The sequence below is a fragment of the Rhinoderma darwinii genome, chromosome 1, assembly GCF_050947455.1.
Source record: "Rhinoderma darwinii isolate aRhiDar2 chromosome 1, aRhiDar2.hap1, whole genome shotgun sequence".
Classification (NCBI taxonomy): domain Eukaryota; kingdom Metazoa; phylum Chordata; class Amphibia; order Anura; family Rhinodermatidae; genus Rhinoderma; species Rhinoderma darwinii.
In genome coordinates this window covers 341,241,786-342,246,513 of record NC_134687.1, presented here as the reverse complement: position 1 = coordinate 342,246,513, position 1,004,728 = coordinate 341,241,786, and the positions used below count along the sequence as shown (strand labels likewise).

General features: G+C 42.5%; 4 protein-coding genes and 1 long non-coding RNA gene across 13 annotated transcripts; 2 read left to right on the top strand and 3 right to left on the bottom strand.

Annotated features, from left to right (window-relative positions):
• Positions 1-53,444: 53,444 nt before the first annotated feature.
• Positions 53,445-95,953, bottom strand: LOC142751166 (E3 ubiquitin-protein ligase TRIM32-like). Its single transcript, XM_075860123.1, has 5 exons — positions 95,651-95,953; positions 94,388-94,519; positions 85,954-85,971; positions 85,188-85,727; positions 53,445-53,825 (listed from the first exon to the last, which is right to left on the bottom strand). Exons 1-5 carry the CDS (start codon positions 95,951-95,953, stop codon positions 53,463-53,465), a joined length of 1,356 nt encoding a protein of 451 aa, XP_075716238.1. The 3' UTR covers positions 53,445-53,462.
• A 135,166-nt stretch (positions 95,954-231,119) lies between these two features.
• On the bottom strand, positions 231,120-239,462 carry LOC142742238 (uncharacterized). Its single transcript, XR_012881332.1, has 3 exons — positions 239,124-239,462; positions 233,029-233,063; positions 231,120-231,637 (listed from the first exon to the last, which is right to left on the bottom strand). It is a non-coding gene; the product is annotated as an uncharacterized LOC142742238 (long non-coding RNA).
• Positions 239,463-264,348: 24,886 nt separating this feature from the next.
• On the top strand, positions 264,349-308,366 carry HACD4 (3-hydroxyacyl-CoA dehydratase 4). 2 transcript variants are annotated; one of them, XM_075851776.1, is made up of 8 exons: positions 264,349-264,554; positions 265,188-265,285; positions 268,261-268,388; positions 279,557-279,669; positions 285,618-285,724; positions 290,504-290,635; positions 290,716-290,808; positions 308,161-308,366. In XM_075851776.1, the coding sequence occupies exons 2-7, from the start codon at positions 265,189-265,191 to the stop codon at positions 290,796-290,798; spliced, it is 660 nt and encodes a 219-aa protein (XP_075707891.1). In that variant the 5' UTR covers positions 264,349-264,554; position 265,188; the 3' UTR covers positions 290,799-290,808; positions 308,161-308,366. The 2 variants fall into 2 exon arrangements, with proteins under 2 accessions (XP_075707891.1, XP_075707882.1); XM_075851767.1 differs by lacking the exon at positions 308,161-308,366 and adding an exon at positions 291,321-291,473.
• A 1,331-nt stretch (positions 308,367-309,697) lies between these two features.
• FOCAD (focadhesin) lies at positions 309,698-717,528 on the bottom strand. 4 transcript variants are annotated; one of them, XM_075825910.1, is made up of 46 exons: positions 717,431-717,528; positions 713,624-713,797; positions 707,775-707,853; positions 642,323-642,391; positions 613,646-613,720; positions 573,844-573,998; positions 573,004-573,108; positions 557,393-557,494; positions 528,784-528,991; positions 512,389-512,595; positions 512,125-512,212; positions 493,123-493,313; positions 486,214-486,474; positions 462,482-462,586; positions 462,272-462,373; positions 459,286-459,416; positions 457,242-457,368; positions 455,654-455,788; positions 455,428-455,478; positions 453,328-453,411; positions 418,259-418,388; positions 414,269-414,457; positions 411,193-411,314; positions 407,816-407,908; positions 407,044-407,132; positions 401,980-402,021; positions 389,909-390,017; positions 389,577-389,693; positions 371,868-372,103; positions 369,807-369,896; positions 365,511-365,658; positions 363,996-364,115; positions 360,747-360,869; positions 360,595-360,672; positions 360,316-360,387; positions 359,982-360,084; positions 348,182-348,262; positions 334,466-334,594; positions 332,965-333,080; positions 317,685-317,945; positions 317,119-317,208; positions 316,685-316,862; positions 314,323-314,420; positions 313,899-314,141; positions 310,938-311,013; positions 309,698-310,310 (listed from the first exon to the last, which is right to left on the bottom strand). In XM_075825910.1, exons 4-46 carry the CDS (start codon positions 642,377-642,379, stop codon positions 310,237-310,239), a joined length of 5,391 nt encoding a protein of 1,796 aa, XP_075682025.1. In that variant the 5' UTR covers positions 642,380-642,391; positions 707,775-707,853; positions 713,624-713,797; positions 717,431-717,528; the 3' UTR covers positions 309,698-310,236. The 4 variants fall into 4 exon arrangements, with proteins under 4 accessions (XP_075682025.1, XP_075682034.1, XP_075682016.1 ...); XM_075825919.1 differs by lacking the exon at positions 707,775-707,853; XM_075825901.1 differs by lacking the exons at positions 707,775-707,853; positions 713,624-713,797; positions 717,431-717,528 and adding an exon at positions 650,865-650,920.
• Positions 716,254-987,079, top strand: MLLT3 (MLLT3 super elongation complex subunit). 5 transcript variants are annotated; one of them, XM_075825946.1, is made up of 13 exons: positions 716,254-717,287; positions 721,760-721,940; positions 821,616-821,698; positions 834,963-835,025; positions 869,558-869,701; positions 900,091-900,210; positions 905,626-906,225; positions 940,667-940,742; positions 955,490-955,616; positions 956,619-956,715; positions 964,098-964,169; positions 965,895-965,966; positions 985,781-987,079. In XM_075825946.1, exons 1-13 carry the CDS (start codon positions 717,285-717,287, stop codon positions 985,910-985,912), a joined length of 1,770 nt encoding a protein of 589 aa, XP_075682061.1. In that variant the 5' UTR covers positions 716,254-717,284; the 3' UTR covers positions 985,913-987,079. The 5 variants fall into 5 exon arrangements, with proteins under 5 accessions (XP_075682061.1, XP_075682053.1, XP_075682078.1 ...); XM_075825938.1 differs by having other exon boundaries at positions 716,255-717,287; positions 955,469-955,616; XM_075825973.1 differs by lacking the exon at positions 716,254-717,287 and adding an exon at positions 717,826-717,942 and having other exon boundaries at positions 955,469-955,616.
• Positions 987,080-1,004,728: the final 17,649 nt, after the last annotated feature.

Sequence of the window (1,004,728 nt, the reverse complement as noted above, 5' to 3'; positions counted from 1 at the left end):
CAGCCAGAATAAGTTCATTAAATCTTGGACAACCCCTTTAACCCTCTTAACGAACAGGCCTATTTTGGCCTTAATGACCAAGCACTTTTTTTTGTTTTTTCCTCCCCGTGTTCCTAGAGTCATAACTATTTTTAAGTCGACATATGAGGGCTTGTTTTTTGTGGGACGAGTTGTATTTTTCAATTGCACTATTTTGGGTGAATATATTATTTTTTTTCTCTTTATCAAAGATTTTTATTTTGAAAATATAACAATACATAAACATTTCACGTTTTTTGCAAAAAATAGAAATTTGCAACAGTGCAATAGTCACTGGTTTCGACCGCCCCCCCCCCCCCCCCAGTAAAGTGAGAAGTGACACTTATAAGAGCACTTTTGAATATATGGACACACAACACATAACACCAGACAACAAAGGGGAAACACATACAGACCAAGCGCCTCAGTTAGGCAATATAATTCGTTCAGAACATTCCATCTAGCCAGAGAGGTAGATCAGCACCACCCCGGAATCCAGACCACACCATCCAAGTTTGGACGAAGAGCACTGATTTGCCCCTATCAGCGGACAGCAACTCCTCCATCCTCATAATCCCGTTCACCTCCGTCACCCATTCCGTCAGGGACGGTACAGTATGCGACTTCCAGTGACGAGGTATCACCGTTCTCGCTGCGGTCAAGAAATGTCGAAAGAACCCCTTTTTGAGGTGTGGGAGTGATCCAGGAACCATAGAAAGCAAGCCTATGGAACCTCAGTATGGAAAAGCTTGTTGCCTAGATCAAAAATCTTTCCCCAAAAGGGACGTAGCATGGGAAAGTCCCACCAAATATGCAACATAGTTCCAGGAGCCCCCCCACACCTCCAACAATCAGCAGACACATCAGGATATATCCTATGTAACAAGGTCGGACAACAGTACCACCTGGTAAGTATTTTGTAGTTCTTTTCCTGGGCAAAACAAGACATCGGTAACTTATGGGCTAAAAAGAAAGCGGTACCCCACTCCTCTTCAGAGTGTCTAACCCCCATTTCCTCGTCCCATGCAGCAGTGAAGGACAATTGAGAAAAATAAAATTTTGGCAGAAGGATCCCATGTAAGTGGGACAACACATGAGAAGGGGCTGTGGGCAAGGACAAGTAGAGTTCCAGAGGAGTCTTATCCTGTAGTAATACCAGGCAGTCACCCATGGAAGAGAGATAGGACCGCAACTGCAAATAGGACCACCACATTGACCACCTCCCCGGGCAGGCAGCAGATACAGCAGTCATTGGCAAAACGGCACCGTCCGGAGTAAGAGTCTCAGACAAACATCCACCATTCCGTCTCTCCCAACAGAGGAATGTATCAACACCCTCCGCCGGAGGGAAGGAAGGGTTATCGAATAGAGGAATCAAGGGACCCGGGCGATGAACAAGTCCCGTAGTACCGAGGATCCGTTCCCATACCATGAGAAACTGACGTGTGAGGAAAGGTAGAGAAAGAGTTTGTCTCTGAAGGACTGACAGCCACGGCAGAGAGGATAATGCAAGAGGAGACATAGCCTTTTCAATGCGCACCCATTGCTTACCTGTTTCCGAACGGAACCAATCCACTACTCTCATAATCATCGCAGCTTGATGGCATCGTTTAAAGTCTGGGAGACCCGCGCCCCCGTCTACTTTTGGCCGGCTAAGGACAGCAAACCGTATACGAGGCTTAGAGGAGCCCCACACAAACTTGGTTATGGCCCTATGTAACACCTGGAAAAAACTGGATGGTACGGCAATAGGGACGTCTGGAAAATATATAGAAATTTGGGCAAGATATCCATTTTAACCGCATTGATACGCCCAAACCACGACATGCGGTTCCCGCCGTATTCCGCCAATTCCTTCAGGGTACGCTGTAGAATGGGCGTATAATTCAAACCATACAAATCTGACTGTTGCGTGGGGACATGTACCCCTAGGTATTTTAAGGACGTAGATTGCCACTTGAACGGAAAAACCTGAGCGAGATGGGCAGCCAGAGGGGGATCCAAAGAGATATTCAAGGCCTCCGATTTAGAGTAATTGACTTTAAAATTACTTAAATGACCAAAGCACTCAAACTCCTCCGTCAAAGATGGCAAAGAAATCATGGGAGTTGTGATGTATACCAGGAGGTCATCCGCGTATAACGCCAATTTATGATGCTGTGAGCCAACGCGTATACCATTAATATCAGGGTTGTTCCGCAGTGCCACGGCCAGGTGTTCCATGACCAGAACATACAAAAGAGGCGAAAGTGGGCACCCCTGTCTCGTGCCATTAGCAATAGACAGAGGATCAGATAATAGTCCGTTGACACGAACTCGAGCAGTAGGCCTATGGTACAAGGCCATTATCCTATCCACCGTAGTGGTGCCAAGGCCAACCTGCATCAGGACACTGCGGAGGAACACCCAGTGCACTCTGTCAAAAGCCTTTTCGGCATCTATCGAGAGTAAGCACATCGGTATCTTACGGGTTTGGCAGTATGACGTCAAAAGGAGGGTTTTGTTAGTGTTATCCCGCGCTTCCCGACCATATACAAACCCCACCTGATCATCCACGATCAAGCCAGGCAGTACCGGGGATAAACGAGAGGCAAGCAACTTTGCGAAAAGCTTCACATCTACATTGATTAGCGATATGGGCCTGAAATTTGCGCACAACGTTGGATCCTTGCCTGGTTTTGGTAGGAGAGTTATATGAGCCTCGAGGGATTGAGGCGCAAAGGGACACAAGGAGGACACCGAGTTAAAAACTTTAGTCAGAAAGGGAGCCAATTGATCTTTAAATGCCTTATTAAATTTGTTATTAAACCCATCGGGCCCCGGGCTCTTGCCCAAGGGTGACTCTCCAATATCACGCTCAACTTCGGATTCCAAAAAATCCTCCTCAAGCTCCAAAGCCACCCCCTCCTCCAAGGTCGGCAACGCAGTATCATGAACATCACGGTCGATTTTATCACGTAACGCCTCTGCCTGCATATCATGAAATTGACCTTTAATATTGTATAGCGCCGAGTAATAGTGTTTAAAGCAGTCAGTAATACCAACCGGGTCATGAACCTCACCGCCCAAGGGAGATGAAACTTTAGGGATATATGACGCTTGTGTACGGGGATGCAGCATCCGTGCCAGAGACCTACCGCATTTATCCGCATATTCGTAGGAGTGCTTGCGCATCCGATCCCTGAACCGAGCGTGTGACTGATCTATCAAAGAACGTAAGGATTCTCTCGCTGTAGTGAGCTCTGCAAAAATCTGTGAGGATGGAATCTGTTTATGACAGGATTCCAGATCCCATATCTGAATCAAGAGACGTGCAATAGCAAACCCCTTTTCGCGCTTCAATCGTGCCCCATTTTGTATCAGTACCCCTCGAATGACACACTTCAGTGCCTCCCACTGGAGTGGCAAGGGAGTAGCTTCATGTTCATGAACCTCAAAGAAACCGGTAAGTGAATCTTTAATGGCCGCCACGCATACTGCATCCAGTAGCAAATTGTCATTAAGTTTCCAGGATTGGAAATTAGGCAACGAGTTAGGAAATGTAAGGGTCAGAAACACAGGGGCATGATCCGACCAAACCATAGGGCCCACTTCAGAGGTAGGATGCCAGGTAAGCAAGTGGTGGCTAACCAAAAAAGCGTCTATCCTACTGTACATGTTATGCAGTGGGGAGAAATAAGTGTATTCTCTTACCTGAGGGTGTAGAATCCTCCACACGTCAATCAACTGCATGGAATGCATCACAGTTTTCAGTGCCCCCAAATGTGACTTAGGGACAGCAGATCTGCCCGAGGAGGTGTCAAGTCTGGAATCGAAAGTCAAATTAAAGTCACCTCCAACAATTAAAACGCCCTCAGTGAACTCCTCCAGGTTCCTTAAATACAATCGGCCCACTCGTGCCTGGTCCTTATTGGGGAGGTACAAATTAGCCAGAGTAAAGATCTTATTACGTATAGATAGCTTGAGAAAAACATATCGACCATCCGGGTCAACCAGAACATCAAGAATTTTATGAGAGAGTGACTTATGAATACATATACTGGCACCCTTGGACTTGGATTCCGGGTTGGTACTGTGGAACCAGGCCGGAAAATATCGATCCGTGAACTGTGGCGTATGGCCCACCTGAAAGTGGGTCTCTTGTAGGAACAAAATATGTACCCGCTCTTTATGCATGTTATATAAAATTTGTGAGTGTTTTTCTGGGACATTAAGCCCCCTAGCATTAAGGGTACAAGCCTTCAATTGTGCCATCGCCACCTCCCACTGAAGTAACTCGTAGAGCAATGCACTAAGCAGAGGCGAGACGAACAAAAACAGGACAAACAAGGAAGGGAGACACGACCACAAAGACAAACAGACAGGTGAAATAGTCACCCACTCCTTGAGCTACTCAAGGGGAAACAATCCAATATACACCGGATATAACCAGTGATTCCCTAAGAGGAGAAGTGTCAGGACAAGGTCTAGCCAGCGCCACGCACCCCCCAACCCAGTACAAATATCACACATCTAAGAACCAAAACATGAATGGAAAGAAAATCAAGGCAATTAGCTCAATATCACAAGAAAATGAAGTAATGGCCGACATTTGGTCAGGATCAAACAGAGATGCCAGCATAACAAAACATTCCCGGAGATGTACACATTTACCGCATGGATGTACAGGCATGTAATTAGTAAAAACGTAGATAATCACATAACATATATAGTGCAGTATTACTGGCAGCTGAGGAACATTAATTAATCACGGGCAAATGGCCTATCTGATCACCTGCAGCCCCCACCTAGAGCGGAAGAACAGACATAACGGGGTGTTACATGAAACACATCAGACCATCGCCTCCCAAGATATAAGCAGTAACAATTGAACTTAACAGGCCTAGTCCGACTGCTGGCCGGCAAAGAAACATCCAGACAAAATCACAGCGGATCAGCACGTCGCCCACCAGGACGACCCATAGGAGAAGCGGGAGAACGACCAAGCCTGCGTGGCCTTGGACGCTGCGGTGGTAGGGGGACATAAGGCAAATCAGGCAGGGAAACTCCCGGCACCCGGACGGCAGCACAGAAGTCCGGAACATCTCCTGGGTCTCGAACACTCAGCAATGTCCCGTCCCTGCGAACCTGCAGCTGGAAGGGGTTACCCCAGGAATAGGAGATCTCATGCTCTCTCAGCACATCCAGTAAAGGACGAAGCACTCAGCGTTTGTCCAGGGTCATCTTGGACAAATCGGATAACAACTGGATCTTGACTCCTTGTAATAAGACTTCTCCTTTATCTCGGGCCTTCCTCATGATCTGCTCCTTCAGAGAGAAAAAAATGGACACGGCATAGCACATCTCTAGGCCTATCAGGATCCGGGTTACGAGGGCCAAGAGTCCTGTGAGCCCTATCCAGCTCCAATGGATCATCAGCAGGACGCTCCAGCAGGGAGTTAAACAAGGACTGTAAGACAGGTATGAGTTGCCCCGGAGAGATATCCTCAGGAATGCCCCGGAGCCAAATATTGTTACGGCGATTCCGATTCTCATGATCTTCAGCCAGGTTAAAGAGCGCATAAATCTGCTAGGAGTGATGATCCAGCCGTTCTGTATGAGAGACTTGCTGCTGTGTAACAGTGGAAACGTCGCCTTCTATGCGCTGAACTTGATCGGACAATTGAGAGACATTATTCGTAAGAGCCTGTATCTCAGATTTGTAAGTCATCTCAAGACGATTCACATAACGCTCCATGTCCTGTTTAGTGGATAATGTGGCGAGCTGTTGTCTCAGGCCCTGTAAATCATCTCCCATGCTAGCAGAGCCAACAATGTGGGGAGAGGAATGTAGATCCAGATCCCGAGGAGAAGCAGGCATCGATGCAGACCCCAGCATGCCAGAGGATGAGGAAGGAGAGACCCGGGCGCCATGACTAACACCACGTGGCGAGAAGGAAGGAGCGGGAAGCGCCATGACAGTCCCAGAAGGACCCATCTCCACCCCCGCCAGCAGGGAAGGAAACGGACCCAGGGAGCCAGAGACCGAAGAGGGGGTACTCTCGGTACCTGATGCTGCAGCGGCAACCCCCGAAGAAGACTCCTCTGCAAGCGGGAACCCTGTTCCAGTTCGTCTCCCCTCCAGCGGCGCCATCTTGGGAGACGGCCCGGCAGCAGCGTCGGTGAGGAATCTTTGAATGGAGCCGGCTGAAGACATCTGCCTCGTACAGTATGGAGTCCCCGTGGTTGCCTTAGATTTCCTGACCATTAGGTAGGTCCAAGTGTGCCTTTTAGTATGCTTATGAGCAGGTTAGGGAAGTGCAGGAACGGAGCTCTCAAGCAGCACTTCTGGTCAGCGCCATGTCCAAGCCACGCCCCGTCGGGTGAATATATTATATTGATTAACTGTTATACGTTTTTTTTTTGTTGGGGAAGGAATTTAAAAAAACAAAACAGATATTCCAGCATTGATTTTAGCGTTACAAATTGACGCCATCCACTATGCGGTGTAAATAACATGTTACCTTTATTCTATGGGTCAGAACGATTATGGCGATTTGTATAGTTTTTTTTAATGTTTTTCTACTATTGCACAATTAAAACACTTAAATAATACAACCTAGCTTCGGCCTTAACCCCTTCCCGACATTTGCCGTAAGTATACGTCATGGAAAGCCTGTGCTTCCCGCAAAATGTCGTATACTTACGCCAAATGTTTGGCACCGGCTCAGAAGCTGAGTCGGTGCCATCATCGCCGGATCTCAGCTGTATCTGACAGCTGACATCCGGCTGTAATGGCGGTGTTAGGGATCTGCCAGGTACTACGTCTAGGTATACTCCTGGGATTAATCAATCCACACCTGAGGCCAGACCTGTTCGACTGACACCATCTCCCACCAACCAGGGTGGCAGGCTCAGGAGTGGGAGAGCCTATCGCGGCCTGGTCAGTCAGAGTTAGCTCCGCCCCCTGTCCTTTATTACCTGCTGTGTTCTCCTCCTCAGTGCTTGTAATTCTTTTGGATTCCTGGCTCCACTGCTGCTTGCTCCAGCCTGCTTCTGCCGTGCTTCTGCCTTGCTGCTGTTCTGCTTAACCCGCTTTGCTTTGCCTCCGGCTTGCTTCCTCCTCCGTGCTCACTTGGGTATACTCCACTTCATCCTGGTCCTGACAACTCATTCACCGCTCATTTCCTCGCGGCGTTCCGTGGGCTACTGCCCCTTCCCTTGCGTGTTCCCTGTTTGTCTCCCGTGCACTTAGACAGCGTAGGGACCGCCGCCCAGTTGTACCCCGTCGCCTAGGGCGGGTCGTTGCAAGTAGGCAGGGACAGGGCGGTGGGTAGATTAGGGCTCACTTTCCCTTCACCTACTTCCTGCCATTACATAATTACAAGCCACTTACCTAGTCTACCATTTCCCCTACACTGACGCTATCATGGACCCCCTTGAGACCCTGACCCAGCAGATGCAGGGCCTCTCCCTACAGGTCCAGGCCCTGGCCCAGAGGGTCAACCAGGGTGACGCTGCCGTAGTAGTTCCCCTCACCTCACCTCTAGAACCCGACCTCAAGTTACCTGACCGGTTCTCAGGGGACCGTAAGATGTTTCTCTCCTTCCGGGAGAGTTGCAGACTGTATTTCCGCCTTAAACCCCACTCCTCAGGTTCCGAGAACCAGCGGGTGGGTATCATCATATCCCGACTCCAGGAAGGGCCCCAAGAGTGGGCCTTCTCCTTGGCTCCTGACGCCCCTAAACTTTCCTCTGTTGATCGCTTTTTCTCTGCCCTCGGACTCATTTACGAAGAGACTGACAGGACTGCTTTAGCCGAGAGTCAGCTGGTGACCTTACGTCAGGGTAGGAGACCGGTTGAGGAGTACTGTTCTGATTTTAGAAAGTGGTGCGTAGCTTCTCGGTGGAACGATCCGGCCCTAAGGTGCCAGTTTAGGTTAGGATTATCTGACGCCCTGAAGGATCTGCTGGTTAGTTACCCCTCTTCTGACTCCCTTGACCAGGTTATGGCCCTAGCAGTACGACTTGACCGACGTCTCAGGGAACGTCAGCTTGAACGCTTCAATGTGCTCCCCTCTGACTTTTCTGCGATTCCCCCCGAGGTCCCGTCTCCTCGCCCCTCCACGGAGGACTCTGAGGTACCTATGCAACTCGGGGCCTCCATGTCCCCTCGACAACGTAGGGAGTTTCGCAGAATGAATGGTCTCTGCTTCTACTGTGGGGACGACAAGCAACTTCTGAACACCTGTCCCAGGCGCAAGAATAAAAAGCCAGAAAACTTCCGCGCCTAAGTGATCATCGGGGAGGTCACTTGGGCGCACAGGTATTTCCCGTTAATGTGAAACGCAATAAAATTTTGCTTCCCTTTCAGGTCTCGTTTGCTGGCCGGTCTGCCACTGGCAGTGCCTTCGTGGATTCTGGCTCATCTGCTAATATCATGTCTGTGGAATTTGCTATGTCTCTAAAAATGCCTTTTATTGATTTACCTTATCCTATCCCTGTAGTAGGTATCGACTCAACTCCCCTTGCTAATGGTTATTTTACTCAGCATACTCCTGTTTTTGAACTCCTGGTTGGCTCCATGCATTTGGAGCAGTGCTCTGTACTGGTGATGCAGGGATTATCGTCTGATCTGGTATTAGGTCTTCCCTGGTTGCAGTTGCATAATCCCACGTTTGATTGGAATACTGGGGATCTCACCAAATGGGGTAGTGAATGTCTTATGTCATGTCTTTCTGTTAACTCTATTTCTCCCCGGGAGGAGGTAAACACGCTTCCTGAGTTTGTTCAGGACTTCGCCGATGTATTTTCTAAGGAGGCCTCCGAGGTGTTGCCCCCCCATAGAGATTACGATTGCGCCACGATTTGGTGCCTGGTGCCAAGCTTCCTAAGGGTAGGATATTTAATCTTTCATGTCCTGAACGTGAAGCTATGAGGGTGTATATCCAAGAATGCCTGGCCAAGGGTTTCATTCGCCCCTCGACTTCTCCTGTAGGTGCTAGCTTCTTCTTTGTGGGGAAGAAGGATGGTGGTCTTAGGCCGTGCATTGATTATCGTAACCTGAATAAGGTCACCGTAAGGAACCAGTACCCACTTCCTTTGATTCCGGATCTTTTTAATCAGGTTCAGGGAGCCCAATGGTTTTCTAAGTTCGATCTACGGGGGGCATATAACCTTATCCGCATCAAAGAGGGGGATGAGTGGAAAACTGCGTTCAACACACCCGAGGGTCATTTCGAATACCTGGTCATGCCCTTTGGGTTGTGTAATGCCCCTGCTGTCTTCCAGAATTTTATTAATGAAATCCTGAGAGATTACCTGGGTAATTTTCTTGTTGTGTACCTTGATGACATACTGGTGTTTTCCAAGGACTGGTCCTCCCACGTGGAGCATGTCAGGAAGGTGCTCCAGGTCCTTCGGGAGAATAATCTGTTTGCTAAGACTGAAAAATGTGTCTTTGGGGTACAGGAGATACCATTTTTAGGGCAAATCCTCACTCCTCATGAATTCCGCATGGACCCTGCCAAGGTTCAGGCTGTGGCGGAATGGGTCCAACCTGCCTCCCTTAACAGGTTCCCGACCGCTGGCCGTAAATATACGGCCAGCGGTCAGGGTCTCTAAAGTCCGGCGTATAGTATATATACGGCCGCACTTCAGAGACTGTGCACGCGCGATCGCGTGCACACAGCTCTATGCCCTGGCTGTTGCTAACAGCCATGGGCACTGGGCAGAATGTCAGGGGTCAATCTTTTGGCCCCTGAACATGTGATCGCTGTGACAACCAATCACAGCGATCACATGCATTTCTGCATAGAAAACAGTGTGCACGCGATCGCGTGCACACAGCCCTGTGCCCTCGCTGTTACCAACAGCTCTGGGCACTGGGCAGAGTATCAGGGACCAATCTGATGGTCCCTGATCATGTGGTCGCTGTGAAAACCTATCACAGCAACCACATTTGTTTTATTTTGACTTTTCTGGCAGTAAATCTCCTGCCTCTTTTCTTCTCCTCAAACATTGTTTCAGTTTGAGGAGAAGAAGAGACTCGGGAGAATTGCTGCCAGAAGATTACAGTGAAAAAAAATACAGTTACACTAAAACATTCTCTGTATAGATAGATTTCTATCTATCTATACAATCTATCTATCCATCTATCTTTTTTTCTTTCTATCTATCTACCTTTCTTTCTTTTATTCTATTAGAATAGGCAGGTAGGGAGTATATAATTATATATATATCCACATATATATAATATATATAGCAATAGCGGTTTATTTTTTTGTTAGCGGTAGTGTAGATATATATAGCAGTTAGTTTGTGTGTTTTATAAAAAAAAAAAAAAAAAAAAAAATTTGTTTAGTTAGTGTTAGTGTTAGTTACGTTATGGCGAGGAAGTTGTTTAGCGCCGAGGAGGCATACGCCATGCTGTGGTCTGAGTCGGAGACCGCATCAGAGATGGCGTCCGAGATGGAACCTGTTTTGGGCAGTGACGATGACAGCGTCACTTCAGGTTCATCTTCAGGGGACGTTGTCCCTGATGCAGTTGAAACTGCAGAACTTGAAAGCGCAGGGCCAAGTAGCGCTGTAGCACGGGACAGCCTGGTCCCTCCAGTCCAGGCTCTTGTATGGGCACCTGCCCCATCTTTTGGGCCTAGAATCCACGGATTTACGGCCACTCCTGGCATAACCGTGGACAATACAAATTTTGTCCAAATGGATTACTTCCATTTATTTATAACGGACGACATCCTAAATCAGATTGTCCACGAAACAAATTTATATGCCACGCAATATATAAGGCAGAAACCTTCATCCACCCATGCCAGAGATTGGACGCCCACCAATTTGCAGGAATTAAAATTTTTTTTGGGGCTCACCCTAAATATGGGTATTGTCAAAAAGCCCTCCATTAGGTCTTACTGGTCAACAAGACCCGCCCAAGCCACCCCAGTATATTCTGCAGTAATGCCCAGGTCTCGTTATGAGACAATAATGAGGTTCCTCCACTTCAATGACAACGCACAGGCCCCCCCAAGTACCGATGCAAACCGGGATCGGTTGTTCAAAATAAGACCGCTAATAAATTCCCTGAATAATTTATTTCTGCAACTCTACACCCCTGAGCAGAATGTAAGTGTGGACGAATCCCTCCTCAACTTCCATGGCAGACTTAGCTTTCGCCAATATCTACCTTCCAAAAGGGCAAGATATGGCGTTAAGCTCTACAAATTGTGTGAAAGCGGGTCAGGATATACCACCGCCTTCAGGATTTATGAAGGGCGGGACCGCACAATAAATGTTCCTGGATGCCCCCCTGATCTTTCCACCAGCAGTAAGATCGTGTGGGAGATAATGCAGCCTCTACTTCACAAGGGGTACCATCTGTACTGTGATAATTTTTATTCGAGTGTGCCCCTGTTTAGGCATTTGCATGCTGCAAGGACTGGGGCATGTGGTACCATGCGCAAAAACAGAATTGGTTTTCCACAGCAATTAGTGGGGAAGCGCATGGTAAAGGGGGACTCCTGTGCTTATGCATCTGAAGAATTGCTGGCGGTCAAGTTCAGGGATCGCAAAGATGTGTATGTGCTAAGCACGATTCATACCGCAGGAACAGTGGCAGTGAGGGAAAGAGGGGCAACATCGGACAAGCACAAACCAGTGAGCGTGTCCGAATATAACAAGTACATGGGGGGGGGTGGATTTAAGCGACCAGGTTTTACAGCCCTATTTAGTAAAACGCAAAACTAAAACCTGGTACAAAAAAGTGGCCATTTATCTGTTACAGGTGGCAATCCACAACTCATTTGTGCTCTATAAAAAAAACAGAGGCAGAGACACATACCTGGATTTCCAGGAGAAAATTATTGAAGGCCTCATTTTTGATGTTCAGGACACCCGAGAATGCCCCCAGTCTGAGGATGTCACGCGACTGACTGAAAGACACTTCATCAGTCGGATTCCCCCAACAGCAACCAGAAGCAACTCCCAGAAAAAGTGCCGCGTCTGCAGAAAAGACGGGCACCGCAAAGATTCCCGATATTTCTGTCCCTCATGTCCCTCGCAACCAGGCCTGTGCATTGAGCCATGTTTTAAAAAATACCACACTGTTCTGAATTATTAGATTTTAGTTAATTTGTTGAAAATATATTTGCCCTACATTACGTTTTTATTTTTCCCCTGATTTTACTCCAAGGGTGAGGGAGGGAATGGGTGGGGGGGGTGGATGTCATGTTTGATGTTTTCTAAAGTTCATCTGCTGGAGAGCTCCATTTGCATTAACCTGAAATTTCTTATTTTAGAAAACCCCAAAAAATAAATTCCCATTATACCCCTAGATGAATATTTTGGGATTTCTGCTTCAAGAGCAGATATTTTGGAAGTGTTATAGAAACTCTGTTGAGTTTTGTAAAACCAGCTTTGAAAAAAAGCGATTTGTGAAATAATCTTCTTCTATCCTCCGCCCTCCTACATCTCTATGTGATAAATAAGGCCACATATTTGGTATCCCCATGCACGGGAGAAGTGGCAGAATGTGAACGGAGATTAATTTTGACCGTGGTCTAAGCCGTGTGTGAAAAATGCTGGTATAAACTGACGCATTTGCTAAAAAATTGCTAATTTTATTTTGATCCATCTTATTCAAGAAACTTTCAGAAGAAAACTGGACTGTCTAAAAATATGATAAACCCCTTGAAGGAAACCTTGTGGGGTCTACTTGTGTGAATGAAGTCGTTTATGGGGTGTTTCTAATGTTTCAGCAGCATTACGCCCCCCAGAAAACAGTATGCGGCTATAAAATCAAGTGCAGAATTCCTGGACCGAAAAGGCCAAAAAGCCTCCTTTTATGCCAAGCCCTGGCACATGCCCGTGAATAAAGCACACATATTTGGTATCCCCATGCACGGGAGAAGTGGAAGAATGTGAAATGCGATGAATTTTGTCCGTGGTCCATTTTGTGTGTGAAAAAGCTAGCATAAACTGGCGCAATTGTTAAAAAAAAAAGGTAATTTTATTTTGTTCCATCTTATTCAAGAAACTTTCAGAAGAAAACTGGACTGTCTAAAAATATGATAAACCCCTTGAAGGAAACCTTGTGGGGTCTACTTGTGTGAATGAAGTCATTTATGGGGTGTTTCTAATGTTTCAGCAGCATTAGGCCCCCCAGAAAACAGTATGCGGCTCTAAAATCAAATGCAAAATTCCTGGACCGAAAATGCCAAAAAGCCTCCTTTTATGCCAAGCCCTGGCACATGCCCGCACAGTGAATAAGGCACACATATTTGGTATCCCCATGCACGGGAGAAGTGGAAGAACGTGAAAGGAGATGAATTTTGTCCGTGGTCTATACCGTGTGTGAAAAATACTAGCCTAAACTGACGCATTTGCTAAAAAAGTGCTGATTTTATTTTGTTCCATCTTATTCAAGAAACTTTCAGAAGAAAACTGGACTTGCTAAAAATATGATAAACCCCTTGAAGAAAACCTTGTGGGGTCTACTTGTGTGAATTAAGTCATTTATGGGGTGTTTCTAATGTTTCAGCAGCATTAGGCCCCCCAGAAAACAGTATGCGGCTCTAAAATCAAATGCAAAATTCCTGGACCGAAAAGGCCAAAAAGCCTCCTTTTATGCCAAGCCCTGGCACATGCCCGCACAGTGAATAAGGCACACATATTTGGTATCCCCATGCACGGGAGAAGTGGAAGAACGTGAAAGGAGATGAATTTTGTCCGTGGTCTATACCGTGTGTGAAAAATACTAGCCTAAACTGACGCATTTGCTAAAAAAGTGCTGATTTTATTTTGTTCCATCTTATTCAAGAAACTTTCAGAAGAAAACTGGACTTGCTAAAAATATGATAAACCCCTTGAAGGAAACCTTGTGGGGTCTACTTGTGTGAATGAAGTCATTTATGGGGTGTTTCTAATGTTTCAGCAGCATTAGGCCCCCCAGAAAACAGTATACGGCTCTAAAATCAAATGCAAAATTCCTGGACCGAAAACGCCAAAAAGCCTCCTTTTATGCCAAGCCCTGGCACATGCCCGCACAGTGAATAAGGCTCACATATTTGGTATCCCCATGCACGGGAGAAGTGGAAGAATGTGAAAGGAGATTAATTTTGGCCGTGGTTCACACCGTGTGTGAAAAATGCTAGCATAAACCGACGCAATTGTTAAATTCTTGCATTTTTTTCCAATTTTGCCCACTTTAGTGAAAAAAAAAAAAATGATATATACTGACAAATGCCACTAAAACAAAGCCCTATCTGTCCTTTAAAAAGAGTGTAAAATTCAAAGATGAACTTTATTCACCTGCTGAGTTATAGTCATCTAAAGAAGCGCATAGCAAAATTGTGAAATTTGCTCTGGTCATTTAGCTGTAAAACAGCCTAGTCCTTAACCGGTTAAGGCGTTACAGTGTTTTTTAGGGTTCGCCAACTATTACAGGAGATTTATTGCCAACTTCTCGGTCGTCGCTAAGCCTCTTACGGACCTTACTTGCAAGGGTGCTGATGTCCTCCATTGGCCCCCTGCGGCCGTCCAGGCCTTTGAGACCCTCAAGAAGTGCTTTATCTCGGCCCCCGTGCTGATTCAGCCCAACCAAGAGGAGCCATTTATTGTGGAGGTTGACGCATCCGAGGTGGGAGTGGGGGCCGTCTTGTCCCAGGGTACCAGCTCCCTCACCCATCTCCGCCCCTGTGCTTACTTCTCTAGGAAGTTTTCGCCCACGGAGAGTAACTATGATATTGGCAACCGCGAACTTCTAGCCATTAAATGGGCTTTTGAAGAGTGGCGGCACTTCCTGGAGGGGGCCAGACACCAGGTAACGGTCCTTACTGATCACAAGAATCTGGTTTTCCTAGAATCGGCCCGGAGCCTTAATCCTAGACAAGCTCGGTGGGCACTATTCTTTACCAGATTTAATTTCTTGGTTACCTATAGGGCTGGGTCCAAGAATATTAAGGCTGATGCCCTGTCACGTAGTTTCATGGCCAATCCTCCTTCCGAGAAGGATCCTGCTTGTATTTTACCCCCTGGTATAATCGTTTCTGCCACGGATTCTGATTTAGCTTCTGATATCGTGGCTGATCAGGGTGCAGCTCCCGGGAACGTCCCTGGGGACAAACTGTTTGTTCCCCTGCAATACCGGCTAAGGGTACTCAGGGAAAACCATGACTCCGCTCTATCTGGTCATCCTGGCATCTTGGGCACCAAACACCTCATTACCAGAAACTATTGGTGGCCTGGGTTGCCTAAAGACGTTAGGGCTTACGTCGCCGCTTGTGAGGTTTGCGCTAGGTCCAAAACCCCTAGGTCCCGACCTGCGGGCCTACTACGTTCCTTGCCCATTCCCCAGAGACCTTGGACCCATATCTCCATGGATTTTATCACCGATTTGCCTCCATCTCAGGACAAGTCGGTGGTGTGGGTGGTAGTAGACCGCTTCAGCAAGATGTGCCACTTTGTGCCCCTTAAGAAGCTACCTAATGCCAAGACGTTAGCTTCTTTGTTTGTGAAACACATCCTGCGTCTCCATGGGGCCCCAGTCAATATCGTTTCTGACAGAGGGGTACAATTTGTTTTATTATTTTGGAGAGCCTTTTGTAAAAAGTTGGAGATTGAACTGTCCTTCTCCTCCGCCTTCCATCCCGAAACTAATGGCCAAACGGAGAGGACTAACCAGTCCCTGGAACAATATTTAAGGTGTTTCATCTCTGACTGTCAATTCGATTGGGTCTCATTCCTGAATTTTCCCTGAATAACCGGGTCAGTAACTCGTCAGGGGTCTCCCCGTTTTTCTGTAATTTCGGGTTTAACCCAAGGTTCTCCTCCGTTTCCCCTGGTTGTTCCAATAATCCTGAGGTAGAGGATGTTCATCGGGAACTGTGCACTGTCTGGGCCCAGGTTCAGAAGAACCTAGAGGCGTCCCAGAGCGCACAAAAGATTCAGGCGGATAGTAGACGTTCTGCTAACCCCCGGTTTGTCGTCGGGGATTTGGTCTGGTTGTCGTCCAGGAACTTGCGCCTTAAGGTCCCGTCCAGGAAGTTTGCTCCCCGATTTATTGGGCCTTATAAGATCATTGAAGTCCTCAACCCTGTATCCTTCCGTCTGGAGCTGCCCCCATCCTTTCGCATACATGACGTCTTCCATGCCTCCCTCCTTAAACGCTGCTCCCCGTCCTGGTCCCCCTCGAGGAAACCTCCTGTTCCCGTTCTCACCCCTGAGGGGGTGGAATTCGAGGTGGCCAAGATTATGGACAGTAGGATGGTCCAGGGCTCCCTCCAGTACCTGGTCCATTGGAGAGGGTATGGGCCGGAGGAGAGGACTTGGGTACCTTCCCGTGATGTTCACGCTGGGGTATTGATCAGGAGGTTCCACCTTCTCTCCCCTACTAAACCGGGTCCTCTTAGTAAGGGTCCGGTGGCCCCTCATAAAAGGGGGAGTACTGTTAGGGATCTGCCAGGTACTACGTCTAAGTATACTCTTGGGATTAATCAATCCACACCTGAGGCCAGACCTGTTCGACTGACACCATCTCCCACCAACCAGGGTGGCAGGCTCAGGAGTGGGAGAGCCTATCGCGGCCTGGTCAGTCGGAGTTAGCTCCGCCCCCTGTCCTTTATTACCTGCTGTGTTCTCCTCCTCAGTGCTTGTAATTCTTTTGGATTCCTGGCCCCACTGCTGCTTGCTCCAGCCTGCTCCTGCCGTGCTTCTGCCTTGCTGCTGTTCTGCTTAACCCGCTTTGCTTTGCCTCCGGCTTGCTTCCTCCTCCGTGCTCACTTCGGTATACTCCACTTCATCCTGGTCCTGACAACTCATTCACCGCTCGTTTCCTCGCGGTGTTCCATGGGCTACTGCCCCTTCCCTTGCGTGTTCCCTGTTTGTCTCCCGTGCACTTAGACAGCGTAGGGACCGCCGCCCAGTTATACCCCGTCGCCTAGGGCGGGTCGTTGCAAGTAGGCAGGGACAGGGCGGTGGGTAGATTAGGGCTCACTTTCCCTTCACCTCCTTCCTGCCATTACAGGCAGGGACCGAAATTAGCTTCGATCCCCGCCATTAACCCCTTAAGTGCAGCGCTCAAACGCGATCGCTGCACTTAAGGTGTTTGCAGCTCATCGGAACCCCAGCAATGAAATTGCCGGGGTTCCGGTGGCTGCAATGGCTACCGGAGGCCTAATACTGGCCTCCCGGTCTGCCTAGCACCGAAGCCGGTCAAGATCCGCCCGGCGGCGGAGCCTGATCGGCTTCCGTAGCCGCCGGCAAGATGGTGCCGGGTCAGGAGCTGATCCGGCGTCATCAGCGGTGGAAGTCAGCTGTATGTTACAGCTGACATCCACCTGTAACGGCAGGAACCGGAGCTAGCTCCGATCCCTGCCATTAACCCCTTCAATGCAGCAATCGAAAGCGATTGCTGCATCGTAGCGGTTACTAGCAGATCACCAGCCCTGATAGGCAATTAGGACTGGCAACTGCTGCTATGGCAACAGGAGACACAATGGTCTCCTGCTCTGCCATTACGGAAGCCGATTTAGGCCCCGCCGGGAGGCGAAGCCTAATCGGCTTGCTGTCAGTGAATGACTGACAGATCTAATACATTGCACTACGTAGGTAGTGCAATGCATTAGAAAAAAATAATCTGACCGTTGGACCTTCAAGTCCCCTAGTGGGACTTGAGAAAAAGTGTAAAAAAAGTATAAAAAAGTGTAAAAATAAGTTCAAAAAATAAAAGTTTGAAAACTATAAAAGTTTCAAGTAATAAAATAAAACACAATCCCCTTTTACTCTCAGCAAGTCCTTTATTATTGAAAAATAATAGTAAACCATACGTATTTGGTATCGCCGCGACCGTAACGACCTGAGGTATCAAAATATTATATTATTTATTGTACGCGGTGAACAGCGTAAAAAAAAACTTAAAAAACTTTACCAGGGTTTCTGTTTTTTGGTCACTTTGCCCTACAAACATTAGAATAAAAAGTGATCAAAAAGTCGCACGTATCCAAAAACGGTACCTATAAAAACTATAGCTCGTCTCGCAAAAAACAAGCCCTCATACAGCTCCGTCGACAAAAAAATTAAAAAGTTATGGTTCTCACAACATGGCGACAGAAAAAATACATTCTTTTTACAAAAGTAATTTTATTGTGCAAAAAGTTGTAAATCATAAAAAAGTGCTATAAATGAGGTATCGCCGGAATCGTACTGACCCACAGAATAAAGTTAACGTAATTTATAACGCATGGTGAACGCTGTATAAAAAAAAACTAAAAAAGCTGTGCCAAAATTGCGGTTTTATGTTTACCTGGCCTCCCAAAAAATAGGATAAAAGGTGATCATACAGTCGTATGTACCCCAAAATGGTACCAATAATAACTACAGCTCGTCCCACAACAAACCAGCCCTCATACCACTACGTCTATGAAAAATAAAATTAGTTATGGCTTCAATAAGTCAGGAAATAAACAATATGCAGTTGTGCCGACCCGAGGGGAACATTTCTTCTGTTTCATGAGGCGATTTATCAAGGACCTAAAATTAGGGAACCAGGAAGGGGAGGGCCCAAACATATCCGCTGGAAGCGACGGTGCCCGTATTATACCAGGACAACACTTCACAGCAAAATTCCCCAAACTGCAAAGTTGCGGAGTGTGGACCAAAAGGGGGATAAGAAAGGACGCCATTTATCAGTGCGACACCGGCCTGTGCAGAAAGGATTGCTTCACAGCGTAACACACATCTATGGATCAATTTATTGTTTTTTTACCCCATTATTATACCCCCTGACTATGCCCCTGATATACTCCGCCTGGCTTACATGTACCCCCACATTATAAATGGAAACATCAGCAATACTCAAACAAAACTACTACCAAGCAAAATCCGCTCTCCAAAAGGCAAATGGTACTCCCTCCGCTATGAACCCTACAGCGTGCCCAAACAGCAGTTTACTTCCACATATATGGCATCGTCATACCCGGGAGAACCCTTTTAACAATTTTTGGGGTGTGTGTCTCCAGTGGCATAAGCTGGGCACGACATATTTGCCACTGAATGGCATATCTAGGGAAAAATATACATTTTTAATTTGCACTATCCACAGTGCAATCATTTATGGAAAAGACCTGTGGGGTGAAAATGCTCACTACACCCCTTAATAAATGCCTTGAGGGGTGTAGTTTCCAAATAGGGTCACTTCTCAGGGGTTTCTTTTTATTATTTAACATCTGAGCCTCTGCAATTGTGAACCAATACTTTGTAAATTGCCAAATTAGGCCTCAATTTTACATGGTACTCTTTCACTCCTGAGCCTGGTCGAATGTCCAGGCAAAAGATTAGTGCCCCATGTAGGGTATTTCTAAAACCGGGAAACCCAGCATAATAATTAGAGAGCTGTCTTGTTATGGTGGCACAAGCTGGGCACCACATATTGGCATATCTATGGAAAAAAATCCCATTTTCACTCTGCAACATCGAGTGCACACCAATTTCTGCCAATCACCTGCAGGGTTAAAATGCTTACTACACCCCTAGGTAAATGCATTGAGGGGTGTAGTTTTCAAAATTGGGTCACTTCTGGGGGGTTTCCACTGTTTTGGGCCCAGAGGCGCCCAGAAACCAATCCAGCAACATCTGCACTCCAAATGGCGGTCCTTCCCTTCTGAGCCCTGCCATTTGCCCAGACAGCAGTTTATGACCACATATGGGGTATTGCCGTACTCTGGAGAAATTGCTTTACAAATGTTGGGTTATTTTTTTCCTTTATTTATTGATAAAATAAAAAAAAATTGCGCTGAAGCTACGTCTTATTGAAGAAAAAGGATTGTTTTTATTTTCACTGCCCAATTCTAATAAATTCTATGAAACATCTGTGGGGTCAAAACGCTGACTACACCCCCAGATGAATTCCTCAAGAGGTGTAGTTTCCTAAATGGAGTCACTTTTTGGGCGTTTTCATTGTTTTGTTCCCTCAGGGGCTTTGCAAATGTGACATGGCCTCCGCAAGCCATTCCTGCTAAATGTGATCTACAAAAGCCAACAAAAGCTCTTTCCCTTGTAAGCCCTGCCGTGTCTCCAAACAGCCGGTTATTACCACATGTGGGGTATTGTTTTACTCGGGAGAAATTGCTTTGCAAATTCTATGGTGTTTTTTCTCCTTCAGTCCTTGTGGAAATGAGAAAAAAATTAGCTAAACCTTAATTTTCTTTGAAAAAATTTAGATTGTCATTTTCAGGGCCTACTTCCAATAATTTATGCAAAAAACCTGTGGGGTCAAAACGCTCACTATACCCCTAGATAATTTCCTCAATGGGTGTAGTTTCCAAAATGGGGTCACTTGTGGGGGGTTTCCACTGTGTTGTCCCCTCAGGGGCTTTGTAAATGTGACATGGCCTCCGCAAACCATTCCTGCTAAATTTGAGCTCCAAAAGCCAAATAGCGCTCTTTCCCTTCTCAGCCCTGCCGTGTCTCCAAACAGCCGTTTATTACCACATGTGGGGTATTGTTTTACTCGGGAGAAATTATTTTACAAATTTTGTGGTGCTTTTTCTCCTTCAGTCGTTGTGGAAATGAGAAAAAAATTAGCTAAACCTTAATTTTCTTTGAAAAAATTTAGATTGTCATTTTCAGGGCCTACTTCCAATAATTTATGCAAAAAACCTGTGGGGTCAAAACGCTCACTATACCCCTAGATAATTTCCTCAATGGGTGTAGTTTCCAAAATGGGGTCACTTGTGGGTTGTTTCCACTGTGTTGTCCCCTCAGGGGCTTTGTAAATGTGACATGGCCTCCGCAAACCATTCCTGCTAAATTTGAGCTCCAAAAGCCAAATAGCGCTTTTTCCCTTCTCAGCCCTGCCGTGTCTCCAAACAGCCGTTTATTACCACATGTGGGGTATTGTTTTACTCGGGAGAAATTGTTTTACAAATTTTGTGGTGCTTTTTCCCCTTCAGTCCTTGTGGAAATGAGAAAAAATTAGCTAAACCTACATTTTCTTTGAAAAAATTTAGATTGTCATTTTCAGGGCCTACTTTCAATAATTTATGCAGAAAACCTGTGGGGTCAAAACACTCACTATACCCCTAGATAATTTCCTCAATGGGTGTAGTCTCCAAAATGGGGTCTCTTGTGGGGAGTTTCCACTGTTTTGTCCCGTCAGGGGCTTTGTAAATGTGACATGGCCTCCGAAAACCATTCCTGCTAGATTTGAGCTCCAAAAGCCAAATAGCGCTCTTTCCCTTCTAAGCCCTGCCGTGTGTCCAAACAGTCGGTTACCACATGTGGGGTATTGTTGTACTCGGGAGAAATTGCTGTACAAATTTAGTGGTGCTTTTTCTCCTTTAGTCCTTGTAGAAATGAGAAAAAAAATCGCTAATCCTACATTTTTTTTGAAAAAATGTATATATTAATTTTCACGGCCTAGTTCCAATAATTTCTGTAAAAAATCTGTGCGGTCAAAATGCTCACTATACCCCTAGATAATTTCCTCAATGGGTGTAGTCTCCAAAATGGGGTCTCTTGTGGGGAGTTTCCACTGTTTTGTCCCGTCAGGGGCTTTGTAAATGTGACATGGCCTCCGAAAACCATTCCTGCTAGATTTGAGCTCCAAAAGCCAAATAGCGCTCTTTCCCTTCTAAGCCCTGCCGTGTGTCCAAACAGTCGGTTACCACATGTGGGGTATTGTTGTACTCGGGAGAAATTGCTGTACAAATTTAGTGGTGCTTTTTCTCCTTTAGTCCTTGTAGAAATGAGAAAAAAAATCGCTAATCCTACATTTTTTTTGAAAAAATGTATATATTAATTTTCACGGCCTAGTTCCAATAATTTCTGTAAAAAATCTGTGCGGTCAAAATGCTCACTATACCCCTAGATAATTTCCTTGAGGTGTGTAGTTTCCCAGATGGAGTCACTTTTGGGGGATTTTCACTGTTTTGGCACCGCAAGAGCCCTTCAAACCTGACATGGTGCCTAAAATATATTCTAACAAAAATAAGGCCCCAAAATCCACTAGGTACTCCTTTGCTTCTGAGGCCGGTGCTTCAGTCCAGCAGCACGCTAGGGCCACATGTGGGATATTTCCTAAAACTGCAGAAACTGGGCAACAAATATTGGGTTGCGTTTCTCTGGTAAAACCTTCTGTGTTATAAAAAAAATTGTATTAAAAATGTATTTCTGCAAAAAAATATGAGATTCGTAAATTTCACCTCTACTTTGCATTAATTCCTGTGAAATGTGTAAAGGGTTAAGACCTTTTCTAAATGCTGTTTTGAATACTTTGAGGGGTGAAGTTTTTAAAATGGGGTGACTTTTTGGGGGTTTCTAATATATAAGGCCCTCAAAGCCACTTCACAACTGAACTGGCCCCTGTAAAAATAGCCTTTTGAAATTTTCTTGAAAATGTGAGAAATTGGCGCTAAAGTTCTAAGCCTTGTGATGTCATAGAAAAATAAAAGGATGTTCAAAAAACGATGCCAATCTAATGTAGACATATGGGGGATGTTAATTAGCAACAATTTTGTGTGTTATAACTGCCTGTCTTTCAAGCAGATACATTTAAATTGAGAAAAATGCAAATTTTTGTTTTTTTTCTCTAAATTTTGGTGTTTTTCACAATTAAATACTGAACATATTGAGCAAATTTTGCCAGTAACTTAAAGTGCAATGTGTCACGAGAAAACAGTCTCAGAATCGCTTGGATAGGTGAAAGCATTCCGGAGTTATTACCACATAAAGTGAAACATGTCAGATTTGAAAAATGAGCCTCTGTCAGGAAGGTCAAAAGTGGCTAAAGAGGGAAGGGGTTAAAGAGGATCTGTCACCAGTTTATTAATTCTGTAATCTCCTAACTAATTTAATAGGTGCTTTGCTGCTGATAACTACAGTGTAAAATATTAGAATCTCCTCTTTCATAACCGCTGTTCTAGGTGGTCCACAGCACGAGATATGGCTGTTTAAAGTGATCCCCCTTCCCTCTAGAATGTGTCTCATACTGTGTGTGAAGCAGCTTCATGCTCATTGGACAGCATCAGAGGCTATGACGTAGCTCCACTTCAGGAGAATCACTGCTGTTACCTCCCACTTGTCTAATAAAGGCTCCTTTACATATTTAGAAACACAATGACACAATTTTCACTAGCATTATCAGTATTAGATTAGCTAGGAGATTGGGCATTACTAAACTAGTGACAGAGCCTCTTTAAAGGGGTTTTCCTATCCACCGGATAGGTCATCAGTACATGATCGGTGTGTGTCCGACACCCAAATCCCGCACCGATCCGCCACTCCTGCTGCCTCCGGGCATCGGACGATATTGCCGGAAGCAGATGGTTCCGGTTGAAGAATAGTGGCCGAGCTGCAGTACTGCTTCCGTCTCCAACCATCTGCTTCCGTTTCCAACTACTGCATACCGTTCCAAACATCCGGTGCACGGAGGCAGCCGGAGTGGCGGATCGGTGCGCGGTCTGGGTGTCTGACACGCAGTGATCGTATACTGATAACCTATCTGGTGGATAGGTCATCAGTTGCCAGTGGAAAACCCCTTTAAGGCTCAGAACCCATTTTTAAAATCTGACATGTGTCACTTTATGTGATGATAACTTTGGAATGCTTTTTATTCTTTTATTTTTTACGGCATTCACCGTTCCCCTATATATGACATATTTACTTTATTCTGCGTGTCCATATGCCAAATGCATATAGTTTTTTCATGTTTTATGGTGTTTGCAAAATAAATTCACTTTTTAAAAAAAAATCATTATGTTTTTGTGTTGCCATATTTTAAGAACCATCATTTTTTCATCAAGAAAGCTGTGTGAGGGCTTGTTTTTTGCTGAATTAAAGAGACTCTGTCACCACATTATAAGTGCCCTATCTCCTACATAAGGAGATGGGCGCTGTAATGTAGGTGACAGTAATGCTTTTTTAAAAAAAAAACAATCTTTTTTCACAAAGTTAGGAGCGATTTAAGTTTATGCTAATGAGCTTTCTGTACTCAGAATCCTGACACTTCTGACTCTTTTTTTTGTGAGATTCCGGCAAGTGAAACCAAGTCTCGTTTAGCTCCGAGATCTCGCGAGATTTCGTATCCGTTGCTGGAATCTCACAAAAAAGAGTCAGAAGTGTCAGGATTCTGAGTACACATGACGTCCAGGCTGGATTTCATGTGTATTCATTATCAGGACACTGTAGTAATGTTAAGGTTTGTGTATGAGGCTGCACATAGCGATATATCTATATCGCTAGTGCAGTGTAAATGAATGGAGAGGAGTGCATGATGCCGATTGGTCAGCGTCATGCACTCCTCTGTACAACGCCCACTTGGTCGAAAGTAAAAGTACGCCCACTTGGGCATTAAGAAAGCTCATTAGCATAAACTTAAATCGCTCCTAACTTTGTGAAAAAAGATTGTTTTTTTTAAAAAAAAGCATTACTGTCACCTACATTACAGCGCCCATCTCCTTATGTAGGAGATAGGGCACTTATAATGTGGTGACAGAGCCTCTTTAACTTTAGTTTCTATTGGTATCATTTCTGGGTACTTGCGACTTTTTGATCACTTTTCATTCCATTTTTTCGTAGGTGAAGAGACCAAAAAATAGCATTTCTGGTATTGTTTTTTATAATTGTTTTTCTACGGCGTTCACTGCATGGAATAAATAACATATGTTTAAAGTTCAGGCTGTTATGGATGCGACTATACCAGTTATGTATAGTTTACTTCTTTTTTTCATATAAAGGACTTGATAAGGGAAAAGGGGTGATTTTTTATTTTACTACTTGAAACTTTTTTATTTTTGTACAACATTTTTTTTAACTTTTTTTTTTAGTCCCACTAGGAACTTGAATATCCAACTGTCCGATCGTTGGTATAATACATTACAATACTTATGTATTGCAGTGTATTATACCTGTCAGTTTCACTCTGACAGGGAGCATATTAGATCCTGGCAGGGCCTAATCGCCTTCCGCAGATGGCAGACACGGAGGCCATTTTTAGGCCTCTGATCACTATAGCAGCCATCGGCACCCAGCGATCGAGTCATGGGGGCGCGGATGGTGTTGTAACCCCTTAGATCAGGTGGTCGCTATTGACCACCACATTTAAGGGGTTAATTGTGGGGGCCACCGTGATGGATCCCCTGTGGAATGAGCTGTGATAACTGCTGTATGAGACAGCAGTTATCACAGCTCTTAAATGTGTTGGGGAGAATGGCGCTTTGTTACAGCGTCAACCTACTATTACTGAGCTAAGCGCGAATGTTGCGCTCAGCTCGATGTAATAGGACTGAGCAGAGCGGAAAGGGGTTAAACAAAAATTATTTGTTTTTGCATTGCCGTTTTCCATAAAGTTTTATTTACATTTTTACTGTAATCTTTTATTTTTTTTTAACTAAAATGTATTCATTTTTTTTTGTCTCACTAAAGGACTAAACAATGCGATCTGATCACAGATATAATGCTTTGGTATACTTAGTATACCAAAGCATTATTTCCTGTCAGTGTAAAACTGACAGGCAATCTATTGGGCTGTGCCTCTGGCCTAATAGGCACATAGGCAGGACTTCGTTAGACCCCCCCAGCTGCCATGGCAACCAGTCGGCAATCACGTTCGCAGGCCGCCGATCGGTGATAGAGGGAGCTGCCGTATGTGTGTGTGTGTGTGTGTATGTATATATATATATATATATATATTTATATATATATGCATGTGGCTGTGTCTGCATGTGGTTAATTTTTGGTTTGTGGAGGGCAGCAATAGAGAGCCTTGCACAGGGCACCATCCAACCTAAAGCCGGCCCCGTTGCCATTCACTCCTCCTGGAGAAAAATCCCTGGCCAAAGTGTCACTGACGTCACTGCCCTTATATGGACGGTGAAGGCAGGGCTCTCTCTGAGTGGAATTCCCCGCCAGGGTGTCAGCAAACGCTATGGCTGGGGATTCCGGCGCTCCAGGAGTGGCCCATGACTTCACTGTCCATATAAGGGCAGTGACATCAGGGGCACCTCCTGCAGCGGAATCACCAGCCAGAGCATTGCCGATGCCTGGCCGGGGATTCCGCTCATAGAGGGAGCCACTGACGACGTCACTGTCCATATATTGACAATGAAGTCAGGGGCTCCTCCTGGCGAGCCAGAAATCCCCGGCCAAAGCGTTGTTGCCTGGCTGGGGATTCCTCTCATAGAATGAGCCCATGACTTCAATGTCCTTATAAGGGCAGTGACGTCAGGGGCACCTCCTGCAGTGGAATCCCTGGCCAGAGCATTGTCGACGCCTAGCTGGGGATTCCGCTTATAGAGGAAGCCACAAGGATGGGTGGGGGCTATCTACATCGGTAGTATGTGGCACTATCTACATGGATAGTATGTGGCACTATCTACAGGGGTACTATGTGGTACTATCTACAGGGGGAGTATGTGGCATTATCTACAGGGGGAGTATGTGGCACTATATACAGGGGGACTATGTGGCACCATCTACAGGTGGCGTATGTGGCAGTATCTACAGGGGAGGTATGTGGCACTATCTACAGGTTGTGTATGTGGCACTATAAACAGGGGGAGTATGTGGCACTTTATACAGGGGGAGTATATGGCACTATCTACAGGGGAGTATGTGGCACTATATACAGGGGGCTATGTGTGGCACTATTTACAGGGGAGTATGTGGCACTATCTACAGGGGGGCTGTGTGTGGCACTATATACAGGGGGGCTGTGTGTGGCACTATCTACAGGGGGGCTGTGAGTGGCACTATCTACAGGGGGGCTGTGTGTGGCACTATCTACAGAGGGGCTGTGTGACATCATCTATAGGGGGTCTGTGTGGCATCATCTACAGGGGGTCTGTGTGGCATCGTCTTCAGGGGGTCTGTGTGGCATCATCTACAGGGCCGGCTCCAAGTTTATGTGGACCCTTGGGCGACACAGACAGTAGGCCCCTTTGCGGGGGAACTCCAGGTGGCAGGAAAATGGCAGAAAACGTCACTTTGTGCCCCCATGTAGACATTAGGCCCTGTTTATGCCCTATATAGAAGTTAGGCCCCCAGTTTGTACCCCCATAAATTCGGTGCCCTCTGTAGATAGTGCCACGCAGCCCCTCTCCCAGGTAGTGCCACACAGCCCACTCCTCATAGGTAGTGTCACACAGCCCCCTCCCTGGTAGTGCCCCACAGCCCCCCAGGTAGTGCCACACAGGCCCCACCTCCCAGGTGGTTCCACACAGCCCCCACCTCCCAGGTAGTGCCAAACAGCCCTCCTCGCAGGTGGTGGCACACAGCCCCCCTCCCAGGTAGTGCCACACAGCCCCCTCCTCCCAGGTAGTGCCACACAGCTCCCTCCTCCCATATAGTGCTAGACAACCCCCTCCTCCCAGGTAGTGCCACACAGCCCTCCTCCCTGGTAGTACCACACAACCCCCCTCCCTAGTAGTAACACACAGCCACCCTTCCTGGTAGTTCCAAACAGCCTCCCTCCCTGTAGGTAGCACCTTTGGGGTTTTCTCTAGGAGTGGAATCCCCAGCCAGAGCATTGCCGATGCTCTGGCTGGGGATTTTGCTTCAGGAGAAACCCCTGACTTCACTATCCATATATGGACAGTGTTGTTAGGGGCAACCCCAGAGCCATAGTCGCTGCGCAGGGCACTACTAGCACTCTGCCTGGGACTTCTGCTCTGCTCCTGACATCCCTGTCCATATATGGATAGTGATGTCCGGAGCAGAGCTGAAGTCCTGGGCAGAGCATTACTAAAGGCTCTGCTCTGGTACTCCAGCTCTGGGGAAGCCCCTGACATCACTGTCTATATATACGGCTAGTGATGTCAGGGGTAACCCCAGGGCCAAAGTCCCGGGCAGAGCGCTACTAGCACTCTGCCTGGGACTCCTTCTCTCCTCCTGACATCACTGTCCATATATGGACAGTGATGTAAGGGGCTTCCCCAGAGACGGAGTCCCGGAGCAGAGCCGCTTGTAGTGCTCTGCCTGGGACTCATTCTCTACTCCTGACATCACTGTCCATATATGGACCCCCCAAGGGTAGTGGGCCCCGTCACTTGCCCGGGTTCGCCAGGTTCTGATGCCGGCCCTGGCTGTGTGGCATTATCTAGAGGGGGCTGTGTGGCATCATCTACAGGGTGGGGGTGTGGCACTATCTACAGAGGGCATTGTGGTATTATCTACAGAGGGCACTGTGGCACTATCTACAGGGAAAGGTGTGTGGCAATATCTACAGGGAGCAGTGTGTGGCAATATCTACAGGGAGCAGTGTGTGGCAATATCTACAGGGAGCAGTGTGGTATCATCTACAGGAAGCAGTGTGTGGTAATATCAACAGGGAGCAGTGTGTGGTAATATCTACAGGGAGCAGTGTGTGGCAATATCTACAGGGAGCAGTGTGTGGCAATATCTACAGGGAGCAGTGTGGCATCATCTACAGGAAGCAGTGTGTGGTAATATCAACAGGGAGCAGTGTGTGGTAATATCTACAGGGAGCTGTGTGTGACATTATCTGCAGAGGGTGTGTGGTAATGTCTACAGGGAGCAGTGTGTGGTAATATCTACAGGGAGCAGTGTGTGGTAATATCTACAGGGAGCAGTGTGTGGTAATATCTACAGGGAGCAGTGTGTGGTAATATCTACAGGGAGCAGTGTGTGGTAATATCTACAGGGAGCAGTGTGTGGTAATATCTACAGGGAGAAGTGTGTGGTAATATCTACAGGGAGCAGTGTGTGGTAATATCTACAGGTGGCAGTGTGGTAATATCTACAGGGAGCAGTGTGTGGTGATATCTACAGGGAGAAGTGTGTGGTGATATCTACAGGGAGCAGTGTGTAAGGAGCCCCACACACGAGCGTGTTCAGTACGTGATATGCGGTCTGTATGTCGGCCGCATTTCCCGGACCGATCACACTGCAGGGAGCCGGACTCCTAGCATCATAGTTATGTATAATGCTAGGTGTCACTGCCTCGCTGCGGGATAATTGTCCCGCACTGAAAACATGATTACAATACAGGACAGTAGTTCTGCAGAGAGGCAGTGACACCTAGCGTCATAGATAACTATGATGCTAGGAGCCCGGCTCCCTGCAATGTGTTTGGTCCGGGAAAAGCAGCCGACTTACGAACAGTATATCACGGAGCAAACACACTCGTGTGTGGGGCTCCTTAAGGTAATCAAGCAAGAAAAAAATAATAAGCAATGAACCTAATTAATTAAAGACAAGACGGAGAATTCCTTAAGTCCCCGGGAAATTTGGGTGGTTTAGGAACGCTGGTCCTCGAAGGCAGGAAGGGTCTGCGTGCATGCACTAGTTGATGGCAGAGGAGTAGAGCACTCACCTTGTCTTTTCCACCAAAGCACTCACCTCGTCTTTCCACTAAAACGATGGGGATTAGTATATGAGTTTCCCACATCTTTTTTTTTAAAAAAAGGTTTTATTTATTAATTTTCCCAGTACAATAGTACAAGCAAATACAAATACAACATAATTACCAACCCGAAAACTAGTTGGCAACAACACTTTGCTGTTAATCAGGATCAGAATAAGTGACCACAGTAAATGCCTAAGAACAACTAAAAGAACACACATGCACACACCATTCAACCAAGCGCTCCAGTCATCCCGCATTGCTCCCATTCCAGCCAGAAGGGCAAACAAATATTAGATGGCAGTGTCCGAGGCCTCCAACCATATAGACCAGATCTTCCCAAATTTGTCAGGGCATCTCCTGTTGAGGTACAGTTTTTGATACATAGGTACATATTTATTAACTAATTAGATCCAATGCTCCAGACACGGGCACGTCGTGGCCTTCCGCGCCATAATCAGAACCTTCCTAGCACAAAACAAAACGGAAAAATATTTTATCATAATAGCCTTGTACAATCTCATTCATAATGCCCAAAAGGCACACTCTAGGGGCGAGGAGCCGAGGAAATTCTAATTTATCATGAAGGAACTCCACTACCTCAGACCAAAATGGTGAAACCTTAGGGCATAACCATATACAATGAAGGTATGTGCCATCAGCAGATTGACACCTAAAAATCTATGTCAATCCACCACTGTGCCAGCACCAACTGCGAAGCCAAGTAGTATAAATAAAGGTTGGGCGCTGCCATCCCCCCATTCTTTGAGGGGCCTGCAGGAGACTAAGACTAAACCTAGGGGTGCCCCCCTGCCAGTATAACGAGCGTAAGATACCATCAAGGTGTCCAAAAAGTTGTTTGGATAATACAATTGGACAAATATTGAGTAGATACAAAAATTTAGGAAGATATATCATTTTAAAAAGATTTATCCTGCCGTATATAGAGAGGGGAAGATTCTTCCAGGCATTTAACTGTTTTTCCGTAGAGACTACTAACGGACATAGGTTACGTTCATGAAAGCGTAATAAATTAAGGGAAACCCGCACCCCAAGATAGCTAAATTGAGATACTATTTGTAATGGGACAGGGAGGGCCTGCCGGGAAAAATATCCAGCAGAGAGAGGAAACATAATTGATTTGGACCAATTAACCGATAATCCCGAGAAGGCCCCAAATGTGTTAATTAGTTGTAGGAAGGAAGCCAGTGAAGGACCATAATCTGCCACGTACACTAATGTATCATCTGCATACAGGCATATTTTCTCAATTATAGGACATCGAGGGATACCTTTTATGGGAATGGAATGCCGTACGGCCAAAGCCAGGGGCTCAATTGCAAGGGCAAACAGTAGAGGGGAAAGGGGACATCCCTGACGAGTACCACGTTCCAAAGGGAAGGATTTCGATACATCCATATTTGTTCTCTCTCTAGCGATAGTCTTTCATACAAAAGCAATCTCGGTCCAAAATTTAAATGGGAGAGGAGTATCCAAAGATAACGCCGCTCAACCGAGTCAAAGGCTCTATACGTATCCAGAGAGAGAAGAAAACCAGGGGTAGCATATTGTGCAGCATCAATATTGAGAAACAACCTGTGAATGTTGATGTCCGTACCCTTCCCAGGCATAAAGCCAGTTTGGTCAGGATGAACCAGGGACGATATAACCATGTTTAATCTAGTGGCTAATACTTTGGCTAGTATTTTAACATCTGAGTTAATAAGCGAGATAGGACGATAGGAGTCTGGAAAAGTGGGATCCTTCCCTGGCTTCAACAACACCACAACAAGAGCCTCTCTCATGAAGCAGGCAGGACTCCCACCTCCAAGACATTAGAATATGCATCCCGAAGTCTAGACACCAAAACCTCCGCACTATCCTTATACCAATCAGCCCCCAAGCCATCAAGTCCAGGAGTTTTACCAGAAGGCAGCATGTGAATAGCATTTGCTATATCGTCGTCAGTAATTGGGCTGTCTAGCTCCTTCGCCTTTGCATCAGATAAGCGCCACAAGGGAAGTGAATGCAAGAATTGCTCTATTTCTTCCGGGGTCCCGCTACATCTGGAACTATACAATGCAGCATACAATCACTAAACACTATGTTTAAATCCTTTGGGGCAGTAAATAGTATTCCGGCAGAGAGAATAGACGGAATAGAGGAACATGGGCGCTCCGACCTTGCCAAGTATGCCAGTATTTGCCGTTCTTATCCCCAAATTCAAACACTGATGCCTCAGTAGACAGCACACACTTTTTCGTTTGTTCATTATGCAAAGTGTTTAGGTCCCCCTGGGTCCTTGCCCATTGACTTCTTGTAGCTGTACGGGGATCTAGAATATATTCAATCTCACCCACCAGGAACCTGTCATTCTCCCGGGACACCGCCCTGCACTTCGCTACCCCTGCCGAAAAGGCACCTCTAACCGTGGCTTTATAGGCGTCCCATGCTACCAAGGGGTCCGGGTATGAAGAATTATGTTCCCAATATAAATTGTGAGAGGACAACACCCCAGATCTGACATCAGGAGAGGACAACCATGCTGGATGGAGTCTCCAAATTTTGGAGGACCAGCTGAGAACGTCACTATGGCAAAGGGCTGAATGATCTGAGATACCCCTAGGAGTGATATCTATAGAAGTGACTGCAGGTAAAATATCCTGGGACGCCATGGCAAGATCAATTCTAGAGAACGTGTTATGGGCAGAAGAGTAATAAGAGTACCTTTTTTCAGATAACTATTTCCAGCGCCATACATCTGTCAGATGAAGCATTGAGGACCAACAATTAAGGTGAATAAAAGATTTGTCCGATCCTCCCGTACGATCCATTGAGATTTCAGGGACCGTGTTGAAATCCTCGACCTTCCCACATCTTCATTGGAGTCAACTGCTATTTCATCTTCTACTTATCATCCAATCTCTACTTTTTAATCCTTCGAGCTGCTTCTCTAGGTGTAATTACACTGTTGCTCAGTCAGTAGAAAGAAGCACAGTAATGTAAACCTTCTATTAGTGCCTATTTGAGGAATAAGTCCATTTGACACAAACATGTACACATACACCAGAGCCAATTCTATAGTTATACCCATGATTGGGATTACATAACATGTTAACATTAACATGTTCTCTGTTTTGCCAACAAAGACATATACGTGCACGAGGGGGGGAGGAGGTGTATCGTGCCATGGAAAATTATTCTAAAAATCATATAAGACAATTACAATATTCCAAATAGACCCTATATTAAAGTGTACTCTAAACAAAGAAACCCCCTGTCCAGAATGCTTAAATGGGTTGACACACCCACACATTATATTAAACTCGCCCATTACGTATAGGCCTATATGTGCACATTTAATATCCGAAGCATCAGGGGCGTAGCTAGGCCGCATAGCAAACTTTTGACTGGGCTCTCCCCTTCTCCAGGTGCCACACACAGCCCCCTCTTATAGATAGCGCCCCGCTGTAGGTTCTGCCACACAGTGCCCCCTTGTAGATAGTGCCCCCTGTAGATAGCACCACTCACAATGCCCGCTGTACATAGTGCCCCTCAAAGAGCCCCCTGTAGATAGTGCCCCTCATAGAGCCTCCTGTAGATTGTGTCCCTCATAGAGTCCCCTGTAGATATTCCTACCAGAGAGTCCCATGTAGATAGTAATGCCCCCCCAGAGAGTCCCCTGTGGATAGTGCCCCCAGAGTCCCCTGTAGATAGTGCTCCCCAGAGAGTGTCCCCGTAGATAGTTCTCTCTCTAGTTAATGCCCGCCTGACAGCGTTACAATCTGCTGCCATCCTGCTGTCTTCCCGATAGCTGTTTTACAGTGGCTTGCCTTCACTGCTCTTGCCTGTGCCCTGTGGTCTGTGGCCTGCAGCCGTATCTGCTAACCTGCCGCCTGCCGCCTACTGTTGCCCCTTGGTATATAAGCCATTTTCTCACTGCTCCTGCCTGTGACCTGTGGCCCCTGCCTGTGTCACTGCCCCTGCCTGTGTCCTGTGGCTCCTGCCTGTGGCCGTGTCTGTCATCTGCCACCTGATGCCTACAAAGTTTGCTGCTGCACATGGTGATCTCGCTGTAAATCAAATCATTGCTGTCATGAAGTCCCACATAAACGTTACCGAAGTGTCGGGATTGTGAATAGACATCGCGTCCTGGCTGGAAGCGATATCTATTAACTCTCAAGACACTTCAGTAACGTTAATGTTTGAGTATGTGACAGCACATAGTGAACAACGCAGGATCACTATGTGCTGAGTAAATGAATGGAGAGAAGTGTATGACGCTGATTGGTCAGCGTCATAAACTTCTCTCCACAACGCCCACTTGGACAAAAAGAAAAAACATGCCCAGTTGTCTATTAAGAAAGTCATTAGCATAAATCTAAAATAGGTCATAACTCCGTCAAAATTGATCGTTTTTCTAAATAAAAAACACTGCTGTAATCTAGATTACAGCGCTGATCACATTATGTAGAAGATAGGCCACTTGTAATGTGGTGACAGAGCCTCTTTAACCCCTTAACGCTCAGTGACGTACCATTCCGTCATGGAAACCATCCCGTTCGCGCTCCATGACGGATGTCTTCCCGACACATACAGGTTGTGCAACGGTTGCAGCAGCTCCTATAGCGGGGACCGATCGCTGTGTCCCTGCTGATTAACCCCTTAAAAGTCGCGTTCAATAGCGATCGCGGCTTCTAAGGGGTTAAACCACGATCGACTGCCCGCTACATGATAGCGGGTGGCGATGGTGTCTATGGCAACCGGACGCCTAAAAATGGCATCTGGCTATGCCATCTATGGAAGCCTAGTGGGTCCTGACAAAGTCAGAGGGGGATAAGGAAGGACACAATATATTAATTGTGACACGTGTCCCGAAAAACCAGGGCTTTGCATGAAAGAGTGTTTTAAAATGTATCATACATCCCTTGACTTTTAATCTACCCCAGTTTTACTTACCCTGATGCACTCCGCACAGCTTATCCCCCCTCGTCTTTCCCTTCTGAGCCCTGCTGCATGCCCAGGCAGCTGTTAACAGCCACATTGAGGGTATTGCCATACCCGGGAGAACCCACATTACAGTTTATGGGGTGTATGTCTCCAGTCAAAATGCTCACGACACCCCTAGATGAATGCCTCAAGGGGTGTCGTTTTTAAAACAGGGTCACTTCTCAGGGGTTTCAACTGTACTGGTACCTCAGGGGCTTCTGCATACATGACTTCGCACCAGAAAATACCCAGTAGGTCAAATTAATTTTTTTTAAATTCACAGCCCAATTCAAATAAGTTCTGTGAAAAACTATGGGGTCTAAATGGTCACAACACCCATAAATGCATTTCTTGAGGGGTGTAGTTTCCAAAATGGGGTCACTTCTGGTGGGTTTCCATTGCTTTGATACCTCTGGGCTCTGCAAATGCAACATGGCACCCGAAAACCAATCCTGCAAAATCTGCACTCCAAAGAACACACAGCGCTCCTTCCCTTCTGAGGCCTCCCATGGGCCCAAAGAGAAGTTTATCGCCACAAATGGGGTATTGCTGCACTCAGGAGAAATTGGGCAACAAAATGGGGTATTTTGTTCCCTGTGAAAATAAGAAATTTGGATGAAAAATGACAACTTATTGGAAAAAATTTCATTTTTTAAATTTCACAGCCCAATTCAAATACGTGCTGTGTAAAAACTGTGCGGTCAAAATGGTAATAACAACCATAAATGAATTCCTTGAGGGGTGTAGTTTCCAAAAATACCTACTGTTTTGGCACCTCAACACCTCTTCAAACCTGGCATGCTGCCTAAAATATAGTCTCATAAAAAAGAGGCCTCAAAATGCACTAGGTGCTTCTTTGCTTCTGGGACTTGTGTTGTCGTGCACGAGCACACTAGAGCCACATGTGGGACATTTCTAAAAACTGCAGAATCTGGACAATACATATTTAATAGTGTTTCTCTGGTAAAACCTTCTGTGTTACAGATTTTTTTTTAAATAAAATTGAAATTCAGCAAGAAAAATGAAATTTTTAAGCATTCCGAAATTATTACCACATAAACTGAAATATGTCAGATTTCAAAAATGGGCTCTGAGCCTTAAGGCCCTGCTTGTAAGGCAGAAGGTTATGCCACACAAAATAGTTACCAATTAACATTTCCCATATGTCTACTTTAGATTGGCATCATTTTTAAACATTATTTTACTTTTCTAGGACGTTACAAGGCTTAGAACATAAACAGTAATTTCTCATATTTTCAAGAAAATTTCAGAAGCCTTTTCTTTTAGCTACCAGTTCAGTTCTGAAGTGGCTTTGAGAGGCCTATGTGTTATAAACTACCATAAAACACCCCATTTTAAAAACTAGACCCCTCAAAGTATTCAAAACAGCATTTTGAAAGTTTCTTAACCCCTTAGGCATTTCACAGGAATTAAAGTAAAGTGGAGGTGAAATTTGAAAATGTTATTTTTCTTGCAGGAATTAAATTTGAATCAATATTTTCTGCAACACAGAAGGTTTTTACCAGAGAAATAGCACTAAATATGTATTGGCCAGATTCTGCAGTTTTTAGAAATGTCCCATATGTGGCTATAGTGTACTAGTGGACTAAAACACATGCCCCAGAAGCAAAGAAGCACCTAGTGTATTTTGGGGCCTGTTTTTTTATTAGAATATATTTTAGGCACCATGCTAGGATTGAACAGGTCTTGTGGTGCCAAAATAGTACAAATCCCCCAAAACTGACCCTGTTTTGGAAACTACACTCCTCAAGGAATTCATGTATGGGTGATTTGACCATTTTGACCCCACAGTTTTTTCACAGAACTTATTTGAATTGGGCTGTGAATTTAAAAAAATTTAACTTTTCCCAATAATATGTAGTTTTGGCTCAACATTTCTTATCTTCACAAGGAATAAAATATCCCATTTTTTTGCCAAATTTGTCCTGAGTGCGGCAATACCCCATTTGAGGTAATAAACTGCTGTTTGGGTCCATGGGAGGGCTCAGAATTAAAGGAGCGCTATGTGTTCTTTGGAGTCCAGATTTTGCTGGATTGGTTTTCGGGTGCCATGTTGCATTTGCAGAGCCCCAGAGGTGAGGTATCAAAGCAATGGAAACCCACCAGAACCGACCCCATTTTGGAAACTACACCCCTTATAGCACTCACCTAGAGGTGTAGTGAGCATTTTGACCCCACAGGTATTGTGTAAAAAATAATGCGCAGCAGATGGTGTAGAGTGAGATTTGCAATTTTCTATACATATATGCCATTTCAGTGTCCGATATTTTGTGCCCAGCATGTGCCACCGGAGACACACACCCCATAAACTGTAATGTCGGTTCTCCCGAGTATGGCAATACCCTACATGTGGCTATTAACAGCTGCCTGGGCACACGGCAGGGCTTAGAAGGGAAGGACCACCATTTGGCCTACTGGAGCTTTTCTGGTGCTAAGTCATGTATGCATAAGCCCCTGAGGTACCAGTACAGTTGAAACAGCCGAGAAGTGACCCCGTTTTAAAAACTACACCCCTTAAGGCATTCATCTAGGAGGTGTAGTGAGCATTTTGACCCCACAGGTATTGTGTAGAAGATAATGCACAGCAGATAGTGCACAGTGAGATTTGCAATGTTTTATACATATATGCCATTTCAGTATCCGACTTATTGTGCCTGGAGACATACACCGCATAAACTGTAATGTGGATTCTCCCGGGTACGGCAATACCCTACATGTGGCTGTTATCAGCTGCCTGGGCACACAGCAGGGAACAGAAGCGAAAGATGAGGGGGATAAGCTGTGCTGAGTGCATCAGGGTAAGTAAAGCTGGGGTAGATTAAAAATCAAGGCATGTATGATAAATTTTAAAACACTCTTTCATACAGAGCCCTGGTTTTTCGGGACACGTGTCACAGTGATATATTGTGTATTCCTTATCCTCCTCTTATAGCAGACTTTGCACCTCTTTTGACTTTTTCCCTTTGTCACAAGGGTCTGTGGACCCACTGGGCCGTACCGCCTTAGTGGTAAGGCAGCTGGTCAACAGGGTGCAGGACAATGTCTATAGTTCGTATAGGGTACCTGTGGCAGCTCGGACAGTAGCAAGGCAGGCTCGGCTTGGACTAGGCAGCAGGTAGACATCAGGCGAGTTGAAGCAGGTCAGACGTGGAACAGCACGACACGACTTTGGCACAACACAGTGCTAGACCAGGGTGGTATGGAAATGCAAGGAACTGGAACTGGAACTGGAACAGGTACAGGAACAGGAACAGGAACTGGAACACATTAGGAGGCCATCACATAGACAAACTATAGGGAACAACAACAACGCTCAGGCATAAAAGCAGGGGGCTGGATCCCTCTTATAGTCCAGGGTACTCACGGGTCAAGGGTCATCAGAATGTCCGGTGCGCGCTGCCCCTTTATGAGCGGGCACGAGCGTGCGCGCACACCCTACGATACCCGGCTGAGGTGAGTGGATGCGAGCGCTGGCGTCCCCTGAGGAGGAGGTTGGGGTCAGCGCCTGCTGACTCGTGGCTGCGGCTGTCAGGGGGAGGTTGGAGCTGACGGCCCGCACCCACGGACATTACACCCTTCTTGCCAGTTTGGGGAACTTCTCCTGGAAAGTGTTGCCCTGGTACGATGCGTGTGGCCTCGCTTCCAGAAGTACTGGGTTCCCCACCTTCCTGGTCCCTAAAGATTACGTTTTTGATAACCACCTCTTGAAATTCCAGGAAAGTTCCCCTCTGGCCTGCACATCGACGTAGCACGTACGCATTGTACAATGCAATCTGTATGATGTGCACGGCCAACTTCTTATATCACACTCCCAATTTCCGCATGGCACTGTAGGGCTTCAGGACTTGATCAGACATGTCCACTCCTCCCATAGACCTATTGTAGGCCAGGATGCAGTCTGGTTTGGGGGTCTCTGTACTGGTACCTCGTACATGTATTGTTGTCAATACAAGAACATCTCTCTTGTCCTTGTACTTGACACACAATATTTTGCTACTAGAATGTGCCCTGCTCTCACCCCTTCTTGTTTGCCCAAGCATAGTCTTAGGGAGGCCTCTCAGATTTCTTCTAGCAGTGCCGCATGCTGCAGTACTTCTGGAAGCGAGGCACATGAAGAGTGGGACGCTGGTATAAAAATTATCCAGGTAGAGGTGGTAACCCTGGTCCAGCAGTGGGTGCACCAAATCCCACACAATTTTTGCATTAACTCTCAGTAAAGGGGGCATTCTGGGGGCTGAATACTGGTGTCCTTCCCTTCATATATCCTAAATTTGTAAGTATACCCTGATGCTCTCTCACACAGCTTATACATCTTCAGGCCATACCTTGCCCTCTTACTCGGCAGGTACTGGCGGAATTGAAGCCTCCCTTTAAAATGTACCAGGGACTCATCAATAGAAACACACTTCTCGGGGGTGTATGCTTGGGCAAACCGGGCACTGAAATGGTCTAATAGGGATCTCAGTTTATACAAACGGTCAAAACGGGGGTCATCTCGGGTTGGGCATTGCTCATTATCAGCATAATGTAAGAAGCTAAGTATTGCCTCATAACGCATCCTGCACATGGCAATGCGGTACATCGGGGTGTGGTATAACATGTCTGTACTCCAGTAGGTCCTAATGGATGGCTTTTTCAGAAGCCCCATGTTCCGGAGCAGTCCCCAGAACTTGCCCAACTCTGCTAGGTATACAGGGGTCCACCTGTGGGATTGGGTATACAATGATGTGGGATTCTTGGTCATATACTGTTGGGCATATAAATTTGTCTGGGACACCATAAGCTCTATAAATTCATCAAAAATAACTTCAAATAAATTCTTCAAAAATAACTTGAAAAAGTCCATCTCACTGAGCCCTGCCATATTACATTTTACCCCTGGGCTGCCCGTGTACTCAGGGATTAGGGGCTCGTAATTGTCTGGTGTTGGGGTCCAAATGGGGTCACTAGGCATAGGGGTTTAAAATGTTGTGGTGTCACTTCTCTCAGGGGTTTCAACTGTGGTGGTGGTCCTGGGGCGTCTCCTAGGGGGTCCCTCCTCTTCATCACTGGATGAGGAGGTTGACAAATAAAAGAGAGTCTCGCCATCTGACGAGTCTGTGTCAGAGGCAAGAAACGCATAGACCTCTTCGGCAGAAAATGACCTTTGGGACAGCTTTATTATTTATGTGCTTAGACACGTGTATTGTGTATTGAGTATACAACAAAAAAACTTTAGAACACTTGAAAAGAGCAAAATAAAAATATACTTCGCTAACTAGAAGTAATAGACTGCTACCTAAAACTTTTTTTTTTGTTTTTAATAGAACAAGTGGACTTCCCTGACACTAAACCTAACTAGGGCGAGGCTACTGAACACTAAACCTAACTAGATTTTATGTGAACTTCCCTGACACTAAACCTAACTGTAATGTCCATGGTCGCTAACCACAAACTCCTTCCATCCAGTCGACGCCCTTCTCTCCAGAGATGCCTCCCCATGCGGCCGTCCTGTTCCGCAGTGACCACCAGGATGCGCTCTAGACTTAAGGAGCCAAAGGGCACGCAGGTGGGAGATTGAGCTGATTGCTCCCAGAGCACCCTGGGCTATAAGAAGGGTTGTGCCCCTCCCTGCAATGCGTTGTTGTCGTTATTCTAGTATGTCTATGCAAATGGTTTCCTAGTGTTTCCCAGTTCCCAGTGTTTCCCGTTCCTGCTACCTGTAACCTGTATCCCGTTCTATCCTGGTCAAGTACCGTGTTTAGCTCAAGTTGTGCTGTGCTGTATACCACGCCTGTTTTGCTCCACCATGCCTGGAGCCTGCCTGCTGCTTAGTCACAGCCGAGCCTGTCTTGCTATTGTCTGAGCTACCACAGGTACACTATACGAACTATAGACTGTGACCTGTGTCCTGTTGACCAGCTGCCATACCGTCAATGCGGTACGGTACAGTGGGTCCACGTACCCAACGTGACACTAACTAGGGTGAGGTTTCCTAACACTAAATCTAACTCGATTTTATGTGAATTTCCCTGGCACTAAACCTAACTACGGCGACGATTCCCTGACACTAAACCTAACTAGATTAATCTGAGCTTTCCTGACGCTAAACCTAACTACGGTGATGCGTGCCTGATGCTAAACCTAACTAGATTATTCCGAGCTTTCCTGATGCTAAATCTAACTAGGGTGATGGATCCCTAACACTAAACCTAACTACGGTGACGGATTCCTGACACTAAATTCCCTGACGCTATACCTAACAATTCCCTGACACTAACAAACCCCAATACTAGCTGAGATGCTGCAGATAACAAAGTATCTAAACTTTTTTTTATATATATATATTTTTTTATTTTTTTATTTTTATTTTATAGAACGAGTGGACTTCCCTGACACTAAAGCTAACTAGGGCGAGGGTTCCTAACACTAAACCTAACTAGATTTTATGTGAACTTCCCTGACACTAAACCAAACTACGGCGACGATTCCCTGACACTAAACCTAACTAGATTATTTCAAGCTTTCTTGACGCTAAACTTAACTACGGTGACACTAACAACTGATTTTATGTAAACTTCCCTGATGCTGAACCTAACTACAATGATGGATCCCTAACACTAAACCTAACTATTGTGACTTATTCCTGACGCTAAATTCCCTGACGCTATACCTAACTACGCTTTTTGACGGTTCCCTGACACTAACTAACCCTAATACTAAACTAACTAGCTGCTAACTTTCTAAACTAACTTTTTTTTTTTTTAAATAGTTTTAATTATATTTTATAAAGAAAATAATAATAAAAAATAATCCCCAGGGACCAACAAATGTGGCCCTGAAGACTCAAAAGTGGTCAGTGATAGAGATCACTGACCAAAAACATGGATGACAAGGGTAACACAAGGGGAACACAAGGACAGGAGTGGGAAGTGGATACAAGTTGGTAAAAGCAAAAAAAAAAATGATATATTGTTATTTTTTCAAATCTGCTCTGACTGACTCTCTCCACAACCGCTCTCTACGACTAACTCCAACAGAGAGCGGGTGCGGCACGATCTGAGGTCAGAGCAGGAAATTATGAATGTGATCACTGCTATTGCTCGGTCGTCACTGACTAAACAATAGCAGCGATCGCGGAGGCGGGACCGCTAAAATTGGTCCCGGCACACTGAGCTGTGATAGCCTGCTGTTGGAAACAGTAGGCATCACAGCTCGATGAAACGCGGGGGATAATGGCGATGCATTTTCCCCATGACGTACTATTCTGTCACTGAGCGCGAACGATGCGGTCAACATGACGGAATAGTACGTCACTGAGCGTGAAGGGGTTAAAGGTAAACTGGGGAAAATCTGTTTTACTTCCTATTGACCTGAGCCTAAGATTGGATGCAGAAGTGCAAAAGGTAACACCAGAGGCTCTTGTAGACATCTTGGGGTGAATCGGTCTGCTGACCTCGGGTTGTACACGGATTTGAACATCATCCCTCTGCTGGAAAAATCAAAAGTAAATTTGGTACATGAAACAGACTTCCACTTTCAAAGGCAGCTAGAATTGAACTAACAAAGATGGTATTGCTCCCACAAATTATGTATGTTCTCAGCAATTCCCCAGTGTGAATAGGGGATAAAATATTTTAACAAATGGATAGATTACTCACTGAGTTGATATGGAACAGGAAGAGGGTTCGTATAAAGTTGAAAAACATGACACTCCCAGAAGAAAAGGCGGATTGGATATACCATATTTTTTTCATTAATTTTGGCTGCACATATGTCTTCCCTAATAAAAGGACAAAATATAGATTTTTTTGAATTCACAAGTTAAAGCACAGGATGGAGTGGCACAAAGTATCTTTGATGTTTTATAATTTAAATCAAATAAAATGGCTCCTAAAAATTCACTGATGGGATTATTGGGGAGGGTTTGGAATCATACTAAAAATATAGTCGGGTGGAAAGACCCATAGATATCACTCCGATATTTTTTATTGATTCTCTTACAGAGGTGGTAAAAGTGCCGTCCCCAGCTTACTGGGTTGCTAAGGGTTTAACAAAAATAGCACAATTTTTTGAGGGACGTGTATTTAAGAGGTATGAGGTCTTAAAAAAAGAAAATAATACAGATATATGTATTTTGAGGTATTTACACTTAATTTGCTCAGAGCTAATCATTGTTTGTATTATTAAGCACGGTTGTTATATAGGATTGGCTGTAGGGAAACCACAGCCTGTAATAGATGTTTAAGTGATGAGGGTGAATTGGAACACTAATAGTGGGAATGTGACCCAGTCAGGAGATATTGGGATAAGGTTTTGGAGATAATTCAAAAAGTGTATGATGTAGATATAGTAGACAGATACGAATTCGCAATTTTGGGTGATATGATAAATATAACAATGAGTAACACGAAAAAAGGAGCGGTATATAAATTGGATTTGCTGCCCGACTAATCATAGCAAGGGGTTGGTTAACAAAAAAAGAACCTTAGATAAAGGAATGGTGTGAAGTGATTAGTAATTTCTTAAGATATGAGAAATGGATTAATAAGAACAGGAAACAAGATCCAAAACTGAGTGAATACATAGGGGAGTGGTTCAAATACTGGGGTACCAGCTCATCCGTAAATATGCTGACTGCACATATTTTTGGGAAATTTGGGAGGGGGTGGGTTGGGGGAGAGTATTAATGAATTATGTTTTTGTTTGCTATTTTGTACAATTTATGTGATATTTTTTAAATAAAAAATTATATAAAAAAAAAAAAGTATGGTGGACACTAAAAAACAGTACATTTTCTGAGTCCTAAGTGGGGATGGGACCAATTCCTTGTTTTTCTTTGAGGCACTATGATTTATTTTTATGTTTCTGCTCTGATGGTGCTGTTAGGGGGCATTCTGGCAGTCGTTATGTGAGCCTGTTATTTGTTTACTGCATAGGGGCATTATGTATTTAAACAATATGGCAGCATTAACTGCCCCCAATCAAGAACAGAATATTGTCCCCTTTCTCATTAATAGCTCATGATAGAACATTCCCCTTATATCCAACAGTAATTGCTAAAAAATGAATTAGTTTAGTCCCTTACATGCAATCTAACAGACAGTAGCAGTAGCTGCTTTAAAGGAAGGAGTGAGCCCCCCGTATCTACTGGGCTCCTGTGCTGCTGCACAGGTCGCACATATTGTTTGTCCGCACGTGCCTTGTACCACAAAGGACCACCTATCTTGTCTAGGAGAAAAACCTACCTAGTTTTACCGAGATCTACCACATTGATTTCCTAATGAATTGTCAGCTTGTCATTACCTACCCGCCCTGTCATATTCAGAGCCTTTTTAACTTCTTAGTGGAGACCAATAATTTTAAGACTACCCACCTTATATTTTAAACCATTGAGACTATCCACCTTAGCTTCAAGGTGAGACATGTTACCCACCTCTTATCTTTTCCCCTACGAACTTATTCATTGGAGCACTCACCTTGTCTTCCTACCAAAGTAGACCATGGTGACTAGTATATGACCTTTCTATACCTTTATTGAAGCTAACTGATACACTAATCATCTGTTTATCTTCCAATCTCTTATTTTACTAAGGGTATGTTCACATGTAGTTTTTTTCAGGCGCATTTCTGAGCGTAAATGCCCTGAAATACGCCTGAAAAACACTAGCCAAACGCCTACAAACAGCTTCCCGTTGAATTCAATAGGAAATACACTGTTATGTTCACATGAGGTCTATTTTTACACTGCCGAATTTAAAAAAATGTCTCGTAAAAAGAAACCTCGTAAAAAAAAGTAGCATGTCACTTCAAAAAACACCTAAAAAAAACCTTAAAATGAAGCTTCATTTTCAGCTTCAAAACATGCATTGAAATCAGGGGCTGTTTTCCCTTGAAAACAGCTCCATAATTTTCAGCCACTTCTTTTTGAACCCTCAGGCTGCAATCACATGCACCATATTTTGCTGTAGAAATATCTGCGAACGAAAATCAGTTCCATTTTATGTAAATGGAACGTGCAGAAATCTATACACGTGCTACAGAAACAATCCCATTCAGATGAACAGAACAGATTTTCAGTCACACAAATGTCTACAACAAAATCTCCCTCGTGTGAATCCACCCTTAGGGTATGTCCACACAAATCCGCAGCGTAATATGGTAGCAGCAGAGTGGATGAGGTTTGAAAAATCTTATCCACACGCTGCGTAAAAAGTCAGACATAAACCGTTTATAAATTGACCTGTTGTGCAGTTTTTTTTTGATCCGCAGCATGTCAACTTATGCTTTGGAGTCGCTGCTTTTTTGTTCCGGGTTTTCCTCATTTAAATCAATGGGGAGGGAAAACCAGCAACAAATAGCAAATGTTGCAATTTTTGCGGCTGAAAAGCTGTGATTCCACAGCAAAAAAAAAACGTTATAAAAAAAAGCTTATACTTACCCAGGTCTCCATAACAACGCAGTCCTCTGTTCTCTATCTAGGCTAGCCTCCTGGGATGACTTTTCATCAGAGGTTGCAGTGGTCACATGGGATGATTGAATGTCATCCCAGGAGGCCAGGCTGTACGAACAATAGAGGGATATGTCGCCATAACTACAGAGATAAGTATAAGGTTTTGGGTGTTTTTAACCGCTGTTTTCAGCAGCGGACAAAAACTAGGCCACAATTTAATTCCCTGCGGGTTCCAGGGCGGATACGCTGTGTACTTTTACACAGCCTATTTGCCTTGTGTGAACATGGCCTTATACTGAAAGCTTATTTTTTTTTAGGTGTAATTACACTGTTGTTCAGTAGATGGCAGCACATTAATGTACAACTTCTTTTAGTTCCTATCTGTGGAATAAGTCCATTTGACACACCAGAGCCAATTCTATAGTTATGCCTCATTCAAACTACAAGGATCCTGAATATGGTGCTAATGTATTTCAATGGAGCCATGTAAACTTCCATATAAAAATAAGGCAGTATATAATATATAAAATCTGCATTAAAAAAAAAAATCCCATCGTACTCCAACAGATGCCATGTATAAGACCCATTTTTTCTCTTGAAGCAAGGTTTCAGGGCTTCTAGGGAACAATTTGGTCTGTGATACTGCACCCTACATGGGACTATGCAGACCACAATGTGGTCTGCAATGCAGTTTGCTCAAACTCGTCTAAATAAGACTTAAAGGCAGGGGCGTAACTAGGAAAGACTGGGCCCCAAAGCAAACTTTTGACTGGGGCCCCCCCTCCCCTGGGTGTCACACCCCCCCCCCTTGTAGATAGTGCCATTTTTACAGCCACCCCTGTAGATAATGCCATACAGCCCCCCCTCTGTAGATAGCGCCATACAGCCCCCCCTGTAGAGTACGCCATACAGCCCCCTGTAGATAACGCCATACAGCCCCCCTGTAGATAACGCGATACAGCCCCCCTGCAGAGAACGCCACACAGCCCCCCCTGTAGAGAACGCCATACAGCCCCCCCTGTAGGGAACGCCATACAGCCCCCCCCTGTAGAGAACGCCATACAGCTCCCCCGCCTGTAGGGAACGCCATACAGCGTCCCCCCTCCCAAAAAAATGCGACCTACAGTGTGTCCTACAAAATACATGTATCCCCTCTCCACAGGATCTCCACAGGATAGGGGATACATGTGTGATCGCTGGCAGCGATAGGGAGAACGGGGGACTGAAAGTCCCCTGAACTTCTCCATGACAAACCTCTGACTTCCGGCGTCTGCGCAGCTCAATAAAAATGAAAGGAGCGCTGGTCACGCATGCGCACAAGCACGACCGGCGCTCCATTCATTTCTACGGAGCTGCCGACACAGACCCCGGAAGTCCGAGGTTTGTGATGGAGAACTTCAGGGGACTTTCAGTCCTCCGTTCTCCCTATCAATGCCAGCGATCACACATGTATCCCCTGTCCTGTGGAGATCCTGTGGAGAGGGGATACATGTCCTGTGGAGAGGGGATACATGTCCTGTGGAGAGGGGATAGATGTCCTGTGGAGAGGGGGATACATGTCCTGTGGAGAGGGGATACATGTCCTGTGGAGAGGAGGGGGGGGGGGGATACATGTCTTTTGCTCTATTTTGCGCCTTCAGGACCAGACACCGTTTAGCCATTTTTAGCACGTGTTAGTTAAATGGTTATAACTTTTTTATTTGTTGGGCTAACAACGTGATTTTTGCGACGTTTTTTCCGTAGACAATGCAGGTTTCATTTTTTATCGTTTTTATACACACCTTTTTTGCTATTTTAGAATTTTTATTCATAAAGTTTGAAAATAATAGTAAAAAAATAAGCTTTTTTACATTTCAGCTATTTTTTTTTTGGTAATAACATAGTTTTACCCTAAAATAGACCTTTTATTTGTGATCGTCATTGTCTACCGTAAATTTTTATATATTACATGTCTATATTAGGGTAATTGGGTCAGCGCTAGCGTTACGTCAATGATTGGTGGGGGGGGATGTTTTTTTTTGGGGGTGGGTATTTTCTGTGTATTTATTATAAAAAAAATTTTTGCACTTTACTTTATTCTTTTTTTATTACTATGGTCTGTCCCCCAAAGGTCAAAAAAGACCTTAGGGGAACTTTATATATATTTTTTTCTTTCTTTTACACCATCTTTTCCACTGTAACTGGAGCTGCACGGCAGCTCTAGTTACAGGGGAAATCAGCCCTCTCATAGTGACGATTGTCAGTAATAGGGCTGTGCTGGGTCTAGTAAGACCCAGCAGCAGTCTGCCACTAACGGCACCCGGCGATCATGTGACCAGTCACATGGTCACCGGGAGGAATAGAGACAGCGCCGCTGCTGCTGTCTCTATTCCTGTACACAGCGCGCATTGAGCGCTGTGTACAAGTGATCGGAGAAGACAGAAGCAGCTAAAGCTGCTTCTATCCTCTCCTCAGGGTCCCCGGCAGTCACTGACAGCCGGAGACCCGACATTCAGCTGCCCGATCGCGCGGGCAGCAAGTTAAAACCCGAGCCGTAGAAAGTCTATGGCTCGGGTTTTAAGGACCCTGACCGCTGGCCGTAAAAATACAGCCAGCGGTCGGGAACCAGTTAATGGCAGAGCGGGGAGATACCTCCCTGCTCTGCCGTAGTGTTCAGTGGCGTCCCGCTGTAGCAGCCATAGCGGCTGCTAGCGGAGCCTCCGGCCATGGTGGGGGCCCGTGCCGGCGGGCGACACGGGCTCCCTCATGCCGCGGGCCCCGTAGCAGCCGCTACTGCTGCTACGGCGATAGTTATGCCACTGCTTAAAGGGTAACTAAACTTTAAAAAAAACTTTTGTCGTGTCATAGTGACATGTTAGAATTTTTGATCGGTGGGGATCCAAACACTGAGACCGCTACGGATCACTAAAACGAAGTGGCAGAATCGCTCTGGTGGTGCTGTGCGCTTCATTTCTGATCGGCTTTCCTCAGAAAGCCGAGTGAGCAGTGTACAAACTCATAGATTTTGTATTAAGACCACTCCAAAGAAAGCCAACCAGAAACAAAATGGCCCAGCGCTCACACGATTGCTTCTGCCCCTTCGTTTTAGCGATCGGTGGGGATCTCAGTGCTCGGACCCCGACTGATAAAAACTTGTGACATGTCATAGGGTTTTTAAAAGTTTAGTTATGCTTTAAGAGTTGGGCTGCTATTTTCCCTAATAAGTTATATATAAGAGAAAGATTACAACTTGTCTAGAATGTACACCAGGCAATCGAATAGCAGAGAAATATTCTAGATGTATTGTTATTCACAATACAGCCTCACAATAGAATAACAGAAGCTGAAGCTCCGTGTAATAAGGATATTTACAATATAATACAAATATATTATCTGGCAACCGCATATATAGGAACGTACCTCTTTCTACTCCAATAATTGGTTTGAGCAGATTCTGCCCTCATTTTTTATGAAATGTAATTGTTACAGAAATAACACTAACAATTAATACATCACTACAGCTAATTATATTGTTATTCTGCATTTTTATTTGTTGTATCCTGTTAGTGGCACCAAATATATGGCTATTATGCATAGCTCTAATGCAGAGCCCTGTGCACAGAGCCTATATGACAGTACAAATAAGCTGTATGGCTCCGAAGTACGGAACAGCTCAGGTTTTATGTGCTGCCGTAAGGGCTCCATCAGACTCTTTATGTACTGCATGCCTCTTAGGCCCCATGCACACGTGCTTGTAATCGCGGCACACTATTGATGGCACGGCCGTCTACTTGCGGGCCGTGCTCCCATACAAACTATGAGAGCACAGCCCGTAAAACACGAAAAAACGGACATGCTCCATAATTCCCGGCACGGTTCTACGGCACGGACACCCATCTGTAGCGAGATGGAAAGGTGTCCGCGGCCAATAGAACCGAATGGGTCCGTAAAACCGTGGACCGTGTGCATAGGGCCTAAGTGAATAGATTTATTCATTGAGAATCTCATGGAGAATGCCACAATGTTTTTTTCTGTTCGATTTATACAGAATGCAAGAGAAAAAAATCAGCTGCATGCCTCTTTATAAAATCGCTATCTGTGGCAGCCTATAACAACTCCATACAAAACAGAGAAGTAATATAAAAGTGCATATGAGCCTTAAAGTATTATTCCCATATCCTGATCCTCAGAAAAATGGGCTACTGCGCTGTATTAGTGCTGGGTCCTCTTCAAAGTATTCCCTGCACAGCGGCACTCCCAGCCATTAACTGTACAATAAGGGCACGGCCAGACGTGGCGGAATTGCTGTGGAATTCCGCAGCGGACAGTCCACAGTGGAATTCTCCTGCGTCCGGTTTTTACATTTGTTTCAATACATTTTTAGGCAAGTTAGTTAAGACGTTGCGGAAAACTCCGCTGCGGACCATAGGCTGCAGTGCGTAATTTTCCCTCCGCAGCATGCACTGACTGTTGCGGAGAAGAAGCAGAATTTCACTGCGGATTTCAGCCTTTGCAATGCAAAAACTGAAATCTGTGGCAAGTCCGCTGTCTTTTCGGCAACGTCTGAATTACCTGTCAAGTATGCAAATGTTGGTGCAGATTCATTGCGTAATTGCCCAAAATCTGCAACAACATTTGCAGCGGAAAAATGGCGCCACGTCTGGCCGTGCCCTAAACGACAGCACAGCTTCATTCACTCCATTGCACATCGGGAGGCCGGGAGCGCTGATGTGCAGAGAAAAACAGTACTATAGCTGCAGAACCAAACTAGCACTGTGGCCCCTTCTTTCTGAGGATCGGTCAGGGTCCTAGAGGTCAGACCATTAATAATTAGAAAGTGATGGTGTAATGTCCGTGGCTGCGTGCTGTCAGCTCCAGCCTCCCGCTGACAGCCGCAGCCACTAGTCGGCAAGCGCTGGCCCCAGCCTCCTCCTCAGGAGACGCCAGCGCTTGCATCCATTCACCTTCGCCGGAGCCCGCAGGGTGCGCGCGCACGCTCGTCCCCGCTCTTAAAGGGGCAGCGCGCGCACCGGACATCTTGAACGACCTTTGACCCGTGAGTACCCTGGGCTATAAGAGGGGTCCAGCCCCCTAGTTCGATGCCTGAGCGTTGTTAGTTTTCCCAGTCTGTCTTGCAAATGGTCCCTTAGTGTTTCCCGTTCCTGTTGTTACCCGTACCTTGTTAGCGTTCCTGTTTCCCGTGCTTTGCCCTAGTATCAAGTCGTGCCACGTCTTGTGTCTTCTGCCACGTCTTGAGGAATCCGCCACGTCCTGTGTCATCTGCCACGTCCGGAGGAATCCGCCACGTCCTGTGTCATCTGCCACGTCCAGAGGAATCTGCCACGTCCTGTGTCTTCTGCCACGTCTTGAGAATCCGCCACGTCCTGTGTCATCTGCCATGTCCGGAGGAATCCGCCATGTCCTGTGTCATCTGCCACGTCCAGAGGAATCTGCCACGTCCGGAGGAATCCGCCACGTCCTGTGTTATCTCCCACGTCCGGAGGAATCCGCCACGTCTGGCGCTACTTGCGGCTCCTGTGTCATCTGCCACGTTTGGCGCCATCTGCTGCACCCATCTCATCTGTGCCAGAGCTGCGGCCACCATCTGGACTATTCAGGTACCCTTGTGCGGGACATTGTATTTCTGGGGTGTCCTGTTGTTTGGCTAGCTGCCTCCCCGCTGCGGCGGTACGGCCTAGTGGGTCCACTAACCCGCCCCGTGACAGATGGAATATCCTAGCAATATGCCAGTAATTTATGATATGTATGCCAGGATCACACACACACAGTTTTGATGCCGTTTGTGGCTTAGTTTTTTTCAGCCAAAGCCAGAAGTGGATTTAAAAGAAAGGAAATATATATACTGTATATACAGACGATCCACATTATTCTGACCACCAGCTAACATTCAGAGTAACCGCCATGTGCAGCACGGACAGCAACTAGACGGGCTGGGAGTGACTCAACAAGGTGCTGGTAGGATGTCTCAGGTATCTGGAGCCATGCTGACTGCAGTGCATCCCACATTTTCTGGAGGGTGCGTGGAGGAGGATCCATAGGGCAAACAAGACGATCAAAGTGGTCCCACAGATGCTCAATTGGGTTCAAGTCTAGCTAATTAGGGGGCCAGGAAAGTACATTGAAGTATTGATCGTGCTCTTCCAACCACTGTCGGACATTTCTAGCCGTGTAACATATCGCATTATCTTACTGGAAGATTCCATCTGCCCCAGTGAAGACAAACAGCATATATTGGTAGACGTGATCTGCAACTATGGATTCATACCTAAATCGGTTCAGAGTGCCTTCCACATGAATGAGTGGGCCCAGAGAATGCCATGAAAAACTTCCCCAGACCATAACGCTGCCGCCACCAGCTTGTGTTCTTCCAGCAATGGTTGCAGGGTGTTTTTTCTCTGATATTTGTCATCTGACACGCTAACATCCATCCATTCGATGAAGCAGAAAAAGTGACTCATCAGGGAAGGCAACCCTTTGCCAATCATCGGTGGTCCAATTCCAATACTGCTGTTCATATTGAAGCCTTTTTTTCCGATGCACCTTTGTTAGCATAGGAGCAGTGACCGTCGGTGTAGAATTTGCTAAATTGTTGCTTTAGACACACCTCTGGTAGCCCCCTGGTTGATTTTCACAGTGAGCTGCTCCACTGTAGCGTGTTGTTCGGCCCTCGTGCACCTTCGTAGCAGATGTTCACCTCTCACATCAATGGCACATGGTGCTCCTCAGTTTTCACGTTGGTTATTCCTAATGGTGCCATTTGTCCACTCACAATACACTTTCACCACAGCAGAACGCGAACAGTTCATAAACTGCAATGTTTGAGAAATACTGCCACCCTTGGCCCGAAAGCCAATAATCACCTTTTTTTGCAACTCTGATAAATCGCCCCTTTTACCCATGGGAACAACGAGTGATATGTGTTCAGACAGCCTATCGCACACCTTATATACCTACCATTCCAGCCCACAAAACATCACTTGCTTCATGGGCTGCACGCTACCGACGTCGAAAGTAGGAGGTGGTCCTAATAATGTGAGTCGACTGTGTATATATACATACACAGAAGTATACTTTACTTGAATAGAGATCTTCCTATCTCTGCTCTCACCACTTGGTGAATATTCTCAGTTCTGGGCAACCCCTACTTTGCAGCTCTCTGTAGCAGCTGCCTCTCTAGGTAGTGGCACTCCTGCCCTAAATTTTTTCCTCCTAGGAAGAGCCTCATGTTTACATATTTATTTGTTGTGTGTGTTTATATATATATATGTACACACATATATTCCTCTATTATGCCTCTTTTACATGGCAGTATTTAGTCGGCATGTTTCATCAGTATTTGGAGGCCAAAACCAGGAATGGAACATAAGCAGCAAAAAATTATAATGTAAATATTTGAACCTTTTCCATGTTTTGTACTCACTCCTGGTTTTGGCTTCCAAATACTGATGCTAAATAGTGTCCAAAATACTGCCGTGTAAAAGTGGTCTTAGGGCATGCCCACACGTGGCGGATTTCCTCCGCAACTGTCCGCATCAATGCCGCACAGAATCTGCGTTGCAGATTCTGCGGCGGATCTGCCCAAAATGTGCAGTAAATTGATGCGGACTAGCTGCTGCGGACTGCGGTAAAAGTGCTTCCCTTCTCTCTATCAGTGCAGGATAGAGAGAAGGGCCAGCACTTTCCCTAGTGAAAGTAAACGTATTTCATACTTACCGGCCGTTGTCTTGGTGACGCGTCCCTCTTTCGGCATCCAGCCCGACCTCCCTGGATGATGCGGCAGTCCATGTGACCGCTGCAGCCTGTGATTGGCTGCAGCCGTCACTTAGACTGAAACGTCATCCTGGGAAGCCGGACTGGAGACAGAAGCAGGGAGTTCTCGGTAAGTATGAACTTCTATTTTTTTGACAGGTTGCTGTATATTGGGATCGGTAGTCACTGTCCAGGGTGCAGAAACAGTTACTGCCGATCGCTTAACTCTTTCAGCACCCTGGACAGTGACTATTTACTGACGTCTCCTAGCAACGCTCCCGTAATTACGGGAGCCCCATTGACTTCCTCAGTCTGGCTGTAGACCTAGAAATACATAGGTCCAGCCAGAATGAAGAAATGTCATGTCAAAAAAGCAAGACGCATCCGCAGCACACATAACATGTGCATGACAGCTGCGGACTTCATTGCGGAACTTAGAATCTCCATTGAAGTCAATGGAGAAATTCCGCCATGAGTCCGCAACCAGTCCGCCACAACTCCGCAACAGCCAGTGCATGCTGCGCACACCAAATTCCGCTCCGCAGCCTATGCTCCGCAGCGGAATTTTCCGCTTCGTCTAAACGAACCCTACTAAATACAAGTGGAAGTCAATGGAGAGTGTCCGCAGCGGAATTCAAGAGCAATTCCGCCACGTGTGGCTTTGCCCTTAGCAGGAGTAGAGAGCTGCTTACAATGAGGGGCTCTCCCGCTAGCTGACTCGGTTCAGCCACCTATTACATAGTCAGCCATTCATTTGCATTAGTCAATGGTATCTGTCAGGATATTTAGCATGTCATCTTGTGCAGCAGATGTGATTTTTCTTCATTTTTTCTAGGAATTCCATTTTTATGGTTTATTTCTCACTCATTTATTGTTTAAGTGTTAGATTCTCTGCAGCACAAATATGGTAAGTTTATAAAGCTATCCCCTGTTTATATTTGTACATTTTCACACTGTGATGGTAACAATCAGTAACAACTAGAAGACCGTTCTTTGTTACTGTGATCCCACAGGGACCCTCCAGCTCATGTGTCACAACTAGAGCAACCAATGATGAGTCCGGATTAAACATAGTGACATTGTTCTTGCCTTTATCTGCTACCAGAAAATTACCATTTCCATCCACACAAACTCCAGATGGGTTTATAAAATTGAAGTGCCTGCCAAACGTAGGTCCTATTGTTTTTTTAATTGTACGTTCATTGTCTATAATCTTGAGACAACAACCTGTGTGTTGTCCAAACAACTGTCCTTCTGTCACCAGCAAATCTTCATCCTACAAGAAAAGCAAGTTTAAAATATTATATTATAATATACAAATAGCTGAAGTATTACAGTTTTTTAATGATTCTATTCAGCTGTTTTTATCACCGATAGTTATTGGCCACCATTACTGACGGACCTATATTTATTATTGATTCATATAATACTATTTGATATAAAGCTCTGCTACAATGGCATCGCAAATTCCATGTTCAACCCCTTAACCCCTTCAGGACCCGGCCTGTTTTGGCCTTCAGGACACAGCCGATTTTTTCAAATCTGACATGTGTTACTTTATGTGGTAATAACGTTGGAATGCTTTTACCTATCCAAGTGATTCTGAGATTGTTTTCTCGTGACACATTGTACTTTATGTTAGTGGAAAAATTTGGTCAATAATTTTGGTATTTATTTCTGAAAAATACCAAAATTTAGAAAAAATTGGCAATAATTTGCATTTTTCTAAATTTAAACGTATCTGCTTGTAAAACAGATAGTAATACCACACAAAATAGTTACTACTTAACATTTCCCATATGTCTACTTTATGTTTGCATTGTTTTTTGAACGTCCTTTTATTTTCCTAGGACATTACAAGGCTTAGAACTTTAGCAGCAATTTCTCACATTTTAAAGAAAATTTCAAAAGGCCATTTTTTCAGGGACCAGTTCAGTTCTGAAGTGGCTTTGAGGGCCTTATATATTAGAAAATCCCCAGAAGTCACCCCATTTTGAAAACTGCACCACTCAAAGTATTCGAATCAGCATATACAAAGTGTTTTAACCCTTTACGTGTTTCACAGGAATTAAAGCAAAGTAGAGGTGAAATGTACAAATTTTATTTTTTTTGCCGAAATTCTTTTCTAATACATTTTTTTTTGTAACACAGAAGATTTTACCAGAGAAATGCCACTCAATATTGATTGCCCAGATTCTGCAGTGTTTAGAAATATCCCACATGTGGCCCAAGCTGGTAATGGACTGAAACACAGGCCTCAGAAGCAAAGGAGCACCTAGTGGATTTTGGGCCTCCTTTTTTTTTAGAATATATTTTAGGCACCTTGTCAGGTTTGAAGAGGTCTTGTGGTGTCAAAACAGTGGAAACACCCCATTTTGAAAACTACACCCCTCAAGGAATTTATCTAGGGGTATAGTTAGCATTTTGACCACACAGGTTTTTCGCTAAATTTATTAGAATTAGTCTGTAAAAATGAAAATCTACTTTTTTTCTGAAAAAACATAGACATTTTTTATATTTACAAGGAATAATAAAGAAAATGCACCCCAACATTTGTAAAGCAATGTCTCCCGATTACGGCAATATCCCATATGTGGTAATAAACTGCTGATTAGACCCACAGCAGGGCTCAGAAGGGAAGGAGCGCCATTTGGATTTTGGAGCACAGATTTTGCTGGATTGGTTTTCGGAGCCATGTCGTGTTTGCAACACCCTGGAGGCAGCGCCGCACCTGCCATGAGGTGAAGTGAGCCGACAGCCTCAGGCGGCACCACCTACCAGAAAACAGGGGGCGGCATTTTCAGCGACGGACTGGACCGGGGGGAGGGGCCATGCAGACACACATAGCAGACGTGCCGCATGATGGACACGTCTGTAACACTCCTCCTCTCTGACGCTGTACGCAGTACATGCCGCCAGAGAGGAGCAGGTCTGCAGGAGAAGCGGTCGAGCGATGAGACGCACGAGGTATGTTCCTGCCTTGCTGGGACCGGGACCCGTGAGTATACTGCAAGGGGGGGGGGGTCTGGGCATTTTACCCACAGCAAAGGGCTCTATGGGGCTGGAATAATCCACCCCATAGAGCCCTCACATCACTATAATGGAAGGATTAGTGTGGGGGGGTGTCTGGTCTGAGCATCTGACTTACTGCAGAGGGCTCAATAGGGGGGGTTCTGCCCCCTCTTTAGAGAAGTCAGTCAGATGCTCAGACCCACCTAACCTTGCTGTATAGTAACTAGTCATGGCTCTATGGGGGGAATAATTCACCCTATAGAGCTCTCTATGTTGTCAGTAAAACGCCCAGACCCCCCCTTGAAGTATACTCCCGGCCCCCCAGCGTTGGCCAACCCCTTTTAAATTAGTAGGGGCAGGAAGCTGAGCGCAGTAGAAGAGCCTGTTCACATCAGCGTTGGCTTCCCATTCCGGGGTTCCGTCGGAGGTAACCTCGCAAAGGAAAGTCAAACTGAAACCACAGCTTCCGTTTACGTCACCATTAGCGCAGTCGACTGCGCTATTGATTCCGTCAGAAAAATGGAATTGTGACGAACGGAAACCATTAGCAATGTTTCCGTCACCATTGATATCAATGGTGACTGAAATGGAAGCTGTGGTTTCTGTTTGACTTTCCGTTGCGGTGTTCACCCGATGGAAACCTCAGATGGAACCCCGGAACGGAAAGCCAACGCTGATGTGAACAGGCCCTAAGCCTTCCCCATAAACCTGCCCTTGCTAATTCAAATATATATATATATGTATACAGTATATATATATATATAATGTATATAGCGCTGAATCCTGTATCCGTCAGGTCAGCGGGACTGACTGATTTAGTGTCAGCGGGTCCTGCAGGATCGAGCTGTTACCGATCACATCTAAGTTCATAACTTAGATGTGATCGATAATAGGCGACCTAATGGATTCAGGTCTCAGCGCTATATACAGCTGCTCTGTATACAAGATACAAAGCAGCTGTATCTCAAAAAGTAACAATCACTTTCAATAAAAAGTAATTAAAACTTGCACCAATCGCATTGATAGATATCTTTATATATATATATATATATATATATATATATATATAAATAAATACAAACACACACTACTGTTCAAAAGTTTAGAGTCACTTAGAAATTTCCTAATTTTTGAAAGAAAAGCACAGTTTTTTTCAATGAAGATAACATTAAATTAATCAGAAATACACTCTATACATTGTTAATGTGCTAAATGACTATTCTAGCTGCAAATGTCTGGTTTTTAATGCAATATCTACATAGGTGTATAGAGGCCCATTTCCAGCAACCATCACTCCAGTGTTCTAATGGTACATTGTGTTTGCTAACTGTCTTAGAAGGCTAATGGATGATTAGAAAACCCTTGTGCAATTATGTTAGCACCGCTGTAAACAGTTTTGCTGTTTAGAGGAGCTATAAAACTGACCTTCCTTTGAGCTTGTAAAGGATCTGCCAGGCACAGCTTCTGTGTCAACGCCCATAGGTAATCAGTCTGCACCTGCTTCTATGTCTGTGAGACTGACTCCATATTCCACCACTCAGGATGGCAGGCTTAGGAGTGGGAGAGCCTATCACAGCCTGGCCAGACGGAGCTAGCTCCCGCCCTCTGTCTATTTATACCTACCTTTCCTGTTCCTCCTTGCTTGTGATTCTTGTTTGGTTTCCTGGCCCTGCTGCAGCTTCTTGACCTATTTGACCCTGCTTCCTATTGACCCTGGCTTACTGACTACTTTCCTGCTCTGCGTTAGGTACCTCGTACACTCCTGGTTTTACTCAGCTTGTTCACTACTTTCCTGCTCTGCGTTTGGTACCTCGTACACTCCTAGTTTGACTCGGCTCGTTCACCACTCTTGTTGCTCACGGTGTTGCCGTGGGCAACTGCCCCATCTCCCTTAGCTTCTTTGTACCCTTGTCTGTTTGTCTGTCGTGCACTTATTGGGCGTAGGGACCGTCGCCCAGTTGTACCCCGTCGCCTAGGGCGGGTCGTTGCAAGTAGGACTGAGTGGCGGGTAGAGTAGGGCTCACTTGTCTGTTTCCCTACCCCCATCATTACAGAGCTAGTTGAGAATCTGGAGCATTACATTTGTGGGTTCGATTAAACTCTAAAAATGGCTAGAAAAAGAGAGCTTTCATGTGAAACTCGACAGTCTATTCTTGTTCTTAGAAATGAAGGCTATTCCATGCGAGAAATTGCCAAGAAAATGAAGATTTCCTACAACGGTGTGTTCTACTCCCTTCAGAGGACAGCACACACAGGCTCTAACCAGAGTAGAAAGAGAAATGGGAGGCCCCGCTGCACAACTGAGCAACAAGACAAGTACATTAGAGTCTCTAGTTTGAGAAATAGACGCCTCACAGGTCTTCAACTGGCAGCTTCATGAAATAGTACCCGCAAAACGCCAGTGTCAACGTCTACAGTGAAGAGGCGACTCCGGGATGCTGGCCTTCAGGGCAGAATGGCAAAGAAAAAGCCATATCTGAGACCGGCTAATAAAAGGAAAAGATAAATATGGGCAAAAGCACACAGACATTGGACAGAGGAAGATTGGAAAAAAGTGTTATGGACAGATGAATCGCAGTTTGAGGTGTTTGGATCACACAGAAGAACATTTGTAAGATGCAGAACAACTGAAAAGATGCTGGAAGAGTGCCTGACGCTATCTGTCAAGCATGGTGGAGGTAATGTGATGGTCTGGGGTTGCTTTTGTGCTGGTAAAGTGGGAGATTTGTACAAGGTAAAAGGGATTTTGAATAAGGAAGGCTATCACTCCATTTTGCAACGTCATGCCATACCCTGTGGACAGCGCTTGATTGGAGCCAATTTCATCCTACAACAGGACAATGACCCAAAGCACACCTCCAAATTATGCAAGAACTATTTAGGGAAGAAGCAGGCAGCTGGTATTCTATCTGTAATGGAGTGGCCAGCGCAGTCACCAGATCTCAACCCCATAGAGCTGTTGTGGGAGCAGCTTGACCGTATGGTACGCAAGAAGTGCCCATCAAGCCAATCCAACTTGTGGGAGGGCCTTCTGGAAGCATGGGGTGAAATTTCTCCCGATTACCTCAGCAAATTAACAGCTAGAATGGCAAAGGTCTGCAATGCTGTAATTGCTGCAAATGGAGCATTCTTTGACAAAAGCAAAGTTTGAAGGAGAAAATTATTATTTCAAATAAAAATCATTATTTCTAACCTTGTCAATGTCTTGACTATATTTTCTAGTCATTTTGCAACTCATTTGATAAATATAAGTGTGAGTTTTCATGGAAAACACAAAATTGTCTGGGTGACCCCAAACTTTTGAACGGTAGTGTATATATATATAATACGTTTTTAAAGGTTTACATAGCCTTTAAACTGTAACTAAACTTTTATCATGTCATAGTGATGGACCGAGCACTGAGTCCCGCACCGATCGCTAAAACGAAGCAGCAGAAGTGCTCGGGTGAGCGCTGTGCCGCTTCATTTATGATTGACTTCCAGCCGAGTTAGCGGTGTATGGACTCTTAGACTTTCTATTGAGCCCGTACTGCTCCAAAGAAAGGCAAACAGAATTGAAGCGGCACACCGCTCACCCGAGCGCTTCTGCTGCTTCGTTTTAGCGACTAGTGGGGGGTCTCAGTGTTCGGACCCCACTGATCAAAACTTCTGATATGTCAAAAGTTTTTTAAAAAGTTGTTACACTTTAAAGAGAACCTTTCACCTGCCCATAGATGTGCATTTGAGTGCAGCATGTAATGGTCAGGGCTGCACAAACTCGGGGGCACTTTAAAAAAAAAATTCCTACCCTCTTTCCTTACTTAGATATTGGTGCCGTTATATTTGGCACCTGATATTTAAATAACCCCATGAACTGCCAATGGGACGGTAATTGGCAAGGGGACGTGTAACATTGCTGTGACACTGTCCAATCCGCTATGGACAATGTCAACAGCAAGAGCTGGAGACAGGAGAGCATGTGCGCGCGCTCGCTCTCACTCTTCAGCTTTCGGCAGGCAAGTATAAGACTGTGATCTCTCGCGAGAGATCAGTCTTGTCGTCCATGTCTGCCGAGAGTTAAAGAGTGAGAGCGTGCGTGCACGCACAGCTCCGATGCCATGAAACAGAAGAAGAAGAATTCACACTCTTCTTCTCCTCGTCTGTTCCTTAGTGGTGGCGGAACTGCGCGCACGCGCTTTCTCTCCAGCTCTTGCTGTAACGCTGTCCGTAGCTGATTGGACAGTGTCACAGCGATGTTACAAGCCCCCTAGCCAATTACCTCCCAATTGACAGTTCATGGGGTTATTTAAATATCAGGCGCCAAATATTACAGCACCGATATCTAAATAACGATGGAGGCTAGAAAAAAAATGTAAAGTGCCCCAGAGTTTGTGCAGCCCTCCCCATTACATGCTGCACTCAGCTGCACATGTATGGGGAGGTGAAAGGTTCTCTTTAAAAGAAAGTTGTTATAATTATTATTTTTTTATTTGATATGTTTTATTTTATGGTCCTAATTTTTCTAATTATTTTAATATGTTCCCTAAGGTAACATATGTTTGTACTTTTGTGGGGGGCAGCCATCTTTATTTTTATTTTTCATGCTGCTCATTTTTGTTTTGTAGGTTCCGCTGGACCATTTGGACTACGTCGTAGATTCGTTGGACTACTTCGCTGATTTGAGATTTTTTTCTTTTTTTTTTAATAAAATGGTTAAAGTGGATTGTGTGGAAGAGTTGTAATTTCAATAAAATAAATTTCTTTATGTCTCTGTTTTTTAATACTTCATTACCGCCTTAGTAATGGCAGCTGTCTGATTGAGAGCGTCCATTACTAAGAAAGGGCTTAGTGTTAGCCAGTAATAAGGCTATCACTAACCCCTATTATTACCCCTGTACTCACCGCCACCAGGAGTATCGGGAAGAGCTGGGTACGATCCAGCACTCGACCGTCTGAATCGAAGGGCGGGTACTGGTGTGGCTGCAGGCCGGTACTATCAGGCTCGGAATGGCCAAAAACCATGGCCCTTCCCACCCTGGTAATGCTAGGCTGATGCTGCTTTATTGTATCTGGCTGGTTATGAAAAATGGAGGGGATCTGTAATGACAGGGATAGGGAAACAGACAAGTGAACCCTAATCTACCCGCCACTCAGTCCCTGCCTACTTGCAACGACCCGCCCTAAGCGACGGGGTACAACTGGGCGACGGTCCCTACACTGAGTAAGTGCACGACAGACAACAGATAAGGAAACACAGAACAAAGGGAAACGGGGCAGTTGCCCACGGCAACACCGTGAGCAACAAGAGTAGTAAACGAGCCGAGTCAAACCAGGAGAGTACGAGGTGCCAAACGCAGAGCAGGAGAGTAGTGAACGAGCCGAGTCAAACCAGGAGTGTACGAGGTACCAAACGCAGAGCAGAAGAGTAGTCAGTAAGCCAGGGTCAATACGAAGCAGGGACAAGTAGTTCAAGAAGCTGCAGCAGGGCCAGGAAACCAACAGAGAAGAATCACAAGCAAGGAGGAACAGGAAAGGCAGGTATAAATAGATGGAGGGCAGGAGCTAGCTCCGTCTGGCCAGGCTGTGATAGGCTCTCCCACTCCTAAGCCTGCCATCCTGAGTGGTGGAAGATGGAGTCAGTCTCACAGACATAGAAGCAGGTGCAGACTGATTACCTATGGGCATGGATACAGAAGCTGTGCCTGGCAGATCCTTAACAGGATCTCACGTAATTTTTTTTCGATTATTTTTTTTTTTTTTATGACGTGGGGTTCCCGCTATTTTTCATAACCAGCCAGATACAATAAAGCAGCTGCAGCCTAGCATTACCAGGGTGGGAAGGGCCACGGTTTTTATCCCTTCCCAGCCTGGTAAAACCAGCCTGTGGCCGCCCTGCTGCCTTACCATCGCTTCAGATCCATCGCTGGATAGTACTCCCCGGGGTAATAATAGGAGTTAGTGATAGCCTTTTTACTGGCTAACACTAAGCCCCTTCTTAGTAATGGACGCTCTCAATCAGACAGCAGCCATTACTAAGGCCATAATAAAGTATTAAAAAAAACAGACATAAGAAAAACATTTTTTTATTGAAATCTAAACTCCCCCATGCAACCCTCTTTCAACATTTTAATTTTTTTTTAAAAACTAGATCATCGAAGTAATCCATTGATTCTACGACGTAGTTCAAACGCTCCAGCAGAACCTACCAAAAAAAAGCAGTATAAAAATTTAAAAAACTTAAATTTGCCACAATAGAAACTAGAGATCAAGGAAAAATAATTCCCCTTCATGTAACTCTGCTTCCTGTCAACTGAAAAGTCACCTGCCAGAGGGAAAATTGTTTCCCCATGGCGGAGTACAAAAAATTCTAATTCCCAGGTCATCTATAGACAAGGAGAGAAAAAAAAACAAAAAACACCCGGCGCACATCGTGCATCATCTCTTGTTTAAAGTGACAAAGGGTCGGGGGTAAGCGGTTGTGCTTACCTTGTGGTGTTGTGCTAGGAGCACAACACCCAGAAGTGTGTGTATGGTCTCAAAGGACTGCAGCTGGTAAATCCGTGCAGGGGCTGTCAGGGCTCCCTCAGTAGATTGAGATAAATGGAGAAAAAAAGGAGGATAAAATTCTCCAGCGCTATCCAAATGTTGTGGAATTGAAGGATTCAATCCAAGGCAAGAAGTTTAAGGGAGATATATGTTTAATGGATAAGAATGCTACGCGTTACGAGATCGGACCGATCTCTTCATCAGGCACAGAAACATACATATGACGGTGTGAAAATGACCTCTGCAAAGTACGTAGAGTTTATGATTGACCACTTTCTTCCGTGGTACAAAAAGAAGAACCGTGCCTTCCGTAGCAAAATTATCTTCATGCATGACAATGCACCATCTCATGCTGCAAAGAATACCTCTGTGTCATTGGCTGCTATAGGCATAAAAGTAGAGAAACTCAGGGTGTGGCCCCCATGTTCCCCTGACCTCAACCCTATTGAGAACCTTTGGAGCATCCTCAAGCACAATATCTATGAGGGTGTGAGGCAGTTCACATCAAAACAGAAACTCTGGGAGGCTATTCTGACATCCTGCAAAGAGATTCAAGCAGAAACTGTCCAAATACTCACAAATTCAATGGATGCAAGAATTGTGAAGGTGATATCAAAGAAGGGGTCCTATGTTAACATGTAACTTGGCCTGTTAAGTTTTTTTTGATTGAAAGAGCTTTTGATTTCTGTAAATATGACCTCCTGATGCTGCAAATTTAACAAATTACCATTTTAGTTCTCTTTACAACCTTTAAAATGTTTTGATCTCTGTTGTGCATAATAATTTGAAACAGCGCATTTTGAGTTTTTTACTTCTAAAAAAAATCTGTTATCATTAGGAGATTTGTTCTTGCATTTTACTCCAACGGTTGATGGCTTGAAGATTATACTGACTGTCATTTGCATCGACTATTTAGGAAAATCAGCGAAAAATAACATTTGCATAATAATTTGGAATGCGGTGTAGTAGTATGTATAGGGAGTTTGCGTAGAGTTAGGGAATAGTTAGGGAGTTCGCTAGAAAAGCAAGGAGTCAAAGATATCTGTGTCATATTCTGCAGGGCTTAGGAAATCGTGTCCGGGAGAAGTTGTCATTGCGGTCTTGGCTGGATGAAGAAGAAAAGGTGAAGGTGAGCGACTTCAATCTGAGAAGACGTCACCTGTGAGTCTCTCAATATAACTATACTGCAATCACTTTTATGGTCTGCGGATTTACTGTGTATAACTGGCATCTACCTCTATATGGTCACTGTATGGTGGTAATCAGGGGCGGACATACCATTGGTGCAGCCTGTGCAGCTGCACAGGGGCCCAGAAGGTAAGGGGCCCACTGTCACGTTATAGTAACCTTATTTTGCTCTTAGTTTGCCCTGTAAATGCCTGAGATGATGAATTTTATCGCTAACAAGTACTGATGGATTGTTAGAGAGACATAAGGGGACGATCTGTGATGAGATATTGGAGAGCAAGGGGCCCATATACTGATCTTGCACAGGGGCCCTCAGCTGTCTGTGTCTGCCACTGGTGGTAATATTGGTCTATATATAGTGTGTTTTATTCACTAACATTATTGTGGTTTTTTTCTGACACTGTGTTGTAGTAATATGTGATCTTGTTTTTTTTCAGTATCAATATGGGGGAATTATTCAGTCACTATATGGTAATGGTGTGGCGGCATTATTCAGTAACAGTATGGGGGTATTATTCAGTCACTATGTGGCTATGGTGTGGTGGTATTAATCAGTAACAGTATGGGGGTATTATTCAGTCACTATGTGGTTATGGAGTGGCGGTATTATTCAGTAACAGTATGCTGGTATTATTCAGTCACTATGTGGTAGTAATATGTTCTCATGGAGTGGAGGTATTATTCATTAACACTATGGTGGTATTATTCAGAAACTATGAGGTTATGGTGTGGTGGTAATATGCAGTCATGATCTGGAAGTATTATTAAGCCACTATGTGGTTATGGTGTGGCGGTATTATTCAGTAACAGTATGGGGGGTATTATTCAGTCACTATGTGGTTATGATGTGGTAGTAATATGCAGTCATGGTGTGGAAGTATTATTAAGCCACTATGTGGTTATGGGGTGGTGGTATTATTCAGTAACAGTATGGTGGTATTATTCTGTCACTGTTTTTATGGTATGGCGGTATTAATTCAGTAACAGTATGGTGGTATTATTCAGTCACTGTGGTTATGGTATGGCGGTATTATTCAGTAACAGTATGGCGTATTATTGGTAATGTTGGTCTTACAATCTATGTAAATTACTGTGGTGTGGGCTGTGGGGAAGTGTGAGTGTGGCAGCAGATGATCAGGCTAAGAGACAGTCTGCAGAGTGGCATGTGATTTACTTTGACATGCAGGTGATACTTACGTGTAGGCTGTGGGCCCAGGGCCTAATATCATATTAATCCACCACTGGCATCAAGTCAGCACAAGCAGACCACAACAATACAGAAGGTAGAGCAAAGAAACCATCCCAGGACATGCCGCTTCAAAACAGCGCTAAGCGCGATCCGTCCTGGACTGGCTTGAATGTAATTGCAGAGAGTGACTCCGCAAATGAGACTGGCTGACGAAGAAAGATATGGGGCTGTGCATTGTAGACTGTACTATTTGCACTGCACTGATTGGTAGTAAGAAGAATTTTTTAAATCTTTTCTATACTTCAAGCTTCACTTTAACCAATAAACATCAAATGTTTTCCTATTTTAAAAATTTATATATTGCGTGTTTGATGTGTAATGCTAGTAATGAGAAAACTCTGATAGCTTTGGGGGTGGCGCCTTTTTATAGTTCGCCTCAGGCAGCCGAGGGTTCTAGGTTCACCCCTGCCTGGAGGGACCAAAACAGGGGAAACCCCCAAAAGTAGACCCCATTTTGGAAACTACACCCCTCAAGGAATTTATCTAGGGGTATAGTGAGCATTTTGACCACACAGGTTGGAATTAGTCTGTAAAAATGAAAATCTACTTTTTTTTCTGAGAAAACATAGAAATTTGTAATATTTACAAGGAATAATGAAGAAAATGTACCACAACATTTGTAAAGCAATGTCTCCCGATTACGGCAATATCCCATATGTGGTAATAAACTGCTGATTGGACCCACAGCAGGGCTCAGAAGGGAAGGAGTGCCATTTGGATTTTGGAGCACGTATTTTGCTGGATTGGTTTTCGGTGCCATGTCGCGTTTGCAACGCCCTGGAGGGATCAAAACAGGGGAAACCCCCAAAAGTGACCTCATTTTAGAAATTACACCTCTCAAGGAATTTATCTAGGGTATAGTTAGCATTTTGACCACAGAGGTTTTTTTGCAGAATTTAGTGGAATTAGGCAGTGAAAATGAAAATCGACTTTTTTTCTGAAAAAGCATAGAAATTGTATATTTTTACAAGGAATAAAGGAAAAAAAAGAACAACAACATTTGTAAAGCATTTTCTCCTGATTACAGCAATACTCCATATGTCGTAATAAACTGCTTATTGAACCCATGGCAGCGCTCAGAAGGGAAGGAGCGCCATTTGGATTTTGGAGCATGGATTTTGCTGGATTGTTTTTCGGTGGCATGCCGTGTTTGCAACACCCTGGAGGGACCAAAACAGTGGAAACCCCCAAGTTACCCCATTTTGGAAACACCCCTCAAGGAATTTTTCTAGGGGTATAGTGAGCATTTAGACCCCAGGGGTCTTTTGCAGAATTTATTAGAATTAGGCCGTGAAAATGAATATCACAATTTTTTTTCCACTAAAATGTTGAATTTTCTCATTTTCACAAGGGATGAAGGAGAAAAAAACAACCAATTTTTGTAAAGCAATTTCTCTCGAGTACGGAAATACCCCACATGTGGTCAAAAGTTTTTTTTCATTAGAAATGAATTAACCCTTTCAGGACTGATCCATTTTTTGCTTTCTTATTTTCGTTTTTCACTCCCCGCCTTCCAAGAGCCATAACTTTTTTTTTTTCCGTCAGTAGAGTGATGTGAGGGCTTATTTCTTGCGGGAGGAATTGTAGTTTCTATTGACACTATTTTGGCAAAAATGCAGAACAAAAGCAGTTCCGCTGCAGTTTTATTATTATTTTTTTTACACCCTACACCGATTGTCACGGACACAGGGTATGTGGACCCACTAGGCCGCTCTGCCGTAGCGGGGAGGCAGCTGACCAGGTCACAGTCTATGCGAAAGTCAATGGCAGACAGCAATGCTTGGGTACCTGAAATAGTCCGGACGGTGGCTGTGGCTACAGCACAGATGGAGGCTGGTGCGGCAGGTGGCGCCAAAGGTGGCAGGCAGTATGTGATGAAGCAGAAGACACTGGACGTGGCAGAAGACACTGGATGTGGCAGAAGACACTGGATGTGGCAAACGACACTGGACGTGGCAGAAGACACTGGACGTGGCAGAAGACACTGGACGTGGCAGAAGACACGACTCCAACGCTGGTAGGCACAGGAACTGGAACAATGGAGCGGGTAACAGGGCACGGGTAACACCTGGAACGGGGAAACACTAAGGGACCATTTGCGAGGCAGACTGGGATAGACTAACAGCGCTCAGGCAAGGATTAGAAGGCCTGGGGCCTTCTTATAGACCAGGAAATTGTGGCAGTTGATGATGATGATGACTTCCTATTTACGCACCCTACGGGACACAGCCGAACGGAGTGGAAGTGAGCGCTGGCGTATCCTAGGAGGGAGACGGGGACCAGCGCTCACTGATCCATGGCTGCGGGCGTCGGGAGGTGAGTAAGCCCGACGGCCTGCAGCCATGGACGCTACAGTATCCCCCCTCTTACGCCCCCTCTTCTTGGGGCCAGAGCGAGAGAGGAATTTTTTAATGAGAGCAGGAGCGCTGAGGTTCTCTTCTGGCTCCCAGGACCTCTCTTCAGGACCAAACCCTCTCCAGTCCACCAAATAGAAAGTCCTTCCTCCTACCCTTTTGCAGTCCAGGATCTCTTTTACCTCAAATACATAAGAAGGACCGCTGGGGGCAACTGTGGAACTAGAAGTCTTGCTGTAGCAGTTCAGGACCACTGGTTTCAGGAGGGACACATGGAAGGAGTTAGGGATTCTGAGGGTAGGAGGCAGCCGCAGTTTATAGGAGACAGGGTTGATCTTTTGCAGAATCTCAAAAGGACCAAGGAACCTGGGAGCGAACTTGTATGAGGGTACCTTCAAGCGAATGTTCCGAGAGGACAGCCAGTCTTTAGTCCCCGGAAGATACTGAGGCGGCTCTCGTCTCTTAGTATCTGCCTTTCGCTTCATGCGATCTACTGCCAGCAAAATAGAGGACCGGGTCTGTTGCCAGATTTGCAGGAAGTCCCCATATGCAGAGTCAGCAGCGGGTACCTGAGATGAAGTCGACACAGGAAGAGGGACTCTGGGATGTTGACTGTACACGAAACGGAGTGGAAGTGGTGGACTCACTTGTGTGGTTGTTGTATGAAAACTCGGCCCATGGAAGAAGCTGTACCCAGTTATCGTGCTGTGAAGAGATGAAGTGGCGGAGATCATTTTCCATGATCTGGTTGATCCTCTCAACTTGCCCATTGGATTGGGGGTGATAGGCAGAGGAAAAGTCCAAACTCACATCCAGGAGTTTACAGAGGGCTCTCCAGAACTTAGAGGTAAACTGAACCCCCCGGTCGGACAAAATGTGAAGAGGCAAGCCATGCAAGCGAAAGATGTGCTGAATGAAGAGACTCGCCAGTTGGGGAGCAGAAGGTAGGCCGGTGAGCGGGATAAAATGTGCCATCTTAGAGAACCGGTCCACCACCACCCAGATGGTGTTGCATCCTGCTGAGGGAGGAAGGTCTGTGACGAAGTCCATTGCGATGTGCTGCCAGGGGGCACTGGGTACAGGCCGAGGTTGAAGCAGGCCGGCAGGCTTGGAGTGAGTCACTTTGTTAGAGGCACACAACGAGCAAGCAGAGACAAAGTCCAGAACATCTTTATGTAGCGTGGGCCACTAGAAGTGACGGGCAATCAGGTCTTGGGTTTTATGGACACCAGCGTGCCCAGCTAGTTTAGAACTGTGTCCCCAGCGGAGAATTCTTTTTCTGTCTGCCAACCGAACAAAAGTCCTCCCTGGAGGGATATTTCTAAGCTGCAGAGGATTAGCGGTGACAACGCAGGATGGGTCTATGATTGTCTGAAGGGACTCCACCATGTCCTCCATCTCAAATGATCTGGACAGGGCATCGGCCCTCACATTCTTGTCAGCGGAAACGGTAGTGGAGCAGAGATTGGAAACGGGTGAAGAACAGCGACCACCTGGCTTGACGGGGATTTAGTCTTTGAGCGGACTGAAGGTAGGTAAGGTTCTTGTGGTTGGTGAAGATCAGGATGGGGTGAGCTGCGCCTTCTAGAAGATGTCTCCACTCCTCCAGGGCCAATTTGATAGCCAGTAGCTCCCGATCTCCAATGGAGTAATTGCGCTCAGCAGAAGAAAACAGTCTTGAGTAGTAGCCACATACCACTGCCTTTCCTTTGGAGCTCCTCTGGAACAGAAGTGCACCTGCACCAACAGAGGAGGCGTCCACTTCTAGTGAGAATTGCCGAGACACGTCAGGGTGATTGAAGGGAGGATTGAAGCCGAAGTGAAGGCTTTCTTGAGGCTAATGAATGCGGACTCTGCCTCTGGAGTCCACACCTTGGCGTTCACACCCTTCTTGATAAGGGTAGAGATGGGAGCCGTCAGAGAAGAAAAGTTCGGAATAAACTGCCAGTAGAAATTGGCGAATCCCAGGAACCGTTGTATGGCCCTTAGGCCTTGAGGACGTGGCCATTCCAGGACAGATTTTAGTTTCCCAGGGACCATCTTAAGGCCTTGATCCGAGATGATGTAGCCCAGGAAGGGCAAAGACCTCTTTTCAAAGGTGCACTTTTCCAACTTGGCATACAAGCGATTCACTCTTAGTCGCAGAAGAACTTGACGAACATGCCTCCGATGGGTCATCAGATCTGGGGAGAAAATTAAAATATCATCGAGATAAACTACAACACACATATAGAGGAGATCTCGGAATATATCATTAACGAACTCCTGAAATACTGCGGGAGCGTTACACAGTCCGAAGGGCATCACTAGGTATTCGTAGTGCCCATCGCGGGTGTTAAATGCCGTCTTCCATTCGTCATCCCGGCGAATCCGGATTAGATTATAAGCCCCCCGCAGATCTAGCTTAGAAAATTTTTTGGCTCCTCGTATGCGATCGAAGAGCTCGAAAATAAATGGCAACGGGTATTTGTTCTTGACCATGATCTGATTGAGACCACGGTAGTCAATGCAGGGGCGAAGAGATCCATATCTCTTTTTTAACGAAGAAGAAGCCTGCCCCGGCCGGGGAGGAAGATTTTCGACTAAAACCCCTCTCCAAGTTCTCCTTGATATAGGCTGACATCGATAAAGTCTCTGGCAAGGAGAGAGGATATACTCGTCCACGGGGAAGAGAAGCCTTGGGAACCAATTCAATGGGACAGTCATAATTCTGATGTGGAGGCAACGTCTCAGCCTCTCGTTTGCAAAAGACATCCGCAAAACTGGCATACTGAGATGGTAGACCGGAAAGTGACTGAGGCAGAGGGGGCACAACTGGACGGACTTGTGACAGGCAATGGCTATGGCATCTGGAACCCCATTGAAGAACCTCTCCAGAATTCCAGTCAAGTGTCGGGGCGTGTAGACGGAGCCATGGCAGACCCAGCAGGATAGGATTGATAGCCTTGGGTAGTACCAGGAAGGTGATCTGTTCTGAGTGAAGAGCTCCGATCTGTAGTGTCAACGGCTCTGTGATGAGCATGATCGGATCAGGCAATGGTAGACCATTCACGGAGGCAACAGTCAGGGGTCTCTCCAGACGGACTGTGGATAGACTAAAACGATCCACTAGATTCTGCTGGATGAAATTAGCAGCCGCTCCAAAGTCAAGATAGGCGGAGGAAGGATGTGATGTCTCTCCGGTGACGATGGCCACAGGAATCGATAATCTGGAAGAGGTTTTACCGTTTGGAGACGTTCCACCTAGAGTTGCCTCTCCAATCAACCATGGGTACTGGAGTTTCTCGGTTTCTGTGGGCATTGGCGCACAAAATGACCCTTGAGGCCACAATACATACATAGTCCAGAGGAGCGTCTGCGCTGCTTCTCCTGTTCAGATAACCGGACTCTGTCTACCTGCATGGGTTCTTCAGGCAGCGCACTAGGAGAGGACAATAGTGGTCTCTGGACTGATGATGCTGGTCTGTGGACCCGGCTCTCCTGTCGAACCTCTTGAGTGCGCTCCCGGATTCTCATGTCAACCCAAGAGGCTAACAGGATGAGGGCATCCAAGGTAGAAGGAACGTCGCGGGCCACCAGTTCGTCCTTGATGTGAGAGGACAGTCCCTGCCAGAAGGTCGCCACCAGTGCCTCATTGTTTCATGCCAGCTCTGCTGCCAGGGTACAGAAGGAGATAGCATACTCCCCTAATGTGGAACATTCTGGCTTGAGGGTCAACAGAGTGGCAGTGGCAGTGAACGAACACGGCACGAAAGGACTGCAGGAACAAGGCTAGGTCGGCGGATACAGGTCCTTGTTGCTCCAAGATTGGATTCGCCCATGCGAGGGCCTTGCCAGCGAGGAGGGAGATAATAAACGCCACTTTGGCCTCCTCGGAGGGGAAGAGATAAGGCCGTAGCCTAAAATGCACCGTGCATTGATTTAGAAATCCTCTACATGCTCTGGGGTCACCGTCGTAGCGAGGAGGAAGAGGCAGAGGAACTGTGGATCCGGGACAAACAGGAGGAGCAACGGGCAGTGGCACAGCAACAGCTTCAGGAGGAAGAACCGGAGGTGGAAAAGCGAGTCGATTCAGGCGGACCATGATAGAATTCACCGCCTCAAGGAGTTGATCCTGACGTGTGCGTAGGTCATGCATCTCTGTCTCAATCTTCTGGACTGCGGTCTTGGGCTGGCCAGCGGGTTCCATGGCCTGAGCGTACTGTCACGGACACAGGGTATGTGGACCCACTAGGCCGCTCCGCCGTAGCGGGGAGGCAGCTGACCAGGTCACAGTCTATGCGAAAGTCAATGGCAGACAGTAATGCTTGGGTACCTGAAATAGTCCGGACGGTGGCTGTGGCTACAGCACGGATGGAGGCTGGTGCGGCAGGTGGCGCCAGATGTGGCGGGCAGTATGCGATGAAGCAGAAGACACTGGACGTGGCAGAAGACACTGGACGTGGCAGAAGACACTGGACGTGGCAAACGACACTGGACGTGGCAGAAGACACTGGACGTGGCAGAAGACACTGGAAGACACTGGACGTGGCAGAAGACACGACTCCAACGCTGGTAGGTACAGGAACTGCAACAATGGAACGGGTAACAGGGCACGAGTAACAGCTGGAACGGGGAAACACTAAGGGACCATTTGCGAGACAGACTGGGATAGACTAACAATGCTCAGGCAAGGATTAGAAGGCCTGGGGCCTTCTTATAGACCAGGAAATCGTGGCAGTTGATGATGATGACGACTTCCTATTTGCGCACGCTGGCCCTTTAAGGCCGGGCGCGAGCGGGCGCGCGCACCCTACGGGACACAGCCGAACGGAGCGGAAGTGAGCGCTGGCGTCTCCTAGGAGGGAGAAGGGGACCAGCGCTCACGGATCCATGGCTGCGGGCGTCGGGAGGTGAGTAAGTCCGACTGCCCGCGGCCATGGACGCTACACCGATCATCATAAATAATCTTATACATTTGTTGTACAGGTTGTTACGGTCATGGCGATTCCAAATAGGTCTATATTATTTCATGTTTTGGAACTTATATTTTTAAAAGTTTATTTATTTTAAAAAAAGTGTGTTTCTGTGTATTGTTTTTACTTTTTATTTATTTATTTATCTCTATTTTTTTAAATTCATGTAACTTTTTTTTAATCCCATAAAGGGATTTTTCATTTTGATTTTGATTTTTTAACTGTTATGTACTGGCATAGATCTATATGTCAGTACATTAGCCTGTGTACTGATTGTAAACAGGCAGTTGTTAGGGCATACCTAAGTATGCCCTAACAACAGAAAATATGTTCAGATAGCCCTGGGGTCCTTCAATGGACCCGGGGCTGCCTGGCCATACAAGTTATGGGCTTTGATCGCATCACAGTTATTTTCTGTGACGCGATCAAAGTGCAGTCCCCCCTCCTTGAACGCCGCAAATAGCTTTTATCATGGCATTCAAGGGGTTAACGCCGGAGAGAAGATGTTTCTCTTCTCTCCGCTGTTAGAGCGTGGCCATGGCTGTGTATTACAGCCGTTGCCCCGCTCTCGATCGTGCGCAGAGACGGCTGTCACACAGGACGAGAATGCTCGTCCTAATGTACTAAGTACCCGCCGCTCAGGACGAGCATTCTTGTCCTGTGTCGGCAACCAGTTAAAGGACATATCTTTTTTTTGTAAGGGATCCTGACGGATACCATTGACTTATATTGCCAGTGTGAACGGAGCCTAAATGAATAATAAAACAAGTATGTGATCTAATTTTTGCTGTTTATTAAGTAGGCAAGTGGTCTCCATCCTTTCACAGAAGCTTGGTACATGATTTTAAAGAGGTAAAGGAAGAACCAAAAAAATGAGCTTATAAAAGGGTGCTTCCGCAAAAGAGGACTTGAGCATGGACAAGCACCCCTTACACAATAGTGCCTTTTAGAGTTATTTTGATATTTACTCTGTGTGTGGCACAGTGGGTTGGCAAGGTCTCGGGTCATGTGGAGATAGACTATATATGAGTTATTTTGGCACGCCTCATTATCAAAGTGTTGAGTCTGTATTGGAGTATGTACAGAGAGAGAGCGCCTGTGAGATGTGAGAGAAGTAGCGCACGGGACTGACAGTGTGGCATAGAACCGGAGGAGGTCTATTTATGGGGATTGGGCCCTGCCAGCATTCGTTGCTGAAAAAGGCAGTGACTCTGCATATCCTGTTGAGCAGTTTCAGAGTGCTTCCAGCGTCTTGACCAGGGGTGTAACTAGGAAAGACTGGGCCCCATAGCAAACTCTTGACTGGGCACCGCCAAGGTGCCACACGCAGCCCCCCTTATAGATAGTGCCCCCTGTAGATTGTGCTATACAGCCCCGCCTGTAGACAGTGTCACACCCCACTTGTACATAGCGCCCCCACCTCCCCCTTGTAGATAGTGCAATACAGCCCCCCCTGTAGATATCGCAATAAAGCCCCCCCCTGTATACATGGCGGGCCTTAGATACGTTTGAGAAAGTGCGGTCGCACAGGGCGCCAGCCGCCACACTGCAAGAGGGGCGCCAGCGGGTGTGTGTATCCCCGCGCCATTGCAACTACCAGCGGGTCAGGTGCCACTCGCTAACTGCACCCAGGGCCGGCCTTAGGCAGTCGTCTTTCCACCCGGGCGCTTCTTCACTTAGTCGCCGTCGCTACCGCTGTAGCAGCCATAGCAGCTGCTAGCGGCAACACCGGGCAAGAGGGCGGTCTCCCTGCTCTGCTATCTACTAGCGCCACTGTAGCTCCCTGAAGGAGTGAAATCCACATGTGGCCGGGGATTCCGCTCCTGGAGTGCTCCTTAATGTCTCTGTCCATATATGTCTGTCTGTGCTTGTTCTTAGATGTTATGGGGCATTTTTTTTGAATGATGGGATGGGGCGCTGCCAAAAGATCATTTCGCGCCATCTATCCTAGGGCCGGCCCTGCCTATATATAGCACCATACAGCTCCCCCTGTATATAGTGCCACACAGTCCCCCCTTAGTAGATAGTGCCACACACAGACCCCTGTAGATTGTGCCACACACAGCCCCCTGTAGATAGCACCATACAGCTCCTCCTTGTAAATAGTGCCACATAGCTCTCCCTTGTGTATAGTGCCACAAAGCCCCCCAAGTAGTACAAGGCAATGGCGCATCCGAGAAAGTTGTATCAGCCAGGGGGATGTCAATCAAACATGGAAAGGTGGGTTTGGAGGCAGGACTGTGTGACTCCTCAGGATAGCTGCACCGCCCCATGACCCTTTAATGAGTAATTAGCATATAGTGTGCGCTGTTTTAAAAGTTGATATTATAGATTTGGCTGCATCTGAAAAAAACATACATTTGGAAATATTGTCAGGTCATGTATTACTGCACGGTGGCAGTTCAAGGGGTTAAAACTACCAGACAGGTTCCCATTACATATACAATGAATTGAAAACAATTCCATCTGCCCTGCAATTTTGTTATTATAAATATATCTTATATAATTACAGCTCCGGACCCAAGCTCATACATATATACAGTACCACAACCAAGCTCTGACATATATACAGTACCAGAACCAAGCTCAGTACATAAATACAGCACTAGAACAAAGCTCATACATATATAAGGCACGAGAGCCAAGCTCAACACAAGGGCGAACCCAATCTTGAAACAACAAGGACCTGTATTCTCGGACCTAGCATTGTTCCTGCAGTCTTTTCGTGCCGTGTTCGAGGAGCCGGGCCGAACATCCTCTGCCACTGCCACTCTGTTGACCCTCAAGCCAGAAGGTTCCACATTAGGGGAGTATGCTATCTCCTTCTGTACCCTGGCAGCAGAGCTGGCATGAAACAATGAGGCACTGGTGGCGACCTTCTGGCAGGGACTGTCCTCTCACATCAAGGACGAACTGGTGGCCCGCGACGTTCCTTCTACCTTGGATGCCCTCATCCTGTTAGCCTCTCGGGTTGACATGAGAATCCGGGAGTGCACTCAAGAGGTTCGACAGGAGAGCCGGGGGCACAGACCAGCACCCTCGGTCCAGAGACCACTATTGCCTTCCCCTAGTGCGCTACCTGAAGAACCCATGCAGGTAGACAGAGTCCGGTTGTCCGAACAAGAGAAGCAGCAAAGACGCTCCTCTGGACTATGTATGTGTTGTGGCCTTAAGGGTAATTTTGTGCGCCAATGCCCACAGAAACCGGGAAACGCCTGCACCTAGGGTTGGTTGAAGAGGCAACTATAGGTGGGACATCTCCAAACGTTAAAACCTTCCAAATTATCGATTCCTGTGGCCATCATCTCCGGAGAGACGTCACATCCCACGTCTGCCTATCTTTACGGACGTGGCAGGTGATGTGGCTGCCTATCTCCGGAGCAACTGCTAATTTCATCCAGCAGGATCTAGTGGATCGTTTACATCAACCCACAGTTCTTCTGGAGAGACCCCTGGCTATTGCCTCTGTGAATGGTCTACCATTGCCCGCTCCGATTATGTTCATCACGGAGCCGTTTGCACTTCGGGTCGGAGCTCTTCACTCGGAACAGATCGCCTTCCTTGTACTACCTAAGACGATCAATTCTATCCTGCTGGGTCTGCCATGGCTTCGCCTACACTTCCTGGTTCTTGACTGGAGTTCCGGAGAGATTCTTCAATTGGGTCCCAGACGCCATAGCCATTGCCTGTCACAAGTTCGTGCTGTTATGCCCCCTCTGCCTCAGTCACTCTCCTATCTACCATCTCAGTATGCCAGTTTTGCGGATGTCTTCAGCAAGCGAGAGGCTGAGACGTTGCCTCCACATCGGAATTATGACTGTCCCATTGAACTGGTTCCAAATGCCTCTCTTCCCCGTGGACGGGTATATCCAGTCTCCTTGCCAGAGACTTTATCCATGTCAAACTATATCAAGAAGAATTTGGAAAGGGGTTTTATACGAAGATCTTCCTCCCTGGCCGGGGCTGGGTTCTACTTCGTTATGAAGGGAGACGGAACTCTTCGACCCTGCATTGACTACCGTGGTCTCAACCAGATCACGGTCAAGAACAAATACCCGTTGCCACTTATATCCGAGCTGTTTGACCGTATACGAGGAGCCAGAATTTTTTCAAAGTTAGACTTGCGTGGGGCCTATAATTTGATTCAAATCCGTCAAGGGGACAAGTGGAAGACGGCGTTCAATACCCGAGATGGGCACTACGAATACCTGGTGATGCCCTTCGGACTGTGTAACGCTCCCGCAGTCTTTTAGGAATTCGTCAATGATATCTTCCGAGATCTCCTCTATATCTGTGTTGTAGTCTATCTCAATATAATATTTTGATTTTCTCCCCAGATCTGATGACCCATCGGAAGCATGTCTGTCAGGTTCTACTGCGACTAAGGGAGAATAGCTTATGTGCCAAGTTGGAGAAGTGCGTCTTTGAAAAAAAATCTTTGCCCTTCCTGGGCTACATCATCTCGGTTCAAGGTCTCAAGATGGATCCTGAGAAACTAAAGTCTGTCCTGGAATGGCCACGTCCTCAAGGCATGAGGGCCATACAGCGTTTCCTGGGATTCGCCAATTTCTACCGGCAGTTTATTCCAAACTTCTCATCTCTGACGGCTCCCATCTCTACCCTTACCAAGAAGGGTGTGAACGCCAAGGTGTTGACTCCAGAGGTAGAGTCCACATTTATTAGCCTCAAGCCTTCACCTCAGCCTCGATCCTCCATCATCCAGACGTATCTCCGGGGATGACTATTGTTTGGTTGGCAGACAGGAGAAGACATAGCTGGGGACATAGCTCTAAACTGGCTGGGCACGCTGGTGTTCGTAAGACCCGGGACCTGATTGCTCATCTCATCTGGTGGCCCACGCTACCCAAAGATGCTGTGGACTTTGTCTCTTCCTACACGCTGTGTGCTTCTAACAAGGTTACTCATCCAGGCCTGCCGGCCTGCTCCTACCTCTGCCTGTGCACAATGCCCCCTGGCAGCACATTGCGATGGACTTTGTTACAGACCTTCTCCCCTCAGCAGGATGCAACACTGTCTGGATGGTGGTGGACCGGTTCTTGAAGGTGGCACATTTTATCCCACTGACCGGCCTACCTTCTGCTACCCGAGTCTCTTCATTCAGCACATCTTCCGCTTGCATAGCTTGCCCCTTCACATTGTGTCCGATCGGGGGTTTAATTTACCTCAAAGTTCTGGAGAACCCTCTGTAAACTCCTGGATGTGCGATTGAACTTTTCCTCGGCCTATCACCCCCAGTCCAATGGGCAAGTCAAGAGGATCAACCAGATCATGGAGAATTATCTCTGCCACTTTATTTCCTTGCAGCGTGACAACTGGGTACAGCTTCTTCTATGGGCCGAGTTCACGTATAACAACCACACAAGCGAGTCCACCACGTCCACTCCGTTTTACATTGTGTTCAGTCAACATCCAAAAGTACCACACTGTGACTGCACTGTAGTCTGTTCTTACTGTGCCAAAAGTGCCTGTCTACTCAGGAGACAGTGATCTGGTGGGCTGCCCCCTTACAGGTGTAAAACTACAGCTCCCAAAATAGCCCGAACAATGGTAAGGATATGCTGGGAGATACAAAAAATGAATACCAACCATCATCTCGCTGCAGATCATACAGTGACTACAGAACTGACTAGAGGCAGAATGAACATTTACATTAAGTGACTCACCGGTGACGTCTCCGATTCTAGATCTTTTTCTCTGTGTCGACTACATCTCAAGTACCCGCTTCTGACTCTGCATTTGGGGACTTATCAGGCAACAGCCCGGTCCTCTATTTTGCTGGCAGTCGATCGCATGAACCGAAAAGCAGACACAAAAAGAAGAGAGCCGTCTCAGTATCTTCCAGGTACCAAAGTCTGGCTGTCCACACGGAACATCCGTTTGAAGGTGTCTTCATACAAGTTTGCTCCCAGGTTCCTCGGTCCTTTTGAGATTCTGCAACAGATAAACCCGGTCTCCTATAAGCTGCGGTTGCCTCCTACCCTCAGAATCCCCAACTCCTTTCATGTGTCCCTCCTGAAACCAGTGGTCCTGAACCGCTACAGTAAGACTTCCAGTTCCGCAGTTGCTCCCAGCTGTTCTTCTGATGTGTTTGAGGTGAGGGAGATCCTGGACTGCAAAAGGGTAGGAGGAAGGACTTTCTATTTGGTGGACTGGAGAGGGTTTGGTCCTGAGGAGAGGTCCTGGGAGTTGGACGAGAACCTGAGTGCCCCTGCTCTCATTAAGAAATTTCTCTCTTGCTCTAGTCCCAAGAAGAAGCATAAGAGGGGGAATACTGTAGCGTCCATGGCCGCGGGCCGTTGGGTTTACTCACCTCCTGACGCCCGCAGCCATGGATCAGTGAGCGCTGGCTCGCATCTGGTTCCTAGGAGATGCCCACTTCCGCTCCGGTTCGCTGTGTCCCGTAGGGTGCGCACGCACGCTCGTGCCCGGTCTTAAAGGGCCAGCGTGCGCACCATCAATTACACATGATTCCTGGACTATAAGAGGGGCCCTGCCCTTCTGATCCTTGCCTGAGCTTTGTTAGTGTATCCCAAGTCTGTCTTGCAAATGGTCCCTTAGTGTTTTCCCGTTCCAGTTGTTACCCGTGCCCTGTTACCCGTATCCTGTATCCCGTGCTATGTTCTCGTTTATGAGCCTCTTAGTGTTGGAGTCGTGTCCTTTTGCACCTGCTGTCACCTGCCACTTCCAGTTCTTCTGCCATGTCCAGTGTCTTCTGCCACGTCCAGTGTCTTCTGCCACGTCCAGTGTCTTGCCACGTCCAGTGTCTTGCCCTGTCAAGTACTCTCCACCCCATCTGGCGCAACCTGCTGCACCTACCTCCATCCGTGCTGCCACTGTCTGGACTAGTTCAGGTACCCTTGTGTTTTACGAACTGCTATAGACTTTTTGTATAGACTGCGACTAGGCCAGCTGCCTCTCCGCTACGGTGGAGCGGCCTAGTGGGTCCACAGACCCTGTGATAGTGACAAGAACCATGCTCAGTGCATATATACATCCCCAGAACCAAGCTCAGTACATATATACAGCACCAGAACAAAGCTCAGTACATAAATACAGCACCAGAACAGAGCTCAATACATAAATACAGCATCAGAACCAAGCTCAGTACATATATACAACACCAGAACGAATACAGCTCAATTTAGTGCAACCCCTGTCGTATAGGCTTGTACGGTGTGTGAAAGGACCGGGGGAAAAGTAGTGGACGGAGTATACATCTCACCCAGGTTCCTGTCCTATACATTATAAAATAGCCAGGGAATTGAGCAAGAAGGAAAATGTGTTTTCCTTGCTCAAGGGTTTTCTGGAAAACCTGTGTATAAGGGCCTGCCTGGTTGTTGAAATAGGGAGAGTTGGGAGGGTTCCTATTCTACTAGCCTTCAGGTATTGCATTGTGGCTAATTACCTGCACAGCTGAGGTGTGCTTTAAACAGAGGCAGAGTTCACAGTCTCTCTCTCTGCTCCTGGGAAAGCTGGATGTGAGTAAAGCAACTGTGGTGTTGTGTTTGGGAGTTGGAGCTCTAGGCTCAGCACTTTGTAGTTAGGAACTGCATGTTAGTTAGTGGCCAGACGGCTTAGGATTTACTTTATGTATTTATTTGTTTTCTGCTACGGCTTTTCTACCTAATAAAACTGGCTGAGGCCAGTAGTACCACACTGTGACTGCACTGTAGTCTGTTCTTACTGTGCCAAAAGTGCCTGTCTACTCAGGAGACACTGATCTGGTGGGCTGCCCCCTTACAGGTGTAAAACTACAGCTCCCAAAATAGCCCGAACAATGGTAAGGATATGCTGGGAGATACAAAAAATGAATACCAACCATCATCTCGCTGCAGATCATACAGTGACTACAGAACTGACTAGAGGCTGAATGAACATTTACATTAAGTGACTCACCGGTGACGTCTCCGATTCTAGATCTTTTTCTCTTTTCTACTCCCTCCGGTCCAGACCTCTATGATGGATTTCTCCCAGCCAGGACCCATTTCTGCAGTTTTCCGCTCAGATGTCTTCAGCTTCTCACTTTTAAAACATTTCTGCACCTATAAACGAAGATAAAATTCTCAACACCTCTAAATATAATAGCGCCATACACTACACCTTTAACTATAATAGCGCCATACACTGTGTCCCTGATTATAATATTACCATACACTGTCCCACACACACACCGTGCCCCCTGTAGATAGTGCCCCCATAGCCCCTGTAGATAGTGACCCCCATAGAGCCTCTGTAGATAGTGCCCTACATAGAAGCCCCTGTAGATAGCACCCCACATACAGCCCTATATAGATAGTGCCCAGAGGTAACAAGGAGGTGCCGACACGAAAAAGATCCAGGCGCTGACAGCGACACCCAATTTTTGTGTCAGGTGAGCTGGAGGATTCCTCCCCTTGTTTTCCACTAGATAGTGCCCACATATGGTCTCCAGAGCTGCAAGGTAACCACTGAGCCACGGTGCTGCCCTACATATAGCTTCCGCTATAGATAGTGCTCCACATATAGCCCCCTGTAGATAGTGCCCCACAGGTAACCCACCCCTGTATATAATGTCCCACATATATCCCACCCCTGTAGACAGTGCCCTACATATAACCCCCCTGTAGATAGTGCCCCACAGGTAACATTAAAGGCTCAGCAGCGCAGGCCCCGTAGTAGGGTCGCTAACGCTGTAGCAGCTATAAAGGCTACTAACGGCGCCACCGGGCATATGGGGGGGGGTGTCGGCGGGTGGCATGGGCCCCCTCATGCCGTGGGCCCCGAAGCAGCCGCTACGGCTGCTACAGCGGTACTTATGCCACTGGTCTTGACCCTAACCGGGCTGCTGTATGACTTTGGTCTGCCAGGGAGAGTGTTCCGTGACCAGAGGAGGCAGTGTGTATCCTGCAAGTGGTTTCAGACTACTTACAGTGAGTATCCTGTACCAAGGGCAGGTGAGAGTGTAGTCTCCCCTGCCTGCAAGTGTGAACACAGATAAGGGACCAAGTTAAGTGCACACCAGAGACTGACTGCCAAGCTAAATGCTCTTAAAAGACGTTACCGCCAAGCTGTGTGCCATGATTTGTAGCCGCCCAGCTGTATACCCACTAGAGACTATATTCGCTATACTTTGTATTACTATTTGTAAAGCCCTACGCATTGTGCCAGAATAAAGTCCTGTTGCATTGAACTGAATTGTATTCGCTTCCAGTACTGCGTCATCCTCAGACAGGGTCCCTTGTCAGGGTCAAGGGCCGCACACACTAAAAACTGACGTTCTTACAAGCGCTCAGTAAACAGGTGTTGTCACCTATGCCAACCCTCTCATTGGCTGCTATGTTGTGTAGTAGGGACAACAGTATGTCTATCCTATAGATTTTCTGCTTGCGTTTTAATGATGTTATTTCCAATTTAAGAACATTTTAACTAGCATATGTAATGTATTTATTCATCATTAGGGAAACATGTCACATCACACACAATACCACAGGATTTTTGATGCCCATCCCAAGTATGATCTATGCCTTATAAGCAAGTTTTTTTGCCAAGTTTGAAATGCTGCACATAGCAGATAGTACATAAACATGTCGTAACGAGTCTTCCCTCTTTCAAGTAGGAGCCGGTAAAAACAACAGAAATATCACTTCGACAACGCCCTAGGCAGATCATGCAGGAGATATGCTGGGCATACATAGATAGGTCTAGTGGTTCAGCCTACATGACTAGAACATTTGGCACTTCCCATCAAAAAGCACCAAATATTGTGTAACAAAGCAATACACAATACATGTTTTGTTCAGTTTAATTAAAGGGAGTGTACATGGGGCAGCGATCTTGCTTGAGTTGTGAACGGCAGTTGCAAAGCTTTGCTTTACAGCAGGCATCTGGGCAAAATGTTTTTTGACTGATATAGCAGTGTATTGAGCATAAACTGTTACATGTGCAAGTGTCAGGGTTCAGGGAGGGGGAGGAGGAGTTGAGTTGTCTCCATAAGCTATTGTCAATGGTTACACTGGCCAATTAGGCTCGTTCCCGATAATTGACCTGTGTAAACAGGGCGATGATCAGCTGATGAACGAGCAAACGCTCGTTCAACAGCTGATCGTATAATTTTAAATGCAGAAAATATTATCGTTGTTGGCAGAACATCTCCCTGTGTAAACGGGGAGAGGTGCTGCCGACCTAATATAGATGTATAGGGACAAGCGATCATAGTAATGAGTGCTCCTCCTCATAGTAGCTCCTTGTAAAAGGAGCAAACGTGAGCTGATCAACGCGCTGTCTCGTTGATCGGCGCCCTCGTTTACATGGCCCAGCTCGGGCCGTAAAAAGTACCTTCACTTTTCATTGTAATCCTGCCCTTTGATAATAAGCATATTATAAATGCTCAGTGGCCAATGTGAAAACTGCAATATTTCAGGATTACTTCTTTTAATGCAGATAGTGATATAGAAAATAAAAAAATACTATCATCTTTTGTTTCAAAAATGTGTAAAAGGCGTACAAATTTGTTATTCTGTAACCACTTGCAGACACAGGCATTTTTCATTTTTACATTGCCGTATACGGGTTTGTTTTTTGCGGGGCGGGGGGGGGGGGGGCTTGTGGTTTTTAATGGTGCCATCTAATTTACGATATAGTGTATTGAGAAACAGCTTAAAAATTATTTTGTGGGTGGAATTGAAAAAATCGTTTTTGGGGTTTTGTTTTCACAGTGTTTACTGTGCAGTAAAAATGACATGTCAACTTTATTCTGCAGGCCAATACAAGTACGATGATTCCAAATCTATATTGTTTTTTTATACGTTTTATTACTTTTACAAAGTAAAGAATTTTTTGTTGCCATACTTTTTTATTTTTCTGTCGATAAGAGTGGTGTGAGAGCTTATTTTTTTGCAGGGTGAACTGCAGATTTTATTAGTACTACTGTTAGGAAATGTACGTCACATTTAGGTTGTCATGACTACTAGCCAAGCTTCTGGGTGGCCCTGGTTTGAGATGCAGAGCCAATCTTATTTCTCTGTCTGCAACCTATCAGGGCCAAGGGTGGAGTATTTGAGTCTGTTCAGTTTTTTCATTGTTGCTTGTGATTTTCTTGTGAATGCATGTGTTTGAGCAAACTCCTGGTTACACCCTGAATCACCTTTACTACTTGGACTCTTTGAACTGGACTTCGGCTTTGTCTTTGGATTTACCCTCTGCTCACTGATTTGGATATTCCGCTCACAGCTGGTTTCAACCTCTGCTACTCCTGGTATTTTTATGTTTTGCGATTTGGACTTTTAGTCTCTCCTGGTTGTGAACTTCTGGTGTTGCATGCAATTGCACCTCCTGTCCAACACCGTTTTCTGTAAAAAAAACCTGGGTTCTATGCGGCCAAATCCAACCTGACTTGCAGTGGGCTCTGGTGAAGAGCATAGAGTAAGCTTAGACTCTGCTAACCAAAGTAGTGACGGACTTAAGGTAGATGATTTACTTGTACGCTTGATCCAGACAGTCTCTAGCTTTCACTCTGGGGAATTGCTCCAGTAGTGATTCCTTGACAACTACTTTGTTGTACAAGCGACTTTTTATTCAAGTTTTTGGGGGAAGTGAGGTGACCAAAAAAAGAGCAATACTTGCATAGTGAATTTTTTTCCCTATGGGGGTTACCCGGTAGTTAAAAAACATGATATTTTTATATTTTCGTATACCAGAGCATTATTGCCTGTCAGTGTAAATCTGACAGGCAATCTGTTAGGACGTGCCTCTGGCGCGTCCTAACAGGAATATGTCCAGGGCAGACCTGGGGGCTTTTATCAGTCCCCCGGCTGCCATGACACCCCATCGGAGACCCGCGATTGCATTCGCGGGCCGCCGATGGGTGACAGAGGGAGCGCACTCCCTCTGTAAACAAAGTTAAATGCCGCGGTTGCTATTGACGGCGGCATTTAACAGGTTAAACGGCCGCGATCGAAGTAAACTTCGATCGCGGGCGTTGGAGCAGGAGCTCAGCTGTCATCAGACAGCAGAGCCCCGGCTCCTGCCTGCACGGGAGACCCGTGCAGGACTTAGACTAGGCTGACGTTAAAAGGCGTCAGCCTAGCCTAAAGCCCATTAGTGAATCACGTAAAAAGGTGTATTAGTGGTCACTAAGGGGTTAAAAAAGGTTTATGTTTTTTTTTAATCCTTATACGGAACTTTACGATCGTTGGATCACTCATGCCATACACTACACTACTTATGTATTGCCTTTATCTTTGCTCTACATTAAAAGGGCATTGATTGCCGTCCGGAAGGCCTTCAATAGGTATTCAGCTGCCATGGTAATCAATCAGCACCCACAGGATTTCGTAGCTGGTTGGGGCGATCGTAGGATAGAGGGAGCCCACTCCCTCTGTCTAACCGCTCAGATGCCGCGGTCACTGTTGCAGATGGATGAAATATCTTGGGGGTAGTGCACATCTGACGTTCCTTTTTATGAAATAAATTTATTTATTGATTAAAAATAACTTATGTAGCATCATTTTATTCTTTAAAAATTCACTATTTTACTTCTGTAACTTCTATGTATCGCAGTACATAGAAGCTGCAGAAAGACATTCTGAGCTGAATCCGTCAGTGAGCTGCACTGAAGGCTCAGTCTGCAGCGACTTCTGTGTGCTACTGAGCGATCTTATGATGAAGTCAAAGTGGATCTATATATAGATTTTTCTTACAAAAATTAGTAGAAGCCCACAAAGGTCCTTAAAAATGCTGGTTAGACAATGGATTTTCTCATTTAGTGGCAGGTGGGCAGAGGGAGCCCGCAGCTCATGAATATGTTGAAATCCAAGATCACAGTGCTCACTGGACAAACTACAGAATATTTTCACATACTGTACATGACAAACGGCTAAAAGCAGTGTGTCTGTCACTACTGTATGCTGCCCTTTAGAGAGGGCAGCCTGAAGTAGGTGACAGATTCTCTTTAAAGGGTTTTTTCCGGGGACCAAAAATTGCATTGCATTAATATTTTTATGTAAAAAGAAGTCACTTACTAATATACTTTCATTTAAAATTCGGTACTAAATGGTGCCGTTTAAAGTGCTTTAGTAAGTGACTTCTTTTACATAAAAATATTAATGCAATACAATTTTTTACATTTTTGGTCCCTAGATAACCCCTTTAAGGTAAATGTCCTAGTATTTATAAAGCTACAAAAGAGGCAAGCATTATATCTTTTGTGATATTATGATATATAAACATTTCTTTAATCTGTCTTTCTGATTTTTTTTATTTGTAACTTTGACTTGATTATGTCCATTTAGACTATTATCTATTTCTAAAATATCAATTTAAAACCGAAGTTTAAAGCACCAATAAGAAGGCCTTACCTTTGTAACTGCAATATGCTCTGGTCTTAAAAGACCATCCACAACATTAGTCTTCACAACAGTATTCATTCTCCAATCCACTCCAACAATGTGTACTTTACCCCCATCAGTCCAATCTGTCACCGCGATACTATTGGATTTTAGCACAGCCAGCCCATAGGAATGTTTCCAATCTGCTTTAGAGGACTTCAAAAGATGAATCATTTCTCCTTCCTTAGAAAAAACTTTAATACCTTTATATCCATTGGACACCAGAAGAAGACCTTCTTCTGTACAAACCACATCTCCGAGGCAGTTGCTATTTTCAGAACCATACGTAAATGTCTGTTTGTGTTGACCTTCAGGAGAAAAGATCTGAATTTTCTGATTGCCGCTGTCTTTTATGGCAAGATCACCATCTAAAGTAATTGTCACACTGGTTGGCCAAATAAATTTTCCTTCCTCAGAGCCATAACCTCCCAACTTTTCAACAAGACTATTGTAGAAAATTCTTTGTACACCCGAAAGCTTCCAATCCTTATTAAATTCATGCATTGCTTTCTAGAATAAAAATAAATGTGATTGAAAGAAATCTACAAATGCACAAACTATCATTTGGATTCCTCTCTATTTCATGTTTTATAATGAGGGTTGTATCATTTAAAGTGCAATGCAATGTATTAAATCATTGTAAACTACTTTGTTGTACAAGCGACTTTTGCTAGACCATTGCTAGAAAGGATACAAAAATGGAATACGCATGCAGGAGAAACAGTACATTCAATACCTCTTCCTCATCCAGCTCCTGCAAATAGTAAGAGTCTAACATGGTTTAAGCTCAAGTTCCTTATGGAGAGCATGAAGAAACACAAGAGAATGCAAAAATTAATACAGCAAATACACATGTAGAAAACAGGTACAACTATTCAGAAAAAAAATCATATGAAATGAAGAATTTATATTTATCTACACCATTTATATTTATCTACACCTCCCAGGATGCATAAGTATGGTTTAATTAATTTAGAAGAATATGTACTTTAATATTGTGATATATCTATTGATGAAGTTAAGGTCTCACACACGCACACACACACACACACACACACACACACACACACACATGCAGCAATGCTGTGTGCACAACATTGTACGGTAGCACATGGAATGCCTATAGTTCCATATTTTGGGCCCAATAGGTGTGGCATCATACGGTGCCTCTGAGAGACATCATTTTCTCCCCTAGAAGTAATGCTCTTAGAGTAGAATACCTGCAAAATACGACATGTGATGGAAAGTCTCAGAGAATAGATTTTAGGGATCAGGTAGAAAACGTTAAAAGTGTAGCTAAATGTTCGACAAACTTCTGACATGTCATAGTGACATGTCAGAAGTTTGGATTGGTGGGAGTCCGAGCACGGAGACCCCCACCAATTGCTAGAATAAAGCAGCTGAAGCGTTCGTGTGAGTGCTCAGCTGCTTCGTGTCTCTTCAGCTTTTTCCGGAAATAAATGTATCGGTGTACGGACTCAATAGAAAGTCTATGAGCCCGTACTCCGATACATTGGCTTTCCGGAAAAAGCTGAACAGAAACGAAGCAGCTGAGCGCTCACACGAATGCTTCAGATGCTTCGTTCTAGCAATTGGTGGGGGTCTCTGTGCTCGGACCCCCACCAATACAAACTTCTGACAAGTCACTATGACATGTCAGAAGTTTGTCAAATGTTTAGCTACACTTTAAATATATACGCTTTTAATTAGACAGATGGTGAATAAAAAACATGGATGAATGTGTGTGTGTGTGTGTGTATATATATATATATATATATATATATATATGCTACACACACAGTCGAGTCACATTATTATGACCACCTCCTACTTTCGACGTCGGCAGTGCGTAGCCCATGAAGGAAGTGATGTGTCGTGGGCTGGCTTGGTGGGTCTATAAGGTGTGCGATAGGCTGTCTGAACACATATTACTCATTGTTGCCATGGGTAAAATGGGCGATTTATCAGAGTAGCAAAAAGGGATGATTATTGGCTTTTGGGACAAGGTTGGCAGGATTTCTCAAACAGCGCAGTTTGTGAACTATTCACGTACTGCTGTGTATTATGAGGGGACAAATGGCACCATTGGGAATAACCGACATGGAAACTGTGGAGCACCACATGCAATTGATTTGAGAGGTGAACGTCGGCTACGAAGGTGCGCGAGGGCCGAACAACACGCTACCGTGGAGCAGCTTACTGTGAAAACCAGGGAGCTACAAGACGTGTGTCTAAAACAACAGTTCAGCGAACCCTACTGCGTATGGGGCTCCAAAGCAGGCGGATGGTGACTGCTCCTATGCTAACAAGGATGCATGGGAAAAAAAGGCTTCAATTTGCACAGGAGTATCGGAATTGGACCACTGATGATTGGCAAAGGGTCGCCTTCTCCGATGAGTCACGTTTTCTGCTTCGTCGAACGGATGGACATTGGCGTGTCAGGTGAGAACCATCAGAGAACAAACACCCTACAACCATTGCTGGAAGAACACAAGCTGGTGGCGGCAGCGTTATGGTCTGGGGAATTTTTTCATGGCATTCTCTGGGCCCACATATCCATGTGGAAGGCACTCTGAACTGATTTGGGTATGAATCCATCATTGCAGATCACGTCCAGCTGTTTGTCTTCCCTGGGACAGATGGAGTCTTCCAGCAAGACAATGCGACGTGTCACATGGCTAGAAATGTCCGACAGTGGTTGGAAGAGCACGACCGAGACTTTTAACTACTTTCCTGGTCTCTAATTCGCCAGACTTGAACCCAATGGAGACTCTGTGGGACCACCTCAATCGTCTTGTTCGTTCTATGGATCCTCCCGACGCACCCTCCAGCGAATGTGGGATGCACTGCAGTCAGCATGGCTCCAGATATCGGAGACAACCTACCAGCACCTTATTGAGTCACTCCCAGCTCGTCTTGCTGCTGTCCGTGCTGCACTCGGCAGTTCCTCTGGATATTAGCTGGTGGTCATAATTCTGTGACTCGACTGTGTGTGTGTATATATATATATATATATATATATATATATATATATATATATGCTACATTAATAGATGCAAATATTTTATGAAGCATTTTTCATAATGCATGCCTTCAATAAACCACCCGGCCCCCAAACACTTATTCCATTAGATTTGTAACATTAGTTACTAGTATTGGTTAAAGGGGGTCATAGCATCAAGCACCACTTTTCTGCTCAGATACGAATAGAATATAAAAAGATTAGGCAAATACCAGGACAAATTTATCTAATGCACGCAGACATTTGCTACTGGTGCCTAACTTTTTGGATTATTTTCTATTGATGTCAAAGTTAATCTTGCTCCTGTAATTGTCTAATAGGCTCCTAAAGTCTACAGTTAATCTCTGATCTAGAGACACAAAATGTTTATTAGGGTTTTTACATATATTATACACATGAAGGGAAATTGGGAAGATACTAGAAACCGGTAGAATTAGATCCAGTTAGGGAAATGACCCTGTTGTAATGAATACAAATAAAACATTCTCTAACAAGTTGTATAAAAAAAATTAAAGACAAGAGACAAAACCACACAGAACTAAATTGTGTCTCCGGTATTATTACACTTCTGACATCATAGAGCATGCCCAAAAATTTCATTTGTGGGTGACCTCTTCACATCCCTGAAGATCTCCAAGCTAAATTTTAACAGTTCCCCATAGATTTGAATGCACACTTAGAACACACATGCAGTTTTTTAAGTAACTTTTAACAACCATTTATAGTCGTGTTCTACTTAAAATATAAGGTTTCAAAATAAACGCTGATTCATTACATGATAATCCACAGATTATATGCAATTAAGTAATACATACAATTTATAGTTTAGTCATTTATTAGCATCACTAGTCTATTATAATGTTATAATCATTGTCAGATGACGCTAAGCAAACCCACAATAATTATAAACCTAAAATCTGCGATTCCCCAAACCTTTGCAGCTATGTCACTTCAAACAAATGTTACAAGTTTACAAATGTACATTGTGCATGCTTCTACATAATAAACATGATAATATTATATTTTTATGTATAAATAAAATGCTACACACAATAACTTGCCTTCCTATTCTGCTGCTAATATCCCAATAGAACTGAGACAGAGGCCAGTAAAACAGTTGTGAATGAGCCAGCTCTCGCAGTATCTGTTTTATCCCAATGCAGTTACCATGGAGCAATACCTTAGAGAATGACCCTGCTCAGTGCTGATACACATCAGAATATCCAATTTGTTCAGCTCAGATATATTTCACACTCCCCACTGACAGAGTAACAACTTGTTTGTGTTATGTATAGGTCATGGTTCCCTGGAAACTCACAATGTTGTATTCACTGACAGTAAGGTCAATATGAAATTATTTGCACAATACGCCACTTATTCTGGGTGAAGTTTTCGATAAACAATAATAAACCACAGACACCTGGGATGTTGGCTTGTTACCATTTGTCATAAATCCTGAAAAAATACACCATATTGTAGGTACAGTGTGTATTTGTTAATGCTTGTTTATTTCCCCCAGTAAAGGATATTACTGTCAGCGCGATTGGAGTTGCTGGCAGACTAAGGCCTCATTTACTTAAGGATTTTTTTATGCATTTTGTAAAATATTTTTTTATTAAATTTGTATAGGAATATACCATTGATCTCTGCAGGTTTTTTATGACTGAGAAAATGCTAATTTTGTCATCAGTTTGCCTCTGTTGAGTCAGATATATATATACGCCATTGAGCCAAAAATAAAACCGCTGACAGGTGAAGTGTATAACATTGATTATCTCGCTACAATGGCACCTATCAAGGGGTGGGATATATTAGGCAGCAAGTGAACAGTCAGTTCTTGAAATTGATGGAGGCAGGAAAAATGGACAAGTGTAAGTATCTGAGCGACTTTGATAAGGAGCAAATTGTGATGGCTAGATGTCTGGGTCAGAGCATCTCCAAAACATCAGGTCTTGTGGGGTGTTCACCTTACTCAGTGTGTAGTACCTACCAAAAGTGGTCCAAGGAAAGACAACCAGTGACCTGTCAACAGCGTCATGGGCGCCCAAGGCGCATGGAGTGCGATGTCTAGACCATCTGGTTCAATCCCACAGAAGAGCTACTGTAGAACAAATTGCTGAATAATTAATGCTTGCTATGATAGAAAGGTGTCCAAGCACACAGTGCGTCATAGCTTGCTGCATTTGGGACTGTGTAGCTGCAGACTACATTGGGCACGAGAGCATCGGAATTTGGACCATGGAGCAATGGAAGAAGGTAGCCTGGTCTGATGAAACATGTCTCCTTTTACATCATGTGGATGGCTGGGTGCGTGCGTTGCTTTCCTAGGGAACATATAGCACCAGGATGCACTTTGGGAAGAAGGCAAGCTGGTGGAGGCAGTGTGATTCTTTGGGCAATGTACTGCTGGGTAGCCTTGGCTCCTGGCATTCATGTGGATGTCATTTTAACACATACCATCTACCTAAACATTGTTGGAGGCCAAGTACACCCTTTATGGCAACAGTATTCCCTAATGGCAGTGGCCTCTTTCAGCAGGATAATGCGTCCTGCCACACTGCAAAAACTGTTCAGAAATGGTTTGAAGTACATAACAAAGACTTCAAGGTGCTGACGTAGCCTCTAAATTCCCCTGATGTTAATCATAACAGCCATCTGTGGGATGTGCTAGAAAAACAAGTCCGATCCATGTAGGACCCACCTCCCAACTTACAGGACTTAAAGGACCTGCTGCTAACATCTCGGTGCCAGATACCACAGGACATCTTCAGCGGTCTTCTGATATCCATGCCTCGATGGGTCAGAGCTGTTTTGCATGAGGCGGTCCTACACAATATTTGGCAGGTGATTTTAATGTTATGGCTGATCTGTGTGTGTGTGTGTGTGTGTGTGTGTGTGTGTGTGTGTGTGTGTGTGTGTGTGTGTGAATATATATAGGTATATCTAGGTACTTTAAGCCTATTATGCCATATGTACATCATAGAGGGGCATCATAGAGAGGGTCCCTCATTCAGTGCTGCTTTGGCGAACCCGGTCCACCTATTCATTGCATGGTCTGCCATTCTTTTGAGTCAGGAGCCACTGGCACAGATTTTGTCATATTTTACAGAAAGAATACCGCAGCATGCAGTGCTATTTTTCCCGTAAAAATGCCAAACACCAGAACTGAACCTGATGGACCCCTATAAGTAAATATTGTCTGTCGGGCATCGCTGGTGTCTTTCGTGTGATGGATCTGACAATGCATCGTGTTTTCTGTTCATAATGAAAACAATGATATAGATGTGAATAGTTTGAGTTATTGGGATTCCTTGTTTGACCTCTTCCCGACATCCGCCGTATATATACGGCGCTGTTGGGAAGGGGTTCCCGCAAACCGCAGTACAGTTACGTCGTGGTGATAGTGTGGGCTCAGGAGCTGAGCCCACAACATCACTGCCGGGTGTCAGCTGTATGTTGCAGCTGACACCCTGTTGCAATGGCCAGGACTGGCGCTAGTCTCCAATCCGGCCAATTAACCCCTCAGATGCAGCGCTCAATAGAGATCTGAGGTTTTTAGCCACGGCATCTCAACCTAATCGGCTTGCTGACAGTGAACGACTGACAATTCTAATACATTGCACTACATAGGTAGTGCAATGTAATAGAACAGCAATCAAACAGTTGGACTTAAAGTCCCCTAGTGGGAATAAAAAAAAGTGTAAAAAAAGTGAAAAAATAAATTGGAAAAATAAAACAAACGTTTCAAGTAATAAAATAAAACACAATCACCCTTTTTCCCTTATCAAGGCCTTTATTATTGAAAAAATAAAATAAACCATACATACACTACCGTTCAAAAGTTTGGGGTCACCCAGACAATTTTGTGTTTTCCATGAAAACTCACACTTATATTTATCAAATGAGTTGCAAAATGACTAGAAAATATAGTCAAGACATTGACAAGGTTAGAAATAATGATTTTTATTTGAAATAATAATTTTCTCCTTCAAACTTTGCTTTCGTCAAAGAATGCTCCATTTGCAGCAATTACAGCATTGCAGACCTTTGGCATTCTAGCTGTTAATTTGCTGAGGTAATCGGGAGAAATTTCACCCCATGCTTCCAGAAGCCCCTCCCACAAGTTGGATTGGCTTGATGGGCACTTCTTGCGTACCATACGGTCAAGCTGCTCCCACAACAGCTCTATGGGGTTGAGATCTGGTGACTGCGCTGGCCACTCCATTACAGATAGAATACCAGCTGCCTGCTTCTTCCCTAAATAGTTCTTGCATAACTTGGAGGTGTGCTTTGGGTCATTGTCCTGTTGTAGGATGAAATTGGCTCCAATCAAGTGCTGTCCACAGGGTATGGCATGGCGTTGCAAAATGGAGTGATAGCCTTCCTTATTCAAAATCCCTTTTACCTTGTACAAATCTCCCACTTTACCAGCACCAAAGCAACCCCAGACCATCACATTACATCCACCATGCTTGACAGATGGCGTCAGGCACTATTCCAGCATCTTTTCAGTTGTTCTGCGTCTCACAACTGTTCTTCTGTGTGATCCAAAAACACCTCAAACTTCGATTCGTCTGTCCATAACGCTTTTTTCTAATCTTCCTCTGTCCAATGTCTGTGTGCTTTTGCCCATATTAATCTTTTCCTCCAGATTCTCAACTAGCTCAAAGGAAGGTCAGTTTTATAGCTCCTCTAAACAGCAAAACTGTTTACAGCAGTATTAACATAATTGCACAAGGGTTTTCAAGTGTTTTCTAATCATCCATTAGCCTTCTAATACAGGGACCCTGTTCAAAGCCCGGCGGGAATGAGGGGTTGTCTATCATGGGATAGAGAGGTGATGGGTTAGAAGAAATAAGGCAGTGTTTGAATTTGAGCAACGCAACACGCAGTGTGGGTCCAATTAGAGGATGGGATCTCATTTGTGTTGTAAGGTGTTCTAGAATCCAAGGGGCAGCATACAGGGGAATGGGCGAAAAGGATTGTTCTAATTGTACCCATGTTTTGAGAGCGCCATGCGTACACCAGTTTACATTGCGAACCAGATGTGCTGCCTGATAGTAGATTTGGATATCAGGCAGCCCCAGGCCTCAGTCAAATTTTGGGCGGCTGAGAATCGTGCATGCAATACACGACGGTTTGTGGGCCCAAATAAACTTGTTACTGAGCCTATGGTCGGTGGGTAGAACGCTAGGTTGTACAATTCCATATAGTAAGAGGGAAAAGTGTCTGCTATTGTTTCAGCTGTATGCACCCGTGTGCCATTAGGAGTATTAATGAATGGGACATATGTGCGAGTTCTCTGTATGCATAAGACCTTCGCCAGCATCCGTCCGGTTTATTGCGAAATTCAAAATAGTGTAGACAGCACTTAGCTAGTGTGGCTTTAGCCATGGAGAGTGTCAGAGTGTGCAGTTTGTCCCGTAAACAAATTAATTCAGCACCCGTCCCTGGATCCAGGGATCGTTTATGTGACTGTTCCATGGTATGGATGTGTTAGACTAGTTCAGAGAGGGTGGCAGAATGTTCCTTTTTAAGTCGGGAACAAATACGTATTAGGGAGCCCCTGGTGATGCATTTATGTGATTCCCACACTGAGAAGGGGATAGAGTCGTCTGTAGTGTCAAAGAAGAAGAGTAGGTCAGTAGCCAGTTCTTCCAATATCAAGGGGTCTTGTAGCAGGAATACATTTAGACGCCATTGCCAGGGTGTGGGATGAAGGGAAGGCAGGGACAGTGATAGGAGTATCATGGCATGGTCGGAGAACGATATGCAGTCTATTGTGGCAGATCAGAGGAGTGATAATTGTGAATGACAGAGGTGGAAGTAGTCAATACGGGAGTACATGTCATGTGGATGAGAGAAGAACGTGTAGTCCCTGTCTTTGGGATGGAGTATACGCCAAGGGTCAGTTAGCTGATGTGTATGAAGAAGGCATCTCAGGCGACGATTTAGTGGTCTAGAGGGGTTGAGGTGAGGCGATGTCGTGTCTAAGGAATGGTCTAATGGGAGATTAAAATCAACCCCAGAACCATAGTCCCCTCTGAATACTCCTCCAGTGTAGTGAGAGCCTCCTCCAGGAGTGACAGCTGTCCCGAATTGGAAAGGTATAGGTTAGCAAACATCAAAGTTGAGTTCGCAATCTTACCTTTAACGAAGAGGTATCTGCCCAAATCATCTGCGCGTTATCCCAGAAGTTCCCAAGGTAAGGAACTGTAAATAAGAATGGATACGCCCTTGGTTTTAGAGTCGGAGGAGGTGCTGTGATAGAATCTAGAATCTAGAGTTCCACAGAGACGGGAGTTGGTTTGTGCGGAAATGAGTTTACTGAAGGAAGGCTACATGAGCCCTTTTCTTCCATATGAGTAAGTAGGATATTTTTTCCAGAACATTCAGACCCTGTATATTTAATGATACAATAGTGAGATTAGCCATGGTGGAACAGTGAGTATGGTGTCAAGGAGCAGCGACAGAGGATGTGGAGAAGGGGGGGGGGGGAGTATGGGAACGTAGAAAAGAGAGGGTAAGGCAGAGAGGTGAAGAAAGAGAAAAAAAAGAAAAGCCCAAAAGCTCCATGTGACAACTGTGTGTTGCGAAGCCCTGGAGGTGGGGAGCGCAAGAGCACAGGTCTGTAAGTGGGGTTGTAGAAAAGCACAGTAGCAGAAAATGAGCCCGGATACTCCGGACTGTGAAATACAAGTAATATAGTAAACAACATCCTTTCCGAGAACAAATAATAGTTTCCGTGGCTACCACCCAGGGGGCTAAGCAATAGTTCAGATAACAGCAGGAACACAGACAACTAAATAAATAAATCAATCTTGTGGACAGTGTAGAGACAGGAGATTCCTAAAAGTGCTCCGTTCCTATGCCAAGTCAATGTGACTTGCCAGCTCGGCATTAGAACCAGACGAGAGCAATGTGGCAGTCCTTGGGTCAAGACTGGTCTCAGGACAGTCAAACGGTCAACTGACCCAGTGTCCGGGGTAGGCAACGTCTAAGGACAGGGACGGGGGGAATGGATCAGGGTAGCAAGCCATGGCATTACAGTACATTCCAATCTGGGAATAAAGTCACGGCATGTTGGGAGTGATAGGAGTTAATTCTCCCCCCTGTCCATAAGGTCAGAGTGGGGGGGAGGTTATCCAGAAGTGATAATGAGAGGGTGTCCCATGAGAGCGTCCTCTATTAGGTCAGCGCGTCAGCATCTAGGGCACCATCCAAGCAGGAGTGTAAATCCAGGTAGGTCAAAGTGTGAGTAGGAGTTGTAGGTCCTGCCTTACAACTACTGATCTTCAGCATGCAATCCGGGGATATGGGGCACGAGGTCCACGTGTCTATACATAGATCTCAGTGTCCCAGCTTCTCTCCTAGATGGCATTGGAGGAGGAGGTATGGTCCAGTCCGGTACCTGAACCACATCTGTACCCAGGAAAAGGAAGGCTTCAACCAGGTCTGCTGTTGTTTTGACGGCAAAATTATTTTCAGCTTTCCGCAGCAGGATATGAAAGGGGTGACCCCAGCGGTATGTCGCTCCCAACCATCTAGCCGCCTCCAAGAGAGGCTTAACTACACGTCTCATATACAACGTCAGTCGAGACATATCAGGCAATATCAGAATACTGGCGCCAATATAAGGTATGGAACCCTGTTCCCAAGCATCGGCGTAGAATGTCCTCCTTTTGCTTATAGAAATGGACTCTGCAGAGCACATCCCTGGGGCGGTTTGGATCTCTGGTTCTGGGACCAGCAGAGCGGTGGACCCTATCCAGTTCAAGGGGAGCCTCTATCGGGCAGTCCATCAGTTTATTGAAGATGGAAGTCACCATGTCGTGTAGGTCTTCCGGTGCTACGGATTCGGGAATACCGCGCAGCTTGAGATTATTACGCCACCCTCGGTTCTCAACATCGTCAAAATGGAGGGCAAAGTCCTTCATACGCCCTGTTTGTGTACTCACAGTTGCAGCTAGTGATGCGAGATCCGAGACAAGAGACATATTGTGGTTCTCCAGTTGAGTAACCCGGTCATCCAAAGAGCGAACAGTCAGTTAGACTTCCTGCAGCACCCTGGCCTGCTTCTCTTCCAAACGTGCAATGTGCGTGTCCATATCCACCCGAGTAGGGAGAGCTCTCACCATCTCCCATAACTCCGTAAGAGTGCGATCCACCTGGGTATATGTAGTTGGCACCGTTGGGGTACTCGGTGGTGTCGGGCGGAATAGTGCCGGCGTGTCTTGAGAGAGTTCATTTGGCACGCTTTCGTCCAGAGCAGAGGCTGTCGCCAAGATGGCTTGAGACGGGCAGTTATCTTTCACGAGCTGCTGAGATGTTGTCGGCTGTAAAAAGCGGGACAGGTAGGTATTCCGCGAGGCAACAGGCGTTCCGGTTTTGGCTTTCCCCCTTGGCATTTCTCACGGGGCAGGTGAGGATAAGTTATGGATTAAGTTTAGCTGGAGGTGTCCGAAGCTCCAAAAAATTGCTGCCTCACGCCGCCATGCCTAAGCCACGCCCCCAGGGAGAACCCTTTTTAACAATTTTTCGGGTGTGTGTCTCCAGTGCACAAGCTGGGCCCGACATATTTGCCACTGAAATGGCATATCTAGGGAAAAATTGTAATTTGTACTTTGCACCATCTGCAGTGCAATCATTTACGGAAAAGACCTGTGGGCTGAAAATACTCACTATACCCCTTAATAAATGCTTGGAATGGTGTCGTTTCCAAAATGGGGTCACATCTCAGGGGTTTATTTTATTATTTCACATCAGAGTTCCTGCAATTGTGAACCAATACTTTGTAAATCGCCAAATAAGGCCTCAATTTCGCATGGCACTCTTTCATTCCTGAGCCATGTCGAATGTCCAGGCAAAAGATTAGGGTTAGCCTCTGCACCGGCTAGCGCTAAGCCCGCCGTAGCAATGGACACTGTCCATCAGCCAGAGGCCATTACTAAGGCAGTAGTAATAAAGTTTAAAAAATAAAAGGACATGAAATAAATATTTTATTGAAATAAAAACCCCCACACAACCCTCGTTAACCATTTTATTAAGAATGAAAAAAACGCCGTCATCGAAGTAGTCCTCGAATCCCAAGTAGTCCAACATCTGAACCTGTAAAAAAACACAAACACAAAAAAATTAGTAACGCATAAAAAAAGCTAAATAATTCTTATACTTACCTTTCCTGGGTCTAGCGAAGGAGCCGCAATGTCAGCGAGCTGAGCCCTATATCTAAGCCTATCATGTGTGATACTGTCTGCTGAGCCACTGTATCTAATCCTATCCATAGCTATAGGGTCAGTGTGCTACAAGTATGCTGTCTCATTATATATATATATATATATATATATATATACACACACACACATATACATACACACACACACACGCACACACACACACATGTATGATACTGTATGCTGAGACAGCTATAGGAGCCTTAGTCTTATAGATATGCTATCTCCGATATGTATGTAAAAGTTTATTTATTTTTTTGGGGGGGTAAATATATGTCTCTGGGCTTGTTCCCCTGATCTTTTAAGACCCTAGCAGCGCCCCTGGGCCTAACTAATATATGGGGGGTCAAAGGACACCTAAAATATATATAGAGACACAAAGGGCGCCTTACTAATATATAGGGACACAACTAATATTTTGGGGCGCGAAAGAGAACTACTATTCTTTAGGGGCAAAAATGGAACATTACTACTGTGTGGGAGCACATAGGAAGCAGAAAGGTGGCACTAAAACTGAACCATAACTATTTTCTTAAAGGTCACCTTTTTTGGGGGGGTTGGTGCCCTGGAAGGGACAGTATAGGTGGTATTGATAGAGGCAGTTTATCAACATCACGTTTATCTCTAATTCCTCCAGGTACTGAAATAATCAAGCCTACAGATACCAGGTCTTCTGGAAATCACAACCTCCATGTAACAGGTACATAAAGATTCACACATCGCAGAATCTGGATTCATTGGCCCATGACTTACATGTGAATGGTAAATGATCCATGGTTACATCCTTCTGGCAATATGTTTCCACCTTTATACTGCCGCCACTCGTGTTGCGCCGCAAAGGGGCCCACTAAGTTTCTGTTGCCCAAGGGCCCACATAAACCGGCCCTGACTGTGGTGATATAAAGGAGAAAGCAGCCATAGGCTTTAAAACATTCTTGCTTGATAATGAGTGACATATGGACAGTGCTATACCAGTTTGATTTGGTCCATTAACCAATGTAAGGGAGAAGGTTATACATGGCTGAATAGATAAGAGGTAGATAAGTAGACACTACTTAGATGGATCCTATTTGAAAAGTTACTCTAGGTATCTGGTGGCACTTCCCTCCAGTAATTAGGTTTCTTCTGATGAGATCATCTGACATTACATACTTGCATAAATAATGACAGGTGATAGTTTCTAGAAACCATAAAGTTTTAATGCATGACTCTTCAAGTATCGAGTCCTTATTAGCTCAAAAACATTCAAATTAAATGTTTTTTCATCTTCTTATAATCTGTCATTTATATAGAGCTAACATATTCTGCCACCATGTTCTAGGCAAACTGTCAGTTATAGGGGGTGTCTCATGAGGGCAACCCCTTTTCAGCTGTAAGCTGCGGCAGCAATCTGTCAATCGCCAGGGCTCCTGCTTCTCACACTTCAGACAAACAGCTGATGTACGTCAGCAATACATTTCCCCTGCAGTTGGAAATGTAGTATTTACAGAGCTCTCTGCTGTGGGTTATAGAAGTGGGCTCCGAGTGGGAACCCCCTTTTATGACAAGTACACATATGCTAATAGGGCACATGCAAGGGGGTTATCTTTGTGAGACAATTCCTTTAAACAAGAGGTGTCCAACCATTTTGTATCTCTGGGCCACATTGGAAGAAGAAGATTTGTCTCGGGCCTCACTGAGCTACGCTGTTTCCGTAACTCTCTTAGTAGTGAACGGCAGTTACAGAAGCAACGTAGCATGCGAGCTATGCTGTTTCTGAAACTACCATTCAGTTCTATGGGACTTACGGAAACAGCGTAGTCCAGCGAGCTATGCTGTTTTCGTAACTCCTGAACCATGAAGTCAGGAAGTGGCCGGGAGGCAGCGAGAGCAGAGAGAGGTAGGACAGGGTTTAGGGGCCCCATTCTAGAGATAGGTGGGACCCGCATCTATCTGACATTTATGACATACATCTTGTGGATATGTCATAAATGTCCCTCGTGGGGAAACCCCTTTAAGTAGTCAGACACCCCTCCCCTTGTAGTAATATAACTACTCAGGGCTGTATGGGGGGATTATATTGCAAGGGGAAGTCAGATTGTCTGACTGACTGCTGGGGGCTCTATAGGGGGTCTGAGTGTCTGACTCTGACGTCTCTGTGGGGGGGGGGGGTATCCCTCCTATAGAGACTTCAGCAGTTAGTCGCTCAGAGCCCCCTATGGAGCCCTAAGCAGTGAGTCAGATAATCTGACCTCCACTTGCAATATATTAGTAACTACTGAGGGCTCCATGGGAAGGGGGGGATTATAGTGAAAGGGAGGTCTAAACATATAAATGACTGCAGAGCACTCTATGAAGGGGGGCATAATCTCCCCCATCCCCATAGAGCCCTCAGTATTTATTATACAACAGGGGGGGGGGTTGAGCATCTGACTGCTGAGTGCTCTATGGGGGGAAATTATTGTCCATCCATAGAGCCCTCTGCAGTGAATTAGATGGATCTCCCCTTGCTGTATATTTAATCCCCCCCCCCCTATCGTGGGCCGTTCAGTTTAAAGTTGGCTGGGGCAGGAGGCGAATACCACACTAACCTCAACGCATGACCACCGCCCTGCTTTCCTGTTCCTCTCTGGCGGTGCGTGCATCATCAGAGAGGCGTGTTCTAACTTCTACCACTAGCATACGTGCCTATCATGATACACGTCTGCTAGCCCTATCCCACCCCTGCAATTGCTTTCCCTCCCCCTCCTCCCCTTCAGCTGCGGCCCTATTTCATCCCAGCCTGCCCCTGCTATTGCTCTCCATGATAGAACTGAGAGAACTATGCAGCGCGCTAGTGCCGCTAATGACCGCAGCGACCTGCAGCCATTAGCGGCGCTAGCGCGCTGCATTGTTCTCTCAGTGATTTTTACAATTATGTGCGGTTGATGATCCGCCACTGGTTGGGCCACATGCGTCCCGTGGCTGTGCTCTGCTGTGGCCGTCAGTGCCATAGACTTTGAATAGGATGGCAGGGCACATGCTTGACCATTCCTCCATTCATTCTCATTCTGGCGATCGGTGGGGTCCCAGCCCAGTCAAGCAGCTATCACCTATCTAGTGGATAGGTGATGATTTGTTATTACCGGAACACTGATACTGGTTTTTGGTCTCTGCACAACACATTACTTATATAACATGCATGCTGTCAGTACAATTTCACACAGTGCAGCTTTTGATGCCTTGTTTTTAGCCTATAGTGCTTTTCCGAGATTGGACTTCTGACTTGAAATATTGTTCTGCTGAACTGATCTGGATCATAGTAATTGGGGGTAAAAGCTGTTCAGTTTTAGATGTCATTGGAAATTCAAGATTTTTATACTATTAGGAACATGACAGATGAACTTCATTGATTACAAGAGTATGGACACCACAAATTGGTGGCAATGAACAGTACAATACACTTGGATGGGCTTTTTAGCATGCTCATTCTTGTGCGAAAATCTTATAACCCATTTTTGTCTGAACATACCCTAATACGTAATAAAATAGAAACCTGACATTCCATTATTTTTTTACCATTGAAGTCAAGGTAGAAGCAGATAAAAATGGAAAGTATCCCTTATTATTGATTATGCAATTTCGATCTGTGAAAAAGGTATTTCAGAGTTCCTCAGACAGGGAGTCACTAAACTGCAGTCAAAGATCACAGCTTTGTCCTAGTGCATGTGTGGCAACCCATGGCATACAAAGCAGAAGTGGCACACAGGAGTTCTGCCGCATTATCGGGTGGCCCGGACATCAGAAGGGTTGTGCAGTGTTTGCACTACTGCATGACATCCAGAGCACAACTGTGCTGAGAGGTCCAGCTTCTGTCCACCAGATCACAGTCACAGTGGTTATATTCTTTTACCCAGGGACAGCACACCTCAAGATTTTTTTTATTATGATCGTTATGGACGATACTGTGGCTGTCACGTTATTGCAAATTTGGACACAATCTGACGAGAAAAGGTTCTTCACCAACACTGAAGTAAATAAATAATAGAAAATCATTCTACAAAGGTAGTGATTTGCATATATTTAAGACCACAGCTAGATCACAGGTCAGATGACACCATACATTAGTGGCATATAACCATCACTAGAAAAAACTGGTAGCGGATCTAGGAAAATGCAGTGCCACTTCGTCTGCTGTCGACTCCTCACAGCTTTTTCCATGTGGCCGTAAGGATTGCCATTATAGTCCTGGGGCCTAACTAAGGGAGTCCCCCACCTTCTGAGGACCAGATCCCCGACCCCGCTGGCTCCAGCCGGGAGACGGGATTCCTGCCAGCCCGGGGCCTACGCCCAGGATGAGAGGGCAGAAGGACCCGGCCTCCAGGGTCCCTGGTTGGGCTCCCAACCCTGCGCCAGGCCCTGGGAGTTCCATCTGGGCTCACCCTCGCTGGCGGCCTTGCCCTCCTGGACCGGCGTGGATGTCCCTTCTATGGGATTGTGGTCCTGCGATCCCCCAGCCGCCTCCGCCTCTCCTAGCGGCACAGTTCCGTCCGTTATGGGCGCAGCTGCCCCGTTCACCGGCAGGTTTTCCCGCCTGGCCGGCCAGCAGGGACCTCAGCCAGTCCGTGCCCCGCTCGGCCGCCATTCTCCCTAGCTGCTCCAGCAGATTGCGTGCGTCCGTCATTGCTGGTAGTGTGAGGGTGTACGTTCGTTTTGTTGGCAGAGCTGAGGGACACAACCTACTCGTGGTTACTTCCAGGTTAGACTGGTGCTCAGTACGGAACGCCGTCTAACCCACCCTCGAGTCCCTTGGCTCCTCCCCTTCCTCTTCCCCTCGTCATGGAGCCTCCCCATAGCCTGAGGCTTGGAACAGCCGTTCTTTATAGTAAACTATAGAAAAAAAGAGTATTTCCGGTGATTGGATTTAATAGTAACATTTCCTTCTTAGGGTAGGTTCACATGTGGCAGATTAGTTGCAGAATATTCTGCATTGAATCTGCCGCATATATATATATATATATATATACATACACTACCGTTCAAAAGTTTAGGGTCACTTAGAAATTTCCTTATTTTTGAAAGAAAAGCACAGGTTTTTTTCAATGAAGATAACATTAAATCAATCAGAAATACACTCTATACATTGTTAATGTGCTAAATGACTATTCTAGCTGCAAACGTCTGGTTTTAATTCAATATCTACATAGGTGTATAGAGGCCCATTTCCAGCAACCATCACTCCAGTGTTCTAATGGTACATTGTGTTTGCTAACTGTGTTAGAAGGCTAATGGATGATTAGAAAACACTTGAAACCCCTTGTGCAATTATGTTAGCACCGCTGTAAACAGTTTTGCTGTTTAGAGGAGCTAGAAAACTGACCTTCCTTTGAGCTAGTTGAGAATCTGGAGCATTACATTTGTGGGTTCGATTAAACTCTCAAAATGGCTAGAAAAAGAGAGCTTTCATGTGAAACTCGACAGTCTATTCTTGTTCTTAGAAATGAAGGCTATTCCATGCGAGAAATTTCCAAGAAACTGAAGATTTCCTACAACGGTGTGTACTACTCCCTTCAGAGAACAGCACAAACAGGCTCTAACCAGAGTAGAAAGAGAAGTGGGAGGCCCCGCTGCACAACTGAGCAACAAGACAAGTACATTAGAGTCTCTAGTTTGAGAAATAGACGCCTCACAGGTCCTCAATTGGCAGCTTCATTAAATAGTACCCGCAAAACGCCAGTGTCAACGTCTACAGTGAAGAGGCGACTCCGGGATGCTGGCCTTCAGGGCAGAGTGGCAAAGAAAAAGCCATATCTGAGACTGGCTAATAAAAGGAAAAGATTAATATGGGCAAAAGCACACAGACATTGGATAGAGGAAGATTGGAAAAAAGTGTTATGGACAGACGAATCGAAGTTTGTGGTGTTTGGATCACACAGAAGAACAGTTGTGAGACGCAGAACAACTGAAAAGATGCTGGAAGAGTGCCTGACGTCATCTGTCAAGCATGGTGGAGGTAATGTGATGGTCTGGGGTTGCTTTGGTGCTGGTAAAGTGGGAGATTTGTACAAGGTAAAAGGGATTTTGAATAAGGAAGGCTATCACTCCATTTTGCAACGCCATGCCATACCCTGTGGACAGCGCTTGATTGGAGCCAATTTCATCCTACAACAGGACAATGACCCAAAACCCACCCCCAAATTATGCAAGAACTATTTAGGGAAGAAGCAGGCAGCTGGTATTCTATCTGTAATGGAGTGGCCAGCGCAGTCACCAGATCTCAACCCCATAGAGCTGTTGTGGGAGCAGCTTGACCGTATGGTACGCAAGAAGTGCCCATCAAGCCAATCCAACTTGTGGGAGGGGCTTCTGGAAGCATGGGGTGAAATTTCTCCCGATTACCTCAGCAAATTAACAGCTAGAATGCCAAAGGTCTGCAATGCTGTAATTGCTGCAAATGGAGCATTCTTTGACGAAAGCAAAGTTTGAAGGAGAAAATTATTATTTCAAATAAAAATCATTATTTCTAACCTTGTCAATGTCTTGACTATATTTTCTAGTCATTTTGCAACTCATTTGATAAATATAAGTGTGAGTTTTCATGGAAAACACAAAATTTTCTGGGTGGCCCCAAACTTTTGAACAGTATATATATATACACTACTGAAGTCAATGGGTGCGTGAAAATCACGCGCACCACACGGAAGCACTTCCGTGGGACGCGCGTGATTCGCGCAACAGCAGTCAAAAGTATGTTTGCAAACAGAAAAGCACCACGTGCTTTTCTGTTTACAAACATCCAAACGGAGTGTCACAATGATGGCGCACATCCTATGTGATGACACACGGAGCTGTTAAGTGCCTTTTGCGTGCGCAAAACGCCGCGTTTTTTGCGTGCGCGAAACGCACACGCTCGTGTAAATCTGCCCTCAGTGAGAGCTTTTTCAAGCAATACAAAAGCAGTGTTCACGGGGTGTATATAAGGAGCCGAAGCTCATTAAACATCATATGTGATTAGTTATACATATATAAATCAAACAATACAATATTGATGTGTAATGTATCATAGAAATACATAATAAAGAAAGTGATAACGTGCACAGTGCCATATACAAAGATATTATGCCCAAAATTCATAAGACATGTTTAAAAAATACTAAACATGTTAAATACATAATTAAGAACTCACGTGTTATTACCATATCCCAATTAAAAACAAATTAGCACTCACCATTACATATGACAATATATATCCTCAAGGTTATGGAGTGCCCGCACAGTATATCTGAATGGGCATAATTCCCTGAACCAATATGGTGCTATGGTGATTCCTATATTTAGATGTCATGCGCCAACTCTGCTGATTGTGTGGTAATGTTTAATAAACTCTGCGCATGCGCGAGACCTATTGAGTTATGTTCAGTCCAGATGACTTTAATCATATGTCTTGTTTGATCCAATGAACATTATGTGCATTGGACATACACAGTACAGCAGAGTGGACATACGCAGTACAGCAGAGTGGACACTGCAGTTTACTGCATTTACTCCATGTGATATCTGACTCTTGTCATACGTTTGACTAAAAATACTGAGCAATAAATTGCCACAAAAACCGCAGCAAAACTGTGTGTGTGATCCTGATTTAAAGGGCTCGTCCAGACGCTGCGGAATTTACGCATTTTTTCCGGACGGAATTTCGGACGGAAAAAACGCTGCAGAATACAGTAGCAGCATAGTGGATGAGATTTAACAAATCTCATCCACATGCTGCGTAAAATTTCAGAGCCGAAATTGACCTGTGGTGCGTATTTTTCTGACCGCAGCCTGTCAATTCCTGCAATGGAAAGTGTGTAGAATTGCTGCATTTTTCAGAGGAGATGCCTCCATCTCCTAACATTGGGAAAAACGCAGCAATTTACACACCTTTTTCTGCCGTAAAAAACGCAAGAAATGGTGCATTTTTGCCACAGCGGAAAAGCCTTTGACTTTCAACGGAATTTCTGCAGAACTTTTCTGCAACAATTCCGTTGTGTGTGGACAAGCCCTAAGACTCCATTCAGATGTTGCGGTTGAGGTGCAGTTGAAAATGCATTGAAAAACCACATGGCGTTTTTTTCTATGCGGTTCTGAGAATGTGTGAGTGGACCCTAAGGCCAGGTTCAGACACACAGTTTTATTGCAGTTTTTGGCTTCATTTTTTTTTTAGCTAAATTTAGAAGTGGACACAAAGGAAAGGAGATGTATCAGTCTTTTCTTTTTATCTCTGCTTCATTTTGGATCCACTTCTGGCTTTGGCTCAAAAATCTGATGTACACAGTGCCCCCACCTCCCCCTTGTAGACAGTGTCATACAGTCCTCGCATCCCCCTTGTAGACTGTGCCATACAGCCCCCCACCATCCCCTTGTAGAGAGTGCCACACAGCCCCCCACCTCCCCCTTGTAGACAGTGCCATACAGCCCCCGCATCCCCCTTGTAGACAGTGCCATACAGCCCCCACCTCCCCCTTTTAGACAGTGCCATACAGCCCCCACGTCCCCCTTGTAGACAGTGCCAAACAGCCCCCCACCTCCTCCTTGTAGACAGTGCCATAATCCCCCACCTCCCCTTGTAGATATTGCCATACACACCCCCACCTACCCCTTGTAGACAGTGCCATACAGCCCCCCACCTCCCCATTGTAGATGGTGCCATTCAGCCCCCACCTCCCCTTGTAGACAATGCCCCCAATCAAAAAAATTGTATACTCCTAGGCCCTGTTCTCACGACGAATGGAGCTGTTCCACAATGCCGACAACGGTATCCTTGCGTAAGCCGGCGTGATCCAGTGTCATATAGCCTAGCAGTAGATACAAGAGCAGGGAGATGTCTCCCTGCTCTGCTAAAGTGTTCAATAGTATCTGCGTCCTAAGGACGCAGATACTATTGATTGTGGTGTCCTCACGCCCTCATGCCTGGTGTCGCCGCTATGGCTGCTACAGCGGTAGCAAAACCACTGAGAGAAGAAGCGCACGGGCAGAAAGGCAGCTGCTGAGGCCCGGGTTCTTCTGAAGCACAAACAGGGGAAGGGTGCCAGCGCAGCGCACTCTTCCACCTGCTGGAGTGATGCGCCCTGTGCAATGGCACAGGTCGCACACCCCTAAGGCCAACCCTGGTCATAGGTTTGCAATGTATCTATGTAGTTGTGATAGGCAGGTCGTTACCAATTGACTTGTTTGTTATTAAAACAATACAATTGATCTGAACAAATAGAGGAGACCAAAACCCTTAACAAAGTGTCCAGTATATTTCCTATGTGATAAATCATGTTGAGCAGATACTACTAGGCAGATTAGAAACATGTTTGGAATTCAGCTAGATGTTTCTCTTGTTGAATATTCTGAGATTACATTTAATCTGTGTGATTCATCACAAGTAGGTCAAGTTCTGTATTCCTGCAAACTTTTCCTTGTAAAAAAAATCTGCACGTGTAGGAAGTTGACACTCATCCCAATGACACTACGCCCTATGCATTGAAATAGTTTACATAGCTGCGACTGATGATGTATGGTGTGCTTAAAGTATAGGCTTATCTGTAGTAAACCTATATGAACCTTCATGAATTGAGGCAGGATCGTTCCAGGGCAGACTGGGAATTTTACATTTTCAGATGTCACCACTATAGCTATGTGTATGTTATGTTTTTTGCTTTTTTTTTTTTTTTTTAACCATCGCATTCACTTTGCATTGAGTTGTTTCCCTTAACTCTTTTAATTGTTTCCCTCTATTGACATAAATGAGTAAATCCATAGCATACGAAACCAACATTAAAATACTACAGTCATGGTTTTAAATGTAGTTCCATAATGTGGTTCTACATAAACGTGCATAGATTTGCTTCTAGCACTGCTAGTTTAAAGTGTACGTATATTTTCCACTGTGCCCTTTTACTCTCCCACTCCTTGATCCTCAGTGATCACTAAAGGTACTTTTACACACACCGGCACATTTTGGCCGGTTCAACGAGCGCCGATCAACGAGACAGCTCAGTATGCTAGTTGGGGATGAGTGCTCGTTACTCCGATCGCACGTCCCCATACATTTGTATCATGTTGGCAGCGCGTCTCCCTGTTCCAGGGTGATGGGTGATGTGTTGCCGACAACGATAATAGTTTGCACTTTTAAAACTATACGATCAGCTGATGAACGAGCGTTGGTCCTGTTATCGTTTGCCCCATAATTGGCCAGTGTAGAAGGGCCTTAACAGTACGTCACCTCTCAGTAGAGGAGGGCCAACTTAAGCTGGATTCACATGTGGCCTCAGCAAATGAACCAAAAAATCCACAGCAGACTTGTTGGCGATTTCACACATCGCAGTCAAAATGCCTTTTTTCCCTTAGGCCTAATTGAAACGAACGATGCGCACCTCGGCTGTGAAAAACTACAGTTTTTCACGGCCGAGGTGCATCTGTGCTCGGCGCTGCGGGACACGATGTCTCGCATCCCCCAAAGTTGAGAGTCTATGGAGGGATGCGTGAAAAGATAGGACATGTCCTATTTTCGCACTGACCCTTCACACGGTCCGTTGAAACAACGGCTGTGTGAATGGCCACATTGAATTACATAGGTCCGCTGTTTCAACGGCCGTCACACGGACGTTTAACACGTTCGTGTGAATTAGGCCTTACCGTGGCAAAACAATAAAAAATTCTGCCCATAGTCATGTGATGGTCACAGGTGCACGGCTCGTTATTGTTAGGCTGGATTCACACGAGCACATTACGTCCGTAATGGACGGAACGTATTTCGGCCGCAAGTCCCAGACTGAACACAGTGCAGGGAGCCGGGCTCCTAGCATCATAGTTATGTACGATGCTAGGAGTCCCTGCCTCACTGCAGGACAACTGTCCCGTACTGAAAACATGATTACAGTACGGGACAGTTGTCCTGCAGTGAGGCAGGGACTCCTAGCGTCGTACATAACTATGATGCTAGTAGCCCGGCTCCTTGCACTGTGTTCGGTCCGGGACTTCCGGCCGAAATACGTTCCGTCCATTACTGACGTAACATGGTCGTGTGAACCCAGCCTTACAGTATGTGTGTAATGTCGGGGTAGGGAGACAGACAGGTGAGCCCTAATCTACCCACCACTCAGTCCCTGCCTACTTGCAACGACCCGCCCTAGGCGACGGGGTACAACTGGGCGACGGTCCCTACACTCAATAGGTGCACGACAGACAAACAGACAAGGGTACAAAGAAGCCAGGGAAATGGGGAAGTTGCCCACGGGAACACCGTGAGCAACAAGCGAGGTGAACGAGCCAAACCAGGAGATGAGCGAGGTACAAAAACGCAGAGCAGAAGAGTGGTAGTAAAGCCAAGATAAATAACCAGCAGAGAAGAATCACAAGCAAAGGAGGAACAGGAAAGGCAGGTATAAATAGACAGAGGGCGGGAGCTAGCTCCGTCTGGCCAGGCTGTGATAGGCTCTCCCACTCCTAAGCCTGCCATCCTGAGTGGTGGAAGATGGAGTCAGTCTCACAGACATAGAAGCAGGTGCAGACTGATTACCTATGGGCGTTGACACAGAAGCTGTGTCTGGCAGATCCTTTACAGTACCCCCCCTTTTATGAGGGGCCACCGGACCCTTTCTAGGTGGACCTGGTTTATTGGGGAAACGAAGGTGGAACCTCCTGACCAATACCCCAGCGTGAACATCCCGGGCGGGTACCCAAGTCCTCTCCTCAGGCCCGTATCCTCTCCAATGGACCAGGTACTGGAGGGAGCCTTGGACCATCCTGCTGTCCACAATCTTGGCCACCTCGAATTCTACCCCCTCAGGGGTGAGAACAGGGACTGGAGGTTTCCTCGAGGGAGCCAAGGACGGGGAGCAGCATTTAAGGAGGGAGGCATGAAACACGTCGTGTACTCGAAAAGACGGGGCCAACTCCAGTCGGAAGGAGACAGGGCTGAGGACTTCAATGACCTTGTACGGCCCTATAAACCGGGGAGCAAACTTCTTGGACGGGACTTTAAGGCGCACATTTTTTGGCGATAGCCACACCAAATCCCCGACCATAAACAGAGGAGGAGAACTGTGGATTAAACCCAAAATTACAGTAAAAGGGGGAGACCCTGACGAGTTACTGACCCGGTTATTAAGGGAAAATTCGGCGAGGGGAATGAATGAGACCCAATCATATTGACAGTCAGAGATAAAACACATTAAATATTGTTCTAGAGAATGATTAGTCCTCTCAGTTTGGCCATTAGTTTCAGGATGGAAGGCAGAGGAGAAGGACAGATCAATCTCCAAATTTTTAACAGAAGGCTCTCCAAAACAATGAAACAAATTGTACCCCTCTGTCAGAAACAATATTGACAGGGACCCCATGGAGACGCAGGATGTGTTTGACAAACAAGGTAGCTAACGTCTTAGCATTGGGTAGTTTCTTGAGGGGCACAAAGTGGCACATCTTACTGAAGCGGTCTACTACAACCCACACCACCGACTTGCCTTGAGATGGAGGCAAATCGGTGATAAAATCCATGGAGATATGGGTCCAAGGTCTCTGGGGAATGGGCAAAGAACATAGTAAGCCCGCTGGTCGGGACCTTGTAGTCTTGGACCTAGCACAAACTTCACAAGCGGCGACGTAAGCCTTAACGTATTTAGGAAACCCAATCCACCAATAGTTTCTGGCAATGAGGTGTTTGGTACCCAGGATGCCTGGATGACCAGATAGTGCGGAGTCATGATTTTCCCTAAGTACCCTTAGCCGGAATTGCAGGGGAACAAACAGCTTGTTCTCAGGAAGGTTCCCGGGAGCTGAACCTTGATCAGCCGCAATTTCAGAGACTAAATCAGAATCAATAGAGGAAATGATTATACCTGGAGGCAAAACACAAGCAGGATCTTCCTCCGAAGGAGTGCTGGCCATGAAGCTATGCGACAGTGCATCAGCCTTAATATTTTTAGACCCAGCCCTATAGGTGACCAAAAAGTTGAATCTGGTAAAAAATAACGCCCATCGAGCTTGTCTCGGGTTTAGCCTCCGGGCAGATTCTAGGAAAACCAGATTCTTGTGGTCGGTAAGGACCATTACCTGGTGCCTAGCCCCCTCCAGGAAGTGGCGCCACTCTTCAAATGCCCATTTAATGGCTAAGAGTTCGCGGTTGCCAATATCATAGTTACTCTCAGTGGGTGAAAACTTCCTGGAGAAGTAGGCACAGGGACGGAGATGGGTGAGGGACCTGGTACCCTGGGACAAGACAGCCCCCACTCCCACCTCGGACGCATCAACCTCCACGATAAATGGCTCCATTTGGTTGGGCTGAACCAGCACTGGGGCCGAGATAAAGCACTTCTTAAGGACCTCAAAAGCCTGGACAGCCTCAGGAGGTCAGTGGAGGAGATCAGCACCTTTGTGAGTGAGATCCGTAAGAGGCTTAGCGATGACCGAGAAGTTAGCAATAAATCTCCTGTAATAATTAGCGAACCCCAGGAAGCACTGTAACGCCTTCAGGGAGGCATCATGGGGGAGTCAGAGGAGAAAACACAAAAACGTTCAAGTCGTCGTTCCCTGAGACGTCGGTCAAGTCGTACCGCTAAAGCCATAGCCTGATCTAGGGAGTCAGAAGAGGGATAGCTAACTAGCAGGTCTTTCAGGGCATTCGACAGACCCAATCTAAACTGGCACTTTAAGGCAGGGTCATTCCACCGAGAAGCTACACACCACTTCCTAAAGTCAGAACAATACTCCTCAACAGGTCTCTCACCCTGACGTAACGTCACCAGCTGACTCTCGGCAAAGGCAGTCTTGTCAGTCTCGTCATAAATTAGCCCAAGAGCAGAAAAGAAAAGATCAACGAAGGAAAGTTCAGGGGCGTCAGGAGCCAAGGAGAAGGCCCATTCTTGGGGCCCGTCCTGGAGCCGGGACATAATTATACCCACCCGCTGGCTCTTAGAACCAGAGGAGTGGGGCTTTAAGCAAAAATAGAGCCTACAACTCTCCCGAAAGGAGAAAAAAGTCTTCCGGTCCCCTGAGAACCGGTCAGGCAACTTGAGGTGGGGTTCAAGAGGTGAGGTGAGGGGCACTACCAGGGTAGCATCAGGCTGGTTGTCCCTCTGAGCCAGGACCTGCACCTGTAGGGAGAGGCCCTGCATTTGCTGAGCCAGGGTCTCAAGGGGGTCCATAATAGTGTCAGGGACCAGGGTAGACTAGGTATATGGGCTTGTGATTATGTAATGTCGGGGTAGGGAGACAGACAGGTGAGCCATAATCTACCCGCCACTCAGTCCATGCCTACTTGCAACGACCCGCCCTAGGCGACGGGGTACAACTGGGCGACGGTCCCTACACTCAATAGGTGCACGACAGACAAACAGACAAGGGTACAAAGAAGCTGGGGAAATGGGGAAGTTGCCCACGGGAACACCGTGAGCAACAAGCGAGGTGAACGAGCCGAGTCAAACCAGTAGATGAGCAAGGTACAAAAACGCAGAGCAGAAGAGTGGTAGTAAAGCCAAGGTAAATAACAAGCAGAGGGTCAGTAGTTCAAGAAGCTGCAGCAGGGCAAGGAAGCCAGCAGAGAAGAATCACAAGCAAAGGAGGAACAGGAAAGGCAGGTATAAATAGACAGAGGGCGGGAGCTAGCTCCGTCTGGCCAGGCTGTGATAGGCTCTCCCACTCCTAAGCCTGCCATCCTGAGTGGTGGAAGATGGAGTCAGTCTCACAGACATAGAAGCAGGTGCAGACTGATTACCTATGGGCGTTGACACAGAAGCTGTGTCTGGCAGATCCTTTACAATGTGTATCAGAGCGGTGTCTTGTAACGATCCGTGCACCTGTGTGTCCATCACATGACCATGGACAGAAGTTTATCCACTAGAAGTAAATAATGAATAATCCTACTGAATAACAACAAGCAGAGTTCTTGAAAACAGTGAGGAATTAATACAGAAAGTGTATTGGGAATTTTATAACTTTAAATTGCAGAGAAAATAACATTAAATTGTTGAAACTGGACAACACTCTATTTTATTTTAATTTTACTATTAAATGCACAGGTTAGGCTTTGTTCACATCTGCGTCGGGGCTCCGTTCATGGGTTCCGTCGGAGCTTTCCATCAGGGGAACCCATGAACGGAACCCTGACTGAAACAAATGGTGACAAACGGAAACCATTTGCATCGGAACCATCACCAATGAAATCAACCTATGGTTTCCGTTTCTTTCAGTCAAGGTTCTGTTCATGGGCTCCCCTAACGGAAAGTCCTGACGGAACCCACGAACGGAGTCCTAATGCAGATGTGAACGAAGCTTTAGAAGGGAACCCATTATCTATCCACTGTCCCCTAATAGAGAACACTGATAAGAGTGATCTAATTGTAACAGCCCATTAGATCAGTTTTATCAGTGATCTGTATATGACGACATACAGAAAAGAAGCAGATTGTGTCTACCCTGCATGCTTCCAAGCTCTCTACTCAGGGAATTCTGGTGATATATTTACTGATTTCAAGATGATCCCTAGCAACAGTTTGAATGCTTAAGTATCGCATTCAGGAACACAATGCTCAATATGCAGTGCCATCAAACACAGCACGTAAATAAACCCATTCCTGGCGCAGCTATTTCTCGGATTTTCACTTTAGTTTTTTCCTCCCCACCTTCCAAAAGCCATAACTTTTTTATTTTTCCATCAATATAGCCGGATGAGGGCTTGTTTTATGCGGGACGAGTTGTAGATTTTCCCGGCACCATTTATTGTACCATATAATCTAGTCGGAAAATGGAAAAAATTATTTGTGAGGTGGAATAGGAAAAAAAACAGCGATTCCTCAATCTTTTGGGGGGTTTTGTTTTTACGGCGTTTACCTTGTGGTTAAAATGGCATGTTAACTTTATTCCATGGGTCAATATGATTACAGCGCTACCAAATTGATAGTTTTTTTTATGTTTTACTACTTTTACAAGCAAAAACCGATTGTTAAAAATAAAATTTGTATTGTGTCGGCATTTTCTGAAACCCGTTATTTTTCTGTTGATTGAGCGGTATGAGAGCTTTTTTTTTGCGGGGCGAGCTGTAGTTTTTATTAGTACTATCTTAGCGTACATGAGACTTTTTGATAATTTTTTATTACATTTTTTGTGGAAGATGAAGTGACAACAGCAATTCTTGCGTTTTCATTTTTTATTTTTTTGCGGCATTCACTATGCAGGAAAAATAATGATATCTTTTAATAGCTCAGACTTTTACGGATGCGTCAATTCCAGTTCTATAAATTTTTTATTACTTTTTACAGCTTGGGGGAAAATGGGAAAAGTTTTTTTTTTTTTAACATTTTGGGGACGAGGGACGACTAGGCCCGAGGAAGCATAAGGGGAGCCAGGGTGTCCCTAATAATGGTGGTTAGGTGAAGCAGGGGTTATAAAATGAAGCTGGCCGCATGACCAACGGCACCAGCATGTCTGGGGAGGAGGGTGAACTCTTTGTTCACTGTGAGATAAGTGGAAGCAAGGGGAGTGATAGTGGGAAGAGCTAGGTGAGCGCATAAGTAATGAGCGATAGGGGAGGGGGAGTAGTGTAAGGGTTTATAAGAGCAGAAGCAGAGGGAGGTAAGGCATTACCAGGAGAAGGAAAGAATATGTATAACGAAAGGAACCGTAATCGGGGGTTTGCATGTAGATTTAGACAAGCGTGCTCCAAGTGTGGGGCAGGGCACCCCCAGGTGGAGTGCGGGGGAAAAATTTTTGAAGGTAAGCTCAGTCATTTCTTTCGTGGGTTTGCAAATGGCGCAGTCACCAGTGAGCATAAACAGGCTAAGTGGCTAAGGCATTATCCCGATAGGGAAAAAGCTGTATTTTTGGAGGAGTGGTTTAAGATTGGTATTAAATTACCTGTTGAGGGGGAGGTGCAAGGTTCCAAAAAATTGAGAAACTTGAAATCGGCTAATATATTATCGGGAGTGTTGGAGGAGAAGTTGTGGATGGAGGTGGGGTTAGGGAGAATAGAGGGGGCTTTTGATGCTCCACCAGTTGAAGGCATGGTGGTATCACCGTAATTTCGGACGTAATTCTGGAGTTAAAACGCCCGAATTATGTCCGTAAATAGGCCGTGTGAACATACCCTTACCATTGCATCCGGAGAGTTTTAAATACACAGGGTGTTGTTTCAAGGGAAAGTTTATTGTAGATAAATGTTTACCCATGGGTTGCGCCATTTCATGCGCGTATTTTGAAGCATTCAGTTCATTTTTGCATTTTTGTTTGCAGAGGGTGTGCGGGAGGGAGACAATTGCCCACTACCTGGATGATTTTTTTGTTAGTAGGGCCAGCAGGTTCAGAAATTTGCCAGTTAATGTTGTAAAAGTTTATAGCGCTACTTCAAGATTTGGGGGTACCCATAGCACAAGAAAAGACAGTGGAGCCAGTAACAAAGTTGTCATATCTAGGCATCGAAATAGACTCATTAGAAGGCCAATGTAGGTTACATGTCGAGAAGGTGAAGGCATTGTTGGAGGAGGGAAGGGAGAAGAAAGCCAGCGGGAAGGTGACATTAAAAAAGATGCAGTCGCTATTGGGTTCCCTTAATTTTGCATGTAGGTTGATTCCAATGGGCAAAGTATTTTCCAGGCATTTACAGTTGAGTACGGCAGGAGTGAAGGCAGGACAACATAAAATTAGAATAACGAGGGCATTAAAAGAGGATCTGCAGGTTTGGGAGAGTTTCCTGTTGAACTTTAATGGAGTGCGGGTTTGGCTACGGGAGCCATGCTCCAATCAGAAGTTGAGATTGTTCTCAGACGCTTCAGGGTCAGTTGGCTTCGTATCCTTTTTTGACGTAAAGTGGTGTGCAGGGGTATGGCCAGACAGTTGGGCAGAAAAGGGGTGGTTGAGGAACATGACATTGCTTGAACTATTCCCAATAGTGGTAGCAGTGGAATTATGGAAAAAACTGTTGAGGAACAGGTGGGTAATTTTTTGGACAGACAATATGAGTTTGGTGTCGGCTGTGAACAATCTATCCAGTAGCTCCCACCCTGTGTTGGCGCATGCCACAATTTATTTGCCAATTTAAGGCTGATGTGTTTTTAATGTTTAAAGTATGTTACTAAGGGTTTAGCACGTGCACACCTTATTAAATAAAACAACTTTATTTTACTGTATGTAACTTTATTTACTTGTCCTCCTAGAGGACTTGAACCAGCGATTGTTGGATCGCTTGCATAATATACTGCAATTCTAATGTATTGCAGTATATCGTGATACTGACACTCTTCTTGCTTCATAGGAGTAGAAAGATGGCAGACCTAGGGGCCTTCATCAGGCCCCCTGGCTGCCATAGCAACCAACAGCTACCCAAGATTGTGTCGCGGGAGGGGCCGTTGCAACGTTACAGGGGGCCGACCCCTGTTTCTTGCCATTTAAATGCCGCAGTCGCTAGTGACAGCGGCATTTAACCCGTTAAACTAGGGGGATCGTGTCCGAGCAGGATCCCGCTCGTTACACTGAAGTTACACTTTCTATGGACCGGGATAAGCCCGTGAGCCCACTCCATACTCCCCCACCCGACATGTGCCGTATATATACGGCGGATGTCGGGAAGGGGTTAGTTGGCTTCAAGCACAGTGACCATGCCATTATCCCGGTAAATTACGTGGCACGGGAGGCAAGGAGTTAATTAGCTGTTATTTGGTTGAGGGGGACCACAAGGCCGCATTTACGGCACCTTAGAAACGTAAGTTACCCTAAGTTAAAAGGCTCAGTCCTGGTCTCTGCTGTGTTAACCTACTATAGTTCTAATGTGTACAAGGCATTAAAGGAAAACGTACTTGCTGAAAATAATAATTTCTCTGTTTATGAGCCCAGTAGCCATGTGTTTTTTTTTCTATGGAACTTCTCTAACAGGAACTTTCTGCTTTCATTGTTTAGCATGGGGTGCAAACAAATGAGACAGTCTGCAGCATGACTCACCACCAAGGGCCCATTTCCATTGAGAGGTGAGGTCCAGTGGAAAGGTGATAAATGCTTGTGGCTGGAATACCCCTTTAATATACAGTGTCTGAGACTTGTTGGGTGCACATTGACACAAAACTTGGTAATTAATGGCAGCAATTGCTTGATCTGGGACTGGGTTGTGGTGTGATTCTTCCCTGCGAGGAAGGTGAGGACAAGATTGCTATCGGCGTCTTTGGTGATGTGTATCTACAGAGTACTTCGAGGAGATTGCAAGTCTATCATATAAGTATGGGCACAGACACAAAGACATGAACCTATTACATTTGTCAGCAAATAAAAGGACAAATAAAAAATGACATATTATTTATAATAGCTTAATTTTTATAGCTAAATAAATACCAGCAGGTTCTTAATGATGTTTATACTGCAGTGAATAATTACAAATATTCTATTGTGTAAAGAAGTACAGGTGCGATAAGGTGACCAAGTTACATAGGCTCGTGTATAGACATGTTTGTGTTATTCATCACCTTTACTTTCGCAATGTATTGTGGGAAATCAGAAACAAATTCAGGCTGATAAGGGTAAGGCTTGTATTTAGTCATCGGTCCTGACACATTAATACAATCAGGATGTTTTCTTCAGTATATATTGCCTTTTGACATAGAGGAACTGTATAATCACACCTACTACTGTGTGCATGACAATGAATCATTAGTATCAGACAATCATATTGATTTATGTTTCAATAACCCACATGATTTTACAGCAACGTTACAAAATGATCATGCTTTTTCACAATATTTATGCGAGAACATGAGCGTAACTAGAATTATTAGAGCCCTATGACATAATGAGATGGGCCCCCACCACCTTGTGACAGGAAAATGAAACAGCAGCATGGAGAACAGCATCATATATCAGAGAACCCACATAGTAGTGCTAGATAGCAGAAAGACACCAACTTGTTATTCCGCATGAAAAGGGACAATGTTCTTGCACCTAAGGGAGCGCCTCAACATCTGGGCTCAATAGCATCTGCTATAGTTGCAACGGCTATAGTTACGCTCATGTACAAGAACACTATGCTATGTTCAAAGTGATATTGCAAGCTGTAAGTTCAAAAAAATACCACACGTCTACATTCACCCTTGCATGTGTTTAAAAAAAAATTCAGATGATTGGCGGGGATCCTGGGGGTTGGAGTTTCACCAATGAAGCATTAATTAGCATCAATGTCTCACTTCTAGAAAACCTTTTTAAATGAAAGAAGAGATTATACATGTATATTATTTCCCATAAGAAATCTAAACCTAATCTATAATTGCCAATTCCCTAACCTAATCCATAACCACTAATACGATGCATTAAGCTTCACAGATTTATTTTGTGGCATGCTCCAATGCACAATGTATTATGAAATATTTCTACTAGAAGAGAATGTGGTTCCCATTTGTCACGGCCGTGGTCGCGGACCGCTGCCGTTCCTAACCTTGAGACGGCCGCGACCACAGGCCGTTGGAATCCCGCCAGCATCTCCTTTCTAGGAGACGGCAGCACTTGCGGCTGTCCGGCCCTGCTTTGTCTGTTAAGGTGCGTGCGCGCGCTCGGCCCCGGCCTCAAAGTGCCAGCGCGCGCACATGTTAAAGTTCCCTAATTAACCCCTGTTCACCCTGGACGATAAGAAGGGCTCCGCCCTTCCACTCCCTGTCTGAGCGTTGTTGTAGTTTTCCCAAGGTTGTATTTCAAATGGTCCCTTAGTGTTTTCCTGCTCCCAGTGTTCCCGTGCGGTGTCTTGTTCCCGAGCCTGTTTAGTATCTGAGCCGTGCCTTGCCTCTTCTGCTGGAATACACCACATCTGGTGTCATCTGCCATCCCGGATACCATCTGTCACTTCTCGCGCAACCCGCCACATCTAGCCCCATCTGTGCCAGAGCTCTTGCCGCTGTCTGGACTATCCAAGGTACCCTTGTGCTACACTCCTTCCATAGAGTCTTTGCATAGACTGAGTTGGTCAGCTGCCTCTCCGCTACGGTGGTGCGGCCTAGTGGGTCCACATACCCCTAGATCAGGGGTCTCAAATTCGGCCAGGTAAGTGGGCCACATATAGAAAAAATGTGAAATTGACGGGCCGCATTACTTTCAAACTTGATACATTACAAAATTATTGTTAATTAATTAGTTATTTGAATTACTATAACAATACTACATTACTATAATACTACATTACTATCATAATGCTGCTAGGTTTAAACTTACCGGAAATTTGTGAGATTTCTCCACGTGCTTATTTCAACAATCCAGTTTTCCAGTTTAAGTGTCGCTAAATGCAGTCCGTTAGCTCAGTTGGCAGCTTTTGGCAGACACAAATGTCAAAATTAGGCAGCCCCTTTTTAGATCGTGCCACAGAGCCCTCTATAGATACTGCCACAGTGCCCTCTGTAGGTACTGCCACAGTGCCCTCTGTAAGTACTGCCACAGTGCTCTCTGTAGGTACTGCCACAGTGCCCTCTGTAGGTACTGCCACAGTGCTCTCTGTAGGTACTGCCACAGTGCCCTCTGTAGATAATGCCACAGTGCCCTCTGTAGATACTGCCATAGTGCCCTCTGTAGATACTGCCACAGTGCCCTTTGTAGATAATGCCACAGTGCACTCTGTAGATGCTGAGCATTGCCGACGCTTTGGCCAGGGATTCCTCTGCTGGAGGAGGCCCTAATGTCACTGTTCACACACAGTGACGTCAGGGGATCCTCCTGGACCGGAATGTGATGTCAGACGCAACCCCAGAGCCGGTGTCCCAGAGCAGAGCACTAATATAGGCTCTGCTCTGGAACTCTGGAGAAGCAACTGATATTAGTGTTCATATATGGACAGTGATGTCAGGGGCTTGCCCAGAGCTGGAGTCCCGGAGCAGAGCCGCTTTTAGCACCCTGCCTGGGATTCCAGCCCTGCTCCTGACATCACTGTTCATATATGGACAGAGATGTCAGGGGCAACCCCAGAGCTGGAGTCCCGGGCAGAGCACTACTAGCGCTCCTACTGGGACACCAGCTGTGCATGAGGCCTTTTGACAGATTGCCAATGTCATCAATCAGTGTGTGGAAATTTTATTTCTGACTGGCAGAATTTGTTCATTTTACATTTTTCCCTAGTGATAATTGTAAGCGTTATGACTGTAGCGTGTAACTTGTATTGTTGGAGAAGCAATTATAGGGGTTTATATTTAGGATGGAGTGTAGACTGGAACAAGCTAAGTGTAGAATGCATAAACTTTAATACAATTTCTGTGTTTGGTGAAAGTGCTTGGTGTTGCTTACTTGACTCTGCGATCTGAAGTCAATGAGTGGCTTGATTATGTGCAAGGAGGGTGAATCTGTCCCTGCCCTATAAAAGATCATCCTCTGATGCGCCCACCTCACCCATTGCAGCTGAACATTGAAACAGGAAGCTGCCGTTCCATTATATTAGCGTCTGTAGCCAGGACACTTTTTTTCCCTGCACAGCGAAGCTCTTGGCCATCAGCTGTGCAGGGAACTGCAGCAAGGCCCCATTCATTTGGCTGGGAGCAACGCTGTGCATGGAAAAACTAAGAAGGGGACACAGCGCTATAGCAGCAATGCGGCCCCTTCATTCTCCGGATCAATAGGGGTTCTCGACACTGTCGGACCCCACAGATCACAAAGCGATGGCATATCCTAGCATTATACCATCCCTTTGTGTGATGGGAATAACCCTTTAATTTGATATAAAATAAAAAATATTGTAATAATCGGAAACTACTCAATGTGACAATATGCAATAGCAAGCAAAGTGGTAAGGACAGTCATGTACTAAATCTGTGCTGCGGGAAGAATCTGTATAGTAAATTTCTAAGAATTGTTTCCACACCTTACAGTAAACCAAGAACATGACCAGGAAATCTCACTGCAGAAAGTTAGCACATACCATATGCATACACAGGGAAGTCCTGTTCCCCTTCAATAGAGAAATGCAAATTGTTTAAGTAGTGTTTCCCTTTAGAATCAAAGATAATCACCATACTTGCCAACTGTCCTGAATTTTCCAGGACTGTCCAGAATATTCAGAGACAAGACCGGCAAATTTTTATTACATGTCCTGGTAATTCCGCCCCGTGACGTAAAACTCCGCTCCTAGGGCGGAAAACTCTGCCCCATAACGTCCCGGGCCCCGCACTTGCCGCTGCTGCCCGCGGGAATAACATCTCCATATACTTACACTCACCGCGCCTAAGTCAGCATTATTTACCTCCAGGCGCAGCTCTAGTTACTGACGCCCAGTGGCGTAACTACCGCTGTAGCAGCCATAGCGGCTGCTACGGGGCCCGCGGAATGAGGGGGCCCGTATCGCCCACCGGCACGGGCCCCCACCATGCCTGGCGGCTCCGCTAGCAGCCGCTATGGCTGCTACAGCGCGACGCCACTGAACACTACGGCAGAGCAGGGAGGTATCTCCCCGCTCTGCCATTAAACAAAAGACATGTATCCCCTATCCACAGGATAGGGGATACATGTGTGATCTCTGGCATTGATAGGGAGAACCGAAGTCCCCTGAAGTTCTCCATCACAAACCTCGGACTTCCGGGGTCTGTGTCGGCAGCTCCGTAGAAACGAATGGAGCGCCGGTCACGCTTGTGCGCATGCGTGACCAGCGCTCCTTTCATTTTTATTGAGTTGCGCAGACGCTGAAAGTCAGAGGTTAGTCATGGAGAACTTCGGGGGACTTTCAGTCCCCTGTTCTCCCTATCGCTGCCAGCGATCACACATGTATCCCCTATCCCCTATTTTTTCGGGGGTTGGGGCTGCATGGCGTTACCTACAGGGGGGGATGTATATCGTTACCTACAGGGGGAGGCTGTATATCGTTGCCTACAGAGGGGGCTATATAGCGTTACCTACAGGGGGGCTGTATGGTGTTAACTACCTGGGGGCTGTATAGCGTTACCTACAGGGGGGCTGTATAGCGTTACCTACAGGGGGGCTTTATAGCGTTACCTACAGGGAGGGCTGTATAGCGTTACCTACAGGGGGCTGTATGGCATTACCTACAGGGGGGGCTGTATAGCGTTACCTACAGGGGGGGCTGTATAGTGTTACCTACAGGGGGCTGTATGGCGTTACCTACAGGGGGGGCTGTATAGCGTTACCTACAGGGGGGCTGTACAGTGTTACCTACAGGGGGGCTGTATAGCGTTACCTACAGGGGGCTGTATAGCATTACCTACAGGGGGGCTGTATGGCGTTACCTACAGGGGGGGCTGTATGGCGTTACCTACAGGTGGCTGTATGGCGTTACCTACGGAGGGGGCTGTATGGCGTTATCTACAGGGGGGACTCTGTATGGCGTTATCTACAGGGGGGACTCTGTATGGCGTTATCTACAGGGAGGACTGTATGGCGTTATCTACAGGGGGGCTGTATGGCGTTCTCTACAGGGGGGGCTGTAAAAAAGGCACTATCTACAAGGGGGGGTTGTGTGACACCCAGGGGAGGGGGGGCCCCAGTCAAAAGTTTGCTATGGGGCCCAGTCTTTCCTAGTTACGCCCCTGTTCAGTGTCAAGATGTTTAATGTGCAGTGCAGATAACCTCCCGACGCTGAGTGGCTTCATGAGTGCTGTGCTGTTACCAGAAGTGAAGAGGATCCAACTCAGAAACAGGGAGGGTAAGTTTATTGAATTTATATTGTCTGCTGGAGCCCTGTATCTAAGCCTATCATGTGTGATACTGTCTGCTGAGCTGCTGTATGTAAGCCTATCATGTGTGCTACTGTCTGCTGAGCTGCTGTATCTACTTCTATGGTATGTGATACTGTCTGATATTCACTCTCAGGTTTGCCGGGTTGTGGGACCCTTTATTTAACTCTACCTGTTATTTTATACGAATCACTTAGATCTAACATGCTAATCAATGACTTTTAGATATTTCCAACATTGTTTACTTGTATGCAAAAATTCAGGAGTGAAAGCCACGCCCCTTGGTAGGACCCACCCCTGCAGTAGGTCACACCTTAATTTCTCTGAATAATCAAGGTGTCCCTGGAAAGCATTTTCAAATGTTGGCATATCTTTATCACCTATCCACAGGATAGGTGATAATTTTCTGATCACTGGGGCCCCACAGCTGGGACCCCTAACAATCATTAGAACAAGGTTACCGAAGTAAGGGCTTATTCAGATGAACGGGATATACGTCCGTGCAATGCGCGTGACCTATATTAGTCTATGGGGCCGTGCAGACAGTTGTGCGTATTTCGTGCATCACGCACCCATTGAAGTCAATGGGTGAGTGAAAATCACGCGCACCACACGGAAGCACTTCCGTGGGATGCACGTGATTCGCGCAACAGCAGTAAAAAGGATGAATGAAAACAGAAAAGCACCACGTGCTTTTCTGTTTACAAACATCCAAACGGAGTGTCATAATGATGGCGGCTGCGCGAAAATCACGCAGCCGCGCATCATACGGGGCTGACACACGGAGCTGTTAAGTGCCTTTTGCGCATGCAAAACGCAGTGTTTTTTGCGTGCGCAAAACGCACACGCTCGTGTGAATCCGGCCTATGGGTGTGGCACAGGCCCCTTTAAATTCCAACTTTCATACCTTGTTATGTCTCACCTTGTGTGTAGTGAGAGTTAGCGTCTTCTGTTGTCCCCATTTCCCCTTTGTCCTGATGTGGCTCTGTCTGCATCTGTAAGCAGGAGCGTAGCTATGGGGGGCAGGCGGTGCATGTGCCCTGGGCGCAACTAAGAGGGAAGGTGGGGGGTTGCCATGGCCTCACCGTCCATGATGGCGGCCTGCTGCCTCTCTGAGGGGGCGGCGGCGCCACTGAAACCAGCCGCCGCCACCCCCTCCTGCACTTTAATTGTACCTGTGTCTTTCAACGACTCAAGCGGCGCGATTACCTCTTTGCACCACTTGCGTCTATGAAAGGCGCTGATTGGCAGGGCAGAATGACTTGCCCAGTCAATCAGCACCTTTCAATGACCCAATATGTACAGTATATAAGCTCAGGACGAGCTTGGTTCTGGTACTATATGTGTGTATGTGTATATGTGTGTATGTGTGTATATATATATATATATATATATAAATTACACCTCATTGATTTGGTAGAGAAAACAAACATGGCAAGGGGGAAGGAGATGTCGAGAAAGCGGTTGGGAGGGCGCCAAACTGAATCTTTGCCCTGGTTTCTGAAGAACCTAGCTACGCCTCTGCTGTAAATTGTAGGAAGGGGAAACTGAAGGGGAGGACAGAGACAGCTGAGAGTTGGTGCAGCACCATTACAGAAGAGAAGAGTAGTAGAGACGGTATACCCAGAAACTAAGGCTGGAAATGACTGTGCCCAGAGCCATTTTTAACGAAGTGAGCGAGACAGGCTGACTTGAGGCCTGCTGAGGGTCCTAATTCTCCAGATGTAAAGAGTGAGTGGACATAAAGTGAACCTTGGATATATAATTTTGACTTGATTTCCGCTCATGGGGTTTAATTTGTCCCAAACTGTGGAACTAAGAAAAATACATACAATGTACATTTATAAACATTTATAAACATGTTAGGTAAAAAAGCTTTTGAAGTTTAGATCTAACCCCTAATCACTGCCCCTATGGTTTTTCACAGTGGTCTGTTAGCATGAAACACCTGGCTTCTGCTCTAATGGCCAGGATCGGAGTGTGAGTAAATGAATGGAGAGAAGTGTATGATGCTGATTGGTCAGCGTCATACACTTCTCTTTACAACGCCCACTTGGTCAAAAGCTAAAAAACGCCCAGTTGGGCATTAAGAAAGTCTTTAGCATAAATCTAAAATAGGTCACAACTCCGTCAAAATTGATCGTTTTTCTAAATAAAAAAACACTGCTGTAATCTACATTACAGCGCCGATCACATTATGTAGAAGATAGGCCACTTATAATGTGGTGACAGAGCCTCTTTAAGCCCCATAGTGGGACTAAAAAAAAGTAAAAAATAGTTTCATAAAGTGATTGATAAATAAATAAAAAATCCCAAGTAGAAATAATGAAAAGCCCTCATACAGCTAAGTTGGTGGGAATTTTTTTTTTTATGACTCTTCGAATATGGCGGGAAAAAAACAAAAAACAAATAAGCTAAGCAGCAGCACTCAATGTCAGTCAGCAGCTGCAAAAGCAAATAGGATTTTAGGGTGTATAAAAAGAGAGATAAAAACTCGGAATTCAAATGTAATACTACCACTCTATAAATCCCTTGTAAGGCCACATCTAGAATATGGAATTCAGTTTTGGGCTCTACATTGTAAAAAGGACATAGGAGAACTGGAGAGGGTTCAAAGACGGGAAACTAGATTATTAAATGGGATGGGAGTTGTCGCTTACAATGAAAGGCTAGAAAAATTGGGCTTGTTCAGCTTGGAAAAAAGACAACTTAGAGGGCATCTTATTAATATGTATAAGTATATGTGTGGTCAATACAGAGAACTAGCACATGATCTGTTCCTTCCAAGGTCTCTACAAAGGACCAGGGACATCCATTGCGTTAGGAAGAAAGACGTATCAGACATCAATATAGAAAAGGGTTCTTTACAGTTAGAGTGGTCAAGCTATGGAATGCCCTCCTCCAAGAGGTAGTGATGGCAGATACTATGTCAGCAATTAAAAAAAGGCTAGATAATTATTTATTTACGAATGGCATTGAGCGTTATAGTAAATCAAGCAAAGAATGATGGGTAATTTATTTAGAAAGGTTGAACCTGATGGACGTATGTCTTTTTTCAACCTATGTAACTATGTAACTTGAAAAAAAAGTATAAATTTGGTATCACCGTAATTGTAACAACCCGCAGACTAAAGTTATTTTAAGAGGACATAACTTCAGATGCAAAACAGAATGGCGGGATTTTAGTTTTTTCTCAATCAACCCTCAAAAAAAGAGTTAATAAAAGTTAATAAATTATATGTATTTTTTTTAAAAAATGGTGCCAATAAAAAATATAACTTGTCACGCAAAAAGCAAGCTATGTCTACGGAAAAAATAAAAAATCCATGACTTTTGAAATGTGACGATCAAAACACTGAAAAAGTCGCTCTGTTATTAGGTCTGAAATAGGCTGGTCAGTAAAGGCCCACTCATGTCCCTCAACGACATTTTCTGTTTAACAATAATCACATCTGCAACTGAAACCACATTTTTGTACCACTTATTGTCTTCATTATTCTTTTGAAGGACTGGAGATATAAGCTACATGACATTTTTTTTTGACAATTGTGAAAAGAATAATTTTCATACTACTTTCTTTACTGAGATTTTGTGGCTGGATAAACATTTCTCATGACAACAGGTGTCGTACTTTGAGAGTCAGTCTTTTAAGATCTAATGTGTGTCCTTTAATCTAGAATCATAATTGTGGTGGATTATTGTGACAGGATTTAAAAGGGATCAATGAGATAGTTGCAGTCCATAACACTATAATGTGTGAGCAACTTTCATTACATTTTTATGTGACTTTCTGAAGACAAAATATGAAGGAATTGCTGGAGATGCAGGAAAGTTTAATGACATTACCTCACACATACAGCAAGTCGTGGTGATTTCCAACAAATTCTATGGCAAAATATCATTTTTCTTCTTTCTGAGGCAACATTCCCTTCAGTGCAAAAAGTTGCCCTGCTGGTTCTCATAGTCATCCCTAGATCCATAACTCCACTTCTGGCTAAAAATTCAGATGATGAAAAATGTGGTATCCTTCTGAGATCTAAACATTTGATGCTATGCAGAATGGCTTGTATCTTTTCATGGAGTCAAAAGATTAGAATAGGGAAATTATTGATTTTTTTTCGTACATGGTGTGAACGTATTAATCATTCATAGGTCTACATACCATACTATAATATAGTAGAACCAGAAGCCTGTTTTATAAGGTTGCCAATTATGTCTTCAGATATTTTATACCTATAAAAGAATACTCTTCTTATGTCCCCATTGTTCACATTCAAATTGATTTCCATTCCCCAGTCTTCTCAATGTTTCAACTTCTCTGTTCATATTGTTTTGTCTTCCCTTTGATCAAATTGATGCCAATTTATAAAATCTGTAACGTTAGTAGAATTAGACAATTCATTTTTGGTTAATTTCTGGTTAGATTCATTTTTGGTTAGAATTTAATCATAAAAAGGAATCAAGTATCAGGATTTTTTTTAAAAGATTTAGGATCCACTCCTGGCTTTGGCTAAGAAAAATAATACAAAAATGCATTGAAAAAAAAAGTGTGCTGTGTGAACCTGGTCTGTTGGGAAAAAAAACTACCTTTTTATGAGAAAATTTACGGTACAGAAGAAATAAAAAATATGTGTTAGTTTATTCAACGTATAGAGAAACTTTGAAATTTGCACAAATAAAAAAAAAAAACTCACATTATTCTTTTTTTCATACATTTTTTACCGTTTTTTCGACAATATAAACAAAATACAAATTTATAAATCATTTGAAATGTCAAAAGAAACCCAATAATGTTACTCAAACAAGACGTGGCATCATAAAGCTACATAGATGAAAAAAAAAATAATTAATGAGTGCTGAAATGATGAGTGGTTAAAACTAAAAAAAAATCAATCAGGTCCTTATGTCCAAAATTGGCCTTTCTATGGTGGTCTTGCATGGATAAATATATTTCTGCAAACCATTATTTTAGTATTAATATAACTTTTTGCTGTATATTTTATTCATCTGCCATTGTGTACAGAACACCGTATACTAAGAGTAGAGGACACTTTAACCCTAACAACTAAGAGTTTATGTTAGCATGAAAGCAGTACAGTAATTCCAAAGCAATTGGCAAGCCTGGTTTAGGAGCCAGTTTTTCCTGTTTGTGTCATATGAAGTATTTCAAGCTGGGAAGGGCAAAATTCTGCCTTTATTGTGGGTGATTAGACAATACATGAAATCAGTATGTAGACATAGTGCGGCGAGAGCTGTTGGAGAAGAACCACTGATCATGCGAGGTCAGCCTGGACCCTACTTGGCCCCTGGAAATTATCCGGCAGCAAGAAGATATGTCAGAGGCAGAAAGCCGCCACCTATCCTTCTGTGGACTATTGGCATTGTTACCTGTTTACTTTTCATTGGGGCTGCAGCCATGCTTACGGTAGGATACTTAAATCCTTTTGGGACAGTTGGTCTTGCTATATTAGGAGTTGGAGCAGTTGTTTACTTTGGAGCGATACTTTTTTTAGTGCTGTCATGTTTATGGGTGGAAAGGAAATACCCTGGGATGCAGCCTCTGTCCTTCAAAATATATTCCAGAAAGCCAAACAGAATGCCTCCCACAACATTAACTAATCCTAATATCAGTGGGCAAATACCAGTCGACACCACACCAAGTTATAGAATACATAATGAATTACCTATTCAAATACCAGGATTCAGTGATGTAGGGGGAAAGACAGACAAGATTCCTTCCACACCAAAGGATAACTCAAAGGAGAGAATAGAGAATAACCCTGCAAGCCATGGATCCTCACCAGACCATGTCAAGAATCCTAAAGGACAATCTACCGCTTTGGATATTTTACAAGAAGAAGACCCTAATGGTGGCATTAGTCAAGATGACAGCCCTGACATTAGACTTCAGGAACAGACAAATAATGAAAATGTAAACCTGAATGAGGACACAAGAGCAAATGAAATCACTGCTGCTGGAATTGAGGACAAATCACACTCTCAGCCAGAACAACTCAAGACTAAACATGGTGAGGGTGCTATGGAGACACAAGATACGGACAAGAATAAAACTGGTCATCAATATAATCAGAATGAAAATTATAATGATGTATCTGCCAGTCAAAAAATTAAAAGAAAAGTGAAATTTGTAACACATCACATAGAGGTTCCATTTGAAGACTACCCTTCCTCTGACAGCTCTACTTCTCCTTTAAATAAAAAAGACAAATCTCTTGACATTCAGGAATCTTTCCCTAAAGATAACATCAAGCACATCAGCAACACTACCGAAAACGATAATTTTCTTACTACAGGTGCAAATAAATCTGTCTCTCCAGCAAAAACTTCTGATATGGATAGGCAGAAAGAGGCATCTAGCACTGTGAATAATCATCCCCATCAAAGAACAAAAACGTCAGCAGCACATTCAACTGTTAAAGTTGAAGAAATTACAAAGGAGTACTTAAAACCCTCTAGTACACATAAAAGGAGATCTGTTGAAAAAGATGGAAAACGTCAGGATAATCCCCAGCCACCATCGTCTTCTCAACCTGCAGGGTCTCCAGCACAAGCAAGAAAACAAATTCCTGTTAAACATCAAAATAACCAGGAAAGTTCGCATAGGGCGAAAGATTTAACACCTACAAACTCTGCATCACCTCCTGCTGATAGAAAAGCTACAGAACGTGAAAGACATGCATCCAGACCTACAAATTCAGCACAGAAGAACTCTGAACTTACACCAAAATCATCTCCTTTAAGGGCCAGGAAACTGTTGGATGTTCATAAAAATAATGGCACAAACCCTCATCATGCTCAGGAATCTGTAAAAGAAAATTCTCAAACATCTTCTCTTTTGGACATTGGGGGAAATATGTTACCACACAAGAACAACCAAAGAAATGATCAGCCTAAAATGACATCACCCAAACATCCCACACGAAATCCAGATTCTCTAGGTGGCTCACCAACTCATACCCATAAGATGCAATCACCAGAAAGGGCACGAAAACTTAAAAGGGACAATGCAGTTCCAAGTTCTCCACCGATAAGTAGGAAAGCTGATGGTTCATTTCCCCCCTCAAGGCATCGTGAAAAAAGACCTGATCATATCTCCAAAGTTCAAAGGACTGAGGAACAATCTATAACAATACAAAACTTTTCATCTAGTGGAAGGATAGAAGAAATACAGAAGAAACATATCCTTCACTCTTCATCATCAAGTGATTTTCCATCTTCCTCATCACCTCCAAGGCAACGTCAAAGAAGTCCAAATATATCTCCCAGATTACCAAGGAATAGTGATCACACTACATCAAAAACAGCAGCCTTTCATTCCAGCACCAGGAATGAGGAATTTTCTCACCGAAAAATCCGCCACTCTTCACCATCTTCACAATCAAGTAATGTCCCATCTTCCCCATCGTCATCACCACAAAGGACTCGCCGAAAAAGTCCTGAAATGTCCACTAAAATGCAAAGACACAAAGACATATCTGCAACAAGTACAGCATCATCACCTAATAATAAGAAAGAAGAACTACATAAAAGGCACAGTCAACCATCTTCCCAATCCAGCGATGTCTCATCTTCACTTACCTCCTCTTCAATTACTGCAAAAAAATTGCTACAGTATAAGAAAGAGCAAGATGGTCAAAATGATGAGAATAAATCTGTTCCTCAACAAAGAACAAACAATTAATCAATTGGATGTAAGAGTCCATATGAGAGCCATCTCCACATTCCCAAGGAATTAACCCACTGCTGTCTGAGCTTATTCTGCCAGGTATAAAAAAACAAAAAACATTCTTATACGTCTTATAGAGCAGTATAGTCCTTTATAAAATGCCTTATAGAAGCTGGCCTTGAAAGGGATCAGCTATTGAATGTACCAGCAATAACTCATCTCAGTAAGGAGACTAATGTTTGTGGATTGTAAGAACATGTATGTGCATATTTCATGCTATCACAGATAAGCCTGATATGATTTTTTTGTTTTAATATTGTACATATGACCGCTGGACTGGCTAGTCTGTAAGGTATGAAAATCTTACTTCATATTTTGGAATACATGGCCAGAGTCTGCACATCCTGCTCCTCAGATCAAAGTTCACTAATGTAGAATAATTTAAGAATGTATATGTAATTTCATCTAATCGGAAATTAAAGAAATTAGAAGAAATTAACTTTTTTTTTAATCTATGGATATATCCTTTTTTTCCCCATTTTAGTGTTTATAGTTTATATAAAACCTGACAGTATTATAACTGGTGTTTTATTTATATACCATGCAATATTGCATAATAATGATAAATACAGTAATGACTTGTCGCCTTGCAAATTTATATGATCACGAAATGTTTACTGACTTCTATTAACTTTCTTTACATAAGCATATATACGCTTATAAAGCTCTTTGTTTCACACAATGCACTTTTAGTTACAATTATTACATTCTTTACCTTTTTGTTACTGCATCAAATATGAATTCTATCTATCTATCTATCTATCTATCTATCTATCTATCTATCTATCTATCTATCTATCTATCTATCTATCTATCTATCTATCTATCTATCTATCTCATATCTATCTATCTATCTATCTATCTCATATCTATCTATCTATCTATCTCATATCTATCTATCTATCTATCTATCTATCTATCTATCTATCTATCTCATCTATCTATCTATCTATCTATCTATCTATCTATCTATCTATCTATCTATCTATCTATCTATCTATCTATCTATCTATCTATCTATCTATCTATCTATCCACAGTTAGCAAAGTCCACTGTTTTCCCCCTCCTACTTTCTATGCTATAGACTGGGCTGAATTGTCAAAGGACTACAAAAGAGTAAGGCCTCATGCACATGACCGTAGCCATGTATACGGCCGTGATTTTCGGGTCGGCCGGGGGCAGAGTGTCACCCGCAAGCCGCCCGCAAATTGTGGGCCGTGCACATGGCCGCGGCCATTATTTTCTATGAGCCTGGACTGCAGAACACGGCCATAATAAGACTTGCCCATTCTTTCTGCGGTCCGGGCTCCTGGGCCATGCACGGACCGTGGAAACCACAGTCGTGTGCATGGCCCCATAGGAATGAATGGGGCCGCAATTTTCCCGTTCATTTTTCGGGGGAATTACGGCCGCAAAAGCACGTTCATGTGCATGGGGCCTAAAAAAAGACAGATACATTTGTTTATTGTTTTATAAACTATGAAGCATAGGAATATAAAATATGTATAGTGCCCCCCAAACAAATAAAAAAAACTTGTACTCACCTAGCCCTGTTCCGCAATGAAGGGAGCTGCACAACAGGGATCCTGTCCCAGCATCTTATAGGCTGCAGCCCTAACATCACCTGAAGCCTGGTATATGGTGGAGCAGGGAAATTATAGCTCTCTGCTCCACCATAGTATTCAATTGTATCTGTGTCTTGAGAACGCAGATACAAATGAATGTGGCAGTCGTCTGGGGATCCGCCCGGTGACGCCACTGGCCCGGACAACTGGCATCCGCAGCCTGCCAGTTATGGACCCCTGAAGTAGAGACTGGTGGCTGGTGGGAAGCAATGTTGACATATCATACGTCACCAAAACTAGTATTGCTTGTTCAGATGAGCTCAAGAAAATCTGCAAGCAAAATGACTGTAATTTTATTTTCTGTTTAGATTCTAACATGTTTGGTATCAATATTTTAGCAAAAGTTTGGAATTTAGTCCAGTAGTTGTGATTTACTGTGTGTTAAAATTTGCTGTGTGTTACATTTTTGCTTCTGCTAGTGGCAGTGAGAAACTGAGAGAGATTGGGTAGGATGCCAAGAGAGGACATTGGTTATGGACCTGGATACATGTGTGCTTGCAGCTCTGAAGGGCAGAACAGCTTAAATACATTTCTATGGAAGCAGCTCTATCCTTGGATCTCCAAGCATAGGAATAATGGAGCATCCTCCAAAGGCATACATATAAGAGATGGGGCTCCACATCAACGATTAACATGCCCCCCCCCCCATTATTTTGCTGGGTTCTTTTCCATGATCCTTGGTCCAATTTCCCACGCCCTTGTATGCTAACAATGCAGTGAATTTGGAGAGAGTACGTGGTTCTACTCCGGTTTTCTCAACCGAGTAGCAAAGAGAATGGGACCAACAAGGGTTGGGCCCCCCTCTCTCCAAGGGCCCCATAGCAGCCACACTGTCTGGCTCTATGGTATGTACACCCTTCATTTCATCTCCCTCTCTGATTCCTTCTAGTAACTCATAGACCCTATAAGGGGCAAAAACATAACATGCAGTAGTTTACAACTTGCACTATTGAAAAATTAAGATCAGTTTAAAACCCATTTAATGTCCCAACATACATCACTATAATCTGTTAGAAATCTATTGCTTTGCAGTGTTGTGTCACATTCAAACCTCTTCTATGTGGAGGAAGGGAGCGAATGTTTTATGCTGATCGGTTCTTTACAACCCCTTGCCCTCCATCAGTTTATTAACTATACTGCAGTGTCAATCATAAATCACATCTGAATCATCTCATGAATTTCATATCAGTGTGAAGGAGCACTTTAAATTCATAGCTTGGCATTTTGTGGAACGTTTTTAACTTCACTTGATCACTTTTACCGTATTAATATTTTTACTGAAAAAATGATTAATACCACATTAGGGAACGCCAGGAAATAATGTGACTGTATAGTATGACTACTGCCAAGGTGCTGCCCCCTTCTCCGCTCTCAGCATAGTGCCAATCTACCTTTGCACTGAACAGCTAAGTCATTGGAGAATGGTTTGTAGGGACAAACTGCCTAAAAGCTAGAGATTTTTATGGGGTCCTAGGTCTTTCCTGTTTTATGTTAGATTACTGAGAACTTTATCTTAAGCCCAAAGTAGCACTATGTTGAGGATACAGAGGCAACACTTGTCAGTCCTCATAGAATGCTTTTCTCTATCTCATATTAACATTTTTAATCTGATGTTTGCAAAATAATCATAGGTTTATTATCATTCAAGATGACTGCAAATCTAAACAGATCAAGCTTATAAATGTGTCTTTAAAAGGTTTTTCCATCTTTGGGAGGTTTCTAAAAAAAAGTGTCCACAGGCCTTATTGATGTTATGCCCCTAGTGAGTCCGAGTAGCCATGTTGTCCAGTGGCTGATGGCTTCTGTCATGTTTTATCCATATTGATATCACATCCCACAGCAGTTGTTCAGGGATCATTTTTGCAGTAATAATTTAAAAATTGTGTTTATTGTTAATTTTGCCGTATAAATTGGCTGAACTGGATGGACCTTTGTCTTTTTTCAGCCTTACAAACGATGTTACTAAGTATTATATTTATCCCTTGTAAATCATGTACCTGTTTATTACATTTTCTTTTGAACCTGCACTGAATTTATTGTATTATAAAGTATATTACAGTATATTAATACAAATGTATATTGTATAATTTTGTACAGTTTGTATATGATTCCTAATATTTGTTTTTTTAATATAAGTGCAATAATAAAATAAAAACACTTTGGATGATTCCATTTCACTACAACAGTTTATGTATTATTCTATATGAAATGAAATATGGGTAGAGTTTGTTCCAGGTACAGTCATAGGTTATATTTGTGTCAAGTCTGTTGACCCCCAATTTAAAGCATAGACCCTTTATGAGTGGCAGTAATTTGATTATGGACCAGGGCAGAAAGAATTAAAATCAATGCCACTGCCCTAAAAAACAGGCTGAATACAGGCGGACCATGTCACGTATATTCTGTCACTGGTACTGCTGACAGAGGCTGTGATGAGAAATTGCCTCTATCTAAGAACCTGTTGAAGAGAAGCCACAGACATATGACTTCCCTGCAGCTTTTCTGATAAATATTCACATCTTATAAAGGGAGCAATTCTAAAAACAATATATCCACAAAATAAACCCAACAAACCAAAACTGTTAGGGCTTGTCCACACACAACGGAATTGTTGCAGCGATTCCGTTGAAAGTCATAGACTTTCCGCTGCCGCAAAAACGCACCATTTCCTGTGGTTTTTACAGCAGAAAATGGTGCATATTTTGCTTTGTTTTCACAATGTTAGGAGATGGTGACATCCCTTCTGAAAAACGCAGTAATTCTGGACACTTTCCGCAGCAGGAATTTACATGCTGCAGTCCGAAAAATACGCACTGCAGGTCCATTTCTGCTCGGAATTCTTACGCAGCGTGTGGATGAGATTTGTTAAATCTCATCCACTATACTGCTACTGTATTCTGCTGCATTTTTTCCATCCGAAATTCCGGATGGAAAAAATGTGGCAATTCCGCAGCATGTGGGCGAGCCGTTATATGTAAACTATGTGTTATCTAATGGGCATAGTGTTTGTATGATCATAATAAGGCTGCGCTCACATCTGTGTCAGGGCTCCGTTCGACGTTCCGTCAAAATTTTCCATTGGAACGGATCCCTGACTGACACAAACTGAAACCATCACCATTGCTTTCAATGGTGACGGATCCGGTGCCAATGGTTTCCATTTGTCTCCATTGGGCAGGGGTTCCGTCGTTTTGACGGAATCATTCCATTTGTCTCTGTTGTGCAGGGGTTCCGTAGTTTTGACGGAATCAATAGCGTAGTCGACTACGCTATTGATTCCGTCAAAACGACGGAGCCCCAGCACAACGGAGACTAACCGACAAATGGAGATTGGCACCGGATACGTCACCATTGAAAAACGGCCGTGTGAACATACCCTGAGAGGAAGCTGAAAGGTAAAAACATAATTTTATGTGTCAATAGCAGGCGCAATAATATAACAGGTCTGTTTCACAGAATCATATCTTTCATCATTTCCGGAGTTTACTGTTAATGTTTCACCTACTTTAGTTGGGTGCATATAAGGGAAAGTTCAGGCAAATGTTTCACGTGTCATCCATTACTCCTACTGATAGATGAATATAAGGATTAGGGAAGCTCATCGTAATTTTTTGCAATCAAAGATATTCTAACAGGGGTACATGATAACAGGGTGCACATCGCCGCCCATATATCTTCTTAGGCTTCTTAGCAGTGATCAGGAAATGCAACTTTACCCTGACAACTCTTGCCCCACCCTTGTCATGATCTGGTTAGTACCGTACGGCCAGGTTCCTATAGGTCAGATACACTGCATAAAACTATGCAGTGTATCCGACCTAGAACAAACAGCACAGTCTGCCTGAAAAACTGCACCACATTGTAGTGCAGTTTTTCAGACAAAAGCAGCGCTAGAAAAAAAAAGTTCATACTTACCCCGGGCCGTAGTCATGGCGACACGTCCCTCCGTTTTCGTGCAGTCCGGCCTCCTCGGATGACGCTGCAGCCCATGTGACCTGTGCAGCCTGTGATTGGCTGCAACAGTCACTTCGGATGAAACGTCATCTCGGGAGGAAAGAAGAAGAACAGAAGAAAGCATCGCTATGACAATGCCCGGCTAGTTGCGATTTTTGCGGTGACGTTTCTGCTGCAAAAGTTGCAAGATTGTCTGCATAAAACAACTAACATATAAACCATAACCTGCGCTAGGATGCATATATCTTAAAATTAACTTAACATGGGACACATGGCTTTTTCTTTTAAACGTGGTTTGACTCGGGGTCGGCCACAGCTTTATTTATTATTTAAATATTAAATATAATAACAAATATAACAACTTAGTTAAAACCCGTATTCCGGCCAACTAAATAAGTGGGCATGTAGGTAAATAGAAAAAACGCTGTGACAGTAAATGTTACATAAAATTCTGCCTTTTTTTTTTCTTTTTTTTTACCATTCTTTATGTAATTTTTTTCTCTTTTTTTCTTTCTCTCTTTCACATTTTTGTTTTTATTATTATTATTTTTGTTTATTTTTTTAAGCAACAAATACACACATTACAATAAAAACCACAGTTAGGGGTGGGAGGGCGGGACGAGTTGTGGCCGCAAAAGAAGCCAGAGAGCGGGAGCTCCGGGGTTTTGTTTAGTGGAGGGGTGGGGACGAGCATAGACCACCCCTCCCTACGCTAGTGCACCAATTGCAGCACAGCCAATGCAACCATGCCATTGGCTGTATCCAGAGCTGCATACCTTATATTCCTAGCCCTCTCTCTCAACTATTTTAACCCCTGCCTAACGCTACAGTCTCAGGCCCGTCGGTTATACACCTGCGGGCCTATAACAATTGGCTATTTGTTTCAGGTTTTACATTCTCATAGAATTCAATGGGGAAAACCTGCAACAGGAAAGCAACGAAAATGCAGCATAAATTGACATGATGTAAATTCAAATTCCACACCGCAGGTCAATTTGTGAGTGTTTTAGCTGCGTTTTTTTTATATGGATGCATCTCTATCCTTGGATCTGCAAGCATAGGCAGGGGCGTAGCTAGGGGGGCAGGCAGGGCATGTTCCCCGGGCGCAAGGGAAGGGGGGGGGGCGCCGAAGAGCAGCTGATCGCTGCTGACAGGCGCCCCGTATGTCGGACACCTGCAGCAGCTTAGGAAGAGCCAGGAAATTAGGGCGTTCTGACTGGGGTCTGTGACGGCCAGGGAGTGGACCAGTCCAGTCACCTGACTTGTCACCTGACCTCACATCAGTGACATGAGATCAGATGACTCAGGTCAGGGGACAGGTCCACTCCCGTGCTGCAGCCTCCCTGCATCTGAAGTTACACATGCCGAGAAGCAGAGAGGAAGCTCCGCCCACAGCCCGTTCTGACCTGTCAGCAAGGAGACATGGTGAGTGTCTGTGTGTGTGTGTGTGTGTGTGTGTGTGTGTGTGGTGTGAATACAGTGTGTGTCTCTGTGTTTGTATGTGTATATGTTACAGTGTGTGTGTGTGTGTGTGTGTGTGTGTGTGTGTGTGTGTGTCTCTCTGTCTGTCTGTGTCTCTGCATGTGTTTGTCTCTTATATCTACTACATTATCTGTACTCAGAGAGTTATCAGTGTGCTATCTGTAGTGTTACATAGGACCGCAGGTAACATCTGCTACATTATCTGTACTGTGTAGCAGTGCTGAGATTGTAATTTAGCACAATGTGTTATCTGTGGTGTTACATAGGACTGCAGGGGACACAACTACATTATCAGTACTCAGAGAGTTATCACTGTGCTATCTGTGGTGTTACATAGGACCGCAGGTAACATCTACTACATTATCTGTACTGTATAGCAGGGCTGAGATTGTAATTTAGCACAATGTGTTATCTGTGGTGTTACATAGGACTGCAGGGGACACAACTACATTATCTGTACTCAGAGAGTTATCACTGTGTTAACTGTGGTGTTACATAGGACTGCAGGTAACATCTACTACATCATCTGTACTCAGAGAGTTATCACTGCGTTATCTGTGGTGTTACATAGGACTGCAGGGGACACAACTACATTATCAGTACTTAGAGAGTTATCACTATGTGTTATCTGTGGTGTTACATAGGACTGCAGGCAACAGCTACTACATTATCTGTAATTAGAGAGTTATCACTATGTGTTATCTGTGGTGTTACATAGGACTGCAGGCAACAGCTACTACATTATCTGTACTCAGAGAGTTATCACTGTTATCTGTGGTGTTACATAGGACTGCAGATAACACTACTACATTATCTGTACTTAGTTATCACTGTGTTATCTGTGGTGTTACATAGGACTGCAGGTAACACTACTACACTATCTGTGCTGTGTACATATGTGCCTGTGTGGGTATATATGGGTCTGTTTGTGAATGTGCTTGTATATTTGTGCCTTTTATGTATTTGTATATGCTCCTGTCTGTGTATTTATCTGCCGGTGTGTGTGTGTGTGTATATATGTGTCTGTACGTTTATATATTTACCTGTATGTATGTATTCCAGAATGTGTGTATGTATATTTGCCTGTATGTCTAAATATCTGTCTTTATGTATGTACAGTATATATGTTCTAGTGTGTTCATATATGTGGTTACGTTTTGGTTTGTGTAGGGGGCGGCAATAGAGAGTCCCGCACAGGGCGCCATCCAAGCTAAGGCCGGCCCTGGCTGTCACCAACCCTAGTCAGAAGGAACTCCGCCGCTGCCTGCGCCGCATGACCTCCTCGGCTTCTCCGGTAAGTCACACCAGGCAGAGCGGAGAGTGGTAGGCTACCGCTCACCGGTCTGTTCACAGTGTGGCGCTAAGTACAAGGGGTGGGAGTGTGGCGCTATTTAAAACGGGGGAATGTGGCGCTATTTACAAGGGGGGAGCAGTGTGGCGCTATTTACAAAGGGGCAGCGGGCTGTATGTGGCACTATCTACAAGGGGGGGGAATGTGCCGCTATCTACTAGGGGGGAAGCAGTCTGTGTGTGGCACTATCTACAGGGGGCTGTGTGTGGCCTCTTTCATTTATTTTCTGTTAATTTATTTTTATGTTAATTACATTATAGAACTATATCGCTTGTAAAATGTGGAAATGCTTTTATACATTTTACATTAAAAAAATTGTGAAAAAAAATTACACCTCATTGATTGGTAGGGAAAGAAAACATGGCGAGGGGGAAGGAGATGTCGGGAAATAAGTTGGGGGGGGGGGCGCCAATCTGAATCTTTGCCCCGGGTGCAGGAGAACCTAGCTACGCATCTGGCATAGGAATAATGGAACATTCCTCAAAGGCATACATATAAGAGATGAGGCTCCACAGCAAAGATTAAAATGCCCCCCCCCCCCATTATTTTGCTGTTTTTTTTTCCATGACTCTTGGTCCAATTTCCCACCCCCTTGTGTGCTAACAATGCAGTGGATTTGGAGATACTACATAGCTCTACTCCAGTGTTCTTAAACGAGTAGCAAATAGAATGGGACCAACAAGGGTTGGGCCCCCACCCTCCAAGGGCCCCATAGCAGCCACGCTGTCTGGCTCTATGACATGTACACCCTTAATTTCATCTTCTTCTCTGATTCCTTCTAGTAATTCATAGACCCTATAAGGGGCAAAAACATAACATTCAGTAGATTAATACCAGGTTATATAATTTAAAATCAGTTTATATAGTCTACTGCGCTATTGATTCCATCATAAAAACGGAAACCTTACACAACAATGACAGACGTAAACCATAAGCAACGGAAGCATTACCATTGAAATCAATAGTAATGCAAATGGAACCTATGGTTTTCGTTTGTTCTTCCGTTGAGGGATACCCCCGACGGAAAGGTCCGACGGAACCCCTTAATGGAAACCAACGCTGATGTGAACACAGCCTTAGGGCTTATTCAGACGAACGTGATATACGTCCGTGCAACGCGCGTGATTTTCACGCGCCTCTCTCGGACCTATATTAGTCTATGGGGCAGTGCAGACTGTCAGTGATTTTGCGAAGTGTGAGTCCGCTGCGTAAAACTCACGACATGTCCGTTCTTTGTGTGTATTTCGTGCATCAGCACCCATTGAAGTCAAGTACTTCCGTGGGCACGCGTGATTCGTGCAACAGCAGTAAAACTATGAATGTAAACAGAAAAGCACCACAAACATCCAAACGGAGTCTCATAATGATCATAAATCACGCAGCCGCGCATCATACGGGGCTGACACACAGAGCTGTTAAGTGCCTTTTGCGCACGCAAAACGCCGCGTTTTTTGCGTGTGCAAAACACACACGCTCGTGTGAATCCGGCCTTAATATATTTGATTTGATATTATAAACTGCAGCTTATATATACAAAGTATGAGTTTAATGCTATTATTATTATTAGGTCTAGCCTATAAATGAAGGTCAATTAACACTTAGATTAATAGAGATATGAAAAAACTTTATTCGACATACATATACATAGAATAGTAAAAATAGAACCATGCAATGCAAACAAGTGTCCTGCAGGCAGAAGCAACATGGGGAGACAGGATATCATATGGTATAGAGACCAAGGCAGTGTAGTAAATAAATATATTCATATAACATATCGTAATGCTATTGCTATGTTACTGCCTAGAGTCAAATGTAGGTTAACATAATAAGGGTATGTTCACACGCTAGCTGTCATTTACGGCTGAAATGACAGCCTGTTTTCAGAAGAAAACAGCTGCGTCGTTTCAACCGTAAATGCTCCTCCTCGTAATATACGAGGCGTCTGTGACGCTCGTATATCTTGAGCTGCTCTTCATTGAGTTCAATGAAGAACAGCTCAAATTACGTGGCAAAGACGTGCCCAGCACTTCTTTGTCGATGCAGTCAATTTACGCGTCGTCGTTTGACAGCTGTCAAACGACGACGCGTAAATTACAGGTCGTCTGCACAATACGTCGGCAAACCCATTCAAATGAATGGGCAGATGTTTGCCGACGTATTGTAGCTCTATTTTCAGGCGTAAAACGAGGCATAATACGCCTCGTTTACGTCTGAAAATAGGTCGTGTGAACCCAGCCTAACAATGAAAAATAGGCCATATATCAGGAACAGATCCGCTTACCCATGTGTGTATGCTCCTACAACTGCAGAGACACCAAACCCGAAGCGCGTTTCGGCAGGAATGCCTTCGTCCGGGGGTGGCGTCTCTCCAGCGGAACAAAGTATTTAAGGGACCGCGATCCAATGGGAAACATAGGGCGCATGTGGTAGGATAATTGGTAAGATCAGCCACTATAGAGCGACATACGTGAGGTACGGAGCAGACCCGTGACGCACTTCCGGCGCCGCGTCATCAAGGAGGTCGGAGCAGGAGCGCACGTGGCACCCATGCTCCGCCCCTCCAGATGAAGACACGGAGACGAAAAACGCCCGAGACACTCCCCCCGAAAGTTTTGAATATCCAAGTAATTCTGACATTGTTTTTTCGTGACATGTTGTACTTTATTTTAGTGGTAAAAGTAGACTGATACGATTTGCGGAAATTAATGAAAAAATAGAAAAATTTAAGAAATTTTGTAAAAATTATCATTTTTCCCTAATTTTAACTGCAATATGTCACATATGTACACACATACTGTACAATTTTTTTTATTAAATATATATTTCCATCGCTTTACTCTATTTTGGCAGCACTTTTGAAAAATTTTTTTATTTTTTTTAGCAATTTAGAAGACTTACAAGTTTAGTAATGATTTTATAAATTTTGAAGTACATTTTGTTTTCCTGCACCAAGCCAGGTTTTCAGAGGCTCATAGGTGTCAGAATGGTGGAAACCCCCACAAGTGACACCATTTTGAAAACTACACCCCTTAAGGTATTTATTAAGGGGTGTTGTAAGTATTTTGACCCCACAGTTTTTTTGTAAGAATTCATGCAAAGCAGGCGTAAAAACATATAATTTCACTTTTTTCATAAAATTATCACTTTGAAGACCGATTTCTTTGTAAAGCGACCATGAGAATGAAGAAATTCACCCCAAAATCTATCACCCTGTTTCTCCTGTTTTCAAAAATGCCCACATTGTGACCCTAATGCGTTGCCTAGACACACGGCAGGGCCCGAAAGGAAGGGAGCAACCGGAGGCATTCAGGTCTCATTTTTGCTTGAAAATGTTTTAGGCCCCACTGTACATTTGGAGAGGTTTTGAACTACCAGAACGATAGAAACTCCCCATAAACGACCCCATTTAGAAAACTAGACCCCTTAAGGTATTTATCTAGGGCTGTAGTGAGTATTTTGACCCCACAGTTTTTTGCTAAATTGAATGCATAGCAGGTGAAATAAAAAATAAAAAACTTTTTATATAAAAGTATCACTTTGAAGACCGATTTCTTTGTAAAGCAACCATGAGAATGAAGAAACACCCCCCAAAATCTATCACCCTGTTTCTCCCGTTTTCAAAAATGCCCCCATTGTGACCCTAATGCGTTGCCTGGACACACGGCAGGGCCCGAAAGGGAGGTAGGGCCCGAAGACTTTCAGGACACACATTTTGCTTGAAAATGTTTCAGGTCCCATTACACATTTATAGAGGCACTGAGCTGCCAAAAAGATAGAAACTCCCCATAAATGACCCCATTTTGAAAACTAGACCGCTTAAGGTATTCATCTAGGTGTGTACTAAGTATTTTGACCCCACAGTTTTCGCAGGAATTAATGCAAAGCAGGTGGAAAGAAAATGTTATTTCACTTTTTTTCTCAAATGTGTCATTTTAAGGTCAGATTTCTTGTACAGAGGACATGAGAATAAGGAAATGCACCAGAAAATTTATCACCCTGTTTCTCCTGTGTTCAAAAATATCCCCATTGTGGCCCTAATGTGTTTCCTGGACACACGGCAGGACCCAAAAGGAAGGGAGCACCCGGAGGCTTTCAGGACACACATTTTGCTTTGAAAATGGGAGGATTCTACTTTTCTAGATTGAGAAATAGATGTCCCTAACAGTTTCTACACCCTATGACTATGTCGTGCTAAGAAAGCAGCTGTCCTGAAATCATGTCAGTCCATAGACATTATGTATATCAACCCGCTCTGATATATAGTAAGTTAGAGTGGGAAAATGTATTAAACTGTTGGCGGAAAAAGGCAATATATCCAAAAAAAAGGAGGAAGAATGTATCCAGCTATGTGGAAAACTAGAGCATGTTCACAGGATGAAAGAAAATTTGTAGGGCTGTAATGACTTTATTATTCAAAGTGACTGGTCATACAACGTCTCTTTAGCTCCATCAATCCCTATATAAGGGACGAATGTGCCAAGTGACGCGGTACACCATAACAAGCCCCTGCCCGGCAAGGTAGGAACCGCCATGTGCACAAAACAACCAATCACCTGTAGAATATAGAAAGGGACAGTGTCCCACACCGTATGTATAGATACAGTAAAGGACGACTACTCCCCAAATTAATGTCGCTATTTCTAGAAGTATTGTCGGGTGTAAGAGGTCCACCAAAAACCCGAACAAAACTGTAATAAAGCCCATAGTGTATTGATAAGGACAAAACAGGGACTTATGCATAGACCAGGGTTGGAAGGACAAGCGGAACAATAATATCGTGACTCACTTCGCTGTCCTCGTTTGCTGCAGACCCGACACCATTTTTTGGGGTATTTTTGGTTAGATGTTGAAGGGATGGGGTGTAAAAAATGTTTTTCAACAAGTCGGTGTACATCCTCTGACTCATGGACTACTCTCTGGTCTGCAGATTGAAATAGGAGATCTTCAATCACTTTCTCCTGAAATTCAAAGAATGTCGCCCTGCCCGCTGATTTTTTTGTACAGGACAAATGCGTTCTGCATCGCAACTTGAATCCCTTGAAGCGACACTTTCGCTGTTGCTTTCAAGTAAGGCTGGGTTCACACGACCTATTTTCAGACGTAAACGAGGCGTATTATGACTCGTTTTACGTCTGAAAATAAGGCTACAATACGTCGGCAAACATCTGCCCATTCATTTGAATGGGTTTGCTGACGTACTGTGCAGACAACCTGTCATTTACGCGTCGTCGTTTGACAGCTGTCAAACGACGACGCGTAAAAATACAGCCTCGTCAAAAGAAGTGCAGGACACTTCTTTGGACGTTTTTGGAGCCGTTTTCTCATAGACTCCAATGAAAACAGCTCCAAAAACGGACGTAAAAAACGCAGCGAAAACGCAGCGAAAACCGTGAGTTGCTCAAAAAATGTCTGAAAATCAGGGTCTGTTTTCCCTTGAAAACAGCTCCGTATTTTCAGACGTTTTTGGTCACTACGTGTGCACATACCCTAAAAGCTCAACTTCAGATGCAGAATCCGTATCTGAGCATAGCATCTGATAGGCTTCCTCAACGCTGTATCTTCTGGCAGCCATAATGATAATACAGTCTAAACCGCAAATAATAAATGGAACTAGCGGTTTAAATTATTTTTTTTATCAACTAAGGCCTCATGCACACGACCGTAAAAACACCCGTTATTGCGGGTCGTAATTACGACCTGCAATAACGGGCTCATAGACTTCTGTTACCCACGAGTACCTTCCCGTTTTCTCACGGGAAGGTGCCCGTGTCGTTAAAAAAAATAGAACATGTTCTATTTTTCTATTTTACGGGCTGTGCTGTTATACTTTATAATGACAGCACGGCTCGCAAAAGCGGCCGGCTGCCCGCGGCCGGCCGTGCCCGGTCGTGCTCGTAATTACGAGTCGTAATTACGAGCACGGTCGTGTGCATGAAGCCTAATCAACTAAGAACACTAAAAGAATTAAACTTTTTTTTATTTTTTTTTATTGTTTTCTTTAGTTTTAGGGGGGTGGGACTGTAAGCTGTCTTCTCAGCTACAGCAAGGACCAGAAGCAAGGGATGTAAACAAACAAAGAGCGGCAGTGACTATTGAGATCAAACAGAAACTGGTTAGAAAGTATGTAGGGGGTTTTAGGGAAGGCAAACCAAGACTAGAAAATATTTTTTTTCCTGGCCAACCCCTTTAACTGAATGATTGTCATTCCAACAATTATCATGCTGAACTTCAGGGACCAAGGTATGGGGGCACCTTCTGAAAGCACTGCCTTGGGCACCAACAAGCTTTGTACCGCCCATGCTTTAGAGCAGTGATCTCCAACTTGTTACTGTTGCTGGGGTTGTAGTTTTGCAACAGCTGGAGTAGCACAAGTTGGAGATCACTGCTTTAGAAAATTGTTTTCAACAACATAGCACATAATACACTTTTCAAAATGTAAATAAAAGATAAGGACTTACTGGCAATATGGAATTGAAAGTTTAAGCATCGCATTTACAAGATACTATTAACTAGTTTAGATTATAAATTCTAAAAATAAGCCATTACATTATCACACCATTGGAGGCTGGTTCTCTTCTTTCTTTTTCCCTAGTATAGTGATGTAGGAAGCTGCGGTCTGGTGACGGGAATGGATTTTAACGAATAACGGAGACTATGCAAATGCAATATGTTTTTAAACTACCGGCAAACAAGCACCTCCATTTGGCTTCTGAAAAAAACTCTATGGACAATCTAGTGACTTCACATTAAATTGTAAACTATGTAAACATTTATTCTTATTGTGTTTGGTTTAACCTGTGGTATTGCAATGCTCTGGTTACCTGTGCAATTTTTTTATCTTACATTTCTTTATTGTTTTTAAAGATCATAAACTATAATTCATGTGTCAGCAGAGTTCCATACCTCAATAAAAGACTTTGAAATTAAGATTAAAAGGTGTTCAAGAGATCACATTCAAACATATGTTCAAAGTATAGTTTTTGATAAAAGTTTCTGCTTGAAATTAAACGCCGCTTTGTATTTTTGTTTGATCTTCTGCTATGTTAAGTATCATCTACATAAGGAAACACCACATAATCTCACAATCTAAAAGAAATGGCTTCTAAAAAAATATTACGGCTACCAAACATAAAACTGCACTCCAGGCCTTTCTGTTTACTCCAAGTAAATTCAGTATAAACTACCGAGTGTGTGTGTGTGTGTGTGTGTGTGTGTGTGTGTGTGTATATGTATATATATATATATATATATATATATATATATATATATATATATATATATATATATATAAAAATATCTATATTTATTTATATATATATATATATATATATATATATATATATATACACTACCGTTCAAAAGTTTAGTGTCACTTAGAAATTTCCTTATTTTTTAAAGAAAAGCACAGTTTTTTTCAATGAAGATAACATTAAATCAATCAGAAATACACTCTATACATTGTTAATGTGCTAAATGACTATTCTAGCTGCAAACGTCTGGTTTTAATTCAATATCTAAATAGGTGTATAGAGGCCCATTTCCAGCAACCATCACTCCAGTGTTCTAATGGTACATTGTGTTTGCTAACTGTGTTAGAAGGCTAATGGATGATTAGAAAACACTTGAAAACCCTTGTGCAATTATGTTAGCACCGCTGTAAACAGTTTTGCTGTTTAGAGGAGCTATAAAACTGACCTTCCTTTGAGCTAGTTGAGTATCTGGAGCATTACATTTGTGGGTTCGATTAAACTCTCAAAATGGCTAGAAAAAGAGAGCTTTCATGTGAAACTCGACAGTCTATTCTTGTTCTTAGAAATTAAGGCTATTCCATGCGAGAAATTGCCAAGAAACTGAAGATTTCCTACAACGGTGTGTACTACTCCCTTCAGAGAACAGCACAAACAGGCTCTAACCAGAGTAGAAAGAGAAGTGGGAGGCCCCACTGCACAACTGTGCAACAAGACAAGTACATTAGAGTCTCTAGTTTGAGAAATAGACGCCTCACAGGTCTTCAACTGGCAGCTTCATTAAATAGTACCCGCAAAACGCCAGTGTCAACACCTACAGTGAGGAGGTGACTCCGGGATGCTGGCCTTCGGGGCAGAGTGGCAAAGAAAAAGCCATATCTGAGACTGGCTAATAAAAGGAAAAGATTAATATGGGCAAAAGCACACAGACATTGAACAGAGGAAGATTGTAAAAAAGTGTAAAACCCCCTCAAAAAACAAGGGGGCACTCCCTCCGTCTGGAAAAAGAAAGGTTCAACCTGCAGAGGCGACAAGCCTTCTTTACTGTGAGAACGGTGAATTTATGGAATAGCCTAGCGCAGGAGCTGGTCACAGCAGGGACAGTAGATGGCTTCAAAAAAGGCTTAGATAATTTCCTAGAACAAAAAAATATGAGCTCCTATGTGTAGAAATTGTTTACTTCCCCTTTCCCATCCCTTGGTTGAACTTGATGGACATGTGTCTTTTTTCAACCGTACAAACTATGTAACTATGGAACTATGTAACAGACGAATCAAAGTTTGAGGTATTTGGATCACACAGAAGAACATTTGTGAGACGCAGAACAACTGAAAAGATGCTGGAAGAGTGCCTGACGCCATCTGTCAAGCATGGTGGAGGTAATGTGATGGTCTGGGGTTGCTTTGGTGCTGGTTAAGTGGGAGATTTGAACAAGGTAAAAGGGATTTTGAATAAGGAAGGCTATCACTCCATTTTTCAACGCCATGCCATACCCTGTGGACAGCGCTTGATTGGAGACAATTTCATCCTACAACAGGACAATGACCCAAAGCACACCTCCAAATTATGCAAGAACTATTTAGGGAAGAAGCAGGCAGCTGGTATTCTATCTGTAATGGAGTGGCCAGCGCAGTCACCAGATCTCAACCCCATAGAGCTGTTGTGGGAGCAGCTTGACCGTATGGTACGCAAGAAGTGCCCATCAAGCCAATCCAACTTGTGAGAGGGCCTTCTGGAAGCATGGGGTGAAATTTCTCCCGATTACCGCAGCAAATTAACAGCTAGAATGCCAAAGGTCTGCAATGCTTTAATTGTTGCAAATGGGCAATTCTTTGACGAAAGCAAAGTTTGAAGGAGAAAATTATTATTTCAAATAAAAATCATTATTTCTAACCTTGTCAATGTCTTGACTATATTTTCTAGTCATTTTACAACTCATTTGATAAATATAAGTGTGAGTTTTCATGGAAAACCCAAAATTGTCTGGGTGACCCCAAACTTTTGAACGGTAGTATATATATATATATATATATATATATATATATATATATATATATATATATATATATATAGTATGCCTGACCTAAGAAAGTTAGCATTATCACTAAAATTATAGGGAAACTCGCTTTATAAATAAAAAAGACTTCCCCCATAATTTATGCATTGTTTTATGCATAATAATTGCTAGTCAGCCCCCAAATAAGTTTGGCTGTTGCCTAGCAATATGCGCTGCAGTAATGTGGGTTATCCAGACTAGATCTCCAACGTCAAGGATAGTTTATAATGTCCTTAAAAGCCACCTTTACATTGGGCATTTATAGTTTCTCTATATTCTGCACTCACGTTTCACATGTTTATTCTCTCCTCAAATGTTTGAAATGAATATGCCTCTTCGGCACTAAATGTCCGTTGGGACATGATTGTTTGCTTCCCTAACTAGGAGCGATAGGCTGCTACCTAAACCAGCCCAAAAAATTGGTGTTTTTATAGAACGAGTGGGCTTCCCAGAGACTAAACATAACTAGGGCGAGGGTTCCTAACACTAAACCTAACTAGATTTTATTTGAACTTCCCTGAGACTAAATCTAACTACGGCGACTTTTCCCTGACAGTAAACCTAACTAGATTATTCCGAGCTTCCCTAACACTAAACCTAACTATGGTGACTGGTGCCTGACACTAAACCTAACTAGAATATTCCGAGCTTCCCTGACGCTAAACCTAACTACGGTGATGGATTCCTGACGCTAAATTCCCTGACGCTATACCTAACTATGCTTTTTGACGGTTCCCTGACACTAACTAACCCTAATACTAAACTAACCAGTTCAATTGTCTAAATGAACTGGTTTTTTTTGTTTTATGTTATTTTTTTGTTTTATATATTTTATAAGAAAAATAACAAAAAAATAATCCCCAGGGAACAAGAAATTGGTCCTGAAGACTAAGAAGTGGTCAGTGATAGGAGATCACTGACCAAAAATGTGGGGGGAACACAAAGAGGAAGAGTACAGGAGTGGGTAGTGGATGGGAGAGGTGTGATACAGGAAAAAACTTGTTTTTTGAGTCTTTTTTGACTTTTTATGACTTTTTGTAGGTCTTCTCTCTCTCTTTCTTCTTCACACAACCGCTCTGAATGCCTCGCTATCTCCAACAGAGGCGTTCAGGGCGGATGCTGAAGGAAGTGAAGTCAGGGAGAGAAGGTTTATACATCGATCGACGCTATTGGACAGTTACTCACTGACTGTCCAATAGCAGCGATCGTGGAGGCGGGACCATCGCGGCAGGTCCCCGACGTATTGAGCTGTGATAGCCTGCTGTCCGAAACAGCAGCTGTCGCAGCTCGTGCACGCGCCGGCGGAAAATGGCGCTGCATTTTCCCTGTGACGTACTATTCCGTCACTGAGCGTGAACGGGGCGGTCAGCATGACGGAATAGTACATCACTGAGCGTTAAGGGGTTAAAAAACATGTATACTGGAGGTATATAAAACTCAGTGGTGTGCTGAGCATTATCTGTTAAAAAAAAAAAAGATGGTATAGTGAGATTATTCTCACAATATAGAAACAAGGGTTAAGCTGCAATTCGTACCTATTTAGTTCTGGCAGTGGAAAAATACTCAAATACTCAATGAACAAAATTCTTACGTCCAAAAAAGCAAAGGACTAAAGATATATGTGAACAAACAAAATTTTGCATGAACTTCAATCATCTCTTGTAAATTTGAGCCCACTTCTTCCCAAAGCTGTTTAGTTCATGAGAGGCTTTAAACGGCAAGCTCCTATTATTATTTCAATGTAATACACAAGAAACAAAGGAGTCATACACTATGTAGAAAAATTAAAATTTTATTAAATAACAACACATATAAAATAGAGAGTTCGAATTGGATAACTGTATATGGGCTATATACAGAACAGTGAGACACATAAGTAGCAACAAAGAACTCATGTACAGAGGGCTAGCAAGCCATATCTGGAGTAGCTACAATAGTGGAATATTGCATTAACAATAGGGTATACAGAAGCAATATATATAGCAATGTGATTTCCAAGACAATATGCATGCAAAAGTGAGTCTATGGAGGTGAAAGCAGTTGTATAGATGCTATATATAGCTCAGAGGGTCACATCCTCTAGCAATGATAAACATGCTAACGCTTCAACAGTGAAGAAATAATTTCCCCATAAGATAAAAGTGGTATAAATAAAAGGAAGTGGCATGACTAACCCATATTATTCAGATATCCTGTAAGCCCAGAAGATGAACCCCGACGTGCGTTTCGCGTGGATGACTTTGTTATTGGCTTTCTATTATTTCAATGTAAATGAAGATATACAGTACATTTAGAGGATATTCTGAGCATTTTAATAATGACATTTATATTGTTGACTAATGACTGGACATAAACTACTGGGGTAGAAAACATAGTACTTGCAAAGGGCCTAGCTGCTGATCTTGTCACAAAATCCTTCCGCCTCCGCACTACCACCACTAGCATTTTTATATGATTTGACCTAACTCTTTTACACTTAGATACTATATCAAAATATTAGGATACCAAGTGACTTTGTGGTAGTTTATGTGTCATGAAAAGCAAAGTAATGCCAGTTATCCAAGGCAAGACCCCAAACGAAGACTCTGGTGCGGGGTTGAAACTTGTTACATAGTCTAATAAAAATCCAGTGATGCCTCCATGTCGTTGTCTAAGTTCATCTATACTTATGTACCTAATTTAGCACCTCCATACAGTCTTTTTCTTCCTTCATGTACATCCTAGGCAAAAAGACAGGGACCTATTGTATAAACAGTGACATCATGGGTTTTCCTGAGCCATTAAAGGAACAGTGTCACCCCAAAAAATTTTTTATATCAGTTTGATGTTAGTGTTTTATTAAAAACGTTTATATTTATTTGTGTGTTACTTTTTTTTATTTTTTTACTTTTTCTTCCCTATGGGGGCTGCCATTTTTTTTTCCATTTCTGTATGTGTCGATTAACGACACATACAGACATAGAATACGGCAGCTACAGTCCCATAGTGAATGCGAACGGGGCCCGTTCCATCCACTATGGTGTACGCCGTCTGTGTGGGAACGGCGCATGCGCCGCTCCCACACAGTCCAAGTTGAACTGAGCGCCGTCCGGCGCCATTTTCCTGTAGACCGGAAGTCGCGGCCGGACAGTAAGATTACTACTTCCGGTCGCGGCTTCCGGACTTGTGCACTTGGAGCAGCGGCAGCAGACGGACCGGACGGACCGGAGGGAGCGGCGGTGGCAGGAGCAGGTAAGTGATTTCTATGTATGTTCGTGTTTTACTGTGTGTTTACTAGTGTATGTAAACCTACTACACTGTGTGTTAGCTCAAAAAATGGCAACACACAGTGTAGGAGGTTTGACCGTTCAATCCCCTCGTTTCTCCCGGCACTAGCCAGGATAAAGGTGGGGGGGATTCTGAGAGCTCACTAGAGCGAGGGATTTTTTTCCAATTTTGCAGCATAAAGCAATGTGGTTGCTTTACCACATGCAATGCTGCAATTTTGGGAATTGCTCCATCTAGTGACCAGTGCTCGGAAATATTATAAATTAGAATCTAATTTATAATATTTCCTGACTCGTGAAAAAAATAAAAAAAATTAGAACAATGTTTAATCACCTACACACTAATTGTTTAACTAAAAAACACATTCCCTTTAACTGATAGCCAAGGTTAACTAGTAGAACATGTAGATTCAGGAGGTTTGTCGAACAGGTAAACAAGTTAGGGGCCAGAAGCCCCTACATACCAGATACACAAATAACTAAACAACCTATCGAATTTCAGATTGATACTCTTCAACTCCAGGGCCAGATTAAGGGTGTCCATGATAATGATACGGAGCAATACAGAGCAATTTTTGGGGCCACCAAAGGACCCAACACGGATGGGTGTAAATTTCCAATGTAGGGCTTGTCATGTCATACTCTTCTGAATTGAATTTAACTTTATTAGAGACACTTGCCCTTTCACGATTAGAGCTTCTCTGTATGGAAATTAGGCACGTGACCCCAGAGTGCAAAAGAACATAAAGTGAGCAAGTTTTTTGTGAATCAGTTTCAGATTAAATCCACATTAGAATGGGAAAATCAAGCGATCTCAGCGACTTCAAACAAGGCGTGATCATCGGTGCTAAAATTGCCGGGGCCAGTATTTCAAAAACTGCCCACCTTGTGGGGTTTTCTTGTGCAATGTTGTCGAGAATATACAGAGAATGGTGTGATCAAAGATAAAAACTTCCAGAGAAAGGGGATCCTGTGAATGTCAACAGTTCATCGACAAAGGGGTCAGAGGAGTAGAAATCAAACAAATTTCAGCTGTATACAACACTGTTCCTCTAACTAACGTGTCTGAACGTACAACTCATCATTCCTTAGCATGGATAGGCTATAACCGCAAACGATCAGTTCGAGTGCCTTTGAAGTCTAAGGGAAACCGAAAGCCAAGTGAGCAAAAGAGGGCAAATATTGGATCACTGAGTAGTGGGAAAACATCGCCTGGTCAGATGAATCCAGATTTCTATGGAACCATGCAGATGGAAGTGTCAGAATTTAGTGCAAGCAGCATAAGTTAATGAATACTTTATGTCCAGTATCAACAGTTCAGACTGGTAGAGTTGGAGTAATGGTATGGGGAATGTTTTCTTGGCACACCCTGGTTCCTCTGATACCTGTGGATGGACATTTGAACAGTACGGCTTACCTAAGCATTGTGGCCGTCCAAGTTCATCCCTTCATGGCAGCTGTTTAACGTATGGCAGCAGAACACTTTAGCGGCAACTGCGAGAAGGTATGCTGTCCACATGTGCCAATATTCCTGCAGAACAAATTCAACATTAGAGATATGTCCTAACAACTGCCTGTGTACAATCAGTACACAGGCTAATGTACTGGCATATAGATCTATGCCAGTACATTACAGTTAGAAAATAAAAATGATAAATCCCTTTACGGGATTAAAAAAAAAAGTTTAATGAATGTAAAAAAAAAATTATGATAAATAAATAAATAAAAAGTAAAAAAAAAATACACAGAAACACACATATTTTTTATAATAAATAAACTTTTTAAAATATAAGTCCCAAAACATGAAATAATATAGACATATTTGGTATCGCCACGACCGTAACAACCTGTACAACAAATGTATAACATTATTTATGATGATTGGTGTATGGTGTAAAAAACTAACATTAAAACTGCTGCGAAACTGCTTTTTTTTCTGCATTTTCGCCAAAATAAAAATGTATAGAAATTAAACGATAATGTATTTGTACCTACATAAAGTACAACTCGTCCCGCAAAAAACAAAGTCTCATACAACTATGTCGTACAAAAAATAAAAGAGTTATGAGCATCGGAATACAAAGAGGGAAATCTAAAAAAATTGCTATGTCCTCAAGGCCAAAATTGGCAGTGTCCTTAAGGGGTTAAAGCCATCTATTGTAGCTACTGTGACTAGCTCCTGCAGTAGACTATTCCATAGATTCACAGTTCTCATAGTAAATAAGGCTTGTAACCTCTGCAGGTTGAACCTTTTTTTCTCCAGACGGAGGGAGTGCCCCTTGTTTTTTGAGGTGGTTTAACATGGAACAGAATTTCACCATATTTTTTTGTATGTGCCATTAATATATTTATATAAATTAATCATGTCCCCCCTTAGTCATCTTTTTTTCAAGGCTAAATAGGTTTAATTCTTTTAATCTTTCCTCATAACTTAGATTCTCCATGCCCCTTATTAGCTTCGTTGCTCTTCTTGTATTTTTTCCAACTCCAGAACATCCTTTCTATGAACTGGAGCCCAAAACTGAAATGCATATTCTAGATGAGGCCTCACTAATGCTTTGTAAAGTGGTAATATTACATCCCTGTCCCGCGAGTCCATGCCTATTTTAATACACGACAATATCTTGCTAGCCTTTGAAGCAGCTGATTGACATTGCATGCTGTTATTTAGTTTATGATTTACAAGTACACCCAGATCCTTCTCAACAAGTGAATCCCCCAGTGTAGCTCCCCCTAGGACATATGATGCATGCAGGTTGTTGGTACCGAGATGCATAACTTTACGTTTATCTACATTAAACTTCATTTGCCAACTGGATGCCCAAACACTTAGTTTGTTTAAATCCGCTTGCGATTCATGAACGTCTTCCATAGACTGAACTATACTACATAGCTTGGTGTCATCTGCAAAAATAGAAATAGTGCTATTAATCCCATCCTCTATATCATTAATAAATAAGTTGAATAATAGTGGTCCCAGCACGGAACCCTGGGGTACACCACTTATAACTGGGGACCATTCAGAGTAGGAATCATTGACCACAACTCTCTGGATACGGTCCTTGAGCCAATTCTCAATCCAATTACAAACTATACTATCTAAACCTATAGTCCTTAATTTACCGATTAGACATCTATGAGGGACAGTGTCAAATGCCTTTGCAAAGTCCAAAAACACTATATCCACAGCGGCCGCTCTGTCTAGACTTCTGCTCACCTCTTTATAAAAACAGATCAGGTTCGTTTGACAACTTCTGTCCTTAGTAAAACCGTGCTGGCTGTCACTTATAATACTATTTTATTGTCACATAATCCTGTATATAGTCCCTCAATAGCCCCTCAAACATTTTCCCCACGATGGATGTTAAGCTTACTGGTCTATAATTACCCAGGGAAGACCTAGAGCCCGTTTTGAAAATAGGCACCACATTTGCCCTTTGCCAGTCCCTTGGCACTATACCAGTGACAAGTGAATCTCTGAATATTATGACGAGGGGGACTCTAAAATAACTGAACTAAGCTCTTTAAGAACTCTAGGGTGTAACCCATCTGGTCCCAGGGCCTTGTGCACATTTATTTTATTTTATTTAGCTTGGACCATATCTACATTCATTCACTTCAGTATATCAACTGATATATTAACAGCACTGGCACCGGCTATATCAGCTGCTCTTTCTTCTGTTGTATATACAGAGCTAAAGAACCCATTTAGTAACTCTGCCTTCTCTTGTTTCCCTGTGACCAACTCCCCATTACCACTATCTAAGGGTCCTACATGTTCAGACCTTGGCTTTTTTGCATTTATATACTTGAAGAATTTTTGGGGATTTGTTTTACTATCCTTGGCCACCTGCCTTTCATTTTGTATTTTTGCTAATTTTATTACCTTTTTACACGTTTTATTACGCTCTTTATAATTTAAAAAGGCTACAGATGTACCCTCAGATTTGTATTTTTCAAATGCCCTTTTTTTGTCATGTATTGCCCTTTTTACAGAAGGTGTAAGCCATGTTGGGTTTCATTTTAGTCGTTTATACTTGTTATCTATAGGAATAAATTTTGCACTATTACCCAAAGTGGATTTGAAAATCTCCCATTTATCATTTGTACCATTATTTGACATTAGTTCTTCCCAGTCTATATCCTGAATTGCAGCCCTCATCCTGGGGAAATTGGCCTTCTTAAAATTAAGTGTTTTTTCCCTCCCAGCCTGTGTTTGTTTTTTTACAGTATAGGTAAAATGTAACTATATTGTGATCACTGTTACCAAGGTTTTCACGAACATTGACATTCCCAACAAGCTCTGCATTATTAGAAATGACCAGATCCAACAGAGCATCACCTCTAGTCGGGTCTTCCACAAACTGGCCCATAAAATTTTCCTGCGACACTTTGAGGAAATGTCTCCCCTTTGCAGTTGAAGCCGAACCATGACACCAATTAATATCCCGATAATTAAAATCTCCCATTATCACTACAGTACCCCCCTGTGCTGACTACGCACCTGCTCTGCATTTGGTACCTCGTACACTCCTGGTTTGACTCGGCTCGTTCACTACTCTTGTTGCTCACGGTGTTGCCGTGGGCAACTGCCCCATTTCCCTTAGCTTCTGTGTACCCTTGTCTGTTTGTCTGTCGTTCACATATTGAGCGTAGGGACCGTCGCTGTAATGGCAGTAGAGTACCCCTTGAAAAAGCTACCGCGAAACGTGCGTCGAGGCTCTTGCTGTGGAGCTCATTTTTGGCTTGATATGCAATACACGGGTTGGTATGGCTTCTGGGACCTACTCTGATTTTTGGTGATACCCTGGTCTCTATACCACTTTATTTACACTGAGATTTCAGTGTTAGCTACAAGTCTCTCGTGTATACTATTTTTTACAGGGTCTGTATTACATTGTTCTGTTTCAGCATGCTTTTTGGAGACACATTTTGTGGTGTCGGTTATCCTTGTACTGTACATTTATAGCATGACTGTCATAGTGACCCTGTCCGGTATTATTGAATGTTGAATATAGGCCATTCTGAGTAGCCTCATGTTCTCCACATTGTATATTTTAATTGTCTGTGGTTTTTAGGTCCTGATGGCCAACATGTTCTTATGTATATTGTAATAAAGAATTTATATTTTTTGCAAGTTACTTACTGTACTTGGTGTCATTATTTTTCCCTTTTGGGAGATTTGATTTGTCTTCACATACAGTTATAGGTATTTATTGTCTGTTTTTCCTTGATATGTGTGGACGTTTACTATAACGTTTATCGTTAGGTCTGGTTCTATATAGGTATTCATGACTACGCACCTGCTCTGCATTTGGTACCTCGTACACTCCTGGTTTGACTCGGCTCGTTCACTACTCTTGTTGCTCACGGTGTTGCCGTGGGCAACTGCCCCATTTCCCTTAGCTTCTGTGTACCCTTGTCTGTTTGTCTGTCGTTCACATATTGAGCGTAGGGACCGTCGCTGTAATGGCAGGAAGGGGGTGAAGGGAAAGTGAGCCCTAATCTACCCACCGCCCTGTCCCTGCCTACTTGCAACGACCCGCCCTAGGCGACGGGGTACAACTGGGCGGCGGTCCCTACGCTGTCTAAGTGCACGGGAGAACAAACAGGGAACACGCAAGGGAAGGGGCAGTAGCCCACGGAACGCCGCGAGGAAACGGAGCGGTGAACGAATAGTCAGGACCAGGATGAAGTGGAGTATACCAACGTGAGCACGGAGAAGGAAGCAAGCCAGGGGCAAAGCGAAGCAGGTAAAGCGGAACTGCAGCAGGGCAGAAGCACGGCAGAAGCAGGCTGGAGCAAGCAGCAGTGGGGCCAGGAATCCAGAAGAATTACAAGCACTGAGGAAGAGAACACGGCAGGTAATAAAGGACAGGGGGCGGAGCTAACTCCGACTGACCAGGCCGCGATAGGCTCTCCCACTCCTGAGCCTGCCACCCTGGTTGGTGGGAGACGGTGTCAGTCTAACAGGTCTGGCCTCAGGTGTGGATTGATTAATCCCAGGAGTATACCTAGACGTAGTACCTGGCAGATCCCTAACAGTACTCCCCCTTTTATGAGGGGCCACCGGACCCTTACTAAGAGGACCCGGTTTAGTAGGGAAAAGAAGGTGGAACCTCCTGATCAATACCCCAGCGTGAACATCACGGGCAGGTACCCAAGTCCTCTCCTCCGGCCCGTATCCTCTCCAATGGACCAGGTACTGGAGGGAGCCCTGGACCATCCTACTGTCCATAATCTTGGCCACCTCGAATTCCACCCCCTCAGGGGTGAGAACGGGAACAGGAGGTATCCTCGAGGGGGACCAGGACGGGGAGCAGCGTTTAAGGAGGGAGGCATGGAAGACGTCATGTATGCGAAAGGATGGGGGGAGCTCCAGACGGAAGGATACAGGGTTAAGGACTTCAATGATCTTATAAGGTCCAATAAATCGGGGAGCAAACTTCCTGGACGGGACCTTAAGGCGCAAGTTCCTGGACGACAACCAGACCAAATCCCCGACGACAAACCGGGGGTTAGCAGAACGTCTACTATCAGCCTGAATCTTTTGTGCGCTCTGGGACGCCTCTAGGTTCTTCTGAACCTGGGCCCAGACTGTGCACAGTTCCCAATGAACATCCTCTACCTCAGGATTATTGGAACAACCAGGGGAAACGGAGGAGAACCTTGGGTTAAACCCGAAATTACAGAAAAACGGGGAGACCCCTGACGAGTTACTGACCCGGTTATTCAGGGAAAATTCAGCAAGGGGAAGGAATGAGACCCAATCGAATTGACAGTCAGAGATGAAACACCTTAAATATTGTTCCAGGGATTGGTTAGTCCTTTCCGTTTGGCCATTAGTTTCGGGATGGAAGGCGGAGGAGAAGGACAGATCAATCTCCAACTTTTTACAAAAAGCTCTCCAAAATAAGGAAACAAATTGTACCCCTCTGTCAGAAACGATATTGACTGGGGCCCCATGGAGACGCAGGATGTGTTTCACAAACAAAGAAGCTAATGTCTTGGCGTTAGGTAGCTTCTTAAGGAGCACAAAGTGGCACATCTTGCTGAAGCGGTCTACTACCACCCACACCACCGACTTGCCCTGAGATGGGGGCAAATCGGTGATAAAATCCATGGAGATATGGGTCCAAGGTCTCTGGGGAATGGGCAAGGAACGTAGTAGGCCCGCAGGTCGGGACCTAGGGGTTTTGGACCTAGCGCAAACCTCACAAGCGGCGACGCAAGCCCTAACGTCTTTAGGCAACCCAGGCCACCAATAGTTTCTGGTAATGAGGTGTTTGGTGCCCAAGATGCCAGGATGACCAGATAGAGCGGAGTCATGGTTTTCCCTGAGTACCCTTAGCCGGTATTGCAGGGGAACAAACAGTTTGTCCCCAGGGACGTTCCCGGGAGCTGAACCCTGATCAGCCGCAATATCAGAAGCTAAGTCAGAATCCGTGGCAGAAACGATTATACCAGGGGGTAAAATACAAGCAGGATCCTTCTCGGAAGGAGGATTGGCCATGAAACTACGTGACAGAGCATCAGCCTTAATATTCTTGGACCCAGCCCTATAGGTAACCAAGAAATTAAATCTGGTAAAGAATAGTGCCCACCGAGCTTGTCTAGGATTAAGCCTCCGGGCCGATTCTAGGAAAACCAGATTCTTGTGATCCGTAAGGACCGTTACCTGGTGTCTGGCCCCCTCCAGGAAGTGCCGCCACTCTTCAAAAGCCCATTTAATGGCTAGAAGTTCGCGGTTGCCAATATCATAGTGTTGTGGATAATTCAAAGTCAAACAGTTGCTCCAGATTCATTCATATTTATTTCCTCATGAGAAGGTTTCACAGCAGTGTCATAATGATGTCACTCAGCAAGTGATGGCAGACGGCATTTTACATACATTATGAGTGGGCTTATATACAGTTTTTTAGACTGAACTTTTACTACATCAGCTGTAATATATTCTCTTGAGTTTGCACAAAACAAATTACATTCACAATATTTTCTTAGCATTGCAATATTTTCCTATCAAGTCAGAAAATGGTAAGTCCTTATCGTCTTCTGTATTCTGTAAGGAGGGCGTAGAGGGTGGGGTCTTGAGTCATCAGTTTTCCCTCAGCCTTTATTCTTGCTGATTCAATTCCTTAACACAGCAAAAACAGAAATGCATTCTCTCAAAATATCACTCTTATATTGAAGTTAAAATGGAAATATAGAATAGAAGACAAAATGGTGGAATTAAATAATTTCTTTCACAATAGTTACTCTCCGTGGGCGAAAACTTCCTAGAGAAGTAAGCACAGGGGCGGAGATGGGTGAGGGAGCTGGTACCCTGGGACAAGACGGCCCCCACTCCCACCTCGGATGCGTCAACCTCCACAATAAATGGCTCCTCTTGGTTGGGCTGAATCAGCACGGGGGCCGAGATAAAGCACTTCTTGAGGGTCTCAAAGGCCTGGACGGCCTCAGGGGGCCAATGGAGGACATCAGCACCCTTGCGAGTAAGGTCCGTACGAGGCTTAGCGACGACCGAGAAGTTGGCAATAAATCTCCTGTAATAGTTGGCGAACCCTAAAAAACACTGTAACGCCTTAAGGGAGGCAGGTTGGACCCATTCCGCCACAGCCTGAACCTTGGCAGGGTCCATGCGGAATTCATGAGGAGTGAGGATTTGCCCTAAAAATGGTATCTCCTGTACCCCAAAGACACATTTTTCAGTCTTAGCAAACAGATTATTCTCCCGAAGGACCTGGAGCACCTTCCTGACATGCTCCACGTGGGAGGACCAGTCCTTGGAAAACACCAGTATGTCATCAAGGTACACAACAAGAAAATTACCCAGGTAATCTCTCAGGATTTCATTAATAAAATTCTGGAAGACAGCAGGGGCATTACACAACCCAAAGGGCATGACCAGGTATTCGAAATGACCCTCGGGTGTGTTGAACGCCGTTTTCCACTCATCCCCCTCTTTGATGCGGATAAGGTTATATGCCCCCCGTAGATCGAACTTAGAAAACCATTGGGCTCCCTGAACCTGATTAAAAAGATCAGGAATCAAAGGAAGTGGGTACTGGTTCCTTACGGTGACCTTATTCAGGTTACGATAATCAATGCACGGCCTAAGACCACCATCCTTCTTCCCCACGAAGAAGAAGCCAGCACCTACAGGAGAAGTCGAGGGGCGAATGAAACCCTTGGCCAGGCATTCTTGGATATACACCCTCATAGCTTCACGTTCAGGACATGAAAGGTTAAATATCCTACCCTTAGGAAGCTTGGCACCAGGCACCAAATCGATGGCGCAATCGTAATCTCTATGGGGGGGCAACACCTCGGAGGCCTCCTTAGAAAACACATCGGCGAAGTCCTGAACAAACTCAGGAAGCGTGTTTACCTCCTCCCGGGGAGAAATAGAGTTAACAGAAAGACATGACATACGACATTCATTACCCCATTTGGTAAGCTCCCCAGTATTCCAATCAAACGTGGGATTATGCAACTGCAACCAGGGAAGACCTAATACCAGATCAGACGATAATCCCTGCATCACCAGTACAGAGCACTGCTCCAAATGCATGGAGCCAACCATGAGTTCAAAAACAGGAGTATGCTGAGTAAAATAACCATTAGCAAGGGGAGTTGAGTCGATACCTACTACAGGGATAGGATAAGGTAAATCAATAAAAGGCATCTTTAGAGACATAGCAAATTCCACAGACATGATATTAGCAGACGAGCCAGAATCCACGAAAGCACTGCCCGTGGCAGACCGGCCAGCAAACGAGACCTGAAAGGGAAGCAAAATTTTATTGCGTTTCACATTAACGGGAAATACCTGTGCGCCCAAGTGACCTCCCCGATGATCACTTAGGCGCGGAAGTTTTCCGGCTTTTTATTCTTGCGCCTGGGACAGGTGTTCAGTAGATGCTTGTCGTCCCCACAGTAGAAGCAGAGACCATTCATTCTGCGAAACTCCCTACGTTGTCGAGGGGACATGGAGGCCCCGAGTTGCATAGGTACCTCTGCGTCCTCCGTGGAGGGGCGAGGGGACGGGACCTCGGGGGGGATCGCAGAAAAGTCAGAGGGGAGCACATTGAAACGTTCAAGCTGACGTTCCCTGAGACGTCGGTCAAGTCGTACTGCTAGGGCCATAACCTGGTCAAGGGAGTGAGAAGAGGGGTAGCTAACCAGCAGATCCTTCAGGGCGTCAGATAATCCTAACCTAAACTGGCACCTTAGGGCCGGATCGTTCCACCGAGAAGCTACGCACCACTTTCTAAAATCAGAACAGTATTCCTCAACCGGTCTCCTACCCTGACGTAAGGTCACCAGCTGACTCTCGGCTAAAGCAGTCCTGTCAGTCTCGTCGTAAATGAGTCCGAGGGCAGAGAAAAAACGATCAACAGAGGAAAGTTCAGGGGCGTCAGGAGCCAAGGAGAAGGCCCACTCTTGGGGCCCTTCCTGGAGTCGGGATATGATGATACCCACCCGCTGGTTCTCGGAACCTGAGGAGTGGGGTTTTAGGCGGAATTACAGTCTGCAACTCTCCCGGAAGGAGAGAAACGTCTTACGGTCCCCTGAGAACCGGTCAGGTAACTTGAGGTCGGGTTCTAGAGGTGAGGTGAGGGGTACTACTAAGGCAGCGTCACCCTGGTTGACCCTCTGGGCCAGGGCCTGGACCTGTAGGGAGAGGCCCTGCATCTGCTGGGTCAGGGTCTCAAGGGGGTCCATGATAGCGTCAGCGTAGGAGAATGGTAGACTAGGTATGGGCTTGTAATTATGTAATGGCAGGAAGGGGGTGAAGGGAAAGTGAGCCCTAATCTACCCACCGCCCTGTCCCTGCCTACTTGCAACGACCCGCCCTAGGCGACGGGGTACAACTGGGCGGCGGTCCCTACGCTGTCTAAGTGCACGGGAGAACAAACAGGGAACACGCAAGGGAAGGGGCAGTAGCCCACGGAACGCCGCGAGGAAACGGAGCGGTGAACGAATAGTCAGGACCAGGATGAAGTGGAGTATACCAACGTGAGCACGGAGAAGGAAGCAAGCCAGGGGCAAAGCGAAGCAGGTAAAGCGGAACTGCAGCAGGGCAGAAGCACGGCAGAAGCAGGCTGGAGCAAGCAGCAGTGGGGCCAGGAATCCAGAAGAATTACAAGCACTGAGGAAGAGAACACGGCAGGTAATAAAGGACAGGGGGCGGAGCTAACTCCGACTGACCAGGCCGCGATAGGCTCTCCCACTCCTGAGCCTGCCACCCTGGTTGGTGGGAGACGGTGTCAGTCTAACAGGTCTGGCCTCAGGTGTGGATTGATTAATCCCAGGAGTATACCTAGACGTAGTACCTGGCAGATCCCTAACAGTCGCCCAGTTGTACGCCGTTGCCTAGGACGGGCCGTGCAAGTAGGCAGGGATTGAGTGGCGGGTAGATTAGGGCTCACCTGTCTGTCTCCCCACCCCGACATTACACGCTGTGTGTAATATATCTATATAATATAGGAGTTTCACTTTTTGGATTGAATTACTGAAATAAATTTAACTTTTGATGATATTCTAATTCATTGAGAAGGACTAGTATGTTTTTTTTGTTTCTTCTCTTTTCTCTTTCTTTTTAACCCCTTCAGGACTGAGCCTGTTTTGGCCTTCAGGACGAAGCCGATTTTTCAAATCTGACATGTGTCACTTTATGTGGTAATAACTCCTGGAATGCTTTTACCTATCCAAGTGATTCTGAGACTGTTTTCTCGTGACATATTGTACTTTATGTTAGGGAAAAAATTTGGTCGATAAATTCAATATTTATTTGTAAAAAACACCAAGATTTAGAGAGAGTTAGCAAAAATTTGCATTTTTCTAAATTTAAATGTATCTACTTGTAAAACAGATAGTAATAACACACAAAATACTTACTAGTTAACATTTCCCATATGTCTACTTAGTTTGGCATCGTTTTTTGAACATTCTTTTATTTTTCTAGGACGTTACAAGACTTAGAACTTTAGCAGCAATTTCTCATATTTTCAAGAAAATTTCAAAAGGCGATTTTTACAAGGACCAGTTCAGTTCTGAAGTGGCTTTGAGGGCCTTATATATTAGAAAGTCCCCAGAAATCACCCCATTTTGAAAACTGCACCCCTCAAAGTATTCAAAATAGCATTCAGAAAGTGTTTTAACCCTTTAGGCGTTTCACAGGAATTAAAGCAAAGTAGAGGTGAAATTTACAAATTTCATTTTTATTTTTTTCGAAAATTCATTTGTAATACATTTTTTCTGTACCACAGAAGGTTTTACCCAAGAAATGCAACTCAATATTTATTATAAATATCCCACATGTGGTCCTAGTGCGGTAATGAACTGAAACACCGGCCTCCGAAGCAAAGGAGCACCTAGTGGATTTTGGGGCCTCCTTTTTTTAGAATATATTTTAGGCACCATGTCAGGTTTGAATAGGTCTTGTGGTACCAAAACAGTAAAGACCCCCCAAAAGTGACCCCATTTTGGAAACTATACCCCTCAAGGAATTTATCTATGGGTATAGTTAGCATTTTGAACCCACAGTTTTTTTGCTAAATTAATTTGAATTAGTATGTGAAAAACTTAGAAATTTTACATTTTTACAAGGAATAAAGTAGAAAAAACACCCCAACATATGTAAAGCTATTTTTTCCGATTATAGCAATACCCCATATGTGGTAATAAACTGCTGTTTGGACCCACAGCAGGCCTCAGAAGAGAAGGAGCACCATTTGGATTTTGGATTTCTGATTTTGCTGGAATAGTTTTCAGTGCCGTGTCACGTTTGCAATGCACTGGAGGGATGAAAACCGTGGAAACCCCCCAATAGTGACCCCATTTTGGAAACTACACCCCTCAAGGAATTTTTCTAGGGGTAAAGTTAGAATTTTGACCCCACAGTTGTTTTGCTGAATTCATTGGAATCAGTCTGTAAAGGTAAAAATCGACTTTTTTTCTGTAAGAACTTAGAAATTTTTAATTTTTACAAGGAATAATGGAGAAAAAGCACCCCAACATTTGTAAAACAATTTCTTCTGATTACGTAAATACCCCATATGTGGTAATAAACTGCTGTTTGGACCCACACCGGGGCTTAGAAGGGAAGGAGTGCTATTTGGCTTTTGGAGCTCAAATTTAGCTGGAATAGTTTTTGGGTGTCATGTCGAATTTGCAAAGACACTGAGAGACCGAAACAGTGGAAGCCCCCCAAAAGTAACCCCATTTGGGAAACTACACCACTTAAGGAATCTATCTAGGGGTATAGTGAGCATTTAGGCACACGACTTTTGCAGAATTTATTAGAATTAGGCCGTGAAAATTAATATCAACATTATTTCCACTAAAATGTTGAATTTTTTCAATTTCACAAAGGATAAAGGGGGAAAATGCACCCCAACATTTGTAAAGCAATTTCTCCCGAGTACGGCTATACCCCACATGAGGTCATAAATGTTTTTTCATTAGAAAGTAATTAACCCTTTCGGAACTGATCCATGTTTGGCTTTTTCTTTTTTGTTTTTCCTCCCGGCTTTCCGAGAGCCACAACTTTTTAATTTTTCCGTGAATAGAATAGGGCTTATTTTTTGTGGGACGAGCTGTACTTTTAATTGGTAGCATTTTTTGGTACATAAGACTTTTTGAGCACTTTTTATTACATTTTTTGGTAGAGCCAAGGTGATTTTAGTGTTTTATTAAAAACTTTTATATTTATTTGTGTGCTTGTGTTTTACTTTTTTTTATTTTTTCACTTTTTCTTCCCTATGGGGGCTGCCATTTTTTTTTCCATTTCTGTATGTGTCGATTAACGACACATACAGACATGGAATACGGCAGCTACAGTCCCATAGTGAATGCGAACGGGGCCCGTTCCATCCACTATGCTGTACGCCGTCTGTGTGGGAACGGCGCATGCGCCGCTCCCACACAGTCCAAGTTGAACTGTGCGCCGTCCGGCGCCATTTTCCTGTAGACCGGAAGTCGTGGCCGGACAGTAAGATTACTACTTCCGGTCGCGGCTTCCGGACTTGTGCACTTGGAGCGGCGGTAGCATACAGAGCGGACGGACCGGAGGGAGCGGCGGCGACTGGAGCAGGTAAGTTATTTCTGTGTATGTAAGTGTTTTACTGTGTGTTTACTAGTGTATGTAAACCTACTACACTGTGTGTTAGCTCAAAAAATGGCGACACACAGTGTAGGAGGTTTAAACGTTCAATTCCCTCGTTTCTCCCGGCACTAGCCAGGATAAAGGAGGGGGGGGGGTTCTGAGAGCTCACTAGAGCGAGTGAGTTTTCTCAAATTTTGCAGCATAAAGCAATGTGGTTGCTTTACCACATGCAATGCTGCAATTTTGTGAATAGCTCCATCTAGTGACCAGCACTGGGAAATATTATAAATTAGAATCTAATTTATAATATTTCCTGACTCGTGAAAAAAATTAAAAAAATTAGAACAATGTTTAATCACCTATACACTAATTGTTTAACTAAAAAAAAAATTATATTTTTTTCTAGCGTCACATTCCCTTTAAACTGCATAAACCATGCAGAACAGAATAGGAAGATACAGCTACATTGGTATCTGACTCTTGCAAGATTATCTTGTATGTTCTCCAATTATCAGACCTTTTTTTGGAGAGGATGTGGACAAACAGGCACGTCACTACATGTGTGGTAGTCCTGTCAATATGTTGTTCCACTATGGATTCAAGTATTCCATCTAATCTTACAAATCACAGGTATTAAATTTCATTTCAGAGCTGCTTTGGCGGTACTTTGTTTGGGCTTAGGTAATATCTCCTATAAAGAGAGGTGGATCTGTGCACATATTTTGACAGCATCTCATAAGGTGATTGCCCGCAACTGGAAGCTACCTATCAGTTCCCAAATTTCAGAAGTAATAGCACTAGTAATGTAGTAGTAAGAGGAGAAAGGGGGCTGGCACTGCTCCAATGCAGGGAAAGACACAATCTCTACGTATAAACGCTGTGTGGCTCAGAACACATGCGAATACAGCTGTGAAAATGTTGCCGGCGGGGTGCTCATCGGTGGAAAACAGCACGTCATTTCCTCATTGCTCCTTTTATAACACGCTCCATAAGAGCTTACATAATACATTAACAAAAGAAAATGAAGGAAAAAAACATAAAAGGAGCAAAAGGATACACAAAAGTAGATAGCAAGATACTAAAATATAGCAGTGTACAATCAGTACAATATTTATTCCAAAAATTGAAACAACGTTTACATTAAAAAGGAACTGAGATTGTTGCGGTCATTAAGACCCAACGGTCCCAGTGCCTCCGTTTTTAAAGGTAATTATAGATGCGGTCAATGTAGATTTTGTAGTCTTCTTCTACGCACAAGGTACCTTAAAATACGGGGCTGTACGTTCTATGTGGATGACATGATCACTTGCAAATCGCAATTCGTTGTCTATGTAATTTTCTGCCCTGGTCAGAAATTATACATAGGCAAAACAATTCGCCAGATGCAAAAGTGCTTTGGCGAATATGTCCGATCTTTAGACACAGGGAAGGGCTGGCCGAGATTTATGCAGCATATGAACGAGTGCCATGGTAATAATTACCAGGTACTGCATTTTGCAGGATTAACTCAAATTAAATCGGCCCTATCGGGGGGAGACAGGCACGGCATCCCTATTAAGAAAGGAGGCTGAAATTATTTAAAAAACGGAGGCACTGGGACCGTTGGGTCTTAATGACCGCAACAATCTCAGTTCCTTTTTAATGTAAACGTTGTTTCAATTTTTTGAATAAATATTGTACTGATTGTACACTGTTATATTTTAGTATCTTGCTATCTACTTTTGTGTATCCTTTGGCTCCTTATGTTTTTTCCTTCATTTTCTTTTGTTAATGTATTATGTAAGCTCTTATGGAGCGTGTTATAAAAGGAGCAATGAGGAAATGACGTATGAGCCTTGACAAAGCACTTGTAGGGTGAAACTGTCCTTGGCATCCTCCACATCATTACTGACCGAGATCAACCTCAATAAATCTTTTTTATTGCCACTGCGGTGAGTGCCTCGTATTTCCTATCTGTCTTCTATCAAATAGCACTAGTAAATCAACATATGCAACATGAGATTATATATGCATGTAACTTGCAATCTAGAACTAAGTTGTATAAACAATGGAGACCATGGCTTGAAAGCTCATGTGTGGTAAACTTACACTCATATGTGGTATAGGAAGATATGTTTCTATGTAAAAGTGCTTGAATTTTTGAAATGTTTGTAAGGCTGCTATTCCATCTCTTCCCCTCCCCCCTTTGTGTATGTTTTAAATTGTTATGTTTTATGTTTTCAAAATAAAAATAGTAAAAAATTGTGTAGTACCGTGTTAGCCAGAGACAATATGAAATGTTAAATACTTTTGTGTCAAAAAAGACAAAAGTATAATAGGTATGATACCTTTATTGGCTAACCATAAAAGTTCTATATGCTCTGTGCTCTGAAAGCTTGCATATAGAACTTTTATGGTTAGCCAATAAAGGTATCATACCTATTATACTTTTGTCTTTTTTGACACAAAAGTATTTAACATTTCACAAAATAAAAATAAAAATTATTTGAAAGTAAAAATAATGCTTTTTTTGCAGAGTAGTGGCTTCTATGCTGCCTTTCTTGACAATACGCCAGGTTTCAAAAGCCTTCGCCTCACTGTGCGTGAAGAGGCACTGACACCTGCCTACTGCCATTCCTGAGCAAGCTCTGTTCTGGTGTTAAACCGATCCCATAGCTGATCCGCTTTAGGAGACTGTCACGGCACTTGCTGGACTTTCTTGGGTGCCCTGAAGCCTTCTTCACAGCAATTGAACCGCTCTCCTTGAAGTTCTTGATGATCCGTAGATGTAGGGACAATCTTACAAGCAGCAATGTCCTTGCCTGTAAAGCCCTTTTGATGCAAAGCAATGATGACTGCACGTGTTTGTTGGAGGTAACCATGGTTACCAGAGGAAGACAATGATTTCAAGCACCATACCCCTTTTCAAAGCAACCAGTCTGCTCTTATAATTCTATCAGCATGACAGAGTGATATAAGCTACCTTGTCCTCATTAACACTTTCTCCTGAGCTAACGAGAAGATCACTGAAATTATGTTAGAAGGTCATTTTGTGGCAGGGCTGAAATGCAGTGGAAATGAGGTTTTTATGATTAAGTTAATTTTCATGGCAAGGAATGACTAAAATTAATTGCAATTCTTCTGATCACTCTTCATAGCAATCTAGAGTTAATGCAAATTGCCTCTATAAAAACTGAAGCAGCAAACTTAGTGAAAACCAAAATTTGTGTCAGTCTCAAAACTTTTGGCCTGGACTGTATACGTTAAATGTAGGCTGTGACAGATGTCCAACAATAGCATACATCACCCATAGGTTCCCGTGTTAAAAAGGTTTATACGGGGGGGGGGGGGTGGAGCTACCGCGTATCGTGTTGGACGCTTAACTTGGGAGCTCCTCACTTCACTTCCAAAGATAAGTACAAGGATTCTCCTGGTCCTGCAAAGCAGGGGAGAAATCAGCCCGAAATGGACAAATTTGTTAGGAAAAAGCTTTCATCTCCTTCCAAAATGGTGCTGGAGCGCCAAACAAACGATGCCAGAGAAGAAGATTCTGATGGAGACAGCTCCACTGCTTATTCGGAAACGACAAGGAGCAGAGACACGCTGTCTCGTGCATTTTTTAAGAAGGTCCTGACACAAGCGGTCTCACCGATAATGCAGGAGCTGGCAGATATCAAAGGAGATATCAGACAGATTGGATACAGAGTGGACTCGCTGGAGGAAACACAGTCCTCCATTTTGAGGCACAGTGACGCAGTTAATACCACACTTGCTGCACATCAGAACCACATTAATAATACTCACCTGATGATAGAAGACCAGGAGAACTGCAGTCGTGGACGGAACATCAGAATTAGAGGTCTTTCTGAACTGACCACAGGAGACACTTTACAGCAGGTGAATATTCAAGTTTTTGCTGATCTGGTGGGCCAAGAGAGAGCTGACAAACTGGTGCTATAGAGAGTGCACAGGGCACTTAGACTGAAGCCTGCTTTGCATGAGCCTCCGAGGGATGTCATTTGTGGATTATTGAGTTTCGTGGACACTTCATGCTTATTGAAAGCGGCAAGAGAACAAGTGGACTTTCAATATGAAGGTTCAAAATTATTATTTTTTCAGAACTTAGCTCCTAGTACCGTCGCAAAACGGAGAATTTTGAAGCCCATAACGGATACCCTGAGGGGTAAGAAGCTGCCGGTGAGATGTTTGGTTTGGCGACTGTAAAAGATGGACGTCAAATCACCATCCGCTCTCCAGATGACCTCCCGAAATTTTGGGAAAAGACGGGCATAACAGAGTGGCGGATGGCTCCTAGATTGAAGTCTCCGAGAAACAAGAATTACCAAGCGACCAACTTGGGTGCTTTAGGGGCCTGCCCTGGATGATAAGACTTTTTCTTATTTTCCTATATTCTGCAGCTTGATGTTGGTTTGGAGGAATGCGTAAGTGATGATGTATGGAGACTTCATCACCCGTCCATGAAGGATTATTCCTTCTATTCAAATCCACATGATTCATATCAACGCTTAGATTACTTATTTATGTCTGAGAAGTACCTGCCCCAGGTTTGTTCCTCTTTAATAGGGAACATTACCATTTCGGCCACGCTCCGCTCTCTGTTAAGTTCATCTTAAAAGGATTGACTGTTAGAGGTTGGAACTGGAGACTTAATGATACTCTACTCAAATTCTATAGATGTACACACGCTAGAGGGTAAATTGAAGGAGTTTTTTACATTTAATGACGACCCTCTTATTTCGCAACCTATCCTTTGTGAGGGGGGAACTTAATGCCTTGGGGTCACGAGTAAAGAAAAAGAGGTCACAACTTATAAATGCTGTGTTAGGCCAAATATCTTCCCTAGAAAATGTGCATAAAAGATCGCAGTTGGACTCCGTTCAGATAGAACTCCAAAATCTCAGACAGAAACTTAAAAACATCCTGAATGTATGCTCTGCTAAATCCCTTCAATTACTTAAATATAAAACATATGCTCACGGGGATAAAGGGAATAAGATGATGTTGAATCTTATTAAACAACAAAGAGGGAAAATATTTATTTCCTCTATAAAAGGCAAATTGGATAGGAAACTTACTCAGACTGATCAAATAGCTCAAGAATTCCGGACATACTATTCAGAGTTGTACAACCTTAAAAAAGAGCCTGCTCAGTCTACTCAGGTTTCGCATGTTGAAGCCGTACGTAAATATTTAAACTCCATTGATGCTCCTTCCTTGACAGAAGAGGAGCAATCGTTAGAGGAACTGGAAAAAATTTTGATGTCCATACCGAATGGGAAAAGCCCGGGTCCTGACGGGCTCCCTATTATTTATTATAAAAAAATTAAACAAACCTTGTTACCACACTTTCTTTCCGTCTGCAATGACATTTTGATGGGTTCACTTTTCCCTGCCCAGACACTGGCAGCCAACATTACAATAATTCCTAAGGAGGGGAAGGATCTGGAAAAGTGTAGCAGTTACAGGCCTATTTCCCTATTAAATTCAGATTTAAAATGGTGGGCAAAAATTTTATCAGCACAAATTAATTATTTTCTCTCCAAACTGGTAGGAGTAGAGCAGGTGGGATTTGTCCCAGGGAGGGAGGGAAAGTTTAATGCTACAAGAATCATTCATGCTATATTTTTTGCAAAACAACATAAGCTACTTCTGATGCTACTTGGTACAGATGCAGAAAAAGCCTTTGATCGCATTGATTGGACATTCTTAAAAGCTGCTCTCAATAAATTTGGTTTCCCACAACAATTCATAGATGCAATTTTTTCACTATACACGATTCCCACAGCAAGAGTTCAAGTGAATGGCACCTTTTCAGATTCCTTCCCTATCCGGAATGGAACACGTCAGGGATGCCCTTTATCTCCCACTTTATTTATACTCGCAATGGAAACATTGCTATTAAAGATACGACAAACCCCCACCATTAACCCCTTAATGACCGGGCCTGTTTGGACCTTAATGACCAAGCCAGATTTGTTAAATGTGGTATGTCTGACTTTATCAGAGAATAACTCAGCGAAAGTTTTGAATATCCAAGTAATTCTGACCTTGTTTTTTCGTCACATGTTGTACTTTATTTTAGTGGTAAAAGTAGACTGATACGATTTGCGGAAATTAACAAAAAAAATAGAAGAAATTTTGTAAAAATTATTTTAATTATAATTTTTCCCTATTTTTAACTGCAATATGTCACATATGTACTTACATACTGTACAATTTTTTTTATTAAGTATATATTTCCATCTTTTTACTCTATTTTGGCAGCACTTTTGAAAAAAAAAATTTTGTTTGAGCAATTTAGACTTACATTTACTTAATTTAGTAATAATTTTATACATTTTGAAGTACATTTGGTTTTCCTGCACCAAGCCAGGTTTTCAGAGGCTCATAGGTGTCAGAATGGTGGAAACCCCCACAAGTTACCCCATTTTGCAAATTACACCCCTTAAGGTATTTATTAAGGGTTGTTGTAAGTATTTTGACTGCACAGTTTTTTTGTAAGAATTCATGCAAAGCAGGCGTAAAAAAATATCTCACATTTTTCATAAAAGCATCACTTTGAAGACCGATTTCTTTGTAAAGCGACCATGAGAATGAAGAAACACACCCCAAAATCTATCACCCTGTTTCTCCTGTTTTCAAAAATGCCCACATTGTGACCCTAATGCGTTGTCTGGACACACGGCAGGGCCCGAAAGGAAGGGAGCAACCAGAGGCATTCAGGTCACATATTTTGCTTGAAAATGTTTTAGGCCCCACTGTATATTTGGAGAGGTTTTGAACTACCGGAATGATAGAAACTCCCCATAAACGACCCCATTTAGAAAACTAGACCCCTTAAGGTATTTATTAAGGGGTGTTGTAAGTGTTTTGACACCACAGTTTTTTGCTAAATTGAATGCATAGCAGGTGAAATAAAATTAAAAAAAACACTTTTTATATAAAAGTGTCACTTTGAAGACCGATTTCTGTGTAAAGCGACCATAAGAATGAAGAAACACACCCCAAAATCTATCACCCTGTTTCTCCTGTTTTCAAAAATACCCCCATTGTAACCCTAATGCGTTGCCTGGACACACAGCAGGGCCCGAAAGGAAGGGACCACCCGGAGGCTTTCAGGACTCATATTTTGCTTGAAAATGTTTTAGGCCCAACTGTACATTTGGAGAGGTTTTGAACTACCAGAATGATAGAAACTCCCCATAAACGACCCCATTTAGAAAACTAGACCCCTTAAGGTATTTATTAAGGGGTGTTGTAAGTATTTTGACCCCATAGTTTGATAAATGTAATACATAGCAGGTGAAAAAAAAAAATTCACTTTTTTCATAAAAGTGTCAGTTTGAAGACCGATTTCTTTGTAAAGCGAACATGAAAATGAAGAAACACACCCCAAAATCTATCACCCGGTTTCTCCTGTTTTCAAAAATACTCCCATTGTTGCCGCAATCTGCTTATTAGACGTGTGGCTGGGCCAAAAAGAAAGGGAGCACCCTTTGGCTTTCAGGGCACAATTGAATAAATTCTAGGCCCCATATCATGCATTTAGAGGTATTCATCTAGTGGTGTAGTGGGCATGCGGACCAAAAAATTTTTAAAGGAGGAAATAATGTGTATTATTTCAGACACTATGGGTATATAATGTTTTCTTCAAACTCTTATTACGTTTCCACATGAAATAGAGGAGACGTGGTAGAAGGTTATTTTGTTAGAAATATGCCACATTAATAAATTTGTGCGACATACAAAAGAGAAGTGAAGTCGTGTATTCATAACGGATGCATGTTGCTATAGACGTATTTGCCTGTACTTATGACTATGCCTTGCTGAAGAAGCAGTTGTCTCGCATCTGTGCCATTATGATGTCATTGTGGACAGAATTCTGTCCTAATATAAAATCAGTCAAAGAGGAAAAAATAAACAGTACTGGAGTGACGGGCAATATCTTCAAACAAGTGGAGGAAAATGTATCCAACTATGTTGCAAACTCGAGTCTGTTCACTAGATAGAAGAACACCTGCAGGGCTGCCATGACAAGGTTTTAGTTTTTTTCAGTGACTGGTTGTACAACGTCTCTTTAGCTCCATCAATCCTTATGAGGGACGAATGTGCCAAGTGACGCGGTACACCATAACAGGCCCCTGCCCGGCAAGGTAGGAACCGCTATGTCCACAAAACAACCAATCACCTACAGAATATATAAAGGGGCAGTGTCCAAAACCATCTATAGGAACAGTAAAGCATCACAAATCCCCAAAATGATGTCAGTATTTCCAGAAGAACTGTAACAAAGCCCATGGTGTATTGATAAGGAACAGCTCGATTATTAGAGATCCTCCAAAAAAAAATATCATGCCCATATCATGGTACAGAATTAGGAATGTAACAGCTGTATGTGGCAGGACATAGTCATAAGAAAAAGGAAATACATCCCCAATTTATTCTTGTAGCCATTGCTAAAATGCACGACTTCCACTAATTCAGGGGCGGCACGGGCCACAGGTGTTGGATTTATCTACTAATAAATGCAATGCCCACATTTATTTTTTATTTCAAGATCACTTGTGGGGTCCATGTTCTGAATAGACAGATGTGGGCTCCTGCACAATAAACTGTATTTATTTGTGAATGATCATGTCCAGGATTTAATTGTCCAAGAAATGTATAAAAAAAATCAAAAAGGGGAAAAGTAGTTTTACAGTCTGAAATAAATAATTTACTACCTCCCCATGAAAATCCCTCCCTCCCTTGGAAAGCCCAAAAACTAAACAAAAAATATGAATAAATGAAATTGACTCCCTAAAATGAATCCCCCACCCCACCCTTTTTGGTGTTCCCTAAATTATATATAAAATCAATAATTAGAAACGGTGTGATAGGTCTCAAAACAGGGGAAGTTGCAAAGGCCTGGATTTGAAGGGCACATGGGGCAGTAAAACCGGGTATCCCTCCTCCTTCCATGTTTACTGCACACCCGGCATCTCCTTTGGGGGTATTCCTTATTCTCAGTGGCAGGGACGGGGTGAAGGAAGTGGCGCTCAGTGAGCCTTTTGACTTCCTCTGACTCAAAGGATTCTCCAGGTGCGGGGGAGTCAAACAGGAGGTGCTCTATAATTTTCTCCTGATATTGGAGGAAAGTAAGCGTTCCCTGGGTCTTGTAGAGCACATAGCTGTTGTAAGTGGCCATTTGGATGAGGTAGATCGCTACCTTTTTATACCAGGCCCTAGTTTTGCTCTTGACCAGGTACGGTTGTAGGACCTGGTCAGATAGATCGACTCCCCCCATGAACTTATTGTAGTCCACCACGCAGACCGGTTTCCACTTATCAGAGGTAGCGCCCCTCTCTCTCACTGCCACTGTGGTGTCTCCATGCACGGTGGTCAGCATGTCCACGTCCTTTTTGTCACTCCATTTGACAGCGAGCAACTGGTTGCAACTGGTTGCTTGCCAAGGAGAGTGTCGCACCCCTTTCTATTCTCCTGGACACCAGTTGTTGAGGGAAGCCGACTCTATTTTTGCGCACCGTCCCACAGGCCCCTGTATTAGCAGCATGGAGGGACTTATACAGGGGGACACTGGTGTAATAGTTGTCGGTGTACACATGGTACCCTTTCTGTACGAATGGCACCATGAGTTCCCAGACAATTTTCCCACTAATGCCAATCCTCTGGGCATCCTGGGGGATTAAGGTGGCGGTCCCTGCCCTCATATATAAAAAAGGCACAGGTGTAGCACATTGTGCTCTCGCACACCTTATAGAGTTTCACTCCGTATCGGGCTCTTTTGGAGGGGATGTATTGGCAAAACGATAGACGGCCCTTGAAGGACATAAGGGACTCGTCTACCGCTATTTTTTGTCCTGGGGTGTACAAATTTAGAAATGACACAGATAGGAGGGAGATGAGGGGTCTTAACTTGTTGAGGCGATCATGGCCTGGGTCACTTCTTGGGGGGATTTGGGAGTTGTCCGAGAAGTGCATGAAGCGCATTAGAGTCTCATAGCGTGTTCGGGTCATGACAGCAGCAAATACAGGGGTGCTATGGATAGCGCTGGTAGCCTAGTAGGAGCGGATAGAAGGTTTTTTTTACTATCCCCATATTTAGTGTAATTCCCAAAAATGTTTTAATTTCACAGACGGTTGTGGGGATCCATCCTCTGGCATAGTAAAACCTGGGATTTTGGGTAACAAATTGCCTTGCGTATAAATTAGTCTGCTGGACAATTAGTTCCAGGACCTAGCGAATGGTGAAGATCACCTATCTCACTGGAGAAAAATAGGTCAGGGGGACCACATTGGTGTGCACCACCGTATAGAGCTAAGTTTAGTCAGGAATGGGGGAAAGAAAGAAGATGTGGTCTGGAATTAAATGAATAAATAACTTTTATTGATCTGCATTAAAATTGTGAATGTTAAAAGTCCATTGGTGCAAAATGGTATGTGTGAGTGACCCCCAAACTCACATACCCTTGCCCTGAAATAATATAGTTAGTAATGTGTTGAGTATTTACACTGTCACAATTGCTTAATTGCAGTCCACAAATCACTGAGCTATAGATATGGAATGAATCTCCAGAGGAATGGAGTGGAGTCAAAATGTTAAATTATAGCAATAGGTTAGTTGGGAAAACTAGGTTATACTAGAAATTGAGCTAATAATGTGTATGATGGACTGTTGTGACCAGGCAACAAAGTGGATTTCAAAATGGCCCTGACAGCAATGATTTATTGGTAACTAGTATTATATATTGTGAAGTACTACTACCAGACCTACTATGCTGACTGAACTACCGGGCAACGCGATTAGATTGTGCATGAGTTGTCATGTAGATAGAGATCGCTGCATAAATTGATACCATCTGGTTCAACAACCGTTCGTGATAGTAGTCTCAGCAGGGCTATGAGAAGTCCCCCAAGAGGATCTAGGAGCAGTCAGACATGATATCAAAATGTAGCTATGCTGTAAGTCAGGGCAAATGTTGCCAATAGTGTAACCTTGCGGTTTTACTGCACCACGTTATGAATGTGCACTTATAATCTACACTCTCACGCCGGTGTATCCCCGTAGATCGGAGCAGCAGCGTGGGGAGCAGCTGAACTTATGACAGCACTCAGCTATCAGCCAGGAGGGCAAATATTGCCGATTGCATAGCTATGCAGTTTAATTGTGAGATGTGACTATACAATTGCTAGCTGCACCCTCACGCCGGTGTCCCCGTGTAACCGAGCAGCAGCGTGGGGAGCAACTGTAGCTGAATTTGTGACAGCACTCAGCTGTCAGCCAAGAGAATTGTCAGAACTCAAAGTCCGACTCTGCTATTAGCAGACCCAGAATGTGTGCTTTAATTTAGGCAGAGCGATAGAGACCCCCGCACTGTAAGGCTGACGTATTGCCAAGCGGTTGTGTTACCGCACAGTGTGAGTATGCAACATGCACTGAACATCGGCGTAGATAGCAGCCGTAGCCGTACTTATCGCAACGCTCAGCAAGCAGCTGAGGCAGTATCAAAGGGCCAACCCGAAGTCTGACCCCGCTGTCAGCAGACTCAGGCAAAGCCTGAGCGCTGTATAGTGAGGCAGGTCGACCAGTCACTCCGGCAATGTATCGCCAAGAGAATCCTGCAGGACAGTCGGTCCTGCAAGAGAAGCCCCCGCTTCACTGCCGTATTGAGCAGGGTGGCAGCTGTCAAATGACCGTGTGTGGAGTTCACTCACGGTCAGATTGGATTGTGGCCGCCAGTTAGAGCAGCGTACCCAGCTGCTGTGTGGAACACAGCGGGGCGTGTTGCTATCAGAGCCACTCTGCTAGCTAAAGGACTGACAGTTGTCAACAGTATGGTGAGAACGTGTGAAATTATTGAACAGTTAGTCTGCAACTTGGGCACATGTTGCACCATGGACATTTAAAAAGTGCTAAGCACCCGACGCGCGTTTCGCCAGCATTCTGGCTTCTTCCAGGGGTGGGAGGCCGCCATTATCATGCCCTATAAATAGGGTCCTCATTGATTGACAGCCTAAAGAGCCAATCCGAGACCTAGGTCTCGGCTGGTGTAATGTTAGTGGAGTTCTCAATAGAATTTTTGTGAGAACATGCAATAATTGTTAATAGAACACCATACAACTATCAAAATGCAAAGTCAAATGAAGTTAACTAAATTAAACGACATATAGATCCTGTAGTTGTAAAGATGATAATAATCGGACGGCAGGAAGGTTTGGAATAATAATAATAAATTAAAAAATATGTGAAAAAATATATATATTTTAGAAAAATATATATATGAAATGGAAGACTGTAATGGAAAAATTATATATATATATATATAATAATGTAAACCACTGTCCATTGTGTCAAAGGAAGCAACCAAAGCCGAAGTTTTCATTAAGCCCAAATGGACTCACCGTTTTCATATTAAAGATCCATTCACTTTCCTTTTTCAGAAGTGCCTGATCTAAGTTGCCCCTTCTGATGCCTAGATGTATTTGACACAGAGCCCAGCCTTTCAGGGCTGTCCAATTAGAATTGTGGACGTTCCCAAAGTGTCTGGCTATTGGAGTTGGATTAAATGGTTTATTCTTGATCCTGCACTCATTCTCATTTTTTTCGAAGTTAATTATAGAGTTAATGTGCTCACGTATCCGTATGCGCAATTCTCTCTTGGTTTTCCCAATATATTTGAGACCGCATGGGCATTCAAGGCAATAGATCACACCAGAGGTGGAGCATCTTATATGATCTGAGATCCGATGGAGGATACCAAAGGCATCCACAAACTCTCTCTTGTCCACTAATACCCGACAGGCTTTACACATTCTGCACGGATAGAAACCAGGGTTAAGTACTGAATTGTTCTTGTTTTTTCTCGAAAAGTGGCTCTGTACCAAAACATTTGAGATGGTTTTACATTTCCTGTATCCCAGAGAGACTTTGCTGGTAAGAAGATTTTTGAGTACTGGGTCACTAAGTAAAATGTTCCAATGGCGGTTCAGAATGTGTGTCATTTCATCCCAACTTTCATTGAAGTCAGTGACAAATCGTGGTTGGAATTGTTCTGTGTTAACCCTTATTTTTGGGGTTAACAGAGTTTCACGATCAGTCCTCAGTGCCCAGTTCTAGGCTTTCTTGATGTTCCTTTTACTGTAGTTCCTACCTGACAGCCTGTTCTTCAATTCTGTTGCCCGGGTCTTAAATAGCTGGAAGGTGGAACAATTTCGTCTGAGCCGCAGGAATTCTCCCTTTGGAATGCCTCTAATGGTGTTAACAGAGTGAGCACTTGTTGCATCCAAAAGGCTATTAGTGGCTGTTTTCTTCCGGTAAAGGTCTGTCTCAATTATGCCACGCTCGTTGGTAAATAGCCTCACATCCAGGAAAGGGATTGACTGATGGTCATATGTGAGAGTCAATTTGAGGTTAAAGTTGTTGGTATTCAGGACCTCAATGAACTCTTCAAGTTCCCTAGATGAACCATTCCAGATGAGCAATATGTCGTCTAAAAATCTGCGCCAGATATTGATCCTGGAGGTGAATCTGTCCATTTCGGGACAAAAAACATGACATTCTTCCCACCAGCCCAGATTTAAAGAGGCTCTGTCACCAGATTTTGCAACCCCTATCTGCTATTGCAGCAGATAGGCGCTGCAATGTAGATTACAGTAACGTTTTTATTTTAAAAAAACGAGCATTTTTGGCCAAGTTATGACCATTTTTGTAGTTATGCAAATGAGGCTTGCAAAAGTCCAAGTGGGTGTGTTTAAAAGTACAAGTCCAAGTGGGTGTGTATTAGGTGCGTACATCGGGGCGTTTTTAATACTTTTACTAGCTGGGCGCTCTGATGAGAAGTAACATCCTCTTCTCTTCAGAACGCCCAGCTTGTGACAGTGCAGATCTGTGACGTCACTCACAGGTCCTGCATCGTGACGGCCACATCGGCACCAGAGGCTACAGCTGATTCTGCAGCAGCATCAGCGTTTGCAGGTAAGTCGATCTTACCTGCAAACGCTGATGCTGCTGCAGAATCAACTGTAGCCTCTGCTGCCGATGTGGCCGTCACGATGCAGGACCTGTGAGTGACGTCACAGATCTGCACTGTCACAAGCTGGGCGTTCTGAAGAGAAGAGGATGTTACTTCTCTTCACAGCGCCCAGCTAGTAAAAGTATTAAAAACGCCCCGATGTACGCACCTAATACACGCCCACTTGGACTTGGACTTTTAAACACACCCACTTGGACTTTTGCAAGCCTCATTTGCATAATTACAAAAATGGTCATAACTTGGCCAAAAATGCTCGTTTTTTAAAAATAAAAACGTTACTGTAATCTACATTGCAGCGCCTATCTGCTGCAATAGCAGATAGGGGTTGCAAAATCTGGTGACAGAGCCTCTATAAGTTGGCTGAATGGTAGTTCCCTGGAGGAGGACGAATGGCTCACTACTTGCGATGTGGAGTCCCTTTATACTAGTATAGACCACAAGGTAGGCTGCACAGCGGTGGAATTCTTTTTGCAGAGAAAGGAGGGCTACAATCCATCTCGGAAAAACTTTGTCCTACGTGCACTCACATTCATTTTGAAGCACAACTATTTCCTCTTCGATGGCAGGTTTTACCTGCAGCTACGAGGAACGGCAATGGGAGCAGCGGTGGCACCCACCTTTGCCAACTTATATCTGGGCTGGTGGGAAGAATGTCATGTTGTTTTTTGTCCCGAAATGGACAGATTCACCTCCAGGATCAATATCTGGCGCAGATTTTTAGACGACATATTGCTCATCTGGAATGGTTCATCTAGGGAACTTGAAGAGTTCATTGAGGTCCTGAATACAAACAACTTTAACCTCAAATTGACTCTCACATATGACCATCAGTCAATCCCTTTCCTGGATGTGAGGCTATTTACCAACGAGCGTGGCATAATTGAGACAGACCTTTACCGGAAGAAAACAGCCACTAATAGCCTTTTGGATGCAACAAGTGCTCACTCTGTTAACACCATTAGAGGCATTCCAAAGGGAGAATTCCTGCGGCTCAGACGAAATTGTTCCACCTTCCAGCTATTTAAGACCCGGGCAACAGAATTGAAGAACAGGCTGTCAGGTAGGAAATACAGTAAAAGGAACATCAAGAAAGCCTATAACTGGGCACTGAGGACTGATCGTGAAACTCTGTTAACCCCAAAAATAAGGGTTAACACAGAACAATTCCAACCACGATTTGTCACTGACTTCAATGAAAGTTGGGATGAAATGACACACATTCTGAACCGCCATTGGAACATTTTACTTAGTGACCCAGTACTCAAAAATCTTCTTACCAGCAAAGTCTCTCTGGGATACAGGAAATGTAAAACCATCTCAAATGTTTTGGTACAGAGCCACTTTTCGAGAAAAAACAAGAACAATTCAGTACTTAACCCTGGTTTCTATCCGTGCAGAATGTGTAAAGCCTGTCGGGTATTAGTGGACAAGAGAGAGTTTGTGGATGCCTTTGGTATCCTCCATCGGATCTCAGATCATATAAGATGCTCCACCTCTGGTGTGATCTATTGCCTTGAATGCCCATGCGGTCTCAAATATATTGGGAAAACCAAGAGAGAATTGCGCATACGGATACGTGAGCACATTAACTCTATAATTAACTTCGAAAAAAATGAGAATGAGTGCAGGATCAAGAATAAACCATTTAATCCAACTCCAATAGCCAGACACTTTGGGAACGTCCACAATTCTAATTGGACAGCCCTGAAAGGCTGGGCTCTGTGTCAAATACATCTAGGCATCAGAAGGGGCAACTTAGATCAGGCACTTCTGAAAAAGGAAAGTGAATGGATCTTTAATATGAAAACGGTGAGTCCATTTGGGCTTAATGAAAACTTCGGCTTTGGTTGCTTCCTTTGACACAATGGACAGTGGTTTACATTATTATATATATATATATAATTTTTCCATTACAATCTTCCATTTCATATATATATTTTTCTAAAATATATATATTTTTTCACATATTTTTTAATTTATTATTATTTTTCCAAACCTTCCTGCCGTCCGATTATTATCATCTTTACAACTACAGGATCTATATGTCGTTTAATTTAGTTAACTTCGTTTGAGTTTGCATTTTGATAGTTGTATGGTGTTCTATTAACAATTATTGCATGTTCTCACAAAAATTCTATTGAGAACTCCACTAACATTACACCAGCCGAGACCTAGGTCTCGGATTGGCTCTTTAGGCTGTCAATCAATGAGGACCCTATTTATAGGGCATGATAATGGCGGCCTCCCACCCCTGGAAGAAGCCAGAATGCTGGCGAAACGCGCGTCGGGTGCTTAGCACTTTTTAAATGTCCATGGTGCAACATGTGCCCAAGTTGCAGACTAACTGTTCAATAATTTCACACGTTCTCACCATACTGTTGACAACTGTCAGTCCTTTAGCTAGCAGAGTGGCTCTGATAGCAACACGCCCCGCTGTGTTCCACACAGCAGCTGGGTACGCTGCTCTAACTGGCGGCCACAATCCAATCTGACCGTGAGTGAACTCCACACGCGGTCATTTGACTGCTGCCACCCTGCTCAATACGGCAGTGAAGCGGGGGCTTCTCTTGCAGGACCGACTGTCCTGCAGGATTCTCTTGGCGATACATTGCCGGAGTGACTGGCCGACCTGCCTCACTATACAGCGCTCAGGCTTTGCCTGAGTCTGCTGACAGCGGGGTCAGACTTCGGGTCGGCCCTTTGATACTGCCTCAGCTGCTTGCTGAGCGTTGCGATAAGTACGGCTACGGCTGCTATCTACGCCGATGTTCAGTGCATGTTTCATACTCACACTGTGCGGTAACACAACCGCTTGGCAATACGTCAGCCTTACAGTGCGGGGGTCTCTATCGCTCTGCCTAAATTAAAGCACACATTCTGGGTCTGCTAATAGCAGAGTCGGACTTTGAGTTCTGACAATTCTCTTGGCTGACAGCTGAGTGCTGTCACAAATTCAGCTACAGTTGCTCCCCACGCTGCTGCTCGGTTACACGGGGACACCGGCGTGAGGGTGCAGCTAGCAATTGTATAGTCACATCTCACAATTAAACTGCATAGCTATGCAATCGGCAATATTTGCCCTCCTGGCTGATAGCTGAGTGCTGTCATAAGTTCAGCTGCTCCCCACGCTGCTGCTCCGATCTACGGGGATACACCGGCGTGAGAGTGTAGATTATAAGTGCACATTCATAACGTGGTGCAGTAAAACCGCAAGGTTACACTATTGGCAACATTTGCCCTGACTTACAGCATAGCTACATTTTGATATCATGTCTGACTGCTCCTAGATCCTCTTGGGGGACTTCTCATAGCCCTGCTGAGACTACTATCACGAACGGTTGTTGAACCAGATGGTATCAATTTATGCAGCGATCTCTATCTACATGACAACTCATGCACAATCTAATCGCGTTGCCCGGTAGTTCAGTCAGCATAGTAGGTCTGGTAGTAGTACTTCACAATATATAATACTAGTTACCAATAAATCATTGCTGTCAGGGCCATTTTGAAATCCACTTTGTTGCCTGGTCACAACAGTCCATCATACACATTATTAGCTCAATTTCTAGTATAACCTAGTTTTCCCAACTAACCTATTGCTATAATTTAACATTTTGACTCCACTCCATTCCTCTGGAGATTCATTCCATATCTATAGCTCAGTGATTTGTGGACTGCAATTAAGCAATAGTGACAGTGTAAATACTCAACACATTACTAACTATATTATTTCAGGCCAAGGGTATGTGAGTTTGGGGGTCACTCACACATACCATTTTGCACCAATGGACTTTTAACATTCACAATTTTAATGCAGATCAATAAAAGTTATTTATTAATTTAATTCCAGACCACATCTTCTTTCTTTCCCCCATTCCTGACTAAACTTAGTTCCAGGACCTGATCGCCTATAAACAAATTAAAAAAATTATAGGGGGTAAAATTTGCGACATCAGAGTTGATGCCTGGAGTCGCTGTAAATGGCGGAATTTGGGGGGAGAAAGAAACTGCAGGATCCCACATTGCGGGAGGGACTGCAGTACCAGACCCTGCTCCTGACGCTTCACCGGTGACAGCTGCGTCCACCACCATAGGGCTGGGGGGTCCAGTGGCAGAAGCAGAACTTGTGTCGCTTTCTGAGCCAAGTTCTGCTTCTGACGCAGTGTCCGTATCGCTGCTGGAACCGCTAGAGCACAGCATAGCGTATGCCTGCTCTGCAGAGAACATTCTGCGGTTCATTATTTTGTAACACTAAACTAACAAGTATTTTTTTTTTTTTTGTATTTTAAATTTTTTTTGTATTTTTTTTATATATATATAATATAGACACAACACTAACAGAAAAAAAAAAGAAAAATACGGTAAGCCGCAGTTAACAGCAACTAAAACTAATTCAGCAGGAAAAAAAACAATTACGGAGATAACAAGTAATTACGGGTAATCTGGGGTGATTACGGGTAATCTGGGGTGATAACGGATAATATAGGAACACTGGCAAATATGTGGTGTATTTCACAGTATAATACAGCACAAGATTTGTATAGTATTTCTCTCTCTCCTCTCACAGATCAACTACAATGAGAGGAGGGAGGGAAAGAGCACAAATACTGTGCTGTATTATGTAAATATGGGACTATGGTCACTGATAGGTATATTACAGTGACCATCTGATCAGGGACCAATTATCAGGGTCCCTGATCAGTTTCTATGCACAGGCAGAATAGCTGCCTTATACTGACAGTGCATGCGTGCGCCATTTTTCTTTTTTTCTCGGCAGTTAGGGGTGGGGGGGACGGGGGACACGATCGGTGGCAGCAGGTGGCCTAACAAGTAGTTTTCATGTATGTTTGGTGAGAGGAGATAAAACCTCATTTACATCGGCACATTCATTGTAACGGCGGTCGCCGGTATTCGTTGAATACCGGCGATCGCCGGTATGGGGACCGCAAACAGCGGTCCCCAGTCACTGCTCCAAGCCCTCAGCTACCTCTGGCAGCTGAGAGCAGGGAGCTAAACCTCCCCCCGGCGGCGCTACTTTATTCCGATTCCGCGACGTAGAAAGTCAATGGCATCGGAATAAAGCCCGTTACTGACCGACGTAAAAAGACTATGGGCCGGTCACTAACGGGTTAAAGGCCTTAGAATGGGAGATTTTGAGCATAAAACTGCAGATTATGCAGATGATGTGTTGGTATATATAACTAACCCCTTGGATGATCTCCCACGACTTCTACAGATTTTTTAGGAATTTGGGTGGGTCTCTAATTTCAAGATCAATTATGACAAGTCGGAGGCGCTTAATATAACCCTACTTCAAAGCACGTTTCTGACCGTTAGTTCTCATTCTCCTTTTAAATGGCCGAAGTCTGAATTTAAATATTTGGGTTTAAAAATTACAGCAGAACCAAAGATGCTCTTTTATAGAAACTATAGCCCATTATACTATAAAATAAAAGATTTCTTATTAAAACTTAAGGTCCCGTATATGTCGTGGTTCGGCCGAAAGAACCTTCTTACCACATTTGTTCTCCCTCAGGTTCTATATATATTACAGTCCTTGCCCATTGATATACCCACATATTATTTTTCTCGGTTTCGACGCTTGCTAATGGAGTTTTTGTGGAATAAAAAATGTCCTAGAATCGCATATGCGCAACTCATACGGAGAAGGGGTACAGGAGGGTTGTCATTGCCTGATCTTCCAACTTATTATAAGGTCATACAATTGGGGAGGTGGACACAATTAGTTAATAGCAATGTCTCTCTTCCACATGTGGATATAGAATGGTATTTTCTGGGTAATGAGCTGGCTTCGTATCTTTTGAGTGGGGACAAAAACACCTACTAGATCATTGGTGCAGAGTGATATGACTAGAGGATTGATCAGGGTTTGTCAGGCCTCATCGGCATTGCACCTACATGATAATGCGTTTTCTGTGCGGATGCCTCTTTCAATTTTACCTTGTCTTGTCAATAAGAAATGCACTCAAGTACCGGAGACTTGGTCTCACCTCCATTCACTAAGGATAGCTAGACTTTATGACTCAGTAGAGTTGCCTTCATTGTAGATATTGCATAGAGAAATGAATATTCCACAGCCTAAGGCCTCATGCACACGACCGTAAAAACTCCCGTTATTACGGGTCGTAATCACGACCCGTAATAACGGGCTCATAGACTTCTATTGGCGACGGGTGCCTTCCCGTTTTCTCACGGGAAGGTGCCCGTGCCGTTGAAAAAGATAGAACATGTCCTATTTCAGGCCGTAATAACGGCACGGACAGTCCATAGAAGTCTATGGAGCTCTCGTAATAACGGGTGGCTACATGTGTGCACCCGTCATTACGGCAGCGTTGCTAAGCGACGTCAGTAAATAGTCACTGTCCAGGGAGCTGAAAGAGTTAACTGATCGGCAGTAACTCTTTCAGCACCCTGGACAGTGACTACCGATCAGTATAAACCTGTAAAAAATAAAAATAAAAGACGTTCATACTTACCGACAACTTCCTGCTTCCTCCAGTCCGGTCTCCCGCCCGTTGCCTTGGTGACGCGTCCCTCTCGACATCCGGCCCGACGTCCTGGATGACGTTTCAGGCCATGTGACCGCTGCAGCCTATCACAGGTCAATCACAGGCTGCAGCGGTCACATGGACTGCCGCGTCATCCAGGGATGTCGGGCTGGATGTGAAGAGAGGGACGCGTCACCAAGACAACGGCCGGGTAAGTATGAATTTCTTTAACTTTTATTACAGAAAAGGCTGTCCCTTCTCTCTATCCTGCACTGATAGAGAGAAGGGGCTGCCGATTAGTGCAGTGCTATTTTGCCGCCAAAAACGTGCTCGTAAATACGGGTGGAATACGTGTGACACCGGACCCATATTTACGGGCACGGGTTCGTAAATACTGGTGCAAAACGGGTGGAATACGTGTGACACCGGACCCGTATTTACGCCAGTATTTACGGGTGGGAAAAAATACGGTCGTGTGCATGAGGCCTAATAGCCTGCAAATATTGGACTTTTCTTCTACATGTCAGAAGTTGATGACGTCCTCGGATGTACGTAAATCAGACCCAACTTGGTTAGAGAATTATACTTTGTTACCCTCACTCCCTAAAAAATCTCTTTCTAGGATATATAAAGAGCTGGTTACTTCCATGTCAGTATCTCCCCCAGGTTTTATTTTCGTTTGGGAGAAGGAATTGGGTTGTGTCTTTTCTGAAAGGGAGAGATCTAGCATTCTGCGACACTCGCATGGATTTTCCAGGTGAGTCAGGATGCAGGAAAATTCATATAAAACACTCACAAGGTGGTACAGAACACCTGAATATTTACATAAGATTCTAGTTTCTCCAGTGAATACTTGTTGGAGGTGTGAGAAGGCGGTAGGAAGCATTTCTCATATATGGTGGTCCTGTATGAAGGTACAGTGTTTTTGGAGGGAGGTTGAAGCTTTGATTTTAGAAGTGTGTTCTATTTCAATATCCCTCACGAGCGAACGTGTCTTACTCTGGTTGCCTCTTCGTGATTTCTCTCCTTCATCTAGGAACCTCCCTACTTTTATCATTTCTGCAGCTAAATTACTGATTCCTACTAAGTGGAAGGAGACTTCTCCACCTCCACGCGCTCACCTTGTGTCCAAATTAGACCAGATATGTAGGCTGGAGGAAGTGGCGGGTTGTAAAAAATAAAAATAGAAGTTCTTTCCTGAAAGTTTGGCAGCCATGGTTAGACTATAGGGATAATGTTTAGAAGTATGGGATGATATTTGAAGCCTGCATAGATTAATCCCTAGATTGTGGGAGTAAGTGGGATTTATTGTTACGCTGTAATTTTGTTACTTGTGATATGAGAATATGCCTGAGCTGTGATCACAGTGGTTTGTTTATTTTTTCAAATGTATGTTCTGGAAATAAGTAGTCATGCATATTGGAAATATTGCTGCTATACATTAATAATGATGTCATGGTATGTGATATTTCATGTTATAATAAGATGTGAGTGTTCACTGGCAAACAGTGCTAATGTACTATACATAATTGATGTCTCTTTCTTATGTATGTAAATGTTTAATACTGCCTTTTTGCCTACTTTAATTTAAAAAAAAATTACAAAAAAAAAAACAAGGTTTATACTGCCATATGCCAGCCCGATGGGGACCAGATGGACAATCTATTAGCTTTTAAGTTGGGAGCTTTCCTGGTGTCAAGTTAAATGTAGGGCATAAACGTAATGTGAAAGGGACCATTTACCATACCGTATAATAGTGCCATACAATGTCATATATTCCTATTGGTAACTAAAGCCCCGCCCTCCCCCACATTATATATATTGTCTTCTGCCTCCCTGGCGAAATGTACACCTCATGAATTATCTTTTGTACAACCAGAGGTACTCCCCCTCTGCAGTGCAGTAACTATTTTTTCTCCCAGCAGCACTGACTCCCCCCACCACAGCCTACCATTTTAATTTATAGGGACAGCAACCAAGGTGATGAACTGCCCACCACACCCCCCACTTGTGACATCATTACCTGTGACATCACCATCATACCCTGCAGGGGACCCACCAGTCCAGATTCCTGTCAATCTCCCTAATGATGTCATCACTGCGACGCCACAAAGTCAGTGGCATTGGCCCTTGTGATTTCACGCCCACCAATCACCAGCTATTGAATCTTAAAGGGCACACCATGCCTGTAACATGGGCCCCCACCTCAGCTGTCTAACTGAATTTATAAGGCCGGCATAGGGAGTTTGTGACATTACCTCCTGTCACTTCTCCACATACATATGGCATCACACCATGTTCTAAAGTCTTAAAAGAGCACATGTCGAGTAATGTCTTTGACCGTGCCCATCACCAAACCTGTGACATCACCATCACTGTTCTCTCTAAGTGTTGCACTCTGAAATTAAACATTTCACACCGTACAGACAGATAGAGCTAATATTGGACATGTCGACCTCATTAGAATGTTGTTGTAACTTTTGTCTTTCCCAAGCACACACGTTATAAGGAACACTGGTCACCACCCCACATGCACTAGTGACCTACAGGGGGCCCACAGCCCATGCCCCCAACAATCCTTCAATAGAATTATCATCAGTGGTAATGTCACCAAGACAGTGATAATGTGGCCCCTAATGTCACAATGCTGTGGAATCACCTGCTATGGAACCTGAAAGGGAATGCACTATGTATCTGTCATTGGCTAACCGTAAGGCTGGGTTCACACGACCTATTTTCAGGCGTAAACGAGGCGTATTATGCCTCGATTTACGCCTGAAAATATGGCTACAATACGTTGGCAAACATCTGCCCATTCATTTGAATGGGTTTGCCGACGTACTGTGCCGCCGACCTGTAATTTACGCGTCGTCGTTTGACAGCTGTCAAACGACGACGCGTAAAATTACTGCCTCGTCAAAGAAGTGCAGGACACTTCTTTGGACGTAATTTGAGCCGTTTTTCATTGAATTCAATGAAGAACAGCTCAAATTTACGGCCGTCAAAGACGCCTCGCATAATGCGAGGAGGAGCAATTACGTCTGAAATGACGGAGCTGTTTTCTCCTGAAAACAGTCTGTAATTTCAGACGTAAAAGGCAGCTATCGTGTGCATATACCCTAACCCTGCTCCTAGGTGCAACTAAACTGCTGCCTCCCAGCACTTAGTCAGTCTATAGGGTTGCCAAACTTTTTGATGTCATAGCCCACTAAGTCCCCTTCTGGGATATTATCACGTGACAAAAAACAATAGACCCACATCCTTATTCATATTAACCCCTTCCCGCACCTTGGCGTAAATGCACGTCCAGGTGAGCAGTAACTTTGCGCACAAGGGCGTGCAGTTACGTCCACGCTTTAACAGTTAACCGCCGTGCGGCGCTACACCGCAGCGGCGGTAATCTGTGCAAGGCATCTGCCCTGCTCTCCCCGACGCCGGTCAGCGGCCTATCGCCACTGAAATCGTCAATTAACCCCTTCGATGCGGTGGTCGATTCCGATCACCACATTGAAAAGGTTTACAGCGGATCGGCAGCCCCCCACATACATTTGCCGATCCTCCGATGCTTCCTGTCAGTGTGACAGTTACGTCACAATGACAGTTAGAACACATTACACTACGTGTGCAGTGTAATGTGTTCTAGCAGCGATCAGAGCTGCAAGTCTAAGTGTCTCCTAGTGGGACAAGTAAAAAAAGAAAAAAAAAATGTTTTTAAAAAGTGTAAAAATAAAAGTTAGAAGTGACATAAACAAAGAATGCTTTTTTTCCTATAATAAGTCTTTTATTATAGGAAAAAAATTTAACACGTTAAAAAAAGTACACATATTTGGTATCACCGCGTTTGTAACGACCCCATCTATAAAACTGTAGTATTATTTTTCCCGCACGGTGAACACAGCGAAAAAAATAAACGAAAAACTGTGCCCGAATCACAATTTTTTGGTTACCAACCCTCCCAAGATATACAATAAAAAGTGATCAAAAAGTCGCATGTACGCCAAAATGGTACCAATACAAACTACAACCTGTCCCGCAAAAAACAAACCCTTACACCGCTTTTTTGACTGAAAAATAAAAAAGTTACAGCTCTCAGAACATGGTGACACAAAAAATAATTTATTTTATAAATAAGTTATTTTATTGCACAAACGCTGCAAAACATAAAAAAATTATATACATCTGGTATCGCCATAATCGTATCGACCCGCAGAATAAAGTAAAATGGTCATTTATAGCCAAGGGTGAAGGCCATAAAAAAAAGAATAAAAAACATTGTCAGAATTGATGGTTTTTGGTCACCTTGCTTGCCAAAAAATTGAATAAAACGTGATCAAAAAAACTTTCTGGTACCCCAAAATGGTACCAATGAAAACTACAGATTGTCCCGCAACGAATAAACCCTCACACAGCTCCGGTGGAGAAAAAATAAAAAAAGTTCTGGCTCCATTTATCAGTGCGACAACGGCCACACATCTGCAGATTATTATTTATTTACTGCATTATTATACCCTTATTATACCCTGATGTACCCCACACAGATAACCTATGCCCCCCCCACATTATAAACTGAAACACCATTAAAACCCCAAACAGAACAACTACCAAGCTACATCTGCGCCCCAAAAGCCAAATGGCGCTCCCTCCCTTCTGAGCCCTGCAGCGTGCCTAAACACCAATTTACGTCCACAGATATGGCATCGCCATACCCGGGAGAACCCGGTTAATATTTTATGAGGTATTTGTCTTCAGTGGCACAAACTGGGCATAACATAAAGTGCACTAAAATGGCATATGAGTGGAAAATGTTAATTTTTACTCTGCACCATCCGCTGCACATTAACCCCTTCGCGCACCACGACATAGCATGTCTTAGTGTGGGGGGTGATGTATGGAGCGTCTCACGTGAAAAAGAAAGAATTTAAAACTGCAAAATCGCTGTTTTTTCGTCACCTTCGCTCTACCTAAAATTGTAATAAAAGGTGCTCAAAAAGTTGTATGTACCAAAAAATGGTACCACTAAAAACGACCGCTCGTCCCTCAATAAATAAGCCCTCATACCGCTCTATTGACTGAAAAATAAAAAAGTTATGGCTCTTGGAACGCGGGGAGAAAAAAACGAAAAAGGAAAAGAAAAAAATGGATCAGTCCAGAAAGGGTTAATTACTTTCTAATGAAAAACCATTTATGACCACACGTGGGGTATTGCCGTACTCGGGTGAAATTGCTTTACAAATGTTGGGCAGCTTTTTCCCCCTTTATCCTTTGTGAAATTGCAAAAATTCAACATTTTAGTGGAAGAAATGTTGATATTCATTTTCACGGCCTAATTCTAATAAATCCTGCAAAAGACTTGTGGGGTCTAAATGCCCACTATATCCCTAGATAGATTCTTTAAGTGGTGTAATTTTCACTTTTGGGGGGTTTCCACTGTTTTGGCCTCTCAGGGGCTTTGCAAATGCGACATGGCACCCAAAAACCATTTCAGCTAAATTTGAGCTCCAAAAGCCAAATAGCGCTCCTTCCCTTCTAAGCCCCGCTGTGGGTCCAAACAGCAATTTATTACCACATATGGCATATTTCCGTAATCGGGAGAAATTGTTTTACAAATGTTGGGGTGCTTTTTCTCCTTTATTCTGTAATGATGGGGGTAGGGAAACAGACAAGTGAGCCCTAATCTACCCACCACTCAGTCCCTGCCTACTTGCAACGACCCGCCCTAGGCGACGGGGTACAACTGGGCGACGGTCCCTACGCTCAATAAGTGCACGACAGACAAACAGACAAGGGTACACAGGAGCTAAGGGAAATGGGGCAGTTGCCCACGGCAACACCGTGAGCAACAAGAGTGGTGAACGAGCCGAGTCAAACCAGGAGTGTACGAGGTACCAAACGCAGAGCAGGAGAGTAGTCAGTAAGCCAGGGTCAATATGAAGCAGGGTCAAATGGTTCAGAAGCTGCAGCCTGGCCAGGAAACCAAACGAGAAGAATCACAAGCAAGGAGGAACAGGAAAGGCAGGTATAAATAGACAGAGGGCGGGAGCTAGCTCCGTCTGGCCAGGCTGTGATAGGCTCTCCCACTCCTAAGCCTGCCATCCTGAGTGGTGGAAGATGGAGTCAGTCTCACAGACATAGAAGCAGGTGCAGTCTGATTACCTATGGGCGTAGACACAGAAGCTGTGCCTGGCAGATCCTTTACATATTCCTTGTAAAAATAAAAAATGGCTACCTTTTTAAGAAAAAAAGTAGATTTTTACCTTTACAGAATAATTCCAATGAATTCAGCAAAACAACTGTGGGGTCAAAATGCTAACTTTACCCCTAGAAAAATTCCTTGATGAGTGTAGTTTCCAAAATGGGGTCACTTTCCGGGGGTTTCCACTATTTTGTTCCCTCCAGTGCATTTCAAACGCGACACGGCACTGAAAACTATTCCAGCAAAATCAAAATTTCAAAGTCCAAATGGTGCTCCTTCCCTTCTGAGCCCTGCTGTGGGTCCAAACAGCAGTTTATTACCACATATGGGGTATTGCTATAACCGGGAGAAATTGATTTACATATGTTGGGGTGTTTTTTCTCTTTTATTCCTTGAAAAAATTACAAATTTCTACGTTTTTTCAGAAAAAAAGTAGATTTTCATCTTCACATACTAATTCAAATAAATTTAGCAAAACAACTGTGGTTTCAAAATGCTAACTATACCCCTAGATAAATTCCCTGAGGGGTGTAGTTTCCAAAATAAGGTCACTTTTGGGGGTCTTTATTGTTTTGGCCCCACATGACCTCTTCAAACCTGACATGGTACCTAAAATATATGCTAAAAAAAAGGAGGCCCCAAAATCCACTAGGTGCTCCTTTGCTTCTGAGGCCGGTGTTTCAGTAAATTAGCGCACTAGGGCCACATGTGGGATATTTCTAAAAACTGCAGAATCTGGGCAATAAATAATAAGTTAAAACCTTCTGTGGTATAGAATTTTTTTTATTACAAATGAATTTTGTAAAAAAAAAAATGAAATTTGTAACTTTCACCTCTACTTTGATTTAATTCCTGTGAAACGCTTAAAGGGTTAAAACACTTTCTAAATGCTGTTTTGAATACTTTGAGGGGTGCAGTTTTCAAAATGGGGTGATTTATGGGGACTTTCTAATATATAAGGCCCTCAAAGCCACTTCAGAACTGAACTGGTCCTTGTAAAAATCGCCTTTTGAGATTTTCTTGAAAATATGAGAAATTGCTGCTAAAGTTCTAAGTCTTGTAACGTCCTAGAAAATAAAAGAATGTTCAAAAAACGATGCCAAACTAAAGTAGACATATGGGAAATGTTAACTAGTAACTATTTTGTGTGGTATTAATATCTGTTTTACAGGCAGATACATTTAAATTTAGAAAAATGCTAATTTTTGCAAATGTTCTCCAAATCTTGGTGTTTTTTACAAATAAATATTGAATTTATCAACCAAATTTTTTCACTAACATAAAGTACAATATGTCACGAGAAAACAATCTCAGAATCACTTGGATAGGTAAAAGCATTCCGGAGTTATTACCCCATAAAGTGACACCTGAAGGCCAAAACAGGCTCAGTCCTGAAGGGGTTAAAGTTATATCAAATCATCACCTGTGACGTCACCACCGATTCTCTAATTTATTTTAAATGTGTGTTCATCTACTTACAGGGACTTACTAATCTTTGTGTTTGCATTGTTGAACCTTATTTCAATAAGAAATTCTGACTGCATCCTAGATAAATACTGTACTTAGATTATTTTTGTATGAAATGCTTTGAAATAAAATGTTTTCAAAGTTTGAGTGATGTTTAGGGAATGGCTGTTTTTAATCACAATTCTTATTTACACCCCCGCAACGGTTGTACTTGTTGTATTACTGCTCCATCTAGTGGATTGTAGCTAATTATTACACAAACAGTAAAGCTACATTCACACTACATTGAAAAAAAAATGGCCATTAAAAACTCATCAACGGTCTGTTTTTCATGGCTATTTTGCATCAATGTGACCCCAGATATTTATCAATTTCCAGTCCTTCTGTCTGTTTTTAATGGCCGTTTGTCATCCGTTTGCTATCATTTTTTCGTGGCCAATAAAACATTGATGGATTTCATTTGTCAGGTTTTTTTTGTCCAAACCCCCTGAAAACAGCACAGTGCCCATGCAGATAGTGCCCCTATAGATAGTGTCACAGTGCCAATTGTAGATAGTGCCCACTTAGTACCAGTGCCCACATAGATAGTGCCATTGTCCACATAGTGCCACAGTCAATGTTTCCTCTAAGTCTTGGCAGCTCCTGAGCGGGGCAGTTAGGGAGCAGGGCAAGTCTCCATCAATGGTGGGCGATCTGATGACCAAAAGTAATACCCCCAGTAAACGCTAAGGGTATGTTCACACACACTATTTACGGACGTAATTCGGGCATTTTACGCCTCGAATTATGTCCGAAAATGCGCCTCAATAGCGTTGGCAAACATCTGCCCATTGAAAGCAATGGGCTGACGTTTGTCTGTTCACACGAGGCGTATATTTAAGCGCCGCTGTCAAAAGACGGCGCGTAAATAGACGCCCGCGTCAAAGAAGTGACCTGTCACTTCTTAGGGCGTAATTGGAGCCGTTATTCATTGACTCCAATGAAAAGCAGCGCCAATTACGTCCGTAATGGACGCGGCGTTCAAGCGCCTGCACATGCCGTTACGGCTGAAATTACGGGGATGTTTTCTCCTGAAAACATCCCCGTAATTTCAGCCGTTACGGACGCTGCCGTGTGAACATACCCTAATACTGTAGTGTGTGCAGCAGAGCTGTGTGTGTGTGTGGTTGCGTGCGCAACAGAGCTGTGTGTGTATTGTGTATGTGTGTTTGTAGTGTGCGCATCAGAGCTGTGTGTGTGTAGTGTGCAGAGCTGTGTGTGTGTGTGCCGCAGAGTTTGTGTGTGTGTGTGTGTGTGTGTAGTTTGAAAAGGCAGACTGTGTCTGTGTGTGTGTGTGTAGTGTGCGCAGCAAAGCTGTGTCTGTGGTAGCATGCGCAGCAGAGCTGTGTGTGTAGTGTGCGCATCAGAGCTGTGCGTGTGTGGTGTGCGCATCAGAGCTGTGTGTGTAGTAGTGTGCGCATCAGAGCTGTGTAGTGTGCGCAGCAGAGCTGTGTGTAGTATGCACAGCAGAGCTGTGTGTGTGTAGTAGTGTGCGCAGCAGAGCTGTGTGTGTGTATGTGTGAAGTGTGCAGCAGAGCTGTGTGTGTGTTGTGTGCGCAGCAGTGCTGTGTGTGTGTGTAGTGTGCGCAGCAGAGCTGTCTGTGCGTAGTTTGCGCAGCAGAGCTGTGTGTGGTAGCGTGCGCAGCAGAGCCGTGTGTGTGTAGTGTGCGCAGCAGGTCTGTGTAGTGTGTGCAGCAGAGCTTTGTCCTATTTTTGTGCAGCTGAGTATGCACGGGCACCACTGATCTTTCATAGTCACTTAGTGTGCGCAGCAGAGCTGTGTGTGTGTGTGTGTGTGTGTGTGTGTGTGTGTGTGTGTAGTATGCGCAGCATAGCTGTGTGTGTGTGTGTGTGTGTGTGTGTGTGTGTGCGTGTGTGTGTGTAGTGTGAGCAGCGGAGCTGTGAGTATGTGTGTGTGTATGTGAAGTGTTCGCAGCGGAGCTGTGTGTGTGTTGTGTGCGCAGCAGTGCTGTGTGTGTGTAGTGTGCGCAGCAGAGCTGTCTGTGTGTCGTTTGCGCAGCAGAGCTGTGTGTGTGGTAGCATGTGCAGCAGAGCCGTGTGTGTGTAGTGTGCGCAGCAGGTCTGTGTAGTGTGTGCAGAGCTTTGTCCTATTTTGTGCAGCTGAGTATGCACGGGCACCACTGATCTTTCATAGTCACTTATAAGCTGTTTTGACGAATCAGCGGTGAGCACCCCCCCACACACACACAAATCCCCCCCAAACATGCAACTGTGTCACACACAACCCCCCGGCCCGACTGTGGGGGGGGGGTTGTGTGCATGGTGCTTGTGGGGGGTTGTGTGATGGGGGCAGGGGTACATGAAGGGTGCTGTTGGGGGGGTTGTGTGCAGGGTGCTTGTGGTGGGTTGTGTGATGGTTTGTGTGGGTGTGGGTGCGTGCAGGGTGCGTGCAGAGTGCGTGCAGGGTGCTTGTGGGGGGGTTGTGTGATGGTTTGCGTGGGCATGTGTGTGTGGGGGGGTGAATGCAGGGTGCTTGTGGGGACCTCTAGTATTTTATGTCGCAGGGAAGAAGTCAGAGGTCGCTGTAGGTGAGTATAAGTATTTATGTTTTCATATTGCTAACTTAATTTTTTTTCGTTTTGCAGGTTCTGCTGCACCTATTGGACTACGTCGTAGATTCGTTGGACTACTGCGATGATCTACGTTTTGTTTTTTTTCAATAAAAACATTTTCTTATGTCTCTGTGCCATCACAACAGATGGTCGGGTACTGTATCATACCCGGCTCTTCCTCATAACCCTGGTGGCGGATGGTACCGGGGTAATAATCGGGGGTTAGTTGCAGTCTTTTTACTGGCTAACATTAAGCCCCACCTTAGTAATGGAAATCGTCAAACAGACAACTGCCATTATTCAGGCGCTAATAAAGTATTAAAAAAACAGTGGAGTTCTGGATTCGCCGGTCTAAAACGGATCAGTCAGGAAGAGGAAAGCGGGTGGTGTTGGATACAGTGTCAGGGACAATCATGTGTCCGGTGCGTACTTTAGTGTCTTATTTGGGGACTAACGAGTTGGTGGCGGGTCCATTGCTGTGTCATGCGGATGGTGGGTTTGTCTCGTTTCCAGTTTCCAGCTGTTTTTCGAAGGTGTATGAGGTTCATGGGCCTAGAGGATAGATTTTACGCACCACATTCATTTCGGATTGGGGCAGCCACTGAGGCGGCCACCTGGGGGTTGGCACCGGAAGTGGTGCGTCGAATAGGGAGGTGGGAATCTCGTCATTATAAAACGTATGTGCGTCCGCACTTGCTTGCATAAGGGCAGGGGAAGGTGGGGGAGCGGTTTCCAGGTTGGTATAGATCTTTGGGCACTCGTATGTCCATTGAGGGGCGGTTCGGGCGGACGTTCGGCCGGATGGGCGCCAGCTAGTATTCGGCAGATCGGTAGACTCGTTGTGGTGGCTCGGATTCCGTGGCATGTCGTGGGCAAGGGTTCAATCGCTCGGCAGTGCTGGACAGGGCACCGGATGTCTTGATGTTGCATGTTGGTGGAAATGACCTGGGCATCCGTCCTTTTAGGGAGCTGATTCGGGACATCCGATTCGATCTACTGCGACTATGGGCCGTTTTTCCCAGGGTGGTGGGGTTTGGTCGGAAATCGTACTGCGAAAATCATGGAGGGACGTCAGGTCCGTGTCGGCAATAAATAGGGCACGGGTGAAGGTGAATCGGGCGGTGTCTGCATTTGTGGCAAGGAATGGCGGAGTGTTTGTGCGTCATGTTGATTTTGAGGATGGTGTGGGTACGTTTTGGTTGGCGGATGGTGTGCATTTGAATGCAGTGGGTGTGAATCTGTGGGCATTGAGGATTCAGGAAGGATTCGAGCGGGCCTTGATGTTGTGGGGGAACTCGCATACTTGAGGGGATCAAGATATGCTCTCTGTGGCAGGGTTGGGGGTCCTTGGAGTTGGTCAAATTTGGTGGGGGAGGTACTAATAGTAGGGATGGTCCATCCCCAAATTATGTTCTGAGGGATCTGGTGGATTTAAGCTCCTGCTGGGTGGTGTCCCGAGAAGTAGGTACATGTGACGTTTTAGTCATCTGCGGTTGGTCATGGTGCCCCTGAGCCTGTGTTTTGGACGGCTGGGGGTAAAATTACAGTGTATGGGCAGATTGGCGCCAGATCCTCCTTCCTGAGCTTCAAGGACCTCCCTCCCCAATGTTATGTAAATTGTGGTTTCCTGTGTATTGATGTGTGGAATTGTTTTGTTAATAAAATGGCTGCTGTGGCCAAATTCATTCCAAGCCAAAGTCTCTGTGTCTTATTGGGCTAGTTAGCAGTATGGTAAGTGGGGGACGCAGCGGGTGAATTGGTACAGTAGCGGGAGGTAAGTTAAGACAAGACTGGACTCTATTATCCCTCGTCAAGAACGGCCGTACCAAGCCGCAGGCTAGGGGGAGGCCCCATGACGAGGGGAAGAGGAAAGGGAGGAGCCGAGGGACACGAGGGTGGGTTAGACAGTGCTCCGTACTGAGCGCCAGTCTAAACCGGAAGTAACCATGAGCAGGTTGTCCCGCCCGCCCTTTCATTTTGTCTCTTCAGGGTTGTTTTCCATTAATTTAGGGGAGGGTTTATTGTTACATTCTTTGCTGTTCATTATACAGTACTATGGGTACGGCAGCGTGGCGGGGTTGGGGGTCCTTGGAGTTGGTCAAATTTGGTGGGAGAGGGACTAATAGTAGGGATGGTCCCTCCCCAAATTATGTTCTGGGGGATCTGGTGGATTTGGGCTCCTGCTGGGTTGTGTCCCGAGGAGTAGGTACATGTGACGTTTTAGCCATCTGCGGTTGGTCACGGTGCCCCTGAGCCTGTGTTTTGGACGGCTGGGGGTAAAATTACCTTGTATGGGCAGATTGGCACCAGATCCTCCTTCCTGAGCTTCAAGGACCTCCCTCCCCAATGTTATGTAAATTGTGGTTATTTATTTCCTGTGTATTGATGTGTGGAATTGTTTTGTTTTGTTTTGTTTTGTTAATAAAATGGCTGCTGTGGCCAAATTCATTCCAAGCCAAAGTCTCTGTGTCTTATTGGGCTAGTTAGCAGTATGGTAAGTGGGGGACACAGCGGGTAAACTGGTACAGTAGCAGGAGGTAAGGTAAGACCAGACCGCACCCTATTATCCCTCGTCATGGTTTCTTGTTGTTCCTGGCGTTCCTCTACACTCATAGTTGCTCTTCTTATTCTCTGAGCCAAATTTATATATGATGATTATCAGCATTGTTCCGCTAAGAGACAATACTGATAATCAATATATATTATTGGATAACTATGCCTGCAATTCTCTTATGTAAAAGAATTGCGCCTTTGTATTTTTTTGAGATAAGGGAATTGCATGCACAGTAATTCCTTAATTACTCCAAAAGATAAGAAAATGGTGAATCAAATCAAAAATCATCCATAGGGTCGAGAAAAATCTAGATTTTATTTTTTTGCAAAATCGCCCATCCTTACACACAATGATAACTCTGAGTACAGATAATGTAGTAGATGTCACCTGCAGTCCCATGTAACACCGCACATAACACAGTGATAACTCTCTGAATACAGATAGTGTAGTAGTGTTACCTGCAGTCCTATGTAACACCACAGATAACACACAGTGATAACTCTGAGTACAGATAATGTAGAAGATGCACACACAAATATATACACATACAGATACAGGGGCATAGCTAAAGGCTCATGGGCCCTGGTGCAAGAATTCAGCTTGGGGCCCCCCTACCCCTTCCCAACAGCACCAGACCCCTATGCACGCCTATGCCCAGCTGCCTTGCCTGACAGACCCCATGAATGCCTCCACAGTATAATGCTCCCCATAGCTGACCCCACAGTATAATGCCCCATAGCTGCCCACACACAGTATAATGCCCCCATAGCTGCCCACACAGTATAATGCCCCCACACAGTATAATCCCCCCCTATAGCTAATGCCCCTCATTGCTGCCCCCACAGTATATTGCCACCCATAGCTGCCCCATACAGTATAATGCCCCGATACAGTATAATGCACTCCATACAATATAATGCCCCCATACAGTATAATGCCCCCATACCTGCCACATACAGTATTATGCCCCCCATAGCTGCACCATACACTATAATGTCTCATACAGTATAATGCTCCATAGCTTCCCCATACAGTATAATGCACCCATACAGTATAATGCCCCCCATAGCTGTCCCATACACTATAATTCCCCATACAGTATAATGCCCCCCATAGCTGCCACATACAGTATAACACCCCCCCATACAGTATAATGCCCCCATAGCTGTCCCATACAGTATAATGCCCCACACAGTATAATGCCCCCCATAGCTGTCCCATGCAGTACAATGCCCCACACGGTATAATGCCCCCACATAGCTGTCCCATACAGTATAATGCCCCACACAGTATAAAGCCCCCATAGCTGTCCCATACAGAATAATGCCCCCCATACAGTATAGTGCCCCCATAGCTGTCCCATACAGTATATAATGCCCTCCATAGCTGCCACATACAGTATAATACCCCATACAGTATAATGCCCCCTATAGCTGCCCCATACAGTATAATGCCCCCATAGCTGCCACATACAGTATAACACCCCCATACAGTAGAATGCCCCCATAGCTGTCCCATACTGTATAATACCCCACACAGTATAATGCCCACCATAGCTGTCCCATACAGTATAATGCCCCACACAGTATAATGCCCATCATAGCAGTCCCATACAGTTTAATGCCCCACACAGTATAATGCCCCCAATAGCTGACACCTACAGTATAATACCCCCATACAGTATAAAGCACCTCAAAGCAGTCCCATGCAGTATAATGCCCCCATACAGTATAATGCCCCATAGCTGTCCCATACAGTATAATGCCCCCATACAGTATAATACCCCCCTCAGCTGTCCTATACAGTATAAAGCCCCGCATATAGTATAGTGCCCCCTCAGCAGCTACCATATGACCCCCCCCCCCCATTCCTAGTATAATGCCCACATATGTTCGTACGTAATAGAAAAATAATAACATAATTACTTACCTATCCCCGTTCCCACGATGGGTGGAGAATCCTTCTCCTCCGGTCTGTGCTGTGAGGGATTCTACGCAGACAGGCGCGATGATGTCACTATATCGCGCCTGCCTGCGCCGAGCCGCTCGCGGCACAGTGAATGCTGGAGTAAGGCCCCAGCATTGTACTGAACTGTATTTGCATCCTGAGGACGCAAATACAGTTGGAAGCGCGTTCAGCGCTGTGTGCAACATGGGCCCTGTGGGCCCCCCAGGCTTGGGGGCCCGGTCACAACTGCAACCGTTGCGACCCCTATAGCTACGCCACTGTACATATAGAAGCACTTGGACACACAAATACACACACACACACACACACACACACACACACACACACACATACTGGAACTTATACACACACAAACACAGAGACACACACAGACAAATAGAGGGAAAAACAACAGGCAGACTGAGCACTCACATCTCCTTCCTCACAGACTTCTTGCAGGTCTGGCTGTGGGCAGAGCTAACTGTGCCTCGGACACCACATCCTTACCAAATATATATATGATAAATATGTAAATTATGATATATATGTCAATTATGCTGGCCTGATGGTGTTGTGCTAGGAGCACAACATCAAAATCAGTGGTGATCCGGTGGGCCCAATGGAAAGACAGAAGGAGAATATAACAGCACTGGAGACCCAAAGCAATATGCAATATAGTGAGTGCAAGCCTCAAAGGGACCTGATCCAGAGTCCCACAAATGGAATCCAAGAAAAAAGTAGCGAGGCAGCACATCAAAGAAAAGTGGCATTTTATTCACCCACAGGTGCGACGTTTCAGTCCAACAGGACCTTTCTCAAGCATTGGGGTAGGGGGGCCCAAGCTGAATTCTTGCACGGTGGGCCAAATGGGCTGTAAGTATATATGGGTTACAGCCTGGATGCCTGGATGTATCAGGAGTTGGCCAGAAATAGCATGGAGAAGGCAAGGAGAAAGAATCCGGATATACACCCTGGCGCAGCCAAATAGAGGAAATTCCTATCTCTGTTCACAACAGACGGGCAGACTTCAAGTTGTAGCAGAAGAACTATTTGTTATTTTCTTGCACACAGATACAACGCGTTTCGAGGCTGGACCGGCCCCTTCATCAGGTAAGGTACAAGTCATCACCTAATAACACAATTTTCATAATTTAGCCTCTGTACACCCCCACAATGCATTTGAAACAAAGCAATGAAGATGTGATTGACAAAAATATATTGTTATAATCGTTTAGGCATTACAGTCATTTTTTACATTGTCCTCCATTTTTTACGGGCCCAAAAGTAATTGGACAAACTAACATAATTATAAATGTAAGGATTGTTTTTAATATTTGGATAGAAATCCTTGGCAGTCTATGACTACCTGAACCCTAAAAACCAAAGGACATCACAAAATGCTGAGTTTCCTCCCTTGAGATGCTTTGCAAGGCCTTTACTGCAGCTACCTTCAGTTGCTGTTTGAGTCTATGGGTGACGGATGGCCGACTGATGGTATCTGTCAGAATCATCCGTCACAGCCATATAGTAAAAAAAATTATACGTTACGCTGGGTTCACACCTGCTTTGGGGTTTCCATTGTTCTACTTCGTCATCGGACACCTTGAAACCTCTTTAGATCATTACCATTGGACAATTACCCCCCTTCCAATAGCGGAATAGTGGAGAGGCGCCATAACGTTTAGTAAAAGGAAAGCTAAAAGGGAGGGTCATCTGAAGGCAATTGTCTATGCTGTGAAGATACGAGATGTGCAGCAACTGAAACTACGGATACTGGAAGCCTGTGCTAGCATTTCTTCTGCGGTGTTGCTATCAGTGTGTGAAGAGTGGGAGAAGAGGGTTGCATTGACAATCCAACACAATGGGCAGCACTTTGAACACATTTTATAAGTGGTCAGAAACTTGTAAATAACTCATGAAAGAATAAAGTAACGTTAAAACCAAGCACACCATTGTTTTTCTTGTGAAATTCTCGATAAGTTTGATGTGTCACATGACCCTCTTCTCATTGAAAAAACTAAAGTTGGATACAAAATGGCCGACTTCAAAATGGCCGCCATGGTCAACACCCAGCTTGAAAAGTTTCCCCCCTCCCACATACTAATGTGCCACAAACAGGAAGTTAATATCACCAACCATTCCCATTTTATTTAGGTGTATCCATATAAATGGCCCACCCTGTAGTTTAATTTTGACATTACATTGTGTGTTTGTCAAACTACACTGAAGCTCTTCACATATGTTTGTCTGTCTGTACAGTATCCACGTATTGTGTAATCTGCACTCGATATACATGTGAACGTGTTCATATAATCGTAATATTCCTGATGTTATTAGTTGGGGCAGGACTGTTGTTTTTGTTTTCTATGTTGTCATCTTTTTTAAAACGAAGGCTCTATTGACATTGGCGTTTGTTTGCTTTCCGTCCAGTGTTCCCATTATTTTTTAACAGCAAAATAGCGGCATTCTTGCCATCAAAAATACAGAAAACCCGACGGGCCCAAGTTGTGTAAGCAGATGCACGGGTACACAAAAACATTGGCAGGAAAGCAATGGTTAGAAATTGTGGGTTTATTTTGAAGTTTATTATTTTGCCATTTTCGGCATAATGAAATGTTTTTGTTTCGTGGGGGGGGGGGGGCTTATGATCTTATTGCAAGATTTATAAATACTAGTCCTTCTCAATGAATTAGAATATCATCAAAAAGTTAATTTATTTCAGTAATTCAATTCAAAAAGTGTCTCTTATATTATGTAGATTCATTACACACTGATCTATTACCAGCATTATTTTTTTTTAATGTTGAGGATTATGGTAACAGTTAATGGAAACCCCAAATTTAGTCTCTCAGAAAATTATAATATTATATATGACCAAAATGATTTTTACTACTGAAATAGTACATGCCTCAATACTTGGTCGGGGCTCCTTTTGCATGAATTACTGCATCAATTCGGCGTGGCATGGAGGCGATCAGCCTGTGGCACTGCTGGGGTGTAAATGGGGTTTTACACAGGACGATTATCGGGCATATGAGCCTTCATATAAAGCTCGTTGCCGATAACTGCCTTGTGTAAAAACGGCAGCGATCAGCAGATGAACGAGCAAACGCTCAATCATCTGCTTTGTCGTATCGTTTTAAAAAAAGTAAAAGATTATTGTTGTCGGCAGCAGGGAGTGTAAACAGGGAGACGTGCTGCCGACATGATGATAATGTATGGGGACGAGCGATAAGAGTAACGAGCACTTGTCCCCATACATAGCTCCGTGGGAAAGGGCCTTTATGGAAGCCCAGGTTGCTTTGATAGCGGCCTTCAGCTCGTCTGCATTGTTGGATCTGGTGTCTCTCATCTTCCTCTTGACAATACCCCATAGATTCTCTATGGGGTTTAGGTCAGGCGAGTTTGCTGGCCAATCAAGCGCAGTGATACTGTGGTTATTAAACCAGGTATTGGTACCTTTGGCAGTGTGGGCAGGTGCCAAGTCCTGCTGGAAAATTAAATCGGCATCTCCATAAAGCTTGTCAGCAGTGAAGTTTCCACAGTCAGTGATGGTTTGGGGAGCCATGTCATCTGCTGGTGTTGGTCCACTGTGTTATATCAAGTCCAGAGTCAGCGCAGCGGCTACCAGGAAATTTTAGAGCACTTCATGCTTCCCTCTGCTGACAAGCTTTATGGAGATGCGGATTTCATTTTCCAGCAGGACTTGGCACCTGCCCACACTGCCAAAAGTACCTGGGCTTCCATAACACCTCAGCAGTGCCACAGGCTGATCGCCTCCATGCCGCGCCGCATTGATGCAGTAATTCATGCAAAAGGAGCCCCGACCAAGTATTGAGGGCATATACTGGACATACTTTTCAGTAGGCCAACATTTTGGTATTAAAATCATTTTTTAATTTGGGCTTGTATAATCTAGTTTTATGAGACCCTAAATTTTGGGTTTTCATAAAAAAAAATGCTGGAAATAGATCACTCTGTGTGTAATGAATCTATATAATATATGAGTTTCACTTTTTGAATTGAATTACTGAAATAAATTAGCCTTTTGATGATATTCTAATTCATTGAGAAGGACTAGTACAGCTCCTAAGCTCTTTCCAGTGGTGTTTGCAGGTAGCAAGAATTGTATGTTTCTGCAGGGGATTTGGAGCTCTGTATCAGAAAACAGAGCTCCGACTGCTATAGATATATATTAAGACATCAATCACCCCAGTAGAGGTCGTAATAAATATTGACGCATTTAAAGGTTTCTGAACGTCTTGAAATCCGTCTCATGCGTATTGTTATGCATAAGACTGAGTTTACGTTGAGAGTGCGGCACAATATGACAGGTAATAGAAGTACATAAGAGTTTCTCAGAACCTCTCTTCATATACTTCTTTGAACAACCGTACTGTGCCGCCAGCATAGCGCTGCCAGGCGACTGCTAATGACTTCAGTCAGGCGCCGGCACATTGAACCAATTGATCCTGTGTTCGTAATTTAAATTGTCACAAATTACATACTCCCTCTTGGCTAAAAATGCTAAGAGGAGTATTTTTACTATGCTGGAAAATATGTAGTGCGACAACTGCACCACAGATCGATGGAGCTTAAAATAAAAAGGGGAGATTCCCTTTAACATTGCCTCCATCTATAATCTAGGTCACTATAACATTTGAATTCTTATCCTTTTACTTTTGCTTCATTTTTGCAGCTTCTTTCTTTGGTGAAAGTTATGTGGAACTGAAAAAGCTAGAGTTGTTCTCCAAGTCATCACTTCAGTTACGTTTCCGAACCAGCAAATCAAATGGACTTCTCTTTCTGGCAGCTGGGAATTATGATTATTGCTCGGTGGAGCTGCTCTCTGGACATGTACAGGTGAGGGATGTGCAGTGAACTAAGCAGCGTAGTGATTCCATCTCCTTGTTCTTGTAGATACTGATAGTTTATTGAGACTTTTGTGTTTTTTGATTTTCTCTCTCCTTGTTTGAGCAGCAGTCTCCCTGGGTCTCGTAAAAACTGTTAAACATCCAAATAAAAAATTGTGGCAAACGCTCATGATAATGTAAATCCAATAGTGCCCCTCTCACCCAACTGATGATTGTCATTGAGGTAGATGCACTCTCAAAGCAAGTGTCACAGTAAAGATTATGTTTTGTGTCCCTGAAGTGATACCTTAGTAGTATTTGTTGGTAAACACTGATATCCGATTACCCATATGATATCCAGTTCCTTGGTACTATTCTGATCCAAATTTCAGTGCAAATGTTATTAAAATAAGAAAAAATTGTCTATTTTTCCTGAAGAAATGCATTTCAGTTCCCCCACCTTCCCCTTTTGCTAAGATTAGACTACACCAGTACTCTTCAGTTGTCGGTGACACATGGGTGGGGAGGTTGGATGTTTAACATAGGCTTTCATGTGCACAGGCCTACGTACAGGCCTTTTTTTTTTGTCTGTAACAGTTTCTGATTTCGTTTTGTCATAGACTTCGACCATTGGTGATCCCTCAGTATAGAAAGATTTAAGAAGCACTCCAGCAATTATTATTATTTTTTGCATATATAATGCTCTCACCAGCAATATCATTTGTTTCTTCCCAGCTCCGTTGCATCCATGTATTTTGAACCCTTTCATTGTGGACAGCTGTGTCATGCGATTTCAATCTGACCACCAGAATAGATCATGCCCTCATGTGTAGACAGGTAGTCACACTTACCTGTGTGTCAGACTTCCTTAGAACCTTGAGGCCCCTCCCCTTTACACCCTGCCCCTCCCTCCTTGTTTTTTTGTATGCCCCCCCATGCATATAGTGCTGATGACGAGATCATGTATTTCCTTTCTAAGGGAGCAGGAGTGCAGTGATGTAATAGGTGAGTCCATACAATGTTTAGCTGCAAAGTTATAGACCTTCCCTGACTCACACTGACTGTCTATACTATGTATGTGCAGAGAGCCCTCTGGATTTCTATGAGATACTGCTCCTCACTGTCTCCTGTGTAAAAACTGACATGGAGAAACCTATCAATAGCTAAATGCAAAGGAGAGTCTGCAGTGTGAGTACAGAAGTTCTGTATCACTGATCTATTATTTGCTGCACTTAGATAGGACTCAAAGCAGAGCAAGTGCAGTGCTCTGCCCCCTCTGCAAAGCTAGAAGCATGATGGGAAATGTAGTCCGCATTAGGGGAACCATATCAGACGGGAAGAAGGAACCAAGATGGCAGACAACCCATAAATGGCACATCAACTAGAACAGGTATACACAAGAGCTTCTACATTATTCTTTATTGCCTATGCTTCACTAAATAGGAAAAAAAAAATTGCTGGAGTGCTTCTTTAAGGAGATCTAGAATAAACTATATGAAAATATTAAGTCAACTACACCCAGCTTTCTCCAACTGCAATTATTACTAAAATTAATAAATAAATAATTGATCGGCACAGTCTGGGTCTTGGCTTAGGATTCCCAGTTACTCAACCAGGGAAATTTTAAAGATCTGCCAATACTTTGCCACTTCACTTGTGGCTTAAATGTGTAGGTTGCATTTCATAATCGCAGGTTGCTAACAAACGCCACCAAAATACCATCTTTATCTCCAAAGTTCCTATAAAAATTATAGACACAATGGACACTTATGGTGAAATACTACGATGATTCATCTCCTTTAAAGAGCAAACAGTTATTGTCTTCACGAAATGTCCAACATGTAAAAGCCTATAAGCCAGCACAGCAGGACAGCTTAAAGACATAGGACAGACTGGTTCTGTTAGGGATCTGCCAGGTACTTCATCTAGCTACACTCCTGGGATTAATCAATCCACACCTGAGGCCAGACCTGTTCGACTGACACCTTCTCCCACCAACCAGGGTGGCAGGCTCAGGAGTGGGAGAGCCTATCGCGGCCTGGTCTCTCGGAGTTAGCTCCGCCCCCTGCCCTTTATTACCTGCCCTGTGCTCTCCCTCAGTGCTTGTAATTCTTTTGGATTCCTGGCCCCACTGCTGCTTGCTCCAGCCTGCTTCTGCCGTGCTTCTGCCTTGCTGCAGTTCTGCTTGACCTGCTTTGCTTGCCCTGGCTTGCTTCTGTCTCCGTGCCCGCTCGGGTGTACTCACTTCGTCCTGGTCCTGACTGTTCGTTCGCCGCCCCGTTTCCTCGTGGCGTTCCGTGGCTACTGCCCCTTCCCTTGCGTGTTCCCTGTTTGTCTTCCTGTGCACTTAGCCAGCGTAGGGACCGCCGCCCAGTTGTACCTCGTCGCCTAGGGCGGGTCGTTGCAAGTAGGCAGGGACAGGGCGGTGGGTAGATTAGGGCTCACTTTCCCTTCACCTCCTTCCTGCCGCTACATAATTACAAGCCCTTACCTAGTCTACCATTTCTCCTACGCTGACGCTATCATGGACCCCCTTGAGACCCTGACCCAGCAGATGCAGGGCCTCTCCCTACAGGTCCAGGCCCTGGCCCAAAGGGTCAATCAGGGTGACGCTGCTTTAGTAGTACCCCTCACCTCACCTCTAGAACCCGACCTCAAGCTACCTGACCGGTTTTCAGGGGACCGTAAGACGTTTCTCTCCTTCCGGGAGAGTTGCAGACTGTATTTCCGCCTAAAGCCCCACTCCTCAGGTTCCGAGAACCAGCGGGTGGGTATCATCATATCCCGACTCCAGGAAGGGCCCCAAGAGTGGGCCTTCTCCTTGGCTCCTGACGCCCCTGAACTTTCCTCTGTTGATCGTTTTTTCTCTGCCCTCGGACTCATTTACGACGAGACTGACAGGACTGCTTTAGCCGAGAGTCAGCTGGTGACCTTACGTCAGGGTAGAAGACCGGTTGAGGAATACTGTTCTGATTTTAGGAAGTGGTGCGTAGCTTCTCAGTGGAACGATCCGGCCCTAAGGTGCCAGTTTAGGTTAGGATTATCTGACGCCCTGAAGGATCTGCTGGTTAGCTACCCCTCGCCTGACTCCCTTGACCAGGTTATGGCCCTAGCAGTACGACTTGACCGACGTCTCAGGGAACGTCAGCTAGAACGCTTCAGTGTGCTCCCCTCTGACTTTTCTGCGATTCCCCCCGAGGTCCCGTCTCCTCGCCCCTCCACGGAGGACTCGGAGGTACCTATGCAACTCGGGGCCTCCATGTCCCCTCGACAACGTAGGGAGTTTCGCAGAATGAATGGTCTCTGCTTCTACTGTGGGGACGACAAGCATCTACTGAACACCTGTCCCAGGCGCAAGAATAAGAAGCCGGAAAACTTCCGCGCCTAAGTGATCATCGGGGAGGTCACTTGGGCGCACAGGTATTTCCCGTTAATGTGAAACGCAATAAAATTTTGCTTCCCTTTCAGGTCTCGTTTGCTGGCCGGTCTGCCACGGGCAGTGCTTTCGTGGATTCTGGCTCATCTGCTAATATCATGTCTGTGGAATTTGCTATGTCTCTAAAGATGCCTTTTATTGATTTACCTTATCCTATCCCTGTAGTAGGAATCGACTCAACACCCCTTGCTAATGGTTATTTTACTCAGCATACTCCTGTTTTTGAACTCCTGGTTGGCTCCATGCATTTGGAGCAGTGCTCTGTACTGGTGATGCAGGGATTATCGTCTGATCTGGTTTTAGGCCTTCCCTGGTTGCAGTTGCATAATCCCACATTTGATTGGAATACTGGGGATCTCACCAAATGGGGTAATGAATGTCTTATGTCATGTCTTTCTGTTAACTCTATTTCTCCCCGGGAGGAGGTAAACACACTTCCTGAGTTTGTTCAGGACTTCGCCGATGTGTTTTCTAAGGAGGCCTCCGAGGTGTTGCCCCCCCATAGAGATTACGATTGCGCTATCGATTTGGTGCCTGGTGCCAAGCTTCCTAAGGGTAGGATATTTAATCTTTCATGTCCTGAACGTGAAGCGATGAGGGTGTATATCCAAGAATGCCTGGCCAAGGGTTTCATTCGCCCCTCGACTTCTCCTGTAGGTGCTGGCTTCTTCTTCGTGGGGAAGAAGGATGGTGGTCTTAGGCCGTGCATTGATTATCGTAACCTGAATAAGGTCACCGTAAGGAACCAGTACCCACTTCCTTTGATTCCGGATCTTTTTAATCAGGTTCAGGGAGCCCAATGGTTTTCTAAGTTCGATCTACGGGGGGCATATAACCTTATCCGCATCAAAGAGGGGGATGAGTGGAAAACTGCGTTCAACACACCCGAGGGTCATTTCGAATACCTGGTCATGCCCTTTGGGTTGTGTAATGCCCCTGCTGTCTTCCAGAATTTTATTAATGAAATCCTGAGAGAGTACCTGGGTAATTTTCTTGTTGTGTACCTTGATGACATACTGGTGTTTTCCAAGGACTGGTCCTCCCACGTGGAGCATGTCAGGAAGGTGCTCCAGGTCCTTCGGGAGAATAATCTGTTTGCTAAGACTGAAAAATGTGTCTTTGGGGTACAGGAGATACCATTTTTAGGGCAAATCCTCACTCCTCATGAATTCCGCATGGACCCTGCCAAGGTTCAAGCTGTGGCGGAATGGGTCCAACCTGCCTCCCTTAAGGCGTTACAGTGTTTTTTAGGGTTCGCCAACTATTACAGGAGATTTATTGCCAACTTCTCGGTCGTCGCTAAGCCTCTTACGGACCTTACCCGCAAGGGTGCCGATGTCCTCCATTGGCCCCCTGAGGCCGTCCAGGCCTTTGAGACTCTCAAGAAGTGCTTTATCTCGGCCCCCGTGCTGATTCAGCCCAACCAAGAGGAGCCATTTATTGTGGAGGTTGACGCTTCCGAGGTGGGAGTGGGGGCCGTCCTGTCCCAGGGTACCAGCTCCCTCACCCATCTCCGCCCCTGTGCTTACTTCTCTAGGAAGTTTTCGCCCACGGAGAGTAACTATGATATTGGCAACCGCGAACTTCTAGCCATTAAATGGGCTTTTGAGGAGTGGCGGCACTTCCTGGAGGGGGCCAGACACCAGGTAACGGTCCTTACTGATCACAAGAATCTGGTTTTCCTAGAATCGGCCCGGAGGCTTAATCCTAGACAAGCTCGGTGGGCACTGTTCTTTACCAGATTTAATTTCTTGGTTACCTATAGGGCTGGGTCCAAGAATATTAAGGCTGACGCTCTGTCACGTAGTTTCATGGCCAATCCTCCTTCCGAGAAGGATCCCGCTTGTATTTTACCCCCTGGTATAATCGTCTCTGCCACGGATTCTGATTTAGCTTCTGATATCGCGGCTGATCAGGGTGCAGCTCCCGGGAACGTCCCTGGGGACAAACTGTTTGTTCCCCTGCAATACCGGCTGAGGGTACTCAGGGAAAACCATGACTCCGCTCTATCCGGTCATCCTGGCATCTTGGGCACGAAACACCTCATTACCAGAAACTATTGGTGGCCTGGGTTGCCTAAAGATGTTAGGGCTTACGTCGCCGCTTGTGAGGTTTGCGCTAGGTCCAAAACCCCTAGGTCCCGACCTGCGGGCCTACTACATTCCTTGCCCATTCCCCAGAGACCTTGGACCCATATCTCCATGGATTTTATCACCGATTTGCCTCCATCTCAGGGCAAGTCGGTGGTGTGGGTGGTAGTCGACCGCTTCAGCAAGATGTGCCACTTTGTGCCCCTTAAGAAGCTACCTAACGCCAAGACGTTAGCTTCTTTGTTTGTGAAACACATCCTGCGTCTCCATGGGGCCCCAGTCAATATCGTTTCTGACAGAGGGGTACAATTTGTTTCCTTATTTTGGAGAGCTTTTTGTAAAAAGTTGGAGATTGATCTGTCCTTCTCCTCCGCCTTCCATCCCGAAACCAATGGCCAAACGGAAAGGACCAACCAATCCCTGGAACAATATTTAAGGTGTTTCATCTCTGACTGTCAATTCGATTGGGTCTCATTCCTTCCCCTTGCTGAATTTTCCCTGAATAACCGGGTCAGTAACTCGTCAGGGGTCTCCCCGTTTTTCTGTAATTTCGGGTTTAACCCTAGGTTCTCCTCCGTCTCCCCTGGTTGTTCCAATAATCCTGAGGTAGAGGAGGTTCATCGGGAACTGTGCACTGTCTGGGCCCAGGTTCAGAAGAACCTAGAGGCGTCCCAGAGCGCACAAAAGATTCAGGCGGATAGTAGACGTTCTGCTAACCCCCGGTTTGTCGTCGGGGATTTGGTCTGGTTGTCGTCCAGGAACTTGCGCCTTAAGGTCCCGTCCAGGAAGTTTGCTCCCCGATTTATTGGACCTTATAAGATCATTGAAGTCCTCAACCCTGTATCCTTCCGTCTGGAGCTCCCCCCATCCTTTCGCATACATGACGTCTTCCATGCCTCCCTCCTTAAACGCTGCTCCCCGTCCTGGTCCCCCTCGAGGATACCTCCTGTTCCCGTTCTCACCCCTGAGGGGGTGGAATTCGAGGTGGCCAAGATTATGGACAGTAGGATGGTCCAGGGCTCCCTCCAGTACCTGGTCCATTGGAGAGGATACGGGCCGGAGGAGAGGACTTGGGTACCTGCCCGTGATGTTCACGCTGGGGTATTGATCAGGAGGTTCCACCTCCTCTTCCCCACTAAACCGGGTCCCCTTAGTAAGGGTCCGGTGGCCCCTCATAAAAGGGGGAGTACTGTTAGGGATCTGCCAGGTACTTCATCTAGCTACACTCCTGGGATTAATCAATCCACACCTGAGGCCAGACCTGTTCGACTGACACCTTCTCCCACCAACCAGGGTGGCAGGCTCAGGAGTGGGAGAGCCTATCGCGGCCTGGTCTCTCGGAGTTAGCTCCGCCCCCTGCCCTTTATTACCTGCCCTGTGCTCTCCCTCAGTGCTTGTAATTCTTTTGGATTCCTGGCCCCACTGCTGCTTGCTCCAGCCTGCTTCTGCCGTGCTTCTGCCTTGCTGCAGTTCTGCTTGACCTGCTTTGCTTGCCCTGGCTTGCTTCTGTCTCCGTGCCCGCTCGGGTGTACTCACTTCGTCCTGGTCCTGACTGTTCGTTCGCCGCCCCGTTTCCTCGTGGCGTTCCGTGGCTACTGCCCCTTCCCTTGCGTGTTCCCTGTTTGTCTTCCTGTGCACTTAGCCAGCGTAGGGACCGCCGCCCAGTTGTACCTCGTCGCCTAGGGCGGGTCGTTGCAAGTAGGCAGGGACAGGGCGGTGGGTAGATTAGGGCTCACTTTCCCTTCACCTCCTTCCTGCCGCTACAGGTTCAGTGTGAGCGGATCCTGCATTTCTCTGACAAGTAGGATCGAGCTGATCTTGATCACATCTGTCACTGAACCAGTCAGTCCCGCGGACCTGACAGATTCAGGGCTTGGCACACGATATAGCTGCTCTGTATACAGAATACAGGGCAGCTGTATCTCAAAAAGTAAAAATATTTTTTTTAATAAAAATGAATTCTAAAGTTGCACAAAGCACACTGATTGACCTTTTTATAAAAAAAACTTAAAACAAAAAAAGCCTTTCGGAGGTGTACATAGACTTTAAGTCCAAAGGCACATAGCCCGATAAGAGTTTTGCTTCTTCTGGGGCAGTTAATTATACTTATACAGAAGATTAACACAGTAGAATACTCTATATGTTGACTAAAATTAATCTCTGCTTCCTTTGTTTAACTCCACACTTTTTTAACATCAGCTGAAATATGGAGATTTTCAAGGTTCGAAATATCCCTGCTTTAGTGTTTTTTATTTTTTCTCATTCATATTTTTGGAGTTCTGCTAGTCATTTATTAACATTAGAAATCTAAAAAATGCAGCGGAATATTGAGCTTTTAGTTTTTCAAAGTGAATTATTGAAGCTATACTTGCCTAAGCCTGAATTAGTAGTCCATAAGCTTGCCAACTAAACGGTTTCCTACCTTGATGTTCAGTACAGCATATTTTATGTGGATATGTGGTCAAGCTACAATTCTTGCCCACCTCTTTGGAGGGTAAGTAATATTGGGAGGTAGAGCAGTATATTGTTAGCGGCATCCTATCAAATTGACCAGAGTTTGAGGCTTACCACCCTCTATCCTGTGTTTGATTAGTACATAGCGCTATATCACGTCCTGAATCCTATCTGTCTTGTATTTTGTATTATTATATTAACTGCATTTTCAATTTGTTATCCTATAAAAATTCATTGTTTTTTTTTGCTTTTATACTCTCAGGCAAAAATGAGACTTGGAAATGGTGAGCAAGTACTTTTCCTCGACCAAGGACTTCGTTTAGATGACATGGAATGGCACTTGGTTAAATTAGACCATCAAAACACTGAAGTGACACTAATGGTCGATACAAATATTAAATCTAGTGTTCTAAATCCTGGTGGGGCAAATGAACTTCAAATTGATCATGGCCTCTATGTTGGTGGACTTGGAAACCTAAAAGTTGCATATCGAAAAGACATACATGAATATTTTAGAGGTTGTCTGGATGATGTTGTGTTCAATGAGTATGAGTTGCTTACTTCCCTAAGACCATATCCTGGCCAGAAAAGTGTTCATGAGGTTTCCCTAGGATGCAGTGATGAGTTCTTCATAAGTGAAGACGACCCCATCAGTTTGTTCAGTTCTAAGTCCTTCTTGGCTTTTCCTCGTTGGAACATTGTGGAAGAAGCTGTCTGGGAGTGTTTGGAACAAGCAACAGTTGGAGGAGGCTTATTGCTATATCACTCAGGAAAAACTGATGATTTTATTTCCCTAAAAATCGTAGATTGGGTGTTGAGAGCCAGTATTGGGAAAGGCAAAAATGTAGTGCATTTGGATTCCTCAAGTGCTCTAGGTGAAAATAAATGGCATTACATTAAACTTACAATAACCTCAAGGCATCTTTATCTTACTTTAAATGAAAAAACTGAGAAAGCGTTGCTCACCTTCCATATTAAAACACATGGTTCTTTGTATGTAGGTGGCGTTGATGATGCTTCTCGAGACCATGTAAGGAGGTTAGGTTTATCAACGCTTTCTGGAAAGCATACAATACGAGGATCATTTAAAGGGTGCATTAAAAACATTAAAGTGAACTCTGTTAAGTTTGGATTAAAGAATGCCTTGGCTACGAAAGATGTGTCGCTTGGTTGTAAAACTGAGGTTGTGTCAAGCACTGTTCCAACATTACAAGCTAGAACTTCAGAAATAACCTCGCTGGCACCTACAGCTTTAATGGTTACTACCATAATACCCAAGAGAGATCAAAAAGATAACTTTCTCGTTCTTAATACTTTAGCGGTAGCAGAAGGAAGCAAAGCCACCTTACTATCTAAACACATCAAATTGAATTTGGATTATAAACAACTGGGACTTCGTCAGTCGCAAGTTTTATTTAAGGTTGTTGAGTATCCTTCACGTGGGCAATTGAAAATAGATGTTTCTTCACAACAAGACAAGGGAACTTTTACTTTGCTTGACCTGTGGCATGGACGAATTAGTTACAATCATGATGGTTCTGAGGGAACAAGTGATCATTTCAGTTTTTCTGTTGATACAAATAGCAAGAATGAGTTGCCCTTATATCTGCGAGGAGAAGGGCTTCACATGTTTAACCCCTTCCCCCTGCATGCATTCTCGGCCTTAATGACCAAAGCAAAATTAGCAGTTTCACTAGGTCTTTATTTAATTGGTTATAACGTTGTAGGAATCAAATGTATCCCTACAAATTTGGTATGGTTTTTTTCAGCAGAAACAGGGCTTTCTTTTGGTGGTTTATACTATAGGTTTTCTTCTTTGTTTGTTTTTTTTAAAATTTTACAAAAATGCAAATAACCAAATAAATAATGTTTTTACTTTTGCATGCCTCTAGATTTATTTCTGAGTTTGTTCTGATTGCTTGGATACCAAATATGTTGGTGTTTGTTATCTCACGGGCACTTGGCAAGGCCTCAAACTAAAGGTGTCCAATTTGGCCTAAGGATGACTGTTTCCAAAGCTGATTTTTAGGCACCAGAGAGTCTTTGCAGAGGCCCTGTGGTGTCGGATCATAAAAATACACTTAAAAATTACCCAATCTGGGAAAGAAGACCCCACAGATATAAAGACCCCCCTCACCCAGAATTATCATTGACAGGTTCACTTTCGCATAAGGAATCCCTCCCTATTTTGGCTTTTGCTAATTCAGTAATTTGCTACTGTATGGTAGGTCTCAAAGCATGGGTAATTACACAGTCCTGGTTTTGAAGGCCAAAAGGGGCAATAAAAACGTGAATCGCTTCTTCGGCCATGTTTTCGGCAAACTCTGCATCTCTTCTGCCGATACTTTTGCGTCTCAGTGGCAGGGACAGGATGTAAAAAGTGACGCTCCGTGAGTCTCTTGACATCTTCTGATTCATGGTGTCCTACTTCCCCTCCTTCAAATAAGAGATGTTCAATAATTTTTTCTTGGAATTCCAGATAGGTCATGGTTCCCTGGGCCTTTTTGAATATTATATAGGAATTGAAAGTAGAAACCTGCATCAGATAAATTGCCACTTTCTTGTACCAGGCTCTAGTTTTCCTTTTGATGAAATAAGGTTGGAGAACCTGGTCTGAAAGGTCGACGCCACCCATGTACTTGTTGTACTCTGTAATACAGAGCGGTTTCTGTCTGTTCGCAGTAGCGCCTCTCTCTCTGACAGTGACCTTGGTGTCAGTGTGTATAGTGCTCAGCATAAAAACCTCTCTCCGATCATTGCACTTAAGTGCAAGAAGTTCATCACTTGCGAAAGCAATGGATTCCCCCTTTGAAAGGCGCATTGAGAGAAGTTGTGGTGGCAATCCTTTGCGGTTTCTGCGAACCGTCCCACAGGCCCCTGTTTTGTCAACGTGAAGACTTTTGAAAAGTGGCACGCTAGAATAAAAATTGTCAGTGTATACTCTGTAGCCTTTTTGAAGGAACGGCTGCATAAGGTCATAGACGATTTTTCCACTGACACCAAGGTTTTGTGGGCATCCTGGGGGATTTATTTCACGGTCTCTGCCCTCATATATATTGAAGCCGCATGTGTAACCGGTCTTACTCTCACATATTTTATATAGCTTTACGCCATATCTCGCTCTCTTTGATGGTATGTATTGCCTGAAACACAATCTCCCCTTAAAATTTACAAGGGATTCATCCACACTCAAGTTCTTGTCAGGAGTGTAGGATTTTAGAAATGACTCTTTTAGCGCAGTAATAAAGGGCCTCAGCTTGTGAAGGCGATCGTGCCCGGGATCACTTCTTGGGAGGCTTTCTAAATTGTTACTAAAATGCAGGAAACGCATTAATACCTCATACCTGCTCCGGGACATTATTGATGAAAAAACTGGGGTTACATGAATAGGACTTGCTGCCCAGTAAGAACGGGTGGACGTTTTTTTTACAATGCCCATATTCAGAATGAGCCCTAAATTTTTTTTTATCTCGTGGACATTGGTAGGAACCCAGACCCTTGCATAACCACATGCAGGCTTTTCCGTCAAAAACTGCCTCGCAAAAAGGTTCGTCTGGTCCACAATTAATTGTAACAGCTCATCCGTAAAAAAAATATGAAAAAAATTGTGTGGGGCAAAATTCGTGGTGTCAAGGTTTATGCCCGGAGTTGACATAAATTGGGGCACCTGAGGGATAAAGTTTTCTGCAGGATCCCAAAAAATTTGCGGTACTATGGGATTACTAGTTCCCGCAGTTGCGCCTGTGGATTCGGCAACAGCGGCATCTTCCATAGGGGGAGTTGTTGCGGAAGCTTCCGAAGCAGTACTTGTAGTTTCATCATAGCATATTTCTGCTTCTGATGCGGTTCCTGTGTCACTGCCTGAATCAGGGCACAAAATAGTATAAGCTTGCTCTGCGCTATAAAGTTTGTGCGCCATTCTAATAGGTTTCCTCTCCTAGTAACAGTTTTTTTGTAACTAAATATATATATTTTTTTTATAATTATATATATATTTTTTTTTGCTTTTTATGAGATTTACTATAAAAATTTAAATAAAAACACTAACTAAAAAAACGGGGGGGGGGGGAGTTGTTACAATATAATGTAATGTTTCTTCACTGTAACGATTTGTTTCTTTCTATTTCACAGGTCTCTGTCTCTCCTCTCACAAAACCACAACTGAGAGGAGAGACGGAGAGCAGAGGAGAGAGCCCGCTGTTTACACTCAGCGGGTGGTGATCGCTGTGATAGGCTGTTCACAGCGATCACCTCCTCCTATCAGAGGGTCCCCTGACGTTGTCTCCAAGCCTCAGCTGTCACCTAACAGCTGAGGCTTTGAGATATCCGCGCTGCTTGCAGCGCGATCTCATTCTAAAGCGCCACAGTAGAATGGCGGCGCTCTAGAATAAAGCCCACTAATGACCGCCGTGAAAAGGCTTATCGGCGGTCATTAAGGGGTTAACATCACAGTGACACCATCTAATGATGCGCCAGAACTATCTCTACCAGAGGGAAATTTATTCACATTACTTGAAAATTCTAGGAAACGCCTTACTGATAATCTGATAAAAATTTCAGATGTGGACACCGAATCACAAAATCTAAATCTGGTAGTTCTTGGCAACCTCAATGTAGATGCAGGATATTTAGAAAACATGAAAGATCCAGAAAAAGCTCTTGCCACCTTTTCTTATTCTGAACTACTTGTAGGAAATATTTTTTATGTTCATCATGGGGTGAAGAATACAAGGCTTGTGCTGAGGGTTAATGATGGTGATAAAGTGAGTAACACTTGTGTTGAGAATTTTGGCTGTTCCTTTAGAATATAAAATTGTGAATAACACCGGAATTGAAGTAATACAAGGATCAAGTGCATTCCTTAAGACCAGAAACTTAGCAGTTGAAACAAATGCAGTGAATCAGGACATGGAAATAAGGTATGACATTACGGAGATGCCAAAGTACGGCCATATCCAGAGGAAAAGTTCTGGAAATGAATGGAAGCCAATGGCCTCATTTACTCAACGATCTCTTGAGCGAGACCGGATCCGATATCTTAATACCTTTAAGGAAATTCAAGAAAATAATGTAATGGACAGCTTCAAATTTAAAGTTACCATAGCAAACCGTTCCAGTGAAGAACTGCTCTTTGCAATTAGAGTCCAATGGCTCAAATATATAATGATGAAACATTTTCCTTTAACCATTGAAAATGGCAAAAAGGCTACATTTGGTTATGATAACCTACAAGCTGCGGTAGAGGGAGTGAATATAAAGGACACAATAATTTATTATAAGATGCAGTCTTTGCCCAACAGAGGAACGATTTTTAATAAAAACAACATTCTGACATGTTCAGCCAGACAGATATAAATGATGGAAACATTGAGTATGTATTAAGAAAACAACCACATGAAGATTCACAGGATTCTTTTGAGTTCACATTGTTCACAAAATATGCGCAATCCAAACCGTTTCCTTTTACCCTTAATATTAAAGCAGACCTGAACAGTATTATTTTGACTAACAAAGGCTTGTCATTAGCCGAGGGTGAAACAAGGCTCATAACAAAAGACGAACTCTTTGTACAAACCTTAAAGGGAATGTGTTGCCAGAAAAACATGTTTTTTTTTTAAAAATTAAACATTTAGTGTGTGGGTGATTAAACACTGTTCAAATTTTTTTTATTTTTTTGCACGAGTCCAGGTAATATTATAAATTATTTCTAATTTATGATACTACCCTTTTTTGGTCACTAGATGGAGCTGTTCCCAAAATTGCAGCATTGCAACATTGGGTTAAAAGCCCTCGCTCTAGTGAGCTCTCAGCATCCCCCCTCCTTTATCCTGGCTAGTGCCGGGATAAACGAGGGGTTTGAACGATGTAACCTCCTACACTGTGTGTCGCCATTTTTTGAGCTAACCCACAGTGTAGTAGGTTTACATACAGTAGTAAACACACACAAACACGAACATACATTGAAATCTCTTACCTGCTCCTGCCGCCGCGGCTCCCTCCGGCCCGTCCGCTCCGTTTGCTGCCGCTGGTGCAAGTGCACAAATCCGGAAGCCGCGACCGGAAGTAGTAATATTACTGTCCGGCCGCGACTTCCGGTCCACAGGAAAATGGCGCCGGACGGCGCCAATTTCGAATAGGACTGTGTGGGAGCGGCGCATGCGCAGTTCCCACACAGACGCCGTACACTGCAGTCAATGGGACGGGAGCCGTTCGCAGTCCCTATGGGACTGTGGCTGCCGTATTCCATGTCTGTATGTGTCGTTAATCGACACACACAGAAATGGAACAAAAAATGGCAGCCCCCATAGGGAAGAAAAAGTGTAAAAATAAGAAAAAGTAAAACACAAACACACAAATGAATATAAACGTTTTTAATAAAGCACTAACATCTTTAACATATAAAAAAATAATTTGTGATGACACTGTTCCTTTAAGTAATAAAACTTTTTCCTTCAGAGTCTTGAAAAGTCCTCTCCATGGAAAGATAAAGCTCATTAATTTCTCAGATTCTCTTGTAAACTATGAAAATATAACCACATTCTCTAGCCAAGATATTTTGGGTGAACGTCTTCTGTATGTTCATGATAATTCCGAGACTGTTTCTGATTACTTTGTCATTCTTGCATCCTCTGTACCTCTGGAGCCCAAAAATGTTGCTTTGGATACAACGCCCATGGAGACAGAAATTTATTTTAATTTATCCATAGAGCTGAGGAATGATGAGAAGCCCGTCCGTGTAGTTGACAAGCTGTTTCACGTGGTTAGGAATGGTAAGAAGTTAGTAACTTTGGAGGACTTGTGCTAATTTTTTTTGCTGAAATTCATTTGTAATAAAAAAAATTCTGTAAAACAGAAGGTTTTACCCGAGAAATGCAACTCAATATTTATTGCCCAGATTCTGCCGTTTTTAGAAATATCCCACATGTGGCCCTAGTGCGCTAATTTACTGAAACACCGGCCTCAGAAGCAAAGGAGCACCTAGTGGATTTTGGGGCCTCCTTTTTTTAGAATATATTTTAGGCACCATGTCGGGTTTGAAGAGGTCTTGTGGTGCCAAAACAGTGGAAATCCCACAAAAGTGAAACGGTTTTGGAAACTACACACCTCAAGGAATTTATCTAGGGGTATAGTGAGCATCTTGACCCCACAGGTCTTTTGCTATATTTATTGGAGTATGTCTGTGAAAGTGAAAATCTACTTTTTTTCTGAAAAAATATAAAAAAAATAATATTTGCAAGGAATAAAGATTAAAAAGCACCCCAAAACTTGTAAAGCTACTTCTCCCGATTATGCCAATACCCCATATGTGGTACTAAACTGCTGTTTGAACCCACGGCAGAGCTCAGAAGGGAAGGAGCGCCATTTGGATTTTGAAGCAGAGATTTTGCTGGATTGTTTTTCTGTGCCATGTCGCGTTTGCAACGCCCTGGAGGGAGCAAAACAGTGGAATCCCCCAAAACTGACCCCATTTTGAAGACTACACCCCTCAAGGAATTTTTCTAGGGGTATAGTTAGCATTTTGACCCCACAGTTTTTTTGCTGAATTTAGTGGAATTAGGCCGTGAAAATGAAAATCTACTTTTTTCTGAAAAAACATAGAAATGTTTAATTTTTACAATGAATAAAGTAGAAAAATCACCCCAAAATTTGTAAAGCAATTTGTCCTGATTTCAGCAATACACCATATGTGGTAATAAATTGCTGTTTGGACACACGGCAGGATTCAGAAGGGAAGGAACAATATTTGGCTTTTGGAGCTCAAATTTAGCTGGAATGGTTTTTGGGTGTCATGTCGCATATGCAAAGCCCCTGAGGTACCAAAACAGTGGAAACCTCCCAAAAGTCCCTTTAGGGGACTGGAACGAGCGATCATTAGGTCGCTGGTACAATACACTGCAATACTAATGTATTGCAGTATAATGTAATTTTACAGGCTCCTGTAACAGCGCGATCGCTGTTCCTGTCCGTTAGTCCCGGGTGTCAGCTGTAATACACAGCTGACACCTGCAGAATATGGAGTGGGCGCAGCGCGTGAGCCTGCTCCATATATAACCCCTTGCACCACGACATGCTATTAAGTCGTGGTGCGCGAAGGCGTTAATGCGCAGCGGATGGTGCAAATTGAAAATTAAAATTTTCCACTGATATGCCATTTTAATGCACAATACGTTGTGCCCAGTTTGTGCCACTGAAGACAAATACCTCATACAATGTTGAGCGGATTCTACCGGATATAAAATTTGTGGACGTAAGCTGGTGCTTGGGCACGCTGTGGGGCTCAGAAGGGAGGGAACGCCATTTGGCTTTTGGAGCACAGATTTTGCTCGGTAACTGTTCTGTTTGGGGTTTTGCTGGTATTTCAATTTATAATGTGTGGGGATATGTAACCTGTGCGGAGAACATCAGGACATAATAAGAGGGTATAATAATGGGGTACATAAATAATAATCCGCAGATATGTGGCCGGTGTCGCACTGATAAATGGTCGCCCGATCTCATCTGCTTTTGGAACACTCTGCACATTTTGCATCGCCATATTCTGAGAGCCAGAACTTTTTTATTTTTTCTTCACCGGAGCCGTGCGAGGACTTATTTGTTGCGGGACAATCTGTACTTTTCATTGGTACCATTTTAGGGTACAAGTGATTTTTTTTATCACTTTTTATTAGATTTTTTTGGCACGGAAAGTGACAAAGAAACATAAATTCTGACAATGTTTTTTGTATTTTTTTTTTACAATGTTTACCGTGCGGTATAAATGACATTTTATTTTATTCTGCGGGTCGGTACGATTACGGCGATACCATATGTATATAGGTTTTTTATGTTTTGTGGCGATTGCGCAATAAAATCACTTTTCTATAAAATTATTTATTTTTTGTGTCACCATATTCTGAGAGCCATAATTTTTTATTTTTCCGTCAAAAAAGTGGTGTAAGGGCTTGTTTTTTGTGGGACGGGTTGCAGTTTTTATTGGTATTATTTTGGGGTACATGCGACTTTTTGATCACTTTTTATTCTATATTTTGGGAGGGTTGATGACCAAAAAATAGTGATTCTGACATTGTTTTTTAATTATTTTGCGGGAAAAATAATATGATAGTTTTATAGTTTGGGTCGTTATGAACGCGGTGATACCAAATATGTGTACTTTTTTTTAACATTCTCATTTTTTTCCTATAATAAAAGACTTATTATAGGAAAAAAAGCATTTTTTGTTTTTGTAACTTTTATAACTTGTTTTTACACTTTTCTAAAACATTTTTATTACTTTATTTTTTACTTGAAGACTGGCAGCTCTGATCGCTGCTATAATACATTACACTGCCTAGGTAGTGTAACGTATTATAAACTGTCAGTGTGACGCTGCGAGTCACACTGACAGGAAGCTTATGAGGACCTGCCTCCGGCTGGTTCTCATAGGCTGCCTTGCATGGCAGACCCGGGGGCCGTTGTATGGCCCCCGGTTCTGCCTTATAACCGACTGCAGCACCTGCAATCGGTCCCCGGGAAAGTTTGTTGTAGCAACAAACTTTCCAGTTTGTTATAGCAACAAACTTTCCAGTTCGTTGCTACAACACACTTTCCCTGCGATCACATGACCGGGACCTGAACTAATCAGGTCCCGATCATATCTCCGGGACCAGAGGCAGGTGATAACAGCGCGATCCGGGTGTCAGCGCTACTCTGAGACACCCGGATCGTGCTTTTAACACCCACCGTGAATTCACGTCGGCGCTGCACAGAGCCCAGCAAATGCCGACGTGAATATACAGTGGGCGGTCGGGAAGCGGTTAATAGACAACTGGGCATTGTGAAGAGAAGTGCATGACGCTGACCAATCAGCGTCGTACACTTCTCATTGTTCCAGCCCAGCTTCTTTCACTGCACAATCACACTGTAACAATGGACTAGAACAATGAGAAGTGTATGATGCGGATTTGTCAGCGTCATACACTTCTCTTTACAACACCCAGTTGGTAAAAAGTAAAAACACGCCCAGTTGTCTATTAAGAAACTAATTAGCATAAATCTAAAATTGTTTATAACTTGGTCAAAAATAATCGTCTTTCAAAATAAAAACCACTGTTGTTATCTACATTACAGTGCCGATCACATTATGTAGGAGATGGGGCACTTATAATCTGGTGACAGAGCCTCTTTAACCTATGCCTTACAACTATAGCAGAACGTCACATCCGATGGACGCAATACCGATTTTTTGCCCAAAGTGACAAACCCGGCACCCTCTTAGCTAGGAAACTTGCTCCATTGTCTCGTAATTTTATGGTCCCTAAACTAAGGTTGGCGAATGGTAATATCACGCAGCACCCTAAAGAAGTTCCCAATAGTTTATTTTCATTCTTTTCCTCCCTGCATAAATCCCCTCCCCAGCTAGATGAAGTGAAGGCTGATACATTATAAAGGATATCTCCTTGCCTGTATTATCAGACCCCCAAAGAGATACTATGGAGGCCCCTATTTTAACGCAGAAAGTTCTGGCTGCGATTAAATCCCTCAAACCAGCTAAATCCCGAGGACCAGATGGGTTCTCTAATCTCTATTTTAAAAAAAATTCAGATGTTTTGGCCCCTCACCTGGTCCTCCTTTTTAACACTTTAAGGGATGGTAATCCTCCTGGACCTGAAGCTCTCAGGGCATACATTTCCATGATCCCGAAGCCAGGTAAAGACCCCTCTTCTTGTCAAAACTATAGGCCAATATCACTAATTAATGTTGACATGAAGATCCTCACTAAAATCTTGGCCACGAGACTTAATTCCTTTCTAGAACAATATATTCACCCTGATCAGGTGGGTTTCATTCCAAACAGACAAGCGGCTGATCAGACTAGAAGGATCATTGATCTTACATGCCTTGTCCGTTCACACTGGGGTGGAACACGGAAGATGGGAGCACTATACCCGTCACTGGATTTGCATAAGGCTTTCAATTCTCTGACCTGGGACTACTTATTTTTTGTCCTGAAGCATTGGGGGTTTGGAGAAACATTTCTTACCCTTTTGAGAAGTCTATATTCAGCTCCATCCGCCCAGGTAATGATCAAGGGATTCTTCTCAGAAAGTATAACTATAGGCTGGGGAACAAGACAGGGGTACCCTCTATCATCTATTCTTTTTGTCTTGGCAATTGAGCCCCTGGTCCATCTTATCAGGATAAATAACAATATAAAAGGGGTTGAGGTTAGGGGTCAGACACATAAGTGTGCACTTTATGCGGACGCCATCTTACTGGTTTTGTCGTGTCCCACCCCCCCCCCTCCCCCCTCCCGAACCTCTATCACGTCTTAGACCAATTTTCCCAAATCTCGGGATTAAAAGTCAACCATGATTAGTCTGAGGTTTTGAACAGCAGAATTCCACATTCCATGGCCAAGTTGATACAATTGAGCTTTGAGCTGAGAGGGAAGACAAAATCTCCTATCTGGGGGTTCACCTTACTCCTTGCTATTCCACCCTTTTTCGCACAAATTTCCTCCCTCCTAAACAAAAATTGAAAAAAGACCTGCTTCTATTCCTCTTTCCTGGTTCGGTAGGATAGCAGCTGTTAAAATAACGGTTCTTCCCGGAATCTTATACTTCTTCCGCACTTTTCCAGTAGATGTTCCTGCCCCCTATTTAAAAGACCTTCAAAGGCTTATATTGTCCTTCGTTTGGGGTCCTAAACGATGTAGAGTCCCACAAAATACTCTATATTCTCCTAAAGTATCCGGGGGTTTAGGTTTACCGAACCTCACCAAATACTATTATGCTGCCCGTTTGACACCTTTAGTCTCACTCCACAGTATAAGGGTATGTTCACACGCAGTGACCAAAAACGTCTGAAAATACGGAGCTGTTTCAGGCAAAAACAGCTCCTGATTTTCAGACGTTTTTGTAGCAATTTACGTTTTTCTCTGCGTATTTTACGGCCGTTATTTGAGCTCTTTTTCAATGGAGTCAATGAATAACGGCTACAAAAACGTCCCAAGAAGTGACATGCACTTCTTTTTCGCGGGTTTTTTTTTACGCACCATATTTTGACAGCGACGTGTAAAATTACACCTCGTGGGAACAGAACACCGTAAATACCATTGCAAGCAATGGGCAGATGTTTGTAGGCGTAATGGAGACATTTTTTCAGGCGTAATTCAAGGCGTAAAACGCCAGAATTACATCTGAAAACACTGCGTGTGAACATACCCTAAATAACCAAACACGTTGGATTTCTATTGAACAGGCAGATACTCCTGATGTTCCTGTAGACCAGTTGTTATGGCTGAAGCCCAAGCACAGACCACCTGTGTTGTGTCCACTCCTCTCTTCTTCCTTGGCGCCGTGGGATAAGTTGGGTCATAGGTTCCGACTCTGTTCCGTGCACACACCTGCAGCCAGATTATTTGCTAATCCTATTTTTGCTCTTGGAATGCAGCTGTCAGCGTTTCAACGGTGGCTGGATAAACATTTATACCGAATTGGACAATTTTGTGATAGATTAGGCGTAAACCCTGTCATTTTTACAAGTCCATCCACCACAGGCCGAAATCTGAGATTTTTCGCTTTCACCAGATTCACCATTTTATGTCCTCATTTAAACCTACTTCGGTTCTGCAGAATACTTCAGTATTTGAGAATTTATGTTTGAATAATTCTAGTTGTCATCATATATTGTCTAGTATTTACTCATTTTTGGTTTCTCCGTCGGACAAGCTGTCATATATACGCGCACTCCGCGTCTTCTAGACGCCTGGATGGAGGGGTCGGGCGGCAGTGTCCGCCATTCACGGATCGCAACTCAGGTGTGTATAGTTAACACCTGTTATGTCTTGACTTTAATGCCTATAGATTTTGGGCATCAGGCTGTCATTGGACCTTTCAAACAATCTCCTCCCATTATTTTATGCATTTATTACGTCAGCCACCTTATCAGTCATTACCCCTTGAAAAAGCAGATGGCGAAAAGCGCATAGGGGCCTTTAGTGTGGAGATTGTTTGTTTAGGCTCACCATGCAACAAATGGGTCGGTATAGGTTCTGGGGCTTTTATGTCTGGTGATTCCCTGGTGCTTATGTAACTGCAATTACACTTGTGCTTCTTTGACCAATTTTTGTATATACAACTAGTCTCCACTTGAACGGCATTATGCCTTACGGTACACTTGTGTTCCTTAAATTGATCCATGTATATACAGCGTGTCCTTTTGAGTAGTTCACTTGAACGGCATCACGTCCTATGGTGTCTATATGACAATTGCATGTTACTTGTGTAGTCCTCATTTATCTCCACACTATTGTATTTTAATTGTTTGTCTATTTTTAGGTCTTGATGGCCAATATGTTCTTATGACCATTGTGATAAAGTATTTATATTTTTGCATGGTACATACATTGTACTTTGTGTTATTTCTTCCTTTTGGATATTTGGTATGTCCCCACGTATAGTTATAGGTATTGAGAAGCTGTCATATATGTCTATATGGGAGAGGGACTTACACACATCCTTTACTGTTAGGGAATGGCAAGATATGGCAGAACGTACTGTGGGAAATTTCTATTAACGCCAATTATAAAGTATTCTTACGATGGTATTTAGTTCCCTCTAGACTGGCTGAGATGTTCCCTTCTACCTTGTCTTCTTGCTTCCGACACTGTGGATGTGTGGGAGACCCTCTGCATATATGGTGGGGTTGCCCGAAGGTACACCGGTTTTGGCGATGAATCTTTAATATGTTGTATTCTATGACTCAGATTAACTTGACATTGTTCATCTAGTTAAGACTAAAGCGAATTGGATTATGGTCAATGACGGTTTACACTGTATGGTCTCAGATAGGGAAGAGCTCTTCCTTAAAGTTTGGCAGCCATGGCTCAGATACCTTGGGACGATCTCTTAGGTTCATTTTGCTTGGAAGATAATTGACCCTCATTTTCCTGTTCCCCCCCCCCCTCTTTCCCTACCTCCCTTTTATTCCTTCCTTAATTTTATCTTTCCTTCTTCGATATATGGCAATATTTGGAAAATATTTGTCTGTTATGATTTGATTTAAGGGGAATGCCCCCGACTGTTGTTTGCACTGTTTGATGTACAGTTTGTCTTTTCTTGAAAACCTTCAATACAAATTATTGAAACACACTAAACTGTCCCTTTAAGCCAAATAATTACATACTCATGAAAAAGTACAAATGCGTCTTATCTTGGTTTGTACATATTCTAAATTCTTATCAGACGCTGTACATTCCTTCCTGATAGATGAAAACTGCAAAGTCTTGCTTAGTCATCCGTATAAATAGAAAATATTTAATAAGTTAGTTTCCAGTGTTACTGTGGCAAAAAAAAAATAATCCTTTTAACCAACTAACAAAATAATTAATTATAAAACTGCTCTGCTCCTAATCATTTATCTTCTTACTTGGACCACTTCTTTCCTTCAAAATCCTTCAGCTACTAGTAAAGGTATCTGTCTGTTTTATTTACGAACAGACCGGATCTGCACAATTCCACATATTACTAAATGGTTTAAATGCTACATACTCTATAGCAGAATGGCCCCGAGAATACTGTATCTCAGTTAAAATAGAATTTTATTTTAAATTGCTATATAGATGGTATTACACCCTATATTGTTTGTCTGAAATGTGCCCCACCGGGTGCAGAGCTTGACCGCGCACTGTGAAGGTGGCTTGAACCAGAGCTCCTCACGCGATCTGTCTAAACCCAAGGAAACAGCGGGATGTAGCACTCCAGAATGGTGAGAACTGCAAAGGAAAGAGGCAAGGAACGTGCTGGTACCACGAAACCTGGAAAAAAAAACAGGCAGATCTGGATACATTTTTGATGAAGAACTTGGATTCCTCCCCAGCTCGCACTTCCAAGATCGAGCTGGTGCCGGACCCGGCAGAAAACCACGATACAGAGGATAACTCTGATGCTGGTAGCACAGGAGACCGCACTCATGCAGGGGGTGAATCGGCTTGCGCCCCTCTTTCTAGGGGTTTTATAAAGAGAGTCCTGTTCAAAGCTCTAGGCCCTATCGCCAAAGACTTGGCAGACATAAAATCTGACGTACGCTATATTGGGGGCAGGGTTGAGGCGCTAGAGTCTGCACAATCAGCAGTTGCTCATTTTGGAGCAGTGGTTAGTGAGGCCCTTCAAGTTCAGCATGACCATATTAATATGGCCTTATTGCAAGCAGAGGATAAGGCCTGATGCACACGACCGTGTTCGGTCCGTGATATACGGTCCGCATGTCGGCCGCTTGTCCCGGACCGTACAAAGTACAGGGAGCCGGGCTCCTAGCATCATACTTATCTATGACGCTAGGTGTCACTGCCTATCCACGTAACTACTGTCACACACTAAAACATGATTACAGTACGGGACAGTAGTTCCGCGGACAGGCAGTGACCCCTATCGTCATAGATAAGTGTGATGCTAGGAGCCCGACTCCCTGCACTGTGTTCGGTCCGGGACATGCAGCCGACATGCGGACCGTATATCACGGACCGAACACGGTCGTGTGCATCAGGCCTAAGGGGAATAGAAGCCGCCACAAAAATATCAGGATCCGGGGGCCTATTTGAATCTACAGCGCATGAAGCCCTGCCTAAAGTAGCACAGGAGATTTTTACTTCTCTTTGGGTGCAGACAGAGCCTCGCTAATCCGGGTTGAAAGAATACATCGGGCCCTTTGGGATAAACCACACTCCAATGATCCCCAAGTGCTTCCGTGTGCCGTGCGCGATTTGCACGCACTCATTGACTTCAATGGGTGCGTGCTGCGTGAAACACGGGCAAGTATAGGACATGTCGTGACTTTCACGCAGCGCACATACGCTGCGTGACAATCACTGACAGTCTGAACAGCCCCATTCATTAACATAGGTCCGTGCGTATCATGGAACGTATAACACATTCGTGTGAATAAGGCCTTACTAGATATTTTTGTAATGTATTTTTCGTTTAAAAAAAAAATAATTTGTTCCTGGTAGTTGGATAGGAACGAAGTATGATGCAAAGAGGGTTATGGATTGCTTGTTTTTTTTATAAATGAATAGTGATCAGAACAAATGCCGGTTTTCGACAGTGTCCTATTTTACCAGATTTTTTTGTGTGTATAATGTATTTTTCGTTTAAAAAAACACATAATTCGTTCATGAATAGAGGGTTATGTATTATTATGTATAGAGGGTTAATAATACATAACCCTCTATTCATCATATTTCGTTCCAATCCAACTACCAGGAACGAATTATGTGTGTTTTTTTAAATGAAAAATCTAGTCAAATAGGACACTGCAGGGGCGTAACTAGGAAAGACTGAGCCCCATAGCAAACTTTTGACTGGGGCCCCCCTCCCCTGGGTATCACACAACCCCCCCCTTGTAGATAGTGCCTCCCTATAGATTCCGCCACACAGCGCCCCCTATAGATAGCACCATACAGCCCCCTTGTAGATAACGCCATACAGCCCCCCTGTATATAACACCATACAGCCCTCCCCTGTAGATAATGCCATACAGCCCTCCCCCTGTATATAACTCCATACAGCCCTCCCCTGTAGATAATGCCATACAGCCCTCCCCCTGTATATAACGCCATACAGCCCCCCCCCCCTGTAGATAACGCCACACAGCCCTAAACCCCCCTTTAGGTAATGCCATGCAGTCCCCAACCCCGCCCCCCAAAAAACGGCCTATAGTTTGTCCTACAAAAAACATGCATCCCCTATCCACAGGATAGGGGATACATGTGTGATCGCTGGCAGCGATAAGGAAACCGGGGGACCGAAAGTCCCCCGAAGTTCTTCCATGACAAACCTCGGACTTTCGGGGTCTGCGCAGTTCAATAAAAATAAAAGCTCTTTTGCATGCATGCATGCGCACAAGCGTGACCGGTGCACAAGTCATTTCTATGGAGCTGCAGACAGCCCCCGGAAGTCCGAGGTCTGTCATGGAGAACTTCAAGGGACTTTCGGTCCCCCGTTCTCCTTATCGCTGGACGTCCCAGAGATCCCACATGTATCCCCTATCCTGTGGATAGGGGATGCATGTCTTTTGTAGGAACAAGTATTAATTGTGGAAGGAGAAAGAAGGGAAAGACTTGTGGTTCAATTGAACAATTAAAAAAAACAAAACTTTATTTATAAACAATTATTATGAATATTTAAAATTATCCAACGCAGGTCCAATTGTATTGTAGTGCAGATGACCCCCAATCCTACATTATTAAAGGACACAATTTGCCTCATAAATTGTATGTTATTCAATGTTGCTATCTGGCAGTGAATTAGTGTAAAACAACCAACCAATAAATATTTCTGCCAAGATTATCAGTGCAGGTTGCAAGGGAAGATAGTGTCCATGTCTGAATGTCTCCCTTTTATATTAGTTGAAACATACTTAGACCCTTATTTGTGTCTATGTTATTATAGACACAAAGTGACATTGAGTTATAGAGTTTTAGGTCATGTCAGCCGGCTCCCTTGTATAGTAGCTGTAGCAGCTGTGAGCACGAAAAACGCACTGACTTAGTTATCAGCGCCGTCGCCGTGCTGGAGCCACTGAGTCAAATGTCAAATCCTCCACACTGCCGAGGACGGGAGGAGCGACAGGCAGCAGGAGAATGAAGTTCCCGGGCTGTGTGAGTGATATGAACCGCTGACGTAATCCTGAGCCTCTCGTAGTGTGAGAGGTTCTCAGCTGTCAGTGATGCACGATCACCTGACAGTTTCTCTAGTTGCCCTTCAGTGGCGTCGCGCTGTAGCAGCCATAGCGGCTCGTGCCGGCGGGTGGCACGGGCCCCCTCAGGCTGCGGGCCCCGTAGCAGCCGCTACGGCTGCTACAGTGGTAGTTACGCCACTGAGTATGAGAAAAGAAAATAAGACAAATATTATTGAATGGACATTTAGACAAGAGTTGCAGATTTATGTATTCCAAAGTGCAATCAGATAGAAAACAGCCATCCCCTTCAAAGGCCTAAAGAGACTTGGCCATGTGAATGTGCGCCACCCACCAGCACCCCCTACCCACTCCCAATCACGGCATGTGTCAATTAATCGGTTAAACCTTGAACCGTACAGTGAGTGAGATTCGATGAGCACCCAACCACCCCATATCAAGTTCAATTTAGCCGGGCGACCACGATGTTTATATACAACTTTTTCAAATGGAAGAACATTATTAATCAGTTTATGCCATTGCGCCACCGTCGGCTTCCTATCCCAAAAGCTGAGAATCCACCTACAGCCCCACATTAAATGTATAAAATCAGCTCTATCCTCCCCACATCTATGACATTGCGAGGATGTCATCCGTCCCATATGCTGTAGTCGTATTGGCGTTAAGTAACATTGATGTATGATATATAATTGCACCAGTTTATTATTAGCAGCAGGAGAAACCAACAGATGGGATCTCTGTGCCTCCTTCCAATCCTCGACACTCACAGAGGTACGCAAAAGATCCAGATGCAAACAAATTTAAGTTTTATTGCAACAAAAGATGGTAAAGTTGAGGTGGAAAGCGACTTGGTAAAGACGTTTCGGCCGAACCTCGGCCTTTGTCACGGTCGCTAAAATGATAAAGAATAAAATGCTTTTACAAAGTTGGCAATAAAATTTACAAAAATACAGTATGAACAAATGAAAATAATAATATGAAAATAACATATATAGATGAGTTATCTCTGTTTACATGAAATTATATAGCGCTGTCACCTCAGATATACACAGAGAACAATTATTATACATTATAAGGAAAAATAAAAATATTTTAATACTGAACTGTATAAAGAAAATTGCGTGATCAATTAGTGGAACACGTAACACAAGAATTAAGGAAATCATAATCATCTATGAAAGAATAAGTCATAATGATCTATAAAAACAAGACTAGGGGCTGAATAGTCAGAACAAAATTAAGTTAAATATGCTCAAGGAGGATCTAGCAGTATATAGCTGTATGTGGCATAAACAATCTGGAAACCTCTGATGGTGATGCAATACCTAGGTTACATATATTGATTTAGTTTTGTTATTGTGGTGGGGAGAGGAAAGAGTCCTCACTGTAGACCATACCATAAAGTACCGGTAGAAAATAAAGGATAGTGTGGAAAGAAGCAAACACTAGAGGATAAACTAAAGGGAGAAAGTAAGAGGAAAGACATGTGCTGCTGTACCTGTAAGACGATATCACTGGTATGGGTTGTCCGCGGGATATTCCCTGTGTGTCTGTGCTATGTGAGTTGCGTCTGTGTTTATACCAGACCAACCGGAACTGATGTCAGTGGTACAGCCAGAGCCGTCTAACAGCTGATATGTGAGTGCAGTGAATATTCATGAGGTAATTATAGCAAGGGACCGTGAAAAAGAAACCTTCTGGGAGTATTGACAGAGCCATCTAGCTGCTGATATGTGAGTGCAGTGAATATTCATGAGGTAATTATAGTAAGGGACCGTGGAGAAAGAGAGCAAAGGGACCTAGCAGCTGATGTGAGTGCAATGAATATTCCTGAGGTTATTATAGTAAGAATGTGTGTTAGTGTGCGTATATATATATATATATATATATATATATATATATATATATATATATATATATATATATATATATATATATATGTGAGTGGCATGTAATGAAGGAATGCAACTATATAGAGAAGTATGTTGACAGAAACTGATTGGACGCTATCTAGTTGCCATGACAACGAACCAGAGAAGGAAAGGGACCGTATGTCTGAAGGTATAGATGATCTCAGCCTATGTGTATGGGATGTCAATGTAAGGATAGATGTAGGAACGGTATAGAAGGTGATAGTAGTCATGGCAACATGGAGAGAAGGGAAAATTAGAAAAATTAGAAAAAATTTTGAAAAAATAAAAAATAAAAATCAGAAAAAATATATATGTATAAAAATGAAGGAATAAAGATGAGATTTGACAGCCGGTTTTATGGTACTTTTACCTGGTCCATGTGGATGTGTTTTTTCTCTAGCGTGTCTAGAAACAGAAAAGACAACAAGTTAGAATATGCAAGTCAAACAAGATATAGGAACTGGCATTAAAGGGGTTGTCCGAGATATATTTTTATTTAAAAGTTAAACACACAATACACACATTAACTATTCCCTAATATACTTACCTGTGCAATCTTGCTTCTGTTCTCCGTTCTGGCAGCTCTTTTCTGCCGATCACATGTCTTCTGACGTCACGTTTTCTTCCTCCTCCACTGTCGTGTCGTGTCCCGATCACATGGTCTCGCCCCAGCGAGACCTCGGATGGGACACGACACGTCACTGGAGATGTGTCGTTTCTGCGGGTGCCCGCCCAGCCTATGCAGCTTTTTTTCACTGTGAGCGCGCCTATGCGTGTTCACAGTGAAAAAAGTGAAGAGGGACGGCACCCGCGGACTAGAGAGGTACAGTGACCTCTGTACTTTTAGTTCTTCCCCTATCAAAGCCTACACATAGTAGGCTTTGATAGGGGATCAGACAACTCGATGCAGTACACGGGTCGCATGCAGCCCTTGAGGCTGTTATCTGCGGCCCGCGGGACACCGTTGCGCCGTAGCACCGAGCAGGCCCAAGGAGGAGCCGCACTACGCTATTATAGGCTCTGCTACGATGTCAGGAGTCCCGGAGCAGAGCGTATAATATTAAACTGTAAAAGATCTTCTGGGGTCCTGTATCTAAGCCTACATTGTTAGGCTTAGATACAGTGGCTAAAAAAAATTGTCACACATGGAGCCTGTATCTAAGCCTAACACAATGTATGCTTAGATACAGGACCCCAGATGACATTCTTTTTATTCCTGTATAAGATTTGTGTTTTGGGGCCCTGTATCTAAGCCTAACATGTATTCTTAGATACATGGCCCATGTGTGACACTGTCTGCTTGGGTAATGTATCTAAGGCTACCTTGTGGTAGGCTTAGATACATGGTCAAACAGACAGTATCACACATGAGCAGTGTATCTAAGCATCACTTTTTTTTTCTTAGTTATGTGTTTTTTACAGTTCAAGGACTACTTCAATGACACCCTTTTTTATTTTTAATAAAATCGTTAACCAGTGTTGTGTGTGTTATTTCATTACAATATTTTTTCTATGTCCTCATTTATTTTAAAATGTATTACTAGTTCATTACTGTCTAACAGCGTCCATTAGTAAGGCTTCATGCACACGAGCGTGTGTATTTTACACGCGTGAAAAACTTGCGTCAATCATGTCTGTGTGTGTGCGTTACGGCGGATTTACACGAACGTGCTATACGTCCGTGCAACCCGCGTGGTTTTCACGCGGGTCGCACGGACCTATGCAAGTCTATGGGGGCATGCAGACTGTCCGTGAGTTTTGCCCAGCGTAAGTACGCTACGTAAAACTCGCGACATGTTCTATATTTCTGCGTTTTTCGAGCATCACGCACCCATTGAAGTCAATGGGTGCGTAAAAATCACGCGCACCACACAGAAGCACTTCCGTGGGACACGCGTGATTCACGCAACAGCAGTAAAAAGTATGAATGTAAACAGGAAAGCACCACATGCTTTTCTGTTTACAAACATCCAAACGTAGTGTCATAATGATGGTGGCTGCGCGAAAAGCACGCAGCTGCGCACCATATGAACATGACACGGAGCTGTCAAGTGCATTTTGTGCACGCAAAACGCCACTGTATTTGCGTGCGCAAAACGCACACGCTCGTGTAAATCCGCCCTTATGCATCAGTGTGCTTTTCGATTGTCATGTGTTATTCACGCACTCACAAAGCCAGCACATTTTTTTCATCTAACAAATTGTGTAAATCACGCACCAAACACGTGTGTGCGGTGCGTGGTTTTCACGCATGCATTGACTTCAATGTGAGTGTAGGTGCAGGATAACGCACCAATAGAGGACATGCAGTATGTTTCACGCAGCGGACTCTCGCTGCGTGAAAAGTCACGCATGTGTCAACGGCCCCATTGAAATAAATGGGTCGCGTGTGTTGTGCGTTTTTTCAAAGCACAGCACACGGACGTGATTCACGCTTGTGTAAATCGTGCCTAAGGCCCCATTCTCAACAGGGTGAATCTCGCCCGTGTGCTGATTGTGAAAACCACGCACAGCACACGCGACCCATTATTTTAAATTGGCCTGTTTTCATATGCGTTTCTCACGGGCGTCAATCTTACACGCAAGTGTGCATGAGGCATAAGACGGGGCTGGACGAACGCAAAAAAAGCCGCAAACAACGCCGCAAAAAACAATAAAAAAACAACGCCAAAAAGGCTACGATAAACGCGGGGAAAAACATTAAAAAAAAAACGTGAAAAAAACAGCAAACAAAGAGGCAAAGAACGCCACGAAAAACGACAGGGAAAACGCCACGAAAGACGCAACGAAAAACGCAGAAATAAAAAACCCCCCAAAAATACGCGAAAAGCGTAGAAAAAAAGGCTATGATAAACGACACGCAAAACGACGAAAAAAATATAGTGGAAAATGACGCGAAAAAAGCCGCAAACAAAGAGGCAAAGAAGGCTGCGAAAAAAAACGGGGAAAACCACACGAAAGACGCAACGAAAAACGCATAAAAAATTTCCGACAACAACGACGCAAAAAAAGAAACGATAAACGACGCGAAAAAAAGGATACGATAAACGAAACGGAAAACACATTCAAAAACATCGCAAAAAAAGACGCAAACAAACAAGCAAAAAACGCCAAGATAAAGTAAGCGAACAACGCCCCGAAAAAAATCGGCAAAGAAAAACGCAAACAGCGCACAAAAAACGCCGGGAAAAACGACGCAAAAAACAGCGTGCAGGGAGAGGTAAATCTGCCGCAATCTTCAAGACGGAATTTTGAGGCAGATATTGTTCCTGCCAAAAAACTCTGTGTGAACATAGCCTTAGTGGAGAGAGACATGAGATAGAGGAGGGCGGACAAGGGTTAGGGTATGTTCACACGAGGGCGTCCGTAACGGCTGAAATTACGGGGATGTTTCAGCCTGAAAACATCACCGTAATTTCAGCCATAACGGCATGTGCAGGCGCTTGAACGCCGCGTCCATTAGGGGCGTAATTGGCGCTGCTATTCATTGGAGTCAATGAGTAATGGCTCCAATTATGCCCAAAGAAGTGACAGGTCACTTCTTTGACGCGGGCGTCTATTTACGCGCCGTCATTTGACAGCGGCGCATAAATATACGCCTCGTGTGAACAGACAAACGTCTGCCCATTGCTTTCAATGGGCAGATGTTTGTCAACGCTATTGAGGCGCTATTTTCGGACGTAATTCGGGGCAAAAACGCCCGAATTATGTCCGTAATTAGTGCGTGTGAACATACCCTTAGGGTAGACACGAAGAGGTGAAAAGAGAAATAAAACATAAATGTGAAAAACATAATGGGGGGGAGAACATTTGCTCATCATCCTTCAAGAATGTCATCAAGAAGACAAGTGCAGTGAAGGAGGTCAGCGGGAGGAGCAAGGACAGCTCACATGAACTCTTGGAAGGTACGTGCACGCTCATTGCAGCCTGCAATGAGCGTGCACGTGAAAAAAGTTTCATCACAAGGAAAGATCAACAAACCAGAGCTGAACTGCATGTAAACAAACTGTGCTGAATTCAAAGAAGAAATGTGTTAAGTAGAATTTTTTTAAAAAATAATGCTTTATTTAGGTTGTCTGTATAAGGGGTAATGTATGACAGAGTTTTTGAAAAAATGTTGGGATCTCGGACAACCCCTTTAATACATGAACTGCACAGAAGATAATAGGGTTTCGTATCAATTCATTAGGTCAAATTCCCTATTGAGACCCCTGGGACTTAAGGTTTGTAATGTATGTATCCAGTAGGATTCCCGTTCCTTAAGTAAATGTATGTGGTTGCCACCTCTACGTGGTTCAGGAACGTGTTCAATTATCTGGAACTGAAATTGGGAAAGTTGATGATTAGCCTTACTGAAGTGGTCTGGTAATGGTAACCAGTTTTTGTTACAGCGGATAGTAGATTTGTGGCTTGTTATGCGATCCCTAATGTGTTGTGTGGTTTCGCCCACATATATTAGCCCACACGGGCACTTTACCAGGTATACCACAAAATTGGTATCACATGTATAGAAGCCTTTTATGGGAAAAGATTTATTAGTGTGGGGATGCTGGAACCGATCACCCTTGATAACGTTGGAGCAGCATGAGCAATGGAGGCATGGGAAAGTTCCATTATGTCTGGGTCGTAAGAAAGTTTGTCTGGGCAATTTAGTGTTGCTGCCAATGTCTGCTCTAACCAATCTATCCCTGAAATTGGGTGGGCGTTTGAGGCACATCATCGCAGGCGACTTAAATTCTTGAATGGTCGGGTAGGCTGTACTGAGGTGGTGCCAATGTTTTCTAATAATTTGTTGGAATTTTGGAACCAAAGGGTGATATGTATGTACAAACGGAATTCTATTTAGTTTAGTGTCGTTGCGGGTGGTACAAGGTGTGTGATCTTCTTGAATCGTATTATGCAGTTCTTGTTGAAGTATCCGTGAAGGATAACCTCTGTCTTTGAATTTGTCAGTCATTTCTTGTAATCTAGTGTGTCGTGTTGTCTCATCTGTTACAATCCTAGAGATGCGTTTATATTGAGATTTAGGAAGTGAGGTTTTCGTTTTATACGGATGGTTACTCTGGAAATGGAGCAGGCCATTTCTGTCTGTGGGTTTGGTATATAGATCGACAACTAGATGGCCAGTGTTATTTTTCTTAACCAACGTGTCCAGGAAGCTTATCTCCTGTGAACTCAGATTTAATGTAAATTGTAGACCCTCACGTATGGTGTTAATTTCCTGGACAAAATCTATGGCAGATTGTTCAGTACCTTTCCATATGCAAAATATGTCATCTATATATCGATGCCAGCAGATTGCATTATCCCTGAATCTAGGATTGGTGTAAATGTGGGTAGATTCGAATTCTGCCATGTAGGCATTGGCATATGGAGGAGCCATGTTAGAACCCATAGCAGTGCCATTGATCTGTTTATAAAAGTTGTCCCCAAATAAGAAATAATTCTCATTCAGAATTAATTCGAGTAGTTCTAAACATAATGATTTGGAATTCATGGACATATCGGTAGTGTCCAGGAGGCTACTTGTGGCTGCTAGGCCATCTTGATGTGTGATGGATGTGTATAAGCTATTGACATCCAATGTAATTAGGAGGCTAGTAGGCTCAATCTGATGTAGACTTTTAATAATCTGTAAAAAATGGCTGGTGTCCAGGAGAAATGATTTGGTTTTTTTAATGAGGGGAGTCAATATTTTTTCTAAAAAGATGGCTAATGGGGATGAAATAGAGTCGGTGGAGGCAACTATTGGTCGACCAGGGGGATTGATTAAAGACTTGTGAATTTTTGGTAGGACATAAAATACGGGAGTTATTGGAAACGGATTCTGTAAAAATTTGTGTGTTTTGTGATCAATTGTATTAATATCAAGGTGATGATCAATGATGGAGTTGATTTTATGGCGTATATCGGAAATAGGGTCTCTTGGTATTTTGAGGTAGGTGTTACTATCAGTAAGTTGGCGATTGATTTCAGAGACATAATTATTATAATCAAGTATTACAATGGCCCCTCCCTTATCGGCTGGTTTAATTATGATTTCCCGGTTATGTTGTAAATCCCTTAAGGATGTCCTTTCTTCAGTGGACAAATTTTTTTGATGGGGATAGTAGCCCAAATTGTAATCGTGCAAGACGACATCAATGTCTCTTTGTACAAGTTCAATCACCGATTCTGTAGCGTGGTAGATTTTGGGGGGAGCAAAATTGCTTTTGCTACGGAGGCCCAAATTAGAAATAGAAATTTCTGAGCACACGTCTCTAGGCTGTTGGGAAGTGGATAGATCAGTAAGTCCAAAGTGTGTCTTGAGTCGTAATGATCTGTAAAAGTAGTTCAATTCCTGCTGGAGAATGAACGTATTACAGGGGGCGGTGGGGCAGAAGGACAAGCCTTTCTGTAAGACTGACAGTTCTGTTGGCGTAAGGGAATGAGAGGAGAGATTGACGACCAGGTGGTTCTTCCTACCTGGGACCTCGTCTGTATGTTGGTGTCTCGACCTCGTCCATCTCCTCCCCGCCCGCCTGGTGGTCCGTTTCGGCCTCTCCGATTGCCTAAAAAACGTGGAGGACGTCGACCAATAGAGGAGTCGCTGCCAGAACTGGAGAAATTTTCTGTTTGTTGTCGTGGTTGGCGCCATGAATTTGCGTAAGTTGACGACTCGTTCCATCGGTAAACCCTGTTGTTATCGTAATCCGTTGCGTCCCTCTGGAATTTATCGCGTTTTCTTAGTTGTATGGTCTTAGAAAAGTCGTTGATGGCAATGTCGGTACGTGTTTTCAGATTCTCCCATTCACTGGGGCTTAGAGTTGCTGATAGTTATAAATCTCAATATAAACGCATCTCTAGGATTGTAACAGATGAGACAACACGACACACTAGATTACAAGAAATGACTGACAAATTCAAAGACAGAGGTTATCCTTCACGGATACTTCAACAAGAACTGCATAATACGATTCAAGAAGATCACACACCTTGTACCACCCGCAACGACACTAAACTAAATAGAATTCCGTTTGTACATACATATCACCCTTTGGTTCCAAAATTCCAACAAATTATTAGAAAACATTGGCACCACCTCAGTACAGCCTACCCGACCATTCAAGAATTTAAGTCGCCTGCGATGATGTGCCTCAAACGCCCACCCAATTTCAGGGATAGATTGGTTAGAGCAGACATTGGCAGCAACACTAAATTGCCCAGACAAACTTTCTTACGACCCAGACATAATGGAACTTTCCCATGCCTCCATTGCTCATGCTGCTCCAACGTTATCAAGGGTGATCGGTTCCAGCATCCCCACACTAATAAATCTTTTCCCATAAAAGGCTTCTATACATGTGATACCAATTTTGTGGTATACCTGGTAAAGTGCCCGTGTGGGCTAATATATGTGGGCGAAACCACACAACACATTAGGGATCGCATAACAAGCCACAAATCTACTATCCGCTGTAACAAAAACTGGTTACCATTACCAGACCACTTCAGTAAGGCTAATCATCAACTTTCCCAATTTCAGTTCCAGATAATTGAACACGTTCCTCAACCACGTAGAGGTGGCAACCACATACATTTACTTAAGGAACGGGAATCCTACTGGATACATACATTACAAACCTTAAGTCCCAGGGGTCTCAATAGGGAATTTGACCTAATGAATTGATACGAAACCCTATTATCTTCTGTGCAGTTCATGTATTAATGCCAGTTCCTATATCTTGTTTGACTTGCATATTCTAACTTGTTGTCTTTTCTGTTTCTAGACACGCTAGAGAAAAAACACATCCACATGGACCAGGTAAAAGTACCATAAAACCGGCTGTCAAATCTCATCTTTATTCCTTCATTTTTATACATATATATTTTTTCTGATTTTTATTTTTTATTTTTTCAAAATTTTTTCTAATTTTTCTAATTTTCCCTTCTCTCCATGTAGCCATGACTACTATCACCTTCTATACCGTTCCTACATCTATCCTTACATTGACATCCCATACACATAGGCTGAGATCATCTATACCTTCAGACATACGGTCCCTTTCCTTCTCTGGTTCGTTGTCATGGCAACTAGATAGCGTCCAATCAGTTTCTGCCAACATACTTCTCTATATAGTTGCATTCCTTCATTACATGCCACTCACATATATATATATATATATATATATATATATATATATATATTATATATATATATATATATATATATACACACTAACACACATTCTTACTATAATAACCTCAGGAATATTCACTGCACTCACATCAGCTGCTAGGTCCCTTTGCTCTCTTTCTCCACGGTCCCTTACTATAATTACCTCATGAATATTCACTGCACTCACATATCAGCAGCTAGATGGCTCTGTCAATACTCCCAGAAGGTTTCTTTTTCACGGTCCCTTGCTATAATTACCTCATGAATATTCACTGCACTCACATATCAGCTGTTAGACGGCTCTGGCTGTACCACTGACGTCAGTTCCGGTTGGTCTGGTATAAACACAGACGCAACTCACATAGCACAGACACACAGGGAATATCCGGCGGACAACCCATACCAGTGATATCGTCTTACAGGTACAGCAGCACATGTCTTTCCTCTTACTTTCTCCCTTTAGTTTATCCTCTAGTGTTTGCTTCTTTCCACACTATCCTTTATTTTCTACCGGTACTTTATGGTATGGTCTACAGTGAGGACTCTTTCCTCTCCCCACCACAATAACAAAACTAAATCAATATATGTAACCTAGGTATTGCATCACCATCAGAGGTTTCCAGATTGTTTATGCCACATACAGCTATATACTGCTAGATCCTCCTTGAGCATATTTAACTTAATTTTGTTCTGACTATTCAGCCCCTAGTCTTGTTTTTATAGATCATTATGACTTATTCTTTCATAGATGATTATGATTTCCTTAATTCTTGTGTTACGTGTTCCACTAATTGATCACGCAATTTTCTTTATACAGTTCAGTATTAAAATATTTTTATTTTTCCTTATAATGTATAATAATTGTTCTCTGTGTATATCTGAGGTGACAGCGCTATATAATTTCATGTAAACAGAGATAACTCATCTATATATGTTATTTTCATATTATTATTTTCATTTGTTCATACTGTATTTTTGTAAATTTTATTGCCAACTTTGTAAAAGCATTTTATTCTTTATCATTTTAGCGACCGTGACAAAGGCCGAGGTTCGGCCGAAACGTCTTTACCAAGTCGCTTTCCACCTCAACTTTACCATCTTTTGTTGCAATAAAACTTAAATTTGTTTGCATCTGGATCTTTTGCGTACCTCTGTGAGTGCTGGGGTTGTATATTTTCAATATTGTGGGATTCTCGTCCCTACCTTACTAGCACCACGCCAATTGATTGAGGAGTGCATCCCAATATCTATTTTTGTTTCCTTCCAATCCTCATCAGACAACTGTGGAATTAGTTCCCGCCATCTATCCCCAACCGCTAGGGGTTCAAGTCGCAATTTAGCATCCAATAAATATGAGTAGATCTGAGAAACATAATCCCCTCTTTGGTTGGGTACCCAAAAGTGTCACCAGGTCATAACTAGAGAATATGGTGGAATTCAGTGGAAATTGAGTGACCAAAGCATGGTGAAATTGTATACAGTATAACGCATCCCCAGGAGGTATAGTGACCAGCCCATTTTAGGCCTTAATGACCAAGCTATTTTATTCGTTTTTCTATAGTCGCATTCAAAGAGCTATAACGTTCTTATTTTTTCGTCTACATAGCTGTATGAGGACTTGTTTTTTGCGGGATTAGTTGTGCTTTTTAATAGCACCATTTTTGGGTACATATAATTTTTATATTAACTTTTATTAACCTTTTTGGGGGGGATTATAAAAAAAACCTGAAATTCTGCCATTGTTCTATGCGTTTTTAAATTGACGCCGTTCACTGTGCGACGTAATTAACATGTTACCTTTATTCTATGGGTCGGTACGATTACGGCGATACCACATATGTAGAGGTTTTTTTTATGTTTTACGACTTTTGCACAATAAAAACACTTTTGAACTAAAATTATTTGCTTTTGCCTCGTCGCTTTCCAAGAGCCGTAATTTTTTTTATTTTTCCATCAATGTAGGGATTTTTTGGGCTTGTTTTCTGCGGGACAAGACGTAGTTTTGATTGGTACTGTTTTGGGGTACATGGGACTTATTGATTCATTTTTATTATGACTTTTTTGGGGGGCAATGGAAAAAAATTGCAATTTCGCCATGGTTTTTTGCGTTTTTTTTTTTTACGGTGTTCACTTTGCGGTTTAAATTACATATTAACTTTATTAATGGAGTCATTACGGTCGCGGCGATACCACATATGTGTACTTTTTTTTTTTTTTACACTTTTACTAAATAAAACCACTTTATATGGAAAAAATGGTTTTATTTATTTTTTTACTGTACTTTTTATTAATAATCTTTATTTCACTTTGATGACTGATTTTATTAGTCCCACTAGGGGACTTTACTGTGCGATATTCCGATCGCTGCTATAATGCTTTGGTATACTTCGTATACCAGAGCATTCTTGCCTGTCAGTGTAAATCTGACAGGCAATCTGTTAGGACGTGCCTCCTGCGCGTCCTAACAGGAATATGTCCAGGGCAGACCTGGGGGCTTTTATCAGGCCCCCAGCTGCCATGACACCCCATCGGAGACCCGCGATTTCATTCGCGGGCCGCCGATGGGTGACAGAGGGAGCGCACTCCCTCTGTAAACAAAGTTAAATGCCGTGGCCGCTATTGACGGCGGCATTTAACGGGTTAAACGGCCGCGATCGAAGTAAACTTCGATCGTGGGCGTTGGAGCAGGAGCTCAGCTGTCATCAGACAGCAGAGCCCCGGCTCCTGCCTGTACGGGAGACCCGTGCAGGACTTAGACTAGGCTGACGTGAAAAGGCGTAAGCCTAGCCTAAAGCCCATTAGTGACTCACGTGAAAAGGCGTATTAGTGGTCACTAAGGGGTTAAAAGCCACCCGAATCTCACTCACTGACATGACAGATCTAGCTGCTGTAAGCATTTGTAACAGGGTATGTACACCTCTAGAAATCCAATAGTTCTTGCCCAAAAATCCAAAAAGATGGGAGAAACTCGGATTATTCCATAGTGGGGTTTCCGCTACAACTCCCCAAGTCCCATTAGGCATGTAGCTTGTTGCCAAACGCGTCTGGCTAAGCTATGCAAGGGTAACAAAGAACGGTGTCTAAAGTCATGTCGCTACAGCACCGGCCATAAGGTTTTCAATCCCAGGACACGAGCCAAATGACACTCAGCATTAGTTGCCAGGGGGGGGGGGACCCAAGATACCAGGTATCGAAGCTGGCCCGCCAAATAATACAAAAATACATCCGGTAACGCAGCCCCAGCTTCATCCTTAGGTCTCTGAAGAGTAGAAAGTTTAAGTTTAGACCCCCCCCCCCATCCAAACGTCGCAAACAGTGAGTTCACTATTTTGAAAAAGCGTTTAGGCACAATCACATCTGTGTGTTCCAGAACATACAGGAACTTGGGCAAAACAATCATCTTCAGTATATTAATGCGGCCTGTCATCAACAGAGGCAGGAGTTTCCACACCTTTAATTTATCCCTAAGATAAGTCGACAACCGGCATTTTCATCACATTAATGTGCTGACATTGGCAAAATATGGGATATAGCCTATATATTACCACTCAAACACATACTGAGTGTTGATTCCCCACTATACACAATATATACACGAACTATCTCCGTCCAATGTACTTAAATGGGCATGCTATGACTCATCTATTTATACGTTTTGTTCCTAAATCACAAGGCAGTAATTAGCAATTTTATATATATATATATATATATATATATATTGTTTTAAAAAAGAAGAGTAACCATTAAACATGACATAAAAAATATTTAACCATTAGAACATAAGATGCCTTTTATGTGAAAATCGGCAAACAATCAATTGCATATATATATATATATATATGTATGTATGTATCATTAACCCGGTATTAAGCACATAATTGTCTAAATACTTGTTTCTGTAAACTGCAAGTATTTACTAAATGTTAAACAGATGTGGAACCAAGCTTTCCCGGTCTTTTTCGATTATATGACCTGGCACTATACACGTGCAAACATGTATTACAGACCTGATGAAGGGACTAGTACGGTCCAGAAACGCGTCGTCCATTGAATAAAGAAAATAAGCCTTTTAAAGATCATACCATCTGTCCTCATCATCGTTTCCTTCTCTGCCTGGCGCCGATACAGTAAAAACTGAATTTTTCACCTTTACCCTTCGTATTTGCCACTAAGCACTGGGGGTGCAGTGCCTAGGGCGTCCAGCAGGGGGGGGGGGGTTGTTGCAGAAACGTTGTTTTTTTGTTTTTGTTTTTGTTTTATTAGGGTTGAACTTGTGACCTGACCGACCAGTTGTCAAGTCACTCACAGGGCAGGGGGTGCACTTCTCCAGCACTCCTCAGACTGTAAGAAACGCTCTCTGTTATTGCACAAAGTGCATGTGAGGAGATTTTTTGCAACCCCTTTGCAGATAGCACCTCCCCCTCCCTGTATATAGCACCTCCCCTTCCTGTACATAGTGCCACTGCAGTGCCCTGAAGGAGCGGAATCCCCCTGTGGCCGGGGATTCCGCTCCTGGTCATAGTGCTTGATGTCTCTGTCCATATATGGACAGTGACATCAGGGGCAACACCTGGAGCGGAATCCCCATCCACAGCATTGCCAGCGCGGTGGCCGGGGATTCGGCTCCAGGAGAAGCCCCTGGCGTCACTGTTCATAAATGGACCGAGATGCTAGGGGCTTCTCCTGGAGTGGAATTCCCGGTAACAGCGTTGTCAACGCTGTGGACGGGGATTCCGTTTCAGGAGTTGCCCCTGATGTCACTGACAGAGACATCAAGCGCTACAACCAGAAGCGTAATCCCTGGCAACAAGGGGATTCCGCTCCTTCAAGGCGCTACAGTGGCACTATGTACAGGAAAGAAGGGTGCTATCTACAAGCGGGTGTGTGGCACTACCTACAAGGGGGCTGTGTGGCACTACCTACAAGGGGGCTGAGCGGCACTACCTACAAGGGGGCTGTGTGGCACTACCTACAGAGGGCATCTGTGAGTGGCGGGCTAATGGTCATTTTACTGTGAGTGGGGGGCTGATGGTTATTTTACTGTGAGTGGGGGGCAGATGGTCTTCAAGTAGTTTCCACCTCTGACCTCCAATTGAAATTAATAGGAGGCAGAAAATACCTGTGGCGCTCATTTGGAGTACTTTTTTGCCTGAGTCTCTATGATTAGCTTCAACGGCTTAAAAAAACGAAGGCAAAAAAAAATGTCTCACGCTGTCAATTCAAAATCTGCCTCAAAATTCCTGAAATCCATAGGAGGCGGAGGATTTTTTGCCCCGCCAGTGGAAAAAACGCTAGCGGGAAAAAGAAGCGTCATGCCCTTTCTTCAGGCGTTTCCGTCCCTGACCACTTTTGGCAGAGAAAGTGGTTTTCGCTGCGTTTTTTGCCCTCAATGGCTGCAGCCGAAAAAAAAACGTATAAAAGCCTGCATAAAACTCCTTGTGAACATACCCTTATAATGGTTGTGCTTTTTTAGTTATTAGTGTTACTAATTACTTTTTTTGTGTCTTTTTTTACAGGTTCGGTCATTGGACTATGTCGGATTCGAGGACTACTTCAATGACATTGAGTGGGGGGTTTGTGTGGGTTTTTTTTTCTTCAATAAAATATTTTTTCTGTGTGTCTGTTTTTTTTTAACTTCATTACTACTGCCTTAGTAATGGCGTCTATTACTAAGCCGGGGCTTGATGTTAGCCGTGAAGAGGCTAACACTAACCTCCTCATTATTACCCAGATACCCACCGCCAATAGGGGTGCCGGGAATAGCCGGGTACTATCCAGTACCCAACCTTCTGAAGTGAGGACCGGGCACTGGGGCAGCCGCAGGCTGGTATTATTAGACATGGAATGCCCTAAAACAATGGGCCTTCCCACCCTGGTAATGCTAGGCTGCGTATGCTTTAGTCTATCTGGCTGGTTATGAAAAGTGGGGGGGACCCTACGTCGTCTTTTTAGAAAAAAAAAAATTAAAAAGAACAACATGGGGTTGCCCCATTTTTCATAACTAGCTAGATACAATAAATGTAGACGCTGCAGCGATCTTGTAAAGCAGCCAGGGAATCGGACAGAGTTAAACATGAGGATATCTCTGTTCTTTTATTCCAAGATCTAGCATCATCAACCCTAGCTAAAAGACGTGTTCTCAATGCATTAAGAGCTAACAACATTCCTTTTCGGTGGCTGTATCCAGGGCCGGATTATCAATGGTGCTCTTGGAGCCCCAGCCCCCAGCGACTTCCATATTCAATTGTACCTGCATACTCAGGATGCAGGTACAAATAGTGGCGTAACTATAGGGGTCGCAATTGCGACCGGGCGCAGAAGCCAGGGGGGCCCGCGGCCCCCCGCACCACATCAATGAAAAGTTACTGTTAAGGATCTGCCAGGCACAGCTTCTGTGTATACGCCCATAGGTAATCAGTCTGCACCTGCTTCTATGTCTGTGAGACTGACTCCATCTTCCACCACTCAGGATGGCAGGCTTAGGAGTGGGAGAGCCTATCACAGCCTGGCCAGACGGAGCTAGCTCCCGCCCTCTGTCTATTTATACCTGCCTTTCCTGTTCCTCCTTGCTTGTGATTCTTCTGTTTGGTTTCCTAGCCCTGCTGCAGCTTCTGCACTATTTGACCCTGCTTCATATGACCCTGGCTTACTGACTACTCTCCTGCTCAGCATTTGGTACCTCGTACACTCCTGGTTTGACTCGACTCGTTCACCACTCTTGTTGTTCACGGTGTTGCTGTGGGCAACTGCCCCATTTCCCTTTGCTTCTGTGTACCCTTGTCTGTTGTGCACTTATTGAGCGTAGGGACCGTCGCCCAGTTGTACCCCGTCGCCTAGGGCGGGTCGTTGCAAGTAGGCAGGGACTGAGTGGCGGGTAGATTAGGGCTCACTTGTCTGTTTCCCTAACTCCATCATTACAGTTACTATAGTAACTGGGGTCTATGTAATAAACTGTTACTATAGTAACTGACAGTACTTACCCCTCCTCTTCCTGGAGTGCATCAGAGGGTCTGACGTCACATCGCTGTGTGCAGCGCATAACGTCACGACACTATGCGCTGTGCACAGCATCCCGACACTTGATGGAGTGAGGACCTGCGGCCGAAGAGGAGGTAAGTTTAATTTTAGTGTCTTGCTGATGGTTTGGGGTCCTACACCCGGGACCCCCGCCGTTTAGCTGTTTTGAAGGGGTTGAGGGAAATGAAGGGGAAGCAGCGCTCGTACGAGCGGCTGCAACCCCTTCAAAACAGCTGATTGGTTGGAGTCTGACCCCGACCCATCAACTATTGATGGCCTACACTGAGGATAGGCCATCAATGTTTAGGGACTGGATAAGCTTTAAAGCCTACCGTGTGTTAGGCTTAGATACAGGGCCCCAGCTCACACTGCAAAAGAATACTGTCTGCTGGACCCTGTAACTAAGCCTACATTAGGCTTAGATACAGGGTCCAACAAACAGTATCACACATGCACATGGGCCCTGTTCACATCACCGCTGCCCTTCTGTTGAGGGGTTCCATCCGGTTATCCCCTCAACGGAAAGGCAAACGTTTGTCACCGTTATGAACAGGTTCCCCTTGTTTTGGCGGAATCAATAGCACAGTCGACAATGCAAAACAACGGAACCCTGCCACAACGGTGACAAACGGAAATCTTTAGCAACGTTTCCGTCACCATTGAGATCAATGGTGAGGGAAACAGAAGCGGAGGTTTTAGTTTGCCTTTCTGTTGAGGGGTTAACCCGACGGAATCCATCAACGGAAGGGCAGCGGTGATGTGAACAGGCCCTTACTAATGTTTTTTTGTGTTTTTTTACAGGTTCGGTTGTTGGACTACTTCGATGACGGCTTTTTTATTCTCAATAAAATGGTTAATGAGGGTTGTGTGAAGGTGTTTTATTTCAATAAATCAATTTTTTCTATGTCTTTGTATTTTTTTTTAAACTTTATTGCTACCAACTTACTAATGGCCGCTGACAGATTGACAGCGCCCATTACTAAGGCGGGGCTTAGTGTTAGCCGGTGAAAAGGCTATCACTAACCCCCATTATTACCCCGGTAACCACCGCCACCAGGGGTGACAAGAAGAGCCGGGTACGATCCAGTACCCGACCATCTGTAGTGATGGTCGGGCACTGGGGCGACCGCAGGCTGGTAATATTAGGCTGGGAAAGGCCAAAACCAGTAGCCCTTCGCACCCTGGTAATGCTAGCCTGCTGCTGCTGTGTTGTATCTGGCTGGTTATGAAAAATGGGGGGGGACCCGTCATTTTTTTAAAATAAATAATTGAATAGCACGATGTGGGGTTCCCCCATTTTTATAACCAGCCAGATGCAACATAGCAGCAGCCTAGCATTAGCAGGGTGGGAAGGGTCACAGTTTTTGGCCTTTCACAGCCTAATAATACCAGACTGCGGCCGCCCCAGTGCCCCTCTGTCGCTACAGATGGTCGGGTACTAGATCGTACCTGGCTCTTCCTGGTGGCGCTGGGTAACAGGGTAATAATGTGGATTAGTGTTAACCTCTTTATGTCTAACATTAAGTCCCCACCTTAGTAATGGGCGTTGTGAATCAGCCAGCGACAATTACTAGGGCGGTAGTTATAAAGTTGAAACAATTACCTTTCCTGGGTCCAGCGCTGGAGCTGCAATGTCAGCGAGCTGGGCCCTATATCTAATCCTATAATGTGTGATACTGTTTGTTGAGCCACTGTATCTAATCCTATAATGTGTGCTACGGTCTGCTAAGCCGCTGTATCTAATCTTATCCATAGCTTTAGGGTCGTAGTGCTATAGATATGCTGTCTCATATATATATATATATGCACATATTCATACACGCACACATTTTTTTTTGGGGGGGGGGGCACATATGTATTGGGGCTATTCCCCCTGATGTTTTAAGTCCTTAGTGACACCCCTGTCTGCTATTGCTGCATTGTTGGATCACTTAGGAGACCCAGCGATGCCGGTGAAAGCTGCGGGCCATCGGCCCTGAGAAGTTTGGGGGGGGCCCAAGAAGAACCTTTGCATCGGGGCGCATGAGCCTTTAGCTACGCCCCTGGGAACAAATGAATACAATGACGGAGCTGCAGGGAATAGCGAACTTGTTCGCTATTCCCTGCAACCTATAGAACACAGTATCCCAATTAGAAACCTAATAAGATCTTTCTTTCCTTTTCAGGTCTCTTTTGAGGGTAGGTCTGCCACCGGCAGTGCCTTCGTGTATTCATGGCGGCCCTTTAAGAGCGTCACGTCTATGTGTCCCACCACTTCAGGCATGTACTGAGGTGGTGGCGATACATAGATGATGTGTTTGTTATTTGGACCGGCACTGGTCTATTGATGAGGACATTAAATTCACAATGGAGTTCTCTACCACACATTTGAATTTTTTGGATACTATGGTATATAGGGTTGATGATAAACTAGTCACTGATCTATATCATAAAACCACAGATCGCAACAGTTTGTTGCGATTTGATAGTCAGCATCCCCGACGGATGATAGAATCTTTACCTTTCAGTCAGATGTTGAGGGTCAAACGTATTGTGACAGAACCCCAACATCTTACATCACGTTTGGATGACATGGGTGAGAAATTCGGCCAACGTAAATATCCCCGAACACTCCTACGCAAACAGAGAGATAGGGTTGAATCTGTCGCTAGGGATCAGTTATTGACATCACAAAGTAAAAATACACCAAACAGAGTAGCATTTGTCTCAACTTTTTGTGACATTAGCTATAGGATCTCTAATATTATACGTAAGGAATGGCATATCCTCGGTAATTTATCGGGTGAGGTTCCCGAATTTAGCAATCCCCCTATGATGGCTTTTAGGCATCAAAAAAATCTTAGGGATCAACTTGTACACGCGGATGTGGGGTCTTCGCAATTGAGTCGCCAATTAACTTTGGCCCCTAAAAAATTGGGATGCTTCCCATGTTTGAATTGCGTGAATTGCAACATCATGGTGAAGGGCAATATATTTAGACACCCGACGAATGGGAAAACATTCCATATTAAACAATTTCTAACTTGTGCATCAACATTTGTTGTATATGTACTACAGTGTCCATGTAAGTTGCTATACGTGGGTGAAACCACACAGGAATGTCGCATACGTATTAATAAGCATAGATCCACTATTAAAACCAACAAACTGGATCTTCCAGTCCCAGCACACTTTTCTTCAGCGGGACACAGGGTCAGCGATCTGAGATTTTGGATCGTTGACCATGTGCCCCTACATAGGAGGGGCGGCGATAGAATTGCCAAATTAAAACGTAAAGAACTGGAGTGGATTCATAGATTAGATTCTTTACATCCAAGGGGGTTGAATGTTGATTTTAAAGTTGGGGTGGTTCTCAACTAAATGGGTACAGTGATTGTGTTTTCTCTCTGTTGTGCCATGCATGGTCTTTCACTGTCGTCTACTACTATATATGTATCTGTGAACACATTCAATATGACGACATTGTCATTGCAATATAAAATAATACATTTTGTTTTTATTAATATACCCATACATTTTCTAAATTTTTGTCATTTTTTCAGATTCCGACATTGGGCTGGATTCTTTCCTCTGGGTTCCGTTTTTTTGTTTCAACAAAGGGGGCAGTATAATATGACATTTTTTGACATCCTTCTAGGGATAGCTACTACGGTAGTGGGCTTATAGTATATTTAGGGGAGTATCTACATGTGTACACACATTGTGACATTATTACATTGTTTATTTCATATTTTGAGGCGTTATGCCTCTAATACTTATACATTTAGATGGATACATATTTATTGCATATATATAATAACATTATACAGTATAAGCACTTATTTTATACAATGTGTGTTGCTGCTGATTAACTCCCCTATTCTAACATTTTCGGACTATTTATCCGGATGCATACCTACTAAATATATACAGCTAACAATATATGGCCATATTATTAATCCCATACTAAATGTTTATTGCTGATAAAATCCTCTGTTTGAAACATTCTGACCTGTTGTTCCATTCTAGTTACGTTCCTGGACGTGATATGTTCTTCCAGGTTGTAAAATGGCCGCCGCGTACTGGAATTCATACTGCGCATGCGCGAAATTAAGATAGCAAATTCTGGCCAAGATGGCCGACGTGCTATCGAATGCGCATGCGCGGGAATAGCCACCCGCGATCCCGCGGGATTTCGCTATGCATTGCAAATAGTAATGATAGTCTCATTACACAGGTGTGCAATACATTTGTACACATACTGGACAGCTGAGACCTAGAGGAACGAGCCCTTGTTTCGGTTTTCTGCTATTGACAACTTTGAATGTTCTTATTATATACATTTGGGTGAGTCATTATGTCATTAACACTTTAATTTACCTAGGACTGTCTTTTTTCTGTACTAGTCCCTTATTTATCACTTTGTATATTCACATGTACACTGGCATTCATATTTATCTTTAATACTGTATTTTGTTTTTGTATCATCAATTTTATATTGGATTTTGTCTTAATCACTGTTTCATTTCAATTGGGCTTTGTAAGCCTTTATATACTTATGACTTGATGTGTGTTTTTATGCTTGAAAAAAGTCCAGTTGGACTGAAACGTCGCATGGGTGAATAAATAGCTCTTGCTCTTTTTGGAAGTGCTGCCTCTATCCATTCTTTGTCTGCTTGATATCCAGGACCGCGGACCAGGTCTTATTGAGGCGTGCACCCACTTGCAGTCCAGTGCTGTGGAATCTTTTCGTTTTGTGGAATTTGCTATGTCTCTAGCTATGCCATTGATTGATTTGCCTAAACCTGTCCTGGTAGTGGGTATCGATTCCACTCCACGTGCTAATGGTTATTTTATGCAGCATACCCCTGTTTTTGAACTCATTGTTGGCTCCATTCATTTGGAGCAGTGTTCTGTACTGGTGATGCAGGGATTATCGTTCAATTTGGTTTTTGGCCTTCCCTGGTTGCAGATGCATAATCCCACGTTTAACTGGAGTACTGGGGATCTTACTGAATGGGGTAATGAATGCATGACCTTCAATCAGGTTCAGTGGGCCCAATGGTTCTCTAAGTTTTAATCTTCGGGGGGCTTATAACCTTATCCGAGTCAGAGAAGGGGATGAGTGGAAGACTGCGTTTAACACGCCCGAAGGTCATTTCGAATACCTTATCATGCCCTTTGGGTTGGGTAATGCTCCCGCGGTCTTCCAGAATTTCATAAATGAGATTTTAAGAGACTACCTGGGGGTATTTCTTGTAGTGTACCTTGATGACATACTTGTGTTTTCCAAGGACTGGTCCTCCCACATTGAGCATGTCAGGAAGGTACTCCAGGCCCTTCAGGAAAACTAACTCTTTGCTAAATCCGAAAAATGTGTGTTTGGGGTGCAGGAGATACCATTTTTGGGTCAAATCCTCACTCCTAATGAATTCCGCATGGACCCTGCCAAGGTTCAGGCTGTGGCTGAATGGGTCCAACCTGCCTCCCTGAAGGCGTTAGTGCTTCCTGGGGTTTGCTAATTATTGCCCCAGTGCTGATTCAGCCTAACCAAATGGAGCCATTCATCGTGGAGGTTGACGCTTCTGAGGTGGGAGTGGGTGCTGTCTTGTCCCAGGGTACCAGGTCCCTCACCCATCTCCGTCCCTGTGCCTACTTCTCCAGGAGGTTCTCGCCCACTGAGTGTAACTATGACGTGGGCAACCGCGAACTCTTAGCCATTAAATGGGCATTTGAAAAGTGGCGCCACTTCTTGGAGGGGGCTAGGCACCAGGTAACGGTCCTTACCGACCACAAGAATCTGGTCTTCCTAGAATCTGCCCGGAGGCTAAACCCGAGACAAGCTCGATGGGCGTTGTTTTTTACTAGATTCAACTTCTAAAAATATTAAGGCTGATGCACTGTCGCGTAGCTTCATGGCCAGCCCTCCTTCGGAGGAAGATCCTGCTTGTATTTTGCCTCCAGGTATAATCATTTCCTCTATTGATTCTGATTTAGTCTCTGAAATTGCAGCTGATCCAGGTTCAGCTCCCGGGAACTTTCCTGAGAACAAGCTGTTTGTTCCCCTGCAATTCCGGCTAAGGGTACTCAGGGAAAATCATGACTCTGCACTATCTGGCCATCCTGGCATAATGGGTACCAAGCACCTCATTGCTAGTAACTATTGGTGGCCTGGGTTGCCTAAAGACGTTAAGGCCTACGTCGCCGCTTGTGAAGTTTGTGCTAGGTCCAAGACTCCCAGGTCCCGACCAGCGGGCTTACTATGTTCTTTGCCCATTCCCCAGAGACCTTGGACCCATATCTCCATGGATTTCATCACCGATCTGCCTCCATCTCAAGGCAAGTGGTGTGGGTTGTAGTAGACCGCTTTAGTAAGATGTGCCACTTTGTGCCCCTCAAGAAACTACCCAATGCCAAGACGTTACCTACCTTGTTTGTCCAACACATCCTGCATCTCCATGGAGTTCCTGTCAATATTGTTTCTGACAGAGGGGTACAATTTGTTTCATTGTTTTGGAGAGCTTTCTGTAAAAAGTTGGAGATTGATCTGTCCTTCTCCTCGGCGTTCCATCCTGAAACTAATGGCCAAACTGAGAGGACTAATCAGTCTCTAGAACAATATTTGAGGTGTTTTATCTCTGACTGTCAATATGATTGGGTCTCCTTCATTCCCCTCGCCGAATTTTCCCTTAATAACCGGGTCAGTAACTCGTCAGGGGTCTTCCCCTTTTTCTGTAATTTTGGGTTTAATCCACGGTTCTCCTCCGTTTCACCTGGTGGTTCCAACAATCCCGAGGTAGATGTCGTTCAGCGGGAACTGTGCACAGTCTGGTCCCAGGTTCAAAAGAACCTAGAGGCGTCCCAGAGCATACAAAAGACTCAGGCAGATAGAAGACATTCTGCTAACCCCTTGTTTGTGGTCGGGGATCTGGTGTGGCTGTCTTCAAAAAATTTGCGCCTTAAGGTTCCGTCCCAAAAAATTTGCTCCCCAGTTTATAGGGCCATACAAGGTCATTGAGGTCCTTAACCCTGTCTCCTTCCGGCTGGAGTTACCCCCGTCTTTTCAAATACACAACGTGTTTCCTGCCTCCCTCCTGAAACGCTGCTCCCCGTCCTTGGTTACCTCGAGGAAACCTCCGGTCCCTGTTCTCACCCCTGAAGGGGTAGAATTCGAGGTGGCCAAGATTGTGGACAGCAGGATGGTCCAAGGTTCCCTCCAGAACCTGGTCCATTGGAGAGGATACGCCCCTGAGGAGAGGACTTGAGTACCTGCCCGGGATGTTCACGCTGGGGTATTGCTCAGGAGGTTCCATCTTCGGTTCCCCAATAAGCCAGGTCCACCTAGGAAGGTTCCAGAGGCCCATCATAAAAGGGGGGTACTGTAAAGGATCTGCCAGACACAGCTTCTGTGTCGACACCCGTGGTTAATCAGTCTGCATCTGCTCCTAGGTCTGTTAGAGTGACTCGATCTGCTACCACTCAGGCTGATAGGCTGAGGAGTGGGAGAACCTATCACAGCCTGGCCAGACGGTTCTAGCTCCCGCCCTCGGTCTATGTATACCTTCATTTGCTTCTTGTCTTTGCCTGTGATTCTCTCTTGTTTCCTGGCTCTGCTGTTAAAGCTATTACTATTGACCTCAGCTTCATTTTGACCCTGGCTTTACTGACTACGCTCCTGCTCTGCGTTTGGTACCTCGTACACTCCTGGTTTGACTCGGCTCGTTCACTACTCTTGTTGCTCATGGTGTTGCCGTGGGCAACTACCCCATTTCCCTTAGCTTCTGTGTACCCTTGTCTGTTTGTCTCTTGTGCACGTATTGAGCGTATATACCGTATTCAGTTGTATATGCCGTTGCCTAGGACGGGTCGTGCAATTAGGCAGGGACTGAGTGGCGGGTAGATTAAGGCTCACCTGTCTGTCTCCTTACCCCGTCATTACACAATGAGTGTAATGTTATCTGCATTTCTTTTTATCACTTAGCAAAGACGAACCTACACTCACTACATGCCACCCACCATCTATGTGTAGAGAGCGTAGAATGATGGGTATCAAATGTAAGTCACTGCTTTTAATGTTTAACTTAGTGGACTTTTAATATCTCAAGCACTCTGACTTCTATTTTGTGGGGCACAGTTTATAATAGGTTGTACTAAGCTTCATATGCCTAGAAGCATTGCCGTGGAGAACCATGTGTTAGTTGGGTTGGGGGCCCCATCATCAATAACTGCTCCATACTGCTGGCAGCCTTAATCTGGCCCTAGCTGTATCCTTTTGACCTGGCGATTTTTAAAAATGACAAACAAATTGTCATCAGGAAACCAGAAGATCTTCATGCCGCTTGGGTTCTCCTTGGATTACAACCTATGGATATTCCTTTCTGGCTCCCTTTGGCTCATGCACCAGTGATTCCTGTCTTGCATGACTTGGAACCCTGGATTACGGTCTCCAGACATAGATCCACGAAAGGGAAGAAACATTCCCTTAGGAGCCTAGAAACTGATCTGACATGAAGATATCGAACTCCGACACGGTTGCATTTTATGTGACATTACAGATTTACTATGATCTCCTTTTGCTTGAATTAATGTATATGCTTTACGATTCCATAGTCTAACTTGATATAGGAAACATGGTCATACTTAACAGCTGTTATAGACATAATTGTTCATTTGTTAGTTCTCACTTACACTTTCACATTTTCTTGTGCCTGTGTCACGGCTACGTCCTGTTTGTTATATTGCAATGGTGTATGTAGCTATACGGGTTGGGATCTAGGTTGTCACATCCCTTGGTCAACCTCATTTGTTTCCTCGAAACCCCCGCCCCTGCTCATGTTACAGAAGATATGCTTACGTTTTATAGATTCACGATTGCACCTTTTCCTGCTCTTTGTGCTGCGTTCTCTCAAACAATATGGTTTGCTGCACTTATACTTGCTGTTTTGTTGTTCCTCCATCCTGTCTTGTGGTATATACTGAAGTGGCTTAAGATATACACAGAAGCTCTAATGTGGTATTGTCTCGCCGACAATTTTTATAATGGCTGATCTTAAAATATTGTCATTTAATGTCAGGGGTCTAAATGTGCCACAAAAGCACTGTCAAATTATTAGATTATTAAAGAAACAGTCTGCAAGCATTGCTCTTCTCCAGGAGAGGAATTTTAATCAAGACAAAATCCCACTACTGCCCACCAGGGATTTTGCATTATGGTTCCATTGTCCACACCAATCTGCTGCTAGAGGTGTTAGCATCGCCATTAGCAAACATACCCCATTTACGTTACTGCCGGAACTGAGAGATCCAGAGGGTAGACATTTGTTTATAAAAAGAAAAATGGGCAAAGAAATTTACACCATAGCTAATCTTTACTCACCTAATGTTGATCAGACTTCTTCGTGGCTCATTCAGACCTTAACCCCTTCCCGCTTCTGGACGTACTATTAGGTCATGGTAACTGTATCGTTCGCGCTCCATGACCTAATAGTACGTCACGGGAGTAACGGCCATTTCGGCCGTCTTCCCGACACATACAAGAGCTGTGACAGCTGCTGTCTCGTACAGCAGTTGCCACAGCTCCTACAGCGGGGACCGATTGCGGTGTCCCCGCTGATTAACCTTTTAGAAGCCGCGTTCAATAGCGATCGCGGCTTCTTAGGGGTTAAACTACGATCGTCGGCCCGCTACTCGATAGTGGTCGGCGATGGTGGCTATGGCAACCGGACGCCTAATAATGGCGTCCGGCTATGCCATCGACGGAAGCATAGAGCCATCGACGGAAGCCTAATGGCGTCCGGCTATGGCATCGACTGAAGCCTACTACGCATATAGTGCAGTGTATTAGAATTGCGATCAGGGCCTCCTGCCCTCAAGTCACCTAGTGGGACAAAGTAATAAAGTAAAAAAAAAAGTAAAAAAAAAGTTGTGTAAAAATAAAAAAATAAAAGTTTGAAAAGTAATAAAAGTAAAAATTCTTTTTTCCCTTATCAGTCCTATATTATTAATGAAAATAAATAAACAAATAAACTATACATAATTGGTATCCCCGCGTCCGATACGGCCTGACCTACAAAATTATTTTGTAATTTATCCCGCGCGGTGAACGCGATAAAAGAAAATAACAATAAACCATACCAGAACCACAATTGTTTGGTCACTTCACCTCCCAAAAAATGGAATAAAAAGAAATCAAAAACTCGCATGTACCTAAAAATGGTGCTGATCAAAACTACAGTTCCTTACGCAAAAAACAAGTCCTTGCACGGCTTTCTTGATGGAAAAAAAAAGGTATGGCTCTTAGAATATGGCAACACAAAAAGAAAATGATTTTTTACAAAACATATTTTATTGTGCAAACGCCATAAGACATAAAAAAAAAAAATAAACAACTGGTATCGCCGTAATCGCATCGCCCCGCAGAATAAAGTGATTATGTCATTTATAGCGCACGGTGAATGCTGTAAAAAAAATAGAATAAAAATGCCACGCCACTTAAAAATAGAATAAAAACTGATCAAAAAGCCTCATGCACCCCATGAAAACTGCAATGAATTCCTCAAGGGGTCTAGTTTCCAAAATAGGGTCACTTTTGGGGGGTTTCCACTGTTTTGGCACCATAAGACCTCTTCAAACCGGACATGGTACCTAATAAAAAGGAGGCCTCAAAATCCACTAGGTGCTCCTTTCCTTCTGAGGTCGGTGCTTCAGTCCATTACCGCACTAGGGCCACATGTGGGATATTTCTCAAAACTGAAGAACCTGGGCAATAAGTATTGAGTTGCGTTTCTCTGGTAAAACCTTATGTTTTACAGAAAAAAATGGAATAAAAAGTATTTCCTGACAAAAAAATAAAATAAATATGTAAATTTCATCTCTACTTTGCTCTAAATGTTTGGGTGTTTGATAGAGCAGTGCCCACCCAGAGATGACCCCAGTTTTGACCGTTTGTATAAACAGAGACCCCTATTAGCCCATTTCAGTGCCCGGTTTTCCCAAGCATACACCCCCGAGAAGTGTATTTCTATTGATTAGTCCTTGGTACATTTTAAAGGGAGGCTTCAATTCCGCCAGTACATGCCGAGTAAGAGGGCAAGGTATGGCGTGAAGATGTATAAGCTGTGCGAGAGTGCATCAGGGTATACGTACAAATTTAGGATATATGAAGGGAAGGACACCAGTATTCAGCCCCCAGAATGCCCCCCTTACTGGGAGGTAATGCAAAAATTGTGTGGGATTTGGTGCACCCACTGCTGGACCAGAGTTACCACCTCTACCTGGATCATTTTTATACCAGCGTCCCACTCTTCAAGTGCCTCGCTTCCAGAAGTACTGCGGCATGCGGCACTGCTAGAAGAAATCTGAGAGGCCTCCCTAAGACACTGCTTGGGTAAATACTCAGAAGGGGTGAGAGCAGGGCACATTCTAGCAGCAACATATTGTGTGTCAGGTACAAGGACAAGAGAGATGTCCTTGTATTGACAACAATATATGGCCACACCAGTACCCATGTACCTGTACGAGGTACCAGTACAGAGACCCCAAACCAGACTGCATCCTGGACTACAATAGGTACATGTGAGGGGTGGCCTTGTCAGATCAAGTCCTGAAGACCTACAGCGCCATGCGGTGCAGTATAAGAAGCTGGCCGTGCACATCATACAGATGGCATTGAACAATGAGTATGTTCTACGTCGATGTGCAGGCCAGACGGGAACTTTCCTGGAATTTCAAGAGGTGGTTATCAAGAACCTAATCTTTAGGGACTAGGCTGCGTCCTTAAGGGGTTAATAGCACTATTTCTATTTTTGCAGATGACACCAAGCTATGTAATATAGTTCAGTCTATGGAAGATGTTCGTGAATTGCAAGCGGATTTAAACAAACAAAGTGTTTGGACGTCCAGTTGGCAAATGAAGTTTAATGTAGATAAATGTAACGATATGCATCTGGGTACCAAGAACCTGCATGCATCATATGTCCTAGGGGGAGCTACACTGGGGGATTCACTTGTTCAGAAGGTTCTGGGTATACTTGTAAATCATAAACTAAATAACAGCATGCAGTGTCAATCAGCTGCTTCAAAGGCCAGCAGGATATTGTCATTTATTAAAAAAGGCATGGACTCGCGGGACAGGGATGTAATATTACCACTTTACAAAGCATTAGTGAGGCCTCATCTAGAATATGCAGTTCAGTTCTGGGCTCCAGTTCATAGAAAGGATGCCCTGGAGTTGGAAAAAATACAAAGAAGAGCAACGAAGCTAATAAGGAGCATGGAGAATCTAAGTTATGTGGAAAGATTAAAAGAATTAAACCTATTTAGCCTTGAAAAAAGATGACTAAGGGGGGACATGATTAACTTATATAAATATATTAATGGCACATACAAAAAATATGGTGAAATCCTGTTCCATGTAAAACCCCCTCAAAAAAAAAAAAGTGGGACTCCCTCCGTCTGGAGAAAAAAAGGTTAAATCTGCAGAGACTTCTTTACTGTGAATCTATGGAATAGCCTACCGCAGGAGCTTTTCACAGCAGGGACAGTAGATGGCTTTAAAAAAGGCTTAGATAATTTCCTAGAACAAAAAAGTATTAGCTCCAATGTGTAGAAGTTTTTACTTTCCCTTTTCCCATCCCTTGGTAGAACTTAATGGACATGTGTCTTTTTTCAACTGTACGAACTATGTAACCCTTTCCGGACTGATCCATTTTTGCGTTTTCTGTTTCGCTTCTCCCTCCCCGCTCTCCAAGAGTCACAACTTTTTTATTTTTCCGTCAATAGAGTGGTGTGAGGGCTTATTTTTTTTGTGGAACGAGCTGTAGATTTTATTGGTACTATTTTTTGGTACATACAACTTTTTGAGCACTTTTTATAAAAATTTTTGGTAGAGCCAAGGTGACTAAAAAAGAGCGATTTTGCCGGTTTAAATTCTTTATTTTTCACGGTGTTCATAGTGCGAGTTAAATAATGGTATATTGTAATAGTTTGGACTCTAACAGACACAGTGATACCAATTTTGTGTCTTTTTTTACATTACTTTAGAGAAAAAAATGTGAAAAGGATTTTTTTGGGGACTTTAAATATTTCATTCTTTTTTTTCACTAATAATAATTAACTTTTGTTTTCAAACATTTTATTAGTCCCCCCTAGGGGACTTGAACCAGCAATCAGTAGATAGCTGGTACAATATACTGCAATACTAATGTATATTGTCATTTTTACAGGCTCCTGTAATACACAGCTGACACCTGCAGTGTATGGCGCGGGCTCAGCGAGTGAGCTCGCTCCATACATCACCCCCAACACCACGACATGCTATTAAGTCGTGGTGCACAAAGGGGTTAATGTGCAGCGGATGGTGCAGAGTGTAAATTGCAATTTTCCACTGATATGCCATTTTAGTGCACCATATGTTATGCCCAGTTTGTACCACTGAAGACAATTACCTCATAAAATATTAACCGGGTTCTCCCAAGTATGACGATGCCATATCTGTGGCCGTAAACTGCTGTTTGTGCCCACTGTAGGGCTCAGAAGAAAGGGCTTCTTGGAATTGGCTTTTGGAGTGCAGATTTTGCATGGTAATAGTTCTGTTTGGCATTTTATTGGTATTTCGGTTTATAACGTGGGGGCATATGTAATCTGTGTGGAGAACATCAGGGCATAATAAGAGGGTATAATAATGGGGTAAATAAATAATAATCCGCAGATATGTGGCCAGTGTCGCACTGATAAATGGTACCCAACCTTATCCGATTTTGGAACACTCTGCATATTTTGCATCGCCATATTCTGAGAGCCAGAACTTCTTTATTTCTCTTCCCCGGAGATGTGTGAGGGCTTATTTGTTGCGGGACAATCTGTAGTTTTCATTGGTACCATTTTGGGGTACATGCGATTTTTGTGGTCACTTTTTATTCCATTTTTTGGCAAGCAAGGTGACCATAAACCATAAATTCTGACAAAGTTTTTTCTTCATTTTTTTTACGCTGTTCACCCTGGGCTATAAATGACCATTTTACTTTATTCTGCGGGTCGATAGGACTAGGTGCGATACCGTATGTATATCGTTTTTTTTGCCGCGTTTGCGCAATAAAATCACTTATTTATAAAATTATTTATTTTTTGTGTCGCTATATTCTGAGAGCAATAACTTTTTTATTTTTCAGTCAAAAAAGCTGTGTAAGGGCTTGTTTTTTGCGGGACGGGTTGTAGTTTTGATTGGTACTATTTTGGCGTACATGCGACTTTTTATCACTTTTTATTGTATATTTTGAGAGGGGTGGTGACCAAAAAATAGTGATTCTAGCATTGATTTCTTACTTTTTTTTTTGCGGTGTTCATCGTGCGGAAAAATTAATATTATAGTTTTATAGTTGGGGTCGTTACGTACGCAGTGAAACCAAATATGGGTGCTTTTTTTAACGTGTTCATTTTTTTCCTAGAATAAAAGACTTATTATAGGAAAAAATGCATTTTTTGTTTATATAACTTATAACTTTTATTTTTACACTTTTTTAAAACATTTTTATTATCTTTTTTTACTTGTCCCACTAGGGGACATTTAGACTTGCAGCTCTGATCGCTGCTAGAACACATTACATCACACTACCTACGTAGTGTAATGTGTTCTGTCATTGTGACGTGACAGTCAGTCACACCATCTTGATTATCAGATACGGGGGGCGGATGGGGGGGTTATCGGGGGTCTAGTAGAGGGTGCTGGCCCTTATTTTGAACATTTCTCTCTTCTCTCACAGAATATATTCTGTGAGAGAAGAGAGAGAACTAACTGCCGCTGTTTTTACAGCGATCGTCGTTATTCGGTGAATAACGGCGATCACGAGACCGGGGACCGGACAAAACGGTCCTTGGTCTGTGCTGCAAGGTCTCAGCTACCTCCATAGCTGAGTACACAGAGTTAAAGCGCCTCCCGGGGGCGCTATCTTATGCCAAAGCGCCGCCATGAAAAGGCGGTGCTCTGGCATAAGTACCCTTAATGGCCGCCGTGAAAACACGTATAGGCGGTCATTAAGAGGTTAAAGAGTAACTGTACTTTCAGAAAACTTTGTTATGTCATAAAGACATGTCAAAAGTTTTGATTGGTGGAGGACTAGGTACTGAGAGCCCCACCGATCACTTAAACGATGGGGCAGAATCACTCAGCCCCGAAGGAGTAACTTGAAGCTCCTGTGCCCTACTGCAAAATCTATAACCGGGCCCCCATCTACGATGTGACATTTATAATACTTATGTGGCAGATGGGACTTTGGGCCCCCACAGGCACCAGGTCGCTGGTGCAACAGCTACCTCTGCACCTTCTATAGCTACGCCGGTCATACATTTTGCCTTTAGAAAATATACTTGGATTGTTTATCAAAGCTGTATAAGCAGTAAACTCTTTCTATTATATTTGTCATAAGGTAAACTGGACAGTGCCTTTATTTTACCTGCTCCAGCTTTGAACAAGAGTTTGTATGATTTGCAGCACAAGTTCAGGTCGCTACAACTTCCTCCCAAAACTGAACATGGTTTGGTGGGCTCACCGCCGTTATATGCCTAGAGCAGGAGTCTGCAACCTGTGGCACCGGTGCCACAGCTGGCACGTGAGGCATGGTTTGCTGGCACACTTCCCTCTTCAGGTGTCCAGTACCATTGTGTGCTTGGCATCGCCGATCACCAGGAGAGAGAGCAGTGCTTAATTGTGTTTGTCGCTACTGAACACATGCCAAGCACACAATGCAGCACTGCTCTCTCTCTCTCCTGGTGTACAGCTTCGCCAAGTGCATAATAAAGCGCTGCGCTCTCCTGGTGATCAGCGCCGCAAGGACGGTGTTTAGTAAATGCTCTGTAAAAGAAAACGTTTGCAAAAGTTGGCAGCTCTCTCTCCTTTGTGCACCCACCCCAAGCTGGTATTCAATAGCCGTGGTTTCTCCTCTTGGCACCCCCAAAGTTGTTGTTCAGTAGCCACAGCCTCCCTTATGTGCACCCCCCAAATCTGGTGTTCGGTGGTCTCTCCTATGATGAAACCCTTGCAAAACGGAGATAAACGGAAACCATTGGCACCGGATCCGTCACCATTGAAATCAATGATGATGGAAATGGAAACCTATGGTTTCCGTTTGTGTCTGTCAGGGCTCCGTTCCGACAAAAAGCTCAGACGGAACGTCGGAATGGAGCCCTAGCGCAGATGTGAACAAAGCCTTAGATGTCCATGTGTCTGGAATAGAACTACTGTATTTATCTGAGACAATAGAGATAGCTATTTATACATTTAATTTATTCAGTATTAGTCTACGGGAAGATATGAATCTGTTGTTAGTTTGCATCTAACCACCAAAAGCAACTGTGCTTGTATTGGTAACGCTACAAAACTTCCTGCTCACTCTGTAGTTTTTGTTTTTTTAAGAAGAGACATGCACAGTAAACTGAATTACATCTGAACACTAGTACAAAAAGAGGGAAAGAAAAGTAGGAGGGAAGTAGTGGGACTCAACATACTTGATGGGCGTCTCTTCCTCCACCCAGTCACTAGCAGTACTTTGTAGGTTTGCAGAGCTATGCGTGGCTTTATACTTTCTACTTTCTGCTTTGACATTCCAAAACAATGAAGGTAGTAACGTCTACTCCTGTGATGTGAAGCACAAGCACATCAAGAAGTCACATCTGCACTTTGGTTAACCTGGAAGTGTGATCTCTGAGAACAAGAAAATAGCAAGAAAAGATTGGCATCCTTTTAATAGGTACTGTATAAGTCGGTGAAACTTTCTCTTTGTTGTTGTAGCTAGAAAGCTGTGAATGCTGATTGGAAATTACTTCGTTTTTAATTTAGAAACGTGATCCAAAAAGTGGAAGGCTTTTAACCAATGTGGCCTAGATCAACGGATCTAAAAAACAAGAAATAACTGCTACTTCAGTTATTACTGACAGGCACTATGCCAAGATAGTCTGGAGAGCAATCACTTCCTAGAAGAGGAACTCTATAGAAATGTAACCTGTAACAATGAATTTACAATACATGCTGCTTTTTTATACATTATAGAATATTGTATGTCTTTAATCATTTTAAAACCAAATGTTTTCATCTTTGCAACCTATGCATAAAAACCTATTAACATTAATATGTAGTGCAATAATTCCCTAAGTTTTTACCACATAGAAACCCCTGACAAAAAAGCTTAGTACGTGTTATGATCTGAAATGTTACTTTTTACTTTTGCAAGAAGTATTTCTTATTTGTTGGCACCATATGAATAAATGATAATAGAATTAATGCGGCAAATAGATAAAAATCTACAATGAGAACATTGGTTTAGCCATTGACACCCAGTATAGCCAAACCGTAACGGATACGTTTTCTGTCTTTACAAGTCCAGAATGAAGACTTATCTTTCTGTCTATTACCTCATACAATTCTGTGGCCATTCATGGATTTTCACTAATATGACAGCCAGGCTGCTTTTCTTTGGAAAAGGTATGTAATAAAAGTGTTTATTCACACAGTACGGTTAAAGAGGCTGTGTCACCAGATTCTCTAACCCCTATCTCCTATTGCATGTGATCGGCGCTGCAATGTAGATAACAGTAACGTTTTTTTTTTTAAACGTTCATTTTTGGCCAAGTTATGACCTATTTTATATATATGCAAATGAGCTTTGAAATGGACAACTGGGCGTTTTTATTTCGTTATGTCCAACTGGGCGTGTATTGTGTTTTTAACTGGGCGTGTTTACGTGTATGACGCTGACCAATCAGTGACCAGTCAGCATCATACACTCATCTCCATTCATTTACAAGCAGCACAGCGTTCTTACTAGAATGATGTGCAGCCAGATACACAAGTGTCCTGATAATAAATACACGACATCCAGCCTGGACGTCATGTGTATTCAGAATCCTGACACTTCTGAATCTTTTCTGTGAGATTCCAGCAAGAGAAACGAAATCTTGCGAGATTACGGAGCTAAACGAGATTTTGTTTCTCTTGCGAGTCAGAAGTGTCAGGATTCTGAATACACATGACGTCCAGGCTGGATGGACATGTGTATTCATTATCAGGACACTAGATTAACGTTAATCAAGTGTCCTGATAATGAATACACATGACCCTCCAGCCTGGACGTCATGTGTATTGAGAATCCTGACACTTTTGAATCTTTTCTCTGAGATTTCCAGCAAGAGATTACGAGTGGCTTGCTGTAAATCTCACAGAAAAGATTCAGAAGTGTCAGGATTCTGAGTACACATGACGTCCAGGCTGGAGCTCATGTGTATTCATTATCAGGACACTTGTGTATCTGGCTGCACATCGTTCTAGTAAGAACTCTGTGCTGCTTGTAAATGAATGGAGAGGAGTGTATGATGCTGACTGGTCACGGATTGGTCAGCGTCATACACATAAACACGCCCAGTTAAAAACACAATACACGCCCAGTTGGACATAACTAAATAAAAACGCCCAGTTGTCCATTTCAAAGCTCATTTGCATATATATAAAATAGCTCATAACTTGGCCAAAAATGAACGTTTTTAAAAAAACAAAACGTTACTGTTATCTACATTGCAGCGCCGATCACATGCAATAGGAGATAGGGATTTCAGAATCTGGTGACAGAGCCTCTTTAAATTGTGTTTTTAGCACGTTTTCATAAAAACCTGCAACATGTGAATATACCCTCATGTTATGACTCATTGATTCAGGGAAATGTATATTGCACTGTACACTTTCATATCCTCCAATTGTAAATAATGTAAATGACTACATACTGGTCATATTAGACTGGATATAATTTTTTAATAAACATCATTATTGTAAAATATTATAAAGCACAAGACTCAGAGATTTTCTGTACAATACGACACATTGGTTAGAATGTCTGTTTACATACAATACAACCATAGATGAGAATTACCTTAATAGGGGTCTATGTACATATTCCTCGTTCACCAATGCATTTAAAGCTTTAATCGAAACAGACAATACATTATAACGTTTTTCGGGGTTCTTTATTGTTATAACACTGGATCTCTTAGGTCTATGTTCCCATATCTGAAAGCAGCATAAGATAGAGTGGGGAACACTGACTTTTTCTGATTCCTGCTTCCACACACCCACACACAGAGTAATCGACTGATATCCCTGTATATACACATACACTCAATACAGTAAAAGTTATCAATCACTTTGTGTGGGCAGGGAAAGCAGGATCCGAAGACTTTCTCGGAGTCCTAGCAGCATGTAAGCTTAGCTGCATTCCACAAGGTTACAGTCAAGTTATGCACAAAAACCTTAACCTGAACGTAAATTTAGAAGTTATAGTGAATTTTGTTCAAAGAAAACAAAAATAATATACTAGTATATCAAAAAGACAAAAAATGAAATACATGGTAACATGTTTTTTGCGTTAAAAAAAAAAAGGTCAACATTAGGAGAACTGCCAAATACAGTGCTATGAAATATGGTAGTGAGTGCTGCAACACATAATTACATACATGCCATGTAGTTCAGGACGATTTTATTCTGATATAATGTAGCTCCTATATGTTTTAACTTCACAAAAACAGCATGAGATATACATTTAATGCCAAGAACGGGATCAGATCCTCTCCTGTTAGATCAAGAAAGGCTTTTCTGATACCATAGGATGGGATCGGATCCTGTTCCTGGCACTTAATATATAAGAAGCTCCTGTACTGAGCTGTAATACTACCATGTGCATGGAGCCTTATAGTTAATCGGGGGGAAGGGTAGATCTTCAGCCTTACCTGAAAAGTGGCCTCCGGTGACAGCATCATTCTAAAAGTCTTATGTAGACAATCTAATTGTAAAGAATTGCTTGTAGGGGAGAATACCTCCATACACAGAGTCCGATGGAGCAAGTATAGCAGTGCATGAAACGTCTCATACCATACAGGCTGCATTGACTGCCGTACAGATTACTTGCCAGTGTGCATGAACCATAGCTTAAATGGTGGAAACCCACTACACTACAATTACATGCAATGCAGGTTTTATGTAAAGTAACTGAATACCTTGATACTTAAGAAATCCCCTGTTTGCACAAACAATGAGCCAGAGCCAGGGCTTCCAGCTACCGTCAATAATAACAACGCAAAAACACGTGAATAAATCTAATTTTGGTTACAAGCAATGGTATTTAATAATTATGCCTCTATTTATATCAATGAATTAATTAAATCCAATCAGGGTTGTCTTCTAGCTATTTTTGGAGAAAACTGCCAGACGTATGGTTAAATGCAACTTTGGTAATTTTTACAGTTACTTCTACTTTAGGTAATTTAATTATTTAATGCAACATAATGGTTTTCCATGAAAGTCCTTCAGCTGTGATGCTAAATGTGTGATGTTTGTCGTCCTGTAGCTGAAACCTTATTCATCATACCAGCCTACTTCTGCTCGGCATGAAATCTAAAATCTATTGTGTACAGATTCTTTTGCAGATACATTCTATGCAATTGGACTAGTTATGCAAGCCTGCCAGTTACTCTCTGTCCTGGAGCTACTACATATTCTAATGGGTGTAGAACAACAAGCATTTCTGCCAAAATTTTCCCAGGTATTTTTTCTAACTGTATCATACTTTTGTGTTTGCTGTTATGCCATGTAATTCTGCAGTACATTCTAAACTATTAGGCTTCATGCCCATGGCCGTATTATGGCTCCATACAACATCCAAATTGTACATAATAGGACACCCATAGACTTCTATGGGTCAAAACGGAGGCAACCCTTTTTTTCTGTCTCATTAGATGCTGTATTACCGAGGTATTCTTCCCTAGAAGTATTGCTTTTATGGGAGAATACATCCTACATGATGCTGATGGAGCACTGAATGGTGACTAACAGAGTTCATGTGTCGCTGTTCAACTTTCTGCACATTTTTTTTTTATATACTCCAGTTGGTAAGTTCACTATAAAGATAGGAAAACTTTTTGTTACCCTTTCAATCTTATGCTTATTGTTTATCGTATGAAACTGAATCTTTTGCTTGTAAAAACCAGCTGGCTATGTACACTAAAGTGTCTCCCTTCCTGCAATCTGCTGTCCATCCCCTGTTATCAAGCAAAGTCTGTCTATAGTTACAGAGCAGAAGAGACAGACTGCACAAAGTGGGGGGGGTGTCTCTTTACGGCCTGCCTATAGAAGTCTATGGAGAGGGGAGGGTGGAGCAGGAGGAGGGAGCAGAGTGAGACACAGGTACACTGCCAATAGAATCCTTTGGAGAAGGGCGGGAAGAAGAGGGAGCAGAGTGAGAGAGAATCACAGATGCTGCCCATAGAAGTCTATGGAGTGGTATGGGGAGCAGGAGGAGGGAGTATAGAGGAGATACAGATGCTGTCCATAGAAGTCTATTGAGAGGGGAGGGAGAGCAGGAGGGAGCAGAGTGTGAGAGACACAGAAACGCTGCCAAAAGAAGTTTATGTAGATGGAAGGGTGAGCAGGAGGGGGAGCAGGAGGAGGGAGTAGGAGCAGAGGGACGAGACACATGCTGCTGCCCATAGAAGTCTATGGAGAAGGGAGGAGGGATCAGGTGCAAAGTGAGAAAGAGGTACACAGAGACATGCTACAGCTTCTGGTATGAGTTATATGTCACCCCAAGTGCTGGATTCTAAGTTATACTGCCCATTACTATTATATAGTATTTTCCATGTTGCTGCTGCTGCTTACATACATACATATATATATATATATATATATATATATATATATATATATATACACAAAAATTTGAACAGCACATTCCAACTAAATGATATAAAATGTGTATGCAGATGTACAGCAGAAAAAGAATGGCGACAGCACACTGCGACACTAATGCCACTAAATATAAATAAATATGCACTAGAGCTAAATCTACTTATAATAGGGAGGTTCTTAGTGCACATTTTGATCAAAAAGTGTTTGCCCACCTGCCACGACAAGGCGACCTCTGTAAGGTGGGAACCTACGCTGCACATACACCCAGAACTGGGACTAAGCCTACATATATACCTGGGGATGGTAGGATCCAGTATTGAACTAATTAAAATCACCCAGGGCAGAATGGGAGGAGTGCAAGAACAAAAATGGAGGCAGTCACTAACCCCACATATATGGATCACATAAACAACAAAAATTTGAACAGCACATTCCAACTAAATGATATAAAATGTGTATGCAGGTGCAGGACACCTGTGACTGCAAATATACAGCAGAAAAAGAATGGCGACAGCACACTGCGACACTAATGCCACCTAAAGCACTAAATATAAATAAATATGCACTAAAGCTAAATCTACTTATAATAGGGAGGTTCTTAGTGCACATTTTGATCAAAAAGTGTTTGCCCACCTGCCACGAGGTGATCAAAGGTCGCCTTGTCGTGGCAGGTGGGCAAACACTTTTTGATCAAATTATAAGTAGATTTAGCTTTAGTGCATATTTATTTATATTTAGTGGTTTAGGTGGCATTAGTGTCGCAGTGTGCTGTCGCCATTCTTTTTCTGCTATATATATATATATATATATATATATATATATATATATATATGTAATAGAGGAAGAGAATCCTGCTCCCCTATCTCTATCTATGTGTGCTGTGGATAGAGGACATGATAGCCATTAGGTTCCGCCATGGTTTATAATACTGTGTCTGCTTATGTGGCCTGAGTGCACCTGCTACCTCTGCATCACTTATAGCTATGCTACTGGCCTCAAGTGTTGTGCCACATGTTTTGTAGAAATGACAGTAAAATAATATATTTCGCATTGTTGGATACGACTTATAGATACTATATGACCTATTCCTTATCATCTTCGACAGCACAACATATGGGGTATAGTTTAGCCCCCCTGCCTACTAGAACAGAAGAACACATGAGTGGTTGATCGCAATCAATTAAACTTTAAACAATGAGGAGACACTCCAGCACATATACACTCCTGACACAGGAAACCACTTGTGTTTTTTCTTCTGTCTTCGTCTTCTAGGACAAACACTGAGACAGATTCATCTTGCTTGTCCTTCCCCCTCTCTCCAGCATGTGCTTTGTGGATGGAGTGTGCTGGAACAGGACTTTTTGATTCCTTGTTACTTCGAGAGAGGAGTTTTCCAATCTCCTTTGTTTGGGCTTTATCCTGGTCCTTCCCCTCTTCCCTGAAGTGATGCCGGTAAAAAATATTTATGATAGGGGGTGTTGCACTTGGCGTTCTAGATATTTTGGGGCTTGGGTAATCCCTACACCACTGCAATTGCTACAGGCAGTGGTGTAACGTCAGCTGTAGCAACCATAGTGGCTGCTACGGGGCCCGCAGCATGAGGGGGCCCGTGCCGGCCGCCGTCACGCCCCTCCCATTCCCGGTGGCGCTGCTATGGCTGTGATTGCTGGGGGGTCTGACCGCTGGGACCCCCAACGATGAGAACGGGGAACTGAAAGTCCCCGAAGTTCTCCATGAGAAGCATGGTACTTCGGGGGTCTGTGTCTGGCTTGTGTGTCCGGCAGCTCCGTAGAAATCAATGGAGCGCAAGTTGCGCATATGTGATCAGTGCAGTTAATCTCTATGGAGCTTCCGGACACAAAAGCCGGACACAGACCCTGGAAATCCCATCCTTTTCATGGAGCATTTTGGGAGACTTTTGGTTCCCCGTTCTCCTTATCTCTGGGGGTCCTAGCGGTCTGACCCCCATCGATCACACATGTATCCCTTATCCTGTGGATAGGGCATACATGTGTTTTGTTTGACAACTCCCTTAACTAGGCTACTGGCCGGTGGTTTTTTTTTGTTTTTTTTAGGGGGTTTGCGCTATCTACAGGGAGGGGGCTGTATGGCACTATCTATAGGTGGGTGGGCTGAATGGTGCTATCTGTAGGAGGGGGGTGTATTGCTCCATCCACAGGAGGGGGCTGTATGGCGCTATTTACAAGGGGGGGGGTGGGAGGTGCTATCTACAGGTGGGTGTGACTATCTACAGGGGGGCTGTATAGCACAATCTACAGGGGGGCCATATAGCACTATCTACAGGGGGCACTATCTACAAGGGGGCACTGTGTGGCAGAATCTACAGGGGGCACTACCTACAAGGGGGGCTGTTTGTGGCACCCAGGGGAGGGTGTGCCCAGTCAAAAGTTTGCAATGGGGCCCAATCTTTCCTAGTTACACCCCTGGGTGCAGGGGGTCATGTGAGGAGGTGTGCATGGTGCATCATGATTTGTCTAGAGCTCTGACACTCATTGGATGCCAGTGATGACAGTTTGGTCACACCCAAGCATTTTAAAATTCCTGCTCATTGTGGTTCCGGGAGCCTTAATGTCCAGATACCCTGTGCAGCATTAAAGTGGGCTGCTGCTCCGCAGGTCCAGCTTGTGCTGGTTTAGCTTTAGGCGTCTAAAGCATTGTTATTATCTTGCAGATGTTCAGCAATTAATCCCATTGGAAAAGGAAGCGCAAGAGACTCTGCTCCAGCTGTCAACAGCCTATTCCTGATCATGTGGTTGCTGACATTTGCCCATCATGTTCTTAACCAGAAGAGTCTAATACCACCATTGACGCTAACGAGTTCTTCGCATGGTTCAGGCAGGTTACGGCTGAACACATGAAGGACTCCTATCAAGTCCCTTCTGCAGCTGCTCAAGGAGCAGTCCGTGATTGTTCGAAGGGGAGATACTTTACTATGACTTGGACAGTAGTACCGGTGATCTCAGAGAAGACAGGCCCAAAAGAGAGTGTATCTACTATTTTCCTATAAAGAAAGGGCGTCTCTTTCCTGACCATGCAGTTCTGGGTCAGCTGCTTAAATCTGACTGGAAGATGCCAGACAGGAAGCCTGATCCTTGGGCGAGGTTCATGGCAGTCTATCTACTAGATTCCGCTTCTTGTGAAGAATGGCAGGATCCTCCCAAAGTGGATTTGGCAGTTGCCAGACTTTCCAACAAATCTTTGTTTCCATATGTAACCTACAAGAAAATTGATGCTACAAAAGAGAATATAGAAAATAGAAAAAAATCTTTATTGAAATATCCATAAAACGCTACATGACAATACAATTAAAAAGAGTCCACAGACCAACTAGAGAAAAGGACAACTCACTGTGTGACTCACAAGAAAAGTGACAATTAAGTCAGACCCCATAACTGCACAGACCCACATAGTATAAATAATATAGAAGTTTAAATCTGTGTTTCCAGCTGACCAGTCTACCTTAATGAAAGATCAAATGGATAGAAAGACAGACTGCTATTTGAAGAAAGCCTAGACCACCGCATATTCTGTTTCCAAAGCTTCCCTAGCTACTGTTCCTGTAGCAAGAACCCTCAGAGTGCTTATCAGCCAACTTACAAGAGATCTTCAGGAATGTGTTCCCAGGGACGAAATCCTAGAGTCGATTCCTGATCTGAAATTGGCCTCAGACTTTCTCTCTGACTTTCTGTTGGATATTCTCAAACTATCCTCCGGGAACATGGTCACAATCAACTCTGCAAGAAAATCTCTATGGCTTAAGCAGTGGACGGTGACATGCCATCAAAAAATTACTTTTGTTCTCTGCCCTTCTGCCCTCTCCCTTGTTTGGGCCTCAGCTCCCACCTATTCTCGAGGGTCCTACAGATAACAAGGGCGTATCTTTTCCTCAAGCTAAAAGGCCAAAGCAGCGGAATTTTCGTAGTTTCAGGCAGACCACTCCTAAACTCAGACGAAATTTCAGAAATTCTGACAGACATAGAAGGTTCAATCCCAGACCAGACAATAGAGATTCTTCCTACAAAAAGAAGAATAATGACCCCTCCAAAGGTCAATTATGATGCCAGGTCTGCCTCCCCAATGGAAGAAAGACTCCTTAACTTCTCCAGCATCTGGGCATCTACAACATCAGACTCCTGGGTCCACTCTAGCATTCCAAGGGGTACGCCCTACAATTTATCACCTCTCCACCAAATAGGCTTCTCCTGAACTCCCCAAAGAACCCAGCTCTTCTACATTTCCTGGACATGTTTATCGTAAAGTGGGCGTTGAAGTAAGTCCCTCTTCAGGAAACAACTGACGACTGGTTCCCACGTGCTCCGCCTGCAGCTCTTCTGTCATTTCTATCACTATTCAGGTTCTTGAACAACACGGGTTCTTAGTCAACCACAGAAAGTCTCATATTCAGCCAGTACTTGGGATTCATCTTAGACACCCAAGATTTTTCAGTCTCTTTGTCCAAAGAGAGGAATATCAGCTTCAGGTGGGGAGTCAAATTCCCGATTCATCGGCAGAAGATATCTGTGAGAGTAACCATGAGAGTCGTGGGCCGCTTGACGTCCTCCATAGAGGCAGTTCCATGGGCCAGGTTCCATTTCAGGTCTCTACAGTTCAATATCCTTGCCCAGTGGAACAGACATCTCTCAGCACTAGATGCTCCTATAAAGATCTGGCAACAGACCAAGAAAGACTTGATGTGGTGACTCAAGGGCCGGTCTCTACACACCCTACCCCAGTCGATAGTAACTACAGATGCCTCCCGGAATCTGTTTACAGGGATCCTCCCATCGTGACATAAAATTATCATCCACATTGAAAGAAGGGAATGCCTTGATGCGTAGCCCCCTTGGTATCAATCCATGTTGTAAATATTTTTCTAAAAACTCTTTATTCCACCATGTTCTAGTGCATCTGTGGAATAAAGATTTTAATTTATTTTTAAAAGAAGCAATGTTTCCTCGGGTGTCAAGGTCTCCCCCTGTGGGTTCATCTCTGAAGACCACGTCGAGTTTGGTCAACCAGGCTCTCTCCCTGGTCTTAAAGTCCATGTTGGTAGACCTTCCGGAATCTGCGTTTTTGGCAGACGCAGAGTCAACCATGGGGTCATGTGACCACTATATGGTTGTTCTCCCTGCTGCAGAGACTATCACAATTGCTTTGTGTATGTTTTTCTAGGAGGTCGGGTTGACGCATGCATACACGCCGGCTACCGGCCTCCATTGTCACGGATACATCTGACACATGACGCTTTGCGTCGTGGCGTCTAACGTCATCGGTGTCGGCCGGATGTCGTACCTCTGGGCCTGGCGGGGATGACCTGCATCTCATACCGGCTATCTGGTCACTATACTCTCCACCTGTTACTCGGTAAGCTAACCACTCTTGATTGGTCTACGGACCTTTAAATAGTTTCTGGTGACTCTCTGGCACCACCCCCAGACGAAGGCCTGGAGCTGAAATGCGCATCAGGGTGTGACGCCAGGTAGCCATCACTATTCTTATGGGTAAGTTACTATTATGTAACTATACATGCCATCTATATACTATTATAGTTTATTAAAATGCTATTTAAATTACATCCAAGCCTCACCTAACAATTACAAGTTAGATGTATGAGTGGGCATGGAGATCGAGACAACATTATCTCTACCCTTGCCTTTGCACATCTTTAATTCTTCTTTTTTACCCATGTTGTGACATATTCAGGTTTTGTACCTTTGTGCATTAATGATTGTTGCTATTTGGTGTCCACTACCTCACTGTGGTTAGTCATCTCTGAATTTTATACTGAGATATATGTGTTTTTATATTTTTGGATTTAATAAAGATTTATACTTTTATAATTATTTGTGTGTCATAGACTCGTTATAAGTTATTATAGATGCCTCCGCCTCAGGTTGGGGGGCTCATCTTGACTCACATTGGACCCAGGGAAGGTGGCCACAGTTAAACAGCATAGCCCCTTCAAACCTCAGAGAGATTAAAGCTGTCAGACTCTCCCTTCAACATTTTCAAGATCTGCTGAGGAACAAAGCAGTGCTCATTCAGTCCGACAATTCCCCATCCGTCTTTTACTTGAACAAGCAGGAGGAAACTAGAAGCCCTCGCCTCATACAGCAGTGCAGGAAGATCTTTTTGTGGGCTGAGAAGCACCTTTTGTTCCTGTCTGCAGTACACGTAAAGAGTGCTCTCAATAATAGAGCAGACTGGCTGAGCAGAAACCAACTCGGGAGGAGAATATTGGAAGTTCCCGTTTCAACACGATCTGTTGTCACAAGGCGAGTTTCTCCATTCAGACCCAGGGTTTCTAGAACTTTCGGCCTGGAGGCTGAAAGGCGACTATTGACGGGCAAGGGTCTGTCAGAAGGGGTCATCCAGACACTTCTTTCATCCAAAAGACCGGAAACGCTAAAGGCATATGGTAGAACTTGGAAGAAGTACGTCTCTTGGTGTTCTGAAAGTTCTCAAGTTCACCTACATCTTTTCCCAACGTGCTTCAATTCCTCCAGCAGAGGTTCGACAAAGGGTTCAAATTAAATACGCTCAAAATTCATTTCTCTGCCATTAATCCCTTTTCAGAGGGTCTCTCCTTCAACCAACCTCTGGTCCAAAGATTCTTTAGAGCTGTCGGGAACTTGAGACTTCCAGTTAGTCAACCATTCCCTTCTTGAAACCTGTCCTTAGTCCTTGGCCGTTTATAAAGAACTCCCTTTGAGCCTCCACAGTTCCTCTAAAGTATCTTTCTGGAAAGACTCTCGTTCTGGTGGCCGTAGAATCCGCCAAGTGGCTGAGCTTCAAGCATTGTCCTGCAAGGAGCCATATCTAAAGTTCTTCCCTCATGCCCTCGTATTAAGAGCTTCCATTGGAGATATGTATCTAATTTGTTATTTTTTATTCACACCCGGGGCTGAGGACTGGAAGCTGGAATAAATTTGCCTTCCTTTCTTGGTATGGTATAAGCCGTTATAAAACACAGCCTATTTACCTAGTCTGCATCCCTGTGTGCTGCCTCCTGTTTGTGGATGTCTTCTGCGGCTGGGTCGAGCTGCCTGGTTGTCTGGCAACTCTTCCCTTCTTGGTGGAGGGAGAGTGATTCTCAGTGTGGGCTGGACAGTGTCTGGGATGCATCTCAGGCACTTCCGGTGGTGTCTGACGTCACTTCCGGTGGTGGGCTGGTCACTTCCGGTGGCGCTAACGTAACGCCCGCTGGCATTCAACGTCACTACCGGGCGCCAGACATGCTGGTAACAGGTGGGAGGAATCACAGCACTGCTGGGCGCTATATAAAAAGACAGCTCCTGCAGATCTTCTGCAAAACTAGGTTTTGCAGAGACATCAAAGTGGTAAATCACCATGTCTGATACAGGTGATGTCCCTCCAAGAAGCGCTGACCTATCAGAAGCCCCCAGGCCTTCGAGTCCGGTATTGGTCCTGTGGGATGATGGGATCCACTGAACATTTGGTAAGATGCATTTTCCATTATCTTAATGTTTTTTTCTATGCTTTATGTTTTTATAGACTGCTAAAGTGGTTTAGAAGTCCAGCTCCAGCTCTAATAAAGCCAGGACTTGTGGAATCTGTAAAAATACCTTATCATCCTCTTATGCTAAACCCCTTTGTAAGATTTGCCTGGATGGTTTCCTGGCTGAGCAGGTGCCTTCTTTCACAGACAGTATCAAACAAATTGTGAAGGATGAAGTGGCTTCCTCATTAGAAGCTTTTAAGAGAAGAGTTCTCAGGCTAGTGCCTCCGATGCACCCTCTGCTCCCTTTAGTGCTGATGACTCCATCTCTACTTCAGATGAGGGTGAAGTAGCCTCTGGATCAGACTCATCTAATGAAGAACAATCTGGTAATACCTCCTTCCAGGAAAAAGATACTGAACAATTGTTAAAAGCAGTCCTGGTGGCAATGGGGTTAGAGGATGTCAGGGAATCTAGATCCGTGTCAGATTTAATGTTTGAAGGATTAGTTCCTAAATGGAATAGGGTATTTCCGGTACATCTGAATGTGAAAGCCCACATTGACAGAGAATGCAAAAATCCAGACAGAAAATTCTTCATTCCTTCTTCCGTAAAAAGGAAATACCCCTTTGGTGAAAAGGACTCCGGTGCTTGGGATAAGGCTCCTAATGTGGACGTCCCAGTAGCTAAAGTGTTGAGAAAAGGGGTACTCCCCTTTGAAGATTTGGGGTATTTAAGGGATAGCCTGGAAAGAAAAGCATATACATACCTTAGGAGATCCTGGGTCTCTGCAGCAGGTAGCCTTAGACATAGCATTGCTGCTACTTGTGTGGCTAGATCTATGAAGGTCTGATTGGGGCAATTAGAGGCACACCTAAAGAATAAGACCCCAAGAGAAAAAATTATTGCCTCTCTCCCTCGCTTTGCAAAGGCTGCAGACTTTTTAGCAGGTGAATCGGTTGATGCAGTAAAATTATCAACTAACTCTGCAGGGCTCTGTGGGTTAAAACATGGAAGAGGGGAGATCAGGGATCAAATAATAGGCTGTGTGGGATTCCGTGTGAGGGAGATCTATTATTTGTCTCCTGTTTGGATGATATCTTAGATAAGGCATCCGATAGAAAGAAGGAATTCCCTGTCCCTCAGGTCCCTCACCCCCGTGTTCTGTTAAAACAGATCCAGATTCTCAGGGGGAAGGAAGGTTATCTTTAACAAAAAGTTTGGAACACCTTTACTAAGTTTGTAGGTTTAGAACAAGATCCTCTAACAGATCATAACATACCAGTCATTCTAGATTTCCTACAGGCAGGTATAGACAAACGACTTGGACCCAGTACTCTGAAGGCCCAGATCATGCCATTGAGTGATGTTCATCACATCCGAATCCCACTCTTAGTTCCGTAGTACAACCTTGGGATCTAAATACTGTCATTTCGGTTCTTTCTCAAAGCCCCTTGAGCCTATTGAAAATATTTCAGACTACTAACCATAAAATGTACTTTCCTTATGGCCATTACATCTGCCAGGAGGATTTCTGAGATTTTGTATGATAGAGTAATTGTTAAACCTCTCCCCTCCTTCCTTCCAAAAGTAGTGTCAACCCGGTCAGTGGCCAGTTCCTGGGCTGAGAAAGCAGGAGCCTCTCTTTCTCAAATTTGTAAGGCAGCTATGTGGAGTTCTCCATATACCTTTTTTTTTTAGACATTATCGTCTGCAGGTTCTTTTTGGAGCGAATGCTTCCTTTGGTAGCAAGGTCCTGCAGGCTGTTGTCCCTCCCTGATGACTACTAGTCTAGTCTGGCTGGCATGGGTGCTGTCATGGGCGATGATAAAACAATAATTACTTAGCTGAATTTGTTTTTCTGGAGCCCATGACAGCACCCTATATATTCCCTCCCTTATAAGAATTTATTTGGCACTGTCAGTTAACTCTCTATCCATTCCTCCGTGTGGAGGTCTATAAGTCAGGGTCTGGCCTAGGGAGAATAGGGATGGAATTTACAAGATTTGGGTCTATTTAATCTCTGCCTCTTGTTTTGTTATCTTTCAAGACACCATTTTTCTTTTTTTTTGTTTCACTCCTCCGGGTACTTCCTTTCTTGCAAATTACTGATTTGTGGAGGGAGTGTGAACCTTTTTATCTCCTCAGGTTTCCTGTCCTGGGAAGGGCAGTCTCCTCGCATGGGTGCTGTCACGGGCTCTAGGAAAACCATTACCGGTAAGTAATTATTGTTTTTTGCTTCATAAGACACGAGTGGTTTCCTGTGTCAGGAGTGTATATGTGCTTGAGTGTCTCCTCATTGGTTAAAGTTAAATTGATTGCTATTAACCACTCATGTGTTCTTCTGTCATAGTAGGCGGGGGGGGGGGCTAAACTATACCCCATATGTTGTGCTGCCTTCGGATTCAAGGAAAATAACATTATCGGTAAGACAATTTCATCTTTTTCCTCCTGAAAATCCTGTAGTCAGGCATATTACTAGATCTATGGATGCTAGACTAATGGAATTTCCACTGTGCATATATCACACTACTCTTGCTTTGCAGGTAACAGAAAGACTAGTCATCCTGTTTATGGTGATCACCAGCCAAGAAGAAGTACAGAGTAAATGTGTAGTGTGTGTTCTCTTCTTCCTCTGGAATCTGTGGGATGTTATCAGGTAATAAGGTTTATCTCCTAAGGACAGAGGCTTAAAGGGAAGGTGTCATGAATTTTTTATTTTCTTTTATCATATTGCTTTTAATATAATATTTTACATTTTTTTTATTTAATTGTGTTCTCATGTTTTACTTTTTTTCTGACTTTTACCTCTCCATGGGGGCTGCCAATTTTTTTTTCATTTCTGTATGTGTCGATTAACGGCACATACAGAGATGGAATACAGCACATACAACCCCATAGAGAATGTGAACGGGAGCCGTTCCATTCTTAGTTGCGTGCGCCGTCTGTGTGGGAACGGCGCATGCGCCGCTCCCACACAGACCAAAACGAAGCTCGTTTGTAGAACAAAATCCGGCGCCATTTTCATGTGGGCCGCTGCCGGACAGTAAGATGACGACTTCCGGCCGCGACTTCCGGCCACATGTTAAACGAAGCGAAGGCGCAAGGAAGAGGAGCGTAGACCAGCGGAGGCGGCCGCAGGAGCAGGTAATTTATGTTCCTGTTTATTATGTTCGTGTGATACCGTCTGCTGAGCCCTGTATCTAATCCTCCTAGCACTGTGCAGTCGATCAGAAAATGGCGGCACACAGTGTAGGAGGTTTGAAGACATTCAAACCCTTCATTCTCCTGGCACTAGCCAGAAGAAGGGAGGGGGGATTGTGTGAGGACACTAGAGGAGAGTGTGTCCACCCCAAATTTGAAGCATACATCAATGAGGTTGCTTTACCACAGTGACCATGCTGCAATTTTGGGAACTGCTCCCTCTAGTGGCCAGCACATGGAAATGTTATAAATTAGAATCTAATTTATAATATTTCCTGAAAAAATTAAAACAATGTGTAATCACTTAAATACTAATTGTTTAACGGAAAAAAAAAAAATTCTATCGACACATTCCCTTTAACATTTTATGCTTCTAAAACTGCACTTGAAGAAGTATTTTTGCACTGCAAGATTTTCTGTTCACAAGAGGTCTCCTAGGTGTCCTAGATTTAGAGAGTTCCTGATTGCTGGTTCTGCCATGGCCATAAGTGATCTGCAGTCTTCTTAAGTAGACTAAGGATATGTTCACAAGCTGCAGAAAAAAATCCACTAAGAAAACGTTCATACATTAACCTGCAGTGCGATTTTTTTTTTTTAATCCGTAGCATGTCAATTTATGCTGCGGAATTGCTGCACTTTTGCTGCAGGTTTTCCCCATTGAATTCAATACGGAGGTAAAACCCGCAACAAATGTTGCGATTTTATAGGTGGAAAATCTGCGATTCTAAAGCATAAATTGCAAATCAGAAAAAAAAACACAACTTTTTTTGTTTAAATTTAATTAAAAGTCAACACAAACTCTGGGCGTTGCTATTGCGAAGCATCCCTCTGTTCTCCGTGCAGCCCGACCTCCTTGGATGACATTTAATTCCATGTAACTGCTGCAGCCAATCACAGGCTGCAGTGATCATATTGGCTGCAGAATCATCACAGGAGGCCAGGCTGCACAGAGGGACGCGTCGCTATGGCAGTGCCCGGGGGTAAGTATTGGCTCCCCCCCTCCCCCAACTCTGTTTTCCACAGCGGAGGTTCTGTCTGAAAATTTGCACCACAATTTGATGCGGTTTTTCTGACAAAATTCCCAGCGGGTTCTAGGACGAATATGCTGCATACTTTTATGCAGAGTATCTGTATGCACATACTCTAAAAGACGTTCCACGTGAGCGGATGCTGAATAAATGCTCATATAGAACTTCGCACTGTTGTAAGTATAGGACAAGGAGGAGTTGTTCCTCTGTTTCTATTAGGCCAGGGCTACACCTAGACTTTATGTAGTACTACTGACTGATTTTAACTCTTGATGGTCACCTGCAGTCCATACAATCGCCTACAAATCAATGTATTTATTTGGACTGAAACTGTAGCTCAATAGCTAAAATCAATCAGTAGCACTAGAGCTGTTATGGAGTAACTTTGGCTGGCTTTGTTGGGGGGGGGGGGGGGGACGGACGGACTGCAGCTGACACGGTTACAGCAGCACTGTGACATCTGAATAATATGTTAAAGTTGCAACTGTATATCCTTCCCACCGAAATTAAACTATTACTGACAATATAACTTTTTCTATGATTTAGTTTCAGTACTATAGTTAGGTAAATTATAATTGCAACCAACATTTTGATTTTCTGTCTCATAAGATTACTTCCAGCCAAACAATATACAACATTTTTATTCCGAGTTCTAACACTTAAGGAAATAAAAAATGGGTGTACATTTAGAGTTAGAATGCAACAAGTACGCAAATATACATCCTCTACTTTAATGGCACAGTGCGCTGTATATTGTGTTCCGCACTACAAAATATGGTATATTTAGTACAGTATAGTATAGTGTTTCTACTGAAGTGGAAGGAAGGTGCAATGAACAGTTTATTGTCACAAAGAGCATTTCAGCCAGAAAGTAGGAAGAAAATTTCAGCCTGTTATCATGAACAGTTTGTATGCCACATGGGGCAGGCAGTAAAAAAAACTCTACCTGCAACTCACCCATACTGCCAGGACCATACTTCATGGCTTGTGTGTCATGTCATGGGCGACATAGGCGGTCGAGCAATCAAAGTCTATGGGACTGAGACAGCCGAGTTCAGCGCTCAACTGTTTCCTCCGCTCCATATACATTGAATGGAATGGCAGGGCACATGCTCGTCTGCTGCTCCACTCAAATTTTTCCTCACTGCGGTCGGGAGGTGAGGAGAGATGGGGGTTTAGGACCCCCATTCTGGTAATCGGTGGTGGATTCCAGCAGTGGGGATTCCGCTAATGGAGAAGCCCGTGGTGTCACTATCCATATATGGACAGTGACGTCAGGGGCTACTCCTGGAGCGGAATCCCCACTCTGGCAGGGGATTCCGCTTTTAGAGTTAACCCCTGACGTCACTGTCCATATATGGACAGAGACATCAGGGGCTCCCTGTAGTAGCGGAATCCCCGGCAAGAGAGTCTCCGCTCCCACAGTGATGCTATTTACAGGAACGGGTGGCGCTATCTGCAGGGGGGATGTTGCTAAATACAGAGGGGATGTTGCTATCTACAGGGGGGGGGGCGGTGGCGCTATGTAGAGAGGGTGGCGCTATTTGCAGGGGGTGGCACTATGGAGGGGGTGTGGTGCTATGTACATGGGGTACTATATACAGGGGGTGTGGCACTATCTACATGGGCACTGGGGCATTATATTGACACTACCTACAGGGGACACTATGGCGCTATCTACATGGGCAGTGTGTGTGGCTCTAAGTGGGCACTATCTACAGGGAGAACTGTGGAACTATTTACAGTGGGCACTATCTATGTGGGCAATGTGGCACTATGTGGGCAATGTGGCACTATCTACAGTGGTATTGCGCCACTATCTACATGGGCACTGTGGTGTTTCAGGGGGTTGGGTCAAAAAAACCCTAACGATTAAAATTCATTCATTTCTTTAACGTCCATGAAAAACTGATGGAAAACGGCGGGGTTAAACGTGGTCAGACGGCGGGAAATGGATTCCAATTTTTAGACGCATTGATGCAAAACAGCCATGAAAACTGACAGTTGATCCGTTGTTGACTGCCATTTTTTTCCACTGTCGTGTGTATATAGCCCTCTTCACTCTCCCCTCACAGCGATCCAGAGAGAAGACTAATTTGACAGAGCTCTATATATATTGCAATATTATCGTTTAAAGAAGTGCATATCAGAAATGGAAAATTTAACCTGGACACAGGGACATCAATGACACATGGTCATGAAAGGGTTAACCCGTTAGTGACCGCCAATACGCCTTTTCACGGCAGCCACTAACAGGCTTTATTCTGATGCATATGCCTTTTTACGGCACTGCATCAGGATAAAGTAAACAGAGCAGGGAGACGTCAAATCTCCCTGCTCTCAGCTGCCAGACGTAGCTGAAGGCTGGGGGCGTCTCTGCTCTGCTGGGTGAGATCGATATAAGTATCGATCTCACCCGTTTAACCCCTCCGATGCCGTGCACAATAGCGTGCACCGCATCTGAGTGGTTTTGGAGAGAGGGACGGAGCTCCCTCTCTCTCCCACCGATACGATTGCCGAGTGTCTGTGTCTCAAATGGCAGCCGGGGGCCTAATAAAGGCCACCAGGTCTGCCTGGAGCGAATGCCTGCTAGATCATGCCGGAGGCATGACTTAGCAAATGCATGTCTGTTTTAAACGGACAGGCAGTAATACACTGCAATACAAAAGTATTGCAGTGTATTATAATAGCGATCGGAGAATCGCATATTAAAGTCCCCTAGTGGGACTAGTAAAAAAGTAAAAAAAAAGTTTAATAAAGTTAATTTTAAAAAAAATGTGAAAAAAAAAAAAAATGAAAAACCCACCTTTTCCCCTTACAAAATGCTTTACTATTAAAGAACCAAAATAAAGTAAAAAAGTTACAAATATTTGGTATCGCCGCGTCCGTAACGACCCCGACTATAAATCTATTACATTATTTAACCCGCACAGTGAACGCCGTAAAAAATGTAATAAAAAACTATGGAAAAATTGCTGTTTTCTGTGACTTAAAATTTTTTTTATAAAAAGTGATCAAAAAGTCGCACCTACTCCAAAATGGTGCCTATAAAAACTACAAGTCTTCCCGCAAAAAAAAAGCCCTCATACAACCGCATCGGCGAAAAAATAAAAACGTTACGGCTCTTCAAATATGGAGACACAAAAACAAATAATTTTTAAAAAAAAGTGTTTTTACTGTGTAAAAGTAGTAAAACATATAAAAAGTATACAAATTTGGTATCGTTGCAATCGTAACAACCCGCTGAATAAAGTTATTGTGTTATTTATATCACATGGTAAACGGCGTAGATTTAAGATGCGAAAAAGTGTGGCGAAATGTCAGATTTTTTTCTATTCCCCCCCAAAAAAGTTAATAAAAGTTAATCAATAAATAATATGTACCTCAAAATGGTGCTATTAAAAAATACAACTTGTCCTGCAAAAAACAAGACCTTATACAGCTATGTCGACGCAAAAATAAAAACGTTATAGCTCTTGGAATGCGACGATGGAAAAACGTAAAAAATGGCTTGGTCATTAAGGTTTAAAATAGGATGGTCATTAAGGGGTTAAAGGACTTGTTCTAGATAAATATTTTTGTTGTGACTGCTGTTAGCTCCATAGAGACTTCACTTTTGTAATGTACTCACAGTTTCCAAAGTGCCCGTTTCATAATGCTGCCGCGGGACACATGGCTGCTGATGTCACAGTCTGAGCTTGCTCTGCTGACGCACCATATACCTATCACGTGTTCAAAATGTATAATGTCTCTCCACAGTATACGGCACGTCAGCGGTGATGTGCCATTGATGGGCAGCTCTGTAGGACATTGTGGACTGCGCAGTTGCGGTTTCCATTGTTCTCTCCTTTTTCATGCAAGTGCCATTTCATCTATTGCCCCTGCACTGCTTTCTATGACAGACAGCACAGCTTGCTAGTAGGCAGAGGAGGACACAGGCAGTGTGAGGACTTAGGGAGTTTGCCACCAGGCAGTGGGTCACAATGTCTTTGTATGCTTGTAGAGCTTGGCACCAGACTCAATGTTTGTGGGTGGGAAGTTGCAGCGTAGAAGGCAGCGGGAGGAGCTACACCACCGTTTTACAGTTTGCACAAATTTATAGGAAATGTAGTTCGAGAATGCTTTAAAATGAACCACAATAGCAGCCTGTGCATGTAAACAAACGGCGCGCTAGTGGGTAACTGAAATCGCTTATTTTTAATTAAATGGTCACATCTTGTTTGTTGCAATATGGAAATCACTTCTGCAGTCTTTTTGTTTTTCATATTTTGAAAAACCCCTAAAACAGATTATTACCAAATGCATCAATTTATAGGTAATCATTGAATAGACTTGATTCTATTGTACATGACTGATGGCTTTTTCCTTGTTTTAGATACCCATATCTTTTGTTATCTGCAGTAGGAATAGACTACCCAGCTCTAACATGGCTCTACCATTCAGTATGGATTCCAGTCCACCCTTTGTCACTGCTGGCTGAAGGTACCTACTAAGTGATCTTACAGATTATAGTTGCATTTACAGTTATGCAGAGATGTAACTGCAGAAAACACCACGACAGGTGTGATAAACTAAGTCCTGGGTTTCTCATCACACCTTGTTCAGATGAGGGTGGTCAGCAGATCATGGGATAAATGAAACAGTTGCAGAGTCTCAACGTAGCTACAAATTATTTAGTAGCCTATAATAAGCCAGTGAAAATAATAAGGCCCTGTTCACACTGAGTTTTTTTGCAGGCAGAAAATTCTGCCTGGAAAAATCAGCTCCGGTTTTTTTAAGTGGTTTTGTACCACATGTGCTTTTTGCCGCGATTTTTGCCGCGGTTATTTGAGGCGTGTTTTTTCCCCCTATTTCTTCCACAGATAGAGGGAATAACCGAGAGCATTTTTAGCCAAAAACCGCGCCAAAAACGCATAAAACAATAGTTGAAAACACGTTTATTTAGGTCTCCCCTTGATTTCAATGGGGTTTAGAGGCGGAAAATGCCTCAAGATAGGGTATGTTTCTTCTTTTTCCCGCAAGTGTTTTTTTTTGCTTGCGGGAAAAAAACGCCTCCACCTCCTATTGAAATCAATAGGAGGCAATTTCGGGCGTTTCTTGCCGCAGTTTCCATGTAAGAATCTCAGTGTGAACAGGGCCTTAGAGATGTGAAAAAAAGAGCTCAACGTTTCACAATGACTTATTGCTTTGCCACTTTGAAACATTGAGTACGTTTTTAAACCCTTGAGAATCTGAAACGGTTTGATTCATCCCGTGATCTGCTAATCACCCTCATCTGTAGTGACGTCAGTGTATTTTTGTCTGTGAAAAAAAAAAATTAAGAAAAAATAATAACATTTGTCTGCGTGTGTGTGTCTGGTTACAGTCTTTGTTGTACGTGTGTGTGTGTAATTACAATGGCCCATAGAAGGTTCACGGTGGAAGAGGCATACGCCATGTTAATTTCTGACTCTGATGAAAGCGATACTGAAAGCGATACAGAAACCGCGTCCGAGGTCGAAATTTTGTCTACCAATGATAGCGACGACAGTGATACGCTTTCTGCAATTCAAGTGTCGCTGCAGAGTCCACAAGCACAGGGCATGTCGCAGAAGTACCACAAAACACGGGCCCACTCTATTCCCCCAGAATATATTGAGTGGGTACCCACAGAGTCATTTTCCCCTAATATCCCAGAATTTATTGCCACACCAGGGATAAATATTAATGTGGAAAATTTTACAGCCCTCAATTTTTTTTAAATATTCATTACAGATGAACTATTGGAGCTGGTTGTTAACCAAACCAATCTGTATGCTCGCCAATTCTTTGCTGAAAAGCCAACGTCCTCCTATGCAAAGCAATGGCACCCCACAAATACTGGCGAACTTAAAAAAAAATTGGGGCTCATCCTCAACATGGGGTTAGTGAAAAAGCCCTCAATCCGGTCATATTGGGCAACAAGCCCTACACATGCCACACCTGTTTTTCCAGCCGTTATAACCAGAAGCAGATATGAGGTGCTAATGCGCTTCCTTCATTTTAACGACAATCACCAGTCCCCGTCCCATCCCCCCCGTAGTGATCCAGGCCGTGACCGCCTGTATAAAATAAGGCCCCTGATAGAAATTTTGGAGGAGTCATTTATGCCGGTGTACAACCCTGGATAAATCGCTGATGAGTTACAAAGGCAGGCTCTAATTCCACCAGTACATCCCCTCAAAGAGCAAAATATGGGGTTAAAATCGACGAGCTCATTTACTTTCACACTGTTTTTGTAGGGAGAACCAAAAGGAAGGGTTGCTTATTGGAGAATGTTTCACTGTAAAAATGCAGCAATACTGTATTTTCTGGAAAAACCTATTTTTTATTTCTTTCCACCTATTAAAAATACTCACTATACCCCTAGATGAATATTAGCAGGACATTTATACTTGTCAAAATGACCTGCAGTACCACGGCAAATATAGCGTGGTTCCCTAAAATCAGTTCTGGCGTAAGAAGGCCTCCAAAAGCCAAAATGGCCTCCTTCTATGTTATGCCCTATAACGGGCCCATATAATAGATTAGACACACATATTTGGTATCGCCGTACACGGGAGAAATAGCAAAATGTGGAAAGGTGTCACTTTTAGGCCTGATTTACACGAGCGTGTGCATTTTGCGCGCACAAAAGGCACTTGACAGCTCCGTGTGTAATCCGTGTATGATGCGCGGCTGCGTGATTTTCGCGCAGCCGCCATCATAGAGATGAGGCCGGTCGACGTCCGTCACTGTCCAGGGTGCTGAAAGAGCTAACTGATCGGCAGTAACTCTTTCAGCACCCTCGACAGTGAATTCCGATCAAAATATACACCAATCTGTGAATAAAAAAAAGACGTTCATACTTACCATGAACTTCCTGCTTCCTCCAGTCCGGTCTCCCGGCCGTTGTCTTGGTGACGCGTCCCTCTCTTGTCATCCGGCCCCACCTCCCAGGATGACGCGGCAGTCCAAGTGACCGCTGCAGCCTGTGCTTGGCCTGTGATTGGCTGCAGCTGTCACTTGGACTGAATTGTCATCCCGGGAGGTCAGACTGGAGGAAGAACCCGGGAGTTATCGGTAAGTCAGAACTTCTGTTTTTTTTTACACGTACATGTATATTGTGATCGGAAGTCACTGTCCATGGTGCTGAACCAGTTTAACTCTTTCAGCACCGTGGACAGTGACTGTCTCCCGACGTCGCGTACCGGAAATTTTTTTGCCGGGTTCGGTCAAAACGAGTTCGGCCGAACCCGGTGAAGTTCGGTGCGCTCATCTCTAATTTGACACTACGTTTGGATGTTTGTAAACAGAAAAGCACGTGGTGCTTTTCTGTTTAGATTCATCCTTTTGACAGCTCTTGCGCGAATCACGCAGTTCGCACGGAAGTGCTTCCGTGCGGCATGCGTGGTTTTCACGCACCCATTGACTTCAATGGGTGCGTGATGCGCGAAAAACGCACGATTATAGAACATGTCGTGAGTTTTACGCAACGCACTCGCACTGCGCAAAATTCACGCATCGTCTGCACTGCCCCATAGAGTAATATAGGTGTAAAAAGTGTGAAGGGTTAAAACAGAAATTGAACCGCTAGAAATAGACTTTAGAGTGTCTAGTTTGTAGAAAACAATGTTTTTTTACCATTATTTATTGGACTTCAAGTCCATTACCCATACATTACTACCATGGTGTAAAAAACCAAATTAAGACATTTTAGTGCACAATTGAAAAAAGGGACACTTGCGTTTTATGCTATATTTCTGGTCAAAAAACAAACGACACCTCCAAGTCAGGTGTCCTTATGATCAGGATAAATGAAAAAATATATTTCAATACATTTGTATGATACAATTACTTTTATTTTGAAACGGTTAAATTTTATATGATGAAAAAAATCTACATTTTTCTTTTTTTTCTGTCTTTCCACGGCTATAAAAAAAAGTAACAAAAATGTTACCTATACATATATACCACAAAAAGGAAGCACTACATGTCCCAAGAAAACAGTGCAAAATTCACATCGATTCATAAAACACATAGTTATACTGCGTTACATCTGTGAATAGCAAAACTGTGAAAATTGCTCTGGTCACTAAGGTTTAAAACACCTTCGGTATTAAGGGGTTAAAAACATCCACATAAACATCAGTACCCAAGGTTTCCCAGCAGAACTTTGCCCAGAATATTTGTGGGATCGTACCAGACTGGCTAGCCTTCACTCTCCAAGCACATCAATGAGCCTTGGGCGCCCATGACCCTATCACCGGTTGTCCTTCCTTGGACCACTTGTGGTAGGTACTAACCACTGCATACTGGGAACACCCCAAAAGACCTTCCGTTTTGGAGATGCTGTGACCCAGTCGTCTAGCTATCACAATTTGGTCCTTGTCAAAGTCGCTCCTGTATATCCTGTATACATAGAAGCTGTATCTTGCCTTCAAAGTCTATTCCGCCACGTCAGCTGGACTGGTAGCTCGGCTGACAGCTGGTCCTGAGCATCACTGATCTGCAGGATCCAACTAATAACCATCAAACCTCAGTTATTGCAAAGTTGTTTAACCCCTTCCCAACGTATATATACTTACGTCACAGCCAGGTATGGGAAGTATGTGTCAGCTGTATGTTACAACCAACACTTCACTGTAATGAGCGGGATCGTGTTTGAACGCGATCCCGCTCATTTAACCCATTAAATGTAGAGGTCAAAAGCAACCACGACATTTAAATAGTTAGAAATAGGGGGGCAACCCCCTCTAACAGCCTATCCGCACCCCTGTAAGGCCTGTTAGAAACACTATATACTGCAATACATTATACATTAGCATTGCAGTATATAGTGCAAGCAATCCAACGATCGCTGGTTCAAGTCCCCTAGGGGGACTAATATATTCTACTGCTCTGTGTTCCCATTGAAGCGTGTGATTTCCAACCATGTTAGATTAAATCAGTGTAGATCGCTGAGCTACGCTGCTTCCGTAAGTCCCATAGTAGTGAATGGCAATTATGGAAACCGCGTAGCATGCGAGTTTTCTTTTAAAAAAAAATAATTTAGCTTAAAAGGTGTTCGTAGCCTTTAATTATATACATAAACTATAACATGGTGATCAAATGTGAACATGGAGTGGTAACTTTTTATCTGCTATAGTAATACTTAATCCAGATTTAAGAAGTATGTATTGCAATGCATTTTTTTTTATCTTCATAATCTTTCCTTAGAGTTCACTACGATAGAAAAAACGAACTCTTTTTTTCTATTTGCAGTGTACACGGTCTATGAATCACTTCCTTTTTTTGAAGTCCTTGGCACATTTTGCTACAAAATGTCTCTGCCATTCGCAGTTTCCATCCACTTCCCTTACATTTTGAAAGTCTATCTGGCTCTTCTACCTGCAGGTAAGGTGCTCTAGGTAAAGATATAAACTGTGGTACATTCTGTATCACTACTTGGCTGACATGGACATGTTGTTATTTAGGTGTATTGTACACATGCAGCCATTTCTACTCTGAAAGAAAACTGTATCTGAAGCAACAAGAGTTAAAGCTAAAAGTCAAGTGACAGGCCTAAGGTAAGCAACAAACATGAACAATGTATAGTAACATTTCCTTTTTATTTGTGTTACCTGTATTTTACTGATATAATGGAGACAGAATCTGCAATCTCATAAAATGATTAAGAAATAGAGAAGCGTAAAAGTAACATAATTCTTCATATTTAACTATTCAGGACCCAGCCTGTTTTGGCCTTCAGGACACAGCCGATTTTTTCAAATCTGACATGTGTCACTTTATGTGGTAAAAACTTCAGAATGCTTTTACCTATCCAAGTGATTCTGAGACTCTTTTCTCGTGACATATTGTACTTTATGTTAGTGAAAAAATGTAGTCGATAAATTCAGTATTTATTTCTGAAAAACACCAAAATTTAGAGAAAATTTGCTTAAAATAGCATTTTTCTAAATCTGAACATATCTGCTTGTAAAATAGATAGTAATACCACGCAAAATAGTTACTAGTTAACATTTCCCATATGTCTACTTTATGTTTGCATCCTTTTTTGAAAGTCCTTTTATTTTTCTAGGACGTTACAAGGCTTACAACTTTTGCAGCAATTTCTCATATTTTAACCCCTTAAGGACACAGCCTAGTTTTGGCCTTAAAGGAACAGTGTCATGGCAAATAATTTTTTTATATGTTAAAGATGTTAGTGCTTTAATAAAAACGTTTATTTTCATTTGTGTGTTTGTGTTTTACTGTTTCTTATTTTTACACTTTTTCTTCCCTATGGGGGCTGCCATTTTTTGTTCCATTTCTGTGTGTGTCGATTAACGACACACACAGACATGGAGTACGGCAGCCACAGTCCCATAGGGACTGCGAACGGCTCCCGTCCCATTGACTGCCGTGTACGGCGTCTGTGTGGGAACTGCGCATGCGCCGCTCCCACACAGTCCTATTCGAAATTGGCGCCGTCCGGCGCCATTTTCCTGTGGACCGGAAGTCGCGGCCGGACAGTAATATTACTACTTCCGGTCGCGGCTTCCGGACTTGTGCACATGGAACAGCGGCAGCAAAGGGAGCGGACGGGCCGGAGGGAGCCGCGGCGGCAGGAGCAGGTAAGAGATTTCAATGTATGTTAGTGTTTGTGTGTGTTTACTACTGTATGTAAACCTACTACACTGTGGGTTACCTCAAAAAATGGCGACACACAGTGTAGGAGGTTAAACCTTTCAAACCCCTCGTTTATCCCGGCACTAGCCAGGATAAAGGAGGGGGGGATGCTGAGAGCTCACTAGAGCGAGGGCTTTTAACCCAATGTTGCAATGCTGCAATTTTGGGAACTAGCTCCATCTAGTGACCAAAAATGGGTAGTATTATAAATTAGAATTAATTTATAATATTTCCTGACTATTTCCTGACTCGTGAAAAAAATAAAAAAAATTTGAACCATGTTTAATCACCCACACACTAAATGTTTAATTTTTAAAAAAAAACCATGTTTTTCTGGCAACACATTCCCTTTAAGGCTCAGAGCCTATTTTGAAACATGACATATTTCACTTTATGTGGTAATAATGTCGGAATGCTTAAACCTATCCAAGCGATTCTGAGATTGTTTTCTCGTGAGACATTGGGCTTTATGTTAGTGGTAAAATTTGGTCGATATATTCAGTGTTTACTTGTGAAAAATTGCAAAATTTAGAGACAATTTAGAAAAAATAGCATTTTTCTTAATTTAAATGCATCTGCTTGTAAGACAGATGGTTATACCACCCAAAATAGTTACTCGTTCACATTTCCCATAAGTCTACTTTAGATTGGCATTGTTTTTTGAACATTCTTTTATTTTTCTTGGACGTTACAAGGCTTAGAACATAAACAGCAATTTCTCATATTTTTAAGAAAATTTCAAAAGCCTTGTTTTTAAGGTACCTGTTCAGTTCTGAAGTGGCTTTGAGGGGCCTATGTATTAGAAACCCCCATAAAACACCCCATTTTAAAAACGAGACCCCTCAAAGTATTCAAAACAGCATTTAGAATGTTTTTTTTCACCCTTTAGGTATTTCACAGGAATTAAACAAAGTGGAGGTGAAATTGCAAATTTAATTTTTCTTGCTGAATTTCAATTTTATTCAATTTTTTTTCTGTAACACAGAAGGTTTTAACAGAGAAATACTACTAAATATGTATTGTCCAGATTTTGCAGTTTTTAGAAATGTCCCACATGTGGCTGTAGTGTGCTCGTGGACTAAAACACAAGCCCCAGAAGCAAAGAAGCACCTAGTGCATTGTGGGGCCTCTTTTTTATTAGAATATATTTTAGACAGCATGCCACGTTTGAAGGTGTTGAGGTGCCAAAAAAGTAGGAATCCCCCAAAAGTGACCCCATTTTGGGAACTGCACCGCTCAAGGAATTCATTTATGGTTACTGTTACCATTTTGACCCCACAGTTTTTTCACAGCGCGTATTTGAATTGGGCAGTGAAATTTTGAAAATGAAATTTTTTCCAATAAGATGTAGTTTTGGGTCAAAATTTCTTATTTTCACAAGGAATAAAATGCCCCATTTTGTTGCCTAATTTGTCCTGAGTGCGGCAATACCCCATTTGTGGTGATAAACTGCCGTTTGGGCCCATGGGAGGGATCAGAAGGGAAAGGAGCGCTATGTGTTCTTTGGAGTCCAGATTTTGGTGGATTGGTTTTCGGGTGCCATGTCGTATTTGCAGAGCCCCAGAGGTATCAAAGCAATGGAAACCCACCAGAAGTGACCCCATTTTGGAGACTACACCCCTCAAGGAATTCATTTATGGGTGTAGTGACCATTTAGACACAGTTTTTTCACAGAATTTATTTGAATTGGGCTGTGAATTAAAGAAAATTGTATTTTTTCCAGCAAAGATGTAGTTTTGGCTCAAAATGTCTTATTTTCACAAGGAATAAAATACTCCATTTTGTTGCCCAATTTGTCCTGAGTGCGGCAATACCCCATCTGTGGTGATAAACTGCTGTTTGGGCCCATGGGAGGGATCAGAAGGAAAGGACCACCATTTGACCTACTGGGGATTTTCTGGTGCTTAGTCATGTATGCAGAAGCCCCTCTGGTACCAGTACAGTTGAAACCCCCAAGAAGTGACCCCGTTTTAAAAACTACAACCCTTAAGGCATTAATCTAGAGATGTAGTGAGCATTTTGACCCCACAGGTATTGTGTAAAAGATAATGCGCAGCAGATGGTGCAGAGGGAGATTTGCAATTTTCTATAAATATATGCCATTTCAGTGTCCGATATAGTGTGCCCAGCATGCGCCACCGGAGACATACATCCCATAAACTGTAATGTGGGTTCTCCCGGGTACGGCAATACCTACATGTGGCTGTTAACAGCTGCCATGCACATAGCAGGGCCCAGAGAGGAAAGATGAGGGGGGATAAGCTGTGCGGAGTGCATCAGGGTAAGTAAAACAGGGGTAGATTGAAAATCAAGGGATGTATGATAAATTTTAAAGCGCTTTTATACAGAGCCCTGGTTTTTCGTGACACGTGTCACATTGACATATTGTATCTTACCTTATCCCCCTCTAATAGCAGACTTTGCACCTCTTTTGACTTTTTCCCTTCTTGCCAGTTTGGGGAACTTCTCCTGAAAAATGTTGCGCTGGTACGATGCGTGTGGCCTCGCTTCCAGAAGTACTGGGTGCCCCACCCTTCCTGGTCCCTAAAGATTAGGTTCCTGATAACCACCTCTTGAATTCCAGGAAAGTTCCCGTCTGGCCTGTACATTGATGTAGCACTTATGCATTGTGCAATGCTATCTGTATGATGTGCACGGCCAGCTTCTTATACCACACCGCATGGCGCTGTAGGGCTTCAGGACTTGATCTGACAAGTCCACTCCTCCCATGTACCTATTGTAGTCCAAGATGCAGTCTGGTTTGGGGGTCTCTGTACTGGTACCTCATTCTGGTACATTGGTACTGGTGTGGCCATGTATTGTTGTCAATACAAGGACATCTCTCTTGTCCTTGTACTTGACACACAATATGTTGCTGCTAGAATGTGCCCTGCTCTCACCACTTCGTTTTCCCAAGCAGAGTCTTAGGGAGGCCTCTCAGATTTCTTCTGTGTATAGGTTCAGACAGCATCAGTGGAAGGGTGAGGTTTTGCACGGATAGGGGCCCAACCCAAACAAATATAAAAGAGTATCCGGCACACCAATTTTGAAATAAAGGTATTTTTTATTTTGTTTTTAATGCCAGTGGCAGAGTGCAACGTTTCGGTCTAAGTGACCTTCATCAGGCACTGAGCCGTGCTGGGAACCTGAATAGACGAGCCCTAGTGGTCCCGATAGCGGCTGGCCGCTGTATCATGGCGCTTGTGCGATCCAGCGCCGTGATACAGCGGCCAGCCGCTATCAGCACCACAGAGCGCTCGTCTATTCAGTTTCCCAGCACGGCTCAGTGCCTGATGGTCACTTAGACCGAAACGTCGCACTCTGCCACTGGCATTAAAAACAAAATAAAAAATACCTTTATTTCAAAACTGGCGTGCCGGATACTCTTTCAGATTTCTTATACCAGTGCCGCATGCCGCAGTACTTCTGGAAGCGAGGCACTTGAAGAGTGGGACGCTGGTATAAAAATTATCCAAGTAGAGGTGGTAACCCTGGTCCAGCAGTGGGTGCACCAAATCCCACACAATTTTTTCGTTAATTACCAGTAAAAGGGGGGGGGGGCATTCTGGGGGCTGAATACTGGTGTGCTTCCCTTCATGTATCCTAAATTTGTAAGTATACCCTGATGCACTCTCGCACAGCTTATACATCTTCACGCCATACCTTGCCCTCTGACTCGGCAGGTACTGGCGGAATTGAAGCCTCTCTTTAAAATGTACAAAGGACTCATCAATAGAATTATACTTCTCAGGGGTGTATGCTTGGGAAAACCGGGCACTGAAATGGTCTAATAGGGGTCTCTGTTTATACAAACGGTCAAAACTGGGGTCATCTCGGGGTGGACACTGCTAATTATCAATATAATGTAAGAAGCTAAGTATTGCCTCATAACGCATCCTGGACAAGGCCATGCAGTACATCGGGGTGTGGTATAAGAAAAAGCCTTTTTTTTATTTTTTATGTTCCAGTTCAGTTCTGAAGTGGCTTTGAGGGGCCTATATATTAGAAACCCCCTATCAAACACCCCATTTTAGAAACTAGGCCCCTCAAAGTATTCAAAACAGCATTTAGAAAGTTTATTAACCCTTTAGGTGTTTCACAGGAATTTAAAGCAAAGTAGAGGTGAAATTTACATATTTCATTTTTTCTGTAAAACAGAAGGTTTTACCCGAGAAACGCAACTCAATACTTATTGCCCACATTCTCCAGTTTTGAGAAATATCCCACATATGGCCCTAGTGTGGTGATGGACTGAAGCACCGGCCTCCGAAGCAAAGGACCACCTAGAGGATTATGAGGCCTCCTTTTTTTTACGCACCATGTCCGGTTTGAAGAGGTCTTGTGGTGCCAAAACAGTGGAAACCCCCCAAAAGTGACCCTATTTTGGAAACTAGACCCCTTGAGGAATTCATTGTAGTTTTCATGGGGTGCAGGCGACTTTCTGATCAGTTTTTGTTCTATTTTTAAGAGGCGTGGTGACTAAAAAACAGCAATTCTACTATTGTTTTTTACAGCGTTCACCGTGCGCTATAAATGACATATTCACTTTATTCTGCGGGGTGATATGATTACGGCGATACCATATGTTTATAGTTTTTTTATGTCTTATGGCGTTTGCGCAATAAAATATTTTTCATTCAAAATCATTTACTTTTTGTGTTGCCATATTCTATCAGCCATAAAGTTTTTGTTTTTTTCCCATCAAGAAAGCCGTGTGAGGACTTGTTTTTTTGCGTAATGAACTGCAGTTTCGATCAGTACCATTTTTAGGTACATGCGACTTTTTGATCTCTCTATTCCATTTTTTGGGAAGTGAAGTGACCAAAAAATTGTGATTCTGGTATGGTTTATTATTATTTTCTTTTACGGCGTTCACTGCGTGGGATAAATAACGAAATACTTTGGTAGTCCAGGCCGTTACGGACGCAGCGATACCAATTATGTATAGTTTGTTTATTTTTATTAATAATAAGGGACTGATCAGGGAAAAAGGGGGATTTTTACTTTTAAAAATTGTATTTTCTTATTTTTACACAACTTTTTTTTAACTTTATTACTTTGTCCCACTATGTACTTGAGGGCAGGAGGCCCTGATCGCTATTCTAATACACTGCACTACATGCGTAGTGCAGTGTATTAGAGCTGTCAGCTACTCACTGACCGCAAGCATAGTGGGTCCTGACTTAGTCCGACGGCCGACACTCGGACCCGGTCGTGTAAATAAGGCCTTAAGGGGTTAATTGCCGAAATCAGCTAAATCAGCTGACCTCCTGGTTCCCGGACACTGTCCGTTAGTACAGTGTGCGCCGTGAACCGGTCCGCAACTGTACGTCCTGGTGAGGTAAGCAACCCCTCTCCAGGACGTAGTTGCGGCGTAGCACGGGAAGAGGTTAAAGAGCATTTCCACCCAAAATGTGTCATACATAAGTAAATCAGAAGTTAGAGCAGCAGCTAAAGTTTGGTAATTATGTTTTTTTTTTACTTCTAGAGATATTGGTATTTCTATTTAGTTGCAGCCATTATTTTTGCAAATAGAACACAGGAAGTGCAGCCATACTGGTTGCCACCTTCGAAGTCACTCCCTTCTGGAAAAGAGCTACTTTTCCAGGAAGAATTACTCTTAGGCTGGGTACATGCAGTTTTGCGGCTTTTTTTTTTTTTTGTTGCGTTCTTAACAGCTTTTTTTTTTTTTTTTTTAAACACTGCAGCCACATGTTACTTTGGGCTGCAGAGGGAGGTCAGTGTAGAGGACGGGGGTCAATGTAGAAAATAAAGGGGTAGTTAGGTTAGAGAGGGGTCATACTATATTGGTGGGGGGAGAAAGAGACTGTGGGGAGAGGACTAGACAACAGGATAAAGAGATCCTTTTGTTACAAAACAGCAACGAAAATAAAAATGCCCAAATAATCACATTTCTGATACCAAACGTGGCAATATGAAATGTAAGTTAAAGTGTATGTTCACAAATGCCATAAGTCTAGCAAGCAAAATGGGAGAGCTGGAGGCCTTGGTACTGGAAGAAAATATAGATATAGTTGGTGTTGCTGAAACATGGCTAGACTCTTCACATGACTGGGCTATAAATATACAGGGTTTTACACTTTTTCGGAAAGACAGGACAAATAGGAAAGGCGGTGGTGTATGTCTGTATGGGAGAAGTGATATGAAGGCGAGTGTGAATGAGACAATAGTGGGTGAAGATTGTGAGGAGGTTGAAACCTTGTGGGTGGAATGACAAGGGGTGGTAAACACTGAAAAAATTACTTTTGGTGTAATCTTTAGACCCCCCAATATAACTGAGGAGATGGAAGGTCAGCTATATAAACAGATGGAGCGGGCTGCACAGGCGGGTACTGTAGTCATAATGGGAGATTTTAATTACCGGGATATTAATTGGTGTCATGGTTCGGCTTCGACTGCAAAGGGGAGAAATTTCCTCAACCTGTTGCAGGAAAATTTTATGGGCCAGTTTGTGGAAGACCCGACTAGAGGTCAAGCTCTGTTGGATCTGGTCATTTCTAATAATGCAGAGCTTGTTGGGAATGTCAATGTTCGTGAAAACCTCGGTAACAGCGATCACAATATAGTTACATTTTACCTTTACTGTAAAAAACAAACAGGGAGGGCAAAAACACTTAATTTTAAGAAGGCCAATTTCCACAGGATGAGGGCTGCAATTTAGGACATAGACTGGGAAGAATTAATGTCAAATAATGGTACAAATGATAAATGGGAGATTTTAAAATCTACTTTGTATAATTATAGTGCAAGATTTATTCCTATAGGTAACAAGTATAAACGACTAAAATTAAACCCCACATGGCTTACACCTTCTGTAAAAAGGGCAAAACATGACAAAAAAAAAGGGCATTTGAAAAATACAAATCTGAGGGAATAGCTGTAGCCTTTGTAAATTATAAAGAGCTTAATAAAATCTGTAAAAAAGTAATAAAATCAGCAAAAATAAAAAATGAAAGGCAAGTGGCCAAGGATAGTAAAACAAATCCCCAAAATTTCTTCAAGTATGTAAATTCGAAAAAGCCAAGGTTTGAACATGCAGGACCCCTAAATAGTGGTAATGGGGAGTTGGTCACAGGGGATCAAGAGAAGGCAGAGTTACTAAATGGGTTCTTTAGCTCTGTATATACAACAGAAGAAACTGATGTAGCCGCTGCCAGTACTGTTACTATATCAGTTGATATACTGAATTAGCTGAATGTAAATATGGTCCAAGCTAAGTTAACCCCTTAATGACCAGCCTATTTTAAACCTTAATGACCAAGCCATTTTTTACGTTTTTCCATCGTCGCATTCCAAGAGCTATAACATTTTTATTTTTGCATCGACATAGCTGTATAAGGTCTTGTTTTTTGCGCTACAAGTTGTATTTTTTAATAGCACCATTTTGAGGTACATATTTATTATTGATTAACTTTTATGAACTTTTTTTTGGGGGGGGGGGGGGGAATAGAAAAAAAACCTGAAATTCCACCACACTTTTTCGCGTCCTAAATCTACGCCGTTTACCGTGTGGTATAAATAACACAATAACTTTATTCAGCGGGTTATTACGATTGCAACGATACCAAATTTGTATCGTTTTGGTATGTTTTACTACTTTACACAGTAAAAACGCTTTTTTTTCAAAATGATTTGTTTTTGTGTCTCTATATCTGAAGAGCCATAACTTTTTTATTGTGCCGCCGATGCAGTTGTATGAGGGCTTTTTTTTTTGCGGGAAGACTTGTAGTTTTTATTGGTACCATTTTGGAGTAGATGCGACTTTTTGATCACTTTTTATCACATTTTTTTTAAGTCAGGATTCACAGAAAACAGCAATTTTTCCATAGTTTTTTAATTTCATTTTTTATGGCGTTCACCGTGCGGGTTAAATAATGTAATAGATTTATAGTCAGGGTCGGTCCGGATGCGGCGATACCAAATATGCGCAACTTTTTTTTACTAGTAAAGCATTTTATAAGGGGAAAAAGTGGGGGGGGTTTTTTCACATTTTTTTTAATTAACTTTATTAACCTTTTTTTTTACTTTTTTACTAGTCCCCCTAGGGGACTTTAATATGCGATTCTCCGATCGCTATTACAATACACTGCAATACGTTTGTATTGCAGTGTGTTACTGCCTGTCTGTTTAAAACGGACAGGCATCTGCTAGGTCATGCCGGAGGCATGACCTAGCAGGCATTCGCTACAGGCAGACCTGGCGGCCTTTATTAGGCCCCCCGGCTGCCATCGTAAATAGACACTCGGCGATCCCATCGCCGGGTGTCAGTGGGATGAGAGGGAGCTCCCTCCCTCTCTCCAAAACCACTAAGATGCGGTGCACGCTATTGAGCACCGCATCTGAAGGGTTAGACGGGTGAGATCGATACTTATATCGATCTCACACGTTCGAGCAGGGAAGCCCCCAGCTGCCTCTGGCAGCTGAGAGCAGGGAGATTTGACAGCTCCCTGCTCTGTTTATTTATCCCGATGCAGTGCCGTAAAAAGGCTTATGCATCAGAATAAAGCCCGTTAGTGACTGACGTGAAAAGGCGTATTAGCGGTCACTAACGGATTAAATAAAATAAATGTACACACGGCCCCGGGACCAAATTGGTTACAGCCTAGAGTTCTTAAAGAGATTAGTTCAGTTATTTCTGTCCCATAATATTTAGAGATTCTGTAAAGGATCTGCCAGGCACAGCTTCGGGGTTAACTCCCTTAATTAATCAGTCAGCACCTGAATCTACATCCCTGAGACTGACTCCAGCTTCCACCACTCAGGCTGGCAGGCTTAGGAGTGGGAGAGCCTATCGCAGCCTGGCCAGACTCAGCTAGCTCCCGCCCTCTGTCTATTTATACCTGCATTTCCTGTTCCTCGTTGCTCGTTATTCTTTTTCGTGTGGTTTCCTGGCCCAGCTACAGCTCCTTCTATTTTGTTCCTGCTCCATACAGACCCTGGCTTACTGACTACTCTTCTGCTCTTCGTTTGGTACCTCGCACACTCCTGGCCTGACTCGGCTCGTTCACCACTCTGGTTGCTCACGGTGTTGCCGTGGGCAACTGCCCCTTTCCCTTGCTTGTATTCCCTTGTATGTTTGTCGTGTTTGTCGTGCACTTACTGAGTGCAGGGACCGCCGCCCAGTTGTACCCCGTCGCCTAGGGCGGGTCGTTGCAAGTAGGCAGGGACAGAGTGGCGGGTAGATTAGGGCTCACTTGTCCGTTTCCCTACCCCCCGGTCATTACATAATAACAAGCCCATACCTAGTCTACCCTGGTCCCTGACACCACTATGGACCCCCGTGAGACCCTGGCTCAGCAAATGCAGGGTCTCTCCCTACAGGTCCAGGCCCTGGCTCAGAGGGTCAACCAGCCTGATGCTACCTTGGTAGTTCCCCTCACCGCACCTCTTGAACCCCACCTCAAGTTGCCCCGACCGGTTCTCAGGGGACCGGAGGGCTTTTCTCTCCTTTCGGGAGAGTTGTAGGCTTTACTTTCGTTTAAAGCCTCATTCCTCAGGTTCTGAGAGCCAGCGGGTGGGTATAATTATGTCCCGGCTCCAGGAAGGGCCCCAAGAGTGGGCCTTCTCCTTGGCTCCTGACGCCCCTGAACTTTCCTCCGTTGTTTCTTTTCTGCTCTCGGACTTATTTATGACGAGACTGACAGGACTGCCTTTGCCGAGAGTCAGCTGGTGACCTTACGTCAGGGTAAGAGACCTGTTGAGGAGTATTGCTCTGACTTTAGGAAGTGGTGCGTAGCTTCTCGGTGGAATGACCCTGCCTTAAGGTGCCAGTTTAGGTTGGGTCTGTCGAATGCCCTGAAAGACCTGCTAGTTAGCTATCCCTCTTCTGACTCCCTAGACCAGGCTATGGCTTTAGCGGTACGACTTGACCGACGTCTCAGGGAACGACAACATGAACGTTTATGTGTTTTCTCCTCCGACTCCCCCATGATGCCTCCCGAAGTTCCGTTGCTTCGTTCCTCCAGGAAAGACTCAGAGATACCTATGCAACTCGGGGCCTCCATGTCCCCCCAACAACGTAGAGAATTCCGCAGGAAGAATGGTCTCTGCTTCTACTGTGGGGATGACAAGCATCAAGTGAACAACTGTCCTAAGCGTAAGAATGCAGCCAGAGAACTTCCGCGTCTAAGTGATCATCGGGGAGGTCACTTGGGCGCACAGGTATTTCCAGGTCTCTTTTGGTGGTAGGTCTGCTACCGGCAGTGCCTTCGTGGATTCAGGGTCCTCTACTAATATTATGTCTGTGGAATTTGCTATGTCTCTTGCTATGCCTCTGATTGATTTGCCTAAACTTGTCCCGGTAGTGGGTATCGACTCCACTCCTCTTGCTAATGGTTATTTTACACAGCATACCCCTGTTTTTGAACTCCTTGTTGGCTCCATGCATTTGGAGCAATGCTCTGTACTGTTGATGCAGGGATTATCGTACGATTTGGTTCTAGGCCTTCCCTGGTTGCAGTTGCATAATCCCACGTTTGACTGGAATACTGGGGAGCTAACCAAATGGGGTAATGAATGTTGTACGTCATGTTTTTCTGTTAATTCTATTTCTCCCCCTGAGGAGGCGAATACGCTACCCGAGTTTGTTCAGGACTTCGCTGATGTTTTCTCTAGGGAGGCCTCCGAAGTGTTACCTCCTCATAGAGAATACGATTGCGCTATTGAATTGGTACCAGGAGCTAAGCTTCCTAAGGGTAGGATATTTAATCTTTCTTGTCCCGAACGTGAAGCCATGAGAGAGTATATCCAGGAATCCCTGGCCAAGGGTTACATTCGTCCCTCTTCTTCTCCGGTAGGTGCTGGCTTCTTCTTCGTGGGGAAGAAGGATGGTGGTCTTAGGCCATGCATTGACTACCGTAGCCTGAATAAGGTCACGGTAAGGAACCAGTATCCCCTTCCTTTGATTCCTGATCTCTTTAATCAGGTTCAGGGGGCCCAATGGTTCTCTAAATTGGATCTACGGGGGGCGTATAACCTTATTCGCATCAAAGAGGGGGATGAGTGGAAGACTGCGTTTAACACGCCCGAAGGCCATTTCGAATACCTCGTCATGCCCTTTGGGTTGTGTAATGCCCCTGCGGTCTTCCAGAATTTCATAAATGAGATTTTGAGAAATTACCTGGGGATATTTCTTGTAGTGTACCTTGATGACATACTGTTGTTTTCCAAGGACTGGTCCTCCCACATTGAGCATGTCAGGAAGGTGCTCCAGGTGCTTCGGGAAAACAAACTGTTTGCCAAAACCGAAAAATGTGTGTTTGGGGTACAGGAGATACCGTTTTTGGGTCAAATCCTCACTCCTCATGAATTCCGCATGGACCCCGCCAAGGTTCAGGCTGTGGCGGAATGGGTCCAACCTGCCTCCCTGAAGGCGTTACAGTGTTTTTTGGGGTTCGCTAATTATTACAGGAGATTTATTGCTAACTTCTCGGTCATCGCTAAGCCTCTTACGGACCTCACTCGCAAAGGTGCTGATCTCCTCCACTGGCCTCCTGAGGCTGTCCAGGCTTTTGAGGTCCTTAAGAAGTGCTTTATCTCGGCCCCGGTGCTTGTTCAGCCCAACCAAATGGAGCCATTTATCGTGGAAGTTGACGCATCTGAGGTGGGAGTGGGGGCTGTCTTGTCCCAGGGTACCAGGTCCCTCACCCATCTCCGCCCCTGTGCCTACTTCTCCAGGAAGTTTTCGCCAACTGAGAGTAACTATGATATTGGCAACCGCGAACTCTTAGCCATTAAATGGGCATTTGAAGAGTGTCGCCACTTCCTGGAGGGGGCTAGACACCAGGTAACGGTCCTTACCGACCACAAGAATCTGGTTTTCCTAGAATCTGCCCAGAGGCTAAACCCGAGACAAGCTCGATGGGCGTTATTTTTTACCAGATTCAATTTTTTGGTTACCTATAGGGCTGGGTCTAAAAATATTAAGGCTGATGCACTGTCGCGTAGCTTCATGGCCAGCCCTCCTTCGGAGGAATATCCTGCTTGTATTTTGCCTCCAGGTATAATCATTTCCTCGATCGATTCTGATTTAGTCTCTGAAATTGCTGCTGATCAAGGTTTAGCTCCCGGGAACCTTCCTGAGAACAAACTGTTTGTTCCCCTGCAATTCCGGCTAAGGGTACTTAGGGAAAATCATGACTCCGCACTATCTGGTCATCCAGGCATCCTGGGTACCAAACACCTCATTACCAGAAATTATTGGTGGCCTGGGTTGCCTAAAGACGTTAAGGCCTACGTCGCCGCTTGTGAGGTTTGTGCTAGGTCCAAGACTCCCAGGTCCCGACCAGCGGGCTTACTGCGTTCGTTGCCCATTCCCCAGAGACCTTGGACACATCTCCATGGATTTTATCACCGATTTGCCTCCATCCCAAGGCAAGTCGGTGGTGTGGGTGGTGGTAGACCGCTTCAGTAAGATGTGCCACTTTGTGCCCCTCAAGAAACTACCCAACGCCAAGACGTTGGCTACCTTGTTTGTCAAACACAACCTGCGTCTCCATGGGGTCCCTGTCAATATTGTTTCGGACAGAGGGGTACAATTTGTTTCATTGTTTTGGAGAGCCTTCTGTATGAAGTTGGGGATTGATCTGTCCTTCTCCTCTGCCTTCCATCCTGAAACCAATGGTCAAACGGAGAGGACTAATCAATCTCTAGAACAATACTTAAGGTGTTTTGTCTCTGACTGTCAATATGATTGGGTCTCATTCATTCCCCTCGCCGAATTTTCCCTTAATAACCGGGTCAGTAACTCGTCAGGGGTCTCTCCCTTTTTCTGTAATTTTGGGTTTAATCCACGGTTCTCCTCCGTTTCACCTGGTAGTTCCAACAATCCCGAGGTAGAGGTCGTTCATCGGGAACTGTGCACAGTCTGGGCCCAGGTTCAGAAGAACCTAGTGGCGTCCCAGAGCGTACAAAAAACTCAGGCTGATAGAAAACGTTCTGCTAACCCCGTTTATGGTCGGGGATCTGGTGTGGTTGTCGTCTAGGAACTTGCGTCTCAAGGTTCCGTCCAAGAAGTTTGCTCCCCGGTTTATTGGGCCGTATAAGGTCATTGAGGTCCTCAATCCTGTCTCCTTCCGGCTGGAGTTACCCCCGTCTTTTCGTATACACGACGTGTTTCATGCCTCCCTCCATAAACGCTGCTCCCCGTCCTTGGCTCCCTCGAGGAGACCTCCTGTTCCCGTCCTCACCCCTGAGGGGGTGGAATTCGAGGTGGCCAGGATTGTGGACAGCAAGATGGTCCAAGGCTCCCTCCAGTACCTGGTCCATTGGAGAGGTTACGGGCCCGAGGAGAGGACTTGGGTACCCGCCCGGGATGTTCACGCTGGGGTATTGGTCAGGAGGTTCCACCTGCGTTTCCCCAGTAAGCCAGGTCCACTTAGAAAGGGTCCGGTGGCCCCTCATAAAAGGGGGGGGTACTGTAAAGGATCTGCCAGGCACAGCTTCGGGGTTAACTCCCTTAATTAATCAGTCAGCACCTGAATCTACATCCCTGAGACTGACTCCAGCTTCCACCACTCAGGCTGGCAGGCTTAGGAGTGTGAGAGCCTATCGCAGCCTGGCCAGACTCAGCTAGCTCCCGCCCTCTGTCTATTTATACCTGCATTTCCTGTTCCTCCTTGCTTGTTGTTCTTTTTCGTGTGGTTTCCTGGCCCAGCTACAGCTCCTTCTATTTTGTTCCTGCTCCATACAGACCCTGGCTTACTGACTACTCTTCTGCTCTTCGTTTGGTACCTCGCACACTCCTGGCTTGACTCGGCTCGTTCACCACTCTGGTTGCTCACGGTGTTGCCGTGGGCAACTGCCCCTTTCCCTTGCTTGTATTCCCTTGTATGTTTGTCGTGCACTTACTGAGTGCAGGGACCGCCGCCCAGTTGTACCCCGTCGCCTAGGGCGGGTCGTTGCAAGTAGGCAGGGACAGAGTGGCGGGTAGATTAGGGCTCACTTGTCCGTTTCCCTACCCCCCGGTCATTACAGATTCTCTAGTGACTGTTATAGTGCCAAGGGACTGGCGCAGGGCAAATGTGGTGCCTATTTTCAAAAAGGGCTCTAGGTCTTCCCCTGGTAATTATAGACCAGTTAGCTTAACATCAATCATGGGAAAAATGTTTGAGGGGCTACTGAGGGACCATATACAGGAGTATGTGACAAAAAATAGTATTACAAGTGACAGCCAGCACGGTTTTACGAAGGACAGAAGTTGTCAAACCAACCTGATTTGTTTTTATGAAGAGTTGAGCAGAAGCCTAGACAGAGGGGCCGCTGTGGCTATAGTGTTTTTGGACTTTGCAAAGGCATTTGACACTGTCCCTCATAGACGTCTAATGGGTAAATTAAGGTCTATAGGTTTAGAAAGTATAGTTTGTAATTGGATTGAGAATTGGTTCAAGAACCGTATCCAGAGAGTTAGGCTGGATTCACACGAGCTCATTACGTCCGTAATGGACGGAACGTATTTCGGCCGCTAATCCCGGACGAACACACGGCAGGCAGCTGGGCTCCTAGCATCATAGTTATGTACGATGCTAGGAGTCCCTGCCTCGCTGCAGGACAACTGTCCCGTACTGTAAGCATGTTTTCAGTACGGGACAGTTGTCCTGCAGCGAGGCAGGAACGCCTAGCATCGTACATAACTATGATGCTAGGAGCCCGGCTCCCTGCTGTGTGTTCGGTCCGGGATTAGCGGCCGAAATACGGTCCGTCCATTACGGACGTTATGAGCTCGTGTGAATCCAGCCTTATGGTCAATGATTCCTACTCTGAATGGTCCACGGTTATAAGTGGTGTACCCCAGGGTTCCGTGCTGGGACCACTATTATTCAATTTATTTATTAATGATATAGAAGATGGGATTAACAGCACTATTTCTATTTTTGCAGATTACACCAAACTATGTAGTAATGTTCAGTCTATAGAAGATGTTAGTAAATTGCAAGCGGATTTGGACACGCTACGGGTTTTGGCATCCACTTGGCAAATGAGGTTTAATGTAGATAAATGTAAAGTTATGCATCTGGGTACCAACAATCTGCATGCATCATATGTCCTAGGGGGAGCTACACTGGGAGAGTAAATTGTTGAGAAGGATCTGGGTGTACTTGTAGATCATAAACTAAATAACGGCATGCAATGTCAATCAGCTGCTTCAAAGGCCAGCAAGATATTGTCGTGTTTTAAAAGAGGCATGGACTCGCGGGACTGGGACATATTACCACTTTACAAAGCATTAGTGCGGCCTCATCTACAATATGCAGGTCAGTTCTGGGCTCCAGTTGAAAGAAAGGATGCCCTGCAGTTAGAAAAAAAATACAAAGACGAGCAACGAAACTAATAAAGGGGCATGGAGAAAGATTAAAATAATTCTACTTATTGAGACTTCAAAAGAGACGACTAAGATGGGACATGATTAAGGAGCTGCTCACATCAGCGTTGGGCTTCAGTTCATCGGTTCCATTCGACCTTTACTTCGGACAAACCGATGAATGGAAAGCCAAACGGAAACCATAGCTTCCGTTTGCATTACCATTGATATCAATTGTAATGCTTCCGTTGCAGTTGGTTTCTGTTCTGTAAAGTTTCAATTTTTTTCACGAAAACAATAGCGTAGTTGACTACTTTTTTTCTTAACCTTGCTGTTGATCAGTAGGGGTAAAACAAAGTTCTATGATTTCTCTTAACCCCGTCTCTTTCTACCATCCCTTGGTTGAACTTGATGGACATATGTCTTTTTTCAACTGTACTAATTATGTAACTGTATTCTGCACAAACACAATTGTGATTGCCAAATAGAGTATTTGTATTTTCCTAAAAAAATTATTGTATTTAGGCAAATTTGGTAACATGATAGTTACGAAGATTGTAGGCGATAGGGCTACAAACAGTCTGACAGCTTCCACAGTGGAACTACATTTAGCTTAAGCATAATCTAGTTGAAAAAGGCTGGATTCACACCAGTATTTGGCGTTCCGTTGTTCTGCTCCGTCAGAGGAGCAGAACATCGGAAATACTGGAAGCACTGGTGGGATGTCCATGGTTGTACCAGACTGACTGTGGGATGTCCATGGTTTTACCAGAAACAGCGCAGCATGCTGCACTATTGTTTCCAGTATTTTTGGCTGGATCTGACAGAGCCTCCAATGTAGATGTGAACGAGGCCTTAGTATGAAGTTAATGTACAGAAATATGTACGGTTTTTAAAATAAGTCCTCTACAGTCTGATATTTATTTTGCAGGAAAGGATTTGGACCATAAGTGCTTATTTGCGGTTATCCCTACTCAGAATATCTGTTATAAAGCGGACAAGAGCTTATGTTCCTGATGTTTACAAAATTCGCAGAGAAACTGGTATTTGTTCACGTTTAACATAACAGTTTGATCAAACGGAAGGTCAAATTGAATGGATTGAGTATAATTCTAACATCAATTCTATTCATTGCAAAGCTGTTATTATATATATATATATATATATATACATACGTTGTGTAAAGAATATGTATATACTCAATACTACAATATAATTGCATGCTGTATAAAAATAAAACTTTGCCTTTAAATACACAATAGGATTTTTATGTCCAATATATTATTGCACGTCTACCCTTGTGACGAACTGCAGTTGTACAGGGTAAATTGCATTGAAGGTATGGAAAACTGAAGAGATGTGGCAGGTGAAACAGAGTCTTTTAACAGGTTGGATATTTGACCCTTTCCCAACAAAGCGAACCACTTGGCACCACATGAACAACTAACAAACTGGATCTTGGAAAAACAATCTATATGGCTTACTCCAAGTCAGTATCCAGCAATCTCATTCATCCCGTTTCTCACCAAATTGTGGGTGTCAAATAGCGAATTTAGGATGAGCCACATTCTTAGGCTGCACATACACTTCAGATAGCTGTCGGCCGACAGCTATTCCTAACGACTTCCCCATTCGCATGCTCGCTCGGCTGAGCGTGCATGTGTTTTCAACAGGGAGAAGGGACAGAGCCACTGCCAGACTCTTCTGACAGCGCCTTCTCTCCTTACGAACAAAAGGATCGAGCATGTTGAAATTCAGCAGCCCAATCCTTCTCACCCCCGGCATCTGCCACCGGGGAAGAGTTGGGACTCCACCATACACATTAGAAGATCGGCCAGTCCCAACAAAATCGGCCAACAGACATCTAACATGTATGAACACCTTTATTCACAGCAATTGAATGTGCAGTGAAAGTATGCTTGCACAATAGCAATTCAATGGCCTTACTAAACTTGGATTTACATGTTAAAAAACAGTTAGTCTGTGCAGACCAATATAATTAGTATACCAAAGTATTATTTACTGTCAGTTACTAAAGACCTGGGGGCCTTTGTTAGGCCCCTGGCTGCCATGGAAACCCATCAGCGCCCTCCCTCTATCAAACACCTTAGATGCCGCTTCCGCTATTGACCGTCGCATCTAAGGGGTTAAACTGCCACAATCGGAGTACTCTGGAGTACTCTCCAATTCCAGCAGTTGCGGCAGAAGCCAGGCTATGTATAAAAGTTGTGCTCCTGCTGCTGATCTCGTGGGTACAATGGCAGTACCCACGAGATACGAGCGACGGATATATCCATCACAATGCGGGAACTAGCACCTTTTTGTGACAGATATATCAGTCGCTAGTCGATAAGGGGTTAAGGTAATCTCATTTGCAGCATATCATACATATCATAAGAAAGACATCTCATACAGAAATTTTGGAGAAAACTGTACAAATACAGTAATTTAAATAAAAAACAGTCATATTGGCTTGAATGGTATATCTTTATTTCAGGTAGTGGTACATGCATTGTAAAAATAAATACATAACATTATCTTGCTGACCATTAAATACTCCTGGATGTAATTTTAGATGTAAAAAAACATTTATTTTTGCCCAAAAGCAGTTTGACGGTGTAGGCTGGGTTCACACCTGTGTTGGTGTGTTCCGTTGCTCTGCACCGTCAGAGGAGCAGAACAAGGGAATGACGGAACAAACCGTTCCTTTGCACAAAGGATACCGCCTGTTGCCGACGGAACACATTGATTTCAATGGGTTCTGTCGGCTTTCCGTCAGGGTGTCTGTAATTTATTGTCGCCGGTAAACTCCGGCAAAAGCTGCCGGATCTGCGACGGAGGCCTCTAACGGAGCCTCCGACGCAGATGTGAACATAGCCTTACTTTCACATTTTCAAAACAAAATGTTACAGTATGTACCATATGGCTTGATTCGATAGCCACACTTGTATATAAATGACATTTCTGAGACATATGCTGGCCAGAAGATATATAAAACAGGAGAGCATTACCAGCCATAAGCTCTGGTCCACACTGCTTTTCTCTTAAACTCTGAAAGACCTCTCAAGTTGAAAAGTGAAGCTGGAAGAAAAAATAAAAAAAAGTAATTTATCTCAGTCATAACCAAAAAGCATTACAGATCTAGAAAACCATACCCACGGCTCAACAGTCGGTTTTAGGCTGTGTTCACATCACCATCGCTTTCCGCTGAGGGGTTCCGTTGGGTTAACCCCTCAGCCGAAAGGCAAACGGAAACCTCAGCTTCCGTTTCCCTCACCATTGAACTCAATGGTGATGGAAACCTAGCTAATAGTTTCCGTCCATCACCATTGTGACAGGGTTCCGTCGTTTTGACGGAATCAATAGCGCAGTCGACTGCGCTATTGGTCCCGTCAAGAACAACGGAACCTTGTCACAATGGTGACAGACGGGAACCATTAGCTAGGTTTCTGTCACCATTGATATCAATGGTGAGGGAAACTGAACTTTAGGTCTCCGTTTGCCTTTCCGTTGAGGGGTTAACCCGACGGAACCCCTCAGCAGAAGTGCAACGGTGATGTGAACAGGCCCTTAAATGTATAACTTAGCATGGGCTTCCTCTGTCATGTATCTAGAATGGTTTCACAGTCAGTTCACAAGACGACGTGATTTTGCCACAAATTTGACATGTTCCACGTCAGTCAGTCAAAGAATCCAGTGTAGCCATACCTTTCACAACTGTTTTTGATTCCTCTGATAAGGCTCCTTCTGGACTTTCAAGAAGATTCATCATCCAATCAATAAACTATTGAATATTAAAAGAAAAGGTTAATAGTTAGGCCTTAAAATGGGAGTCATTGACTTAAATTGGTTGCATATTGTTAATTGAACCAAATGTTGTATTGGTGTACTTTTCTAAGTAGCCAAGAAATTAACCAGTAACTTGCAGGCCTGCCATCGGTATCTGCCTATTAGTCCCAGATATTATTACTTAGTAGGAAATGGAGAAATGCTTAACTTAAAAGATAAATGGAAGCTTTTATTGTGAGGATATTGTAATCAATAGGAGCTTTGCAGCAAAGACTTACTGCAGGCTACGGATGGCTAGGAGACAGAAATCCGGGCTCTGTCTGCTGCTGGTGCTTTTCAACCAGTTACACGGATGTGCAGCATGGATGTTTATGTTGCTGTAGCTAAATAAAGAGGAATTTGCTAATCCAGTACATCGCAAATTGAAAGCTTATAGTAAGTACTACACCATGTGTTTTCCATTTATAACTAGAAGTACACTGTAAATGACTGTATTTGAGGTCCATATTTCCTTCCATTTCTTTATGCAAACAGGAATGGATCCCAAAGTAGGGAAGAAGAAAGTCTCTCTCATACTCATAAAAGAGGATTTCCTCCTCCCCTTTGTCTAGCTCCATCATTGTTGTGGGCAACAAAGATTTGGAAGGAAACATGAAGCTAAAATAAGGCTGTTTAACCGCCCAATGACCCATGACCAAATTGTACATCACGGACAGCTGTCTGTTCTTGCACCATTACATGACATGCATCTAAGGTATTAAAGGGATGGGGCTCCCCAGGTCTTCCCATTGATCCCTGATGACGTATGTTTGACATGCTGCTACTGATTTTATTTGTATCACTAATGCTTTTATTCTTCTATTTTCTGTAAGTATGGAATAAATCTTGCGTATTGCAAAAAAAAAAATAGAGGGTGTTGCACTATTTCTCCCCTTTTCTATTGGAGTCATAGGATTTATCCTGCCTGGAGCTTGAACATTGGGATACAGAGCTCCGTGGTACTACAAGGACCAGAACAACTGCACATACCTTCTCTGGATTGTAGATGGTCTATTGCTTGTGGACTGAGCAGAAACGTCTATAAGACTACAGGTTGGGATTTGTTTCTCGGTGCTGTTCGAGAGGTCAAAAACTTTATATACTTTTGTTTTATTTCAAGGTGTTTGGATTTCACCTGATTTTTATCTGCTCCGGCCTGAAAAATATTCATTGTGGTCATTAGAGCCAGGATTTACCCATTTAGTGATCACAGTGCGCCAGTGAGACAATGGAGGTTGGGGGCCGAAGGCCCATAGACCTGCCATGGGTATCTGCCTATTAGGCCATGGCTCTATCAGTGTAACACTGAAAGGCATTGATGATTTGCAAAACACTGTATTCCAAAGTATTATGTAAGCGATCAAACGATCACTGCTTCAAGTCCCCTAGCAAGACAAATAAGAAATTTTGAAGCATACCTAACCTTTCTGGTGACATTTCAAAATAAGCTGTCATATGTGTGTACATGAGGAATAACACTATATCTGGCCATTATAGGACTTGTATATGGTATTTTTATTAGCAGTTTTTCCCTCTGCAGGCACTAATTCTCAGTTTTCTCTGAGCTAGTGGGTGGTACTTAACTGCCATCATGTATGCCAAACAATGCACACATATGCAGGGGTGAGATCCGGCTAGCTCTCACCGATTCTCCTAAATTGGTTGTTGAAAAAGCAGCGGACTACGCGGAACCAGGGAGAGGCAGGACCTGGTCCCCCTGAGGACGCAGATACAATTGAGAAATCTAACTAGCGCTGGCTAGGCAAGGTAACTATCAATTTCACTATACCTGTGATGCAGGTGGCTTGATGACGCCATCGCGCCACCTGCTTCGTTTCACTGGAGCGGGACTGGTCAGAAATGACTAGGCCCACATGGCTGGAGGACAACATCAGAACGCGGACAGGTGAGTATGTTATATTTATTGTTTTTAGTGGGCACAGTGTCACTCTATACATCGGGCACTATGAGCCACTATCTACAGGGGGCACTGTGTGTGGAATTGCTATTTTTTCCATTTTCCCCCCGGAAAATATAATAAAAAAAAGTTAATCAAGATGTCCCATGTACCCAAAAATGGTACGAATGAACACTACATCTCGTCCCACAAAAACACAAGCCCGCATATGGCTACATCGACGGAAAAATACAAAAGTTAAGGCTCTTGGAAAGTGACGATGCAAAAACAAACAATTTTAGTTTGAATGTGGTTTTAATGTGCAAAACTAGTAAAGCATAAAAAACCTTTACAGATTTGGCATCACTGTAAACGTACAGACCCATAGAATTAAGGTAACATGTTATTTACGCCGCACGGTGAATGGAGTAAATTTAAAACGCATAGAGCCATGGTGGAATTACAATTTTTATTTCTATTTCTCCCTATTGACTTAAAAAAAAGTTAATCAAAAAATGATATGTACCCCAAAATGGTGACTTTAAAAAAATACAACTCATCCCAAAAAAAGTCTACGTACAGCTATGTCAACGAATAAATAAAAAAGTTATAGCTCTTTGAATGCGACGATGAAAAAACGGAAAAAAAAAATAATTGCTCAGTCATTACGGAATAAAATAAGCTGGTCACTAAGGGGTGGAGAGAGAACACATCTACATCCCGTTCATGCATTGTTGTCCATGAAACGGAAACTACCTATAAGGAGTAAGGCAATCTGGTGTTGTAATCCACTTTGTGCTCTGCCTAATACTATTCACTAGGACGTCTAAAGAGCTCCATAATGAATACAAACAGGCTGAAAACATGCAATGTGTACAGGTTGAAATATATGTGGGACGTACTAGAAGACTATTATAAAAATAGTATTATTAAAAATAAAATACCTTTTGAGTATGTTCCTTCCAAGGCTCTTTGGCCAATAGTGACTGTAGGCTTGTAGGCAATGCAGTAAAGCATTCATTTACGGTCATCATGTCCAGAGAATGCTTGCCCAAAGAACCAGGGGTAAATGGTGATTCATGATTCCATGACAACCAGCTACCATGGATCCCAAGGAGTAAAGGTGTAGAATGATCACCCCAGGCCACTATGGAAGCAGCAAAAACATGTAGCAGGAAGTCTACTCCCTAAACATGGAGACAAACTAATGAGACAGCTTCTCCAAGACTACCAACATAAAAACTAGCAGTGGAAAGAAATCATAAAAAAACTCTACATCAGCTTGCTGTTAAATTTAAATCATACAATGCAGTAGGGAGCAGTTCTCATAAAGTCATGATCATTTTCAAAGACAAAAATGTGCTCTACCTTACTTAGAAGAACATTATGCAAAGGGGTAGACTTATAAGCTACGTTTCGTATGTAACTGATCAAATCCAGCAGCCAGTCCAATCTTTTTAAAATGCCTAAAAGAATCAAGAAATGAAACACAATAGAATGTGTCAAATATTATAAAAATCACATAGCTTGTTACAGTTGTAGAAAGAAATGGGAAATGTACAATACAAACACATGCGGTTAAAACCGGTTTTAAAATATAGCCCATGTATACCAACCTAAAGAGGAATGTAACACAAGGGCACGAAGTGCTATTAAAGTTAAAAAACAAGAAAAATGGATAAGAAAAAAAAAAAGTGACTAGCAAAAATATCAGCAACTCCCCAAAAAAAAAAAAGAGCAAAACTATCCAAGCAATTCTTACTTTAAAGAGGTTATCTGACTTGTGAACATTTTTTGAAAACACCTGCAAATGTAATAAAACTAAATGAAAATCAGTACTGACCTCTTTCCACTGTCAATCTAGCATGGACGGTCCTCCCAGTATTTGTTTGCAAGTGGTCAAAATGTGACCACTGCAGCCAATCAGAGGGCTGCGCGGTGCCTCCAGGAGTAGGACACGTGACCTCTAAGCCCTCTGTTTGCAAAGAGGTCAAAATGTGACCACTGCAGCCAATCAAATATAGGGAGGAATGCCAAAAGCGCCAGTGCTGGATAGCTGGGGGAAAATAGAGGTGAGTACCGATTCTTTTTTGTTTTATTACATTTTTCAGGTGTTTTTTAAAAAAATGTTCACAAATCGGATAACCCCTTCAATCACCTTTTTTTTTTTACCCTATTTTATCTCATATTGCAATCAAAATTGACAAATCTATAAAGAAATCTTCTACGTGTCCAAGAAGATCAGTAATTTGAGCCTCATCCTCACAATCCGGTGTCTCGCTGTAAGGGTATGTTCACACGAGGGCGTCCGTTACGGCTGAAATTACGGGGATGTTTCAGCCTGAAAACATCCCCGTAATTTCAGCCGTAACGGCATGTGCAGGCGCTTGAACGCCGCGTCAATTACGGGCGTAATTGGCGCTGCTATTCATTGGAGTCAATGAATAACGGCTCCAATTACGGCCAAAGAAGTGACAGGTCACTTCTTTGACGCGGGCGTCTATTTACGCGCCGTCATTTGACAGCGGCGCGTAAATTACGCCTCGTGTGAACAGACAAACGTCTGCCCATTGCTTTCAATGGGCAGATGTTTGTCAGCGCTATTGAGGCGCTATTTTCGGACGTAATTCGGGGCAAAAACGCCCGAATTACGTCCGTAAATAGGCCGTGTGAACATACCCTAAGACAACTGGCTGCAGCAGGAGTCTCCCCCCTTTGAAGTAGGACACACACAGATCATGAAGCCCTGCCCCCTTGGATAAGCCCAGTTTCCTCAGCCGTTTACCAGCTGAAAATGGAAGACTTCAGCAGGAAGTTAATTTCCGTGTTCTCTGCAGGATTTCTTCAAGACTGTTTGTTTCAGGAAACATGCAGAAGATACTGCAGACTAAGGCCTCATGCACACGACCGTAGTGTTTTTCTGGTCCGCAAATTCCAGGACCGTGTTCCGTGAAATGTCATCCGCAGTTCATCCGTATGTAATCCGCAGTTCATCCGTATGTAATCCGCAAAATGCGGATGAAAAAAAAAAAGCCTAGGTAAAAAAGGATGACGACAGAACTCATTCCCGGTCGTCGCCTAGCAACACTTCCGCAAATCCGCAAAACTGCGGATGACACACGGAGGTGTATCCGCAATTTCCACGGGCCCATTGACTTCTATTGGCATGTCCGCACCGCATTTGCGGCCCATAATAAGACATGTCCGGAGTTTCTGCGGCACGGATGTGCGGACATGCGGAGAGCCGTGAAAACACGGATAGTGGGTATGGCCACATAGAAATGAATGGGTCCGCAATTAACCCGTGGATTTGCGGTTGAATTGCGGACGCAAAAACACGGTCGTGTGCATGAGGCCTAACAAATCGTGTGAGCAAGTTTATTTCTAGTTAATTTTTAGCATTCATTTATAGGTTTAATGTTCCTTTAAGACAATTGCTTAGGTAATACAATAATAAAAGATTTGGGATGCTTTCTTTCTAGTTGGAAAGCAGTAGAAACCTCTAATGTTCTGACTGCAGGTAACACTAAGCCTCACCCCTTTGCAACACACCAGTGGAAACACGAAGAAAACTGAGGTGTGGAAGACTCCTGTTATTCTGCTTGATTTCTACAAAACGGATTGTCTCCAGAATATGTAGAAGTCAAAGAAGACTGAAAGGTAGGCTGAAAGTGTTTGCTTCTTATTGATTTCTATGCTTCGTGTACCTTTAATTCTAGTACTATAGTACCTGTATTCTGGTGGCTTATGACTCTTGCTTGATAGAAACACTGTAATAACATCCAGATAATGGTCTGATTATACTTGTACTCCGCAGCTGCTTCTATCACTTCTCTCAAGTATGACAGTGGTAGACGTCCTTGAGAGATGAGATACACTCGAACAAAAGTTGATTTTAGGATGTTGCCCTTTAGTTGAGGCATGAGATTAAAACAAAAGAGGAAAAAAAACAATGTATGGCATAGTTAGCAAATCTTAATGGCCAATTAAAGAAAAATGAAAAAAATTATATGCACACACACACACACACACACACACACACACACACACACACGCTCTCACGCATGCGCTCTCGCGCACACGCTCACGTTCTGCTTACAATTAACATCAACTTCAAATAGATAACTAGGCAGCTACCTTAGTATTTTGTGAAACTTAATTTACCTTGGAAATACAGCAAATTCTTTGAACTTCACTATCTGTCAATTCTGAGATGCATTTTGTGACTTCAATGTACATCTCCATGTTTGTCTTCTGCATCACGTGCATATATGTAAAAACAGAAGAATAAAAGTGTTGTTCTTATACTGGATAAAAAGGGTGGCTTTTAATGTCATTGGTACTAAAGTCAGAATAAGGCCTCATGCACACGAACGTGCTTTTGCGGCCGCAATTCCCCCGAAAATCCACGGGAGAATTGCGGCCCCATTCATTTCTATGGGGCCATGCACATGACCGTAGTTTTAACATTGAAAATAATGGCCGCGGCCACGTGCATGGTCCGCGATTTGCGGGCGGCTCGCGGCTGACAGTCCGCTGCCGGCCGACCCGAAAATCACGGCCGTGCACATGGCTACAGTCGTGTGCATGAGGCCTTAGGCTTCTGTGTACTCAACAAGATCCATAGAACCCAACCCTCTCCCAAGCAGGCAGATTGGTCCTGACCTATAATGTAGGGCAACCCTTGTATAAGAGTGTGTACAGTTTAGCTTTGTACCATGTAGGTTTACCTGAATATCATCCGGTAATAGCTGGTATAGCCTTTCTATGGTTTTACACAGGAAACTCCAGCAATGTTGTGGAGGATTGGAAAGCTTCATAGCCTGGTTTAGACCCAGCAGAATACTGTTTAACAATTTCACATCCAATGTCTTACTTTGGGCCTCAAACTGTGAAATCATAAACGTATCCGCAAAAGTCTGCAGCTTATCCTCAGAGACATGCTTCATCCAGTGTGACAGAGAAGTAACCAGGTATGAGCGGGTTGTGAACTGCAATACAAACAAAAACTGCTTAACCCCTTAATGACCGGGCATGTTTGTACCTTAATGACCAAGCCAGATTTGTCAAATCTGGTATGTCTGACTTTATCAGAGAATAACTCTGTGAAAGTTTTGAATATCCAAGTAATTCTGACATTGTTTTTTCGTCACATGTTGTACTTTATTTTAGTGGTAAAAGTAGACTGATACGATTTGCGGAAATTAATAAAAAAATAGAAAAATGGAAGAAATTTTGTAAAAATTACCATTTTCCCCTATTTTTAACTGTTATATGTCACATATGTACACACATACTGTACAATTTTTTTAATTAAATATATATTTCTATCTCTTTACTCTATTTTGGCAGCACTTTTGAAAAAATAAAATAAATTTTCAGCAATTTAGAGGACTTACAAATTGAATAATAATTTTATACATTTTGAAGTACATTTTGTTTTCCTGCACCAAGCCAGGTTTTCAGAGGCTCATAGGTCTCAGAGTGATGGAAACCCCCACAAATGACCCCATTTAGAAAACTAGACCCCTTAAGGTATTTACCTAGGGGTATAGTAAGTATTTTGACCCCACAGTTTTTTGCTAAATTTAATACATAGCAGGTGAAAAAAAAAATAATTTCACTTTTTTTCATAAAAGTATCAGTTTGAAGACCAATTTCTTTGTAAAGCGACCATGAGAATGAAGAAACACACCACAAAATCTATCACCCTGTTTCTCCTGTTTTCAAAAATACCAACATTGTGGCCCTAATGCGCTGCCTGGACACACGGCAGGACCCAAAAGGAAGGGAGCACCCGGAGGCTTTCAGGACTCATATTTTGCTTGAAAATGTTTTAGGCCCCACTGTACATTTGGAGAGGCTTTGAGCTGCCAGAACGATAGAAACTCCCCATAAACGACCCCATTTCGAAAACTAGACCCCTTAAGGTATTTATCTAGGGGTATAGTTAGCATTTTGACCACACAGGTTTTTCGCTAAATATATTGGAATTAGTCTGTAAAAATTAAAATGTACTTTTTTTCTGAAACATAGAAATTTTTATTATTTACAAGGAATAACGAAGAAAATGCACCCCAACATTTGTAAAGCAATGTCTCCCGATTACGACAATACCCCATATGTGGTAATAAACTGCTGATTGGACCCACAGCAAGGCTCAGAAGGGAAGGAGCGCCATTTGGATTTATGATTTTGCTGGAATGGTTTTCGGTGCCATGTCGCATTTGCAATGCACTGGAGGGACCAAAACAGTGGAAACCCACCAAAAGTGACCCCATTTTGGAAAAACCTTCAAGGAATTTTTCTAGGGGTATAGTGAGCATTTACACCCCACGGGTCTTTTGCAGAGTTTATTGGAATTAGGGCGCGAAAATTAATATCAACATTTTTTCCACTAAAATGTTGCATTTTCTCATTTTCACGAGGGATAAAGGAGGAAAAAAACAACTATTTTTTATAAAGCAATTTCTTCCGAGTACGGAAATACCCCACATGTGGTCAAAAGTTTTTTCATTAGAAATGAATTAACCCTTTCAGGACTGATCCATTTTTTGCTTTCATATTTTAGATTTTCACTCCCCGCCTTCCAAGAGCCATAACTTTTTTATTTTTCCATCAATAGAGTGGTGTGAGGGCTTATTTCTTGCGGGAGGAGCTGCAGTTTTTATTGGTGCCATTTTTTGGTACATAAAAAGTGATTCAAAAGTTGTATTACATTTTTTTTTTAGAGCGAAGGTGACAAAAAAAAAAAAATGGCGGTTTCAATTATTACATTTTTTTAAGGTGTTCACTGTGCAAATTAAATATTGGTATATTGTAATAGTTCGGACTTTTACGGACGTAGCGATACCAATTTTGTTCATTTTTTTTACATTACTTTAGAAGAAAAATGCGAAAAGGTGTTTTGTTTTTTTAACTTTAAAAAAATAAATTCTCACTACTAATAACTATAATTCTGCTACACATTTTATTAATCAACCCCCTTAGGGGACCTGATCCAGCGATCATTGGATCACTGGTACAATATACTGCAATACTAATGTATTGCAGTATATTGTTATTCTTACAGGCTTCTGTAACAGAGCGATCGCTGTACCTGTCCGTTAGTACCGAGGGGACCTGCTGTAATACACAGCCGACACCCGCAGCGTATGGAGCGGGCTCAGCACGTGAGCCCGCTCCATACATCAACCGCCGCACCATGACCGGCATTTAAGTCATAGTGCGCAAAGGGGTTAATGCACAGCGGATGGTTCTAAGTGAAAATTGCAATTTTCCACTGATACGCCATTTTAGTGCATAATATGTTGTGCCCAGTTTGTGCCACAGAAGACAAATACCTCATAAAACGTTAAGCGGGTTCTCTCAGGTATGGCGACGCCATATGTGTGGGCGCAAACTGCTGCTTGAGCACGCTGCAGGGCTCAGAAGGGAGGGAGCGCCATTTTGCTTGGTAGTAGTTTTGTTTGGGGTTTTGCTGGTATTTCAGTTTATAATGTCGGGGGTATGTGTAATCTGTGCGGAGTACATCAGGGTATATGTAATCTGTGCGGGGTACATCAGGGTATAATAAGAGGGTATAATAATGGGGTAAATAAATAATAATTCATAGATATGTGGCCGGTGTCACACTGACAAATGGCGCCCGATCTTATCCGCTTTTGGAGCTCTGCACATTTTGCATCGCCATATTCTGAAAGCCAGAACTTCTTTATTTTTTCACCACCGGAGCTGTGTGAGGGCTTATTTGTTGCGGGACAATCTGTAGTTTTCATTGGTACCATTTTGGGGTACATGAGATTTTTTTTTTGATCACTTTTTATTAAATTTTTTTTCAATCCTGAGCAAAAAACAGGAATTCTGACACCGTTTTTTAGGTTTTCTTTTTGCGGCGCTCACCGTACGCTATAAATGACATTTTTACTTTATTCTGCGGGTTGGTACGGTTACGGCGATACCAGATGTATATAGGTTTGGTCCTTTTTTTTAGCGTTTGCACAATAAAATGACTTATTTAAAAAAAAAAAAAAATCTGTGTCACCATATTCTGAGAGCCGTAATTTTTTAGTCAAAAAAGCTGTGTAAGGGCTTGTTTTTTGCGGGACGGATAGAAGTTTTTATTGGTACTATTCTCGGGTACATGCGACTTTTTGATCACTTTTTATTCTTTATTTAGGGAGCGGTGGTGACCAAAAAAATTGCAATTCTGTCGTACTTTTTTATTGATTTTTTTTGGGGTGTTCATTGTGCGGGAAAAATAACTATAGTTTTAATAATTATAGTTTTATAGTTGGGGTCGTTACGAACACGGTGATACCACATATGTGTACTTTTTTAACGTGTTCATTTTTTTTCTATAATAAAAGTCTTATAGGGAAAAAAGCATTTTGTGTTTATAGAACTTATAACTTTTATTTTTTAAGACTTTTTTGAAAACATTTTTATTACTTTTTTTTACTTTTTTAACTTGTCCCACTAGGTGACATTTAGACTTGCAGCTTTGATCGCTGCTAGAGTACATTACACTACACACGTAGTGTAATGTACTCTAACTGTCATTGTGACGTGACTGTCACACTGACAGGAAGCAGAGGAGGAACGGCCGGAGGCTGTTCCTCCGAGGCTTCCGTACATGGCAACCCGGAGGTAATTATCTGACCTCCGATTGCCGTGACAAGCATCGGTAACCCCCACGATCACTTCGTGGGGGCTGCTGATGTGCTTCAAACCACTTAAATGCGGCGACGGCAATCCGTCGCCGCACTTAAGGGGTTAACTGCCGAAAGCAGCGGCGATGGTCCGCTGTCCGGCGAGACTGATGTCTCAGCTGTCTAGGACAGCTGTCAGCGCGCGTCTGTCACTCTGTGTTTACACAGAGTGACAGTTTGAAATGCGGACGAAAATGAACGTCATGGTGCGGGAACTAGCAGCCGACCATGACGTTCATTTTCGTCCTTGGTCGTTAAGGGGTTAAAGTGCTGGAATTATGAAATGAGGGGGGGGCAGTAAAACATATTCTAATCAATACTTAAGAAAAAAAATGCATATTTAATATCAGGCTAGACTCTAAATGTTCTGCCAAAGCCCAATGGAAATACAAAGTGCTAATACATACAAGTACCATCAGTTAATAGATCATAAAAGTTTATTGTGGAAGATAATGCGAACGTTGCACAGACTCACATATAAAATGATTTTTAATATGAATAAAGCCAAATAGAAATCCTTGTTACCAGCACATAATGACATGAATATATCCCAGCACAACAAGCTCCACTCCATCATCCTCGACTGCAAGTAACCTCAATATCTCCCCTCCATGTCACACTGTCAAGGGGCTAGGAAGAGGAGACATGGTGGGTTGCTGTAAAATTACCAATGATTTGGAGATATATACTGGACACCACGGTGTTACTTCAAAATGACAGTGTTCGGAACCCACCCAATATATCCCTTGTGAGTGTGATAGAGGGACAATGGAGGTACAGTGACTTGCGAAAGTATTCACACCTCTTGTTTTTCCTGTTTTGTTGCCGTACAACCTTGAATTAAAATTGATTTTTGGGGGGTTGTACACAACATGCCGACCACTTTGAAAGGTGCAAAATATTTTTTACTGTAACACAAACAACAACTAAAACAAAAAATCGGAGAACTTTAACCTCTTGCTGCCGCAACTATTTCTGTGCATTTTATCTTCATTTTTTCCTCTCCGCATTCCAAAAGCCATAATTTTTTTATTTTTCTGTCGATTTAGCCGTGTGAGAGATTGTTTTTTGTGGGATGAGCTGTAGATTTTATTAAATTTTTTTGTTGGAGGCGAGGTGACCAAAAAACAGGAAAACCTTTTTACAGTGTTCACCCTGCAGGCTAAATGTTATATTGTAGTAGTTTAGACTTTTCCAGACACAGCGATACCAGTTATGTTTATTTTATTCTTTTATATTACTTTAGGGTGAAAAAGGGAACTTTTCATTTTTTATTATATAATACTTTGAGGATCCACCTTTTGCTGCAATTACAGATGCAAGTCTCTTGCGGTATGTCTCTATTAGCTTAGCACATCTAGACACTGGGATTTTTGTCCATTTCTTCTGCTCCAAATCCTTCAGGTTAGATGGGTTGCGTTGGTGCCCAGCAGTCTGCAAGTCATGTCACAGATTCCCAATTGGATTGAGGTCTGGGCTCTGACTAGGCTATTCCAAGACTTTTATATGTTTCCTCTTAAACTATTTCAGTGTATCTTTAGCCGTATGTTTAGGGTCATTGTCCTGCTGGAAGATCAACCTCCGTCCCAGACTTAAATCCCTGGCAGATTGAAACAGGTTTTCCTCAAGAATTGCCCTGTATTTGCTGCCATCCATCTTTCCTTCCATCCTGATAAGTTCTCCAGTCTCTGCCGATGAAAAGAATCCCCACAACATGATGCTGCCACCAACGTACCTAACTGTGGGAATGGTGTTCTTGGGGTGATGGGAAATTTTTGGTTTGTGCCACACATCGCGTTTCTGATGATGGCCAAAAAGAAGAGAACCTTCTTTCTTGTGTTTGGGGAGTCTGCCACATGCTGTTCGAATAACTCAAAATGTGTTTTCTTGTTTTTTTCTTTAACCCTTTTCCATCTCAGCCATTTTTGGGATTTTCATTTTTAATTTTTCCTACCCACATTCCAAAAGCCATAACGTTTTTATTTTTCCATCGATAAAGCCATATGAGGGCTTGTTTTTTGCGGGACGAGTTGTATTTTTTCACGGCACCATTTATTGTACCATATAATGTTTTGGAAAACTGAAAAAAAAAATCTTTGTGGGGTGGAATAGGAAAAAAGACCGATTACTCAATATTTTGAGGGGTTTAGTTGTTACGGCTTTCAACATACGGTAAAAATGGCATTTTAACTTTATTCTGCCGGTCAATACGATTATGGTGATACCACATTTATATTGTTTTTTTTTTATGTTTTACAATGTCTACAAGGAAGAAACTAATTGTTAAAAATAAAAATTTGTTTTGTCGCCACATTCTGAGAGCAATAACTTTTTTATTTTTCCGTTGATTTAGCGGTGTGAGGGCTTATTTTTTGTGGTAGACTCTGGACTTGATATAACACAGTGGACCAACACCAGCAGCTGACATGGCTCCCCAAACCATCACTGACTGTGGGAACTTCACACTGGACCGCAAGACACTTGAATTGATGCCTCTCCACTCTTCCTCCAGACTCTGGGACCGAGATTTACTTTCATCTGAAAACAGGACTTTGGACACTGAGCAACAGTGTTGGTCCACTGTGTTATATCAAGTCCAGAGTCAGCGCAGCGTCTACCGGGAAATTTTCGAGCACTTTATGCTTCCCTCTGCTGACAAGCTTTATGGAGATGCTGATTTCATTTTCCAGCAGGACTTGGCACCTGCCCACACTACCAAAAGTGCCAATACCTGGTTTAATAACCACAGTATCACTGCGCTTGATTGGCCAGTAAACTCGCCTGACCTAAACCCCATAGAGAATCTATGGGGTATTGCCAAGAGGAAGATGAGACACCAGACCCAACAATGCAGACGAGCTGAAGGCCGCTATCAAAGCAACCTCATAACACCTCAGCAGTGCCACAGGCTGATCACCCCCATGCCACGCCGCATTGATGCAGTAATTCATGCAAAAGGAGCCCCGACCAAGTATTGAGTGCATATACTGTACATACTTTTCAGTAGGCCAACATTTCAGTATTAAAAATCATTTTTGAAATTGGGCTTATATAATCTGATTTTCTGAGAGACTACATTTTGGGTTTTCATTAACTGTTAGCCATAATCTTCAACATTAAAAGAAAAAAATGCTGGAAATAGATCACTCGGTGTGTAATGAATCTATATAATATATGAGTTTCACTTTTTGAATTGAATTACTGAAATAAATTAACTTTTTGATGATATTCTATTTAATTGAGAAGGACTAGTGTATATATGTATATATACAGAAAAAAGCAGAGGATTGGAGCAGCACTGTGAACAAATGCCTGACTAGGCTGGTGCAAAGCTTCAAAAATAAAGGAGTGACCTCTCCTTATGTGTTAGATATCCAAAAAAGAGAACGTGAAGCAGCACTCAAATAAAGTGAATTTATTCATCCAACATGGAACCACAACGTTTCACCTCCTCTATGAAGGCATTTTCAAGTACTTGAAAATGCCTTCATAGAGGAGGTGAAACGTTGTGGTTCCATGTTGGATGAATAAATTCACTTTATTTGAGTGCTGCTTCACGTTCTCTCTTTTGGATATATATATATATATATATATATATATATATATATATATATATATATATTTATTTACACTACTAAAAACGTTATTAAACTTTTTTTACACATTTGATTAGTCCCCCTATGGGGTACAGTATATTGTAATGTTTACAGCCTCCTATTAAGTCCTGCCAGGGCTTAACAGGAGATGAGGAAAGGCAGTCCTGGGGGGCCTTCAATAGGCCGTGGGGGCCGATGAGCTGTCAGAGGGGGGTGTCCCCCTCTTTTTAATGTCTTAGATGCTACGATCGTGATTGATTGCAGCACCTCAGGGGTTGATCGGCCAGGAACAGACAGCGCAATCGCTGTTCCTGGCTGTTTGTTCCGGGTGTCAGCTGTAATACACAGCCGACACCCGCTCCAAACATCACCCCCCCCCGGCACAACGATGTGCTATTACATCTTGGTGCTGGTAGGGATTAGGCAATGGCTTTTTCCTGGCCATTCTACTATATTGCCCCATTGGCTTATAGTGGTCCTATGTGCAGATACTTCCTTCTCCGCTGTGGATCTTTGGAGCTCCTTTAGTGTTATGGTTGGCATCTTTGCTGAATTTCTGATTAATTACATCCTGGCCCGTTGAGTTTTAGTGGGCGACCTTCTCTTTTCAGGTTAGCAGTTTTTTTCCATACTCTTCCCTTTTTGTTATAGTGGAATTGATGGTGCTCCATGGGATGTTCAAAGTTCTGCATAGTTTTTGTTTTTTTGTTTATAACCCAACCCTGACCTATTCTTCTCCACAACTTTGTCTCTGACCAGTTTGGAGAGCTTCCTCGTCTTCGTGTTGTTTGCTTAGTGGGTTTGCAGACTTCGGGACCTTTCAGAACAGGTGTATTTATGCTGACATCATGTGACAGATCATGTGACATTTTGATTGCACACAGGAGGATCTTATTCAAATAATTACATGCCTTCTGAAAATAATTGGCTTGACCAGACCTTATTTAGGGGTTTCATAGCAAAGGGGATAAAATACATATTAACTATATTTTGCATTTTTCAGTCCAGTGTAACAATATGGCCTATTTTGTCAGTTCCATTACATAAAATCAAATTTTAAATCCATTTTACTTCCAGGTTGTAATGCAACAAAACAGGAAAAACACCAAGGGATACTTTAACAAGGCACTGTAACTGCAGTCATATCTGATTCGTCAGGTTTTGAGAGACGTTAGAGTGAATGAGTTACCTCAGGAGTTATATATCCTCCACCCCTTTCATACTCAATATATCCCACAAAAGACAAAAGTTCATACAGGAAAGAAACACCAGTATAGGTTATCTATTAAAGGCAACCTTAACCCCTTCAGGACACAGCCTGTTTTGGCCTTGTGGACGCAGGCGATTTTTTCAAATCTGACATGTGTCACTTTATGTGGTAATAGCTTGGGAATGCTTTTACCTATCCAAGCGATTCTGAGATTGTTTTCTCGTGGCATATTGTACTTTACGTCTGTGAAAAAATTTGGTCGATAAATTCAGTATTTATTTATAAAAAACACCAAAATTTTGAGAAAATGTGCAAAAAATTGCATTTTTCTAAATTTGAATGTATCTGCTTGTAAAACAGATATTAATACCACACACATTAGTTACTAGTTAACATTCCCCATATGTCTACTTTATGTTTGCATCGTTTTATGAACCACCTTTTATTTTTCTAGGACGTTACAAGGCTTAGAACTTTAGCAGCAATTTCTCACATTTTCAAGAAATTTCCAAAACCTATTTTTTCATGGACCAGTTCAGTTCTGAAGTGGCTTTGAGGGCCTTATATATTAGAAACTCCCCATAAATCACCCCATTTTAAAAACTTCACCCCTCAAAGTATTCAAAATAGCATTCAGAAAGTTTCTTAACCCTTTAGGCATTTCACAGGAATTAAAGCAATGTAGAGGTGTGATTTACAAATGTAATTTTTTTTGCAGAAATTCATTTGTAATAGAAAAATTTCTGTAACACAGAAGGTTTTACCAGAGAAACGCAACTCAATACTTATTGCCCAGATTCTGCAGTTTTTATAAATATCCCACATGTGGCTCTAGTGTGATAATAGACTGAAACACCGGCCTCAGAAACAAAGGAGCACCTAGAGGATTTTGAAGCCTCCTTTTTACTACAATATATTTTAAGCTCTAAGTCTGGTTTGAAGAGGTCTTGTGGTACCTAAACAGTGGAAACCCCCAAAAAGTGACCCCATTTTGGAAACTACACCCCTCAAGGAATTTATCTAGTTGTATAGTGAGCATTTTAACCCCACAGGTTTTTTGCTGAATTTATTGGCGTTAGTCTGTGAAAATGAAAATCTACATTTCTTCTGAAGAAACATAGACATTTTTAATTTTTGCAAGGAATAAAGGAGAAAAAGCACCCCAACATTTGTAAAGAAATTTATCATGATTACGGCAATACCCCATATGTGGTCATAAACTTATATTTGAACGCATTACAGCCCTCAGAAGGGAAGGAGCGCCATTTGGGTTTTGCAGCTCAAATTTAGCTATAATGGTTTTCGGTGCCATGTCCCATTTGCAACGCCCTGGAGGGACCAAAACAGCGAAAACCCCCCAAAAGTGACCCCATTCACTATCAGAATCCAAGAGAGCAAATGCCTCTTCAGTGGTATATAACTTGCGTGCCATTTTTTACGTTTTTTTTTTTTTACTTATTTTTTGTAACAGTTTTATTAAAAGTAACAAAGAAAAAGTCCACTAATCCATTGATCAATAAATTTATGAACAACCCTAAGGCCCTGTTCACACAGAGTTTTTTTACGAGTTTTTCGGCGCGGAAACCGCGACGCAAAACTCGTCAAAAACCGGCCAAAAATGTCTCCCATTGATTTCAATGGGAGTTGGACGAGCTTTTTTACCGTGAGCAAAAAAAATGCATCGCGGTAAAAAGAAGCGACATGACCTATCTTGAGGCGGTTTCCGCCTCTAAAACCCCATTTCAATCAGTCAGAAGGGTAAAAAAAAAACACCTCGACAAGTGTTTTGGCGAGTTTTTGTCAAACCACTGTGCAAAAAACGTCTGGAGCAGTTTTTGCAAGAGGAATTTTCCTCCTGCAAAAAACTCCGTGTGAACACAGCCTAACAATGAATCAATGTATTTAGAATTTACATACAATTTAATTTTTTGACGTGTAAAATATATGAAGAGATTTATATAAGTATATGTGTGTATACATATATATTACATGTACGTATATAGCTATATGATGATATAGATATATAACATCCCTAACTATAAATTTTTAGTATTAACAAATTTCAAATATATGTCTATATATAATATATATTACGTGTGTGTGTGTGTGTATATATATATATATATATATAATATAGACGTGTGTGTGTGTGTGTGTGTGTATATATATATAATATAGACGTGTGTGTGTGTGTGTATATATATATATATATACACATACACACAGTATATAAATATATATATATATGTATATGATTTTATTTTTATATATATATATATATATATATATATATATATATATATATATATATACACACACACACACACACATTATAAGCCCTAATTGATTACTAACTAATTAATTGTCCTAGTCTGAGTACTATCTACCTAACAGACAACCTGAACTATAACTAGCTGCCTACACTAAACGATCTATGTGGAGGTGGTTTTGTGTGTTTTTACAGTCGGTGTGTCTTTATAGTAGACACACAGCAGCTGCTCGGCACAGTGTTTCTTCTCCCCCACTGTCTCAGAACGATCTGACAGGGAGGGAGGAGAAACCTTGTAACGAACAGCACAGAATGTTTGTTGCTGCAACAAACTTTGCTGTGAACACCATGATAAGTTTATCATGGTGATCACGTCATCAGGACCGACACCAATTCGGTCCTGATGTCTTCTCTCAGCACTTAGGCTGCTAGTAGCAGCGTGTGCTGAGAGATTCAGAGCACAGGGAGAGCGCTGTGCACTCTGTTCTGGCACCACGTGAATTAACGGGCTGCAGGAGAAAAGCCCAGCACGGCAGCCCGTTAATCTACGTGGGCTGGTCGTGAAGGGGTTAAGGGACATAAAATAAACGGTCATTTAGGTAGTATTTTATAAAAATGCAAAAGGGAATTGGCAGAGCCTGGAACTTTGTGCAAAAATGTGTGCCAAATCTACAGAAAAAGGTTAACATTTTGGCCTAGGTACAAAAACAGTAGGACAAAAACAACAATTGTCAGGGCATTTGGTTAAGGCTTTGTACTTTATATTTTTACATGGAGGAAAGTCATTAAATAATCAATTAACCCCTTAACGACCAAGGACGAAAATGTACGTCATGGTCGGCTGCTAGTTCCCGCACCATGACGTACATTTTCGTCCGCATTTCAAACTGTCACTCTGTGTAAACACAGAGTGACAGACCCGCGCTGACAGTTGTCCCCGACAGAGGAGACATCAGTCTCGCCGGACAGCGGACCATCGCCGCTGATTTCGGCAGTTAACCCCTTAAGTGCGGCGACGGATTGCCGTCGCCGCATTTAAGTGGTTTGAAGCACATCAGCAGCCCCCACGAAGTGATCGTGGGGGCTACCGATGCTTGTCACGGCAATCGGAGGTCAGATAATGACCTCCGGGTTGCCATGAACGGAAGCCTCGGAGGAACAGCCTCTGGCCGTTCCTCCTCTGCTTCCTGTCAGTGTGACAGTCACGTCACAATGACAGTTAGAGTACATTACACTACGTGTGTAGTGTAATGTACTCTAGCAGCGATCAAAGCTGCAAGACTAAGTGTCCCCTAGTGGGACAAGTTAAAAAAGTAAAAAAAAGTAATAAAAATGTTTTAAAAAAAGTGTAAAAATAAAAGTTATAAGTTCTATAAACACTAAATGCTTTTTTTCCTATAATAAGACTTTTATTATAGAAAAAAAATGAACACGTTAAAAAAGTACACATATTTGGTATCACCGCGTTCGTAACGAACCCAACTATAAAACTATAATGTTATTTTTCCCGCACGATGAACACCCCAAAAAAAATCAATAAAAAACTACGACAGAATCGCAATTTTTAGGGTCACCACCGCTCCCTAAATAAAGAATAAAAAGTGATCAAAAAGTCGCATGTACCCAAAAATAGTACCAATAAAAACTTCTATCCGTCCCGCAAAAAACAAGCCCTTACACAGCTTTTTTGACTAAAAAATTAAAAAATTATGGCTCTCAGAATATGGTGACACAGAATTTTTTTTTTTTATAAATAAGTCATTTTATTGCGCAAACGCTAAAAAAAAGGACCAAACCTATATACATATGGTATCGCCGTAATCGTACCAACCCGCAGAATAAATTAAAAATGTCATTTATTGCGTACGGTGAGCGCCGCAAAAAAAAAAACCTAAAAAAACGGTGTCAGAATTCCTGTTTTTTGCTCAGGATTGCAAAAAAATTGAATAAAAAGTGATCAAAAAAAAATCGCATGTACCCCAAAATGATACCAATGAAAACTACAGATTGTCCCGCAACAAATAAGCCTTCACACCACTCTATTGATGGAAAAATAAAACAGTTATGGCTCTTGGAAAGCGGGGAGTGAAAATCTAAAATATGAAAGCAAAAAATGGATCAGTCCTGAAAGGGTTAATTCATTTCTAATGAAAAAACGTATGACCACATGTGGGGTATTTCCGTACTCGGGAGAAATTGCTTTATAAAAAAATGGTTGTTTTTTTCCTCCTTTATCCCTTGTGAAAATGAGAAAATGCAACATTTTAGTGGAAAAAATTTTGATATTAATTTTCGCGCCCTAATTCTAATAAACTCTGCAAAAGACCCGTGGGGTGTAAATGCTCACTATACCCCTAGAAAAATTCCTTGAAGGTTTTTCCAAAATGGGGTCACTTTTGGTGGGTTTCCACTGTTTTGGTCCCTCCAGTGCATTGCAAATGCGACATGGCACCGAAAACCATTCCAGCAAAATCATAAATCCAAATGGCGCTCCTTCCCTTCTGAGCCCTGCTGTGGGTCCAAACAGCAGTTTATTACCACATATGGGGTATTGTCGTAATCGGGAGACATTGCTTTACAAATGTTGGGGTGCATTTTCTTCGTTATTCCTTGTAAATAATAAAAATTTCTATGTTGTTTCAGAAAAAAAGTACATTTTAATTCTTACAGACTAATTTCAATATATTTAGCGAAAAACCTGTGAGGTCAAAATGCTAACTATACCCCTAGATAAATACCTTAAGGGGTCTAGTTTTCGAAATGGAGTCGTTTATGGGGAGTTTCTATCATTCTGGCAGCTCAAAGCCTCTCCAAATGTACATTGGGGCCTAAAACATTTTCAAGCAAAATATGAGTCCTGAAAGCCTCCGGGTGTTCCCTTCCTTTGGGGCCCTGCCGTGTGTCCAAACAACGCATTAGGGCCACAATGTGGGTATTTTTGAAAACAGTAGAAAGAGGGTGATAGATTTTGGGGTGTGTTTCTTCATTTTCATGGTCGCTTTACAAAGAAATCGGTCTTCAAACAAATACTTTTATGAAAAAAGTGAAATTATTATTTTTTTCACCTGATATGCATTAAATTTAGCAAAGAACTGTGGGGTCAAAATAATTACTATACGCCTAAATAAATACCTTATGGGGTCTAGTTTTCTAAATGGGGTCGTTTATGGGGAGTTTCTATCGTTCTGGCAGCTCAAAGCCTCTCCAAATGTACAGTGGGGCCTAAAACATTTTCAAGCAAAATATGAGTCCTGAAAGCCTCTGGGTGCTCCCTTCATTTTGGGTCCTGCCGTGTGTCCAGGCAGCGCATTAGGGTCACAATGGGGGCATTTTTGAAAACAGGAGAGAGAGGGTGATAGATTTTGTGGTGTGTTTCTTCATTCTCATGGTCGCTTTACAAAGAAATTGGTCTTCAAACTGATACTTTTATGAAAAAAAGTGAAATTATTTTTTTTTTCACCTGCTATGTATTAAATTTAGCAAAAAACTGTGGGGTCAAAATACTTACTATACCCTTAGGTAAATACCTTAAGGGGTCTAGTTTTCTAAATGGGGTCATTTGTGGGGGTTTCCATCACTCTGAGACCTATGAGCCTCTGAAAACCTGGCTTGGTGCCGGAAAACAAAATGTACTTCAAAATTTATAAAATTATTATTCAATTTGTAAGTCCTCTAAATTGCTGAAAATTTATTTTATTTTTTCAAAAGTGCTGCCAAAATGGAGTAAAGAGATAGAAATATATATTTAATTAAAAAAATTGTACAGTATGTGTGTACATATGTGACATATTGCAGTTAAAAATAGGGGAAAATGGTAATTTTTACAAAATTTCTTCCATTTTTCTATTTTTTAATTAATTTCCGCAAATCGTATCAGTCTACTTTTACCACTAAAATAAAGTACAACATGTGACGAAAAAACAATGTCAGAATTACTTGGATATTCAAAACTTTCACAGAGTTATTCTCTGATAAATTCAGACATACCAGATTTGACAAATCTGGCTTGGTCATTAAGGTACAAACATGCCCGGTCATTAAGGGGTTAAATAATCAAATCAATAACAACAAATAATAAAAAATCAATAAAATAATGAGACGGGTATGAAAGCATAAAAGGCATCTAAAAATAAATGCAGTGGGGCCCGTGGGGTAATAAGGAAATGCCAAGTAACTACAGTATGTTTTGCATTTATGTAGTTATTACTATTAACGATTACTTACATTAAGGCTGTAAACTAAGGGTGGTACCACCCACATTCCAAGCAGCACAGTTGCATTTGGAGAGGTCTGGGCCTGAGTCACTGCTATCTGTACACAGAGCTTTTGGATTTCCTCACCTGGGTAAAAGGAAAAAAAAGTAGACTATATGTCAAGATAAAAAATTTACTTCACACATTACCCCAGAGGTGCGTTCAGAAAACCGCTTGTGTTTTACCGCGATCCGATGTGTTTTTCGATATGGTTGCAGTAAAAAACGGAAAATTGTAAAAACACGTGCGATTCTATGATACGGTTTTAATCGCAACTCAACCGCAACGTGTGAATGGACCCTTATACTTGACTAGTAAAGTTAAGCCCTTTAAGACACAAGATGGTGTTTGCACTCTAATAAAAAATAATTATCACAATACAAATTGGGGGAGATTTATTAATACTGTCCTAAAGTTAGACAGGATAAAACAAGACCAAACAGGAAGAAACTGCAGCAGATTAATAATAATGGCGCACGTTGTTTGATAAATTTGGTGGATTTTAAACACTTTTGTCAGTCATTCTTACTCCCCCTCCTGGCTGGCATACTCCATGGCAATATTTTGCGCACGGCAAAGCTGGTGCATTTTACGACTTCTTAATCACTCCCCCTTTTCTAGGCGATTTTCAAAACTGTTGCGTAAGGTGTAAAAAAAAATGCCTAAAACACATAATAAATCTGTCGTACAGCATTTATGCGACTTGTTTTGCACAATTATAGCCACAATTCTGGTGTATTTTGCTTCGTAAATCTCTATTTTACAGATTCTGCCATAAAAAGTCGAGTATGTGGCATGCGTCAAATTAATTATGTCTGACGCTTTTTACACCTTAATGTACCACAACAGTTTTAAAGTGCATCTAGAAAAAGGGATCTGGCGAAGAGGAGAAGTAAAATGGACCAGATTTCCTATGCTGCTTTATATTCCATTTTGATAAATTTGGCCCAATTAGTAGTATTTGCAGCGCCTCGCCGTTTCTCCTTAAATCGTATCTATTTTTTTAATAAATCAATGTTTTATTTTATTTTGAACAACATTTCAATGGATTTTATGAAAAAAAACGTTTACTTTTTGAGATTCAGCTTTATACATAGCTTTACCTTGGGGTCAAAGCCGAATTCGTCTTGTCAGCGGGACTGATGGTTACAATGAGCGCTGGTCCTGCGTGTCCCTGATGCAGGATGCAGCTATTATCGATGTGATCGGTAATACCAGCACTCACCTAAGCCGTCAATCCCGCTGACTAGACGGATTTGGCTTTGACCGCAAGGTACTGCTATGTATAAAGCTGAATCTCAAAAAGTAAACTTTTTTTTTTTCATAAAATCCAATTCAAAAGTTGCTCAAAATAAAACATCGAATTATTAAAAATAAAAAAAAATGCCTTAAGAGAAAGACAAGGCACAAACCCCTCATGGTGAAGACAAATCTACAACAGAGCTGATTGGTATAACATTGAAATGACTTGCCAAAGTTGAGTCGCATTAAAGGAGCTAGGATGGATGCCCAGTTAACAGGTGGGTACTGATAATTGTCAGCAGCCGCAGCAATGGATGACACACACACCTTGACCAAGGCTGGCGGGATTGTTTCAGGGCCTGTAATAAAAGAAAGGAATGTTATGTGATTTTAGGTTTTTATTGTGTAGATTGTGAGATAATAATTACATGTTACCTTCTGCATATCAGTACGACTACGGCGATACCAAATTTATATTTTTTTCTATTTAGGTTTTACTACTTTTACAAAATATAAACAATTTACAAAAAAAAACATTTGTGACCATATGTACGACGGATGGCGCCATTCGTTCGAACGATCCGATGTACGACTTATTGGACGCATTCTGGCTGATCCTAATCTTATGTATATGGCCAGCTTAAAACATACATACATGAATGTGTCTGATAATGTTTTTACATAGAAAACTTAAATATTACTATTTCAAAAGCGGCCAAAAATCTATATTTTATCCATAATATAAAGAGAAAGGCTCTGGTTCTATTAGCATTAATGGAAGCCATCAGGATTTTCATTGGGCTTTCCAGTATTATTCATTGCCCGTGACTGCGGCACTGACAGTCGTGGGGTGTCATCCGCGCACCACTCGCAAATCACGGATCGTGCAGACATTGATTTCAATGAGCCTGGACCGAAAATGCGGCCCGTAATAAGACATGGAAGCTGGAGGCCTTGGTACTGGTAGAAAATATAGATATAGTTGGTGTTGCTGAAACATGGCTGGACTCTTCACATGACTAGGCTGTAAATCTACAGGGTTTTACACTGTTTCGGAAAGACAGGACAAATAGGAAAGGCGGTGGTGTATGTCTGTATGTGAGAAGTGATATGAAGGGGAGTGTGAAAGAGACAATATTGGGTGAAGATTGTGAGGTGGTTGAAATGTGGGTGGAATTACAAAGGGAGGTAAACACTGAAAAAATTACTTTTGGTGTAATCTGTAGACCCCCAATATAACCGAGGAGATGGAAGTTCAGCTATATAAACAGATGGAGCCGGCTGCACAGGCGGGTACTGTAGTAATAATGGGAGATTTTAATTACCGGGATATTAATTGGTGTCATGGTTCGGCTTCAACTGCAAAGGCGAGAAATTTCCTCAACCTGTTGCAGGAAAGTTTTATGGGCCAGTTTGTGGAAGACCCGACTAGAGGTGGAGCTCTGTTGGATCTGATCATTTCTAATAATGCAGAGCTTGTTGGGAATGTCAATGTTCGTGAAAACCTCGGTAACAGTGATCACAATATAGTTACATTTTACCTATACTGTAAAAAACAAACGCAGGCTGGGAGGGCAAAAACATTTAATTTTAAGAAGGCCAATTTCCCCAGGATGAAGGCTGCAATTCAGGGTATAGACTGGGAAGAACTAATGTCAAATAATGGTACAAATGATAAATGGAAGATTTTCAAATCTACTTTGGGTAATTATGGTGCAAAATTTATTCCTATAGGTAAAGTATAAACGACTAAAATTAAACCCCACATGGCTTACACCTTCTGTAAAAAGGGCAATACATGACAAAAAAAGGGCATTTGAAAAATACAAATCTGAGGGTACAGCTGTAGCCTTTGTAAAATATAAAGAGCTTAATAAAATCTGTAAAAAGGTAATAAAATCAGCAAAAATACAAAATGAAAGGCAGGTGGCCAAGGATAGTAAAACAAATCCCCAAAAATTCTTCAAGTATATAAATGCAAAAAAGCCAAGGTCTGAACATGTAGGACCCTTAGATAGTGGTAATGGGGAGTTGGTAACAGGGGATCAAGAGAAGGCAGAGTTACTAAATCGGTTCTTTAGCTCTGTATATACAATAGAAGAAAAAGCAGCTGATGTAGCCGGTGCCAGTGCTGTTAATATATCAGTTGATAATGAATTGGATGAATGTAGAGAATGTACAAAATAAATGTACACAAGGCCCCGGAACCAGATGGGTTGCACCCCAGAGTTCTTAAAGAGCTTAGTTCAGTTATTTCTGTCCCCCTCTTCATAATATTTAAAGAGGCTCTGTCACTATATTATAAGTGCCCTATCTTGTACATAATGTAATCGGCGCTGTAATGTAGATTACAGCAGTTTTTTTTATTTAGAAAAACGATCATTTTTGATTGAGTCATGACCTATTTTAGCTTTATGTTAATGAGTTTCTTAATGACCAAGTGGGTGTTGTGGAGAGAAGTGTATGACTCTGACCAATCAGCGTCATACACTTCTCTCCATTCATTTACACGGCATATAGTGATCTTAATAGATCACTATATGCAGCCATATACACACACACTAACGTTACTCAAGTGTACTGAGACTTAAAGGGGTTGTCCGAGATACCATCATATTTTCAAAAACCCCTTTAATGCATGTAATTTATAAATGTAAATACATTTGTAATATACAGTACTTACATTTTCCAAAGTGGCCACGTTTCCAGATCCTGCCGTGGGGAACTTGACTGGTGACGTCACTCTTTGCACTGGCTCTGCCGCTTTGTTGATCTTGAATTCTTTGTTCTGCTTCACAGCCCGTAACGTGCATGCGCTGTCACTGATGTTCTAACGGTCCCTGCTGTTCTCGAGATAACAGCAGGGGCCGCGCATGCGCGTTACAAAAGAACAAGCCGATATGCACGACGTCACAAGTGACGTGTCGTATACCCGGCAAAGAATTCAAGATCAACAAAGCGGTAGAACCAGTGCAGAGAGTGACGTCACCAGTCAAGTTCCCCACGGCAGGATCTGGAAACGGGGCCACTTTGGAAGTTAAGTATATTACAAATGTATTTACATTTATAAATTACATGCCTTAAAGGGGTTTTTGAAAATATGACGGTATCTCTGACAACCCCTTTAAGACACAGCCTGTTTTGGCCTTGTGGACACAGATGATTTTTTCAAATCTGACATGTCACTTTATGCGGTAATAACTCCGGAACGCTTTTACCTATCCAAGCGATTCTGAGATTGTTTTCTCGTGACATATTGTACTTTAGGTTAGTGAAAAATTTTGGTCGATAAATTCAATATTTATTTGTGAAAAACTTCACATTTTAGCAAAAATGTGCAAAAATTAGCATTTTTCTAAATTTAAATGTATTTGCTTGTAAAACAGATAGTAATACCACACAAAATAGTTACTAGTTAACATCCCCCATATGTCTACTTTATGTTTGCATCATTTTTTTTCACGTACTTTTATTTTTCTAGGACGTTACGAGGCTTAGAACTTTAGCAGCAATTTCTCATATTTTCAATAAAATTTCAATAGGCCATTTTTTCACGGACCAGTTCAGTTCTGAAGTGGCTTTGAGGGCCTTATATATTAGAAAGTCCCCATAAATCACCCCATTTTGAAAACTGCACCCCTCAAGGTATTCAAAACCACATTCAGAAAGTATTTTAACCCTTTAGGCGTTTCACAGGAATTAAGGCAAAGTAGAGGTGAAATTTACAAATTTCATTTGTTTTTGGCAAAATTCATTTGTAATAAAAAAAAATCTGTACCACAGAAGGTTTTACCGGGGAAACGCAACTCAATATTTATTGCCCAGATTCTGCAGATTTTAGACATATCCAACATGTGGCCCTAGTGTCCTAATGGACTGAAACACAGGCCGCAGAAGCAAAGAAGCACCTAGAGGATTTTGGGGCCTCCTTTTTTTAGGAATATATTTTTGGCACCATGTCAGGTTTGAGGAAGTCTTGTGGTACCTAAACAGTCGAAACCCCCAAAAAGTGACCCCATTTTGAAAACTACACCCCTCAAGGCATTTTTCTAGGGGTATACTTAGCATTTTGACCCCACAGTTTTTTTGCAGAATTTAGTGGAATTAGTCTGTGAAGATGAAAATCACCTATTTTTCTGTGGAAACATAGAATTTTTTCATTTTTACAAGGAATAAAGGAGAAAAAGCCGCCCAACATTTGTAAAGCAATTTCTCCCGATTACGGCAATACCCCATATGTGGTCGTAAACTGATGTTTGGACCCACAGCAGGGCTCAGGAGGTATAGTGAGCATTTTGGCCCCTCAGGATCTTTTTTTAGAGCTAAGGTGACCAAAAAACAGCGATTTTGGCACTTTAAATTCTTTATTTATTACAGCGTTCACCGTGCGCAATAAATTACGTTTTAATTTATTCTGCCGGTCGGTACGATTACGCCGATACCAAATGTGTATAGCTTTTTTTACGTTTTGCAGCGTTTGCACAATAAAATTAAGTTTCTATAAAATTATTTATGTTCTGGGACACGCTATTCTGAGCCGTAACTTTTTTATTTTTTCGTCAAAAAAGCTGTGGGAGGTCTTGTTTTTTGCGGGACGGGTTGTAGTTTTTATTGGTACCATTTTGGGGTAAATGCGACTTTTTGATCACTTTTTATTCTATATCTTGGGAGGGGTGGTGACCAAAAAATAGCGATGCTGACAGTTTCTCGTTTATTTTGTTTGCGGCGTTCACCGTTCGGAAAAATGAACATTATAGTTTCATAGTTTGGGTCGTTACGAACACGGTGATACCAAATATGTGTACTTTTTTTTAACGTTTTCATTTTTTCCCTATAATAAATGACTTATTATAGGAAAACAAAACCTTTTATTTTTACACTTTTATAAAACATTTTTATTAACTTTTCTTTTACTTTTTACACTTTTATTTTTTGACCTGCAGCTTTGATCGCTGCTAGAATACATTACACTACCTAGGTAGTGCAACGTATTCCAACTGTCAGTGTGACGTCACAGTCACTCTGACAGTTGGTCTACGAGGATCAGCAGAGGCTGATCCTCATAGGCTCACATACATGGCAGACCCAGGGGCCATCACAAGCATCAGAAGCCGCCACGATTGCATGGGGGCTGCTGATGCGCTACAAACCCGCTACAAGCGGAGATCGCAATCGAGCCCCGCATGTAACGGGTTAATTGCCGAAATCAGCGGCGATGAGCCGCTGATCGGCAACACTGGAGTGTTAGCTGTCGGGGACAGCTGATCTCCAAGTTCCCGATGCACACTGTCGCCGACAGTGTGCCATCGGGAACGACACAGTGACTTCCTGTCACTCTGACAGGAAGCCTATCAGGACCAGCCGAAGGTTGGTCCTGATGGGCTACCGTCCATGGCAGACCCGGAAGCCATTGTTTGGCTTCCGTTTGCCATAGTAACTATTGGCAAACCCCGCGATTTCGGACCGGGGTCTGCCGATATGTTAGAAACCCCCAAAATTCGGCGATTGCACCCGATCGCCGAATTTAAGGGGTTAATTCGCCGAAATCAGCGGCAAAGGACCGCTGGCCGGCAAGAGGGGAGTGTCAGCTGTCGGTGACCGCTGACCTCCCGGTTCCCGGTGCACAATGTCGCCGACAGTGTGCACCGGGAAAAACTCAGTAACTATACGTCCTCGTGCAGGAAGTAACGTGATGTCTATTCAGAATCCTGACACTTCGCTAACGTTTGTATGTCATTTACAGAACAGCAAGCGTAATCTCGCGAGATTACACTGTAAATGAGAGCCCAGCGTGATCTCAATGTGCTGTGCTGTAAATGACACACAAACGTTAGCTTAGTGTCAGGATTCTGAATAGACATCACATCCTGGTTGGCAGTGATGTCTATTAAGTCTCAGTACACTTGAGTAACGTTAGTGTGTGTATATGTGGCTGCATATAGTGATCTAATAAGATCACTATATGCCGTGTAAATGAATACAAAAAATATGGTGAAATCCTGTTCCATGTAAAACCCCCTCAAAAAGCAAGGGGGCACTCCCTCCGTCTGGAGAAAAAAAGGTTCAACCTGCGGAGGCGACAAGCCTTCTTTACTGTGAGAACTGTGAATCTATGGAATAGTCTACCGCAGGAGCTGGTCACAGCAGGGACAGTAGATGGCTTTAAAAAAGGCTTAGATAATTTCCTAGAACAAAAAATATAAGCTCCTATGTGGAGATTTTTACCTTCCCTTTTCCCATCCCTTGGTTGAACTTGATGGACATGTGTCTTTTTTCAGCCATATTAACTATGTAATATGACCTAACTTTTTGCGGTCCAGGTTCCTGGCCAGTGCACGGACTGTTGAAACCACGGTCGTGTGCATGGGCCCATAGCAATGAATGGGACAGCAATTCACCCGCGGATTTTTGGGTGAATTGCGGATGCAAAAACACGTTCATGTGAATGAGGCCTAAAAATATCGGTACCCCAATGGACACTATTGAAGTCAATGGAGTCCATCAGGATTTATCTCGATCAGCTTGAAAACGGATTTGTCTCTTTTAGGAACGAAAATCATAAAGCTAATGTAAACAGAGTCTAATGTCAGAGATCCTCACTATTTCCTGAATAAGACCAGAGTTTTTCCTAATGTATTCAGTGTACCCCTAATGCTTCTGACATCCAGATATATTATCAAGACATCATTAATTTCAGAAATCAAACACAAACTGGTGTGGACAACACGTGTTTGTTGTTAGTATTGACACTAATCCAGGCACACAAGCTCTGGCTCCTATTTTGTAGTCTTCCAGTGAGTTATTAAGAATTGTGCCTTAGTAAGTTGTGGTCAGACAGCAGAGGCTAAACTGATGCCTACTTCCTTCTTACCAAAATGAAATACTTAAAAGGGGAAATCCAGACAAAAATGATCTTGTGATGAGTCCTGCATTGCTGGAGTTTATAAGCTTGCATCACCAACAATTTCCAGAACGTAACAGTTCTAACACTGCTCATAAATTTCTGTTACTAGAACTGTTTGATACAACATATTAAGCAAATCACCATAGATTTGAATGTCTCCTTATGTTATGTCAGAGATTTATAGTGATGGAACTATCTGAGTGGTGCTTCAGGGGTTAAGTTGGTGGATAGTTTTAGTGTTCACAAATGTAATTTTCTATGTCATATCAGAAGACCACGTTTGGGTGGGTTCTACCTTTAGGACCGAATTGTCAAGAAATAAAACTTTGGTAAGGCTTTACATTGCAGTGTACATCTTACAACATGTAACGTCACTCAGAGTACCTAATTTAACATGTAAATAAGTATACATATGTATACATAGAGTTCAGTGCATCCATATCTAAATTTTCCCTTCAGCAGGAACCCTTTCCCAAGGGCTGCTTCTAGTAACAGGCCTAATGGGTCTATATGTAAATCTGGCCCTGTATACAGTTAAAAAATTATCTCAGGAGGGAGACATGAAATTATTTTCCCCGTAATAGGAATCAGCAGTGATGTTACTCTTTGCTGTCTATTATTGCCCATAGTCAACACTTCCAGTGAATGTGAGTAATAAACTCACCCATTTCCACAGGATACTGGATCTATGTATGTGTCACCCGCTGGTTGCTGTTGCGCATTGTCAGCAAACAGAGGGGCGCGAAAACTATTCATTAGTACATCCCACTAATATACTACTGTAACGGAAAGGTTCTAGTTTTCACTGTAGTTTCCATTTAAATTATATATTATAATGGTGCCTGAGCCAAGATCCACTCTTAGTTCCACTTGCTAAGTTCACACTTGCATTGTATAATACGTTACTCTGATCCGTTTTTATTTTAAAATAATTGATAAAAACAGATACGTTAAAAATCCCATTAAATCAATGGGATTTTTAATTGCATCGGTTTGCTTCCGTTGTGTTAGGCTTCGTTCACACCTGGCGTTCCGTTGGAGCTTCCCGTCAGAACGGAACCCTGACTGAAACAAACGGAAACCATGGGTTTCCCTTTGCATCACCATTAATTTCAATGGTGACGGATCCAGTGCAAATGGATTCCATTTGTCTCAGTTGTGCAAGGGCTCCGTCGTTTTGACGGATGCAATACAGTAGTCGACTAAGGTATTCATTCCGTCAAAACGACGGGACCATTGGACAACAGTGACAAACGGAAACCATTAGCAAAGTTTCCGTCACCATTGAGATCAATGGTGAAGCAAACGGAAGCTAAGGTTTCCGTTTGCCTTTCCGTTGAGGGGTTCCTTTGACGGAAAGCTCAGACGGAACACAATGCTGATGTGAACAGGCCCTTATACAACGCAAGCGTGAACTTAGTATGGTAATCCTGTGCTTCTTTACAATAAGTCCATAGAGCAATTTTAAAGAGTAACTAAACTTCCAAAAAACTTTTGACATGTCACAGTGACATGTCAGAAGTTTTGATTAGTGGAGGTCTGAGCATTGAGACCCCAACCGATCACTAAAACTAAGCTGCAGAAGCGCTCGGGTAAGTGCGGAGCCGCTTCGTTTCTGTTTGGCTTTTCTGGGAAAGCCAAGCGGTTGGTGTACAGGCACACAGACTTTCTATTGCGCTCGTACACCAATTGCTTGGCTACCCGAGAAAAGTCGTTCAGAAACCAAACGGCCCCTGAGGCTGGCCTATGCGGCCCGTGTATATGGACAGTGATGTCTGGGGCTTCCACAGAGCCGGGGTCCGGGGCAGAGTGCTAGCATAGTCTCTGCTTCGGGACTCTGGGGAATCCCCTGACATCGCTGTCCATATATAGACAGTGATGTCTGGGACTTCCCCAGAGCCGCAGTACCGGGCAGAGTGCTAGTATAGGCTCTGCTCGGGGACTCTGAGGAAACCTCTGACATCACTGTCCATATATGGACAGTGATGTTAGTGGCTTCCCCAGAGCCGGAGTCCTATAGGAGAGCGCTAGTAGCACTCTGCCCGGGACTCCCCCTCTGGGGTAGCCCCTGACATCACTGTGCATCTACGGACAGTGATGTCAGGAGCAGAGCTGGAATCACTGTCGTCACTGTCCATATATGGACAGCGATATTAGTGGCTTCCCCAGAGTTCCGGAGCAGAGCCTATACTAGTGCTCTGCTCTGGGACACCGGCTCTGGGGTTGCCCCTGACATCACATTCCGGTCAAGGAGGATCCCCTCACGTCACAGTCTATGGACAGTGACGTCAGGGGCTCCTCCAGCAGAGGAATCCCTGGCCAAAGCTTCGGCAAAGCTCTGGCTGGGGATTCCACTCCTAGAGGGAGCCCCAATGGAGCCATCTACTGGGGAGGGAGATGTTGCACTATCTACAGAGGGCACTGCGGCATTATCTACAGAGGGCACTGCGGCATTATCTACAGAGGGCACTGCGGCATTATCTACAGAGGGCACTGCGGCATTATCTACAGAGGGCACTGCGGCATTATCTACAGAGGGCACTGCGGCATTATCTACAGAGGGCACTGCGGCATTATCTACAGAGGGCACTGCGGCATTATCTACAGAGGGCACTGCGGCATTATCTACAGAGGGCACTGCGGCATTATCTACAGAGGGCACTGCGGCATTATCTACAGAGGGCACTGCGGCATTATCTACAGAGGGCACTGCGGCATTATCTACAGAGGGCACTGCGGCATTATCTACAGAGGGCACTGCGGCATTATCTACAGAGGGCACTGCGGCATTATCTACAGAGGGCACTGCGGCATTATCTACAGAGGGCACTGCGGCATTATCTACAGAGGGCACTGCGGCACTATCTACAGAGGGCACTGCGGCACTATCTACAGAGGGCACTGCGGCACTATCTACAGAGGGCACTGCGGCACTATCTACAGAGGGCACTGCGGCACTATCTACAGAGGGCACTGCGGCACTATCTACAGAGGGCACTGCGGCACTATCTACAGAGGGCACTGCGGCACTATCTACAGAGGGCACTGCGGCACTATCTACAGAGGGCACTGCGGCACTATCTACAGAGGGCACTGCGGCACTATCTACAGAGGGCACTGCGGCACTATCTACAGAGGGGACTGCGGCACTATCTACAGAGGGCACTGCGGCATTATCTACAGAGGGCACTGCGGCACTATCTACAGAGGGCACTGCGGCACTATCTACAGAGGGCACTGCGGCATTATCTACAGAGGGCACTGCGGCACTATCTACAGAGGGCACTGCGGCACTATCTACAGAGGGCACTGCGGCACTATCTACAGAGGGCACTGCGGCACTATCTACAGAGGGCACTGCGGCACTATCTACAGAGGGCACTGCGGCACTATCTACAGAGGGCACTGCGGCACTATCTACAGAGGGCACTGCGGCACTATCTACAGAGGGCACTGCGGCACTATCTACAGAGGGCACTGCGGCACTATCTACAGAGGGGACTGCGGCACTATCTACAGAGGGCACTGCGGCACTATCTACAGAGGGCACTGCGGCACTATCTACAGAGGGCACTGCGGCACTATCTACAGAGGGCACTGCGGCACTATCTAGAGGGCACTGCGGCACTATCTAGAGGGCACTGCGGCACTATCTAGAGGGCACTGCGGCACTATCTAGAGGGCACTGCGGCACTATCTAGAGGGCACTGCGGCACTATCTGCAGAGGGCACTGCGGCACTATCTGCAGAGGGCACTGCGGCACTATCTGCAGAGGGCACTGCGGCACTATCTGCAGAGGGCACTGCGGCACTATCTGCAGAGGGCACTGCGGCACTATCTGCAGAGGGCACTGCGGCACTATCTGCAGAGGGCACTGCGGCACTATCTGCAGAGGGCACTGCGGCACTATCTGCAGAGGGCACTGCGGCACTATCTGCAGAGGGCACTGCGGCACTATCTGCAGAGGGCACTGCGGCACTATCTGCAGAGGGCACTGCGGCACTATCTGCAGAGGGCACTGCGGCACTATCTGCAGAGGGCACTGCGGCACTATCTGCAGAGGGCACTGCGGCACTATCTGCAGAGGGCACTGCGGCACTATCTGCAGAGGGCACTGCGGCACTATCTGCAGAGGGCACTATCTACAGAGGGCACTATCTACAGAGGGCACTATCTACAGAGGGCACTATCTACAGAGGGCACTATCTACAGAGGGCACTATCTACAGAGGGCACTATCTACAGAGGGCACTATCTACAGAGGGCACTATCTACAGAGGGCACTATCTACAGAGGGCACTATCTACAGAGGGCACTATCTACAGAGGGCACTATCTACAGAGGGCACTATCTACAGAGGGCACTATCTACAGAGGGCACTATCTACAGAGGGCACTATCTACAGAGGGCACTATCTACAGAGGGCACTATCTACAGAGGGCACTATCTACAGAGGGCACTATCTACAGAGGGCACTATCTACAGAGGGCACTATCTACAGAGGGCACTATCTACAGAGGGCACTATCTACAGAGGGCACTATCTACAGAGGGCACTATCTACAGAGGGCATTATCTACAGAGGGCACTGCGGCATTATCTACAGAGGGCACTGCGGCATTATCTACAGAGGGCACTGCGGCATTATCTACAGAGGGCACTGCGGCATTATCTACAGAGGGCACTGCGGCATTATCTACAGAGGGCACTGCGGCATTATCTACAGAGGGCACTGCGGCATTATCTACAGAGGGCACTGCGGCATTATCTACAGAGGGCACTGCGGCATTATCTACAGAGGGCACTGCGGCATTATCTACAGAGGGCACTGCGGCATTATCTACAGAGGGCACTGCGGCATTATCTACAGAGGGCACTGCGGCATTATCTACAGAGGGCACTGCGGCATTATCTACAGAGGGCACTGCGGCATTATCTACAGAGGGCACTGCGGCATTATCTACAGAGGGCACTGCGGCATTATCTACAGAGGGCTCTGCGGCATTATCTACAGAGGGCACTGCGGCATTATCTACAGAGGGCACTGCGGCATTATCTACAGAGGGCACTGCGGCATTATCTACAGAGGGCACTGCGGCATTATCTACAGAGGGCACTGCGGCATTATCTACAGAGGGCACTGCGGCATTATCTACAGAGGGCACTGCGGCATTATCTACAGAGGGCACTGCGGCATTATCTACAGAGGGCACTGCGGCATTATCTACAGAGGGCACTGCGGCATTATCTACAGAGGGCACTGCGGCATTATCTACAGAGGGCACTGCGGCATTATCTACAGAGGGCACTGCGGCATTATCTACAGAGGGCACTGCGGCATTATCTACAGAGGGCACTGCGGCATTATCTACAGAGGGCACTGCGGCATTATCTACAGAGGGCACTGCGGCATTATCTACAGAGGGCACTGCGGCATTATCTACAGAGGGCACTGCGGCATTATCTACAGAGGGCACTGCGGCATTATCTACAGAGGGCACTGCGGCATTATCTACAGAGGGCACTGCGGCATTAGCTACAGAGGGCACTGCGGCATTAGCTACAGAGGGCACTGCGGCATTAGCTACAGAGGGCACTGCGGCATTATCTACAGAGGGCACTGCGGCATTATCTACAGAGGGCACTGCGGCATTATCTACAGAGGGCACTGCGGCATTATCTACAGAGGGCACTGCGGCATTATCTACAGAGGGCACTGCGGCATTATCTACAGAGGGCACTGCGGCATTATCTACAGAGGGCACTGCGGCAGTATCTACAAAGGGCACTGCGGCAGTATCTACAAAGGGCACTGCGGCAGTATCTACAAAGGGCACTGCGGCAGTATCTACAAAGGGCACTGCGGCAGTATCTACAAAGGGCACTGCGGCAGTATCTACAAAGGGCACTGTGGCAGTATCTACAAAGGGCACTGTGGCAGTATCTACAAAGGGCACTGTGGCAGTATCTACAAAGGGCACTGTGGCACGACCTAAAAAGGGGCTGCCCAATCTTGACATTCATGTGTCTGCCAAACGCTGCCAACTGAGCCGCCGGACTGCATTTAGCGACACTTAAACTGGAAAACTGGATTGCTAAAATAAAGCACATGGAGAAAACTTGCAAATTTCGGATAAGTTTAAACCTAGCAGTATTATTATAGCAATGTAGTATTATTATATAGTAATGTAGTATTGTTATAGTAATGTTATAGTAATGTAGTATTGATTAACAATAAATTTGTATTGTATCAAATTTGAAAGTAATGCGCCCCTTAAACTTTACATTTTTTCTATAGGTGGCCCAATTAGGCGGCCGAGTTTGAGACCCTTGTCTTTGAGTGTACCTTCAGTTGTACTCTCCTGCACTCTAGGCAGTACAGTTGCCATGGCAACCGGTCAATGACTAGCAAGTACCATGAACCGGTCCTATTAATCAGAATTGTACCCGTGCACGATGCTCTTCGGGCATCATACGGTTGCCACTGCAACTGTGCTGCTCAGTGTGTAGGAGAGAACAACTTCAGATACACTTTAATATATCTACTCTAATAGGTTTCATATTTTCAGATCTGTCTCTCAAATGACTATGTTTCATTGTAATTTTGTTAAACCATTATATCTTGAAAAAGCCAATAGAACTTTAAAAAATATTTAAAAAAATCGTTTCCATCAAATCTGATAGCGCACTCTGACACCACAGGGAACACAAGGTCCCTCCCTGTAGCTAAAGGAAAGGGTATAACTTGAAAATATGAAAGGGTCACTTAATAGTCAGAAATATTACGGCATGTAATTGGTAACGGCAGAACGTGTTGATAGATTTTCCCTGGAAAACACAATGTAAAGGATTACTAGTATTATCAGTGTATAATGTTGATCCAGAGGTTTATTAGGTTGGCAGTCAGGGAGGAATTTTTCCACTTTATGGCAAATTGGTCTTTGCCAATCTAGGGTGGTTTTTGCCTTCCTATACAAGGTTACATTTTATGGCGGCACATGTTTTCAAACCATATGTTACTATGGAAACAATTTAAACAATACCTTTCTTTCCAGCCGAAACGATGAAATCTACAACAGCTCGTATTAAACTTCTTTCAGGCAGATAGCTGAAATCTGGGGGAACTGAAGTAAAAAGTATGGATTAACTTTGTAACACATTGTGAATTTTATTCATTAGACGTTCATTTAAAAAAAAAATTGTACAACAGACTTAGTATCGATTTTGCCTCTTTTGAACATTGTCGTCTGTTATCAGATTAAAAACCTTACATTATAAATTGATTGGCATTGAATTTAAAGGGAACCGGTCACATATAAAATGCAGTCCAATCTGCGGGCAGAATGTTATAGAGCAGGAGTAGGTGAGAAGGTTGATGGAAGATTCAGTATAACCTGTAATTTACTCATTAAAACCTCTGCTCATTCTGGGCTTAGGAGTGCAGTGGGCGGTCCTAAACAGCGACATCACTGCATGCTGGGAAAGCTGTTAATCACTAGCAGGACCGCCCACTAGACTTCTAAGCCCAGAATGTGCAGAAGTTTAAATTAATAAAATACAAGTTATACTTAATCTTTTCCAGCCAAACTATATATCAATCTGCTCAGGTCCTCCTGCTCTAGAACAAACTACCGGCAGGTTGGCCTACATTTTCAATGTGACAGGTTTCCTTTTAAGATAACTCAACTACGTTGCTGCCTGTCTCTGTGGCATAGTTACATTAAAACTCACGACCTATTTTATTAGGTGCTCTTCTATTCTTTTCATGAGCTATATATAAATTGCTATATATAAATTGTTAATTCAAATGCTGTAGACTTTTTTCGCAGAGTTTGATACAGATTATTGTGCAGATTTGAACCTATGAATTAAAAAGGGTGAAATCCGCGACAGAATTAATATTTTGCTGATTGAAAATCCACAGCATGTATTCAAATCAGCGCAGATTGTTTCCGCTTCATGTTGATGGGGTTCTTAAACCCTTCCCGCCACAGCCAGATTTAGTCCTTTCCTCTCTGCCTACCAAGAGCCATAACTTTTTATTTTTCTGTCGACATAGCCATATTAGGGCTGGTTTTATGTGGGACGAGTTGTTGTTTTTAATGGTAGCATTTATTGTACCATGTAATGTACTTAAGCCTCAAAACATTTTTCGTGAAACATTTTTTTTTGCGGGGCGAGCAAGTTTTTATCAATACCATTCTGGGGTACATACGACTTTTTGATCCCATTACATTTTTTTGGAAGGAGAGGTGAACAAAAAACAGCAATTCTAGCGTTTTGTTTTTTTAATCTATTTAATTCTACTTTTAGCGCTTTAAATAACATATTTTCTTAAAAATTTTATTAAACTAGTTTTTAACATTTTTTTAGTACTTGAACATGCAATCATTTAAATGCATGTACAGTACTTACAGGATGTAATGCAGTGTATTGTGGCATGGCTTAAAAGGAGTACCAAGAGAGCAGATCTGGGTGCCTTTAATAGGCCCAGGCTGCCATAACAATCTATCGGCGCCCATCAATCACGTCACACGGGGGTGGGGCCAATGGGTTGACAAAGGGGCCGCCCTCTAACGACTTAGATGTCGCAGTCGCTATTGACCGCAGCAAAGTGGTTAGCTCCAATCCCCGCTGTTAGAGCAGGGTGTCAGTTATAGTATACAGCTGACACCTGCTGCATATGGAGCAGGTTCAGCTCCTGAAGCCGCTACACACTTGCTTCTACAACTTTCGCCGTACATACACGGCGGATATTGGGAAGGGCTAAAAACCCATCCACATGTATTGTACTGTCAATTGCTGCGGATTGTGAGTGCGTTATACGCACTGAAAATACGAAGAAAATATGAAGAATGTGAATTCACCCTAGTAGTTACTGTTATCGGCGGCACAAGTAGTCACAGTTCTCTCTGTATGTTAATGCTGGCTGTCCGCCAGAAATGAGTTTTTTTGGTCCCTTTGCTCTACAAAAAACAGAATAAAAAGTGATCAAGTCGCATGTATCCAAAAATGGTACCTATATAAACTATAGCTCGTCTGGAAAAAAACAAGCCCTAATACAGCTCCGTCGACGAAAAAATTAAAAAGTTGTGCCTCTCACAACATGGCGACATCATTAAATGATTTTTACAACTTTTATTGTGCAAAAAGTTGTAAAATATAAAAAAGTGCTATAAATTTGGTATCGCCGGAATCGTACTGACCCGCAAAAAAAAGTTAACATGTAATTTATAATGCATGGTAAACGGCGTAAAAAACTATGCCAGAATTGCTGGTTTTTGGTCACCTTGCCTCCCAAAAAATAGGATAAAAAGTGATCAAAAAGGCGCATGTACCCCAAAATGGTGCCAATAAGAACTACAGCGCGTCCCGCAAAAAAACAGCCCTCATGCCACTACGTCTATGAGAAAACACATTAGTTAAGGCTGCAATAAGTCAGGAAATAAAAAATACGCAGTTGTGCCGGCACGAGGGGAACATTTCTTCTGTTTCAAGAGGCGATTTATCATGGCCTTAAAATTAGGGAACCAGGAAGGATAGGACCCAAATATATCTGATGGAAACGAGGGTGCCCGTATTATACCAGGACAACACTTTCCCAGCAAAATTCCCCAAACTGCAAAGGTGCGGAGTGTGGACCAAAAGGGGATAAGAAAGGACACCATTTATCAGTGCGACACCGGCCTGTGAATAAAGGATTGCTTCACAGCGTAACACACATCTATGGATTATTTTACCCCATTATTATACCACCTGACTATGCACCTGATGTACTCCGCACAGCTTACATATACCCCCACATTATAAACTGAAATACCAGTAAAACTCCAAACAAAACTACTAACCAGCAAAATCCACGCTCCAAAAGCCAAATGGTGCTCTCTCCCTTCTGAGCCCTAAAGTGTGCCCAAACAGCTGTTTACTTTCACATATATGGCATCGCCATACCCGGGAGAACCCTTTTAACAATTTTTGGGGGTGTGTCTCCAGTGGCAAATAAAAAAAAAAATCCTTTTTATTCAATAAGACGTAGCTTTAGCTCAACATTTTTCATTTTCTCAACAAAGGAAAATACCCCACATGTGGTTATAAACTGCTGTTTGGGCACACGGCAGGGCTCAGAAGGGAAGGAGCGACATTTGGCTTTTGGAGCACAGATTTTCTGGATTGGTTTCTTGACACCATGTCGCTTTTGCAAAGCCTCTGAGGTACCAGTACAGTGGAAACTACCCAAAGTGACTCCATTCACAAAACTACACCTCTTGAAGAATTAATCTAGGGGTGTAGTGAGCATTTTGACCCCCACAGGTGTTTCATAGATTTTATTAGAATTCGGCAGTGAAAATAAAAAAAAATCCTTTTTCATCAATAAGATGTAGTTTTAGCTCAAAATTTTTCATTTTCTCAACAAATAAAGGAAAAAAGGAACCCCAACATTTGTAAAGCAATTTCTCCCGAGTATGGCAATACCCATTTGTGGTCATAAACGGCTGTTTGGGCACACAGAAGGGCTCAGAAGGGAAAGAGTGCCATTTGGCTTTTGGAGTGCAGATTTTGCTTGATTGGTTTCTGGTCGCTATGACACATTTGCAAAGCCCCTGTGGGACCAAAACAGTGGAAACCCCCCAGAAGTGACCCCATTTTGGAACCTACACCCCTCAAGGTATTCACCTAGGGGTGTAGTGAGCATGTTAACCCCGCAGCTGTTTTGCAGAAATTAGTGCGCACTCGAAGATAGTTGCAGTGTGAAAATGTGATTTTTTTCCCATAGATATGCAAATATGTGGTGCCCAGCTTGTGCCACCATAACAAGATAGCTCTCTAATTATTATGCTATGTTTCCCGGTTTTAGAATCACCCTACATGTGGCCATAATCTTTTGCCTGGACATTCGATCAGGCTCAGGAGTGAAAGAGTACAATGCGAAGTTAAGGCCTAATTTGGCGATTTACAAAGTATTGGTTCACAATTGCAGACTCGGATGTGAAATAATAAAAGAAACCCCTGAGAAGTGACCCCATTTTGGAAACTACACCCCTTAAGGCATTTATTAAGGGGTGTAGTGAGCATCTTCACCCTACAGGACTTTTCCATAAATGATTGCGCTGCGGATGGTGCAAAGTAAAAATTTCTATTTTTCTCTAGATATGCCATTTCAGCGGCAAATATGTCGTGCCCAGCTTGTGCCACTGAAGACACACCCCCCAAAAATTGTTAAAAGGGTTCTCCCGGGTTGGTGATGCCATATATGTTGAAGTAAACTGCTGTTTGGGCACACTGTAGGGCTCAGAAGGGAGGTAGCGCCACTTGGCTTTTGGAGCGTGGATTTTGCTTGGTAGTAGTTTTGTTTGGAGTTTTACTGGTATTTCAGTTTATAATGTGGGGGTACATGTAAGCTGGGCAGAGTACATCAGGGGCATAGTCAGGTGGTATAATAATGGGGTAAAAAACAACAATAAAATAATCCATAAATATTTGTTACGCTGTGAAGCAATCCTTTATGTACAGGCTGGTGTCGCACTGATAAATGGTGTCCTTCCTTATCCCCCTTTTGGTCCACACTCCGCACCTTTGCAGTTTGGGGAATTTTGCTGGGAAAGTGTTGTCCTGGTATAATGCAGGCGCCCTCGCTTCCAGCAGATATGTTTGGGCCCTCCCCTTCCTGGTTTCCTAATTTTAGGGCCTTGATAAATCGCCTCTTGAAACAGAAGAAATGTTCCCCACAGGCCTGCACAACTGCATATTTTTTATTTGCGGACTTAGTGGAGCCTTAACTTATTTTATTTTTTAATAGAGACGTAGTGGTATGAGGGCTGGTTTTTTTGCGGGACGAGCTGTAGTTATTATCGGTACCATTTTTGGGTACATGCGCCTTTTTTTCACTTTTTATCCTATTTTTTGGGAGGCAATGTGACCAAAAAACAGCAATTTTGGCAAAGTTTTTTTAGTTTTTTTTATACAGCATTCACTATGCGTTATAAATTACATGTTAACTTTATTCTGCGGGTCAGTACGATTCCGGCGATACCTAATTTATAGCAGTTTTTTGTGTTTACTTTTGTAAACAGAATGTATTTTTTCTGTCGCCATGTGAGAACCAGAACGTTTTAATTTTTTCGTCAACGGAGCTCTATGAGGACTTGTTTTTTGCAAGACGAGCTATAGTTTATATAGGTACCATTTTTGGATACATGCGACTATTTGATCACTTTTTGTTCCAATTTTTGTAGGGCAAAGTGACCAAAAAAACTGAAATTCTGGCATTGTTTTTAAATATTTTTTAAACGCTGTTCACCGCTTGGAAGAAATAACATAAGATTTTTATAGTTCAGGCCGTTACGGTCGCGGCGATACCAAACATGTATGGTTTATTTCTTTTTTTCAATAATAAAGGACTTAATAAAGTGAAAAAGGCGATTGTGTTTTATTTTATTACATGAAACTTTTATTATATTTTTTACAACTTTTTTTTTACACTTTTCTTTTCTGCCAATCTGCTACCAACCACGAAGATGCAGCGATTGCTGAATCTAAAGATTAATGTCAGGAACTGGAGCTAGCTCCGGTTCCTGACGTTACATGTCAGCTCTAACAAACAGCTGACATCCAACACGGATGACGCCGGCTCAGCTCCTGAGGCGGCACCATCTTGCCAGCGGCTACAGAAACCTTTTAGACTGCCTCGGGGTGGGGCCTGAAAGGCTTCCGTACTACGCATATCGGGAGGCTAGTGTTAGTCCTCCGGTTGCCTTTGCAGCCACCGGCACCCCGGCAATTTTATTCCCGGGATGCCGATGAGCTGCAAACCCCTTAAATGCAGCGATCGCTTTTGACCGCTGCATTTAAAGGGTTAATAGCGGGGATCGGAGCAATTTCGGTCCTCGCCATTGCCCCAGGGTGTCAGCTGTAACATACAGCCGACACACGGGGATGGTGGCACAGACTCAGCTTGCCAGGATACGGCAAAATGGGGAAAGCACTAGCTTTCCATGACGTATCCATACGACAAATGTGGGACACATTGTGGGACCATGACTGGAAAAGTGGTAGGGAATTGCTATATTTGCTTATAAGCCAATACTGCTTGTATTGAAGGATTTTGCCCTCTTTTTCTCATAAGTACTTGTGATTCTAACGATTTTCTAATTACGTGGCCAGGTGATCTAGGTAGTCTTTTTTAACCCCTTAAGGACGCAGCCTAGTTTGGGCCTTAAGGCTCAGAGCACATTTTTCAAATCTGACATATTTCACTTTATGTGGTAATAATTTCGGAATGCTTAAACCTATCCAAGCGATTCAGAGACTGTTTTCTCGTGACACATTAGGCTTTATGTTAGTGGTAAAATTTGGTCGATATATTCAGTGTTTGTGAAAAATAGCAAAATTTAGAGAAAATTTGAAAAAAATACATTTAAATTCAGAAAAATTATATCTGCTTGTAACACAGAGGGTTATACCACCCAAAATAGGTACTAGTTCACATATCCCATATGTCTACTTTAAGCTGGCATCATTTTTTGAACATTCTTTTTTTTTTCTAGGACGTTACACGGCTTAGAACATAAGCAGCAATTTCTCATATTTTGAATAAAATTTCAAAAGCCTCTTTTTTTAGGTACCAGTTCAGTTCTGAAGTGGCTTTGAGGGGCTTATATATTAGAAACCCCCATAAAACACCCCATTTTACAAACTAGACTCCTCAAAGTATTCAAAATAGCATTTAGAAAGTTTATTAACCCTTTAGGTGTTTACAAATTAAAAAATTTTTTCAGAAAATACTTTTTATTCAATTTTTCCCTGTAAAACAGAAGGTTTTACCAGAGAAACACAACTCAATACTTATTGCCAAGATTCTTCAATTTTGAGAAATATCCCACATGTGGCCCTAGTGCGGTAATGGATTGAAGCACCGGCCTCCGAAGCAAAGGAGCACGTAGTGGATTTTGAGGCCTCTTTTTTTGGTCATATCGGAGGTTCATGAGGCGCATGGTTATATTGAGGCGCATGGTTACATTGGAGGCACATGAGGATAGTTATCTCATATGCTCTGATATAAAATGTGTTTTCGGTGACATCATTTGCTAATATTTTTGATGTAGTGATTGGTTTTTCTAACCCCCCTTTTTTTATGACTTCGTGGCTATGTGATGATTGTATTAGGCGGCAATAGTAATATTTCTGCTTATGACCTGGTACAGCTATTTTTTGAGTGAATTGTTTCTATATTTCGGCATTCTATAGATGAATTATAATAATGATGGATGTTTTGTTTTAACACGGTTTTAATTATCATATGCTTTTTTCTATCCATATGTCCTTTCACTTTATTATTTTTGCTGTTTTGAAGCTACACAATTGTGCTTTAAATGCACTCCTAATTTCATTTATTTAGCACTCGACAGTGCGCACTGATCACTTCCAGACGCCGTGGACTGCGTGATTGAGGTGCCGCCTCTCCTCGTGCAGGCGCCAGCTGAAGATCTTATGGACAAGTAAGTGTGGTACACTCTCAGCTGTGTACCTCCTATTTAAATCCTCTGGTCACACTCTTCCAGCACCCCCTGACGAAGCCAGGTGCGAAACGCGTGTTGGGGTGTTCTGACAGTGCTGTGGCAGTGGAATGGCTCATGGTGGGTTCTGGTATGCATGTCATGAGGTCTCAATGATTTTCCTATGATTGTTACCATATATTTTTTGTGGTCATACTCCAGGCATTTGCTGTGGTATATTGGTACAAGTATATTTATACCCATGGTACATACTTCATATTTTATGATATAGTATGCATAGTACCACCATTGTTTGCCCTGCCTTATATTCAACACTGTCTATTTCTTTGTACTGACTGTACATTGTTTTTATGGGTGTTAATTTTTAAAGTGTCTTGATCAACTGTGTTGTTTGTTTTCAATAAAGTATTTTTGTATCTTTCTACGATATGTTTGATTTGGCCTTATTGCAGCATGTAGGGATAACTTTTTGGTGTTTCTATGCATGGGGTCCCATATGTGTAACTATACTCATTGATATATGACCTTCAACTATATAGGTATTCTTTTTTGGTTTAATTAACTCTTTTTTATTAGGCACCATGTCCGGTTTGAAGAGGTCCTGTGGTGCCAAAACAGTGAAAACCCCCCAAAAGTTACCCTATTTAGCAAACTACACCCCTCAAGGAACTTATCGAGGGGTATAGTGGGCATTTAGATCCCACTGTTTTTTTGCTGCATTTTGTGGAATTAGGCTGCAATTGCTGTGCAATTGAAAATCATATTTTTCCCGATAAAAAGTACGAATTGTGAATTTTGATGAGGAATAAAGGAGAAAAAGCACCCCAACATTTGTAAAGCAATTTCTCCCGATCACGGCAATAAGATATGTGGTCATGAACTGCTGGTTGGACCAACCGCAGAGCTCAGAAAGGCAGGAGCGCTATTTGGCATGTAGATTTTGCTGGATTAGTTTCTGGGCGCTATGTCGCATTTGCAGAGCTTCTGAGGTACCAGAACAGGGGAAACCCCTTAAAAGTGACCACATTTTGGAAACTAGACCCCTTGAGGAATTCATTGTAGTTTTCATGGGGTGCATGCGAATTTTGATCAGTTTTTCTTCTATTTTAAAGAGGCGTGGTAACTAAAAAACAGCAATTCTACTATTGTTTTTTATTCTATTTTTTTTACACCGTTCACCGTGCCCCCATAAATTACATTCACTTTATTTTGCGGGGCGATACGATTACGGCGATATCATATGTTTATAGATTTTTTTTTTAGGTCTTATGGAGTTTGCACAACAAAATAGTTTTTATAAAAAAATCATTTACTTTTTGTGTTGCCTTATTCTAAGAGCCAGAACTTTTTTATTTCTCCATCAAGAAAGTCATATTTATTTGCGTAACGAACTGTAGTTTCAATCAGTACGATTTTTAGGTACATGCGACTTGTTGATCTCTTTTTATTCCATTTTTTGGGAGGTGAAGTGACCACAAAATTGTGATTCTGTGGTTTATTATTATTTTCTTTTATGGCGTTCACCGAGCGGGATAGATAACAAAATACTTTTGTCGTTCAGGATGTTACGGATGCGGCGATTACAATTATGTATAGTTTATATATTTTTAATAATAATAAAGGACTGATAAGGGAAAAAGGGGGATTTTTACACAACTTTTTTTTACACTTTTTTACTTTGTCCCACTAGGGAACTTGAGGGCAGGAGGCCCTGATCGCTATTCTAATACACTGCATTACATGCGTAGTGCAGTGTATTAGAGCTGTCAGCTACTCGCTGACAGCAAGCATAGTGGGTTCCTGACTTTGTCAGGACCCATTAGGTTTTGGTAGATGGCATAGCCAGACGCAATTATTAGGACTCCGGTTGCCATAGCCACCATCGCCACCCGCTATCACGTACCGGGCCGTTGATGGTGGTTTAACCCCTAAGAAGCCGCGATCGCTATTGTATTGAACGCGGCTTCTAAGGGGTTAATCAGCGGGGACACCGCGATCGGTCCCCGCTGTAGGAGCTGCGGCAACTGCTGTGCGAGACAGCAGCTGTCACAGCTCCTGTATGTGACGGGAGGACGGCCGAAATGGCCGATCCTCCTGTGACGTACTACTCCATTATGGAGCGCGAACGACGTCGTTACCATGACGGAATAGTACGGTAAGGAGCGCGCACAGGTTAATAATGCACTGCTTTTTTTGTATAACTTGCTTACGGTGTTGACCAGGGAAAGGGTATCTGTACATTCTTTATACTAGAAAATATATAATAAATGTAAAATATTTTTCCATCCCAGTGTGTGCTGGTTATGTCCTGGAATTGTTTTTATCTTTTTTCATAGTTTCGATTGCTATATTTCCCCAAGATTCCTCTCGTATGTGCACTACGCTCCATGAAGCCAGGAAGTACCCGTCTCATCTAGGGAAAGCTAGTTGAGATGAAAGGAATCCAGGAAAGCAGAATTTCCTGAGCAAGGAGTAGTTTTGCTAAGGACTTTGGTAATTTCCAAGTTTGGGCTTGGATTTTTATGGATTTATAGGCCCCACTACCAACCTGCCTATCAGTCCCTTTCTGTCCAGTACAGTTTTTCTCTGCTGTTCAGCTCATCACTGAGCCATAAGAGGTGTACTCTCTGTGCACTTGAGGGGGCCATGTGAAAAGACAGAACCTATCTGTCTGGAGACTGTAATATCTAGTTTATGTTTTTTTGTGCCTGAACGAAAAGGCTGTACTTTTATTTTGGATTTTGCCACAAAATAAAGAACAGGCAGGCACCGGTTTGAAAAAGAACTTCTGTGTCACTGTCTCTGACTGCATTTTGCCTACCGCTACAGAGATAATTCCTACAATATACATACTACTGTCACCTCATCATAACAGAGTGCAGCCTATAAGTACACACCAGCTATTATGTGGTCATAAAAGAGTGCAGCATACAAATCCACACACTATGGCAACATTATCACAACAGAGTGCGGTCTATAAAAAACACATGCACAGTATTGTGGCATCATCCCAAGAGTGCATCCTAAAAATACACACACAGTATTGTGACGTCATCACAATAACGCTCATACACAGTACTATAGTAGTTGTACTACAATAGTACACAGTAAAAATGCTCCCATACAAAGTATTGCAACAATGGAGCACATTGTACAAATACACACAAATCACCAAAATAGAACATGCCCTATAAAGGTTATTATGACACCATCACAATAAAGAGCGGCTTACAAATACACGAACATATGTTGTTGGGAACCTGATCACAACAGAGGGTAGGCTATAAGTACTCATACACATTATTTTGACATCATCAAAATAGACCACAGACTAGGTCGACAAACACAATATGTTTCAGTCTATAAAGACGCATGCTATAGTAGTGAACATTATAGTAGTGTAACTACATCACAGTAGTGAACAGCCTATAAATAGATACACTGTTGAGACGTTATCACAAAGAGCGAACATTAAATTGACACTTCGCTCTATTGTAATGTATAATAATGTGACTAATTTTTTTTTTTTTTGATTTTTATTTTTGTAAAAAAGGAAAGATAAAGATACAACAAATACCATTTAGGATCGCAGTCCTGTAAAAACAACAATGTACTTTTACACTGTTCATTTTTACAAGTGCAGCGTCATTACTTCAGTTGTTCTCGGTCAACAAACCCATTTTTACATTGCATACAAGGTACAAGTTTAAAGATAGAATGGAGAAATATTGTTCAACTTGATCCGGGATGTCAATTTGGTGGAGGAGTCATTTAGGTTGCCTACGACATTAACACCATCATGATGTTTCATTCGCTCTGCAGATATCCCGGTTTCTATAATTTTAAGATCCCTAATGAGCCCCTCAATTGTTCTGTGTTATAACACCGTGTAAATTGAAATGGTGTTGGAGATTGATTATTTCCTGTCTGTATGAATTCTCAATTTCTGGAGGAATATGCGTGCTTGTTTTTCTTTGTGTCTCATGGACTCTAGTCTGTCTTTCCTCATCATGGAGCGTAATTGGGTAATCAACGCCCCTATTGTCGGTGCTAGTGGACCTATCCAGTTGTACATAATCCAGCGTTAAGCTACTAAAAGGACAGCATGTACGGCCTGTGGCATTGAATGGAGACTGCCCTCCATGTTGTCCAGTCTTTGTACATTAGAGCTAATTATAAACACACACACCATGCAAAGATGGTGAGTCAAAGGTTGCGAACCATACCAAAATCTGGTGAATACAACAATTTCAAATTGAAAGAATTTTTGGAATGCTCTACAGTTTTCAATCTCTCAATTATTATTTGACACAGGCACTTTTATACTCACCAGAAGTTCTGCTCTGAGATGAAGATAGATTGGATAGGTGAAGATGTCCGAGGATCCAAGCTGCATTAGTCTGTAGGCCAATGACTCCAGAAAAGGTAATAATCTGCAGGAGCAATAATTAAATCTGTAAATGAATTTATATTTTAAAAGGCACCAGTAAAAGGATTATTGTTATGGAGTGTTATTCCTAGTAGAAATGTCCCACTTTAGATATTCATGACTATTTTTATTGGTCCCAAACAGTTTTGACACTTTCTAGTATAACAAAAATCACCAAAATGATATTTCCATTTCCCTGGCCTCAAGCTTACGTCACATGTTCTCTTTTCCATACCTGAGTAATTGCTTTGATCACTTCATTAAGTTTGCTTTGGTAAAGGGATGACTGAATAGCTTCAGATTTTAGCTGCAATGAGAGATTTGATAAGCGATTAATTAAGAAGCTGATAAAGCAAATTAAACCTGATAAAAGTTCTGCTGTTGGTAACCCGTGGCTCCTGCAAGGTTAGTTCTAAAATCCTTAATGGTAAAAGACGACAGTACAACAACAACAAAAAGAAACAAAAAATGAAAACTGAACAAATACATAGCATTTATTTCATATTGTGCTTACTTGTATAACTGCCGATTCCGACCCGACCAATGCCACAAGTCCATTTAGTGCTGCTAGACGTTGCATTGTTGGACAACCCTGAAAAATACATCACCATTTAAGCAGTTTCCGCCTAAATACTGCAGATGACCATGAAATAAACTATTGCTTACCTCTGCAAGCAGGATCTTGATCCAGGCAGGCAGTAAGCGATTGTTCAAGTCCTCGGCTTTCCCATGGCCACACACTGAAAAGCCATGAACAATACTGCCTAGTGCCAGAGCTAAGCCTGGTGTCTATAGCATATAAAAGATAAAGACACAATGTTAAGATTTGAAAAAATGAAAATGAAAAAAAAAAATAGTTCAATATCAGATCAATCACTCAATATGATTTATAGATTTCTACCTAAACAAGTATGGGAATAGATCTCTTACACACAGGGAAGATGGCGGGGAAGGCAGAGGAGAGCCACTCATCAGACACATCTCCCCGAGCCTGGCACATTATACTGGCCGCGTGCCAGTGTGTAAGGTAGAAGTTCTCCTAAACACAGTTTGTGCTTTAAAAAAATATATACTGTTTATCAATGCCTATGCTGCATTGACAGTCTGCTAACGCTGTATAAGTACGAGACCAGTTTTTAATAAACTTTTTGTGCCGTGGACCACCTATGGTCCCATTTTTACAATGTTTTGGGTTTAGTATAAATGACAGTTTAAGATACAGTATCTGCAACAACAATCATGTAATATGACAATACTTCTACAGCAGTGACATGATGTGCTATTACTACTTATATACATAGCTAAAGCTTTTTTACCATCTACATTTGTGGACCCCCTAAAAATAGGGGGGGGGGGGGTAAATAAATTTTTAATAGGAAGTTTTTGGACACAAGTTATCTTACTATGGGAGTTTACAGCCACAAAATGTCATAAAATATATCATAGGGGAGCAGTGCAGAATGATCCCAAACACGTACAGAGCTGCTGAGAACTTTTAACGGTGTATAGTGCAAAAAAAAAGCAAAAAACAGCAGACTTGGTTGAATATCATTAGTGCTATAAGAGTAGAAAGAAGAATGAAAAGAAAAATGAGAGCAGTAGATAAAAAAATGAAGAAAACAAAAGAATGGAATTACCGTGAAAAAAAAAAGGTTGCAATAGAACCTACCTCACGGGAGCTAAAAGAGCCTATAGGGCCAATATTGTCAAGTAACAACAACCCCATGGCCCTGAGAGAAAACATAGCAGAGCATCGGCCACGCTGTGGCCAGGGATTTAGCTCCAGAAGGAGCCCCTGACGTCACTGTCCATATAAGCACAGTGACGTGAGGGGATACTCCTGGAGCAGAATCCCCGGTTAGAGCGTTGGCAAACTGGGGATTCCGCTCCTAGAGGAACCCCCTGACGTCCCTGTCCATATATGGACATTGACGTCAGGGTCTCCTGGTGCGGAATCCCCAACAGCGTGGCTGATGCTCTGGCTGAGGCAACATCTCCAGGGGGCAATGGTGCTATCTCCAGGTGGGTAGCACTATATATGGGGGAAAGTAGCGATATATAGGGGGGGTGGCGCTATCTTCAGGGGGCATGGGTGGCACTAAATTCTGCTCCCGCTCCCTGGCCAAAGCGTCGGCAATGCTCTTGCCGGGATTCCCATGCTGTATGCTGCCGGAAGGTAGATTTGGCAGTACCCAGCAGTTATCTTGCAAACAGTAGGGGCAGCGGGTGGCACTACCTACAGGGGGCGTGTGTGGCGCTATCTACAGGAGGCTGTGGGGCGCTATCTACAGGGGGCACCATGGCATTATCTACAGAGGGCACTGTGGAATTATCTACAGGGGGTGTGTTGCACTAACTTCATGTCGTGCGAATAGAAACAAGAGCAATTCCAGCGTGTTGTGGGGTGGGTAGGAGATGCGGGGTGGGATTTTGTAGCTGTAACGGCCAAAAACTAGCTCCTCCCTGAAGTTAGGACTAGTGTTCGGCGTCTTTGCAGGTTCACAAGGCTGCTTCGAAGATCTGATGTCAGTGGACAGCAGCTGCCTTCTGGGCTCTCCATCTCGGCGCCAGCCACAGAGCTGCACTGGATATGACACATGTGAAATTACAATGTGTGTGTCAGACTTCAGTGTAGCGTCCAACGCGGAGCAGAGAAGGGCCCTCACATGCCAGGATCACGTCACAAGTTTTGTAAAATGACAAGCACAATATGTATCTAATCTATCATGTATCCAATCTATCACAAACTATGCACCACTCTGATAAAATTGGCACATTTTCAGACCCTAGACGACCTTTTTGGTGGACTATTGTGGTAAAAGCTGATGCCAACTAACAATAACCGATGACTATTGAGGGTTTTGTAGTAAAAATTGGGAAAAAGCCTGATGGCAACTGATACATTTTTGAATTAGTTGTAATCGCTTGAGACACAAAAAAAACTGATGCTGATGCAACTGATATATGTGAACACACCCTAAGAGACGTTTCAATGTAGTTTTGGGTGGTCATGTCAAGGTTTCATTGTATACTGTATATAGCGTGCATGTGTGTGTGTGTGTGTGAGAGAGAGAGAGTGTGAGAGAGAGAGAGTGTGAGAGAGAGAGAGAGAGTGTGAGAGAGAGAGAGAGAGTGAGTGTGAGAGAGAGAGAGAGTGTGAGAGAGAGAGAGAGTGAGTGTGAGAGAGAGAGAGAGTGAGTGTGAGAGAGAGAGAGAGAGTGAGTGTGAGAGAGAGAGAGAGAGTGAGTGTGAGAGAGAGAGAGAGAGAGAGTGAGTGTGAGTGAGTGTGAGTGAGTGTGAGTGAGTGTGAGTGAGTGTGAGTGTGTGAGAGAGTGAGTGTGAGAGAGTGAGAGAGTGAGAGAGTGTGAGAGTGTGAGAGTGTGTGTGTGTGTGTGTGTGTGTGTAGTCCTCAAAAGGAGTAAAGTGCAAGCATAATTATCCAGACAAAATGCAACATTTATCAATATTTACTAAAATAAACAAATGCATACCACTTAGACCTAGTTCACACAGAGTTTTTTTGCAGCCAGAAAAATCTGCCTCAAAATTCCTTCAGGAATTTTGAGGCAGATCTTGACCTGCCTGCACTCTTTGCCATTTTTCTGCCATAGCCATGGAGCACCGCGGGCAAATAAATGCTGCGAAAACCGCTTTCTTTGCCTCCCATTAGGTCAGAGACGGAAACGCCTGAAGAAAGAGTATATCGCTTTTTTCTCCCCCGAGCATTTTTTTCCTCAATGGGAGGCTATTTCGGATGTATTTTGGCTCCGTTTCCGACATGGTTTCCGCGTCAAAAACAGCACCAAATCACTCTGTGTGAACTAGGCCTTAGTAATGGTACTTAGTAAATCACAAAAATAACCTGGCCATACAATGAATACAATGACTGCAATGGGTAAAAATACTTCTCCTAACCTGCTGATTTTGCTCTGTCAAAGTTCTCAGTTTATTCATATGTTGTTCTGCTTCCTCAGCGCCTAAAATACCTGCACTGAAAGCCGACACAGAAACACCAGCAACGATGTATGACAAGACCTGTAAAAAGTTGTATTGGATGCCCAGTGAATTATTGCTGTCATAGAACACATATTGTCATAGTGTTTATTTTATGTTGCACCCCCTCCACTTTTAAGAAGTTTACTTTCCAGATACTGCATGCAAAGTAATTCAACATTTAAGGTTTGTGTGTAAACTAAGCAGTAAAAGAGTTACTAAATGTTTATGTAGTTTACATCTATATGTAGATTGTATAATGGTGTCCAATGGTGTATATACAACTTAGGCCTCATGCACACGACCGTATTTTTTCCCACCCGTAAATACTGGCGTAAATACGGGTCCGGTGTCACACGTATTCGACCCGTTTTGCACCAGTATTTGCGAACCCGTGCCCGTAAATATGGGTCCGGTATCACCCGTATTCCACCCGTATTTACGGGCACGTTTTTGGCGGCAAAATAGCACTGCACTAATCGGCAGCCCCTTCTCTCTATCAGTGCAGGATAGAGAGAAGGGACAGCCCTTTCTGTAATAAAAGTTAAAGAAATTCATACTTACCCGGCCGTTGTCTTGGTGACGCGTCCCTCTCTTCACATCCAGCCCGACATCCCTGGATGACGCGGCAGTCCATGTGACCGCTGCAGCCTGTGATTGGCTGCAGCGGTCACATGGCCTGAAACGTCATCCAGGACGTCGGCCGGATGTCGAGAGGGACGCGTCACCAAGGCAACGGGCGGGAGACCGGACTGGAGGAAGCAGGAAGTTCTTGGTAAGTATGAACGTCTTTTATTTTTATTTTTTACAGGTTTATACTGATCGGTAGTCACTGTCCAGGGTGCTGAAAGAGTTACTGCCGATCAGTTAACTCTTTCAGCTCCCTGGACAGTGACTATTTACTGACATCGCTTAGCAACGCTGCCGTAATGACGGGTGCACACATGTAGCCACCCGTCATTACGAGAGCTCCATAGACTTCTATGGACTGTCCGTGCCGTTATTACGGCCTGAAATAGGACATGTTCTATCTTTTTCAACGGCACGGGCACCTTCCCGTGAGAAAACGGGAAGGCACCCGTCGCCAATGGAAGTCTATGAGCCCGTTATTACGGGTCGTAATTACGACCCGTAATAACGGGAGTTTTTACGGTCGTGTGCATGAGGCCTTAGGAAAAGTATGCTCTGCTGGCAAATCCTTTTCCTTGGGTGTCTAAAATACTGTATTTGTCAGAGAATATATTAATACAAAATAGATGTGCTGAACTCCCTACAAGGTGGTCCAGATTGGACAAACCCTTTAAACTAATATTGCTGGCATAAAAGAGCTCAAGCTTTATGATAAATACAAAAACCTTCAGAATACCAAAATAATATAGGGCCAAGGAACAAAGTAAAGCAGCCCAAGAAGTAAAATATATCAAAATGAAGACCTACCTCTTGTACAGTTCGGCTCTGGTCAGAGCTGTTATCCAGACACTCATATAATTTACGGAGAGTAGTGGAGACATGGACTCGATTGTCCGTCTGACTGCTCTGACTCATGAAAGACAGTACCAGGCCCACTCCTAGAATACAGCCTATACTGTGCCAAGGAATGACAAATGAAACCATGCCAAGGAAATATCACAGGCAAAAAAACATACATATAAATCAAGGGGTTTCTTCTATGAGAATAAATATATCTTTCTGTCAAATGTTGATGGCAGTTAAGAGAAGAAACCCTGTTCATATGCCCTATTAAACCACAGAGGAGGGCACTCCACTTGGGACACCCTTTATGAGCCAGAGCTCTGGGGTACTTGAGCTGTCCATGTATTACATGGGCAGCCATTCATCTGAATGGCCAACATGTAGCACTACATATCCCCTACAGAGGCTAATGAAGGGGAAATGAGCAGCAGGCCATATACACCCCGGTAAAATCATTTGTTTGCAGCGAGTCTTGAGAACCAGATCCACGACGATTGTTTGTGATGAGACAACACCTTCAAAGTAGATCTGTCAAGAAAATGTGCTGATCTAGTTACGGTCAGAATATTATCATGACAGGTCCGACTAGCTATTATTCCAAATGGCACAGAGAAATATAGCGCCCTGTGTGTAATATATATTTAAAAAAAACTAACAAAAAACACCGCTACCTTCGCAATGATTGATGGCCGCGGTTGTATATTCCTGTACACATCGGGGATAGGTTGGGCTCATGAATTCAGTAATCCCTCATAAATATTTTTTTTCTGGACTCGAATAGCTATTCAGGACTTGTCATAATACTGTATGCTTACCTTAATTAGGAAGGAATATTTTCATGACCGGTATTTATAAAGAAAAATTTTGGGACCTGCACCTATCTTTTGAACAAGTGTCCACAGAGATGGGACACACATTTTTAAGACATATCCTGTGAATATGCCATAAACGTCTGTCATGAGACAAATCCTTTAATTTCCAAAACCTGCGTTCTATTCCTAGTCATATTTCATTTTCATGGATTATGTTTCTCTTAGGCCTCATTCACACGACAGGGTTTCCCGTCCAGGTGCCGGACGTTCATAAATCGGCCGGCACCCGGCTGCATTAGGAATAATAGACCCCTAATGGGGCTATTCACACGACCGATTTTTTGACGGCCGGGAAAACCGGCCGTCAAAAAATAGGACATGCTCTATTTTCGGCCGGGTACCTGGCCCCCATAGAAGTCTATGGGGCCGGGTAATACACGGCCATCACCGGAATGTGTCCCGAGTGATGGCCGGGTTTTCCGTGGCTTGCACTCTATCTCCTCCTCCTCACAGCGCAGAGTGCATGTGAGGAGGAGGAGTTGATGCCTTTCGGACGAATGGCTACGCTGTACACTGTGTGGCAGGGCCGGGGTGTACAGCAGGCGGAAGGGAGCGCTGCGCTGGCTCCCTTCCCCTGCTTGTTAAAAGCGCCCTGGCCCGGCGACACCTTCCATGGCGCCGCTAGCAGCAGCTGCTGCTACGGCTGCTGTAGCGACGCCACTATAGCAGAGCAGGGAGGTATCTCCCCGCTCTGCTATGTGCTAGCTCCATTTTAGCTCCCTGAAGGAGCGGAATCCCCGTGTGTTCGGGGATTCCGCTCCTGGACAGAGCGCTTGATGTCTCTGTCCATATCTGGGCAGTGACATCAGTGGAAACTCCTGAAGCGGAATCCCCGAACACATGGGGATTCCCCTTCAGGAGTTGCCGCTGATGTCACTGTCCAGATCTGCCCGGCCCAGAACGGATGCAAAACTTTATGCAAACCGGCCGGGCAAAATGGCCGATTTTACCGGCCGACACTCGGGCTTGGGCAGGATCCGGTCGTGTGAATCCCGCCTTATATGCACTCACTCATTTGTGTGCTTTTCATTTAGTGGTCCCCTTGGTTACTGAGCATACTCATACAGTGGTCCTTCAAGTTACAATTGTAAGTTGAAAATATTGTAACTTGAGACCCTAACCCTATGGAAAACTAGGAATTGGTTCGAAAGCCCCCAAAATGTCGATCACAGATAAGAAAAAACGATGATTTAGCAGATGACTGATACAGATAAAGCAAGTTCTCACATATAAAAGTCAGAAATACTGCGGCTGCTGGAGGCTGCAAATCATTTTCTACGATGAGGACAGGAGCTTCTTCAGGAGAATGTACAGTACACAGTGTACCAGAAATATAACATGGAGCCTCCCTCACCTGGTGTCCAGAGGAGCAACCCATCCAAACGCAGGTAAAGAGCAGCAGAGGACATGTAGTACTGTACTGTAGAGAGGCACTATTATAGCAGGTGTTTAACCAGTAAAATGTGCATGATGATTGGCCTATCGCAAGCGCCCGAGATCCAAACCTATTGTGGCATAGTATGTAGAGCGTGGTTTCACGTTACAATGGCTCAGTATAGACCATTGTATGTTGAAAATACTGTAACCAGAGGCCATGGTAACTTGAGGGACCACTGTACTCTCTTTGCATCTTTGTATACTCTGTACTAACACCACCATAATAAAGGTTTGCATGAGGACCATATTTTTCTTGCAAAAAACTGGAGTGGATCCCATCAGAGGAAAGTTGGCATATGCCAAAATAGTCTATTTGGTCGTGTCTAGTAAGGACTGCAGAACCGCTCACCAGCAAGTAACAGCTTTTCTCTTCTACAGCATAACATTTATAATATCAAGCACATTTTCAGTGAACAAAGGCTTGGATTTACTGTAGCGATTTCAGAAAAGACCAGAAGATGGCAGTATAACAAAGTTAATAAGGGCCAACAAAGCAAACGGGCTTGTTCACAAGCAACCATAATAACCTGCAAACACAATGTACACAAGGCAATTTGCTTAAATTGCTACATTCAATGTGCCAAATGAGACTGTGCATGAATTAGAGCACCAATGCCCACAATACACAGGTGGCAAGAGCTAGATTTACCATGAGCGATAACTACAGACAAATCATAGAAAGAACCAGCTCATGAGTATGTTCTGCTTCATTATTAGTATACATGTATAAATATGTATCAAGGGACCTGATCAAGCAAAAACTACTATGATACAGCTCAAAAGGATTCCACTGGGTTTACTAATGTTTAATGATTATGGCTGGGTTCACACGTTGCTGTAATGAGCAGTGTGCGTGAATAAATGTGCAACAAAACTGCACACGTTTTACCATGAATTCCTGCGGTTTTGCAATTTGGTTATTGTCTGCGTGGTTTTTACAGGTGAAACACGTTAAAAACAGGTACTTTACCTGTACAAATAGCGCAGCCAATATCCGCATCGCAAAACTGCAGCGTTGAACCCAGCCTCATTGTCAAGAAGTTACTGATAAACGCATCTGTGTCTGTCTGCAGTTTTCTTATATAAATAAATGGCACATACCATGAAACTGCGGCTAGTTATCATAGACTGAGCTCACCAACACAAATATGATTTCTTACTGATTTAGATCTCAGAACGATATCAGTTTCCCAGAACAACTGGTCACAATAAGATACAGTAAGACCGATCCCCTCAGATCTTGACGATATAGCGCTGTATTCATACTGGTGTTTATAGCTACATTATTCTTTACAGTCTTTTTTACAGAAAAACTTAGGGAATCTTTCTTTAACATCTCAGCAAACAGCAATCTGTTGACTTCTCTTAGCCTACATTTCAGAAGTCTCCATTGCTTGTATGCAAGCACAACAGTGCAGTCTGCGACACTATTTTATCCAATAAAGAAGAAAAAAACGGAAGCATTAAAGAGATCTATTAATATACTTTATTATCCTCATCTAGCGTGCAACAGATTTATAAACAGGCCGCATGCCTTGTTAATGACCCTTCCGTAGGAAAAAGGGGCCCTTAATAAATCTGGAGTTTGGCCCGAGCTCCATGTTTTTCAATGAATTTATGGTTTATAAATAGCGTTTTTGATAAATCTGCTCCAATATATTCCGCTAGTGTCTGTTATCCTTCCGGTCTGACCTATTTACTAAATGGATCCGTAATGGGCATTTAAAAAAGAGAGTTAGCATCACTGTTAGCAAAGAGATGATTCTAGCACTAAAAGGGCAAATGCAAAATGAATAATGGAAACGTGTCCAATGCAAAGTTCCCTCTATAACAATTGCCAATAACAGGAAAAGATTACATGAGTGGAAAGCAGGAAAACCTTCCCTTTAGAAAAGGTTCTCCTTTTGTGTTCACATGGCTATTACTGTGCTCTAATATTCCTTGTACTTACTTGTATTCCAGGCTGGAGTCAAAGCAGCAGCTTTCCAGAGCATCCAATGATTTCATTATTAGCAAGTTCATTTGCTGCCCAGAAGTATCACTGCACAAAAAAACACAGACACAAGGACAGACTTTCACAAATACTATAGTGAATACGAACATGAAAAAAGACCGCCTTCTTACCAGTAACATGCACCAATAACTAATAAACTTCAAGGAGTTTTTAAATGACCCCATACATCATAGTCCCTATACCATACCTCCCAACCGTCCCGGATTCAGCTTCACAGTCCCGGATTCCGGGGGTATGTCCCGCTGTCAACAGTATCTGCGTCCTCAGGACGCAGATACAGTTGAACCAAATGCTGAAGCAGGGAACCATCAGCTCCCTGCTTCAGAATTAGTTCAGAGCAGAGGGAGCTCCTCCGCTCGACGAGTACTCCCCAGGCACAGCGCTACTTTAAGCCCTGTGCTCGGGGAAGTCCTTGACATCACTGTCCATATATGGACAGTGACGTCAGTGGCTACCGATTTACCGGAATCCCCGTTGCCGATGATCTGGCTGGGGATTCCGCTCCTAGATAAAACCTTTAAGTTCACTGTTCATATACATATTTAGACATTGTCGTCAGGGGCCCCCCCTGGAGCGGAATCCCCGGCCAGAGTTGGCAACGGGGATTCTGCTTTAGGAGTAGCCATTGACGTCACTTTCCATATATGGACAGTGCCATCAGTGCTTCCCTCTAGGAGCGGAATCCCCGGCCTATGCTTTGGCTGGGGAATCGGCTCCTAGAGGGGGTCCCAATGGTGCTATCTACAGAGGGGTGGCGCTATCTTCAAGGGCGGTGTGGCATTATCTACATTAACACTGTGGCACTATCTACATGGGCACCGTGGCACTATCTACAAGGGCACTGGCACTTTATATGGGGGCACTGGCACTAGGGGCAGCTTTGGGGGCAGCTATGGCGCATTATACTGTATGGGGCAGCTATGGGGGAATTATGCTGCATGGGGGCATCTGTGTGGGGATTATACTGTATGGGGGCATATGTGCGGGCATTATACTGTATGAGGGCATCTGTGTTGGCTTTATACTGTATGGGTACAGCTATGGGGGCATTATACTATATGGTGTCAGCTAGAGGGCATTATACTGTGTGGGGACCGCAATTTGCCATTATACTGTGTGGCCATTATACGGTGTGGGAGGCACTATGGGAGCATGATATGGTGTGGGCTGAACTGGGTGTGTATGGGCGGGAATTGGGTGGGCTAGAGGTGTGGCTTGAGAGAGAAAAAAAAATTGTGTCGGTTGTCCCTCTTTGTGATACTTAAAAGTTGGGAGGTATGCTATACTGTACACATTCTCATAACTGTAGATATACTATTTAGTGATTTTAATCTACAAAAGGTCTCCATGACAAATCTGCAAGCGACAGAAAGTAGAAGAGAACATGTCAGTAGAACCTCTCCTCAGGCTTTTCACGTGAAGCTTTGTAATCATATCCCAGCATATAACAATGTACATTAAAGGACCTGTTACAATTTCTTCTAGTGCTTCTTCTTTAAGTGGCATTACCATTGTATACACAATCTATAGTTGAAACAAGAAAATACTGAAAATGATATTGAATCGAAGAAAGGAACTGCAGCACTCAAGATAATCCAAAGAAGTGTATTTGATTTATTCACCAAGCATAAAAACACTTGCAACGTTTCAACCCATGAATGGGTCTTTATCAAGCATGGGTTGAAACGTTGCAAGTGTTTTTATGTTTGGTGAATAAATCAAATACACTTCTTTGGATTATCTTGAGTGCTGCAGTTCCTTTCTTCGATTGCATATTGATTGTCTCCCTTGGACCTGGGATTCTTTGCTGCGTGCACCACCCATGTTTGGGGAGTTGTCCTTTCACACTGAAAATTATATTGGTTATGTCGTAGAAAAGTAGAACTGAACCAAAGATAAACTACGTAAGTTCCCACAAGCCATTTCATCTCACCCTTCCCCCAAAATTCAAAAAACGTAAGTTCTTAGTATGCAGATATTCCTGTGCACATGGTATACCTGACTTTCTCCTCACACAGACGGGAGATAAACATTCCTAGTGCAAGTCCCATATGAACTTGAAGGGCTTGGGAATCATCTGCTTCTGGTCGCCCAGGTAATCTAGCAGTCAGAAGGTTGAGAATTTCCTCTACTTTTTCTTTAAAAGACACAAGTACTGGAACCAACAAAGACAAGGCTGTGGCAGCACAAGACCGGGCAATGACACTGGCAGTGTTCTCTCCGGAGTAGGATTTCTGTAATATGAAGAAATACATTTTATAGTGCTGTTTTAATCTCTGTTGCAAATTATAGAGACTTAGTTGTTAAAGCATAGATATTGTTACAAAAAAAAAATACCATTCTTTAGGCAGCATTAGATACAGATAGGATTTATATTTCGTGTCTGACCTGTGTCTTGGGGTCTTTTGTCATTCCTATGCTTGCATTCTGAAAATACACATGTTCTCTCACCATGCCAGCAGATTGGGCGGTGTAAGAGCTGTGTGCTCTAAGCCAAATCAGATGTCTCCCAAAACTGCCCCTGCTCCCCCTGAGTGCATGCAGTCACATATACACTAAGGAGAGAGAAACTGCAGCTGCATCCCACCTCCTCCCTCCTAGTCTTCTCCTACCTAGGCAGTGATAAGGTTTCTGGATATTTAAAGACAGCCTGCATGCAGGAAAAGGTTAACTACAGGCTGCTGAAAAGTGAGAAAGATGCCACTTCAAAGTTTTATGTATTCACATGTACTACTAGGTTATGCAAAAATAAAATAAAAAGAGTGCTCTCTGCCTGTGTGACATTAGCTCTGCTAATATATCAATGAACCAAGAAGCTCAGGTTGAACAGAGCTATAAATTTCTCCCAGATAGTGATACAGATTTGTGAGAGCATAGAACAAAATGAAATGGTAAGGGTGTGTTCACATCAACGTTAGGGTTCCGTTAGACCTTTCCATCGGAGGAACTCATCAACAGAAAGGCAAAACGAAAAACATTGATTTCAATGGTTTTGCTTCCATTGTTAATGGTTTCCGTTTGTCTCCGTTCCGTACGGTTTCCGGTTTTTGTGGAAACTGTAGCGTAGTAGACTGCACTATTGATAGGAAGCATTACAATTGAAATCAATGGTAATGCAAACTGAAAGCTATGGTTTCCATTTATGGGTTCCCCTGACAGAAAGGTCTGATGGAACCCATCAACGGAACCCCGACACTGATATAAACAACGCCTAAGATGAATAATTATTTTAAATGAATCTGTGGAACAGCTCATGAATGGCCATATCTTGTTTATAAACATACCATTGACCCCTTCCCGACATTTCTCGTATGTATACGTCATGGAAAGCTAGTGCTTTCCGCATTTTGCCGTATCCATATGACAAATGGTGGACACTGGCTCAGAGTCGGTGCCACCATCCCCGGGTGTCGGCTGCATGTTACAGCTGACACCCTGGGGTAATGGTGGGAACCGAAGTTTGCTCCGATCCCCGCCATTCACCCCTTAAATGCAGTGGTCAAAAGAGATTGCTGCAGAATAAAGTTAACATGTAATTTATAATGCGTGGTGAACGGTGTATAAAAAAACCGAAAAAAACAATGTGAGAATTGCTGTTTTTTGGTCATCTTACATCCCAAATAATAGGATAAAGTCATCAAAAAGTCGCATGTACCCAAAATAGTACCAATAATAACTACAGCTCGTCACGCAAAAAACAGCCCTCATGCCACTACATCTATGAAAAATCTAAAATTAGTTAAGGCTCCAATAAGTCAGGAAATAAAAAAATATGCAGTTGTGCGGGCCCGAGGGGAACATTTTTTCTGTTTCAAGAGGCAAATTATCAAGGCACTAAAATTAGGGAACCAGGAAGGGCAGGGCCCAAACATATCTGCTGGAAGCGAGGGTGCCCGTATTATACCAGGACAACACTTTCCCAGCAAAATTCCCCAAACTGCAAAGATGCAGAGAGTGGACCAAAAGGGGGATAAGGAAGGACACCATTTATCAGTGTGACACTGGCCTGTGCATAAAGGAGTGCTTCACAGCGTAATACACATCTATGGATTATTTTATTATTTGTTTTACCCCATTAATATACCATCTGACTATGCCCCTGATCTCTGCCCAGCTTACATTTACCTCCATATTATAAACTGAAATACCAGTAGAACTCCAAACAAAACTACTACCAAGCAAAATCTACGCTTCAAAAGCCAAATGGCGCTCCCACCCTTCTGAGCCCTACAGTGTGCCCAAACAGCTGTTTACTTACACATATATGGCATCACATACCCGGGAGAACCCGTTTAACAATTTTTGGGGTGTGTGTGTCTCCAATGGCACAACATATTTGCCTCTGAAATGGCATATCTAGGGAAAGATTGAAAGTTTTACTTTGCACTATCCACAGCGCAATCATTTATGAAAAAAACATGTGGGGTGAAAATGATCACTACACCCCTTAATAAATGCCTTGAGGGGTGTAGTTTCCAAAATGGGGTCACTTCTCAGGGGTTTCTTTTATTATTATGCATCCGAGCCTCTGCAATTGTGAACCAATACTTTGTATGATACTCTTTCACTCCTGAGCCTGGTCGAATGTTCAGGCAAAAGATTAGGGCCACATGTAGGGTGATTCTACAACTGGGAAACACAGCATAATAATTAGAGAACGGTCTTGGTATGGTGGCACAATCTGGACACCATATATTGGCATATCTATGGGAAAAATCAAATTTTCGCTCTGCAACATCGAGTGCACACTAATTTCTGCAAGACACCTGCAGGGTTCACATGCTCACTACACCCCTAGGTGAATACGTTGAGGGGTGTAGTCTCCAAAATGGGGTCACTTTTGGGGGGTTTCCACTGTTTTGGACCCACAGGGGCTTTGCAAATGCAACATAGCGACCAGAAACCAATCCAGCAAAATCTGACCTCCAAAAGCCAAATGGCGCTTCTTCCCGTCTGAGCCCTACTGTGTGCCCAAACAGCAGTTTATGACCACATATGGGGTATTGCCGTACTCGGGAGAAATTGCTTTACAAATGTTGGGGTTCTTTTTTTCCTTTATTTGTTGAGAAAATTAAAATTTTTAAGCTAAAACTACGTTTAATTGAAGAAAAAGGATTTTTTTTATTTTCACTGCCCATTTCTAATAAAATCTATGAAACACCTGTGGCGTTAAAATGCTCATTACAACCCTAGATGAATTCCTCAAGGGGTGTAGTTTCCTAAATGGAGTCACTTTTTGGGCGTTTCTACTGTTTTGGTCCCACAGGGGCTTTGCAAATGCGACATGGCCTCCGCAAACCATTCCTGCTAAATTTAAGCTCCAAAAGCCAAATGGCGCTCTTTCCCTTCTAAGCCCTGCCGTGCGTCTAAACAGCCATTTAGGACCACATGTGGGGTATTGTTTTACTCGGGAGAAATTGCTTTATAAATGTTGTGGTGCTTTTTCTCCTTTAGTCCTTGTGGAAATTAGGAAAAATTCGCTAAATCTACATTTTTATTTAAAAAAAAATGTGTATATTTTAATTTTCACAGCCTACTTCCAATAATTCCTGCAAAAAACCTGCGGAGTCAAAATGCTCACTATACTCTAGATAATTTCCTTGAGGGTGTAGTTTCCCAAATGTGGAAACTTTTGGGGGATTTCAACTGTTTTGGCATCGCAAGAGCCCTTCAAACCTGACATGGTGCCTAAAATATATTCTAATTCAAATCCTCTAGGTACTCCTTTGCTTCTGAGGCCGGTTCTTCAGTCCATTAGCACACTAGGGCCACATGTGGGATATTTCCTAAAACTGCAGAACCTGGGCAATAAATATTGAGTTGCCTTTCTCAGTTACAAATATTTTTTTTTTTATTAAAAATGAATTTCTGCAAAAAAAAGGTAAACATTTTATTTGTACATTTCACCACTACTTTGCTTTAATTCCTGTGAGACGTCTAAAGGGTTAAGAAACGTTCTAAATGCTGTTTTAAATACTTTGAGGGGTGAAGTTTTTAAAATGGGGTGATTTATTGGGGGATTCTAATATATAAGGCCCTAAAAGCCACTTCACAACTGAACTGGTCCCTGTAAAAATAGCCTTTTGAAATTTTCTTGAACATGTGAGAAATTGCTTCTTAAGTTCTAAGGCCCCATGCACACGAACGTGCTTTTGCGGCCGCAATTCCCCCGAAAATCCACGGGAGAATTGCGGCCCCATTTATTCCTATGGGGCCATGCACACGACCGTGGTTTTCACGGTCTGTGCATGGCCCCGAAGCCCGGACCACAGAAAAAACGGGCAAGCCTCATTATTGTCGTGTTCTGCGGACTGGGCTCATTGAAAATAATGGCCGCGCCATGTGCACGGCCTGCGATTTGCGGGCGGCTGGTGGCTGTCACTCCGTAGCCGGTCAACCCGGAAATCACGGCCGTGCACATGGCTACGGTCGTGTGCATGAGGCCTAAGCCTTGTAACGTCCTAGAAAAATAAAAGGATGTTCAAAAAAACAATGCCAATCTAAAGTAGACATATGGGGATGTTAATTAACAACTATTTTGTGTGGTATAACTGCCTGTCTCATAAGCAGATACATTTAAATTTAGAAAAATGCTAATTGTATTGAGCAAATTTTGCCAGTAACATAAAGTACAATGTGTCACGAGAAGCAATCTCAGAACCGCTTGGATAGGTAAAAGCATTCCAAAGTTATTACCACATAAAGTGACACGTCAGATTTGAAAAATGAGGCTCTGTCAGGAAGGTCAAAAGTGGTCAGGGGTTAAATCACCTATAGACAATTATTTAGAAGTGATTAGGCTGTTCCTAACATCCTTAGCAGACCAGGTTTCAATTCACATGTGTACTAGCAATGATACTAGTTCAGTTCCTTGAGCGGAGTTTTCTACTTGCTAGATACATTTGCATCTATACAGAAAAAAATTATTATGGACGGTTTATAATGAAATTGAATAACACATGCAGAAGAAATGATGCATTCATTAAATCAAAATAAGTTTTCTAGTCCACGAAAAGTTACTGGGTCAATAACTCGTAGACCTCATGAGTTCCACAACAAGCAAAAAACTGTTTTAGTGGTGGAGAAACGGAAGTACAAATGCTGAAACTTCATGAATAAATGATATTAACAACAATATAATATAAAATCAATTTGCACAACAGAAGCACTAAACAGAATGCATTAGCTGTGCCACCTCGATAGACTCTAAGGCTGGCGGGCAGTTCATGGCAGAGAAGACAGCATTGATGTAACTGCAGATACAAAGCAATATTTCCAGCATAGCCCATAGCACCACTATAATATACCAATGTTTTCTCATTTATTTGTATATTGTGCTCCACGATAAAGTTCATGAAACTTGTATTATAGCTAATGAATATCCTCAATATTATTTAATGCTATAATTGTTGTACGAACATTATTTGCAATAATTGGAAAAAGTTCCACATGGATATTAATTCCTATCACTGCAGGTATCTCATATATGCGCATCCTAAGGGTATGTTCATACGCAGAGTCAAAAACGTCTCAAAATACGGAGCTGTTTTCAAGAGAAAACAGCTCCCGATTTTCAGACATTTTTTGTGCCACTCGCGATTTTCGCTGTGTTTTTTACGGTCGTTTTTGGAGCTTTCTTCACTAGTCTATGGAAAACGACTCCAAAAACATCCCAATAAGTGTCCTGCACTTCTTTTTCGCGGCCGGTTTTTTAACGTGTAAAAAACGCTCTGTCGGAACAGAACGCCGTTTTGCCATTGAAATCAATGGGCAGATGTTTGGAGGTGTTCTGCTTCTGATTTTTCGGCCGTTTACGGCACGAAAAACGGCCGAAAATAGGCCATGTGAACATACCCTTATAGCAACGTTGGTCGGATGAGGGGCAAATCTCTCACCCTAAGGCCTTATTTACACGGACATGTCCGTTTTGCACGCGCAAAGAACGCTGCGTTTTGCACGCGCAAAACGTCCGTGTGGCATCAGCATATGGTGTGCGGCTGCGTGATTTTCGTGCAGCCGGCATCATTATGACACTCTGGTTTTATGTTTACAAACAGAAAAACACGAGGTGCTTTTCTGTTTTCATTCATTGTTTGTGCTACTGTTGCGCGAATCACGCGCGCCACCCGAAAGTGCTTCCGTGTGCCGAGCACGATTTGCACGCACCCATTCACTTCAATGGCTGCGTGCTGCGCGAAACACGGGCAAATATAGAACGTCATGAGCTACATGCAGCGGACATACGCTGCGTGAAATTCACTGACAGTCTGAACGGCCCCATTCATTAACATAGGTCCGTGCGACGCGCATGAAAATCACGCGCATAGCACGGACGTAAAAAACGTTTGTGTGAATAAGGCCTAAGGAAGAGGAGCGTCATTCCCAAAATGTGTTAGTTAATGGTTGACGTCACAAACTTAAGAGTTGCTCAGTATAAATGCTCCGTACAAACAGAGAACTGCTACCAAGTGTTGTGAGTAAAACAAAGGAAATAGTACATGTTGCAGCAATCATCCAATGCTTATTAAAAAGATTAAGGCCTCATGCACACGACCGTGGTGTTATTCTGGTCCGCAAATTCCAGGACCGTGTTCCGTGGAATGTCATCCGCAGTTCATCCGTATGTAATCCGCAGTTCATCCGTATGTAATCCGCAAAAATGCGGATGAAAAAAAAAAAAAAAGGACTTTTAAACAGGATGCCAAAAGCTTGGTCAAACCCCCTTTAGAAGGTCACATGATCCGCAAATCCGCAAACTGCGGATGACACACGGCGGTGTATCCGCAATTTCCACGGGCCCATTGACTTCTATTGGCATGTCCGCACCGCATTTGCGGCCCATAATAAGACATGTCCGGAATTTCTGCGGCACGGATGTGCGGACATGCGGAGACCCGTGAAAACACGGATAGTGTGTATGGGCCCATAGAAATGAATGGGTCCGCAATTCTCCCGTGGATTTGTGGGGGAACTGCGGACGCAAAAACACGGTCGTGTGCATGAGGCCTAATACCTTTTATCCAAACTTTGAATAAAAAACAATAGCATCATAAAAAAATTATCATAAAGCTCATTTCTTTTTTTTTATTCAATACAATATAAAATTCCATACAAGTAAGGAATAAAGAAAATACAATTATGCACATTTTTACATTTTCCCCCTACTCCCACCCCCCACCCTCTCAAGACCGATCTTGGTAAAAGAACAAAAATTCTTACCACTCCCCCCAATAGGTTTTGCAGTGTTTGCCTTGATTATAGATTTTCTCATATTTCATTATAATTTTTACATTATTTACCCAAGCATTAAACTCCGGTGGGGAGCTAGATATCCACTTTCTAACTATTAGTAATTTTGCAATAAATAATAGTTTTATTAATCCACATTTTTTTTCCTTAGAAATTTTTAATTTGGAATCATCACCCAGCAACACCATAAAGCTCATTTCTAGTAACGTTAGTTTTATTAACCTCCAAAAAGACAATGGGGTATCCGTTAGTGTTGCACTACAATATATTTGGCTCTGGACTTATATATATATATATTGTACTCACTTCTCTGCAGTTCAGCCTCATAACTGCAATTGGTCAGACACTATCTTCAATTTTACCTCTATACTATGAATCCCATTTTTTCTTAAGGCCCTTTTACACAAGTCGATCGACGATTGGGCGAACAAGCACACATTCGCACACTCTTACGATCATTGGCCGGTGTAACATGCCCAGTGATGAGTCAACAAAAAACAAGAACAAATGCTCGTTTGACAGCTGATAGGATCTTTAAAGTAAACATGCCGTGAAAACAAAACCCCCCCAAAAAATGGAGGAATCAGTTTTTTTCAATTCCACCCCACAAAAGATTTTTTTTGCAGTTTCCCAGTACAATTATATTGTACCTTAAATAGTGCCAATAAAAACGAAAACTCCTACCACAAAAAATAAGCCCTCACACCACCACATTGATGAAAATTTTTAAAAAAGTTATGGCTCTTGGAAGGCGGGGAATGAAAAAACAAAACAAAAAAAAAAAAAACTGGCGTTGACTGCAAGGTGTTAATCATTTGGATGATTACTGCAACCTGCACTATAACCGTTTGGAAATAATAATTCAAACCTTCCCTGACGGGAGCTTAGCTGTCACATGACTGTGAGCACCTGACACCAGTACTTGACATTTCTTGGAGAACAATGCGAGTTGCACACGACGGAGTGCCACTCGGGCTGTTTTTCACGACATCCGATGATTTTCACGGACACAATTACTTTAGCGGGTGAATCTGTTTTCACGGATCCGACTATCCGATCAGTGGAAACACAGGACAAGACTTATCTCTCCACAGATCAGGACTCGGGCGGCACACAGTCGTGTCCATTAGGTAGAAGTCTTTTACAAGCTACAGATAGAGAACACATATAATACTACGTATCTAATGCCCTTTAACTTAAAAACAATACAAAACCTATAACTAAACTAGGCTAGCCTAACTTGAATTGAAAGCTTTGCACTTTAATAAAAATTCTGAGACTGAAAATCCTGTCACAATACTGGAGGAAATAAGGAACAGCGTTGAGGGTTTCATGAACATGTTTTTATGATCTTTACACTAAAATTACATCTTACTCCAATTAATCACAGCTCAAAAAAATGATCTGGCTGAATGGCCTATGTCAATAATAAGTGTACACAATAGCAACATGAATTCTAAAGACTATTAATTCCTTATATTAAGCAATCTAAAAACTATTGTCTTTCTAAAAGTGAGCGACTGCTGCAATGAAGAGTCAGCTGGCGGATGTCCAGTGTTATTATGGGAAAGAGGCTTTCCCGGCAGATGGATTATTTCCACAGGGATGAAATAATCTGGAGTACTAATCTGTTTTATGAGGAGGAAAATTAATCGAGGTTTTAAAATGATAGTTATTGCGGCAATTAACCTTTTCTCTTGCCTGCGGAATATTTGTATCTAAGTATGGAGGATAGTTTGCATAAGCAGTGTGAAAATATTTTTTTTCCGTGTGAATTTGGGGGCACAGTATAAATAAAGTAAAGATCAAATGACAAGCATCGTAAATAAAGTGATTTAAAAATCATCTTGGTGGAGAGGAGAACAAAATGGATTTTATGGAACTAGGGATAGCAAGTATGCTGTATATAGACAGATGGGACTGTCTGTCCAGAGTATACACAAATGGGAGGTACTGGGGTATAAATGACTCTTAGTGGACAGAAACCTGACAAGAAAAAAAACTTATGAAAGCAAAATTTCATTTCAGCATAAACTAAAGGGGATAAAGTACACAATGGTAATAATTGCAAGTGACAGAGAGCATCAGTCGTCCTTTCTATTTTACATGTTTGCTTAACCTCATTTGCCATACATCTTGGGTTATGTCGGATTTAGGCTTCGTTCACATCTGCGTCAGGGCTGCATTCCGACTGAGCTTTCCGTCGGAACAGAGCCCTGACGGACACAAACGGAAACCATTGATTTCAATGGGGACGGATCTGGTCTCAATGGTTTCCGTTTGTCTCCGCTTTGCAAGGGTTCTGTAGTTATGACGGAATCAATCGCGCCACATGACACTGGATCCGTTGCCTGGATAACGCTACACTTTGAATTAAATGTGACTGGTGTATGTGGCAATCAAATGTTCTGTGATCATAAATTCACTTTACATTCAAGATACCAAGTGGTATATTTAAAGTAGGTGGTGACCCACCCATCTGACCCCATCTCATCACTTAAGGGGGTCTTACACTGGACGATTATCGGGCAGACGAGTGTTCATAGAATTGCCCTGTGTAAACAGGGGAACGATCAGCAGATGAACGAGCAAACGCTCGATCATCTGCTGGTCGTATTGTTTTAAATAAGTTAAATATTATCGTTGTCGGCAAACAGGGAGACGCGCTGCCGACATGAAAAACTGTATGGGAAAGAGCGATCGGCGTAACGACCGCTCGTTCTCATCCATAGCTCCATGTGACAGGAGAGAACGAGCGCCGATCAACAATGTCTCGTTGATCGGCACTCGCTGCATCGGCCTAAAAGGGCCTTTAGAGTGACCATGCACTCACGGACTTGTGTCAGTCAAGGTCCCATTCCGACTGAAAACTCATACGGAATGGGACCCTGGCGCAGATGTGAACAAAGCCTTAAAATGAAAGTAAGGGAGGGTATTCATTTATTAGAAGTCGAGCAACAGCCAAAGTTTGCAAATGTTTATTTAATGTAGAGATTCTAGATTTTCTATTCAGTTGTGGTGTCCATTTTTGGAAAAGTGACAACCGGAAGTGTAGCTTGTGGATTGTTACTTTTGAATCAGCTTCTGGTAAGGCCTCATGCACACGAACATATTTTTTTTCCTCCCGTAAATACTGGCGTAAATACGGGTCCTTTGTCACACGTATTCGACCAGTATTCCACCAGTATTTACGGACCCGTGCCCGTAAATACGGGTCCGGTATCACCAGTATTCCACCCGTATTTACGGACCTGTTTTCTCTGCACTATTCGGCAGCCCCTTCTCTTGGGGCAGCCGTTTCGGGCAGTTTCCGCAGCGATTGAAAGTAAAAAAAGTTCATACGTACCGTTGTCTTGGTGACGCATCCCTCTTTTGACATCCAGTCCGACCTCCCAGGATGACGCGGCAGTCCATGTGACCGCTGCAGCCTGTGGTTGGTTGCAGCAGTCACATGGGATGAAACGTCATCCCGGGAGGCCGGACTGGAGGAAGAAGCAGGCAAGTTAACTTTTAATACTATTAACTCCAGCGGTAGTCACTGTCCCGGGTGCTGAAAGAGTTACTGTCGCTCAGTTAACTCTTTCAGCACCCTGGACAGTGACAATCCCCTGACGTCGCCTAGCAACGCTCCCGTAATTATGGGTGCACACACACGAGGCCACCCGTAATTACGGGAGCCCCATAGACTTCTATGGGCCTGCCCGTGCCGTAATTACGGCCTGAAATAGGACATGTTCTATATTTTTAAATGGCCCGTAAGCATACGGAAAGGTACCCATGGCCAATAGAAGTCTATGGGCCCGTAATTACGGGCCGTAATTACGGCTCGTAATTACGGGCGTTTTTAATTTTCGATTTTTCCTCCCCGCCTTCTAAAAGTCATAACTTTTATATTTTTCCGTCGACATAGCCGCATGAGGACTTGTTTTTTTGTGGGACGAGTTGTAGTTTTTCACGGCAACATTTAATGTACCACATAATGTAATGAAAAACAGAAAAAAAATTTGTTTGGTGAAATGGGTTTCGTTTTTACAGCGTTTGTGTGGTAAAAAATTTGATTTTTACTTTATTCGGGTTGATACGATTATGGGGAAAACACATTTATATATTTTTTTAATGTTTTGACACTTTTATAAAGCAAAAACTATTTGTTATATAAAAAAAATAATTGTGTCGCCACGTTACTTAACTTTTTGATTTTTCTGTTGATTGAGCGGTGTGCTGACTTAAATAACGTTATACTGTAACAGTTTGGACTTTTACTGATGCAGTGATACCAGTTACGTTAACTTCTTTAAAAAATTAGCGCTCCTTTAAGGAAAAAATGGGATTTTTTTTTTTTACTTTTAATATTTATTTTTGTACATTAAAAAAACAAACAACAACTTTATTTAACTGCTTATATGGCTTGTATTCTGGTTTTTTTTTTGTTTTTTTAGCAGTTATCCCCTCTGCAGACTATCTCTAATTCTCAGTCTGAGCTAGTGGGTGGAACCTAACGGCTATCATGTCTTCTATACACAGCACACATAGAAAAGAGGAGAATCTTGATCTCCTATCTCTATGTATCACATATATAAAAGCTGCAGCAGCATGGAGGAGATTATACAGCAGTACTGAGCAGCTTAGCTGATAATCCAGCACTGGGGTGACATAGAAATCTTACCAGGAAACTTCAGGACGTCTGTGTGTGTCTCTTGCTTACTCTACTCCCATTTCTATAGACTTCCATAGGCAGCGTCTGTGTCTCCTTGCTCTGCCCCTGTTCCTCCTACCCTCTCCAAAGACTTCTATGGGGAACGTGTCTGTGTCTCCTCTCTGCTGCCCCCTCCCCTTTCTATGGACTTCAATTGGCAGGCAGTGAAGAGAAACACCCCCACTTAGTGTAGTCCGTCTGTCTGTAACTAGAGATTAATTTTCTTCAGTGTTATGATCTAGTATTCTCAGAAAATGTTGGAGGAAACAGGTGACAATGAAAAATATTGTTGAAATAGTAAATGGGATATAAACTAGTATATTTTTAATGCCACAATCAATTTATAGTAAGGTATCAACATTATCAACAGTCCTCAAAAACAGCAGTAACTTTAAACCGTCACAAACTACAAAGGGCCAATTTCCGTAAAAACCTGGTATATCTAGAGTCTTCCTGCACACCCATGTATTTTTACAGGCAGTTTTGAAAAAGGAGAATGTGCACACGGATAAAAAGATAAGTATAGGATATAAGGTTTTAGTACTGTATGGAGAACCAAAAAAGTATCATCAGATGGGGATTATGGATTAGCTATAAGCAAATGCAAATAAATGGGTCGAAGACTATTGAGTCCTTGGTTGGAACTCAGTGTAACATAGGAATAAATATGGTATTGTACTGCGTCTAATATAAACCTCTTGATGCTTTGTGTTTTGCTGTATTTGAACCAAGGTATCCTGGGACTTGTCTTACTTGTTATTTATGTCTTGGTAACGTTCATTAAAATGAATTAACCCCCTATAGGAAACAAGCCATCTGCTGCTATGTTCTCACACCAGGGCCTGATGGAAAGCTGCCAGCTCATTTTCTACAAAATCCAAATTCACGACTTGGCATTGCATCAAGTTAGGCGTTAAAGGTATAGTGTCAATTTTTAAACCATAATTGTAAAGCAACAAAAGTCTTTATTGCCATTTTATTGTGCAAAAATAAACAAAATATGTAAAAATGTAAAGTAATATATAATTTCAGAAATGCATTCAGAACCAGATAGAGGACAAGACACATGTATATGCACATCTCTCTACATGTAGTATTTATATGTATTTATATTATTAGCTTTTCAGGTTAAATTCTTTATGATTCTATATTTCTTCAAGTGTGTTTTATATTATATGGGATCATCTAAAATATTTCATAATCCCATTGTGTTACCTTAAAGAGGCTCTGTCACCACATTATAAGTGCCCTATCTCCTACATAAAGAGATGGGCGCTATAATGTAGGTGACAGCAGTGCTTTTTATTTAAAAAAAACGATCTGTTTTTACCACTTTATTAGCGATTTTAGATTTATGCTAATGAGTTGCTTAATGCCCAAGTGGGCGTATTTTTACTTTAGACCAAGTGGGCGTTGTACAGAGGAGTGTATGACGCTGACCAATCAGCGTCATGCACTCCTCTCCATTCATTTACTCAGCGCATAGGGATCCTGCTAGATCCTTATGCGCTGTCTTATACTAACATATTAACAATACTGAAGTGTTTAGCATAAATCTAAAATCGCTAATAAAGTGGTAAAAATAGATTGTTTTTTTAAATAAAAAGCACTGCTGCCACCTACATTATAGCGCCGATCTCCTTATGTAGGAGATAGGGCACTTATAATGTGGTGACAGAGTCTCTTTAATGCTAGATTAAGGCTGGGTTCACACAGTTTTTGTAGGCAAAAAATGTGCCTCAAAATTCCGTTTGGAATTTTGAGGCAGATTTTGCTCTGCCTGCACGCGGATTTTCGCTGCGTTTTTCGCCCGTGGCCATTGAACGCTGCGGGCATAAAACGCTGGGAAATGCGCTTTCTTTGCCACCCATTGATGTCAATGGGAGGTCAGAGACTTAAACGCCCGAAGATAGGGCATGTCCCTTCTTTTTCCCACGAGCCGGTTTTGCCGCTCGTGGGAAAAAACGCCTCCGCCTCCCATTGAAATCAATGGGAGGCATTTTCGGCCGTTTTTTGGCGCGTTTTCCACGTCAAAAAACTCTGTGTGAACTGACCCTAAATGTTCCACTAGTTGAGCATTATAAAGCAGATCAAGGAGTGCTCTTTTGTCACTTTGGTTTACAACCTACAATTGACTTGAAAATGTTCTTAAATATACCGATTCACATGGAAAATCCAGTAAACAATGTATTTCATTTAGCATTATATTACTCGAATTCACAAATGTAGTTTTCAGTCAGTGAAGGAAGGACTTGATAAAAAAAAACATGTAGATGAATTACACTTGTGTCCAAAAGAAACATTTTTCTAAACTTGGTATTTGGAAGCAGAACAAAAAGGAAACATTTTTAGTAACATTATATGTACCAGGCGGTTGAACGCTGTGGTATTAATTTCTGTTAAAACGTCAGCATTGCGCTCAGACTAGCGGTTCTTCCATTTTAGTCGTTCACTTCAATGGGCAGCAGATATTACAAATAATGTACAACTATTGTTCAGATTTGCCAGTAACTTAGACCAGCGGGACAGTCAATTTAAATATATCAGGTCTGAATAGCTATATTCTATCCATTCAAAAGAATCATGCTAGCGACAGTAGTCATAGCAACGGATGTCGCTGTGACTTCCAGACTACTGCTTCCCTCCAGTGGCAATACGGGGGAAAGCAGAACTCTAAGGCCATGTTCACACAGAGTTTTTTGTAGGCAGATTTTGACCTGCCTGCACTTTTTTTGACACATTTATTGTGGGGTTTTTCAGGCCGTGGGAGGCCAGAGACGGAACCACGGGAAGAAAGAGAATGTCGCTTTTTTTTTCCTTAACCGTTTTTTTCTGCTCACGGGGAAAAACGTCTCCGCCTCCCATTGAAATCAATAGGAGGTGATTTCGGCAGTTTTTTGGCACAGTTTCCGCGTCAAAAACAGCGCCAAAAAACTCAGCACTAAGACTGGCGGCACTTGTAATTAGACATTAGCACAGTCTAAGTCCTTATCCACACAAACATGTTATACGTCCGTGCTACGCGCGTGATTTTCACGCGCGTCGCACGGACCTATGTTAATAACTGGGGCCGTTCAGACTGTCAGTGAATTTCACGCAGCGTATGTGCGCTGCGTGAAACTCATGACATGTCCTATATTTGCCCGTGTTTCGCGTAGCACGCACCTATTGAAGTCAATGGGTGCGTGCAAATCGCGCTCGGCACACGGAAGCACTTCCGGGTGCCACGCGTGATTCACGCAACAGGAGCAAAATGAATGAATGAAAACAGAAAAGCACCCCGTGCTTTTCTGTTTGTAAACATAAAACCGGAGTGTCATAATGATGCCGGCTGCGTAAAAATCACGCAGCCGCGCACCATATGCTGATGACACGCGGACCTTTTGCGCGCGCAAAACGCAGCGTTTTTTGCGCGTGCAAAACGGACACGTCCATGTGAATAAGGCCTTAGTGAATGGAGAAAGTAGGCACCATTTTGATGCAGCAGTTGGGACAGGATCTGCGGGGGAATGAAGGCTATCTGAGTATTATATATTTGGCTTCTCACATGTAGTATCCCTAGAAGGCAGTAAGGTTAAAAGGGTTGTAGAGGAGTACAATAACCATGCATTTTACTTTATGCATTACTATTTGATTGAGGTGAAAATGGTTATTATAAAGGCGGGGCAGTTAAAGAGGACCTATCAGAGAGAAACAAAAAATTGACAGTAGATTAAATTTTAACCCCTTAAGGACACGGCCAATTTTGTCCTTGAGGACAGAACAATTTTTTTATATTTCCCGCTTTGCATCCCGACACTCATAACTTTATTTTTTGTACGACGTAGTTGTATGAGACTTGGTTTTTTGCAGGACGAGTTGTACTTTATGTAGGTACCATTTTTTGGTACAAATACATTATCATTTAATTTATATAAAGTTTTATTTTGGCGAAAATGCAGAAAAAAAAGCAGTTCCACTGCAGTTTTAATATTTTTTACACCATACACCGATCATCATAAATAATTTTATACATTTGTTGTACAGGTTGTTAGTCGTGGCGATACCAAATATGTCTCTATTATTTCATGTTTTGGGACTTATATTTTAAAAAATGTATTTATTATAAAAAAAATTGTGTTTGTGTATTTCTTTTTACTTTTTATTTATTTACTTATCATTATTTATTTTTTTACATTCAATTAACTTTTTTTTTTTAATCCCATAAAGGGATTTTTTATTTAGATTTTTATTTTTTAACTGTAATGTACTGGCATATATCTATATGCTAGTACATTATCCTGTGCACTGACTGTACACAGGCAGTTGTTAGGGCATACCTCAGTATGCCCTAACAACAGGAAATACGTTCAGACAGCCCTGGGGTCCTTCAATGGACCCTGGGCTGTCTGGCCATGCAAGTTAGGGGCTTTGATCGCGTCACAGTTATTTTCTGTGACGCGATCAAAGTGCAGTCCCCTGATCGCAATTCTAATGCACTTCACAATATGCATAGTGCAGTGTATTAGAGCGGTCAGCTACTCGCTGACAGCAAGCATTGTGGGTCCTGACCTTGTAGCGGGCCGATGATGGTGGTTTAACCCTTAAGAAGCACCGATTGCTATTGAACGCGGCTTCTAAGGGGTTAATCAGTGTGGACACAACGATCGATCCGAGACAGCAGTTGCCACAGCTCCTGTATGTCACGGGAGGATGGCCGAAATGGAGCGCGAACGATGCACTTACCATGACCTAATAGGACGTCAAGGAGCGGGAAGGTGTTAAGAATTATTTCCTATACATATCATTAGCAGAACAGCGGATTTCCCTCAGTATTACAGGACACCGTTTTTACTTTTTATTTCAGCAGAGTGAGGTCCAAATCCCATAAGATTCCGTTCTTCTATGGGAGATACCAACAGTGAGAGGGGAGCTGTACAGCATCTGAAGCAGAGTCTTTTGCTCAGATCTGGTCAGGAATAGTGGTGAGAGAAACAATTCGCCTGTTTTGTCATTTTGTCAATTTGCTGCTCCAAAGAACACAAGATTGAACTGTTTTTCTTAGAAAACCACCAAAAGCGATTCTCAAACCTTGTGAATTAATTCCTGACTGAATCCTAATGGGCGGCAAATCAGTGAAACACAAATCGTGCAATGAAGGTCTTCACCTCCAGCCAGGAGACTGAACTGTAATTCATACAGAATATTGTTAGTTTATCAGCCATGTAATAAGATTTCCCTGTGTATTATGCAGTCCAAGAGTTAATCTGCTGGAGGAGGAAGAGCTGCTTGTAGAGGGTTAATCTGCGTCTCTCACTACATACACGCTGAGCCAGCAGCAGTCACACACGGAGGAGAAAGCTGTGACAGGATTTAACTCTGCTGCTTCTTCTAGTCTCTTCCTGCTCCATAATATACAGGAATCCATCTTACATTGCCGGGGTTTTGAACGAATAGAGAGAAAAACCAATCTAAAAAATGCATAGATGGGATTTAAAACCAGATTACAGCTGAAAAACGTAAAGCGCATGGGTAAACGCATGCATTTTTTTTGTTGCATTTTTCTCCCCAACTGTTCAAAAACACAACATAAACGCAACAAGGGAACTCAACCTAATGAATTCACCAACTGTGAACATTCCTACAAATAAACAGTGTGCGTAAGATATTGCTTCAAAGTAAAAAGAAAACACCTTTGTAGAAAAAATTAACACGTACAAAACTGGACAATGACAATGAATTGGACGTTTCCAAACATTTCTAAACATTTACAGCAAACTTACGTGTTGGAACCAAGAAAAGATTCTGCTCTTGGGATGGTAATGACTGTTGACAATACTAAGCAGGGTATCAACCACCATACCAAACCATGCATTGGTGGGCAGTATTTCAGGTCCAATCTGCAGGTACATAAGCAGAAAAATCACAACTATACAACAAAAAGTGTAATTTTATGAAGCCACATGCTGACAACTCACACATTTATATTTCAACTTCAGATTGCCTTCTGCGAACAAAAAAAACATGCAACGAGCCGATAGCCTAACTTGTCTTTAACAGATCTCAAGGTTAAGAAGCAAAAATCAAACAGTAATTAAATATAAAGAAGACAAACCTCTGGGGCACCTTCACTTTCAGAAGTAAGACTGTTTTCATATTTAGAGACCGCAACTGCTAATCCGGTGAGTGCTAAGAGTGCATTCCCCTTCACCACAGGGCTATCTCTACAGCGAGACATAAAGGAGCAAAAAGATAAATGATCAGTATAAATTCTAGTAGGCTTCTATATACCTAACCACTCAGGACATTATTATATACTCTTTTGGAGCAATCATTTATCTTAAGGCCCTTTTAGGCCCCATGCACACGACCGTAAAAACACCCGTAACTATGGCCCGTAATTACGGGCCCATAGACTCTATTGGCCACAGGTTCCTTCCCGTTTGCGTACAGGAAGGTGCCCGGGCCGTTGAAAAATATAGAACATGTACTATTTCAGGCCATAATTACGGCACAGACAGGCCCATAGAAGTCTATGGGGCTTCCGTAATTACGGGACTACGGGAGCTAGGCGACGTCAGGGGATTTACATTTTTGAATAAAGAGAATCAGAGAAAATGGCGCCTGAGCGATCATGTGACCCTTTTACGGGGTTTGCACATGATCGTGACATGTCCAGCGCCCCTTTTTTTACGGATCCATAAATACGGGTAGAATACGGATGACAACGAACCCGTATTTACGGGCACGGGTCCGTAAATATGGGTTAAAAACGTGTGACAAATGACCCGTATTTACGGGAGGGAAAAAATACGGTCGTGTGCATGGGGCCTTACACAGGCCAATTATTGCCCTGTGTAAACACCTCAATCATCTGCCGATCGTATCGTTTTATAAAAGTAAATTATTATTGTTCTCGACAGCACGTCTTCCTGTGTAAACAGGGAGACGTGCTGCCGACATGATAATAATGGATTGGGACGAGCGATCGGAGTAACAACCGATCGTCACCATACATAGCTCCGTGCGACAGGAGCAAATGAGCGCCGATCAACGAGCTGTCTCCGATGTAAGAGGACATTTAGTCCTACAGAAACATTTTGATGTGTAAACAAACATATCGCTACAGCGTGGTTCCTGAAAGGACCACAATTAGCGAGTGCATGATAAAATTTCAGCACCAGTAGAGGGTTGAAGGGAACCACTTTTATTACCAATTCGAAATATATACTGAAACATTATTTTTTGCACGTTGCTTCTATGTTTTGGTTGATTGATCTTTACATGATTATGGTGGAAGCCATATTGCCTAAACTGCTACAAAAGCAGTTCCAAGACAATAAATCATCCAGGTGCCTGTTATAAATAAATTCTCCAGAAGTGTGATGTGGGCATGCTCTGTGACATGTGCAGAGGTCACTGTGCAGGGAGGGGAAGGAACCGAGTGGTCCCTATCTACTATTGTCAGTGGTGTCATCTGCTTCCAGCTTTATTTTAGAGATATTACCTTTCATTGTAATCTTGCCTGCTGATCTAATGAGACTGCAAAATGTCAGGATTTGTTTTTAACCCCATCCCACATTATCATTTACATATATGTCACTGTAAGGGTCTCTTTCCTGCATCCTGGCGTACATGTACCTGATGGTGACTGCACACTGATCGCACAGAAGCTGTGCCCACGTAATCATTGTGGGAGCCCAGCTATGACTGACCCTATTCACTTAACCCCATAAATGCTTCGGTCAATAGCAACAGCGGCATTTACGTGGTTTGACACTGGGAGGAGGCTCCCTTCGTCAACCATCGCCGGGTCGCAAGAATGAATCATTGGTCACAGACGGGTTTCCATGGCAACCCGGGGGCCTAACAAAGGTCCCCAAGGCCTGCCATAGCTGTATGCCTACTAGGCAGTGCTGTCAGTGTAAAACTGACAGGCATTAACCCCTTCCCGCAAAATCACTTACAGTTACGTGATAGAAACTGGTGTTTTAACGCATTTCCACGTAACTATACGTGAAGGAGATGGAGATAGCTCAGGAGCTGAGCCAGCGGCATCACCGCCGGGTGCCAGCTGTATGTTACAGCTGGCACCCTGAGGTATCGGCCAGGACCGGAGCTAGCCTCCGATCCGACCGATTAACCCCTCACATGCTGAGTTCAATAGAGATCGCAGCATGTGAGGAGTTTTTAGCCACCGGCACCCCAGCAACATGATCGCTGGGTTGCCGATGGCTGTAAAGGCGATCGGAGGCCTAATACTTACCTCCCGGTCTGCCAGCAACGAAAGCCTCCTATGCCCCGCTCGTCGGCGGGGCCTAAAAGGCTTCCGGTACCATCAGCAAGATGGCGCCGGCTCAGCTTCCGGCTCAGAAGCTGAGCTGGCTTCATCAGCAATGGGTGTCCGCTGTATGACAGCAGACACCCCGATGTATCGGCAGGAACCGGAGCTAGCTCCGATTTCTGCCATTAACCCCTACAATGCAGCGATCCTATGCGATCGCTGCATCTTAGCGGTATGTAGCAAATCGGCAGCATGCCACGCGATGTCAAGGATAGCGACTGCTACTACGGCAACAGGAGGCCGAACAATGGCTTCCTGTCTGCCATTACGGAAGCAGATTAGGCCCCGTCCGGAGGCGGAGATTGATCGGCTTGCGGTCAGTGAACAACTGACAGTTCTAATACATTGCACTACATAGGTAGTGCAATGTATTAGAACATCAAACAAACAGTTGGAGCTTCAAGTCCCCTAGTGGGACTAAAGAAAAGTGTAAAAAAAAAAGTGTAAAATAAAAGTTGTAAAAAATACAATAAAAGTTTCAAGTAATAACATAAAACACTATCGCCCTTTTTCCCTTATCAAATCATTTATTATTAAAAAAATAAATAAAGCCATACACATTTGGTATCGCCGCGTCCGTAACGACCTGAACTATAAAAATATTATGTTATTTATACCGCAAAGTGAACGCCGGGAAAAAAATACTGCCATAATTGCTGTATTTTTGGTCACTTTGTCTTCCATAAATTGAAATAAAAAGAGATCAAAAAGTCGTATGTATCCAAAAATGGTACCTATAAAAACTATAACTCGTCTCGCAAAAAAACAAGCCCTCATACAGCTCTGTCGACGAAAAAATTAAAAAGTTATGGCTCTCGCAACTTGGCGACAGAAAAAATCCATTCTCTTTACCAAAGTAATTTTATTGTGCAAAAACTTGTAAAACATAAAAAAGTTCTATAAATTAGGTATCGCCGGAATCGGACTTACCCGCAGAATAAATTTAACATGTAATTTATGATCTGTGGTGAATGCTGTATAAAAAGAACTAAAAAAACATGCCAGAATTGCTGTTTTTTTGTCACCTGGCCGCTCAAAAAAAAGGATAACAAGTGTTTAAAAAGTCGCATGTACCCCAAAATGGAACCAATAAAAACTATAGCTCGTCCCCCAAAAAAACAGCCCTCGCACCACTAAGTCTATGAAAAAATAAAATTAGTTAAGGCTCCAATAAGTCAGGAAAGAAAAAATATGCAACTGTGCAGGATCAAGGGGAACATTTCTTCTGTTTCAAGTGGCGAATTATCAAGGCCCCTAAAATTAGGGAACCAGGAAGGGGAGGGCCCAAACATATCTGCTGGAAGCGAGGGTGCCCGTATTATACCAGGACAACACTTCCCAGCAAAATTCCCCAAACTGTAAAGGTGTACCAAAAGGGGGATAAGAAAGGACATTTATCAGTGCGACACACATCTATGGATTATTTTATTATTTTTTTTACCCTATTATTATACCACCCGACTATGCCCCTGATGTACTCTACCCCGTTTACATATGCCCCTACATTATAAACGGAAACACCAGTAAAACTCCAAACAAAACTACTACCAAGCAAAATCTGCGCTACAAAAGCAAAATGGCGCTCCCTCCCTTTTGAACCCTACAGCGTGCCCAAACAGCAGTTTACTTCCACATATATGGCGTCACCATACTTGGGAGAACCCTTTTAACAATTTTTACAGTGTGTTTCTCCAGTGGAACAAGCTGGGCACCACATATTTACCACTAAAATGGCATATCTAGGGAAAAATTAACATTTTTACTTTGCACCTACAGCAGCGCAATGATTCATGGAAAAGCCCTGTGGGGTGAAGATGCTCACTACACCTCATAATAAATGCCTTGAGGGGTGCAGTTTCCAAAATGGGGTCACTTCTCAGGGGTTTCTTTTATTATTTCACATCAGAGTCCTGCAATTGTGAACCAATACTTTGTAAATTGCCAAATTAGGCCTCGATTTCGCATGGTACTCTTTCAATCCTTAGCCTGGTCGAATGTCCAGGAAAAAGATGGCCACATGTAGGGTGTGTCTAAAACCGGGAAACACAGCATAATAATTAGAGAGCTATCTTGTTATGGTGGCACAAGCTGGGCACCACATATTGGCATATCTATGGAAAAAATCCCATTTTCACTCTGCAACATCGAGTGCACACCAAGTTCTGCCAATCACCTGCTAATACTCTCACTACACCCCTAGGTGAAGACCTTGAGGGGTGTTTCTAAAATGGTGTCACTTCTGGGGAATTTCCACTGTTTTGCTCCCACAGGGACTTTGTAAATGTGACATAGCGCCCAGAAACCAATCCAGTAAAATCTGTACTCCAAAAGCAAATGGCGCTCCTGCCCTTCGGAGCCCTACTCTGTGCCCAAACAGCAGTTTATGACCACACATGGGGTATTGCTGTACTCGGGAGAAATTGCTTTACAAATATTGGGGTTCTTTTTTCTTTTATTTGTTGAGAAAATGAAAAATTGAGCTAAAACTACGTCTTATTGAAGAAAACTTTTTTTTTTTTTTAATTTTCACTGCCCAATTCTAATAAAATCTATGAAACACCTGTGGGGTCAAAATGCTCACTACACCCCTAAATGAATTCTTCAAGGGGTGTAGTTTCGTGAATGGAGTCACTTTTGGGGAGTTTCCACTGTACTGGTTTCTTAGAAGCTTTGCAAAAGCGACATGGTATCAAGAAACAAATCCAGCAAAATCTGTGCTCCAAAAGCCAAATGGCGCTCCTTCCCTTCTGATCTTTGCCGTGTGACCAAACAGCAGTTTATGACCACATATGGGGTATTTCCGTACTCCAGAGAAGTTGCTTTACAAATGTTGGGGTTCTTTTATTCCTTTATTTGTTGAGAAAATGAAAAATTTTGCGCAAAAGCTACGTCTTATTGGAAAAATGTTTTTGTTTTTTTACTTCACTCCCCAATTCTAATAAAATCTATGAAACCCCTGTTGGGTCAAAATGCTCTCTACACCCCTAGATGGATTCTTCAAGGAGTGTAGTTTCCTAAACGGAGTAACTTTTTGGGCGTTTTCACTGTTTTGGTCCCTCTGGGGCTTTGCAAATGCGGCTTGGCAAACCATTCATGCTAAATTTGAGCTCCAAAAGCCAAATGGCGCTCTTTCCCTTCTGAGCCCTGCCGTGTGTCCAAACAGACGTTTATGACCACATGTGGGGTATTGTTTTACACGGGAGACATTGCTTTACAAATGTTGTGGTGCTTTTTCTCCTTAGTCCTTGTGGAAATTAGAAAAAATTAGCTAAACTTACATTTTCTTTAAAAGAATGTAGATTTTCATTTTCACGGCCTACTTCAAACCATTTCTGCAAAAATCCTGCGGGTTAAAATGCTCCTAGATAATTTTCTCAAGGGGTGTAATTTCCAAAAAGGGGTCACTGTTTTGGCACCGTAAGAGCCCTTCAAACCTGACATGGTCCCTAAAATATTTTCTAATAAAAAGGAGGCCCCAAAATCCTCTAGGTGCTCCTTTGATTCTGAGGCCGATGCTGCAGTCCAGTAACATGCTAGAGCCATATGTGGGATATTTCTAAAAACTGCAGAATCTGGGCAATAGATATTGAGTTGCATTTCTCTGGTAAACTCTGTTACAAAAAATTTTTATTAAAAATTAATTTCTCCCCAAAAAATATGGAATTTGTAAATTTCACCTCTACTTTGCTTTAATTCCTGTGAAACGTCTAAAGGGTTAAGAAACTTTCTAAATGCAGTTTTGAATACTTTGAGGGGTGAAGTTTTTAAAATGTGGTGACTTATTGGGGGTTTCTAATATATAAGGCCCTAAAAGTAACTTCACAACTGAACTGGCCCCTGTAAAAATGGCATTTTGAAATTTTCTTGAAAATGTGAGAAATTGCTGCTAAAGTTCTAAGCCTTGTAACATGCTAGAAAAAAAAGGATGTTCAAAAAACTATGCCAATCTAAAGTAGACATATGGGAAATGTTAATTAGAACAATTTTGTGTGGTAGTACGGTCTTACAAGCAGATACATTTAAATTTAGAAAAATTCTAATTTTTAAACATTTTCGCTAACTTTTGGTGTTTTTCACAATAAAATACTGAATGTATTGAGCAAATTTTGAGTAACATAAAGTCCAATGTGTCACGAGAAAACAATCTCAGAATCGCTTGGATACATAAAAGTATTCCAGAGTTATTACCACATAAACTGACATGTCAGATTTGAAAAAAATTGTCTGTGTCCTTAAGGGGTTAATGCTTGGGGATACGAAGTATACCAAAGCATTATATCAGTGACCAAAAGATTGCTTTGTGAAGTCCCCAAGTGGGAGTAAAAAAATAATTACAATTAAAATGTATTTAAAATTTTAAAAAGTGTACAGTAAAAAAAACAACAAATTTATTACATAAAACGTGGTTTTATTGTGTAAAGGTATAATAGAAAATACACATATTTGGCATTGCCGCGATCATAACGACCCGAACAATAACGTTTACACATTATTTAAACCGCATGGTGAACGTTGTACAAAAATAAGGGGGTGCTTTTTTTCCCATCTCCCCCGCAAAAAGATAATAATAAAAGTTATATAATAAGTGCTACGTACCCAAATGTGGAACCAATGTAAACTGCATCTCGTCTCGCAAAAAACAAGCCCACATACGGCTACATCGGCAAAAAAATACAAACGTTTGGCTCTTGGAATGTGGCGACACCAAAAAATAATATTTTGGTTTAAAAGAGTTTTTATTGTGCAAAAGTAGTAAAACATGACAAAAACTACACATATTTGGTAACGCCGTAATCTTGCCGATCCATAGAATAAGGCAACACATTATTTACGCCACACGGGGAAAGGTGTAAACTAAAAAAGCAAAAAACAGGGTTAGCAAACTTCGGCACTCCAGCTGCTGTGAAACTACAATTCCCAGCATACCCTGAAGCCCTTTGGCTGAAATAATAAAGCCTTTGGCTTTCATGGCATGCTGGGAGTTGTAGTTTCACAACAGCTAGAGTGCCGAAGGTTGCTGACCACTGCCATCATTCACTGACTGAGACTGAACGTCAATAAGTGTTGGGAGGGGAAATAGGAGGACTCTGAATTCCAGCAAGGCAAGCGTAATCTCATTTGAAATGAAAGGTTACATTGTAATCTCGCGAGATTACACTTGCCTTGCTGGAATCTCACAGAAAAGATTCAGAAGTGTCAGAATTCTAAATAAACATCACGTCCTGGCTGGTAGTGATGTATATTCATTATCAGGACACTACAGTAATGTTAGTGTTTGTGTATGTAGCTGCACATAACGATATAACTATATCGCTATTGCAGTGTAAATGAATGGAGAGAAGTGTATGACGCCGATTGGTCAGCGTCATACACTCCTCTGTACAACGCCCACTTGGTCTAACGTAAAAACACGCCCACTTGGGCATTAAGAAACTCATTAGCATAAATCTAAAAATCGCTCATAAAGTGGTTTAAAATAGATCGTTTTTCGAAATAAAAAGCATTACTGTCGCCTACATTACGGCGCCGATCTTCTTATGTAGGAGATAGGGCACTTATAATGTGGTGACAGAGTCTCTTTAACCTATCCAAGCGATTCTGAGATTGTTTTCTCGTGACACATTGGACTTTATGTTACTGGCAAAATTTGATCGATACATTCAATATTTAAATGTGAAAAACACCAAAATTTGGTGAAAAATTAAAAAAATTAACATTTTCTAAATTTAAATATATCTGCTTGTAAGACAGGCAGTTAAACCACACAAAATAGTCGCTAATTAACATCCCCCACATGTCTACATTAGATTGACATCGTTTTTTGAACATTCTTTTCTTTTTCTAGGACGTTACAAGGCTTAGAACTTTAGCAGCAATTTCTCACATTTTCAAGAAAATGTCAAAAGGCTATTTTTACAGGGGCCAGTTCAGTTGTGAAGTGGCTTTGAAGGCCTTATATATTAGAAACCTCCAAAAAGTCACCCCATATGAAAAACTTCACCCCTCAAAGTATTCAAAACAGCATTTAGAAAGTTTCTTGAAATTTAAAAATTTAATTTTTTTGTTGTTGCATAAATTCATTTTTAATCCATTTTTTTTGTAACACAAAGTTTTACCAGAGAAACGTAACTCAATATTTATTGCCCAGGTTCTGCAGTTTTAGGAAATATCCCACATGTGGCCCTAGTGTACTAATGGACTGAAGCACCGGCCTCAGAAGCAAAGGTGCACCTAGTGGATTTTGGGCCTCCTTTTTATTAGAATCTATTTTAGGAACCATGTCGGGTTTGAAGGGCTCTTGCAATGCCAAAACAGTGGAAATCCCCCAAAAGTGACCCCATTTGGGAAACTACACCCCTTAAGGAAATTATCTACGAGTATAGTGAGCATTTTGACACTACAGGTTTATTGCAGAAATTATTGGAAGTACGCCGTGAAAATGGAAATCTACATTCTTTCAAAGAAAATGTAGGTTTAGCAAATTTTTTCTCATTTCCACAAGGACTAAAGGAGGAAAAGCACCACAACATTTGTAAAGCAATTTCTCCCGAGTAAAACAGTACCCCATATGTGGTAATAAACAGGTGTTTGGACACATGGCAGGGCTTAGAAGGGAAAGAGCGCCATTTGGCTTTTGGAGCTCAAATTTAGCAGGAATGGTTTGCCGTGGCCATGTCGCATTTGCCAAGCATCTGAGGGACCAAAACAGTGAAAACGCCCAATAAGTAACTCCATTTAGGAAACGACATCCCTTGAGGAATACATCTATGGGTGTAGTGATCATTTTGACCCCACAGGAGTTTCATAGAATTTATTAGAATTGGGCAGTGAAAATAAACATTACATTTTTTTTCCAATAAGACGTAGCTTTAGCACAAAATTTTTCATTTTCTCAAAAAATAAAGCAGAAAAAGAACCCCAACATTTGTTAAGCAATTTCTCCCGAGTATGGCAATACCCCATATGTGGTTATAAACTCATTTTTGGGCACATGGCAGGGCTCAGAAGGGAAGGAGAGACATTTGGAAACCCCCAAAAGTGACCCTATTTTGGAAATTACACCCCTCAAGGTATTCACCTAGGGGTGTAGTGAGCATGTTAAATAGTATAAATATCGAGTGCATAAATTAGTGTGCACTCGATATTGCAGAGTGAAAATGGGATTTTGCAATAGATATGCCAATATGTGGTGCCCAGCTTGTGCCACCATAACAAGATAGCTCTCTAATTATTATGCTGTGTTTCCCGGTTTTAGAAACACCCCACATGTGGCCCTAATCTTTTGCCTGGACATTTGACAGGGCTCAGGAGTGAGAGAGTACAATGCGAAATTGAGGCCTAATTTGGCGATTTACACAGAATTGGTTCAAAATTGCAGAGGCTCAGATAGGAAATAATAAAAGAAACCCCCCCAGAAGTGACCCCATTTTAGAAACTACACCCCTCAAGGCATTTATTAAGGGGTGAAGTGAACATTTTCACCCCACAGGTCTTTTCCATAAATGAATGCGCTGCGGATGGTGCAAAGTAAAAATTAAAATTTTTCCCCAATTCAGTGGCAAGTATGTCATACCCAGCTTATCCCACTGTAGACACACACCCCAAAAATTGTTAAAAGGGCTCTCCCGGGTATGGCGGTGCCATATATGTGGAAGTAGACTGCTGTTTGGGCACACTGTAGGGCTCAGATGGGTGAGAGCGCCATTTGGCTTTTGAAGCGTAGATTTTAGTTTTGTTTGAGTATTGCTGGTGTTTCTGTTTATAATGTGGGGGCATATGAAAGATGGGCAGAGTATATCAGGGGCATAGTCAGGTGTTAACATAATGGGGTAAACAATAAAATAATCCATAGATGTGTATTACGCTGTGAAGCAATCCTTTCTGCACAGGCCGCTGTCGCACTGATAAATGGTGTCTTTACTTATCCCCCTTTTAGTCCACACTCCGCACCTTTGCAGTTTGGGGAATTTTGCTAGGAAGTGTTGTCCTGGTATAAAACGGATGCCCTCGCTTCTAGCAGATGTTTGGGCCCTCCCCCTTCCTGGTTCCCTAATTTTAGGGCCCCGATAAATCGCCTCTTGAAACAGACTAAATATTCCCCTCTGATCTGCACAACCGCATATTTTTTATTTCCTGACTTATGGAAGGCTTAACTAATTTTATTTTTTCATAGGTGTAGTGGTATAAGGGCTGTCTTTTTGCGGGATGAGCTGTATTTATTATTGGTACCATTTTGGGGTACATGCAACTTTTTATCCTATATTTTGAGAGGCAAGGTGACCAAAAAACAGCAATTCTGGCAGAGTTTTTTTTTTATACAGCGTTCACCATGCGTTATAAATGACATGTTAACTTTCTTCTGCGGGTCAGTACGATTCCGGCGATACCTAATTTATAGCACTTTTTTATGTCTTACATGTATTATTTCTGTCGCCATGCTGTGAGAACCATAACTTTTTCATTTTTTCGTCGACGGAGCTGTATGAGGGCTTGTCTTTTGCGAGACGAGCTATAGTTTTTATAGGCACCATTTTTGGATACATGCGACTTTTTGATCACTTTTTATTTCAATTTTTGTAGGGCAAAGTGACCAAAAACCAGAAATTCTGGCATTAGTTTTTTTTAAAAAATTTACGCCGTTCACCGCATGGAATAAATAACATCATATTTTTATAGTTTAGGCTGTTACGGTCACGGCGATACCAAATATGTATGGTTTATTTATTTTTATCAAAAATAACGGACATGATCAGGGAAAAAGAGCGACTGTGTTTTATTTTATTACTTAAAACTTTTATTATATTTTTCACAATTTTTTTTTACACTTTACTGTAGTCCCACTAAGCGACTTGAAGGTCGAACTGTCAGATTTGTTTACGTAGTGCAATGTAATAGATTTGTCAGTCATTCACGGACAGCAAGCCGATTAGGCTTCGACTCCGGGCGGGGCCTAATCGGCTTCTGTAATGGCAGACATGAGGCCATTGTTAGGTCTCCTGATGTCATAATAGCAGTCGGCAGTTGTGCGATTGCAGGGCACAGCTGGCGATCTGCTAGCAACCACAAAGATGCAGCGATCGCATCCGATCGCTCCATCTGAGGGGTTAATGGCAGGGATTGGAGCTAGCTCCAGTTCTGCCGTTACAGGTGGATGTCAGCTGTAACCTACAGCTGATATCCACCGCTGATGACGCCGGCTCATCTCCTGAGCCGGCGCCATCTTGCCGGCGGTTACGGAAGCCTTTCAGGCCCCGCCTCTGGACGGGAGTTGGACGTTTTACGTGCTAGGCACACCGGGAGGCCAGTATTAGGCGTCCGGTTGCCATTTCAGCCATCGACACCCCAGCGATTTTATTGCTGGGATGTCGATGAGCTGCAAACACCTTAAATGCAGCGATCACTTTTGGCGGCTGCATTTAAAGGGTTAATGGCGGGGATCGAAGCGAACTTCGGTCCCCGCCGTTACAGCAGGATGTCAGCTGTCAGATACAGCTGACATCCGGGGATGATGGCACCGACTCAGCTTCTGAGCCAGTGCCATGCATTTGTCGTAAGTATACAACATTTTGCGGGAAGTACTGGCTTTCCATGACGTATTCTTACGACAAATGTTGGGAAGGGGTTAAGACAGCGAAAACTGATAAATTAGCTCAAAATATAAGATTGACCTAATGAGTAAAGTTCTTCATTAAGAAAGTAGGATGACTTGCTGGATATCCCAGGACAAGTGAAAAGGTGGAAATACAAAAATAAAAGAAAAAGTGCATGCAAACAAAGTTGAAGACCATAGAAAAGCACATCTGTGGTATATATGCATAAAATAAACAGGATTTATAGCTTACTTGACTGTAGACCGGATGACCTCAGTAAGAGCATCTCTCACCCTGTAACATACAACAGACAGATAGGCCACTTACTGCTGGATTATGACAACATAAGAAAGAAATCCAACAAAACACTTTCATTAGGATTTTTCTTCATTTAGACTTTGCTGGAAAAACAGTTGAATACTAAGGCAGAATTTATTGCTATTCATTATGAGTAGAATTTATTCTACTAGTTTTACATGACCAATTCAGCAAATACGGTAAATGGTGTCAAGTGTAGAACTATCTGTTACAAGCACATGTATAAACCTAATCTGTTACAAGCACATGTATAAACCTAATCTGTTACAAGCACATGTATAAACCTAATCTGTTACAAGCACATGTATAAACCTAATCTGTTACAAGCACATGTATAAACCTAATCTGTTACAAGCACATGTATAAACCTAATCTGTTACAAGCACATGTATAAACCTAATCTGTTAGGCTGGGTTCACACGGCCAAATTTCAGACGTATACGAGGCGTATTATGCCTCGTTTTACGTCTGAAAATATGGCTACAATACGTCGGCAAACATCTGCCCATTCATTTGAATGGGTTTGCCGACGTACTGTGCAGACGACCTGTTATTTACGCGTCGTCGTTTGATAGCTGTCAAACGACGACTCGTAAAAATACAGCCTCGTCAAAAGAAGTGCAGGACACTTCTTTCAGACGTTTTTGGAGCTGTTTTCTCATAGACTCCAATGAAAACAGCTCCAAAAACGAGTTGGTAAAAAAATGAGTTGGTAAAAATGCGAGTTGGTAAAAAACGTCTGAAAAGCAGGGTCTGTTTTCCCTTGAAAACAGCTCTGGATTTTCAGACGTTTTGGTTGACTACGTGTGAACATACCCTTACAAGCACATGTATAAACCTAATCTGTTACAAGCACATGTATAAACCTAGTCTGTTACAAACACATGCATAAACCTAATCTGTTACAAACACATGCATAAACCTAATCTGTTTATACATGTGCTTGTAACAGATTAGATTTATGCATGTGTTTGTAACAGATTAGGTTTATGCATGTGTTTGTAACGGATTAGGTTTATACATGTGTTTGTAACAGATTAGGTTTATGATTGTAACATATTAGGTTTATGCATGTGCTTGTAAGGCTGGGTTCACACGAGCATGTTACGTCCGTAAAGGACGGAACGTATTTCGGACGCAAGTCCCGGACCGAACACACTGCAGGGAGCCGGGCTCCTAGCATCATAGTTATGTACGACGCTAGGAGTCCCTGCCGGACAACTGTCCTGTACTGTAATCATGTTTTCAGTACGAGACAGTAATTCCACGGGGAAGCAGGGACTCCTAGCGTCGTACATAACTATGATGCTAGGAGCCCGGCTCCCGGCACTGTGTTCGGTCCGGGACTTGCGGCCGAAATACGTTCCGTCCTTTACGGACGTAACATGCTCGTGTGAACCCAGCCTAACAGATTAGGTTTATGCATGTGTTTGTAAAAGATTAGGTTTATACATGTGCTTGTAACAGATTAGGTTTATACATGTGCTTGTAACAGATTAGGTTTATACATGTGTTTGTAACAGATTAGGTTTATACATGTGCTTGTAACTGATTAGGTTATATCAAGTACAGAGTGAACGCAGCCGTCTACCAGGACATTTTCGAGCACTTCATGCTTCCCTCAGCTGACAGGCTTTATGGAGATGCTGATTTCATTTTCCAGCAGGACTTGGTACTTTTGGCAGTGTGGACAGGTGCCAATACCTGGTTTAATAACCACAGTATCACGGTGCTTGATTGGCCAGAAAATTCGCCTGACCTAAACACCATAGACAATCTATGGGGTATTGTCAAGAGGAAGATGAGACACCAGACCCAACAATGCAGACGAACTGAAGGCCACTATGAAAGCAACCTGGGCTTCCATAACACCTCAGCAGTGCCACAGGCTGATCGCCTCCATGCCACGCCGCATCGATGCAGTAACTCATGCAAAAGGAGCCCGACCAAGTATTGAGTGCATATACTGTACAGACTTTTCAGTAGGAATACATTTCGGTATTAAAAATCATTTTTGAAATTGGGCTTATAATATTCAAATTTTCTGAGACACTAAATTTAAATTTTATCATAATCATCAACATTAAAAGAAAAAAATGCTGGAAATAGATCGGTCTGCGTGTAATGAATCAATATAATATATGAGTTCCACTTTTTGAATTGAGTTACTAAAATAAATTAACTTTTTGAGGATATTCGAATTCATTGAGATGGACTAGTACACACACACACATATATATATATATATATATATATATATACACATATATATACACACAGTGAAGGAAATAAGTATTTGATCCCTTGTTGATTTTGTAAGTTTGCCCACTGTCAAAGTCATGAACAGTCTAGAATTTTTAGGCTAGGTTAATTTTACCAGTGAGAGATAGATTATATTTAAAAAAAAAAGAAAATCACATAGTCAAAATTATATATATTTATTTGCATAGTGCACAGAGAAATAAGTATTTGATCCCCTACCAACCATTAAGAGTTCAGCCTCCTCCAGACCAGTTACACGCTCCAAATCAACTTGGTGCCTGCATTAAAGACTGCTGTCTTACATGGTCACCTGTATAAAAGACTCCTGTCCACAGACTCAATTAATCAGTCTGACTCTAACCTCTACAACATGGGCAAGACCAAAGAGCTTTCTAAGGATGTCAGGGACAAGATCATAGACCTGCACAAGGCTGGAATGGGCTACAAAACCATAAGTAAGATGCTGGGTGAGAAGGAGACAACTGTTGGTGCAATAGTAAGAAAATGGAAGACATACAAAATGACTGTCAATCGACATCGATCTGGGGCTCCATGCAAAATCTCACCTCGTGGGGTATCCTTTATCCTGAGGAAGGTGAGAGCTCAGCCGAAAACTACACGGGGGGAACTTGTTAATGATCTCAAGGCAGCTGGGACCACAGTCACCAAGAAAACCATTGGTAACACATTACGCCGTAATGGATTAAAATCCTGCAGTGCCCGCAAGGTCCCCCTGCTCAAGAAGGCACATGTACAGGCCCGTCTGAAGTTTGCAAATGAACATCTGGATGATTCTGAGAGTGATTGGGAGAAGGTGCTGTGGTCAGATGAGACTAAAATTGAGCTCTTTGGCATTAACTCAACTCGCCGTTTTTGGAGGAAGAGAAATGCTGCCTATGACCCAAAGAACACCGTCCCCACTGTCAAGCATGGAGGTGGAAACATTATGTTTTGGGGGTGTTTCTCTGCTAAGGGCACAGGACTACTTCACCGCATCAATGGGAGAATGGATGGAGCCATGTACCGTCAAATCCTGAGTGACAACCTCCTTCCCTCCACCAGAATATTAAAAATGGCTCGTGGCTGGGTCTTCCAGCACGACAATAAGGGTATGTTCACACGGCCTATTTACGGACGTAATTCGGGCGTTTTTGCCCCGAATTACGTCTGAAAATAGCGCCTCAATAGCGCTGACAAACATCTGCCCATTGAAAGCAATGGGCAGACGTTTGTCTGTTCACACGAGGCGTATATTTACGCGCCGCTGTCAAATGACGGCGCGTAAATAGACGCCCGCGTAGAAGAAGTGACCTGTCACTTCTTTGGCCGTAATTGGAGCCGCTATTCATTGACTCCAATGAATAGCAGCGCTAATTACGGCCGTAATTGACGCGGCGTTCATGCGCCTGCACATGCCGGTACGGCTGAAATTACGGGGATGTTTTCAGGCTGAAACATCCCCGTAATTTCAGCCGTTACGGACCCCCGCCGTGTGAACATACCCTTACCCAAAACATACAGCCAAGGCAACAAAGGAATGGCTCAAAAAGAAGCACATTAAGGTCATGGAGTGGCCTAGCCAGTCTCCAGACCTTAATCCCATCGAAAACTTATGGAGGGAGCTGAAGATCCGAGTTGCCAAGCGACAGCCTCAAAATCTTAATGATTTACAGATGATCTGCAAAGAGGAGTGGGCCAAAATTCCATCTAACATGTGTGCAAACCTCATCATCAACTACTAAAAATGTCTGACTGCTGTGCTTGCCAACAAGGGTTTTGCCACCAAGTATTAAGTCTTGTTTGCCAAAGGGATCAAATACTTATTTCTCTGTGCCCAATGCAAATAAATATATATAATTTTGACAATGTGTTTTTTTTTTTTATATAATCTCTCTCACTGGTAAAATTAACCTAGCCTAAAAATTTTAGACTGTTCATGTCTTTGACAGTGGGCAAACTTACAAAATCAGCAAGGAATCAAATAATTATTTCCTTCACTGTATAATGTAAAACATAAAAAAATATATACATTTGGTATCACTTTAATATTACAGATCCGCAGTATAGAGTTAACATGTAATTTTTACTGCATGTCGAAAGCCTTTAAACTAAAACCCCCAAAAATGGTGCAATTGCTAGGACTTATCTTTTTATTTTACACATTTAATTGTGCCATTATAAAAAGCAACACGTTATGCAAAAGACTATCCCTCATCCAGCTATGTTGACAGAAAAATAAAAGTTAAGCTCTTGGATGGGTAGATTACAAAATGAATTTAAAAAAAAGAAAACTGGCTGTGGTGGCGAGGAGTTAAACGGTTATCAAGTAAAAAACAGGGGTCTGTAAATATATTTTCTACTTATTCGACTTTTGAGTCACATATTAATAAAGCCAACACATATTAAGCACTGAAAATTCCTCACAGCGCAGTTGGACTATTTATGTGAATAAATGCCTTCATAATCTGACCACTATTATGGTCAATACAGGATGATTCTTTATTTCAAACATACTGTGTATATTGAGCGATATCCGTCTACATCCTTTTTTTTTTTTCACTACATTGAAAAGAATAGATTGCACTTTTCAATACAGGGGGAACCCTTTTTTCTTTTCTTAGAATGGGAGTCAATAGATGTATATAATTGTATGGCCTATATACAGAGCCTAAACAATACACTGTGGTTTTTCAAGACTTTACCACCGATAAAAACGGAATTTCTAGTTATATTTACCATAGCCAAGCCGTAAATGTTTTATACTGAATTTCTTGTGGGTCATCTTTTCCATGCTTCAGCTGCATCTCCAGCTCTGCTTGTCTGCCCTACAAATATAAAAGGACATGTTACACACCCCAAACCGACCAGTAAACTAATTTTAAAATGAAAACTATAGACCCATGTATTTATGGTATACTTCTTTGAAATAGGAAATCAAGTTCTAAGTTCATACAGAGGCTTTTTACGCCGATTTAGCGTTTTACGCTAGGTATACATTGTTTGAAACTTTCTCCCAAGAGTTTGGGGTATTTTTAATGCTTTAATGAGCCTATGAAGAAAGAAACTACGTGAAAAAGTGTGTGGGATAAAACAAAGGAAAGTAGTTTAAACCATTCCAGTAGATTATAAACATTCCTCACTCCTGGTCCTGTTATACACTGTATGATCACTGTAACTCTCAGATATTTCTAACAAGATATATAGTAATTGGCAGTGTAAAGGTGTTGTCATCAACAGACATCCCCAGACCCCCGAATGGCGAGGCGGCCTCTAGCCCTGAGATGGTCGGGCTTTCAGAAACAGCCATTGGCCATTTCATTCAGTGGAAAAGAGGTTGGGGGACCCTTGATTCCCCAGATAGGTGCAGGTCCTGTGGATATGCCATAAATGCCCTAAGTCCTATCTTAGACGGTCATGGCATATCCCATATAAATCCCATAACTGTCTAAGATGGAAATTGCCCTTTAATGAAGGTGGAGCTGCTTAGATACAGTGTATTTCAACTTACCTGCAATACAGCATGGTACGTCCTTGTCATGAAGCCAAGCCAAGACTGTGGAAGAAGAATGGAACGATGCCATTCAGAGGACTGGATATTTACCTACAGAAAAAAAACAAAAAGACATGCAACGCCTAAGGTTTCAATCTGTTCAATCCAGACACACAGTAGGATTCAAGCAGATAATGTATTTGTTAAATTAAAAAAAATGACCTGACTAGTAAATAGGACAACATCTCTAATATATGTGATCTGTGGAGTTCGCTACAACCGTGCAACTGGGACACAAGCCCCAGACTTTTGGACTGGTGTCCCGGATCCTCAGGCGACTGACACTTTCAATTGTATCTGCATGCTCAGGACGCAGATACAGTTGAATGCTATGTCGGAGCAAGGAGCCTGCAGCCTATGAGACGCTGGGACAATGACTTCACTGCATCGGTCTACGCAAAGGTCCCATCTCGGCATCTCATAGGCTGCAGGCCTGATGTGGTTAAGGAGGCCTGCAGCCTCAGAATGTGCAGCTCTTTTGTCGTTGGAACAGGGATAGGTGAGTATAAGTTTTAATATTTGTTGGGGGCACTATTACTCAATGGGGTCCATTAAGGGGGCACCAATAATGAGAAGCACTATTACTGAATGGGGGTCAATAGGGGTGCTATAACGGAGTAAGGAGCATTAAGGGGGCACCATTAATGAGTAGGGGCACGATTACGGAGTCGGGCCATTCAGGGAGCACAATTACTGAATGGGCAGCACTAAAGGACACAATTACTGTGTGGAGGACACTAAGGTGGCACCGATACTGTGTGTGGGGAAACTATTACTGTGGGAGGATCTAAGGGGCATGATTGCAGTGTGGGGATACCATTACTGTGTGTGAGGGAAACTTCTGGGGTTAAGGGGGCAGGCACTAGGGTGGAGATCACCATTACTTTGTGGGTGGCACTATTACTCCATGGAACACAAAGAGCACCGTCAGTGGGTGGTGTGCTAAAAAAGTGAAGCTCCAAAGTGGTCTGTGTGTCAAATTCCGCAGAGATAATTTGTGGTTGGAAAAAGTCATCATGGCAGTCGGGCCCGGATGAAGAAGAAAAGGGAAAGTGAATGACTCCATTCTGAGAAGACGTCACCTGTGAGCCACTGGCTGTAACTGTACTGTATTCACTTATATGGTCTGCAGAGCTTCCAGTGTAGGACCGGTATCTACCACTATATGGTCACTGAATGGTGGTGATATTGCTTTCTGTATAGTCAATTTTATTAGGTAACCGAATAAATTATCCAGGCTTCACAGCAATGATTTTCTTTATTTCTAGGAACAGTGTACTAATGAGGTGGTGTATCAAAGCCTATCATTTGTTCTAAAAGTTGTTTTTTTAGCTATGCTGTCTTCATACACACTATATAGACGAAAGTATTGGGACACACCTCTTAATCGTGTAATTAAGGAGTTTCATTCAGTCCCATTGCCACAGGGGTATACAAAGAAGCACCTAGCCATGCAGTCTGTCTTTACAAACATTTGTGAAAGAATAGGTCGTTCTAAAGAGCTCACTGAATTCGAATGTGGTACTGTAATAGGATGCCACTGTTGCAAACAGTCAATTTTTTCCCTCATAGATGTTCTACGACCAATTGTGAGTGGTATTATTGCAAAGTGGAAATGTAGGGACCACGTAAAGTTACAGAGTGGGGTCGCCGAGTGCTTAGGCGCATAGTGCATACAGGTCACCAACGCTCTGCTTTATATGTTGCACTTTGACACAATGTTTGTTATTATATGATATGTAAATAATGTCTGTCAATACACATTGTAGTAGATGTAATCTTGCAGGTTTTGAATGCTTTACTGTGTAAGGGGGAGTTCACACAGAGTTTTTTGACTCATTTTTTTGATGCGGAAACCGCGCCAAAAAACTGTGAATTCAATGGGAGGCGGAATTTTCCAGCGAGCGGAAAAACCGTATCGCAGGAAAAAGAAGGGACATGCTCTATCTTCGGGCGTTTACGCCTCTGACCTTCCATTGACATCAATGGGAGGCAGAGAAAGCCTATTTCGCAGCATTTTTTGCCCGCGGCGCTCAATGGCTGCAAGCGAAAAACGCCACGAAAATCGGCGTGCAGGCAAAGCAAAATCTGCCTCAAAATTCCAAACGAAATTTTGAGGCAGATTTTCCACCTGCAAAAAACTCTGCGTGAACCCAGCCTTAAAGGGGTTTTCCTATCAGACATTTTTGACATATCCACAGAATATGTTATAAAAAATATGTTATACAGATGCGGGTCCCACCTCTGGGACCCGCAGCTATCTCTAGAACAGGGCCCCCTAAACCCCATTCTACTGCTCTGCGTTGTGGCTGAAGCGTGTGATTCCCGACCATGAAGAAGAAAATATTTCCGATCATGAAGAAGAAAACATAGTAGTGAATGGCAGTTACAGAAGCAGCATAGAACGCGAGCTACGCGGTTTCCGTAACTACCATTCAATTCTATGGGACTTACGGAAACAGTGTAGCTCAGGGAGCTACGCTGTTTCTGTAATTCATGGTCGGAAAACACACGCTTCAGCCACAACACAAAGCAGTGGAACGGGGTTTAGGGGGCCCCGTTCTACAAATTGGTGCGGGTCGCATAGGTGGGACCCGCATCTATCTGACATTTATGACAGATGGGAAAACCCCTTTAAGCACACTGGATTGTTATATTGCCACACATGGTATATATACCTAGCATTTCGCAGTATCCATTATATATGTGGACCCGGGAGCGGTGTCCAGTTCGCTTGGCACCTGACACGTATGTTTGTTTCTGAGGTGCTGCTACTTCTTTGTGATAGATTATATATATCTATCTATATATCTATCACACACACAATATGCTTTATCATCGTTTACCACTGTCCGTCTTGTAATACCTTCCTATGGTCACTCCATTTCTCTTGTATATAAATATAGTAAATGATGTTTTAAATATAGTAAATTATGTTTTTCCTACATAGTTATGTACATGCATGTTATTATTTGTAATCTCTCAAATTGTAAAACCATCCATATATCTCTCAAACAATATTAATAATGATAACTATTAAGAGCTGTAGAGTTTAGATGATGTGGCAAAGTTGATTATAGATATTAGCCACAATGTTTTATACCAAAGAAATTCCCACGTAATGAGAAAACACACAGTATCTGGTTACCACTTCTTTTTACAAATATAAAGAGATTTACTAACCATAACAACTTTACTCAAAACCTTAGTGTTACATTTTAATATTAATAAGACTGTAGGTTAATGGAGTGAAGTGTGTAAATGAACTGTAAAAAATAAAAAAATCAGTCAACTGGCCTCATCATCACGGATATAATTATGTTCTCAAGCCCTACCTCATGTATAAGAGCTGTTAACATCTGCTGGTAACTGCGGCCCCTGCTGGCAAGAAAGCGATTGATGGGTCTGCCATCTCTGTCCGTCTGAACAGGCAGGTCATAGCACAGCAGCATACCAGCTGTGAAAAGTTACATTTGGTAAAGAAAAAGAAAAAAAAACAGTCATGTGCATGAAAACAATCATCCGCTACCCAGTGACTTCATTGTAGGGTATACATTGAGTGATTGTACTTTAGATTGGCCAAGTACTGAAGTGAGGAATAATTCTTATTTCTATTTCAGCTGCTTGATATAATCTGGAAGATATAACGGTTTCTTTCATACAAAGGAGAAGCAGCAGGATATTTATTATGTATGATTCGTTTACTGCTGATTCCATATGTTTGTCTCAACACAATGATTGCTGCCAGCAATACTGGCAAATAACCATCTTTGCACTATATTGGGTATAAATCTTCAACATATTTCATCAAGCTCAGATGTAAATCACAAGATATTGGGCAAGTGCATACATATTTTGAATTATAACTTAAGTCGTACAAGCTAAAGCAAAGTGAAGGAGAACAATATTATGCCATAACGCTGCAGTCTTTGAAACAAGAGATTTTGCCTTGCTTCATCATGTAGTCACATGTAACTTTATTTATGGAGGACACCAATAACCTCTGCATTGCCGTCCTGCATTAAGAGTGGGCATAAAATATTAGACTTCGATTGATAAAACCCTGACAAATAAACTTGACTCGTACAATAATATTAATCCCATAAAAAAAGGACTCATGTGTGAAGCAGGTATAAATCCCATTCATATATCACAATATTCACTGCAATGCCCAGAAAGAAGCCAGCACCTGACTCTAGAGCAGGGGTCTCAAGCACGCGGCCCGCGGGCCGCATGCGGCCCCTGGGGCTGTCATCTGCGGCCCGCGGGACACAGAGCCGCTAGTATCGGCTCTGCTCCGAGACTCTGGAATTCCCTGACATCGCTGTCCACATATGAACAGCGATGTCTGGAGCTTCCCCAGAGCCGGAGTCCCGAGCAGAGCGCCGGTGTCGGCTCTGCTCCGGGACTCTGTGGAATTCCCTGACATCGTTGCCCATATATGGACAGTGTGTCAGGGTCTTGCCCAGAGCGGAGCAGAGCGCTGGTGTCGGCTCTGCTCCGGGACACTGTGGAATTCCCTGACATCGCTGCCCATATATGGACAGTGTGTCAGGGTCTTCCCCAGAGCGGAGTCCCGGGCAGAGCGCTATTATCGGCTCTGCTCCGGGACTCTGGGGAAGCCTCTGACATCGCTGTCCATACATCGACAATGATGTCAGGGGCTTCCCCAGAGCAGGAGTCCCAGTGATGTCAGGAGCACAGCTGGAGTCCCAGGAAGAGCCTACTAGCGCTCTGCCTGGGACTCCAGCTCTGGGCAAGCCCCTGACATCACTGGGGCAGCCTCTACAGAGGGAACTGGGGCAGCCTCTACAGAGGGCACTGGGGCAGCCTCCACAGAGGGCACTGGGACAGCCTCCACAGAGGGCACTGGGGCAGCCTCCACAGAGGGCACTGGGGCAGCCTCCACAGAGGGCACTGGGGCAGCCTCCACAGAGGGCACTGGGGCAGCCTCCACAGAGGGCACTGGGGCAGCCTCCACAGAGGGCACTGCGGCAGCCTCTACAGAGGGCACTGCGGCGTTATCTACAAGTGGGTGTGTGATAGTATCTGAAGAGGACACTGGCATTATCTAGGGGTGTGTTGCATTATCTACAGAGGGCACTGTGGCCTTATCTACAGAGGGCACTGTGGCCTTATCTACAGAGGGCACTGTGGCCTTATCTACAGAGGGCACTGTGGCCTTATCTAGGGGTGTGTTGCATTATCCACAGAGGGCACTGCGGCAGCATCCAGAGGGCACTGCGGCACTATCTAAAAAGGGGCAGCCCAATCTTGACATGTATGCTAACTGAGCCGCCGGACTGCATTTAGCGACACTTAAACTGGAAAGCTGGATTGTTGAAATAAGCACGTGGAGAAATATCTCAAATTTTAAACCTAGCGCTATTATTATAGTAATATAGTATTATTATTCTAGTAATATAGTGTTATAGTAGTTCAAATAACTAATTGATTAACAATAATTTTGTATTGTATCAAATTTGAAAGTAATGCGGCCCGTCAACTTCCCATTTTTTCTATATGCGGCCCACTTACCCGGCCGAGTTTGAGACCCCTGCTCTAGAGGTTGTGCCAAGGTAGCATGTGATGCAAGCGCCTGGCACATGTATCCTGAACAGAGACTACCATGACAGGCAGGTATGACAGTATTATTTGCTCGGAACAAGATAAGGATTCTCCCACTGCTTAGTTCCCTTTAGCAGCGGGAGCATTTTTGATGATAAGCAGAATGGTAGCGGGAATTCAAATTTGGATTTCCTTATCAAATTCTCAGCAAACTACAGGCTGTTTAACTGTATTAACTGCGTTACCCACCATAAACATTGTAGGTCCTATGTTTTGTTTTTAAAACTTTTTAAAGGGACACCATCATTAGAATTTATTTCTGTTACATTTATATTGACAGTGGTCAATTTTATTTTTTTGGTCATATCTATTCATATAAAACAAAATTATGAAACCCCGTATTTTTTTTCAATAGCCACTAGATATCAGGTACAACAGCTTGTATTTATAATAAAATGTGTTATCCCATTATCACTGGTGAATAATAATGAAAAGTCTACTGTACTGCCTTAGCCAAGATAGGCAGCTTTCACATTGAAAAATTCAAAGAAACGAAAGAAGGTTGCTGACAAAGAGCAAAATGATAGTTCAGAGTTACCAATGCTATGGGTGTCACTTTTACAGTACTAAAACATTTTTTATTAAATTGTATGTTTGACTGTAAAGACTAGTGAGGTACAAACACTCAATTTCTATCAAAATAATTTCTCCTCCAATTACCCATTATCATACAAGCAATGCTCAAAGTTACATTAAAATCTGTTTAAACTCCTTATATTTGAAGCTACACTTCTTCCAATGTCCATAATTTACAACAAATGTAAGTGAATGAAGAAAGTTCACCTGCCAGTCCTGGTTTTAGGCCGGGCTGCCTGTTTTTCTCATACATTTTTAGCATAAAACTTGGTATTCCAGCTACTGTTTTCCCCTGGTCAGATCGTATAATGCCACCTCTGAGGGCATTATGATATATACCACGTGGCATGTGACTCATTTCCTGTTTCACCAGCGAGGAAAGGAACTCTTCATATGCTGAAAGTAGAGAGAGTCGTATATGATTAGTAAAGAGGTGAAACGAGCTGTTTTTTTCCTGGCTTCTCTGCCATAATGAATTTCTACTAGAAACATTAAAATAACTTGGGCACCATAAAAGTCTGTTTCGTAATAATGTAGGCGCAGGCTGTAATAAATAATATAAACGTTTCATTAACAGTAATAGATAAATTGAAAATCAATTAAAAAGAGAGAGCCCTGCAACTTATGGTCTTATGTGACCATTTAATCTTTGTCGATACGCAAAGTGGCTATTTATGACTAGTAGTAATAGTAGTCTATAATTAAATAATTGCAGTTCAATAATGTCACATACCAAAGTTTGTTTCTAAAAGTAATAACTAAATATATGGCTAAATCAACATAAGCTCAAGGGTACGTTAAAATATTCAGGTGGTGTTGATGGACACGTGAAATCTGAGAAAACTAAAGACTTGGTATATACAATGACATTGTGGTTTTGTACTGGGCATAGTCTTGGCAATGGCAAAGTATGAAAGGGTTCAAAAGTTCAGCAGCTCAAGTATCAAGTTTGGCATAGTTGGAAATATTGCTGTGGTTGCCAAAAAAAAACCAAAAAACAGGCAATTCACAAGACATACACCAGTAAGTTAGTGTAGAGGAAGAGATACATGGTATCAACTAAATTAAATAGTGACTAAAAACAAAATACTGCTCTGGATTTGTAGTGAAATAACCCATACATTGGTCTTAGCATAGGGTGACACTGAAAAGGAAAAAATGGTTTATGTTATTTTTGTACCCAAGCACATTTCTGTAAACCTATTTCAGCGTATGGAGCGGGCTCAAAAGCTAAGCCCGCTCCATAGAACAAGCGTGTCGGCTGTATCTTATAGCTGACACGTCAGTGTAACGAGCGGGATGCTGCTCAAACGCAATCCCGCTCGTCTAACCAGTCAATAATGACCGCGGCATTTAAATTACTAGAAACATCGTGATCGCAGGGTGCCATTGGTTGGCATGGCAGCTTGGGGGCTTGTTGAAGGCCCCCAGGTATGCCAACTTTGTACTCCTATTTACAAGATATTCCTAAATGGGGTGGAGGTCCCACCTCTAGGACACTCACCTATTAGGAGAACTGAGTGTCCTGTGTCCCCGGCAGCGGTCCCTATAAAATTTAGTTGAGTTGGCCACACGTGCGCACAGCCCTCGCTGTTGAAATCTAAGGGAGTTAGGGGGAAGAGCCAAGCACCGCTTGCTCGGCTCTATTTGTAGAATTAAGAGAGACACGTAAGTGACCATATATCTATTGAATTCAATGGGGAAAGCAGCTGCAGGGAATTGCATGCTGCGCTATTGTTTGCGGTAAAACCATGTACATCCTGAGAGAAACAAGACAGACCCCATTAAAGTCAAAGGGTTCCCTGTGGTGCCACGGAAACGGCGTTTCCGCTTATTTCCTTATTCTGCGCTCCTCTGACGGAGCAGAACAACGGAATGGCAAGTGCAGGTGTGAACCCAGCCATACAGGCAAGCAGCAAATTGAAAAACACAGCTCACTATTACAGGGCATGTCAAAATAAATGATCAGAACAAAAAGACCGACCAGAAAAATTTAATAAAGGCAAATAAAAATGTACAAAATAAAACCAAATGTAACTAGAAACAATTCAGCCTTTTTTTTCTTTTATAGCCGACAAATACTTTTTAGGGTGTTCCTACTGAAGTGATAAGCCATGCTGTCTAAAATAATAGTAAAGACTATACAATGCATTTGAAAAGTCTCCAGACCCTTTCAATTTCTTCACATTTTGTTACAAGTTTTTTCCCCATCATTCTGCACTCAATACCCCATAAAGACAAAGTGAAAACAGAATGTTAGTAATCTTTGCTAATTTATTGAAAAGAAAAATCTAAAATATTGCATTGACATAAGTATTCAGACCCTTTACTCAGTACTTAGATGAAGCACCTTTGGCAGCGATAACGGCCTCCAGTCTTTTTGGGTATGATGCCACAAGGTTTTCACACCTGGATTTGGGGATTTTTTTCCAATTCTTCTTTGCAGATCCTCTCGAGCTCTGTCAGATTGGATGGGAGCCGTCAGTGGACAGCCATTTTCAGGTCTCCCCAGAGATGTTCCATTGGGTTGAAGTCAGGACTCTGGCTGGGCCACTCAATGACATTCACAGAGTTGTCCCTAAGCCACTCCTGTGTTGTCTTGGCTGTGTGCTTAGGGTCAATGTCTTGTTGGAAGGTGAACCTTTGGCCCAGTCTGAGGTCCAGAACACTCTGGATCAGGTTTTCATTAAGAATATCTCTGTACTTTGCTCCATTCATCTTTCCCTCAACCCTGTCCAGTCTCCCTGTCCCAGCCGCTGAAAAACATCCCCACAACATGATGCTGCCCCCACCATGTTTCACTGTAGGGGATGGTATTGGGCAGGTGATGAGCAGTCACTAGTTTCCTCCAGACATAACACCTAGAATTGACGTCAAAAAGTTCAATCTTGGTTTCATCAGACCACAGAATCTTGTTTCTCACGGTCTGAGAGTCCTTTAGGTGCTTTTTTGCAAACTCCAAGCAAGCTTTCATGTATATTTTATTGAGGAGAGGTTACTTTCTGGCCACTCTGCCATAAAGCCTAGATAGGTGGAGTGCTGCAGTGAGGGTTGACCTTCTGGAAGTTTCTCCCATCTGCGCACAGAATCTTTAGAGCTCAGCCAGAGTGACCATTGGGTTGTTGGTCACCACTGTTACCAATACACTTCTCCCTCGATTACTTAGTTTGGTGGGGTGGCCAGCTCTAGAAAGAGTCCTGGTTGTTCCAAACTTCTTCCATTCAGGAATCATGGAGGTCACTGTGTTTGGGAACTTTCAGTGCAGCAGAAATTTTTTTGTACCCGTTTGCAGATCTGTTCCTCCACACAATCCGGTCTCTGAGCTCTACAGGCAGTTATTTCCTCCTCATGGCTTGGCTTTTGGTTTCAAAGATAATTTAGAGAAATGAGGACCCCCCCCAGAGCTAAATTTCAGGTGTCATAGCAAAGGGTCTGAATACTTATGTCCATGCGAAATGAGTTTTTTTATTTTTACTAAATTTGCAAAAATTTCTAAATTTAATTTTTTCACTTGGTCATTAAGGGGTATTGAGTGAATGATGGGAAAAAACTTGAATTTTTTTTATTTCAGCACAAGGCCTCAACATAACAAAATTAGAAAAAAAAGTAAAAGGGTCTGAAGACTTTCTGAATGCACCTTAAATGTCTCTCTCTACCACATGTAGGAAACGACACTTGTCACAGTCCAAAAACTTTATTCCACGTAGAAAAAGTTCCCCAGGTTCCTTCAGGAAGCATATCCTTAGATTTATACACCATCTCTTCCTACAGGTTACTCATTAACAGTAGATTATATACACACTAAATTACTGATTTACTCACTTCTTCAGTGATGTGTGAAATACATTGCAGTGAACTTTAAAGGGATTTTACACTTTGGACGTTCCCTTTTTGTTAAAAGGGTCCCTCAACGGTAAGCTTATCATAGGATGTTCTGGACCCTCAAAATTCAGCTTTAATCTGTGGTGGAACCTAGCCAGAATTGATCAATCTCCCTGAAGCAGGGAAATTGAAGCATTATACAATGCATGTTTAAATCAATGGGTCCTCCAGAACTAGAGATGTTCTTTGTAGCTGACCAGCAGATGAGGTTTCTGAATGGGATATCCGCACTCTATTAAGTTAGAATTCGCTAACAGAGTATTACAAAACGGATTTTCTAAACCAACAACCAGTTTACAATTTTGAGTTCCTTACCAGGTAATACGGAAGGAGGGGTAAGTGCCATGAGCATTATATATGAAGAACCTGGTACAGAGAGGTCCACCTCTTTTTCCTCCTCTTCAGCACCTTCAGACTCATCTGGTGGAACCATCTCTGGTCTGGCCTAAAGTGTAATCACATAGATGGTATTAAAGTAAATGACCTTCTAAAGCACATTATGACAATGTAGTACTATAATGTAAACATAATGTTCTATAATTAGTGTTTCACTCTTAAATTTAGATTCTAACTAAACTCTTTTATTCAATGGCAAAAAGGAAAAAACAATCTGATGCCAGTTTGTTAAATGTTTTCAGAAAAAATAAATAAATATATATTGTACTTCCACATAGGCTATGTTCACACGGAGTATTTTGCCGTGTTTTTTGACGCGGAAAACGCGTCGCAAAACTCGGCAAAAACGGCCCGAAAGCGCCTCCCATTGATTTCAATGGGAGGCGTCGGCGTCTTTTTCCCGCGAGCAGTAAAACTGCCTCGCGGGAAAAAGAAGCGACATGCCCTAACTTCGGGCGTTTACGCCTCTGACCTCCCATTGACTTCAATGGGAGGCAGAGAAAGCGTATTTCACTGTGTTTTATGCCTGCGGCGCTCAATGGCCGCGGGCGGAAAACAGCGCGAAAAACGGCGCGAAAATCGGCGTGCAGGGAGAGGAAAATCTGCCTCAAAGTTCCAAACTGAATTTTGAGGCAGATATTCCTCCTGCAAAATACTCCGTGTGAACATAGCCTTACAGTGAGTAGATATACAAAACAGTGTCCTTTTTCTCATCCACTGGACAGGTATATATTGGTAAACCTTTTTTCCTAGTAGGAAAGTAGGCCACCACAAAAAATATTTACATCGCACAGTATACGTTTTGTTAAGATGGGGGCCTATGTATAACGTTTGTCACTGTAAGGCATACGGTGGCTTACGTGGGACTTTATGTTAGGTTTATACCACGGAAGATTTCACTGGTGTATGTTGAATGCAAAGCCGAAACACAATGTGAACAGATCCTTAAAGGGAAGGTGTCATGACATTTTTTTTTTTTTTATAATATTGCTTTTAGTATGATATTAAAATACATTTTATTCGTGTTCTTGTGTTCTACTTCTTACTTTTACTTCTCTATGGGGGCTGCCATTTTTTTTTCATCTCTGTATGTGTCGATTAACGACACAAACAGAGACGGAATACGGCACATACATCCCCATAGAGAATGTGAACGGGAGCCGTTCCATTCACTGCAGCGTATGCTGTCTGTGTGGGAACGGCGCATGCGCCGCTCCCACACAGACCAAAAGGAAGGTCTTTGGCAGAGCGAAATACGGCGCCATTTTCATGTGGACCGGAAGCCACGGCCGGACAGTAAGATGACGACTTCCGGCCATATGTTCAAGGAAGCGAAGGCGCAAGGCAGAGGAGCGGAGGCGGCAGGTAAGTTATGTTCATGTATGTGATGTGTGTTTTACGTTCCTGTATGTTTGTGTTATACTGTCTGCTGAGCACTGTATCTAATCGTCCTACACTGTGCAGTCGCTCAGAAAATGGCGGCACACAGTGAAGGTGGTTTGACGATTCAAACCCCCTCCTTCTCTTGACATTAGCCAGAATAAGGGAGGGGGGATTGTGTGAGGACACTAGAGAGAGTGTCTACCCCAAATCTGCAGCATAAAGCAATGATGTTGCTTTACCACATTGACCATGCTGCAATTTTGGGGAGTGCTCCCTCTAGTGCTCAGCATATGGAAATGTTATCAATTAGAATCTAATTTATAATATTTCCTGACTTGTGGAAAAAATTAAAAATGTGTAAATCACTTAAATACTAATTGTTTAACAAAAACAAAAAAACACATTCCCTTTAACCCGTTAGTGACCGCCAATACGCCTTTTAACAGCGGCCACTAACGGGCTTTATTCTGATGCATATGCCTTTTTACGGCACTGCATCAGGATAAAGTAAACAGAGCAGGGAGCCTTCAAATCTCCCTGCTCTCAGCTGCGAGAGGCAGCTGAGGGCTGGAGGCGTCCCTGCTCTGCCGTGTGAGATCGATATAAGTATCGATCTCACCCGTTTAACCCCTCAGATGCGGTGCACAATAGCGTGCACCGCATCTGAGTGGTTTTGGAGAGAGGGAGGGAGCTCCCTCTCTCCCACCGATACCCGGCGATACGATCGCCGAGTGTCTGTGTCTCCAATGGCAGCCGGGGGCCTAATAAAGGCCCCCAGGTCTGCCTGGAGCGAATGCCTGCTAGATCATGCCGGAGGCATGACCTAGAAGATGCCTGTCCGTTTTAAACGGACAGGCAGTAATACACTGCAATACAAAAGTATTGCAGTGTATTAGAATAGCGATCGGAGAATCGCATATTAAAGTCCCCTAGTGGGACTAGTAAAAAAGTAAAAAAAAAGTTTAATAAAAAAATGTGAAAAAAAATGAAAAACCCACCTTTTCCCCTTACAAAATGCTTTACTATTAAAAAACCAAAATAAAGTAAAAAAGTTACACATATTTGATATCGCCGCGTCCGTAACGACCCCGACTATGAATCTATAACATTATTTAACCCGCACGGTGAACGGCGTAAATTTTTTTAATAAAAAACTATGGAAAAATTGCTGTTTTCTGTGAATCCTGACTTAAAAAAAATGTGATAAAAAGTGATCAAAAAGTCGCATCTACTCCAAAATGGTACCAATAAAAACGACAAGTCTTCCCGCAAAAAAAAGCCCTCATACAACTGCATCGGCGGAACAATAAAATAGTTATGGCTCTTCAAATATGGAGACACAAAAACAAATAATTTTGAAAAAAATGCGTTTTTACTGTGTAAAAGTAGTAAAACATACAAAAAGTATACAAATGTGGTATCGTTGCAATCGTAACAACCCGCTGAATAAAGTTATTGTGTTATTTATATCACACAGTAAATGGCGTAGATTTAAGACGCGAAAAAATGTGGCGAAATTTAAGGTTTTTTTCTATTCCCCCCCCAAAAAAAAGTTAATAAAAGTTAATCAATAAATAATATGTACCTCAAAATGGTGCTATTAAAAAATACAACTTGTCCCGCAAAAAACAAGACCTTATACAGCTATGTCGACGCAAAAATAAAAAGGTTATAGCTCTTGGAATGCGACGATGGAAAAACGTAAAAAATGGCTTGGTCATTAAGGTTTAAAATAGGCTGGTCATTAAGGGGTTAAAGGTGCAGACTAAAGTGCTTCTTTAATAGTCTATTATGTTAAAAACTTTAATGCAAAAAAAGGTTGAATTATTATAATTGTGGTATATAAATATGAATATTAAAAAGAAAAGTATTAAAAATTACTGAGAATATCCGAACCATATACAAGTACAAGGCTGCAGGTTTTGCAGCAGGTATGTATATAATAATGTACGGTTTTAGAATAGGAAAAGGAAGCTTTAAGTAAATGCCTATTGACAAAAATGAAACCCCTCTTAGGGAGGTGCAAGGTACAAGACACAGCCCCATAGCAATCGCCTTAATGCCGTATCACATTGTACAGATGCTTTCTCAAGGCCTTGAAAAGGCATCTGAACGCTGTGCAACAGCTGTAGGATGATGGTCATGTGACTGTGTCCCGTACCTTGCACCAGCACCGTTATGCCGCAATAAAAATTGATTAATAATGCGAAGAATGATTGCCAAGGACTGCTATTTTCTACAGTTTTGACTATTTAAACTCTATCTCCATACACGGAGCACCATCCGTTAGAATGTACTGCATATGTCAGCAGCCTTGAGACGCTCATTTGTATGAATACTATGTATATGTGAGCAGTGACAATTTTCTCTCTCCATATGGAGGTTCCATATCCTGTTGTCCAACCTTCCAATAAACTTCCTCATTCATCTTCAGCCTTCTCCGGATACACTTTGACCCCTAGCTCCACCTCTTCCTCTGCTGTCCTACCCTTGTTCGCCCCGCAATGTACCCATCACCATCTTACGCCGTGTTATGCCATATGTAGTATATGTGCATGAGAATGTGTGATGTGCTGTACACTGGGGAAGTGGATTTCAGGCCTATTATGTCATGGATACAGTGAAGGAAATAAGTATTTGATCCCTTGCTGATTTTGTAAGTTTGCCCACTGTCAAAGACATGAACAGTCTAGAATTTTTAGGCTAGGTTAATTTTTAGGCTAAGTGAGAGATAGATTATATATAAAAAAAAAAACAGAAAAATACAGTCAAAATTATATATATTTATTTGCATTGTGCACAGAGAAATAAGCATTTGATCCCTTTGGCAAACAAGACTTAATACTTGGTGGCAAAACCCTTGTTGGCAAGCACAGCAGTCAGACTTTTTTTGTAGTTGATGATGAGGTTTGCACACATGTTAGATGGAATTTTGGCCCACTCCTCTTTGCAGATCATCTGTAAATCATTAAGATTTCGAGGCTGTCGCTCAGCAACTCGGATCTTCAGCTCCCTCCATAAGTTTTCGATGGGATTGAGGTCTGGAGACTGGCTAGGCCACTCCATGACCTTAATGTGCTTCTTTTTGAGCCACTCCTTTGTTGCCTTGGCTGTATGTTTTGGGTCATTGTGCCGGAAGACCCAGCCACGAGCCATTTTTTATGTCCTGGTGGAGGGAAGGAGGTTGTCACTCAGGATTTGACGGTACATGACTCCATCCATTGTCCCATTGATGCGGTGAAGTAGTCCTGTGCCCTTAGCAGAGAAACACCCCCAAAACATAATGTTTCCACCTCCATGCTTGACAGCGGGGACGGTGTTCTTTGGGTCATAGGCAGCATTTCTCTTCCTCCAAACACGGCGAGTTGAGTTAATGCCAAAGAGCTCAATTTTAGTCTCATCTGACCATAGCACCTTCTCCCAATCACTCTCAGAATCATCCAGATGTTCATTTGCAAACTTCAGACGGGCCTGTACATGTGCCTTCTTGAGCAGGGGGACCTTGCAGGCACTGAAGGATTTTAATCCATTACGGCGTAATGTGTTACCAATGGTTTTCTTGGTGACTGTGGTCCCAGCTGCCTTGAGATCATTAACAAGTTCCCCCCGTGTAGTTTTTGGCTGAGCTCTCACCTTCCTCAGGATCAAGGATACCCCACGAGGTGAGATTTTGCATGGAGCCCCACATCGATGTCGATTGACAGTCATTTTGTATGTCTTCCATTTTCTTACTATTGCACCAACAGTTGTCTCCTTCTCACCCAGCGTCTTACTTATGGTTTTGTAGCCCATTCCAGCCTTGTGCAGGTCTATGATATTGTCCCTGACATCCTTAGAAAGCTCTTTGGTCTTGCCAATGTTGTAGAGGTTAGAGTCAGACTGATTAATTGAGTCTGTGGACAGGAGTCTTTTATACAGGTGACCATTTAAGACAGCTGTCTTTAATGCAGGCACCAAGTTGATTTGGAGTGTGTAACTGGTCTGGAGGAGGCTGAACTCTTAATGGTTGGTAGGGGATCAAATACTTATTTCTCTGTGCACAATGCAAATAAATATATATAATTTTGACTATGTGATTTTCTGTTTTTTTTTTTTAAATATAATCTATCTCTCACTGGTAAAATTAACCTAGCCTAAAAATTCTAGACTGTTCATGACTTTGACAGTGGGCAAACTTACAAAATCAGCAAGGGATCAAATACTTATTTTCTTCACTGTATATGGGACATAATTCATTCACTAAATAACCAGCGCCAATGTTATCACATGACCCACAATTGAGTAAACCAGAGGCAATTCCTGAACAGTAAGGCCTAATTCACACGAGCGTGTTCGGTCCGTGATATACGATCCGTATGTCTGCTGCATTTCCCGGACCGAACACTGCAGGGATCTGGGCTTCTAGCATCATAGTTATCTATGACGCTAGGGGTCCCTGCCTCGCTAAGGGAAAACTGTCACCGTACTGTAATCATGTTTTCAGTACGGGACAGTAGTTCCGCGGAGAGGCACTGACACCTAATGTCATAGATACCTATGATGCTAGAAGCCCAGATCCCTGCAGTGTGTTCGGTCCGGGAAATGCGGCAGACATACGGACCGTATATCACGGACCGAAAACGCTCGTGTGAATTAGGCCTAAGTCATTTTAAAACTTAATAAATTTACAACATTGAGAACATGATTAAATATTTTTTTTTTAGAATAACACCCGAATGTTACACTCTTCCATCTGTGCAGGTGCATGTTTTCTTATACTAGTGTTCTGTTTTAAAGCAACAACTTGAAATGAATAAACAGTGTTGAAGAAGTCAGTCCATCAAAAAGGGTCCACACTCCTGCTCCCCTCCACTTTTGTCTGCAGACTAAAGGAGATGGTGTGTTTTAACTCAAGGATGGAAAAGGGCTTAGCTTGTCAAGTTGCCCACTGTAGACTAAATACTTGGTGAAGGTACCTGCTGCAACAAGTCGACTTCTCAGCTAAAGATTGGCCTGATCTGAAGGAGGGTGTGACAAAACAAAGCACTCCTTTAAAAGGAAACCTGTCAGCAGTTTGAGGACTGAAAACTGCTAGCAGGGTTATATAGGGGAGGGGAATGGCATTTTAAAATGACCTTTTCTTTCACTTATGCAAGTCATATGTTTAATTAGCTCAGCATGTCGATCGAAAATGCCACCAAGGCGGGACTTGGTGTGCAAGTGCTCCTGCACTGCACGCTGCCAGACCCACTCCTCTGCTCTCAGTGATGGCTCTCGTGGTCTCCTGACTGGCCACTAGAGCCGTTACTCAGAGCAAAGAGAGGCAACGGGGAAATCAAATATCTGTTTCAAACAAACATAGAAAAATTGTACTTTTAAAATGCCCCTCGCCCTCTTCTATAGCCGGTCAGCAGTTTTGAGACCTCAAAACTGCTTACAGGTTCCCTTTAACTTGGGACTCATTTAAAGATCTTTTTTATTTTTAATTTAATATCTTTTTACCATATAAATATCTTTTAAAAATATTTTTATTTACATATATGCTGCATTTTATAATATATATATATATATAACATTTATATAAATAAAGAGGTTAAAACCTTTTACACTTCTCATTCTGCACCACCATTAGTAAATAATTAGTTATGGGGAAAGGGAATATGGATGTGAAAAAAAGGGAGGGCAAGAATTGGTCGGATCACTAGATCTCTTTAGTCTATAAAGCCGGCACTAACAGGCATAGGTTGCCTGGCAGGGATATAAGGTGAGCAGTCCCTTGATTTAGAACACCCTATTATGAATTTCCAAATCCCATTTATTAATTTATTTTTATTGTAATCTTATATTATTGTGTTTCACTGTCAAATTACCTTCTCAGGTTTTTCGATATAAGGTCTGGTCCGTCTGGAATTTTGAGGCAGAATTTGATATGCCTGCACGCCGTTTGTCGCGTTTTTCGCCCGCTTTCTCTGCCTCCCATTGATGTCAGTGGGAGGTCAGAGATGTAAACGCCCGAAGATAGGGCATGCCACTTCTTTTTCCCGCGAGACGGTTTTACCAAATAAACGCCTCAGCCTCCCATTGAGCTCAATAGGAGGCATTATAGGCTGTTTTTTGGCGCGTTTTCCAACACGGTTTCTGCATCAAAAAACTCGGTGTGAACAGGGCCTAAGGCAGAGAATTGTTATAATAAATAAATAATTAAATGGGAATAAAGAGGGAAGCTTGGGTTTAATATAGCTTGTTCATTGCAATAGGGATTCTTTCATTTGAAGCTACAAGGTTTATGCTTTATTCATATGTTTTCATTTTGAATACATAAGCACACCTCATATTGGCAGAGCTAGCTGCTCTTTTATATGCACTTTAGTTGTATAATATATTGCCAAACAGTCCAATTCGCAGCTTTGCGTGGCAAATATGTAGCGACTGAGTGGATGAAAAATGTACTATGTTATGTACCTGTCAGCAACTACACGACGAGCAGCGCGAACGCTCTAAGCGCCCAGCATACTGTGCACTGCGAGCCAAGAGCTCGATGCTAGTTCTGATGCCCGGCTGTAGACCCAAACAGCAGAGACACACGCCAGCTAATCAGTGAGAGCAGCAGCAAACTCCACTACCGCTCTCCTATTCAGCGATCACAATAGGTGGGCGTGCCAGTGCTTGTGTATATATATTGACCTTAGATCAAGCATATACTAGCAATGCGTACCCTAACCTTTCCCTCAATTGTGCTGATGTTAATCAGCTGCTTCTAGGGGCGGGGGCGCTCAGTTTCTGGCGTCTTTTAAAGGCCGATTACGATTGACAGATCTTGAGGCCAATCACAAATCGGCATAGATCAAAACATGGTTTCTTTATAAAAACATACTCCTTCTAGAAAGTGGATATATTATTTAAGATATAAGTTTGTGCATTCTTTTAATCAGGAAAATTTTATTCTGTGAAAGAGGTTACGGACTATTAAAATAGAGGAATTACAGCATTCTCCCTGGTTATTTATATGACAGTTAACCCCTTCAGGACTCAGCCTGTTTTGGCCTTCAGGACGAAGCCTATTTTTTCAAATCTGACATGTGTCACTTTATGTGGTAATAACATCAGAATGCTTTTACCTATCCAAGTGATTCTGAGAGTGTTTTCTCGTGACATATTGTACTTTATGTTAGCGAAAAAATGTGGTTGATAAATTCAATATTTATTGGTAAAAAACACCACCAAGATTTAGAGAAAATTTGCAAAAAATTGAATTTTTCTAAATTTAAATGTATCTGCTTGTAAAACAGATCGTAATACCACACAAAATAGTTACTAGTTTACATTTCCCATACGTCTACTTTATGTTTGCATCATTTTTTGAACATTTTTATTTTTCTAGAACGTTACAAGGCTTAGAACTTTAGCAGCAATTTCTCATATTTTCAAGAAAATTTCAAAAGGCAATTTTTTCAGAGACCAGTTCAGTTCTGAAGTGGCTTTGAGGTCCTTATATATTAGAAAGTCCCCATCAATCACCCCATTTTGAAAACTGCACCCCTCAAAGTATTCAAAACAGCATTCAGAAAGTGTTTTAACCCTTTAGGTGTTTCATAGGAATTAAAGCAAAGTAGAGGTGAAATTTACAAATTTCATTTTTTTTTGCCAAAATTAATTTGTAATACATTTTTATTGTACCACAGAAGGTTTTACCCAAGAAATGCAACTCAATATTTATTGCCCAGATTCTGCCGTTTTTAGAAATATCCCACATGTGGCCCTAGTGTGGTAATGGATTGAAACACAGGCCTCAGAAACAAAGGAGCATCTAGACGATTTTGGGGCCTCCTTTTTTTTTTAGAATATATTTTAGGCACCATGTTAGGTTTGAAGAGGTCTTGTGGTGGCAAAACAGTAAAGACCCCCCAAAAGTGACGGAAACTACATTTATCTAGGGGTACAGTTAGCATTTTGAACGCACAATTTTTTTCGCTAAATTTATTTGAATTAGTATGAATTGAAGATGAAAATCTACTTTTTTTTCCGAAAAAAAACGTAAAATTTTTAATTTTTACAAGGAATAAGAGAAAAAACACCCCAACATATGTAGAGAAATTTCTCCCGATTATAGCAATACCCCATATGTGGTAATAAACTGCTGTTTGGACACACAGCAGGGCTCAGAAGAGAAGGAGCACCATTTGGATTTCTGATTTTGCTGGGATAGTTTTCAGTGCCGTGTCGCATTTGAAATGCACTGGAGGGACCAAAACATTGGAAACCCCCCGAAAGTGAACCCATTTTGGAAACTACACCCCCTCAAGGACTTATTCTAGGGGTAAAATTAGCATTTGGACCCCACAGTTGCATTCATTGGAATTAGTCTGTAAAGGTGAAAATCTACTTTTTTTTTCCTGAAAAAAATGTAGACATTTTCAATTTTTATAAGGAATAGAGGAGAAAAACACCCCAACATTTGTAAAAACTAGTTCTCCCGATTACGGAAATATGACAAATATGTGGTAATAAACTGCTGTTTGGACACACAGCGGGGATTAGAAGGGAAGGAGTGCTATTTGGCTTTTAGAGCTCAAATTTAGCTGAAATGGTTTTCGGGTGCCACGTCAAATTTGCAAAGCACCTGAGAGGCCAAAACAGTGAATACCCCCCAAAAGTGACCCCATTTGGGAAACTACACCACTTAAGGAATCTATCTAAGGGTATAGTGAGCATTTAGACCCCACAGGTCTTTTGCAGAATTTATTAGAATTAGGCCATGAAAATGAATATCAACATTATTGAATTAAATGTTGAATTTTTTCAATTTCACAAAAGGATAAAGGAGAAAAAGAGCACCCCAACATTTGTAAAGCAATTTCTCCCGAGTATGGCAGGCTATCCGAATTTATTACATATGTCAATGTAAAGTGCGCAAGCACTAGTGAACGAATTTATGGATACAATTGTATCACTATCTTAAATTGCTAAAAAGTGAAATAAATCTCACATTAAGGCCTCATGCACACGACCGTATTTTTTCACACCCGTAAATACTGGCGTAAATACGGGTCCGGTGTCACACGTATTCCACCCGTTTTGCACCAGTATTTACGAACCCGTGCTCGTAAATATGGGTCCGGTGTCACACGTATTCCACCCGTATTTACGAGCACGTTTTTGGCAGCAAAATAGCACTGCACTAATCGGCAGCCCCTTCTCTCTATCAGTGCAGGATAGAGAGAAGGGACAGCCTTTTCTGTAATAAAAGTTAAAGAAATTCATACTTACCGGCCGTTGTCTTGGTGACGCGTCCCTCTCTTCACATCCAGCCCGACATCCCTGGATGACGCGGCAGTCCATGTGACCGCTGCAGCCTGTGATTGACCTGTGATTGGCTGCAGCGGTCACATGGCCTGAAACGTCATCCAGGACGTCGGCCCGGATGTCGAGAGGGACGCGTCACCAAGGCAACGGGCGGGAGACCGGACTGGAGAGTTGTCGGTAAGTATGAACGTCTTTTATTTTTATTTTTTACAGGATAGGGGATACATGTCTTGTTTATGGCAGAGCGGGGAGATACCTCCCCGCTCTGCCATAGTTTTCATTGTAGTCCCGGCGGTAGTTACGCCACTGGGCTGTGGCCTGCAGACCGGGTAGTCCCCTGACCTCGCCTCACCTCGCAACGCTCCCGTAATCACGGGTGAACACACGCAGCCACCCATGATTACGGGAGCCCCATAGACTTCTATGGGATGCCCGTGCCGTTATTACGGCATGAAATAGGGCATGTTCTATCTTTTTTAACGGCACGGGTACCTTCCCGTGAGCAAACGGGAAGGTACCCGTGGCTAACAGAAGCCTATGAGCCCGTTATTGCGGGTCGTAATAACGACCCGCAATAACGGGTGTTTTTACGGTCGTGTGCATGAGGCCTAAAGGTTAGGTTGTAACAAAAATAAAAATTCCCATTGGTATTTATCCAGTGAAACATATATATTACTCAAGGGGGAAAAAAACACGTATATTTACTATTGCACAGTGAATAATAAAAAAAACTGCGATTTTGCCGTTTTAAATTATTCAATTTCACGGCGTTCACCATGCGAGTTAAATAATGGTATATTGTAATAGTTTGGACTTTTACAGATACAGCGATACCAATTTTGTGTCTTTTTTTACATTACTTTAGAGAAAAAATAGGAAAAGGTTTTTTTTTTTGGACTTTAATAAAATGTGTAAAAACAAAAGTAAATAGTTATTATTAGTGAAAAAAAATTAATAAATATTTAGTCCTAGGGGACTGGAACCAGCAATCAGTACATAGCTGGTACAATACACTGCAATACTAATGTATTGCAGTATATTGTAATTTTTACAGGCTCCTGTAACAGCGCTATCGCTGTTCCTGTCAGTTAGTCCCAGGTGTCAGCTGTAATACACAGCTGACACCCGCAGCATATGGCGCGGGCTCAGCGCGTGAGAGCCTTACATCACCCCCCACACCACGACATGCTATCCTATTAAGTTGTGGTGTGCGAAGGGGTTAATGCACAGCGGATGGTGCAGAGAAAAAATTACAATTGTAAAATAAAAAATATGCCATTTTAGTGCACTATATGTTATGCCCAGATTGTGCCACTGAAGAAAATACCTCATAAAATATTAATCCGGTTCTCCTGGGTATGGCGATGCCATATCTGTGGACGTAAACTGCTGTTTTGGAACACTGTAGGGCTCAGAAGGGAGGGAGTGGCATTTGGTTCTTGAAGCGCAGATTCTGCTTGGTAGTAGATCAGTTTGGCGTTTTGCTGGTATTTCAGATTATAATGTGGGGCATATGTAATCTGTGCAGAGTACATCAGGGCATAATAAGAGGGTATAATAATGGGGTAAATAAATAATATTTCATAGATATGTGCCCTGCGTTGCACTGATAAATGGTGCCGGATGTTGTCCGCTTTTGGGACACTCTGCACGTTTTGCATAGTCATATTCTGGGAGCAATAACTTTTTTATTTTTTGTTCACTGGAGCTGTGTGAGGGCTTGTTTGTTGTGGGAGAATCTGTAGTTTTCATTGATACCATTTTGGGATGCATGCGTTTTTTTTTTAATCACTTTTTATTCCATTTTTTGGCAAGCAAGATGACCAAAAACCATCAATTCTGATGTTTTTTTTAAGGCGTTCACCCTGGGCTTTAAATGACAATTTTACGTTATTCTGTGGGTCGATACGATTACGGTGATACCGTATGTATATAGTTTTTTTTATGTTTTGTGTCACCATATTCTGAGAGCCATAACTCTTATTTTTCAGTCAAAAAAGCTGTGTAAAGACTTGTTTTTTGCGGGACGGGTTGTAGTTTTATTGGTACTATTTTGGCATACATGCGACTTTTTATTGTATATTTTGGGAGGGGTGGTGACCAAAAAATAGTTATTCTGGCATTGTTTATTTTTTTTTGCGGTGTTCACCGTGCAGGAAAAATAACATTATAGTTTTATAGTTTGGGTCGTTACAAACGCGGTGATACCAAATATGTGTACTTTTAAGGTGTTACTTTTTTTCCTACAATAAAAGACTTAGGAAAAAAAGCATTTTTTGTTTTATTTTTGAACTTTTATGAAACATTTTAATTATCTTTTTTTTTTTTACTTGTCCCACTAGGGGACTACGATACTTGAAGCTCTGATCACTTCTAGAATACATTACACTACCTACGTAGTGTAATGTGTTCAAACTGTCATTGTGACGTGACAGTCACTCTGACAAGAAGCCTACGAGGACCAGCCTCTGGCTGGTCCATATAGGCTTCAGTACATGGCAGCCCAGAAGCCATTGTCTGGCTTCCGATTGCTATGGCAACCATCGCCAGCCCCTGTGATTTCATGTGGGGGCTGACGATCTGCTCTAAACGCCTTAAATGCGGCGATCGACCGCCGCATTTATAGGGTTAAATATGGAATAGCGATGGGCCGCTAATCGGCAACAGGGAATGCAGGGCAGACACCCTGCAGTTAACTGCTATATTTTCTTTATTCTTATTAATTTATAGTATCCTAATTTTTGTCATGATTTTATTGTTTTTTATTTTTATTTATTTTATGGTTGTTTAGTCTATTCTTAACCTACATTGCCATATTAGTTTTGGCTCACAAGCTAATTTTAACCATATATTTTAGAGCTAGTATGGTAAGTAATATTTGATTATTGTTTGTATTTTTGTTATTTTTCTAAATATTTTATTTTTATATTTTTTGTTGTTACTGTTAATTATTTTATCTCTTTAATAAAATACAAATTTACAACCTATATACATGACAAGTTATTAACTCTATTACAAGGCAATGCCAACTTATGGCTAGGATTTTTTTTATTTTTTATTGTGAATAATTTTTCTAATCTCTTTAACCCCTTCCCGCTCCTGGACGTACTATTAGGTCATGGTAGCTGTATCGTTCGCGCTCCTTGACCTAATAGTACGTCACGACACATACAGGAGCTGTGACAGCTGCTGTCTCATACAGCAGCTGTCACAGTACCTACAGCGGGGACCGATCGCTGTGTCCCCGCTGATTAACCCCTTAAAAGCCGCGTTCAATACCGATCGCGGCTTTTTAGGGGTTAAGCTACAATCGCCGGCCTGCTACACGATAGCGGCCGGCGATTGTAACTATGGCAACCGGACACCAAACAATGGCGTCCGGCTATGCCATCGACGGAAGCCTAGTGGGTCCTGACAAAGTCAGGACCCACTATGCTTGCTGTCAGTGAGTAGCTGACAGCTCTAATACACTGCACTACGCATGTAGTGCAGTGTATTAGAATAGCGATCAGGGTCTCCTGCCCTCAAGTCCCCTAGTGGGACAAAGTAATAAAGTAAAAAAAAAAGTAAAAAAAAGGTGTGTAAAAATAAGAAAATAAAAGTTTTAAAAGTAATAAGGGAAAAAGTGTGACTTTTACTTTTATCAGTCTTACTGATAACTTACTGATAGTTATCAGATAACTATAAACATCTGTTATCGCCGTAATCGTATCGCCCCGCATAATAAAGTCAATGTGTCATTTATAGCGCACGGTGAACCCTGTAAAAAAATAGGATAAAAAAACAATAGTAGAATTGCTGTTTTTTAGTCACCACGCCACTTAAAAATAGAATAAAAACGGATCAAATAGCCGCATGCACCCAATGAAAAGTACAATGAATTCCTCAGGGGGTCTAGTTTCCAAAATGGGGTCACTTTTGGGGGGTTTCCCACTGTTTTGTCACCACAAGACCTCTTCAAACCGGACATGGTGCCTAATAAAAAAGAGGGCTCAAAATCCGATAGATGCTCCTTTGCTTCGGAGGCCGGTGCTTCAGTCCATTACCGCATTAGGGCCACATGTGGGATATTTCTCAAAACTGCAGAATCTGGGCAATAAGTATTAAGTTGCGTTTCTCTGATAAAACCTTTTGTGTTATAGAAAAAAAATGGTATAAAAAGGATTTTCTGACAAAAATAAATATGTAAATTTCACCTCTAAATTCCTGTGAAACACCTAAAGGGTTCATAAACTTTCTAAATGCTGTTGTGAATACTTTGAGGGGTCTAGTTTCTAAAATGGGGTGTTTCATAGGGGTGTCTAATATATGGGCCCCTCAAAGCAACTTCAGAACTGAACTGGAACCTAAAAATAAAAAAAAAATGAGGCAATACTTTGCTTCTCCTAATGAGCAGCGCCCACTCCGAGAAGACCATTTGTATAAATGGAGACCCTCAGTGCCCGGTTTTCCCAAGCATACACCCCCGAGACGTGTATTTCTGTTCAGGAGTCCATGGTACATTTTAAAGAGAGGCTTCAATTCCGCAAGTACCTGCCGGGTAAGAGGGCAAGATATGGCGTGAAAATGTATAAGCTGTGCGAGAGTGCATCAGGGTATACCTACAAATTTAGGATATATGAAGGGGCACAATCTAGCAGCAACATATTGTGTGTGAGGTACAAGGACAGGAGAGATGCCACACCAGTACCCATGTACCTGTACGAGGTACCAGTACAGAGACCCCCAAACCAGACTGCATCCTGGACTACAATAGGTACATGGGAGGGGTGGACTTGTCAGATCAAGCCCTGAAGCCCTACAGCGCCATGCGGTGTGGTATAGGAAGCTGGCCGGGCACATCATACCGATGGCTTTGTACAATGTGTATGTGCTACGTCGATGTGCAGGCCAGAGGGGAACTTTCCTGAAATTTCAAGAGGTGGTTATCAAGAAACAAATTTTTAGGGACCAAGAAGGGGGGGCACCCAGTACTTCTGGAAGCAGGGCCACACGCATCGTACCAGGGCAACACTTTCCAGGAGAAGTTCCCCAAACTGGCAAGAATGGAAAAAGTCAAAAGAGGTACAAAGTCTGCTATAAGAGGAGGATAAGGAAGGACACAATATATCAATGTGACACGTGTCCGGAAAAACTAAGGCTCCGTATGAAAGAGTGCTTCAAAATGTATCATACATCCCTTGATCCTTTGATTTTTAATCTACCCCAGTTTTACTTACCCTGATGTACTCCGCACAGCTTATCCCCCTCATCTTTCCCTTCTGAGCCCTGCTGCGTGCCAAGGCAGCTGATAACAGCCACATGTAGGGTATTGCCATACCCGTGGGAACACACATTACAGTTTATAGGGTGTATGTCTCCGGTCAAAATGCTCACTACACCTCTAGATGAATGCCTTAAGGGGTGTAGTTTTTAAAACGGGGTCACTTCTTGTCTGTTTCAACTGTACTAGTACCTCAGTGGCTTCTGCATACATGACTTCGCACCAGAAAATCCCCAGTAGGCCAAATAGCGCTCCTTTCCTTCTGAGCCCTCCCATGGGCCCAAACGTCAGTTTATCACCACAAATTGGGCATTGCCGCACTCAGGACGAATTGGGCAACAAAATGGGGTATTTTATTTCTTGTGAAAATAAGAAATTTTCAGCCAAAACTACTTATTATTGGAAAAACTTTAATTTGTTTGAATTCCCAGCCCAATTCAAATAAGTTATGTGAAAAAACTATGGGGTCAAAATGGTCACAACACCAATAAATGAATTCCTTGAGGGGTGTAGCTTCCAAAACGGGGTCACTTCTGGTGGGTTTCGATTGCTTTGATACCTCTGGGGCTCTGCAAATGCGACATGGCACCCGAAAACCAATCCAGCAAAATCTGTACCCAAAGAACACACAGCGCTCCTTTCCTTCAGAGCCCTCCTATGGGCCCAAACGCCAGTTTATAACCACACATGGGGTATTGCCGCACTCAGGACAAATTGGGCAACAAAATGGAGTGTTTTATTTCTTGTGAAAATAGGAAATTTTTAGCTAAAACTACATATTATTGGAAAATATATATATTTTTTTAAATTCCCAGCCCAACTCAAATAAGTTCTGTGAAGAAACTATGGGGTCTAAATGGTCACATTACCCATCAATTAATTCCTTGAGGGGTGTAGTTTCCAAAATGGGGTCACTTCTGGTGGGTTTCCATTGCTTCGATACCTCTGGGGCTCTGCAAATGCGACATGGCACCCGAAAACCAATCCAGCAAAATCTGTACCCAAAGAACACACAGCGCTCCTTCCCTTCTGAGGCCACACATGGGCCCAAACGGCAGTTTATCACCACAAATGGGGTATTGCTGCACTCAGGACAAATTGGGGAACAAAATGGGATATTTTGTTCCCTGTGAAAATAAGAAATTTTTATCAAAAATGACATCTTATTGGAAAAAATTTCATTTTTTTAATTTCACAGCCCAATTCAAATACGTGCTGTGTAAAAACTATGGTAACAACAACCATAAATGAATTCCTTGAGGGGTGTAGTTTCCAAAATGGGATCACTTTTGGGGGATTCCTACTGTTTTGGCACCTCAACACCTCTTCAAACCTGGCATGCTGCCTAAAATATATTCTAATAAAAAAGAGGCCTCAAAATGCACTAGGTGCTGCTTTGCTTCTGGGGCTTGTGTTTTAGTCCGCGAGCGCACTAGAGACACATGTGGGACATTTCTAAAAACTGCAGAATCTGGACAACACATATTTTGTAGTGTTTCTCTGGTAAAACCTTCTGTGTTACAGAAAAAGATTGAATACAATTGAAATTCAGCAAGAAAAGTTACATTTGCAAATTTCCCCTCTACATTTCTTTAATTTCTGTGAAATGCCTGAAGGGTTAAATAAACTTTCTAAATGCTATTTTTAATACTTTGAGGGGTCTAGTTTTCAAAATGGGGTGTTTTATGGGGGTTTCTAATACATAGGCCCCTCAAAGCCACTTCGAAACTGAACAGGTACCTTAAAAAAAAGGCTTTTGAAATTTTCTTCAAAATATAAGAAATTGCTGTTTATGTTCTAAGCCTTGTAACGTCCAAAAAAAATAAAAGAACTTTCAAAAAACGATGCCAATCTAAAGTAGACATATGGGAAATGTGAGCTAGTAACTATTTTGGGTGGTATAACCGTCTGTTTTACAAGCAGATGCTTTCTAGGACTATACCGGGAGATATACAGTACCTCTTCAGAGTATGTTGTAGCCCAATGCACATATGGTGCCTATCTCAATAGGTGAACTACAGAACGCAAACAAAATTAAATGATTCATTGAGTCCATTGGGACTCACTGAATTCATTCTATAAACCCATAAACTCTTCTCTTAGTAGAATATTGTCTAGATCTCCTCCTCTAATCCCCATAGACAGATGACGAATTGCCCAGCCAGTTAAGTCCTTAATGTTCAAATTATGTCTCTGTTTGAAGTGTCTAGCAAATGGAGTGGGTTAAAGGGCTTGTTTCTCATACACTTGCAATGTAGCATATAAATTACACCTTTTGTAGAACAGGAGACGTGTTATTTAACTTTATAAAATTTCCCTGAACCATCTAATATGAAATGTTAAATACTTTTGTGTCAAAAAAGACAAAAGTATAATAGGTATGATACCTTTATTGGCTAACCATAAAAGTGAACCATCTACAAATCCTTTCATCTTGACGAGGATTTGGCATGCTGCACACACCCCACATGGGAACAACCGTGGGAATTTCTGGTTTTTCTTACGGATACACTCTCTTGAAAAGTGACTCTTGACTATATGCTGGCCAATTGTATTGCTCTTCTTGTAGTTGGTTGAGGCTCTAGGGCCTAGATGTTTTGTTAGATCAGGGTCAAGGAGTAATATCTTCCAATGTTCATTGATAATGTTGCTCATCTCATCCCATTTTTCATGTAATGTAATAAATCTTAACTTGTTGTCATTATTTCCCACTTTTATTTGATTTCCAATAATGTGTGCCGATTTAATTTGACGCCGAGTAATTTCTATCTCTTAGACAATTTTTTAGATCTTGCGCTCCCAATCTGAATTATTCAAAAGCAATTTCTTCCAAACCTCAAAAATTCTCCTTTGGGAATTCCCTTGATTGTCCTCCACAGATGGGTACTTCTCGCGTCAAAAAGACTATTTGTGGCAGTCCCTTTCCAGTATAATTTGTATATAAGTTCAGATAGCACCGGATATGGGGGGGGGGAGATAGGGTTTTGCACGGATAGGGGCGCAACCCGAAGAGTAGTAAGTAAAGAGTATCCGGCACACCAATTCGAAAAAAAAGTAATTTTTATTTTGTTTTTGATGCAAGTGGCAGAGTGCGACGTTTCGATCTAGGCAACCTTCTTCAGGCACCATGATTAAGCGGCAAGCCGCTATTACCTTAACCAAGCGCTCGTCTATGCAGTCTTACCGGCACGGCTCAGTGCCTGAAGAAGGTCGCCTAGACCGAAACGTCGCCACTGGCATCAAAAACAAAATAAAAATAACTTTTTTTTCAAATTGGTGTGCCGGATACTCTTTACTTACCCTTTCCAGTATAAGTCAGTCTCAATCTCACGTTTGTGGTTAATACCAATTTTAATGTCTAAAAAGGGGATTTCGATCTTACTGTAATTAAGCATTAATTTGATATTCAGTTTATGGTCATTAAGACAGTCCATGAATTTGAATAATTCCTGTTCTGGCCCTCGCCAAATAAATATGACGTCGTCAATGTAACGACGCCATATCGTGACACTGTACGTATAAATTTGTAACTGATCACTAAAGACAAATTCTTCGTCCCACCACCCAAAGAACTGGTTGGAAAAGGTGCGTGCACAAGAAGTGCTCATAGCTGTTCCTTGGTTTTGTAGGAAGAAGCAAGCAAATATAAAATAGTTTCTGGTTAAAATAAATTTTAGTGCTCTCACGACAAAATCTCTTCTCAACGGTATGTACGTAGTTGGGTTCTCGCCGTAGGAAGAAATAGACTGCTTCACATCCCAAATCACGCCCAATGCATGTGTACAGGCTTTCAACATCACGTGACAAGGAGTTCATCCTTATCTTTAAAGTTCAAATATCTCAGCAAAAAAAAAAAAATATCCTATTAAAATCCTTTGCAGCCCACTCTACCGCCCCCAAGGGGATCGGGGTGTTTTTTTTTTGCGTTAACTGGTAGATTTTATGACCCCATTAAATCCTACCAAATTTCAATCCTCTATCTCAAGCCGTTCAAAAGTTATGAGGGTGTTCCGGAACTTTTGGTGGGCACTGTATATATTTTTAATCCTATATCTTAAAGGGAATGTGTCGCTAGAAATGTTTTTTTTTTTTTTTTTAGTTAAACAATTATTATATACATGATTAGACATTGTTCTAATTTTTTTAATTTTTTCACAAGTCAGGAAATATTATAAATTAGATTCTAATTTATAACATTTCCCTGTGCTGGTCACTAGAGGGAGAAATTCCCAAAATTGCAGCATTGGCATGTGGTAAAGCAACCACATTGCTTTATGCTGCAAATTTGGTGTAAACACACATGCTCTAGTGAGCTCACAGAATCCCCCCTCCCTTATCCTGGCTAGTGCCAGGAGAAAGGAGGGGATTGAATGTTCAAACCTCCTACACAGTGTGCCGCCATTTTTTGAGCGAAAACAGTGTAGTGGTAATCACACACTAAAACAAGAACATACACAGACATAACTTACCTGCTCCTGCCACCGCCGCTGCCCCGTCCGCTCCTAGTGCTTGCTTCTAATCACACGTCCGGAAGCCGCGACCGGAAGTAATCATCTTACTGTCCGGCAGCGGCTTCCGGTCCACAAGAAAATGGCGCCGGATGTTGCTCGGCCGAAGACCTTCCATTTGGACTGTGTGGGAGCGGCGCAAGCGCCGTTCGCACACAGACGGCGTACACCATAGTGAATGCGAACGGCTCCCATAGTGAAGAAAAAGTAAGAAAAAAAAAAAAAAGTAAAACACAAATAAATAAAATGTATTTTAATAAAACACAAAGCAAATTAATATAAAAACATTTTTTTCGCGACACCCTTCTTTTAATATATTTTATTTTTAATTCTTTATAATTTTCCATTTTTAATTCTTTGGCATTTGATATGGGACACTGTGGAATAAAATGATGCGTATGGCTAGTATTTTTTGTCTACTTTTACCATGGCTTTATGTTTGTTAATACACTAAATTTTATTGAATTCACACTATATGCCCCAAAGTTTGTGGATACCTCTCCTCATTATTGAGTTCAGGTGTTTCAGCCCCATCCATTGCAAGCAGGAGCATAAAATCAAGCACACAGTCTAAAAATCGCCTGTACTCTGGATAGTCAATTTTTCAAATCTGCATTCTGGAAGTGACATCCGCACAAGAACGGTGCGCCAGAAGCTTCATAAAATGGGTTACCATGGTCAAGCAGCTTCACACAAGCCTAAGACCACTATGGGCAATGCCAAACCTCTGCTGGAGTGTTGTAAAGTATGCCACTACTGGACTTTGGAGAGGTGGAAATGTGTTTTCTGGAGCGTTGAATCACGTTTCACTATCAGGCAGTATAATGGACATATCTGGGTTTGGAGCATGCCAGTTAAACGCTATCTACCGGAATGCATAGTGCCTACTGTAAAATTTACTGCAGTAGGGATAATGGTCTTTCAAGGTTTGGTCTAGGCCCCTTATTTCCAGTGAAGGTAATGTAAATGCCTCAGCATACAAAGACATTTTAGACTATTGTTGAACAATGAGAAGTGTATGACACTGATTGGTCACTGATTTGTCAGCGTCATACACTCCTCTGTACATCACCCAGTTGGTAAAAAGTAAAAACACACCCAGTTGTCTATTAAGAAACTAATTAGCATAAATCTAAAATTGCTCAGGACTTGCTCAAAAATGATAGTTTCTCAAAATAAAAACCACTGTTATCTACTTTACAGAGCCCATCAGGTTATGTAGGAGATAGGGCACTTATAATCTGGTGACAGAGCCTATTTAGCACGAGGAAGAGACCTGGTCAGGAACCAAGTTAAGTTTGATACACAGATGAGCAGCAACAGTTTGTACAGCCAGGAAGAGAGGAATTAGACTACAGACAGGTATCTTAATAGTCTGGCAAGGAGGAAGGGCAAGGGCCAGGCTTATATAGTAAGTCAAAAGGGTGAAACCAATCAAGGCAAGGAATCCATAGAAGTAAGAATCAAAAGAACCTGGAAAATAGATTTAGAAGTGAAGCTGTCTAACATTTCAGATGGTTTAATGAGAAGAGCTACTGCCCGGGACACAGGAATTTCTAGGTTAAAATCCGGACATTGCCGATATATAAAAATAAGAACATCTTTTTATGCCAGTATTTGCCTTATATTGTGTAAATTTAGTGAATGAGAAGGCCTTATCTCGTGCATGCGCAGTCTATAACTGGACTATGATCATTGAACATGGAATCTCCTATAAATTTATTAAATGTAATAAGTTGATAGTTTGATGATTTATTGCTTCTAGCTGAACTCATTACGCTCAAGCAAACAGGCTATAGGCATTTTACAATCTAATCTTATATTGTAGATCTGCCCTCAAGCAGGTTTGAAAAGCTAGACTACAAAGAACAGGCAGACAGGGCTAACACATAAATGAGACCATGTACTTCTACACTTAACTACAATGGAAAATACTAGCACTGTTCACTTAGCAAAACGATACATAAAAAGGGCTCTTTTAGGACCACCACATGTAGGCTCTTCCCTGTATAATTATTTAATATGCTAGTTTTTTCCTAGTTTGACTTTCACAGCTGCCAAATAAGTGCCTCATGTAACATGTTGCATTACAGTGTACTGTTCCAAAATATCCCATGTTGTTTAACTGGTAAACTATTGTAAAAGACAATACAATACCAAGGATTTTTTTTTTTTTGCGTTATTATAAATTACCAGACTTAAAAGGAATATTCTAGAATTTCCTAAGACATCGAAGTAATAGATGCCAACTGAAACAATAGATGATTGCTTGCTATGCAAGTCCATGCCATCACATATACAACATACACAGCCCATCTCTATGATTGAGGAAATTATGTCAGACTTCTGTCCTGAACTAAGCAAACACTGCAAGAAGAAAATGCAAACTTGCATTTCAGTTTCCAGAGAGACACTTTATCTTGTGGCTTTGTATAGTCAGCCAATATCTGCTGTCATGAATGGAGCAAATTTATGAGGGGAGATGCTGCACTCTTCACATTATTTGCAGACATGGACAATAGAGGGGAAAAAAAGAAAGAAGCTTTTGCAACCAATGAGACACTGCAGTATCCTCAGACCTCAAAATAGAAAGATATATCTACAATCTAGAATTTAATAAATTATAGGTTATCAATATTTTAGAGGTTTATTGATCTGCCAAAATTCAATTACACCAAAAACTTCAAACAAAAAGCTTCTTGAAAGAATTGACACCATTTCCAGCTTAATACATGCGACTAAAACGAAGTCTCCTTGGACACCCAGCCCACTTTTCTTGTTGTTTTAAATTTGAGTGTTGAGAATTAGATGTAATGTTCCTGCAACTTTGGCTTATCAATTACCATTGAAACATGTCTATACTTTATCAACATGATAAAAGGCCACGCTGCATAGAGTTGTGAAAAGAAAATTATTTATTTCATTGCACAAATGAAAACAATGCTACATGAAGTAATATAGTAATAACAAATTAATTAAAAAAATGGTACAGCAAATCAAAATGGTCTTATGACAAGCACCCTGAAACATCAGGCCATCTCTCCAAGCTTTCACCTGGTGATGAGCAAGTTTTGCTCAAAAAAGTGCAGGAGAATCGCAGAGCAAGTGAAACAGAGCTGTGGTAACCAAACTGGAGTAACTGTTTCATCGCACACAGTAAGGCACATCCTACATAAACGTGGAATGCACGGTGATCCTCCACGAAGGAAGCCACTGCTAAGGCCAAAAGCACAAGAAAGCCTGTTTAGCTTTTGCCAAGGCTCATATTGTTATAGGTTAAGACATTTGGGAATCCGTACTCATAATAATAATGCTAAAAATAATAATCTTGATTTATATAGCGCCAACATATTCCACAGCACTTTGATTTTGTCTGTACATGTTCCCTCTGGTATGTAATGTCTATAATTCAATTAACCATTCAAAAAAGAGGAGTGAGGGCCCTGCTCCCAAGAGTTTACAATCTATGAGGAATAGGGGGGGGGGGGGGCACAAAATGTAAAAAGTGCTTATTTTGTACAATGGTCCAGCCATCGGTTATAAAAATGAAATGGGAAGAAGGAAAAGGGCTGGCACTGCCAAAACCGCACAATCGGAATGGGAGTGTAGAAGAATGTCTCTCTTTCTATTTGGATAATTGAAGGTAAATTGCCACGGAGTTGCTCATCGAAAGTGTAGCACAACCAGCTAAATATATTGTAGAAGAATGATCGAGGCACTCACCGAAGCTGGCAAAACAGTTTCTTTATTACAAAAAGATCTCGGTCAGGATGTGGAATTGCCTAATTGCAATTACACATCCTGACTGAGATCTTATTGAAATAAAGAAACTGTTTTGCCAGCTTCGGTGAGTGCCTCGATCATTCTTCTACAATATGGTTATAAAAATAGGGTAGTGCACATAAAGCTGCATGAGCCAGTCAATAGTCAGTACCTGTGTATGCACAAATAAGAAGTGTATTAGGGTGCAATGATTGTGAGGGATACAGCTGAATTAAAGAAAAGGTTTCCGGGAAATTATATAGTTAGAGTGAGGGGGTGTAAAGGAAAGGAATCAGATTAGAGAATGTGACAGGCCTGCCTAAAACTATGTGTTTTTAGGACACGCTTAAACTGTGGATGTTGGGAGTCAGTCTAATTGTGCATGGTAGCATATTCTAAAGAAATGGTGCAGCACGAAAAAAAAGTCTTGGAGATGGAAGTGGGCGATTCGGATTATGGAGCCTGTTAGTCTTAGGCTGGGTTCACACGAGCACATTAACGTCCGTAATGGACGGACGTATTTCGGGCGGAAGTCCCGGACCGAACTCAGTGCAGGGAGCCGGGCTCCTAGCATCATAGTTATGTACGATGCTAGTAGTGCCTGCCTCTCCGTGGAACTACTGTCCCGTACTGAAAACATGATTACAGTACGGGACAGTTGTCCTGCAGAGAGGCAGGGACTCCTAGCATCGTACATAACTATGATGCTAGGAGCCCGGCTCCCTGCAATGAGTTCGGTCCGGGACTTCCGGCCGAAATACGTCCGTCCATTACGGACGTTAATGTGGTCATGTGAACCCAGCCTTAGAATATTTGCAGAACGTAGAGGGTGAGTAGTGTGGTAGACCGAGATGAGGGAGGAGGTGTAAGGAGGTGCAGCACAGTGGAAAGCTTTGTGGTTGCATTCTAATGTGAATGGACAACTAGTGCAGTGACTGGAACAGGGTAGAGGCATTGATGTAGCAGTTGGACAAATAGATGACCCTAGCGGCTGCATTAAGGACACATTGGAGAGGGGAAAGTTTAGTGAGGGGAAGACCGATTAGTAATGAGTTACAGTAAACAATACGAGAGTGAATCAGAGCGACAATGAGAGCTTTGTCTGTTTACACAGTAAGAAAAGGGTGGACTGTATAGCCCAAAGTCAAAATTTTCGGATCTGACTGATGGCATCCTAAATGTATGGCGCCACAAGGAAGAGAACTACAATGAGCAATGCATGGTCCTCACAGTAAAGTAAGTCGGCGGTGAAGTTCTTATATGTACTGCAGTTATGATGCAGGTGTATTTGAAGAATACACATAAGGTAGAAGGGGTGATACGGACAATGCTGCTATAATTTAAAGGAATTTGACACCTATGAACTAGCTATAAGAAGTCGGCATATTATATTAAATTATTCTCTACTGCTGGCAGAGGTAGGGGCTTTAAAAGGGGATTTCCGCCCTAAACATGAAACTGGTCATAAACTAGCAAATCAGAAGTTACTAACTCAAAAGTGGCGATTATAGCTGCACTTCCTTTTATCACTTTTGCATCTAAATAGAATGTAATTATCTCTCCAAGCATAATGTATATAAGCTGAAGGTTTCAGCGAAGAACCTGGTGATAAAATCCCCACGTATCTGTACTTATTTTAAGGCACAAACTGGTAAAAAGTGAAAATAGTATAGGTTGTCTTAGGTCCCATACTGCAGTATTTACAGCTATAAATTTAATGCATTCTTCTGCAGCAACTTATTTATATTGTTTAGATCAGGGGTCTCAAGCACGCGGCCCCTGGGGCTGTCATCTGTGGCCCGCGGGACACAGAGCCGCTAGTATCGGCTCTGCTCCGAGACTCTGGAATTCCCTGACATCTCTGTCCACATATGAACAGCGATGTCTGGGGCTTCCCCAGAGCCGGAGTCCCACGCAGAGCGCTAGCATCGACTCTGCTCCGGGACACTGTGGAATTCCCTGACATCGGTGTTCATGTTTGGACACCCGATGTCTGGGGCTTCCCCAGAGCCGGAGTCCCGGGCAAAGAGCGCTAGTATAGGCTCTGCTCTGGGACTCTGGGGAAGCCTCTGACATCGCTGTCCATACATCGACAATGATGTCAGGGGCTTCCCCAGAGCAGAAGTCCCAGTGATGTCAGGAGCACAGCTTGAGTCCCAGGAAGAGCCTACTAGCGCTCTGCCCGGGACTCCAGCTCTGGGGTTGCCCCTGACATCTCTGTCCATATATGGACAGTGATGTCAGGAGCAGAGCTGGAATCCCAGGCAGAGTGCTAGAAGCGGCTGTGCTCCGGGACTCCAGCTCTGGGCAAGCCCCGGACATCACTGCGGCAGCATCCGCGGAGGGCACGGCGGCAGCATCCGCGGAGGGCACGGCGGCAGCATCCGCGGAGGGCACGGCGGCAGCATCCGCGGAGGGCACTGCGGCAGCATCCTCCGAGGGCACTGCGGCAGCATCCACAGAGGGCACTGCGGCAGCATCCACAGAGGGCACTGCGGCAGCATCCACAGAGGGCACTGCGGCACTATCTAAAAAGGGGCTGCCCAATCTTGACATGTGTGTCTGCCAAACGCTGCTAACTGAGCCGCCGGACTGCATTTAGCGACACTTAAACTGGATTGTTGAAATAAGCACGTGGAGAAATATTAAAAAATTTAAACCTAGCTGTATTATAGTAATGTACTTATATTTGCTTCTTTTGGACACAGCCGGGTCTTTGATGCTGGGAGAGTATGGTGTGCTGTTTGGCATAGTAAGCAGGGTAGCCCGCTCTATGAATTATCAAGGCGTCACAAATAGGCTTTTACCTGGCTATACATGCTGCGCCTCATGACTTACACACTATCCCTCCATGTTTCACACACTTGTCCCCCATTATTCATTTACCTTTATTTATGCACTTTACTCATTACTGCCCCCTATATTTCACTTATATTATTATCACTCGCACATACACCATTCATTTATTATTTTTTACTACACATCCCATGCACCACACGCCACTCCCCTCAAGACTAGTGGGAGTGGCTATTATTTAATGCACCTGTTCACTCTCCTTCATCAGCGTTTCTGACCTGTCTGTGTCCATTTGTAAGTATGGCCTTTTTTCTGTGTTTTTGTGTATATATGTCCCCTTGTTTTTATCGGTTTGATTATAGTAATGTAGTAGTATTATTATTATAGTAATATAGTGTTATAGTAGATCAAATAACTAATTGATTAACAATAATTTTGTATTTGGGAGTTAAATGCATGGCTGAAGTCTTGGTGTAGAGGAGAAGGATTTGGGTTCCTAGAGCACTGGGCTGACTTTTCATTGGGGTACAAACTGTATTCTGCAGATGATTTGCACCTAAATGGAAGGGGGTCCGCTGTGCTGGGGGAGAGAATTCTAGCTGGGGTGGCGGAGTATTTAAACTAGGGCTGAGGAGGGAGGTCAATGTAGAAAAAAAAGCGGTAGCCAGGTTAGAGAGGGGTCAGACTATATTGGTGGGGGAGAAACAGAATGTGGGGAGAGGACTAGACAACAAGATAAGGAGATCCTTTCGTTACAAAACATCAGTGTAAATAAAAAGGCCCGATTAATGTCAAATCACATTTCTGATAATAAAAGTGAAAAACTGACAGGCAAGTTAAAGTGTATGTTCACAAATGCCAGAAGTCTAGCAAGCAAAATGGGGGAGCTGGAGGCCTTGATACTGGAAAAAAATATAGATATAGTTGGTGTTGCTGAAACATGGCTGGACTCTTCACATGACTGGGCTGTAAATCTACAGGGTTTTACACTTTTTCGGAAAGACAGGGCAAATAGGAAAGGTGGTGGTGTATGTCTGTATGTGAGAAATGATATGAAGGCGAGTGTGAAAGAGACAATAGTGGGTGAAGACTGTGAGGAGGTTGAAACCTTGTGGGTGGAACTAGAAAGGGAGGTAAACACTGAAAAAATTACTTTTGGTGTAATCTATAGACCCCCCAATATAACTGAGGAGATGGATGTTCAGCTATATAAACAGATGGAGCGGGCTGCACAGGCGGGTACTGTAGTGATAATGGGAGATTTTAATTTCCGGGATATTAATTGGTGTCATGGTTCGGCTTCAACTGCAAAGGGGAGACATTTCCTCAACCTGTTGCAGGAAAATTTTATGGGCCAGTTTGTGGAAGACCCGACTAGAGGTGAAGCTCTGTTGGATCTGGTCATTTCTAATAATGCAGATCTTGTTGGGAATGTCAATGTTCGTGAAAACCTCGGTAACAGTGATCATAATATAGTTACATTTTACCTATACTGTAAAAAACAAACGCAGGCTGGGAGGGCAAAAACATTTAATTTTAAGAAAGCCAATTTCCCCAGGATGAGGGCTGCAATTCAGGATATGGACTGGGAAGAACTAATGTCAAATAATGGAACAAATGATAAATGGGAGATTTTCAAATCTACTTTGAGTTATTATAGTGCAAAATTTATTCCTATAGGTAACAAGTATAAACGACTCAAATTAAACCCCACATGGCTTACACCTTCTGTGAAAGGGGCAATACATGACAAAAAAAGGGCATTTAAAAAATACAAATCTGAGGGTACAGCTGTAGCCTTTGTAAAATATAAAGAGCTTAATAAAATCTGTAAAAATGTAATAAAATTAGCAAAAATACAAAATGAAAGGCAGGTGGCCAAGGATAGTAAAACAAATCCCAAAAATTCTTCAAGTATATAAATGCTAAAAAGCCAAGGTCTGAACATGTAGGACCCCTAGATAATGGTAATGGGGAGTTGATCACAGGGGATCAAGAGAAGGCAGAGTTACTAAATGGGTTATTTAGCTCTGTATATACAACTGAAGAAAGAGCAGCTGATGTAGCCGCTGCCAGTGCTGTTAATATATCAGTTGATATACTGAATTGGATGAATGTAGAGATGGTCCAAGCTAAATTAAATAAAATAAATGTGCACAAGGCCCCGGGACCAGATGGGTTACACCCTAGAATTCTTAAAGAGCTTAGTTCAGTTATTTCTGTCCCCCTTTTCATAATATTCAGAGAATCTCTAGTGACTGGTATAGTGCCAAGGGACTGGCGCAGCGCAAATGTGGTGCCTATTTTCAAAAAGGGCTCTAGGTCTTCCCCAGGTAATTATAGACCAGTAAGCTTAACATCCATCGTGGGGAAAATGTTTGAGGGGCTATTGAGGGACTATATACAGGATTATGTGACAATAAATAGCATTATAAGTGACAGCCAGCACGGTTTTACTAAGGACAGAAGTTGTCAAACTAACCTAATCTGTTTTTATGAAGAGGTGAGCAGAAGTCTAGACAGAGGGGCCGCTGTGGATTTAGTGTTTTTGGACTTTGCAAAGGCATTTGACACTGTCCCCCATAGACGCCTAATGGGTAAATTAAGGACTATAGGTTTAGAAAATATAGTTTGTAATTGGATTGAGAATTGGCTCAAGGACCGTATCCAGAGAGTTGTGGTCAATGATTCCTTCTCTGAATGGTCACCGGTTATAAGTGGTGTACCCCAGGGTTCAGTGCTGGGACCACTATTATTCAACTTATTTATTAATGATATAGAGGATGGGATTAATAGCACTATTTCTATTTTTGCAGATGACACCAAGCTATGTAATATAGTTCAGTCTATGGAAGATGTTCATGAATTACAGGCAGATTTAAACAAACTAAGTGTTTGGGCGTCCACTTGGCAGATGAAGTTTAATGTAGATAAATGTAAAGTTATGCATCTGGGTACCAACAACCTGCATGCATCATATGTCCTAGGGGGAGCTACACTGGCGGATTCACTTGTTGAGAAGGATCTGGGTGTACTTGTAAATCATAAACTCAATAACCGCATGCAGTGTCAATCAGCTGCTTCAAAGGCCAGCAGGATATTGTCGTGTATTAAAAGAGGCATGGACTCGCGGGACAGGGATGTAATATTACCACTTTACAAAGCATTAGTGAGGCCTCATCTAGAATATGCAGTTCAGTTCTGGGCTCCAGTTCATAGAAAGGATGCCCTGGAGATGGAAAAAATACAAAGAAGAGCAACGAAGCTAATTAGGGGCATGGAGAATTTAAGTTATGAGGAAAGATTGAAAGAATTAAACCTATTTAGCCTTGAAAAAAGACGACTAAGGGGGACATGATTAACTTATATAAATATATTAATGGCACATACAAAAAATATGGTGAAATCCTGTTCCTTGTAAAACCCCCTCAAAAAACAAGGGGGCACTCCCTCCGTCTGGAGAAAAAAAGGTTCAAGCTGCAGAGGCGACAAGGCTTCTTTACAGTGAGAACTGTGAATCTATGGAATAGCCTACCGCAGGAGCTGGTCACAGCAGGGACAGTAGATGGCTTTAAAAAAGGGTTAGATAATTTCCTAGAACAAAAAAATATTAGCTCCTATGTGTAGAAATTTTTCCTTCCCTTTTCCCTTCCCTTGGTTGAACTTGATGGACATGTGTCTTTTTTCAGCCGTACTAACTATGTATTGTATCAAATTTTAAAGTAATGCGGCCCGACCACTTCACATTTTTTCTATATGCGGCCCACTTATCCGACCGGGTTTGAGACCCCTGGTTTAGATAGTGCCAACATACTCCACAGCACTGTACAGAGTATCGCCATTTTCTTTTCACAATGGGGCTCAATTTAGTATCCCTATTAAAGACACACACTATGGTGAATTTAATAGGAGGTCAATTCACATATACACTCCTCAACATTGAAATTGCAACACCAAGAAGGAAAAGTTTTGGACATCCAAATGATAAAATAAATGTAAACAAAATATTCCAAACATCTTGATTTATTCAATATCGAGTATGAGCGCCACGCGCAGAAATACACGCATTTACACGTCTTGGCATGCGATCAATGAGGTTATTAATGGTTGTCTGAGGAATGTTATGCCACGCTGAATGCACTTGGGCACGCAAATCATCAAGATTGGCTGCTGGTCAATGACGTCCCAGATGTGCTCGATGGGAGACAAGTCCGGAGACGCTGCAGGCCATAGTAGCACGTTAAGGCCACGCAGACTGCTCACAGTAGCACAAGCCATATGCGGCCTAGTGTGGTCCCGTTGAAAAACGGCTTCTGGGACACTTTGGAGAAATGGTCGTACTAAATCAACGTAACCACGAGCTGTTATTATACCTGAAAGAGTAGAGGGGTCCGGCTACCGTACTTTATGCCACCCCACACCAGGACCGATGTGATGTTCCCTTGTGAAGGCCTCTTCATGGTGTTGCCCACGTGGTCTCCAAACCAAGCTCCAGTTATCATTGCGTCCGAGACAAAAGCGGGACTCATCGCTGAAGAGGATTGACTTCCATTCCAGCCTCCATTGCCGTCTTGCTGTGCACCATGATAGCCTTTGAGAGTGGTGACGTGTGGTCAATGGAACACCTGTAGATGGATTTCTGGCTCGTAGCCCAATGTCGTGCAAACGCCCTTTGATGGTTTTTGTCCACACTGGTTGAAGCTATAGGCTTGGGATGTGACAACCAATTTAATTTGCAGTACAGAATGGATCACTACAAACCATTCTTCCAATCAGACGATTGGCCATGCAGAGGTTCGCCTTCAAGCACCTCTTGCTTTCATTCCCTTTCGTTGTTGTTCTCCCAACCACCAGGAAACGCAATGTTGAACAGTGCTGACATCAAGGTCCTAGGCGCGTATCAATCTGCCAGAGTGATAAACCAAGGTCTCTCAGTTCAAGGATTCTATCCCTCTCACAGTTTGTGGCAAGTGGCAATAACGGGCACATTGACGAACAGGACGCATCGCACAATCATCCCACACCACTTGATCCAATTTCTGAGGTTTCATGGGGCTAAAAAACATTCCTTTCAATCTGGCTTTTATGCCTCTTCCACATGCCACAGATTGGAGCTAGGTACTTATTTGATCATTTGCCGATCTTAGGGACACCTGCTACTTCCTCGATTTGCATAACCTTACGGCTTGTCCTTCTTGGTTGAGGAGTGTATGTATATTTTTGGAGTGTGAGGGTAACCAGAGAAGCCGGTAAGAAACCCATGTAGGCATGGGGAGAAGAGACAAACTCTATGCAATTGTTGCCCTTAGTTGGATTCGACTCAGGACCCCCGACACTGCATAGATTACATACTACACAATTAATCTTTAGATAAGTAAACTGTACTATAAGTAAAGAGTAATCAATGAGTCTTTAAAGATGCATGTGCTTTGTGGAAGCACTGATCCTATTAGAATAGCTAAAAGGCACGTAACAAAGTGAACTCTTCAACTCAATTAAGTCCTTCGCACTGTCTGCAGAAGGTGTTGGCTGTGTGGCAAGGTTAACATTGTGATAATTAGAAAGGAATTATGATGGAGTAGGCCATTGAGATAATCAGTCTTACAGAGCAATTCATCTACTGCTAGACTCTGTGAAAGGCTCCCTTCGGTCTGTAAGCAGCAAACACATTCCCCTAATTAACAATGCTATTGCAGAAATGTTAAAAAGGCAAAGAAATATTCAGAGCCTTTAAATGGCTCAAGATTTTAGCACCATCCTCCATCATACGAAGATTTATTTTTATTCCACAAAAATTTATTTTTGAGAAAGTCGATTGCAAAGTTTATTATACATAATAATATGTTAACAAGTATACAATAAAACAAAAAAAGGACAACAGTAGAGAACATAGAGGGCATAGAATGTACCAACCATAAACACTGCAAACCGGAGGACATAGGAATAATGCAGGTCCTCGAAATGTACAAAGCTAAAAGTACATAGATAGACAAAACCAGCTTTATAACTCAGCGGATGAGGCTCATTATTGCTACAGTATATGTATTGTTATTACCATTTGTCTGTAGATATGAATTTGTTTTACATGTCAGTTCTCAAGCGATTTTTACAGACAGGAAATCTGCTGTCCAATTAAAACATTTTCCTAGGCCATGTCCACACGTAGATAAATACTGCGGAATTTCCATCCAGAATTGCCGAGCGCCAATTCTGCAGTGTATTACATTAGCATTGCATTATATTTCAACTAATCTCATCCACACACTGCGCAAATGCAAAATACAGAAAATAAGTGAGGAAATCGAGGTTTGGTATGGATTCTCAATCTACAGCACGTCAATTTCTCTTGCAAGAATGCTGAAAAATTTACGCATAGAAAATATGGTCGGAGATTCCACAGTGTTTACGCTACGTGTGGACATGGCCTTGGGGTTAAACTGGATGGATTATTTTAAGAAAATGGGTTTAATGGTTTTGTTTTTATCATGGCTTTGCTATAGTGGCCATTAACAAGTGTCCAGGAATCAGTGAGGCAGTCCTGTTTTCTTGGCACAGCACCAGAACGCAGCATATCTGTAATTGTTTCTGAATCAATTGTCTTCTCTAATGGAGATTGGCACAGGAAGAAATGACTACATTCAAATGGCTGCTCTAAGGAATAAAGTTTGTTGTAGTATAGGTGTATTACGAATGGCATATGTGCAAAGGCTGGCACGTACTTATGGGCACTATTTCAGCAGTAACTACTCACTTGGTGATGCTATGCGATAGTAACTATTTTATAGATACGGCTAGGAGACTGGCACAATAGTACAGGCAATTCTGTATTACATTTTTACTGTGCTGGCACTACTACTTTACCTATACATCTGTTCCCTACTGAAAAATACTGTAGCTGTAAGATGGCACCACTGTGAGAGATTTATGTAGTCCTATTGTAGTGAAAGTCTACAATGAGTAAAGCTGGCATAAGAGGGTGACACTGGACAGTTTTCAAAGGGCCTAACATATTGTTACGGCCCACAATGTATCTTCAGTAGAAAGATAACAGTGGAGCAGAAAAGCATCCAGGTCTGCCAGGGCTGCGGTTAGGGTAGTGAAGCTGGAGACACAAAAACCTATGAAAATACGAGGGTTTGTTCCTTTTACATAAGTTGAAAGAGATGTATGACTAAAGTTAGAAGTGATTTGAGGCTGGCCAATCATCTGCAGTGTATGATGCAGCGGTCACATGGTCTGAAACGTCATCTCAGGAGCCTGGACTTGAGGAAGAAGCACGCAAGCAGGGGGTTCTGGGTAAGTAGTAACTTTTTTTTTGTTGCGTTTTTTTTTTTAATGAACCATTAATCTATATTGTGAGCGCCGCACATGCTATTCCCTGTCCAGCGGTAGTCTCTGTCCAGGGTGCTGAAACAGTTAAAGGGCTGCACTGATCGGCAGTAACTCTTTCAGAACCCTGGACAGTGAGTACCGCTGGACAGGGAATAGCATGTGCGGCGCTCACAATATCGTGTACATAGTGTGAACGGGTTTCAGTTTCCTCTCGGAAACTGAAACACGGAAGTGTACACGGAGTGCACACGGGAAGCACACGGTTCCAATCACACACGGATCCGTGAAAACGGTGTTGGAAGTGTGCATGAGGCCTAAGAGTTTGGAATGTAAGCGGAGGCCTTCATAGGTAAAGATTTAAAAAAAAACAAAAAAACCTTAAGTTTATAAATTAAAAGGCATTTTTCAGAAATGTTAAACTGATTATATTCTGAATTGGCAGGAACCACGTAGGAGTGTCTTAACATTTATCCTATAGGTGATTAATAGATTATAGGGGCTTTCCATAAAAGTATTCAAGTAGAATATTACACATTAGTAAACTGTGCAATGTAAATTATGATTTCATAAAGGTAAATGCAGCCCATTTGAGAGAGCAAAAAAGTTAATTTCCAGGGCTACATACCAATAGCATAGGAACCTTTAATTAATCAATTACTAACCTGCTCAGGAAGATGAAGTATAGTGTGGTCCTCAGAGCTGAATTCACAGAGTGACTTGTATGCAGACATACACACTCTAGGATCCTGTTAAAAAGGAAGAATTACACATTTAGCATAAAATATCTATTCAAATGACAGCTGTCAATCACAAACATTTTATCAAATATAACTGTAATAAATAAAATGTATGCATCTCTAAAATAGTCAATGGAACTTTGCCTCAATGTTGCAACCATATATTAGATTGTTGGCATTTAATAGAAGATTTGATATATCCGCTTACAACAAGGAGTGGCTGCCTGCTTTCCACTCCTTGATCAAAACGTTGAAAGTCAACTTATATACAAACAGTTGTCAGTAACAGGAATAGGATCAATTACATAGTGTTATCATGTTATAAACATAAATACTGCAGTAAACACAATAAGGGTTCGCACAGAGTTTTTTGCAGACTGAAAATTCTGAAAAACACTTTCTCTACCTCCCATTGATGTTAATGGTAGGTCAGAGACGTAAACGCCCGAAGCTAGGGCATGTCGCTTCTTTTTCCCGCAAGCCGGTTTTACCGCTCGCCAGAAAAAAACGCCTCCGCAACGTCAAAAATCGTGTCAAAAAAACCTCAGTGTGTACAGGGCCTAAGGCAGGTTTAGACGTGGCAGAAAAACTCACTGCATGCTCTGATTTACACACAGATTTTATTCACTACTTGTAGGTGGGGTTTTCAAAACCCCACCCACAAGTATTGTACTGTAAGGGTATGTGCAGACACACTAATTACGTCCGCAATTGACGGACGTATTTCGTCCGCAAGTCCCGGACCGAACACAGTGCAGGGAGCCGGGCTCCTAGCATCATACTTATGTACGATGCTAGGAGTCCCTGCCTCGCTGCAGGACAACTGTCCCGTACTGTAATCATGTTTTCAGTACGGGACAGTAGTTCCACGGAGAGGCAGGCACTCCTAGCATCGTACATAAGTATGATGCTAGGAGCCCGGCTCCCTGCACTGAGTTCGGTCCGGGACTTCCGGCCGAAATACGTCCGTCAATTACGGACGTAATTAGTGTGTGTGCACATACCCTCAGTTGACGCAAATTTTCAGTGTGGAATCTATACCGAAAATCTGTAACAAATCTCCCACGTCTGAACGTGGCCTAAAAGATAAAAAAAAAAGACGCTTATAGATGTAGCAGAGCCAAGCTTTGGGGTAGGCACAACTCCTCATGACATTTTTTTTAACCGAGTTACACAAAAGAATTACAAATTGAACACTACTTTCTCCTGGGTATCAGCATCGGTCTGGCGAGTCCCAAAGGAGTAACCGCCTCTCTGGCTTTTTGATTGACCACTGCAACAGCCAAATTCTTGGCTCAATCTGCTTTCTCAATATAGCACGTGTAGTAAAGTGCAGATTTTTAAATATCTATTGTATATCTACAGTAATTGTACACAATAGGGGATATATCTCAAAACTGGGGCAAAGAAAAAGTGGAGTAGTTGCCATTCTGGTTGCTGCTTTCATTTTTCAAAAAGCCTCCAAAATAGGAGAGGTGGAATCGGATTTGTTGCCATGAGCAACTACTACACTTTTCCTTTGAACCAGTTTTTATAGATCTCCTCCAGATATATTTCCTCCACAGTGCATTGTTTTATTAACCAACATAGTAGCCGAACAGTAGAAAATCTTACAGACTTGGTTACAATCAAGTTATCGTGGATAGTGATTGATGGGAAGTTAAATAGTAAACTAAATAACTGCTAAAGCTGCTTTAAAAAGGTATGGTGTCCAAAGATACCTTATAATACAGAACTTTTGACGTAATTATCATGGGGTTGCGCCTGCCTGGTATGTTTCTCTTTCCTTCTTTTTTATATTTTTTTTCCCTCTTATGATTTTGAGAATGCTGAGTGAATTGTGGTGTTCACATTGATCAGAATTAGTAGTTTATTCCAAGGTGGAATCTGAATGTATCCTAATTTTGGATGTTATCTGTCAAACCACATCTCACATTATGGTTATATGCGGTCTCCAAGTATGCACTGTTTTCTCTAAAACAATTGTAAGCAACTGAAGCAAAATTTCTAAAATAACTGTCTTACCTTGGTCTGAGTATGACTCCAAAGGATGCTGAGAATCTCGGCTTTGAATTTCTAGAAAGGAAAAAGACTATTAAATACCATTTACTGCACATGTTGGTAAGAGCGTTACAAACAGGCCTCAGAGGAAGTGCAAATTCAACTGTCAATTGCAAGCTCCAAATTACCGGAGTGAAAAATGGACAATTTCTAGCCACACAGAAGCTAGTACTATATAATCTTTGCATACCTCATAGTCTTCTGTTTTTACACTTAAAGAAGGAACCAAGGAAAAGAATTCATGTAACACCTTGAGCACAATGGGATGCTTGTTCAAGCCAAGTTTAGGAGACAGAGCATTCCAGGTAGACCGAATGTCCACAATCTAAAGATAGCAATACAAATAAACATTACTACATTGGGATTAAGGATTTATGGATACATTTTCATTGACCGACCTTATTTGCAACTACTGTATATAACTAGATATTGTACCCCAACCATCCCCTGGTTTAAAAATATTAATGTTCTGTATATTTAAAAAAAACTTACATAGACAAGCTGAAACAATGAAGTGATTGTCCACTTTGGTCAAATGTGTTCTATATGCCCTATTAGAGTATGTAGGGGTACTAGATGGGGGCTCTCCTGATCAGGGTCCTCCTCTAATTGCAACAACAGAGTGTGCTGCAAAGACCGACCCACACTTTGGAGGACCACTGAAATCCATGCATTGGACACTATGGGGGAAATTTATTAAGACTGTCGTTTCATACGCCAGTACTGATAAGAAACAAGATGGCATAAGATGCAATACATTTATTAAGAGGTGCACAGCACTTGATACATTTTTCGCATCTTCATCAGTCCATGCGCCACAAAGTGAAAGCTATGCCAGCCAGGAGCTGGCGTAGATTTGTGCTGTAAATGATAAGATTCTGGCATAAATTATAGTAAATGCGTCGGGCCACCGGTATCCCCACCCTTCCCACTAAGCTACAGCCACCTTTTTTTTTTTTTTTTTGTGTCGAGAGCGGTGGAAATGGGCCAGTCGTAAAAAAGTTTACCGCAAATTGCAACTATTGCGCCGCTTGCCACCTTTTCACACCAGAAAAGTTAATTTCCTGGGTAACGATTCCCTTTCTGTGCAGTGATACAGCGGGGAAGTGACGACAGCGGCTCATCAGACAACCACAGCTGAAACCTCCTGATATTAGATTTAGGTCATTTTTTTATGTTATCTAAGATTTGTATTTTCCCAAGGAGGAAAGCAGACAATCTACTTAACAATTATCACAGGCAGATAACTCAGGTAAAGCTCAATGCTAGATTCTGTGAAGATGAAAAACAAACAGTATAAGCAAACCTATATATGTAGAACACAATGAATGTGAAAACTATGAAACTATGAAATCTAGTACTGTAAAAAAATGATAGATTCTTTGTTAGGGCAGTATATTAAAATGTAGGTATTATAAGAGTACATCAATGTATGAGAGCCACATTCTTCTTTGCAGTATGTAATAACTATTCTGGCAAATACCCCTAATAAAAGTTGAAACAAAGTGTACATCACAATAAATATGTGAAGATGAGGGAAGATATCAAGAAAGGGGAGAAGAGCATACGATAAACTAAAACCTTTAATAAATCTATAGTGTAGTAAGAAGAAACATAACAAAATAGATACAAAGATAAAGAATAGCTAAAAAAAACACCCTTACCTGTCTTCTCTTACAATTCACACATTTTTATTTCATCATATAGAAAATATACATAAGAAGAAAGGTAAACATGATTTTTTTTTGCAGTCCGCACTTCTAGTGATATCAGCTCACCTCAGCTTGACATAGAGCATGAAGACCTTGTAATACCAAAGCTGCAGGAGTAGCCTGGTCAGGTTTTATATATTCATTCAACACTTGAGTAATAGCAGCCAGCATGTCTGCCCCATGCTGATATGGTCTGAGAGATTAGAGAATAAAATACAAAAAACAGTAACCAATTAACATGTAAAAGACGCGCACGCACAATATTGGAAAGTTCACATCTGATCAATCGACATCTGCTGGGAAATTGCATAAGAACCTTTTCCCAAACTAACTGCTATTAATGGAATCAACCTATATTCTACCTATAAAACAGCAGGCACAATCTGTCGTAAAGCGGCTTGCCTCTGCTGATAAACTGCAGGGAACGTGTGGGTACCCCTATTTACAGCAGTTTACCTATACTATTATCTGACTGCTCCCACTCATAAAGGAGCAGTTCTGAGAACAACCATATATTACAGAATTAGGGAACAAATTCAAACCAGCTGTTACACTTCTGAACATAGACTGGTTGTTTCTTCGTATAGGCAACAATAGCTTCAAATTGCATGCTTTAACTGACTTAAATTGGTTGTCCGGTTTCAGCATAATAATCTTATTCTTTGTATAATTAAAAGTTAGACAATTTCCCCAATATCCTTTCTGTATTATTTCGTCACAGTTTTTAAGATTTTTGCTTGTTGTTCTTCAGTAGGAACATTCATTGTTTACTTCTTGTGGATAAAATCCTGTCCGTGGTCATGTGATGGACACACAGGTGCACGGATCGTTAGAAGACATAGATCTGATACACATACTGTAACTGTAGCGAGCCGTGCACCTGTGTGTCCATCACATGACCATGGACAGAATTTTATCCACTGGAAGTAAACAATGAAGGGTCCTACTGAATTACATTAGATCATAGAGATCTTGAAAACGTTTAGGAATACAAAAAGTATATTGGAAAATTCTATAGCTTTTATTTAAACAAAAAAAAAAAAACATTAACCCCTTAATGACCGGGTCTGAAAAGGCCTCAATGACGCTACATTTTTCAGTTTTTGCCTCTCTGCCTTCCAGCAGCCATAATTTTTTAAGTTTTTCATTGACGTGGCCGTATGAGGCCTTGTTTTATGCGGGAGAAATTGTATTATTTTTTTGAGTTTGGGGGTAGAAAAAAAATATTTTTACGACGTGAATGTAGGAAAAAGCGGTTCTCGGCATCGTTGTTCTTGTTTATTTTTTATCCCGTTCACGTTTTACGCTAAATAATTTTAGATTTAGATTAATTATTCAGGTTATTACGGTCGTTTAGTTACCTAATACTTGTAGGTTTTTTGTTTTTATTTAGTGTAGGGGCAATAAAATATATTTTATGCAAAATGACTTTTTTTTTTAATTTTATTTTTGTAACTTTTTTTAATCCCACTAAGGGATAACTTTATTTATAACTTTATTTTTTACTTATAATGTATTAGCATACTCCTGTATGATAATACAGTACACTGTGTCACTACGACAGAGACTGCTGTTAGGGCAGCACATAGTGTGCCCGAACAGCAGGCAAACTGAACAGACCGCCCTGGGATCCTTTGTAGGTCTCCAGGGCTGACTGCAGAAGGATTCCCTGGTGTATGATCACGTCACCGGGTTTCCAGTGACACGATTAAAGAGGGGAGTTCCCTTTGATCTTGCCGCGGTCACGGACCGTGGCCAGCAAAGTGTTAAACAGCTGGGATCCAAATGTTTTCCGACCCCAGCTGTATTCAGCAGGTTTCTCTAAGATCAGGCTCTGTTAGTTACAGCTTCTGCTCAGAGAAGCGCTTATCAGCCTCTTCTACAGCAACACCAAAAGACGTCGCTGTAGACAAAGCACCTGAACTGCCTGCCGTCAAAAGAAGGTGGGGGGTCGTTAAGGGGTTCATTTGCAGAAACTGGACAACCCCTTTAATGTTTATAAGAAGAATATGCAGCTCAGCCATTTAGTGAGAAAAAGCTAGCTTATTTGTTAAATTGAAGAATGATAATACAGGTCTTTTATTTTTTGGGTGGACATGGAGAAAGTTACCTTTGCTTGCAGATGTCTCTGATAGTAGCAGCTTTAGCAACAGTTTTTTCCCACTGGGTCTCCTTCCCAATAGATGCAGACTGGGAATCAGCCTTGGCAATGAGTTTCTGGAGTTCTGGATAAACTCGATCCTGCAATTCAGAATCGTAAAATAATAATAATAATAATCTATATTTATATAGCGCCAACATATTCCACAGCATTTTACAATTTAGAAGGAACATCTACAGACATTATATAGTGACAAAACCACTTTACAATTCAAACAAGAGAAGTGAGGACACTGCTCGCGGGAGCTTACAATCTATGGGAAAATGAGGAACCAAAATGTAAAAAGTGCTTGTTAAGCACAATGGTCTGGTCTTCTTTTATACACTTGGGGGAGTACATATAAAGCTGTTTGAGTCAGTCACCAGGCAGTATCTGTTTATGACATATATGAAGTTTATTAGGATGTAAGGAGTGTGGGGGATACTGCTGAATGAGGAGGTCAAGTTCTCATGACTAATGTAAAAGGGGAACCAGGGAAAGGAGTCAGATTCAGAAATGTTATAGGCCTGTCTAAAAATATTTTTTTAGGGCACGTTTATAACTGTGGATGTTGGGAATTGATCTGGTTGTCTGGGGTAGTGCATTCAAGAGGACGGGTGCAGCACGAGAAAAATCTTGGAGATGGGAGTGGGAGGTGTGGATTATGGTGGATGTTAATCTAAAGTTGTTGGCAGGAGGTAAAGCGCGAGTAGGGTGGTAGGCAGAGATGAGGGAGGAGATGTAAGGAGGTGCAGCACTGTGGAGAGCTTTGTGGGTGAGAGTAATAAGTTTGAATTTAATTCTGAAGGGTAAGGGCAAACAGTGCAGTGACTGGCAGAGGGTAGATATGTTTGTAACATTACTGAAGAAAGCATAAAAAACAAAGATCTTGTTGGGATCTCAAAATGAATGTCTGCCTTTTAACATCATGTGAGGTCCAACATTCTCTACCGATTCATTTATATATCTTTATAGTAGATGGAGCTCCATTATTCTGATACATAGCTCCATATCATCTGTATAGACACAGAGTTAAAAAGGAATCTGTAAGGAAATTTAAAGCCTCGCAGTTGCTGACAACGCAATATAGGGGAGGGGGAGGGCATTGTAACTATACATTTTGTCTCCGTCATGCAAGTTGCAGGACTTAGAAGTCGGTGTTAAATTTCCCCAACGTCGTGGTTGTCCTTACTGCACGCTGCCAGCCCTGCGGTTAGTGACTGCTCTATCGGTCTCCTTAATGGCTGCTATAGCAGTCACACAGAGAAGAGAGAGAGTGGCACTTGTGACCGCCGTGCCGGGTGAATGAAATGTAGTTTTCTAAAAAATTAACGTTATAATGCCCCCCCACCTTCATATATTGTGCTGTCAAATGTCAAAACTGCTGACAGATTTTTAAAGGCTATGTACAGCTTTTTAAGTATTTTTTTTTGTAATTGTCCTAAAGTATGTAAAATGAAAAATGAAGCAACTTTGCAATAGGTCTTAATTAAAAAAAAATTCTATAGCTACTATGTAGACCAAGTGCGCTTCTATAGTAACCGATATATCAAACAAACCATGTTTGAACAAGTTGGATCCTGAAGTCACACTCCTTTCCATCCGCCTCCTACATACATTTAGTAGGTTAGCAAAACGAAGGGACAGATGGATTTAACCCCTTAACGACTGCCGTATACAGTTTTTAAGGAGGCCGTTCAGGGTAGTTCTTCTGAAGAGCCGCTTTTTCACGGCAGCACTTCAGAAGAAGTTTTCCCGCATCGGGCAGGGTGCTCCTAAAGCCAGGGCTATTGCTAACAGCCTCGGGATTCGGGGCAACGATCGGAGACTACTATATTTAACCCCTCACATGTGGCGGTCAATAGTGACCACTGCATCGGAGTGGTTTTAGAGGGAGGAAGCTCTCTCGCCCCACTCGCACCCCACAATGCAATCACGGGGTGATGATGGTTTCTATGTCAGCCGGGGGCCTAACAAAGGCCCCCAGGTCTGGTTTTAGTAATTGCCTGTTAGGCCATGCCAGAGGCATGGCCTATCAGATGCCTGTCAATTTTACACTGACAGGCATAATACACTGCAATACAGAAGTATTGCAGTTTATTATAAAGGCCATCAAAAGATCGCATAGTAAAGTCCCCTAGTGAGACTAACAAAAAAGTTTAACAAAGTTTGAAATAAATAAATTCAAGTCCCAAGTAAAAAAATAATGAAAAACCCACTTTTTCCACTTACAAAATACTTTATTATGAAAAAAAGGAAAAAGTTACACATATTTGGTATTGTCGCGTCCGTAACGACGTTTAACCCCTCAGATGCGGTGGACAATATCAACCGCCGCATCCGAGTGGTTTTAGAGGGAGGGGGATCCCTCTCTCACCCTGCGATGCGATCACGGGTTGCCAATGGTTTTTATGGCAGCCGGGGGCCTAACAAAGGCCTGCCCCTAGTGAATGCAAGTTAGGCCATGCCAGAAGCATGGCCTAACAAATGCCTGCTAGTTTTACACTGACATGTAATAATATACTGCAATACAGAAGTATTGTAGTGTATTATAAAAGCGATCAAATGAACGCATTATAAAGTCCCCTAGTGGGTAAAAAAGAAAAGTTTAATAAAGTTTATAAAAAAAATCTCAAGTAAAAAAAAAAAAAATATTAAAAACCCACTTTTTACCCTTACAAAATGATTTATTATGACAAAAAAAGTGTTACACATATTTGATATCGTCGCGTCCGTAACGACCCCAACTATAAATCGATTAAAATGTTTGACCCGCACGGTGAACACCGTAAAAAAATAAGATAAAAACAATGGCAGAACTGATGTTTTCTGTTCATCCTGCCTTCAAATTTATTATTTTTTTAGAAAAAGAAAAAAAAAGTAATATAAAGTCAAGAGAGTTCAGAGCATGTAGAACATTTCTGCATTGTTGCTGAATAACAGCATATAGCTTTACCTGTTTCTCCCACAAGCACGTCATCAAGCGCAGAGTGATGGGTTGAAGTTGTGATGCGCTGCCTATCATCTGCAAGGCCCGCAAGATCTGTGGCACACACACCTATTATTTTGAGATGGAGAGCACATCAGGAACAGCCAGATCTTAAATATTACTTACAATAGTGCCTTCTTCAGGAGTAAGGCGCAAAATAGGAAGGAAAAAAGTTACCTTATGTGTACCCAAGGCAGGCAAAGTATACAGAATTTCACTGGACAATTCGGGATCCTGCGTAAGACCAAGTCTGAACATCAAAACTGAAACCAAGTAGGGGACCTAGAAAAACAACAGGTTATTTCAATCCTTACTTTGGTTGTGGGTGCAGTGGTGTTTGAAGTTTATATAAAAGTTTTTTCTTAATTCATAAAGCTAGGAATAGTTAAAGAAATACAATTACATGTAATAAGCTGAAACAGTATACACGGTTATTAAAAACAAAAAATGTGAATTATAGAGGCAGATTTATTAATTAAAATCCATTTTAATGAGGGGGGGAGCGATTTCAGCTGTTTCTTTGGCGCGGATTCCGATGCGGTTTCCACATCAAAATCAGCATTAAAAAAACTCTGTGTGAACAGTGCCTAAAGCTGCTGCTCCTTCCCAGGCTGCTCATTATACTCCTGGCAACCTGCTGTGCGAGGAACTACAAAACAGCCCTATTCACTTGAAGAGGTCCAACCCCCATCGATCATAATACTATGGCATAGCCTAGAAATTATCTTTTATTATCCTTAGGATAGGAAATTAATGTGTGATTGGAGGGGGCCCTGGGAGTTCAAGTGAATGTGGCTGAGCTGAAGTACCAGACACAGACACACATATGGACAAGCCATTGTGCATGAGAAAAAAAATGAGTGCCACAGCCCTTGTCCAGCTTATCTGTGTGTGGGTCGGACCCCCCATGCCCCATGATCAGGCCCCATGCACACGACCGTGCCCGCAATCACGGCCCGAGATTGCGGGCACGGCCGGCCGCTGACTGACAGCCGCATTTTCGGGCCGTGCTCCCATACAAAGTATGGGAGCACGGCCCGCAAAATGCGAAAGAACGGACATGTTCCATAATTCCCGGAACATTTCCACGGCACTGACACCCTTCCGTAGTGCTACGGAAAGGTGTCAGTGTTCAATGAAAGTGAATGGCTCCGTTTTTGCGGACCGCAGTTGCGGTCCGCAAAAACTGAGGTTTTTTGCTGTCGTGTGCATGGGGCCTCACACAATAACAGTCTATCTTAAAGGGGGTTACCAGGATTAGAAAAACATGGCAGCTTTCTTCAAAAAACAGTGCCACATCTGTCCAGCTTGGGAATGGCATCTTAAACATGCCCCTCACAAAACTGTCCATTTTAGCATTTTGTCTAAAATTAAAATACAGCGTGCACAGAGATGAGTGCAGGCCTCTGCTTCATCTGAGCACTGCACACGTGCAGAACGTTATTGGACTTATCCAAGACTCTTCTCTGGTAATTTACATACAGAGCACGCTGAGTTCTAACTTCTTTTTAAACAAAATACTAAAACGGACCATAGAGGGGAATTTTTAGAACGCTAAACCCCAGCAGTATAACGACATGGTGGTGTAGTGCCTCAAAATCTAGTAACAGCTTAATAGAGGACAACTTAAACGGAATCTGTTTCTTGAAAAAAATTTATGGAACAGCTGGGTAACAACCAATATTTAAACCTGAATGGCATAACGGCCTAGTTACGCATTCAAAACCAGCCAGATTTGCCAGCTTCTAGTAAGCCTGGGTGACAGAATCATTTATACATTGTAATGGTGGCCTTATCGGTACTCTATAAACTTTTCTAGGAAAGGTAGAGTAGCTAAATAGAATTTTTCTCAACTACTGTATATAGAAGAGGACAACTCAAAAACTTATAACACCTTCCCACCAAAGCCATTTTTTGGATATTCACTTTTGTTTTTTTCCTCCCCACCTTCCAAAAGCCATAGCTTTTTTAATTTTTCTATCAATATTGCCATATGAGTGCTGTTTTTTTGCGGGACGAGTTGTAGATTTTCACGGCAACATTTAGGTTACCATAAAATGTAGTGGGAAACGGGGAAAAAAAATCATGTGGGGTGGAATAAGAAAAAAAAAAACTGCGATTCTGCAAACTTTTGGGGGGTTTTGGTTTTACGGTGTTCACCGTGCGGTAAAAACGGCATGTTAACTTTATTGTGAGTGTCAATACGATTACAGTGATACCAAATTTATATATTTTTTTTTAATGTTTTACCACTATTACAAGGAAAAAAATGATAGTTAAAATAAAATTAACATTTTTTCGCCATATTCTGAGAGCCATAACTTTTTTATTTTTCTGTCGACTGAGCGGTATGAGGGTTTATTCTATTTGTATAATTTTGGGGTACATGACACTTTTTGATCACTTATTCCATTTTTTGTGGGATATGAGGTGACCAAAAAACAGCGATTACAGCGGTTTTTATTTTTTACAGAGCTCACCGTGCGGACTAAATAATAATATATTTTAATAGTTCAGACTTTTACGGACGCATCGATACCAGTTATGTTAATTTTTTCTTTTTTTACATTGCGCTTGAGGGAAAAAGTTTTGTTGTTTTTTTTAACTATTTTTTTAGTCACAACCTTTATTTTACTGTTTTTTTAAATTGTCCCCCTAGGGGACTTGAACAAGCGATCGTTGGATCGCTTGCATGATATACTGCACTACTTATGTACTGCAGTATATCGTGATACCAATACTCTCCTATGAAGCCCACAAAGATGGCAGACCTGGGGGCATTCATCAGGCTACCATGTCAACTAACAGCACCCCGAGATCACAACACGGGGGAGCGGTTGGAACTTTACAGGAGGCCGCCCCCTGCTTTTAGTCATTTAAATGCCGCGGTCTCTATTGACCGTGGCATTTAACACGTTAATTGAGCGGGATCCCGCTCATTACCCTGAAGTGTCAGCTGTAACACACAGCCGACCCGCTCATTGTATGGAGCCTGCTCCATATTCCTCCACCCAACGTGCACCGTATACATACGGCGGATGTCGGGAAGGGGTTAAAAGGACACTTACTTTTCAAACAACTTATCCTATTATAAAAGTATACCTGATATATATCAACTTTGTAATTTAATTACTGTTAAAATTTAGTTGTTTTATCCATGCAATTTCTGTGTGAAGTTGCTGCCACTAGCTTTCTCTCTTCCCGTAATCTGCTGTCCACCTCCTGTTATCAAGCGAAGTCTGTCCCTGGTTACAGAGCAGAAGAGGACTACAGGAAGTGGGGGTGTCTCTTCCCTGCCTGCCTATACAAGTCTATGGAGAGGGGAGGGGGAGCATAGTGAGAGAGGAGACACAAACACGAGTTTGACATTTGAAAAGGGAGTAGAGAGACACAGACATGCTGCCTATAGTAATCTATGGAGAGGAGGAGCAGAGTGAGATTCACACAGAGACGTGCTGCAGCTTCCTGTTAAGTACTAGAGTATGTTCACACGCTTAATAAAAAAACGGCTGAAAATACAGAACGGTTTTCAAGGGAAAACAGCCTCTGATTTTCAGCCGTTTTTTAAGCAACTTGCGTTTTTTTGCGGCATTTTTCATGGCTGTTTTTCTATTGAGTCAATGAAAAATGCAAAAACATCTCAAGAAGTGACATACACTTCTTTTTACGAGGCGTTTTTTTTAAAACGGCCGCGTAAAAAACGCCCTGGGGGATCAGAAAGCCGTTTTTCACATTGATATCAATGGGCAGATGTTTGTAGGCGTTCAGACCCCGCATTTTTAACAGTTTTTCAGGGCGTTTACGGCCCGAAAAACGGCTGAATAAAGGTCGTGTGAACATACCCTTACTGTCTCGCCCCAGTGCTGTATTCTCAGTTACACTGCTCATTACGGTTATATAATTTCCTCCATGCTGCTGCAGCTTCTATACAAATATGACAGAGATAGAAGCGCAGAATCTCCTCTTCTCTCTATAAACTAAAGGGAGCAAATTTTCTGTTAAACCAATATGACCTCAATACTTTAAGAGGATATGTCACTAGTTTATTAATGCTCTAATCCAACAGGCATTATAATGCTGATAACTACCGTGTAATTTTTTTTCAAAAACGTTTATCGTTTGCAAAGTCACGTGCACTTTTCGAAATATGCTCATTTAGCTTTACTTGTCAAATGGGAGGTAGGTCTTTCTTTTCACTCTGGGTGGTGTAATGTTTTCTATATAACGCTGTCCAATCTGCGTCCTACAGTTCTCCTCTTCTCAGCCCAGCAACACAGCTGTGATCATATAGTACACAGCTTCCATTCCAGACTGTTTTCAACTGGTAATATATCTGGTTGTTTCACAGAAACAACTGTGATCCCGGTACTAGACAAAATATAAGAATCTCATCTTGCATATGCCTCCAGAATCATGATTTGGATATTTGAAGTGTCCTGCCAGCCTCAGTCTCTCACACTGTGTGAAGCAGCTTCATGCTGATAGGACAGAGTCAGAGGCTCTGAGGTAGCTTCACCTCAGGAGAATCGTTGGTGTTGACACTAGGGTTGACCGATGAATCGAAAAATCGATACTAATTCGATACCGTGCACCCTCAAACGGTTCAATACCGTTAATTCATGTATTTGGATACGAAGCTGTGCGGCCGCAGAGCTTAGTATTGTAATTCATGAATGTAGTTAGAGTGGGGCTGCGGCTGTGTAATACAGCCATTCCCGCTGCTCCTGACAAGTGTGCGAGTGCATTCAGCATGAGGTGATGCCACCAGCGCTGCACTAAAGCACGCCTTCACTGAAAACAGAACATGGCAGTTGCACTGCAAAACACCCCCATGTTCTTTGTCTTCAGTGCCCGCACCGCCGCTCATTAGTGCAGCGCCAGCCGCATTACCTTATGCTGATCGCGTGAAGCACACTTATTGTCAGGGGCGGGGCAATGGCTGTATTACACAGCCGCAGCCCCGCTCTAATGGCAGAGATCAGATGAACCTCTTATCTGCGCCGCTATTCCGTTGAATGCTGCGATCAAAGCTGACTGCAGCAATCAAGGGTAAAATGAGAAGGGGGGATGCCCTTTGGACCCTGTTACAGGGAATCCCTGTGACACAATCGAGGGATACCATATATGGGCAGACAGCCCATGGTCTATTGAAGGACCCCAGGTCTGTCTGACCATATTTCCTGTTGTTAGGGCATACTTAGGTATGTCCTAACAACTGCCTCTGTGCTATCAGTACACAGGTAAATGTACTGGCATATAGACATATGGCAGTACATTAAAGTTTAAAAAATAATAAAAGTAAAAAAAAAAAAAGTTTTTTTTACAATTAACATTGAAATAAAAGGCTCAATACATAAAATATACACATTCAGTATCGTCGCGACCGTAAGAACAAATTTATAGTGTCATTTATGATGTTTACGCTGTTAAAAAATAAAATAAACAGTTTTTTCACTTATTAATGTGAGGCATATGGTATTATGAATTTTGGACCTCCATGTGCCTCATATTAATACTAATTAACCCATCATGTACCTTACACATTAACCCAATGTTGTCCATTATGACTGTGGGGAACATGGGATTACTATTAATGTGAGGCACAAAATTCATCACACCACGTGCCCCCCCACATCAGAAAATGGAAGAACTTTTTTGTTTTTATTATTGTCGGCAAAGTATCGTTTTGGTATCGAGTATCACAATACTACACGAAGTATCGGTATCGAAGTCCAAATTCTGGTATCGTGGCAACCCTAGTTGACACCCACTTGCCTAGCATATTTAGAAAAAGATCATAACTTTTAAAAAAGTTAACTTTTTTGTGACACAATTTTCACTAGCATTATCAGTGTGACACCACCTATTAGATTAGCTAAGAGCTAGGGCATTACTAAACTAGTGACAGAGCCTCTTTAACCTCTTCCCGCCCTGCGCCGCAACTGTACGTCCTGCAGAGGGCTTGCTTCCCGCACTAGGACGTACAGTTGCGGAGCGGTTCCCGGCGCACACTGTCTTAACGGAGAATGTCCGGGAACCGGGAGGTCAGTTGTCCCCGACAGCTGACACTCCAGTCTTGCTGGTCAGCGGACCATCGCCGCTGATTTTGGCAATTAACTCCATAAATGCGGCGACTGATTGCGATCGCCGCATTTAAGGGGTTTGAAGCACATAGTCAGCCCCCACAAAGTGATTGTGGGGGCTGCCGCTGCTTGTTGTGGCAATCGGAGGCCAGACAATAGCCGCAGGGTTGCCATGTACGGAAGCCTCAGAGGAGCAGTTAGACACAATGACAGTTAGAACACATTACACTACGTAGGTAGTGTAATGTACAGGGTGGGCCATTTATATGGATAAACCTAAAAAAAATGGGAATGGTTGGTGATATTAACTTCCTGTTTGTGGCACATTAGTATATGGGAGGGGGGAATCTTTTCAAGCTGGGTGTTGACCATGGCGGCCATTTTGAAGTCGGCCATTTCGTATCCAACTTTAGTTTTTTCAATGGGAAGAGGGTCATGTGACACATCAAACTTATCGAGAATTTCACAAGAAAAACAATGGTGTGCTTGGTTTTAACGTTACTTTATTCTTTCATGAGCTATTTACAAGTTTCAGACCACTTATAAAATGTGTTCAAAGTGCTGCCCATTGTGTTGGATTGTCAATGCAACCCTCTTCTCCCACTCTTCACACACTGATAGCAACACCGCAGAAGAAATGCTAGGACAGGCTTCCAGTATCCGTAGTTTCAGTTGCTGCACATCTCGTATCTTCACAGCATAGACAATTGCCTTCAGATGACCCCAAAGATAAAAGCCTAAGGGGGTCAGATCGGGAGACCTAGGGGGCCATTCAACTGGCCCACGACGACCAATCCACTTTCCAGGAAACTGTTCATCTAGGAATGCTCGGACCTGACACCCATAATGTGGTGGTGCACCATCTTGCTGGAAAAACTCAGGGAACGTGCCAGCTTCAGTGCATAAAGAGGGAAATACATCATCATGTAGCAATTTCAGATATCCCGTGGCCTTGAGGTTTCCATTGATGAAGAATGGCCCCACTATCTTTGTACCCCATATACCACACCATACCATCAATTTTTGTGTTCCAACAGTCTTGGAGGGGTCTATCCAATGTGGGTTAGTGTCAGACCAATAGCGGTGGTTTTGTTTGTTAACTTCACCATTCACATAAAAGTTTGCCTCATCAAGGAACAAAATGTTCTGTGTAAACGGAGGGTCCTGTTCCAATTTTTGTTTTGCCCATTCTGCAAATTCAGTGCGCCGATCTGGGTCATCCTCGTTGAGATGCTGCTGCAGCTGGAGTTTGTAATGGTGCCATTTGTGAGTAGCTAATATCCGCCGAAGGGATTTTCGACTCATGCCACTCTCCAGTGACATGCGGCGAGTGCTACGCGGTGGGCTCTTGCTGAATGAAGCTAGGACAGCCACTGATGTTTCTTCATTAGTGACAGTTTTCATGCGTCCGCATTTGGCCAAATCCAACACTGAACCAGTTTCACTAAACTTGGCAAGCAGTTTGCAAACTGCAGCATGGGAGATGGGTGGTCTCGTAGGGTGTCTTGCATTGAAATCTGCTGCAACGACCCGGGTACTGCGTTCACCAGACATCAACACAATTTCTATCCGCTCCTCACATGTTAACCTCTGCGACATGTCAATGGCTGTAAACAAAGAGAAGCTTGTAAATAACTCATGAAAGAATAAAGTAACGTTAAAACCAAGCACACCATTGTTTTTCTTGTGAAATTCTCGATAAGTTTGATGTGTCACACGACCCTCTTCCCATTAAAAAAACTAAAGTTGGATACAAAATGGCCGACTTCAAAATGGCCGCCATGTTCAACACCCAGCTTGAAAAGTTTCCCCCCTCCCATATACTAATGTGCCACAAACAGGAAGTTAATATCACCAACCATTCCCATTTTATTTAGGTGTATCCATATAAATGGCCCACCCTGTACTCTAACAGCGATCAAAGCTGCAAGTCTAAATGTACCCTAGTGGGACAAGTAAAAAAAAAAAGGTACTAAAAAGGTTTTAAAAAAAGTGTCAAAATAAAAGTTATAAGTTATATAAACAAAAAATGCATTTTTTACTAAAATAACACTTTCAGACCTCCCAAAATAGAGAATAAAAAGTGATCAAAAAGTCGCATGTACCCAAAAATAGTACCGATAAAAACTACAACCCGTCCCGCAAAAAAAAAAGCCCTTACACAGCCTTTGAATAAAAAATAAAAAAAGTTATGGCTCTCAGAATATGGTGACACAGAAAATAAATTATTTTATAAAAAAGTGATTTTATTGCGCAAACGCTGCAAAACATAAAGAACCCTATATACATATTCCAGTAGGATGAAGGTGATAGTCTTGCCACTATTGATGTGACAAGTCTATACACCAGAATTCGCCACACTGATGGCCTAGGAGCTATCAGATCTTTTTTTGGAGAGAACAGGGAAAAGCGAGGAAACTAAATTTTATTTGTGAGTCACTTGATTTTATGCTCACCCACAATACTTTTTTCTTTGGGGACCAATGGTTTGCACAGCGTACTGGTACTGCAATAGGGACCCCCGTCGCTCCTATATATGCAAATTAATTTTTGGCCAGATGGGAACAAAAATACATATACAATGTTAGTAACCCTTATATTAAACACATAAGACACTGGTCTAGATTTATCGACTATGTCATAATAGTGTGGTCAGGTGCTCAATCACAGTTTGACAAATTCGTGAAGTACATTAATGCCAACGATGTGAACATGGAATTTACAGCTAATTTTGGAGGCGCTACTGTAGAGTTCCTTGATGTTAAATTCACAGTAGATGAAGTTTACATACGAGTGGATTTCGTAAACACACAGCCACTAACGCCCTCTTACACCATAAAGGTTATCATCCACCTCATATCAAAAGATCATTACCCTATGGACAATTCCTCAGTTTAAAAATAATTAATAGTGATTACAATAAGTTTTTAGAACAGTCTATGGAATTAATGGAAAGATTGAGAGCCAGCGGGTACAATGATACATTACTAATCGGAATCCTTTTCTAGAGCACTTCAGTGTGATCGCAATACATTGCTCTTCAAAAAGAGACAAAAAAATAGAAACATAGGATTTGTGTTTTCTTTTCAGTATAGCCCAATTGTAGTTCGCATAAATACTTCCATTAGGAAACATTGGCACATTATAGAGGCAGATGTGGATTTAGCGGAGAAAGCATGTCATCCCGCTGTGGTCTCTTTCAGACGATGCAAAAACCTGAGAGATTAACTAGTTGTAGGCCGTTTTTCGGCAACTCAAAATAAAAAAAGTAATTGGCTCAAAGATATAGCCCCAATAGATAACCACAAATGTGGTGACTGTTCATTTTGTGGACAGATGAACATAGGCAAAACAGTTCAAATTGGTGCAGTTAAACACTAGGTCAGTAATCTGATTACGTGCAAATCCAATTATTTGGTATATGCCATGTTTTGCCCTTGCCAATTTTTCTACATAGGAAAAACAATACGCCCATTATTTAAACGCGTTCGAGAACATATGCGTTCCATTGGGACAGGAAAGGTTTCCCCAAAATTGATAACCCATATACGAGAAGTACATGGAGGCAATCCAAAATGTGTCTTTTGCGGGCATACAACGGGAGGGTGGCGATCGACACGTTAAATTATTACGTTGTGAAGCAAACGGGATAATAAAAACAGAGGCTTTAGGACCCCTGGGTTTGAACGATAGGAATGACCTATCTGCTTTTCTAAAATGAAACCTTTAAATAGGTATGTTTTACACTTTATACTCAGCCTACTGACCAGCTGTTTATAATATGTATATTTTTCTACAAATATTTGATGTATATATATATATATATATATATATATATATATATATATATTGCTGTGAGAAGAAGAAGGGTTTGATAAGACAAGGTGTGGGTATTTAAGGGTGTGTGCACTGAAACCCAGTATGCCTTGAGAAAGCGTCTGAAGGACGTGAAACGGTCGGCTCTATTGTCTTCTAATCCCGTGTTGCCTGCCTCAACAGAAGTATAAAAAGAAACCTTTTTTGCAAGTGGGGAGTGCCGTGCTGTCTTTTCGTCTACATATTGCTATATACATATGGTATCGCTGTAATCGTATTGACCTGCAAATAAAGTAAAATTGACATTTATAGCGCACGGTGAACGCCGCAACAAAATAAACTAGAAAACATTGTCAGAATTGCTTGTTTTTGGTCACCCGGCTTGCAAAAAAATGGAATAAAAAGTGATAAAAAAAAATTGCTTATACCCCAAAATGGTACCAATGAAAACTACAGATTGTCCCGCAACAAATAAGCCCTCACACAGCTCCGGTGGAGAAAAAATAAAGAAGTTCTGGCTCCCAGAATATGGCGGTGCAAAGTGTCCAAAAGCGGATAAGATCAGGCGCCATTTATCAGTGCGACACCGGCCATATATCTATTACTTATTATTTATTTACCGCATTATTATACCCCCTTATTATACTCTGATGTTCTCTGCACAGATTACATATACCCTGATGTTCTCCGCACAGCTTACATGTGCCCCCACATCATAAACTGAAACATCAGTAAAACCCCGAACTATTACCAAGCAAAATGGCGCTCCCTCCCTTCTTACCCCTGCAGCGTGCCCAAACAGCAGTTTGCGCCCACATATATGGCATCGCCATACCCGGGAGAACCCGCTTAACGTTTTATAAGGTATTTGTCTTCAGTGGCACAAACTGGGCACAACATATTATGCACTAAAATGGCATATCAGTGGAAAATTGCAATAGTCACTTTGAACCATCCGCTGTGCATGTGCATTAACCCCTTTGCGCACTATGACTTAATTGCACGTCATGGTGCGGGGGTTGATGTATGGAGCGGTCTCACGTGCTGAGCCCACTCCATACGCTGCTGGTATCAGCTGTGTATTACAGCTGACACCCGGGACTAACGGACAGGAACAGCGATTGTGCGGTTACAGAAGCCTGTAAAAATAACAATATACTACAATACATTAGTATCGCAGTATATTGTACCAGCGATCCAATGATAGCTGGTTCAAGTCCCCTAAGGGGACTAATAAAATATGTAGAAGAATTTAAGTTATTAAAAAATTGGTATCGCTACGTCCATAAAAGGCCGAACTATTACAATATACCATTATGTAACTCGCACGGCGACATGGCACAGAAAACGAATCCAGCAAAATACGTGCTCAAAAATCCAAGAGGCGCTCCTTCCCTTCTCAGCCCTGCTGTGGGTCCAATCAGCAGTTTATTACCACATGTGGGGTATTGCCGTAATCTGGAGACATTGCTTTACAAATTTTGGGGTGCATTTTCTTCGTTATTCCTTGTATATATTTTAAAAAATTATGTTTTTTCAGAAAAAAAAGATTTTTATTTTTACAGACGAATTCCAATATATTTAGCGAAAAACCTGTTTGGTCAAAGTGCTAACTATACCCATAGATAAATTCCTTGAGAGGTGTAGTTTACAAAATGGGGTAACTTTTGGGGTGTTTCCACTGTTTTGGCAGCACAAGACCTCTTCAAACCTGACAAGGTGCCTAAAATATATTCTTAAAAAAAAAACAGGAGGCCCAAAATCCACCAGGTGCTTCTTAGGCCAGTGCTTCAGTCCATTATCACACTAGGGCCACATGTGGGATATTTCTAAAAACTCTAGAATCTGGGCAATAAAATATTGAGTTGCATTTCTCTGGTAAAACCTTCTGTGTTACAAAAAAAAATGAATTAGAAATTAATTTCGCCAAAAAAAAATAACATTTGTAAATTTCACCTCTACCTTGCTTTAATTCCTGTGAAACGCCTAAAGGGTTAAAACACTTTGTGAAGGCTGATTTGAATACCTTGAGGGGTGCAGTTTTCAAAATGGGGTGATTTATGGGGATTTTCTAATATATAAGGCCCTCAAAGCCACTTCAGAACTGAACTGGTCCCTGAAAAAAATGGCCTTTTGAAATTTTCTTTAAAATATGAGAAATTGCTGCTAAAGTTCTAAGCCTTGTAACGTCCTAGAAAAATAAAATAATGTTCAAAAAACAATGCAAATATAAAGTAGACATATGGAATATGTAAAATAGTAACTATTTTGTGTGGTATTACTATCTGTTTTACAAGCAGATACGTTTAAATTTATAAAAATGCTAATTTTTGCACATTTTCTCTAAAGTTTGGTGTTTTTCAGAAATAAATACCACATTTATCGACCAAATTTTTTCACTAACATAAAGTACAATATGTCACGAGAAAATCTCAGAATCGCTTGGCTAGGTAAAAACATTCCGGAGTTATTACTACATAAAGTAACATGTCAGATTTGAAAAAAATCGGCTGTGTCCTGAAGGCCAAAACAGGCTGTGTCCTGAAGGGGTTAAGGAATCGGGGCCACTCTATCAGTTTCCTATTTAATAGGCTGTGTTCATAATGTTTTCATTATGTGATAGATAATGCAAATATTATATGTGCAAAGGGCAGAGTGTGTCATTTCTTATATCCTTTATAAAAAAATGTGCTTTTATTAATACACAATCAGGCTTGAATAAGAAATGTATGCTTATAATGTTATAACGGACAATGTTATGCAACAATAGGACACACAAAACTAAAAATATCAAGAGGAAATATTGTCTACCATGTAGCGCATACATTCTGACAACCAGGAGGACCGCATGGTAGATAAAGGGTAAACTGCAGACACTCGCAAGCCCTGAATTATCCAACAGCTGGATAAGTGCGCAGGACGAATCATTAGTTTCAGACATAAGTGGACCGCTCAGGAGATGGTGGAGCACGTTGCTAAGCAACTAGGGGCATTTTGCACCCCATCTCATTCCTAAATATTCAGTAGCTAGGTCATCAATCTAATTAATATTGTGAAAGTGTATTTTATTCTCGCATTCTATTCTGTCTTTTAATTGCATGTAATTTTCCACCGTCCACTGCTTCATTTACGTGTCGAGTAATGCTGTCCCTGAGAGAGTTCACACTAGTATGAACACTGGCACATAATCATATATTCGAAGACAACCCTGCATTTTAGAGTACAGGCTGTCTGTGAGTAAGTCAAATAGAAAAGCTCATGTTTTCTGGATACAAAAGATCAGGAGAACCATATTGATACTAATGTTTTATTTTTTTCATTTTTCATTTAAATATTTATTTTTCCATTGTCTGTTGTCAAGAAAACTTACTAAGTTAACTAACATCAAGCAAAAACATAACATTTTATCATGAAGCACGGCCAGAAGGTTTGAGAAAAATTTAATATTTAGGCTACGTTCACACTTAAGAGGCTCTGTCACCAGATTATAAGTGCCCTATCTCCTACGTGATGTGATCGGCGCTGGAATGTAGATAACAGCAGTGGTTTTAATTTTGAAAAACGATCATTTTTGAGCAAGTTATGAGCAATTTTAGATTTATTTTCTTAAAGACCAACTGGGCGTGTTTTTACTTTTGACCAAGTGGGTGTTGTAAAGAAGTGTATGAGGCTGACCAATCAGTGACCAATCAGTGTCCTGCACTTCTCATTGTTCCAGCCCAGCTTCTTTCACTGCACAATCTCACTGTAACAATGGGCTGGAACAATGAGACGTGTATGATGCCGATTGGTCAGTGTCATACACTCCTCTGTACAACGCCCAGTAAAAACACGCCCAGTTGGTCATTAAGAAACTAATTAGCATAAATATTAAATTGCTCATAACTTGCTAAAAAAATGATCGTTTTTCTAAATAAAAACCACTGCGGTTATCTACATTCTAGCGCCGATCACATCATGTAGGAGATAGGGCACTTCTAATCCGGCGACAGAGCCTCTTTAGCGGATTTCCTGCATTTTTTTCGGTTTAGATTTGCGGATAGAAAATCCCTCTCATATTACAGTAGCAGCAAAGTGGATGAGATTTGAACAAATGTCATCCACATGCTGTAGAAATTTTTCCACACACAAATTGCCATGTGGTGCAGATTTTTAAATCCCAGCATGTTCATTTCTGCTGCGCAAAGTTCACTGAGACGTTGCGGATTTTCACCATTAAAATCAATAGCGAAGAAGAAATCCACAAGCATATCCTATTGCTGCCTAACGCGCTCTTGTGGCAACATTTCCCCGGTCCCCCGCCGATGTCTGTACACCCTTCCTCCAGTGACGACACATTATCACTGGAGCCTGCGAGTCCAGAGACTAGCAGAGGACTAGGGGAACGTTGCCATAGGAGCGCCAAGGGAGGGAAATATTGGTGTTTTATTTTAGGGACGCTATTTTCCGCAGAGAAATCGCACCAAAATTTGCACGACTTCTCTGCGGCTTTGTGTGAATATTTTCCACAGCAAATCTTCTACATGTGAACATGTCTTATGGTGATACTGCCACCTGCAGTTATCCATGCTGCGTGAGGGCTCATTATTTGCAGGACAACGTGTAGGTTTTAATTGGTACAATTTTGGGGTACAACGAGTTTATTGATTAGCTTTTTATTTATTTTATACGGTGTGCCCCTGTAATCTCTGCATCCTACATTCACATCACTTGGTGCCAACTACAGGGTGGGCCATTTATATGGATACACCTAAATAAAATGGGAATGGTTGGTGATATTAACTTCCTGTTTGTGGCACATTAGTATATGGGAGGGGGGAAACTTTTCAAGCTGGGTGTTGACCATGGCGGCCATTTTGAAGTCGGCCATTTTGTATCCAACTTTTTTCGTTTTTTCAATGGGAAGAGGGTCATGTGACACATCAAACTTATCGAGAATTTCACAAGAAAAACAATGGTGTGCTTGGTTTTAACGTTACTTTATTCTTTCATGAGTTATTTACAAACTTCTATGTTTACAGCCATTGACATGTCGCAGAGGTTAACACATGAGGAGCGGATAGAAATTGTGTTGATGTCTGGTGAACGCAGTACCCGGGTCATTGCAGCAGATTTCAATGCAAGACACCCTACGAGACCACCCATCTCCCATGCTACAGTTTGCAAACTGCTTGCCAAGTTTCGTGAAACTGGTTCAGTGTTGGATTTGCCCAAATGTGGACGCATGAAAACTGTCACTAATGAAGAAACATCAGTGGCTGTCCTAGCTTCATTCAGCAAGAGCCCACAGCGTAGCACTCGCCGCATGTCACTGGAGAGTGGCATCAGTCGAACATCCCTTTGGCGGATATTAGCTACTCACAAATGGCACCATTACAAACTCCAGCTGCTGCAGCATCTCAACGAGGATGACCCAGATCGGCGCACTGAATTTGCAGAATGGGCAAAACAAAAACTGGAACAGGACCCTCCGTTTACACAGAACATTTTGTTCAGTGATGAGGCAAACTTTTATGTGAATGGTGAAGTTAACAAACAAAACCACCACTATTGGTCTGACACTAACCCACATTGGATAGATCCCTCCAAGACTGTTGGAACACAAAAATTGATGGTATGGTGTGGTATATGGGGTACAAAGATAGTGGGGCCATTCTTCATCAATGGAAACCTCAAGGCCACGGGATATCTGAAATTGCTACATGATCATGTGCTTCCCTCTTTATGCACTGAAGCTGGCACGTTCCCTGAGTTTTTCCAGCAAGATAGTGCACCACCACATTATGGGTGTCAGGTCCGAGCATTCCTAGATGAACAGTTTCCTGGAAAGTGGATTGGTCGTCGTGGGCCAGTTGAATGGCCCCCTAGGTCTCCCGATCTGACCCCCTTAGGCTTTTATCTTTGGGGTCATCTGAAGGCAATTGTCTATGCTGTGAAGATACGAGATGTGCAGCAACTGAAACTACGGATACTGGAAGCCTGTGCTAGCATTTCTTCTGCGGTGTTGCTATCAGTGTGTGAAGAGTGGGAGAACAGGGTTGCATTGACAATCCAACACAATGGGCAGCACTTTGAACACATTGTATAAGTGGTCAGAAACTTGTAAATAACTCATGAAAGAATAAAGTAACGTTAAAACCAAGCACACCATTGTTTTTCTTGTGAAATTCTCGATAAGTTTGATGTGTCACATGACCCTCTTCCCATCGAAAAAACTAAAGTTGGATACAAAATGTCCGACTTCAAAATGGCCGCCATGGTCAACACCCAGCTTGAAAAGTTTCCCCCCTCCCATATACTAATGTGCCACAAACAGGAAGTTAATATCACCAACCATTCCCATTTTATTTAGGTGTATCCATATAAATGGCCCACCCTGTACATAAGGGGTTAAAGTAAAAATCCATCGTATAGCAAAATGTCACAGTTAAAAAGTAAATAAAAAAAGATAACTTTGTAAGTACTTTGCTTGAATGTTTTTTCATTGATTTCAAGCTACAGTGCCTTGCAAAAGTATTCAACTCCTTTGCTGTTTTTCATGTTTTGTTGCATTACAACCAGGAATTAAAATGGAGTTTAAATTTCATTTTATGTAATGGAACTGACAAAATAGACTAAATTGTTATGGAGGAATGAAAAAAATAAAACCTTGTTTTAAAAAATATATATAAATAAAAACTGAAAATATGTCAGCGCATATGTATTCACCCCTTTTGCTATGAAACCACTAAATAAGGTCTCGTCAAAAGCATTAACTTGAGAAGTCCCATAATTAGTTGAAGGTGGTACCCCTGTGAAATCAACGTGTCGCATGATCTGTCACATGATGTACCTGTTCTTAAAAGGCCCAGAGTACAGCACTAAGCAAGCAACATGAAGACCAAGGAGCAGAGCACTCCAAAATAGTCAGAGACAAAGTTGTGGAGAAGTATAGATCATGGTTGGGTTATAAAATATACCTAACTTTGAACATCCCAGGAAGGACCAAAACATCCATTATAATAAAGTGAAAAGAATATGGCACAACTACAAACTTGACAAGAGAAGGCCGTTCACCAAAACTCACAGACCGGGCAAGGAGGGCATCAATCAGAGATTCAATAAAGACACCAACGATAACACTGAAGGAGCTCCAAGGATCCACAGTGGAGATGGAAGTATCTGTCCATAGAACCACTATAACCCGTACACTCCACAGAGTGGGGCTTTAGGAAAGAGTGGCCAGAAAAAAACCATTGCTTAAAGAAAAAAAACTAAAAAAAATCACATTTTGAATTCGGCAAACAGCATGTGGCAAACTCCACAAACACGTGGAAGAAGGTTCTCTGGTCAGATGGGACTAAAATTTAACTTTTTAGCCAACATGGGAAATGCTATGTGTGGCGAAAACCCAACGCTTCCGATTACCCCAAGAAAACCATTCCCACAGTGAAGAATAGTGGTGGCATCATCATCCCATAAGGATTCGTTCATTGGCAGGGACTGGAAAACTGTTCAGGATTGAAGGAAAGATGGATGGCAGCAAATACAGGGCAATTCTTGAGGAAAACCTGTTTCAATCTGCCAGGGATTTGAGACTGGGACGGAGGTTCATCTTCCAGCAGGACAATGACCCTAAACATACGGCTAAAGATACACTGAAATAGATTAAGAGGAAACATATAAAAGTCTTGGAATAGCCTAGTCAGAGCCCAGACCTCAATCCAATTGAGAATCTGTGACATGACTTGCAGACTGCGGGCACCAACGCAAACCATCTAACCTGAAGGATTTGGAGCAGTTTTGCCTGGAAGAAATGGGCAAATATCCCAGTGTCTAGATGTGCTAAGCTAATAGAGACATACCACAAGAGACTTGCATCTGTAATTGCAGCAAAAGGTGGATCCTCAAAGTATTCTCATGGGGAATATTTACGCACACTAATGTGCTTATTTTATTGTATTATTTTATTGTCTTATTGTCTTGTGTCACAAGAAAAAAAATGTTTCACCTTCAGAGTGGTCGGCATGTTGTGTAAATAAAATGCTACAGACCCCGCCAAAAATCCATGTTAAATCAAGATTGTAATGCAACAAAACAGGAAAAACACCAAGGGGGTGACTACATTCGCAAGGCACTGTGCTTCCTGTTGTGTTCTCCATCACATACATAGCTGCTTTCAAAACTCATTCATAATTCTGCCAGTTTACGTCCAGACAGAGGTTTAGCTTTATTCACGGTCAGACATGTGCCCTAACCGCATAGTTCTAAGTGCATAACTGTCATTTCAGCTCCCACAATGCACCGCTCTCCGGTAATCAGATTCCAGTAAAATTCTGAATTTACCTTTTTGCCTGAACAGTCAATAAAACATAAATTTTCCCCTTTAAAATCCAAAATCTGTATATATAATTGATGATGCACCATATCATCAATACCGTAGGAGGTATACTGTGGTGGCTAACTTTGCAAGCTGATAGAAAATGTGAAGTTTCACTAAATACAAATGTCTATACATCAATTTAGAGAATTGAACCCAATTGTGACCGCCAACATGCTCCCGTAAAAAAGTTCTGCATGCTGGAGCGGGTGCACGAAGACAGGCAGGCTCCAGCTCTAACAACCAGGATCAACCTCTGATTCCTGCCGTTTAACCCCTTAGATGCCGCAGTCAATCGCTTACCATAGCTGTAGTGTATTAGGTTATGCCAGAGGCATGGCCTATTAAACTGCCTGTTAGTTTTGTATTAACAGGCAGTAATGCTTTGCTATACTAAGTATACCAAAGAATTATATCAGTGATCAATAGCGACCGCCGCATCCGAGTGGTTTTAGAGGGAGGGGGCTCCCACACTCACCCAATCGTCACCCCGCAATGCGACCACGGAGTGCAGATGTTTATTTATGGCAGCCGGGGCCTAACAAAGGCCCCCAGGTCTGCCTCTAGTGAATGCATGTTAGGCCATGCCAGAAGCATGGTCTAGCAGATGCCTGTCAGTTTTACACTGACAGGCAATAATACACTGCAATACCGAAGAATTGAAGTGTATTATAATGTGGTTCCAAGAAATAAACCTGAAAGCACTCTAGTAATCCTTGAGGGTGGTTTTTCTAAATAATTTTATTGTATTCAAAATCGTGAATAATATTTTGAATACAATAAAATTATTTTGAAAAACCACCCTCAAGGATTACTAGAGTGCTTTCAGGTTTATTTCTTGGATCTTCATTGTGGGTTTTCCAGCCCGAACCTCTATAGCACGAATACAGAGCGAATTAAAGGAGTGCATCCTTACATATTGAGGTATATATTATAATGTGGTGACAGAGCCTCTTTAACAATGCAATCATTTCATCGCTTTTATAGCCCTATCTTCTACATAATGTGCCCTATCTTCTACATAATGTGATCGGCTCTGTAATGTAGGTAACAGGAGTGGTTTTTATTTAGAAAAACTATCTATTTTCACCAAGTTATGACCTATTTTAGCTTTATGCTAATGACTTTCTTAATGCCCAACTGGGCGTTTTTACTTTTGACCAAGTGGGCATTGTGGAGAGAAGTGTATGACGCTGACCAATCAACGTTATACACTTCTCTCCATTCATGTAATCAGCAAAGCGTGTGCTGTCACTTACACCCACATTAACTTTACTGAAGTGTCTTGACAGTAAATAGACATCACCTCCAGCCAGGACGGGATGTCTATTCACAATCCCGACACTTCGGTAACGTTTGTGTGTGACTTATAGCACAGATCACGCTGTAAATGACAGCACAGCGTGATCTCGATGTGATGTAAGTACCACACAAACGTTACCGAAGTGTCGGGATTGTGAATAGACATCCCGTCCTGGCTGGAAGCAATGTATATTCACTGTCAAGACACTTCAGTAAAGTTAATGTGTGTGTACGTGACTGCACATAGTAAACAACGCAAGATCACTCTGTGCGGAATACATGAAAGGAGAGAAGTGTATGACGCTGATTGGTCAGCGTCATACACTTCTCTTCACAACGCCCACTTGGTCAAAAAGTAAAAACACGCCCAGTTGGGCATGAAGAAAGTCATAAGCATGAATCTAAAATAGGTCATAACTGTCAAAAATTATCGTTTTTCTAAATAAAAAACACTGCTGTTACCTACATTACAGTGCCGATCTCATTATGTAGGAGATAGGGCACTTATAATGTGGTGACAGAGCCTCTTTAAGTCCCCTAGTGGGACTAAAAGAAAAGCAAAAAAAAGTTTAATAAAGTTTATAATAAATAAAAATCCCAAGTAAAAAAATAAATGAAAAACCCACTTTTTCCCCTTACAAAATACTTTATTAAGACAAAAATAGAAAAAAGTCACACATATTTGGTATTGCTGCGTCCGTGATGACCTCAACTATAAGATTATTAGAAACAAAAAGAGGAAAGATGCAGCGCTGTATGAAGGTAAAAGGGAAGCTCCGTTCCCAGTTTTATTGATACAAAATAGTATTAAAAATGAAAGGAGACGCAGGTATTTCTGCCATGAATAAGAACACTGTCGGCGTTCGAAAAGCGTAGGCTCGAGCATCCGCCCGCTCTATAACCACCTTGAGACTGCGTCTCCTTTTATTTTTAATACTATTTTGCATCAATAAAAGTGGGAACGGAGATTCCCTTTTACCTTCATACAGCGCTGGATCATTCCTCTTTTTGTTTCTACATTATTCATCGTGAGCCGTCACGAGGATCCGAGAGATGTTTGTGTTTGAGACACAGGATTGGTGAGCTGGAGATTTCCTCCCTTCTCTTTTCTCTCTATAAAATTATTACATTATTTAACCCGCACGGTGAACGCCGTAAAAAACAAAATAAAAAACAATGCCAGAAATGCTGTTTTCGGTTCATTCTGCCTTCAAAACGTTTTTTTATAAAAAGTGATCAAAAAGTCGTATGTACTCTAACAATGGTACCAATAAAAACTACAAGTCATACCACAAAAAAAAGCCCTCATACAGCTATATCAGCCGGAAAAAAAAACAAAAAAACGATGGCTCTTAAAATACGGTGACACCAAAACAAATAATTTAGAAAAAAATAAAATGTTTTTACTATGTAAAAGTAGTAAAACATAAGATAACCATATAAATTTGATATCACCGCAATCGTAAGGACACACTGAATAAAGTTATGTTATTTATGCCACATGGTAAACGGCGTAAATTTAAGAGCCAAAAAAGGATAGCGAAACCTCAGGTTTTTTTCCCATTATCCCATCAAAAAAAGTTAATCAAAAAAATTATACGTACCTCAAAATTGTGCTATTAAAAAATACAACTTGTCCCGCAAAAAACAAGTCCTTATACAGCTATGTCGACGGAAAATAAAAACTTATAGCTCTTTGTATGAGACTATGGAAAAACGTAAAAAATTGCTTGGTCATTAAGGTTTAAAATAACTTTGGTATTAAGGGGATAATAAAAAAAAAACATATAAAACGGTATCGCCATGATCGTAACAACCCAAACAGTACATTTTTTTAAAATTTATTTTATTCAACATTTTGCAAACAAAAGTATTATAGCGATTAGATAAGACATCAGAACAGGAGTAGTAACATCAATAACATATATGATAGCAAAATCAATAATGACATGTACATTATATGGACAGTTTATCCAATCCCTATAGGACAATTACATAGGATAAGGAGGGGGGGGGGAAAAAAAAAGGGAAAAAATGTGTAGAGAAGTAAAATAAACAGTTTAACAGAACACAGAGCTCATGTCACATTCTATAAATTATAAAGTAATTATATTTTGAGGTTATCAATACACCAAAGAACTAGGGTCTGAGTGTAGGAGTCTTCAGCATATACATCAAAGGTAACCAACCAATTACCCCAAACCCTATGAAATTTATCAGGGCAGCCACGGTGTTGATCTACTAATTGCTCATAGGTAATGATGGTATTAACTAGTGTTTTCCATGTTGGTATTGATGGTGGCGTATCTGCCATCCAGTGCATAGCTATAGTCTTCTTAGCCAGGAATAAAGATTATTTTAAGAAAATACGGGTGTGATGTGTCCAGTGTTATTTGTCTATAAGACCTAGTAAGGCGATTTTTTTGGATGCAGGGCAGGGGGGATGGTATCAATTGTGTCATATACCCGTTTCCAAAAAAGCAAAGACAAATGGAAATACCCAAATGAGGTAATCCAAACAACATTTACGTCGCACGTTGAACAGCATAAGTTAAAGACGCAAAAAACAATGGTTAATTGCAGTTTTCTTTCCCCAAAAAAACAGTTAATAAAAGTTAAGAAATAAATTATATGTATCACAAAATGGTGCCATTGAAAAAATACAACTCTAAAATAATGCAGAAATACAACATATGGATTGCCGAGCCATCTAATTGGCTGCAGCGGTCATATGCTGCTTGCATGCAATCATAGGGAGTGTCGCAGGAGCATTAGTGCTGAATCGCCGGGTGAAAGGATAGGTTAGTATTGTTTTGTTTTTTTTCTTATTAATATAATTTGCAGGCATTAGGAAAAAAAATATTAGGAACCTGGATAACCCCTTTAAACTAAGTACACATACTTGGTATCATTATACACGGGAGTTATAGAGGATTATTTTTTTTTTGGATTAATTTGTTTTGTTAAATGTATTACAAATGCAAAGCTAGAAGAAAAAGGGTTAATACCCACTTGGACATTTATGGCATATCCACAGGATATGTCATACATGTCCGATAGATGCGCGTGCCACCTCTGGGACCCGCACATATCTCTAGAAGAGGGCCCCCTGACTCCAATCCTGCCTTGTTCGGCTCCGCTGCTGCCCAGCTACTGTCTGACGAGGTGGCCGGGAGTCACAGAAGTCCTATAGAAGTGCATGGGAGTTACGGAAACAATGTAGCTTGGCAAGCTGCACAGTTTCCGTAGCTCCCGATTTCCGGAAACAGCGTAGCTCGCCAACATACATAATTTATCATCTCAGTGATTGCAATAAGTATTCATTCATGAATGTACTTGCTATGGAGTTATGGGAGGAAGGAAACCATTAAAGAATTTTGTATGTCTCAAACTCCGTGCCATTGCCCGATTCAAACCTCTCCTAATAGCCACATTCTCCTACACAGCTGTATAGGGAAGGGATGCCCAACAGGTGTAATGACGGGGGTAGGGAAACGGACAAGTGAGCCCTAATCTAGCCGCCACTCTGTCCCTGCCTACTTGCAACGACCCGCCCTAGGCGACGGGGTACAACTGGGTGGCGGTCCCTATGCTCAGTAAGTGCACGAGACAAACAGACAAGGGAACACAAAGCAAAGGGAAAGGGGCAGCTGCCCACGGCAACACAGTGAGCAACAAGAGTGGTGAACGAGCCGAGTCAAACCAGTAGTGCACGAGGTACCAAACGCAGAGCAGGAGAGTAGTCAGTAAGCCAGGGTCAGTATGGAGCAGGATCAAATAGTTAGAAGCTGTAGCTGGGCCAGGAAACCACACGAGAAGAATCACAAGCAAAGGAGGAACAGGAAAGGCAGGTATAAATAGACAGAGGGCGGGAGCTAGCTCCGTCTGGCCAGGCTGCGATAGGCTCTCCCACTCCTAAGCCTGCCATCCTGAGTGGTGGAAGATGGAGTCAGTCTCAGAGACATAGACTCAGGTGCAGACTGATTACCTATGGGAGTATACACAGAAGTTGTGCCTGGCAGATCCTTTACAACAGGTTTCTGGTCAAGGACCACGGTTCTCACTTTTAGATCTACCCCATCTCCTACCTACGACATTACCTGGTTAAAGTTACAGACAGATTTTTTCATGCCTTGGAATGAAAATATTAACAATGTAGAAAACAAAACAATTTCTGATATAACCAAACTTTAAATATTACTCTATATGATTTATATGACAATGTGTTCATGTAAAGTGTACACATTTGCAAATTTTTTTAAGAGCTCCGTGATCTTCAGATATTGTTTTATTTATATTAGAGACTTATGTATACCTCGGAATCTAAAAAATAAAATAAAAAAAAATACCTGAGAAGAATCCGTTCTGGCAACTTCGGTGGTGATTTTTAGAACTTTTCCCAAATTCTGTCCTGTCTCATGGATGAGTAAATATCCCAGCAACAGGGACACATGTGTAGGGACACAGGTGGTGAAAGGGAGCACTGAAGATAAAGCAGACAACCAGTTGCAGGAGGCCGTGCCATCATCTTTAAGCATGTTTAAGATGTTCAGGGTAACAGTCACTGTGCAGTGCCAGGTAGCCAGGGGAAGAGGCAGAATCACAAGGGGCTAGAAGGTATTCAAAAAAATTAAAAAATTATTAATGACAATTTCTATACGATCCTTATTCATAGTCTATATGATCACAAATAATTTTTAAACTTCTACAAGTCCATAGGTTTTCCTCAGGCAAGATATGAAATTGTATGAAAGTGTTCCAAACTGTTTTTTGTTTATGGTCAATTACCCTTTAGTGGAACTTAAGATGTGAATTTTTTTTCCATAGGTTATATGCGGAGTTGTCATTGCTTGAAGTAATAAAAGTGAAGCTGAACTACCCCTTTATTCTCATGATAGTATTTTGTGCCTATGCTCTAACCTTAGCTTTGACATAAGATCATAGGGGGAGGGGGGGGGGGGGGGTTTCCAAATAACCACCTACATAAATGTCTAAACACATACCTACCACTATTCAAAACTGCTAAGATATGGACTTGGTTCAATACAACAAGGCCATAGCATATAACAGGAAGTGTAATCATGAGGAAGTAGCAGTATTGCTTAAGTGAGTAAGGCTGGATTCACACTGTGCAACACGTTTCACCTGTAAAAAAAAGCAAACCCTATACAGCTACAATAAGTGTAGAAACTATAGCTCAAAGTCTTTAAGGGAAAAAAAAAAGGTAATAAAACTCTCCTTTGGCTATTTAAAGGGGCTTTCCGAAACTGAATTATTGATGGCCTAACCTTAAGATAGGCCATCAATATCTGATTGGTAGTGATTCAACTCCTGGCACCACCTCCAATCACCTGCATGAAAGGAACATGGTGCATCCCCTTCATTGTTTATCCAGGCACAGCCATAACAAAATGTACGGCGCTGTGCCTGGGTAAACAGTGATGGGTACTGCAGTTCGATGCCATTCAAGTGAATGGGACGGAGATGCAGCACCAGGCACAGCCACAATCAAGTGTACTACACTGTGACTAAAGTACCTTTTACATGGGCCAATGATCGAGCAAACTAGCCTTCCCAATCATTGCCCTGTGTAAACTGGGCAACGATCAGCCCATGAACGGGAAAACGCTTGTTCATCGTTTACTGTTATCTTTTATGCTGCTAAAAAAAATATTGCTAGTTGGCAGTACACCTCCCTGTGTATAGAGGGAGATGTGCTGCAGACATGATACAAATGCATGAGGACGAGCTATCGTAGTAAAAATCGTTCGCTCCCATACTCAACACTCATTGCTCCATTAATAGGGAGCAACAAGTGCCGCTCAACAATCTGTATTGTCGGTCGACGCTCGTTTTAAAAGTGGTAAACACAGGTGAGATCTGCCCGTGTAGAACTACCATAACCCGTTCGTGACCGCCCCATAGTGTTTCTACGTCGGTCACTAACGGGCCTTATTCCGATGCAATAGACTTTTTACGTCGCTGAATCGGAATAAGTAAACAGAGAAGGGAGCTGTCAAATCTCCCTGCTCTCAGCTGATCTCACCCATTTAACACCTCAGATGCGGTGCTGAATAGTGTGCACCGTATCTGAGTGGTTTTGGAGAGAGGGAGGGAGATCCCTCTCATCCCACTGACACCCGGCGATAAGATCGCCGAGTGTCTGTGTCTCCGATGGCAGCCGGGAGCCTAATAAAGGCCCCCAGGTCTGCCTGTCGTGAATGCCTGCTAGATCATGCCTTTGGCATGACCTAGCAGATGCCTGTAAAAAAGTTACACATATTTGGTATTGCCGCGTCCGTAACGACCCCGACTATAAACTTATTACATCATTTAACCCGCATGGTGAACGTCGTAAAAAATAAAATAAAAAAAACATGCAAAAATTGCTGTTTTCTTTGAATCCAGCCTTAAAAAAAATGTGATAAAAAGTGATCAAAAAGTCGCATCTACTCCAAAACGGTACCGATAAAAACTATAAGTCGTACAAGGAAAAAATAAAAACGTTACGGCTCTTCAAATATGGACACACACAAACAAATCATTTTGAAAAAAAAGCGTTTTCACTGTGTAAAAGTAGTAAAACATACAAAAACTATACAAATTTGGTATCGTTGCTATCGCAACAACCCACTGAATAAAGGTGTTGTGTTATTTATACCACACGGTAAACGGCGTAGATTTAGGAGGCGATAAAGAGTGGCGAAATTTCAGTTTGTTTTCTATTCCCCCGCAAAAAAAAGTTAATAAAAGTTAATCAATAAATAATATGTACCTCAAAATGGTGCTATTAAAAAAATACAACTTGTCCCGCAAAAAATAAGACCTTATATGGCTATGTCGACACAAAAATAAAAAAGTTATAGCTCTTGGAATGCGACGATGGAAAAACGTAAAAAATGGCTTGGTCATTAAGGTTTAAAATAGGCTGGTCATTAAGGGGTTAAGTGAAAAATACAGCCCCTTCATGCAGTTGAAAGGCAGGGAGCCAGACCCCCACCGATCAGATATTGATAGCCTATCCTAAGAATAGGCCATCAATATTACAGTACCAGAAAACTCTTAGGCTGGGTTCACACGACCTATTTTCAGACGTAAACGAGGCGTATTATGCCTCGTTTTACGTCTGAAAATAAGGCTACAATACGTCGGCAAACATCTGCCCATTCATTTGAATGGGTTTGCCGACGTACTGTGCAGACGACCTGTCATTTACGTGTCGTCGTTTGACAGCTGTCAAACGACGACGCGTTAAAATACAGCCTCGTCAAAAGAAGTGCAGGACACTTCTTTGGACGTTTTTGGAGCTGTTTTCTCATAGACTCCAATGAAAACAGCTCCAAAAACGGACGTAAAAAAGGCCGCGAAAAATGCAGCGAAAAACGCGAGTTGCTCAAAAAACGTCTGAAAAGAAGGGGCTGTTTTCCCTTGAAAACAGCTCTGTATTTTCAGACGTTTTTGGTCACTACGTGTGCACATACCCTCAATGAAAAGGCATCCATGCAATGTCACATGACTGTGGCAGTGAATTGCCATGATTTAATGCGATCAGAGCAGTAACTTTAAGGGAAGGTGTCACGAAAAAAAATGTTTTTATAGGTTTTTCATTTTAGTATGTTATTAAAATAAATTTCATTTATTTGTATTTTTGTGTTTTACTTTTTTCTGACTTTTACTTCTCTATGGGGGCTGCCATTTTTTTTCCATCTCTGTATGTGTCGATTAACAACACATACAGAGATGGAATACGGCCCATACATTCCCATAGTGAATGCGCACGGGAGCCGTTCCATTCACTATAGTGTACGCCGTGTCTGTGGGAACGGCGCATGCGCCGCTCCCACACAGTCCAAACTGAAGGTCTTTGGCAGTGCGACATCCGGCGCCATTTTCATGTGGACCGGAAGCCGCAGCCGGACAGTAAGATGACTACTTCCGGTCGCGGCTTCCATCCATATGTTCCGAAGAAAGGACTAGGAGCGGAAGGAGCAGAGGGAGCGGAAGGAGCAGGTAAGTCATGTTTGTGTATGTTCGTGTTATAACCACTGTATCTAATCCTCCTACACTGTGCATTCGCTCAAAAAATGGCGGCACAAGTGTAGGAGGTTTGAACATTCGACCCCCTCCTTTCTCCTGGCACTAGCCAGGATAAAGGAGGGGGCATTGTTTGAGCACACTAGAGCGAGTGCGTCTTCTCCAATTTTGCAGCATAAAGCAATGAGGTTTCTTTACCACATGCCAATGCTGCAATTTTGGGAATTGCTCCCTCTAGTGACCAGCACATGGAAAGGTTATCAATTAAAATCTAATTTATAATATTTCCTGACTTGTGAAAAAATTAAAAAAATTATAACAATGTGTAATCATTTATATACTGTTTAACTAAAAAAAATAAAAATTCTAGCGACACATTCCCTTTAATGAGACTTTGCATGGACGGTACATTTCAAAACAATGGTCAGGGACTGGCTTGGAGAAAAACCTAGCAGAATCTGTAAGATGAATATACTACAAACCTTTACTTTCAAATTTTGTGCCCATGCTGCCTTACTACAAAAATGAGTAGGCTATATAAGAGCACTATAGGGGTAGCTATATATTAAGGCACTATATACAGGGGTGGCCTATATGTGGAGCACTATTTATAGGTGGAGATATATGTAGGGCACTATCTACAGGAGTGGGCTATATCTACAAGGGGGGCTATATACTGGGGCGGGCTATATGTGGAGCACTAAAGGGAAGCTATATATTGAGGTACTATATACAGGGGTGGGCTATATGTGGAGCACTATTTATATGTGGAGACATATGTAGGGCACTATCTACAGGGGTGGGCTATCTGTGGGCAATATGTGGGGCACTATATACAGGGGGGCTATCCGTAGGTCACTATCTACAGGGGGGCTATATGTGGGGCACTATCTACAGGGGGGCTATATGTGGGGCACTATCTACAGGGGGGGCTCTATGGGGGTCACTATCTACAGGGGGATCTATGTTGGGCACTATCTACAGGGAGCACGGTGTGTGTGGGGGACATAGTGTATGACACTATTATATTTAGGGGCACAGTGTCTGGCACCATGAGAACTTTATCTTCGTTTATAGGTGCAGAAATGTTTGAAAAGTAAGAAGCTGAAGATATCTCAGCGGTAAACTCTGCAGAAATGGGCTGTGGCCTGGAGAAGTCGTCATAGAGGTCTGGACCGGAGGGAGAAAGAAAGAGAAAAAGAACAACTAGACTCAGACGTCACTGGTGAGTCACTTAATGTAAACGTTTATTCTGCCTCTAATCAGCACTGTAGTCACTTTGCGATCTGCAGTGAGATGATGGGTGGCATGAATTATTTTTTGTGAAACAGCATCTCCCAGCATATCCTTACCATTGTTAGGGCCATGCTGGGAGCTGTATACAATTTAGTGCAAACCTATACGGCAGGGGTTGCACTAAATTGAGCTGTATTTGCGCTGGTGTTGTAATTATGTACTGAGCTTGGTTCTTGACTTGTATATACACACGTACGTAGCTTTGTCCTGGTGCTATATATATATGTACTGAGCTTGGTTCTTGTGTTGTATACATGTACTGGGCTTTGTTATGGTGTTGTATACATGTACTGAGCTTGGTTCTGGTGTTGTATACATGTACTGAGTTTGGTTCTGGTGTTGTATACATGTACTGAGCTTGGTTCTGGTGTTGTATACATGTACTGAGCTTGGTTCTGGTGTTGTATACATGTACTGACCTTGGTTCTGGTGTTGTATACATGTACTGACCTTGGTTCTGGTGTTGTATACATGTACTGACCTTGGTTCTGGTGTTGTATACATGTACTGACCTTGGTTCTGGTGTTGTATACATGTACTGACCTTGGTTCCGGTGTTGTATACATGTACTGAGCTTGGTTCCGGTGTTGTATACATGTACTGAGCTTGGTTCTGGTATAGTATACATGTACTGAGCTTGGTCCTAATACTGTATTTATGTACTGAGCTTGGTTCTTGTGCTGTATATATGTACTGAGCTTGGTTCTGGTACTGTGTGTATATGGAGCTTGGTTCTGTTGCTGTATATATGTACCAAGCTTTGTTCTGATGCTGTATATATGTACCAAGCTTGCTTCTGGTGCTGTATATATGTATGAGCTTGGTTCTGATTCTGTATTTATGTAGAGAGCTTTATTCTGGTGCTGTATATGAGCTTTGTTCTGGTGCTGTATATATGTAATGAGCTTTGTTCTGGTGCTGTATATATGTAATTAGCTTGGTTCTGGTGTTGTATATAGAATTATATTGCTTTTAAAATGTACAAATGGTTTTATGTTGGAGTTACACAAGAAACAAAATGTGGGAAAAAAATTACACCTCATTGATTGGTAGAGAAAACAGACATGGCGAGAGGGAAGGAGATGTCGGGAAAAAAGTTCGGGGGGCGCCAAACAATCTTTGCCCCGCGTGCTGGAGGACATAGATATGCCTCTGGGTTATGGAACCAAAATAGAAAGGCATATCATCCACAGATGCCACTACTCTGAAGTGAGGGTTTTGACACAAGTGATGTACCTTTCTTTAATTTGAACCATGTGGACCTATTGCAACACATTTAAACACTATACTGAGATCTTTTTCAGGTATGTCACTTTTCTTCTGTCTCCATATTCAGAGGAGGGATTAAGGATTAGAAATAGACCCAACTGATACATTTGTATCACTTAATTAAAAATACTGTAGCCAAACTTATTTTCCATCTTCTCTTTTTCCTTTTCGCTGTCACCCAGACTCACGAGCATCTGAGTTTAAGTAACATCAGTGGAGGTAATAGGCTACAAAATGGTCATATAGTCTAAATCCTCATTGTGTGTGCAAATCTATAGTAATAATTTTTTTAGTTCCATTCAAGTCAAAATATCAGAATAAAATACACGTGAGTAAATGTTTGGCTCTGTCCACATTCTGTTCTTTTTATCGTCTGGTTTTTGTTGCATTTTGACAGTCAGAATAGCTTAGCATGCTGAACTATTCTGTTCAGTGAAAAAATAAAAACCATTCGACTCGCTATAAATTCAAGGAGGGAAAAAACAGATCCGTCAAACAGAATGTAATGAATCATAACAGATCCTTTAGAGATAATGTAAAAACTACCAGTGTGAGCAGCGCCTCACAAACACTGGTAAAATACTTTTAAAAAAATGTCAAAGTAAAACATAAATACTGATAGGCAGGCTGTGACCACCATACAGCTTCATCTAACTTACCACTTTCTCTTCCTCCTTGTTGTTTGAATCTTGTATTTTCTCCAAAACTGTTAGTGCCAATTGCTGTAAAGATATTCCTCTATCCTTCTCACTGAAACAGTCTGCCAAGGCTGCTGCTGATAATACATGTAACAATGGCATGACCAATACTTGAGCAGTAGCTGGAACTTTTAACACTAAAATCTTTAGAGCTATGGAAACAACAAAAATAAAGAATGTGAAATAACACAGGATTTTATCAATTAGCGCTGCTAAACACGGTCATTCTAATAATAATAAATATATTTATGCAGTTCCCCAATATATTACCTAAAGAGTTTGTTTCAGTAAAGACACTAACGGCAAGTCATCAATGTCCGATCAGTGGGGGCCCTACTGATGTGACCCACAACTGCTTGAAGAAAATGGCAGCAGCACTAGCCCACTTAACCGCCACCCACCGCTTTACGGAGGCCGTACGGTTGCCCGCTGTTTGTAATGGCTCATACAAGTGAATACAATAATTTCTTGAAAATGGTTTAAAAGGGAATGTAGCATCTATTTAATTCCTAATCATCTTTAAGTATAAACAGTACAGCAAGAGGTGTGTGCTTTATGTCAGCTGTAATAAATGTGACTCAAAGGTCAGAGAAAAAAGTCAGATCATTAACACCTTCAGGACAGCCTATTTTGGCCTTTAGGACGAAGCCGATTTTTCAAATCTGACATGTGTCACTTTATGTGGTAATAACTTCGGAATGCTTTTACCTAACCAAGTGATTCTGAGAATGTTTTCTCGTGACATATTGTACTTTATGTTAGTGAAAAAGTTTGGTCGATAAATTCAGTTTATTTACTAAATTTATTTGAATTCGTATGTTAAGAGGAAAATCTACATTTTTTCCTGAAAAAACGTAGACATTTTTACAAGGAATAAAAGGAGAAAAAAACACCCCAACATATGTAAATCAATTTCTCCCGATTATAGCAATACCCCATATGTGGTAATAAACTGCTGTTTGGACCCACAAGAGGGCTCAGAAGGGAAGGAGCACCATTTGGATTTCTGATTTTTCTGGAATAGTATTCAGTGCGGTGTCGCGTTTGAAATGCACTAGAGGAACCAAAACAGTGGAAACCCCCCAAAAGTGACCCTATTTTGGAAACTACACTGCAAGCAATTTTTCTAAGGGTAGAGTTAGCATTTTGACCCCACAGTTGTTTTGCTGAATTCATTGGAATTAGTCTGTAAAGGTAAAAATCTTCTTTTTTTTTTAATGAAACTTAGACATTTTTAACTTTTACAAGGAATAAAGGAGAAAAAGCACCCCTACATTTGTAAAACAATTTCTCCCGATTACGGAAATACCCCATATGTGGTGATAAACTGCTGTTTGGACCCACAGCAGGGTTTAGAAGGGAAGGAGCGCTAGTTGGCATTTGGAGCTCAAATTTAGTTGAAATGGTTTTCGGGTAACGGGATAATGAGAATGGAGGAATTACTGTCAGCAGACAGGGGCAAGTCTGTGCTCTTTGTCCAAACTTGGGCAGTATGGTCTGGATTCCGGGGTGGTACTGATCTACCTCTATGGCTTGATGGTAGGTTCTGAGCAAATTATGTGATCTTTTTCTTTATGCGCTATGTGTGTTTGTTTCCCTTTGTTGTCTGGTGTCTTGTGTTGGTGTTATATTTTCTCTGTGGCACTTATATGTACCAATGTTTACTTTATAGAGGCCTGGTCCTCTTGGATATGGTATTATATTATTGTGTATGGGGTACAGTCAATTCTACTGTACTTTAATTCATTTGCTCTTTAGATGGGTGGGAGGTTACCGCCTATTTGGGTTTATGCATCTTCTTAATGTTTATAAACTGTCATAATCTGTACTTTATACTTGATACAAATTTTTCTGCCAAAGCTGTGTAATGTATATACGCTGTAATGTTTTTGCTACAAAAATAAAAATCTTGATAATGAAAAAGAAATGGTTTTCGGGTGCCATGTCGCATTTGGAAAGCCCCTGAGAGGCCAAAACAGTGGAAACCACGCAAAAGTGACACCCATTTGGGTAACTACACCAGGTTATGGAATCTATCTAGGGGTATAGTGAGCATTTAGACCCCACAGGTCTTTTGCAGAATATATTAGAATTAGGCCGTGAAAATGAATATCAACATTATTTCCACTAAAATGTTACATTTTTTCAATTTCACAAAGGATAAAGGAGGAAAAAGCACCACAACGTTTGTAAAGCAATTTCTCCCGAGTACGGCAATACCCCACATGTGGTCATAAATGTTTTTTCATTAGAAAGTAATTAACCCTTTCCGGACTGAACCATGGTTTGCTTTTTCTTTTTCGTTTTTCCCTCCCCGCTTTCCAAAAGTCATAACTTTTTTTATTTTTCTGTCAATAGAGTGGTGTGAGGGCTTATTTTATGCCTGACGAGCTGTAGGTTGGTACCATTTTTTTGTACATACAACTTTTTGAGCAATTTTTATTTCATTTTTTGTTGACCAAAAAAACAGCGATTTTGCAGTTTCAGATTCTTTATTTTTCACGGCGTTCACCGGACGAGTTAAATAATGGTATATTGTAATAGTTCTGACTTTTACATCGATACCAATTCTGTGTATTGTTTTAATTTTTTTTCATTAACGGTTAGCCATAATCATCAACATTAAAAGAAAAAAATGCTGGAAATAGATCACACTGTGTGTAATGAATCTATATAATATGAGTTTCACTTTTTTAATCAAATTACTGAAACAAATTAACTTTTTGATGATATTGTAATTCATTGAGAAGGACTAGTAGGTAAATATTGTAACGGTTCTCACCGGTTTGTTTGTGGATCCTCTGTGTTGTCTGGGAGATGGTGCTTGGAACCCAGGGCAACGCTTGGCACAGCGGGTAGAGGTGGTCGGATGGTAAGGCAGAAGTCAGAACAGGCAGCAGACGTCGTAACGGGTATGGATAGCAATAGGTCAAAGCAGGCGGCATGCAAGCAAGGATAGTCAAGTTCAGGCAGAGGTCAACAACGGGAAATCAAGACAAAGGCAGAAGGGAAGGAAACAGAACCAGAGTGCAGGGAAACTCATGGGAACTTGGTTGAACAAGCACGGATTGGAGGGAGGAGGATCCTTAAATAGGAAGTCTTTTTAATTAAGGCGCGCGCTGGCCGTTTAAGAAAGGACGAGTCAGCGCGCACGCCCTCTAGTGACTGCAGCCGCACATCGAGGATGACGGCCGCGGAGGGAGGTAAGGGATGCATTTACCTGACGCCACCCAGGGCCAGCAGAGCGTCCAGATCTGATAAGTGGAGCTCGAGATGAACATGTGGTAATGGAGGGCGCAGGAACAGGAGCAGAGGCCGTGGGGAAGACGGGGGAACGGTGCGGCAGCCGTTACAGTACCCCCCTTTACGCCCCCTCTTTTTTGGCTTGCTTGGGAACATTTGTTCAAAGTCCTTAATGAAAGCTGGGGCGTTGACATTCTCCACGTGCTTCCATGATCTCTCCCCCAGAACCATAATCTTTCCAGTCCATTAGGTACCATAATCTCCCCCGTGTCTTTAATCTCAAATTCAGCATCAGCCGCAGGAGCAGGATGGACAGGAATTTTTTTTGAAAACCGGTTGAGTATAGTGGGTTTCACCAGAGAAATGTGGAAGGAATTAGAGATTTTCAGAGACTGAGGAAGGCGAAGTCTGAAAGTTACTGAATTGATTTGTTTTGCCATCTCATAAGGACCCAGAAACCGAGGCGCTAGCTTGTAACAAGGGGTCTTCAGACGTATGTACCAAGTGGACAGCCAGACTTAATCCCCAGGAAGGAGCGCGGCGGTATCCTACGTCTTTCATCCGCGTCTCTCTTAAACCTGGCTACGGCTTTCTGGATGGAGTCCTTGGCCTTCTGCAATATCCATACAAAGTCACGGTGGACCGTGTTAGCAGCTGGAACCTCAGAAGGCACAGAGACTGGTAGGAGAATTCCTGGGTGATGGCCATACACCAAAAAGAAAGAAGACCGGAGAGATTCCCCCGTATGGTTGTTGTAGGCAAATTTGGCCCATGGAGGTAGACTTGCCCAGTCGTCTTGTCGTGGAGACACGAAATTCCTGAGGAAACTTTCAAGTATTTGGTTTATCATCTCTACTTGACCATTGGATTGAGGATGGTGAGCGGAAGAGAAGTCTAGTTTGATCTCCAGCAGTTTGCACAAGGCTCTTCAGAACTTGGATGTGAACTATACTTCTCTGTCAGAAACAACATGCTTAGGAAGACCATGAAGGCGAAAGATGTGCTTGATAAACAGCATTGCCAGTCGGGAAGATGACGGAAGGCCTGAGAGGGGTACAAAATGCGCCATCTTGGAAAAGCGATCCACTACAACCCAGATCACGGTACACCCAGCAGAACTAGGCAGATCGGTGATGAAGTCCATGGCAATGTGTGACCAGGGAGAGTCAGGCACGGGTAGAGGATGCAAAAGGCCAGCAGGTCTTAAATGGCAGACTTTATTCTGAGAGCAGGTGGAGCAGGCAGAAACAAAGTCTTTAGTGTCTTGGGACATGGAAGGCCACCAGTACAGACGGCCAATCAAATTGAGTCTTTTTTTATGCCAGGGTGCCCAGAAACCCTGGAGGCATGACCCCAGCGAAGAACACAATCCCTTTGTTTAGGGAGTACGTAGGTCTTTCCTCTGGGAATGTGTACCATTTCAGCTGGAGCAGCAATCATAATACATTTAGGATCTATAATAAACAGAGGGCTGGGGTCCTGGTCTGTGGGGTCAAAACAGCGAGAGAAGGCATCAGCCTTGGTATTCTTTCCAGCAGGTCTGTAGTGAAGCTGAAAATGAAATCTGGAGAAGAATAATGCCCACCGAGCTTGACGAGAGTTTAGGCGTTGAGCAGTCTGCAAGTATAGGACGTTCTTATGATCTGTGTAGATGATGATAGGATGCTGTGCACCCTCAAGCAAATGTCTCCATTCCTCCAGGGAAAATTTAATAGCCAAAAGTTCTTTATCTCCAATACCATAATTTTTTTCAACGGATGTGAATGATTTGGAGAAAAAAACCACAGGCCACCAGTCTCCCTCTACAAGTCTTTTGTGAAAGAATAGCTCCGACTCCCACAGATGAAGCATCGACCACCAGAACAAAGGGTTTGGTGGAATTCGGTCTATGAAGGACTGAAGCAGAAGGGAAGGCAATTTTAAGAGCTTGGAATGCGGCTTCAGCCTCCGTTGTCCAGTCTTTGACATTAACCCCCTTTTTGGTCAGGGCAGAAATAGGAGCTGTCATAGAGGAGAAGTGAGGAATAAACTGGCGGTAATAATTTGTGAATCCCAGCAGGCGTTGGACAGCTTTGAATACCCATAACTGTATGTGAGGACATATCACAACTCCACAAAGGGAAGAACAACAAGTACAAATGGTATCTTGCAAAAATGTATGAATCCTTTATTACAATAAATCAAAAACATATTGGCCATCAGGACCTAAAATTAGACAGACAATTAAAATACACTGATGTGGAGCACAAAAAGGCTACTCAAAAAAATGACATATACTCTACAGTGCTATATGGTATGGTAGCACAACGGGTCACTTAAACAGACAAGCTGTGAATGTATACTACAAAGAAATGTAATCACCACAAAATGGTTCAGAAACACATGTCTCCACAAAAAAACTGTCATTGACCCAACAAAATGTAGGAAGGGATGGCAACAAACACTTAGTATCAATATGTATGTAGCTAAATAGAAACCAGGAAATCACCAAAAGTCAAAAAGGTCCCAAAGACTATACCAACCCATGTGTTGCATGATAAGCCTGAGATTAACTCCACAACAAGAGCCCCAGCTTTGAGTCCTTGCGGACGAGGCCAGCTGAGAATTGAAGATAGCTTGGCTGGATCCATTTGAAGTCCCTGGTCGGAAATGACATACCCCAAGAAAGGCAGGCTGGTTTTCTCGAAGAGGCATATCTCTAGTTTGGAAAACAGAGAGTTCTCTTGCAGACGCTGTAACACTTGGCGCACATACACACGATGAGTTTGAATATTGGGAGAAAAGATTAAAAAGTCATCTAGGTATACCACCACACAGCTGTACAACAGATCCCGAAAAATGTCATTAACAAAAGCCTGGAAAACCGCAGGAGCATTACAAAGTCCAAAGGGCATGACGAGGTATTCAAAATTTGGTGAAAATTCTCGCCCCCTGTAGGCGGTGTGAGCTGGCGTCCCACTTGGGCTACTGTATTGGGCAGTCACGCATACGGAAACAGGGTAAACACAAACAAAACCATACAACTTGTGGAAAAACAAACTTTAACCCTTTCAGGACCGAGCTCATTTTGGCCTTCAGGACCAGCCCCATTTTTTGTAGTGCCAAAACAGTGGAAACACCTCCAAAAAGACACCATTTGGCAAACTACACACCTCAAGGAATTCATCAAGGGGTATAGTGAGCATTTTAACCCCACAGGTTTTTTGCTGAATTTTGTGGAATTAGTCCGTAAAAATGAAAATTATTTTTTTTTTCAATAAATGTAGAAATTATACATTTTTACAAGCAATAAAGAAAAAAAAGCACCCCAAGGTTTGTAAAGCAATTTCTCCTGATTACGGCAATACCCCATATGTGGTAATAAATGGCTGTTTGGACACACGGCAGGGCTCAGAAGCGAAGCAGCGCTATTTGGCTTTTGGAGATCAAGTTTACTCAATTGGTTTTCGGGTGTCATATCGCATTTGCAAAGCCCCTGAGAGACCAAAACAGTGGACAACCCCCAGAAGTGACCCCATTTGGGAAACTACACCCCTAAAAATAATTTGTCTAGGGGTATAGTGAGCATTTTGATCCCATAGGTTCTTGCTGAATTTAGTGGAATTAGGCCGTCAAACGTCTATTGTTTTTTATTTATTTTTTTACGACTTTCACCGTGCGCTATAAATGACATATTTAATTTATTCTGTGGGTTGATGCGATTACGGCGATACCATATGTATACAAGTTTTTTATGTTTTATGGTGTTTGCACGATAAAATCTCGGTTTTAAAAAAATTATTTCGTTTTTGTGTCGCCATATTCTAAGAGCCACAAGTTTTTTAGTTTTCCATCAAGAAAGCTGTGTGAGGGCTTGTTGTTTGCGGAACAAACTGTAGTTTTTATCGGTACAATTTTTGGGTACATGCGACTTTTTTATCCCTATTTATGAAAGTTATTTGGGAGCTAAAGTGACTAAAAATAGCGATTCAGGTATAGTTTTTTAATTATTTTTTTATGGCGGTCACCGTGCGGGATAAATTACGTTATAGGTTTATAGTTCAGGCCGTTACGGACGCAGCAATACCATTTATGAATAGTTTATTTTTTTCTAATAATAAAGGACTTTATAAGGGGAAAAAGTCAATTTTTACATTTTATTTTGACATTTCACTTTTGTACATTTTTTGTAACTTTTTTTTTTTTTTTAGTCCTTCTATGGACTTGAAGATCCAATTGTTGGATCGTTGTTATAATACCCTACAATTCTTATGTATTGCAGGGTATTATACCTGTCAGTTTCACACTGACAGGAGGCATATTATGTCCTGCCTCTGGCAGGACGTAATCGCCTTTAATTGATGACAGACACTAAGCCTTTGTTAGGCTTCCGGTTGCCATAGCAATCGCCCCCCGCAACAATCAGCCCCCGCAATCGCGTAGCGTGGTGCCGATGTTGCCAACTTAAATGCAGCAGTCACTATTGACTGCTGCAATTAATGGGTTAATCGGTTCGGATCACCGCTGTGATCCAACCCGATGTTTTGCCCCAGTACTAAGGCTGCTAGTAGCAGCCTGTACTGGGAGATGCCGGGCTGCGGGGAGCGTCTGTGTGCTCTGTTAGGAGCACATTTAGATTAATGGGCTGCAGGCACAAGGACCAGCTATGAAGCCCGTTAATCTACGTGGGGTGATCGGGAAGGGGTTAAAGTTCTCACCCTGTAACAGCCACTACCTGAGCGTGCAAGTGCCCTTTGTTAGGTGCTTCGGTCATAGCAGTCTCCCTGGAGGAACAACAATCTCCTTCCTCCTTTAGGCTGTGTTCACACAGAGTTTTTTGCAGGAGGAAAATTCCTCCTGCAAAAACTGCTCCAGTAGGTTTTTGCACAGTGGTTTGACAAAAACTCGTCAAAACACTCGTCGAGGTTTTTTTTTCCTCTTTTTGACTCATTGAAATGGGGTTTTGGAGGCGGAAACCGCCTCAAGATGGGTCATGTTGCTTCTTTTTACCACGACGAGTTTTTTTTACTCGTGGTAAAAAAAAACTCGTCTGCCTCCCATTGAAATCAATGGGAGGCATTTTCGAGCGGTTTTTGAGGAGTTTTTTGGCGCGGTTTCTGCCCCAAAAAACTCGTCAAAAAACTGTGTGAACAGGGCCTTACTCTCTCTTTCTCTTCACACTGTCAGCTTCCCTTTTAATCAGGGCCAGCTGAGACTCAGAACCTCTAGAAACCAAAACCTGGAGTGGAGGTATGGGAATGGCCATCCCACCCAGAATCTCTACAGCCATTCCTAAATCCCGGACCCTGAAATCCAGCCTAAAAAAACTCCTGCTCACCAACTAACCTTGCTGAGCAACAAACTTCCCAGGGATTTACACCGAGATAAGAAATCTCAGTGGCACATTCCTACTCTCTACCAGTCTTCCTACTGACTGTTTACTTATCCCCCCCCCCTCCGCCCAAGGCAAGGGGACTGGGCACTTGTAGCCGATAAGCAATGGAGACGTGAAAGGGCATCGGCATTGACATGTAGTTTCCCCTGTCTGTGTTCCACACTATAATTAAAATTTTGCAATGCTAGAAACCATCTAGTTACCCTTGCATTATTTCCTTTGTTGTGGCACATCCACCTCAAGGGGTCATGTTCCGAAACTAGCCGGAATTTTCTGCCTAGTAGATAGTATCTCAGGGTCTCTAGTGCCCACTTTATGGCCAAACATTCCTTTTCCCCTATTGAATAATTCCTCTCACAAGAAGTGAGTTTCCTACTTAGGTACACTATGGGATACTCCTCCCCATTCACTTCTTGCGATAGGACTGCCCCTGAACCAACATTGGAGGCATCGGTTTGTACAAGGAATTCTTTCGAAAAGTCTGGTGCTATCAACACTAACTGACTGCACGCTTTATTAAGCCCCTGAAATGCCCTTTCTGCTTCTGGGGACCACTAAACCATGACGGACTTCTTCCCTTTCGTTAGACCTGTTAAGGGTGCTGCAATGGAGGCAAAGTTTGGGACGAACCTTCGATAGTATCCCACAATACCGAAGAATGCCCTCATCTGTTTTTTTGTAAGGGGCTGTGGCCAATTTTGTATTGCCTCAATTTTATTCACTTGAGGTTTTATCACACCTCTTTCTACCAAATAGCCCAAATACCTGTCCTCTAACCCAATGGCACACTTTTCTGGGTAAGGGTATGTTCACACGCTAGCTGTCATTTACGGCTGAAATGACAGACTGTTTTCAGAAGAAAACAGCTGCGTCGTTTCAGCCGTAAATGCTCCTCCTCGTAATATACGAGGTGTCTGTGACGCTCGTATATCTTGAGCTGCTCTTCATTGAGTTCAATGAAGAACGGCTCAAATTACGTGGCAAAGAAGTGCCCTGCACTTCTTTGCCGAGGCAGTCAATTTACGCGTCGTCGTTTGACAGCTGTCAAACGACGACGTGTAAATTACAGGTCGTCTGCACAATACGTCGGCAAAGTCATTCAAATGAATGGGCAGATGTTTGCCGACGTATTGTAGCCCTATTTTCAGGCGTAAAACGAGGCATAATACGCCTCGTTTAGGCCTGAAAATAGGTTGTGTAAACCCAGCCTCAGCAGTAAACCCTGCTTTTCTGAGGGTATCTAACACAGACTGAATTTTATTCAAATGGGTCTCCCAGTTAGTGCTGAAGATAACTTTATCATCTAGGTAGGCTGCCGCGTATCTTTTGTGTTGACTCAAAACCTGATCCATCGCCCTTTGAAAGGTGGCCGGTGCACCCTGTAACCCAAAGGGCATGGTTACATACTGAAACAGCCCCTCTGGGGTGGAGAAGGCAGTTTTCTCCCTGGCTTCCTTTGACAACGGAATTTGCCAGTACCCTTTTGTGAGGTCTAGGGTTGTAATATATCTGGCAGGCCCCAATTGCTCAATTCACTCATCTACCCTAGGCATAGGGTAGGCATCAAATTTGGAAACTTCGTTCAGCTTACGAAAGTCATTGCAGAACCTCCATGTCCCGTGTGGTTTTGGAACTAATACTATGAGGCTGGACCACCCACTATTAGACTCCTCAATCACCCCCAGTGCTAACATGCGTTTCACTTCCTCTGCGATGGCCTGTCTCCTGGCTTCTGGGATTCTATAGGGCTTAATGCTTACTTTGACTTTCGGGTCAGTAATAATATCATGTTCTATAACATCAGTAACCCCTGGGAGATTTGAAAACAGGTCCCTATTATGCTGTAAAAATTCACTTGTCTCTTGTTTTTGTGGCAGTGACAAAGTTTCAGCAATCTTAACCTTTCTAATCGGCACATCCAGATCTTCAGATATTTTTGAGAAAGTTAGCAAGGACTCCCTATCCTGCCAGGGTTTAAATTAAATTTATGTGATTGACCATATTTGGGAAACTACACCCCTTAAGGGATCGATCTAGGGGTATAGTGAGCATTTAGACCCCACAGGTCTTTTGTAGAATTTATTAGAATTAGGCCATGAAAACAAATAACATAATTTCCCCTAAAAAGTAGAATTTTTTCATTTTCACAAAGGCTAAAGAAGGAAAACATTTGTAAAGCAATTTCTGCCGAGTATGGCTATACCCCACATGTGATTACAAATGTTTTTTCATTAGAAATTAACTAACCCTTTCCGGACTGATCCATTTTTTCCTTTTTCTTTTTTTCCTCCCCGCTTTCCAAGAGCCATAACTTTTTTTATTTTTTTGTCAATAGAGTGGTGTGAGGGCTTATTTCTTGCGGGAGGAGTTGTAGTTTCACCATTTAAAGTACCATTTAATGTACTGGGAAACTGAAAATAAAACTCTTTGCAGGCTGAAATTGGAAAAAAACTGATTCCTCCTGGGTTTTGTTTTTACTGCTTTCAACGTGCAGTAAAAATGTCAACTGAAAGGGAACCTGTCACCAGCATTTCACCTATTGAACATTACTTATCCCTCACTGGCCGCTGCCATCAAAAGTTCATTACCATTATCCCCTCTCCTAAACTCCTACTCCGACTGTAAATAACGGTCAGCAAACATTTTGCGCCTTTTATCGTAATAATCCGGTGTCCCTTTGTGCGCACACCCAAGAAGAGGACATCAATGCACAAGCGCAGGATTTTGTGTGCTGGGGGAAGGCGAGGAGCGGTCAATCAAAAGTAAGGAGGCGGGGTAAACTCGGAAAGACTTGAGGAATGAAGATTTGACTCTTTTCAAACGAAGATTTGACTCTTTTCAAACGAAGATTTGACTCTTTTCAAACGAAGATTTGACTCTTTTCAAACGAAGATTTGACTCTTTTCAAACGAAGATTTGACTCTTTTCAAACGAAGATTTGACTCTTTTCAAACGAAGATTTGACTCTTTTCAAACGAAGATTTGACTCTTTTCAAACGAAGATTTGACTCTTTTCAAACGAAGATTTGACTCTTTTCAAACGAAGATTTGACTCTTTTCAAACGAAGATTTGACTCTTTTATGCTCATTAGCATACGGTGTGAGAACACTAAAAAACTGAATACTAAAAGATACAGAGGCTACTAAGAAGACAATCATAGGTTATATAGAAATGATTTTTCACCCACTACCACCAGGTATTGCTGGTTTAGTAGGTGAAATGCTGGTGAGAGGTTCCCTTTAAATTTATTCTGCGACTCAATACTATTACGGTGATACCAAATTTATATACTTTTATTTTATATCTATTTTCCTACTTTTACAAAGTAAAAACTATTTGTAAAAAAAAAAGAAATAAATTGTTTGGTTTCACCATATTCCGAGAGGCATAACATTTTTTTATTTTTGGTAGATTGAGAGGTGTGAGAACTTATTTTTCACAGGACAAGCTGTAGTTTTTATTGGTACCATTTTTTGGTACAAACAACTTTGAGTACTTTTTATAAAAAAATTTGGTAGAGCCCAGGTGACCAAAAAACAGTGATTTTGCAGTTTTAAATTCTTTATTCGTATGTATATATTGTAATAGTTCAGACTTTTACAGACACAACGATACCAATTTTGTGTATTTTTTTTTACATTACTTTAGAGAAAAAAAAAAATGGGAAAAGGTTTTTTTTTGGGGACTTTAACCCCTTCAGGACCCAGCCTTTTTTGGCCTTCAGGACACAGGCAATTTTTTCAAATCGAACGTGTTACTTTATGTAGTAATAACTCCGGATTGCTTTTATCTAGCCAAGCGATTCTGAGATTGTTTTCTCGTGACATGTTGTACTTTGTTCGTAAAAAAATTTGGTTGATAAATTTGGAATTTATTTCTGAAAAACACCCAAATTTAGAGAAAAAGTGTGCAAAAATGAGCATTTTTTTTTTCTAAATTTAAACGTATCTGCTTGTAAAACAGATAGTAATACCACACAAAATAATTACTAATTAACATTTCCCATATGTCTATTTTATGTTTGCATCGTTTTTTGAACATTTTTATTTTTCTAGGACGTTACAAGGCTTAGAACTAAAGCAGCAATTTCTCATATTTTAAAGGAAATTTCAAAAGGCCATTTTTTCGCAGACCGGTTCAGTTCTGAAGTGGTTTTGAGGGCCTTCTATATTAGAAAATCCCCATAAATCATCCCATTTTGAAAAATGCACCCATCAAGGTATTCGAATCAGCATTCACAAAAAGTGTTTTAACCCTTTAAGCGTTTCACAGGAATAAAAGCAAAGTAGAGGTGAAATTTACAAATTTTATTTTTTTTGCCGAAATTCATTTGTAATAAAAAAATGTTTGTAACACAGGTTTTACCAGATAAATGCAACTATATATTTTATTGCCCAGATTCTGCAGTTTTTAGAAATATCCCACATGTGGTCCTAGTGTGCTACTGGACTGAAACACAGGCCTCAGAAGCAAAGGAGCACCTAGTCGATTTTGGGCCTCCTTTTTTTTAGAATATATTTTAGGCACCTTGTCAGGTTTGAAGAGGTCTTGTGGTGCCAAAACAGTGGAAACACCCCAAAAGTTACCCCATTTTGGAAACTACACCTCTCAAGGAATTTATCTAAGGGTATAATTAGCACTTTGACCACACAGGTTTTTCGCTAAATATATTGGAATTAGTCTGTAAAGATTTTTTTGTTAATATTTACAAGGAATAACAAAGAAAATGCACCCCAACATTTGTAAAGCAATGTCTCCCGATTACGGAAATACCCCACATGTGGTAATAAACTGCTGATTGGACCCACAGCAGGGCTCAGAAGGGAAGGAACGCCATTTGGATTTTGGAGCACAGATTTTTCTGGAATGGTTTTCGGTGCCATGTTTGCAACGCCCAGGAGGGACCAAAACAGTGGACACCGCCCAAAAGTGACCCCATTTTGGAAACTACACCTCTCAAGGAATTTATCTAGGGGTTTCGTTAGCATTTTTACCACACAGGTTTTTTTGCATAATTTAGTGAAATTAGACCGTGAAAATGAAAATCTACCTTTTTTCCGAAAAAAACATAGAAATATTTAATTTTTACAAGAAATAAAGGGAAAAAAGAACCACAACATTTGTAAAGCATTTTCTCCTAATTACGGCAATACCCCATATGTGGTAATAAACTGCTGATTGGACCCATGGCAGTGCTCAGAAGGGAAGGAGCGCCATTTGGATTTTGGAGCACAGATTTTGCTGGATTGGTTTTCGGTGCCCTGTCGCGTTTGCAACGCCCTGGGAGGGACCAAAACAGTGGAAACACCGCAAAAGTGACCCCATTTTGGAAACTACACCTCTCAAGGAATTTATCTAGGGGTTTCGTTAGCATTTAGACTCACAGGGTTTTTGCAGAATTTATTAGAATTAGGCCGCGAAAATGAATATCACAATTTTTTCCACCAAAATGTTGAATTTTCTAATTTTCACAAGGGATAAAGGAGATAAAAAAAAAATAAAAAAAATTTTTGTAAAGCAATTTCTCCCGAGTACGGAAATACCCCACATGTGGTCATACGTTTTTTCATTAGAAATGAATGAACCCATTCAGGACTGATCAATTTTTTGCTTTCTTATTTTCGTTTTTCACTCTCCGCCTTCCAAGAGCCAGAACTTTTTTCTTTTTCAGTCAGTAGAGTGGTGTGAGGGCTTATTTCTTACGGGAGGAGTTTTAGTTTCTATTGACACCATTTTAAGTACCATAAAATGTACTGGGAAACAAAAAAAAATTAATTTCCTTGCGGGCTGAAAATGGAAAAAAGTCTGATTCAATTATTTGGGGTTTCATTTTTACAGGTTTCGCCGTGCAATAAAAACGAAAACTTTACTTTATTCTGCGGCTCAATACAATTACGGTGACACCAAATTTATATCGTTTTTTTTTATATTATACTACTTTTACAAAGAAAAATCTAATTGTTAAAATAAATATAGTTTTGTTTCACCACATTCTCAGAGCCGTAACGTTTATATTTTTCGGTTGATTGAGCGGTGGGAGGTCTCATTTTTTGCGGGACGACCTTTAGTTTTTATTGGTACTATTTTTTTGGTACATAAAAAGTGATCAAAAAGTTGTATTCCATTTTTTTTTTAAAAGAGCTAAGGTGACAAAAAAAAAATGCGATTTTGGCGGTTTAAATTATTTGTTTTTTACGGTGTTCACTGTGCGAGTTAAATAATGGTATATTGTAATAGTTCTGCCTTTTACGGACGTAGCAATACCAATTTTGTTTATTTTTTTTACTGTGCTCTAGGGGGAAAATGGGAAAAGGGCGGTTTTTTGAACTTTTAATGTTTTTTTTCCTACTACTAAAAACTAATTCTTCTACACATTGGATCGCTGGTACAATATACTGCAATACGAATGTATTGCAGTATATTGTTACTTTTATAGGGTTCTGTAACAGCATGATCGCTATTCCTGTCCGTTAGTCCCGGGTGTCAGCTGTAATACACAGCTGACACCCGCAGTGTATGGAGCGGGCTCAGCACGTGAGCCCGCTCCATACCTCAACCCCCGCACCATGACGTGCAATTAAGTCATAGTGCGCAAAGGGGATAATGCACAGCGGATGGTTTAAAGTGAATATTGCAATTTTCCGCTGACATGCCATTTTAGTGCATAATATGCTGTGCCCAGTTTGTGCCACAAATAAGTCATAAAACATTAAGTGGGTTCTCCCGGGTATGGTGATGCCATATATGTGGGCGCAAACGGCTGTTTGGCCATGCTGCACGGTTCAGAAGGGAGGGAGCGCCATTTTGCTTGGTAATAGTTCTGTTTGGGGTTTTACTGGTGTTTCAGTTTATAATGTGGGGGCATGTGTAATCTGTGTGGAGTACATCAGGGCATAATAAAGGGGTATAATAATGCGTTAAATAAATAATAATTCATAGGATATGTGGCCAGAGTCTGATAAATGTCGCCCGATCTTATCCGCTTTTGGAAAACTACACATTTTGCATCGTCATATTCTGAGAGCCAGAACCTCTATTTTTCACCACCGGAGCAGTGTGAGGGCTTATTTGTTGCGGGACAATCTGTAGTTTTCATTGGTACCAATTTGGGGTATATGCGATTTTTTTATTCAATTTTTTTGCAAGCCGGATGACCAAAAACAAGCAATTCTGACAATGTTTTTTCGTTTATTTTTTTGCGGCGTTCACCGTGCGCTATAAATGACAATTTTACTTTATTTACAGGTAGATACGATTACGGCGACACCATATGTATAGGTTTCTTTATGTTTTTACAGTGTTTGCGCAATTAAATCACTTTTTTATAAAATAATTTATTTTCTGTGTCACCATATTCTAAGAGCCATAACTTTTTTCTCTCTTAGTCAAAAAAAGCTGTGTAAGGGCTTGTTTTTTGCGGGACGGGTTGTAGTTTTTATCAGTACTATTTTCGGGAACATGTGACTTTTTGATCACTTTTTATTCTCTAATTTGAAAGGGGTGGTGACCAAAAAATAGCGCTTCTGGTGTAGTTTTTTATAGATTTTTTTTGGGTGTTCATCATGCGGGAAATCAGCGGCGATGGTCCGCTAAACGGCAAGACTGGCGTGTCGGGGACAGCTGACTTCCCGGCTCCTGGACACTGTCCGTTAAAACAGTGTGCGCCGGGAACCGCTCCGCAACCGTACGTCCTGGTGCGGGAAGCAAACCCTCTCCAGGACGTACAGTTACGGCGCAGCGCGGGAAGAGGTTAAATATTTATTTTTAAAAAAGTCACTAATAACTATTTACTTTTGTTTTTACACATTTTATTAGTCCCCCTAGGGGACTTGAAACAGCGATCATTAGATCGCTGGTACAATACACTGCAATATTAATGTATTGCAGTATATTGTCATTTTTACAGGCTCCTGTAACAGCGCGATCGCTGTTCCTATCCATTAGTCCCAGGTGTCAGCTGAATACACAGCTGACACCCACAGCGTACGGCGCTGGCTCAGCACGTGATCCCGGTTCATACATACCCCCCTCCATACCATGACATGCTATTAAGTCGTAGTGCGCAAAGGGGTTAATACGCAGCAGATGGTGCTGAGTGAAAATGAAAATTTTCCCATTGATATGCCATTTTAGTGCACTATATGTTATGCCCAGTTTGTGCCACTGAAGACAAATACCTCATAAAATATTAACCGGGTTCTCCCAGGTATGGTGATGCCATACCTGTGGAAGTAAACTGCTGTTTGGGCACGCTGTAGGGCTCAGAAGGGAGGCAGCGGCATTTGGCTTTTGGAGTGCAGATTTTGTTTGGTAATAGTTCTGTTTGGGGTTTTGCTGGTATTTCAGTTTATAATGTGGGGGCATATGTAAGCTGTGCGGAGTACATCAGGATATATATAATCTGTGCGGAGCACATCAGGGCATAAGAGGGTATCATAATGCGGTAGTTAAAGAATAACCCGCAGATATTCGCCCGGTGTCACTCGGATAAATGGTGCCAGATGTTATCCGATTTTGGAACACTTTGCACATTTTGCATCGCCATATTCTGAGAGCCAGAACTTCTTTATTTTTTCTCCACCGGAGCAGTGTGAGGGCTTATTTGTTGCGGGACAATCTGTACTTTTCATTGGTACATGCGATTTTTTGGATCACTTTTTATTACACTTTTTGGCAAGCAAGGTGACCAAAAAACCATAAATTCTGACAATGTTTTTTATTCTTTTTTTACGGCGTTCACCCTGGGCTATAAAATGACTTCAATGGGTGCGTGCAGCGCGAAACCCGGGCAAATATAGGACATGTCATGAGTTTCACGCAGCGCACATACGCTGTGTGAAATTCACTGACAGTCCGAACGGCCCCATTCATTAAAATAGGTCCGTGCGACGTGCGTGAAAATCACGCGCGTAGCACGGACGTATTATACGTTCGTGTGAATAAGACCTTAAGGGCTTGTTTTTTGCGGGACCGGTTGTAGCTTTTATTGGTACAATTTTGGAGTACATGCAACTTCTCGATCAGAAAATATAGGATTCCTCCAGCTCACCAGTATGTATGTCCAGATTTGGACTGCGCACGGATCCACGTCGAGGCACACAGTACAAACACAGCAGAAACTGAAGAATTTGATCCAGCGCTGTTTCGTTAAAAGGAAGTAATATTTCGACTTTATTTCAGACAAGAGTAAAATCCACTAGGAGTAATGGTGGTTGTCTCAGCAGTAAGCCTACGTGTTGCCGACAGATCACCTGTTCTTAGTCATGGCACAATGTAGACTACTACTTCCTTTTAACGAAACGGCGCTGGATCAAATTCTTTCATTTCAACTTCTTCATCACTTTTAATTCTATATTTTGGGAGGGGCGGTGACCCAAAAAAATTGTGATTCTAGCATTGTTTTTTTACTTATTTTTTTTGCATTGTTCACTGTGCGGGAAAAATAATATTATATTTTTATAGTTTGGGTCATTACGAACGTGCTGATACCAAATATGGTTGTTTTTTTTTTCCTATAATAAAATTCTGATTATAGGAAAAAAAAAAAAAAACAGTTCTTGTTTACGCAACTTTTATTTTTACACGTTTTTAAAACATTTTTATTATCTTTTTTTACTTGTCCCACTAGGGGACATGAAGTCTTACAACGCTGATCGCTGGTAGAACACACAACACTACCTACGTAGTGTAATATATTCTGTCATTGTGACGTGACAGTCACTCTGACAGAAAGCCTATGAGGACCAGCCTCCGGCTGGTCCTCATAGGCTTCCGTGCATGGAAGCCCGGAGGCCATTGTCTGGCCTCCGATTGCCACAACAAGCCCCCGCAAATGCATGTGGGGGCTGCCGATCTGCTCTAAACCTCTTAAATGCGGTGAACGCAAATCGACCGCCGCATTTAAAGGGGTTAATTGCCTAAATGAGCGGCGATGGGCTGCTGACCAGCAACACTGAGAGCAGGGCAGACACCCTGCACAGTTAATCGCCGCTGCGGTGTAGCGTTACGCGGCGGTTAACTGTTAAAGCGCAGACGTAACTGCGCGCCCAGGTGCGCAAAGTTACTGCTCACCTGGACGTGCATTTGAGCCAAGTTGCGGGAAGGGGTTAAAGGAGGCCAATCAAAATAAAATTAAAAACCCTATATAGTGTACATAAAATAAATATGTATGATGTTTTTTAATTTGACTTCTATGCGGATATATGATAATTTCAAGTTACAAATAGATTCTGATGACGACATGTCCTGTACTAGTTTCTGTCTAGCACAGTTTTTTTTATGTGCATCTTGTGAGGTTTAATACAAGCACATCTTATAAGAAATTAAAAGAAAGTTTCAGACCTACCTAACTTTAGAATTTGTTTATGATGAATGCATGGAGACTGCAGCAGAAGTAAGCTAAGTCCAATTAAAAACTGCTCTTTAGGAAAACTCTGAAATAAATGATTAAAAAAACCAAAAATATATAATTAATAATTTTGAAGCAAGTTTGTGAATAAAACTTTTTCTTTATTCAATGGCTTTATATAAAAGACAGTAAAATTAGTTGCATCATGCTGCTTAATGACAGTTAAAAAATGGGTACTTTATGGTCTATTCAATCACTTACTTCTTTCAGCAGGTCTACATTTTCTTCCAGCATGTGTAAGAGTGTCGAACAGTCCCCAGTGATTTTTAAGCTGTATTCACATGCACACAAGGCCTGTAGTGAAAGCAGACGAAGCTCATTTCTCCAAAAGTCAGGGTGTTCACAAAACTTTACACACAAATCCTTCATGTACATGGTAACTTCTGTCACTTGTGCACAGTCTGAGATCTGTAAGAGAAGAAACATTAACAACGGAAGGCGGTTCAAAATAAATCAACTTCTATACAAAGTTGCTTAAAGTAGAACGGTTGTTTAACCCCTTCCCTCTTTGGCCACTTTTGACCTTCCTGACAGAGCCTCATTTTTCAAATCTGACATGTTTCACTTTATGTGGTAATAACTTCGGAATGCTTTTACCTATCAAAGAGATTCTGAGATTATTTTCTCGTGACACATTGGACTTTATGTTACTGGCAAAATTTGCTCGATACATTCAGTATTTAATTGTGAAAAACACCTGAATTTAGCGAAAAATTACGAAAACTAGTATTTTTCTAAATTTAAATGTATCTGCTTGTAAGACAAATAGTTATACCACACAAAATTGTTGCTAATTAACATCCCCATATGTCTACTTTAGATTGGCATCGTTTTTTGAACCACCTTTTATTTTTCTAGGACGTTACAAGGCTTAGAACTTTAGCAGCTATTTCTCACATTTTCAACTTACAAAAGGCTATTTTTTCAGGGGCCAGTTCAGTTGTGAAGTGGCTTTGAGGGCCTTATATATTAGAAACCCCCAATAAGTCACCCCATTTTAAAAACTTCACCTCTCAATGTATTCGAGACAGCATTTAGAACGTTTCTTAACCCTTTAGACGTTTCACAGGAATTAAAGCAAAGTGGAGGTGAAAATTTTCAAATGTCATTTTTTTTTTTGCAGAAATTCGTTTTTAATCTATTTTTTTTGTAACACAGAAGGTTTTACCAGAGAAATGCAACTCAATACTCATGTATTGTCCAGATTCTGTAGTTTTTAGAAATATCCCACATTTGGCCCTAGTGTGCTAATGGACTGATGCACCGGCCTCAGAAGCAAAGGAGCACCTAGTGGATTTTGGGCATCCTTTTTATTAGAAAATATTTTAGGCACCATGTCGGGTTTTTGTTTTTTTTTGCAGAAATTCATTTTTACTCAATTTTTCTTGCAACACAAAGTTTTTCCAGAGAAACACAACTCAATATTTATTGCCCAGGTTCTGCAGATTTAGGAAATATCCCACATGTGGCCCTAGTGTGGTAATGTACTGAAGCACAGGCCTCAGAAGCAAAGAAGCACCTAGAGGATTTTGGGGCCTTTTTTTTATTAGAATATATTTTAGGCACCATGTCTGGTTTGAGGGGCTCTTGCGGTGCCAAAAGTGCGGAAATCTCTCAAAAGTGACCCCATTTGGGATACTCCACACCTCAAGGAAATTATCTAGGGGGATAGTGAGCATTTTGACACCACAGGTTTATTGCAGAAATTATTAGAAGTAAGCCGTAAAAATTTAAACCTACATTTTTTCAAAAGAAAATGTAGGTTTAGATAATTTTTTTTCATTTCCACAAGGACTAAAGGGGAAAAAGCACCACAACATTTGTAAAGCAATTTCTCCCGCGTAAAACAATATCCCAAACGTGGTCATAAACGGGTGTTTGGACACACGGCAGGGCTTAGAAGGTAAAGAGCGCTAATTGGCATTTGGTACTCAAATTTAGCAGGAATGGTTTGCGGAGGCTATGTCGCATTTGCAAAGCCCCTGAAGGTACAAAACAGTGGAAACCTCCCACAAGTGACCCCATTTTGAAAACTACACCCATTGAACAAATTATCTAAAAGGCATAGTGAGCATTTTGACTGCACAGGTTTTTTGCAGAAATTATTGGATTTAGGCAGTGAAAATTAAAATCGAAATTTTTTTTCAAAGAAAATGTAGGTTTAGCCAATTTTTTTTCACTTCCACGAGGACTAAAGGGCAAAAAGCACCACAAAATTTGTAAAACAATTTCTCCCGAGTAAAACAATACCCCACGTGTGGTCATAAACGCCTGTTTGGACACACGGCAGGGCTCAGAAGTGAAAGAGTGCTACTTGGCTTTTGGAGACCACATTTTGCAAGAACGGTTCGCGGAGGCCACGTCGCATTTATAGAACCTCCCGGGGACAAAACAATGAAAACGCAAAAAAAGTGACCCCGCTTAGGAAACTACACCCCTTGAGGTATTCTTCTAGGGAGTGAACATTTTGACCCCACAGGTATTTCATAGAATTTATTAGAATTGGGCAGTGAAAATAAAAACAATCCCTTTTCTTCAATAAGACGTAGTTTTAGCTAAAAAAAATTCTTTTTCTCAACAAATAAAGAAAAAAAAAAAAAGAACCCCAGCATTTGTAAAGCAACTTCTCCCGAATACAGCAATACCCCATATGTGGTCATAAACGGCTGTTTGGGCACACGGCAGTGCTCAGAAGGGAAGGAGCGGCATTTGGAGTGCAGATTTTGCTGGATTGGTTTCTGGTCGCTATGTCGCATTTGCAAAGGCCCTGTGGGTCCAAAACAGTGGAAACCCCCAGAAGTGACCCCATTTTGGAAACTACACCCCTCAAGGTATTGACCTAGGGGAGAAGTGAGCATGTTAATCCCGCAGGTGTTTTGCAGAAATTAGTGTGCACTCGATGTTGCAGAGTGAAAATGGGATTTTTTTCCATAGATATGCCAATATGTGGTGCCCAACTTGTGCCACCATAACATGACAGTGCTCTAATTATTATGCTGTGTTTCCCAATTTTAGAAACATCCTACATGTGGCCCTAATCTTTTGCCTGGACATTTAACAGGGCTCAGGAGTGAAAGAGTACCATGTAAAATTGAGGCCTAATTTGGTGATTTACAAAGTATTGGTTCACAATTGCAGAGGCTCTGATGTGAAATAATAAAATAAACCCCTGAGATGTGACCCCATTTTGGAAACTACACCCCTCAAGGCATTTATTAAGGGGTGTAATGAGCATTTTCACCCTACAGGACTTTTCGATAAATGATTGCGCTGCGGATTGTGCAAAGTAAAAATGTGATGCCATATATGTGGAAGTAAGCAGCTGTTTGGGCACGCTGTAGGGTTCAGAGGGGAGGGAGCACCATTTAGCTTTTAGAGTGTGGATTTGCTTGGTAGTAGTTTTGTTTGAGTACTGCTGGTGTTTCCCTTTATAATGTGGGGGCATATGTAAGCTGGGCAGAGTACATCAGGGGCATAGTCAGGTGGTATAATAATTTGGTTAAAAACCAGTAAAATCATCCATAGATGTGTGTTACGCTGTGAAGCAATCTTTTATGCACAGGTCAGTGTCGCACTGATAAATGGTGTCCTTTTTTATCCCTCTGTTGGTCCACACTCCGCATCTTTGCAGTTTGGGGAATTTTGCTGGAAGTGTTGTCCTGGTATAATTAGGGCGCCCTCGCTTCCAGCAGATATGTTTGGGCCCTCCCCTTCCTGGTTCCCCAATTTTAGGGCCTTGATAATTTGCCTCTTGAAACAGAAGAAACGTTCCCCTCGGGCCTGCACAACTGCAAATTTTTTATTTCCTGACTTATGGAAGCCTTATCTCATTTTATTTTTTCTTAGACGTAGTGGTATGGGGGCTGTTTTATTGCGGGACGAGCTGTAGTTTTTATTGGTACCATTTAGGGGTACATGTGACTTTTTGATCACTTTTTCTCCTATTTTTTGGAAGACAAGTTGACTAAAAAACAGCAATTCTGGCATAGTTTAATTAGGTTTTTTTTATACAGTGTCCACCATGCGTTATAAACTACATGTTAACTCCATTCTGCAGGTCAGTATGATTCTAGCGATACCTAACTTATAGCACTTTTTTATGTTTTACAACTTTTTGCACTATAAAATGACTTCTGTAAAATGAATGTATTTTTTCTGTAGCCAAGTTTTGAGAACCAGAACGTTTTAATTTTTTTTTCGTCAACGGAGCTGTATGAGGGCTCGTTTTTTGCGAGACGAGCTATAGTTTATATAGGTACCATTTTTGGATACATGTGACTTTTTGATCACTTTTTATTCCAATATTTGTAGGGCAAAGTGACCAAAAAACAGAAATTCTGGTATAGTTTTCTACGGTTTTTTTTACGCCGTTCACCGCGTGGAATAAATAACAATTTTATAGTTCAGGCCGTTACGGACATGGCAAAACCAAATATGTATGGTTTATTTTTATTTTTTTTCAATAATAAAAGGACTTGATAAGGGAAAAGGGCGATTGGGTTTTACTTTATTACTTGAAATTTTATTATGTTTTAAAACTTTTTTTTTTTAAACACTTTTTGTCAAGTCCCACTAGGGGACTTGAAGGTCCAACTGTCAAATTTTTTTTTTTCTAATACATAGCTCTACCTATGTAGTGCAATGTATTAGATTTGTCAGTCATTCAATGACAGCAAGCCGATTAGGCTTCGCCTCCCGGCGGGGCCTAATCGGCTTCCGTAATGGCAGAGCAGGAGGCCATTGTTAGGTCTCCTGTCGCCATAGCAGCAGTTGCCAGCCCTGATTGCATGGCAAGGCTGGCGATCTGCAAGCAATCTCTAAGATGCAGGTATCGCTGTATCTAAAGGGGTTAATGGCAGGAATCGGAGCTAGCTCCGGGTTCCTGCCGTTACAGGTGGATGTCAGCTGTGACATACAACTGACATCCACCCCTGAAGACGCCGGCTCAGCTCCTGAGCCGGCGCCATCTTGCCGTCGGCTGCGAAAGCCTTTCAGGCTCCACCGCCGAGCGGGTCCTGGAAGGCTTCCGTGCCAGGCATAACGGGAGCACAGTATTAGGCCTCCGGTTGCCATTACAGGGGTTCCGATGAGCTGCAAACAACTTAAATGCAGCAATCGCTTTTGCATTTAAAAGGGTTAATTGCGGGATCGGAGCAAACTTCGTTCCTCGCCGCTACCATAGGGTGTCAGCTTTAAGATGCTGCCGACACCCGGGGATGGTGGCACCGACTCAGCTTCTGAGCCGGTGTCTACTATTTGTCGTATGGATACGGCAAAATATGGGAAGCACTAGCTTTCCATGACGTATCCATATGACAAATGTTGGGAAGGGGTTAATAAAATGTTTAATTATAATAATCTTTATTATAGCATCAACATATTCCGTAGCACTTTACAATTCAGAGGGAACATGTACAGACAATATCAGACATTACATAGGGACAAAACTACTTTACAATTAAAACAAGAGTGAGGGCCCTGCTCTCAAGAGACAAAAAAAATGTAAAAACTGCTTGTATAGTACAATGGTCCAACCATCTTTTATACCCATGGGGTAGTACAGATAAGCTGCATAAGTGAGATACTAGCCAGTATCTGTGTAAAGACACATAAAAGCCATTACATTAGGATAAAGGACTGTGGGGGATACTGTTGAATGATGGGGTCAAGTTCTAATGCAAAAGAGGGGCCAGGGGAAGGAGTCAGATTAGGGACTGTTATAGGCCTGTCTATAAAGATGTTGTATGGAGAGCTTTGTTGGAGAGTGTAATACCATATTTTTCGGCCTATAAGACACTTTTTAGCAAGAATAAATCTTGGTAAAAAGTCCCTGCGTCTTATAGTCGGCAGTCACTGACCGCTTCCTTAACCCCTTCCTGACCGACGAAGTGTACGGCACGTCATGGAGCGGGGGGTGATGTTTGGAGCAGGCTCACTGGCGGAGCCCGCTCATTACACTGCAGATGTCAGCTGTCCTTTACAGATGACATGCTGCTCCATAGGCCAGGAACAGCGATAGGTCATAAATGTCAGATAGATTCGGTTCCCACATCTGGGACCTGCAACTATCTCTAGAACGGGGTCACCTAATTCCCATTCTAGCTTTTTGTGCTCACGCTGCCTCCCGGCCACTTACTGATTATATGGTCTGGAGTTACGGAAACAGCGTAACTGACAATAGGTCAAGGTAGGCGGCAGGCAAGGATAGTCGAATTCAGGCAGAGGTCAAAAACTGGAAATCCAGACAAAGGCAGAAGGCAAGAAAACAAGGAGCCAGGGTACAGGGAAACTCACGGGGAACTTGGTTGAACAAGCAAGGATTGGGAGGAAGGAGGATCCTTAAAGAGGCTCTGTCACCACATTATAAGTGGCCTATCTTGTACATAATATGATCGGCACTGTAATGTAGATCACAGCAGTGTTTTTTTATTTAGAAAAACTATCATTTTTTTCATGCTTTATGCTAATGAGTTTCTTAATAGACAACTGGGCGTGTTTTACTTGTTGGCCAAGCTGGCGTTGTACAGAGGAGTGTATGACGCTGACCAATCAGCGTCATACACTTCTCTCCATTCATTTACACTGCACATAGCGATATCGCTATGTGCAGCCACATAAACACGCTATAACTTTACTGGTGTCTCCTGACAATGAATATACATTACCTCCAGCCAGGACGTGATGTGTATTCAGAATCCTGATACTTCGCTAATACAATCCCTACACTACAGCACAGGAAGCGTAATCTCGTTTGAAACGACAGGTTACACCGTAAGAAAAGGGCGGATCTCGCGAGATTACACTTGCTGTGCTGTAGTGTCGGGATTGTTTTAGCGAAGTATCAGGAATCTGAATACACATCACGTCCTGGCTGGAGGTAATGTATATTCATTGTCAGGATACTGCAGTAACGTTATAGTGCGTTTATGTGGCTGCACATAGCGATAGATATATCGCTATGTGCAGTGTAAATGAATGGGGAGAAGTGTATGACACTGAGTGGTCAGCGTCATACACTCCTCTGTACAACACCCACTAGGCCAAAAAGTAAAACACGCCCAGTCGTTCATTAAGAAACTCAAGAGCACAAAGCTAATATAGGTCATAACTCCGTCAAAAATGATAGTTTTTCTAAATAAAAAACACTGCTCTAATCTACAATACAGCACCGATCACATGTACAATATAGGCCACTTATAACGTGGTGACAGAGCCTCTTTAAATAGGAAGTCTATGAATTTTGGCACGCGCTGGCCCTTTAAGAAGGATAGAGTCAGCGCGCGCCCTCTAGTGGCTGCAGCCACACATCGTGGATGACGGCCGTGGAGGGAGGTGAGAGATGCCGTTACCTGACGATGCCCAGAGCAAGCAGAGTGTCCGGATCGGGTAAGTGGAGCTCGGGACGAGCATGAGGAAATGGAGGGTGCAGGAACCAGAGCAGAGACTGTGGAAGAGTCGGGGAACTGCGCGGCAGCCGTTACATTTTGAAAGATTCAGTTTCAGAATGAGAGAGGACATGATGTTAGAGACAATCACTGGTGTTTTGTATTAGAGCAGGGGTGATGTCATGGGAAAGTGTTATCAGTGCAGACGGTACAGGAAGCCAAATCTGCTGATGGTTTGTCCAATATGGGGCTGTGTAGAGAGAAAAGAGGAGAGAACCTAGAACTGTTCCCTGATGAACACCGACAGCAAGTGGAAGAGGAGAAGTAGTAGAACCAGCAAATGACACACTGAACAAGCGGTCAGAAATAAAGGAAGAAAACCAAGAGAGAGCAGTGTCCTAAATGCCAATACACCGTGTTCCAAATTATTATGCACATTGGATTTAAGTGTCAAACATTTAATTATTAGTTTTTCAATTAAACTCATGGATGGTATTGTGTCTTAGGCTGGGTTCACACGACCTATTATCAGGCGTAAACGAGGCGTATTATGCCTCGATTTATGCCTGAAAATACGGCTCCAATACGTCGGCAAACATCTGCCCATTCATTTGAATGGGTTTGCCGACGACCTGTAGATTACAGCTGTCAAACAACGACGCGTAAAATGACTGCCTCGTCAAAGAAGTGCAGGACACTTCTTTGGACGTTTTTGGAGCCGTTTTCTCATCGACTCCAAAAACGTATGTAAAAAACGCAGCGAAAAAGCCGCGAAAAACATGAGTTGCTCAAAAAAACTTCTGAAAATCGGGGGCTGTTTTCCTTGAAAACAGCTCCGTATTTTCAGACGTAATTGCAGTTATCGTGTGCACATACCCTTAGGGCTCTTTGGATCATTGTAATCAATCTCAGCCACCTGTGATAATTAGTTTGCCAGGTGTGCCCAATCAAAGGAAAACTACTTAAGAAGGGCGTTCCACATTATTAGCAGGCCACAGGTTTCAAGCAATATGGGAAAGACAAAGGATCTCTCTGCTGCCGAAAAGCATGAAATTGTCCAAGGTATTGCACTAGGCATGAAAACATTGGATATTTCATGGAAACGTAAGCGTGATCATCGTACGGTGAAAAGATTTGTGGCTGATTCAGAGCACAGACGGGTTCGTTCAGATAAAGGCATAATGATGATAGATAAAAGAAAAAAGGACACGGCGCCAGAAGAGGTTTGTTTTTCCAGGGAAACAAAATATGTGCTTCCTTTTCCAAATTGCAAATACTGGAAGGTAAATGCAAAGAGGTGCAAGCTGCTGCCGATCCCCAAACGCAAACACCTAAAGGAGTTGCCTTGATGAAAATTGTAAAGAAAATAAAATAAAAAAGAGGGATACTGTAGGCGCTGCTTGGTTGATAAAAGTTGGTTTATTGCATAAAGCAAGGTAAACAGATTGCTACGCGTTTCAACGCCGGACTGGCGTCTTCCTCAGGCAGATAACACATACAGTACAAGATCATGCATATATATACACATACAAGTGAACAGTAATAGGGCCAATTCAGTAAAAAAAAAAAACGGGGAAAGGTCAAAGGTCACAGAAACAACTCGTTTATAAAGTTGAAAAAAAAAGAAAAAAAAGAAAGCCAATGTGGCATGTGGATCGTCCGTGTGTAGCAGTGTTATCTAACCAACATAGATCATGTGCTAGGTAGGAAACCCATAAGTAACAGTCAGTTCATGTTAAAAAGCTAAAAGAATTCATATTTAATAAATTTCATCGAAAAAATTATGTAAATAGCGTATGTGATTATGAATATGATATAAATATGGAACATATAATATCAAAGACTCCTTACCGTTTATCGGATAGAGGGAGGTCACGCCTCCGGGAGCCATCACAAACAAGGACCTTGGAACGCACCATGAAACGCACAAACAAATGGCGTTGTATGGGCGTCATGACAACCATCATGGCAACTCATGAGGGCCAGATGTCCATGAAACGCACGGTGGACCGCAAACCGCACCACACGGAGCAAAGTACAGAGGGGAGATGAATGGTAGGTGCAAACCTATCTTTTTATATTAATAAACATTTGTGCTTCATAATCATCGCAATTAATAGAATATTAGATACTAGGCTATTAAAATATCAAATTATTAAACTATTAAAATATCGAAATGCTCCGTTGAGAGAGAGATAAGTGTATGCATAAAATATAGTATTACGATAGTCAATTGTTTGGAAAACAGAATAATAAAACAATGATAATACAAGGGTAATAATAATATAGCAATAGTACAGTAATAATAATATAGTTGCTGAAATACAATTTAGACAAGATGTATTATTAGATTGACAATGGGATGATAAGTACAATGAAAATATAATAAAAATATGCCAAGAGGAGATTGTTTAAAAGATAAGACAATTGTTAAGATACAGTTGCTGGGGCCGGGGATATTATTAGATTGACAATGGGAAGGGAGATAGAATTGAGGAATTAATCTAATGAAGATTCCGTGATGTCATTAAGCCCATTAGGATGTAAGGTCCCCAATTTATAGATCCAGAAATTCTCCCTCTGTTTAAGTCTGGTAAATCTGTCAGAAAGTTCACACGGTATGCTTTCAATGCACATGCAACCTCCAATATGTAGGGCGCACAACCCAAACCCTTAGGGATAGGATGAATAAACATAGGTTTAATGTTAAAAATGGTTATCTGAAACATAGCGTATCCCGACATTGCGCTTTGGAACATAAATGCAATTTTGATGTCCTGACAGTCACTCCCATTGAAAGCATACCGTGCTAGCCCCAATACCCCTGAAGACGCTACGTCGATAGCGAAACATGTCGGGGGGACTTTTTTTGAATTTTAACCTCTGGTCCTGCTGAATCTTTGCAGATCGCAACACCACGCTGTGAGTTCGATTACTAGTCGCTAGCACCCTGCTTTTTCAAGTGTCCACACATTGCACTATGCTGATCTCTATCAGCAATGGACCAGGAATTTTAATCTCTATGTAGTCTGTTTATGGTCGTCTATACCAAATAAAACTTGTTATTTTAATTTTGGTAGTTGGGAAACAAGGGCTCTGTTTGCCGGCAGGCACTCCATACACTTTCACCCCCAATAAACACTTGTGGTGATAAAGTGCAATGTCGCACAATGATTTCCAACTATCGTAAAGTGCAATAATCATGTGAAAAATCTCAGTGGAGCCTGAGCCTATAAGTGTCGTATAAAACAGCAGGTATTTACTATAAATACCCTCTGCCATTTTGTAAATCGCCCTAGATGAGAAAAGATAGGTCGCGGAGTCTTTATTGCTCTTTTACTTAAGCAGATGTGAAATGTCAGGGAAATAACAGACAGATGCCATTAAGCAGTAATGATTTCTGCTAACAACTGCACAGGCTCATCTCTTCCGCACTTGTACATATCTGTGAACTTCATTATCCAGGGTTACCATCTGGCATCTAGTGTTAAGTTCCAATATTTGGTGTCTCCATGTCTGTAAACTAGTAGCTTCTCAATTATAGGCATCAAGCATCTAAACCATCACAATTATTTAGATATATATATTCCAGAGTGGGGTGTTCCATAAGGGATACATATCTAGGGTTTAGTCATTATTTAGCATAAAACATTTTATTGCCCCTACACTAAATAAAAACAATAAACCTACACATATTAGATGCCTAAACGACCGTAATAACCTGGAGAATTGTTCAAATGGGTTATTTAGCGTGAAACATGTACGGCCCAGTGGGTCCACAGACCCTTCGTGACAGCTGGTCATTAAAGGGGATATCCGAGATTTCATGACTTTGTGTTAATGTTTGTATTTTATAAATGTAAATACATTTGTAATATACTTACATTTTCCAAAGTGGCCCCGTTTCCAGATCCTGCGGTGGGGTACTTGACGGGTGACGTCACTCTCATTAACACAAAGTCATTAAATCTCGGACAACCCCTTTAAGGCCTTTTCAGGCCCGGTCATTAAGGGGTTAATTACTGTAAGTACTCCCTTTATATACTCTGAATTTTGTAATTGCTTGAGAAAGGTTCAGATGTGTACCGAAACATCGCTCAATTTGTGGTGAATAAATGAACACTTCTCCATTGATCCTGAAGTCCTGGTGCTGTTACATAGCTCTAAGTTTTCTCTTATCCATTACAAGACAAGAAATGGATTCATAATTTGCAGTAATGGCCTGATTTACAACATTTTCGGGGCGCGGAGTTCATTTTTTTCCAAGGCATTAGATATACCATAGAACACAGTGAAGACGTTCATCAAGAAGTGGATTATCTTTGGCACAGCCGTGACATTACCAAGGACTGGACGTCCCTCAAAACATAATGAAAAGACAAGACAAAAACTGGTCCGGGAGGTTACCAAGAGGCCTACGGCAACATTAAAGGAGCTGCAGGACTTTCTGGGAGGTACTGGTTGTGTAGTGCATGTGACAACAATCACACTTATTCTTCATATGTCTGGGCTGAGGGGTAGGGTGGCAAAATGGAAGCCTTTTCTAACAAAGAAAAACATCCAAGAATGGGTATGTTTTGCTAAGACCGACATCAAGTCTGCCAAAAGCATGTGGGAAAACGTGCTATAGTCTGATGAGACCAACGTTGAACTTTTTGGCCTTAATTCCAAAAGGTATGTTTGGCGCAAAGCCAAAACTGCACATCACCAAAAGAACACCATGCCCACAGTGAAGCATGGTGGAGGCAGCATTATGCTTTGGAGCCGTTTTTCTACAGCTGGGACTGGGGCTTTGGTCAAGGTGGAGGGAATTACTAACGGTTCCAAATATCAAGCAATATTGGCACAAAATCTGCAGCCGCTGCTAACAAGCTGAAGATGAATTTCACCTTTCAGTTTGACAACAACCCAAAGCATACCTCCAAATTAACAAAATAATGGCTTTATCAGAAGATGATCAAAGTTTTGGAATGGCACAGCCAGATCCCAGACCTGAATCCCAATGAAAACCTGTGGGGTGACCTAAGAGGGCTGTACACAGGAGATGCCCTTGCAATCTGACAGATTTGGAGTGCTTTTGCGAGAAAGAGTGGGCAACAATTGCCAAGTCAAGATGTGCCATGCTGATAGACTTCTACCCAAAAAGACTGAATGCTGTCATAAAGTCAAAGCGTAATTCAACAAATGCAACCACATTATTTTTGTTCTTTATTTTTCCACCCTAAAAGATTTCAGTTTGTTTTTTAATACAAATGTACAGATTATAGGTGACATTAAAAGGTGGAAAAAGTTCTGAAATGATTCATCTCGGACTGATTTTGTAACATGACAAAAACCTTGTAAATGTCTTGTTATGGTATAATATGTATTATTTATTCCTTGCATATTAGAACTATATGTACACTAAGTGGATTGATGGTGGATAATGTGACATATGCTTATAGGTTGTTACGGTCATAAAAGGTGTCGCATTACACGATTAACCCCTTAATGACCGGGCCATTTTGCACGTTAATGACCAAGGATTATTTTTTGTTTTTTCACGGTCGCATTCCAAGAGTCGTAACTCTTTTTTTATTCCGTCGTCATAGCCGTATAAGGGCTTGTTTTTTGCGGGACGAGTTGTATTTTGTAATTGTACCATTTTTAGATGCTTATAACATATTGATTAACTTTTATTAACTTTATTTTAGGAGAGAATTGAAAATAAGCAGCTATTCCAGCATTAATTTTCACGTTATAAATTTACGCCGTTTACTATGCAGCGTAAATAACATGTTAACTTTATTCTATGGGTCGGCACGATTACGGGGATACCAAATATGTAAAGGTTTTATATGTTTTTTCTACGTTTGCGCAATAAAAACCCTTTTAGAAAAAAAATTACTTGTTTTTGCATCGCCGCGTTCCAAGAGACGTAACGTTTTTATTTTTCCGTCGATGTGGCCGTACGTGGGCTTTATTTTTGCGGGACAATGTGTAGTTTTTATTAGTACTATTTTGGGGTACATAGAACTTATAGATGAACTTTTATTTTATTTTTTATGGGGGGAATGGGAGAAAAGAGAGAATTTTGACGTTGTTTTTTGCGTTTTCTTTGGACGCCGTTCATCCGGCGGTTTAATTAATATGTTCATTTTATTGGTCAAGTTGTTACGAACGCGGGGATACCATATATGTGTATGTGTGATTTGTTTTGACCGTTTTACTAAATAAAACCACTTTTTGGGCCAAAAAAGTAGTTTTATTTGACTTTGACTGTAATTATTTTTGATTTTTTTTCACAAACTTTATTTAACTGTTTAACATTTTTTTTTTTAGTCCCACCAGGGGACTTCACTATGCGATGTGCCGATCGCATATATAATGCTTTGGTATACTTCGTATACCAAAGCATTATTGCCTGTCAGTGTAAAACTGACAGGCAACCTGTTAGGTCATGCCTCCGGCATCGCCTAACAGGCAGATGCTGAAGGCAGACCTGGGGGTCTTTGTTAGACCCCCGGCTGTCCTGGAAACCCGACGGTGACCCGCGATTTGTTTGCGGGGGCGCCGATCGGGTGACAGAGGGAGCTCCCCCCTCTGTCAAACACATTAAATGCCGCTGTCACTATTGACAGCGGCATTTAATGGGTTAAACTGCCGGAATCGGCGCACGCTTCGATTCCGGCAGTTGCAGCAGGAGCCAGGCTGTGTATAACAGCCGTGCTCCTGCCGCTGATCGCGTGGGTACAGTCTCAGTACCCGCGCCATCACAGGACGGATATATCCGTCCTCCTGCGCGAACTAGCAGCTGCTGAGGACGGATATATCCGTCCTTCGGCGTTAAGGAGTTAAAATAATTATATTGTATGTAATACCCATGTATTTGTTATTGTATTTACAGTGGTGGACACAATGGTGAGGTTTTATTACATTTACTCTATGGGTGGGATTTTCTAAATGGATAAATTCTTCTGTTTCCAATATATACCTTACCTGCGGTCTGTACGCATGCGTCTCGCGGGTCCATCTGGGTGCCGTACCGGAAGTTGTCATCGGTCATTGAATGTGAGCATTGTGTCTGCATCGATGGGGGAATGTCACGCGGAAGTAATGGGACCGGAAGTGCTCGGGAGACGCTATGCGCCGATCAAAGCCGCTTTATTGGGCTTCGTATTTAAACCCTGGGGGGGGGGGGGCTAGCATTCACCTTCTCCTGACGAAGGTTACGAAACGCGTGTCAAGGAGTGTTCTCGGGGGAATACCTTCATCTGCCATCATGTCCACCGCAGGTAACTAATCTATTAAGGGAATGTTGATCATTTTTGCATTGTTGGTCACCCTACTCTTTTATACTATGGTACAATGGGGAGGAGAATCCTAGGTTATCCCTGCCTTTGATGTGCTTATTTAACATTACAATAGTGAATTTGCCGCAATTAATTTGTAATAAAAAAACATTCTTTAACACAGAAGGTTTTACTAGAGAAACGCAACTCAATATTTATTGCCCAGATTCTGCAGTTTTTAGAAATGTCCCACACGTGGCCCTAATGTGGTAATGGACTGAAGCACCAGCCTCAGAAGCAAAAGTGCACCTAGAGGATTTTGGGGCCTCTTTTTTTAAGAATATATTTTAGGCACCATGTCAGGTTTGAAGAGGTCTTGTGGTGCCAAAACAGTGGAAACTCTCCAAAAGTGACATGGTTTTGGAAACTACACACCTCAAGGAATTATCTAGGGGTATGGTTAGCATCTTGACCCCACAGTTCTTTTGCTATATTTATTGGAGTTTGTCTGTGAAAATGAAAATCTACTTTTTTTCTGAAAAAATATAAAAACAATTTTTATTTTTACAAGGAATATAGAATAAAAAGCACCCCAAAACTTGTAAAGCTATTTCTCACGATTACGGCAATACCCCATATGTGGTAATAAACAGTTGTTTGCACCCACGGCAGAGCTCAGAAGATAGTGAGCGGCATTTGGCTTTAGGAGCGCAGATTTTGCTTGGTAGTAGTTTGGTTTGGAGTTTTGCTGGGATTTCAGTTTATAAGCTGGGCAGAGAACATCAGGGCATGATAAGAGGGTATAATAATGGGGTAAATAAATAATAAATCATAGATATGTGGCCGGTGTCGCTATATTCTAAGAACTTTTTTATGTTTTCTCCAACGGAGGTGTGTGAGGGCTTATTTGTTCCGTTACAATCTGTAGTTTTCATTGGTACAATTTTAGGGTACATCACTTTTATTTGATTTTTTGGCAAGCAAAGTGACAAAAAAAACATACATTCTGACTTTTTGTCCTTTTTTTTTTTTTTTTTTTTTTACAGAGTTCACGGTGCGCTATAAATGACATTTTACTTTATTCAGCGGGTCGGTACGATTACGGCGATACCATATCTATATAGGTTTTATTAATGTTTTGTGGCGTTTGCGCAATCAAATCACTTTTCTATAAAACAAATTTTTTTTTTGTGTCACCATATTCTGAGAGCCGTAATTTTTTATTTTTCAGTCAAAAAAGCTGTGTAAGGGCTTGTTTTTTGCGGGATGGGTTGTAGTTTTTATTGGTACTGTTTTGGGGTCAATGCGACTTTTGATAACTTTTTATTCTATATTTTGGGAGGGGTGATGACCAAAAAATAGTAATGCTGGCATTTATTTTTTTTTACATTTTTGTGCTGTTCACCGTGCGTGAAAAATAATATTATAGTTTTATAGTTTGGGTCGTTACGAACGCGGTGATACTAAATATGTGTACTTTAACGGTTTCATTTTTTTCCTATAATAAAAGACTTATTATAGGAAAAAAGCATTTTTTGTTTTTACACTTTTATAAAACATTTCTATTACTTTTTTTTTTTTTACTTACAGACCTGCAGCACTGATAGCTTCTATAATACATTAAACTACCTAGGTAGTGTAACATGTTATAAACGGTCAGTGTGACGCTGAGTCACACTGACCGGAAGCCTATGAGGACCATACGCACCCGCAATCGGTCCCCGGGAAAATTTGTTGTAGTGGTTGTAATGGTGGAAAGTAACAACACTGTGTTTCTCAAAAAAAAATCCCTGAATATTTTCGGTAATCCTTTAGTCGAGGTTGAGGTTTGATCTTCCTGATAACCTAATTTACGGCAAGTTACACAGTGCTCAAAGTGCGAAGATTCAGAGTGATCATAAAACAAATGCCTCTCATTCCAAATCGTACTTGCCACTTACTTGCATATAGCCTATTAATTCAAATAACAGACGAAGGACTCGTTCTTCATCAACCGATGGTCTCCTAGCTTTGCTGGAACGGAGATCTGAACTGAGTAAAGCTTTTCTTATTCCCATTCGGAAGGCACAAAACTCTTGTAGCTGTGACGGCTCACAAAACAAGTATCTCAGAAAAGGTGTCAGTGTGTTTATAGTAGATGGTTCATCCCTGAAAGAATATACAAAACAAAAGCATTACAATGATCCTATACTAAAAGGGATTAATAAATGAAAAGTAAACAAAACATATCTAGAATAACTACATTTATAAAGTATTTCCCACCTAAGGAAATATCTGGAAATATTCCTGAGTTCATGAAGTACATCAATATTCTAAATAACCATTTCTAACTTATCTTGACCTAACATATGATGAATTTCCAATCATGACAGTATCTATAAGGTTAATCCCACAGCTTTCCAAAAACAGACAAAGTATAGAAATCTAATTCTCCCTCTCTTTTATGGCTTGGCATTGTGAATAACACTTTAGTGTCAAAGCACTTTTGCCATTAGAAAGTGCTCGCTCAAGATACAATATTAATATCTTTCTGGGATGACCATTGTAGCTTGAAAATATTGAGAAACCCCCCAAAATCTCAATCCAAAAGGTTACTAGTAAAATGAGTGTGCTGATTGGCTGGGTCTCCCAGTACATCACATGTGCCACAGATCAGCACTGTCTGTGGCACTGCAAGTAATGTGAATTTGGTTTCAAGTTATAAAGGCCCATGAAAGACCATAGTAAGTTAAAAAATATTCTAACCTGATGTCACAGTAACTTAAAGGCTATGTACACCTTGAAAGGGATTAAAAAATAAATATATATATATATATATATATATACACACACACACACACATATACACACTACCGTTCAAAAGTTTGGGGTCACCCAGACAATTTTGTGTTTTCCATGAAAACTCACACTTATATTTATCAAATGAGTTGCAAAATGACTAGAAAATATAGTCTCACAAATGTTCTTCTGTGTGATCCAAACACCTCAAACTTCGATTCGTCTGTCCATGATACTTTTTCCCAATCTTCCTCTGTGTCTGTGTGCTTTTTCCCATATTAATCTTTTCCTTTTATTAGCCAGTCTCAGATATGGCTTTTTCTTTGCCACTCTGCCCTGAAGGCTAGCATCCCGGAGACGCCTCTTCACTGAAGACGTTGACACTGGCGTTTTGTGGGTACACTTCTCTTTCTACTCTGGTTAGAGCCTGTTTGTGCTGTCCTCTGAAGGGAGTAGTACACACCGTTGTAGGAAATCTTCAGTTTCTTGGCAATTTCTCGCATGGAACAGCCTTCGGCTGGGTTCACACGACCTATTTTCAGACGTAAACGAGGTGTATTATGACTCGTTTTACGTCTGAAAATAGGGCTACAATACGTCGGCAAACATCTGCCCATTCATTTGAATGGGTTTGCCGACGTACTGTGCAGACAACCTGTCATTTACGCCTCGTCGTTTGACAGCTGTCAAACGACGACGCGTAAAAATACAGCCTCGTCAAAAGAAGTGCAGGACACTTCTTTCAGACGTAATTTGAGCCGTACTTCATTGAACTCAATGAAGCACAGCTCAAAATTTACGGCTGTCAGAGAAGCCTCGAGGAGGAGCAATTACGGCTGAAACGAGGCAGCTGTTTTCTCCTGAAAACAGTCTGTCATTTCAGACGTAAAAGCCTGCTACCGTGTGCACATACCCTTCATTTCTAAGAACAAGAATAGACTGTCGAGTTTCACATGAAAGCTCTCTTTTTCTAGCCATTTTGAGAGTTTAACCGAACCCACAAATGTAATGCTCCAGATTCTCAACTAGCTCAAAGGAAGGTCAGTTTTATAGCTCCTCTAAACAGCAAAACTGTTTACAGCGGTGCTAACATAATTGCACAAGGGTTTTCAAGTGTTTTCTAATCATCCATTAGCCTTCTAACACAGTTAGCAAACACAATGTACCATTAGAACACTGGAGTGATGGTTACTGGAAATGGGCCTCTATACACCTATGTAGATATTGCATTAAAAACCAGACGTTTGCAGCTAGAATAGTCATTTAGCACATTAACAATGTAGAGAGTGTATTTCTGATTAATTTAATGTTATCTTCATTGAAAAAAAACTGTGCTTTTCTTTAAAAAATAAGGACATTTCTAAGTGACCCTAAACTTTTGAACGGTAGTGTATATCTGCAGATTTCTGTTGAGGCGACCACAGATCTGGCACGGTTTTGAATTTGCTGTAAAAGCAGAATGAGCCATACAGAAGAGAAAAAGAAGAATACTTTGAGACACTAAAGAGGTCGGGAGCTTTAAATTGTTTGTGGTTTTTGGAAAAAAAAACAAAAACCTGCTGTGCGTGAATATATACAAAAATTCGACCTTGACAGAGTAATATAACCAAGAAAGACAATTATGTGGATATAAAATTTAGTTTTTATTAATTATCTATTAAAAAGAAGGCACAACGAAAAATATATAGGAATACTTATAGAAACGCGCGTCGAGGCGGCTGGTATACTGTTACGAAGACTCACAGCCGGGTATGCCCCTGTAAATCTGTTCTAAATAGTTTTCACCACTTACTTTGTTCACATTAACTTTACTTTTTTTTTTTAAATGTGTCACTATATCACTTTAGTGAATGCAGGTTTTGGAAAATAGTTAGGATCTATGATGGCGCTGCTGCGTGATGAAGACGAGATACAGATACGGGAGCCGGTTCTCATAGAAGGGTATTTATTGCAATAAGCAATAAATACCCTTCTATGAGAAACAGCTCCCGTATCTGTATCTCGTCTTCATCACGCAGCAGCGCCATCATAGATCCTAACTATTTTCCAAAACCTGCATTCACTATACCTAAAGCGGTTACTCCGTTAACCGGCTCGGATCTGGCAGCAGCTATTCGTGGACCCCACTGCTTAACTCTTCTAACCTCACGGTGAGCATATATTTATTTATTCCTCACCTCCATCTTCATTGATCCACACCAAGTGGCGCCGTGGTTTTTGCTCTCTTCACTATATCACTTTGTGTTATAATGTGGTGACAGAGCATCTTTAAGTGCCCTATCTTCTACATAATGTGATTGGCGCTGTAATGTAGATAAGGGTTTTTTTATTTAGAAAAACGATAAATTTGGACCAAGTTATGACCTATTTTAGATTTATGCTAATGACTTTCTTAATGCCCATCTGGGCGTGTTTTTACTTTTTGACCAAGTGGGCGTTGTGGAGAGAAGTGTATGACGCTAACCAATTACAGATCCGAGGCACAGCCATGGGGGGCCAATGTGGCCCCCACTTATGCTAACATCTATATGGCTGCCTTTGAGGACAGGTTTGTGTACACCTTTAAATACTGGAGACATGTTCGTTGCTGGTTAAGAGATATTGATGATATGTTCCTGGTGTGGCAAGGTACACTGGATGAATTGAATTTGTTTCATCAGGAACTAAACAGTAAAGATCTCGAACTACAATTCACACTATGTTGGTCAGATAGTAAGATCCAATTCTTAGACACAGCGATATACGGAGAAGGAAACAGATTGAGATCAGATCTGTGTGTTAAGGCGACAGATAAGAATAGCATGCTGTACTATTCTAGTAGTCATCCAAGACGAATGGTGGACTCCTTACCACGGAGTCAGTTAATCTGAGTAAAACCGATAGTGAGGAGATTTTGGACACGAGACTAGATGCAATGTGTAGGAAGTTTCTAGATAGGCAATACCCTAAAAGATTGATCTCGAAATAGACACACGATCAGGAACATGGGTCGTGATAATTCGGTGACAGAGCCTCTTTAACAAAGGAATCTCTTTGGCAGAATTTATATATCCATTGACGATTTGGTATGTTACCTACATTACATTCATTCACATAACATAGGGGTTGCCTATTGGTCTCAACACTGGATACATTTACATTTCTATATACCCTGTGTGTAGAGTCCATTATTATTGTATGCTTACCAGATTCATGTGGTTTTCATTTTTATATATTTTTCGTGTTGTGCAGCCTTTTTAACAGATAATAAAAAATAAATTTTATATCCACATAATTGCCTTTCTTGGTTAGATTACTCAGTCAAGGTCCAATTTTTGTATGTATATTGAGTATTGAACTATGTTCTAATGTGTCTTGGATTACATAAGAAAATTTGTGCGTGAATATAACCTTAAAAAGGACCAGTGTATCCTAGATCATTGGAAGACAAATCTTCCTATGACTCCCCAATCACTGTTGTTTCACCTGGCGAGACCACCGGAAGAGGCGGATAGTCGGGAGACGAGATCTCCTCCCTCCCTGATACACACAATTTTAAGTGGCCCTAAGGTGTCTTCTCTCTAAACGGCTGGACACCGACGCACCGGGTATCGATATGATCGTGTTACAACTGAAAGGGCTAAAAGGTTTGGAACGTGTAGAGGTGGAGAGACGGAAAGAATTGGGAGCCGAGAAACTATTTACTAAGTGGAGAATCTTTATTGAATCACATTTTACAGCTGTTGAGATAGCGGGGATTGTTAAGCCATTTAGACATACCGCCTGGTACCATAGGGAACTTCTCGAAGGCACTCTTGGGGGGCTACACCTCATGCCTTGATTGGAGACTGCTGGTGGGGATCATTAGTTGTGATTGATATGTGCTGTTTAATTGTATTTGCCCGAGTTGTGATCTGTGGTAGGGAGAAGAAATGTTTTTCTTTATGATGTGAAACAGGGTATATGCCATGATCTTTTCTCTTCTTTATGTTGTATTCTACATGTTGCTCAACAAAAAGCAAATTCTACGTGATCTTTTTGTCTATTAAAAACAAAATTTGACAATTTGTCAATAAAAATGATGTTTAAAAAAAAACAAAAAACAAAACGTACCAGTGTCTGTGGTTTAACCCCCTAACCCCTTCCCGACATTTGACGTATCCATACGCCAAAGTCGGGTAGGGGAAGTATGGAGCGGGCTCACTGAGTGAACCCGCTTCATACGATGCCAGTGTCGGCTGTTTGTTACAGCCGACACCTCAGAGTAACTAGCGGCATCGCGCTGGAGCGCGATCGCGCTAGTTTAACTCGTTAAATGCCACGGTCTACATACCGCAGCATTTAACTCGATAGAAAGAGGGGGGCGACCCCCTCTAACAGCTCATCGCGCCCCCCCCCCCCGCAAAACACAGCTTCTTATCAGCTGTATTGAAGGATCAGCGGCGAGCACCCCCCCACACACACACACACAAATGCCCCAAAACATGCAAGTAAGGTGTGTGTGTGTGTGTGTGTGTGTGTGTGTGTGTGTGTGTGTGTGTGTGTGTGTGTGTGTGTGTGTGTGGGGGGGGGGGGGGCACGGTTGCATGTTTGAGGGGGTTAGTGTGTGGGGAGGCGCTCGCCGCTGTTCCTTCAAAACAGCTAATTAGCGGCTGTTTTGAAGGTTTAGCAACGAGCACCGCTGCTCCGTTGTTCCTTTCCAACCGTGAACCGCCGTGTGACTACATGGCGATTCACAGTAGGAGCAAGGAATGAAGAAGCAGCGGCATATTACTATTATTATTTTGTTTTGCAGGTTCCACTGGACCGTTTGGACTACGTTGCAGATTGGTTTGACGATCGACTTTTTTTTTAAAATAAAATGGTGAAAGAGGGTTGTGTGGGGGGAATTTTTATTTCAATAGCAAAATATTTTCTTATGTCTGTTTTTTTTTATACTTTATTAGCACCTTAGTAATGGCAGTTGTCTGTTTTAGCCAGTAAAAAGGCTGCAACTAACCCCCCCATTATTACCCCGATACTCACTGCCACCAGGGGTATCGGGAAGAGCCGGGTACAATCCAGTACCTGACCACCTGTAGTGATGGTCGGGCACTGGGGCGGCCACCGGCTGGTATTAGGAGGCTGGGAAGGACCAAAAACAGTGACCTTCCCATCCTGGTAATGCTAGGCTGCTGCTGTTTTATTGTATCTGGCTGGTTATGAAATTGTGGTTTTTTTTTTCAAAATTTGTAAATTGACTAAAACGGTGAAGCGCCTTATAAAATATAGGCGTTTTTTATGTGTTTTTCACCAGTTTTTTTACGCACTTGCATAATTCTGAGTCCTTTTGACCATGGGAACATTTGGCGCGCTTTACATGCCAAAGAATTGACAAGACTCTTCGTTTCTTAGAAACGCTCGCGTAAAAAATTGTTTTGTATGTACTAAATGTGCGCTTTCTCATTGATGTAAATGGGAAGCTTAATCAAGCGTTTGACGCGTTTTTTGATATGCAAGATGAGTCAAAAACAGAGTCCAATACACGCCATTTGAACCTGTCAACTGAAAAGTCATTCACCACAGGGGCTTCCCTCTTGACTTTCATCATTCTTAGCTTTTTGGTGTGTCCTGTAGTTTCTGCCAAAAACACTCCCAAAAAGGGGGCTGGACACTGCTTAGCAATTTGGAGACAGCCTTTCCTGGCTTGTAGCCAAAAATAGGGAGGGGGGATAAGTCTCCCTCCCACATTTACAGCAGCTGTAGGTCAGGCTTCTTTGCCTGATTCGCCTCGCTGCAATTCTGGGAAGTGCTCCTTCTGGTGGCCAACATAGGAAAACATGTCAAATTATTATTTCATTTTTAATACTTTCCACCTTGTGGAAGAAAAAAAAAATACAGCAAAAAAAATAAAAATAAAGTAGTAACTTACTTTAAATAATTTTTTTTTTATTTGGTGACACATTCCATTTTATTCAGGCCCCTTTTGAACTCTTACAGTGAATTCACCATTACAACTTCCTTTAGCAGAGGGTTTCATAGTTTCACTGCTCTTACAGTAAAGAATGACATTTTAGGTCAGTGTAGAAACCTTTCTACCTCTATTCGTGGAGGATGCACCCTTGTTATAGTTACAGTCCTGAGTATAAATAGATAGTAAAAGAGCTCTCTGTATTGACCATTGATATATTTATACATAGTTAATAAAGAGGCTCTGTCACCAGATTTTCAAACCCCTATCTCCTATTGCAGCAGATCGGCGCTGCAATGTAGATAACAGTAACGTGTTTTGTTTTTTTTCAAAAATGAGCATTTTTGGCCAAGTTATGACCATTTTTATATTTATGCAAATGAGCCTTTCTTAAGTACAACTGGGCGTGTTTAAAGTTATGTCCAAGTGGGCGTTTATTGTCTGTGTACATCTGGGCGTTTTTACTTGTTTTACTAGCTGGGCGTTGTGAATAGACGTGTATGATGCTGACGAATCAGCATCATCCACTTCTATTCACAACGCCCAGCTTCTGGCAGTGCACAGACACACAGCGTGTCCTCGCGAGATCACGCTATGACGTCACTCACTTCCTCCCACAGGAACTTCATCGCGTCGGATGAGCGAGGACACGCTGTGTGTCTGAACTGCCAGAAGCTGGGTGGTAACGAAGAGAAGTGGATGATGCTGATTTGTCAGCATCATACACTTCTATTCACAACGCCCAGCTAGTAAAACAAGTAAAAACGCCCAGATGTACACACACAATACACGCCCACTTGGACATAAGTACAACTGGGCGTGTTTAAAGTTATGTCCAAGTGGGCATGTATTGTGTGTGTACATCTGGCCGTTTTTACTGGGCGTTGTGAATAGAAGTGTATGATGCTGACGAATCAGCATTATCCACTTCTCTTCGTTACCACCCAGCTTCTGGCAGTTCAGACACACAGCGTGTCCTCGCTCATCCGACGCGATGAAGTTCCTGTGGGAGGAAGTGAGTGACGTCATAGCGTGATCTCGCGAGGACACGCTGTGTGTCTGTGCACTGCCAGAAGCTGGGCGTTGTGAATAGAAGTGGATGATGCTGATTCGTCAGCATCATACACTTCTATTCACAACGCCCAGCTAGTAAAACAAGTAAAAACGCCCAGATGTACAAAGACAATAAACGCCCACTTGGACATAACTTTAAACACGCCCAGTTGTACTTAAGAAAGGCTCATTTGCATAAATATAAAAATGGTCATAACTTGGCCAAAAATGCTTGTTTTTGAAAAAAAAAATGTTACTGTAATCTACATTGCAGCGCCGATCTGCTGCAATAGGAGATAGGGGTTTGAAAATCTGGTGACAGAGCCTCTTTAACCCCTTCCCGACATGTGCCGTACATGTACGGCGCTGTCGGGAGGTGCTTCCCGCAAAGCGCCGTACATGTACGGCGCAGTGATTGTGCGGGCTCAGAAGCAGAGCCGGCACCATCACCGCGGGGTGACAGCTGTATTATACAGCTGGCACCCTCCTGTAACTGCCAGGACCGGAGCTACTCTCCGATCCGGCAGATTAACCCCTCAGATGCTGCGCTCAATAGAGCGCAGCATCTGATAGGTTTTCACCCGATCGGCAACCCAGTGATGCAATCGCTGGGTTGCTGTGGCAATCGGACGCCAGAAAATGGCGTCCGAGTCTGCCTTGTACGGGAGCCGATGAGGACCCGCCTTCGGCGTGTCCTCATAGGCTTGCTGTCAGTGAATAACTGACAGCGCTAATACACTGCACTACGTATGTAGTGCAGTGTATTAGAGTAGCGATCGGGGCATCAGGCCCTCATGTCCCCTAGTGGGACAAGTCAGAAAAGTAAAAAAAAGTTAATAAAAATGTGGTAAAACAATAAAAACACACACATTTCAAATAAAAATAAAGCTAAACTGACTTTTTTCCCATAGTAAGTCTTTTATTATGGGAAAAACCGTAAAAATTAAAAAAAACTATACATAATTGGTATCGCCGCGTCCGTAACGACCCAAACTACAAAACTATTATGTAATTTATCCCGCACGGTAAACGCCGTAAAAAAAAAACATGAAAAACAGCGCCAGAATCTTTGTTTTTAGGTCACATCTCCTTCCAAAAAATGCTATAAAAAGTGATCAAAAAGTCACATTTACTCCAAAATTGTACCAATAAAAACGGCAATCCGTCCCGCAAAAAATAATCCCTGACACCGCTTTGTGCACGCAAAAATAATAACGTTATGTGTCTTAGAATATGGCGACACAGAAAACAAATGATTTTATAAAAAAAGTGATTTTATTGTGCAAAAGCCGCAATACATAAAAAAAACTATATAAATTTGGTATCGCCGTAATCGTATCGACCCGCAGAATAAAGCTAACATGTAATTTAGGGCGCACTGTGGATGCCGATAAAAAAAACCAATAAAAAACGATTCCAGAATTGCTTGTTTTTGGTAATTTCCTTTACCAAAAAATGAAATAAAAAGTGATCAAAAAGTCGTATGTGTTCCAAAATGGTACCAATAAAATCTACAGCCCGTCTCGCAAAAAACAAGCCCGCACACCGCCCAATCAACTGAAAAACAAAAAAGTTACGGCACTAGTAATGCGGTGATGAAATAACATCTCAATGCGCAGGCCGGAGGGGAACATTCCTTCAGTTTCAGGGCCGTAGTATTTAGGAACTAGGAAAGGGAAGGGACATCGCACATCCGCTGGAAGCGAGGGCGCCCGTATTATACCAGCGCAAAACTTTCCCAGCAATATTTCCCAAACTACGAAGGAGAAAAAGTCCCCAAAAGGTGCAGTGTAAAGAGCGTTACAGAAGGGGGACAAGAAAGAAAACCATTTATCAGTGTGACACCGGCCTGCGCATAACGGATCGCTTCACAGCGTAACACACATCTATGGATAATTGTATTATTTACCCCATTATTATACCCTCTTATTATGCCCTGATGTACCCGCACAGATTACATATACCCTGATGTTCTCCGCACAGATTACATATACCCTGATGTACTCCGCACAGATTACATATACCCTGATGTACTCCGCACAGATTACATATACCCTGATGTTCTCCGCACAGATTACATATGCCACCACATTATAAACTGAATACCAGCAAAACTCAAACAAAACTACCAAGCAAAATCCATGCTCAAAATGGTGGTCTTTCCCTTCTTAGCCCTACAGTGTGCCCAAACAGCAATTTATGGCCACAAGTAAGGCATTACCATACCCGGGAGAACCCGCTTAACAATTTATGGGGTAACATTCTCCAGGGGCACAACATCTTGTGTGGTGAATGGGCAGATCAGTGGAAAAATTGCAATTTTCACTTTGCACCATCCACTGCGTATTCATTTCTGAAAAACACCTGTGGAGTCTAAATTCTCACTACATCCCTTGATAAATGCCTTTAGGGGTGTAGTTTCTAAAACGGGGTCACTTTTGTTTGGTACATCAGGGGTTTTGCAAATGCAACATGGCGTCCGCAAACCATTCCAGCAAAATCTACGCTCCAAAAGATAAATACCGCTCCTTTTCTTCTGAATGCTCCCATATATGTAAACAGCTTATTATAACCACATATGGGGTGTTACCGTACTCGGGAGAAATTACTTTACAAATGTTGGGGTGCTTTTTCTTCTCTATTACTTGTAAAAATGAAAAATGTTGATCTAAAACGACATCTTGTTGGAAAAAAAAATTATTTTTCATTTTCATGGCTTAATTCAGCAAAAAACCTTTGGGATCAAAATTTTCACTATACCCCTAGATGATTCCTCAGGGGGTGCAGTTTCCCAAATGGAGTCAATTTTGGGGTGTTTCCACTGTACTAGTACTACAGGGGCTCAGCAAATGTGACATGGCGCCCAGACACTATCCAAAATCCAAATGGTGCTAGTTCCATTCTGAGCCCTACCGTGTGTCCAAACAGCCGTTTATGACCACATGTGGGGCATTGTTTTACTCGGGAGAAGTTGCTTTACTAATTTTATGGTGCTTTTTCTCCTTCAGTCCTTGTGGAAATGAAAAAAAAAACCTAAACCTACATTTTATTTCAAAAAATGTAGATTTTCATTTTTACGGCCTACTTCCAATAAGTTCTGTAAACCACCTGTGGGGTCAAACTGCTCACTGTACTCCTAGATAATTTCCTCATGGGGTGTAGTTTCCAAAATGGGGTCACTTGTTGGGGGTTTCCACTGTTTTGTCCCCTCAGGGGCTTTGTAAATGCGACATGGCCTCCGCAAACCATTCCTGCTAAATTTGAGTTCCAAAAGCCAAATGGCGCTCTTTCCCTTCTCAGCCTCGCCGTGTGTCCAAACAGCCTTTTATTACTACATGTGGGGTATTGTTTTACTCGGGAGAAATTTCTTTACAAATTTTATGGTGCTTTTTCTCCTTTAGTCCTTGTGGAAATGAAAAAAAATTAGCTAAACCTACATTTTATTTGAAAAAATTTAGATTTTCATTGCCTAGTTCCAAAAATGTTTGCAAAAAAACTGGCCGATCAAAATGCTTGCTACACCCCTAGATAAATTCCTCGAGGGGTATAGTTTCCAAAATGGGGTCACTTGTTGGGGGTTTCCACTGTTTTGTCCCCTAGGGGGCTTTGCAAATGCGACATGGCCTCCGCAAACCATTCCTGCTAAATTTGAGCTCCAAGAGCCAAATGGCGCTCTTTCCATTCTAAGCCCTGCCGTGTGTCCAAATAACCGTTTATTACGACATGTGGGGTATTGTTTTACTCGGGAGAAATTGCTCTACAAATGTTGTGGTGCTTTTTCTACTTTAGTTCTTTTGGAAATGAAAAAAAATTAGCTAAACCTACATTTTATTTGAAAAAATTTAGATTTTCATTTTCATGGCCTAGTTCCAAACATTTTTGCAAAAAAACTGGCCGGTCAAAATGCTTGCTACACCCCTATATAAATTCCTCGAGGGGTGTAGTTTCCCAAATGGGGTCACTTTTGGGGGGTTTCCACTGTTTTAGTTCCACAAGACCTGTTCAAAGCTGACATGGTGCCTAAAATATATTCTAATAAAAAGGAGACCCAAAATCCACCAGGTGCTCCTTTGCTTCTGAGGCCGGTGCTTCAGTTCAGTAGCACACTAGAGCCACATGTGGGATATTTCCTAAAACTGCAGAACCTGGGCAATAAATATTGAGTTGCATTTCTTGGGTAAAACATTCTGTGGTACAAAAAAAATGGATTCAAAATGAATTTCTGGAAAAAAATAATGAACTTTGTAAATTTCACCTCTACGTTGCCTTAATTCCTGCGCAATGTCTAAAGGGTTAAGAAACTTTCTAAATGCTGTTTTGAATACTTTGAGGGGTGCATTTTTTAAAATGGGGTGACTTATTGGGGGTTTCTAATATCTAAGGACCTCAAACCCACTTCACATCTGAACTGGCCCCTGTAAAAATAGCATTTTGAAATTTTCTTGAAAATGTGAGAAATTGCTGCTAAAGTTCTAAGCCTTGTAACGTCCTTGAAAAATAAAATGATGTTCAAAAAACGATGCCAATCTAAAGTAGACATATGGGGGATGTTAGTTAGCAACATTTTTGTGTGATATAACTGCCTGTCTTACAAGCAGATACATTTAAATTGAGAAAAATGCAAATTTTTGCAATTTTTCGCTGAATTTTGGTGTTTTTCACAATTAAATACTGAATGTATCGGGCAAATTTTGCCAGTAACATAAAGTCCAATGTGTCACGAGAAAACAATCTCAGAATCACTTGGATAGGTAAAAGCATCCCGGAGTTATTACCACATAAAGTGAAACATGTCAGATTTGAAAAATGAGGCTCTGTCAGGAAGGTCAAAAGCGGCCAAAGAGGGAAGGGGTTAAGCCACCCTTCAATCGTCTTTTTTTCTAAACTAAACAAGCTAATTTTGATAATGTTTCTGGGTACTGTAGTTCACCCATTCCATTTCTTACTTTAATTTCCTATCTTTGAACCCGCTCAAGCTCTACTATGTCTTTCTTGTGCACTGGTGCCCAAAACTGTACACAATATTCCATGTGATCACCATTCCCTATACATTTTCATCATATTGGCAGTGCACCCGATTACACAGGGAAAAAACTATCTTGATTGATACACTGTATATAACCTTTTAATAGCTCTCAAGTCTTCAATATTACTCAGCTCTAATATTTCATATGTTGTCATGTAGAGAAGTATGATCCCAAGACAGTTCTCAACCGGCTTTGTAGAGTGTGCCAATTTGTACAATATATGTGAAGTTGATTTTGGCAGCTTGTGACAATAACACGGCAGTAGCTTTCAGAGCCCCTCCTTGATATCCCCCGGCTGTGTACACTACTCCTGCTGTCCCAGATAGCTGCATATGTGAAGCTACTGACAAGGAAACGAAGCCAGTAGTAACAAACCTAGACATGCAGTGATGTGCATAGTGGACATTTAATGCTAAATAAACACCCTGTGAGCTATTGGAGATTAAAAATAATGTATTTACCCAAAGCACTCTAAGGTAGATTTTAGTGCAAATGAAAATGAAGACAGAAAAGTGGCCACAATTATACCACTGTATTTACCCCCTTAATGGCAGTAAGCAGTTACAAAGTACATCTGTGCTCATATAAACAGAATTCATTTTATATCAAATCCTTACAAATTTTGAGTCGTTACTTCTTTTTGTCTCCCTGCTCTTACGCCTACAATACAAAAATTTGTAAATGGGTGCTTTGCATCCATTTACACATCCCACATTCCACCATGAGACGGAAAACTTTTTACCTGTGTTATAGCAGTTAATGATATAGGCTGGGCAAAGCATATGTATTCTATATTGTTATTCCCGGGAGAAAGCGGGGATTATTTCGTGGCATAAATGAAATTACAAAAATAAACAGCATGTTTTCCCTATTTTTCTCCTATATGAAACATTTTTTTTATTTAAAAAAAAATAATATATACTGGTACTGTTTTCGTATCACATTAACCCCTTCCCGCCCAACCACGTACAGTAACGTGATGGAAACTGGTGTCTTAAAGCCTTTCCACGTTACTGTACGTGAAGGAGATAGAGCTAGCTCAGGAGCTGAGCCCGCACCATCACCCCAGGGTGACAGCTGTATGTTACAGCTGGCACCCGGAGGTATCGGCCAAGACCGGAGCTGGCATCCGATCCGGCCGATTAACCCCTCAGATGCTGTGTTTAATAGAGATCAAAACCACAAAAAAGGCGATACTTACTAAGTGGGTGGGTGAAAACCCGTTCCCAATAGTACGCAGACAGGTCAAAAAATGCTGCAGAAGGAGGGTGCATTAAATAGTGATAGCGTGCTTTTCACGCGTGTCGTACGGACCTATGTAAGTCTATGGGGGCATGCAGACAGTCCGTGAGTTTTGCTCAGCGCGAGTCCGCTGAAAAAAATTCACAACGTCCTATATTTGTGCGCTGTTCGTGCATCACGCACCCATTGAAATCAATGGGTGCGTGAAAATTACGCAGGTCACACGGAAGCACTTCCGTGCGAACAGCGTGATTCGCGCAACAGCTGTCAAACTCTGAATGTAAACAGAAAAGCACCACGTGCTTTTCTGTTAACAAACATCCAAACGGAGTGTCATAATGATGGCGGCTGCGCGAAACCCTCGCAGCCGCGCTTCATACGCCGATGACACGGAGCTGTTAAATGACTTTTGCGCACGCAAAACGCCGCGTTTTTTGCGTGTGCAAAACGCACACGCTCGTGTAAACCAGGCCTTAGTGTAGTGCTAAAGTGTGAATGTATGGTAAAAAAGAAAAGTGTATGCATGGAAGTGTCAGAAATGTGTGATAATGTAATAAGAAATAAATATGTGATGAATGGGGGTCAGTGCTGTGAATAGTACATGGTGCGTCAGTACTATGTGTAATACGTGGAGGGACAATGTGTTGGTAGTCAGGCATAGCATATCTTGACGAATCACAGCCTATTTGTAACGCCGCTACGGTTAGCTAAGGCGGTCTGCTCTGCATGCCAAGCCAAACGCCAGCACATCATGCCCTCCCAGCATATAAGACCTGGCTGCGTCCTGAAAAAAAGTATACATAGTAAACAGATCCATGAAACATGGGGTATTAGTTGTTATTTTGGCCAAAATACGCAAAGCTCGCAACCCAAGGTCAAGGGTCCCCAGTGCCTTTCGAGCTAGCCAACAGTAGCGGCGTTACAAATAGGCTGTGATTCGACAAGATGTGCTATGCCTGACGACCAGCACATTGTCCCTCCACGTATTACACTTCGTACTGACACCCAAGGTACTATTCACAGCACTGACCCCCATTCATCACACATTTATTTCTTATTACATTATCACACATTTCTAACACTTCCATAGATACACTTTTCTTTTTTACCATACATTCACACCTTCGCACTACACTAACACTGACATTCATTTATCACACACTTGTGAGCACTTAGTTCGCCACTCCCCTCAAGATTAGTGGGAGTGGCTATCCCTATTTAATGCACCCTCCTTCTGCAGCATTTTTTGACCTGTCTGCGTCCTGCTGGGAACGGGTTTTCACCCACCCACTTAGTAAGTATGGCCTTTTTTGTGGTTTTGAAGTGATCGATGTCCCATTTTTTCTGCTGGTGCGTTAAATAGAGATCGCAGCATGTGAGGATTCTTTAGCCACTGGCACCCCAGCAACGTGATCGCTGGGTTGCTGGTGGCTGCAAAGGCGATCGGAGGCCCAATACTTACCACCCGGTCTACCAGCAACGGAAGCCTCCTATGCCCCGCTCGGCGGCGGGGCCTAAAAGGCTTCCAGTACAATCGGCAAGATGGTGCCGACTCAGAATCCGGCTCAGAAGTTGAGCTGGCGTAATCAGCAGTGGGTGTCGGTATTTTACAGCGGACACCCCAATCTATCTGCAGGAACCAGAGCTAGCTCAGATTCCTGCCATTAACCCCTTCGATGCAGCGATCCACTGCGATTAATGCATCTTAGCAGTTTGTAGCAAATCGGCAACCTGCCATGCGATGGCAAGGCTGGCGACTGCTACTATGGGAACAGGAGGTCTAACAATGGCCTCCTGTCTGCCATTACGGAAGCCGATTAGGCCCGCCCAGAGGCGGAGCCTGATCAGCTTGCTGTCAGTGAACAACTGACCGTTCCAATACATTGCAATACATACACCGTGTTCCAAAAAATTATGCACATTGGATTTAAGCGTCAAACATTTAAAGGGGTTGTCCCAAGTTGACTCAAATTTTTTTTTTTATACATTCTAAGCAGGAAATGAATTTTAAAACATTTGGTGTTAAAAAAAATTTAAAATTCATTTCCTAAGTGCCTTTTTTTTACACTTGATAACTCAGCAAGTGCTGGTTATCTTTTCTAAAAAGGGGCGTGAGCGGCTCGATGTCAATCAAGCCGCTCCGCTCTGCAGTGTGCGCGCTCCCGATGTTGCTAGATACTGTAGTTCTAGCAACATCGGGAGAATGTTCGTCTCAAGCGGGCATGGTAAGCCCGATTGAGACGAACTTACCGTGAATGTACTCTACACTACACTACACTACATTCACCCCGTTTCGGCAAGCCACTTTTCCATCACCCACCCTGTCACTACATGTAATATTTGTAGCCGCCGCAGCGGTGCTGCATCAGCACCCGGCGAACAACTAAAAATATATAAAATAAAATAATAATCACCTAAGACGTTCTAACGGCGCTCTGAACGGTCCCGTCACTTGCCATCTTCCTTCTTCTTGGCGCCGCTCGCATTCATAGTAACAATGCGTTGTGGCGCAGATGACGTAATCATATCAGGCCCACGTGATTACTTCATCTGCGCCCACCGCTCTGTTATTGTGAATGGGAGAAGAAAAGTGACGGGACCGTTCAGCTCTTCGTGGGAACGTCTTAGGTGAGTTTATTTTTGTATGTATGTTGTTATGTATGTATGTATGTATGTATGTATGTATGTATGTATGTATGTATGTATATGTTTTCTTGTATGTATGTTGTCATGTTTGTATGTGTATATGTGCATGTATGTGTATATGTGCATGTATGTTTGCATGTATGTATGTTTTCATGTATGTATGTTTGCTTGTATGTATGTTTGCTTGTATGTATGTTTGCTTGTATGTATGTTTGCATATTTGTATGTGTATATGTGCATGTATTTTTGCTTGTATGTATGTTTGCTTGTATGTATGTATGTATGCTTGCTTGCATGTATGTATGTTTGCTTGTATGTTTGCTTGTATGTATGTTTGCTTGTATGTATGTTTGCATGTATGTATGTTTGCTTGTATGTATGTTTGCTTGTATGTATGTTTGCTTGTATGTATGTTTGCTTGTATGTATGTATGTATGTTTGCTTGTATGTATGTTTGCTTGTATGTATGTTTGCTTGTATGTATGTTTGCATATACGTATGTTTGCTTGTATGTATGTTTGCTTGTATGTATGTATGTATGTATGTATGTTTGTATGTGTATATGTGCATGTATGTGTATATGTGCATGTATGTTTGCTTGTATGTATGCTTGCTTGCATGTATGTATGTATGTTTGCTTGTATGTATGTTTGCTTGTATGTATGTTTGTATGTGCATGTATGTGTATATGTGCATGTATGTTTGCATGTATGTATGTTTTCATGTATGTATGTTTTCATGTATGTATGTTTGCATGTATGTTTTCTTGTATGTATGTTTTCTTGTATGTATGTTGTCATGTTTGTGTTTTCATGTATGTATGTTGTCATGTTTGTATGTGTATATGTGCATGTATGTTTTCATGTATGTATGTTTGCATGTATGTATGTATGTTGTCATGTTTGTATGTGTGTATGTTTTCATGTAGGTATGTTTGCATGTATGTATGTTTGTATGTATGTTTTCATGTATGTATGTTGTCATGTTTGTATGTGTATACGTGCATGTATGTATGTTTGTTTGTATATATGTCTGTATGGCCATGTATGATACTGTCTGCTGGCGTCCTGTATCTAAGCCAACTTTGCCGCAGGCTTCTATACATGGTATAACAGTCAGTATCACACATGAAAGTGAAAGTAAGCCTACGACATGTTTTATTTCATTTTTTTTTTTATATTTTTGATTTTTTACAGGTTTGGTGTTTGGACTACGTCGGTTTCGAGGACTACTTAGATGACGCTTTTTTTTCATCAATAAAATGGTTAATGAGGGTTGTGTTGGGGGTGCTTTATTTCAATAAAATATTTTATCTATATCTTTGTCTTTTCTTTTCAAGTTTTATTACTATCACTTTAGTAATGGCCGCTGTCTGAGTGACAAGGTCCATTACTAAGGGGAGGCTTAGTGTTAGCCGGTGCAGAGGCTAACACTAACCCCCATTATTACCCCGGTACCCACCACCACCAGGGGTGTCGGGAAGAGCCAGGTACGATCCAGTACCCGACCATCTGTTGTGATGGTCGGGCTCTGGGGCGGCCGCAGGCTGGTATTATGAGGCTGGGAAGGGCCAAAAACAGTGGACCTTCCCACCCTTGTAATGCTAGGCTGCTGCTGCTGTGTTGTATCTGGCTGGTTATAAAAATGGGGGGGACCCCATGTCATTTTTTTTTTATTATTTATTTATTATTTTTATTAAAAAGACATGGGGTTCCACCCAATTTATCATAACCAGCCACATACAACACAGTGTTATTAGCCTGGGAATGTACTAAACCAGTGGCCCTTCCCACCCCGTGTAATGCCAGGCTGCTGCGGCCTTGTATATGGCTGGTTATTAAAAATGTGGGGGACCCAACGTCTATTGTTAAATTTTACAAAAAAACGACGTGGGGGTCCCCCCCATTTTTATAACCAGCCCGATACAACACAGCAGCAGCAGCCTAGCATTACAAGGGTGGGAAGGTCCACTGTTTTTGGCCCTTCCCAGCCTCATAATACCAGCCTACGGCCGCCCCAGCGCCCGGCCATCACAACAGATGGTCGGGTACTGGATCGTACCAAGCTCTTCCCGGCACCCCTGGTGGTGGTGGGTACTGGGGTAATAATGGGTGGTTAGTGCTAGCCTCTGCACCGGCTAACACTAAGTACCGCCTTAATAATGGACGCTGTCAATCAGCCAACTGCCATTATCTAGGCACTAATAAAGTTTGAAAAAAAAACACAAAGACAATTTTTTTTTATTGAAATAAGAAATCCCCAACAAAACCCTCGTTAACCATTTTATTAAAATTTTCAAAAAACGTAGATCTACGCAGTAGTCCAACGAATCGAAAGACGTAGTCCAATCGGTACATCAAAATCTGCAACAACATAAAAAAACAGTTATCAATGTGAACAATACCGATACTTATACTCACCTACACACACACACAAACAACCACACACAAACATATACACAAACACATATAAACACACACCCATATATTACACAAACACACACATAAACACATATACACACACACATATACACACACACATATACACACACACACACACACACACATGTACACAAACACACCCATATATACACAAACATATATACACACACACATATATACACAAACACACACACACATATACACAAACACACACGTATACAAAAACACACACAAACATATACACACAAACCTATACACATATGCACAAACACACCCATATATACACAAACACACACACACATACACACACACATATGCATACATATACACATATGCACAAACACACCCATATATACACAAACACACACATATACACACACATATACATATACAAAAACACACAAACATATACACACAAACATATGCACAAACACACCCACATACACAAACACACACACACATAAACACACACACAAACATATACACAAACACACATATACACACAAACATATACACAAACACATGTACACAAACAAACCCACATATACACAAACATATACATATATACACAAACACATCCATATATACACACACACACATATACACAAACACACCCATATATACACAAACACACACACATAAACACACCAAAAAAGCACACACACATATACACACAAACATATGTACACAAACACACCCATATATACACAAACACATACACAAACCCACACATATACAAAAACACACACACAAACATATACACAAACACACCCATATATACACACACAGAAATATACACAAACACAAAAATATACACAAACATATACACACAAATACACCCATATATACACTCACACATAAACACACACACATATACACAAACACAGACACACACACACACACACACACACACACACTTACCTTTAGCGGAGCGCAGACTTCTCGCGACGGGTGCCTTCCACTTCATCTCCTTGCATCTCCTGCGCATGCGCCGAGATGCGCGTTCATGAGTAAATGACATCCTCTGCTCCGGACGCAGAGGATGTCATTACGCATGCGCGGCCACCGCTAAAGGTAAATAGCGGTGGCCGGGAACCTAGGCAACGAGCAGGATACAAAGAGGGACCGACCGCAACTTCAATCAACGATATCAAGAAAACGACATCGCTGGACGACGGACAGGTAATTAGAATTCTTCTTATTTTTACATGGGGGAGCTAACTAGCACCATTTATCAACTTGGGACAACCCCTTTAATTATTAGTTTTTCAATTAAACTCATGGATGGTATTGTGTCTTAGGGCTCTTTGAATCATTGTAATCAATCTCAGACACCTGTGATAATTAGTTTGCCAGGTGTGCCCAATCAGAGGAAAACTACTTAAGAAGGACGTTCCACATTATTAAGCAGGCCACAGGTTTCAAGCAATATGAGAAAGAAAAAGGATCTCTCTGCTGCCGAAAAGCGTGAAATAGTGCAATACCTTGGACAAGGTATGAAAACATTGGATTTTTCAAGAAAACTTAAGCGTGATCCTCGTACCGTGAAAAGATTTGTGGCTGATTCAGAGCACAGACGGGTTCGTTCAGATAAAGGCATAATGAGGAAGGTTTCTGCCAGACAAATTAATAGGATTAGGAGAAGAGCTTCTAAAATGCCATTGCAAAGCAGCAAACAGGTATTTGAAGCCGCTGGTGCCTCTGGAGTCCCACGAACCTCAAGGTGTAGGATCCTCCAGAGGTTTGCAAGTGTGCATAAAGCTATTATTCGTCCACCCCTAAACAATGCTCACAAGCAGAAACGGTTGCAGTGGGCTAAGAAATACATGAAGACTAATTTTCGAACCGTGTTGTTTACTGATAAGTGCCGTGCAACCCTGGATGGTCCAGATGGATGGAGTAGTGGATGGTTGGTGAATGGCCACCATGTCCCAACAAGGCTGCGACGTCAGCAAGGAGGTGGCGGAGTCATGTTTTGGGCTGGAATCATGGGGAGAGAGCTGGTAGGCCCCTTTAGGGTCCCTGACGGTGTGAAAATGACCTTTGCAAAGTACATAGAGTTTATGACTGACCACTTTCTTCCGTGGTACAAAAAGAAGAACCGTGCCTTCCGTAGCAAAATTATCTTCATGCATGACAATGCACCATCTCATGCTGCAAAGAATACCTCTGTGTCATTGGCTGCTATGGGCATAAAAAGGAGAGAAACTCATGGTGTGGCCCCATGTTCCCCTGACCTCAACCCTATTGAGAACCTTTGGAGCATTCTCAAGCAAAATATCTATGAGGGTGGGAGGCAGTTCACATCAAAACAGAAGCTCTGGGAGGCTATTCTGACATCCTGCAAAGATATTCAAGCAGAAACTGTCCAAATACTCACAAATTCAATGGATGCAAGAATTGTGAAGGTGATATCAAAGAAGGGGTCCTATGTTAACATGTAGCTTGGCCTATTAAGGTTTTTTTGATTGAAAGAGCTTTTGACTTCTGTAAATATGACCTCCTGATGCGGCAAATTCAACAAATTACCATTTTAGTTCTCTTTACAACCTTTAAAATGTTTTGATCTCTGTTGTGCATAATAATGTGAAAACGTGCATTTTGAGTTTTTACTTCTAAAAAAAAAATCTGTTATCATTAGGAGATTTGTTAAATAAAATTCACATTATACTCCAACGGTTGATGGCTTGAAGATTATACAGACTGTCATTTCCATCGACTATTTAGGAAAATCAGCGAAAAATAACATTTGCATAATAATTTGGAACGCGGTGTAGGTAGTGCAATGTATTAGATCAAGCAAACAGTTGGATTTTCAAGTCCCTTAATGGGACTAAAGAAAAGTGTTAAAAAAAAAGTGTAAAAAAAGTTAATAAAAAGTTAAAATAAAAAGTTATAAAAAATACAATAAAAGTTTGAAGTAATAAAATAAAACACAATCTCCCCCTTTTTCCCTTATCAAGTCATTTATTATTGAAAAAAATAATAAACCATACATATTTGGTATCGCTGCGACCGTAACGACCTGAACTATAAAAATATTATGTTATTTATCCCGCACAGTAAACGCCGTTAAAAAACAAACAATACTGCCATTATTGCAATTTTTTTTGGTCACTTTGTCTTCCAAAAATTGAAATAAAAAGTGATCAAGAAGTTGCATGTATCCAAAAATGGTACCTATAAAAACAATATACGCCGGAATCGTACTGACCCGCAGAGTAAAGGTAGCATGTAGTTTATAACGCATGGTGAACGCTGTATTAAAAAAAAAAAAAAAAAAAAAGACTAAAAAACTATAGCAGAATTGCTGTTTTTATCCTTTTTTTGGGAGGCAAGGTGGCTGAAAAGTGATCAAAAAAAGTCGCATTTACCACAAAATGGTACCAATAATAACTACAGCTCGTCCCGCAAAAAAAACAGCCCTCATACCACTACGTCGATGAAAAAATAAAATAAGTTAAGGCTCCAATAAGTCAGGAAAGAAAAATATCCAGTTGTGCAGCCCGAGGGGAACATTTCTTCTGTTTCAAGAGGCGAATTAACAAGGCACTAAAATTAGGGAACCAGGAAGGGGAAGGCCCAAACATATCTGCTGGAAACTAGAGTGCCCATTTTATACCAGGACAACACCTCCCAGCAAAATTCCTCAAACTGCAAAGGTGCGGAGTGTGGTCCAAAAGGGGGATAAGAAAGGACATTTATCAGTGCGACAACGGCCTGCGCAGCAAGAATTGTGTCACAGCGTAACACACATCTATAGATTATTTGATAATTTTTTTTACCTTATTATTATACCACCTGACTATGCCCCTGATGTACTCTGCCCAGCTCACATATGCCCCACATTATAAACGTTAACACCAGTAAAACTCAAAACAAAACTATTACCAAGCAAAATCCACGCTCCAAAAGCCAAATGGCGCCCCCCCTCCCTTCTGAGCCCTACAGTGTGCCCAAACAGCTGTTTACATCCACATATATGGCATCACCATACCCGGGAGAACCCTTTTAACAATTTTTGGTGTGTGTGTGTGTCCAGTGGCACAAGCTGGGCCTGACATATTTGCCACTGAATTGGCATATCTATGGAAAATTTTTAATTTGCACCTTCCGCAGCGCAATCATTTATGGAAAAGACCTGTGGGGTGAAAATGCTCACTACACCCCTTAATAAATGCCTTGAGGGGTGCAGTTAAAAAAATGGGGTCACTTCTCAGGGGTTTCTTTTATTATTTCACATCAGAGCCTCTGCAATTGTGAACCAATACTTTGTAAATCGCCAAATTAGGCCTCAATTTTACATGGTGCTCTTTCACTCCTGAGCCCTGTCGAATGTCCAGGCAAAAGATTAGGGCCACATGTAGGGGGGTTTCTAAAACCGGGAAACACAGCATAATAATTAGAGTGCTGTCTTGTTATGGTGGCACAAGCTGGGCACCACATATTGGCATATCTATGGAAAAATCCAATTTTCACTCCGGCAGAAATAAGTGTGCAATCGGTGCTGCAAACACCTGAGGGGTTAACATGCTCACTACACACCTAGGTGAATACCTTGAGGGGTGTTTCCAAAATGCGGTCACTTCTGGGGGGATCCACTGTTTTGGTCCCATGGGACTTTGCAAATGCGACATAGCGCCCAGAAACCAAATGCAGCAAAATCTGTACGGGGACAAAAGCAAATGGCGCTCGTTCCCTTCTGAGCCCTACTGTGTGCCCAAACAGCAGTTTATGACCACATGTGTGGTCTTGCCGTACTCGGGAGAATTTGCTTTACAAGTGTTGGGGATTCATTTTTTCCTTTATTTGTTGAGAAAAATTTTGAGCTAAAACTACGTCTTTTTTTTAATTTTCACTGCCCAATTCTAATAAAATCTATGAAACACCTGTGGGGTCAAAATGCTCACTACACCCCTAGATGGATTCCTCAAGGGGTGTCGTTTTCTCAATGGAGTCACTTGTTTAGCGTTTTCACTGTTTTGGTCCCTTAAGGGCTTTGCAAATGTAACATGGCCTCCACAAACCATTCCTACTGTATTTGAGCTCCAAAAGCCAAAATGACTATCTTTCCATTCTAAGCTCCGCCGTGTGTCTAAACAGCCGTTTATTACCACATGTGGGGTATGGTTTTACTTGGTAGAAATTGTTTTAGAAATGTTGCGGTGCTTTTTCTCCTTTAGTCCTTGTGTTAATTAGAAAAAAATTAGCTAAACCTACATTTTCTTTGAAAGAAAGTAGATTTTCATTTTCACGGCCCACTTTCAATAATTTCTGCAAAAAACCTGCGCGGTCAAAATGCTCACTATACCTAGATAATTTCCTCAAGGGGTGTAGTTTCCCAAATGGGGTCACTTTTGGGGGATTTCCACTGTTTTGGCACCGCAAGAGCCCTTAAACCGGACATGGTGCTTAAAATATTTTCTAATAAAAAGGAGGCCCAAAATCCACTAGGTGCTCCTTCTGAGGCCGGTGCATCAGTCCATTAGCACACTAGGGCCAAATGTGGGATATTTCTAAAAACAACAGAATCTGGACAATACATGAGTATTGAGTTGCATTTCTCTGGTAAAACCTTCTGTGTTACAAAAAAAAATAGATTAAAAACGAATTTCTGTAAAAAAAAAATTAAATTTGAACATTTTCACCTCCACTTTGCTTTCATTCCTGTGAAACGTCTAACGGGTTAAGAAACTTTCTAAATGCGGTTTTGAATACTTTGAGGGGTGACGTTTTTAAAATGGGGTGACTTATTGGGAGTTTCTAATATATAAGGCCCTAAAAGCCGCTTCACAACTGAACTGGCCCTTGTAAAAATAGCCTTTTGAAATTTTCTTGAAAATGTGAGAAATTGCTGCTAAAGTTCTAAGCCTTGTAATATCCTAGAAAAAATAAAAGGGATGTTCAAAAAACGATGTCAATCTAAAGTAGACATATGGGAGATGTTAATTAGCATCAATTTTGTGTGGTATTACTATCTGTCTTACAAGCAGATACATTTAAATTTAGAAAAATGCTAATTTTTGCAATTTTTCACTAATAAATATTGACTTTATCGACTACATTTTTCCACTATCATAAAGTACAATAAGTCACGAGAAAACAATCTCAGAATTGCTTTGATAGGTAAAAGCATTCCCAAGTTATTACCACATAAAGTGACACGTCAGATTTGAAAAAATGGGTCTGGCCCTGAAGGCCAAAATGAGTTTGGTCCTCAAGGGGTTAAGGTCCCCTTCACATCTAACGCTCTGTCTGGCGACTCTGGCCCTAGAGAAGCTACTGACGTCTGTCTATATATGGAAAGTGATGCCAGGAGCTTCTCCAGGGCCAGAGTCCTTGGGCAGAGCACCTCCTGAGGACAGTGGTGCTTCCTGCGGCCCTGTGTAGGAAACTCCAGTGACATAATGGTCCATATATGGACAACTGTCCATACACTGACGAACGCAATACACTGCAATACAGACATATTGCAGTGTATTATAAAAGCAATCAAACTATCGCATAGTAAAGTCCCAAAGAGGGACTGAAAAAATAAGAGAATAGATCAATAAAGTTTCAAACAATAATAAAAAATCCCAAGTAAAAAAAAAAACATGAAACACCATTACCTTTAACCCCTTCCCTCTTTGGCCACTTTTGACCTTCCTGACAAGAGCCTAATTTTTCAAATCTGACATGTTTCACTTTATGTGGTAATAACTTCGGAATGCTTTCACCAATCCAAGCGATTCTGAGATTGTTTTCTCGTGACACATTGTACTTTATGCTACTGGCAAAATTTGCTCGATATGTTCAGTATTTAATTGTGAAAACAATTTTAGCGAAAAATTGAATTTTTTTCAATTTAAATGTATCTGCTTGTAAGACAGGCAGGTATAACACACAAAATTGTTGCTAACTAACATCCCACATATGTCTACATTAGATTGGCATCGTTTTTTGAACATCCTTTTATTTTTCTAGGACGTTACAAGGCTTTGAACTTTAGCAGCAATTTCTCACATTTGCAAGAAAATTTCAAAAGGCTATTTTTACAGGGGCCAGTTCAGTTGTGCAGTGGCTTTGAGGGCCTTATATATTAGAAATCCCCAAAAAGTCACCCCATTTTAAAAACTACACCCCTCAAAGTATTCAAAACAGCATTTAGAAAATTTCTTAACCCTTTAGACGTTTCACTGGAATTAAAGCAAAGTAGAGGTGAGATTTACAAATTTCATATTTTTTGGCAGAAATAAATTTTTAATCCAATTTTTGTTTAGAACACAAAGTTTTACCAGAGAAATGCAACTCAATATTTATTGCCCAGGTTCTGCAGTTTTAGGAAATATCCCACATGTGGCCCTAGCGTGCTACTGGACTGAAGCACCGGCCTCAGAAGCAAAGGAGCACCTAGTGGATTTTGGGGCCTTATTTTTATTAGAATATATTTTAGGCACCATGTCAGGTTTGAAGGGCTCTTGCGGTGCCAAAACAGTGGAAATCCCCCAAAAGTGACCACATTTTAGAAACTACACACAGCAAGGAAATTATCTAGGGGTATCCGCCGCCGGGCGGGTCTTGACCGGCTTCCAAGCTAGGCAGACCGGGAGGCCAGTATTAGGCCTCCGGTTGCCATTGCAGCCACCGGAACCCCGGCAATTTCATTGTTGGGGTTCCGATGAGCTGCAAAAACCTTAAATGTAGCGATTGCGTTTGAACGCTGCATTGAAGGGGTTAATGGCGGGGATCGAAGCTAATTTCGGTCCCCGACATTACAGCCGAAAGTCAGCTGTAAGATACCGCTGAGATCCGGTGATGAGGGCACCGGCTCAGCTTCTGAGCCGGTGCCAAACATTTGGCGTATGGATACGGCAATTTGCGGGAAGTCATGGCTTTCCATGGCGTACCCATATGGCAAATGTCGGGGGGGGGGGGGTTAAAAGATGCCTTGCTATAAAAAAAAAAACTAGGACAAATCTACACATAATTGATATAGCGTATGTAACAATGTAAACTATAACTGTTATGCTATTTAACCCTCATCAAAAACGCTGTAAAATATCAAATCAAGAACAACGTCTAAATTGCGGTTTTCTGTTCATCCTGTATATACCCCAAAACGGTTCCAATAAAAATGACAAGTCGTCCCGCAAAAAGTAATCCATCATACAGCTACATAATCGGAAAAATGTAAATGTTACGGCTCTTAAAATATAGCGACAACAAATACTTTTGTTTTTTTAAGTGTTTTTAGTGTGCAAAAGTTGTGTAACCTAAAAAATAAATAAAAAAAAATATATATATATATAAATTTGGTATTGCCATAAACGTAACGACCTGCAGAATAAAATTATGTTATTTATACCACATGGTAAACTGTAAATTTAAGAGAATGGCTGTTTTTTTCCCATTAATAGCCCCCCCAAAAAAAATCATTTAATAAAAGTTTCATCAATAAATTACATGAACCCCAAAATAGTGAAATGAAAAAATACAACTTGTTCTGCTGTCTACGAAAAAAATAAAATAAAAGATATGGCATTTGAAATGAGACAATGAAAAAAACTGAAAAAAATCCCCAAATAGTCAGGTTACCAAAGGGTTAAAGAGATTGGGTGTCCCTTATGAAACAGTACTGTGTACAGAGAAATTAGGGCTTGTCCACACACAACGGAATTGCTGCAGAAAATTTTTGCAGCAATTCCTTTGAAAGTCAAAGGCTTTCCGCTGCGGCAAGAACGCACCATTTCCTGCGTTTTTTTACGGCTGAAAATGGTGCGTAAATTGCTGTGTTTTTCCCAATGTTAGGAGATGGAGACATCTATGAAAAACGTAGCAATTCTGGCCACTTTCTGTAGCAGGAATTAAAATGCTGCAGTCCGAAAAATATGCACCGCATGTAAACTTCGGCTCGGAAATTTAACACAGCGTGTGGATGAGATTCGTTAAATCTCATCCACTATACTGCTACTGTATTCTGCTGCGTTTTTAACGGCTGAAATTCCAGCCGGGAAAAAATCCGGCAATTCCGGAGCGTGTGGACCAGCCCTTACAATTCTGGAACTGCTTTTCTTAGAACTCTGTTCCTCTGTTATTCTTATAAGATAAGCTTGAATAAAATAACAACTAGATGTTATAAGTTTGGGTTTTGTCCCTACACGAACTGACAATGTCCAATCAACTTAAATGTGATCGATATTAGGTGGATCCTGCGTGTCAAAGACATGCAGAACCCGCTCTCAGCCGAGCAGTCAGTCCAGCTAAACTGACGGACTCAAAAACACAAAATAAACATTGATTTAGTTAAACAAAATACATTTCAAAAGTGTACATAACCTTTAAGTGGGGTGAGGCTTTAATTTTGCGAACAAGCTACTCTTCAAATTTCTACTGACACCTATGGGTTATTGGTAGCATACTGATTCAAAACAAGTGTTTCAGATGTTCTTACCAGTCTGGAGACTGTGGAGACATAGTAGAGATCTGCTGTAAAAGGACAGGCCAACAGCTGGGTCTGTTTTCAAGCATGGTGATAAATGGATGTGGAGGATTCCTAAAAATAAAAAAAATGTAAAAAAATTAAAAGGTTATTAAATGAAAAAAACTGTTGATTTGCCACATGTGCATTTAGTTTGTTGCATTTACAGCTCCAATTAACCATTTCGTGTGAATTTTATCCTAGCAAATAAAAAAAATGACTGCAGATACTATATTCAGCTTTGGTGCAGAAATCTTTGTTCCCTTGAACCTTTCTGGTGAACCACAATCGTTCCAACGGGTGTTCGAATAATATTCTGGTGGAAAACAAAAATCCTTTCCCTGTAGACCTGTCCATAAATTACAGACCACCATTTACAGTATATGCTGTTTATTGCCGGCCCACCTGAATGCTTCAGTAGTTGCAGGCTCTCCGAAATGTACACTGTAGGGAAGAATTTCTCATTCTGTAATTGCCTACATAAAAAGTACCTCATCATGTTATTCCCTCCAGTGGTACTTCATTTTAACCCTTTCACGCCGCAGCCCTTTTTCAGATTTTCATTTTCGTTTTTCCCTCCCCACCTTCCAAAGGCCATAACACCTTTATTTTTCCGTCGATATAGTCCTATGAGGGCTTGATTTTTGCGGGACAAGTTGTAGTTTTTCGTAGCACCATTTACTTTGCCATATAATGTACTAGGAAACGGGGAAAAAATTATTTGTGGGGTAGAAAATGAAAAAAACAGCGATTCCACCATGGTTTTTTGCGCGCCATTTTTACGGCATTCACTGTACAATTAAAACAACATGTTAATTTTATCCTATGGGTCAATACGATTACGCCGATACCAAATATATATAGTTTTTTCTATATTTTACTACTTTTACAAGTAAAAACCTAAGTATAAAAAAGAAAATGTATTTTGTTTCGCCAAATTCCGAGAGCCGTAACTTCTTTCTTTTTCCGTTGATTAAGTGGTATAAGGGCTTATTTTTTTGCGGGATAAGCTGTAGTTTTTAATAATACCATTTTGGTGTAAATGTGACGGTTTGATCACTTTTTATTTCATTTTTTGTGGGAGATGAGGTGACCAAAAAATTAACATTCTGGCGCATTTTTTTTTTTTTTATAGTTCAGACTTTTACGGACGCGGCGATACCAATTACGTTTATTTTATTTTTTGCTATGCTCTAGGGGAAAAATGGGGTTTTTTTTGTTTTTTTTACACAAAAAAAAAAAAAACAACACCAAAACTTTAACTCATTTTTACATTTTTTATTAGTCCCCCTAGGGGACTTCAACCAGCGATCGTTAGATCGCTTACACAATATACTGCAATACTAATGTATTGCAGCATATCGTGATTCTGACAGTCTCCTATGAAGCCCTGCCAGAGGCAGAGCTTCATAGGAGTACCAAGATGGCGGACCTGGGGGACTTAGTCAGACACCCAGGCAGCCGTGTGAACCAACGGCTCCCCCCGATCTCGCCGCGGGGGGGGCTGTTGAGACGTTACAGTGCTCGCCCCCCTGATTTTAGTCATTTAAATGCCGCGATCTCTATTGAACGCGTTATTTAACGGGTTAAACAAGCGGGATCGCGCTAAAGCGTGATCCCGCTCGTAACCGGAAGTGTCGGCTGTAACACACAGCCGACACACTCGCTCTATGGAGTAGACTCAGCCCGTGAGCCCGCTCCATACTCCCCCACCCGGCGTGCACCGTATATATACGGCAGATGTCGGGAAGGGGTTAAAGAGGCTGGATTCACACAAGCACATTACATCCGCCATGGACGGAAGGTATTTCGGCCGCAAGTCCCGGACCGAACACACTGCAGGGAGCCGGGCTCCTAGAATCATAGTTATGTACAACGCTAGGAGTCCCTGCCTCTCCATGGAACTACTGTCCCGTACTGAAAACATGATTAGGCAGGGACTCCTAGCATCGTACATAACTATGATGCTAGGAGCCCGGCTCCCTGCAGTGTGTTCGGTCCGGGACTTGCGGCCGAAATACGTTCCGTCCATTACGGACGTAATGTGCTCGTGTGAACCCAGACTTACTGTTGAGCAAATAAAAGGTTTATTCCTTCATTGTTTGCTTCCAGTGGGTTAAAATCTGTCCTGGTCGTGTGAAGGACACACAGGTGAATGTCTCGTTACATTTGTATTTCCACTACACTAGATACTTAATAAAACGTCACTATAATTCAACCAAAATAAAATTTAAATCTCAAAAAGGAACCCTTCACCAATAAACTGGTTCAAATTGATTGATTATCCCTTCCTGTGTTATATGGCAAGATCGAAGTGTATGTATTTCATAATATGGTGGCATTTTTGCACAGTACAGAACGCCATATTGATTGTCAGTAGCAGCAAGATATTGGTGTGCTTGCAGTACCCTCTTAAATAGAGTGAACCATTACTTCTGAATGGAGTGGATAAATCTCATTAAAAGAGACTAACATTCTATCCTTACTATGGCAATTCATAAATGGATGTATGCTTCTTACCATAAATGGGATTTGCAAACTCTGGTTTTCATAATCAAACAACAGAAGGGCACCGAAGGAAAGAGAACCTTTGATAGCGGATCTAAGTCAAGTTGTTGGATTCTCCTTTTCACTTCTACTTTTACTATGTCAGTAAGTGACACTTCGGTATATTGTTAACACTTTAGTTAGATCAAGATCAGACACACTCAGTAGTATGGAATTCCCCTCAGTAGCACATCCATCAATTCTGCCCACACATCTTATTGTGGTCATGGTGTTTATATAAGGTCCCTTCTTACAGACCTGGCATAGGCATGTCTAAGAGTTTTTTTGGGGTAACCCTTTTCTTGAAATCTCTGCTACAGATTATCACATTCAGATTTCAAATTGTTTTCATCTGTTCAATTTCTCCGGGCTGTTAGGTACTGCCCAATCGGTATACCTCTTTTCAGAGCCGCAGGATGCCAGCTTGTCCCAATGTCAAAAGTCATTTGTAGAAGTTGGCTTGTGATAAATACCAGTTTGGACATGGCCATCATAATCCACTAAAATTTTAAAAACAAGTAAATTTATGGATTTTTCTTGAAATTCAGATGTGAATTTCATCCCCAATTCATTGTTAACCCCTTCCCGCTGCGGCCACTTTTAACCTTCCTGACAGAGGCTTATTTTTCAAATCTGACATGTTTAACTTTTTGTGGTAATAACTTTGGAATGTTTTTACCTATCCAAGCGATTCTGAGATTGTTCATTGGACTTTATGTTACTGGTAAAATTTGGTTGATACAAATCAATTTATTTAAATCAATTTAAATGTATCGGCTTGTAAGACAAATAGTTATACCACAAAATAGTTGTTAAATCAATATTTCCCATATGTCTACTTGGCATCAGTTTTTGAACATCCTTTTATTTTTCTAGGATATTACAAAGCTTAGAACTTTAGCAGAAAAAAAGCCATCTTTACAGCGACCAGTTCAGTTGCAAAGTGGCTTTGAAAGTCCCATACAATACAAATCCTCATAAAATCACCCCATTTTAAAAACTGCACCCCTCAAAGTATTTAAAACAGCATTTAAAACGTTTCTTAACCTTTTGGGTGTTTCACAAGAATTAACCCAAAGCAGAGGGGAAATGTACAAATTTAATTTCTTTTTGCAAGAAGTACAGTAAAAAAATAGTGTACAACCATGTTAGCCAGAAACAAAATGCAATGTTAAATACTTCTGTGCCAAAAAAGACAAAAGTATATGGCTAACCATAAAAGTTCTATATGCGGCTTTCAGAGCACACAGGCCCCTTCTTCAGGCAGGTTTACAAATGAATGACTTAGAAAAAAGCACAACATTTAAGATGTTACACAAAGACAATTAGTACATGAGGGGATACATCATTAAGATAAGCCGGGGCCATAAAACTAAGGTTATAGGGGTGATGACTCAGGAGTTAAGGCATCTGGAGTCAGTCTGATGGTGGATGTGACGTGTGTCCATGTAGTGGCTCATAAATACTGGTGTTAGATTGAATTCCCGAAAAAAAATTCTGTTTTTAAAATGACCCTTCAGTATTAAGACCTTAACCCCTTAATGACCAGCCTATTTTAGACCTTAATGACCAAGCTATTTTTTATGTTTTTCAATCATCGCATTCCAAGAGCTATAACTTATTTATTTTTGCGTCGACATAGCTGTATAAGGTCTTGTTTTATGCGGGACAAAGTTGTATTTTTTATTAGCACCATTTTGAGGTACATATTATTTATTGATTAACTTTTATTAACTTTTTGGGGGGGGGGGGGGGGGGAATAGAAAAATATCTGAAATTTCGCCACTCTTTTTTGCGTCCTAAATCTACGCCGTTTACCGTGTGGTATAAATAACACAATAACTTTATTCAGCGGGTTGTTACGATTGCAACGATACCAACTTTGTATAGTTTTTGTATGTTTTACTACTTTTACACAGTAAAAACACTTTTTTTTCAAAATTATTTGTTTTTGTGTCTCCATATTTGAAGAGCCGTAACGTTTTTATTTTTTCGCCGATGAAGTTGTATGATGGTTTTTTTTTGCGGGACGACTTGTAGTTTTTATTGGTACCATTTTGGAGTAGATGCGACTTTTTGATCACTTTTTAAATCACATTTTTTTAAAGTCAGGATTCACAGAAAACAGCAATTTTTCCGTCGTTTTTTATTTAATTTTTTACATTAAGTAATGTAATAGCCTTAGTCGGGGTCATTACGGACACGGCAATACCAAATATGTGTAACTTTTTTACTTTATTTTGGTTTTTTAATAGTAAAGCAGTTTGTAAGGGGAAAAAGTGGGTTTTTCATTTTTTTTTTTATTAACCTTATTCAACTTTTTTTTTACTAGTCCCACTAGGGGACTTTAATATGCGATTCTGCGATCGCTATTATAATACAATGCAATACTTTTGTATTGCAGTGTATTACTGTCTGTCCATTTAAAACGGACAGGCATCTGCTAGGTCATGCCTGCGGCATGATCTAGCAGGCATTCATTACAGGCAGACCTGGGGGCCTTTATTAGGCCCCCGGCTGCCATCGGAGACACTGACACTCGGCGATCGTATCACCGGGTGTCAGTGGGATGAGAGGGAGCTCCCTCCCTCTCTCCAAAACCACTCAGATGCGGTGCTCGCTATTGAGCACCACATCTGAGGGGTTAAACGGGTGAGATCGATACTAATATCGATCTCACCCAGCAGAGCAGGGACGCCCCCAGCCCTCAGCTGCCTCTGGCAGCTGAGAGCAGGGATATTTGACAGCTCCCTGCTGTTTACTTATTCAGATGCCGCGACGTAAAAAGTCTATGGCATCGGAATAAGGCCCGTTAGTGACCGACGTAGAAACACTATGGGCCGGTCACTAACGGGTTAAAGAGGCTCTGTCACCAGATTATCAAATCCCTATCTCCTATTGCATGTGATCGGCGCTGCAATGTAGATAATAGTAACGTTTTTGTTTTTTTTAAACGATCATTTTTGGCCAAGTTATGAGCAATTTTATATTTATGCAAATGAGCCTTTCTAATGGACAACTGAGCGTGTTTTCTCTCATTTCCAACTGGGCGTGTATTGTGTTTGTAACATCTGGGCGTGTATACTTGTTTTACTAGCTGGGCGTTGTGAATAGAAGTGTATGATGCTGACATATGATGCTGACATACACTTCTATTCACAACGCCCAGCTAGTAAAACAAGTAAACACGCCCAGAGGTTACAAACACAATACACGCCCAGTAGGAAAGAAGAGAAAACACGCCCAGTTGTCCATTAGAAAGGCTCATTTGCATAAATATAAAATTGCTCATAACTTGGCCAAAAATGATCGTTTTTAAAAAATAAAAAAAAACGTTACGGTTATCTACATTGCAGCGCCGATCACATGCAATAGGAGATAGGGATTTGATAATCTTATGACAGAGCCTCTTTAAATCTGCCAACCTGTGGTCTGGTCCAGAGAAGTGTTTTCCCACGGGTGTATCCACCTCCTGTTTTATTGTATGTCTGAAGATTCATCCTGGTTTGTAGTTTTTGTATGGTTTCTCCAATGTAGATACCTTTATTGATGCACCTTGTACCCAGGATCATGTACACTACACTGGAGGATGTACAGGAGAACATGCCAGTGATTTTATAGTCCTGTTGCGTGTTTGGTAGGTGGATGGTGTTTTATGACAAGATGTTGGTACAGGTCTTGCATTTTCTACTGTTGCAAGGAAAAGTGCCAGTCTCTGATGGTGATGAGATGGCACTTCTGACCAGGAGATTCCTTAGATTTGGTGGCTGTTTGTATGCAAGGAGAGCTAAATCGGGGAATATTTCCTTTCGTTTATGGTCTTTGTGAAATATAGGTTGGAGAACAGCAGCAATTTTTCTCAAGACGTTCATTTGGGGGTTGTATATGACCACTAGGGGCACCCTGCTGTTGTCTTCCTTTTTGTATTCCAGAAGTTTGCACCTTGGAATTATCGTTGCAGTAGATTTACGAAAGAGGGTGGTTGTCAAATTATCCCTCTCCGTTTTAGTGATGGTTAGGTCTAAAAAGTTGTTTGACGTTGCATGTATCTCCGAAGTGAAGAATAGACCCAGTCCTTATATGTTCAATATACTGACAAATTTATTGAATTGATCAACAGAGTCCTTCCAGACAATCAAAATGTCATCTATATACCTTGCCCACAACACTCTTCCCTAAATCTACAGCAACAAATAGTCTCCTAGCATGGGACAGTCACCATCCAACTAGTCTGAAAAGGAGGATCCCCAAAGGACAGTATCTCAGACTTCGGAGAAATTGCTCGCATCTAGGGGACTACATGGACAAATCTAGACAATTGCAACAGAGGTTCCAAATAAGAGGCTATCCAGACAAAACACTCAGATATGCATATCACAATGCATTATCCAATAATAGAACCAACTTATAGGTTCCGAAAAAAATCAATGGAGGGGGAGGTAAAAGACCCGATCAGAATAGTGGGAACTTCCGATAATAGACATAGGGAGATCAGGACCATATTTAAAAAGTTTTGGGAGATTTTAACTGCTGACAAAGATCTTAACAAGGCAGTTGCCCCTTACCAACTGATCACATTTAGAAGGGGTAAGAACATTAAAGAGGCTCTGTCACCAGATTTTCAAACCCCTAAAACGAGCATTTTTGGCCAAGTTATGACCATTTTTATATTTATGCAAATGAGCCTTTCTTAAGTACAACTGGGCGTGTTTAAAGTTAAGTACAAGTGGGCGTGTATTGTGTGTGTACGTTTTTACTTGTTTTACTAGCTGGGCGTTGTGAATAGAAGTGTATGATGCTGACGAATCAGCATCAACCACTTCTCTTCGTCAACACCCAGCTTCTGGCAGTTCACAGACACACAGTGTGTTCTCGAGAGATCACGTTGTGACGTCACTTCCTGCCCCAGGTCCTGCATCGTGTCGGACGAGCGAGGACACATCGGCACCAGGCGACAGAGGCTACAGTTGATTCTGCAGTAGCATCAGCGTTTGCAGGTAAGTCGATGTAGCCTCTGTCGCCTGGTGCCGATGTGTCCTCGCTCGTCCGACACGATGCAGGATCTGGGGCAGGAAGTGACGTCACAGCGTGATCTCTCGAGAACACGCTGTGTGTCTGTGAACTGCCAGAAGCTGGGTGTTGACGAAGAGTAGTGGATGATGCTGATTCGTCAGCATCTTACACTTCTATTCACAACGCCCAGCTAGTAAAACAAGTAAAAACGCCCAGATGTACACACACAATAAACGCCCACTTGGACATAACTTTAAACACGCCCAGTTGTACTTAAGAAAGGCTCATTTGCATAAATATAAAAATGGTCATAACTTGGCCAAAAATGCTCGTTTTTGAAAAAAAAAAAAACGGTACTGCTATCTACATTGCAGTGCCGATCTGCTGCAATACGAGATAGGGGTTTGAAAATCTGGTGACAGAGCCTCTTTAAAGGATCGTTTAGTTCACAGTCAATTTACCGATTGCTCACCACTGATAGAACGGCTGTCCGATATACCAATGGGAACATTTAAATGTGAATCCTCCTAAGATGGCGTGTTCTGCCGACAACCGCGGCTAGCAATCTATGTCCACGCCACGCATGAATCGATGCTCCTAGTACATTGCGCACTTAGGCTGGGTTCACACGACCTATTTTCAGACGTAAACGAGGCGTATTATGCCTCGTTTTACGTCTGAAAATAGGGCTGCAATACGTCGGCAAACATCTGCCCATTCATTTGAATGGGTTTGCCGACGTACTGTGCAGACAACCTGTCATTTACGCGTCGTCGTTTGACAGCTGTCAAACGACGACGCGTAAATGAACTGCCTCGGCAAAAAAGTGCAGGGCACTTCTTTGCCACGTAATTTGAGCTGTTCTTCATTGAACTCAATGAAGCACAGCTCAAGATTTACGAGCGTCTCAGACGCCTCGTAAATTACGAGGAGCATTTACGTGTGAAACGAGGCAGCTGTAAACAGTCTGTCTTTTCACACGTAAATGCCTCTCATCGTGTGAACATACCCTTAGACTTCTAGTATGCTAGAAGGTCTAATAGATTAATTCTGCAGGCCCCTGAAGATTTAGTAAAGAAACGCGTAGGGCTGGTATTTGGTAGCCATATCGACAAGTGTGCTCCAACAGCACTGGAACTGCTCACTCTGTACCTGGTGCAGGTGATCAGGATTGCAGAGTTTACAGAAACAGCCCAGTGCTTACGGTTTTACAAGTGGGGTCATAGAGCTCTACTTGTATTATTAATACTGTAAAGGAAAAAATCTACTATTACACACATTATATATATATATATATATATATATATATATATATATATATATATATATATATACACATACTTCCATTAAAAAGAAATATAAAAATATCAAGCTATACAAAATATCAAAAAATAGCAAATAAGTTAGATACGTAATAGATGTGTAGATTTCCTTAATTTTTGTGAAACACACATAATACAGTCTATCAAATTACTTTAAATTAACAAGTGTCAATGTAAAGTGTGAAAGCACTAGACATATAATTATTGATACATCTGTATCATCCTTCAGTTCATGCAGATATACTGAATGAACCAAATATCAACAGTTATATGGTAACCGGGAATAACAATATCCCTAATGGGTAAAAGATTCAGTGAGAAATAAACTACATATTCTAGGGAGAATTAACAGGAAATTTACATTACTAGCAGCTCCATTCATCTTTCCCTCAACCTTGACCAGTCTCCCTGTCCCAGCCCCGGAAAAACACACCCACAGCATGATGCTGCCACCACCATGCTTCACTGTAGGGATGGTATGGGGCAGGTGATGAGCAATGACTGGTTTCCTCCAGACATGATGTTTAAAATTGAGGTTAAAAAGTTCAATCTCAGTTTCATCAGACCACAGAATCTGGTTTCTCTCAGTCGGAGTCCTTTAGGTGCTTTTTTGCAAACTCCAGGCAGTTTTTTACGGAGAGGCTTCATTCTGGCCAAGATGCCATAAAGCCCAGATTGGTGGAGTGCCGCAGTGATGATTGACCTACTAGAAGTTTCTCCCATCTGCACACAGGATCTTTGGATCTCAGCCAGAGTGACCATTGGGTTCTTGGTCACCTCTCTTACCAAGGCACTTCTCCCCCGATTACTTCGTTTGGTGGTGTGGCCAGCTCTAGGAAAAGTCCTGGTTGTTCCAAAAGTCTTCCATTTAAGAGTTATGGAGGCTACTGTGCTCTTGGGAACTTTCAGTGCAGCAGAAATGGTTTTGTACCCTTTACCAGATCTGTGCCTCCACACAAATCTGTCTCTGAGCTCTACAGGCAGTTCTTTCCTCCTCATGGCTTGGTTTTTGCTCTGATATGCATTGTCAGCTGTGAGACCTTAAATAGTCAGGGGTGTGTATTTCCCAATCATGTCTAATCAAATGAATTTACCACAGGTGGACCCCAATAAAAGGTGTAGAAACATTTCAAAGATGATCTAGAGAAATGGTAGGCCCTCATACTTATGACCATGCAAAATTTTGTTTTCACTTTGTCATTATGGGGTTATTGAGTGCAGAATGAAGGCGGAAAAACTAGATTTTTTTTCTTTTAGCACCCTTTAGACCTCAACATAACAAAATGTGAAAAAAAAGTGAAAGGGTCTGAAAACCTTCCAAATGCACTGTGTATATATACACTTATATCCTACTATATAATAAAGGAAGGGATAATCAATTTTAACCAGTTTATTGGTGAAGGGTTCCTTTTGAGCTGTATTTTGGTTCAATAAAAGTGACGTTTTATGAAATATCTAGTGTAGTGGAAATTAGGTAATTTTATTTCCCTAGGGCAATCGGTAAATACAAAAAAGTTATATATGCCTTAGCACTCACGTGGGGTCATTTTGTATCTTGTAATTTGACTCATACATTACCCAGCTCTGATAACTGTACCGTGACAAGCCCTGTGGTCATCACCTGACCAGGACAAATAAAGGGTGTTATTTAATGACTATGACAATGAAGGGTCAAAAATGGCAATATAAATTAGGCATATGTTTGTGTACAATTTGTTGACCTTACTTGTGCCATTACATAGCAATGAAACTATAAAAAAAAAAAAAAAAAAGACCACCTCAAGAATTAGTACTTTGCTTTTTCTTAAAGCATATTAAACTTTTCAGGGGACTTTTCAGAATAAGCTGTCATATGTGTACATGATGAATAACACGATTTATGGTAATTATATGACTTGTAGCCTGCATTTTTTTTTCACTATTTCTAATTCTCAGTTTTCTCTGAGCTGGTGGGCATCATAGTTATCTATGACGCTAGGTGTCACTGCCTCTCCATGGAACTACTGTCCCGTACTGAAAACATGATTACAGTACGGGACAGTTGTCCTGCAGCGAGGCAGGGACTCCTAGCATCGTACATAACTATGATGCTAGGAGCCCGGCTCCCTGCACTGTGTTCGGTCCGGGAAATGCGGCCGACACACGGACAGTATATCACTGGGGTGAGATATAACACTTACCAGCAAGCTGCAGCACATCTGTGTGGCTTTCTCATTCTCCTCCTGCTACCCTCTTTCCTCTCCAAAAACTTGTATAGGCAGTGTTTCTGTGTCTGACTCACTCTGCTCCTGCTCCCTCCTCTGCCCTCCCCTCTCCAAAGACTTGTATAGGCAGCATATCTGTGTGTCTTTGCTCCCTCCTCCCTTTTCCCCTATTCATAGATTTCTATTGGCAGGCAGTGGAGAGACACAACCCCACCTTCTGCAATCTGTCTGTAACTAGGAAAGAATTGCTTGACAACAGGGGGTAGACAGCAGATTACAGGAAGAGATACACCTAATGGAAGTTACTTCACACAGATTTTGCATGGATAAAAGAACAAAATTTTAACAGTAAGTAAATTACAAAGTTGATGTTTATCAGGTATACTTTTCGATTAACATAAGTTGTTTGAAAAGGAGAAGGTACTCTTACATGGCCCAACGGGGGCCATGTAAATGAGCGCCGATCAACGAGATAGCTCATTGATTGGCGCTCCTTTGCTCCTTTCACAAAGAGCTAGTATGTGGACGAGTGCTCGGTACTACGATCGTTCCGATACATTTCTATCACGTTGGCAGCACATCTCCGATAATTATTTTCGGCATTTAAAACTATACAGGCAGCCAAAGAACGAGCGTTTGCTCGTTCATTGGTTGATCGTTGCCCTGTTTACACAGGAAAATTATCAGGAACGAGTGTTGCCTGATAATTGGCCAGTGTAAAAGGGCCCTTATTGTCCATTTACGTGTTTCTTCAGTCCCAAATACTGACAAAACCGCTGCTTTTTGGAATGGTCCATAAAGGAATATGAAAGCTTACATACATAGGTTAAACGGTCTGAAATAGTAAAAGAAATTTGTTTTATAAATAAATGAAAATCAAACAATTGAAGAATAGGTAAAAAGCCATGGTTAGTAAAACTGCAAAAAACAGCCTGCAATCACTCAGATTGAGTGGCAAAGAAAGCGACGATTTAAATGCATGGCATAAGGGATAATTTAGTAGGCCAGCCTCTATATCCAGAAGATAAAGCTTTTCATGGGAAGAAATAAGACTACTCCATGCAGGGGAAGGATGGAAGAAAATCTTCAATAAAGCAGTAAGGAAACAGGATGTTACACTAGATTAGCGATTTAGGAGAAATTAATAGCAGGCCTTCTAGTTGTGTGTGGTAAATTGGGAGAAGTGTTTGTGTGCTGCCATGCTCAAGTTCAGAAGGCCCCTGGACACACTGAGCCGGTCTCGGGTTCATTTTTACCATTACTCTCTACAGAAATAACGGCACAATGCTGAAGTGAATTGATTGTACGTTCAGACTGTGATAAACACGTAATGACCTTCAAGAGCCAACACTGGCTGAGATTGCAGTTTTAGACAATTCCACTCTTCAGTAGAATACATGTTCTCTTTATACAAATCTGACAAGAATCGACTGTTAAGCGAAAGGTACACTAACTGGAGCTCGCTTTGTGTCTGGTCAAAGCTTCGTGCCATCTTATTACTATCTTCTTCACCAGTGATTGCCTGTATGTGACGATGTTGCATTGCTATTGAAAACATTATGCAAATATGCAATCTATTAAGATAGCTGTGGAACTATAAAAACCCAGTAAGACCTCGTACACACTTCCGACACCGTTTTCACGGCCGTTTTTGACGGATCCGTGTGCCCGTTTCCAAGCACCGAGCATGGTACAGTCCAGGGTGCTGAAAGAGTTACTGGGCTGCACTGATCGGCGTTAACTCTTTCAGCAACCTTGACAGTACCATGCTCGGCGCTCGGAAAATAAAATTTTAATGAAATAAAAAAAAAATAATAAGTTCATACTTACTTTCCTCCTGTCCGGCCTCCAGCGATGACGTTTCATCCATGTCACCACTGCATCCAATCACAGGCTGTAGTTGCGGTCACGCACATCAGGATGACGTCAGAAGGTCGGCCTCCAGGGATGACGCTTCATCCCACGTGACTGCCTCTGCAGCCAATTACAGGCTGCAGCGGCCTCTGCAGCCAATCACAGGCTGCTGCGTCAGAAAGGAAGGTCGGACTGGAGGAAGAGGGACTCGTCACCAAGACAACGACCGGGTACGTATGAACTGCTTTTTATTTTATTTTTAAATCAGCAGCCTCTTTTCTCTATCAGTGATTGATAGAGACAAGTGGCTGCCGATTAGTGTAATATTTCTGTAATGTATTTCTGCCCGCCCGGCCGTTGCTAGGCAACGGCTCCGTCACACATGGACGGCACACGGATGCCTTCCGTGTGCCTTCAGTTTGACGGCCCCATTGACTTGCATGGGCCTCACAAGCACAGAATCTCGGGCCAAAGTAGGACATGCTCTACTTTGGATCGGAATGGAGCAACGGGACTGTCAAAAAAACTGAAGTGTGCATGACCCCATTGAAATGAATGGGTCAGGGTGCTAGCCGTCAGAAAAACGGCTAGCACCCTGAAGAAAAACAATGAAGTGGGCATGAGGCCTAAGGTCTGCAAACCATGTCTGCTCGACATACAACTTTTGAAAATGAATACAGCCATTATAGGGACCATTGATCCCAGACAAGAATGCACTCCATGTGAAGATGGGATTGTTGTTGGGATTTCTACATTGCGCACTTTCTTAGAATCCTCATTAGACAACAAAACACGGCTATAGGATTTACTGTATTTATCATCTTGTCTTCGCGCACGAAGGACCGCAGGCGCACGCCAGCACTCGAACGACCGGGCGTGCCGGAGCGCAACCCGATCGTGCCCGCAGGCAAGAGGGAAGCGGTGCGCCCGCACCACAAGAATATCGCCGAACTACTGGCAAGGACAGCCACACAGGGAGAGCGGCGCACAGACTAGTTACCTGCTGGCCTGCATCCGAAATAAATGGGTGCGTGAAAATCACACCCTGCACTTCCGCAGCAGTATAAACTATGAATGAAAACAGAAAAGCACCACGTGCTTTTCTGTTTACAAACATACAAACAGAGTGTCATAATGATGGCGGCTGCGCGAAAATCACGCAGCCGCGCATCATACGCTGCTGACACACGGAGCTGTTATGGACCTTTTGCATGCGCAAAACGCCACATTTTTGCGCGCGCAAAAAGCGCACGCTTGTGTAAATCCGGCCTTAGGGTAGGAACACACTAGGCATGAACACTGCGGATTTTATGCAACACATTTTATTGTGGAAAATCCGCAGCGTATTACAGTCGCAGCAGAGTGGATGAGATTTGAACAAATCTCATCCCCACACGCTGCAAAAAAAATTGACCTGCAGTGTGGCTTTTTAAGCCGCAGCATGTCAATTTATTCTTTGGAATCGCTGCTCCTCTGTTGCAGAAATGCTGCGGTTCTGCCGCAAAAATTATAAATGAGAAAAAAAAAAAAGGCACTTTAAATTTATAAAAAAGTTTAGACACACCCCGGCCGTAGTTTAGGTGACGCGAGCCTCTATTCTTAGCGCAGCCCGGCCGTCTGTCATGACGTTTCATCCCATGTGACTGCTGCAGCGGTCACATGGTCTACAGCGTCACCTCAGGAGGCCGGGCTACGTTCAGAAGAGAGAGATGCGTCACCTAAACTACGGCCGGGGTAAGTCTAAACTTTTTTTCTCATTTGTGATTTTTGCGGCAGAACCGCAGCATTTCCGCAACAGAGGAGCGGCGATTCCACAGAATAAATTGACATGCTGCGGCTTAAAAAGCCACACTGCAGGTCAATTTTTTTTGCAGCGTGTGGGTGAGATTTGTTCAAATCTCATCCACTCGGCTGCGACTGTAATACGCTGCGGATTTTCCACAATAAAATCTGTTGCATAAAATCCACAATGTTCATGCCTAGTGTGTTCCTACCCTAAGGCCGGATTTACACAAGCGTGCGTTTTTTGCGCGCGCAAAAAAATGGCGTTTTGCGCATGCAAAAGGTCCATAACAGCTCCGTGTGTCAGCAGCGTATGATGCGTGGCTGCGTGATTTTCGCAAAAAGTGAGATACCACTCATGCTTGTACTATTGAAAGCAATTAAAAATAGAGAGTTCATCTGACTCCTCCCAGGCTACAGGAGTTGTACAGAATTCTATGGGATAATAAATCATTTCTTTAAAAGACCTTCCAAGATCAAATATTTTTATAAAACAGTAAAGGCCTCATACACACGACCGTAGCCAAGTGCACTGTCGTGATTTTCGGGTCGGACGGCCACGGAGTGTCACCCGCGGGCCGTTCACATGGCCGCGTAAATTCATTTCTATGAGCCTGGGCCGCAAAACACGGCCGTAATAAGACATGTCCGTTCTTTTTGCGGTCCAGGCTCCTGGGCCACGCACGGACCGTGGAAACCACGGTCGTGTGCATGGGCCCATTGAAATGAATGGGGCCGCAGTTTACCCGCAGATTTGCGGGTGAATTGCAGCCGCAAAAATACGTTCATGTGCACGGGGCCTAAGAGATAACAAATAATTATTGTTAAAAACCCATATTTAAGTGAATAAATAAAGTCTTACCAAATCTTATAAGTGCTCTTGTATGTCTCATTTTTATCTTTTTCTGTATTTTGGGCTTCAATCTGAAGCAGCCGCCAAACACACTTCACCAATCCCTGTAAATTACTTGAGAAAATAAAAACAATGAATAAATAAAGAATTCACATTCAATAAAGTATCACATAATATGTAATAGTAAAAATATATATATAAAATCATATCAACTATAAATCAAATAACATTAATCTAAAAGAGACTCAAAGTATGGCATTCATAACATTATATTAATTTTAATAGTATATAACCCTTAGTAGTCCCCAGTGCTGTAACTGCACATATGTGACATTACTTAATTAAAAAAAAAAAAAAAAAAAGCATTAACTGAGCATCAAAGCATAAACTATGAGGGGTGGGAGATTCCCGAATTTTTTATATCACGATAATGTATAACACTACACACAGAATCCATCGTGCAGTGGGTATATGCTAAACAAACAGCTACCTTGATAATATGAAAAAAAAAATGAGGTCAGTATTTATCAGCCGGTCCCATTTTCCACTGTGCTTCTTTGATACTATGTACAATATAGCATTATAGCGGCAGTATGTGGATAGTATGTACAAGACTGCTACACGGATACTATACATTATATAGCGTCACAGCAACAAACTATAGAACTATAAGAACAAAAACAACTATCATTCTTCTAGAATAAAAAACAAAAAAGTGAAAACATTCGCTTTGGAAAAAAACAAAAAACATCCTTGAATCCTTCTTTATTATGTCAGGATCAATCAAACATTTTCGTATTCTAACTAAACTTCTAACGAAAAGAAAGACATTAATAAAACTATCCTAACCTGGCAGAAGGGATGAGGTTCAGAACACCATTGAGAACATAGGTGAAATCAGCATGTTTCTGCTCTACTAATGTAACCAGGGCTTCACAACAGGCGGTCCTCACTACAACGATGTCACAGCAGCACTTCTCCCACAGAACATTCAGCGACGGAGTCTGAAAGCAAGTATATTACAAATTAAGGATATGTACACAATTTTTTTTCACCCACCTCTGTCAAATGTCATTTTGTAGATAAAGAAGAGATAGGCATAAACGACCCTGGCACAGGAAGTATTATAACAAACCATTCCAGCAGTCCGATCCTTTATACTTTAACTTTTTGATCTATTGTACTGTTACAGAGAAACATCAACAACATTTTACATACAGGTATAACCTTCATAAATATATAAAAGCTGATTAAAAAGGGTTGCCCGATGATCAAGTTTTAGCAGCAATCCACAGGATATGTAATAAATATCTGATCACTGGGAGCCCCACCACTGGGCCCCTTTCCGACAGCTAGATTGGGGATCCCGATCCCCCCTGTTCTACCTCACTGCACAACCGCAGTAAGGAGAACATTAAATGGAATGTCAGTCCATACGCTGTGCCGCTCTATTCACTGTGCTCGGCGGTTTCCATCAGCCCCATAGACATTGACTAGAGCGGCAGGGTGCATGCTCAACCTCCGCTACATTGATGCTTCTTCTTGATGACGGGCTGCAGTGAGGAAGAATGTGGGACTAGGGACCGTCTTCTAGTGATCGGTAGGGGTCCCTGCAGTGGGTAGGTGCTAAATGTTAATTTTGGGGCAACCCCTAACTTTTAACCCCTTCCCGCTGCAGCCCTTTTTCAGATTTTCATTTTCGTTTTTTCCTCCCTGTGAAAGTGATTAGAATATGTTTAAAAGATAAAATTTTGCATGGACTCCATCTTGTATGGTAGGCGTCCATTTTGGATTGTTGGAATCAATCTTTTGGCCTGAAGCAGCCATCTTGAGATTAATAAGTAAAAAGTAAACGTCAGCAGATGTCCTGAAGCAATACTATGTTATGTGCTCTTCACTTCTGAGCCCTGTCTTGTCCAGGCAAATGATAAATGCCTTGAGGGGTGCAGTTTCCAAAATGGGGTCACTTCTTGGGGCTTCCACTGTACTCTAGTACCTCAGGGGTTTTGCATATGCGACATGGTGGCCAAATACCAATACAGCAAAATCTGCATGCCAAATAGCGCTCCTGCATTTCTGAGCCCTGCCGTGTGTGCAAACAGTAGTTTATGAATACATGTGGGGTATTTCCGTAGTCGGGAGAAATTGCTTTACAAATGTTGGGATGCTTTTTCTCCAGTATCCCTTGTGAAAATGAAGACATTCTACAATTTAGTGGAACAAAATGTAGATTTTCATTTTCACGGCCTAATTCCAATAAATTCTGCAAAAGACCTGTGGGGTCTAAATGCTCACTATACCCCTAGATTCCTTTAGGGGTGTCGTTTCCCAAATGGGGTCACTTTTGGGGGGGGGGGGGGGGTTCCACTGTTTTGGCCTCTCATGGGCTTTGCAAATGAAACATGGCGCCTGAAAAACAATCAAGCAAAATTTGAGCTCCAAAAGCCAAATGGCGCTCCATCCCTTCTGAGCCCTGCCATGGGTCCAAACATCGGTTTATTACCACATATGGGGTATTGCCGTACTCAGAAGAGTTTGCTTTACAAATGTTGGGGTTCTTTTTCTCCTTTATCTATTGTGAAAATGGAAAAATCTGAGCTAAAACGACATTTTATTAGAAAAAAAAACGTAGATTTTAATTTTCACAGCCTAATTACACTAAATTCAGCAAAACACCTGTGGGGTCAAAATGCTTACCATACCCCTTAATAAATTGGTGTCACCGCGTCCGTAACGGCCTGAACTACAAAATTATTTTGTTATTTATGGCGAACACCATAAAAGAAAATAATAAACCATACCAGAATCACAATTTTTTGGTCACTTCACCTCCTAAAAAAAATTGAATAAAAAGAGATCAAAAAGTCGCATGTACCTAAAAATGGTCCTGATCGAAACTACAGATCGTTACGCAAACAAGTCCTCACACGGCTTTATTGATGGAAAAATAAAAAAAGTTATGGCTCTTAAAATACTTTTTATAAAAAAATCACTTACTTTTGGAGTCGCCATATTCTATCGTGCAAGCGACGTAAGGCATAAAAAAAAACTATAAACATATGGTATCGCCGTAATCGTATCGCCACGCAGAATAAAGTGAAGGTCATTTATAGCGCACGGTGAGCGCTGTAAAAAACAATCGAAAAACAATAGTACAATTGCGGTTTTTTAGTCACTATGCCTCTTAAAACATAGAATAAATACCGATCAAAAAGTCACATGCACCCCATGAAAACTTTAATTCCTCAAGGGGTCTAGTTTCGAAAAGGGGGTCACTTTTAAGGGGTTTCCAATGTACTGGTACCTCAGAAGCTCTGCAAATGCGACACGGCGCCCAGAAACCAATCCAGCAAAATCTACACGTCCAATAGCGCTCCTGCCTTTTCTGAGCTCTGCTATTTGTCCAACAAGCAGTTTATGACCACATATGGGGTATTGCCGTAATCGGGAGAAATTGTTTTACAAATGTTGGGGTGCTTTTTCTCCTTTATTCCCTGTCAAAATTAAAAAATTTTACCTTTTATCGGGGAAAAAAACTAATTTCAATTGCACAGCCCAATTCCACAAATTGCAAAAAAAACCTGTGGGATCTAAATGCCCACTATACCCCTCGATAAGTTCCTTGAGGGGTGTAGTTTGCTAAATAGAGTAACTTTTTGGGTGTTTCCACTGTTTTGGCACCACACCTCCTCTTCAAACCGGACATGGTGCCTAATAAAAAGGAGGCCTCAAAATCCTCTAGGTGCTCCTTTGCTTCTGAGGCCGGTGCTTCAGTCCATGACCACACTTGGGCCACATGTGAGATATTTCTAAAAACTAAACTGCAGAATCTGGGCAATAAATATTGAGTTGCGTTTTTCTGGCAAAACCTTCTGTTTTACAGAAAAAACTGGAATAAAATGGATTTTCTGTCAAAAAATTTAATTTGTAAATTTCACTTATACTTTGCTTTAACCCCTTAAGGACGGAGCCATGTTTTGGCCTTAAGGCTCAGAGCCCATTTTTCAAATCGGACATATTTCACTTTATAATGAGACAAAAAGTCTCACAGGACACACAGGTATCTGGGTGGGAAGCAAATCTCAACCACCCACTCAAGTTATTAGAGATAAGGACTCTAACAATGAAATATACAAACTAGAGAACAAAAGAGTCCATAGTTATGGAGTATGAAAAATAGACAATCTTTATTAATAACAAAAACAGAGAATCTAAAACAAATCTGTATCTGGATCACCAATATATACATTAATCAAAAATATGTACACACAATTGTATATAGCATGAGTGGTTAGATTAATGTTAACTCCAATATGGGATGTATCTACATATGTAGGCATAAGTAAGGATAGCACAGAAACAAAGTGTAGGAAGCTCAGTGTAGAAGCTTATGCTTACTTAAAGTGACTAGTGCATTAGATATATAACATAGAACCTGGCTAAGCCCAGCTAATGTACATACCCAATGTTTAGGAGAGTGTTGGTATGACCCAGGATGTGAAGTAGCGCCCCGACGCGCGTTTCGCATGTAGCCCTTTTTATAGTCCAGCAGCATTCTTGGCTAATTACTGATAATAGACAGCTGGATGCGTACTGGCCCTTTAGGGCCGTGCACGGGCGGGTGCGCCCTGCGGGAACCAGTCACAGAACCCGGACGTGAGTGCCGGCGTCTCCCTGGAGGGAGAGATCGCCGGGAACACAGACATCCATGGCCGGAGCCGTCAGATGGTAAGTCTGAACGACGGTCCGCAGCCATGGATGTTACAGTATTCCCCCCTCTTACGCCCCCTCTTCTTGGGGCCAGAGTGGGAGAGAGAAATCTGTTCACGAGGACAGGGACATCGATGTTCTCCTCTGGCTCCCAAGACCTCTCTTCTGGACCAAATCCCCTCCAATCCACCAGATAAAACGTCCTTCCTCCCACTTTCTTGGTGGCCAGGATCTCCCTCACTTCGATAGTCCCTGATGAGCCGCCAGGAGCCACTGCGGAACTAGGAGTCCTGGAGTATTGGTTCAGGACCACGGGCTTCAGCAAGTAGACATGGAAGGAGTTCGGGATCTTGAGGGTAGGAGGCAGCCGAAGCTTGTAAGACACAGGATTGATTTTTAGCAAAATCTCAAAGGGTCCGAGGAACCTGGGAGCAAACTTGCAAGATGGCACAGTCAGCCGGATATTCTTGGAAGACAGCCAGACCTTCGTACCTGGAAGAAACTGGGGAGGATCACCTCTTCTAGTGTGCCTTTCTCTTCATGCGGTCCACTGCCAGCAGAATAGAAGATCGTGTCTGTTGCCATATCTGCAGGAAGTTCCTGAAGGTAGAGTCAGCTGCAGGCACATGGGACATAGTAGAGACAGGAAGAGGTATACGAGGATGTTGGCCATTGACTATGAAGAACGGACTGGAGGTGGTGGACTCACAAGTATGGTTATTATAGGAGAACTCCGCTCATGGAAGCAGCTGCACCCAGTCATCATGCCGTCTGGAGAAAAAGTGCCGTAGATAGTTCTCCATAATCTGGTTAACCCTTTCAACTTGTCCATTGCACTGAAGATGATAAGCCGAGGAGAAGTCCAACTTTACACCGAGGAGGCCGCAGAGTGCTCTCCAGAACTTCGTGGTGAACTGGACCCCTCGATCCGAGACCATATACAGGGGCAAGCCATGCAGACGGAAGAGGTGTTGAATGAAGAAGTCGACCAATCGAGCAGCAGAAGGCAGGCCAGTCAGGGGAACAAAATGAGCCATTTTAGAAAATCGATACACCATCACCCAGATCACACTGCATCCCGCAGAGAGAGGCAGATCTGTGACAAAGTCCATAGCAACATGCTGCCAGGGGGCATCGGGCACAGGCAGTGGTTGGAGCAGACCGGCTGGTCTGGAGTGGGAAACTTTGTTTGCTGCACACACGGTACAGGAGACAAAGTCCATGACGTCTTTGGGCAGCGTGGGCCACCAGAACGGACGGGCAATTAGGTCTCAGGTCTTACGGACACCCGCGTGACCTGCCAGCTTGGAAGACTAACCCCAGCGAAGGATTCTTCCTCGGTCTGCCAGACGTACAAAAATCCTTCCCGAAGCAATGTCTCTAACTTGCAGAGGGTTAACAGAGAAGAAGGAGGAAGGATCAATAATATTCTGTGGGGACTCCACAGTGTCCTCTGTTTCAAAAGACCAAGACAAGACATCAGCCCTCACATTCCTGTCGGCAGGTCGGTGGAGTTCAAACTGGAACCGAGCAAAGAACAACGACCACCTGGCTTGACGAGGATTTAGCCATTGAGCCGTCTGTAGATAGGTGAGGTTCTTGTGGTCCATGAAGACCAGGATAGGATGAGCTGCGCCTTCCAGTAGGTGTCTCCACTCCTGCAGGGTCAGCTTGATGGCCAGTAACTCCCAATCCCCAATTGAGTAGTTGCGCTCTGCGGGAGAAAACAGCTTGGAGTAGTAGCCACATACCACAGTCTTGCCTTTCCAACAGAACAGTAGGCAACTGAAGAAGATCCATAAGGTCTTGGCAGATGAAATAGTCTGCAAAGCCAGAGTCAAGGTAGGCAGAGACCGGATGGGGCCTCTCGCCAGCGACGATGGTCACAGGAATGAGCAGTTTGGAAGAGAGTTCTCTATTAAATGCAGTATCGCCCAGGGTTGTCTCTCCAACCAATCCTAGGCGTTGGGGTTTTTTTGGTTTCTGAAAACACAGACGCACGACATGGCCAGCGAGGCCGCAATATAAACAGAGTCCAGAGGTGCGCCTGCGCAGTTTCTCTTGAGCAGACAGTTTAAGCGGATCCACCTGCATCGGAACCTCGGGCGGAGCAGAAGGTGGCGGCAAGAGGGGTTGCTGGAGGTTGGGCGCCAGTCTAGGAAGCAGTCTCTCCTGTCGAACCTCTTGAGATCTCTCTCTGAGCCTTATGTCCACTTGAGTAGCAAGTAGAATCAGGTCGTCCAAGGCAGCTTGTAGATCTCGAGCAGCAAGTTTGTCCTTGATCTCGGGCGATAGGCCATGCCAGAAGGATGATACCAAGGCCTCATTGTTGCAGGACAATTCTCATGCCCGGGTCCGGAACTGGCTGGTGTATTCGCCAACGGAGGCGTCCTCCTGGCGAAGGTTAAAGATAGCCGTGGCTGCCGATGAGACTCGTCCAGGCTCTTCGAATACGGTACGGAACAACCGCATGAACCCTTGGAAATCGGAAACGACAGGGAACCGAGACTCAAGATTGGATTCGCCCACGCCATGGCCTTGCCGGCAAGTAGAGACATAATGAAGGTGATCCTGGCTCCATCTGAAGGAAATGCTCTGGCGTGCAGAGTGAAGTGGATATGGCATTGGTTCAGAAACCCCCTGCACGAACTTGCATCTCCATGGAACCGAGATGGCAATGCCAGTGAGAACCGAGGATCTGAACCAGAGCTGCCAGGAGGTGTAGCAGGAGCGTTGATCAGAGGAGCTTGAATAGGAGCAGTGAAGGAAGTAGCTAGCGCCCCTAGCTGCAGTGCCATGGAGTCTACTGCCACAAGAAGTTGATGCTGATGTGCTCGCAGATCCTGCATGTCAGCCTGATTGGCTTGGGAGGGAGACATACCCTGGGGTCCATGGCTTGAGCGTACGGTCACGGTGCGGGGTGTGGACCCACTGGGCTGTACCGCGTAGCGGGATAAAAGCTGGCCAACTAGGTACAAAACAATATCTATAGTTCAGAAAAGGTACCTGAGGCAATGTAGACAGTAGCGGAGACAACTTGATTTTCACCGTAGATGGCACAGTAGATGCAGCGGAAGACACGACTTGATTCTCACTGTAGATGGCACAGTAGATACGATAGCATGGGAAACAGGATACAGGCAGCAGTAACGGGTAACACTGCGAACTGGAAAACACTGGGAGACCATATGCAAGACAAACTTTAGGTATACAAAAACGCTCAGGCAAGGAACTAGTGGGCAGAGCCCTTTTTACAATCCAGCAGCACTCTGGGCTAATTACAGATAATAGACAGTTGGACGCGTACTGGCCCTTTAAGGCTGTGCACGCGCAGGCGGACGCACGTGCCGTGTGAGAACCCGTCACAGACCCCGGAAGTGAGATGCCTCCGGGAACACAGACGTCCATGGCCGGAGAGGTCAGATGGTAAGTCTGAACGACGGTCGACAGTCATGGACGTTACACCTCACATGTCCTTGTGGACTCATTTATGTTGGCCTTACGTTGAGGGAATTGCGAGTTCGAATTCAAGAACATATCGGGGATATAAAAAGGATCGATGCAATAATATAAAATAAGAAAGCTAAAACCGGTAGCGAAACATTTTAGAGAATTCCATCATGGCCAATGGAGCAAATTACAAGTGAGGGGTGTTGATCACGTTACCCTGGGATCCAGAGGAGGGAATATGATGCAAAAGCAATTGAAGATTGAATGCAAATGGATTACCGTACTCAGAACGATTTCACCAATGGGGCTAAATGAAAGATTTGCTTTTTCATCATATTTGTGAGCATTATATGATCTTGTATATGATCTGCTTGAAAATAACTTTGAAAATAAATTAATATTTAATAACTAGTACGATATAATAATATAACATGTATGGGAATATTGTTCAATAATTCTTGTGGTTCTTTAATAGTACATATTTTTGGGTGGGTAGGACTCCGAGAGGTAGGTTTGTTCATGGGGCGTATATATAGGGGGCCACTTATTAATTCCCCCACGTAAGGCTGCATTCTTGTTGTGGTAGGGCTGTGGACATTAGCATGGGTGTTTTCATTGGACTTAAATCTATGTTATCATGAGTGATGGACTGTATCCGAACATTATATATTCTAATTTTCTTCTTGTTATACTTTACATTTTTCTCAGTAGGATATGTGAGCAAGTGATCTTCACCATATAGGACTAAAAGGTGACGTTGGATAATGTGGATGATTTCATAAAACATATTTTTAGAGGCGCTTCCATTCCTTTGGGCCACTTGAACACTCTTGACATCTATGGGTAAGGCACACCAGGTCATATAACTTTGTTGGGGACTTACCTCTCTTGCCTTTACATGGGTTGCTAAAGCTATATTCAACAGCATCGCTTCCCCCTTTCTCTAGACGCGGTGTAACCTGCCTCTTACCATGCACTTCTAACCGTACATGTATGTATCAATCACTCTGACATTGCTGTGGTATTTATTGGCGTATTTATGTGGCACTTGTACAGTCCAATCATGCTTTTGGATCCTCTGTATATATTTTATATTTCCTCATTGTTTAAACTTTAAATAAAAAATTAGAAAAATATTGATATCATTGCTAAATAGTGTCTGACTCCTGTTTCAGTTGTAAATTATCAAGATTATATTAATATTCTTATTCTATATTATTGACATTCACTTTTATTTGTATAAGAATTGTCTACTTATAAACATATTTTTCACATTTTTTTTGCACATTTTATATATGTATTTTTCTTTCACTTTGTCCTTACTTTTCACCTTCACTAGCACTGGTATGATGAGGTTTGATTTGTATATATTTAATCCATTTTATATTCATACATACGTTTTATATTTATGTATAACTTAAGGGGATGTAAACCCCTTCAGGACCCAGCCGATTTTTTCAAATCTGAAGTGTTACTTTATGTAGTAATAACTTCGGAATGCTTTTACTTATCCAAGAGATTGAGATTATTTTCTCGTGACATATTGTACTTCAGGTTAGTAAAAAAAATTTGGTCGATAAATTTGATATTTATTCCTGAAAAACACCACAATTGAGAAAATTCGCATTTTTATTAAATGTAAACGTATCTGCTTGTAAAACAGATAATACCACACAAAATAGTACTAGTTAACATTTTCCATATGTCTACTTTAAGTTTGCATTGTTTTTTGAACGTCCTTTTATTTTTCTAGGATGTTACAAGGCTTAGAACTTTAGCAGCAATTTCTCATATTTTAAAGAAAATTTCAAAAGCCTATTTTTTCAGGGACCAGTTCAGTTCTGAAGTGGCTTTGAGGGCCTTATATATTAGAAAATCCCCATAAATCACCCCATTTTGAAAACTGCACCCCTCAAGTTATTCGAATCCGCATTCACAAAGTGTTTTAACCCTTTAGACGTTTCACAGGAATTAAATCAATGTAGAGGTGAAATTGACACCATTTTTTTTGCTGCAATTAATTGCTGCAATTAATTCCGAATACATTTTACACAGAAGGTTTTACCCGAGAAATGCAACTCAATATGTATTGCCCAGATTCTGCAGTTTTTAGAAATATTCCACATGTGGTCCTAGTGCGCTAATGAACTGAAACACAGGCCTCAGAAGCAAAGGAGCATTGGATTTTGGGCCTCCTTTTTTTTAGACTATATTTTAGGCACCTTGTCAGGTTTGAAGAGGTCTTGTGGTGCCAAAACAGTGGAAACACCCCAAAACTTACCCCATTTTGGAAACTACACCTCTCAAGGAATTCATCTAAGGGTATAGTTAGCACTTTGACCACACAGGTTTTTCGCTAAATATATTGGAATTAGCCTGCAAAAATTAAAATCTACTTTTTTTCTGAAAAAACATAGAAATTTGTAATATTTACAAGGAATAATGAAGAAAATGCACCCCAACATTTGTAAAGCAATGTCTCCCGATTACGGCAATACCCCACATGTGGTAATAAACTGCTGATTGGACCCACAGCAGGGATTCGAAGGGAAGGAGCGCATTTGGATTTTGGAGCACAGATTTTGCTGGAATGGTTTTCAATGCCATGTCGTGTTTGCAATGCCCAGGAGGGACCAAAACAGTGGAAACACCCCAAAGGTGACCCCATTTTGGAAACTACACCCCTCAAGGAATTTATGTAGGGGGTTTAGTTAGCATTTTGACCACACAGGTTTTTTGCAGAATTTATTAGATTTAGGCCGCGAAAATGAACATCACAATTTTTTCCACTAAATGTTGAAAAAACTATTTTTGTAAAGCAATTTCTCCCGAGTACGGAAAAACCCAACATGTGGTCATACATTTTTTCATTAGAAATGAATTAACCCATTCAGGATTGATCAATTTTTTACTTTCTTATTTTCGTTTTTCACTCTCCGCCTTCCAAGAGCCAGAACTTTTTCATTTTTCCGTCAGTAGAGTGGTGTGAGGGCTTATTTCTTGCGGGAAGAGTCTTAGTTTCTATGGACACCATTTAAGGTACCATAAAATGTACTGGGAAACTGAAAAAAAAATTCTTTGCGGGCAGAAATTGGAAAAAAAAAATCGGATCCAAACGTTACTTTATTCTGCGGCTCAATACAATTACGGTGACACCAAATTTATAGTTTTTTTTCATATATTATACTACTTTTACAAAGAAAAACAGAATTGTTAAAATAAAAAAAAGTTTTGTTTCAAAACATTCTGAGAGCCGTAGCTTTTTTATTTTTCGGTTGATTGAGCGGTGGGAGGTCTTATTTTTTGCGGGACGAGCTGTCGTTTTTATTGGTACCATTTTTAGGTACATAAAAAAAAAAAAAAAAAAAAAAAAAAGAGATCAAAAAGTTATATTACTTTTTTTGGAGAGCTAAGGTGACAAAAACAGCAATTTTAGCGATTTAAATTTACGTTTTTTTACGGTGTACACTGTGCGAGTTAAATAATGGTATATTGTAATAGTTTGGCCTTTTACGGACGTAGCGATACCAATTATTTTTTTTTTTTTTACATTACTTTAGAAGATGGAAAAAGTATATATATTTTTTTAACTTGAAAAAAAAAAATTCTCACTACTAAAAACTTTAATTCTTCTACACATTTTATTAGTCCCCTTAGGGGACTTGAACCAGCGATCATTGGATCACTATTACAATATACTGCAATACTAATGTATTGCAGTATATTGTTCTTTTTACAGGCTTCTGTAACAGCACGATCGCTGTTCCTGTCAGTTAGTCCCGGGTGTCAGCTGTAATACACAGCTGAGACCCGCAGCGTTTGGAGCGGGTTCAGCACGTGAGCCTGCTCCATACATCAACTCAAGCACCATGACGTGCAATTAAGTCATAGTGCGCAAAGGCGTTAATGCACAGCGGATGGTTCAAAGTGAATATTGCAATTTTCCACTGATATGCCATTTTAGTGCATAATAGGTTGTGCCCAGTTTGTGCCACTGAAGACAAATACCTCATAAAACGTTAAGCGGGTTCTCCCGGGTATGGCGATGCCATATATGTGGGTGCAAACTGCTGTTTGGGTACGCTGCAGGGGTCAGAAGGGAGGGAGCGCAGATTTTGCTTGGTAGTAGTTCTGTTTGGGGTTTTACTAGTATTTCAGTTTATGATGTGGGGGCATATGTAAGCTGGGCAGAGTACATCAGGGCATAATAAGAGGGTATAATAATGCGGTAAATAAATAAGATTATCGATATGTGGCCGATGTCGCATTGATAAATGGCGCCAGATCTTATCTGCTTTTTGAACAGTCTGCACATTTTGCATCACCATATTCTGGGAGCCAGAAATTTTTTATTTTTTCTCCCCCGGAGCTGTGTGAGGGCTTATTTGTTGCAGCACAATCTGTAGTTTTCATTGGTACCATTTCGGGGTACATGCGATTTTTTTGATCACTTTTTATTCAATTTTTTTGAAAGCCTTGTGACTAAAAACAAGCAATTCTGACAATGTTTTTTAGTTTATTTTTGCGGCGTTCACCGTGCGCTATAAATGACAATTTTACTTTATTCTGCGGGTCGGTATGATTACGGCGATACCATATGTATATAGGTTTCTTTATGTTTTGCAGTGTTTGCGCAATAAAATCACTTTTTTATAAAATTATTTCTTTTCTGTGTCACCATATTCTGAGAGCCATAATTTTTTTATTTTTTAGTAAAAAAATAAAGCTGTGTAAGAGCTTGTTTTTTTGCGGGACGAGTTGCAGTTTTTATCGGTACTATTTTCGGGTACATGTGACTTTTTGATCACTTTTTATTCTCTATTTTGGGAGGGGTGGTAACCAAAAAAATAGAGATTCTGGTGTCATTTATTGATTTTTTTTTGGGGTGTTCGTCGTGCGGGAAAAATAACAGTTTTATAGTTGGGGTTGTTACGAACGCGGTGATACCAGATATGTGTACTTTTTTTTAACGTGTTTATTTTTTTTCTATAATGAAAGTCTTATTTCAAACAAAAAACATTTTTTGTTTAAATAAAAGGTATAAGTTATATAAACACTTTTACCTTTTTTTTACTTGTCCCACTAGGGGACATTTAGACTTGCAGCTTTGATCGCTACTAGAGTACATTACACTACCTACGTAGTGTAATGTATTCTAACTGTCATTGTGACGTGACAGTCACACTGACAGGAAGCCTCGGAGGACCGGACGGAGGCTGCTCATCCGAAACTTCCGTACATGGCAACCCGGAGGTCATTGTCTGGCCTCCGATTGCCGCAACAAGCATCGGCAGCCCCCACAATCACTTTGTGGGGGCTGCCGATGTGCTTCAAACCCCTTAAATGCGGCGATCGGAATCGGTCACCGCATTTATGGGGTTAATTGCCAAAATCAGCGGCGATGGTCCGCTGACCGGCACGACTGGAGTGTCAGCTGTCGGGGACAGCTGACCTCCCGGTTCCTAGACACTGTCCGTTAAGACAGTGTGCGCCGAAAACCGCTCCGCAACTGTACGTCCTGATGCGGGAAGCAAGCCCTCTCCAGGACGTACAGTTGCGGCGCAGCGCGGGAAGCGGTTAGTATATCTCCTTAACACGTGCACATATTTATATCATTTTTATGAAGTTCATATATATATATATATATATATATATATATATATATATATATATATATATATCTACTGTATATCACAGAGAGATCATAAATATTACTTTTTTTTTTACACATATTTGACATTTCACGGTCACTATCAATATTTGGGTTTAGTGGCTATTTATTATTATAATCTTCTATACGTGTTTATATAGATTAATTATCCGGAATAACGTTCCAATGATTGGGATCAATTTGTTTCTTTTTTTAATTCTGTTATTTTTTTATCATACGTTGGTTTCAGAAACATACAACATATCATGCTCAATGATATACAATTGTAACTAAAAAGAAAGGCAGGACCAATGGTGACCTCAAGCAGCCTAAAAGTCCAACTAAGCTGATATAACAGATCACCCATAAGGAAGGTTAGAAGTATAATACAATGAAGAAGAATAAGAGGGAAAGGAAAGAGCCAGGATGGGGAAGGAAAGGGGGAGAAAGAAGAGGGGTATGAGGTGGATTTAGCCTCAGCATCCATCCCATAAGCGGACGGCTCATAAGAAATATCTGTATATATAGATACATATTAGGACAGCAAATCAATTTGTTTATTAAAGAGGCTCTGTCACCAGATTATAAGTGCCCTATCTCCTACATAATCTGATCAGCGCTGTAATGTAGATAAGCCCATTGTTACAGCGTGATTATTGTAAAGTGAAAGAAGCTGGGCTGGAACATTAAAGGGAATGTGTTGCCAGAAAAACATGTTTGTTTTTTTTAAATTAAACATTTAGTGTGTAGGTGATTAAACATTGTTCAAATTTTTTTCACGAGTCAGGAAATATTATAAATTAGATTCTAATTTATAATATTTCCCATTGCTGGTCACTAGATGGAGCTATTCCCAAAATTGCAGCATTGCAAAATTGGGTAAAAAGCCCTCGCTCTAGTGAGCTCTCAGCATCCCCCCCTCCTTTATCCTGGCTAGTGCCGGGATAAACGAGGGGTTTGAACGGTCTATCCTCCTACACTGTGTGTCGCCATTTTTTGAGCTAACACACAGTGTAGTAGGTTTACATACAGTAGTAAACGTACACAAACACACATTGAAATCTCTTACCTGCTCCTGCCGCCGCGGCTCCCTCCGGCCCGTCCGCTCCGTCTGCTGCCGCTGGTCCAAGTGCACAAGTCCGGAAGCCGCGACCGGAAGTAGTAATCTTACTGTCCAGCCGCGACTTCCGGTCCACAGGAAAATGGCGCCGGACGGCGCCAATTGGACTGTGTGGGAGCGGCGCATGCGCAGCTCCCACACAGACGGCGTACACAGAAGTGGATGGGACGGGAGCCGTTCGCAGTCCCTATGGGACTGTGGCTGCCGTATTCCATGTCTGTATGTGTCGTTAATCGACACATACAGAAATGGAACAAAAAATGGCAGCCCCCATAGGGAAGAAAAAGTGTAAAAATAAGAAAAAGTAAAACACAAACACACAAATAAATATAAACGTTTTTAATAAAGCACTAACATCTTTAACATATGAAAAAAAAATTTGTGATGACACTGTTCCTTTAAGTGTAGGATGCGGATTGGTCAGCCTCATACACTTCTCTTTACAACGCCCAGTTGGTAATAAGGTAAAAACACGCCAGTTGTCTATTAAGAAACTAATTAGCATAAAGATAAAACTGCTCATAACTTGCTCAAAAATGATAGTTTTTCAAAATAAAAACCACTTCTGTTATCTACATTACAGCGCCGATCAGATTATGTAGGAGGTAGGGCACTTATATATATTTCTAAACACTGTATTTAGAGCGATTTGATAATTATAAAAGTTTCAGAGTGCTGGGGCCCCAAGACCATTTTATATAACTGTCACAATCAGATGCAACCCGGCAGTAGCAAGATGACAGAACCCTCAGAACCATAAATAGAGTCTTGTAAATACCACCACGGCTATAAGTACCTCTCTACACTGTGAAGTGCTTGTACGGTAGAGATAAGCCTTAAAAATAAAAACGTCCTGACTGCCCTAGCTGGTTATCCTTGGCTGAAAAGAAGCAGATCTGGCACTCTCACAAGCAGCAAAAGCATTGTGCAAGTCTTACACAGTTCTCTTTTGTATCTGGAAGTCAAGCTCATATTTCATCCTCAGACAGAAAGACGCTGGTAATTTTCTCTAGTCATGCCGCCGCTGCAGAGATGCACTGTACTTAAAGTATTTCTGCTTTGTTCTATTAGAACATGATTTTCGCTTCAAATATCTACTTGGGTCTTCCTGTACCATTTTAAACAGAAATATTTTTTATTTGATGTCCGTGTTACGGTCCTTACACCACTCAACATTAAGAATAGCCAAAACAAAAAGAAGCTAAGCCACTGTTCACATCAAATTCTTGCCCTACGTTTGTACGGCATACATCATAGTCATCTGTTTAACTGCAAGTCATGGCTTTTCTAAAGCTTCTCATGATGTATCCGCTAAACTGATACCATTATCGTCTATGAGTGATGTATCCGTCACCGAGACCATAATTGTGTTTAACAAATACGTCATGAACTCCGATGACCACAGTTCATGACGTATAAGCTTAATGGATACACTTAAAGTCGATATATAGATTGAAAGCTCTTGTGAGCAGGGCCCTCACTCCTCTGGTTTGAATTGTTAATTAGTTTTGTCACTATGTAATGTCTGTACATGTACCCCCTGAATTGTACAGAGCTGCTGAATATATTGGCGCTATATAAATAAAGATTATTATGGTGGTGAATGCCCCTGTTATGCCCTATTCACATCTGCTTCAGAGGCTCTGTTACGCCCCCAACATGCCCAGAAAAAAAACAAAAAAAAAAAAAAAAACACACTTCTAACGTGATTAGCATAAACTTTGCACCTTTTGTGCTATGGTTTGCAGGGTCGTCTCACGAAAAAACGGACTGTTGAATACACTAGTCCTGCAGTCTTACTCAAATGCATGTTATATGGGACAAATGGAAGAGAATATGACTGCAAGATCAGACTAGAATTAATTTGTGGCCTGTAACCATCGAGTTACATAAGCCTGAAATGGAGCTGTACACACGAAACAGATTTAATTAATCATGACTATATGCAAAGTTGCTTGTAACAGTTTCACCATTAGTTTTTGAGAAGGTAACTTAACCCCTTCCCGCCATTTCACGTAACTGTACGTCATGGATTGCGGTCTGTTCCCGCATCTCCACGTACAGTTACGTGAACGCTTTAAACTGTCGCCGCACCGGGATGTGCGGCGGCAGATTAAAACAGACAGCTGTCCGAGATAGCCAAGCAGTTGAGGATGCCGGCCGAGGACCAATCACTGCTGTCCTCGGCCGGCGATGGCTGTGATTGGTCCATCAGTGCAGATGGACCAATCACAGCTTAGTGTGACGTTTCGAACAATTTAAACTTCCGCCACACATCCTGGTGCGGCGGAAGTTTAAAAAAGACGGCTGTCAGAGACAGCCTAGCAACTCTGGATGCTGGCCGAGGACCAATCACAGCTGTCCTCGGCCGGCGATCGCTCTGATTGGTCCATCAGTGCAGATGGACCAATCACAGTTTAGCATAATTTCCCTTACAGGTAGAAGTCATTCTTTTTTACAAAATACGGCTGCCCAAGACAGCCTAGTAACAGGGGATGCCAGCCGAGGACCAACCACAGCTGTCCTCGGCCGGCGATCGCTGTGACTGGTCCATCAGTGCTGATGGACCAATCACAGTTTATTATGACAGTTGGAGAGGGGAGTTTAGTGTAGTCTCCGTCTCTGACCGCTTCACTTCCGTCAGGGAAGCGATCAGAGAAGGAGCTATTGCTAGTTAGAGTAAAATTAATAATTAACTATATAAATTAACCCCTGGATCACCCAGCAGCCAATCTACTGTGCCCTATACAGGTGTCCTGTGCCCTATACAGCTGTTCTGTGACCTATACAGCTGTCCTGTGACCTATACAGCGGTCCTGTGACCTATACAGCGGTCCTGTGACCTATACAGCGGTCCTGTGACCTATACAGGTGTCCTGTGAGCTATACAGGTGTCCTGTGACCTATACAGCTGTCATCGCTACCATCCTGTATTCTGCACCTAATTGGGACATACCAAACTCCATCCACCTGCGTTTGACACCTGTTACCCGGGAGTTTTTGTAGAGCTATTAAAAAAAATTCCTTGGTTTTAGGGAATTAGTTATTCTATAAAATAAAAAAAATAAAAAAAAAGTTTTACGTTACTTTCAACGCCAGTGACACTTTGTTTGTTTACAGAAGAAAAAAAAAATGACTAAGCGACTGTATACTGCCAAAGAGGCATGTGCCATGCTCTTTGAGGACTCTGGTAGTGGGGAAGAGGTGACATTTGTAGTGTCCTCTTCGTCTAGTGACTCATCTACTGATGAACCGCCACGTAGGCGTCCAAGCGTAGGCGTCAGTAGTGCACAATCGCAGCCAAGTACAGCTGACTCCACATGGATCCCCGCAGATAATTTTGTGCCCCAGGTGCCTGAATTCACTGCGACTCCAGGCATCAATGTAGATACCGCAGGCTTCAGTGAAATGAACTATTTCCAACTGTTCTTCACTGATGACCTTGTAAATTTGATTGTGGCACAAACGAACATATATGCCCAGCAATTTATTTCCCACAATCCAAATAATTTTTTTGCCAGGCCCCAAAAATGGACCCCCACAAACCCCACTGAAATCCGCAAGTTCTGGGGACTTCTATTGAGTATGGGCATTACCAAAAAAAACCACGATACGTTCCTATTGGAACAGAGACATCCTTTATCATTCCCCTCTTTATTTTCTTGCCATGCCCAGGGCCCGTTTTGAAATTTTATTAAAATTCATTCACTACAACAATAACGATGAGTGCCCATCCCCAAACGACCCCAATTATGATAGACTGTATAAAATTAGTTGACCACTACAACTTAAAATTCAGTCAGGTCTATACGCCCCAAAAATGCCTTGCAGTGGACGAATCCCTAGTCCACTTTAAAGGCAGATTACACTTCCGCCAGTACCTGCCCAATAAAAGGGCTAGGTATGGCATGAAGCTGTATAAGGCCTGTGAAAGTGTGTCTGGGTATACACTGCGCTTTAGTGTATACGAAGGGAAGGATTCTAAGATCGAGCCACCAAACTGTCCACCTGTCCTGGGAATAAGTGGGAGGATAGTATGGGATTTGCGCCACCCCATACTAGACCAAGGATACCACTTGTATGTGGACAATTTTTACAATAGCGTCCCCCTCCTGAAGTGCCTTTCTGCCAGGGGCACACTAGCATGTGGCACAATTTGGCGAAATCAAAAGGGTCTCCCCAAGTCCTTTATAGATCAGAAACTGCGCCGTGGGGAAAGCAGGGCTGTTTGCTCCGAAAATTTGATGCTTGTCAAATATAAAGACAAGTGTGATGTCTTTATTTTGACGACACTGCATGCTGATCGATCCACCCCAGTTCCAGTCAGAGGAGCCACAGAGCAGACCATCAAGCCTGTGTGCATCCAGGACTATAACCAATTCATGGGAGGGGTGGATCTTTTGGACCAGGTACTGCAGCCCTACTGTGCCCTAAGAAAATCTAAGGTGTAGTATAAAAAATTGGCGGTATACCTCACCCAAGTGGCACTCTATAACGCCTTTGTTCTCTACAGAACAGCAGACAATACGGAGACTTTCCTGGGATTCCAAGTTAAAAAAATTTTAAAAATGATTTTTGGAGACCAGGAAGCAGAGGGCAGCAGTGAAGTTAGCAGCACTTCTGGGATCTCCAGAATAATACATGGCCAGCATTTCGCGGGAGTACTCCCCCCCCCCCCCCACTCACTACTGTATGACCTGTCCCTCTAAACCAGGCCTCTGCATCGGAGAATGCTTCCGTTTTTATCACACCTCTGTTGATATTCGTTAAATCTCATTTTTACTACTCCAATGACATCACATCCATTCCATTTATTTCTTAAATACCCCCTGGGCATTTATTTTCCAAATTAATTTGATATCTCAATAATACCACACCCGCCTCCCCCCCACCCCAAAAAAAAATACAAATTCCCATTATACCCCTAGATGAATACTGTGCTTGGAAGGGTGCAATTTGATTAAATGAGGCATTTCTTGAACTTACTTTATGTTCTGGAGCCTCTGCAAACATAAGGTAGGCCTTCCCTTCTGAGCCCTACAGTGTGCCCAGGCAGCAGTTAATGGCCACATATGGGGTATTGGCCTTATCCGGAGAAATTGCACAACAAATTTTGGGGTGCTTTTTTTTTTAAAAATATTTATTTTTTATTATTACCATTGTATAAAAGAAAAATTTGAGAATAAAAGCAGGATAAGCTTTATTGGAGAAAATTAAATTCTGCATTTTCACGGCCCAGTGTTTACAACTTCTAAGAAGCACCTTTCGAGTCAAAATGCTCACTACACCCCTAAATAAATTCCTTAAGGAGTGTAGGTTACAAAATGGGGTCACTTTCTGGGGGTTTCCACTGTACTTGTACCTCAGTAGTTCTGCAAACGCGACATGGCACCCGAAAACCATTCCAGACAAATCTGAGCTACAAATAGCGCTACTTCCCTTCTGAACCCTGTCGTGGGTCCAAACAGCAATTTAATACCACACATGGGGTATTCCCGTAATCGGGAGAAGTTGCTTTACAAATTTTGGGGTTCTCCTTTATTCCTAGTAAAAATTAAACATTTCTACGTTTTCTCCGAAAAAAAGTCCATTTTCATATTCACGGCCGAATTCCACTAAATTCTACAAAAAACCTGTGGGGTCAAAATGCTAACTATACCACTAGGAAAATACCTTGAGGGGTGTAGTTTCCAAAATGGGGTAACTTTTGGGGTGTTTCCACTGTTTCGGTCCCTCCAGGACGTTGCAAACGCGACATGGCACCCGAAAACCATTCCAGACAAATCTGAGCTTCAAATAGCGCTACTTCTCTTCTGAACCCTGTCGTGGGTCCAAACAGCCATTTAATACCACACATGGGATATTCCCGTAATCGGGAGAAGTTGCTTTACAAATTTTTTTATTTTTTTTCTCCTTTATTCCTAGTAAAAATTAAACATTTCTACGTTTTCTCAGAAAAAAAGTCGATTTTCATATTCACGGCCGAATTCCACTAAATTCTGCAAAAAACATGTGGGGTCAAAATGCTAACTATACCACTAAGAAAATTCCTTGAGGGGTTTAGTTTCCAAAATGGGGTCACTTTTAGGGTGTTTCCACTGTTTTGGTCCCTCCAGGACGTTGCAAACGCGACATGTCACCGAAAACCAATCCAGCAAAATCTGGACTCCAAAATTCAAATGGCGCTGTTTCTCTTCTGAGCCCTGCCGTGGGTCCAAACAGCAGTTTATTACCACATGTGAGGTATTCCCGCAATCGGGAGAAGTTGCTTTACAAACTTTGTGGTTCTTTTTCTCCTTTATTCCTAGTAAAAATTAAACATTTCTACGTTTTCTCAGAAAAAAAAAGTCGATTTTCATATTCATGTCCGAATTCCACTAAATTCTGCAAAAAACCTGTGGGATCAAAATGCTAACTATACCACTAGGAAAATTCCTTGAGGGGTGTAGTTTCCAAAACGGGGGCAATTTTGGGGTGTTTATACTGTTTTGGTCCCTCCAGGAAATTGCAAACATGACATGGCACCGAAAATCATTCCAGCAAAATTTGTGCTCCAAAATCCAAATGCCGCTGTTTCCCTTCTGAGCCCTGCCGTGGGTCCAAACAGCAGTTTATTACCTCATATGGAGTATTGCCGTAATCGGGAGAAAGTGCTTTATAAACTCTGGGGTTCTTTTTCTCCTTTATTCCTTGGAAAAATTAAAAAATTCTATGTTTTTGTCAGAAAAAAGGTGGATTTTCAATTTTACAGACTTTTTCCAATATATCTAGCAAAAAACCTGTGGGGTTAAAATGCTAACTACACCCCTCGATAAATTCCCTGAGGGGTGTAGTTTCCAAAATAGGGTCACTTTTGGTGGCTCTCCACTGTTTTGGCACCACAAGACCTCTTCAAGCCTGACATGGTGCCTAAAATGTATTCTAAAAAAAGGAGGCCCCAAAATCCTCTAGGTGCTCCTTTGCTTCTGAGGTCGGTGTTTCAGTCCAAGGCGACACTAGGGCCACATGTGGGATATTGCTAAAAACTGTAGAATCAGGGTAATAAACATTGAGTTGCAATTCTTGGCTAAAACCTTCTGTGGTACAATTTTTTTTTTATTACAAATTAATTTTGGCAAAAAAAAACCGAAATTAGTACATTTCACCTCTACTTTGCCTTAATTCCTGTGAAACGCCTAAAGGGTTAAAATACTTTCTGAATGTGGTTTTGAATACCTTGAGGGGTGCATTATGGGGACTTTCTAATATATAAGGCCCTCAAAGCCACTTCAGAACTTAACTGGTCCCTGTAAAAAGAGGCTTTTGAAATTTTCTTGAAAATGTGAGAAATTGCTGCTAAAGTTCTAAGCCTCGTAACGTCCTAGAAAAATAAAAGGACGTTCAAAAAACGATGCAAGCATAAAGTAGACATATGGGGGATGTTAACTAGTAACTATTTTGTGTGGTATGACTATCTGTCTTACAAGCAGATACATTTAAATTTAGAAAAATCCAAATTTTCACAAATTTTCTCTAAATTATGGTGTTTTTCACAAATAAATACTGAATTTAAGCGACCAAATTTTTTCACTAACATCAAGAACAATATGTCACGAGAAAACAATCTCGGAATCGCTTGGCTAGGTGAAAACATTCCGGAGTTATTACAACATAAAGTGACACGTCAGGTTTGAAAAAATAGGCTGTGTCCTGAAAGCCAAAACAGGCTGTGTCTTGAAGAGGTTAAAAAGGTGACAAAAAATATTCCTACACTTACTATTGCAAGAATTTCTGCTGCAGCGAAATAAAAAAAGTCAACATCTCTGGGAGTAAAATAAACATGATTAATAAACTTTAGCGGTCTGATTAAAGAGGCTCTGTTACCACATTATAAGTGCCCTATCTCCTACATAATGTGATCGGCGCTGTAATGTAGGTGACAGCAGTGCTTTTAATTTAGAAAAATAATCTATTTTCACAAAATTATAAGCGATTTTAGCTTTATGCTAATGACTTCCTTAATGGACAACTGGGCGTGTTTCTACTTTTGACCAAGTGGGCGTTGTAAAGAGAAGTGTATGACGATTACTAATTCTGACCAATCAGCGTCATACACTTTTCTCCATTCATTTACACAGCACATAGTGGTCTTTCGAGATCACGATGTGCTGTCACTTACTCACACATTAACGTTACTGAAGTGTCTTGAGAGTGAATAGACATCGCCTCCAGCCAAGACGCAATGTCTATTCACAATCCTGACACTTCAGTAACGTTTTGTGGAATTTACAGCACAGCAAGCATAATCTCGCATGATCACGCTGTAAGCGGTCATTTACAGGGTGATCTCGCGAGATTACGCTTGCAGTACTGGAAGTACCACACAAACATTACCGAAGTGTCGAGATTGTGAATAGACATTGCGTCCTAGCTGGAGGTGATGTCTATTCACTGTCTAGACACTTCCGTAACGTTAATGTGTGTGTATGTGACAGCACATAGTGAACAACGCAGGATCATTATGCGCTGATTACATGAATGAAGAGAAGTGTATGACACTGATTGGTCGTCATACACTATTTACAAACGCACACTTGGTCAAAAGTAAAAACACGCCCAGTTGTCCATTAAGAAAGTCATTAGCATAAAGCTAAAAATCGCTCATAACTTGGTGAAAATAGATAGTTTTTCTAAATAAAAAGCACTACTGTCACCTACATTACAGTGCCGATCACATTATGTAGGAGATAGAGCACTTATAATGTGGTGACAGAGCCTCTTTAACGAATAGTCAATTTTACCTTTTGGGTAGAAATATTTATTTTTTTTCCATTTGAATATAACTATTGTGGCCCACATTTATTATGCAGTTAACAACAGGTTTTAGCGTTCAGAGACAAAAAAAACCGTTGCAGAATCTGAACATGCAATAAATTTGGGTTAAATGTACGACTTTTGTCAAATTTGGAGAATGTCAATAAATATGGAGGAATAAATTCTGGAGGAAACAGGACGGCGGCTACTTTTGGCAGGACGGGGACGGCGAAGGACTGCGAATCAACTGCCAGGGTCCTGCACAAAAGGCCATAAGTGTTGCCCTGAAACCCTAGTACACCTTAGGGCTAGGAAAAAGGGGACCCTTAGTGGGGAAGACATTCCGGAGGTCGGGGCCGCCATTTTGTACACAGGAGTGGTAAGTGACTTAAGCAGCTTGCTGACACCGACATTGTGGGTATGCTACGACCTCCTTGCTGTCCCTCCCTATACTAAACAGATGTAATCTGGATATAATGGGACACATGGAGTATCTTTCCCCTTTCCCACGCATATAATTCTTTAACGTATGTTTGGCAATACACCGAGCGGAGGTGATTCTTCGTTCATGCATCATCCTTCTACTCAGGGTACTTCTATAATGGCCCTCTCCAAGCAATCAAAAATTACGGACAAGATGGACAAATCCACTTGTCCTGTATCTGGGCCACACATACTATGGCATTCTGGGGCCTCCGCCTCTCCTTTCACTCCGGTCGACTTCCCTCCTGAACGGTCCACGTTAGATCGTGCTGAAGGCTATTACGGAATCTTGTACGGTTCTAACTGAAGACGGACTTTGGTGCTCTCAGAACGGATGTTCATACACTATGCGAAAGAGTCCGAGAGGCGTATTTCTGACTTGGAAGATGTAGTGACTCCACTGAGATCAAGGGTCAACACTCTAGAAACGCAACAGTCTACAGGGCGGGCTAAAAATGTATGACATGGAGAACAGCTTGCGTAGATGTAACACCCGCTTCATCCGCCTGCCTGAAAGTGTGGAAAAGCCACACCCTACTATGTTCTTGGAAAATTTGGGGATACTGCCTTTTCTCCTATGTGCTGTGTGGAGCGTGCACATCGGATGCAGACTAGAGCTCCTCCACCTGGGGCGCCGCCACGTACTTTCATTGCAAAGTTTATGAATTTCAAGGACAGAGATAAAATTGCTGGAACTCGTAAGGAAGCAGGGCCCTTTGAAACACACCAAACAAGATGTAAGAGTCTTTCCAGACTATTGTTGGAGGTACAAAACCAGAGGCAGCGATTTACGGAGACCAAGAAACATTTGTGGGAGAAACAAATAGCCTATTCTATGGCATACCCCGCTAAACTCAGATTGGTGCGCAACAGCACTGCAATATTCCTCGGCAAGTCGGAAGACGTCTTTACTTGGTTAGAACGTCATGGACTCTAATCTCTTTACACCTGTGCTACCATATCTCCCTATGCTGTAAGGAAATATAACAGGAGGGAAATTCCTCTACACCATGGAACGTTATCCTAACTTTGCTACAATGTAAAGATTTTGATCTTCCTTGCGGATGTCTTCAGTCATAATAGGTGTTAGGAGATATACCAGGACTTGGATAGATTACCGTAACACTCTTGTCTTCCATGTTATAGTTCTATTGAGCCTATCAGTTTCATTTAAGAATCCTTGCTGCATACTAGGTAAGGGGGGGCTGCCCCATTTCACTAACCATTTAAGCACACCTTGTAGTTCTGTTTTTTGATACATGCTGAAATTGGGAATGAAGCCGGTCTTGAATTCAGGAAGGATGAGTAGGATGGGTTTGGGTTCACTTGTTTTTGCCTTTCCTACTTATCTGCTTGTATATGTATAAATTATCTGACCATGTGGACTGGTGATCTGATCTCTGGGAGTGCTGGAGTTGGAAACCCCCAGTATGGTGAGCAACTTCTATATATTGTTGTCCTCCGGGACTGTATTGACCTACGTATCACTCATGGAGACCGTACGCCATCTTAAAATTATCTCCTGGAATGTGAGAGGAATTAATGACAACTTTAAAAGGTCCTTAGTTTTTAATTTTCTCCCAACATACAATCTGCAAATTATACTTTTACAAGAGACTCATTTACTGGGTCCCAAACTGCGAGCTCTGGTGCGACCGTGGGTCGAGCATAGTTATCATGCCTCTTATTCCAGTTACTCCTGTGGGGTATCATTGCTTGCTCACAAATCCATTCAATGTGATGTTACATCTGCTAAGATAGATCCTAGGGGGAGATTCATTGTTCTGCTGTGCCAGATCCACTTTACATCCTTTATTATATTGAATGTCTGTAATCCTCCTCCGGTCCCTGTCCAATTACTCTCTGACATAATGATGCTGGTAACAGAGTTTGGTCCTGCTGCTCTTCTACTCCTCAGGTACTTCAATCTTTTGCTGTGCTCTGAATTAGATAGACTGGGTGAGTCCCGGGTTGTGATTCCCCTCTGGCTAACTGGGCTGCAACATATATTTACGTGGAATTAGGCGGGCTCGCTACCCTCATTTCGATAGCTTACTCATGCCATTCAACCGCCTATAGGTCCTTTTCCTGAATTGACTTGGCGTTTGGAAATGGTGCCTCTTTAGTATACGTGGTAGATGAACAAATACTTCCCTTGGGGAATCTCGGACCACTCGCCCCTTAAGGTCACTCTGGGATTCCCTGAAGTTGCCAAACGTAAGATCTGGAGATTGAGTCCCCTATGGCTCTCCTGTGCTGAAGTTGCATCCTCCTTAGAAAGAGACATTACAGGGTTCTGGAACACTAATTCAGGTTCGAGAGATACCAATCTGGTATAAGACGCCTTCAAAGCATATATTAGAAGTGTGGTTATACAGGCAATCTTGTCGCATAGAAGGGAACTAGCTAAACAACATACAGTATTGGAGGCCGAATTGGTTGTAGCATAGGAGTAATATATCTCAGGACTAAAGACTCTTCGGCCTTTACTACCTTCTCAGCAAAGCAACGTGAATCTACCCTCTTATTGATTGAGCTCACCAGCAAGAAAACTTTATGTCCCCAGCAGAGGATTTTTGAGCAGGAAGAAGAATGGTCTTTTACTGGCTTACTTAGCTAGAGAGAGGACACCACCCCAAACCCCATTTCGGAAATCACCTCTTGTACTGGGTTGCTTGTTTGTGACCCCTTGCCATCAATGACACCCTGGATAGAGAGAATATTAATATTCTGGAAGCGGATTTGACTTTAGATAAATTACAGAGGCTATTAGCTCCTTTCTGTTAAAGGGGGTGGGGTAATAGCGGGATTCACTGGTTAGTGACACCCACTATTACTACCGCCTTTATAAACAGGGACACTAGGGTTATTCCTAGTTCCCCTACCTTTTCCTTATACAAACGTCGATCTAATTGCTTTAGCGGCTACTCAAGGGAATAAGACCGTATAGTAAATAAAAGGTAATATTTATTAACATACAGTAATCACTCATATCTATATAATACAGTAACTAATCACAGTACAGTATAAACACGGTATCACAATCCTAATTATACCGCCACCCACTTACCTAAACATACAAATGAATACAGTTACGTTACAACACAATACACATAAGTTACTTGTGATTCTCACACGCTCACTATCCCACTCCCTCCTAATATAACTTTCCCTATACACTAAGGGTTAATACGGGATAAGGAGGAACAAAAGGAATGGGTTTCTGTGTACCTGGGGATGTGCAGGTCAAGGGTCACTGCAGGGTACTTAGGGCAGCAAGGGTGAACTTAGGGAACACAGGGTTACTCAGAGAAGCAAGGGTTAACTCTGGGACAGTACTCAGGGAGAGCAAGGTGTTAACTCAGGGAAGCAAGGGTTAACTCAGGAGGAGACAGGGAGAGACAGGGTTAAGTGTAGCTGCTGCTACACTTGATACTTAGCGTGACTTTGGTGGAGTAGAAGCAGAAGCCCAGGTCTTTGGAGGAGAGAGAGGTGAGCCGGGTCGTGGTGGTGTGGGAGGCAGGCAGCTCTTAGCTGATCGTCTTCTGCTAGCTCCAGCTAGCTTCGGCTCCTGAGCGTACCGACACAGGGCTATTTAACCCTGTCGGTTCGCTCGCAGCGGGGGATGTGGCGCTTGCCCCCGGCTAGCATGCGTCGGCATGGTGATAATGTATCACCAGCCGACTCATGAGCACCCGCACGAGACCGTCCGTGCGCGCGGGAGACTTGAAATGGAGACAGGGGATAACTATCCCTTGTCTCCATGGTTTCCAAACAAAGCAGGGCAATGCTAATTGTCCTGCTTCACTTACAACCGCATTCATGACCAGGGCTGTTGTTGTTACAGCCCTGGCTCATGATACAATATATGTATTATACATACACATATATATTATCAATATGTATAAATTGCATGCTGAACGGATTGCCCTTCATTTACTTAATCTTTTTTAATCCTTCATTGGGAATAATACCACCCCACCCCCTTCTATGAGAGAGGCTCTTATAGTGCTGATCCCCAAGCCCCGCAAAGGTCATAAAAAATGTCTCATACCGAACAATTTCACTCCTTAATTGGGATATTAAAATATTAGCCAAAATTTGGGTGATGTGTCTTCAAGAAATAATTACTCATCTTATTAATCCGGACCAATCTGGTTTCATGCCAGGGAAGGCCACTGATGCGAACCTTCGAAGGCTATTTACTAACATATTGTCTACTGTAGGGTCAGGTAGATCCAGAATTGATGCCTCTTTAGACCTTGAAAAAGCGTTCGACTCCGTCGAGTGGTCTTATCTGTGGTCTGTCCTAGGCAAATTTGGACCCATATTTATCCGATGGGTGCAGTTATTATACGTCCAACCTATAGCAAGTATTAAAACCAATTGTCACATCTCCCCCTCATTTACACCAGCCCAGCGGACTGAACAAGGTTGCCCACTATCCCCTTCCATTTTTGCATTGGCCATTGAGCCAAATGCACTAGCTATAAGAGCCTCTAATAATATAAAGGGTTTTGGAGTTGGGTGGATGATACGCTACTGTTCCTCAATGATCCAGGTCCATCTCTACAGGCGATGTTATCTCTGTTTGATTTATTTACGCCTTTCTCTGGACTTGGCGTGAATTGGTCTAAATCTTTAGTAACAGCGATAGACGTGCGGCTAGGGAAGTTGCACTTAATTTTCCACTGCAATGGTTGGACAAAATTACCTATCTAGGCATAGTAATTAGCTGATATTTATAGTTTTATACCAGATAATATAAACTCTATTGATACAGCGTCTCGAGGTGGACTTTGATAGATGGAACCCCCCTCCCTCTCACAGTTCCAAGCAGCATTAATTTGTTTAAAATGAAGTCCCTAGCTAGATTTTTGTACCTATTTCACAATTCTGCAGTATGGTTGCCATTATCGCTGTACTTCAATATTGAAAAACATCTTAGAACTAATATTTGGGCAGGGGGTACTCCTAGAATCGCTCTAGGCACACTACAACTACCCACTTAGCAGGGTGGACTGACCCGCCCGAATTTATAATACTACTTTCTTGCTAGCCAACCGGTTTACATGCGGTGGTGGTTTACTCAGAGACATCAATCATTCACTTCTCGTTTCCTATAAAGCCCTGGTGAACTCTATTTATAGACAGGACACACGCTTACAGTTCCAAAGCAGACTACTCTGAAGGTCTGGCAGAGATTATTATTACTCTTTAAATCAGAAGAGGCGTCCTGGTCACCTAGGACGCCACTTTGGTATAACCCGCTTCTGCCACAGTTACGAAGGCTAGTAAGAGGGAAACCCTGGGTATTTTGACCTTGGAGGATGTGGTGGTGGAAGATAAAGTAGCTACTTTGCACAACATAGATCCAAACACCAGATCCCGACTCATCTCAGGTTCTGTTACTTCCAGCTTAGACACGCTCTTTGGTCGCAATTTGCAGGATATAATGTCAGACTATGTACATCCCCGGTGGAGGATTGGGTGATGCAGGAGACGTTGGCTAAACCATTATCCATACTTTATAGACAGCTATTAACCATCTCCTAATAAACTTGATAGAGCATTGGACCGATGGTCTCAGACTCTTTCTTCTATATCTACAGATGATCATAAATAAATGCTATCCGCTTGAACAGGTCCCTTGATATCTACAAGAGACCGACTTATTCAACTAAAAATTTTCCATCAAATTCACTACACTCCTTCCAAATTATATAGAATGGGACGTATACCTACTCCTGTCTGCCCGTGTTGCAAAGGAGTTGAGGGCCTGTTAGTGACCCCCTGGCCATGACATCTTTGCTAAATTTTACTCTGACTTATACTCCTCTAAGGTCTTCACTACTCCACCTGACCTAGAGGCATATTTAAAAACTATTGTATTCTCCATTCTGCATAGGGAAGCTGTTGATTTGCTGGAGGGTGACCTGACTGTAGAGGAAATTACTGAGGCTATTAGATCCTTTCCGAATAGGAAAACCCCGGGCCTAGATGGTTTACACAGAGTGGTATAAATTGCATGACTGCACCTAATTTTCTTAACCTTTTTCAATCTTTTAATGGGGGGCAACACCCTCCCCTTGTAACGTCTATGGCCACGGCCCGTCATTCTGACTTACCCCTCGACGGTCGTGGCCATCAGAGTTCCTTGGAGTCTCGTCCTCCTGTGAGGCACCGGCACTCACTTCCGGTAATGAGACGGTCTCCGTAGGGCACGCGCGCCCAGTTTTAAAGTGCCAGCGCATGCATAATTGCAGGAAGTCTGCAATCTAGCCCAGAATGCTCTGGGCTATAAAAGGGGCTCTGCCCTCTTGTTCTTTGCCCGAGCGTTGTTCGTTACCCAAAGTTTGTTTTGCTAATGGTCCCCTAGTATCTTCCAGTTTCCAAGTGTTCCCTGTTCCTGTATCCTATACTATCCAGATCTAGTGCCGTGCTGAGCTGTTGCAGTGTTGTGCTGCATTCCACGCCTGTTCTGCTACGCCACACCTGACGTCTACCTGCCGCCTGATCCCAGCCAAGCCTGCCTTGCTACTGTCTGTATTGCCTCACGTATCCTCTCTGGACTATAGACTCTGTACTTTACCTGTTTGGCCAGCTGCCAGCCCGCTACGGCCCAGTGGGTGCACACCCCGCATCGTGACACCCCCTTCTATGAGAGAGGCTCTTATAGTACTGATCCCCAAGCCCTATAAAGATTCTGAAGATTGTGGCTCATACCGGCCTATTTCACTTCTCAATTGTGATATTAAAATATTAGCCAAAATACTCGCAATGCGTCTGCAAAAAATCTCTCATCTTATTCATCCAGACCAAACTGGTTTCATGCCAGGTAAGGCCACTGATGTTAACCTTCGAAGGCCATTTACTAACATATCAGCTACTGTAGGATCGAGTGGCTCCAGAATAGTTGCCTCTTTGTACCTTGAGAAGGCGTGTGACTCGGTAGAGTGGTCTTATCTGTTGTCAGTGCTAGGTAAATTTGGACCCAGGTTTATCAGATGGGTGCAGTTATTATACTCCTAACGAGTGTTAAAACCAATTGTCACATCTCCCCCTCATTCACACTTGCCCGAGGGACTAGACAAGGTTGCCCACCATCTCCTCCCCTCTGTGTTGACCATTGAGCCATTAACATTAGCTATAAGAGCCTCTCCTGATATAAAGGGTTTTGAGATGGGTGAAAAGGAGGAACTAGTCTCTATATACGCGGATGATACGCTACTATTCCTGAATGATCAGAGTCCATCCCTACAGGCGACATTATCTCTGACTTATTTACGTACTTTTCTGGCCTTCGTGTAAATTGGTCAAAATCTTTGGTAATGGCGATAGACGATGCGGCTACAGAAACTGCACTTCCTTCTCCACTACAATGGGCATGTAAAATTACTTACCTTGCTATAGTGATTAGCCCAGATATTTGCACCTTTATACCTGATAATAATCACTCCTTCGGTACAACGTCTTCAAATAGACTTTGTGAGGGGAAGTTGTTTCCATCTTTCAGTTACAGGCAGAATTAATTTTTTTTCAATTAAGTTACGGCCTAGATTCTTGTACCTCTTTCATAAATCTCCAGTATGGTTAACGCTATCCCTGTACTCGAATATTGATAAAGATCTTAGATCTTTTATTTGGGCAGGAGGTACTCCTAGAATCGCTTTGGGCAAACTACAATTACCCACTGAGCAGGGTGGGCTTGCCCTCCCGAACTTACACCTTTACTTCCTTGATAGACAACTGGTTTACGTGTGGTGGTGGTTTACCCATAGGCACTTTAACACCTGTACGGAGCTGGAAGCTTCACTTCTTGGTTCATAAAAAGCCCAGATGAACTCTTTTTATATAAAGGTTCACCCTCCGGGACACATACTCACAATCCCAATGAAAACTACTCTGAAAGTCTGGCAGAGATCAATGCTGCTCTTTAACTCACATGAGATGTCCTGGCCACCTAAGACCCCACTCTGGTATAATCCGCTTTTGCCACAGTTAAAAGGCCTCCCTAAACCTGGTGAGTGGGCAACCCTGGGTATATTGACCTTGGAGGATGTGGTAATAGAAGCCAAAATAGCTACTTTTGAACAACTTCAGTCCAAACATCAGATCCCGACTCATCTTAGGTTCAGTTATTTCCAGCTTAGACATGCCCTCTGGTAGTAATTTGCAGGTTATGTTAGACTTTATACATCCCCGGTGGATAATTGGGTGACACAGGAGACGTTAGTTAAACCATTATCCAAACTTTATAGGCAGTTGTTAACTGTATCTTCTAATTAACTTGATAGAGCCTTGGATCGTTGGTCTCAGACACTTTTGTCTGTCTCTACAGACGATCATACGGAAATGCTATCTGCTCTAACAGGTCCCTTGATATCTACAAGAGGCTGACTTTTTCAGATAAAATTCTTCCACCAAATTCTTTACAGCCCTTCCAAATTATTTGTATAGGGATGTACACCTACCCGCCTGTCCACGGTGCCACGGAGCGGAGGGCTCCTTCCTACATATGTTCTGGGAATGTCTGTTTATTAATAATTTCTGGGCTGAGGTAATAGAATTTCTTGAGCTTAAAGTATACTTAAACCCAGAACTTGTCTTTTATTATTGGTAGAGGACCTTATACCTACTATAGCTGTTAGATCTCTCATGACACTCCTATTGTTCTATGCTAACAAAAAAAAAACAAAAAAAAACTACTAGTCCTTCTCAATGAATTAGAATATCAAAAAGTTGAATTTCAGGAATTCAATTCAAAAAGGGAAACTTATATTATGTGGATTCATTACACACAGTGATCTATTTCCAGCATTTTTTTCTTTTAACGTTGATGATTATGGTAACTTAATGAACACCCAAAATTGAGTGTCTCAGAAAATTAGAAAAAAAGACCAATTTCAAAACAGATTTTTAATACTGCATCAATGCGGTGTGGCATGAAGGTGATCAGCCTGTGGCACTGCTGAGGTGTTATGGAAGCCCAGGTTGCTTTGATAGAGTCCTTCAGCTCGTCTGAATTGTTGTGTCTAGTGTCTCATCTTCCTCTTGGCAATACCCCATAGATTCTCTATGGGGCTTAGGTCAGGCGAGTTTGCTGGCCAATCAAGCACAGTGATACTGTGGTTATTAAACCAGGTATTGGTACTTTTGGTAGTGTGGGCAGGTGCCAAGTCCTGCTGGAAAATGAAATCAGCATCTCCATAAAGCTTGTCAGCAGGGGGGAAGCATGAAGAACTCGAACATTTCCTGGTAGACGGCTGCGTTGACTTTGGACTTGATATAACACAGTGGACCAACACCAGCAGATGACATGGCTCCCCAAACCATCACCGCAAGAAACTTGGATTGATGCCTCTCCACTCTTCCTCCAGACTCTGGGACATTGATTTCCAAATTAAATGCCAAATTTACTTTCATCTGAAAACAGGACTTTGGACCACTGAGCAACAGTGTTGGTCCACTGTTATATCAAATCCAGAGTCAACGCAGCCGTCTACCAGGAAATTTTCGAGCACTACATGCTTCCCTGGTGCAGAAATATATCCGTATGTTCTTGTTAATAATTGACCTTGTAAACTTGGTACTGCTGTATTGTTTGCCGTTTGCAACATTATTTTGTAACTTTACATTTTGTACCGCTGTTTGTAGAGGTCTTAACAAAATTATCTTTAACCCCTTAACGCAATCCAACATATGGGTATGTTGCAGCGTTAAGTGGTCACCGTGTCTAAAGACATGGTGACAGAGTAAAGCTGGCTGCATAGACCGGCCAATCGTAGCCATGGCGGGCGTTTCAAACACCCTGCATCAGCTCTGCCCAACTAATTCCAGTTAGGAACGGCGAGCAGAGCTGGCATGATAGTCTGTGAACTGAATACTTACCCTTGCTGAGGCCTTCTGTGCGGCAATCGTTTTCTTCTGAATCTTGCTGTGTGATCACTCACTCTGGTGATCATCATCATCATCATCATCAAGTGTACTGCTCCAGATTTTTTTTTTTTTTTTGTACTTTTTTTTTTTTAGCAGCAGCACTAGTGTTTACTGAATTTCCCTTTCCCTGCTCCAGCCCCCCCAACCCCCACTTTTTTTTTTTTACAGTTTTGCACCATCTCTGTGTGTGCCCTGCGGCCACTGAGTACTGATCAGTGACCGACATCACAGATCAGAATCAGGGGGGTGGTGTGTGTGTGTGTGTGTGTGTGTGTGTGTGTGTGTGTGTGTGTGTGTGTGTGTGCGCGTGTGTGTGCGTGTGTCTTACAGCCTCTGAGCGCTGATCAGTGACCGCCATCACTGATCGGCATTTGTGCTCATTTTCTGGCATAGTTTTTTTTATTTTGGGCCAGTTTTTACTGCACCTTTTTCTTGTGTGCATCCTGCGGCCACTGAGTGCAGTCTCCATAATCAGCCTCAGTGATAATTTGACGCAAGGTTTTTTTTTTGGGCCTTTTTTTCCATTTTTCTGCCAGCACCATCTCCGTGTGTGCGCTCTGCAACCCTTGAGCGCTGATCAGTGACCACCATCACTAATCGGCATCTGTGGTCATTTTTTGGCGCAGGTTTATTTTTTTGCCTATTTTTACTGCACCATCTTTTTGTGTGCGCCCTGCGACAACCAAGTGCGGTTTATAATCAGCCTCAGTGGTAATTTGTTGACGCAGGTTTTTTTTTTATGGGTGTATGTATATATATATATATATGTATATATATATATATATATATATATATATATATATATATATATATATATATATATTTTAAAAAAAAATGGAAAAAAGTTACAAAAAAAGTTTAAGAAAATATAGTTAGGTGTAGCTAGTACCTGCATAGGTAGGGCGTTAGGGTAGCGGTAGTTTAGGGGTAGCTAGTACCTGCATACGTAGGGCGTTAGAGTAGCGGACGTATAGGTTAGTATCCGTTTTATAATTAAAAAAATTACATCGCATTTCAGGTAGTTTTAGCTATCCAATTTTTCTAAAGTTAGTGTCAATTTACTATAGTATATTTCTTATACTACAGATTTTTTTCTAAAATATAGTGTTACATTTAGTGTCAGTGGTTACTGTAGCTTTAGTCCAAATTTACTAGCGCATAATTTTTATACTAGTTAATATATAGTATTCCAGATTTAGCGTCAGTTAGGGACAGCCATTCAATTTTTTTACTGAAGTTCTTCACTAAATTTAACATAGGGTAATTTTATAGTTTAGTCTAAATTTACTGAAGTAGTTTTTATACTAAATTCTAGTTAGTGTCTGGTAGTCAGGAAATTCTTTAGTTTTATATTGCTATAATTTTTGGTTACTGAAGTTTGTTCAGTAAATTTTAGACTTTTATTTTCTTTCTTCTTTTTTTTTTTATTCAGCAATACACGTGTAAAAGCACAACACACCAACCCCCTGTGTAAAAATAAAGTCAGTATTACACATGTTCAAGCACTACACCCCCCCCCCCCCTCCCTAATAAAAATGCCCCAATCATCCCAAAGGGACTATTCAGCAGGAGGCGGCATACGCCATCCTGGCCTCTGACACGGATTCCACCAGCGAGGGAGAATAGGAATTCGCTCCATACATCTTGTCCTCCCCCGCAAAGGCGACCCAGGACATCAGCTGAGGCAATCCCAGGATAAGTGATCCGGTGTGGAACCCACCCCCTGAGAATTATGAGCCTCAAATCCCTGAATTCACAGGGCGCTCAGCAACTCATTTTGAGACTGAAGGCCTCACAGAAATATATTTTTTTAATGATTTTTGCAGTGAGGATTTTGTGAATTTAATAGTGGCCCAGACAAATTTATATGCCCAGCAATTTATTGCCCAGAACCCCATGTCATCATATGCTAGACCCTTCAAGTGGACCCCTGTAGAGGCAGCAGAGATGCTCAAATTTTGGGGCCTTGTGCTGCATATGGGGCTAGTAAAGATGCCACAGATCAGGCAACACTGGAACACAGATGTTAGTTACAACACCCTAATTTACACGCTTTGAAGCTATTCTTAAATGTTTACATAATAATAATAATAATAATAATACTACACAGTGCCCGCCCCGTGATGACCCCACATATGACCGCCTATTCAAAAATCAGGCCAGTCAATCATTTCTGCACCAAATTTCAATAAGTATATTGCAATGTTTTTTTTCGGGTGTGTAAGCGAGTCCCTTGTACATTTTAAGAGTAGGCTAAAATTCCGCCAATACCTGCCCAGTAAGAGGGAAAGGTATGGGATAAAATTTTTAAAACTGTGCAGAGTAGCTCAGGGTACACCTACAGGTTTATGAAGGGAAGGACTCCAGGATTGAACCCCCAGAATGCCCCGCCGTCCTGGGAGTTAGTCGGAAAATAGTGTGGGATTTGGTGCACTCACTGCTGGACCAGGGTTATCACGTTTACATGGATAACTTCTACACCAGCATCCAACCATTTAAATGCCTCTCCACCAGAAGTACTGCAGCATGCACCACAGTGCGTGCGAAAACCACAGAGGCCTCTCTAAAACACTGCTTGGCCAACGTGTCAGAAGGGGTGAGAGCAGGGCATTATGCAGAGAAAACGTGTTGTTCATCAAGTATAAGGACAAGAGGGATGTCGTTCTCTCGATCACAATACATGGGAACGGCAGCACCCCAGTCCCTGTACGAGGTACCACCACAGTGACCCACAAACCAGATTGCATCGTGGGCTATAACAAGTACATGGGAGGGGGTGATCTCTCAGATCAAGTGCTGAAGCCCTATAGTGCCATGAGGAAAAACAAGGTTGTGGTACAAAAAGGTGGCCGTGCACATGGTACAGATGGCATTGTATAACGCTTACGTGCGGTCAAAATGTGCAGGCCTGACAGGGTCATTCCTTATTTTCAAGAGGAGATTATCAAGGTGCTTGTGTTTGAAAACCAGTCAGGGGAGGGCCCAAGCACATCTGCTGAAAGCGAGGACGTCCGTATTGTACCAGGGCAACACTTTGCCGGCATCGTTCCCCAAACTGCAAAGAAGGGAAGATCCCAAAAAAGGTGCAGTGTGTGTAGCAAAAGGGCCATAAGAAGGGACACCACTTATCAGTGTGACACCTGCCCCGAAAAATCTGTCCTGTGCATAAAGGATTGCTTCAAGGCTTATCATACATCTATGAATTATTAATTTTATTATTTATGTACCCTTTTATTATACTAGGATTTACTTTTCATAACTTACACATGCCCCCACATTATATATTGAAATACCAGTAAATACGGCCTAATTCAAATAAATTCAGACAAAAAACCTGTGGGGTCAAAATGATAATTAAACCCCCGAGAGAAGTTCCTTGAGGGGTTTAGTTTTCTAAATAGGGTCACTTTTGGGGTGTTTCCACTGTTTTGGTCCCTCAGGGCCTTTGCAAATGAGACATGGCGCCGCAAACCAATCCAGCAAAATCTGACCATCAAATAGTACTCCTTCCCTTCTAAGCCCTGCCGTGTGTCCAAATAGCAGTTTATAACCACATATGGGGTATTGCTGTGCTCAGGAGAATTTTCTTTATAAATGTTGGGGTGCCTTTTCTCCTTCAGTCCTTGTGGAGATGAAAAAAAAAAAAATTAGCTAAACCTACATTTTATTGAAAAAATATGTAGATTTTCATTTTCACGGCCTACTTCCAATAACTTCTGCAAAAAATCTGTGGGGTCAAAACGCTAACTATACCCTTAGATACGTTCCTTGAGGGGTGTAGCTTCCTAAATGGGGTCACTTTAGAGTGTTTTCCACTGTTTTGTCCACTCAGGGGCTTTGCAAATGCGACATGGCCTCCGCAAACTATTCCAGCTAAATTTGAGCTCCAAAAGTCAAATGGCGCTTTCCCTTCTGAGCCCCGCCGTGTGACCAAACAAGCCGCTTATGACCATATATAGGATATAATTTTACTCAGGAGAAACTGCTCTACAACTGTTGGGGTGTTTTTTCTCCTTTAGTTCTTGTGGAAATTAAAAACAATTCTCTAAACCTACATTTTCTTTGAAAGAAAGTAGATTTTAATTTTCACGGCCTACTGACAATAATTTCTGCAAAAAACCTGTGGGGTCAAAATGCTCACTATACCCCTAGATAAATTCCCTGAGGGTGTAGTTTCCAAAACACGGTCACTTTTGGGGGGTTTCCACTGTTTTGGCACCACAAGACCTCTTCAAACCTGATGGTGCCTAAAATATATTCTAATAAAAAGGAGGCCCCAAAATCCACTAAGTGCTCCTTTGCTTCTGAGGCCTATGTTTCAATCCATTACCACCCTAGGGCCACATGTGAGATATTTCTAAAAACTGCAGAACCTGGACAATAAATATTGAGTAGCGTTTCTCTGGTTACAGAAAAAAAATGGATTAAAACAGATTTTCTGCAAAAAAATAATTTAATTTGTCAATTTCACCTCCACTTTGCTGTAATTCATGGGAAGTACCTAAAGGGTTAATAAACTTTCTAAAAGCTGTTTTTAATACTTTGGAGGGGTGCAATTTTTAAAATGGGGTGATTTATGGGGAGTTTCTAATATATAGTGCCTTTAAAGCTACTTTAGAACTAAACTGGGTCCCTAAAAAAAAAATTGCCTTTTGAAATTTTCTTGAAAATGTGAGGAATTGCTGCTAAAGTTCTAAGCCTTAAAACGTCCTAGAAAAATAAAAATGTTCAAAAAACTATGCCAACATAAAGTAGACATATGGGATATGTGAACTAGTAACTATTTTTTGTGGTATTACTATCTGTCTTACAAGCAGATACATTTAAATTTAGAAAATTGCTAATTTTTAAAAATTCTCTCTAAATGTTGTATTTTTTACAAATAAACACAATGTATCGACCAAATTTTACCACTAACGTAAAGTCCAATGTGTCACGAGAAAACAATCTCAGAATCGCTTGGATAGGTGAAAGCATTCCAAAAGTTACTACCACATAAAAGGGACGCATCATTGTTGAAACAAAATGGCCTTGTCCATAAGGCGAACACAGGCTGTGTCCTTAAGGGGTTAAAAAAAAGATTAGTTTCTGGGCTAAGGTAACATAACTTCTTGAGCTTAAAGACGATTCCCTCGTACACTTGAACCCCGAACTTGTCTTTTATTATGGGTAAAGGAAACTACACCTACTATCGCTGTAAGATCTCACATGACACTCCTATTGTACTATGCTAAAAAAAACAACTGTACCCCTGCATTGGAAACATCCTAGGGTTCCTACATTAATGAGCATTGCCACTTTTTAAACTCCCTTATGAAGAACGTGGACGCCCGGATACATTTTTGAAAGAGTGGAACTCTTGGATATCCAACCCTCATACTAGCTCATAACTTGAGATTGCTCAGGTTGATTGGGCCTACAATTTCCTGACGTCTCTCTGCAGTCCCCCCATTCCTCCACTAAACACTTCCATTAACTGGTCATACCAGATTTTATTATACATTTTATTCTGATAAAGAAAGGCTGTTAGTTAAGGTTTTGTTTTTGTTCTCGAATGTACCGTATATGCATATCGATATGTGCAGAAATGTATCCGTATGTTTTTTGTTAATTGACCTTATACATTATACTATTTGCAACATTATTTTGTACTTTTGTATTTGTACCGCAGTTTGCTATGAGGTCTCAATAAAAATTACCTTTAAAAATATATATATGGATGTGGTTTGCAAAGAGATGAAGTTTTGATCAAATTTATTAAATATGAAGCGTGAAAATTGTGCAAATTTTGATTAAATCTATACTTTCCCATAGCAGTAAATATGTTTTTCTGACAAAATGCGCAAAATTCATTAAGAGGCATGCACATCTTAATACATTTGGTGCAAGTAACACCAACTATCTCCTTTAAGACTGTACACCAGTCTTAATAAATATGGGCCTCTGTCTTTATTGCTAGATAACCAGACCAACCTCTTAGGGCCTGTCCACATCAGCGTTCGGGTTCCGTTCAACCGTTCCGTCGGAGGAACCGATAAACGGAAACTATTGCTTCAGTTTGTATTACCATTGATTTCAATGGGAATGCTTTAGTTTCAGTTTGTTTCCATACCCTTAAGTTTTATGGGGTTTTTTTTTTTCACGGAAACCATAGCGCTGTCGACTGCGATATTGTTTCCGTGAAGAAAACTAAGTTTACGAGACTATAACAAATGGAAACATACTGAAACAGAAGCAATAGCTTTAGTTCGGCTTTCACTTCATCGGTTCCGATGGAAAGGTTGGACAGAACCCGAACGCTGATGTAAACAGGCCCTTAGGTGATTCATTTCACAGGGACACAGACTCTCAAATAAAGAGAAGTTGTTAGACTACATAGAATAATGCAAATAAATTTTCCATTAAAAAGAATAGTAGTTGTTGAAAGTATCAATATCTCATCAACCGTTTTCTCTCAGAATAACAATTATGAAAACATATAGTATAAATCTTAGCATTACTTTTACCTGATTTGAAGACTGTTTGATAATCCCAGAAGAAGCATTTTCTTTCAGTACGGAAGCAATCAAGTGGGCAACAGCCTGTAAGAAATCCAACTAAGATTATGATAGAGGACTGTACACACGAATTCATATGAACATCATTAGGCTGCATTCACACCCCAGCAACAGAGGTACATTTTGTCACATTATGTATCCTTCCTCCATTTTGGGCAATCCCTACTTTTTAGAAGGATCCCTTGACAATAATTCAATAACAAAATGTTCCTCTGCTGGGACCCCAGCGATCAGCTGTAATCTGGGGAGACCAGACGTAGGTGTTTTAAGTTTCAATTGTTTTTATTGAATAAATACAAATTGACCAAATATTCAAGTAGAACATCAAAATCAACAGAGTCAACATAACCCCGCAGGTGCAGCACATAATAACAAACAACTCAATAGAGCGCAGCTGTATCGACTGTTTTATTTCCATGCTGCGCCACCACAGGGAAATGCCCATTCAGATCATTGGGTTTACTGTATAATGACATGACATTCTCCCCAGAGTTAAAGGAGTTCATTGTAATCGCTCTCCCCTCTGGTCAAGGTATGAAGAGAAGGCTGCTCACACTTATTTTTTCTAGTAATTTTTTTTTCTATAGAGTGATAATCTAAATCTTAAAAAGTACCTATCCCTTCTGGAAAAAAAAAAATACAGCTGCTTGTAAAGGGTCAATCTGCTAGAGGATGAGAAGACTGCAGCTGATAAAAGGTTAAGCTCTATTCACACAATAGGGATTCTCAGCCGTGTGAAGGCTGTTCTTTGAACGGCCGTCACACGGCCGCACTAGGAAGAATAGACTCCAAATGGGGCAATTCACACTGCTGACTTTTTGACGGCCCGGCAAACTGGGCAGTCAAAAATGGAACATGCCCTATTTTGGGCCGTTCTCCTGGCCGCAAGGCTCCCATAGAAGTCTATGCATCCATGTAAAACACGGCTGTCACTTGGATATGCTCCAACTGACGGCTGTGCTTTTTGCCACTCGTTCGCGCTCTTCTCCTCCTCACAGCGCGAAGTGCATGTGAGGAGGAGGAGATTTTTTTGCTCCCTGCAAGAGCGGAATCCTTAATACCCGGCCACAGCATTGCCGAAATTGTGGTCGGGAATTCTGGTCCAGGAGAAGTCCCTAACATCACTGTCCATATATGGAAAGTGAGGTCAGGGACGTCTCATGAAGCGGAATACCCGGCCACAGCGGCCGACGCTGAAGCCGCTGATTCCGCTTCCAGAGAAGTACCTGACTTCACTGTCCATATATGGACAGTGACGTCTCCTGAAGCGGAATCCCTGGTCACAGCCGTCCCTGACACAGCTGTGGCTGGTAAATCTGCTCCAGTAGAAGTTACTGTCTATATATGGACAGTGAAGTCAGGTACATCTCCTGGAGCGGTCCCCTACAGTGGCGCTATCTACAGGAAGGGTGTTGCCATCTATGGGGGGTGCCATGTACAAGGGGGCTGTGTGGTACCACCTAGAGAAGGCCTGTGGCAGTATCTACATGGGGCAGTGGGTGGCATCCTCTACAGAGGGCAGTGGGTGGCATCCTCTACAGAGGGCAGTGGGTGGCATCCTCTACAGAGGGCAGTGGGTGGCATCCTCTACAGAGGGCAGTGGGTGGCAAACCCAAAAATTGACAAGTGAAATTCATCGGTTTTTAAAACGGACAGGGGGAAAAAAAAAAAAAAAACATCCATCCATACGGGTCAAAATCGGCCATTAACGGAAACACGGCCCGTAACGGTAAAAGAACGGATGCAAAACGGCTTATTCTGGGGATAGGCCATCAATTTCTTATGACATTAACCCCTTCCCGCGATTGGCCGTGACTGTACGTCCGAAATCAGTGATTTCCCGCAGACAGGCATACAGTTACGCCCTGCAGATAAAGCGAGCACAGGAGCTGTGCGCGCTTTATCTTCAGCGGCTGTCAGCTGTTCTACACAACCGACATGCCGCTGCGATGGCTGTTACCGCTGATCGCAGCCATTTAACCCCTTCAATGCGGCTGTCAATGACGTCCGCCGCATTGAAGTGGTTGACAGATGGAGGGAGCTCCCTTTGTACCCCCCGCGATGGATCGCGGGTGGCGATTGTTGCTATGGCAACCAGGAAGCCGTTACTAGGCTTCCTGGTTGCCCAGGTACGGTAGCCTATTAGGTCCTGCCCGAGGCATGACCTAATACGCTAACTGTCAAATGAAAAATGACAGTTACGATGCACTGCACTACATAAGTAGTGCAGTGCATCGTACCGGGGATCAGAAGACCAGATCTTCAAGTCCCCAGGTCAGTGTAAAAGAAAAAGTAAAAAATGTAAAAAAAAAAAATGTGAAAGAAAAATAAATAAAAGTTAATAAATAATAAAAACAACACTTGTCCTTTTTCCCTAATCAACTCCTTTATTATTAGAAAAAAAATGAAAATATGAAAAAAAAACGATACATAATAGGTATGGCCGCGTTCGGAACGGCCTGATCTATAAAAATATCACATTATTTTTACCGCACGGTGAACACCGTAAATTTTTTGAATAAAAAACAATGACAGCATTTTTTTTTTTTGGTCATCTTGTCTCAAAAAAAATGTAATAAAAAGTGATCAAAAAGTTGCAAGTAACGCAAAATGGTACCAATAGAAACTACAGTTCGTCACGCATAAAACAAGCCGTTCCGCAGCGATATCAACTACAAAATAAAAAAAGTTATGGCTGTCAGAAAATGGCAACACTAAAACATGTGGTTTTTTTTTTAGAAAAGAGTATTTTTATTGTGGGAACGTAGTGAAACATAAAAAAATGGTATAAATTTGGTGTCGCTGTAATCGTATCGACCCGCAGAGTAAAGTTAACATGTCGTTTATACTGCACGGTGAACACTGTAAAAAAAAAAAAAGAAACGTGCTGGAATGGCTGTTTTTTGGTTTCCTCATCTCCCAAAAAATGGAATAAATAGTGATATATAAAAAAAAAAAAAAAAAAAATTTGCATTTACCCCAAAATGAAACCAATAAAAATTACAGCTCGTTCCACAAAAAACGCGCCCTCACACAGCTCCGTCAGGTGGACCCTGTAGATGCAGCGGAGATGAGGAAACTGTAGGGCCTTGTGCGGCTTATAGGGCTAGTGAAGAAGTCAAATATAAGGCAACACTGGAGCGCAGATGTTTTGTATAATACCCAATAAACCCGGCCTGTGTATAAAGGATAGCTTCAAAGCGTACCACACCAATCCATGGATTATTCATTCTCCCCATTATCACATCATCCTATTATGACCTGATGTACTCCGCCCAGTTTACATATACCCTGGTGTACTCCGCCCAGCTTACATATACCCTGGTGTACTCCGCCCAGCTTACATATAGCCTGGTGTACTCCGCCCAGCTTACATATAGCCTGGTGTACTCCGCCCAGCTTACATATAGCCTGGTGTACTCCGCCCAGCTTACATATAGCCTGGTGTACTCCGCCCAGCTTACATATAGCCTGGTGTACTCCGCCCAGCTTACATATAGCCTGGTGTACTCCGCCCAGCTTACATATAGCCTGGTGTACTCCGCCCAGCTTACATATAGCCTGGTGTACTCCGCCCAGCTTACATATAGCCTGGTGTACTCCGCCCAGCTTACATATAGCCTGGTGTACTCCGCCCAGCTTACATATAGCCTGGTGTACTCCGCGCAGCTTACATATAGCCTGGTGTACTCCGCGCAGCTTACATATAGCCTGGTGTACTCCGCGCAGCTTACATATAGCCTGGTGTACTCCGCGCAGCTTACATATAGCCTGGTGTACTCCGCGCAGCTTACATATAGCCTGGTGTACTCCGCGCAGCTTACATATAGCCTGGTGTACTCCGCGCAGCTTACATATAGCCTGGTGTACTCCGCGCAGCTTACATACACCCTGATGTACTCCGCGCAGCTTACATACACCCTGATGTACTCCGCGCAGCTTACATACACCCTGATGTACTCCGCGCAGCTTACATACACCCTGATGTACTCCGCGCAGCTTACATATACCCTGATGTACTCCGCGCAGCTTACATACACCCTGATGTACTCCGCGCAGCTTACATATACCCTTATGTACTCCGCGCAGCTTACATATGCCCCCACATTATAAGCTGAAATACCACTAATACACCAAGCAAAATTTGCGCTTCAAAAGCCAAATGGTGGTCCAACTGAGCCTGGCAGTGTACCCAAACGGCAATTTATGACCACATATGGGGTATTCTGGAGAACCCGCTTAACAATTTATGGGGTGTGTGTCTACGGTGGTACAAGCTGGGCACAACACATTGGGCACTGAAATGGCATATTTGTGGAAAACAGCAATTTTCAATCTGCAACATCTATTGTTTACTCATTTTTGCAAAACACTTGTGCGGTCAAAATGCTCACTACACCCCTAGATCAATTCTTTGAGGGATCTAGTTTCCAAAATGGTGTAATTTTTCGGGGGGTACCACTGTACTGATACTATAGCTCAATGCAACATGGTGTCAAAAAGCGAATCTTGTAAAATCTCCACTCCGAATACTAAATGGCGCTCCTTCCCTTTAGAGCCTTGCTGTGTGTCCAAATAGCAGTTTATGACCACGTGTGGGGTATTTTCCTACTCTGAAGAAGTTGCTTTACAAATGTTGGGGTGCATTTCATCATTTATTTGTTGAGAAAATAAAAATGTTTTACCTAAAGCTACGTCTTATTGGGAAAAAATGACATTTTTCACTTTCACTGCGCATTTCTAATAAAATATATGAGACACCTGTGGGGTCAAAATGCTCACTACACCCCTAGATGAATTCCTCAATGGGTGTAGTTTGCCAAATGGAGTCACTTTTGGGTAGTTTCCACTGTACTGCTACCTAAGGGGCTTTGCAAAAGCGACATGGCGCAGAAAAACCAATCCAGCAAAATCTGCTCTCCAAAACCCAAATGGCGCTCCTTCCCTTCTGAGCCCTGATGTGTATTCATACAGTACTTTATTACCACATATGGGGTATTTCCGTACTCTGGAGAAGTTGCTTTACAAATGTTGGGGTGCTTGTCATCATTTATTTGTTGAAAAAAATAAACATTTTGAGGTAAAGCTACATGGTATTGGAAAATAATGTAATTTTTCATTTTCACTGCCCAATTCTAATGAAATCTATGAAACACCTGTGAGGTCAAAATGCTAGATGAATTCCTCAAGGGGTTTAGTTTCCAAAATGGGGTATTTTTTGGGGTGTTTCCTTTGTTTCGGCACCACAAGACCTCTTCTAACCTGACATGGTGCCTGAAATATAATCTAAGAAAAGGAAGGCCCTAAAATCCTCTAGGTGCTCCGTTGCTTCGGAGGCCGGTATTTCAGGCCTGTAGCACACTAGGGCCACATGTGGGATATTTCTAAAAACTGCAGAATCAGGCAATAAATATTCAGTTTTGCTTCTCCGGTATAAACCTTCAGTATTACAGGAAAAATTGAATTTCTGCAACAAAAAAAAAATGAAATTTGTAAATTTCCCCGCTACTTTGCTTTAATTCCTGTGAAACGCCTAAAGGGTTAAAAAAACTTTCTGAATGCTGTTTTCAATACTTTGAGGGGTGCAGTTTTTAAAGTGGGTGATTTGTGGGGGTTTCTAAGATATAAGGCCCTCAAAGCCACTTCAGAACTGAACTGTTCCCTAAAAAAAATGGGCTTTTGAAATTTTCTTGAAAATTTGAGAAATTGCTGCTAAACTTATAAGCCTTGTAATGTCCTAGAAAAATAAAAGCATGTTCAAAAAATGATGCCAATCTAAAGTAGACATATTGGAAAAGTTAGCTAATAACTATTTTGTGTGGTATAACTATCTGTCTTACAAGCAAATACATTTGAATTTAGAAAATGCTAATTTTCTCTAAATTTTGGTGTTTTTCACACAAAAATATTGAATTTATCGACCAAATTTTTTCACTAACATAAAGTGCAATATGTCACGAGAAAACGATCTCAGAATCGCTTGGATAGGTAAAAGCATTCCCGAGTTATTACCACATAAAGTAACACACGTTAGATTTAAAAAATGAGGCTCTGTCATTTGGTCCAAAAGTGGCTCAGTCCTGAAGGGGTTAAAATCCCTTTGTTCTACGAAAGTCTCTTACTACATACACACAGATCCAACAGCCGTCACAGAGAAGAAAGCTATCACAGGATTTTACCTCTGGGTTCTTCTTTTAACTTACACCTCCTCCTGCTGCTCAATAATATACAGGAATCCAAAGAGGCCAGGGCTACACCTAGACCTTTTTGTAGTGCTACGGATTCATTTTAACTTTTGGGTGACCGCTGCAGTCCACACGATTGCATGCAACTGAATGCATTCATTTGGACTGCAGCTGTAGCTCAATAGTTTAACTATAAATCAGTAGCACTACAAAAAAGGTAGTTGTAGCCCTGGCATTACAAAGCTGCTAATATAACAGCAGTCAGCATAAAGTAAAGGGGGTTTTACACTGGGCGATTATCGTGCAGACGAGCGTTCATAAAACGCTCGTTGCCAATAATTGCCCTGTGTAAAACCGGCAGCGATCAGCAGATGAACGAGCTCGATCATCTGCTGATCATATAGTTTTAAAAAGCTAATAGATTATCGTAGTCGGCAGAACATCTCCCCGTGTAAACAGGGAGACGTGCTGCCAACATGATAATAATGTATGGGGACGAGCTATTGGAGTAACAACCACTCGTCCCCATCCATAGCTCCGTGAGACAGGAGCAAGCAAACGCTGATTAACGATGTCTCGTTGATCGGCGCTCGCTGCACCGGCGTAGTGTCGGCAGGTGTAAAATGGCCTTTAGATAGCAGCAGAGATCTCCCCTGTACATATGTTGCACACTGAAGCCCTGTTCACACAGAGTAATTTGCCTTAGAAAAAAATCTGCCTCAAAACTCCTTCAGGACTTTTGAGGCAGATTTTGACCTGCCTGCAACATTGCCGTGCCTTTGACGGCCATGGGCAAAAAACGCAGCGAAAAATGATTTCTCTGCCTCCTGTTAATTTCAATGGGAGGTCAGAGGCGGAACGAGAGCATGCCGCTGTTTTTTCTGCGAGCTGCTAAAAGCGCCTGAGATTTTTGGCGAGGATTGCGACGCGGTTTCTGCGTCAAAAATCAGCGCCAAAAACATGTGAACTAGCCCTAAGGCCTCCTTCGCAATCGATTTTTGACTGGCGTTTTAAGCTCTGAAGAAAACCGGAAGGATTTTTTTAATGTAAATTGTGCTTTTATATGCGTTTTCAGAGGTGTTTTTATATTAAGTGTCATTTTGTACATGTGTTTTCCTGGTGTTTTTTTAAGATCTATAGTTAAGCTTAATTAGGAAAAATGCAAGAAAAAAAAAAGCCATACCAAGAGCATGCAGTATTTAAAGAGGCTCTGTCACCACATTATAAGTGCCCTATCTCCTACATAAGGAGATCGGCGCTGTAATGTAGATGACAGCAGTGCTTTTTATTTAATAAAACGATCTATTTTTACCACTTTATTAGCGATTTTCGATTTATGCTAATGAGTTGCTTAATGCCCAAGTGGGCGTATTTTTACTTTAGACCAAGTGGGCGTTGTACAGAGGAGTGTATGATGCGGACCATTCATTTAGGCAGCGCATAGGGATCCTGCTAGATACTTATGTGCTGTCTTATACTAACACATTAACAATACTGAAGTGTTTAGACAGTGAATAGACATTCCACGGGATGTCTATTCACAATCTCTGCACTTCGTTACTCTGTCTGTGGTGGTTACAGCAGAGCAAAGCGTAATCTCGCTGTAACCTGTCATTTACCGCGTAATCTCGCGAGATTACGCTTCGTCTGCTGTAACTACCACAGACAGAGTAACGAAGTGCAGAGATTGTGAATAGACATCCCGTGGAATGTCTATTCACTGTCTAAACACTTCAGTATTGTTAATGTGTTAGTATAAGACAGTACATAAGGATCTAAAAGGATCCCTATGCGCTGTGTAAATGAATGGAAAGGAGTGCATGACACTGATAGGTCAGTGTCATACACTCCTCTGTACAACGCCCACTTGGTCTAAAGTAAAAAATACATTAAGCAACTCATTAGCATAAATCTAAAATCGGTAAAAAGAAAAACAAAAAACACACCATTCACTCCAAAAACTACACAAACCAAAATGTGGTGTATGTAGCCTTTTCAATAATTCACTAGACTTTAAAAGTAACATCAGCCATTTTTCAAAGTATTTTGGATTGTAATACGAGCGTTTTACACTACAAAATTTGCCGGAAAATTAGTCTTGTAAATATGATTAAACAAACTCCCCCCACACAATGAACCCTCCCTGTTTGAAAGCAGGAAACTCACAAAACAGTCAAAATCTGGCGAGATTTTACTGCTCACTGCTTTAATTACAAAATTAGAGAGAATTTTTATTTTTCCTAATTATACTTATTTACGAAAGGTTTTATATTTTGGTTTCCTATTCATGAGGTTTCCCGCTTTAAAAAGGAGCCATTTTTCAAGAGATTTCCAAGCGAAATTTCGACTTTTTTGTTTTTTGTTTTAGATCACTATACAAAAAAATAAAAATAATAATTGCTCTGATAATCACTGTCCATAGGAATGCATTAAATAACTTGGAATGCTCATCTAAAATCGCACCAGTCAAGCAAGTTGCTAGCAATACATGCTCGGATTTCTGAGGGATTTTATCCCCTTAAAGAGGCTCTGTCACCAGATTTTGCAACCCCTATCTGCTATTGCAGCAGATAGGCGCTGCAATGTAGATTACAGTAACGTTTTTATTTTTAAAAAACGAGCATTTTTGGCCAAGTTATGACCATTTTTGTAGTTATGCAAATGAGGCTTGCAAAAATCCAAGTGGGTGTGTTTAAAAGTAAAAGTCCAAGTGGGCGTGTATTATGTGCGTACATCGGGGCGTTTTTAATACTTTCACTAGCTGGGCGCTCTGAAGAGAAGTAACATCCTCTTCTCTTCAGAACGCCCAGCTTCTGACAGTGCAGATCTGTGACGTCACTCACAGGTCCTGCATCGTGACAGCCACATCGGCACCAGAGGCTACAGTTGATTCTGCAGCAGCATCAGCGTTTGCAGTTAAGTCGATCTTACCTGCAAACGCTGATGCTGCTGCAGAATCAACTGTAACCTCTGGTGCCGATGTGGCCGTCACGATGCAGGACCTGTGAGTGACGTCACAGATCTGCACTGTCAGAAGCTGGGCGTTCTGAAGAGAAGAGGATGTTACTTCTCTTCAGAGCGCCCAGCTAGTGAAAGTATTAAAAACGCCCCGATGTACGCACATAATACACGCCCACTTGGACTTTTACTTTTAAACACACCCACTTGGATTTTTGCAAGCCTCATTTGCATAACTACAAAAATGGTCATAACTTGGCCAAAAATGCTCGTTTTTTAAAAATAAAAACGTTACTGTAATCTACATTGCAGCGCCTATCTGCTGCAATAGCAGATAGGGGTTGCAAAATCTGGTGACAGAGCCTCTTTAAGCACATAGCCTATTTTGGACTTCACGATGCAGCCCAATTTTTCAAACCTGACATGCGTCACTTTATGTGGTAATACCTATAGAACGCTTATATTTATCTAAGTTACATAGTTACAGTTACATAGTTAGTACGGCTGAAAAAAGACACATGTCCATCAAGTTCAACCAAGGGACGGGAAAAGGGAAGGAAAAATTTCTACACATAGGAGCTAATATTTTTTTGTTCTAGGAAATTATCTAACCCTTTTTTAAAGCCATCTACTGTCCCTGCTGCGACCAGCTCCTGTGGTTGGCTATTCCATAAATTCACAGTTCTCACGGTAAAGAAGCCTTGTCGCCTCTGCAGCTTGAACCTTTTTTTCTCCAGACGGAGGGAGTGCCCCCTTGTTTTTTTGAGGGGGTTTTACAAGGAACAGGATTTCACCATATTTTTTGTATGTCCCATTAATATATTTATATAAGTTAATCATGTCCCCCCTTAGTCGTCTTTTTTCAAGGCTAAATAGGTTTAGTTCTTTTAATCTTTCCTCATAACTTAGATTCTCCATGCCCCTTATTAGCTTCGTTGCTCTTCTTTGTATTTATTTCAACTCCAGGGCATCCTTTCTATGAACTGGAGCCCAGAACTGAACTGCATATTCTATATGAGGCCGCACTTATGCTTTGTAAAGTGGTAATATTACATCCGTCCCGCGAGTCCATGCCTCTTTTAATACACGACAATATCCTGCTGGCCTTTGAAGCAGCTGATTGACACTGCATGCTGTTATTGAGTTTATGATTTACAAGTACACCCAGATCCTTCTCAACAAGTGAATCCGCCAGTGTAGCTCCCCCTAGGACATATGATGCATGCAGGTTGTTGGTACCCAGATGCATAACTTTACATTTATCTACATTAAACTTCATCTGCCAAGTGGACGCCCAAACAAACACTTAGTTTGTTTAAATCTGCCTGCAATTCATGAACATCATCTATTGACTGAACTATATTACATAGCTTGGTGTCATCTGCAAAAATAGAAATAGTGCTATTAATCCCATCTTCTATATCATTAATAAATAAGTTGAATAATAGTGGTCCCAGCACTGAACCCTGGGGTACACCACTTATAGCCGGGGACCATTCAGAGTAGGAATCATTGACCACAACTCTCTGGATACGGTCCTTGAGCCAATTCTCAATCCAATTACAAACTATATTTTCTAAACCTATAGTCCTTAATTTACCCATTAGATGTCTATGAGGGACAGTGTCAAATGCCTTTGCAAAGTCCAAAAACACTAAATCCACAGCGGCCGCTCTGTCTAGACTTCTGCTTACCTCTTCATAACAACAGATTAGGTTAGTTTGACAACTTCTGTCCTTAGTAAAACCGTGCTGGCTGTCACTTATAATGCTATTTATTGTCACATAATCCTGTATATAGTCCCTCAATAGCCCCTCAAACATTTTCCCCACGATGGATGTTAAGCTTACTGGTCTATAATAACCCGGGGAAGACCTAGAGCCCTTTTTGAAAATAGGCACCACATTTGCGCTGCGCCAGTCCCTTGGCACTATACCAGTCACTAGAGAGAGATTCTCTGAATATTATGAAAAGGGGGACAGAAATAACTGAACTAAGCTCTTTAAGAATTCTAGGGTGTAACCCATCTGGTCCCGGGGACTTGTGCACATTTATTTTATTTAATTTAGCTTGGACCATATCTACATTCATCCAATTCAGTATATAAACCGATATATTAACAGCACTGGCACCGGCTACATCAGCTGCTCCTTCTTCTGTTGTATATACAGAGCTAAAGAACCCATTTAGTAACTCTGCCTTCTCTTGATCCCCTGTGACCAACTCCCCATTACCACTATCTAGGGGTCCTACATGTTCAGACCTGGGCTTTTTAGCATTTATATACTTGAAGAATTTTTTGGGATTTGTTTTACTATCCTTGGCCACCTGCCTTTCATTTTGTATTTTTGCTAATTTTATTACATTTTTACAGATTTTATTAAGCTCTTTATATTTTACAAAGGCTGCAGATGTACCCTCAGATTTTTATTTTTTAAATGCCCTTTTTTTGTCATGTATTGCCCCTTTCACAGAAGGTGTAAGCCATGTGGGGTTTAATTTGAGTCGTTTATACTTGTTACCTATAGGAATAAATTTTGCACTATAATAACTGAAAGTAGATTTGAAAATCTCCCATTTATCATTTGTTCCATTATTTGACATTAGTTCTTCCCAGTCCATATCCTGAATTGCAGCCCTCATCCTGGGGAAATTGGCTTTCTTAAAATGAAATGTTTTTGCCCTCCCAGCCTGCGTTTGTTTTTTACAGTATAGGTAAAATGTAACTATATTATGATCACTGTTACCGAGGTTTTCACGAACATTGACATTCCCAACAAGCTCTGCATTATTAGAAATGACCAGATCCAACAGAGCTTCACCTCTAGTCGGGTCTTCCACAAACTGGCCCATAAAATTTTCCTGCAACAGGTTGAGGAAATGTCTCCCCTTTGCAGTTGAAGCCGAACCAGGACACCAATTAATATCCCGGTAATTAAAATCTCCCATTATTACTACAGTGCCCGCCTGTGCAGCCCGCTCCATCTGTTTATATAGCTGAACTTCCATCTCCTCAGTTATATTGGGGGGGTCTAAAGATTACACCAAAAGTAATTTTTTCAGTGTTTACCTCCCTTTCTAGTTCCACCCACAAGGTTTCAACCTCCTCACAGTATTCACCCACTATTGTCTCTTTCACACTCGCCTTCATATCATTTCTCACATACAGACATACACCACCACCTTTCCTATTTGTCCTGTCTTCCCGAAAAAGTGTAAAATCCTGTAGATTTACAGCCCAGTCATGTGAAGAGTCCAGCCATGTTTCAGCAACACCAACTATATCTATATTTTCTTCCAGTATCAAGGCCTCCAGCTCCCCCATTTTGCTTGCTAGACTTCTGGCATTTGTGAACATACACTTTAACTTGCCTGTCAGTTTTTCACTTTTATTATCAGAAATGTGATTTGACATTATTTGGGCCTTTTTATTTACACTGATGTTTTGTAACGAAAGGATCTCCTTATCTTGTTGTCTAGTCCTCTCCCCACATTCTGTTTCGGAGAAAGTTTTTTTTGTGACACATTGTATTTTAGGAGTGGTACGTTTTAGTCAATATTGTGCTTATTTATAAAAAATAAATTAAAATAAAACAAAAATTTTGAAAAATGTGCAGTTTTCAAAGTTTAAATTTATTTGACAGATAGTCATATAACACATTACTTTTTTTAAGTTAGAAGTTTAGCAGCAAGAACCTAATTTTTTTAAGGACCAATTTCATTCTGAACTGGCTTTGAGGGGCCAATATATTAGAAACCTCTAATCACATAAAACCACACACCTCTCAAAGTGTTCAAAGCAGCATTAGGGAACTTTGTTTAACCTTTGAGTATTTTACAGGAATTAACCCCTTAAGGACGCAGCCTAGTTTGGGCCTTAAGGCTCAGAGCCCATTTTTCAAATCTGACATATTTCACTTTATGTGGTAATAACGTCGGAATGCTTAAACCTATGCAAGCGATTCCGAGATTGTTTTCTCGTGACACTTTGGGCTTCATGTTCGTGGTAAAATTTGGTCGATATATTCAGTCTTTATTTGAGAAAAATTGCAAAATTTTGAGAAAATTTAGAAAAAATAGCATTTTTCAGAATTTAAATGCATCTGCTTGAAAAACAGACGGTTATACCACCCAAAATAGTTACTAGTTCACATTTCCCATATGTCTACTTTAGATTAGCATCGTTTTTAGAACATTATTTTATTTTTCTTGGACGTTACAAGGCTTAGAACATAAACAGCAATTTCTCATATTTTTAAGAAAATTTCAAAAGCCTTTTTTTTAAGGTACCTGTTCAGTTCTGAAGTGGCTTTGAGGGGCCTATGTATTAGAAACCCCCATAAAGCACCCCATTTTAAAAACTAGACCCCTCAAAGTATTCAAAACAGCATTTAGAAAGTTTTTTAACCCTTCAGGCATTTCACAGGAATTAAAGCAAAGTGGAGGTGAAATTTGCAAATTTCGTTTTTATTTCTGAATTTCAATTTTATTCTATTTTTTTTCTGTAACAAAGAAGGTTTTACCAGAGAAACACAACTAAATATGTATTGTCCAGATTCTTCAGTTTTTAGAAATGTCCCACATGTGGCTCTAGTGCGCTCGTGGAATAAAACACAAGCCCCAGAAGCAAAGAAGCACCTAGTGCATTTTGGTGGTGCTTTTTTATTGGCATATATTTTAGGCAGCATGCCAGGTTTGGAGAGGTGTTGAGGTGCCAAAACAGTAGGAATCCCCTAAAACTGACCCCATTTTGGAAACTGCACCCCTCAAGGAATTAATTTATGGTTATTGTTACCATTTTGACCCCGTAGTTTTTTCACAGCGCGTATTTGAATTGGGCTGTGAAATTAAAAGAATGACAATTTTTCCAATAAGATGTCATTTTTGATCAGAATTTCTTATTTTCACAGGGAACAAAATGCCCCATTTTGTTGCCCAATTTGTCCTGAGTGCGGCAATACCCCATTTGTGGTGATAAACTGCCGTTTGGGCCCATGGGAGGGCTCAGAAGGAAAGGAGCGCTATGTGTTTGTTGGAGTCCAGATTTTGCTGTATTGGTTTTCGGGTGCCATGTCGCATTTGCAGAGCCTCAGAGGTATCAAAGCAATGGAAACCCACCAAAAGTGACCCCATTTTGGAAACAAAACCCCTCAAGGAATTTATTTATGGGTGTTGTGACCATTTAGACCCCACAGTTTTTTCACAGAATTTATTTGAATTGGGCTGTGAATTCAAAAAAATGAAATTTTTTCCAATAAGAGGTAGTTTTGGCTCAAAATTTCTTATTTTCACAAGGAATAAAATACCCCAATTTGTTGCCCAATTTGTCCTGAGTGCCGCAATACCCCATTTGTGGTGATAAACTGCCGTTTGGGCCCATGGGAGGCCTCAGAAGGAAAGGAGCGCTATGTGTTCTTTGGAGCCCAGATTTTGCTGGATTGGTTTTCGGGTGCCATGTCGCATTTGCAGAGCCCCAAAGGTATCAAAGCAATGGAAACCCACCAGAAGTCACCCCATTTTGGAAACTACACCCCTCAAAGAATTTATTTATGGGTGTTGTGACCATTTAGACCCCACAGTTTTTTCACAGAATTTATTTGAATTGGGCTGTGAATTAAAAAAAAAAATATTTTTTCCAATAAGAGGTAGTTTTGGCTCAAAATTTCTTATTTTCACAAGGAATAAAATACCGCATTTTGTTGCCCAATTTGTCCTGAGTGTGGCAATACCCTATTTGTGGTGATAAACTGCCGTTTGGGCCCATGGGAGGGCTCAGAAGGAAAGGACCACCATGTGGCCTACTGGGAATTTTCTGGTGCTAAGTCGTGTGTGCAGAAGCCCCTGAGGTATCAGTACAGTTGAAACCCCCGAGAAGTGACCCCGTTTTAAAAACGACACCCCTTAAGGAATTCATCTAGAGGTGTAGTGAGCATTTTGACCCCACAGGTATTGTGTAAAAGATAATGCGCAGCAGATGGTGCAGAGTGAGATTTGCAATTTTCTATATATATGCCATGTCAGTGTCCGATATATTGTGCCCAGCATGTGCCACCGGAGACCTACACCCCATAAACTGTAATGTTGGCTCTCCCGGGTACGGCAATACCCTACATGTGGCTGTTATCAGCTGCCTGGGCACACAGCAGGGCTCAGAGGGGAAAGATGAGGAGGGGTAAGCTGTGCGAAGTGGATCAGAGCGAGTAAAACTGGGGTAAATTAAAAATAAAGGGATGGATGATAAATTTGAAAACACTCTTTCATACAGAGCTCTGGTTTTTCGGGACACGCGTCACATTGATATATTGTGTCCTTCCTTATCCCCCTCTTATAGCAGACCCTGCACCTCTTTTGACTTTTTCCCTTCTTGCCAGTTTGGGGAACTTCTCCTAAAAAGTGTTGCCCTGGTACGATGCCTGTGGCCCCGCTTCCAGAAGTACTGTAAGGCTTCAGGACTTGATCTGACAAGTCCACCCCTCCCATGTAACTATTGTAGTCCAGGATGCAGTCTAGTTTGGGGGTCCCTGTACTGGTACCTCGTACAGGTACATGGGTACTGGTGTGGCATCTCCCTGGTCTTGTACTTGAGACACAATATGTTGCTGCTAGATTGTGCCCTGCTCTCACCCCTTCTGAGTGTTTGCCCAAGCAGAGTCGTAGGGAGGCCTCTCAGGTTTCTTCTAGCAGTGCCGCATGCCGCAGGACTTCTGGAAGCGAGGCAGTTGAAGAGTGGGACGCTGGTATAAAAATTATCCAGGTAGAGGTGGTAACCCTGGTCCAGCAGTGGGTGCACCAAATCCCACACAATTTTTGTATTAACTCCCAGTAAGGGGGGACATTCTGGGGGCTGAGAACTGGTGTCCTTCCCTTCATATATCCTAAATTTGTAGGTATACCCTGATGCACTCTCACAGCTTATACATCTTCACGCCATACCTTGCCCTCTTACCCGGCAGGTACTGGCGGAATTGAAGCCTCCCTTTAAAATGTACCAAGGACTCATCATTAGAAATACACTTCTCGGGGGTGTATGCTTGGGCAAACCGGGCACTGAAACGGTCTAATAGGGGTCTCCGTTTATACAAACGGTCAAAACTGGGGTCATCTCGGGGTGGGCACGGCTCATTATCAGTATAATGTAAGAAGCGAAGTATTGCCTCATTTTTATTTTATTTTTTAGTTTCCAGCTCAGTTCTGAAGTTGCTTTGAGGGGCCCATATATTAGACACCCTTATCAAACACCCCATTTCAGAAACTAGACCCCTCAAAGTATTCACAACAGCATTTAAAAAGTTTATTAACCCTTTAGGCGTTTCACAGGAATTTAGAGCAAAGTAGAGGTGACATTTAATTAATTTAATTTAATTTATTAGGCACCATGTCCGGTTTGAAGAGGTCTTGTGGTGCTAAAACAGTGGAAACCCCCCAAAAGTGACCCCTTTTTGGAAACTAGACCCCTTGAGGAATCCATTGTAGTTTTCTTGGGGTGCATGCGGCTTTTTGATCAGTTTTTATTCTATTTTTAGGTGGCGTGGTGACTAAAAAAACAGCAATTTTACTATTGTTTTTTATTAAATTTTTTTTACAGCGTTCACCGTGCGCTATAAATGACATATTCACTTTATTCTGCGGGGCGATACGATTACGGCGATACCAGATGTTTATAGTTTTTTTTTATGTCTTATGGCGTTTGCACAATAAAATACATTTTGTAAAATATAATTTATTTTTTGTGTTACCTTATTCTAAGAGCCAGAACTGTTTTATTTTTCCATCAGGAAAGCCGTGCGATGACTTATTTTTTGCGTAACGAACTGTAGTTTCGATCAGTACCATTTTTCGGTACATGCGACTTTTTGATCTCTTTTTATTCCATTTTTTGGGAGGTGAAGTGACCAAACAATTGTGATTGTGGTACGGTTTATTATTATTTTCTCTTACGGCGTTCACCGCGCGGGATAAATAACGACATTGTTTTGTAGTTCAAGACGTTACGGACGCGGCGATACCAATTATGTATAGTTTATTTGTTTATTTATATATTTTTATTAATAATAAAGAACTGATAAGGGAAAAAGGGGGACTTTTACTTTTATTACTTTTAAATCTTTTATTTTCTTATTTTTACACAACTTTTTTTTACTTTTTCACACTTTTTTTACTTTGTCCCACTAGGGGACATGAGAGCAGGAGGCTCTGATCGCTATTCTAATACACTGCACTACATGCGTAGTGCAGTGTATTAGAGCTGTCAGCTGTTCGCTGACAGCAAGCATAGTGGGTCCTGATTTTGTCGGGACCCACTAGGCTTCCGTCGATGGCGTAGCCAGAGTCCATTGTTAGGATTCTGGTTGCCATAGTAGCCATCACGGCCCGCTATCGTGTAGCAGGCCGGCGATGGCAGCTTAACCCCTAAGAAGCCGCGATCGCTATTGAACGCGGCTTCTAAGGGGTTAATCGGCGGGGACCACCGCGATCGGTCCCTGCACACTAAGCTGTGATAGCCTGCTGTCGGAAACAGCAGGTATCACAGCTCAGACACGCGCCGGGGAAAGATGGCGCCGTGTTTACTCAGGTCAGTAATAGTACTGACCTGAGCGCGAACGTTCTACTTAGCAGGACGTACTATTACTGACCTGAGCGCGAAGGGGTTAAAGAAAAATGGGAGGTGAAATCTTAGGATATGTTCACACGTCTTAATAAATTACAGAGCTGTTTTCAGGCGAAAACAGCTCCTGAATTTCAGACGTTTTTGCAAGTACTCACGTTTTTTTCGCCGAGTCCATTACGGACGTAATTGGAGCCGTTTTTCAATGGAGTCAATGAAAAACTGCTCCAAAAAAACGTCCAAAGAAGGGACATGCACTTCTTTGACGCGCCGACTTTTGACAGTGACGCGTAAAATTACACCTCGTCTAAACAGAACATCGTAAAACCCATTGCAAGCAATGGGAAGAAGTTTGCAGGCATAGTGGAGCCGTCTTTTCAGGCATAATTTGAGGCGTAAAACGCCCAAATTACGTCTGAAAATAGGCCGTGTGAACATACCCTTAACATTATTTTTTTTCCTTTGCAGATTTTGTTGCTTAATAAAGAAAAAATTCTGTAACACAGTAAGTGTTAGGGTATGTGCACACGCTAGACTAAAAACGGCTGAAAAGTACGGAGCCGTTTTCAGAGAAAACAGCCTCTGATTCTCAGGCATTTTTGAAGCTGAAAATGGAGCTTCTTTTAATTTGGAGCTTCTTTTGAGACTTCTTTTCAGGCGTTTTTCATAGTTTCCAATGAAAAATCAGCTCCAAAAAACGCCTCAAGAAGTGACAGGCTACTTCTTTTTACGGAGCGTCTTTTTACGCACAGTTTTTTAAAACAGAGGCGTAAAAAGATGCCCCGTATGAACTAAATGCTGTTTTTCCCATTGGTTTCTATGGGCAGATATTTGTAGGCGTTCAGCTTCCTTTTTTTCAGGCGTTTTTCGAGGTGTAAACGACCCGAAATACGCCTGAAATTACTGCGTGTGAACATACCCTCAACAGCAAAACAAAACTCAATATTACCCCGATTCTGCAATTTTGAGAAATATGCTATACAGAAGTTGCACTGCATATTTTCCAGCAGAGTAAAAATACTCCTCTTAGGGTAAGGCCACACGGAGTGGTCCTGACACGGTCGCAACGCGGCCAACAACCGCGCTGGCACTAGGTAGGCGCGGCTGTCAAATACCTTGTTAAGGGGTATTCCGGTTACATGCTCATGCGCACTGCCGCTCCATTCATTCTCTATGGGAGTGCCGGAGATAGCAGAGAGCAGTGTCCGGCTTTTTCCGGCGCTGAATGAATAGGGGGTAAGTTGTTGTAACCTGCAAAATCGTGCCGCCATAAAGAGGGTATTAATTCATGGCCACATGACATGATTTTGCAGATAAAAGGGACGGTTTACCCGCATTAACGTGCGGCCACTAACAGGCTGTTTGACAGCCGCACCGAACATGGTGCCGCCGCAGTTGATAGCTGCGTTGTGACTGTCAGGGCCGCTCCGTGTGGTCTTTCCCTTAGCATTTAGGAGTAGTTTTAGCCGAGGAGGAGCACGCAATTTACAGTAATTCAAATAAAAAATATGTAGTATTATGGGGTGTTAAAAACTAGAAATGTATGCAGGGAAACAATACTAATACGGTAACAGGAGTTAAAAACACACACACATATATATATATATATATATATATATATATATATATATTACACACACACACAGCTTTGATAGCATTTTTTTTTATTAAATAAACGTATTTAGTGCTTTTATGCAACTTTTAACGGTGTCCCACCTGCAACAATTTTTCAGATTTTAATTTTTTTCTCCCCACCTTCCGAAAGCCATAAACTTTTATTTTTCCATCTATATAGTCCTACGAAAGCTTGATTTTTGCAGGACAAGTTGTAGTTTTCAAGGGTACATGCAAGGTTTTGATAATTAAATTTTTTTGTTGATGTGTCCAAACACCAGCGATTCTGGCAGATGACTTTTTATTTTTTATGGTGTATACCGTGCGGGTTAAATAATGATATATTGTAATAGCTCAGACTTTTATAAACATGGTGATACCAATTACGTTTATTAATTTTTACAATGCTTTAGGGGGAAAATGGGTAAAGAGTTTTGTTTTTTAAACTTTGAATAATTTTTTTGTACATACAAAAATCAAAAAACAACACTTTATTGAACTGATTTTTACTTCGTTGGATCGCTCGCACTATAAACTGCAATACTAATGTATTGCAGTATATCGTCTTTCGGACAGGCCAGAGGCAGGGCTTCATAGAAGCACAAAGTTGTCAGACCTGGGAGCCTTCATTAAGACAGTGAGTGACAGTGTGCATCGGGGACCTGGAGAGCAGCTATCCCCGACAGCTAACACTCCCCAGTCACCTGCAATGGAAGCGTAAAAGCGGTCCAATGCCAGCGATCGATGGATCTGTACAGATCTGCCGATCACATTGTTTCTACCGGAAAAGTCCGGGAACGGTTACTATGCCCCCCATGTTCAGACCCACCAATCACGGTGTGTTTTTACCCAGGGCGGGTAAAAAATACCTCACACAGGCTCTGATGTATTTGTTGGGCCTGTGTCAAGTGGTGTGTCAGATTTAAAAAAAAAAAAAAAAAAAAAAAGAAGAAGAAGAAGTGAGGAGAATAAAACCACATTTTTCAGTTCCCAATGACCCCACCACCTCTCAGTGTATAAGGGAGATTTCCCCCCCCCCCCATGATAATTCACAAAAAATAAGAATTATATTTAGCTGTTAGGTAGTTGACTAGCTCATCTACGTCAATCCGTCGTATCAGTTAGACAGCGCCAATCCATTGCGTCAGTTGTCAGTCAATCTGTAGTGTCCATCGGGTCACATGACAGTCAGCGTTAATCCGTCACGGTCAGTCGGATCACTTGTCAGTTAGTTAACATCAGTAAGGGTATGTGCACACGACCTCTTTTCAGACGTAATGGAGGCGTTTTACGGCTCGAATTACGCCTGAAAAGACGGCTTTAATACGTCGGCAAACATCTGCCTATTGCTTGCAATGGGTCTTACGATGTTCTGTGCAGACGAGCTGTCATTTTACGCGTCGCTTTCAAAAGACGCCGCGTATAATTACGGCCGCGTCAAAGAAGTGCAGGACACTTCTTGGGACGTAATTGGAGCCGTTTTTCATGGACTCCAATGAAAACCGGCTCCAATTACGTCCGTAAAAGAAGCCACGAAAAACGCTTTCACTTGTAAAAAGGTCACAAATTCAGGAGCGGTTTTCTCCCGAAATGAGCTCCATAATTTCAGACGTATTTAGCGTTGTCGTGTGAACAGTTAGTAAGTGTTACTATGTGTTAAAAAATAATAATTGTGTTGGTAAGTGGTAGGGTATGTTCACACGCACAATTAAAAATGGCTGAAAATTACGGAGATGTTGGAGAGGTTTTCAAGGGGTTTTTTCATAGCGTCAATGGAAAATTAGCACCAAAAACGGCTCAAGAAGTGACATGCTCCTTTTTACGGGGCATTTTTTTTAAGTGCCGTTTTTTAAGCAGTCGCAATCGGGTTAGTGCCCAGGTTCTGCCTGACCCTGCAACTGTTAACAGGGAATCTCATAAATTACTGCTGCGGCAGGAATTCATGTGAAGACGGAAAGGTTGCCTGTAAATCGGATTTTTCAAATTGTTCTTTACCGACAATTTGATACAGCTTATGGTGTACCAAACCAACATTTATGCCCACCAATTTATTTCTGAACACCCCGACTCCTTTTATGCCCTGTCCAATCATTGGCAACCAACGAATTGTGAAGAAATGTTAAAATATTGGGGGTTAGTACTCAACACGGGTCTCACTAAAAAGCCCAAAGTGAAATCCTACTGGTCCACAGACATTTTATATCATAGTCCGCTGTACCGCAATACTATGACAAGGCTTCGCTTTGAGGTCCTCTATAAATTTTTGCACTTTAATGGCAGCTTCCAGGCACTGCTATGTGTCCAGACAACATATTAAAGACCACTCTGGGGGTATTTCTGTACTCAAAAGAAATAGCCCAATAAATGGTGAGGTGCTCTCCTTCACTTACATGCTCTGTGCCTGAAAAATCTGTCCAATAAATGACGCATTTGTGAAAAATGTAACATTTTATTTTTCATGCCAGATTACCACTAAATTCAGAAAGAGAAAAAAAAAATAAAAATAAAAATAAATCGGGTCATAAAGTGATCACACCTCTAAAATTCTTTGAGGGGTGCAGTTTGCAAATTGGGGTTTCTTCTTGGGAGTTTTCACTGTACTGGTACCTCAGTAGCTCTGCAAACGCGATATGGCACCCAAAAACCATTCCAGCAAAATCTGTGCTCCACATAGCACTCCTCTTATTAGTCTTCTTAGCCCTGCCGTGGCTCCAAACAACAGTTTATGATCACATATGGGGTATTGCCGTAATCGGGAGAAATTGCTTTACAAATATTGGGGTGTTTTTTCTCCTTTAGTCTTTGTAAAACTTAACAAATTCTATGTTTTTTCAGAAAAAAGTAGATCTTCACAGACTAATTCCAATAAATTCAGCAAAAAACCTGTGAGATCAAAATGCTAACTATAACCCTAGAAAATATCCTTGAGGGGTGTAGTCTCCGAAATGGGGTAACTTTTGGAGGTTTTCCACTGTTTTGGCACCACAAGACCTCTTCAAACTTGACAAGGTACCTAAAATATGATCTAATAAAAAAAAAAAAAAAAAAAGAGGCCCCAAAATCCACTAGGTGCTCCGTTGCATCTGAGGCCGGTGTTTAGTGACCGCAGCATTTAAATCGTTAGAGGGCGAACCCATCTAACAGCTCCGGCAGGGCATAATAGGTGCCTGTCAGAATCACGATATAATGCAATACATTAGTATTGCAGTAGATTGTGCAAGCGATCTAACAATCGCTGGTTTAAGTCCCCCAGGGGGACTAATAAAAAAAAAGTAAAAATGAGTTAAATAATGTTTTTTTCTGTGTAAAAAAAATTAAAAGTTCAAAAAAAAATAAAAAAATAAATACCTTTTTACATTTTCCCCCTAGAGCATAGTAAAAAAAATTAACAAACATAATTGGTGTCGCCGCGTCCGTAAAAGTCTGAACTATTACAATATATCATTATTTAACCCGCACGGTGAACGCTGTAAAAAAAAATTAAATAGTCAACGTCAGAATCTCTATTTTTTGGTCACCTAATCTCCCACAAAAAATGAAATAAAAAGTGATTCAACCGTCGCATGTACATCAAAATGGTATTATTAAAAACTACAGCTTATCCCGCAAAAAATAAGCCGTCATACCAATTAAATCGACGGAAAAATAAAAAAAAGTTATGGCTCTCGGAATTTGGCCACACAAAATAAATTATTTTTTACACTTAGGTTTTTACTTGTAAAAGTTGTAATATATAGAATATATATATTTGGTATCGCCGTAATCGTATTGACTCACAGAATAAAGGTAACATGTTGTTTTAATTGCACAGTGAATTCCGTAAAAACGTTGCGCAAAAAAACATGGAGGAATCGCTGTTTTTTTTCATTTTCTACCCCACAAATAATTTTTCCCCCATTTCTTAGTACATTATATAGAAAAGTAAATGGTGCTACGAAAAACTACAAATCGTCCCGTAAAAATCAAGCCCTCATAGTACTATATCGACGGAAAAATAAAAGACGTTATGGCTTTTGGAAGGTGGGGAGGAAAAAACGAAAAATGAAAATATGAAAAAGGGCTGCGGCGGGAAGGGGTTAAGGTAGGAGGGTGGCAAATGTTGGTTATAGTGCATTTCCTTCTGAAATATTGGAGAAATGGGTCATTCCAGACATTGTTCTTATGAGAGACGTACTTTGATTAAAAAGATGATTGGAGAGGGAAAAACATATAGAGAAGTGCAGCAAATTATAGGCTGCTCGGCTAACATGCCTTGAAGTGGCAACCAAAATCTAAAAGACGTGGAAGGAAGCGGGGATCTACTGTTCAAATGGATCGAAGAATAGCCAAAATGGCAAAGGCTCAGCCAGTGATCACATCTGCTTTCATCTTTCTGGAGGTGAAGTGAAGAGTGAGTATTGCTACAATCAGAAGACTATGAGGCTGTGTTCACACGGAGTTTTTTGCAGGAGGGAAATTCCTCCTGCAAAAACTGCTCCAGTTGGTTTTTGCACAGTGGTTTGACAAAAACTCGTCAAGGTTTTTTTTTCCTCTTTCTGACTGATTGAAATGGGGTTTTGGAGGCGGAAACCGCCTCAAGATGGGTCATGGTGCTGCTTTTTACCGCGACGCGTTTTTTTTTACTCGCGGTAAAAAAACTTGTCCAACTCCCATTGAAATCAATGGGAGGCATTTTCGGCCGGTTTTTGAGTTTTTTGGCGCGGTTTCCGCGTCCAAAAACTCTGTGTGAATAGGGCCTTAGGGTATGTTCACACGCAGTGGTTTCAGACGTAATTCGGGCGTTTTACGGCTCGAATTACGCCTGAAAAAACGCCCCTAATACGCCTACAAACATCTGCCCATTGCCTGCAATACGTTTTACGATGTTCTGTTCCCACAAGCCTTTATTTTACTCGTCGCTGTCAAAATACGGCGCGTAAAATGACGGCTCGTCAAAAGAAGTGCAGGACACTTCTTGGGAAGTTTTTGGAGGTGTTTTTCATTGACTCCATTGAAAAACAGCTCCAAAAACGGCCGTGAAAAACGCAAGTTGTTAAAAAAACATCTGAAAATCAAGAGCTGTTTTCGCCTGAAAACTGCTCCGTATTTTCAGACGTTTTTGGTCACTACATGTGAACATATCCTTAAAGAGATTCTGTCACCACATTATAAGTGTCGTATCGCCTACATAAGGAGATGGGCGCTATAATGTAGGTGACCGCAGTGCTTTTTATTTAGAAAAACTATTTTCACCACGTTATTAGCTTTATGCTAATTAGTTTCTTAATGCCCAAGTGGGCGTATTTTTACTTTAGACCAAGTGGGCGTTGTACACAGGAGTGTATGACGCTGACCAATCGGCGTCATGCACTTCTCTCCATTCATTTAGAAAGCGCATAGTGACACTGGGTTGTTCACGATGTGCTGTCTTATACTGACATATTAACGTTACTGAAGTGTTTAGACAGTGAATAGACATTCCTTCCAGCCAGGACGGGATGTCTATTCACAATCCCTGCACTTCACTAACGTTTGTTTGGTACTTACAGCAGAGCAAAGCGTAATCTCGCTGTAACCTGTCATTTACAGCGAGATCTCGCAAGATTACGCTTGCTCTGCTGTAAGTACCAAACAAACGTCAACGAAGTGCAGGGATTGTGAATAGACATCCCGTCCTGGCTGGAAGGAATGTCTATTCACTGTCTAAACACTTCAGTAACGTTAATATGTCAGTATAAGACAGCACATCGTGAACAACCCAGTGTCACTATGGGCTGTCTAAATGAATGGAGAGAAGTGCATGACGCCGATTGGTCAGCGTCATACACTCCTGTGTACAACGCCCACTTGGTCTAAAGTAAAAACACGCATTAAGCATTAAGAAACAAATTAGCATAAAGCAAAAATCACTCCTAATGTGGTGAAAATAGATAGTTTTTCTAAATAAAAAGCACTGCTGTCACCTACATTACAGCGCCCATCTCCTTGTGTAGGAGATAGGGCACTTATAATATGGTGAGAGTCTCTTTAAAATGAACCAAGTTGCCAACAAAAACTTCCCGCAAAGTCCCGTTGTTGAAAAAAAAAAACATCATGAATATGTTACAATTTGCCAAGGAACACATTGACTGGCCCAAAGTGAAATGGCAAAACATTTTGTGGACTGATGAAAGCAAAATTTTTATTTTTGGATCTAGTGTGTCGGACGACCCCCGGGCGCTGAAATTAAGCCACAGTACACTGTGAAGACAGTAAAGCATGGTGCTGCAAATACCATGGTGTTGGGCCTATTTATCACATACAAGGGATTATGGATCTGTTTGAATATATGAAAATACTTGAGGAGAGTTGCCCTATTCCGAAGAAGAAATTATCTTGAAATGTTTCAACACGACAATGACCCAAAACACACCAGAAAGCGAACAACATCTTGGTTACAGACAAACAGGATTGAGGTAATGGAGTTGCCAGCCCTGACCTCAATTCCATTGAGAACTTATGGGGTGACATCAAAAAATCCGGTTTATGAGGCAAAACCCAAAAATGCAGAACTGTGAATGTCGTCCAAGACTGGAATACCTGTTCAGAGGTCGACTCCATGCAGCACAGATGTCAAGCAGTTCACAGAGACCACGGTTATGCCACTAAATATTAGTTCAGTAAAGTGAAATCTGAACCATTTTTTTCAGTTTCCACATTACATTTTTGAGTATTTAAAGAAAAATGCTGATCCTGCTATTTTTTTTTTTTCTTTAAAACAGCCTAATGTTCCTTTTTCTTTACTTTCTGTAAAGTATTAACACAAACTGGATACATTTTGTTATTATTTTGATTTGGAATTGAATGAGTAGCATTTCCAGTGCATTTGCAATTAGGCAAATAAAAGTTCTAATGATTTTGCTCTTTGTTTTTTTTTTAAACTCACTGCTATTTTTTATTTTTTTTTTTAACACTACTGTAAGTTTTCAGGCCCTTTACTCAGTACTTAGTTGAAGCACCTTTGGCAGCGATAACAGCCTCCAGTCTTCTTGGGTATGATGCCAACTGGATTTGGGGATTTTCTGCCATTCTTCTCTGCAGACCCTCTCAAGCTCTGTCATGTTGAATGGGGACAGTCGGTGGACAGCCATTTTGAGGTCCCTCCAGAGATGTTTGATTGGGTTCAAGTCAGGGCTCTGGCTGGGCCACTCAAGGACAGTCACAGATTTGTCCCTAAGCCACTCCTGTGTTGTCTTGGCGTGTACTCAGGCTCATTGTCTTGTTGGAAGGTGAACCTTCGGCCCAGTCTGAGGTCCAGAACACTCTGGATCAGGTTTCATTAAGAATATCTATGTACTTTGCTCCATTCATCTTTCCCTCAACCCTGACCAATCTTCATGTCCCAGCCGCTGAAAAACACCCCCACAGCATGATGCTGCCACCACCTTGCTTCACTGTAGGGATGGTATTGGGCAGGTGATGAGCAGTGTCTTGGTTTCATCAGACCATAAAATCTTGTTTCTCACAGTCTGAGAGCCCTTTAGGTGTTTTTTTGCAAACTCTAGGCGGGCCTTCACGTGTCTTTTACGGAGGAGAGGCTTCTGACTGGCCACTCTGCCATAAAGCCCAGATTGGTGGAGTGCTGCAGTGACAGTTGACCTTCGGGGAGTTTTTCCCATGTGCACACAGGATCTTTGGAGCTCAGCCAGAGTGACCATTGGGTTCTTGGTCACCTCTTACCAAGGCCCTTCTCCCCCGATTACTTAGTTTGGTGGTGCAGCCAGCTCTAGGAAGAGTCCTGGTTGTTCCAAACTTTTTCCAATTAAGAATTATGGAGGCCACTGTGCACTTGGGAACTTCTAGTTCAGATTTTTTTTGTACCTTTCTCCAGATCTGTGCCTCCACACAATCCTGTCTCTGAGCTCTACAGGCAGTTCTTTCCTCCTCATGGCTTGTTTTTTGCTCTGATATGCATTGTCAGCTGTGAGACCTTATATAGACAGGGGTGTGTCTTTCCAAATCATGTCCAATCAAATGAATTTACCACAGGTGGACTCCAATCAAGGTGTAGAAACATTTCAAAGATGAGACCCCTCCCCCCCCAAGTTAATTTTTAAGTGTCATAGCAAAAAGTCTGAATACTTATGTCCATGCAAAATTTGAGTTTTTCTTTTTTAATAGATGTGCAAAAATTTCTAAAGTTCTATTTTCACTTTGTCATTATAGGAGAGCAGAATGACGGGGAGAAACATCATAAAATATAACAAAATGTGAAAAAGTTAAAAGTGGCCGATGGCTTTACGAATGCATTGTTTATCATTATTATGACATCTAGCTTAATATTGTGATTGTCAAAAAATTACTGAAATGGGCCAACCCTTCTATTTATTGGGCTGGCCCTCACATGACAAAATTAATACAAATCTGTCAGATTCCTTCCAATAGTTAAGAACGTACCCTTGCATTCAACGAGCAATAGTCAGCGTGTAGGCCTAATCTTAGAGCAGGGATGGACAAGGCTAGGCAGATCACTCCAGAGATAAATTTGTCCTGTGGCCTAACATCAGTCAAAAACACCCTAAATAGTTAGGCAAACAGCCCCCCCCTCCCCCCTCCCGGGATTAGTCCAGCCCTTAGGCCTCATGCACACGACCGTAGTGTTTTTCTGGTCCGCAAATTCCAGGACCGTGTTCCGTGAAATGTCATCCGCAGTTCATCCGTATGTAATCCGCAGTTCATCCGTATGTAATCCGCAAAATGCGGATGAAAAAAAAAAAGCCTAGGTAAAACAGGATGACGACAGAACTCATTCCGAGTCGTCGCCTAGCAACACTTCCGCAAAACTGCGGATGACACACGGAGGTGTATCCGCAATTTCCACGGGCCCATTGACTTCTATTGGCATGTCCGCATCGAATTTGCGGCCCGTAATAAGACATGTCCTGAGTTTCTGCGGCACGGATTTGCGGACATGCGGAGACCCGTGAAAACACGGATAGTGTGTATTGGCCCATAGAAGTGAATGGGTCCGCAATTCTCCCGTGGATTTGCGGGGGAATTGCGGACGCAAAAACACGGTCGTGTGCATGGGGCCTAAGTCATAGGGTTGCTAGAGCTATATGTTTTATCTTTGTTCTAGAAAATAGAAAAGGTTTTCATGTTTTCATGATAGTATCCAATACAGTTTTTCCCAGTAAATATACAGAGGAACGTGGCATATGAAGCAAGGATATGGCCATGTTTTTGAGGCATCATACAGTTATTGTGATATATAAGTGGTGAACGTAAAAAAAAAAAATGTCCTACCTGTGTCTGAATAAGTGAATTTGGAAATTCTAATCTTTTCTTCAAATCTTCTGACATTTTCTGCAATCACTGAAACACAATAAAAGAAACACATTGAATTTTGTATTCTACATAATCCGGATGAAAAGACTAGCTACTAAATGCATAAGCATGGTGACAAGGTTCTTAAAGAAGCATTTATCGGATGTGGAGTAAGGAAAATAGTTAGATCAAAAGTAAGCTGGGTGTGTAATGAAACCCTCCCTCTACAAATGCTTATCTAAATGCAGCAGCATGGGTGTCTTCACTTTCATGTATATACCACCCACTACTCAGAGAAAGGGTTAATTAGGCAACGCTGGCCTCCGCTCAGACTTGTATGTCCAACTGTGAAGGAGAAGCAGCTGCTGGAGCTGGATGCACACTAGAGCAGAGGAATTTCAGCCACAGTGAGTTCTTTTCTCATGATATGTACTATTATGCCATCTGTACTTGTATATATCTGGTGCAGAATTATTCTAACAAAGAACCAAAAAAAATGTACATTTGGTGTGTGTCCCAAAGTAGAGATAAAATCTGCATAATCTTACTTCTGTTTAAAAAAACAAAACAAAAAAACAATTTCTCCATATATAAAACTATCCCCAAAACATAAAAGTCCTTGAGTTGTCCTCTTTTGTCAAGGTGTTATTTACTGCGTAGTTATATTTACTTCTGGGAAAGTTGTGCGACAACCAATATGGCCACCATTACAGCCTCACGTCAGCTTTCCAGTCATGACTGACAATCTTGCATTGTTATGAAGTGATACACCCCCTACTCTCTTAGCTCAGAAGAATTGGGCAGTTTTACCATTCCAGACTTAGGCCATGTTCACATGGCCTATTTCAGAGCGTAAAATGCTTGTATTCTGCTCCAAAATACACTTGAATGACGCCTGCAAACAGCTTTCCACTGATTTCAATGGGAACTATGCTGTGTAGTTCATACGAGGCATATTTTTACGCTGCTGAAATAAATAACACCTCAAAAAATGTCACTTCTTCAAGCATTTATAAGCTAATTTTTCCCATTTCCAAAAATGCTGTGAAAACTAATCTCAAATACTCTTAAAAAAGAAAAGTATTTAAAAATCAGCTCCAAAACCGGCTGGATTCAGAGGCTGTTTTCTCTTGAAATCAGCCTCGAATTTTTCAGCCAGAACATATGCTGTGTGAATGTAGCCTGAGAAAGCCGAGTGACAACTCCTTTGGGAGCTATAGTGGCTGTCAAACAATATTCCAGAAGAAGACAGAACTAAGAAACTGCTAAATAACATTCAGCAATTGACATTTTAGGGGACAATGCATTTTAACTGCTGTTGAGAAGACCGTATAGAATATTTTATCTAGAGACGTATAAATAATACAAAGTTCATGCAGTGGAGACTGGACTTACAAAGCAAGTACTTGGCACATCTTTTTTTGGTCTAGTGACTGGAGCTGGAGGTTATCTTCCATATTTGGTGGCGCTATACACGTCACATATATTGGGAGCAGCCTGTTCTGCACAAACGACACTAATGCAGCCTCCAGAAAGACACCTCTTGCCAAGGTACAGTACGGTCTTCTTTCCCCTAAAGTGAGATTCTCGATTTCTCCACACAAGAGTGAGGTGGAAGGGTGCTCCTGCGGCTTTGCCTGAACACACGTTAGAAGACGTCTGGGAAGAGCAATCGTGCCAAATGATCCCTGCTTAGAGCTTGTAAGTGTTGTGATAATATTAGCAAGTAAGTCTGGACATGTTAAGTGTCTGTCAGGCACCTCTGGTGCCCATTATCTATTGCCGAAATGCATGATCACACACACTGGATCCTTGTCTTGCCTGCCGTCTGCAATAATGGGACACAGGGATGAAAATCAGCAGGGTATTCGGAGAAAGGTCATGTCTGTGGCCAGCATAAGGCATACCTGGCATGAGACAGGAACACGTGACACAAGAGAAACTCAGAAAGGGTTACATTAGTGGGCCTCCGCTATACATCTAGAAGAACCAGAGTTTGGGGGTCAGAATACTTTGTACTCCCTTAGGTAAGGCCAGACACAAGAACGCTTAACCCCTTAACGGCAGGCCTGATTGGCCCAACCATGTATTTATTTATTTTCATCCTCACATCCCAACAGCCATAACTTTTTTATTTGTCCGTCTATGTAGCTGTACAAAGTTGTTTTTTTGCGGGATGAGCTGTGTTTTTTAGTGGCACCATTTTGGGGTTGATATAATTTATTGAATTAGCGTTTCGAAAAAATTTTTGGGAAGGGAATCAAGAAAACATAGCAATTATGCCATTTTTCTTGGCGTTTACCGTGCGCTAAAAATAACATGTTAACTTTAAAGGTCAGGTCTGTACGAATGCGGCGATACCAAATATGCATAGTCTATTTTACGTTTTAGTACTTTTGCACAACATAAAACATCCCGAGAGCTATAACTTTTTCATTTTTCTATCGATGTAGCCGTGTGAGGGTTTGTATTTTGCAGAATGAGTTGTAGATTTTATTAGTACCATTTTGGGGTACATATAACTTTTTAGATACTCTTATAATTTTTTTTGAGGGAAAAATAAATAAATAAAAATTCTGCTAATGTTTATTGCGTGTCCTTTTTACGCCATGCACCCTGCAGTATAACTATCTAATAAGTTACATTTGTTCTGCAGGTCCTTACGATTGCGGAGGTACCCAACATGTTGTTTGGTTTTTTTACAGTGACCCATTTTTAAAGCAATCAAATTAAAAAAATTAAACAAATTAAAAAAGGGTTTCATTTTTTTTTTTTTTAAATTAAAATTTCATGTAACTTTTTTCTCCCACTAGGAGACTTGAAGTCTCGATTCATTGATCGCTTGTATAATGCGAATTAGGCAGTTACTGATGGCAGACCTGGGGGCCTTTATTATGCCCCCGGCTGCTGTGGTAACCTATGGCTCCCCGCAATCGCGAGTGGGCCGATTGGGTGACAGAGGGAGCCCCCTCTGCCAAACACCTTAGATGCCGCGGTCGTTATTGAACGTGGGGAAACTGGAAAATAATTCTCTGGGGTGGAATAGGACAAAAACAGGGATTTCTCAATCTTTTGCGAAGCGGGTTTTATTTTTATGGCATTCACCGTGTGGTAAAAACGCAATGTTAACTTTATTCTGCAGGTCAATACGATTACAGCGATACCATATTTATATATATGTTTTTATATTTTACAAGGAAAAAACGGATTGTTAAAAATTTGAGTTGTCGCCATGTTCTGAGAGCCACAACTAATAGATCAGACTTTTATGGACACGGCGATACCAGTTATATGATTATTTTTTTACATTGTGCTTGAGGGAAATTGGGAAAAGGAGATAGATATATATATATATATTAAATAAACAAAAACTTTTATATTTTATTGTATTTTACTAATCCCCCTAGAGGTCTTGAACTAGCGATCATAGGGCTTCATAGGAGTACAAAGATGGCAGACCTGGGGACCTGCATTAGGAGCCCAGGCTGCCATACCAACCATCAGCACCCCGCGATCGTGTCGCAGGTGGGGAGGGGCAACATTAGAGGCAGAGGGTTGTATCGCCATGGCTACGGGTAAGGGCCTATTTAGACGAACGTGTAATATGTCTGTGCACCGCACGTGACTTTCACGCGCTTCGCACGGACCTATGTTAGTCTATGGGGCTGTGCAGACAGTCCGTGAGTGTGTCCGCTGCGTAAAACTCACGACATGTCCTATATTTGTGCTTTGTTCGTGCATCACGAACCCATTGAAGTCAATGGGTGCGTGAAAATTACGCGTAGCACACGGAAGCACTTCCGTGTGACGTGAGTGATTCGCGCAACAGCAGTAAAAACTATGAATGGAAACAGGAAAGCACCACGTGCTTTTCTGTTTACAAACATAAAAACAGAGTGTCATGATGGTGGCTGCGCGAAAATCACGGAGCCACGCATCATATGGTGATGACACACGGAGCTGTTATGAACCTTTTGCGCGCGCAAAACGCACACGTTCGTGTAAATCCAACCTTAGAACGAAAAAAAAAAATGGTTTGCGTATATTGTGACTTATGCCTTTTCTACCCCAGAAAACTATCGTAAAACAAGTAATAAATTGTGCCTAAACGAAGATAAAACCCAAGAAGCTGCATAATATTCTGTTTGGAGTGCTCATCAACTCATGCCCAAGGCCCCATGCACACGACCATGCCGCTGACAACCACTCGCATTTGCGAGCTGTGCTCCCATATAAATGCTGGGAGCACGGTCCGTAAAAAGTAAAAAAAATAGTACACGGCCTATCTTTTTTGGAGCCTTTCTACGGCACGAACACCTTCCCATAAATATACAGAAAGTGGTCAGTGGGCAATAGAAATAATCCGTAATTACGGATGAATTCTACGGTCGTGTGCATGGGGCCTAAACAGTTTCCCCCAAAATATCCTCTCTGGAAGTTTCTAGCCAGTTTGTACAAAATTCACATTTCTTTGGTTCCTCTGATCAGGGCCAGCATCAGCAAGTGTCGGGGCCCACTTGGCCGCCAGGTGCTGCCGCTGCCATCAAGGCTCCTCCAGGAGTGGAATCCTTAGCCAGAGCGTTGCAGATGCTTAGCCCCTGTCTAAGAGCGGAATCCCTCCTCCCTGGTAGTGCCACACAGCCCCCCCCTCCCTGGTAGTGCCACACAGCCCCCCCTCCCTGGTAGTGCCACACGGGCTCCCTCCAGGAGTGTAATCCCCAGCCAGAGCATTGTCAACGCTTTGGCTGGGGATTCCGCTCCTGGAGAAGCCCCTGACGTCACTGTCCACATTTGCCTACGCTCTAGCTGGTGATTCCGCAACAGGAGGAGACCCCGACGTCACTGTCTATATATGGACAGTGACATTAGTGGCTTCTCCTAGAGTGGAAACCCCGGCCAGAACGTTGCCGCAAGGGGAAAAAAAAAAAAAAAAAAAAAAATGCCGTGGTTTCCACCTCTGACCTCCCATTGAAATCAATGGGAGGCAGAAAAAAAAACATACAAAGTTTTTTTTTCAAAAATCGGTTTCAAAATTCCTGAAGAAATTCTGAGGCAGATTTTTTTCTGCGTGCAAAAAAACTTCCTGTTAACCGAGCCTAAGGCTGGGTTCACACGACCTATTTTCAGGCGTAAACGAGGCGTATTATGCCTCTATTTACGCCTGAAAATAGGGCTACAATACGTCGGCAAACATCTGCCCATTCATTTGAATGGGTTTGCCGACGTACTGTGCAGACGACCTGTCATTTACGCGTCGTCGTTTGACAGCTGTCAAACGACGACTCGTAAATTGAATGCCTCGGCAAAGAAGTGCCAGGCAATTCTTTGCAACGTAATTTGAGCCGTTCTTCATTGAAGTCAATGAAGAGCAGCTCAAGATTACGGGCGTCAAAGACGCCTCGCATAATGCGAGGAGGAGCTTTTACGGCTGAAATGACGCAGCTGTTTTCTCCTGAAAACAGTCTGTCTTTTCAGACGTAAAAAGGCACTTCTCGTGTGCACATACCCTTACGATCAGCGCTGTGTAGTCGAGTCGGTTTTTGGTGGAGTCAAAGTTGGTAGAACTGTATCGACTCCAACTTCAAAATAAAAAATATATTATTAATATTGTGTACATTCATTAAATGTATAGCCTGTTGCACACTTTCATAGGGATTTAGGCCTCATGCACACGACCGCAGCCACGTGCACGGCCGTGATTTTCGGGTCGGCCAGCAGCAGAGTGTCACTCGCAAGCCGCCCGCAAATCGCAGGACGTGCACATGGTCTCGTCCATTATTTTCTAAGAACCTGGACATGCCCGTTCTTTCTGCGGCCCAGGCTCCTGGGCCATGAATGGCCCGTGGAGACAACAGTCGTGTGCATGGCCCCATAGAAATGAATGGGACCGCAATTCTGCCGTGGATTTTCGGGGGAATTGCGGCCGCAAAAGCACGTTCGTGTGCATGGAGCCTTAGGAAAGTTTTGACATTTTAAATCACATAAAGAGGTTATAAAATATTATAAAGCCCCTATTTACCAAAAACAAGTTAGAAGTAGTAAAAATAGTTATTAGCTCTCCATTCCCTCCAGAGTCGGAAGTTTGGCTTACCAACTCCACAGCCCTGCTTACAACCTTTTTTTTGTGCCCAATATTGGTGCATTTTAAACCATGCCCCTTTCTACTAAGGTGTCATGCACAAGACCGCAGTTTTGCGGCCGTATACCATCTATTTAGGACATGTCACTATACGGTCCGCTTTTGCGGTCCAGGCTCATTGAAATCAATGCACATCTTCTGTGTGCACGGATGATACTACGCGGCCCGTTCGTGCCGTAATCACAGACCATACACACAGCCACGGCCGTGTGCAGGAGGCCTTAGCCACACTCCCTTTTCAGTGTTTAGTGAGGCGCAAACATCTGTACTTTTTGCACACTTGGCTTCCTTAAATAGGTCTAAAATTTAATGCGACGTTATAGGCCAGAAACGGACCACATTTTGGTGCATTTTACAAGGTCTAGATGCAATAACATTAGTAAATCTGCCCCAATGTATTCAATCCTCAGCTCCTGCCCGAAGTGTTATCATAGATGATTTTAATACACAACCGTAGAATTCGTCCGTTATTACAGACCCCTTAATTTCTATCTGCTACGGACACCTTTCCGTATTTTTACGAATGGGTGTCTGTTCCGTAAAAATGGTCCGTAAAATATAGAAATGTCCATAATTACAGCACAGACTCCCCATAGAAGCATATGGGCGCTTCCGTAATTCCAGACAGCTACGGATGTGCACCCGTAGCCATCCGCCGTGATTACGTAAGAGTTGCTAGGCGACGCCATGTTTGCAGATGTTGCACATCATTTGTGGATCCATATATACGGACGTATTATGGATGCACTATGGACTGTATTTGCGGATACCGTTCCGTATATGCGGACGACTTACGGATGACTACAGATCCATAATTTACGGATGGATGAAATCTACAGACGTGTGCAAGAGGCCTAAGGCCCCATGCACACGACCGTAAAGATCGTCTGTAATTGCGGATTGCAATTACAGACCCATCCACATCTATTGCCAAGACACCTTCCCGTTTATTTACGGGAAGGTGTCTGGGCCGTAGAAGTGTACTGCTTTTTATGGGCCGTGCTCCTACGCAAAGTATGGCCCGAAAATGTGGTAGGCTGTCTGTGGCTGGCCGTGCCCGCCATCGCGGCCCATGATTACGGGCACGGCCGTGTGCATGGGGCCTAACTCAATGTCCACATGCCAAGTGATCCTAGCTGATTTAGGGTGCAATCCCACGTTGCTGCGGTGGCCGCATGCAGGACAAATCACGCACACATTTGTCGTCCAACGCCCTCACAATTTTGCCGATAACAATGTTGTATAGCGAGAAAAATAATTCAGCCATTGGCCACCGCATGTATTTGCAGTTGCCTTTAGGCTCCGAAGAAAATTGCGTAGGTAAAGTTTTTTTCATGAAGGGAAAATATTTTTTTAGGCCCCATGCACACGGCCATGCCCGTAAGCATGGCCAGCCACTCGCATTTTTGGCCTGCGCTCCCATGCAAAGCACGACCCGTCAAAACCAAAAGAACGGACATATTCCATAATTTGCGGTACACTTCTCAGCCTGGACACCTTCCCGCAAATATACGGGAAGGTGTCCGTAGTCAATAGGAGCGAATGGGTCTGTAACTACAGTATGTAATAAGGGTATGTTCACACGCACTGTTTTCAAACGTAATTCGGGCGTTTTACGGCTCCATTACGCCTACAAACATCTGCCCATTGCTTTCAATGGGTTTTACAATGTTCTGTTCCCACGAGGTGTTATTTTACACGTCGCTGTCAAAATACAGCGCGTAAAAAGACGCCCGCGAAAAATAAGTGCATGTCACTTCTTGGGACGCCGTTTTTCATGGACTATGGAAAACAGCTGCAAAAACGGCCGTTAGAAACGCCACGAAAATCGCGAGTGGCTACAAAAATGTCTGAAAATCAGGAGCGGTTTTCGCCGTAAGATGGGTCTGTGGAGGAGAAAGATTGATGAAGTTTCTATGCGGACGCGATGTTCAAAAGTTCTGATAGCTCTCGACACTGGGAGACAACATTAACAAAACGCACAAATTCAGGTCGGCACCGTCCTGTTTTTTGCAGGAAATTATCTAGAAAGCAAAGCACGCAGCACACAAGAGGTATCAAAACAGAAACAGCACGAATCGCTGTGTCATTCCTTATACTATGTCCTTACATAGGACTTCTGCTAATACTTTATGAATATATAACATAAAAGTCCCCCAATATGATAAAAAAAAATGTAAACGTGAAACAGCAGAGCAGGCTAAAGCCATCAATGCATCATCGCTCTTACACAGCTCTAGACAAGCCACAACCACAGGAGAAAATCATGAGCTAAAGGTAACAAGGAGCCAGCAGCATGCGTTATATGTACAACCCCACCATGACGTCACACAGGCCCGCCACTATCCATGTGTAGACACGGTATGACAAGATGCACATTACCTCACACTTCCACATGTACTCCAGGATGCAGCAACTAGTGAGGCCTGAATATGACGTCACCACTCACGCGGCTTACATTGGCCGTAACCCTAACCCGGGAGACAGATGGGGCGGGTCTGATTTGATTTTCGGCCCTGTGATTGGCTTGGAGAACTGGAGAGGCGTGAATAGTAGATGACTTTTGTAGCTGCCGTCGTGAAGCCTGAAGTGAATAGTTTATTACTGTGCTGCCGCTTTGTATTGCTGGAGATGACGTATCTATCGTATCTGGTGTCTACACTTCTCTCTCCGTATTACCAATATATCACTTGTGCCACCCTATCATGCTAGAGGGAAAGTCAAATCAACGTGTCCCCCCAACGTGCCGCAATTTACCTAGAGACAAAACTTGTATTCTGCAATGAGGTGCTGTATAAGGCTATGGCTACAGAGCCACAATTGTCACATGGATGGTAATGGGTTAAAACTTGCAATTGAGGGCAAGGCTCCACGGTATTTTAACCCTTTAGGCCTCATGCACACGACCATATTAGTTTTGCGGTCCGCAAAACCACGGGTCCGTTGCTGTCCGTCAGATTGCAAAAAAACCCTTTCGTCACCCGGACACACAAATCCACAGCAATTAGGCCCCATGCACACGAACGTATTTTTGCAGCCACAATTCACCCGGTGCGGGAGAATTGCGGCCCGTTCATTTCAATGGGCCCATGCACACGACTGTGGTTTCTACGGTCCGTGCATGGCCCAGGAGAGAAATTAATGCACATGTGCAAACGCCCGCGATGTCCGAGCCGCAAATCACGGCTGTGCACACCACTACGGTCGTGTGCATGAGGCCTAAACTAAGAAGTGACAGCTCTAAGCTGTCATTGGTTAGTTTACATCACATGGTCCCAGATTACCTCTGGTCACTGGCCTACTTTTAAAAGTAAGACAATGTACTGATGTAACTGGCGGGGCGTAATTTGCTCCAGTTGGAAAGGGGGAGTGGTTTTTTTCCCTAAAAAATAATAAACTGTGACCTGATCAATAATAGGGTAAATGGGCCCCAGTGTTCATGTGGGGGGCAGGGGAGGGAATGTTAACCCGGAAGCACTAAGCATTTCTTTTAGGTTATGTCCACATGTAGCGTAAACACTGCGGATTTTCTGCAACGGATTTCATTGCGAAAAATCCACAGCATAATACAGTAGCAGCGAAGTGGATGATATTTGAACAATTCTCATCCACATGTTGCAAAAAAAAACACTGAAAAACTGTTCATAAATTTACCTGCGGTGCGTTTTTTTAAATCCGCAGCAGTTGCAGGTTTTCTCTATTGAATTCATTGGGGAGGTAAAACCTGCAACAATTAGCACGTTGCGATTTTTGCAGTGGAAAAGCTGCGTTATCTGGGGCTTCAGCACTAAAAGTGCCTAGGGCAGCACCAACTCCAAATACGGCCCTGTGTGCACCCCCTCAAACTAATGTTCAGCAGCTGCGGTCTCACCCCCCCCCCCCCCCAAGCTGGTGTTCAGTAGTCGCAGTCTCTCCTGTGTGTATTTTCCCCCTTGCTGGTATTCAGCAACCACGTTGTCTCCTATGTGCACCCCTCTCCCAGCTGGTTTTCAGTAGTCGCTCACTCTCCTGTGGTATTCAGTAGCCGCGGTCTCCCCAATTTCCACCCCCCAGCTGGTCTTCAGTAGCACTTCCAGCATTTTCGTTGTTCTGCTCCTCTGACGGAGCAGAACAACGGAATGATGAACATAGATTTGAACAGGGCCTTATGCCCCATTTACACTTGCATCAAGGGGTTACACTTTTACAGGATTTATTATGTATGGATATAATGGTTCCCATTTACTTACAATGGGTCCATCAGGTTTCCATTTTTTTAAGTTTGAGTAGCATAGTCTGTTGCGCTATTTTGGCTGTACAGAAGAAAAAGTGAAAACATGACGAACCCATTGTGAGTAAAATAAAAAATCAGTGTAAGGCCCTGTTCAAGTGTTTTCCCGACATATACTTTAACCCCTAAGGCTGGGTTCACACGAGCGTTTTACGTCTGTAAAGGACGGAACGTATTTTGGCCGCAAGTCCCGGACAGAACACACTGCAGGGAGCCAGGCTCCTAGCATCATAGTTATGTACGACGCTAGGAGTCCCTGCCTCTCCGTGGAACTACTGTCCCGTACTGAACACATTATTACAGTACGGGACAGTTGTCCCGCAGCGAGGCAGGGACTCCTAGCGTCGTACATAACTATGATGCTAGGAGCCCGGCTCCCTGCAGTGTGTTCGGTCCGGGACTTGCAGCCGAAATACGTTCCGTCCTTTACGGACCGAACATGCTCGTGTGAACCCAGCCTTAGTGTCTAAGCCTGTTTTGGCCTTGTGCACATAGCCGATTTTTGCAAATCTGACATGTGTTACTTTATGTGGTAATAACTCTGGAAAGCTTTTACCTATCCAAGCGATTCTGAGATTGTTTTCTCGTGACATATTGTACTTTATGATACTGAAAAAATGTGGTCGTTAAATTGAATATTTATTTGTAAAAAACACCAAAATTTTGAGAAAATCTGCATTTTTCTAAATTTTTATGTCTCTGCTTGTAAAACAGATAGTCATACCACACAAAATAGTTACTAGTTACCATTTCCCATATGTCTACTTTATGTTTGCATCGTTTTTTGAACGTCCTTTTATTTTTCTAGGACGTTACAAGGCTTAGAACTTTAGCTGCAATTTCTCACATTTTCAAGAAAATTTCAAAAGCCTATTTTTTCAGGGACCAGTTCACTTCTGAAATGGTTTTGAGGGCCTTATATATTAGAAAGTCCCCATAAATCACCCCATTTTAAAAACCACCCCTCAAAGTATTCAAAACAGCATTCAGAAATTATTTTAACTCTTTAGGTGTTTCACAGGAAATAAAGCAAAGTAGAGGGGAAATTTACAAATGTCATTTTTTTTCACGAAATTCATTTGTAATACAGTTTTTCCTGTAAGGCGGGATTCACACGACCGGGTCGTTCCCGAGCCCGAGTGCCGGCCGGTAAAATCGGCCATTCTGCCCGGCCGGTTTGCATAAAGTTATGCATCCGTGCCGGGCCGGGCAGATCCGGACAGTGACATCAGCGGCAGCTCCTGAAGGGGAATCCCCATGTGTTCGGGGATTCCGCTTCAGGAGTTTCCCCTGATGTCACTGCCCAGATATGGACAGAGACATCAAGCGCTCTGTCCAGGAGCGGAATCCCCGAAAACACGGGGATTCCGCTCCTTTAAGGAGCTAAAGTGCGGCTAGCACATAGCAGAGCGGGGAGATACCTCCCTGCTCTGCTATAGTGGCGTCGCTGCAGTAGTAGCAGCCGCAGCAGCAGCAGCTGCTGCTACTAGCGGCGCCATCGAAGGTGTCGCCGAGCCAGGGTGCTTTTAACAAGCAGGGGAAGGGAGCCAGCGCAGCGCTCCCTCCACCTGCTGTACACCCCGGCCCTGCAACACAGTGTACAGCGATGCCATTCGTCAGAATGGCATCAACTCCTCCTCCTCACATGCACTCTGCGCTGTGAGGAGGAGGAGATAGAGCGCAAGCTCCGGAAAACCCGGCCATCACTCGGAACACATTCCGGTGATGGCCGTGTAATACCCGGCCCCATAGACTTCTATGGGAGCCGGGCGGCCGGGTGCCCGGGCAAAGATAGAGCATGTCCTATTTTTTGACGGCCGGATTTCCCGGCCGTCAAAAAATCGGTCGTGTGAATAGCCCCATTAGGGGTCTATCATTCCTAATGCAGCCGGGTGCCGGCCGATTTATGAACGGCCGGCACCCGGCCGGGAAACCCTGCCGTGTGAATGAGGCCTCACACAGAAGGTTTTACCAGAAAAACGCAACTCAATAATTATTGCCCATATTCTGCAGTTTTTAGAAATATCCCACATGTGGCCCTAGCGTGGTAATGGACTGAAACACTGGCCTCAGAAGCAAAGGAGCACCTAGAGGATTTTAGAGTCGCTATTTTATTAGAATATATTTTAGGCAGCATGCCAGGTTTGAAGAGGTCTTGTAGTGCCAAAACAGCGGAAACCCCCCAAAAGTGACCCCATTTTGGAAACTACACTCCTCAAGGAATTTTTGTAGGGGTATAGTTAGCATTTTGACCCCACAAGGTTTTTGCTAAATTTATGGGAATTATGCCGTGAAATTGAAAAATCGAAATTTTTAGCTCAGATTTTTTAATTTTTACAATAGATAAAGGAGAAAAACCACCCCAACATTTGTAAAGCAAACTCTTCTGAGCACAGCAATACCTCATATGTGGTAATAAACTGCTGCTTGGACACACGGCGGGGTTAAGAAAGGACAGAGCACCATTTGACTTTTTGAGCTCAGGTTTTGCTGCAATGGTTTGCGGCCCCATGTCACATTTGCAAAGCCACTAAGGGGCCAAAATAGTGCAAACCCCGCAAAAGTGACCCCATTTGGGAAACTACAACCCTTGTGGAATTTTTCTAACGATATAGTGAGCATTTTGACCCCATAGTTTTTTTTCTGAATTATTGGAATTATGCAGTGAAAATTAAAATCTACATTCTTTCCACTAAAATGTTGCATTTTTTTCATTTTCACAAGGAATAAAGGAGAAAAAGCGCCCCAACAATTGTAAAGCAATTTCTCCCGAGTACAGCAATACTCCATATGTGGTCATAAACTGCTGTTTGGACACACGGCAGGGCTCAGAATGGCAGGAGTGCTGCTTGGCATGTAGATTTTGGTTGATTGTTTTTTGGGCGCCATGCAGAGCCCTTGAGGTACCAGTAGAGTAGAAACCCCTGGGAAGTGACTCCATTTTGGAAACTATACCCCTCAGGGTAATCATCTAGGGGTGTAGTGAGCATTTTGTTCCCACAGGTGTTTCATAGATTGTATTAGAATGAGGCAGTGAAAATGAAAAATGTATTTTTTCCCCAAAAATATGTAGTTTTGCACCCAATTTTTTTCCCCGCAAGGGGTAATAGGAGAAAAAAACAACACACAATGTGTTACCCAATTTCTCCCGAGTACGTCAATACCCCATGTGTTGCCCTAAACTGCTGTTTGGGCACATGGCAGAGCTCAAAATGGAAGGAGCGCCATTTGGCTTTCAGAGTGCAGATTTTGCTGGACTGGTGTATGGGCGCCATGTCGCATTTGCAGAGCTCCCTTACATAGGAGTGTAAAACCCTGAGAAGTGACCCCATTTTGTAAACTACACCCCTCAAGGCATTTATCATTTGCCTGGACATATGACAGAGCTTAGGAGTGAAAGGCGCATGTGAGGCCTATTTTGATGATTTTCGCAGCATTAGCCCACAATCGCAGGGCCCTGGGGTCAAATAGTAAAACAAACCCCCAAGTATTGACCCCCATTTTGGAAACTGCACCCCTGAAGGCATTTTATTAAGGGGTGTAGTGAGCATTTTGACCACACAGGTTTTGTTTTTCTATTAGAAATAAATGCTCAGTGGATGGTGCAAAGTGAAAATTGCAAATTTACACTGGTATATGCCACTTTAGTGCACAATATGTTGTGCCCAGTTCGTGCCACTGAAGACAAATACCTCAAACTGTTAAGCGGGTTCTCCTGGGTATGGCGACATATATATGTGGATGTAAACTGCTGTTTGGGCACGCTGCAGGGCTCAGAAGGGAGGGAGCGCCATTTGGCTTTTGGAGAGCAGATTTTGCTTAGTGGTAGTTTTGTTTCGGGTTTTGCTGGTATTTCAGTTTATAATGTGGGGGCATCTGTAATCTGTGCGGGTACATCAGGGAATAATAAGAGGGTATAATAATGGGGTAAATAAATAATATTTCATAGATATGTGGCCGCTGTCGCACTGATAAATGGTGCCGGATGTTATCCGCTTTTGGACACTCTGCACATTTTGCATCGCCATATTCTGAGAGCCAGAACTTTTTTATTTTTTCACCACCGGAGCTGGGTGAGGGCTTATTTGTTGCGGGACAATCTGTAGATTTCATTGGTACCATTTTGGGGTACATGCGATTTTTTGATCACTTTTTATTTTGATTTTTTTTGGCAAGCAAGGTAACCAAAAACCAGCAGTTCCGATGATTTGTATTCTTTTTTTTTTTTTTTTTACAGCGTTCTCCATACGCTATGAATGACAATTTTACTTTATTCTGCGGGTTGGTACGATTACGGCGATACCAGATGTATATAGTTTTTCTTATGTTTTGCAGCGTCTGCACAATATTCTGACAGCCATATTTTTTATATTTTTCCGTCAAAAAAACTGTGGGAGGGCTTGTTTTTTGCGGGACGGGCTGCAGTTTTATTCTGTTTTGCGAGGTGTAGTGACTAACAAACAGTGATTTTGGAAAAGTTTTGTATTTAATTTTTTTACGGTGTTCACCGTGCGGGTAAAATAGCATGATATTTTTATAGTTCGGGTCGTTACGGACGCGGGGATACAACATATGTGTACTTTTTTAATGTTTTTCATTTTTTCCTGTAATAAAAGACTTATTATACGAAAAAAGGCTGTTATAGTATTTTTTAACATGAAACTTATTTTTTTTAACTTTTTTACAACATTTAAATTAACTTGTTTTAACTTTTTTTTTGTCCCACTAGGGAACTTGAAGGCATGAAGCCCTGATCGCTTTTCTAATACACTGCACTACCTACATAGTGCAGTGTATTAGAGCTGTCAGCTATTCACTGACAGCAAGCCTATCAGGCTTCGCCTCCCGGCAGGGCCTAATAGGCTCCCGTACTAGGAAGCGATTGTTAGTCTACGGTTGCCATTAGTGTGTCGATATATACAGTGGAGGAAATAAGTATTTGATCCCTTGCTGATTTTGTAAGTTTGGCCACTGTCAAAGACATGAGCAGTCTAGAATTTTTAGGCTAGGTTAATTTTACCAGTGAGAGATAGATTATATAAATAAAAAAAAAGAAAATCACATCGTCAAAATTATATATATTTATTTGCATTGTGCACAGAGAAATAAGTATTTGATCCCCTACCAACCATTAAGAGTTCAGCCTCCTCCAGACCAGTTACACGCTCCAAATCAACTTGGTGCCTGCATTAAAGACAGCTGTCTTAAATGGTCACCTGTATAAAAGACTCCTGTCCACAGACTCAATTAATCAGTCTGACTCTAAGCTCTACAACATGGGCAAGACCAGAGAGCTTTCTAAGGATGTCAGGGACAAGATCATAGACCTGCACAAGGCTGGAATGGGCTACAAAACCATAAGTAAGACGCTGGGTGAGAAGGAGACAACTGTTGGTGCAATAGTAAGAAAATGGAAGACATACAAAATGACTGTCAATCGACATCGATCTGGGGCTCCATGCAAAATCTCACCTCGTGGGGTATCCTTGATCCTGAGGAAGGGGAGAGCTCAGCCGAAAACTACACGGGGGGAACTTGTTAATGATCTCAAGGCAGCTGGGACCACAGTCACCAAGAAAACCATTAGTAACACATTACGCCGTAATGGATTAAAATCCTGCAGTGCCCGCAAGGTCCCCCTGCTCAAGAAGGCACATGTACAGGCCTGTCTGAAGTTTGCAAATGAACATCTGGATGATTCTGAGAGTGATTGGGAGAAGGTGCTGTGGTCAGATGAGACTAAAATTGAGCTCTTTGGCATTAACTCAACTCGCCGTGTCTGGAGGAAGAGAAATGCTGCCTATGACCCAAAGAACACCATCCCCACTGTCAAGCATGGAGGTGGAAACATTATGTTTTGGGGGTGTTTCTCTGCTAAGGGCACAGGACTACTTCACCGCATCAATGGGAGAATGGATGGAGCCATGTACCGTCAAATCCTGAGTGACAACCTCCTTCCCTCCACCAGGACATTAAAAATGGCTCGTGGCTGGGTCTTCCAGCACGACAATGACCCGAAACATACAACCAAGGCAACAAAGGAGTGGCTCAAAAAGAAGCACATTAAGGTCATGGAGTGGCCTAGCCAGTCTCCAGACCTTAATCCCATCGAAAACTTATGGAGGGAGCTGAAGATCCGAGTTGCCAAGCAACAGCCTCGAAATCTTAATGATTTACAGATGATCTGCAAAGAGCAGTGGGCCAAAATTCCATCTAACATGTGTGCAAACCTCATCATCAACTACTAAAAACGTCTGACTGCTGTGCTTGCCAGCAAGGGTTTTGCCACCAAGTATTAAGTCTTGTTTGCCAAAGGGATCAAATACTTATTTCTCTGTGCACAATGCAAATAAATATATATAATTTTGACTATGTGATTTTCTTTTTTTTTTTTTATATAATCTATCTCTCACTGGTAAAATTAACCTAGCCAAAAAATTCTAGACTGTTCATGTCTTTGACAGTGGGCAAACTTACAAAATCAGCAAGGGATCAAATACTTATTTCCTTCACTGTATATGGACAGTAATGTCAGGGAATTCCACAGAGTCCCGGAGCAGAGACGATACTAGCGGCTCTGTGTCCCGCGGGCCCCAGATGGCAGCCTCACGGGCCGCGTGCTTGAGACCCCCTGGTTTAAGGTATACGTCATAAAAAGTTATTGAGCTTGTGGGATCCTTTTGTATGGAATAGCATAGTATACTACTCTACTACTACGACGTGTACCAGCCGGACAGAGTCCAAAAGTCACTCTTTTTGGCTTCTGTCGGGCTAATGATGTCCTATGGACACTTTTAGCATGTACGTCGTGAGCTTTCATGGTGTACACCCTAAATGTAGAGGAAAAACATGATGTATACAGGGCCTAAACCTGACGGCATGGAACCTATTGTATTGAGGGCCTTTATAAAGAACAGGGACATTTTTTATTATTATTTTGCAGTGCCCTGACTCTTAGAAGAGGTTGGGATAATATACTGTTTTTGTTCCCTTGCTGCAATGTTCCCCATCCAGTGGCTTGGGAAGCTCATGTGACCCTCAAGCCCCATTCATGTGGTCCCCCAGCTATTGTCCGCTGCAAATACTATTAATATTATTCACTAGTGGCACCAGGGATGCCATAACATTATTGGAACTTGCCACTACAGTCAAAACCATATCACTAGCTATTGACGCTAGGGTAAAAAACATATCACTCGGTCATATCTTTAAATACTTTTCCACTTTTACAATTCAGGGTAGCTGAACACCACCTGTCATATTTAAAAATGGTTCTCAAGCTACCAAAGTTTGGGACCTCTGCCCTACTGATTTAGAAAAATAGAATAACCAGTACATAATTCTGTGTTCACATCTGCGTTTCACAGCTGGTCAAAAATAGCAGACAAAATAGCCCAGCATGCAGCACTATTTTGTCTGGTAAAACGACAGACACCATGACGAAAACCCAACAGGCCCCATTATAGTCAATGGAATCTGTTGGGTGCCTTTGGTGTCTATCATTTGTAGTTCTGCTCTTATGACAGAACAAGCCAGTAAAAATGAAGAACAGTCTAACAAAAAAAAAATCTGTTTTAATAATGTGTACATTTTTTCAACATTAATAAATACACCACTTTTTATTGAACAATATCAATGTTGTAAATGCAAGTTTAGAACTTAAACGGGTTTTCCCATCAGGGACATTTATGACATATCTACAGGATATTCCAAGAAAGATAGTACAGCACACGTCTCCAGATAATCAAAGTGGTTTTATTGTCAGAACATCCACGACAAACAGGCTAACGTTTCGACCCATAGTAAATGTGGGGTCTTTGTCAAGCCTAACATTATATCTAAAAACATCGTCTTAAATAGGTGAATACAAATAATCACATGGTACATTTCAACCAGTGAAAATCGTGATCTCGGTCTCCCAGGTGAATCATACATTAGTCTTAACCCCTTAACGCTCCATGACCTACTATTAGGTCATGCTAACTGTAGCTTTCGCGCTCAGTGACCTAATAGTAGGTCATGGAGTAAACACGGCGCCGTTCGTGCGGGGCGCGTTCATGAGCTGTGATAGCTGCTGTTTCCGACAGCAGACTATCACTGCTCAATGTGCCGGGACCGATCGCGGAGCTCCCCCGCCGATTAACCCCTCAGAAGCCGCGTTCAATAGCGATCGCGGCTTCTTAGGGGTTAATCCGCCATCGCCGGCCTGCTACGCGATAGCGGCCGGCGATGGTGACTATGGCAACCGGACACCAAACAATGGCGTCCGGCTATGCCATAGACGGAAGCCTAGTGGGTCCTGACAACGTCAGGACCCACTATGCTTGCTGTCAGTGAGTAGCTGACAGTTCTAATACACTGCACTACGCATGTAGTGCAGTGTATTAGAATAGCGATCAGGGCCTCCTGCCCTCAAGTCCCCTAGTGGGAAAAAGTAATAAAGTAAAAAAAAAGTTAAAAAAAGATGTGTAAAAATAAGAAAATAAGAGTTTTAAAAGTAATAAAAGTAAAAGTCCCACTTTTTACCTTATCAGTCCTTTATTATTAATAAAAATATATAAACAAACAAATAAACTATACATAATTGGTATCGCCACGTCCGTAACGGCCTGAACTACAAAATTATTTTGTTATGTATCCCGCACGGTGAACGCCGTAAAAAAAAATATTAATAAACCGTACCACAATCACAATTGTTTGGTCACTTCACCTCCCAAAAAATGGAATAAAAAGAGATCAAAAAGTCGCATGTACCGAAAAATGGTACTGATCAAAACTAGAGTTCGTTACGCAAAAAATAAGTCCTCGCACGGCTTTATTGATTGAAAAATAAAAACGTTATGGCTCTTAGAATAAGGTAACACAAAAAGTAAATGATTGTTTACAAAACGTATTTTATTGTGCAAACGCCATAAGACATAAAAAAAAACTATAAACATCTAGTATCACCGTAATCGTATCGCCCCGCAGAATAAAGTGTCATTTATAGCGCACGGTGAACGCTGTAAAAAAAAATTAATAAAAAAACAATAGTAGAATTGCTGTTTATTAGTCACCACGCCACCTAAAAATAGAATAAAAACTGATCAAAAAGTCGCATGCACCCCAAGAAAACTACAATGGATTCCTCAAGGGGTCTAGTTTCCAAAATGGGGTCACTTTTGGGGGGTTTCCAATGTTTTGGCACCACAAGACCTCTTCAAACCGGACATGGTGCCTAATTAAAAAGAGGGCTCAAAATCCACTAGGTGCTCCTTTGCTTCGGAGGCCGGCGCTTCAGTCCATTACCGCACTACGGCCACATGTGGGATATTTCTCTAAACTGCAGAATCTGGGCAATAAGTATTGAGTTGCGTTTCTCTGATAAAACCTTTTGTGTTATAGAAAAAAAATGGTATAAAGAGGATTTTCTGACAAAAAAAAAAAAGTTAATTTCACCTCTACTTTGCTCTAAATTTCTGTGAAACACCTAAAGGGTTCATAAACTTTCTAAATGCTGTTGTGAATACTTTGAGGGGTCTAGTTTCTAAAATGGGGTGTTTGATAGGGGTTTCTAATATATGGGCCCCTCAAAGCAACTTCAGAACTGAACTGGAACCTAAAAAAATAAATAAATGAGGCAATACTTCGCTTCTCACATTATACTGATAATGAGCTGTGCCCACCCCGAGATGACCCCAGTTTTGACCGTTTGTATAAACGGAGACCCCTATTAGACCGTTCCAGTGCCCGGTTTTCCCAAACATACACCCCCGAGAAGTGTATTTCTATTGATGAGTCCCAGGTACATTTTAAAGGGAGGGTTCAATTCCGCCAGTACCTGCCGGGTAAGAGGCCAAGGTATGGCGTGAAGATGTATAAGCTGCGAGAGTGCATCAGGGTATACCTACAGGTTTAGGATATATGAAGGAAAGGCCACCCCCAAACCAGACTGCATCCTGGACTACAATAGGTACATGGGAGGGATGGACTTGTCAAATCAAGTCCTGAAGCCCTACAATGCCATGCGGTGTGGTATAAGAAGCTGGCCGTGCACATCATACAGATGGCTTTGTACAATGCGTACGTGCTACGTCGATGTGCAGGCCAGAGGGGAACTTTCCTGGAATTTCAAGATCTAATCTTTAGGGACCAGGAAGGGGGGGCACCCAGTACTTCTGGAAGCGAGGCCACACGCATCGTACCAGGGCAACACTTTCCAGGAGAAGTTCCCCAAACCGGTGGAAAGGGAAAGAGTCAAAAGAGGTGCAGAGTCTGCTATAAGAGGGGGATAAGGGAGGACATATTATACCAATGTGACACGTGTCCCGAAAAACCAGGGCTCTGTATAAAAGATTGTTTTAAAATGTATCATACATCCCTTGATTTTTAATTTACCCTGATGCACTCCGCACAGCTTAGCCCCCTCATCTTTCCCTTCTGAGCCCTGCCGTATGCCCAGGCAGCTGATAACAGCCACATGTAGGGTATTGCCGTACCCAGGAGAACCCACATTACAATTTAAGGGGTGTATATCTCCAGTGGCGCATGCTGGGCACAATATATTGGACACTGAAATGGCATATATATATATAAAATTGCAAATCTCACACTGCACCATCTGCTGCGCATTATCTTTTACACAGTGCCTGTGGGGTCAAAATGCTCACAACACCTCTAGATGAATGTCTTAAGGGGTGTCGTTTTTAAAATGGGGTCACTTCTCGGGGGTTTCAACTCTACTGGTACCTCAGGGGCTTCTGCATACATGACTTAGCACCAGAAAAGCTCCAGTAGGCCAAATGGTGGTCCTTTCCTTCTGAGCCCTCCCATGGGCCCAAACGGCAGTTTATCACCACAAATGGGGTATTGCCGCACTAAGGACAAATTGGGCAACAAAATTGGATATGTTGTTCCTTGTGAAAATAAGAAATTTTGATCAAAAATGACATCTTATTGGAAAAAATATCATTTTTTTCATTTCACAGCCCAATTCAAATAGGTGCTGTGAAAAAACTGTGCGGTCAAAATGATAACAAAAACCATAAATGAATTCCTTGAGGGGTGTAGTTTCCAAAATGGGGTCACTTCTGGTGGGTTTCCATTGCTTTGATACCTCTGGGGCTCTGCAAATGCGACATGGCACCCGAAAACCAATCCAGCAAAATCTGGACTCCAACAAACACATAGCGCTCCTTTCCGTCTGAGCCCTCCCATGGGCCCAAACGGCAGTTTATCACCACAAATGGGGTATTGCCGCACTAAGGACAAATTGGGTAACAAAATGGGGTATGTTGTTCCCTGTGAAAATAAGAAATTTTGATCAAAAATGACATCTTATTGGAAAAAATATCATTTTTTTCATTTCACAGCCCAATTCAAATAGGTGCTGTGAAAAAACTGTGCGGTCAAAATGATAACAAAAAAACCATAAATGAATTCCTTGAGGGGTGTAGTTTCCAAAATGGGGTCACTTCTGGTGGGTTTCCATTGCTTTGATACCTCTGGGGCTCTGCAAATGCGACATGGCACCCGAAAACCAATCCAGCAAAATCTGGACTCCAACAAACACATAGCGCTCCTTTCCGTCTGAGCCCTCCCATGGGCCCAAACGGCAGTTTATCACCACAAATGGGGTATTGCCGCACTAAGGACAAATTGGGTAACAAAATGGGGTATGTTGTTCCCTGTGAAAATAAGAAATTTTGATCAAAAATGACATCTTATTGGAAAAAATATCATTTTTTTCATTTCACAGCCCAATTCAAATAGGTGCTGTGAAAAAACTGTGCGGTCAAAATGATAACAAAAACCATAAATGAATTCCTTGAGGGGTGTCGTTTCCAAAATGGGGTCACTTCTGGTGGGTTTCCATTGTTTTGATACCTCAACGCCTCTTCAAACCTGGCATGCTGCCTAAAATATATTCTAATAAAAAAGAGTCCTCAAAATGCACTAGGTGCTTCTTTGCTGCTGGGGCTTGTGTTTTAGTCCACGAGCGCACTAGAGCCACATGTGGGACATTTCTAAAAACTGCAGAATCTGGACAATACATATTTAGTAGTGTTTCTCTGGTAAAACCTTCAGTGTTACACGAAAAAAATTGAATAAAATTGAAATTCAGCAGAAAAAATTAAATTTGAAAATTTCATTTCCACTTTGCTTTAATTCCTGTGAAATGCCTGAAGGGTTAAAAAACTTTCTATATGCTGTTTTGAATACTTTGAGGGGTCTAGTTTTTAAAATGGGGTGTTTTATGGGGGTTTCTAATACATAGGCCCCTCAAATCCACTTCAGAACTGAACTGGTACCTTCAAAAAAAGGCTTTTGAAATTTTCTTAAGAATATGAGAAATTGCTGTTTATGTTCTAAGCCTTGTAACGTCCAAGAAAAATAAAATAATGTTCAAAAAACGATGCCAATCTAAAGTAGACATATGGGAAATGTGAACTAGTAACTATTTTGGGTGGTATAACCGTCTGTTTTTCAAGCAGATGCATTTAAATTCTGAAAAATGCTATTTTTTGTAAATTTTCTCTAAATTTTGCAATTTTTCACAAATAAAGACTGAATATATCGACCAAATTTTACCACGAACATGAAGCCCAAAGTGTCACGAGAAAACAATCTCAGAATCGCTTGGATAGGTTTAAGCATTCCGACGTTATTACCACATAAAGTGAAATATGTCAGATTTGAAAAATGGCCTCTGAGCCTTAAGGCCCAAACTAGGCTGCGTCCTTAAAGGAACAGTGTAACCACAAAAAAAAATTTCATGTCAGTTTAATGTTAGTGTTTTATTAAAAACGTTTTTATTTATTTGTGTGTTTGTGTGTTACTTTTTTCTATTTTTTCACTTTTTCTTCCCTATGGGGGCTGCCATTTTTGTTTCCATTTCTGTGTGTGTCGATTAACGACACATACAGACATGGAATACGGCAGCCACAGTCCCATAGGGACTGCGAACGGCTCCCGTCCCATTGACTGCAGTGTACGGCGTCTGTGTGGGAACTGCGCATGCGCCGCTCCCACACAGTCCTATTCGAAATTGGCGCCGTCCGGCGCCATTTTCCTGTGGACCGGAAGTCGCGGCCGGACAGTAATATTACTACTTCCGGTCGCGGCTTCCGGATTTGTGCACTTGCACCAGCGGCAGCAAACGGAGCGGTCGGGCCGGAGGGAGCCGCGGCGGCAGGAGCAGGTAAGAGATTTTAATGTATGTTCGTGTTTGTGTGTGTTTACTACTGTATGTAAACCTACTACACTGTGGGTTAGCTCAAAAAATGGCGACACACAGTGTAGGAGGTTACACCGTTCAAACCCCTCGTTTATCCCGGCACTAGCCAGGATAAAGGAGGGGGGGATGCTGAGAGCTCACTAGAGCGAGGGCTTTTAACCCAATGTTGCAATGCTGCAATTTTGGGAACAGCTCCATCTAGTGACCAAAAATGGGTAGTATTATAAATTAGAAATAATTTATAATATTTCCTGACTCGTGCAAAAAAAAAAAAAAAAATGTGAACAATGTTTAATCACCCACACACTAAATGTCTAAATTTTAAAAAAAAAACATGTTTTTCTGGCAACACATTCCCTTTAAGGGGTTAATAACAACCAGCAACTTGTTACATAATGATACAAAAGTGTATCAATACGACATACAATACATCTTCAATCCACAGTTAGTATTAATATATCAATCGTTACTCTAAAAGTAAAAAACAAAGAAGGGAAGTTCACCACACTCCATGTTCCAGCTCCGATCCTAGGACGCTACTGCGCATGCTCTGCAATCAGTGTATCGTAACGGCACAATGAAAGTAGGGATTTAACCAAAAAGTATATCTCAATCAAGTGCCCATAGAAGACATAATATCCTCAATCTCACATTTTGTGGCTCAGATATATCAATCCACACATTGTAATTGCAACCATATAGAAAGACGCTATAGGATATAATCTATTATGTTGTCAAGGACGCCATCACTACGTAACGATAAGTCACGTGTCCTGGTATCCAATGAGTCAATGAGAAAGGGAGAAGGTGAGTTTAACCTGCCCTTTACTGATTGTACGGATCAAAAAGTGGTAAAATCTTCAAGTCATCTACTGTGTTAGATCGCCTATATAAATTAGATCACTGAAAGTGGTCAAAAAGTAATTGCAGGGAATGCTCGTAATATGTGTCCGATGGCATACATCGGACAGTTATACCGCATAATAAACACAAGACTTCTGATTGGTTATCGATCGTCACTTATATTATCTCCATTGAGACCTCTATGGTCTCCATAATAAATGCAAAAACACTCGCAATAAACAAGAGAAGAGAGGAAAGACCTATCGTATCGGGGAGAGGTTCAATCTTCAATAACATCGCCATTTTTCTTGATAAAGTTCTGAGAGATTTCGCCATTAAGGCATCATCATATATCAAAGATACGACAGATTTTTTGAGTAAATTAAAGAACATTGAGACTAGAGGTCCACTATTGCTTGTCTCGTTTGATATTGTATCCTTGTATACCAGCATTGAACACAACAGAGGTTTAAGGGCAGTTGAGAATTGTCTCGCCAGCGCCGGATGTGACCCAGGGTGTAGACGCTTCATCCTTCAGCTGCTGGAGTTGGTACTAGGGAGGAATTATTTCCTCTTTGGTGCCCAGTTCTACTTGCAGCTTAGTGGGACAGCGATGGGGTCCAATATGGCCTCGACGTATGCCAACATCTTTATGTCCACCTTTGAGGAGGAGCATGTCTACACCTCTACACATATGGGTCACATCCGCTGCTGGTGGAGATTTATTGATGATATTTTTGTCATCTGGGAGGGAGATAGATTGAGTTTAGATCAATTCCTGTTGGAGTTAAACAGCCATATTCCAGCCCTGCAATTCACTTTGGTTTGTTCTGACCAAGACTTACAGTTCTTGGATACATTGGTACAATTGAAAGATGGAGTGTTCTCCACGGATTTATTTGTGAAATCCACAGACAGAAACAATCTCCTCTTATATAGCAGTAATCATCCCATCTTCCCAGACACATGATAGAGTCTTTACCATGGAGTCAACTGTTACGTGTTTAGAATTGTCAGATACAACACAGAAACAAATTAGGTTGACACAGATGTGTAATAAATTCAAAAAGAGAGGTTACCCTAGGAATCTTGTGCAGAAACATAGGGATAGACTAGATATTGATATTTTGGAATTTAAAACTAAGACTAAACAGGTTGAACGCATACCGTTTATCTCAACCTTTGGCAATTTGAGTGGTCGCATAGGTAATATTCTGCGAAAGATTTGGTCGATAGTGTCGAAGGGACATGATGAGATTGACACATTGAGTGTACCACCTATCATGTCCTATCGGAGGACCAAAAATCTTAGAGATACACTGGTTAAATCGGATGTGGGTAGTAGAAAGAAAAATACACAATTATTGCTTTGCCCCCCTAAAAATGGAAATTTTCCATGTTTAAATTGTTGCAATTGCAACAACATTGTGAAGGGGAATAAATTCCAGCACCCCTACACTGGGAAGGTTTTTAATATCAGACATAGGTTTACATGTAACTCAGATTTCGTCGTGTATATGATCACATGTCCCTGCTCATTAATCTACATAGGAGAGACGACTATGCCCATTAAATTGCTCCCCAGCTCAGCTATGTCGACGTAAAAATAAAAAAGTTATAGCTCTTTGAATGAGACTATGGAAAAACTTAAAACAATATCTTGGTCATTAAGACCTAAAATAGGCTGGTCATTAATGGGTTAGAGGGACCTATTATTATTTTTAGTCAACATGGGAGGATAACAGACTTGAACATGGAGATTTGATTCTGGACAGCATAGAGTCTATAGCCATAGTTGGGATAACCGGACTGTAGTCTATGAAGAGAATAAATAGGTCAATACAAATAACTCACTGAGAGAAGAAATGATGTCAAATAAAGGTACCCGGTGCTCAGCAGTAATATACCAGGTACATGGAAAGTTTTAGTAAAAAATCAGAGAGCCGTGACAAGTCCTAAGGCAGAGGTTGACCACACGAACACGTACCCACCCATACATTTAGCTGACCACTTCAGGAGGCAGACTTGCTTACTGACCGATTGGTGTGTAATACTAAGTTCTTAACATAAAATTGTCTCCACTTAGAAGAACAGCATCTCTTTTCCTCTACACAAAATCACTGACTGAATATTACTAGAAACTCGGTACAATGACCCTGCGTTTCATGCTGTGAAATTCTTGTTGAAAGAGTTCAGCTAGCATAAAGAGCCATAGCTCTTGCTGCGTGCTTGTATACAAGTGTGCCTTTACTTGTGGTTTTTTTCACAGAGTTTGGCATTTAGAAGTACCTAAAATGATATTTCTGAACTGACTGAAGTTCATATCATTGTAGGGGTCCTGGATTTGTGCTAAAAAATATTGCTTTTCCTTCAGTACAGATGGATAACTCCAAACAAAGCAGGTTGGGGAAAGTAATGTATATAATATTAGCACAATTAGCAATAAACAGTGAATCAATCACATCCTACATTTTCTTTTCTGCATTTTGATGTTAGGTCAGTTGTTTAGTTTTCTGAAGTTAACCGATGCCAACATTTCATTGGAAATAGTAAAAACCATTGTAAGGGTAAACTAAACTCATACATATCACTCTAACATCTTTGCCAGAGTTACATTGAGCATTTGGCATCTGTGCCCTACATTAATAATTGTGCATTTAACAAACGTTTGATCCCAATTCTCTCTATACCTAAGTAAAATGTGTAGACGTCTACTGTACAATAGCCAAGATTAATATCTTACACTCACCCCATACCAACTGCATCATATTATATTCTTCTTACACATCATTAAATAATAGTGTCGCTAATGGTGAGGCTTTTTTATTTTTTTTGCTAGTGTCTATTTTATTTCATTAATGATAAACAGCATGCATGTGAAAAGCCTATAAAGAGCTCTTAAGAAAACTATTAAAACTACAATTAGCGGTTTTGTGTAAAGGTCAAGTAAGGACATTAGTAAAAGGCCTTGTTCGCCCTCTAGTGCTTGAATAAAAAAGAGGAATGTCTTCAGACTAAATTTTCATAAAGACAAGAGGCACCTCCCGACCAGCCTCAAGATTCTTGTAAACTATTAATATCTTATCATTGACCAAGTGAGGTGAGTGCTACAATATACATCACCTAGAGTAACCTATTCTCTTGCATTCTAGCTGGCATACACTTATACATGCCGCATTATGGAGATATTGGAGAAAATTTATTAAGGCTGGCGTTTCATATGCCAGTCTTAATATAAAGAAATTTTAATTTAATGCCTCTAATAAATGCGTCACATCTTTCTGCTGACCATGCACCACAATTGTGGTGTAATGACCGCGATTGGGCGCTGGCCATTTCGCCTTTCAATCGGACATAAAATAAAAAAGTATACTCGCTTCACCGCTCCTCTATTACCCTCTGGTTCCCCTCAGGCTCCCTCAGCATGCAGTCAACTCCGCTATTGATTCCGTCAGAAAACCGGAAACTTGCCGGAATGGTGACGAACGGAAGCCATTAGCGATGTTTCCGTCACCATTGATATCAATGGTGACTGAAACGGAGCTGTGGTTTCACTTTCACTTTCCGTTGCGGGGTTCACCCGACGGAACCCCGGAACGGAAAGCGAACGGTGATGTGAACAGGCCCTAAGACAGATTTACCATTTCTCAAGTACTTTGTATCCCTAAACTATTTAATGTCACTTTTAGAGTCACACATTTATTTAAAAGGGTATTCCCAACTTAATCAGGTCATATCCATGCCATAAATCTCTTATAGAGGCGGGTCCCGGCTCTAAGATCTCCGCCTATCACCAGAATCGCCCTTCCCGGCCGCTGCATCCAGCCGGAGAATGAATGGTGAGGTGGCTGCGCTGGTCTCCATTTAAACCTATGCTGGTCCCAGGAGTGGGACCCACATCTATCAGACATTTTTGGCTTATCCCATGGCTATGCCATAAATGTTTACGTTGGGAATACTCCTTTAAAGACCAGTCATAAAGAGCCAACCAATGTATTAGCCAGTGTACCATATAGAATTGTGCAGTACACCATATTATAGTGTACATCCAGAAAATATAATCAATTATGTTTCTTAAGGGGTTATTCCCATGACAGAAAGTAATTGCACATTGCTAGGATAAGTGCCATCACTTTCTATTAGGTGACCGAATGCTGGGGTTCGACTAATTCGGGCTATGCTGCAGTTTCTTGCACAGCCAACGGCCAGTAGTGAAAGGGTCGCAAAACTCGCAGCATTGTGGCCCCTTCAATCTCAGGAGCCAGTTGGACCCCCACCAATCAGAAAATAATCACATATCCTAACGATAGGCTATCACTTTACGACCCCCTGTACATACAGCATATTTTGTTGCAGCCTTTGTGCTTACTGCAGAAACAAACCCATTCAAATGAATAGAACTGATTTTCAACAAAATCGGCAGCATGTGCAGGTGGCCTATGAGACGAAAGTAACCCTTTGGGGGAAATAACTTTTCTACCTCGGTTCTTGGCGTAGAAAAGTTGCAATTTGCCGTATAAATTGCGACTTTCTATGCCATTTCCACTTCTCACGGCACTTTTTCTAAAATGTGGTTAGAGCTTAATTGAATAGGCGGGGCCACCTGCAGCCCAACAAATGTATCAAAATTTATGCAGGTGGCTAGTGCAAAATATAGCGCAATTCTAATCATGGCTGGTGTAGATTTCACTTTATATATTTATTTAACTGCACAGGTATAGTGTCACGGCGTGGGGTGTGGACCCACTGGGCCGTACCGCTTAGCGGGATAGCAGCTGGCCAAATAGGTACAAAGCAATGTCTATAGTTTAGAGAGTGTACCTGAGGCAATGTAGACAGTAGCGGTGATTCAGGCTAAGATGAGACTCCAACAGTAGACAGACTCCCAGGGCTGTGACACAATGGATACAGCGGAGGACACAACACGACTCCAACTCTTGAATGCACAGAGGCACGGGATACAGGGTACAGGCAGCAGGAACGGGTAACACTGGGAACTGGAAAACACTAGGAGACCATTTGCAATGACAAACTAAAGGTAACACAACAACGCTCAGGCAAGGATCGAGAGGGCAGAGCCCTTTTATAGTCCAGAAGCATTCTGGGCTAATTGCAGTATTCTGCAACTGTGCACATACTGGTCCTTCAAGGCTGCGCGGGCGCGCGCGCCCTGCGGGAGACAGAGTCCGGACCAGGAAGTGAGTGCCGGCGTCTCCCAGGAGGGAGATGCCGCCGGGAACTCGCTCGTCCATGGCCGCGGCCGTCAGAGGGTAAGTCAGGACGACGGTCCGCGGCCATAGACGTTACAGTATCCCCCCTCTTACGCCTCCTCTTCTTGAGACCAGAGTGGGAGAGAAACTTCTTCACTAGGATAGGAGCATTGATGTTATCCTCTGGCTCCCAAGACCTCTCATCTGGACCAAATCCCCTCCAATCCACCAAATAAAATATTCTTCCTCCGACTTTCTTGGTATTCAAGATCTCCCTCACCTCGAATGTCCCAGCCGCCAGGAGCCACTGCAGAACTAGGAGTCCTGGAGTAGCGGTTCCGGACCACAGGCTTCAGCAGGGAGACATGGAAGGAGTTTGGGATCTTGAGGGTGGGAAGTAGCCGAAGTTTGTAATAGACAGGATTTATCTGCAGCAGAATGCAGCAGAACCTGGGGGCAAACTTGCAGGATGGCACCCTTAGCTGGATATTCTTGGAAGACAGCCAGATCTTAGTAGCTGAAAGAAATTGGGGAGGTTCTCGTCTTCTAGTGTCTGCCTTTTTCTTCATGCGGTCGACCGCCAGCAGAATAGAAGATGGGTCTGCTGCCATATCTGCAGAAAGTCTCTGAAAGTAGAGTCAGCTGCAGACCAGTCAGTGGAACAAAATGAGCCATCTTTGAAAATCGATCCACCACCACCCAGACCACACTGCATCCAGCAGAGAGAGGCAGATCTGTGACAAAGTCCATTGCAATATGTCGCCAGGGGGCAGCGGGCATAGGCAGTGGCTGGAGCAGACCAACTGGTCTGGAGTGGGCAAATTTATTTGCTGCGCACACCGTACTGGAAGAGACAAAATCCTTGACGTCTTTGGGCAGTGTGGGCCACCGGAACTGACGGGCAATTAGGTCTCGGGTCTTACGGGCACCCGCATGACCTGCCAGCTTGGAACTGTGTCCCCAGCGAAGGATTCTTCCTCTGTCTGCCAGACGTACAAAGGTCCTTCCCGTAGGAATGTCTCTAACTTGCAGAGGGTTGACAGAGATGATGCAGGAAGGGTCAATGATATTCTGTGTGGAACTCCACAGTGTCCTCTGTCTCGAACGATCTAGACAAGGCATCGGCCCTCACATTCTTGTCGGTAGTGGAGCTCAAACTGGAACCGAGCAAAGAACAGCGACCACCTGGCCTGACGAGCGTTCAGCCTTTGGGCCGTTTGGAGATAGGTGAGGTTCTTGTGGTCCGTGAAGACCAGGATTGGATGAGCTGCGCCTTCTAGTAGATATCTCCACTCCTGCAGAGCCAGCTTGATGGCCAATAACTCCCGATCCCCAATCGAGTAGTTGCACTCTGCTGGAGAAAAAACCTTAGAGTAGTAGCCACATACCACAGTCTTGCCTTTGGAAACTCTCTGGAACAGAAGTGCGCCATCACCAACAGAGGAGGTCTCCACCTCCAACGAAAACTAGGGACACATCAGGATGATGAACAATTGAGGCTGACGTGAAGGCCTTCTTTAAGCTCTTGAACGCGGCTTCTGCTTCTGAAGTCCACACCTTGGCATTCATGCCCTTTTTGGTGAGGGTCGAGACGGGGGCTGTCAGTGAGGAGAACTTGGGAATGAACAGCATGTAGAAGTTGGCGAATCCCAGGAAGTGCCGTATGGCCCTTAAGCCTTGAGGGTGTGGCCATTCCAAGACAACCTTTACCTTCTCAGGATCCATTTTGAGGCCCTGATCGGAGATGATATAGCCGAGGAAGGATAGAGACTTTCTCTCGAACATGCACTTCTCCAGCTTGGCATATAGGTGATTCTCCCTTAATCGAAGCAAAACTTGGCGGACATGACTTCGATGAGTTACTGAATCTGGGGAAAAAATCAAAATGTGATCGAGATACACCACAACACAGACATAGAGGAGATCACAGAAAATATAATTGACGAATTCTTGAAAAACCGCGGGGACGTTACAGAGGCCGAACGGTATAATCAGGTATTCGTAGTGCCCATCACGTGTATCACCCTGACGAATCCAGACTAGATTGTAGGCCCCCCCAGGTCTAGTTTGAAAAAAAAAAATGCCCCCCTTATGCGATCAAACAGTTCAGAGATTAAAGGCAATGGGTACCTGTTCTTTACCGTGATCTGGTTGACCCCGGTAGTCAATGCAGGGTCGGAGGGATCCGTCTTTCTTTTTCACAAAGAAAAACCCGGCCCCGGCCGGGGATGAGGATTTGCGTATGAAGCCCCTCACTAGATTCTCCTTAATATACAGTGGAGGAAATAAGTATTTGCACAATGCAAATAAATATATATAATTTTGACAATGTGATTTTCTGTTTTTTTTTTTCATATAATCTATCTCTCACTGGTAAAATTAACCTAGCCTAAAAATTCTAGACTGTTCATGTCTTTGACAGTGGGCAAACTTACAAAATCAGCAAGGGATCAAATACTTATTTCCTTCACTGTAGGCAGACATTGACTGTGTTTCAGGTAAGGAGAAAGGGTATACTCTACCGCGAGGAGGGGACGAATCAGGAACCAAGTCAATAGGATAATCATACGCGCGATGTGCTGGCAACGTCTCTACCTCCTTCTTGTCAAAGACATCCGAGAACTGAGAGTAGCAAGGAGGCAACCCTGCCCATGACTGAGGCGGATGGATATGCCCCAGACAGCAGTTGAGGCACTTGGGGCCCCACTGGAGAACCTCTCCGGTGTTACAATCCAGGACTAGGGCGTGTAGACGGGGCCAAGGCAAACCCAGCAGCACGGGGTTGATGGCCTTCGGTAGAACAAACAGGGAAATGAGCTCAGAATGAAGGGCTCCCACTTAAAGCCTCAGGGGTTTGGTTACAACCAATATTGGGTCAGGCAGCGGCAATCCATCTACTGAGGCAACGATCAACGGCTTCTCCAGATGGGTAGTGGGCAAGTGAAGAAGATCCACAAGGTCTTTGCGTATAAAATTCGCTGCAGAGCCAGAGACCAAATAGGCAGAGACCAGATGGGGCCTCTCGCCAGCAACAATAGTCACAAGGATGGACAGCTTGGAGGAGAGTTCTCTATCAAATGCTGTGTCGCCCAGGGTTGTCTCGCCAACCAATCCTAGGCGTTGGAGTTTTTCGGCTTCTGGGGACAGAGACGCACGACATGGCCAGCGAGGCCGCAAAATAGACAGAGTCCAGAAGTGTGTCTGTGCTGTTTTTCCTGAAAAGATAGTCTAAGCCAATCTACTTGCATCGGAACCTTGTGTGGTGCAGCAGATGAGGGCAAGAGGGGTTGCTGGAAGTTGGGAGCCAACCTAGGAAGCCTTCTCTCTCGACGAACCTCTTGGGATCTTTCTCTGAGCCTCATGTCCACTCGGGTGGCAAGTAAAATTAGGTCAAAATATGGAAAGGTGTCCACAGCCTATAGAAATTAATAGGTCCATAATTACGGTCTGTAATTACGGATGAAATCTACAGTCGTGTACATGGGGCCTAAGGCTGGGTTCTGTTCCCACGTAGCTCAAACACTGCGGAATTTCAGCAACAGAATTCTGTGTGGAAATTCCGCAGCATTTACAGTAGCAGCAATGTAGATGAGATTTAGAAAATCTCTGTACAACACCCACTTGGCCAAAAAGTAGAACACGCCCAGTTGTTCATTAAGAAACTCATTAGCATAAAGCTAATATAGGTCATAACTCCGTCAAAAATGATTGTTTTTCTAAATAAAAAACACTGCTGTAATCTACATTACAGCGCCGATCACATCATGTACAATATAGGCCACTTATAATGTGGTGACAGAGCCTCTTTAACTGTGAAGCAAACTGTAGGGCTGGGAACACACATCAAGTTTTTGATGCAGTTTTTTGAGCCAAAGCAAGAAGTGAATTCAAAAGGAATGCAAAGGATAAAATTGGCACGTTGGGTTCGTGGACCCACTGGGCCGTACCGACTTGGCGGTATTTCAGCTGGCCAACAGGGTGCAGGCGTAGGTACAGGACAGCACGGCTACAGCACAACACGGCACGGGAACCGGATAGCACGGGATACAGGAACACTAGAACTGGAAAACACTAGGAAGCCATTTGAAAGACAAACTAGGATATGACAAATAACGCTCAGGCATGGGGCTGGGACCTTCTTATACCCCAGGGGGCAATCAGCTCAATTACCCACATGCGTGCGCTTTGCCTTCTCAAGTCTGGACTGAGCTCGCGAGCGCACCCTGGGGGTCACCGCTGAACAGGACGGCCGCACGTGCAGACATCTCTAGAGAGAAGGGCGTCGAATGGATGGAAGGAGTTCATGGTCAACGACCACAGACGTTACAGTATCCCCCTTTTTACGCCCCCTCCTCTTGGGACCAGAAGGGGAGAGGAACCTCTTAATGAGAGTAGGAGCGTTGAGATTCTCTTCTGGCTCACAGGACCTCTCTTCTGGACCAAACCCCTTTCAATCAACTAAATAAAAGGTTCTTCCTCTTACTTTTTTTTTTTTTTATTAAAATTTATTTTTTTTTTTTCTGCAAGTTATACAAAACCACACAACAAATAAGAGCACGCAGGCTCAAACATATTAAACAGTATTACCACAAAGTGTAATATAACAAATAAAGAAATTGCACATTAGTTTGTATCAAAAATTTTAAAAAATTAAGAATATTCATAAAGCAGTACTGAGGAAAAAGGGGAAACAAACCCCTCCCACCTTCTCGGGAAGAGAAAATTCTAAGTTTAGTTTGGTAAGCAATTCAGCTGTCCCGCAAATGCAGACGACCCAGCGTACCCTTTAAGACTTCCAATAAGTACCATTTGGTGAGCGTGAAGGGAGACACCGCCTGTTTAAAGGAACAGTGTCATCACAAATAATTTGTTTATATGTTAAAGATGTTAGTGCCTTAATATAAACGTTTATTTTCATTTGTGTGTTTGTGTTTTACTGTTTCTTATTTTCACACTTTTTCTTCCCTATGGGGGCTGCCATTTTTTGTTCCATTTCTGTGTGTGTCGATTAACGACACACACAGACATGGAATACGGCAGCCACAGTCCCATAGGGACTGCGAACGGCTCCCGTCCCATTGACTGCCGTGTACGGCGTCTGTGTGGGAACTGCGCATGCGCCGCTCCCACACAGTCCTATTCGAAATTGGCGCCGTCCGGCGCCATTTTCCCGTGGACCGGAAGTCGCGGCTGGACAGTAATATTACTACTTCCGGTCGCGGCTTCCGGACAAGTGCACATGGAACAGCGGCAGCAAAGGGAGCGGACGGGCCGCGGCGGCAGGAGCAGGTAAGCGATTTCAATGTATGTTAGTGTTTGTGTGTGTTTACTACTGCATGTAAACCTACTACACTGTGGGTTACCTCAAAAAATGGCGACACACAGTGTAGGAGGTTAAACCTTTCAAACCCCTCGTTTATCCCGGCACTAGCCAGGATAAAGGAGGGGGGATTGCTGAGAGCTCACTAGAGCGATAGCTTTTAACCCAATGTTGCAATGCTGCAATTTTGGGAACTAGCTCCAAACAGCTCCATCTAGTGACCAAAAATGGGTAGTATTATAAATTTGAAAAAATTTATAATATTTCCTGACTCGCGAAAAAAATAAAAAAAATTTGAACAATGTTTAATCACCCACACACTAAATGTTTAAATTTTAAAAAAAAAACATGTTTTTGGGGCGACACCATGCCTTTAAGTTCCGATTCAGATAAATGCCGTATCATGAATGCCTTCGATTTTAAGAAAAATCTTTTAGTGCGTTTGGTTTTCATACGTTCCGCATCTAATCGTTCTATGTGTAAACACTGCTTTAGTTGGTTCACTACATTCTGCATAGTTGGTATTGTTGATACCAACCATTGTTGTAGCAGTAGTCGTTTAACTACCAAACAGATCAGGTGAAACAGTTGGGGCAGGTGTCTCCCTTCCGCTCTGCCACCATCCGTCTCCTCCTCCCAATAGTGGAAAAGGAAAAGGACATGCGACATTGGCAGGGCCAAATCCCATAGTGTATCCATCATGTCACGGACCTGAGACCACAAGGGCTGAATTGCCGAGCACTGCCATAAACCATGGAACAGATCTGTTTTTTGGACATGACATTTAGGACAGGCCACCAGGCGGTCAGGCATAGCATTGCTCGGTGGTATATTAAAACCTAAGATTGCCCTGTGCATTATGCGAAACTGAGTATCTCTCCACACCTCTCTCATCACATGTTTCCGAACTGAACCCCATCCTATCAGAATTTTGTCCCTGAGGTCCCCGTCTCCTAATTGTTCTTCCCATTTTATAAAAAATTGTTCCGGCGGGGTAACAATCAATCTGTCCCTAATTTTGCAGTAGATTTGTGATACAGACAGCATTCCCGTATGTTGAAAAATTGCTTTATCCATTTTATTTGCGATCACCTCTCGACCCACCTCCCTTAGCGCATTCCTAAAGAAATGCTGGACCTGAGCATATTGGATACTTTGGAAAGGTCTCAACCCAAATTTGTCTATTAATTCTTGACCCGTAAGCCATCTCGGATCCGTGTCATGGAGTAGATGTTCCACCCTTAAAATGCCCCTCGCCCTCCATTCTGCAAAAAGACTACTCTGTCTTCCTTGAGCGAATTCCGGATGATTCCATAGGGGAAGATATTTGGAAACTCGGAAAGATAAACCATAACTCCGTCTCATCGCTCTCCACGTCATGAAAGTATCTCTACAGATCACCGATTGCTTTATGTACCCAGGCATGGCTGATAGGGACGAATGTAGGAGCGTGCAGAGGTCCCATGGGGCACAAAAATGTGATTCAAGCGTGTGATCTGAATGATAACTGGTAGACGCCACCCAGTCTATAACATGTCTTGCTAGACAGGCCAAATTGTACCCTCGTATATTAGGTAAGTTAATACCCCCCCTCTCCTTAGTGGCCATGAGCTTGTCTATACGGATTCGAGGCCTCCTCCCTTTCCATAGAAAGTGACCAAAAGCCGACTGTAGTCTTGAGACATCTGTATGCTTTAAAAGAAGTGGCAGGGTTTGTAAAGGGTACAATAGCTTCGAGAAGCTCATCATCTTAAGAAGGTGATTCCTACCCAATAGAGAGAGTGGTAAACCATGCCACCTTTTCAAGTCATGTAAGATCTTCGTAAATAAGGGGAGATAGTTCAAACGATAAAGGAAGTCGGCTGTGCGCCCAATATGTATCCCCAAGTATTTGATGGATCGTTTGGCCACTGGAATATTGTGCAACTGAGTGGGTAACCCACCCCGTGGATCTGTCGTGCCCAGAAACAAAGCCTCACATTTTGACACATTCAGTTTGAATCCCGAAAAAATGCCAAAATCCAATATGACATCCAGTACTTTGGGCAGCTCTGTATCCGGGTGAGCCATAAATAAGAGGATATCATCCGCAAAAAGAGCCAGCCTCAGAGTCGCCCCCCCAATCGAAATACCTTGAAAGGTCCGGTCTGTATCCAGGGACCGGGCCAAGGGCTCTAAAGCCAGATCAAATAGTAAAGGGGACAACGGACATCCCTGTCTCGTCCCCTTTAGCAAAGGAAAGGACGGGGAGATAAATCCAGGCGTGTGTACACTAGCTTTAGGTTGTGTGTAAAGAACTCTCAGAAATCGTCTAAAAGCCCCCTGAAAACCCATGGCATCCAGCACCTGACCCAACCACCCCCATCTCAAATTGTCAAATGCTTTTTCTGCATCTAGGGTGATCAGGGCAGGCGGTTCTCCCCCTCGGCCATCTCCAACCTTATCCATTGCCAATAATACTCTTCGGATGTTCGTTACAGCTGAACGGCCCTTTACAAAACCCACCTGCGATGGGCCTATCAGTGAGGGCAATATCAAAGCCAAACGGTTGGCCATGAGCTTAGCCAATATCTTGAGGTCCTAGTCGATCAGCGAAATCGGCCGGTAATAGGAGGGACATTCAAGATCTCGACCCTCTTTAGGTATTAGCTTGATATAGGCTAGATTAGTTTGGAAAGCCCGATCCTGTCCTGACAATACGTTATTAAACAGGCTAGTCAAGATGGGCGCCACTTGTGTCCCCAGAGTCTTATAAAATTCACCTGGGTATCCATCAGGCCCAGGGGACTTGCCCGAGGGCAAGGCCATAATTACACTTCGCACCTCCTCCGCGGTTATCGGCGCGTTAAGCGCGTGTAATTGTTCCTCAGAAATTTGAGGTAAAGAGAGGTTTTGCAAAAAGGTCTCGCCCTCCGGCATCTCCCCCGGGTCGTCCCGGTACAGCGAAGCATAATAATTCCCCAGTGATGTGTTAATGCACTTTGGGTCTTCTGTAACATTGCCTCCCGGGGATCTCAGGCGTTGGATACAGTGAAAAGGTCTCTTTCCCATAGCCAGGTTTGCTAACAGTTTCCCAGGTTTATCTCCAAAACGTCTATAGCTTACTTCCTGTTGGGTCCTAATAAAATCTTCCCGACGCTCAGCCCATATATCAAAATCTCCCCTGGCTGGTATCCATAAGGCTTTAGAGAGTGGGGTCTGCTTTACTAAAAATTCGGTATATGCCTGTCTCAACGCTGTACTAGTCTTCTCGTATTGTGACCGTACCACTTTTTTAAGTTTACTAACGTGCTATAATGCGTCCCCTCAAAACTGCTTTTGCCGTGTTCCAAAATAGCTGAGGATCAGATACATGTTGCTCATTCGTAGCCCCGTATTCAAGCCACCAACCCTTCAGAAGCGTCAGGAAACTGTCATCCTTGGCCAAAAAGGATGGAAAGCGCTACAAATCTCCCTTAGGATGAGTATCAAGCAGGTCTATTAAGACAGGTGCGTGATCTGAAATAACTAGGTCTGTAATTGAGACCTCTTTGACCTTGGGAATTAATGCACGACTAAGTAATACATAGTCAATACGCGACCAAGAAGAGTGGGGGTGAGAAAAATGAGTATACTCCCGGTCACCAGGATGAACATGTCTCCAACCATCAATCAATGATGCAACCGACAAAAGACACGCCAAATTAGAGCCCGCGACAGAGGTCGTCAGATCTGTAGCTGGCCTGGACGATCTATCCTCCTGCTGCGACACTACCCCATTGAAATCCCCTCCCACCACTATTTCCGTAGATGAATCAAGGAGTAGGGTGGCACGAAACTTATCATAAAAGGGTTTCTGTGAGCTATTCGGAACATACACATTATATAACCTCATCGTACCTTGAGGACTGTTGAGTTGGAGGTGTATCATCCTGCCCTCGTCATCTGTAACTACATCAGTGACCGTATGAGGAAATGCCTTACGAATCAGTACTAAAACCCCTGCTTTCCGCTCCACTGCAGGGGATCCATACACCTCCCCAACCCATAATTTAAGTATGCGCGGGAAATCTTCTTTAAGGAGATGGGTCTCCTGCAGTAGGGCGACATCTGCCCGAAGTCTTTTCAAATGGCGCAAGACAATCATACGTTTGGCTGGGGACCTAAGCCCTTTAACATTCCAAGTTACGATTTTCATGTCACAGGTGTACTATAAATATGAGCAACTGGATAGGTCATTAATACGCGGGCGCCAATCCCTATTGAGGGGCCAAGATGGTGACAGCTAAAATATACCTCCCGAGTGAGTAACTGCAGTCTAAGAGTGCAACAGTGGATTCCAATAGGAACTAATACAGTAAAAGGCACATTGAACAAAGTGCAACAGTGCATAGGAACAAGTAACAAGTATATCCAACAATATATGTCATTATTCTGGTACTTAACGTTACACATCTACTCCCCTCCCTATTGTACGATTAAGAACAAGGGGGAACGATCTCAGAAGGCAAAACCCCAAGACCTGACTTTTTTTTTGGGGGGGACCAGACTCATACCCTTCCCTCCCACAGCAGTGTAACCCATATTGACAATTAACTAGGTATACTCAAGTAAGTCCCAGTGTTGTGACACGAGACCATCCCGCTCAGGTACAGTCCTCAGTCTGGCAGTCGCGATCCACTTTGACGTCCTCGATATGTAGTACGCTGTGCCTTCGGACTACCTGGGGTCCCCTTTGCTTCGGTCAAAGAAGAAGAGCTTCGCGTCGACTGGGCTGACAAGGGTGGCCTGCGTCTAGGTGAGGAGATGGATGTCCCTGCCTCCGAGATCTGTCCCTGCCTCCGAGATCCTTACTTTTTTAATGTCCAAGATCTCTTTAATCTCGAAGGTATCTGAAGGACCGCTGGAGGCAACCGCAGGGCTAGGAGTCTTGGTAAAGCGGTTCAGAACCACTGGCTTCAGGAGGGAGACATGGAAGGAGTTGGGGATCCTGAGGGTAGGAGGCAGCCGAAGCTTGTAGGCGACAGGGTTGATCTTCTGTAGGATCTCGAAGGGTCCGAGGAACCTGGGAGAAAATTTGTACGACGGCACCCTCAGTCGAATATTCCTGGAGGACAGCCAGACCTTCGTGCCAGGAAGAAACTGAGGAGGTTCTTTTCTCCTAGTGTCCGCCTTCCGTTTCATGCGGTCGACCACCAGCAGGATGGAAAATCGAGTCTGCTACCAGATCTGCAGAAAGTCCCTAAAAGCCGTGTCAGCAGATGGTACCTCGGACGTATCAAGCATCGGGAAAGGAATTAGTGGGTGTTGGCCGTAGACAATGAAGAACAGTGTCTTCTGTGTGGACTCGCTGGTGTGATTGTTGTACGAGAATTCAGCCCACGGAAGCAACTGCGCCCAGTCATCATGCTGCTTGGAGATGAAGTGGCGTAAGTAGTTCTCCAAGATCTGATTGATCCTCTCGACTTGACCATTGGACTGAGGATGGTAGGCCGAGGAAAAGTCCAAGTTTACACCTAGGAGTCCGCAGAGGGCTCTCCAGAACTTCGAGGTGAACTGAACCCCCCGATCAGACACAATATGCTGCGGTACGCGGAAGATGTGTTGGATGAACAGCTTGGCCAATAGAGGAGCAGAAGGAAGGCCGGTCAGAGGAACATAGTGGGACATCCTCGAAAACCGGTCCACCACCACCCAGACAGCACTGCATCCAACAGAGAGAGGCAGGTCGGTAATAAAGTCCATAGCTATATGCTGCCAGGGAGCATCGGGCACAGGCAATGGCTGGAGTAGGCCAGCAGGTCTGAAGTGATTGACCTTGTTAGCTGCACACACTGAGCAGGACGAAACAAAGTCCAAAATTATGAGCAATCAGATCTCGGGTCTTACGGGTCCCCACATGGCCTGCCAGTCTAGAGTAGTGTCCCCAGCGGAGGATTCTCCCTCGGTCAGCCAAGCGCATAAAAGTCCTCCCTGGAGGAATGTCCCCAACTTGCAGGGGATTGACAGAGACAACGCAAGACGGATCAATGATGTTCTGTGGCATCTCCCTGGTGTCCTCTATCTCGAAAGATCTGGACAAGGCATCGGTCCTCACATTCTTGTCGGCCGGGCGATAATGGAGCTCAAACTGGAACCTGGTAAAGAACAGCGACCACCTGGCCTGATGAGGATTCAGCTGTTGGGCCGTCTGCAGATAGGTGAGGTTCTTATGGTCCGTAAAAATCAGGATGGGATGAGCTGCGCCCTCTAGTAGATGTCTCCACTCCTCCAGGGCCAACTTGATGGCCAGTAACTCCCGATCCCCAATTGAGTTGTTGCGTTCTGCAGAAGAGAAGAGCTTGGAAAAGTATCCACATACCCTTGACTTGCCCTTGGAACCTCTCTGGAACAGGAGTGCACCAGCACCGACAGAGGATGCGGCCACCTCCAGCGAAAACTAGAGAAACATCGTGAAGGCGCTCTTCAGGCTATTGAATGCGGACTCTGCCTCAGGAGTCCACACCTTGGCGTTTATGCCCTTCTTAGTGAGGTCAGAGATAGGAGATGTCAGTGAGGAGAGGTTTGGAATAAACTGTCTGTAGATATTGGTGAATCCCAGAAAGCGCTGTATGGCCCTCAAGCCTTGAGGGTGTGGCCACTCCAGGACAGACTTTACCTTTTCAGGATCCATCTTGAGACCTCGATTCGAGACGATATAGCCCAGGAAGGGTAGAGCATCCTTTTCAAACACGCACTTCTCCAACTTAGCGAACAGACTATTCTCTCTTAACCGCAGCAAAACTTAACGGACATGTCTCTGATGAGTCACAGAATCTGGAGAAAAAATCAATATGTCATCAAGGTAGACCACAACACAAACATAGAGGAGGTCATGGAAAATGTCATTAACATACTCCTGGAAGACCGCGGGAGCATTACACAGGCCGAAGGGCATTACTAGATATTCATAGTGTCCATCACGGGTGATAAATGCAGTCTACCATTCATTACTCTGGCGCATCCGGACTAGGTTGTAAGCCCCACGCAGGTCTAGTTTGGAAAAAATGTTGGCACCACGTATACGATCAAATAATTCAGAGATCATTGGCAACGGATATCTATTCTTCACCGTAATTTGGTTGAGACCCCGGTAGTCAATACAAGGACACAGGGAGCCATCCTTTCTTTTGACGAAGAAGAACCCGGCTCCTGCCGGGGATGAAGACTTCCGTATGAAGCCCCTCTCTAAGTTCTCCTTAACATAGGCGGACTCGGACAGAGTCTCTGGCAAGGAGAGAGGATATATCCTACCACGGGGAAGGGATGCACCAGGGATCAGTTCGATAGGACAGTCATATGCCCGGTGTGGGAGCAGTGTCTCCGCCTCCCTTTTGCTGAAGACGTCCGAAAATGCAGCATAATGACCAGGCAATCCTGCCAATGACTGAGGCAGAGTAGGCTGGACCGAACGAATCTGCACCAGGCATCGGCTGTGACACTCGGGGCCCCACTGGAGAACCTCTCCAGAATTCCAGTCCAGGACTAGGGCATGTAGTCGGAGTCAAGGCAGGCCCAGCAGCACAGGGTTAACGGCCTTGGACAGGACATAGAACGGTAGAAGTTCAGAGTGGAGAGCCGCTACTTTGAGTCTCAGCGGCTTGGTCACAGCTATAACTGGGTCTGGCAGAGGTAGTCCATTTACTGATGCAACCATCCACTGTCTCTCCAAAGGAGTAGTGGGCAAATGAAGAAGATCCACCAGGTCTCTACAAATGAAATTAGCAGCAGATCCAGAGTCCAGATATGCAGAGACCTGATGCGTTTTCTCACTGGACACTATGGTCAGAGGTATGTACAATTTAGACGGGAGTCCCTTTTTACCCAAGGTTGTCTCTCCTACCAACCCTTGGCTTTGGAGCTTTTGGGGACACAGACGTACAAGATGGCCTCCAAGGCCCCAATTGAGACAAAGTCCCGAAGTGCGTCTGCGTTGTCTCTCCTGGGTAGATAGCTTACATTGGTCCATCCTCAGAGACTCCTGAGGAAGATCAGCATCTGAGGGTGGCAGGGGTTGCTGCAGGGTAGGGACCACACTAGAAAGGCCTCCCTCCCGACAAACTTCTTGTAGCCGTTCTCGGAGCCTTTTATCAATCCGGGCAGCCAGGAGGATAAGGTCATCCAGAGTAGACGGCAGGTCCCAAGCGGCAAGTTCGTCTTTAATTTTAGGAGACAGTCCATGCCAGAATGCAGCCAACAGAGCCTTATTGTTCCACAACAGTTCTCCCGCCAGAGTGCGGAAGTGGATGGCGTACTCGCCCAGAGAGATGTCACCTTGGCGTAGGTTCCACAACGAAGCCGCAGCAGAGGAGACTCGTCCAGGCTCCTCAAACACCGTGCGAAATGTCCGGAGGAACCCCTGGAAGTCACGGGTCTCTGGTCCTTGTCTCTCCCAGATAGGATTCGCCCATGCAAGGGCCTTGCTATTAAGAAGGGTGATGATGAAAGCGACCCTTGCTCCATCAGACGAAAATGCCCTAGAATACAGGCTGAAGTGGATCTGGCACTGGTTCAAAAAACCACGACAGGTACTTGCATCTCCATCATAGCGGTCAGGAAGTGGCAAAGAAAAACAAGGATCAACACTGCCAGGAGGTGTAGTCTGAGGAACAGTACTGCCAGGAGGTGTAGTAGGAGGAACGGCAGCTTGTGCCTCCTGCCGACGTGCGAGAATGTTCAAGGCCTGGAGCAGTTGGTCCTGACGTGATCAGAGGTCTAGAATATCCGCCCGCATCTCTTGAGACGTTGTCATGGTCTTGGATCGACCTGCAGGGTCCATGACCTGAGCGTACTGTCACGTTGGGTTTGTGGACATACTGGGCCGTACCGCCTTGGCGGTATGGCAGCTGGCCAACAGAGTGCAGGTCAAAGTTCATAGTTCGTTTAAGGTACCTGTGGCAGCTCGGACAGTGGCAAGGCAGGCTTGGCTGGGACTAGGCAGCAGGTAGACGTCAGGCGTGGAGTAGCAGGACAGGCGTGGTATACAGCACGGCAACAGCTTAACACGGCACTAGATCAGGATACAGGAACAAGGAACACTGGGAGCAGGAAACACTAGGGGACCATTTGCAAGACAAACTTAGGGTACGACAACAACACTCAGGCGTGGGAGGAAGGGGCTGAGACCTTCTTATAGCCCAGGGTGCTCAGGAAGCAATCAGCACAATCTCCCACATGCGTGCGCTCTGCTTCTTGAGTCTGGACTGCGCTCGCGAGCGCACCCTTGTGGTCACTGTGGAACAGGACGGCTGTATGTGCAAACATCTCTGGAGAGAAGGGCATCAACTGGTTGGAAGGAGTTCGTGGTCAGCGATCACGGACGTTACATAGAGACAACCTGTCCGGGGTCATATGCGTTTCCTGTAAGCGCAGCACTAGGGGTTGGGCATCTTTAGCAAAATCAAAAATAGCTTTTTTGTAGCATCCCCAAGACCCCTAACATTCCACAATACAAACTTTACAGAGGAAGCCATAACTCAACATGTACATAGAGTGACAGAAGTAAAACAATATTTGCCATGAGCGGAGTAGGATCCAAACCCGCCCTATCCCCCCCCCTCCCCCCCCGACTAAAACCCCAGAGCTGAGAGAACAAAGCCCCATCTAACAATTCCCTTGAGGTGAACAACAGGAACCAGGGCTAAAACAGATATGAATCTCAGCAGGGCAGCTAAACCAAGCGGGACACAGCAAATCCACTGGGAGTCAGGAGCAGGTCAGGAGCAGGTCAGGAAATCACAGCAGTATACTAGACAAATATATGTATACACAATAGCTGCTGTCATCTATCGAGTCCTGCTGTGTAGAAAAATAATAATAACAATTCAGGGGCATATGAGAAAAATAAAAAAATCCAACATGACTTAAAGAGGCTCTGTCACCAGTTTCATACTTCCCTATCTCCGACCTAATCTAATAGGTGCTGTGTTGTAGATAACTACTGTGTTGTTGTTTTAAAAAACAAACATGTATTAGTGATAAAGTTATGAGCATTTTAACATTTATGCAAATTTTTTGTAAAAGCCCAACTGGGTGTTTTTTTTACTTTAACCAAGTGGGCTTTGTGAGTAAAAGTGCATGATGCTGACCAATCAGCGTCATACACTTCTCTTCATTCATGTCTAGCTTTAGTCATAGCACAGCATCATCTCGCGAGATAGGGATCTATTAAACTGGTGACAGAGCCTCTTTAATCTACAAGGACAGAGTAGATAAATCACATACGGTTTCAATGTAAAGTCAAGGGCAACATTTATGCTCTCGCCACCAGGGCAACATTAGGAACTCAAAAAGGCATAGTCCCGTATCCAGTAAAGGACAGGGTGTTTACACACAGTGAATCTCAGTCTGGAGGATTTTGTAACCATTGTTCATGTTGATCCAACCACCTCACCGCCGCCTTTGAGTGTTCAAAGAAGTGTGTCGTTCCTAGGGCAGCCACCCGCAGTCGAGCTGGGTAAAGCATCGAGTATGAAATCTAGAGAATCTTCAAGCGTCGTTTCAAATCGAGAAATTGTGACCTTTTCTTCTGGGCGTCCATAGAGTAGTCTGAAAGCAAGGATATCCATCTTCCATCCATCATTAAACAAGGGTGATTTCTGGATTTGCGTAGTAGAATGTCCCGGTCTCTATAGTGCATAATTTTTGCCAGCATGGTTCGCGGTGGACTACCTAGGGGTAGAGGTCTCAAGGGTACTCGGTGTGCCTGCTCCACTGCAAACAGCAGATGTAATGTCGGGGTAGGGAGACAGACAGGTGAGCCCTAATCTACCCGCCACTCAGTCCCTGCCTACTTGCAACGACCCGCCCTAGGCAACGGGGTACAACTGGGCGACGGTCCCTACACTCAATAGGTGCACGACAGACAAACAGACAAGGGTACAAAGAAGACAGGGAAATGGGGAAGTTGCCCACGGGGACACCGTGAGCAAGAAGCGAAGTGAACGAGCCGAGTCAAACCAGGAGATGAGCGAGGTACAAAAACGCAGAGCAGAAGAGTGGTCAGTAAAGCCAAGGTCAATCACAAGCAGAGGATCAGTAGTTCAAGAAGCTGCAGCAGGGCCAGGAAACCAGCAGAGAAGAATCACAAGCAAAGGAGGAACAGGAAAGGCAGGTATAAATAGACAGAGGGCGGGAGCTAGCTCCGTCTGGCCAGGCTGTGATAGGCTCTCCCACTCCTAAGCCTGCCATCCTGGGTGTTGGAAGATGGAGTCAGTCTCACAGACATAGAAGCAGGTGCAGACTGATTACCTATGGGCGTCGACACAGAAATTGTGTCTGGCAGATCCTTTACAGTACCCCCCCTTTTATGAGGGGCCACCGGACCCTTTCTAGGTGGACCTGGTTTATTGGGGAAACGAAGGTGGGACCTCCTGAGCAATACCCCAGCGTGAACATCCCGGGCGGGTACCCAAGTCCTCTCCTCAGACCCGTATCCCCTCCAATGGACCAGGTACTGGAGGGAGCCTTGGACCATCCTGCTGTCCACAATCTTGGCCACCTCGAATTCTACCCCCTCAGGGGTGAGAACAGGGACCGGTGGTTTCCTCGAGGGAGCCAAGGACGGGGAGCAGTGTTTAAGGAGGGAGGCATGAAACACGTTGTGTACTCGAAAAGACGTGGGCAACTCCAGTCGGAAGGAGACAGGGTTAAGGACTTCAATGACCTTGTATGGCCCTATAAACCGGGGAGCAAACTTCTTGGACGGGACCTTAAGGCGCAAATTTTTGATGATAGCCACACCAGATCCCCGACCACAAACAAGGGGTTAGCAGAACGTCTTCTATCTGCCTGAGTCTTTTGTATGCTCTGGGACGCCTCTAGGTTCTTCTGAACCTGGGCCCAGACTGTGCACAGTTCCCGATGAACGACATCTATATCGGGATTGTTGGAACTACCAGGTGAAACGGAGGATAACCGTGGATTAAACCCAAAATTACAGAAAAAGGGGGAGACCCCTGACGAGTTACTGACCCGGTTATTAAGGGAAAATTTGGCGAGGGGAATGAATGAGACCCAATCATATTGACAGTCAGAGATAAAACACCTTAAATATTGTTCTAGAGACTGATTAGTCCTCTCAGTTTGGCCATTAGTTTCAGGATAGAAGGCAGAGGAGAAGGACAGATCAATCTCCAACTTTTTACAGAAGGCTCTCTAAAACAATGAAACAAATTGTACCACTCTGTCAGAAACAATATTGACAGGGACCCCATGGAGATGCAGGATGTGTTTGACAAACAAGGTAGCTAACGTCTTAGCATTGGGTCGTTTCTTGAGGGGCACAAAGTGGCACATCTTACTGAAGCGGTCTACTACAACCCACACCACCGACTTGCCTTGAGATGGAGGCAAATCGGCGATGAAATCCATGGAGATATGGGTCCAAGGTCTCTGGGGAACGGGCAAAGAACATAGTAAGCCCGCTGGTCGGGACCTGGGAGTCTTGGACCTAGCACAAACTTCACAAGCGGCGACGTAGGCCTTAACGTCTTTGAGCAACCCAGGCCACAAATTGTTTCTGGCAATGAGGTGCTTGGTACCCAGGATGCCTGGATGGCCAGATAGCGCAGAGTCATGATTTTCCCTAAGTACCCTTAGCCGGAATTGCAGGGGAACAAACAGCTTGTTCTCAGGAAGGTTCCCGGGAGCTGAACCTTGATCAGCCACAATTTCAGAGACTAAATCAGAATCAATAGAGGAAATGATTATACCTGGAGGCAAAACACAAGCAGGATCTTCCTCCGAAGGAGGCCTGGCCATGAAGCTACGCGACAGTGCATCAGCCTTAATATTTTTAGACCCAGCCCTATAGGTGACCAAAAAGTTGAATCTGGTAAAAAATAATGCCCATCGAGCTTGTCTCGGGTTTAGCCTCCGGACCGATTCTAGGAAAACCAGATTCTTGTGGTCGGTAAGGACCGTTACCTGGTGCCTAGCCCCCTCCAGGAAGTGGCGCTACTCTTCAAATGCCCATTTAATGGCTAAGAGTTTGCGGTTGCCAATATCATAGTTACTCTCAGTGGGCGAAAACTTCCTGGAGAAGTAGGCACAGGGGCGGAGATGGGTGTAAAGGATCTGCCAGGCACTACGTCTGTGGATACTCCCAGGGTTAATCAGTCGACACCTGAGGCCAGACCTCTTGGACTGACACCGGCTCCCACCAATCAGGGTGGCAGGCTCAGGAGTGGGAGAGCCTATCGCGGCCTGGTCAGTCGGAGTTAGCTCCGCCCCCTGTCCATTTATACCTGCCGTTTTCTCTTCCTCATTGCTTGTTATTCTTCTTGGATTCCTGGCCCCACTGCTGCCTTGCTCCAGGCTGCTTCTGCCGTGCTTCTGCCTTGCTTCAGTTCCCGCTTATCCTGCTTCGCTCTGCCCCTGGCTTGCTTCCTGCTCCGTGCTCTGCGTTTGTATACTCCACTACATCCTGATCCTGACTGGCTCGTTCACCACTCCGTTTCCTCACGGTGTTCCGTGGGCTACTGCCCTTTCCCTTGCTTGTTCCCTGTTTGTATCCCCTTGCACTTAGTCAGCGTAGGGACCGCCGCCAAGTTGTACCCCGTCGCCTAGGGCGGGTCGTTGCAAGTAGGCAGGGACAGGGCGGTGCGTAGATTAGGGCTCACTTGTTCCCTTCACCTCCTTCCTGCCATAACATAATAACAAGCCCATACCTAGTCTACCATTTCTCCTACGCTGACGCTATCATGGACCCCCTTGAGACCCTGACCCAGCAGATGCAGGGCCTCTCCCTACAGGTCCAGGCCCTGGCTCAGAGGGTCAACCAGTCTGATGCTGCCATAGTAGTACCCCCCACCTCACCTCTAGAACCCGACCTCAAGTTACCTGACCGGTTCTCAGGGGACCGTAAGAGTTTTCTCTCCTTCCGGGAGAGTTGCAGACTTTACTTCCGTCTAAAACCTCACTCCTCAGGTTCCGAGAACCAGCGGGTGGGTATCATTATATCCCGACTCCAGGAAGGGCCCCAAGAGTGGGCCTTCTCCTTGGCTCCTGACGCCCCTGAACTTTCCTCCGTCTATCGTTTTTTCGCTGCCCTCGGACTCATTTACGAAGAGACTGACAGGACTGCCTTAGCCGAGAGTCAGCTGGTGACCTTACGTCAGGGTAGGAGACCTGTTGAGGAATACTGTTCTGATTTTAGAAAGTGGTGCGTAGCTTCTCGGTGGAACGACCCAGCCCTAAGGTGCCAGTTTAAGTTAGGATTATCTGACGCCCTGAAGGATCTGCTTGTTAGCTACCCCTCTTCTGACTCCCTAGACCAGGTTATGGCCCTAGCAGTACGACTTGACCGACGTCTCAGGGAACGTCAGCTTGAACGTTTCAATGTTTTCCCCTCTGACTTCCCTGCGATTCCCCCCGAGGTCCCGTCTCCTCGCTCTTCCACGGAAGACTCGGAGGTACCTATGCAACTCGGGGCCTCCATGTCCCCTCGACAACGTAGAGAGTTCCGCAGGAAGAATGGTCTCTGCTTCTATTGTGGGGGTGACAAGCATCTACTGAACACCTGTCCCAGGCGCAAGAATAAGCACAGGTCACTTGGGCGCACAGGTATTTCCCGTTAATATGAAACGCAATAAAATTTTGCTTCCCTTTCAGGTCTCGTTTGCTGGCCGGTCTGCCACTGGCAGTGCCTTCGTAGATTCTGGCTCATCTGCTAATATCATGTCTGTGGAATTTGCTATGTCTCTAAAAATGCCTTTTATTGATTTGCCTTATCCTGTCCCGGTAGTGGGTATCGACTCCACTCCTCTTGCTAATGGTTATTTTACTCAGCATACTCCTGTTTTTGAACTCCTTGTTGGCTCCATGCATTTGGAGCAGTGCTCTGTACTGGAGATGCAGGGATTATCGTCCGATCTGGTATTAGGTCTTCCCTGGTTGCAGCTGCATAATCCCACGTTTGATTGGAATACTGGGGATCTCACCAAATGGGGTAGTGAATGCCTAACGTCATGTCTTTCGGTTAACTCTATTTCTCCCCGTGAGGAGGTAAACACGCTACCTGAGTTTGTTCAGGACTTCGCTGATGTGTTTTCTAAGGAGGCCTCCGAGGTGTTGCCCCCTCATAGAGATTACGATTGCGCCATCCATTTGGTACCTGGTGCTAAGCTTCCTAAGGGTAGGATATTTAATCTTTCATGTCCTGAACGTGAAGCTATGAGGGAGTATATCCAAGAATGCCTGGCCAAGGGTTTCATTCGCCCCTCGACTTCTCCTGTAGGTGCTGGCTTCTTCTTCGTGGGGAAGAAGGATGGTGGTCTTAGGCCGTGCATTGACTATCGGAACTTAAATAAGGTCACAGTAAGGAACCAGTATCCCCTTCCTTTGATTCCGGATCTTTTTAATCAGGTTCAGGGGGCCCAATGGTTCTCTAAGTTCGATCTACGGGGGGCATATAACCTTATCCGCATCAAAGAGGGGGATGAGTGGAAGACTGCGTTCAACACGCCCGAAGGTCATTTTGAATACCTGGTCATGCCCTTTGGGTTGTGTAAAGCCCCTGCCGTCTTCCAGAATTTTATTAATGAAATTCTGAGAGATTACCTGGGAAATTTTCTTGTAGTGTACCTTGATGACATACTGGTGTTTTCCAAGGACTGGTCCTCCCACGTGGAGCATGTCAGGAAGGTCCTCCAGGTCCTCCGGGAAAATAATCTGTTTGCGAAAACCGAAAAATGTGTGTTTGGGGTACAGGAGATACCATTTTTGGGTCAAATCCTCACTCCTCATGAATTCCGCATGGACCCTGCCAAGGTTCAGGCTGTGGCGGAATGGGTCCAACCTGCCTCCCTGAAGGCGCTACAGTGTTTTTTGGGGTTCGCTAACTATTACAGGAGATTTATTGCCAACTTCTCGGTCGTCGCTAAGCCTCTTACGGACCTCACTCGCAAGGGTGCTGATGTCCTCCACTGGCCTCCTGAGGCCGTCCAGGCTTTTGAGACCATCAAGAAGTGCTTTATCTCGGCCCCCGTGCTGGTTCAGCCCAACTAAAGGGAGCCATTTATTGTGGAGGTTGACGCGTCCGAGGTGGGAGTGGGGGCCGTCTTGTCCCAGGGTACCAGCTCCCTCACCCATCTCCGCCCCTGTGCTTACTTCTCTAGGAAGTTTTCGCCCACGGAGAGTAACTATGATATTGGCAACCGCAAACTTTTAGCCATTAAATGGGCTTTTGAAGAGTGGCGTCACTTCCTGGAGGGCGCCAGACACCAGGTAACGGTCCTTACTGACCATAAGAATCTGGTTTTCCTAGAATCTGCCCGGAGGCTTAATCCTAGACAAGCTCGATGGGCGCTATTCTTTACCAGATTTAACTTCTTGGTTACCTATAGGGCTGGGTCCAAAAATATTAAGGCTGATGCACTGTCACGTAGTTTCATGGCCAATCCTCCTTCTGAGGAGGATCCTGCTTGTATTTTACCCCCTGGTATAATCGTTTCTGCCACTGATTCTGATTTAGCCTCTGACATTGCGGCTGATCAAGGTTCAGCTCCCGGGAACCTCCCTGGGGACAAGCTGTTTGTCCCCCTGCAATACCGGCTAAGGGTACTCAGGGAAAACCATGACTCCGCACTATCTGGTCATCCTGGCATCTTGGGTACCAAACACCTCATTACCAGAAACTATTGGTGGCCTGGGTTGCCTAAAGACGTTAGGGCTTACGTCGCCGCTTGTGAGGTTTGTGCTAGGTCCAAGACCCCTAGGTCCCGACCTGCGGGCTTACTACGTTCTTTGCCCATTCCCCAGAGACCTTGGACCCATATCTCCATGGATTTTATCACCGATTTGCCTCCATCTCAGGGCAAGTCGGTGGTGTGGGTGGTAGTAGACCGCTTCAGCAAGATGTGCCACTTTGTGCCCCTTAAGAAACTACCTAACGCCAAGACGTTAGCTTCTTTGTTTGTTAAACACATTTTGCGTCTCCATGGGGCCCCAGTCAATATCGTTTCTGACAGAGGGGTACAATTTGTTTCCTTATTTTGGAGAGCTTTTTGTAAAAAGTTGGAGATTGATCTGTCCTTCTCCTCCGCCTTCCATCCCGAAACTAATGGCAACACGGAAAGGACTATTCAATCCCTGGAACAATATTTAAGGTGCTTCATCTCTGACTGTCAATTTGATTGGGTCTCATTCCTTCCCCTCGCCGAATTTTCCTTGAATAACCGGGTCAGTAACTCGTCAGGGGTCTCCCCGTTTTTCTGTAATTTCGGGTTTAATCCAAGGTTCTCCTCCGTTTCTCCTGGTTGTTCCAATAATCCCGAGGTAGAGGACGTTCATCGGGAACTGTGCACAGTCTGGGCCCAGGTTCAGAAGAACCTAGAGGCGTCCCAGAGTGTACAAAAGATTCAGGCTGATAGAAGACGTTCTGCTAACCCCCGGTTTGTCGTCGGGGATCTGGTGTGGTTGTCGTCTAGGAACTTGCGCCTTAAGGTCCCGTCCAGGAAGTTTGCTCCCCGATTTATTGGGCCTTATAAGGTCATTGAAGTCCTCAACCCTGTATCCTTCCGTCTGGAGCTGCCCCCATCCTTTCGCATACACGACGTCTTTCATGCCTCCCTCCTTAAACGCTGCTCCCCGTCCTGGTCCCCCTCGAGGAAACCTCCTGTTCCCGTTCTCACCCCTGAGGGGGTGGAATTCGAGGTGGCCAAGATTGTGGACAGTAGGATGATCCAGGGCTCCCTCCAGTACCTGGTCCATTGGAGAGGATACGGGCCGGAGGAGAGGACTTGGGTACCTGCTCGAGATGTTCACGCTGGGGTATTGGTCAGGAGGTTCCACCTTCTCTTCCCCACTAAACCGGGTCCTCTTAGTAAGGGTCCGGTGGCCCCTCATAAAAGGGGGAGTACTGTAAAGGATCTGCCAGGCACTACGTCTGTGGATACTCCCAGGGTTAATCAGTCGACACCTGAGGCCAGACCTCTTGGACTGACACCGGCTCCCACCAATCAGGGTGGCAGGCTCAGGAGTGGAAGAGCCTATCGCGGCCTAGTCAGTCGGAGTTAGCTCCGCCCCCTGTCCATTTATACCTGCCGTTTTCTCTTCCTCATTGCTTGTTATTCTTCTTGGATTCCTGGCCCCACTGCTGCCTTGCTCCAGCCTGCTTCTGCCGTGCTTCTGCCTTGCTTCAGTTCCCGCTTATCCTGCTTCGCTCTGCGCCTGGCTTGCTTCCTGCTCCGTGCTCTGCGTTTGTATACTCCACTACATCCTGATCCTGACTGGCTCGTTCACCACTCCGTTTCCTCACGGTGTTCCGTGGGCTACTGCCCCTTCCCTTGCTTGTTCCCTGTTTGTATCCCCTTGCACTTAGTCAGCGTAGGGACCGCCGCCAAGTTGTACCCCGTCGCCTAGGGCGGGTCGTTGCAAGTAGGCCGGGACAGAGCGGTGGGTAGATTAGGGCTCACTTGTTCCCTTCACCTCCTTCCTGCCATAACAATGGGTGAGGGACATGGTACCCTGGGACAAGACAGCCCCCACTCCCACCTCGGACGCGTCAACCTCCACGATAAATGGCTCCATTTGGTTGGGCTGAACCAGCACTGGGGCCGAGATAAAGCACTTCTTAAGGACCTCAAAAGCCTGGACAGCCTCAGGAGGCCAGTGGAGGAGATCAGCACCTTTGCGAGTGAGATCCGTAAGAGGCTTAGCGATGACCGAGAAGTTAGCAATAAATCTCCTGTAATAATTAGCGAACCCCAAGAAACACTGTAACGCCTTCAGGGAGGCAGGTTGGACCCATTCCGCCACAGCCTGGACCTTGGCGGGGTCCATGCGGAATTCATGAGGAGTGAGGATTTGACCCAAAAACGGTATCTCCTGCACCCCAAACACACATTTTTCGGACTTAGCAAACAGTTTGTTTTCCCGAAGGGCCTGGAGCACCTTCCTGACATGCTCAATGTGGGAGGACCAGTCCTTGGAAAACACAAGTATGTCATCAAGGTACACTACAAGAAATACCCCCAGGTAGTCTCTTAAAATCTCATTTATGAAATTCTGGAAGTCCGCGGGAGCATTACACAACCCAAAGGGCATGACGAGGTATTCGAAATGACCTTCGGGCGTGTTAAACGCAGTCTTCCACTCATCCCCCTCTTTGATGCGGATAAGGTTATAAGCCCCCGTAGATCAAACTTAGAGAGCCATTGGGCCCCCTAAACCTGATTAAAGAGATCAGGAATCAAAGGTAGGGGATACTGGTTCCTTACAGTGACCTTATTCAAGTTTCGGTAGTCAATGCATGGCCTAAGACCACCATCCTTCTTCCCTACGAAGAAGAAGCCAGCACCTACCGGAGAAGTAGAGGGGCGAATGTAACCCTTGGCCAGGCATTCCTGGATATACTCTCTCATGGCTTCACGTTCGGGACAAGAGAGATTAAATATCCTACCCTTAGGGAGCTTAGCTCCTGGTACCAAATCAATTGCACAATCGTATTCTCTATGAGGTGGTAACACTTCGGAGGCCTCTTTAGAGAAAACATCAGCGAAATCCTGAACAAACTCAGGTAGAGTGTTCACCTCCTCAGGGAGAGAAATAGAATTAACAGAAAAACATGACGTCATGCATTCATTACCCCATTTGGTAAGATCCCCAGTATTCCAGTCAAACGTGGGATTATGCAACTGCAACCAGGGAAGGCCTAAAACCAAATCGGACGATAATCCCTGCATCACCAGTACAGAGCACTGCTCCAAATGCATGGAGCCAACAAGGAGTTCAAAAACGGGGGTATGCTGTGTAAAATAACCATTAGCAAGAGGAGTGGAGTCTATATCCACTACCGGGACAGGTTTAGGCAAATCAATCAATGGCATAGCTAGAGACATAGCAAATTCCACAGACATAATATTAGCAGAAGACCCTGAATCCACGAAGGCACTGCCGGTAGCAGACCTACCACCAAAAGAGACCTGAAAGGGAAGCAAGATTTTATTACGTTTCATATTTACGGGAAATACCTGTGCGCCCAAGTGACCTCCCCGATGGTCACTTAGGCGCGGAAGTTCCTCCGGCTGCTTATTCTTATGCCTAGGACAGTTGTTCACTTGATGCTTGTCATCCCCACAGTAGAAGCAGAGACCATTCTTCCTGCGGAACTCTCTACGTTGTTGGGGGGACACGGAGGCCCCGAGTTGCATAGGTACCTCCGAGTCTTCCGTGGAAGAATGAAGCAACAGAACCTCGGGAGGCATCATGGGGGAGTCAGAGGAGAAAACACAAACACGTTCAAGTCGTCGTTCCCTGAGACGTCGGTCAAGTCGTACCGCTAAAGCCATAACCTGATCTAGGGAGTCAGAAGAGGGATAGCTAACTAGCAGGTCTTTCAGGGCGTTCGACAGACCCAATCTAAACTGGCACCTTAAGGCAGGGTCATTCCACCGAGAAGCTACGCACCACTTCCTAAAGTCAGAACAATACTCCTCAACAAGTCTCTTACCCTGACGTAAGGTCACCAGCTGACTCTCGGCAAAGGCAGTCTAGTCAGTCTCGTTATAGATGAGTCCGAGAGCAGAAAAGAAAAGATCAACGGAGGAAAGTTCAGAGGCGTCAGGAGCTAAGGAGAAGGCCCATTCTTGGGGACCGTCTTGGAGCCGGGACATAAATATACCCACCCGCTGGCTCTCAGAACCTGAGGAGTGGGGCTTTAAGTGAAAATAGAGCCTACAACTCTCCCGAAAGGAGAAAAAGGTCTTCCGGTCCCCTGAGAACCGGTCAGGCAACTTGAGGTGGGGTTCAAGAGGTGAGGGGCACTACCAGGGTAGCATCAGGCTGGTTGTCCCTCTGAGCCAGGGCCTGGACCTGTAGGGAGAGACCCTGCATTTGCTGAGCCAGGGTCTCAAGGGGGTCCATAGTAGTGTCAGGGACCAGGGTAGACTAGGTATATGGGCTTGTGATTATGTAATGTCGGGGTAGGGAGACAGACAGGTGAGCCCTAATCTACCCGCCACTCAGTCCCTGCCTACTTGCAACGACCCGCCCTAGGCGACGGGGTACAACTGGGCGACGGTCCCTACACTCAATAGGTGCACGACAGACAAACAGACAAGGGTACAAAGAAGACAGGAAAATGGGGAAGTTGCCCATAGGGGACACCGTGAGCAACAAGCGAAGTGAACGAGCCGAGTCAAACCAGGAGATGAGCGAGGTACAAAAACGCAGAGCAGAAGAGTGGTCAGTAAAGCCAAGGTCAATCACAAGCAGAGGATCAGTAGTTCAAGAAGCTGCAGCAGGGCCAGGAAACCAGCAGAGAAGAATCACAAGCAAAGGAGGAACAGGAAAGGCAGGTATAAATAGACAGAGGGCCGGAGCTAGCTCCGTCTGGCTAGGCTGTGATAGGCTCTCCCACTCCTAAGCCTGCCATCCTGGGTGGTGGAAGATGGAGTCAGTCTCACAGACATAGAAGCAGGTGCAGACTGATTACCTATGGGCGTCGACACAGAAGTTGTGTCTGGCAGATCCTTTACAGCAGAGTTAGGTTATCTTTGCTGAAACTATTAAGCAGCCAGGATTCAATATATTCCATGGGGGTAGTGCCACCTTTTCCGGCATACCGAGTATTCATATATTACTGCTCCTCAAGCGGTTCTCCAGATCATCTTGCTTAGCTTTAATGGCTGCTATATCATCAGAATGACCATCCACACGTCTTTGTATAGGCGTAAGTACATCTTCCACTTCACTAACCCGTTGTTCTAGGGCAGTAGTCCTCTCAGAAATATTTTTTAACATCCTGCCGGAAAATAGATATGTCCTCCTTAAGACTGCCTACTAGAAAAGAGATTTGTGGCAATGAGTAATAGCTTTCATTACATCAGTAAATGTGAGCATAGGTTGGGCGTTGTTATCTCCCTGTATGTGTGCATCCACACCGTCTTCATGTTCCAAAGCCTGTATGTAATGGCTGCCGCGCCGTTCCCCGCCTTCCCCACGGCCTCTGCTGTGGTTGCTGCGCCCTCCATTACCGCATGCTCATCCCGAGCTCCACTTACCCGATCCGGACGCTCTGCTGGCCATGGGCGGCATCAGGTAAGAACATCCCTTACCTCCCTCCGCGGCCGTCATCCTCGATGTGCGGCTGCAGCCACCAGAGGGCGCGCGCGAGCTGACTCGTCCTTTCTTAAAGGGCCAGCGCGTGCCTTAATTCAAAAGACTTCCTATTTAAGGATCCTCCTTCCTCTCTTCCATGCTTATTCAACCAAGTTCCCCGTGAGTTTCCCCATACCCTGGTTCTCTTTTTCTTTCCCTTCTGCCTTGTCTGGATTTCCCGTTATTGACCTCTGCCTGAACTTGACTATCCTTGCCTGCCTTGACCTATTGCTTCCAAACCCGTTACGACATCTGCTGCCTGTCCTGACTTCTGCCTTACCATCCGACCACCTCTACCCGCTGTGCCAAGCATTGCCCTGGGTTCCAAGCACCATCTCCCAGACCACACAGAGGATCCACAAACAAACCGGTGAGAACCGTTATACTGTAATGTCGGCATCTCCTCCCTTCCATCCACAGCCTCCTCATCCGCTTTTTTCCGGTCTGTAGCGACTGGCAGGGCATGGGCTTCTAAGTTTCCCTCTGCGGAGGTAAGGCAGGCAAATTTGCTAAGCCGTGCTGCAACCTCCCGCTGCTGTACTGAGGCACGGCTAGGGCGCGCTGGTGTCTGCTGCGTGGTGCCATCTTGGGCGTCCTTCTCACTGCCCTTGCCCGCCTTTCCTTTTGCCATGAGGCCACGGACAGAGCTCCGTTTACTGCCGAAATGATCCCGAAGTGTTGCCACAATAGATAGGACCCTCGTGGAGGCCACAGGTAGCAAATAACAAGCACTGAAGGGGAAAATGCCAGGATCACTGCAGGAGCTCACGACCGCTTGCTGGCTCCGCCCCCTATTCTTAAAAATATCTATTTTTTTGATCAAATACTTTTTATTGCACATTTTCAACAATTACAACAACAATCCAGAAATAGGACACCTCCCCCCACCCCCACCCCCACGAACTGTTGACCATACACCATAAAGGGAAATTAATGTATACATTTGTCATACAGAAAATTTGCCACGCAGGGCACGAACATATGTTTTACTTCCGCTAGCAGATATAATCTACACGCCATACACACATCCGTAGCAGAGGATATCATAACCCACTCTCCACCCAAGTAAATATTATCCCATAGACACAAATCCAAATCAAATATTCAAGAATTGATTTACCTCCGAATCCCAACAGCCCCACCCCATAGCAATCCGGCACTTGCCAACCCATCAGTATTTAACCATGGCAACCACAGTTTGTCAAACCTGGCAGATGCTCCTCTCTTAAGAAATATCGCCCGTTTAATTAAGGAGCATCTGGTTTACTCTATCCACAAACTCCTGAACCTTTGGGGGAGAAGACTGAATCCAATGCTGCGCTATGAGTTTCCGGGCCACATACAGTAATCTCCCCACTGCCAGTTTCCCATTAGAGTCCAAAGGCAGACTGTCTACAAAACCTAAGAGACATACCTTTCGATCCCTAGGCACAGATATAGAGAACACTTTTCCCACAATTGCAAGTAGGCCAGACCAGTATATATCAAGTTGCGGGCAATCCCACAGCATATGGAGGAGGTCGGCAGGCTCCAAACCGCATCTCGGACATAGAGCATGAGGCCGAATTCCTATCCGATGTAACACCTCAGGTGTTTTATACACCCGATGAAGTATATAGAGCTGTGAGAGCCTGCCGCCCTCATTCAGCGAAACATTCGGAAAGGCTTCCATTATAGTGGACCACTGGTCTTCATCAATAACTGGTATATCCCTATCCCATTTACGCATAGCTACCAAAGGATAACTATCCAAAAATGTAGTCAGAAGGAGTTGGTATACCCATGATATAACCCCCTTCATGATCCCAGAAGGGCCAAGAGCTTGGACAATATTATCTTGTTGTATAGTCACTTGAACCTGTGAGAACGGTGAGTGGCGGGTAGATTAGGGCTCACTTGTCTGTCTCCCCACCCCCCGTCATTACAAACTGTGCCTAAAATGCATGCCTCAATTGTAAATACCTATAGAACCCTCTATGTGGAACATAAAGTTCCTCTTGGAACTGCTGAACGGATTTAAAGATAGACCCATTTGTCAGTTGAGATACCCTCGTAAGCCCCGCCTCCATCCAGTACTCCGAACTGTCTAGGCCCATGAACTCAGGAAGCAGTCTGTTTCCCCATATGGGGGTATACTCCATGTATCCCGTTACCCCTCTCAATTGCTTAAAGAGGCTCTGTCACCAGATTTTGCAACCCCTATCTGCTATTGCAGCAGATAGGCGCTGCAATGTAGATTACAGTAACGTTTTTATTTTTAAAAAAAGAGCATTTTTGGCCAAGTTATGACCATTTTTGTAGTTATGCAAATGAGGCTTGCAAAAGTCCAAGTGGGTGTGTTTAAAAGTAAAAGTCCAAGTGGGCGTGTATTATGTGCGTACATCGGGGCGTTTTTAATACTTTTACTAGCTGGGCGTTCTCATGAGAAGTATCATCCACCTCTCTTCAGAATGCCCAGCTTCTGCCTGATCACGCTGTGACGTCACTCACAGGTCCTGCATCGTGTCAGACGAGCGAGGACACATCGGCACCAGAGGCTACAGTTGATTCTGCAGCAGCATCAGCGTTTGCAGGTAAGTAGCTACATCGACTTACCTGCTAACTCCGATGCTGCTGCAGAATTAACTGAAGCCTCTGGTGCCGATGTGTCCGACACGATGCAGGACCTGTGAGTGACGTCACAGATCTGCACTGCCAGAAGCTGGGCGTTCTGAAGAGAAGTGGATGATACTTCTCGTCAGAGCGCCCAGCTAGTAAAAGTATTAAAAACGCCCCGATGTACGCACATAATACACACCCACTTGGACTTTTACTTTTAAACACACCCACCTGGACTTTTGCAAGCCTCATTTGCATAACTACAAAAATGGTCATAACTTGGCCAAAAATGCTCGTTTTTTAAAAATAAAAACGTTACTGTAATCTACATTGCAGCGCCTATCTGCTGCAATAGCAGATAGGGGTTGCAAAATCTGGTGACAGAGCCTCTTTAACTTTCCTCCAGGTTTTATGAATGAGATCTAACGTTGGAAACACAGATCGTCTACCCGAGGGACGCCCACTCTCAACAGCCTCCAATAAAATTTCACATTTCAAATGATACTGCAATATAACCGCAGAAGCATCTTCCCCAGAACGAGTGAACCATCCTTTAAGGTGCTGACACTGAGCTGCCAAAAAATAAATCCATGGATTCGGGAGAGCCATTCCCCCCTCAGTTTTGGGCCTTTGCAAAATTTCCAGCCGCAGTCTAGGGCGGTTCTGTCGCCAAATAAGGTCTCGGAAAAGAGCGCTCACCCTGTGGAACCTGGTGAGCGGGATCCACACCGGTGCATTATGTATCAGGTAAAGCAATTGCAGCATCAGAATCATTTTTATAAGATTCACATGGCCCGCAACAGAAAGAGACAGTTTACACCACGCACCTATTTTATGTTTAAATTTCTGTATCAAAGGAATGAGATTCAAATCCTCAAAATCAGATATCCGCCGTGTCACCTCTATTCCCAAGTACCGCAGTTGTGCAACACACCGAGCTCCCTATTGTGTCCACAGGTTCAACGAGGGGGTCTATCGGAAGTAGCGCTGATTTCTGCCATTTAATAGTAAGTCCAGATAGACATCCAAACTCATCACTAAGGACATAGCCGCTGTTAAAGAGGGTCCTGTATCTCCCAAAAAGAACAACGCATCATCCGCGTACAAGGCAATTTTATTCTCATAATTCCCATATGTGAATCCTTTAATCACTGGGGAAAGCCAAACCGCTGCCGCCATAGGCTCAATAGCAATTGCAAACAAAAGGGGCGAAAGTGGACACCCTTCTTGTGTACCCCTATAGAGCTGAAATCTCTCCGATAGACCACCATTAGCCAGAATTCTGGCCTTGGGCCTGGAGTACAAAACTTTAACCCAGGAAATGAAAACCGGACCGACCCCCATACTTTCAAGCGTGTGCCACAGACAGGGCCATTCAACACGGTCAAACGTCTTAGCGGCGTCTAACGACAGGATGGCTTTGCTACCTACATTATCATACGGAATCTGTAAACTAAGAAACAGACGCCGAATATTAACAGATGTCGCCTTACCTGGCATAAAGCTTGTTTGATCATAATGAATAACTGAGGAAATTACCTTATTTAACCTGTTGGCCAGGGCTTTTGCGAGAATTTTGATGTCAGTAGACAACAAAGAGATATGGCGGTAGGACTCGGGAAGCAGTGGGTCTTTACCCTCTTTGGGAAGCACTACAATGGTGGCCTCTCACATGGATTCCGGCAAATATCCCACCTCCAGGGACTCCTGAAACACCTCTAGCAGCCTAGGCAACAACACATCCCCATAGTTTTTATACACTTCCGTGGGCAAGCCGTCCACTCCCGGGGCTTTCTCATTGGCCATACGTCGCACAGCTTCCTGTAATTCCTCCAGGCTAAGAGGGCCATCTAACAGGGCCCTATCCTCACTATTCAGACTAGGGAGATTAGCATTTCCCAAGAAACCCCTAATATCTGCAGTAGTAGCGTAAGTAGTAGTAGCATAAAAGGACTGTAATATTCCCGGGACCCCTGTTTTTATAAGGTGCCCATATCGTCTTTCAAAGCGGCAATGTGGGAGGACTCATGCTGAGCTTTAGAAATCACAGACAACATTTGGCCAACCTTTTCCCCCTCCGCATAAAACCTCTGCTAAGGCTGGGTTCACACGACCTATTTTCAGACGTAAACGAGGCGTTTTAAGCCTCGATTTACGTCTGAAAATACGGCTCCAATACGTCGGCAAACATCTGCCCATTCATTTGAATGGGTTTGCCGACGTACTGTGCCGACGACCTGTCAAACGACGACGCGTAAAAAAGACGGCTCGTCAAAAGAAGTGCTGGACACTTCTTGAGACGGAATTTGAGCCGTTTTTCATTGACTCCAATGAAGAACAGCTCCAAATTACGGCCGTAATTGACGCCTCGCAAAACGAGAGTACATGCAATTACGTCTGAAATTACGGAGCTGTTTTCTACTGAAAACAGCTCCGTATTTTCAGACGTAATGGTCGTTATCGTGTGCACATACTCTTAGCAAACTGTGTCTTCCTATCTGCCACCTCTAGTAGGTGGGTTCTCAGGCACGTCTGAGCCTGTTTCAAGCGCTCACTGGTATCCGACACCGGATTATTTATAAAATCTACCCTCGCAGCCGTCACATCCGCATGCAATTTACCATCCATTCTTAAAAAATGTTAATTGATACTACAATCTATGATGGGGAATGTTATGACAAAACTGCTGCCAAGGTTCCTTTCCTATTGCACAATTCCGATCCAGATGGTGAAGAACCTCTTTAAAACAACATAAAAACACTACTCATAGTTTGTGACATCCAGTGTACCCAGTCTGAATCCTGTTCTTTTTAAACTTGAACAAGCTCCTTCCATTCGTGAATCATGCTATGACACGTGGTGCCCATTTTTTTTTAAATAAAAGTAGAGCGGGAACACACCATCTATATGATTCACTCATTCATTACTTTATTCAAATCCTACATATGAAGCAACCAGGACAAATATTCATCGGTTATAACTGATTGTTCTAGTAGCACAAGCATAATAATATGAATATTAAAAGGCATCTGTCACCAAATTGCTCTTTTTTGTGTTAGAACCAAATATTTTAAAATGATATAATAAATATATTCTGCACTATGTGATGACTATTTTTATCATGTAGTTGCATTATAATCCTCTTGGATTTCCAAATAGTTGCTTATTTATATTCATTAGGATTTCCAACTCTGTCCAGACCTCTTTAAATGTATAATTTCTACTTGACAGCTTGTCATGTGACTTTCCACTTATTACATAGTTAGTATGGTTGAAAAAAGACACATGTCCATGAAGTTTAACCAAGGGATGGGAAAAGGGGAAGTAAAAAATTTCTACACATAGGAGCTAATACTTTTTGTTCTAGGAAATTATCTAAGCCTTTTCTAAAGCCATCTACTGTCCCTGCTGTGACCAGCTCCTGCGGTAGTCTATTCCATAAATTCACCGTTTTCACAGTCAGGCTGGGTTCACACACCCTATTTATGGACGTAACGCGGGCGTTTTAACATCGAATTACATCCGAAAATACGGCTCCACTGCGCCGGCAAACATCTGCCCATTCATTTGAATGGGCTTTACGATGTTCTGTGCCGACGGTCATTTTTTTACGCACCGCTGTCAAAAGACGGCGCGTAAAATAGACGCCCGCGTCAAAGAAGTGCCTGTCACTTCTTGGGACGTAATTGGAGCCGTTTTCCATTGACTCCATAGAAAAACAGCTCCAATTACGTCCGTAATGGACGCAGCGAAAAACGCCGGCAACATGCCATTACGTCTGAAATTCAGGAGCTGTTTTCTCCTGAAAACAGCTCCGTGATTTCAGCTGTAATGGACGCTGCCGTGTGAACATACCCTAAAGAAGGCTTGTCGCCTCTGCAGGTTGAACCTTTTTTTCTCCAGACGGAGGGAGTGCCCCCTTGTTTTTTGAGGGGGTTTTACATGGAAAAGGATTTCTCCACATTTTTTTGTATGTGCCATTAATATATTTATATAAGTTACTCATGTCCCCCCTTAGTCGTCTTTTTTCAAGGCTAAATAGGTTTAGTTCTTTTAATCTTTCCTCATAACTTAGATTCTCCATGCCCCTTATTAGCTTACTGCTGAGAACAGTGAACATGATTGTTTAAAGCCCTAAGTGAAACTACAGCTTTTAGGCTAGGTTCACATTTTGTGTTTTTATTGCGTAATGTAGCTAAAAGCAACGCATCTGAAAAAACACATGCAGTTTTTACATTTTTCAGCTGTAATCTGGTTTTATATTTAATGGTCATAGGCTTAAGACTGGATTCACACGAGCACATTACGTCCGTAATTGACGGATGTATTTCGGCCGCAAGTCCCGGACCGAACACACAACAGGGAGCGGGGCTCCTAGCATCATACTTATGTACGACGCTAGGAGTCCCTGCCTCTCCGTGGAACTACTGTCCCGTACTGAAAACATGATTACAGTACGGGACAGTTGTCCTGCAGCGAGGCAGGGACTCCTAGCGTCGTACATAACTATGATGCTAGGAGCCCGGCTCCCTGCACTGTGTTCGGTCTGGGATTAGCGGCCGAAATACGTTCCGTCCATTACGGACGGAACATGGTCGTGTGAATCCAGCCTAAAGCTGCAACACGTTGTTAAAACGCTCAGGTATTTAATAACGCATGCATTGTTTCAGATGCATTTTTGTATCAGCGCTTCAAAATGCAATGTATACCCAGCCTTAGACACATTTAGATACAAGAAAAACCCCTAGTATCATGACTGACCAGACCAGACCAGACACTTTTGGGACCACTAAAATTCCGCCAGTCTTAAAAAATTAGGAAAATAAAATACTGTAAAAATTTCTCAATGGTCGCCCACACTCCAATTTGACATCTAGACACTAGGAACGTTATTTTACGTGGCAGCGTTATCCATGTAGACCATGGTGACATTTGCCACAGCGATGTTTCATCCTTAGGCCATTGGACAAACCGGTCAAGTGACATGGCATCACTATGGATGCGGAATCAATGCAGTCTAATCATTGCATTGGCAGTAAGGAAATTCGATGACAAATATATTACAAACTTCTTCCCCCTATAATTTAAGCTCAAAATTCAAAACGACCTGTATCATGGGTGGTAAGGGGCCTATGACCCATATTGCCTAAGGCACAAATGATTTCCAGTCCACCCCTGCTTAGGGTATGTTCACACACTTAACAAAAAACGGCTAAAAATACGGTGCTGTTTTCAAGCGAAAACAGCTCCTGATTTTCAGCTGTTTTTTAAGCAACTTGCATTTTTGGTGCGTTTTTTTACAGCCGTTTTTGGAGCTGTTTTCCTATTGAAGGATGTATCCATACATTTATGCACTAATAGTACGAGTGTATCCCTACATTCGTAGTAGTCAGGTAGCCGTGTGACCTCATACACTTGGAAGGATTTTTGGGGGAGAGGAGAAAGGATAAAGTGCCCATCAAGGATGGTCATAATCCAAGCTCCAAAATACGGAGTACCAGCAACCAGAACGTGCGTTAGCTTGCTCCTCGGCTGGTAGGGCATCCATATAACTCCCTAATGGTAGTGTGGTGGGGACCACACAAATGTGTATAGCGAGGGGAAAAGGGTGGCATATGACATTTCAAAGTTGTGACATATAATGGACATCAAATGCAGGTTCCTATCAGGAGACCAATTATATGAGCGGTATACATAAGTAAATATATCCAATTACCCAAAAGTAGATATAAAGAAAAAACATGTAAAACACCAATAGGGTATCATAGAGGTGATGGATATGAAGTGTGGATCATCTGCAAAAAAGTAAAAAGAATAGTGTTAGCATATAATAAGAAAAATAAAAGTCATAAAAATCATAAAAACAGAGGGCGACCTCAAGCAAGGAGCCCATGGGGACCCAAGGGGGAGCGGGGAGACTAGATTCAGCAGCAGCATCAGCGTTTGCAGGTAAGATCGACTTACCTGCAAACGCTGATGCTGCTGCAGAACAACTGTAGCCTCTGGTGCCGATGTGGCCGTCACGATGCAGGACCTGTGAGTGACGTCACAGATCTGCACTGTCAGAAGCTGGGCGTTCTGAAGAGAAGAGGATGATACTTCTCATCAGAGCGCCCAGCTAGTGAAAGTATTAAAAACGCCCCGATGTACGCACCTAATACACACCCACTTGGACTTTTACTTTTAAACACACCCACTTGGACTTTTGCAAGCCTCATTTGCATAACTACAAAAATGGTCATAACTTGGCCAAAAATGCTCGTTTTTTTAAAATAAAAACGTTACTGTAATCTACATTGCAGCGCCTATCTGCTGCAATAGCAGATAGGGGTTGCAAAATCTGGTGACAGAGCCTCTTTAACCCCTTCCCTCTTTGGCCGCTTTTGACCTTCCTGACAGAGCCTCATTTTTCAAATCTGACAAGTTTCACTTTATATGGTAATAACTCCGGAATGCTTTTACCTATCCAAGTGATTCTGAGATTGTTTTCTCGTGACACATTGGACTTTATGTTACTGGCAAAATTTGCCCCATACATTCAGTATTTAATTGTGAAAAACACCAAAATTTAGCGAAAAATTGCAAAAATTTGCATTTTTCTCAATTTAAATGTATCTGCTTGTAAGACAGGCAGTTATACCACACAAAGATGTTGCTAACTAACATCCCCCATATGTCTACTTTAGATTGGCATCGTTTTTTGAACATCATTTTATTTTTCTAGGACGTTACAAGGCTTAGAACTTTAGCAGCAATTTCTCACATTTTCAAGAAAATTTCAAAATGCTATTTTTACAGGGGCCAGTTCAGTTGTGAAGTGGCTTTGAGGTCCTTAGATATTAAAAACCCCCAATAAGTGACCCCATTTTAAAAACTGCACCCCTCAAAGTATTCAAAACAGCATTTAGAAAGTTTCTTAACTCTTTAGACATTGCACAGGAATTAAGGCAATGTAGAGGTGAAATTTACAAAGTTCATTATTTTTTTCCAGAAATTCATTTTGAATCCATTTTTTTTGTACCACAGAATGTTTTACCCAAGAAATGCAACTCAATATTTATTGCCCAGGTTCTGCAGTTTTAGGAAATATCCCACATGTGGCCGTAGTGTGCTACTGGACTGAAGCACCGGCCTCAGAAGCAAAGGAGCACCTGGTGGATTTTGGGTCTCCTTTTTATTAGAATATATTTTAGGCACCATGTCAGCTTTGAACAGGTCTTGTGGAACTAAAACAGTGGAAACCCCCCAAAAGTGACCCCATTTGGGAAACTACACCCCTCGAGGAATTTATCTAGGGGTGTAGCAAGCATTTTGACCGGCCAGTTTTTTTGCAAAAATTTTTGGAACTTGGCCATGAAAATGAAAATCTAAATTTTTTCAAATAAAATGTAGGTTTAGCTAATTTTTTTTCATTTCCAAAAGAACTAAAGTAGAAAAAGCACCACAACATTTGTAGAGCAATTTCTCCCGAGTAAAACAATACCCCACATGTGGTAATAAACGGTTGTTTGGACACACGGCAGGGCTTAGAAGGGAAAGAGCGCCATTTGGCTTTTGGAGCTCAAATTTAGCAGGAATGGTTTGCGGAGGCCATGTCGCATTTGCAAAGCTCCTGAGGGGACAAAACAGTGGAAACCCCCAACAAGTGACCCCATTTTGGAAACTACACCCCATGAGGAAATTATCTAGGGGTATAGTGAGCAGTTTGACCCCACAGGTGTTTTACAGAACTTATTGGAAGTAGACCGTAAAAATGAAAATCTACATTTTTTCAAATAAAATGTAGGTTTAGGTATTTTTTTTTTCATTTCCACAAGGACTGAAGGAGAAAAAGCACCATAAAATTAGTAAAGAAATTTCTCCCGAGTAAAACAATACCCCACATGTGGTCATAAACGGCTGTTTGGACACACGGTAGGTCTCAGAATGGAACTAGCACCATTTGGATTTTGGATAGTGTCTGGGCGCCATGTCACATTTGCTGAGCCCCTGTAGTACTAGTACAGTGGAAACACCACAAAATTGACTCCATTTGGGAAACTGCACCCCCTGAGGAATCATCTAGGGGTATAGTGAAAATTTTGATCCCAAAGGTTTTTTGCTGAATTAATTAGAATTAAGCTATGAAAATGAAAAATATTTTTTTTTTCCAACAAGATGTAGTTTTAGATCAACATTTTTCATTTTTACAAGGAATAGAGAAGAAAAAGCACCCCAACATTTGTAAAGTAATTTCTCCCGAGTACGGTAACACCCCATATGTGGTTATAATAGGCTATTTACGTATATGGGAGCATTCAGAAGAAAAGGAGCGGTATTTAACTTTTGGAGCGTAGATTTTGCTGGAATGGTTTGCGGACGCCATGTTGCATTTGCAAAACCCCTGATGTACCAAACAAAAGTGACCCCGTTTTAGAAACTACACCCCTAAATGCATTTATCAAGGGGTGTAGTGAGAATTTAGACATCACAGGTGTTTTTCAGAAATGAATACGCAGTGGATGGTGCAAAGTGAAAATTTCAATTTTTCCACTGATCTGCCCATTCACCGCACAAGATGTTGTGCCCCTAGAGAATCTTACCCCATAAATTGTTAAGCGGGTTCTCCCGGGTATGGTAATGCCTTACTTGTGGCCATAAATTGCTGTTTGGGCACGCTGTAGGGCTAAGAAGGGAAAGACCGCCATTTTGAGCATGGATTTTGCTTGGTAATAGTTCTGTTTGGGGTTTTGCTGGTATTTCAGTTTATAATGTGGTGGCATATGTAATCTGTGCGGAGTACATCAGGGCATAATAAGAGGGTATAATAATGGGGTAAATAATACAATTATCCATAGATGTGTGTTACGCTGTGAAGCGATCCGTTATGCGCAGGCCGGTGTCACACTGATAAAGTTTTCTTTCTCACTCCCCTTCTGTATCGCTCTGCACCTTTTGGGGACTTTTTCTCCTTCGTAGTTTGGGAAATATTACTGGGAAAGTTTTGCGCTGGTATAATACGGGCGCCCTCGCTTCCAGCGGATGTGCTATGTCCATTCCCTTTCCTAGTTCCTAAATACTAGGGCCCTGAAACTGCAGGAATGTTCCCCTCCGGCCTGCGCATTGAGATGTTTTTCATCACCGCATTACTAGTGCCGTAACTTTTTTGTTTTTCAGTTGATTGAGCGGAGTGCGGGCTTGTTTTTTGCGAGACGGGATGTAGATTTTATTGGTACCATTTTAGAACACATACGACTTTTTGATCACTTTTTATTTCATTTTTTGGTAAAGGAAATTACCAAAAACAAGCAATTCTGGAATCGTTTTTTATTGTTTTTTTTATCGGCATCCACAGTGCGCCCTAAATTACATGTTGGCTTTATTCTGCGGGTCGATACGATTACGGCGATACCAAATTTATATAGTTTTTTTTATGTATTGCGGCTTTTGCACAATAAAATCACTTTTTTTATAAAATCATTTGTTTTCTGTGTCGCCATTCTAAGACCCATAACTTTTTTATTTTTGCGTGTACGAAACGGTGTCAGGGATTATTTTTTGCGGGACGGATTGTCGTTTTTATTGGTACTATTTTGGAGTAAATGTGACTTTTTGATCACTTTTTATAGCATTTTTTGGAAGGAGATGTGACCTAAAAACAAAGATTCTGGCGCTGTTTTTCATGTTTTTTTTTTACGGCGTTCACCGTGCGGGATAAATTACATAATAGTTTTGTAGTTTGGGTCGTTACGGACGCGGCGATACCAATTATGTATAGTTTTTTTAATTTTTACGGTTTTTCCCATAATAAAAGTCTTACTATGGGAAAAAAGTCAGTTTAGCTTTATTTTTATTTGAAATGTGTGTGTTTTTATTGTTTTACGACATTTTTATTAACTTTTTTTTACTTTTCTGACTTGTCCCACTAGGGGACATGAGGGCCTGATGCCCCGATCGCTACTCTAATACACTGCACTACATACGAAGTGCAGTGTATTAGCGCTGTCAGTTATTCACTGACAGCAAGCCTATGAGGACACGCCGAAGGCGGGTCCTCATGGGCTCCCGTACAAGGCAGACTCGGACGCCATTTTCTGGCGTCCGATTGCCACAGCAACCCAGCGATTGCACAACTGGGTTGCCGATCGGGTGAAAACCTATCAGATGCTGCGCTCTATTGAGCGCAGCATCTGAGGGGTTAATCTGCCGGATCGGAGAGTAGCTCCGGTCCTGGCAGTTACAGGAGGGTGCCAGCTGTATAATACAGCTGTCACCCCGCGGTGATGGTGCCGGCTCTGCTCCTGAGCCCGCACAATCACTGCGCCGTACATGTACGGCGCTTTGCGGGAAGCACCTCCCGACAGCGCCGTACATGTACGGCGCATGTCGGGAAGGGGTTAAGCAGTTTAGACCTGTTACCCCCTCTTCTAAGGGGAGGGATGTGGTCAAGTATCCAAAACCTGAGTTGATTCTCATTGTGTCCCATGTCACAAAAATGTTTGGACACGGGTAAATCTAGCTTCTTTTTCCTGATAGTATACCTGTGTTGGTTGAGTCTGGTCTTAAGATCAAGTGTAGTCTCACCGACATAGAGAAGGTTGCAGGGACACTGGAGAACACTGATCCACACTTCGTATCCTTCACCTCTATGATACCCTATTGGTGTTTTACATGTTTTTTCTTTATATCTACTTTTGGGTAATTGGATATATTTACTTATGTATACCGCTCATATAATTGGTCTCCTGATAGGAACCTGCATTTGATGTCCATTATATGTCACAACTTTGAAATGTCATATGCCACCCTTGTCCCCTCGCTATACACATTTGTGTGGTCCCCACCACACTACCATTAGGGAGTTATATGGATGCCCTACCAGCCGAGGAGCAAGCTAACGCACGTTCTGGTTGCTGGTACTCCGTATTTTGGAGCTTGGATTATGACCATCCTTGATGGGCACTTTATCCTTTCTCCTCTCCCCCAAAAATTCTTCCAAGTGTATGAGGTCACACGGCTACCTGACTACTACGAATGTAGGGATACACTCGTACTATTAGTGCATAAATGTATGGATACATCCTTGCATGTTGTTCCCTTTAGTCTAACAGATATTATTCCATACTACCCTATAACTTGAATCTATATAGATATTAGTATCAGGATGACCGAGCGCTACTATCCCACGCATGCGCGTATGAGCAACTCAGGCATGCTTTCCATAATCCAAAATGGCTTCTATGTCCTCATTCCCTTACGGCGCATGCGCCGCTTCGTTCTGTTACCCTGAGTTTGATTTATTTCCGGACATGCGCACTTGCGCTGCCCGGACGCCGTTTTCGGCTACACCCACGGTATACTCGGAGGTGAATAGATAGATTTTAACTCACTGCACCTTTGCGCTAATCACCTTGTTGTGATGTTTTTTACATTTTATTTGTCTGTATATACAAATACAAAGTTTTACATATGTATCCAGCTTCTGTATCCATAATCACGTATATGTATTGTAATTTGCACAGTCCATTATGTACAAACGTCTGCATTTTCTATTGATTACTGTTAAACAGCACTTATGTTTGATACCTGTTATAATGTGTGAACTCACACTAGTCATTTGCTTGAGAAAGGCTCCAGTGGACGGGCAATAAAGTACCCATTTTTTTCACTTGATCTTTGGAGTTGCTGCTCATTTTTCGATTTGTATGTACTTGGAACTTGGTCTGTTCCTCAGAGCTTGCACCCACACGCTGCCTGACTCTGTATATAGATAGATAGATAGATAGATAGATAGATAGATAGATAGATAGATAGATAGATAGATAGACAGACAGACAGACAGACAGACAGACAGACAGACAGACAGACAGACAGACAGATAGATAGATAGATAGATAGATAGATAGATAGATGATAGATAGATAGATAGATGATAGATAGATAGATAGATAGATAGATAGATAGATAGATAGATAGATAGATAGATAGATAGATAGATAGATAGATAGATAGATATATAGATAGATATTAGATAGATATGAGATAGATATGAGATAGATAGATAGATAGATAGATAGATAGATAGATAGATAGATAGATAGATAGATAGATAGATAGATAGATAGATAGGAGATAGATAGATGATAGATAGATAGATAGATAGATAGATAGATAGATAGATAGATAGATAGATAGATAGATGATATAGATAGATATTAGATAGATAGATAGATAGATAGATATGAGATAGATAGATAGATAGATAGATAGATGATAGATAGATAGATAGATAGATAGATAGATAGATAGATAGATAGATAGATAGATAGATAGATAGATAGATATGGGATAGATAGATAGATAGATAGATAGATAGATAGATAGATAGATAGATAGATAGATAGATAGATAGATATTAGATAGATAGATAGATAGATAGATAGATAGATAGATAGATAGATAGATAGATAGATAGATAGATATGGGATAGATAGATATGAGATAGATAGATATGAGATAGATAGATATGGGATAGATAGATATGAGATAGATAGATATGAGATAGATAGATGATAGATAGATAGATAGATAGATAGATAGATAGATAGATAGATACCGTGTTTCCCCGATAGTAAGACACCCCCGATTGTAAGACGTATCGGGGGTTTCAGGGGGGTCGGCTAATATAAGCCGTACCCTGAAAGTAAGACATATGTCTTACTTTCGGGGAAACACGGGGGTATTGCCGCCTCCTGCCCACTTCCGCGCCGCCCCCCTCTCCATACGTCTCCATCAGCGGCAGGAGCACGGCTGTTATACACAGCCTGGCTCCTGCTGCAACTGCCGGAATCGAAGCGCGCGCCGATTCCGGCAGTTTAACCCATTAAATGCCGCTGTCAATAGTGACAGCGGCATTTAATGTGTTTGACAGAGGGGGGAGCTCCCTCTGTCACCCGATCGGCGCCCCCGCAAACAAATCGCGGGTCGCCGTCGGGTTTCCATGACAGCCGGGGGTCTAACAAAGACCCCCAGGTCTGCCTTCAGCATCTGCCTGTTAGGCGATGCCGGAGGCATGACCTAATAGGTTGCCTGTCAGTTTTACACTGACAGGCAATAATGCTTCGGTATACTAAGTATACCAAAGCATTATATATGCGATCGGCACATCGCATAGTGAAGTCCCCTGGTGGGACTAAAAAAAAAAATGTAAAACAGTTAAATAAAGTTTGTGAAAAAAATAAAATAAATAATTCGACAATTTTTTTCCAATATAAGACATACCCCGAAAGTAAGACATAGTGGGGCTTTTGGGGATAAAAAGAAAGTAAGACACTGTCTTACTTTCGGGGAAACACGGTAGATAGATAGATAGATAGATAGATAGATAGATATGAGAGAGATAGATAGATAGATAGATAGATAGATAGATAGATAGATAGATAGATAGATAGATAGATAGATATGAGATAGATAGATAGATAGATAGATAGACATGGAATAGATAGATAGATATGAGATAGATAGATAGACAGATAGATAGATAGATAGATAGATAGATAGATAGATAGATAGATAGATAGATAGATAGATATGAGATAGATAGATAGATAGATAGATAGATAGACATGGAATAGATAGATAGATATGAGATAGATAGATAGATAGATAGATAGATAGATAGATAGATAGATAGATAGATAGATAAGTGTCAACAGCATTTTGTCAGATGGATAGGCTGAATTTTCACCTATGGTCACTATTTTGTCAAATTTCTCAGTATGAAACGTTTTCTTATCCAGCACAAAAAAAACTACCACTGCCGGGTGGATACCTCAGACGCCCGCTGATAGGTGTGAACATGTGCTTACACTGTAAAGTATATCGCAATTATAAGGAGCCAGTATTTCTAAGGAGCGACAACTGTCATTCATTGCCTCGCTCAGTTGACATCTTGTAGCCCCTTCCTTTTCCTTCCCCTCAGGTGTTATCTTTCTGTGAACCATTTGTCACCTGTAGTGTAGCGCACTTTGTGTCTAGGGTGTAGTTCTTTTACTCCAGAGACAGCCGCCTCACCATTCCCTTCACCCCATTCCCTCAGTCTCCTCTCACCTTTTCCTGTTTTATCCCGTCTCCTAACCCCCAGTGCACTTTAGGCTAAGTCACAGCCATAAGGGCGCGCTTTTATGTATTTCTTTTTTTCAGTTGCTCAACAACAACAATATGGATTTCTACATTTTTATTCCTGCTCTTGATTTTTTTCTTCATATTTTTTTTCTTTCTTCTCTACCAAACCCTCCCTCCTTTGGCGTGTGTTCTGTCTAGCGGCAGCTCCAGTGCGCATGCGCCTCAGCTGCCAGCCACCGGGCTCAGCGTAATGAGACAAGGGGAGAGAGAAGCCGACAGATAGGGCTGAGGGAAAGCGCAATGTTAGCTGCTATCAAGCTGCTGCTGCCCTCCTCCTGATTCTCCCTCCCTGTTGGTGAGGGCAGCACAAATAAAACTTAAAGGAGGAGGAATAAGAGGCTGCCCCAGCCCCTAGGCATGGCCAGCTCGGTGAGTATAGGGGGTGGAACAAACCCTTTTCCTTAATGCAGCCCTCTGCAGACCGGCTCAGCCTGCAGCACTGCCATCTATGTATTGCTGCTGCTCACATCACCCTGGATTATCATCGTTACTATAATTTCGCTTCGTATTGCTATTGTTGTCTTTACATTCTTATACCCGTTTGCACTAGCTGATAAAAGCTGCCCAGCGATTTAAGGGGCATGCGCTGGAGCCGATCGGAAAGTAGATGGGCATATGGACCGGCATTGCAAAGTGGCAAAGAGCCTGGATTGAAAGCATCACAGGGATCTAACCGTGCGGAGCCCATAGGATGGGCAGTATGACGTGCATTGGCATGATCTGAGAGTTGGGATCGCCGAGGGTACGAGCCCGGTGTGGATCGGCAGCACCTGGGGCGGTGTGCTGTGCAGAATCATGGAACTGGATTAAAGCAGCCCTCATGAAGAGTGGATCGGTACCAAGAACTGGATCTTAATGTACATTGCTTTTCTTGAACTCGCACCTGGATTATCCTGGCACGAGGAGTGTTTGGTGAGGTGGGAGATCACAGTGGATTCTAATCAAGCACCTGCAGGAGGTGGATCGGGATCTGGCGATCAGCAGGAGGACGGTGGATCTACAGGCTGGTTTCAGTTCCACATAAAGGCAGCCCGGAGTTCCAGTAGCTGCAGCTGCCGCTAGCATGGTGCGTTCTCTCTCTGCTTCTGCTATGTGTTACAAGGGGTTAAAGATTGCCAGTGACACCCCCACTCCCCTGCACCTAGCTGCATTATATCTACACCCCCAGTAGCACCGTGTTCCCTGGATATCCCCTATACACTTACATACCTATACACCTCATACGGCCGGTGGTCTCGGGATGTATGGGGGCTGGTGGTGGGAGACTAGGCTGTCTCAGTAGCAGGCAATAGTGTTGTCTCTCATATTGAGGTGAAACGTGCCAAAGGGAGATGGATTCAAATTACCGCTAAGGAATACTGATGCAGTTGCCAATAGCAACAAATCACGTCACTGCTTTCATTTTCAACCTGTAATAGCAAAATGAAAGCGGCAATCAGATTGGTTGCCATGGACATCTGCCCGAGTTTAGCCAGGCACATACATCCGTACGTGGTGTGAAAATCGCCTGCGGGGGTCACGTGACCGGACTGTGTCGGCTGGTTACCTCCGTTATTAGTATTGGTGTGTATATCATACAATGCTCCCAGCTCCTTTGTATGACTAGTAACACCGGAGATCCCTCCTCATGTAATGCTGCACATGCTCATGTATTGTCTTGAGTGGGAGGTTTAGTCAGAAGTAACGCATGACATGGGGTAAATGCCATCCACATCACACAGGTAATGACTGCAGGAGACATTTGTCTAAAGATCGAATTCCTGACATGTGTCTAACTGGTCTTTGTCAATGAAATGAGTATTGTGTTTATACATGTTTTTACTTATTACTCCTATCTATCTATCTATCTATCTATCGTAGGTGTGTGTGTGTGTGTATATATATATATATATCTCTCTAGTTGAGGTAAACCTTAACATGTTTAATTTTCTATATACATGAAAAAGTAGTATAAGTCTGTGTTCACACTTGCGTCAGATTTCCATTGCTCTTTGACAGTCAGACTTGCGTAGCGTGCTGAATTATTTGATCTTTTATTAAAAAAAAAAAACGGAAACCTGAAAATGAAAGCCTTGATGTCGGTGTGCGCAGCACCGTAGTTTGGTATACGTTCGGTATATCTTAATATTTTACAGATCCAAACTTCTATTTGGATCTGTCTACCCGTTGACTTGTATTGAACAGTATTCTTATGAAATGGTATGAAACATGGCAGAAGAATACAGATTTTGCATACCCTACCCCTATAGTTCCAGTTACATTATACTTTTTATATAAACGTACTGGTCCTAAATGTGAAGGGAGCCTGAAGCTGGCCATAGTCCTGACCGTTTTTTACCCAATACCGGAATGATTGCGTATGATCACGTGTCATTGAGTGACTGCTGGTGAACATGATCACTATCCGGATAACTCACCGCTAATGCATTAACCTTTTTTGAAAGACACTTAGGCCGGATTCCCACGGGTCAGATACGCTGCGTAAAACGACGCAGCATATACCGTGTCAAAAACGTGCACCACATTTTTATGTCGTTTTTCAGGTGGATTTTCCGCGGCGCTGGAAAAAAAAAAATCAAACGTTCATACCCCAGCTGTAGTCATGGTGACGCATCCCTCCGTTGTCCGTGCTGTCCAGCCTCCTGAGATGACGATGCAGCCTTTGGTTAACCGCAGCAGTCACATGAGATGTAACGTCCTCTCAGGAGGTCGGCCTGGAAGAACAGAGGAAAGCGTTGTTATGACAAAGCTCGGGGGTAAGTATAAGCTTTTTTTTTAGTCCTTTTAAACCAAAAAAAAAAAAAATCCTTTTTTTTTTTCCTCTCGAATCCGCCACAGAAGTCGCCTTACTTGGCTTTTTGTTGCAGGTTTCACATCAGCATTGAATTCAATGGGGAAAAATCGCAACAAAAAAGTAGCAAGTCTCATTCATTCTGCTTCTACTGTAAATGCTGCGGAATTTCCGCACAGAATTTTGATGGGGAAATTCCACCGCGTTTACGCTACATGGGAACCCAGCCTTCGCAGAGGCTTTATGCTGGCGTTAAGCTGGCCATACATTAGTGATTTCAGACAGCGGTCTTCCGAACGACGTGTCATTCGTGGTTTGTCTGAATGTCGTCATTTTGCATGACGACGCCATAAGTTAAAAGGGCAAATTGCCTTTCGATATCTGCATTGATCTTTGGCCTTGGCGTGGGTTTCTAGATCTGTTTGGCTTGAATGACTTTACAAAACTGTGCCGGACTAACACGGCAGATACATTTTCTCATAGTTATCTGTTTTTGCTCCGCGTCTGTTACGCTCATTCGTGTCACAAAAGGGCGCAAACCGTCATCAAAAATTTATCGAAATAGTCTTTCGGCTGAACAAAATCTCTAGTGCATGGCCATCATTAGAATGTGCATTCTAGACTTTCTGATATTCGTTTGTATTCGGACAAATTCAGACGACCGTGATATACGCCCATGTGACGGCCGTTAAAACGATGGCCGTCACACGGATGCATGTATTTCAATGGGGCCGTTCACACGGCCGTTGTAGAACATGTCCTATTTTCTAATGTTTTCACGGATCCCTCGATAGACAAGTCTGAGGAGCCGTGAAAACGGGACCCGCACGGGGGGAGTCAACTCGGACGTGAAAAACGTCACGTCCGAGTTTCCACATGGTCGTCTGAATTCGGCCTTCGAATGATTGCTCTGGTATGTGGATATGAATAGCCAGAGCCAGGGAGACTGCAGCTTGTACTGAGCATGTGAGAGAGCCAGGGAGCCTGCAGCTTGTACTGAGCGTGTGAGAGAGCCAGGGAGCCTGCAGCTTGTACTGAGCGTGTGAGAGAGCCAGGGAGCCTGCAGCTTGTACTGAGCGTGTGAGAGAGCCAGGGAGCCTGCAGCTTGTACTGAGCGTGTGAGAGAGCCAGGGAGCCTGCAGCTTGTACTGAGCGTGTGAGAGAGCCAGGGAGCCTGCAGCTTGTACTGAGCGTGTGAGAGAGCCAGGGAGCCTGCAGCTTGTACTGAGCGTGTGAGAGAGCCAGGGAGCCTGCAGCTTGTACTGAGCGTGTGAGAGAGCCAGGGAGCCTGCAGCTTGTACTGAGCGTGTGAGAGAGCCAGGGAGCCTGCAGCTTGTACTGAGCGTGTGAGAGAGCCAGGGAGCCTGCAGCTTGTACTGAGCGTGTGAGAGAGCCAGGGAGCCTGCAGCTTGTACTGAGCGTGTGAGAGAGCCAGGGAGCCTGCAGCTTGTACTGAGCGTGTGAGAGAGCCAGGGAGCCTGCAGCTTGTACTGAGCGTGTGAGAGAGCCAGGGAGCCTGCAGCTTGTACTGAGCGTGAGAGAGCCAGGGAGCCTGCAGCTTGTATTGAGCGTGTGAGAGAGCCAGGGAGCCTGCAGCTTGTACTGAGCGTGTGAGAGAGCCAGGGAGCCTGCAGCTTGTACTGAGCGTGTGAGAGCCAGGGAGACTGCAGCTTGTACTGAGCGTGTGTGAGAGGCGGGGGAGTCTGCAGCTTGTACTGAGCGTGTTTGAGAGCCATGGAGCCTGCAGCTTGTACTGAGCGTGTTTGAGAGCCAGGGAGACTGCAGCTAGTACTGAGCATGTGTGAGATGCAGGGAGCCTGCAGCTTGTACTGAGCGTGTGTGAGATTTCGGCATTGTACAGGAAAGGAGGGACACTGACCGATTCCTGTCAGCTCTAGGTAAGAGGAGGTTGAGATTACATCATGCATATACTCAATCTTGTATGTAGTAGGATATCGGGTGATCTAGTACACACCATGGGAGCACCATCTTAAATAAAACGGCCATAAATACAATTTAGAGACAGTTGACATGTGACGAAGGTGGTGAAATAAGGAGACGGTTTGTTAACGCTGTTTTGGGGTTAAAAATATTTTTCAGTCCAAATTTTTGGTTAAAGGGGTTCTCCAGGCATTTTATATTGATGTATTATCCTTATCAGATCGGTGAAGGGTTCGACTCCCGGCACCCCCACCGGTCAGCTGACTGATGGGGACGCGGCGTTCGTTGCCTTGGCCTCTTTAGTGTTTACCAGGCACAGCGCCGTGCACATATGTAGCGGCTGTGCCTGGAGCTTCGTCCTTTTACATGGGCCAATTATCGGGAAAACGAGCGTTCATATGAACACTTGTTTCTGATTATTACACTGTATAAACAGAGCAACGAATAGCCGATGAATGAACAAACGCTCGTTCATTGTCTGATCTGCTCGTTTTATGCAGAAATAAAAATTATCGTTGTCGGCAGCGCATCTCCCTGATTGTTCGTCCCCATACATTACTGATCATGGCTCCATGTGAAAGGAACAAACGAGGGCCGATCAACGAGCTGTCTTGTTGATCAGCGCTTGTTTTTACGCCCCATATAGGACCTTGGGTGGTCTTCTCAAAGAGGGGGTCTCCTGGAGAGGTTTTAGTGTATAACGTTAAAGACCAAGAACACGCACATACTTCTACCTTTCATAAACCTATTCTCTTTCTTAACATTAGCCTACTGATTTGCTGTGTTTTTTGTTTTGTGCTTTTCAGTGTGCTGTACAAGTAAAGCTAGAACTGGGTCATCGAGCCCAGGTTAGGAAAAAACCAACACTCGAGGGATTCACCCACGATTGGATGGTATTTGTCAGAGGACCGGATCATAGTAACATTCAGCACTTTGTGGAGAAAGTTGTTTTTCACTTACACGAAAGCTTTCCAAGACCCAAACGAGGTAAGGATCCAAAGCGATTTATTGTGCATGTGTTCCATTTTGGGAGTAACCATTGACCGTTCCCAAGTTTTGGTTTTCGGCCTTCAATGTCTTCTACGAAACCTGTTTTACCCGGTTAACTATATTCTCATTGTTAAATCAGATTTTCGGATAAATCTTTCTTGTAGCACCATGCCTACTAAATTGTGACGTTCCTGCTTTGGTCTTCTTTTGTGTTGATCAGTTTATATGATAAAAATGGTTCTTTATAGAAGTAGCTTGTTTTCTTTGCGACAGGGGAAGTGTTTGTTGTTTGCAAAGTGTAGTATTTGTTGGAAGGTATATAAAATGTTTCACCAGAGTAAAGGAAAGCTGTTCTCCCTGGCTTCTCACCAACTTTCTCATATTCCATATTTGTTGAATGGGGTTGCTGTTAGATCACCCGCTCCCATTGCTTGGCTGGGCTCGCTGAAGGAGCCTGATGAAGACATTTACAGCGCACATATGGAAGCTTTGAGCAGTAAAATGTTTACTTTCCAGAGTTTAAATAGACAGACCTCCTGTCTAGATTTAATGTATACATTGCATATTTCCCCCTCTGATTTGGGTTTCTGTGTAAATAGATATCACTAAGCCCCCAATTGTGTGATTCTTCAGGAAATGCATTAGTCCCTCAGTGGTCTGTATATGTTTCTGCTACTCTAATCTCTCCACTGGCAACATTTACTGCTGTTGATTTATGTTCTATGATAGAAATATATATATCTCTCTGTCATTTTTTGAGAATATATAATGTCTTTAAATTGTTGAATATAATGTATTTAGGCGGCTTGTTGAAAAATGTTAAATGCAAAGTCTTACTGTAATATGGCAGACTTGCGAATTACCAAATTTGAAAGACCTCTAGCCATACATTACAATTTGTGGTATTATTTAAGGTCTTGTTTAACCCATTAGTGACCACCAATACGCCTTTTCACGGCGGTTACTAATGGGCTTTATTCTGATGCAGCAGCCTTTTTTACAACACTGCGTCAACATAAATCTGCCCCACTGGGAGCAGTAAAAGCTCCATCCTCTCAGCTAGCAGAGGTAGGTGAGGGCTGGGAGCAGACCTGCTCGAGCGGGCAGGATGTTCCTACTGAATAACAACAAGCAGAGATCTTGAAAACCGAGGAATTAATAGAGGACGTGTATTGGAAAATTGTGTAACTTTTAATTCTACAAAAAAATAACATTAATTTGATGAAACCGGACAACTATTTTAATAGAGGGGAGTCTCATGTTCAGTGCCGGCCCTCATCTGTTAGCCAGAGCAAAGAGCAGCTACAAAGAGTATCTCTAGCTCTGGAGGAACCAGTGTGTGCGTTACGTGGATTATGCATTGATTTAAACGAGATCCGTGTAACTCTTAATTTTGCCTGTGGCAGCGCTGCATGGAAATTGTACACAGGCTGTCCGATTTCCCCACAAATTACAGCAGAACACTTGGGGACCCAGCCGTAGGACCCCCAGTTATCTACTTATCAAGTGACCCAGCTAATAAAATGCAATGGTCAAAGCAGACAACTCCTTTAAATAGATTGGAGGATGACCTTAACCGAGGTTGATATTATTTATCAAATAGTAATATATTTGTGTGCATGACTATGTTAGGGCCTGTTCACATCAGCTTTGGCTTTCCGTTTCGGGGTTCCGTCAGAGGTTTCCGTCGGGTGAACCCCGCAATGGAAAGTGAAACTGAAACCACAGCTTCCGTTTCCATCATCCTTGATATCAATGGTGACGGAAATATCGCTAATGGTTTCCGTTCGTCACCATTCCGGCAGGTTTCCATTTTAACGACGGAATCAATAGTGGAGTCGACTGCGTTATTGATTCCGTAGTTAAAACGGAAACCTGCCGGAATGGTGACGAACGGAAACCATTAGCGATGTTTCCGTCACCATTGATATCAATGGTGACTGAAACGAAAGCTGTGGTTTCACTTTCCGTTGTGGGGTTCACCCGACGGAAACCTCAGACGGAACCCTGGAACGGAAAGCGAACGCTGATGTGAACAGGCCCTAACTAGCACAGTTTATTCCCATCAGTTTGTTATTGTGGTGGTTTGTACAGCAGATATGACTTTTTCAAGTTCTGCTATGTGTAGATATATTGCAACTGTATTAACTTTACATGTGACAATGGACTCAAAATATTGTGTATTGCTAAAATGCCTAAATAAACATTTCAATTAAAATGAAGGAATTTGAGGGACATTTTATAAAAATCTGTAGCCTCCAAATTGTACTGTATCTAGTCTGCGTTGCCATAACAACCCAACCTTTTTTTGCTTTTATATTTCTCAACTATTACCCTATTGGTTCACACTTCGTGGATTTTGTTTCACAATTGATACGAATCTCACCCTTTGCTTTGCAAAGTGGGAAATCTGCGACAAATCCACGACGTGTGAACCTGGAATAAGTTTAAAATGGACCTGCTAAAATGTTTCAATGTAACAAATTCATATGATTACATTTGAATGTGTTCGGTTTAGTGTACAATCTAATAATTTGGTTTGCGATCTTGTATTAAAAAATCTGAGTGAATAGATTAATGCTGGTCAAAAACATGTTCGTGAGATGGTTTCATTGGCTCTGTTCAGCATCCCACGGTTCTGTCTGCTATCTGACGTCTGATCAGCAATCTTTATTGGCATCTTGAACTCGTGCAGTTTCTTAGAACAGCTCTATGGTAAATCCGCTCTGCTGTTCGCTCACAACGTTTACCGTATAGCGATCTCTGAATAAAGACTGAGTAACGTATGACCTCTGATCTAAGATGCTACAAATGAAAGCTCAATATCTAAATTTAAATCTCACAGGGTATTTCCCAACTGTGGTTTTTTTCCCCTCTAGTAATACGTTCTCAGAGTTGGTGTAGAAATGTATATAAGAGGCACGATTTAGGGTTTTCTGTACGTCACTTATATATCGCCAGTAGCTGCAGGGCAGTAAGTAATGGGAGTGCTGGTAATTCTTGAGGCAGCAGCATACAGATTAAAGAGAAGAGAGAACACCTCCCTGTGGGATTATCATGTCAAGGATTCTATTATGTATTCCATCTCGGCATTATGCACCCTCCATGCCCTGTTTGTTCTTTATTGCTCTTTAATGTGATTTCATAAGGATGGCTCCTAACTGTAATCTCCATTAAGGTCCTTAAAGGGAATGTGTCACGAATGAAACCTTTTTTTTTATTTTTTTTTAAGTAAATTACTTATTTCTATTATATTTTTAAAGTATTTTTTTTCTTTTTTTCCGTATGGTGGAAAGTATTAAAAATTCAATAATAAGTTGACATTTTCCCTATGTTGGCCACCAGATGGAGCACTTCCCAGAATTACAGCAAGGTGAATAAGGCAAAGCAACCTGACTCACAGCTGCCGTAAATGTGGGAGGGAATCTCACCCCCACCCTCCCACAAGCCAGGAAAAGGTGTCTTCAAATTGCTAAGCAGTGTCCGGATTTTGGCAGCGTTTTTTTACGGCTGTTTTTCTATAGTCAATGAAAAACTGCTCCAAAAATGTCCCTAGAAGTGATATGCACTTCTTTTTTACGTGCCGTTTTTGGAAAATGGCCGCGTAAAAAAATGCCCCGCCATATTTCCCATTGAAATCAATGGGCAGATGCTTGTAGGCCTTCTGCTTCCAAGTTTTCAGCCGTTTCAGCTGAAAACACTGTGTGAAGATACCATTAGAATTATGAAAGTGAAGTGAATGACTTTTCAGTTGACAGGTTCACACGGCGTGTATTTGACACGTTTTGTTTTTTTTGCGCATTTTACATGCCTCTCCTGCTAAATGTCTTTATCCCTCCATCCTGCTGACAGTCTCCTCCAGGATCACCACCCAATACTGCTGACCGTCTCCTCCAGCATCACGGTCAGCAGGATTGTATGGTGACGCTGGAGGAGACGGTCAGCAGTATTGGGTGGTGATGATGGAGACTGTTAGCAAGATTGTATGGTGATGCTGGAGGAGACTGTCAGCAAGAGTGGGGGGGGCCCGCCGGGGGTCACTAGAGCGGAGGTCTGTGAGAGAGAGAGAGAGAGACAAACAGTGACACACACACCTTACCTGCAGTGCAGCCAGTCTTCATAATGGCGCCTACAAACCAGCTTCTCTGCTGTGTGACTCTGACCTGCGTCTGCGCAGTACAGAGCCAGATGGCAGAAGCATTGAACGGGAGCCGTTCATTGTGTCCTATGCCCTGTAGCTGCCGTATTCCATCTGTGTATGTGTTGTCAAGAGACACATACACAAATGAAATAAAACATGGCAGCCCCCAGTACAGTAAGAAAGTGTTAAAAAAAACATTGTGTGTGAGAAATTAGTCAATATAATATTTTATTAAATAAAAACACAGAAATGAATAAAAAATAAATAAATCCTGACACTGTCCCTTTAACACAGAACAATAGGCTATGGAAATGCCTCTTTACTAGTACCAGAGTAATTGCATGTAGAGCTGGAGCTCCAGGTTTGTGGTCATAAACTAGTTCAGAGGGAAGTTATCTGGGGAACCCTCGGCTCAAATGGCGTACAGTTTGTTCAGCAGTTAAACACAATATATGGAGCGATCAGGTTTCCCCTCAAAGTTAGCAGAAGAGATACAAAACCTTCAATTTGTCGAGTTCAGTAAATCTTCTTCCTCCGCTCCAGAATTCCCACAGATTTGTTTGCAAATGTATGAATATTTGTATTTATTCTAATGAAGATAGGGCCTCTAAGTCACTAGTGATGTTTTCTCATGGTAGCTCTTTGCTATTGAAGGGGTAATCCATATTTCCAGTACATCCCTCATGACAGCACTACAGGAGGTTGCCCTCTTGACCTCTGTAGGGACAGGAAGACAGAGAGGTTAAAAAGGCCCCTCCCACCACCCACTTGCCAGTGTTCTTCCTGTCCCCACAAGGGTCAGGAGCAGAGAGCGTCGCTCCTGTATTAGTGCAGAAAGAAACTCGGGCAGGGGGCAAGTTCGGGGGGTCCGTGCACTCCCCCTTCTCCCCCCTAAAGCCCAGGCTAACACCCCTCATACGACGGGTCCCTTAGCTCCCTCCCTAAGACACGTACCGGAGGAATCCTAGGCAGGGTTCTGGTAGTGTGTGGGGGCTGGGGTTTCCCAAGCAGGCTTCGGCCGGACTGTGGACCAGGCGGGGACCGGCAGCTCCATAGGCATGGACGCACCGGCAGGGATCCTCGCTGCACCGCATAGCAAGCCTTAGCGCCGGCTATGGCGGCTGCACTCCAGGTACACGCTGGACGAATAGCCGACCGGAAATGACGTCGGGCTACTTCCGGTCCGCGGCCATCTTGGAAGGCGGGAAATTCAAAACGCCTGCATTTAAAGGGACACGCGCAGGTATGTAGTTAGAGCTGATAACTCTAACTTGGATTTATTTTTTGTGGATTGCATATTGCATTGCCTGTTACCTGTTGCGATATGGAACTTCCTCATCCTGATGGAACTCCAGATATGTCCCAGGGTCACGTGAGTCTCACCCTTGGGGAAGGGTATGACCCCTTATGTATGTACGCCATACTTTACCTACCTTCTGTTTTCTCTAGGGAAAAGATTTCTCTCAGAGACAAACTGATAAAAAGAAGGTTAAAAAAATGTGCGACTTGTGCAAAAAAATTGCCAGAGTCCCATAAAAAACAATTGTGTCAGGATTGTATTACCAAAATACTAAAGGAGGAACAACCAACGTTCATGTCCGAACTTAGGACTATGATTCGTGAGGAAGTGGGTCAGTCAGTAGCCTCCCTCGCCCCTCCGCAAGAAACTCCCTCACACTCCCAGGCAAAAAGACCACGGATTGAAGTGGATCAAAAATATTGGCCTCCTTCTCAGGGGTCGGACTCTGAACAGGAATGCTATTACCTATCGGAAGATGAGTTAGAGGAAAGAGAGGAACTCTTACCTTCAACTTCTTCCACTCAAGAGAAAAAAAAATTCTTCTCTTCCGAGATGTCGGATACCTTAATTCAAGCAATACGGGAAACTATGGATATTCCCGAAGAGGACCAACCACATACCATCCAGGATGAGATGTTTGGAGGTCTAACGGAAAAGAAAACAAGGGTTTTTCCGGTAAACGAAAATCTTAAAAGAATGGTGACAACTGAATGGGAAGATTCAGAAAAAAGGCTCTTCATTTCAAGAGATTTTAAAAACAGACTTCTCTTTGATCCAGAGGACACTAAGCCTTGGGATGAAATCCCAAAAGTAGATGTCCCAGTCGCCAGGGTTGCTAAAAAAAACGCAATCCCATTTGAAGATTCCTCTCAGTTGAGGGACACCATGGACCGAAAGGCAGACGGATTACTGAAAAGAGTGTGGGAATCTTCCTCTTCCTTGATCTCAACTAATATCGCGGCCACATCAGTAGCAAGAGCAATGTTCATATGGCTAAACCAGCTAGAGACCCATTTGATGATGAAGACATCACGACAAGAGCTACTAGAATCTCTACCTTTACTAAAAATGGCAACCGGATTCTTAGTAGACACTTCAGCGGAATCTATTAGATTTGCTGCCAGGAATGGGGCGCTCTCAAATTCTGCTAGAAGAGCATTATGGCTCAAAATGTGGTCAGGAGATACTAAGTCCAAAAACAAGTTGTGTTCTATCCCATTTACAGGGTCTCTGATGTTCGGTCCTCTCCTTGATAACATACTGGAGAGTGCAACAGATAGAAAAAAGGGGTTTCCTGAAGAGAAACCAAAAAAAAAAAAAACCCCTCAATTTGGAAGATTTCGCCAACAGAGGGATCCTACTTCACAGAACTACAGCGGTAAAGGGAAGTCCGGACGCTGGAGTTACCCCAAAGGAAAAAGGGGTCGAGGATATCTCCTTAACCCAAATAATTCATTCCAGCCCTCAAAGCAATGACGCCAAGAGTGTGGGGGGAAGACTCCTACAATTTTATCCCGAATGGTCGAGAATAACCCAGAACCCCTGGGTTCTAAAGATAATAGAAGAAGGATACAAAATAGAATTTTCCTCCATTCCTCCAGAGAAATTCCTAATAACCCAGTACCAAGCAAAAGATCTTCATCAGATACTTATCCAGGACGTCCAGAAACTACTCAGATTGAGAGCCATTTCCCCAGTTCCCCACAGCGAGATATGCAAGGGCCACTATTCGAAAATCTTCTTGGTCAAAAAACCAAACGGTTCCTACAGGACAATAATCAACCTGAAGGTCCTAAACAAATGGGTGAATTATCGGAAATTCAAGATGGAGTCTATCAGATCGACTATTCCTCTAATAAGGGAAGAGGCATCAATGTGTACGATCGATTTAAAGGATGCGTATTATCACGTTCCTATCCACCCCGCGTACCAGAGATTCCTCAGATTCGCAATTCAGGATGGTCCTTCCGTTCTCCACTTCCAGTTTGTCTGCCTCCCCTTCGGCCTTTCCTCCGCCCCCAGAATTTTTACAAAAATTAAGGCAGAGATCATGGCATTCGTAAGAAGTCAGGGTATAGTAATTAACCCATATCTAGACGACTTCTAGTTGACAGCAGATACTCAGGCAATCTTAGTCAGTCATCGGTCACAGGTTCTTTCCCTACTACAAGAATTGGGATGGATAGTCAACTTTCAGAAGTAGAGTCTTCCTCCCCAGAAACAGAAGGTCTTCTTAGGAGTACTGCTGGACTCCTCCCTTCAACATTCCTTCCTCCCAAGAGAGAAACAAATACTCCTACTGGCAGAAGTAAGAAAATTTTGGGGGAAAGATACCTGTTCCATAAGGGAATGTATGCGGATGTTGGGAATGATGACGTCTTGCATCCAATCTATTCCATGGAGCCAATTTCACTCCAGACGGTGAAATCATCCCTCCTGTGGTGGCTCTGCACAAACAACATAGACAAGGGAGTCCCCTGGAGAATTTCTCCTTATGTAGTGATTACCACAGATGCCAGCAAACACGGCTGGGGGTCAGTAATCCAAGACCAACACTTTCAGGGCACATGGACTGGTCAAATGAAGATGATGTCCTCAAACTTCAAAGAACTAAGAGCTGTATGGGAGACACTTATAAGAGCTTCACCCACCATAAAAGGGAAGCATATAAGAATTTTATCGGACAACACGACAGCAGTGTCCTTTCTTCGCCATCAAGGGGGAACAAGACACACTCTTCTTCAGGCCCTCTCTGCACAAATTTTCAGTTGGGCAGAAGAAAACGTCCTATCAGTCACGGCAGTCCACCTAAAAGGCTCAGAGAACCTATCAGCAGATTTCCGGAGTCGGGAAAAAGTAGACCCAGGAGAATGGTCCCTAAACAAGGAAGTCTTTCGGTCCCTAACCCGAAATTGGGGTTATCCACAAATAGACCTGTTTGCCACGAGGAAAAACACTCAAGTAGAGACATTCTTCTCCCTAAATCTCAGACAACCCATTGGGAGTAGATGCATTGTCCCAACACTGGGACATGGATCTGGCCTATGCCTTTCCTCCGTTTCCTCTAATACCAATGGTGTTAAGAAGAATCCAGGAAGATTTGACAAAGCTCATCATTATTCTTCCCTATTGGCCGAAAAGAAGTTGGTTTCCAATCGTACAATACCTAGCGTTGGAAGATCCTATCATGCTCCCAGTCAAGGAGAATCTTCTCTCCCAGGGTCCCTTATTCTTCCAGGGAATAGAGACTCTGAAATTGTCAGCCTGGATCCTGAAAGGCAGATCTTGAGGAACCACGGTCTGTCAGACGAGGTAATTTCAACTATCTTATCAAGTCATAAAGAAGTTACCTCTAAAATCTATCAAAAAAATTGGAAGAAATTCTGTTCCTGGCATGGAATCCCAGGACCAGATCCCTTTTCTCCCAACATTGCGAAAATCCTAGATTTTTTACAATCGGGATTCAAAAAAGGACTTAGCCCTAGTACCTTAAAAGTACAGATTTCAGCCTTAGGTAATTTTTTTAACACTCCTCTGGCTGAACATCGGTGGATCAGAAGATTCACCCAAGCGGTCTCTAAACTGAAACCTTCCCTAAAGAAATCAGTTCCTACCTTTTGAATGTGGTGTTAACGACTCTTTGTGAGCCCCCCTTTGAGCCGCTCGACGAAATTAGTATGCATTTTTTAACTCTAAAAGCTGCATTCTTAGTCGCTATTACTTCAGCAAGAAGGATTGGAGAAATCCAATCTCTGTCAGTCATAGAACCGTACCTAAAAGTACAAGAGGATAAGATCATCCTAAAGCTGGATCCCTCATTTATTCCAAAGGTATCTACCGCTTTCCATAGAGAACAAGAAATAATTCTACCTTACTTTTATCCAGATCCAAAAGACCAACAAGAAGAAAAATTCCATTGCCTGGATGTCCGGCGAACAATTCTTCAGTATCTGGATAGAACCTCCTCCTGGAGACAAGATAAAAATCTATTTGTCCTATTCGGGGGAAAGAATAGAGGAAAGAAAGCCTCAAAAGGCTCTCTAGCGAGATGGGTAAAAACCACCATACAAGAAGCCTACAAGTCCCAAGGATTATGTGCCCCACAAGGCATCAGAGCCCATTCAACAAGGGCAGTCTCGGCATCCTGGGCAGAAAGAAGAGAAGCCTCTATGGACCAAATCTGCAGAGCTGCCACTTGGTCAAGCCATCATACGTTTTACAAACATTATAGACTCGATGTGCTGTCCGATACGGATTTAAGTTTTGGACAGAAAGGCCTTCAATCCATAGTCCCGCCCTGAGCATTATAATCTGGTATTGCTCCTGTGGTGCTGTCATGAGGGATGTACTGGAAAATAGCAATTAGACCTACCGGTAATTGTATTTCCAGGAATCCATCATGACAGCACCATTACATCCCTCCCTGATTGAATTCTGATTTGTGCAATTAACATGTCAGTTATTATCCCTAGAAATAAAATAGGGTTGCATCCATCCTGGTGTAGTAATTGAAAAACACTGGCAAGTGGGTGGTGGGAGGGGCCTTTTAACCTCTCTGTCTTCCTGTCCCTACAGAGGTCAATAGGGCAACCTCCTGTAGTGCTGTCATGATGGATTCCTGGAAATACAATTACCGGTAGGTCTAATTGCTATTTTTCCCTTAAAGGGGTTGTCCAGTTTTAATTTTTTTTTTATTTGTAGATTAGGAAATCATACAGTTTTCTAATATACATGTATTAGAAATTTTGCTTACATTTATTTTAGTGCATGAGGCCCCTGTCACAGTAGAATGGTACTGCCCACAGATTAGTCCTGTGTAATGTATCCACAAGCTAACTGAATATGACTAAACATGGTGTCAGTCATGTGACCCACATACTCACCGATGCGGCGCTGTCTTCTTCAGGTAATGTCTCTCGTCTTCACTGGATCTGCGAAGGCGACGTGATGACACTCACCGATGCAGCTCGTCTTCACGCGTGGTCTCTCGACTTCAGGGGATCTGCGAAGGCGGTGCAATGATGTAATCGCGTCGCCTTCGCAGAACCCGAGAAGACGAGAGACCACACCTAAAGATGTTGGCGCTGCATCGGTGAGTGTCATCGAGCTGCCAATAGCCAGTAAGGGAACTAATAGTTCCCTTGTCAATCTCCATGTCACAGATCAATTTTTAACGGTTGTTACATGTATTGACAGCTGTTAAAACGGATCTATTGACTTCTATGAGAGCCGACAGGCCGTGAAAACGGCCAAAAATAGGACGTCCTATTTTTTTACGCCCATTATTCACGGGGCATTAAAAAAAACGGCCGTGTGAATACACCCATAGAACATCATTGTTCTGAAAACGGCCGCATTTTCCACTGTCGTGTGAATAAGGCCTAAGAGCTGCTCCTCACAGACACTGACAGACATGATGATGAGATGTTACTGTAGGTAGAAATACTTTATAACTTCTGCTCCCCAATAAGCTTTTATACACCTGGACAGTGTTACCTGAATGGCAGTGGTCACCTGATGTGGGTCACATGACTGTCCATTCAGTTATCCTATGCGTGCTTTTCTAAGGACAAATCCGTGGGCTATGGCATTTTTATTTTTAGACCGAGACCACTACACTGATATAAGAAAGGTTTGTTAGCAGAATTTTAAATACATGTATATTAGAAATCTGTATGATTTCCTATTGTATAACTACATGTATCGAATAAATAATAATTACAGACCCATTCACTTCTGTGGCCGACTGACACCTTCCCGTATATTTATATTTCTATATATAGAAACCTTCTGTAAAAAATAGTACGTCCTATTTTTTCTTTTTTTTTTATGGCCCGCGCTCCCATACTTTATAATGGGAGCACGGACCGTGATTACACTCTGTGGGGTGTAGCAGGTACCCCTCCAGATTAGTCACCCCCTGCTCCAGCTTCCGCCGCATGTTGCTGCTCATCTCCAGTGCTAACCACTGAACCATCGTGCTGCCCATGTCTGTGGAAGCCATGGTCAGGCCACTGAGAGCTAACAATTGATGCCAGGGCTTGCGTGATTCATTTATACTGCTATTCCAGCTGTACTTGGCTTGTGATACCAATATGTTTCCAATACAATGGTATTCATTCCTTTACAAGCTATATAATACAGATAACAAGAAGTCCCTTTTCAGGCTGTAAGGTATACAGTGTACTGCTCACAAAGGAAGCTTCATCATGACCTTTCTGGGGCATTACATTCCGCAATGAATGGACTTTAATTTCATGAATTTAAATCATAACCATTTGCAGACATTATTTTAAATATATTACTGGCTGTCATACTGTACAGTTTACTTGACTATGGCGCTTCACATAGGTTTTTGTGTTAGTTTATTATACCTATTCTATTTTTGTGTGCTATTTGTTACATACAGCATGCTTGCGGTTTCCTCCGATTCTGATGCACTTTGTGTTGTATATGCATGTGTGTGTGTGTATATAGTGTATGTGTGTGTGTGTGTATATATGTATATATGTATATGTATATATATATATATATATATATATATATATATTTTTAGTAGCTTGTTTTATTTTTATTTTTTTTAAGAGTGGCGCTATGCAAACCAGTCCTTGCTATATAAAGCACCAGCGCAGCAAGTTTCAATATTCCCCTGGTGATTCAGTTTATGTCCTTAGGGAAGTGATTGCCAGCGGGGCTTAGAAATTGTTGCTAGGTGGTGAGAAGCAGCTACTTGGTTTTGCTCATGATGAGGCAAATCTAGCATCTAAGATGAGTCCCATATGCTTCTTTCTCTTTTGGAAAGACCATTGATGGGTTGGATTCTAGAACTTTACTATTTGTGCGCTGACGTTTCTTGTACTTGGTCTGTATGTGTTTCCGCGATGTGACAAGTGCTGGGAAATTTGCCAGTTTACATGGCCCTGCAGAGACCTTGTCATTTTATAATTACACATGACTCAGAACATTTTCTATTTGGCTGAAGTTCATTGTACACTGAACAAGCCACTGACTTCTCTGATTCATTTCATTTTCCACAGAATGCAAAATTGCAGTAATGTACATCAGAAAGTCACCTTATCGGTTTTACATGTGACAGTCTAACCGACTAGTCTAAATTGAGGACTCCTTTTTTTTTTTAGTTCTTTACAGGGATTCTCTGGCTTTAAATAAACAGTGTTATAATAGCTGAGGACGAACAGTGCTTTAGTGTCCAAAGTTATTATATACGTACAGTATAATAGACATAAAATAAGTAACTTTAAGAGTATAGTACTTTCCATTGATTCTGTGTTACATAATATGTTCAAGTTTATAGCTGCATTCACATTGGAATCAATCAACCAGCTCATTGTCAGACAGATCCTTAGGCGGAATTCACACGGCCGGGTGCCAGCCGTTCATATATCGGCCGTCACCCGGCTGCATTAGGAACAATAGGCTATTCACACGGCCGATTTTTTTTTTGACGGGCTGGGAAAACCGGCCGTCAAAAAATGGGACATGCCCTATTTTAGGCCGGGTGCCCGGCTCCCATAGAAGTCTATGGGGCCGGGTAATACACGGCCATCACCGGAATGTGTCCCGAGTGATGGCCATGTCTTCCGTCGCTCGTGCTCTCTCTCTCCTCCTCCTCCTCCTCCTCCTCCTCCTCCTCCTCACAGTGGAGAGTGCATGTGAGGAGGAGGAGGGTCTTTTTTTGCTCCCTGTAGGAGTCGGAATCCCCAATCCCCGGCCGGGGATTGGGGATTCCGCTACAGGAGAAGTGCGTGACTACACTGTCCATATATGGACACAGCGAAGTCACTTCTGCAGCGGAATCCCTGACTCTATGGCCGGGGATTCCGCTACAGGAGACGTGCGTGACTACACTGTCCATATGTGGACACAGTGACGTCACTCACTTCTGAAGCGGAATTCATATATGGACATTGAAGTCTGTGACTTCTCCTGGAATGTGGGGGGGGGCTGTGTGGCAACCCCTACAGGGGACTTGGATGGCATCACCTACAGGCGGCCTGGATGGCATTACCTACAAGGGTCAGGGTGGCATTACCTACAAGGGTCAGGGTGGCATTACCTACAAGGGTCAGGGTGGCATTACCAACAGGGAGCTGGGTGGCATTACCTACAAGGGGCAGGGTGGCATTACCTGCAGGGGGCTGGGTGGCATTATCTACAGAGAGCTGTGTGTGGCAACAAATTTAAATGAAATTCATCCGATTTTAAAACGGACAGGGGAAAAAAACGGCTGCAAATCAGGTCCAAAACGGCCGATTATCCTGGCAGACACTCGGACCATGTCGTGTGAATGAGGCCTTAGGAGCTTAGCTACTAGGCTCCTGTAATGCAGTATCTGATGTACAGACTACACTTCCCAGAATTCAAATCACCAGAGGAAACTCGTGTCAGCATTCTACACAAAGAATTACTGGAAGATTTCAGCTCTGAAGACTTCATGATTAATAATGCAGCTCAGAACTTTGAAACCGAATGTAACATAGTATTTGTACAAAAAAAGTAATCCAATGTACTTTTAAAGTTATGCAAGTATTAACGCCTTGGAGACACCGCTAATTCTTGTATTTTAATTTTACTTTTTCCATTGTCGCATTCCAAGAGCCATCATTTAGACAAGTTGTAGTTTTTAATGGCACCATTTAATATGCCATTATAATATACTGGGAAACTGAAAGGAAAAGTTCTTTGTTGGGTCGAATGGAAAATAACAGCAATTCCTCCATATTTGTTTTTGTTGGGTTTTCGGTATTCACAGTGAGGTAAAACAATGTTTTTTTTGTTTGTTTTTTTATGTACTAATTTTTTTTTAAAAAAGAATAATTTGAGAGCTATAACTTTTTTTAATTTTTTTTTATTTTTATTTCTCTATCGATGGAGCAATTTGTGGGCTTGATTTTTGCGTGTTGATCCTAGCTTTTTTTATTGGTATGAATCTGTTGCACATAAAACTTTTCCATATATATATTTATTAGATTTTTATTTATTTTTAAACGAGGTGACCAAAAAACAACAATTCTTGCGTAGTTGTTTGTTTATTTTTTTCCTTCGGTGTCCATCTGGCAGGTTAAATACCATGATATTTTACTATTTCAGACTTTAGGGATGTTGTGATTCCAATTATGTTGGCTTAATAATAGGTCACTGGCAACAGACTTGGAGCCCTTCAGCAGGCCTTCGGCTGCTGTGGCAACTGACTGGCACCCCGCGACTTTCATCATGTGGAGAAGGCGGCGATCGATGTACAGACCGAGCTCCCTCCTGACCACTCCTGACTGAGCGGTTAAACAGCTGGGATCGGCGTGTGAAATCAGTTAGGAGGAGGCAGCCACAGCAACCTTATTAACAAAGGCCACTAGAATTAAAGTATCCGCGTCCTATATAGTTATTACACTTGTCCGCTGAGCGGCTTCAATTTTGTTTCTGTGGTGTATACTGAATCTGCTGAGAACTCCGAACAAGGGTAGTATATAACTCTGTTGCAGAGCTTGTTCAATAACCATAATTCTTGGCAATTCCTGCTATCTTTGAATGGTATAGACTGGCAGAACGTTCTCTGCATACTCTGTCCTTAAAGGCTATGTACACCTTTCACATCATTCCCTTTTTTATTTAGTATATATATATATATATATATATATATATATATATTTATAATCTATATCTACTAGCCCTTCCCAACCAATTAGAATATCATACATTTTTTTCTTTCTTTCAGTATTTCAATTCAAAAAGTGAAACTCATATTACATAGATCACTCTGTGTGTAATGAATCTATTTCCAGCATTTTTTTTTTTCTTTTTCCGTCTACCAGGAAATTTTCCAGCACTTCAAGCTTCCCTCTGCTGACAAGCTTTATGGAGATGCTGATTTCATTTTCCAGCAGGACTTGGCACCTGCCCACACTGCCAAAACTACCAATACCTGGTTTACTAACCACAATATCACTGTGCTTGATTGGCCGGCAAACTCGCCTGACCTAAACCCTATAGAGAATCTATGGGGTATTGTCAAGAGGAAGATGAGACACCAGACCAAACAGTGCAGATGAGCTGAAGGCCGCTATCAAAGCAATCTGGGCTTCCATAACACCTCAGCAGTGCCACAGGCTGATCGCCTCCATGCCACGCCGCATTGATGCAGTAATTCATGCAGAAGGAGCCCTGACCAAGTATTGAGTGCATATACTGTACATACTTTGCAGTAGGACAACATTTCAGTATTAGAAATCATTTTTGAATTTGGGCTTATATAATATTCTAATTTTCTGAGACACTAAATTTTGGGTTTTCATTAACTGTTATCATCAACATTAAAAAAAAAAAAAAAAAAATGCTGGAAATAGATCACTCTGTGTGTAATGAATCTATAGAATATGGGAGTTTCACTTTTTGAATTGAATTACTGAAATGTAACTTTTTGATATTCTAATTCATTGAGAAGAACTAGTATATAAAATTGTGCATTAGTGTCATTGGTGCAATTTCCTAAATACATTTTTATAAATTTTTTTTTAAAACTTTTTAATGTATAGCTGCTTTGTATACTATATATGGAGCAGCTGTATCGTGCGCTGAGAATGAATCTGTCAGGTCAGCTGGACTGTGGAAACTTCACACTGGCGGATAGATGGAATCGTGCTAGACACAGCTTCTCTGTATACTTTATACAAAGCAGCTGTGTACTAAAAAGTGAAAATTAATTTGAATAAAAAGTATTTACAAAGTTACACAAAACACACTGATACACCTTCTGTTTTTTTTTTTAAAACCTTTTTTTGCCTTTCAAAGGTTCACATAGCCTTTAACTTTTTACATGATAATCTGGCTGGCTAGTATTCTTTAGCTAATGTGTTATGCAGAAAAAATTAAAGTGGGGCCATCATGAAAGGTAGTAATCTAAAATGCTCCCAAAATGGCAATAACCGTAGGATAAAAAAAAAGATGAACATGAATAAGCATCGGACAATATGGGCGCTAGTTTGTTTCAGGTTTCACTTAATCGTATTTGGGTTGTGCCTGGTCACTTAACTATCCATAGTAAATGGTTTGCAAGTAAATTTGTGTAAGAAGAATAGATGAAAGATGTGTGACTGAATAGGTCCACATACTGAATAGATCATGGCCAGACGTACCTGGGGAGATGGACTGGCCTGTTCACTCAAAGCCGCAATGTAAAAATGTCCGCTTGTTCAAACACCTCATTCTGCTTCTCTGATCCTAGGAAGCCAGATACATTATCTTTTCCTCTCTCAAATGATTCACAGATTCCAACGCAATAACATTTGGGAGTACTCTTATACTGGCGCTCTATGTACTTGATCTCTGAATGCAGAGCACTACATATCAATCAAATGGCTGAGAAAAGAAAATCGTCGTTCCTTAGCCCTGTGCTGTGCAAAACACCATTCTATATTTTAAGGGTTTATCTGGTTTTTGACTATATTGTTGAATGAGTGAGTCTGCAGAGCTAGAAGGAGATGTCGTTTTAGCCATGTTGGTGCTTCTGATTGACCTCCATAACTGGGTTGGTTTCACCAAAGGGTCGTGTGATGGACGCACAGGTGCGCTGCGCGTTACAGTATGTGTATCCGAGGTGTGTCTTGTATCGATCCCAGCACCTGTTTGTCCATCACGTGACCATGGACACATTTTTTTTCTGTCCATGCTCCTGTAAACCATGAAGATTCCGACTAAACAAGGAGAGCTCTTGATTATATTTTTCTCCTACTTTTAATTTCAATATGGGCATGGGATCCAAGGAGGGGAGAATGGATACTGCTGGGGTTAAAAAAAAAAGTGTAATGTGTGTATGTGCTCGGTGCGCAAGAGTGGGAGCCACTTCTTTTTCTGACTTGGGGCTTATTCAGACGAGCGTGTTCCTCGTCCGTGTGCTGTTCGTGGAAATAACTGGCTACACCGTCCCGTTCATTTTAATGAGGCTATTCAGACGTGTTCGTTTTCATGCAGCGAGTATCGGTTGGTGCGTTTTTGTGGATGTAGTCAACCATTGAAGTCAATGGGTGCGTGAAAAACACGGACAGCACACAGACGACAACCGTGTGCTGTCAGGGTTTCACACATGAGTTGTTAAAGAAATGCAGAGAATAAAATATATATGGAAGTGCTTGTAGAGGCTAACCACGGACGTGAAAAATGGATGCCATACGCAGCGCACACTGATGCCATACAGACATGAAATGCTGGCAATACGGTCTGTTTTTTGCGCACGTAAATCTGACGCGCTCGTGTGAATGTAGCCTTATAGAGAAATCTTACGCGGGGGACATCCCTTATAATGTCCATATGCTTTTTACAAAAGTAGATGAAAATGTGTAGCCTGTTGCTTCTTCTTTCCTCTCTCGAGTATAATAAATGTCAGCTCACCAGTATATCTATGCATTCATCTATCCACGCTAATCCCTTTGTTTCCCCGCCGAGCAAGTTCCGGTTTAGTATGTGTTTACAATTCTATTGAAGTATTCATATGTTTTGCGCTCTGAAGCTGTATTGCCAGTGGGCTTTCTTATTCCGCTATAACTGTTGCCTGACTTTTCGGGTGTGCAGCTGGCATACAAAAGGGGCTGGCAGCTATTGTCCTCAGAGATAAATAAAAACGGCCGTTCATATCCTTGTCCAGTAGTTTACACTTGCAATTACTGACTTTTGTATTAGGGGCAGCAATAACCCTGTGATGCCTCAGCACCTGTATTACCAGTATCGCAGCTGCTTTAGTAAGACATATATACTTTATCGGTTAGTAAACTCTTGGAATGCAGAAGAACACGCATTTAGGCACATTGCCGGTTTGTGTTGGTTTTGCAGTGATTTTCTCAAAACTAACGTGTTTTTTCAAGGAACATGGCAAAGCTCCAACAAATTAAGTAGCTTTTCTGAGGACTCTTTATGAGGGCAAATATGAGATTAAAGAAGTTCTGCCTATGGGTGCGTGCCTGTTCTTTACTCTGTACTCCAAGCAATTCCTTCCGCTGCAGTCACTTGCCTGCCTACCTGGGAGAGAGCAATATACTCCGGGCATATTGCTTTCTCCCCACAAAATACCCATTTTATAAGTTTTTGTTTTTTTCTTAGACGCCACCGTGGCATTTGCAGTGACCGCTTTACCCGGTAAGTCATGGTTAGAATGACAGAGTAAAAGTGTAGAGTAAACCATTTCATCACACAAAAATGAACATATTTTATATTGAAAAGATTTGCCCCTCTAGCGGTGCCCAGTTAAATGTCAGTGGTTTGGGTCCATCAATCCATCACTGCCTTCCTTGGCAATAATACATGTAGATTTACGCTGCTTTGTGCGTGATCCAGAACTGTTCAGGTTGTGGTCCTTAGACTGTTGCGGAGTTTCTCCAGACGTTGCAGCATGCACATTTCTTGGGGACTTGCAGTGTACACATTCTTTCTGAAGGAGAACCCATAAAACAAAATTGAGTTACGGTTGAATGAACGCCTGTGACCCTTTCACACACTCCTCTTGTACATAGAGGTGTTTTTTTTTATTTTAATGTAACCTTGTATAAAAAAATACCTCAACAAATATTCCTTTATTTTTATTTTTTAAATCTGCCTCTTAAGTTTTATGTTGTCAAATTAACAGATCTGTTTGGTTCTTTTCTTCCTATTCCGCGGTCTACCACACCTCAACAAAGCACATGGTCTGTACAATCGGCACAGTCCACGTTTAAAAAAAAAAAAAATCTAAGTCTTGAAGGGGGTTAAGGTAATTTTCTGCTTTTTAGTTCATTTTGCGGTTTTTAGAAGACTGTAGTTGGATAAAAAAAAATGAGTATATCTTAACGTAATTGTCGTCTTTTCAGATGATGAATTCGATAAAGTAAAGTTGATCTCATTGGGCCTTAATACTGGGAGCCCCGGTGGTCCGCTATTCTAATGGTTGAACTGTAGTGTAAACGCTAGTTTTCCAATTACATTCACCCATTAAAATAAAGAGACTTTCCTTGATGTCAATGGACTCCAGTGGTCCTCCAGAGCAGAAAGTCACACTTGAGGTTTCTCTGACGAAGGCCTTATTCAGATGAACCTAAAAATATGTCCGTGTGACGGCCGTTAAAACAACGGCCGTCTCAGACGCATGTATTTCAATAGGGCCGTTCGCACAGCCGTTGTTTCAACGAACCGTGTTAGGGGCCATGAAAAAATAGAACATGTCCTACTTTGTTGCGTTTTCATGTCCAAGTTTCCCCACGTTTGTCTGAATAAGAGCTTCCCCCTAGTACCACATGTGCTAACAGTACATTTTACAAGATGTTGTGTAAACCAGGCAGCCTCTTTAAACCGTTCATGTATCAAGTCTTTGAGACCGTGGTTTGTCGCCAGGGTTGTTCAACTTTCATATTTCAAGTGCAGTTTAGTCAATTTAAAACTGAACCCTTGTTTCTATAGGCCACTTTTTTCCGTAGACCGGAATGGATACATTAGGCATATATAGATTGTGTTACAATTGTGTGCCTTCCAGGCGCATTAGAAAACATCCTGCAGACTGCACTTAAATGGAAATAAAATAAAAATGAAAAACGTTTTTAGTGTCCGTTCACATGTTGCGTAAATATTGCAGATTTTCGGCAACTGAATTAGTTGCGGAAAATCCGCAGCATAATACAGTAGCAGCAAAGTTGATGATGTAAAACAAATCTCATCCACACGCTGACATGTGGTACATAGTTTTATTCAGCAGCATGTCAATTGTATTTGCGTAAACGCTGATTATTTTTTGGGGGTTTTCCCCATTGAATTCTATGAGGAGGTAAAAACCACAACAAATAGCAGTTGTTGCATTTATTGCGGCAGAATCGCAGCAATTCCGCCACAAAAAAAAAACGTAACTCAGAAAAAAATTTTTTTATACGTACCCAGAAGTCTGTCCAGGCTGTCCTACTGGGATAACGTTTCATCCCATGTGACTGCTGCAAAGGTTCCGTCTGAGGTTTTTGTTGTGGGAAACCTTCGCTTCCGTTTGCATCACCGTTGATCTCAGTGGTGATGGATACTTTGCTAATGGTTTCCGTTTGTCACAGTTGTGAAAGGGTACCATCTTTTTGACGGAATCCATACCATAGTCGACTGTGTTATTTATTCCATAGAAAAACTGAACTCCTACACTGACCAACGGAAATTGTTAGCAAAGTAGCCGTCACCATTAAGATCAATGGTGATGCAAACAGAAGCTATGGTTTCCGTTTGCCTTTCCGTTGAGGGGTTCCCCCAACGGAAAGCTCCACTGGAACCCCTTAACGGAAAGACAACCCTGATGTGAACACAGCCAAGATGTTTGTTTATTTTTTTTAAACCGCGAATAAGATGTTATTTAATTTTTAGCAAACAAGAATAGTGCATCATCTAGCTTTTGGGGTTTTTTTTTTGTGGTGTTTAGGCTGTATTCACATTTGTGTGTTTTCAAACGCTGCCAAAAGCAACGCATATGAAAAATGCATACTCATTCAAATGTTTCAGCTGGAATCTGGTTTCAAATGTAACTGTCATAGGCTTTAGTCTGAAGCGCTTTGTAAAAATGTGCGGGTATTTTGAGGCGCGTTAATTTTTTCAGATGCGATTTTTTTTTTTTTTTTTTTTTTTTTTTTTTTTTTTCGGGTCGGTCGGCTGCGGACTGTCAGCGGACTGTCAGCCGCAAGCCGCCCGCACATGCACATGGCCGCGGCCATTGTTTTCAATGAGCCCGGACCGTAATAAGACATGGCCGTACTTTCTGCGGTCCGGGCTCCCGGGCCGTGCACGGACCGCAAAAACTACGGTCGTCTGCACGGCCCCATAGAAAAGAATGGGGCCGCAATTCTCCCGTGGATTTTCGGGGGAATTGCGGACGCAAAAACACGGTCGTGTGCATGAGGCCTTAGGCCTCATGCACACGACCGTGTTTTTGCGTCCGCAATTCCACCGCAAATCCACGGGTTAATTGCGGACCCATTCATTTCTCTGTGGCCATACCCACTATCCGTGTTTTCACGGCTCTCCGCATGTCCGCACATCCGTGCCGCAGAAACTCCGGACATGTCTTATTACGGGCCGCAAATGCGCTGCGGACATGCCAATAGAAGTCAATGGGCCCGTGGAAATTGCGGATGCACCTCCGTGTGTCATCCGCAGTTTGCGGATTTGTGGAAATGTTGCTAGGCGACGACCGGGAATGAGTTCTGTCGTCATCCTGTTTTACCTAGGCTTTTTTTTTTTTCATCCGCATTTTGCGGATTACATACGGATGAACTGCGGATTACATACGGATGAACTGCGGATGACATTCCACGGAACACGGTCCTGGAATTTGCGGACCAGAAATACACCACGGTCGTGTGCATGAGGCCTAAGTTTTAATTTAGAACCACCACTTAGGCCAAATAAGCATATTTTAATTAACAGATCGATGGCTGCTTCTACCACAACAATCCTTGAAGCTGGCGATGAACGCGCGCAACATGCACTCCCAGCCCTGCTGCAAGGTTTCTGCTATTCCTCTGAGTGCGCTGGAAATGATTTCTAAATTGAGCGTTATCAATGTGCTGCTGATCGGAGCTGACATCTATCAAAGTAAGACCAAGCTGGAGGAAGGGCAGAGCGGGATTTGCACGCTGCTGTTTTCACTTTTGTCTATTTCCGTTATCTCCATCTAGTTCGGTCTTTTAGAAAGTCACTTTTCACACTATTGGTGTTTTGATGGCGGTAACATAGGCATCAAACACACAGGTTCTACGTTCTTTTGACATGTCTAATAAATCCATTTCAGAAGTCTAAGTGAATATGGATTGTCTCCTTCATAGACTCTTCCAGGGATGTCATTTATGCTTACACATTATCCACCGGCTGCGGTTCTCATTCATTCCTTTAGAAGTTTGTTAGAATTTTCGCGATTTCATTTATTGGCTGTTGTTCAGTACTTCTCATTTGCAGCAAGGCAAGGAGGAAACCCATTTTAGTCTAGTCGGGTTTGCCAACCTTTTTGTTTTTTCTCTTAAGACGAAGTGGAAAAAGCATAGAAAAATCTTAATATATGTCTATAGGGTAGCATACAGAGATGAACACATTACCCGCCGTTCCAAATGGAATCTGATCACAATAACCTGCACAATAACCTCCACTTTCAGAAAACGTTGCATCTGTGGATCTAGTCTTGCAGAAAGTTGGGGTTTTGATTCAAGATTTTTGTTATTTTTTTTAAGCACATTGCTTTAGAAGCACGACCCTCATTCTTTCAAGAGACCAACAAGATTGAAGACCACGCTTATCTGTGTAGTAACAGCCATCTTGTAATCGCTATGCCGTTAGCTGTGCCCAAAAATAAAGTAACATCCCAGAAAACGCCATTATTACGATCTCAGGAGGGATTTTTTGACATTGAAAAAAGTAATAACGTACAATCCGCTTTATAAATTTGGGACACTGTGCGGAACAATACATGCAATCTACAGTTCCATTTAAAAGGACTTGTTCGACATGAGCTTTTCTGTCCTCTCCCATGCAGCACACCTAATCACAAAAAATCTTTTAGTGGAAAAAATGGAATGAATAAGTGATACTCTGAGAGGCCTGGAAGAAAAGACAAACAAAGAGAAATGTATTTGTGAGCATGAAGCTCTTCCAGACTGGAAATGTAGACTACACTGCATTGTGCCCGGGTTCTTTCTTTTCCACATGGTGTAAATGGTTGACATGCTGATAAGTAAATGCTTCCTACACAGTGGGAAATCGACAATGAAAGCAAATTGCATTTTGTTCTCTGTTCTGTTAACTCTTTTTTTTTTTTTTTTTTTTTTTTTGCGCCCTTTTCTACCATTTCAGCACACAGGATTTTTTCTATTTATTTACAAGTTTTATCAGCCTATGCTCACTATATATATATATATATATATATATATATATATATATATATATATGTGTGTGTGTGTGATTTATTTTGAAGTCAAACAGACTTGTGGGAGAAGTGAACTTGGCCGGAGTATTGGACCTGATCATTTTGATTGGCATATTCATGTTTTGTTACAAAGATATTAGTGCCAGGCTTTATGGGCTAATGGCATAAGAAAAGCCATAAAGCAAAAATGCTGTTCGAAAGGAGTACAGGAGTTCTGGGTATATTTTTCTAAAGAACAGGATCTCTTCACTCTCAATGCTTTATTCTATAGTTTCATCAATAGTGAAGAGAATAGGAAAAAACTGAGACCGGCAGTAAGCATAACTGCGTGGTCACAAAATCAATTGATATTGACTGTTTAGTCCAGACATCATTTATGAACGTTCCTTTAAAATGGGTTGTGAGGTGGATTGGCTACTTGCCGTGGATTGGTTGCTTGCCGTGGATTGGTTGCTTGCCGTGGATAGGCTGCTTGCCGTGGATTGCCGTAGATTGGTTGCTTGCCTAAGGTGCAACACCCCCAAAACAGACCTTATTCATGGATTATGGAGACGTCCCAAACTTGCTCCATACTGGACAGACATATTAAAGTTTTATAGTGGAAACTTGGGAGATATCTCTTCCCATGGATCCGTTACCCCTTTTTATTTCAAATTTTTCCTGACTCTGCCTGTTCACCGCAAGCCCTTTATGTGTTTTTGTTGATCGCTAAACGTTGCTTATTGGCTCACGTCTCACATTCCTACACTTACCAAACTCCCAAATCAGATAAAAAAATGTATACTTCTGGATAAGCTGGACATAGAATGTACTGCAGAAGCTAAAGCCTCTAAGTTTTTCCAGAAATGGAAAACCTTTATTGGTAAACCTCATCAACAAAACGAAATTACGGAGTTGATGGCTCCGTTCCATTACACGTCGTGGTACTTGACCAGAGATGTTGCTGGGACGCTTGGTTGTTTAAAGTCCCGGTGGCAATAGGGAGAAGAGGTATATAACACTTAGTGGTGCTACCTGATATAGAACTTCGATCTGATTGTTTCTCAATAACATAATTAAAAACTTCTGACTACTTGAGCTTTGGAGGGTTATGTTTAATTAGTTCATTTGTTATAGGTTTCTATGAAACAAAATAATGGTATGTCATCTATACTGAGTGCCATTTAACAATATGTCTATTGTAATTCTGTACAATTATGTTATTACTGTAAATTGACTTTCCTCACGTACCACTTTTGCTATATTTCATCTTGCAAACAGAAACCGTTTTGAAAATCAATAAAAATTTGTTTAAAACAAAATGTGTTGTGTATAGTCTCACGTTCTTGTGCTGTCTCACAAGGGTTAATGTGACTATTTGTGCCTCTGAAGAGTCCTTTACAAGAGTATAGCAAATAAACTTTCAGGTAGCAGAAACTTAGGCCTCATGCACACAAACGTATTTTTTTCCTCCCGTAAATACGGGTCCTTGGTCACACGTATTCGACCTGTATTCCACAAGTATTTACGGACCCGTGCCCGTAAATACGGGACTGGTGTCACCAGTATTCCACCCGTATTTACGGACCTGTTTTCTCTGCACTAATCGGCAGCACCTTCTCTCTATCAGTGCTGGAAAGAGAGAAGGGGCAGCCCTTTCGGGCAGAGTTTCCGCAGTGATTGAAAGTAAGGCCCCATGCACGCGAACGTGCTTTTGTGGCTGCAATTCCCCCGAAAATCCACGGGAGCATTTCGGCCCCATTCATTCCTATGGGGCCATGCACACGACCATGGTTTTCCACGTCCGTGCATGGCCACCGAGCCCGGACCGAAGAAAGGAACGGGCAAGCCTTATTACGGCCGTGTTCTGCGGTCCGGGCTGTCACACCATGGCCGGCCGACCCGGAAATCACGGCCGTGCACATGGCTACGGTCGTGTGCATGAGGCCTAAGTCTAATACAAGAATGATTCAGAGCATGCTGCTTGTGTGTTCAGTGCAATCCAAACTATTGCGTTTTTTTTCTTTGGGCCTATTCACATCCGCGTTCGGGTTCCGTTAATCTGTTCCGTTCAACCTTTCCATCAGAGGAACCGATGAATAGAAACGATTGCTTCCGTTTGCATTACCATCAATTTTAATGGTAATGTTTCAGTTTGTTTCCACTCCATAAAGTTTCCGTTTTTTTTCACAGAAACCGCAGCATATTCGACTACACTATTGTTTCCTTGAAAAAAAATCTGAAAGATTACGGAAGCGAAACGATTGGAAACACACTGAAACAGAAGCATTACCACTGAAATCGATGGTAATGCAAATGGATGCGATATTTTCTGTTCGGCGTTCTGTTCATCAGATGAAGGGAACCAGAACGCTGATGTGAATGGGCCCTTTGTCTTCCATAACGTTCAGAAGTAGCCAATTCTGCATATACCTTCAACCTCTGCTAAAATTGTCACCCACAATCTAAATTAAGCTGGGACAAAAACATTTTGTTAATTATGCTTCATTTACTTACATTTTTCTGCTTTGTTGTGGCAGCCATTTTTTTTAAAAGCTAGAACCGGAAGTGCCGCCATATTCGTTGTCAATTTTGAATTAACGTTTTTTCGAAATCCAGTCATTCAATGGCCGTGACCAAACTTACTAATATATGGCCATTCCTAGGCTGTGTGGAAACCCCCTCCAACATATAATGAAGAGTACATGAATGGTTGTCAAGAAATCGACATATATTGCATCTTTAGCTGACTTTTGTATGGAGAAACGGTGACATATTCTAGGAAATAACACAAGTTCTGTACCATCAGCAAAGTCTTTGATTTTGTGTAATATGGTGGAAAAACCTTTTTATCTGTGACCGTGACCGTATACTGTTGGAGACGGCCCTCGCCATACAAGCTCACAATCTATTTAACACACTGATCGAATCCTTCGCTACCAAAAACCAATAACCCTACAAACTTGTCTGCAGTATTTCTGCGCAGCTCATACATATTTCTTTGAGAACTTGGTGTAATGATAGATCTGTGCTTTGTTTTAGAAAGTAGGACACTGGCCACAATTATTTCACTTGTAGATTAATTGACATATAGTGTTGTAAAGCCGATAAAGGAATCTTATGGTAGTCCGCCCATGTAAGGGTCACAGTGGAATTCCGATTTGGTGCACTTACTCATAAACGTCAATATCCACCCACAAACATGAGTAAAAAGGGTACATGAACAGCAATGAATTTCTGGATAAACAGGTGTTCTGTTGAGTATAGCTATTGTGCACGTCCGATCTCCACGTTGTCACTTCTCAGAAATGCATTTTGGAAATGAGTCATCTGTTCTGTAGGAGGCTTTTTTTTCTATCTTGTGATGATTGTAGTGGCCTAATTCCCATTTATTAAAGGGGTTTTCTTGTAAATACAACCACTGACCATTTACGCTATTAGGGCATGTGGACTTAGAGCAGTTCCCCCATCTATGAGCCAAATCAGAGACCAGGCCTATTCATTCATTACATAGACGACTATTCGTTTTAATGACCACCATGTAACGCTACATGAGCGGGTATAAGCGGCTACCCCCGGCAATTTAACAGCTGATCACTTGGAGTTTGAGAAGTCGGACCTGCAGCGTTCAGATGGTCATCGGGCTGACTTCATTTTAAAACGGGATTGTCTTGGTAAAATCCTTTTATCAGCAGTCACTGAATGACACTAGGTATAAGATTTCTCAAATACTTCAAAGTAATGGCTGGCGGAATGCAGGTAAACATGCAGCTATGATCCGATAAGGGCGTAATTCTGCTTTTCACATGGTGCTCTACTTTTCTCCAAAGTTGGGTGCACTGGAACGAGACTGTTCTGAATGACCTCTGCTAGGCCGCAGCTGAAGCCTGAGCGGTCATGAGTCTGCATCACACAATGACAATATGCGGTCAGGAGCCACAAGTGGTATCTGAACTGTAAATGCTCAGCAGCAAAGGTAAGGTATTTGTTACATTACAGAAAAGTGGTAGTGCCAGTGGAATTGGGCTTAGCAGAGATTTTCTGGCAGCCAATAATAATTTTATGTTTCACAATGTTAATAGATCTTCTTTAACGTTCGCACCTTTTCCACTCTGCTGGTCCCCTAAAGCTTTCGGTTTTCATTGCAAATGATGTAGCAAAACATCCTGCATAGTACCAACTCCAATGCAAAGTCTACATCATTAATTCATGAACATGAACCCCTTTTCGCTGCAGCCATTTTTCGATTTTTGTTTTTAACTCGCCGCCTCCTAACTCTTATTTTTCCATCAATAGAGCGGTGTGAGGTCTTATTTTTTTGCGGGAGGAGTTGGAAAGTTTTTGGGAGTCTTTTTGCCGCTGATTTTAACATGGGAACCATGTCGGTATCGGCGCCAAAAAATGCCCCCCCCCTGACGGCTTCTGGACGCTCATGGGGGGGGGGAGGAATGCAGCATGCCGCGGTTTCCGATTCTGACCTAACATTGAAGTCAACGGGATGCAGAAAAAACCCGGCAGGCAAAAAAAAGCGCAGGCAGTTAAAAATCTGCTTCAAAATTCCTTCAGGAATCAAGAGGCAGAATTTTTCTGCCTGCAAAAAAAACACCTGTGAGAACCAGGCCTTAGGCCCCAAGCACACGAACATGCTTTTGCGGCCGCAATTCCCCCCAAAATCCACGGGAGAATTGTGGCCCCATTCCTATGTGTTTTCCACGGTCCGTGCATGGCCCCGGAGCCCGGACCGCAGAAAGAACGGGCAAGCCTTATTACGGCCGTGTTCCGGGCTCATTTAACATAATGTGCACGGCCCGCGATTTGCGGTAGTCTCGCGACTGTCACTCCGTGGCCCGGCCGATCCGGAGATCACGGCCGACATGGCTACGGTTGTGTGCATGAGGCCTTCTAGTTCCAAAATAAAGCCCTGTTCTCACTGAGTTTTTTTACGCGGAAACCACGTCGGAAAACGTGCCAAAAACTATCCGAATATGCCTCCCATTGATTTCAATAGGAGGCGGAGGCGTTTTTTCCCCCGCAAGCGGTAAAAAACTCTTGCGGGAATAAGAAGCAACATGCCCTATCTTCGGGCGTTTACGCCTCTGACCTCCCATTGACATCAATGGGAGGCAGAGAAAGCTTATTTTGCGGTGTTTTTGCCCGTGGCGCTTAATTGGCGCGAGCGGAAAAGGCTATGTTCACACAGAGTTTTTTGCAGGCAGAAAATTATGCCTCAAAATGTCATCTAGAATTTTGAGGCAGATTTTGATCTGCCTGCACGCCGTTTGCCGCGTTTTTCGTGGCGGATTTCGCCTGCGGCCATTGAGCGCCGCGAGCAAAAAACGCCGCAAAATACGCTTTCCCTACCGTTTTTTTGGCGCGATTTCCAACGCGGTTTCGGCTACAAAAAACTCTGTGTGAACTGGCCCGAACATTGCTATACACACAGCAGCAATGAGCTTGAACGACTTGACCGTAGATAATTCACAATGTTGGACACTACTATTGTCTAAATGCCCTTTTAAAGGGGCCGATGATGGGAGTAATAGAACGCACTTTCCCAGACATCGGTTTGTGTAAAAGGGCCCAGCGATCTGCCGACAAATGAGCAAACTCTAGTTTGTCGGCTCATCGCCCCTTTACCCCTTAATGACCAGCCTATTTTAGGCCTTAATGACCAAGCTATTTTTTATGGTTTTCCATCGTTGCATTCAAAGAGCTATAACTTTTTTTATTTTTTTGCGTAGACATAGCTGTATAAGGACTTGTCCCACATAAAACAAGTTGTATTTTTGTATCTCATCATTTTGGGGTACATATAATTTCTTGATCAACTCTTTTGAGGGGGGAATTGAAAAAAAATCCCCAGCAATTACAATTGAACCGTGTGGTATAAATAACATAAAAACTTTTATTCAGCGGGTCGTTACGATTGCAACTATACCAAATTTCTATAGGGTTTTTTTTGTTTTGTTTTGTTTATTTTTTTATATGCTTTACAACGTTTACGTGGTAAAAAAAATTTTTTTTTTTTTTTGGAATCCATATTTGAAAAGCCATAACTTTTGAATTTTTCCGCCGATGCCACTGTATGAGGGGTTATTTTGCGGGATGACTTGTAATTTTTATTGGTACCATTTTAGAGTAGATGTGACTTTTTGATAACTTGATCACGTTTTATTTTTTTTAAGACAGGATGAACAGAAAACCGCAATACTGCCATTGTTTGCTATTTTATTTTTTAAGGCGTTCGCCTTGTGGATTTCAATAATGTAATATCTTTAGTCGGGGTCGTTACGGACGCGGTGATACCAAATATGTGTAACTTATTTAACTTTTGTTGTAAGGGTAAAAATACGGTTTTTCAGTTTTTGTTTTTTTTGTTTTAACTTTAGGATTTTTATTTATTAAACTTTTTCTTTTTCTTTTTCTTTTTTTAGCCCCACTAGTGGACTTCAGTATGAGATCATTTGATTGCTTTTATAATACACTGCAATATCTCGAGGCAGACCTGGGGGCCTTTTGTTAGGCCCCAGGCTGCTATAAAAGCCACTGGCACCCTGCGATCGCGTCGAGGGGGCGGTAGTGAGGTGAGAGAGGGAGCCCAAGTCCTCCAAAACCACTCAGATGCGGTGCTCACTATCGATCTATGGGGTTAAACGGGCGGATTTCGATCCGCCTGCTCGAGCAGCCCTGCGGTAGCAGGAAGATATAACTGCTCCTGGCGGCCCTGTTTTATTCTGATGCATCGCCGTAAAAGGCATATGCATCAGAATAAAGCCCGTTAGTGGCCGCCCTGAAAAGACGTATTGGCGGTCACTAACTGGATAATATGGGCGGAAAAATCTTTGTTGGCAGCACTTCACCCTGTGTAAACCGGAAATGTGCTGCTGACAATGATGCACACTGTACGGGAGCAAACAATTTTGTTTCTTCCTCATACAGTACAATGATTGCTCGTAAATGGCGCTAAACGAGTGCCGATTGACGTGCTATATTGTAGATCGGTGCCTATTTATTTATGTTTGCAGCTGTAAAAGGACCTTTTAAGTTTTATGGTTTGTCGAAATTTCTTTTTATTTGTTACAATTTCTGTTTGTCTGATAGCCAGTGTTGTAGTGGATATACTGCCCTTTGCCAGTGTGCTGCCATGGCTTCTACCACTTATCAGAGAGTTTTATCTACATTCAGGTCAGCATTGCAGGCAACTCTCTCCTAATACAGTGTCTTTGATGCCTGAAATGAGTCTGTGTATGATCAAAGGCATTTTTGCCTTACCGATGGCATGTTTAAAGAGCTGCATTAATTCAGGGACAAATTGCTCTGACATGACTTTACCTCTGACTGCAAGTGGCTGTTTGTATTTGTAAACTCCTTCAGGCGAATATATTTAAGAGAGCCATTCACACAGCCGTTCTTGTGAGAAGTTTTACAAAAAAACTTTTCAAAGCCCTATGTGTAGATCCTAACTTCTATGTGGTTCCATAATCGGACATATTCATTACTATATGCTTCCTACCATCAGAATGCTTGTTCGGACAGAAGTTGTAGCCAGCAGATGGCCACAACTCATACTGTGTGTTTACGTGTCCCCATGTGATCATTTTGTAGTTTCATCGAAGCAGCTTTGTTGGCTTATATAAGAACTATAAAAGTAGGCACCTCTCAGTGGCATTTACCCTCAGATCTTGCTTTCAGCTCTGTTAAACTAGCATTAAAGGGGTTTTCCCATGAGAGACTTTTATGACACATCCACAGGATATGTCATAAATGTCAGATCGATGCGCCTCCCGCCTATCTCTAGAACGGGGCCCCCTAAACCCCATTCTAGCTTTGTCTGATCGCGCGGAATCCTGGCCACTTCATGGTTATATGGTCGGGAGTTACGTAAACAGCGTAACTCGCTGAACTACGCTGATTCTGTAACTCTCCTAGTGAATTGCAGTTACGGAAGCAGTGTAGCATTCGAGCTATGCTTTTTCTGTAACTACCATTCAGTTCTATGGGACTTAAGGAAACCGCGTAGCTCAGCGAGTTACGCTGTTTACGTAACTCATGACCATATAACCTTTTTTATGGTCGGAATTCACCTCATTCAGCCGCAACACAGAGCAGCTGAACGGGGTTCTGGAGATAGGTGTGGATCACGGAGTTGGGACCCGAATCTATGTGACATTTATGTGGAATGTCCTAAATGTCTCATGGGAAAATCCCTTTAACCCAGAATAGAGTATATGTTCATCTAGTTTGAAAAGTTGAGTTGTCTGTACGATAAACATTTTTGTCAAACTGGATGTAAGAGGTATCTGTTAACAAATGCCTTTTCCCAAAGAATAATTTGTGTGGACTCTGCCGTGTTTTCCGCGTCGTAATTTGAGTGAACTCCGCTTTTAAAGTGCCGCTGATTTTATTTTCATCACATGCCATGAGTAAGGACAGGAGTACTGTCCGAAGCGCGTAGGCACGCAATTAATGCAGCCACCCTTCATTGGATCTTTTAATTATTTTTCTAATAAAGTTGGAACACCGTTTCCTTTTAACACAAGGCCAGCGCTGGATCAAGTCTTTTCCTTTTTTCTGTGGTTCCTACCGTGTGCCGTCACATGGATCCGAGCGCAGTTCAGATTTGGACACACAACTGGTGAGCTGGAGGATTCCTTCACCATTTGTCTATGTTTTGGTACAAATATTTAATTGTATTTATTGTAAAAAAAAATAAAAAATTGCATTTGTGTGTACTTTTATTTACAGATTTTTATTTAACCTGACTTTTTTTTTAACATTTTTATTTTATATGGGGATTTTTATTTTGTGACTAATGTGCTGGCATATATCTATATGCCCGTACATTAGCTTGTTTACTGATAGTGCACAGGCAGATGTTGGGGCATAGCGAAGTATGCCCTAACAGGAAATATGGGGTCCTTCAATAAATCCTCAATCGCATCACAGGGATTCCGAGGGGGGTCCCCTCCTCCCTCTATCCATTTGAATGCCTTAATCAGCTTTGATTGCGGCATTCAAGGGGTTAACAGCAGAGAGTAGAGGTTTCTTTGAGATCTCCACCGTTGGAGCGGGGCTGCAGCTATGTATTACAACAACCAAGGATGAGCAGGCACACTGGATATGTAAGGAGTGCACAGCCTGAGCCCTATGAAAACAGTTGTGACTACCATAGAAAGTAGGGCAAAAAGTTAAGGCATGCACGTCCAGAAGATATCAAAAATAGAAGGCTATTTATTGACCCCAAAAAGTCAAACAAGTTTAAAGCATTTTATACAAAGACCTCAACCAGTGATCCACAATAGGATACACTCGGCGCCTGCACAGTGTGGCTGACAGTCCATCTGCTCTCTGCGCATGAGCTGGGCTCCGGCACACGCGCATACATAATATTGACAGATTCTTATTGACCTCCTATCCTGGATATCCTGTAGGGCAAATATTATTCTTGCATGAATATACTTGGGCTCATCGACTGCGTCACTCTGCCCACCTCAAAGTGTAGCTAAACGTTTGACAAACTTCTGACATGTCATAGTGACATGTCAGAAGTTTGGATTGGTTGGGGTCTGAGCACTGAGACCCCCACCAATCGCTAGAATGAAGCAGCTGAAGCCCTCGTGTGAGCACTCAGCTGCTTCGTGTCTGTTCGGCTTTTTCCGGAAATAAACGTATTGGTGTACGGACACAATAGAAAGTCTATGAGCCCGTACACGATACATTTATTTCCGGAAAAAGCCGAACAGACACGAAGCGGCTAAGCGCTCACACGAGTGCTTCATTCTAGTGATTGTTGGGGGTCTCCGTGCCCGGACCCCCACCAATCCAAACTTCTGACATGTCACTATGACATGTCTCAATTTTGTCAAAAGTTTAGCTACCCTTAATAATCAACTTGAAGGGTTTTCCTAACTAAGATATTTATGGCATATCCATAGGTGAATTATCAGCCGCATCCAGGTGCAACTGCTCGACTGCTTTCTTAACTCTCCGACTAGAATGGAGAGAACCGTGGAGATACACCGCCATCTCTCGATTTTATGCTCTGCCTGGATGCCCTTGAAGGTGCCTGACTCACCTGGTTGATCAAGGTTCAGGGGACTCCTGTTTTCCCGATAGGTTGGAGTCCCAGGCGTGGTGGGAAAATACCTTTTCATTGTACTCCAAGGGATATTTAGTGACTTGGAATTTCCACAATATAGTTGTTTAGGATGTTGTTGACTTTATTCACATGTGGTTTTACAACCAATTCTCTGGTGCAGTAATTTTGTCTTTGTATTACTTAGAATGGTCCCGTCCTCAACTAACAGGAATTTTAATTGAATAAATAAAAGTTTTAATATTCTATGAGAACATTTCTAGGGCTATAGGCACTTAAATAAATATGAACGGCCAGATGTACGAAGTCTGGCGTTTCATACGCCAATCTTGGTTACAAGCCGGTAGGAGTAAGATTTGAGTAATTTATTTAGAGGCTGTCCGTGTGCCTGAAAGGCAAATCTACGGCAGCTCTGCGCTGCTGTAGATTTCCGTTATTATTTATTCCAGTTTATGGCATAAACTATAGTACATATGTCGGGTCATGCTAGATCCGCCCCATTTTACTAAGCCACACCCATTGTAATAGCTGTGCTTATAAGTTTACGATTTGCCACGAAAGTGGCGCAAATAACCTTACAAATGAAAGCTTAAGGCTGGATTCACAAGACCATGTTACGTCCGTAATGGACGGACGTATTTCGGCCGCTAATCCCGGACCGAACACACTGCAGGGAGCCGGGCTCCTAGCATCATAGTTATGTGCATGACATGATTACAGTACGGGACAGTTGTCCGGCAGCGAGGCAGGGACTCCTAGCGTCGTACATAACTATGATGTTAGGAGCACGGCTCCCTGCAGTGTGTTCGGTCCGGGATTAGGGGCCGAAATACGTTCTGTCCATTACGGACGTAACATGGTCGTGTGAATCCAGCCTAAATGTTAAAAAAAAAAAAAAGCAGAGGGATACTCTGTGTATTGGAGTGGTAAAAGCTATTAGAGATTTGATGAGTCCATTCAAACATACCTTTGTTTTTAGGGCATGCTGCAGGTTTTATGTTTTAAAAAAAAACAAAAAACTTTAATGCCTTATGTCCCACATACATATATTTTTTTTGTAGTTTCTCACAATTTGATATTTTCAGTCCTCCTTTGTCTTTTTCTTTTTTGCTGAGGCTCGACTATGGCTGACAATAGCTGCCCCCATAAAGTGTATTGCCCCATAGAGGCCCCCCATACCCAGTATAATGCCCCCATAGTACCGAACAAAAAAATAAATAATAATAATTACTCACCATGTTTCCCACGACGAGTGGAGAAGATCCTTCTGCTCCTCCGGTGCAGTGTGGGGCTCGGCACAGAGAGGCGTGATAACATCACTACGTTGTGCCTGTCTGCGCCAAGCCGCTCATGGCCGGCATTACATAGTGAATGCAGGAGCAAAGAGGAGTCAGCTCCTTGATCCAGCATTGGATTCAACTGTATCTGGGTCCTGAAGACGCAGATGCAGTTGAAACCGGAACCTTCGGTGAGTGGCTCACGACGCCCCCCAGGGGGTCCCACAGTTTGGGAAACACTGATCTAGAGTATGCATTAGTTAGGCTCTGTGCACATTATACCACAGCACTAAACGTGTCCATAGGGCTCCATTAGCTCAACGGAGGCCTCTGGTTAGTTTATGCTATTCCATGCCGTAGGGTCGCCCCCCCCCCAACAAAAAAAAACGTATACTGCGCTGTATTTTTTACGTGAAAGCCTATGGGTATCGTATGCCATCCTGTTGCATACGTAAGAGACCTCTGTTTAACGTTTACATCAATGGAATTTTATGACGTATACTGTACTTTAAACAGATACCATATTGGTCTATTGGTGACGGATGCCTAATAGTGGCATCCGTCACCCATAGACTCATGACGTATCCGTTATACGGATGCCATTATAGTCTTTGGTGACTAATGCCATAGTTAGGACATCCGTCACAGTCTACGTGATGAGCTTTTCCCGACATATACCTCAAACATAGGGCATAAAACATGGGGACAGAGCCTAAACCATTTATGATTTTATCAAAAAGGTGGTTATAAGATCTAATGTGAGTCTGCATTGCATAGATTATTTGCTATTTTGGTTAGATGCGGTCTTATGGCTTTCACCTTTCCTATCCTCCGGCAGACTACTATACGGTACATGTAATGTATTATACTGTATATACACTTATAATGTCATGTCTCATAATGCCATCGGACTACACCTGTTGTTTTCCTCTTCTTGGGCCCATAAGGCATTATAATCTAGTAGGTATTATACTTGACAATATAATGGTTAAACCATATATGAAAGAATTGAAACCGATTTCAAAATTCTTCGTTTAGTAGGTAGGTAGGTTTACATGGGCGACGATGAGGCTGTAAACTTCCAGCAATGGCATTGCTTGCAGTTATAAATTTATTGGATTGACACGGGATACACCACACATTTTGGTATTTCACGTTCTCATTCTTGGACAGCTGATTCTCCATCAATCCAGAAGAGTATCGAATTTTCCCCATAGCTCTAACCGCATTGTAAGCATCCATTGTGTGGATGTAGTACTGTCTCTGAAGTTACGACTGGCAACGGCAGCACAATAGTCTTTCTAGAATATTATTAGGCTCTATTTACACTGTTAAGGTTTCTGTTTATAATGGAGCAATGACTGCTACACTATATGGACAATGGTATTGCGACACCTACACATTACCTCTACAGGAGCTTTTATGACATCCCATTCTTAATAGGAATTAATATAAAGTTCGCTACAGCTAAAGCAGCTTCCACTCTTCTGGGAAGGCTTTCTACAAGATTTTGGAGTGTCTGTGGGAATTTTTGCCCATTAATCCAGAAGAGAATTTGTGAGGTCACACACCAAAGTTGGATGAGATGGCTCACAATCTCCATTCTAGTTCATCCCAAAGGTGTTCTATAAGGTTCAGGGCAGAACTCTGCGGGGCAGTCAAGTCCTTCCACACCACTCACCCATGCCATTATGGATCTTGCTTTGTATACAGGGGTATAGTCTTGCTGGAACAGAAAAGGGTCTTCACCAAACTGTACCCATAAAGTTAGAAGCAAACAATTGTATAAAATGTCTTGGTCTGCTGAAGCATTAAGGTTTTTAGAGACCTAGCCCAACCCCATAGCATTATCCCTCCACCAAACGTTACAGTTGGTACAACGCAGTCCGGTAGGTAATGTTCTCCTGGCATTCGCTAAACCCAGACTCGTCCGTCAGACTGCCATATAGAGAAGCATTATTGTCACTCCACAGAACACATTTCCATTCCTCCAGAGTCCAGTAGCGACGTTCTTTACACCACTCCATCCAACGCTTGGTGATGTAAGGCTTGCATGCAGCTGATCAGCCATGAAATTCCCGGTGTACAGTTTTGTGTGGATGTTCATGCCAGAGAAGGTTTGGCATTCTGCAGTTAAGTCAGCAGAGCTTTGGCACTCGGCGGCCCCGCTCTAACTTTACGTGTTATGCCACTTCATGGCTTGCTTTGAGTTGAGTTGCTGTGGTTCCTAAACGCTTCCGTTTAGCAATAATACGACTCTCACGGTCCTATAACAGTACCGCGCTGGAATTCAATGAGCTCTTTAGAAGGACCCATTCTTTCACAAAATCTTGTAAAGACAAACTACATGGTTAGGTGCTGGATTTTATACACCTGTGACAAGGGGACTGAATGAAACACTGGAATTCGATAATTAAAGATCGGTGTCATGTAATAATTTCTTACCACATCGGTATTATCACTCATTCATGACTATGCTCTCCTCTTGTCTTTGATCTAAAAGATGGACATTTTGAACAATATTCTATGTAGACTGAGCTTTTTATATGCATCGTCACTATGGCAGATGGACCGTAACCACAATCCAGATCAAAATAGTCCAGACATGAATGTACCGGTGCTAGAACCTTCACCGTTCTTGGTAAAAGCAAACGGTTGACTACAATGTCCATCTACTTCCTCTCCACTAGTATGTGTTTCTTATATGGCAGCTGGCTGAGGGCATCTCTACCATTGGCCATGTAGTATATAGATGCAAGCTTTTGAAGCGTCCATGGGTCAGCTCAGAATATCAAAGCCACTACAGGAATTCAGCAGTAAGTGTTTTATTGCTTGCCAGAGATCAGACCTATTTGTAGAGGTAGAACACAGAATTGCCGGGGGTTTGACAGTTTGGTGATATTTATGTCCTGCCATAAAAGACTGAGGGGAAAGAGAAAAAAACCAGTTAAATTGTATTTTGGAAACAGGAACTTGGTCATAAATGCAAATTGCTTTGCGGGTCTCTCTTAACCCCTTCTGCTGTAACTGTATTGTATTGCTGTATAGCTTTGTCTGAGGGGGTGAGATGTTGATATTAGGAAGTACCTTTTCCATGGAAGTCCACCTAGTTGTTTTTTCTCATCCCTGTTGACTCTCTTTACAAGTTTTATGTCCTCTTTTATCTAAGTTGGGCAACAGTCTTCAGAGTTTTTTTAGACCTTACTTTACAGTTCTTACTGTGTTGACTTCCTTGACGACAAATACATTGTTTCTTCCCCACCAGCTTCTTTTTAAATAAATTCTACTTTGATATACAATTTTTTTTTGTTTAGAATACAATAAACAATGCAATTTTTCTCTGATTATAGTTTCGCTTTCAAAGTATCTGATTGTCTTGTAAAAAAAAAAAAGTGTATTAACCATAACAATACAATGAGATTTTTCTTTTTTGCTGCAATTTGCCCAAAATCACAGCAGAAAACAGTGGTTACACATCTGTAGCAAAAAAAAAACGTGTTTTTCTCATGGTTTTGCATAACCTCTCCTTTTTTGCCATGACTTCTTGCAATGTGGCGCAAAAGCAAAAAAAAAAGCCGCAAACTACACCTGTAAATACACCGGTATGTAAACACAGATGTTTTTTTACGCTCGTTTTTAGGTGTAATATTATTTTGATGAAAAACAAAGCATCCTGCCCTATCTTGGCGTGGATTCCGCTCTTGAGCCACTTATTACAATCCATGGTAGACACAAAAAAGCAGCGGAGTGCGATTTCTGATGCTTTTATTGTCAAAGTTGCCAGATTTTAAGGATGAATAAGGTTCCCAACTAAATAAAAAACGCGTGGAAAAAAATCTGCCTCAAAAACCACCTGCATTTTAAAAACTGGCTTTCCTAAAGGAAAGTTGGAGGCAGTTTTTTTTTCTTCTTGACAACAAAAACTCTGTGTGAACATACCATGAGAATCACTGACACAAACGTAACCCCTTAGGGAAATAGTCAATTCATTTATTTTTTATTTTTTTGCCTATGGTATTGATTCCGTCAAAATGATGGAACCCTTTAACAACGGTGACAAACTGAAACCATTTGCACCAGATTCGTCAGCATTGAAATCAATAGTGATGCAAACAGAAACCTACGGTTTGCGTTTGTTTCATTCAGGGTTCCGTTCATGGGTTCCCCTGATGGAAAGCTCAGACGGAACCCGTGAACAGAGTCCTGACGCAGATGTGAACGAAGCCTTACAGTGAATTGTTAGTGACTCCCAGATACACATCACAAATATGCTCTAATGATCACAATGGTAAAATATGCCCAAAGTTATTTTAGCAGGTCTGGGTTGGTAGCACCCATTCCTTTTTGCTATCATTCACCCTAGTATGACGGCCTGTAATTCTGAACATATATGTGCAGCAGTACCTACCAGTCTGTATGTATTTCTGGGAAACTTCATGTTTTTAGGTGGAGTAGAACTGAATCTGACTCCAGTTACAGGCATTTATTTACTCAACGCCAATATGCTTTTCTACGACTCTGAGACAGACCACAGTTAGGAAAACATTAGAGCGCAGGCCTCAAACTGAGGTTATTGAACACATGGAGCTAATGAGAGAGCTTTTTGTATACTCTGTAAATTCAACGTATTTAACCTGTCATTTCTTGTGCTGTCCATTTGTGAAAGTTAACATTCAGTTCTGTAGCTCTTTTCATACATGCCCAGAATCTAGATATGGGTATTGGCTCATATGCATAGATAGTGCTATAAATAGTCTAAAGACTTTTACAAGAGTAAAAAAAATCCACGAGCAACTGCACAGCTATTAGTGTGTGTGTGTGTGTGTGTGTGTGTATATATATATGTATATATATATGTATGTGTGTGTGTATATATATATATATATATATATATATATATATATATATATATATATATATATATATATTATTTTTTTATATGTGTGTGTCTGTGTGTGCAATCCACTGATGATCATGCCTGACTGTGGGCAGTACAATGGTCCGGCAGTTTCCCTCATAGCCCGTGAGCGGGCGCAGACAGCCTCATGTTATAAAATCAGAGCAACCAATCCTGCTCCAGCTGTCCTCTTTACATGACTGGTTTAGGATGCTCTTTGTACCTACAAGTTCTACATCGTTGCCTCTTAACCGTTGTTATTCCTTGTTCAATGCTCAATCGGTTGGTACAAGCAGAACACCCACTAGTGCACTAGTTTTTGGATCATGTAAATTAGAGACACTGTTTTGCTCCATTATGTCAGATCTAATCTGCTTGTAAATAGTGTTTTCAGTAGAAAGATTATTGGGGGAAATTGACATTTATTCAAATATAATGTGATGCACATAAGAATGTGTAACTGTGAAGATCACGTTCAGATGGCCATAATAGTTCTGTACAGGGGCCGTATATTTAGTCTCAAGAATGGGATTGGATTAGGTCAGGTCAAAGCATGGAAACTTTTCCCAAGCAAAACCTTTGGTATAGGTTCCCTTCCTTTTTTTTAATTACAGCTGTCTGATGGCAGTCTAAATTCCCACTGTGCAGTAAACATCCGCACTACTTCTGCAGCTACACAGACCTAGCCCCTCTCCATCCCTAACTTGCCCAAAAGACATAACTGTGTTCGTTACATGCAGATTCCCTTAGTTTTCCTGTAAACAGGTTTTTTCCTGAGAAACTTCCGATATTTGGGATCCCTCCCACCACTGTCAGGATCCTTCTACCCCAGTCTGTAAGTGATGTCACATACGTTAGTGTAATGTTATGTTGTCACGTCTGGACAGTTAACTCCATTGCCACGGAAAGGGGTTGGTGGCGGTAATACTCACGTGATAGGACTATAAGGCCCTGTTCACACAGAGTTTTTTTGCTGCGGAAACCGTGACACAAACCGCGTCAGAAAACGGCCAAAATTTACTCCCATTGATTTCAATGGGAGGTGGAGTCCTTTTTTACCGCGAGCAAAACAAAACTCTCGTGGAAAAAAGTAGCGACATTCCCTATCTTGAGGCTTTTTCCGCCTCAAAAATCCCATTGAAATCAATGGGAGACGGAAATAAACACTTTTTTAACGCGGTTATTCCGCTCGCGGTTGTTCCATCTTTCTGTTGAAGAGATAGCAAAAAAAAATGCATGTTGTGCAAAACCACTTCTAAAAAACCGGAGCTGATTTTTCCAGGCAGAATTTTCTGCCTGCAAAAACTCTGTGTGAACATACTCTAATAGGTAGGTGTAAGAACCTATTCAGGTTCCCATTAAAGTAGTTCCCAGAATGTTTATTATTATTAATAATAATTCTTTTTTTATAAACTGAAGCAAAATCTGAAGGATCAGGTCCCAAATAGTGTAAGTCCAATGGGATCCATTAGATTACAAGGAAACCCATTAATAAAAGAGCAATAGACATTCTTAATAGGACGCATTCTATACCAAAGAACAGCAGAGGATACATAGTCCTAATGTCCCCAACTGTGGCTTCTCCCACAGAGTTTTAATTAATTATTAATTAAGGGTAACAAAAAGGAGATAGGAATCAAGAAGGAAAGAGGGAGAGGAGAATAAAAGAAGGGGGAGGGCATAGACGTTTCCGAAGGAACCGCATGGGAGGATAGTCGTTGAGAAAGGAATCCTTTGATTCCTGAACAAAATCTCGGTATTCTGCTGATTGATGGATTTCCATTTAGTGGTACTAACTTTTGTAAAACTTGTACGTATCATTCACGGAGGAGGTCAGGTTTTCCATATGCATAAGGTCGTTCGTTTGAGATCTCGAGTGAAATCAGAAGAGGACCTCTTCCGCTTTTTTTTTTTTTTTTTTTTCCCCCCACAGCAAAGAAATGCACGCCCAAGCCACCATCCACAGGAAGCAGAGAAGAGATCCTTTAAAAGTCTTGATGGTATCTCGTAATGATGGAGAAGATATAACACCGGCCTCAGGTTAAGTGTAAAACCAGCAAAAGTATGAATCGCCTGTGGCTCTTTCGTCCTAAAATCGGAGAGGATTCTGCGGGACCAGAAGGTATTGAGGAAGGTGCCTTCAACAACACCACAAGTCCAACATTTTGTGTCAATACCTAGCATAAGGGCATGCCATCGATGGGGACTCTATACCAGTGTGACAGTGTATTGTAGCCCGCTTCCTGAAACTGGGAGCTGATAAAGGATTTGTGCGTAAGTGTAAATATTTTAGTTGATTGCTCTGGTGTAAGAATCAGGCCTAGAGCTGCTTATTATTGAAGCAGAAACATGGGGGGAGACTGCTCCGGGAAGTGTGAAGGAGAGAAGTTGCGGAGCGGGCATGTTGAAACGTATCGGACCCTACACAGATATTTTTTAGGGGTCTTATGAGAGAATGTGGATCGGTGCGGCAATGTAGAAAGTCTTGCAGCTGCTGCAACTGCCATTCACCTAGAGGTTTATGCCTCCCACACACAGGCGTGTTGTTTCCGTGATATATGGTCCGTATGTCGGCCGCATTTCCCGGACCGAACACACTGCAGGGAGCCGGGCTCCTAGCATCATAGTTATCTGTGACGCTAGGTGTCCCTGCCTCGCTGCGTGACAACTGTCTTGTACTGTAATCATGATTTCAGTACAGGTCAGTAGTTCCGTGGAGAGGCAGCGACACCTAGCGTCATAGATAACTATGATGCTAGGAGCCCAGCTCCCTGCAGTGTTCGGTACGGGAAATGCGGCCGACATACGGACCGTATATCCCAGACCAAACACGCTCGTGTGAATCTGGACTTAGGGTCTGTCTCATGGGGTAGCCACTTCCCGCCATTTTCAAAGTGTGAGGCTCTGAACCGACCTGTTGATATCAAAGATCTGAATATAAAGTCATCCAACCCTTGGAGAATTTCTGGATTACCTAGGATAAGAAATAAAGGGGAGGGGAGAGGGAAGACCTGAGAGCGCACAAGAGATGTGAACGTAATGGTTGGCCCTTTGGTGAAATTAGATTTCAGTGAAAATGTGAGGCGAGGCAATCCAAAAGCCGAAAGTAAAGAAGTTGAGAAGCTTTGTTCGATTTTAATCCATTGTTTCTCCTGACTATGCCAAAACGACATCGGGGAACCGCAAGTAAACTGTCGCTTGCAGTTTTTTTTTTCCCCTTTGGCTTAGCAGAAATTGCAAACACAAAAAAAGCATCAAAGGGGTTTTCCCATCGGAAACATTTATGACCTATCAACAGGATATGTCATAAATGTCAGATGTGGATCCCACCTCTGGGACCCGCACTTATCTCTAGAACAGGGCCCCCTAAGCCCCGTTCTACCTCTGTTTTCCTGCTGACTCGTATCATTCCCGACCATGAATTACAGAAAAAGTGTAGCTTGCATGCTATGCTTCTTCCATAACTTCAATTCACTCAGTGAGCTATGCCGTTTCCATAATTAATGGTCGGAAATCACATGCTTCAGCCACAACACAGAGCAGTAGAACAGCGTTTAGGGAGCGCTGTTCTAGAGATAGAGGTGGGACCCCATCTATCTGACATTTATGACATATCCTGTCTGTCATAAATGTCTCTGATGGGAAAACCCCTCTAGTATTCATGACCCCCCATTAGTGGTTTCCTACAGTATGCATGGATTAGAAAGACTGTCTGTGTCTGCATCTCTTTGTCTCTCCCTGCTTCCTCCTCCTGCTCCCCCTCCCCTCTCCTTAAACTTGTATAGCCACACAGTGAAGAGACACTCCCCCACCTTCTGCAGCCATATGTAACCAGGGGCGGCCAATGCTTCTCTACAGTGGGTGAACAGTAGATTACAGGAAGGGAGACCGCTAGTGGCAGTTACTTCACACAGAATTTGCATGGATAAAACTACAAAGTTGATGTATAATAGGTAGACTATTAGACTGGCATAAGTAATTTGAAAAGTTAGTGTCCATTTAATTGGTGGTATGTATTATGATCTACAGCTGTATTCTACAACAAAATGAGCATTAAGTCTTTTTTTATTTTATTATTATTGTTAAATTTGTTTTGTGATTTTAAACATTTTCAAATGGACTGAAAGATTCCTACTGTGTGAGGTGTGTATTATGATGTTCTGCAGCAGCTAGGGCACAGTGTTCTATTAATACACAGTGCAGCTGCTTAAGAACCTCTTTAAAGAGAGAAGCAAAACTTCATGTCCGTTATTCAGTGGCTTAACACAGATGTCAAATTATATGCCAAAGTACTGGCAAATAGGCTTAAAAAGGTCATAAACTCCATAATTCATGAGGATCAAAATGGCTTCATCCCTGGTGGAAATGGGAGTAATAATATCCGTAGATTATTCGCTAATATACAGTTGAGCCAGGGAGGAACCCACTCCATCCTGTCTTTAGATTCTACTAAGGCATTTGACAGGTTGGAGAGGATTTTTCTTTGGAGGGTTATGGCAAAATTTGGGATTGGAAGTAATTTTATAGATATGGTAAAAACGATGTATAGTTCGCCTACTGATAGAGTTAGTGTAGGTGTGGATTTGTCCCACCCTTTCGAGCTTTCTAGAGCAACTCTGCAGGGGTGCCCCCTTTTCCCGCTCCTTTTCACTGTTATTGAAACTTTAGCGACTTTAATAAGAGAGGATGTATCTCTCATTGGATTCGGTTGCTAAGGGGTGTGGGGCAAAATTATTTTTATATGAGGATGATGTATTATTATGTCTGAACAACGCAGTGAGGTCTGTCCCAAGGGCTATTCAGGTGATCGAAGAACTTGGTTCTTTATCAGGATTAGCGATTAATTGGGAAAAATCAACACCTCTACCACCGGATGCAATAGATTTTGACCCAGATGGAAAATTATTCCTTGAGTGCCTCACAATATTTTGCAGATAGATGGTAATCTGGAAAACCATATCTCTCTGAATATTATGCCACTGATCTCAAAAACTAGAGCTAAGGTGCATACCAGGGGTGAACTTCCCCTTTCGGGAGATTTATGACTGTTCCCGATTTTTATAGTTTTTGGGAATGATTTGGTATTACACTGGTAAGGCACTTGTTTAAAGAAGGACAAATAATTCCTTTTTAGAATTTACAATCCATGTATGGGGTAAATAAGAAATTTGGATATAGATATTATCAATTATGACACGCTAGCACTAAAACCCCAGACAAAATTTTGTTCAGGGTTCAAAAGCATTTTGTTTTAGAAGGTATTCTTGAGATGAATGCAGCTAAGACTTCTCTCTCAAGTGTATATATAAAATAATTCTAGGTTTACATTCATGAAACACTGTTTTCGCAAGTCAAACTGGCTGGATTAGGGAATTAGGCCCTATAACGCCATGAGAAATGGGTGAATATGTATAAGAAAGGGAAGGAGACTTCGGTCTGTGCGAATCATCTTATGGTCCACTTCAATATTACGCATTGTTTGTACTATACTCCTGCTTCACTTTATAAGATGGGCTTCATTGAGGAGGCAAAATGCCATAGATGCCAATATCTGGTGGAATTTGGTATGGGAATGCCCTGCTATTGATTCAGATTGGTCTTTGATATTTAGTGGATTTAGTGGATTTAGCAGTGGAATTTAAGCTAGATCGGGAGATCCTGAAATCTCCTGGATCACCGAAGAACTGGTAATAGCGATGTTTTTGCAAACACAAATCCGTCTTGAGTGTGTTTTATTGCTTGCTAAATTAGTTATTGCAAGGAATTGGATGGCAGAGTCTCCCCCCTTGTTTCAGGAATGGAGAAACATTGTTATCAAAATGTATGCGAAGATCAGAGCTAAAAAGCTGAATCCATTGCATAAGCGGGAAGAGCTTTGGGGTATTTGGAAGTGATGCGAAAAGGAGAGGGAATTTTTGTTTTTTAATTCGATGGATGAGAGGGGGGGGGGGGTTGTATGGAGTTTTTAGAGTATTGTGGGTTCAGTGGCCAGCACAAGAGAATGACGTTTCTTCCAAAGCGATATGTGACGGAAAAAGATGAGGAGCGCCACACACCTCTGTATAAATGTCTGGTTCTGACATCAGTCCTAACTGTACAAATACTATTTCCATGTCCATGCAGCATTTCTATTAATGCTTATTGTATAAATATTGTGTGAAGCTTCAATGATTTTCTGAGATAGTTATTAGGATGCTTCTGCATATACAGTATCACTGTTGGGAAACTGGATTTTGTTTTGGTAAAAAAACAAAGCCTAGAATTCATTTGGGAGTCTACTGCTTCAGTGCAGAAGCTTCTAGGACAAGAGTATTTTTTCAATTCTGCCTTTCACGAGCAGAAATGCATTATTCATGTTTTTCCTAAAATACCATCAGCGATATGGAAATGTGATCTCGGTTATTAAAAGAAAACTCCTGCCAGACGAAGATAATTTGAGCTGTGTAGAAGCAGAGCTGCCGCCCTGAATGGAGCTGGAGTGAGGAGCGTTCTACCAGTGGGACTGGAAAAGAACTCGACGTCCGTGTCCTGCTATTGGTTATGTCAAGGTTTATATGGGACTGTGCATAGAACTATTCCACCACATATGTGACCACCGATTCGATTTATTTTTACTAGCGCTTCACAAGACTTAAACCCTTATGTACCTCTATGTCCAGGCACGCATAGCTTTTTATACAATAGAGATCCAATATAGTATGTAAATGACTGGATATCTTGAAAAAATATTATATAGTTACATTACTTTATAGTAGAATGTGAATATTTACAGAATAGTGATTATGGTTTTAAGGCTATGTTCAACTACCTTTCCCTTTTTTAATGGATTGGAAACTGAAAGCAAAATAGGTGAGAACCCGCAACCGTTACCAATTCCTGGTGCCCGATTGTTAATCACAGAAGTCAGAAATGGTTAGAACAAAAAAAAATGGCTCTACAGAATTCTCAAAGAACTTGAGGGAGAAGCGCTTGTTTTTCCTTTTTTTGTGGGAATGCTATGTATTGTATATTTTAGTACATTTTTAAGAACTTCATTGATTTCCTAATGTAATGTTTCTCTGTTAATCCTGAAAACACCTTGATGTTTTCTTATCCTGATGTATATAAAATAAGAGACCATAGTTTAGTCCGTCCACGTTTTATCAGCAGTGAAACTGTATAACTTCGACTGTCTGCCAGGTTGTCCTCAATCTGAAAGTTTCCAGCCCGATCCTCCGTAGCTGATGAAAAGCTTACGCACAACCTGGCTATTTTTACTATAACAACTGTCTTGGAAATGGGCCAAGTGAAATGATCTTCCATATATCGTGAGTTTTATTCAATACATTGTTTTACGCCTAATCGAGAAGCGCACAAGCACGTGAACTATAGGTGTCAATTCTGCCAACATACCGTGATTGAAAACTTGTATCCAGAAAATCTGTTGACTTCCTCGCCGTTCTCTTCCATCATGGCTATATCCTGCTATACAGCTATGTCCTGACTTCTCACAACTGCGGAGTAGTATCTGTTCTAGAAAACATCTGGACAGAACTTCTGGTGTACTGAGTTTTAATGACTCAAGAATGTTATTCTGTACAGTCCAGTTTATCGCCTCCGCATACAACGTGCCCCAATTTTCTTTATCAAATAAAATCCACTGATTTATCATTTATCTTTAATCCTAAAAGTAAAAAAAAAATCTGGACATGGCGAAGTTTCGCAGGAACATAATGGCAACGTGAAATGTTTAAAGTGGCTAGGTGACTTCCTACTAGGACCCTTGGATATCATAGAGGTGGGTTCCCCCGCTTCGCACCCCATTTCTATAAACCAGAGTGGAAAGCCACTAAGCATTTGCTGCTCCCACTCTGGCGGACCCAGGCCGTGCATGTATTGCATAGCCACTGCAGGGGAAATGTATGGCTGGCCACAGCATTCCCTGGCCATAAAAGATGATCGCCAGGGGTTTTATCAGCTGATTGCCAGTGTGGCTTCATTCCAAAAAGGAGTTGTTTTCATAAGACGAAAACCCCTTTTAAGCTTGTGCAATGACAATGAGACACCTCTCAGAGGAGCGTGTTGGAAAAAATGTGTTACATGAGTTGTTGAAGAAGCAGAAACTATGGCCACATCCCAATAGAGGTTTTTTTTATTACATTGTAGAATTATTTGATTTTGATGTTTCTAACAAAGATGAGTTTTATCTAACCATTTTAAGGAACATTTGCGTGTCAAATCCTTGCCTTATTTTTGTTTGTATTTACCAGAACGGAAATTTAGAATATTGCCCTTTAACGGTTCATTGCCTGCACTTTACCAACTTTTTGTTTTTCATGAGACCTATGTAACAAGAATGAGCAACATGTGGCTTGCAATTGTTTTCCACGTTTCAAAGAAAACACAATATCACAGCTGTAGATTTGGCTAACAAAAGTTTTCCACTATGAGTAATCTTCTTGCTCCTGCTTTGTAATGGCACACTTAAAGGTTGCAAACGACTTTATGCCTGTAACCCTGTCTTTTCCAGGCTATACAAAACTCTCGCTTGTAAAGGAAGTGGGACTTTATGAACTTAATGGAAATAAAAAGTCTTTGGAGAAGATCATCAGGCAGATTTAGTACGTGTGTGGCAAAGGGGGCCCACGTAAATACTACCAGCTGCGTGTGAGTCTTGATGTCCACAAGAGACTTCTTTAGCTGAATTACCAAGTGGTTTGCACTTTACTCATGCTAACTATATAGATACAGCTTCACCATCCCCCAAAACAAAGGCCTACGTAAATATGGCACTTGTTTACTTTACTCCATTAAAACTTATAGATTTTAAAACCAGACACCTTGGTTTAGTAAGCAGGAAAGTTTTCTCTAGAGCGCATTGTATCTTCAGGTTTACAGGTAGATGACTTACTATTCTCTAAATACATTATTATAGGAATTATTATGTAACATACTCTATTATTCACCCGTTAGTGACCACCAATACGCATTTTTTACGGCGGTCACTATAGGGCCTTACATTCCACAGTGCCACCGGGTGTCCCATGCTGGGCAAAGCTCGTGTTCTGGTATCTAATGACAGCTGGAATCAGAGGAACCTCTGATACTGGTCATTTAACTCATAGATGCCACGGTCAATAGTGACCACAGGATCTAAGTGGTTTCAAGAGGCAGGGCAGCCATAACACTGCAATATCGAATCATTGTAGTTACATTTTAAAAGAGATCCAACAAGTAAAAAAAATATTTCCTTTTTACCAAATGTTTGCCTCATGCACACGGCCGTGCCCATAATCATGGTCCGCATGTACGGGCACGGCAAGCTGCTGGCGACCACAGACAGCCACTCGCATTTTCGGCCCATGCTTCCATATAAAGTATGGGATCACGGTCCGTAAAGAGCAAAAGATAGGACATGTACTGTCTTTTGCGGAGGCTTTCTACGGCACAGACGCCTTCCCGTAAATATACGGGAAGGTGTCTGTGGTAAATAGAAGTTAATGGTTCCGTAATTACAGACTAAATCTACGGTTGTGTGCGTGGGACCTAAGTAATGACCCGAACTATACAATTATCATATTCATTATCGCACACTGAACTTCATAAAAAAAATAAACAACCAAAATAACATTACCAAAATTGTGTTTTCTTGATTCGCCTCCCAAATAACACAATAAAAAGCGATCATAAAGCCTACAAGGTACAGAAGTACCTTGTAGCAATGAAAGCTACAAGTTGTCCTTCAAAAATTAAGTCCTCATGCTGCTTTTTATTTGTGCAAATGTAGTAAAACCTAAAAGAAAAATATGTACATTTGGTATCACTGTGATCATACTGATCCAGATAATAAAGTTATCATGTTATTTATACTTCACGGTAAACGGCATGAATTTACACCCCTTCCCGCAAAATGACGGGTCTGGTACGTCGGCATTGCAAGTAACTGCAATTCGACGTACCAGACCCGTCATGTAGATGAAGCGGGCACAGGAACTGTGTTCGCTTCATCGTCAGAGAGTGTCGGCTGTAATATACAGCTGACATCCCACTGCAACGGTGGCGATCGCCGTTACCACCGATCACCGCCGTTTAACCCCTTCGATGTGGCGGTCAATGGCGTCCGCTGCATTGAAGTGGTTGACAGAGGGACTCCCTCGGTGCCCCCCCGTGAGAGATCACAGGTGCCGACGGTTGCTATGGCAACCAGGAAGTCTAGCTGATTGGCCAGGTACGGAAGCCTATTCGGTCCTGCCCAAGGCAGGACCTAATAGGCTTAACTGCCAGGTGAAAAATGTAGTGCAGTGTATTGTACAGGGGATCGGAAGATCAGATCTTCAAGTCCCCAGGTAAGGCTACAGTCACACGAGCGTATCAGATTCACACGCGTGAATCTGGTCCGTTATGCATCATTGTGCTTTGCGAGTGGCGAATGCGTTATTCACGCACTCACAAAGCACATCTTTTTTTCTAATGAATTGATGCGCAAATCATGCACCTCACACGGATCTGCAACTGTGTGCGGTGCGTGGTTTTCATTCACCCGTTGACTTCAATGGGCGCGCAACGGACTCTCGCTTTATTCCATGGATTACTCCATGAATTGTTAATTTTATTATTTATTCACCCCATTTTTACATCATACTATTATGCCCTGGTGTACTCTGCCCAGCTTACATATACCCTGATGCACACCGCCCAGCTTACATATACCCTAATGTACTCCGCCCAGTTTACGTATGCCCTGATGTACTCCGCCCGGCTTACGTATGCCCTGATGTACTCCGCCCGGCTTACGTATGCCCTGATGTACTCCGCCCGGCTTACGTATGCCCTGATGTACTCTGCCCGGCTTACGTATGCCCTGATGTACTCTGCCCGGCTTACGTATACCCTGATGTACTCTGCCCGGCTTACGTATACCCTGATGCACTCCGCCCGGCTTACGTATACCCTGATGCACTCCGCCCGGCTTACGTATACCCTGATGCACTCCGCCCGGCTTACGTATACCCTGATGCACTCCGCCCGGCTTACGTATACCCTGATGCACTCCGCCCAGCTTACGTATACCCTGATGCACTCCGCCCAGCTTACGTATACCCTGATGCACTCCGCCCAGCTTACGTATACCCTGATGCACTCCGCCCAGTTTTCGTATACCCTGATGCACTCCGTATGGAATATTACTGTATTCTGGAGAACCTGCTTAACAATTTATGGGGTGTGCGTCTCCAATGGCACAAGCTGGGCACAATATATTGGTCACTGAAATGGCATATCAGTGGAAAATTGGCAATTTTCTATCTGCAGCATCCACTTTGCACTTATTTTTGCAAAACACTTACGAGGTCAAAATGCTCACAATACCTGTAGGTAAATTTCTGCAGGGATATAGTTTCCAAAATGGGGTAATTTTTCGGGGCTTTTCACTGTACTGGTACCTTAGCTGCAACATGATGTCCGAAAACTAATTTTGTAAAATCTCTACTCCAGAAACCAAATTGCGCTCCTTCCCTTGAGGGCCTTGCTGTTTGTCCAAATAGCAGATTATGACCCCATGTGGGGTATTTCTGTACTCGAGAGAAACTGCTTTACAAAAGTTGAGTGGCTTTTCTCCTTTTTCCGTTGTGATAATTAAAAAATTCATTCTTTTAGTGGAAACATTTTTATATGAATTTTTACTGCCTAATTCCAATAAATTCTTCAAAATATCTGTGGGGTCTAAATTCTCACTTTACCACTAGATAGATTCCTTAAGGTGTGTAGTTTCAGCAAATGGGGTTACTTTTTGGGGGGGGGCCCTACTGTTTTGGCCCTGCAGGGGCTTTTGAAATGTGACATGGCACCCGAAAACCATTCCAGCTAAGTTTGAGCTCCAAATGGCGCTCCTTCCCCTTTGAGCCCTGCAGTGTGTCCAAACAGCAGTTTATGACTACTTATGGGGTATTGCCGTAATCGGTGGAAATTTATTTTCAAATGTTGGGGTGCTTTTTCTCCTTTTATTTCTTGTAAAAATGTTTAAAAAAAAAAAAGTTTTATTCGAAAAAATTTAGTTTTTCAATTTCATGGCCGAATTCCACAAAATTTGGCAAAAAACCTGTGGGGTCAAAATGCTCCCTATATCCCTAGATAAATTCGTTCAGGGGTGTAGTTTACCAAATGGGGTCACTTTTAGGGTTTCCACTAATTTGGTCCCACAGGGGCTTTGCAAATGTGACCTGGCGCTGCAAACCATTCCAGCAAAATTTGAGCTCCAAAAGCCAAATGGTGCTCCTTCCCTTCTAAGCCCTGCCATGGGTCCAAACCGCAGTTTATTACCACATATGGGGTATTGCCGTTTTCGGGAGAAATTGCTTTTCAAATCTTGTGGTGCTTTTTTTTTTAGGTTTTCATTTTGATGGCCTCATTCCACTAAACTCTGCAAAAAAAACTGGGGGGGTCAAAATGTTTACTATAAGGCCTTATTTACACGAGCGTAGTTCATGTCCGTGATACGCACGTCGCACGGACCTATGTAAGGCAATGGGGACATTAAAACATTCCGTGTTTTTCACGCATCGTGTGTCCGCTGCGTGAAACTCACGACATGTCCTATACTTGAGCGTTTTTCGCCCATCACGCACTCATTGAAGTCAAAGGGTGCGTGAAAATCACGTTCAGCACATGGACGCACTTCTGTGATTTGCGCAACAGTAGATCAAGAAATGAAGGGAAAAATAAAACCACCTCCTTCATTTATTTTTCTAAACCTCAAAACCGCGTGTCATAAGGATGGCATATATGCGTGAAAATCACGCAGCCACGCAGCAAACACTTATGACACACGGAACTGCAACGCGGAAAAAACACGTGTTTTGCGTGCGCAGAACGCACACGTTTGTGTAAATAAGGGCTAACACTTGATAAATTCCTTCAGTGGTGTAGTCTGCCAAATGGTGTCTTTTTGGGAATGTTTGCACTGTTTTGGCCCCAGAAGACCTCTTCAAACCACACATGGTGGCAAAAATATATTCTAATAAAAAGAATCACAGGTAGCGTAAATACTGCGGGTTTTCCGCACCGGATTTCATTGTGAAAAACCTGTAGCGTACTACAGTAGCATCAAACTGGATGAGATTTGAACAAATCTCATCCACACGCTGCGTTAAAAAAAAAAACGCAGAAAAAACTTTCATAAATTGACCTGCTGTGCGTTTTTTTTAAGGGCACTACGTCAATTTAGCTTGCTGAATCGCTGATTTTGTGTTGTGGCTTTTCCGATTGAATTCAATAGGGGGATAAAATCCGCAACAAATTCCCGGAGGCCAGGCTGCCGCACATCACAGGGACGCGTCGCCATGGCTACGGGTAAGTATGAGGTTGTTTTTTGGGTTTTTTTTACCCGCTATTTTCCACAGCATACATTCCTGGCCGAAAAACTGCACCACAATTTGGTGCAGATAAAGGGCGTCCAGGGCATGCGCGCTGTGTACTTTCATGCAGCGTATCCGCCTTGTGTGAACATGGCCTTAGCCTGTGATCTTGGACCACTGCTGATTTAGAGGATAATGGGGCTCTGTAGAGCGCTTAAAACCCCATGTGGCATCACTGAATATTTTCACAAATTTGTAATATCCGAAATCATCAAAATAACAACCAAATGTCCCTTTGACATAATGGTAGTGGTAACATCTGCATAGACATTGTTTGTTGTCCCTTGTTTGTGTGGGTTTCCACCCACACTACAGTGAAGCTGCAATACCAGACACAGCCCATGGACAAGAGGGATGCTGTTTTTGGAAGGAAGAAGCTGTTATTTTTTCATCTCATACACCCTCTTTAGGATATATTCAGACACTACAGATTTGTTGCAGAAATTTTTGTGCCTGTCCTTTTAATCTAAATAAGGCTTGTAGAAATCCATGCACATGCTGCAGAAAAAAACCCAATTCAAATGAATGGGACTGATTTTTAGTCCCAGAAAGGTCTGCAACAAATCTACCACATGTGAATATATATATATATATATATATATATATATATATATATATATATATATATATATATATATATCCTTAATGCTCCATGACTAATATATTCATCATGGCATCAAACCATCACCGTGTCTTGGTGCACGGTGACAGAGCTGTGATGACAGCTGACCATCACCGCTAGCCGACCCGGAACCAATTAGAGCAGTCCCGGGTCTGCGATCGCTCTGATTGGTCCGTGAATTTTCACAAGCAATGTCCTATTTAAATGAGGCGCCGGAGAACGGGTGCTGTAATCCCTGCTGTCCGAGACAGCAGAGGAGCACAGCTAGCCGGCCCCAGACCAATGAGAGCAGTTCCGGGTCGGCGATCGCACTGATTGGTCCGTGAAAATTCACGGACCAATCCGAGCAATGTCGCTCCTGGACGTACTATTAGAACGATCTTCTCCATGATCTAATAGTATCTTGACGGGAGAAACGGCCATTCCGGCCCCCCTCCTAGCGTATACAGGAGTTGTGGCAACTGTTGTTGCCGCAGCTCCTTTAGCAGGGACCGATCGCGGTGGTCCCCGCTGATAAACCCCTTAGAAGCCGCGTTCAATAACAGTGAGGACCCACTATGCTTGCTGTCAGTGAGTAGCTGACTGCTCTAATACACTGCACTACGCATGTAGTGCAGTGTATTAGAATTGCGATCAGGGCCTCCTGCCTTCAAGTTCCCTAATGGGACTAAAAAAAAAGTTGTAATAAAAAAATGTTCATAAGTAATTAAAAGTAAAAATCCCTCTTTTTTCCCTTTATCAGTCTTTATTATTATTAAAAAAATAATTAATAAAGTATACATAATTGGTATCGCTGCGTCCGTAACGGCCTGAACTACAAAAGTATTTAGTTATTTATCCCGTGCGGTGAACGCCGTAAAATAAAATAATAAACCATACCAGAATCACAAATTTTTTTTTGGTCACTTCACGTCCCAAAAAATTGATTAAAAAGAGATCAAAAAGTCGCATGTACCCAAAAATGGTGCTTATCGAAACTACAGTTTGTTACAAAAAACAAGCAGTCACACGGCTTTCTTGATGGAAAAATAAATAAGTTATAGCAACACAAAGTAAATCATTTTTTATAAAATATTTTATTGTGTAAACACCATAAGACACAAAAAAAACGATAAACCTATGGTATCGCCGTAATCATGTCGCTCCGCAGAATAAAGTGAATGTCATTTATAGCGCACGTTGAACACTGTAAAAAAAAAAAAAAAAAAAGGGATAAACAATAGTAGAATTGTTGTTTAGTTACCACGCCTCTTAAAAAATAGAATATAAACTGATCAAAAAGTTGCATTCACCCCATGAATACTACAATGAATTTCTCAAGGGGTCTAATTTCCTAAATGGAGTCACTTTTTTAGGGGTTTCCTTAGAAGCTCTGGAAATGTGACATGGTGCCCAGAAACCAATCCAGCAAAATCTACATGCCAAATAGCGCTCCTGCCTTTCGGAGCCCTGCCGTTTGTCCAACCAGCAGTAGATTGACCACATATGGGGTATTGCCGTAATCGGGAGAAATTGCTTTTCAAATGTTGGGGTGCTTTTTCTCCTTTTATTCCTTGTCAAAATAAAAAATGTGTACATTTTTTTTTAATCTGAAAAAATAGATTTTCAATTGCACAGCCCAATTCCACAAAATGCAGTGAGTACATCGATCTCTGGCCCTTTTTTTCCTTCAAATTGCATGCAGATATTTCATGATCAACCTTCACTGGATGTAATGCAGCTCTCGCCCATATTCAGGTCCTTACATTGTAAGCATTACACATATCATAGCAGTGTCCAGTACAGTATTTACTATGCCAAAATACAACTTTCATGCTACTAATAATTTAGACTTTGCTCTCAATTTGTTACTTTAAATAGAATTAATAGTGATCTGTTACTGCTTATTAATAAGATCACACTCATGTTGGTCTGTGCTGACATTAATAGCTGTATAGCTTTTTCAAGAAAAATTTGTTTCTGTTGTACCATGAAAAGCTTCCAGGAAGGTCCTATTCACACGACTGTAGTTTTTATCCGTAATTATAGAATCCATAATTACGGATGAAATTGTAGACCAATTAATTTCTATTGGCCACGGACACCTTTCTGTATATTTACGGATTTGTGTGCGAGCCGTAGAAATAATCCGCAAAATATAGATCATGTCCTATTCTTGTCCGCAATTGCGTCACGGACTCGCCCATAGAAGTCTATGGCTACTTCCGCAATTGTGGTCGGTCACGGATGTGCATCTGTATTTGCGGATTTTTGTTTGCGAACAGTAAAAACCTGTACGGTCGTGTGCATCAGGACTAACTTGTATGCATGTTTTAATCAATGTTGTATGTATTATGATGTACAGCTGTATTCTAGAACAAAGTGAGCATTATAAGCTCTAGTAGAAGTAGGCTTCTTAGGCTATGTTCACACAGATTTTTTTGCATGCGGAATTTCTGCCTCAAAATTCCGTTTGGAAATTTGAGGCGGACTTTCCTCTCCCTGCACGCCGATTTTCGCAGTGTTTTTCGCCCGCGGGCATAAAACGTCGCGAAATACGCTTTCTCTGCCTCCTATTGATGTCAATGGGAGGTCAGAGGCGTAATCGCGCGAAGATAGGGTATGTCCCTTTCTCCCGTGAGACTGTTTTACCACTCGCTGGAAAAAGACGCCTCTGCCTCCGATTGAAATCAATGGGAAGAATTTTAGGGCCGTTTTTTGACTATTTTTTTTGGCGCGGTTTCCGCATAAAAAAATTCTGTGTGAACATGGCCTTATACTGTTTTTCAAGGATAATAGAATAGTCTATTTTATTACTACCTCAATAAACCATACCCTCCACAAATACATTGGGGTGCAACAGTTCTTTATTCCCTGAAGCGGAGTGTTAGCCCAAGCAAACATACATTTGGTGATGGCTTCTCATTGTATATATAATTGACAAGAGAACCCCGTTGTAGAGATATGAAAGGTTTGTCATACCCTTCCTATTCAGCAAGTCTTCGGGTGTACAGAGAAGTGTATCAGGCTGACCAATCGGTGACCAATCAGTGTCCTACACTTCTCATTGTTCCAGCCCAGCTTCTTTCACTGCACAATCACACTGTAACAATGGGCTGGAACAATGAGAAGTGTATGATGCTGATTGGTCACTGATTGGTCAGCGTCATACACTCCTCTGTACAATGCCCAGTTGGTCAAAAGTAAAAACACGCCCAGTTGGTCTTTAAGAAACGAAATCTCTAAAATTGCTCATAACTTGCTAAAAAATGATAGTTTTTCAAAATAAAAACCACTGCCGTTATCTACATTACAGCGCCGATCACATTATGTAGGAGACAGGGCACTTATAATCTGGTGACAGAGCCTCTTTAAGAACGATGGCTCCTGTACAACAATCAACAAATCTTTGTATGGGAGATTTTACAGCGTTCATTTAGACAAAAGTTTCTTCTTACCGCAGTAGCCCATGACCATGGCATTGTGCCAGTTAGTGAATAGTAGAAACATTTAGACAAACAACACAGCCAATTGAAGTAAAGGTATTTCTTTGTTTCTTTAAATGTAGAGCTTATGAGGTCAAATCCCCAGCACTCACAGGAAAGCAGGCGCTCTTAAGTCAAGCCCCCTGTACCAATTAAGTAATTGAGAGTTCACGAGAAGCCCCTCTTTGTACATGATGTATTGCAGAACATGTCAAAGATGCACAATGTTTCCCATCTATATATTCCATGTTTCAGGTGCCGAGAGGAACAAAGTGCCAGTGCCAGCATTTTTCTATGTTAACAAAGCTAAGGATAGCTGTCGATCTGTCTCATAGCTGTCGATCTGTCTCATAGCTGTCGATCTGTCTCATAGCTGTCGATCTGTCTCATAGCTGTCGATCTGTCTCATAGCTGTCGATCTGTCTCATAGCTGTCGATCTGTCTCATAGCTGTCGATCTGTCTCATAGCTGTCGATCTGTCTCATAGCTGTCGATCTGTCTCATAGCTGTCGATCTGTCTCATAGCTGTCGATCTGTCTCATAGCTGTCGATCTGTCTCATAGCTGTCGATCTGTCTCATAGCTGTCGATCTGTCTCATAGCTGTCGATCTGTCTCATAGCTGTCGATCTGTCTCATAGCTGTCGATCTGTCTCATAGCTGTCGATCTGTCTCATAGCTGTCGATCTGTCTCATAGCTGTCGATCTGTCTCATAGCTGTCGATCTGTCTCATAGCTGTCGATCTGTCTCATAGCTGTCGATCTGTCTCATAGCTGTCGATCTGTCTCATAGCTGTCGATCTGTCTCATAGCTGTCGATCTGTCTCATAGCTGTCGATCTGTCTCATAGCTGTCGATCTGTCTCATAGCTGTCGATCTGTCTCATAGCTGTCGATCTATCCACCTTTCTCTCATATCTAGCTAACTCTCTCTCATATCTGTCTCTCTGTCTCTCTGTCTCTCTGTCTCTCTCTCTCTGTCTGCATTCATACTCATTGTATTACAGCATTTATAAGAATAAAATATGGTGCCCTTGTGACTAAAAATTGACTGCAACGGATTGTCATGTGTATATACTTTTTGTTTGCGTGTTACATTTATTTCAGGTACTTTATGGGTCACGGTTAATTTTGTTCACTATCTGTTCCAGAGAACATTCTGCTGCATATTGATGGTCCATCCTCAGGATAGGCCATCAATAGCTGATCTCTCGAGGTCCGACTACTGGGACCCCCGCCTATTAGCTGTTTCGAAAGGGGTGCAGTTTCTGGTTTTTCGGCAGAATCAATAGCGCAGTCGACTGTTCTATTGATTCCGGCAAAAAAAAAAGACGGAAAGCTTACGGAATGGAGACAAGGGGAAACCATTTGCAACAGAAGCATTACCATTGAAATCAAAGGTAATGCAAACGGAAAGCTATGGTTTCCGTTTGGTCCGTTCATGGAAAGGTCTAATGGAACCCATGAGCGGAACCCCCCCCCCCCCCGTGAACGAAGCCGAACGATCTACCTATGTATGACATAAGTAGTGTTTGTGTTCCGAAACCTTCATAATTTGTATGTACTTGGTGGGAAAAGTAATGGAATATGTTCTTGCATGCAACAACCACTTGCGCAATTCTTGGACTGGAATAAATGATCTGCAAATAGTTGCAATTAACCAGCCTGTTTGGAAGTATTATAAATCCAGATGCTGAAAGACAAATGGGCTTGTAATTGTGGAGGCGGAAACTGGATAATATGCCTGCAGGTTGTGAGTAGATAGTTGTGACATAAAGCTCTTACATGTTTCAAATTATTTCCAACATGTTTTCTCTACAACTGTAACATATAGGAGATAAATGGCAATCGATGCAGGTTTCTACTGTACATAAATCAGAACATTCAATGACAGCCTTGCTGTGAAAGAATGACAGTTTAATTGATATTCTAATAGCATTTATCAGAAATTACAGGAATATCCGTGTTGGCGGTGAACTGGAGAAATGTCTTTTTTGTTTGCTTTCTCAGGGCTCGAAAGAAACCAATGCATCAAGTACTTTGGTGTCCTTTTTGGATTTTATTTTCCAAAACAAAAAAATGCAGCACTAAAATGCGTGCTCTGGGTCGGATCTAACGTCTCCCATACTGAAGAAGGAAGGACTGGGTACTATAAGTACCGTATAAATTACTGTTAAATGTTCTTTATATCAAATCTAGGATCTTGTGTAAATGTAGACGTGTCTGAGCAACATCTGATGTTATCTTAGTCCTTGTCATTCGTATACGGGTTCAGGACCAGGCATCGTTGAGCCGTTCTAAGCATGCGTTTGGTAAACGGCTATAACTTCTTATTATTTGTAGGGCTAGCACTTTTTTCTGAAGTTTTTGTTTGTGATCAATGCAGGTTTCTTTCCTTATTTTTGTACACATAGGTTTTGCTTTTTTCAGCATTTTTAAGCTCACAGTGGAAGAAAAAATAGTTAACAAAAGCAAATATTTTTGTTAACCCCTTTCGTTTTTCTATAGTCGCATTCAAAGAACTATAACTTTTTTTTTAAAATTATTTTTTCGTCTACATAGCTGTATGAGGACTAGTATTTTGTGGGATTAGTTGTACTTTTTAATGGCACCATTTTGGGGTACATATAATGTTTTGATTAACTTTTATTAACTTTTTTTTTTTTGAAGGGGGAATAGAAAAAACCCCTGAAATTCCGCCATTGTTCTATGCGTTTTAAATTGACGCCGTTCACTGTGCGGCGTAAATAACACATTACCTTTATTCTATGGGCAGGTACGATTATGACGATACATATGTAGAGGTTTTTTATGTTTTACGACTTTTGCACAATAAAAACACCTTTGAACTAAAATTATTTGTTTTTGCAAGAGCCGTCATTTTTTTTATTTTTCTGTCAATGTAGTGATATATGGGCTTGTTTTTTGTGGGACGAGACGTAGTCTTGATTGGTATTGTTAAGGGGGATGTGGGACTTATTGATTGATTTTTATTCTAACTTTTTGGGGGACAATGGAAAAGCAGTTTCACCATTGTTTTTTTGCAGGTTTTTTTACGGTGTTCACCTTGCGATTTAAATTACATATTAACTTTTATTGTTTGGGTCATTACAGTCGTGGCGATACCATATATGTGTACTTTTACTTAAAACCATGGGAAAAAAAATATTTTATTTTTTTACTGTAATTTTTTTATAAAAATTCTTTACATTATATAAACATTTATTACTTTTTTTTTTCAGTCCCACCAGGGGACTTCACTGTGCGATCTTTAGATCGCTGCTATAATGCTTTGGTATACTTAGTACACCACAGCATTATTACCTGTCAGTGTAAATCTGACAGGCAATCTATTAGGACGTGCCTCTGGCGTCCTAATAGGTACATGCCCAGGGCAGACCTGGGGGCTTTTATCAGGCCCCCGGCTGCCATGGCACTCCATCGGAGACCCGCGATTGCATTTGCGGTCCACCGATGGGTGACAGAGGGAGCTCACTCCCTCCCTCTGTAAACAAGTTAAATGGCGCGGTCGCTATTGACCGCAGCATTTAACGGGTTAAATGGCCGCAATCAAAGTAAACTTCGATTGCGGCCGTTGGAGCAAGAGCCCAGCTGTCAGCAGACAACCGAGCCCTGGCTCCAGCCTGCATGTGACACCTGTGCAGAACTTAGACTGGGACGCCTTAAAAAGGTGACGGACTAGCCTAAGGCCCCTTAGTGACTGCCATGAAAAGGCGTATTGGTGGTCACTAAGGGGTTATATAGTGTTCTTTTAAAATAGACTCTTTATTTGTGATCGGCATTGTCTACCGAAAATTTAGATATATTACATTCTATCTATTTTAGGGTTATTGGGTCAGGGCTAGCATTACAATAATGATTGGTGGGGGGTTATTTTATGTGCCATTTCTATTTTAAAAAAAAATATTATTATTAACATGGCCTGTACCTCAAAGGTCAGAAGATACTTTTGGGGGGTCTTTATTTCATTTCACAGCAGCCCCAGTTACAGGGGAAATCGGCCCTGTAATAGTGACTCTTGTTGTTGGGGTCTAGTTAGTCCCAGTGATCACTAGAACAGTCACATGACCACCGAGAGCAATAGAGCGCTCTATGTACTTGAGTATAGAAAAGATAAAAGTGCAAAAAATTGCTTCTGTGTTCTTTCCAGGGTCCCTGACAGCTGGACCCGATGTTCAGCTGCCGAAATCGGTCAGGCAGTAAGCTAAATCCAGCACTGTATATATACAGCTCGCAACGGGTTAATTAGTTGTTTTATCCTGTTGTGATGTATATATGTCCCATCAATCATCCTGGCAGACGAGCATTGTAAAAAAGGTTCTAAACAGCAATCAAATTGTCATTCATTATCTCACCTATACGTGCATGGTCAATCACACACGCATAAATAATGTGCGGCTTGTTGCATGGGCTTACAGCGTAAATCAGGCAGTGCTGCTTTCATTGCTAATAATCTCACTAATAAATAAAAAAATTCTCATTGAATAACAATACTGTTGTGTTTTTTTTAATTAATGCTGTGATCGGTCTACGTTCACATATAATAATGATTTTATTATGCTTTATATAGCACCAACCTATTCTGCAGCGCTTTACAATTGGGAAAGTAACAAACAAGTAAAATGACAAACCATCAAAACTAATGAACAAACAATGAGACAAAAGCAGAGCGTTCCCTGCTCACATGAGCTAACACTCTGAATGGAACGGGAGTAGCGACGCAATAGGTACAAGGTGCTAGTTTTGTCCAGGGAACCTGCTACTTGTTCTGGCAAAAGGAACCTGAATATAGCTGCATGAACCCACCATCCAGCCAGTACTTGAGCCCACACGCTTATAAAGTGATGCGACAAGAGTAGCTGGTTGAGGAGTGGAGATATTGTTGACCAGGTCAGGTTGTGTATGGGCTGTGGACTATGGTTATGTGACACAGGCCTTCTTGAATAAATAAAACGGGGAAAGTTCGATTCAATGGTCTGGTCTGGGGCGGTGAGTTCCACAGAATGGGTGACTTACAGGAGAACTCCTCCTGCTGATGGGAGTGAGAGGATGTAATAAGGGAGGATGAGAGTCGTAGGTCAATGTCTGAGTGAAGAGCATGATAAACAGATATGAGAGTAGAGATCTATGACAATACAGCGTTGTGAAGACCTTTACAGTGAGTAGAACAGTTGTGTCCGGCGAGTACTTTTTCATGTGAGGCGGTCAGTACTGATGTCAATGTTGTGTACGTTCTGCACCTGTCTGGCGGAGAAACGTTGCATGCAGCATTATTTTATCTGACTCCGGGAGACATCTAGCAGCAAAACTGATGCCGCCGGACAAAAAAAACTCACGAGAAAACCATGGGGACTCTTGTCACCCGTTTCGGCTTTGTGAATCCCTGAAATGTTTGACTCCTATATCAAGGTTTTCTGCTACTTTTCTGTCTGTTGTTGTTCACCACTGCAACAAATGTATGTCCCCGGGCATGTAAGTTACTTAATAAGGGTCACTTTGCATTGCGGGGACAAACCGACATTTGGTATGGTTCGCCAATATAGATCGATCTGTCCATGTCTTCTCTTATATGCCTTTTACTACGGTCTTCCCTATCAACTAGGATTAGAGAGAACTTAAATGCGTGTAAACCACATATTACTACACTACGTTCCTTCTCCGTCATATTTTGATTCCGTCTGTATTCTGGTTACCCCCTTATATGCAGTGGTTTATGGAATGACTCCATGTCTATATTGAAGTGGCCCATATGAAATGTTGTCTAGGAAATGTTTTTTATTTAAAGCTTCAGTTTAGGTTTGTAATGATGGGCACAAAGTAACAAGATAATGAAAAATGAATAAGGGAGATTAAACGATGTGGTCACGTCCAGAATGTACCAATCTAGAAATGATATCATAAGTCCAAGCTATTTATGGAAGAAAGGGAAAATAATTTGTTCTCCTTGACCTTGGATTGGGACATTTCTGCAGTGATTTCACACCAATGAGTTGCAGACCAGTAAAATAAGAAGCATGTGTAAAGTGGATACTGTTACATCTAATGGATGGAATGAAAACAAGGATGTGGCATTTCTTTTGATGTCTTTCTGTCAGAGTTCTTAATTTGAAGAAAACGTTGCTTAACGTTTGAAGCTAAAGTCAGAAATAAAATTGTGGTTTTTCTAGGAAGGGATACATTGTATTGTTAGGCTATGTTCACACGGAGTATTTTGGGGGAGGATTATCTGCCTCAAAATTCCGTTTGGAACTTTGAGGCAGATATTCCTCTCCCTGCACGCCGATTTTCGCGGCGATTATCGCGGCGTTTTTCGCCCGCGGCCATTGAGCGCCGCGGGCATAAAACAGCGAGAAATACGCTTTCTCCTGCCTCCCATTGAAGTCAATGGGAGGTCAGAGGCGGAAGCGCCCGAAAATAGGGCATGCCGCTTCTTTTTCCCGCGAGGCAGTTTTACTGCTCGCGGGAAAAAGACGCCGACGCCTCCCATTGAAATCAATGGGAGGCGTTCTCGGGCCGTTTTTGCCGAGTTTTGCAACGCGGTTTCCGCGTCAAAAAACTCTGCAAAATACCCCGTGTGAACATAGCCTTATATTTCCAGAAGTGGTTGTTTCATTTACCAGACGCCTATATTTGCTATTAATACTATAGACCATGTTGCTCAAAGGACATTTAGTTTTCCTTTTATTTCTGGTGCTTATATAGCGCCAATATATTCTGCAGCGCTGTACGGATGTTGTCACCCCTCACTGTCCTGTGGAGCTCACAATCTAAATTCCGTATCTGTATGTTTTTGGAGTGTGGGAGATAACCAGAGTACCGTTGTAATTTTTCATTAGAGAATATTGAATGTAGTCTCAACCACGCTGAAAACCAAATATTGGCCCATATATCTTCATGCTGCTTAGTGATGAGCGACTTGTCTACCAGGTGACCACACTGGATTCACTTGTGTAGATTTACACAATTATGTGGAGGAAAGGCTGGAGATACAAAAACGGGCTGAATTATGGGGGTAACCACGTGACAAGTGGAGTAAGGACTACATGGTCTAGTATATAGACCACAAAAGAAATGTTCAGGTACTACATTGCCCCATAGAAGAACTTGTCTGTCGTCAGATCATCAGTCCGGGTTCTTCAGATTTCTCTTCCATTCTTATGCTGGAAATGTGTACTGACCGTCAAGAAAGAGGATAGAAGGGAATTCTCCTGTGCTGGCCTGGGACTGTAGAGACTGGCCCAGGAAGAGAGTTACTTTCAAGTGGCTGCTCAAAAGTAGAGATCCTGTTAGTGGAGTAGAGAGAAGTACAGGACCATGGAGGAGACATATGTGTTGTATGACTGGTGCATTGTATGTGGGCGCGGGCGGCTATTTGGTTATTTTATGGTCACAGATATGGGTCTGGCACAATTGTATGGGTAATTCTGTGCATCGGGTACAGTGGTATGGGAAATCTGTTATTACTGCTTTGGCAGTACTGTATGGGCACAAAATATTGCTGTACATCATTCAAATTATGAATAGGGTTTTAATGATCTTACATAAATGTAACCGCTTGTTATCTATTCTATGTTTGAGGCACCTCAACAGCCACTAACCATTTTTGGGCCTCTTAACAGGCAATTAGACGGTCATCCCTGATACATTCAGCATCTAGAAGTGCTGTGGGTAAAAGGGATAGGTTGAAGGTTATGCCACTGACTACACGCAGAATAGTTATTGTTATGGGGTTGTCCAATTTAGGCAATTGAATATTTTATTTTTTTTGTATAATTAACACATTCAGGGCTGAGCCTGTTTTGGCATTCAGGGCGAAGCCGATTTTTCAAATCTGACGTGTCACTTTGTGGTAATAACTTCGGAATGCTTTTACCTATCCAGGTGATTCTGAGACTGTTTTCTCGTGACATATTGTACTTTGTTAGTGAAAAAATTTGGTCGATTTTAAATTCAATATTTATTTGTAAAAAAAACACCAAGATTTGGAGAAAATTTGCAAACATTTGCATTTTTCTAAATTTAAATGTATCTGCTTGTAAAACCGATAGAAATACCACATAAAATAGTTACTAGTTTACATTTCCCATATGTCTACTTTGTTTGCATAATTATTTTGAACATTATTTTATTTTTCTAGGACGTTACAAGGCTTAGAACTTTAGCAGCAATTTCTCAGTTTCAAAAGGCTATTGTTTCATGGACCAGTCCAGTTCTGAAGTGGCTTTGAGAGCCTTATATATTAGAAAGTCCCCATCAATCACCCCATTTTGAAAACTGCACCCCTCAAAGTATTCAAACTAGCATTCAGAAAGTGTTTTAATCCTTTAGGCGTTTCACAGAAATGAAAGCAAAGTAGAGGTGAAATATACAAATTTCATTTTTTTTTATTTTTTTTTGCCAAAATTCATTCGGAATACATTTTTTTTCTGTACCTCAGAAGGTTTTACCCGAGAAATGAAACTCAATATTTATTTTTTAGAAATATCCCACATGTGGCCCTACAGTGCTAATGGACTGAAACACCGGCTTCAGAAGCAAAAGAGCACCTAGTGGATTTTGGGGCCTCCTTTTTTTTTTTTTAGAAGATATTTAAGGCACCATGTGAGGTTTAAAGAGGTCTTGTGGTGCCAAAACCTTAAAGACCCCCCAAAAGTGACCCCATTTTGGAAACCACCCCTCAAGGAATTTATCTAAGGGTATAGTTAGCATTTTGAACCCACAGTTTTTGTGCCAAATTTATTTTAATTAGTATGTGAAGATGAAAATCTACTTTTTTATTTTTAAATTTTTTTATGCGAAAAAAGACCCCAACATATGTAAAGCTATTTCTCCCGATTACGTAAAAAACCCGTATGTGGTAATAAACTGCTGTTTGCAGGGCTCAGAAGAGAAGGAGCACCATTTGGATTTCTGATTTTTCTGGAATAGTTTTCAATGCCGTGTCGTGTTTGCAATGCACTGGAGGGAACAAAACAGTGGAAACCCCCCTAAAGTGACCCCATTTTGGAAAATACACCCCTCAAGGAATTTTTCTAGGGGTAAAGTTAGCATTTTGACTCCACAGTTGTTTTGTTGAATTAATTGGAATTTGTTTTGTAAAGGTAAATTTTTTTACAAGGAATAAAGGAGAAAAAGCACCCCAACATTTATAAAACCATTTCTCCCGATTTATGTAAATACGCCATATGTGGTAATAAACTGCTGTTTGGACCCACAGCGGAGCTTAGCAGGGAAGGAGCGCAGTTTGGCTTTTGGAGCTCAAGTTGAGCTGAAATGGCTTTTGGGTGCCATGTAGAATTTGCAAAGCCCCTAAGAGGCCAAAACCGTGAAAACCACACAAAAGTGACCCCCATTTGGGAAACTACACCACTTAAGGAATCAATCTAGGGGTATAGTGAGCATTTAGACCCCACAGGTGTTTTGCAGAATTTCTTAGAATGAGGCCGGATTCACACGAGCGTGTGCGTTTGCGCGCGCAAAAGGCACTTGACAGCTGCGTGTGTCAGCCCCGTATGATGCGCGGCTGCGTGCTTTTTGCGCAGCCGCCATCATTGACACTCCGTTTGGATGTTTGTTTTCATTCATCCTTTTCACAGCTGTTGCGTGAATCGCGCTGGTCGCACGGAAGTGCTTCCGTGTGGCATGCGTGGTTTTCACGCACCCATTAACTTCAATGGGTGCGAGATGCCCGAAAAACGCTCAAAGAACGGACATGTCGTGACTCTGACGCAGCGGACCAACGCTGCGTAAAAATCACGCACATGTCTGCACGGCTCCATAGACTAATATAGGTCCGTGCGACGCGCATGAAAATCACACGCGTTGCACGGACGTATATCCCGTTCGTCTGAATAAGCCCTGAGGCAGTGAAAATGAATATCAACATTATTTCCACTAAAATGTTGAATTTTTTTCGATTTCACAAAGGATAAAGGAGGAAAACAACCCAACATCTGTAATGCAATTTCTCCAGAGTACGGCAATACCCCACATATGGTCATAAATGTTTTTTTCATTAGAAAGTTATTAACCCTTTCCGGACTGATCCATTTTTTCTTTTTAGTTTTCTTTCCCTGCTTCCCAACGCCCAGTTGTTCATTAAGAAACTCATTAGTATAAAGCTAAAATCGCTCATAACTTGGTGAAAATAGTTTTTCTAAATAAAAACCACTGTCACCTACATTACAGCGCCGATCTCCTTATGTACAAGATAGGGCACTTATAATGTGGTGACAGAGCCTCTTTAATAATCATTAACATTAAAAGGAAAAAAATGCTGGAAATAGAGCACTCCGTGTGTAAAGAATCTATATAATATAGGAGTTTCACTTTTTGAATTGAATTACTGAAATAAATGAACTATTTGATGATATTCTAATTCATTGAGAAGGACTATTATGTATATGTGTGTCAAAGAACTCCAAAATACGGGACAGCACTCCAAAGTTGGTGAAAAAAGTGGATTTATTCACCGCATGCGACGTTTCATCCCTACTCCATGGGGCCTTTCTCAAACTTTGAGAGAGGCCCCATGGAGTAGGGCTGAAACGTCGCATGCGGTGAATAAATCCACTTTTTTCACCAACTTTGGAGTGCTGTCCCGTATTTTGGAGTTCTTTGACTAAGTATCTAGGGACGCTGGTCACGTGTCCAGATGGGAATATTGCACCCCATCCATACGGATTGAAAAAGTGTGGCTTTTTTTTTTTACTACTTTTCTTATAAACCGAGAGAGAGGGAGAAATGGCAAATTGCTTAGGTCCCATGCACAGGAACGTGCTTTTGCGGCCGCAATTCCCCCGAAAATCCACGGGAGAATTGCGGCCCCATTCGTTCCTACGTGGCCATGCACACGACCGTGGTTTTCATGGTTCGTGCATGGCCCCGGAGCCCGGACCGCAGAAAGTACGGGCAAGTACGTGTTCTGCGGTCCGAGCTCATTGAAAATAATGGCCGCGGCCATGTGCACGGCCCGCGATTTGCGGATGGCTCGCGGCTGTCACTTCGTGGCCAGCCGACCTGGAAATCACGGCCGTGCACATGGCTACGGTCGTGTGCATGAGGCCTTAAGCAGCACTGTCAATAAGCCTTGCGGCGGGTGCAGAGCTTCAGGAGGAGCGACCTCTCCTCAGGGTCAATACAAAGAATGGACATAGAAGCAGCACTTTAAAAAGTATCAAAATGGTTTATTCACCACCACATATCGGGGCAACGTTTTACCCTCACATTGAGGGCATTTTCAAGCATATCATCACAGTGATCACAAGGTTTAACCCTTTCATGCCGACAATCTGTAGATTCACATCCTTTTCGCACATACCCCGTGCAGCCAGGACGCGAATACGCAGATCTCTGTTCCAGCCGGCATAGCACTGTGAGAAGCGCTCGGACGCCGGCTGTGTCAGTGTCCCAGGCTCCCCAGCAACCTGTTCTCTGACAGCCGAACCAATTGGTTCGGCTACAGAGCATATGACCACCGTTATTAACCGCTTCCCGACCGCCCACTGTAAATTCACGTCGGAGATTGCTTGGCTCTGTGCAGCGCCGACGTGAATTCACAGTGGGTGTTAAAAACGGGATCCGGGTGTCTCCGAGTAGTGCTGACACCCGGATTGTGCTGTTAACCCCTGTCTCTGGTCCCGGAGACATGAAACCTGCGGCACCTGTGTCATCTGCCACGTCTGGCGCAACCTGCTGCGCCCTTCTCCATCTGTACCAGAGCTGCGGCCACTGTCTGGACTACCCAGGTACCCTTATGTGGGACATTGTATTGCTGGGGTTTCCTGTTGTTTGGCCAGCTGCCTTCCCGCTACGGCGGTAAGGCCTAGTGGGTCCACTAATCCGTCTCGTGACAGCCAAATGGCTCTCCTTCCCTTCTGAGCTCTGCTGTGGGTCCAAACAGCAGTTTATTACCACATATGGGGTATTGCCGTAATCGTGAGAAATAGCTTTACAAGTTTTGGGGTGCTTTTTATTCTTTCTTCCTTGTAAAAATGAAAAAACATTTTTTGTAATTTTTCAGAAAAAAAGTAGATTTTCATTTTCACAGACATAAATAAAAATAGTATAAAAAACAATAATAGAATTGCTGTTTTGTAGTCACGACGCCTCTTAAAAATAGAACAAAAACTGATCAAAAAGTCGAATGCACCCCATGAAAACCACAATGAATTCCTCAAGGCGTCTAGTTTCCAAAATAGGGTCACTTTTGGGTGGTTTCCACTGTTTTGGCACCACAAGACCTCTTCAAACCTGACATGGTGCCTAAAATATATTCTAAAAAAAGGAGACCCCAAAATCTTCTAGGTGCGCCTTTGCTTCAGTCCATTATCACACTAGAGCCACATGTGGGATATTTCTAAAAACTGCAGAATCTGGGCAATAAATATTGAGTTGCATTTCTCTTGTAAAACCTCCTGTGTTACAGAAAAAATTTATTACAAATGAATTTCGGTAAAAACAATGAAATTTGTAAATTTCACCTCTACTTTGCTTTAATTCCTGTGAAACTCCTTAAGGGTTAATAAACTTTCTGAATGCTGTTTTGAATACTTTGAGGGGTGCAGTTTTTAAAATGGGGTGATTTATGGGGTCTATCTAGTACATAAAGCCACTTCAGAACTGAACTGGTCCTTGACAAAATAGCCTTTTGAAATTTTCTTGAAAATATGAGAAATTGCTGCTAAAGTTCTAAGTCTTGTAACGTCCTAGAAAAATAAAATAATGTTCAAAAAACAATGCAAATATAAAGTAGACATATGGGGGATGTTAATTAGCAACAATTTTGTGCGGTATTACTATCTGTTTTACAAGTAGATTACATTTAAAATTAGAAACTATAATTTTTGTAAATTTTCTTTACATTTTGGTGTTTTTCACAAATAAGCTATGAATTTATTGACACAATTTTTACACTAACCTAAAGTACAATATGTCACAAGAAAACAACTATCTCTGAACCGCTTGGATAGGCAAAAGCATTCCAGAGTTATTAACACATAAAATGACACATGTCAGATTTGGAAAAATGGGGCTGGTCATTGAGGCATTGATGACCCTTTGTCCTGAAAGGGTTAAAGGGAATGTGTTGCCAGCAAAACATGTATTTTTTTTTTTAGTTAAACATTTAGTGTGTAGGTGGTTAAACATTGTTCAAATTTTTTTATTTTTTTTCACGGGTCAGGAAATATTATAAATTAGATTCTAATTTATAATATTTCCCAGTGCTGGTCACTAGATGGAGCTATTCCCAAAATTGCAGCATTGCATGTGGTAAAGCAACCACATTACTTTTTGCTGCAAAATTGGGAAAAAAGCACTCGCTCTAGTGAGCTCTGAGAATCCCCCCCTCCTTTATCCTGGCTAGTGCCGGGATACACGAGGGGATTGAACGGTCTAACCTCCTACACTGTGTGTCGCCATTTTTTGAGCTAACACACAGTGTAGTAGGTTTACATACAGTAGTAAACACACACAAACACGAACATACATAGAAATCTCTTACTTTAATTTTGGTGACACTGTTCCTTTAAATAGGGAGCATATCTCATTAACCCCTTAAGGAAGCAGGCTTGTTTTGGCCTTAAAGAGGCTCTGTCACCACATTATAAGTGCCCTATCTCCTACATAATTCGATCGGTGCTATAATGTAGGTGACAGGAATGCTTTTTATTTAAATAAACGATCTATTTTTACCACTTTATTAGCGTTTTTAGATTTATGCTAATGAGTTGCTTAATGCCCAAGTGGGCGTATTTTTACTTTAGACCAAGTGGGCGTTGTACAGGGGAGTGTATGACGCTGACCAATCGGCATCATGCACTCGTCTCCATTCATTTACACAGCGCATAGGGATCCTGTTAGATCCTTATGTGCTGTCTTATACTAACACATTAACAATACTGAAGTGTTTGTGAATGTCTATTCACAATCTCTGCACTTCGTTACTGTTTCTATGGTAGTTACAGCCGAGGAAGCGTGATCTCGTAACATGTCGCGAGATTACGCGTCCTCTGCTGTATCTACCACAGACAGAGTAACGAAGTGCAGAGATTGTGAATAGACATTCCGTGGAATTTCTATTCACTGTCTAAACATATTTACGGACGTAATTCGGGCGTTTTAACCTCGAATTACGTCCGAAAATACGGCTCCAATGCGCCGGCAAACATCTGCCCATTCATTTGAATGGGCTTTACGATGTTCTGTGCCGACTGTCATTTTTTTTTTTACGCGCCGCTGTCAAAAGACGGCGCGTAAAAAAAACGCCCGCGTCAAAGAAGTGCCTGTCACTTCTTGGGACGTAATTGGAGCCGTTTTCCATTGACTCCATAGAAAAACAGCTCTAATTAGGTCTGTAATGGACGCTGCGAAAAACGCCTGCACTTGCCTTTACGTCTGAAATTCCGGAGCTGTTTTCTCCTGAAAACAGCTCCGTAATTTCAGGCGTATCGGACGTGTACGTGTGAACATACCCTAAGACAGCACATAAGGATCTAGCAGGATCCCTATGCGCTGTGTAAATGAATGGAGACGAGTGCATGATGCTGATTGGTCAGGGTCATACACTCCCCTGTACAACGCCCACTTGGTCTAAAGTAAAAATACGCCCACTTGGGCATTAAGCAACTCATTAGCATAAATCTAAAAACGCTAATAAAGTGGTAAAAATTGTTGTTTTAAATAAAAAGCATTACGGTCACCTACTGTTATGATGGGGTAGGGAGACAGACAGGTGAGCCCTAATCTACCCGCCACTCAGTCCCTGCCTACTTGCAACGGCCCGTCCTAGGCGACGGCGTACAACTGGGCGACGGTCCCTACGCTCAATAAGTGCACGACTGACAAACAGACAAGGGTACACAGAAGCTAAGGGAAATGGGGCAGTTGACCACGGCAACACCATGAGCAACAAGAGTAGTGAACGAGCCGAGTCAAACCAGGAGTGTACGAGGTACCAATCGCAGAGCAGGAGCGTAGTCAGTAAAGCCAGTGTCAAAATGAAGCAAGGTCAATAATAATAGCAGGAGAAGCAGAGCCAGGAAACAGGAAAGAATCACAGGCAAAGGAGGAGCAGGAAATGCAGGTATAAATAGACAGAGGGCGGGAGCTAGCTCCGTCTGGCCAGGCTGTGATAGGCTCTCCCACTCCTCAGCCTCCCAGCCTGACTGGTAGAAGATCGTGTCAATCTCTCAGACTTAGGAGCAGGTGCAGACTGATAACCCACGGGTGTCGACACAGAAGCTGTGTCTGGCAGATCCTTTACAGTACACCCCCTTTTAAGAGGGGCCACTGGACCCTTTCTAAGTGGACCTGGCTTATTGGGGAAGCGAAGATGGAACCTCCTGAGCAATACCCCAGCGTGAACATCCCGGGCGGTACCAAAGTCCTCTCCTCAGGCCCGTATCCTCTCCAATGGACCAGGTACTTGAGGGAGCCTTGGACCATCCTGCTGTCCACAATCTTGGCCACCTCGAATTCTACCCCTTCAGGGGTGAGAACAGGGACTGGAGGTTTCCTCGAGGGAGCCAAGGACGAGGAGCAGCGTTTAAGGAGGGAGGCATGAAACACGTCGTGTACTCAGACGGGGGTAACTCCAGTCGGAAGGAGACCCAATCATATTGACAGTCCGAGATAAAACACCTTAAATATTGTTCTAGAGACTGATTAGTCCTCTCAGTTTGGCCATTAGTTTCAGGATGGAATCTCCAACTTTTTACAGAAGGCTCTCCAAAACAATGAAACAAATTGTACCCCTCTGTCAGAAACAATATTGACAGGGACCCCATGGAGACGCAGGATGTGTTTGACAAACAAGGTAGTTAACGTCTTAGCATTGGGTAGTTTCTTGAGGGGCACAAAGTGGCACATCTTACAGAAGCGGTCTACTACAACCCACACCACCGACTTGCCTTGAGACGGAGGCAAATCGGTGATCAAATCCATGGAGATTTTCCCTGAGTACCCTTATCCGGAATTGCAGGGGAACAAACAGCTTGTTCTCAGGAAGGTTCCCGGGAGCTGAACTTTGATCAGCCGCAATTTCGGAGACTAAGTCAGAATCAACAGAGGAAATGATTATACCTGGGGGCAAAACACAAGCAGGATCTTCCTCCGAAGGAGAGCTGGCCATGAAGCTACGCGACCGTGCATCAGCCTTAATATTTTTAGACCCAGCCCTATAGGTGACCAAAAAGTTGAATCTAGTAAAAAACACAAGCCCCAGAAGCAAAGAGGCACCTAGTGCATTTTGGGGCTTCTTTTTTATTAGAAAATATTTTAGGCAGCATGCCAGGTTTGGAGAGGTGTTGAGTCGTCAAAACAGTAGGAATACCCCAAAAGTGACCCCATTTTGGAAACTACACCCCTCAAGGAATTAATGTATGGTTATTGTTACCATTTTGACCTCAAAGTTCTTTCACAGCACATATTTGAATTGGGCTGTGAAATTAAAAAAATGTCATTTTTTCCAATAAGATGTAATTTTTGATCAAAATTTCTTATTTTCACAAGAAATAAAATACCCCATTTTGTTGCCCAATTTGTCCTGAGTGCGTGAATACCCCATTTGTGGTGATAAACTGCCGTTTGGGTCCATGGAAGGGCTCAGAAGGAAAGGAGCGCTATGTGTTCTTTGGAGTCCAGATTTTGCTGCATTGTTTTTTGGGTGCCATGTCGCATTTGCAGAGCCCCAGAGGTATCAAAGCAATGGAAACCCACCAGAAGTGACCCCATTTTGGAAACCACACCCCTTAAGGCATTCATCTAGAGGTGTAGTGAGCATTTTGATCCCACAGGTATTGTGTAAAAGGTAATGCGCAGCAGATGATGCAGAGTGAGATTTTCTATATATATCTATATATATATCTATATATATATCTATATATATATATATATATATATATATATATATATATATATATATGCCATTTCAGTGTCCAATATATTATGCCCAGCATGCGCCACCGGAGATATACACCCCATAAACTGTAATGTGGGTTCTCCTGGGTACGGCAATACCCTAGAAGTGAGGAGGATGAGGAGGATAAGCTGTGCGGAGTGTGTCAGGGTAAGTAAAACTTGGGTAGATTAAAAATCAAGGGATGTATGATACATTTTAAGACACTCTTTTATACAGAGCCTTAGTTTTTCGGGACACGTGTCACATTGATATATTGTGTCCTTCCTTATCCCCCTCTTATAGCAGACTTTGCACCTCTTTTGACTTTTTCCCTTCTGGCCAGTTTGGGGATTTTCTCCCGGAAAGTGTTGCCCTGGTACGATGCGTGTGGCCTCGCTTCCTGAAGTACTGGGTGTCCCCTTCTTGGTCCCTAAAGATTAGTTTCTTGAAATTCCAGGAAAGTTCCCCTCTGGCCTGCACAGCGATGTAGCACGTACGCATTGTACAATGCCATCTGTATGATGTGCACGTCCAGCTTCTTATAATACACCCTCGATTTCCGCATGGCGCTGTAGGGCTTCAGGACTTGCTCTGACAAGTCCACCCCTACCATGTACCTATTGTAGTCAAGGATGTAGTCTGGTTTGGGTATCTCTGTACGAGTACCTCGTACAGGTACATCGGTACTGGTGTGGCCATGTATTGTCAATACAAGGACATCTCTCTTGTCCTTGTACTTGACACACAATGTGTTGCTGCTAGATTGTGCCCTGCTCTCACCCCTGCTGGGTGTTTGCCCAAGCAGAGTCTTAGAAGAAATATGAGGGACCTCCCTAGCAGTGCCGCATGCCGCAGTACTTCTGGAAGCGAGGCACATGAGGAGTGGGATGCTGGTATAAAAATAATCCAGGTAGATGTGGTAACCCTGGTCCAGCAGTGGGTGCACCAAATCCCACACAATTTTTGCATTAACTCCCAGTAATGGGGGGCATTCTGGGGGCTGAATACTGGTGTGCTTCCCTTCATATATCCTAAATTTTTATGTATAGCCTGATGCACTCTCGCACATCTTATACATCTTCACGCCATACCTTGCCCTCTTACTCGGCAGGTACTGGCGGAAATTGAAGCCTCCCTTTACAATGTACCAAGAAAACCGGGCAACAAACCTAATAGGGGTCTCCGTTTATACAAACGGTCAAAACTGGGGTCATGTCGGGGTGGGCACTGCTCATTATCAGTATAATGTAAGAAGCAAAGTATTGACTAATTTATTTATTTTTAGGTTCCAGTTCAGTTCTGAAGTTGCTTTGAGGGGCCTATATATTAGAAACCCCTATGAAACACCCTATTTTAGAAACTAGACCCCTCAAAGTATTCACAACAGCATTTAGAAAGTTTGTTAACCCTTTAGGTGTTTCACAGGAATTTAGCGCAAAGTTGAGGTGAAATTTACATTTCTTTTTTTTTTGTTGTCCGAAAATCCTTTTTATTCCATTGTTTTCTGTAAAACAGAAGGTTTTATCACAGAAACGCAACTTAATACGTATTGCACAGATTCTGCCTTTTTGAAAAATATCCCACATGTGGCCCTAGTGCGGTAATGGACTGAAGCACCGGCCTCCAAAGCAAAGGAGTTTCTAGAGGATTTTGAGGCCTCCTTTTTATTAGGCACCATGTGCGGTTTGAAGAGGTCTTGTGGTGCCAAAACAGTGGAAACCCCCCAAAAGTGACCCCATTTTGGAAACTAGACCCCTTGAGGAATTCATTGTAGTTTTCATGGGGTACATTCGACTTTTTGATCAGTTTTTGTTCTATTTTTAAGAGGCGTGATGACAAAAAAAACAGAAATTCTACTATTGTTTTTTTATTCTATTTTTTTTTTTTACAGCGTTCACCGTGCGCTATAAATGAGATATTCACTTTATTCTGCGGGGCGATACGATTACGGCGATACCAGGTGTTTATAGTTTTTTTTATGGCGTTTGCACAATAAAATACTTGTTGTAGAAAATCACTCACTTTTTCTGTTACCTTATTCTAAGAGCCAGAACTTTTTTATTTTTCCATCAATAAAGCCGTGCGAGGACTTGTTTTTTGCGTAAGGAACTGTAGTTTCCATCAGGACCATTTTTAGGTACATGCTACTTTTTGATCTCTTTTTATCCCATTTTTTAGGAGGTGAAGTGACAAAAAAATTGTGAGTCTGGTATGGTTTATTGTTGTTTTTCTTTTATGGCGTTCACCGCGCGGGATAAATAACAAAATAATTTTGTAGTTCAGGCCGTTACGGACGTGGCGATACCAATTATGTATAGTTTATTTGTTTTTATATTTTTATTAATAATAAAGTACTGATAAGGCAAAAGGAGGGATTTTTACTTTTATTACTTTTAAAACTTTTATTTTCTTATTTTTACACAACTTTTTTTTACTTTTTTTTTAAACTTTATTACTTTGTCCCACTAGGGGACTAGAGGGCAGGAGGCCCTGATCGCAATTCTAATACACTGCACTACATGCGTAGTGCAGTGTATTAGAGCTGTCAGCTACTCACTGACAGCAAGCATAGTGGCTCCTGACTAGCGGGCCGTCGATGGTGGTTTAACCCCTAAATATCCGCTATCGCTATTGAACGCGGATTTTAAAGGGTTAATCAGCGGGGACATAGCGATCAGTCCCCGCTATAGGAGCTGCGGCAACTGCTGTACGAGGCAGCAGCTGTCACAGCTCCTGCATGTGTAGGGAAGACGGCCGAAATGGCCGTTACACCCGGGACATACTATTAGGTCAGGTTGCGCGAACAATAGAGTTACCCTGACCTAATAGTACATCCAGGAGCGGGAAGGGGTTAAAGTCATTAGCATAAAGCTAATATAGGTCATAACTCCGTCAAAAATGATCGTTTTTCTAAATAAAAACCACTGCTGTAATCTACATTACAGCGCCGATCACATCGTGTACAATATAGGGCACTTATAAAGTGGTGACAGAGCCTCTTTAACTATTCTACTAGGTAGCAAGTAGTTGGGGGAAAAAACTGGTTTCTATTGCCCCTGGCAATTTTTCTAATTATCGGGCAAATGCTCGTTCATAGGATGTTTGTTGCCGATAATTTCTCTGTGTAAACAGGGCAACGATCAGCCGATAAGTTGTTAATCTGCTGAACGTATTGTTTTAGCCGCCTAAGATATTATCGTTGTCGGCAGCACGTCTCCCTGCCGACGTGATACAAATGTATGGGGACGAGCGATCAGAGTAATGGGCGCTCGTCCACATACATAGCTTCTTGTGAAAGGAGCAAACGAGCGCCGATCCCTGAGCTGGCTCATTGATCGGCGCTCGTTTACATGGCCCTTACCGGGCCGTGTAAAAGGACCTAAAGTTTTCAGGCGGTAGGACAGATATGCTGAGCCTTTAAGTCTTGTCTGTTTAGTGATGCTAGAACAGAAGTGCTAAGTCTTTATCGGACCGGTGCAGTACTATACAGCTCTTGTATGTAGATGTCCACATTATACCATTGGTGATTAGGCGGCTTTCAGTGGATTTCTTTCCTATTCATTGTGAAATTGAATCAGAACATGTTTACCTTTTGTGCCTGTGGAGATGGCCGAGCCTTGAAGTGTGCACAACTATAACAGTCAAAGATTAAATGTCCCCAGAACACAAGTGAGATAGTAGATCATTATTTTCTTCCCGCACACTGGCAGATGATTGAATAGCACTAGAATGCATTCAGCGCTCATTGAAAGCAAATAAACACTGCCCCCAATTAAACCATTTGTAATGCCCAGATGAATTATTGTGTTTCTGCATCGCTCTATAGTGACCGTTTTTTCTTCATAAAAAATAGTTACTTTTGTAATTGAGTTTACAATTAATCAGAATCGTTTCCTACTTAGTGTACGCTGACTGCCATATACTTAAGTCAAACCGCTTCCAGCAACGCTTCCTTCCTCCATATGTTTACCATATGCGTAGTGAAACTGAACGAATCGGGTAATTGATGTGTCAAAGGCGAGAGACCGCTCTGTGTATTTCTAGGTCTGGACACCAGCCAGTATTATTTATAGGTATATATGATTTGCTCGTCAGGTCAGGCTTATTTTTGTAAATATGATTTACTTGGATTGTTTTATATTTCTCTGCAAAATGATCATGCCCTGCCTGTAAAGACCATAAAAAAATGAGTAGTGCATTTCTGGGGGAAAATGAATATTTTTTTTAAATCTCAGACAATTACTTCATGTAGACAAACCTTTTCTCATCACCCTGTTTCATAGCACCTATGCCCCGTGGCGACATCCTATACAGGTATGGCCATGTCTAATGTCTGAATATGGTTTACTTATTGCTGAATAAATAGTGGTCTAGTAAGTTAAGAGAAAACAACTTGACAGATTCATTGTCTAAAAGGAGGTCTCTCCCCACTCTGGTAACTACAGGTGTCGATATTCTTTAAAAAGTCATCAATCTGTTTCATCTCTGAAATGCTGTGTAAAAACCCATTGGAATGGGCAAAAATGCAACCACAATAACAAAAAGCAAACCATAGTTGTCTTATTCCTTTGACATATTTTTCAGCCACGTTTCCCGTAGAAGCAATTCTTGGAACTGTTTGTAGACCCTTGAAGGGGTTTTCCAGAAATATACATTGATGGCCTATCCTTAGGATAGGTAATTGATATGTGATTGGGGGTGATTGTGCAGTTACACTTCTATATCTATCCTACAAATGTACTTTATTGATATAGTGGAGATATTACATCATATATAAGTTTACTATAACCTCTTCTATCTTATTCTGTGGTTGCTGATATCCTTTTATAAGGAAAAGGTAATCCTTCTATGGCACTGCATATACTTTAATTACAAATCCAGTACATATTTGTAAGGACAGAGGTGTAGCTTGGTTCTCCTGCACCCGGGGCAAAGATTGTTTGGTGCCCCCACCACCAAACTTTTTTCCCGACATCTCCTTCCCCTTCGACATGTTTGCTTTCTCTACCAATCAATGAGATGTAACTTTTTTTTCACTTTTGTTAATGGAACTCGAGCATAAAACCACATGTACAGTTTACAAGCGATATAGTTATATAAGGTAGTTAACATAACAATGAATTAAAAGAAAATAAATGAAAGCGGTCAGTGCCTGACTAAAACGGATTGTATAACTGAGGCTGATGACACTATATGGTGACATAATGAACCGCTTCCTCTTGTAGCTCGTGCCGCACCCCCCTTTTAGATAGTGCCGCACCCCCCCTTGTAGATGGTGCCGCACCCCCCCTTGTAGATGGTGCCGCACCCCCCCTTGTAGATGGTGCCGCACCCCCCCTTGTAGATTGTGCCTCACCCCCCCTTGTAGATGGTGCCGCACCCCCCCTTGTAGATGGTGCCGCACCCCCCCTTGTATATGGTGCCGCACCCCCCCTTGTATATGGTGCCGCACCCCCCCTTGTAGATGGTGCCGCACCCCCCCCTTGTAGATGGTGCCGCACCCCCCCCCTTGTAGAAGGTGCCGCACCCCCCCCTTGTGGATGGTGCCGCACCCCCCCTTGTGGATGGTGCCGCACCCCCCCTTGTGGATGGTGCCGCACCCCCCCTTGTGGATGGTGCCGCACCCCCCCTTGTGGATGGTGCCGCACCCCCCCCCTTGTGGATGGTGCCGCACCCCCCCCCCTTGTGGATGGTGCCGCACCCCCCCCCCCCCTTGTGGATGGTGCCGCACCCCCCCCCCCCTTGTGGATGGTGCCGCACCCCCCCCCCCTTGTGGATGGTGCCGCACCCCCCCCCCTTGTGGATGGTGCCGCACCCCCCCCCCCCTTGTGGATGGTGCCGCACCCCCCCCCCCCTTGTGGATGGTGCCGCACCCCCCCCCCCTTGTGGATGGTGCCGCACCCCCCCCCCCTTGTGGATGGTGCCGCACCCCCCCCCCCTTGTGGATGGTGCCGCACCCCCCCCCTTGTGGATGGTGCCGCACCCCCCCCCTTGTGGATGGTGCCGCACCCCCCCCCTTGTGGATGGTGCCGCACCCCCCCCCCCTTGTGGATGGTGCCGCACCCCCCCCCCTTGTGGATGGTGCCGCACCCCCCCCCCCCCTTGTGGATGGTGCCGCACCCCCCCCCCCTTGTGGATGGTGCCGCACCCCCCCCCCTTGTGGATGGTGCCGCACCCCCCCCTTGTGGATGGTGCCGCACCCCCCCCCCTTGTGGATGGTGCCGCACCCCCCCCCCCTTGTGGATGGTGCCGCACCCCCCCCCCTTGTGGATGGTGCCGCACCCCCCCCCCCTTGTGGATGGTGCCGCACCCCCCCCCCCCTGTAAATGGTGCCGCACCCCCCCCCCTTGTGGATGGTGCCGCACCCCCCCCCCCCCCCTTGTAAATGGTGCCGCACCCCCCCCCCCCCCCCTTGTAAATGGTGCCGCACCCCCCCCCCCCCTTGTAGATGGTGCCGCACCCCCCCCCCCCTTGCAGATGGTGCCGCACCCCCCCCCCTTAGCAGATGGTGCCGCACCCCCCCCCCTTGCAGATAGCGCCATTAGGGCTCCATCTATTAGAGCGTTGCCCATCCTCTGGCTGGGGATTCCTCTCCTGGAGGAGCCCTTGACTTCACTGTCCTTTAAAAGTCAACATTGGCATCAGTACTCAAACACACACCCTACAGAACATTTCCAAACATCACTTTTAAAAAAAAGTATATAATAAAAACTGAGATTAAATATTCGTGTGGCTGCTGAGCAAAAAGAGGTTATTGCTTGAAGGCTATGTACACCTTTTTGAAACTTTTTTTTTTTTTTTTTCACAGGATACAACAGCTTTATCTCAAAAAGTAAAAATATTTTTTAATATAAAGGATTTAGAAAGTTTCACAAAACACACTGATAGACAATTTTATTTTTTAAAAAACAACGATTTCAAAGGTGTACATAGCCTTTAAGGCCCTTCTACATGGCCAATAATCGGGTCATTCATGATCACAGGGTAGCGATCAGCCGATAATCTAGAAAACGCTCGTTCATCGGCTGATTGGATCTTTTATGCGGCCATAAAAATGGTTGCTTTTCGGCAGCACATCTTCCTGTGTAAACAGGGAATGTGCTGCCGACAGGATACTAATGTATGTGGACGATAAACTCCCAATCATTGTTCTGTTTGAATGTAGGAAATGAACGCCAATCGATGAGCTGTATTTTTCGGCGCTAGTTGGAGACCGGCAAATATCTACACATGTAATACCACTTTTAGTGATGTGGCAATATTAACCTGTCGTTTTAATCTCGCCTAATAATACATATCTATATATCTACTGCATAACTTTCATGCTTCAATTTTCACTGTTGTAAGAAGAGAAGCCGTGGCTTGTATTTTAAGTTTTCGTCCAGGTCCACATGCCTGCTATTTGTCTGCATTGTAAAATGTGGCGGAATATGTTGGTGGTATAATAGTAGTATAGTTTATGCCTGTGAAGTCACATAATGTCTCTCCTTTTCTGCCTGGCCCTGCAGTAGTGGTGGTTGCCTGGAATCGGGAAATCATTTCACCTGTCCTACTCGGTGTTTTGGCTGAAAAGAGACACTAAAACAAATCCTTTTTTTCAAGGAGACAAAGAGGGAATACAATGTGATATTTTGGTGTATTAATCCTTGAATTGAATACCCTTTCAACATCCATTTCTCAGTGTGCCAGGCTGGACCTGTAAGGCTTTGTTCATATCTGTGTTGGGGTCCCGTTCTTACGTTCCGTCAGAGTTTTCCGTTAGAACGGGACCCTGAACAGACACAAACTGACGCAGACGGAAACCAGAGATTTCCGTTTCCATCACCATTGATAGTCGACTACAATATTGCTTCCGGCAAAACGACTGGTCCGGTGCACAACAGAGACAAACGGAAACCATGGGCTCCGGATCAGTCACCATTGAAATCAATGGTGATGGAAACGGAAACCTCTGGTTTTCGTTTGTGTCTGTTCAGGGTCCCGTTCTGATGGAAAGCTCATACGGAATGTCAGAACTGGACCCGAACGCAGATGTGAACGAGGCCTAAGTCACATCGGCGTTGGAGGCTTCGTTAGAGGCCTCAGTCGCACGTCTTGGCTAGATTACCAGAGACCATAGCACAGCATGCTGCGCTATTGTCGCCGGTAAAACCACGGACACCCCAACGGAAAGCTGACGGAACCCATTAAAGTCAATGGGTTCCGTCGGCTGCTGGCAATGTCAATGGTGCAAGGGAACCAATAATTCCATTATTCCCTTGTTCTGCTCCTCTGAAGTGTCAGAACGTAGATGTGAACATAGCCTAAGCATGGTAGTAATTCGGCGTTCCCACACAACCTTTATATAAAACTTTGTTTTTGACCGTGGCAACATGCGTTTTCAAAGACCTTTTAATAAACCACTTACAGATTGAGCATTTTTGAATGATATTGTTGTAAGTCGCCCCCCTCCCATTACTTAGCCCCTCACATCAATAAACTTTTTGATTATCCCTCAGGAGTTTTAATGTCTACCATGTGTGTCTGTTCTGCATTCACAGAAGCCTAGAAGTCTGCAGATATGTGTTTTAAATTTATTCATTTACATCCTAATGTTTGGGGCCTATTTTAAATAATAAAAAGTAGCGTTGGCTCAATTTCTTTAAATTACTATTTATCTTGAGGCAAGTCAATTTGGTTTATACTGAATATGGTTGTGTTTTCATCTTTCTTCCCTTTTCATATATTTAATATAAAATGTAAATTTATTCAGGGAGCTTTTTTAAAGAATGGTCATTTTTAAAAACTAGTTTGCATTATTAGGTCAGTATCAGATGACCATAATACACAACCCTAACGTAATATAGAACTTTATGGTGATCTAAGTTCAGCCCATATGCACTGGTGGGGGAGGGGGGGGGGGTGGTGTGTGTTCTAGTGTCACATCTGCAATATGGAAGCTAATGCGCAGCCATGTTACGGACATCAAAAAAATATTTTTCATTCTAATTGGTATTATTATTATTATTATTATTATTATTATTATTTGATTCAGGTCAATGGGATGACAAACTGATCTCCGTATGCATCAATCTGTTTACATAATTTTAAGCTAAGAACGAAGCTTTCCTTCTGGTCTCATTTACACTGGTCTTTATGAATGTGCCTTTTGGTTGTCTGGTGACCGCTTGATCAAGTGGTTTGTTCCAACTTCTCCATTCTGTTTCCCAGGAGAAAGGGTTTCTAAGATTTATCAGTGGTTATTTCTAGCAGACAAACTATACTGGCGATTTTTGTCCTTGGATGGGAATGAATGTACAGAAGAAAGTAACAAAATAACACTTGGCCTTATCTCTTACGGCTTGTGCAGATCATGTTTTTGCCCTATGTTTACTGTGTATGTTGGGAAAGCTCCCAACGCACACGCTAAACGTGTCCATAGGGCTCCTTTAGTCCGACGGAGTAAAAAAGTGTAGAGTTTTGGCCTCAGCTGGCCTGTTATACGTTTTTGAGGATAAAATAGCAGAGTAGGCAACGCTTTTCCATCCCGAGGAATCCCACAAAAAAGTAAGCCACGTGTTATACTTTTTTTTAACATTGAAGTATATGGGTGACATATGCCACTGTATGGCATTCATCACAGATATACGTTTAACGTATACATAGTCAAATTTTTCAATAGCTTTTCATGACGTATACGTTAGACGGATACCATTCTAGTCTTTGGGTGAAGTATGTGTTAAATGGCTGCCTGATACATTTAATGTACACCTTTAAACATGTCACGTTTAAGGAATCCATCACAGCCTACGTTTAACGTATCCGTTGGGAGCTGTACCTGGCCTATATGTTAAATGTGATGTGCACAGGCCCTTAATGGGAACATTTCCAGTTTACACTATTATTATAATGAAAAACTGATTGTTGTAGGTAATGTAATTATTCCATTTTAAATAATTTAGTAATTTTGCCTATTTACACATAAAGATTGTTATTAATAATAAAAAATTCAACTAGATCTGCTGACCATCTAAAGTTTTTGAGGCTGATTTAGAAACTGATAATGATTTGCAATCCTAAGTCTATGGTCACCTTAAAGGGTTTATCCAGGATTTAAAAATTGATTGCCTGTCCTTAGGATAGCGATCAATATTAGAGCGTGGGGGTCCGCCTCTCGGCACCCCCACCAATCAGCTGTTTGAAGTGGCAGCGGCGCTCGTGGGATCAATGCAACCTTTTTATTGTTTAAATAGTGTTTAAGGCTTTTTCGCGCTTGCACACGCTGTCATTTTCATAGTGGCTGTGCATGGTATTGCAGCGTTGTCATATTGAAGTGAATGGGACCACGCTGCAATGCCATGCACAGCTGAACCAGCCTGAAACCCGATTTAAACAATGAAGAGGCTGCAGTGGTCGCACAAGCGTCGCTGCCACTTCAAACAGCTGATCAGTGGGGATGGCAAGAGTCGAACACCCACCGATCTAATACGGATGGCTATCCTAACGATAGGCAATTCATTTTTTAAATCCTCAATAACCCCTTTAAGGCAGGGAAAGTAGTGTACAAGTTTGACAAAAGCAAAAAGAAATAAAATAAAAATGATGTAGCAGCAACTTTGAAAGAAAGCTCAAATTAACATTTGTCACAGTAAGGGTATGTTCACACGACAGCGTCCGTAACGGCTGAAATTACGGGGATGTTTTCTCCTGAAAATTTCAGCCGTAATGGCATGTTCAGGCGCTTGAACGCCGCATCCATTACGGACGTAATTGGCGCTGCTTTTCATTGGAGTCGATGAATAACGGCTCCAATTACGCCCCCAAGAAGTGACAGGTCACTTCTTTGACGCGGGCGTCTATTTACGCGCCGTCATTTGACAACGGCGCGTAAATATACACCTCGTGTGAACAGACAAACGTCAGCCTATTGCTTTCAATGGGTAGATGTTTGTCAACGCTTTCAAGACGCATTTTTCGGACGTAATTCGGGGCAAAAACGCCCGAATTACGTCCGTAATTAGTGTGTGTGAACATACCCTAATAACAGTCTGATGAGGAACATAAGCCTGAACAATACATTTCTAATCTATGATATATATATATATATATATATATATATATATATATATATATATATATATATATATATATATGTGTGTATATATATATATATATATATATATATATATATATATATATACATATATACATTTCTCTATAATACACTGCTTTAGGCGGGATTCACACGACCGGGTCCCGCCCGAGTATCGGCCGGTAAAATCGGCCATTTTTCCCCGCCGGTTTGCATTATTTTTGCATCCGTTCCGGGCCGGGCAGATCTTGACAGTGACATCAGCGGCAACTCCTGAAGGGGAATCCCCATGTGTTCGGGGATTCCGCTTCAGGAGTTTCCCCTGATGTCACTGCCCAGATATGGACAGAGACATCAAGCGCTCTGTCCAGGAGCGGAATCCCCGAACACACGGGGATTCCGCTCCTTCAGGGAGCTAAATTGGAGCTAGCACATAGCAGAGCGGGGAGATACCTCCCTGCTCTGCTATAGTGGCGTCGCTACAGTAGTAGTAGCAGCCGCAGCTGCTAGCGGCGCCGTGGAAGGTGTCGCCGGGCCAGGGCGCTTTTAAAACAAGCAGGCGAAAGGGAGCCAGTGCAGTGCTCCCTCCACCTGCTGTACACCCCGGCCCTGCCACACAGTGTACAGCTTAGCCATTCGTCCGAATGGCATCAACTCCTCGTCCTCACATACACTCTGCGCTGTGAGGAGGAGGAGATAGAGCGCAAGCGCCGGGAAACCCGGCCATCACTCAGGACACATTCCGGTGATGGCCGTGTATTACCCGGCCCCATAGACTTTAGCGGGTGAATCGGGTCCGTGAAAACTGACCGGTTAAATAAAAATATGCAGACTTCACGCAGTTGAGAGATTAATACAATTTTATTCAGTCTAGGCAATTCTCTGTGACCTTAAAAACGTCTTCAGTAGCACAAATCTTTTTCCTGAAAATTACACCCTAATGAACCCTATGGACACGTTTAGAGTGTAAGTCGGGAGCTTATGTACGTGCTAAACCTAGGGCCAAAACGTGGTGTGCACAGAGCCTAAGAGAGGGATGGGGGAGGGGACAGTTTACAGTATTGGGACGAGGGAGGTATAGAGTATGCTTACAGGGAACTTCCACTGAGCTCTGAACTTACAGGTCTATAAACAGACGTGTCCGAGAAAAGCGTACGAGTAAAAGAAGCAATGCAGAAATCGGCCAACAGCATAGTGCACCTCTGATCTCTCAGTGTACACACATGCATAGCTCAAATATGTTTTTCCATGACAAAGGTGCACATGTGCTTTAAGCTTGGCAATGGTTTCTGCAGATTGGTTCGCTAATAGAATTTACTACCAATCCAGAAATGTGGCAAGTTGTGACCGCTTGTATAAATGGACCTGCACCTCAGCTAGGTGGTTCTTAAAGGGAAACTAAACGTTTGACAAACTTCTGACACGTCATAGAGACATGTCAGAAGTTTGGATTGGTGGGGGTCCGAGCACTGAGACCCCCACAAATCGCTAAAACGAAGCAGCTGAAGCCCTCGTGTGAGCGCTCTGCCGCTTCGTGTCTGTTAGGCTTTTTCAGCAAAGCCGATGTATCGGAGTACGAGCTCATAGACTTTCCATTGAGTCCGTCACCGCTACATCGGTTTCCAGAAAAAGCCGAACAGAAATGAAGCAGCTGAGCGATCACAGGAGCACGATCACACTTCTGCCGCTTTGTTTTAGCGATTTGGTGAGGGTCTCCGTGCTCGGACCCCCACCAATACAAACTTTTGACAGGTCTCTATGACATATCAGATGTTTGTCAAAAGTTTAGTTACCCTTTAAAGCTACCTAGAGAAGTAGAAATGAATGTGTGATTTTCTTGAATCTTCGTTATCGCTGGCTGTAAGTTATAAATGAGTGTGTGAGAAGCGGCTATCACTTGTGTGACCTAGCTAGGGCAAAGGTGAAAAGCATCTATCCCTTCAAAAGGTCACACGATTATTACATTACTCCCATTATCTGGGGGGAAATTATGTGGAAACATTCCTTTGATCATTTCTTCAAGCCGAGAGCTGAAAAAATAATGCAATTATTTTCTGTCCAATAAGGTAGCAAAATGTAAGAAAGTGAAACATTAGTCAGTGAGGTGCATAATCTAATCCATAAACAAATTCAGAAACAATGCATAGTTACATGTTAGGGCTCATTCAGATGAGCGTGTTCCTCGTCCGTGCGCTGTCCATTGAAATAACGCACCACACATGGACCTGTGGATTTTCATGGGGTCATTCACACATGTGAGTTTTCATGCAGCGATTGTCCGTTACGTGAAGCTCATTGCATGTCCTATATTGGTGTGTTTTTTCGCACCGTGTCACCCATTGATGTCTATGGGTGTGGGTAAACCACGGACCGCACACGGACGACATCCATGTGCTGTCCGTCTTTCACACATCGGTTGCAAAGAAATGCAGAGAATTATATAAAAAGTGCTTGTACGGATGTGAAAAACGCATGCCACACACTTGATGGCACACGGACATGAAATGTTACGCACGCTAATCGGACACGCTCGTCTGAATGTAGCCTTCCACACCATTATACATTACAATCCTTCATTTTATCCAATAAAGCACAACACTGTTCATTACTGTACAGCAAAATGAAATATTTTTTTTTAGCGAAGCATACGATACGAATGCAAATATACCGTTAGTTCTCTGGTAAATGTGGTTATTTGTTTATTTGCACTTATCAGTTATTCATATGGTGCCATATAATAAATCTTTATTCTAACTCCAGGCACCTGTAGATGTATATTTGATGTGGTGAAACCGTTTACTTCTATAGTGCAAATTTTTGTTCTTTTCCATCCTTTTTTGTGGGTTCTGTATATGTTTGACTTTTTTTCTTTGAGTGGACAAACTCTTCCTGATGTCATGTTTCCCTTTAGGGCTTATTCACACGAACAACGGTTGTCACACGGACACCTGTATTTCAATGGGCCCGTTCTCGCGAGATCACGCTGTGCTCTGCGTACAGCTGAACATGGATGAAGAGAAGTGTATGACTCAGATTGGTCAGCGTCCTACACCTCTTTTACAACGCCCACTTGGTCAAAATTAAAAAACGCCCAGTTGGGCATTTAGAAGAAATTGGCATAAAACGAAAAATAGTCAAAAAACGTATCTACATTACAGCGACTATCAGATTAGGTAGGAGATCGGGCACTTATGAGCTTGTTGGTCTAATGGCCAGTGGTCTTACCTACGATCTGATAAGCACTGGCTGACTTCTGAGTGTGAATGTGTCTGAGCAGCCCCACTCCCAGACATGTTCACATCGCATGCCTCTCATCAGATAACGGGTAATCTTTGTAAACCCTATAAATACCGTTGTATATAAACCAGCTCTTTCTGCTACATTTTGGGCAGTTTGCCAGCCCCTCAGTCTCTCTAGAATAAAACAAAGGCTTAGTGTGATAAGCCTCTGCTCTATAAAATACAGCCATGCTTTGTTCCAGGTAACCTGACCCGTTCTTGTCAAGGTGGAGCAGTAAAGCGAGGTCATTTAGTAAGACACTTCACATTCACTTCATTTCTTTATGTGTATTCAAGTAACAGTCCGTCATCCTGAATTACTCCATAGGAGTAGCAGTTCTTATCCGACAGGTTGGTCTGCTGTTGACCTTGTACCTGCTGTGAACTTATTAATAATGTTTCCAGTAGAAAAGTTCAGAACATTAGCTCAACCAATGAGCATTTCACAAACTCCGATTTTATCTGGAATATACAGTATATAGATATTAAACAAAATTCACAGATTTCCCCGATTATTGCATATTGTCACACTAAATTATTGCATTTATATTTGGCTTCGTTCACAACTGCGTTGAGGTTCTCCGTTGTTCTTTTGAGTCATAGGAGCAGAACAACTAAAAAAAAAAAAATGGAAGCGCCGGATCAGTTGCACGACTGGCACCAACAGCGCCTGACGAAACCCCTCGACTTTAATGTAATATCCTAAAAATCTGGAAGCCTGTATCATTTCTCTCCACATTGAAGTATTAATAGGTTTATGTTTTCAATATGCATAAAGGAATACCTTTAGTCCATGCAACACTGTTTTATGCTACTTGGTCTACATGGCTGTGTTTTCTTCAACTGAAAATCTAGCTTCTTTCTAAGGCTTCGTTCACATCTGCGTCAGGGCTCCGTTCATGGGTTCCGTCAGACCTTTCCGTCAGGGCAACCCATGAACGGAATCCAAACTGAAACCATAGGTTTCCATTTGCATCACCATTGATTTCAATCGTGACGGATCCGGTGCAAATGGTTTCCGTTTGTGACCGTTGTGTAAGGGTTCCGTTGTATTAACAGAATCAATACCGTAGTCGACTGCGTTATTCATTACGTCAAAATGACGGAACCCTTACACAACGGTGACAAACGGAAACCATTTGCACCGGATCCGTCACAATTGAAATCAATGGTGATGCAAACGGAAACCTAAGGTTTCCGTTTATGGCTTGCTCTGACTGACAGGTCCGACCGGAACCCATGAACGGAGTCCCGACGCAGATGTGAACGAAGCCTTATATGTTTGTTTGTTATACTGTTTTAGAAAAAAAATCTGTTGCTATCTGGAAATTGTCAACAAGTATTTAGGCGTATTGGCGGTTAGAAGCCATGATTATTATAGCAAAGGTGTCTTTGACACATTTGATTCATTTTGAGCATTATCTTGGTACGACAATGTGTATAATTCTAGACTTGCACACTTGTGCTTCTTATGACTATATTAATTATGACTTACAGTATTATGTTGCATAGAATTAAGGCATTTTAAGGTATGTGATATGCTACTTTTAGGGTATGTGCACACACAAAATTAAAAACGTCTGAAAATACGGAGCTGTTTTCAAGGGAAAACCACTCCTGATTTTCAGACATTTTTTAATCATACTCACTTTTTTCATGGCCGTTTTTGGAGCTGTTTTTTTATAGAGTCAATGAAAAACTGCTCCAAAAACGTCTCAAGAAGTGACATGCACTTCTTTTTCGCGGCCGTTCTGCTTCCGATTTTCCAGCCGTTTTTCGGGACGGTTACGGCCCGGAAAACGCCTGAAAACACTGTGTGCACATACCCTTAGGGTAAGTTCACAGGTCGCATAAATACTGCAGGTTTTCTGTAACCGATTTCATTGCGGAAAATCCACAGCATAATACTGTGGCAACAGAGTCGATGAACAAATCTCATCCACACGCTGCGTAAAAAAATCAGAAATTCAACTGCAGTCCGTTTTTTAAATCTGCAGCATGTCAATTATATTTGCGTAATCGCTGCTTTATTGTTGCGGGTTTTCCCTCATTCAATTCAATGGGGGGGGGAGTTAAAACCTGCAACAAATAGCAGATGTTGCGATTTTTGCAGTGGAAAAGCTGCGATTCTGCCGCAAAAATCGCAACTCGGAAAAAAAAATTTCATTTTTTTTTATACTTACCCAAAATTCTGTGATTCTTGGTCCAGGCCGGCCTCCTGGGATGACTTTTCAATCACAGGCTGCAGTGGTTACATGGGATGAAACGTCCCATGAGAACGGACTGCAGAGGGACGTGTCGCCGTAGCTACGTAAGTATGACCCTTTTTTTTATGTGCAGTTTTCCGCAGCAGACATGCCGGCCAAAAAAACTGTACTAACTGTTGCGCTTTTTCGGCCGAAATTCCCTGTGGTGCTCAGGGCGGATACACTGTGTGCTTTTATGCAGCGTATCCGCCTGTGTGAACATAGACTTGCCGGGAATTTTTCCTGTGGATTTGATTTCACAGATTTCACTTGCGCAATGCAAAGAGGGAAATATGCAGTAATACTTTGCAACAAATCTCCAGCACATACTGAATGCCGCTGCACATGAATACCTGTATATATCCCCCAGCCATTCCCTAGTGTTGTGCTTTTGTTGTCAATTTTCAGTTTGTAATCCGTACCAAAAATCTGCGACAAAACCGCCACGTCTGAACTCTTACGAATGTTTACATCAACCTTGTGAGTGAGAACAGTACTTGTACAGAGAGCTGATAATTGATGCTGGATTAGACATTTTGCCTTTTCATACCGTTCTAGCAAAAATACTGAGTGCAGTACATTACTTTCTTCATTCATTTCTTTAAATTCATTAAAATGGGGTGAATTTTGTGTGCATTGAATTGAAGCCAGCTATAATTCTGATACAGATTTCCTTATGTGTACTAATATACATATATATATATATATGTGTGTGTGTATATAATATATATCTATCTCTGTTTGAGATTAATGTTCCCATGGTGGTTCCATCACCATGGTAAGTGGACAATAGGAAAATAGATTTTCTAATCTGTGGGGTAAGGTTACAAAAGCAGTGACGTGTTATGGAAACAATTATTTGGCTTGCAGGCGCTCCGTTCACAAGGTGGAATAATAATCAGTAGTTTCATTGAACTTCAAATTCTAGACCTGGTCTTTCAGTTTCCTGCCTTGACATATGTTGCATCTGCAAAACCTCAGATAATCTCAAAAACCTGAATGAATTAACCCTGTCGATTCTGATCTATACTCTGACAAAAACTTTTGTTATGTATGGTATACACTACCGTTCAAAAGTTTAGGGTCACTTAGAAATGTCCTTATTTTTGCAAGAAAAGCACAGTTTTTTTCAATGAAGATAACAGTAAATTAATGAGAAATACACTCTATACATTGTTAATGTGCTAAATGACTATTCTAGCTGCAAAAGTCTGGTTTTTAATGCAATATCTACATAGGTGTATAGAGGCCCATTTCCAGCAACCATCACTCCAGTGTTCTAATGGTACATTGTGTTTGCTAACTGTGTTAGAAGGCTAATGGATGATTAGAAAACACTTGAAAACCCTTCTGCAATTATGTTAGCACCGCTGTAAACAGTTTTGCTGTTTAGAGGAGCTATAAAACTGATCTTATTTTGAGATAGTTGAGAATCTGGAGCATTACATTTGTGGGTTCGATTTAAACTCTCAAAATGGCTAGAAAAAGAGAGCTTTCATGTGAAACTCGACAGTCTATACTTGTTCTTAGAAATGAAGGCTATTCCATGCGAGAAATTGCCAAGAAACTGAAGATTTCCTACAACGGTGTGTACTACTCCCTTCAGAGGACAGCACACACAGGCTCTAACCAGAGTAGAAAGAGAAGTGGGAGGCCCCGCTGCATAACTGAGCAACAAGACAAGTACATTAGAGTCTCTAGTTTGAGAAATAGACGCCTCACAGGTCCTCAACTGGCAGCTTCATTAAATAGTACCCGCAAAACGCCAGTGTCAACATCTACAGTGAAGAGGCGACTCCGGGATGCTGGCCTTCAGGGCAGAGTGGCAAAGAAAAAGCCATATCTGAGACTGGCTAATATAAGGAAAAGATTAATATGGGAAAAAGCACACAGACATTGGACAGAGGAAGATTGGAAAAAAGTGTTATGGACAGACGAATCGAAGTTTGAGGTGTTTGGATCACACAGAAGAACATTTGTGAGACGCAGAACAACTGAAAAGATGCTGGAAGAGTGCCTGACGCCATCGGTCAAGCATGGTGGAGGTAATGTGATGGTCTGGGGTTGCTTTGGTGCTGGTAAAGTGGGAGATTTCTACATGGTAAAAGGGATTTTGAATAAGGAAGGCTATCACTCCATTTTGCCATGCCATACCCTGTGGACAGCACTTGATTGGAGCCAATTTCATCCTACAACAGGACAATGACCCAAAGCACATCTCCAAATTATGCAAGAACTATTTAGGGAAGAGGCAGGCAGCTGGTATTCTATCTGTAATGGAGTGGCCAGCGCAGTCACCAGATCTCAACCCCTTAGAGCTGTTGTGGGAGCAGCTTGACCGTATGGTACGCAAGAAGTGCCCATCAAGCCAATCCAACTTGTGGGAGGGGCTTCTGGAAGCATGGGGTGAAATTTCTCCCGATTACCTCAGCAAATTAACAGCTAGAATGCCAAAGGTCTGCAATGCTGTAATTGCTGCAAATGGAGCATTCTTTGCCGAAAGCAAAGTTTGAAGGAGAAAATTATTATTTTAAATAAAAATCATTATTTCTAACCTTGTCAATGTCTTGACTATATTTTCTAGTCATTTTGCAACTCATTTGATAAATATAAGTGAGTTTTCATGGAAAACACAAAATTGTCTGGGTGACCCCAAACTTTTGAACGGTCGTGTATATCATGGGCTATGGGGTCTGATTGCCTGCCGTTCACACAGGAAAATAATATTAGAGGTCTCTGTTTTGAAAAGGGATGGTCTGCTTTTAGATTATTTATTTTTATTATTATATATTGTATAATTAAAAGTTACACAATTTTCCAATATACTCTGTGTTAATTCCTCACCGTTTTCAAGATCTCTGCTTGTTGTTATTCAGTAGGAACATTCCTTGTTTACTTCCAGTATATCAAATTCTGTCCATGGTCATGTGATATAAAGTAGAAAGTGACACATTCACTTTAGAGCTGTGACAGACGTCATTCTGACAAAGGCCTGGGATGGGCTGAAACGTCTTGAAAATCGCCTGACAAAAAGACAAATAACATAACAAAAAGTTGAATTACTTTAAATAAAAAAACAATAATTTGAGAAAATCGATTTCTACGTCCTTTTCTATAGAGTGCTTGGGTTTTTCTACTATATTATATTGTGGGATATCCGTCCCGAACCCCTATAGCACCTGAATATTCCTGTCCAGGAGTGCAGTCCATAATTTTTTCTATACAAGGTCATGTGATGGTCACAGGTGCACGGCTCGTTACAGTATGTGTATCAGAGCTGTGTCTTGTAACGATCCCAGCACCTGTGTGTCCATCACATGACCATGGACAGAATATTATCCACTAGAAGTAAATAATGAATAATCCTACTGAATAACAACAAGAAGAGATCTTGAAATCTGTGAGGAATTAATACAGAAAGTATATTGGAACATTGCATAACTTTTAATTATACAAAAAATAATATACATTTTTTGAAACTCGAAGTTTGAGAGCCTCATTCAAATATAATATATAGTGTTCAGCTTTGTTGAACCTTCACTTTAAGCTTTTACTCCTATATTAGAGCATTGCACTTACATTGATTTTCCTTTTTTCTACCAATAAGATAAATCGCCCAATTTACAAGCTGGCACAATTTTTGAACAGGGAATGTCAGTCATGGAGATATTGGATTCACCATACTTGCTCTACCGAGTGCATAACCACATCACAATTGGCTGTCTTCTCTGTACGTTGTCCGTCCGAATGGGGTGCTTTATTCCAGCCATCTGCTCCTCACTTATTGGTCCCAATACTTATTCTATTAAATGGGACGGTACAGCTAATAGCGACAGATTAGGCAATTGCTGTAAATGCAGTTCTCTAATATGAGCATAGGTTCAACCAAAGTAAACTTTTTTCCTTTTAACGGAATATTCAGCTTAAATACGTATTCCAAAATGTGATATGCAAGAATGTCAGTGGTGGGGATCAACAGAACAATCGTATTAGTCTTGTGTCAGTGTCCCAGTCTCTAGCTGAATTTCCTCATTATTTCAATTATTTAAAAAAAAAAAAAATTAAACCGCTGTTTTAATATTACATTACATAATTTACAACTTATTGTAAAAAAAGATTTATTTATTTTAACTTACTAATACTGGTAATATGGTTGTTAACCTGGCATCAAAGGCCACTGCTAAAGCTCTGAATCTGGTGCTAAATACCACTGAGGCTTGCTCCTGTGAAAATATTGTAATATGTGGTGCCAAGTGTCAATGATGCAGTGTAGTCTGCTAACACACGAGTCAAATTTCATGGATGCTACGACAACTCTGGTGACCCTGTACAGAGCTAGGTGTATGTTGTTGCTTTCACATGATACTTGCAGCTGACTTCCATTCTCTTGCTACTGTAAATGATAAACCACATCTACTAATACTCAAGTAAAACCAGGGCCGTATTTCGAGTTAATGCTGCCATAGGCACTTTTTAGTTCTCATGCCCTATTTGTGAGACAGGCTAAAGCTGCCCATACAGTTTAGATAGCTGACAGCTATGCCTCACGACTTTCCCATACACATTCATGTATTTTCAATGGGGCGAATTGAATTTGCTGCTATCTGGGTAACAAAGGACACTCCGATCCCCTCCACATCTGCTGTTGTAGAAGAGGCTGGTGTCCTCCATACACATTAGATGGTCGGTCGATCCTTCCAAAAAAGTCAGGTTCAGCCGCCATTTGCTTAATGTGTATGGTCTTTTTAAGTATACACGTGGTGTTGTGGTGCAGTGAAAATCCAGAGAATCATTTTAGCCTAGCCCCAGAGCACAATCACTCATGCAATTACACAGGGGCACACGCAGACATTTTGCTTGGGAGCTAAGAAAAGCCTCAGGGTAAAGCACCCAAGCCAGCTGTACTCGCTCTTGTCCGGCTATTTCTATCTCTTTATGCCAGTCCGTGCTGGCATGCTCTTCTCTTTAGGCTCTGCTGACTGGCTGCCCCTCTGCTGTGACATGCTGCTGCCAGGGGGTGGGAGAAACATAAAAAATATGGTATTTCACACATTATTTACATAAGTAGAATATTTAGGATGGCGCAGTAGGGGCATAAAACCCCAGAATAGACCCCAAAATGTATTCAGACCACACAACTAAATAAATACAGACCCCAGAGCAGACCCACAAATTAATTCAGACCCCAGAACAGACCTGTAAATAAATGCAGCTCCCAGACCCCCCAAAAAAATTCAGATCCTAGACCAGATTGCCGCAGATACTTACCACTCCTGTGTCCTCTCCACCTCCGAGCACTGCTTCACTATTATTTCCCGACATATACCTCCAGCGGTAGGCTTTGACGTATGCCGTTCTATAGTACAGTGGCATACAGGGCCGGACAGGGACTTTAAAACCAGTCCTGACATTTTTAAGCATTCATGCTCACTGCAGGCCTGGGCAGCCGCCAGTGTCGGACTGGGGCACATGGGACCCACCTTCCATCTATACAGACATTAAGGGAGATTTTCATAAATCTCCAACAGTTTGTATTGTTTGAGATGCTGTCTGAAGCGCTGCTTTCCTGTTATTCTGCTCAGATATTTAAAATATGTGTAAATCTCAGTCAAGGCTCTTATACAGGAACAGTGTGATTATCCATAATGCAATGTGTGCGCAGTGCAAAAGAAGGGCAACCGCACAAATACCACTCACACACTGGACACATGCAGCATAGATACTACTCACTCACGCATGAGAAAGGGGTCAGAGCACCCTGAATTTTCACATGACGAGGTTCGGTGATTGTGTGAAGATCAGCGTTCTTTTAGTTTAAAGTGTCAGTCTAGTTCAGACATGGGCAAACTACGGCCCGCGGGCCACATACGGCCCGTTAGGCTTTTTAATCCGGCCCGCCGAACTTGTCCAAATAATAGTAAAAACCTCCTTTTTTTTCCCCTTTCCCTGCAATGCCCACGTTTTCCCAATAGATGGCGCACTCAAAACACATTGACCGTTGTTAATGTGGCGCGTATTTCTCTTTATTTCACTTTAATTTTCACTTCGTTTCACGTCACCATTAAGCCCTTCGGTTTTCAAAGAGTACAATATCAGCCGTCACTTTGCCACGAAGCATGCAAACTATGCTAGCAAGCAGTCAACACAAGAACGGGCGGCTACTGCTCAGAGGTTGGCAGCTAATTTACAGAGTCAACAGAACTTTTTTCTTGATAAATCACAGTGCGTATGTTATTTTAATCTATTTACATTTCCTCCTCCCAGTATCTGCGAAATAGTATGTAAATGCCATATCTTGCATATTCCTTGAGACAAATTTATTAACTGATAAGGGCTATTTTTCACATTTGAAAGACAGTTAATAAATTGGGTTGTAGTGTTCTTACTGTGCTATGAGGTTTGCACACACTACATTTAATGCTTTAGTATATCCGGCCCAAACACTCCCTCCAAATGCTCCTGGCCCGGCCCCTCCGTCAAATTTTAGAACCCATTGTGGCCCGCGAGTCAAAAAGTTTGCCCACCCCTGGTCTAGTTACATTCTCCTACCCGAACTAACATCGGGCTTGGGGAGACGTTCCTGCACGCTGGGCTGTACTTTTGCCGAGGTAACCGTACGATGTCCAGAGAGTATTGTGCACGGGTACAATTCTAATTCTCTGGGCACCATACTGTTGCCACGGCCCAGCATGCATGAGTGTATCTCCACGCCCGATGTTAGTTCGGATGGGAGAGTATAACTGGCCTGACACCTGAAAGGGAAGCTGTCGGCAGTTTTGTGGCCTCAAAACTGCTGACAGAGCGATATAAGAGAGGTGGAGGGCATTTTAAACATATCTTTTTTCTCCGTCATGCCAGTCGCATGTTTCTTTCTGCCGATGTGGCGGTCACAAGTGCCACTCTATGCTCTGAGTGACAGTTCTAGCAGTCAATCAGGAGACCGCTAGAGCCGTCACTCAGAGCAGCGGGGCTGGCAATGTTCTCTGAGGAGAGCCAAGGAACACTTGCGATAGACGTGCTGTCCAAAGGTATGTTCAAAATTCCACCACCTCCGCCTATATCACCCTGTCAGCAGTTTTGAGAACTCAAATCTGCTGACAAGTTCCCTTTAATGTGCTGGATACTTTTTTAGAGTTGTTGTTGTTTCATTATAATAAAGCTATCTCAATAGAAACCCCCAAATAATCTGTTGAAAGACCTTGGTGGTGATGAGTTAGACTTTGAATCCGGATCGGGTCTGAAATTTAGAATTAAGGAGGAAAGTCCGTTATGTCCTACATTCCTGTTGCATGATTGCCACAAACACATTGAACATATATCGCACCCGCCACTCGCACACTGGACATATTAGGTACAGCACACACTGGAACCATAATACACACATCACACATTTTAGGCACATACTGCACACCGTAGACACACATACGACACACTAAATACGCACCACGCACACATACACCACACACATACACCACACATACACCACACACACACACACACACACACACACACACACACACACACACACACACACACTAGACACATACCACACACACTAGACACATACCACACACACTAGACACATACCACACACACTAGACACATACCACACACACTAGACACATACCACACACACTAGACACATACCACACACACTAAATACATCAATCACATTGCTATATTTACTTGTTTTCTTTTGTAGACAGTTGATCCTTGACAACTAGCAAGCAGGATATTGGCAAGACATGGGTATCGCCAACCCCCAGCACTAAGCCCCACCCATAGGTCCGCTAATCCGTGCCCTCTTTGGCTAAGCAGACTATTTCTAGTGTGCACCACTCGTGACCCATATACTCTTTGATCCGTCACTTTTTAGCAGGCTGGTTGCAGCTTTTATGATGCTGAAACAGCTGAAGAGATAAACCTAACCTGGCAGGAGCTGAAGTCCCCTTCTCCTTGGCAGCCAAACTGAAGCAATGCTCGGGGGGCAGTGCAGAAAGCAAGCCTAGTGCTGATTGGCAAAATCTCTACCAATCAATGTTAGGCTTAACTTCTGCATGTAGTCAGGCAGGACCCTACTGATTAGCTGGGAACCTGTTCAGAAAAGAAGTCTAGCGTTGATTAGCCGGGGCTTGGCTAATAAGGGCTAGACTAATTCACTGCACCCTCCCATTATTGCAGAGCATCTCCCAGCATAATGTTTCGAGCTCTAGGGGGCAGCAGTGCCTGGGCCCACCATTATCCAACACTGATTGTGTGGTATCCAGCCCACCGTTCACCGGCCCATCTGGCAATTACCAGAAATGCCAAATGGCCAGTACAATCCTGGTGGCATTTGTCGGCAATAGCCTTTCATCTGAAAAAAATACCAAAAAATTTAAGGTGTTTGCCCAAAGTACACTCTTTTGGCATATAGCAGACTAAAAGTTGACTCTGGATACGTTTGCAGATGCCGAATTTCACAAATTCTATGTGAACAGAGGCTTACTGAGGGCCCCCTACCACTACCCATACACAGCCCTTTTGCACACGAGAGAGTTTTTCACGGCTTCCGAGTGGCACGCGATGGTTTTCACGGATCCCTTCACTTTAGTGGATGAATTGGATCTGTGAAAACGGACCCGACTCTTCTATCCATGGAAGTATAGAACATGTCCTATCTTTCCATGGATCACGGACGGGACTCGGACGGCACACATGGTCGTCTGCATTAGGACTTACTAAGGGAGCCCACATTACACATATATTGACTAATGGGTTCCCTCCCACACCACCCATGCACTTACTAAGGGCCTCCCCCCACCCATACGTTGAGGGCCCTCCCAACACGCATACACTAGTGTCTAGTGTAAAATACGACCCTGCATAAAACTCCACATGTATAATGCTTTACAGTCACTACTATGACATTAGTGCACTATTGTATCTGCAGAAGAGTTGTAGCTACGTACAGGGGTCCAATATCCACATGTGGCTCGATGGTTGGGGAACACTGGTACAGCATAACTAAATGTAGAACTTCTGGCAGAATGGAGCATTTATGTCTTATGACTTTTTTTTGCTTTTTTTGTATTTCAGTGTGTAAAGAACCGCCATACAAATTAGAAGAATCTGGTTATGCTGGTTTCATTTTGCCAATAGAAGTCTATTTCAAAAATAAGGTATGTTTGTTCCCATTAAACTTTCACTTTTACTCTAGAGCAAATATTTGTTCGTTCTACAGTGGACCTGTCATCAGATTAAAGAGGCTCTGTCACCAGATTATAAATTCCCTATCTCCTACATAATGTGATCGGCGCTGTAATGTAGATAACAGCAGTGGTTTTTATTTTGAAAAACTATCATTTTTTAGCAAGTTATGAGCAATTTTAGATTTAGTTTCTTAATGCCCAACTGGGCGTGTTTTTACTTTGGTCAGCGTCATACACTCCTCTGTACAACACCCACTTGGTCAAAAGTAAAAACACGGCCAGTTGGGCATTAAGAAACTAAATCTAAAATTGCTCATAACTCGCTCAAAAATGATCGTTTTTCAAAATAAAAACCACTGCTGTTCTCTACATTCCAGCGCCGATCACATTATGTAGAAGATAGGGCATTTATAATGTGGTGACAGAGCCTCTTTAAGTAGCACTTGACTAATCCTTACGAGGGCTCTGTTACATGTAAATGAGGCAATAGTAAGTAAAGTGGGAAGTACACATGGGTATTGGGTGCTTCATTTTCATGCGTTCCATATAGCAATACACTATTGATAAACGGTAATTAAATCTTGAGCATGCACACTGCAGTTAGATCTCCCTCATTCAAGTGTGATGAATCCCTGCGTCTGAGATGGGCCTACGAGAGCTCTCCGTACGATGTGAATAAATTGCAGTGCACCCGCGTTATTTCACTAAATGGCAGTGAGGACCCTCCTGCGTAGCAGTATGTTCGTTTCTCCCTGGCAAAAATTAATAATAATGCATGGCATACAGTTGTATATTTTGTAGGAGACTTCGCCCACCAAGGTACCCAGGTTGTTTCATCATTAATAAAACCAAACAAACAAAATGAACGAAGTTCATTGAAATGCTTTTGGTTTATGCTACACTATCCGATGGCAAGTTTTTAGGTTACACTTTTTTTTATTTCTTTGTCATGTCACTATCTATATAAACAAATAATTCTGTTTTCACAATGACCACTTCAGTAGACTGACATGTCCTGTTTTGTAAAGATCACTTTTTAGCAATCGTCTCATAAACCTCAGGTGGCAGGGTAACAATCAATGGTAACGCCTCTGTTATTTACCTCCATCTTTATAATACAGAATAAAACCGCTTATAAGGCCAAATGCATGCGATGCGTAGTACGTATATTTTTGCGGCAACTCGGCAGGGTAATACCGTACCAGCAAGGTAAATGAGATTTCAAGTATTCTCATCTACACGTTGCAAGTTTTTTCTGCACGTAAATTGACCTGCGGTGCGTATTTTAAAATCCACACTATGTTAATATATCTTGCGTTTCCGCTTGTGAATTGTATTCTACCTAGTCCCGAAATTTTCGTCCCGAAACGTATCGCAGCGTGTACATAATATTTCCTGGAATCTCATTGACTGTTAGCACTTGCACCTAATATGCATCGTGTACATTGAGCCTAAAGGTCCTTCTCCACACAGTGACCGCTGCACATGTCACAGAGCATGCCCATAGCACTCTTCCTGTCAGCTATAAAGCACATTGTTCAGGCAAGATAGCTGCCCCCATAATCCTGTAAGAATAAATAGAATAAAAAAAATATACAATCAAAAAATAAAATTAGAAAATAGCAATATGTTTAATTAAAGGGCTTTTAATTAGGAAAATAAATAAGGTGATACATTCCCTTTAAATACTTGACCGTGTTGTATAAATTATAATTCAGCCATTTGGGATGAAAGGAAGCTAGAATTATTAATATTATTATTTCATGTAGTGCTCTAACTGCGTGTTCATTACATTATGCGATATATTACATACAAAGGTTGAAAAAAGACATGTCCATCAAGTTTAACCTCATATCCATTATATATCATTCATTTTTATTTATAACCCACAATAACATTTTTCAGTAAATAATAATCTAGCTCATTTTTTTTTAATTTTTTTTTTTTTAAATGCTGACATAGTATCGAAGGGCATTTCATAATTTTACTACTCTAACTGTAAAGAACAATTTCCTATATTGATGCCTGAATTGCCTTTCCTCCACACATAAAGAATTACCTGGTCCTTGAACAGAATAAATCATGTTCTAGCAGCTCTTTGTATTGACCACACATATACATGTTAATAAGATCTTCTTGAAGGTGTATTTTTTTCCCAGATGAACGAGTCCAATATTTCTAGCCTTTCATTATAAGAGACTTCCCATCTAATTTATTAACCTAGTCTCCCGCCTAAGAATTCTTCCAGTCAGGGGCTCCTCCTGAAGTAGAATCCCTGGCCAGAGCATTGACAAAGCTCTGGCAGGGGATTCTGCTCTTAGATAGCACCACCTTCCCCCTGTAGACCGCACCACCTTCCTCTAGTAGATATTGCCACTGTAGCTCCCTCTAGTATTTCCCAACCAGAGCGTTTCCCGACGCTCTGGCCGGGGATTGCACTCTTAGAGGGAGCCCCTGACGTCACTGTCCATATATGGACAAAGATGTCAGGGGCACCCTCTAGGAGCAGAATCCCTGGCCAGAGCGTCTGCAACGCTGTGGCCAGGGATTCCGCTCCTAGAGGAACTAGTGGTGCGATCTACAGGGGGGATAGTGCTGCTGCGATCTACAGGGGGGATAGTGCTGCTGTGATCTACAGGGGGGATAGTGCTGCTGCGATCTACATAGCGATATCTACATGGGCACTGTGACACTTTTTATGTGGGCATTATGGCACTGTCACTTTATATGTGGGCACTGGCACTATCTACAGTGGGCACTGTGGTACTATGTGGGCACTGGCACTATCTATGTGGGCACTATCTATAGTGGGCATTGCGGCACTATCTACATGGGCATAGGTGTTTTCAGGGGGTTGGGACAAATGAAATCCATCCGTTTTTTTTTTTTTTTTAACGGCCATGAAAAACAGATAACCAAGGCCATTAAAAACAGCCAAACTGGAAATGGATGAAAATTTGGAGACACTTTGTAAAAAAATGGCCATTAAAAACTGATCGTCAATTATTCACTGCCAATTTGCATCAGTGTCATGTGAATGTAGCCTTAGAGTGCGATTCCACCAGACTGGTGTTGTCAGATCTGTCACATGCTTTGCATTTGTCCCTTCTAGGAGGACCAGCCAGATGCCAGGTTCTCTATGTACAATCTCCGTCAGTCCTAAATATCTAGTCACAGTACATTATATGTCATTAATATTGTCGGTTTGTATCACGTGTGGTGTGCTAGATGCTGTCTGTCAATCAAAAAAGAGATTGTCTAAAACCTCAAAAAGTATACTGGAGAGGCTAAAAATAATCTAAGATAAAGATCAAAAGATAAATACAAATAATTATTGGAGAAATGTCTATGTTTTGTTCTGTTTACGTGATGGAAAGCTATATTTCATTTGTATGACTAATTATATCTATTGTAAATACTTAACATTTTTCGATGTGAGTTTTTTTTAAATAAAAATATTGTCAATTATACATACTCAAAATGTGCTAAAGTCAGCAGTGGGGCTAAGGCTTCGTTCACATCTGCATTGTGCCTTCTGTTCTAGTGGATCCATCAGAGGACCACCAGAACGGAAGTAAACGTTTCTGTCAAAAAACCCATTGATTTCAATGGGTTTTGTTTTTGCATCAGTTTTGCTCAGTTAGGCTCTGTTCCGTCAGGTTACCTTTTTTTTTTTACTGAAGCAGTAGTATAGTCTGCTGCACTATTGTTTCCGTCAAAATTGACGGAAAACTGACAGAGGACCTGTCCGTTTTTTTTAACGTTCTATCCATTATCCATTGACTTCAAACTGATTTGCTATCAGTTTGTATCAGTTAGGCTGTGTTCACATCAGCGTTGCCTTTACGTTGAGGGGTTCCGTCAGAGCTTTTCGCAGTCGACTGCGCTATTGATTATGTCGAAACAACGAAACCCTGTCGCTACGATGACAAACAGAAACCTTTTAGCAACGTTTCCATCACCATTGAGATCAATGGTGATGCAAACCGAAGCTAAGGTTTCCATTGAGGGGTTAACCCGACGGAAACCTCCGACAGAACCCCTTAACGTAAAGGCAACGCTGATGTGAACAGGCCCATATGCGCTACGTTTAACTGATCCGTTTTTTTTCTGCATATGCGCAGGCTAAAAATTAAACGGGCAAAGATAAAAATTGATCCGTTAAAAACTAAGTGAGGGTACGTTCACAAGCAAAGTAAAAAACGGCTGAAAATTACGGAGCTGTCTTCAGAGTTTTTTTGAGGCATTTTTTTCTACACTTTTTATGGAGCTGGTTTTTGCTATTGGCACAATGGAAAAGCAGCTCCAAAAAAACAGCTCAAGAAGTGACATGCTCCTTCTTTATACAGGATGTGTTTTTTACGCGCCGTTTTTTAAAACGCCGGTGTAAGAAGCGACCCGTTTGAACAAAACACTGTTTTCAATAGGCATATGTTGGTCGGCGTTTAGCCAGTAGCGTAGCTGTAGGGGTCGCAGTGGTCGCAATTGCCCCCCACTACATTTGCGCAGGGTAACTAATGTAAAAATGCTGCATAAGCAACATTATAGCAAGACCGATACGGTTTCCTAGTGGACTTAAGGACCTTTAATGATGTCATGCCCATGTGACCTGACTTGGCCTTGAGGAACAGAAGCCCTGCCCACCGATCCGGTCCTTCTACCACAGTATAGCAGCAGCTCTTGGCCCGTCCACCTCTAAGGTCTTGGTGAGTGCTTCTTCAACCCCCCCCTCTCCCTCCATTCTCCATTGTCTCTCCTTTTACTTGTCTCTCCTGACCCCAACTCCTGTAGGGTTTAACTTTTTTAATTCACCATGCGTTTTGCCGCGATTTTCATAATCGTAGCAAAAATGGCGCGGATTTGCCTTGATTATTAAACTTGCAGCAAAACCGCACCATTCATATCACAATAACGAAGTTTGCTCAAAAAACTTAGTACAACACACATTAAAAACAATAGGCGTAATTCACACAGGGCGGTCAAATCACATCATGTGCTGCGATGTGAAAACCGTGGGAGAAAACGCAATTTGACCGCACTGTGAATGCTGTATATCCTGATATCACAAGTAGCAAGAAAACACAGGTATGAGGAGCGCTGCAGGATCAAGTCACTAGTTCTTTAAATGATTACTTTATTAAGAACTGTGAAGCGGTCCCCTTATCAATTATATCATTACGGTTTGGTGCTGTAATGCTTAGGGGGAGTTCACACAGAGTCTTTTGGCTCGGAGACCGCGGCAAAAAACGTCCGAAATCACCTCCCTTTGACTTTAATGGGAGATGGAGGCGTTTTTTTCCCGCAACCGGAAAAACGCTTGCTGGAGAAAAAAGCGTCTTGTCCTTTCTTAGGGCAGACAATGCGGTTTTCACGGCAGTTTTTGCCAGCGACCGAAAAAACGCGGCAAGTGTTCTGCCGGCAGGTCATAATCTGCCTCAAAATTCCGGAAGAAATTTTGAGGCAGATTTCTCTGCCTGCAAAAAACTCTGCGTGAACTGGGCCTTTAGTATTTAACAATAAAATAATCATTTAAATTCATCCACAAACTGCTGGCTTCCTCCTGTAGCGTTCATCATACCTGTGTTTTCTTGCTACTGCTGATATTACCATATGGACAGTGGCATAGCTATATGGGTCGCTAGAAGCCAGGGGCCCGCGGCCCCCAGCACCACGTCTATTCAAAGTTATTATAGTAACTGGGGCCTATGTAATAAACTACACGGCTCCCTGTTACTATAGAAACAGTATACTTATCCTCTTCGTTCCTGAGCGCTGCTCTGGACGTCAAAGTGCTATGTGCGCTTCACATGACGCTGAATGGCGTCAGGACCTGCGCTTGCCTCATAGCTGAAGAAGAGGGTAAGTATAAGATTATTGTCTGCTGGGCCATATATCTAAGCCTACCAAGTGGTAGGCTTAGATACAAGGCCCAGCAGACAGTATCACATATAGCGCTCTACCCAGGGACTCCAGCACCGCTCCTGTCGTTACTGTCCATATATGGACAGTGATGTCGGGAGTTCCCCGTGGTATAAGTTTAACATACCTGTAACGGATGCCATACGGTTGCATCCGTCACCCATAGGCTCCCAGGCCTAATTCACATCTGCGTTGGAGGCTCAGTTAGGGCCTCCATCGCAGATTCTGCCGAAAATACCATAAACCACAGCGCAGCATGTTGCGCTATTGTTTCAGGTAAAACCACAGACACCCCAACGAAACCCATTAAAGTCAATAGGCTCCGTTGGGAGTCAGTTGTCTTTTGCACTTCCAACATTTTACGTTTTTTCTGCTCCTCTGACAGAGTAGAACAACGGAATGCCGAACGCAGATGTGAACAGGGCCTTACCTGGTTACTAGCCATCATTCACCTACTTTTGAAAGTAGGTGAATGACCGCTAATAAGTTCTATTGCAGGGACTCCTTTGTATCTGAAGGAGTCTCCGCACTAGGTTTTTTTTTTTGTGGCGCACATGCCTGAAATGCGCCAAATTCTGGCGCATCCTTGGTGATTGTGTTCTTTTTACAAGCCTCAGTAAACGAAGCAGTGAGACTTCTAAGCGGTCATTAATTAGTTTACATCTGACCTTCTTGATCACTGGTAGCATATTCAAGGCACTAAATCTCTCAACAACTCCTGAGACAGTTATATCCAGATATTTAAATGTCTGGCCCAATCTTAGGATAGTAAGATCTCCAAAAGGGGAGTCCTGTTCCTGATCCAATGGGAGAAGACATGATTTGTGTAAAGGATCTGCCAGGCACAGCTTCGGGGTTAACGCCCATAGATAATCAGTCTGCACCTGCTTCTATGTCTGTGAGACTGACTCCATCTTCCACCACTCAGGGTGGCAGGCTTAGGAGTGGGAGAACCTATCACAGCCTGGCCAGACGGAGCTAGCTCCCGCCCTCTGTCTATTTATACCTGCCTTTCCTGTTCCTCCTTTGCTTGTGATTCTTCTCTGCTGGTTTCCTGGCCCTGCTGCAGCTTCTGTACTATTTGACCCTGCTTCATATGACCCTGGCTTACTGACTACTCTTCTGCTCTGCGTTTGGTACCTCGTACACTCCTGGTTTGACCCTGGCTTTACTGACTACGCTCCTGCTCTGCGTTTGATACCTCGTACACTCCTGGTTTGACTCTTGTTGCTCACGGTGTTGCCGTGGGCAACTGCCCCGTTTCCCTTTGTTCTGTGTTTCCTTGTCTGGTTGTCTGTCGTGCACTTACTGAGCGTAGGGACCGTCGCCCAGTTGTACCCCGTCGCCTAGGGCGGGTCGTTGCAAGTAGGCAGGGACTGAGTGGCGGGTAGATTAGGGCTCACTTGTCTGTTTCCCTATCCCTGTCATTACAATTTGGACCAATTGATTCTAAGACCCGAAAATCTACCATAGGTCTCCAATACCTGCATCGTTCTGTGAACGGAAGTTGAGGTTTCTTTCAAGCATAATAAAATATCATCAGCATACAGAACCATTTATCCCCTTCCCCACCACAGCCGCATCCCTTAATCTCTTTATCGCCTCTAATCAACATGGCTAATGGTTCTATAAAAATAGCAATTAGAAGCGGAGAGAGTGGGCAACCCTGCCGTGTTCCCCGAGACAACATAAATGGTTCAGATAGTTCACCATTTACATTTACCCTGGCCAATGGGGCAGAATACATTATTTTAACCCAATTTATAAATGTATCCCCTATGCCAAACCTTGTCATTACTCTACATAGGAACCGCCACTCCACCCTGTCAAACGCCTTGATAGCGTCTAAAGACAGGATGGATCGGTGCTCCCCCTCTCCCATTTGTATATTAGTGTACAGTCTATGCAGACAATTACTAGTACTTCGACCCGGAATAAAACCGTTCTGATCTGGGTGAATGATTCCTGGGATCACCTGCTGTAGCCTCCTTGCCAACACCTTCGCTAACAGCTTCACATCTGTATTTAATAAAGATATGGGCCTGTACGACCCTGTATCCGTCAAATCTTTGTCCTTCTTAGGAATCAATACGATCGTGGCTTCCGACATAGATCTAGATACTCACCCTACCGCATATGACTCCTTAAAGACTTCCAAAAGATGGGAGAAGCAACTCTCTATAACGTCTGTACAGCTCAAAAGGTAATCCATCCTGACCGGGCGAGGAGTCCCCTCCAATCGACCCAAGTGCCTCCCTCACTTCCTCAACAGTCAGGGGGCATCCAATTGTTCCCTCTGCACCTCCGTCAATCTTTCAAAATTCAGACCACCCAAAAATTTGTCTATGGACGCATCATCCTCAAGCAGTGTGGAGGTATAGACCTCAGAAAAAAACGAGTTAAATTCCTTTTGAACAACATGTGATTTGTTAGAGAGAGTGCCCTGGCGAGTCCTGATCACTGAGATATTATGATTACCTTTTTGATTCTGGAAATTTACCTGGTTTCCCAGACTCACAGAAATACTTCTGTCCTGAGAAGAAGATCCTCTGCTGGGCTTTATTAAACAGCAATTCCTTATAGCTTTGTTGGGTTTTATATAATTGTTGTTGGTTCAGCGCAGTCGGGTGCCGATGAACTCTCGCTCCGCATGAGAAGATTCCTCTCTCAATCTAGTTTCCTCTTTAGAAATTTTTTTTACGCAGGTGCTGGATTTTGTATCTAAACAAGCCTCTTATATATGCCTTAGATCAAAAATAGCGGTATGGCAGAAACTTCCCTTATCCAGGGCTGATAGGATTGGTCTGGTTAAAATGGTGGTGCTCCCACAGGTCTTATATGTACTGACCGCAACACCAGTGTGGATAGACAACAATACATTTAAGTTGTTGGAATCTTTACTAAATGAACTAATTTGGGGAAGAAAACGTGTTAGGATGAAACCGGTTTATTTGTGCAAGAATACGTCTGAAGGGGGATTATCCTTTCCTTACTTCCGGGGGTACCTTGTGGCCGCCGTATTGAGGCTTCTGATTCAATGGGAGAGGGACCCGGCACTCAGGAGGTTGCTTGATTCAGTGGGAAAGAAAGCTGGAAATATTTTTGAGTTATTGGAGACAGACCTACTGGAGATGGAACCACTGAATAAATGGCCCCTGAGTCTGATGTTGTCCCGTTCATGGCGAGCACTGAGAGAGATGTTAGGTTTTAAAGGAATTCTCAAGTTTACTCCAATTTGGGCTAATTATAATTTTAGAGAATTTGGGACAATTCCGGATATAAATTTCTGGAAAAATAGAGGGATTTTTTTTATCTCACAGATTATTATGGATAAACAAATAGTCACTTTTGATAACTTGAAAGAATGGTATCGTATTGAAGAGAAGTATTTATTTAGATATTACCAGATTCAATTGGAATCTCACAGGGTAATTCATTATTTATTAGTAGTTTCACAAAGGAAAAAATCACTTTCACATATTTACCGCTCTATTATGAGCACATTTGGAAAGCAAATTCACTTTAGAGCACAAGCCAAATGGGAAAGAGATTTAGGACCAAAGGATGAATCTTACTGGGATCATTGTTATAGGAGTATTAGCACAGTCTCTCTCAGTGCCGCCCATAGGATGGTTCAATTCAATATAACGCATAGATTGTATTATACGCCTATATCCCTACAGTCAATGAATTTGAAGGCAAACTCTTTCTGCCTACGTTGCCAACACCCTCAGGCCGCCTTTTTGCATTTAATTTTGGCTTGCCCTGGAATAGCCGAATTTTGGAGGGAGATCTGCTCGGAGATCAGCGGTTCTTATGGACTGGTTGTCCCATTAGAGGTTGAGTACCTGATTTTGGGCAATTTAAGCGATTTGCAGATGTCAAAGGACAAAAGAGATTTAATTGGGAAATTGCTCTTCTTGGCCCGTCTTCTGATTGCTAGACTGTGGGGGTCTAGCTCTCACCCAACACTGCAAAACTGGCTGGGCTTGGTTGGTAAAATTAAGAAATATGAAAAGGTATGGTATGGCAATGCCAACAACATCGCTAAATGGGAACGAACCTGGTTATAGGCTAGGGTAAGTTCTCAGAGTAACAAGTAAGATGGAGATAAAAGGCATATTTTTATTTATTAGGTTTTGGTTTTTTTCCCTTCATTTCCCTCCCCCTTCCTCCGACCTCCTCTCCCCCCAAGGGTCTCTATAGCATTGCATATTTTTTCTTATTACATGTTTGTATGTACTATGTACTTCTTTCCTTTTTTGTACTGCTGTAGAACAAAATAAAGATATTTAAAAAAATAAAATTAGTTTACATCACATGGTGCCCGGCACCTCTGTTCGTTGTCCTACTTTTAAAAGTAGGCCAATGACCCGGGGATAACCTGGGACCATGCGATGTAAACTAGCCAATGAGAGCTTAGAGTGGTCAATGCTTAAAGAGGCTCTGTCACCAGATTTTCAAACCCCTATCTCCTATTGCAGCAGATCGGCGCTGCAATGTAGATAACAGTAACATTTTTTTTTTCAAAAACAAGCATTTTTGGCCAAGTTCTGAGCATTTTTATATTTATGCAAATGAGCCTTTCTTAAGTAAAACTGGGCGTGTTTAAAGTTATGTACAAGTGGGCGTGTATTGTGTGTGTACATCTGGGCGTTTTTACTTGTTTTACTAGCTGGGCGTTGTGAATAGAAGTGTATGATGCATGACGAATCAGCATCATCCACTTCTCTTCGTTAACACCCAGCTTCTGGCAGTGCACAGACACACAGCGTGTTCTCGAGAGATCACGCTGTGACGTCACTTCCTGCCCCAGGTCCTGCATCGTGTCGGACGAGCGAGGACACATCGGGACCAGGCGACAGAGGCTCTTTAAAGAGGGTTTGTGTGGTGGGTTTTATTTCAATTAAATATTTTTTCGATGTTTGTTTGTTTTTTTAAAAACTTTATTACTACCACCTTAGTAATGGCCGCTGGCTGACCGCATCCATTACGAAGGCTGGGCTTAAAGTGCCCTATCTCCTACATAATCTGATCGGCGCTGTAATGTAGATAACAGTGGTTTTTATTTTGAAAAACGATCATTTTTGAGCAAGTTATGAGCAATTTTAGATTTATGCTAGTAGGTTTCTTAATAGACAACTGGGCGTGTTTTTACTTTTTGCCTACTGGGCGATGTGAAGAGCAGTGTATGACGCTGTCCAATCAGTGACCAATCCGCGTCATACACGTCTCATTGTTCCAGCCCAGCTTCTTTCACTGCACAGTCACACTGTAACAATGGGCTGGAACAATGAGTGTATGACACTGATTTGCCACTGATTGGTCAGCGTCATACATTCCTCTGTACAACGCCCAGTTGGTAAAAAGTAAAAACGCCCAGTTGTCTATTAAGAAACTAATTAGCATTAATCTAAAATTGTTCATAACTTGGCCAAAAATTATTGTTTTTCAAAATAAAAACCACTGTTGTGATCGGCGCTGTAATGTAGAGAACATTATGTAGGAGATGGGGCACTTATAATGTGGTGACAGAGCCTGTTTAATGTTAGCCGATGCAGAGGCTAACACTAACCCTCAGTATTACCCCGGTACCCACCGCCACCAGGGGTTAGTGTTAGGGTATGTTCACACGACAGCGCAAAATACGTCTGAAATTCAGGAGCGGTTTTCAGGAGAAAACAGCTCCTGAATTTCAGACTTTTTTTACAAGTGCACTCGTTTTTCACGGCGTCCATTACGGACGTAATTGGAGCGGTTCTTCATTGCAGTCAATGAAAAACGGCTCCAATAACGTCCCAAAAAGTGTCCTGCAGTTCTTTGACATGGGTGCAATTTTACGCGCCGTTTTTTGACAGTGACGCACTGCGCGGAACATCGTAAGACCCATTGCAAGCAATGGGCAGATATTTGCCGACGTTTTGGAGCCATCTTTTCAGGCGTAATTCGAGGCGTAAAACGCCTCTATTACGTCTGAAAATAGGCCGTGTGAACATATCCGTAGCCTTTTCACCGGATGGATGCTGTCAATCAGCCAGCAGCTATTAATAAGGCGGTAGTATTAAAGTTTAAAAAAATACAAAGACAGAAAAATTATTTTGAGATGAAAAAGCACACAACCCACGTTAACCATTTTATTGAGAGTTAAAAAAAAAAAAGCGGTCATCTAAGTAGTCCTCAAATCTGACATAGTCCAACAACCGAACATGTAAAAAAACACAAAAAGAAGAATTTATAACACATAAAAAAGCAAAGCCATTCTTAAACTTCTCTTTCCTGGGTCCAGCGCTGGAGCCGCAATGTCAGCGAGCTGGGCCCTATATCTAATCCTATCATGTGTGATACTGACTGCTGAGCCACTGTATCTAATCCTATCCATAGCTATAGGGTCCCAGTGCTATAGATATGCTGTTTTATATATATATATATATATATATATATATATATATGTGTGTATGTATAGCCCCTGACGTTTTAAGACCTACGCTACGCCCCTGGCTGATAGTGCTGCATCGTTGGGTCACTTAGGAGACCCAGCGATGCAGCTGAAAGCTGTGGGCCGTCGGCCATGAAGAGAAGTTGGGGGGGGGGGCCATGAAGGACTTTTGCATCGGGGCCCATGGGCCTTTGGCTAAAGTTTTTTCAGGCGTATTTTGGGGCATTTACATCCCGAAATACGCCTAAAAACACCGCGTGTGAACATACCCTGGTATGTTCACTGATCCGTCAATAAAAAACAGATTTTACCTTCCGTTGCATTCAGTCTGGCATAGTCAGTCTGTCAGTTTTTTCTTTTTTATTTCAACGGATCCGCTAAAACGGATGCCACAATGCAGATGTGAACGAAACCTAACACAAGATGTTCCATAGTCTTTATTACTTGCCACAATCTTCTCGTGTACAGAATTTGTCTGGTGTTTTTTATTGTGACGTTTTCCTTCACAAACATATTCCCATAAAAAGCCTACTATGCCACATTTCTCATGTGAGCAGGGACACGGTGATCCTCCATTATTCTCACACCCTCTCTTATGTTCATGGTAGGAGCGTTTCTTAATTGCATTGGTGAACTATAATTATGTCTTAGCACAATTTTATACTATTCTTTTATATTTCTATGTGACCCTCCACTTGATGATATTTGCTATCGCTTGTTGACCATACCTGTAGAAACTATCTTTAAATCAGCACGTGACTCTCTTTATGGGGTCACCTACTGACCAGACAAAGGTCAATCATCTGATCTTACCTTTAAATAGATGGGCCCATTGTTTTTGTTTGTTCATCTTGCAAAATGAATTTTTTTTTTATACAGAAACCTCAAACGAAAGTACAGCTGTGGACAGAACATGCCCAGGCCCCCTTCTCTACGGGGGAGGTATGTGATGTTTCACTTCACTACTAATTTGTTTTCTCACAAAAAGTGGAAGAAGGTGTTACTGTCCCTTTGGAGAAGGTTATTGGATACTGGAAATACTTAGCGGAGTTCATTTATTTCAGTAATTCAATTCAAAAAGTGACACTCATATTCTATAAATTCATTACACAGTGATCTATTTCCAGCATTTTTTTTCTTTTAATGTTGATTATGGGTATTATTTTAATACTGAAATGTTGTCCTACTGAAGAGCATCTACAGTATATGCCCTCAATACTTGATCGGGGCTCCTTTTGCATGAATTACTGCATCAATGCCACGGGGCATGGAGGCGATCAGCCTGTGGCACTGTTGAGGTGTTATGGAAGCCCAGGTTGCTTTGATAGCGGCCTTCAGCTCGTCTGCATGGTTGGGTCTGGTGTCTCTCATCTTCCTCTTGACAATACCCTATAGACTCTCTATGGGGTTTAGGTCAGGCGAGTTTGCTGGCTAATCAAGCACAGTGATACTGTGGTTAGTAAACCAGGTATTGGTAGTTTTGGCAGGGTGGGCAGGTGCCAAATCCTGCTGGAAAATGAAATCAGCATCTCCATAAAGCTTGTCAGCAGAGGGAAGCATGAAGTGCTCTAAAATCTCCTGGTAGACGGCTGTGCTGACTCTGAACTTGATATAACACAGTGGACCAACACCTGCAGATGACATGGCTCCCCAAACCATCACTGACTGTGGAAACTTCACACTGGACCGCAAGCAACTTGGATTGATGCCTCTCCACTCTTCCTCTAGACTCTGGGACCGAGATTTCCAAATGAAATGCAAAATTGACTTTCATCTGAAAACGGGACTTTGGACCACTGAGCAACAGACCAGTCCTTTTTCTCCTTAGCCCAGGTAAGATGCTTCTGATGTGGTGTCTGGGTCATGAGTGGCTTGACACAAGAAATGCGACAGGTGTAGCCCATGTCCTGGATACGTCTGTATGTGGTGGCTCTTGAAGCACTGACTCCAGCTGCAATCCACTCCTCGTGAATTTTCTGCAGATTCTTGAATGGCCTTTTCTTGATAATCCTTTCAAGGCTGCGGTTATCCCTGTTGCTTGTGCACCTTTTTCTACCACACTTTTTCCTTCCTCTCAATGTTCCATTAATATGCTTGGATTCAGCACTCTGAACAGCCAGCTTCATTAGCAATGTCCTCTTGTGGCGTACCTTCCTTGTGGAGAATGTCAATGACTGTCTTCTGGACAACGGTCAAGTCGGCAGTCTTCCCCAAGATTGTGTAGCCTACTGAACCAGACTGTTGGACCATTTAAAGTCTTAGTACACCTTTGCAGGTGTTTTGTGTTGATTAGCTGATTAGAGTGACACACCAGGAGTCTACAATCTTCAACTTTTACCCAATATTCTAATTTTCTGAGAGACAAAATTTGGGGTTTTCATTAACTGCCATAATCTTCAACATTAAAAGAAAAAAAATGCTGGAAATAGATCACTGTGTGTAATGAATCTATATAATCTGAGTTTCACTTTTTGAATTGAATTACTGAAATAAATTAACTTTTTGATATTCTAATTCATTGAGAAGGACTAGTGTGTATGTATGTGTGTGTATGTGTGTGTGTATGTGTATATATATATATATATATATATGTATGTATGTATGTATGTATGTATGTGTATATATATATATATATATATGCAACAGGAAGGTTTTGATGGAGTCCTCTTCCAGTGATGCCACGTATTCCCTTTAGGCCTTATTCACACGAACGTGTTTTACATCCACGATTCGCACGTGACAAATCACGTGCGTCGCACGGACCTATGTTAGTGAATGGGGCCGTTCAGACAATCCGTGATTTTCACGCAGCGTGTGTCCGCTGCATAAAACTCACGACATGTCCTATACTTAGCCGTTTTTTACGCATCACGCACCCATTGAAGTCGCGCAACAGTAGATAAAGAAATGAAGGAAAAAATAAAAGCACTTCCTTTATTTATTTTTCTAAACTTCAAAACCGCGTGTCATAAGCATGGCATATGCGTGAAATCACGCAGCCAGCACTGATGACACACGGAAGTGCAACGCGCGTAAAACGCACACGTTCTTGTGAATAAGACCTAATCCTCATACAATCTCTCTTCTCCGTTCACTCTTCCTTCTTCCTCACCCCCGAATATCACTCCCAGAATCTTAATTTTACCTATAACACTCTTGAATGTTTCTGGAAATAGATTGGCATGATCACAAACCCACAATGCTTCACTTTTGTCCATGTTTACCGCTAAGTTAGGCCCTGTTCACACGGCATGTATTTGACGCGTTTTTCTGTGTGTAAAACACACCGAACAACGTGTCATAAAACACATGGTTTAAAGAGGCTCTGTCACCACATTTTAAGTGGCCTATCTTCTACATAATGTGATCGGCGCTGTAATGTAGCAGTGTTTGTTTTTTTTATTTAGAAAAATTATCAATTTTCACAGTTATGACCTATTTTAGATTTTATGCTAATAAATCTTTAAGCTTTAAGCTGTCATTTACAGCGTGATATTGCGAGATCACGCTTGCTGTCATTAAGTCTCACACAAACGTTACCAAAGTGTCGGGATTGTGAATAGACATCCCGTCCTGGCTGGAAGCAATGTCTATTCACTCTCAAGACACTTCAGTAACGTTAATGTGTGAGTATGTAACTGTACATATTGATCTAGCATGATTACATGCTGATTACATGAATGGAGAGAAGTGTATGACGCTGATTGGTCAGCGTCATACTCTTCTCTCCACAACGCCCACTTGGTAAAAAAGTTAAAACAAGCCTAGAAGAAAGACATTCGCATAAATCTAAAATAGGTCATAACTTAGTCAAAATTGACAGATTTTCTAAATAAAAAAACACGGTTATCTACATTACAGCGCCTATCACATTATGTAGAAGATAGGCCACTTATAATGTGGTGACAGAGCCTATTTAAGCTTCCCTTTGACATGCATACAACGTGTTTTTTTTTATTGCGCGTGTTTAAAAAAACTAGTCACGTAAAAAAAAGTTTCAGGTAAATTCTTTGGCGTGTAAAACATGCCGAAAATGTGCCTAATTAACATAGTCAATGGGAGTTGTAATTACGTGGCAAAAAAAAGTGCTAAAAGCGCGTGTAGTTTGAAAAGCGCTAGCGTTTTTGACACGTTAAAATATCAGGATTTTTCTAGCGCCGTGTGAACAAGGCCTTAGTGACCTGTGCATATGCAGTTATTTACTGCTGCAAGGCCTCAAAACTGTCTGGAGATGGTCAGAAAAGTTACATCATCCGCATAAGCGCATAGTTTTACCTCCTCCACCTGACTGCTTAGCTGGAAATTTAGCCCTTGTACATTCTGCAGACTCCTCAGAAAAGAGTCTTCTAAGGGTCCTTTTACACTGGCCAATATTGGTCGTAAAAACAAGCACCGATCATCGAGACTGCTCGTTAAATACCGCTCGTTTGCTCCGTTAGCAAGGAGCAATCTATGGGGACTATTGATTGTTACTACGATCATTCGTCTCCATTAATTTGTGTCATGTCAATAGCACATCTCCCTGTTCACACAGTTAGATGTGCTGCCGACAACGATAATATTTATTGCTGCATAAATGACACGATCAGCTGATGAATGAGCGTTTGCCTGATAACTGGCCCCTGTAAAAGAGCCTTAAGCTGAATACATATAGCAAGGGACTGAGGACAACCTTGCCGCACCCTAGACAGGATTTTTATGGGACCTGACAAATGGCCATTTACTAATGGCATAGTCTGTATCCAGCCAGTATACAAAGGGTTCAGGTATCTAATATTCTAGTAATATGCTGTATAAATATCTATGGTGGACACAATATATGCTCGCACAGTCTGTGATTTACTGTAAGCCACCACCTCTCTGACCAGCAGTAAGCAGTCTTCTATAGAGCGACCCTTCACACCACATGTCTGATTGGAAATGATGAGTTCATCCGCCACTGCACTCAGTCTATGAAACAATACTTTGGCCAATATCTTATAATGTACATTTAACCGCTTCCCGACTGCCCACAGTAAATTCACGTCCGCGCTTTCTGGTCTCTGTGCAGCGCCGACGTGAATTCACGGTGGTTGTTAAAAGCGCGATCGGGTGTCTGAGTAGCGCTGACACCCGGATCGCGCTGTTAACACTGGCCTCTGGTCCTGGAGACATGAACGGGACCTTATTGGTTCAGGTCCCGATCATCTGATCGCAGGGAAAGTTTGTTGTAGCAACCAACTGGAAGGTTTGTTGCTACAGCAAACTTTTCCGGGGATCGATTGCGGGTGCTGCCGTTGGTTGTCATGGCAAAACCGGAGGCCTACAACAATATGAAAACGTTAAAGTACACATATTTAGTATCTCCGCATTCGTAGCGACCCAAGCTATAAAAATATAATGTTATATTCCCCGCACGGTGAACAGCGCAAAATTTTTTAAAAAAAAAAGAATGGCAGAATAATTTTTGGGGTAAAAACTGATCAAGTCTCATTTGCCCCAAAATAGTACCAATAAAAATACAACCCGTCCTGCAAAAAAACAAGCCCTTCCACAGCTTTTTTGACTGAAAAATAAAAAAGTTATGGCTCTCAGAATGTGGTGACACAAAAAAATGAATTTTATAGAAAAGTGATTTTTTTTTTTCGCAAACGCCACAAAACATTAAAAAACTGTATACATATGGTATTGCCGTAATCGTATCGACCTGCAGAATATAGTAAAATGTCATTTATAGCGCACGGTGAGCACTGTAAAAAAAAAAAAATAATAAATAAAAAAAGGGGAAAAAACTATTCAGAATGTTTTTTTTAGTAAAAAATTTTTTGCTTGCCAAAAAGTCAAATAAAGAGTGATCAGAAAAATCACATGTACCAATGAAAACTACAGATTGTAACGCAACAAATAAGCCCTCACACAGCTCCGGTGGAGAAAAAATAGAAAAGTTCTCTCAGAATATAGCGACAGAAATTGTACAGAGCGTTCCAAAAGCAGATAAGATTGGGCGCCATTTATCAGTGCGACACTGACCACATATCTATGAATTATTTATTTACCGCATTATTATACCCTCTTATTATGCCCTGATGTTCTCCGCACAGAATACATATGCCCCCACATTATAAACTGAAATACCAGCAAACCCCAAACAGAATAACTACCAAGCAAGACCTGCGCTCCAAAAGTCAAATGGCGCTCCCTCGCTTCTACACCCTACAGCATGCCCAAACAGCAGTTTACGTCCACATGTATGACATTTTATACCCGGGAAAATCCGCTTAACATTATATGAGGTATTTGTCTTCAGTGGCAAAAACTGGGCACAACATATTGTGCATTAAAATGGCATATCAGTGGAAAATGTTAATTTTCACTTTGCACCATCCGCTGCGCATTAACCCCTTCATGCACCACGACTTATTAGCATGTCGAGGTGCGTGGGGTTATATATGGAGCGGGCTCATGCGCAGAGCTCGCTCCATATGCTGCAGGTGTCGGTTGTGTATTACAGCTGACACCCGGGACTAACGGACAGCAGCAGCGATCGCGCTGTTACAGGAGCCTGTAAAAATGACATACTGCAATACATTAGTGTACACTAATGATCGCTGGTTTAAGTCCCCTAGGGGGACTAATAGTGTGTAAAAAAAAAAAAAAAAAAGTTAATTAAATTAATTATATATATTTTTCACTAATAATAACTTTAAAGTCCAAAAAAAAAAACCTTTCCCATTTTTCCTCTAAAGCAATGTAAAAAATAAACAACATTACTATTGCTGCATCCGTAAAAGTCCGAACTATTACAATATACTATTATTTAACTTGCACAGTGAACGCTGTAAAAAATAAAGAATTTAAACCGCCATTTTTGGTGACCTTAGCTTTTAAAAAAAATTTGATAAAACGTGCAAAAAGTTGTATGTACCAATAAAAACTACAGCTCGTCCCACAAAAAATAAGCCCTCACACCACTCAATCGATGAAAAAATAAAAAAAGTTATGGCTCTCGGAATGTGGTGAAACCAAATTTTTATTTTTTTTTTAACAAATAATTTTTACTTTCTAAAAGTAGTCAAATATAAAAAAACGGTATAAATTTGGTATCCCCTTAATCGCATTAAGTCTCACAAAAAATGTAAGTTGTCGTTTTTACCACACACGGTAAAAGCCGTAAAAATGAAACCCAAAAAACAATGGAGGAATCGCAGCTTTTTCCAATTTCAGCCTGCAAGGAATTTTATTTTCAGTTTCCCAGTACATTAAATGGTGTCACTAGAAACTACAACTCCTCCCGCAAAAATAAAGCCCTCACACCACTCTACTGACGGAAAAATAAAAAAAGTTATGGCTCTTGGAATGCGCGAAGGGAAAAACTAAAATAAAAAGGCAAAAAAAGGATCAGTCCTGAAAGGCTTAATAAATTATTTTTTTTTTCATATGTAATTTTTTTGTATTGATTTTATACAAACAATAAAAACATAATTGGAGGAAGATGTGTCCCCTTTATAAGCAGAACAAATTAGGGCACAGCCCAAACATAAGGGTGAACATCACCACCCGTATACAGCGTAAGATACGACAGCAAACTGAATAAACATAATGGCAAGAAGCATTACTTGAAAAAGAAATTAATAATAAAAATACAAATACAACAATTCAGCCTCCTATACAGCCTAAAATGCAGTGGAAATAGTTGGTAAGCATATTCAAAGGAAGCAAATGACCACACAAGACGGATGCAAAAAAGGAAGGAAAAGATAGAAAGGAAGACAAACAAGGACAGAGGAGAGACAGGGGAAGTACATGGTGAACCTAGACTCCAGTTCCGGATCTATCATGGATAAAGAAGAGGAAGCAGCTACGTACCTGGCATATATGTGATCGAAGCAAGTAAATCCCCACTCACCCGTATGTAGACCCCACTCAGAGGAAGTCTCATGGAAGAGGATATGCATTCTGTCTCAAGTCACTGCAGTTCAGGTGGTGGAAGAGGAGAAGAACGTGAGCCACTGAGACCAAGTGTCTCTGTATCTCAAAGAATCAGCCGAGGAATGAGCCAGAAGGTGCTCCATACGCTGTATTAAAGCAATCTCCTGAAACCACTCATCTAGCAGAAAAAGGGACAGCCGTTTTCCACTTGCGGGGGATAACCGATTTGGCAGGTTGGAGAAGGTGTCTAATTAGGGAGCGTTTGTAAATGGGTAGTGGCATGGGGTACATAAATAAAAGGGTCGCATCGGGAGAACTAGGGACCGAGAACCTAGTGACTTCCAAAATAATTTTAAGAACGGTCTCCCAAAAACTCTGCAAGGAGGAGCAACACCACCAAATACCACAGTGCCAACATGTGTCAAGTACAGACGGGTACCATTTATGCAAGGCAGTGGGGACCCGATATCACCTAAAGACAAATTTGTAGCTAGTTTCCTGCGCTCGTACGGCTATCGAGGCCCTCTGGGAAAGGGAAAAACAATGTCTCCATTGCGCATCCGAGAATGTTGTGTTCAGCTCAGCCTCCCACCCCCTACAAAAGGATGGGGGACTAGGGGATTGCTGGGTGAGGAGTAGTTTATAAAGTGTGGAGATGGCGTGTGTAGGGGACACCGTGGAGACACATAAGCGATCAAAGTCTGTAAGCTGCCGGTGAAGGTGAGCCTGGCGCTTAGTGACACACTAAAAATGTTTGAACTGTGAATGTTCAAACATGTGACGCGGTGAAGGCGTATCAGCCGGACAGATCGTGGACAATGGGAGTAGAGAGGAGTCAGATAGAACCTGAGTGATGTACATGGGGTTGGTGGAAGACTTGCACAGGGAGCGAGGAAAAGGACAGATCAATCTCCAGCTTCTTACAGAAAGCTCTCCAAAACAATGAAACAAATTGTACCCCTCTGTCAGAAACCATATTGACCGGAATCCCATGGAGATGCAGGATGTGTTTGACAAACAAGGTGGCTAACGTCTTGGCATTGGGTAGATCCTTGAGGGGTACAAAGTGGCACATCTTACTGAAGCGGTCTACTACAACCCACACCACCGACTTAACTTGGGATGGAGGCAGACCGGTGAAAAAATCCATGGAGATATGGGTCCAAGGTCTCTGGGGAATGGGCAAAGAACAAAGTAAGCCCGCAGGTCAGGACCTGGGAGTCTTGGACCTAGCACAAATTTCACAAGCGGCGACGTAGGCCTTAACGTCTTTAAGCAACCCAGGCCACCAATAGGTTCTAGAAATTAGGTGCTTGGTACCCAGGATGCCTGGATGGCCAGATAGTTCGGAGTCATGATTCTCCCTGAGCAGCCTTAGCCGGAATTGCAGGGGAACATACAACTTGTTCTCAGGAAGGTTCTCGGGAGCAGAACCTTGATCAGCCGCAATTTCGGAGACTGAGTCAGAACCAACAGAGGATATGATTATACCTGGGGGCAAAATACAAGCGGGATCGTCCTCAGGAGGAGGGCTGGCCATGAAGCTACGCGACAAAGCATCAGCTTTAATATTTTTTGACCCAGCCCTATAGGTAACCACAAAGTTGAATCTCGTAAAAAATAACGCCCATCGAGCTTGTCTCGGGTTTAGCCTCCGGGCAGATTCTAGGAAAACCGATTCTTGTGGTCAGTAAGGACCATTACCTGGTGCCTAGCCCCCTCCAGGAAGTGGTGCCACTCTTCAAATGCCCATTTAATGGCTAAGAGTTCGCGGTTGCCAACGTCATATTTTCTCTCAGTGGAGGAGAACTTCCTGGAGAAGTAGGCACAGGGACGGAGATGGGTGAGGGACCTGGTACCCTGGGACAAGACAGCACCTACTCCCACCTCGGAGGCGTCAACCTCCACGATGAATGGCTCCATTTGGTTAGGCCGAATCGGCACTGGGGCAAAGACAAAGCACCTCTTAAGGATCTCAAAAGCCTGGACCGCCTCCGGAGGCCAGTGGAGGAGATCAGCACCTTTACGAGTGAGGTCCGTAAGAGGCTTAGCGATGACCGAGAAGTTAGCAATAAATCTCCTGTAATAATTAGCAAACCCCAGGAAACACTGTAAGGCCTTCAGGGAGGCAGGGCGGACCCATTCTGCCACAGCCTGAACCTTGGCAGGGTCCATGCGGAATTCGTTAGACGTGAGGATTTGACACAAAAATGGTATCTCCTGCACCCCAAACACACATTTTTCGGTTTTTGCTAAGAGTGTTTTTCTGAAGGACCTGGAGCACCTTCCTGACATGCTCAATGTGGGAGGACCAGTCCTTGGAAAACACAAGTATATCATCAAGGTACACTGCAAGAAATACCCCCAGGTAGTCTCATAAAATCTCATTTATGAAATTCTGGAAGACCGCGGGAGCATTACACAACCCAAAGGGCTTGACAAGATATTCGAAATGACCTTCGGGTGTATTAAACGCAGTCTTCCACTCATCCCTTTCTCTGATCCGGATAAGGTTATAAGCCCCCCGAAGATCAAACTTAGAGAACCATTGGGCCCCCTGAACCTGATTGAAGAGATCAGGAATCAAAGGAAGGGGATATTGGTTCCTTACAGTGATCTTATTTAAATTTCGGTAATCGATGCACGGCCTAAGACCACCATCCTTCTTCCCTACGAAGAAGCCAGCACCTGCCGGAGAAGTAGAGGGGCGAATGTTACCCTTGGCCATGCTTTCCTGGATATATTCTCTCATGGCTTCACGTGCAGAACAAGAGAGATTAAATATCCTACCTTTAGAGAGCTTAGCTCCTGGTACCAAATCGATTCCGCAATCGTACTCTCTATGAGGAGGTAACTCTTTGGAGGCCCTTTTAGAAAAGACATCAGTGAAGTCCTGAATAAACTCAGGTAGAGTGTTCACCTCCTCAACGAGAGAAACCCAAATTAATAGAAAAATATGACGTCGTGCATTCATTACCCCATTTAGTAAGATCACCAGTATTCCAGTTAAAAGTGGGATTATGCGTCTGCAACCAAGGAAGGCAACCTAAAATCAAATCGGACGATAACCCCTGCATCACGAACACAGAACACTTCTCCAAATGAATGGAGCCAACAATAAGTTCAAAAACGGGTATGCTGCATAAAATAACCATTAGCAAGCGGAGTGGAGTCTATACCCACTACCGGGACAGGTTTAGGCAAATCAATTAATGACATAGCTAGAGACATTACAAATTCCACAGACATAATATTAGCAGCAGACCCTGAATCCACGAAGGCACTGCCGGTGGCAGACCTTCCATCAAAAGAGACCTGAAAGGGAAGCAAGATTTTATTAGGCTTCATATTTACGGGAAATACCTGTGCGCCCAAGCGACCTCCCCGATGGTCACTTAGGCGCGGAAGTTTGCCGGCTGCTTATTCTTGCGCCTGATTCAGGAGTTCAATTGATGCTTGTCATCCCCACAGTAGAAGCAGAGACCATTCTTCCTGCGGAAATCTCTACGTTGTTGGGGAGACACGGAGGCCCCGAGTTGCATCTGTTCATCTGAGTTCTCCGTGGAAGAACGAATCAACGGAACCTCTGGAGCCATCATAGGGGAGCCAGAGGTGAAGGCACCAGAACGTTCAAGTCGTCGTTCCCTGAGACGTCGGTCAAGACGTACCGCTAAAGCCATAGCCTGATCTAGAGAGTCAGAAGAGGGATAGCTAACTAATAGGTCTTTCAGGGCGTTCGACAGACCCAATCTAAACTGGCACCTCAAGGCAGGGTCATTCCACCGAGAAGCTACACACCACTTCCTAAAGTCAGAACAGTACTCCTCAACGGGTCTCTTACCCTGATGTAAGGTCACCAGCTGACTCTCGGCAAAGGCAGTCTTTTCAGTCTCGTCATAGATGAGCCCAAGAGCAGAAAAAATAAGGTCAACAGAAGAAAGTTCAGGGGCGTCAGGAGCCAAGGAGAAGGCCCATTCCTGGGGGTCGTCCTGGAGCTGGGACCTAATTATACCCACTTGCTGGCTCTCAGAACCTGAGGAGTGGGGTCTTAATCAGAAATAGAGTCTACAACTCTCCCGAAAAAAGAGAAAAGTCTTCCGGTCCCCTGAGAACCGGTCAGGCAACTTGAGGTGGGGTTCAAGAGGTGAGGTGAAGGGCACTACCTGGGTAGCATTACGCTGGTTGAATCTCTGAGCCAGGTCTTGAACCTGTAGGGAGAGACCCTGCATTTGCTGAGCCAGGGCCCCAAGTAGGTCCATAGTAGAGTCAGGGACCAGGGTAGGAAAAGGTAAATGGCCTGTGATTATGTAATGAATCGGGGTAGGGAGACGGACAGGTGAGCCCTTATCTACCCGCAACTCAGTCCCTGCCTACTTGCACGGCCCGTCTTAAGTGACCTATAAGCTCCCCAGCGTATAATAACATAAAGGTACACCGCTATTATAGACAAATTGAAAATAGAGGGGAAGGCATGTTAGAACAGAAAGAAAAATGATACCTAAGGCAGAATGCAAATAAGATGACCCACTTTAAGCAGGAGCGAAAGAGGATGTTCAGGAACTAAACAATCAATGACATGTAGCGAAATAAGTCCTGGAAGTCATAAACTGGATCGTACACCACAGACCCTCAAGCTGAACGGGGCTGGATCTCTGGGCGGTGTAGGCTCCCTATCACGTCCGCACCCAGACCATCTTATGGGAGGCAGGAGGCGGATGCGAAGGAGGGCGACCCATATGAGAGCCTCTGCCAGCAGAAGACAACAGTGAGGGCCGTTCTTGTATAGTAAAGGGAGGAAGGCTTAGGTCCCACAGGAAATCCGGTAGGTCACTCTGAGCTCTCATAGTATAGGTATGTCCTTCTTGTCTGACCATTAGGGTAAAGGGGAATCCCCATCTATAGATGATGCCTCGATTCCGAAGTATCACCAGATGGGGTTTGAGCGCTGCGGATTCAGCGGGTGCAGGGCTCTATGAGCACAATCAACTTCTTTATGTGTATTCGTTGAATGACCCAGTAGGTTGTTGAAGATGGTAGACCGTGTAGTGAAAAGATCCGATGCACTACATCATCCAGATGTTGTTGCAGAGCAAACCGTTGAGCAGAATGTTGTTGCAGAGTGGATTGTACAGTTGCAATCGAAGTGTCAGTGACCCGGTCATGGGCGAGAGTATCCACCCTTGTAGAAAGGGAAGAAAGTTCAGCACGAAACTGGGTAAACTCTATTTTACATTCGTCCACAATTTGCTTGGCAAAGGAAGACATATCAGCCCTAGTGGGTAACGTTTGAACCATCTTACGAATATCCGAGAGTGTGGACGGTCTATTTTCGCAGACCGGTACAGATGAGGCGTCTGGATGACTTAATCTGAAAACATCCGGAATACCGTCCTGGTCGTGAGCAGAGTCCAGAACAGGATGACTGAGAGAGAGGGTATGGGATCCCTGGGCGGAGACAGATGATGTGGACATAGGCCAATGGTGCGGGGGAGACCGCTGGAACTGTAAGGGCAGAGTGGACAGCCGGACATGAGGTGGGCCACCCCAGCAAGAGCCCGTGGACCACACCGTGGCGACCCCCAGGGGCATGTGGCCATGCAGGGGCACATGGGCCTGTGACCCAGAGGGTGCAACATTGGGCACGGGAACATGACTTCTGTATTCGCTGTTCTCTGTCCCCCGTTGAGGAAGGAGTAAAGGTGGTGCATCCTGGCATGGAGCAGAGGGAGGCTGAGGCCGATTAACCAGACCATAGTCAACGGGCCCTGCGTCTGCCATTGCAGGAAATTCCAATCCCGTAGCAGGCGGAAGGGTTAATTCATTTCTAATGAAAAACCATTTATGACCACATGTGGGGTATAGCCGTACATGGGAGAATTGCTTTACAAATGTTGGGGTGCTTTTTCTCCTTTATCCTTTTTGAAAATGAAAAAAATGCAACATTTCTGTGGAAAAATTTTTATTCATTTTCACGGCCTAATTCTAATAAATTCTGCTAAAGACCTGTGGGGTCCAAATGCTCACTATACCCCTAGATAGATTCCGAATGGTGTAACTTTTGGGGTGTTTCCACTATTTTGGTACCTTAGGGGCTTTGCAAATGCGACATGACACCCAAAAACTATTCCAGCTAAATTTGAGCTTCAAAAGCCAAATATTGCTCCTTCCCTTCTGAGTGCTGCCGTGGGTCCAAACAGCAATTTATTATCACATCTGGTGTATTGTCATAATCGGGAGAAATAGCTTTACAAGTTTGGGGGTGCTTTTTATTCTTTATTCCTTGTAAAAATTACAATTTTGTTTTATATTTTTTTCAGAAAAAAAGTAGATTTGCTATATTTATTGGAAATGAAAAAGACCTGTGGGGTCAAGATGCTAACTATACCACTAGATAAATTCCTTGAGGTGTGTAGTTTCCAAAACCATGTCACTTTTGGGGAGTTTCCACTGTTTTGGCACCACAAGACCTCTTCAAACCAGACATGGTGCCTAATATATATTCTAAAAAAAGGAGGCCCCAAAATCCTCAAGGTGCTCCTTTTGCTTTTGAGGCCGATGTTTCAGTCCATTACCAGACTAGAGCCACATGTATGATATTTCTAAAAACTGCAGAATCTGGGCAATAAATATTGATTTGCGTTTCTCTGGTAAAACCTTCTGTGTTAAAGAAAGAAATGTATTACAAATGAATTTCGGCAAAAAAAATATGAAATGTTAAATACTTTTGTGTCAAAAAAGACAAAAGTATAATAGGTATGATACCTTTATTGGCTAACCATAAAAGTTCTATATGCAAGCTTTCAGAGCACAGAGGCCCCTTCTTCAGGCAGTTTACAAATGAATGACTTAGAAAAAAGCATAAAATTCGTAAATTTCCCTTCTACTTTGCTTTAATTCCTGTGAAACGCCTAAAGGGTTAAGAAATTTTCTGAATGCGGTTTTAAATACTTTGAGGGGTGCAGTTTTTAAATTTGGGTTATTTATGGGGTCTTTCTAGTACATAAGGCCCTCAAAGCCACTTCTGAAATGAACTGGTCCTTGAAAAATAGCCTTTTGAAATGCTCTTGAAAATGAGAAATTGCTGCTAAAGTTCTAAGCCTTGTAAAGTCCTATAAAAATGAAATAATGTTTAAAAAACTATGCAAATATAAAGTAGACATATGGAATATGTGAAATAGTAACTATTTTGTGAGTTATTGCTATCTGTTTTACAAGCAGATACATTTAAAATGAGAAAAATCTTTATTTTAGCAAATTTTCTTAAAATGTTGGTGTTTTTCAGAAATAAGCAATGAATTTATTGACCAAATTTTTCCACTAACATAAAGTACAATATGTCAAGAGAAAACAAATTCAGAATCGCTTGGATAGGCAAAAGCATTCCAGAGTTGTTATCACATAAAATGACATGTTCGATTTGAAAAAATGGGGCTGGTCCTGAAGGCCAAAATGAGCTCGGTCCTGAAAGGGTTAAAAGAGAAAAAGGTCTCCAATTCTTTAATTCTTCCGCATTTACTTTTATTGCTAAAGGGACTCAAATGGAAACAGCTTGCGAGTCCGTGTGTTTCCCGGATGTTTTAATTTTTTTTATAGAATTCACTGGTCAGTCTGTCCAGCCCGGAACTTTTCTTTTGTTGTTCGGGGAAGCGACACTCCTCTTGACCTCATCTACTGTAATAGGCATAGTGAGTTTTTCTGCAATTTAGGCGGCAAACATTATTCAGATAGTTGGTGTTACCACTCATTAATCAAATTTTCTCTAAATATATCTCATATTAAAAATGAATGATTTTCTTCAGATTGTCCTTATCACCATATTCTACCCTATGTTCATCAAGTAGACTGGTCATAAGCTTTTTATTTACTCTTTTTTTTTTTTTTTTTTTTCCATGCAATGAAGGGGTCAGGGGTATGTGTGCCCCAACTTTTGAACTGTCCTTCAGCCTTTAAACCCTTAATGACTTGTCATGCGGCAGTTACGTCCTTGCAGCTAATGACACAGCGCAACATCCCGTAACTGTACGTGACCGTTATTGAGCGGCCTCAGAAGCTAAGCCCGCGCCATCACCAGTGGGTGTCCGCTATATATCACAGCTGACACCTTGCTGTAACGGCGAGAACCGGAACTAGCCTCTGATCCGGCTGATTAGCCCCTTAGATGCCGCGGTCAAAAGCGACCACAGCATCTAGGTGGCTTTTAGCCGATCGTCACCCCCGTGATGCGATCGCGGGGGTGCAGATGGTTGCTATGGCATGACCGAACAATGACCTCCTGGTCTGCCAAGTACGGAAGCCTAATAGGCTTGCTGTCAGAGTGGCACTGACAGCTCTAATCATTGCACTGCGTAGGTAGTGCAATGTATTAGAATCAAGATCAGTGATGCAGGCTTTCAAGTCCCCTAGTGGGACAAAAAAAAAAACGTTAAAGTAAATCGTTCAAAAGAATAAAAATAAAAGTTTTGAGTTGAAAAAAACAATAACCGCCTTTTTTTCCCCATAATAAGCCTTTTATTATAGGGGAAAAAAATAAAACCTTAAAAAAAGTACACCTGTGTGGTATTGCCGCGTTGTAAAACTGTCACAGTATTTTCTCGCTCAGAGTCTGTTTGGTATAATTTTGCATAAAGATCCTAAGTTAGCTCTCCTCCACCTTAAACCCTCTGATCTAACGCATGCACAATTTCAATTGTTTTCTTACATCCTATTGGCTGCCAAAATGACTATTGCCCACTCCTGGAAAAAGCAGTCAGTAATTTTTGCAGGTGTCAAAACCAGAATGGACCAAATATTTATAAACGAAAAACTCACAAGTATTTTATTGGATAGGATTGCCAGATTCGAGTTGCTTTGGCTGCCCTGGATCAATTACGCCTACTCTCACCTACCTGGTGCCATGATCACCGCCTTTTGACAATTTGCTAATGATTTTTCTCTAGATCTCTGGCCGACCACACCTTTACCTTTCCCTGTCTTTTTGTTCCCCTCTTTCCATTCCCTCTTTCCACTTCTCAATTTTGTTTCCTCTTTTTACATGCTCTTATCAACACCGTCCTGACTGTTTGACATACTGCCTAGTACATTTCTGTATCAGTTGCGATATATTATATATTGTGTATCTCCCCCCTTTTTTTTTTTGTGTATGTTTATGCAATATATTTCCTTACTTTGTTGAAAAAACTCAATAAAACTTGTTGAAAAGAAAACTGTCACAGTATTTAACCCACAGTAAACACCTTAAAAAAAAAAAAAGGTTTTTTGGAAATGTTTTTTTCTGGTCAACACCCCTCCCAAAACATAGAATAAAAAGTATTTAAAAAGTTGCCTGTGCCTAATAATAAAAACTACAACCTGTCCCGCAAAAAACAAGCCCTTACACAGCTCTTTTGGAGGGAAAAATAAAATAGTTATGTCTCTTAGAATATGACTGAAATAAATAATTTAAAAAAAAAAATTATTTTATTGTGCAAACGTTGTAAAACATAAAAAATACACTATAAACATATGGTATCACTGTAATTGTATTGACCTACAGAATAAAGTGAATATGTCAGTTAAAGCCCATGGTGAAAACAGTAAAAATAAAAAAGTTAAAATTGCTGGTTTTTGGTCACCTTGCTTGCCAAATAAAGAAATAAAAAGTGATCAAAAAGTCACATGCACCCCAAAATAGTACCAATCAAAACTACAGATTGTCCCGCAAAAAATAAGCCCCAACACATCTCCGTTAAAAAAAAATAAATTCTGGCCTTCAGAATATGGCGACACAAAACGTGCAGAGTGTGTTCCAAAAGGGTAATAAGCTGCGTGACCGTACGCTCTGGCCATGGACTCCGCTGGTCAATTCAAAGGCTTGGCACCCTCCCAAGCCATGCAGGCGGACCTGCTGGATCTCCGAGCTAGGCAGGATCAGCTCCTTCTGGCAGTGGACTCTATGGCGCAGCAGCTAGGTACGCTAGTTGCTTCTCTTTCTGCCTCTATGCAAGTCCCTCAAGCCTATCCTCCTGGCAGTTCCTGTCCGGATCCTCGGTTCTCGCTGCCATTGCCATCTCTGTTCGATGGAGATGCCAGTGCATGTCGGGGGTTTCTGAACCAATGCCACATTCATTTTACCCTGCACTCTCGAGCATTTCCGTCGGACGGAGCGAAGATCACATTCATCATATCCCTCCTGACTGGCAAGGCCCTGGCATGGGCTAATCCTATCTGGGAACGTCAGGGACCCGAGACCCCAGATTTCCAGGGGTTCGTGCGACTGTTCCGAACTGTTTTTGAGGAGCCAGGGCGAGTTTCATCGGCAGCCACTGCCATCTTCAACCTTCGCCAAGAGGACACCTCCGTGGGTATACTATCCAGTTCCGGACTCTGGCTGGAGAGCTATCCTGGAACAATGAGGCCTTGGTGGCATCCTTTTGGCATGGCCTGTCGTCCGAGATCAAGGACGAACTGGCCGCTCGAGACCTGCCTCCTGCCTTGGACGACTTGATTCTGCTTGCCACTCGGGTAGACATAAGGCTGAGGGAGAGATCTCAGGAGCGTCGGCGCCCTAGACTGGCGCCCAACTTCCAGCAACCCCTCTTGCCTGCTTCTATTGCTTTGCCCGAGGTCCCGATGCAAGACTAAAATTATCGGTCCAGGAGAAACCGCGCAGGCGCACCACTGGACTTCGCTTATATTGTGGCCTCGCTGGCCATGTTGTGCGTCTGTGTCCTCACAAGCCAAAAAACCCCAGCGCCTAGGTTTGGTTGGAGAGACAACCCTGGGCATCAACCCATTGAATCAAGAACTCTCTTCCAAACTATTCATTCCTGTAACCATCATTGCTGGCGAGAAGTCCCATCCGGTCTCTGCCTATCTGGACTCCGGTTCTGCAGCCAACTTAATCTGCCAGGACCTTGTGGATCTTCTTCAGTTACCGACTATCCCGCTTGAAAGGCCGTTGATCGTTGCCTCGGTTGATGGACTGCCATTGCCTGACCCAGTTGTGTCCGTAATCAAGCCGTTGAGACTCCAAATGGGAGCCCTTCATGCTGAACTTATCTCCCTGTTTGTCCTGTCCAAGGCCGTCAACCCTGTGCTGCTGGGTTTGCCTTGGCTCCGTCTGCACGCCCCCGTCCTGGATTGGAACTCTGGAGAGGTTCTGCAGTGGGGTCCGAAGTGTCTTGACCGCTGTCTGGGCCATATCCAGTCGCCACAGCTTGCTCCTCTTCAGCATTTTGCAGGGTTGCCTCCTTGTTTCTCCATGTTCACCGATGTCTTCAACAAAAAGGAGGCTGAGACCTTGCCACCACACCGGGCATATGATTGTCTGATCGACCTGGTTCCTGAATCGTCGTCTCCTCGTGGTAGAGTGTACCCTCTCTCCTTGCCAGACCCAGTCCATGTCGGCCTACATTAAGGAGAACCTGGAGAGGGGTTTCATTAGTAAATCCTCATCCCCGGCCGGAGCGGGGTTCTTATTTGTTAAGAAAAAAGATGGATCGCTACGACCTTGCATTGACTATCAAGGCCTAAACCCGATCGGTGAAGAACAGGTACACTCTGCCTTTGATTTCTGAGCTGTTTGATCGCATACGGGGTGGGGGGGGCAAATTTTTTTCCTAAACTTGACCCGCGGGGGGCCTACAATCTGATCCGGATTCGTCGGGGTGACGAATGGAGGACTGCCTTTAATACTCGTGATGGGCACTACGAGTACTTAATTATGCCCTTCGGCCTGTGTAACACCCCCGCAGTATTTCAAGAATCTGTCAATGAAATTTTTCGTGATCTCCTTTATGTTTGTGTTGTGGTGTATCTCGATGACATTTTGATTTTTTTCCCCAGATCCAGTAACTCCTCAAAGTCATGTCCGCCAGGTGTTCCTCCGTCTAAGAGAGAATCGCCTTTATGCCAAGCTGGAGAAGTGTGTATTTGAGAAGAAGTCTCTATCCTTCCTGGGCTATATCATCCCCGATCAGGGCCTCAAGATGGACACCCAGAAGGTAAAGACTGTCCTGGAGTGGCCACGCCCCCAAGGCTTTAGGGCCATTCAACTTTGACTGCTCCTATCTCCACCCTCACTAAGAAGTGTATGAATGCCAAAATGTGGACTCCGGAGGCTGAAGCCACATTTGAATCCCTAAAAAAGCCTTCACGTCTTCCTCCATTCTATACCATCCTGATGTCTCCCTACAGTTTTCGTTAGAGGTGGACGCTTCCTCGGTTGGTTCATCAAGCTGGCTCTGCAGGAGTGGAGACGTCTACTGGGGGGGCGCGGTTCATCCTATCCTGATCTTCACAGGTCACAAGAATTTGACATACCTACAGACGGCCCAGCAGTTGAATCCTCATCAAGCCAAGTGCTCGTTCTTTGCTCGGTTCCTGTTCGAACTCCACTACCGACCTGCCGACAAGAATGTGAGGGCCGACGCCTTGTCTAGATCTTTTGAAACTGAGGACGCCATGGATTCTCCACAGAATATTATTGACCCATCCTGCATCTTCTCTGTGAATCCCCTGCAAGTTAGAGACATTACTCCGGGAAGGAATTTTGTGCGTCTGGCTGACCGAGGAAGAATTCTTTGCTGGGGTCACAGTTCTAAGCTGGCAGGTCACGTAGGTGCTCGTAAGACCCAAGATCTAATCACCCATCAGTTCTGGTGGCCTGCGCTACCCAAAGACGTTATGGACTTTGTCTCCTCATGCACGGTATGCGCAGCAAATAAAGTTGCTCACTCCAGACCTGCTGGCCTGCTCCAACCACTGCCTGTGCCCGTTTCTCTCTGGCAACACGTCGCTATGGACTTTGTCACTGATCATCCTTCTTCTGCGAGTTGCAGTGTGATCTGGGTGGTGGTGGATCGATTTTCCAAGATGGCTCATTTCATTCCCTCGACCGGCCTGCCGTCTGCTACGCGATTGGCTAACCTCTTCATATTACATAGTTACATAGTTTGTACGGTTGAAAAAAGACACGTCCATCAAGTTCAACCAAGAGATGGGAAAGGGGAAGTGGGACACATCTTCCGTCTTCACGGCTTGCCCCTGCATATTGTCTCGGACCGAGGGGTCTAGTTCACCTCGAAGTTTTGGAGAGCACTCTGCGGCCTTCTCTGTGTAAAATTGGACTTCTCTTCGGCCTATCATCCCCAGTCCAATGGGCAAGTCGAGAGAGTTAACCAGATCATGTAGAACTATCTACGTCACTTTGTTTCCAGGCGCCATGATGATTTGGTGCAGTTGCTTGGGTAGAGTTCTCTAATAACAACCACACCAATGAGTCGACCACTTCCAGTCCATTCTTCGTCTACGGTCAGCATCCACGTATACCTCTTCCTGTTTCTACTATGTCCCAGGTTCCTGCAGCCGACTCGACCTTCAGGGACTTTCTACAGATTTGACAACAGACCCGATCTTCAATCCTGCTGGCGGTGGACCGCATGAAGAGAAAGGCAGATACAAGAAGACGGGCGCCTCCGCAGTTCCTTCCAGGGACTAAAGTCTGGTTGTCTTCTAGGAATATCCGGCCAAAGGTGCCGTCGTGCAAATTTGCTCCTAGGTTCCTCTGACCCTTCGAAATCCTGCTACAGATCAACCCGGTACCCTACAAGCTGCGGCTCCCCCCTACCTTCAGGATTCCTAACTCCTTCCACGTCTCCCTGCTGAAACCCGTGGTCCTGAACCGCTACTCCAGGACTCCTAGTTCCGCAGTGGTCCCTGGCGGCTCATCGGGGACTTTCGAAGTAAAGGAGATTCTGGCTACCAAGAAGGTGGGAGGAAGGACATTTTATTTAGTGAATTGGAGGGGGTTCGGCCCAGAAGAGAGGTCTTGGAAGCCGGAGGAGAACATCGATGCTCCTGTCCTCGTGAGGAAGTTTCTCTCCCGCTCTGGACCCAAGAAGAGGGGGGATACTGTAACGTCTATGGCCACGGCCCGCCGTTCTGACTCGAACCTCGACTGCCGTGGCCATGGACATCTTACCTGTGTGCAGCGTCGTCCTCCTGTGAGGCGCCGGCACTCACTTCCGGACATCGAGACTATCTCCGGCTGGCCCGCGCGTGCACGCTCTTTAAGGGCCAGTGCGCGCATTTTGCAGGAAGTCTGCAATCTAGCCCAGGGTGCTCTGGACTATAAAAAGGGTTCTGCCCTCTTGCTCTTTGCCAGAGCGTTGTTAGTTACCCATAGTTTGTTGTGCTAATGGTCTCCCAGTGTCTTCCATTTTCCCTGTGTACCTTGTTCCTGTATCCCGTATTCTGTTTCCGTGTTACCCAGTTCTAGTGCCGTGCTCTGCTGTTGCTGTGCTGTGCTACAGTCTCGTTTGATTTGCTACGCTTCGCCTGACGACGTCTTCCCGTGCCCGCCTCCCTACAGTCTACGTTGCCTCAGGTATCCTTGCTGAACTATTGAACTCTGTATTTACCTGTTTGGCCAGCTGCCATCCCGCTACGCGGTAGGGCCCAGTGGGTCCAAACCCCGCTGCGTTACAGCCGGACTCCTGGGATGACGCTTAATCCCATGTGACAGTTAAGTATCCAAAATGTAGTCACTTTTAAAGGGTTTCCCCTGTACGGGCTATGCAAATACGACATGGCACCCAAAAAACAATCCAGCAAAATCTGCATTCCAAATAGCGCTCCTGCCTAAACCCTGCAATGTGTCCAAACAGTAGTTTATGACCACATATGTAGAATTGCCGTACTCAGGAGTAATTGCTTTACAAATGTTGGGGTATTTTTTCTTCTTTATTCCTTGTGAAAATGAAAAAAATCAACATTTTAGTGGAAAAAAATGTTGATTTTCAATATTACGGCCCTATTCCAACAAATTCAGAAAAAAAATGGTGGGGTCAATATGCTCACGATACCCAAAGATAAATTCCTTGTGAGGTGTAGTTTCCCAAATGTGGTCGCTTTTGAGGGTTCCCACGGTTTTAGTGCCTTCGGGGGTTTGCAAATGCAACATGGCACCCGAAAACCATTCCAGCAAATTTTGAGCTCCAAGAACCAAATGGCGCTCCTTCCATTCTGAGCCAAAGTAGCATATTTACAAAAGATTTATATTCTTTTACAAAATCCAGTAATATCCAGATGGCACCTCTGTGTAAAGATATACGTGTCATCGTTTGTGTCCATTGCCAAAGAAACTTCATTCAGAAACGATCCATGAAGCATTTGTCTGTTGTATCAACACATTCCCAGAGCCATTGCAATGTTATAGTTTTCTTTTTTTCCACCTCCAGATCCTATTACCTACCTGCAGCACATATTGTAACTTTTATTAAAAACATACACTACCGTTCAAAAGTTTAGGGTCACTTAGAAATTTCCTTATTTTTGCAAGAAAAGCACAGTTTTTTTCAATGAAGATAACATTAAATCAGAAATACATTCTATACATTGTTAATGTGGTAAATTACTATTCTAGCTGCAAACGTTTGGTTTTTAATGCAATATCTACATAGGTGTATAGAGGCCCATTTCCAGCAACCATCACTCCAGTGTTCTAATGGTACGTTGTGTTTGCTAACTGTGTTAGAAGGCTAATAGATGAATAGATGAACACTTGAAAACCCTTGTGCAATTATGTTAGCACCACTGTAAACAGTTTTGCTGTTTAGAGGAGCTATAAAACTGACCTTCCTAGTTGAGAATCTGGAGCATTACATTTGTGGGTTCGATTAAACTCTCAAAATGGCTAAAAAAAGAGAGCTTTCATGTGAAACTCGACAGTCTATTCTTGTTCTTAGAAATGAAGGCTGTTCCATGCGAGAAATTGCCAAGAAACTGAAGATTTCCTACAACGGTGTGTACTACTCCCTTCAGAGGACAGCACAAACAGGCTCTAACCAGAGTAGAAAGAGAAGTGGTAGGCCCCGCTGCACAACTGAGCAACAAGACAAGTACATTAGAGTCTCTAGTTTGAGAAATAGATGCCTCACGGGTCCTCAACTGGCAGCTTCATTAAATAGTACCCGCAAAACGCCAGTGTCAACGTCTACAGTGAAGAGGCGACTCCGGGATGCTGGCCTTCAGGGCAGAGTGGCAAAGAAAAAGCCATATCTGAGACTGGCTAATAAAAGGAAAAGATTAATATGGGCAAAAGCACACAGACATTGGACAGAGGAAGATTGGAAAAAAGTGTTATGGACAGACGAATCGAAGTTTGAGGTGTTTGGATCACACAGAAGAACATTTGTGAGACGCAGAACAACTGAAAAGATGCTGGAAGAGTGCCTGACGCCATCTGTCAAGCATGGTGGAGGTAATGTGATGGTCTGGGGTTGCTTTGGTGCTGGTAAAGTGGGAGATTTGTACAAGGTAAAAGGGATTTTGAATAAGGAAGGCTATCACTCCATTTTGCAACGCCATGCCATACCCTGTGGACAGCGCTTGATTGGAGCCAATTTCATCCTACAACAGGACAATGACCCAAAGCACACCTCCAAATTATGCAAGAACTATTTAGGGAAGAAGCAGGCAGCTGGTATTCTATCTGTAATGGAGTGGCCAGCGCAGTCACCAGATCTCAACCCCTTAGAGATGTTGTGGGAGCAGCTTGACCATATGGTACGCAAGAAGTGCCCATCAAGCCAATCCAACTTGTGGGAGGGGCTTCTGGAAGCATGGGGTGAAATTGCAAATGGAGCATTCTTTGACGAAAGCAAAGTTTGAAGGAGAAAATTATTATTTCAAATAAAAATCATTATTTCTAACCTTGTCAATGTCTCGACTATATTTTCTAGTCATTTTGCAACTCATTTGATAAATATAAGTGTGAGTTTTCATGGAAAACACAAAATTGTGTGGGTGACCGCAAACTTTTGAATGGTAGTGTATGTTCCATTTGCTGTTATAAAAATTCTGGACAGCTATAAATTTATCATTAAAAAAAATAATAATTCTCCTCCCAGGAGCTAGCCAAAATTTTTAAATTCTATGTGGGCCTACAGTTTTTACATCCATATGAAGAGCTCATTGGGCTATTTCTCTGAAATATGGACCAAATATGTACAGACTGTAAGGCCCTATGCAGACGAACGTAAAAACGCCCGTAATTACGGCACGTTTTTACGGGCCCATTGGCCACGGGTACCTCCCCGTATGCTTACGGGAAGGGGCCCGTGCCGTTGAAAAATATAGAACATGTCCTATTTCAGGCCGTAATTACGATTGACTACATGTGTGCACCCGTAATTACGGGAGCTTTGCTAGGCGACGTCAGTAAATAGTCACTGTCCAGGGTGCTGAAAGAGTTAGATGATCGGCAGTAACTGTTTCAGCACCCTGGACAGTGACTTCCGATCACAATATAGAGCAACCTGTAAAAAAAAAAAATAAAAAAAAGACGTTCATACTTACCCAGAACTCCCTGCTTCTTCCTCCAGTCCGGCCTCCTGGGATGGCGTTTCAGCCCATGTGACCGCTGCAGCCAATCACAGGGTGCAGCGGTCACATGGACTGCCACGTCATCCTGGGAGGTCGGACTGGATGTCAAGAGAGGGACGCGTCACCAAGACAACGGCCGGGTAAGTATGAATTTATTTTACTTTCTCTGCGGAAAGGGCTGTCCCTTCTCTCTATCCTGCACTGATAGAGAGAAGGGGCTGCCGATTACTGCAGCGAAAACGTGCCCGTGAATACGGGTGACACCGGACCCGTATTTACGGGCACGGTTCCGTAAATACTGGTGCAATACGGGTCGAATACGTGTGACCAAGGACCCGTATTTACGCCAGTATTTACGGGAGGACAAAAATACGTTCGTGTGCATGAGGCCTAAATGTGAGTTTTAATAAACCGCTTCTCCTTGTAGCCACGGTCCCATATATCCGTGTTTGGGGACGAGATTTTATAGCAAACTGGTATTATAAAGTTAGAGCAGTACACATGTTCTTCTATTTCATAATAAAGATATATAACATCTATATAGTTGGCCAACAGGCTGTGTACCACCCTCAGGGTATGTTCACACAACAGCGTCCGTAACGGCTGAAATTACGGGGATGTTTTCAGGAGAAAATATCCCCGTAATTTCAGCCGTAACGGCATGTGCAGGCGCTTGAACGCCGCGTCCATTACGGACGTATTTGGCGCTGCTTTTCATTGGAGTCAATAAATAACTGCTCCAATTACGCCCCAAGAAGTGACAGGTCACTTGACAGAGGCGCGTAAATATACGCCTCGTGTGAAAAGACAAACGTCAGCCCATTGCTTTCAATGGGCAGATGTTTGTCAACTCTTTCAAGCCGCATTTTTCGGACGTAATTCGGGGAAAAAACGCCCGACTTACGTCCGTAATTAGTGTGTGTGAACATACCCTCAAGCTGCCTCTCGCTGATTGGTTAGCATCAGAGGCAGGGAAGCTAGCTCCACTCCGTTGGCTAACCACATCGAATTAGCATATAAGGAGCCAACACAACAGTGGGCCATATCTCTGGAACACCAAATATCTTTGTACACCAAATTTGCGTTTTTTTTCTATTTGGTCTTGCATCTTCAGGCTCTGTGATATTTTATTTTTTTAAATTGCAGCAAGCCTGGCTTTGGCTTTTTTTTCTCTCAAGGATTTAGTGTCGCTTTTCTCTCTTAGACCTCCATCAGTTTGTTTGTTTTTTTTTGTTTTTTTTGCTTCTTTAAAAAAACAACACATATGACACTGTTTTTTAAATGGCCTTTTTGGTGGTGTTTTTCAGAATTTTATCACGTGTTGCAAAGAGGAATCTTTGCATCACATAATTTTTTAATCACAAGATCAGCAATATGAAAAATGGCACCTAAAAAAACGCAGCTAGTGAAACACACTTTTAGCAAAACATGCAACCAAAAACGCCATAAGAAGTGCATGGTGATTAGTGGTCTTTATCATCCTTTCATATTATGTTTAAGTAATCATATTTTTTGTGGTCAAGCATTATTAATGGATGGATGAGTATGCTTCATGCAATTTTTGTCCATAGTTTAAACTAACATATTTCCATATATAATATATATATACATTTGTTTTATCTTTAACCCCTTCAGGACGGAGCCTGTTTTGGCCTTGTGGACGCAGCAGATTTACCTATCCGAGCGATTCTGAGATTGTTTTCTCGTGACATATTGTACTTTAGTAGAGAAATTTGATCAATAAGTTCAATATTTGTTTGTGAAAAACACCAAACTTTAGAGAAAATGTGCAAAAATGTGCGTTTTTCTAAATGTAAATGTATCTGCTTGTAAAACAGATAGCAATACCACACAAAATAGTTACTAATAAACATTTCCCTTGTGTCTACTTTATGTTGGCGTTTTTTGAGCATCCTTTTTTTTTTTTCTAGGACTTTACAAGGCTTAGAACTTTAGCAGCAATTTCTCACATTTTCAAGAACATTTCCAAAACCTATTTTTATAGGTTCCAGTTTAGTTCTGCAGTGGCTTTGAGGGCCTTCTATATTAGAAAACCCCATAAGTCACTCAATTTTAAAAACTGCACCCCTCAAAGTATTCAAAACAGCATTTAGAACGTTTCTTAACCCCTTAGGTGTTTCACAGGAATTAAAGCAAAGTAGAGGGGAAATTTAGACATTTCTTTTTTTTTTTTTTTTTTTTGTCAGAAAATCCATTTTAATCCATTTTTATCTGTAACACAAAAGGTTTTACCAGAGAAACGCAACTCAATATTTATTGCCCAGATTCTGCCGTTTTTAGAAATATCCCACTTGTGGCCCTAGTGTGGTAATGGACTGAAGCACAGGCCACAGAAGCAAAGGAGCACCTAGAGGATTTTGGGGCCTCCTTTTTTTAGAATATATTTTAGGCACCATGTTAGGTTTGAAGAGGTCTTGTGTGGCCAAAACAGTGGAAACACCCCCAAAAAGACACCATTTGGCAAACTACACCCCTCAAGGGATTTATCAAGGGGTATAGTGAGCATGTTAACCCCACATGTTTTCTGCTGAATTTAGTGGAATTTGTCCGTAAAAACTTCTATTGTTTTTTGTTCATTTTTTTTTTTATGGCACTTTTTTCCAATAAAACTTAGAAATTCTCAATTTTTAGAAGGAATGAAGAAGAAAAAGCACCCCAAGATTTTTAAATCAATTTCTCCTGATTACGGCAATACCCCATATGTGGTAATAAACAGCTGTTTGGACACACGGCGGGGCTCAAAAGCGATGGAGCGCTAATTGGCTTTTGGAGCTCAAGTTTGCTGGATTGGTTTTCGGGTGTCATGTCGCATTTGCAAAGCCCCTGCAGGATCAAATCAGTGGATACCCCCCAGAAGTGACCCCATTTGGGAAACTACAGCCCTAAAAAGAATTTATCTAGGGGTATAGTGAGCATTTTGATCCCATAGGTTTTTTGCTGAATTTAGTATAATTAGGCCATGAAAACTTCTATTGTTTTTTATTCTTTTTTTTACGGCGTTCACCGTGCATTATAAATGACATATTTAATTTATTCTGTGGGTCGATGCGGTTACGGCGATACCATATGTATATAGGTTTTTGTATGTTTTACGGTGTTTGCACGATAAAATCACGGTATTAAAAAAAAAAATATTTTGTTTTTGTGTCGCCACAACGATTTAATTTTTTCATTAAGAAAGTTGTAAGAGAGCTTGTTTTTTGCAGAACAAACTGTCGTTTTTATTGGTACAATTTTTGGATACATGCGACTTTTTGATCCCTATTTATTACATTTTTTTGGGAGCTGAAGTGACTAAAAATAGTGACTCTGGTATCGTTTTTTTATTATTTTGTTTTATGGCGGTCACCGTGCGGGATAAATGACATTATATTTATACAGTTCAGGCCATTACGAACGTGGCGATACGAATTATGCATAGTTTATTTATTTTTTTCTAATAAAGGACTTTATAAGGGAAAAAGGGCGGGTTTTTTAAATTATTTCTAAATTTAACTTTTTTTTACTTTTGTACATTTTTTTTTTAAACTTTTTTTAACTTGTTTTTTTTTTCGTCCCACTAGGGATTTGAAGATCCAATTGTTGGATCGTTGTTATAATACTCTGCAATACTTATGTTTCACACTGATAGGGGGCATATTAATCGCCTTCCATGGATGGCAGACTGGAGGCCTTTGCTAGGCTTCCGGTTGCTATAGCAACAATCTGCCCCCGCAATCGCGTAGCGGGGTGCCGATGTTGTTATAACAACTTAAATGCGGCGGTCGCTAATGACCGCCGCATTTAAGGGGTTAATCGGCGTGGATCACCGTTGTGATCCGACCTGATGTTTTCTCCCAGTACTAAGGCTGCTAGTAGCAGCCCGTACTGGAAGATGCCGGGCTGCGGGGAGTGCCTGTGTGCTCCGTTAGGAGCACACGTAGATTAACGGGATGCAGGCACAAGGACCAGTGCTGCAGCCCGTTAATCTATGTGGGGTTGTCGGGAAGGGGTTAAGTAGGTCTTTCCTGTTTTTGACACTAAATGAGTTGTTGTCACATATAGCAATAATTTGATAAAGCGAATAAAGCCTTAAAGAAGCACTTTTATTTTAACAATCTTTTTATGTCATATTGTATTACGTAAATGTAACTGGCATACAGTTATAGTTACTTTCTTCTAGCTGATCTACAAACTACAGGTTTCATACTTTGGTATGACTGAACCGCCTCTAATTCAGAATCCCCCCTAAGAGCGACAATACCGCAATGCCGACGAGCCCAGGTAGGCCAGGGATAGCCGGCTTTCTTTCTCCCCTTCGGGGGGCAGCATTGGCCGGCGCGTAGAGCCGCACGGCTTGGGACCGGAGCGTGGTCGGAAGCCCCGCCGCCTCTCTTCCGGAAGTGCATCGCATGTTCGTTGGGAACTAACTCATTTGTAGACGACCTGATTCTGGGTCAATGTTTACAAAGAGAAAAAAAGACATCTATGTGAATTACTTACCTGCGAGGCGCCGTGACCCGAATTCTGCATATTTTCTTCCACTATAGTCCTCCATACACTGTATAAAGTACATACAAACAAAAAAGTAAATCCACTATGAAGCTGTTATTAACTTCTCCTAGTGGCTCTTGTTGGCAGCTCCAGAAAATATACAGTCTCTCAACTGATCTATCCCTGAAAAGAGCTACTTGATATTACAGCAAAAAAAAAAAAAAGCTGGTGAAAATAAGTTATTCAATTAGGGAACCTCTGATATAACTCTTAATAAATTTATATCAAAGTGAGTAAATTCCGCCTGCATAGAATACACAAGTCAATAGAATAGGGACCCATTTTAGAATCCATGTAAACACCATTCCTAACCGGCATACTTGGAATTATTTTTGTTTTAAATGTCTTTCTATTGAAACATTTTTACTAATTCAACCAGTATAGTGTATGATAATAACAAGAACGGGGTCGAGTAGAAACTGTGTATTTTAAAACAATGATTAAACAAAGGGGTAAACGACCCAAGTGTGTGAACAGTTGCAAACGACTTGTAACCACAACTGAAGATGGGGGTAAATAACAATCTGGCTATTTACTTTGAGTTTTTAGAGTTAGGTGATCGCAAATTGTGATTGATACGGCACAAATTCCATTATTTCTGGCTTTCGTTTTGGTGAGTTTAAAAAGGTTAAGGCTACATTTACACGACCGTGAAGAACAGCTGTTTTTGTTTTGTTTTTTTAAAACGGCGGTTTTCAGAACAATGAAGTTCTATGGGTGTATTCACACAGCCGTTTTTTTTTTTTACGGCCCGTGATTACATGCCCTATTTTTGGCCGTTTTCACGGCCAGACTGCTCCCATAGAAGTCAATGGATCAGTTTTTACCAACCGTTTTTTCAGGAAACAATCCTTGTAACGGCCAGTAAAAGCTGATCCTGGCACTACTTTAAGCACTGAGCCCGGAAAAGCCCTTGATATTACGGTCAATATAAGGACAGTGAAGTAAGGATTTTCAACAATGGAATCCCCGTTCAAAGCATCGCAAGATCTCTGGCTGGGGACTCCTGTCTTGTAGATAGCACTCCTCCATGCAACCCCCCATCCCCTGTAGATTGCGCCACTGTAGCTCCCTGTAGGAGCGCATTCCCCGGCAACCAGACCCCAGTCTGGCCGGATTCTGCTCCTGGAGAAGCCCCCAGCATCACTATCCATATATGGATAGTGACGTCAATGGGTTATCCTGGTGCAGAATCCCGACATGCTCTGACAGGGGATTCCGCTCCTGGAGATTTCCCCGGCTTCACTATCCACATATGGACACTGACATCAAGAGTTACTCCTGGAGTGGAATCCACAGCCCGCTCTGGCAGGGGATTCCACTCTTCTGACGTTGCTGTTAATATATGAACAGAGACGTCAGGGGCTCAGTCTATGAGCGGAATTCCCGTCCAGAAGGATTCCACTCCTACAGTGAGCTACAGTGGACCTATCTACAGGGGAGGTGGGTGGTGCTACCCACAAGGGGGAGGGTGCTATCTACACGGGGGATGGGTTATATAGGTGGTGTGGCACTATCTCTAGGGGACACTGCCGCTATCAACTTGGGTACTGTGGCACTATATGGGGGGGGGTGGCACAATCTACAGTGAACACTGGCGCTATCTACAAGGGCACTGTTGCACTCTACAGGGGACACTGTGGTGCTATCTACATGGGCACTGGGGCACTATGTGGACTCTGGCACTTTGCATGTAAGTGGGCGCTATGTCACCTTATATGTGGGCACTGTGGCACGATCTTCAGTGAGCACTATGTGGGCACTGTGGCACTATGTGGGCCCTTGCCCAATGTGGGTATTATCTACATCCTTTTTTTTTAACGGCCATTAAAGACGGACTGGAAATGGATGAAAATTTGGAGACACACTGATGCAAAACGGCCATGAAAGACAGTTGATCAGTTTGTAATGGCCATTTTTTGTTTCACTGCAGCCTTGAAATATCTCGAGCATTAGCAATAACGTCGGAGTATTTCTTGGTTGTACCCAATAATGTAGATTGGATATGTTTTCGCAAAGCTCTTTCCACCTCTTCAAGCTGGTAGTATTTATGAACTTAAAGTGGATCTCTCATCAGACTATGCTGCCCTATATAAGGTCAGCATACCATGGAGACAGGTTCGCTCTCCCATTATTTAAAACGGCACAAAATATAGTGCTTCTTGGCTAAAAGTAGTGTTCAAGAAATACACTGGAAACATAGTTATTAGTCCTGAATATTCATGAGGAGAGCGCTCCCCCCACCCCTCGATGCAGTGATTGATGGTTGGCTGATGTGTATCTGCATACACAGTCCGTCAATGCCTGTGAGGAGGGAGAGGGTTGTGCTCCCCTCATGAATAAACCAAAATATTAACTTTGAGTCAAGTATTCTCTTTGAATGCTCCAATTAGCCAAACTACGCTACACTACCTGTCCCTATACTATACTGATCTGATCTTAATATGATAGTTCCTCAGATCTGGGAAAATTTCTGTAGGTTTTTTTGGGATCTTTTGAGACACCCTACTGTTTTATGCGTACAACACACGTTTTGTGTGTATTCTTATTATTTTTTATTTATATATATATATATATATATATTTATTCAAATGATGAGACGGCACTCCAATAGGTGAAAAAGGTGATGTGTTTTAATCACCCCACAGGCAGGCAATGTTTCGATCCATCTCAATGGGATCTTTGTCAAGCCAAAAGCTGTCTCTTCATTTGAATTTTTGTATTTACAACACTTCTTAGCCTCAACCCAGGAGGTTTGCACCCACTGCTGTAGCTGTGCTGCTTTATCTTTTTTTCCATTATATATAATCGAAGATAAAGCATAATGTAAGAGCAGCACAGTGTCAAAAAAAACAAAATAGGCTGGTGCTAGGCTTCAAATGTTGAGGAGTGAAGTCTCCCCATATGATGTATAAGAAAAATGGATAATATTAATTTACTATGACATGTGGCGTGAAAGTAATACCGAGAGTCTGTCAACAACAAGCTCAAATATTGACATTACTACAGATTAAAATAAATAAATGTATATATGTATATATATATATATATATATATATAAAAAATGGAGCAAGGAAGCAGCACTCAAAGCATAAAACTGGGAAATTTATTCACCCAGCAAATGCAACGTTTCACTTCCTCAATGGAAGCATTTTCAAGCAATTTGTGAAAACAACACACAGGTGTATATATAGAGAGAGCATAGCTCAATTAACAAGTGCTGTATATATTGGCAATTATACAATTCCTACAAAAAATGTGTAACAGTGTATCAAAATACAGTAGTCAATTCATGACATATTGTATAGAAAACTTTTAAATCATGTTGTGTTCATCATGTACATATAAAACCGTGCAATAAATTGATTAGGTATTAATCATTTATCATCATTAAAATTCAAAAAAGCTGGCACTCACCAATCCAAATAAACAAAGATGTCTTGAACAAAACATTCCATATGTCGACTACGAAATTCTCGGCGTCTCAAGCGCCGAGTTGCGCATGCCCAGGCTCTATCTGTGCATTGGGAAAGTCTTACACGTGTTATCTGGTTGCCATGACAATGCACAACACCGCAACAACTGACGTAACTACAGCACTATCAGTGGCCCGATTAGCCACGCAATCGTATTGAAGTAAGTGTGTTGTATCACGCCATCTTTATTATGGGCAGATTATCAATACTGCATATTCTAAATGGATATACAAATACAGGGATTATACCCAAGTCATGGATAGTGTGTTCTGCTATAATAGCGGAGTGTAGAGAAACCGCGTATCGTGTACAACAGTAGGTTTGGCTATACTTAAAGAGGCTCTGTCACCAGATTCTGAAATCCCTATCTCCTATTGCATGTGATCGGCGCTGCAATGTAGAGAACAGTAACGTTTTTTTGTTTTTTTTTAAACGTTCATTTTTGGCCAAGTTATGAGCAATTTTATATATATGCAAATGAGGTTTGAAATGGACAACTGGGCGTTTTTTTTCCGTTATGTCCAACTGGGCGTGTATTGTGTTTTTTAACTGGGCGTGTTTACGTGTATGATGCTGACCAATCAGTGACCAGTCAGCATCATACACTCCTCTACATTGATTTACACAGCAGCGATGTGCAGCCACATAAACGGAGATTAACGTTAATCAAGTGTCCTGATAATGAATACACATGATCATCCAGCCTGGACGTCATGTGTATTCAGAATCCTGACACTTCTGAATCTTTTCTTTGAGATTTCTAGCAAGTGAAATGAAATCTCGTTTATCTCCGAAATCTTGCGAGATTTCGTTTCCCGTGCTAGAAATCTCAAAGAAAAGAGTCAGAAGTGTCAGGATTCTGAATACACATGACCTCCAGGCTGGATTTCATGTGTATACATTATCAGGACACTGCAGTAACGTTAATCTCTGTTTATGTGGCTGCACATCGCTGCTGTGTAAATCAATGGAGATGAGTGTATGACGCTGACTGGTCACTGATTGGTCAGCGTCATACACGTAAACACGCCCAGTTAAAAACACAATACACGCCCAGTTGGACATAACGAAAAAAAAAACGCCCAGTTGTCCATTTCAAACCTCATTTGCATATATATAAAAAAGCTCATAACTTGGCCAAAAATGAACGTTTTTAAAAAAAACACAAAACATGTTACTGTTATCTACATTGCGGCGCCGATCACATGCAATAGGAGATAGGGATTTCAGAATCTGGTGACAGAGCCTCTTTAATACCTTATGTCCCTAGAGACAAAAGATCACCCACATGTAGAAATGCCGGAGTCTCGGGTCCCGAGGAAAAAGCACTCCACCTATGTGTCGATATATGGCACAGAGGTATATGGTGGTAATCAATACCGGGGTCTTTGGTTGGAAAGACATACCCTACATAATTAGATCCAACTCCCTATGTACAGAACCAACATCTATGAATCAGAGGACAAAGGGATCATAAATCATCCCATATAATAATAAACTAATTGCTACATCTACTAGGTTTCTGAGTTGTGCAGTGCCATGACAACATTACAGTATACACGGAAAAAAATATAAATAACAATCCTATGGACAAAAAAAAAACGACCACATGTGTTCAGTGTTCCTTTGTCCAGTTGGTGAGTGTCCTTTAATAACAAAACCCAGACTTTGTAGTAACGTCAATATTTGAGCTTGTTGACAGACTCTCGGTATTACTTTCACGCCACATGTCATAGTAAAGTAATATTAGGCCCCATGCACACGGCCGTGCCCGTAATCACGGAATGCAAAGTATGGAAGCACGGCCCGTAAAGTGCAAAAGAACGGACATGTTCCATAACTTTCTAAACATTTCTACGCCACTGACACCCATCCGTAGCGATACGGAAAGGTGTCCATGGCCAATAGAACTGAATGGGTCTAATTGTGGACCATATTACAGTCCGCAATTACGGTGAGTTTTTATGGTCATGTGCATGGAGCCTTACTAAATTGGTTGGGTTCTACCCTGTTTATGATTTTTTTTTTGTCTAATAGTTTGCTAATAACTTGATTGTTTATCTTGATTGTGTTCTTGCCATAGTTATACATAGTTTTAAAATACAGTAAATTTGGTAACGGTCAATCAATTTTTCCTGCTCCAACATGGGCTTTTTTTTTTTTCATTCATAGGAAGAGCCTAAGAAAGTTCGTTTCGATTATGATCTCTTTCTGCACCTTGAAGGCCACCCCCCTGTAAACCATCTACGCTGCGAGAAGCTTACTTTTAACAACCCAACTGAGGAGTTCAGGAGAAAACTGCTGAAGTCCGGAGGGGTGAGTCTAGAAAGTTGTACCATTCATTTCTGGCCATACGTAGTGTAATGTGACTGTCTGGTTGGAGGTTTGAGTGACTGCTGGCAGGGCATATTCCCTAGGTCCTGTGTGCTGGGGGCCTGGGCACCAACAACCCACTGATATTTAGATAAAGGTCTGGGGCAGTAAAATTAATATTTACCCAGGGAGGAAGACCGCCCAGCGGCTAAGCAATTTTTAATATGTTAACATTTTAAGAAACATTTAAAGACACCATTATTCAATCACAGTCCTTCACCTTGTCTGGATTTTTACAGTTTCTTTCATGGTGTTCTTAATAGTATGCATACAATAGTATACAAGTGACCTGAATAAAGAAGGTTTAGGCTACATTCACACATGAAAAAAAATGGCCATTAAAAACTGGTCAACTGTCAGTATTTCATGGTCATTTTGCATCAGTAGGTCTCCAAGTTTTCATCCATTTCCAGTCCGTCTGTCCGTTTTTAATGGCCGTTTAACATCCGTTTTGCATCTGTTTTTCATGGCCGTTAAAAAAAAAAAAAAAAAAAAAAAACATTTAATTTGTCATGCTTTTTTTGTCCCAACCCCCTGAAAACACCCAAAGGAAGGTCATTGTCATGATTGTTTCACAGCCCCCCTGTAGTTGATGGCACACAGACCCCCTGTATATGATGCCATACAGACCCCCCTGTATATAATGCCATACAGCTCCCCTGTAGGTGATGGCACACAGCCCCCCCTGTAGGTGATGGCACACAGCCCCCTTGTCCGCCTGAATGCCCTACACACTCATCGATGCAGCGCTGGCTACTTCACGTGTGGTCTCTAGTCTTACGGGTTCTGTGAAGTCGGCGCAATGACGTCATCTCGTCACCTTCGAAGAACCCGTAAGACTTGAGACCACACCTGTAGAGGACGGCGCTGCATTGGTGAGTGTGTGTAATCGTGCCGCCGATAGCCTGCAAGGGAACCAATAGTTCCCTTGCCTCTTGAATCCCCATGTCACAGATCTGTATTGACAGCCGTTAGAAACTGATCCATTGACTTCTATGGGGGCCGTCCGGCCGTGAAAACGGCCAAAAATAGGACATGTCCTATTTTTTGACAGCCAATATTCACGGGCCGTTTAAAAAACGGCAGTGTGAATACACCCATAGAACATCATTGTCATTGAATGTCTTTCACGGTCGTATGAATGTAGCTTTATGACATATTTATAATGTAATTGTAATGTGATTGCAATACTGAGTAAACCAATAATGCCGCAGTACTGCAAACTTGCTATAGGTTGTCATGGTTTTGTGTTGCTGTGCCCTGCAATAGGTCTCTTGTTAAAAGGGAACACTTTTCCAACCGTCCTTGTGATACATTCCCTTTTGAAGGAAAACAAAAAATAGAAGGTACCATAGAGCTGGTGTATGTCTGTGTAAATTAGTTCTTCAAGGGAATTTCCCCTCTTGAGTTAAAAAAAAAAATCAAAATAGGTTTAAAATACAGTGAAACATTTACTATGCATACTGGCTATCTGAGAGAACCACGCTGTAGAAAAACATTTTTTAATACAAGGTGGTCGCCTCGAGTCCTTACTGTATATCTCTATATTTGTCTGAGTACCAGTTTTCTAATAGATTTAAATCTTATGTATAGACATAGATTAAAAAGACCGCATTCTAGCTGCCTGCAGCCACCACTAGAGGGTGCTTAGCAGCTTTCTGCATACTGTTATACATTAAACTCAATAATAACATAATAACACAGTATGCAGTATGCTTCCCCTAGTGCTAGTTGCAGGCAACCAGACTTCTATGATTTAAATCTATTTCTGTGCAAGGGATTTGCAGCACTGTATAAAAAAAACGGAGCTCTGAACATTTATAAGAAATGTAAAAAAATTGAAAGGGGTTGTCCACTTTCTTAAAACGGATGACCTATCCACCAGATAGGTTCTCATTTATATGATCAGTGCGTGTCCGACATTCGGACCCTGCACCGATCCGCAACTCCGGCTGCCTCCGTCCACCGGATTTTTGGAACGGAATGCAGTAGTTGGAGCCGCAAGCAGATGGCTACGACCACTGCATAGAGGCTGCTCGGCGGAACTGCAGCTCTGCTTCTATTCCTCATATATATATATATATATATATATATATATATATATATATATATATATATATATATATATATATATATATATATATATATATATATATATATATATATACACACTACCGTTCAAAAGTTTGGGGTCACCCAGACAATTTTGTGTTTTCCATGAAAACTCACACTTATATTTATCAAATGAGTTGCAAAATGACTAGAAAATATAGTCGAGACATTGACAAGGTTTTAGAAATAATGATTTTTATTTGAAATAATAATTTTCTCCTTCAAACTTTGCTTTCGTCAAAGAATGCTCCATTTGCAGCAATTACAGCATTGCAGACCTTTTGGCATTCTAGCTGTTAATTTGCTGAGGTAATCGGGAGAAACTTCTCTCCATGCTTCCAGAAGCCCCTCCCACAAGTTGGATTGGCTTGATGGGCACTTCTTGCGTACCATACGGTCAAGCTTCTCCCACAACAGCTCCATGGGGTTGAGATCTGGTGACTGCGCTGGCCACTCCATTACAGATAGAATACCAGCTGCCTGCTTCTTCCCTAAAATAGTTCTTGCATAATTTGGAGGTGTGCTTTGGGTCATTGTCCTGTTGTAGGATGAAATTGGCTCCAATCAAGCGCTGTCCACAGGGTATGGCATGGCGTTGCAAAATGGAGTGATAGCCTTCCTTATTCAAAATCCCTTTTACCTTGTACAAATCTCCCCCTTTACCAGCACCAAAGCAACCCCAGACCATCACATTACCTCCACCATTCTTGACAGATGGCGTCAGGCACTCTTCCAGCATCTTTTCAGTTGTTCTGCGTCTCACAAATGTTCTTCTGTGTGATCCAAACACCTCAAACTTCGATTGTTGTCCATAACACTTTTTTCCTATCTTCCTCTGTCCAATGTCTGTGTTCTTTTGCCCATATTAATCTTTTCCTTTTATTAGCCAGTCTCAGATATGGCTTTTTCTTTGCCACTCTGCCCTGAAGGCCAGCATCCAGGAGTCGCCTCTTCACTGTAGATGTTGACACTGGCGTTTTGCGGGTACTATTTAATGAAGCTGCCAGTTGAGGACCTGTGAGGCATCTATTTCTCAAACTAGAGACTCTAATGTACTTGTCTTGTTGCTCAGTTGTGCAGCGGGGCCTACCACTTCTCTTTCTACTCTGGTTAGAGCCTATTTGTGCTGTCCTCTGAAGGGAGTAGTACACACCGTTGTAGGAAATCTTCAGTTTCTTGGCAATTTCTCGCATGGAATAGCCTTCATTTCTAAGAACAAGAAAACACAGTCGAGTTTCACATGAAAGCTCTCTTTTTCTAGCCATTTGGAGAGTTTAATCGAACCCACAAATGTAATGCTCCAGATTCACATCTAGCTCAAAGGAAGGTCAGTTCTATAGCTCCTCTAAACAGCAAAACTGTTTACAGCGGTGCTAACATAATTGCACAAGGGTTTTCAAGTGTTTTCTAATCATCCATTAGCCTTCTAACACAGTTAGCAAATACAATGTACCATTAGAACACTGGAGTGATGGTTGCTGGAAATGGGCCTCTATACACCTATGTAGATATTGTATTAAAAACCAGACGTTTGCAGCTAGAATAGTCATTTAACACATTAACAATGTATAGAGTGTATTTCTGACTAATTTAATGTTATCCTCATTGAAAAAAACTGTGCTTTTCTTTCAAAAATAAGGACATTTCAAAGTGACCCTAAACTTTTGAACGGTAGTGTATATAATAATAATAATAATCTTTATATAGCGCCAACATATTACGCAGCACTTTACAATTTAGAGGGGACATGAAACAAACAATATCAGACATTACATAGTGACAAAGTTCATTTACAATTCAAACCTGGGGAGTGAGGACCCTGCTCGCAAGAGCTTACAGTCTATGAGGACATAAGGGAGACACAAAGTGTAACAGTGTTTGTTCTGTACAATGGTCCTGCCATTTTTATACACATGCGGTGGTAACATAAAGCTGGCTGAGCCGGTCACCAGCCAGTATCCGTGTATGACGGACATGAAGAGAAGGAGTGTGAGGGAATCTTGTTCTGATGACTAAAAGGAGGGCCATGGAAAGGAGCCAGATTAGGGAATGTTATAGGCCTGTCTAAATAGATGTGTTTTCAGGGCACGTTTAAAACTGTGGATATTGGGAATTAATCGGATTGTCTGGGGTAGCACATTCCAGAGGACTGGTGCAGCACGAGAGAAATCCTGGAGACGGTAGTGGGAGGTTCGGATTATGGAGGATTTTAATCTAAGGTCGTTGGCAGAACGTAGAGCCCGAGTAGGGTGGTAGACAGAGATGAGGGAGGAGATGTAAGGAGGTGCAGCACCGTGGAGAGCTTTGTGGGTGAGATTAATACGTTTGAATTTTATTCGGAAGGGGATGGGCAACCAGTGCAGTGACTGGCACAGATTAAAGGGGTTGGTGTAGCGTTTGGTCATAAAGTTGAGCCTGGCTGCTGCATTGAGGATAGATTGGAGAGGGGAGTGTTTAGTGAGGGGAAGACCGACTAGTAATGAGTTACAGTAATCAAGACGAGAGTGAATCAGAGCAACAATGAGTTTTGGCGGTTTCCTCCGTAAGAAAAGAGCGGATTCTGGAGATGTTTTTGAGGTGAAAATGACAGGAGCGTGAAAGTGATTGTGATGTGTCACGATCTGTGGGTATGTTGACCCACTAGGCCGCACCACCGTAGCGGAGTAGCAGCCGGCCAAGCAACAGTCTATGAAGTCTATTGAACGTCCTTTGTACAGGAGTACCTGTAAGAGTCCAGGCCGTACCAGAGGCTTTGGCACGGATGGAACTGCATGTGGCAGATGACACCAAACGTGTTATATTACAGCAGGCGGACTCCAACACTAGATAAGGCAGAGGAACAAACACAGCACAGGATACAGGAATCTGCATACGGGAACACTGGGAACAGGATACAACTAAGGGACCATTTGCTTAGACTAACATGGGAATATAACAACAACAACAACAACGCTCAGGCAAGGAGTGTATATAGTTTTATAGTCCAGGCTGATCTGGAGATAATTGCTAACATTTTTCATGTACATGCATCGGAAGATATTGTTCATGAAATCCTGGAAGACCACAGGAACGTTACACAGACCGAAGGGCATCACCAGGTATTCGTAGTGCCCGTCTCGAGTTTTGAATGCCGTCTTCCACTCATCACCCTGACGGATTCGGATCAAGTTGTAAGTCCCACGCAAGTCCAGCTTAGAGAAAATCTTGGCTCCTCGTATACGGTCAAATAACTTGGGGATTAGTGGCAATGGATATTTATTCTTGACGATGGTCTGGTTGAGACCACGATAGTCGATACAGGGTCGAAGAGATCAGAAGGATTTTCATATAAAACCCTCTCAAGATTCTCCTTGACATAGGCCGACATGGCCTGGGTCTCTGGCAAGGAGAGCGGATATACCCGACCATGGGGAGGTGTGGTGTCTGGAACTAGCTCGATCGAACTGTTGTAAGACCGATAAGGAGGAAGCATCTCAGCCTCATTCTTGCTAAAGCCATCTGCAAACTGTGCATAGTGAGTAGGTAGTCCTGCTAATGACTTTGGCAGAGGAGGCAGGACAGGAGGGATCTGTGACAGGCAGCGGTGGAGACACTTGGAGCCCCATTGGAGAACTTCTCCGGAATTCCAGTCAAGAACTGGGGCATGCAGCCGGAGCCAAGGCAGGCCCAGCAAAACAGGATTGATGGCTTTAGGTCATTCTGGAATACAAGGAAAGCAATCTGTTAAGTGTGAAGAGCTCCAACTTGGAACCTCACTGGCTTAGTCTCAGACATGATCTGATTAGCCAGAGGAAGTCCATTCACCGAGGCAACAGCCAGGGGCGTCTCCAGTGCGACCGTGGGCAACTAGAGTCGTTCCACTAAGTCCTGTTGGATAAAGTTTTCGGTGGACCCAGAGTCCAGGTAGTCAGAGACCTGGTGCGTTTTCTCACCGGACACTTTGGTCACGGGAATGGACAATTTGGGAGAGGATTTATTATTTAGTGCCGTTCCACCTAGGGTTGTCTTTCCAACTAATCCTAGGTGATGGAGTTTTCCGGCTTCTGGGGACACACGCATAGAATCGCCTCCGAGGCCGCAATACAGACAGTCCTTAAGTTCTTCTGTGGCGTTTCTCCTGGACTGACAACTTGAGTCAGTCTACCTGTATAGGTTCCTCTGGCGGGACAACTGATGAGGGCAGCAGGGGTCGCTGGAATGTAGGAACTAGCCGAGGGAATCTTCGGTCCCGGCAAGCCTCTTAGGCCCGTTCCTGGATCAATATGTCAATCCGGTTGGTCAGAAGGATGACAGCATTTAGTGTAGATGGTAGATCTTGAGTGGCAAGCTCGTCTTTAATGCAAGAGGACAGTCCCTGTCAGAAGGTAGCCACCGAGGCATCGTTCTAGGCCAGTTCCATGCCAGGGTACTGAACTGGATTGCGTGTCTCCTTGGCGAAGGGTTAGCAGAGATGCAGCTGCAGAAGATTCTCTCCCCGGTTCCTCAAATACCATAAGGAAAATCTGTAGGAAAATTTGTAGAGGTCTCCGGACTCTCACGTTCCCAAATGGGGTTCGCCCATGCCAGTGCCTTGCCAGTATGGAGGGAGATTATGAAGGCGATCTTTGCGTCGTCAGAAGGAAATGACCTCGCGTTCAGGCTGAAGTGGATCTGGCATTGATTTAAAAATCCCCGGCACGTCTTAGCATCCCCCATCGTAGCAAGACGTTAGCGGCAGGGAGAGTCTGGGATCGGTATTGACAGGTGGTGTAGCAGGTGCCGTGAAAGACTGCAGCTTGAGCATCCATACTATGTGCAATGGCGTTCACTGTCTGGAGGAGTTGGTCCTGCCATGACCGGGGGTCTCGTATGTCTGCCTGCATTACTTGTGAAGTAGTCATGGTCTTGGGTTGACCAGTGGGGTCCGTGGCTTGAGCGTACTGTCACGATCTGTGAATATGTGGACCCATTAGGCCGCACCTCTGAGGCGGAGTAGCAGCTGGCCAAACAACCGTTTCTAAAGTCTATGCAAAGTCCTTAGTACAAGAGTACCTGTAAGAGTTCAGACAGTAGCAGAGGCTTTGGCACAGATGGAACTGGATGTGGCAGATGACGCCAGACGTGGTGGATGATACCAGACCTAGTATATTACAGCAGGCGTGGGAGATAACACAGCACGACTCCAACACTAGATAAGGCACAGGAACAAACACAGCACAGGATACAGGAATCGGGATACGGGAACACTGGGAACAGGATACAACCAAGGGACCATTTGCCTCGACGAACATGGGAATACAACAACAATGCTCAGGCAAGGAATGGAAGGGCAGAGCCCTTTTTATAGTCCATGGTGATCTGGGGATAATTGCTAATAGTTTGCATGTGCGCACGCTGGCCCTTTAAGGCTCGGAATGCGCGCACGCACCCTAGAGGACACTTCAGTGCTGACGTCCTCTCCGAGGAGGGAGACGACGCCAAGATGACAGAGGTCTGCGGTGGCTGTCGTCGGGAGGTAAGTGAAGGCGGCAGACTCTCTTTCTCTCTATCTTTCTTTCTCTTTCTTTCATTCTTTCTCTCTGTCCCTTTCTTTCTCTCTCTGTCCCTTTCTTTCTTTCTTTTTCTCTCTCTGTCCCTTTCTTTCTCTCTCTGTCCCTTTCTTTTTCTCTCTGTCCCTTTCTTTTTCTCTCTGTCCCTTTCTTTTTCTCTCTGTCCCTTTCTTTCTCTCTCTGTCCTTTTCTTTCTCTCTCTGTCCCTTTCTCTCTCTCTCCCTTTCTTTCTCTCTCTCTTTCTTTCTCTCTGTCCCTCTTTCTTTCTCTCTTTCTCTCTCTGTCCCTTTATTTCTTTCTTTCTTTCCTCTCTTTCTTTCTTTCTTTCTTTCTTTCTCTCTCTGTCCCTCTTTCTTTCTCTCTCTGTCACTCTTTCTTTCTCTCTCTGTCACTCTTTCTTTCTTTCTTTCTTTCTTTCTTTCTTTCTTTCTTTCTTTCTTTCTTTCTTTCTTTCTTTCTTTCTTTCTTTCTTTCCTCTCTCTTTCACTCTCTCTTTCACTCTCTTTCCCCTCTCTCTCTCTTTCCCCTCTCTCTCTTTCCCCTCTCTCTCTCTCTTTCCCCTCTCTCTCTCTCTTTCCCCTCTCTCTCTCTCTTTCCCCTCTCTCTCTCTCTTTCCCCTCTCTCTCTCTCTTTCCCCTCTCTCTCTCTCTTTCCCCTCTCTCTCTCTCTTTCCCCTCTCTCTCTCTTTCCCCTCTCTCTCTCTCTCTTTCCCCTCTCTCTCTCTCTTTCCCCTCTCTCTCTCTCTCTTTCCCCTCTCTCTCTCTCTCTTTCCCCTCTCTCTCTCTCTCTTTCCCCTCTCTCTCTCTCTTTCCCCTCTCTCTCTCTCTTTCCCCTCTCTCTCTCTCTTTCCCCTCTCTCTCTTTCCCCTCTCTCTCTCTCTCTTTTTCCCCTCTCTCTCTCTCTTTCCCCCCTCTCTCTCTCTCTCTTTCCCCCCCTCTCTCTCTCTTTCCCCTCTCTCTCTCTCTTTCCCCTCTCTCTCTCTCTTTCTCCCCCCTCTCTCTCTTTCTCCCCCCTCTCTCTCTCTCTTTCCCCTCTCTCTCTCTCTCTTTCCCCTCTCTCTCTCTCTCTTTCCCCTCTCTCTCTCTCCTCGCCACATAACACCTCAAAAATTGGATCAAGTGGTGTGGGATGATTGTGCGATGCCGGCAGATTGATACGCGCCTAGCCCAGGATTTCAGCACTGTTCAATATTGCGTGAGATGGGAGAACATCAACAAATGGGAATGACAGCAAGAGGTGCGCGGAGGCAATCATCTCATTGGAAGAATGGCGCGTAGTAGGGCTAGGCGATTAATCAAATTCACCTTTCAAGGCCTCTGACGATTTCTGTTTTTTAACAGAATAGTTGAATCGGTTCCCTAGTGGCGCCGTACTGCAGGAGGAAGCTCCGCATTGTCACCTGCCTGGTCTGCCCCATCTGAGAAACTGCGTCACGTCGCCTCATCTGCTCCCTGTTCTGTCCCGGCTCTGCCTTTATCGTTTCACATGACCGTGATCAGGCCGTGAAAAACGGTCCATATGTTGGCCGGATTTCCCGGCCCGACCACGGTACATGTGAACGGGACTCCTGGCATCATAGTCATATATAATGCTAGTAGTCCCTGCTTCCATACGGAACTGCTATTCTGTACTGAACAAAATGTTACAGCACGGAACAGCAGTTCCGTGGGGAAGCAGGGACTCCTGGCGTCCGCCGAGGTTGCGGACGCCAGGAGTCCCTGCTTCTCCACGGAACTGCTGTTCCGTGCTGTAACATTTTGTTCAGTACAGAATAGCAGTTCCGTATGGAAGCAGGGACTACTAGCATTATATATGACTATGATGCCAGGAGTCCCGTTCACATGTACCGTGGTCGGGCCGGGAAATCCGGCCAACATATGGACCGTTTTTCACGGCCTGATCACGGTCGTGTGAAACGATAAAGGCAGAGCCGGGACAGAACAGGGAGCAGATGAGGCGACGTGACGCAGTTTCTCAGATGGGGCGGACCAGGCGGGTGACAATGCGGAGCTTCCTCCTGCAGTACGGCGCCACTAGGGAACCGATTCAACTATTCTGTGTAAATCAATGGAGATGAGTGTATGATGCTCATTGGTCACTGATTGGTCAGCGTCATACACGTAAACATGCCCAGTTAAAAACACAATACACGCCCAGTTGGACATAACGAAAAAAAAACGCCCAGTTGTCCATTTCAAACCTCATTTGCATATATATAAAATAGCTCATAACTTGGCCAAAAATGAACGTTTTAAAAAACAAATCAAAACGTTACGTTATCTACATTGCAGCGCCGATCACATACAATAGGAGATAGGGATTTGAGAATCTGGTGACAGAGCCTCTTTAATGTGCTTCTTTTTGAGCCACTACTTTGTTGCCTTGGCTGTATGTTTCGGGTCATTGTCGTGCTGGAAGACCCAGCCATGAGCCATTTTTAATGTCCTGGTGGAGGGAAGGAGGTTGTCACTCAGGATTTGACGGTACATGGCTCCATCCATTCTCCCATTGATGCGGTGAAGTAGTCCTGTGCCCTTAGCAGAGAAACACCCCCAAAACATAATGTTTCCACCTCCATGCTTGACAGTGGGGACGGTGTTCTTTGGGTCATAGGCAGCATTTCTCTTCCTCCAAACACGGCGAGTTGAGTTAATGCCAAAGAGCTCAATTTTAGTCTCATCTGACCACAGCACCTTCTCCCAATCACTCTCAGAATCATCCAGATGTTCATTTGCAAACTTCAGACGGGCCTGTACATGTGCCTTCTTGAGCAGGGGGACCTTGCGGGCACTGCAGGATTTTAATCCATTACGGCGTAATGTGTTACCAATGGTTTTCTTGGTGACTGTGGTCCCAGCTGCCTTGAGATCATTAACAAGTTCCCCCAGTGTAGTTTTCGGCTGAGCTCTCGCCTTCCTCAGGATCAAGGATACCCCACGAGGTGAGATTTTGCATGGAGCCCCAGATCGATGTCGATTGACAGTCATTTTGTATGTCTTCCATTTTCTTACTATTGCACCAACAGTTGTCTCCTTCTCACCCAGCGTCTTACTTATGGTTTTGTAGCCCATTCCAGCCTTGTGCTGGTCTATGATCTTGTCCCTGACATCCTTAGAAAGCACTCTGGTCTTGCCCATGTTGTAGAGGTTAGAGTCAGACTGATTAATTGAGTCTGTGGACAGGAGTCCTTTATATAGGTGACCATGTAAGACAGCTGTCTTTAATGCAGGCACCAAGTTGATTTGGAGCGTGTAACTGGTCTGGAGGAGGCTGAACTCTTAATGGTTGGTAGGGGATCAAATACTTATTTCTCTGTGCACAATGCAAATAAATATATATAATTTTGACTGTGATTTTTTTTATTTTTATTATATATAATCTATCTCTCACTGGTAAAATTAACCTAGCCTAAAAATTCTAGACTGTTCATGACTTTCACAGTGGGCAGACTTACAAAATCAGCAAGAGATCAAATACTTATTTCCTTCACTGTACCTTCTATGTAGGGCTCTGACGTGGTGTGAATGCAGACATAAATAAATACACGCTTTCACCACTGATTATGGGGGAATTTTTGTTTTTACTTTACTAATATACACAATTGGCACACTTCCTTTTATCTTCTGCACAGGTTAAATTTTTTAGTATGATGCTGCTAAGTGAAATTATCCGCAATAGAGACATAAATTGAGTTCTACCTTTATCTAACTATTGTATCTATGCTATGGCTGGATATACAGGCACATGAAAGTATATAGAAATCACAAACTAATGACTTAAACAAACACAGTAATAACTTTTTAATCCAACTAAATGATAGAACCATAGTAAATGAGAGATGACCGCAGTAGAGAGATGCTCTTAGTGAAATGTTACAGAGAGCCTTGTTGACATGCAATAAATTGGCTCTTAGTGCAATAGCCAGAGATAAGCTAAGTGTGTGTTGTTTGTAAAGGGACAGGTGAACAAACACAGTGTGCCTTTCCAGGCAACATCCAATACAAAGTGCACTGCTTTTTCCACCAGTCTTTTGACGTTAATGTTTCCCCGCAAAGGAAATGAGCTACTATGTGCTTTACATAGTGGGTCACCTTGTTATGTATGCTGATGAGACTGAGCATTAAAAGGGTAGGAAAGATTAATTGAACCATATTAAGGGACTTTGGGACTGACTGAAAGATTGGCCTAGTGCGAATCACTGCTGGACTGTAAAATAAAGTAGAATGCAAACTGTAAAGAAGCGCCATTAAATCGTACATCATCCCTTTTTAGAGTGTGTTGATATCTTTATCATTTTTTCACAGCAGGTGTATATTGCAAAATGACAGATGTGAAAGGTCTTGGCAATAGTAATCTATTTCCTAATGATTACTATTCTTTTAAGAGGAGATATATTGAACTTGTCAGCCTATCTGTTTTATTTTGTTCATCCTCCTACATTTTAAGTCATGGTGAAAATGAACTACATCAGCCAGGATTAATGTGCAATCTTTCAGCTGACAGTCAGAAATCCGCGCTATGATGAGCCTAATAATATGCGATCGGAATAGCGCTCTAGTAATTGCTTGGTTTAAACCGACTGACAATCTGAGAATAAATCGTATTTTAATTAAACAGAAGTCGCTTTAGCAATAAAAAGAGTGCATATGTTGTGTACGGTTTCTTTGATCATCTATATATTTAATATAAATAAGAAACACAATATATTTACTGTCAATATCACTTTCTAATTGTATGACTCCATCATAAATGTTAGGCTCCTGAAATTTATATTAATAAAATGGCCATTGTTCACATTACACTGCCTTTGTGTATATCTTTTGCCTATGTTGAAACATAAGTTATTAAATTATTACTATCTAGATAAGGAAATACAAGGTTCTAGTTTAGAGAAAATGAATTTAGTACGCAATCCCACCAGGTCTAGACTCTGATCTCACGGTACTCAGAGATCGTCTGCGACTTCGGGACATGTCCAGGGTCAATGAAATCCTGCCTAAATAAACGTTTAAAATATTTTTATTGGTGTAGTATTTAAAATAGGGCACTCATGCCAAAATATACTGTGAATAGGCGTTTGGCAAAACAGAGACACAGTTCCCTGATCAGGTGTAAAAGTAAGGTAGTGATTGGTACACCTTCGTGTCGATACAACACCTGACAGGAGTAGTGATTCACACCACTCGTCCGTTTGCCGTAACGATACAAAATAGCTCAGCCTCATATGAATGTTCCACATGCACCGATACTATGTGCACCACTTGAAACATGAACAGAGAACTAGCAAAAATAAATGTGGTCTGTTTGCCACAGATAAGCAATTTTCCAGCAATTTTCCAGCAATCTTCCAACGCGTTTCTGCAACCCTCTGAACCAGAGGGGAACGTCCTCAGGGGTTTTGTTAATTGCTTGTACTAGTTTGAGCAGCTACCATACAGCACATATTATGCTGCTGAATTTGTGTATTCTCCGGAGCGCAATGAGACACTAATGCCTGGTCTAACGCACGCCGGAGACTCTCACAAGACTTGTACAGCTAGCCCCGCCTATACGAGAAGCGTAATAGATCAGACAGAGCCTATCGGTGTGTCACAGCGTATGAGTAACGCCCACCGATCCGACCTGCCCATAGTAACCAAAACGCCAATCTGAGAGATGCATAAAGCATCAACAGTTTCTAGGGGAGATTCAGGCGGTTTACAAGTACGTTTGATGCATAAACAGGCAAGTGTGCATGTGTGCTAAACACAGAGCAGACTGACTGTGTAAATGAAGCGGTGATCAGTTAACAGTTTTATGCCGATGACAATGTCCTATCTAAACACCCGATTGTAGATGAAAACAATTGGGTGCATAAGATGAGAAAACGAAACAAAGAACTATAGAGCACGCTCAGTGCCCCATCTCAGTAAACATTATAGGTAGAGAGATAGTTGTAAATTGAGACCCATTAGACGGATTGCTAAAAGGATAGAGTTCATTAAACCTAGTGCCCATAAAGGGCTACCATAGCTAACTTTTAACCGAAGCTGTATTTTGCACTTGTTATAGATGTGCTAACAAAGATATTATTGCCAAATAAACATACAAAAAAGGAAGGCTAAAGGAAGGAAAGAAAGGATAGATATTCATTAAGTCCCAATCTACTAACTGTTTTCATTCTGAAAATCCATTGGGCTTCCTTCTGCAGAATTATTTTATCCCATTCACCCCCTCTGATTGGTGGCTCAATGTGTTCCATCCCCTGGAACTTAAGGACGATGGGATCACCAGAATGATGCTCCCATACATGTCTGGAGACTGAGGTATCCTCCTTCCTATTAATATAAACAAATGTGATCTCTGACCCTCCGTCTGAATTCTCGTCTAGTCTTTCCAACATAATGTATACCACAGACACAGGTGATAAGATACACTACTCCCTTTGTCAAGCAGTTAATAAAAGATCTTGTATAAAAGTTTTCACCTGTGGTTGTACTTACAAACTTACGGGTACTGAGAATGGCGCAGCAGGCTTTGCATCTCCCACATTTAAACGTACCTTTTGTATTCGATGACAGCCAGGTAGTATTTTTTACTTCAAGGTGGCTATGAACTAGCCTATCTATAATATTTCGGCCTCTTTTGAAAGTAATAAGTGGTCTATCACCTACCAAGCTGCCTACATCTGGATCCGATTTGAGGATATCCCAATAAAGGGTGAGTATCCTCCTAACCTCACGATGTGCAGCATCATAGGTACCTATCACTCTAATTGTCTCATCCTGTACTGAACGTACTTTGGGGTTTAACAAACAGTCTATTGGCGCCCAGAGCGTGTTGATATGCAGTTTTAAGCACATGATTAGGATAACCTCTCCGCACAAATCTGTCTCTTAGACCTTTCGCTGAGAATTTGAAATCCGAAATTGTGGTACAATTGCGTCTTGCCCTAATGTATTGCCCCTTAGGTATACCTTTCTTGAGTGGGACAGGATGCCAGCTATCCCATCTCAGCAGATTGTTAGTTTGCTTAGTCTTTTCTGTACATTTCCGTTCGTAAGTAGCCCATATCGGTTTTCTCAATCTTAATGTCCAGGACGGTAATGTGTTGCTCCTGTATTTCTGACGTAAAGAAGAGACCCACATCATTGATGTTTAAAATAGACACAAACTCACTAAATTCAGCCGCAGTTCCTGACCAAAGAATCAACACATCATCAATGAATCTTAGCCATAGCTCAATATGCGATGTGTATTTCTCCATCCCATCACTGAATACATATTCCTTTTCCCACCAGCCCAGGTATAGATTGGCATAGGTAGGGGCACATGGGCTTCCCATTGCTACTCCTCTGAGCTGGTGGAAGATCTTATTCTCAAAAAGGAAGAAATTATGCTCCAAGACATAACACAATAATTTTATTACAAATTGATTGTGGGCATAGAATTGGGTTCCTCTATCCTGGAGGAAGTACTCCACTGCTCGACAGCCCAAAGTATGAGGGATGGAACTGTAGAGTGCCTCCACATCCAGACTAGCCATGAGAACATTTGGTTCGACTTTAATACCTTCAAGTTTTCTGAGCACCTCCATAGTGTCTCGTACATATGATGGAAGTGCCATAACAAAAGGTCTAAGTATCTTGTCAACGTAAACGCTGGCATTTTGCGAAATACTCCCGATGCCAGAAACGATAGGACGACCTTTGAGGGGATGGAGTCCCTTATGTACCTTGGGGAGACTATAAAAAGTCACCACTTGCGGGCAAGTCCCTAGTATAAAGGTAAATTCCTTATCATTAATAATCTTAGTCTGTTTAGCCTCAAGTAAAATACCTCTGAGCTCGACCAGAAATTTCTGTGTGGGGTTGTTACTCAGAACCTGATAACAGCATTAGTCTTTCAAAATGTTCATACAAATAGTGACATAGTGGCTACGATCAAGAATCACTACATTTCCACCCTTGTCCGAAGATTTAATCACTATTTCAGAGTCATTTTCCAGGGTCTGAAGGGCCGACACTTCCTCCAACGATAAATTGAAATCACAGTGCCTATTCGGCTCCAACTTAGCAAGTTGGTCCGTGACCACTTTCAAAAAAACATCAAGTAACGTGTTATCGTTCATAGAAGGATTTTTAGTTGAGGGTAGTCTAAGATCCGTGAATGGTCCCTCACCCAGCTCTCTCTGACCCTCATCCCAAAGTTCCCCCAGCATTCTGACATGAGGAAGATCTTCTTCCTGGATCCCCAATTCTTCACACTGACGCTTGTCGTGCGTCTTAAAAATGTTTTTCCATTTGAGTTTCCTAATGAATAGGTTAAGATCTTTAACCCATGAAAATAGGTCAAAGCTATTGGTTGGAACAAATGATAACCCTTTACTTAGTACGACAATCTCTTCAGTGGTTAATTGTCTGGCAGACCGATTAATAATCTGCATCTCATCATCATGACATATGCTGGCATTAATTAGACATCTCTCTGATCCCTCATAAGGTAATCTGAGATGGGATGACTTCGGCCTTTGTCCAGGGTCAAGGCCACCCTTACTAAATACTGAGGCACTTTTTACGAATTTTGGGACAAATGTGGCAAACCTTTGGCATTAGCCCTCTGGATACAGCAAGCACGTACGTATGTCCCTAGCATATTAGACATCATGGACATACTTAAAGAGGCTCTCACCAGATTATAAGTGCCCTATCTCGTACATAATATGATCGGCGCTGTAATGTAGATAACAGTGGTTTTTATTTTGAAAAACGAATTTTTGAGCAAGTTATGAACAATTTTAGATTTATGCTAATTTGTTTTTTAATAGACAACTGTTTTTTTTTTAACTTTTTACCAACTGGGCGTTGTAAAGACAAGTGTATGACGCTGACCAATCAGCGTCATACACTTCTCATCGTTCCAGCCCAGCTTCTTGCACTGCACAGCGTGATCTCGCTGTGCTGTCATATACTTCCACAGTAACTGTACCGAAGTGCCTTGAGAGTGAATAGACATAGCCTCCAGCCAGGATGTGATGTCTATTCACACTTCCGACACGTCGGTAATGTTTCCATGGGACTTACTCAGAGCACAGCATGATCTCTCGAGATCACGCTGTGCTGTGGGTACAGCTGAACACGAATGACAGCACAGTGTGATCTCGCGAGATCACACTGTGCTGTGAGTAAGTCACACAGAAACGTTACCGAAGTGTCGGGAGTGTGAAGAGACATCGCATCCTGGCTGGAAGCGATGTCTATTCACTCTCAAGGCACTTCGATAAAGTTACTGTGGGAGTATGTGACAGCACAGCGTGATCTCGTGAGATCACGCTGTGCAGTGACAGAAGCTGGGCTGGAACGATGAGAAGTGTATGACGCTGATTGGTCAGTGTCATACACTTCTCTTTACAATGACCAGTTGGTCAAAAGTTAAAAAATGAATAGTCGTCTAATAAGAAACTAATTCGCATAAATCTAAAATTGTTCAGAACTTGCTCAAAAATGATCGTTTTTCAAAATAAAAACCACTGTTATCTACATTACAGCGCCGATCAGATTATGTAGGAGATAGGGCACTTATAATCTGGTGACAGAGCCTCTTTAAGCATCTACCCAAATACATTGGCAATTATTTTCAACAATTTTACGCCTGTCTATATAATCTTGACTCCCTCTTGCTTTTCGTCTATCTGTTGACTAGATCACTAAATCTGGTTTACTGTCGCTCTCCGAACAAGCGTTGCTTCGCTGGAGACCCCCTTGACTTCTCTTGAATTATCACAGGCCATCAAGGAAACCTCCACAGAGAAGTCCTGGGACCCGACCGCTTCACAATTCACTATAACAAACATTTCCTCCCTACCCTTTCGGACGGCTTTTTGCGTGTTTTTAATTCCCTGACTGAAGAACATGACATTCTGAGAGACTCTCTTCGCCCTCATCACAGTAATTCCTAATGCGGCAAGGATCCGACTCTATGTGCCAGTTACCATCCATTTACCTGTTGAATGCAGATGCAAAAATTTTTGCGACGATCTTGGCCTCCAGACTTACGCCCGGTTTCAATCTCTCATACACATAGATCAAGAGCGTTTCCTACCCTCACGTGAGGCAAGGCATAACACCACGAGGGCATTAGACATTATCTCCCATATGTGCTCGCAAGGCGTCCCCATGCTACTGCTTATGGGTATGTGCACACGGTAGCAGGCTTTTACGTCTGAAAAGACAGACTGTTTTCAGGAGACAACAGCTGCCTCGTTTCAGCCGTAAAAGCTCCTCCTCGCATTTTGCGAGGCTTCTCTGACGGCCGTAAATTTTGAGCTGTGCTTCATTGACTTCAATGAAGAACGGCTCAAATTACGTCTGAAAGAAGTGTCCTGCACTTCTTTTGACGAGGCCGTATTTTTACGCGTCGTCGCTTGACAGCTGTCAAACGACGACACGTAAATAACAGGTCGTCTGCACAGTACGTCGGCAAACCCATTCAAATGAATGGGCAGATGTTTGCCGACGTATTGTAGCCCTATTTTCAGACGTAAAACGAGGCATAATACGCCTCGTTTACGTCTGAAAATAGGTTGTGTGAACCCAGCCTTACACTGATGCCGAAAATACTTTTGACAGGGTAGATTGGGAATTCCTTGCTCAATCCTTGAAGCATATTGAACTAGGTCACTCCATGCTCTCGTGGATCTAATCTTTCTACTCCAACCGCACTGCTGCCGTTAAGGTTAATGGTTTTTACTCTGACCCTTTTTCCATACAAAATGGTACACGCCAGGGATGACCTCTCATTTTTGTCCTCTCCCTTCAGCCTTTCCTCCGTACTATTCGTAACAATCCTGATATCACTAGACTATCGGCTCACACCAGCACAAGCTAGCAGCATACACAGGTAACCTCTTGAGAGAGTTACCTGCTTACGGATCCATGTCTAACTGTAAAATTAACTTAAATCTGAGGCTTTTTCCATTGCTCTCTTCTTATACACTCTATCCAGGCTCCGTATTAACTTCCCCTTCAAATGTGCTCCTTGTGCGATTAAATATCTCGGAATCTGGCTTCTATCGGATCTCTCTGGTTTTTGCATTGAATTTTCCTCCCTCATTGGCCACTATCAAAACGGACCTGGGTTCTTGGCAACACAGCTTTTTTTCTTTGCTTGGTAGGTGTAGTATCATTAAAATGAACTGCCTTGTTTCCTATATTTTTTTTCAAGCGCTACCTATCCACATCCCACTTGCTCTTTTCATTCCCTGTTATGGTCTAAATTTATTTGTATATATGAGGGGAAGGGATAAAGATGGGGAATAGCGATGTAACAAAAACAAAAAAACTTTTATTATTAAAAAGATGCTTCTGCATACTTAATATGGTGTTAAAATAGGACAATTATTCAGTGTGTAAGTTGTTATCTCGGCTGTGCTCAGTATATTGTACCAGCGGGAAACCGGGTGAACGGTCCCCTGCAACACCCTATATGTTAAATAAACCCCACCTGGTTAGTTTTATTCTGTTTTATTTGAAAACCACCAAATGGGATTGAGGGATGAAGACCAACTTTATTTTAAATTGTACACATCATAAACATTATACTGTAGTTGTAAACAGGGCAGTATGTATTATTAACTAAAATATAAGTGAACTAAGGTGTAAACCACACTTGTATCACTTACTGTGTAAATTGTCAGTTATCTGCTATAGGGAGTAGTAGCAACATGAGAAGCTCTCTAAATTTATTTGGCACCCATGTTCACCCTGTCTAGCTCGATCCACTCATTCGTTGAGGAAGGAATTGTGAAGCGTGGCTTTCCCTGCTCCATATAAATATTACACTGCGGGGGGCGTGGCTAGCGGGCAAGATGGTAATAATTTTATTATCAATGAGATACTTTTTGTGAGATGTTGACCTTCATTGCTCTACACCCTTTTTCTTGAAATGTTAGTATAATGTTTTAAACCCAATAAAAATCCTTATTGCAAAAAAGTATTTGAATGGTCCAATTGGATTCTGTAAAGCAAAAGTGTTCCTTTAGTATATGTTTGACTGGTTTAAGGTTTTGTTTGTAGATACAGTAAGTAGTCGGGTGCAAACTATTAGTATACTTTTGCACATACTGTAATTTGTTTTGCACATTTCCCCTTAGTCAAAAATCAAACAAAATCTAATAGTGTACCGGGTGGGTGGATATATGCATGTATATATGTATGAGCTGATAACTAGTTTGAAGAGTCCTCCATTATTTTATCGAGCTTCGTAGTCCTCTCTATGCATCGGCATGCAACGCACGGCCCGTTAGCGGGTTTACAGCGAGGGATTATAAGTGAGTAGAAAGATAAAAATTACAGTAACGGAATCCATGTCTTTTAAGCTATATACTGATTATTGTAGTTGTGTTTTTTTTTGGAGGTGACCGTCTCTTTAAAGTGAAACATGTTGAGAAAAAGCTGTATGGCGCTAGTGGATAGGGGGGTCAGAACATAACTTTGTCGAAATGGGCCTTAAGCCCATGGACCTATTATGTTTAGGCCATATTTTCACACGTGTAAAAGGCTCACGTGATTTTTATTATGTGCCATTTAATATTTTCCCCCATTAAACCGCATGTAACTACTTTGACAACTCTGGGTTATTTCAACTGTATTTGTACTATTGTTTTCAAAAACACGTGTTAGAGACATATATCAAAAAATTGTATTGGTGTCATCTGGGCGCTAGGACCCCACCCATTGTTCACCAAATACCATAGCCAGAAGAAACTGATGTGACCTTCTTTCTAACAAACAATGGTGGTCTCAGCACTCATACGATCATTAGATATGTTTCTATGACATTGATATTTTTTAACCCCCTTCCCGACATCTGCCGTATATATACACGGCACTGTCGAGCAGGGTTTCCCGCAAAGCGCAGTACCATTACGTCACGGTGAGAGTGCGGGCTCAGGAGCTAAGCCCGCTCCAGCACCGCTGGGTGCCAGCTGTATGTTACAGCTGGCACCCTGATGTACCGGCCAGGACCGGAGCTAGCCTCCGATCCGGCCGACTAACCCCTTAGATGCTGCGTTCAATAGAGATCGCAGCATGTAAGGGTTTTTTAGCCACCGGCACCCCAGCAACGTGATTGCTGGGTTGCCGGTGGCTGCAAATGCAACCGGAGGCCTAATACTGGCCTCCCGGTCTGCCAGCAACGGAAAGCTCCTATGCCCTGCTCAGAGGCGTGGCCTAAAAGGCAAGATGGAGCCGGCTCAGAAGCTTAGCCGGCGTCATCAGCAGTGGGTTTCCGCAGTATGTTACAGCAGGAACCGGAGCAAGCTCCGATCCCTGCCATTAACCTCTAAGATGCCATGCGATGGCAAGGCTGCGGACTGCTACTATGGTAACAGGAGGCCTAATTGTTAGGCCGCCTGTCTGCCATTCCGGAAGCCAATTAGTCCCCCCGACCGGAGGCGGAGCCTGATCGGCTTGCTGTCAGTGAACAACTGACCGTTCTAATATATTGCACTAAATAGGTAAACGTATTAGAACATCAATCAAACAGTTGGACCTTCAAGTCTCCTAGTGGGACTACAAAAAACTGTAAAAAAGAAAGTGTAAGAAAAGTAAAAATAACAGTTGTAAAAAATAAAATAAAAGTTTCAAGTAATAAAATAAAGTTATTTCTTGAAAAAAATAAAAATAAAACCATACATATCTGGTTTCGCCGCGTCCGTAACGACCTGAACTATAAAAATATTATGCTATTTGTTCCGTGCAGTGAACGCCTTAAAAAATAAAATAAAAGATACTACCAGAATTCCTGTTTTTTTGGTCACTTTGTCTTCCAAAAATTGAAATAAAAAGTACCTACATACAGCTCCGTCGACTAAAAAATTAAAAAGTTAAGTTTTTACAACATGGCGACAGAAAAAATACATTCTTTTTACAAAAGTAATTTTATTGTGCAAAAAGTTGTAAAACATAAAAAAGTGCTATAAATGTGGCACCGCCGGAATCGTACTGACCCGCATAATAAAGTTAACGTATTTTATGACACGCGGTGAACGCTATATTAACCCCTTCCCGCACCTTGACGTAACTGCACGTCGAGGTGTACAGTAACTTTGCGCACCTCGACGTGCAGTTACGTCAGTGCTTTGACAGTTAATTGTCGCGTGGCGCTACACCGCAGCGGCGGTTAACTGTGCAGGGTGTCTGCCCTGCATTCCCCGTTGACGGCCTTTCGCCACTGATTTCGGCAGTTAACCTCTTAAATGCGGTGTTCGATTGGGATCGCCACATTTAAGGTGTTGAGCGCAGATTGGCAGCCCCCACGTGAGATCACGGGGGCTGGCGATGGTACCCATGGCAACCGGACGCCAGACAATGGCTTCCGGGCTTCTATGTACAGGAGCCTATGAGGACCAGCCAGAGGCTGGTCCTCGTAGGTTTCCTGTCCGAGTGACTGTCACGTCACAATGACAGTTGGAATGCATTACACTACGTAGGTAGTGTAATGTATTCCAGCAACGATCAGAGCTGCAAGTCTAAGTGTCCCCTAGTGGGACAAGTAAAAAAGAATAATTTTTTTTTTTTTTAAAAAGTGTAAAAATAAAAGCTATAAGTGACATTTACAAGAACTGCTTTTTTCCCTATAATAAGTCTTTTATTATAGGGAAAAAATGAACACTTAAAAAAAAAAGTACACATATTTGGTATCACCGCGTTCGTAAAGACCCCAACTATAAAACTATAATATTATTTTTCCCGCACGGTGAACACCGCAAATAAAATAAACGAAAAACAATGCCAGAATCAATATTTTTTTTTAGTCACCACCCCTCCCAAAATATACAATAAAAAGTGATAAAGTTGCATGTACGCCAAAATAGTACCAATATAAACACCAACCCGTCGGGCAAAAAACAAGCCCTTACACAGCTTTTTTGACTAAAAATAAAAAAGTTATGGCTCTCAGAATAAAAAATTATTTATTTCTTAAATAAGTTTTTTTATTGCACAAACACTGCAAAATGTAAAAAAAAACTAAATACATATGGTATCGCCGTAATCGTATCGACCCGCAGAATAAAATATAATGGCCATTTATAGCCCAGGGTGAACGCCGTAAAAATAAAATAAAAAACATTGTCAGAATTGATGGTTTATGGTCACATTGCTTGCCGAAAAATGGAATAAAAAGTGATCAAAAAAATCGCATGTACCCCAAAATGGTACCACGACAAATTGTCCCGCAACAAATGCTCCGGTGGTGAAAAAGTAAAAAAAAGTTCCAGCCCCCAGAATATGGCGATGCAAAATGTGCAGTGTTCCAAAAGCGGATAAGATCGGGCGCCATTTATAAATGCGACACTGGCCACCTATCTGGGGATTATTATTTATTATGCCCCTGATGTACTCTGCCCAGCCTTCATATGCCCCCACATTATAAACTGAAATACCAGCAAAACGTCAGAGCTACTACCAAGCAAAATCTGCGCTCCCTAAAGCCAAATGCCGCACCCTCCCTTCTGAGCCCTACAGCGTGCCCAAACAGCAGTTTACATCCACCGATGTGGCATCGCCATACCCGGGAGAACCAGGTTAATATTTTATGAGATATTTGTGGCACAAACTGGGCAGAACATATGCACTAAAATGGCACATCAGTGGAAAATTTAAATTTTCACTCTGCACCATCCGCTGCACATTAAACCCTTCACGCACCACGACTTAATAGCATGTCGCGGTGTGGGGGGTGATATATGGAGTGTCTCACGCGCTCAGCCCGTGCCATACGCTGCGGGTGTCAGCTGTGTATTACAGCTGATACCCGGGACTAACTGACAGAAACGGCGATCGCGCTGTTTCAGGAGCCTGTAAAAATCACAATATCCTGCAATACATTAGTATTTCAGTGTATTCTACCAGTGATCTAATTATTGCTGGTTCAAGTCCCCTAGGGGGACTAATAAAATGTGTAAAAACAAAAGCAAATAGTTATTATTAGTGGAAAAGAAACCCAAAAAGAAACCCTTTTCCCATTTTTTCTCTAAAGTAATGTAAAAAAATACACAAAACTGGAATCGCTGCGTCCATAAAAGTCCCAACTATTACAATATACCATTATTTAACTCGCACGTTGAACGCCGTGAAAAGTAAAGAATTTAAAACTGCAAAATCGCTTTTTTTTGTCTTTTTTTTTCTTCTTTTTGGTCACCTTGGCTCTACCAAAAAATTTAATAAAAAGTGCTCAAAAAGTTTTGCGTACCAAAAAAATGGTATCAATAAAAACTACAGCTCGTCCCGCAAAAAATAAGCCCTCACACCACTCTATTGACGGAAAAATAAAAAAGTTATGGCTCTCGGAAAGCGGGGAAGAAAAGCGAAAAAGAAAAAGCAATATATGGATCAGTTCGGAAAGGGTTAATTACTTTCTAATGAAAAAACATTTATGACCACGTGTGGGGTATAGCTGTACTCGGGAGAAATTGCTTTAAAATGTTGGGGTGCTTTTTCCTTCTTTATCCTTTGTAAAATTGAAAAAATTCAACATTTTAGTGGAAATAATGTTGATATTAATTTTCACGGCCTAATTCTAATAAATTCTGCAAAAGACGTGTGGGGTCTAAATGCTCACTATACCCCTAGATAGATTCCTTAAGTGGTGTAGTTTCCCAAATGGGGTTACTTTTGGGGGGCTTCCACTGTTTCGGTCTCTCAGTGGCTTTGCAAATTCGACATGACACCCAAAAACGATTCCAGTTAAATTTCAGCTCCAAAAGCCAAATAGCGCTCCTTCCCTTCTAAGCCCCGGTGTGGGTCCAAACAGCACTTTATTACCACATATGGCATATTTACATAATCGGGAGAAATTGTTTGACGAATGTTGGGGTGTTTTTTTCTCCTTTATTCCTTGTAAAAATTTAAAATATCTACTTTTTTTTACAGAAAAAAAGTTGATTTTTACCTTTACAGACTAATTCCAATGAATTCAGCAAAACAACTGTGGGGTCAAAATGCTAACTTTACCACTAGAAATATTCCTTCAGGGGTGTAGTTTCCAAAATGGGGTCACGTTTGGTGGGTTTCCATAGTTTTCATCCCGCCAGTGCATTGCAAGCACGACACGGCACTGAAAACTATTCCAGGAAAATCAGAAATCCAAAATCCAAATGGTGCTCCTTCTCTTCTGAGCCCTGCTGTGGGTCCAAACAGCAGTTTATTACCACATATTGGGTATTGCTATAATTGGAAGAAATTGCTTTACATATGTTGGGGTGCTTTTTCTCCTTTATTCCTTGTAAAAATTAAAAATGTCTGTTTTTTTCACAAAAGTATATTTTCATCTTCACATACTAATTCAAATAAATTTAGCAAAAAAACTGTGGGTTCAAATTGCTAACTATACCCCTAGATAATTTCCTTGAGGGGTGTAGTTTCCAAAATGTGGTCACTTGTGGGGCGTCTTTACTGTTTTGGTACCACAAGACCTATTCAAACATGACATGGTGCCTAAAATACAGGGTGGGCCATTTATATGGATACACGTAAATAAAATGGGAATGGTTGGTGATATTAACTTCCTGTTTGTGGCACATTAGTATATGGGAGGGGGGAAACTTTTCAAGCTGGGTGTTGACCATGGCGGCCATTTTGTATCCAACTTTAGTTTTTTCAATGGGAAGAGGGTCATGTGACACATCAAACTCATCGAGAATTTCACAAGAAAACAATGGTGTGCTTGGTTTTAACGTTACTTTATTCTTTCATGAGTTATTTACAAGTTTCTGACCACTTATAAAATGTGTTCAAAGTGCTGCCCATTGTGTTGGATTGTCAATGCAACCCTCTTCTCCCACTCTTCACACACTGATAGCAACACCGCAGAAGAAATGCCTCCCGATCTGACCCCCTTAGACTTTTATCTTTGGGGTCATCTGAAGGCAATTGTCTATGCTGTGGAGATACGAGATGTGCAGCAACTGAAACTACGGATACTGGAAGCCTGTGCTAGCATTTCTTCTGCGGTGTTGCTATCCGTGTGTGGAGAGTGGGAGAAGAGGGTTGCATTGACAATCCAACACAATGGGCAGCACTTTGAACACATTTTATAACTGGTCAGAAACTTGTAAATAACTCATGAAAGAATAAAGTAACGTTAAAACCAAGCACACCATTGTTTTTCTTGTGAAATTCTCGATAAGTTTGATGTGTCACATGAACCTCTTTCCATTGAAAAAACTAAAGTTGGATACAAAATGGCCAACTTCAAAATGGCCGCAATGGTCAACACCCAGCTTGAAAAGTTTCCCCCCTCCCATATACTAATGTGCCACAAACAGGAAGTTAATATCACCAACCATTCCCATTTTATTTAGGTGTATCCATATAAATGGCCCACCCTGTATATTCTAAAAAAAGGAGGCCCCAAAATCCACTAGGTGCTCCTTTGCTTCTGAGGCCGGTGTTTTAGTCCATTAGCACACTAGAGCCACATGTGGCATATTTCTAAAAACTACAGAATCTGGCCAATAAATATTGAGTTGCATTTCTCTGGTAAAACCTTCTGTGGTACAGAAAAAAATGTATTACAAATGAATTTTGGCAAAAAAATGAAATTTGTAAATTTCACTTCTACTTTGCTTTAATTCCTGTGAAACGCCTAAAGGGTTAAAACACTTTCTGAATGCTGTTTTGAAAAATCTGAGGGGTGCCGTTTTCAAAATGGGGTGATTTATGGGGACTTTCTAATATATAGGGCCCTCAAAGCCACTTCAGAACTGAACTGGTCCCTGGAAAAATAGGCTTTTGAAATTTTCTTTAAAATATGAGAATTTGCTGCTAAAGTTCTAAGCCTTGTAACGTCCTAGAAAAATAAAAGAATATTCAAAAACCGGTACAAGCATAAAGTAGACATATGGTAAATATAAACTAGTACGGTAAGTAGTTTGTGTGGTATTACTATCTGTTTTACAAGTAGATACATTTAAATTTAGAAAAATGCACATTTTTGCTAATTTTCTCTAAATCTTGGTGTTTTTTTCCAAATAAATATTGAATTTATCGACCAAATTTTTTCACTAACATAAAGTACAATATGTCACGAGAAAAGAGAAAACATTCTCAGAATCACTTGGATAGGTAAAAGCATTCCAGAGTTATTACCACATAAAGTGACACATGTCAGATTTGAAAAATCGGCTTTGTCCTGAAGGGGTTAAAAAAACCTGACCGAATTGCTGTGTTTTGGTCACCTTGTCTCCCAAAAAAAAGAATAAAAAGTGATCAAAAAGTCACATGTACCCCAAAATGGTACCAATAATAACTACAGCTCGTCCCGCAAAGAAACAGCCCTTATACCACTACGTCTATGAAAAAATAAAATTAGTTAAGGCTCAGATAAGTCAGGAAATAAAAAGTATGCAGTTGTGAAGGTCCGAGCGGAACATTTCTTCTGTTTCAAGAAGCGATTTATCAAGGCCCTAAAATTAGGGAACCAGGAAGGGGAGGGCCCAAACATATTTGCTGGAAGCAAGGGTACCCCGTATTCTACCAGGACAACACTTTCCCAGTAAAATTCCCCAAACTGCAAAGGTGCGGAGCGTGGACCGAAAGGGGATAAGAAAGGACAGAAAGGATTGCTTCACAGCGTAATACACATCTATGTATTATTTTATTCTTTGTTTTATCCCATTATTATACCACCTGACTATGCCTCTGATGTACTCTGCCCAGCTTACATGTACCCCCACATTATAAACTGAAATACCAGTAATAAACAAAACTACTACCAAGCAAATCCACGCTCCAAAAGCCAAATGGCCCTTCCTCCCTTCTGAACCCTAATATGGCATTGCCATACCCGGGAGAACCCTTTTAACAATTTTTGGGGGGTGTCTCCAGTGGCACAAGCTGGACACGACATATTTGCCACTGAAATGGCATATCTAGGTAAAAAATTTAATTTTTACTTTGCACCATCTGCAGCGCAATCATTTATGGAAAAGACCGGTGAGGTGAAAATGCTCACTACACCCCTTAATAAATGCCTTGATGGGTGCAGTTTCCAAAATGGGGTCACTTGTCAGGGGTTTCTTTTATTATTTCACATCAGAGCCTCTGCAATTGTGAACCAATAAAGTTGCCAAATTAGGCCTCAATTTACATGGTACTCTTTCACTCCTGAGCCTGGTCAAATGTCCAGGTAAAAGATTAGGGCCACATGTAGGGTGTTTCTAAAACTGGGAAATACAGCATAATAATTAGAGAGCTATCTTGTTATGGTGGCACAAGCTGTGCACCACATATTGGCCTATCTATGGAAAAAAATCCCATTTTCACTCTGCAACATCGAGTGCACACTAATTTCTGCAAAACACCTGCGTGGTTAACATGGTGAATACCTTAAAGGGATGTAGCTTCCAAACTGGGGTCACTTCTGGGGGGTGTCTACTGTTTTGGTCTAACAGGGGCTTTGCAAAGGCGACATAGCGACCAGAACCCAATCCAGCAAAATCTGTACTCCAAAAGCCAAATGGCGCTCCTTCGCTTCTGAGCCCTACTATATGCCCAAAGAGCAGTTTATCACCACCTATGGGGTATTGCCGTATTCAGGAGAAATTGCTTTACAAATGTTGGTACTTTTTTTCCTTTATTTTTTGAGAAAATTAATTTTTGTTTAGCTAAAGCTAGGTCTTATTGAAGAAAAAGGATTTTTTTTTTAATTTTCACTGCCCAATTCTAATAAAATCTATGAAACACTTGTGGGGTCAAAATGCTCACTACACCCCTAGATGAGTTCTTCAAGGGGTGTAGTTTCGTGAATGGAGTCCCTTTTGGGGAGTTTTCACTGTACTGGTACCTTAGGGGCTTTGCAAAAGCGACCTGGTACCAAGAAATCAATCCAGCAAAATCTGTACTCCAAAAGCGAAATTGCGCTCCTTCTCTTCTTATCCTTGCTGTGTGCCCAAACAGTAGTTTGACCACAAATGGGGTATTTCCGTACTCCAGAGAAGTTGCTTTACAAATGTTGGTGTTCTTTTTTTCCTTTATTTGTTGAGAAAATGAAAAATGTTGAGCTAAATCTACTTATTGAAGAAAAAGGATTATTATTTTCACTGCCCAGTTCTAATAAAATCTATGAAACCCCTGTGGGGTCAAAATGCTCACTATACCCGTATATGAATTCCTCAATGGGTGTCGTTTCCAAAATGGGGTCACGTGTGGGGGGTTTCCACTGTTTTGTCCCTTCGGGGGCTTTTTCAAATGCGACATGGCCTCCGCAAACCATTCCTGCTAAATTTGAGCTCCAAAAGCGAAATGGCGCTCTTTCCCTTTGAAGCCCTGCCGTGTGTCTAAACAGCCGTTTATGACCATGTGGGGCATTGTTTTCCTCGGGAGAAATTGCTTTACAAATGTTGTGGTGCTTTTTCTCTTTTAGTCCTTGTAGAAATGAGAAAAAATTAGCTAAACCCACATTTTCTTTGAAAGAATATAGATTTTAATCTTCACGCCTGCTTCCAATAATTTTCGCAAAAAATCTGTGGGGTCAAAATTCTCCCTATAACCCTGGATAATATCCTTGAGGGGTCCAGTTTCTCAGATGGGGTCACTTTTGGGGGATATCCACTGTTTTGGCACCGCAAGAGCCCTTCAAACCTGACATGGTTCCTAAAATATTTTCTAATAAAAAGGAGGCCCCAAAATTCTCTAGGTGCTCCTTTGCTTCTGAGGCCTGTGCTTCAGTCCATAAGTTCACTAGGACCACATGTGGGATACTTATATAAATTGCCGAATCTGGGAAATAAATATTGAGTTGTGTTTCCCTGGCAAAACTTTCTGTGTTACAAAAAAAACATGGATTAAAAATTAATTTATGAAAAAATGTGTACATTTCACCTCTTATTTGCTTTAATTCTTGGGGCCTAAAGGGTTAAGAAACTTTATAAATGATGTTTTGAATTTTTTGAGGGGTGCAGTTTTTTAAATGGGGTGACTTATTGGGAGGGTATATAAGGCCCTAAAATCCACTACGCAACTCAACTGGCCCCCGTAAAAATAGCCTTTTGAAATTTTCTTGAAAATGTGAGAAATTGCTGCTAAAGTTCTTAGCCTTGTAACATCCTAGAAAAATAAAGGGATGTTCAAAAAGCGATGCCAATCTAAAGTAGACATATGGAGGATGTTAATTAGCAACAATTTTGTGTGGTTTAACTGCCTGTCTTACAAGCAGATACATTTTAAATGTAGAAAATTTGTGTTTTTCACAATTAAATACTGAATGTCTCGACCAAATTTTGCCAGTAACATAAAGTCCAATGTGTCACGAGAAAACAATCTCCGAATCGTTTGGAAAGGTAGAAGCAATTCGAAGTTATTACCACATAAAGTGAAACCTGTCCGGTTTGAAAAATGAGGCTCTGTCAGGAAGGTCAAAAGTGGCCAAAGCGGGAAGGGGTTAAAAGCTGAGAAACAGTATTATTAGGGAACTTAATTTATTCATGAAATAGGCCATACTGTGACTTTTTTTTAAATCGTCAAAGAAATAAAAAATTTAATTGAACTTCATCAGATACAGACAGTAAAAATTGTGACTTCGTAATCATATCATCTATAATCCTAAAAGAAACTTCTTGAAAATGAACTTAATTTGTGCAAAATTTTATACCCCCTGCATTGTTGTAAATGGTAAATAACACGTCTGTGTCATTTTTAATTCCAACATTAGATCATGGTTATGTCCGAGGGTTCATCCTTTTCTTCGGGCACCAGTCTTCATCTCCCCAGTCTCCCTAGTAATTCCTTATCCTTCGATGTAAAGAAGAGCAAATCATCTCATGCATCCAAGGTGAGTAATTTCTACCAGATCTGTGTTTTTCATGAAAATTTCCTCTTATCATAAATAAGCTACAATTCACATTGATATTGATACAATTAATTGTTAATGACCCTGCTTATATTTTTCAGAATGTATTATCATTTACATCTTAAGAAAAAGCTTACTCTATGGCCCTATGTAAGAACATAAAATTGTCTAATTGACCCTGAAATCGATGAACCTATAATGTTTAGGGCAGTTTCACCAACAGATGACTGTCATGCACTTAAAAAAACAAACAAAAAAACAATGTATAATATTACATGCAAAAGTGTAATTGTATGGGTGGGAGTCCGCGTACTGAGATCTGACTGTTTGCCAGAACAGGTAATAGCACAGAGACTACTGAGAGGCGCAGCCCTTTAAAGTTTCTTGCAATCGGTAGTGGTCTCAGCACTCAGGCCCCTATAAACGGTCGTCTCATATGTCTCTGTGCACAAAACCTGTCTTCTAAAATGTTACAGAGATGCACATGGATGTTGAAATTCTAATTCCCTCACATGTTACATTTAATCCCTGACAGTCGGGGGGAAAGACAAAAAAAATACTGTATGTGAGTTTGAAATGACGATGCTCTGTCCGTAGGTCACAAGCATGATGTTTTTTTCATTGTTTGCACAGTTCATCTCTAGAAGATGTGTAACGTAAAGGAACAGTAGGTTGAGTCATTGAGCAGCTTTATTTTATATGCTTTTCATAGAAAGTAGATTTAGCATTCTATGGTTATGGCTGAGGTCCAGATAGGTAATAAGAGCCACTTCTGTCTGCCTTTTGTACAGGATTTAGAACTAACCACAATGACATTTTTCTGTATACAAGAACACTTAATTGGAGCAAAATGATTACCAATTGTCACAAGCCATATTTCTATTAAATGTAGTGATTGGAAAAAGAAAAATACATGATTAGTGCTGAAATATGTCTCTCCCTTCTTTTACATCCAACCTTTTATGCTTAAAGAGGCTCTGTCACCACATTAAAGGTGCCCTATCTCCTACATACTGTGATCGGCGCTGTAATGTAGATAACAGCAGTGGTTTTTATTTAGAAAAACAATCAATTTTGACCAAGTTATGAGCAATTTTAGATTTATGCTAACGACTTTCTTAATGCCAAACTGGGTGTTTTTTTTGCTTTTGACCAAGTGGGCGTTGACCTATCAGCGTCATACACTTCTCTCCATTCATGTACTCAGACATCGTGATCTTACGAGATCACGATGTGCTGTCACTTAAGACACTTTAGTAAAGTTAATGTCTGAGTGAGAGTGGCTAGACATCACCTCCAGCCAGGACACGATGTCTATTCACAATCCCGACACTTCGGTAACGTTTGTGTGGGACTTAATGACCGCAAGTGTGATCTCGCGAGATCACGCTATAAATGACAGCACAGCGTGATCTCGATGTGCTGTGTGAGTAAGTGACACACAAACGTTACCGAAGTGTCGGAATTGTGAATAGATATCGCGTCCTGGCTGGAGGTGATGTCTATTCACTGTCAAGACACTTCAGTAAAGTTAATGTGAGTAAGTGACTACACATAGTGATCTCGCAAGATCACTATGTGCTGAGTACATAAATGGAGAGAAGTGTATGACGCTGATTGGTCAGCCTCATTCACTTCTCTTTACAACGCCCACTTGGTCAAAAGCTAAAAAACGCCCAGTTGGGTATTAAGAAAGTCCTTGGTATAAATCTAAAAAAGGTCATATCTTGGTCAAAATTTATCGTTATTCTAAATAAAAAACACTGCTGTTATCTACATTACAGCGCCGATCACATTATGTAGAAGATAGGGCACTTATAATGTGGTGACAGAACCTCTTTAGAGCCAAAGGGCAGCGATCAGCAGATGAACAAGCAAACGCTGGTCGTATCGTTTTAAAAAAGTTAAACAATATCGTTGTCTGCAGCACATCTCCCTGACGCGCTGCCGACATGATGATAATGTATGGGGACGAGCGATCGGAGTAGCAACCACTCGTCCCCATCCTTAGCTCCCCTTGACAGGAGCAAACGAGCGCCGATCAACGATGTCTCGTTGATCGGTGTTCGCTGTATCGGTCGATTGTGGGCTGGTGTAAAAGGCCCTTTAATCCTATTGATTTAATGCTATCCTGCAAGATAAAACCTTTTATTTCTGCACTCCAGTGCAAACATATGTAAGTGTTATATGTAAGTCTTATTTTGAGACTCTCCAAGAAATGTCCTTATTCAAGGCTGGACAAACCCCAGGAGCCAGGAAGCCAGTGCACCTAGAAATTTGTTGGCGCCTATGTTTTTGGGTTCTTTTCTATTGATGTCGATAGAGTTCTTATTGACTGGCTACTAACAAATTTAAACTGTCTCCTGGCTTGGTGTAACTGGCTACACTGGTATGTGTGGATTTTGTATGTTTCATTTTACAATGCACGGATCATTTACTATTAGAAACTTTGTAGGTCTAATATGCTTGTGATTATGAGAACAAGTCTGAAGGCCACTTAAGTCCTGTTTATATGGTGCTTATCAAATTTTGCAAGTGTCTTGAACAGAGCTATGTCTAATAAATCCTGGACCTAGGAAAATGAACACAATACAGATTACATAATTCCAACAGTCTGTATGTAAAGAGAAAAATAGCAGCAGTACAAGAATCCGTGGTGTTTCAGCATTTACCACAACTTTTTTTAATATGCAGAAATATTATAGTATCTGTTTATAGCATTTTCTTTTTTTTTTTAAAAGGTTTTCTTTATTAACTTTTTCTCAAAATACAAATGTACAAAAGCGCAAAATTGCGCACAAAAACATACATAACATACTGACCAACCGCACTAGTTGGCAATGACAATCCTCATATAGAAAAACACAATTAGGCCTGATTTACACGAGCGTGTGCGTTTTGCGCGCGCAAAAAACGCTGTGTTTTGCGCGCGCAAAAGCCATTTGACAGCTCCGTGTGTCATCCGTGTATGATGCGCGGCTGCGTGATTTTCGCGCAGCCGCCATCATAGAGATGAGGCTAGTCGACGCCCGTCACTGTCCAAGGTGCTGAAAGAGCTAACTGATCGGCAGTAACTCTTTCAGCACCCGCGACAGTGAGTTCCGATCACAATATACACCAACCTGTGAATCAAAAAAAGACGTTCATACTTACCATGAACTTCCTGCTTCCTCCAGTCCGGTCTCCCGGCCGTTGCCTTGGTGACGCGTCCCTCTCGTCATCCGGCCCCACCTCCCAGGATGACGCGGCAGTCCATGAGACCGCTGCAGCCTGTGATTGGCTGCAGGCTGTGCTTGGCCTGTGATTGGCTGCAGCTGTCACTTGGACAGAATTGTCATCCCGGGAGGTCAGACTGGAGGAAGAAGCCGGGAGTTCTCGGTAAGTCAGAACTTCTTTTTTTTTTTTACACGTTCATGTATATTGTGATCGGAAGTCACTGTCCATGGTGCTGAACCAGTTTAACTCTTTCAGCACCGTGGACAGTGACTGTCTCCTGCCGTCGCGTACTCGAACATTTTTTGCCGGGTTCGGTCAAAACGAGTTCGGCCGAACCCGGTGAAGTTCGGTGCGCTCATCTCTAATTTGACACTCCGTTTGGATGTTTGTAAACAGAAAAGCACGTGGTGCTTTTCTGTTTACATTCATCCTTTTGACAGCTCTTGCGCGAATCACGCAGTTCGCACGGAAGTGCTTCCGTGCGGCATGCGTGGTTTTCACGCACCCATTGACTTCAATGGGTGCGTGATGCGTGAAAAACGCACGATTATAGAACATGTCGTGAGTTTTACGCAACGCACTCACGCTGCGCAAAATTCACGCATCGTCTAAACTGCCCCATAGAGTAATATAGGTGAGTACGACACGCGTGAAAAGCACGCGCGTCGCACGCGCGTATATTACGCTTGTGTAAATGAGGCCTTACAGTGCAAAAGCCCACATGAAAACTTAACGTCTTACTAGCATTTTCTAAAGAATTTATAGACTCCACATTAAATTGTATAAATTAACCTTGCTTCTCCACAAATTGACAGTTTGGAGAAGAGGGATGAACTCTATTTCATTGTATAATAAAACATTTTCTGCAAAAGCACTCCACAAGCAGTTCACTTCTCTGTATGAATGATTTTCCTAAGCAAGGAGGTATTATACGACTGATGTATGTTACGTAAAGACTGTGCATAGTCATGTCGTTTAAGTGCTATCGTTTCTTTGTTCTAGCAACAAGGGGCTGACCAGGCTAACTAATAATACCCTGCCTTGTCATGTTTTTTATTTTTTCCAGACTATACATTAATTATTTTACATAACTACTATAATGGGTAGACATGTGTTTATCAGGTTGGGAGTATTTAAGTGTACTTTACGTCTTGGCATAAATTGGTACAAATGTAAAACGATAAACAAAGGCATAATTATAGAGGGTGCAGAGGTTACAGGCCCAACTGGGCTCTGGTGCCATTTGGGATTCAGCAGCCTCTCTGTCGCATAAGAGGACTCTAAAATTATACATAGCGCTTGGTAGTTTGTTACAGATTTAGCATCAAGGCTCAGGACCTTTATTAGTATGACATGGTGTTTTCATCATGTGTATATTCTTTTTTGGGTAATACACAGACTAGACTGTTGCTGAAAATTGTGATGTGTCTGGGAAAAATAATGACCACTTCTAACAGACAAGCTCATTAACACACACACAAAAAATAACGACATACTGCATCTTTCAGTCCTATAAAAATGTTTCTGAACATTAAGATCATTGGGTAATGGATTGAACAACTATTGAGCCAAATGACATGTCTACATCAGCTTTGTAAGCCATTTCTTAGTCTGTTACCATTCACCAGTTTTCCAATCCATTTTTATAGTTTAATTTAAAAAAAACTTAAAGGGGTTTTCCGACTTCTGACAACGGATGACCACCGGATAGGTCATCAGTACATGATATGCGTGGGTCCGACATCCGGTCCCCGCACAGATCAGCTGCCGACGTGCAAGCAGGAAGCAGTTCGCTCCGGCCACGGAATGCTATGTACGGAGCTAATTGCTTTCGTTCTCCGTCCATAGCATTGTGCGCCACAACATCCGGTGCCCGCAGGCCACTAGAGCGGCTTATCGGTGCACGGTCCGGGTGTCGGACCCGTGCCGATGACTGACATACTGATGACCTATCCGGTGGATGGGTCATCAGTTGCCAGAAGTTGGACAACCTCTTTAAATGTTATCCCAGTTTTATTCCGTAATATAGAATTGTTCATGCTTTAATCTAGAAGTGGCCATACACCTCAGTGCCAACAGCTATCCTTTTCAACCTCTCCATACACATGCACACTTGACTCATGCGAGCAAAAATACATAGTTTGTATTGTTTGAAATTAAACTTGGTTATGTTTCTTTCAGGACCCAAATAAACCAGTTAGTGTAAACAGTAACAACAACCCAATTAGCTTACCTAAACCACACAAATCTTCAAAGGAGCACAAGGAGAAATCCTCAAAAGATTCAAAAGAACATCGAAGTGCCTTCAAAGAACCATCCAGGGAACATACTAAATCTTCCAAAGAATCGTCCAAAAAACCCAAAGAAAACAAACCACTGAAGGATGAAAAGATTGTCCCTAAAATGGCCTTTAAGGAACCCAAACCCATGTCAAAAGAGCCCAGGTGTGAGAACAATAATATTCTTACAGTGTCTAGTGGGCATCAACAGGAAAAAAAGGTCTCCAGTAAGAGGCCTCCTCATATGGACTCAGAGGACCCATTGACCAGGAAACGAAGGAAAAGCAACTCTGAATCTTCTCTTAAAAGTTTTTCTAATTCTTCGTTACTCATATTGTCGTCAGACAAAAAATCGTTAAAAGACAAATCTCAGCCTAAAACTGGGAAATTAAAAGTTGATAGTGAAGTCATGGAGAAGAAGAAGGTGTCGCTGCCCCCTTTTGAAGACATTGTAGATCCAAATGATACTGATATGGAGGATAATATGTCATCTAAATCAGAGGTATTGTATACAGTATCTACTTCATTTTATTGTATTGTATATTTTTTTTTGCTAGCATAATGAAAAAATAACAATGATGACATTACTAATTTTTTTTTAAAATTTTTGCAAGTGTTCAGATATGTCATTATTGCTTTGGACCATTGGTGGTTACACTATAATTGGTTGTAGCTGTATTTATTAGCCATAAATCTGCTTAAAAGTAAAAATATACAGTCCTGACACAAATTTTGGTTTTCACAAAGTTTGCTGCTTAGATTTTATAGTGGCAATTTGCATTAACTTTAGATCAAGAAGAGTGATCAGATGAATTGCAATTAATTGCAAAGTCATTTCTTGCCATGAAAATTAACTTAAGCACAAAAAAAACATTTCCACTGCATTTTAGCCCTGCCACAAAATGATATGCTAACATCATTTCAGTGATTTTCTCGTTAGCTCAGGAGAAAGTGTTAATGAGGACAAGGCAGCTGATATTACTCTGTTATGCCTATTGAATTATAAGAGCAGACTGGTTGCTTTGAAAACGAGTATGGTGCTTGAAACCATTGTCTTCTTCTGTTAACCATGGGTACCGCCAAAGAAACACGTGCAGTCATCAATGCTTTTCATCAAAATGGCTTTACAGGCAAGGACTTTGCAACTTGTAAGATTGCCCTTAAATAAACCATCTATCGGATCATCAAGAACTTCAAGGAGAGCGGTTTAATTGCTGTGAAGGTCTACACTGTTTACATGGGGACATTTGCTGCCGACAACCGATGATTTTTAAGCCCGCATAAAAAATGTGATCAGCTGACAAATGAGAGTAAAAGGGACTTATGGCTCTATTCACACCATGTTTATAAGCTACGTCTGAAGGATTTGTTTATGACAACAAAAAGTATGCTGTCTTGTACCGATTCCGGTTTCTGTAGGCAAAAGAGTGCCAGAAGAGTGTCGTTTTCACAGGATAACATTTGACAGTGTTGAAAAGTGGAGTCTGTCACTCTAATACTGCAAAAAAAAACCACATGTTTTCTTACAATGCCAAGTCAATGACAGATGTATGAAAATGAGGTGGCATACAGTTGCATATGTTTTTTTTCCTTCTAGTTGAGCCTACATTTTTTAGGAAAAAGTGTATAGCTCTGTAAAACTGTATGCCCCATATATGGTGTGAATACAGTCCAATTTGTTGCACCCAGGTTTTACGGAATGTATTCCACGCAACGCAGCTTTGCTTGAAATTTTTTGAATATTTAGCTTTCACCTTCTTTGTGTATAATGGTTTTATTCTGTACACTCTGAGTGTAATTTCGCTATTATCTTTGTAGTTGCAGTTGAAGCTACTGAATTTGTTTTAGCCTTCATATAACCAGCCTTTCTCTGCACCCTTTAGCAAAGGAATTTTGTGTTATTTCTTCCAACCATTGTATTATTTTCTGCTTCTAGGCCCCCCATGGAGTAGCATGTATCATTTTATATTAAGATTTTGGCTTGAAATGTCCCAGTGGTGCTCTTTAGGCTTTGCCACCGAAAGTTCATCACTTGACTGACGTTCTGCAGCCCTCATCTGAGTAACATTCACAATGTAACACCATTGTGGAGGCAGCTGATTCATGACTTTCTCTTAATATCATGACAGTCACCTAATGCCTGCAATTTCCTGACATTGCTTCTTTTGTGGAGATCAGCTAAGAACAAAATATGCCCCGGGGAGGCACAATTATGCTGGCTGTTTCAGCAGCCTTTGCATTTCATTTAACCACCTTATCTTCTTTAGTTGCTCTCTTGGGTTGTAAAACAGAGCTTGACGCTGCTTGCAATGCCGACTTTTTCTTCCTAGTAAGGCTAGTTAGAATAGTAAGAACTGAGCCTATAAACATTTCTGCGCTTTATGAATTAAAACGTCAGCTCCTGTCCGGGATTAGGCTCTGAGATCCAATATTACAACTTGTGAGCTTTAGTGGTAGTAAATAATTGTATGTCTCTTCCTAAAAGTCTATCATTTTTCCTAAAAATAGATTTATTTATTTTTCTTTTACTTTTTTTACATTCAATGAATAAAAAAACAACAACACCGTAGTTCTGGTAGAAATGTGAAAGAATAATCTACAGAACTTGGTATGGTAGTATTATGATTTATTTCTTTTCTCTTTTTTTCAGTCCTCAATTGTTTGTTTCCTTTTTGTTTTTTTGGGTTTTTTTTAATTCTTTTTTTATTGAATCCTTCCTTTGCAGTAAACATGAGCAGATGAGTAGATCTATTGGTTTATTTTTAATTCATTAAATTAATTTCAATTAATTACATTTAATGCACTAGCTACTGTTGGAGACATCAGTGGAGAACACGGTTGTTCCTGTTCATGTTTTGAGTGACAGGGCTCCTATCAATGGCCACCCCAACAATGAAGTCAATTTAATTATCTTTGGAACAGTGGGTCTCCAATCAGGAATGTCGAAACTCTATTGTGTAGTTTGCAGTCTAGACCCCTTGGATATTAATTACTTCCAAAACAAAACTCTAAGGGCCGTGGAAAGAGAGGAGGTAGTGTGGCTCGTACTACGCAGAACACCATACGAGGTGCACAGAGTTTTTTTGCATGTCATCTGTGTGTGTAAATGCATGCATTTTGGCTTTTTGCCATTTTTATTATTATTCCTTTGCTATTCTTATGCGAAAAATTGCAAAGTCTTAGGCGTTAACCAGCTTCTCACATCTATGAATGACCCAGAGCTGCTCTATTCTATGTAATCTTTAACAATAAAGAGCATAAACATCTTTCTGTGCACTTTATATTTTCATGCACCAGGCTATAAGATGCATCAGGGTATTTAGTAAAGTTAGCAGTAGGTCATGTACAAGTCATATACTTTGCATGCTATATATTTCACCCATTTGCTGACAGCGGGTATCTTTATCATGCTACTAATGCAAGCAAAATTGTATACTGATTGATGGATTCAATCACTGGGGCATGACCTCTAATATCCTAACAAATTTGAAGATGAATAATTGGTATTATAGGCTTTATTATTTGAGGTTTTTGTCTTCTAAGGGCTGCATGCTAGCCGTTGTCTGAGCGCTGCTGGATATCTTTTTGTGGTTTGTTGTGTAGAAGAAAACTCCTCATGGCGTGTTTTGTCTTGGGTCTGCACAGCCTTTGGAAAAAGTAGAATTTATACTAAAAAATTTATTTTTTTTACGTTTTGAGAACTTTATTTGTAATATGTTAAATAGTCTCTTTTCTGTTTTGGTTTATTTCTGTTTCGTATATAGCGCCAACATATTCCACAGCGATGTACAGAGATTACAGCCATTCAAGTTAGTCCCTGTCCCTAGTCTAATTTCCTTTACACACACACACACACACACACACACACACACACACACACACACACACACACACACACACACACACACACATTTCAATGGGAGGCGGAGGCATTTTTTGCCTGAGAGCGGAAAAAAAATGCTTGTGGGAAAAAAAGTGACATCTTTCTTCCCGCGGTTCTGTCTCTGATCTCCCGTTGAGATCAATGAGAGGCAGAGAAAGCGTATTTCGCAGCGTTCTTTGCCTGCGGCGCGCATTGGGCGTGACCAAAAAATGTGGCAAAGAAAGTACAGGCAGGGAAAAATCTGACCCAAAATTCCTGAAGGAATGAACATACCCCTACAACTCTAGGCCTGCTTTTAGCTGAGAAGTGGATACAATTGTATCCAGTCTAGGCAATGCTCTGTGAGGTAAATACATAATTTAGGCTTCGTTCACATCTGCGTCAGGGCTCCGTCTATTGATTTCAATGGTGACGGATCCGGTGCCAGTGGTTTGTTTGTCTCCGTTGTGCAAGTGTTCTGTCGTTTTGACGGGATGTATACCGTAGTCGACTAGAATTTATCAGTGAATATAAAATGTAGCAGAAGATTGCCTAGACTGGTAATAATTGTTTCTGAATCTCAGCAGTAAGCAGAACTAGGTATTACACTTTATCTCTTGTGAACCTTTTTACTGACACTGTACATGATTCCATCCAAAGGTTCTGTTTGTTTATGTTGGGCATTTCTGGTCAGTGGCAATTTCGGTTCATGTAATAGCTCTGACGTTTCTTCCAGCATAATATCCTGCCAAAGCTATGTGTAGTCTAATTCCAGCACCCACTCTTTGATACATCTTTTCATGCCTACTCTGCCTCTTCTGCCTGCCTACTGATCCTCCCTGTGCCCTTTTTCTCCACCTCCCTCCGCCCGCCTACAACAACCACACGTTATAGCAATTATCACCTCCCACAGTCTACTCACCCCCGTGCGCCATCTTTGAAATCTTAATCCTGTTCCACACAGGGAGTACCATTCACGATCTATCCAACCTGCTACTGTATTTCTACAGTGTGTGCTGTACCAAGAACTATACCGCGCGCTAAGTGAGATGTTAATAAAGTTATAATCCCTTCAAGATTTTTGGAATCACATGACCAACGACGAAAACGGTAAATGTAAATTTTTAAGACCAATAATATAGTAAAATGCTTTATTACTGTTAAATAGCTGATTGAATGCAGGTTTTTGGGTGCAAGGAGTGTGAGGGAATCTTATTCTGATGACTAATGGGACCAAGGAAATGAGTCGGATTAGGGAATGTTCTAGGCCTGTCTAAAAAGATGTGTTTTTAGGGCACGTTTAAAACTGCGGGTATTGGGAATTAATCTGATTGTCTTGGGTAGCACATTCCAAAGAACTGGTGCAGCACGAGAAAAATCTTGAAGACGGGAGTGGGAGGTTCGGATTATGGAGGATTTTAATCTAAGGTCGTTGGCAGGACGTAGAGTCCGAGTAGGGTGGTGGATAGAGATGAGGGAGGAGATGTAAGGAGGTGCAGCACTGTGGAGAGCTTTGTGGGTGAGAGTATTAAGTTTGAATTTAATTCTGAACGGTATGGGCAACTAGTGCAGTGACTGGCAGAGGGTAGAGGCGTTGGTGTAGTGGTTGTTCAGAAAGATGAGCCTGGTTGCTGCATTAAGGATAGATTGGAGAGGGGAGAGCTTAGTAAGGGGAAGACCGACTAATAATGAGTTACAGTAGTCAAGACGAGAGTGAATCAGAGCAACAATGAGAGTTTTGGCCGTATCCTCAGTAAGAAAAGGGCGGATTCTGGAGATGTTTTTGAGGTGAAAATGACAGGAGCGTGAAAGTGATTGAATGTGAGGAGTAAAGCTAAGATCGGAGTCAAAAATAACCCAGAGACAGCGGGCGTGCTGCTTAGGAGTTATGATAGTGCCACACACTGAGATGGAGACATCTGGTTTAGGTAGGTTAATAGATGGTGGGAACACAAGGAGCTCAGTTTTAGAAAGATTCAGTTTCAGATGGAGAGAGGACATGATGTTAGCAGCGCTGGATGGGTCAAGAGTTGGTTTTTTCAGTAATGGGTTTATAATGGCATGTTTAAAAGAGGAGGGAAAGATACCAGAGGAAAGAGAGAGGTTAAATATTTTAGTCAGGTGACCAGTGACAGCTGGGGAGAGGGACTGGAGGAGGTGTGAGGGGATAGGATCACTAGGGCAGGTAGTAGGACGAGAAGAAGAGAGGAGCCTGGAGACTTCTTCTTCAGTTATTGGGTCAAATGCTGAAAGTGAAGAAGAGGGAGTGCGGGAGGGAAGGCGATCGATGTCACTAGGGGACTGGGAGATAATATCATGCCGGATCTTGTCAATTTTAACTTTAAAATAAGTGGCCAGGTCTTCAGCACTGAGATCTGTGATTGGCGTCTGCACTTTAGGACTAAGGAGGGAGTGAAAAGTATCAAAGAGGCGTTTTGGATTATTAGATAGTGTGGAGATGAGAGAGGTGAAATCGATTTTGTTTGGCACGGTGAAGGGCAGAGTTGTATGTTTTGAGCATAAATTTGTAATGGAGGAAGTCTGCAGCCAAATGCGATTTTCTCCACATATGGGTGACCCTCTAATGTGGTGCTAGTCAAATAAGTCTTGATTCATGGAGGCCCCACCTGTGAACTTACCAGACTTAAAGGGAAGGTGTCACGAAAATTTTTTTTTTTTATATGTTATTGCTTTTAGTATGTTATTAAAATAAATTTTATTTATTTGTGTTTTTGTGTTATACGTTTTTCTTTTTTCTTTCTTTTACTTCTCTATGGGGGCTGCCATTTTCTTTTCATCTCTGTATGTGTCGATTAACGACACATACAGAGATGGAATACGGCACATACATCCCCATAGAGAATGCGAACGGGAGCCGTTCCATTCACTATAGTGTATGCCGTCTGTGTGGGAACGGCGCATGCGCCACTCCCACACAGTCCAAAAGGAAGGTCTTCGGCAGAGCGACATCCGGCGCCGTTTTCATGTGGACCGGAAGCCGTGGCAGGACAGTAAGATTACTACTTCCGGTCGCGGCTTCCGTCCGTATGTTCAGAAGCAAGGACAGGGAGCGGAGGCAGAGACAGCGGCGGCGGCAGGAGCAGGTAAGTTATGATTGTGTATGTGATGTGTGTGTATGTTCATGTTATACTGTGTGATTACCACTGTATCTAATCCTCCTACACTGTGCATTCGCTCAAAAAATGGCGGCACACAGTGTAGGAGGTTTGAACATTCAACCCCCTCCTTTCTCCTGGCACTAGCCAGGATAAAGGAGGGGGAATTTCTCCCTCTAGTGACCAGCAGATGGAAATGTTATAAATTAGAATCTAATTTATAATATTTCCTGACTTGTGAAAAAATGTAAAAAATGAGAACAATGTGTAATCATTTATATACTAACTGTTTAACTAAAAAAAAAAAAAAAATAAAAACATTTCTAGCGACACATTCCTTTTAAAGGACCTGCTGCTAACGTCTTGGTGTCAGAAAACACAGGACACCCGTAGGGCTTGTCCACACTTAACGGAATTGCTGCAGAAAATCTTCAGCAATTCTGTTGAGAGTAGCAGACATTCCGCTGTGGAAAAAAACACACCATTTCCTATGTTTTTCATTGCAGAAAATAGTGCTTATTTTGCTGCTCTTTTATTAATGCTCGGAGATGGTGGTATCTCCTCTGAAAACACAGCAATTCAGGCCACTTTCCGCAGCAGGAATTCACATGTCAATTTTGGGTCTGAATTTTTCCGGACGGAAAATACGCAGCAATTCAGCTACGTGTGGACAAGCCCTTGGAGGTTTTGTGGAGTCCATGCCTTGACTGGTCAGAGCTGTTTTGGCAGCACAAGGGGGTCCTACACAATATTTGGTAGGTGGTTTTAATGTTATGAGTGATCTGTGTGTATGTACAGAAATTTATAGATGTCGTAGAATGTTTTTTCTTTTTTATATATAAATTTGCCATTGACACTTTTTGATAAATTTAAGTGTAAATATAATTTAGTATCACGCTTTTTACTATATATCCCTCTTTTTGGAATGCAGTTGGTACAAGAGCAAGTAAAAATATATTAAATCAGTGTAAAAAACTTTTAGGATGCCCAAAACGGGAAAATGAGGAAGCTGTTTGTTAATGCAGTAGCTGAGAATGAAATGAAATGACTACCCTATTACTAATGACTCCGAGTGCTTTCAGAAAGTTGGCATGGCATTTTTTTGGCAAAGTAGAATTTTGCTGCCAAGAATGTTCCCAGGTGCTTTGACTTTCTCTTCTTACGTGTCCAAGTTCAGTATTCCTATTCTGTGATCAGGCTGGGTGAGATGTCTTTGCAAATTGACATTGCCTTTTTTTCCTGTTGTAGAAATGTGGCAAGTGTGCTCACTTGCTGACCAGAGACTTCATGTTTTTGAAGGGGCACAACCTAAATGCGCTGCATCTGTTAGTACCTGTTCACATCAGCGTTTGGTTTCCGTTCACCGATTCTGTTCAACCTTTCTGTCGGAGGAATTGATGAACGGAAACTCTTGCTTCCGTTTGCATTACCATTGATTTCAATTTCACGGAAACCATAGCATAGTCTACTAGGTTTGACTAAATAAGTCTTCAGATTCTTCACATTGTAGAAGTCACTAGGTGGAACTGGAATTTAAATTTTGTGGGATCCAAATCCATAGTAATAAAATTTCAATTTTTCCCTTATTGAAGCCAATATATTTCACGTCCGTGTGCTGTCCATTTATATTACTGACCGCACACTGACCCATGCAATTAAATGGGGCTATTCACACTTGTGTGTTCTTTCACGGAGCGTGTGTTCGCTGCCTGAAATTCACTACATGTCCCATTCTGACCTGTTTTTGCAGGTCAAACTTACCCACTGAAGTCTATGGGTGCGTGAAAAACACAGCCAGCACTTGGACGACATCTGTGTGCTGTCCGTTTTTCACGCATCCGTTACTAAAGAAATACAGAGTAAAAAAAAGTTAAACGACGTAGTGCTTGCAGAGGAGAAACACAGAAACCACACTGATGCAAAAAGGATGGTTATATGCGTAAAAACGACCCATTTTTTGTGAACGCAAATCTGATACGCTCGTGTGAATAAGGCCTAGACTAGATTCTTATCTTTCTGTGGGATTGTCTGGGACCATGGCACTTCGTCTTCATTATAACCATGAACAACCTCTTTTGCCATGTGTTCTATTTCAATACGTATCCTTTTTTTTTGTTTATTTTCTGTTAACTAATCCGTGAAATGTATTTAAAATTTTCCTCCGTACCGCTTTAGTTTACATGCACAGAGCAATTTTACATATGGCAGGCAATAGCTTTTGAATTGGCTCTAGATGAATGTACGAGAAACCTTTGGAAACACTTGGTGGTCTTGTAAAACTTTCAGGAACCTTTACGCCTCAAATCCCTCCTTAGCAGGGCGAACAGCCAAAATAAGATTCTGCCTGATAACATTTTCTGCTTAAAACTGTAAGACCGCAGCGTTGAAATGAATGAATGTGGTAATTTGTTAGGAAGATCCAAATGCTGTTGAAATGGCCTTTTACCTGGACATAAAAATCATAATCCACAATATATGCCTTCGTTACAAATTTAGCTATTATATTTTGTGTTCTTTAATGTGTACTTACTTTTATTTGTGAGGTTTATTTCCGACTGAATGAGGCAGAATTCGTAATCGGAAATGTTGGTCCCAACATTTAAAGAAATGTACGAGTTTTATTGCAGCTTAATCTCAGGGGGAATAAGGGAAATCTATATTTTCACTTCTCCAGGAGCTGCATTTATTTTGGCCACTTTCTCTTCAGAGTAGATAAAATTCTGCAAGTAAATCATAACTGCGCCAGCGAACCCAAACCAAGTCTTTAAAGTGATGTACTGTGCTGGATTTATCCCTGCCAAGCCCTGTGGTACTTTGAATTTTAGTGACAATAACATGTACTGGAAGAAAAGTGAGAATTATTTTATGGCAGGTCCTTTACACTGATCTAGTCACCGAACATTCTCTCTTTAACCCCTTCCCGCTGCAGCCACTTTTGACCTTCCTGACAGAGCTTCGTTTTTCTAATCTGACATGTTTCACTTTATGTGGTAATAACTTTGGAATGCTTTTACCTATCCAAGTGATTCTGAGATTGTTTTCTCGTGACACATTGGACTTTATGTTACTGGCAAAATTTGCTCGGAACATTTAGTATTTAATTGTGAAAAACACAAATTTTGTGAAAAATTGAAAACATTAGCATTTTTCTAAATGTATCTGCTTGTAAGACAGGCAGTTATACCACATAAAATTGTAGCTAATTGACATTTCACATATGTCTACTTTATGATGGCATCGTTTTTTGAACATTCTTTTATTTTTCTAGGACGTTACAAGGCTTAGAACTTTAGCAGCAATTTCTCACATTTTCAAGAAAATTTCAAAAGGCTATTTTTACAGGGGCCAGTTCAGTTGTGAAGTGACTTTTAGGGCCTTATATATTGGGGTATGTGCACACACAAAATCAGAAACGTCTGAAAATACGGAGCTGTTTTCAAGGGAAAACAGCTCCTGATTTTCAGACATTTTTTTAAGCCACCCGCGATTTGCGAGGCGTTTTTTACAGCTGTTTTTGGAGCTGTTTTTCTATAGAGTCTATGGAAAAAACGGCTCCAAAAATAGCTGAAGAAGTGACATGCACTTATTTTTCGCAGACATTTTATTACGCAGCCGTTTTTCAAAACGAACGCATAAAAAAACGGCTGATTGAAATAGAACGCCGTTTTCCCATTGAAAACAACGGGCAGATGTTTTGCTTCTGATTTTTCGGCTGTTTACGGCCAGAAAAACGGCCGAAAATAAGCCGTGTAAACATACCCTTAGAAACCCCCAATAAGTCACCCATTTTAAAGACTTCACCCCTCAAAGTATTCAAAATGGCATTTAGAAAGTTTCTTAACCATTTAGACGTTTCACAGGAATTAAAGCAAAGTAGAGGTAAAATTTACAAATTTCATTATTTTTTTTTTGGAAGAAATTCTTTTTTTAATCCATTTTTTTTTTTTAACACAAACTTTTATCAGAGAAACACAGCTTAATATTTATTGCCCAGGTTCTGCAGATTTAGGAAATATTCCACATGTGGCCCTAGTGTGGTAATGTACTGAAGCACAGGCCTCCGAATCAAAGGAGCACTTAGTGGATTTTGGGCTTCCTTTTTATTAGAATATATTTTAGGCACCATGTCAGGTTTGAAGGGCTCTTGCTGTGCCAAAACAGTGAAAAGTTACCGCATTTGGAAAACTACACCCCTCAAGGAAATTATCTAGGGGTATAGCGAGCATTTTGACCCTACAGATTTATTGCAGAAGTTATTGGAAGTAGGCCGTGAAAATGGAAATCTACATTCTTTCAAAGAAAATGTAGGTTTAGCTAATTTTTTTCTCATTTCCACAAGGACTAAAGAAGAATTTCTCCCGAGTAAAACAATACCCCACATGTGGTCATAAACGGCTGTATGGACACACGGCAGGGCTTGGAAGGGAAAGAGCGCCATTTGGCTTTTGGAGCTCAAATTTAGCAGGAAGGGTTTGCAGAGGCCATGTCGCATTTGCAAAGCCCCTGAGGGACCAAAACCGTGAATAGGCCCAAAAAGTAACCCCAATTAGGAAACTACACCCTTTGAGGAATTCATCTAGGGCTGTAGTGAGCATTTTGACCCCACAGGTGTTTCATAGATTTTATTTCAATTGGGCAGTGAAAATAGAAAAAAAAAAATTCCCAATAAGACGTAGCACATTTTTCAATTGCTCTAAAAATAAAGGAGAAAAAGAACCCCAACCTTTGTAAAGCAATTTCTCCCGAGTACGGCTGTTTGGACACACAGTAGGGCTCAGAAGAGAAGGAGCGCCATTTGGCTTTTGGAGTGCAGATTTTGCTGGATTGGTTTCTGGTCGCATTTGCAAAGCCCCTGTAGGACCAAAACTGTGGAAACCCTGCAGAAGTGACCCGATTTTGGAAACTACACCCCTCAAGGCATTTATTAAGGGGTGTAGAGCATTTTCACCCCACAGGTTTTTTCCATAAATGATTGCGCTGCGGATGGTGCAAAGTAAAAATTTGAATTTTTACCCAGATGTGCCATTTCAGTGGCAAATATGTCATGCCCAGCTTGTGCCACTGGGGAGACACACCCAAAAAATTGTTAAAAGGGTTCCCCCCGGTATGGGGATGCCATATATGTGGAAGTAAACTACTGTTTTGGCATGCTGTAGGGCTCAGAAGGGAGGGAGCGCCATTTCGCTTTTGAAGCGTAGATTTTGCTTGGTAGTAGTTTTGTTTGGAGTTTTACTGGTATTTTAGTTTATAATGTGGGGGTACATGTAAGCTGGGCAGAGTACATCAGGGGCATAGTCAGGTGGTAAAATAATGGGGTAAAAAAAATAACAATAAGATAATCCATAGATGTGTGTTACGCTGTCAAGCAATCCTGTCTGCACAGGCCAGTGTCGCACTGATAAATGGTGTCCTTTTCTTATCCCCCTTTTGGTCTACACTCGGCACCTTTGCAGTTTGGGGAATTTTGCTGGGAAGTATTGTCCTAATATAATACGCACCCTTGTTTTCAGCAGATGTGTTTGGGCCCCCCCTTCCTGGTTCCATAATTTTAGGGCCTCGATAAATCGCCTCTTGAAACAGGAGAAATGTTACCCTCTGGCCTGCACAACCGCGTATTTTTAATTCCTAACTAATGGGAGCCTTAATTTTATTTTTTCATAGACGTAGTGGTATGAGGACTGCTTTTTTGCGGGATGAGCTGTAGTTATTATTGGTACCATTTTGGGGTACATTTGACTATTTGATCACTTTTTACCCTATTTTTTCGGCGGCAAGGTGACCAAAAAACAGCCATTCTGGCAACGTTTTTTTAGGTTTTCTTTATGCAGCGTTCCACATGCGTTTTAAATTACATGTTAACTTTATTTTGCGGGTCAGTACGATTCCGGCGATACCTAATTTATAGTTTTTTTTTACGTTTTGCATGTTTTTGCACAATAAAATTACTTTTGTAAAAAGAATGTCTTTTTTCTGTTGCCCAGTTGTGAGAACCATAACTTTTAAAGTTTTTTAGACGATGGAGCTGTATGACGTCTTGTTTTTTGCGAGACTAGCTATAGTTTTTATAGGTACCATTTTTGGATACATGCGAGTTTGATCACTTTTTATTTAAATTTTTGTAGGACAAAGTGATCAAAAAACTGAAATTCTGGCATTGTTTTTTAAGTTTTTGTTTTTTATGCCATCCACCGCATGGAATAAATAACAATCTTTTTATAGTTTAGGCCGTTATAGTTGCGGCGATACCAAATATGTATGGTTTATTTTTTTTATTTTTTTTTTCAATAATAAACGACTCGATAAGGGAAAATATTTTTACACTTTTTTTACACTCTTCTTTAGTCCCACTGGGGGACTCGAAGGTCCAACTGTCAGATTGTTTTTTCTAATATATTGCACTACCTATGTAGTGCAATGTATTAGATCTGTCAGCCATAACTTTTGTAGGGCTTATTTTTTGCAGGGCGAGCTGTAGTCTCTGGATAGTTCATATTTTATCTTTTGTATTATTCTTTTGCTCCCAGTTTAACCAACTCGCCCATTTCTTGTGCAGATCTTTTATGTAAAACACATGATTCTCATTTAGAGTCATTTCATAGCACTAGTATTGGTTGACTCTATTTATAACACTATGGATATCCGGCATAGTTTTTGACTTTCATTTGTAGGCCACCTCTATTCTTGCTGCTGACAGAAATCTGTTAGTGACCCATCTGAGGGAAGCTGGAATGGTTTCAGTAGAAAGGTCCAGCAATGCCAACTCGGGTATAGGGCAAATCTCCTTAGAGCAGATGGCAGTCACTAGAGCAAAAGTATCCTGCCAAAATATTTCTATTTTTGTATATTTCCACCACATTTGAATTAAATCCCCTCTTTGCCCACAACCCCGACAGCAAAGGTCCGATTGATTCCGACAAATAAATTCTCGCTAATTTAATTTAAATTAATACAATGTTTATTTTTACGTGCCCAATTCATTGCTTGGTATTAATTATGAAGTGAGAAAACTTTACCCAGGTCCTTTACCCAGTTTAACATATAGTTTAATTTCTTACTGCTAATTAAGGACTGCAGTTCAGAATAGGTGATGGATAGGCCTCCTTTTGCCAGGGTCGGTATAGCCCTTGTAGACTTTGTTTCAAAGCGTCTATTCTTTCTTTGAGGCCATGGTTGGCAACAAATCTAGTTTTTTTTGGATATATTGAAAAAAAACTGTGCTGGATAATTTATGGTTGACCGTAAGCTCTTCAAATTATTTAATTTGCTTCTGGATGCAGAGATCCTCTAATGTAAGGGTTCCCCAGCCAGACCACAAGTTTATATTAAACGGAGATCTTTGAAAAAGTCAACCTAAAGTCAACCAGATTAATGTTAAAACGTTTTTTATCTACTATAATCTTATTCTACATCTGAATGGAAAAATTTGTAGTCTCCAACGACATAAAAGTTGTTTGCAGGCCTAGTAGATTACATATAAAAAGAGCTTTTGGCGTGACCCTTGAATATGATGGTTCAAACTTAACCCAACACAAGTCCGAGTCATCAGACCAACTATACCTTATGGGTTCTAGTATTGAAGCTGCGTGGTCTAGACTCCAGTCTGGGAGGCCCATACCACCATCCTTAGTTGATTTATATAAAGTATACTTTTCTATTCTTGGAGGTTTATTTCCCCAATGTTAAGTATCACATTTTGAAGCTTATTCATTAATGTCTTAGGAAATGGGATGTATTCCACTCTAAAATAAAATAAAATTACAGGAAGGACTTTCATTTTTATTATATTGATTTTGCAATACACGAACAAGGTTGCGAATTTCCTTCTCGACACGATCGAGCAACTCTGATGAATTGTTGCTCAGTATCGCTGAAAGAGCAACCCGAACTCCTAGATAGGTGAAATATTCCTGTACCCAAATATACTTTAAAATTAGCCTTAATCTCCTGTTCTATTTTTACCGTAGGATTTATTACTAACAGATGACATTTATGATCATTGAGTTTATAGTATGAGACAATGAAAAATCCTGAATAATCTGCTTTACTCTATTCAGAGATGTTGCTGGATTGCTACACGAGATTATAATGTCATCTGCGTATAGGCCGATTACAAATTTATTACGGCGACATTGTATGCCCGCTATTTCCTTATTTGTCCTGATTGCTTGGGCTACAGGCTCAACTAAAATATAAAAAATTAATGGCGAGAGGCGACAGTTCTGTCTAGTGCCATTTGTAATATTGTTTCAGAATAGAAGCCGACTTTAAATACTTTTGCTGTAGGATGGGTATATAGGGAAAGGACTGCATCTAAAAAAAATCCATAAAAAACAAATCTCTCCAGGGAAACCTTCAGGAATCCCCAATGGACCCTATCAAACGCCTTTTCGGCATCAAGTGAAAGCAGAGCATTGGGGACCCCTGACCGATTCTCCCAATTCCACCAAATTGATGACTCCTCTTGTTGCATGCCGCACCTGTTTTTTTGGAAGAAATCCCACTTGGTCTGAACAAATTATTGATGAAATAACTCTAGCTAACCTATTAGCCAACATATGTTGTTTCTCTTGGTAACATTTTGGGCTACATCAGACTTTTTGATCACTGTTTATTAAATTTTTTGTGAGAGATGAAGTGACCCAAAAAAAAAAAAAAAAAGCGATTCTGGCGGGTTTTATTTTCTACTGTGTTCACCATGCGGACTAAATAATTATATATTGTAATACTTTAGACTTTTACGGGCGTGTCTATACCAGTTATGTTAATTAACTTTTTTTTTACAATGTGCTTGAGGGAGAATGGGAAAAGGGTGGTTATTTTGAACTTTAAATGTTTTTGTTTTTTATTATTAGAAAAACTATTTTTTTTTTTACTGTTTTTTTTCGTTTCCCCCCCTAGGACACTTGAACCAGCTTGCATAATATACTGCAATACTAAGGCAGGGCTTCACAGAAGTACAAAGATGGCAGACATGGGGGCCTTCATCAGGCCCCCAGGCTGCCATGCCAACCAACCTCACCCCGTGATAGTGTCACTGGGGGGTCGGGCGTTGGAACTTTACAGGGGATTGCCACCCAGTTTTTAGTCCTTTTAAATGCGGTCGCTATTCACCGCGGCATTTAACAGGTTAAAGAGCGGGATCGCGCTAGAGTGGGGTCCCGCTCGTTACCTTGAAGTGTCGGCTGTTACACACAGCCGCCATGCTTGTTCTTTGGAGCGTGCTCAGACCGTAAGCCCACTCCATATTCTCCCCCCTGACATGCTCCGTATATATATTGTGAATGTCGGGAAGGGGTTTAATAAGGTATTATTTAACTTTATGAGTCCTGTATACAGTGCCTGGCATGCAGATAGAAAGGACAGGAGATGAGACCTGACTGTCAGCTGCTCTCAGCCATACTGCGTTGCTGAGAACACTTCCGGCTATACGAACAGACAGCAGAGCTCACAATGCTCCTTTCCTTTGTCTTTTTCAGCTAGATACTAGGCACACAGCCTCCTTTTCCAAACGTTGGTTAAAGGAGTTCTCTTTGGACAATCCCTGTTTGTTAGAAGTGTCACCTGACAAGTTGATCACAAAGCATCCTCTTGCTGGACGACCCAGCGATAGGCTGTAATTTGTGGGGAATCTGTGGCAGTAAGGGTTCTATTTCTCTGCAGTGCTACCACAGGGGAAACTAAGCATTACACAGTGCTCATTCATATTAATGGGTTGTCTGTAAAATGGAGGACAGGTATAAGACAGCACTAAATTCTTGGTAAGGCTTTATCTGTGCTATATACGCCAACGGACCATGATGCATAGTTGGCCACTAGGGGTAGAAAGGAATGATTGTCATGTCTTCACCCACTATCCCAAAATTAGGATTGATTTCCTAGTTGTTTGGATATGTAATGGAATTGATTTAGTAAATTCATTTTGTTTTTTGAAGGCCTTGGCGTTTGATAAAGCTTCTTAAATTAACGTCCGCTGGTGACAATGGATATTAACTGTATCTGCTTTATGGAGTTTGTATGTGTGATTCTTCACACAGTTTTGGCTCATGAAAAATTATGTAAAATTGACAGGTCTGCTGAGTAAATTTCTCCAAATAGTTTCAATGCAGAATCCACATTAATAATTAACCAGTCTTCCATAGCATTCAGCATTTGTGTTCCAATGAGAACAAGTACTTCGTGGTGACAACCGCTCTAGTGTGCCCATTAAGACCATATTTGCTGTCAGAAGGGTAAAATGATTGCTTACGCCTACTGCTGCAGCAAAGTGACATTGAGCTGCAGAAAATGTGACAAGATCCTGCTAGAAACTCTGGATTAGTGCAGTTTTTTCACTAATGGCCTTAACAGTTGCATATGGCTATATGAATTCTAAAGAATCACTGCACATACCTGTCATCATTGTGCTGTATGGGCAGGACAGCGGGAAGAAAGTGCCATCTGTTTATTTTAGTTTTCCAGTACATGCACCATAGATTATATTTCTTTCCCATATATCACCCAGTCTTTCTTTAGTTCCCTCATTAGTCCAGGGCACCGTGGGATAGGTGGGCTGCCTGCTCACATGTTTTACCATCACGGTGATATATTTCAATTATTCCATGACAAGGAAACTGGATGCTTTCGGTATAATGAGTTATTATGCAGCATATTCCAGAGTCATGCTTTTTATTTGCTTAGTCCTGACTATGAGGTTTTTCAGCAACACTCAAGTGAAATCAATAATCTCATCTGTGGAGATGTGCTGCACATTGTCATGTCTTGCAGTTATGTGTATGCAGTAAATTACCTGTCAACAGAGCATTGGAATTGCCCTAAATCGTTCTCGTTTGAAAGAATCTCAGTGGCCAAATTGCATCTGGCAGCTAGGTATTATTCAGCCCTTCGTAGACAATGATCATTAATTGTATTCTATGGGTAATAGCCCTTGCGATTTCTAATGGTATTTAAACAGAAGACCAGGAGTGACTGGCAAACTTCCTTTCGGGAACCATTTAAAGAGGCTCCGTCACCAGATTTTCCAACCCCTATCTCGTATTGCAGCAGATCGGCGCTGCAATGTAGATAACAGTAACGTTTTGTTTTTTTTCAAAAATGAGAATTTTTGGCCAAGTTATGAGCATTTTTATATTTATGCAAATGAGCCTTTCTTAAGTACAACTGGGCGTGTTTAAAGTGAAGTCCAAGTGGGCGTGTATTGTGTGTGTAAATCTGGGCGTTTTTACTTGTTTTACTAGCTGGGCGTTGTGAATGGAAGTGTATGATGCTGACGAATCAGCATCATCCACTTCTCTTCGTTACCACCCAGCTTCTAGCAGTGCACAGACACACAGCGTGTTCTTGAGAGATCACGCTGTGACGTCACTTCATGCCCCAGGTACTGCATCGTGTTGGACGAGCGAGGACACATCGGCGACAGAGGCTACATCGACTTACCTGCAAACGCCGATGCTGCTGCAGAATCAACTGTAGCCTCTGTCGCCTGGTGCCGATGTGTCCTCGCTCGTCCGACACGATGCAGGACCTGGGGCAGGAAGTGACGTCACAGCGTGATCTCGCGAGGACACGCTGTGTGTCTGTGCACTGCCAGAAGCTGGGTGTTAACGAAGAGAAGTGGATGATGCTGATTCATAACTTGGCCAAAAATGCTTGTTTTTGAAAAACAAAAACGTTACTGTAATCTACATTGCAGCGCCGATCTGCTGCAATACGAGATAGGGGTTTGAAAATCTGGTGACAGAGCCTCTTTAAGATCCTAAATCATAAAAGAACATTGAAAAGCAAATTTCTCGGATGTAAGTCCCACCACGCTAAAGGCCCTTTTACACCGGCCAATAATTGGCCGGTGCAGTGATCAACGAGACATTGTTGATCGGCGCTTGTTTGCTTCTGTCACCCGAAGCTATGGATGGGGACGAGTGGTCGCTACTCCGATCGCTCGTCCCCATACGTTATCATGTCGGCAGCGCATCTCTCTCAGGGAGATGTGCTGCTGACAACGATGATATTTTACTTTTTTAAAACGATATGATCAGCAGATGAACGAGAGTTTGCGCGTTCATCTGCTGGTCGCTGCCCTATTTACACACGCCAATTATTAGCAATGAGCGTTCTATGAACGCTCGTCTGCCCGATAATCGCCCAGTGTAAAACCGTCTTAACACTGCCCCTTATTACCCTGATCATAAGCTGAAGACAATACTTTGTTCTAACTTAGATGCCACACCATAACACAGCCAGCCTTAGTTATACCTATAATAACAGGGGCAAAAGCAGGACTTTGAAAATTGAATTTTCAAGCTTGTTGGTGCCCGCTTTAAAGATGGCAAACTGCCCATGGAGACTTTTTTTTTGCCAAAATTCTACATATACTATATCAAACATTTTTGCATAGGTTGGTTTAGAAGCTAGTGAAAGATTTTTGTACTGGTTAAAGGGGTTGTCTGGGATCAAAAAAAATAAATTATTAAACGGGTTGTCCAACTTCTGACAACTGATGACCTATCCAACAGATAGGTCATCAGTATGTCATCGGTGCAGGTCCGACACCCGGACCCCGCACCGATAAGCCACTCCGGTGGCCTGTGGGCACCGGTGGATAGGTCATCAGTTGGCAGAAGCTGGAAAACCCCTTTAAAATCAGGAAAAAGGATTTTCAAACAAAACAATACTCCTCTGTTCAATCCCTTGCTGCTCCAGCGCCATCGCTCGTCTGGTCTACGCTGGTCTTTGTTGACTTGTCCTGTAGAATTTCTTCCAGCCCCATTATGATGAATTGGACAGTCTATTTTTGCAACAAATCTGCCTCATGTGAATATACCCTTGGCGATCAGCTTATTATGACCCGTGGAACATTTTATTCAAATTTGTTGTAAGGGAGATTTCTCAAAAGTGAATGTGAAATCATTTAACAGCTTTTAAAATATTAAGTACAAGACATAATTGGTAAACAATGTGATGTCAAACCTTGAACGTGGTCTGACTGTGAGTGAAGCTCTGGTGCGAGCATAGGCAAATCCTCTGTACTTGTGAATTGTTCCAGAGCAACAGCAGTTAAAGTGTTCATAGTGGAGACCCTAATGAAAAAACAGGCATACAAACATTTACCTCTAGGGAAAAAAAAACAGATAATCTGAATTAGGGACTAAGTCAGATCTCAACGTACATTACAATGTAAGGGAAGGGCCAAAGGTGGTCCAGCAATGTATTATAGTTTGTGTCTATATTAAAGAGGACCTGTCTCCTGACATGTCTATTTTAGTAAATACTTGAATTCCCCATGAAATAACCATTCTGGAGCATCTTTTCTTAGAACTCTGCATTTTCCTTTGTTATTCCTCAAAGAAATGTATAAATAAATTGACAACTGGATGTTACGGTCTCCCTTGTCAAAGGTGTGTCCCTACATAGTCTGGGACTGTCAGCGCTGATTGGACAGTGTTAGGCCTAATTCACACGTGCGTGTTCGGTCCGTGATATACAGTCCGCATGTCGGCAGTGCATTGAGGAACGCTACTAGCGTCATAGTTATGTACGATGCCAGGAGTCCCTGCCTCGCTGCGGGAAAACTGTCCTGTACTGTAATCATGTTTTCAGCACGGGACTGTAGTTCCGCGGGGAAGCAGTGACCCCTAGCGTCATGGATAACTCTGATGCCCGGCTCCCTGCACTATGTTTGGGCCGGGAAATGATGCCGACATGCGGTCCGTATATCACGGACCGAACACGCTCGTGGGAATTAGGCCTAAGTCTCTGTAGGGACACCCCCCCCCCCCCAACTATTAACACCAAGTTGTCAATTTATTCATGAATTTCTAGGTGGAATAACAGGAACAGCACAGAAAAGGAGCACCAGAATTGTTATTTAATGGGGAATACAATGATTTACTTAAACATACTTGTCAGGAGAGGTCCTCTTTAACCTGGCCACTTAATGTATATTTGTCTATGTTCACCAAAGTTTATTCTACAATTTAATTAAAAAAAAAAAAAAAAAAGCATTTTGTTTTATTTAGGGTTTTAGCTTCTGCTTGTCTTTATTAATTCTCCAGGACCAGCTTTCTTAAAATGTGTTAACAGGTTAAAACCTGGTCTTTAGCAACACCAAAGTATGTTCCCTTTCGACAAGACCCCCACCCCCTCCTACAGTTGTTTGTACGGTCATTTTGTTAAAGTTTGCTGCTGTTCATTAAAGCTACTCATTGATAGTTGTGAGCAGTGCAGTGTGATGCAGTCTTAGTATTGGTCCACATAATTGTCTTTTACCATCCATTTATGTACGTGCAATTTTAATGCATTTCGTTAACCGTTTGAATGCACTTCGAACATATGGCGCTATTTTGTTTTTTTTTTGCATGTTTCTTATACATTTCCAGGTGTATGCATTCCTTTATTAAAAAAAACTGTAATTCTTTAGTACATATGTAGACTTTGTTACCATCAGGCACAATGCACTAAACACATCGATTTCTTTCACATAGATACTGGTGTACTTATTAGGCTGCATTCACACGGGGCGTATACGCTGCGTAAAAGCACGCAGCATATCCGCCCTGTGTGTCGCAGGGAATTCCAGGAGAAAAACACGCACCAAACTGCGGTGCAGTTTTTCACCCAGAATGTCCGCTGCTGAAAGTTGCATCACTTAGCCGTCCTGCCTCCTGTGTTGACGTCTCATCCCAGGAGACCGCTACAGTCTGTGATTGTCTGCAGCGGCGGTCACATGGGATGAGGCGTCATCCAGACCGGCCCTCTGACGTCATCGAGACCAGCCTCCTGGGGTGATGTTTCATCCCATGTGACAGCCGCTACAGCCTGTTATTGGCTGCAGCGGTCACATGGGATGAAACGTCTTCCGAGGAGGCAGGCCTGGAGGAAGAAACACGGATTCTTGGGTAAGTATACGCTTTTTGTTTTTTTTCTGAGTTGTGTTTTTTGCGGCAAAATCATTTCAATCCCGCCAAAATAAATTCAACAACTTCTTCTATTTGTTGTGGGTTTTACTCCCCCATTGAATTCAATAAGGAAAACCCGCAACAAATAAGCAGCGTTTACGCAAATACAATTGACATGCAGCGGAATAAAATTCTGCACCGCAGGTCAATTTCTGCACGTTTTTTCCGCTCCATATTTACGCAGCGTGTGGATGAGATTTGTTTTATCTCGTCCACTTTGCTGCTACTGTATTTGCTGTGAATTTTCCACTACAAATTCTCTGTTTTCTTTTAACCCCTTCCCGACATTTGTCGTAAGTATACGACATGGAAAGCCAGTGCTTCCCGCAAAATGTTGTATACTTACGCCAAATGTTTGGCACCGGCTCAGAAGCTGAGCCGGTGCCATCATCGCCGGATATCAGCTGTATCTGACAGCTGACATCCGGCTGTAATGGCGGGGACCGAAATTAGCTTCGATCCCCGCCATTAGCCCCTTTTAATGCAGCGTTCAAACGTGATCGCTACATTTAAGCTGTTTGCAGCTCATCGGAACCCCAACAATGAAATTGCTGGGGTTCCGGTGGCTGCACTGGCAACCGGAGGCCTAATACTGGCCTCCCGGTCTGCCTAGCACGGAAGCCGGTCAAGATCCGCCCGGCGGCGGAGCCTGATCGGCTTCCGTAGCCGTCGGCAAGATGGCGCCGGCTCAGGAGCTGATCCGGCGTCATCAGCGGTGGAAGTCAGCTGTATGTTACAGCTGACATCCACCTGTAACAGCAGGAACCGGAGCTAGCTCCGGTCCCTGCCATTAACCCCTTCGATGCAGCAATCAAAAGCGATTGCTGCATCTTAGCGGTTACTAGCAGATCGCCAGCCCTGACAGGCAATCAGGACTGGCGACTGCTGCTATGGCAACAGGAGACACAATGGCCTCCTACTCTGCCATTACGGAAGCCGATGTAGGCCCCGCCGGGAGGCGAAGACTAATCAGCTTGCGACCGTAACGACCTGAGGTATCAAAATATTATATTATTTATTGCACGCGGTGAACAGCGTAAAAAAAAACGTAAAAAACTTTACCAGAGTTTCTGTTTTCTGGTCACTTTGCCCTATAAATATTGGAATAAAAAGTCGCACTTATCCAAAAATGGTACCTATAAAAACTATAGCTCGTCTCGCAAAAAACAAGCCCTCATACAGCTCCGTCGACAAAAATGTTAAAAAGTTATGATTCTCACAACTTGGCGACAGAAAAAATACATTCTTTTTACAAAAGTAGTTTATTGTGCAAAAAGTTGTAAAACATAAAAAAGTTCTATAAATTAGGTATCGCCGGAATCGGACTGACCCGCAGAATAAAGTTAACATGTAATTTATAACGCGTGGTGAACGCTGTATAAAAAAAAACTAAAAAAGCTATGCCAGAATTGCGTTTTTTTGTTTACCTAGCCTCCCAAAAAATAGGATAAAAGGTGATCAGAAAGTCGCATGTACCTCAAAATCGTACCAATAATAACTACAGCTCGTCCTGCAAAAAAAAGCCCTCATACCACTACGTCTATGAAAAAATAAAATTAGTTAAGGCTCCAATAAGTCAGGAAATAAAAAATATGCCGTTGTGCAGCCCGAGGGGAACATTTCTTCTGTTTCAAGAGGCGATTTATCAAGGACCTAAAATTAGGGTGCGGAGTGTGGAACAAAAGGAGCATAAGAAAGGACGCCATATATCAGTGCGACACCGGCCTGTGCAGAAAGGATTGCTTCACAGCGTAACAAATATCTATGGATTATTTTATTGTTTACCCCATTATTATACCACCTGACTATGCCCCTGATATACTCTGCCCAGCTTACATGTACCCCCACATTATAAATGGAAGCACCAGCAATACTCAAACAAATCTACTACCAAGCAAAATCCATGCTCCAAAAGCCAAATGGCGCTCCCTCCGCTCTGAACCCTACAGCGTGCCCAAACAGTAGTTTTCTTCCACATATATGGCATAATCATTGCCCGGGAGAACCCTTTTAACAATTTTTGGGGTGTGTGTCTCCAGTGGCATAAGCTAGGCATGACATATTTGCCACTGAAATGGCATATCTAGGGAAAAATATAAATTTTTAAATTGCCACATCCGTAGCTCATTCATTTATGGTAAAGACCTGTGGGGTAAAAATGCTCACTACACCCCTTAATAAATGCCTTGAGGTGTGTAGTTTCCAAATGGGGTCACTTCTCAGGGGTTTCTTTTTATTATTTCACATCTGAGACTGCAGTTGTGAACCAATACTTTGTAAATCGCCAAATGGTACGCTTTCACTCCTGAGCCTGGTTGAATGTCCAGGCAAAAGATTAGTGCCCCATGTAGGGTGTTTCTAAAACCAGGAAACCCAGGATAATAATTAGAGAGCTGCCTTGTTATGGTGGCACAAGCTGGGCACCACATATTGGCATATCTATGGAAAAAATCCCATTTTCACTCTGCAACATCGAGTGCACACTAATTTCTGCAGGGTTAAAATGCTTACTACACCCCTAGGTAAATGCATTGAGGGGGTGTAGTTTCCAAAATTGGGTCACTTCTGGGGGGTTTCCACTGTTTTGGGCCCACAGGCGCCCAGAAACCAATCCAGCAACATCTGCACTCCAAATGGCGCTCCTTCACTTCTGAGCCCTGCCGTGTGGCCAAACAGCAGTTTATGACCACATATGGGATATTGCCGTGCTCGGGAGAAATTGCTTTACAGATGTTGGGTTCTTTTTTTCCTTTATTTGTTGAGAAAATGAAAAATTTTGCTCTAAAGCTACGTCTTATTGAAGAAAAAGGATTGTTTTTATTTTCACTGCCCAATTCTAAGAAATTCTATGAAACATCTGTGGGGTAAAATGCTTACTACACCCCTAGATTAATTCCTCAAGAGGTGTAGTTTCCTAAATGGAGTCACTTTTTGGGCGTTTTCATTGTTTTGTCCCCTCAGGGGCTTTGCAAATGTGACATGGCCTCTGCAAACCATTCCTGCTAAATGTGATCTCCAAAAGCCAAATAGCGCTCTTTCCATTCTAAGCCCTGCCGTGTGTCCAAACAGCCGGTTATTACCACATGTGGGGTATTGTTTTACTCGGGAGAAATTGCTCTACAAATTTAGCTTTTTCTCCTTTAGTCCTTGTGGAAATGAGAAAAAAAATCGCTAAACCTTTTCTTTGAAAAAAATGTAGATTTTCATTTTCACTGCCTACTTCCAATAATTTCTGTAAAAAACCTGTGCGGTCAAAATTCTCACTGTACCCCTAGATAATTTCCTTGAGGTGTGTAGTTTCCCAAATGGGGTCACTTTTGGGGGATTTTCACGGTTTTGGCACCGCAAGAGCCCTTCAAACCTGACATGATGCCTAAAATATATTCTAATAAAAATAAGGCCCCAAAATCCTCTAGGTACTCCTTTGCCTCTGAGGCCGGTGCTTCAGTCCAGTAGCACGCTACGGCCACATGTGAGATATTTCCAAAAACTGCAGAACCTGGTGTAAACAGTCAGTAGGAAGACTGGTGAGGGTGGGTATGTGCCACTGAGATTTCTTATCTCAGTGGTGTAAATCTCTGGGAAGTTCGTTGCTCAGCAAGGTTAGTTGGTGAGCAGGAGAGGCTGTAGAGATTCTGGGTGGGATGGCCATTCCCATACCTCCCCTCCAGGTTTTGATTTCTAGAGGTTCTGAGTCTCAGCTGGCCCTGATTAAAAGGGAAGCTGACAGTGTGAAGAGAGAGAGAGAGAGAGTGAGGAGGAAGGAGGTTGTTATTCCTCCAGGGAGACTGCTATGACCGAAGCACCTAACAAAGGGGATTTGCACACTCGGGTGGTGGCTGCTACAGTGTTTTAAAGATTGTTTTTCAACAGTTATATTGTTTTGTTGGTTGCGTTATCTAGTGGATGCAAACTTTGTACAAAAAGGATCTGTTTGTTTGGTGCAAATAAAAAGTACCCGCTGTGTCTGTTTTACCCTGTTTCCGTGTGCGTGACTGCCCAATACAGCAACCCGAGGGGGACGCCAGCATGTCATTTCATTTATTGAGTTGCATTTCTCTGGTAAAACCTTCTGTGTTATAACAAAAAATTGGATTAAAAATCTATTTCTGCAAAAAAATATGAAATTTGTAAATTTCACCTCTACTTTGATTTAATTCCTGTGAAACGTCTAAAGGGTTAAGAAACTTTCTAAATGCTGTTTTGAATACTTTGAGGGTGAAGTTTTTAAAATGGGGTGACTTTTTGGGGGTTTCTAATATATAAGGCCCTCAAAGCCACTTCACATCTGAACTGGCCCCTGTAAAAATAGCCTTTTGAAATTTTCTTGAAAATGTGAGAAATTGCTGCTAAAGTTCAAAGCATTGTAACGTCCTAGAAAAATAAAAGGATGTTCAAAAAACTATGGCAATCTAAAGTAGACATATGGGGGATGTTAATTAGCAACAATTTTGTGTGTTATAACTGCCTGTCTTACAAGCAGATACATTTAAATTGAGAAAAATGCTAATTTTTGCAATTTTTCGCTAAATTTGGGTGTTTTTCACAATTAAATACTGAACATATCGAGCAAATTTTGCCAGTAACAAAGTCCAATGTGTCCCGAGAAAACAATCTCAATCACTTGGATAGGTAAAAGTATTCCCAAGTTATTACCACATAAAGTGAAACATGTCAGATTTTAAAAATGAGGCTTTGTCAGGAAGGTCAAAAGTGGCCAAAGAGGGAAGGGGTTAACCAGCAGGAAGCCTGGCAAGAAAGGTTACAATTATGCAGGAGGCTGGTTGCTAAAATGCTATTTTTTTAATTATAAATCATGCACAATATATAAAAAGATGGAACTGGCCACAACTTGTTATAAATGAGATCACAGGCAAGAACAAACAATACCGGCAAGAAGTAGAAATGACCTGTAAATGTGTTGGCACTTGGGTTATTCAGTTATTTGGAGGGTGTATGTTTACAGTCCAGGGTGTCTTGTAAGTACTTCATTCAGAGCGTGTCTGCTTCAGTTAACCGCTGATTAGCTGGAGAATGTGACACCATTAAAAAGAAGAGATCATGAATGGGACTGTGTTTCTCTGCCAAGAGGCTATGTGCGCTGATAACATTCCAGACTGGTCAAAAACATTTGCTAATTCAAAGTCCAGTTCACTTTAAAAGAATTAACCACCTCCTGTTCTTATAGCCAGGTCATTCACTATCCAGTCTAGCTTGTCTTTTTTTTTAATGCTTTGTACACTGTTAGGGTATGTGCACACACACTAATTACGTCCGTAATTTACGGACGTATTTCGGCCGCAAGTCCCGGACCGAACTCAGTGCAGGGAGCTGGGCTCCTAGCATCATAGTTATGTACGACGCTAGGAGTCCCTGCCTCGCTGCCGGACAACTGTCCCGTACTTTAATCATGTTTTCAGTACGTGACAGTTGTCCTGCAGCGAGGCAGGGACTCCTAGCATCGTACATAAGTATGATGCTAGGAGCCCGGCTCCCTGCACTGAGTTCGGTCCGGAACTTGCAGCCGAAATACGTCCGTAAATTACGGACGTAATTAGTGTGTGTGCACATACCCTTATATTACCTAAAGCTAACACTGTATTTTACCTAAAGAGCAATTCTGCCAAGTTGGAACCACACTTCTTCTCTGGCATTGAATTCAATCTTCTTCCATCTTGGGCAAGTCTCTGTTGCCCAGTAGCCCCCTGCTGTATGGAGAAGGAAAGTGACAACTGCTGTGCTCTCGGTTTTCTTCTCGGATCAGTTCTACTTGTTCAGATCATTTAGTAAATTTGATATTTTGATGGAATTGCACATTAATGCACAAACATGAAAATAAACTATAAAAAAGATAACCTTTTAATGCCCCTTTCCTGCAAATTTCTATCTGAAATGTAAAGCTATACGAGAAGGATGAGCAATGAGGAATACTTTTGATCAGTGTCAGCATTTATCAGCCTCACCATTTTTATTGTATGATCAAGATAACAATGTGGAGAATGTTAATTTTTGTTGCCTTCCCATCTATTTATTATCACTCTTACCCGCTGATTGATTATAAATATATGTTTGCCCTCTCATAGGAAGGAAGGGAGATTAGGACCATTAACAAAAGAATTTGGAACATAACGGATATAGAAATAGTGGAATGGTAGGCATAACATCCTAATATATTTACTGATATCCTGTACTGAAGGAGATCTGTCGTCGGACACCCTATTCATAGATATTGTACATGTCTCCTGAAAAGTAGGAACCTCCTTATCTTCTTTTTATGTGTAAAGAGAAGGATGAGCAATAAGGAGTGCTTCTGATCAGTGTTAGCACTTATTAGCAGCACCTTCATTATCATGTTATTGTATAATCAAACGTAATGGTTATTGCTATAGTACTAAAAATAATCTGTTCTGACTAAAAAAGATCTGATCCCCTTATTATTCACATTTCTCCCTCAGTCAGTGGTAAACACTGACCGTATCACTTATGTTATCTGAGAGAATGCAAATTCCCAATACTTTCCAGTTTACACTAGGGTTGCACGATGCGTCTAAATATCAATACTATTTCGATGCCGTGCACCCTCAAACGGTTCAATACCGTTATTTCATGTATTTCGATACGAAGCCTTGCGGCCGCACAGCTTAGTATTGTAAAACATGAATTTAGTCAGATCGGGTCTGCGGCTGTGTAATACAGCCATTGCCCCGCTCCTGACCATAAGTGTGCGCGCGCGGTCAGCATGATGTGTTGCGGCCGGCGCTTCACTAATGAGCGGCAGTGCCTGCACTGAAGACCGAGAACATGGCGGGTGCGCTGCAAAACACCTCATGTTCTGTCTTCAGTGTTGGGGCTCATTAGTGCAACGCCGGCAGCATCACCTTCTGCTTACCGCGCACGCACACTTGCTGTCAGGAGCGGGGCAATGTCTGTATTACACAGCCGCAGCCCTGCTCTAACAGTGGAGATCAGAGAAACCGCTATTCCTTTGAATGCCGCAATCAAAGCTGACCGCAGGATTCAAGGGGATAAAGTGAGAAGGGGTGATCCCTGTGATGCAATTGAGGGACAACCATATATGGGCAGACAGCCCACGATCCATTGGAGGAGCCTAGGGCAGTCTCACCATATTTCCTGCTGTTAGGGCATCCTTAGGCTATCAGTACACAGGCTAATGTACTGGCATGTAGATATATGCCAGTATGTTACATTTTAAAAATAAATTAATGTTAAATTAAATTATTATTATTACAATAGTAAAATCTCAATACATAAAATATACACAGATTCGGTATCGTCGCGAAGGTAATAACCTCCCCAACAAATTTATAGCGTCATTTATGATGTGTACGCTGTAAAAAAATAAAATAAAAACTGCTTTCTTTCACTTATGAATGTAAGCCACATGGTATTATGAAATAATATTTTGAACCTCCATGTGCCTCACATTAATAGTCATTAACCCCATCATGTACCTCACACATTAACCCAATGTTATCCATTATGACTGTAAGAAACATGATGGGGTTAATGACTACTAATGTGAGGCACATGGAGGTCCCAAATTAATCACACCACGTGCCTCACATCAGAAGATGAAAGGACTTTTTTTTTTTTTTATTATTATTGTTGGCAAAGTATCGTTTTGGTATCTAGTATTGCAATACTACACAAAGTATGGGTATCGAAGTCCAAATTCTGGTATCGTGACAACCCTAGTATACACTTTTTCATTGTTGTAAATATCTGTTTGGTTATACCTTCTTCCCGAAGTGTAAAAAAAAAAGATACAAAAGAAAATGGTCTATCACCCATTGTTCTCTACCTATGTATTTTTTCTTTTAATTGGATATTTCCTAGTTTCATTGTCTACGTCCATTTTAATAATTCTCTCTCTCTCTCTCTCTCTCTCTCTCTCTAGATAGATCTATATATATGTATGTATATATATATGTATGTATATATATATGTGTGTATATAGATAGATATGTATATAGATAGATATTAGTTTAGTTAGCCCATATCTTTTTCTGAACGTTTTGGTTCTCAATTTAAAGGGCAAGGCCGGGTAAAGCACATTTTCAAAACCTTTTTAAGAACACCTAATACTCCCCCATATAGAAAAATATCAAACTCTCTATTTTTACCATTGAAATTCTGCTTTGGGTCCCACCACTTTGGTGCTTAGATTCAGGTGCAACGTTAGTCGTCTTTGAGACATGGCCCAGTTGTTGAGTCGGGCTGTGCGTGGCCCGTGAAGGTAAGCAGTGCACTAAATTTTTTTGTAAACCATCAACCTAGCAGTCAAGTTAATAATACTTGTCTTTAGTAAACCTATCCTGACCACCAGTTTACCATCCAAGTTATCGGAATCTCTTTAGTTTGAGTAATAACTGACATGGAGAATGTTGACTTTTCTTTGCTGGGTTTACCTTAAAGCCATTTATGTTCTTGATTATCTAGCCGTTCAGTGGTGTCTGGGGAACTTTTAACCATCTTTGTCTGTGAAAAATATGGCCTTAGGATATTCCTTATGTATAAAAGAACTTCACAGTCTGTCCCATTTATTTTATTTATAGTGAGGAATATGCGTTGTAAATCCAGAGGAGGTTTGACAAAGCCTATAATTAAGGAGAGACATTCTAAAACAACATTGTTCTTCTCAGACCTCTTTTCGGTTGTGGTTTTGGTCTTAGAAATCAAGTATCATTGTCTAGTGTAAGTGTATATTATAAATCGGGTAATGTATTAGCTATCAGTTATGGTTATCATTAAATAACATTCTATTACTAGTTATGGCCTGGTTAGAGGAAATAAGGGTAGAGGTTTCATTTCAATGGTCCGTGTTTCTACAAGACCTCAATTAAATAGAGCATATCTGTCAAATTAAAGGGTACATTGAAGAAGAGAAATTTGGTTTGCAGAGTGTAAAACAATCTGTGGCGCCGAGTGTCCTGTGTCGCATCTTGTTGCTTATCAGAATTAGGTTCTGCAAATTTCATCCTATTCAGAGATCTAAGGGCTTTTATAAGTCCGTGCTCCGACTAGTAAGTTATTCCTTACGTGGCTTCTGCTATATAAGTTGATTTGTCCTCTTCAATCAAGTTTCTGGGAGTCCTGGATGTAAATCCACCTGAATTAATGTATATTTAAGATTCATGACACTAGGAAAACAGGATGACAACCTTTAGCTAAAATTGCAGCCCTATTTGCTTTAGTTAGTTCACAACGAGCTTTCCTGCGAATAGATATGACAAAGGATATTTATTTCTGTGGAACTCAAATGTATGCAAAAAAGCATATATATATATATATATATATATATATATATATATATATATATTATTTTTTTAAGTTTCGTCAAGTAAATCTTATTTCTTTTTTTTTTTATCCTCGGTCAATAGAAGTTGGATTGAAAATATGTAGTGAAATTCAGTTGCAGATTAAAAAAATGTACTGCAAAAAAAAAAGTAAATCTAGTCTAATACAAGAGAACAAGTAAGGGCTAATGCACACAACTGTATTATGACTTTGTTCAAGTTCCAAGTTTGTATGGAACCGTAATTTGCCACACACAAATCTATAGGCCTATACTGTATCTCCAACTTCCTTCTTTGGCATACATAGGTTTTTTTCCACTTGGATTCACCGAATATGAAAGAAAGAATATGTGCTGGTACAGATATATTATCTCCTATAAGCCTTGTAACTAATCTATTACAAAAATGTTCTGTTTCAGTTCGGAGGCACCATACAGTGGTCCATGGAGTGCCTATGGTCCATAGTACAGAACTCTAGTCAGAATCTACTATTCCATTGTACTGATTCTGTACAAATGACTCTAATGACTCTATGTGCATGACATCTAAGGCACAACTTTTTATGATTTATTTTACGAAAAATGCTCCGTAATCTCTGTAATATGCCTTTTCCTTCTCACTGTCCAAAGAAATATCTACAAACTTTATAATTTTCTTATAGCAGTCAAATAAGAAGTCACTTATTTTCCAATGTGTATCTATCAACTGGGTATTTGTACAATGTTGCCTAATAGTTCTTCGAGTCAAGACATTGACTTTTGGCTCTCCGGTTTTGCTCCGCAATCTTATGTGTTCCAACAAACGTAATGGCACTGTTACAGTGGATTTTTGTAGGAGAAATTTATCTGAATGGAACTTGCAGTAATCCACGTTCTTGCTGCAGAAACAACCCCATTCAGATGCATGGAACTGAATTTTATTAGCAAAAACTTCTGCAACAAAATCTGTTGCAAGTGAATACACACTTATGTAGTTGATCTTTACATAAGTAACATTATTAGAAGTGGCAAACCACTGAAACCAACAAACCAGATAAGTTCTTACCTAGATTTGATAGAATTTTATGACACCAGTGCTTCTGGGTAACTCATTAATGGTCATGCATACAAAGATGCCCCTGGGGTTTGCAGTTGTGGCAAGAATTCGGCAGATTTCATCATCCTTTTCATGAAGAAGAAAGTTATTTGTAGAATTTATACACTGACATTACAGATTGTCCATCAACACCTCTTCCACCATTAGCAAACTCTGAGAGCTGCACTTTCCTTATTGGACCAATCAACAATTGCCCATTAAATTTAATTAGTGTCATTCATTGTTTTTATTTTAGGGGATCCTTTGCATAACAATTGAACTCTGGGTTTCAAGCCGCAGGGCCCTCCTTCAGTTTATCTTTAAAGGCTATGTACACCTTTTGAAATAGTGTTTGTTTTTTATTAAAAATGTCTGAGTGTGTTTTGTGCTTTCTAAATACTTTTTATTAAAAACAAATTTTTGACTTTTTGAGACACTGCTGCTTTCTGTCCTGTATACAGAGCAGCTGTATCGTGTGCCAAGACCTGAATCCGTTAGGTCTGCGGCACTGACGGATTCAGTGCTAGGGGGTCCTGCGTGTTTCTGACAAGCAGGATCCACCTGTAATCTATCACATCTAAGTTCTGAACTTAGATGTGATCGGTAACAGCTCCATCCTGTGTGTCAGTGAACCCATCAGTCCCACCGACCGAAGGTATACAGGTTTCAGCACTAGATACAGCAGCCTTGTATACAGGATACAAAGCAGCTGTATCTCAAAAGTAAAAATAACTTTTAATAAGTTGAAATTTTTATAAAAAAAAGATTTCAAAGGTGTGAAACCAGACAACCCCATCAGTGTAAAATGAATATTCCTTCTTGGGTACATGGCCTTATTACCTCCCCCAGAACCTGTAGTAAGTAAAGTTGTACATTCAGAATTGCTGAAGCGTCCATATATATATATCCCCCCCCCCCCAAGATGTGTGGCCGTAAGAGATCGTTAAAGAAACGTTACATAATATTGTTCCCTATGCTGCTAGAAATTTGGATTCAGCTTCCAAGTCGGTATCTTTCTAATTGTGAGAAAAAGGCCTTGGAAGGCTGTAAATCTGCCGGCTCATTATGAACAGTAACAATGGATTGATTTACAGGCTGTAACAACTGTTGGGCTTATTTAGTCTATGTGCAGAAAGATGCGGCTAAGCTCTGGGGCTTTTCGCTGCTTCCATGTTACTTGCAGCCTCTAGGCTTCTGCTCACTTTACTGACACAGTAATCCTAATGAAAATATTCCAGAGATAAGCTGACAGACTAAACGGTAAAACTCTTTTTGCCTGACCATTAAGTATTGCTGTTGCTATCCCTGGTATGTCTTTACACTGTTATGGGGGGAATGGCTATGATTGACATACATTCACGGAGTACATCATGTTAATGATCTTTCTAAAAGTTTGTCAAAAAGGACCCTAGCTGACCCTTTCCTTCCAGCCTGTTATTAAAAACCTGGTACAGAGACATACTTGATAGGGGTGATTATATCATGTTAACAACGTGAAGGAAACAGTGGCGTTTTCTGTTAATCTCTTGGTTACGTGTAAACCACAAATCTCAAAGTTCAGATGAGAATAATTAGAGGCTCTGTCACCAGATTATAAGTGCCCTATCTCCCACATAATCTGATTGCCACTTTGATGTAGATAATGAGTCGTTTTTATTTTGAAAAACGATCAATTTTGAGCAAATTATGCACAATTTTAGATTTATGCTAATTAGTTTCTTAATAGACAACTGGGCATGTTTTAACTTTTTTACACTTCAGCGTCATACACTTCTCTCCATTCATTTTTAGCAGTACTCGCAACACCGTGTGATCTCGTGAGATCACGCTGTGCAGTCACATACTCCCACATTAACTTTACTGAAGCTTCTTGAGAGTGAATAGACATCACCTCCAGCCAGGACGCGATGTCTATTCACACTCCCGATACTTCTGTAAAGTGTCTGTGAATGACATCACACGTGATCTCGCGAGATCACGTTGTGCTGTGTAAGTCCCCAAAAAACTTTACCAAAGTGTCGGGAGTTTGAATAGACATCGCGTCCTGGCTGGAGGTGATGTCGATTCACTCTCGAGACACGTTGGTAAAGTTAATGGAGGAGTATGTGACTGCACAGCGTGATATCGCGAGATCACGCTATGATGCGAGTACTGCTAAAAATTAATGAAGTGTATGACACTAATTGGTCAACGCCATACACTTCTCTATACAATGCCTAGTTGGTAAAAAAAACAAGTAAAAAAAACCCCAGTTGTCTATTAAGAAACTAATTGGCATAAATCTAAAATTGTGCGTAACTTGCTCAAAATTGATTGTTTTTCAAAATAAAAAACACTTATCTAGATTACAGCGCCGATCACATTATGTAGGAGATAGGGCACTTATAATGTGGTGACAGAGCCTCTTTAAATGCCTATTAATGGACAGTTGTACAACCCCCAGTATCAGACCTTTACATGTGGGATCCCTTAACTATATAACACTTTAGTCTGGCTTCAAAGCTCTTTGCCAGTGTAGAGGGAGTTATTATTGGTGTGGTGCAGATCTAGGAATCTTGGGAAGCATTTCTTTTAAATGTAGCACGCAATTTATTTATCTTTTTATTCATTTTAATCTTTACAGTCCGGACAGCCAAGTCCAGCCAGTTCTACATCAAGTTCCAGTTCCAGCTTGGTGCCACCTCATAACCACAGACAAGGTATTAAACTAATAATGAATAGCCATTACTAACTATCCTGCTCTATATTTGCAGTGTATTTCAATGTTATACATTTTTGTCAGACGACATTTTAAGCTGTGGAGATGCCAACTGTGGTGCTGTCTAGTGGGATTAAAGACAAGCAGTCCAGAATAATGGCTGCCCCCATTATTGTTCCTTTTCTCACTTCTCTCCAGCTCGAGACGCCCCAGAAACATTAACATATGTATGTGTGAATGATATGAGCAGCTGTTTATATGAGCTTTGTAGTTTGAGCTCAGTGTCCCTTTAATTATCGCTATGTGTAATATAATCCTTTGGGGACTTAACAAGACTCCTACAAATTCCCAGGAGGAAAATAACATTTTAAATTCATAGTCTACAATGTAATACCAAATTTATTTATGTATTGGATGATCCAAATGAACCTCTGATTCCAAGAAATGTTTGAAAATACAGATTATTTTTAGGCAATGAACGGTTTAGAATGTAAGTATGTTTGTTAGGTTGATAAATACACGTTGTCTTTCCCGTTATATTTCCCCATTAAAGTATATGGGGAAAAGTAAGCTATAAAAATACTAGAATAATGTAAAAATTGCTAAAATATAAGAATTTAAAGTGTTTTGTCCAGTTTTATATAGCAACTTTCTAGTATGCTTTATGTTTTAATTGCTCGCCATTTTCAATGTCTAATTGCTGTCTATAGACCTTCTCTTTTTCTTAGGAGGGTTACCTGAAGATAAGCAGATCTCAAGGTGTTCTGCTGCGACCCCCAGTGTTAAACTGTGATCTGTGGGGGGACCAGACGGAACATTTTCTATTTCTCTGCATTGTCTTCACTGTGAAAATGTTATGGTGCCCAGTGAAATTATGGTTTCTCCATGTAATAATAAAAAAGTAGTAATCATTTTTATGTACCACCATCATATTCTGTAGCGCTTTTCAATTGGGAAAGTAACAAACAAATAAAATAAAAAATAATTGAAACAAATGAACAAACCAATGAGAGACGAAAGAAGTCCCTTCCATTAGAGCTTGCAATCTAAATGAACAAATGTGTTGTGCCTCCAGAGCATTTTGCTTAGAAAATCTTCCCGCAACTGCTGAGGTAAAATTCTGCCATAGAAAAAAAACACAACAAAATTTTTAAATGAATGTGGATTCACTGGGGCTGTGTAAGATTTAGACCAGGCAGTCAGAAAATGCGCCAAATTTATCAAGGGGCTAAATTTGAAATGATAAATTTGGCACGTCTATCTAGACTTAGACTCTTTTCTCCTCCTTATACCACCTTAGTTTACGCCAGTTTTTTGTACATCAAAATGTTAGTGCGTTTTCCTAGGAGTCTCCTAATCTCTGCTCTTACCACTCTGTAATATGCAGTCCCCAGTCTCTTTTGGCATCTGTGGAAACTTAACTACTTGTTTTCTAATTATTGTGAAATGGAAGGCCCCCCCATAGATGGAATGCCCCTCTGGCAGTGTTGGAAAGGTTCCATCAGCAGCAGCAAGCTATAAATGATTTTATCGTGTAGACCTAAAGCCTACAAAAGGCTTCGACAGAGGCAGCCCACTCAAGGATATTTTCAAGTCGAAGTTACTGAAAATGAATATCCATGCCATCTGCAAATATAACAACTTTAGTTGTTTTTCTGTGGCAAGTTCAGGGGCCAGGAATGATGTTTTCCCTTTCCAGACAGGAAAGATAAATGACGTTCGTAGCACTAGAGTTCTGTAACACTTTTGAAAAACTCTGATAATTCTATCATTCTACAATATGTCATCATCGTAGTACAACTAAATTTTTTTTCTTTATTAAAAAACAATTACAACGTTGCATTAAACACTATAATTCGTTGTTTAAGTGTAAAAAAAAAAGTCTTCAAAGGTTTACATAGCCTTTAAAGGTACTAAAGTAATAAGATGCATTACTATGTTATGATCCATATTTTTATATATAAGACTGTTTTATAGCTATTGAGTGCTGAAATAGTTAAATCATTCCGATTGATTAGTTAAACAGCAGTTTAATGGGCTTGAAAGGTGGCAGCCACTTTTATGGGACCTGGACCCTATCCACTAAAGTCTGAGGGAGTTATGGAGACAGCCAAGCCAGCAAATCATATAGACTTCAAGAAATAGGGCCACATGCATGTGTGGCCACCTCTCTACCTCTTATCCGCCAGATAGTCAGCGAACAGCCATCAGAGGACTCCCATTTTCCCTATCGGTCTCCGTTCCATAGGTGAGCAGTGTAGATACACACTACCCATATAAATAGTGACCTTAGAGGGGCATAATTAGAAAACGCTAGGTGGGAATTCGTACCTTCCGGAGTTGAAAACATTTTAAAAAATTTAATGCATTGAGACATGATGGGAGTAAATTTTTTTAAATAAAATATATAATTAATAAAATATGTTTTTGATAGTTTAAGTATTTATTTAGGAATATTTACTATACCTTTTAAGATTCATATCAGATGCAATGGATATTGCTCTTTAATAATAATAGCCCTGGGATACTTCTAAGGAGAAAAATAATAATAGAAAACTTAATAATTCATCTATAGGTTTAATGTGTCGTAAATAGGTTAGAAAACCAGATCCATATTAATGCAGCCTTACTTTAGCATTATTTAGGGATTTGGCAGCAATAATGTTGAACATAGTGAGAAATAAAAGGCCGTAGGGGTGATATGAAAGCACCATACAACTCACATTAAGACTTGAGAAAAGTGCTTGCTTGACCAGAATTTGACCTTGAACTCGGAGGAGAACGGCAAAAACGAAATAGATCAAAAACCTGCAAACAAAAGCTCCCGCTTCAGAGAACCTGCAATCAAATTGATTTGTTATCCTGATTTTTTTTTTCTTCGTTCCCCATCACACTTTTGCTGCAGGTCACTATTGATTTTTATATTGTTGCAGTGAGCTGGGCTCTGCTAGTTATGCTTCATTTTTTTTATTGTATATTTTATTTTTATATTTTTCTGCCGCCTTTGTACTTTGTTCAAAACAATCAGCACATCATTGAATGAAAAACCGTAAAAAAATTGTAATGGTGGTAAATCTGGTATGTGTGCTTTATGTAACCTCACAAATGAAATAATGCAGGTTGTGTTCACATGCTTTTTAGCCAGGTTGGAACTGATGGCGTATTTCATGGCAGGCTGATCAAAACAAGTGCTTCTATTATCGGAATCACTGGAAGATATCAGATGAAAGCGCAGAGCAGTGTTAGGTACCGGTCGTTTACCAGGCATAATACAGAATGTCCCTTTAAAAAAGCCTGTATTTCACCTATGGAGCAGAAAGCTGTCATATAAAAACTTGTATCTGCTGATGGTCTTTTGGGAAACTGCAGGAATATATTTTCTCTATGGCTACACTGACCCTTTTATTGGTTTGCCTCCACTCATAGAGAGACCTATTCAGCTAATATTTTACTATATACCTATTAAATACAATTTAAGTGATGGCATTTAAATACCTTTACATCGTTGCTTAGCAGACGTAAGCAGTTAGTGTATGACTAGTAATCACCAGTATAAAGTTATTGGGACTTGCCAAAGGAATGCCAGCCGTCATTATATTCAAATAATGATTCCTTTATTAGTCAATCAATTTCACATTTTCTTGTTCATGGAAATGTATGTGTAATGTTTTCTTGCCCAGGTTATGTCTTAATTCTGTTTGCTATGTTTCTTTTTATCCATTTCTGGATGTAACCTCAGTATTGTCATGCTAAACCGTCAAAGTAATAAGAATCTTGGTAGGCTTTCCCCTAGTTTGTTTTATTTTGAATGTGCTTCAACGGTTGCCCACAGAAAAATATGAAGTATGATACAGCAAGGGCACACCATCAGTTCTCTAACCCTATAGAAATTCTGCATTGTTGGTGGAATTTATCAAACTTTCTATGCCAGTTTTTCTATCATAGAAAAGTTGCAAATGCATCAAAAGTCGCAAATTTGTACAAAAAAAGCAGCTTTTGATGCTAGCGTAGAATTTCTTTTTGTGGCTCACAGACAGGAAATGATTCAACACATTTAATAAGAGGCGTGAGCCATCCGTGAATTACAGCGACCCAGAATCCCTTTCTTATTGTATTTATCACGATTTGCCCTTCTAGCCCCTGGATTAATCCTGAGACTAGTTCGGGGAGAAACGCATTAGGACACAGTTGGAGTGAAGGTAGTTTTTAAGATGTAATTTTGAGGAAAAAGGTTTGGAATGGGGTTGCCCCTATGGGAGTGGTTACTCTGTGTCAGGCAGTTGAGGGACTCTAGAGCCTATTAAGCCATTACAGAAAGAGGTTACATCTTAATCCCACTGTTTATTATGGAAAACTACTTTCTTTCAAGAAGCAGGTGATATGTTTCTTGAGTGAACTGGTAGGGGCATTCCATTATTTACCTGATTAGAATGTGGGAATTCTATCATTGCAGTCGCCTTTGAATGCAGGAAGGTGGGTGACGTATTCCCATTTTTCATGGATGAATTTATGTGTATGTCCTTTGTTTATTCATTTGGAGCTAATGTATTTATAAGGTGTTTGTTATATGCACACAGGCACATATATACACCCAGACAAATATACATGTACAGGCACAAAAACATCCACCTACACAAGTACATATGCACATGTAACATACATATACAGGCACATATATACATGCATATATATATATATATATATATATACATGTATACAGACACACTTAAAGGCACATATATACATATTGACAGGCACGTACAGTACTGTGTAAAAGTTTTAGACAGTTATGGAAAAATGCTGCAACGTAAGAATGCTTTCAAAAATAGAAGTGTTAATAGTTCTTTTTTTTAACAATTAACAAAATACGGTACAAAGTGAATGAACAGAAGAGAAATCTAAATCAAATCAATATTTGATGTGACCACCCTTTGCCTTCAAGAAAGCATCAATTATTCTAGGTATACTTGCATGTCATGGATTTTGTAGGATTATAGTCAGGTGTATGATTAACCAATTACACCAAACAGCTGGTAATGATCATAATTTTAATATGTAGGTTGAAACACAGTCCTTAACTGTAACAGAAACAACTGTGTAGGAGGCTTAAAACTGGGTGAGGAACAGTAACTCTGCTACAAAGGTGCGGTTGTGAAAGACAGTTTCATTTCACAGGTCCACCATGGCTAGACTGCGCACAGTAACAAGACCCCACAAAGAAACGGGCAGCATTGAGGGCCGTAGACGCAGTGGTCGGCCAAGGAAACTTAGTGCAGTAGATCAAACACACATCATGCTTCCCTTCGAAATCGGAGGATGACCAGCAATGACATTATCTCAGAACTGGCAGAAACCAGTGGGATCCAGGTACACCCATCTACTGTTTAGAGAAGTCTGGCCAGAAGTGGTCTTGGAAGCAGAAACTGGGAGCAGAAAAATGGCAGCAGGAGCTCTGGACCGATGAGTATAAATTTGAAATATTTGGCTGTAACTGAAGGCAGTTTGTTCGCCAAAGGGTTGGAGAGCAATACAATAATGAGTGTCTGCAGGCAATAGTGAAGTGTCCGCTGTGTATTAATGGCCGTTTAACCACTTGGATGCCGCGGTCAATAGTGACCGCGGCATCTGAGCCATTCGAGGGGGCGGCTTGGCAAGGCTTAACAGAAGCCTGTAAAAATTACATTAGTATGATATTATAAATGACATTAGTAATGCAGTGTATTGAACCAGCGATCGGACTATCGCTGGTTCAAATTCCTTAAGGACACTAATGAAAAATGTAAAAAATACTTAAAGCGAACCTGTCACCAGCATTTCACCTATTGAACTTTACTTATCCTTCACTGGCCGCTGCTATCAAAAGTTAATTGCTGTTATCCCCTCTCCTAAACTCCTCCTCTGACTGTAAATAACGGTCTACACACATTTTTGCGCCTTTTATCGTAATAATCCGGTGTCCCGTTGTACGCACACACCAGAAGAGGACACCAATGCACAAGCGCGGGATTTTGTGTGCTAGGGGAAGGCGTGGAGCTGTCCATCAAAAGTAAGGAGGCGGGGTAAACTCGGAAAGACTTGAGGAATTAATATATGACTCTTTTCAAATCAAGATCTGACTCTTTTCTGCTCATTAGCATACGGTGTGTGAACACAAAAAAACTGAATACTAAAGCTACAGAGCCGACTAAGAAGACAATTATAGGTTATATAGAAATGATTTTTCACCCATTACCACCAGGTATTGCTGGTTTAATAGGTGAAATGCTGGTGACAGGTTCCCTTTAAAGTTTTCCGTAGTTTACCCAAAAATTAATAAATGTTAAAAGTGAAAAAAAAATATCTTTTCCCATTTTGTTAAATGTTAAAAAATAAATAAACGTTCGCATAACTGGTATCGCCGCGTCTGTAAAAGTCCAAACTATTACAATATAATGTTATTTAACCTTCTCGTTCAACGCTGAAAAAAAAAATGTAAAGGTTCCCAAATTGCTGTTTTTGGACACCTTATTTCCCCCAAAAATTTTTATAGAAAGTGATCAAAAAGCCGCATGTACCCCAAAATGGTACCAATAAAAAGATTGCCCCACAAAAAATAAGCACTCACGACGCTCAATGGAAAAGTAAAAAAGTTATGGCTCTCGGAATGCAGATTTTTTTTTTTAACAAATAGTTTTTTATTTATAAAAGTGGTAAAATATAAAAAAAAAAACATCAAAATTTGGTATTGCCGTAATGGTATCAACCCATGGAATAAAGTGAACATGTAGTTTTTACCGTAACACGAATACAGCAAAACTAAACCCCCCCCAAAAAATAGTGCGCTGTTTTTTGCCCATTTCACCCCACAAATATTTTTTTCCAGTTACCCATTACATTGTCTGGTACGTTAAATGGTGCCACAAAATTTGTAACTTGTCCTGCAAAAAACAAGCCCTCATACGCCTATGTCAACTAAAAAATGTATGGCTTTTGGAAGGCGGCGAGTAAAAACAAAAATTAGGCGTGTCATTAAGGGGTTTAAGAGCTGTCTTCAGCGTGAAGAAGAACAAGGAGCCCTGGAAATGATGATATGGCCCCCACAGAGACCTAGTTTTAACATAGTCTATCTAGGATTACATGAAGAGACAGAAGGATTTGAAGAAGCATACATCCACAGAAGAGCTGTAGTTAGTTTTTCAAGATGTTTGGAACAACCTCCCTGCCAAGTTCCTTCAAAAACTGTGCGAGTGTACCTAGAAGAATGGATTACTGTTTTGAAGGCAAAGGGTGGACGCACCAAATATTGATTTGATTCCAATTTCTCCTCTGTGAATTCATTTGGGGGAGTCACTTGTTGAGAAGGATCTGGGTGTACTTGTAAATCATAATCTAAATAACAGCATACAATGTCAATCAGCTGCTTCAAGGGCCAGCAAGATATTGTCGTGTATTAAAATAGGCATGGACTCGCGGGACAGGGATGTAATATTGCCACTTTACAAAGCATTAGTGAGGCCTCATCTAGAATATGCAGTTGAGTTCTAGGCTCCAGTTCATAGAAAGGATGCCCTGGAGTTGGAAAAAATACAAAGAAGAGCAACGAAGCTAATAAGGGGCATGGAGAATCTAAGTTATGAGGAAAGATTAAAAGAACTAAACCTATTTAGCCTTGAAAAAAGACGACTAAGGGGGGACATGATTAACGTATATAAATATATGAATGGCACATACAAAAAATATGGTGAAATCCTGTTCCATGTAAAACCCCCTCAAAAAACAAGGGGGCACTCCCTCCGTCTGGAAAAAGAAAAGTTCAACCTGCAGAGGCGACAAGCCTTCTTTACTGTGAGAACTGTGAATTTATGGAATAGACTACCGCAGGAGCTGGTCACAGCAGGGACAGTAGATTGCTTTAAAAAAGGCTTAGATAATTTCCTAGAACAAAAAAGTATTAGCTCCTATGTGTAGAAATTTTTTAACTTCCCTTTTCCCATCCCTTGGTTGAACTTGATGGACATGTCTTTTTTCAACCGTACAAACTATGTAACTTTGCTAATTGATAAAAAAAACAAAAAAAAACTAGTAACACTTCTATTTTTGAAAGCATTCTTAATTTGCAGCATTTTTCCACAACCGTCTAAAACTTTTGCACAATACTGCATATACATACTCAGAGGCACATATATACATACTCACAGGCACTTACATATATACATACATACATACATACATACAGAGACACATGTGTATATATATATAATGTATATATATATTACACAAATGCAAGCTGGGACGTAGGTAGGCGGAACAGGTGGGACAAGTGCCCCAGATGCAATTAGGATGGAGGCTGTGATGCAGGTGGGGCAATGACGTCATATCGCTGCCTGCATCGTTCCACTGGTGCAGACCTAGTCCTTAGAGGTCAGGCCTGCATCCCTGAATGACAGCGTGAGAACGGGACAGGTGAGTACGTTTGTGACTGTTTGGCACTTTCTACAGAGGCACAATCTACAGGGGAACCCTGTGTGGCACAATCTACAGGTGGGGCCCTGGGTGGCACAGTCTACCAGGAGGACCCCTGGGTGGCACAATCTACCAGGGGGACCCCTGTGTGGCACAATCTACCGGTGGGGCCCCTGTGTGGCACGCTCTACCAGGGGGCACTCCTGTGTGGCGCACTCTACCGCTGGCGCCCCTGTGTGGCACGCTCTACTGCTGTGTAACGCGCGCGCTCTACCGGGGGCGCCCCTGTGTAACGCGCGCTCTACCGGGCGCGCCCCTGTATGGCGCGCTCTACCGGGGGGGCCCCTGTGTGGCGCACTCTACCCGGGGGCCCCTGTGTGGCGCACTCTACCGGGGGGCCCCTGTGTGGCACGCTCTCTAGCAGGTATTGTGTGTTTGCCACTTTATTTTCATGGGGCACAGCCTATGGCAGTATTTTCGGGGGCGCTGTGCGGCACTTGTCACATTTCTAAATTCGGGGGCACAGTGTGTTATATGCTTGTATTCATGGGCACAGTGTATAGCACTATTATATTCAGGGGTGTAGTGTGTGGCAACATGAGGGTTTTGTGTATAAAAGTGTGGATATTTTGGAAAAGTGGGGAGTATAATACCTCTGCACATACTTCTGGCACCATATCACTGTATTAAGCACTGAATTCATGTACTGAGCTTGGTTCTGCCGCTGTATTTTTGTTATAAACCTGCTTCTGTCACAGTATACATTACTCTTGAATCTAAATCCTGTATCTGTATATAAAATTTTTATATTCGGGGGTTGTGTCAAATAGTCAGGAGAGTTACCGCGGCTAGCTGACACACTGCTCTCCACCCTTCTCACAGTGCACTCCACCCTTCTCACAGTGCACAGCCTAACTAAATGGACTGCACACACAGGGTACTGAATATACACCTATAGATCTATACATAATGGGTGAGTTTAATAAAGCAAGAGTGGGTAGGTATGTATCAATGGTATGAATCAATGGCAATCCAGTTAAACGTTTTGTACAGGGAGCCACACAAATATAGTATAGTATAGTTTTATGATTTTACTGAAACATACAGGCAAATACATACACATATACAGATGGACCCATACATACCACATAAAGGCACATAAACACACACACAGGCACATGTATGTATATGCGTGTGTGTGTGTGTGTGTGTATATATATATATATATATATATATATACACACACACTAGACACATTTGTACCCACACATACAGGCACATTTGTACCCACACACACAGGCACATAAATACGCACATTTAGGCTCATGTGCACACTCATGCAGACACTTATATACACGCACACATAGAGGCGCATATATACATACAGGCTCCTATACACACACATACAGGCAAATATAAAGAAACAGGCAGTTATTGTATATGCACAAATACACCGTTTTCCAAATTATTATGCACATTGGATTTAAGTGTCATAAACATTTAATTATTAGTTTTTCAATTAAACTCATGGATGGTATTGTGTCTTAGGGCTCTTTGGATCATTGTAATCAATCTCAGACACCTGTGATAATTAGTTTGCCAGGTGTGCCCAATCAAAGGAAAACTACTTAAGAAGGACGTTCCACATTATTAAGCAGGCCACAGGTTTCAAGCAATATGGGAAAGAAAAAGGATCTCTCTGCTGCCGAAAAGCGTGAAATAGTGCAATACCTTGGACAAGGTATGAAAACATTGGATATTTCAAGAAAACTTAGGCGTGATCATCGTACTGTGAAAAGATTTGTGGCTGATTCAGAGCACAGACGGGTTCGTTCAGATAAAGGCAAAATGAGGAAGGTTTCTGCCAGACAAATTAATAGGATTAGGAGAGCAGCTGCTAAAATGCCATTGCAAAGCAGCAAACAGGTATTTGAAGCCGCTGGAGTCCTGCGAAGCTCAAGGTGTAGGATCCTCCAGAGGTTTGCAAGTGTGCATAAAGCTATTATTCGGCCACCCCTAAACAATGCTCACAAGCAGAAACGTTTGCAGTGGGCTCAGAAATACATGAAGACTAATTTTCAAACCATGTTGTTTACTGATGAGTGCCGTGCAAACCTGGATGGTGTAGTGGATGGTTGGTGAATGGCCACCATGTCCCAACAAGGCTGCGACGACAGCAAGGAGGTGGCGGAGTCATGTTTTGGGCTGGAATCATGGGGAGAGAGCTGGTAGGCCCCTTTAGGGTCCCTGACGACGGTGTGAAAATGACCTCTGCAAAGTACGTAGAGTTTATGACCACTTTCTTCCGTGGTACAAAAAGAAGAGCCGTGCCTTTGGTAGCAAAATTATCTTCATGCATGACAATGCACCATCTCATGCTGCAAAGAATACCTCTGTGTCATTGGCTGCTATGGGCATAAAAGGAGAGAAACTCGTTGTGTGGCCCCCATGTTCCCCTGACCTCAACCCTATTGAGAACCTTTGGAGCATCCTCAAGCAAAATATCTATGAGGGTGGGAGTCAGTTCACATTAAAACAGAAGCTCTGGGAGGCTATTCTGACATCCTGCAAAGATATTCAAGCAGAAACTGTCCAAATACTCACATTCAATGGATTCAAGAATTGTGAAGGTGATATCAGAGAGGGGGTCCTATGTTAACATGTAACTTGGCCTGCTAAGTTGTTTTTTTTGATTGAAAGAGCTTTTGATTTCTGTAAATATGACCTCCTGATGCTGCAAATTCAACAAATTACCATTTTAGTTCTCTTTACAACCTTTAAAATGTTTTGATCTCTGTTGTGCATAATAATTTGAAACCGTGCATTTTGAGTTTTTTACTTCTAAAAAAAAATCTTATCATTAGGAGATTTGTTCAATAAAATTCGCATTATTGATGGCTTGAAGATTATACTGACTGTCATTTGCAACGACTATTTAGGAAAATTAGCGAAAAATAACATTTGCATAATAATTTGGAACGCGGTGTATATACACGCAGGTACATATACAAACCTTATCATACACACACAGGCACATATGCATGCACATACAGACACACGCACATATATACACACATGCACATATTCATTCACATACAGACGCACGCGCGCACACGCACGCACATATATACCCACATACAGGCACAAACTGCTTCTCCAGTAGGCACTTACCTCCTCCATTGCTGCAGCTCTAGGTGGAACTTCCCTCACTGGTTTCTTTTGCTTGAGTTTATTTTTGCTGCCTCTACTGACTCATTCATGTGGACAGGAGCAGGGGATAGAAAAGTACGAGACTGTTCCAATTTGCTACCCTATCCAGCTTGCAAGAGGAGAAACTGATTGAGAGGACACCAGTCAGCGACTGTATTCTGCCCTCTGTGAGTAGTCGTGGCAAACACGCTTATTTCAGCGGTCTGTCACTTATATCGGAATGAGCTTTCATTTTTGTGAAGTCACATTTCAAACGTTGCAGCTCAATGTGAGCTCTGTGAGTAAGGCGTTCAGCGTATTTATGAGCTGCTGCTCTTCATTGATGGCTTTCCCGCAATGCACCGTATTATGGAGAATGCTGTCAATCAGCCCTGGCTGGGTGGTGGGAGCGGCAGCTCATAAGTACACCGGACTCCTTCCTCACAGTATTCGCATTGCGCTGCAAAGTTTTAAATGTAAGTTCTCCACAATGTCGTAACATTCCCACAATGTCTCTCAGAGAGAGCAGCATAAAGTCTCTGATCGCTTGACCTTTAAGGAATGGCTGGCCAGGTGGAACCCCCTTTATAGTGGGAGGGACATTTCCCTGTGCAGCCCCATAATATAAAATCTAGAATAAATAAATAAATAGTTACGAAATAAAACATGTGACTTTATCACTCTTTTCAGTCAAGGCAGTCTTAGTTTCTGTCATATTGCCAGTCTTAAAGGGGTTGTCCACTACCGGACAACTGATGACCTATCCACCTGCTAACAAATAAAAAGTAGTAGTGGACCAATACAATTACTAGTTTTTGTTCCATCACTCACAAAGACAGGACTGCAAAACCCTTTTACCAAACTGGTTACGAGGGATTCTTGATCCATGGCATTGCAGAGCTAAAGGGTTAATTTATCAGGTATCATTTCAGATCACATGACATGGCATAACATGTGCATTAATGACCTAGAGATTATTACGAAACTATGATTACCTTCTCAATGTATAAGACTTCGCAATGTAACTGGAAGTAAGATGATGCTTTCTGGTTATTGAGACACTTGATGGTAACTTGTTACTGGCTGTATAAAATTCCTCTATACTAGAACTGACTGAAAGGAGAATAAAATAAATTGCACAGTGTACCTGACAGCTGAGCAGTGAACAGTGAAGTGATAGGCATGTCCTAACGCTATATCAACTATTCTTCACCCTGCCTCGCATATGAATCTGCAGGAGATAGGCACACTTTTAGGAAATTCTGGTTTGGAATTTCTTTTACCACTAAATAACATACAACGCAATTACAGCCTAGGACTGGCGTCAATGTGTTAAGATTATATTATTAAATTACTCTGCTCTTAAATTACAATCTAGCTAGTTTATGAAGCAATTGTATAAATTGAATGTCGTTTTAAAATACATGAATTATTCTCCTATGATATATCATGTCAACGGTGGACAGTGCTATTCTGCATTTATCATATATTCTTGATTATAGTTCAGAAGAGATTATTTTAAAAGATAACTAAACGATTAACAAACTTCTGACATGTCATAGTGACAGGTCAGAAGTTTTGATCGGCGGGGGTCCGAGCACTGAGACCCCCACCTAAAACGAAGCGGCAGAATCGCTCGTGTGAGCACTGAGTCACTTGCTTTTTGTTCAGCTTTTCTCGGAAAGATGAGCAATTGGTGTACGGGCTCAATAGAAAGCCTATGAGCCCGTACACCGCCACATCGGCTTTCCAAGAAAAGCCGAACAGAAATGAAGCGGCTCAGTGCTCACACGAGCGCTTCTGCCGCTTCGTTCTAGCGATTGGTGGGGGTCTCCGTACTCCGACCCCCACCGATCAAAACTTCTGACATGTCAGAAGTTTGTTGAACGTTTAGTTACCCTTTAAGGTTTTACCAATCCGTATGCTAAAGATTCTTGATGCATTCAGAACGGCAGTTATATTGGTAAAATGTAGCACTCTAGGTATAAAGTATCAGTTGTTATATTTTATGGTTGCAAAGGCAATTCTATACTACAGATGTGTATGGAGGCCAAACTTATGTCTTCCTTATGGAGACACATTGGTTAATATATAACTGAGCGTCAATATACAGTACATGTATGCAGAAGCCAGATTTATTGTCCCTGCAGTTGCCCAGATCTCTTTTTAGATCACTCCTACAGATGATTTTGATACATAAAGGAACTACACGTAATACACTTCGGCTATATTCACACATTTTCAGGCTGAAAATAAAGCTGACGTCGTGAAACCGCCTCTGAAATCCAGGCGTCTTAGCAGCTGATTTTCAAAGCGTTTTTGAATTTGACAAGTATATTTAAGCATATTTTGAGGCGTATCTTCGAAGCACTTTTTGAAGTGTCAATAGGAAATGGGAAACCTCAGCTTGTAAACGGCTCCAAGAAGTTTCATGTCACTACAAAGTGTATGTTTATGAGGCGTTTTTAAACTCATCAGGATAAAAATACGCTCCTTTTGAACTACACAGTGTATTTCCCATCAAAATCAATGCTGTTTGCAGGCAAAATTTCAAACGTCTGTTGTAAACCTTAAATAATGAAGGAGGCTATAATAATTATAACAACAATTATTATCATTGCCATTATTTGTTCTTCGTCCTGTACCGTTTGAAGCATTTGCCATTTTGTTATGGCCTCATGCACACAACCGTAGCCGTGTGCACGGCCGTGATTTTCGGGTCGGCCCGGCTGCGGACTTTCATCCATGAGCCGCCCGCAAATCGCGGGACATGCACATTGTTTTCAATGAGCCCGGACCGCAGAACACGGCCGTAATAAGACAGGTCCGTTCTTTCGGCGGTGTGGGCTCCAAGGCCATGCACGGACCGTAAAAACTACGGTCGTGTGCATGGCCCCATAGAAATGAATGGGGCCGCAATTCTCCCGTGGATTTTCGGGGGAATTGCGGCCGCAAAAACACGTTCGTGTGAATGGGGCCTAAGACTTGACAAGTTTTTAAGAAACCAGCAAAAAGCAGCAAACATTTTAAACATTACGTTGAAAACAAATCATTTCTGTCCATTGTATGTGACCACTAGAATTTTAATTTTCCTAGGTTTCTTTATGTCTTGTCCAGGCTCTCTGAGGTCCATAATAAAGGACTTGCATTCTGATGAAAATGAGGATGAATCTGATGATGCAGAGGACAACGATTCTGAGAGTGAGAGGACTATCCACATGCATGGAGGGAGCCGAGCTCGCAGGTACTTCTTAATGCATGTCAGTCCTTTTTAGGAGCCTTGAGCTGAGTAAAAGCCGGTAAGGGTCCGTTCACATTAGCGTTCGGGTTCTGTTGATGATGGGTTCTGCTAGACCTTTCCGTCAGAGGAACACATCAACGAAAAGGCAAACAGAAACCATAACTTCCGTTTGCATTACCATTGACATGTCAATGGTAATGCTGCCGTGGCCGTTGGTTTCGGTTTGTTTCCGTTCTGTAAGATTTCCGTTTTTTTGACGGAAACAATAGCGTAGTCGAATGCGCTATTGTTTGAGCCAACAAAATGGTAACCTTACAGAACGGAAACCATTTGCAACGGAAGCATTACCATTGAAATCAATAGTAATGCAAACGCAAGCTATGGTTTCTGTTTGCCTTTCCGTTGATAGGTTCCCCTGACAGAAAGGTCTAGCGGAACCCATGAGCGGAACCCCGACACTGATGTGAACAGGCCCTAAGTGTTTTAATTACAATCACAGAAAGGTAAAAATCATTGTCTGCTCATTATATAAAGTAACACATTTTAGTAAATAAAATGCTTGGCTCTAGCAATACAGAATAACTAGCATTACAATGTCATGGCCTGACTGATTTGTTCATATAGGATGCCTGCATTATGTGAATGTAGAAAATAATAGACCTATTTGTATGGACATGACGCAAGTAAATAATTTATCCCCAGTCCTCGGATGTAATAAGTGAGCGAGCGCTCTGGGACCTGTTGGAAATGTTTAGAACTTTCTCATTTACAGAGGTCATGTTTTTTCACGCATTGTGTGAATTAAAGAAAAAATATATTTATACAATATGTATATATAGATGTTTTGTTTTGGACTCTGAGCACAGAATTGACTTCTTAAGAAATGTCGGTGAAGTTCTTGGTCTATTATATTGTGAAGTGCAGTATTATTTTAACTTGTGAGTTGCCATGTGACATATAGACTGAATGCACCTTAAGTATGTTGCCTGTTTTCTTCATTTACAGAATCAGCCTAAGTGATGGAAGCATTAGTGAAAGCAGTTCAGTTTCATCACCATTACGGAATGAGCCTCCAACCTTGCTAAAAACGAATAACAATCCGGTAAGCTTTAGAAACCTCACCGGCACAAATCCTGTAAAAACTATGGAGAGATTTTTCAAAACTGGTGCAAAGAAAAAGTGGAGTAGTTGCCTATGGCAACCAATAAGGGTACTGCGTTCAGTGAAATCTGTTTGGTTGCTATGGGCAACTACTCCTTTTATCTTGCACTAGTTTTGCTAAATCTACCCCCTTGATTTTTTTTTTACGTGGGTTGTGCCAGTGTAATAATGCTGTAAAGCTTGTGTTTTCCATTCCTGTGTGTTAGACTACCTACACTTGCTTTTGTCTCCTTTTTCCACATCACATGAAAGTGCTTGATACGGCTGCAAATCTGTTAACCTGACAATGGGAACAGAAGCACATGAGCTGCCCACACACTGTTCTTTACACAGAGCACATAATACACAGTGACGATTTGGCTTCTCACAGGGATACAATGCTGCCAACATTTAAACACTGCTGCTATAGCAGCAGGTTCACCGCGCATGTATATTTAACCGTGTTAATAGCCTTCATCAACAGGCAAGCACGTTATCCATGTATTGTTCCTAGGGGCCGGCAAGTGTCTTGAAAACGCATTGACATTTCTGTTTCTCTGTATTTTAGTCGACTGCACAACATCGGACTTGTCTACTTTGAGCAGGGCATACAATCCATTCTAGTTAGTGTAATTCTAAAAGCGATTTTAGCTTCCAGTACATTTGCGTCTGTCACATGTAATGAAATCAACCTTTTATTAGTCTGGAGTTGTCTGAAAATAAACTACGGTACATTATTCTAAATAAAATTTAATTCACAAGCTGACGTTAATATGTGATCCAATACAGGAAAGAATTGTAAGAAAAATAATGACCTCAGGAACGACAAGTAGATGGCGTGGAGAATTAAAGGCCAAATATATAAAGCAGATATATTTTTTTTTATTCAGTTTATCCCAAGTAGAGACATTATAATGTGTCCTGTCCCAACTGTCAGAGAGAGACATATATTGGCCATATTCTTAAACCTAGCCATTGTTCTAAGATAAACGCTGCCTGTGCGCGTCTTCTAAGTTCCTTTGAACTGTGTGTGCATATTGTTCTGATACCCCCTTTGTTCATGCAGCATTTCATCATTCCTGTGGATTATTTGATTCTCTGCCAAGCCATGCCCCACATAAATAACCTATAAATGAAAAACATACTGAAAAAAGAAAGTACAGTCAGTTGTGTTTTTCCAGTTATGTGTGTGATGAAGCGTGCATCTCAAAATTCACCACAAAAAAATGAAGCAATTGACACAGTGTATTCATTACTGTTATTCAGGCCTACTCATGATACCCTGCCACTCACACGCAGTACAAGTGATTGGCATATTGCCAATGATTTTGGAGCACATGAAGCTGCACATATGTGTTACAGCTGCTCTTTTTATTCAGCAATGGTCTTGGTGCGGAAGGAATATAACACAATCGCACTACAATAACATTTTATGAGTGGGTTAAATTGTAAATGTAGCTGTCCTAATTTTTCATCTTCGTTCTCGATAAATGAGCTTCATTGTTTTCATGCGTTATCTCATAGCAGCTGAAGAGTGAACTAATAAGCCTGTCTGTCAGGGTTCTGAGTAGTACTCGTAGTTGCGGTTATTTAAAGGGGATATGTGGGGACCGTAAAGTATTGGCCCCATTGTAATCTATGTACAAGCAGTAACTACATACAGTACAGTGGGGCTGGTCACATGACGAAGATTCGTGTCGTCATGAAAGAATACTGGAACTAGACTTCTGGTCCCCCGCCAGCACTATAAAAATATATGAAATACTCCTAATCAGCGCGACGGGGGCCTGGAATGTATATTAGCGTGTGTACTCACATACTGCAGTGAGTACGCTGCTAATACGTTTTGGTCCCCACATAACCCCTTTAAGTATCTAGATACTAAAAGCTTACTCCACCCACCTCCACCTGAATATTGAGGTTGTGGGATAGTAATATGGCGGAGTAGGGCTGCTGAGTTCACACTAGTTATTTAGCTTTAGGTTTTTTCAGATGAAAAAAAACATAAAAGGTGGGATGCTTTGCTTTGTATTTGATTTGTATTTGATTTCTGTAAACGATGTGGGTCCAAAAAGCCTATGACCTCTTCATGTTAAAAAGGCACATAAAATGAAATGATCGTACACTAATGTTCACACTGCCGTCGGTGGTCCGGAGCATCTGTCAGCAGCCCCTTCAAATTTGACAGGAAGAATAGTGCTACATGCAGCACTATTCTTCATGTTAAAACAACATAAAACAAGCTGAAAGCACAATGGACCCCATTGTAAGTCAATGGGGGCCGACAGGCGGCACTATCAGTTGTACGACACATCTGGCAGGGCGTTGTTACCATTATGATCTGTGGAAACAAGTCAAATGTGAGTATAACCTTAACCCCTTCCCAAAATCCGCCTTGTGGTGGGAGTATGGAACGGGCTCACAGGCTGAGCCTGTTACATAGAACGAGCGTTTCGGCAATGCTGGTTTTAGACAAAGTGGGGCCCTGGGCAAGGTTAAATGTGGGGCCCCAACTGCTAAACTAGGGCCTGTTCACATCTGCGTCGGGGTTCCATTGATGGCTTCCATCAGACCTTTCCGTCTGGGGAACCCATGAATGCAAACCAAACGGAAACCATAGCTTCTGTTTGCATTACCATTGATTTCAATGGTAATGTTTCCGTTGCAAATGGTTTCCGTTTGTCTACATTCCGTAAGGTTTCTGTTTTTTTTGCGGAAACTATAGCGCAGTCGACTGCGCTGTTGATTCCGTCCAAAAAACTAAAATCTTATGGAAGAAGGACAAACCGAAACCGATACAAAGACCAATATTACCACCATGTAGTAACCATATAGTGGTAGATGCCAGTTATACGCAGGAGCTCTGCAGACTATAGAAGTGATTACAGCACATTTATATCTAGTGACTCACAGGTGATGTTTTGTCTGATTAGAGTAGTTCACTTTAACCTTTTTTTCTCCATCTGGCCTAGACCACTGTGACGAATTATTCCAGCCACGACTCGTGTCTGCAGAATTTGACACATGTTGGTTTCTTGCCTTTCAAGCACCCTCCACACCTATACCCCATCCTCTAAATAAACTCGTAATCTACATTGCCACTGATGGTAATAATGATCCCTGAGTGATCAACATAATAAAAGTGCCCCATTCGTAACCATCCCCCCACAGCAGTAATGCCCCCTTTGTGGCCCCTGTAGATAGCGCCACACAGCCCCTCTTGTATATAGCGCCACACAGCCCCGAATTGAATATAGCGCCACACAGCCCCGACTTGTATGTAGCGCCACACAGCCCCGACTTGTATGTAGCGCCACACAGCCCCGACTTGTATGTAGCGCCACACAGCCCCGACTTGTATGTAGCGCCACACAGCCCCGACTTGTATGTAGCGCCACACAGCCCCGACTTGTATGTAGCGCCACACAGCCCCGACTTGTATGTAGCGCCACACAGCCCCGACTTGTATGTAGCGCCACACAGCCCGACTTGTATATAGCGCCCCACAGCCGCCCTTGTATATAGCGCCCCACAGCCGCCCTTGTATATAGTGCCACACAGCCCTTCTTGTGTATAATGCCACACAGCCCTCGTATATAGTGCTACACAGCGATCCCCGCCTGTATATTGCCACACAGCAACCCACCCTTATATATAGTGCTACGCAGCTCCCCTCCCTTGTATATAGTGCAAAACAGCCCCTCCTTGTATATTGTGCCATACAGCCCACCTCTTTGTATATAGTGCCACACAGAAATTCCCCCTTGTATATTGCCACACAGCCCCCCCCCCTTGTATATGGTGCTACACCTCCCCTCCCTTGTATGTAGTGCTACACAGCCCCCCTCCCTTGTATATAGTGCCACACAGAACCCCCCCATTGTATTTAGTGCTACACAGCACGCCCCCCCCTTGTATATTGCCAGACAGCCAGCCACAAAAATAAATAAATTTGTACTTACCTTGCCCTGTTCCCGCGACCGATGGAAAGATGCACAGCCTCCGGGCGAGACGCATGCGCAGACCAGTGTGATGCAGTGATGTCATCACGCCGGCCTGCGCAGGGATTCTTCCCAGTGCCTTATAGGCTGCAGGCCACGTATCTGCGTCAAGTGAATGTGGCTGTCGCTAGCACCGGGGCCGACTCCGGTGCTAGCGACGCCACCGGGCATGAGGGGGCCCGTGCGGCCCCGTTCATAAATGTTATGGGCCGGGTGGCGCAGGCCCTGTAGCAGACCTCATGCGGGGGCCCTAAGAGGATGAGGGCCCTGGGCAATTGCCCAGTTTTCCCCCCCTAACGCCGGGCCTGTGTTTCGGCTGTTTCAGTGTAACAAGCGGTATCCCGCTCGATTAACCTCTTAAATGCCGCTGTCAATAGCGACCGCAGCATTTAAATGGTTAGAAACAGGGGGCGACCCCCATAACATTGCAAATGCTCCCTCATGACGTAATCGCAGGGGGGTGATAGTTGGCATGGCAGCCTGTGGGCCTGATGAAGTTAGTATTGCTGTATATGATGCAAGCAATCCAACGATCGCTGGTTCAAGTCCCCTAAGGGGACAAATAATATATATATATATATATATATATATATGTTAAAAGTAAAAAAAAAAAAAAAAAACATTTTCTCATTTTCCCCAAGCACAATGTAAGAATAATAAAAAGTGAACATAACTGGTATCACCGCATCCATAAAGGTCTGAACTATTAAAATATATCCTTATTTAGTCCGCACGATGAACGCTGTAAAAAATGAACACCAAAATCGCTGTTTTTTTGGTCGCTTCTTTTCCCACAAAAAAATTTAATAAAAAGTGATGAAAAAGCCTGATATACCCCAAAATGGTACCAATAGAAACTACATCTCGCACCGCCAAAAAATAATCCCTCATACCGCGCAATCAACGGAAAAATAAAAAAGTTATGGCTCTAAGAATATGGCAACAAAACCCACATTTTAATTTTAACAATTTCGTTTTTCCTTGTAAATGCAGTACAACATAAAAAAAAGCTATATAAATCGACTTAATCGTATTGACCCACAGAGTAAAGTTAACATGCTGTTTTTACTGCAGGATGAACGCCGTAAAAACTAAACCCCGCAAAAGTTTAAGGAATCACTGTTTTATTCCTATTTCACCCCACAAATATGGTACAGTAAATGGTGTCGTGAAAATCTACAACTCGTCGTGTGAAAAACAAGCCCTCGTATGGCAATATTGATGGAAGAATCAAAAATAAAAGCTATGGCTTTTGGAAGGTTGGGAGGAAAAAACGAAAGTGAAAATCCGAAAAATGGCTGCGACGGGAAGGGGTTCAATGTGTGACTAATACTATAGACTGAACATATACATTTTCACAAATCGTTTATAGTATTTGGATAGAGTGGTGCAACAGACCAAGTCATTGCACTAATATGATTTTAACATGTGAATTACTCTGGCACTGTGAGAGGAATTAGTTGTGTTGATGACTATATTTAAGACATTTACTTATTCTGGAATACTCCTTTATCACCTGCCTATTCCCGACCTTGCTTTATGCACTGGGACACAGTCCTGCTGGAACAGAAAAGGGCCTTCCCCAAACTGTTGGAAGTGTTCAATTGTATAAAATGTCTTGGTATGCTCAAGCATTATTTCCCTTCAACTGGAACTAAGGAGCCTAGGGCCAACCCCTGAAAAACAACTCCATAGCATTATCCCTCCTCCACCAAACTTTACAGTTCGTACAATGCAGTTAGGCAGGTAACGTTCTCCTGGAATTCGCCAAACTCAGACTTATCCATCTCACTGTCAGATAGAGAAGGGTGATTCGTCACTCCAGAGAACACATTTCCACCTCTCCAGAGTCCAGTGGTGCCACGCTTTACCCCACTCCATCCAACGCTTCTCATTGTGCTGAGTGATGCAAGTCTTGCGTACAGCTGCTCGGCCATGGAAACCCATGCCATGAAGCTCCTGGCACACCGTTTTTGTGCTGATGTTAATACTGGAGGAGGTTTGGAACAATAGTGCTGTCAAAAAATTAATACTTTACGGAACGGAAACAAACTAAAGACAACTGAAACTGAAAGGGTAACTAAACGTTCAACAAACTTCTGACGTGACATATCAGGAGTTTTAATTGATGGGGGTCTGAGCACGGAGACCCCACCAATCACTAAAACGAAGCATCAGAAGTGCTCGTCTGACCGCTCAACCGCTTAGTTTCTGTTCGGCTTTTTACGCAAAGCCGATGTAGCAGAGTACGGGCTTCAAAGACCATCTATTGAGTCCGTACACGTCAGAAGTTTGTTGAACGTTTAGTTACCCTTGAAGCATTACCATTGAAAACAAAAGTAATGCAAACTGAATCAATAGTTTCCGTTTGGCTTTCCGTTCATGTGTTCCTCTGAAGGAACAGTTGAACGAAAACCGAATGCTGATGTGAACAGGCCCTAAAGCGCCATGCATACAACCGTAGTTTTCATCCGTAGTTACGGATCCTTAATTACGGATGAAATTGCGGAGCCATTCATTTCTATGGGTCACGGACACCTTTCCGTATACTTACGTATGTGTGTCCGTGCCGTAGAAATGATCTGCAAATTATAGAACATGTCCTATTCTTGTCCTCCACTGATCCACGGACTCGCCCATAGAAGTCTATGGGCACTTCCGTAATTGCGGACTGCTACGGATGTGCATCTGTAGCCGTTTGTAATTGTGGAAGCGTTGCTATGCGACGCCAGGGGATTACCCAAGATTCCTACCGGTCTGTTTTTTTTGCAGATACGTAAACACTGATACACTACGAACCATATTTGCGGACAGTGTGCCGTATGTGCAAATGAGTTGTGGATGACTACGGATCTGTATTTGCGAACAGTAAAAACCATTACAGTCGTCTGCATGAGGCCTTAGAGATGACCTTTCCAAAATATAAATAATTCCTGCTCCCTCTAGATTTGCCTTCCTGATTTGTCAGAATGTCACTTGCTACTTTATAATACAGCTGTAAATTATATTGCGTCTGGCAGAAACCACAAAGTGCAAGACCAGAGGTCAGACGGAATTTACAACATACGGTTATGTATTTATTCTTTTAACTCTTTCAAACTTTTACGTAGGAGTGGGGAGGCAATGAGAAGAGTAATAGACTTTCATCTGGTTGTCTTTCCTCTCCATCTGAAAGCGTTCTTCACTTTTCTCTGGGCAGATCAATGCTCGTGTGGTTCTCAAATAATCCTTTGGTGTAAGCTCTTCTAACTGCCATCAAGGATTCATTAAATAATTACTTTGTTAAAGAAAAAAATTCTGTATACTAAATTGTGTGTTTTATCTATTTCGTTGTGATTCTTAGATGCTGGAAGTGAAGAGTCCAATTAAACAAAGCAAGTCTGAAAAGCAAATAAAAAATGGAGACTGTGATAAGGTGACTATGACTGGCCAGAACTTCGTGCCTGGCTGGCTATTTGTACTAAATGTAATGTGACTTTTTTGAATGATTCATGTAGCTTAAAGTAATTAACAAAAAACGGCTAATTAGAATTTCATAAATACAATTCCTAGCCGTCTTGAATTTCAGGGAATGATTCTCTCGAAAGGTTTCTCTTGCCAAATAAATAGAAATAGAAAATGTAGGGGCGTGAAGGTGGAGCTTGTCGAAGACTTCGTTTTATATGTTGAAACAATTAGGGGTATTTTTGTGCCAGATTCACAGCATTTTATGGGCTGTCTGAAAGCGTGTGGTGGTGTTTTGTTTTTGGGCCTGTTTAATTTTATTAAACAAATCTCCTAATGATAACAGATTTTTTTTAGAAGTAAAAAACTCAAAATGCACTGTTTCTAATTATTATGCACAACAGAGATCAAATCATTTTAAAGGTTGTAAAGAGAACTAAAATGGTAATTTGTTGAATTTGCAGCATCAGGAGGTCATATTTACAGGTCATATTTACAGAAATCAAAAGCTCTTTCAATCAAAAAAAACTTAGCAGGCCAAGTTACATGTTAACATAGGACCCCTTCTTTGATATCACCTTCACAATTCTTGCATCCATTGAATATGTGAGTATTTGGACAGTTTCTGCTTGAATATCTTTGCAGGATGTCAGAATAGCCTCCCAGAGCTTCTGTTTTGATGTGAACTGCCTCCCACCCTCATAGATATTTTGCTTGAGGATGCTCCAAAGGTTCTCAATAGAGGTCAGGGGAACATGGGGGCCACACCATGAGTTTCTCTCCTTTTATGCCCATAGCAGCCAATGACACAGAGGTATTCTTTGCAGCATGAGATGGTGCATTGTCATGCATGAAGATAATTTTGCTACGTCGCAGCCTTGTTGGGACATGGTGGCCATTCACCAACCATCTACTACTCCATCCATCTGGACCATCCAGGGTTGCACGGCACTCATCAGAAAACAACACGGTTTGAAAATTAGTCTTCATGTATTTCTGAGCCCACTGCAACCGTTTCTGCTTGTGAGCATTGTTTAGGGGTGGCCGAATAATAGCTTTATGCACACTTGCAAACCTCTGGAGGATCCTACACCTTGAGGTTTGCGGGACTCCAGAGGCACCAGCGGCTTCAAATACCTGTTTGCTGCTTTGCAATGGCATTTTAGCAGCTGCTCTCCTAATCCTATTAATTTGTCTGGCAGAAACCTTCCTCATTATGCCTTTATCTGAACGAACCCGTCTGTGCTGTGAATCAGCCACAAATCTTTTCACAGTACGATGATCACGCCTAAGGTTTCTTGAAATATCCAATGTTTTCATACCTTGTCCAAGGTATTGCACTATTTCACGCTTTTCGGCAGCAGAGATCCTTTTTCTTTCCCATATTGCTTGAAACCTGTGGCCTGCTTAATAATGTGGAACGCCCTGCTTAAGTAGTTTTCCTTTGATTGGGCATACCTGGCAAACTAATTATCACAGGTGTCTGAGATTGATTACAATGATCCAAAGAGCCCTAAGACACAATACCATCCATGAGTTTAATTAAAAAACTAATAACTAAATGTTTATGACACTTAAATCCAATGTGCATAATAATTTGGAACACGGTGTAATGTTGCAGAAATTGTTCATGTTGTACTATAGAGACTGTATCTTCCTCACAGCATCTAAATATCTGTGTGATTCTCTTTTGCAGGCTTATCTAGATGAACTAGTTGAGCTTCACAGAAGATTAATGACTCTAAGAGAAAGGCATGTACTACAGCAGGTAAATAATAAACCAGTGTTTAAACTGCAGCATGTTTTATACAGATTAATAAAAGGAGATTACGTCCAATGCAAAATACGAAAAGCCATAAAATGATCTTACCACCAGGTATTCTCTACACATAGTCTGCACAACGCAGTAGATGGGGATAGGTAGGTAACGTTGCAACACTGCAGATTTTCATGAAATCCTAGAATTAATCCAGAAAGAAAACCTAAGGGAGTTGCATCTTCACAGTCCTTCCCTTTAATTTGAGTGCTGCTGTGGCAACTAGATGATGGCTGCGCGTCCGGCTCCAATAACACCCAGCAAATTGCTCATTTTGCTGGGAGAATTTGTGGTCAGCTGATCACTTTAATTAGTATGATATGGTGGTCCTTCCACCAGTGCGAGAGTTAATGCTTGCACGCGGCTCTCACCTGTGACTCATGGGGGAGGGGGTGTCCCGAGTAGGGGGGACACCCTTCTATAAAGCTCATACACTCATATGAACAGGAGTTTAAGGCTTACTTTGGATTATTGAATGCAAAATGTGAAAGTGCAGGTTTTAAAGAGGACCTGTCGGCTCTCCGGACACGTCTGTTTTAGTAAATATTTGTATTCTCCATGAAATAACAATGCTAGAGCATCCTTTCCTAGGACTCTGCATTGTGCCGTTTCTATGTTATACCTCCTGGAAATTAATGAATACCATTGCCCTTGTCAAATGGACGAGTCCCTACACAGTCTGACACTGTCTAATCCGTGCTTACAGGGTTAATCTCTGGAGGGGCACACCCCCCAACTGGTAACACCCAGTTGTCAATTTATTCATAAATTTCTAGGAGAAATAACAGAGGAATGGCACAACACAGAGTTTTAAAAAAAAAGATGCTCAAGAATTGTTATTTCACGGGGAATACAAGTATTTACTAAAACAGACATGTCAGGTGTGGTGACAGGTCCTCTTTAAGGGATTGAATGCTTACCTCCTTGATATTTTATCATTCTGACATTTTAATTCATCATTAGATCTCTGAAGCATTAAAATAAATGCATCGGACAAAGGATCAGACAAAGGCGATCACATTTCTGTTTCCACAAGTACTAGCTTACAGTTATTTTCTAATATCTACAGGTGTTTCATGTGGGTTAAAGCTAAAAATATAAATCTTCAGCGTGGCACTTAGTTCACTTAAGTTCTTTGATGGATAAGCTATAGATGTACGTAATGCACAAAACTACCAGGAAGAAGGAAAAAACTACATGCAATAACCTCGCCAGGTGCAGGAGAAAAAGCCTCTGGGGATGGAAGGAAAGATTTCTTGTTGACAGGAGCAGAGAAAATCCCTTCCCGTTGCCTGTAGACACAAGTTTATAGGGTAGTCTCAAAGTTACAGTCACTTGCAAGCAAAGTAAACTAACGGCACATGTACACTTAATGATTTGTGTCTCGATAAAACATGTATTTAAACATTGACATTTATTGTTTGTATTGTTATACTCGGTCGAGACTGCAATTTTCTTTAGCTTCAGGGAGAGGATTTGTGTGATCGAATAAACAAGATATTTTTCCATGTAGACTTTTTTCCCCCATAATAAACTCCATCTGCAGTTCATCGTAATTGTACATTGAATTCAAAAATGATTGTAACCACCATAAATGTTAAGGAATGAAATTGCCCCAGTGGAAGTAAATATTACATCTGTGCAGAGATGCTTCAGTGACTAAAATAAACGGAAAAATGCACAATTTTGGAAGTTGGCATTACGTTTATAGGGGTTGCCCAGGGTTAGAAAAACATGGCTTCTTTCTTCCAGAAACAGCACCTGTTCATGGGTTATGTGTGGTATTGCACTTCAGCTCGATTGAGGTAAATGGGGCTGAGCTGCATTACCACACATAACCCATGGACAGGAGTGGCACTGTTTTTGGAAGAAAGCACCCATTTTTTAAAATCCCGGACAACCTCTTTAATGCCAAGTTACTGCAGTAACAGCATACACATAATTTAGCTTGTGTTTCATACCTTTGCAAAATCTATTTCTTTCTTTCAGCCCTTTAGTGTATTCTGCAGGTGGTCGTAATTTAAGCTGCACTGCAATCATTGTACGTTCTTGTGTGGGTGACTACCTTTGGAGCACATGCACAGATATATGTTTGCAGGAAACTGCTGTGCTGTACACCACCTCACCATACAAAAAAATAAAAATAAAAGCTGGTCATTCCAGAGGCATAGCTTGAAGTTCCAGGGCCTATATGCAAAATCTGTAAAAAGACCCCCCCCTCAGTTTATAGTGCTGGTCTTTAGTCATGTCCCATAGGGGCCTTTGCACCCCCTTACACCTGGGGTTGCATGATGCATCGAAATATCGATACTGTGCACCCTGAAACGGTTCAATAACGTTTATTCATATATTTTGATACTAAGCTGAGCGGCCGCGCAGCTTAGCATTGTAATACATGAATTTAGTTAGGGGCTGCGGCTGTGTAATACATAATTGTGTGTGTGTGCGTGCGTGCGTGCGTGTGTGCGTGTGTGCGCGTGTACGCGTTCAGCATGATGGGATGCAGCCGGCGCTGCACTAATGGGTGCCGGCACTGAAGCAGGAGAACATGGCGGGCGCACTGCAAAACACCCTCATGTTCTGTCTTCAGCGCCACCGCTCATTAGTGCAGTGCCGGCTGCATCACCTCATGCTGACCGCGCACACACTTGTTGTCAGGAGCGGGGCAATGGCTGTATTACACAGCCCCGCCCTAACGGCGGAGATCAGATTAACCTCTGATCTCCACCGCTATTCTCTTGAATGCTGCGATCAAAGCTGACCACAGCATTTAAGGGGAATATGAGAAAAGGAATGCCCCTTGGTTCCCTCTGACGCAATTGAGGGACATTGTGTATATGGGCAGACAGCCCATTGCAGGACCCCAGGTCTGTCTGACCATATTTCCTGTTGTTAGGACATACCCAAGTATGCCCTAACAACTGCCTGTGTACTATCAGTATATAGCTATATGCCAGAAAAGAAATAATAAAGTAATGTTAAATGTAAAAAAATACACACGCATTTTTTACAATAAACATTAAAATAAAAGTCTCAAGAGGCGCATGTGCGAAGCTCCACGAACAGGACGCACCTGATGTGAGCTCCGCTCCGGCAGCACTGATCAAGCCGTATTAGCGCTGTTTTACACAGCTCCTTCACAGCCAAAAAAAGTCCGGTAATGTGCAGTATGACCCGGACCAACAAATCAAAGCCTCGGGGACCGGCAACCCCAGCTCCTTCGCAAACTATACCGGAGATCTTCCGAACCACGAGGCAATCCATCATGGCCGACCCGACTGCAGCTCAGGTCAGTGAGAGTTTGTCAGCGGCAGAAACATCATTACCGCCCTCACCTTCAGCGACCGTTACCCACACTGACACTGATGAATTACTTAGGAATATTGCGGCATTGTTCCGCACTGAACTAACACAGGCGGTGGCCGAGTTTTCCCGCCAAATACATGAAGTGGGACAACGAGTCTCTGACATAGAGAACCGGGCCGATGACATGGCGGATGCCCTGGAGACGGACCGCAGAGATATCGATACACATGCAGCACAGTTGGAGGCACTGGAGCTGAAATTAGAAGATCTTGAGAATAGGTCCCGGAGAGGAAATCTGCGTGTCAGAGGCCTACCGGAAACCGTTGCAGAGCTGGAATCCAATCTCACCACGTTGTTCCGTACCCTCATACCCCAAGCTGCCACTGATTTATTTCGGATGGATAGGGTTCACAGAGCCCTGACGCGACCACGCAACCAGGATCTACCACGTGATGTGATACTGAAATTTCACTATCCAGAGGCGAGAGATCGGATCCTAATGGCGGCACGGAGTCTAGCACCTTTACCGGGAATGCCACCCTCAGTCCACTTGTATGCGGACTTGGCACCTTCTACACTCCAACGTCGAAGAGAAATGCGGGATGTTACTCAAGCTTTACAGAAGGCCCAGGTCCGTTACCGATGGGGATTCCCCTTTTCGCTTAATTTTCAGGTCAACAACAGAACCTATGTGGTTAAATCGCCGGCGGAGGGTCGAGATGCCTTGCAGTCTGCTGGACTTCCATTGGTCCCTATATCAGCCCTTCCGCCCAGACCTCAGCGGCCGACTAGGACCTGGACAGCCGGGCCGAGAACCTCCAACTACAATACTGGGATGCCCGATCCTCAGGGAATAGGAGGACACAATGTATAAGGATCCTCGCTCGATATACAGATGAGTATCATGCCCTTTGGAGAGCCGCATTATCTCTTTATATCTTACCTCATCTAGGCCACCGTTGATATCTCCTGTTCCAAGGAACTTTTTGGCTAGATCCTGTCATCAGGCTTAGTGCTGCTGGCCACCATGCTGGCCTCCATTTTTGTGAGAATTGCTGTAGCAGAGATGTGCACCTCAAGAGGTGCTGCCTGTCTGCGGAATACTCCACGGAATAGTTGGACATTTGTCCATTGTTTTTTGTTTAACCTGTTTATTTCGCTCTTTATGCCATATACGAGCCTATATGCCAAAAGTATGTCACCTGTGTCTGTTACACTGTATGCCTAGAAATTTTCTACTTGATGTATCTGCCGAGAATATGCCATTTCCTCCCTTGTATTATGTGTAGAGTACTAAGTCATAATGTGAGGGAATTCAACTCTCCGCAAAAAAGGAAAAAAGATTTTCTCTCATGTTAAGCATAATCCTGATGTTATCTGTTTGCAGGAATCCCATTTCACACCTACATCTCACCCTAAATTCTTCCATCCCCGGTACACTACATTTTACTCTGCTACATTTCCCTCTAAGTCACGCGGAGTGATCACCTTAATTAAGAATAATCTTCCTATCCAGGTTACTGAGTCCATATTAGATCCTCAGGGCAGATTTGTGATCATCCTAGGTGTACTATATGATAAAGTCCTATGTATAGTGAATTCGTACGCTCCAAATGAAGACCCGCTTCAGTTTTTTGACGGGTTACATGATACCTTACTCCCTCTACAATACCAACATCTAATATGGAGTGGGGATTTTAATTTTGTGATGAACACCACACTAGACCGTTCCTCGCCTGCTCCCTCTAGACGCACGCATACTCAGGCAGCTCTGATCAAAAAGATTATGGGCTCGCTTTCTCTTGCTGATACTTGGAGAGAATATAATGGGGCGCAACGGGGTTATACATACTTGTCTCCGGCGCATCGTTTATACACCCGGATCGACATGATCCTAGCCTCAACGAACTCCCTCCCCTCATTGGCCTACTCTAGACATATCCTATCAGCCTGGTCAGATCATGATATAGTCCTAGCTGAATTCGACTTTTCTAAGCGAGGTGTCACGCCATTTTCCTGGAGGCTCAATGAGTCACTCTTATCTAACCCTACTGTTCAGCACCAGATTCAGACAGATCTCTCTCAGTACTTTATGGACAACTCCACTCCTGATGTTAACTCACATACTGTGTGGCTTGCCCATAAAGCATTTATAAGGGGCAGGATAATAGCAATGGCATCCCGATGTAAAAAAGAAAGGTCTCAGGCGCAAAATGCTCTTGAAGCCAAACTAGCCCGATTGGTAGCGGCCAATCAACGAAGTCCTTCCTTATATCTCATTCGCGCTATTAAAGACACTAAGCTCCAGATTGATATGATATTAACTAATAAGACAGAAAAAGCCCTCAGATGGACTCAATCTAAATATTATAAATGGGCCAATAAACCAGATAAACTTATGGCCCAACAGCTTAAGGCTCGGCAGCGAATCAATCAGGTGTTTCGTATCCAGTCACGCCCGGGACAGATCACCTCTAACCCGGACCGTATCCATGAGGTCTTTACCAAGTTCTACCAAACCTTATATGCCAACCCTTCCCCCCCCCCCCTCTGAGGCTGCGGTGAGGGATTTCCTAGCCTCTGTCAGCATCCCTCAACTTTCCGAAAAGGATATTGAATTTTTGAATGCCGAGATCTCGAGCGATGAGGTAGAGGACACTATTAAAGAGTTGAAATTGGGGAAGGCACCGGGACCTGATGGATTCACTGCCTTATATTATAAAAAATTCTCTCAGCAGTTAGTCCCGCATATAGTTACCTTTTGCACAGACCTGATGAGGGGGCGGCCCATGCCTACTGAATTCCTCTCAGCCATGATTACAGTTATCCCCAAACCTAACAAGGACCCCTTGATGGCAGGTAATTACAGGCCGATATCGTTACTTAATCTAGACACTAAAATATTCACTTCTATTCTGGCCAAACGATTAAACAGGTTTATGTCCCAATTAATTCATAGAGATCAAGTAGGATTTATTCCAGGAAGGGAAGCACCTGATAATGTTAGGAAAATCCTCAATACTATACAGTCAGCCAATATTACCAAATCCAGGATGGTCCTTTTAGCGTTAGACATAGAAAAGGCCTTTGATAGTCTTTCCTGGGAATACCTATTTAAAGTATTAGAAAGGGTGGGGATAGGGGGCCCCTTTCTCCGGGCTGTCAAGACAATATACCATAACCCAGAGGCTCACCTTAAACTACCAACTACCACACTTCATCCCATATACCTACAGAGAGGTACTAGACAGGGCTGTCCCCTCTCGCCAGCTTTATTTGCACTCGCTATGGAACCGTTAGCAGAACTTATTAGGTGTAATCCAAATATTACGGGACAGAGAGTTGGTAACGGGGAACAAAAGATAAGTCTCTTTGCTGATGATCTCATCCTCACGCTCACTAAACCGTTGACTTCTCTCCCGAATCTGATGGCGGCTCTCGGCTCCTTCTCCGCAGTCTCGGGATTACGTGTAAACCAATCTAAATCGGAGGCCCTGTATTGTAACGTTCCACCTTCCCTGCAAAAATTGATAGAAATAAATTTTGGCTTCCACACCCAAACGCATTACCTCCCTTACCTGGGCATAGCTTTAACCCCCTCCCTAGACACAATGTACAAATACAATTACCCACAGGTATTTAATACCATTAGGGCGGATATGGCAAAATGGGCTAAACTACCGATCTCGTGGGTGGGTAGAATTCATACGATCAAAATGGTGACCCTCCCTAGATTACTATATTTATTCAGAACTCTTCCTATCCCCCTCCAGAAAGGTGATCTACAACTCCTCCAGAAAGACATTTTTAAATTTATTTGGAATAATAAACGCCCCAGAATATCGACACGTGTCATGATGTATCATAAAAGAGTAGGAGGGCTTTCGGTTCCCAATATACTACACTACTATAAGGCGGCTAGGCTGGCTCAACTGTTACTAACGCATCTTCCACCAGATAGGGCACCGGTATGGGTCTCATTGGAGGCGCCTCAAATTACCCCATATTCATGGGGCGCATTGCTGTGGATGGTATCTCCCCTACCGACTACGTTAAAGAATATCTCCCTTTTATCATATCACTCCCTCATTCTATGGCGATCAGTTAGATTCCGACATGGGCTGCAGTCCCGGTGCTCCCCGCTGCTTTCTTTGATTGGAAATCCGGGGTTCCCCTCGGGCCTTCAGAGTTCAAGCTATAGTTGGTGGTACTCCAAAAACATAACAAAAGTTCATGACTTCAATAGGGCTGATCGTCTGATTTCATATGCGCAATTCAATGAGGCCCATGCCCCCCCTGCCCCTGAACACTATAGGGCTATCCAGATATTTTCGTTTTTACGCAAACTACTACCTACCCAAACTAAAATGACATACACCCCGTTGGAAAGAATATTAATCTTTTCGCCCTCTCGGCAGGGGCTGTTATCTATGGTATATAGTATTCTTAATACCCCACACCCCGATACCAAACTACCGTATATGTTGAAGTGGGAGGAGGACATGGGGGCCGCGTTATCACCTGCGCAATGGAGACAATGCTGTGACACTATTAGTAAGGGTAGCTGGCAGGTATTCCTGGTTGAGACATCCACGAAATTGTTACATAGAGCATACTACGTCCCGGTAAAACTCCACGCCATATATCCAACGGTTTCGGCGGAGTGTTTTAGAGGATGTGCCTCGGATGGAACTATGTACCATACATGGTGGTCGTGCCCACGAGTCTCAATTTTTTGGTCGGATATCTGTACTTTGATTTCTAATATCTGCCAGTTTACCGTTCCAAAACTGCTCCCTACATGCCTACTAGGAGCCATTCCTCCCAGAATGCCGAACTCCAAATTTAAGCTCGCCCAGTTTATACTCTTAGCAGCTCGAATCTATATAGCGTCCAAGTGGCGTACAGCTGATCTTGATATCTCTATGGTTATTAATAGAGTCAATCGTATAGCTATATTTGAAAAAATGGAGGCGGTGAGAACTGATTCACTCCACCTCTATCGTGCGGTATGGGACCCATGGCTCTCCTCCCCTCATTCACCTGACTTTCAGTATACTATTACCCTGTAAAGTGGGATCCAACAATGTGATACTAGGAGCACTCTACAGTCGTATGACTAATATGCACAATTTTATGGCATAGTTGGTTGGTTTATATTTTGTCATCCCTATGTCCCTCCAATCCCTTACTCCCATGTAAATGTATCCCTGTTTAAAACAAGCACTTATTTCTATATCCTCCTGAGCGAGGATTGATTACCTGTAATTGTGCATCACATTTCTGTACTGTTATATCAATAAAAACCTTTTGAAACTAAAATAAAAGTCTCAATACATAAAATATACACATGTTTGGTATTGGCGCGACCATAATAACCTGCACAACAAATTTATAGCGTCATTTATGTTTACGCTGTTAAAAAATAAAATACTGTTATTGTGAGGCACGTGGTATTATGAATTTTTAACCTCCATGTGCCTCACATTAATAGTAATTAAACCCATCATGTACCTCACACAATAACCCAATGTTGTCCATTATGACTGCGAGAAACATTTTTCGGTTAATTACGGTATTTTTCGGACTATAAGATGCAGCTTTTAGCAAGAATAAATCTTGCTATAAAGTCCCTGCATCTTATAGTCAGCAGTCAAGGGAACCGGCAGGGCCATTCCCCCTGACCGCTTCTTACTTAACCCCTTCCCGAGCCATGATGTGCCAGCATATCATGGACCAGGGAGGGTATGATGTGCAGAGTGGCCTCACGCGCTGAGCCCGCTCCATACACTGCAAGTGTCAGCTGTGTTTTACAGCTGACACGCTGCTCTAACGGCCAGGAACAGCGATGGCGCTGTTCCTGGCCGTTTAACTAGTTAAATGCCACGGTCAATAGTGACCGCGGCATTTATAAGGGTTTTCCCATGTAGAACATTTATGACATATCCACGGGATATGTCATAAATGTCAGATAGATGCGGGTCCCACCTCTGGGACATGCACCTATCACTATAACGGTGCCTCCTAAACCCCGTTCTAGCTTAGTTGGCTCTGCTGTCTCCAGGCCACTACCTGGTTAGGTGGTCGGGAGTTACGGAAATATCCGAGTGCTCGCTGAGCTACGCTGTTTCCATAACTCCCATAGAAGTGAATGGGAGTTACGGAAAGAGCGTAGCTCGCATGCTACGCTTCTCCTGTAACTGCCATTCACTACTATGGGAGTTACGGAAACAGCGTAGCTCACGAGTTACGCTCTTTCTGTAACTCATCCATGTATTGCAGTGTATTGTGCCAGCGATCTAATGATCGCTGGTTCAAGTCCCCCAGGGGAACTAATAAAATGTGTAAAAAAAAAAAAAAGTTAGATACATTTTCAGGAGTGTAAAAAAAAATATAACATTTTTAAAAAAAAAACTTTTTGCATTTTTCCCCAAGTACAATGTAAAAAATTGGTATTGCTGCCTCCGTAAAAGTCCAAAGTATTACAATATAGCATTATTTGACTCGCACGGTGAATGGCGTAAAAAAAAAAAAATTAATACCCCAGAATCGCTGTTTTTTGGTCACTTTAGCGATAAAAATAATTAAGTAAAAAAAATTGTATTCACCAAAAAATGGTGCCAATAAAAACTACAGCTCGTCCTACAAAAAAATAATCCCTCAAACAAAAATATAAAAGTTACGGCTCTCTGAATGTGGTGAAACAGAACAATTTTTTTTTTTTCTTTTAACCAATAGTTTTTTCTTTCTAAAAGTAGTAAAGTATTACATTTTTTCCTACTTTCTGTTGTCTAAAACCTGGGTGCGTCTTCTAGTCAGGTGCGTCTTATAGTGCAAAAAATACAGTACTCTTAATGTGAGGCGCATGGAGGTTCAAAATTCATCACACCACGTGCCTCACATCAGAAAATGGAAGAACTTTTTTTTCTTTTTTTTTTTAATTCTTGGCAAAGTATCATTTTGGTATTGAGAATCGCAATACTACACAAAGTATCGGTATCGAAGTCCAAATTCTGGTATCGTGACAACCCTACTTACACCAGAGCTTGGGTGCAACTGCAACCTCTGCACGCCCCATAACTACTCCACTCAAGAAATCCTACAATTTCAGGATAACATATGCAAGTAGATTGGGGAAAATTAGCGCAAACAATAAAAGTCATATGTTATGTACTCCGTGTATTGAGAGAACGTTTTAAAGAAGACTTAAAGGGATTTTCCCACAATCATAAATTAGCACTTATCCACGGATAGGTGATAATTTTCTGATTGCTGGGGGTCCTACCTCTGGAACTCCCACCGATCATGAGAACGTGGGTTTTGAAACCCCAGATCCTCCTCACTGTACCCCTCGCACTATATAGCGGTATTACTGGTTTGGGATGCAACAATGTGATGACAGACTCCCTTTAATAAATCTCCCCCACTGTGTCTACATCCACATACAAATCAGACCAACAGCACCAAATAGGTTTAAGCTGACATATATACATCAGGTGTCCCAGTTTGATAGCTGGAGAAATTTTCTAAAAAAAAAACAACAACGCTTCAGCAACCTTTTTCTCACAGACTCCTGCACTCCGCTCTCACACAGATTGCCTTCCTGTGTCACCATTCAAAGAGCTGCTTCTCACTGATTCACACTCTTCTTTAACCCGTTCCCTCATTTAGATGTAACTGTACGTCCATTTTAGCGATAACTTCCCTCAAATGAGCATACAGATACATCCAGCAGCTGTGCCCACTCCATCCGCAGCGAGTGCTGTCTGTAACACACAGTCGACATCCCGCTGCAATGGTCTGTATCGGAGTTATGACTCGTTCTGCGAAAATCACTACCACATACAGCTACATCACCAGAAATATAAAAAAGTTATGGCACTTGGAATGCCGCGACAAAAACAATTTATTTTCCATAAATTTGTGCTTTTCTTGTACAAAAGTAGTAAACCTATACAAAACGATATAGATTTGGTATTGACCCAGAGAGTAAAGTTGAGATGTTGTTTGTACCGCATGATAAACGCCATAAGATTTATAAAACACAAAAACAAAGGTGAAATTGCTGATTTTTCCATTTCCTCCATTACACTAAACTGGTACAATACAACTCCTATCACAAAAAAACAAGCCTTCATACAGCTAGATCGAAGGAAAAAAGTTATGGCTTTCGGAATGCAGCAATGCAAAAATTAAATAAAATCCTGCGGTCCTGAAGGACAAAATCGTTTCGGTCCTGAAAAGGTTAAGGGATTGCACACCTAGTGCTGGCATGTACTGTTGGTGCAGCTCACCCTTCTCTCCCCACTCCAGAAACCAGACCTTTGCACCATGTCTTTCAGAGGATTATCATTGGGGAAATAGCCTGTTCCATGCTCAAACACACATTCTGGTTGCTGTAAACGGAAGAGTTTCACATTTCCTACTCTATCCTGCTGTGTCCATGTCATAATTAATCTATCTATTATCTCATATCTGTTGATCGGCGCTCGTTTGCTCCTGTTACAAGGAGCTATGTATGAGGACAAGCGGTCATTACTTCAATCGCTCGTCCCCATATATTATCATCATGTCAGCAGCGCATCTCCCTGTTTATGATTATATTTCAGTTTTTTAAAACAATATGATCGTTTTCTCGTTCGTCTGCTGATCGCATCCCTATTTATACAGGCCATTTATCGGGAACGAGCGTTCTATGAACGCTTGTCTGCCCGTTAATTGCCCAGTGTAAGACCACCTTAAAGGGGTTGTCCACTTTCTAAAAAGTATGATCGGTGCATGTCCGACATCCGCATCCCGCACCGATCCACAGCTACTGCTGCCTCCGTGCACAGGATGTTTGGAATGGGATGCAGTAGTTGGAGCCGGAAGCAGATGGCTCCGACAACTGCATAGTGGCCGTTGGGTGAAACTGCAGCTTTGCTCCTATTCACTTGAATAGTAGCAGAGCTGTAATACCGCCGAACGGCCGCTATTCTTTGACAGGAGCCATCTGGTTCCAGCAACATCGTCCGGCAGCCGGGGTGCCGTATCGTTGCTGGGTCCGGGTGTCAGACACACCGATCATATACTGATGACCTATCTGGTGGATAGGTCATACGTTTTCAGAAAGTGGACAACCCCTTTGAGGCATTTAAATCTTAAAATAACATAAAACTAAAAATAACATTATATTCTGCAGTAATCAAGGAGAACAGAAACAAGTGTTGACAATTCAAAGGGCAATGTTGATACTTGTAAACAGAAGGACTTCCGATAAGGGTACAGCTTATTTGTGAAAGTGTCTAATAATTTTCTGCATAAATGAGTCAGGACCATAGCCCCTGGGTAAATCCAGATTACTTATTATTGTGTTAGATACAGCAGAATAGTATAGTCCTTTCTTATTCTCTTTCCGTTCTTAACTTCAATTCAGGATAATCCCAAAAAGAGTCATGTTTTTGTTCCTGAAACACGTGTGACATATTTATAGCGCTGCCATTTTTCTTTGACTTAGTATTCATTTTGGGAAGTTGTTGCTAATATGAACTAAAATGTTATAGCATGAAAATTCTCTCAGCCTTGCTGCACAAGGTAAGACAATTATTACATTAGCCTTGGGGCAATCAGGAATGTGTAGGGTCTTTTAACTCAATGGTTGAAATCTTAGGCTGGCCATACACATTGGATGTATGTCGGCTAAACCTAATGTATTTGGTGCCGTCCCGACTCTCCCTAACAACACATGTCGGGGGAGAGAAGGGTCTGGCATGTTGAATTTCAACATTCCCGATCCTTTTGCTTGCAAATAGATAATCCGCTTCCTGAGTAGTCTGGCAACGGCTTTCTCACTTCTCCCTGTTCAAAACACATGCATGCATGGCTCGGAGAATCAATTGTCTGGTCGACAGCTATCTGAGGCTCTATATCAGTTTAGTAACGTCTGTCTGGCGCAGGGGTCTCAAGCCCGCGGGCCGCATGCAGCCCCAGGGGCTGTCATCTGCGGCCCGCAGGACACCGAGCCGCTAGTACAGACTCTGCTCCGGGATTTTGAAATTCCCTGACATCGCTGTCCATATATGAACAGTGTGTCGGGGTCTTCCCCAGAGCGGAGTCCCGAGCAGAGCGCTAGTATTGGCTCTGTTCCGGGACTCTGTGAAATTCCCTGACGTTGCTGTCCATATATGGACAGTGTGTCGGGGTCTTCCCCAGAGCGGAGTCCCGAGCAGAGCGCTAGTATTGGCTCTGCTCCGGGAATCTGTGGAATTCCCTGACGTTGCTGTCCATATATGGACAGTATGTCAGGGTCTTCACCAGAGCGGAGTCCCAGGCAGAGCGCTAGTATAGGCTCCTCTCTGGGACTCTGGGGAAGCCTCTGACATCGCTGTCCATACATCGACAGTGATGTCAGGGGCTTCCCCAGAGCAGGAGTCCCAGTCAGGAGCACAGCTGGAGTCCACTAGCCTACTAGCGCTCTGCCCGAGACTCCAGCTCTGGGGTTGCCCCTGACATCCATGTCCATATATGGACAGTGATGTCAGGAGCAGAGCTAGAATCCAAGAGTGCTAGAAGCGGCTCTGCTCTGGGACTCCAGCTCTGGGCAAGCCCCTGACATCACTGTCCATATATGGACACTGATGTTAATGGCTTCCCCAGAGTTCCGGCGCAGAGCCTATACTAGTGCTCTGCTCAGGGACTCTGGCTCTGGGGTTGCCCCTGATATCACATTCCGGTCCAGGAGGATCCCCTGACGTCACTGTGTATGGACAGTGCAACAGCAGAGGAATCCCCAGCCAAAGTGTCGGCAATGCTCTGGCTGGGGATTCCACTCCTAGAGGGAGCCCCAAAGGAGCTATCCACTGGGGGTGTGTGTGGCATTATCTGCGGAGGGCACTGTGTCAGCATCTTCGGAGGACACTGTGGCAGCGTCTGCGGAGGGCACTGTGGCAGCATCTGCGGAGGGCACTGTGGCAGCATCTGCGGAGGGCACTGTGGCAGCATCTGCGGAGGGCACTGTGGCAGCATCTGCGGAGGGCACTGTGGCAGCATCTGCGGAGGGCACTGTGGCAGCATCTGTAGAGGGCACTGTGGCACGATCTAAAAAGGGGCTGCCCAATCTTGACGTGAGTCTGCCAAACACTGCTAACTGAGCCGCCAGACTGCATTTAGCAACACTTAGGGCTTATTCAGACGAACGTGATATATGTCCGTGCAACGCGCGTGATTTTCACACGCGCCGCACGGGCCTATATTAGTCTATGGGGCTGTACAGACCGTTGCGTGATTTTTACGCAGCGTAAGTCCACTGTGGCAGCATCTGCGGAGGGCACTGTGGCAGCATCTACGGAGGGCACTGTGTCAGCATCTACGGAGGGCACTGTGTCAGCATCTACGGAGGGCACTGTCGGCATCTACGGAGGGCACTGTGGCAGCATCTACGGAGGGCACTGTGGCAGCATCTACGGAGGGCACTGTGGCAGCATCTGCGGAGGGCACTGTGGCAGCATCTACGGAGGGCACTGTGGCAGCATCTACGGAGGGCACATTGGCAGCATCTACAGAGGGCACTGTGACAGCATGTACAGAGGACACTGGCATTTTCTAGGGGTGTGTTGCATTATCTGCAGAGGGCACTGTGGCATTATCTGCAGAGGGCACTGTGGCATTATCTGCAGAGGGCACTGTGGCATTATCTGCAGAGGGCACTGTGGCATTATCCGCAGAGGGCACTGTGGCAGCATCCGCAGAGGGCACTGTGGCAGCATCCGCAGAGGGCACTGTGGCAGCATCCGCAGAGGGCACTGTGGCAGCATCCGCAGAGGGCACTGTGGCAGCATCCACGTCAGTGCAACGCGCGTGATTTTCACGCGCGTCGCATGGACCTATATTAGTCTATGGGGCTGTGCAGACAGTTGCGTGATTTTTACGCAGCGTGAGTCCGCTACGGAAAAGTCACGACATGTCCGTTTTTTTCTGCGTTTTTCGTGCATCACGCACCCATTGAAGTCAATGGGTGCGTGAAAACCACGCATGTCACACGGAAGCACTTCCGTGGGACAAGCGTGATTCGCGCAACAACAGTGAAAAGGATGAATGAAAACAGAAAAGCACTACGTGCTTTTCTGTTTACAAACATCCAAATGGAGTGTCATAATGATGGCGGCTGCGCGAAAAGCACGCAGCCGCGCATCATACAGGGCTGACACACGGAGCTGTTAAGTGCCTTTTGCGCAGGCAAAACGCCGCGTTTTTTGCCTGCGCAAAAATCACACGCTCGTGTGAATCCAGCCTTAAACTGGAAAACTGGATTGTTGAAATAAGCACGTGGAGAAATATCTCAAATTTTAAACATAGCCGTATTATTATAGTAATGTAGTATTATTATAGTAGATCAAATAACTAATTGATTAACAATAATTTTGTATTGTATCAAATTTGAAAGTAATGCGGCCCGTCAACTTTAAATTTTTTCTATATGTGTCCCACTTACCCGGCCAAGTTTGAGACCCCTGGTCTAGCATGTACATTGGAAAGCTTCCGACGTACACGCTAAGTTTGTATATAGGGCTTTATTCGCTCGACGGAGGCTCGACGTACCTTTTTTTATGTTTTGTTTTTTTTTAAGATGGAATATCGGAACACACTAAGCTATTCAGTCTCGCCGGATGCGTCCAATAAACGTATACCGCGCAGTATACATGTGACCACCCTTATTTTTTTTCTTGAATTTAGTTATACAATTTCTCATGATACCAATTCAATACAATCGCGTGCAATCCAGTAAAAAACATACACGTTAACGTATCAGTTTTTTAACATAGAACTCTATGGGTCACGAATGGCTGACGGATGGCGTCCGTCAAAGGCATCCGTCAGAGGTATACTTTCTTCACATGTTTGTTTAACATTTTGTGCTGCACATTTCGGGATATGTCAAGTTTAGAGATAAGTTAAAGAGGCTCTGTGTATAGTTTAGTAATGCCCAATCTCCTAACTAATCTAATAGGCGCTGTCACACTGATAATGCTAGTGAAAAATGTGTCCAAAAGAGTTTATTATTTTAAAAGTTATGAGCTTTTTTGTAAATATGCAAATGAGTCTATACTAAACAAGTGGGCGTCAACACCAGTGATTCTTCTGAGGTGGAGCTATGTCACAGCCTCTGACGCTGTCCTATCAACATGAAGCTGCTTCACACAGTGTGAGAGACTGGAGGGAAGGGGGATCACTTCAAATAGCCATATCTCCAGCTGTGGACTATATGATCACAGCTGTGTTGCTGGGCTGGGAAGAGAACTGTTTAGCACTGATTGGACAGCGTCATACCGAAAACATTACACTGCCCAGAGTGAAAAAAAAAATTGTAACCTCCCATTTGGCAAGAATAGCCAAATTAGTATGTTTAGAAATATGCAAAAAAAACTGTCGTTATCAGCATCATAGCGCCTATTAGATTAGTTAGGAGATAGGGCATTAATAAACTAGTGACAGATCCTCTTTAAGGCAGGACACATCTGTATATCCAATTTTTTTTTTTAAATGTATTTATTTTTTTAAATATGGGAGGCTATGTGATGATGCCAATGTATGGCATACGTCACAGTGACCGGTTTATCAGATACATCATGGGCTTTCCAATAGCCTTACATAACGTATCCGTTAAACAGATACCATTATAGTATATGGGTGATAGTGGCATCTGTTACCCATAGACTTTAATAGTATTTGTTTAACGGATACGTCATGAACTCTCGTGATCTCAGTTCAGGACAAATTCGTTTAACGGATGTCAATAACGATTATGGTGATGGATGCCACTGTTAGGCATCAGTCATACCCTATGTTTAACATATACGTCAGGAGCTTTTTCCCAACGTATACGTTAAACATAGGAAAAAAAAGCATGATGTGAACTTTTTTGTTTTTGAAGGATCTGTGTTTTTCTTTTTTACTTCAATGGGAAAAAATATGTTGGATTTCTCTCGGTTTCATCAGGAGTTGTTCTGGTGGGAGACCCCACCTTCCATTACGCTAGAAAGGTCCTTCCCTCCCCTCCAGTGGCTTGTCATCTCAACAGATGCCAGTGTGTTCGGGTGGGGTGCAGATTTTTGCCTATACACATTTCAGAGCACCTAAACGGTGGAGGAGTCCTCCTTCCAGGTGAATCTTCTAGTTCTGAGCACAATCTTCCTTGCTCTCTCCCATAGGTCGCTCCTGATCCAAGGTCACCCGGTCAGTATGGCACCTGGACTTAATCGGTTCTGTCAGAATCCTATCGGATTCTTCTATAAACAGAGAATCATGTACCGGCATTATCAGCGGTTCACGCAGCCGGAGTGGATAACTCTGATGCAGGCTTCCAAGTCAAGAAAACGGAGTACCCAGAGGTACTCCATCATATTTGCAAGTAGTGGTGCAGATCGATGTTGATCTCTTGTGCCCCATCTAAACCACAAGATTGCGACATATGTAACCAGGTTGAGGGATCCAGGGGCCATCACGTTCGACACTTTGGTCGCTCCATGGTAGAGTTTTTCTCTTCTCTATCTGTTCCCTCTTCTCCAGCTCTTGCCTAGAATGCTCAAGAGAGATGGCGTTCCCGTTATCTTTGTGGCGCTGGACTATCATCGATGGACTGGTAAATCGCCCTAGTCTACCTGCTTGCTGCTGCACACTGATGTCCTCCGACTCAACCAGAGGTCTGCTATTTCATCCCTTTCCTACAGGGAGTGGCATGTTCCTCTATTTATGCATCCTACTGACCCCTGACATCTTAATGTGGTTTTGGAAGCTCTTCAGATCGCTCTTTTTGATCCCTTCAGGACTATTTCGCTATGCTACTTTCCTGAAAGGTTGTCTTTCTGGTGGCTGTCACTTCCATCGGATGGATTGCGAAAACTGGTTGCCTTGTCCTGCAAGTCACTATTCTACGTCATCCACAAGGATAAGATCGTTTACCAGCCTGTCCCATCTTTCCCCTCGGAGGTCGTCTCCGCCTTCTACATCAATGAGGAGATTGTCCTCCCTTCTTTCTGTCCTTCCATATCTTATCTGAGGGAACGGGCTTTGCTTTGCCTTGATGGGACGACAGCTATCCGCATCTATCTGGACAGCTGTTTTTTCGGTACTTTGATGCTCTTTTTGTTTCTGAAGAGCCATGCAAGGTTTTGGTGACCTCAAAGGCCACCATAGTGCATTGGATCTGGTCTGTAATTTCGGAATCCATCTGTTCAAGGGAAAAGTTCCTCCCCTTTGGGTCACTGCCTATTCTACAAGGGCTATTGGTGTCTCCTGGGCAGTCCGTCATCAAGATTCAGTTGCTCAGGTCTGCAGGGTTGTGATCTGGTCTTCAGTTTACATATCCACTAGGTTTTACCAGATTCATTCTGGGTCAGAGGTGCTGCAGGCAGCTGTGTGCTAGGCTAGTCGCACGGCTGTCTCTCTTTTCCTTTAATTTTCTTCTCACCCTCTGGGACTTCTTGATGTCTAATGGTGCTGTGCCCCACAATGATCTAAAGAAAGAAAATTGGATTTATGTACTCATTGTAAAATATTTTTATCCTACATCACAATACGGGAGAAAGATTTTACAAAAATCCAATTTTAAAGTCATTACCCTTAGGGTATGTGCACACACACTAATTACGTCCGTAATTGACGGACGTATTTCGGCCGGAAGACCCGGACCGAACACAGTGCAGGGAGCCGGGCTCCTAGCATCATACGACTGTCCCGTACTGAAAACATGATTACAGTACGGGACAGTTGTCCTGCAGCGAGGCAGGGACTCCTAGCATCGTACATAAGTATGATGCTAGGAGCCCGGCTCCCTGCACTGTGTTCGGTCCACTACTTGTGGCCGAAATACGTCCGTCAATCACGGACGTAATTAGTGTGTGTGCACATACCCTTACCCTTCCTTGAGTCTGCTGTCCACCTCCTGTTGTCAAGCAAAATTCATCTCTAGTTAGAGAGCTGAGGAGATGGACTGCAGAAAGTGTGTGGGGTGGTGTCTCTGCCAAAGCACACCAGTGTATTCAAAGACTGCCCATAGAAGACTATGGAGAGGGGAGCAGGAAGTGGGAGCAAGAACAGAGACACAGATGGTTCTGCCATTAGAAGTGTATGGAGAGGGGAGGAGGAGCACAGAGAGCGAGAGAGGAGACGCAGATGGCTGGTAAGCGTTCTATCTCACCCTAATGCTGGATTCTGGCTACACTGCTCCATGCTGCTTCTGCTTCTATGGGTGTACTACAGAGAGCAAGTCGACCAGGATGTTCTCTGCTCTGTGTGTGCTGTGTATAGACGACATGATCACCGTTAGGCTCCACCCACTAGCTCAGAGAAAACTGATAATTTAGAAATATTTTATATTGAGGACTTTTATATTGAAAATAACTATATGCAGATCATGTACATTGAGCAGAATAATGTATTGTCATTAAACTAATTTACTTTTTTTCTCAAATTAAATTTTACAGATCGTGAACCTTATAGAAGAAACTGGGCACTTCCACATCACAAACACAACATTTGACTTTGACCTTTGTTCCCTTGACAAAACCACAGTGCGTAAATTACAGAGTTACCTAGAAACTTCTGGGGCATCCTGAGGGTATGATTTGGACCTGCCTTGCACGGACAATTGAAGACTGGAGTTAATGCAACAACTGAACTGGTTATAATTGTTCAGGATAACTTAAGATCTAGACCCTCTAAAGAGCAGCGAGGAAAAAATACTTATTGGATGATTTTCAGTTTTCCTGTTTCTTTTGAATGGTATACTATAAACCACAATTAAAGAAGGATCATCCTTCACATTAAATATAAATTTTTGGAGATTAAACCTGGAAAGCCTTGAAAAAAAAGACATGCACAACATTACTTCTTTCATTAACTGAAGTGTTCAGTATCGTGTGTTACCATGTGATGCACGCATTTGAGCACACACACTGCCTTACTACGTGACTGATCTATTTATTACCGCATATGTACGTTCCAAACATCAGTGTGGGAATGACACTACCAAATACTAGCAGGTCCATTATGTACATCCTAAAATACGTGCTCTATTTTTTGAGCAAGACTGCCGTCAGAGACTTAATGACTAATCACCAGAAGATTTCTCCGCTCACACAGCAAATACTTTGTTTCTATTTCTACTGGTAAAAGCAAGGCGCGCCACAAATAGAACGGCCCGAGGTGAACCAAGCTAAATTTCACCATCATCTTTGCCTGATTCAGGGTTTATGTTTTCATGGCATCGTTGTAAGAATCTCCCACAAAAGCCCCAAAACTCATCATGTGACTTGTAGCCTTACTGGGTGAAATAGTTGGATGTCCTGATACAAAACGAGGCTTTGAGGCTGATCAGAGTCTTGCAATGTTTGTCTATTCAATCCAATGTGCTCGTGTCTTTCTCAATGTTTTCTCGCTCTCCTCTTTCATATTAAAACTATGTTATACTAACTGGATATATATATATATATATATATATATATATATATATATATATATATATATATATATATTCTCTCACACACACTGCACTATACACCGCTTTTCAAAAAGTAGGGGCAGTCTACAGATTCCTTGTTGAAAAGGACCTTGTCCTTTTATATACTTGCCTAATGATATAGAAACGTCTTTATTTGGGACTATTTATTACAAATTTTTACTGTCTTTGGCTGACAGTTACATTAATTATTGCTATTGTGGACAAAATGGCATTTGTTATTTAGGGTATTTTATGTTCACCTATTCGATTATGGTCACCAATGTCAACTTTTTTTTCTATTTGGAAATTAAATTCTCTTTCCATAAAAAGATATATAGTAATTTGTTTTGAGATCAATTTTTTTGGAGTGATGTCCGGATACCCTTTGTATTGTTTACATATATATTATGTCTTATATTAAGGAAAATATATAAATATGTCTTTTTTTGTTTAGTCCCCAAATGAATTGGCTCATTTTGTCCCCAGAAAATTGCTTCATTAATAAGATTTTTTCTTTTCGTTATTTAGTGAAAAAACACTGGCTTCTGATTCCGATTTTTTTAGAATAAAAGATTTAATTCTACTGTTGGGATGTGCAGTAAACAGACGGGGGCATTTATGAAACCTGTTACACAGGTTGTGATAAAATTATGCAAAATCCCATAGCAACTAACCACATTATTGGTTTCAATCCATAACCATCTACAAACTCTGCTTAACGATACAGAATATTTTCTGGAATGTTCACTGTGGAACCATTTTTTTTTTTTTATATATATATCTTCTTATTGTGCATGTAAAACTTGAAGAGAAGAGTCAATTATTTGCTATCCTATATCTGGTCATCAGACGCACTGTACTGCGCTTTGCTACTGTGCTATGAATGGCAACTTTGTAGATAGTGATTTGGCTTCAAATAGTTCCTTTACTTTGAACCAAAATCTCAATTTTCCCATTCCAGTTGTTATATTGTGGAAGAGGGCTGTTGGGCATGGTTTATAGCTACTAGCTATACATTTACAATATAACAGTTTGTACTATTTTATAGTGCCATATCAACTGTGTTTCTTTCTTCAGGGTTTTCTAGAGCATGGACTACAGTCTGCTCGTTCTTTTCTAAATGAACCACTGTATTATAAGTTACAGAAAAAGTTATGTAAACTGTTTCCTATTAGAACATGCCCAACTTACTGTTACACTGAATATGTGTGGGTCTTTCTTCCAAAGATTTGCATCTCGTTGTTACACGTTTGTCCATCCAGTTGCAAGCCTAAAGGACAAATGCTCCACTTTAAATACATTATGTGATGCGTGTATATATACAGTGAAATCTCTTTGAGACAACAACCCAAATTTGCATTGAAAAGTGGTCCTCTAGGGGGGTGGTCTTCTCAAAGAAGATGTGTAGTATGCATAGTGTATGGTTGAGCTTAAAATCTGTCACAGGAAATCTGGTCTGGATAAGTGGGTGTTGTTCTCAAAGAGGTGGTCTTTTGAAGAGGTTTCACCGTAGAGTACTGTGCAAAAGTTTTAGGCAGTTGTGGAAAAATGCCTCAAAATAAGAATACTTTCAAAAATAGAAGTGTTAACAACAGTTTTTTTTTTTTTGTTTTTTTTTAACCAATTAACAAATTGCAAAGTGAATGAACAGAAGAGAAATCTAAATCAAATCAAAATTTGGTGTGACCAACCTTTTGCCTTCAAAACATCATCAATTCTTCTAGGTACACTTGCGCAGAGTTTTTGAAGGAGCTCAGTAGGGAGGTTGTTCCAGCCATCTTGGAGAACTAACCACAGATCTTCTGTGGCTTCCTCAAATACTTCGATCTCTTCATTTAATAATCCCATACAGACTTGATGATGAGATCAGGGCTCTGTGGGGGCCATATCATCACTTCCAGGGCTCCTTCTTTATGCTGAAGATGGTTCTTAAGGACATTGGCTGTATGTTTAGGGGTCGTTGTCCTTCTGCAGAATAAATTTGTAGCCAATCAGACGTTTCCCTGATGGTATTGCATGATGGATAAATATATTCTTGTATATCTCAGCATGAGGACACCATTAATCCTGACCAAATCCCTAGCTCCATTTGCTGAAAAGCAGCCTCAAACTTTCAAGGAACCTCCACCATGCTTGACTGTTGCCTTCAGACACTCATTATTGTTCTGCTCTTCAACCCTTCGGCAAACACACTGCCTTAGGCTGGGTTCACACGACCTATTTTCAGACGTAAACGAGGCGTATTATGCCTCGTTTTACGTCTGAAAATAGGGCTACAATATGTCGGCAAACATCTGCCCATTCATTTGAATGGGTTTGCCGACATACTGTGCAGACGACCTGTCATTTACGCGTCGTCGTTTGACAGCTGTCAAACGACGACGCGTAAATTGACTGCCTCGGCAAAGAAGTGCAGGGCACTTCTTTGCAACGTAATTTGAGCCGTTCTTCATTGAAGTCAATGAAGAGCAGCTCAAGATTTACGAGCGTCACAGACGCCTCGCATAATACGAGGAGGAGCATTACGTGTGAAACGAGGCAGCTGTTTTCTCTTGAAAACAGTCTGTCTTTTCACACGTAAATGCCTGCTATCGTGTGCACATACCCTTAGATTACAGGCAAATATTTACATTTTTGGCTCATCAGTCCAGAGCACCTGCTGCCATTTTTCTGCACTCCGGTTCGTATGTTTTCGTGCATAGTTGAGTTGATTCTCTTTGTTTGCACATCGAAGGTATGGCTTTTTGGCCGCAGTTCTTCCATGAAGACCACTTCTTGCCCAGACTTCTCCGGACAGTAGATGGGTGTACCTGCGTCCCACTATTTTCTGCCAGTTCTGAGCTAATGGCACTGCTGGACATCTTTAGATTTAGAAGGGAAGTAAGCATTATGTGTCCTTGATCTGCTGCACGAAGTTTCCTTGGCTGACCACTACGTCTACGGTCCTCAACGTCACATGTTTCTATGTGCATCTTCAAAAGAGCTTGAAGTCTTTGTCTGGGAAACACCTTTCTGATGCAGTTTAACTACCTTGTGTCTTGTTGCTGTGCTCAGTCTTGCCATGGTGGACCTGTAACATGAAACATTATTCCACAACCTCACCTTTATAGCAGAGATTAGCTATTCCTCACTCCGTTTTAAGCCTCCTACACAGCTGTTTCTGTTATAGTTAATGAGTGTGTTTCAACCTACATATGAAAATGATCATTATCACCTGTTTGATATAATTGGTTAATCATTCACCTGAATATAATCCTACAAAATCTATGACTGTGCAAGTGTACCTAGAAGAATTAATGCTTAGGGTATGTTCACACGGCCAAATTTCAGACGTAAACGAGGCATATTATGCCTCGTTTTACGTCTGAAAATACGGCTCCAATACGTCGGCAAACATCTGCCCATTCATTTGAATGGGTTTGCCGACGTACTGTGCAGACGACCTGTTATTTGCGCATCGTCGTTTGACAGCTGTCAAACGACGACGCGTAAAAATACAGCCTCGTCAAAAGAAGTGCAGGACACTTCTTTGGACGTTTTTGGAGCTGTTTTCTCATAGACTCCAATGAAAACAGCTCCAAAAATGGACGTAAAAAACGCCGCGAAAACGGTGCGAAAAACGCCGCGAAAAATGCGAGTTGGTAAAAAAAACGTCTGAAAAGCAGGGTCTGTTTTCCCTTGAAAACAGCTCTGGATTTTCAGACGTTTTTGTTGACTACGTGTGAACATACCCTAAGTTTGAAAGCAAAGGGTGGCAACACCAAATATTAATTTGATTTAGATTTCTCCTCTGTTTTTTCACTTATTTTTATTTTATTTTTTTTATCAATTAAAATACAATTAGCACTTCTAATTTTTTAAGGCATTCTAAGGCCCTGTTCACACAAGGGAATTTTATCAGTGGGTTCCACGGCAAAATTCCGCCTCCTAATAAATTCAATGTGAGTTGGATGCTTCTTTTTCCCGCTACCTGATTTTATTTTCAGCTAGCGGGAAAAAGAAGAGTCCTGCTCGATCTTCGGGCGGATTCTGCCCGAACCTCCCATTAAATTCAAAGGGAGTAGGAATCTTTCTGCCGACGGCAAGAATAATTTAGCGGGGGATTCTGCGGTGGGACCCGCCTCGCAAAATCCGTTGTGTGAACTGACCCTTACTTTGCACCATTTTTGCACAAAACTAAAACTTTTGCACAGTATGTATGTGTGTGTGTATATATATATATATATATATGTAGATAGATAGATATATCTATAAATATATATATAATGCACTTCCACATGGAATATCTGTTATTACTGCAAACAACCAGTCTGATTCTTCAAATATATATAGTTTCTGTTTGTAACTATAGTTTGCCGTTTGTATCCATTTATGTCCATCAACAGCTGGAGAACCTCCACAGACTTTTAGTTATAGTATCACTGTTTATGGCACTCCTTATTAAACAAATGTACAACACTGAATAACCTAATAACTGCACTATTTGTAAAAGATCCTGGTCTGACTAGTTGTGTATGCTAAGGAGTTGCAATATATTTACACAATAGTCAATATAGATACAATTCTTCTGTTTTCTGAGCTGTAGTCTTCTCATTCCTTTTAGGTCCGAATAGGTATGTGCCACATTTTCAGTTTCTTATTTTGTCAATGTATAACTGGTGTGGATATGTCTTATTATTGTACTCCAATTCCAAAAGGATTATTGTTTGTGTTTCGTTCAGCCCAAAGAGTTATTTTTGTATTATTATTTTTTTTTTCTTGTATGTTTTTAACATGGGAGGGTCTAAGTTGCTCCCCAATGAACAAGTGTACTTTCCAGTAATGTTATGACTCTCTAGGATGATTGGCATGAAGCATACTTGAAACAGTTTGTTGTATATTCCACTTCTCAATGTGCAATTTATTTCAAGGAAAGCTTAAAACTTCAAAATGACACGTGTGTTGTTTTTATTTTCCTGTTGCTTTGTTGCCAATAATGCTAAAGTGTATAGAATTCTTGAAACAATCTAGCATTTTAACTAATTGATGCACAATCTAAATGGTACAATTTCTGCTGTTATTAAACCGATGCATATATATTATTTGGTCCATAAATAACTTTTGTAACTTTTTGATCAATGAAATTATTTATGGGATCATCCTCTAATTTTGTTTCATATAAAAGCAGCAACACAATGGTTTGTTTTCTGTTATGTCTCAAGCAGAAGGAGGTCCTGAGCACCACTGCTATTTTCAGCATCATGGTTAATATGGTATCTATTAGTCATACATCAGCTTTCAACTTTCAGGGGGCAGAATGAAACAATTAAAGTGGTAGTCCAAAGTAATCATCTTGAGAGATTTGGAGAAAGAGAAAAAAGAAAGGATGTATTTATTTTCAAACATTCTTATTGCATAATTTGCACACATGTTTTATTTCGACAATCTTAAGGTTAAGCCACGTACAATACATTATATCAGAAGCTGTGTAACATGCTCTGAAAGTGATTCCTATTAAACAAAAAACAATTATATGAATGGAACTTTTGGCCTGCTGTATCAAGAAAGAAAGGCAAAGAATATGTAATTGATTGAACAAGGCTGGGTAAATTGATGTTATAAAGATCATTCGCTACAGCATAGCTGAATTCTAAGGATGCACAGATTAGTGATGGATTCCGGTGATCAAAACGTCTTACTATTTTGTAGGAAGAATGCAGAGATATCCTGTTGGAAAGTCCAACTATTACACCATCAAAATCCAATAAATCTAAAGGGGACTGTAAGAGATTAGAAGACAGGGCCCACTTTTTATTTTCAGACAACGCAGTACTGTCCTTAGTCTATGTCTGGTATTATAGCTCAGCCCTTTTCACTTGAATGAGAATATAGCCAATACTACCATATGCGCGTCAGAACTGCACTGTGTGAACAAAACCTTTTATGTTTTTCTTAACACCACTTGCGCTCAGGAGTTCAATCCTCCAGTCCATTCTTAATGGGCAAGAATAGAATCGAAACATGGCTCAGGGCAAACATTTTCTGAGGATGTTTTTGGGATCATTTCCCTTTTTCCCTGAATTGGGTTCTGATTCTATTTTTGCCAATAAAGAAAGGATGGGAGGATAGAACTCCCAAACTCAAGTGTGTATGGAGCCTTAGGCTCTCTTCACACTGCTATTATGGCCTCTGTTCTTAACGGAGCAATAACCGGTATGACTGTTCTTTTTTCAAACCGATACTGTGGAATCTCATTGACGGATAACGGGGTCTGTTAAGTAATCTTTTGGAATTCCAGTGTTTTTGTAGGCGAGAATGAAGACGCAGACAAAACTATTCTTGCCGTCAACCACAGAAGAATCCTTTAATAACCGATCACAGGTTTCTAATTGTGGTGTCGCTTTTTCAAGTGAACTACTGTCTTTTATAGTATAGGCACGAATAATCTAATTACAGAGAAGTATTTGCATTCACAGTGTGATCGTGAAAAACAGTGTCCAGTTAGGTTTTTCGTCGTTGGTTTTGGAAATAGTATCTGAGCCTGTTTTTATGATTTATGAAACTTCATCATGCTCTAAAAGGAACGGTTTTCCTCAACGTAGTGTGAGATTGCCGGTCTTTCTTTCTTCGGACTCAAACGTCCTGACAAGTGTTAAACGTTACACTGAATTTTCAAGCGGATTAATGTATGCATGGAAAGCATCTAATCTCTTTCATGAATACAGATTATTTTTACAGCTCTGGATAGAATTACAAGCCTTTGAATTTTTATGTTGGCAAAGATTTAGCATATTTTCAGAGTAGGAGGTCAAGCTGTAGCATAGGTTGGAATAACAATCACTAATTCATTTTTTCCTTGCTTTTCATTGTTAACCTTTTAACTGTATTTTGTGATACCCAATGCTTTGTTACTGTGGTAATCTCACCTATTTGTTATTCAATGTGGCTCTTCAATATGTGTTTTCATTTCCCAGCCTGAAGCTGCCTGCCCCACAGTAGTTTTTATTTGTCCCTGATTTTCTATCCCTCGACGTATGAAATTCCTGGTATAGTGTGGTAACATCAGGCCATTTCTCTAAGCGATATGGTTTCCAGGTGTTGCGAAAATGGCACTGCAGTTGCACTGCTCCTAGGTCAAAATAACATTTCTTGTTTTTTCATATAAAACGGTTATTGTGTAGATCCAAATCACCATTCACATCAATGTTCACATCCTTATTGGCTTTAATATTAAAGATGTGTATATGTACATGGAATTAGTTTAAAGAGGTAATATAAGTTGAACTGGTTTACTGAATAGCGCTGTCTCCCTGATTCCAGCGTTGTTGTTTTTTTTTTTTCCTGGACCCCCCCTCCCCTGTTCCAGAGATATAGCCCACTGTTATGTTGGCTCCCTATATGCTAATTTGCTATAGTTAGCCAATCGAGCGTGAACTACTCTCAAGCTGCCTTGCTCCGGCAGCATCAGAGGCAGGGAATCTAGCTCCACCCATTTGGCTAATTTGGCTAACTGCAGCAAATTAGCATATAGGAAGCCAACAGGAGGCCATTAAGAGGGTCACATCTCTGGAACTGGGAGTCCTTAAAAAAAAAAAAAAACAGCGCTCGAATCAGGGAGACAGCGCTATTCAGGTCAGTTAACCAGTTCAACTTATATGACCTAGTGACAGGTCCCTTTCCCACCTAGGAAGAATTGTCCCAGGAAACTTCAGCCACTAGATGAAATACAAAATAAACAATACAGTATTTCTGCCATTTAATAATTTTTAATTTGGTGAAAATACAGAGTAGATTACACAATTAGAGAAACATTTTATTAACATTTCTGATAATATTAGAGAGCGCGGTTTTTGATGGTACTCTAATTTTATCATAGTTAAATGACTGAGCAATCATTTCATTCATTTTTTTTCCATATTTTTTCTTTCTCATTCATCATATTCTCATTAAAGGTTCTCATCAGATATTTGGGTACCCACACTTGTAGTGGCCTTGCAGCAGTAGTTTTATCATGTTGTTGCGGTTTTTAGGCACGTTGCTTGTATATGTATTGTACATGGATTCAATGTACTTTGAATTTCTTGGCTCCACAGCACGCTACTGACGCACAGCCGCTACATGTATGAGCACCCTTAGTTGGTAGTTTATTATAAATTAAGATGAAGTCATATGTTAATTATGAGTCTTATATTTTGCCTTGCAGTAGGTTTGTATTTGGCTACAGCAACATCTGCATGTAGTTTATATGTTGTCCATGTTTTTATGAGTTTTCTTTAGGCAATATAGAATAGTTGACTTTAAGGAGTTATCCGGTGATGAAAAATTGATGGCCTATGCTCAGGATAGGCCATCAATATCTGGTGGGGGTCTGACTCTCGGTGCCCCCCCTCCGCCCATTGTTCCAAGGGGATGCTGCTTCTGCTTCATTTCATACACCGCGACGTGAGGAAGCTCTAATACTGTGCCGCTACAGCTGCTACATATGTGACAACATTGTGCAGTAGAAAGCTGTGCAAGCAATGAAGGTGAAGTAGCGCTCACTGGAGTACCATGGCCTCTTCAAACAGCTGATCGGCGGGGGTGTCGAGAGTCGGGCCCTCACTGATCATATAGTTAAGGCATATCCTGAGGATAAGTGAACAATTATAGATCAAAAGGAAGATTGGTCCTGAAATAGTACCTTAAATAGTAGAAATAAGCCCTGGTAATTTCTTAACCCTGTAGTGTAATGTCACCTCATTCCAGATTCAACTATTTATTCGAAAAGGACCACAACTGCATGATGTGTAGTCAAATATTAAATGGGCTTCTACCATTTTTATTAATCTAAAAGAAAACCCCATAATGCTGAGAGATGTATCAAAATTGTTTTTTATACACTTTATCATTCTGTGCTATTCCCCACTGTCCGTATTAGTAGGTATTACAATTCATCGGGGGAATTTACTTCACACTCTACCCCAGTTTTCTGGCATACTAAAGTCTAAGAAAAATATATAGCAATTTTTATGTAGTCTCTGTCACTTTTCAAATAGCCTCTTAATAAATTAGGCACTAGCGTTTTTTAGATTGACTGGCGTAACAAACGTCAGTCTCAATAAATTCCCCCAATATGTTCTTCCTACATGAGACCCATTGCTATAAATATGCTCTACAGTGTAGGTAAACATTCCCAGTGCAGTTAATGAATTGTAGTTCTAGTGACCCTTTAATTATTATGTGATTTGTTTCATTGTGAAGTAATTTTAAATTAAATATTTTTTTTTTTCATTCATTGAAATTCTTTAATGTATTATGACAGACTGGTCATGGAGGAGAACAAATCAGATAATTCTGCCAGCTCGGCCTGTAAGAATTATGTAATACTGATCTGTTCTTAGGGCAGAGTGCTTCTGTTAGAAAAACATGTGTTTTATATCCTCAGCTCGGTGGGTGGTCTTGGGTTATGGGGAATTCTGATCATCATTCCACAGCTTAATTTAGCGGATGTGTCAGGAAACATGCATAACCTTAACCCCTTAAGGATGCAGCCTAGTTTGGGCCTTTAAGGCTCAGAGCCCATTTTTCAAATCTGACATATTTCACTTTATGTGGTAATAACGTCGGAATGCTTAAACCTACCCAAGCGATTCGGAGATTTTCTCGTGAGACATTGTGCTTGATGGTAGTGGTAAAATTTGGTCGATATTTTCAGTGCTTATTTGTGAATGATTGCAAAATTTAGAGAAAATTTGGGATAAAATAGCATTTTTCTGAATTTAAATGCATCTGCTTGTAAAACAGACGGTTATACCACCCAAAATAGTTACTAGTTCACATTTCCCATATGTCTACTTTAGATTGGCATTGTTTTTTGAACATTCTTTTATTTTTCTTGGTCGTTACACGGCTTAGAACATAAGCAGCAATTTCTCCTATTTTTAAGAAAATTTCAAAAGCCTTTTTTTTAAGGTACCTGTTTAGTTCTGAAGTGGCTTTGAGGGGCCTATATATTATAAACCCCCATGAAACACCATTTTAAAAACTAGACCCCTCAAAGTATTTAAAACCGCATTTAGAATGTTTTTTTAACCCTTTAGGCATTTCACAGGAATTAAAGCAAAGTGGAGGTGAAATTTGCAAATTTCATTTTTCTGAATTTCTATTTTATTCTATTTTTTTTTCTGTAACACAGAAGGTTTTACCAGAGAAACAATACTAAATATGTATTCTCCAGAATCTGTAGTTTTTAGAAATGTCTGACATGTGGCTCTAGTTCACTCGTGGACTAAAACACAAGCCCTAGAAGCAAAGAAGCACCTAGTGCCAAAACAGCAGGAATCCCTCAAAAGTGACCCCACTTTGGAAACTACACCCCTCAAGGAATTCATTTATTGGTGTTGTGATCATTTAGACCCCACAGTTTTTTCACAGAATTTATTTGAATTGGGCTGTGAATTTAAAAAAAATTAATATTTTCCAATAAGATGTAGTTTTGGCACCAAATTTTTTATTTTCACAAGAAATAAAATACCCCATTTTGTTGCCCAATTTGTCCTGAGTACGGCAATACCCCATTTGTGTTGATAAAACTGCAATTTGGGCTCATGGGAGGGCTCAGAAGGAAAGGACCACCATTTGGCCTACTGGGGATTTTCTGGTGCTAAGTCATGTATGCAGAAGCCTCTGAGGTACCAGTACAGTTGAAACCCCCGAGAAGTGACTCAATTTCAAAAACTAAACCCTTTAAGGCATTCATCTAGAGGTGTAGGGAGCATTTTGACCCCACAGGTATTGTGCAAATGATAATGCGCAGCAGATGGTGCAGAGTGAGATTTGCAATTTTCTATACATATATGCCATTTCAGTGTCTGATATATTGTGCCCAGCATGTGCCACCAGAGACATACATCCCATAAACTGTAATGTGGGTTATCCCGGGTATGGCCATACCCTACATGTGGCTGTTAACAGCTGCCTGGGCACACAGCAGGGCCCAGAGGGGAAAGATGAGGGGGATAAGCTGTTTGGACAGCATCAGGGTAAGTAAAACTGGGGTAGATTGAAAATCAAGGGATGTATGATAAATTTTAAAACACTTTCATACAGAGCCCTGGTTTTTCGGGACACGTGTCACATTGATATATTGTGTCCTTCCTTATCCCCCTCTTGCACCTCTTTTGACTTTTTCCCTTCTTGCCAGTTTGGGGAACTTCTGGAAAGTGTTGCCCTGGTACGATGCGTGTGGCCTTGCTTCCAGAAGTACTGGGTGTCCCCCTTCTTGGTCCCTAAAGATTAGGTTCTTGATAACCACCTCTTGAAATCCCAGGAAAGTTCCCGTCTGGCCTGCACATCGACGTTGTACGTACGCATTGTAGAATGCCATCTGTATGATGTGCACGGCCAGCTTCTTATACCACACCCTCGATTTCCGCATAGCGCTGTAGGACTTCAGGACTTTATCTGACAAGTCCACCCCTCCCATGTACCTATGATAGTCCAGGATGCAGTCTGGTTAGGGGGTCTCTGTACTGGTACCTCGTACAGGTACATGGGTACTGGTGTACATCTCTCTTGTCCTTGTACTTGACACACAATATGTTGCTGCTGGATTGTGCCCTGCTCTCACCCCTTCTGAGTGTTTGCCCAAGGAGAGCCTCAGGGAGGTCTCTCAAATTTCTTCTAGCAGTGCCGCATGCCGCAGTACTTCTGGAAGCGAGGCACTTGAAGAGTGGGACGCTGGTATAAAAATTATCTAGGTAGAGGTGGTAACCCTGGTCAAGCAGTGGGTGCACCAAATCCCACACAATTTTTTGCGTTAATTCCCAGTAAGGGGGAGGGCATTCTAGGGGCTGAATACTGGTGTCCTTCCCTTCATATATCCTAAATTTGTACGTATACCCTGATGCACTCTCGCACAGCTTATACATCTTCACGCCATACCTTGCCCTCTTACTTGGCAGATACTGGCGGAATTGAAGCCTCCCTTTAAAATGTACCAAGGACTCATCAATAGAAATACAATTCTCGGGGGTGTATGCTTTGGAAAACCGGGCACTGAAATGGTCTAATAGGGGTCTCCGTTTTCCGGAATTTAAAGCAAAGTAGAGGTGAAATTTACATATTTCAAATTTTTTTTTCAGAAAATCCTTTTTATTCCAATTTTTTCTGTAAAACAGAAGATATTACACAAGAAACGCAACTCAATACTTATTGCCCAGATTCTCCAGTTTTGAGAAATATCCCACATGTGGCCCTAGTGTGGTAATGGACTGAAGCACCGGCCTCCGAAGTAAAGGAGCACCTAAAGGATTATGAGGCCTCCTTTTATTAGTTACCATGTCCGGTTTGAAGAGGTCTTGTGGTGCCAAAACAGTGGAAACCCCCCTAAAGTGACCCCATTTTGGAAACTAGTCCCCTTGAGGAGTTCATTGTAGTTTTCATGGGGTGCATGCGACTTTTTGATCCAGTTTTTGTTCTATTTTTAAGAGGCGTGGTGACTAAAAAACAGCAATTCTACTATTGTTTTTATTCTATTTTTTTTCACAGCGCTCACCGTGCGCTATAAATTACATATTCACTTTATTCTGCGTGGTGATACGATTACGGCGATACCATATGTTTATAGTTTTTTTTTTATGTCTTATGGGGTTTGCACAATAAAATACTTTTTTATTAAAAATCATTTACTTTTTGTGTTGCCATATTCGAAAAGCCAGAACGTTTTTTTTTCCATCAAGAAAGCCCTGCGAGGACTAATTTTTTGCGTAACGAACTGTCGTTTCGATCAGTACCATTTTTAGGTACATGCGACTTTTTGATCTCTTTTTATTCCATTTTTTGGGAAGTGAAGTGACCAAAAAATTGTGATTCTGGTATGATTTATTATTATTTTCTTTTACGGCGTTAACCGCGCGGGATAAATAGCGAAAAACTTTTGTAGTTCAGGCCGTTACGGACGTGGCGATACCAAATATGTATAGTTTAATTGTTTATTTTTATTAATAATAAAGGACTGATGAGGGAAAAAAGTGGGATTTTTACTTTTTTGTTACTCTTAAAACTTTTATTTTCTTATTTTTCCACAACTTGTTTTTTACTTTTTTACTTTGTCCCACTAGGGGACTTGAGGGCAGGAGGCCCTGATCGCTATTCTAATACACTACACTACATGCGTAGTGCAGTGTATTAGAGCTGTCAGCTACTCACTGACAGCAAGCATAGTGGCTCCTGACATAGTCAGGACCTACTAGGCTTCCGTAGATGGCATAGCCGGACGCCATTGTTAGGCGTCTGGTAGCCATAGCCACCATCGCCGGCCGCTATCGTGTAGCAGGCCGACGATGTTAGCTTAACCCCTAAGAAGCCACGATCGTTATTGAACGCAGCTTCCAAGGAGTTAATCAGCGGGGACACAGCGATCGGTCCTTGCTATAGGAGCTGCGGCAACTGCTGTACGAGACAACAGCTGTCACAGCTCCTGTGTGTCGGGAAAACGGCCGAAATGGCCGTTACTCCCGCGACTTACTATTCTGTCTCGTAGTGCGAACGATGCACTTAGCACGACGGAATAGTACATTGCTGAGCGCGAAGGGGTTAAAGAGCTTTTCCGGTTTCAGCAAATACATTTTATTTTTAGTATGAATATTAATTTTTTTAATATACTTTGTTTAAATTACTCAAGGTTTTCAAGATCTCTGTTTGTTGTTATTCCGCAGGAACATTTATTGTTTTCTTCCAGTGGATAAAATTCTGTCCGTGGTCATGTGATGGGCATATGGGTGCTGTTAGAAGACACAGCTGTAAATCACATACCGTAACTGTAATGAGCCGTGCACCTGTGTGTCCATCACATGACCATGGACAGTTTTTATCCACTGGTAATAAACAATGACGGTTACTGAATAACAGCAAGCAGAACCAGAGGCAAACCTTAATAGAAGCCTTTTTTTTTTTTAGTCCCCTCATCTCCCACAAAATGTACCCCAAAATAGTACCAATAAAAACTACCCTGCAAAAAACGATTGATGGAAAAATAAAGTCAGGACTCTCCGAACACACAACAAGTTTAATTTGTAACTATTAGTTTTTCCTTTTTTAAAGTAGTAAAACAAAACAAAAAACTATACAAATTTGGTATTGTCATAATCGTATTGACCCTCAGAATAAAGGTAACATGTAGTTTTTATCGCACGGTGACCGCCGTATAAGTAAAACCTAAAAACAATGGAGGAATAACTTTCTTTCCTATTCCACCCTACAAGAAATGTTTTCCAGTTTCCCAGTATATTGTATGGCACAAGAAATGGTGCCATGAAAAACGACAACTGCTCTCACAAAAAACAAACCCACATTTGGCTATATTGATGGAAAAATAAAGTTATGGCTTTTGGAAGGTGGAGAGGAAAAAGCGAAAATAACGTCTTTTAATAGGTTAGGCACGTTTCTAGGCCGGCCACGCGCCATAAAATCCAATGTGCAGACTTGCGCTATAATTTACAAAATTTTTCTGGCATAAATGATAGTAAATTTATTAGGCTCCCGAAAAGGCCTTGCAACTTTTTTAAAAAGAGGTGGAGGCGGCGTAAAAAATCAAGTCGCCAGAAAACTTAGTGCATAATAAAGTCCCCCCCAAAATGCACCTATATACAGACGTGTCCTCCTTTACTTTCTTTCTAAATCCAACATAAACAGAGATGTATGACGCAAGGTTTTAAACAAACAAGTAAAAAAACGCATACGTGCAACGCATGACATCCGTCGCCCATAGACTCCTGTGTAAAAAAAAAATGATTGTGTTGTATAAAACGATATAAATGTGGTATCACTGTAATTGTATTGACCTGCATGTCACGATCTGTGGGTATGTGGACCCACTGGGCCGTACCGCCGTAGCGGGATAGCAGCTGGCCAAGTAGTGTACCAAGTCAATGTTTATATAGTCCAAGCACAAGGGTACCTGTAGTAGTTCAGACAGTAGTAACGGCTAGGCACAGATGGGACCTTGACAGCAGACACCAGGAGTGGTGTAACATAGCAGCCGTGACCGGTGGCACAACACGACTCCAACTTTCTAAGGCATGGGATACAGGATACAAGTAGCAGGTACCCCAAAATGGTACTAATAAAAAAATAAAGATTCTCTGCAAATAAACAGGCCCTTACTAAGTCCACTGAAAAATTAAAAAAAGGTAATGGCTCTCTGAACGCAATGATGCAAAAAAAAATTCTTCCCTAAAGTTTTTCGCCCAAAACCCACGTCGTCATTTGCTAGACCCCACAGGTGGACCCATAAATGCAGTGGAGATTATGATGTTTTGGGGCCTTTCATGTCCCATGGTAGAAAAAGCTGACGGTTCACATTGTACAGATGGCATTGTATAATGCGTAGGCTTCGTTCACATCTGCATCAGGGCTCCGTTCTGACGAACCGTCGGAGCTTCCCGTCAGAACGGAGCCCTAACGGAAACCACAGGTTTGCATTTGCATCACCATTGATTTCAATGTTGGCGGATCGGGTGCAAATATTTCCGTTTGTCTCAGTTGTGCAAGAGTTACGTCGTTTTGAAGAAATAGCATAGTCTACTACAGTATTGCTTCCATCAAAACGACGGAACCCTTGCACAACTGAGACAAACATAAATAATTTGCACCGGATGTCTTATTAATGTTATTATTTGTTGACCCGATTATTATACCACCTTATTATGTCTTGAAATACTTCGCACATCTTACATATGCCCCCGTATTATAAATTTAAATACCAGTAAAACGCCAAACTTAACTACTGCCAAGCAAAATCTGTACTCCAAAAGCCAAATGGCGGTCCTTCCAAGCCTGGCAGTGTGCCAAAACAGCAATTTATGACTCCATACGGGGTATTAACTTTTTATGCGGTGTGTTTCTCCGTTGGCACAATAAATTTGGCACTAAAATGGCATATATGTGGAAAAATTGCAATTTTCACTTTGCAACATCCATTGAGCACTAATTTCTGCAAAACACCTCTGGAGACAACATGCTCACTATTCCCCTAGATGACTTTTTTGGAGTTTTTTTTTCATTATTTCACCTCAGAGTCTTTGCGATTGTGGGACAAAGCCCATTGTTACCGCCCAATTCACCAAATTAGGACTCAAATGTGCCTGGAGCTCTTTCACTCCTGAGCCCTATTGTATGTCCAGGAAAAACATTACTGTCACATGTAGGGTGTTTTTAAAATCGGGAAAACACTGCATAATAACTAGAGAGCTGTCTTTTCACAACATATTGGACAATGAAAGAGCATATCTATGGAACAATTGAAATTTTCACTCTGCAACAGTCATTGCGCACTAATTTCTGAAAAACACCCATGGGGTCAATGCTTACTACAAATCTAGATTAATTGCTTGAGGGGTGTAGTTTATAAAATGGGCTCACTTCTCAGGGGTTTCCACTGTATCAGTAGGTCTGGGCCATGAGACATGGCATCCATAAACCATTCCAGTAAAATCTGCACTCCAAAAAAACAATTTGTGGTCTTTTTTCAGTATGTCCAAACAGTATTTTACAACCACATAACGGGTATTGCCTTACTTGGAAGAAATTGTGTGTCACGGTCACAGGGTATGTGGACCCACTATGCCGCTCCGCCGCAGCGGAGAGGCAGCTGACCAAGTCTGAGTCTATACAAAGGTCTAATGGCAGTTCATAACACACGGGTACCTGAACTAGTCCAGACGGTAGCTGTGGCTTCAGCACGGATAGAAGTCGGTGCAGCAGGTTGCACCAGACGTGGCGGGCAGTGCAAGATGGGGCAGAAGACACAGGACGGGGCAGAAGACACAGGACATGGCAGAAGACAGGACGTGGCAGAAGACACTGGATGTGGTAAATGACAGCAGGTGTAGTAGGACACGACTCCAGCACTAGTAGGCACAGGAACAAGAACACAGTACGGGATACAGGAACAGGTAACGGCATGGGTAACAACTGGAACAGGAAACACTAAGGGACCATTTGCAAGACGGACTTGGGATAAACTAACAACGCTCAGGCAAGGATCGGAAGGGCTGGGGCCTTCTTATAGGCCAGGAATCATGTGGATTGATGACGATGATTGTTTTCATGTGCGCGCTGGCTTGTGGCCATGGACGCTACAGGATCCCGCCTCTTACGCCCCCTCTTCTTGGGACCAGAGCGAGAGAGGAATTTTTTAATGAGAGCAGGAGCACTGAGGTTCTCTTCCGGTTCCCAGGACCTCTCCTCGGGACCAAACCCTCTCCAGTCCACCAAATAGAAAGTCCTTCCCCCTACCCTTTTGCAGTCCAGGATCTCCCTCACCTCGAACACATTAGAAGAACCACTGGGAGCAACTGTGGAACTAGAAGTCTGGCTGTAGCAGTTCAGGACCACTGGTTTCAGGAGGGACACATGAAAGGAGTTGGGGATTCTGAGGGTAGGAAGCAGCCGCATGCCTATAGGAGACAGGGTTTATTTGTTGCAGAATTTCAAAAGGTCCAAGGAACCTGGGAGCAAACTTGTATGAAGGCGCCTTCAAACGGATGTTCCGAGAGGATAGCCAAACTTTGGTACCCGGAAGACACTGAGGCGGATCTCTTCTCTTTGTATCCGCTTTTCGCTTCATGTGATCGACTGCCAGAAAAATAGAGGACCGGGTCTGTTGCCAGATTTGCAGAAAGTTCCCAAATGCAGAGTCTGCAGCGGGTACCTGAGATGTAGTTGACACAGGAAGAGGGACTCTCAGATGTTGACTGTACACAATGTGAAATTTAGTGGTGGACTCACTTGTGTGGTTGTTGTACGAGAACTCGGCCCAAGGAAGAAGCTGTACCCAATTATCGTGCTGTAAAGAGATGAAGTGGCGGAGATAATTCTACATGATCTGGTTGATCCTCTCGACTTGCCCATTGGACTGGGGATGATAGGCTGAGGAAAAGTCCAATCTTACATCCAGGAGTTTACAGAGGGC

Coding starts and splice junctions, on each gene's coding strand:
- LOC142751166 (XM_075860123.1), bottom strand. CDS start 95,953: ATGTGCTCTGCAGAGTCCATTTCTATAAGCAAAAGGAGGACATTCTAC. Junction 94,520..95,650: donor TGGGTACAGATGTGGTTCAG/GTACCGGACTGG, acceptor GTGGAACTCTAG/ATTCTAGATTCTATCACAGC. Junction 53,826..85,187: donor AGCATATTGCAGTTACAAAG/GTAAGGCCTTCT, acceptor CTTTTCTTGTAG/GATGAAGATTTGCTGGTGAC.
- HACD4 (XM_075851776.1), top strand. CDS start 265,189: ATGAAGACTTATCTTTCTGTCTATTACCTCATACAATTCTGTGGCCAT. Junction 265,286..268,260: donor GCTGCTTTTCTTTGGAAAAG/GTATGTAATAAA, acceptor TATTGTGTACAG/ATTCTTTTGCAGATACATTC. Junction 279,670..285,617: donor AATCTGTGGGATGTTATCAG/GTAATAAGGTTT, acceptor TCCTTGTTTTAG/ATACCCATATCTTTTGTTAT.
- FOCAD (XM_075825910.1), bottom strand. CDS start 642,379: ATGTCAGAAGATTTGAAGAAAAGATTAGAATTTCCAAATTCACTTATT. Junction 364,116..365,510: donor AGAGCCGAACTGTACAAGAG/GTAGGTCTTCAT, acceptor AACTTTTTACAG/GTCTTGTCATACATCGTTGC. Junction 360,085..360,315: donor TGATCAAAGCAATTACTCAG/GTATGGAAAAGA, acceptor TTGCTCCTGCAG/ATTATTACCTTTTCTGGAGT.
- MLLT3 (XM_075825938.1), top strand. Junction 964,170..965,894: donor AAAATGGAGACTGTGATAAG/GTGACTATGACT, acceptor TCTCTTTTGCAG/GCTTATCTAGATGAACTAGT. Junction 965,967..985,780: donor AAAGGCATGTACTACAGCAG/GTAAATAATAAA, acceptor TAAATTTTACAG/ATCGTGAACCTTATAGAAGA.